This window comes from Pieris napi, chromosome 13 (assembly GCF_905475465.1).
Source record: "Pieris napi chromosome 13, ilPieNapi1.2, whole genome shotgun sequence".
In the NCBI taxonomy this organism is placed as follows: domain Eukaryota; kingdom Metazoa; phylum Arthropoda; class Insecta; order Lepidoptera; family Pieridae; genus Pieris; species Pieris napi.
In genome coordinates, this window is record NC_062246.1 from 10097854 (window position 1) to 11177119 (window position 1079266).

The 1079266-nt window shown below is 33.7% G+C and overlaps 38 protein-coding genes, 2 long non-coding RNA genes, 3 other non-coding genes and 1 pseudogene across 77 annotated transcripts; 22 read left to right on the plus strand and 22 right to left on the minus strand.

Moving 5' to 3' along the window:
* The first annotated feature begins 2945 nt into the window (after positions 1–2945).
* On the plus strand, positions 2946–5681 carry LOC125055641. The gene is made up of 2 exons (XR_007117939.1): positions 2946–3152; positions 5551–5681. It is a non-coding gene; the product is annotated as an uncharacterized LOC125055641 (long non-coding RNA).
* Positions 5682–6503: 822 nt separating this feature from the next.
* Positions 6504–8717, minus strand: LOC125054970. The gene is made up of 2 exons (XM_047657104.1): positions 8458–8717; positions 6504–8041 (listed from the first exon to the last, which is right to left on the minus strand). The coding sequence occupies exons 1-2, from the start codon at positions 8705–8707 to the stop codon at positions 6537–6539; spliced, it is 1755 nt and encodes a 584-aa protein (XP_047513060.1). The 5' UTR covers positions 8708–8717; the 3' UTR covers positions 6504–6536.
* Positions 8718–12220: 3503 nt separating this feature from the next.
* On the minus strand, positions 12221–17747 carry LOC125055358 (peroxisomal biogenesis factor 19). The gene is made up of 8 exons (XM_047657786.1): positions 17578–17747; positions 16963–17118; positions 16809–16859; positions 16333–16421; positions 15860–15985; positions 15253–15404; positions 14381–14501; positions 12221–13374 (listed from the first exon to the last, which is right to left on the minus strand). The coding sequence occupies exons 1-8, from the start codon at positions 17645–17647 to the stop codon at positions 13267–13269; spliced, it is 873 nt and encodes a 290-aa protein (XP_047513742.1). The 5' UTR covers positions 17648–17747; the 3' UTR covers positions 12221–13266.
* A 2212-nt stretch (positions 17748–19959) lies between these two features.
* On the minus strand, positions 19960–51739 carry LOC125055290 (putative fatty acyl-CoA reductase CG5065). The gene is made up of 13 exons (XM_047657685.1): positions 51545–51739; positions 28756–28968; positions 28058–28215; positions 27304–27394; positions 26336–26481; positions 24295–24404; positions 23696–23779; positions 22818–22926; positions 22277–22353; positions 21684–21846; positions 21268–21418; positions 20704–20810; positions 19960–20066 (listed from the first exon to the last, which is right to left on the minus strand). The coding sequence occupies exons 2-13, from the start codon at positions 28951–28953 to the stop codon at positions 19976–19978; spliced, it is 1485 nt and encodes a 494-aa protein (XP_047513641.1). The 5' UTR covers positions 28954–28968; positions 51545–51739; the 3' UTR covers positions 19960–19975.
* Positions 51740–63879: 12140 nt separating this feature from the next.
* Positions 63880–78479, plus strand: LOC125055553 (putative fatty acyl-CoA reductase CG5065). Its single transcript, XM_047658014.1, has 12 exons — positions 63880–63980; positions 64074–64134; positions 68649–68910; positions 69778–70026; positions 72290–72442; positions 72721–72820; positions 73853–73912; positions 74738–74870; positions 75229–75336; positions 75955–76086; positions 76512–76772; positions 77264–78479. The coding sequence occupies exons 2-12, from the start codon at positions 64121–64123 to the stop codon at positions 77367–77369; spliced, it is 1578 nt and encodes a 525-aa protein (XP_047513970.1). The 5' UTR covers positions 63880–63980; positions 64074–64120; the 3' UTR covers positions 77370–78479.
* Positions 78480–80578: 2099 nt separating this feature from the next.
* On the plus strand, positions 80579–89033 carry LOC125055569 (MATH and LRR domain-containing protein PFE0570w-like). The gene is made up of 10 exons (XM_047658027.1): positions 80579–80825; positions 81323–81442; positions 81570–81884; positions 81952–82107; positions 82180–82249; positions 82336–83737; positions 86892–86957; positions 87307–87453; positions 88368–88457; positions 89025–89033. The coding sequence occupies exons 1-10, from the start codon at positions 80696–80698 to the stop codon at positions 89031–89033; spliced, it is 2505 nt and encodes an 834-aa protein (XP_047513983.1). The 5' UTR covers positions 80579–80695.
* A 2305-nt stretch (positions 89034–91338) lies between these two features.
* Positions 91339–92408, plus strand: LOC125055571. The gene is made up of 2 exons (XM_047658029.1): positions 91339–91990; positions 92334–92408. The coding sequence occupies exons 1-2, from the start codon at positions 91409–91411 to the stop codon at positions 92406–92408; spliced, it is 657 nt and encodes a 218-aa protein (XP_047513985.1). The 5' UTR covers positions 91339–91408.
* A 454-nt stretch (positions 92409–92862) lies between these two features.
* Positions 92863–95006, plus strand: LOC125055572. Its single transcript, XM_047658030.1, has 5 exons — positions 92863–93810; positions 93904–93972; positions 94058–94117; positions 94541–94682; positions 95002–95006. Exons 1-5 carry the CDS (start codon positions 93616–93618, stop codon positions 95004–95006), a joined length of 471 nt encoding a protein of 156 aa, XP_047513986.1. The 5' UTR covers positions 92863–93615.
* A 2037-nt stretch (positions 95007–97043) lies between these two features.
* On the minus strand, positions 97044–117698 carry LOC125055263 (glycogen [starch] synthase). Of its 4 annotated transcripts, XR_007117838.1 has the most exons (20): positions 117469–117697; positions 113473–113616; positions 111375–111452; positions 110421–110527; positions 109612–109803; positions 108135–108229; positions 107197–107299; positions 106606–106714; positions 106150–106303; positions 105359–105479; positions 104430–104596; positions 103134–103248; positions 102463–102540; positions 102010–102184; positions 101133–101262; positions 100530–100611; positions 99852–99984; positions 99121–99442; positions 97993–98516; positions 97044–97953 (listed from the first exon to the last, which is right to left on the minus strand). XR_007117838.1 is itself a non-coding variant. In XM_047657651.1 (19 exons), coding segments are annotated over exons 2-19 (2301 nt in total). In that variant the 5' UTR covers positions 113612–113616; positions 117469–117698; the 3' UTR covers positions 97044–98515. The 4 variants fall into 4 exon arrangements, 3 of the variants coding, with proteins under 3 accessions (XP_047513607.1, XP_047513606.1, XP_047513608.1); XM_047657651.1 differs by having other exon boundaries at positions 97044–98516; positions 110421–110531; positions 111379–111452; positions 117469–117698; XM_047657650.1 differs by having other exon boundaries at positions 97044–98516.
* A 1587-nt stretch (positions 117699–119285) lies between these two features.
* Positions 119286–127610, minus strand: LOC125055112 (breast cancer type 2 susceptibility protein-like). The gene is made up of 9 exons (XM_047657360.1): positions 127207–127610; positions 122959–126929; positions 122603–122783; positions 122225–122432; positions 121799–121908; positions 121445–121546; positions 120789–120981; positions 120576–120672; positions 119286–120484 (listed from the first exon to the last, which is right to left on the minus strand). The coding sequence occupies exons 1-9, from the start codon at positions 127441–127443 to the stop codon at positions 119608–119610; spliced, it is 5976 nt and encodes a 1991-aa protein (XP_047513316.1). The 5' UTR covers positions 127444–127610; the 3' UTR covers positions 119286–119607.
* A 799-nt stretch (positions 127611–128409) lies between these two features.
* On the plus strand, positions 128410–226493 carry LOC125055219 (acetyl-CoA carboxylase). Of its 3 annotated transcripts, XM_047657571.1 has the most exons (53): positions 128410–128736; positions 135961–136061; positions 137132–137295; positions 150552–150669; positions 150827–150934; positions 151133–151273; positions 152572–152752; positions 153210–153317; positions 153617–153711; positions 153928–154021; positions 155447–155562; positions 158004–158177; positions 160346–160508; positions 164602–164764; positions 166668–166812; positions 167947–168056; positions 168362–168528; positions 169768–169979; positions 171298–171403; positions 171592–171729; positions 172137–172243; positions 181353–181489; positions 182868–182954; positions 183416–183498; positions 184308–184417; positions 185377–185505; positions 186304–186486; positions 202475–202614; positions 205288–205498; positions 206079–206171; positions 207008–207165; positions 207914–208094; positions 208642–208757; positions 209755–209875; positions 210694–210790; positions 211984–212090; positions 212822–212923; positions 213973–214075; positions 214605–214705; positions 214991–215161; positions 215816–216035; positions 216849–216987; positions 217328–217541; positions 218508–218694; positions 218955–219082; positions 219937–220051; positions 220844–221021; positions 221491–221606; positions 222277–222369; positions 222459–222553; positions 223763–224005; positions 224278–224418; positions 225185–226493. In XM_047657571.1, exons 1-53 carry the CDS (start codon positions 128655–128657, stop codon positions 225260–225262), a joined length of 7170 nt encoding a protein of 2389 aa, XP_047513527.1. In that variant the 5' UTR covers positions 128410–128654; the 3' UTR covers positions 225263–226493. The 3 variants fall into 3 exon arrangements, with proteins under 3 accessions (XP_047513527.1, XP_047513528.1, XP_047513529.1); XM_047657572.1 differs by lacking the exons at positions 128410–128736; positions 135961–136061; positions 137132–137295 and adding an exon at positions 143606–144059; XM_047657573.1 differs by lacking the exons at positions 128410–128736; positions 135961–136061; positions 137132–137295 and adding an exon at positions 149532–149677.
* LOC125055659 lies at positions 151555–151693 on the plus strand. The gene has a single exon (XR_007117948.1). It is a non-coding gene; the product is annotated as a U4 spliceosomal RNA (small nuclear RNA).
* LOC125055658 lies at positions 165185–165377 on the plus strand. Its single transcript, XR_007117947.1, has one exon. It is a non-coding gene; the product is annotated as a U2 spliceosomal RNA (small nuclear RNA).
* LOC125055652 lies at positions 189609–189801 on the plus strand. Its single transcript, XR_007117942.1, has one exon. It is a non-coding gene; the product is annotated as a U2 spliceosomal RNA (small nuclear RNA).
* Positions 226494–226812: 319 nt separating the features above from the next.
* Positions 226813–232702, minus strand: LOC125055384. Of its 3 annotated transcripts, XM_047657828.1 has the most exons (8): positions 232481–232702; positions 232241–232369; positions 231649–231730; positions 231183–231218; positions 230727–230830; positions 230065–230180; positions 229312–229385; positions 226813–228541 (listed from the first exon to the last, which is right to left on the minus strand). In XM_047657828.1, the coding sequence occupies exons 2-7, from the start codon at positions 232356–232358 to the stop codon at positions 229335–229337; spliced, it is 507 nt and encodes a 168-aa protein (XP_047513784.1). In that variant the 5' UTR covers positions 232359–232369; positions 232481–232702; the 3' UTR covers positions 226813–228541; positions 229312–229334. The 3 variants fall into 3 exon arrangements, with proteins under 3 accessions (XP_047513784.1, XP_047513783.1, XP_047513785.1); XM_047657827.1 differs by having other exon boundaries at positions 232241–232701; XM_047657829.1 differs by lacking the exon at positions 231183–231218 and having other exon boundaries at positions 232241–232700.
* Positions 232703–233015: 313 nt separating this feature from the next.
* On the plus strand, positions 233016–267081 carry LOC125055080 (histone-lysine N-methyltransferase eggless). 3 transcript variants are annotated; one of them, XM_047657302.1, is made up of 35 exons: positions 233016–235377; positions 235663–235799; positions 236101–236151; positions 236805–236880; positions 237099–237173; positions 238344–238504; positions 239664–239699; positions 239943–240009; positions 240571–240755; positions 242775–242929; positions 243634–243749; positions 244475–244608; positions 246593–246622; positions 247379–247459; positions 248177–248215; positions 249116–249286; positions 249531–249648; positions 250520–250637; positions 251446–251645; positions 252863–253056; positions 253386–253469; positions 253822–253932; positions 254653–254801; positions 255833–256028; positions 257185–257352; positions 257920–258056; positions 258426–258489; positions 259177–259290; positions 260328–260444; positions 262070–262203; positions 263291–263418; positions 263999–264065; positions 264964–265048; positions 265393–265602; positions 266009–267081. In XM_047657302.1, exons 1-34 carry the CDS (start codon positions 233337–233339, stop codon positions 265597–265599), a joined length of 5946 nt encoding a protein of 1981 aa, XP_047513258.1. In that variant the 5' UTR covers positions 233016–233336; the 3' UTR covers positions 265600–265602; positions 266009–267081. The 3 variants fall into 3 exon arrangements, with proteins under 3 accessions (XP_047513258.1, XP_047513260.1, XP_047513259.1); XM_047657304.1 differs by lacking the exon at positions 237099–237173; XM_047657303.1 differs by lacking the exon at positions 236101–236151.
* Positions 267082–267396: 315 nt separating this feature from the next.
* Positions 267397–275487, minus strand: LOC125055081 (HMG box-containing protein 4). Its single transcript, XM_047657305.1, has 8 exons — positions 275394–275487; positions 275087–275324; positions 274761–274909; positions 274399–274520; positions 269367–269469; positions 268960–269051; positions 268138–268275; positions 267397–267584 (listed from the first exon to the last, which is right to left on the minus strand). The coding sequence occupies exons 1-8, from the start codon at positions 275401–275403 to the stop codon at positions 267420–267422; spliced, it is 1017 nt and encodes a 338-aa protein (XP_047513261.1). The 5' UTR covers positions 275404–275487; the 3' UTR covers positions 267397–267419.
* A 1944-nt stretch (positions 275488–277431) lies between these two features.
* On the minus strand, positions 277432–280894 carry LOC125055390 (mitochondrial potassium channel-like). Its single transcript, XM_047657838.1, has 6 exons — positions 280523–280894; positions 279847–279996; positions 279379–279541; positions 278977–279155; positions 278579–278654; positions 277432–278327 (listed from the first exon to the last, which is right to left on the minus strand). Exons 1-6 carry the CDS (start codon positions 280775–280777, stop codon positions 278065–278067), a joined length of 1086 nt encoding a protein of 361 aa, XP_047513794.1. The 5' UTR covers positions 280778–280894; the 3' UTR covers positions 277432–278064.
* Positions 280895–286365: 5471 nt separating this feature from the next.
* Positions 286366–316958, plus strand: LOC125055250 (lysosome membrane protein 2-like). Of its 3 annotated transcripts, none has more exons than XM_047657628.1 (12): positions 286366–286499; positions 296054–296279; positions 300829–300935; positions 302875–303019; positions 303700–303841; positions 308271–308471; positions 309633–309752; positions 311051–311174; positions 311785–311925; positions 313017–313135; positions 313802–313933; positions 315003–316958. In XM_047657628.1, the coding sequence occupies exons 2-12, from the start codon at positions 296062–296064 to the stop codon at positions 315207–315209; spliced, it is 1656 nt and encodes a 551-aa protein (XP_047513584.1). In that variant the 5' UTR covers positions 286366–286499; positions 296054–296061; the 3' UTR covers positions 315210–316958. The 3 variants fall into 3 exon arrangements, with proteins under 3 accessions (XP_047513584.1, XP_047513582.1, XP_047513583.1); XM_047657626.1 differs by having other exon boundaries at positions 296054–296275; positions 300825–300935; XM_047657627.1 differs by having other exon boundaries at positions 286380–286559; positions 296054–296275; positions 300825–300935.
* A 5153-nt stretch (positions 316959–322111) lies between these two features.
* Positions 322112–325558, minus strand: LOC125055078 (coatomer subunit gamma). Its single transcript, XM_047657290.1, has 2 exons — positions 324916–325558; positions 322112–324378 (listed from the first exon to the last, which is right to left on the minus strand). Exons 1-2 carry the CDS (start codon positions 325459–325461, stop codon positions 322333–322335), a joined length of 2592 nt encoding a protein of 863 aa, XP_047513246.1. The 5' UTR covers positions 325462–325558; the 3' UTR covers positions 322112–322332.
* A 2793-nt stretch (positions 325559–328351) lies between these two features.
* LOC125055222 (transcriptional repressor protein YY1-like) lies at positions 328352–334139 on the minus strand. 2 transcript variants are annotated; one of them, XM_047657575.1, is made up of 12 exons: positions 333857–334139; positions 332590–332691; positions 332323–332422; positions 331793–331910; positions 331273–331331; positions 330976–331110; positions 330478–330564; positions 330159–330260; positions 329944–330045; positions 329548–329668; positions 329034–329153; positions 328352–328582 (listed from the first exon to the last, which is right to left on the minus strand). In XM_047657575.1, the coding sequence occupies exons 2-12, from the start codon at positions 332677–332679 to the stop codon at positions 328453–328455; spliced, it is 1164 nt and encodes a 387-aa protein (XP_047513531.1). In that variant the 5' UTR covers positions 332680–332691; positions 333857–334139; the 3' UTR covers positions 328352–328452. The 2 variants fall into 2 exon arrangements, with proteins under 2 accessions (XP_047513531.1, XP_047513530.1); XM_047657574.1 differs by having other exon boundaries at positions 331793–331925.
* Positions 334140–335166: 1027 nt separating this feature from the next.
* On the plus strand, positions 335167–340582 carry LOC125055142 (isocitrate dehydrogenase [NAD] subunit gamma, mitochondrial-like). Its single transcript, XM_047657415.1, has 7 exons — positions 335167–335488; positions 335929–336043; positions 336226–336377; positions 336470–336614; positions 337505–337647; positions 338209–338360; positions 339602–340582. Exons 1-7 carry the CDS (start codon positions 335250–335252, stop codon positions 339820–339822), a joined length of 1167 nt encoding a protein of 388 aa, XP_047513371.1. The 5' UTR covers positions 335167–335249; the 3' UTR covers positions 339823–340582.
* Positions 340583–344457: 3875 nt separating this feature from the next.
* On the minus strand, positions 344458–352969 carry LOC125055143 (CUE domain-containing protein 2). Its single transcript, XM_047657416.1, has 8 exons — positions 352733–352969; positions 352416–352587; positions 351743–351874; positions 351324–351405; positions 348275–348401; positions 347301–347464; positions 346781–346910; positions 344458–346279 (listed from the first exon to the last, which is right to left on the minus strand). Exons 2-8 carry the CDS (start codon positions 352579–352581, stop codon positions 346217–346219), a joined length of 864 nt encoding a protein of 287 aa, XP_047513372.1. The 5' UTR covers positions 352582–352587; positions 352733–352969; the 3' UTR covers positions 344458–346216.
* LOC125055144 lies at positions 349374–349812 on the plus strand. The gene is made up of 2 exons (XR_007117822.1): positions 349374–349434; positions 349648–349812. It is a non-coding gene; the product is annotated as an uncharacterized LOC125055144 (long non-coding RNA).
* A 1139-nt stretch (positions 352970–354108) lies between the features above and the next one.
* Positions 354109–389044, minus strand: LOC125055085 (dynein axonemal intermediate chain 7-like). Of its 7 annotated transcripts, none has more exons than XM_047657312.1 (25): positions 388994–389044; positions 388772–388790; positions 387942–388064; positions 385906–385949; positions 385721–385787; positions 385480–385583; positions 384217–384308; positions 383145–383278; positions 382336–382388; positions 380782–380916; positions 380427–380501; positions 379854–380053; positions 376952–377118; positions 375781–375916; positions 374855–374955; positions 373808–373883; positions 373165–373250; positions 360600–360756; positions 359820–359962; positions 358918–358993; positions 357642–357795; positions 356459–356607; positions 355998–356067; positions 355338–355439; positions 354109–354278 (listed from the first exon to the last, which is right to left on the minus strand). In XM_047657312.1, the coding sequence occupies exons 1-25, from the start codon at positions 389033–389035 to the stop codon at positions 354141–354143; spliced, it is 2643 nt and encodes an 880-aa protein (XP_047513268.1). In that variant the 5' UTR covers positions 389036–389044; the 3' UTR covers positions 354109–354140. The 7 variants fall into 7 exon arrangements, 6 of the variants coding, with proteins under 6 accessions (XP_047513268.1, XP_047513270.1, XP_047513271.1 ...); XM_047657314.1 differs by having other exon boundaries at positions 388861–389033; XM_047657315.1 differs by lacking the exons at positions 388772–388790; positions 388994–389044 and adding an exon at positions 388222–388340.
* LOC125055086 (toll-like receptor 5) lies at positions 361993–372657 on the plus strand. Of its 2 annotated transcripts, XM_047657318.1 has the most exons (8): positions 361993–362098; positions 363015–363145; positions 364020–364162; positions 365108–365273; positions 366055–367404; positions 367477–367610; positions 368177–368304; positions 372342–372657. In XM_047657318.1, exons 1-8 carry the CDS (start codon positions 362082–362084, stop codon positions 372553–372555), a joined length of 2283 nt encoding a protein of 760 aa, XP_047513274.1. In that variant the 5' UTR covers positions 361993–362081; the 3' UTR covers positions 372556–372657. The 2 variants fall into 2 exon arrangements, with proteins under 2 accessions (XP_047513274.1, XP_047513275.1); XM_047657319.1 differs by lacking the exon at positions 366055–367404.
* Positions 387748–421345, plus strand: LOC125055090 (fatty acyl-CoA reductase 1-like). 4 transcript variants are annotated; one of them, XM_047657322.1, is made up of 14 exons: positions 387748–387849; positions 394685–394778; positions 395727–395857; positions 403487–403574; positions 404556–404628; positions 404976–405066; positions 405807–405952; positions 406358–406467; positions 408480–408563; positions 409948–410056; positions 411396–411573; positions 415264–415334; positions 420391–420648; positions 421193–421345. In XM_047657322.1, exons 1-14 carry the CDS (start codon positions 387763–387765, stop codon positions 421314–421316), a joined length of 1644 nt encoding a protein of 547 aa, XP_047513278.1. In that variant the 5' UTR covers positions 387748–387762; the 3' UTR covers positions 421317–421345. The 4 variants fall into 4 exon arrangements, with proteins under 4 accessions (XP_047513278.1, XP_047513280.1, XP_047513279.1 ...); XM_047657324.1 differs by having other exon boundaries at positions 387803–387832; XM_047657323.1 differs by lacking the exon at positions 387748–387849 and adding an exon at positions 388632–388670.
* A 2769-nt stretch (positions 421346–424114) lies between these two features.
* LOC125055092 (vacuolar protein sorting-associated protein 37A-like) lies at positions 424115–429843 on the minus strand. The gene is made up of 6 exons (XM_047657331.1): positions 429524–429843; positions 429107–429435; positions 428538–428719; positions 428142–428273; positions 427445–427619; positions 424115–424505 (listed from the first exon to the last, which is right to left on the minus strand). Exons 2-6 carry the CDS (start codon positions 429396–429398, stop codon positions 424381–424383), a joined length of 906 nt encoding a protein of 301 aa, XP_047513287.1. The 5' UTR covers positions 429399–429435; positions 429524–429843; the 3' UTR covers positions 424115–424380.
* Positions 429844–433463: 3620 nt separating this feature from the next.
* Positions 433464–468805, plus strand: LOC125055091 (fatty acyl-CoA reductase wat-like). Of its 4 annotated transcripts, XM_047657327.1 has the most exons (15): positions 433465–433618; positions 433745–433772; positions 449834–450070; positions 450204–450334; positions 457426–457548; positions 460219–460344; positions 460889–461034; positions 461702–461811; positions 462005–462082; positions 462500–462623; positions 464457–464582; positions 464850–464969; positions 466164–466293; positions 467211–467338; positions 467564–468805. In XM_047657327.1, exons 3-15 carry the CDS (start codon positions 449860–449862, stop codon positions 467649–467651), a joined length of 1641 nt encoding a protein of 546 aa, XP_047513283.1. In that variant the 5' UTR covers positions 433465–433618; positions 433745–433772; positions 449834–449859; the 3' UTR covers positions 467652–468805. The 4 variants fall into 4 exon arrangements, with proteins under 4 accessions (XP_047513286.1, XP_047513283.1, XP_047513284.1 ...); XM_047657330.1 differs by lacking the exon at positions 433745–433772 and having other exon boundaries at positions 433464–433618; XM_047657328.1 differs by lacking the exons at positions 433465–433618; positions 433745–433772 and adding an exon at positions 434452–434749.
* A 247-nt stretch (positions 468806–469052) lies between these two features.
* On the minus strand, positions 469053–498184 carry LOC125055087 (juvenile hormone esterase-like). 2 transcript variants are annotated; one of them, XM_047657320.1, is made up of 5 exons: positions 498032–498184; positions 487102–487152; positions 478309–478456; positions 471508–472757; positions 469053–470980 (listed from the first exon to the last, which is right to left on the minus strand). In XM_047657320.1, the coding sequence occupies exons 2-5, from the start codon at positions 487143–487145 to the stop codon at positions 470275–470277; spliced, it is 2148 nt and encodes a 715-aa protein (XP_047513276.1). In that variant the 5' UTR covers positions 487146–487152; positions 498032–498184; the 3' UTR covers positions 469053–470274. The 2 variants fall into 2 exon arrangements, with proteins under 2 accessions (XP_047513276.1, XP_047513277.1); XM_047657321.1 differs by lacking the exon at positions 487102–487152 and having other exon boundaries at positions 498032–498180.
* Positions 498185–499158: 974 nt separating this feature from the next.
* On the plus strand, positions 499159–507217 carry LOC125055150. Its single transcript, XM_047657423.1, has 6 exons — positions 499159–499296; positions 500048–500119; positions 500308–501525; positions 503113–503283; positions 503955–504109; positions 505215–507217. Exons 2-6 carry the CDS (start codon positions 500048–500050, stop codon positions 505366–505368), a joined length of 1770 nt encoding a protein of 589 aa, XP_047513379.1. The 5' UTR covers positions 499159–499296; the 3' UTR covers positions 505369–507217.
* A 690-nt stretch (positions 507218–507907) lies between these two features.
* On the minus strand, positions 507908–517172 carry LOC125055151 (nitrilase and fragile histidine triad fusion protein NitFhit). Its single transcript, XM_047657424.1, has 11 exons — positions 516999–517172; positions 516439–516609; positions 515987–516145; positions 515358–515553; positions 514527–514659; positions 513655–513867; positions 512584–512781; positions 511329–511443; positions 509523–509600; positions 508421–508506; positions 507908–508058 (listed from the first exon to the last, which is right to left on the minus strand). The coding sequence occupies exons 1-11, from the start codon at positions 517002–517004 to the stop codon at positions 507953–507955; spliced, it is 1461 nt and encodes a 486-aa protein (XP_047513380.1). The 5' UTR covers positions 517005–517172; the 3' UTR covers positions 507908–507952.
* Positions 517173–517464: 292 nt separating this feature from the next.
* Positions 517465–521222, plus strand: LOC125055152 (protein SGT1 homolog). The gene is made up of 6 exons (XM_047657425.1): positions 517465–517624; positions 517880–517996; positions 518284–518485; positions 518800–518888; positions 519510–519614; positions 521054–521222. The coding sequence occupies exons 1-6, from the start codon at positions 517592–517594 to the stop codon at positions 521159–521161; spliced, it is 654 nt and encodes a 217-aa protein (XP_047513381.1). The 5' UTR covers positions 517465–517591; the 3' UTR covers positions 521162–521222.
* Positions 521223–522866: 1644 nt separating this feature from the next.
* Positions 522867–545885, minus strand: LOC125055246 (IQ and AAA domain-containing protein 1-like). 2 transcript variants are annotated; one of them, XM_047657619.1, is made up of 21 exons: positions 545630–545885; positions 545155–545330; positions 544309–544411; positions 543813–543923; positions 542930–543017; positions 542579–542651; positions 536026–536151; positions 535094–535208; positions 534380–534528; positions 533999–534149; positions 533412–533579; positions 532278–532435; positions 531599–531749; positions 530647–530756; positions 528318–528481; positions 527157–527305; positions 526969–527068; positions 525826–525949; positions 525105–525224; positions 523887–523965; positions 522867–523642 (listed from the first exon to the last, which is right to left on the minus strand). In XM_047657619.1, exons 1-21 carry the CDS (start codon positions 545738–545740, stop codon positions 523514–523516), a joined length of 2655 nt encoding a protein of 884 aa, XP_047513575.1. In that variant the 5' UTR covers positions 545741–545885; the 3' UTR covers positions 522867–523513. The 2 variants fall into 2 exon arrangements, 1 of the variants encoding a protein (XP_047513575.1); XR_007117836.1 differs by lacking the exon at positions 525826–525949 and having other exon boundaries at positions 523536–523642.
* Positions 545886–546207: 322 nt separating this feature from the next.
* On the minus strand, positions 546208–547823 carry LOC125055247 (glucose-1-phosphatase-like). Its single transcript, XM_047657620.1, has one exon. The coding sequence runs from the start codon at positions 547517–547519 to the stop codon at positions 546284–546286; it is 1236 nt and encodes a 411-aa protein (XP_047513576.1). The 5' UTR covers positions 547520–547823; the 3' UTR covers positions 546208–546283.
* A 7068-nt stretch (positions 547824–554891) lies between these two features.
* Positions 554892–853937, plus strand: LOC125055400 (synaptotagmin-7). 6 transcript variants are annotated; one of them, XM_047657852.1, is made up of 12 exons: positions 554892–554963; positions 652190–652338; positions 667258–667365; positions 819556–819567; positions 819762–819918; positions 837895–837903; positions 841938–842063; positions 843074–843250; positions 844809–844889; positions 846895–847063; positions 851659–851871; positions 852152–853937. In XM_047657852.1, the coding sequence occupies exons 2-12, from the start codon at positions 652196–652198 to the stop codon at positions 852250–852252; spliced, it is 1296 nt and encodes a 431-aa protein (XP_047513808.1). In that variant the 5' UTR covers positions 554892–554963; positions 652190–652195; the 3' UTR covers positions 852253–853937. The 6 variants fall into 6 exon arrangements, with proteins under 6 accessions (XP_047513808.1, XP_047513807.1, XP_047513811.1 ...); XM_047657851.1 differs by lacking the exon at positions 837895–837903 and having other exon boundaries at positions 841923–842063; XM_047657854.1 differs by lacking the exons at positions 554892–554963; positions 652190–652338; positions 667258–667365; positions 837895–837903 and adding exons at positions 683802–683908; positions 698158–698281; positions 698353–698473 and having other exon boundaries at positions 841923–842063.
* On the minus strand, positions 631127–632741 carry LOC125055401. The gene is made up of 2 exons (XM_047657858.1): positions 632537–632741; positions 631127–631835 (listed from the first exon to the last, which is right to left on the minus strand). Exons 1-2 carry the CDS (start codon positions 632673–632675, stop codon positions 631396–631398), a joined length of 579 nt encoding a protein of 192 aa, XP_047513814.1. The 5' UTR covers positions 632676–632741; the 3' UTR covers positions 631127–631395.
* Positions 698923–699041, minus strand: LOC125055657 (annotated as a pseudogene).
* A 6378-nt stretch (positions 853938–860315) lies between the features above and the next one.
* Positions 860316–869393, minus strand: LOC125055281. The gene is made up of 3 exons (XM_047657671.1): positions 869168–869393; positions 861337–861525; positions 860316–860796 (listed from the first exon to the last, which is right to left on the minus strand). The coding sequence occupies exons 1-3, from the start codon at positions 869280–869282 to the stop codon at positions 860663–860665; spliced, it is 438 nt and encodes a 145-aa protein (XP_047513627.1). The 5' UTR covers positions 869283–869393; the 3' UTR covers positions 860316–860662.
* Positions 869394–886637: 17244 nt separating this feature from the next.
* On the plus strand, positions 886638–913994 carry LOC125055241 (MAP kinase-activated protein kinase 2). Of its 2 annotated transcripts, none has more exons than XM_047657613.1 (8): positions 886638–886930; positions 907620–907745; positions 908356–908493; positions 910130–910336; positions 911274–911405; positions 912069–912191; positions 913102–913257; positions 913723–913994. In XM_047657613.1, the coding sequence occupies exons 1-8, from the start codon at positions 886841–886843 to the stop codon at positions 913792–913794; spliced, it is 1044 nt and encodes a 347-aa protein (XP_047513569.1). In that variant the 5' UTR covers positions 886638–886840; the 3' UTR covers positions 913795–913994. The 2 variants fall into 2 exon arrangements, with proteins under 2 accessions (XP_047513569.1, XP_047513570.1); XM_047657614.1 differs by having other exon boundaries at positions 886639–886930; positions 913102–913254.
* LOC125055240 (UDP-glucosyltransferase 2-like) lies at positions 888161–895745 on the minus strand. Its single transcript, XM_047657612.1, has 9 exons — positions 895624–895745; positions 894507–894656; positions 893989–894097; positions 892675–892858; positions 891621–891815; positions 890800–891022; positions 890161–890380; positions 889820–890042; positions 888161–889579 (listed from the first exon to the last, which is right to left on the minus strand). Exons 2-9 carry the CDS (start codon positions 894654–894656, stop codon positions 889303–889305), a joined length of 1581 nt encoding a protein of 526 aa, XP_047513568.1. The 5' UTR covers positions 895624–895745; the 3' UTR covers positions 888161–889302.
* Positions 913995–933461: 19467 nt separating the features above from the next.
* Positions 933462–1020816, plus strand: LOC125055234 (scavenger receptor class B member 1). Its single transcript, XM_047657604.1, has 13 exons — positions 933462–933624; positions 968291–968454; positions 1000948–1001039; positions 1001654–1001814; positions 1005584–1005722; positions 1006314–1006441; positions 1007874–1007958; positions 1008515–1008645; positions 1014993–1015114; positions 1015595–1015729; positions 1016269–1016387; positions 1016957–1017088; positions 1017854–1020816. The coding sequence occupies exons 2-13, from the start codon at positions 968319–968321 to the stop codon at positions 1018364–1018366; spliced, it is 1893 nt and encodes a 630-aa protein (XP_047513560.1). The 5' UTR covers positions 933462–933624; positions 968291–968318; the 3' UTR covers positions 1018367–1020816.
* A 3276-nt stretch (positions 1020817–1024092) lies between these two features.
* LOC125055055 (homeobox protein PKNOX2-like) lies at positions 1024093–1062913 on the minus strand. Of its 2 annotated transcripts, none has more exons than XM_047657262.1 (12): positions 1062605–1062913; positions 1034426–1034524; positions 1033162–1033351; positions 1032502–1032631; positions 1031706–1031782; positions 1031033–1031123; positions 1029738–1029812; positions 1028882–1029021; positions 1028161–1028296; positions 1027182–1027262; positions 1026172–1026291; positions 1024093–1025361 (listed from the first exon to the last, which is right to left on the minus strand). In XM_047657262.1, exons 2-11 carry the CDS (start codon positions 1034494–1034496, stop codon positions 1026173–1026175), a joined length of 1110 nt encoding a protein of 369 aa, XP_047513218.1. In that variant the 5' UTR covers positions 1034497–1034524; positions 1062605–1062913; the 3' UTR covers positions 1024093–1025361; position 1026172. The 2 variants fall into 2 exon arrangements, with proteins under 2 accessions (XP_047513218.1, XP_047513217.1); XM_047657261.1 differs by lacking the exon at positions 1062605–1062913 and adding an exon at positions 1037018–1037067.
* A 1050-nt stretch (positions 1062914–1063963) lies between these two features.
* Positions 1063964–1072093, plus strand: LOC125055054 (importin subunit alpha-1-like). The gene is made up of 11 exons (XM_047657260.1): positions 1063964–1064173; positions 1064636–1064783; positions 1065177–1065324; positions 1065712–1065793; positions 1066569–1066786; positions 1067096–1067187; positions 1069427–1069605; positions 1070018–1070211; positions 1070566–1070737; positions 1071103–1071204; positions 1071653–1072093. The coding sequence occupies exons 1-11, from the start codon at positions 1064111–1064113 to the stop codon at positions 1071779–1071781; spliced, it is 1527 nt and encodes a 508-aa protein (XP_047513216.1). The 5' UTR covers positions 1063964–1064110; the 3' UTR covers positions 1071782–1072093.
* The last annotated feature ends 7173 nt before the right edge of the window (positions 1072094–1079266 follow it).

A 1079266-nucleotide genomic window follows, 5' to 3' on the forward strand; every position in this document is an offset into this window, starting at 1 on the left:
CAGAAAACTAAGATGGATTGCTTTTTGCATGGAGGTGCATGATTGCTGAGAATTAATGTGCTACCGCTATTAAAACCAACAAGACTCTTAAAGAGGAATTAGAAGAGACTGAGATAAGCTAATATTCCTTCACGAGTTTCAGCGAGACACACTTATAAATAGAAGACGAATCTATATGACTGTGGGGGAGGAAAGTGTAGCTTTTTACACTTCGCTTGTTATAGCTTACACTAGTTGGAATCAGTGTTAAGTCTGAGAGGGCATTTTCAGCTGCTGTGTGACTGAAACTGGAGTACATAGAGACTGAAATAAGATGCCACATCTAAGAGAGCACTTTCGATACTCTAAAATCATTCCTAAATATCCTCCTGCCCGTTCGCCCCCGTTATAATTTTAAAAAGTTTGTTTATTTATAAATTTACAATAAATGATGAATAAGCGAATAACTTTCTTAACATATTTTTTATTTTTAATCCTCAGGACGGTGGTGTAAGTATTACATTATGAAGAATTTATTATCTTTATCTACTAATACTATAAATTGTAAAGTTTCTGAGGTTATGGTAATCTGTGGAACGACTGAAACAATTTTGAAAATTATTTTACTACTACAAAGTCGTTTGTGAGTGTCGTAGGCTATATGAAAAGAAATGCAAAGTTTTGAGTGGTAGCCGGATTCACTGCCTTAACGATGAGAAATAAGTGATCAAGTTCTTAAAAACAAATTGTAAAGCGTAATAATAATTTGACATATTATGCTATTTTATCTATCTTTTATACTATGTCTAAAAACAAGTCCTCCGCACATACATATACCTATTTATGCGCGGTAAACTCAAAATTTCTGGACGGAATTTATTGCGGTTTTAAAACTATCTAGAATTATTCATGAGGAAGGATTAGCTATATAATTTTTCAAGAATTACGGGTCACGGTTGCCTGTGCGATACCGCTAGTTTATATTTAGACAGGTTGCCTTTAGACAATAATAGCTTTTCAAAGGTTTATCTGAAAAATTAATTGTTAATTTTATTTTTGTTCTAGCTTTTAGTAAGTTACATTAATTTCTATAAATTTAATTTGAAAAGTACTACATGATTATAATAATATTTAATTTTCATTATAGCAAGTAATCGTAAGTTTTTAATTAAATAAAACAATAACTTTGAATTCGTAACAATTATTTATAATGTTTATATTATTTCAGACTGAGGTAACTATAAAACCTTCCAGGGTACTTAATAGCAAAGAATTTATATAAAAATGCAATTAAATGACAAATATTATATTAGAAATGATTAAAAATGCTAATAACGGTATAATCATTTTATTTGTACCTACTATAATAAATAAATAGTTACATTGTTGGATTATTCATGGTTAATTTATGATATCAATTCTTTTTCATTACAGAAATGGGTATGTATATTGGATTTGTAAGTTTGAATACAAATTATGTTCAACAATTGATAAAAAAATTACATTTATTTTTCAGATAACCGTAAGTGTATCTATGTATATTTGTGTACCTTAATTAATAGGTAATGATATTGGAAGTATGTACACTGCAATAAAGAAAATCTTCCACGGAAAACCTAAGTCCTACTGAGACAATGTTTGTAATGCGTAGTTCGACTTCACTAACTTTGATTTTTGTTTGCAGTATTACGTAAGTGAAATGACTAAATTATATGAATTAATTTTATTTTATTAATTTAAATTAAATTAATCACAAAATTATATAAATCAAACTCTTTTAGACACGTGTAAGTACATTTTATTCTCATAAATATATACCCTTACTAATGTCGAAATTATATTAAATATTTAATATGAAATTCATAAGATACACGATGTCGCTGCTCTGAACTCACTCTGCGAATTATAAAGATGAGGATAGTGTCGGAGACAGCATTCAGTAGGCGCAACGTCTTTGATAACGGGGATCTGTTCAACAGACTGGTTCTGGCCCTTGGTATCGCAAACAACTTTGGCCTTAGCCGTTGCACATAGGGGATATGATACAAAGAAACCGATTTCTCGGTGAACACTTGGGTCGGTCACCAGCCCCGTAAGACTTTAAGGCCGATTTACATTATCATTAGTGTTTAGGAGAGTGCTTTAGGATAGTACTTTAGTTGAAACATCTAAACGCTACTTGCTTTAGTAAACGCTACGCTAAAGAACTTGCCTTTCAAGTTGTACTAAAGCACTCTCCTAAACACTAAGATAATGTAAATCGGCCTTTAAGTAAGGAGATAGTAAGAATTAAAGATCCCGTCTTGTTTACAATTTATTGTACTCTGCCATCCCTAAGACGAAAGATGTTTATTTCATATCTACAAAAACTGTCTCAAAAAGACTTCATTTATAAATTTTGTCGGTCAATATAACTAAATCTTATTCCCAAACATCATTTTTTCAGCCAAGATCTGTAAGTACCTGTAATATACAAAAAAATACTATATGAAGTAATAAAAAATCTAATAAAATTATTTTCTTTCAAGAAAGTAAGTAAAATTTTCTGTTTCTTTGTCTGTTAAGTATTATAAGAATGAGCTTTGTTCTAATTTTATATTTTTTATTATAGCCGGGAGTATGTATACATTTTATTTTTTATCGTAATTTTTTAATTCAATCAATATAAAGATTTAACCTTATTTATATTATTAGCACACCAAGTTGTTATGTTCTCATAGATACCCTACCCATACCTGCTGTGTACCTGTCTTTTGAAATTATTAAAATAACAATTTTTTTATAACGGGACCTGCTGATCATATTTATATTTTTTATAGCGGGAACAAACAGGAAGGTGGCTCACTTGGTGTTAAGTGATACCGCTTCACATACTGCCAGAAGGCTCGCAAGTGCGTTGCCGGCCTAATAATGTGGCAATAATGTTTAAGATTGCCGACGACAATCTTTATAGACTTTGCCACGGCCAGGAACGTTTAAGCACGGATTCGCAGAGTCACTCTATAATCTACTGACACGCTGTGTTGTCCCATTATGGGCTGTTTATATTATTATTAGAGGAAGGATATTTTTCTAATGTATTTCTGCAATTTAAATTTCAGTGTCTTTGTCTAACAAGAGGTCCACTGCCGAGATTCAAATTGATTGGAAATATTCACTTCCCAAAAATCAAGGTAAATAAATGTTTTGGCAAATGAAGTGGTTAGTGGTTAATCAACGTTTGATGGTACGAATTCAGGACTTTGAACTATATATAAACTGGTGGAATAGTGGGAACAAACGAAATGTGACATTAGCTAGTAATGGACAAAAGTTACTGAGCACTGTTAGCCTAGGTCAACGTTCATTCGCGTTCGAACCCCAATCCCATTAAAACAATAAATTTTCTCTCCATGTGCACAACACTTGGTCGTAAGGTGTAACATTGCGTCGGATGAGTCTAAGGCTTTATTATTATTTTTATTATTATTATAGATCTATGTCTTCCGAATGTATCCATTACGTCTTTGAGATGACTTTTAAATATCATGCTCTCATATCTCTCTCTCTCTCAGTCTCGTTTCTGAATCTCAGAACACGAACACGAACTATTCTAAATTCGAAATCCTTTATTCATATAGGTAACACAATATACTAGACCAGTGCCGATAATTTTTGAAACCAAAAAAAATTACAGTAGGATGAAACCCATTAGAAAAGCAGGGGAATATGATCAAAATGAAAGGAAAAATAAATTACGGTCGATCTGAGGTCGGGAAGGGGTACGGGGGGGAGTTTTAAGGGTAAAAAACGGTTTATCTCGATTTCCGGCAAAACTAAAAGTCTTATCGAAGAAAACTAAATGGCAAAGTTGTAGGTCAGAAAAAGATCTAAAACTTTTGTATTCACACATTCAAAAAAACAACTTTTTGGTTTTTTATTTCTATCTTTTACAAAAATTTATTTTTTTAAACGAAATTTGGTGAAAACTTACCTTATTATGTCCCAAATATACTGTAATTTATTTGATTAAATATATTTATTTTTTCACCTTATTTTGAACTAATATCGAAAAAACACCCTAATTTTCAATCGAAAATTATGACGTCAAAATTTCAGCTTTTTTCAAAAAGTTGGTGTGCTTTCAGTTCGTTGAAATCTCTACTTTCCTATGGTAAAAAAATATATATATATTACCATAGTAAATCTTCTCAGAAAATGCAAAAAATCCTATGCAGTAACGCCCAGACCCGTCATCCCCTTCCCTACTTCTCTATGAAATACGAAAATTTTAGCCCATCTAAAGGCTAAAAATTTTATTTAAGGTCACTCAGGTATATATAAGTTATCTTAAAATAGTAATAAATAGGCATCTAATTATAATTTAAAGAAGATTCATAGAGAAGTAGGGAAGGGGATGACGGGTCTGGGCGTTACTGCATACGATTTTTTGCATTTTCTGAGAAGATTTACTATGGTAATATATATATATATATTTTTACCATAGGAAAGTAGAGATTTTAACGAACTGAAAGCACACCAACTTTTTGAAAAAAGCTGAAATTTTGACGTCCGAATTTTCGATTGAAAATTAGGGTGTTTTTTCGATATTAATTCAAAATAAGGTGAAAAAATTAATATTTTTAATCAAATAAATTACAGTATATTTGGGACATAATAAGGTAAGTTTTCACCAAATTTCATTTAAAAAAATAAATTTTTGTAAAAGATAGAAATAAAAAACCAAAAAGTTGGTTTTTTGAATTTTTCACATCAATTTTGAGGTTATGTGAAAAATGTGTGAATTCAAAATTTGTAGATCTTTTTATGACCTACAACTTTGCCATTTAGTTTTCTTCGATAGGACTTTTAGTTTTGCCGGAAATCGAGATAAACCGTTTTTTACCCTTAAAACTCCCCCCCGTACCCCTTCCCGACCTCAGATCGACCGTAATTTATTTTTCCTTTCATTTTGATCATATTCCCCTGCTTTTCTAATGGATTTCATCCTACTGTAATTTTTTTCACTTTTTATTATTTTTAAAGGCTATCTGCACTGGTCTATACACTTATGAACGCCAAAAAACATATATGAAATGCTTCTAATTTTACATTTACTGCCAGTTCTCAAATCAAGGGCGTAGAACGGAAGAGAAAAACTGGCAATAAACTCTCCGCTACTCTTTTTAATCGTCAAGTTTTTTTGTTTTACACTACGTTTGTAAGGAACTGCAACCATTACACCATGTTCCACATGGCATCTTAAGTAATGAATAATAATAACATAAATTAAAAACAAAGAGTTGTCCTCTATCAGCAGGAGGCATGGTGAAATAGGAGCACGCACTTACATTCTCGTGGGAACAACACGCAAACACATAGTCGAAATAACTAACATCACCGCATACACGAATTCTAGTACGACCAGTCACCACAAGTAGCACCCGTTCACAACTATATATCCAAAATCCAATCTTCCTCTGTGACCCGGAAATCGCAATCGGCTGATCGTCTACTTTCCAAAATTATCAATGAGTCGCTCCATTGATAGTTACGAGACGTCTCAAATAACTGAATTCCTGTTACTTACAGGTGACCCCACCACAGTACGTGACACCTCCAACTGAAGAGACATCAACACTGTGCCCGCCCTGCATCTGCCCTATGGCTGCAAATGCATTACCCGATGACTTTGATTAAAGAGTTGTGCTTTATTATAGTTATTTACCTTTCCTCTGATACGTCTTAAGTATTGGCCCTAAGCTAACCCTTATTATAGTTTTGGGGCCCTATTTATATTAGGCGATTCAACGACGCACCGATCAAGATCTGCTCTGAGTTTAAGCTTATGATTCTGTCTATAATTTGAAATTTGAACTTTAACTTTTGCTTTTATAGACATACCGTGTATACTTGATCTAAACATATATAATTTTATTTTTATTTTTTTAAAGACATTTCACACCAATCGACCTAGTCCCATGCTAAGCTGGTGAAGCTTGTGTTATGGGTACTAGACAACGGATATACATACATATTATAAATAGATAGACATATAAATACATATTTAAACACCCAAGACCTAAGCACAACACCAAATGCTCATCACATCGATGTTCGTCTCAGCCGGGGATCGAACCCGGGACCCATGGATTCGCAGTCAGGGGTACTAACCACTAGACCAATGAGTCGTCAAAGTTTAGTCGTTATAGTTTTGGAGTTCCTACAATATTCTTTTTTATTCTAACATCAAAAAATGAAAAATACTTATATAAACCTACCAATTGCATGGTTAGTTTTGTTTTATGTGTAGAAACGTCATTTTTGATTACCGGATAAACAATTATTCTTTTAGGTTAAAAGGCACGAAAGGCTTTCCTACTTTTTTTATAAACAAAAATAATCAAGTAAATCAGAGTCAAGTGCAGTGGCCCATTGGTTTAATACGGAACAGCGCACCCTAAGAATCTGCTAACAGACTTTTCAAGCAGATGGACATTATATCAACCCACTATCGTTCCACTAAAACTACAATTAAAACATCATTGAACTTAATACTTTATTTCACCTAATGCAACCTACAGCGACGTTCTAGAGTCTTTTTTCCTATAAGCACGGTACTCTGAATCATTACTTGACGAATACACAGTTCCTTTTGACATGTGTAACAACTGCAAATCTAATTCCTTTTTCCCTGGATCAGAAAGAGGCACTTTCGATTTCTTATGCATCATCGAGAGAACTTTTTGCACAATGTTCTTCGAAGTCTTACTCGACATAGACGTCGTGGACGGCTTATTTTCCGTCGAGTTAGAAGTAAACGTGTATTTCGAAATATTCTCACCAGCTAAATATAACATACCACGTTCAGATAAGTATTCATCGAGCGAATCATTCGAGAAATATGCCTGAGCACCTTTTTCTGTTGATTTGGAGACTGTACGACGAGGTTGTTCAGTAACATAACGCGCATTAATGTTCTGATTGAAGCTTGGAACGTTTGATACGTAGTTAAGACATCGAATTTCTTTTTCAGAAGATCGGTTGACTTCAACTGATTTTTCACTAGTATCCCGTTTCTCTGTACTTGTTTGAGCATGTTTTATTTCGTCCTCAAACATAACTTTAGTTTCTTTATTATCATTCTCTATTCTTTTAATATCATTCTCAGCATCTTCAGGAATTGTATCAGATCTAGTTTGTTTCCAATCTCGTCTGTTTAGGCATTTGGATAAGATATCATCAGACATGCTAGCTCTGGCATTTTCAGTTTCTTTCTGGCATGCTTTGTAGCACTTTATTTTTTGATCGACTTTGGATGAATCACTAAGAAATTGATAATCTATTTCCGTATCCATGTTACTTGTGTTTATTAGAGGCGTCGTAACAGTCGCATCTTGTCTGTAGTTGAAAAACTTTCTTACTACTTTCTTTTCTTTAAAACAGGTACAACTCTTCGCAATGCAATAGAGTAGGGCAAAGATCAAACCACATTGTAGAACAACTATACAACTAAGAATTATCACCGATATATTATGTCCAACGAAGCACTTTCTTACCAACATTTTAAAGTATAAAGTGTCCTCGGCTGGTATATTTCTCGGAGGCGTAATTTTAGGATGTTTTGCTTCATTATTACTTACGCTTGTTTCATTCATTCTATTTTGTATTATAAGAATATCTTTAGTGTTTCTAACTTTACCATCATGTTGTTTCAAATATTCTATATCGTCATCACTGATAGGTTCTTCAACACATTCGTTAGAAAGGGGGTTATAAATAGCAGTATCTTCACATCTCGGTACTTCTACACATCTTTTATATTTAGGATGGTAGAATGGTTTCTTAGTATTATGAAAACTATCACAATCAACAGGTTTGCAGTCATTAAGCGGGTCCTCATCTGGGTTCTTACATATTTTTATATCATTTGTTTCATTGGCGGTAGTATCGAATTCGATTAAAACAATATCACGTTTGTTTGTGTGATCTAAAGCTTTCGTGTCAACGAATATTGAACAATAACCTTTTCTCTGATACGGGTTAAGTATTGGCGCTATTAAAACCAAAGTTTTTGGAGTTTCTGCAATATACGAATCAGCCTTTAAACTAAACCTGAATAAGTACTTATACTAAACTAGCTGTAAGCTGCATCATACATAGCAGATAGTAATTGTTACCTTTGCCACTTCACTTGTGTGAACAGGTTAACAATTATTTATCACAACCAGCTCTACAACTCAGGAATAATGCAGCTAGCTGTCTACTGGTGGTTCAGTAGTTCCGGAGATCACTTCCAACAAACTCTACGTTTTAATCTTAGTCTAAAAAATCGGACTAACAAACGAATGCATTGCAGGACCATTACTTTGTAAAATAAGAAACAAATTGATAAGAAAAAACAAAACTAGCATAAATATTGAAAAAAGTTTCACGGTTAAAATAATATTTCTTATAATTAATTATACACATCTATTACATTGTGCAATATTATCGTACCATGAGGAATATTATCATTACATCCTCCTACAATCCTGAGCTCGTCACAGTCTTCCTGGCCATCTTCTACCAAGCAACATTGGTCTCCACTCACCTCCACTATAGAGTCATCTACATACTCTAATGTCACATAAAACTCTAACCCAATACTGCAAGGTGATATATTCACTCCCTTCTCAATAACAACATTCTCTATCAAATATAAATTATCCAAAATACACGCCATTAAAATATATTTGTAAAAGTTCATGTCAAATTCATGTCTAAGTGACAGATCATTCTAGGGAAAAAATCGAATATTGGCAACTTCACTGTTATGTATAAATATTTTTTATAACGGTATTCAATATTTCTTAAGTACCTATGGTAGGGGAGCCCACGATGCTAAATGGGGATTTACTCGAGCGTCGTAGAGACCTATTGGGATGCAAAGCTTAGATAATAAGAAGAAAAAAATATTATATGATATATACCTTTTCATCGGTGGGGGAAGCGGCTATAGATTATTAAATATGTAAAAAAAAAACTGTTGCATGGACATCCTCGAGCGCGTCAGATATTGATAGCATCAATGCCCTACGTATTTTTAATAATGTACGTATGTTAATCTGATCGTTTGCATGATGCGGGTGGTTGTATTTAAGGGTAGAAAATGAAAAAAAAAAAAATTATCGAGCGCGTCAGATTTTCTAAGGGAGTGTTAAGTGCACCAAAAAAAAAGCTCTCATTCACTAATCTGACGATTTCGATGGGACGCAAACCCACGGCCATTTTCATAATTTGCAAAAAAAAATCGCAATTTTGAAATACTCAAGCGCGTCAGATTAAGATACATATATGTGGTTCATCTTTATGTTCTAAACGTACTGTCTCATAATCTGACGATTATCTAGAGGGATTCGCTTGATCTGACAAAAAAAATTTAGAAAAACGGTTCACCTAAAGGGCCATCCCTGCAACTTCCCGCTAATTCCATTCCTGGGCGCTTAAAATTGATATTTTCTATGCATTTGAGCTCTCCCAGCTCGAAAGTCTGATAGAACACTATTTTTGGAATTTTCAAACCGCAATAACTTTTGAATGGATCAAGCACGTAATTTTGCAATTTTAATTGATCAAACCTCAAATTTCTGAGTAATCCCGAAAAAACACTTTTTCGGGTTTCTTTCGTTCACGATATCTCTCGAACTAATCAACCGCTTTTGACCAGCTTGGTGGCGATCGACGTGGTTTTTCAAGCTCAAAGGCGGATTAGTTTTTGAAGTTGATCGATAAAGAAACCACTTTAAAAAAAAATATTTCTTATTTTTTTAAGATTTTTCAAAATTTCTCAAAATCTATCGGTCCGAATCGGTTCAAATTCACAGGAAATGTAATTTTGAGGGAAATATTTAGAACGCCGTTTAGTAGATTCCGATCGGTTTAAGGAAACGTAGGCATCACGCAGCTGCACGCATTTAACTTTATCGACGAATTTTTGTTAAAGTCAAAGTCAAAGTCAAATCGTTTATTTCAATTAGACCATCTAAAATGGCACTTTTGAACGTCAAAAAAAAAAAAAAAATATAAAGATGATTCTAGTTGCCCCTTCCAAAAGGTAGTTTCGTGTGGAGAAGAATGGGCAAGAAACTCCACACTTACTCTTTTAAAATAGGTTTACAATATTTTGTTACATTTGTTAAATAATTATATGTGAAGACAATGTACTCTTAGAATAAACTACTATACTAAAAAAGTTAGTATACATGTTCCTCACATATTTACAAATATCGAAACCGTAGAATATTAACATTAAAGAGTAATAAAAATATTTAAAAAAAAACACAACAAAACAGTGTGTGAGATCCAAAAAAAATAATAATAATAATAATTACATTTGTAGCATTAAAGCAAAAAATCAGCAACCAATTTGATTTTGTCCAGGCTATAGAGCCAATCATAGGATTGTCCTATGGAGCAGGACCAGCATGTTTCCAAGCATTCTTATCTTGAATATAATCATCTAATTTGTAATATGCTTGTTTACAAAGTGTACTTTTAATAAAACATTTAAATTTTCGTTCATTTAGTTTTAAAATGTCACAAGGTATTTTATTGTAACATTTCACACAGTACCCCATAAATGAATTTTGAACTTTGGCTAATCTGAAAGATGGTTGAGCTATTTTATCTTTATTTCTAGTACTAAAATTATGTCTTTCATTTATTTTACAAAAAAGATGTAGATTCTTTCTTACATACATAATATTTTCATAAATGAATTGGCAAGGTACTGTCATAATATTAATCTTTTTAAATAGTTCCCTGAGAGATTCGCAACGACGTAGATTATAAATGGCTCTGACCGCTCTCTTTTGCAAAATAAAAATGGATTCTATGTCAGCAGCCCGACCCCACAGTAAAATGCCGTAAGACATTATGCTGTGAAAGTAGCTAAAATAGACCAAACGCGCAGTTTCTACATTGGTTAAATATCTTATCTTTCTAACCGCATAAACGGCTGAGCTCAGCCGCCCCGCAAGAGATGTGATATGAGGTCCCCATTGTAACTTCTCGTCTAGCGTAATGCCTAGGAAAACCGTTTGATTAATAAATTCCAGTTTTCCTTCATTCAACATTATGTCACATTCCTTACTTTTAACATTTGGCAACGTAAATCTAATTATTTCGGTTTGCGGAAATCGTCAGATTATATATTTTTCATTATTCTTGAATTATTTCCTTCAAAATAAAAAAAAAATTTGCTACGCTCGAGAATGTCGAGATGACGTTTTTTTTTACAACTTTGTTGCCCTCCCCTTTTTTTCCGTCACTCTCAAATTGTCAGATTCGTGGAATATACACTTTTTAGGATGTAATTAACTCACCCTACCTTAATCTGACGCGCTCGGGAATTTCTGATGGTCAATTTTTTTTTACTAATCTGATCCTGTCTCCTTCACGGGCGGCCTTATATAGGGGCCTCATATTTTGTGGAGGTACTTAACCGGGTACAAGGTATCCCCCTGTATATTAATCTGCCGCGCTTTAGTAAATCCCGAAATCCCCTCTTGGGCTTCCCTACCACTACTTCAAAGCAAAATTTTCGACACGAACAATGTCTCGAAGTTACAGATTAGTAGAATTATAATAAAATTTTGAATATACGCTATATATTTAAATATAAGATAGGGAAGAGAAGAATACATAAAAAGGTAATACATCATTAAGAAGAATAACTAAGAATGTAACAATAAAAATAAATAAACTTAAGTGGAAATGGGCGGGGCACTTGGTAAGAGGAACCAAAAAGTCTTAAACTGAGACCCAAGGTACAATAAACGGAAAATAGGAAGACAATTTCGAAAGTGGATAGACCAGATTAAGGAAATATCAGATGGTGGCACATTGCAGACAGAAATGCGGGATTTGGAGGGCTTTGCCAAGAAGGGGCATCGAGGAATGAATGAGGTATATATATATGTTTAAACTAGCGTACCCAACAGACGTTGTCCTGCATGATATTTCAAGCGATTAGGATATTAAACAAAGTATGAAAGTACCGACTACAGCACCATCTGCCGGGCTGATTTGTGAATCTAAAACATCTAGGACGCCTACCAAACGCATACAAAATATTCATTGAAATCGGTCCAGCCGTTTAAGAGGAGTTCAGTGACATACACACGTACAGTAGAATTATATATATAAAGATATAATGTATCTGAAAGAATATTATTATTAAGTGAATCTTCGGCTACATGAGTCATAAATCAAACACGTCTTTATTTGAAAACCTTTATTAAATAACCATTACATTAATCTAATCAATATATTTATAAAATATAACATTTTAAATAAATCTAGGCCAACCGCACACACGGAGTCGCCGATACGTCGACGTTTTGAGCGCTTTCACTGGAATTACTATTTCTAAACATGCATTCTCAAGCAAATAAGCCGGATAATTGAGTAAAAGGGATTCAAGTCAAGAATATGAAACTACCCTCTAAATTACAGCTGTAATAAAAACAGTCTGTAATAGTTTTTTGAGTGCGCGACTTCAGTCTATCATTGTCCAAAACAATTGGCAAGTCTGTGTATGATAAACACTTCAAATTATCGATAGACGACAGTATCTATGATTTCATATACGTGTCCTTCGTAGTACGTTTGGTTTACGTTACAAGTTATGTCATATGTTGGTCAGAACAAAGTATATATCTAATATGCTAAAAGCTTTATTTACACTGTTATTTCATTTTGCTAAAAGCTGACTTCTTGATGCGTCTATATCTTATTTACGCGAGTATTACACATTACGTACACTTTTACCTGTTTGAATGTTTAACGTTGAAATTGAGAACACACATACAAAATACGAAGTCAAGTTTAGTAAATTAAAAAAAAGTTTACTTCTAAACTAATCTCCATACTCAATTCGTAAGTAACAATCGTCTTGAGAGCTGTCAAACACGTCAAACTTCACACAGAAATAGTTTGACAAAAAAGAAAAAAAAAACTTGATTTAAATTTGATTGCCGTTCGAGTATACTAAGTGTTTAGTATATTGTGTCTAAGGAAATATATGCTAAAACATCTGTGTCAAATATTCGTACTGTGTACGAGGCATGCGTCGTGTGTGCGGTCGACCGAGGGCCTAATCAGACTGATCCGAGTTGCAATATTGCACAATATTCTTTTAATACATTTCATAAATCAGTCAAAATTAGTATATTATATCTATTTCGGGGTTTTTGGCTTCCAACAAACTTTTCCTTTGCTCTCTGGTGACTTCCTTCAATTCCCATTTTAATCTTCTCTCCCCCCTTACATTAGTGAACACTGTGAATTCGTATCGGGAGCGGGGGTGAATCCCGGAGGAGGTTCAGCCATATCTCCCACCAATTCTGTGGGGGGCTGTCCAAGGTCTTGCGTCTGGGAAATATCAATGTTATTGTTTGCCGTCCCATAATAGGGCATGAGGCAGATATTTTTCTGTGTCTGTTTCATTGTTTTATAATAAGTTATCTTGTAAGTGTCTTTGAACTCTATGGGTTATTTGATAAGATTTTAAAAACCATGTCAAAAAAATATTTATAAGTGACTATAGAGCCCATACAAATTAGTATTAATTCTTTTAAACATTCTAATTTTATTCATAATTATAAAGCGGCGAAGTTCTTAGGCAAGATGGCGTCGCTATAGTCCCTGTGACGTAGCTTGGTTGTAAACACTTGTAAAAGGGTTTTTAAATATTATCAATAATAATTCTTAAATTACAGAAATAGACATTATTTTTCGATCAAAAACAGGCACCGACAAAATTCCAAGATAGTAGTAGGATTAAACAAGACATTATTTACAAGCAAGCTACGTCATCGTCGACTCGACTAATCTGTCACCGTTATGACGTCACGTCACTGATGTATAAAATGTTTAATAATTATTAACAAGTTTTTTTTACTCCAAAAGGCTTTTTAAAGCCCTCTTTTATATAGATTACTTTTAATAACCCTTTTTTTAAATAAGGTCTAAGCATATTGTTTTGTGGAGAACCAAACTGTGAAGGTTTTCCTTGTTGAATCAGACGCAGAAAATATCTGTCTCATGTCTTAAGGCCGATTTACATTATCTTAGTGTTTAGGAGAGTGCTTTAGGATAGTACTTTAGTTGAAACATGTAAACGCTACTTGCTTTAGTAAACGCTACGCTAAAGAACTTGCCTTTCAAGTTGTACTAAAGCACTCTCCTAAACACTAAGATAATGTAAATCGGCCTTAAGTGTACTAAGCAGATTTCTCTGCATTATTATTCCTTTTTGTTTAATGAGAGACAGGTGATAAACACATACATATACATTTTGGAATATATGACACAATAAAAAAAAAGATAAATTATAATGAATAGGTTAGATAAATTCATAATCGTCTATATCACAGACCTTTTGCATCAACTCCAAGACAACTTGAAAGCGTCTCTTCTTGACATCCTCAGGGTCGGACTCCTGCTCCGGCTCCAGTTCATCACACACCTGACGCATCAATTTCTCTTGCTGGGTGAACCTGAAGATATAATCTAATAATTTTTGATAACGTTCAGTAATTTTTCTTATCAAAATAACCTAAAATAAAAGTTGGTCGTGCCCAATTCGTAACAGATTTACAGGAATTCTCTAGAAAGGTAATGAAAAAAAATATTTATTCAAAATTAATAGCCATGTACGGAAAACTTTGATGTATTAATTATAATTATGACACACTAGTACATATTAAAAAAAATACTAGGTGACCCGGCAAACGTTTTGCCATGTATATTATTTCTAGGAAACAATATTTTAGTTTAATAAAAATAACTATCTACTATACTGAAAAATAGGGGTTGATCGTAGAGGGGTGAAAATTAGGGGTTGTATGTATTATATTTTTGTATCATAACATAATAAAAACAAAAAAAAGTTATTATATTGATTTTTGACATACGGGATACACACTATAGCTAGGTTTTGACACTTATACTTTGTTTGAGGAGGCAAACGGACTGAAGGATGACCTAATTTTTAGTGATACTGCCGCCCATAGACACACACATCGCCAGAACGCTCGCAAGTGCGTTGCCGGCCTTTAGAATTGATACGCTCTTTTCTTGAAGGACTCTAAGTCGAATTAGTTCGAAATACTTCAGTGGGCAGCTGGTTCCAAATGGTGTGCGGCAAAAACTGCCTTAAAAACGCTCAGTTGTGGAATGATGAACGTTGAGGTGATAAGGGTGGAATTATTATTAAATAAAAATTTTCAATGAACCAAATAAACCTACCTTTCATATTCTACTGGATCCAAGGTGTCTTTGTTATTCCGAAGCCACTCGGGATATTTGTCAACTAGTTCCTTTAGCGAAGGGTAGAGCACCTCCTTTGACAATAATGACTGCATCATTCCTTGCATGAAAGGTATAAAGGCGTTGCCCTCCTGTAAATAAAATTATTCAAATATATATTTGCAAGAAATCATAAATTTTTAAGTATTCCTATGACTCACTGACTGATAGGTTAGTTTTCATTAGATGCCTAAAGTCCTAATAATATATTAGACATCTTCAATAAGGGAGCGTTCAAGTATTACGTAACGTATTTTGGCCTTTTGTAAAACGTTACGATGCGGGGCGGGGATTATATTACGCGTTATTGTTAATATTTTTTTCGACTTACACCACACAACTAAAGAGTCACTAGGTGGTCACGAAACGTTTTACTATACTTGGGTACCCAAGTACTTGGGTATACAAAAAAACCTTACGGCGCGTTACATGGGGGGGGGGTCAATAATCTCCAAAAATTGCGTGACGTAATACTTGAACGCTCTCTTCTAATGCACAAAATACATAAGAAAAGATCATTAAAACAGGCTTCTAAATATTAGTGTACCTGACTTCCTTCAGATAAGTTGAATTCCGCAAACATATTTGCAAGGTCAGCATCTGAGAAGGGTGTTTGTAAGTTCTCTGTATTGGTGTTAAGGTTCTGCAGAGTTTGAGATATTGCTGCTGATACCTGTGAAAATGTTAAAATAAATATAAAATGTTAATAAGGAAATTTCTGTAAACATTTAAAGTAATATCGTTAAAAAAATTGTAGTCCTAATTTTTTATGTTTTAGTTCTAAACTCATCATTTTACCAAGGTACTTTTTAATAAAATCAATGTATAGATAAGAAAAAATTCAACATCTTTGCATTTATAAATTAATTAAATTACAACCTGCATTTTTAATAGGCAAAGAGACATAGACAATTTCTATAAATAAGCTTAAAAAAGAAACTTACTAACAAAAAATCATATGCACATAGTACCAAAAAAGTTAGCTTGTCAGCTTCGTTGATAAAGAAAAACTTATCTTACATCATCTATCTTGCCCTGTACAGCAGGATCACCTTGCACAGGTGCATTGTTGCTTTCCCCTTGTGGCTTTAGCACTTGGGCAGCTGCCTCTGAAAATTGACAACTCTTTATTCATTCCATAATGGAATATTGGTCAATGCACACTCGGAAGATCTGTTTCAATTACCAGTGTAACAAAGTTAATAAACAAGTTTGGTCTATTATTGTTGTTAAATGTTCAGAAATCTATCTACCATAGTTACATAAGAAACTGTTAAAATATATTTAAAATTTTCCTCCAATTTATAAATGAAATTTGCGGTGAATATCACACTAGACTGCTAATTTAGTTGCAAGTTCAATAATATATTAAAAAATAGGCAAGATTTTATTACCTTTTTTTCTAAACAATTTATTATATGAACTGGGCTGAAACCAGATTTTTAGTATGCTCTCATGCTTAACAGAAATTAATAATGAAATAATAATAAACATACCAGCCATTTTGGAGAATGTTTGTGCTATTTGGTCCTGTGAGATTTGATCCTCTGAAATTATAACAATTAATAATAATAAAAGTTGCACAAGACATAATTTGAAATTTCATTGACAATACTTAGAAATCTATGATATGTATCAATGGGACCCTACCAGGCACACCACTAAAACTGCCAAGTATAGTAGCCATGTTGCTTTCAAATTGTGCTGCAGCTTCCTTTATAAACTCCTCACTCCACATATTTTGACTTTCCCCAGTAGATACTTGTTCTGCAGAAGGCTCTTTCTTTGTCATGTCTTGTAAGGCACCTAAGAATAAAATTATTTATAAAACCTTTTTCCAGTGATGTTAAATGTTGTTTTAAATACATGCACTTAACATTGCAACTAGTAAATGCAGACCTTTGTGGTAAATGTGATACTCTCATATCAATATCATTGTAAGTTATAATTACTAGATATTTTGACTATCAGAATATTATGTTAATTTTATTTAAGAATCAACGACTTTTATTATAATTATTACATATCACATGTATCTGTTTGAATAAAAATAAAATGCAAATTACAGATATATTATTCATTAAAACACTTGAATGACTACATAATTAAATATAAATTGTAAGAGCTATAATTAAATAATGAGCATTCTAACTACAAATATTCTTATTCACTTTTTATCCTTGAATTTATCGCGAAATTGTAAAGATTACCTTCGAATGTTGTGTAATAATTGTTTTAGGTTACAGAAATTAAATTATATCTTACTGTCCAACAAATCATCGAGTTCTGGATCGCGATCATCGTCCTTTTTGTCCACTTCTTTATTATCCGCCATTATTTTTTAATTAATTTATTAAAAACAAAATAAAATATTGCCCACTGGAGCTTCAACTTCTCAGCGCTGAAAATTTTTGACTGCTTTTGACAGTTCATAGGTCAAGTAATTCTATAAATATTTTCAAATGATTACTAAAGGTGACAATTGACATAGGCAACATTGCACGTTATAAAAATAAATCACAAGATGTGACCATAGACACTAGGAGGGCTTTTTTCATAGATATGGTTATATCTATGATGATCTTAATTATGTAGTCTGTGCGAAAGGAGAACCGTCGTCGAAGGTTTGAGGTCGCACCAGTGTTAATTATTACAAGTTACAACACTCTAAACACTACTTACAACGACGTTATACAGGTCTCTTACCGTCATTATACATCGACGGCAATCTTCGTACTTAATATATAGTATATTTCATTAAGAGTGCGGAAAGCCTGTCATTGCAAAGAGTTCCGACAAATGTCTACCCGAGCCGAGGCGCAGCCGAAGGTGAGGGTTGACAGTCGGAACAAGTTGCAATGATGGTTCCGCACGTGTACTGAACGACTATTTTTAATACAGTTGCGAAAAAATTTAACAATTTAATAAAATATTAAAAACACAATAAACTCAACTAACTAATCATTTATTTCTTAAAAAAGTTCTTATAATTCACATATACATTTAAATTGGTACAGTTTTTTTACGAACTGGGGAAGTTTTAGGTTGCATATTTACTGTTTGAGACAAACTATTATTAATTTCGTATGATTGTTCATGTATATTTAATATATAATATAACAAACAACTAAACTCGCAAAGAACATTTTTGGAAAATGGCGCCAACTGTAAAATAATATAAGCAGAGATTTTTTTTTTCTTCACCCGTTCTGGGTAGGCAAAGGGAAAAGGGGCTGCCCATACAGCCAAGTCTTCAGTAGAATTTTTGTATTGATATGAAATTTAATAAGATGAAATGAAATGAAACCTAACCTAACTCATTGAATCAAATCATTAAATCTGATATTGAAACAAATTATTAACTTCTTTTTTGAAATATTTGCATGAGTCATAAAAACTTCTATGATTTTTTTTAGTAAAAACTTCGTGGTTTGTTTTTTCTTTTTAATAGACATTAATTTGACAGTTGGGAAAGAAAACGCACTAGTTCGGAAAAGGTAAAGAAAAAGCACGAGTGTGTAATAGCCCACATCCCGAACGCTATACGTCCCTGCAATACGCCACTTTTTGAGCAACTGTATTAAAAAAATCTTTTTCTATCTGTGCCAGTTTTTAGGTTCGATTTTTGCTAACGAGTACGAGTGTGGTTTGGTGTGCTCTGAGATTCCGCGATGTCCTTAACACCGAAGGATCAACTTGTAATCTACTAAAGTAATAATTATTAAAACTACATTGATAAATCTAAACATTTATTACGCTCTATAATAAAACAATGAGTTATGTTAACTAGCTTTATTTTACATGGTAACTTACAATGAGGTAAATGAAAATATTATAATTGTGCTACTACTAGGTACATAGCATTATAAAAAATATATTTTAAAACTCTTAAACAGCTAAATGGTCTTGCTGCTATAAATGTGAAGTGATAAGTATGAAAATTGTAATCATCTATCACACATTTATTTATTATATATATCTACAATTAACCTGTCCAATAACAATAAAATGTAATATATAATACTACGATACTAATAATAAAACTATAGTACAATAATGTAAATAGGTAACATTAAAATTATTTAAAGTATGAGTAGGCCCAGTTTAAAATATAAATGCATTTTATTACTTGGGGATTTATAAATCTATCGTGTATGTAGTTTAAATAAAATGTGTAATACCTTTAATACAGGTATATCATTTTGTAATTTTAATGCTTACCTTTAACAAGGACACGGTCTGTCTATTGAGGTTGTTGAACTAGATAAAAGTTATTTAGTTTATTTGTTATTTAGTTATTCATAGCCTATGGATTTGTTTTATTTTATTGTAGATACATATAACAGAAAACACCCTATGCAAACTGTGGCCGTCATAGTTTAAATAGAGTCGGATATCATAAAAACATATAAATTCTGGTATTGAACCAGTATCTGAATTTTATAGGTATATAGTGGCACAAACTAAAATTGAATTGTACTCGTATATTGTTATTATGTATATAAAATATATTTTTGTACGGTAATCGTAAAAGTATTCCTTTTCATCTTTGTTCTAGCTTTGATCACATTTATCATCGATAATGTAAGTAATTGCGACCCTTATTAGGTAAGATATTTGTTGAATGGCAACCCTACAAATGCTTGGTGATCGATGTTGCTGACTAGCAGAAAATCCGTATGACGTAATAGTAGAAGAAGTAAGCGAGTAACCCGTAGACAATAGTCTGCACCAGTAGGTCCAAGTAAAACAATCTGAAATAGACAATAATATATTATAGAAGAGGATGAGAGAGTGAAATTATAAAGATTTCAAGATCAATAAAACACAATTTATTTATTAAATTTTTTCAGACAGGGACATTTAAAAAATAAATAAATAAATCAGTGGCGCTGCAACATCTTTAGGTCTTGGCCTCAGATGTCTGAATCTATTTCATGATCATTTTTAAATCTAATAGGCAAGTAGGTGATCCGTCTCCAGTGCCTGATGTCGATTTCCTCACGATGTTTTCTTTCACCGTTCGAGCAAATGCTAAATGCGCACATAAAAAGAATGTCGCCTCGAACCTACGACCTCAGGTATGAGAGTCGCACGCTGAAGCCACTAGGCCAACACTGCAGGGACATTTTTAGGAACACTTAAATTCGATTGAATTTAATGTATGGCAATAATATATTTTGTAAGTTTCCAATGTTAATACCGTGGTGTGGATGCATTGAGCATTTACTCCAACTGGTACAGTTAACAAAGGACGGAAGGTCCTAGCGTATATGAGTAATAGATACGGGCGTTGACTATCGATTATAATGGCCAAATATGAAGTATTAACCCCGTGAATACAGATTAAAGAGTGTGATAGACAAATAACAAAATAGAGATTAAAATTACTGTGTGTGTCGTCGTCGCGCGGCTGGTAGCGTGCTGGGATCCTCTTTACAGCAAAACTCACGCGCACCTTTAATGTAGTTACGGATGTAGGAGCTCCATTCAACTATCTATAACAACATACACACACAACAAAAATTTAAAAAAATATAAAAAAATTGTAATTTTTTATGTATTTGTGTATGTCCAAGCCCGAATACATAATGATTAATATAGACTTTAAACTTATAGCGAGTCTTTTTTCGTAATCACCTTGTTTATTTTAGTAGATAGGTCCAGAAGAAAAAGAATAGGTATCTAATGATATATACTGAATGTTTCTTCGTTACAGCATGAAATGAAATAATGAATAGCTAGATTTAAAAGGTCAAATCTATAAATATAATGATATCTTAAGCGATATCATAATAATTTGGTACTATGATAATAATCAAGTATTACGCCACCAATTATGACGTGCAAGGAGGTTCTGATGCGCAAGAAACCGCGTAGTACAGCTAGCCTTTAGATAAACAATGGTAAGAATAATTATTTCTGATACATAATAGGTTTTTTAGCATATCTCACCCTTAGATCTGTATAGAAGATTTTTCTATCGTTCTCCGAGATGAGGTCAGGTAGGGAGCGGTATAATTCATTGTCGAAGAACCACTCCTTGGTAGTGTAATACTGAAGTACTTCAAGACCGTAGTTCACGCGTTTCTGGATCTTTACCATGCTGAAAAAACATATTGTTTTACAACTAACTAACTAACTACTAACTAACTAACTGATAACAACAACATTCTTCTTGAAGATTTTAAAAACTGTATAGATATATGTCGCAGTCAACTAGCTTAATAAGCCGTTCAATTAACAGCCTAGCCTTTTAGCTAAACAGCGCCGTTTAACTAGCGGCCTGAAAGATATCCACTGAAGATTAAACTTCTTAAAGAAATCTGTGTGCGAAACAATGTTTCGAAATTCGACATTTTGTAACTCACAAAGTTTTCTGTCCCATAAGGAACATGAGCAGGTCCACGAGATAAGCGGGCAACATATGCGTGAGCAGAAGTGCAGCCGTGTGATGCGCGCGGGAACTTTTCGCTGATCCTCCAGGGTACCATAAGCATAGAGAGAATGGAAATTCGTGGACGTGAATACGACCTGTGGAAAAGGATTTTGTTATAACCCATCAACACTTATATAAAAGAGTCGGAGTATACTCCCCGAATGAGCAAAACTAAGTAAAAATCTAATGTACAGTATAGTAAAAAAAGTAGATTACCAACTTTACTATGTATACTTACGATTGGTATTTAGGTAGATATTGAGATTTTTCTGAATAAATACCAACATAAAAACTATATTATTATGTTAAATGATATTGCTTTTAAAAGAGTATGCAGCCGTAAGACTTGCAATACCAGTCAAAACCGGAATGTTTCCATTGCAGCAGTTTGGTTGAGTATTCTCTTAAGTCTAAAGCAATTGACTATAAAAGCGGGAATTAAATTTTTTGATTCTATTCCATATTATGTCTGTGGTTACACGTTAAATACCTTAAGTATTATTAAATATTGCAATAATATCTTACCCAAATCCAGGGCTTGTCCCCAAGTGATGGGATTGACTCCAGACTGTGTTACATTACAGACTCGCACCTCCTTTGGTCTAAAATTATCGATATAATCATATTATAATAAAGTTTTATAGCATTGCATTTTTACTTTTAAGTCGACAGTTATGAGGCACTTGTTTTTCTTATGTAGACTACAGTGCTACCATATTTTGCAAACATAATGATAATAATTCCAGTTGCGTTACAACCATAAATAGGTCTTCAAATTGCATTAATTTCTTTGATATTTTATGGTACAAGTAGGTGATCAGCATTATGTTTGGAAGAAGTGGTAGATTTTTGGATTTGGACATAGCGGTTTCACGTTTTCCTATTATTATAATTATACTTATGAAATTGAAGTCCATAATATGTTTATTTGTTTGCGTATAGAGATCCAAGCTTTCTTGTCTTCAATGTTGCGCGTAGTATTCAATAATTTAATAGATTGCCCTTGTTAGCTAGTTAGGTATTTCCTGCCTATTTCCTTGCTTCCTTCATAGCACATATGTCATACCTATCTAATGCGGTGAGGTAGGCAAGCACGAGACAAGCATTGACAGCCATGTCCACAGGCATCACGTCAGCTTGGTAGCTATCGTTACAATGCATTGTACGGATCACACCTGGAAATTTAAGAAATCGTCAGAAAGTTATGCGAAGCGTTAATTAGCTTATGACAATTGACAGCCTTCTCAAATCGTGTAAGGCAACACAATTCTCTACCACCTACACGAACGAGCTTGTTTGAACTAAGTAAAACAATCAAACCAGTGGTGCTACAACCTTTTTTAGGTCTTCAGATTTCTGTATACGTTTCATTATGATTTATCTAATAGGCAATCTAATCAGCCTCCTGTGTTTGACACACAACGTCGACTTGGTCTAAGGCAAGCCTCACGATGTTTTCCTTTACCGTTCGAGCGAATGTTAAAAGCAAGTAGACAAAGTCCATTGGTGCACAGCCAGGGATCGAACCTATGACCTCAAGATGAGACCAAGCTGAAGCCACTACACCAACACTGCGGCGGGACTAAGTACTAAGATTTTCAAATGCTTTAAAACATAAAATAAAAAGCCTTTTATTTCATGGATTTTGTAATTACATTCGAAACATTAATAACAATTATATGTCACAATAAGAATTGCAGTCAGTTTCTATATATATGTCGCAGCCAACTAGCTTAATTAGCCGTTCAATTAACAGCCTAGCCGTTTAACTAAACGCCACCGTTTAACTAGCGGCCTGAAAGATTGTTCAGCTAGTTGGCTGCGACATATACACTTACTTAATATATTACAAGTTAATAAATGATAATTCTGGAATTATAACTGGGTTATTAGCCCTGTTCCATTTCATACAATAAAGTAGAAGCCATAAGACACACTACATACCTTTGCCAGCACCAACAAGCAACCCCGTTGGTCCATTCATGTTGTCCACCCATCCTGGTATAGGTTCCTTTAAGGCAGCCATTACTATAAATGTGCATAAATGTTTAATTTCATAATTCACAAAAGTCGACTATTAAGAATTCTACTTAGACATAAAAGTATAAACACAAAACGCTTGACTTAAAATAGCAAATAGCTTGTTACATATCCATTGCACTCCCTTTGCTCCGCCTTATCAATACCTGTCTTTCTGTAACTCACTTTTCGAACTCACACAGCGGTTTTCGCAGTGGCGGTTGGGCTCAAATCAGTCGTAAAGCAGTCATTTTACGATTTGGCATTCTGATGGAAGCTTGTAGTTTATTTCTCGACTTTATAAGTAGAGGAAATAAAAATCTAGAATATATATTATATTTTGGACTAATATATATCGCCCGTTTAATTTTCCATTAAAATAATGCCCAGTTAGGAACCTACCACTGTCTTCACATACACACACTCTATCTTTAGCATTATTTACTTATCACCTGCAGGTTGATGACCTGGGAATCAAAAGACACGCCATGATAAATATAACCCAAGGAGGGCGTGATACCTACCAATCGAAGGCCTTGCGATGACAATTGGAAATTTTCCCTCGTATTGAGTAACGAGGTCCTCTGTGAGGTTCTTGGTGTACGCGTATGTGTTTGGCTGCGGCTCGATCAGTCTGTAATAAAAATTCATGTTATATAAAGAAAATTATGTGTTCTGTCTCTCGCCCGTATTCAGTTCCGTTTCTCAAAATATCGGAATGTATGGCTACGCACCATATCCGTTCCAACAAGAGTAATATATCGACGTAGGAAAGCATATTTGCTGTAACTAGACAAAATACCTAAAGTGACTTTTTACTGCCATTAGAATCAGAACCGCATCGAATGTCCCGGGTCTTGTGCCTCTACGATGAAAAAAAAATTACATACGCCGTTGAAAACGCCCGTACTTATATATTTTTTAGCAAGATTAAATGCTGTATGTAGACCAAAATCCAGTCATTTTAGACAATTTGTACTTACAGCAAAAGAAAAACTGCATTTTTTTCTTTACAAATACTTACTTCTTCCCATTTAAAAACTTAACGCTACTTACAGCATTTCTGCGGCGTGTGATTTTTACATTCGCACTTACAGCAGTTTTTTTTCCATTTACGACATTTTATTTCAAGCAAACATTACATTACCAAATGACCCACTGCATTTCTAGATCTAATCATAATTATAAACTAATCTTACATCTTAAATTGCAATTGAAAGTACCCAAAAACATAAATTTACTGCATACAGCATATTTACCGCCTGTAAATTGATAATATTTCCGCGCGTACATTTTTCTTCCTTAGTTACAGCGTTTTAAAGGTTTGTGATTTAAAAAACTGTATGCTGTAACTAGCCAAACACGTACTTATAGTAACTTTGGATAAAAAGTTTACATTGCAAATGGTGACTGGCAGTTAAATAAATATATGTTTCAAAAATGGTAGATAGCAATATCATGGATAGGTTCGACACTATTATTTTTTTTCCGAAATTAATTAAGTTTTTCGGCTCTGGTGAACAATTGCAATATGTCTACTTACAGCAAATATGCTTTCCTACGTCGATATATACATGCAAACACGAAAACTACACTCTTCTCCATTATTCATAAATGAGAATAAGCTCAAAGAAGCCTTGTACTCTTCCTGGGTCACCGGGGTGCTTTAAATAATAGAGAATTTAGTTTTACTCTATAATATACCACTCGCTTACAACAATAGAATATTATGCGGAGTTATGAAATGCTATGAAATTAATGTATGCAATGTTGAAGAGAGTGTCTACGGCCGACGATTTACTTATGTAAATGTATGGCGATTATTCGCCACGCTTATAAAACTAAGAAAGGAGTGAGCAAATTTAGCTTAGTTTTTGTTTAATATTATTTAATTAAAAATATTCCTTTGTATCATCCTCGTCTTACTTTGTATTATAATGACGAAAAAATATTGACTGGTGCTCAATGGGTAAATAATCAAAATAATAAATAAGTAATGACTTTATGTTTAGCACTATACTACAAATTCGAAGAATATAAATATAACTTTTGGTTCACTGATGTACGCATGAGTGCTTTTATGAATATTATGTAATAATAAGGTATAAATATCACCAAATAGATTTATTTTGACTAGACGATGCTTAAACAATAAAAAATCTGTATTTTGTTTATTGCTTTCTTTGAATTGTGAACTATTATATAACAATTGTTTCCTTTAACTTTGATTTTGTTCCCATTGGAGTAGATACTCTTGGGCCGTGGGCTTCAAGTGCACAGGCGCTAATTAAAGGCTTAAGTTGGCGCCAGGTAGATAGTACCGGTGACCCCAGAGTTGGTGCTTTCCTTTTGTAATAATTATTATTATTACTATGTTGGTTAAGAATATTGTAAATACTTTATATTTGTGTGTTAAATAAATGAAATTTACCATTGTTAACTGTGTTCTATGTTTGTGTTAAAACGTTTTTGGCTTTATATAATAACTAGTCTTAAAACTGGAATGAAAAAGAGGGCTGATGTATCAGACTTGAGTCGATCCAACTGTAAGTCATGAATTCTTACTTAGGCTGTAGGTATGTAAGTAAGTCATCATCCATCCATTTCACAGTATGCACCACATCCTTTGGCGCATGTTTTGCTGGGTACACGCGCTCCTCCAGAGTGTGAACTTCACATCGGCAGTATGACGTCGATACATGCTCGAACACCTAAAATATAAATTTAAAACTAGAAATGGGCTTTTATTTTTATGCAGCAACTGTGAATTGGCTGGTTGCCATGTAGTCTTGGTTAAATTCAATTCTAGCACAAATTCTTTTTTCTGCTTTTGTATATAATCTTGCAATGTTGGTGTGTTGCCGTTAATAGGTATTAACTTATCAATTATTATGATGACAGGCAATTATGATAAGTTAATACCTATTAAACTTAACTTACGTATTGACGTATTTAAAATTAAAAAAAAACACCTGTTTTCTGTACCGATTTTTAGTCTATCTCATTATTGTAGGGTGAGATTCAGAAGCTCGAACTATATATTTACAATCTAATATATAAAATTCTCGTGTCTTGGTGTTTGTAATTAAACTTCTCCTAAATGGCTCGACCGATTTATGTGAAATTTTGTCTGCCTATCGGTTAGGTCTGCGAATCAGACAACATCTATTTTTCATACCCCTTAATGTGGGTGGTCCACTCCTAAATTTATTATTTATTTTTTAGACACACTGGCTGGCTAATGCTTAGGCCATTCGTACGATAGATTCATTATTTGGCAGAAATAAAAAAGATGAAACATGATATAAAAATATTTCTTTTAAAATTAAATTAGCGCTAATTTTCTTTTCTGCATTGGAACTACTTGTATGTTACGTTTTACTTCCAATAAAAAAGGAAATGTATTAAAGAGTTTGTTTGTTTAATTAAAAAATATGGAATTGTGCTTTCAGAGGCTTCTAAGCATAGAAGAAATTTTATTTAAATGTGTTATATAATAATGATTCTATGTAAAATGGTAAAATAGTACAAACCTCCAGATTCTTAATGCCCTCCACCAGTTGCAACACTTTCATGGTGCCCAGTGTGTTCATATTAACAGCGTCCCGAATGAACATATCAAATCTGAAACCATATAAAGTTATATTGTATCAATATAACTTTGCAGCTTGGATGACTTAGAAGAAATCTAGGCTCTACGGTGCCGCAAAGCAACATTTCCAAAATATGGTAGCGACGGAGCATTGGGTGAGGACATTATAAGAATAATAATAATCCGGTGGCGCTACATCCTTTAATGAGTCTTGGCATCAAATTAGATCCGTTTCTTTGATATTATTTTTATTTTTAAGTAGGTGATCAGCAGTCTGAGGCAATTCCTCGATTTTTGGATTTGGACATGCTCGTTTCCTCGCGTTTACCTATAATTATACTTAAGTGCAAGTGCGCAGACGCTAATTAAAGATTTAAGTTGGCGCCTGGTAGATACTACCGGTGACCCCAGAGCTGGTGCTTTCCCCGCTCAACGAATAAGTATCGTAATACAGCGAGGAAATGCTGCCAGCGTTAAAGGTACACTGCCACAGGAACCAAACATTTTTAATTTTTAATTACTTTTATTATTACAATGTAGATTAAGAAAATTGTAAATACTGTATATATATTTGATTGTTATATAAATAACCGTTTAAAATGTCTACCCTTAAAAGGTTTATGTTCAGAAACGAAAAGGCTGAGTATAACGGGCGGCCTTATCTCTTAAAGGCAACCAGAACTAAAGAGGTATACCTGACACACGCAGCACAATGAAAAACGCATTGCACTTCCTCTTGTATTATCTGACGATGTTCTTCAGAGATGCCAATATCCTCTTGCAAGATATCACCCGGTATCAGGTGGAGCTTCGAGAAACAATCTGGAGATGTCGCTTGTAAACTCTCAAACACCTGAAACAGTTAAAAATACAATGTAGCAGTTTGTAATGAAAATTCATTTTGAGACAGAAACATGAATTTTTAACTTAAAGAAAAATAAATCAGTGGCGCTACAACCTTCTTAGGTCTGGGCCTCAGATTTCTGAATCTGTTTTATGATTATTTGTCATAGGCAAGTAGGTGATCAGCCTCCTGTGCCTGACATCAGCATCGACTTTTTGGGTCTAAGGCAAGCCGGTTTCCTCACGATGTTTTCCTTCACCGCTTGAGCGAATGTGAAATGCACACATAGAAAGGAAGTCCATTGGTACACAGCCGGGGATCGAACCTACGACCTCAGAGACGAGAGTCGCACGCTAAAGCCGCTAGGCCAACACTGCTCTTGAATTTTTAACTTACTTTAGACAAAATGATTAACTTTTTTTTTATAAAATAGGCTAGAGGCGTATGTAAGTGTCACCACCGCCCATGTAGACTCGTAAGCTCGTGAGTGCGTTGTCGGCTTTTAGGAAAATTTACTGTTTTCTTGGTTCGGACATACTCGCCACTTACCTTACAATTCATGAAATCATGCAGTCGTTCTTTCGTGCCTTGTCCGCGCTTTGGCCGCATCAGCAAGTATATTTTCTTCACATCTGGGCAGCATCTTAGCATCTTCTCTATAAGAACCTTTCCCATAAACCCAGTGGCGCCTGTTATAAATATAGTTTTGTTAGCGTAGTACTCCGCCACGCCGATAGATGGCGCCATTTTGAATTTCGCTACCTGAAACAAAATGGTTTTCTATTGAATTTTAACTGTAATTATATTTTCAAAATTATTTATCCAATATTGATGTTGTGTCTTTAAACATTGTCTCATCCCAGATTTACTGAAGCCATAGTTAAGCTTTGTTTTTTGTCTGAAATTATATTTTTTTAGTCTCACAATTATTAATAATTGTCACAATATTAACACCTGTATAAGGACCACACCAAAAAAAATACGCTTCGAAAGGTACATATTTTAAATAGTTATTCGGGGAGCCAAACACAACGCTTGCAAACCTTTGTAATAGATGATGTAAACTAGTTATTAGTATTAGTTCAATGGAGTAACGGATGACGAGATAATAACTGACAGCGTTGTTCATTATACAACGATGGGAAATCTCGATTTAACTTTGCGTTTATTTATTAACAGTTATTGTTAGAAAACAATTAATTATGATTTGACAGGAATAATTACTGTTATTATATTAAAGACTAACAAGGATCGTAGAACGAGTACTCTAAAGTCTTTATGGTGAGGAAAACTTATAATAAGATTTTTACATGTTTTTGTACTTATAGCATTGCGCAAACCCCGCCGCGGCGCGACATCTTAGTGCGAGAGGGTTATTAGGGACTTGCTATTGTGACCCACTAAAACCCAAAGGCGTCACCAACAATCGCCCTAGGCGGGAAAGGCAGAGTCTTATCTTATCTGCCGTCTCTCCACGCAAATTGCCCACCTCAATTCAAACAACTATCAAACGTGTAAAATGTCTTGTTTCCCTGTTGTATGTACATTGCGATAATAATAATAAATCGTTTATTTCAAATTTGCTTAATTATAAAAATCCGAACACACACCCATTTGAAAATACATAGCATGTAAATGTCATATTAATTATCATAATATCTTATAAGTTAAGTTATTTATAATTGTTGGCAAAGTTATGGTAGAAATATTCTGCCACGATATAAAAGCACCCCAAAATTTTTTTTAATAACCTTCCCCATGAAAACATTCCACGGTAGTGATCTAGAACTTCTAGGAAATTGATTGAATAGTTTGATAGCCATGGTGCATCGTGGTGCAATATGCAAGTACCCACAGCCTTGGATCCCTCGGTAGATACAAGCAAGTTTATTTATGTTTTGAATAATTTTGGATACTTTTTTTCAATCATAACTGCTTCTAGGTCTACTATTAATATAATTCCGTTATGCCCGCTTAAATATAAGGAATCTCAAACTTTGATCATTCATATAATCTAAGCTTGTTTATGGACCTCATCTAGATAGAATGCGAACAAGGTTTATTGGTTTTAATTATCTTTATTAACACGCGAACATTTCTCAAAATTATATTGTCTTTAAATTACTTTACATTTAGTTAACGCTTTAATAAATGAATGCAAATACTACCTTTTAAGTCTGTTTTGCACGAAATATAAGAATTAGATATAAATAATATTATTTACAAATATATTTCGAAATAGATGATTTTATTTATTAATAAAATGATTATGGAAGGTTAGTATTTAGTAATTAAGTTTACTAATTACTAAATTAGTAAACTTAATTACCATTAACTAATTACGTTGAATTAACGATCAATTAATCGTTTTGTTGTAATTCTCAAATTGTTGCCCTCAAGTTTTGTGTTTCATTGGGAATCGAACACAAGACTGCATAGTTTAAATTTCTAACAGCCTTTTCATAAAATATGTGTAGATTATGACATAAGATTAAAAGACTTAGCGCTAAGCATGACTTTAGTATCTCAACTATGTAAACGTATTTAAAAAGAAAGAAAAGAAAGATAGTATGCACAAGGATCTTAATGTGGATACAGTCCTAAATATTAGGTCCTTATTTAAACAGGCTACATAGCAATGTGAATGTTGAGGCAATAAACTTCTTGATACAACAGGAATAAAACGCCTAATGAGAACTAAACCTTTTGTGACAAAAACTGTAGCGTAGAGAATAATAAGTGCAAGTGCGGTATGTCGGACACACGAACATAGTGTCTAATCATTATAGAACACTAAGACTGTTGATGAACATTACCTTAGTTTAAACTATTCATTAGTATTGTAGAAAATTAAGTTAACATAATATTACTTATTAGCCACAATTATTGTATAGGCTACATTGTAATTAATGTAAAGTTGCACTCTTTTTGTGAACTTTTTAATTAAAACCAAAAAAAGAAAGAAAGAAAAACTTTATTACACGTAACAAGAATAATGTATAGTTAAAAGAGAATTTGATTTTATGACACATGTCCATGCTTTCGGATGGTGCATTCTTAAAGGTACCCTTTGCAAGTCACGCCGCGGGCGGAAGTATCGCTTGTAATGAAATAACTGGCCCGCTTATTAATAAGTGTGTCAAGGTCATTGGTGGTCATATAAAGTTGCCAACATGTTTGCACAACCACGCCGTGCGAACCTTTTCCATAGTAATTCAAATTGATAAATCATTCACCAATTTGAGCGGTAGGAGGATTATTTTCAGTCAACGATTAAATTACAGCGAGGAAAAATTAAATGATTTTAATTTTTCCTAAGTAAAATTAAATTATTAATTTATTAATTAAATTATTAATAAAATTAATTAAATTATTAATAAAATTAAATTCTAAGTAAAATTTGTACAGTACTAGACCCGGCAAACGTTTGTTTTCCCATGTATCTTATTTCTAGGAAACATTTTTTTAGTTCAATAAAAATAACTATCTACAATAATCCTTAACGTTTAGGGGGTTGAAAGATAGATAGTAGCCGATTCTCAGACTTACTGAATATGCATAAAAATTTCATAAGAATCGGTTGAGCCGTTTCGGAGGAGTATGGGAACGAACATTGTGATATAAGAATTTTACATATATAGAGATAATCGGTGACACGACATACTGGGGGCCCGAAAAATATTACTCTATACGCCTATGAGAAGCATTGATTCTTTTTGCAGTTGATTCATTTGATTATATAATAAACGTGACATAGGAAGGTGTTTTTGAAGATATTAAAGAATATTGATTTTCACATTTTTTTTCATATTACAACGAACTAGACGTAGCCAATAGTTATTATTTTAAAAGTGTATAATAAAAACAGGGAGCAATCGGACAGGCGGTTCACTTGATGCCAAGTGATACAGCCGCCCATAGACACTCTCAATACCAGAGGGCTTGTGCGCATTGCCGGCCTTATACGAACTGATGCGCTCTTATCAAAAGGGACCCTAAGGGTCTGTTTCACAATGTACGGATAAGTTCTACATAAGTTCCAAATTAGCTATTTATTACTTATTGGTAGGATAAACACTATTGTTGCGTTTCACGACTGTCAGATAGCGCTATTCGTCACATAAAGTCCATCATAAGTTATGAGTCCGATGAATGTCAAATAGCACAATTTATCTTACAAATAATTTATGTGTGGCATAGCTATTTGGTACTTTATCCATACATTGTGAAACAGACCCTAAGTCGAATTGCTTCGGAAACATTTCAGTGGGTAGCTGGTTCCACATAGTGGTGGTGTCCAAAAATCTTAAATAACGCTGAGTTGTGAAAGACGTCGCGGTGATACGGATGGTATTTTGTATGCTACTTCGACGCCCGATTATGAAATTCAGCTAAAGGTATTAAACCGAACAACTCTTCTGAACACTCTACTATGTTTCTCTTCTCTCCAAGATGCAAAGAGTCCCCAGATCTTTACGCAAAACAAAGGGATCAATCCGCTCGGAATGTGACTGGTCGTCGTTGATCCAAAAGCTCCAATAATACCTCTTATTAAATTATTATATATTATCATTGATTCCTAATAAATTAATATTAATTCCTAAAAATATAGTTATCCTTTGTGAATGTAATTTATAAAAATTCAAGCGACGTCTTTGTTTTTGATAGTTTAAAACATGTACAGTTATGTATACTGCATTCAAATGCTATGCAAATTTAATATGAGGTGTTATGTTTGTTCACAGTTTGTCTTGTACTACAAGTACATATAATTGTGAATAATTAACTCGTTATTGACAAAGAAATGCCGTTTCTCATCGAAGACTTTCCGTTATGTACTCATTAATAGCAATATTAACATATGTTTATTGATCTATCTTAATATATATAAATTACGTGTCACGTTGTTTGTCCGCTATGGACTACTAAACTACCGAACCGATATCAATCAAATTTGCACACCGTGTGCAGTTTGATCTTAATTAAAAGATAGGATAGCTTACATCTCGATTTATACCCACAATGTTATTTTATTGCAAATTATTTGTTAATTATTTGATAGTCACAATTCTAACAGATGGCGCTGTGTTGAAAGTAGCAACGTTTCACATAAGCTACAATTTAATGGCATTACCACCAAAAAAGCATGGTGGTCCCCATGACTGGTGTTCTCCTACTGTTTCCCTTGAATAGTTTACTACTATGTAATGTAACAAAAACCTTAGCCACAGCAACGCTTGGCCGGTCTGCTAGTTTCTTAAAAATAAATCGTTTATTTGCAAAGAAAGTGGTACATTTAGATCGATTAATTATGAAAATCCCTGTCACATAATAAGATGATTTCAGAACTGGCAGTAAATCTAAAATTAGAAGCATTTAATGTATATTCCTCTTTTTGATGATCATAAGTGTACATTGTGTTACCTATATGAATAAATGATTTTTGATTTTGATTTTTTTAAGAACATTAACATAATGTCATAATAATATGTTGAGTTATTTAATTAAGATCTATAACTTCTAGGAAGGTAATTAAGTAGTTTGATAGCTATGGCGTAACAAGTTTTTGAATACATCGTGGTGGTCGTGGTTTATTGCAATTGATTCTTACGGTCGTTAGGAAACCGGAATATCATTAAAAGTCTACGACATATTTACATAATAATTATAAAAGCCCTTTATTTCAGATACATTTATATTTATTTGGAATAGGCTTCCTCCAAATGCCGCCGTTTCTGTCTGCACTTTGCCACTGTGCCAGGATTGCATTTCTTAGGGGAGATAATCCATAGCAGGGGTCTCCAAACTTTCCAGCCTTAGGGCCATACTGATTACTCCAGTAAGTTCCGAGGGCCAAAACCATATTATCATTGTTGCCGGTGGTAAAAAGTGAAATAGTCCACTGATGAAAAAGGAGTTTTCAAGTATGCTAGCTCTCCGCGGGCCGGACAAAATCTGTCCGTGGGCCAGATGTGGCCCTCGTGCCGTAGTTTGGAGACCCCTGATCTATAGTAATGGACTTGAGTGGTGGACAAAGGAAATGAAGCAGTACTGTACTCGCAAAGACCTTTCGGGCACATACTGCCCATTATTATTATTATAAACATTTTACAAGGCCTTCCATCGAAGAGATTCAAGAATTGGCAGAATCGTGATATGGATCTGCTTTAACTGCTGTAACTGTAAAATCATTTATTTTCTACAAATATTTATTTATTAAGAAAAAACTTGTTTTTCTTCGTATGTTCAACACACTTTAAACAATATTGTTTCAATAACTGGGGGCCTACCATGAGCTCTTATTTCGAGCCTATTGACAACCTACAAGTGAGATGCATCGCTTATTCATAGTATGACATCGAAAAAAATCGGCCCGTTTATGTTTCCACGTGACCTTAGCTGTAATTTCGTTCATTTCATTTATATGAAAATTCATACCATGACCTCGGGACTGAACCAAAATTTGACAGTTTCGCCTTAAACTATGACAGAATAAGCGATTCCAAAAAGGACTCAATCAAATTCACCAGCATCTCAATTGGATCTTTTTAAGAAAGTTTAAGTGAGTGTAAAATCTTAAAAATGTCCAGTCACAGAAATACTTAACAAACTTCACACATAAACGGACCTTTTTATTGTCCGTTGAACTGACAAATGGTAGAGGTAGAGGGTAGAAAAAATATCTGTGGCCATAGGTCAGAATATGCTAAATGCATACACATTACTTTGAACTTATCATTGTCTGATCTATGACCATAGATATATATTTTGTAAGTATTGTAATCTTTTATTTTTTTTGCTCTCAAACATCACACATGTTACAAGGAGAACAATCATATCAGATATGACATTATGTTATAGATAGGATATACACGTGTGAAAATAACATGAAAACTTTAGAAGGCTAACAAGATCCATGCAACTTCCTAACAATCAAGTAGCCCGCAATACCTCTACACAATACTGTTCAATGTTATACTTTTGTTGCAGTTTTTCTATAATATGTAGGTGTGATTAGATTTAAAGACATTTATTCTCATAACAGACAATAGTCACTTACATGAGAACTTATATACTAAAGATACAATTTATCACGTCGTGGGTCATTGAAGAGCTTCAAGGATCAATAAGCGTAGAAGAACTTCGGTGGATCTTCATTTACGTAGATAACTGAGATGACTTAAGAGATGGTATTTTAGTCTTAATTTAAATATTGTCAGGCTATCTGCACTTTTTATATTTTGTGGAAGTCTATTATACCGCAGCACTCCCCCAACGCTCAACGTTTTTTTTACCGTAATTGGTTCTATACTTAGGTAGAATTAGATTATGAGGGCGTCGTGAACTACGCTTCTGAATTTGATTTATTTTAGTGAAAGTAATGTTAGTGTGTATATAGTTATAAACGTACGGTGTCGATCTGAACCACCGCCGCTATTCTCGAAATGAAACTCGTGGAGTTATAAATGTTATGTTTATTGGCCGAACGTTAGTGATGGTGATACAATTATAATACAGCGAAGTAAGCTTACGACTAACGTCCGTCCGGCACGGCTGCTTAAATCTATCTGGTCGTTATACAAATAATAGCTTAAAACTAAACATAAAACTACCACGCTGGTCAAAGGGACCGACCGGCCCTTCCTCTACCTGCGTCCCGCCGACCGTTTCCTAGAAGAACATCTGGCGTGCAGCTTCGTTCGTCGGCTTTCTTAACTGTATTGTTCGTTGTCCGTAACAGTCTCCCCTCAGCGAAACCTTCCTATGACGTGAAGCTTTCCGTAGGTAGGACAACGAAAATTCATCTGCTAATGCTTGCGCCGTCTTCGACGTTCTTTTGGTAACGTGCTTCAACGCAACTATCTCAATATTATGTACATCTCTAGTACTTAGGCACGTAAAAATTGCGCCCCATGGCTTTTCATTACGGCGTCCTTTTCTGAGCGTATGACGCCCATCCAATAAAATGGTATTCCTTGTCACCTCTGTTATCTGTGTTTTTAATCGCACACGTACACGCGGTAACCGATATTGATCAATTATCATTGTTTCATCTTGGAAGCTTTGACCCTGCACTTCGCGTAACCATGTCTGTTCCGATTCTTTTAAATCGCTTACGCTTAATCGGCCACTGCAATCTTTACGCTTACGTATAAATAGTTGTACGTAAGCCTTGGCTCTAACCCTGGTTGAAACCCAACGCCATTGCCTCGCATCCGTCGTTCCGGTGATTTCAGTTAATCTATGTGCTATGAATGGTGGATGTCTCGCTTTATCATTTCTGATCCACTGTAATACCATCGTTGAATCCGTCCATAGCACGATCTTGTTTGGTTCAATTCTGTGACCCTCTCTAATGGCCACAGCTAATCTCGCTCCGATAAGGGCTACCTGTAGCTCTTGCCGCTGTTTACTCTGTGACTTAATAGGTGCCACTGGTGCTTTCGCTGTGATGAGTCTGACGTCAATTACATCGGTTCCAATTCGCCAATATGCCACGCTCGCATGTGCTTGTTCAGATGCGTCACAGAATACATGCAATTGTAGCTCAGCTCCCCTCGTGTAATTATACCATCTAGGTATCTTCAGTGTTTTTACATTTTCTAATTGAGACATCGACTTTTTAAACTCATTCGACTGATCCATTTTCCGTTCAATGCTTTTAAGCCGATTAAATGCCATATTATAGGTTTCTGGGAATTTCGTGTTATCAGTCTTCCACGGCAACCCCAGGTAGTAACGCCTTTCCCGTTTCTCTACTGTTGTATTGAACAATTGAACTGCACGTGCGTCGGCACTTGTTAACCTTTTTTTATTATTTATACCCAAGGCATCAATTGCAAAACCTTGTTTTAATATCGCCTCTAGACGCTCATCTATTGTTTCTTTGTAAACGTCGCTTTCTGCCGCCTTTTTTATACAGTGCAAAACACGTTCGTTGTCTTCCATTAAACTTCGTATAGGTGCTGTACCATGTAAAATCCAGCCTAATCGAGTTAAAGATGCAGCCGGTTCATTTTTCTTCCCACTGTATACTTTTCGGGAAACGATGAGATGCCAATTGTCTGCTCCAATTAATAATTGTGGTTTAGCTTCGCCAATCATTTGTTGGAGTGGTAACTTAACCAAGTGTTTGTAGCGCAAATTGTCCGCGCTAATTCTTTGGCTACCAATATCGAAATCACGCATCGTTCGCGCTTTCAAAGTGTAATTAGCCCCTCCGTCGTAGCGACTGATGTCAATTTTGACGTGTTGGCTCTCAAAATCTTTCGTTTGAGAACTAACTCCTTGAATTTTCAGCGGCTTGCTTGGCCCGCTCACACCTAATTCGTGGGCTAACTTTTCCGCGACAATTGTAATAGTCGAACCTTCGTCCAGTAGGGCATGAGTTTTTACGATCTTTCCATTTCGGCCTCTCACAGTTACGGGACATACTTTCAGTAAGACGGCTTGACATTCATCCTTTGCAGTCACAGAGGTCGACATAACAACTTCAGCCTCTGAGTTTGATGTTGATGGTTGCACCAACAATGGTTGTTGTTGTGGTTTGTGTTCTACCCAATGCAACAACCTATGGTGAGCTTTTTCACACCCATCAATACCACATCGCTTTTTCCTGCACTGTGATCGTCGGTGATATTCTTCTAGGCACAAAAAACATGCCTTCGTTTCTCTCAATCTATCCCATCGTTGATTAAGATTCATTTTCAAAAACTCTTCACAATGAGTTGCATGATGGTTGCCGTTACAGCATAGGCATCTGAGTTTCTTCTGTGTTGAGTAAACGCGCTCATTCGTTTTTGATCTAGGTTTACTTGTACCTAGCGATGTCGCAGTTTCTATCTTACGGCTATAGTTGAAAGTGAGTTGTAAGCTCGCTTCTTCTAAGAGGTATTTTGAGAGCGTAATGAGAATTGGTTCTTTCTCATTACTATAAGCCTTACCGTAGTCCGTCCATCTAGCCTGATAGTGCAGGTTAAGTTTAGACACTATTTCTCGGACTAAGGCCCCGTTACTCGTGTAGCTACGATCGTTTACACTTTTCAATAGCCACGCGATGTTTTGCACTTTTATTGCAAACTGGTTAAATTCAACCGCTGTATATCCCGGTCTGGGTAATCGCTTTATTTCTTCCAGCGCTTTATCAATTATGATCTCCGGTCGGCCATAACACTGATCTAGTGCATTCATAATAAGCTCGGGATCGCAAGCAGTACTCAATAATACGGCGACTGTTTCTTTAGCGGCTCCCGTAAGACATGTGCGTAATCTTGCCATGTTTTCCGCTTTAGAGTATTTGTAGAGCTTCGTGGAGTCTTCATAAGCAACTTTAAAGTAAAGCCAGTCGCAGACATTCCCGTTAAACTGCGGCAGATCTTGAGCATGTCGTACAGGGGGTCTGTTTGTAGCTATTTTTTCAAAGGCTCCGATGAGCCGTTCCATCCCTTGATCATGGGATCGCGTTCTCGGCACGGAGGCCTCTTCGATAGGTGATATGGGCCGTTCTTTTTCCCAAGACACATTGTGTTTCAATGGCTCCACGCGTTCTGGGAGCGCTGTGTCTTCTTCCCTATCACCTTGAGATAGATTATTCACGCCGCTATGACTTCTTAGCCATCTATCTACTATAGCAGCGGAATTGTTTCCGTTCCGCTGTTCTGGCAAGCCTTCGACGATACTCTCTTCGTCGTCTGCTCTGGGTAAGTCAACAGCGATTTGCTTCTTTAACAATTTCATTTCAAGCTCCATCTCTTGTTCCATCTCCTGCTTCTTTAATTCGAACTTTTTTCTTAAATGTTCTTTTTCTAATGCGACCAAGCGTTTTTGGACTTCGTATTCAGCTTGCCTTACACGGGATGCTTTCGACCTCATTGTATTTCTTGAGGTCTGTGATGCTGAACCCACAGGTAACAACCTTGAATCAACGGCTTCATTCTTTCGTATTGATTCAACTGACTCCCTGTCGTGTGTAATATCGGCTGGTCCACGTTCTAGGACTTTCGATGGTGATTCTAACGGCACGCGTTCTGTCCGTATATCTTCATCGATTTCTACTGCCCTCATAGCTTGTCGGCTTCTTGTGTTCATTTTGAAGTCGATTGTATTCTTCGCTTCGATGAACTGGTGGACAATGCTTTCCGTCGGCGACCCACAGCAGCAATACGTCGATGCGGCGAGTCACTTTGTACAGGCGATGAAGTCAACCCTCTGCACGTACTCCTGGGATCGCAGGTAGTACTGCCGATGAAAATCTTCCTGGGATCGCAGGTAAATTCTTCCTTCTTCTCGGCGTCGATGCGTAGAGTATTATTCTTCTGGTTATCCGGCTGCTCGAAGGACCAAACTATAAACGTACGGTGTCGATCTGAACCACCGCCGCTATTCTCGAAATGAAACTCGTGGAGTTATAAATGTTATGTTTATTGGCCGAACGTTAGTGATGGTGATACAATTATAATACAGCGAAGTAAGCTTACGACTAACGTCCGTCCGGCACGGCTGCTTAAATCTATCTGGTCGTTATACAAATAATAGCTTAAAACTAAACATAAAACTACCACGCTGGTCAAAGGGACCGACCGGCCCTTCCTCTACCTGCGTCCCGCCGACCGTTTCCTAGAAGAACATCTGGCGTGCAGCTTCGTTCGTCGGCTTTCTTAACTGTATTGTTCGTTGTCCGTAACAATAGTCATTTAAAATTTTGTAGATTAATAAGCTGGTATTGTATTGAAATAATTGTTTTATATTCATGAGTTTTGTTTCACTGTGTTTATTGTATTAGACGTAAACAAAACTTATTTGGTTAAATAAACAAATAAATTCCAAGTATGAACTTGGGGAACACACGTCATTGTTTCCCGTAGTGTTCTTTAGCATACAAAATGTATGTTATATTTATATGTTGGCCTTATATTATTAGAATAAAAAAATCTGTCAGTGATCACACGACTTAAACACGCACGCCAATAGGCTAAATTTATTGTAAATAATATTTACATATTCCTATACTATATACGTACGTGGGCGTGAATAATATTATAGTTTAATTTATTTCATAGAGAAACTAATAAATATACATATAAGGTATGTTGTATAAATAAGTAAATTTCTATATTTTATGTGCGTATTTAGACTTTAAATTTAATGAGAAGTCGGTTTAACTAAAATAATTATTACAAATAGAAAATTCCTGTGAAGACTTTCACATTGAATTGTTGCCCATCGTCCTCGAGCTACAAAAAACGAATTCTATTCATGGCCGATAATATTCAAATTGACATTAATTGATTTAATTAGTAAAATTATAAATATTATTCAAAGGTGCCCGAATACGGCGCAACCCGTGCTACGCAAGTCTGACTTCCATACGTCAAACTGTATTGGATTTTGATATACGAGAGTTTAGTTTATTAACCTTGCCCTAAGAGATTGAAATTTGGATAAAACTTCATATTAAAGTCGGGCTAGCTACCGGAAGTTACAGAGTACTGCTTTGCGATTCTGTAACTCACATTTCGAACACACACAGCGGTTTTCGCATCGGCGGTCGCTCTCAAATCAGTCGTGAAGCAGTCATTTTATGATTTGGCATTCTGAACAGGTGGGAGCTTGTAGTTTATTGTTTATCAGAATGCTAAATCATAAAATGACTGCTTCACGACTGATTTGAGAGCGACCGCCGATGCGAAAACCGCTGTGTGTGTTCGAAATGTGAGTTACAGAATCGCAGGGCAGATACTAGTTCCAAGCCGCTAAACGATTTCGCATATAATCAATAGTTATGCAATAGAATCTTTGTGTTTGTGTATAACGTCACTGTCGCACACAATTACCTTGCCATTATGAATTCCCACAAGTCGCGGAAGATGTCTCACGCGTGATACGAATTTGTAAGCTGTATTTATTTTGTTTACAACGTATCGTAAGATTTTCCAAATGATTAGTTTCAAAATGTTACAAGGGGAATTTAATCTCGTAATTGTTTTTTTTAATACATTGTCTTTTCACTGAGAGGTCGTGGAACATTACGATCTAGCCTAACTTAAGACTAATGAGTAATTTAAGTCTAACATAATTTATTTATAAGGATTTTTAACATAAGGAAGTGTCCAATAACACTACGTACAGTCTCTATTAAGGGGAAGACATTCTGTTCTTGTGTACTATTAGTCACTTACCAATACAAAATTAAGACTAACGTGCACGTTAGTGAATAAGTGTTAACTTGTCTTAACTTGACTTGTGTAAAATGGTTTTGTTATTTTCAATTTTATTATTCATTAACTATTTTTTCTATGACTGCAATGAAAATTTGTTTGCTGAAATTAATTTCGTATTTGTAGCAGTAAACTTATATACAAGTCTTTAATTTCCCCTTCTTTATTTTGCTTAGTCAGTGCTGCACCCAATTATGCAAATAAAAAAAAAAAAAAGGAGGCCGAATTTCTTTCTTTTATATGTATATAGGGCATGTAAATTCAATTCGTCAAAATCTTGTATATTTTGGACAACCAAGTATTTCCTTAACTAGATGATTTCTCATCTGATGATAATAATATCGAGAAATGTGGTCAATATATAGTATGTTTATGTATGTTTTTATACAAAAGTCCAAGAACGATGTCTTTATTATAACATAATATTAAACAAATTTATTTATTTAAAATGTCTTCCACCGGGTATAAAACAAGAAAGCTAATGGCACACCCTTAGAGGCAAAACACGTCATGCATTTGCTTAGTAACTTCACTACCAAATACTACAAATAAAATTATTTGTAGAAAAAAAACACACCAAATCACACAAATATACTTTTATATTAATTGTTTGTAACAGGAAATATTTGTTTTAAACCAATTCAAATATTTTTTTCAAATTTTACTAATGAATACAAATTGGGCAAACCTATAGAAGTTTTAATGGCGGTGATTCATAATGAACATTAAGTAGTCACCGATCGAATCAAATGACATAATATATAGCAATGGTTTTTACGCGGATGAGTGACTAGATACTAATTTGATATTTAAAACATCATTAACTTATAATAGTAATACCAATTAACAAAAATCAGTCTAGGTACATTAGTAAGATCAATTCTCGAAACCAGCTGCGTCATGAAAAGTATTATATTTTTTTTGGTAATGAGTATTGCGTAATGATCGATCGTACAAAAGAAATTCCTTAGAAGTTAGAAGTTACTTTATTTTATATATAAGGTATATAAAATAAAGTACAGCTTCTTTTCTTTTCTTTACTCAAGAGCTTAGTTGTAATAAAGTCCCGTACAATTATCACCACTGCCGGAAACAACCTTTTCGCTGTGTAATACACATAAAGGTAAGATTTATAGTTGAGACAAAAATCTAGCAAAAAATAACAATATAGATTTGATATATGAAGGTCAAACTTAGCCTGGACTAATATTTCAACGATACAGTGTGTTGACAGTTCTCGCCTTGTAATTATTAAATGAATAAAACAATGGAACTTCAAATAAATATTACTAGAAGCTTCCTTGTATCCAATAAATAGAAAAACCGCCGCAGGAAGGAAATAGGGAGAAAAATAGGCAGAATGTAATAGTAATGATACAAGTGTCTTTCCTACAACTTTGATTTTGTTCCCTTTTATTTATTAATTTACAGAAATCCTTACAGACTATCTCAATACGATAATGTCGTGAAAAATAAAATAAAGTATATAATATTAAAATCATAATATACACAATATCGCTACTGTGAAGTCACTCTGCGAACATATAAATATGTCGATAGTGTCGGAGACAGGATTCAGTAGGCGCAACCGTTGCAACAGACTGTTTCTGGTATCGCAAACAACCTTGGCCTTCGCCGTCGCACATATCCCATAGGTAAAAAGAAATCGAGTTCTTGAAGTACACTTGGGTTGCACGGCAACCCCCACAAGACAATATTGGGTACATTAAAGGATAGTAGGGATAGACGCCATACAGTCTGCTATATAGGTATCATGTAAATTTGTCCTGTATGCGCTCCAACATAAGACAGTATGCATTAACTGTTTTCGGAGCCCAAACAGACGAGTTACAGACTAACCAATGCGTTCTTCAAGCTTGAGATAGCTTTAATATTAGTGACCGTTGTACTTCGAAGCACAAATCCCATTCTTGTGTATGCTTTCTTGGAAATGTCCACTATATGATCCCAAAAACCCAGATGGCCATCCACTTGGACTTGGGAGTCCAAGGGAGTTGGGGTCTCTTACTGACGTTTCCCGCTTTAGATACTGAACACGTTGTACCCTTGCTGACGAGCCAATTTAGACTAAATCAATCCGGAAATTTCGTTCCCTTTGGAGTACTGCAGAGTTACAGAGACCGTGAGAGACTCGGGGGTTATGTTCACAGGCGCTAATTAAAAATTTTAGTTGGTGCCTGGGTACTGGTACCCACAGCTGGTGGTTTCCTTAGCATAAGAGCATCGCAATACGGCGAGGAAATACTGTGAACATAAAGGGTACTCAGCCAAACTTTTAACTCTATTCTCTGATTAACCAAGGCTGCAAACTGGTTAGATCCAATTTGACAGTGTGTTTTAAAGTCAGTTAATACAAACCATGACGGTCCAAAGCATCTAGTCCAAGTTTCAAAGTTTAATGTATACACAGTACAAGTAAACAAGTATTTAACGCAAACATCGTGTCATGTTTGATATTTGTGTGAAGTAGCGTTACTTGTATTTACACTTATGAGATCATCCAAATACATATTTCTTCCTATATTTTGTACTACTCGACAATAATAAGCTATTAAGTTTTTTTACTAACAAAACATAAACAAGCTTTTGTCGATATAAGGAAATATTATTTATATTATAACTCAAGGCCCCGGGCTCAATTCGATTGTTCTTCAGTCCAAGGAACTTAATAGAAATAATATCAATCTGTAAAAGAGTGGTTTGATTCGTTTTTAATTTATCATTAACAAACACTTCTTCGATATATTATTGTATAATATTTATGTGTAATATTCGATTTAAACTGGCTGAAAAGCAATGCAATAAATATATTATTAGACATAAAGTAAAGGTGTTTTTACGAATTATCTTCCCCATTTTCAAAGTCGAAACAATTTCTTATATTTGCAATATGACATATATTTTCCCCCTTTTCAAAGTTTATATTTGCAATATGACATGTCGACCTGTTTTCGCACTCGAGTGCTTTCTTTCTTTGTTATACAATATTTTTTTAGGATTATTATTATATAGTTATTTAATAGGATATTTTTCGTCTCCTTATAAGTTATAAAAATATTGTCTTATCTACTTGGATTTCGCGTTTGCTGTTATGTCTGTTTGTTTGTGTAATTATTCGTTTTCTGTGAAACTGTTTGTCTCACTTTATTTTTTATTTGTCTTATTTCTGTTTCGATTAAAATGGATCTGTTTGTTTCCTGATACACAAATAATTAATATAAATAATATTTAGATAAAGTATGTTCTATAATTTTATAAATGAACTCAAAAAGATGATTAAAAAAAAAGGTCGCGTGTACTTATGTACGCGCGTAAGAAGTTATATATCCTTGGCTTTCTTTATTTTTTTAAAATATTAAATAATAATAAATATTTAACGTAAATAATTTAATAATATTTAATATTTAGTATATTATTCAATTATTAATTAATAATAATTATTATTATTATTTATTATTTTATTATATTATTCATTCAATTTAATAACTAGGTTTGTTTCATAACCTTTTAACTAAGTAACAATAGGTCTTTGTAAAAAAGCATTGCTAAATTTCTTTGAAACTAATTAAAACTCCTTTTTTTGTTTAAAGGTACTACAAAGGTCATTATGGTCATTCAAAATTCTTGGCATAGCTGCTAACTTCACGCATATTTTATTTCTTTTTACTTGTAGATTGTCTTATTCCCATCTCGCTCGCGCACGCTCGGCGCCCGGCTGGTTTAAAAACTTCATACTGACAATTTTATGTCACGGTGCGCGCGCAATCGTAAAATTTCACTCTCATCAATTTTTCATAACGCGCCTAAAGAAGTATAACTTCAAAAATAAATCAGTTTCATGATCATTTGTCAATCTAATACGCAAGTAGGTGATCAGCCTCCTGTCCCTGACACACACCGTCGACTTTTTGTGTCTAAGGCAAGCCGGTTTCCTCACGATGTTTTCCTTTACCGTTCGAATGTTAAAGGCGCACCTAGGAAGAAAGTCCGTTGGTGCACAGCTGGGGATCGAACCTACGACCTCAGGGATGAGAGTCGCACGCTGAAGCCACTAGGCCAACACTGCATCAAATAGATGATTGTCACCCGAAAAAATCAAGTACTATTTGACCGGGGCAGGAACATTTCTGTTTCTAAATTTTTCTTAGAGGGTTAAATTTTATGTCAAAGACACGGCTGTTTTGAAGACCGTAATGAACATTTTAGCTAGGGAGCTGGCGAGCAAAATATCTATATGGTTTGCTCATGTGGCAGACATTTTTAATAGCGGTTATTATACGATAAGGAATATTAAGGACCACGTCTGCCACCATTGTAGCGCTGCATTGTCAATTGACACCCCCTTAAAATGTAAAAAAAAGTAAATCTACCGAATTTACTATGGAGAGTGTTCAGAGTTGTTCGGTCTAATACCTGCAGCTGAGTTTCATTATCGGACGTCAATGCAAAATATAAAATACCATCCGTATCACCTCGTCGTCCATCGTTCCACAACAGAGCGTTTTCAAAGGCAGTTTTTGCCGCGCACCGCCACTATGTGGAACCAGCTGACTGAAGTATTTCCGAACCAATTCGACTTAGGTTCCTTCAAGAAAAGAGCGTACCAATTCTTGAAAGGTCGGCAACGCACTTGCGAGCCTCGTCCATGGGCGGTGGTATCACTCAACATCAGGTGAGCCTTCAGCCCGTTAGCCTCCTATTACATAAAAAAAGGTACATCATTTGCTCGTGTCTGCCTTTAACGCTGAAAAATTCTAAAAGGCTAGGAATCTGACTTTTCATGTTTTGAACTTTCAAAAATGTATTAATTATTAAAAAAATATATATGAAATGCACGCTTGAAGTTCGTTAATATTTTATTATATCTATACCTATCTATTTTAATTTAAACAAAAAAAACTGCAACGATAAGAAAGTGGTTTAACCGGAATCCGACCTTCACCGACATAACAGCTGATCGTGTGTGTTAAGGAATATAAAAATATCGTTTTTAATGCGGACGTGAGCCATAGAAAATAAACATAAAAAAACTAAAGAATTGGTCCTTGGTTTAAAATCGTGAAGAAGTCGTTTTGATTGCTTGATTTGCTGGCAGTAAATGTAAAATAAGAAGCAATTAATATGAGCATATTTCTGTTTTGACGTTAATATGTGTTACCTACGTATATGATTTTGAATTGAATTTAATTTAATAAACCAATAGTAGAGGATTGATATAATTCGAGATTTCAAAATAAAGTTTTCGAAACAGATTTATGGATACCCAAAAACCGGATATTCGTGTGTAGGCCTAATTAGCTTAAAAATTCTTATTTAACAAGCCGGTATCAATTTTGATTATTTCTTAATGTTAAAAATGTAGATTAGTCCGAACACGATTTAGCATTTCACAAGAGATAAATGAATGTTACATTTTAAACAATGTTGTTATGTATTTAGTGTAAATTGTTAAAAAATAACTAAATGTACATTACAGTAATTAGACTAATTAGACTTCAGTTTAATTAGAGACGCGTTTTTCGATTATTTCGCCGACCGCAAATTACGACAACACATTTTGACGAATGTCTAGAACTTAATAATGTCTTTCTTTTCCCGGAAATATTATGACGTTCATGATACAGAGATTATTAACACTCTTTTTTTGTTTTTAAACTGTCGCATTAACTTTTATGATTATTTGGTAGAATTACAATCTAAACTAAAACTATCTTCATGGTATCTCAGGAAAGTAAAATTAGTAATTGTGTACAATAAATAATTTTCGTAGATTAAACAGATCCTCGTGTTTAATAAAATGTTTTGCAAAAATTATGATTAAAATAACAGTTACGTACTATACATTGCCTATAAAACAGTCGTAACCAGGGGACAGCGATACATCAAAACGTATTGTATTTTGACATACGCAAGCCATAGTTAATGTAGAATTTTGTGTCACGTGATCTATCACCACGTTACCGAATAATTATTATAACACAAAAATTAGAAGAATCTTTCCAGCGTGGAGAACACGTGAGGTCACATCACGCCTCAGGTTTTATTAAATGATTTCGTAAGTAATTGAACGCGTCTGGAGGAGAGAGGGGTCACACGGACACTGTTACTACATCGACACACTGACCTTAAGCGATGAAAGGTTAAGACAAGTGTGTCACTGATTAAACCTGACCTCTAACGTAACCTGAAAGATTATAAAATCTAATGAAATAACCAATCAATCTCTATAGTTACCATGGAAACTCAGCTGTCATTAAAAACTGTCATAACTGACATCTAAGCTTATCTTAACAAAACTTTAAACTTATACACGGCCGAACGTAGCCGCAATTAGCTTAAAAGTCGTTAAAGTCATTTTGAACTGAAATACACGAAAATTCAGATTTTTTCTTCCAGAAAGAACTATTGATGTGTCAATTCCCGTTTTTAAATAATGGCGCATAATACCTTATGGTTTATTATAAGGAAGACACATGCATATGCGTATATGTGGTTGAAGTGTTGAATAATTTTAATATACTGAATTTGAATATAATATATTTGAATTTTATCTAGGTCTTTTATAACAATAATGAAATTATTCATTCACGCCCCTTTTCCCCTCGCGTGGCGTAATCTATTCGCACACGTTTTTGTATTAGTGCAATATCATTCAGCGAAATATTACCAAATTATATTATTGCACACCACGATTTAGTGGTGTTAAATTTAATTTATATAATTTCTAAAAACTACAATCTCCGTAGCTCAATTTAGTTTTGTCAGAATAATTAATTTAACACATTTTAGAAGTCTTTAAAACGCTTATTTTAATGTATGTTCTCTAAATACTCGAAGACATCGAACATCGTTTCGCCTTAATATGATTTTTTTACTTTTTAGTAGATACATACCAACATATGGAACAGTTTCTTTGCTACTCCATAGAAACTGTTCGCTTTTCTGGAATAAAGATGTATATATTTTTCTATCCATAAAAACTTTTCACATAGTCAAGGGATAATTTAAAAAAATTGCATTGGTCTAGCCGTCTTTGCGCTTAGCAACATAATTTGCGATTTTATTTATAAATAATTTAACTGTTTCAATTATATTTTGTGATTTGCAAGCTGAATGATGATTGATGATTATGAACGACTTTCGGCAAGTGAAGGATTTATCATTATTATTAGGAAAATTGAATATTGGGTTGGTGGGTTTACCACCTCATCTAATTACACAATGTCCTTGTGCAATTCCTGATAATATTTTATTGTGGTACGTACCAAACCCTTATTTTTAAGTACTAACCAATAGTATTCCCGGCAGAACTAGTGCAGGGTTATTTGTTGTGTACCTAACAATGCTGCATCTCGGAGGCACAAATTTTCATGGAATACCACCAAAATAATACGTGGGTAACGCTGAAAATGTTTAGAACTGGCCAGTTTGAAACATTGCTAATGAAAACTTTTTTGAATTTCAATTTTAGAACTCTTTGGTAACTTAAAGTAGTATATTGCATTCATTTGTCATTTGTTTTTGTGAATTGGCGGCAAATCTAAAACTCTTGTTACACGTGAAAATAAACCTAACACGAGAAAATTGTCGGTCAAAGATTTATTATACGATTTGGCATTCTGATAAACAATAAACTACAAGCTCCCTCTTTATCGCAAAGTTAACGCTAAGTATTCGTATTTAGTTTGTAGGTATAAAAAATTCAAGATTTTACAATACTACAATTAAAATATCCAAAACGGATACCATATATACGACGAAGATTAATAACTTATAAGTTGCCTGTTGAGGTGTGTGTGGGAAGGTGTAAAATGCTGGTGTGTGTGCGTTTTAAGGTAATAAAAATCAATTCGATTTGCTTATTTCTTTATGAAATACGCATTTGGAGATAATATTATAGTGTAAGTCGAATAATAATTTAATATTTTAAGGAAATCCGTGAGGTAGATATGATTGTACGATAAAATGTAGAAATATTAAGTCAATTAATTAATTATTATGTATTATTCGTTAAGTGTTAGTTGTTCAATTTTAAGATCGTAGACAAATTCTCGACTTACGAGTACAAGACTCATTTGGCATATTTCTTTAGAGCTTAGTAAAGAAGGATTAACGAAAAAGGTTTTGTAAGCAGCTATTTACTTACAATCGAATATTTTTGATAAATTTTTTTGAACAGTGTCATGCAGGATAAGCTAAAAATAATGTTCGTTATTGTAAATAATAATTGCTATCGAATATTATTTTAACATATACGCACGTACGCACAAGAATATTGGGCATATAACAGGTGTACGCTAATTAAATAAAAATTTATAACTTATATGTTTATTTAATTAGCGTATGTGAAATAATTCTAAGCATTTAAATAAAAATTCTTTATGATATAAAATCAGATTTATATTACACTTATAGTTTGAGTGTGTTTCCTGAAGTACTAAAAAATTTCCATTACTTAAAAAAAACATATTCTTCTCTCAGTCTTCCCATATGTCACAAATACCTATATCTAGTATGAGGAAACAGTAGCGAAAACATATGCTGGCGAAGGAAAGTTCTTCAGCTCCCCTCAGACAGAACATGCCTATATGATAACTATCCATTTTTTAAAAGCAAATTAGCGCATTTGTCCAACGCCACAGCGTTCATAGTAATAAAAAATAATATATTTTTTCTCTCCTTTGACTTCACTTATGACAGTCTTAGCACTCGTTGCAAATTTATCGTACTATATATATTATATATAAAAAACAATAGGGCCAGAAAAATCTTGGCCTCAAATTTTTGGATCTGTTCTGTGATCATTTTCTTAATGGCCAAAAAGGTCAACCATGTAACACGTTTGTCAGACATGGACGGCTGAGTCGACGTCGACTTATGGGTACAATTGCGCATATAGAAAGAAAAGTCTATTGGTGGATTGGGCATCCGTTATTCAGGGATGAGGGTTGCATCCTCAAGGTCAAAATTCTAGTTTAAATTTAGTTTTAAGTCCCACTCCCCATGTCATGAGTCATATTTAAGTAGTTTTTAATAGATGATTATTTAAGGCAGACAGGGCCTTTCTGTCCATTATGACCTCTGGGCAGTATCTGGGTCCTTTCGTAATAACAGTGACGCTGACTTATGAATTACAATTCCACCGAGTAGATAAATTTTTTCTTTTATTAATGAAACAAACGCTGAAATTTCGGTTTCATATTCATTTGGGTCTGGTCTACAGCCCTGCGATTCTGTAACTCACTTTCATCAGCATTCTTAACACTCTTCTCAAGCAGTCATTTCATGATTTGGCATTCTGATAAACAATAAACTACAAGCTCCCACCTTTTCCGAATCATGTCAAATCATGAAATGACTGCTTCACGACTGATTTGAGAGCGACTGCCGATGCGAAAACCGCTGTGTGAGTACGAAAAGTGAGTTACAGAATCGCAGGGCTGGGTCGATAATTTAATAAAGATTTGCTTCTTAAGTAGCTAGTTACACAAATTAGACCCCTCTTTTAAACATTATGCGAAACAATTATATTTTAAGTAATTATTTATTGTGACGTAATTTAGTTTCATCAAATGTTGGGTAACGTGTGCAGTATTGCGCGTGAGACACTTTCTAAGAGTTGTATAAATTAAAATATTTAAAAATATTAAAATAATTCCCCGAGAATCAGAGGTGTTTTAGCAAGCAGAAGTGTTTTTTTATAATACCATAAGGTTACAATTTCTATCGATTACTAAGTTTATAGAATAGGTTTCCTTTTGCATTTGCGTCAAGACTGCAATTAGAAAATTTATAAAAAATAAAATTATTATCAGCAGTGATTACCAAAAAGTTTTTATGATAAGTTGATGTATGCATATGTTTGATTTTGGTTTGTCCTTAGATTAATATGTGAGGCTTATTTATGAAATATTTTTTTAAATATTAAGTATTACGTTTCCCCAATTTTCCCCAAATAAATTTAAACAAACTAAACTTTTTTCAAAAGTACGGTGTTAATTGATTCAATACAAAAATATTTAAATATAATAAATGTATTTTGAAAAATTATTATTAGAATTAAGGATTATTTTCTCATATATTTAAGCTTTCAAACTCACCCCTTTGACTGTAATACGAAACACGCCACAATAACAACACAATCACAGGCACTGCTTAAATCAGTCAAATTATAAATTAGTTTAGGCAAATTTAGTTCGACAAAATTTTTAAATTAGTTAAGACAAATTTAGTTTGACTAAATTGAAACTAGGCACAGGCTCTCAGGGGCAATCGCACACTGATACTGACTTTGAGATTTCAACCTTCGTATGAGAACGCGCGTTGGAATTTACGCGTCGCTATAATTTACTAACGGGTGATTGTAAGTTATCGTGACATTTACTACATAGTCGTGTATTTATAGTTTTATATAGAACACAAGTTGTTATTGGAATTGTTCTTAAAATAAGAAGAAATTAAACAGGTTTTATACTTACAGTTTTTAAAGACAAAAGTTATGTAAATAAAATTCAATAAATTACTGTCAAGCATACAATGATCGTAAGATATTACAATGTACGACACATATTTACGAGCATGTTATATTGTCATCGAACAATAACGAAAAAGTACAACATACAGTTTATGTTATCGGAACCCCATCACGGGTAGAGGCCAGTTTATTACATGAATGAATGAATGAATGATTATATAAAAGTTTTCAAAACTTTTTAGAAGTATACAACTGACGTTTTTGATAATATTTAACAACTCGCTCATATAACTTGAATTTATTTTATTGTTAATTTGTCTATGACAGTTTTTAAGTAAAATTTACTAACACACAAGCACTGTGTTGTCCCAAAATATTATTATAAATAAATAGAAACCGGTGAACAGGCAACAAGTCTTTCAGGTAACTGAAGTAAAAAAAAAATACTCCCCTTTCATAATATTTTTCGTTTCTCGAATCGGCATTGGTTTTTTCCCTTAACTGTCCAATAAGTGTATCTAATCAGGACAAGAAAAAACAAAATAGGATTTATTTAGTATTCAATAGACCTGGCTGTAAATCAATGTATGTAATATTTATAAGTTTAAGCAGTAATTAAAATTAATGAACGAATTAATAAGGGCCGCATCGTCTCGCCCATTAGTGATTTGTGCAACCATGACCAAACACTTGCACTTTGCATATATTGATGATGACGTCATTTTTGTTTTTCTATTATTATATTGTTTTGTATCAGATTTTTAGACTGGAATCAATATCGTTTTAATTATTTTAAGTTCCATTTTTAATTATATAAAACGCGTGATAGTCTGTTTTTTTATTTTAATATGTTTATGGTAGTAATAACTAAACATTCCTGGAGCAGTGATGGACTAGTTGCTTCAGCGTGCGACTCTCATCCCTGAGTTCGTAGATTCGATCCCCGGCTGTGCACCAATGAACTTTCTATCTAAGGGTGCATTCAACATTCGCTCCAACGGTGAAGGAAAACATCGCGAGGAAACCGGCTTGCCTTAGATCCAAAAAGTCGACGGCGTGTGTCAGGCACAGGAGGCTGATCACCTACTTGCCTTTGATTAACATCCATGCGTTGGCGTGCATGTGTCGGACTGTCTATCTCCCTAAAATACGCCCTTGATTTGAGAACTGGCAGTAAATGTAAAATTAGAAGCATTTAATGTATATTTCTTTATTGACGTTCATAAGTGTACATTGTCTTACCTATATGAATAAATGATTTACGACTTTGACTTTGACGAATTATCACGAAACCGATACATAAATCTGAGGCCCAGACGCAAAAAAGATAAAGGTTGTAGCGCTACTTAATTATTTGTTTCTTAAAAAATAAACATTCCATGAACAATTTAATTTTTGGACAAAAAATATCTACGCTTCGTGCACACCAAGTTCTTCTTCGTCTTTAGTATAAGTAGGTATATGTATTATGTATGTTACCCAGATAATTACTTCATCTGATGATGGTTTCCTGGTACAGGAGATGAGGTTAGACTGTGGATTCAAGGTGAGCTACTAACAGGACTTAAATAAAATGTTTTGAAATATTTACTGTGTAATATGTACATGTAGGTTGTGGCCATGAAATCTCTTTTACATTAATTATATGATCTGAAACCTGTTGGGTTGAGACATTCGGCCCGGAGTTACCAAATTTATCTGACGAAATGTACCCGTTGGTTACTTTGCGTAAGAATGACCAGTTATTGTTTACTTCACTCGGCCAAGAGATGGCGCTATACTGCGATGAATCTAATTCAGATTTTAAAGAATTAATTCAGCTAGTTGAGGGGTACCGGGTTCGATTCCCGGTTCGAGGGCAAGTTTTAATTTAATTTAAGTTTGTTCTCGGCCTTTGGGAGGGTTGTGCGGTACCGGGCTTAAACCGTACATGGAGGGCACGGTCGAATTTCTAAGGCAAGCAGTGAGTATGCTACCTAAGAAAGGAGACTGTGAAGGTTTAGAACGTAGCAATACTTTCTAGGCCGAGGATGGCAATTACAAGTGCGAATTATTAAAATTTTATACTTGACGCTGGCTAATGCACAAACCGTGCCAGAGCCATAAAGGAAAAAAAAAGAAAAAAAAGAAGTTATAAAATAAGTTATCAACAATTTACAGAAATGTATATTTATTACAATATTTAATTAATGATTTCGGTAGTTAGTATACATTCTTGTGTGAGCGTCATCTATTGTTATATTGCGGAATACCCAAAGAGGCTTCTACTTTTTAATGAGCTCGACTTTACATTTGTCGTAGGATGGCGTGATTTCCAATGTGTAACATATGTTGTTCTATTACAAAATTGCCGATAACGAAGTGAAAATATTAATTTTTGCTTTAATTTAAAACTCTACCATAACATGAAATCATTTGTGAAAAAATTTATACTCGCTTCTATTCTTCTTTCTAGCATTAGAATAACGCATCTTTGAACTTTGAACGTTTTTTCACGTTCAGCGGATGAATATTTTATAGTTTTGTCTCTTAACTCTTTTGTTTGTAAGGAATGTAGTACACATTGACCCTTAAAATTTTCCAGTTTCAACTATACTCTACTTTTCTTGTAAAAGAGTTGAACGCGCACGCAGATTCTAAAAGCATATCCGTAGAGTAATAAATAGTTGCAGGTTTGTTTCCTAACATGAATCATTGAGAGGAAATATATCATTTATGATAAATAGGTATTATCTGCTCTGTGCGATTTCATCATTTGAGTCTATGTTTTGGACAACGCCAGGTTCGTCTATTGTCAATTTATACCAAAAAATTATAAATTTTGAATCTCTCTCATTATCGATGTGGCAACTTTTAAGTACACAAACTCATTATTGAAGTTGGAATTGAATCGCTAGATTCACAGAGTGCCAGTGAGATATTAATTTTAATATCTATCAGTTATTATCGTTTAACTCACACATCCTGACACAACACACACACATCTACTCATGATTTAGTTTTATTTTGTTAGTTACTTTAGTTTAGTCATGGGCTGGTGAAGGTGACTTTTCACTACCTGTCAATACCCGCAGGATGTACAACGCAATATTATGAAGAGGTAAATAAACTTTATTATTATTGATAAAGTAACAATTATTAGAGTTATGAAATATATCTGACGATAATTTTATGTCAATATCACGTGTTCTTTATCTATACTAATATTATAAAGAAGAAAGATTTGTATGTAAGTATGTTTGTATCGAATTGGCTCATAAAGTACTGGATCGATTTTAAAAATTCTTTCACCATGCGAATGCTACATTTGCTGATTAATATAGGCTATATATATTTTAATTGCCAAAAAAAAATACGGATACAAAACTACAATAATGTTACCCAAGGTGTAAAAAAAAATGTTCCACAATATTAAAGAGCATAATTATGTACAAAAAATATCACACACACAAAACAGAGCTAAAATACCAATTTTTTTTTACGAATAAAACTAGAGAGACAGTTTTACTCAAAATAACTTTTATATAAAAATACATATAAATGAGTTCAAGATCTCGAGAGAGAGATTATATTCTGATAAACATATTATATAGGTATTTTAAATTAGTCTGTACATTTTGCTCACTGAGGCTTTCGTAGTTTTATAAGCGACTAGCAAACCCGACAGACGTTATCCTGTGTAGGTCTTAAATACTTACTAGAATAGAACATACGCACAATGTTAATACTCGGAACAAACGCAGGCTGCAATTTCCCCGCAATCCTATCTAAAGTTAGTAATTCTTTTTTGGGAAAAGGGATACTCTTCTTTAATAAAATCCGAGAGGCTCTTTTATCTCTGCTTTTTAATCAATTTAAGAAATGTATTATAGAAAAGCTGTGTAAAAAGGCTTACTATAAAGTTAACGATTATCTAGTTGATAAATGGGCCTGGGACTAGTGCTAGACAGGCTACTTCTAATTAATTTGCGATATTTGTTTTAAAATAAGTGTTGTTTGATGATATGCTATTTTAAAAGAGTACCGAGAGTATTTTACGCCGGCTTTTTCTCTCGGCCTACACCCTCTGTCTTCTTTGCCGATGAGTAGGGATGCCTACAAATTCAAATTTAATGACGTGGAATAAGTGATACCTGAATCTTATATTCCATAATAAACATATATTTTTTAATTTATAAAAACTAACTAGCTGACGATTCTCGAATCCACTTGAACACACACAAAAAATATCAACATTGGTTGAGGACTTTATTTACAAATTAACATACAAACATTAACAGTCAATAAAAACCTCATCAACGATATTATACATATTTCTCATTGTAACCTTCCCTGAACTTCCACAATTATTTCATAATCATAATTAGCCAATTCGGTACAGCCAGTTAAGTTTTAGCGAGACAAAAAACAAATTAATTGCGGTATTAAAATGAGTTGCTGCTATTTTATTATTACCTAAATCGTCGGAGTAACGTCCCGAGAGTATTCCCATTATTTAAGAATTTTAACCCAAAATCCATACATTATTTACCTTTTGTATTGAGAAGTACGGTTTGAACTTTTTACTTTAACTTAGGGCCTGTTTCACAATGTATGGATAAAGTACCAAATAGCTATGCAACACATAAATTATGTGGAAGATAAATTGTGCTATTTGACATTCATCGGACTCATAACTTATGATGGACTTTTTGTGACGAATAGCGCTATCTGACAGTCGTGGCACGCCACTAAAGTGTTTATCCTACCAATAAGTATTAAATAGCTAATTTGGCACTTACGTAGAACTTATCCGTACATTGTGAAACAGACCCTTAGTGTTTTACTTTATATTTAATAGTGTTATATGTGAGAGGGCGTGCGCCTCTATCCCTGTCGTACGTTCGGGCCCTGGCTGTGCACCAATTGACTTTCTATGCCCTTTTAACACTCCCTCGTCAAAGAAAAACATCGTTAGGAGACCGGGCGGAGACCCAAAAAGAAAGCATGTGGCAGGGACAGACTGGTCACCTACATGCCTATAAGAGAAACAAATGATCATGAAACAAATACAGAAATCTGAGGCCCAGACCTAAAAGGCTGAAGCGCCACTGATTTATTTTTCATATTGCTTAAATTCGTAGTAAATCTTTTCAATTCAAAGCACCAATAATGGTTCTGATCTTAATGTCACTGTAGAGTAGTAATAGGTTTTAAATCAAAATATAGGCCGCCCGCTCATCTCTGACACTATGTAAGTGTGGTCACGTGATGTGCGTGAGTAAACAGTGTGACGTCACACGACAGTTAGCGAAGTAGGAAACGAGGCGGGCAGTGAAAGTGGACTTACTGCATTATACGATAGAGACCGATGTACGTATCGATAGATTAATCATCGATATCGATAAATTACCTTTGATGGCGTTGTTGAATCGAAGCGATGGAACCATCAATATTTTGTTACGGGACAGATAACCGACGCTCATAGACACCTGCATCTGGGGGCTAGCAGGTGTGTTGCCGACCTTTCGGGGTACGCGTTAAAGAAGTGGTACGCGGTAGAAAATATTCAATAATAACAGTTAAAGCTAAATTAAATAATGTTATATAATTGTCAGAGTTTTCTTATCTACTGAACGTTCATGTTTAAGTTAGAGAAGACAAGAGAAGAGAAGAAAGAGATCCTTTCAGAGATGTAGGATCTGGAGACAGGAGGCAAACGAGAGCACCAACAGTGCTTACCGCCGCCCATAGACATCTGCAACAGGAGGCTTGCGTTGCCGGTCTTTATGTGATACGACTTTATCTTGAAGACCCCTAAATCGTGACCTTTCGGAAATTCCTGGAATGGCAACTGGTTGAAAGAATTGGTGGTGGCAGGAAGACTCAGAAGCCAAGGTAGAACAGGTGGAATTTCGCATTCTGTCTTGACGTCCGAATAGGCGATGCTGTTAATCCAAAAAGGTTTTTGAACACTTCTCATGGTATATGCGATAGAAGAAAGAAGGACCTATATCTATAACACCAAAGAATCCGAAACCAAAGAACCAGGCCGTCTACGATTCATTCGGTCTTCGTTGGATGCGTTCAAAAGGCAACAGCAATCCATGTTGGGCCGCAATTTTATGTACCGTTATATCGAATATTGAGAGGAATGTTGTCCTAGCGACTTCAGCGTGGGACTCTCATCCCTGGAGTCGTTGGTTCGATCCCCAACTTTGAACACTCACTCGTATGGTGAGGGAAAACATCGTATGGAAACCTCAGACTTGCCTTAGACCCATAGGCGACGGCAAGTGTCAGGCACAGGAGGCTGATCACCTAGTTGCCTATGAGATTGACAGATGATCATTAAATATATACAGAAATCTGAGGCCCAGACCTATAAAGGTTGTAGCGCCACTGATTTATTTTATTTTATGTCGAATATTACTCAATCGTTGTTTATCGACAATTCCCATCCCTAGCTGGGACCGGTCGGTAAGTAGGCTCGTTACGTCACTAGCACATCCATTCAGCAATCGATATTTAGTTGGAAATTATGAATTTGGATCAAATATTGTGAAGAAACACAAAACCGGTCAGCCGATTTGTTGCCCAACTCGTCTTAGCCTAATCGACCTCCTTTAGCGTTTTTGACCCGGTTCCTATTTTCGACTTACGGATCGTATAGATGATGTAATGTGTTATAATATTTTCCCCACAACCTCACAAAAAGTATTGTTAGTATACAAAAACTGGGATCGTAAATATAACAAACAAAACATAAGGCAAAATAAGTATAAAAGTTTTCGTATAAAATATTACTTACTTGAATTTTATATATTAAATTTAAAAAAAAACTCTTAAACCTGACACACCTTAATAATGACACTTATTGAATCAGCTACCTAAAAGTAACTTGAAGATAAGGAAACGATATAAATGTCTTAAAAGTGCGCCAACGCATTTCGAATCCTCTAGTATTGCATTTGTCTAAGTCAGCTTAACATAAGCCTACCCATTTACAGGTTCTATAAAAAACTTTTAAAAATCAAGATTACCAGTATTACTTGTTTCGGCCTAAGCATAATCTTACGCAAACGTCACATTATGTCAGGTTTATATTATGTATTTTGTCCTTGTCTAAAACTTTCTTTTTTACAGTATACACGTTTCGTCCGGTTTTGAGGTCAAAAGATCGAAAGCATAGTTCAATCGAAAAGCTTCACGACAGTATAAGATACAAACACGAATTAAATAGTAATGATTCTTCTTCTTCTTCTTTTAGTGCCTCTCCATAACTGGAGGTTGGCCGTCAGTCTGTTGTTCTGTGCCAGATGCAGCAACTCTTCCGCAGTCGCAATACCCGTCCACATGATTTCTTCCTTCTACCAACACGCCATATACCCTGGGTTTTACCCATTATAATTAATTGAAGAAGGTTGTAGCGGTCATGTAGCAACACGTGGCCCAGGTATGCAACTTTCCGTAACGTAATGATTACTTAATTAAATTATATATATATTTTTTTAATGGAATTTACTACTATTACTATTAAGTTTATTATGGAAGAGCTGGTAACCCTGATACAGATGTATTTTTACTTAAAAGGGTTCCCAAATGATTTGTTGTCAAATGAATAACAACATTTTTATTATTTCTTTAGACGGTGCTGATACAGCGACCTTTATCATATAGTTTTACCTATAGCCATTTTTTATCCAGTACAATGTTTAAACTATAATTCAATAAATTACGAACGCATTCATCATAAAACAATGATTGAACACACATTGTCAACATTTTTACAATTATTGGAAAAACAATTTATTATCTATGAAAGAAAAAAATTATACAAACATTTATGTCACTAAAGTATTTAAGAGCTGGCCAGTTACAAATATCTTAACTTTTTTTTATATTTCGAATATAGAACTCTTTGGTCAATGTGATATAAATATTCATTTATCATTTGTTTTTGTGACTTGGCGGCAATTCCAAAAAACATGGTACACATTACAATGAATTTAACGCAAAGAAATATACATGTATAATTAATTACGACTTTTCTTGTAGTCTTTATGAAAGTCATCCAAGCTACAAGGAAAACTAACCGAATATTCGCGGACGTGTTGTCGTCGTACAGTTACTTCCACCTCTATTCAGTTAAACTACTTGTTAGTGTTTCGCAAAGATCCGAAAACTCGAAGGAACAGCTAATACAAGATTTTACTTACGAAATCCCATTATATTTTATGTGTCTGCGTATATAAAACGATCTGATGAATTCTGTGCGTTTATTATTTTAATATGACAGGAAACTTAGTGTTTAGCAAATGGGCTATTGCTCGGAGATCTCAGGTTTGATTATGAAAAACCTATATTCTGAATAAGCGGGCCATCGACGGACCTCATGTTGCAGTCAAGACCGACTGCAATATGCGGTTTGCTCAGGAACTGCTCGAGCGGTCCGTGTATTGCGAATATGAATTTAGTATGAAAACTGCAGATTGCAATGCGGTCGCCGCACGGCGTCGGTCTTGACTGCAACACGCGGTCCGTCTATGGCCCGCTTTAGTCTTGTAATCTCTGTCAAATATGTAAATAAAAAAATGGAAAATCTTGATTTAAGTTTGATTGACGTTCTAGAATACTTAGGGCATTGAGAGAATAGTGGGGGAAATATGTCATCTACTCGTAGGCATTATAAATCTTTGAACAGATGATCTTAAATTATCGCTGCTCTTGAACACTTGGCAGATAATAGGTGCTGCGTCGAAAAGACTATCCTGAACGTTTGAAGTAGGTACTATAACCTTTTAAAACTATACTATTAAATACTATATAAAGTTTGTAAGTTTGTAGCGAAGATGAGAGAAAAGTAGAGGAATTTAGTTTGTAATATAATTTTTTAATATTGAAACTTGAACTTAAAGTAACTTTAAATTATAGATCCAAAAAAAGGCCATTTATATTGTGTAAATTTGCCTTGTTGTCTTAAATGATTAAAAGTACTAGCAAAGGCATGAATTTAACTAAATCTTGTTAATATTACTACTAATTTAGATAAATTTTACAATAATAATTTATTTGCAAGAACAAACATTTTATGGTAAAATCTAAAGTTCGCATATTCTGCCACACAACAGCGTGCAAATTTGTCTTAAAAGGAATTTTACATAGAAGTTACACACATTATGAGTCATATCATGTAAATTCTTATTTTATTTGCAGTGATAAAATATCACATTATTAAAATATGTTATTACGTTATTAAATTAATATTAATTATAATGTTTCACGCAAATAATCATTAATAGAAAAATACATTGTGTTTCCAAAAGCAGTACCTTAAGTCGATTTTTAAAAACTCTAGTACCTAGTCTTTTAGTGTTTTTGGTAAATTATTATATACCTTGATTACCATACAAAAGGTGTCTTTCCCATACAATTCCAGATTATTTTAGGGCACAGCCAATTGTTTTTGTGAATATATATGTACAAGATTGTGAATCTTAACTGCTTTAAACCAAAGTTTCGAAAAAGTCCGAAGTCCGGGCGGCTCGCTTGTATTTTGTAAGCGTAAATATTATGTAAATGTATAGTTATGGAATGTCCTTGTCAAAAACTTTCTATTGAAATATAGCTTTATTTTTTGTACATTTTGTAATCACTTTACATATTCGCGGCATTCTGACCCCGCAAGTGCATCCGGTCGGTGGAAAGTGAGGTAGTTTTGTACGTGTTTCCCACACAATTTTTTATCCACATTGATAGATTATTTACAATATTATTAAACTACATAGTAATAATAATAAATAAAAATGAATAAACACAAAATTTAAACATATTTTAAAAGTTTGATCAGGGGCAGTGTACCTTTCATCGCTGTATTGCGATACTTATTCGTTGAGCGAGGAAAGCACCAGCTCTAGGGTCACCGGTACTATCTACCAGGCGCCAACTTAAATCTTTAATTAGCGCCTGCACTTGAACCCAAGAGTCTCTGCTCCAAAGGGAACAAAGTCAAAGTTGGAGGAAAGAGTCTTATATTTAAGCCGTATAGTATTTTCCACCTGCTTTGCGGATAATATAATATAATAATAGATAAGTAAAACAAATACCTATCTTATAATAGACCATTAATACATAATTATAACTTGGCAATCTATTAAAATATTATTGGTTAATGTTATAACGTAAATACCCGAAAGCAATAAAAAACATAGCCTATGTTGTGTACAAAGAAGTGAACAGAAATGACAAAATTTAATTTAAGGACATTTAAAATACGAAAATATAAGTAGGTATATTAGTGATATCATTTATAATAGTTACTTGCTAACATTAAAAAAAAATTGTCACAATTTTACTATAATTTAAAAGTAACTGTTCTCCATCTATGCATACAACAAATATAAAATAAAATAAATAAAATAGCCTTTATTGCTGTTTCTATCTTACAATAATACTCATTAATTAATACATGCCTAACATAATTACTTTCTAAATACTTTTCTACTAAATTAAATTTAAATTACTTTCGAAGTACTTACTAAATTAAATTGGTTTAATCATTGTATGTTCGGCAACTGGATGTTTGTCTGGAACAGCTTGTCTGTCGACAAAGGCCTCCTCTAAAGACAATATCAATTGCATATCTTAAATACGATAAACTTGTAGTAGAAGAAACTAATTCAAACAAGGAAAAAAGGAAGAGAGAAATGTCCTCGTCGCCGCTAGACAATTCACAACAAATATATCTGTTCATAAATAATGCGGGGTTAATTGTTTGTAAAATTTATCCCCGATGAAAATCAGAAGTTTCAGCGATAGTATTTGCTTTACCCACCCTCTGATGCCAAAGAGACATTTGACAATTCAAAATATCCAATAATTTTGTTTAACAAGCCTTAAAGAACATAAAGATTGCAGTGAACAGATAGTTAATTATAAGTGGTAATATAATCTAAACTACAATATCCCTAACTGATTGATAAGGTTATTGATACTCTGCATATGTATTTTTCTTTCACCATTACATAGCTAAAAAAATTCTGTACTTCCCTGCGATTCTGTAACTCACTTTTCGAACTCACACAGCGGTTTTCGCATCGGCGGTCGCTCTCAAATTAGTCGTGAAGCAGTCATTTTATGATTTGGCTTTCTGAAAAGGTGGGAGCTTGTAGTTTATTGTTTGCGTGTGAGTTCGAAAAGTGAGTTACAGAATCGCAGGGCTGAAAGGACAGTTTCCTAGGTTAAATTTCGAGGCCTATTTGGCTCAAGAACTTTGATTTAATGCTAGGTACTTATTAGTAGCTAGCTTAAGCTAGTTAAAGCATAGTTATCTAACCTGTGTAATCCTTCAGGAGCGGACGGATATCCGTACGCACGTCATTACATTGTTACTACTATTAGTACGCGTTACGACGCACAAAATGTAAAGATACGAAAACGTATTATGGACTGAAACGCGCGTCTAACGCCAGAAATATTCGATTTTAATATTGGTTATTCTGTATACATGTTCCTAACATTTTGGTTCGGTTCCCGTATTCTGTAAATCTTGATTCACCCAGCATACCATTCGAATCAATGACAATTTAAAAAAATCGATAACATTATAGATAGATTGATAGTACTGGTGATCCTAGGGCTGGTTATTAGTATCGCAATACAGCGAGGAAAGGTACACTGCCACAGGAACCAATCTTTTTAAATTTGTTTCAATTTTTAGTTAAGTTTTATTATTACTATGTACATGAATAAAATATAATTTTACATTATAAGCAATCATTAATATAATAATAATTTGTTAAGAATCATCATATCATAACATTGTTTTTCTATGTTTATGGGATGTCTATAAATAAAAAACAGTTACCATTAAAACCTTTAAAAGTTTACCCGAATCAACTCGCAAACACTCTCACAATAAACTTACGTGTGTTTACACACCGTAGTAGCCGGTTACAGGTACGTTACGTGAGCGTCAGTGAAAGCTGCGTCTCGGAGACGCGCGGCTGCGTCAAACATGACTCCCAACTAATTATATCATTAAAACGACGCGAGTGCGATTAGAACGTTTCCCTCTATTTTCTGTAAGTTATGTGAATTACTGTCAAATTACGTGATTTTTGATATTAATTAAAATATTTTGTGATATTTAATTTCAATATTGGAAAATATTATAGATATTAATATTGTGGAAGCATCACGCACAGCGGAAAAGAACATCAAGATGGATATGTTAATGTGAGTTTATATTATTAGTGGTTGCTATTTTCTTTTTTTTATTTAATTGAATTCCCAAAGGGTAACTAAAAATTCCTGCCAGTATTTAAGGTACACTGCCTAATGGACCAAACCTTTTAAATTTATTTTAATATTTTATTATTGTTATTACTATGTAGATTAAGAATACTGTATATTTGTGTGTCGGAAATAAATTGAATGAAATATAATAGAAAATAAGTTTTTTAATATTACACTTTGCTTTTTAATATATTAAAAAAATAAATGAATTGCTAATATACACAAATTAACGAAACAAAAGAAAATACAGTTGAACTAATTAATATTAATTTTATTCAGGAAGCATCGGGTAATACAAAGAAATTCTAATTATTCATACAACCTTTGCGTAAATCTAAAGATAAATAAAACAAGAAATCTGGTACAGTTACTTGACTCTTATTTATAAATATTCTACAACAAATAGTTTAACTCAAACTATTCAAAATAAATTTTTATCGTCGTTATTGCACAGGTTGCGCAAATTTATTATAATTACTTTGCTTTTACTAATGAAATTAACTGCACAATAGAAACTATCTCCTACATTAAAATAAACAAGCGCATGAAACCGTACACTTGAATATTTAATATTAAGTAATGTTTCAAATCAAACATTTTTACGTGAAAATTCATTATTTCCGGTGTATTACACGGATTGTTCTATAATTACAGTTATCTAATCACTTTGTTTAAGCATACATACTTTGACCTAATATAATAATAAACCAGTGGCGCTACAGCCTCGAATCTTGGCCTCATTTTTAGGTGTTTCATTGCAGTAATCTTTGAAAAGTGTGGCAAGTGCAACTGTTGATTAATTGTTGTCGTTTTAATTCAGAGGTGACGTTAATATTACATAGATTACAAGAACAAAGAAATAAATATCCAAATCCGACCCATTTTGGTTCAAGCTATCTTAAAGTTTAGTATTCGCTTTGCGTCTAACACTACTATCAACACTATTTACGATTATATAGTATCGGCTAATTTGGTTAAGCAATGTTTACGAAGAGAACATTTACTTTTAATAATGAAACTTAAATATGTCAGAAAAATAGGACAATAGGTAGCTGACTCCAACTCGCCCATATCATGAGGATATTTCCGGAGTAGTGTGCGCCCGGGCCCTGCAGGAGACGCCAAGCCCACTAGACCTAACTTTATTGGCCACAGATCAACCTGATCGCGTGCCTGATAGGCTATAGGATAAATAAAAAAAAATGAAACTTAATTTTTTTATAAACGTCATTACATTAATTAAATATTTATATCAAATTATATTACGTTAATTAAGCAATAGTTTCACGGTTTTATTCTGTAAGCCTCGATTGCTTAAGAATTTATTACAAATATTAAATTACAAAACAGCATGAAAGTGATAAGGACTTTATTACTCTTTGACCTTGTATACAACTTTTTAAAGATTCTGTAACTTCCAAGAGGGAAGGATTTTGTTTCCAAGATTGCAACATCAGCGAGATATTGAAAGAAGTACAAGCAGTCCTCGACTTACGTCGTTTCAAGTTACGTCGAACAATGTTTTGACACTATTCCTCAAGCATACGTCATTTGTTTCGATCACCAGCATAGGAGAATTCACTTGTCTTGTGCAAATTTGGAGGATGCCATGAAAATTTTCGAAGAAAATGATCCTAATTTTGAGAGAAGTTTCAACGTTAATAACAAAATTTGTGCAGCCTATCAGTGTTACCAAGATCTGTATGATAGCAATTTCATAAGTGTATATATAATAATTTTAAGAACTTACTTTCGATAGTAAAGTATGTATAGTCTAGTCGACAAGTTGAAAATGGAACAAAATAGAGATACTGCTCTTAAAATTATGTGCGATAGCTCATTCGAACCGGAATGACGCCTAGAAAAATGTGCTAAAAGCGTATATTAGCACATAAAAAATTGCAAAAGTTATAGACAATTAATGATGAAAAAAAAATGGCATTTAGTTTTTTACCAATATTTAATAAACTATTAATATTTAAGAAATTTCAAATAAAGATTCTGAAAGAAGAGGAAATTTCCAATGAAAAATTCCTTAGAAAAAATTTTTTTTAATTTTAAATAAAAGTAATATTCATGATAATCAAAAAATTTACAAAAAATTTTTTTCTATACTTTCTTATATATGGTTGTTTTTGTTAATTTTAGAAGTTTTATAAAAAAAATAAAAAAAAGTTGAATATTTGTTTATAACAACTTGGTAAGTTAATAAACAATAGAATTGTTGATTAAAAAAAAATTTTTTTCTGTTACTTTATAGAAGACTGTCAATTATGACTTTTAAAAAAAAAAATTTTTTAACTAATTATTTAAACAATAGAAAATTAAAAAAAAACGATTATAAACAATTAAAAATTTTTATTTAGGAAAAATTTTTTTTTTAAAAATCATAAAATTTTTAATCTAATAAAGTTGTGTTAAAAATTTTTTTTAAAAATATTTATTTATTCAATTTGTTAAAAAAAAATTTATCAACAAATGGCGGGAATTTTTTTTTTGCAAATCAATAAATATCTTGTATTAATAAAAAAACGATTATATGATGATTTAGAAAAAAAAAAAATTTTTAACAACATTACATGGATTTTTAAGTTTTTGTTTAAGTAAAAAAAATGTTATAAACAAAGTATAAATATTTTTTTAACTTTTATGGCACGATCTTGTTAAGTATGTATGTAAGAAAGGCTCTACGAAGCGAAATATTTTTACGACCATTATTTAAACAATTTTTTTCACTTACAATTAAGACGGTCGTTCGAGAAAATTTCGTTTGTTAACAATTATTTAACTTGTTGAAAAATTAACTTTAAGTAAAATTTTCAACGGGAATAAATTAATTATAGTGTTCAGAACACACCATAATTTTTTCAAATTTAAAAAAAAATATTCAATACCTTAAATAAATTAAAGAATGTGCCGTAGTCGCTTTTGACGCCACGCGCGAATCCTAAAAATGTCACCCGCAGACCTATTTTCAGCGTTAAATTAAAGTTATAAATAATGGAGATAGAGTTCCGAGAGTTAGGAGTATTTTATTGGAAATTTCCTCTTCTTTCAGAATCTTTATTTGAAATTTCTTAAATATTAATAGTTTATTAAATATTGGCAAAAAACTAAATGCCATTTTTTTTTCATCTTTAATTGTCTATAACTTTTGCAATTTTTTATGTGCTAATACACGCTTTTAGCACATTTTTCTAGGCGTCATTCCGGTTCGAATGAGCTATCGCACATAATTTTAAGAGCAGTATCTCTATTTTGTTCCATTTTCAACTTGTCGACTAGACTAGTATATCCTTTGTTATAAATGCAGTTTTTTTTAATTTGGAGTCCGTGTGGAACCTAACCCTTGAGTTTAGGTTTAACATGTAAACATACGAAAAAATATGTCTCGACTTACGTCGTTTTGATTTACGTCGCGTATTTCGAGAAACTAACATGCCGTAAGTACGAGGGCTGCCTGTACATCGAAACAAAACTCTGTAAACAAAGCTGTCGGTTCGGTATCGTTGTAGCAATTGGAAGTTACAGCGCCCGTACGAAGCTGTCATGACGCAAGCAACATACTTGATACGCACTGTTTTACTTTGAAATTTATTCAGTAGTGTTAATTTAAATATAAATGGTTTGCGACATCCTAACAACACGTTTAGGTTGTAAATGTTGCATTTTTTATAGAAAATTGGGCAAACGTGCAGGAGGCTCACCTGATGTTAAGTGCGTACAAAAGAATTGGTACGCTATTTTCTTTAAGGACCTATTTGCCTGTTTAAATCAGCAGAAGAAACATATCCTGGACAGGCATTCCCTCTGAAAGGCCGCACTTAACATCAGGTGGGATTGTGGCCAAACGTTTGTATTTTTTTTTTAAATTAGGTTGTATAAGGATAAGGCACGAACATATACTTAAAATCGACCTATTGTAATAGAAAATATTAACGATAAACGTTGTATGGATGTAAAGCTATTCGTGGACGTATTGAATAATGAGAACTATTGTTAAGTTAATGTAGACACTCTGCTTCATAGAAAACAGACGTAAAAACAACTTAATATTAATATAAAAATAATAGTTTGTTTATTTTATGATCGCAACTGAGAGTCTAGTCGATACTCTCACCTTCATTCTGACAGCAGTGTTATTCTCCGAAGATTATGTCTGATCTTTCGAAACGTATTACATATATATAATATATTATATTTTTCTTATGGCTTTCTTTTGTTGCCTTATAATTGATCCATGATGGTCTGCAAAAGTCTTTTCTTGGTAGGTAACTCTCTTCTCCTATTTAAGCTTTAGGCTGATAAATTACTACATATATTTCTCACCTAGCATATATATGCGTAAGGTTGGAATCTCCGCCTACTAAAGGCGCTGCCTCTACCTTAAATATTAATGAATTGCGTACCGTCATACTATACAATTTGCTTTAATAAGTTCTATAATCCTACAGCAAAGATGAGGAGTACATAAACGCCAACGATCCGTCCCTCCCAGACATGAATCGGGAGGTGCTCGAAGGTTCCATAGAGGGAATCGCCGACTTCTTCACCAACGCCGTAATTCTGGTCACAGGAGGGACGGGATTTGTCGGGAAGGCGTTGTTGGAGAAGCTGCTACGAAGCTGCCCTGGGATTGACACAGTATACGTGCTGATGAGACCCAAACGAGGACTGAGTGTTGAGCAGAGGTATAAGGAACTGATTAAAAATCAGGTAAGGTATAAGAATGATAGATAGATTTTATTTTATCATGCTCTCAAACATGTGTGATTTTAAAGACAGAGAGAGACAGACAAATTATATACGTAGAATAAAACAAGAGACGTAAATATCAAAATGACATAATAACTTACGAACCAGATCCACTTCCATTAGCAATATCAATAGCAATTCCAAGGTAGCAACAGTAGCGCTACTACGTAGAGATCTACATCGAAATTGCATTCAAAAACGTCATCTCTCTCTGTCACTATTGAAAGTTACAGGGGACACAGGTGCACTAACTAGATCCAAGCAACTCCATTGCCGTACTAAGTAAAAGACGTAATGTGTGAGGTATATAGCAGCAGCGACTTCCATCACTGGGGTCCTAGGTTCGCTCCTCGGCTGTGTACCAATGGGCTGCGATGTGCGCATTTAACACCCTCTCGGACGGTGAAGGAAAACATCGCGAGGAAACCGGTGTGCCTTAGACCCAAAAAGTCGACTGTGGATGTCATACCCAGACGGTTGATCACCTACTTGCCCATTAGAAATTATCACGAAACAGATATATAAATCTGAGACCAGCCTTGCGATTCTGTAACTCACTTTTCGAACTCACACAGCGGTTTTAACAGCGGCGGTCGCGCTCGAATCAGTCGTAAAGCAGTCATTTTTCGATTTGGCATTCTGATAAGGAGGGAGCTTGTAGTTTATTGTTTAAGAAAAGTGAGTTACAGAATCGCAAGGCAGACCTGAAAGGTTCTTAAACAGCTCAGCACAGAAGATTATTTTGCTATATATTATTGATATATTGTGCAGTATCAATCTGTAAATTGTTAAAATATAAATAATATTTTTAATGATATCCTCCAATAGGTATTCGACCGTATTAGGGCCAGATATCCACAACGTCTTGAAAAACTTCATGCCCTAGCCGGGGACGTATCTGCGCCACGTTTGGGGCTCACGGATGCACAAGTGGCGCTAATGGGGCGCGTGAACACAGTGTTTCATTCAGCCGCCACTGTGCGCTTCACGGACCCTTTGAGGAACGCCGCTGCCTTGAACGTTAAAGGAACAGACACACTTATGAAGCTTGCCAGGGATCATATGCCATTACTTAAGGTAGATTTTTATATATCTCTTCGTCAAACGTCTATTACCAAAAATAACAAAAAAACAGATTTCCTGTGATTATTACTAGTACCATTTAATTCCTTACTATACAGCCAGCTTAAAGAATTGTAAATATTAAAAGCAGTTTTACTATAGGATTATAAAACAATATTGTATTGTACAATATTTTTTTATTTTTATTTTATTTATTCAGAAGATTCACAGCACAATACATAAATAGATGTATATATATAACATTATGGGCCAATTACAAATCTTCACATATAGTAATCTGTAATAATAGTATCTGTGGTACAATGTGGTAAGCCAATTCAAAATAGTTCAAATAAAACATCTATTACCAAAAATAACAGAAAAACAAATTTCCTGTGTGATTATTATTAATAGTACCATTTAATTCCTTACTATACAGCTAGCTTAATTTTTTTTTAAATATCAAAACAGTTTTACTATTTACTTTACTCTATATTACTTGTAATATTTATTCTTATCTTACGTCTTTTGTATCTGGCGTAGGTAAAATTTAGTAATCGTTAAATATGACATATAATAAACAGAGTATGATAATTATAGTTAAAAAAATCAAAATCAGGACTGAACATGTAAGCAAGAGGAAATTCTTGTAATATACATTTTATACATAATTTACAAGAATTACATCGAAACTCTAATTATCTTGATGTAATTGTCTTAATTTTGGCATTGAATGAAGATAATTATGGATCTCTAAAATCTTAATATCTCAATAAAGGTTAGATCAATTATCTTGAATAATAGCGATCATTATTAAATAAGATCACTTCGAGAACGTATTCCACCTATTCGTTAAAACTAAATCTTATTCAACTCTTACTAAATATCTCTTTCATCTCTTTTAGAATCTCTTCCGCATGTGGTAGAGACGCTTTTTATTTTCGCTCATTTTTGTATTTACGCCATATTGTTTGTTGTAACATGTGTATGTTCTAATTTTGTGGTCCAAATTAAAAAAGACTTTCTGTCAAATTGTACTTACGCTATAAGTGTTACTTATCTTGTATCATAAGAGTTAAAAAATAACATATTAACGTTATCCAGGCCGATTTTGCCACAACTTTATTTATACTGGCCATGTACAAAATATGTGTTTAGAAATAGAAGTATTTACATAGAAGTACACTACGATCGGGCGAATGTCCCATCCAAAAGTATCACCAGAGTAAGCGCACGACTATGCTTATCGTTACGCTTCAATTCTTGAAAATCCATTAAAATATGTCTGAGAAGGATTAAAAGGATTAATTTTACGGCCCGGCCGGAAATTTAATCTAAGACCTCATAGCTATCATGTTTTAACTTATTTTTTATATAAAAAGGAGCCTTTTTTATATAAAAGATAAACTCTTATTTAATTTTAGTAACTGAATCAGTCTTATTAAACTAGATTTTGTTATATAATTTCGCTATCAGACACTAGCGAGTTCTTTAGGTCTGAGTAGTAGCTAAAGTTTCATGGGTATAATTGAGTTGAGGAAGTTTATAAAAATTGTACCTTTAAAATATAGGTTACTATTCCAGGAGGGCACCACTAACCTTACAATTTACCATTTTATGTATCTTATTTGATTGTATTGCTTGGGCAAATATTTTTTTCATATGCTTTAAAGTAATACATACTCCAAAACGGCCTTTTTAAAACTGTACAATCTACATGTTTTATTAAAGTAACAAATTTATGTATTAAGTGAATTATCTAACGATCTAATTAACGCAACAATTTACGAACACTAATAAACTGACAGGCGCTAAGAAACAATTGAAGTAATATCTTTAAGCTACTTTTCCAAAAATTCTAAATGAAGCTATATTTAGAATTTTTTATCTCACACTAACTCTCCCTCTCTCGTTTCCCTCCAAATATTTCCTCAAATCTTAGAAAATATGTGTAAGGTTGGTGGACTGTTTCCGCACTTTTATCGTGTGGTGTATTCATGAGTTAATTTCTTCGAGTTCCATTTGATAGTGATCCGTTTTAATAAAAAGAAACGTGTTTTACGTAACATTTGAATTTTAAAAGACTGTTTGAGATGAGCGCATGTTAATCGGAAAAAAGTGCAATTTCTCTTAATTTTTTAAAACAATTTAGTAAAATTCCTGAGGATATATTCAACTTATAGTGTGCATTTTACATACAGGCCCATGACTCTCAGCGGTAAAGTTTGACATCACCACCGCTTGTACAAGTTATTTATTTATATATATTCCATTTCAGGCCGTGGTACATGTGTCAACAGCGTATAGTAATGCACCACGCTCAGAAATCGATGAACGAGTTTATGAACCTCCTTGCGACCCACAGGCTTTGCTGTCCTGTGCCGAACTCTTACCACCAGACACACTGGACCGACTTGCGCCTTCGCTACTCGTAAGAAAAACCACAGGAATAATTCTACTAATAATCTTTGCCTATTATAGTAAATATATGGGAATAAAATATAGTTCTGAATTTGACAGTTATGCCTTGTGTTAATTTTTATTACTTTTGTAAGTAATAAATGGCGGAGTAATTATTGTCTCTTTTTGGTCCGGTTAATTAAATAATACTTATTAAGAAATGTTGTCTTTGCTGTGAACATACCTACGTTAGTTTTTCAACAGGACACTTACGTAATAAAATGGTCCTATGTGTAATTTTTTTTTAAGGGTGAACATCCGAACCCGTACACCCTGACAAAAGCAGTAGCGGAGACCATCGTTCAAGGCTACACAGACTTGCCTGTTTGCATCGTTAGGCCTTCCATAGGTAAGCACAGATCACATAGCAACAGAATCTATAGACTCACAAACATATAGAATATACATATGACAGTAGTTACAGTACCCTTGTGAATGGTCACACCTGGGTAACAACTAACAGGTGCACGTTCTCAAGACACGATCAAAACTCATTAAGTACCCCTCATAATATATTCATTCACTTTCATGGTTCATGAAATTGGGTCAAATCAGTACAAATTCAACGGGATTTTTAATTACTTCGATATTAATTAGGGTACCTATAATATCTTATATTTCAATTATGATTTTCCAACAGTCAGGACCATATTATATTCTATTGTCTTTTATTGACATAACTTTTAGACATAGAAAAAAACACTTTTTTACCGGATTTGAAGTTATGTTTTCATTGTAAATTTATAATAAAACATAACTTCAAATCCGGTAAAAAAGAGCTTTCTTTTTGTTCCATATTATATTGTTTTATTATTGATTTTATTTTATATTCTCCCACTAACAACTTAAGTAAATTGACATAAAATTCGAATTAAAAGAAAAAAAAAAGAAAAAAGTCGAATATCCTTTTCAGGTAAGTACCTGAAAACGATATTCGACTTTTTAAAACTACACTTACTAGTTATGACCTTACTTATTCCGTTTGTGACCTTTGACAATGGTTATATATCGATACAGCCTACCTAAAGGCTAATAACAGCCCTCAAGTTCATTTAGCGAACGAAGCATTAAAATTTCAATGTTTGTTCGTAATTATTTATCGATTTCCATTCTTGTGTTATTCAGAGTTGAGTTAGTATAATGTTTTAATGCTAAAGGTTATTTACCGAATGTTCAAATGCTTTTAAGTAGATTGTGAAATTGTGTTGAAATCTAAGAAGTCAATTATATCTAAAAGCAACATTTTGTTAATTGTATTAATTGATCCGAATAATATATCTGTATTTTCATTACATTATCAATATCAATTGCCGATCATATGATACACGCTGTGTAGTTCACATATTTACTTTTCATATAACGTGGTGTGCCATTGTTTCAGTGACGGCTGCGTACCAGGAGCCATATCCAGGATGGATAGACAACGTGTATGGAGTTACTGGTGAGTTTAAAAAAAAATTACGGCTCGTAGAAAGTTGTGACGCATGGGGAAGATAAATTAGACATAGACATAACATTTATTACAAACAAAACACACACACAGAAACACACTTAATAAAAAAAATTAAAATTAAAAGAATGAGAGATAACATTTTTTTCTTTTATAGAACAAGGTACGTTTTAAGTGTGTAATGCGTGTGTGCTGTGGTTGTAATTGGCTCTGCATTATACTGAGGAGCAGACTTCAGAATTCGCATTTGTTTTGTAATATATAGTAACAGCCCTGTCGCAGCCAACTAGTCAATGAACCGTTCAATTAACGGTCTAGCCTTTTAACTAAACAGCGCCGTTTAACTAGCAGCCTAAAAGATATTCACCAGTTTTTACGACATTAAGTTAACAGTCAATAGGCTGGGCAAGTAATGAAACGTCATCGATCCCAATCCTTAGCTGTTTGATCAACTGGCTCAATATCTTAAAGGCCGCTAGTTAAATGGCGCTGTTTAGTTAAGAGGCTATGCTGTTGATTGAACGGCTAATTAAGCTAGTTGGCTGCGACAGCCATACGAACTTAGAGGCAGCATTTTTTACGGCGCAAACGGCACATTTATACGAGTAAACGTACGACCATACTGTCGGTAAAAACAAAATAATATAACTAAAATGCGTCGAATCTGACTTAAATCCTCTAATAATACCAATGCAAATGAATGCTATCACTACATTATTATTAAATTGACAGCCATTGAGAGTAGCTACAAATGAATGGTCGGGCGTATTTTACAAATTAATTGTATTATTCGACATCATTATACTTTCTATCCAGGTATAATAATGGAGATCTCTCGGGGTACCTACCGATCTGGACTTTGTCGTGAGAGATATGTGGTGGATCTGGTACCAGTAGATGTACTGGTGAACTGCTGCATACTTGCAGCTTGGAGACAGGCTGGGAAACGGTAACTATTTCCAACCACAGAGCTTAGAGGAAATCCTATCTAATAAATTTTCAATTCACCTTTAATTCTATACAAACTTTTGAATTTGTAAGTCATAGGATAAAAAGTTCAGGATACACAAGAAACAGCTTGCTGTTTACTGTGGTGTTTCAAATCCCATGTATTCGGTTAAAGAAACTGGTTTAAATAAAATATGGTGATCAACTAAACTATGAAGTTGAAACATTTCTTCTTCATTCTTTAATTATCAACCTCCGACCGTTAGTCCTGAAGAAAACCCATAGAAGACAATTTATGAAACCTAGATCTTTATCGAAGTTTCCTGAAAAGACTGTTCTTAATTTTCTAAATTTTTTAGTGCTGGCAAATGTCCTGTATACAATGTAACGTCAGGGTCGGTCGCGCCATTGCAGTGGGGCAATTTTACAAGGCTCTGTGTTCGCTGGGCGAGAGAGAATCCAACCAAGTAAGCAATTTATTATTGTGTACGAATACTTGGATATATTCCAAACCGACCGCCAAGCTCTGATAAATGCGTCGACTTATATATGCTTATACTCGTATATTGGTTTAGTTACTCCTTATATAGTTAAAGTTATATGTAACCTTGTAAATAAGCTTCTATCACTCAGTTGAAATTGATGAACGATTTAATTTATAGAAATACTATATTGTGTATAATAAACGCGGAAAAATAATTGTAAGGGAGTGTTGTAATAGATGAATGAGTCTGCTCGATTTTGGTATTTGCTTTTTGAAGTATACTTCTTTTGGCGCGTTAGGGAAAAATGATGAATGTAAATTTTTATGAAGCGCACACCGTCACAAAAAAACCGACACCCTGAAGTTAGCTATAGTCAACATTTTAGTTTTTTCTATTGTTAGTGTCGTGTTTTCTACAAACGTAGAATAAATTTTTTGAAAAGATTTTTATCTTGTTTCGCCAAAGAAGTATAACTTTTAACGCGTTTACATAAGTACACACACGTTTTTTTTATTAAATTTGTGTGCTTAAAATACAACTTACGCGCAAAGGTTAAATCACTAAAAAAATCAGATATCTTCATAGTTTGATGTGTTTTAGATACGTCATGTGGTACCCGAATTTCTCGTTCACCGAGTCAAGAGCGCTAAACACTTTCTGGGAACTGACTTGTCACTTTTTACCAGCTTTCATCTACGACCTTGTGTTACGAGCGCAAGGACGAAAACCCATGTAAGTATCTTTTATATTACTTTGCTAAGAATAAATTATAAGGCGCCTTCAATGGAAGGTAACATTTTTATTTTGTAGATTGTTTCAACTTTTCAAAAGCTTATAAAAATAAGCGTTAAAGAGTGCTTTTGTCAGTCTAGTAATGAAAACATTTAGTCTTGGATTTTTCCTAAAAAAAATATTTTTTTTACCTTTAGAACTGAATAAATTATTTATTTATTTTAAAAATCCACACTAACGAAACACATACAGACACTTACAGAGAAAAGAGATAAAACAATAAACAAAAATAAACTAGATTAAGAAATACAAATATTAAAGCAAACATGCAATTCAAAAATGTACTATATTCCTTCTGCTATTGTTATGTATTATTATTGGTGACAGAATAATACAGACGTATCTATATATTATTTGTTTTATAGCATGATGAAGCTTGCACGTCGTTTTAAACTGGCAGCTGCAACAGGAGAATACTTCGCCAATAACGAATGGCATTTCGGCATCGAAGAACTTACAGCTTTGCACAAAGATGGCGCATCTGCTCCAGACGGCGCTATTTTCTCGGCTTGGCCTCAACAGTTCTCATGGGATTCCTATGTTGGCGCGTATATGCTTGGAATCCGACGATTCATATTAAAGGACACCTTGGAATCGCTGCCCGAAGCTCGTAGTAAACTCAACAAGTAAGTTACATTTATTAAGACGGATTATTATTACTAATGGCAACATCCTAGCGACTAACAAGTAATATATGTCGGCGATAATCGTAGGATTAGTGGGCGTCGTGTGAGTAAAGTGAGTGTGAGCACAAAAGGCCTAGTGGCTTCAGCCTCATCTCTGAGGTTGTAGGTTCGATCCCCGGCTGTGGACCAATGGACTTCATTTCTATGTGTGCATTTTAATATTCGCTCGAACAGTGAAGGAAACTATCGTGAGGCTGATCACCTACTAGCCTATTAGATTGACAAATGATCTTGAAACTGATACAGAAATCTGAGGACCTGAAGGTTTTAGCGCCACTGATTCTTTTTATATTTATTTATTGTAAAATGATCTATGAGAATTTTTACGTACTTAATTATATGTGGTACATATATTATCAAGAATAATTTTATCTTTAATAGAACGGATTATTATTGATTATGAGCTTTTACTTTGAGTATTTTTTTTTCAGATTGTATTGGATACACCGCGTGTGCCAAGCGGCTAGTGGATACTACTTATTCCGGTTACTGGCATCCCGTTGGCCTCTCGCCAGCAGTTGGTACCACAGACAATAGAATGGTCCCTAATTAGTTTATCGTATGTAAGAAAAAGGCACAGTTGTTTTTCTTACCGGAGAAGAATCATCTTTTCCCTCAATTATTATCAGTGGTATCGACAACTAGTATTATCTGTGGATATTTCCACCCGTTATGCTTAAAGAGGCTATAGCAGGGTTTTCTAGAAACCTTAGATACATAGACAGTCATATTCGACGGAATAGATAATGTTGTTGTATTAGAAGCAATATCTGATCCAATTCTATCATTTCATTTCAAAATCTATGAACAATTCTTGGTGTAGTTTTATTTGCGTTTCATATAACCCTATCATTATTATGTATCTATTATTAAAAGCCAATTTGTATAGTAAACTTTACAAAGCAAGCTGATGTAAGATTTTAAATAATGATTTATAGGTGAAATTTTGCACTGACAGTGGTAATAAATGTTCACATGAGATGTTATATGTGTTTGTATCGAAATATTTTATCCGATTGTAAAATACATTTTAAATGCCTAAGGGTGTTACCACACCAATCGATCGATCGTTAATCGATGTCATCGATCGACATCGGTCGACGTTGATCGATTGGTTTGGTAGCTTTAATTGATCGACGGATACCGGTCGACTAACCATTCGATCGATTGCCAGACGATGGCATCGGTCGACGTAGACCGATTGACCCCGGCTATATTCCATCAGTGTTTTTCGAAATGTATTCACAAGAGGACGCGTTATCGATTGGTCTGGTAGAAACTATCGATCGACGTCGACTAATCCATTCTACCATCGATCGATGGCATCTATCGACTATCGATCGATTGGTGTGGTAACCTGAAAGGGGATTCAAAGTCGAGACTTGGCGCTAAGTGTGACTCCAGTTTCTCAAAAGCATATTGGATTTGACATAGTTATAGTTATACGCTAAGAATGGACTCTGAATCGGAGAGTTGGGCTGTTCTAACGCAATTTATATTACGGCTTGAATTGAGTCGTGTAGTGTAAAAGTAAATTAATTCATATATGCTTTATTAAAGAGAAAATGTCACACATCTCTTGTTTATCGTTTATTATTAGATTATTATAATTACGGTGTTATAATGTAATTAAAAAATTAAATTAAATTCTAGTTTTTTTACCCTTATAAAATCATACAATGAAACCATCTTTTTTAATACTCATCGAAAATATTAACTTTATCTAATAATAAAAAATCGTAAAAAAACATAAATAATTTTGATTTCAGATAGTCTACTGAGATTGTTTGTGTACTTTAAATAACGTGTATACTGTATGTGTTGAAACAACTAAGGAAAACTTTTAACCATGATACGGTATTCAAAAGTCAAAATCATTTATTCATATTGGTATTTTCAAAAAAGAAATATACATATATTAAATGCTTCTAATTTTACATTTACTGCCAGTTCTCAAATCGAGGGCGTAGAACGGAAGAGAGGAACTGGCAATAAACTCTCCGCCACTCTTTATAATCGCCAAGTTTTTTGTTTTACACAACGTTTGTAAGGAGCTGCAACCATTACACCATGTTCCACATGACATCTTAAGTAATAAATAATAATAAAATAAATTAAAATCAAAGATTTCACCTCTATCAGCAGGAGGCATGGTGAAATAGGAGCACGCACTTACATTTTCGTGGGAACAACACGCAAATACATAATCGAAATAACTAACATCACCGCATACACGAATTCAAGTCCGACCAGTCACAACAAGTAGCACACATTCACGAGTATGACGCATGGCCAGCCATCGGCCCCTCGCCATATTTTAGGGAGAGAGACAACCCGACGCATAGACGCTGCCATAAGCAATGACATTTAAGCGAGCATGACGATCCTTGAAATGTGAACTTGGCTACATAAGAAAATAAACTAATTACATTATGAATATGTTTCATCTGTATATGGAATTATAGTTTGGGGAAATTCAGGCGAAGTAAATAGGGCGATAAGGCTCAAAAAATCTATTAGAGCAATTTGTAGAGCAAACTATCTTGATAGTTGCGTACCCTTGTTTAAGAAACTCAACATTTTACCTCTTCCCTGTATGTATATTTTAGAAATGTCCTTTTTCGTTCACAAAACCATGAATATTTTTAAATTAATGGGAATAGACATCTGTCGAAGTAGACGTGGAGAGAAAAAGGCTGTGCCAAAAATGAATCTGGAACTGTATAGGAAAAACACCTATTGTATGGCAATCAAGGTCTATAATAATTTACCAAAAACATTAAAAATTTTAGAGTTTTTCAAAATTTATGCGTGAAACATAATTAATATTATTTTGAAATCGTAATAATATATTAAATGTGATATTTTATCACTACAATAAGAATAGACTATATGTATAATAAGACTCATAATGTATTGTAAAATTATGTAATATTCCTTTTGAAACAAATTTGCACGCCATTATGTGTGGCAGAATATGCCACCTTTAGATTGTACCACCATAACATTTACGTACCATATTCTTGCAAATAAATTATTATTATAAAATTTTGAAAGTAAGTGAAGTCACTCCTCTCAATTTAAGAGATTCACTCTGTGGGCACAGCCACCGCCCGCCAAGTCGAGCAATAAAGCGGCACGGCCATACCATCCTTTTCTCGAAGCAGCAGGTTCTTCTATCTGAATTCGGTTACCAAGCAGGTCAAATTTCTTAATCTTAATTCTTGTCACTCAGAGTAGCAAGAGTGACAGAACGATCATCAAAACTCTAAGGCACTTCTAGCAGACAAAACTTCAAATGAATATCATTTCATATCAACTTCATAGAATGCTATTAGTATTTAGTGTAAAAAGGAAAAACTAAACATAAACTTAATTTTGATATATAGTATTAGCTGATGTTCTTAGGTTGTTTATTAAGTAGGGACTGAAAAATGAACCGACTTGGTATTACATGGATCTCACAATTTTTAGTGACTTTTTTACACGTTATGTTTTTGCTAGCATAATATATTATTATTTCTCTAGGGAACAGTAATTTGCGTTAAGAGAGATACCAAGATGAGTTTCTAAATAGAAGATGTAACGCTGTTTCTGGTCAAGGTATAGAACGTAAGTAAAAGGTATTTAACTTATTTTTGTACGCCAACTGAAAATAACTTCTAAAAAAATCCCATTGTTCTCGTTATCTTGCATCTATGTTTTCAAACATCACATTTAGTCACTACAATTGTACGAGTCAAGGAAATAACAAGTTTTAAAATTCGAATCTTGACTTGCAATTTGGCGCCATTTTCTAAATTTAATAAAAATATTTTGACAGTGACGTGTATTTTGTTTTGACAAATATTTTTATCAGCCAAATGTCACATTGTGATTATGATACAATATTTTATAGAGTATTCTGTGCAACGGTATTAGGTATAGCATTTACATTCACAGTTATTTTGACTAATGTCTTCATTGATATTGATGGGTTGTTATCAAAGAAAGGTTAGTAATGAGTAATTAGCGGTAGATATCTATTACACTAGTTTAATTACAACGAATAATTTTTTTAAACTTTATTAAATTAGTTTCTTGGTTAATAAATTTAAATATTTTTTAAAGTTTATAAAAATTGCAAGGATTTAATACTAAGTTTACAAAAAGATACAAAAAAATGCTATCTTCGTTAAATTACTCGGAAATTTCCTACTCCATAAACTACTATAGGCCTCAAATAAATAGCAATTTTTTTAACACTACAATGAACGTGATAAAACATTTTTTAGTAATTACAGAAGTTTTATGAATAAGACAATATCGTTCATTTTCTAAAATCAATTAATTATTTTATTTTATCGATAACATGTTATTATAATAAATAATTTAGTTAGTTCCGAGAAGGTTTACGACCATTCCAGTTGCATCTAGAGGTTGTCCTAAGTAAAATGTTGGCGATGCTACTTTTGAATTCCTAAAAAATATAATTTTGATTTATTTTAAAGACACCGTTGCGGAGACCACATCCAACTTTGACAGTTACAGAACAGAAGATGTTAAGAATGATGTTCAATATGATGATCGGAGCGATGACGCAGATCCGTATAGGGGTAAAAGATCAATAGGTTTGTTGTAGTTATTATAGTAAACGCTGGTTTTGGTCCTGTCCACGAACTATGCTACTATTTATTTCACAATTATTGCAACTATTCGAAAAGTAGATATGGAATTAAATACATATACTTATTTCAGAACCCGATAACTTTTTGTTTCAAGTTAAAAACCCAAATATAAAGAAAATGTTAACAAACAAACTAGCAAATTTACTTGAAGAATTGGACGAAGAAGAATCTACGAAAACGAACAGTAATGTAGAACAGATGAAAGCGGATAGAGAAAATATTGATAATAATCAAAGAGATAAAAATAGCGAACAAAATAATGATAACATGCTGCACTTGGCAATGCACAATATTCTTCTACAAGGTATCATTGGGCATATGGATTTAAATAATGTGTATAAAAAGGTTCACCTGCTTGTCAAGAATTTTTACGAACATAACACCGGTAAGTTTATTTTTTTTAGACTATTAAATGTATATTGGTACCGTCTCTATCAATGGTTTTATTTTAGAAAAGCCTAACAATGCTATAGAAACTGTAAAGGAAATACCAGAATATACAAAGCAGAATGAAGAAGATAAGTTTTTTGAAGAGCTCTTGAAATGTAAAACTTTGAAGGACCAAGTCAATGGTATAAAAAATAATAGCCAACAAATTAAACAGAAAGGTGACATGGGTTACAGTGAATTTTAGCTACGGTACCGGTTTTACTTATAAAACATTTTTCTTTTTTTTTCAGAACCTAAAGTAGTAATTAAAACAATTATTGAAATAAACGATAAAGGAAAGCTTCAGAGAGACAATAGCTCGTAAGACTATAATTTACATAGTATCAACCAGCGAAATTTTAGTACTTTACTTTTTTTACTCTAATAATATGTTTTCATGATTTCAGCAACAATAACGATATAATAGGCTTAATTAAACTTATATATAACGGAAAGTCAATAAAAATTGAAAAACTTGAAGATACATTCGTAAAATCGGACAAAGATGGTGAACAAATGACTACAAATGCGGAAAAATCAGACAAAAAGTCGTCATATTTTACTGGCCTTTCTCTTATTCAAGAGAAGCAACTTTCTGATCCAAATTGGAATAAAATAATCGAGAATTATTTAAAACAATACCCAGTCGGTACAGATTTTGTAAAAAATATAGAAAATAAAATAAACCGGAAAAAACGACAAATTAAAATTCACTACCTCGATAGCAAACACGCAACTGATAAACCTAAAACTGCTGAAAAAATTAAAAAGGATGATGAAGAATTATATATTGAAATTGAAACACATTTTGATGGTAAAGGGATTAAAGGAGAAAAGAAAAAGAAGTTAGTTCGAAGTCTTATCGATAAAATTCAAAAGGCAATTCACGATGATGGGCACACTGCAACTCATAAGAAAAGTATGTCAAATCACATTAAAATCATGAAGCGGAACCAAGATCCAATCAAAATGAAAAATAACTTATTCTACAGCAAAATTGTACCAGCAATCCGCAATATTGAACATAGACAATTAGATCCTATTAGCAATATTATATCTCCTATTGATGATAATTTCAATTATAACAGTGACAGAATTTGGAATTCAAATGTAGCATCCCCACCATTTTACTCAGGACAATCACTAGACGCCGTTGAAATGGGCAACTTACTCACGAACTACAATAACGAAATATCTAAAAGGAACCAAAAACCAATAACGATTGAAAGAAACAGATTCAAAAATCGAGTTAACGATCCAAGTAACATGACATTTTATTTGAAAGATATTGATGGCTCTGGGTTTTCAGTTGGTTTCAATCAATATGTTGATGAACCACCAGATATGGAAAGTTTAAAACTTTTTAATGGAGTAGAAAATCTTATTCAAGAATATCATAACACTTACGACAACTCTAATAAAATTGATAAGGTCTCAGACAACGTAAGTAATGAAAAAAGGGAGAAGTATATTGAAAGAGAACAAGAAAGTATATCAAATTCTCACGTTTTTCGGCGATCAGTCAACAATGAACCAAATTTAAATTATTCTTATAAAAAATTTATTAAAAAACTTATCAAACCATTAAATTACTATAAACCCTGGAAATTCAATGGAAAATCATCAAACAAAATATTTACAAATAGAGAATATAAGACTAGTCGCTCGCCCGGTACAATAAATGTTGTTTCGAAACCAATTAAAATAAATGATCTATCTGTTGCTTTTATAAACAACTATTATAATGAGATACCAAAAAAATATAGTCTGGATTCTTTGGAAAGTAGATTAAAAAGACGAAAACGATCGGTAAGTGTGAAAAAAGTATCAAACCTTAACTCTAAAATAAAATTAAATAGATTTATAAATACGAATCCTAAATTTAATAAAAAAATATTCAAAAACAATAAAAGAAACAAAAGACAAGTGAATAAAATAAGAATAATAGCTAGAGAACGATCTAAGGGGAAAAAATCAAAAGAAGAAAATGTTATTTTACTATCACCAAGTGATGTGTACTCGAATAAAAAAGGAAACATACCAGAAACAGATGCAAGTGATACCCAAAACAGTGACACGGTACCATTTTCTGAATTTCTTAATTTAAACTATCCCAATCAACCATTAATTGATGAATATCACTATGAACCTCAAACTTTGTCGATGCCTCAATATCCTCATATATTTTTTGAAGAACAGACGTCAAGAGAATATTCGAGAGAGGATAATTCTGTAAAACCTTATAGAATTCAAGCTAAGCCAAATGTTAGACAACTAACCTACCAACCATCTGAAGTTATAACTGAACGATCTTCAGCTGCTTTTTCCAATGTAAAGCTACCAGGGGTTGAAGAAATTGTCAATGCTATTTTACCACCCAAATCCAATTATAAGGTCACTGTTAAAATTTCGCCGAAAAATACATCTGGTATTCATACCGGCTTCAAGGAAGTTCACACTAGTGTAAATAAGAGTTACGACCGGAACGGTATCCGTTATTTTTCGTTATTAAATGTATCACAGTTTTCCAAGGTTGAAAATGTAAATGAAAGTAATATCGTGCCTGAAAATAGAAGAAACATACCATTGGCACCAGTTAATAATGAATTGAGAGAAAAAGAAAAACAAATACAAACTTTATTTCTATTACATAAAAAGAGAATTGATTCGCAGTTAGATAATTTGAAAAAAGAAAAATCATTTATAGAAAATGTATTACATAAAAAGGAGATATTTGAGGAAATTAAAATTGAAACAAATGAAAATTTTAAAGATCCAACTAACCAAATAAATGTAATAAGTAAAATTGAAAAACCACGTACTGCCACTCCTAAAACATTTTGTACAGTAACACAACCTCTTCAAACTAAAGAAAGAAAACATCCCGATGACCAAGAAAAGAAAATTTTAATAAGCACAATACAAAACAATGAGCAAATTACAAAGGAGATTTTAAAGAAAATCGATGTTAATACAGACTTACTGCGACAGTTCCTTCACAAATTAACTTCACAGACAATGTCACCGACGACAGAACATTATGAAAGAATATATGAAAATAATAATTATTACCATCAAACAGACTTACGGAATAGTTCCGAAAATAAACCAATTTCGTTACCACAGATTCATTACGCGGAGGGAATGTTTAAGCATAAATCGTCGACTCAAAACCCGGATTTTCAGATAAGAAGAAACCAGTCAAGATTCTTCATAGACGATCTAGAAGATTACAACTCGGTTTCCGCTACTATTAAAATAAATACTACTCACTTGTAAATATTATATACATATAAGGTATTATGTAATAAATATAGAACTTGTATTACAATACAACAGAAAATTTCAAGCGTCTAAATTATTTTGTTCCCCAATTGCCCTGTATTTAATATGGTTTAAATATGTGACAAATATTACTTTATTTAGAAAGATTCCAAATCAATCATTATATATATAATTCTTCTGTGAGTGTGTATGTCACTGAACTTCTCTCAAACGACTGGACCGATTTTGATGAAATTTTTTGTGTGTGTTCAAGGGGATCTGGGAATGGTTTAGATTCACAAATCAGCCCGGCAGGTGGCGCCGCAGTCGGTACTTTCATACTTTAATATCCTAATAGCTTGAAATATCATGCAGGACAACGTCTGTGGGGTCCACTAGTTATTAATAAAATTGACTATCGGCAGTTGTTGCTTTTTTGTTTTTTTCTTTCTTAAAACATTCCAATAAACGCGAAGTTTCACCGATATTATTTAATTACCTTCCTATATAAGTTAATAATTTTTTATCGATTATGCATTTCTTTATATACATAACCAATATTGAATTAAGACTTCTATAGATAAAACTATACCTAACAGTAAAAGATAAGCGATCATTTAAGATAAAATTTCAATAATTAAAATACAATTAAAGTGTAATAATTAATAAATAACTGGGTTTCTTTAGTTGCTAGGTTTCTGTTTCGTAGTGAAGTTGTAAAAATGTGGTGTTCAAAAGTAAGTTTTTAATAACTAGACTGTAGTTACTAGTAAAAATGGATATCTTGTTTTAGCTTATAAGTAATAGGAAAAACTTTTCTATCTTTAAAGATTCTGCCCTGCGATTCTGTAACTCACTTCACGAACTCACACAGCGGTTTTTGCATCGGCGGTCGCTCTCAAATCAGTCGTGAAGCAGTGATTTTATGATTTGGCATTCTGATAAACAATAAACTACAAGCTCCCCCCTTTTCAGAATGCCAAATCATAAAATGACTGCTTCACGACTGATTTGAGAGCGACCGCCGATGCGAAAACCGCTGTGTGAGTTCGTGAAGTGAGTTATAGAATCGCAGGGCTGGTCTCCGTACCTAGTAAGATCTAGATCGAACCATACAGTAATTTCAATATCTTTAATATATATAAATTACGTGTCACGTTGTTTGTCCGCTATGGACTCCTAAACTACCGAACCAATATCAATCAAATTTGCACACCGTGTGCAGTTTGATCTAACTTAAAAGATAGGATAGCTTACATCTCAATTTACACCCGCAATATTATTTTATTGCAGAATATTTGTTTATTATTTAATAGTCACAATTCTAACAGATGGCGCTGTGTTGAAAGTACCAACGTTTCTCATAAGCTACTATTTAATGGCATTACCACCAAAAAAGCATGGTGGTCCCCATGACCGGTGTTCTTCTACCGTCTAAACTAACTTGACTTATCGAAGAGTTCGTATATCTAAGTGAAACTTATCTTACTGGACGTTATCGGAACGAAAATGTTAAAGTACAATTTATGAGTGTGGTAAAAAAGGACTCATATTGGCTTCAAGTGTGCGATGATTGCTTACATTTTGTTTACGCTTTTTATTATTATTAACAAATATATGTATATGTAACTAGACTAATGTAACGTAACTCATGGATAAGCAGAATATTTTGTCACTTTCGTACGATTTCCCATTTCAGGTTCATTTAACTCTTCTCTTATTCGGGCTGCATTTTATTGCTATAGACTGCCATCCTAAGCCAGAGGTAAGTTTATTTTGAGTTTGAGTTTGAGTTTAAGATTATGATAAAATTTTTGTGTACCTACCTTAGAAATTTATTCAGTTTTTAATACGACTCCAAAATATAAAAAACTTTTTTTACTCACTCTAAAACAATAATTTAGATCACTCACCGAAGAACAATTCTCGAACCGCACTTAAACAAAATATACATTGTTTCGTATATTTTGTTTATCAATGTCTGTTTTGGCTTTGTATATTGTCTTAGTGTTTTCTTTTATAATATATATGTGTAGCTGTAAGATTACTTATAAATAAAATGTTTTAGACCATTATTATTAATGTACGGGACGTATAACATTTTCAATTTCCAGACAAACAACACTGAAACATTCGAAATAAAGCAATTACCTGACGAAGTGGTTCAATTCATCAATACAAAACCAGACGAACCAGTCATAAGAGAGATCTTCTTTTATCATATTATTGAAAAACCATATTTGAAGAAGGATCCCAAGACGGTAAGTACAATTATAATCACTAACGGTGACCTCTGTATCTTAATTTACAACCCATCATAGAACCATTTACACAGTGAGATTGAGATCTTTCAAACGAGTTTTCGACGCCGTGTGACCGGCACTGCATTCTGGCATCTCGACGCTGCCACTCTGAGCGTCGTTTATTAAGGTAGAGCCAAGGCAGAGGGAGAGAGGAAGCAACCCCACGCCGGAAGAAGTTGATCTCATCACCATCTGGTGAGGCCACCTCAGCTACCGACTTGTGCAGATGCTGTCCGGTCACAGCTGTTTCGGCAGATATTTGCACAGTAGTCGGGCGTGAGGAGGTACTTACTTGCCACCTCTGCGACAGAAGTGTGGATGACGACGCGGTACACACCTTACGGGACTGCCCAGCACGGGGTGCGGAAAGAAGGCCTCTGCTGTATATGCTACAGGACGAGGAAGTCATCCTTGGTAAAAGACCTTTGAAAAACTCGCGCAGTCATAAATAGGAAAGAAGAAGCGGAAAGGGCCAGGAAAGCCCACCCCGCAGCCGATCTTTGGATGGGCCATGGATGGGAACCACTGCCAAATACCAAAACGGCACCACGCGTGTGCACGACACGCCTTGTAATTTCTAGGCTCAAGGACAGCAAAGCGGGGGAATCAGTAATCCATGCGTCTAAAAGAAGAGATGCTGATGCAATCCTGCAAGTGCTGGAGCCGGCCTCCCCCATCCGAAAATACGAAGGCGCATCGAAAATGACCCTTGCTGCAGCAAGGGTCGTTCGGAAAACTAACAATTCACGGTGGTAGACCGCGTGGCGGGGCGCAGACCAGGCTTGCTGTTGCGTTTTGCATTTTCCCACTTTAAAAGAAACTGCGTAGGTACATACTGAAATCCGCAGTGTAATCGGTTTATTTCTTTTCAGTCGCCTGATGATCAAGAGCCTGACTTCGATGAGTCCATCAGACCCTTCACCAATGGTCAAGGCTACCAATACTTCGACTCGCAGTCAAAGGTAAGTTGTAGTCGTGTTCCATTGGTGCATGGGGTAAATATAGTTGCATATACAAGAATGCCAAATTTTCAATAGCTCTAAATAGTCTTTATTAATCCTTAATATATGATCTTAATCCTATATACAGTACTATATATAATAAAATTAAAATAAATCAGTGGCGCTACAACCTTTTTAGGGTCTGATTTCTGTATCTGTTTCATGATCATTTGTCAATCTAATAGGCAAGTAGATGAACAGCCTTCTGTGTCTGAAATAGGCCGTCGACTTTTTTGAGTCTAAGGCAAGCCAGTTTCCTCACGATGTATTCATTCACCGTTCGAGCGAATGTTAAATGCGCACATAGAGAGAAAGTCCATTGGTGCATAGCCGGGGATCGAACCTACGACCTCAGAGATGAGAGTCGTGCGCTGAAGCTACTTGGCCAACACTGCACCCTATATGTATACATCTATATCATTCTAAGTTCTAATCTAAGCAGAAGTGATCACTCCATTAAAGAATCATTTGATTTTATCGCAACATTACTTCTATAAGGTTTTGGTCATTATATTATAATAATCGCAGATATGTTAAACATAATCAATTTGCTTAGGAGCCAACGGAGAAAGATGCTGATGACAAATATATTAAGATAAAGAGGGATTTTACTATAGATACCAACGACACAACAATTCCTATACATGTTGGTAACACAAATAAGAATGTCGATCGGAGGTTAGACAAGGTATGTAATTAATCGAATTAAATAAATTGTGTTAGCTCCATATTCCTATATGTTTTCTGAATCATATTCTTATAAGCAATACACAGCCTTCATCAGTACGTCGTCGGTTTTTGGTTGTTAGACATTTTCCTTCCTTTTCCTTCGCCGTATAAGCAAGTACTTTTCAACATAGATAGAAATATCCATACATGCAGAGGTTCAAAAGCAAATCTAAGGGTTAATGATCGTGCGTCTAAACACTTACTTACAAATGTAATAAAAAAAGGGTGCGTGTACTTATGTACGCGCGTAAGAAGTTATACTTCTTTGGCATTATTAAAAATAGCTTTTGATTGCATGCAAATAATTAATTACAGTTAAATAATCAAAGACTGGAAAAGGAGTCATTATAGTCAATAAAGTTCAGTTTACATTTGAAAAATTAAATAAATAGATATTTATTATTATTCTCTTGCATTAAGTGTAACATAAATTCTATTATTATTCGAATGTTGTTTTTAAATTATGTCCAATGCCGTAGCATCTTCCGTGGGCAACTTCATTCTGTTAATTTTGTGTCACGGTGCGCGCGCATCGTAAAATTTCACTCTCATCAATTTTTCATAACGCGCCTAAAAAAGTATAACTTCAAAAATTTTATAAATGTATGTTAACTACAGAAAATCTAAAGGTAAGGTTGAAGTTGTAGCTTATATTTTGCTGTGGAATGGAAGTCCATATCACAGGTTCTTGCCTAGTTTGGAAACCAGTCTCCCAATACCTTTTCAATTCAATTGTTATCTTATTGTTTTTGGGTGAAAATAAAAATTATTCTTATTCTTAATTATTCTTATTCTTATAATTTAAACAATTGTACATAATATTAAAAGTGTACATATTTTCTATGTTTCAGGAACAATCCGGCAATATCAGACGAAAACGAGACATTGGGGTAAGTTAATTTCGAGTTATTTCACAATACTTCTAAATATTCTATTTCTTACCCAGACAACTTATTTCAGTATCAACCAGTAATGGACAATCACCGAAATGTTATCTATACAAATTCACCTAAAAGCATGTATGCTAAAAATGAACCATTTAAAAATAAAGTGAGAAATATGTTCAATAATTTACCAAGTGCTAAACAAAGGCATACGTATGGTATGAATCTGCATAGCGGATTTGGTAATATATGGAATGTAAGTTCTTATGGAATACTATCATAGTTGTAATAAATTTAATTGTAGAAATAATTACGCCTGACTCTTAAAGGATTCTAAATTTATACTTGAATGATAAGGGAGCGTTCAAGTATTACGTAACGAATTTTGGGGGGGGGGGGTCATTTTGTAAAACGTTACGATGCGGGGCGAGGATTGAATTACGCGTTATTGTAATTATTATTTTCGACTTTCCAGTACTTTACACCACACAATGGTAACTTAGGTATAAAGAGTCACTAGGTGGTCACGCAACGTTTTACTGTACAGTACTGTACTTGGGTACAGAAAAACGTTACGACGCGTTACATGGGGGGAGGAATTGCGTGACCGACCGTGCTCGAACGCTCCCTAAGGACAAAGGATTTCTGTACGAAAGCCAAAATTATGGACGTTTAAATTTTCAGAATATACAATCTCTGCCATTTATAAATAAAATTGGATCGCTGTTCACTCCCAAGCTTTATAGTGAGATAGACATACCAATTAAGAATCAAAAAGATATGGAGCCGGTGGTAAAAGAGAATCCCTTACCACCATATATCACAAATCTGGTAAGTGGAGTTTGGATCAAATAAGTTTGTAACCATAATAATGCGTAATACGTAGCTTAACATAGTATATGATACGGGTTGTATCATTAATAGCAAGACCCCTGATCCAAATGAGACACATGCGCAAGAGCCGTGACGGTTAGGCACAGCAAGCGCACCATGTCCCGCTTTGCACTAGTCTCATTATCTCAGCCAATATGTATAGCTATAATGGGCCATGTGCCATAAAAACATGGAAAAAACTTGCGTTTAACAAAAATGCGTATTTCTCATTTCATAAATGTATAGTATTTAGTACAAACGAATATGACATTACATATAATTAATTATATGTATCTTTATTAAAAATAAAACAATTATTGGTTTTAAAACATCGTTGCATACGATTTACAGGAAATACCGCCAGCTCAAAAGATTTTGGAACCAACAAATATTAAACCTGATATAAAAAGTAGACCGAACACATCTATGGAAGAGCAAATTTTTTCAAGCAATGCTTTAAGTACAAACAAATCACAAGATTCCTTTATAGATTCAAGTTCAGAGCCTGGAGGGTTTACGTCAGAAAAAAATGAAATAAATCCAGAAAAGATTTACGTAAATGAAAACCAAAAGACATCGAATGATGATAGTAATGAGCTGCCAGATAGCAATGACTTAACTGACGATACAAAAGAGGCTTTTGTCAATCAAAATAATATAAATTTAAGTAATGAAAATAAAATTGATGAAGCTCTTGCAGACAACTTGCAGTCAGATGTGGAAGAAACAGAGATCAATCCAATTCCAATAAAGACAAGTCCAACAATTGATGATAATACAAAAGAAAATAATGAAGATATTGCCAGTAACAAACACAGTTCTTTTTATGAGAAACTAAAAAAGTCATTTAAAAATCTTTTAAATAGGCTACCATTCAAACGAAAGCCGTTACGCGAAAATATAGTTACGGAAAGTATAGGACCAAAAAATATTCCAACAACATTGAACGAAATTACTCCAGGTACATACGGTATGAGTTTAAAAAATAACGGAGGATTTGTTTGGAATGTAAGTACACTTAATTTACATTACTGTTTTTGTCTTTTAATTTGTATAAATCAATCAAATTATTGCAGTACTTTAATTATCTCTTCTAATGATATAGAACTAAAATGTTTTAAATGAGAAATCCTAACATCGAAATGAAACATTATTTTTGTGTTGGAAGAAAGGAAGCCATAACTGTACGGCCAGTAGGTTTTCCTGAAATTAACACGAGTGAAAAGCTTGGCACAACTAGCTTTATATTTCCAGCAATCCCTTCCGTAACTCTTTATTTGTCGATAATAGAAAAAATGTATGTGAAACATTCTTCTATTGGTACCTAAGTAACAAGTGTTGTTTTTTTTAGGATTTAGACTCCAAACATTCCACATTCATTAATGTAGGTGAAACACCTTTGGTTGACAAAAAAGTAAGTCTATAAAGATCTTATTTATCCTTATAAATACTGTGTTAACTCTGTATACCGACACTCAAGGGACTGCGCTTATTTTGACGTTACAAAGGGTTGTTGTTAAATGGCAAGAAGGAAAATCTGTAGTAGAAAAAGTTTATTTCGGACTAGTGTTAATAATTACATAAAAAACAATTCTTATTTGAAAGTATTGCACACAGTTTGTTATTTTCCTCTGACGTCTTTTGCTGCACCAGTAATGTTGAATTTTTTACTTATTTTATTCATTTTGCGATACTGAGGCATCTTGTGATAAAGCACGTGCAAGCAATCCCAATTTGTAAACAATAGATCGGATTTCTTAGAAAGTTTGGTACGTATGATGGAGACTGTCGAGTTTATTACGGGGTTTGACAAAAGTGTGGGTCTATAAATCTTATGTATTAGTGGAATAATTGCGATTTATAATTATTTTCAGGATCATATACCTACAGAACCAAATGCAGACTCAACAGTCGGTTTATCACATTTTAACGATAATATTGTAAAGACAACAAGTTCAACTGCCACAACAAATATTCATACAAACAAACAGACTGATTCAATTGAAACAACTTCTCAAATTCCTACCAACACAGAAAATACGTTCACGACAAAGAAAGTACAAACAACCACCAAAATAGAGTTCGAAGCTACAATAGGTAACAGTCATAAAATTACTGAAACCGATTCCACTACTTCAAGTGATATAAAAACACCCGAATTAACAAATACGGATACCAAAAACCAGACTCTCGTTCCAGAGATTTTAAAGACAACTGATGTTGTTTTAACAACTACAGAAGTAATAAAAACTACGACCAAACAATCTACGTTTAATAAGACCGAAATTACCACAGATAATAATGAAATCACAACAACGGAATATGGAGATACCTTAACAAATCTAACTACTACAGTTGATATCAAAAACCAGACTCAAGTTTCAGACATTTCATCGACGAGTGATGCTGTTTTAACAACAACAGAAGTTATAAAAACTACGGCCAAACAATCTACTTTTAATAAAACCGAAATTACCACGGATAATAATGAAATCACTACAACCGAACATGGAGATACCGTAACAAATACAACTACTACCGCTACTAAAGAAGCTGATACGAATAGTGAAAATTCAAACCAAGATATTACAACTCAATCTTCAAGTAAAAGTATAACCACTATTGGACCGGAGATGTCAAAAAATAATGATATTGAAAGTACTACGACTACAAGTTTAAATAAAACAAGCAACAAAATATCAGAACGGAATGCTAAAAATTTCACAGAAACTTCAAAAATTAATGTGACTACGACGGAAAGTCCAGAAGTTAATAATAGCACAACAGAAGGTCAACAACAATCAAAACATTTTGATGATATACCACAGGTACTTGTCGCGATTTTTAATCTATAAACATTAGTCTAAAAATCATTGAAACATTAAATTAATCAATTAAAACAAATACTTTTTCCTTTTCAGAAAAACGACACGAAGAGTCATTCAAAAGGAGAGTCCATAAAATCAGACTTAAATAAATTATTGGAAAAGGTAACTAATCAACATAAAATTATGCATTTTAGATGTACTAGTTAGTCGCTCAAAAGTCTAATATTCTACACATGTTTTTTTATAGAAAGTGTTTTGGGACTGGCTCACCGGATGGACATCAGTCTATTTCGACGTTTTAGATGAGGTACGTACCTTTAAAAATCAATAATATGCAACGTTGCAATAGTTAGTTGCAAAAAAGCCTACATATACTGTCAAATGTAACGTAAACATATTATCTTAAAAAAATAACTATCAGTATGTAAACTATTTTGAAAAAAAACGGGCACCTAAGGAAATTTACGTTTTAAGGTTGATTTAAGTTTAATTCATTTATTTTATTTTATTGTCCAACGCGACGTGGTCTGTATAATTATAATAGTGTAAATTAATACGCGTGAAGTGAATTCTGCCAATTTTTTAAATTGATTTTTATTTATTTTTTTCATCAAAAGTTTATGAGAAAATTGCCAGAATTCCCTTCACGTGTATAACGTTTCACGATTATTAATAGACAGACGTCAGACAATTTATTTAAATTAATCTTAGAACTGTTATCCTTTTATAGAGCATCAAGGAGCTAGTGAGAGAAGAAGTGGCTTTGGAACTAAAAAATATAACCGAATTAGTTAAAAATAAACATAACGACGAAACAGGTGTATCACCAACCAGATCAATACCGGAAATTAATTCTAATGAAACAAGAAAAAGTCAAAACGACACACACGACCATATAACAATATCAAAACCCTCTGCTAACACAAGCGATATTGAAACAAACGAAAGCATAAACTCTAAAAATTTTACCGGCGTTAATATAGCTGGAGATACTATAAATGGCAAAACTGTTAAAGTTACAAACATATTTATATTTATGAATGACAACCAGAATAATACATTAAACGAGACAAATAAGAAGATTACTGAATCTACAGATAACGTAGCCGTTATTGTAACAACTACGTCCAGAACAGTTCTATCAGACAAAGACAAAGAAAAAACTATGTCTCAATCAAATGACACTTCTAGCATAACTAATAATAGTATACAATAAAAAATAATTCAGAAACAAATTTAAAAATTTCCACAACGACCACCTCTGCCGCTTTTAAATTTACAACAAATGAAATCCCAGCGGCTGAAAATTCTACGAACAGTGTCAGTACCACAGAAAAGATATTAACAACAATAAATCAACCCAACTTAGTTGTTACTAGCCCTTCGACGCAAAAAACTTCCTCAGAGAAAACAGCAGATTTTGTTACATCAGAAAATATTAATGCAACTACCATTTCTAACAACCAAGATATAGAAACGATTTCAACACCTTTAACTACGATTGACAAAACAAGTACAATTAATCCAATTAAAAGTGTAAATGAACCTTTAATAACAACAAAATCTGCTAATATTTCTACGGAAGTGACTACTTTAACTACTCTTCTGGAAAATACCATGACAACTACTGAAATAGCGCCGATTACAACAGAAAGTGGTATTGGTAATTTAAATACAACAAAAATAACAACTCAAACGGTTAGTTCTAGCACTCCTACTTCAGCTACGGCAGATTTGGTAACATTACAAAATATTAATGCAACTACCATTTCTAAATACCTAGCTACAGAAACGAATGCTACAACTTTACCTACGATTGACAAAACAAGTACAATTAATTCAATCAGTTTAACTGAACCTTTTATAACAACAAAATCTGCTAATATTTCTACGGAAGTGACTACTTTAACTACTCCTCTGGAAAATACCACGACGACTACTAAAATATCGCCGATTACCACAGAAAGTGGTATTAGTAATTTAAATACAACAATAATAACGACTCAAACGGTTAGTTCTAACACTCCTACTTCAGCTACGGAAGCACTAAAAGATGATTCTACTATAACTGCTACAACTACTGACAGAAGCACTACGCCCCTGAATAAAAAAGATGCAAATCAAACAACAACTACAACAACTCCTGCACTACAGAGTAACAGTAATAAGCAAAATTCTACGACATTAAATAACACAACCAATTCAACAATCTCCACAACAGAAGGACCAAGCACAACAAGTACGTCTAGCTATGATACAGAAAATAATTCGAGCACAGAAGCTACTACAACAACCTCGTCAGATACCAAAATTGGAGTAAATGTCACTACAGAGGTCTCTATCGTTAACGCAACCTTAATGAATTCTACCATTAAAGCGATAAACAACGATAACAGTACTACAACTGTCAGTGGTAAAGGTATGAATTTGATCACAGAAGCGACTACGATAAAAGAATCTACAAATAATACCGAAACGCAAACAACAAATTCTGAAGAGCATTCAACCACTGAAGGGACTCCGGCAAACAACTCTGCTATTAAAGATTCACTACCAAATATAACTACTGCTATGCCTAACTCTACAATGAATTTTACAGAATCTTCGACAGTTGAAAACTCAAACAGTACTACAACTGTCAGTGATAAAGATATAAATTTGGTCACAGAAGCGACAACGATAAAAGAATCTACAAACAATACCGAAACGCAAACAACAAATTCTGAACAGCATTCAACCACTGAAGGGACTTTGGCAAACAAGTCTGCTATTAAAGATTCTCTACCAAATATAACTACTGCTATGCCTAACTCTACAATGAATTTTACAGAATCTTCGACAGTTGAAAACTCAAACAGTACAGAAGATAGTAAGAAGACTCATGATACTAAGACGACAACAGAAAAAGCTACCGAATCTACTACAATAAGCACCACAGTACTAGATATAGCAAATAAAAGTGATACCACCACAAATCCAAATAAAAGATGAAATAATTTAAAATATGTTAAATACAGGCTAAACAATACATAGTTTTAATAAATAAGTTATTTTAAGATGTTTACCATCAAACGGTTGATAATTTAAATGATTGATGAAATTTCAAAATTAAATAATTTCCACTAAAAATAAAATATGTATATGACCAAACAAACTATATGGTATGGTATATTTTACTAGAAAATAACTTTTTGCATAACATAATTGATAGTAAAGTATAAATAAAAGATATATTAAATTGAACACATTTATTTCTTAATAACAAATGGCACTAACCAAATTCATTTTAACAATTTGTGCATACATTTTATAAATAATTTTAAAAACATGCATAATATATGGCAGTATCAATAATTAAATTATATATTTAATATAACTATTGTAAATAATCTATTCGTTTACATATCTATAATAATTCGTTTAAAATAAATCTGAACGAAAAAAATGTTAAAGAGGAAGAATCTGACTGAACCAAAAATAATTAAATAGGAGTAGAATTTTAGCATGTACTACTATTTCAGTAGCAACAGTTGCCAGTTGCCTGTCAGTACACCACAATAAATAATTATTCCATCTTATATTATTTCATACAAAGAAACATTATAGATTATAAATTAAATTCGTATTCAAAATTAGTTACCATTTATGATAGCAGTTTACAAGTAGCTCACCGTAGTAGACTTTCTTGTCTATGGTGTGGCCACAGGCTACAAATTTTTAAGATTAGTCCTTTCTCCGACAAGCTTATCTTAGACTGCGTTGAGATGAGTCCATAGTTCTAGTGATTTTCATTGTATATTTTAAAAATATAAAATAAAAATATATATATAAAATCCATCTTTTTAGAAATGTGCATATAGAAATCTGCAGTTAATTCCTCTTTAGCAGTAACGGCATTAAACATATATTTACCATAATAATCTATAGTCTAAAGCTAAGCTAAGCTTAAGATATTTTATTATAGGAATAATATTTATTAAAGAACACTAAAATATTTTTTTTTATTTTTTCTAGTCTTTGTGCTATTTTTATATTGATTTTAAATGCGCACACATTCATAATAACTATTGCACTTCATACAAAAATAGACATTTCTAATAGAGTAAAGATTATTTTTTGTACTTGTAACACTTGAAATTACGCCTTTACAACATATAAGCAGTTATCACTTCAATAAATAACATCATTTCTTTAAAGGGGATAAAATTGCAAAATAAGTAGTATACAAACTCAGCTTTCAAAAATATAGTTTTCTTTTTAATTTTTGATAAATATGAGTATTCATAAGAGGTAATAGTTTGGCAGGGGATATAGGAACTATTTTTTGTACGCTTGTCAGATATATATAAGAAATATATTTTAATCATGATATAAAAAAATATAAAAAAACAGACAAGAACGAATTCAAAAAATATTATGATAATTTTTTTCATTACACTAAAGGAAATTCTATTTCTAGATTATTCTCCAAATAGTGCCACAAACATATTGGAGCGAGAAATAAAAATTTCAAAATAAGATGGCGTGTTTTATCAAGATCCAACACATTTGTTGCACTATCCCGCATTCCCGATGAATTACCAATTAAGATTTATACACTGTGTAGGTCTAGTTATCGGCAATCCTCAGTTCGGCTAACTCCTTCTCCTCATCCACTTCATCCTCATCATCAGAACCGTGGACTGAAGCGGCTGGTGTCGTGGCTCCTGGAATGTGTAATGGGTAACTTAACTGATATGCAATGGGGGCACTAATCAGGGAGTTTAAAACGAAAGACCGAGAGAGATGCTTTTCACCAAATTCTCACCTGTTAATCGTCAGATCTCTTAAATATGGTTAATGTAACACTGATATTACGTGTTGAAATTAATAAAGCAAATTCCTTGTTTTTGGCAGCAATCATTACCTACAATATTGTACAAAAACACTTTCAAACTCAGATAAAAGTTACAACTTCATTAAATGTGTGCATAAGACTTTCTTCTACCAAATGACCTCACCAATGTCGAAGAACCTCTCACGCGAGTGCTTGACTCGGTATGTCTAAAATATTCTCTACTACATTTTGTTCACCATGTGCCAAAAACTTCATACTGGGTGATAAAACATTTTGCTCACACAAAAACCAACCTTCCTAGTACCACCTAAACAATTTCTATCCAATGCTATCCTTATCTCCTATAAAACTAGGAGAAGCAATATTTCCCAATTTAAATAGCTTCTAATATCCAAAAGTAGCTTAACAAATACTAAATCGTGTGCCATTCCTACGCCAAACAGTGCTAAAACACACACGTGCCATTTACGTACTAATTTTTCTCAACACAATCGCTGAGTTTGGCGATCAGTTGTTCGATTTGTTCAGCAACAGCTGCGTTCAACGGTTCGAACAGATCTTTAGCGTCAAAACTCTCGCTGACTTCCAGCTCAATCGCCTTTTCGAATCTCACTTCAATATCTTTCGATATTTCTACGTCTGTCACTTCTAGGATTTCTAGAGACTTCTGAAGTCTAACTTTATCCTCCAGATCTAGACTGGTCTGTATTTCTTCGTCTTTTGTATCTTTGTGTTGTTCTATTTCCTTGTGGTAGGATGCGGTCAGCCATGAGCTTTCTTGTCGGCCTTTAATCACTAGTTGTGGAAAGAAATATGTTCGAAATTCAAAATATTTTCAATACTAGAATTGATATGTACTCACCTATTTGTACGTAGATTATCATTTAACGGAGTATCAATAATACAAATGAAAGAATTAATTAGTAAAAAAATATCCAAATATGAAAGTTTAAATAACCTTAAATTGGTTTGCGGTAAAATTTAAAAAACAAATTAACATTTAGTTATAAAATATATGAGAGATAAATATATAAATAAAATACGTAAATAGAAATAGTATATTACGATAAATGTACATTACATATACATACAACATACACACAACATAAATATTATAAAGCACCAATAATTTTCAGCACTAAAGCCTTAAACAAAAGTTTTAGAAAGTAAATAAAGCGGCTGAACAAGATATGATGAAACTCACTGGAATGTGTGGGGCTAGGTGGCTCGGATATTGGGCGTGGGTAGTTAAATCGTTTCCCGAGTTCCATATGCATGTGGTCAACGTAATCAGGATATACGATTTTCAGTGCTTCAGCTCGCGCCTGACGATAGTACTGGAATAACAAAAACATTAGACAAAACGGCTTTTTTTTTTTTTCATTTTAATGACATATCGCCAAAATATACTCAGGTACCTATTTAAAAAGATAGTGATACCATGCATCGATTCTCCTTTTGTGTCATGGTTATATTTTAATGGACATTTCTTAATTGGACTCAAGGTTGAAATGACTTCAACTAAAACAAAATTATCTATGGAGTTCCGCCAGGAAGCAAATTATGTCCAACATTATTTTTAATATATATTAATGATCAGCATGATATTTTCCAGATGCAAATAATATAGCTACACGCCCTGTGTAGCTATATTATTTAACTGTGTAACTAGATTGAAGTGAAAAAATCTACGGAAGTAGGTCTGACAACTAATGCTAAGTGGCTTGAAACAACAAAAGATGCTGATGTTGAAGGGTTTTCTATTTATAAGGATTTTGTGTATAGAAAAAGATACCTTTTATACATTTTTCTAATGAATAATTTTTGAGAAGCACTAGAGAAACATTAACACTAAAAAAATGTATTATAATATTCTACTTACAATACCCAAATTCCTCCAATCGAGAAGATCGCTCAGTCTTTCCGTTCTGTTTCTTTGTATTATGCGTTGACGTCTTGTTAACCTGTGAATAAATTTCGATTTTAATAAATGTATTTTTATAGAAGTTCTAAGTACTTGACGTAAAGATTTGTAGCACACCACACACAGACCTTCCATCTACGGTTACAATTCACGTGATAAATTATTTCGCCTACTAAAGATATAAACAACTTTTTTACCTACAGTAAATTATTATTTCTTGAAATGGTCATGAAATCAATCAAGAAACATTGTTTGATTAATTTTACGTTTTCGATTGGCCAACTTTACCTTTTTGACAGACTTTTTTTTTCGAACTCTTAATTAGTTTGAACTCAACGACATATCAAATATCCATAGTTAGTTTTAATCTTCACATTTCTTATCAAATAGGAATATGAAGTAAAAATTTTACTGCAAGGGGTAACATTTTGAAAATGGTTTCTGTGAGAAAAGTAAGGACTCTTCTTTTCTAGACTCTAGATGATCAACGTCAACGGTTAGGAGCACTAATATTTGTTTTATCGTATTGAAAGTGCTGTCATGAAGCATGACTCTACTCACTTGGTAAAGTCGAACATATACTGTGCCAATTGTTGTACAGAGCCCTCTAGTGAGATGTAGCGGCGATCCACGACGTATATTCCGTATGACATCGGATCAGCTATGTGGTCTTGCATGAAGCAACCGAAGCCTGGAAAATAATCCGTTAATAATTAACATTAACTACATTAACGTTAAATTATTTTTAGAAAACAACAACCCTAGGTCTTCGCCTCAGACGTGTGAGCAAGTAGGTGTTACCTTTCTGTATATAGAACTCACCACTTTTGGTAGAACATAACAAAACACCTGTTCTAGTGGATTCAAGCTATAGACTACTCCTTAACATAGAAATGGTAAACAAATACATACAATCAAGTAATAGTATATTGAAAAGTATTCTAATAAGACTGCTATGATCACATTTGTACAAACGACAGAGTTTTCTAATATAACATATCATGATTTTATTATAGTAAGAATTAAGATTAATACACGCGCATAAGGGATAGGGACTGTGAAAAAGTTACATAATCAATTTCGGTTACAGCGACAAATCGACTGAGAGGTCAAAAGATAAGTAGGGCAGGGGTTAGATAGATAGTTCCTTAATTTTCGCACAATAGCGTATCACAAAACGGCAATGTCTCTTGTAAAAATGTTCAATGGGAACTATTAATTGTATTTTTACTACATACAATATGTTGTTTGTTGTAAAAAACAAAAAACATTATTGTGACCAAACGGCTTAACAGATTTAATTCAAATTTTGAGAATCCTTTAAATTCGTTGAGCTCTTGTGCGTTATCATCTGTGATTACTTATGTAACACATAGTATAAAATATACCTCCCGGTAAAAAGTTTAGAAATTAGCCAAAGAAAATTTATTATACTCACCAGACAAATTAGTTGTGACACTAGGTATACCCATAACTGTGCATTCGGCAGGGGTGTAACCCCATGGCTCGTAATATGAAGGAAAGACGCCTAGATGACAACCTCTGACAAACTCTTCATAGTCCAGACCAAATAAGGGGTTGGTGGAAGAAAGGAATTCCGGGTGGAATATAACCTAGAATTATATAATTTTTACTTCTCAAGTACCATTTTGAACATAGACAAAATCTGAAATAATTGCACTCCTTTTAAGTACTTAACTGTCCCTTTTCATGACAGCGCAATCACCATTTGTCAGAATGAGACAAAAACTTTGTACAACTTTAATACAAAAGGAACTTTAAAAAATTAATTATTTTATGAATGTTTTAGTTTTATATATTTTATTTAGCTTCAGAATGCATATACAAAAGAATATATATAATAACAAATAAGATAATAAAAAATACTCACTTTGACTTTATCGTTCACTGTATTGAAAAGTTCACACCTTCGAATTGAGTTGAGAACTGGATCGCTCCAGTCTTCCACCTAAAGAATAATCACATTTTTAACCTTCAAATAAGGACGTTTAGTATTATTTATTTAGGCTAACAAACAGTTCTTCAGCTTTGTATGTTTGGCCACAAATCGGAATCTAAGTAATATTGAGATCCTTCTTGGATTAAATCTGGTTTTAGCTTAGGGAACAGTCCGAGTTTTGGATATTCTGGAAGATTCTCACATTTCTGAAGATTTATCGACAGTATTTGAAGTATGTTTAATTTTTCATATGATCAATGATATTTTGATTTGATTTGAACAAGTAAATATTGGTTAGCGCCCTAAGAGAGGCATCTATCTTCCCAGTAAGTAATTAAAGTTAATTTTATATATTGTTCGTGATATTGAAATATTTTGTAGTAGGTCACCTGGGTAAACATTTAGATTTACCTTTTTGTAGGTAAAACATAAAAAATACGTCGAATTTTATTTTTTATTGCCCTCAAATGGGTCGAATTTGTCCCATTTTCGGTGGAGAACTTTTTTAGTAGCAACACTTATGAAATGTCAGAATCCTACGGAATGAAAAATCAAAGTATAGAATTGTAGCGCCACTGGCTTTTTAAGTGGATGATACTAACAATATTGTGGGTTGTAACGGGCGGAAGACCGTCACGTTGCAACGCGTAAATACATCTTTTTAGGCGAACTGTGTCTTCCTTTTGTAGTAGGGCTGATGTGTCGGGGAGATGGCCTCTGAAATTATATATAAAAATTAATATAGTAATATAATAATAGTAATTTATAAAAGTATTAACTCATTCGTTAATAATAATGTTAATGTAAATGTTATGTTATGAACGAAATAAGTGCGCAAAAATCATTATAAATGTGGCAGTACAGAAATAGTACGTTTGCAATCCCCGGTTTAGACGCGAGACTGATATGGCTTAAATGAAAATGCGTTACCGTTAATAAGATTATCGTGTTATAAGGGGGTTTAATGTACATACAATGTAGCTCCATTAACTAATAATGGTTAAATAGTTTAGTATAATTGTTTCGAAGGGAGTTGATACAAACTTTAGTACTTAAAACACGGATTAATGTATTGACATTAATGTATTGACCTAGTGCGAGTGAGTATAATAATTATTAGTGTTTTATTGTTTTTAAGGAGGTTATGTGCATTTCAAGACACTTCTTTTGCCAACTCACATAAATCTATGGTTTATGGTAGAGGTATAAATGTGCAATAAAATAAAATTTTATATAATAAATTTGGAGATTCTTAAAGCATCATCATTATGTGCTAATTATAAAAAAAACTTGTTGGCTTAGAGGTCGTAGGTTCGATACCCGTGTACCAATTCTATGTGTGCATCTCTCATGTCTCAAACTTTGACAATTGACATGTGTCAGTCAGAAAGCTGATCACCTACTTGTCTATGCAATGTATATGTTGTCTATGCCTAGAACTATATGAGGTTGAAACGCCACAGGATAATTATTTCAAACTCAAACTCAAAATATCTTTATTCAAGTGGGTAACCCAGTACACTTTTGAATCGTCAAGTTAAATTAATCGTAAATTTACATTTACTACCAGTTCGCAAGTCAAGGGCGTAGAGCGGGTAAGAAGAACTGGCAAGAAACTGTCCGTCACTCTTTTTAATCGCTTAGTTATGAGTCATACAAATTGTTTGAACTGGAGCAAATCAATCCCAAGGATTAGGATCATTTAAGTAGTCCTCAAATTTATAAAAAGCTTTGTTGATTAACTTTCGTTTAACGAGGGCTTTGAATTTATTTAGTGATAATTCTATAATTTAAGTGATAACAGTCATTATAAACCTCAGTTTGTCAAACAGCCTCAGAAAAGCCTTGAAAGTTTATCCTTAACTATAAATAAAATAACGGTGATTATTTAAATGTACCTCAAGCATATATCATACATCCTCTTTCCAATCTGCTGTTGAACATCCTGTATAGTGTCTCTAAGGGATTTGGTGACCGCGTGACCCCTTAAACTCTCAACGTTGAAGTTATTCGTCTTAGCGGGGAATATTAGAAATGCTACTACGGTCATTTCTGACCCGGAAGCCTGAAAAAAACATTGCCTTTGTCTTAAACCAAAAATAAAGAAGCTACAGAATGCCATGGTACCAAATAGATCATACAAATAAGTTATTTTGTTTTCAAACTTTATTCTTCAACTTGGTTTATATCATTTTTTTCAAGATATTAAGTGAAAGCCTATGGACTCAGTTCCACAAGGCTCGCAAGTGCGTTGCTAACCTTTAAAGAATTGTTACGCTCTTTTCATATAGGACCCTAAGTTGAATTGGTTTGGAAGTACTGCAGTGATAATTGCAGATTAAGGAAATTTTCAGTTTCTATTCTAAGGGAGCCATTTTTGGAGATTATTTACCCCCCCCCCCATGTAACGCGCCGTAACGTTTTTCTGTACCCAATAGTAAAACGTTTCGTGACCACCTAGTGACTCTTTATACCTAAAAGTTACCATTATGTGGTGTGAAGTACTGGAAAGTCGAAAATAATATTAACGCGTAATTCAATCCCCGCCCCGCATCGTAACGTTATACAAAAGGAAAAAAAATCGTTACGTACTTGAATGCTCCCTAAAACATAGTCGTACAAATTATGAGTAAATTATAATTATTTAAAAATTTAAACAAAACAAAATTTCGCTTATTTGAAAAATTTAATTTGTATGTTTGGCAACGTCCCACTCAAAATTTAAATATGGTCTTATAGTTAAACAATGTGCAGATATAAAAAACTCAGATAGACGTTTTAAATAGTATAAATTGTTGTTTATAATGTAATACATATTAAATCTTACCTTCAAGTAATGATTAAGCCGTGCGAGTGCTTCTATGAAGATATCAGCGCCCTTATTACCAAACTCATATCGACCAGCGATGAAGAAATATAACGTTTTGTCCAGATCAAAGTTAAAATGCCTGTAAAAATATATATTGCTAATTATGTAAATGCCTAAGCATATATTTAATCTCATCTAAAGATTAAATTAATCATAATTTTAAAAGCGTCAACTAAAACGTTCTTTTAGGCACAGTACAATATAAAGAAAAAAATCCACACAGCACACAAAAATCCAATCAACCGTCTTAAATGCTTTTTCAAAAAACACTAAGTCTTTTCAAGTTTGCAATGACAGTATAAAATATTGCACACAAATTCATGGCTAGTATGTGTGCTTTTTTGTATTTAATGTGATAACGTCTCATGATTATTACATAATTTGTATGTGATTTATTAAAATCTGAATGGCATATAACCGCTCCGTTTGGTTCTAGCGCTATAAGGGTAAAATAAAATAAAATATGTTAATTATGGAACATAAGATACAGGTATCACTTATTCCTGAATCTGTAGGCATCCCTACTCATCGGCAAAGAAGACAGAGGGTGTAGAGGGCCGAGAGAAAAAGCCGGCGTAAAAAACTCTCGGTACTCTTTTAAAGTAGCAAATCATCAAACAACACTTATTTTAAAACAAATATCGCAAATTAATTAGAAGTAGCCTTTCTAGCACTAGTCCCAGGCCCTTTTATCGTGAAGTAAGAACTGGCCGGAGTTGTCTTTAAAAGCTATAAATAATTTATATTACCCATAGAAATGTCCTCTAGAGAATTCATTGATTTTCTCCTTAGCCAACGCGTGAAGATTCTGAAACTCGTGAAGAGCTGAAAATTTCTTCACATTCAAACCATTTGGTGTTATGAAATCCGGCTTTCTTTTGAGAAGATGTTCCGCTTCGAATCCTGGAATAAATAAAACAAAAAAAAGTGTGTGCGTACAAAATACACATGTCAGAAGTGAAACTTCTTTGGCAAAACAAATTTTTAAGTTTTACTCAAATTTATACAAATCTAAAACTTTAGATTTCCGAGATTTGGAGGGAAAAAGGAAGATATGATAGGAATTGAATTACATACCATTAAGTGTCGAAAATTAATACAAATAAAAAAAATAAAAAAAAATATTTCTTCGATAATAAAAACACGTAACATTGGGATTAAATAAATAAAACGACTTATAAATATATAATAATCTCTTATAATACCTGTAATATCGGAGACTGTGGTGAATGTATGCGTCATGTGGGCCGCGGCACGCTCCATACAATATCTGTGGTATATCTGTCTCTTTCCCGCCTCTTCGTCAACTGAGAACTAGAATGATACAAATATATGTGTACAGAGTTGGCGCGGCCGCAGAGCAGACCATTTTTTTATTCATTTTGTCCCTTTTGGAGTAGAGACTCTTGGGCCGTGGAGTTCAAGTGCTCAGGCGATAATTAAAGAGTTAAGTTGGCGTCTGGTTGATAGTAGCGGTGACCCCAGAGCTGGTGCTTTCCTCGCTCAACGAATAAGTATCGCAATACAGCGAGGAAATGCTGCCAGCATTAACGGTCTACCACCTCAGAGACCAAAACCTATTAAATTTGTTTTAGTGTTCTATCTATCCATTTTTAATTATTATTAGTATTACTTATAACTGTCTATATTTGTAACTAAAATATAAGTTACTTTATATTTTGGCTTATGTTTTTTCGTAGATTAGAAAAAATACTTACACGTGAACGTAAATATGAGGATTCAACATTACTATACGAATTATTAAAAGTGTATTTAGTATCTAAGTTAGTAAGTACCTTATCCAAGTTATTGTAGAAATCAGTGTTGCCAGCGCACAAATATCTTCCGAGGAGGGTCGCGTGTGTCGTGAACACCGTCGCTACATCCACATGACGAACACTGGCAATAAATATATTTAATTAGAAAAATATTTATACTTATTAGTATGTAGGTGAAGTAAAAATTAGCTTTATGTAAAAAATATTCTACTTTTTATAAGACCATTAAAAAAGAATATCTAAGGCGAATTTTTAAAATTGTATGTATATCTATATATATAAGAAAAATGGTCTTCGTTTGAGGCTCCTTCTTTTCCTAGATGGTTTATGGCTATTTATTTTTTAAATTCCAAAGTTCCTTCATTTTTTTAATGTTGTTTTACTTTTATCAAAATTTATACATACGGACTTCACCGCGGAAACATTCGGGGAGGCTTCCTAGAACCTCAAAACGTCAAAATCTGTTAAAAAATCGATTTTCGAAAATTTTCAATTTTCTTAGCGGGAAGTTAAAAAGAAGAATAATAAAAATATGAAAAAAATAATAATAATGAAACATAAAATTTTATTTATTTCCTATTTTAATTCGCCCAGCGAAACGGGCGGGAAACGGCTAGTAATATGATATGAAATTAAACAAAACAACTAAAATGGAAATGGGCTGGACATACCAGAAGAGGAGCAGATAAGTGGAGCAAAATTGTAACATTCAGTAGGCAATTTAAAAGGTAGGCCGATGAAATCATGGAAATGGCTGGAAAGACTAAGGCCTGGACGAGATTGGTATACAATAATAAAAATGGAGGACAATGGGGGAGGCCTATAGGCACACAGAATCGAAGAAAAACCATAGTTATAATGCATATATTTTGTATTTCTCATATATAAATAAATAAAAATATGATACGAAATTGGTTTTTAATTATTTAAATTGGACGTAAATAATAGGAACTTACCGCAACATAATGAGACCAATGCCCGCCTGCCATTCGTGGAAATGAGCCACAACTCGCGGTGGTGTATCACTGTATTTCTCAGCTGCTTTGCGGAACTAAAAATGTATAATATTAAAGAATACGTAAACTCCCACACGTCCACTTATCCTCTTAATAATTATATTAACAGTGGTGCAACTCCATAGTGATTTCATATGTTCGCAGACTTAGTTTACAGCAGCCATATTGTGTATTATATATATCTACTAGCTGACCCGGCTAACTTCGTTCCGCCTTAATAATAATATCGTTGTTACTTTAGTTAAACTTATTTTAGAATTTCATTAAGGTGATAACTTTTTTTGCAAATAGAGAAATGTTTTATTGCTTGCCATTGCAAAAGAAGAATGACAGTTTTACACATTAGGCCTCTTCTCTCTAACGCCAATATTGCGATACTGCATGTTAAAGCACTTTCTGCTTTACAACATTTTTTGATGAGGTAACACATGTTTTCGATCAAGATCAAAGCCTGGTTATGCATCTCCTCATTCACCTCAAGATCGGAATTTCTTGAACTGACACGAATTCGACGTAAAATGATGCGTAGTTTTGTCAACAGATGGCACCATATGGTTTTTGCATTCGTAAAATTAATTAATTAATTTATTGTTATTCGATAACTTATCCGATATTTTATTTTCTTATTCTGCTATTCGGGACGGAAATAAATCCAACAAATCAAAAACCATGGCAATCGGTCCAGCCGTTCTCGAGTTATAAGTGTTGTAACAAACGCGACTTTCTTTTATATATATAGATATATAAAATTCTCGTGTTCGTTCCCTTACTCCTCTGAAAGTTGAAACGGCTCGACGGATTCTTATGAAATGTTTTATGCATATTCAGTAAGTCTGAGAATCGGCTGCTACCTATCTTTCAAACCCCTAAATGTTAAGGGTGGTCCACCCCAAAAATTTTTGTTACGATACAGCATACAAAAATACATACAACCCTTAATTTTCATCCCGCTGCGATCAACCCCTATTTTTTATTTGTTAATTAAAATCTTATGAATTGAACTTTGAGGTTTATATAGAGAAAAATTCACAGAAAAACTTAAAAAGTTTTCATTCCAGAAAACCGAACAATCTCCGGGATAGCATAGCAAAATCCAGTACTAAAAAGATAGGTTAAGTAAAATCACATTAAGTAAAATCACTTTTGTTTTTGACATAATTTAATGGCTTAGAACTGTAATGTTTAGTGAATAAATAAATATATCAAAGTGTAAGATTTCAAGTCAAGATAATTCATTTATATATTTATATATCTATACTTCTCAACATCAATATTAAAAACAATTACAGATCATAACGAGATATATAATAACAATTTCAAAAATTCATTCACCACTAATGCTAAATTTTCCCTCAGTATCAGTTCTTTACTTCCTAAATATAAAAAATAGGCCGCTATTATTACAATACATTCGTACCTCAGTGATAAACTGCGCAACCATAAAGCCAAGTATAACAGCATCGTTGGCTTCCACATCCAGATGAGGTATTCCAATGGAAGTGGTGCTCCAGAGTTCCTGCTTGTAACTGTCCATCTGCCACGCGGCTGAGCCGATGTCAAAGAGAATTATTTGAGGGTTGCCATCTACAAGCCAGGTGCCTGTGTGTAACTGGAATTAGTAAATTGTATGTAATGTTTGCGGAATCCGCTTTGTATGGTGCTAATAACACCACAAATTGGTTCACCGATTTATATAAAAAAAATATATTTATTCCTGTAGGTAACTCAATGTATACTTATAAACGTTAGTAAAACATGGTTCTAAGTCTCCTAAACATCTGAATTGAGGCTATTTAACTTGACACCATGGTCCTAGTGAGAACATTGAAAACAAATAAATAATTTGATTTAATGTGAGTGCAGGTTAGTAATAGAAAACAAGAACTTTAAAATGAACAAAAACTGAAAATTTATATTAAAATATTAGCTTTTCAGTAAAATGCAACAACTTTATGCTGTGCTATACTTTATATAAGTAGATGTGAAATACATTTCGTCGTATAGGAATAATTTTTATAATTTAAATTTATAAAATTATTAAAAATGAGTTAATTAAAAAAATCAATTAATATATAATTAATTAATTATTTAAATTAAAAAAAAATATTCTTTATATCTTTGGCTTTTATATGTAACATTCTAAAAATTTAGTTTCCTACTCAATATTGTTTTAAAATGTTAATATTTATCTGAAATATTTTAACGGAATAAATGAAATTCGTCTACCTTATATCCCTGACTTCTCATGGCGTTGACTGCTGCTGTGAGAGGTGAATTTGGTGGGAAGTCCTGTTCTTCTACTTCTTGACGAGCGCAGGTCTCCTTGAAAGGTCCTAAAATTTAACATAAATATTAAATTTGGTGGATTAAAAGAAATTTCGTAAGAAAAAAAAATTAAAAAACTAATCTTGATTTAGTATTTTTTTTAGATAATACCTGAACATAATTTATAGAGCTACGAAACAATATGGCATTGGATCTTTAAATATGGGTGCGAGCAACACGTAATGCTTTTTTAAACTTAATAATAATAAATATTAATAATAAATCGTTTACAGTCAAAACCATTTACGACGACATCGTTTAGAACAACATACCGGTCATACCAAAATCAAAGGTCCCGGCTGAATTCTATTGTATTAGGTTTTTAATAACAACGTCATCAGCTGTTACGACTATCGGTTTTTGTGACCAAATATGTGTAGTCCCTTCGATGTCGTTATAACAGATTATGACTGTATTTGCGAAAAGAAATTGGTACGGTTTAGATTAATTATAAAAATCCGCACAAACAGCCTATATTCTATGAAAATACATAAGGCATGCAAATGTCATATTAATTTTCATAATGTCATACATTACTTTCTGTTACTAAGTTATATATATCTATTACTCTATAAAATTAACGAAGTTACAGTAAATATTTAATTTTACATATAATTACTGGCATTATAATTACATACATTCATAATTACTGGCTTACAAACAAGGAGGTCGTTCGAGGGACAAACCAGAGGAGTCTTTTTTATTGTGATTAAACTTGTATAAATAAACATTTAAGTTAGTAAATTTTAGTTTCAAGTAATAAATAGGTTAATTATGAAGATTATATTTGAAAATATGGCATCGAAAGTACTTACTATTATACAATTATTATAGCGCGAAAAATAAAATTCTTACCCAGTAAACAGTAGTTTTCACCCATCTCCTCGGTAGAGACATAAGCTTTGGACCTTATCACAGTGTAGATTCCACCCACTGAAATATAAGCACAGTTAAAAAATTATTTTCAAGTTTCAGTTGCATGTGTTAGAGACAATAGATAACCATAATAAAAAAATAAATAGGTTTTATTAAAGTCGGTAAAAAATGTATCTCTCTGTAAATCTTTGTACATACAAATCTTATGAATTTGATGAAATTTTTTGTCTGTGTTCAAGTGTATTGGAGAATGGTTTAGAATAACAATTAGATGTTTTTTTATGTAAGACATGTGTGGATGACGTCTGGCTGACACTGGCTTTCTATAAAAATGATCAAGAACTCAATATATCCATTTTTTTATATTTTTATAAAAGTAATTATTCATTCATTGTTTCCGATTTTTTTTTATGATATTAATCTTTATAAGAATATGTTTTGGAGCCAAATTAAACAATCATTTGATTTTAATAAAATAACTTAGGACATATACGGTTGAAAGAAGTTTATTCTCATTAAAAACATACAGGTTATTTAATGAGAAAAATATATTAAAAGTAAAAAATATATCACGCCGCCAATTACTGCACCAAAGTACATCTACAAAAAACCTTCGCAAGCGTATTCGGAACTGTGTTGAAAAGACTGGCTCCGAAATAAATACCTTTAAAAGAACACCACAAAATAATGGTCATAAGATAATCTTTATATATATAATTCTTCTGTGAGTGTGTATGTCACTGAACTTCTCTCAAACGACTGGACCGATTTTGATGAAACTTTTTGTGTGTGTTCAAGGGGATCTGGGAATGGTTTAGATTCACAAATCAGCCCGCCAGATGGCGCTGCAGTCGGTACTTTCATACTTTGCTTTACTAATCGCTTGAAATATCATGCAGGACAACGTCTGTCGGGTCCACTAGTATAATATAGATAATAAAAATAAGATGCGCGTATTTCTGTTTATGCGTATGTCTATTATTAGGATCTTGGGGAGAAAATTTAGAAAGTACAGTCAAAATCTGTTATAACGACATCGAAAGGACTACTACACATATTTGGTCGTAAAACCGATAGTCGTAACAGCCGATGATGTTGTTATTAAGAACCTAATACATACAATAGAATTCAGCCGGGGCCTTTGATTTTGGTCAATATAACCGATATGTTGTTGGTAGTCATAACTTGTGTTCTGTAATAGTGTTCCGTTAAGATGTTTTAAATATTATACATATACATATTTTTTTACTCCTCTCGTATGACGTAGATATTATCTTGTAAATGCAGAGCAAGGCTCAGACAATGCATCTTTTGTATTTATTCAGAGCGAGAACGTAACCGGTTTTCGGCTTAGAATCACTTGCGACTTAGACTAGACTAGAAATTGTGAAATAGATGAATATAAAATAGTAAACTGTTTGCCAAGGGCGTACGCCATTGTTTTTGTGCGAGTGTTTTTTGAATTCAGACTGGACCGATAATATGTTTAAAGTCTACTATAAAATAAGTTCAACGCAAAAAGTATATGTATATGTTTATTTATTTGATTATTACGCAGAGTGTAATTTAATCTTAATTTGAACAATTAATTAACTTATTTTTGCTTCTACAGAAACTTTTTTTTTAATTAGGTCCGAACGCGGATTGTTTCTTAGCAGCCAGTAACATTTACCTACAATATTCGCAATCGATCTCTTTGGTGCTGGAAATACTGATCCAAATTCAAATTTTATCTTTTATTGAGGGATATCTGTTTTTCTATTTTTTACTGTTGAGAAATCAATTTACAGAACCCCGCGAATTTACAAAATATCATGTTGATAAAGACTAGGCTTCAAAAACTTTAAATTGAAATTTTAATGCGAAAAACTTGCGACATAAAGATCCGAACTAATGATTGGTTTGATTTATTTTTCTCACAGAAACTTAGGACATAAGCAAATGACAGTTATATTCTTACTTCTGTTTATGGAAAACAGTAGGTTGAACTTCGTATTCTCTACTAATATATATAGGCAACGAACGCGTTGACACATATCTAATATGATCTTTTTGTTTTTTAGTGTATCAAAAGTACCTTTATTTGCAGCCTCCCAGGCGGTTTCGAAGGTCCAGCGATTCTCGTTAAGAGCCGCCTGCCCGCGGTCCATGTAGGACAGGAGATCATGTGTGGACTCGGACCGGTAAAAGCGTCGGGACGATCTATCTCGAGACATGTTGTCTGAAAATATTAATTATATTATAATGTAAAGCTAATTACATTATTTACACTCTTAACCTACATAATACTAATTAATTAAAAATAGAAGACTTAAATTAAATTAAAAAGTTTGGTCGCCGTGGTAGTGTGCTTTTAATGCTGGCAGCAATTTTTTCGCAGTATTGGGATACATATTCGTTGAGCGAGGAAACCACCGGCCTTGGGGTCACCAGTACTAAGTACTAGGCGCCAACTTAAATATTTAATTAGCGCCAAGAGTCTACTCCAAAGGGAACAAAATCAAAGTTGGAGGAGATACGTATTTGTATTTTCCACCTGGTTTCCGGCCAGCATTTGTGGCTTTAAATATACATATACAATATACATATTTTTAAATTAAAATCATTATTGTTTCTATCTCTGTAGTATAATATATGGCTTAGCGTAAGTGGAAGCTATTAAACGCAACAAAACATTCATTCACACCACGTTAAGGTCATTTGAAGAACAACTTCTGATCTATTGAAATTCTTTTAAAATTCAGTTAATATCATACACGTCGTCATTTCGTGTCTTCAATAAATGGTTCCAGTATCTCCCAAATCGAATACGTCACATTTATATTTAATAAGAATATGTCATCTTTAAACCATAATTCGACGATTTTGATGTTATGTAAATAAACACCAAACATATACGTCAACTTTGGCAATAATCCAAGGCCCATCATCCGGTGATGAACTTTGTAAATATGCAAATGTTTAAAATATGCTAATATTACGTAATGACTGATTAGATCAAGGTCAAATCAAAATTTCGTTATTCATATCGGTAACTATGCACACTTATGAATGTCAATAATTAAAAGAAAGATCTAAATTAACATATATTTTCTTTATCAATGTAATCTGTTTTGGATTTGTATATTGTCTAAGTGTTTTCTTTTTATGGATATGTGTAGCTGTAAGATTACTTATAAATAAATAAACATTTAATACCAGTTCCGAAAAAGTGCATAGAGCGGGTGAGAAATCAGCCAGAACAAAAAAAAATACACTAATAGTTTTATTGCTCTATATTATGAACGCTAGCCATTCAAATAATAGAGAAATTTTAACAGATGCTTTTGTTCCTCAAAGATCCGGAAGCTCTCTGAAAACCGTCAACAAAAAATACGAATTTAAATTTCTTACAAAATTAATCGAATTCATGCTGGCTATAATTTAAATACATTCGTCATTCGTACATGAGGGCAATCGTATCCAGTCTACGTATTTGTTTACGTTAACTACTGAAAAATCAGTACGTAATAAATGGGTACTGTGGCTAAGTCCCGACTCCGAATATTACTCTATTTTAATAACTCAAATAATAATAAATATCATAGAAAAGTAGGTAATCAGTCTTCTGTCTGAGACATACCGGTTTCCTCACGATGTTTTCCTTCGCCGTACAACAGAGTGTTAGTTGCTTACAAAGGTGAAAAGTCCATTGGTACACAGCCGGGGTTGGTACTTACGACCTCATGGATAAAATCCGCACGCTGAAGCCACTAGCTCAAGCTAGGTAATCTTATAATGAATTATTTATTTACTCTTCGTTACCTTATACAAAAACATACGTATATAAAAAAGCAGGTTATTATTTATTAGTCAATGGGCGGCCTTATCGCTGACAAGCGATTTCTTCCCGGAACATGTAACACTATAACTAAAATAAACTAAAATCTTAACAAAATAATAATAATAAAAGAAACAAAAATGTAAAAGATGATCCAATGGTTAATGAGTCACAATTAATATATATATATATATATAAGTAGCTAAATTACGAGCTAATTATAGTATTAATAAATGTTACTAGATGCATATTTTAGTAAAAGTAAAAATAGCTTCTTAATAATTTGTAACTATGGAAAAAATGTCTATAAAATGATAAATGGTGTTGCTCCATATAAAATACATGGCTATGTTATGTTTAATATAAAAAAAATTATAATTCTGCGCAAACAATTAATTTTTAATGCCCTAAAGGTCGCATATATTCGTTTTAAATTGTAATTCTAGTAGATTAACATAAATTTAACGTATGTATATGAATTTAAAAACCAAGATATGTTGTGAATTTGTTAGAAATTACTGAGCAAAAGAAGTTGTTATACAAATAGTTTTGTGATTAGGATATATGCAGGCCATAATTTTAATTATATTATTAGACTTACTAATTGAAAACCTACGAGTTAAATGTCAAATTATAAAATTTTTTGTCTATGATTATTCTATAAATATAAGTTATCTGTAGCTATACCATGAGTCTAACAAAACTAATAAACCCTCGTAAACAAAATCTCTGCGTCAAATATTTGTATGATTTTTTGTAGTATTGCGCGTAGCGACTAACGACCAGGGACGCTTATATTTTTCATAGGACATGAATAAAATATGTCTGACATATTACGTTAACGTTTAATAGCTGGTCAAACTAAAGGAAGACCTACTGGTCAAGTAAGTGACCGCAATACGCACGCTGCATGTTATAGGTATTTGACGATCCTGTCCAGTCTGTTAATATTTTCCCATAACATTTTTATCGTACAAATTTGATCGAACAATCGGTACTTTACATTTAAAGCATTAATAGTGTGTGCAACTAAACAATATGAAACAAAGAACACTGTAAATTAGAATCTTTACAGTGTGTGAGTGCATATGATTGTTATGTACGACAAAATCGTTTAGAGCTTTATAATCCCATCAATAGAGTACTAGTACTTGCGGTTAACTTGTAATTGGGGTCACAATCTCGCCTGAATAGTTATTTTATCTGAATAGCAGTAAGCTTAATATACCAAGACAAGCTTAATTGAATAACTTGCTCTTAAGTAAAAACCCGAGTACCATTAAATTAAAAGGCACTTGTAAGAGCCAGAACATGCATTACTACTAAGTACCAATTGTTAGGGTATGATAGTGTTTGCAAATTTTCATAAATTTACTGATTTGTTGGTTCTTATCAATGTGTAATTAAAGTTAAAATAGCTATTTAGAATCATTTTGGAATACCTCAACCTAATAATATATCTATAAAATGCTTTATCACATGGCCCTGACTTTTAACTACAGATAAATGATAATCTATGTTAGTTTTATGTTAATTTCTTATTGGAGTACAAAACATGTTGGATGATTGCATTCTTCTTTTTTAATAAATGAGATATCTATTTTGGAATATAGTCAAACTTAATTTGTTTTCTATAAGATCTAACTTTAAATTATCAAGCATTATTTAATTATGAATATATTATACATAATTTACATAAGTTTTTGCAATCAATAAAGGAGGAAAAAGCATAAAAAATGTGTTTAATAATTATTTAATGTTAGTGAAAAGCATCTAAAACTAAAATTCAATCCTAACATTAAATGTGCATATGAAAAATATCTAATAATATGTTTAATGAGATTCAAAGCCAGTAAACACTTGTTGTCTATAATAGAAAAGAAAATAAAAAAATCAAAATCATAAGGAAAAAAATATTTATCCACCAAATACCTACTTAGTTATATTTTTATTTAATTTTAGTCAACTTATTTATTCACAGGACAATACTAATAATAATTTATGATCACATTTTATAGATTTTTATTATACTTGATAAATGATATTAAAAACATAAATTATTGTCGTTTAATTTTACTACCCTACGTAAATTAATACCGGTCTGCCGGCACTTAATTACATCACACGTGTATGGAAGACGTAATATAAAATATACTTAATACACGAGCTCATTCAATAACAGGTGATAAAGTTATTTATAGATACTCAATGAAAGACGTGTAAGCCAAGAAAGTAAAACGTTTAGGTACATACGTTTTTAAAGAGGAATACGCCGCCAAAGAATCTTTATTGATAAGTTTATCACAGAAAACTTCACTTATTACGTGGCACAATTTGATGTTTAACACAAGAAAGTCGCCGTAAAGGGTATTTATGAATTTCTTTTTATAATTAACATGTCTACGCGGGTAGAAAATTCAAATTAGAATAATCTTCAAAGTTTAGAATAGAAACGTCAAAATCGCCGATGGACAACTTGTTTTGAAGGTCACCTTCAAGTGACAGCAGGGTTTTTAATTTATGACATGACAATAGATACAAGTCTTTTAGCAACGTCATAATAATAATAGCTTAACATGTCACATATTCTAAGAATGACCTTCCTATCAGTATTGAATAGAACACTACGATTTAATATGATAAGGATTACGAGTAAATTTTATCTTGGACTTCCGAGTGCAATTAATATGAATATTCGATAAAAGATTTGTTTCCATAGCAAAAATTATCTTTTCAACATCGGATTTCTACTCTCTATGCCATCGTTTCTCAACCATTTTTATGTCGCGACGAGAAAGCCAAAAAGTCGCAATAGTCTTGCGACCCCGTCACTGTTACATTTTAATTTAGTTTTATACCACTACACTACAATTATTAATTCCTTTGGAAATTGAAAAAAAAAGAATCTTTTGTACCTATATTATATAGTTTGTATTTATTACTTTTCAACAGACTGCGACCCCCATTTAATACAAACTAGACCCCCCCGCTTCAGAAACAATGCTCTATGCAAGCGGTAATATAACAGTATGAGGCTCTGCTTAAGTCATAGCCCAATTTACCTCAAACAATGATGATTAAGTACAAAACTCAATGCAGTAACGTATAAGGAAAGACTTTTTTATTAATTTCTCCAGCTAGAAATTAACATCCTTATTTTATAACACTATTCGACAGTGTTATTGATCCTTAACACGGATGAGACCTTATTAGAAACTTATATGTTCTTTGATTCGCTGGGACTATGTTCCATGGGATCGAAACACCTAGTATCGCAGGCGGCAAGACTGTTTGATTTTTTTTTTCTTATTTGAAGTTGCTGAACTATTTGCTCGCATAGATTCTCCAGGTATAGTCCTTTTCATGAAAGAAGTCCCCCAGACGCGGCGCTGCAATCGCATAACGTAATGTTGCCATTTATGAGTAAAAAAATTACCTATTTTATTTACATTTAGCAGATGTAATTTATCAAATATTATTTTCTGCATACTTCGATGAAACAATATTTCTGTTACGTAATAAGTATATGTTTTAATTTCAGTTACCTAGTTTCATCACGTTATGTATTTATTCAATTTTGTCGCAAAAACGAATTTATATCATAAGTCCCATCAATACAGCAAAAAATTATTAAATGGCAACTCTAAAAAGTTCCCGTTATGGCGCCAACTCTCTTCCGAACATTGTTTAGTGATATAAAAACACCTTGATTCTTATGTTCCGCTTCTCAGAACTCTTTCACCTTTAATATCATTTCTCGAGCCGAACTTTTTACAACTTTTGGCATTGTAATCAATCTTTAAAATGCACTAAGCTAGTTAAAAATTCACAAAAATCTACCACAACAAACGAACTTGATAACATCGACGAATGACAACATTGCCGACCTGTCAAATTTAGTTCCATAAATCACCGCGGGACTTCTTTCATGAAAAGCACTATACATTCTGTTTTCGCGGTGTGTCATCAATTGACATTAACAGAACTAGTTCGTACCTGGATGTACCAAACGTAGGAAAAGTGTTATTATTGATTACGAATACTTAACGCAAGCTAAAGAAATAATTTAAAAAAAACAACGTAACGTTTTATTTAGTCTTACACAATACATATAAATATAACTATCAAAATATTTAGATTTAAATAGAAAGATAGGTTTTTTATAAATCACAGTTATTGTCTTTAATATTTAATCTAAGCTTAGTGGCGGGCTAGCGTCAAAGTCATCGGCAAAAGGATCGGCTATATTATTTACGTTTTCAACAACATTAAAGTTTAATTTTACAGGGTTTACAGTTGGTCTCTTCCCAGATTTTCTAAGAGGCAACACAGGGCTTGTGTCAATTTTTGAATTTTCTTTATCAACAATACTTGATTTTTCTGCACTGGTGGTTAAACTTGTATATTATTTCGAGTAGTTAACGGACTTTTGAATGCGTTAGCTGCATTTTTTGAACCATTTATTATATTTATCGTACTTAAAGGTGGTGGTTCCCCGTACATTTTCAATTTGGCTATTTTTGCGTTTACTTTTTCCTTACGTAATAATTCCTGCGGTGCCATATCTTGTGTATCCCTTTGTTTGAAAGTAGACTCAAAATCTATACCGCTAAGATTAAAATTAGCGTCTTTGGCAATAGGTGAATCTATAAATATCCTGTTTTTGGAAATATTGTAATCACTATTATTCATTCGGTATGGTGATACATCGTTGCCATGTTTCACACTAGCAAAATTATTCTTGAAAACTACACAGTCGTCTTGAAATTTTCTTTTATCCAATCCAGAGAAATTTTTTATCAACTCTATTGAAACCTCTCTTATACATTTATATTTAGATGTTTTTGTAAAATATGAAAATTCGGTGGCACGGTATTGTGGTATACTCTTTATTGTGTTGCCAGATCTCTTTTGCAAATTTATACAAGCGACGATTTGACCAGTATCCAAAATATGTTCGAAACCAAACTTTTTTATTCCGCCCCAAAAATTGACACAGATTATATTTTTATTTTCATCAGCGAGAAACGCGTTTTGAAATAGCTGTTTTGAGGTTTCAAACTCTCTATTTGAAGGTTCGATTAAAAAAACAAAACCAACTGTATCAATTTCGTTATAGTCTGTGTTTAAAAATGAATTTTTGGTTAAATCTCGAATAGGGTAATATCGTCGCTTCAGCGACTCAATAATTGTATTTTTCTTTGAGTTTTTAACTTCACAATTTTGAAATATTGATTGGCGGCTAGCTGAGAGCTGAATCTCTGAATATCTGAAATATATTTTACATCTTGTTATTTTAATGGTTGAAAAAAAAATACCTTTTTAATTAATCTTGTAATATTTGTAGGACTAACACATACCTAAGAGCTGTGGGAACTACATTATAGACTTGAATCCATTTCCCTTCTGTTATTATTTCCTGTAACTCCTCATTTGGCCGCCATATTGATATCATTCCTGGAAAAAACCCAAAGGCATCATTCCTGGATAAAACCAACAAATTCTTAAGATAAAAATTATAATAAATGCTCTCGCTTTTTTGCTATATACCATACACAATTTTAAAAAAATACCTTTACAAATTTTAAAATCGTCTCCAACGCTGGCAACACGAATTTTCATAAGGGGAACAACATTTCTGGTAACATTTAGGCTGCTATTTTTAATTTTCTCCCGCACTTTTTCCTGGATAAGTTCAATTTGTTTGTCTTTTTGCTTATTTGTATGGTTTTGAAGATTGCGCAGTTGTGATTCTGTTAATGATGCCTGAAAAAATGTCTTGGGTATGATAGGGAAAATATTTTTTTTTTATTCCACAAATAACTCATTATTGGCAAAAAGCCTGCATCTTGCTCATTTTGAAAATCATACATTATCTTTCCATATTAAACAGTGGCGTAACAATAGGGTGGCAGGGCTGGCAAAATGCCACGGGCCCCCGACCCAAGACGGCCCCTGCCCAAGAGATATTATGTTCTATGCATGAATGTGAAGTCTCCAATATGCATTGGGCTAGTGTGGGGACTACAGACCATTCCCTCTCGCCTAAGAGAGGAGGTCTATGGCCATTAGTGGGACATATACGTGTAACTGAGTACGCTGAAAATCTCGAAGTTTATTAAAATTAAACTTGTACGTGACGATTTTTAGAAATTTTTTCCCATCAAAAGACTTTGCCACAAGCCCCAGATGATACAGTTACGTCACTGATCTTAAAAATAATAATTACTCTAAATTCAGCAGGATCAAAGTGTTTTTTCATAGCTCTTGAAATCTGAGATCCTGTTTCTAGTCTTCTATCAACGTCAACTCCTTCAGAATCCTGAGACTCCTACAAATATAAAACTTAATTTTACATAATGAAGATTTAATAATACGTTCATTTAATGTAAAAACAAGTTGAGTTACAGTAGTAATATCATAGATTATCACACACATTTAGATAATGATTCAAAGACAAGATTAAAATGCAAATTAACACTTCTATCTGTCAAACGTCAGAAGAGAACTAGGACAGTTCATACTTAAGCTAAAGGTTATTGTTGATGTTGCCATTAGTATAGTATGCATGTTAAGTGTTTACCTGCTCATAAAATTCTTTCTCAACATCTTCGTAAATCTTCTCAAGCAGCATTTGCCGTTCAGATTCATACTTCATCTGGTGTAAATTTTCCAACCTCTCTGAGCGAGTAACTGTAAAAAGGATTGAATATTAATATTATTTGACAGTTATTCTGCTGCGCCCTGCAGTAATTACGAACCAATTCGACTTAGGGTCCATCAAGAAAAGAGCGTACCAATCCTTAAAAGGTCGGCAGCGCACTCGCGAGCCCTCTGGCATTGAGAGTCCATGGGCGGCGGTGGCACTTAACATCAGCTGAGCCTCCTGCCCATTTGCCTTGTTCTATATAAAAAAATCTATCTGCTTTGCTAATATATAATAAGAAAATAAAAACGCTTTTAAGAAGTAAAGTTAAATTTAAATTATGTAGAATAGAGAGCTTCTTACCCATGCTACCATCATCAAACTTCTCAACATAAAGCGTAGGATATACGCGCGTAACAAACACCCGTAACTTTGATACTTTTCCGCCATCAGCTTTAACAGCTGACAGTTGAGTTAAGATGGCCGCGTTGCTATGGTAACCCAATCTCGCATCCCAGCGGGCACGGCGTGTTGAGTTACCGAACAATCTTAACCTTACGGAGGATGTGTCCTACACAAATTTTAAAATAATCTTAAAAAATTAAGAATTCCAAAGTAAATTATTAACACACAACATGAGCTACTTTAAAAAAATTTAAACATAAACACATGATAATAGTCATGTATATAGGTACTCTATGTTAGAATCCCTATTTTAAAAATCAAAAATATTAAAAGTACCTCCCACGGAGAGATTCCTTGGTCGCAATTAATCAATTCCGCACCATGTATTACAAGCTTGGTTCCAACAGATACTTTGCCTTGACATACATACTTTGCCAATAGCCTGTCTATACATGCCTTTATGCAATACCAACCATCCGTTAGTAGTAACTCTATGGTGTCTGTTGAGTTGGCAACACTGAAAAAGTTATATTATTCAATAATATATGACTAAAACTATATTCATGATTACTGTTATATTTAGTTAACATGAATTTTTGTGTACTGAACTGAAGTATCAGTGGCTTAAAACACATACAATAAATAGTCAATAATAGATTACATAATATATAGACAGTCAAAGAAAATCATACCTGCTGACATAAACACCATTTATATAGACACCAACAACACATACAACCATAGTTTTTGTAGGTATGTCATCTCGCTCTAGTATCTTTCTAAAGGCAGGTCTTTGAACATTATATAATTCCCGGTCATATCTATATTTAAGTTGTTCCATAACTTTCTTCATTGAACAAGCTTTGTAACAAACATTTGGATAAATAATTTCATATGATAGTAGCTTCCATATAATTAATTTTAAATGATTTTCAATCCAGCCTGTTGGTATTATTTTTTTATTTACAGATCCTTCAAATATCTCTTTTATATTATTTGTACTGAGTTTTACGCCGGTCCAATCATTTCTCTCGCTGCTAAATTCAAACTCCAAAATATTTTCAAAGTTGAAACCAAAAAATTGAGTGTCTATAGTTTTAGATTTATATTTTTCTTCAAACATTTTCAAATCTTTGAGACTAAAAACGTTGTGTTTCTTATAATTACTGTCAAAAATAAATGTTGCTTTCCTATTGTTTTGACAGCCATCGGGGTTGACATTCTTTATAACGCTTGCTGGTGCTTCAAATCTGCGTTTTTTGGCTTTAGGACAATGCAGAATAGGGCTACCAGATCTTTTACATATTGATGATGTTTCTTTTAAAAAATCTTCAGTGTATAGAGTTTCTTCAAAGTTATTTATGATCTGACTATCTAAAATATTATTCAAACTGATATCTTTCAATTGTTCTAAGTATGCTTCTTGAGTTCCATCTTTATTTCCATTCACTTTAAAATTTCTATCCAAATTAATTTTATAGCTAAGTTTTGAATCCTGAATGTATTCCATATTAGATAATGTTGGTATATTTTTTTTTGAATCTTCATTGAAATTGATGCTATCAATAGCACTCATAGTCTCCTTAGAAATGTTACAATTTTTACTGTCAGACATTTGTAATCTCTTACAATATAGGTCAGTATTAAGTTGTTTTTGGCTGGCTACAATTGCTTCTTCAGAAACATTTACTCTTTTATTATTTGCAGTTTGAAATTGAAATTTTGATTTTGTATGTTTCTCTAAGTCTTTAAACTCATTTGATGGTGTTTCATCAATACCATCAAAAAACTTCTTGGCTTTATTTAAAGTCTGTTTAGATATGTCAATTTTTCTTTTACTAGCAGTTTTAAATCCAACACATGCCAAATTTTTTACATTTCTTACATCTTCGTCTGTTTTTGCATTTATTATTTTTTGACTGGCTTCAAAAGCTTCTTCGGTAACACTAATTGGTTTACTGCTTGCTGTTTGGAAAATGTACTTAGCTGATTGTAATGTATCCTTAGTTTCTGGTAAGTGTTTGTATGAATATGAGTATTCATTTTCTTTATTAGCAATTCCTATATCAATATTGTGCATAAGTTTGTTACTGTTAGCCTTAGAGATTTCTGAGAAACTTATGTTTTCATTATTAACAGTTTTAGGTTCAATTAACTGAGGATATTGCATTTCTGCTTCACTGAGTGATTTTGTTGATAGATTTTCATCCATTTCAGTAATATTTAAATCAATACCGTCAAATATTTTCAAATAACTTGCAAGTTTTTCTTTTGGTACACTAATTTTTTTATGACTAGCAGTCTGAAAACCTTGAAAACTATAACAATCCCTTAATATTTTTTTACCTTTTCCTATTGTCTTAGACACATCAACTGCCTTTTGATTTGATGTATGTAGTTGAAATTTAGACTCACTATTGGTAATTTTAGTTACATCTTCAGAGAGATTGTTATTATTTTGATGTTCAATGTCATTTATAACATTACTTTCACTTATATTAATGTCTTCAAAAATGTTTTTATATTTATCAATTAATTTTGAAGACACCATTATAGGTTTATTGTTTGCAGTGACAAAACCTTGGAGCTTTATTCCTGGTTCATATACCTTATTAGATGAATTTCTAATATTTTCTTCTGAGATATTATCAATTATTTTATCATTTCGACATAAGGCTTCTTTAGACACTTCTGGTATATTATTATTTGCAATTTTAAAGGTTTCAAACATATCTGAGTGTGTTTTATTTAATCTATCATTTTTTACTGTCATGTCAGAAGTTATAACAATATCCTCAAATAGTGCTTTACTTTTTAATAAAGCTTCATTAGTTACTATTATTTCTTTATTACTTGCTGTTGAAAAACCTTTAACCGTTGGCATTGCACATGTCCCAGATTCTTTGTTTTCCATATCTTGGCATGGTTCTAAAATATTTGTGAAATCTATGTTATCTAATATATTTTGATACTTCAATAAAGTTTTTTCTGACACTGCAATACTTTTATTACTTGCTGTTTTGAAACCAGATAATTCAGTTATTGGAGTTGCATTACAGACATTTTTCAACTCAGGACTATTCTCAAACATCCTTTTGGTTTTTCCCATAACTTTATTTGATACTTTTATTACTTTTGAATTAGCCATTTCAATGCCTGCCATCTCATTATATTCTTTTGGGTATGTTAGTGCATTATTATTTCTTTCTCCCTTTTCAACTAAATTAGTTTCAAACTCCTGTATAATATTATCATCATTTATTTTTGTCAATGTATTTTCTACATCATTGATGATTCTAATAATCTGAGATTCATTATCTTCTTTTGTTATCACAATATTTGGGAAACAAGTAGAAGCTTTAATAGTTTCTTTAGTATGTTTAACTGTTTTAGTAACATTCCAACTGTGTGCTTCTAATTGTTTTTTACGTTTATAATGAGAACTTCCTTGTGATTGTGACATTTCACGATTTGTATCAATATCTTTCAATAGTTCTGCTCCCTTCATTAGTGCATTTTCAGATATATCAATTGATTTACCATTAGCCTTTTGAAAACCAACAAATATATTATCACCTAAACTTTGTTTATCGATACTATGATTATTTGTTGATAAGCTAATATTTGCGTTATTTGGTCCTACAGAATTTGTATTATTTGAACTTTTAAAAGTATTGTCGAACATGTTAACAAGTTCTGTGACATCTATATTTTCAAGCTCATGATTATTTAAAAGACTTTGAGCCTTAATAAATGAATCAGAATGTACTTGTATGGTCTTGTTGCTGGCAGTCTGAAAACCTACATACATTGTTTTATCTAAAACACCAGTATAGTCATAAAAGGAAGTCTGTAGAGCACAAGTCAATGGCAAATCTTCACCAGCATTTGTTGAATGGTTATTTTCTTCATCACTGCTAAACAAAATTTCATCTTCTATCATACTTTGCTGGGATTTATGTTCTGAGGTGGCCCATATGGGGGTAGCATTATTGTGATGTTTTTTAATGTCAATGCTCGATTTTAAAATTGGACTTGTGTTTAGCTTATTGGTTTTCAGAATTGGATCAACATTTGTTTCAAAAAATAATTCCTTACTTTCAATTTGGGAATTGATGACTTTCTTTGCAACTTTTAAATCAGGATATTCCTCAATTATAGGTAGAGCTAATGCTTCAAACTTTTCAAAAGAATCCAATTTATATACTAAGGATTGTGCAGTTTTAATAATAAGAGGATTAATTTTACTTATTATTGGGCTCTTTTCCAAATCATCTAATGCTTGAAATTGCTGAAAATCTTCTGAATCTGAAAATTCTTTGCAAACTTCAAATGTACCTTGAACATAATTATTTGGCTTTATGCTATCTCCATTTTTTAATATTTCATTTGAGGCACTAGAATTATCAATCGTAGGTGGGATATTTTGTGTGGCAACTGTGTTACTAGACAAACATTTAGTTTTATTACTGTTATCTAACTTTTCCTTAAACACAGATTCAGAATAATCAATATGATTATTTTTTTGACAAAATGTAGTATCAAATTCTTTTATTATACCCGTGTCAGCTTCTTGTGCTTCAACAATTTGTACTATTTCAATCAACTGTGTGTCCGATACACATTGTGTTTCAAATTTGTTTAGTATATTTTCCTTTAATGTCTGAAATTTAATAATAAAAAAATAATATTAAGCCTAAGGGTTTTAACCAAAAAGGATTTATCCTTTAGAAATTTGTTCTTTTAGGATTAATAATCTTCTTAGGAGTGCAAGTGCACTGTGGGTGCTACATTTCTACAATTATGAGATATAATAGTTTTCATTAATCTAAATAATCTAGAAATTGACAATCATACTTATGGGAAATTGTAGTTAGTTTGATATACATTTTAAGCGTCATATGTGTGCAAAATCACAATATGATGTTAAATTTACCTACCCCATTTGACAGCAAACAATTCCCTGACGATTTGACTTTGTTTATATTATGTTGTCTATTTACACAATCCGCACTCTGCAGGGCTTTTATTTGTTTTGAAACGCTTACTATGACATCCTCTACTTTATAATTGATCGAAATTAAATTCGTATCCGCTGCGTATAAAGTTCGCTTATTTGAACTCTTATTTTTCAAAGCTTGTTCAAACTTCAAAATCTGGTCTGTACATTTATCCATCCTAAATATAGCTTATCAAAAATATAATATTTTAACTACAATCTCAATCATATCTCAAATATCTTTTCCTGATAACATATTTTACGTATGTTCAAAATTGTGGGTGAATTGATTATTGAGATTTGAGATTCGTAAACAATTTTCTTTGTTTTTCAACCTATTTTTCATAGATATAAAAATACTCATTACTCTATGAAGTAGATTTACCACAGAGTACCACAGACCACGTGACCATGTTCTGGCCGTGGGGCATGAAATTATTAAAAGCATTAAGTTTAATTGCAAAACGAGGTTTTTTAAATCAGACTTGTAACTGTCAAGTTTAATTATTTTCTTATTATCCCTTACACTACACTACAAAAGGTACAACCTTTTTTTTTGGATTAATCAAATACTTAATGTAAAGAAATGCTATGCGTTATCAGAAAGAAGCTAAGGCCACATTTTTCAGCAAAAGAGACCTCATTCTTTACTTCCTTAAATAATTAAACAAGCAGTAGCTGATGACTACAGCTTAAAATGTCGTTAAGTGTTATAGAATATATTTATACAGCTTAATTTAATATGTATGATAATTATGTAAGTCGAATTTGGATGTTCAATATACATTATGTATAATGAAATAATCATAATATGAATAAAATCAACAATCAATTTTAAGCCAGTCCAACAGGCCTTAAGAAAATAAGATAGATGAAAAAAAAATATTGATTTCTTATCATTAAATATAAAGGAGCTCTAAATATAGTAGAGCTATTGTAATATGATTGGCAACTATATCGTTTTATCAGTTAACAGCCAACGAGTTCACCAAGATCGTACGATATTTTTTGAGCATTCCATCACAATAAGCGCTGGACACAGCTCTACACATTTTTTGTATATTTAGACGACGAAACGTGTGTCAAGGGCAAAGCTGCTAAATTTTTAGAATTATGATACAATAAATGCTGTCAAATGCCAGCCCGCGTGAACGAAGCATGCTTCAGCGTGTTATGAATAAAATTTTATCGCGAATTAAATGATGCGCACTTGATGATCATTAATTAATAATTACAGTGACCGCGGTAATAATATGACGTTTTGATTTGATTTTATTGGTATGCCGTGACATTGATTCGGTAAGGGACACTCGCGTAATTATTACTTGGCGGGAAGACGTGTGTTTTTAAAATTCGAATGGCTGTGTTGTGTTGTGTTATTGTTATTTAATGTTAAGCATTGCTTTTTTTATTGGAGTTTTCATAATCTGTTATGCTGTAAAATTTTTCTTAAAGACGGAAGAATTACCAGGTAAATTAACTTAAATAATATAATGAATATAATTAATATTTAAGAATTAAATTACATAATAATATTATATTTGTTCTATATCATGGATTCTATCACGAATAATATACAAGTACGATAATGACATTAAAACCACTTGACGGAATACAAAAACAACTTATATACAACAAAAAGTTAAGTAAGAATTAATGAAACCCGAGTTGACTTATGATTTAGGTACTTTTATCATTATTTATTTAAAATGTATACATTAGAATTAAAATTATAAAACTGGTTTAACGTTTCGCGTTAATTACTAGACGTGGGAGAAAATCCTTTAATCTCGACGTCACATCAAGTGAACATGTACTTAATATATATAAGCGCATGATAGGGGATACTTAAGAATCTTGTTTTAGCTTCTTCAAATCTATAGGGGTTTGTGCAGTCGCTCCAGGAATTCTTCTTTATGGTCTCAGTCATACGACCTACAAGGGAATTGCTGAGGCGCAATTATTGTGTTTTGTCTTAGATATTAATAGACCTTATCCTTCAGTTAGCGGATTAATAAGGTCGGGTCCTTAGAACCTACCAGAAGTGATTTCCCAGAATTGTACTCAATATCCTAGACTAGAGTCTAGATCAATACGACAGCGGGATGACTCTTTAATACTGGGCAATATTTAAAATCCTTTAAAGTTGAAGGTTGATACTTTGACCTCCTGTCGAGAATTAGAATTCAATGATACATAAATTATATTACTATTGTAGTTACGTGAGCTACATTTGAGGAATAATTTTTTGTTTAGTCATACACAACTCTGTTTTTGAAATGAACATTTTAGAAATCGTTTTTCTTAATGTTTACATAGATAGAGAGAATAGAATTAGGTCAAACGTAAGCCTTTTATTTACCGCATCTCAAACCACAGTCAAATTACACCATTGTCAAATATGTCAAAGTTCACATAGAGAAAATAATTTGACAGGCTCAGTCACCTAGATTTGAGTTGATATGTATTGTTAGAACCAGTATTGTTAAGAATTAAGATCGTAAAACGGGTATATATTAATTGGTACGCATAAATGGTAATAAAGAATGTTAAACCACTGCGGTCACCTACTGGTTAGTTTGTCGGCCAAGGATCGCTCGCTGCCTACAATTATTCGCATCCTTGATGATATAAAGATCTAGGGTAAGATTAAGAGTCAAGACTAGCGCGATCTTTGACTTGTTAATCCTGTACGTCAAGACTGTAATGAATTCTGCCATACGGGCATCATCTTTGATTCTTGGGGAGCGTTCAAGTATTACGTAACGAATTTTGGGAGGGGGGGGGGGGCCTGTTGTAAAACGTTACGATGCGGGGCGGGGATTTAATTACGTGTTATTGTTGATATTATTTTCTACTTACACCACATAATAGTAACTATAGAGTCACTAGGTGGTCACGAAACGTTTTACTAGACTTGGATACTGAAAAACGTTACGGCGAGTTCATGGGGGGGGGGGTCAATAATCTCCAAAAATTGCGTTACGTAATACTTGAACGCTCCCTTGTCCATATAGTAATCAAGATGGTTGAAAAAAAACAATACAAGTTTTTTTTTCATATAGGTAAACAAGTACACTTATGAACGTCAATAGAAAAGACGTTAAATTTATTCTAAATTTACATTCACTACCAGTTCGCAAGTCAAGGGCGTATAACGGGCAAGAAGAACTGGTAAGAAACTCTCCGCCACTCTTTTTAATCGCCAAGTTTTGATAAAAATTGTTTGAACTGGAGCAAATCAATCCCAAGGATCATTTAAATCGTCAAATTAATAAAAAGCTTTATTAATTAATTTACGTTTAACGTTTGAATTTATTCAGTGATAATTCTCTAATTACGCTTGGGAGTTTGTTGTAAAAACGTATACAATTTCCATATAAGGAGTGGTTTATCTTCTGGAGCTTGGTTGTTCGTACGCTTAAATTAGTTGTTTCGAGTATAATACTCGAAACAACTAATTAATAATATAAAAAAAAAAAAATAAAAATAAAAATAAAATACTGGTGAAAGTCACCATTTGTTTTAAAATCGTGCTTCTAGCTGTATCAAAGACAATATTATAGTTGGCTCTATATTACGGTAAATAAACTAAATGTTTTAATCATTTCTGGTATTGAGGCCTATGAGAGAGAGACACGAATTCTTTATTTATTCTTATCATACGAGGTTGAAATCACTGACAATAGTACAAATGTGAAGGTTTTATATTTATAACTTTATAAAATAAAATAATAAACTGTACCCTTGGACACAACTTATGCCATAGTACTGCATCCTGTTCAACGAACTATATTTTTACGAATGAGTAAATAGACGACCCGAAATTGTACTAATGACTATTAAATAAGCAAATAATAATTAATAATAAGAAAATAATTACCCAATGGCTATTTATTTTCTTAGAATAATTTTCTTTCTACATTTCATGTTAATTATTAGTTTTTCTGTCTTAGATAATTGTTTCAATTGTATAAAGTATTTATTTTTAAATTATATTTAACATCTAAATACTTACTGGCAGATTACCAACTTTTTTGGCGTTTGAATTGTCGAAAGCTACGGACTTCATATAGTAATTTAGACGTAGAAATGGCCCAAAAACTTGGTAGGATAGAAAGATATATTTATGAATACATTGAAATAAATAACAAAATAAGTTTAGTACAATTTAATAAATTAAAAACCTTAAATATGTTTTTGTTTGATTGCCACATCAAGAAATTGATAATAATAATCATATTATAAAATAATAAAAAAATATAATTTTCGTTATTAATTGCGGAATTCGCGCGTAGTCGAATTCTCAATTCTGACCTTCAATCGGAGTAATTATAATTTAAAATTATAAATTTACATCTAACAAATCAAACCCGCTTTCTAGATAAATAGATGTGTTAGCAGGGTGTACTTTTAAAATAAATAAAAAAATATATATACGTTATAAATATGTATATTATATATTTATTCACGTAGAGATTGAATATTAAATGTAGGTCGAAGCACCTAGGGATTTTGTCAGAAGTACATAGTTACAGGTGTTTTGAACTTTTTGTTTACCTTAACAATGACGTGGTTATAACAGGTCAATATCTGCATTAAATACTGCTGCAAGTATTTGATAGGAAATCCTTCAATTCAATGACATTTGTAAATTTCAGAAAATTCTACATTTATTTAACATTTAACACAACTGGATATTATGAATAATATTTAAATGTTTGTTGTTACATAATAACCTCGTCCAACGATAAATATTTTTTCCAGTCTTAATGGGTACTAAACGATATTACCTTATCCGCATACAGTTTAATATGTTTCAATAAGAAATATTCAGAAAAAGCAGTCACCTTATTCCGTAAAACCGATACTTATTTCAATAATTAGGCAATTCCTGGCATTAGCACTTTATAGTAAAAAATCTCACGTATCAGGTGGTACGGTCTCTATATTATTGATTGAAAGTTTGGACCAATGAAGCTTCGTATGTAATTTTTTACATACTCGTTATTAAAGTTTAAGTTGTTTAAGTTTGTCACGAAAAAAGAATTAACGGAAATTAGTTCTTAAAAAAAAAAAAACGAATTATTTGTCTATGGTCTGCATCGTAGGGCTAGTGTTGGTAACCAACCTAAAAATCTCTATTGTATGAACCAATTCCTTTAATTTTAGATAGAAAGAGGTTCTATCGCTGCTAAAATGCGCAAACCTGGTCCCATACGAGTGGAACTGTAAACCAGTTCAGTATTTTACCAAACGGGTTTCCAGCCTACGAATTTCGATTTTGTTCAAGGTCGTTTGGTCAATGTACTCAAGTTTGGGACTAGCATCCACCGTTTAATTTTTATGGCATACCTACAAGTATGTATGTCTTTGATATTCGAGAGGTAGCAATTGTTTTTTTGGATAAATAGACTTACATAGTAAAAACTTTTAAATATATATATATACAGTATGTGGACACGACAAGTACGAACGTATTCGAAATACATACAAACAAAACTGGGCTAGTCTGGGCCTCTCTATCCACACTCCTATGACTCTGCGACCCAAAAAGTGTAGCCGAAACGAGAGGTCCGTGGATCGAAACCACGCTCTGCTACCACTGATAGAGTGGCTATAGCAATTAATTAAAACGTAAATAATACTTGAAAACATTGTGTTTACTTGTATAAGAGAAAAATATAATATATTACATAATGACGACGCACATCAAAAGTAAAAAACATAATCCAAATTCAATTGCAGTGCATCATAGATAAGTATAAGTAGACAGCATCACGACCTTCCAACAATTTCCAGCGATCCCCTGACCTGTGCCACCCGCTTATTGCTTACAGATTGGTTTCTCAGAGGTCTGTTCGTGATTTGTTTTCTCTTGGTAAAGTGCATGAGCCTTAGGGTAGCCGGTTTCCTCTCGGTGTTTTCTTGTTGCGAGTTAAAATCGCACATGGACAGAAAGTCCATTACTTCACTGCGCTAACATTTATATAATAAACAGCAGACCGGCCAAACGTTGCTGTGGCTAAGGTTTTGTTACATTTCATAGTAGTACACTATTCAAGGAAATCGGTAGGAGAACACTAGTCTTGGGGACCACCATGCTTTTTTGATGGTTATGCCATTAAATTGTAGCTTATGTGAAACGTTGGTACTTTCAACACAGCGCCATCTGTTATAATTGTGACTATCAAATAATAAACAAATATTTTGCAATAAAATAATATTGCGGGTATAAATTAAAATTAGGTGTGCAAATTTGATAGAAATCGGTTAAGTAGTTTAAGAGTCCATAGCGGACAAACAACGTGACGTAATTTATATATATTAAGATAATCCCTATATATCATAATTACGCTTTTGCAACCCCTATCAAAGAGTAAAGATATATATTTTTCATACATACCTAATATGTTTCTTAACCAATGTATTCTACTTTTGTTCTGCATTATAAACTATGTAATTATCACAGATGCATTATCTAGTTAGGTTCAAATGTCAATCAGCTGTCATGAAGGTGAAATAGGACATTTATTATCTTTAGGAAGTTTTCCGTAGAGGTCATTGCGGATAAATATATTATTGCGCGCTTTCTTTGATAATTAAATATACTATTTTTTTCTTTTGATGATGCAGTGTATACAGTTTTCATGTGACATGGCACATGGCATGGGCAATTATGAACGAAAAATACACTGATTCATGAACGATTTATATCACAAAAGTCAAAGTCAAAAATCATTTATTCATGTAGGTAACACAATGTACACTTATGAACGTCAAAAAAAAATACATTAAATGCTTCTAAATTTACATTTACTGCCAGTTCTCAAATCAAGGGTGTAGAATGGAAGAGAAGAACTGGCAATAAACTCTCCGCCGCTCTTTTTATTCGCCAAGTTTTTTGTTTTACACAAAGTTTGTAAGCTGCAACCATTACACCATGTTACACATGACATCTTAAGTAATAAATAATTATAAAATAAATTAAAAACAAAGATTTGTCCTCTATTAGCATGGTGAAATAGGAGCACGCACTTACAACAATTTGATTGGTAGAATACATTCTTATTATAGTGTATCTTGTGGTGTATTTATGACATTAGTAGTAGGTAGGTAAGTAAGAATGTAAGCCGAATGAATGGAAGGAATCCCGAAGGAATTCCATTTGATCAGATCCATATAAATGAGTCGCATTCCACCTTTATTGAATTTCTCGACTATCTTCGCTATTCGTATTTCCATTACAACTTATTTTATTTTTGAAAATGAGGAAAATCATATACCTACTTATGAAAATCTAATTTATAAAATTCTCGTGTCACAATGTTCGTTCCCATACACCTCCGAAACGGCTCTACCGATTCTTATGAAATTCTTTATGCATATTCAGTAAATCTGAGAATCAGCTACTATCGATCTTTCAAACCCCTAAGTGATAAGGGGTGTCCACCCCGGTGTTTTTTTCGACAACCCGCAATTTTCACCCCTCTACGATAAACCCCTATTTTTTATTATTAATAGTTATTGTTATTGAACTTACAATTTTTTCCTAGAAATAATATACATGGCAAATAATATATATGTATATGTATGCATAATACACGTGTATAAATGACAACTTAGGAAGGCGCAGCGCTAACCAGATCCAAGCAACTTCCTCACAATCGAGCAGCCCGCAATATCGCAGCTCACATATGACGAGCTCATACCTTGCAAAAACCTAAAAAGCGCCTACTAAAATAATAATAGCAATATCATTAAGAGATAAGATTTATTATTGTTATGGTTGAGCTCAGAAACAGTGATAAGATTATAACATTGTTGAAGTTGATCGTTCACTGCAGTAGAAACACATCAAAAATATTTCTTGGTATTTTACCTTTAATATATATACATAGACCTCTCGGTGTTATCTTGCTGTTTTCCGAGTCGGGTAACAGGGTTATAGTGTAGATATTTGAGGTAACTTTATGTTTTAAGTCATGAATTCGCGAAAATCTGGATCTTTCACAGCACAGGTCAGGTTTACTTGTCACCGGCGACCGCCATTTCTGAATCGTAGTCGCTCACCGGTACCTTAGCCTAACTCAGAAAACCAATACCCAGTGGCGTTACTATATCATCTGGGGCCCGTGGCAAATTCTTTTGGGGCCCTATCATTAAAAATTGTCACGTTGTACTCAGTTTAGTTTTAATAAACTTCGAGATTTTCAGCGTACTCAATTACACGTTGAATATGTCCCACTAATGACCACAGGCCTCCTCTCTTAGGCGAGAGGGAATGGCCTGCCCCCACGCTTGCCCAAATCGTATTGGAGACTTCACATTCATCCATAGAACATAATATCTCTTGGGTAGGGGCCCTCTTGGGTCGGGGGCCCGCGGCATTTTGCCAGCCCTACCACCCTATTGTTACGCCACTGCCAATACCTTTGTAAGCTAATGTAAATCCATTGTTAAATAGATATCATAATGCGTTTGATTACTCCTATACATCTTATTTGATGTTATCGGTATTGAAATTCTTACAAGTAGCGTACAAAGTCATGTTCACTTGATAGGAAACAGAACTAGTCAGAAGTTCTCTACAAAATCACTATTTCAAATAACAAAATTACTAGTAAAAACCTAAGTAAGCCAGATTCTGTGGAAGTGGAATTACAATTTAATTTTTCGAAATTATTCGTTTCAGAAAACATGGCGGAACAAGAGAAGGAGCAGGTACGATGCTCCTCAAGTGAAAGTGAAAACTTTGAGAAGATCGAATCTGAAGAGGCACGTGGAAGTTCTAATGTAGGTTTTATTGATATACTGTTATTATTTTATATTTTATTGGCGCCTAGTAGATAATACCGGTGACCCAGAGCTGGCACTTTCATGGCTCAACGAATAAGTATCGCAATACAGCGAGGAAAATCTGCCAGCGTTAAAGGTACACTGAAACAGAGACCAAACTTTTTAAATTTGTTTTTATTATTTTTAATTATTTCCATCATTACTTTGTAGGTTAAGAAAATTGTAAATACTATTTACTGTTATTAGATTTTCAAGCATTAACTCGTGATATGTAAACTCTTGCTTGTATAAAACGCTATCACATGCCAATGTATGTGAAATTTACTATCTGAATTTTCAATAAAATTGCGCCTGATTTGGATTTCATTATATTTGGTTCTCAATAGGATTTGTTGATGATATTTTCAATATCATAAGTTTATTTGTGAGCAGTGTTGGCCTAGTGGCTTCAGCGTGCGATTCTCGTCCCTGGGTTTAGGGGAGGACGATCTCTTTGCACCAATGGACTTTCTGGATATGTTTCCATTTAACTCTCGCTCGAAAGGTGAAGGAAAACATCGTGAGAAAACCGAACCAAAAAGTCGACGGTGTGTGTCAGGCACAGAAGGTTGCCTTGCCTATGAGAAATGATCACGGAACAGATACCAAAATCTGAGTAACAAACTTTAAAGGTTGTAGCGCCATTGGTATTTATATATTGGTATGTTTTCTTTTGTAAAAAATTAAAAAAAAAAACTTGCGAGTCCTCTGGCAATGTGTCTATGGGCGGCGGTTTAACATTAGGTAAACCTTCTGCCCGTTTGCCTCCTCTTACATAAAAAACTACGGTAAGATTATGGCTAATAACATTTCACATTTTACATATAAAAACAAAGTAGATATGCGCATGCGCGAGAATAAAAAAAATCATCAGTATCTTACGTAAACTGAAAGTGTTGAATTTAAATTAATTACTGTATTGTAATGTACAACAGTCCAGCAATAACTTACCACACTACCAATATTTATTAGCGCCTGCCGCAATTCGTTGACACAAATACAATGTTTACACTTTATTTGTTCCACAGTATGAAAACCCTCACTTCAGATTGGGTGACGAAACTCCCTCTGGGGACGAGGGTCCAGCAAACGAAGGAGGAGATTTCTTCCCCAATGCCCCACCACCGAATATACGCCGGATGATGACGCCAGCACAGCAACTGGCTCTTGCTGAAAGAAGGAGCAAACTGAGGTAGTTTTTTTATTATTACACTAGCTGGTACCCGCGACTTCGTCTGCGCAGGATTAGTATTTCGAGTAGCTTAGCAATCAAATGCAGCTTTATCGAATACCCCCTCGCGTTTCTTGTAAATATTCGTCGTCGCTGTAAGCTATATACATTAATTTTATATTACACGGGGCAACACTGTGCGACATTGCGGCATACCACAAGGCCGCATGCTACAAAGTTAAAAATGTCGCACATTGTGGCAAGAACCGTGCGACATGTAAACACCTTGCGTCATGTGGTATTACTAAATAAGCTGCTGCCAAAGTTACTTGATCAGCCATATTCTATCCCCTCGATCAAACAAGTAGGTAGACCAGTAACATTACATAAACAGCACAATGCTTTGAAAATTATCCAGGCACGATGTTGCATCGGCGTAAAATAGGCTGTCGTATGCTACATATGCCGCAAATGCTCTTTGTAGCCCGCCACAATGTGTAGCATGCGGCACTGTCGCACGTTGTTGACTCGGCGTAAACGAACCTTTAGTACGTGCTTTTTCTACACTTCCAAAAATACAGTACAGTCGTTTTTATTATTCAATTCAATTCAAAAATCATTTAATCATATATCTAACAAAAAATAAATGTATATGAAATGCTTCTTCTTTACATTTAGTGCCAGTTCTGTATTTTTCTTTTCTGACGTTCATAAGTGTACATTGTGTTTCCAATATGAATAAATGGTTTTTGACTTTTGACTAAGGCTATATTTTCCTAGAATAAGACTTGTCGATGCTATTGCTTAAGACATCTGGGAATGCAAAAGATTTTTTTAGAAAATTTGCTACCATTACAGATTACTCCAATGCGGCAACTATTTATATTTATATCACATACAAAACAATACATACCCATAGGAAAAAATAACACAACATTAAATAGTAATAGATTAAAATATTTACGAAGACTAAATATTTCTTACAGTGACATTTGTCTTTTGTTAAACAAATCGCTGTTAGCACACTACCTAACAAATTCTTAATTAAAGTATAAATAAACATATTTGATGGCGTCCTTTAAATAACTTTTATTCGAACTTTGATTGCAATAATGTATACGTAAGAAGTGTCGTAATATTGAATCTGCGTCGATTGGCGGGAAAAATGAGTCTTAAAAAACCAGTTAGACGGTAAATGCCATAGAGATCGCGCGGCCCTCTTAACTCGGTGTTTTGGCGCGCAAAGTGACAGTTAACATCAGGATTTTTTTTTGTTAGTGTCCAGTAACAATTTCTACAATATTAGTGCTGTTTTGTCCACACAGTTCGACTTTTTAAATAATCTATGACGTGCGTAGAATTTGTGATGACGTAATATTCAAGTTTAGGCAAACATTTAACATTAAGCTATATTATTGAGACAAAACTGATACATACAGAAATATAATTAAGTTATAAATAATGATCTTTTGTTAATATTTTTTTAAGAATTCAGGTCACATTGATTAACGGTTTTTCGTATAAAATTGAGTAGTTCACCTAGAGATCGGCTTAAAGAAAACAAACAACTTATACGGCAGATAAATTATCATTCGTTATTTACTTGACAGATAAATAATCTCTCCAAGGTTTCATAGGGATATTCATAATCGGCCAAAGCACACACAAAAGTTGATGTTTTTGTTTTTAACATATTTCATTCATTCCGTCATGGTTAGATATTGTAGTAAAACCTAATTAACCAAAACAAATTCTAAAAGAATTTGGTGATTCAATCTTTTCTTAAAGCGTTTTTCAATGTATTAAATAAAACCTCTATATTTAAAAACAATATCTTATCGTTCGGAATAAGTATCATTATTTTATCCTGATCGAAAATAACGAGAGAGGAGTTTAAACATATTGAAGAAATTATCCAATTTCTTTGTGTGGTGTGGTTTGTGGTTTGAATCAAATATGTATATCTTTATAAAACCTAAAACTTAACCTTCAGAGTTTAGAGGTTGTTTCCTATTATGAACATAATTAGCAATCAACAAAATAATTACGTTATTACCAATTATAAAAACATGCCTTCCCACGGAACTCATACATTATACATAAAACATGGGCTAAAACTTTTAAATTAAAATTATTTAAATCTATTTAGTATAATAAATAATCTTTATATATATAATTCTTCTGTGAGTGTGTATATCACTGAACTTCTCTCAAACGGCTGGACCGATTTTGATGAAATTTTTTGTGTGTGTTCAAAGGGATCTGGGAATGGTTTAGATTCACAAATCAGCCCGCCAGATGGCGCTGCAGTCGGTACTTTCATACTTTGCTTTAATAATCGCTTGAAATATCTTGCAGGACAACGTCTGTCGGGTCCACTAGTTGTATACTATATAAGTCGATATTTAAGAATCTTACTTAAAAGATATTATATATGAGATAAAAAGATTTCGTCAAAGCGGTGACTGGTTCACAGACCAAAGCAATTATACGATACTTAAGACATTGCAATTTATGAACCGTAAAAATAGCTTTTAGTTTTAAGTGTATTTTTTATTTTATTAATATTTGTTTTAGATTAAGTTTAATTGAATAATTATTCAGTGTTCCATTTCATTTTATTTTGGATTCGGTTATGCCCTTCTTACACTTTACACTTAGCTATTTTTGTCACTATGGTTGCCTGGAAGCGATAAGGCCGTTGCATCCCTAATAATTTATGTTACTTGTGTTTATTTGTAATGTAACGAAGTTTATAAATAAATACATTTTTAATAGAGTCCCAAAGTTTTTGATACCGTCTCGTATGTCAAAAACGTTTGATTTTTTGATTGATTGACATAAGAAGAGAAGAAGAATCAGCCGTAGCTGCTAGTCAATGTAGCTATAGAAAAGGTCATACAATTAAATGTTTATAGTAGACCAGCAGATTCGACAGATGTTGTACACACGTCTTACATACAAAAAAATAAAAACTCGTACACAAAAAATTTCATCAAAAATAGATAAATAACCTAGATACCGACTGCAGCGCCATCTGCCGAGCTGATTTGAAATCTAAACCATCCAGAAAACAAATCACTCAAATCGGTCCAGCCGTTGAGGAGAGGAGTTTAGTGAATTATACATAATAATAATATAGCCTTTATATTCCGAAACTTTGTGATCTGTGATCTTTAATATACATATTTTCACTCCAGTATATCTCGGAGTTCGGTGTGCCTCTTGGCAAAGGCCTCTTTAACCCTTTCCACTGTTCTATCCTTTGCGAATTATATCTATATATATAAAAATGAAACCCGTTTTTCGTTGTCACGACATAACATGAAAACGGCTTGACCGATTTGTCTGATTCTTTTTTTATAATATTCCTTGAAGTACGAGGATGGTTCTTACGGAGAGAAAAATTTTAAAAATTGAGTGAAAAAGTCTAAAAACAACACTTTTCTATATTCCCATACAAAATATTCGTAATAATACTTAAAAGTCAATTTGAACTTTAATACCATATCATAAAGTTCGAGTGTTAGTGGAGGGGTTCCGGGAAGGTAAATTTAAATTTTTTGACATAATGTATTTGTATAAAAAAAAGAAAGTAAATAAGATCAACTTTCTTTTTTTTATCTTACTAGCTAGACCGGTGTCCCGAATAGCACAATAAGTATTTAAAAAAAAATAAAGAATCGACTGTTAGGCGGTAGGATGTTCGCCAGGCCAGCTAGTATGTATATAAAGATATACGACTCCAACCAAAACTATTACAGAAATTATTTAGATTCCTATTAAACTAATTTATGTATTTATCCTTGAGGCGTAAATGGTCAAACCAAGAGGAAATAAAACAATCTAAGGCTTTTCCTTATTTGTCTCAGTTCAAAATCCCGTAATAGACTTAATAATTATAATAATCCTTCATGCATTCCAATATACTATTTATTTATTTCGTTTTATAACTTCAAAACATACAATAAGATTAAATAATCTATGGTGGAAAAAAGTCTCTCCTAACCAAACACACACTCACCCACTCTTCTGGCTCAAGAATCCAAAAAAAGTATTGTAATCTGAAATGAGAATCTTCAATCTTCTTCTTTTCTTTATTCTTCTTACCACCTCCCGCCAATGGCTTTGGCTGTCTCACCCAACCACGAGTAAATAAATAAAACAAAAAAACCACAAGTAAACAAATTTTATGGGAAATACCTGTATATTTAATTATTTTAGTTAGTTTTAACCATACTTAATAAAAAAAACAAAAAACGAGTTTAATTTTTGATAGCTAGCTGGTTATCATATATTTTTCATTCATTATAGATGACTTCGGAATTTCATGTTTAATAGCAGTAGTATGAGGTCCGATCTCTTTGGTTTGCTTTAAAAAAATGTATTAATTTTTGACATAAATATGTGTAGGTGATACAAAGTTCACTGGGTCGTGTACTTTAATAAATATTATATTTTATAGCAGCTGTGAGCTGCTATGCGAATTCTCTCTTCAATTAAATTCGACTTACAAACACAATGACAACAATTATTAGTGTCACCAATAAATAAAAATTTCATAAGATCTTGCGAGCGTAAAATCGAATGATGACCAGTTTTTGTATAAACGAAAAAATCAACGTACGATTATAATTTACGTAATACAATCAAGGTTGGAATAATTAAAAGGTATTAAATATTCGGGCGTTCTTAGCTTTACGCAATTTCTCGCATTTACTTTAATACTATAGAATAATTTAGCTTGGATTTATATCATCGTTGCGTCTATAATAATCAGCGACAAACTTATTCATCTGTGACTATCTAACCAAAGCAGGATTCAAACTGGGGTTATACGTAATATGACTGACGTCCCGTTTTGAACGGGACTGTCCCTTTTTTCCAATTATGAGTCCCGGTGTCCCCGAAATGAATTGTGGGACGCAAAATTGTCCCGTTTTCAGAAACCACGCGAAAATTTAAGCAGCAGAATAAAAAAAAAACGTTCCAAGAGTTTCATTCTTATTTGAAATCGTCACCAGCTATATTAAAACAAATTTGTTCTTCTGATAAATATAACTAAACATTTTGGGTACCTATAAATTGTGATTTGTTACTATTAAGCCAAGTAACTTTTTCCAAATAAATAACTTTAAAAAATGTTTTTTTTTCATTGACTACTTATTATTTGACCTAAATTAAACCAATGTCCCGTTTTGAGTTATATAATAAATGCTCACTTTAGTTACGGCACAAACATTATATATCAACCTCTTAACCAAGTAAGTAGTTAGCTTCAGGTACAAGAACAAAGAACAAGAACCTGATCAGGGATATTACTAGATAGATTGCGCTCTCAATACACACCTATACAATTTATTTCCTAAGATTTCATTTACCTTTGATTAAAAGAAGTGACCTAATACGAAACTTATCCAGAAGCAATATTCACTTGATAAATTTAAAGTAAAACAGACGATAGTGATAGCCCCAGTGTAACGAAATTAGTGTAATCTAGGAGATTGGAAGACTAATTCTAGACGACCTAGAAACATAAACAATTTAACCAGGTTTTGCTTAAGCAAGAATTTTTATGTAAAGCTTGTCTGTGGATTCAAATGAATATTGTGTTCGATTTTCGCAAACGCAAATTTTGAGTGAATTACAGAAATCGTGAGTCTGTATTTTTATCTGTGATTTTTCTTTTAATTTCCGAAATAAAGCTATCGTATATGTTTATGTGTATATTAAGTACCAACAATTAATAAACGTTTGCCTGGAAAAATAGAATCTTTGCTTTATTATTTATTATTATTGTGTAGTTAAACACACTAGCAGCTAAATAAGCAGTTGCTCTATTTGCTGATTTGAAGAAATTATCCAACTTGTTTTAAAAGAGTTCAAAGAGGGTGCACTGATTACACTTTTCGGAAGCCTAAGAAGTTTAAGAAAAAAAAAGGAGTTCTTTAGGGAATTTGTGTTATAGTGGTCTTCAGTTTTAAAGAACTACCCCTCAAAAGTGTGATTACTTAAAATAAGAGTTATACTATAAATAAAGATAAATAATTTGTTTGGTATTATTTACACAGGATGAGAATATAACTTTTTATTACGCTATTATATAAACTAACTTAAGTTATACCAGTCTTTGTGACGTGACATAAATATTTACAATTGATCTTCTACGAAGTGGGTGTGTGTTTTTGTTGATTGTATTATTGCAATATCAGATATAAATAAGTCGAATCGCACGTGCGTTTTATCTATTAATAACATCACGTATTTCAAGTATCATCTTTGTTGCAAACAGACGTGTGGACAACACTAGCCTTTTGGATGAGAAATTCAGTAAATGGAAGTACAATAAATTAACTTATAGTTTTCCTGTAACAAGTTAGTTTGCGTTTTGACGTTACAGTGTTCGATGTACTTCGTTGTTCGAAATTTAATTTAAATTATTTGTATGAGTGATGTTCGAAATTTGAATAGTGAACAATTTTAATTCGAATTTTGAATAGTGATGCATTTATGAATTTTGCGTTTGAATCCTTCGTATCAATATCAACTAGTGTGGGGAATTTATTCGGGATGATGAAGAGACGAACGTCGAAGCGGTTCGTACTTGGTGATACGACCACAGATGATACAAATTATGATGATGAAGCCTTGGATGTGATTCCTAGTGAGATAGTACAGAAGTTTCAAATGACTCTACAAGCTGATGCTGAGGCAAATGATGAGAATAATGATGAAAAACAAGAACAGGATAATAAATTGCTGAGATTACCAAAGCCTACATTGACGTAAGTATTAACGATATTTTAGTTAGTTAACTTTTTTAACCGACATAAAAAACGGGGATTATAATTCGATGTTTTTTCTACTCAAAGCACTTGATAAGGTCACTTAGAATTCAAACTGTTTTGCTAAAAAAAAATCTTGATTAACATAAACGAGAAATGAAAATTTCTTATCACCCATAATAAATATTAATTCTTCTTGTGGTATTTATTGCATTTAAAAAATAAGATAAGATGAAGTTCGGATATAATATTCGAGGGTAGGCCTGTAGGGTAGGAATCGTAACAAGTGCTCTGTGGAATCTTGGGAAGCAGACGTGACCTGGGGCTTCGCCAACCGACTATTAGGGGGGGGGTATAAATAGGTACAGAGGATGCGAAAAGTTGTATGAAACAAGTGAAAACTTCCACTTGACTGTACAACAACAAGCAACAGAAAAATATAAAAAGCGGTTTTCGATTCCCTGGCAACGCCCTATGTGTGGGAGTTAAATAAATATAATTCGAGAGAAATACTATTTAATCGTCGAGGAGCTATTCGGATTAATGCACCTGAGTTTTATAGTCTCACCTCGACGTCCGTCGTTCCACAACTGACAGTTTTTTAAGGCAGTTTTTGCCGCGCACCACCACTATGTGGAACCAGCTGCCCGCTGAAGTATTTCTGAACCAATTCGACTTAGGGCCCTTCAAAAAAAGAGCGTAAAAGGCCGGCAACACACTCGCGAGCCCTCTGGCATTGAGAGTATCTATGGGCGGTAGTATCACTTAACATCAGGTGAGCCTCCTGCCCGTTTGCCCTGTTCTATAAAAAAATAATCGTAAATAAAATGTTTATTGCTTTTTTAGTATAGACCTTGACGTCATAAGGCAAATCATTTACACTGCCATTTTCTTTATTGACAGTATTGAGAACCGGTTATATAATATTTTATGTCTTACTTACTTTGACCTTGTTTTAACGTATTTAAAGGCCGATTTACATTATCATTAGTGTTTAGGAGAGTGCTTTAGGATAGTACTTTAGTTGAAACATGTAAACGCTACTTGCTTTTGTAAACGCTACGCTAAAGAACTTGCCTTTCAAGTTGTACTAAAGCACTCTCCTAAACACTAAGATAATGTAAATCGGCCTTAAGATGTGCTAAAGTGAAACTAAAAGTAATATGTATATGTATTTTATTAATGTTTAATTCTTCTTACCAAAAGATATAATAAGTTTGTTTAAACGCAGGTCTAGCGAGGAAAAACAGGAAAGTGGATGGTAAACCAATTGTTTTCGATTATGTACTGTGTGTTCTGTCATCTGTCTATTAATATTATTATTAGTATTATTATTATTATTATGTATATTAACACACTAGCAGCTTGATAAGCTGATGCTCGTGTATTTGGAGATTTGGAGAAACTATCCAACCTACTTTTAAAAGAGTTCAAAGATTGTGCACTGATTACACTTTCCGGAAGCCTATTCCAGTCGGCCACTACTCGGTTTAGGAGAAAGTTCTTTAGGGATTTTGTGTTATGTTGAGTGGTCTTCAGTTTTAAAGAACTACCAGTTAAGTTACCAGTAAGTAATGAAGTCTTGTGTAAAGGTGTAAAGTAAATAAAATAATAAGAATAATTTTTAAGAAGTAGATAAATAAAATTTTGTTTTATCTACTACATATAAGACGTACAGTGAGCAGTGTTGGCCTAGTGGCTTCAGCGTGCGACTTTCATCCGTCGTCGTAGTCGTAGGTTTGATCCTCGGCTGTGCACCAATGGACTTTCTTTCTATGTGTGCATTTAACATTCGCTCGAACGGTGAAGGAAAACATCGTGACGAAACCGGCTTGCCTTAGACCCAAAAAGTCGACGGCGTGCGTCAGGCACAGAAGGCTGATCACCTACTTGCCTATTAGATTACCAATTGATCATGAAACGGATACAGATATCTGAGTCCCGGACCTAAAAAGGTTGTAGCGCCATTGATTTTTTTAATTTTTTTTATAAGACTAATAAATTTATTTGATAATCATAATAATTTGTATATAACATTAAATTTGCGAGTAACATATTATGTCAGCCTCAGAGTCGACATGTAGCTAACGTGACCAGACGTTTAAAACGGGACTGTCCCTTCAATTACGAGACCCGGTGTCCCCAAAATGAAGTGTGGGACGCAGAATTGTCCCGTTTTCAGAAACCGCGCGAAAATTTAAACAGCAAAATATAAAAAAAAAATATGCCAAGAGTTTCATTCTTAATTAAAATCGTCACCGGCTATATTAAAACAAATTTGTTCTTCTGATAAATATAACTAAACATTTTGGTTACCTATATTTTGTGATTCGTAACTTTTAAGCCAACTATTTCTAAAAAACTTTAAAAATGTGTTTTTTTTTCATTGACTACTTTTTATTTGAACTAAATTAAACTAATGTCCAGTTTTGAGTCAAAGAATAAATGGTAACTTTAATTATGACCCCCGTGGGTCAACGTAATGGATGTAGACGTCACATGACATAGTTCACGCTAAGTCTCGACTCTGCGGCCTACCCTAATGTTTACTTAGGGAATTACATAGTTATATATTCTAAGAAAGTGAGATAGTAAAAAAATATAAGCTATGGCATGTTAAGCGATTGATTTTTCTATTAATTTATTTAGCGAGAATGTCGTAATGTATGGTGCAAATTAAAGATAAGGCCGCTTATATTTTGATAATAATATAAATTACTTAACATTTTCGCGATCATCTTGATAAATATATAATATTACTGTATTTTTATGCACTCATACTGATACGACAACACTCAATTGAAGTAATTTACTTAATAAATATCGTGTATGCTTTGTATAACCAGAAATAATAATAATAATTCCCAGTAGCGCTACAATCCTGCATTGGCTTCACAGTACATGTATGTTTGGTAATTGTTTTTATAGACAAGTCCTCGGTCTAAGACATGCCGGTTTCCTCACGAACGTTAGCACATAGAACTAAAAATATTGGTGCACAGACGAGAATTAAACCCACTTACCTAAGGCCTGAACCACACACTAATATTTCTTGATATTTTGTATCAATATAGTTAAGTGTTCTCAAGTAGTAGTTTATATATGTATGTATAGTAGTAGCTTATGTTTAAATGTACTATTAATTTTAATTTCACTGTGATTTGTTAAAGAAAAGTGACTTGCACGATCTTTTAAAATATTAGTAGTCTTAACAAACAGAAAATTAAAAAAAAATATAATTTTCCTCAACACATTATTTGTTAAAACAGCAACTTCACTTTACTTACCACAACAAATGTCACGACGTTGTGTTAACCAAGATAGTTTTGATATAACATATCATAACAAATAGCTGCGTAATCCTGACTTTTGTTACGATAGCAATTTTTTTTTTCAGTGCAGTGATATTCAGTTTCTTATGTTGAATCATAAATAAAATGTTGCAATAATTATCAAGCTTCAGCAAAAATTATATTTCTCAAGTCACCAAACTTTACTTACTGGAAACTCAAAAAATTACAAACCGGCTTAGTAAATTTACAAAGTATTCATCTTTTTTTGTCAACCATACAAGTATTCTTATATAGTTTAATAATTGTGATGTGTGACCAATTGTTTAGAAACTGTGCAGTTATTTTTGGAAACCAATCAAAGTCAGAGTCAAAAATCATTTATTCATATAGGCAACACAATGTACACTTATGAACGTTCAAAAAGAAATATACATTAAATGCTTCTTTTACATTTACCGCCAGTTCTCAAAGGGCGTAGAACGGAAGAGAAGAACTGGCAATAAACTCTCCGCCATTCTTTTTAATCGCCAATCTTTTTGTTTTACACAACGTTTGTAAGGAGCTGCAACCATTACACCATATTCCACATGACATCTTAGATGATGTTAAATATCAGTCATGCTTACTAGAGATTCGTATGCTAGTATTTATTGATTTCATAGATTACATTATTTAGAAGCTCAGAAATTTTACTAAACTGGTTTAGAATAAATGTTATTAGTTTAAAAAAAATACTGGAAAGGTTTAGAATGACTGTAATCAATCAGTTCTTAATTTTTCATAAGATATGATTTTTTTTTAAAAACAAAGAATCATTTTTTAGTCTTTTAATTCTGAAATATTTTCGTCCACCGTTTCTTGTCCGTGTATCGAAATGCAGAGGTTAGAAGGGGCGGCAAATTCGAATAGCCTACTGGCGGCAAAATGTGTTAATCCGCCACTGACACACAGGTAACAGTTTTCCGCGCACAATAAACACAAATCGCTTAAGGCTGATTTACACGTATTAAGTTGCCAAGTCTTAACTAAATTTTAACTAAATTTCAAGTGACTTAATTTTAAGTAACCGTTTACACGTAAAAATACTAAATAATTAGTTAAACTCATTTATTCGCTCAAGATGGACGACCACAGAACAAAATATTATAGGATTTTCTCTTCCTGATTGGGGATTTACTGTATTGTATGCTCCAATACATGATTGTGAAGGTTCTGGGGACTCAACGTAATACGTATTTGAAGAAGGCGAAGGAGTAAAACGGCTACTATTATTCATTGGGGAAGGGGTTCTACTACTGTTCATTAATTGTTGTATACGCATATCGGACAAATAGTTTTGGATATGTTTTTGAGCTTCCAGCGCCGAAAGCAAAAGCATAGCTTTGCAATGACTCCGCCAGCTTATGCTTTTCACTTAAATTTAACTAAATTTTGCCTAACGTACGTAACTACGTTTTGTCCAAACGTGTCAAGTGATTAGCCACGCCCACCAACTTAACCGAAAAATAGACAAAATTCTATTCTACCTTGTTTAGTTGCAACTAAATTTTAACTTGCAACTTCTTACTAAATTCACTGTTTACACGGGTTAAGTTACTTAAAATTAAGTTAATGTTTAGTAAATTTTTAGTCAACTTAATACGTGTAAATCGGCCATAACTGCTAATCTGTGTTAAAGGAGAATTAAAAGAAGTTATAATTGCAGTTTGCAATTATATTATAGTTTTTTTATGTAAAATTTCTAATATGTAATAAAATAAGATATTAATGTTGCACTGGCAACGGTTAGTTGTTAGTAGACTCCATGCGCATTTTCTCACATACTATATTTATATGTTTTATTACGCGCGTTGTTGTTATTGTTGCATTTGAATTACTTATCGATATCGAATTAACCTTAGCTATTATAATATCACGCACTGTGTAATAAATAATGCAATCGCTCTTCGCAATAAGGACTCTAAATTCCAAATTCCAATTAATATTCCTTTCCAGTTTCCTGCAAGGCGCAAGCACAAATTATTACCATCTAGTAGTCTATCTCTTTTACACTTGTACTTTCAAATGATTCTAGAGCAAGAGAGTGAATATATCGTACGATTCGTATTACGATTTTGATTGGAGAGCCCTATGTCATGTCATGTGTCAAATCATATAATAACAAACTGTATTTTCAATCAGCGTAGCAATGTTCGATGTTTGTTGTTTTTATTATAAATTTAGTAATATTATAGAGTTCTATCTTTGATGTGTTATTTATTGAATAAGTGTTAAGTGAAATATGTATTCTAATATCAATGGATTGTATACGGAGAGCGCTTACAGGTTAGAAAATTAATTCTAAAGAAAATTCCCTATATTTTCCTTATATTAAATATTTTATAAATTAACTAAATATTTTCAGTATACATTTTAAACAGCTAATAATCTTTTTGGCATTTTACTTGTGCGGAATATTCTTATATTGCCTAATTCGAAATAAAGTTTTCACTTTTAACTTTCTTTTTTACGTGTTTGTAGAAATCACTCATATAAATTAACGAAGACTTAAAGAAAAAAATATTTTTGACTTAAAAATTTACCAAGGAATTTTTGCCAAGCTTAATTATTCGTAAATTCTCTACAATCTCCACAACAATTAAGTTGTTGATAACTTAACAAATTAACATGACAAATGTTCTGCTTTTATCATTCAAAGATTTCATGTCATCATTCAATGGTTGATTTTTATCAAACCAATCAAATAACACAGGTGATATGATAATAATCAAAATAAGATATGCCAATGACTAAATTGTATTTATATCCTTTTTTACATTTCCAGTTAGCACTATTTACTTGACATAATTATTGTTACCTATTCACCAACCACTGTACAACACAGTTCACTTTCTAACATTTGATCTGTCTATATTCTTCAGTAACAGAATGAGTAACAGGTATAAAACCAGGAATAAATGTTTTAATGATATAACAATTGTTTTGCTTAACTTACTATTGCAGGGCATTGTGTCAAAGCTTAATTTTGATAGTTAGCCTTAATACTATTGTACAACTTTAAATGCCTTATCATTTCAATATTGTATTATTCCCCAAAGTCACATTATTTAAATAACTTTAGGGTGGAAATGCTAAATACCTGCGATTAATGTATTTCTATGTAAATTAATTAGTTATTTAAAGAACTTTACTATTTCAGGCCGTCGATGTCTCAAGGAACTGTGATTCACAGCCAACGGTTCCAAGAGAAAGACTTCACAGTAGCCACACCAGAGGAGTTTGTCCGGAGATTCCAAGGAACGAAAGCAATAAACAAAGTGAGTCAATAGTTATCATTTAATAAGTTAAGCATAAAAAAATTTATTCTTGCTAAAAATGTTTAGAGATGTTGAAAAAGCGCTACCACTATACAAGTTGCAGACTATTGTAATAAATAAAGTAAAAAAAATAATTGTTAATAAATCCTTATAACAGGTTCTGATAGCCAACAATGGTATAGGTGCTGTAAAATGTATGAGATCAATACGAAGATGGTCCTACGAAATGTTCAAGAACGAGAGGGCTGTGCGCTTTGTTGTTATGGTAAGTATAATATTTGAAACACTTTTTACCAGTTATTAAATCTTATTGCTTATCTTACGAGATTGTTATCATGAAAGATTTATAAAAATGTAGATTTTTATGGTACTTTTAAAAAATATAGATTGAGATAGAAAGATTGGGGATTACAAGACTCTTCTTGTCTATTTGTGTATCACATGTGTATGCATTTCTTTTAAGGTAACACCAGAAGATTTAAAAGCAAATGCAGAATATATCAAAATGGCTGATCATTATGTCCCAGTACCTGGTGGGTCTAATAACAACAACTATGCCAATGTTGAGTTGATAGTTGACATAGCTACTCGGACTCAAGTTCAGGTAAATGTTACACTTATATAAATACTCTACAGAATCTGACAATACATTAACTAAAACCCTTTTTTATATTGTTGTGCTCGGTGCAATTTTGAGAAAGTTTGGTTCAAAGATAGATAGGACACTAGGTAAGTCGCTATAATATAACGCCAACTATGTGTTAAGAGAGTCAAATTGACTAAACTTTTTTAAATGTCCAAGAGATGGCGTTAGTAGTCCTCTGAATCGCGATGTTAGAGACATGCATAAATAGTATATAGTGTTTTGAGTTTGCTAACTTATTTAACTTTGCGCAGAGGCAATATCGTAACCAATGAGGTTTATCCGAGGTGCGATTATTGCTAGTTGAAAACTTTACCAATACCCCGCCGTGTGGACGTGAAATACCGTCCGCTATGGCAATTTTTGAACGGCCGTAAAGGCCATATTAATACTCTGATAGTCATTATATAATAGTTACACGGTGAGAAAACCTTCCCCGCTTATTTTCAACCAATTAAAAATAAACTGATTTCATTTCATAACTTTTACCAACATAAACTGTTATTTAAATAAAACACTATTTTGACCGGATTGAAGTTATGTATTATTATAAATTTACAACTATCAAAATAGTGTTTTATTTAAATGAATAAAAGTTATGTTAATCAAAGACAATACTATAAACTGTTATTTTAATTTCGTAAACTTGCCTCTTGCCAGGAACCAAACAGCGGTTAAATTGTAATTACCAATTAGCCTGTGCCATGTACTCTGTACTTGTAGTAGGTACAGAGAAAATTAGCCTAAACTCGCAATCTAAAATTCAATTGAGAGCCTAAACTTATTTGTAGTCATTATTATTTTTTTTATAGGCAAAATACATAAACGAAAACCTAAATTGTTAATCTAATATATAAAATTCTCGTGTCGGGGTGTTTGTAATTAAACTCCTCCGAAACGTCTTAACCGATTCTCATGAAATTTTGTGTGCATATTGGGCATATGTCTGAGAATCGGAAAACATCTTTTTTTTATCCCCCTAAATTTTTTTTTTTTAATTTTTAAATATTTTTTTTAAATGATACAGCATTAAAAAATACATACAACCCCTAATTTTCACCCCTCTACGATCAACGACGTTTGCCAGGTCAGCTAGTATTTTATAATACATAGTTGTTATTCGAAGTCGTGAACGTTGTAATGTTACTGGAGGTATACTTCTTGTATAATAGAAGTCTTCAACGAACATTTTTACAAAAATAATTTTAAAAAAATACCTTATTAAACAACACTGCCTAAAAATTATATTTCTATTTAAGGCGGTATGGGCCGGTTGGGGCCACGCGTCAGAGAACCCAAAACTCCCCGAACTTCTTCACAGAGCTGGAGTAGTCTTTATAGGTCCACCTGAAAAAGCTATGTGGGCTCTTGGTGATAAGATTGCCTCATCCATAGTAGCTCAAACAGCTAATATACCTACGCTGCCATGGAGTGGTAGTGGTGAGTAGTGTTTTTTTTTCTAGCCTTACTACAGAATTACCGAAATGATATTTGTTATAAATAATAAACAAATCAATGGCTAGGCAAGTAGGTGATCAGCCTCCAATGCCGGACACACGCCGTCGACTTTTTGGGTCTAAGACATGTCGGTTTCCTCACGATGTTTTCCTACACCGTTCGAGCAAATGTTAAATGCGCACATAGAAAGTCCATCGGTGCACAGCCGGGGATCGAACCTACGACCTCAGGTATGAGTGTCGCACGCTGAAGCCACTTGGCCAACACTGCTCATGACATTTGTCATAGAAAAGACAAAAAAAAATCTTGTCTATTATTTTTGAAGCATCCGATATAAAAGTGAAATGGACTCATAGTTAATTTCTGCTAGAGAGATATTTTTTTGTTCTTGAAACCTTTAGTGTAGCAATGAATTAATCAAAATTAATTTATCTTTTAGAATTGAAAGCCGAATACAACACAAAGAAAATAAAAATTTCGTCAGAATTATTTGCACGAGGCTGTGTGACTACGCCTGAACAGGGACTGCAAGCTGCGACTAAAATCGGTAAGAAATAATCATGGAAGGGAAATAAAAATGCTTAATGTATTTTTAGTAAAACGTATAATCAAACTTAAAATGGCGTGACTGATCTTAACAGTATCAAGTACAGAAATTAACTAATAATAAAAAAAAAATGTATATTTTAGTACAAAAGCTCAGATTTCGGTCTCCATATTAAGTGTCGGTCACAATCTATTATTATCAAAAATCTTAACTTCATGCCGAGAAAATTAGCTAGTATTATTAATTTATTATTCATTATAAATATAAATTTAGGGTATATATAAGGGACATCTTTTCAGGATTCCCTGTGATGATTAAGGCATCAGAAGGTGGTGGTGGAAAGGGTATTAGGAAAGTAGAAAACCCAGATGACTTCAACAATATGTTCCGACAGGTTTGTAATGAAAATCTTATGTTTTTGGCCGATTGAGCTTAAATTTAAAAAAAAACTAAATAATAATTTTGAAATATATGTTTATAAAAATATACAACAATAAAAATAATAAATAAATTAATTAATAAATAGATTTTGACTCTAGGAATAATATTCCTTTTCAATTTAAAGCTTTATTAGTGTATTTCAAAGTAAAACCAATTTTATAAAACCTAGGTCCAAGCTGAAGTACCTGGTTCACCGATATTTGTGATGAAGTTAGCGAAGTCAGCTCGTCACTTGGAAGTACAACTATTGGCTGATCAGTATGGTGGGTACTATATTTATTTATTTTATTCATTTATTTTAGTGATAACTGTAAAGATAGAATAATGATATGGAATAAAAAAAAAATATATTTTAACCATCTTAAATGGAGGTTATCAGTTTGACCTGTTACTAATTGGAGCCATTCAAAGTATTACGTAAGCACTATAAGGGGGAGGGGGGTCTTTGATTTTCTAATTTGGTGATGTATTGTGAGGTGAACGAAATGCATTTTCGAGGATACCTACAAAAAATTAATTTAATGTTTGATTATCTTCGAGAGTTTTGCTTACTTAACTTATCTTAACTTAACTTAGTAAGTAAAAAAAAAGGGGGGGGGGGGAATAAATTGCAGTAAATCTGCTTACGTAATACTTGAACAACCCATAGGTGTTGTAATTCGATAATAGCATGATGATCTACTTCGGCTTCCTAGCGCATGCGCAAAATTTGAATATAGACTGAAACTAAAAGCGAGAGACTGAAACTAGGAGTTTTAATAAGGTATATTTTAACTTCAAGCGATAGTTAGGAGTTTTAATACGGTATATTTTAACTTCAAGCGATAGTTAGGAGTTTTAATAAGGTATATTTTAACTTCAAGCGATAGTTAGGAGTTTTAATAAGGTATATTTTAACTTCAAGCGATAGTTAGGAGTTTTAATACGGTATATTTTAACTTCAAGCGATAGTTAGGAGTTTTAATAAGGTATATTTTAACTTCAAGCGATAGTTAGGAGTTTTAATAAGGTATATTTTAACTTCAAGCGATAGTTAGGAGTTTTAATACGGTATATTTTAACTTCAAGCGATAGTTAGGAGTTTTAATAAGGTATATTTTAACTTCAAGCGATAGTTAGGAGTTTTAATAAGGTATATTTTAACTTCAAGCGATAGTTAGGAGTTTTAACAAGGTATATTTTAACTTCAAGCGATAGTTAGGAGTTTTAACAAGGTATATTTTAACTTCAAGCGATAGTTAGGAGTTTTAATAAGGTATATTTTAACTTCAAGCGATAGTTAGGAGTTTTAACAAGGTATATTTTAACTTCGGAAACAGACCAAGTTTCAGCACACTTGGTGTTGCAGTTTTTATGATATGGATGTCTATACAGTTAATGCATGCCTTCTAAATATGATATCCATTGGTCCATACCCGGGATTTACGTACGTAAATAGCAATTATTACACAGCCACTTGGTAGTTACAAATTCAAAAATTGGCACTTACTATTTTATGCACACACCTATGTATATATAAAGAAATTTTCTAATCTATGAACAATTATTTAAGAGGGCAAGATACACATTCTGAGCCTAGATAATAGAAAATAATAAAACTATCCAATAGCAATTTTTTCTAATAATTAAATTTTCATATAAAAATATATATTAAGTTGCAAAACAGGTCTTTAAACATATATTTACAGGTAACGCGATATCACTCTTCGGCCGCGACTGTTCTATACAAAGACGTCATCAGAAGATCATCGAAGAGGCTCCCGCCGCCATTGCTAAGCCCGACGTTTTTATCGAAATGGAAAAGGTATAATAACTAGTTGACTTGTGCCCCTGACCTTTTGTAAGCATTCATATCTCTCATCACTAACGCCCGAACCCAATAACCTATCTCAATCCATAATCCGCCAACTGAGATAGTAATCTTAATCCAAATGTTGTAACAAGTGACCCAATAACCAATCGACGAATTTTAATAGCCATCTGTCGATACAAGCTATCCATGGGAGGTCGTATCGGTGTCTGTGTAAAGACCTTTGTATGAAAATGACAGTTGACGAAAGCTCGATTTCAATAGTTAATTATTTTAACAGATTTTAACTTACACCATTTTAAATAATTAAAAAAACTGTTTGTTATGTTTTAAACATACACATGTATATTTTAATGTTATTTGTACGGTTTTATTTACTTTATTTAGTTTACATTGATTATCTGTGTGTGGTTATAAATATAAGTGAAAACTCGGTAAAATGGAACGACAATGAGCATTTTATCCGTCGCCAAAAATGGATTATCTTCGTAGGGTTTGGTTATTGGCATGCAGATAGGAGATCGGTCGACTGTCACAGTCTGATCTCAGATTGTTTTCAATCTGAGACTGTGGTGGTGTTCGTATAAAACGATTCCATTCGACCGTTTTTTCTCCGACTACTAAGAAAAAGGTCTTTTAATTTTTCGGATTAATGTATCTATGACACTCAATAAAGTGGCTTACTGTTGGTAAAATAACTTTCAAAATCGATTTAGTATATCCAGAGATTACCCCCTACAAGTGTTTCCTAATAATTTTTCTGGCATTCTAAAATTCTTATACAAAAAAGAATAATGTAATAATACTTTATTCTTATTATTCTTATAAATCCTTATTTCCTCCTATATAACATACATAATTTTTAATATTGAATTTTAATTGTTCACTTAACTTAATTGATAAGTTTGATGAAGAAATTACTAGGAAATTGTTAATGAAATATTGTAAGTAAATGTTCAAAACATAATGAAAAACTGAAGTCCAAATAATTTTAATAAACTTTCGAATAGCGCCCCTTAACAATAAAATCGCCCCCCTCTGAAACTCTGCCCTACAACCTCTCAAACTTTACCTCTTTATAATATTTGTATAGATTAAACTAATTGAATTAAGACCTTGTTCGAAATAAATACTTTTGTGGTGGGGCAATACATAATTTGACATTTAGACCGCCACATTTAATAATTCTTGATAAATTAATTTTATTTTATCATATCGTCCTCGTTTATTATTTCGTGAGAGTTGCTTTATTTGTAAGCGAAAGTAGTTTCATTAAAAAAATAGTAATTACTTTTGTTTTTAACCATTATGATAGTATTGTTATCAATGGACGGAAATTGTAACCAATTTGTGTTCCACCGTTACATAAATTTCTGTATTTTTAAAATACATAATAATATCATCAGTACAACTTTTCCCGTTATTCCTGTGTTTATTGTAGAGTATCTATATGTTAAATGTAGGTACTGTATATATATATCTACGTCTGATTATGAGTCGTTTAAGAGATGCATATATTATATATCGTCACTGTAGAATGATAGCCTTGTATGTAAAAAAAAAAATATTTTTTATTTTTAGACTCTTATGTCATTTAACGGTAATAATTATGTTATTAATAAATAAGTCTTTTTTAAAGAAAACACTTTGACCGGATTAAAGTTATGTATTATTATAAAATAATTAGTAATATAAATAATTTACGGTCACCGTGACCACGCACGCTGTAAAAGCACGCGAAACGTCGGTTAAATTTATAATAATACATAACTTTAATCCGGTTAAAAAGTGTTTTCTTTAAATGTGTGAAGGCTTTATTAATAAAAGAAAATATTACGTCTTTTTACCATCCAAAACTATGGACAAAAACACATAATAATAATTTAACGAACATTGACGAAATTAAAATTTTTTCGTTTCCTGTAATGTTTGGTTCTACGATGACAGACGAGGTTATCATTCTACAGCGACGATATATAGTGTACATATTTTGTTTAATTACATTCAAAATATATGGAAGTATGTCATTGCTTATATGTTTATCAACCGGCAACAGTTGCATAGAAAGCCATACATTTTTACAGCGACGTTTTGAGAGCATTGCGGTAATCCTAGTCGGCGACTGCCACATGTTAAAGACTGAATTAAAGCGGTTCACAGAATACATCTAAATCATATAAACTTAGATTATCATAAATCAATTGAATTTGAATATTTAAAAAATAAATTGTTACAATTGATTCTCGATATTTCTACACAATACATGTAGTTAGTGTAAATATAGTTCTTACTATCATGACAATAAATAAAATTATTAATATAATGCTTCAACTATGTAGTAATAGACTGACAAACAAAAAAAATAGTGTTGTATGGAAGGAGAGAAAGACAGGCTTGATACTCCATCATAAACAAAAAAAAATAACTATTCCCAGGCCGCTGTTCGTTTAGCAAAAATGGTGGGTTATGTGAGCGCTGGTACAGTGGAATACTTATACGACCCAATAGCTGGACAATATTACTTCCTGGAGCTGAACCCTCGACTCCAAGTAGAGCATCCATGCACTGAGATGGTCGCTGATGTCAATCTACCCGCTGCACAGTTACAGGTAATTTTTTGAACCGATTTTTTAATATTTAAACGGCAGTGGCGTGACAGTTAAAATAAAGTTTGATTTTAACTACCACAGAAGTTACTTTATATTAGGTCCTTACATATGAAATTGGCGTTTTACGTTTTGTCTACTTTGACCTCAAATATCTCCTCTTTGGTTAAGAATTCCAAATCAAATTTGTACAGCTATTTACTCATGTATTTGTGCTTCGATGACCGTCATTCATTTGTTTTTTTCTTCTGTTTTTTTCTGTTTGCGTCACTCATTTTACAAAATGGAAAACTTAAAGTATCGCATTATTTACGAGTACGAGTTCCGCCGTGGCACTAGTGCTGCGGAAACGACTCGAAGGGTGAATGATGTGTATGGCGGTCATGTTGCAAAAGAAAACACAGTTCGTTTTTGATTCCAACATTTTCGTTCTGGAAATTTCGACCTGCAGAACAAGCCCCGTGGACGGCCTGAGACCCAAGTTGATAATGAAGTATTGAAGGCTATTGTGGAAGCGGATCCATCGCAAACCACGTCCGAGTAAGCTGCAGGCTGCTGTGTTAGTGATAAAACTGTTTTAATTCACTTGAAGCAAATTGGGAAGATTAAAAAGCTTGAAAGATGGGTACCTCACGAATTGACTGAAGCAAACCGGCAAAAGCGCGTCAACTGCTGCGTTACATTACTGAACCGGCACAATAATGAAGGTATTTTAAACCGAATCATTACCTGTGATGAAAAATGGATTCTTTACGATAATCGGAAGCGCTCAGCGCAATGGTTGGATCCTGGCCAGCCAGCCAAATCCTGCCCCAAGCGAAAATTAACTCCGAAAAAGTTACTTGTAAGCGTTTGGTGGACTAGTGCCGGTATTGTTCATTGCAGTTTTCTCAAATCTGGCCAGACTATTACGGCTGATGTCTATTGTCAGCAATTGCAAACCATGATGGAAAAGCTAGCGGCTAAACAACCTAGGCTGGTCAATCGCTCCACGCCACTGCTACTTCACGACAACGCTAGACCACACACTGCACAACAGACGGCTACCAAATTAGAAGAGCTTCAATTGGAATGTCTAAGACATCCTCCGTACTCCCCGAACCTTGCTCCAACATATTACCATTTTTTTTCGAAATTTGGACAACTTCTTGCAAGGGAAAAAATTTAACTCTGATGGGGCAGTCCAAATCGCCTTCACAGATTTTATTGATTCCCGTCCGACTGGTTTTTTTTAGTAAAGGGATCAATGAACTACCTATGAGATGGCAAAAGGGCATAGAAAACAATGGTTCATACTTTGATTAATTAAATATATTATATTTAAAAATATTCGACTTTTTGTTCCTCCCATACAAAACGCCAATTTCATATGTAAGGACCTAATATTTACAACTAATTATTCAGACAATTCAAGTAACTAAATTTCTTGAGTTATGTCAATAAGTTAGGTTTTGTAATTACAATGGAATAGGCTATTTGACAGTGTTACTATAAGTTATCTGAATATGTTTCATACTGGCTATATGGCAGTAAAATAATTTGTAAATATTCATTTATTTACCAAAATATTCATAATTAATAATATTGTTTTTATGCGTCAGTCACGTGACACAAAACGCTCACGGATTAAACGATACGATAATGACAGAATATCCTGGAGTTTAAATTCGTTAGAGAGCAGTGTTGGCCTAGTGGCTTCAGCGTGCGACTCTCATACCTGAGGTCGTAGGTTCGATCCCCGGCTGTGCACCAAGTTCTTTCTATGTGCGCATTTAACATTTGCTCGAACGGTGAAGGAAAAAATCGTGAGGAAACCGACATGTCTTAGACCCAAAAAGTCGACGGCGTGTGTCAGGCACTGGAGGCTGATTATGAAACAGATTCAGAAATCTGAGGCCAAGACCTAAAGAGGTTGTAGCGCCACTGATTTTTTTTACTTAAATTTGTTGGAGACTGTTTCTAATCGAAATCTGTTTATTTGTGTATTGTATTTAAAAATGATAATTGACACGTAAAAACTTGATGTTTATTTACGTGTTTACAGGCATGTGACGTTATAGGACTGCTGCGACGCCATCTTAGAACCCTTTTTTATATTATTCATGATTAATATAAATTTTAGAGCTGAATTAAAAATATTTTTTTATTTTACAACTCATATTCCATTTCAGATTGCTATGGGTCTCCCCCTATACCAGATAAAGGACATTCGTCTCCTTTACGGGGAATCCCCGTGGGGTAGCTCTCAGATTGATTTCGATGAACCCGTACAAAGACCTTCTCCTTGGGGTCACGTCATCGCCGCTAGGATCACTTCTGAGAATCCTGACGAAGGTATTAAATTTTTAATTATATCAATAATTTAAAAAATTAAAGATAATTCTTAAGAAAAAATATTTATGGATATACCATATACAAAGAATCCATAATCTTATTATATGTACTGTGTTCCTATTTTTGTTTATTATCACTACATAGTATAAAACAAAGTCGCTTTCTCTGTCCCTATTTCCCTTTGTATGCTTAAATCTTTGAAACTACACAACGGATTTTGATGCGGTTTTTTTTAATAGATAGAGTGATTCAAGAGGAAGGTTTATATGTATAATAACATCCATTAAATAGTGGAGAAGTACTGTTATTTTTGAGGTTTCTAATGTGATGTCGTAAATAATTAAAATTTTTCCGCTTACATTGCAAACGCAGGCTGAACCCTACGAGTTTTATCAAAATAATGTACAGTGAAATTAGTCTCGAGAAATTTTTGCATATGTAGTGGTGTGTATATTACTCAGATCTTAGAGCGCGTTTCCACTATATCGTTCTGGCCTATACAAAAATGTTTCGATATCCTAACATTACTATTTAATATTATACTTATCCCTAGCAACACTCTGATTTTTGTTATCAATAAAAACAAGTTTTTATTTAAAAAAAAAGGTTTTGACTTTATAAAAAAAAGGTGTGTGCGCGATTCACACACGATAGAAGTGAAACTTCAAAGAGGAGAGACCGATATATATTTTTTTTTCCTTTCATCTAGGTTTTTAAAACTCCGGGGGGTCTACGGGGGGGTCAAAATTTATTTTTGGCCTAGGACGCACCGTTTCCGAGATATTTCAATCTAAAGCAAAAAATCGTCACTTGATAGTGGAAAGTGGAAACACGCACAAAACCAGAATAAACCAGTTTACGCTGTCCGCAGGTGCCACGTGCAGTCCGGCGTCAGTCGCTTGGTACTGTTAGAACATAAAGCACACATTTCATTCAAAAATTATAATTATTACGTTAATTGTTAAATTTTGTATTTGTTGATTGTTGTTATTGTTTGTTATTATTGTTATAATATTTGTTGAAGTGTTTAATTTGTGTGTAAGTGTTGCAACTTTATATTGTTAATTAAAAATGGCTCCAGTGTTAAAACATGGTCGAGGCAAGCCTTTGACTTCTCAAACTAAAGAAGTTTTGTACTGTTTGTACAAATATTTCGAAAATGAGTGTAATAACAACCCGAGCAGTATTATGACTCCCACTCAATTAGTTGCTAAATCAACGGGAATTTCAATAGCATCCGTCAGAAAGGTAGTATCAGAAAGCAAATGTCGACCTTCAGATCAGGAAGTAACATTTAAATCTCCTAAAAAGAAACCGAATCGTAAACCTACAATAGTAATCGATAACTTTGATCAGCAAGTTATCAGAAGAACAATTCATGACTTCCACATCACAAATAAAGAAATTCCCACTTTGAAAACTTTGCACGCAAAATTAAAAGAAAATATCGATTATAAAGGTTGTGTCAGCACGTTACGAAAACACGTCATGTCATTAGGTTTTAATTGGAAGCAAACAGAAGATAACCGGAAACTTCTTATGGAAAAACACGAAATTAGATACTTGCGAATTAATTATTTGATGAAAATTGCTGAATATCGTGAACAACGCCGACCAATTGTTTACACCGACGAAACATATATACATACATCACATACCCTCTCGAAATCTTGGTCAGATGGAAGCACTTCAGGTTTGAAGCAACATATATCGAAAGGCAACCGCTTAATCATTGTTCATGCCGGTGGTATGGATGGCTTTATACCAAATGCATTGCTTATGTTTAAAGCCAACCAAAAAAGTGGAGATTACCACGACAATATGAACTATGACAACTATTCAAGGTGGATTCAAACTCAATTAATACCCAACTTACAACCAAATAGTGTTGTTGTTGTTGACAACGCACCATATCATAACTCAATACAAAATCCTGCACCGAATAGTAATTCTAGAAAACAGCAAATGATTGACTGGCTGACATTGCGAAACATTGAGCATTCATCCACGTTGCTTAAGCCTCAATTATATGAACTGATTCTGCAAAACAAGGCGAGATTTGTAGAGTACAAGATAGACGAAATATTACGACAGCACGGTCATACTGTGCTGCGTTTACCACCATACCATCCGGAGTTTAATCCTATAGAAAATATATGGGGGATAGTGAAAACATATGTCGCAAAAAAGAATGTCGCAATGAATATGAAGGTTATAATGTCATTAGCTGAAGAAAAAATGAACGCCATAACTGTAGAGGAATGGAGAAAAGTTTGTCTGCATGCTATTGAGGAGGAAAACAAATATCAGGGTAGAGACGCAGCTTTAGACACAATATCAGAACGAATCATAATTAATTTAAATAATTCATCTGATGAAAGCGAGGATGGGGATGATTGTGATATGCCTGGGGTTGATGAATTATTAGAATAAAACATTTATGGCCGGAGAACACCTAATTCATACACGTCTTCACTGAAGTGAAAACCGGCATTCACTGCTTGTAATATTTGGAACTGGCTTATCTGCCTCATACAGTTCCATAGATTACAATGCAGTGGATACACATTTTCACGTCCGTATTAGTACGTAGTGCGTATGCGTAGACGTGTACGCATTTGGTGTGCTCCAGCCACAAACGTATATTACCTTTAAAAAAATAAAAACTAAAAATAAAATGTTGTTTTTTTTTTTATTTGCTGACCATACACTACTACAAACGCAAAAATTTCTCCAAGCTAATTTACCTGTACTACGTATTGTACACATTGAAAAGGTCTACAGAAAAGTCCGTGATGGTATATGTCTATCTCTTATGGATAACCCACAATAACTTTTTTTTGTCATTTACTTTTTACGACAAATAATGGCTAATTTTCGAAGCAATTTTAACCAATACAGCATTAATCCTTAACCAATTAAATACCTTGAATACATTGTTCATTTAATATAGATCTATATGGCCCTTTACACCGTATGATTTAAGTGAATATTTTCGAAGATATTACAGATTTAAAAATTGCGGGACGTAGCGTTTGCGGCGGTACCGGCCGGCCGCACAGTTTTTCTGTAGTGTATTTAGTATCAGCAGACGTACCCGTGCGAAGCCGGGGCGGGTCGCTAGTTATACTATAATGGAAGGTTGACGTACGATGCAACGGTACGGTGTACATACTACATAAGATCAGTAATCCCAACTTCTACAGAATGTTTCCCCTAAGACCATAAATTTAAATACCCCTAAATACCGATTTAACACCTGTTTTTATTGTACACTCGGTTTGAGAGATAATCTCAAATGTGAATTAAAAATACATAGCTTTTTACACGCTTTATATTAGCTTCACCTGTATGTATGTATGTATGTAACCGACTCCTTCGGACTCGATTTTGACCCACTTTAAACGGACAGATTTTATTCAAATTTTACGCACCTGTCAAAGATCGATGACAATGCAATAATCCGAAAAAAAAAAATTAACTAAAAAATAAATAATAGTTTAAAAAAAAACTAAAAAACACGCTTTTAAAGCACATCAAACTAAAAAGTGATATATAATAATAGAGCAACCCACGTTTTTTCACAATAATACCAGTATTTTTTGTTCATTACCATTTTCAGCCTAAATTAGGAATTATTTTTCACTTTTTAGTTTGATGAAGCGTGTTTTTTAGTTTTTTAAAACTATTATTTATTGATATTTCAGTTACTGTCACGCTAGGATTTTTCTTTCTTTATGTTTCGTTAAGTTTGTTGGTTATGTTCGAGGCTTAATATTGTATAAAATCGTGTGTTTTTAAAAAACAAAGTATTTCAAAAATTTCCCCTTAAATAAATGTACCGTCTAAAACCCCCTGGGTAGTGGGTATGTTGATTCCCCTAAATTTGGGGGAAAAACCCCCAGGTTGGACTCTCTCCATTAGATCAGCTTCTAACTCTATACCACACTTATATTACTATATACAATATTTTGTAAACATCTACAATAAAACTTCATAATATTAAAGAGTTTAGGAGAAACGCTATGCTATCGTGTTTTACACATGTACAACGCTATCTGTTGATGAATAAATTATTATTTTTCTTTTTCAGGTTTTAAACCATCGTCTGGTACAGTCCAAGAGCTGAACTTCCGCTCGTCGAAGAACGTGTGGGGTTACTTCAGTGTCGCCGCTTCTGGTGGTCTTCACGAGTTTGCTGATTCCCAATTTGGGCATTGTTTCTCGTGGGGAGAGACAAGGGAACAGGCTAGAGAGTGAGTTTGCGTTCTATTTTGTTGGACACGAGGGGTCAAATAAATTTGTGTGTCAGGCCTAAAAGGTAATATGTTATCTGCCCTATGTCCGAATTTTAACTTTGACACACTTGGCCTTGGTTGGTACGATAATTTTATAAGGGTTTAAAAATTTCCGACATTGTTTATAACGCAAAATGGAATTCGTATTAGTTAACATATTCGCTTTGAAGTATTAGTAGCATAGAAAAATGTCTGGGTTACTAGTACTTCAATTTAAAAAATAAATATTATACTTTTCCATAGAGGGCGCTATTTCAAATAAAATATAGTTACGAAAACTTCGTGTAGATGGCAGTCAATGCTGTACCGCCAATTGTAAAACACGCTATTATCTTAATGTGGTTTTACCTTATATACTCCAGAGTAAATTTGAACTGTATCGCTTCTCGGCCTTTTGGCTAAGATCAAAGTGTAGTATCTGTTCTTTTCAGCTTAATATCTGAAAGTTCCCGCATAGCGGGACCAGTATATTAAACTGATTTTTGGAAAATGACGGGATGTTCGGGGCTCGCTCCACTCCTGTCACGGGTCGGCCCGGCATTGCAGAGCCGCCGGGATCGGCCCATCATAAACTTTATTGAGTTATTATGCCTCTTGAAAATAGGGTTTTCTCATTTCTGAAAAGTTCCTACTGTTTTCAACTTTCAAGTCTAATCTCAAATTCATTTTTATTAATTCAAATTTCAGTGCCTTTAGATATTATTCCTAAAGTCTTTAAATCTCTCTATTATATTTAATTTAATCAGAATTAATTATCGCAATAATGTTTATGTCTTATGAATTATACTATAAAATATAACTCACTCGGGAAATTGTGTAATAGTGTGTGAAAAGTTATTGTTTCGTTATTTAAGTCATTTAGTTATAAATGGCGGAAACTATATAAATAAAAAATGTGTGCGTGTACTAGGTGTACACACGTAAGAAGTGAAACTTCTTTATGACCTTATTTTTCGAAAAATGATCTACTATATGCAACTTAACGAAATTGGTTAAATAAAGTTTAACAAAAGGCTTTTATTATCATAGACATGAATACAAATATAATTATTTCATTTTACCTTATTACTACTAAGATTATTACAGAATTTCATTAATTGTAATAGAATTATTACTATCATTGTTATCGTTATTATATATATTTGTTATTAATGGCTTCGAATCTCTTCGGATCAACCGTGGTAGGGACAAGAAAAAGATGGCGCGTAACCGAAAAACGTGACGATTTGCTACAAAATTTCTCCCATACGTCGATAAAAAATTCATTCTAACGCCGATAAAGAAGTTAGACTTCAAAAAGCAACATGGCGCGTAACCGAAAAACGTGACGATTTGCTACAAAATTTCTCCCATACGTCGATAAAGAACTTTCATTCCAACGCCGATAAAGAAGTTTGACTTCAAAAAGCAACATGGCGCGTAACCGAAAAATGTGACGCGTAACGAAAAAATGTTACACTAAATTTTTTGGGTTAATTTGGGTATTGTCAAAATACCCAAATTTTTAAATTAATTTAGCCCTTAATTTGGGAATTGGGAATAAATCTAAAATAATAAACTACGTATGGTACTCTTATAACGCATTTTAATATGACGCGATTTCAGTCACTGGTATAACAGGTATTCCATATAACGCGGAGATTTATTTCGTTTTATTTTTGTACTGTGAAATTTATAATGATTAGTACGCGCATCGTTCATAATTTTTTTATTTGTATTTGATTTAAATTCCCTTTTTCGAGAAAAGTAAACGCAAATCATTTGTACATAACGCGTTATATGGGCTCATAGAAGCCCCAATAAATAATCTCGAAATCTACCGTGTTTGATTTTGTTTTTAATTTCATTTGTATGTTCGCAGAAACTTGGTGATAGCACTCAAAGAGTTGAGCATCCGTGGTGACTTCCGTACTACAGTGGAGTATCTCATCACCCTCTTGGAGACGCAGGCTTTTCAGGAAAATAATATTGACACGGCATGGCTGGATGCCTTGATCGCTGAAAGGGTAAGTTAAAAAAGTTCTCTTCAGAAATTTAGCGTTTTGTAAGATATTTTGTTAGACGCTTAGGGTGAGTTTCAAACACGAGACTGATTCCCATATGTCAAAATCGAATACATTTTGACGTCTGGAAGTCAGACTATAACTTAGTATAGTTCCCCTTATATATTGGATTACTGTGCTCGAATGAGTGACATAATAGAAGCTGCATTAATGAACATTAATTAAATACGAATTAAGTCCCGTAAACCACCATTCAGTGATCAGTGAAACACGGAGATGGATTTTAATTATTAAAATGGTTTGAAGACTATGTATGTATATTGACATCGTCATTACCGGATTTAGGTAGCGTTGTGTGGCTGCTCACACTTAGCACAAAAGACACGATTAATTATCGTGCAACATTTAATTTAGATAGACTCCTTTTAACACTACAAATAACACTTTAGCTTAAATGTAAGCAGCTGATTCTGGGCACTGATCCCACTTTTAATCACAATCTATCAGACCCAATTCCGTCCAAAGTTCCTTTATATACTCAATCAAAACTGTTCCCTGTACGCACTGTCCCAAAGTCAAGATGGCGCCTCGACCACTCTCGAGCCATTTGCTCTGCTCTGATTGGTCCTAAGAATATTCGTCCTTACATTCGTTAAGTAAATGTTCATAAAAACAAAAGAAATCAATGTATGATTCTTAAAAGTATTAGGAGAAATCAAATTAACCAAAGCAAAAATAAAAATGCTAGGTGAGGGGTACCGGGTTCGATTCCCGGTTCGAAGGCAAGTTTTAATTTAATTTAAATTTGTTCTCGGCCTTTGGGAGGGTTGTGCGGAACCGGGCGAGTGCTTAAACCGTACATGGAGGACACTGTCGAATTTCTAAAGACAAGCACGAATTATAAAAAATCCTACACTTGACGCTGGCTAATGCACAAATCGTGCCAGAGCCAGGAAAAAAAATAAATAAATGAACTGTAAATTGAGTCAAGCATAAAACTTCCTGATATTCATTCCCAAATACGTAGTGTTTTTTGGAACTAAAAAAAACACCTTTACGACTCGGGTTCAGATCAAATTCGATGGTATTTTATATTATTTGTATGTTTATTGGATATTTTTTTTAATCTTATTTTAGGTGCAATCGGAGAAGCCAGATGTGATGTTAGGAGTCCTATGCGGTTCCATACTAATCGCTGACAGCATCATTACTACGCACTTCCAGGAGTTCAAGAGCGCTCTAGAAAAGTGAGACTAGCATACTATAAGCCTTATTTAGTTAAATAATATTGATTTTTAAGATTTAAGTTGCTTAAAGTCTGCTTTATTTTTATCACTCTCGTATGAAAAAATATTAATTAATTATTTTATAATAGGTTAAGTTTTCAAAGTCAAATCATTTATTCCAATTAGACCACCTAAAATGGCACTTTTGAACGTTGAATAAAATATAAAGATTCAAGTTGCCCCTTCCAAAAGGTAGTTTCGTGTGGTGAAGAATGGGCAAGAAACCTCCTATTTTTATTAATTAACGTATAATATTTTTTTTCCAGGGGTCAAATCCAGAGTGCGAGCCAGCTTTCAAACACAGTCGAAGTAGAGTTGATCCATGGTGGAAACAAATACAAGGTCCAAGTGACCAAATCGGGTCCGACCAGTTATTTCCTTGCCATTAATGGGAGTTTCAAGGAATTGGAGGTTCATAAATTGGCCGATGGAGGTATTTATTATCTGATATATAAAATTCTCGTGTCTCAATGTTCGTTCCTATACTCCTCCGAAACGGTTCATCCGATTCCTATGATTTTTTTTATGCATGTTCAGTAAGTCTGAGAATCGGCTACTATCTATATTTCAAACCCCAAAGTGATAAGGGGTGTCCACCCCAAACAAATTTTTATTTTTTTGAAAAACCATTTTTTTTAAGATACTTACAGCATACAAAACACACAACCCCTAATTTTCACCCCTCTTCGATGAACCCCTTTTTTATTATTGTAGATAGTTGTTTTTATTTAACTAAAAAAATGTTTCCTAGAATTCAAATCAAAATACGCATGTAAATGTTTAGATGCGTCTTAGGGCATGTTTATGAATGTCAAAATCGTTTACTAAATTCGCGAAAGAGCAAGACTACGCCATCCATAATAATATACATGGCAAAACAACATTTGCAGCTGACCGTTATTGCGCAGAAGTAAAAAATAAGGTACCTGAGGGGGGCTAGCGGGCGCGCGTAGCGTCGATTGGCTCTCCAGTCGCATTTTGTCCCCCGCGCGACAGTACACATGCGCAGCAATCCCCTCCACGTATCGGCCAGCGCTAGACTTACGTGCCGCTGCCTATAGTAGTAGTAATCATATGCATAACTAGTGATAATATGAATAATATAATATAACAATAATAATCAGTGGCGCTACAACCTCTTTTGGCCTGGGCCTCAGATTTCTGAATCTGTTTCATGATCATTTTCCAATTTAATACGCAAGTAGGTGATCAGCCTCCAGTGCCTGACACACGCCGTCGACTTTTGGGTCTAAGACATGTCGGTTTCCTCACGATGTTTTCCTTCACCGTTCGAGCGAATGTTAAATGCGCACATAGAAAGAAAATTGGTGCACAGACGGGGATCGAACGTACGACCTCAGGGATGAGAGTCGCACGCTAAAGCCACTAGGCCAACACTGCTCAATCAAATATGAATAATATATTCATTTTATTTTATATATTCAAATTTTAGTACCCGTAAAAAGATAAGACTACAAAACAACGGAGCTTTTAAAACTGAAACTTTGAACATGTAAAACATCAAAAAGGGCATTCGTACAAATACATAATATATATAATATATATGTCGCAGCCAACTAAATAGCCGTTCAATCAACAGCCTAGCTTCTTTACTAAACAGATTACTTAATATAATTGATAAGTAAGATTTTCGGTCAATTCTTTTTTTAAGGCACACTTCTTTCCGTGGACGGTGCATCATACACGAGTTATCTTAAAGAAGAAGTGGATAAATACCGTATAGTTATTGGAAATCAGACCGTTGTCTTTGAGAAGGAAAAGGACCCTTCGAAGTTACGAGCGCCATCTGCAGGGAAACTGATCAATTGCCTGGTAGAAGATGGTGGACATGTGGATAAGGGGCAACCGTATGCAGAGATTGAGGTGATTATTATTCGTTAATGCTTTAAAGTTGACAAGTCGCTAAATGCGCAAGAGACGAATTTAGGTCCTTTGCTAGTACAGGGTTTTTAGGCAACTCTAACCCCCTTATTTATAAAAAAGCTGAAGCTCAACGGTTTAAACTAAGTATTTATCGGTCTCTTTCCAACACGCGGTATACACAATTTAAGAGAATGAGACAAAATGCTACTAGTAGTACTTTTCTTAAAAGGGTACAATTAGACTGATCTAGTTTTCTCTCCTATTTATAAATACAGTTATTTTTCCCTCCTTATAATGAATAAAAATGCTCGGTCTCTAGAAATACGTTATAAAGAGTTTACACTGTATATATAAGTATATATACTCTCTAATATACTAAAATAAAAATAGTATAGGCTATTCGAGTACTATAATAAGGATTACATAAAGTGTATGTTATTATATTTAATACTAGCTGACCTGGCTAACTTCGTTCCGCCCTACAACCGTATAATATCGTTGTTACTTTAATTTAACTTATTTTAGGATTTCATTAATGTTAAGTATTACATTAATACAACTTTTTTGCAAATACAGAAATGTTTTATTGCTTGCCATTGCGAAAGAAGAATGGTAGTTTTACACATTAGGCATCTTCTCTCTAGCGTCAATATGGCGATACTGCATGTTAAGCACTTTCTGATATCCAACATCTTTTGATCAGGATCAAAGCATGGTTATGCATCTCCTCATTCATCGGAGATCATGGATTCATCCAAGATCGGAATTTCTTGAACTGACACGAATTCGACGTAAAATGATGCGTAGTTTTGTCAACAGATGTCACCATATGGTTTTTGCATTCGTAAAATTAATTAATTAATTTATTGTTATTCGATAGCTTATCCGATATTTTATCTTATTATTTGCTTATTCTGCTATTCGGGACGGAAACAAATCCAACAAATGAAAAACCATGACAATCGGTCCAACCGTTCTCGAGTTATAAGTGTTGTAACAAACATGACTTTCTTTTATATATATAAAGATTAGTACACGACCTCCGACGGAGTGAATCTCATCTTCGCAATATCTTATTTCACCTTTCTGGTGGGCGTCCTCTCTTTTTCCTTCCCATTGGGCCATTCGTATTTAGGGGTCTCTTTGACGTATCTGTCATCACAAACTAAAAAATATACACTTTGTTATATTTATTGACGAAGTAAATATGTTTTCAATTATAAATCAATTTATAAATAAATAACAATTATGTTTGACTTTCAAACTTTAAAAAAAAATTCTCAAAATAAAATATGTAAATTTCATCTTATGTTTTAAGGTAATGAAAATGGTGATGACCCTATCAGCTCCGGAAGCCGGTAACGTCAGCTGGTGTATAAGACCTGGTGCTGTACTGGATCAGGGATCACTTATGGGCACTTTGGGTAAGTTTAACATAATATTTTTCTTAAATATCAAATAATTATGAATTTGTCAATTAAAATATTCATCTAAAATATAAGAAACCTACTATTCATTTGTAAATACATTTTAGTCAAATATATTTTTTGATCTCTTGTTTCCGTATACACTATACATCTCACTCTTTTCTAAATATAAAAAATAATTTCAGAGCTAGATGACCCGTCGCTAGTAACGACGGCTGTGCCCTACAAGGGTCAGTTCCCACTGGGCGACAATACATCTCTTTCTGAGAAACTGAATCAAGCGCACATCAAATATAGAGTAATTTTGGAGAACACATTGGCCGGTGAGTAATATTTTTGACAAGATTCAAAACTTAAGTACCAAATTGTTTTTGTTATTGATATTCATGTGTTCAAGTATTACGTAAGCAGATTTACTGCTATTTAACACACACACACACACACCCCCTCCCCTCCCCTTCTATTGTCAGCAAAAGAAAGTAAAGCTCTCAAAAATAAAAGTACCTAAACGTATTAATTTTTTTGTCGAATCGTTTTTAAGCATAGACAATGTGTCGTGTGTGTAAAAAAATTAATATTTACTGTTGACGTAATCACCAAACATGAAAATCACAGTTTTTTTCTTTTATATACAAATTAAAAGGTTTTCGAATCACAGTAAAGTGATAGTATTCTTGAAATCGATAAAAGGTATATATGTAGCAGATAAAATAAATATGTTTTTTTATAGGTTTTTGTCTCCCGGATCCATACAACACGCCCCGTTTGAGAGAAGTAGTGGAAAAGTTCATGCAAAGTCTTCGTGATCCTTCTCTGCCATTACTGGAACTACAAGAGGTAGGTTGTTGGAAATGAAAATGAACTTCGTCAACATGATACCACGACTTTGACGACTCATTGGTCTAGTGGTTAGTACCCCTGACTGCGAATCCATGGGTCCCGGGTTCTGTTACACAGAACAATAATAAGATCTTTTTAAAAAAAAAGATTTAATGAATTCAATTACAAATATATTGATTTAGAAATACAAAGGAAATAGTATTAAAAATTAGCACGTCTGTTCGGACAGGAGCTAGGAGATCGACTGACTCGATGGGAAAATGAGAGGTTGTTTGAGCATGGGAAGAAATGATGACGAGGATAGGGCTTAGGGTATGTCAGCAATATAGGATGCATTGGGGAGTCGTAACAACCCCCCGATCAAGAGTAAACTTATACCCTGAAGGGGATAGTTTACGAGGATTAGGAAAAGGTATTTAATCCTTGCTAATACGAAGTGATGGGGGAGCAGGACTTCGTCTTTCGACTTCATCTAGAACGGAATTAGAGATGGGATCTGGAACGGATACATTCTTATGTTTAAATGGGAATCTCCTATAAACATTAGTGCATTTACAGATTTTAAATATAATGTAACTTAAAATTAAGATTACTACAACAATTAAAATTATATTATAAGAGTTTTCATATAAGACAATATTTTCCTTACTTACTAACTTATCTAAATCTTTGAAGACGTTTTCTTTTCCATAGATAATTGAATCTAGATCAATATTTTTTAGATTAACAGTGGGTAATTGAGTACTTATATTTGAATAACTATCTATGTTACAACAGGAGTCATTTAGTATAGCTAATCTTATTTTTAAAGGCTTAAGAATAATAACAGGATAGTCCTTAGCTATAAGTTTGGAATCCTTACAATATGCAACACTACCAGCAGGTAAGTGTAAGATTCCGCTTCCGCTTATTTCTAATTCTACAGTTTGCGTTAAATTATATATTATACTTAATTTGGTTTTCTCAGACAATATAAATAACCATCTATTTTGTTGTAAAGGCTGCCAAATTTCAAAATGGCCATGGAAGAATTTCGTCTTACACGTTTCAGGAATATAGGTAAGTGCCTTAGTAATTATGTCTGTTTCACAGATAGGAGTTGTGAAAGTAGAGCGTGATATTACGTCATCGCAGATGTAAGTATCTCTATTAATTACTTTACAATTTTGGAGTTCGTCTACTTTACAATAAAGAGATTTGTCGTTACTCAGGCCAATGTACTTAGAGGATGGTATAATAGTAGAATAAGAGGTAGGGTTTTCCACATTATGTGGCGTTGGATATGGTAAGTTATGATACAATAGGAAATCGATGGGGCTTAGTAATGGAATATGAAGGACGAAAACTAACTCGTTCTTTGTCATGTATCCCGATATAGTAGAGATATTTAAGATAATATGAATATTTTCAAGACTTAGAAGTGTTGGAAATTTTTTAGTTGGTGGAATAAAACGGTAATTATTAATCAACTCTGTATAGAGTTCTTTAGGAGTTAGTATTCCGGGATGTAGCGCGTTGGACTTACTGAACATAATTGATTCCACCAGATCTTGTATTTTGAAAGATATAGTCAAGAGGTTATTTCCTATCATTGATACGAGTTCTAGGACACGAGATTGAATTTTTAATTCACGGGATTCAATCGTAATATTTTCAACGGCTGTGCGGAGAGCACTTAGTGCGACTGAAATTTCATGTTGATTTGATTCTACGATACTAATCGATTTATTGAATGTCTTTAAGGCTGATGTCGTAACTATAATATTTTCCTTTACAAAAGACGCTATTTTCTTTTCGTCTGATTGAATTTCCCTAACTGCGCTATCATAGCGTATAGCATCTTCTTCGTCCATGGTGCCAAATAATTTCTTAGAGATAGTACCTATAACACCTAGTAAAGCACTCCTTTTTGCTGAGTGATGTGAGGCAAGATTTGGTATGGCTTCACTATAGCGAGTCATATCTTCATATTGAATTAATATAGGTTGAAATAAATTTTTACATTCTAAAGAATTAAACACTAAACTCTCTTCGCAAATTAATTTAGAATAACTTATACTACGTTGTAAATTTATTAAGTGAGGTTTTATATATGAGATATCTATAGGGACTACGACGCTTAAATAACTATCAATTTGATTCAGGGAGCCCACGGGATCGAAGTAAATTCCGGGGCTATTAATCATCTGTTCGATGAATTGTTGGGCCATGGAGGAATTGCTGAAAGAGGAATAGAAAATATTAGACTAACTTATCGAAGCTTATTAGCACTAGGGGCTTACAATTTAAGGACCTAATAAATAGTTATTACTTTAGTATTTACTGATCTGGCGAACTGGGCCTAGGTGCGAGCTTAACCTCATCATAGTGATGAGTAACATGGCGTCGGTTTATAAGTAAGGTAAGGCTATTTCGTCCATTAATTTTTACTACCTTATACGGTCCCTTCCATATGGGTGACAAAGCCTTTCGTAGTCGCACGTGGTTCTTAAGGTAAACATAATCGCCTACTTGATATCTAACTGGCCGTGAATGATTATCGTAATAGTTTTTAGACCTTTCCTTAGATCTAATAATATTTTCGGTTGCTTTTTCCCTGGATAATTTGAGTCTATGATGAAGGAATTTTATATATTCAGGATAAGTTACATCAGGTGGTTGTTCGTAGACGGAATCAGGAATATATGCCTTATGACCGAAGAGGAGTTCATAGGGAGTAAAGTTTGTAGATGCGTGGACAGACGTGTTATACGATAACATTGCAGTAAAAACATATTTATGCCAATTTGTGTGATTCTCGTTAACATAGGATTTCAAATACTCTTTGAGCGTCGAATGGCTTCTTTCTAGAGCACCTTGAGTCTGTGGGTGATAAGGTGAGGACCAAATTTGTTTTATTTTAAGGAATTCGCATGTTTTCTTAAATAATTCTGCAGTGAAGTTGGTGCCTTGGTCTGTCAAAATCATCCTAGGTATTCCAAATAGTGATATAAAATGAACAAGGCATTCGAATGTGTCTTCGGAAGTGGCGTTGGCAATGGGATACGCAAAGGAGAATTTAGTAAGGTCGTCTTGCATTGTTAGGATGTATTTAAGAGATTGAAGACCTGCCTCGGGCAGAGGACCGACTAGATCCATACCAATACGCTCAAAAGGTTTTGTAGAGGTAGTCGTTATTTGCATGGGTGCGCGATTCGTCTGTCTAAGGGCTTTATTACTTTGGCACATTGAACAATTCTTTATATAGGTTTCCACATCTGAACGCATGTTTTTCCAATAGTATTTTTCTTTTATTCTATTTAGCATACGTGCGGTTCCGAGATGACCTGCTATAGGTATATCATGGTTGTCGTGTAATATTTTACGTATTTCTGAAAGTGAAGGATATATGAGGCGGTCGTGGTATATCTTAATTTCTATGTTGGTATTTGTGAAAATATAAGAGAACATATTGTAAATTCTGGACCAGGTGTGTTTATCAAAGCTATTACGAAAGTCAGTATAGGCTACTTGAGTTTCGTGTTCTGTGGAAGATGTGGTTGAAAGGGGTAGTATAGACTTAGTATAAAGAAGGCTTTTGAAAATTTCTTCGTAAGTACAGCTATCGAAATGATAGACTTTGGTGAAAAGGAAGTAGATATATTTCCCGTTAAGTTCAAAGGAAAGACAAGTGTACAGTGTTCTTTCTTTTTGTAAGATTTCAGATGGATCTTGAATTTCACTTAAGATTTGTTCTACGTATGGATTTGATTCGTCGAGGTCTATTGAGGTGGGTATAAATATATGTTTACTACTAGTTTTGAGGATATTGTCATTGTATTCCTGTATTCTAGCATTACTATTAAAGGATTTATTAGATATTGCTTTCAGAAAGCTAGAATAACTCTCATTAGTGGGAACGGGTGACGCAGGAATTGGTAAGGATGGATTTGTAATTTCTTCGGGATTCTGAGTAATTTGTGGATTTAAAGAATCATTAGTTCGAGGTGAATGTTTTTTATCCTCGGGGTTCAAGAGGTCTGTTAAAAGGTCCTCATTATCAAGGAGATCTACGGATGGTAAGCTGTCAGAGTCAATAGGGATTAGTGGTATTTCACCGAGATCTTCAAGGGTTATTGGACTGAAAGGCTGACTTTGCCTGGAAGTAGAAGGAATGGGATCATCAAAAGGATTTTGTATCGGATTTACCGGGAAACGAGAGAGTGCGTCGGCATTGCTATTTATCTTACCCTTTTTATACTCAATTTTATAATCAAATTCCTCTAACTTTAGCCGCCACCTAACTAACCGGGAGCCAGGGTCTTTGCAGTTAAAAAGCCATTTTAGGGGCCTATGGTCAGTGACGATGGTAAATTTGTGTCCGTAAAGATATGGTCTAAAAGTCTTTGTTCCAAACACGATAGCGAGACATTCCTTTTCTGTTGTCGAGTAATTAACTTCTGCTTTGTTCAGTGTTCTTGAAGAAAAGGCAATGGGTTGATCTTTACCTATCTCGCCCTGGGATAGTATCGCAGATATAGCATAATTGGACGCGTCACATGTTAGCACAAAAGGATTCATGAAATCTGGGTAAATGAGGATAGGAGCGGAAATTAATTTATTTTTTAAATCATCAAAGGCTGCTTGTTGTTCTATTGACCAATTGAACAAAACATCTTTTTTAAGCAGAGTGGTTAACGGTTTAGCAGTTTTTGAGAAGTCTGGAATAAATCGGCGATAATATGACACAAGTCCTAGAAATGACTTCACATCTTTAGGACACTTTGGTACTGGGAATTTGGAAACGGCTTTAACCTTTTCAGGGTTAGGACTAACCCCGTTTTCGCTGATTACATGGCCCAAATATCCGACCTCTCTACGTAGAAATTCGCACTTGTCTGGTTGTAACTTTAAATTATGTTGACGTAATTTACTAAAAATCTTACAAAGCTTGTCACAATGGGAATTTAGGTCATGGGAATAGATGACTATATCGTCTAAGTAGACGTAACAATGTATACCCTGTAATCCTGCTAGCGCAGTATTCATAAGCCGTTGGAAGGTTGCAGGGGCATTCTTTAGCCCAAATGGCATACGTTTAAATTCGAAATGTCCTTGAGGGACAGTGAAAGCTGTTTTAGGGGTATCTTTTTCTGAAATGGATATCTGGTGAAAACCAGAACAAAGATCAAGTGTAGTGAAATATTTACTCTGTCCTAGTTGGTCTAAAATCTCGTTAATCTGTGGAATTGGGTAACTTTCACCTACGGTTATGTCATTGAGTCTTCGATAGTCTATCACGATGCGCCATTTGGTCTCCCCTGAAGAGTCTAATTTCTTAGGTACAATCCAAATTGGAAATGACCAAGGTGAAGTTGAAGGTTTAATGATATCTTGTGAGAGCATTTTAGAAATCTGTTTGTCTACTTCTTTTTTATGAATCTCCGGGAAACGGTAAGATTTCACATTAATTGGCTCAGCGGGATGTGTATTTATTTCGTGTTTAAGAAGGTCAGTAGTAGTCAGTTTGTCGCCTGGTAAATAAAAAATGTCAAAATATTGCGAACAAATATCGGTTAAGGAGTTTTTCTCTTCATCATTTAAGTGATCAGTTCTTAATAGATTTAGTACTTCTTCCCTACGAGAAATTGTCGATTTAGCAGAGGTGATATCGGGGTCTACTTGGAAGGAATTAACGTGGAGGGGTTGTATTCTAACTTTAATATCAGAATCTAAGGTTATTAGTTCCTCCGATGTATTTACTACGGATATATTCACTCGATTATTATTCTTTACAGAAACTATGCAATTGGCTATTAAGAGAGAGTCTGAAAGGTGTTGATCTAAGATTAATCCAACTTTCTGTTCTGGGTTGGAGACAGTGCATTCGATTATCGTCTCACTACGGGGAAATATCTTATACACAGGGCGACTATAATCAATTTTGATAGTAAAGTTCCGGATCTTTAGGACATCGGAATTGTAATCTATAATGCCATCTAAATCATTGAGAAAATCAGTACCTATTATCCCGTCATAACCTAAATCTATTTTCTCTACAACGTGAAATCGATAAGCGAGATCTGTGTCAATGCCTACAAATAATTGAAGTTGAAAATGACCTAAAGTAGGTACGGTTTCGTTGTTGGAATTTATTCCCTTGAGTTGGATTATGTCATCTACGAGATTTGGCATGGACGTGATCGAGGTTTTCTTTATCAAACTTACGCAGGAACCTGTATCGACAAGAAATATAAGCGGTTGTTGATTGACTTGGGTATTGAGACTAACATGAGGTAAGTATCTTTTCTGTGAATTTGTTGTTACTTCGTAGACTGGATAATTTCTTTCTGTTCTAAATGACTCGTCTTTTGTAGGTATTATTGGAGTGGGACAAGGACTCGGAGTATGTTTGTTATTTTGGAGTTGGCTAACAGATTTTGAACATGAAGATTTAGTAGGTTTCGAAACATTAGTGTCAAATGTAACATGCTTAGTAAGTAGACTGGACGCGGAGGACACAAAAGGACTGTTTATTTTATGCTTCGTAGTAGAACCTTTACAAGTTCGAGATTCATCAAACACGGTGGAGGAATTCGATGCAGAGGATGCGGAGGATACAGAGGATACAGCGGGTTTATTATTTATAAACGATTCAGTGGTTCTCTTTCCGCGAGGGGATACGGAGGATACAGTGGATACAGTGGGTTTATTATTAATAAACGATTCAGTGGTTCCCTTTTTTCGAGGGGATACAGAGGATACAGTGGGTTTATTATTAATAAACGATTCAGTGGTTCCCTTTTTTCGAGGGGATACAGAGGATACAGTGGGTTTATTATTAATAAACGATTCAGTGGTTCCCTTTTTGCGAGGGGATACGGAGGATGCAACTTGTGCATAGGACTTGGCTCTAGATACAGTGGATACAGTGGAATGGTGGGTGCCATGATTATGCCAAGACCGATTTTGATTTATGACTTTGGGTCTCACAGGGCACCGCTGTGAGTCCCTTATTCGTTTAAATGATCATCCGTCTCGTCTTGTCCGCGTTCATCATCTGCTAGGTGATGAACCCTGTTCTGGTGAGGAAATTTCATTGTACGACTTGTAGTGGGGCGTTGGAAGTTGTTGTTGCTGTTATTGCCGTCGCTAGCACGGTTGAAGTTACTACGATTGCGATTATTATTATATTCGCGTTTCCTACAATTTTCAATTACGTGTCCCGGGAACTTACAGTAACGACATATGGGAGCTGGTTGTTTATTTAAATTATGTACAGGGCGTCCGTCGCGCATAGGATAGGATTTGGGATTTTGTTTATTGGTCTGAGACGTTTTAGTTTCTAAAAGCATTTGCATTTTTTCCTCTAAAATAGCCTGGTTAGTGGCCTCATTAAGGCTCTGTGGGTTTTTCATTCTAACAAAATTAGAGATTTTAGGGGTAAGGCCCATTATGAAACAGTGTAGCGCCAATTCTTCCATAGCGGATATCTTACCAGACAGTTCGACCTTTTTCTTATTAGATAGTGAGATCTCGGTTAATAATTTATAAAGGCTAGATTCCACTCTCAAGGAGTATTGGCTAACCGATTCGTTAGGGAGCTGTTGGCTCTCTTGTAGGTCTAACAATAAATGTGCATAATGCTTGCGCTCTCCAAATTGAGATTGTAAAAATTGGCTCAGCTGTTCCCAGCTTTCAAAGTCTTTAATGGACGCAGCGGTTTCAGCTTTGTTTTCGAGTTGGCATAGTATATAATTTAGCAAAAGGGGCTTTTGACTTTGAGAGGCTAATTTAAAAGCATTATCGCAATTATTTATGAATGAACATAACTTATCACGAGATCCGTCAAAAGGTTTTATGAACTTCAATAACACACTTGTCTCTAATTTTTCGGACATACTACTCTCAGACCTTAATTCGACATCTTTCTTTGTGGACATTTTAACAAAATTTAGAACTTATATAAGAAATATATGCGTAAATAGGATGCACAAAATAAGTAGCAGTATTAAGAAATATTAATTCGTCGAATTAGAGTCTGTTGTTATGGTGTAACTAATACAGTTTTATCTTATTATAAACAATGGCGAGACTGGAGCTTCCTCTCGACGCGACGCGAGACAGATAACGCTGGATAATATAGTTATTAAAATTAAATCACTTACAGGTTCAGGAACACAATAATGCAATATGCAACGATTTTACACATATTTGGCAATTAGCCGATTTTACTTAAAGCACTGCACTTAAAAACACTTTCGTTTTTGCACTTCTGGGTATAGCACTATGAGACTTTTCACTTTAAACTTTGCACTTTCGAATTTAGATTTTTCGGAACTGGACTTTTCGCGGATACTTCTACTCGGAGGGTACGCGAGATTTATAAAAATCCCTTTTCGCTGCCACCAATTGTTACACAGAACAATAATAAGATCTTTTTAAAAAAAAAGATTTAATGAATTCAATTACAAATATATTGATTTAGAAATACAAAGGAAATAGTATTAAAAATTAGCACGTCTGTTCGGACAGGAGCTAGGAGATCGACTGACTCGATGGGAAAATGAGAGGTTGTTTGAGCATGGGAAGAAATGATGACGAGGATAGGGCTTAGGGTATGTCAGCAATATAGGATGCATTGGGGAGTCGTAACAGTTCGATCCCCGGCTGAGGCGAACATCGATGTGATGAGCATTTGGTGTTGTGCTTAGGTCTTGGGTGTTTAAATATGTATTTATATGTCTATCTGTCTATAATATGAATATATATCCGTTGCCTAGTACCCTTAACACAAGCTTCACCAGCTTAGCATGGGACTAGGTCAATTGGTCTGAATTGTCTTAAAAAAAAAATGAAGTAATTATAAAAAAATACTATTTTAATGTTATAATATCTTCTGGTGATTTACCCTTATATTCTTAGCGCGAACTATGAATTCCGTTTATAAAAACTCAATACATTTTTCACCTAACTTTGAAAGGAAAAGTTGACATGAATATTTCTAGTCCATCAATTGCCAACTCTTCATTTTTTTTTTACATTTAAATTTACACATATTACATATGAAAATATTTTTAATAAACAAATAAATATTCAAATTTAAAACTGCAATTATGTGTAACAGGTACTATCGTCTACTTCCGGTAGAATTCCTCTGTCCGTGGAGAAGAAAGTCCGGAAGTTAATGGCGTTGTATGAGCGAAATATCACGAGTGTGCTCGCACAGTTCCCCAGCCAGCAAATCGCTAGCGTAATTGATCAGTGAGTATTTTATATTTTACTAGCAGACCAGCCAAGCGTTGCTGTGGCTAAGGTTTTTGTTATATTACATAGTAGTAAACTATTCAAGGGAAACGGTAGGAGAACACCAGTTATGGGGACCCCCATGCTTTATTGGTGGTTATGCCATTAAATTGTACCTTATGTGAAACGTTGGTTCTTTCAGCACAGCGCCATCTGTTAGAATTGTGACTATCAAATAATAAACAAATATTTTGCAATAAAATAATATTGCGGGTATAAATTGAGATGTAAGCTATCCTATCTTTTAAGTTGGATCAAACTACACACGGTGTGCAAATTTGATTGATATCGGTTCGGTAGTTTAGGAGTCCATAGCGGACAAACCACGTGACACGTAATTTATATATATTAAGATATTATTAAATAAGGGTAATATATTATGATAGCTAGTAATATAGAAATATATAAGGGTCCATGCTCTCAAGAAATTATTTTCTCCCAGATATCGCTCTTAGTTTTTTTATAGTATTATATATTTTGCTTTTTATAGTATTTTCAACTATTTAAAAAAACTGAGTTGGAGGCTATTAACCCTATTTAAACCTAAAAGTCTGTCGTTGTATGTATTTAAATTATTAAATATATCACATGGATTGACCCGCTTAGATATTGTATACAATTATTATTGTCATTGTTTTTGCTTTAAATATGTGATATGAGGTAAGATAAATTTTTGCCAAAATTTATTAACACTTTGTATTTTAAAGTAATATAATATATATTTCGTCTTTAAATAAAACATTTATTACTTGTCGCTGGCACAAACCGTGCCGGAGCCAAAAAAAGAAGAAAAAAAAAACAATGGCGCTACAACCTTTTTAGGTCTCGGCCTCAGATTTATGTATCTGTTTCATGATCATTTGTCAATCTAATAGGCAAGTAGGTGATTAGCCTTCTGTGCGTTACGCACGCCGTTGACTGTTTGTTTCTAAGGCAAGCCGGAACAGAAAAGAAGAATAAATAAAACTTTTTAACCGGATTACAGTTATGTCTCATTATAAATTTACAATTATTTAACATAATTTTAAATTTATCCGACGTTTCGCGTGCTTTACAGCGTGCGTGGTCACGGTGACTGAAGACAAAAGGTGTTGGATGTCAAAAAGTATCACAGCTGTAGAAAAAGTTGTATTATCTGTATTTATTTCCCCGGAGTTGGTATCGACTAAAAGATGAAGGGTTTTGGCAAAAACTAATTGTTTTTCTATAAATAAAACATTTTTAAAGTGAATTTTTAACTTTATTAACTCGTCGTTTTGAGTCTAGATCTGCAGGAGACTATTCCAGTGACAGATAATTATTAAGGATTATGCAATTCTAAAAATTTTTTTTTCAGTCATGCTGCATCTCTCACTAAACGCGCAGATCGTGATGTATTCTTCATGAGCACGCAGGCTTTAGTTGTGCTCGTACAGAGATATAGGTGAGTGTAATTTAATATTTAAGATTATAATAATGTTATTTTTGTATATAAAGACACGACTCACTTATAGAACATATATATATATTTTTTAATTTTCGAGATACATATGTTATTCTAACGTTCACTTGTTTTCTTAAATCATCCCCACGGTATTTTTAACGTATTTATATAATGCACTATAATACTTTGTTTTTTGAGCAAATCACACAATCGGTGGGAGGGATTGTCCTTCCATTATTTCACTTGCCAATACAATATAATTTATAATTGTAACTCACAGAGCAAAGAGGGAGAACAAAGCATAGATAATGCAAAATTAAGAAGACATTTAAATTAAATGAACAAATTTAGTTCGGATGAAAGCCGCATTGTCCCTTGTCCACTTAATCATTTTTCTCAATATTTCTCTCCCACGAGATTGTCTAATTAATAATAGTATTATACTTCATTTTTTTTTAAAGAAACGGTATCCGTGGACGTATGAAGGCAGCTGTGCATGATCTATTGAAGCAATACTTTCAAGATGAAAGTCACTTCCAACTCGGTAAGAGATTTCAAGATATTTTTTTCCTTTAAAAATATATACAAGTTCGCGAGAAAATATGTTATACTTAATTCATATAATTTAGGATAACAAAAAAAAGGGTGCGTGTACTTATATACGCGCGTAAGAAGTTATACTTCTTTGGCATTACTAAAAATAGTTTTTGATTGCATGCAAATAATTAATTACAATTAAATAATTTGAAAAATTAAATAAATAAATATTTATTATTATTCTCTTACATAAATTCTATTATTATTCGAATGTTGTTTTTAAATTATGTCCAATGCCGTAGCATCTTCCGTGGGCAACTTCAATCTGTTAATTTTGTGTCACGGTGCGCGCGCATCGTAAAATTTCACTCTCATCAATTTTTCATAACGCGCCTAAAGAAGTATAACTTCCAAAATATTAAGTAAAATGGAAAAGAAAATGGACCTATGTATTCTAAAGAAACGAAGAAGGCGATAGTTGTCTTTTTTATATGTTATTTCTATTATTTCTAAAATATGAATTGTTTTACATCGTTGGAGCCATACTCCTCCCTCAAAGGCAGGCAACGTACGTCTATCGTATTATAAATATATGTTGATAAAAAATACTTTATAAAATGATTATTTGTATATTTTTACGGATTTCAGTTTTTTCTGGCTTTTGTATTTAGTCTTGGTGAGAAAAATATTTTAATGTAACCTGTTAATCTGTATGTTGTGTTAATAAAAGTAGGGGAATAGTCTGATCTTTCGAAAAAGATCAAGGAGAAGATAGAAGAAGGAAGACTCACCAAATATTAAAATTGTGTGTTAAAGGTTCATACGACAAATGCGTGATGGCGCTCCGCGACCGATACAAGGATGACATGCAGGCCGTTGCCAATATTATATTCTCGCACAACCAAGTTGCTAAGAAGAATTTATTGGTAAGCATATATCTTACCATTATCGTTATTTAGTTGTTAACTAAGGTTGACACTAGAAGTCGCGAAAACATTCTACTCAATTGAAGCAATGAGTAAGTGTAAAAAAAAAAAAACATGGCGATTAAAAAGAGTGGCGGAGAGTTTATTGCCAGTTCGTCTCTTCCGTTCTATGTCCTTGGTTTGAGAACTGGCAGTAAATGTAAAATTAGAAGCATTAATATGTATTTCTTTACTGACAAATCATAAGTGTACAATGTGTTACCCATATGATTAAATGATTTTTGAATTTAAACCTCTGCCCCTGGTACTGCCTCTGCTCTTGTGGAACAAATGAGTTAGGCATAGCTGTGAATGTCTTCGAATTGTTGTATATTATTTATAAAATAACTAGCAGACTCGGCCAAGCGTTGCTGTGGCTAAGGTTTTTGTTATATTACATAGTAGTAAACTATTCAAGGGAAACGGTAGGAGAACACCAGTCATGGGGACCACTATGCTTTTTTGGTGGTTATGCCATTAAATTGTAGCTTATGTGAAACGTTGGTACTTTCAACACATCGCCATCTGTTAGAATTGTCACTGTTAAAAATTAACAAATAATTTGTAACAAAATAATATTGCGGGTATAAATTAAAATTAGGTGTGCAAATTTGATAGAAATCGGTTAAGTAGATTAAGTGTCCATAGCGGACAAATAACGTGACGTAATTTATATGTATTAAGATGTGTTCCTTATGTTGATACATTTTCTTTGTTAACAACCTTTTTGAATTTATTTGTCTGGAGCATTCTAGAGCACAAACCTTTTTAAGTATATTATTATGCTCTTGCGGTCCATAAAAAACACATTTCTGTACATTGATGGCTGAATTATACAAATTAGCTTTTTTGGAATTGTACGCAATGTTATTGTGTATAATCGTTTTCACTGTTGAAACTATAATAAATACGTTTTTTAGGTAACAATGCTGATCGACCACCTCTGGTCCAACGAGCCGGGTTTGACGGACGAACTAGCGGCCACTCTCAACGAACTCACTTCATTACATCGCGCCGAACACAGCCGAGTGGCTCTTAGAGCGAGACAGGTATATTGTCTATGTGTTTATATGTAATCGTAATAGTGCTTGCTGTTCTTATAACTCTTGTGTCTCTAGGAATTTCTCCTAGCTTTTTGAGCTTTTACAAGGAATAGAATCTGAACGGTCGAATTTAGTACTAACATCAGTGTACCACTTAGATTTTAATAGAAGGATACAAGTTAAACTAGTCACCCCTTAAGAAAGATAATCGCTTAGCAATAATTAACATGGCATATGTCAAATTTCCAAAACAAACGTTATCGCGCCGGCGCTGAAAATATGTATCCAAAACTCGAATTGTTGTTAGTTTGCATTGAATATGCTCCAAAACTACTGATTTGAAAATTTCTTCCACCATAAATAGTTCATGAATATGAACATAGACTGTAGAATGTTTTGAAAAACGTTATCAGTATGAAAACTTTTATGCAACCCAAGGTGATAAAAGCACTAATAAAATCCCTAATCGTAGGTTGTGGAAACAATTGACTATAGAACAAAATGATGTTCTAAAGTTTTATATCTAAAACAATTTTTTTTTATTTCTTTAACCGTCCTTTTTTCATATTTATAAAAATAAAATAAACAGAAAATATTTTTACTATCGAACATAAGATACAGGTATCACTTTTTCCACGTCATTAGATTTGAATACTGTAGGCATCCCTACTAATCGGCAAAGAAGACACGAGGGTGTAGGCCAAGTGTAGAAAAGGCCGGCGTAAAAAACTCTCGGTACTCTTTTAAAATATATAAAATTATATATATCTTCTATCTAAAATATATATCTTTGTATCTTCCCAGGTTTTAATAGCAGCCCATCAACCGGCGTACGAATTACGTCACAACCAAATGGAGTCGATATTCTTGTCAGCAGTTGACATGTACGGTCATGACTTCCATCCGGAGAATCTTCAAAAGCTTATTCTTTCTGAGACATCCATATTCGATATACTCCATGACTTCTTCTACCACACAAACGCTGCGGTAAGTGGATTTTATGATTCAGAATAGAATTTCAGGTCGTGAGATCTTCTGAAGTAAATGTTAAGGTATCGTTATTGTATAATATAATAAAAAAAGTGCGTGCGTACAAAGTACACATGTCAGAAGTGAAACTTCTTTGGCAAACAAATTTTTAAGTCTTGTTCATATGTATACAAATCTAAGTTTAGATTTCCGATACTAGGAGGGAGGGAAAAAGGAAGATATGTTAGGAATTTAATGATCATTAAAATAGTGTCGAAAATTAATACAAATTATATTTTTATATATTTATTTCTTCGATAATAAAAACACGTGGCATTTTAATTTACATTTCGTCATTTGAGATTTCAATAAATTATTTTGAATAAAATATAAAATACTAACATTTCCGAAATTCTCTTTACGAAATTTTAATTTCAAAAATAGAATTTCTACAAGGTAATTTGCCCTTCTCACTCTCTCTTAATCGGTCTCAATAGCTCTCTCAATTTTCTTCGATAAAAACTAATACGACGCTAATAATAGTGACGCTAATATATAGGTATATTATTATTGCGTTTCATCCGTAAAAATTTTGCACTCATGCGCCTAAAGAAGTTTCACTTCAAAATATCCGAACATTACTACGTATAACTTGATAACAAAGAAAGGGCAATACGAGTGTACGGTTGCTGAGCCATCGGGGTGCATAAAATAATAGACGATTTTATTTTTACTCTATATTAACCACTTACGTACAACAATAGCATAAAAGCGAAATAATTAAATTTTTATTGTTATGTAACGAATGAATGCAATGTAACAGTCGTAGAGAGTGCCTTCGTCTAGCTATACTCTCGAAGCGTAACTCCGACGATTTAGGAAATCGCAACGCTTATAACTAAGAAAGCCTGAATGATCAGAATGTACGGCCTTGGCTTTTACAAAGAGTGTAATACAACATGAATTATTAATGTAGCATGAAATACAGTTAGCGTACTCTGTAACTTCCAATAGAACAGCGATTTTAGTATGCAATATCGGTGTAGTTCTCAATACCTGATTGCAACATTGTAGTTGGGATTGCAATCACTATCGCTATAGGGTTTTATTGAAATCCTCGAAGCAGTGGGGTCGCTCCGTGAAGCCTGCGAAGTGCCCAGGAGACTTCTGTGCTTCTGGAAGGAGCTAGACTGGCTTTGTTAGGTCTACTAGAGTCTAAGTGCGAAAACTGAATTCACCAACCATACCATACCACGCAGGGTTCTATTGAATACTGGTGCCGGTAAAGCTTTGCATTTTATATATGATAAATAAATGGATGTACTTTTTAATTTAATAAATTAAGATCGCAACAGCGTGTACATTGAATAAGAAGTTTGTAATATCTGAAACAAACAAATTTATATAATCTACTAGCAGACCAGCCAAGCGTTGATGTGGTTTTTGTTATATTACATAGTAGCAAACTATTCAAGGGAAACGGTAGTAGAACACCAGTCATGGGGACCTCCATGCTTTGTTGGTGGTTATACCATTAAATTGTAGCTTATGTGAAACGTTGGTACTTTTATCACAGCGCCATCTGTTAGAGTTGTATCAAATAATAAACAAATATTTTGCAATCAAATAATATTGCGGGTATAAATTGAGATGTAAGCTATCCTATCTTTTAAGTTAGATCAAACTGCACACGGTATGCAAATTTGATTGATATCGGTTTGGTAGTTTACGAGTCCATAGCGGACAAACAACGTGACACGTAATTTATATATATTAAGATATTATTATTGATTGATATAATATTTATCTGATATCAAAGTTTGTGTGTAAAAAGTTCACTAATAAAATGACAGGCTTTTTATTAATTGGACCGCTGAGATGAAGTTCGTAGGCTAACATAGAAAAAATCTTTTCTTTGATATTTAATAAAGTTGCCTTCGACTGCGATACAAAAATTATGGCGGTCATACATATTATGGATACCATTTTTATAGTACGATTTGTCTTAAGCCTAAAAATTAGCATCAGTTTCGGCTAATTCAATTTAATTTAATGCTTGTAGCGCCATCTATGTGTCAGCCTACGAACGTTTCAGGCCACCTGTTATCTTATGCATATAAAACTCTCATGTCACAATGTTAGTTACCATACTCCTCTGAAACGACTCAACCGATTTTTATCAAATCTTATACGCATATTCAGTAGGTCTGAGAATCGGCTACTATCTATTTTTCATATCCCTAAGTGATAAGGATTGTCCACCCCTAACATTTTATTTTTATTTTTTTGACGAACTTTTAATTTTTTTATCAAAAAATACATACAAACCTAAATTTTCACCCCTCTATGATTAACCCCTATTTTTTATTATAGTAGATAGTTATTTTTATTGAACTAAAAAATTTCTTAGAAATAATATAGGTTCATGGCAAAACAACGTTTGCCGGGTCAGCTAGTATTATATAATTCGTAATTGCTACGAGCGTAGTTTCATATAGAAAATTTACATTTTCTTGCTAAATGATTAATTATTTAAGATAAATTTTATAAAAAATTACATACCGAAACAAAGAGATCCATGTCGAATATCATTTTATTGAAGGCGGTGATCTCCAATGGTACCTGCGCACGCGCAATCATGAAGAGTACCATTTTCCTTATTGGAATGTTGTTTACGTGCTCCCAACCAGAAATGTAGAAAAGTGTTGCCGTTTCCACGGACTAAAAATGTTTTTCGTCGATATCATTTTGTTGAATCTTTATTTTAACTCGCATATTTGTGTTTTGTCAACAAACTGTCTTTGTTAGACCATTGAAAAGTAATTGTGTGTTAATTTTAGTACATTATAGTTATATATCAAATTATTGAATCTGTACTAAAATTGTTGTTATATACGTAACATTATGAAGTCTTGTGGGATTTTTATAGAAACCCTTTATTCTATTTCTTTATTCTTGTTTCGTTCGTAAACAACAGCACAAATAAATATTATACTATTCCATAGAGGGCGCTATTACAAATAAAATATAGTTGCGAAAACTTAATGTAGATGGCAGTCAATGCTGTACCGCTAATTGTAAAACGCGCTATTGTATTAATTTCGTTTTGCCTTATATACTTCAGAGTAATTTTGAACAGTATCGCTTCTCGGCCTTTTGGCTAAGATCAAAGTGTAGTATCTGTTCTTTTCAGCTTAATATCTGAAAGTTCCCGCATAGCGGGACCAGTATATTAAACTGATTTTTGGAAAATGACGGGATGTTCGGGGCTCGCTCCACTCCTGTCACGGGTCGGCCCGGCATTGCAGTGCCGCCGGGATCGGCCCATCATTAACATTATTGAGTTATTTTGCCTCTTGAAAATAGGGTTTTCTGAAGAGTTCTAAGTTCTGACTGTTTTCAAGTCTATTCTCGAATTCATTTTTATTAATTCAGATTTTAGTGCCTTTAGAATTTAGATATTATTCCTAAAGTCTTTAAATCTCTCTATTATATTTAATTTAATCAGAATTCAGAATTAATTATCGCAATAATGTTTATGAATTATACTATAAAATATAACTCAACTCACTCGGGAAATTGTGTAAAAGTGTGTGAGAAGTTATTGTTTCGTTATTTATGTCATTTAGTTATAAATGGCGGAGACTATATAAAAAATTACCATATATTTTAGCTTTGCTGAATATCGACACGGTAGGTATATATGAATGATTGTACCAGTTATGAATATAATATATCGTAAATCCAGCTCATAACCCTGTAACAATTAACAAAGGAATTTTAAAAACATTCAGTAACTTGAGAAAGACAATTCTGAGTTAGCCAACCGCAAACGCTTCGTTTTTAAAACCCGGGGTATTTTTATAATAAAACAAGTGACAAACGAGCAACACGCTCACCAGATGTTTAGTCACACCACCGCCCATGGACACTCACTGCTAGAAGGCTTGCAAGTCTGATCTTGAAGGACTCTAAGTCGAATTGGTTCAGAAATACTTCAATGGATAGCTGGTTCCATATAGTGATGATGCGCGGCAAAAACTGCCTTAAAAATCTCTCAATTGTGGTACGACGGATGTCGAAATGATACGGGTGGAAGTTCGTATTCTGCCTCGACGTCCGATGATGAAACTCACGTAAAGTGTATGAATTTTATTTACCTCGGTTATATGATACATGCAGTTGCATATTTGTATCATTGTAGCGATTAATATTAGGCCGAGCCATACATTGAACGTATCTTGTATAAGATCCACGTACCTTAAAAATTGAATTGAATTATACTTCTACATATATTTGTTAACAAATTTTAAAACAGTTGATTTTAATACCGACTGCAATATTTTTCGCCACATAATTAAAAGTACGACATTGCTACGGGTATCAAACGATATTAATCCTCAGATCACGTCATAGTTATTTGGTACACAGTAGCACTGCAGTTTGTAAAATTAGCTAAACAAAATCTCAGTAAGACAAACTCATTTCAGAACACAATAACGTAAGCTATGGTGTTATGCTTTTTGCGTTGAAACAATATGCTATTTGTATGTACAATAAAGTGTTATTGAGAGTATAAAATATAAATTTTAAAGAGCAGAGCAAGAGCAGGCCGGGTTTCGAAGTTCCGATTTTTGAGTAGGACGCAATATAAATGTAATAGAAAGATTTATAATCTATGATTCCTGAAATTTTATATTCAAATTCATTGAAATAATAATATATTTTGGCTCAGAATATTTTTTCTGTAGCAAGTCGACAAGGAATAACTCGCCCCACAAAGGGACTGGTTGTTCCTCAGTTGAGGTAAGTTGTTCCGCTGTCAACTCCAATCATTAATAAGGTAATATTAGTTGGAAAGGTTACATACCTTTACAACTAAAATAAATAAGGCACATTTACTGAATATTAAAAATAAATTAGCCATTTATAATTGAAAATATTATTGATACGTCCAGTCATAATACTGTCCTGCACTATGGAGGATTATTTTGTGTCGAAAATAAATAAAATAATTTATGTTTTTGTGTAATTTAAGATTGACAATTAACACGTGAAAAGGTTGTTGAGGTTTACATGCATGGCTACAGGGACTGGACTTTAGCATGTTGGCTAGAGAAACCTTAATTTGAAAGCCAATACTTAATAGAATCAGATAGTATTGTCTTTTATTGACTTAACTTTGAGACATAGAAAAACACTTTTTTAACGGATTTGAAGTTATGTTTTATTATAAATTTACCGATTTACCGAGTCGATACCAACTCCGGGGAAATAAATACAGATAACACAACTTTTTCTACAGCTGTGATACTTTTTGACATTCAACACGAAACGTCGGTTAAATTATGTAAAATAATTATAAATTTATAATAAAACATAACTTCAAATCCGTTAAAAAAGAATCAGATAGCCTATTGTTACCAAATTTTTGGATCTTAAAACTTACTTAAAAAGCCGATTCTGTTCCTTAATAACGCCGACGATCTTTTCGTACATATTCTCACTTGCCAATGCCTCCTTAAATGCTTGACAATACAACTGCATCTTCAGACATGCGTGATTAATACACAAGCCAAAGAACCCGTCATAACCAACAAAGTTGACGATGTACAGGGAAGCGCAGTACACCATATAAACGAACATGATTTCGAAGTACGGAGTATCAAACCGCTCCTCGGGCTCCCCGTACGGCTTTGGCAGATCGTGTACCATATATTTAGCTGGCTCAGATTTAAATGTGAAGTTGTATACGTTCAAAACAGCGGCCATTAAAGGAAATATCAATACGACACATAGGACTGTTATGGCCCAGCCTTTTTCGCTGTATTGCAGGGAGTTAGCGATAGATGCGTCGATTATTTCTTGGTACGAGGGCGACATCGTGTTAAATAGCTCGTAGTCGCGGTTGATTTCATTTATTATCTGCATTGCTGTTTTTTCTTTAATGTGCATTATCATTATCTGAAATTGTTTCGAGGAAATAAATATTTTTATCTTATAAAAACTAAACACTGTACAAAGTAATGGCAATGCCTTAAACTTATTCTCAGAGATAGTGGTGTGTCTTTTAAAACAAATTAAATTGATACTTCATATCCCATTACACACGCATTAGCATTTTGCTGCTAGTGTGTTCTCGCAATACAGTGGAATCTCTATTACTCGAATGTCAAGGGAAATGGAAAATCGGGTTGACAAGAATTTCGAGCTACATATGATTTAAATTTTAACTGCTGAAATTTCGTCTTACATAATAAAACACGAATTACTTGCAGGTTCAAAGTTGAGAATAGACACTTTATTAGTATAGTACACAGATTAGTATGAAGTAGACATTACACAACATTACAGAGGCGCGATTTTTAAGTATATTTTTCAAGTTTCAATAATTCCACGTAAGACGTCATTATATTTCACTAACTACGACTTACGAAGTCTCCCTTTTGAAGTCGAGTTAAATATATGAGGGCCAATATGTATTATCAATACTTCGTAGGGAAATAACAGTTTGTTCGTGTTACCGCGTATTTAGGGGTTCAAACTCAAACTCAAAATATCTTTATTCAAATAGGTAAAAAAGTACACTTAAGAACGTCGAAAAAGAAGTTAAATTAATTGTAAATTTACATTTACTACCAGGCACCAGTTCGCAAGTCAAGGGCGTAGAGCGGCAAGAAACTTTCCGTCACTCTTTTTAATCGCTAAGTTTTGAGTCATACAATTTTTTTGAACTGGAGCAAATCAATCACAAGGGTTAGGATCATTTAAGTATTCGTCAAATTTATAAAAAGCTTTATCGATTAATTTACGTTTAACGAGGGCTTTGAATTTAGCGTATTTTTTCAGTGGAAGCGAATGGAATTTTTTGATTTCGACTTACTGAGGATTTAACGAGGTTTGAGTTATAGAGGTTCCACTGTAATAATAATTGTATTTATAAGGAAATTTATTCTGACTTCCTAATGGCGAGTCTTTATCATTATATGTAAATCTTTTGAAATGAAACAAAAACATTGTTAAAATTATACATACAATTAAGACTCACACAGGTTCAAGTAATCATTTAGTAAGTAGTAATTCCATTTTTTAAATACAAATTCACTTAATGGAGCTTATAAAGATGTTTAAAAATTGCAGCTTTTCAAAGGTTACTTTTATTTAGATTTTATTATCAATATAATACTTTATACAAGCTTATCAATTCATTTAATTAATTCATATATAAAAACTAAAGTCAAATTGAAGTTTAGTACTTTTTTTTAAAAGGGTGCAAATGTAAATTGAGCCTGATATTAAGTGATCTACCCATGAAGCATACTTGGGTGCGTTGCCTTATAAGAATTGGTATTCTCCTTTCATAATTGTGTTTTTAAAATACGAATAACCCAATTAAACGTTTAAATGTTACACGTTGATACTGAAAGATGCTTTCTATGAAGTATATGTGCTTTAAATCTTAATTTTTATATTACAAAGTGAATTTTTAATACCTTAAAAAAGATTGCCAAGAACGGTCCAACTATGGTACAATGACGAATGACAGTAACGAAATTCTTGACAAGAATGGACTTATATATGTCAATGAAGACAAAAATGCATACAGGCGTAACAGAGAGGAGCATAACAACTGTAACAATTGAAAAAAGTTTTAAAAAATTTGGTAAATACTGTTAGTTTTTTCCTTTTAAATCAAGCCTACCAAAGATTTCTCTATAAGGTAAATAAATATCGTGAGGAAACAGGCACCTCCTGTTTACCTAATTGCCTCTAAAGGAGTTGGAGGCCAAGGGTTATATTAGGTTGGGGAAAAAGTCTTTTCGCATTATAGTATGTATGAACTTGTAATAAAATCTCTTTGGCTATACTATATGTATCTGGCTGGTTTTGTTATCAAGAAAAGTTGAGATTTTAAAGAAGATAATTCCAAAATCAAATTAGGATAATGTCTGTTTTTTATTTATTTTTCGTACCGTCAAGATGAGTGAATCGAATGAAGAAATTCGATACATTTTAAAATTTTACTACAAAAAGGTCAGAATGCAACACAAGCCGCGAAAAAAATTTGCGATGTTCATTTGGCCCTAGCGCAGTGTCTGTGACAGTAGCACAAATTTGGTTTAAGCGTTTTCAATCCGGAAATTTTGATGTCAAAGATCCAAGTCGCTCTAGTCGCCCTATGACGGATAAAATGAATGCCATTTTTGAAAAAGTGGAGCAAGATCGGCATATCAGTAGTTACGACGTAGCTGAAGAACGGGGAATTGACCACAAAACAGTTTTGGCGCATTTAAAAAAACCGGGTACACAAAAAAGCTCAATATTTGGGTACCCTCATGAGCTCACTGTAAGAAACCTAATGAACCATGTACTCATTTTTGATTCTTTATTACGACTTAATGGAACCGAATCATTTTTGAAGAAGCTGATAACTGATGATGAAAAGTGGATTACGTACGACAAGAACGTGCGAAAAAGGTCGTGGTCAAAGGCCGGTCAGGCTTCACAGACTGTGGCGAATCCCGGGATAACTCGTAACAAGGTGATGCTGTGTGTGTGGTGGGATTGGAAGGGCATTATTCATTATGAGCTGTTACCACCAGGCAGGACCATCGATTCTGAACTCTACTGCGAACAACTGATGAGATTAAAGCAAGAAGTTGAGAGAAAGCGGCCGGAATTATTCACCAGAAGGGGTGTGGTTTTTCATCATGATAACGCTAGACCTCACACATCTAGCCACTCAGCAAAAACTAAGAGAGCTTGGCTGTGAGGTGATAATGCATCCGACGTGTAGTATACCGAAACACACTAGTGGGAGTCAGTCGACTGTCTACCGCCGTGGCGTGCGGACGTTACTTGAGTCCTGGGATCGTACCGCTTATAAAGTGTACCTATCGGTGGTGTTTCTGAGTATTTTACAAGTGGCGACGACGGAGAATGTGAGTTTTGAAAGACATAAGGAAACATGGTATGTAAGGAAGGAACGCGTGTGAAAGAGAAATTTACAGTTACAATGGTTAGACCAATATGGAAGGTCTTGACGATAAGTAGCAATGGTTAGGTCAATATGAAAGACCGATGTTTTGTGGGGTCAATTTGAGAGACCCACGTTTTGCTATAATGGCCAATATGAAAGGTCTTGACGATTAGTAACAATGGTTAGATCAATATGAAAGATCAATGTTTTGTGAGGTGAATTTGAGATGTTTTTATATCACGGCCAATAAGATAGGTCTTTACCATTAGTAGCCATGACCATTATAAAATATAGTGGTTTTGTGAAGTCAATATGAGAGAAAAATGTTTTCATTATCAAGGCAAATATGAAATGTCTCGATAATGGTGTTATGGTCAATATGACAGGCCATAACGTTCTTAAAGTCAATAAGATAGACTAAGATAATGGTGTTATGGTCAATATGACAGGCCATAACGTTCTTAAAGTCAATAAGATAGACTAAGATAATGGTGTTATGGTCAATATGACAGGCCATAACGTTCTTAAAGTCAATAAGATAGACTAAGATAATGGTGTTATGGTCAATATGACAGGCCATAACGTTCTAAAAGTCAATAAGATAGACTAATTCTGAGTACATGCTTTAAAGTCAATTTGATAGACTACTTTTATTAGTAAGGTTTATTAGATTACACCGTATTTGGTTTAATGACAATAATCATTGATATTCAGATCAGATTATTGTGCGAAGTATGCGTGATTAATTAAAAGTATGCGTGTTTCGTAAATAAGGAGGTATATATATACGGGTATAAACCTGTAGGTGATTAGTTACGGTGTCGTAATGATACAGTGATATGTTCTGACAAGAACAGATCAGAATAGATACGGTCGTGTGTTCTGAAAAGAACAGTTTCATCGTTGTCGTAAGACACGGTAATATGTCCTGACAAGGACAGTTGTTAAAAGTTTTGTCGAGAAACAAGAATAATATGTCCTGAAAAGGACAGTTGTTAAACGTTTTCGTAAGATATAATAATATTGTTCTGAAAATAACAGTTTATTAGCGTTATCGTAAGGCCACGATATCGATGTGTTCTGAGAAGAACACTTTCGTACGCTTCGATGGCTGCGCGCAGAAAAGGGTCAACTTTTTGCCGCGCCGAGTTTTATCGCCAGACACATAATTTTTGGCCGCTAATATTGATTCAAGCATTAAAAAGCGAGCTTCTTTATTATACGTTCGTGGGCTTGCATTGCAAGAGGTGTATTACAACATGTCGATGAGAGCGATGGCGCTGACGTTTATGAAATAGCTATACAAAAATTAAATGAATTAATTTTTCACCAAAACAAAGCAGATACTACGAAGGATATTATTAGACTGACTATCTAACAAGAGGAAGGGGAGAGGTTTGAAACTTTCGGTTGCGAACTCAAGCTGGTACCTAAATGCCAGTTTCCAGCTAAAGATGAACACTTAATAGACCAAATCGTAGAAAAGGGCCGAAGCTCAGCATTAAGGAAGAAAGTCTGGCAGGTGAAGATTCGATAACACTTCAACAAGTAATTACAATTGCTATTACGCTTGAGACGGTTAACAGACAGCTTGATTCGTTTGATAAGCAAGGATCAAGTAAAACTTTTGATACGAATATTCAGAAATTAACCGGGTAGATGCAAGAAATTACGTGCGGTTCGAAACTCAGTGAAAACATGTTCTCGTTGCGGCAACAACAAACATTTATCATTTGATAATAATTGGCCAGCCAGAGATAAAAAATATTTAAAATGTGGAATCGTTGGCCATTTTAGGGATTATTGTAAGACTAAGGTACATAAACGGAAATTACATACACGAAATGACGAATACAATAGAACAAAGAGACTGAAAATAAATAAAGGAACAAACCAAGATACCGATGAAGTGGATTATGTATTCCATATGGATGATGACACAACTAACTATCAATTGTAAAGTGGGTGAAGAATTTGTTGCTCGGTTATGAAGGGACAGCGAATTTTACTGACGAAATTATGGTACATGGATCCGATGAGTCGCAACACGATAAACGTCTTGGAAAGGTGTTACAAATACTGAAAGATAACAATGTTCTTCTTAACCACGACAATGCATCTTTAAAAAAACAAAATTGAATTTCTAGGACATCTATACTAACTGAAAAAGGAATAAAGCCATTGGACAAATACATTCAAGCAATCCAGGCTTCAAAAAGCCATCCAACATTGAAGAGATACAGAGTTTCTTGGACTCGTTAACTACGTTGGGAAATGGATACCCAATTTGGCAACACTTACAGAACCCCTTCGGCAAATAATAAGACTTAGATTGAGTAGATCTACTAACATTAAAAAATACTGGACAGACGTTCAAGACGTTTCATTTGAGACCCTCAAGATACGACTGTCAAACTTAAAAACACTTGGCTACTACAACCGGGTGGATAGAACGCAAATAATAGCAGATGCATCTCCAGTTGGTCTTGGAGCGGTGCTCGTACAAATTGATCGTCATGGACCTCAGATAATTGCGTTCGGCAATAAAATTCTTACTGATTGCGAGAAGAGATACTGTCACGGAGAAAGAAGTCCTGGCTCTGGTATGGGCAGTAGAACATTTTAAGATTCATCTACTGGGCAAAGAGTTTGAGCCCATAAGTGACCACAAGCCTTTGGAAACTATCTTCGGTAACAGATCCAAGCCGCACGCATCAAAACGATGAGTTCTGCGGCTGCAGGCTTACAAGTATAAAGTAGTCTACCGATCAGGGAAAGAGAACATCGCAGACTCTATTTCAAGCCTTTGTCAATCTGCCTACCCAGTTCCATTCGACAATGAAAACTACATAAATTCAATTGTAGAATACGATAGCTGTTCCACTTGTTGAAATTGAAACAGCCAGTGCAACAGACAGGGAAATAATAGCATTAAGAACTGGTGTTTTTGAAGATAAGTGGAATGAGTGTTATAAGGAAATAAAGCCCTCTGAGGGAATAAACTTATTATTCCTAAACAACTTCGTGATCGAGTTCTTGAAGCTGCTCACCAAGGACATCCTGGCTTTGTGGCCATAAAAGGTCGTCTAAGAACAAAGGTTTGGTGGCCTAAAATTGATGCTGAAAGTCGTGTTAAAACCTGTAAAGGTTGTACGCTGGTTTCATCACCTAAACCTCATCCAACTAAAAGACGAGACCTTCCAAGTGAGCCTTGTCTTGGTGTGGCGGTATACTTTTTGGGACCATTACCATCAAACGATTACCTACTTATACTAGTAGACTACTACAGTAGGTATAAGGAGATTAAAATTATGAGGAACATTACTGCCACAGAAACCATTAAAAATCTCAAGGAATTATTTTCTCAATTGGGATATCCTGCAACCCTAACTTCTTAGTGTGGCAATTAATTTACAAGTGACAAAGCGTTTTGTAAGGAGTGCGGGATTGTAATATACAATACAATACCCTATTGGCCACAGGTTAAATAAAAAAGTTAGGTAAAAAGGACTGGAAAGAGGACCTTCTAGAACACCTTGTAATGTACAACAGCACCCCTCATACAGTAACAGGAAAAACCCCGGCTGAACTCTTCTTTTGTTGACAGTTACGAGATAAAATTCTCATGGCTACAGACATGGAACATAAAGTCTTTTTTAAATATTTAAATTTAATAGACAGAGATAGGGTGAATAAAGAAAAAGGAAAGGAATATGCTGATAGGAAGAGAAAAGCGGCGGATAGTCATTTGGGAATTGGGGAAAATCTAGACTTCAAAATATGATAAGAGAAAATAAATTGGCTCCTAATTGTGGTCCAGAGTCTCACACGGTAACAGATGTAACGGTGGAGACATTAGGGTAAGAAATGATTCAACGGGGAAAGATTACCGCAGAAATGTTGTCCACTTTAAGAGGGTTGAAAATGGTGAGTGGCAAATCATTAACCACTACGCAGACGACAGGTTAAATGGTAACGAAAATGAAGATTAATGACTTATCATCCTAAAATGTAAAAGAAACAAAATTAAAGTTAATCTTCGAATCATTTGATAAGTTTTTATTAATTTTAATAAGGAAGGGATGTAGTATACCGAAACACACTAGTGGGAGTCAGTCGACTGTCTACCGCCGTGGCGTGCGGACGTTACTTGAGTCCTGGGATCGTACCGCTTATAAAGTGTACCTATCGGTGGTGTTTCTGAGTATTTTACACGACGTATAATCCTGACCTTCAGATTTGCACCTGTTTCAGTCTCTTCAGAATTCTTTAGGCAGTCTCAGGTTAACATCACGAGAGGACTGCCAAAACCAATTGTCACGGTATTTTGATCAGAAGCCCCAAAATTTCTATAGCAGTAGGATCATGTCCCTACCTAAATGATGGCAAAAAGTTATCGAACAAAATGGTACCTACATACTTTAGTTAAATGTAAATAAACTATATTAAAAAATGTTTTGAATTTTCTTAAAAAATGCGAAGAAACTTTTTCCCCAACCTATTATAATAACTGACAGCTCGAAATTAACAAAATATTGTATCAATTAAAACTCATTTTAATTCTAATAAAGAGCAGTGTTGGCCTAGTGGCTTTAGCGTGCGACTCTCATCCCTGAGGTCGTAGGTTCGATCCCCGGCTGTGCACCAATGGATTTTCTTTCTATGTGCGCATTTAACATTCGCTCGAACGGTGAAGGAAAACATCGTGAGGAAACCGGCTTGCCTTAGACCCAAAAAGTCGATTTCCTAAGTCGTCGGAGTTACGCCCCGAGAGTATAGCCAGACGTAGGCACTCTCTTCAACTGTTACAATGCATTCATTCGTTAGATAGCAATTAACATTTCATTATTTCACTTATATTCTATTGTTGTACGCAAGTGGTTAATACAGAGTAAACATAAAATGCTCTATTATTTAAAGCACCCCGATGACACTTTATTTTCATAGACAAATAAAATTATTATCTATTATATCTGAATTTTATTAAAAGTATTTTAACTTACTAAATGCAACAGTACGAGCCCTGTGTAGCTCCGGTTTTGGATACTGAAAGCCCACCAGCATCATGAAGGTTATAATTTTATATGTGTGTGAAAAATCCGTGTATTTCTTCGCTGAAATTTATAATATTGTTAAATTATTTTTATGTTTTAAAAATAAAATAAATCTTCTTTAAGTGACGTATGTATTATTTGTATTTTAATATGTATTCGTAGAAACCAAATATACTTTTTATATATTGTTATAATTCTTCATATAAATAATTATATATATTTGTCCCTTGTAACTTAAAAATAGGTTATCATTTTGTATATACATATAATATTTATAGTATGGTTACTACACAACTTTATTTGGAGGTTCGTGGTTCGATTACCGTCTATAGAATAACTTTTAACTTCTAAAGCAGCGAATGCTGCTTAGATACTCGCCTAACACAAGAGAAATATGTATAGAAATTTAATTATTAGATATAGAATAATACTTTGTTGTGTGTTTATATGTTTTCCTTTCAAACAAAAGCTTTTATCATTTTTAATAATAACACTTAAAAAAAACTTTGTTGGATGTTACCTTTAAGTTGAGTAAAATGTTATTTCAAATGCTCGAAAAATATTATAGTTAAAACGAACAAACGAAACGCAATATGTTTATTATGGAACATAAGATACATGTATCACTTATGATAGTTTAGGAATACTTTAAATAATACATATAAAAGCCTGAGAAAAACTATTTCAACTATAAACACTTAGTATGCGGAGAGCAAATTATGATTTTGTTGTTTTTTTTTATAAAATTTAACAAAGTTTTTCATTTACTTAAATTTAGAGACTTACACAGAAAAGTTTTTATTTCCATATTTGATTTTTTCTTAGTTCTCTTTACGAAATGTGCAATTTTCCTGATTTTTTCTAATATATAGAGTAATTTAATCATTTTATAATTATGAAGTAATTACTTACAATTTTAATATCGTTACTCGATATAATTGATAATTACATATTATTCAAGCTCGTCATGAAGCAAGAAATTCCGCAATTTGCCAATAATTGCGGTAATTTTTTAAGTATCGCCTGGTATTTTAAGGGAAATAATCAAATTCTAATATATTATATAAATTACGCGTCACGTTGTTTGTCCGCTATGGACTCCTATACTTTATTATATTATATATTATATATATTTATATTTATTTGCACACCGTATGCAGTTTGATCTAACTTAAAAGATAGGGTGGCTTACATCTTATATTATACACGCAATTTACTATTTTATTGCAAATTATTTGTTTATTATTTAATAGTCACAATTCTAACAGATGGCTCTGTGTTGAAAGTACCAACGTCTCACATAAGCTACAATTTAATGGCATTACCACCAATAAAGCATGGGGGTCCCCATGACTGGTGTTCTCCTACCGTTTCCCTTGAATAGTTTACTACTATGTAATGTAACAAAAACCTTAGCCACAGCAACGTTTGGCCGAGTCTACTAGTAATATTATAAAATAAAATCTACTGGATATGTCCTGTGTTTCTTTAAGACTCGCAATACAAAGCTTACTTTTATAATAAGGGCCGGTCCTCACTATAATGTCGTTTACAGTCCGATTTCCTTTTGGCAAAATATTCGTCAACATGTTTTTTGTTTAAGAATTTTTACCAGACTAACTCTTTTAGGTTACCGCAGACGGATTTAATGTATCCTCCAAATTCAGAGAACTTGTGATTCTAAACATAAAGTATATTCTACTGTATATAATAATTCTAGACATAATTATATTACTTACTATTAATATTCTATTATCTATAACTTAATAATTACTTTAAATCATACATAATATCTTCAACAGTAGTCTAGGTTTCCGCTGAAGTTCCCTTTCTCTTGTCGTCAATGGATGAATCATTTAAGACCACATGTTCTGCACATCTTTTTACAACCTGTAAATAAACATACAGATACATATTATCTAAACTTATCTATCTAAATGTATGATATATTTAAACATAATTACAATTTCAGGTTTGCAACGCATCTTTAGAGGTGTACGTTCGTCGTGCGTACACGTCATACGATATTACGTGTCTACAACATTTAGCGTTGTCTGGAGAACTTGGCGTTGTTCACTTCCAGTTTGTGTTACCTACTGGACATCCTAATAGGTAAGGAATAGATATTACTAGCTGACCCGGCAAACGTATATGCCATGTATATTTTTCTAGGAAGCATTTTTTTAGTTCAATAAAAATAAATATCTACATTTAGGGGTTTAAGAGATAGATAGTAGCCGGTTCTCAAACTTACTGAATATGCATTAAAAAATTCATAAGAATCGAACATTGTGACACGAGAATTTTATATATTAGATAATTAATTTCGACGATAAATATATTTGAACATATGGTCTAAGATCCCGCTATACAACGACCTTCACCGAGATGCTTATTTAATGAAACGTATTTTATATTTAATTTAATATGTCAATAAATATAATCCATATGGGTTGTCTAGCAAATTTCAGTCCAGAGTATGTTTAATTAATAATTTAAAAAAAATATTTTTTGAAACATTTCACCGGTATGATTATTAGATAAATTCTATACCAATCGAAAGTATGAAGCCCATAGAATATGCAAACTTTATGCTGCCCATTCTTTTCCGGTCGCAACTATCGGGCTGCCAGGTATAAACAGGTAAATCTGTACTAGCATTTGCAACGGTCTGTTTATTGAATGAAATTTAAATGAAATTAAAGATTATTTTATTCTGAACACGGTGGTATAGGGTTGGCTGCGAAAAATCAGTCCAGAATTGCGGTTGTCGAATTTTAAAAAGTAAAATATTGCTCCAAGTGAATGTGTGCGACTGAGAGGTCCCAACCGACCATCCCATGCGATAGAAGAGGACACAGCATAGCAGCTGTTTAAAGTCCGCCCACTTAAAGAAAGAGAGTGCGCATGCTATTTGGGCTTGGAAAAGAAAAGGATAGCGATGGACTCGTATATACTATGCATCATTTTGGAGTAGTTTATTATTTAAATAGAGAAATAGTTATTTAATTTTTTTTAATAAATTAATTATTTATGTGTACCTCTATTTTTTGTGACACTAAAGTATATATATGTCACCGTAAAATTGTAAACACCGTTAGATTGTAATCTATCTCGCGAGATTGTAAACTGTCGAAATATTGTGAACCTCAACGAACTGCTTACAATTTAACGTATTATTATTCGGTAGATTGTAATCTATCGGAGTGAAGCCGTCAAATTGTGAAACGGTACGCACCTCGAGCGCTGATTGGTCGGCTTTATAGTAGACCGTTATATGTCCATAGAGTTAGGATTGAAACAAGGGTATCGGTCAAATAAAATTAATGCACTTCAAAAATTAGTATTTATTACTTAGTAGGTAATCAATAATTCTGACATCACATGATAAAAAAAATATATATCAAAATAAAAAAAATCAGAAACGTAACAATATTTTCTCTTCAAACACAAATTAAAATTGAAAAATTAGTTCAATTTTCTTTCATTTCATTTCCAACACTAACTTAGTTATCATTCAAACTTCTTTGGTCAATCACAGATTAATTTTACTTCCCAATAATTTCATATAACTAATTCTAAAGCTGTGAGTTACTTACAACACGGCATCAATTTACATTCATCAAAACAATCAAATTACATTCGACAACAAACAAACAAATATGGTGGCGCGGGGCATATTCTGTTCTATTAATCAGCGCGCGAGGTGCGATCCGTTTCACAATTTGACGGTTTCACTTCGATAGATTACAATCTACCGAATAATAATACGTTAAATTGTAAGCAGTTCGTTGAGGTTCACAATATTTCGACAGTTTACAATCTCGCGAGATAGATTACAATCTAACGGTGTTTACAATTTTACGGTGACATATATATACTTTAGTGTCACAAAAAATAGAGGTACACATAAATAATTAATTTATTAAAAAAAATTAAATAACTATTTCTCTATTTAAATAATAAACTACTCCAAAATGATGCATAGTATATACGAGTCCATCGCTATCCTTTTCTTTTCCAAGCCCAAATAGCATGCGCACTCTCTTTCTTTAAGTGGGCGGACTTTAAACAGCTGCTATGCTGTGTCCTCTTCTATCGCATGGGATGGTCGGTTGGGACCTCTCAGTCGCACACATTCACTTGGAGCAATATTTTACTTTTTAAAATTCGACAACCGCAATTCTGGACTGATTTTTCGCAGCCAACCCTATACCACCGTGTTCAGAATAAAATAATCTTTAATTTCATTTAAATTTCATTCAATAAACAGACCGTTGCAAATGCTAGTACAGATTTACCTGTTTATACCTGGCAACCCGATAGTTGTGACCGGAAAAGAATGGGCAGCATAAAGTTTGCATATTCTATGGGCTTCATACTTTCGATTGGTATAGAATTTATCTAATAATCATACCGGTGAAATGTTTCAAAAAATATTTTTTTAAAATTATTAATTAAACATACTCTGGACTGAAATTTGCTAGACAACCCATATGGATTATATTTATTGACATATTAAATTAAATATAAAATACGTTTCATTAAATAAGCATCTCGGTGAAGGTCGTTGTATAGCGGGATCTTATACTAATACCTTTAACATAAAATCAAACCAATTTTAAAATAAGAGGTTGTTTTCGTTTTAATCATTCGTTTATACCATTTTTCTATATTTTCGTTCCGCTGACGTGAATGACGGTTATTTAATAAGTACAATTAAATTTATTAAGAAGGATTTTCTATAATTAAATTTGTAATGATGCAATTTTTTTGTTGATGCAGGATACCGATTAGTCAATCAGAGATCGAGTTATCAGCTGCCCAAGATGAAGAGGGCGTTCCAGCGGAACTTTCGACAGCTGCAATGAGGAAATGTCACCATCGTACTGGTGCTTTGGCGGCTTTCAATTCATTTGAACAGTTCGTGGAGTATTCTGATGAGTTGCTGGATCTGGTCCATGATTTTGCCAGCACAGCTACTGTTAGACGAGAGGTTGGTATTGCTAGAGTCTGATGTACTTTGTTAGTTATATATGTAGTAAAGTGTATAGATAAATCAATTAATTGTAACTTGATTAGGGCCTTATGACTAACCTAACGCTAAACGAAGTTCTATAAAAATGACTTAAGTGACGTGACCATTTTCATTCGTTTGACGTTAGTTGGACGCCTGTCGAAAAGTATGAAGTCCCTAGGAATACTTTTTTTAATATATATTTTTATAATAATATAAGACAAAACTGTTCGACGATTTTCTCTTGTTCCGAAACTGGTGAGAGGACTGGCATAGCTATTTCTCCAATAATATTCCTAATAGTCATTGGCAAATGAGGGGCCGCGGTCTCACAAGTTCCGATTTTTAAAATAAAATATACTTTAACAGATATTAAAGGGAATTTATTAGATTAATAAAAAACTATATATAACGGCTATAATAAATTATAATAACGGAAATAAAGTTATATATTCATAAATTAAAAATAATATTTCTAAATCAATAATTATGAACACAATAGTAAAGTTTACACTATAATTTTTTTTTCTAAAAAGTATTTTGTCATTTTATATTATAGGATCTTCAAGCGCTACAAGATGGGAGTGAAAGTCGAGACAGCACTAGTATTAACGTTGGCATGGACTATAAGCAAATCGTTGAGGAGGAGGTGGTAAATATGATTTAAATACTAATTAGCGTCCATCGTGGAAAAAATTAAGGGTAGGTAAAGATTTATGATCACCTTTTAAAGAAATGTATTATCTCATAGTTCGACCATCTGGAACCAGCTGCCCACTGAAGTATTTCCGAACTAATTCGACTTCAAGAAAAGAGCGTACCAATTCTTAAGAGGCCGGCAGCGCACTTGCATTTTGGCAGTGTGAGTGTCAATGGACGTCTCCTGCCCGTTTGCCTCTTGTAACATAAAAAAATGTGACACTTGGACATATCCGACCCATTGTTGTATGAGTTATGAAATAGAGAGTTACATTTGTATTGAAATAGTCTACATAGCGATAAGGAATTCTTAGTCTGGAGAATTTTTCTAGTAAAAAAAGTACATACATATTATGTTGATGAGTTAAAAACAAACATAGTTGTGTACATAATCTCTTGCGTACATTGCTAGGATCTGAGGAAGAAAAAAAAAGGGTGCGTGTACTACGTACGCGCGTTATACTTCTTTGGCATTATTAAAAATAGTTTTAATTGCATGCAAATAATTAATTACAATTAAATAATCAAAGACTGGAAAAGGAGTCATTACATTATTAATAAATAAATATTTATTATTATTCTCTTACATTAAGTGTAACATAAATTATATTATTATTCGAATGTTGTTTTTAAATTATGTCCAATGCCGTAGCATCTTCTGTGGGCAACTTCATTCTATTAATTTTGTGTCACGGTGCGCGCGCATCGTGAAATTTCACTCTCATAAATTTTTCAGAACGCGCCTAAAGAAGTATAACTTCAAAAATCTAAAAAAATTTACTCTTTCAGCCCCTAGAACCGATACATATTCTCATGATTGGTATCCGAGACACCGGTGAAGCCGACGACAGCGCGGTATCGCGTCGTTTCGGACACTTTTGCCGCGCACACGCAAGGGAATTACACCAGAAACGTATACGACGCATCACCTTTATGTTGTTGATCAAGTAAGGGCTTGGATGAATTTTTTAAATATATTTATTTAATGTGGTTGATATACTCTTTCGGGGTTATATATATATATATATATATATATAATCTACACGTGGAAAAATATAAAACTATTAATGATTTTGATATAAACAAAATGTAAAATTATGACTTTACAACTAAATAAGATTTATATGTATGTAAAAGAAAAAAAACACTATAAAAATATGATATTCTCTCAAATATTTCTGTGTTTACTACTCTTTTTTAAATTTTAATAACTGAATTTTTGAACTCTTTGTTAATTATGATTAATTTTTGTTTATACAAGAAATATATATATATTACTAGCTAACCCCGCGAACTTCGTTTCGCCTTTTTATGATTTTTTATAGAACATTTTACTACGCTTAGAAACATATTTTGCTATTCATTTTTATTTATATAGATAACGTTTGTTTGGACGAACCTTAAATAATACAAAAAACCAGCGGCGAAACCACCTTAGGGATTTTTATGTTTCGCGATCATTTGTTTTTACTAATAGGAAATTTGGTGATCAGCATTCTATGCGTAACACACGCCATCGACGTTTTGGGTCTAGGTGACTTCCTCACGATATTTTCCTTTACTTTAGGAAAGCCCATTGCTAATGGGTCAACCGGGATTTGAACCTACGACCTCAGGGAACAGAGTCATACGCCAACACTGACACTGTTAATAACACACTTTCAAACACATTGACTATAAACAATACAATTTCAGACGCCAGTTCCCGAAATTCTTTACATACCGAGCTCGAAATGACTTCAAAGAAGACACAATCTACCGGCATCTGGAGCCGGCATCCGCCTTCCAGCTGGAGCTGTACCGCATGAGGAGTTATGACCTGGAAGCTCTGCCCACTAGCAACCAGAAGATGCACCTGTATCTTGGAAAGGCTAAGGTAATGTTAACTTGACCTATATTATTCTCGGCTTTTGTTTCATGTCTTTTCCAGTATTCCCACAACTACACTTATAATATCTAAAATAATGTATCAGTCTAGTTTTGACGTGTTTTACATAACTGTTCGGATATTTAGCGTAATTAATTTACATTCCATCCGTATCACCTCGAGGTCCGTCTTTCTACTGAGCATATTTTAAGGCAGTTTTGCCGCCCACCATCACTGTGTGGAACCAGCTGCACACTGTGTTTCCGAACTAGTTTGACTTAGGGTCCTTGAAGATAAGAGCGTACCAATTTCTATAGGGCCGGCAGTGTACTTGCGAGCCTACTGGTATTGAGAGTGTCCCCGCCCATTTGGACCCTGTTCTATGAAAAAAATATAGGTTATGCAAAAAAATTATAAAAACATCTTTATAAGTATCTTACAATGCATTTACCTGTCGGCAGAAAACATGATTTGATTCGAAACACATAATTTGTGTTGGGCAAGCCCTTTTACAAATATCAGTGATAGAATTCACAGTTTTAAATGATTTTTATAGGTAAAGAAAGGCCAAGAGGTGACCGACTTTAGGTTCTTCATCCGCTCCATCATTAGACACCAGGATCTCATCACCAAAGAGGCCAGTTTCGAATATCTTCAAAATGAGGGTGAAAGGTACGTTTATAAGCTTTCTATTACATTCATATTATTTCAAAAGTTAATTAACTACTATTTAGTTAACTAATATATAAACTATAACCTCTTAGGTTTAGTCGTTAAAATGGCGAATATTCTAGACCTTCCATTTCCGGCAAAAAACGTGTCTGTCGAAACGGAAACGGAAAGATTAGCATATTGTAATTAATATCTCAAGTCACAATCTCGTCTTAAGCGTTGTAAAATATGTCAAAAATCTTACTGAGAAAATGTTTTGACAGCTCTTGGAACTAGATATAGGTTTTATTAACCTTCTTGAATATGGTCCATATTGTAATTAATATCTCAAGGCACAATATCGTCTTGAGCGTTGTCAAATACGTCAAACTTACGGAGAACATTTTTTGACAGCTCTTGTAACTAGATATAGGTTTTATTGACTTTCTTGAATATGGTTCATATTGTAATTAATGTCTCAAGTCACAATCTCGTCTTAAGAGCTGTCAAATATGTCAACCTTACGGAGAAAAAGTTTTGACCGCTCTTGGAACTAGATATAGGTTTTATTGACTTTCTTGAATATAGTTCATATTGTAATTAATGTCTCAAGTCACAATCTCGTCTTAAGAGCTGTCAAATATGTCAAACTTACGGAGAAAAAGTTTTGACCGCTCTTGGAACTAGATATAGGTTTTATTGACTTTCTTGAATATGGTCCATATTGTAATTAATATCTCAAGTCACAATCTCGTCTTAAGCGCTGTCAAATATGTCAAAATTCTTACTGAGAAAATGTTTTGACAGCTCTTGGAACTAGTTCTAAGTTTAATTGACGTTATAGAATACGGGCCTTATAACTCCAGCTTGGGAACATGAAATTTGTGTCAATCATAAATAGATTTGGAAGAAGAAAATAAGAGTTAAGGAGATATCTTCATTACTGAAGGACGTGGTCTTTACGATAATTAGTTTAATCATATTAGCGTTTTTTTTTAAATTAATTATTGTTATACAGGATGTTGCTAGAAGCAATGGACGAACTGGAAGTGGCCTTTTCACACCCGTTGGCGAAGAGGACTGATTGTAACCACATCTTCTTGAACTTTGGACCTACTATTTTGATTGATCCAGCAAAGGTAATAAAAACTATTTTATTTTAGAAAAGTAAATAAAATATTACTTGTTAATTTTGCATTAACTATAGATATTTCTATTTATAATAAAAAATAATTGATATTATTGAGATTCATCCTTATCAAAAACAAATGTTTAAATTGTCTAATAAATACTAAGGCAGTGTTTTTTTGCCTTTGTTTAGTAACTTATATGGAGCAGTGTTGGCCTAATGGCTACAGCATGCGACTCTCATCTCTGAGGTCGTAGGTTCGATGCCCGGCTGTGCACCAATGGACGCTCTTTCTAAGTGCGCATGAAAAACTTCGTGAGGAAACCGGCTTGCCTTAGACCCAAAAAGTTGATGTGTGCGTTAGGCACAGGAGGCTGATCACCTACTTGCCTATTAGATTGAAAAATGATCATGAAACAGATACGGAAATCTGAGGCCCAGACCTAAAAAGGTTATGCCACTGATTTTTTTTTGCTGTAACGGTAGAAAATATATAAATACTTATTATAATAATATAAGGGTAATTTTTTGCTGTGATAACACGTTTGTCTATTTAACCGTACGTAGTTCAAATAATTTACGTATAAACAAATATTTTTCATTAATAAACGGATATAATTCCATTTGGAGTAGAGACTCTTTGGCCGTGGGGTTTCCAGGCGCTAATCAAAGACTTAATTAAGTTGGCGCCTAGTAGATAGTACCTGTGACCCCAGACAGCTTTCCTCGCTTAACGAATAGTTTAAGAATATTTTAAATACTGTATACTTGTGTGTTGAAAATAAATATCTTTCTAATATGTAGTAATATATCTTTATGTAATTTTAGATAGAGGATTCAGTGCTGGGTATGGTGATGAGATACGGTCCTCGTCTTTGGAAGTTGAGAGTTTTGCAAGCCGAAATCAGATTTACCTTGAGAGTTGGTATGTATATTTACTTAATATATATTTATTATTATGGTATGGACTATAGTATACCGATTCCATGGTTACCATACACGGATATCCTTATAACATTATGAGCTTAAAAACGTGAACTGTGCAATTTATTACCACTTTTTAATAAAATTGAAATTATTATACATACTATGTAGTTCAATATCCGAGATGATTTCATTATACGAGATGGAATATAATTCCGTTGCAGTCGCAAATATAAATGTTTAAAAAAAATACTAATTTAATAATTATTTAAGAATTTTTTTCAAGTATAGGCCCCCTCCAACTGGATTTCTCTCTCTATCTTGAGCATTTTTCTCTCAATCTTCCCCACCAACTTCTTTCAGCACGTCAGCCCTCTCTATTCTCTTCCCTGGTGGCTCTTACCATGCTTCCCTGTTTGCCCATCTGCCATTGTTCATGCGAGCAGTGTGCGACTATTTTACATAAAAAAATACTAATATAAAATCACTTATATTATATATCGACGGTTTATGGAGTGACGTTAAATCTGTAAAAAGTTTATAAATAAATATGTTTTTTAATAAATAAGTTTATATATAAATATCATAATCATGTGTCCAATTCACACGTGGTAGAAGTGAAACCTTCAAAAACAAAGTTTTTATAATTAAAATATGTAAATTAGACTTTTTCTCTATCTAAATGTAGGATGTTTTCTTTAAAAAAAATACATATTTTAATGTTAAATTTTTATTTATAACTTTAATATCAATCTTTAATTTGGTAAAAACTAAAATAATGAAAGTTTGAAATAAATTCACAAGATCCAACGTGGGAGAAAATGAGATAGGAAGCATTATACAGTGTATAAACTTTTAATTAAGTGTAGTACGAAGTTTTCACTTCAAAAAGTTTCTATAACTAATGATTTGTAAATAAAATTGATAAATAATCTAATTTTGTAATTAAACTACTTACTTGACTTACTTATTTAATTTTCATCAAATCTGTTTTTTTATTTCAGAAAATGTTCAAATTTAAATTCAAAACACACTAATTTAAAGTTTATACACTGTATAATGCCTCCTATCTCACTGTCTCTCACGCCAAATCCTATTAATTTATGTGTCTCTCTTTTTACTGTCGCTTTTTCCGTTGCATCCGGTTTGAAATCACAACGATTCTAAAGAAGTTTCACTTCAAAAATTTCGCAGGTCCCGGATCTCCAACGAAAACAATTCGTCTGTGCCTCTCAAATGGCTCTGGATATTCCCTGGACGTATACAGTTATGAAGAGGTCTCCGACCCAAAGACTGGTGTGGTTAGTATCACTAGTGTAATCATAATATTATAACAATGCATTGCAATTTAAGATTTGGGAACCATTTTAAATAAATAAAAAGTGCGTGCGTATAAAGTGTACATGTCAGAAGTTAAACGTCTTTGGCAAACTATTTTTTAGTCTTGTTCATATTTATACAAATCTAAAAATTTCCGAGACTTAGAGGGGGGAAAAAAGGAAGATATTATGTTAAGAATTGAATGAATTTAATTGTCACTAAAATATTAGATAAGTGTCGAAAGTATTTACAAATAATAATAATAAAAACACGGGGCATTTTAATTTACAATTCATTATTTGAGATTTCAATAAATTATTTTGCATAAAATATAAAATACTAATATTTCATAAATTCTCTTTACGAAATTTTAATTTAAAAAATAGAATTCCTTTAATAGGTAACTAATTCGCCCTTCTCGCTCTCTCTCAATCGGTTTCAATCGTTCTCTCCCTTTTCTTTGATACAAACGCTGCACATCTTCGTGACGTATCCGTAAAATTTTTATCCTCATGCGCCTTTCACTTAAAAAATTCCCAGCTCTTCAATTACCAAAAGGCTAATAGAATACTGTAAACTATTTTTTAAGTTAGATATTATTTTAGTTTTAATACCTAATTACTATAAAGTAGCTATTTTTGGTTTAATTTATATCAAATCACACTTTTAATATTTATGAAATTCGTTCCAAAATTATATTATTTCTTTACAGATAATATTCCAATCTTATGGCCCCAAACAAGGACCCATGCATGGTCTTCCGATATCCACGCCATATGTTACCAAGGATTATCTGCAGCAGAAACGGTTTTTGGTAAGTTCCATACATTTATTATTATTTTAAAAATACATACTTAAATTTCTTAAGGGTTTTATTAGTTGATATAATGTACAACATCCGTCCCACTATAGAGAATTTTGGAGCTAAGTTATAGTTAAGTTAGAGGTCTTCTATCAAAATCAGAAATCATATATATATAGGTGTATTTTTAGTAAAGTCTATAAAAAAATACCAGTTCTCTAACCCAGGGCTTCGAACGGATAAGAACGGCAATAAACTCTCCCTCTCCGCTGTACTCCCTCTCCGCTGTACTCCCTCTCCGCTGTACTGCCTCTCCGCTGTACTCCCTCTCCGCTGTACTCCCTCTCCGCTGTACTCCCTCTCCGCTGTACTCCCTCTCCGCTGTACTCCCTCTCCGCTGTACTCCCTCTCCGCTGTACTCCCTCTCCGCTGTACTCCCTCTCCGCTGTACTGCCTCTCCGCTGTACTCCCTCTCCGCTGTACTCCCTCTCCGCTGTTCTCCCTCTCCGCTGTTCTCCCTCTCCGCTGTACTCCCTCTCCCTGTACTCTATCTCTACGCTGTCTGGCATATCTATCTCCAGGGTACAATAGAGCCATGGCCGAGGCCTGGAGAACATGATCTTTCATGAAGCTATGAAAATCAGCACAAAAGTTACGATAGTTTCGTCGAGTATTCGTATACGTCAATACGATAAATTACGTATTCTATGCAAACTACACGTGCGTGATTAAACTGAGAATCTATAAATATAAAAATGAGTTGCTTATGATTTGTCTCACTAAAACTCGAGGTTTTCTGTACAGTTTGGCTAATTATGACCTTTAAATATTTTTGCAAGTTCAGGGAAAGTTTAAAAGATGGGAATAATATATAATATGTAAAGAAAATGACTGCTTTTTGTCTTTTAAGAAATAAAAAATTGTCATTTGTCATATTTATAGATCCGATGATTGTTTGTTTTAAAAAAATATATTAAGTTTCCCAAATATATGTATGTGATACGAAGTTCGCCGTAAATAAAAGTAGTATAATTATCTAGTAAATATATAATTTTTTTTAGGCCACTTCACAAGGAACAACATATGTATACGATATACCGGATATGTTCAGACAAATGGTGGAAGACCAATGGCGGGACTATATCGAAGAGGGATCTGTTGATGGTATGTTTATTTATATGCTATTGTTATACGCTATGTTTATTAATGATATAGTATACAAAATTATCCTAAACTTTCAACAACAACGCTTACACACACGGAACGGCTATAATTTAAAAAAATAATGTCCTGGGCCTGTAAAAACAAAAGACGAAACGATAGCGCGTTTAAAAAAAGGGGGGGGGGGGAAATGGCTGAAGATCAAAAAATAGAAAATTGCCTTAGAGGAGGCTTTCACTCGTAGGATGTCCATATAAATATAAATACAACATTTTTATTTTACCTACTGTTAATGTCTTGTGTCGTATATGTTTTTGTATAGAAAATGAAAAAAAAAAAAACTACGTTGTTATTAATATAAATGTCGTAAATTTCGGGTGCTAACAAATGCCTGGTTTCCATTTCAAAACTACTTATAATTAGTTGTTTCTTTTATGACAAGTTACGGCTTTAAAAAGCGCTAACTATAGAAAATTCAACTACTTATAGAAACAGTAGGCTTTGTAGATAATTACTATTATATTGTATATAGGTCCAAGACCAGACAACGTGATGAATCTGGTGGAATTGGTGATGGAGAATGATGGAGAGAGACGGATCATGGAAGTTACAAGATTGCCTGGACAGAATAATGTAAGTCCCGCTTGTAGGCATTTTGAAATCTGTATGAAAAAGTGTCGAAATAAATACTTAAATTATCTTCAATTAAAAACAAAATACGTGCTAACCTAACCTCACTATTATGTTAAAATCTCTTTTTCGTTAGAATTAGATTTCTGGTCATCTTAGGTCCGTTCCCTGGAACGTCATTCAAACTTATATCAAAAGCTGTCAAACCAATTTTTAAAAAAAAGTTTGACATATTTGACAGTGCTGTCAACGAAATTATAACTTGATAAGAATATGGATCTTTCACAGGTCGGCATGGTCGCATGGCGCATTACCCTATTCACCCCGGAGTATCCCGAGGGAAGAGATATTGTCCTCATAGCCAATGACCTTACTTACTACATGGGCTCGTTCGGACCACAAGAAGACTGGGTGTACTTTAGGGCATCAGAATATGCGCGGGAGCACAAAATACCGAGGGTGAGTTGACGATAACTGTGAAATTTAATGAAATGAACAATAGTTCATCATTCTCCACCGACCTAATTTTTTTTTATTATTACGATCTATTTATTTCTTCTAATAATATTAAATTTTGTAAATAACAAAATTGTCGGAAACTAAAAGTCATATCGAAATATTTGTTGGATTATTCGAATGTGTATAGTCCAAATTACATCAAAATTTCATTACCTAATGTTGACAGGTATTTAAAATTGGTTTTATTTTACTTGTATTTCAGCAGTGTTGGCCTAGTGGGTTCAGCGTACGATTCTCATCCCGTCGTAGGTTCGATCCCCGGCTATGTACCAATAGAATTGCTTCCTATGTGAGCATTTAACATTCGCTCGAACGGTGAAGAAAAAAAAACATCGTGAGGAAACCGGCTTGCCTTAGACCCAAAAAGTCAACGGCGTGTCAGGCACAGGAGGCTGATCACCCACCTTTTTGATCACCCAGATTGACATATGATAATAAAATATATTCAGATATCTGAGGCCCAGACCTAAAAAGGTTGCAGCGCCACTGATTGTTTTTTCATTTTTTTTCTACTATATTACTTTTTATATAATGTTAAGTGTATATTACTATATCTTGCAAATGTATTTTTCTATAAAATCAAATTTTCTATAGGTGTACGTAAGCGTAAACTCGGGTGCGCGTATCGGAGTCGCTGAGGAAGTGAAGTCCGAATTCAAAGTAGCCTGGATTGACGCAGAACACCCCGATCGGGGCTTTAAGTATCTCTATTTGAGCCCCGAAGCCTATTCTCGTTTGGGTCCTATGGGGTCTGTGAAGACGACATTGATAGATGATGAAGGGGAGACCAGATATAAGATCACTGATGTTATCGGTAAGTGTCTATTGTTTATATGTTCGTACTTTCATCATCGGACGTCATCAGAAAACAAAATACTATCACCTCGACGTCTGTCGTTCCACAAGTGAGCTTTTCTAAGGCAGTTTTGCCCCGCACCACCACTTTGTGGAACCAGCTGCCCACTGAAGTATTTCCGAACCAATTCGACTTTGGGTTCTTCTAGAAAAGGGCCTACCAATTCTTATTCTACTCAGCCTTCGGGCAATATGAGTTCATGGGCGGTGGTCCCATTTAACATCAGGTGAACATCCTGCCCGTTCGCCATATGTTACATTATAAAAAAGTTTTTTACGTCCTAACTTTTCTAAAATTTTTGTCTATTACACGAATAAAGTTTGGTTGACGGTTGTTGGATGTTCAAATGAATGAAACTCTTAGTTCGAAGCTGTCAACTGTCTTTAATAGTTCAGAACAAGATCTTTTATCTAACATAAAATTAGGGGTTGCGACGCTGGACAAAAAAGATAACCCCAAGAACCCATAACCTATTGACCTATTGTACATTCGTGTACATACATCGGAAACGAGAATGTTATATTACAATTTAAGAGTGTATGAAATACTAAAGGGCACATGTATTACTACCAAAGCTAACAATTTAGAATATCTATTGGTATGCGCTTTTAAATTATTAACTAAAACATATAACTCAGGTTAGAAATGTTCAACTAACGATTTCCCAGCGGCTTTTTGATGTGATTCTTTTAATTGTTCACAAAAGGCATTTAAAATTATTCAAATCAATTTAATTCACACTTGTATCTACATAGCATTAATGATTGACAGGCAAAGAAGATGGCCTGGGAGTGGAATGTCTGCGGGACGCGGGTTTGATTGCTGGGGAAACAGCACAGGCGTATGAAGACATCGTCACTATCTCCGTTGTTACGTGCAGGGCTATTGGTATTGGATCTTATGTTGTCAGGTTGGTAATATTTTGGTGGTTTATATGTCGCAAAGTAATAATAAGCTTGAATAAATCATATAAATTGTATACTTGCATCGACTCTTCACGCTTTTGTTGTATCCAAAATGCCTACAAAGATAAAATTAATTAGTAATTTAAATCAATAAGTATAGTAATAATAAATAATTATTTTGTTTATGTATTTATATTATCACCCCTTTTCCTGAAGGGGAAGGCAGAGACCATGGATATCCACTTGCTACGGTTCTGACATACATAGCTTCATCAACATACTCATTCACATACTTACATTGCATTGACTACAATGTTTGTTTATTATAAAAATATATTATTGCAGATTAGGCCACCGAGTCATCCAAGTAGAATCGTCGTACATAGTTCTAACCGGTTACATGGCGTTGAATAAATTACTGGGCAAACCGGTTTACGCCAGTAATAACCAGTTGGGTGGTATACAGATTATGTACAATAATGGTGTGACACACGCCGTAGCGCCATCTGACCTTGAGGCCATAAGGACCACAGTTAAATGGCTCTCGTACATACCTAAAGTAAGTTGTATGACTTTATAATATTTCTAAGTCTTTTACTATTTAGGAAAATATATTTTTTATTTGATTTGATTACGGAGCGTTTAAGTATTACGTCACGCAACTTTTAGGAGATTATTGACCCCCCCCCCCCCTGTAATGCGCTAAAACGTTTTTCTGTACCCAAGTACAGTGCTGTACTCAAGTATAGTAAAACGTTTCGTGAATCTTTAAACCTAAAAGTTACCACTATGTGGTGTAAAGTACTGGAAAGTCGAAAATAATATTAATAATAACGCGTCATTCAATATCGCCCCGCATCGTTTTACAAAAGAACCCCCGGAAAATTCGTTACATAATACTTGAACGCTCCCTTATTCGAGAATTGAATTATAGCGGTCAAACAATTTTGAGTACCTTTTTTTTTCAGTAGTCTAGCCTAAAAAATAGGCCGTGACAGCCCTAAATGTTAATGTGCACTTTACACAGCCGTACGAATTTTTGTTGACTACTGTTTGGTTTCTTTGCATTCTTGTTAGAGACTTTCACAACAAACTCTGAAATTAGAGAATTATCTCTGAATAAATTCAAAACTCTTGTTAACGGTAAATTAATCAATAAAGATTTTTATAAATTTGACGAATACTTAAATGATCCTAATTCTTGGGATTGATTTGCTCCAGTTCAAACAATTTGTATGACTCAAAACTTAGCGATTAAAGAGAGTGGCGGAAAGTTTCTTGCCAGTTCTTCTAACCCGCTCTACGCCCTTGACTTGCGAACTGGTAGTAAATGTAAATTTACAATTAATTTAACTTCTTTTTGACAATTCATAAGTGTACTTGTTTACCTATATGAATTAAGATATTTTGAATTTGAGTTTATTTTGAAATTAGACTTAATATTCATCTTCACTTAACATGTAAATAAGTACCACAACTGTTTCGATTTTACTTCATACACATCAGTTATTAATTTTATTTTCAGGACAAACTAAGCATAGTGCCCATACTGCGTAGTGCGGATCCAATAGATAGACCAGTAGAATGGGTTCCACCGAGAACTGCTCATGACCCACGGTTTATGCTCACGGGCGAAGGAAATCGACTCGGATTCTTCGACGCCGGTTCATTTGATGAGATTATGCGTCCGTGGGCACAGACTGTTATAGCCGGTAAGTTTTTAATAAAATTGATACAAATCTAATAAAGCTATGCGTGAGTTTAAAATTCCGGCTTGAAGGACCAAATTCTTGAGTTACTATATTTTTGCAAGGATGGTTTCTGAAATAAGTAATCGTACAATATGGACAAGTAACGACCTTTTCAAGCATATGGAAATTATTTACACATGCACAGATAGAGAGAGAGAGTGAAAGAGTAATTTTTCGGTTAGAGATTTTGAAAAAAAGTTATAACTATAATTCTGTTCTAGGTCGTGCCCGTCTCGGAGGTATTCCCGTGGGAGTTATAGCAGTTGAGACTCGTACAGTGGAATTGACCTTACCAGCCGATCCAGCCAACTGGGACTCCGAGGCCAAAACTGTTCAGCAGGCTGGACAGGTTAGTATCAAATCAATATTTAGCTAAATGTTTCGAAGCCGCGTAAGTTTTTTTTTAATGTTATAGTAGGCAAACGTGCAGGCTCATCTGATGTTAAGTGATAGGGCCTTTCAAGAATTGGTACGCTCTTTTTTTGAAGGACCCTAAGTCGAATTGGGAAATACGTCAGAAGGTTCCACATAGTGGTGGTTTTTTGGGTAAAATTAAAAAAAAATACCTTGATAGCGTAGACCAGTATTTCTCTACATTTGTGCCATGCCTCTCCCCCCCCCCCCCCCCTTCTAAAATTCTTATACTCCCTAATAGGGTAAATACATAATTTCTAATATAAAAAAATTGAAATGTTCACTTAAGAAACTTAAATGATAGGTTTTAATAAGTATCAAAAAATGTAGCGTACTAGAAAATTCTTAACGAAACATAGTAAGTCAATTTTTAAAACATAATGAAAAACTGAAATTCTAATTCCAAATAATTTAAGTATACAGTATTAAGTAAGAAATTGCCCCCTTATGAGGCGTGGGCCCCACGTTGGCAAACAATAGCGTAGATACTTCTATATAGAATGCCTAATGTATTACTGTTGAACTTATAAATATGTAATAATGGAGGGAAAGGTGGAAGGCACTAGACCGCGCGGAAGGTCACCTGCGCGTTGGACTGACCAAATCAAGTCTGCCGTAGGAGACTCACTCAATCAGTGCAGCAGGATGACCTCTAATAGGCAACGATCGCGCAACGTCGTGAAGCGCATCACATCTGCCCCTTCTATTACCACTTCATAGCGATCACGACCACTCTGGCAAGAGTGCACCGGATAGGAATAAGAATAATATATGGTTTTCTCGTCACAGGTCTGGTTCCCGGATTCATCCTACAAGACGGCTCAGGCAATAAATGACTTCACTCGGGAAGGATTGCCCATTATTATATTTGCTAACTGGCGAGGCTTCAGCGGTGGTCAGAAGGGTGTGTATTTATCTTGATTATATAATATTTTTAAACACGCTTTTTAACCTATATATTTTTGAATTGAGTAACACTGAATACCTATGTTGATTTTTTTGTTTTTGAAGTGAAACTTCTTTATCGGGGTTGGAAAAAAATTTAGTGTAACATTTTTCCGTTACGCGTCACATTTTTCCGTTACGCGCCATCTTTTGAATTGAAACTTCTTTATCGGCGTTGGAAAAAAATTTACATACATTTGTCACATTTTTCGGTTACGCGCCATCTTTTTCTTGTCCCTACCACGGTTGATCGAAGCCATTAGTAACAAAAATATATAATAACGATAACAATGATAGTAATACTAATAATTCTATTACAATTAATGAAATTCTGTAATAATCTTAGTACTATATAGTAGTACAGTAATAAGTTAAAATGAAATAATTGTATTTGTATTCATGTCTATGATAATAAAAGCCTTTTGTTAAACTTTATCTAATTTAACTTTATTTAACCAATTTCTGTAAAGTTGCATATAGTAGATCATTTTTCGAAAAATAAGGTAATAAAGAAGTTTCACTTCTTACGTGTGTACACCTAGTACACGCACACATTTTTTTATTACTACATGCTTATTTTAAAAGTTCAGCAGCTATGCCATACATAATGTATTTAAACAAATATTAAGAAGTTATAAATATAGAGTCTACCATAATGGCCTTGGTAGGTCTACCCTCAATATAATAAAATAAAAAATATTAAAAATATTGAAATTTATTGTCAAAATATTGTATTTTTATTTAATTTTAGATATGTACGAGCAAATCCTGAAGTTCGGAGCTGAAATAGTCCGAGCGTTACGTGGGGCAACGGCTCCAGTTATAGTTTACATTCCTCCGGGGGCGGAGTTAAGGGGCGGGGCTTGGGCGGTCGTTGACCCCAGTGTCAATGGCAATAGGATGGAGATGTACGCTGACAATGATGCCAGGTATGTCAATATAGTTAAAACGGTTCGTGTTGCCATGGTTACCATTATATTTATATGGAAATAACGTAATAATTGTAACCAATACGTTGCGTAACGTACTTACTAACTAGTAATCCATCTATTTATATATTATGTATATATAATTCTACTGTACGTGTGTATGTCACTGAACAACATCAATTACTTTCGTATATTCAAGTAGTCCTTTAAACTGGAAAAATCGGCAAAAAAATCACTTTCATACATAATTAGTAGATATTGATATTGACATAGCCATAGACACACACAAAATAATAATAGTAAAAAAAAATTGAAAAATTAAAATTAAATATGTGTGTGTTGTCGTTGTAACTGGCCCTGACTCAGCATTATGCCGTGGAGCACACTTGTTCTGTTTTTGACAGTTTCATATTAATATTTCAGGTCGACATTTTATCACGAGTACATATTTTGTTATTTATTTTTGTAGGGGTGGTGTATTAGAGCCTGAAGGAATTGTCGAAGTCAAGTTCAAGCAACGGGATATAGTCAAAACAATGCATCGTTTAGATCCGGAACTATTGAGATTGGGCGCTAGGATATCTGGTTTGTAGCAAACTAAAATCTTACGAAACTAATAAACTGTTTTTAATGCTTTGGACCTTAGTATTTGGTAAAAATTCACAGAACATTTGTAGCATATACATATTATTAATTTTTATCGACATCTTTTTATCGTTACTCACAAATAACTACATAAATCTGGTTTTGCGCGTATGTGTGCGTGCACGCAGGTACCACTCGTACGTGAGTCAGTGCGTATGATGGATGTTATTGAATGCTGATATATTGACTTTATATATTATTTTTGTAATCGTAACATCTAATATATAAAATGTTCGTTCCCATACTCCTCCGATACGGTTCGACCGATTATTTTAAAACTTTTTATGCATATCCAGCAAGTCTGAGAATCGGCTGCTATCTATCTTTCAAACCCCTAAGTGATAAGGGATGTTCACACCAAAATTTTATTCTTTTATTTTTAGAAAAAAAAAATGTTTTTTTTATGATATAGCATTAAAATACATACAACCCCTAATTTTCTAACTACCTAAATTTCTAAGTAATGTAGATAGTTATTTTTATTGATCTAAAAAAATGTTTCCTAGAAATAATATACAAGGCAAAACAATTTAATTTGAAATGGTGGTTAATTTATCTACCCTATAAAATAATGAAAAGTGATTATTAATTTGTTTATTTGTTGTTTCAGAGCTGAAAGAACAAATAAAGGATATATCAAAGAATTTAGACCGAAGAGGCTCTGTGGACGAAGTCCTCATTAAAACGGACGTCGGCAGACAAGGTAAACCAAAACCAATTGCGCTACAACCTTTTAGGTCTAGGCCTCAGAATTGTTTGTTTTAATTAAAAATATAAATATGATTTTTTCAGCTGAAAGTAAAATAAGAGATTTGGAAAGCGAATTAACTACAGGGGAGAAGAATGCCAAAGCCAGGGAAAAGGAGTTGGCGCCGGTGTACCACCAGGTTAGTGAAAATATTATCTAATATATAAAATTCTCGTGTCGCGGTGTTTGTAGTTAAACTCCTCCGAAACGGATTCACGGATTCTCATGAAATTTTGTGTGCATATTGGGTATGTCTGAGAATCGGAAATATAACCCTAAATTATTATTTTTGTAATTTTTAGATAATTTTTTATTTTTTTTATTTATGATTCAGCATTAAAACCCCTAATTTTCACCCCTGTACGATCAACCCCTATTTTTTATTATAAATGATATACATGGCAAAACGACGATTGCCAGGTCAGCTAGTAAAGATATATAATTTTCTTTTGTACTTGCAAACTAGTCTTTCGAAACAATGTGTTAGGTGTGGTTTTGTTAGATGGTTAAAATAATATTAATTTATTTTATTTTATACAGTAACTTAATACTAATACAATAGAAAACTTATTAATAATTAAACTAATAACATAAAGAAAACAAGAAAACCTTCACCTTTTTATAACTAATAATATATAATGCTATTCTTGTGAATTCAGCCAGTGAGTAACTAAATATAGCAGTCTCACATAATAATATTCAGGGGGCGCAAGACACGCGTAAATGGCGCTCTACTGAGTAAATTTGTACGCGCTCGTCTATAAAAGCTGCAATTTATTTAAAAAATATGTATATAAATTTATGTAATATTTTAAAACAAAATAAACTTCTTGTATTAATTAAAAATTTATTTAATAAAATTTATGTACAACACACACATACAGTGATTACAATATTCTTAATCTACAAAGTAATAATAAAAATTATTAAAAAGAAAATCAAAACAAATTTAAAAAGTTTGGTCCCTGTGGCGGTGTACCTTAAACGCTGGCAGCATTTCCTTGCTGTATTGCTATACTTATTTGTTAAGCGAGGAAAGTATTAGCTCTGAGGTCAACGGTACTGTACGGTACTACCAATGGGATCCAAAAGTAATTAGAAAGGAACATTAGTTAAAATGAATATTAAAAAAAAAAATGTATTAAAAACAATCTAATCTAAGAAATAATAAAATATACATTGAAATGTATTGAAAAAATAACTAAACTTAACATAAACTAAAATATATCATTAAAAGGAGTCCCTTTAGGCAAGAATATATAAAAAGTTAATTTTGTTAAATTTAATTTTAAGATTACAAGGTGTGATTCAGTCGAGATACAAGTTGATATTGTTTAATTTTTTATAGATTGCAATACAATTCGCCGAACTCCACGATACAGCGGAACGTATGCTCGAAAAAGGTTGCATATTCGACATCGTTCCCTGGAAGAACTCCCGGAAGATTCTCTACTGGAGGCTTCGAAGGCTCTTGCACCAGAACCTTCAAGAGAGGAGGGTTCAGAATGCCACGGGGCCGGATAGCATCGACCAGAGGGCCGCTGCCGCTACCTTGAGGAGGTGGTTCACGGAGGACCGAGGGGAGACACAGGTACAATTGTAGCTAAAAGGCATCTAAGATTGGTATTATAATAAGACCTTTGAAGACTCTCAATGAATTTCTATGATAAAGTAATAATTTTAGAATGTATTGACGATTATTTTTAGAATGTTTCTGTTAAAGCCAGTTAAATTTATACTATATACATATGTTACTTATTTCTTTGTGATTATTTATAATTTAGATATAATTCCAACAATTAAATAATGAGTATTTAAAAAATATATATTTTGAATAGTGTTTGACTAGATCCAATTTTTTAGTCTCACCAATGGGAGAACGATAACGAAGCGGTTTGTCGGTGGTTGGAACAACAAGCATTGGACCAGGATTCGGTTCTGGAGAGAAACCTTAGAGCCATTAAGCAGGATGCTGTACTTCAAAACGTCAACCAGCTTGTCATGGTAAGTAGCCTTGGTAAAATTTCGTAGAAATCTACCATATTTAATTATTAGTAGTATAGCTTTTAACTCAAACCAGTTAGTTATAATAGAATGTTAACACTATTTAACTCAAATCAAATAGTTATAATAGAATGTTAACACTATTTAACTCCAATCAAATAGTTATAATAGAATGTCAACACTATTTAACTCAAATCAAATAGTTATAATAGAATGTCAACACTATTTAACTCAAATCAAATAGTTATAATAGAATGTCAACACTATTTAACTCAAATCAAATAGTTATAATAGAATGTCAACACTATTTAACTCAAATCAAATAGTTATAATAGACTGTCAACACTATTTAACTCAAACCAAATAGCTTTCTTATTCTTTTGTATTGCATCCCAATTCATGAATCCGATTAGCTTTTTAGTTTATCAATTATTTTTTTAAGTATTTTAGATTAAGATTGATGTTTCTATAATTTTTTATAAAATTTGGTTATGCATTTCGTGCATCATATTTCTTTTTTGAATTTTTTCCTTATTAGGGTTGCCTGGAAGAAATCGCTTGGTAGCGATAAGGCCGTACGTTGCATGCCTTATAATTTTTATGTATTATGTTATTTGTTTTTTTTTTTATAAATGTAACGAAGTGTAAATAAATATATAATATATGAATATAGATATTAAAAGATTATTGTGTAAGGAGCTATCAAAAATATTAACTATGCTAAAGGTGTTTGAAATGCTGAGTGTATTTAATGGTTTTTTCGCAGGAACTAACTCCGTCCCAGCGTGCTGAATTCATGAGAAAATTATCGGCTTTAGAAATAGAACAGGATTACAACAATTAGTCTCTTTCAGTATCTACAGTTGAGAGTGAGACGGCAACACTAAATTTTTTGGTATATTTGAATTTATTTGCAGGTTATAAATGAAATATGGCCGGGGATTTTTGATGTTATACATTTATTTTAAAATAATATTTATTTTTACTTATAAACATGACAGACAATAGTAAATTTTATTTATTTCATCAAGATTCAATAAGCCAAAGGAATTTCTTGTTTTTATATAAACGAACTATTTTTCAGTGAGTTTGGGATTGTTTGGTTGAAATTAAGCGAGTACAAGTGTATTTTAAACAGAAGGTCTAGTATATGAACGCTTATTCCAATTTATATATATACTTTATCAGTGTGATATGTGATGTATGTTTATAGCTTTGGCACATTGATAGTGTCAAACACTCTCTCTACTTTATTTATTGTATGTTTTGAAATTAAAAATATGCAATTTTTTAAAGTTAGTTTTGGAAAACTTGATAAAATCATGCTTATTATTTTGTTAATTAAATGTATACTAAATTGATAAAGTCCACTTATCTCTCCTCTCATTCTCTCTCTCTCTCCTTTAATTACAGATCTGTTAAAGCTTATTATTAAAACCGTTGAATGTGTTCGTAGTTATGAATTGTTGAAATTAAATTATTCATCTCGAATTTAAGTATTTTTTTTATTTTTAGCGAATTATAAACGATGCGAATATAGCATCTGCTTTTACCTTAACTGAGGATTGAATATGCAAATTCTCATTTTTAAGCACATTCCTTAAAACATAGATTTCTACGGATATGAAATCTCCAGATTCTTCAATTGGTCATAACCGGTAATTGTGACCCTTAAATACAAATATTTAATCATTTTGACATTGCTAAACCATAAACGAATAATTGTTTTTGATAAATAATTTTCTGTCGATTGTTTTTTTGTAATTTATAATCGGATATGGCCAATCTGTGTGATTGTCGCAATTATTCAATAGTAAGTGATAATTACATATCAAGCGTGATTTCTTACTTTAAACTGACAACAAATATATACATATAACCATTTTGTTATACAAAATCTAAATAAAAAAAATGTCAGTCTACAGATTGTAGAGATCACGCTTGACGTAGTCACAAATTTCGCTGGCGGGTATTTTTTAGTTAATTTTTGGGACCATCTGTATGTTGCTTTGTAAACACAAACATGGTGTTAGGAAAATGTTTTGTATAAATAGTTAATAAATATTTAATATATCTATGACTTTTTATTTTTATTCTAAAACATGTGGGGCATTATGATTATTTGAAGATTAATCGACATTGGGTTGTGTTCAGCTAAGAGCCACCAATTCAAAAATATATAGAATCTTTATATGTAAATTCTGATGCAATGTATATACATATATATATATATATATATACATATATTCTTTACTAAAGGAAAACTACTATTTACTTTTAGAAAAAGCCGCTAAAACAGACCATATTCTTGTAAAAAAATTATTATTAACTATAGCCAGTTCATGAAAGGTTTTGTAACGTCGTGATTGTAATACTATAAAGAAAAAACTTCTATTTGGCAAAACATTTTATTCAACAAAATAAATCCGTACCCACAATGTATTAGTCCATTTTAATTCGCATATTAACGTATAATTTTGTTAAAATAAATTTTAATAACAGGAATTATATTAATAGCTAAAGTTTCTAAATATAACTTTAGATAACAAAGCAATGCGGTCACAAAATTATATATTTTATTCGAAATAGAAAAGATATCTCTCCATACCTACATATTTTTTTAAATAATCCAATTCATTAAATTAAGGCTCTTTAATACACGATGTCATGACATAACATTATGATAATTAGATTATTTAAACGGTAAGCTATGCAATATATAAACATGAAAGTATGGCTCTATTAGCGTAAAAATAATTGAATATCTACTCAATTTTACCTAGGCTGTGAGCCATATATAAAAATATATCAAATAAGTCAAAATTATTGTATTCAACAAACTACAACATCCTTGGAATGTCATAAAATATCGCTGCTAAATAGTATGGAGTTCAATGACCTAACGCGTTTGACCTTCTCAATAAAACTTACGAATATAATCAGGAATTTATTACCTATATATTAACGTTTCGCTTTTTTGCAACCGTGTAGAATAAATTTGTATTAAGAAATGTTATTATGAGTACTCGCTCTACTAAACCAAATATTTCGTTTGACATTATTAAAAAAAAACAATCTAATTTGATAAAAATTAAAACAATCTTACTAAAGGTTTATTAATAATAATTTGTATTTAACGTTTATTAGTTGGATATTGTAGTTCATACAGAGTAGGTGAGATGAAATAAATGTCACAGGGTTAAATGTATTCCAATATTTAATAATATTATTTTAAACACCAATTCATATATACAATTATATATTTTGAGCATTATTCGGTGGTCGATTTTTGGCATCAAATGTCACAATTATAATAATACATGTTATACCAGACTAGCCCAGACGATTTTCTGAATTAAAATATATTTATTGGATCTTGTAATAAAATAATAAAAACAATTACGTAACAGTATGTAAAGTGAGTCGAATCTAATCTTCAAACATTTTAAGGTATTTCGTCATAAGTATGACGATCAACAGTCATGATAATTTTTGTTACGAAATACAGCTCAGATTTAATCAGCCAAATGAAATTTTAGAAAAAAAAAATAGTAGGGAAGTCTGGATATAAGTTACAATTTAATAATCGTGTGAATATACAAATTATTTTAAAAATTCTGTAATATGAATTACACCGGTCACCCATCCTACAATTGACCGTTACTCGAGACGTACTTTACTAAACCCTATAAATGCTTAAAATTCACATTAATTTTCAGAAAAACAGTAAAGGAAAATTAAAGATATAATAGATCAAAATTTTAGTAAAAATTAATGTGAACTATTTATTAATTCTTACAGATCTCCATTCAAACCGCACATGACACTTCAAAGCAATTAATTTACAATTTTATATTAAACCATCATTTTATTAATTATTTAGTACATCAATAATTCTTTAACGGAATTTGAAATATAAGAACAAAACATTTAAAAAATATTTAATTCAGTAAATATGTCTATAATATTTATATTGTTGGGAACACAGCTATAACTTAGTTGTCAACATATGTATGTAAACAACATTAATATTTAAAGTGTCATGTGTATGGTAATTAGATTTCCTATATTCCAGTTAACACAAAACTAACTATACTATCCCTGCCCGAAGTACTAAGTATATCTGAAAGGAAAAAAAATGAATTCTCTTTTTATATGAAATAGTATTAACATGCAGTAAAAAACCTAGGGCTCAAGAGATCTGCGTCGTGATTTGTTTTTTATACCCCGGCAACGCACTTGCGAGCCGTCTGTCAATATGAGTGTCCATGGGCGGTGGGATTTTTTTTTTTAAAAAAGGCATGTAGATGATTAGCCTTCTGTGCCTGACTGGTCGAGAACATGCCGGTTTCCATACGATGTTTCCTTCACAGTACGAGCAAGCGTTAAATACACACATAGACTGAAAGTAAATTGGTAAATATTTCGAATAACATTATGCTGAAGTTAATCAAATATATAAAAAAAACAGTGTGTGTACTAATGTACACGCGTTAGAAGTTATACTTCTTTGGCGTATGAAAAAAAAAAACTAAAATGCAGTAGTGATTAACGATAAATATTAAAATTAATCAATAAAATTATAATAAGTAAATACTATCACCGTCGTATATGAAATTGATTTAATAAAAACACCAAAATAATATTTATTTATTCACACTGTTTAATTGTACTGTTACGAAACACGTGTTCTAAATATAAAAATACTAGTATATACAACTTGAACATAGTTATTATCGATTTTCATGCCACCTAGAACTAACTTGATTCTGTTAATTTTGTGTCACGGTGCGCGAGCATCGTAAAATTTCACTCTAATCTATTTTTAATAACGCGCCTAAAGAAGTATAACTTCAAAAATATTCAATCTAATAAAACAAAGTCAATACATACCAGCAATATAATTCCTAAATGAGCTATGTACTTTCAGATCTCGGCGGTTTTAAGGGCGGTGATTGTAGCGTATCCTGAAAAAATAGATTCAAAACAAATTAGTTTAATAAATAACCAATTCGAAAATTATAAATATGATTTTGTTTTTCGTTTTTTGAACTCGTATAAAAATGTATATCTGTGGCCATAGGTCAGAATATGATAAATGCGATTTCATTACTTTACAGGACTAGCAATTAAATTATTAAGAAATCTTGAAGGCATATTATTTTCATATTAAAATATGAAACACTCTATATATAAATGAATGTACTTATCATTGTCTGATCTATGAACACAGATATAAACGTCGCACACACCCTTATCAACACTACATGGTAAATGGGATAGAAGATACATCTCCAAATATCTCTTCGTTAAGCCAAAGTATGGGCCGAAGACTAACGGGTAATGACGGTCACGTGACCAAGCGCAAGCAAATTTAATCCCCATACAATTTCGTTTGTATTTTTGCCTCAGGCCCATGGTTATCTACGATTATCTCTACATTGGATTTTTTTTTATAGAACGGGGGGCAAACGGGCAGGAGGCTCACCTGATGTTAAGTGATACCGCCGCCCATGGACACTCTCAATGCCAGAGGGCTCGCGAGTGCGTTGCCGGCCTTTCAAGAATTGGTACGCTCTTTTCTTGAAGGACCCTAAGTCGAATTGGTGGATGCCGTCAATTGAAAGTCCTACATGTACGATATACCTTTTCTAAGCTCTCCGAAGACGTAAGAACACCATTTTTGATAGACTCTTTGAGAGTGTCTTCCTCATCTGAAGGAACGTCATAAAATTCTTCACTGTCGAACTCTATATCTGTGCCTGGAAAATATGATAAAGTGTTAAAGATTTTTTAATATTTTTAATTTATATTATGTATTTCAATAATCTGCTAATATTGTTAAATAGATATATACATAACATTTATTACTGACGAAACACACAAAATAATAACAATAGTAATAAAAAAAAGAAGGTTCATTTTAAGTGTGTAATGTGTGTGTTGTAGTTGTACCTCAGCATTATGCTGGTTAGTAATCTATGGAGCGTATATCTATATATAAGCTCCCCCCCCCCCCATGGGAAATCATATTCTAAAACAATTTAAATAAGTTCATATATACGTATATATTTATTTACTATGGACATAGGGTTGCATTCAAGACAAATTTAACTTCTTAAATGCAATGCAATTCCAGCCTGTTTAATGCTTTGGTCAATAAAATTGAACGTTACTGCTCGATAACTATGTATGAAGTATTCTTCCAAAAAAAGCTTGATAAACAAACACCAGGTATATTATGTAAGGAAATCTATAGTTTGCATTATTTTTTAATTATCACACATGTAATATCATGCCCTACTTACCAACTAGTGAATGACAATCGGTATAATATTCAGAATCGGTTGCGTCACCAGCGGGGGTGACTTCACGACGCACTCGAGGTTTTGCTTTCACCCGCCGCGCTAGTCTGAAATCATTAACTCCCGCTGTCAAAGACGTAGAGCGTCAACTACTTTTGTAACTACAGTTTTTACAAAACACTTTGTCTACACTATTTTTTTTATATGTATAAACATATTCTTAGACATTTGAATACTCTAAAAATCATAAAAAAGATCTTAATTTTATTTAGATTTATGAATTGTTGTTTTACTTTTAAAACTGACAAAAATATTGCAGATAAAATCAATGATGTTTGAAATACATGTAATAACAACCGAGACTGGTTACGTGTATGTAATTAAACAATAATTAAATGCAGCTTATTATCATTTTAAGTATATGTATTATATCATTGTATCATTGATACACAACTGTACCTAACACGTGAGGACTCGCTCTCATTTCTAGTACGTCTTTAACAGCAGGAGTAGATAATATTATGTTAAAACTTATGGAACATTGTAATAGTAAATTACATCTAAGATATTTACATTAAACATTGAGATAAACAAAAATTGTATGTGCATAGAAACATAACTGCACCCTCCAGTTCGTAACGCTCATACTACAATGGGCGGTTATCTGACACAACCGCAGCATCATGGAGCAGTAGTAGTACCTATAATATCATGTGCAAATTGGAGGGATTTTTATCATACACACTTACAAACAAATAATACAGTTAGTCTGGAGGAAAGTAGTTATTAATTTATATTAAATAATCTTCTACTGAGTACAAAGTTGAAAAAAATTTAGAAACAAAAATATGTTTTGCAATTTTTAGAAGTTTAGAAAACACACTTTTGCACACAGATCATGGGTCTAAATAATTGTAATACATACGTTTCTTTCTGTAATTCTCTTAATGCTTCCAATTCTGTGCGCATGCTTGATACTTGCTTGTCCAATCTGGCGACTTCGCTTACTGAAAATAATATTTTTTATAGAATAATTTGCATTTCCTATTGTGGAACAAATAGTAAAAAATATGTCTATTTAATTGAAAAAAATTTATGACATTGATTATATTATTGTAGTATTTGTAAGGAAAAATCACATCATTCAGTAGAAAAATACTAATTTTACTGATCATCTAAAATAAATATGTACATTAACCTAAAAACCACTATAATAACATTCTAGTAGTAGTATTGTACCAGTTATTGGTAACTGGGTGCCTGTTTTTTTTTTCAATCCATATTATTTCTTTAGTTTCTTCTTAATAATTGTGTTTACACAGTGATAAAAATGATTCTGGTGTTTCTTTTGCTTTAGTTAAAGTGGTGCTTCAACAGGTTTCCAAATTTTTATTAACATTGTTTATAAAAATCTAAATTACAGGTTAGTAGAAACTTAGGGCTAAGCATGGTCACTGCTGCATCTGGTTTACTTCCTGAAACTAGACTTGACTTTCAGAAGGGAAGATCGTACTTACATAACATAGCTCTCCTTTTCTCAGCATAGACTTGTTCATATAGAAACATTCCAGCAGCGCCCACAAGCCCTACGATAGCAGCTCCCATCATCAGACGAGGTGAATAATAACTGTTCATTTTCGATTCGACTAATGGTACAGAATACACTTAATTAAATATTAAATAGGTAATATTATGCAAAAGCTTCGTATTATATCCCAATAATTCTCATTTCATCATAAAAACATTTAATGACATACATTGAAATGTTTTCGTGGTGGCTGATAGAAAGTACTATGACAATGGTAAAGTTTAATTTGGAAAGCTTAGTGAATGTAGTAATTGATGCAGCGTGATAAATAGGCTTTCTAAATCTTTAAAATATAAAATAACAAATGGAAAAACTTAAACATCCAAATTCCAAAGTGAAATTGGAACCCGATCTAAAAATCCAAATAATTGTTAGGAATGTCAGTGTCAACTGTCAATAAAATATAAATGAACAATTTAGTGGTATTGTCATTTGTTTGTAAAAATAGGTAAATATTTTAAAACCTAACTCAAAGATAAAATATTCGATAATTTAGTTGGAACTTAAGCCTTGTAATATATATATATATATATATATATATAATATACATACAATCTTCACGCGTGACACTCACTTTCTATCTTTATAAATAAAACATTATAGCCAGGTGAATTGTCATAAGCACATATGATAGATCAAAGAGTAAAGACATTATGACTTTAGAATTCATATGTCATCAGTCATAATGATAATTCCGAGTTTTGAAACTGAACATTTGTGAGCTGTTTAGTGTTAAATAAAAATAACAGTTAACAATAATATTTAAAACTGAAAACATCTTATTCTCGGCATATTAATTTCTTTTAATTGCCGTATGTAATTATAAGAATCTCTCACTATGGTATCTGCAAAATGTTTGCGATTTGTCGGTGTTGATTTTATGTGTTTAGTAATTCGCCGTATTTTTTAAGGTTCATATTTATAATAATATGCAAATAACCTAAAAGCAATATTGTCCATGTAATGTTATTGTTATGGGCATTATTTATGTAGTACTAATACTGTAAATAAAACTTTTTGAAAAGATGGATTCATCTTCATCAGAAGCTAGCAATGCAAGTAATAATGATGATATAAACATTTCATCTAATGGTAGCAAAAATCAAATTCAATCTCTTGATGCAACAGTTAAGCCTTTGACTCCAATAGAAAATTTTAGTGAAAAGAAAACCTATTGTGTTAGCCCAGGTGAAGATATAGAGTTAAGATGGTATGATTGCGATGATAATGATGAGCAGAGTATAGAGAAGAACTTAGCTGATGAAATGGAACTACTGAAAGATTCTGATGATGAAACTATTTCTAAGAAGGAAAGTCAGCATAAATTAACCGTACAGGACAGTAAAATGCTTAGTGACAATTCAGTAGCACTAGAGGATCCTGACAGTGATAACTTAAATAGCATTGAAATAGTAGAACCAGAATTACTAAAAGATAAACCTAATTTAGCTACTATTGATGATAACTCTGTTTCAGTGAATACAGCAGTAATAAAAAAAACTCTTAAAGATCCCAATGTTATGTTGGAAATACCCACATACATAGATATTAGTAACAGTGATTGTCAATTGAATGATACATTTAATATTATGGATTACAAAAATGATGACCATTTAGTAAAAAATAAAAAAACTGATAATGTTAATATAATTGAAGAAGACCAATCTAAATCTAGTTTTGCAAGCCACATATTAAAATCTCTTAAAAATGAAGAAACAATTGTTGATATTGAGGCTGATAAAATGAAAAAAATACTGTCCAATATAGAAGATGATCTTTTGAAATCCCCTGAAAATGAAGAGAACTTACTCGATGATGAACCAATATTAATTGATTCCGAGGATCCAGAACCTGAAATTATTAATATTATAGAAGATGATGATATTTTAGAGCCAACTCCAAACATATCCAATACTATGTCTGTTCTATCGCACAATGATGATTTGCAAGATACCCTGAAAAGATTTACAACAGATTTGAATGATCCCAATAGAATGTCTCCTCAGAAATGTGATGCATCAGATGACAGACCTATTTCAGATACTGAAGACCTTGATCAGTCTGATTATAGTGTCTTTTCTGATATAGATGTAATTCTGCCAACAGACCCAGAAAATGTGTCCACAAATGAAGATACTGATTTATTGTTAGGAAATATTGACTTGCCATCTGATAAATACATAGAAAATGAGTGCATTCTTTCAACAAGTGACATTGGCCATACAATAGATGAGTGTATGACAACTGTAGCTGAAAGCAATAATCAATCAACCGTATCATGTCACAATAAAGACTCAACTTTAAACCAAAATCCTGGAGATAATTTAAAAGCAGTGCAAGATAATATACAAATATCAAGCCAGAATGTGAAAGATCCATTGTTGTCTGAAGAAATTAAAAATATTGATGAATTTCAGCCACTAACATCAAAAGAAATTAGAAATGATGCAATTTTATACACCTGTAAAGAAACTATAGATAACTGCCTGGACCAAGAAAATATTTCTTCTTCATCAAAAGATCTAATACATCAAGATGATAAAATTTCAAGCACATCAATGGACTCTGGGGAAGAGAATTCAAAGTCACAAACTGAGATCCCATTAGAAAATACTAAAGTCGATAATGACAGTACAACTATTCTAAAAGATCTTAGGAAAGAACACCCTGAATCAGACCATACCAAAAAAGAAGAAACCATGAAACCAGATGATGACATTCTAAACAAACCTAAGGATCTCAAAGATGCAGCTTTAAAATTGGATAATGCTAATCCATCCACATCTAAGAATCTCAATATGACAAATGATGCTATTCTATCCACATCTAAGAAAGCAAGCCAGAAACTAGATACAATTCAACCCATTGAAGACCAAATACAGAAACTTCAAGAAAACAAAGACCCTATTCCTTCTACCTCAAAAACTGATGAAGATGCAGAAGACACATCAGACAGTCTTGGACTGTTGGCTGAATCTTCTCGGATGATGGAAGACGATGAGGATCAAGAAGAGGACGAAGAGGGTGATAATGGGGATGATGACGAAGAATTTGATCCAGAATATGGTGAGTTCAATTTCAGTCTTTATTTATATAGGATAATCATAGTATTGTCTTTTATTGACATAACTTTAATCCGGTTAAAAAGTTTTTTCTTTAAATAGGATAATCATGTTAAGGTCTTAACTTAACATATTCTACTTAACCATTATAATTTCTATTTTTGCTAGGAACACAAGCTTGGATTGTCCGTATAAATTGTGAGGAATGGCACCGCTTAGAACTAAAAATCTACATATATTTGTCTCATCATTTATATATATTTTAATATCATACATGATTACATTACAGAAAGCAGTAACCAAATGACAGTTGAACAGTCGGAGGATTCAAGCACCCGTCAATCAGAATTAGATGGCAAAGAATCCAAAGAGGATGACAAAATTGCTGAGAGGCCGTTTGAGTTTAGTGCGCAGAAGGATGATCAGGTATTCACTAATCTAGCATAACAAACTGTAAACAAATGAAAAACATTGTTTTGTAAACTATTTTTGTTTACATGTATACTGTTGGCTATGTTTAAAATAAGTTATAAGTACTTATTGAAGATTAGCATTGTAGTATATGTGTGTATTAATTATTGTTTGTAAGAAAAATATAAGATTTTCCATAGATAACCATTTGCTACAATGTGTTTTAAAGATCACATTAAAATAACAACGCACAAGAGCTCAACGATATTAAATGATTTTCAAAATTTGAATTAAATTTAAATATTTAAACTTCCAGCAAGAAGAAAGTACTAATGAGGCTAACGAAAACAAAGATGCAGATGAAGTGGTATGTAACCTGTTCACTGTTACACTTAAATTATACAACATTTTGTCTATGACTTAAATTTAATAATAATTATAGACTTAAATGTGTCAAAAAGTATCTTTCCATTAAACATTTACATACTTATTCATTTATATGAAAACCATAGAGCTATACATTTGATCTATAGGTATATACCCTATTTTGCCCCCTAGGTTTGCGGTTTAATCATGAAAGCGAAAGAGACAGAGTTACTAAATAGATATCTGAGGTTTTATATGTACCCTTAACCTCTCCCCTTTTGATCTAACTGTAATTGTATAGACTATAGATTATAGAATATTCAATAATATTAATATAAAATTATCTATTAATTTAGATTTTGCTTAGCTTCAGCGTGCAACTGGCTGTGCACCAATGGACTTTCTGTCTATGTGCGCATATAACATTCCCTCGTACGGTTAAGGAGAAACATCGTGAGGATCACGGCAACATCGGCTTGCCTTAGACCCAAAAAGTCAACGGCGTGTGTCACCTTCTTGCCTATTAGTTTGACAAATGATCATGAAACTTATACAAAAACTGAGGCCCAAACCTAAAATAGCGCCACTGATTTATTATATTTTTATAACATTATTAATATAGGTTCTATTATAAAAAAAATTAAATGTTTACAGACAGTCGAAGCACAGGATTCAATTGACATAGAATCAAAAATCTCTGACACTTCTGATGACGAAAATAAGTGTAAAGGTATGTTGTGTATTCAACATATAAAGTTATGGAGGTTTTTATAATTCATTTGTCATTATTATTATTAACAGCTTAAGTAGATATAACATATAAATAATAATATATATATACATACAATTATTTAATTTAAAACCACAGGAGAAAAAGAAGAATAGATCCTTAGAAGAATCCTTACCTCTTATTGAATTATTAAAAGATCTTTTATCATTACACCGTAGATTTGCCAGAGGAAAAAACCGAAAAATCTCCCAGCGCTGTCGACGCAAATGTTGTTGAATTAGATTCCGAAGATGGTAAGTGATTTTATCACGAAATCCAGATAATAAAAACTTAAAGTAATTCTGTCATTTCACGACTTAACCACTGCACCGATTTTAATGAGATTTAACAAGAATAGTTGAAAGGAAATAAGAGGTATATAACTGACGCGCGTGCTATATTTTCCCATATTAGTTTATAATAGAGTGTTTTGAGTATTAATAAACCAGTGTTTATTTTTTTAATGTAATTCGAGGCAAACGGGCAGGAGGCTCACCTGATGTTAAGTGATACCGCCGCCCATGAACACTCACATTGCAAGGCTTGCAAGTGCGTTGCCGGCCTTTCAAGAATTTGTACGCTCTTTTCTTGAAGTCGCCTAGGGCCGTTCAAGTATTACGTAAGCACTAAGGGGGGGGGGGCTTTGATTTTTTCTTATTTGGTGATTACGTCAACAGTAATTATTTACTTTTTTACACATATTAGGTACCCAAACATTGTCTATGATTGTAAACAAAATGCACTTTCGAGAATTCCTATATAATTAATATATGTTTATGTACTATTATGCTTACAAAAGTAGGGGGGGGGGGGGGTAAATTGCTTACCTAATACTTGAACGGCCCTTAAATTGAATTGGTTCGGTAGTAACCTCAGTGGGCAACTGGTTCCACATAGTGGTGGTGCGCCGCAAAAACTGCCTTAAGTACGCTCGGTTGTGGAACGGCGGAAGTCGAGGTGATACGAATGGTATTTTGTATTCTTGACGTCCGATAGTGAAACTCAGCTTCAGCTCTGTATCATATATGTATTTCTATAACATAAATATGAGTGGTCAATTTTTTTTATGGCTCTGGCACGGTTTATGCATTAGCCAGCGTCAAGTATGAGATTTTTATAATTCGTGCTTTTTGCCTTAGAAATTCGACCATGTCGTCCATGTACGGTTTGGGCACTCGCCCGGTACTGCACAACCCTCCCAAAGGCCGAGAACAAATTTAAATTAAATTAAAACTTGCCCTCGAACCGGGAATCGAACCCGGTACCCCTCACCTAGCTGCCACTTAATAAGACAGCTAGGCTATGAGGCCCCCATAGTGGTCCATTTTTACATAGAGAATGCATTTGACATACGTCCGATTATAGAAAATACGATATAACAATAGTTAGCACAAAGGAATTGTTTGTAATTTATTATCATTTAGATGTTCAAGAGACAAAAGACGATTCGGATGTGACGTCAGTGAACCTCCCGGCCGGGATAGATGTCATTGCGTCTCACTCTAGCATAGCGAATACTGACATACGAGTGAAAGAGGGGGAGATAGTCATAAGCGGTATACCGAAACCGGCGGCTGTTAAAGTTGTAAGTAAAATGTTTGAATATTGTTTCCCTATAGACAACGCATTTTAAACTGAGTCGTCGGGCTTTAAATGTCACTGACAGTAGGAATCTGTACTCAATGCAGTTATCGATACTTAGGTACCTGCGCACGCACTCTGACGCCTGATTGGTCGTTACGAGTTTTTCTATAAATATAAGATTTTTAAGCTATTGCATAGATTTTATCGCGGGCTTTGAGCGCGGCGACCAAATCAAGAAATTCCGTTACGAAATGAACCTAACACGATGACGTTAGAGCGGGACAGAACGCATACTGCGTCTCACATCGGTTTAGCGTGATCGGATAAGCGTGTTAGTCTGAGTCTGGTAGAATGAATTAATATCAAAGAAAAAAAGTACTGCAAAAAATAAATAAATTTATAATATTGCATAAGTTTATAAAAAATGCTATGCAATAGCTTTACCGCGGCAGTCCCCGAGTGCCACACGTATTTTTTGTTATGACACTTATTTTTTGTCAACATTACTTACGCTTCGTTACGCAATACGCACAATGGAGAATTTATTTTCGAAAACTTATTCCTATGTATACTTAACATAATTTAGCATATCGATCGTACCTATCCCGTTATCGATATGCACCTTTATAATTCTTACGCACATCACTACACCTCTCCATAAGACATGTAAGGGCGAGCGAGACAGATAGATAAATTTGATTTCTGATACCAGTTCAGTCAAGCCTCAGTTTAAATGCGTTGACTATAGTAATCGAACCCTCTCGGGTTTTTAATAACAGGATACTACATTTGAGTCTACTATTTCTAATCTAATATATAAAATTCTCGTGTCACAATGTTCAATCCAATACTCCTCCAAAACGACTCAACCGATTCTTATTAATTTTTTTATGCATATTCAGTAAGTCTGAGAATCGGCTACTATCTCTCAACTATCTAACTAACTATCACTATCGTTCAAACCCCTAAGTGATAAGGGGTGTCCACTGTCCACCCCAAAATTTTAATTTTTAAACATTTTATTTTATTTTATGATGCAGCATACAAAAATACATACAACTTCTAATTTTCACCCCTTAGCAATTAACTTTTTTTTTACAATGTTTGCCGGGTCAGCTGGTATTAATGTAATATTTGTATATCAATAAATAAATTTACAGGCGCGACTGAATACAGCAGAGGTGTCTATAAAAACGGTAAGTTAATTTTATTGTAATAAAGAATTCCATAATTTATTTAAGTAGATCGTTTTTTTGAGAATAATATATGAGATGGTCCGGTTATAACGTTTGGTTGTTTTTATCCTGTAATAGCTGCAGAAGGTGTTTTAAAGATATAAACGTGAATCTCTGACCATAGTAAATCGCGTAAACCAAAGACAATATAGATTTTGATAAATAATTATAGGCCTATGCTAATTTAATCCTAAAAACTTTCAGACCAAACTCCCACCACTCGAAGTATTTAATTTGGATTCCGACGAGGACATGGAGGTCGATAAAGAAGGTATTTATGATGAACACGAAACAATGTTATCAAACCACAAATTACAGAATACTTGTAACACGTACACATACGTACGCGTACCTAAATGAGCCTACTGATTAAAGTTTTGTATCTATGATTTCAGAAGCGAAATAGAGAATATTTATTTGAAATTTTGCTTTGTCTAAAATTCTATTAAGCGCTTTGTAATAACATCGGTGGCTCGTAGAAGTTCATATTTAAATAATACCTAAAACTAATAGTAAAAAGAACCTGATAAAAGATCAGCCTTGCGATTCTGTAACTCACTTTTCGAACTCACACAGCGGTTTTCACAGCGGCGGTCGCGCTCAAATCAGTCGTAAAGCAGTCATTTTACGATTTGGCATTCTGATAAGGAGAGAGCTTGTAGTTTATTGTTTACAACTGACTTGACTTGACTGATTTGAGTGCGACCGCCGCTGTTAAACCCGCTGTGTGAGTTCGAAAAGTGAGTTACAGAATCGCAAGGCAGGTTCTGCAGTGATGATGTTTTTAATCTCTATAATATCTAGACTATAATTTTTACGGGTTTTTTTACAGTTGCCGAAGATAAATCGGAAGTAACAGACGCTAAATTGAAAAGTATGAAATGTGTCAACGAAGCGTGTCCACACCTTACGAACGTATTTTATGTGGCGGACAGCAGTGCGTTGTCGTTTTACAACGCAAAGAAGTGTCGATATGTGTGCGAGATATGTGCGGAGGCTGTTGTAAGAAGAAATGAGGTAAGGTTTTTGAAGTTATACTTCTTTAGGCGCGTTATGAAAAATTTATGAGAGTGAAATTTTACGATGCGCGCGCACCGTGACACAAAATTAACAGAATGAAGTTGCCCACGGAAGAAGCTACGGCATTGGACATAATTTAAAAACAACATTCGAATAATAATAGAATTTATGTTACACTTAATGTAAGAGAATAATAATAAATATTTATTTATTTAATTTTTCAAATGTAAACTGAACTTTATTGACTATAATGACTTCTTTTCTAGTCTTTGATTATTTAATTGTAATTAATTATTTGCATGCAATCAAAAACTATTTTTAATAATGCCAAAGAAGTATAACTTCTAACGCGCGTACATAAGTACACGCACCCTTTTTTAATATTAAAAGCTTAGTTGTATTTATTTATTTCGTAACCTGCAGCTAACAAAAAATATATATAATAACAAACAATTACACTAAATATATATAGTCCAGGATCCATCGCCCATTTTTGCACTTGATTACTATCAAGCTAATTTTCCGTGAGTAAAGGAGGAAATTCCGTGAGGAAATTATTGGGCGTCTCATCAAAATAAAGCTACTCACGGAAAATTAGCTTGATAGTAATCAAGTGCAAAAATGGGCGATGGATCCCGGACTAATAGCCAGATATGGAATACATAAAAGCTACAAAAAGATTTAAAAAATTAAAAAACAATAAAAAATGTTCAATACATTTAACTAAGAGATACCTAATTTGGCTGTGTTGTGTGATGGTGTAAAAGTGAGGGTATGTACGTGATGGTGTGTATGTGGTGCAGGTGATCTAGTTTAAAATTTGGCCTTTTATTTATAATGCTAGTGATAATATGATGGCCTAGTGGGTTCAGCGTGTGACTCTCATCCCCGAGGTCGTAGCTTCGGTCCCCGGCTGTGTGCCCACTCAAAAAGTCGACGGCGTGTGTCAGGCACAGGAGGCTTATCACCTACTTGCCTATTACATTGACGAATGATCATGAAACAGATACAGGCATCTGAGGCCCCAATTTGTTCTATTATTTCTTATTATACGTATTATACCCCCTGTGGGGGACACGTTAAGATACACGTGGGTCACACGCCCCACACGCATACATATACGGCTCTATATATATATACAGTAGAACCTCGATAACGTAAACCTCGGTAACATAAAAAACTCTGTTACTTCAAAAAATACTATGTTCCCTTCCCATCAGAGCCCAAAACCTCTATAACTTAAAATACGCAACCTCTATAACTTAAATAAATAATCTCTGTATAGGCCCTCAGTAACTAAAAGAAATGTTTCCACAACCTCTATAACATAAAGTTGTTTGTGAATGAGTCATTTTGAAAGAGTGTCAAAACAAATGGTTTCGGTATTTATTGCTTGCACGTGTTTACTAATGTATTGTTAACGTAATCAATACATTACCTATTGTTTGCTTTATCTAAATTCTTCAAAGCTTTGCGGCGGTTAGCTTTGTGACAACGACTTACTTGCATCATAAGTTAATGTGTTAATGTATTCTCCTCTCTATTTGTCATTGAAAATCAAATCGATTTAGAAACAGTGAATTTTTTAAAACAAAAGAAAATCACAGATTTTTTTAAGTAGACTAAACCTTTAGTTGTTGTTTTATTTTTATGTAATGTAACTAATGTGAATAAATATGATTACATATTTAATTTTCCATCCTTCTGATGCATTCAAGTAAAAATGGGAGCAAGGGTACATAGAAACATTTACATACCTCTATATTAATATAGAGGTTCTATGTTAGGTAAAGGTTAAACCTTTACCTAACATAGAACCTTGATAACTTAAAACCTCTATAACATAAAATATTTTGTGTTTCCCTTGGACTTTATCTTATCGAGGTTCTACTGTATTATATAGAGCCGTGTATTTCTACATTACCCTCATTCCTAAGCCCTATTTATTATTATCTCCCTAATCTATTTATCTCATAATAAGCTAAATATCTTATTCTATTCTTAAATTATTTTCAGAGACTTATTGAGGGTATTCGTAATTTCGAAAATCTTGTCCTCTTAGATTTGGGCAAAGATATAAAGGATTCAATAGAAGTCCTGGATTCAGACTCTGATGATGATGTGGATCCCGCGGATTTAGCCAAAGAGGTTGTGGGAGAGAAAGGGGCCAAGTAAGTAAAATAAAAAAATCCTGCCTATTTTGTCCAGCGTTAATTTTAGATTTTAAAAACGTCTAGGTCTATATATATATTCTCAATGACCTGCAATTATTTGCCGTCTAAATGCCTATAGCTTCATATAGATTTTGTATAGGGACATAAAAAAAATCTTTCAGCTAAGTTCTCTATTGATCCTAAATTTGTAAAATGTGACTTACTTAATTTGTAATACGATCGACTCAGTGTCCTTCAAGAAAAGAGCGTACCAATTTTTAAAACCGGCAACGCACTCGCGAGCCCTCTGGCAGTGTGTGTCCATGGGCGGCGGTATCACTTAACATCAGGTGAGCCTCCTGCCTGTTCTAAAAAAAATATTTGTATAAGAGTATTGACATAGCGTTTTTACGTTATAGAGAGTTTTTTAACCGATATCGTTATAAAGAGCTCACACTGTATTTATTTATTAACATTTCGTTGCATTACAATATAAAAATTGAACATAATTAAATGTAAAGGAGAGCAACTGGCGGCCTAATTGCTTTCGAGCGCTCTCTTCCAGGCAACCACTGTGAGAGAAAAAAAAATATTAAATTAGATTAGGTAGGCAAGAAGTGAAGTATATTAAGTGCAAATTTAGGTTTCCTTTACAATTTCTCTTAAAATATTTTCTGGATAAGAACACACAAGGCATTTTTTTTCAATATGTACTATTCTAGGTTACTGGAAGAACAATTAGCTAATATATTTAACGAGCAATGGGATAAATACAAGATGGAGACCAGATTATTGGAAAGTGTTGATAGTTTGAAGACGGAAATGGAGGAGCTTGAGAGTAAGTCAAATGTTTTATTTAGTTTTGAATTCTATATTCTCTATTGTATAGGGATTTTGATGAATATATGTAGTATGTGAATTAGTGCTGACTCAACAGTTATAATAAATCAACAATTATTACTTGAATTTCCGCATATTTAATTTTTTTATCTTCGTACCGAATTTTCTGTTTAATTGAAATTTTATCCATAACATATACCAATTATATTTTCTTCTTCATAACGTTATCTATCTAGTTTTTCAATTACAAACGTGTTTGTTTCTGATCGTACTATGTAGACAATAATTTATAGATATTGGACATTTCCTGGTTAACAACGATTGGTAGGCGTTATCTATGTCATTTACGTGCGAAAACAAAATTATAGAAATTTATTAATCCAAATGGATCTATATTAGTGATTTTCAACCTTTTTTCGCCATCCCATTAGCCTTTCTAAAATTCTTATAAGTAACATACATAATTTTAAATATAGAGTAAAAATTTGAATTGTTTACTTAAGAAACTGATATGATAGGTTTTATGAAGAAATTACTAGGAATTTGTTAGCGATACACGGTAAGTAAATTTTCTAAACATAATGAAAAACTGAAATTAATATTTCAAATAATTACAATATCCTTAACAAAGAAATTCCCATGTGGGCGTGGGAAAATCTGATCTGATCTCAAACATAATTGTTTTTTGTAATGGTTTATTTATATATTTTAATATTTTTCTAGGACAAAGCAAAGAAGTAGACGAAATGTTGAAGGAATGTCAAAAATCGACGGACAATCTTCGTAACGAGTTATATACTACATTCAAACCTGACATAAAGCAATTACCACCGATTACTATATCTGATATGAATCAGGTGAGTGTGGCGGATATTTTTGTGTCTAAATAAATATTCTAGATATTACAAGTCAAAACATATTTTTAGTTCTGAGCTTCAGATTTCTGTCTCTGTTTTGGGGTTTTTTGAAGTTATATACTTTAGGCGCGTTATGAAAAATTGATGAGAGTGAAATTTTACGATGCGCGCGCACCGTGACACAAAATTATCAGAATGAAGTTGCCCACTGAAGATGCTACGGCATTGGACATAATTTAAAAACAACATTCGAATAATAATAGAATTTATGTTACACTTAATGTAAGAGAATAATAATAAATATTTATTTATTAAATTTTTTAAATGTAAACTGAACTTTGTTGACTATAATGATTTCTTTTCCAGTCTTTGATTAATTGTAATTAATTATTTGCATGCAATCAAAAACTTTTTAATAATGCCAAAGAAGTATAACTTCTGACGCGCGTACATAAGTACACGTACCCTTTTTTATTTTCCTAATAGGCACTTACTTGCCTTGTCAACCTTCGATCATTATCATTTAAAAAATCAAATACACCACTACACGTAATACTCGTCGAGCGAGTTTGCTGATCTTGCCTAAGCCGAACAAATTATTAAAAGAAGTCTATTGAGTATGAGGTGTGCAATTGTTTAATCAATTACTCTAAAATTATAATAGCGTGTTTAATCAATTCAAAAGGGCATTAAAGATTCATTAGAATGAGCCTAAGAAACTAAAATTGGGATAGATGATGGCGACGCGTATAGGTATGTTATCTAAAGCTGGCGGCTTCAACACATTTACACTTTGTGCTTGTGTAGTGTCTGTGAATAAGCGCGAGACGTGATGTCAAACTGAAATACAATCACAAATACATCATGAAAAGACTGTCCATCTCTCTCGCGCTCGGCCAAGCTTATGAGTATAAAAGAGACAGTTATTGTTTTTCTTTTGCTACTGTTTATGTTGATCTTTACTGTTTGATATTATTATTATTTTATACATGTTGATCTTTTTTCAAACATTACCAGGGCAATCTCGTGAAATGGTGCACAATGTTTTTAATTATTTTAAGCATCTTAATAAAAACAGTTTAATGAAAAAATGTTATATTTAATTTGACATCAGATGCGACTGGGGTTTCTTTTCTAATTGAAAGAATAGTTAGTGAAGTAAAAGTGAAGTGTGTTGAGCTAGATGGAGCTTATGTCGAAAAATGAAAAATTATTTACACGAACTACTCTTTCACGTTCTTGGTCTGGCTTAGAACTTTTAGATCCACCCTCGTATGCACCTAATAATTATATGTGTTTGACACATTTTTATTTATTTACAACCCACCCAACCTTACTAAAACCAGAGTGGACTAAAATGTATAGCATGGCAAAAAAATCATATTTTGAAACATACTGTATGTGAAATTGCATTAGTGAGAGTACTGTGAACCCGCCAGCTTTCGATAACCGACCTATATCTCGTTCGTGTATTATATTAAGTTTCTCATGTAAATAAAAATACATTTTTTGTAATAAAACATAAAGTTCTTTATACATTAAATGCGCACATAGACAGAAACCCAATTGCAGCCTGGGTTCCAAACTATGATCTTGGGACGAGAGTGACACTGCTAAAAACGTTAACTGCTTAAAATATCTAAAATATAATTAAAATTAAATTGATGCAAAATCACTATAAGTCACTAATAATCAAATCTTCTGGCAATATGAGTGTCCAAGAGCGGTGATATCACTTAACATCGCCTTTGCATTCTATTACATTTAAAAAAAAGCGCGATCCATAGTCGGATTGGGCCCAATTTTCTGTATTTTCTTTATTGGCTCCTGAACGCTTTTTGTGCCTTACGCCAATGTCTGTAGAAAGAAAATTAATTTTGCGCCAACGAACGAACCTAAGAAATAAATTACACGTTCGACGATCTCTGGAGATTATTTTTTATTCAAATGAACTTTTATAATATTTCTGAATGGGTTTTTTCAGGTTACGTGCTATGAAACACATATTATGGAGGTATGTTTTATTTTTCATTGATATTTTTGGTTCGGGGTTTCCTGATTTGGTCACGCATGAGTATTTAAAGAAAAAAACTTTTTAACCGGATTAAAGTTATGTATAAATTTACAATTATTTAACATAATTTTAAATTCAACCGCTGTAGAAAAAAAGGACACCGTGAGCCATTTCTGCCAAAACCCTCCATCTTTTAGTCGATACCAACTCCGGGGAAATAAATACAGATAATGCAACTTTTTTTCTACAGCTGTGATACTTTTTGACATCCAACAAACGCGTGTACACACACATTTTTTACACGCTTTATATTAGCTTCACCTGTATGTATGTATGTATGTAACCGACTCCTTCGGACTCGATTTTGACCCACTTTTAACGGACAGATTTAATTCAAACTTTGCGCACCTGTCAAAGATTGATGACAATGCAATAAATAATCCGAAAAAAAATTTAAAAAATTAAACTAAAAAATAAGAAATAAATAGACGAAAAATATGGCACAGAGCGCCCCACGCTTTTTCACAATAATACCAGTATTTTTTGTTCATTACCATTTTCAGCCTAAATTAGGAATTATTTTTCACTTTTTAGGTTGATGTGCTTTAAAAAGCGTGTTTTTGAGTTTTTTTTAACTATTATTTATTTTAAATACAGACGTTCGTAACTGTAAATATTTATCAATGATTAAATAAATTTTATTCAGTGTTGCTATAGTAAGATTTTCTACATATTTTTTTATTATTCCATATCCAGACGCGTCTCTCGAAACGGCGTTTGGCGTCAAGTGCCGAGACACCCGCTAAACGTAAGGCGGATTGTGAGAAAACTAACAATGTAAGTTATATATTGAATATGTTTCAATATCTCTAGAAAGTTTTTTGTTCTTCTCTGTATTACACTTATAAGTGATAACGCCCGTCGCACTCCTGCTCAGCCTTTAGATTTATTACCGTTTTTTTTTGTTATTTGGTTAGAATAGTGTTAATAAATATAAATAAAATGAATTAGTGGAACTAGAATCTTTTTAGGACTGGCCTTAGATTTCCGCATCTGTTTTATGATCATTTGTCAGTTTAATAGGCATGTCAGCATCAGCCTCCGGTGCCTGACAAACGCTGTTGAGTTTTTGGTAGACAAGCCGGTTTCCTCACGATGTTTTCCTTCACCGTTCGAGTGAATGTTAAATGCGCACATAGTAAGAAGGGCATATAAGCAAATTAAGGAGCGTTCAAGTATTACGTAACGAATTTGAATGGGGAGTCCTTTTGTAAAACGGTACGATGCGCGAATTACGCGTTATTGTTAATATAATTATCGACTTTCCAGTACTTTACACCGCATAATGGTAACTGTTAGGTATAAAGAATCACTGGGAGGTCACGAAACGTTCATAATAACGTTACGGCACGTTACATGGGGGGGGGGCTTGATCAATAATCGATAAAAAATTGAGAGACGTAATACTTTAACGTTCCCTTAGCAGTGTCTGGATATACACTATGGAAGGGTTATCAGACCTTAATATTAATTCTATTTTTTCTTTCTTGACAGGATTGTACAGGTGTTTTCGGTGACAAAGGTGACGATGATGTGAGTTATACAAATTATTTTTTATTTTTTATTATTTACTTATTGACAAAATAAGGACACATGACAGATACACAAATCAAGATATTTAAACAAATATATACAAATTATAATCACAAGTGTCTTTAAATTGTTTCACAGATAAGTTTTGTTTTATAAAAGTATGAGTATCTCAACTAAAAATCAAATAATAATAGGCAAGTGTAAACACAGTAATTTATAGTACATACATAAAATACTTAATAATTTTAAAAAGCGTTTGTTAGCAGTAGGGGAGCACGATAATGTATATCTAAATATATATATAAAGTTTATGGGCACTTACACTTTCTTTTAAAGTTAGAAACAGATTTTATTCGATGTTTCAATATCTAAACTAATAATATATATTTAACAATTATACTGCCGCCACTGCTTTACTCGATCCGTGACCGTAAAACAAAAGTGGGTTTTCTGACAAAATTTTATAAACTATTTATTACTGACTGTAGAATCTATACAAATTATTTAATTATGTTAAGTAATACTAAAAATGCTTTAAAAATCAAATTAAATATAATTTTAAGAACGTACGTACGACGTACCAGGCTTGTAAACACGTAATCTCCAAGTTTTTACGAATTAATTATCATTTCAACTACACAAATATACATGCATATATTATTTCGACGAAATTAAGCTCCAAGATAGTTTAGACATGCGAAGACATATTATGTAGATATACATATATAAATAAACATGCTAGGTCAACGTCGATTCGACTAATCTGTGTCACGTTACTGTCGTATGAAAATCATGTTTTTAAATATGGATTTTTTACAAATCAACGATTATTTTCAAATTATTTTACATTAACCTTGCTAAGCTACATGCTTAGACTAAAATGACGTAAATTTCCCACAGAACACGGACATAACAGTAGTACAATTGTCTACGGAGAACGCACCGCCGGATCTGCCACCTGTCGGCGAACTAGAACGGCCACATTTACGACCCGGAATGCCGATATATGCCATGAGGAATATGTTTGGGACATGGGGCAAAGCGCATATCGTTGAAGTCATTGGGGCATCGGTGAGTTTATTTAATTAATTTATCTTAAAAATCGTCGCCTTAAATAATTAAAGATGTTTATGAAAGCTCTCCGTAAATTTAAACTGTACTCTTGTTCGTATAGTAAATACTATTGCAATGAAGGCAATATCAGAAATTGTCGGTTTACGTATACGAGTACGTAAAGAATAGTTTGTGCTAGGCTTTGTTGATAGTTTTAACTTGTCTATATTAATATCGTAGGAAATTTCAACCTTCGTTACAGAATTCGCCATTTTCCATGTGTCGTATCAAATTCGACAAATCCCAGAAGAACATGTATAAGACTCTCAGCGCACGAAATCTGGCTTATTGCGAACCAGCCAATGCGAGGATGACTATTGGTACGTTGAATATATTTATCCCGGGATGGGCTATCCGGTATGTTGCTTGAGCATAGATCGCAGCTGGAAAAATTCTGCGGCAAGATTGTCAAACATGTCAGTTATTATGACGATATTTCCGGAGTAGTTGTCGCCCGGGTCCGGCAGGAGACGCCAACCCTTTAAGATAATAATGTCCCTTTTTAAAAAGGGGATATCTCGACAGTCCCCTGCTGCTTAGCCACTCGGTCACATCTGTCTGATAGGCTAGGATGTAGGGGTGCCTGTATATTTAAAAAAAATTAGCTATTAAAAACTGTCTGTTTCGTATTCAAACTTATTATTAGAAGTAAAGGTAACAAAACCTAACCAATACCCGTTTCTACCAAAAGTAATGCTACTTTGCAAAAAAGAAATATTGAATTCCATCATCGGATGTCGAGGCAAAATTCTTTTCGATCTGTTCCACAACACTTTCTGCCGCACACCACCTCATTCTGGAACCAGCTGCCAGTAGATGTTGTCAACCAGATACGACTTAGGGGCCTTCAAAGAAAGTGCGTATTATTCCCTAAAAGGTTGGGAACAACTGTTAGCCCCCGGCATTGCGGGTGTCTATAGGCGGCGGCTATCAATTCAAAATGATTGCACGTTTGTTTTCTGTCCACAAAAATTCTGTTGCTGCACATAAAACGAAATGAAATTTAGATTATTCAAGTTATCTTTAGTAGTATTGGTTGAATTAGTTGGTGTGGTATTTACACAGATTATTACATATTACATACAGAAAATGACATTGACAACTGTCAACTTCGATAAAAACAATCACCACAGACTTATTTTTTACATTTATAAGCGACGCAGCAGATGTAACGTGAGTTATCTATTTTAGGTACACGCGTCATAGCGCTGTTCCAAGGTTCTGCTGAGGTTGGAAAAGAGAGCAAGCTGCGTGAGAAGTTCTATTCTGGTATTGTGGCTGAGGTCCCTAATCCTGTTAATAGCTTCAGGTATGAATTAGAATATCGTCAAAAAAAATGCAAGCAATTTCTGTATGACTTAGTAATCCTGAAAAGAGTAGATCTATGGGTGTCTTGTTCTATATTAGTTAATAAAATTTATTATTATGAATATACAAGTATACGTAATAAAGCTCCCTGCATTCAAGTATGCATGCTGCATTTCACGCAATTTTAGGAGATTATTGGGGGGATTATCCCCCCGTAACGTTAACCGTAACGTTTTTCTGTACCCAAGTAGTAAAACGTTTCGTGGCCATCTAGTAACTCTTTATACCTAAAAGTTACCATTATGTAGTGTAAAGTACTAGAAAGTTGAAAATAAAATTAACAAAAACGCGTAATTCAATCCCCGGCCCAAATTCGTTACGTAAAACTTGAATGCTACCTTAGTTAGTTTCGCAAATAGAAAGAAAAATCCATTGGTGCAGCCGTAATAGCCGCTTAAAATATGTTTTTATAATTTGTATAAATAGTATCTCTAATTCTTTCCTACACACAAAATTCCGCTAATTTCTCGCAAAAACAATATACTGAAATAAATTTTAAAAGAGAGTATTTCCTCTTAAACAGCAGCAACGCTGGGTGCGTAACATGGGAGGTCATGGTTTGCGGTAGCTCTCTGATAGCTATTATTGATAGATATAGAAGCTATGATAGATAGATAGATATGATTAGCGATTCTGTAGGCCCCTTTGCCTATCATATAAAAAACCGACTAAAATAATGTTAATAACTTGCTTCTTCAACTATAAAAATAAATTGTCCTTCGCGGTTTATTGGTTTAAATATATTACAGATATTTAATATTCTTCGACGATGGCTACGCGCAATACGCGACTCATGTGGACACACGTCTCGTCTGCGAATATTCCACTCAAGTGTGGGAGGAAGTTCATCCATTTTCGCGACTCTTTGTGAAGGAGTACCTCTTCAATTACCCCCAAAGGCCCATGGTCAGATTGAAGGCCAACGAGACAATTAAGACCGAGTGGAAGGGTGAGTCGTTTTACAAAGTAATATAATCGTATATTAGAATATGTATGTATAAAATATTTGTGCATAAGTATTACTCTAAAATTTAAAATGTGTTTGCGTTGACTATACATAAATGTTAATTCGATTGAATAATTCTGAAATTCGAGAATTTACGTAATTTTTTGATAGTTATATTAAAAAAAAGTAAAAAATAATTTAATCACATAGGTAACATAATGTACACTTATGACATGTCAGTAAAGAAATACATATTAATGCTTCTAATTTTACATGTACTGCCAATTCTCACATCAAGGGCGTAGAACGGGAGAGAAGAACTGGCAATAAACTCTCCGCCACTCTTTTCAATCGCCATTTTTTGATTTACAAAATGTTTGTAAGGAGCTGCAACCATTACACCATGTCCCATGTGACATTTTAAGTAATTAATAATAATAACATAAATTAAAAACAAAGATTTGTCCTCTATCAGCAGGAGACATGGTGAAATAGGAGCACGCACTTACATTCTCGTGGGAACAACACGCAAACACATAGTCGAAATAACTAACATCACCGCATACACGAATTCAAGTACGACCAAATTAGACATAATGATTATATATTAATGACCGAATTAGACATTAGCTAGAAAGATTTAACTTTTTTTTACAAAATAATATAATCTAAATCATGATATGTTACTTATGAAAATGTATGTAATGTATTAATGTAACCATAGCAGTCTTGTAGGAGCGCGACAAATGCATGTCGCAGATTCGACGCGGTTAATAATTACGAAGTTGGTATCACTACAGTCGTCCGACATTATTACTTAATATTTAAACACAGTCAGTGCGCACGATCGGAAAGCAACTGAAGCACTTCACGACTGATTCTACGCACTACTGACAAATTGACTTTGACAATTGACACATTGACATTTTACAAGCTGTAAGATGTCTATGATATTGCGTGGTGTTGCCATTGTAAAAAAACAAATTACATCGTGTTCATTATAACCTAATCTCTGACATGCATATAAAAATAGTTCGTAAATAGCTAATTTACCTCGACGTTTTATCGCCATAGACGTTGTTTGCTCTTGATGTACAGAGTCGACTTGCGTTACAATTGGGCCTGTAAGTCATGCTCGGCTCGTATTTTTATGTCATCTCGAAAAAGTGTTCTACTAATGGGTGAATATAACTAATATAACTTTATTTAATTACTTACAGACAAATGGTGGCCATCGAAGGTTGTCAAAGTAGATGCGTCACTAGTTCTAGTACAGTTCCTAATGGGTGAATCGAAGGCTAGGCTGGAGTGGATTTATCGTGGATCCACGAGACTCGAACCCCTATACCGCGAGATTCAGGCCGCGGGTAGACAGCGGCAGAGAGCTATGCCACGTCCGCAAGCTGTTTCGAGGGTATTTGATCATTTAATCTACCCTCTTAATTTTCTCAGTTTTTTTTAATTGTTAGTTATTACGTATACATATATACGTACTTGGGTACTACAATTCCTGACACAATTTTTGGTTTTTGATTCAGAAGAGTTTTTTATACCTAAATTGCTGAATAAAGATAAATACGATCTTTTCCCAGGACTTTCATCAAACACATTCGTCTGTTTTACGGATATTTTTTAAAGGGTTTAGGGGTTTTGTTACAGGTGAAAGCCAGTAATAAAACCCCAGGACCGAAACAGCGATATATCAGGCCTAAATAGGGTAATTAAAATATGTTTTATTTTTAGCCAAATATGCCGATTGTGGAGTACATGCGCTCAGATGAACAAAAGTCGACGGAGTTGCAGAATATCAAAGATATAAATAATGAGGTATATTGCACAGCTTTTTAACTGTTAATTTTAAGCTGCAAATGTACTTTTCACTATTTTACTTTTATTATATAATTTAGATATATTTATTTTTAATTCCAATTTGATTCATAGGTTTATTATATGTTTGATTTTACTAAGTGACTATAATGTATATTTCGAGGTTTTTTTAAACAAATGATGGTCATTTCCTTTGTTGCAATTACAAGTTTATTAATATCTATATATATGCTAAATATTCGTATCTACTTCCACTGAATCGTATGATAAATAGATAATATAAAATAAAATAAAGGCGCCATAAATATGTTCTCTTGTAATTTGAAAGCTACCATTTCCCTTCACCTTTCAGGAACTCCGTCGCCAACGCGCAGTAGCGAAGAAATCGACAGCCACGCCCACGCCCGCACCAGTGTCGAACCCCACACCCACACAGTTAGACAGCTTCTATAGTCGAGTCGTGGTAAGCTTTTAGTGGTTAAAACCCAGAATACCTCTAAAATATATTCAATCGTATAAAAGATTTTGCGTCAAATTTAATTTTAAAAAACTTGGATTTTTCATATAAAATATGACACATTTGTATCAACGTACACGTACGAAGTAAAGCGTTTATTACTTATCAAACTCATGTTAGACCTACTGTTGGATATTCGACCCTATTCAGATTCACTCCTTGTTTTGTTATGACGTTATCACAAACTATCGTCCGTGAACCGACTTAACAGACAAACATTATTTTACTTTTAATTGAAAGAGGTTTACAATTATAATATACCATATACAAATGTTGGGACAACCTACACAATCGATTTTGCATTAGCATTAGAACAGTTATTATTGTACTCTTTTATTTGTGCATTCATTTTTTTGTATACAGCTTATTGAAATTGTATAACACTTTTAATAATTTCAAAATATTGAAGAATGCTATACACGTTTCGAAAGTAAACGTAAACAGGTAGCACACAAATATTCTTTTATGGTAGTTTCATGTCAGAGAGCTATTTTCATTCATGTACTTACTACTTATGTACCTTGTACTTCTACCTTATAACGTGGTCACCCACAACACAGGCATGTCCTACTGCGGGGACTAGTGTTCGTATAACAAAACTAATTGGTTTAATTAAGAAAGTTTTATAAATAGATACACATGTGGTTCCATTTATTCTATTTCCAGTACTATACTCCAAAAAAAGCAGTGCGTCCATACAAAATAACCGCAAATCATGTTTGTGGACCGAATTGTAAGAGAAAGGATGTCTTGTCGTTGAAGGATCTTCTCACGTACAATCCTCTCGCAAAACCACTGCTCAGTGGTTGGGAAAGGTAATCAATTTTCCTTAGATAAATACTTTATTTTATAAATGAATTGCCTGTATATTTTTTTAACACATCAATTATGTCATAGATGTCATCTTAAATTCAGCCAGTAGAAGTGTCATTTAATCCCTAAAAAGCCTTTTAATTAATTTTTTTTTAGGTTTTGACTCTTTACGTAACGAATTTTGGGAGGGAGGGGGGTGCATTTTGTAAAACGTTACGATGCGGGGCGGGGATTAAATTACGCGTTATTGTTAATATTTTTTTCGACTTTCACCACAACTAAAGAGTCACTAGGTGGTCACGAAACGTTTTACTAGACTTGGGTATAGTACTGTACTTGGGTACTGAAAAACGTTACGGTGGTGGTTAACGGTCATCGTTACATGGGGGGGGGTGTCACTAATCTCCAAATATTGCGTTACGTAATACTTGAACGCTCCCTTATTCATAACGTAAAATTCATATGTCAGAAGTAGCTACAGTGTTTTAATATCTGTAGCAGTTCTTAATTCGTCAGTGTTGAGAGCTATATAAATAAAAATGAAATTGGGAAAATATAAAACAAATTAAGTTTTTTTTTATTACTTTGGTTTTTACTCCGGATAAACGAACAGTCTATAGGGTAGCATAGCAAAATTTTCCGTGTGTTAGTATGTAGCTATTAAAAAGGCAGGGAAAATAAAATAAAAACATATAAAGGCGAAGCGAACTTTGGTGCAGCTAGTATGTAATAATAATTCATAATTTGAAATATATATCCTCTGCTCTAAGTAGTGACCTAACAAATTTTATCTTTAGCGTCGGTCCGATTTATTAATATTCGTAAATCTAACTAGCTAAAGAGCTCGTTGACTAAGGAATTTACAATGACACCATAAATGTCGTAAATAAATAAAATTACCAGAAATCTACTAACCAGTAACGACCGTCAAGTTTCGTTAACTATATGTGAAGCAATAAAGACTCAATTACAATTCACAAGACGCTGAATTGATAATCTTAATAATTTCTCTTACATTTCATCTTGTGTACAGGCAAATAGTCCGGTCAAAACACGACAAACGCGTAATGTATAGTGCGCCTTGCGGTCGTCGTATACGTAACATGGAGGAACTGTTGCGTTACCTGCAAACGATCAAATCCGATATGGGCGTGGATCTGTTCGACTTTGGACCTAACACGCACTGTTTGGCCGAATACGTCATTAATAAGTACGTCGTTTCTAAGAAGGTGAGAATCATTTTACTATCATACACCATTCTAGGAGTATTCAGTGATGAAAGATTTTTTTTTTCTTTCGCTTAATTGTCAATCGTTCTAGATAATATACACTATTATACACTAACAATAGTGTTAAAACTAGTTTTTATATCTTAGGGTGCGTACAGACTATGTAACATATTATATAACTTGTGTTTTATAACACGTCCACATTATTTAACCTTGTTATTCAACATTATAACATAAAACAATACTGTACACATTAGAATAGCAATGCAATATATCAATGTTATATAACCATTTTAAATAACAAAAGAAAAACAAAAAACGTAGATGCTGGGTTCGTCCTAGCATACATATCAATAACATGTTATTATAACATTCAGTGTCCACATTATCTGAAACATGTTGTATAGCAATGTTGTAAAACATGTTATTTTATATAGTCTGTACGCACCTTTAGTAATGCTTATAATGCAAGTTAAGTATTGTTAATTCTAATTAAGAATCTTTTATGTTTTACAATTACTGCATATTTTTGTTTCTTCCTAGCCTAGCCTAGAAAAAAGTTTAGATAAAATCAAATCTATGAATTCTATGTGTATGTGCTTATCGTACCATTTTTGTTGTATGTCTATATAAATAAACTAGCCGTTTCGCGCCCGCTTTGCTGGAAGAATTAAAATAAATTTTATGTTTCATTATTTAATTTTTTTTCATATTTTTATTATTCTTCTTTTTAACTTCCCGCTAAGAAAATTGAAATATTTCGAAAATCGAGTTTTTAACAGATGTTGACGTTTAGAGGTTCTAGGAAGCTTCCCCGAATGTTTCCGCGGTGAAGTCCGTATGGATAAATTTTCATAAAAGTAAAACAGCAATAAAAAAATGAAGGAACATTGGAATTTAATAAATAAATAGCCATAAACCATCTAGGAAAAATTTCGCATCGAATGGTGGTTTCATGTCGATACGATCAGTGGTTTAGGCGTGATTGAGCCTCAAACGAAGACCATTTTCATTATATATATATATAGATTATTAATATATAATATTATATGCCAAGACTGCATACAAGAGATACGGCTGATATTATTTCGTCAGTAAAGTTTGAATAACTACGGATTAATTTTAAAATACATAATTTTTTTTATACGTATCCTAGGATCTAGCGAATGGCAAAGAGAACGTACCGGTGCCATGTGTGAATTTCTACGATGGTTCGCTGCCAGAATTCTGTGCGTATAGCACGGAGAGGACGCCGACAGCGGGTGTACCACTTAACTTGGACCCGGAGTTTCTATGTGGGTGTGACTGTGAAGATGATTGTGAGGTACGTATTGAATTGAAAGTTATTCATAACCAGGAGGATAAGCGAGTAAAAGGAAATTTCTGATAACTTTGTACGTACGTACGTACAATGTGTTTTTTAAAATACATACACACTACAGTACGTAGTAAGTAGTAGCTTTATATTTTAAAATTTGTTTTTTTATATATAAACTATAAAGTAAATGGAAATATTATTGCCTATCATTTATGTATTATAGTGGTTATCATTAATAATCATTTATTTAAAGATGTCTGCAATAAAATCTTTCATCTAGAAACATACGAAAGAAAATTTAAAACTAATTTCACACCTTTATTAAGGCAAAAACAGCATGCATTAAATATTCTTAATATTACTAACGAAATATAAAACAATGAGAAATATCTATAATAATACATTATAAACGTAATATAAATAATCATACATTGCAATATTTATACAATTACTAAAAAGTATTTAAATAAATACACTCCGATTTAATAATTTTTAACACTCCCGTTTAAAATAATAAATAAAGTATATATGAATGCAAAGTAAATCTTTTTGCATTTGATAACTGTTTTCCAGGACAAAACGAAATGTGCCTGCTGGAAATTGACGCTAGAGGGCGCTAAAACTATCGGAATAGAGGGAGAAGATGTTGGATATGACTACAAACGCCTGCCTGAACCATTGCGAACAGGCATTTACGAGTGCAACTCTAGGTAATCACAAATCTCATTCGACGGCTTATTGGTCTAGTGGTTAGTACCCCTGACTGCGAATCCATGGGTCCCGGGTTCGATCCCCGGCTGAGACAAACATCGATGTGATGAGCATTTGGTGTTGTGCTTAGGTCTTGGGTGTTTAAATATGTATTTATATGTCTATCTATCTATAATATGTATCTATATCCGTTGCCTAGTACCCATAACACAAGCTTCACCAGCTTAGCATGGGACTAGGTCAATTGGTGTGAATTGTCAAAAAAAAAATCGTAACCCATATTTAATGTGGGATTTTTTAATTTTAATTAAGGAATTTCATACTACAAAGAAAAATTCTAATTCTAAAAATTTTTGTGTATATTGCAGATGCAAATGTAAATCTACATGTTTAAATCGAGTCGTTCAACACCCATTACAATTGAAATTACAGGTAAGTTATAGCAAAATATATTAATATTCATTACTGACTGTTTTGGTCCTTCGAAGCAGAATGTTATGCAAAACTGCTTTTGTTAGGAATGGTTCCAACACTTTCGTGTATACTAATTTTATGTTTAATGTTCAAAGCCTTTCTAAAAATGTCTTACAAAAAAAAATATACGCAACCTCTACAGAAGGTGGGGTAAGATTCAGAAACAAGACTTTCAGAAGCTTGTGATATCCTGATCGGCACAGCAGAATACATGCTGTGGTTATCAAACTCATTTTCTTCAATAAAATTACACATTTTAGATTATGATGATGACATTAAGACAACTCTTCAGCTTTTAGGGTAAGCTTAGTTATGACTCCTGTATTTCAAAAACGTTAGATTTAACATTTTAAGGCAGTTTTTGGCGCGCACCTCTATGTGGAACCAGCTGCCCACTGAAGTATTTCCGAACCAATTCGACTTACAAGATAGAGCGTACCAATTCTTAAAAGGAGGCAACGCACTCGCGCGCCCTCTGGCATTGAGTGGCCATGGGCGGCATCACTTAACATCAGATGAGCCTTCCGCCCGTTTGCGCTCTGTTCTATAAAAATAAATCTCTCGACTTTGAATGTAGCTCTTCACAGATAGTCAAGTGACTTTAGTCAAATTTAAATAAAATATTTTTTTAATATTTTCATACAGGTGTTTAAAACTCCGAATCGAGGCTGGGGCATTCGGGCTTTAAATGACGTTCCCAAGGGTTGCTTTATTTGTATTTACGTTGGAAATCTACTTACAGACGCTACTGCCAACCTGGTGAGTAGAACAGATTGTATATTACGTTATAGTACGGAAGATGGGCTCCTTCACGCCTAAACCACTGATCGTATCGACATGAAACTACTGCCATTCGATGCGAAATTTTTCCTAGATGGTTTATGTCTATTTCTTATTTTAAATTCCAACGTTCCTTAATTTTTTTTATTGCTGTTTTACTTTTATGAAAATTCATACATATTACATACGGACTTCACCGCGGAAACATTCGGGGAGGCTTCCTAGAACCTTAAAACGTCAACATCTGTCAAAAACTCGAATCTGAAAAAAAAAATAATGAAACATAAAATTTTATTTATTTCCTATTTTAATTCGCCCAGCAAAGCGGGCGGGAAACGGCTAGTATCTAAATATTTTAAAAGTGATTTCATAACTGATTTCTCATGTTTATTTATTTATTTATTGTATACATAATCTGTAATAACAAAGAATGGACGCAGCTGAAAGAGGCTTATGTGAAACAGGACACGCTAATCCGACTGGCACATCTTATGTATTAGATTAAGTTAGGTTATATAACTAAAGGCACCCCACACAGGCGCGTTATTATAGGTCGATGAAATCGCATGCGGTATTGCGATAATGCGTCCCGATTCCTTGCACACAGCTGCGTTTTTATCGTCCAATATTTCTTACGAGAGAGCGCCGCGTCGCGACGACACTATTATGCTATCTCTCTCAGGTATGCAGGTAGAACTCATATCATAATATCGCAGGACGGACGCAGCGTCTTACTTCCATTGCGGCGTTATTATCGCAGCAGTGTGTAACTACGTGACCATCCTAATACAAAATGTACTGAAAACAGATATCGCAATAACGCATGCGATATTATCGACCTATAATAACGCGCCTGTGTGGGAGAGCTTTAAAACAATGTTTATATATATTACACTGGGTATCAGCAATAAAGGCTTAATAATAATTAGTAACTTCCTAAAAACAAAACAATACCATTCTGGAAAAGTTTTTATTTTTCATTTTAATTAAAAATCTTGTACTTATGGTATGTTTAGGACGGTTTAAACGAGGGCGACGAATACTTGGCCGAGTTGGACTACATAGAAGTCGTGGAACAGACAAAGGAAGGCTACGAAGAAGATATCCCGGAAGCCATCAAGGCTCTGGATAAGGTAGATTATTGTAGATAGCATTTGTTTCTTTGTGACGTCAAATTAAAACTTATTAGGCGTCACTTACAAGCATTTCTAACGTTTTATTGTTAATATTGATGTGAAACATCTATAGCCGCACGTAACACCGATTTCGGGCGTGGCTACGCATGCCGTGGCGACGCGTCGCCACGCTATATGATGGTATATATACACAGTCTATATGCAGTAGTGTGTACGGTGTGTGTATTTCAAAGTCACTGATTAAACGAATTAAGTAGTCACGATTTGAAATAAATTCGTAAATTTTTGTATTTAATGGAAATAAATGTTTATTCAATAAATAGTCATTAGTTATCTGGAAAAAAAATCGTAATATTTTATTTTATCATTATGACATAATTAGTTCCTATCACAATCTGTTCTTTTCTGCATATTACTTTTACAAAATAATGCCGATGTTTCTCTTCTGCCAGGCGTCCCGTAACGACTCACATTATTTTTTTGTTGTGTTGTGTTTTGTTTTTTTTTTCTAAACTGTAAAAGTTCCATATGCGGTTAAAATTATTATAGGTATAAAAATTGATTCTAAATAGAAAAATAAACTTCTTTATTTAAGACAACATTTTAATTTAATTGCAATATTGACTTTAATAACACTGGATACAAAAATCTTCCGAAAATTCAATGTCAAAGAAACTCTTCTAGAACGTAACTCCGTATTTATTTGACCGTGAGCTGTGTTCATTCGATCAGCGGTTTCGGGCTAACGACACGAGTGTATCGTTTGACAAAACAAACTTACTTTGTATTCTTTAAAAAAAATATTTTTGTATGAATCATTCAAAAATAAAAAAAAGTACACGCGTAACGTGTAACAGATAAGAATCTTTTCAAAAAATTTATCCTTCGCCACTACTCTACCTTTGTAGAATAAACGACACTAACAATAGAAAAAACAAAAATGTTGACTATTGATAAGGGGGCGTCCATAAATTACGTGAGGTGTTTAAGGGGGGAGGGGGTCGAGTCAAATCTCATTTAATTTTACGTTGGATGGGTCTCGGCAAATATCACGCAATTTTTTTTCTGATTGAAAAAAAACAACTTAGGAAAACGGTTGACCCTAAAGGCCATCTCTGCAACTGCCCGCTAACTCTATACCTAAACGCTCAACATTTCACTTATTTCGTTTTAGTCGTAAATAAAATCAAGAAGCAAATTTTTTTAACTTTTTACAATAACAATCCAACGCGTTTACGTAAGAAACCCACATTTCCAACCCACAAAATCTCACGTGAGATTGGGGGTTGGGGGAGGGGGTTGAATAAAATCTCACGACATCTCACCAGGGGGGGAGGAAGGTACAGAAAATTTAAAAAAAACACCTCACGTAATTTATGGACGCCCCCTAACTTCAGGGTGTCGGCTTCTTGTGACAGTGTGCGCGGTAAAAATTTACCCTCATAATTTTCCCTAACGCGCCAAAAGAAGTATTTAACTTTTAACTTCAAAAATAAAATATTGTCCAAACAAGAATTTCATTTATTTTGAACTCATGAAAATATTTGCGGTCCTTGTAAACCCGTTACTTTGATATATACTTGCATTGAGATTTGGGGGCTTATATTAAAGATTACTTACAGAAAGAGGGTAATAAAACATCAGAAGAGAGTGAGAGTGAAGAGGAGGAAGAAGAAGAAGAGGAAGCAAAGAGTCAGAGCGAGGATGAAGAGTTCAAACCTGTTGGCTACTCACCTACTGAGGCCATACATTTCAAGTAAGTTGCTCGGAATATGTACAATGCCCTTCCATTATACTTTCTTATTTTTGACAAATAATTTAGTAGCAGTAGTAAAAAGACTTGTGGTGACTGGTCGAACTTGAATTCGTGTATGCGGTGATGTTAGTTATTTCGACTATGTATTTGAGTGTTGTTCCCAAGAGAATGTAAGTGCGTGCTCCTATTTCACCATGCCTCCTGATAGAGGACAAATCTTTGTTTTTAATTTATTTTATTATTATTTATTACTTAAGATGTCATGTGGAACATGTGTAATGGTTGCAGCTCCTTACAAACGTTGTGTATAACAAAGACTTGGCGATTAAAAAGAGGGTGGAGAGTTTATTGCCAGTTCTTCTCTTCCGTTCTACGCCCTTTATTTGAGAACTGACACTAAATGTAAAATTAGAAGCATTTAATGTATTTTTTTTGTCGTTCATAAGTGTACATTGTGTTACCTACATGAATAAATGTTTTTTTGATTTGATTTGAAAGCAGTAGGAGTGTGTTGGCCTAGTGCCTTCAGTGTGCGACTCTCTTCACTGAGATCGTAGGTTCAAACCCCGTGGACTTTCTATGTATGTACACGTTTAACACTCGCTCGTATGGTGATTGAAAACATCGTGAGGAAACCGGCATGCGTTAGATCCAAAGAGTCCGCCGCCTGTGTCAGGCATTACCGTACTGTTACAAATATCAAATGATCCCGAAACAGAATATGAACCACTAAAATGGTGTTCATGGGCTGCCATGACTGCACTTGCCTTTTTTGACAACATCTTGGTTGACTTGGGGCCTCTTTAAGGCCATTCACCCCCTATCCTATCAAAAAAATACCAGAAATTAACCTTAAAAGGTTGTTGCGCCACTTTTTTCTTTTAAATTGTGTCTTATTGGTAAAGTTACAATTTTGTGACTGAGACATAACATTTATTACTAACAAAACACACACACAGAAATACACAAAATTACAATAATTCAGCTAATGATTCAGCACACAGATTGAAAAATACAGTTCACAGCGTCAAGCTGGTTAATTTTAAATGGCAATATTTTCATTTGTATGAGTTTTTTAAATTTTCAGTAAGCGTTTAAGAAAACGAAAGATGGAAGAAGAAAATAAATCAATCAAGCGCGAAGTGCAACAGGATGAGACGGAAAAAGAAGGAAATGGCGAAGATGGATGTATCACAATTAGTGATGATGAGGAAGGTTGGTTGGTTTAAATTGTATTTTTTAATGTATTTTATTTTGTACTGGAAATTATATTTTGTATTTTTGATATTTTTTTTAACATACTTAACTTCTTTTGGCGCGTTAGGGAAAAAATGATGAGAGTAAATGTGTACGATGCGCGCGCACACCGTCACATAAAAATGGACACCCTGAAGTTAGCTATAGTCAACATTTTAGTTTTTTCTATTGTTAGTGTCGTTTTTTCTACAAACGTTGAATAAATTTTTTGAAAAGATTTATATCCTGTTACGCCAAAGAAGTATAACTTCTAAGCGTGTACATAAGTACACACACGGTTATTATTTAAAGTTAATAATATTCTCGAAATGATAAACTTAATAATCTTGCTTAATTTATATTATTAAATAATACACGCATTAGCGCATGTATACACTTTAGTGTATCCGAAGTAAAATGCGATCTGGAAGTCCAGGTTTGATACCCGGGAGAAGTAACAGAAAATACACTTTTATCAAAATATACTAAAATATAGTTATATAATAATTTCTTTTACTTGTCGTTTTTGTAATTTATAGTAATAATAATTAATTTACAGTTCGTGAGCCGTCCAGCTTCACAGCTGCAGCTGGGATGGGTCAGGGCGATTTTGTTTCTAGGCATAGGTGAGTAATTTTACGCGTTTTAATCGCTTTATTTATATTATTACGAGGGTTTTTTTTGCTGGCTGTACTGTGGCTGCTTATATCTATACTTATATAATAAAGAGCAAAGTTTTGTATTTTTTTATTAAACTCAAAAACTAGTGGTGGTCGAGGTGGATTTCAAAAGTTCTCTCATCGTTTCAATATTTTGGATTAATGGTCTGTAGACTGGTCTCCCTACTATAAAACTCATATTAACACGATTTAATCGGGTCAAAGGCGGTTTCTTATCAACATTGTGTGCCCGTATTTGTCTGTGTGATGTTTGAAAGCAAACATAAAATACATTTATTTATTTATTTACACACTACACTTCGTTATATTTATAGAAAAACAAATTTCTGTTTGTTTTAATGCAACGAAGTGTAAATAAATAAAAAAATGTGCGTGTACTAGTGTACACACGTTAGATGTGAAACTTCTTTATGACCTTATTTTTCGAAAAATTATCTATATGCAACTTTACAGAAATTGGTTAAATAAAGTTTAATTAGATAAAGTTTAACAAAAGGCTTTTAATATCACAGACTTGAATACAAATAATACAATTATTTCATTTTACCTTATTACCACTAAGATTATTACAGAATTTCATAAATTGTAATATAATTTTTAGTACGTATCATTGTTATCGTTATTATACATTTTTGTTATTAATGGTTTAGAATCTCTTTGAATCAACCGTGGTAGGGACAGGAAAAAGACGCGCGTAACGGTCAAATGTGACGCGTAACCGAAACATGTGACGCGTAACCGAAAAATATGACGCGTAATGAAAAAATGTTACACTAAATTTTTTTCCAAACCCGATAAAGAAGTTTCACTTCAATAATCTAGCACCAAACTTATTGTATTACAGATCTGTTCGTAAATTATTCGGCGAGGACGAGGCGTGTTACATCATGGACGCTAAGGTGCAAGGCAACATTGGACGATATCTTAACGTGAGTGATATTTTAAGCTAATGCATAGATTTTATCGCGGGCTATGAGCGCGACGACCGAATCAACAATCAATCTTTATCAAAATTACTTTTCATTCAGTTAGTTGATAAAAAATATCGGAATATGTAATAATACGTTCTGTTTCTTAATAAATTTCTAACCATTTCACTATATTTTATTTCTTTATCAAATATTAATGCAAAAAGTTCGGTTTTCGATAAATATCGAACATTGATTGATTATGACATCGATGTCAATATCGATATAAGAACATCGATCATCCCTAGTTCACACAGAAGTTAGAACGCACAATTGAGTGGTAAAAATGAAACTTTTGATTTCAGCACTCATGCTGCCCAAACGTATTCGTACAAAACGTGTTCGTGGACACACACGATCCGCGTTTTCCGTGGGTCGCGTTCTTCGCGAGCTCGCACATAAAGGCCGGCCAAGAGCTGACCTGGAACTACAACTATGACATCGGTTCGGTACCCGGGAAAGTTCTGTACTGCTATTGCGGGGAGACAAATTGTAGGGGACGACTATTGTAGTTGGTATGTATCCATTGTTTTTCAACGAAACCGTTATGCATCGGTACAGATTTTCAATTTTCTCATATTTCCAACATTCACTAAGTTTCATCAGTAGTTTTTAATATAAGAGTATAGGTGGATAATTGAATTTTCTTGTAATATAACAGGCAGCTTTTACGTATGATGTAGAGTAAAAATAAAATAATTGATGCATAGACATTATGTTTTATAATTCTCAAGTGATTTGTGTAAAATCTGTTTATATAGCTAAAAAAAATTCCGGCTCGAAGGACCAAACCGAGTATTATAGAAACTATTAAATTTCATTTTCATTAAAAGAGTTATTCCTTTGGACGACTGAAGTTTAAAAAATTGATATGAACCTTTATTAAATGATTACTAATAGACAAACAATTCTTTGTTTCAGTATTATCTGCCTTCACTGCCAATATTTTTAATCTTCATATTTTTGTTTGTGACGTCATAATTAGTTAGTGAATATTTTCCTATCATAATAATTGTCATAGCTTTTGTACCACTTTTTTACTTAGACTGGATGTAATGTAGCACATTGTTCATTCAATAGACATAGACATAGACAATACTAGTTATTTACTTATTAATTGCGTAGTTAATAATTTACCTAACCCACTTGCTTGAGAAATACCACTACAAAGTTACGTTAAGAATAATTTAAAAAAAATATAGAGTCCCATAATCGCAGTATAGAATTTTTTGAAGAAAACGTTTGCAACGATAATAACATCTTTAGAATATAATGTTGTTTTGACATCTTTTCAGCCACGATGGCCGCTTGTTTTAGTTGATTTATTTTACTTACGTTTATCACCTTATAACATTAAAAGCGAACAAAATCTATAGTAGTTCTCTTAGTTTGATTTTGAATCAATTGTAAATATTCGAGTATAGGTTAGAGATCAATAGTTTTAATCTTTTTTTATGTATAATCTGTAGTTGCTGGGTGACATAAGTCGAAAGACAGAATACATTTTTTTATAACACACTAGTTTCCTTAAATTAATACATTATTGTCAATTTATTCAAATACATAGTATTTTGTGTTCAGATTAGAATTTCCAATGTTCATTAAAAATTAATGTTGCATTAATCTACATGTAGGAATGTTTAATGTAAACTTTAAAAAAAATTTGTTGGATTTGACAGGCCATTAAAAATATCGCACTATAGAAAATACCCTTACTGAAAATATAATAAAAATGGTTTAAGTATTTGTATCAGAAGATACATTCTAAGTTCAAGATAATTCTGGTAAATTGGATAGGGTCTGACCATGTCATTTATCAAAAGTCAATCGGTGTAGTGTTTTCTAGGTTAGGTTAGAAATCACATCTTATTAGTTAATCATTGGTTTGTAATTGTTACATTGTGATAATTAAATAAATAGTTTAATTATAATTGGAAATTGTAATGTTATTGTAAGCAGCTGAATTGTGAATATGAATAAAAAGTATAGACTGATTTTTGTTTCTTTGACTTTTCATTTTATTTTATGTTATCCCTTATTTATGCCATATAACTTACAGAAAAATTTCAAAGTAAGTAAATGCATTTGGTATCTGAAAGCTCAATATTTTATAGAAAAAATTTATATTTGCGAAACATAAACCCATTTTGTTGTTAAGTATCCCAAGGGAACGAGATTAGTTTGACAACATAAAAATCTATAAAAAAATTAAATAGACCCATCCCATACCTTTTTCTTTATCAATTTACATAAGATATAAAGGTTGTGCCCAACCTCAGAAGCCATCGATTTTAAGTAAAAAATATTTTTATTGGTAACATTTATTGTTAATCTACAATCCAGGCATAATGTATGCGATATTGTGTAATGTGTCCTGTAAAAGAGCGGCAGGAGGCGCTATGGCCGGAACCGCCCTTGTGACAGCCACCAACGGAACCAGCGAGCACAGAAGCGTGTCCAGAAGGACAGACACAGATCCCGATACGGCAATTTGGCCCTGAAAGCATACGATAAAAATCAAAATGTCATTAAAGTAGTATCTATATTTATAAACTTCTCGTGTCACAATGTTCGTTCCCATACTCCTCCTAAAGGGCTCGACCGATTCTTATGAAATTTTTATGCATATTAGTAAGTCTGAGAATCGGCTACTATCTATCTTTCAAACATCTAAGTGATAAGGGGTGTCCACCCCAAAACATTTGTTTTTATTTTTTTATGATACAGCATACAAAAATACATACAACCCCTAATTTTTAACCCTCTACGATCAAACCCTATTTTTTATTAAAGCATATAATTATTTTTATTGAAGTAAAAAATGTTCCCTAGAAATAATATACATGGCAAAACAACGTTTGCCGGGTCAGCTAGTTATTATAGAGTTTAACCATTTGAACAATATTTTGAAGAAGGAATATATTATGATAATGTGTATGTGCCTATTAGAAAAAACAAACGATCACTATCATTAATGTGATTTTGGTTAGTATGTATTTACCGTAGAGTAGATAGGTACTATAAAAAAGCCTTTAGAGGTATCGACATACTTCATGTTCCTTCAGCCTCTCCCCGATGATGGCCAGACTCTCTCCCAGAAGCCGTAAATGAGCAGCGACCTCTACAGCCCCGCAGCCCGTGACCCGGTACATGCCACTGTTGTTGGCACCGCTACTTGTACTAACCGGCTGAAAAAATAATTTGTCCATAAACAACAGATTTAATTTCGGCCAAAAATAAATAATTAAGTTCCGTTATAGTCTCTTAAAACTGTTAGATCCCAATATAAAAGCGAATTTATAACATTATGAATAAGGGAGCGTTCAAGTATTACGTAACGAATTTTGGGAGGGGGGGGATCGTTTTGTAAAACTTTACGATGCGGGGCGGGAATTGAATTACGTGTTATTGTTTATATTATTGTCTATAATATATATTATAGAAAATAATAATATAATTCATAATAGTAACTAAAGAGTCACTAGGTGGTCACAAAACGTTTTACTAGACTTGGGTACAGTACTGTACTTGGGTACTGAAAAACGTTACGGCGAGTTCATGGGGGGAGGGTGTCAATAATCTCCAAAAATTGCGTTACGTAATACTTGAACGCTTATGGAGCTACTTTGTTAAAAATTGTGTATTCTACATTTTTGCCATTGTATGCTGTAAATAAATATAAAGTAATTGCTTTTCACTAGTAGTGTTCTGTAATAGACTTAGAATTATATAAATAATGTAATAAAAACGCGTTTATATCCATGTTTAAACATAAATTGAATGTAATGACGTTGTAGTTTAGACACAAAGTAATCTAAGAGTAAAACTTCTCCCAAATAAAAAAGGCCACCCCAAGAAAAAATAATACTCACTACAAGCGCCTGCTGCGGTGGCGTAGTGTGAGTGGGTTGCGGCCTATGTTTGGGCGGACGACCCGGACCCGCGTGACGCACTGGGGTCACACCTGAAAAATGAAGAGCAAACTACTGAAGAGGAACTACAGACACATTAACAAAATATTCTTCATTTTAATAAACAAACAAACACATGTTTATTTCCTGGTAAGTGAGAAGGACAAGTAGACAAGATTTTACAACCCTGAACCCTATCCCCTACTCGCTGGACCTAACAAGTTAAGGTTCTTACAGGACTTTGCCAAGGAATATATGCAATACCAGTACGGCCTTCATGCATGAAGAATGAGACAAAGAGTGTAAAGAAAGACAAGAACATAAGATTCAATCTAGCGCTAACAGAGGTTCAATGGCTAAGTACTTACTGGGGTTTGATATGATCTTGGTAACTCCCTGTGTCTCTTGAGATTTCATGATGGCAAAACGTTTTGCCTTTCGTTTCCACAAATAACGCTCATTGTAGTTTACCTGCACATCATAATCAAATTTCTTAACATTAAAAAGCTATTTATTTAATAAATTCTTGATGTTATATTTACTTGTAAATACAGTAGAACCTCGATAACTTAAACCTCGGTAACATAAAAACCTCTGTTACTTCAAAAAATACTATGTTCCCTTCCCATCAGAGCCCAAAACCTCTATAACTTAAATAAATAATTTATTTATTTATTCCTTATTTCCTATTTTTACAGTAACTTAATACTAATACAATAGAAAACTTACTTAAAACATAATATAACCATAACAAGTAAAAACTTAAAAATCTAAACAATTCTATAACTAATTATAAATAATGAAATTCTTGTGAATTCAGCCAGTGTGCAACTAAATATATCCGTCTCACAAGCAATAGTGTTTAGGGTGCGCAAAACACGCGTAAATGGTGCTTCTCTAAGTAAGTTCGTCCGCGCCCGAGGCACTGCCAGCAATTGCGACCGCTTACCCCGGCGAGTGTGGTTATTTGGCACACGCAGCCCCAGTCTTTCCAATATTTCCGCATTATATATTTTACCTCTAAGGATCTTAAAAAAATATAGCGTGATAGTAAGGTCCCTCCTTACCTCTAACTTGTTGTATCCAACCATGCCCAAGACAAACAAAGTTGGATACATTATTGGGTAAAATTGGTACACTCCATACAACCTCATGTATATGTATCTCATAAATTTATTTTGAATGCGCTCCACCATTAGAGAATATTTTTTTTCTTGTGGGGCCCAAAACATAGAATTATATTCCAAGTGGCGCCTAACAAGTGCATTATACAATGCCATTACCGCTTTTATATTTGAAAATCCTTTGGCCATACGCAAAATAAACCCTAAATTCCTATAAGCTTTTTTACAAATTATTTTTATGTTATCCCGAAAATTTAATTCCACGTTTAAATGAACCCCTAGGTCTTTTACTTCGGCTACTCTTGGAATTGGCTGTTTCTCCATGTTATAATTATAAAGAATCGGTGTCCGTGCTCTGGAAAAAGAAATAACAGCACATTTTGCAGAATTAAGCTGCAGTCGATTTTTCCTGCACCAATTTACTACCCGATCAATATCCTGCTGCAATCGTAGACAATCTTCCGCACTATTATTCGGCCGTGATAATTTAAGATCATCCGCGAACATTAAACATTTTGCCTCTTCTACTACCCCTGGTGGATCATTTACCATTAACAAAAATTCTAAAGGTCCTAAATTGCTCCCCTGTGCCACGCCAGACCAAGTGTAATAGTTCCTAGATTTAATGCCATCATATTCCACATACTGCTCCCTATCTGTCATGTGACTTGCCATAAACCGAATCAATGACGCAGTGAAGCCAACTTTTGCTAATTTCTTCAAAAGCACGTCATTATCGACCGTGTCAATTGCTTTTCGCATATCAAAGTATGCTGCATCAACTTGTCCTCCACTATCCACAACTGGTACTATGCAAGTCAAGAAGCTTAATAAGTTGCTCGTGGTACTTCTTGCTGCTCGAAATCCATGTTGTGAGTCAGAGAGTTGAGATCCTACCTGATCAAGAATGCACTTTTGAAGCGCTGACTCCATTACCTTCGCTGGTGTTGACAGAATCGCCACCGGTCTATGATGGTCTACTTTGTCACTTTGTCTACCTTTAGGCACCGGAACCACTTTGCTAATTTTCCAACGATCTGGGAATGTTGACGCTTTAAGGCTAAGATTGAATATATGGAGAAGGGGTTCCGACTTCCGCCAATACTGCCCGACAGTCTCTAAAGATATACGGAGGTATACCATCAGGCCCCGCGGACTTTTTTGGTTTTAAACGTTGTAAGGCATTCCGTACCTCCTCTAATTGCAACTTATCTACGTGAACCAATGTTCCCCCATTTCCACAATCCGCCTCCGCAATAGCTTTCTTAACGTCAAGCTTGGGCTTTTGCGTAACATACACTGAACTGAAATAATTAGCGAATTCCTCTACCCTCTTATCCATAGTTAACTCTTTTCCGTTACTAACAATACCCCTAGGCTGTCTTTCAGCCCTTTGGCTCTTTACAAATTTCCAAAATGACCTAGGATTTTCTATGACGTTCGTTTCAATAACTTTCCGATACCTATCAAATGCCTTAGCAATCCCTACCTTTACCTCAGCCCTACACAAGCTAAACGGTTGGTAGTCACATTGCAACTTAGTTCTCTTATAACGCTTATGTAGCTTAGCTTTCCATTTTATTTTACGAATAATTTCATCATTATACCATTCCGGATACGCGTGTTTTGAGTGAACATATCCTTTTAGGGTTTCTTTTGGCACACAATCGTCAAAGATAGTATTTAAAATATTATAAAAGCTATCTAGACTCGCATCTAAGTCCGAAGAAAATATACTAGACCAGTCTGCTGCTCCTATCCTCGAATACAACATATTATCGTAATTGGCTTTTTTGAAATTTCCATTTCAATGGTCTACCTACCTTATCTACCGCCTTCGTATATTTCACCAGGAACGCCGCCGATCGGGGCCATACACACACTTGAAGCGGTGGATGTTGTTTATCCACTGACACCAGAGGCTGATCAGATACACACACATTTACGCCGTTAACCCCCCCAACCTTGCATAAAACCAGATCCAAAATTCTTTCATTAATATTTTCTACTGAATTGCACTGGCTGAATTCACAATAATGTAAAAAAATAATCCTCAAAATAATTTCTAACCAAATTAGAACAAGAGTATAAATTGAAATCCCCTAACACTAATACACTACTATATTTGTGGCAATAATCTTCTATTATTTTAAATAATAACAAATATTCATGATCATTACTATTAGGAGGAATATATAAGACACACACAAAAAATAAAAACCTACTTTTTAAAAAAACAGTCGCACAAACAAGTTCAAATGCCCGACACTCGATATATACATCGCTAGGCAATATCACTCGCCTCATCTCTAAACGCGGAGTGGCTATCAAACAGGCTCGACCCTGCTTGCGGCCGTCCGCGCGATCACATCGTAGTATAGTAAAGCCTATTGGAACCAACTCAGCATCAGCTATTGACTCATTACAGCCTGTCTCTGTGACAGCAATCATGTCTGCCTCTGCTGTCAACACACTTGCGTTAAAGTTAACTAATTTAGTCCGAAGCCCCCTTACGTTTTGATAGAATATATCAATTGGTTTACTTCCACCCTTCTTTACTTTTGTTCGATCTCCGAAACCACACCCAATCACAAAATTCTATATTTACTGGCCAATTTTCAGGTTGACAGAGTACCTTATATTCACTTTCTGGTACACCAATAATAAAAGAAGCATAGTCCCTCTCTGTTTTATGATTTATCTTTTCTACGCTAACTGTCACATTTTTGTTATATATTTTTTTCACATAGCTTTCCAAACATTTCACCGACGTTTCCTTTTTTAAGCGCCATACGTGTAAAAACTTCTTCCGCTCGGTCCCTTCAATCTGTATAGCGTTTCTGCAATCACCCTTTTTTACCTCTTTTCGAGGGTATTTGCTCCGGGGACTGTCATCGCCATTCAACTTTGCCTTGGTTTCCAACATATTACACTTTTTTCGCAATTTCTCCTTTACTTGCTCTTTAATCGTTGGCAATCCGTTTTGGTCTTCCATTTCTATTGACGCCGACGTCGTGGCCTCACATTCCTTCATGGACGCATCGGTAATTTGGCTATTATGTTTTAGGACATCCACAAAAGATTGCACAGGTGTCGTTGTATTCAAACCGGTCGGCTTATTTATTATTTCCTCGCCAAATAGATCGCATTTTGTTTTTTTTTCGACTACCCTCATTATTTCCCGTAATTCTTTTAATTCCAATTCAGCATTAATGAATCTATTTTGTAGCTCATTATAGTCTTTTTTCTGCTCTTCAAAGCGGTTCAGCATGTCTTGCCTAAAATCCTTCATTTCTTTAAGCAAGTAACTGAAATAATTTTCAACAAGAACATTATTTTTTTGAGGACTTACGCTTTTCGGTGTTATAGTAATTTGAGAGTAAATCTCTGTATAGGCCCTCAGTAACTAAAAGAAATGTTTCCACAACCTCTATAACATAAAATTGTTTGTGAATGAGTCATTTTGAAAGAGTGTCAAAACAAATGGTTTCGGTATTTATTGCTTGCACGTGTTTACTATGTATTGTTAACGTAAACAATACATTACCTATTGTTTGCTTTATCTAAATTCTTCAAAGCTTTGCGGCGGTTAGCTTTGTGACAACGACTTACTTGCATCATAAGTTTTTTGATCGTTGTCCTGGAAACATCGCTTTACTTACTGTGTGATAAAACTGTCTTAAAATCAGTACAAAAAGAAAACTAACAACCCTCACCTACGCTGATAAATTAGAAGCTATAGAAGCAGTGAAAAATGGATTGAAAAGGAAAGAAGTTGCGGCTAAGTTTGGAATACATGAGAGTACATTGTCTATCATCATTAAAAAAGAAGCTGAAATCTTGAAGAAACAAGAATCAGGAGAAAGTCTTCAATGTAAAAGACGCAAAATTGCCGAATTCCCTAATTTAGAACAATGTTTGTTTACGTGGTTCAAACAGTGTCAAAACAAAAACATCAGTGTTAGTGGACCCATACTGAAAGAAAAAGCTGAAGAGTTCGCTAATTCTCTGAAAATCAAAAATTTTAAAGCCAGCAATGGCTGGTTACAGAATTTTAAGAAACGGCATGATTTAGCCTTTAAAAAAATATGCGGCGAAAGTGCGAGCGTTAGCAAATCAGTCTGCCAAGAATGGAAACCTTGATAACTTAAAACCTCTATAACTTAAAATATTTTGTGTTTCCCTTGGACTTTAACTTATCGAGGTTCTACTGTAGTACCTACAAAAGGCAGGCAGATAATGAAACATCAATAAATAATCTAAAATTAAAACATACATTAGCCCACATTTCTCCCAGCCGTTTTGAAATAGCTGAGAAATCCATATCAGGATGTTTTCGTAGGAGATCATTACGGGCCTCCTTTGCCCACATCATGTAAGCAGTTATACGGGTTTTACCTGAAATTCAGAAGTTTGTGTTTTCTTGTCTATACAATGAACACCAAAAAACATAAAATTTATAATATTAAAATAAACCACTTCTGCAGATGCAAAAGCAAGCTAATTGTTTTATAGATGTGATCAATTACACTTGCTCAATAATGAAAAGTTTTATTACAATAGATAATTATAGAAAAATGAATCTATGTAGTTGGCTAATAGGTAATAAAGGAAATAATTATACATCTTTGTATTTACCTTTGTCTTTTCTCTGAGCCTTGGCCCGTCCAACTACTTTTCCATCCTTCACAATCAGTTTCTTCTTACTCCCACGCTCCATCATGTACAAGGAATTTGCTGGGGTGCGAGGCGATCCCTCTTCAGACCCAGAACTATCTGTTTCCATACTGAAATATTACTTATTAGTATATATTGTATACCAAAGGATCTTTTTTGTAAAAGGAAGTTCCTTAGTAAACTACGAGAATCTTTAATCAATTATGATGATAAAAAGCTATTTTACTATATATAAATAAATTATTTATAAAGTACTTGATTCACAATATCAGAATACAATTACATACCTATCAGCATTTTCAGCGGTATTTTCATAATAATCAGACTCGCTGCCAGACGCAGTTCCCTCCTCTACTGGCTTTTGTTGGGCTTCAGGAAACTGCTCTTCCTCTTGTCGAAAACCCGAATAAGATTTTACGGGAGTCTGGCGTCTATACCTCGTCTCAATATCATCGGGCGACTCAAAGTCCATCAACTTAGAGCTTTTCTTCCTAACACGACCACTTCGAGACACCCCAGTTACTTCTAATGGAAAAATTATATTTAATTTCAAACATAAAGACTAAAAGTAAGCGAAATAAAACCACTACTTACCTTCCTGCATTGTTACAATTGAACTAATCTTTAAATACACATTAAAATATTGATTTCCTTCTGTTTGGAAGAGAAACTTAGTGTTTTTACAAACATTTTTTTTTTTTTTTTGGAGTTTATGGCCTGGTATCTAGACCTTTAGGCCAAACAATTTTGTTTTGTTCACAGACTACGGATTTGACGTTTGTTCAATTAAGCCCATAGATAAAAAATGTGCGTTTTCCAATTGCAGAGCATAATGCGACTCAGTGCCGCACAATGCCGCATAATACTGAAGCTTAATTGGAACGTGAATTAGTTTTCAAATGCATCAGCAGAGTGCGCTAAGTCAGTGTTGAAAAAAAAATGTTCTGAATAGAGTTAGCAACCTCATTAATGTATAAATAATGTGGTTAACAATAATAATTGGTAGAAAACTTTTTACGCTTATTTTAATAATCAAATTAACATTTTTTTACTGAAATAAGAGAAACCTTTAAAGAATATAAGGTTTTAACAAGCTAAAATAACAGTAAAATATATAGTTTCATGTAAGAAGTTTACATCATTTACGTTTTGAGTAATTTTTTTTAAATGATTTCTAAAAAAATTATATACTTTTTCAAAACCATTGCAATGTTTACAAAAGTATAATCCTGTAAAATAAATTTGTTTACAGATCCTAATTTTAAAATAAAATTGTATTCATATTTTAAATGTGGAATATAAAAAAAGTTACTATTTATACCTTCATCCATACCTATATTTATTTTTTTAGCTGTTTGAAATAACTTTAATTATTTTCAAAATCTACGACGAAACGAAAGCCTTACAAAATTTTCAACAATAAATAATATTTACTAACGAAAATTTCGATAAATGCCAACTTAATGAAAAACACTAGTCAATTTTCTGTCACTGTGTTGGTATTTATTACGAGAAGCACGCGAGAGCATTAGTTTTGAGTTTTGAGAGTGCTCAATTGTGCGAAGCGTTGCTGTAGTTGGAACATTCAACGTTGAGCATTATGCCGCATAATGCACTCTAGTGCTGTAATTGGAAAACGCACAATATTTACATTATACTGGGAAGGGAATAAGCCCCTCCGGGCTGCCACAGAACACAGTCTCCAAAGATCTACTGATAAAGTACAATACAGGTGGCCAAAAAGTCATAGATCAAACGCAACTAGGGGTTAGATGGGGTCATCATCTGCAAACAATTGTTGTACGGGAGGTCCTCCAGCTCAACCCCTACAGAGTTAGACATGCTTGGTTGTTTATTGGGTGTATTGAAGATAATATTAAGTTATACGATATAAAATTTTCTCAAATCATAACTTTTTGTGCACTTCGGACCCCACTGTGAAGAAAAAACACTCTACTGAGAAGTGACCCTGTATAACAAGTTTTGGCGCACTTAATAGGGATTAGGGAATAGCCGCTCATGGCCAAGCGTGATAAGAATAATGCCTTTTCAGAATCCCAGTCCAGTACCAATCTAGTGGATATTATGAAAAAGATACAGGCTGTAGATATTCTCGAATTTTAATAAAAATTATTTGAAAAAAGTCAATTTTCTTATAAAACGCAAAATAAATTAAAACTCTGCTGCAGGGGTTGAGCTTAGAGACCTCCCGTAGAACAATTTTTTGCAGCTGACCTCATCTATCCCCTATTTGCGTTTGATCCACGACTTTTTGGCGACCCTGTATATACCCACATTTTTGAGTATATTACACGAGGTACACACATTCTATATAGGATTTTGTTGTCCTCCATTTTTATTGGTTTTAGTAATATTCTTGTTAAAAATTTAAAAGTGTGACACCACTTGAGATTTTTATATAAATACTAATCACAGTCCTTCTACTTGTAAATATTTAGAAAATTAATACTTAATCTCAATCATATCGTTTCAATCATTTAGAAAAAAATTATATGAAACGATTCAAGTTTCGTCAATACATAAAAATTTCGAATTTGTATTTTATACTAGTATAAACTGGTATGTATTTTGCATAACATTCTTGAGCATTATAGTTAAAAATAAAATACAATTAACAAAGATAATTTATTGTGCTAAATCAAGTATAACAAAACAAGCCATAGATATCCTTACATATTAGTACAAAAATAACCCTTTTATAAATAGGTACATGAACATATAAAATTGTTAGCTGTGTAATGAAATTGTAGAATAAACCACATTTATGTACTTTCTGAATGATATTAGATGTATTATGAATGTTTTTTACTTTAACTAACGAGCCTTGGTGAATAACGTTACAACCTAGGAAATTCGAATTAATATATTCTTAAAAAATTCTCAAGAACATTTAAGGCGACGCGCTCCTTCCAAAAACGCAAACAAAAACTTTAATTTTTGTTTTGAAATTTAAATTGCAGGTAAAAAGTACTGTATTTACGCATGAAAAGATTGTTAAGCGATGGCCCTAATATTTTAATATAACATTCCACTTTAAAAAAGTTAATACATATAAGTAATATTTTGAGGTTAATAGTTTAATAAGTTAATACCTGCATAAGCAAAATTCAATATTTTGTTAATTAAGTATTGAATGCCCAGATTTCTAATTTAAATGCTAAGTATACACATATGATTACCACATCACATTAAAAATACAGTTAATTATAAAGTCTGAAAATCGTTTACATTTTTGTCTACTGAATCAACTTACACGGCCAAAAATATTTCCGAAAATGACAACTACACACATAAGAATACCAACTGCAGTTAAAATTTGATTTGTTTCTAGAGTCGCTGGAGCTACTTTTTCCCGCTCTTTATCGTCATCTAAATCTTGGTGAACCACAGATAATGCTTTTGCTAGTTCTGCGTCAGATTTCGCGCTTGTTTGAGCGGAAGCTAGAACTAACTTTTTTAATTCCCTCATTTGAACTTCGAAAACATGCTCCTGGTGATGGAGATGATCTGAAAATACATAAATAAAAATTATATCCAATACAATATTATTCCATATTTATACTGTTGGCATGCAAACAAACCGAAATAAGGTTACCAAGCAAATATTAAATGTCTGTAAATTGGTTATTTATTCCTAAAGCACACTCACAGAAAATACACTAAAAAAAAATGAAATTGCAAGTATGCACAATAAAAACATTTAAAAAAATCTCACATTCACTGTTTAAATAGTAATTGAAGGATTTATAAAAAAATACCTATTAATGATGCCTGTTTGTTGACTAGATTGTTGATATTATCTTGCATTAAAGTTAAATTTTGTGCCAGTTGTTCCTGAAACATTGAAAACAGATATTTAATAAATTTTCTTCTTATCAACAGATTACTAACTTGAATCCACTACATAACGACTTTTTAAATTAAAAGTTTAGTTTGATGACTTGTGATGATTGAGACAACGGAAACATATTCTTTATATCTATTTATATAATAAATTTTATATGATATTTTCTTTCTTGTAATCAATCCAAGTAGCCTAGCCTAACCCGGTCTAATAAAACCATCTCAAAAGATTGCTACAAACATAAGTATGCACCACAGTTTAAATATGGGCATAAGTATTATTATTTATCATATACATCATGGTTTTAAACACCTGATAAGCGAACTCGGTCTTCATAGCTTCAGTGATATCAGCCCGATTAGCTGTTCCACCCCCTGCAATGGTATAGAGTACACTTGCACTTCTAGCCATTTGTTTTTCCATCATATCTCTAAACTCTGCCATCTTTAGTCTGTTGTTTATTGTAGAGCCAGCTATTCCTAGTGCAGTACCTGCAAATATATAATAACTCATATTAATATAATACAATAGCATATAGCATAGAAGTATTGTAGAATGGAAAATAATTGATTTAGTTTTAGTTTTTTTTCTGAATATTGAAAAATTTAGTTTATAAATTGTTTCTATATATTCTATTTCTGCATTAAAATGAAGAAAATAATGATTACCAAATATGTTTTATTATATTCATGAAAATTTAGTACTAAAACTTACCAAATATAGAAGCAACTATATACCAATACTTATTTCTTTCAGCATGAGCCCTCTCTCTTTCATGTCCTAGTTTAACCGCTGCTGACATAGTTGCAAAGAGTTCTCTTTCCTCTCTTTCTGCTTCTGAGAAGAGAGTGCGGGCAGCACGCTCTTGGATAATGAGCTGTAAGGTGCAAGTAAAGATAATTTACTTAATATTTGTACAACATTATTTTTACTGTTATATGACAGCCCAAATATTAAACTTAGCAGCATACTGATACATAAGTATTTCAGCTTCTAAGAATTAATTAAATTGTATGATAATTTTTCCTAACTCACTAAGATTTTACAATTTCACAATCCTATTGTAAAAAAGAAACCCTTAACACCTCTGCTCACAACCTTTTTAAACCCCTATTAAAAGGATTCAGATGAAGGGTGTCCTTTGTTGCAGTTTGGGTGGTGAGGCTGTTGTGGTCATTTTACCTTATGTTCCTCAGTGCACAAATGTAAGTATTTCTCATCACCCTTCATAGTGTTTTGCATTTCAGCATGAAGTTCCTTTAATCTTGCTTCGATAAGTGCCAGCTCACGCCCAAGTTCACGACGTTTGTCTTGGGCTGTCATGAATTTTTCCTGTAATATTGTAACAAAAAATATTTTAATTATTTATTATAAAAAATATTTCGTACAAATAAAGCAGTCTGGAACCTATGATCAGGTAAGTATTCATTTCAATTATGTGGAATAAGTGAGTATTTATAGCAATGAAATATTAATGTTTAATTGAAATTTTAAAGATTCATTATATACATTTGATAATTATATACACATTTATTTATTACTACTATCTTGCATAGAAATATATTGCATTAAGATTATCAGTGATCTGACTGTTATGTAAATAAAAAAGATATCTAAAATAACATTATTACATAACTGCATATACTTAAGCTAAACTGTAATTTATACTACCATTATGATGGTAAAAGAAAAATATGATTAGAACCAACATATTCTATGATTCCATTAAAATTATAAAATGAAATTAATTATTTTTAATTTACCCATAAAGTTTGTGTTAAAAAATGACTATGGATTTATTTCTGATACTGATAAATTATGAGTATAACTTTAAATATAGAAAATGATATGAACAAACCTGTGCTTCCACGACTGTGTTCTGAATCGCCATAATTTCGTCGATACCAGTGAATTTCTCATATCTATTAACAATTTCCTTCACTTTGTTTACGACTGCGTCTTGTTTAAATCTGTTAGCCATAGCAGAAACCCTTTCAGCAGGTACATACTTGGTTACCAGCTGATCTACTCTTTCCCGGCTATTTACATTCATTTGTGCCATTTGAACCTTGTCTTTGACCTGTTGTGCGAATCTACGGAGACGATCAGCCATAATTTCATCTTCTATCACTTGCTTTTATTTATAAAGAATTGAACATTCAGAATTCCAGTTTTTTGTTGAACTATGATTTCATCTTTTCGCTCAATTTACAATTATGAATTTTAATTATTGAAGTTTACAAACCTTTGTCATCTGTCAAATATAATATGTCAATATAAGGTGAATGTAATATGTAAGTGTCAACGCCAAATTTCGCAATCGTTTTTTTAAGGCTCTGGCACGGTTTGTGCATTAGCCAGCGTCAAGTATAAGATTTTTTTATAATTCGTGCTTGCCTTAGAACTTTGACCGTGTCCTCCATGTACTGTTTAGGCACTCGCCCGGTACCGCACAACCGTCCTAAAGGCCGAGAACAAATTTAAATTAAAAATTAAACTTGCCCTCGAACCGGGAATCGAACCCGGTACACCTCACCTAGCTGCAACTTAATAAGACCGCTAGGCTATGAGGCCCCTTTTCGCAATGTTAATGAATTTCAAGGCGGAGAAATTCGAAAGAACTTGAAACTTTTTTCCGCTACAAGTTTTTGCAGTAGCCTTATTATCAAAAGTCGATAAACTCATTATTTGTGCCTTATCATTTACAACTACAACATTATATTCCATATCGTAGTCTACTGTAGATAGAAATATGTAATATTCCTTTTTCTCGTTTTATTTATGATATTAGTATAAAATTCCAGTTTCAGACCCTAGTAGTTTGATATATAAATAGAACCGAAATTTAAATTTCACTCGTGATCACGCTGTTCGCGAATTATATATAATATAAATGATATATTGAAATTATTTGAAAATTTGTCGACACGGACTGTCATTTTCATACTAATTTAGTTTTCTACTTTTTACATTACACTACTGTTAAGACATCTTTACTAAGCCCCCAGGGCGCAAGTCATGTCAGAAGTGAAACTCCTTTGGCAAACATATTTTTAAGACTTGTTCATATTAATACAAATCTAAACTTTAGATTTCCGAGACTTAGAGGAAGGGAAAAAGAAAGATATGTTAGGAATTTAATGAATTAAATTGTCATTAAAATATTAAAAGTGTCGAAAATTAATACAAATAATTAATTTATTTCTTCGATAATAATACTGGGTAATACGTGGTATTTTAATGTAAAATTCGTCATTTAAATAAATGATTTTGCATTTATAAAATGTTAATATTTCATAAATTCTCTTTACGAAATTTTAATTTTAAAAATAGAATTTCTATAAGGTATAATTCACCCTTCTCACTCTCTCTCAATCGGTCTCAATCGCTCTCTCCCTTTTCTTCGACAAAAACGCTGCACATCTTCGTGATGTTCCGTAAAAATTTTACCCTCAGGCTCCTAAAGAAGTTTCACTTCAAAAATTCATTCAAATCGGTCCAGCTGTTTAAGAGGAGTTCAGTACAGACACATGTAGTAGATAGTATATTTTAATACATGATTTATGTGTGTACTTAGTTCAGTTGTTATGCTGTCACGCTTTGCCTAAAAAAATTTGGAGGATAGGTAAGAATAATTATTCTACTTTATTACTTAATGGTCATGCTTTGAATAAAAATCCGCAAAATTTGACCTCCGACTCGTAGTTAGTCGTCCAACGTTGACCTTTGACCCCATAATGCTGGTAATTATGAATAAAGCTATTTAAACAATAGGTATTATATAAAAAAAAATTACACAGATGGCTCTTAGAATATTTTCTATTTACTTGTGTTATTGGTTAGCGGTGTTGGCCTAGTGGCTTTAGCGTACGATTCTCATACCTAAGGTTGTAGATTCGATCCCCGGCTGTGCACCAATGGACTTTCATTCTATGTGCGCATTTAACATTCGCTCGAACGGTGAAGGAAGACATCGTGAGGAAACCGGCTTGCCTTAGACCCAAAAAGTCGACGGCGTATCTGACAGACAAAATGGTTGTATCACCATTGATTTATTTTTATTCTATTGCTTAGCAGTGTAAAATATTTCGCTGTTAGTTGCTAGATTTAATAAAAAAAAACGGCTCCCGTGATTTTAGTGCCATACGAATATTTTTATTTATATATTACATATAGACCTAATGAGCCAAGGCTGTTCGTTTTGCCCGCTCAGGCTTTCTTTGTTTTATAAGCGTGACGATATTCCTAAATCGTCGAAGTGTCGCCCCGAGAGTATAGCCAGACGTAGGCACTCTTTTCAACTGTTACATTGCATTCATTCATTACATAGCAATTGACATTTAATTATTTCGCTTATATACTATTGTCCTAAGATGCAGTAATACATATTAAATGCAATTATATTAGCGAACAATATTTTCTAAATTGGCTTTGAGAAAATTATCCGACAGAAAATTTCAGTATCATACGCCAGATGCTTCCTATATTTTTAGTCATATTTTTTTTATTAGTGACCAGTAACTCGGTTTTTGGTAAATGGTGGAACGAAATAATCTGTGACGAAAACAATAGAGTTCATCTTTGTGTCAAGAATAATAAATCCATCAATATGTTTTCCGGTCTGATACGTACCTACTGAATATAAACAGAAGAGATAACGTTATCAAAGTGTCACGACATTGACCGCGAATCTAGATCGTTCATCATATTCAATGTGGACTTGAATTATTACAACTTTTAAGGTCCATAAAAGGTTTTAGGCTAAAAAAGAGTTTAACCAGCCATTAAAAACATTAACAATGAACAGGAATATAAAACCTACCTAAAGCCAACGATAACCCCCCAAATAATTAAAAAAAATAGCTATAATATTTCATACATGGTAGTATATTTATCTTAAGTAAACCCACAAACAAGTCAAGTTTTTGACGTGATAACGTCTTTAAAATCGTTTTATCACATGTTCAGAAACTTGTGTTACACCAAAACCTCACGAGCGCGATCGCAGGTATAACGAGAGAGAGACGGACCGATCTCTCGTCTCATCTCGAGCGCTGCCAGTCATTCCGTGAATGTATGAAGAAAAATGTATATCATAGTCGAATAAGTAAACTTGTCATTTTACACCCGAAATTTATCATCAAAAGTGTGAATAAAACGAAAGATGTAATTTAAAATTTGAAAAAAATTTTATCTTCATTAATTCCTTCCTTCCTTCTTACTTCCCAAAAACTTATATCACCAATAAGACGTTATCACGTAAACATCTCAATCGTAAACCTACTTTACAAACAACCAATATTTTTTTTACAGAGTAAAACCTCCGTATACAAGTACATAAAACAAAGCCAATTAATATATATTTTCAACTAACGATATTGATTTATTACCGGTAATAAGTCTGCCTTTAATATGAATATGTGCAAAAAGCATTACGTCATCACCTTATCTCGATTACTGGACAAAAACAAAAATGTATAAAAATTGGTCCACCTCCGTGACGTGGTAATAGATAAATATGTACATAGACACATGCGTAATTTTTATCGCGTTCGGCGATTAATAAGAGCTGTTTGTTAAATTTTCCTTTCGTTTTTATAATTTAATTTTCTTGTTGTCTTCGTGTTTGTTATGTTTGCCTATAAGGTTCACAAGTCACCTTAAATATTGTATTTTAATTTTCTTGTATCAGTGTGCCGAGCGTTGGAAATATTATATAAATAAATAAATAATTAAAAAAATAATTTAAATGTGTTAAGTATCAAAATAGTATTACTTTATTCCGATAATGTCCCCTATTTCCCGTGTATGATGTATTATTATGTGGAGCAGAGGGCATTCAGCGTAGAACATAACCCTAATCGATCATGGACAGTTGTTTTGACTTCACTCCAGGTCTTCCAGCTTCTTATGCCTCGGCAATGTTGCTTCGTTGCCAGGTCTGGTTAAGGCGGTCCCGTTTCCGCCTTGGGGATTATAGTCCAGAGCTTGCTTGGCAATGTGACTTGGATCCTTCCAGAGTATGATCCACCCACTTATATTTTCGGACAATTTTCGGTTAATATAGGCATTTGTCTTTCAAATGTTACTTACGAGTATATAACTTAAAAGAGTAAGAGCGAGTGCCTTCAAAAGAGTAAGGGAGAGCTATGTTTAGTAACTAAAGCTATATTTTAATGATGAAAATATGTTTTATCTGTCTGTTGTCGTTGAGTGATGAAACAGGAATAGACAAGAATTATGGTTTCGCAATGCACGGTTGCATTGTTGTTAAATAATTGTATGCCGATTAACGAACCAAAATATCGTATTAAACATGATGCCTAGCCGATAAAGCCATGGACACAACGTCGTATTGATCATAATTTATTGAATGAATTACTGACGACATGAATTACAGGAAAATAAGTTTACAATAATTTATTATTGGAAGAAGATAATTTGCATTATTGGCTGTGATTAATCTGTTTTAGTTATGTAAATAGCAATGCCTGTTTGAATGATTAAGGCAGCCTCTCAATAAGGTCGTATATTTGAGTCTGGCGGTGCACCAATGGTTTTCAATTTTCATTCTATGTGCGCATTTAAAAGCAGATAAGGAAAATATTGTAATAATATTAATAATAAAGCCCGTTTTATTTCAAATGACGACAAAAAAATTATAATATACATCTTAGAGTTTTTACATTTTATACATTTCGTTTTTATATTTTATCTTGTTATCCTATACCTCTATCCTTTATCTTAGCTACCTTCAGTACCGTCGATCGGAGCCCCTTCACGGGTAAGTGCCTCCTCCAGCTTTCTCCAACTGACTCCGTGTATGGCTTTCTTTCTCCTTTCTCTTCCTGCTACCGCTTCTATTTCTTCTATCCACCTTTTCTAGGGTTCCTTCTTCCCTTTGGTCCTTTCCAAGGGGAAAATATCGTAATCGATCCATAAATCAACAATATGACAGCACAGAATAGCTATAAAAGAGAATTATTAAAAAAAACAGGTGTCAACTGTCAAGCCAAGATCCTTGCAGCGAAACTGGATTAATATTCAGAGGGTTCTTATATTGTAGATTTTACCTTTACTCTTATAAATTGCAAAATTATACATAAATAAAATAGTATGTATTCGAGTTCTATAAAAAGTATTACATTAAGTTTATGTTAAGTTATTACACGACCTCTGACAGAGTAAAGGTCTCCTCCAAATTCTTCCATTTGTTTCTTCCATTCTCATCGTTGCTACTATTTTCCAATCTTTCCCGGCTATCTATAAATAAAAGATATTTTTAGGAATAAGTTAACAAATTAGATATAATTTGGGAATCGGTTGCAATTCATTCATAAAAAAATAATAATTGCGTGATCAAAATTTTCTGCCTTTATTTTCCTTCCTAGCTTCTAGGGCGTGTTCTTAAATACGCCTGTAATGTATGTAAGTGACGATTACGAACGATTATATAATATGTTACATTAATTATTTTCATACATTAGATAGTGTTTTATTAATATTTTCCGGCAGAGTTATTATTCGACCTTATGGTATGAATTACATAATATTTACAACTAAAAATATCAAGGGTCATTAGTTGGGTGTACGCGAAATTATTGATGCTTTACATCGGTGTATGTCCTTCACAAAAAAGATGCTTAGACAGTGAAAACTCATGTAAGCGTGTAGCCTTTAACCCTGAGCCCAGATGAATGGTAAGCTTCAAGTAAAAGGTCGCAGCGCACTTCGCTGTTAACACGCGCGCGAGAGACGCAGTCGACGTATTCTTTTTTTAAATTTTAATTGTTTTAAGTGATTATGGATTGTCTGTGACTGGGATACAGATTAATGTAAGTTTATTTTTTTGTAGGTGGCCGTTGTATTTGTGACTTACTTATTCAACGTTAGAGGTAATTTGATTAAAAATATATTATTAATAATTGTATTATTTATATATAACATAAATAAATATAAATAATTGTCTTATCAGTCATTATTGCTGATTTTACTTCGATATTCACTCTTTAACAATATTGGTAATAATTTCTTTGAGAGAAATTTGTATAATTTATAAAAAGGGACATAATGCATTGGAATCATTGCTTCATAAAATTTAGAATAAATAACCCTATAATTTCTTTATGTCAATACTTAAATTTAACAAAATATGTCCAGCAGTTAAATATACAAATATTTTTCCGTGAGCTGTAAAAAGTTTGTTACAATTTCCCTAGTTTTAGATTTGATTACGAGTATATTAATTATTGGTGTAATATAAATTTGCGTATCGATACTTTAAAATTAAAAGAAATATCTTAAATCTAACAGAAACAGAAAAAGGCTGTACGCTACACAAAACATGAAACAAAGCAATATTTTTTCCTATAATATGATTTTTTTTCTCTAAAAATTGGCGTTGGCGCATGTTTGTTTATGTTTTATTTTTTTCTATTTTATCACATACCTACATTTCGCATCAATCGCTTTTCTTCTAGTGATGTGTTTTCTTATAATAAATAAATTTAATATACCAGATAAACACTACAATAGATTAAAAATAAGGTATCTTATTACTCTAAAAGAAGTTACTATGTAAAAACTGTCTCATGATTGCTAAAAAGCACTCAAAACGTCGAGTTATGTAAATAATGAAATTAATTCGCGAAAAAGAAGTTTTATTTAAATGTGTATTATCTTCCCGCGTAAACCAGGTTATTAATAAGTTCCTATGTTATATATACTTTCTCAAAACGAATAATTTTTATTACGAATGATATACTTATCTGTTCCACAAAAGTGTAACCTTTGTAAATGTAGATGGCTCTGTAGTTTATGGCATGTTACCATCGACATTGTTTTCCATATTTATTACTTATATTTTGTTTATAGATTCTTTTTGTCTAGGTCATAATCATGTTTGATAATGAAATACAATAATTAATGTTATTTTTAATTTGAATATATGAATTAATTGTTAGCACGTGTTTCATAAAATACATTTACCCACTAACATTCCGAACATATATATTGTATTAGTTTGATTAATTATTGTACCATCTGTGAAACAAAAATACTTAATAATTTAGGAAAGATATACTATGTTTTAGTAGATAATTATTATACATAATTTCTAATAGATGTCATTGATGTATGTGTATTTTTAGTGAACCGTTGACGTTGTTTGTCCGCTATGGACTCCTAAACTACCGAACCGATTTCAATCAAATTTGCACACCGTGTGCAGTTTGATCTAACTTAAAAGATAAGATAGCTTACATGTCAATTTATACCCGCAATATTATTTTATTGCAAAATATGTGTTTATTATTTAATAGTTACAATTCTAACAGATGGCGCTGTGTTGAAAGAACGAACGTTTCACATAAGCTACAATTTAATGGCATTACCACCAAAAAAGCATGGTGGTCCCCATGACTGGTATTCTCCTACCGTTTCCCTTAAATAGGTTACTAATATGTAATATAACTAAAACCTTAGCCACTGCAATGCTTGGCCGGTCTGCTAGTAACTTTATATAACTCAAATGAATTAATAAAAAGTATTTTTTTACAACTGCCTATACTATATTTTAGACTTCCGTAGTATCCCATTGAACACGTGGAAGATCTGTGTTACTTTCCAAAGTTCACATGTCATAGAAAACATTTACATTGAATATATTTATGGACACATCAATAAGACATTAACTACGGCGTTTAGATGTTTAATATCTATTTACCGCTTACTACATTTGTTTACTAACTAATTGAACATTAGTTAGTTATTATGATATATCATACAACCCCTAATTTTTACCGCTCTACGATCAACCTCTATCTACTAAGGTTCTATCGAATCGAAATCTACTACGAACTAAAAAAATGTTACATAGAAATAAAATACATGGCAAAACAACGTTTGCCGGGTCAGCTAGTTTTCTTATAAAATTTGCAATTATTTTTATGAATTCGAACCTGAGACCAATTGACCAGCAACAGTCTACTAATTATACGTAGTACTTTATGAAGAATTTTTTTTTGCGATGTCACTCAAAATGATATTTAGCTCCAGTGAGTATTTAGTCCTAAATAATTAAAAAACTTGTTTATAGCTAAACTGCGATAAGTTTACCCTGAACTTAGTAACCACAGATTGTAAACGAACATTCACTACATATACTTGGGTAATATCGTAGGGTCGCCATTATTTATTGTTTTGCTAAAAATGATTATACATAGTATAGATTGAAAAGATTTACGGAACACGGATTTATTATATGGCTGATAGTATGTTCATTATTATATTTTATAATGATCTAATTAAGTACCAAAACTTTAGGCCTAATTATACAAATAAGAAATTCTGGTATTTCAATACAAATAGTAGGGTATTGTTTTTAAAGCATTTTGTTGTATAAATAATTTGCCTTTTTAGTGTCAAAATTTGCGTGAATCTCTTATCTATTAAATGCATAATTAATGTTACTTCCTTTTCTATTTTGCGGTGACGCGAAATTGTACTCATTTTTATAGAAAGTTAAAATACCCATTTCAACTTAAGAAACTATTTAAATATTTTTTTTATTTTATCTATATTCGAGTACTATAAGGATTACATTAAATTAATGTTATTTTTGTATTTAATATACTTCGCAACTATTTTCCAAGCTTTCCCCGCATCTCTTTTATTTAATCCTCCCAGGTTTCTGGTGGGCGTCCTCTCCTTTTTCCTTCCACTGAATCATTCCAAGTTCCTCTTTAACCCAACTGTCATCACAAACGCGGGCAAGGTGAACCGTCGATTTCACTTTTTTTGTTCTAGTTTCGTTCTTTTTTATTCTTCGGTTAGAAAAATAAAACTCTATCTAAATCAAGAAATGTATGGCCACCGTTATAAAGTTATGGGAGCAATGAACTCACACTTCGCTTAACTTGAAATCCATTAATCTTGCCTAGATTTAGATTATGTACTAGCTAGTATTCCAGTACTACTACTACTATTCCAACCCTACTTACAACATTTATTATTATACCTGCATGTGATAATAACAATATGTGTGATATTTATAATACATAAAAAATATTCATTGATAAAAAGCTTGCCACACTGATACATTGGTAAAAACAAACATAAAATACAATTTTTAATGTGATAAGCACTTACAGGCAAATATGACATACATGTAGAGATCATACAAATATCAATCAAAACAATTATTAAGCAAAACAAACATTACAAAAAAAAACTAATCAAAAAAAATTATAATTACAAAAAATATATGTATAAATAAAGTCAAGATCGTTATTTAAGGAGCTCCAAATATGTTTACCCCATTGGGTGACTTTGAAACCATAGGCAAAAATCACCATTTTGCCTGTGTTTCTTGTATTTTGACAAGCAGCAGACGTGAATAATTCGTCAGGCCATTATTATTGTAAACAAAACATAGTCAAACAAAGTTTTTATCAAATGTTTTGCTTACTTAAGCAAACAGAATTAAAGTGTTTTTAATCAAGTTTTTTAGTTCAATACTTATATTTTTAACATCCATGTTTATAATAAAGTCATTTCCCGCAGTCATTTATAATTGATAAAGTATTGAATGCGACGTTTTTTAATAGACAAACTGATTTAAGACGAACGTCCTAAGTATAATAATAGACAAGCAACGAAAAGGGTGCTTAGCACATAATGTGTAACACTGATTTTCACTAGACCCCAATATGGCAGAAGACAATAGATAACAGAAAAAAAACCAATAATAATAAGGGTAACATTCCGTACGTCAAGAATGTATCATAGAGTCAATGAGTCATAGTTCACGGTAAGTCCTGTGATGAAATCTTACCCTAATAAGTAATAAAAAATAACTTTGTCACCGAAAAATGTTTTAAAAATACCTTAATAATAAAATACGTAAAAAAAACACATAAACATGAATATTAGGAGATAGAGAGGGAACTAAAAGGTATAGTTTATAAAGTCGCTTCCCGCCGTTTGTACACTTGCCAACTCGAAGAGGGCTGCCTCCCGCCAAAAACGTACTCGACTTTGACATAAGACTTTTGAATGTTACCATTATTTTTAAACGAAGTAAACACGTTAGATTAATTTTGATTACGATCACGATATTACACGACCATTTTTAAAATAAAAAAAAATATCATGTGTATCGTAAAAAGTCATAATACTGTTTTTGCTAGTATTATTATTACTACTTGGTTTGCTGACATCAACCGCTAGTTATATTGAATATGTTTCATTGTTTTTATATTAGTTCGCACCGATTGAGTTTAGGGTAGATGGAGTTTTGTATTGTAAAATTAAACTTTTTAGCTAAATGGAAAATTACTCAATATTCTAAGTATGTGGCCGCAATTTTAACTAATAACAGTACTTACTATATCTTTAAGGTGTCTATAGGTATAGTAGTCTATATCTTTAATAATCTATAGGTATGGTATAGCTTTGAGGTCGTATGTTCGAAATCTGACTGGACCAATGGGTGTTTTTCTACGTCTGAGCCTCACATATCTGTTTCATGATAATTTGTCAATCTAATAGGCAAATAGGTGTTCAGCATCGTGTCACACACGCCGCCGACTTTTTGGGTCTAAGACAAGCCGGTTTCCTCAGTATGTTTTCCTTTACCGTTGGAGCGAATGTTAAATGCGCACATATACGGGAAGTCCATTGGAGCACAGCCGGCGATCGAACCTACAACCTCATTGATGAGAGTCGCACGCCAACACTGCTCGTAGACGGTGAACGGAAATATATTATTTGTATTATATTATATTCGTTAATGTATTATATACATTTTATCTTTGAGTAAAGACAAGACATAAAGGTTACCAAAGATCAGACGTCTAAGATATGAAAGTGCGACGTTACTTTGTTCAAGTTCATGCTTTTAATACATTTAGATAAAGATAAAGTTCATCCAAACTTAAGATTGCAATTTGTTGCGCCAACTTCGTTTGGTTAAATAGTGAATGGGAAAAAAATCAATTTTATATATAACCTGCTTTTTTTGGTACTTGGTTAAAAACCAATCCACTACATTTGCTTAGATATAATGAGTGTAATGGTTACGTCTTACAAGTAGTTGTAAAACTTGAACATTAAAGAGTGGCGGAGAGATTCTTGCAATTAGTCATTAACCCTTAATTTCAGAAGTGGCAGTATTGTTCACTTAATAATAATAATGCCACTTTAAATCCAAACTATAAAAATTACATATCAAATTTGTGTTAGTTTTTTTATTATTTAGGTAAAGGCGAAGTTCGAAGTTCTGAACTTCCCCATTTGGATCTGTTCTTTGCTTTCCCTATCCATAGCTCCAAAAAAGGGTGCGCGTACTTATGTACGCGCGTAAAAAGTTATACTTCTTTGGCATTATTAAACTATAGTTTTTGATTGCATGTAAATAATTAATTACAATTAAATAATCAAAGACTGGAAAAGGAGTCATTATAGTCAATAAAGTTCAGTTTACATTTGAAAAATTAAATAAATAAATATTTATTATTATTCTCTTACATTAAGTGTAACATAAATTCTATTATTATTCGAATGTTGTTTTTATTATGTCCAATGCCGTAGCATCTTCCGTGGGCAACTTCATTCTGTTAATTTTGTGTCACGGTGAAATTTCACTCTCATCAACATTTCATAACACGCCTAAAGAAGTATAACTTCAAAAATCAAAAGTTTTCTGTCATGTAAATGATGCAGTTGTCCACCCATCGCCTCGCCATCAATGAGGTCGTCCCACGTACTTTTTCCTGGATCTCCCCTCCAGCGAAGGTCCATCTTTTGTCTGTTCATCTTGCAAAATGCCCTGCCCCTTTGTATTTCAGCTGTAAGGTTAGCTCGTCTGTGATCTTAGTTTTCGCCCTGATGTGGTTACATCGTATTTTGTGAGTCTTTCTGATTCTTAGGATGCTCCGCTCCATTGCTCTCGGGACCTAGTCACTTTCGGATTCACTCTTTCCGTAAACGCCCAGGTTTGGCTCCCGTAGACCAGGACCAGAATGCTAGTGTTCATTACAGTTTTTTTTAATCTAAGCTATAGTTTCCTATTAACTCTTCTTTAATGTTCACTTAGAATCACTTATTTTTTTACTGACTGATCATTTGTTTATGAGCAGAGCATAGTAAAGAACTTAATATAATCCATATAAACCTTGATCTAGCATTAGCTAGCATTAAAGGTCATGTTATGATTTGCATCTAAAAGTTATCAGTAAATAATCTACATTAAGATTAATGCAAAGTAGTTCAATTAAATGTGATAAAATCTAAACTGAATTAGCATTACTCATGTCAGATCGCAGTGTAAATTAAGGGAAGTCTTCCTCCAACCTAAAGAGAGGATCCTCGACAGGGCGAAGTACTGACTGGCCAGCCCGAAGTATTACCCCAGTGGCTTATGCAGATTGCATATGCAGTTGATAATACTTCGATACCGCGATTCACGGTATGATATCCTCTCACTGATTGCAGATTACCGCTACATGAGTATCACTAAAGCAGAACCTTGCTGGCGGTTTTTTACCTGCTCTTTTCTTTGTATTGTTAAAAGCATTGGTAGTTATGGGGAATGCATCTAGAGACTTCCTTATGCCGGCCATACGCACCTACCTGTGCAGGTTTTTGAACCTGCGCAGGCGACCGGTGCAAGATCGAAAATCGATTCTTTCGAGTCCACCTGTGCAGGTATGCCTGTGTGCAGGTATGCCTGCGCAGGTGGATCTCTCCGGTAGACCGTAGTGTGTATGGCCGGCATTATAGAACCGTATTTGGTCAGCCTTGTAGATTCTTAATTTGAATGTTACCTAATGTCAAATGGGTTTTGCCGAGGAAAATCTTCTACGTCACGCGGTGTTAACTTTTTTAAAATGTGTGAAGTCATAGAGGTCGCCAAAATTGCAATATTAATTCGAATATATAAACAAATATGTAATATTTGGCTGGCTTTTGTTAATTCGATGATAATAGATAATTTGGATGTTTTTCCCAATCTAGAATTCATATAATATTTAACATAACTCAGCAAGGACTCTGTTCCCTTTGATTGTCAAGATCTCCACGAATTTCGTTTATATCAGTATATCTGTAATATTGTAGCGATCGCAAAAATATGAAATATCTGGGCTGAAATGGATGGAAAAAACAAAAAGTGGGAGATCCAAATGGAAAGTTGTAGAGGATACCTTTACCCAAAAGAGATCCATAATAACATACACAATAACCTAGGCCACGTATGTAATAGCAAAACTAACTCCCATCATTATCATCATAATGGCTCTACATCCCCTGGTGGAAGGCCCACAAAGGACAGAAGTCTTCGAACATCTCGACGCAGCCTCGGTCTACCGGGTTTTCGTTTGCCACCCGGTTGTGAGGCCAGTAATGACCTTGGTGTTCTGTCACCCCCCATTCGGAGCACATGTCCCAACTTTGCCTTGGAGCATGACTCCACATGAGGTTTGCTCAAAATTCAACCCCATTCAAAAAGCGTTAAACATATAAATAAAGATTACTCGTAGGATCACTTTGAAGTAAGTGATAAGCGCTGCCGCTTTTGTGTTGCCGATACTTTAGGGAATGGTACGCTCAATTTCTTGAAGGCCCCTAAGTCATATCAGTTTGTAAATACCACTCCTGGCTGCTGGTTCCAAAAAGAGGCGATCCCCGGCAGTGACCTAACATACACCGGGAACTTGGAGGGATAGACAAAAAACAAATACTTAAAGAAGAAACCACGCGCGACGACACACGCTACAAATCTATTACCAATGTAACAATATAATACAAAAAATATTTCGTAAGCTCTACTGTTTGTGGCTTGCGGTGTTAAATCAATGTCAAGGGTACATCATCTTTACCTTCAACCGACCTTCTATGTAATGACATCGTGCGAACATCCAAACTTTAATTGTAGTCTAAATGCAGGCCATTTATGTAAAGGACAATAGGAACATAGCTTCCAGAACTGATTAAGCCAGCCTTTAATTAAAAAAAAGAAAAAAAAAGTTTTTTTTACTTCAAACGCGTAGTTACGTAGATTGACGTCTAAGATAGCGCATGAACTTCCCTCGTTGTTGTTTGATTGGTTAAACAGAGGGTAGAAGCTTTCAAAAGGAAATAATTTAATACATTGTTGCAACATTTTTATTGATCCCATTAAATGTTGATGTCAATAATGAAACCTTTTTTCCATATTCTTTAATTCCACTTCAAATGTTGAAATACAGTTAATTTTAACTTTTAAAATTGAAAGTGAAGTAAACATGCTCAATGCAATATTTCGTCATGTTTTATAAGCGTTTTGAATATACGAGATGTTAAAAAATTTTATTTAAAAATATCAATATTACATATGAAAATATATAATATGGTATATTTACTTAGAGCTAAATATTAGTAATAATAATAATAATAATTTATTTTTTGCAAGAATATGGTACAAAATGTTAAGGTGATACAATCGTAAATCGTTCGCATATTCTGCCACACACGATGGCGCGCAAATTTGTCTTAAAGAATTTCACATTATTATTCAAAGTCAATTCTTATATTATCTAGTCTATTATATTACATATATACATTACATCATTAGCTTTATATCAATTACGGTGTTTCATGCAAATAATCATTTATTGAATAGTACATTTTTTCTAAAAGTAATTCACTAAGTCGCTTTTTAAAGAATCTAGACGGAAGATCTTTTAATTCTTTTGGTAATTTATTGTAGACTTTAATTGCCATACAAAAGCTGTTTTTCCGAAACAGTTCCAGATTGATTTTTGGCACAGCCAATTTCTTCCCATGTCTACTTCTTACTTCAACTTCTACATTCGACTTAAAAATATGTATGTTTCTGTGCACGAATAAGGATATCTCTAAAATATAAATACATACATGGAAGAGATAAAATTTTGAGCTTCTTAAATAAAGGTACGCACCTATCAAGACAGTTTGCTCCACAAATTTCTTTTGAGCCTTAAATACCCTATTTACTTCGACTGAATTTCCCCAAATTATAATTCCATATCTAAGTATAGATGAAACATAGGCATGATAAGCAGCTAATACCGTAGCATGGTTAACAGTTTCCCTTAGTCGTTTTAACACAAAAACAAAACTGTCTATTTTGTTCTGTAATTTTTCAATATGTGCCTTCCAGCTACAAAATTTATCCATCGTAGTAGTAATAGTAATATGTTGCCTGTGGATATGGACCCCTCTTGAGTGGAAGCTTTGCCAATATTCTGCCAGTCCGTTCCTGCTATTTCAAGTCATCAGCCCACCTTCTTTTTTGATGCAACATTTATATTCATCCTATTGAATGTAATGATGTTCATGTGAAAAATAACAAAAAAAAAAATAATTTCAGATTCCAAAATGGCGGAGGAAGTGCCAACCGTCAATCTGGATGACACAGGATCACAGGCAGCTTCAACTTCTGTAGCGGGAAGTAACCGTGATTCGCTAAATAGTTTACTTAACAAACCCAATGACAACAAAAACTGCCTGAAGGATTGCACTCTAGGAACACGGTACTCTATGATCTGTGACGATGTCAGAAAGGAGACTAAAAGAAAGAGTTTCTGTTGTAGTAAGTATTATTTCTTAAAGTATAGATAACACTTATTTTTATGTATAATTTTAAACTAACTAAACAATTTATTTGATAAGTATACAGTGTTTACAATGTTCTTAACCTACAAAGTAATAAAAAAATTATTTAAAAAAAAATCAAAACAAATTTAAAAAAGTTTGGTCCCTGTGGCAGTGTACCTTAAAAAATTAAAATAATTGTATTTTAAATTAAACACATTTAAAGTAATATTGTAAATCAAATTAGTCTTGCTCGGAGTCTCTCTAATATTTAATTTTTAAAATTCAATTCGACATCTTTTACAAAGCAAGTAACAACTTAATTACAACATACAACAACATTAGTCAGCTAACTGCTACTTAATGATTGTATTAAAATTATCATTCATCTCGCGTACGCTTATATTAATTTGAATATTCAATGTCAAATACAAGCGTAACATCTGGTGGTCTAGAAAGCGTTGCAATACAACGCATTTCGCGTTGATAATACGCACTGTTTCAATTAAATGATCTTTATAATAATAATTGATTTTACTCCGATTGATTTATCTTGAAAGAGAGATATTGTAATAATGGATCATAATGAATTCATTATTTCACGGAGACACTGAAACGTAATTCGTAAAATGTTTTTTGAAACCGATAAATAATTTTTTGATTGAAATGTCATGCGTTTGTTTGGAAGCCCCAAACGCACAAATAATAATATTAAAGACATATAACCAACATTGATATATATATATATATTCAACCCAATGCAGTAATCCTTGGTTCGATTGTAGACAAAAGATTGTTAAAGGAAATTACCCGCCATATTTTTACACCAAGTTCATATGTAATATTGATATTTTTAAATGAATTATTTTAACATCTCGTATTAATATTCAAAACGCTTATAAAACATGACGAAATATTTCATTGAACATGTTTACTTCACTTTCAATCTTAAACAAGTTAAAATTATCTGTATTTCATCATTCGTTCAAAGAAAGCATAAAATAAAGTGATGTCTTATAATCTGTGGAACGTAAAGTTCTATTAAACATTAATATCTACTTCAATGCTCGCACATATAATATCTTTGTTTTTTTTAATAATTTTATAAATAAGAATGACCAAGGAGATTTAAATAAAAAGTATTTAGATGATGCCAGGAAATTATGCCGCAGAAAAACAGGCATCTCCTGGTCAGGTCACCTGATGTTAAGTGATACTGCCGCCCATGGACTCTCGCTCTGCCAGAAGGCTCGCAAGCGCGCTGCCGGCCTTTTAAGGTTTGTGGACTCGGATTCCGCACTTAGACTCTCAATAGTTCCGTTGTGCGTACGGCTTTTTAAGAATTGGTACGCTCTTTTCTTGGAGGACCCTAAGTCGAATTGGTTCGGAAATACTTTAGTGGGCAGCTGGTTCCACATAGTGGTGGTGCGCGGCAGATATTGCCTTAAGAAACGTCTGTGTAGTTATGTATAAAAAAAATACGCAACTACTATATACGCGGTGTACCTACTTTAAATTACAATTATCTCATCATCATCAATGGCCATGTAGCCCCTTATGGAGCTTAGTCTCCGCAAGTATCTTTCGCCATCACAATCTATCTCGTGCATCTTGCGTCTAATTCGAACCCCTATTGTTTCGAGATCCTGAAACAATAGGGGTCGCAGCCTCGGTCTACCGGGTTTTCTCTTGCCACCACAAACTACAATTATTATAGATTATCCTTACGAGTCAGTCATTTTTCCGAATAGATTATAGTCTATGATTCATATTAAAAAACTAGTTTGCCCTATGAATACAATCGCTTGACCTAATTTATTATATCTTTAAGGACATGACAGAAGTTTAAATAGAAATGTTTTTATTTATACTTTCGATAGATTTCGATATTTGAAATATATACCACTATAGTGGTAGTATATATATATATCAAGATAAGATATGAACGAATGGCGCCTTTACCCTTGACTTTGGCTTCAGATTTGTTATCTGTTCCTTGATTCATTTATAAATCAATTCAATTCAAAACCATTATGCATTTAGGTAACACAATGTACACTTATGAACGTCAATAAAAAAATGCATATTAAATGCTAAATGCTTCTAATTTTACATTTACTGCCAGTTCTCAAATCAAGGGCGTAGAACTGGCAATAAACTCCGCTACTCTTTTTAATCGTCAAGTTTTTTGTTTTACAAAATATTTGTAAGGAGCTGCAACCATTACACCATGTTCCACATGACATCTTAAGTAATTAATACCAGCAGTAGGCATGGTGAAATAGGAGCACGCACTTACATTCTCGTGGGAACAACACGAGAATACTTAGTCGAAATAACTAACATTATTCTTAATAGGCAACGTAATCCGCTTTCTGTATGTAAGCATGCTGGTTTCCTCCGATGCTTTTCTACATGCATGTGCTAGCTAATTGAGGCAGAAGGAGAAGTCAATTTGTGATTAATGTCCTACAATGTCCGCAAGCAGCCCTACTGTGCCCATAGAGCCCTTGCCAGCCGCTTAGGGTGTGTTGAAGTAAAGCCTCTAGGCGCAAAGCAATAGGCCATTTCTAAAATGGTTCCAATTCTTTTCACAATTAGGCATTCAATACCGCATATTAGACGATAGAGCGCATCAATATCACACAGTTTATTGTTTCATATAGTGATTGCCAATTGTAGCTTTCTTTGTATGAATTGCCTTAGATATCCAGTCTGATATTCCAAATCCTCCTTGTGGGTTAGACAATTCAGGAGAGGGCAGCCACAAGCATTTCTATACACGCCTATGCTATGATAACTTTTAATAAGAAAATCTATTATAATTAATATTAAAATTTTCCCACGAATCTGCCATTAACATTATTGTCCAAGAATGTCTTTGAAGTGATAAGGAAAGTATTTGCTAATAATTTTATTGTTAAGAAATTAAATATTTACATCCGAAGGTCCTGGGAAGAGTTTCTTATAGATAGTAATCATGTTTCATAATAAATGTGTAATAAACAAATTACTCAATATTCTCTAGGGCTGTTCAATAAAAAGTAATAATGTATGACGTAATGTTTTACTAAAAGTAATTATTTTCTGACGAAATTAATTTTCAGGTTTATGCACTTTGTGTATCTCTCTAAAGCTAAAATTCCGTTTTGATAAATCATATTCTTCCCTTTAAAAAAGCGTGTACCGTTGCTACTGCTCATCATCTACCAATGGCAAAATCATCATCTGAGATGTGACTAGCCGCGAATAAAGGTAGAAATCAGTAGGAGCTAAATCCGACAAATATGGAAGATGTTCATTAATTCCAAGCCAGCTTCTTGAATGGTAGTCAACTCTGGACTTGTGCCTGTGGTTTTATATTGGTGAACCAAAACAACTTTAGCGGGTTCGCCACGTTGTTGCTTGTGAATTTCCTCACATGACTTTGTAATTTGTCTGTACAAAGCCCCAGCAATAGTAGCTTCATCATTAACATATTCGATCATCACCACCCCTTGGTAATACCAGAAGAAACCAAGCCCAGCGGATCGAATCGCCTTAAATTTCTTGGAGTTGGAGATGGTTGTTTTTTTTCGTTTCCGGGTCCTAAAGGTAAAGCCATGTTTCGTTAGAAGTTAAAAGTACGAAGATCTTGTTGTAACTATTTCAAGCTTTATGAAATAATTTTGAAAAAAAAAATTTAGTCTGCTATGTATATAAACTATTTTATTGCCATAACATAAATTTTAATTTTTTCTTTTTTTCATTATTATATCTAATGTCTGGGCTATGACAGATTTTTAAAAATTATTTTCAAGGAGAATATACAACCCTCGTATATTTCACCATACTTCAAAATGTAATTTCTACTCTGGATATACCGGCGTCAGATCCCAGTTCCTTCAGGAAACCACTCCACCACGAGGAACTAGCTGCCCAACCCTACTTATAATTATATCGCCGGTTATCAATCCTAGTTGACATTATAATAATAATAAGTTATAGTTATTCTGCAATTACTAAGTAAAAGTAAGTTAAGTAACCCAAAACCAACCGTTAACCAACCGTTCTCCAGTTTTAAATGTTCGAAAAAACCCGACTTAGTTTTATATATTAAGATACGAACCATAGATGAAATCTTATGCTAACATAAATTAATATTATGTAGATTACCTAGACCTTTTAATAATATATTTTAAGGTTAGTTATTGTTTTTACACGCTTCATATTAGCTTCACCTGTATGTATGTATGTAACCGACTCCTTCGGACTCGATTTTGACCCACTTTTAACGGACAGATTTAATTCAAACTGTGCGCACCTGTCAAAGATCGATGACAATGCAATAATCCGAAAAAAAAAATGAACAAAACAAAATTACCATTTTCAGCCTAAATTAGGAATTATTTTTCACTTTTTAGTTTGTTGTGCTTTAAAAGCGTGTTTTTTAGTTTTTTTAAACTATTATTTATTTTTTAGTTATGTTAATTTATAAGTACATAGTTGCATCAGCTTCAACTAAATATTATAAACTGTCAGTAATCTTATATTCAAATTTTTTTCAGATACCACATCCCAAACAGTTTGGGGTGTGATTCTGATATCTTTATCGATAAGTGGATTCATTTTCACACCTCAAGACTTAATGCTGTGGGAGAAACTTAATATGAGACCTGGTAAGTATTCACCATAAGGGATTCTTTGAATAAATACATCCTTTAACATGTTTAACGTGTGCATTGTAAGACGATAGGATGACGAGTGATTCTGGTAATTTAAACAAACAAACAAACAAAAAGTCATTTAATCATTTATGGTAGGGGAGCCCACGATGCTAAATGGGGATTTACTCGAGCGTCGTAGAGACCTATTGGGATGCAAAGCTTAGATAATAAGAAGAAAAAAATGTTATATGATATATATCTTTTCATCGGTGGGGGAAGCGGCTATAGATTGTTAAATATGTAAAAAAAACTGTTGCATGGACATCCTCGAGCCCGTTCGGTTCAAATTCACAAGAAATGTAATTTTGAGGGAAATATTTAGAACGCCGTTTAGTAGATTCCGATCGGTTTAAGGATATGTAGGCATCACGCAGCTGCACGCATTTAACTTTATCGACGAATTTTTGTTATTTCGGCTTGCGGAAATCGTCAGATTGTATATTTTTCATTATTCTTGAATTATTTCCTTCAAAATAAAAAAAAAATTAGCTTCGCTCGAGAATGTCGAGATGACGTTTTTTTTTTACAACTTTGTTGCCCTTCCTTTTTTTCCGTCATCTCAAATTGTCAGATTAGTGGAATATACACTTTTTAGGATGTAATTAACTCACCCTACCTTAATCTGACGCGCTCGGGAAAAAAAAAATCTGCCGCGCTTTAGTAAATCCCGAAATCCCCTCTTGGGCTCCCCATTAGGTACCTACAATTTGTACACTTATGCAAGTCAACTCACGCCGTCTCACCATCTTATAGCGGCATTAGTGCCCACACATTGTCATCGTCTATGAATTCCTAACGACCTATTCAGGTAGTTCATGAATATGTGATGGAAGTGTGAAGACCACGCCATAGCCGAGCCTTAAATTTTTTTATGAAAAATAAGTTCGAGGAACTGTCTGTGCGAAGACCTATCGACTATTTATTATAAACGCGAAAATGAGTCAGTAAGGTCTATTTGTGTCAAAATGGCTCGGAGTATATGATTACATACTCATATTTCAATTCAACAGAAATCGTTTCTAGTTGCATTGTTTGCAAGGCTGCATAGGCCGTGTGGTTTATATTTATGTATTTCGTAAATTTGACCTTTACGTTATTGAGTAACACAAATTAATTAAAAATTAACATGTATAAACTTCATCACAGCCTAAAAACATCTATATTATGTAGCAATAGTTTTTTTCCTTGCTTGTTAGAATAGCCACGGAAATCGTGTGTAGCCGTCATGTCAACGTCTAGACCCAAGTAATCAAAGACCTGTGATGATCACTCACTTGCCCTGAATGAAAAATGATAACTGACACAGAGAAATAACGATGATATTCAAGAATAGTTCACAAAAATAATAAGGCTTACCATTACTGGGATAAAAAAAATCAGTGGCGCTACAACCTTTTTAGGTCTGGGCCTCAGATCTATCTATCATGGTCATTTGTTAATCTAGGTGATCAGATTCCTGTGACACACGCCGTCGACTTTTTGTGTCCTCACGATGTTTTAATTCACCGTTCGAGCGAATGTTAAATGCGCACATAGAAAGAAAGTTATCGATGCATAGCCCGGGATCGAACCTACGACATCAGGGATGAGAGTCGCACGCTGAAGCCACTCAGCCAACACTGCTCTGATTAATTCGGTATAGTTTTTCTAAAACCACTGCAGTAGCACTGATGTCGTGTCTTAGAAGTCCGTGATACGAAAAATATTGTGTGGTATTATTACGGGGAACGAATCAGCCTTGCTCGGAGCGGTTATTAGGTGCCAGCCAGGGCTTTGATTGAGATCCAACTCTTCTTTCATTAAAATGTTTCTACGTAAAATAATTAAATGTTTATTCACATATACTACCAGTTCAGTATAGCATTTACTAATATACACGCACATTTTTCAGGTTTACCACCATATGACTGGTGGTCAGACCCACCTGATCAGGTGAGGATGAGAATGTACGTCTTCAACGTGACCAACCATGAGAGGTTTCTCTCTGGCGCTGATGACAAAATTAATGTAGAGGAAATTGGACCAATTGTATATTTGTAAGTATAAAATTAAAATAGCCTTATGCCGAAACATAATTTTTTATATTTAAAAGTTGAACTGTACACTCAAGAATTTAAATGATAGGTTTTAGGAATAAATTATTAGGAATTGGTAACGAGACACATTAAGTAAATTTTCAAACATAACGAAAAACTGAAAGTCAAATTCCAAATAACTTTAATAAATTTTCAATTAGCCCATTAACAATCAAATTGTCCCCCTGTGGGCCTCACCTTGGTAAACATTAATATAGACAGTTTAAAAGGGGTTAAACAACAAAAATATAATTTACAAAAGAAAATAGTTTAATAGCTCTATACAGTTTACGCGAGTCAAAAACAACAATAAACTTCTGAATTCAAATTTTGATGAACAATAAATTGCCGGCAACTCACTCGCGAGCCCTCTGGCATTGAGTGTCCATGGGTCCACATCACTTAACATGGGGTGAGCCTCCTGCCCGTTTGCCCCCTCTTCTATAAAATCCAATAATGGGCCTGGAAAATAGCTTATGGTTTTGGCTGCCGATATGAGATATCCATTAAAGAACTCAGCGTGTTTGAAGAAGAAATAAAAGAACAAATAAATAAGCCGCCTTTATCTTTTATTTAATTACGACCTGGTTTATAATTTTAGGATAGATATTAATTATTTATATTGAAAATATTTGTTTCAGAGAAAAATTACTGCATTATAATATAACTTTTAACGATAACGGAACTATGACATACACAGCCAAGCGATTTCTTATATATCTACCGGAGGAGAATACTATTAATCTCAACTCTACAATAATTATACCTAATTTGGCAGTACTGGTAAGTAAATGAGATCTTCAGAATAAATGAACCTGTCTTAAGAAGATATTTATTTAAATATATTAATAACGTGTTTTTGACTGTTATATGTAACGTTACTATGGGGTTTTATTTAAATGTTAATCCTTTTAACTTTTAGGTTATTTATTATAAATAGCAAAACATTGTATAATATTACGTCTGGAAATACAATTATTATAATACTTTATATAAGATTTTTTATCGGATATAAATGCATAAAATATATTTAATTTGCACGTGTGTCCTAGATGATACATGGTTTTTTAATGCATATATAATATATATACTCGCGTAAATAAGACATTTTAACTAACAATATTTTTTAAGAATAACCTTCTCTTTTGTGAGTTAAATAAAGACATATTAAAAAATAAATCAGTGGCGCTACAACCTCTTTAGGTCTTGGCCTCACATTTCTGAATCTGTTTCATGATCATTTTTAAACCTAATAGGCAAGTAGGTGATCAGCCTCCAGTCCATACACACGCCGTCGACTTTTTGGGTCTAAGACATGTCGGTTTCCTCACGATGTTTTCCTTCACCGTTCGAGCAAATGTTAAATGCGCACATAGAAAGAGAGTTCATTGGTGCACAGCCGGGGATGGAACCTACGACCTCAGGTATGAGAGTCGCACGCTGAATCCACTAGGCCAACACTGTTCTACAAGATATATTAAGTCGTTGAAATTACTTACTTCCCGACAAATTACGAAATTGTTTCTTTTTACGATTTCATCGCTTAGATGCACAGATTATATGCTAACTACGCTAAAAGTGTAATTTGTTTTTGGCCTTTCACCTTGACATCAAATATTAGATATTTTATGCATACGGGTATGTTTAATCAAAAGTGGAAGCGTATGCTGTATCTTCCATTAAAACACAGTCAGTCAGTCAAGAGAAAATGTAACATTTGATAAATTACCTTATTATGACCCCAAAAGTAGTATTTGTCTATGCGCAGGTCCATGTTAAATAACTTTAACTACACATAATTATAATTAATTACTAACTATAAACTAAAACCATTAAGTATAAATACAAATTTAAAAAATTTAAGTGAATGAGACCGAAGAATGAGAGATCTGCAATATATTGATGTGTAGACCATTTATTGAGGTTAGTTATATAATGTCACACGACGGAATTAACGCGGGAAAAACCGCCAGTTACAGCTTAGTATAAAAATAAGTTAAAAACGAACAAACGACTATTAATTCTACATCAATTTTGCTTGAACGAGTAAAATTGAAACATACAATAAAAACAATACAATTTTTATCTCTCCGGTTCATTGACATAGATACAGGTGTGACGCATACTTAATTAGTAAACTGCGCCAAAAATAAATCACGAAAATCAGAGATGGTTTTAGCTACATAATCCTGATTATAAACTTTTTCACATCTTTATTACACAAGAAAATTTGTTTAAGTCTAATAAATGTATTGTGTAATAGTGTTATTAAATTTACATATTTAACGAAACTTTCGTATGGTACTAAATAATTAACAATATACATTTTAAGATCAATCTTTATTATTTTTATATTAACTTTAGGTATTTCATTATACTTATATTGCGTATTTTACAGATTTAACTATTAAGAACGCTCACGCACAGGGATTCTTTCTTTTGAAGATTTTCACTTCACATGTAATCAAGTCTTTTTTTAATCATAGAACCGTATAAAATATGGTTTATCGCTTAAAAGCGTATTTTTATCATAGATATATAAAATCAAATTTCTGTTAGTTGCATATACATTTCATAATCGAGTTGGCCTTTTGCCTTGAAGCTGTCAAAATTAAAATATATTTGACAGCTTTATAATACTTACGGGTATGTCTACATTCACTATCGGTAGCGGACGCGATATTGGTCTACAATTTGTCAGAAATAATTTAACAAAAAACATTAGAAAACTCAAATAATAATTCGACATACATCGATTATTGGGTTTAAGACGATTCTTCGCGATACCGGTCAAGAAACTTAACGTTAATGCAGATAATCAGATAATACGCACCCAAAAAAGTAATCAGGAGAGTCCGAAAGACTTGTACCCGGCCTCCACCAGCTTAATAAAACAGGACGAATTGGCCGATGTGAATGGCCCTTGCTGTGCCAAGGTCCATTCCACATCATTTGTAGTCGTAGAGGACCGTGAGTTTAACGGCTGATCGCGTGGCTGGATGCGGACAAGGCTTTGCTGTTACCGTGTCCTGCCCCGGGCGATTGCAGAGATTGGTCGTGGTCATTTCTATATTCTCATCTACCTAAACAGTACTGGTACTGTTCAAACGCCCGAAAGGGTTGATCTTGAAACATGTAAATAAACAGTCAATGATCGAGCGAATACAAAAGGATGGTAGGATACACTTAGGGGTAAGGAGGGACACCTAGCTCCTAGGTACCTATTTGAAATCCTTATGGGTAGGGTACATAATGAAGATGTGTTAGAGAGGTTGGCTGCGAGTACTGATTAACCACACTAGGCAATAGGCAACGCGGGCGCGCTTTGCTCAGAGATTCACCACTTATGCGTGCATTGCGCACACTTATTAGTGTTGCGGTAAAGACTGACTTATTCAATACTAGCTGACCTGGCTAACTTCGTTCCGCCCTACAACCTTATATTGTATCGTTGTTACTTTAATTTAACTTATTTTAGGATTTCATTAATGTTAAGTATTACATTAATACAACTTTTTTGCAAATACAGAAATGTTTTATTGCTTGCCATTGCGAAAGAAGAATGGCAGTTTTACACATTAGGCATCTTCTCTCTAGCGTCAATATGGCGATACTGCATGTTAAGCACTTTCTGATATCCAACATCTTTTGATCAGGATCAAAGCATGGTTATGCATCTCCTCATTCACCTCATGATCGGAATTTCTTGAACTGACACGAATTCGACGTAAAATGATGCGTAGTTTTGTCAACAGATGGCACCATATGGTTTTTGCATTCGTAAAATTAATTAATTTATTTATTGTTATTCGATAACTTATCCGATATTTTATTGCTTATTCTGCTATTCGGGACGGAAACAAATCCAACAAATCAAAAACCACGGCAATCGACAACAACAGCAGTTCTCGATTTATAAGTGTTGTAACAAACACAACTTTCTTTTATATACATATATAAATAACACTGAATTCACAAGAGGCGGTATCCATTGTTTTTTATAGGAATGTTTAGGCTATTTTTTCCATCGAATTAGTATTCCGTAGAACATAAATAAACAAATCTTAATATGTATCGGCGTTGTGAATCGCGTGTTTACCACTCCACTGTGCAACAGCTTTTGGGGAAAGGTTTTGAAAATATGTAAAAGATTACTTTCATTGTTCAGATAGGTTTCCTAAAACAATGTATACTTAACAAGCGTGATATGTTTATTCCAAGAACTAATTTAAGGACTAATTACAACGATTAGACCAACGGAAGTGCAATTTTTAATGACCGTATTGCAATATAATTATATATATTAAGAAATTCAACGTTCCATTTTTATACAATCAAAGTGGCGGAGAGATAATCTTTTCGCGACTGTTTTAAACAACAATTTATAAAAATTTGAGAAAGCTATATCATGATACGATATACATAAAACATACATTTACCGGTTTTACTGCTGAGAGTGTTCATAGGAGTTGTTCGGATTGATACCTGCAGCTCAGAGTAATCATCATCACTCATCGGACGTAGAGGCATAATTCGAAATTCCACCCGTATCACCTGACGTCCGACGTTCCACAACTAAGCGTTTTTAGGCAGTTTTTGCCGCGCACCACAATTCCACCAGCTGCTACTGAAGTATTTCCGAGCCAATTCGACTTAGGGTCCTTTGCTAGAACGTATCAATTCTTAAAAGGCCGACACTCACGAGCCCTCTAGAATTGAGAGTATCCAATCACTTAACATCAAATAAGCCTCCTGCCCGTTAGCTCCCTATTATATAAAAAAAAGAATAACTTACTATACATGTGTGTTCATGGAGTCATTTCCCCTGTAAATAGAAAATGGCGAATACTTAAGCAATTTAGGTGGCTGCACTGTAATGAAATCAATATATATAATTTAATTAATAAATAAGATAATAACCGTTGTTTAAAATCCAAAGTTAGGAGCTAAATTTAATTTACAACAATCCTCCAATTTACTGTAACTTTGTTTATGCTCTTAAAGAGGTTTAAGTTTATATTTAGTTATTATTAGTTTTTTTTTATTTTGTGGTTGCTTGTTTAATTTTTTCCCTTGCTAGCTTGCTTATATTCTAATATAATTGATGTGTATGTATGTAAAATTTGTGATGTCATATTTTCTTGTATAATTTTATGCATACACGTTGTTTTTGAACTTATAATAAATAAATAAATTGTATATCGCTTTTTAGGGAATAGCATCCCGGATCCACAATGAAAACTTCTTTATACGGGGTGGCTTCTCAATAATGGTCAGGACACACTCGGCCGAGCTGTTTGCAAAGAAAACTATATATCAATTTATGTGGGACAATCAGGACTCTGTGTTGGAAACCACAAACGCATTAGCGCACAACATGGTGCCTACTACCAACATGGGCGTGCTATTTAGTGTAAGTTATATAAACAAGAGCAAGAGACCGGACGGTATGAGTTTGATTCCATGGAAGATGGGCCGGGTGCTGGTATGGGATACAACCTGTTCAGACACGCTGGCCCCTTCTCATCTACATGGAGCCAACAACAGAGCTGGTGCGGCTGGTAAAGCTAAAGCATGCAAATAGAGGGGTCTAGGCACCGAATATGATTTTGTCCCATTCGGTGTGGAGACCCTTGGTCCGTGGGATTCTAGCGCTATAAGGCTTTTTAAGGCAATAGCAAAAAGATTAGTCGACATCACAGGAGACAGCTGGCAGCTACCTACGACAAAGATTTAGTCTAGCTATTCAAAGGGGGAACGCTGCCAGTATCTTCAGAACCTTGCCTAAAGGGACTCCTTTTAAAAATATATTTTAGATATTATATTTTTAGGTTAGCTATTGTTTTTTTGTCATTAATTAATTAATTAGTATATTATTTAAATATTCATAATTATGATGTGGTGAACTTTACTAAATAAATTCTTATTTAGTTATATAAATATGTGGTGTTGGTGGCAGATGCTTATGATTCCCTGGATAGCTAAGGAAACAAACGTGTCCATACTAAGACGGTTACAGCTAAAAAATTGTCTTACGTAACCATGAGTTTTTTTGGGTATGTAACACGAGTTTAGAAAAACTTTTCGTGACTGGCAGAGAGGACCAGACTGCAGCTGGACCGAAGTAAAGGCTCTTACAGGTCGTACCATCCTCAGGCCTCTGCGCCTGCTTGCCGTAAACAGGGGAATGTGGAAGAAGGTGTGCGGCGCCATTAACACGTCCTTCAGAAACGAAGTGTGCGGCCGAAAAAGAAGAAGAATATTAACATCACTTTTTATTTAATTTTCCTTAAGTTTTAATTTAAAATACATCTTGTGAAGGTTAAAATTATATTATTAGGAAAAGCATCGCAATTATACGCAAAAATTAAAAAAAAAAACAATTTTCAATTTAAAATACTGTGGGAAGTTCTCTTTTTGAATCTCTTCTCTTTTCCAAACTCTTATGGAGAAAAGCATGACGCTACCGCGTGATTACCACCAATTTTTGTTTTTGAGATCATAATCACGTATGGTAATGCCAATGGGCAGGCTGTAGTCTTCCCTCCAAATAATATATTGGTCTGCCTTTCAGATATATACGGACTTTACAGACGATGTTACTGTGAAGATTGGACCTCAATGGGGACATCACAACTTCTTCAAGATCGATCAATACGGGCGAAAATTACAGTTAAAGGGATATGATTTAAATGTATGTCAAAGTATTTTATTGAGTTTGATAATCATAGATTTTATATATTATATTATATATGTCACCGTAAAATTGTAAAAACCGTTAGATTGTAATCTATCTCGCGAGATTGTAAACTGTCGAAAGATTGTGAACCTCAACGAACTGCTTACAAATTAACGTATTATTATTCGGTAGTTATATGAAATTGTTGGGAAGTAAAATTAATCTGTAATTGACCAAAGAAGTTTGAATGATAACTAAGTTAGTGTAGTACAATCTACCGAATAATAATACGTTAAATTGTAAGCAGTACGCTGAGGTTCACAATCTTTCGACAATTTATAATCTCGCGAGATAGATTACAATCTAATGGTGTTTACAATTTTACGTTAACATATACACTAGGTATATGTTCTTTTGATTTTTGTGAAGTAATATATTCAACTGTATTTACTGAGCTAATTTAATTATTAGCAGACCAAACTACAACGATCATACAACAACATTTAGGGTCCTTCAAGAAAATATCGTACCAATTCTTAATAGCCCGGCAACGTCCTCGCGAGCCCTCTGGCATTGAGAGTATCCATGGGCGGCTGTATCACTTAACATCCTGTGAGTCTCCTGCCCGTTTGCCCCCTTAAAAGAAGAAAGAAATCCTTTATTTGATTAAAGCACACACATGAGATATATATATATATATATATATATTTATTTATTATCACTTCGTTGCATTAACTTAATAAAAATTGAACTGAAAATTGAATTATAATTATTTATATGAAAAGGACACTGGCAGTTAGTATATTTATAGTTATATATTATTATAAATTAAAGAAATACAAACATAATCAATTTAATCAAAGATGGGCTCAACTTACACCATCTACACTCATTTTCAGAGCTATATACTGAACAAAAAAAAATTCACAATTAAAATAAAAAACAACATTATTTAAAAGCAGAATAAAAAAAATCGAATTACAAAACAAACAAAATATAAGACAATGAAACTAAATTCCCAACCAAGTCGACTGACATTCCAAAAGATAATTTTACATTTTACTTTTAAAACGTAGTGCCTTGGATATCGTGGTTGTTCCAGATTTAGTTGCAATGTATCTAAAACTACAGCGAATTAAGACGCTGTTTAGGGACAATTAGCAGTTTATGTATTTATAAAGTGTTAACAATAATTATCCTATGAAGGCTTTCTTGATTTTGAATTCTAATTAAAAGTAATACGTAGCTACTCCTGTGTTACTTTCACCAGGGAGTTTTTATTTCTGTTAATTAAATTTTGCATTCTTTTAAAGACCTGTCCAGATACCTTGACTGGGTCTACCGAGGGTGTGATGTATCATCAACGTTTGTCAAAAGATGATGTTCTTTTGTACTTGAGAAAGTCTGTATGCCGAGCCATGCCTTTGAGTTTTGATCGTAAGTTATTTTATATTTTCTCCATTTACCTTTCAATGTCTTAATCTTCTGTCTTAAATTTCTTGTATTTTATTTAAGATATTGTCTTTTGGTAGCATTAAAAAAGCATTTATTTATTTAATTAAACTAAGAAGACACGTATGGTTCAATCAAGTATGCACCATAGACAGCGTAATATAAAAACAAAAAAACATGTGTGTGTACTTATGTACACGCGTTAGAAGCTATACTTCTTTGGCTTAAGAAGATAAAAATATTTTTTAAACTTTTTTCTTTCGCCTTATTCTACGTTTGTAGAGAAAAACGACCCTAACAATAGAAAAAGTTATTAAATACATTGATAGTTTTACTATAACGCATTATCTAGTTAAATAAAGAAATGGACATTTTTTATTTCAAAATGTTGACTATGCTAACTTCAGGGTGTAGGTTTTTTATGACGGTGTGAGCGCGCATGGTAAAAAATTACTCTCATAATTTTTCCCTAACGCGCATAACTTCAAAAATCTTCAATATAAATTTATACTCTATGCCAAACAATTTAAGAAAAAGGTACGAATTTATTACTAAGCTATTACATATTTTGGTTGAGCATAATGAATTTTTACAGAGGAAGTGATCATAGACAACGTGCCCGTGTACAGATACAATCTGTCAGATCACGCGTTTGATAGAATAAATGGCACAGACTGTTACGATTCCAAACCTTCTTTACCGAATGGATTCAGTGATACTTCGAAATGCTACGACGGTGAGTTATTTATAAAGGGTCCAATTCCAATTGTACGTTATTTCTATTGTATTTGTGAGATATTTAGTTTTATTTTGGCGGGAAAATGTATAATTAAAGATGTAATTAGATTAGATATAGTGCTACATTAGCTATGTGCTGGTGAAATAACTTTTAAACTCGGAATAATAGCTCCTGAACGCACAAACAATTACTAACTGCGATTGCGGTGGCCATAAATCTAATCGAACACTAAAAATGGCCCTTAATTTCCCACAGCTTTCTAAATCAGTCGTTAACTAATCTGGCATTAAGATTAATAATCAAGTTGTGTTCTTTAGATATAACGATACATTTATTTATCTATGTATCGAATTCTACGCCCCTTTTCAGCTGTAATCTTATGAGCCAATACACGAACAAACAAAACTTGGTCTTGACTTTAGATTTTTGTAACTGTTTCTTGATCATTTTTTGTCATATGCGATCAGCCTTCTGTTCCTGAATTTTTGGGTCTAAGGCCGGTTGTATTACGATGTTGTCGAAACGAACAAGTGTTAAAAGCGCACACGGAAAATCCATTGCTGCAGAGCCGGGATTTGAATGCAAGACCTCAGGTTTTATTGCCCATCCACACTCTCACAGGCGATGCGAGCGCGAGAGTGTGGTTGATGCTCTCGCCTCGCACTGTAAGTGCGTCTTCCTAAATATAGAAGTTAAAAGTATAAAAAACATAATTAATTCCGACATCTAGGAAAGAAAAATCTTAAATTAAATTATATTTATACCGATATTTTTCATTTATATTCGTGATATAAACGCAACGCATTTTAATATTGGTAGACACATAAAGTAGCTTACGCAGTTATTCCAATCACGTCCGTCTTGTCATAGATGCAGCGAGCAACTAAATAAAGCGAGAGTGTAGAGTCTACTCGTACAGCCTCGGCTTGCTAATATTCGTGGCGAGGCCTTAGACGAAGTACCTCGTGAGACTCTGGAGCCGGCTTTAGATCTCGCTTAAGCCACTTGGTCACTGGCCACGGCTCATGTGTTGCCTTCAAGCCCGTATACATATCATACATTTTATCCAATACTCGTGTTTTACACAGATTTGCCAATGGTTGCATCGTACCCGCATTTCTACACCGGACATCCACCGAAGGACACCTATGTAACTGGCCTTATCCCGGACAAGGAAAAGCATAATTCTTATGTACTTGTTGAACCGGTAAGTAAATGAAGCAAAAAAAAGTGCCTACGTACCTACAAAGTACACGTCAGAAGTGAAACTTCTTTCGCAAACAAATTTTTAAGTTTTGTTCATATTTATACAAATCTAAAACTTTAGATTTCCGAGACTTAGAGGGAGGGAAAAAGGAAGATATGTTAGGAATTGTCATAAAAATATTAAAAATTAATACAAATTAATAATTTTTTTCTTGGATGATTAAAACAAGTGGCAATTTAATTTACAATTCGTCATTTGAGATTTCAATAAATTATTTTGCAATAAAATATAAAATAAATTAATATTTCATAAATTCTCTTTACGACATTTTAATTTTACAAATTGAATTTCTATGAGGTATTTCGCCCTTCTCACTCTCTCTCAATCGGTCTCAATCGCTCTCTCCTTTTTCTTCGACAAAAACGCTGCACATCTTCGTGACCGTTTAGTTTAGTTAACGGCACCGCTTTTCTAGGAAACCTAAGCTTTAGTCAATTATTAGAAAAATTGAAATAAACCCTCGTTATCAGGAGGCTGAATGTTTTTCAATCTGTTTCACAGAAAATTTAAAACCTTTAAAGAGATTTAGGTACCTCGTTTCTATACCGATCGCTAACAGTATTATAATTTTTAGTAGAAACTAAAAAGGTTTTATTATTTTTTTAGCTAACAGGAACACCATTCAGGGCTGTTGCCAGGATGCAATGCAACTTTCAAGTGCAAAACTTATCAGCATTCAGTGATCCAAATTTTCATAAATTTTCCAATCTCATAATACCTCTTAGCTGGATCGAATATGTAAGTTAACTTATTTTCTTTGATCACGTCTCTTAGGGTAAGATGACATAATGAATTTGACATTAAAATAGCGCTAATTCTCGCTTCTGTTTTATTTATTGATTTTTAAACGAAAGGTTTTTACTGTGGGAGCGTATGACCACAAGTTTTGACAACAACTATAAATATCTTATCTGTTCTTATTAATGACATTTGCATGCCAATTTTTTTATAATTAATCAATCTGAATGTAGGTACCACATTCTTTGCAAATATATGATTTATTATCTCTTGGTCTAAGATCCCGCTATACAACGACCTTCACCGAGATGCTTATTTAATGAAACTTATTTTATATATAATATAATATGTCAATAAATATAATCCATATGGGTTGCCTAGCAAATTTCAGTCCAGAGTATGTTTAATTAATTAAAAAAAAAAATATTTTTTTAAACATTTCACCGGTATGATTATTAGATAAATTCTATACCAATCGAAAGTATGAAGCCCATAGAATATGCAAACGTTAGGTTGTTTTTAATCAATTAATTATTTATGTGTATATTTTTTATGTGACACTAAAGTATATATACATCTTTAGTATAAAAGAAGGTTATAGTGATATATATATATATAATACTACCCTGATTAAAAATATTGATTGAAAAAAGTTCAAAAAATGTACTACATGCAAATTATAAAAAAAAATTTTTTTTTTTAAATATTAATTAAACATACTCTTGACTGAAATTTGCTAGGCAACCCATATGGATTATATTTATTGACGTATTAAATTAAACATAAAATAAGTTTCATTAAATAAGCATCTCGGTGAAGGTTGTTGTATAGCGGGATCTTATACTATCTAAATTGATAAATAAACCAAATTCGACCTTTATTTGTCAGGAACTAAGACACTTTAGAGCATCTGATTTATAAAACACAAAACAGTCTTGTACCGTTTAAACTATATTATATATTATGTATGTCTCTTTTGGTCACAGTCATAAACAATTTGAAAGAATGAGACAAAATAGTACTTTAGTTAAATCTATAATAATTTCAAATTTATATTTGTTTGTTACAGAGTCAAGAAGGTCTTCCCTGGTATATAAAATACTTCATCTACTTTTTAGTAGTTATTCTACCTCCCCTTACTACGCTCCTCCTGACAGGGACACTAATTTTAGGCTTTTATTTTGCCGTAAAACAAATTTATAGGAAAAAGTGCGTGCGAAGAAAATTTGTTACTAAAGTATTCGAAACCGAGAAATTTCTGAAAGTAACAAACTAATACAATGATTGAAATCCAATCCAATGGGGAACAAAAAAACGTACAATCAGAAATAAATAAATCAGTGGCGACTGGCGCTACAACCACTTTTAGGTCGGGGCCTCAGTTTTCTGCATCTGTTTATCAATAAAATAGGCAAGTAGGTGATCAGTCTTCTGTGCCTGACACTCACCGTCTTTTTGGGCCTAAGACACGTCGGAATCCTCACGATGTTTTCCTTCACCGTTCGAGCGAATGTTAATGCGCACATAGAAAGAAAGTCCAATGGTGCATAGCTGGGGATTTAATGTACAACTTTAGGGATGAGAGTCGCGCTCTGAAGCTACTCGGCCAACACTACTCTAATCTGCGAATATCATCAATACACCAAATATAAGTGGCCGAGATCACTAAAAAGTAATTTCAAATTTTGTTCTGGTTTTTTAATGAAATTGTGAATATTAATAGAAATTTTTTTTGTTTATGTTTTTAGTATAACTAAACGTAGTTGAGTGGAAAACAACATTTGAGTGTACACTAGTAGGATAGTAATTAAATTAATTGAATAATAAGTTTTAACACTGGTATTGGAATCGTGTAATTGTGTAATGCTATAGCCAGTGGCGTATATCTGGGGCCCGTGGCAAATCTTTTTTCGTGGCAATTCTTTTGATGGGGCCCTATCAGTAAAATCGTCCCTTCTGAGATTAATTTTAATAAACTTCGAGATTTTCAGCGTACTCAATTTAACACGTTGTATATGTCCCACTAATGGCCATAGGCGAGAGGGAATGGTCAGTAGTCCCCATGTTAGCCCGATGCGTATTGGAGACTTCACATTCATCCATAGAGCATTATATATCTCTTGGTCAGGGGCCCTCTTGGGTCGGGGGCCCGTGGCATTTTGCCAGCACTGCTACTCTACTGTTATGCCACTTCCTATAGCTTTGAAATTACTTTAATGATTCGTGAAGACAAAACAACAATCCACCCACACGTTCATTGTGGTCTAGAACTATAACTCTATCCTATCCCGATTCCCCAGACTGTTATTCAGAGATGGTGTGAAGTCTGTGTTAAGTATCTAATGAAAAACCTCTAAAGTTCTAGGGACTAAGAGACTGAAGATAAGTGTTTTTTAGCTTGATTTTTATACTTTTTTATTTGCATATATTATAGAAATTCATTAAAGAATTTAGGATAGAAGTTAAGAATATGTGTAATAGTTAAATTGCGGATCTAACTACCGTAGCACGAACATACACTTAACTTAATTGTGAACGTAATAGGTATCTAGTAACATTTTGTATGAAAAACTTAAACAGCGCTCCGTGGGTGTATTTTGAACTAAATGGAAGAACAAACTTATATATTGTGGGGATATAATTTTATTTATAGGAAAAATAACTTAACTAATGCCAACGATAATATAATTATGTAACACTATATGGAAATGGAATTAATTTTATAGGCAATCGATACATTCGAGCTGTCAGAAATTGACTAAATCAAATTGAAATATACGAATACTGGAAAGATTTTGTCGTAAGCTTCGTACGAGGGAATTTATGATTTAAAGGATACTATTAAATGAATATAATATAAAGGATAGTGAGAGAACGCTAGTTTTAATACATACCGTGGGTACCTCATGAAACCTAATTGTGATACAATGCTTATTCTTTCTACAAAAATGATTTACTAATTTCATACTGGTGATTGTTCCTAATATATTGTGTAATAAGTGATAAATAAATATTTAGTGCATCACTTGTTTATTTTTTCCCATGCAAAGTAACCGAATCATATCTCTTGGCACACGCGAACCAAGCAAATTTGCAGGCAACTTAGGGTGAGATCTATAGTGCGCACTTAGACTTTGCTCAGACTTAACTACAACCATTCTTTACTTTTTTAAAGGATAATAAAGAAGGTATTGCATGAAATGAAACATCAATTTCTGTCTTAGCTTGAGCTTAGCTTAATCTCACCGTTAAAATGTCTATAAATATACTAAATCATAGTTTAACCTTAGTGTTTTTCGTAAGTAAAGTCTGAGCAAAGTCCAAGTGCGCACTATAGATCTCACCCTTAGATTAGGACATTTGGTCAGAGTAGTCAGAAAATTTTTTTAGAAGTCTTATAAAAAGAGTTTATTAATGGGCTATTGGTGAAAAATATTAATTATTTGTGAGATATACTTGCATGATTTACTGAATACACAATTTTAATAATAAAGTCTAGGCGCTGAATCTTCTAAAAGTTACTGCTGCTTGGGTCTTGAGAGCACAGATCGATGAATTATATTCTTAAAAGCTTGAAATTATAAATTTTCCTTATTTGTCTCTTTTTATTTATCATTACCCTTTCGTTTCAAGTATACAGAAATATAGTAAATTTTAAATTATTATTAACAATTATTTATAAACTGGCGGCCTTATCGCATTTGAGCGATCTCTTCCAGGCAACACTGACAATTTTAATTAGATTAGGTAAGCGCAATAAGTGCAAAACTACATAAGACATACATATAGTTATTTAGACAAAATGAAACTATGAATGAAAAGTAATAGTACAAAGCAAAGCAATTAAAACATATGTAAACAAGTAAAAAGCTAAAGGGACAATACTAATAAAAGGACACATGAAAAGGAAATAGTGCACATGAATCACGACAATTTCAGATCCGTTTGTACAAAAGTTAAGGATATGGTGTGGACGGGTAATGCTTGTACACACACAAAGGAAGAAAGAGAAGGAGTTAAGCAGATGGGGGCGGGATGTGAACTCCATAGCCTCACTGCAGAGATCTTAAAGAGTTATGAGATAGGATTTCAAGGATGGTTTTCGGAATTCTAAATCTTTTTTGAGATAGTAAGGAGTTTTAGGATTAAACAGGATGGAACATAAGAGGTGGAGAACGTGAGCATCACGTCGCTGACGAATGGGTAACCAGCCTAGCCGCTTACGGAACGCAGATGTGGTCGTACTTGCTTAGGCCGAATAGAAAACGGATAGGTACAGAAATTTTGAACTCAGCTGAGACTTGATTGAACGTAGATTTCAAGATCTTCAGCGTATAAATAAAGATTAGATGAAAGACGGAAAGTTGAGGTGCAATATAAATAGTAAAGAGAAGAGTAGAAAGTGCGCCGCCCTGCGGAACACCAGATTCAATCAAACTCTACTCAGCAATAGCTGGTTTTGATGCACTGGCAGCTGCCACTAAGATAGAGAACCAGAATAAAGCATGTGAATAAATATTAACAGACCTAAGTAACACCAGTAGAATTTCGTAATTTATTGTATTAAAAGTGTTGCTGTAATCTAGCAGTGTCAGATTTTTTGAGTTGTTTGTGGTCTTCGGGAATATCATCGGCAACTCTGACCAGCGCAGTAGTCGTGCTATGGCCGGGACGATACCCAGACCGAAGTGGATAGGAATGGGGATGATAAATCCATGCTTTCACATTTGATAAAGTGTGTTTTTATATATATATATTTTTTTTTTTATAAAACAATTCACACCAATTGACCTAGTCCCATGCTAAGCTGGTGAAGCTTGTGTTATGGGTACTAGGCAACGGATATTCATACATATAGATAGATAGACATATAAATACATATTTTTTAAACACCCAAGACCTAAACCGACCTAGACCCAAGACCTAATACCGAAACATAATAAAACTGACTACACCTCACTCACATCTTATCGCCCCATTGGCCTCATCCCCGTGTTCGGGAAAGTCCTTGAAAAACTCATCACCAAAAGGGTTACATACAAAGCCAACAAACTAGGCCTACTCAACGACAAACAATTCGGCTTCACCGAACAAACCGGAACGGTACAAGCGATCCACTCCGCCCTGGACATAATTAAAAAAGCCAAGCGCAACAGAAAACAAGCCATTGCAGTATCGCTGGACATCAAAGCGGCGTTTGACAATGCTTGGTGGCCGGCGGTGCTCAATGGACTCAAACAAGCTCAGTGCCCAGCTAACCTTTACAAAACTCTGCGAAGTTATTTATCGCAGAGATCAGTTACACTACACCTCGGCACCAACATAATTACTCAACCCACAGAAAAGGGATGCGTACAGGGATCTGCATGCGGACCAATTCTGTGGAACCTTATCGTAAACGATCTTCTTAACAATGTCAACTTACCTACAGACTGCTATCTACAAGCTTATGCGGACGACGTCCTACTGGTCGTCACTGCAAAGGACCCACTTAACATACAAAATCTCACCAACACAGCCCTTGAAGCTATCCGCCTATGGGGTCAAAGTGTTAAACTACATTTTGGCCCCACTAAAACACAACTCATTGCATTTACACCACAATCCGAACACACTCATATCTTATTCGATAACACCCCTCTCACATTCAGCAAAAACATAACATACCTCGGCGTCGTAATCGACAATAAACTTCTATTCAACGATCACTTAAAACACACTATACACAAAACACTTAACATCTTTAAAAAATTACAAATCTATGTACGTAACACATGGGGCCCACACCCCGAAAATGTTCGTACCATATACTCAATGGTTATTGAACCGATTACTACATATGCCTCCAGTGTTTGGGGACATATTGCCTCCAAGAAAACAGTCAGATCAAAACTAATAAGCCTACAGCGCGGCTTTGCTCTCAGAGCCATCAGAGCATTCAGGACGGTTTCCGCCAATGCAGCGATCGCCCTGGCCCGTTTTACCCCACTCGACCTTAAACTCCTTCAGGCAGCAGAGACTGAGACCACCCGCATAAACAGACACACAAACAGACTACCCAATGATATTCCAATCGAAACCCCCGTACGTTTTTCCGACCTCCTTCATCCCGCGGAACGAACCCCCATTAAAATTCTATCAAAAGATGCATACGCAGATCTCGAACATCAACACTTCCACCATATTTATACCGATGGCAGTAAGCATGAAGACGGGTCGACTGGCGCTGCGCTTGTCGTATACTCACCAAACCCCCCCTCACTTACACACAATGACGAACAAACACATAAACACACATACACAAAACATATCAAATTACATAGCACCAGTTCTGTCTTCCAAGCAGAACTTATCGCCATCAAATACGCCGCATTGTATCTACACACCAAAAACATCACACACGCCATCATTCTTACTGACTCACAATCATCCATAGCGGCACTTAAACAATACACCAATACCCATCCAATAGTCACCGACATACACAATACGCTTCATTCCATAAATTCAAACTCCACCCCTAACATATATTTCCAATGGGTTAAAGGCCATTCAGGCATATCAGGTAATGAACTAGCCGACGCCGCGGCTAACAAGGCAGCATCCCTACACAAATCCCCCGATCTCATTTCCTGTCCCATTTCCCATATTAAGAACATTATCAAACAAGATATTAAAATAAAGTCACAATCCAGATACATAGACGAAACAACCGGTAAATTTACTAAAAAATTGTTTCCCCAACTCTCTAATATTCACGCATTTTTTCAATCCATCCCCATATCCTTTCAAATGACCCAGTTCCTTACAGCCCATTCATTCGCAAAAAATTATCTACACAGATTTCATATTACTGACGATCCTTATTGCCCCTGTAACAACTCCACCATTCAAGACCTTATACACCTTATTTGTGAATGTCCCAGATTTTCCTACCAAAGGAGAACCCACGAAGACATTTGCAACCATATTAATATTGATCCATACAACATCACTGAAATCATCTCAAGAAACATATCCTCTAAGTCATTTGAAAAATTCATAAAATATATAATCAACAACCTCAAAGAATTTAACAACACTTAAATACACCCGTTGCATTTGTACATTCAACCCTAATTTTTAAAAAATAATCTTAAATATCACTCGATATAAGCACGCTATGCTTAATATTAGCTTATCTAGACTAAGATTATTTCATCGAATCAAACTACCTATGTACACTCAAATCTTAATTTTGTGAAAAAATTTTGTTTAACTGTTTCATACTCGCAATGTTAACGCATGTTCTAATCTAGACTAAGACTATCCAATTTATCTATACTATCCATTTGTACATTTAATTCTAATTCTTAAAAAATAATGCGTTCTTAATTCTAATTCTTAATATGCTATGTAAATCTTAGTCTAATTCTAGACTAAGACTATGTACTCTAATCAAACTACTCATGTACAACCAAATATTTTAATTTTTAAGAATAACTTTAAGTTTTTGTTTTAATTTTAATTTTATTTTATTTCAAGAACTATTTTGAGTATAAATTGTTACAAATTCACACTATTAACTCAAGTTCAAATTTAAATTTGACAATACTATTCTTATGTACACTTAATTCTAGTTTCTAAGAATAACTGTAAGTTATATCTGTTATAATTTCGTTTTATTGACTCCTGTTCAAATTAATACTAAGATTATTTAAGTATATTACAATGTAAGTAAGTAAATAATATCCTAAGGTGTAATAGGTCTGCAACGGAAAGTGTAGTATCACATAGCTCCATCTGTTGCAGACCTAAACTATTTTATGTAAAATAATATATATAAAATTGTTATTTTCTTCTCTAATAAAGATAACCCCTTTCGAATAGCTTCCTCGGCCACGAACCTGACGGTGTCGTGGAGTAGGCCACTAGGTGAAAAAAAAAAAAAAAAAAAACACCCAAGACCTAAGCACAACACCAAATGCTTATCACATCGATGTTCGTCTCAGCCAGGGATCGAACTCGGGACCCATGGATTAGCAGTCAGGGGTACTAACCTCTAGACCAATGAGTGGTCAAAAGAATAATTAATAATTCTGTAGAGTTCATACTTTTGCAATGTACCTAAGCCAACATGATATGCGCTACACAAAATATTATAATCTCAATAAAATAGTTCAGGTAAATAAAACCCTATTTGTTAATAATAATATTTATTGCATAATACTTAGTAGCTATACAATATAATGAAATTTTATTCATTACTTGGCCAGTTCAATTATACTTTCAATTTTACTTTTTACTTGATTGATATTTAAAAATATAAAAGATACAATCATGTGTGTCTACCTAAAGGTTGTTTCATATATAACATTAAAGAAAACGAAAATCTCAACTACGATTATATAAAATATACATTAACCCACGGCAGCTAACAATAACTGCGCCAGGTCCTCTCTAGGCGATCTAGCCACTAGCTTCATAGTAACTCCAGCGCTGCTCGAAGCAATTCTTGCCCTGACCAAAACTGGAGCACCTCCTCTAAATATACCCCCACCTCGAATTTCCTTAACTGCATCACCACTAATCGCGTTCTTGGGTAACCCAAGATGGTCACAAACTGCTTTAGCAGCTTCGTTAATATCATGTTGCGGTAGAACGAAGGTGTCGGTCGCTTCAGACGCTCTCTCTGCTCTCTCCCAAGCCTGTTCCCAATCATCTATACCCGCTTTTGCTCGTAATTGGTCTGAACAACCCATCTCAAATTCTTCCAAAGGATAGGAATCAGCGTAACCATCTCCTGCATCAGCAACACCAGTGTTTGGATCATAATCACGAACGACAAACTCCAAAGTGGCTCCAAATGTCCCCAAGCTATCAAAGTACGCTGATGGATACTCCAAAACGAGGTAAACGCTGTCTGGTTTATCGTACACCAATTTCTGACAGGGAACAATTGTTTTTATCTCATAATCCTGAGGTGGTTCCAACCGAACATGAACCTGTTCCAAAATTTGGTCATTCAAAGTGTTTGTGCATTCAAATTGTAATACAACATGTCGGGCGTAAATGTGCTTGAGTAAACGTACTCTGTACTCTGTTTCTGCCTCAGTTAAATCAAAATGCGGGACAGTTTTGAATAGTGGGCCAAGTCTTTCAATTCCAGGAATCTTCGCCAACTGTTCTGCGTAGATCTCTTCAATAGAGACCTGAACGGGCTTTCTAACCTCAACTTCGACAATGTCTTCTTTAGTTTGTTTCTCTTCTTCAGTTGGTATTGCCATTATATCGAACGGTTCCTCTAATTTGGCCTCGATATGGTCACGAAGAGCGCGTTCCAGCAACACTGGATTTGGTTTGTGAATATTTACAATGTAATCATTGATCAAATTTGGATCTCCAGTTTCCAAAATAGCGTTGTAAAGAATCGCCCTATCGCGAACTTCATCTTCGTCATCCAATTCGCATCTAGATAACAATACTTTGATGTTTGGCAACAGCTCTGGTCTTTGAGCTCCAAACTGAGCCACTGCAGAAACAGCTGCAGCTCGAACAGGCCCAGACTCAAGAATAACCCTATTATATATGAATCGTATATAGCGAGAAGGCTGACGCGATTTAGGTCCTTCACGGCCTAATAAGTGTAAGATTCGAACAGCCAAAGTAGTGTGTTCACAATCCTCAATAAATTCGCACAGGTGTGCCAGTCCCGTCTCCTTAGCATCAGGGTTTTCTTCTACAAGGGCTATAATGGCATCAGCGATTGCTGCTTTGTACTCGAGGCCACCTTCATCTCTAAGCATACCAGCAAGGAAGGCAGCCAATGATTGATGTTTACGTGGGAACTTTGTGCATAATCGACGAATGGCTTTGACAACCACAATTTTGAATTCATCTGATATTTCAGAAACAAAAGAGGATATCTGCTTCATAAGCCTATCAATGGAACTTTCAGCACCTGTAGCAAGAAGAGTGGTTACAGCTAATGTAGCCACAGATCTGTTTGGATCTGAAATAAGATTTTCTAAATCCACTGTGCAAGCAGCTACAGCTGTAGGATGTTTTGCAGTTAGTCTTGCTAGAGTTCTAGCCCCAGCTAAACGCAATGATGCTTTTGAAGAACCACAGAATAATTGTAATACAGATACAGCTGGTGCTAAGTCTCTGTCAGTTTTTCTTAAGTTAACAATAGCATGAGCTGCTTCATAGTTTACCATTTCATATTTATGACGAAGGCAGCATTCAATAAACTCCATGTATGGTTGTGAAGCATCGGAATCATCTTCTTCCACAAGTTGGGCAGCCAGTCTTATAAGAAGACAAAGTGCATAGGGGGATTTTATTGGAGACTTAGCCAATCGAGTAACGAGCTTGACAGTGGATAACTTGTCATTTCTTCGAGTTGCTGCTACAAGTCCAAGAGCATGGTAGGATACCATAGCATTGTCAGAGTTGATTCCCTCCTGAAAATAAAATATTGAAGAAAAATTAGTACAAACCAACCCAGTTTAGGAACAGCATTGATGCAATGAATTTTTTTATTATAGCTACTAAATAACTGAAGGATTTTTCCTAATTTGTATTGTTTATAAAAAAAATCATGAAATGTTTGACCACATTCAAATGATTAAGTATTTACTTAATGTTTCAGGCAGTTATGACGATTTGATAAATCACAAATGTGTATTGTTTGTTCAAATGTTCTTTATTTTCTCAAACTTGTAAATACATAATTTAAGGTCACACTGTCTTAAATAGATTGTATAAACATTACATTTACACAAGATGATTCTATTAAAAGTTTTAGTATCCGTAAAGAAAAAAGGAGCAACACTAACCATATACTAAAATTCACAACAACCTTCAGAGCTCTAAATTAAGCGATTATAGTGCATAAAATTAATTAACTAAAATATGGGGCATATTTCAAAGGCTTATAAATATAATTTTAATAGAAAATTGGTCTAAATGGCTTATCAAAAGATGTTAACTTTACATACCTGTGCTTCATTAGCCCAGCGTTTTACTAAATCTGGAGCTGTAGAAGAGAGGTGTAGTGCAGAGACTAACGCTGCAGAACTAACAGCTGGATTCTTATCAACAATTGCCTGTTTCATGTACCGTTCAATTGCCTGAAGCATTGTACTATCAGTAATACTGCAGAGTGCTCGAATTGCAGCTGCGCGATACAAGTCCTCCTTCCCAGTCATATCTTTTGTTAGCGACGATGTGACGATGATCACATCCTGGGCTAACTTACTCAGCTCTTTTATGCAAAGATACACCATACGTCTTAACATTACATCTTTCGATTGAAAAAGCTTTGTAGTTGCGAAAAACGCATCTGTTGCCTCTTGGGTGGTTAATTTTTCCCCTTGATTGAGTAAATAAAGAATTTTCGACAAGATATGGGAACATTTTCGTGGATTTACAGGAGTTTCGTTAAAGTAACGCGCCTCTTGTAAAATAATTGTTTTGTCGAGATTTTGATATGGGTTTCCGCCCGTATCTTCTTCTTCTTTCTTATCACGTTTGAATGAGCTCATTTTGAGCTTTTTCTTAGGCAATAATATGAAACTATTTGGTGCCGACGAATACAGCTTTTCCAATACACTTACACGTCACTTAAGTATGCAATGTCCACTATCAATGTCAAATCGAATGACATTTCTGATTACAGCCACAGAATAAAAATATGGACATGGAGAACTAATACGCATTCCAATAATATTCTACTTCTTTATAATAAATATTTTTTTGAAAACTTCCGCTCAATGACAATACTAATAAGTAATATTATTTACGAAGATTTGGCAGAATTTTACTTTATACTTATATTATTTATCTATTTTAATTGATTTTTTTTCGAGTTAGATCTACGAAACCAACCGTTGACAAGTTAGGTTATCTAATTTAAAATATATGGATACACCATTGAGCCTTACGTTAAATTTTATTAGATACTTAATAATATTAAATTTTCTTTTTTCAAGAATCTTTTCCTTCAAGGTACACGAAGTCCCTTGGAGATTTGCGATTTAGGGAAAAGGTTAATTTTAAGAAAACTATTGTAGAAGCATGAGTTATCAATAAAAAACCAAATATAGAAATATTTACATTGTATTTATTATACTTAGATTGTTAACACAATCGGTGTTGCAATATTTAAACCAAACAAAAATCAAACAATAAATCTTTTTACATTTATAACTAAATTTTTTAAATATTGCAACAACCTTAAAATATATGTACATCAGTCGATTAAAAAAAGTTTGTGAAAGACTTGGTTCTAGAACAACTTAAAAAAATATAATTCCTATATCTAATTAGAATGACTGTTTTAGTATTAAATTATATCACCAAGTCTGACATTGTCAGTTGATGATTGGTTTAATTCACATTCTTACACAAATTTATCTATTATTGAAAATTCATCATTTTTTGGCTATGAGTTACAAACTAATATTAATGACACTAAAAAAAGATTACTCAGGATTTTAAATGAATGTAAGACTATGTTTCACTTAGGATACAACACATTGTGTTAATATTAGGAATCTTTACATATAATATTTCATCACAGAGCTGTCAAGGTCTAAATTTGCCCCTAAAACTTTGGGCTTGAAATTCCATATCTTTTAAAGTGAGACTGTGAGTGAGATCTATTAACTGGCTCATTTACATAAGTAAAATAAAAACTATCTTGAATGTATGGACATGTATTTCTATAACACTTAACAGCTCATGACATGGATTCGATTATAAAAATCACACACTAAAAACTGATGTTGCACCTCCAAAGCCTTGAATTTCATTACATCCATTACTTTTTTTAAAGATAGAGTGTATTACAAAAAGGCTTTATGTGAAATCTTAAAAACAAGGAAGAAAAATAAGATGTTGAATTATATTAATAACATTTTGTTTATGTAATAATAAAACTAAATAATTATAAGTACCTTCAAATAATCTTTGATCAAAACCTTTTTTGAGTGTCACTTAATAAAAAACCAAATACCTTTCACAATAAATTGGTTTGCCTGAATAGCTTGATCTACAATTCACTGTGTTGACATTACTATAATACATATTATATACACTTTCTTAAACCTGTATATATTTTCTTTGAAAATTGTATTTGAAATTGTTTTGCCATTAATTCATAATAAAACACAAACTAAATAAATATATCTATTGCAAGATCACTACAAAATATTTGTAACTCTTAAGATGGAATTAAGCATAAATCGTTTAAACAAAAAACTTAACTAGACAAAAGTTGGATTTTCTTAAGTGTCCAACATTTTTAAAAAGTTAAGGATTAGTTCAATTCTACTGCTAAATATTTTAATGATCAGTAAAATTTACAGTTTATGCTGTAAATTGCAATTTAAATTGTTATAAATCACAAAAGTATAATTATTGCTTTGATATTATGAACACAATAATTTACGTTGTATTTATATAAATTTATGGTTGGAATCACATCTTAAAAGTTCAATCAGTCAACATTGGTGACTTCACCACACTTTTAGTGTAAATAAACTTTGTATCACATAGTACACTATTTACGCATATCAGTGAACCTGGAAGAAGTACTCTTAGTACAAACAGACAAGTAACATTAAGTATCAATGTTAGTTCTCACCAGATAAGCTACATTCAATAGGTATTAAAACACAATAAATAAAATTGCTTTGTTTTTTAGGTTCATAGAGTAAAAAAACGTTTGAAATATTTGAAATTGTTGTTTTCTTGTTTGAAATTGAATTGTTTTTATATTACCATCATTTGTGTTAAGAGTACTTTTCTAATAAATAAATGGTGGTAATTAGAAAATTCAATTTTTATTTCAATTAAATTTAAGAGCTACTCAAAATGAATGCCACACATTACCACAGGCAAAGCAATCATATTTAAGCTTTTATACTTAATTGACATAGATGTTTGTTAAAGTATACATTTAATTAAGCTCGAAACTAGGTTTAAGTTCTGTAAAATATTTAGGTTGATGCATACTATTTACAAACATTGAAAACTTGTGTCAGATAGAAAAGTTGTTTCACAAAATCATTTTACATATGTTAATTTTTTTATTGGATTTAATAAAACATGACATATACAATAAATTTTTTTGTCAATATTGGTGACACACAGCTGAATATATTGTTTTTATATTTATTCAAATGATTTAATGCTTTTTGTAACAATTGTGTACAAATTTCAGACAATTGAAACAACTCAACCTATATTTGATGTATCACTCATTTTTGTATATCTAAATATAAAAAAAAATAACACTTTTACTCACTTGCATTCACAATATATTTAGTCCATATTCCTACACCTGTGTCACACATCTAAATTTCAGTTATTATTGTATTACTTTATATTACAATTGTTCTATCTTTATTAGAATTCTATATTCTCTATATTGTAATCCAACATAACCTGAAATTGATGTCCATTCCAAACTCCATTTACACTTCACTAAATACAAAAGTCTGTACACTTTACACTTCACTATCACTTAAGTCTCATTCATGTGTGTAGAATATTAATTGAGGGTTAGAATCGTCCGGCGACATTTCCAACTGGACGAATTGAGGTGTTGTTCGGGCTGAATCATATGCAGGCCCACTGTTGCGAGATAAAGAGTTTCTCGATCTAAAAAAAAGGACAGATATTAAGCTGACTACTTTGGAAATATATTAAAGCAACAATGTTTTTCACATAAACTTGATAGATGCTTGAAGAACTGTAATGAAATAAATACAGATGAAGAGCAAGTCTATTTAGGCATGTGAATCAGTGCCTTAAACGGGCCATAGACGGACCTCATTTTGCAGTCAAGACCGACTGCGGCTTGCTCAGGAACGGCTCGAGCGGTCCGTGTATTGCGAATATGAATTTAGTATGGAAACTGCAGATCGCCGTGCGGCGACCGCATATTGCAGTCGGTCTTGACTGAAACGTGCGGTCCGTCTATGGCCCGCTTTACAAAACAAATAAAAAATACTTTTTATTTTTTTTAGAATTCATCATTTTTATATTCTAGCTTTGCTGGCGATTTTTATTATGTCTGTGCTAGCATTACTAACCCTTGAAGATCACTTACTTTGCTTTGGCATGGGTCAATATATGCGACTTGAGGTTTGTACTTTGCGCGAACTTTTTATTACACCCGTCGAATGGACACACGTATGGTCGATCACCAGTGTGAATGCGGACATGGGTTCTGAGAAATGGAAAATTTAATGTAATAACACATTGATTTGGTTTTCTGCGAGTACTACACACATAAATACTCCGTACGTTTGATGTAAACTCAAAACTCATTTCGAATGTCTGTTAAATCTGTTAAAGTAGTTTTATTTATATTTACTAATAGGAAATTTAATTATAATTTAAGAATTATCTATTTTCAGGCTATCTGAATTCAAAAAGCAAGGGGTATTAAATATTTGACAATTGTTTAACTTTAGGGCAATATTATATTTATGTATTTACTTTATTACTAATTTTTTTTTTCTATAGACTGTAAACTGTGCTGAATATTTGTTAATTTTTAAAAATATGTCATTTGTTTATTTTATAATTAGTTTTTAAGTTCTGAATTATTTTGAGGGTACCTTAAATTAAAATCTAGTGAGAATCTCTTTCCACATCCCTCAAAAGTGCATTGAAACGGCTTCTCACCAGTGTGAACCAATTGATGACGTTTTAGCTTCGAGCTTTCTACAAAAGCTTTCCCTGTAAAAATGAATATAAAGTATAATTAAAGTACATTAAGAAATATGTAGTTTATTATTTAAGAGAATGATAGGTTGAACGTATCTATTGAATATATACTAAATTACTAATAATTATCGGTAACAAAATATAATGCAGCAACAAAAGTTCACACGTTGCATTCTAGCATTTCTATTTGTAAGCAACGGATGTTAAGTTAAAATTAGGTGCCTAAATAATATATTAGACAAGTTACTTTGAAAACAACAATCAAAAAGTTAGTGCAGTACACATACCACATTCTGCACAAACATGTACTCTTGGTCCGTGTGTATGTAAATGTTTTCTCATCGCTGAATTGTCTCTGAACATTTTCGCACACCCTTTATGTGGACAAGCTGAAAACAAAAGAGAATTGTGAACAAATTTTTAAAAGATATAAAACCTTTGCCTCTGATGTAGCCAATATATATTTAATATTAATTATATATAAATAATTTTTATTTTTTACCTATAGTTCTATCTGAGGATTCAGGAGACGGTTTCTTCAGTCTTATTTTGTGTCCGGGTCGAGCAAATTCCGCCAGCTGCTTTGGGTCTGATAAATCTAAACCTAAAAAAATTCAATACTAGGTATAAAGTAACTTTTTACTCTTTTGAATGGATACTATAACAATTATTAAAGTACACTCCATTTCTGTACAAAAAAATTAGATTAATTAATAAAATAATAATATAGTAAATAAAGCAAACAGGCATCTTTGCCTAGCCTTAAGAAAATATTAAAAAATTACATAGTAAATACATATTATATAAAATGTTTTGAATACCTGGCATAGCATCATTTCCTAGTACATTCTTTTTACCAGTCATATATTCTGTGTAGTCTGGATCTGGTTCTGGATTTGATCCATCATCTGAAAAGCAAAATACATATCTTTAAAATAGATAAATTTAAGGAAAAACTAATATCATAGCATTTCTATGATTACACTATATATGCTGTTGACCAATAACAATCAAATTAAAATGGGTCTGACAATATTTAAGACTGTGTGTGACTTTTATCAGTACAAAGAAAAGAGTAAAGAAAATTTTGTAATGATATGTTTTTAAAGTAGGAAGAACAAAGAATCTAAAAACGCGTTTTCCTCAAATTATATGTTAAGTAAGTATAACTGTCATCTGACAGTAAAAGCATAGACCAATGCGCACAGTAAATTGCACCGAAGTTAGTTAATGCAAGAATTTCACTTTGCTGAAATCCTACATATAAAAAAAACTGTGCTAATATACTCCTTTTTTCACCAGTCCTTAAGAAATCTTACCATCATCCTCGCCAGTAGCCCACATAGTGACAGAGAATTCTCCTTCCATAGTCTTAATTTGAACCTGCTTTTGTTCCCATCTTCTTGCAGTGCCTCGATTACTTGTGCCATCCATTAAACCCATTGGTACTTCACCTGTAAAAGAAATTATACAATTTTAAATAACAACTAGTAAAAGTTATATGCCTAATAGTTACTATACACCGCAATTACTTTATGACAAGAAAATAATCAATGAGACAGATATACTTCACATATATATTTAAAAATAAACTCACTTTACATGTTTAGACTTACCTATTGGCATTAAATGCTGAATACTTTGTGGTTGTGTGCGTGGCCGCCCACGATTTACTCTGAAAATTTTAATTTTTGTTTTATTACAGGACCTTAGGGTAAAGACATTCATTTGTAATTAATAGGTATTTTTGTTTTATCTTAACTTAACTCACTTAACTAAACTTCTGATTAGGATGTTGTTTATCATATATCTCCAACACAAAACAATACATTAATAAAGACAAAAACATAATACAAGAAATTTTAGCTACTTATTTTGTTGTGTGTTTCATGATAATGTACACATTTCCTGCTTATATCATCTCACTAAGTTTTAACACAGAATATAACAACTACCAAATCAAAATTGATACAAAATCACTTGAAGAGTTTGTGTTACTTAACACAGCATAACAAATACACTAACAATCCTAAGTAAGGTAAGAGTTTTAAAATATGAAAAATTTGTTAACATCAACTAGCAAGGTAGATTACATCCAAATATGATTAAAAACACTTCAAACAGATAAAAACATACCTATTATTATTATTACTTGTAGATGCGGGCGTATACACTGAATCATAGCTAACTTCACTGGAGTTATGCAAAGCGTCATCTCCTGCCATCCCTGGCAGGATAACTTCTTCACTACCAACTGTAATTTTATAATCTAAGAAAGAAATATGAAATGAGTAGGGTAAATTTGTGTGTGTGTTAATTAAGAAAAAAATTATTCCTTTTAAAAGATCTGTATGAAGTGTGGTTGTACCCTGAATGTATGACTTGTAAGCAAATGCAAATATACAGCAAGGCTATTCAGTAAAACCAATTTTAAAGATTAATTAATGACTGGCATTGGCACTATAACAAAGTGCTGATATTGCTAAAATTATTACATTACATTCTTCTATATTTCAATATTATTAATGTCTAGAATCTGTCCCACACTTGATTAACAGGTACTTTTAGTTATAAAATTATATCTTTTTAATAATGTAACTTTATGCAATGCTTTAACATAGTTTTTGTAATTCAATTTAATGCTACATATCAGTATGTAAAAATACCTTCTTCCAAATGCTGCATCCCAATGACTTGTTCCTCAACTTCCTCATACTGATCATCAGTGATATACTCTTCATATTGACTTGTTTCTATTTCTTCATACTGAAAATTTAATAATAAATATATAAGATAATTATTACACTTATAAAAGATAATGTTAAAGAGACATTGTCCATATCAGAAAAGCAAGTGCAAAAGAATACACTAAATAACAAAAATTAAGTAGACTCTAAATTTAGCTACAATTGATACCCCAAGAGTAAATTTACCTTGACACCCACTTGATCATCGTTATCAATTTCTACCATTGATCCATGTGAGTTTATCTCTACTTCGCACATAATCTCCTGGTTCATCATTTTTCATTAAATCTGAAATGATTTTTTTTTAAAATTATATTAGAATTTTTCTCTTCATCATAGTTGTTAAACTGGATTATTCAATACATTTGACAGGAAGGAACAGCCAGCTAAAATGGAATGATTCCTGGTCCAGAATCATTAATAGGGTATTATCATACATGTCTGTAATAATAAAGTATTCATTTCAACACTGAAATATATATATATATCATAGATAATATACTTGAAGGATAGCTGCTGCAGGAGATCATTTTTGAAATAAATCAAATGCAACCTTAAAAGGCTGACTTAAGTGTGGTTAAGAATGTATGTGTTTAATAATTATTAATGTTTGTAAATAATTTATTTTTCTCCTTGATTAACACTCGCGTTACATCAATTAGCAAATTTCAAAATGAATATTTATTTACACTATATAGAGAAACTTTTTAAATACTACATATAACTTTCTTATGATTTACTCAAAATTAGCTGATGCCTACAAGTGTTACAACTATGTATTTATAGAGTGTATGTACTTTTCTACCCTAATTCATCCAAACTCTTCTTTAAGTGTAAATAACAGACTTGACTAATCAAACAAATTTTAAAAGAATTGGTTTTTAATACAATTATTATAAAAATCATGAAGCAAAAAGGAGTTGGTTTCCTATTAGCTTTACATGACACAGAAATATAGAATTACCTGTCTTACATGAAATTTGAGACATACAAAATATCAACAGCTTATTTGCATATTATTATTGTCATGTCGTTTATTTTTATCTAGAGCGGTTTGTTTTTAAAGTTATCGAGTACGAGTAATGGGCGTAACACTTCAACGCCTTTTGCTTCTTGATATCCAATTACAAACGTACTTAAATGAGTAATTTATCACCTCTGAGCTTTACTTTATTTAAATTAGCGTAAAACGTTGCATTGAAGTAGGTATTTTAATAGAAAACTGGATAAATTTATAGCAGGTGCAGCACTACCGGCCGGGTCAATGAAATCAAATGATTTTACAATAATTATATAAAACGACCACGCCACTTAGCGGTGTAACACAGCCTACGGTCTATGACCTTCATATACTCATAATAACAAATCACCCAAACACGTAAATACAGAGAAATTTGGAAACACTTGTTTGTTATGTCAAAAAGTAAGATTGTTTTCGGTGGAAGAAGTTTACCTTTATTTAGCTTTGTACAAAAGCTGAACGGCCCCCTAAAGACAGTTATGGGCTGCTGCGTAGGCACTGAATTTTTCTAGGTAATTTTCACAATAATTTACTCTACACACTTCAGTGAAAACAAGTACGATATTTAGTACTCAAAAATATTTGAAATTTACGCGAAAATGTTTATAAAATATGTCTGACTAAACATGGCGTCCAAAGATGTCCGACCAAATTCAATATGGCGAAACAAAATGGACGCCCGCTCGTACCGCTGCCAGAGCGAAGAAAAAGCGAATTTCGCCTTTGAATGTTGAACTCTTCATATTCAGTGTTACCAGCAAAAAAAAACCAGTTCTCGAAACCAAAACGGAAAATCCACTAAAACTACTGCTTTTTACTATATTGGGTTAATATAAATAATATCACAGGATTCTTCACTCCATAAGTATTACCAAAATTATTAAATAAAACGCATTTAATGTTGCATCTGACAACAGCTATAACATACTGTGCGTTTTCCAATTACAGAGCATTATGCGACTAAGTGCCGCACAATGCCGCACAATGCTGAAGCTTAATTGGAACGTGAATTAGTTTTCAAATGCATCAGCAGAGTGCGCTAAGTCAGTGTTGTAAAAAAAATGTTATGAATTGAGTTAGCAACCTCATTAATGTACAAATAATGTGGTAAACAATAATAATTGGTTGAAAACTTTTTACGCTTATTTTAATCATCAAATTATTTCATTAACATTTTTTTTATTGAAATAATAGAAAACCTTTAACCAATATAAGGTTTATTACAATACAAGCTAAATTAACAGTAAAATATTTAGTTTCATATAAGAAGTTTGCATCATTTACGTTTTGAGTAATATTTTTTAATGATTTCTAAAAAAATTATATACTTTTTCAAAACCATTGCAATTTTTGTTTCAAGATCCGAATTTTAAAATAAAACTGTATTCATATTTTAAATGTGGAATATAAAAAAAATAACTATTTATATATTTTTTTTTTTAGCAGTTTGAAATAACTTTAATTATTTTCAAAATCTACGACGAAACAAATTTTTCAACAATATTTACTAACGAAAATTTCGATAAATGCCAACTTAAAGAAAAACACTGGTCAATTTTCTGTCACTGTGTTGGTATTTATTGCGAGAAGCACGCGAGAGCATTCGTTTTGAGAGTGCTCAATTGTGCGAAGCGTTGCTGTAGTTGGAACACTCAACGTTGAGCATTATGCCGCAAAATGCGCTGTAGTGCCGTAATTGGAAAACGCACACTATTTGCTGTCAGTATCGTTTTGAAGTTGACATTTAGTCTTCCTCTTCCTGTGATTATTCAACGAGTAGACTGGAATTCTGCTGAATTTTGAAAATATAAATTTATTAAACAGGATGGCTCTCAGGTTATTTTCAAAAGTTAAGGTGATCCCGGATCTTCGAAATGCTGCTTTTGCTAGCTCAGCCGCAGCGCCTGCCGAACTATCCGATTTTGATATGCAGCATAAGTCCCCAGTTATTCGTAAGCAGCAATTGATCCCAAAGGCCCATTACGGGGGTCGTCATGCTGTTACCATGCTTCCAGGAGGAGGAATTGGCCCGGAATGTATGGGCTACGTACGGGATATTTTTAGGTAAGTTTAAATTCATATCATGTATCGTCTTCGTCATATAAAATTAGCCTATCACGTGAGGAATCGTAAGGATACTATCAAATTTCACATCTACTTGTTAATCGAACATTGAATTCATTCATGTTGCGTTACTAGTCATTTTTGTTCATAATAATAAATTTCTTAATGATATAATTTAATTTATTTTTTTGTCCCATGGTATTCAATAAAGGACAATGTAAGGAGAACTAGCAACAATACTGGTGTTTATTAAAAAACTTAGCGGGTGTTATGTTGCAAATTAATATAATAGTAATGAAACATTCTGTTTATTTACGAGATAAATGCTTGAAATTCCTTTTAAATAAATGGAATCGCTAAGCTGAGATGTTATAATAATAAAATAATAGTGATAAGTTTCTTCATATAAATTTATTTTACTTTATTGCTTTTCTTTTCAGGTTTATTGGTGCCCCTGTTGACTTTGAAGTCGTAGATATTGACCCAACAATGGACAATGACGATGATGTTCAATATGCTATTACAACCATTAAAAGAAATGGTGTTGGTCTCAAGGTAAAAAATGTCATTATTTGTTTTCATGAACAAGACTCAGGGTTTTTAAATTTGACAATGGATAATGATTGAGTAGCCTTTTGTTCCAAGATCATTTATTTTTAATAAAAAACAAAAGTTCTTGAGTCTAAAGAATAGAAAATAAATTGCATTCAAAGTATAAAAGGTAAGGATTTTTTAAGGGCAACATTGAGACAAAAAGCGAGGCTGCATATGTGACATCACGCAATGTCGCACTCCGTAATGAGTTAGATATGTATGCATATGTTCTTCACTGCAAGTCTTTTATTGGGGTGCCAACCAGACATAAGGATATTGATATTCATATTATCAGGTAATCTTTGTATTCAAAACATTCTGTATGTTAGTGAAAATAATATATGGAAAGAAGTTTTTTTGAACTTAAGAGTAATAAAACTATTTCAGGCAAAACACAGAAGGTGAATATGCTATGTTGGAACACGAGTCAGTTCGAGGTGTTGTTGAATCCATGAAAGTAGTGACGGCTAGTAACTCTGAAAGGGTTGCAAGGTTCGCATTTGAATTTGCCAAGAAAAATGGCAGAAAGAAGGTAATAAAACTTTAAAATATTTTATCAGTATATAATATAAAATCTTATTTTGATACCTAAAAAATAATATTTTTTTCGGAAATTAAATTTAATATCATTTAAGAGATAAATTAAATAGTTTCTGGGCGTGTTGAGAATAAATAAATAATTTTCTTCTTGAAGCAACATTCATTATATTTGGTACATACAATATGAGGTAATTTAATATATAACCGTAGAAAGGACACAGGGTAAACCTTTATTCACCTAACTAAGAATTTGACGACGACTTGCGTCCAATGTACAGACGACTGGTAGGGCTATCGTACTTGCATCAAGCTATCGACGTCAAGCTAACGAATGCCACAAGCTTGCTGCGAAATAGAATTGAGAAGTCGCGGGCTTCTATGTGTGCGATGTGTGTACGCGTCTGTGTTTGTGTTTACGGCAACGCGAATGTGTTGCTGTTCAGTAGTAAATATATATATTTTTTAGTGAAGGAAGTTTCTAAATATTAAATTTAAAATTAGTCCGAGCATTTTATAAAAAACATATACTAAAACAGATTAGGGTAAAAAACCGCCTTCAGCGGGGAAGGCGAGGACCTTTACTGCGTAATTCGCTTACACCCCAGTGAGCTTCCGTCCTGCCCTTCAGGCGATTGACCACCCCTCGACGGCCCAAGCCGAGGTTCGAGTGTCACAGGAGACGCTCTTGCGCTAGTCGCGGGAAAAACGCCCATTCAGGCCGAGCTACGCTCTCCAAAACAGCCCGAGCTGAGCTGTAAAGGCCCTTAAGGCGAACAGCGAGACTCCATTCCAAAAAAAAAGAGCATTTTAGTGCGAATTTCTCATTTCTAATCTGTAGTGGACGAATTTATACTCAACTTTACTATGCGTTCATTTTTTTAGGTTACAACTGTCCACAAAGCCAATATTATGAAGTTATCTGACGGTCTCTTTTTGGAGACATCGAGACGTATGGCAGAAGAATACCCAGAGATTGAACATAACGACATGATTATTGACAATTGCTGTATGCAGCTTGTGGCTAAGTGAGTAAAAAATTAACTTAAAATAGAAAAGTAATAAATTGTTATAAGTATTGAGTTAATTAGGACTATTCCGGCTCAGATACAGATACAGAATTTGTTTCATGATCATTTGTTTTTTTTGAAATTATACTTCTTTAGGCGCGTTATAAAAAATTGATGAGAGTGAAATTTTACGATGCGCGCGCACCGTGACACAAAATTAACAGAATGAAGTTGCCCACGGAAGATGCTACGGCATTGGACATAATTTAAAAACAACATTCGAATAATAATAAAATTTATGTTACACTTAATGTAAGAGAATAATAATAAATATTTATTTATTTAATTTTTCGAATGTATACTGAACTTTATTGACAATAATGACTCCTTTTCCAGTCTTTGATTATTTAATTGTAATAAATTGCTTGCAATCAAAAACTATTTTTAATAATGCCAAAGAAGTATAACTTACGCGCGTACATAAGTACACGTACCCTTTTTTTTCTTATTGGCAACAATTGGTAATAAAATAATATGCACCAATGTTTTTATTTTTTTAAAGAGAAAAATACATTTCAGACCTCACCAATTCGATGTGATGTTAATGACAAACCTGTACGGGTCTATTGTGTCTAACGTGGTGTGTGGTCTTCTGGGAGGGGCCGGTCTACTCTCAGGGAGGAACTATGGCGATCACTATGCGGTATTCGAACCTGGTACTAGGAACACTGGTAAGTTTTAAACATAAAAAAAACTACGGGTTGCACTCCGGGAGTGCCGGCAGAAGTGTAAACTTGAATATTAACGTTACGCATTTTTGATATTTTGGAATGGTTAGGGAATAATTTTGCACAAATTGCTTTAATTATCAGTATAAAGGTACTATCATTTATGTGGTAGAATACAATATTTATTTATTGCGACTATTTATATTAATAAAATTTAAATATATAAAAAACATCCGTCTTACGAATTTTCGATCAGGACACGTGACCTGACGCGAGTTCAACGTTTTTTACCTATTCCAAAAAAGTGTACAACGCCGCTAAAGAAGTTTTCACTTCAAAAACTAAGAACATTAATTATATGTACTTATAATTTGGATTTACACCAGTTTACACACAATTCAAATTACAACTTGTATGACGAGAACGGTGCTATATTTTCTTCTCGATAAATAACCAAAAATATAAAGTGACAATACCATAGGATAAAAATATTGAAGCCAGCAAGGTCTTCCATAAATTTATTATTTAAATTTTTGTTTAGTTTAGTTGTGATATAGGCTAGTAAAGAGCTTGTTGCAGAGACCCAAGGAGTAGTTTAATGTAATCTAATAATGTACATAATTATTTAATCTGTGACGTAAGCTAATGCTAACCATAGATAAAAAATGCATGGTATGTTTCAATTATTGTTAAAACACCAGACAAAATAGTTAGTTAGCAAGGATTCTGTACAATAAAAAAGAAACATAAATCTAAAGTTCTGGTGTCTATTATAGCATTTCTTCGTAGCTATCAAGTTCAGTTGTTCTTGTTTCAACTCATGTTTGATTTAATAGTGTTTAGCGTTTTTTAAAGAATTTTCTGCCGCGCTCCACTGCTTCATGGAACCTGCCGTCGATATATTTCCGAAAAATACATGAGCGTGCCAATTCATAAAATGTAACGGTCCATGGGCGGCAGTATCAATTAACATCAGTTGAGCCTCCTGCCTGTTTGCCCCCATTTCTATAAAAAAAATAAAGTTTGCGTTAATTATTTGCATAAATATTCGTAGTCTTGCATGTAACTACTACCAGGGGCGCTGTAAGATGAAAACTGTCTCTGGTATACAGATTGACGGAGAAGTATTGTCAATTGTCAATGTCAGAAAAAGCGTCGAGACTGCAATAACCAGTAGACAAATTAACTGTGAATATTGTTAGGCATATTTGAAGCGGAAATAAAGTCTTGATAATTTATTTTAGGCACAGCAATTGCCGGCAAAAACATCGCGAACCCAATCGCTATGATCAACGCATCTATTGACATGCTTGAGCATTTGGGACATCACTTCCACGCTGGCTTACTGCGTAGGGCTGTCAATAAGACTGTGAATATCGACAGGGTGTTGACCCCAGATGTCGGTGGAAGCAATTCTTCGTCAGAGGTCGTGGATTCGATTATAGGTAACATTGGAAAGTCTTAGGTTGGTCGACGGGATGTTTGACGCAACGATAATGCTTAATGATATATTATTTTTTGTTTTATTTACCTTTTGTTTGGTTTGAAACAACGTTTCAAATATTACAAATTAAATAATCGCTTATGAATTTAAATAAATGTATATAATTTATTGTATATTAATTAGAAATCAAGTTAGTAAACAAAATAAAAGTCTTTGTGTTTTCGCTGCGTTCAAATGTAATATCCCTATTTGCACAACATTTAGATTAAAGTGTGTAAAATATTTTCTAGTTAATTTTGACGAATCTAAATTATGTAATTACATTATTTATAAAAATTTACATAAATCGATTTTAATTTAATTAAAACTCTTTTGATAGTAGTATATAATGAATTTTTAGATTTTTGTTCTTTGTAAAATTAACTTGATTTAAGATTTGTTGAAAATGAAAGTGTAGTGCCTTTTTAATTGTTTAAAGCCTTAGAAACCCCAGTTAGTGTATTCTTGTATTTTTTATAATATACCATAGACAATGCAAGTATTTTCTTCCTTTTCTTATTGCCAAAATGATATTGGTGTTGCCCAATATAAATAATTTTAAATAAAAAAATATCGATGCAATTAAGAATTAAAAAATGATTTTAAAAATGGCAACACTGATTCATACAAATAATTATAGTGTTCGAAAATGTGAGATAAATTAAGCTGTTAAGAAAGTTACCCTTTAAGTATTACCAGTGTAATTTATTTATTTTAGTTAAAAATAAATAGCTAATTCGTAGATGTTGTTTTATTTTACGCTACCTAGTTGCTTGAAGTAAATTGTGCTTTTACGAAATGATCCAATAAATACAATTGTAGTTTTATCAGAAGATCATTCTTCCTAGTAGACGTGTTTCGTAATAATGAACGATAAAAGTAAGGCCTGTATTGCCATAATACAGGCCAAACTTTAACTTACCTTAATACTTTTTTTTTATGGCTCTGGCACGATTTGTGCATTAGCCAGCGTCAAGTAAAGGATTTTTTATAATTCGTGCTAGTCTTTAGAAATTCGACCGTGTCCTACATGTGCGGTTATAGGCACTCGCCCGGTACCACACAACCCTCCCAAAGGCCGAGAACAAATTTAAATTAAATTAAAACTTGCCCTCGAACCGGGAAGCTAGGCTAGGTGAGGGGTACCGGGTTCGGTACCCCTCACCTTAATACTTATAAAGCTAAGTTCATTAAAACAATACAATACATTAAAACACTTTGCGTAATCAGTTATCTACTTTAATTTTTTAATAAGCATAAACCCAAAAATTATTTAAGTATGTTTTTTATGTAAAAACTGTGATCCAATATCTTACTCTGAGAGCTCATCCAAATCAACACGCACACACACACAGTTATTAAATATTGACAGATTTTGATTGATCACAAAAATTCTAGATTTTATGTCAATTATGCTTAATTTCTGACGCGTTTACAATAAATATTGACGAGATCTCAAGGAGTCTCATACAGTATTTAAGGGGTGATCAGTCTGAACATTTCTTTGCATTCTCCTTGTTGACGACTTATCTTACCTTTCAAGTGTGAAAAATACACTAAAGGAGATTACTTAATAACTGTAAAGCATAGATTTATATTGTTGATTAGACAGAGATAAAAGCAGGATACAACTAATAATAATTAAATTGTCATATTTATTCCTTAAGACGGATTTATTGACCACATTGAAATATGATTGTTTTCCTGAATTAAAAAGCAGAGTTCGTGGGCTTGATTACGGTATAATCATAGGTTCACAACGTTAAAAGTGGAATTACCCTCCACACACTCGTATCTAAGCAGCCCGGAATGGCACTTACGTAGGTATGTGAGTTGGTTAACACGTCATTCAAAGCTCGCCTGCTCGTATACCTCCGTATTAACAAAATAGTTTGGAAAATAAAAAGTGCACGCCTCATAGCGGTCATTCACATTAAAAAAAATAATAATAATAAATCATTCGTTTACTTTTATTTATTTTTTTATTTTTACTTCTTACTACTTACTTAAAATAATAAAAAAAATATAGTGGCGCCATAACTCTAAGGTGAGGAAAAAAAATATACTAAAATAAATGTATATATATAGTTACACAAATACACAGTCGTATTTTAGTTTTTTACAAATTATAATTAAACGACAGTACTTAGAACGCTAATATTAACTAGGAATCAGCCCAGGGTATACTTAACTTTATATAATAAGAAAAAAAGTATTCTGGTACGATAAATTTTTCGACCAATTTCTCAGCCACATACATGGATCCATAAACACAGACTGACGGACGTCCAAGAATGATTGATTTTAATGTTATTATTTACTATGTTAAACAAAATAATTGTTCATAAAAAATACCATATGTGCTTGATAGATTATTTAACTCGATTTTAGTGCACTCATATTATCCTGTAGAGTTTTATATTAGTGAGAAAAAAGTCATTCAAGTTTCGAAAGACTGGGTTTTTTGACATGTCGAGAGTAGAGCACTGCGAGGCGTGCAATATCTTGAGATGAACAGAAGTAAGGAAAGTCATATTCTTGTACAAATTTTAACAGAAAAGTTTTTCTCGTTACAGATAATGTAGAAACGGTGGCAGATATGAACCAGTTGTTTTAGCACAGTTGTAGAGAATACTCCTCTACCAAGCATCAAACTGATAGCAATATTTACTGTATAGCTTCGATGTAACAAATATAATTTGGAATAATGTCCGTCGAGAGATATTATCAAGTAGTGTCTGGCGCAGTAGGGAATTTCATGATGATAGAAAAATATATTATTGTTCTGTGTTTATCGTTAGGAGTACACAAATCGCTGATGCCTCTATTTATAAAAATTAAATAGATTATATTAATGTTACTATTGTTTTATTTACCTAAGAAATATGCGACAAACCAATACTAAGTAAAATATGAACAGTCGAATGAGATATTGAATGAAAAGTATTCACTGGCAAGATGTATCGGGATGCTATGCGCGAGGTCTCTTAGTTTTGGACTTTTGCAGTTAAATTTTATCCTAAAGTTGGGCGAATTTATAATTTATCTTATTACTTGATAGGCCCCACAGGGAAGCAATTTGATTGTTATTCGAAAGTTTATTAAAATTATTTGAAATTTGAATTTAATTTCTTCCTTTTTTTAAATTTATTGACTATGTTTCGTTAACAATTTCCTAGAATTTATTTCTAAAACCTATAATTTACCACACAGGAAAACACCGTTTTAGATAAAAACAATGCACACAACAAATTCTTTGTGAGAAATTAAAAACCGAAAAAGGGTTAAAGATTTATTGATACATTTCTTTTCCACATTGGATATGACATCAAAGGCGCGCTCATCGCATCTTACACAAAATAATTATAAAAATAAATTACAAATATAAAGTAAATGCGGCGGTTACATTCTTTATTTCATCTGTGATTTTGACGCTAACTGGCAACACTGATTATTTTTCCTATAACGCTTTGATCAATGTGGTTTTACCACCACAAATGAAACAAAATTTATTAAGTCTCATGACATATTTAGAGAATATTGTATGTTATAAATTGTATTTATTATGACTAGTTTCTTATCGACGCCTTGTCGAATTGGTCAGTGTTGCTATAATTCTATAATTTGACAAAACTGGACAGTACGAGGGTAATAAATAATTTCTCGATTTAGGGAGCGTTCAAATATTACGGCACGCAATTTTTGGAGATTATCGGACACCTCCTTTGTAACGCGCCGTAACATTTCTGTACCCAATAGTAAAACGTTTCGTGACCACCCAGTGACTCTTTATACCTAAAAGTTACCATTATGTGGTGTAAAGTTCTAAACAGTCGAAAATAATATTAACAATAACGCTTAATTCAATCCTCGCCCCGCATCGTAACGTTTTACAAGAGGAACCCCCCCCCCCATCCCAAAATTCGTTACGTAATACTTGAACGCTCCCTTAAGACATATATAGCGAACACTAACTTTTTGTGGTATTACAATTTAGAATATGACCCCTTCATTACTTGTAAGTTTTGACAAATTTCTAATGTGAGCATAAAATCAGATCATGTATGTCGATAACCAAATACTCCGCAGTACATTCCATTCGTCTAAAACTAAAAAAAATCCAAGCTGAAAGTTACATTGGAATTATTGAATGCGACTTGCATTAATTATAATTTAAATAAAACAATCGGTTATATTAACCACGTCAACAAATGGCAAGAAATAAATCCTACCAATTTTGGCAATTCCAATATTAATTTAGCACCAATTTTGGCTAAATTTTAAATTTAAATTAATTTAATAATTCGGAAATACTCGTAGTATGTAACTTAAGCGGTTCAAAGCTATGTCTAATGAATTCAACACGTTTTTTTAAAGTGTAATTTACTCAGTCTGTTTTTCTACTAACCTTTGCTTGATTGTATTATTTTACTCGAACCCAGAGAACCGCATTAAGTTAATATACTTTTAATTATGGCATAGAGAATGGACTCAAGAAACCCTGGTAATTTAAAGACACTTGGATGGTAACACTTTTTGTAAGAAGAAACGATTTTGAGACATAAATATACTCAATATTATCGATTCTTTATTCAGTTTCTTCATTTTATTAATTAATGAAAGGTGTCAACATTGACGGCTAAATTACTCCATTCTCTATGGACCACAACTGACGTTCGTTTAACGTTCAGATTCGAAATTCATTACTATGTATTAGTGACTTTTATGCGTTAAGCCGATACATAAAAAAGAAATGAATAGAAAATAAAAATGTTTTTAAATATTATATTTCAATAAATTGCGTTTTCCTTTAGTGTTGTGGATTATAAGGATTTCCCTTTAATGATTATACGTAATTATATAAATCATCTAAATGTAAAATTGAAATGTATACAGCTACCTAAAGAGTGTGCCTAGCATGAGATTAATGAGTTTCAATATTAATGTTTAGTCGTAAAAGAAAAAAAGAATTCTTTAATTTAACATATAATAATTATTTAATGACAAAATAACTCATATATACTGGAGCCTAAGTAAGTCATATTTTTTCCGTATAAGAAAAATCTGTAAGATATATAAGTCCGAGTAATAAAATCCTCATTTCAAAACAATTGTCTTATGCTTGGCACACACGTGTAATTTGGACCACTAATTTCCACCCTGTTTCACGATCTTCTAACTGAACAAAATACCGCCAAAAATCACTAACACATACACAAGCTAAATTGCATTTAAATCATAAATAAATTAACATTTCGCTTAAACTTAAAACACCACTTAAAGGGCTAAACAATGGCATCAAAATCACAGATGAGTAAAACGATAAAACTATCATAAAAATCACATTTATAATTAAATAATATTTAAAAATCACAGGTCTGAGAAAGATCTCTATACTTAAAACTATAAGGAATACAAAATGTATGGGCGCGCTAAACTGTCGCTTTCGACATAAAAAGCAACAATTTAGCGCTCCCACCAAAGACAATTTATCTATAGCATCCCACAGACATACCAAAAATTCCTTACCTATACTTTTCCTCACACACGATGCCATAGAATAAATAATACTGCAAGACAGCTGCCTTATAGAGAGCTTAGAATTAACATGAAACAAATCGCTTAAATTAAGTGTGAGCCGTTTAACAAAACGCGTAAAATCAGTACTTGAAAAAGCGGATAAAATAAACGTATTAACGTTCGAACGGTGCGATGCACGCGCGGTCACTACTCTAACACTAAGACGACACCAACGCCCTAAGCGACGCGTGAAAATGACGCGAAAACGCATTACGTTTAATGAACGCGTTATGTATTGCACTTTAAATGCGAATCTCACAACCCACGTCGAAACGTGCTTAAAGCTTTTACAAGAATTAAAATATTTTGCATTGTACACACACAATTGTGTCAAAAAAGGGCACAGAGACATTGTGCGCTGTTTCCTCACATTTGTGCGTAACATTGTTAAATAACCTAACTCGAGATTTAATAGATTAAAACTTTTAATTGAGGTTTTGCTGTTCACGCTTTTAGCATAAATGCTCTCATATTGTAATGTCATTGGATCCGTCACGCGTTGTGACGCCGTTTCACTAACGTGCATTACATTTTGACTACGAGCTAAATACATTAAAGTTAAAAGTGCCACAATTGTGACTTTAAGTGTTACAATTTTGACTTTGACAATTCGATGAAATGTCAATAATGATATTAAACTAAGTACCACATACAGTGGCATAAGTGTCACATGTAATAGTGCGTTTTGCGTCAGTTTCACGCGAGGGGGGCTTACGAAAGGGACTAAGAGAGAGAGAAATATCGCGGTAGTGCGCCTGGCCTCCGCTCTTTCACTGTACTGACGTGGCTTTAAAGGTTAAGGGCAATGCGGTTTTTTGGGTTTCTTTAAGTTTTCCTCCTCGTCGCCGGATTTTGGCACCTGCAATTTGTGAATTCCGTAAAAGTTGGGACTAGAAATGAGTCCATTGTGTAAGGTCGTCCGCAATGAAGATATATTATTGTAAATAAAAAAATAATTTTTGTAATGAGAAATAAAGTTCTTTAAACATTATATTATTTTTATTATGGGTTTCGCTTATCATTTTGAAATAATACATTTTTAATCTATAGGACAAAACTGTACATAAAATGTAGGTCGTTATTTGGTTAGTAACCAAATTACTCCTAACAGATATAATAATATTATACTCTCTCCAACATACATATATTTTATACTTCTTTAATTCAAGTGTTCAAAAGCCTTTTGACAGCGTCAATATAATTCAGTATATAGTATATACTGTGTCAATCACAGACTAAAATTTCTATGTATTTTTAGAAATAGTTTTTATATACTATTTATGTAAAAATTGTTTTAAATTTTAATACTAATTACAAATATTCCATTGTAAGAGCAGAATGAACACACAAAATGACTCACCTCAGTGTATCTTTCTCCCTTCAAAGAGACAATCTTATTGTCTCTGTATCGGACCATCTTCTTTGGCTCAATTTTAGGTGCCAACGGCTTATGTTCTTTTGTCACCGCGTCTTTGTCTACGTACGAGTATCTGAAATTTTATTTTCTTTTATTTTACAATGAAACTTACAGCTAAAAAAGGTTCAATAATATACATACAATCATACAATTAATATGATGAAGGCCAATCATCAGTTTTCACACTTAGTATTGATTTAAATCAATACTAAATAATATTAAAAAATAATAATAAATATAATATTAATAAATATTTATTTATTTAATTTTTCAAATGTAAACTGAACTTTATTGAATATAATGACTCCTTTTCCAGTCTTTGATTATTTAGTTGGAATTAATTATTTGCATGCAATCAAAAACTATTTTTAATAATGCCAAAGAAGTAATAATAACTTCTTACGCGCGTACATAAGTACACGCACCCTTTTTTTAAATTAATGATTATTAGGGGTTAACCCACCTCCTAATGATCCTATTTTTGAGCTCATTATCGTCGCACAGTGGCTGCTTAGCAGCGGAATGTATGGCAGCCGCAGATAATGCCTGTCCTTGTTCGCGACGGTGTAATATGGTCGCGGCGGCTCGCTCTGGATCGCCACATGCTATTGAAATGCAGTGTTTTATCTGAAAAATATTAAAATATATTAGCGGTAAGTTCCGTACGTCAAAAATCATATTGGATTTTGACTTATTGGAGTCATAATATATTAATCGTTGAAAATGTAACTTGTAATTTTTGAAGTTATAATTCTTTGGGCGCGTTAGGAAAAAATGATGAGTAAATTTTTACGATGCGCGCGCACACCGTCACAAAAAATCGACACCCTGAAGTTAGCTGTAGTCCACATTTTAGATTTTGCTATTGTTAGTGTCGTTTTATCTACAAACGTAGAATAAGGCGAAAGATAAAAAATATCTTATTACGCCATAGAAGTATAACTTCTTGTAAATGAGTGTACACACACAGTTGTTTTAAGAGATCGTTACAAACAAGATATCTAAAATTTCTCCTTATAATATTAGTCTAGACAAGCAAAGCAACTTATTAGAAGACTGCAGTCATTTAAGAACTATAACCCAAAGCATACTGTGTTCAGTTTTTTTTAAATTAAATGTTTGGACATATTTATTTACACTTCGTTTATACAAAAACATACATATAAAAGACATAGTATAGTTAGCTATCTAACTAAACTAACTAGTAAATCTTATAGGCTTGACTTGCCATCAGGAATTTCAACCGTGAAACGAATATTTTGGAAGACGAAAAATAAAAAATATCGTACTTCGAATTTTTGGAAACTCATGCGCCTGTCTCATCTTTAATTATATTGTATTATACTGTTTATGAACACATAAAAACTCTTCATAAAAATATCTAGATCTCGATTATAATAAAATAACATTAACAATTGCCAGATACAAAAATTATACCTCCATAGCACAAGAGTTAGGAAACATCTCAGTGAGAACTCGGCATTGGTCTGCGTATTCTTCATTATACGTCGGCTCAACCAGAAGACGTTCCGCTGTTTCGGAACTTTCAGAGTTTGAGTGTGAGCTGAAAAAAAAGAGGTATTTCATAGGAGCTCGATATATATGAGGGAGCTTCAAAGAGCTCGCATATGATTTGTTAAGTATGATTTTTTTAGTTCACGATGCAAGAGCGACACAAAGATATCCTATCGTATCTTTCTTATTTGTCTTCTTATATTTATTTTAATGAAAGGCTAGAGAGCAGTGTTGGGCCTCCGATTTCAGTATCTGCTACGTGATCATTGATTTCTTTTTTTTTCAAATAGGCAATTATTTTCCATTTCAATGTATTTTATTTCTTCGTCAATTATTAATGCAAAAATGTTGTTTCGTTATCGATAAATATCGGACATCGATGTTGGGCTTTCGATTATGACATCGATGTCAATATCGATCATCCCTAGTCAACACTCACTTGTACGGTGAAGGAAAACACGAGGACCACATGCCTTAGACGCAGAAATAGAAGGCGTGGCACAAAAGGCATTATACTTGCTTGATAAGCAAATAGAAATGATCACAAAGCAAACTAAAATCTGAAGTCAAGATCTGTTGTTACACGCTTTTTTATGAGGCCTGGGGGCCTACCATGAACTTTCTTAAAACGATCCAGTTGAGATGCAGTTGAATTTAGGTACCTAAAGTCAATCGCATTTTTTCGTACCATGACCGCCTATAAGCTGAAACGTATTTGCATCGCAAGACCGAATGAAAGAACGATAATTTTGTTTGTGGTTTCTATGTAAGTTTAGAAATTTAACTGTCAAACTTACTTCGACAGATGTTTCTATAAAAATAAATAAAATATAAAATTATTTTAAATAATTCATCAATTACAATAAGCTATTATGTCTTAATATATATTTATTTAATATAAAACTATTCTTTTGATATATTTTAAATTTAAAGTTTTCTGGTGCTGTGCAGTTGACACTTATTATTTTTAAACGTTTCCTTCAAATTTTGATAGGAGCTTTCAATATATTTGGTGTTTACAAAATTTCGGTTTCATAAATATAGTTTTACAAATTGTTTAACTTATAAAATAATATGATGGGGTAAGTATTGTTCAAAAATTGGTTTATTAAAAATAAATATCTATATCGAAGTGAATTGCTGATATTAAACTCTTTGCATAAGATATTACAATCAACCTATTACTCGAAAATCATCAAGTAAATAATGATAAAAAATGATTCCTTAATATTTTACAAATTCAATTTATACGTTAACTAATTCATATAATATAAATAATTCTATTGTCTTTACAGCTTAAACCTGACAAACTCGCTGAATTGAGAGAAGAAAATATATAAATGAATATATGTTTATATCCAATTGAACATTGCCTGATTCAAGACAAGACAAGACAAGATTTTTCTATCTTGATGGAGTCATCCTAACTAAATAAATACTGTTATTGTAATACTTTCAAATGGCTTATTATTTACACATTATAAATTTGAGAAACACCTCTGTTTTTTTAAAGAAAAAGCAGAGGAGAATAATACAATTCATGAACATAATGAGGAAAAATTTAACTATAATAAAAATCTACTAGTGATATGGCATTATTATTTATTGTAAATATGATATATTGGGGAATTATGTTTTTGTTAGACATGCCTAAATAATTAATTAAAATATTATTGAACCATGTGCAATTATTTGTAGGTACACTGAAATCTTCAATGAGTCAAAGTAGTTAATCTATAATAAATTATAAAATCAATATCTTCGAAGTCGGTAGAAGGGCATTGCCGTCTTGTTTCTCATCTCCGTCGATATTTTAATAATTTATTTATTATCACACTCTCTAAACTCAAAATACCCCAAAATATAAAAATTATATATTTTTTCATATGTTAGCCATAGTAGATAAATCTTATTATTTTAACTTTATTAACAAGTTTATAAAAAATATTGAATTTTATAGGTTCTAAACTATTATTTGGACATTTCGATACAAAAAAGTTGAACAAAAAGTAACTTTTTTAGAATCGCTTATCCTGTCATAGTTGGAAGGCGCAACTGTCAAATTTCGGTTCAGCCGAGCGGTCATGGTACGGATTTTCATACAAATTGAACGAACGAAATCTGATAATCGCTAAGGTCACGTGGGAACCTAAACTGTCTCGTTTTTTCGATGTCATGGTACGAATTAGCGATGCATCTCAGTTGTAGGTTGTCAATAGGCTCGCAATAAGAGTTCATGGTAGGCCCCCTGAGCTCCCATTAGTGAACGGATGTAAAAATGTGTTTAACCTTACCTTATTTATAAAAACTTAATTATTCTTTAATAAACTATAATAAAATTTACATAGATCTTTAATGTTCTACTTTCGAATAATATTTATACAAATAAACATACATTGAATCTACTTTTCTATTACTTAAGTATTAAAAGTGAAAAAAAACAATACAATTTATTCGTCGCCATAGCTTATAATATGATGTAAATTCTTTTCTCCATGCACTTAGATCAAGCATGGAGAATACAAAAAAAACGTTCATTTAATAAAAAAATATACACAAGGTAAATTAATTTTTTTTTTTTTTTGTGAACTCACTCTACGAACTAGATAAATATTTCGATAGTGTCGGACACAGCATTCAGTAGGGGCAACGTATTTGTTAACAGGGATCTGTGCAACAAACTGGTTCTGGCCCTGGTTATCGCAAACAACCTTGGCCTTCGCACATTTCCCATAGGTACAAAGAAACCAAGAGAATAGGTTTGACTACATGCATTATCCCACATGCATACAATTCAAGAAATTGTTTGCATAGCAAATATGCAAGACATTTTGCATGTATTAAGTTGTGTGCCCATACCTGATTCCGGGTAAATAATAAATGAATGAACAGAGTAGCGAATGCAAGCATATGTTTACCTTAAGTACTTACTATTGAAGGTTCTACACAAATATACAAATGTGAAACTTACCGATTAGCCTTGGTGCTTGGCGGCAGCATGTCGCTTAGATTAAGTAGAGTCAAACTAATTTTGTCACTCCCAGCCGAATCATCTGAAATATCAATCAATTAAATTTCTAATAAACCAATATGATTTTTTCTTCATTCATATTTTTAAAATATAAGAATGCAAGTAACTTCTTACTGCCTTTATTATTCATAATATATATTTATCTCACATTATTAATAAAAACTAATATAATATATATTCAGTTGACATAGTCCATACAATAATTTTATGGTACACTTTAATTTTATTCAATTACATATGGATTGTGGAGACCAAAAGGAGATTAAAATAATCATGGGTGCAACAGAATTGCTATATAGAGTTTTGTCTAGTCCAAAGTGTTAATTGCTACAACCCTACAATTATTAATTTTGACTAACCATGAGTAGAGTTACTATCACACTCATCCCGGCGGGAGATCTCAGCTTCTAATTCCAAAACCCAAGCACAGACAACCTCTGTGTTAATATGTTCAAATTCTGGGATATAAGCTGACATGAACTCTACAAAACCTGTAATAATAAATTTCTATATTGGAAACTTATATTTCATTAAGCCACACAAGTTTGAAGCCATTTATGAATTACCACTAATATGTTATCCGGATTTAAAGATAGAGCCCATCAACATTATATAAATAAAAAATAAATAAAGAGGAAAAAACCAATACAAATAAATAAGTATTTGTATCTTTTAAAATAGAAAGTCACACAAGTGAGATTAACTAAAATTTTTGAACAAAATGAAAGAAAGTAAGTTGTCAGCAAATTATTATTTACTGTTTACAAATATAGAGTATAGTCTAGACTTAATTTAATATTCATTTATTCCAAATTTAACCATTGCATATTTTTTAAACACATTCACATGAAGCTTTTTATTTTATACAATATGTAGAAAAGTATGGCTATACGTGATTAGTATATTATTAAAATGTAATAATTTAAATAATACGCGACTATTCTTATAGGAGTAAAAGATGGGATATAAATTGTATCGTACGCGAAAAGTATTGTTTTAATATGGGATCAATTTTTATAAGTAATTGCTTACCTTCTACATCAAAACAGGAGTCTTGCGATGCTATTTCTAGAATTGAAATTACGTAGGAGAGAGCAATATCATCTATAACACTTAAATCAGCTGTTGGGATGTTTTTCTTAATAAAATGAAATAAACTCTCCTTAATGAGATTTTCTTGTTGTGCTATGGCACTCATTTTTCCCTAAAACAGTATAGTTTGTAGTGTAAATTGGAAATTAATACATTAAATTCATTAAGGCGTTACGACTTGTTAAACAAAGAAAAAGCTGGGTTAATTATTATTTATGGAACAGTTTATTAAGTTCAAAGTAACATAAAATACTCACAAACACAACTGGAGCGTTTAAGTTATAAATTAATGAATTTTCATGGAAAAACTGGAACACGGAGGAAAGCTGTGAAAAATCAATACAAAATCACAAACGAAGTTTTAAATAACAATAATGACGTTTTACCACAGATTACGTTTAACACTCCGGGTCTGCAACTACAGGTTCAGCTGTCGCAATATAGACCTATTCTTACTCTGTGATATAAATATTGTTTGATCGACTGCAGCTTGAGGTAGAGACGGGACTTGGTTTATATTTTGCAGATTGTATCATACATACAAATACAAATTTTTATACAAATCATACATTTGTAGCCACATACTTCTTGTTTTAAAATTCAAATAATATTTTTTTTGTCAGGTCACATTTTTCAACAGTAAATATCATGTACAAATGAGAGAAGAGGAACATGATCAATCGACCCTAAATGAGCTACGTATTTATACTGATTGCTCAAAAACAGTAGCTCCGGCACTGGAATATTTTCTCTTGATCTCTACAATAACATTAACCTTACGCTCTAAAGGCCCGGCACCGGCACCTACAGCCATACCGCGGTTAGGAATTAATAAAGTATTAGATTCGTATCTGAAAGTGCGTCTGTACTGATGGCGTTAGAAAACAAAAAGACGAACAACAAATACTACTGGATAGTTAACATGAACTGGAAGCAATAACCCTGATAAACAGGGTTACCCTACAGTGGATAAAAGGACACAGAGGATCTCTCGGCAATAATGTTGCCGACGAGCTCGCAAAGAGAGGATCCGTAATGAAGGCGGCTGGCCCGTACTCGTCCTTACCTTGCCCTTCTCGCAAGGGCGAACCTGGATTCGCCAAAGATCCACAGAACTCCAAAATCACCGGTGGTCGCGAAACGCAGACTGTAGACAGTCCAAAATGGCTACCAGCAGTAAACCCGCTAGTGAAAAAGCGAATTAATTTCAAAATAATGATTGGGATAACTACGGGCCACTGTCTTCTTAATAAACATCTATTATCCTTGGCCCGACAGGCAGTCCTTTGTGCAGAGGCTGTTTCAGCGCAGAGGATTCAGTCACCCACGTAGTCCTGGAATGCGTGGCTGTGGCTTTCCAACGAACAGAAATGCTCGGTGCAGTGAGGTCTCTCAGGAATCTTCTGAGCTTATGGAAGTCACAACTGACCAAATGGGAACGAAGTGCGGAAACTGAGTCCTCACTTCATAGTACATATATACTACCACAAAAGGGAAATTATTTATTGAAACAACTTAATAAACTTGAACTTTAATATTCAATTATTTGTTTAATTATTTTTCATTTCACAGTTTAACATATTTAATTTTGTTTAATTCCTTAAATATGTACATATATTTAAATCAAGTTTGATTAAATTTCTTTGATTTATATTTAACAGAATATTACGAATAACTGGACAATTTTAACTCTTGAAGCATATCAAAAACGGTCTCGACTAATCGATATTTCATGTTAAAAGTCGTACGACGAGCATCCACTGATCCATACGACATATTCAATGTGAATAGGTCTGGGTAAAACTGAAACAGAATTTTTTCAAACTTATTCAGAAGTAATAAAATACAATATAATATCATTTCTTTATTGTATAAATGTATTTGCTGCAGTATACGAAATTCATTTAAGTAAATTGCCTATTCTTAGCCTCAAAAAGGCGGGACAGAAGTATAACTAGTAGAGTTACAGATTACATGTAGGGATGTGAAAAAATAATCGATTATTAAAAAAATCGATTAAAATCGATTTTTTAAAAAGTAAAAATCGATTTTTTTACGCGATTTTTATATTTAAAATAATCGATTAATAATCGATTATTTTTATAATTGAAAATCAATCATAGTCATTTTTTATCTGCCACCTCCCGACATTATGTCTGGTCTTTTATAACCCGGACCTCGAACTATTAGGGATATTCGATACACAACGATGTTTACAATGCAATACATTAAATCCGATTCTTTGAAGATGTATTGATGTACTCGATGCATTGATGTTTTTTTGTAAAACATCGAAAGGATGATAAAACCAGTTAATTTTACAAAAACTCGAGTTTGAATGGAACACTATAATTTAAAAGTAAAATAAATTTATTCAGCAGCACAAGACTACATACAATTAAAAAGACAACAAAAATACTGCAATGTGCTACTGAAAAGGCATACACTCGACATTTATCAAAATTACCTAAAATCTATCAAAACGAGATTAAGTTAATTTCGATTTTGATTATTCTTAAACGTTAATTTGTGTTTATAATTTCTATTGTTTATTTTTAGTTTAAAAAAACCATGAAAAATAAAATATTTAAAGTTTTTATTTTGAAATTATTCAAAAATTAGGAAAAAATCGATTATTTATTAATCGATTTTTCATGCTAAAAAAATAATCGATTAATAAAAAATCGATTTTTTATGCAGAATGTCACATCCCTAATTACATGTGAAAAATCTAGATAAGATATACCATTATGACTTCATCGGCGATATGATTCTAAGGTTTTTAAATTTGCTCAATGTATCTACAAATATTACCAATAGCAATGCTGGAGCCATTCTTAATCAGATTAGTTCTGGACATACCTGCATGCCCATAGCTGGGTCAGTATCAAATTCTGAAGATAGCTCGTTGCATTTGAGTATTACTGCCTTCTGCGGTGTTGAGTGAAGTAGTTGAAATTTACCCTGAAATTATCATCATCAACTTCTTTTTCAATACTTGTTGTTAGATAACTATGGTCCAACAACAATATTTTTGTTAACTGAATGAATTCGATGAAATCTCAGTTATAAATCTAGACCATCGTTTCTCAAGCATTTTTATGTCGCGACCCACGAAAAAGCCGAAAAGTTAAGTAAAACAGTCTTGCGACTCCGTCACTGTACAATTATAATAGTATGTACATAGTGCGATATTATTAACGAATCTTTTTATTTTTCACAGATCGCGACCCCCTTTTAAAACAAATTCGACTCGACCCCCCGCTTGAGAAACGATGATATATGACAAATATCATTTCACTTCGCTCGCTATCGCATAAGACGTTGCCTAAACTCTTTGATAACAAAGTAATATAAATCTTTTTAACTCTTTTAAAAATATAACGTAACGATGAAATTCTTATAATGTTCGTGTATGCCACAAATAGGTACGAAAACTGAAAAATTAAATCACAACAGTAACTTAAAAGGTTTTATTTCCTAAGTATGTTATTAGACCAATTTGAATATAAGGTATAATACCTCTCTCTTCTTATCAACAGCTTCGCGTAATTGCATTATAATGTTTCGACTTCCAGCTGCTTGGTTCCAGCTACAACATATGTAAGAAATAAGATATACATATGTGAAAATGGTTTAAGAACTTACGAATCAGGCGCAGAGCTAACCAGATCCATGCAACTTCCTCGCAATCGAGTACCCCGCGATATCGCGTTACACAAATCCCGAGGGGAATTTTTGTATCGAAGAAGTCGCACGGGTTCGATGAGCGTTCGCAAATATACAAAAACAAGGTGAATTCATAAATAGCAATTTGGTAGGAATACTTACTAATTTTACGAATAACCTATTTTACGAAATAGAAGGGATAGGATATTCTATATAATATAGAAATTACTTATACGAATACTTAAAAAGTGTCGTAAAATCAGTAGTTTTTATTCATAATTAACATACGCTCTTGTAAGTCACGAAAAAATTACCGGCTCCATTGAAAATTATAAGCCCTTGATAGAAAGGCCATAGCATGATAATTGTGCCTCTCGGCCACCCACTCCTTTGGACAAGAGCCTTCTAGATGGTTATGTCCGTCAAAGTCAGGGAAGAAATCGCACGCCGCCTCACGCATAATCTAAAACATTTAAATTCCCATATATCTTCGCCAGATACCTTAGTAAAGTACAGAGAGTATGTCGAATTAAAAACTTTGCAACAATCCTGACGGAATCACAAGTGGGGCCGACAAATATTTAAAACTGTTTTGCTATTTCGTCACATAATTTGTCTGGAATTATCGAGGTTTGAAGCCGTTCAGATGTCAAATCAAAATATCAATTATGGATATTCTTATAGGTACAAAGTAATGTATTTACTGCCAGTAATTGAGGCGTAGACTAGACGAGAAGAACTGGCAATAAACTCTCCACCATATTTTTATTACATAAGTTTTTGGCTTTACAAAATGTTTCTTCCTACTAGCAACCATTACTCCATCTTGAAACAATTTTTATAGAATAAATGATGAGCTAAGATCCTGTGCCTGCTAATCCGGCCGTATCGCATCGTTGTTTTTGGTTTTGAAATAATGGAAAACTGACTTATTTGAACTAGTAAATATATCTATGATAAAAAAATTTAGCTAATAAAAAATTTTGCGCGAGTTATGTAATGTAACATTAGTTAAGTTACATTATATATGTACAGGGTGGCCAAAAAGTCGTGGATCAAATGCAACTAGGAGATAGATGGGATCATCAGCTGCAAAAAATTGTTCTACGGGAGGTCCTTAAGCTCAACCCCAGCCCTGCGATTCTATAACTCACTTTTCGAACTCACACAGCGGTTTTCGCATCGGCGGTCGCTCTCAAATCAGTCGTGAAGCAGTCATTTTATGATTTGGCATTCTGATAAACAATAAACTACAAGCTCCCACCTTTTCAGAGTTATAATTTATTTTGCGTTTTTATAAGAAAATTTTCTTAATATATAAATTTTCTTGGCATGAAGATCGCTGATCTCGCTCCCATTAAGACATCAGCTGTGTTAACAATTATTGGGGAATTTCTACATCTAATGACCAATCTCGATAGAAATCGGCAGATCAGTATCAAGAACTTTATTATTAATTTAACATTGAATGCTTTAGTTAGACTTTGATGTAAAAACCTGAACCATCTTCTTGACACTATATGGTTTGTTGAAGTGTTGTTTTAGAGCAGATGTCGTCGCGTTGGCTATCCAGTGCAATTTAACTGTGTTCCCAATACAAATCCACGTAACAGTTATACAAACACCGGTCACTGTAATTATTACACCTTTTCTGAAACAATTTTTATGAATTTAGATGGAATCTAAATTTTTAAATAACCGGAGGCAAACTAGCAGTAAGTTCACCTGATGTTAAGTGCTACCACCGCCCATAGACATTTTTTATTGCCAGAGGGCTCGCAAGTGCGTTGCCGGCCTTTTTATAATTTGTACGCTCTTGAACGACCTTAAGTCAAATTGGTTCGGAAATACTTCAGTGGGCAGCTGGTTCCACATAGTGGTGGAGGATGGTTGATATATCGCTGAGATTTTAAATGAATATTAAAAAAAACTTTATTTGCATGACGTCATGGTCCGCAGCCAGTCGGTTACAGTTTCTGAACGAATAATCATATTTAAAACTAAAGAATGTATTTATTTAAAAAATGTATTTTTGACGTGACAGCGTCTAATAAATTCATGAACGCCGGCTATCATCATCATCATCATCATATAAACTATCGTCCGTGAACCGACTTTACGGACAACCACTTATTTAATTTTATAAGAGTCTGACGAAATATATAGGGGGCTTAGTAAAATGCCTTCATAGTGTATGTAGAAAGTCGAAAACTAAATTTGTATGAAAATGACAGTTCGTGTCGAAAAATTTTCACTTATAATACCACAAGAGCTTCAAAATTATCGGGTATTTCCCGATAGGTTCGTCATGACGACTATATTAATTGTTTGCAACGAACCTATCGGGAAATACCCGATAATTTTGAAGCTCGTGTGGTATTCGGGGGATTATTTTTCCGACCCAAATGTCGGCCAATAGAATTGCACCATGAGACGAAATGTACAGTTAACAAATAAGAATTTCATAATGAATAAAACAACTACTTAATACTTTTCTTGAAGCGACGACCAGAGAAAATTTTCACAAAAAATTATCAGTATAATACCATGTAGGTTGTACCACGTGACGTCGAATGGTGCAATTCTATTGGCCGATATTTGGGTCGGAAAAATAATCATACAAATTTAATTTTGACTTTCCATATACACTACTGTTAAGGCATTTTGACTAAGCCGCCAAGTACTCAAAGAGGGCTTATTATTAAAAAAACAAAAATAAATCTTTTATCTACATAAAATATAGCATGGCACTCGTAATTCAGAAAATACATACCCATTAGGGTCTGGTTTCAAATCCCAACCTTGATACGGCAAATTCCCATAACGCAGTGTTGCTATACCAATCGGCCCTAAAATATATAACAATTTATTTATCCATGAGTTATGTAACCTAACTCACATATATGTTACATTTATAATATACATATTAGTTAATAATTAAAAGCGTAAACAAAACGTAAACAATCATCGCACTCTTGAAGCCAATATGAGCCCTTTAGTTTTTACTTATTTGTTTTTCTATAAATACAACGAAGTGTAAATGAAATAATAAAAAAGTGCATGCGTACAAAGTACACATGTCAGAAGTGGAACTTCTTTGGCAAACTAATTTTTAAGTGTTGTTCATATTTATACAAAATATCTAAAACTTTAGATTACCGAGACTTAGAGGGAGGGAAAAAGGAACATATGTTAGGAATTTAATGAATTTAACTGTCATAAAAATATTAAGTGCCGAAAATTAATGCAAATAATAAATTTAATTTTTTAAATTTATTTCTTCGATAATAAAAACACGTGGTATTTTAATTTACAATTAGTTTTTTGAGATTTCAATAAACTATTTTGCATAAAATATAAAATACAAATATTTCATAAATTCTCTTTACGAAATTTTAATTTTAAAAATAGAATTTCTATAAGGTGATTCACCCTTCTGACTCTCTTAATCGGTCTCAATCGCTCTCTTCCTTTTCTTCGCTAAAAACGCTGGACATCTTCGTGACCTATCCGTACAAAATTTACCCTCATGCGCCTAAAGAAGTTTTACTTCGAAAAAAATTACTCTTTAATGTATTAAGGTTAATTGTTCAGGAAATACAGTTTTAAGTAATTTTCCAGTACACATTAATCTACTTAGCATAGCTTTTAAGATGTATAGTCATGCTATCTTACACAAAACACCAGTCCTAAATTGTATGGTAAGTTTGTCTTCGTTAAATTTGTAGTCATTAACATAGTTGCTTGTCCAAAGTTTTCTTTGTTCCTGCCATTGGCATATCACTGGTGGTTCCGTCCACATGATATCTTGAGGTAATCTGAAAAAGTGTGAATTATATAATGACAATAGGGGTTTAATAATGATTGATAATCTACATACAGAGAACGTTGCCAATTCAAATGCTTACAGCCAACAAGATTAGTAAGAATGGGGTAAAAGACTCTCTAAGGTTTTAAAAGTTCGGCAACGCACTTGCGAGCCTGCTTGTGTGAGTGCCTGTTCTATAAAAAAAAAGACCATGAACCAGTGTGTTAGTGTGTTTTCTTAACTACTGTTAAGGAAGTTTTATTTAAGCTCTTAAAAAATAAAAATAAATCAGTGGCGCTACAGCCTTTTTAGGTCTGGGCCTCAGATTTCTAAATCTATTTCATGATCATTTGTCTTATAGACAAGTAGGTGATCTGCCTCCTGTGCTTGATACACACCGACTTTTTGAGTCTAAGGCAAGCCGGTTTCCTCACGATGTTTTCCTTCACCGTTCGAGCGAATGTTAAATGCGCACACAGAAAGAAAGTCCAATGGTGCACAGCCGGGAATCGAACCTACCTCTAAATAACCTCAAGGATGAGAGTTGCACGCTGAAGCCGCGCTCTAAGCTCTTAAAATTTTATTTATTACATTTACGGGTATATAGTTTCTACGTGTCTATTGATTTTGTTAAAAATAATTCTTACTCAAAGAACACCAAAGCGAGTTTCTCGTACTCCGCTTCTATTTTCTTTAACTCAGCTTCTATTTCTTCTGGAGTACGAGTTACCCCAGGTGCTGGTGGTGATGGCGCCCGATATTGAACTTGATATTTCATCGGTTGCAATTGTTTTGGTAGTTGTACTGTAAAGAGAGTTAAAATCAATCATTTTGTATTCGATTTTATTAACTTAAATAATTACAGTTGCAAAGACAATTCTTCTAGATGTAAGGCGTTAGGTCTAACTTAAATTTGTATAAAACGAATACAAAATAAAATATATCAGTGGCAGTGCAACGTTTTTAGGTCTGGGCCTCAGATTTCTGTATCTGTTATGTGATCTAATTGACAAGTGGGTCAGCCTCCTGTGCTTGATACACGCCGTCGACTTTTTGGGTCTAAAGCAAGCCGGTGTCCTCATGATGTTTTCCTTCACCGTTTAAGCGAACCATAGAAAGAAAGTCCATTGGTGGACTGCTGGGGTTCGAACCTACGACTGCTCTTCGCACGTCTAAAGTATTATAAATAAATATATTCTGTGGATGTAGGATTAATGGAGCATTTATAATAAGCTCCTTGGGTAGAATGCCTGGCGAACCCCGAGGGCCCAACTTAAGGGCGTGCGTTGGCCGAGGTGTTTTTAGTGGGTGCGATCTCGCTACTCCTCTGAATAGCAGAGGGCTTTGAGTAGACCCATCCCCACAGACACCGCGTCAGGCTAGACATCAATGGCGCGCGCCTGCGTAAGCGCATTTTCATCTCATTAAAAAAAAGCATTTATAATAAGCTATATGAGATAGGAACGAAACGAGGAAGACAAATAAAAAGATGGGAAGATGATGTGCGAAGAGTAGCTGGCCCTATGTGGCTACGTAAAGCCAGAACAAGAGAAGAGTGGAAGCCCTTAGAGGCCTATGTCCAAGGACAAGCTGTAGAACAGAAACCAACCTACCGACTTGCCGATTAATGATTAGTATTTATATTTATATTTTTAGTGTAATTTTTTGTATTTCACATTTGTATGTACTAGTAGGTATAAGTAATTACAGTAATAAAGGCTTTAATTATTATTATTATATGAGATAGAGTTTTTTAAATCGATCTATATTTTTTTATTTTATTCTTCCTCTTTTTATATTAGTATAGTAAATGTTACGACTATGAATGGTGGTTGTGTGGTATAATGGTTAATATAACAGTTCCATCACGACCTAAACAATGGGGCAAAATCCCTTAAAATCTCTCGCTTCGGTGTCATATTGGGTATTGACTTAGAATAAAATCTGAAACATTCAAGAATATTATAGACACTTCTATTAAGATAAGATATTATAATCGCGAATTTATACGAGATAACTTAATCAATAATTTGTTTTCAGATATAGTGGACCGTGTGTTAAGAACGATATCTGTGTCAGTTTGTGTTATTAACACATAAAATGTGTGATGATTTTCATATGGACACAAAATGATTTTACGGATTTCGTAAGTGTTTTTATAACTATATTAATATATTTGTATATAAACGTAGGAATTGAATTGTGTCGTTGATACGTCATACACGGAAGCAAATACAGGACTCCTATATCAATTGATTAAACTCGCCAAAACGTCGAAATTCAACTGTTTGATTTGGTTCATTCTTTTCTAATAGCTCTTCTTGTCCAAGTTGTGCCTCCTATTCACTTTATATTGTCTGCCCATCTCTTCCTCTGTCTTCCTGTTTTCCTTCTTTCATTTTGTGGTTGCCATCCTGTTATTATTTTATCGATTTCAACCTGTTATCTCTCGTCATGTCCAGCGCCATTTCAATTGCTTTATTTTCTTTAAATTGTCTACTACTTTGGTCGTTACTCTTATCTCTTCTGCTGTGACAGGGATGTGTAGTACTTATAAATAAAACAGAGTTAAAATCCGTTAACTAAGTTCTATTTAAATGACTACTGGCTACATTATTAATGGTAGTAATTATAGAAAATCCCTACATATCACAATTAATTACATATAACATTATTTATCCAGAATAGGGCTAATTTGTTTTTAGAAATGAATGTAATCTAGTATTGTCTTTTATTGACATAACCTTTTAGATATTATAGAAAAACACTTTTTTACCGGATTTGAAATTATATTTTATTATAAATTTACAATTATTTTAAATTTAAACGACGTTTAGCGTGCTTTACAGTGTGCGTGGTTACGGTGACGGTGTATAATTGTAAATTTATAATAAAACATAACTTCAAATCCGGTAAAAAAGTGCTTTTTTATGACTTTAATTTCAAGTTTTTTATATCCTTGCATTTTCCAGTATGCAGCTGTTCCAGAACTGTTATTCTACCAGCTTGTCTAGCATCTGTAATATCCTTGTAATGTGAATTATTTTCTTTTTAATTTTCAGTATAATCTACATATTTCATTTAAGTTTATCACAAAGCAGCCGCATATATCCTAATGAATCGCCCTGTCTTACCGGGTATATGACCGACCTGCAGTCCTGGGTCACCAAGGATGGCCAATTAACAGTCAATGGTAAATTCAAACTCAAAATAACTTTATTCGTCTAGGTAAACAAGTACTTATAAACGTCAATAGACAAGATGTTAAATTGATTCTAAATTTACATTTACTACCAGTTCGCAAGTCAAGGGCGTAAAGCGGACCAGAAACTCCGCCACTCTCGGTATAAAGAACTAAGCAATTCGGCTGAAGTCTTTATAAATGGTTTTTATGGAAATGTGGTAGAATAATATTCTCTTTGGGTTACTCTACTTGTCAATAAAATATAACTTCTCTTTGTATTGGAGGAATGCACTCGAATTTACGAGTTATCTAAATTACGTAATTTTAATATTATTTCCGTTAAAGAAGTCAGTACTTTACACTACACATGAGAACACTTTAGTCAATCATAATAAAAAACAGTAGCGCTACAACCTTTTTAGGTCTGGGCCTCAGATTTCTGCATCTGTTTCATGATCATTTGTCAATCTAATAGGCAAATAGGCAGCCTCCTGTGCCTGACACACACTGACTACTTTTTGCCTCTAAGACAAGCCGTTTTCCTCACGATGTTTTCCGTCACCGTTCGAGCCAATGTTAAATGTGACATAGAAAGTCCATTAGTGCACAGCCGGGGATCGAACCTATGACCTCAGGGATGAGAGTCATACGCTGAAGCCACTAGGCGAACACTGCCTTGCGATTCTGTAACTCACTTTTCGAACTCGCACAGCGGTTTTCACAGCGGCGGTCGTGCTCAAATCAGTCGGGAAGCAGTCATTTTACTATTTGGCCTTCTGGCAATAAACTACAAGCTCCCTCCTTATCAGGGCTGCTCTCGGGTTAATCATAATAGTAGTAATAATTATGATGAAAATACAATTTTCTTTTGACTAAATTTCAGACACACGGGCAATAGATCTATCACACGTACAAAATGTCGCCTCTGTTATAGAGGAATATATAGCGAACTCTGGCCGACGGAAATTCGTGGACAACATAAAATATCTGAGTATAGCCAAATCTAGTTTACAACGAGTTCCTCCGGTGAGTAAGAAGTGAAAATATATTTGAGTTGTTATGTTCAATGGGTTTCAGGAGTCATGACCCTTTCAGAGCCTTGACAGTTTTCCATGTATAATAAATGTTTAATTAATATTGTTACGAAAGCGTTTGTTAGTAAATACAGATTCTGTAACTGCCAAATCTGTTATTTAAAAAAAATACTTTGTGACGTGAATTCTAGATCCGTAATTAATAATAGAGCTTTCGAGAGACATATATTTCTGTGTCTGTTTCGTGAACATTTGTTTTTGCAAATAGGTGATCAGCCTGTTGGGCCGTGCACGTCGTCGACTTTTGGGTTTAAGGATTGCCGGTTATCTCACGATGTTTTGCTTCACCGTACGAGCGAGTGGTAAAGCATAGGCAGAAAGTCCATTACCAGGGCTGGAATTTACGATCTCAGGTATGAGAGTCGCATACTGAAGCCACTATGCCATAACTGCTATTATTCTGTCTAAACTTTTGTAATATGTCTTTTAATTCAGAGCTAATATTAATACTGCTGGCTGAAGCTGCTGAGATATACGGTAACTATAGATAAGCTTCAAGATGATGTTATTTGATTCGAAGGTTTCAGCCCTGCGATTCTGTAACTCACTTTTCGAACTCACACAGCGGTTTTCACATCGGCGGTCGCTCTCAAATCAGTCGTGAAGCAGTCATTTTATGATTTGGCATTCTGATAAACAATAAACTACAAGCTCCCACCTTTTCAGAATGCCAAATCATAAAATGACTGCTTCACTACTGATTTGAGAGCGACCGCCGATGTGAAAACCGCTGTGTTAGATCGAAAAGTGAGTTACAGAATCGCAGGGCAGCTCTGAATAAATTACGACTAAAAAAGGGCGCTTAAAATAACGAGCCAATTCTAAGTTGATTGAAACTTCGCTATTGTTCATTTATATAAAGAAATAAAATTTTCAGATTTTCACCTTTCAAGGTAACTTGCAAAAATCCATATCGGAGAGTTTAGAATACGTCACATTCTATGGAAATTCATTTGGAAGAATACGGGAGACGGGGGCTTACGAGGCGTCCATAAACGCCACATTTGCAAAAGAAGTGTTTCCGGGACTAGCTAGTAATACAAGTACGTTTCTCTTAGTAGTAATTAATCCATATAGAAGTATATAATATGTGTGTTGGCCTAGTGGCTTCAGCGTGCTTATCATTAGGGTGCGTCCATATCTGGCGAATGTGCAGCTCGCGAGCCGTTTGCGAGCTGCACGCACTTAATTCTCGCTCTTACAGTTCCGTTTACTGGCGTCGACGGAAGGAAGAGGCGAGCCCCTAGCACGCCGCCCACGCGCTGTTCGCGTACGGCGCTTAGGTTGCGAGCGAACAAAAATGCACGCGCGCAGCTTGTAAACTGCTCGCGAGCTGCACATTCGCGGCATATTCGCCAGATGTGGACGCACTCTTAAGGTCGATCCCCGGCTGTGCACCAATGGACTTTTGTCTATGCGCATTTAACATTTACTCGAACGGTGAAGGAAAACACCGTGAGGAAACCAGCTTGCCTTAGACCCAAAAAGTCGACGGCATGTTAAACACAGGAGGCTGATCACCTACTTGCCTATTAGATTGACAAATGAACATGAAATAGATACATAAATCTAAGGCTCAGACTTAAAAAGGTTGTATCGCCACTGGTTTGTTTTTTTTTGTTTATTGGTGCTTTAAATATTACTACAAAGTTTTAATAGAACAGGGGGCAAAAGGGCAACCGCCCAACCGCGACTTATACTGATACAAGGCTCGCTAGTCGCTAGTCGCTAAAAGTTGTTTGCCGTAACTGAGACCTTTTAATATCACCCAAACCATGCAAAACAACAGAACCTTATAACTCACCGATTTTTCTTTTATTTAAGGAATACCCTCATGGTCCATCGGTCTAAGGAATGTGACATTTAAGAGATTACGCCAGTTAGATCTGCGAGCGTGTAAAATTGATACCCTGGACGCGTTCACATTCATAGGAATGCCATCCTTAACTCATTTGTATTTAGGAGAAAATAAGATTACGTTTATAGATGCAAATGCCTTTAGTGGCCTCAGAAATCTAGTTCATATAGATTTAAGTAGAATGACATATGTCGATAGGAATGATCCTGTGAAAACCCTTACATTTGAATCTATGGATACTTTTGTTCACTTGAACCTGATATCACTAGACCTTTCATTTACTCCTTTGAGCACAAGAAATATTCCTGTATTAAGCCGACTTGGTAATAAGTTGGAGAGGTTATCCATATGTTATACAGAAATATTCAAACTGCGACCAAACACTTTCGGTAGTTCACCACTCAAATATTTAGATATTTCCGGCAACAGTGATGTCATATCAGATAATGGAACTTTAAGAGGATTAGAGAATACACTACGAGTGGTATATGCACATTCAACCCTTTTGAGTACACTGCACGTTTTCAAAGGTTTTAAAAAGTTGGAAATTCTGAAAGTTTCGCACAACGAAATAACCGAAATTCCAAAAACCACGATGGAGACATTAGAAAACTTGCAAGTACTAGATCTCGGGCATAATAGAATTTCCATTTGGTTTTCCCCTGTTATTTCAAGTATGCCTCGCTTAAAACTCCTGTCTTTGGTGGGAAACAATTTGAACATGTTATCTGATGTTATTTTATCTGATATAAGCAATGTAAAGTACCTGTCTTTATCCAAAAACACAATGATTTGTCATTGCCTTATAAGAGAGATATATGAAATTGCGTATGAAAATGAATTGAAAACGACGCCGACGCCACTTGAGCAAATTACGAATGAAAATAACATTTTCCACGTCGGCTATTTAGAATACAACAATATAATCACGAATAGAACAAATCTAACATCAGCATGCCTTAAAATGGACAACGAAGATACAATATCAAATTGTTTCAAGGGGTTTCCGGTTAATAGTAGTGGGAATTACTTGTTTTTGGATTACGATGAAGATGCATATAGCTGCTTATCTTTTCACACAGGCATTAAAAACTTTTTGAATGAAGTACCTACGTGTTCAGAGGACATGAGGGACATGCCCGATGATTTGACAGTGGCAACACAAAGCAATCTCATGCTTCTCTTAATATTATTGGTAATCCTGCCTATTTTAGTTTTCATCTATATTTTTAAACGGAATTTTAAGTACTTCTTGATAACAATGAGAAATTCGGCTATGTTGAGTTTAATCAGTGACAAGGATGTTAATTATGTCGGTGAGAATTATAATATTAATTAATATATGTAATTAGAATTATAACTGTATAAATGATTTGTAATTACTTCAGAAAACAAACTATTCAATTACGACGTATTTGTGTCGTATTGCAATGAAGACAGGGCATGGGTTCTGGACCAATTGCTGCCTCACGTGGAGATTGACTGCAATATAAGCGTGTGTTTACATGAGCGAGATTTTCAGGTATATTTTATATTATTCATTCCGGTGTTTTGCTTGTAAAAAATTACTGAATTGTCAAGCATCCAAAAAAAAGTAGTCGATCGACCTTCCGTGCTTTCTTAACACCAAACTGAAAAAAATATGTGTAAATTAAGTGCGTATCTACCTCTTCACACATTTTTGTGTCTGTTTCAGTCGTATTTTTAACAAGGTACGCCTGTACACTCAACACACACACTCAATAGATTTGTACATGAAAATTTAAAAAAAATACCGATTCTTTGTTCGGCCATTTTGTTTCTTCTTATTGAATATTTCTAGCATTTGTTATCGATTGTATAATATATAATTATTGTATGAATTAAGTTTTTTATAATCTTAAGTTAATTTTTGTTCCTTGAACCTTTTATCAGATGCTTAAATAAAATAATAAAAGGTGACCAGTAAGGCTTAATGTAAAGTGATACATTTGTTTGTTCCCCATTCCATAAAAAAGTTTTGGTTGTGTATTCCTCGAACTAAATTGGCCTTTTGAGAACATAGGATATTAATTCATATTATTCTTCATATGACTTTGTTTCTTGCAGGTTGGACTCTCAATATTAGAGAACATAGTATCATGTATGGATAGATCCCGGTCTATAATGTTAATCATATCTAGACGTTTTCTTCTCAGCCAGTGGTGCCAATTTGAAATGCACTTGGCTCAGCATAGGTAAGTATCTCTTTATTGCCTTTCTTCTTTTTGTATCTGTTTGATGATTATATTTCTTCTAATAGGCAAGTAATAAGCGCTTTGTGCCTGCGCTCTCGATATTTGATTCCACTGAGCGACTGTTAGATGCGTACATAGACATAAAGTCGATTGGTGCATAGCCGGGGTTCGAACCTGCGCCCTCAGGAATGGAAGTCGCACGCTAAAACCACCAGGCGAACACTGTTATTATTTAATATATATTAAAAAAAAGTATTGAATACCTATCGCTTATACTAAATTAACTTTTTTATTATTGTCAATATTATTTAGAAACTGTCCCATACTTAGGCGGATATATTATTTTAGATGATTTTGGTGAAATAATTTGCGGGCGGCTAGTTTAGTGGAGGCAAGTTTCTCTTGACTTTTATTTTCGATTCACACAAACGGGCGTAAAGGTCAGATTTAGAAATAAAACTTGGCACTAAGTCTGACTCCCGTAGTAAATGTATTGGATAGTCCGCGCTAAGTCCTGTTTTTAATTCTCATCCTAAGGCCTACAACGCACTAGCGGCATGCCGTATTCCGGCTAACCGTCCCTATTGCGGTCTGCCGCAATCGTCACTCGTCAGTGCTTCTTGAAATATTGCACATGATGGATGTTGAAGAAGTTGCGGTAGTTATTTATTTATATCATCGTAGAAAATATCGTCAAAAAACTCTGCGTAGTGCCTAGCGCAAGGAACAAGCGATGACTGAGGCGGGTAGGACGTGGTATTTGCGGCTAACCGCGCCGAGTCCGTGGAGGGGATGCGGCGCGCCGCATCATTCAACCGGTGCGGCTCGCCGCAGCTCCAGATCAACCGGAGCGGTTGACGGTTGTCCGCAAGTCAGTGCGTCGTTATCGTGCGGTTTCATGTAATAATCAATGTGCGGCCTGCCGCAGCGGCACACAGCATTGCGGCCAGCCGCTAGTGCGTTGTAGGCCTAAGTGTGACTTCCGTGTGTCAAATCGATAAGACATTGCTGAAAATTGAGCGTGTCCAACGCGCCATTCTTAAAAGTCAATGTCAAAAATCATTTATTCATATAGGTAACACAATTTACACTTATGAACGTCAAAAAAGAAATATACATTAAATGCTTCTAATATAAGAAATTCTATATCAAACCTTTTCGATACGCAACTTCAAAATTGTACAAAACATCTAACGCTTAGACAACTATATTCAATAGCCACATCCACACCGAACGATCCAAAATGGATCGGCGATCCCGCGATCCGCGATCCAAGATCGCGATGCGTGGAGCGTGGATCGTTCGGTGTGGACGCGGCCAATGGCTTTTTTGGAAACAAACACCGACCACACCAACACAAACTTATATAATATAAGCTACCCAAAAAACGCACTTTCTTCGCCCAACGCTTTTTCTCTTTCAAAGGCTCTTTCATCTTCTAACCACTTTCTTAAAAACAAAATCTTAAGGAACATCTTCTCAACCTGTCCTATGCTGAAACCAAAAGTATTCTAAAGAACCTAAAATCAATAATATGTTAAATGGAAGAGACTAGCATCCCACTTTCTCTTTTAACTATGCATCCTTTTTTATTATGTGTACTATTTTTTTTTTGAAGTGAAACTTCTAATACGACTTTCAACAAGGTTGTGTTAAGCGTTTAACGCTGGGGAGGGAGAATAGAAAGAGACAGAACAAGAGTGAATGCTTCCTATTTTCATTTCCACCTTACGAAGTTTCACTTCTTCCGCGCGGAGGGACTCCACGCACTATTCTTTTTGAAGTGAAACTTCTTTAGGCGTATGAAAATTTTTACCGATGAAACGCAATAATAATAATAATAGCGTCACGAAGATGTGCAGCGTTTTTATCGAAGAAAAGGGCGAATTACCTAATAGAAATTATATTTTTAAAATTTAAATTTCGTAAAGAGAATTTATCAAATATTAGTATTTTATAATATTTTATGCAAAATAATTTATTGATATCTCAGATGACGAATAAAAATGCCACGTGTTTTTATTATCGAAGAAATAAATTTAAAAGTAAATTTATAATTTGTATTAATCTTCGACACTTTTAATATTTTAATAACAATAAAATTCATTAAATTCCTAACAAATCTTCCTTTTTCCCTCCCTCTAAGTCTCGGAAATCTAAAGTTTTAGATTTGTATAAATGTGAACAAGACTTAAAAATTAGTTTGTCAAAGAAGTTTCACTTCTGACATTTGTACTTTGTACGCACGCCCTTCACACTTAGTGCTAAGCGCTTCATTTTTGAATATGACTTTAAAATGTCCCAATAAATTATTTTGTCAACGATAACAACACAATTCTAAATACAATTGAATTTAAATATAATTGTTACATTGTTATTTTAATAACATCTACATATATTAATTATTTATTTGACATTAAAACAAAAGTACATCGACCTATCGGTTTCACTCGTGAATACATTTTGTTCCGAATGAAATCATTTTTATAAGTTGTTTAAAAAAAATATACTAATCATATTATTAAAAACATAGAAGTTTGGTTTTATAATTTTTTGCTTTTATGAACAATTTATTGTACGTTAAAATATCAGGTTTCATTATGTGACAATGATAATCTTCTAAACGTGTTGATTAATAAATAAATAATTACAGCTAATTAGAATCTCCAACTTCTTATTGGGGCCGAAAATAAAAATGCAAATACCTACAGCGATCCCAGTAAAGCCCTCCAAACGTGGAGTTATGTAAATATCTAGTAAATTGTCGTTTATTCTAAAGAAATTTTAATTCCATAGTTTCAATAATAATTACCACAGTAGCTTTAAAAGTTAGTAAAAAAATAAATGCTTCTAAATTACTGCCAGTTCTCAAGGCGTACGAGAAGAACTGGCAACAAACTCTCCGTCACTCTCACATATATAATAAATTAAATACCGTTTTATATCTACACGCTCACCGTCCACAATCTAAAAAACGGTTAAAGAGCTGGCTTCTGATCCTTGATACCTTACGCAGAGTTGGTGATGCTTCTGAGACCTGTAGTTACACATTATATTCACTCATTCACTTACATGGACAAATACACTCATTCAGGCACTCGTGCCAGTTACGCGGTGCGCAATGCTTTTTGTTTTACAAAAATATGGCAGATGATATTGTAAACAGTTATAAAATAATTTTTTTTTTCAATTACATTGAAAAAAAAATGGAATCAACTATTCAGTTATGGAAGATCTGGCATTCCTGACAGGTTTATATAAAAGAGTTCAAAAATCGTACACATTATAATGCATTGTTATAATAAATAAACACATTTTTTTTACTCTTAAATCGTTATTTTTTTTTGGTTAATGATTGTGAACACTACTATTACATAATGCTCTTCATCACATATAACATCCGTTAAAGCGTTCAATTATGATACTGAAAAATAAATAAATAAGGTTTTTAAGACTGTAATTGATTGTGAGAACTATTAAGCTGCGGTCTGAAGAACTCTATAATCGGTAATTAGCGGTTTCACCCAAATTGACAAACGCTTTATTAACACACAATAATTCCTTTTTTTCCCATTTTATTTTAAACAAACAAATGTTCCTTCACTCAAATATATCTCAAAAACAAATAGTATGACAAAATTCAGTTGGGGCTAACTAAAAATCATATTTATTTTTATTAGTAGCGCCATCTATGTGTCAGCTTACGAACTTTTCAGCCCACCGTATAATGCTCACGTTAGGTTAGTAGTCAAAGACAATTAAGTTACTTTAATTGTCTTTGGTGGCTTAACTACTAGAAGTAATGTGTCAATGGAGAACAGTTCCGTCATTGTTTACATAACTTTCACCATTGACAACATGATGTAATATGTCATATTGTTTAACATTTTTCTTAAGGAGTTAACTATGTTACCAATTTGACTATCAAACACAAAACTGTTTTTTTAGTTCAAATCTGTATTTTCTGGAACAACAAAAGCTTAGGAGATTGAGGTACTTAGATTGAGGAGAGTAGTAAACAAATATATTATTTTCAGACTGTTAGAGACGAGAAGAGAAGATCTAATTCTAATTCTTGTAGAAGAAATTCCACGTCGCCTACGCCCAAATACACTGCACTTCCTAATGCTGACCAAGACCTACATCGTCTGGCCGAAAGAAGAATCAGAGAAGAAGGAGTTTTGGAAGAGAATGAAGAAGTCCCTAGTCACACAGAAGTTGAAAAACGTTGAGAATGATTCTTTAGCTTAAGAATATTTGAGATATAAGTAACTAATTTAGTTTTTAAGTTTGTATTTGCGATCGGTTGATGCTAGAAACTATTTGGCATAGTGGAATATGTTCACTGGCCACACTTTAATTAATGGTAATTTAATGACATAACATTGTGCAGCTATCATGTGAAATGACATTTTATCAGATAACAAATCTATAATAGATGGATTTAGTTTAGGCAGGGCCGGATTTAGGGGATGGCCACCGGAGCTTCAGCCCAAGGGCCTCCACAAAAAAGGAGACAATAGAAAATGTTATAAATTCCGACTAGTAATTCTCTCTAGTTAGTATTTTAATTTAATTTTATTAAATACTAAAAGAATCTACTTGGTTTCACAATAAATTATTGATTGAAAAACTCGACTGAAAACAATTGGATTTGGAAAATAATTTGGGATCAGGGGGCCTCCACTACCTACTTTGTTGTTCCGATGCCTCCAGACCTCTAAATGCGGCTCTGAGTTTAGGCAGGATGTTTATAACATTTTTTTGACAGGCCAAATAAAAACTGCTTTTTGTGGAAAAATTATTACAAACTAGTTAAATGGTTTCTCAACAAATATCCTTAAATTTCTTTAAACTTACGGGCTGTCAGAATAATTCCTCCCCTCATTTGTTTTGGTTGAGGTGGCGTCGTCAGTAGATCCAAATTTAGAACGCCGTTGCAAATTCTGAAATTTATTAAAAAATTGTGGTAAACTGCGAAAATATTTAATTTTAATATAGTTTTTATGAATGTCTCCGAGACTAGGTTAGTTATATTGGGGATTCAACACCGGTGTGGGTTATATTATATTATAAATTCTATGAGTGAAATCTACATTTGCGATACGATACGACTGGTATGACTTTTTTTTTATGTGGCTCTGGCACGTCAAGTAAAAGATTTTTTTTATAATTCGTACTTTTTGCCTTAGTAATTCGACCATGTCCTCCGTGTACGGTTTAGGCACTCGCCCGGTACCGCACAACCCTCCCAAAGGCCGAGAACAAATTTAAATTAAATTAAAACTTGCCCTCGAAGCGGGAATCGAACCCCTCACCTAGCTGCCACTTAATAAGACCGCTAGGCTATGAGGCCCCCATACTGGCATGACTTAGAACGAAAAACTCTTTTCTTAAACATTAGTAAAACGAATGTCTTTGCGCTTCTTAAACAAATCTCTTTATTAAAAATCATATTTAATGGATGATGATTTAGTTTTGTCAAGATATATAAAATACCTACCTATATTTCCTCAAATTAATTTCGCCCGTTCTTGTACGCGTCATGCACGTCTTCAGGTATTTAGCAAAACGGACCTCTGTAAATATTAATCATACATACATACAATGTACATAAGATAATATAAAATTTATTTAAACTGTATTTTCTATTAGTTTTAGTTCTGTGCTAGCGGTAGCACAGAATCTCCAACCCGAGATCCTATTTTGATTTATTTATAAAAACTTGGCAACACTCGGCACACTGATACATTGCTACAAGAAAAATAAAATATAATTTTTAATGTGACATGGACTTATAGGCAAACATAAAATTCATAAAGAGATAAAACAATTAAAGAAAAATAAATAAATGGCGCAACATCTTTAGGTCTGGGCCTCAGATTTCTGAATCTGTTTCATGATCATTTTTTTCAATCTATTAGGCAAGTAGGTGATTTGTAGGCCTTTTTGAGTCTTAGACATGTCGGTTTCCTCACGATGTTTTTCTTCACCGTTTGAGCGAATGCGCACATAGAATGAAACTCCATTGGTGCACAGGCGGGGTTCGAACCTACGACCTCAGCGATGAGAGTCGGACGCTGAAGTAACTAGGCTAACACTGCTCACAAAAAAATATATAAAAGCTAAACGAAAATCGATTTCAAAGTGTGAGGGGAGCAACTATGGACATCCAGCTCGTTTATCAGAATGCTCAATCTGGATATCGGTGAGTTTTGACCAAAGCAATCCGGAAAGGAGGTACAAATGGAATGATGGGATGAAATTTATAAATAGCTTAAATGCAAACGATACATCAATTAATTTTCTACGATTGTCCAATGACAATATCTTAAAGTGCGCTATCCTGGTTTTGTATGTTGGACACTTTTTTTGAAGATGATTAAATTTATCTATCTTTATATATGTATATAATTCTACTGGACGTGTGTATGTTACTGAACTCATCTTAAACGGCTGCCCGATTTGAATGAATGTTTTGTATGCATTTGGGTGGCGTCCTGGATTGTAGATTCACAAATCAGCCCAGCAATTAAAATTAATACCATACCGTTTTGTTCCCCGATGTATGTTCTTGGATCAGGTAAGAATGGCGGCTCAGCCATATTCAAATTATCCAATTCCTCCTTCTCTTTTTCATTTTTTGTGTAGCTAAAAGCAATAAATTTTGCCTCATATAACTTTATGTGAGTAAATTATCATTATTAAGTTCAAAACATATTTGCAATATTTTCCCATATATATATATTATATATATCATCTCTCAAATATACAGTAGACAGTACAGAGACTTATGTAATGAATTCACGGTAAATATGTAGTAAACTAAAGTTATAGTCATTGGTTTACTAAGACAAAATACGATATGGAGGTGTTTTTCATATAACAGATGGCAAACGGGCAGGATCACCTGATGTTAAGTGATACCGGCGCCTAGAAGGCTAGTAAGTGCGTTGCCGGCCTTTTAAAAATTAAAAGGCCGGCAACTAAACGGCATTTAAACTACTGCAATGGGTAGCTGGTTTGTAGAGTAATGGTGCGCGGCAAAAACTGCCTTAAAAATGGCTCGGCGTGACTGCCTTTGGTTAAAGCCAGAAAGTTTAAAAGCGAGGAAGGGGTTTGATTGATTGCACTGGTGAAACCTCTGTCACAGGTTACCAGTTGGCGATGGGGTCGCCACTTCCCGACGCCAAAGGTACAATATAGGTTTCTTTATCAAACCTACAAAAAAGTTTCATTTTCGACATTTTCATGCATTATTGTTTCGAGTCGATGTAAAAAGTGAATCTCTAGAAAAATGTATGTAGGTACTCCCGGATATTCCACTTCAGTATTGGCCTTTTGTACCACGTTTATATAATTAGAAATTTCGTACAAAAACTGTTGAATATTGAAGTTGGTATTGCTATTGAAGATTCAAATAGATTCCTTGTGAGAAGACTTAAAATTTCTCAGGAAAACGTATTTAGCACTTACGGATTCGCCTTCAAAAACTTCTCAACTTCTGTAATTTTTTCTTTGATCTCTTTGTAAAACGCTGTTCTAATAACATCCTGGTCTTTCTTTATTTTGTATGTTTCTATGTGCTCTTTTACATTAAATATGAATAGATCTAAAATATAAATTTAATTGTCATGAAATCATTATAAACGGTGATATCAAAATAATTTTAAAATTTAAAATTAAGAAATTCTACTATGACGTAGACTTCTGCTCCAATTATACTCAATTCCATACCATTGGCTACTTCTTAACCATATCCCATCCTGCTAAATCGTGACTTTAGTAATTCATGTATTGAATTATGATTAATGAACCGTAAGATTAACTTTTTGTTTTTAGTTTATTTTTGAAGTGAAACTTCTTTAGGTGCATGAGGGTAAAAAATTTACGGAACGTCACGAAGATGTGCAGCGTTTTTGTCGAAGAAAAGGGAGAGAGCGATTGGGACCGATTGAGAGAGAGAGTGATTTTTATAATTAAAATTTCGTAAAGAGAATTTATGAAATATTAGTATTTTATACTTTAGGCAAAATAATATATTGAAATCTTAAATGACGAATTGTAAATTAAAATTCCACGTGTTTTTATTATCAAAGAAATAAATTAACACACTTAATATTTTAATGACAATTAAATTCATTAAATTCCTAGCATATTATCTTCCTTTTTCCCTCCCTCTAAGTCTCGGAAATCTAAAGAGTTAAAAATTAGTTTGCCAAAGAAGTTTCACTTCTGGCATGTGTACTTTGTACGCACGCACTTTTTTTATTTTATTTGGTAAATGTATATTTTTTCAGGGTTACTTGTAATTTTATTGTTTATTTGTTAATTTGGTTATGCACTTCTTGCACCCTTGCACCACACTTTCAAGAGATCGCTTGTTAGCGATAAGGCCGTCAGTTGCATCCTTAATAATTATTGTTTCATATTTTCATTTGTAATGTAACTAAGATTTAGTAAATAAAAATAAATAATTAAATAATTATTTAATAACAAACAGATGTCCTCTATGCTTCCGAACAGAAATTATTTTCACAAGAACTGAATTCAAGACCTCACAAAAAAAACAAACCATTTAGCTACGCCAAACTAATACACAAAAGTTTTATTACTCAGTTGTAAACAAGTGTATCAAAACACCTACCTTCATATCTATTAGGCATCTCAGCCGCTAAAGCAAAAGACCTAGAACTCTCACTTAAAAGATCTACCATAGACCGAGCTGCGCGCACGCACACATTGGAACCGTCTATGATCTTTGGCAGTTTGACACCTACACGCATCGCGGGAAATGTCAACTCGACTGGTTCTCTAAAATATTAATAATTATATATTAATTTTTAAACTATATGTTCTATAAAAAGTTTTAACTAAAGTCTCTTTTCATCATAGCATAAACGCAATTTGTCAGAGCGGGACAAGAGAGTCCCTTCGTGTGTGGTAAGCATGTGAAGTTATTTAACCTTTCGTATTACACGGTTATTCCCCCTTATAACGCGGGGGTTTACTTACGCACTTATTTCGTTAATAACATCCTTTTTTCTTAACATTCGATTAAATTTAACGAGAAAACTTGAGCGTGAATCTGTACATAACGCGATAAATGGAGCTCCATCAAGCTGGAACCCGCTTTAGAAAAAACTTGATTTTTCTAAATTTACTTTTATCTACAAACGATGCTAGTGAATGTAGTAAACTTTATTTTTTTGTAGTATCATTAATTGCGCCGAAAAAATAATTAATACCGCGCAAAGCAGGAAATATTACAAATAATTCAATAAAAAACTTTGAAACGGGTGCTAAATTGTTTGTAGTTTATTGTAGTGACAAAAAAAATTTTTTTTTACCCCACTTTATTAAAAACTACGGAATAAATGCTAAAATAACGGAACTATGCAAAAAAAAAGACACCGACTCAAAAACTATAAACGATGCTCATAAATGTAGTATACTTTATTTTTTTGTAGTATCATTAATTGCGCCGAAAAAATAATTAATACCGCGCAAAGCAGGAAATATTACAAATAATTCGATAAAAAACTTCGAAACAGGTGCTAAATTGATTGTAGTGACCAAAAAATGTGGTGTAGCATTTATTCGGTAGTTTTTAATAAAGTGGGGTAAAAAAAATTTTTTTTTGTCACTACAATAAACTACAAACAATTTAGCACCCGTTTCAAAGTTTTTTATTGAATTATTTGTAATATTTCCTGCTTTGCGCGGTATTAATTATTTTTTCGGCGCAATTAATGATACTACAAAAAAATAAAGTATACTACATTTATGAGCATCGTTTATAGTTTTTGAGTCGGTGTCTTTTTTTTTGCATAGTTCCGTTATTTTAGCATTCATTCCGTAGTTTTTAATAAAGTGGGGTAAAAAAATTTTTTTTTTGTCACTACAATAAACTACAAACAATTTAGCACCCGTTTCAAAGTTTTTTATTGAATTATTTGTAATATTTCCTGCTTTGCGCGGTATTAATTATTTTTTCGGCGCAATTAATGATACTACAAAAAAATAAAGTATACTACATTTATGAGCATCGTTTATAGTTTTTGAGTCGGTGTCTTTTTTTTTGCATAGTTCCGTTATTTTAGCATTCATTCCGTAGTTTTTAATAAAGTGGGGTAAAAAAATTTTTTTTTTGTCACTACAATAAACTACAAACAATTTAGCACCCGTTGCAAAGTTTTTTATTGAATTATTTGTAATATTTCCTGCTTTGCGCGGTATTAATTATTTTTTCGGCGCAATTAATGATACTACAAAAAAATAAAGTATACTACATTTATGAGCATCGTTTATAGTTTTTGAGTCGGTGTCTTTTTTTTTGCATAGTTCCGTTATTTTAGCATTTATTCCGTAGTTTTTAATAAAGTGGGGTAAAAATTTTTTTTTGTCACTACAATAAACTACAAACAATTTAGCACCCGTTTCAAAGTTTTTTATTGAATTATTTGTAATATTTCCTGCTTTGCGCGGTATTAATTATTTTTTCGGCGCAATTAATGATACTACAAAAAAATAAAGTATACTACATTTATGAGCATCGTTTATAGTTTTTGAGTCGGTGTCTTTTTTTTGCATAGTTCCGTTATTTTAGCATTTATTCCGTAGTTTTTAATAAAGTGGGGTAAAAAATTTTTTTTTTTGTCACTACAATAAACTACAAACAATTTAGCACCCGTTTCAAAGTTTTTTATTGAATTATTTGTAATATTTCCTGCTTTGCGCGGTATTAATTATTTTTTCGGCGCAATTAATGATACTACAAAAAAATAAAGTTTACTACATTCACTAGCATCGTTTGTAGATAAAAGTAAATTTAGAAAAATCAAGTTTTTTCTAAACGGGTTCCAGCTTGATGGAGCTGATAAATGGGGCAAGCGTTTATAATGCGAAATTAGTGATGCCCAAAATCGGTCTTGGTTCTTGCATTTTCGCAAGACCAAGACTGAAAAATGCAAGACTTGAGCAAGACAATACTTAAGTGTTCAAGACTCTTGCGTCTTGCAGTTAAGACAAACTGAGATTTGGGCGTTATTAACGCCAGAACCCAATAACCTATCTCAATCCATACTGCACCATCTAAGATAGTAATCTTAAACCAAATGTTGTAAAAGTGTGCCAATAACCAATCGACGGATAGCCATCTGTCGATACAAGCTATCCATGGGAGGTCGGATCGGTGTCTGTGGATAGACCTTTGTATGAAAATGACAGTTGACGAAAGCTCGATTTCAACAGTTAATTATTTTAACAGATTTTAACTTACACCAGTTTTTTAAATAATTAAAAAAACTGTTTGTTATGTTGTAAACATACACATGAATATCTTATAATAATAGGCGAATATGTATTAGCAAGACTTGCGAGACTCTTTCTGCAAGACCATGTGTATTGACGCAAGACCAAGACTGACCTAAGTCTCGTCTTGGTCTTGCATTTGGGCAACACTATGCGAAATCAATCTACCGTGTTATAGGAGAGATTATTGTACTATATTGAAGAATAAATCGTCTTAATACACTTGGAAAACGTACGGTTCAGGTTCCACTGGCTTTCGTTTCCTGGTAGGCAAGGGTATTGCAACCCAAATATTTAGCATTAGTCCATTGAACTCTCTTCCATACGTTGCTAGCTGAATGGAGTCCCAGACCAAACAATGTTCCAAGTCCCGTAGGAGGGAGTATGAAGCGCATTGGATAGCTTGGGATAGTTGTTCACGAAGGGCTATTCGCACCTGAATGTTATATGGAGTAATGTTAAAATGTGCTTAGTGTGCGGTTGTCATAGGCGTTCGAATTTAGAAGATCGTAGGAAAACGGGAAAGTTTCAGAAACAAACGACGATTCAGAAGCACACAGAATGAACCTGGAGAATCTATTCGATAGTTAGATAGACACTTTAAATAAGAAACAAGAATAAAACAGTTTTGAAACAGTAAACAGTTTCAGTAAACATCATTGATTTTTTTTTATAAAACAGGAGGCTCATCTGATGTTAAGTGATACCGCCGCCCATGGACACTCTCATTGCCGCGATTGCGAGTGCGTTGCCGTCCTTTCAAAACAACTAAATCTATATAATATCTCGCGTATAATATAACTATGTACCTCATTATAAGACTGCGCTTGAAGCGCTGTATATTGCCGTGAGTTTGCCACAATCTCTTCCAGCATCGCCAACATCTGAGATACAGGGTTGAGGGTTATACAAAAAATAAAATAAAATATGTATATTATGGAACATATGATACAGGTATCACTTATTTCACGTCATTAAATTTGAATTGGTAGGCATCCCTACTTATCGGCAAAGAAGACAGAGGGTGTAGGCCGAGAGAAAAAGCCGGCGTAAAAAACTCTCGGTACTCTTTTAAAATAGCAAATCATCAAACAACACTTATTTTAAAATAGATAAATATTAGTATAAATAGATTAAAGTACGTTTATTGATGGCGTTTGTTACCGGCAACGCATCCCTGCACCTGATCTCCAACTCATTATCATCGCAGGCTGCCTTCTGCCATAGATGGATGTACGTATTCATTTGCGTCACAACCCTCGGATCTGGAAGACCGTCACAACGGAGGTACTGTTGCCACTGGATAAAGACATAACTCTCAGCATCTAACATATATTTGACTATTGACAAATGAAACAGAGATATAATATAATTAAAAAAAGCATATCGAGTGTGCAGTGTTGGCCTAGTGGCCATATAAAACAGGGTGAACTTGCCGATGTGAAAGGCCCTTGCTGTGCCAAGGTCCATTCCACATCATTCGTGGTGGTAGAGGACCGTGAGTTTAACGGCTGAAGGCTGCGCTGTTACCGTGTCTTGTCCCGGACGATTTCTGGTGGCACCGTGGGGTTTTAGTGGGTATGCACAACAGCGAGTCCCACATAACCCTTCTCCACCAGGTCAACCGTGCCGCGGGAGGGTATGCGTAACGCATTTCCCCACGAAAAAAATTGGCTTCAGCGTGCGGCTCTAATCCCTGAGGTCGCAGGTTAGATCCCCGGCTGTGCACCAATGGACTTTCTTTATATGTCTTGCTATTCTAATAAACTAGTAGGTGATCAACCTTCTGTGCCTGACACACACCGTCGACTTTTTGGGTCTAAGGCATGCGGGTTTCCTTACGATGTCTTAGTTTAACTTACGAGCGAGTGTTTAATGCGAAAGAGCGTACCTATTCTTAAAAGGCCGGCAACGCACTCGCGAGCCCTTTGGCATTGAGAGTGTCCATGGGCGGCGGTATCACTTAACATCAGGTGAGCCTCCTGCCCGTTTGTCCCCCGTTCTATAAAAAAAAAAACAAAAAAAAACATGGAAAGTGTATTGGTGCACAGCCTCGGAACCAACCTACGACCCCAGATGAGAGACGCACGTTGAAACCACATTTTAATGAGATGAAAGTGCGCTTAAGCAGCCCGCACAATGGATGTCATGCTTGACGCGGGGACTGTGGGGCTGGGTCTACATTCAAAGCCCTCTGAATAGCAATTCAGATGGGTAGCGAGATCCCACCCACTAAATACACTTCAGCCCTCCACACGCGCTTAAGATGGGCCCTGGGGGTTCGCCAGGCATTCTACCCAAGGGACAAAAAGGAATGTTGAATTACTGACGACTTGTAATTTTACAATACAAATTTAAATTAAATTAAAACTTGCCCTCGAACCGGGAATCGAACCCGGTACCCCTCACCTAGCTGCCACTTAATAAGACCGTTAAGCTATGAGGCCCTTAACGTTGAAACCACTAGGCCAACACTGCTCAACTGCTCACAGCTTTGTATAATGTGAAATTAATCATAATCATGAAAGAAGATCTGTGTTTGTTTTGATTTTACTTTCCATATATTATTGACAATTAATATTCTTAAAACTATCGGAATACAAAACCTGGAGACGCGATATGTATCTTTACTAAACGGCTTGAAAAATGGTACATAAGCGTAGAAAATAATTAAGGTTTTTCGTATTAATGGGATTAAAAATTTAATCAAATTCTTACCTCTGCCTCAAGTTGTTTATTTCTCGCATAGTCAATTTTCTGTTTATCAAATTCTGAAAATTTATCCAATTAAAGAAGGGCCAGATCATTTATTGGTCTATAATAATAATAATTTACTTGCAAGAATATGGTACAAAAATATGTTTTGGTGGTCCACTATTTCACAAATCATGTCTTTAGGCAAGGATATTTTTTGGTAAATGATAACAATCAAAAGTCAAAATCATTGAATCTCATAGGTAACACAATGTACATACACTTATGAACGTCAAAATAAAGAAATGTATATGAAATGCTTCTAACTTTACATTTAGTGCCAGTTCTCAAATCACGGGCATAGAACGGAAGAGAAGAACTGGCAATAAACTCTCCGCCACTCTTTTTAAATCGCCATGTTTTTTTTACACAACGTTTGTAAGGAGCTGCAACCATTACACCATGTTCCACATGACATCTTAAGTAATTAATAATAACAACATAAATTAAAAACAAAGACTTATCCTCTATCAGCAGGAGGCATGGTGAAATAGGAGCACGCACTTACATTCTCGTGGGAACAACACGCAAACACATAGTCGAAATAACTAACATCACCGCATACACGAATTCAAGTACGTCCAGTCACCACAAGTAGCACCCGTTCACGAGTATGACGCATGGCCAGCAATCGTATATAAATTTAAATAAATGAGGAGGAACTTAAGAAAAAAAAAAACAATCCTTGATAAGTCATGATGCTTGAAAAAAGAAACCTCAATCTAAAAAAAAAAATTCTCATCCAATTTCTTTTTAGTAATAGAAGAACTTACTATGAAACAAAGTGCACGTCTTGGCCAATATATCTCTTCGTATCTCCTGCTCGGCATTGTCTTTTGCCATCAATTCTGCTCTTTCTCGCGCCAGGGCTAGTCTCTTCTCCTTTGCTCCAGCTAAAATGGCTTGTCTGCAATTTTATTTACATACTCCTAAGTGACTTTTTACCGGAAACTATTTACCTTTTTCAAATAAATTAATCATGTATTTTAATTAAACTACTGATTTATTATTAGACAGCCACGAATGAGTTATATGAAACAGCGTATTATATCGTTAACTAGCTGTCCCGCGAACTTCGTTTCTTCTTAATGTGATTTTACTTAGCCTACCTTTTACATACCAACATGGAAAATTTTGCTATGCTACCTCAGAAGGTAGCAAAATTTTCCATGTTGGTAGAACAGTCTCGGGACTGTTCGGTTTTCCGGAATTAAATCTTTTTAGATTTTTCTGTAAATTTTTCTCTATTTAAACCTCACAGTTCAAGTCATAAATTTTTAATAAATAAATAGGGGTTGATCGTAGAGGGGTGAAAATGTATGTAGTTTTGTAGGCGGTATCATAAAAAAATAAAAAGAAAGAATGTTGTCTAAAAAATAAAAAAATAAATTTAGGGCCCCCTAAATTTCAATTTTTAAACCCTTAACATTTAGGGGTTTGAAAGATTATATATAGCCAATTCTCAGACTGATTCAGTCATAAAAAAATTCATAAGAATCGGTCGAGCCGTTTCGGAGGAGTATGGGAACGAACACTGTGACACGAGAATTTTATGTATTAGATAATTAAAATTCATGGCCCTTTATGCATTTTAATACATAGGTATGTCATGTGGCAAATACTAAGTTTTATTATTAATTATTTAAGTTAATTATACTAAGACTAATCAATTTATGACGAATTGCATTTGTGGTACATTGATTTGTTTTTTTACACGGCCTTAAGTCGGCCTTTGGAATCCAAAGGGACCTTCGAGACTAAAATAAAACCTAGAAAAGTTAAGGACAAGGTTAACAAGTAAAGGCTATTTTTACTTTTAATTGTCTACAATCGAACAAAACTAACTTTTCTGCTTCTTTCTCCGCTCTCCATTCTTCTATACGCTGTTGAAGCCATACTTCTCTCTCCTTCTTATTCATACTTTTCCAATTTTTGGGCTGTCAAGCAACCTTTCTTTACACTTTTGAATATCTTTTGTCTATTTTATATTTGAATTACGTTAAAAATAGCTATATTAGTGTAAAATGAGATAATTTACTTTGTCTTTGATCAACTCATTCAATAATTTGTATTCTTATTATATATATACGTACTAAACACACGTGCTTTCTTATCGACGTTTGAATAAAAAGTTAATGAAATAAATTTGGCGCAAAGCGTTGCTATGGTAAACAGAAGAATTGTTCTTGATATTTTATTAACAGTAGCAACAATAAAACCGAGTTCACTCGAAATGAACACTGTATAAGAACATACTTTGCATTTATTATTAAAACTTGTATATTGTGGTTTTTAAGACGTAATAAATATTACGAATATAATTTATTTCTTGTTGAGGTCACTGCGTTAATACATCAAACAAATGGCTGAATTAATCTTGATGAAGTTTGTGTTTAAATTAAAGTTCATTTATTCATTTATGAACACTTCGTTGCAGAAATATAATACAATTGACATAGGAGAGTTGGCCTAGTGGCTTCAGCGTGCGACTCTCATACCTGAGGTCGTAGGTTCGATTCCCGGCTGTGCACCAATGTAATATCTTTCTATGTGCGCATTAAATATTCGTTCGAACGTTGAAGGAAAACATCGTGAGGAAACCGACATGTCAGGAGTTAGAGAGGTTGTAGGAGAGGTTGTTATAAATGAAAAGGGAGGCAACTGGCGGCCTTATCGCAAGCGATCTCGACCACTCTTTCTCTTCTTCTTCTCAACGCAAACATTAGGGTAGTATAGTTCTCATTATTCACAATAATTGCTGACAAGCACTTGTGCGTCATACGTACACTAAACCAACCATATGGTTTCTGGGGAGAAATGGATGGAGGAAACTAAGAACAGATCCAAATGGAAAGTTCAGGAGGAGGTTCTTAACCCAAAAAGGGGTTCACACTGTACAACACAAAGACGCGGAAATAACAATAACTAACATAGAGTATAAAAATGTTTGATATGTTATTTTTAACAGTATGGAATTAAAGTGGCTTTATTATTATTCTTTTATCCGATAATGAAGCTTTATATATATGTATAATACTCGCATAGAATAAATATTACGACATTTATTAATTAACAATTGGACTTACAAATATTCTTTAAATGCATTACCTTTTCAAAGGCGGGTATCTCTTCCACTTCCTTCCCTTTCTTTCCCTTCTTGCCTTTCTTCTTTTTAGTTTCAACTTCTTCCTCTTCCACTTTCTGCTGTTCTTCTGTATTTTGAAAATAAATTAAAATTTAATCCATAGGCGAGTATAAAATTATTAAAACACAAATATAATGTTGCAAAATATTTGCCTTGACCAATGCTTTCACTAAAATAATGATATTAATTTTTAGATATACCCACCTCCAACTAAAGACTCCTCGGACCACTGGAACTGCTCACTGCTTGTTTTTCGAACCACTTCGACAACCTATAATTTTTTTCTTTATAAGTATCAAAATTTTGACTGATAAAAAAAATTAGATTAATTATTTTTGATTAATAATGAAACTATTGATCATAATTGAACTCATTGCAAGATGTCTTACCTCTTCCGCCTTCTTTTTGCCCTTCTTCTTTTTCGGCTTGATCTCTGAAAATAAAGAGACAAACGATAAAAAAGAGATATTTTTTTTTTAACTTTGTTTCAATGCATAATGTAATCAAAAACGGGGCCACGTACTAACAAATAATAAATTTTATTCTATAAAGCAAATATTTGGAACAACAAAATCCTAATAATGAAGCAATTTAAAGTCACTGAAAGAGTTTTTATTTCCTCTCAGTCATAACGTAGGCGGTAACTAAGATTATATTGATCAAACAGTATTTTGGGTGTCCTTTAAGACCGATGACGGAGCTATTCTATAGATCGAGGTTTCAGAGGGCTAACCTTCTGAAAAGGGCACATATGATTCGGTGAATAACTTTAGTTTTATTGTTCTTCGAGTGAACTGAAAAAAGTACTATTATTTCTTAGTGCCTATAGTAGCTAGTAAATTTTTATTTTAAAGTAATTTCTTGTTTGTTTTTTGTTTCGTGTGTAAATCGTTTTTCATTTGTTATGCATTTTTGTCGATTTAGTCACCTGTTAGGACAGGTTTGTCTTTTAATTATAAATAAATACATCAATAAAATTATATAGTATTTGAATCAAGGTTTAGAAATATCGGATTACATAAAAAATATTCTATCTATTGTATATATATAAATACAAATTTCTAGATATTCTATCGTTGTCGACGTAAACTGAATTTATTGCATACTATACGTAGACTAGACATTGACGCATTCTACTCGATTAACATGTTAGTTGTTACTCAGCATTATTTCATAAATGAAATACCTAATAAATTTTATGAAATCAATCTAAATTCTGAACCACAAATAATTTAATTTAAAAGTATTTTGAGACGTTTATTTCTTATTTTATTTATAGGATCTAGTAGCCTATCAGGCACGCGATCAGGCATATCTGTGGCCGAGCTTAGGTACCAAATCTCCCCTTTCCTAAAAAGGGAATTTATTTGCTTAAAAGGTTTTGCGTCTCCCGCCGGGCCCGGGTGCCAACTGCTCCGGAAATATCCTCATGGTATTTATGGGTGAGTCGTAGGCCGGCGGGACCCACGTTACCTCTTGTGCTATTTACCTTTCACGTTTATTTAAACTACCATTACTAGTACAATTTAGTTGATCAGTGGTCCGTTTTCGCCGTGGTCGTTCGACAGGTGATTTTTAAGAATACTTTACGCACAGATGGGCTAGAGCCATAGAGCCAAAAGGAGAGGCGTTGGCGGTTAGTTTGGACATAGGGAAAGCCTTCGATCGGGTATACCTCACTCGAGAAATTGTGCGACTGGATTTCCAGCTTTTTGGCCGAGCACATCAAGGTCGTTGTCGACGGTGAATGTAAACAAATTCTGGATTTCCCCAAGGCTGTGTACTCTGTTATTACTGCATATCAATGATATGTGTCAGTTCTGCGGCGTTCATTGATATGCGGATGACTGGGGACGCCTTTTAAATCGGCCGTGTAAATATTTTTCGGGTTGATAGTAGTGTCGTTTATGACAGACATTAGGGGAGCTCAAAAAGGAATATCGGAGTTTCTCTCTAGTGTGTCAGATTTGCGAGAATATCTAAGTTCTAACAACGTACATAATTTAATTTCGCCCAAGTTGCGAAAAAATATTGACTTTTGTCAAAAATCAAGTATTTTAAAAACTCTAGTACGAATGTTCTTTATATTGAACCACGACAGTGGAATAAATGATTTTTGAATTTGAATTTAATCACGATGCATCATGAGTAAGCTTATCGTCCATGGTTGAGTATGTAAAAAAATATATTTTTGTATAGGAATTCGCTGACGCAACACTTGCGAATCATCAGTCAATGTATTGGGTATGGCCAACTTCAAGACGCACATCGGCAGATACATATCTGAGATATTGATGGAGCATGAAAAATGTCAAAGTATGAACGCTGAAAATGTGATCATTAATTTTTTTAAATCTAATGCATTTCCGTGACGCTCACAAATCTTCTACTAAAGAATGTACGTATTGATATAAGCGATACTTACCTTCAACAACAGGAGGTAAGCTCTCAAACGAGGCGCTGGTGTATGAAGTATCTGTGTACTGAACTTCTTCCGGTTCAGGTTCGAGGTCCGTCGTAAGCACCAGTTCCTCTTGAACTTCGACATCTGGAAAACAAGTAGTGAAAGCTGTTTCAAAAAACTGGTTACAGACCGTCTTGGTACACACGATAAATAAATAATACATTCCGAAAACACGTGATTTACTTAAAAAAATTTAAGCTGTAATATATTCGACATAGAGTCCTTTAAGAAAACAGCGTACCAATTCTTAAAAGGCCGGCAACGCACTCGTGATTGACTCGCATTAAGAGTGTCCACAGCTGTAAGCGTGCGCTGTGTCTGTGATAGATTTTGGAACCTTAGAGTCATGCCAATACGTAAGTAGAGGAACAGTATATGCCTTCAAAAAAAAGAACGTACCTATTCTTCAAAGACTGGCGCACGCACTCGCGCACGCTAAGCCTCTGGCATTGAGAGTGTCCATGGGCGGTACTTACGAATTATAATAAAATGCCTGTGCTTTGGTACGCAAGGGTGGAGGGGCTGCTTTCCCGCAGCGCCGGAGCAGAATTTTTGCCGCAATGGCGTTAAATACGTAAGTACCAAAAATCCATCTGTTTCTATAAATATTTTTATTTTACAGCCTTCTGGACACACGTCGACAATTTTTGGATCGATTTCCTCACGATGTTCCTTTACCAAGTGTCACAGGTTTGTGCATTCCCAACAACCCTGTGATCTACTAAAATATGCACTGCGTTTTTAATAATATTATATGATTAATAGTAATGTAAATAAATAATACGTATTACCTTGAGGTGGTGGTTCGCCCTGAAAAATAAATAGTTTTAAAACAAATTTATTTCATAATTGGTCATTTAATACTAAGCCTAGATCTAACCTTTTTCTTATCTTTTTTCCCCATTATTTACAAAAACGTTTACAATATAAGTTATACCAAAAAAATGTCAAAAACGTCATGACAAAGCCAACTGAATTGAATAGGCAAAAGACAAGATGTATAATTGACATACATCCTTACATATCTGTGGTGTAAATGAAGAAACTTTTGACATTGTTGTGACGACTTCAAAATTAACGAAAAGAAAAGTCTAATTATAACAATCGAATTTCAACTTTTTTTATTATTATTTTCACCGATCAATCTCTTTCGTGCCTTCTCCACCTACACGACACTGGCGAAGTACCTTGTGCCCAGTTGGCACAAATAAAAGCCATTAAAAAAAAAGTCTAATCAAAAAGTGTAGATGTAAGCATTTTTTGGCGTCATAGGCATTACCTACTTCAGAAAATAGGTGAAGTAAGTAATGCCTCCAATTTAGGTCACCTAGCTAAGGAGTCGGTAGGAAATTAAACATAATTAGTAACTAATATTTTATTGCGCGCGGGAAGAATGACCGGCGCTACCAAATGTACACTACACAATGTCGCAATACAAAATGTGTGGTATTTGGTATACATAGCCCCTACAATATTAAGGTGCAATAAATAGAAGTGACTATATATAAACAACAATTAAAGATAGTTAATATTGAATGAAGATAATTGAAAATGAAAAATGAAGGAGCAATGAAGCTAGAGTTGGACTTCTTACCCAAAATATGCCACTTGTTTTTTTTTTATAACAGGAGGCTAATTCGATTTTAAGTGATACCGCCTCACATGAACACTCACATTGCCAGAAGGCTCGCTAGTGCGTTGCCGGCCTTTTAAAAATTGGTACGCTCTTGAAGGCATTGTATACTGTTCCTCTTATTACGTATTTTGGCATGACTCTTAGGTTCCAAATACTACTATGAGCGCGCCGACCGAATCAAGAAATTCCGTAACGAAAATAAAAACCTAACACACGATGACGTAATATAGGTGCGTCCAATACGCGTTAGAGCGGGACAGAACGCATACTGCGTATTCACATCTCTCTGACGAGATCGGTGACGTAGCGCAGGTGCGTTAGAGTGGGACAGAACGCATACTGCGTATTCACATCTCTCTAACGAGATCGGTGACGTAGCATAAGCTGGTGCATAGTGTGCATATGTTTAGTCTGAGTCTGGTAGAGTGGTAGAGTGGTAGAGTTGAATTAATATCAAAGAAAAAAAATACTGCATAAATAAATAATTATAATTGCATAAGTTGATAAAATATGATTAACCGCGGCAGTCCCCGAATGCCACACGTTTTAAAAAAATTTTTTAAGTAATTTCAATTATGACCGTTATACCATACGCTTTTCATTATTTTAGAATGAAAAAATTCGTGCACCAGTTTGCCTTAATTTATGCAGTTTAACAAGTTAACCACATTACGGGTGCAGAGTAACCTTTGTTTTAAATGTTGTTAAGGCTTTGATAAACTGATCCAATCAACGATTTTCTTCATTTATTCACTCTGATAATTTTTTTTGGTGAAAGTAAAATTGGTTTAAAGGTGAAAGTGTTTTATGAATATAGTCCAAGCAAAAGCTAAATATCTATTCCTAAAAATATAGGAAGTACTGCACTAATTAACACCAGTAATATTTATGAACCCAACCTTGTGTTCGCAACTACTCGTTCCGATGAATTTTAAAGCAGCCTTAAGCCTTGATTATGTATCCAATGACATGACAATCGATTCAGTGCTTCCAGTGAACCGCGCGCGAACACTCATTATTAATTAGAAATTCAATTGAGTGACTTAACTCTTTTTTAGTCTAATTCAGTGATTTGTAATTGGTAAGTTTTGTTTGAATATTTCTTTATGAAGTGATAAATTAGTTTTATTGTGTGTTTCCAGCACAAATTCGCTTTTGTTATAACTTGTAAGTAAGGAAACGTAAATCCCCTAAGCGGTATAGGGCTAACATTTTTTTTTGCTGTTTCCTTTTATTTATATATATATTTTTTTAGTTAACATGATCGTTAGTCACTGTAGTATTTAGATGTTATTTTAAAATACAGCATGGATTTATATTTAAGGATTATAAATACAAAATCCTCAAAGGAGGTTTATAATCGCAATTTTCTTAGTTATGCACAGATTATAAATTGTTAACAAAATAGTATTTAAGGATTATTCATGTATAAATACAAATTATTTGCTTAAGATTCACAAAGGAGGTTTTAAATCGACATACACTGTTAGTTATGCACAGATTAAAAAATGAATAACGAATAGCAATAATGTAAATAATAATAGTAATAATTATGTTTTAACTTCTAGATTGTTCCTATTTTTCCTCAGTGCATGAACAAAAATGCTCTCAGTGTGGTATAAAAATATTGTTTACGATTATTTTGTCAAGGTTTTGTAACTTTAAAACTCAACATGCAAGATTTTTTGCAAGCAATTGAAATTAAAGACCGCTCGCGATTCTAGGTTGCAATAATTAGTTGATTATACAATAACATGTTATATGAACTTGAGCTTCACATTATTACTAATTAATTGTAACACAAACGTTAATTTAATTTATTCAAATTTATGTAACAAAATCGTTCAACGGTTATACTTGAATGAACATATAAAATTATGACGGTTTTGACGTGGGTTAGGATGGGTTCAATCTGGAACATAATCAGAGGCGTAACACTAGGGTGGCAGGGCTGGCAATATGCCACGGGCCCCCAACCCAAGAGGGCCCCTGCCCAAGAGATAGTATGTTCTATGGGAGAATGTGAAGACTCCAATACGTATTGGGCCAGCATGGGAACAGACCATTCCCTCTCGCCTAAGAGAGGTATGGCCATTAGTGGGACATATATAACGGGTAATTGAGTACGCTGAAAATCTCGAAGTTTATTAAAATTAATCTGAGTAGGCACGATATTTGATAGGGCCCCATCAAAAGAATTTGCCACGGGCCCCAGATGGTATAGTTACGCCACTGAACATAATCCAAAGAACTAAATTGAGAATCTCCGTTATGCCAATTGCATGTGTTTATACAGAGAGGAAATCGAAGTTCAAGTTCTTTCTTGATTTAGGATTGATAATGTTGGAGTGGTATTTTCACTCAAAGAACGGAATATTTTTTTTGAGTAACAACTTAAACGTCGCACTTTAATATACTTTATTGCTATTAGATTTTTTCAAATTTTATAAGTTACACGTAAAGCAAAAATCCGCAATTTACTACAATTCATTTACAAAAATCTGCGCATACAAATTAATGCTAAAGTCGAGAGGTTAAGAAAGGTGACACTAAACGCGTGGTTTTTATTTTTTAACTTTTATATTTGCTAATTTTTTAACGATATTGGTTATTGTTGAAAGTAATTGTTTCTTAAAATAATTTGGACTTAAATATAGCTTTACTCAGTTAGCATAATTATTGTGTAAGAAATTTTGAAATCGGTTCAATAGTTTGTGGGATCGTTATATACAAAGGTTATTCTTTCCTCTTTATTATGAATATATCGGATTCATTTACGAACTTTTAGGCATAAATAACATACATGGGCCATTGTAATAGACTGTATGGGATATTTCTTATTTTATGATTTCATATACATACTTTAAATCTAACCTACTGATCAGTGGCTTCGAACCCCGGCTGTGCACCAATGGACTTTCTTTCTATATGCGCATTTAACACCGAACCGTGAAGGAAAACATCGCGAGGAAACTGGCTTGCCTTAGGGCGTAAACGGCGCGGCGTGTGTCAGGTACAAGAGGCTGATCACCTACTTGCCTATTAGATTGACAAACGATCATGAAACTAATACAGAAATCAGAGGCCCAGACCTAAAATTAATGTAGTGCCGCTGATTTTTTTCTAAACCTGCTAATATAATATTTAGGCTATTGTAACTAGCACATTAATAATCAAATGGCCTGCTTGAATAAATAAATATTAATTATTATTATATTCATGAGAGCTACTCATGTTACACGTCTTTTTAACCTAGTTACACGTGTGTAATTAACTATCTACTTTTGTAGATTTAAATAATTGTAAAGTCATTGTAGCGTAATTGAATCTTATTTGGACTTAATTATAATACAATTTGTAAGCTTTGAACGTATAACAAAGTATGATAAAAAATCCAAGTTTAGTTGTATAAGGCAGATCGTTTTCGACAGATTTTGTTATTATTAACATATATGCAAATGAGGAAGTCGACTTCTTAAACATGTAATATGTAATTCCAAGGATTGCAATGTTTAATAACCTCTTTGGTGGATATAGAGGGAAATGTGACAGTCTATCGCTGACTACGATGGCAACACTCGAATAATCGAGTTATTAAATGTAATAAATATACGTTTATATCTTTTTAATGTTCGTTCGTTAATTGATTTGGATTAGAACTGAATGAAGATAACATTTATATTAATCACAAATTTGTTCTTCTGATAAATATAATTATAACTAAACATTTTGGGTACCTATATTTTGTGATTCGTAAATTTCAAGCCAACTAACTTTTCAACGGACACTTTAGGTATGCATAATATACAAAGAAGTATAGGACTAATTTAGTTTTTAGGAATAAATGGATTTTTTTAATAAACATTTATTTACGGTTGTTAAAAAATAGTACCTATTTAGTTTTTCATATGTACTTTTCCATTTTTCCTTCCCCTTTCTTTAAGACTTTCTTAAATAAATTTGCTGATGTCACTTTGACTGTAAAGTTTTAAACTAAATTATTTTTCCTTACAAAAGTTACTTGGAAGTCTACAACGACAGAGCCGAAATACGTTATTTATATTATATATTTAAGGTATTTTAGCCAACTTGGGATGTGAATGCTTGGCTCATTACTTCAAAAAATCAAAATCATTGATTCATAGGTTGTAGGTAACACAATGTACACTTATGAACCTTAAAAATGAAATATACATTTAATGCTTCTAATTTTACATTTACTGCCAGTTCTGAAATCAAGGGCGTAGGACGGAAGAGAAGAACTGGCAATAATCTCTGCGCCAATATTTTTAATCGCCAGTTTTTTGTTTTACACAACGTTTGTAAGGGAGCTGCAACTATTACACCATGTTCCACATGACATCTTAAGTAACAAATAACGACAAAACAAATGAAAAACAAAGACAGCAATCAGCAGGAGGCATGGTGAAATAGGAGCACGCACTTACGTTCTCGTGGGAACGACACGCAAATACATATAATAGTCGAAATAACTAACATCACCGCATACACGAATTCAAGTACTCCTTATAAGGAATTTAAAATTGGTACTGTGGTGTAGCCCATGCACCATGGTAGTAGTTTTTTTGTTATTTTCTATACTTTTAGTTTATATTTATTAGTCAATAATAAATTTAAGATATCTCATTGTATTAGAGTTGTAGTGCGTGGCAGTGGCGTAACAATAGGGTGGCAGGGCTGGCAAAATGTCACGGGCCCCCGACGCAAGAGTGCCCCTGACCAAGAGATATTATGTTCTATGGATGAATGTGAAGTCTCCAATACGCATTGGGCTAGCGTGGGGACAACAGACCATTCCCTCTCGCCTAAGAGAGGAGGCATATGGCCATTAGTGGGACATATACAACGTGTAATTTAGTACGCTGAAAATCTCGAAGTTTATTAAAATTAACTGAGTACAACGTGACGATTTTACTGATAGGGCCCCATCAAAAGAATTTGCCACGGGCCCCAGATGGTATAGTTACGCCACTGCGACGTGGTAAACAAAATACTAGGCTTTGTCCTGGCGTGAAACTTGAGTGATTTATATAGATTTTTGTTACAGAAAATGGGGTTCCTGGAGGAGCAAGATCTTAGTAATGTGCCCAGTATCACAGAATACTATAAGGGAAAGACTATATTTGTTACTGGAGGCTCAGGTATTTTTCTCAAATTATTTAGTTTTATGTTAGTGTGTTGCCCTAGTGGCTTCAGCGTGCGACTCTCATCCCTGAGGTCGTAGGTTCGATCTGTGTGCTCTGTGTGCAGCTGTGCGCCAATGTACTTTCTTTGTGCTAATTTAACATTCGCTCGAACGGTGAAGGAAAACATGGTGAGGAAACCGACATGTCTTAGACCCAAAAAGTCGACGGCGTGTGTGAGGCTGATCTACTACTTGCCTATTTGATTTAAAAATGATCATGAAACAGATTCAGAAATCTGAGGCCCAGACCTAAAGAGGTTGTAGCGCCACTTTTTTTTATTTTATTATAACTTTCAACGCCGATTGTAAACCAAACCATTTTCCATGTTAACTTCCAAATGGAAGTTTACGTGGAAAATTCGTGGAAATATTGTCTAAATGTAAAAAGGATAGTAAACATGCATTTCAAAATGAGTTATCATTCTTGAGATCATAATTATTATTTTTATATTGTATTGAATAGTTATCTCTCTCTCTCTCTCTTCAGTCAGTAGCTGGTAGAGGTAGATGGTATATGTAGTGGATATCATATTATAATACCTCACTTTGACCATTAATAAGAAGAAGATAAGTTACTTGGGACATGTGCTACGACACGAACGGTACCGACTTCTTCAAGTCATCATGATGGGCAAGGTTGAGAGGAAAAGACGTGCTGGCAGAAGGAGGAAGTCGTGGCTCCGCAATATCAGATATCGGACCGGAGTGGCCAGCGTAGAACAGCTGATGCGCTTTGCAAAGAATATGACGAGCTGACCGCCAACCTCCAATAGTGGAGAGGCACTACAAGAAGAAGAAGTGGATATCATTTACCTCTATCAATCTGGAGTGGGGTCCGATAAATAGTCAAAGGATGTTTTGTGTTCAATGAAACGTCATTTAATGGGGGGAATTATATTTTTAGGTTTCATGGGCAAGGTGCTGCTGGAGAAGCTTCTGTACTCCTGTAGCGACCTAGACAGGATCTATGTGCTGTTGAGGAGTAAGAAGGGAGTTAATCCAGAGGATCGTTTGGCTGCCTTGTATGCCTCGGAAGTTTGTACCAATTTTCTTTGTTTAATAGTTCATTATAAAAATTAGTACAGTAGCAAAAGCAAAACAATAACTGTCTCTTTTATACTCATAAGCTTGACCGAGCGCGAGAGAGACGGACAGTCTTTTCATGATGTATTTGTGATTGTATTTCAGTTTGACATCACGCCTCGCGCTTATTCACAGACACTACACAAGCACAAAGTGTAAATGTGTTGAAGCCGCCAGCTTTAGATAACATACCAATACCAATGTCATGAAACGATGCAATTAAAGATATATGAATATCTAACATCTCTTCACATATCTTTATAATGAATAATTTTTTTACAAAAACACAATCCTGTTAAGAATCATCAAGAATGCACCGATAAAAAATTACACAAGTAAAAAACAAACAAAAAATTAATTAGCAACATTAAAATTCGTTATTATTTTAATTATGTTTAGCTTGCATAATTAAAATAATAACTAATTATTATACACAAACATATAGTAGAACTATTTCAGTTTAATCAGCGGACTGTAAAAAAAGTTAATGTATTACTTGAATAGTGTAAACACAGCGAATAATATTATTAGACCAGTCATTATAGACATTCGAAATCGAAAATTTGATAATAATTCCAAAAGTTTTCAAACTTCGGTCAAGTGATTGGTACATTGGGACGACAATAAATCTCATTTTGCAACCTTGTCCGCAGTCCGGAACATTGTTAAAATTGCAATTAAATTAATTTTTGCTGTATGGTCGTGAAAAAAATTCCAAAAGTTCTGCAAACTTGGGGAAGTTTTCGATATAATATTTCATATCACGTATAAAATTTGCAACCAACCTAAGTGTACGGAACATTTTTTGTTATTTATTTTATTTTCGATATATCTGTCAAATTTGCAGAACTTTTGGAACGTTTTCCTTCAGTTTAATAAAGAAAAACATTAATTTTTAATAACAAAAAATGTTCCGTACACTTAGGTTGGTTGCAAATTTTATACGTGATCTGAAATATTATATCGAAAACTTCCCCAAGTTTGCAGAACTTTTGGAATTTTTTTCACGACCAAAACTTATTTTTAACAATGTTCCGGACCGCAGAGCAGGTTGCAAAATTTTATAGTTTGTTTTAATACCACTCCCGAAACAAAACACTTCCAAAATTTGAAAACTTTTGGAATTATAATGAATTAATTGTCTTGACTGACTGGACTATATGTGCTTTTTGACGGTTAGTCCAAAATGTGTCATGAAGTTGCTTTCTCACTGGGTACGTCAGGCACACTAAAGCTGTCGTTGCCATGTAACAATTTCATTAAGTACATTCATTTTATTAGTATATTAGGGGTAAGTACGACGACCGTGTCATAAAAGTAGGATTCTGACTTACAGAAGTCATGAAAGCTCTTATAGTGGTGACGTAAAAGATTGATAGTGCTTATTCATTATTGTAATAAATTATGTACATAAGGAATGCAATAAAGATTTGAGTTTGAGTTTGAGTAAGAAGTAGTTGTGATCAGCTGTTTCTAGACTTTCTTTGTTTAGACGCATTCGTTATCACGTAATTAAGTGAGCATCACAAATGTAAGAATGGTTTCAGTAAAAAAATACAGTCGGTTTACGGACGATAGTTTAACGTGACATCGTCATAACATCATTGATGAAATTATTGCGTACTTTGAATAAAATTGAATCATTTTTATTGAATTATCACTATTTTGTATGGATACAAAGAAGGAGTGAGTCCTCGAATGCATAGTCCAATCTAGTGGAAGAGAGATAGATGCGGCGCAAGCGTACAATGAGCGTAACGGGACAATGGGTTATGCTGCTTCGTGTGTGCATTCATCGATTTATTAGATGTTGTCAATTCAAAAACTTTTTTCCTTGACATTTATGAAGGTACCTAAAAATATCATATACATATTTCGAGTTCAAGAAGTTTTAAGATAAAACTAAGTATAAAGGAACATTCTTAAGTATTGGATATTCGGTTGCATCTAAAACAAAAAATATATTTTAATTTAGTTTAAGTATCTATTCAACCTACATAGCAATAATAATAATAATAAAAAATTAATAAATAGAAAATTTAAAAAAAATTAAACAGTTTGGTCCCCGTGGCAGTGTACTTTGAATGCTGGCAGAATTTACTCCTTTATTATTAAATAGAAGTTTTACAGTTAAATAAAAAATAAATAAATATTAATTTTGTCTAATAATATAAAAGAGAAGTATAAAAAAACATAGTACTTACATATAACATTTTAAAACATTTAGGGTCTGTTTCACAATGTACGGATAAGTTCTACATAAGTTCCAAATTAGCTATGTATTACTTATTGGTAGGATAAAAACTATTGTTGCGTTTCATGACTGTCAGATAGCGCTATTCGTCACATAAAGTCCATCATAAGTTATGAGTATGATGAATGTCAAATAGAACAATTTATCTTCCAAATAATTTATGTGTTGCATAGCTATTTGGTACTTTATCCATACATTGTGAAACAGACCCTTACAATATAAACATAGCATGCCCTTGTTTGAGGACGCAATGACGAAAAAAATCACCGAAACTGGTTTGGGTTTGTAGGTGAATATTTTACCTTCCGCTACGTCTGGTGATTATGTAAAAATATTACTTAATTCCGATATTTCCGGATAATTAAGACTTAGCGCGAACTATGCCTCTATATAGTTCTTTGTCTACTACTTTCAATCAAGTGTTTATCTCTTTTTATTACAGAGTGAAATTTGACAGAACTATTACTTAGCTTGAAAGTCTTTTATAAAAGGCATAATTTAATATTGAAAGGACATCAACGTATTTAATACATTATATATAAATCGACGTACCAATTGTCTTACTGTAATCATGGTCAGTGACTAAGGAGACTGTACGCTAGTAATTCTTTTCGGACTTATATTAAATTTATTCAAATAAATGAGTTATACCAAAGACTAAACTTAAGTTTTCAAAAAACGAAGGGCGTCAAAATGGCGAACAATGCAGTTAACAATAAAAGTGAGTTACAGAATCGCAGGGCTGACATTACCGCCTTAATTCGCTAATTGGATTTCGATTATACTTACTTTTTCCATACTTCTTTGGTTAATTATGAAATCTTAAAATACAATAGTTAAAACTTATAGTTGATAGTTCTAAAATAAATATAGCGAGGTTGGTATAGATAGGTATGATTAGTAAACAAAATATTGTAAACCTATTTTAAAAGAGTAAGTGTGGAGTTTCTTGCCCATTCTTCTCCACACGAAACTACCTTTTGGAAGGGGCAACTAGAATCTTCTTTATATTTTGTTTGACGTTCAAAAGTGCCATTTTAGGTGGTCTAATTGAAATAAATGATTTGACTTTGACTTACGGCCAAAACCAATATGCAATCTCAATCCAATTTTAGCTGTCATAGACTGACAATTCAATCCATTTCTAAAGAAAAGCGTGCCAATATTCAATACATGGACTGAGATACCAATCTAATTATTCAACCAATCGTTCAGAGGGCGGATAAGAGATTGAAGATTGCCCTCTGTATGAAAATGAATGTTTACTCATGCCAACAACCTATCTGTCCATTTTGACAGTGCTTCGATTGGCCAAATCAATCTCGGATTGCTATCGGTGAAACTCGTATGATTTGGGTTTGGGATTGCGACCTAACTTAATATTCATTGGGAAAATTTATTCATCTTCGTCATCTTCCAGTTCTAGTGATAGTGATTTGGAAGTTTAAATGCAATTATCCGATTGGGATAGTAATTCTGAAGCTGGAAGAAGACAACGTACTTCTGTGCGAAGACATAAGAAGACAAGAATTTATTATATCCAGGGCCTGAATGACGCCGAATTCACATTTAACAAAAGAAGCTTTGGAGACACTTTTACACAAAGTGATGTCTATCATATATGACTTCTTGCAGGTTTCATCTTTTCATCAACTTTTGTAAAAAAAAAAAATATTAGCTACAACCAAAAATATTTGTTACTATAGATACTACCTACTAAATCCACTTCAAAACCTCAAGACTCCAGCAGAACATCTTTATAACGAATCTCAAATACGAAGCAGAAATGTGGTGGAAAGGACATAATATGGTGTTTGGAAAAAATCGGTTCCCCAAAATCGGTTTGTCAAAAAAGGTTTTGCTTCAAGTATCTCGTGTACAAGCCGTGATAGTGGCATGTGCAGTGTTGCACAATATTGCTATTGATATGCGAGATGAACATTTTGAACTACTGCAACAAGTAGATGAACAAGCTGATGATATTGATCAAAGCGCAATTGACAACGTGGGAAATGCAAGTGTGCGAAGTAATCTTATAAGTGATTATTTTGCTTTATTACTATAATATTTTATAAATTACAACATTTTTGAGATAAATTAAATAAAAATTCAATGCTTTTATTTAAATAAAAATACAAATTTTTAATACAATACATCCTCGCTCCAGGCACAAAATCTATTATTTTTCTAATTTATTTAACAATATATTTTTTTCTATGGCCCATAATTATCTTTTATGCTCTCTTTCTTCCTCTTCAAATGCCCATTGCTTTCTCTTATTTAGAAGCTTTTCCTTTCAATTGACTTTCATTTCCTTCGACAGACAACAATATCATGTCTTTGACTTTTTCCTCGATAGAGATCGGGGTAAGAGGAGTAGCAGCACTAGGGCCACCTCCTGTACGATATGTTTCAGCATGTATCAAGGCAGACTTTTTTCTTGTAGCCCTCTTTAAGCTTTAGGCACTGCGAAAGTTTACCCCACTTGTGCTATTAAACAGCGCCTCCAGCGTCTTCCAGCACTGCTCTTTCTCCTGCCAGGTGACTGAGTCACTCTTTTTATTTTCTAATATATTTTTATGGTCAGCAACAAGCGAAGTTAAAAGGTCAACTTCTTCCCGGCTGAAATTGACGCTTCTTTCACGTTTTTGCGTAGACATTTTTTTAAGTTAAAGAACCAACCTCGAATCACAAAAACAAGATACACAAACTACTCAGAGAAAATTTATATTTGTAATAATATGTACTAAAATACTCAATAACCTAACAAACAAAAATACCATATGAAAATGACAGCCCGTTTCGTTACAAGTAATATTAAATGACCAACAAAAAGGTTGAGGTTCTATGTTTTTCTATAGAATTCTGTAACTTTATTTGTTCGTAACAAAAAAACAAACAAAACGTTGCATCTTTATCATACATTGTGAAACAGACCCTATTAGTCTTACTTATTTTATTTCGTTCCAAAAACAGCAAACTTTTGGTATGCTTGAACACAACATATTGCATTGAACGAAACGCGGTCGAGAGGCAAGGATCACGCAAAAGATTGCTGTCAATCTTTTGTCAAATAAACAATCGGATAGCAGAAATGTTTATTGGCATGCAGATTGGAGATCGGTCTTTAGATATGAATCAGTCCAAGATTGGTTATAATCATAGATTGAGGATACATTATTAATTTTGGCCGTTAGGTATTGATCTACTTTATTTTGAATTACTGTTATTTCTTATCCAGTTTTTGTATATTTTGTTAAAGAAATATAGTAATAAATTTTATTTTTCCTGGCATAAGTTACGCCACACGACTTACGTAGTGAATTGGCCTTCGATCGTGGGAGCTTCGAAACAATGATAGGTAACTCGATTTCCCTTATTATGAAACCTAAAACCTAACTTTATGATTATAAATTTCACAATTTATTTACTTTAAGATGAAGAACGATTTATTGCGTTTAGTCGAGCGGAAAACGGATCATGGATAATGGGATGCTGTAGACCAATCACGAGCAAACGAAACACGCAATAATTTTGTCTTTTACATTTTTACCCGGTTATTTTACGCAGTGATGCCAACACGGGGGTTTTCCCCTCAAATTTAGGGAGAATCGGGTCCAGGGAATTTTTATTCAAGATTTTTTGTTCTTAATAGAACGCTTAGGCCTCGAACCCAACCATCAAACTAAATTAAATATAAACACCAATGGCTATAACTGAAATATCAAAAAGCTATAATACTCCAACATGAATTAATAATAATATCGATAAATAATGTATTTTTAATTCAGATTTGAAATTACCTCTTCAACGAAACGTTAGGGGTGTAGCTTGCCAGCCAATGGACTGTGAAATGTGTGTTTAAATTTATATGTATTAATTGTCAGGAGTATCTGTAATCTGTATAGTATATGTAGTGTATGTATGCAGCTTGCACTAGATATCTAAATATATGAGGCGTTTTAATCGTTATTTAGGGGTATTTGTAGTTCTGTAGGAGGCATCACTGATTTTACTGTCACCGTGATAGAAATGGGGCAGTGAAATACTTATTTTCTCAACACGGTTTGTGATATTGTTTGATAGCATAACCTACCGAAGTACATTTCATTTCCATTATTATGTTACGTTCCAAAAGGTTATGAATATACAAACTATCAGTGTAAAGTTCAAAAGTCATTTAAATTTGAAATTCATATTAGTTGTTAAACTATTTACGGTTTAAAATTCGTCTTAATGTTCCAAGGGAATTCATTACATATAATTTATGGTCACAAGTGCATGGCAATGATTTAAATACTATTAAAACAGTTTATATTTAGTTTAAAGGCTTGAAGTCAATTTAATGTCTTCGACGTTGCCAAAAAAGGATGCATATGTCATCTTACAATACGAGGGAAAGAGTAGAATAATCGCGCGCCAGCATATAAGAAAAATAAGTAAACTTTATATCATCAGGTGACTTTCAACTTGGCTTTTGTTTCAAGTTGGCCTAGTGATTTCAGCATCCAAATCTCAGCCCTGAAGTTTAATTCCCGGACAATGACTTTTCTATTTGTACACTGTACAACACTCGCTAGTACGGTTTTCCTCGTACGAGGACATGCCCTGAACCTAAAAAAAACGACGGCATGTGACAGGCACAGAATCTATGTATCTATTGTCTATTAAGAAAAATAATTTATAAGGTATAAAGCGGGGGGCCTCATAGCCTAGCGGTCTTATTAAGTGGCAGCTAGGTGAGGGGTACCGGGGTCGACTCCCGGTTCGAGGGCAAGTTTTAATTTAATTTAAATTTGTTCTCGGCCTTTGGGAGGGTTGTGCGGTACCGGGCGAGTGCCTAAACCGTACATGGAGGACACGGTCGAATTTCTAAAGACAAGCACGAATTATAAAAAATCCTATACTTGACGCTGGCTAATGCACAAATCGTGCCAGAGCCATAAAAAAATAAAAAAAAGAAGGTATAAAGCGGGCCATAGACGGACCGCATGTTGCAGCCGATACCGACTGCTCTAAGCGGTCGCCGCACGGCGATCTGCAGTTTCCATACTAAATTCATATTCGCAATACACGGACCGCTCGAGCAGTTCCTGAGCAAACCGCATATTGCAGTCGGTCTTGACTGCAACATGCGGTCCGTCTATGGCCCGCTTAAGAAAGTTTTATAAATTTTCTACAACTTTGGAACATATTTTAGTAAAAAAGTCATCTAAACCATTATCCTTAATGATCAGAGAGAAACCCTATTACCTATATGGAAGTTAAAAATTGTTAATGCCTATTAGTGAGAACTATTTTTAACTGTATTGTATTTTATTTTTCAGTGCTTTTCCCGACTTCGAAAAGAAAAGCCTGGCCTCTTCGAGTCCAAGGTATTCTTCATAGCCGGAGATTGCAGCGAAATCGGACTTGGTGGGTGTACTTATATTTTCCCGCAGTTCCAATGGGACTCTTATGGTTAAATTGTTTTTTAAGTCAAGTAAAAGCAGTGATGTATGAACAATGATGACACAAGGGACTACTAAGTAATTTAATTACAAAGGCTATGCTCTATAGTTTGTTCTTGACAATTATATACTTGGCTTAAAGGTCTCGTTACAAGGCTATAAAAAAAGAAGATTTTTTTTTTATTGTACAATTCACACCAATTGACCTAGTCCCATGCTAAGCTGGTGAAGCTTGTGTTATGGGTACTAGGCAACGGATATACATATTATAGATAGATAGACATATAAATACATATTTAAACACCCAAGACCTAAGCACAACACCAAATGCTCATCACATCGATGTTTGTCACAGCCGGGGATCGAACCCGGGACCCATGGATTCGCAGTCAGGGGTACTAACCACTAGACCTATGAGCCGTCAATTTTATTTATATTTTGCCGTGATCGTTTTTTTTACTTTATAAACAAAGAGAATGTATGAAACGCTAGGTTTGCATGAAATATTAGGAAAAAAAATCATAACTTATGGGTGTTGTAATAATTATATTCATAATTTGTGCATTTAAATTTTCGCATGTTTAGTATTATATAGCAGGAAACTATAATTCACCTGCGGATGTCCGTGTCAAACCATCTTACCTTGGCGCCAAGGGCAAACATTTTTATAAAGAGTATAAATCTTTAAAAATTCTGCGCAAATATATACGCAATACTTTTTGTTACTTTTACTTCATAAGTCCTTTATAACATTAAAAATGCTTTTTCGCAAGCAAATGTACTTACAACCTTTTAACGAAATGCATCTTTTTAATATTTCGATTCCTTATAGAATGTTCGAAATGTTCTACGGCGTATTATTGATAATTTTGAAAATTTATCTGTCCATTACGAAAATAGAGCAATTTGTATTAGATAAATAGTAATTACATGTATTTTCTTAAAGGTATGTCCGAAGAAGATAGAGCCTTAATCGTAAATCGGGCTCATATTGTTTTCCACGTCGCCGCATCTGTCAGGTAATTATTTGGTTAATTTAGAAAAATATAAATGGTCATGTAAGAGATGCAAAAATGTTTCTTTTAATCAGACATTATTTAATTTATTTAATTATTCTTATATGTTTTAAATTTATTTTCTTTTTCCATTACCATTTAAAATGTGTATTTATTGTTACAACACGTTTGTTCTAATTTGGGGGTCCAAATAAAAAAAAAATCTTAAAGTTAAATTGTTTCGGGTACCAGAATCTTTGCAAAATAGCTATGAACATGATACTACTAAAGAGTTTCTATCAGAATGCCCGATGCCGTGAAAGAATTCAATATTTATAATTACAAACTGAAAATTGTTGGTAATTTTTAAGGTTCGACGATACTTTAAAAGTAGCCGCAGGACTGAACCTAAGAGGTACAAGGGAATTGGTAGAGCTCGCTAAAGAAATAAGGAATTTGGAAGTAAGTATTAAGTTCTTATGGATCTATGCCAAAATTAGGGTTTCAAAACATACATTTTTATTATGGAATATAAGATACAGGTATCACTTATTCCACGTGATAAAATTTTAATCGGTAGACATCCCTACTCATCGGCAAAGAAGACAAAGGGTGTAGGCTGAGAGAAAAAGCCGGCGTAAAATTCTTTTAAAATATCAAATCACCATGCAAAATGACTATGTCAAACAATACTAATTTTAAAACAAATATAGCAAATAAATTAGAAGTAACCTGTCCCCACTAGTCCCAGGCCCTTTTATCAACTAGATAATCGGTCACTTTATAGTAAGCCTTTTTACACAGCTTTTCTTTAATACATTTCTTAAATTTATTAAAAGGCAGAGATAAAAGAGCCTCTGAGATTTTATTAAAGAAAAGTATCCCTTTTCCCAAAAAAGAATGACTAACTTTGGATAGTCTAGTACGGGGAAATTGCTGCCTGTGTTTGTTCCGAGTATTAACATTATGCGTATGTTCTATTCTGGTAAACTTATCACTATTTTTGTATACATACCTACATAATATTTTCATAAATAGTTTGAGGGGGAAACGTAACTATATTAATTACCTTGAATTTATCTCTCAGAGATTCCCATGAAGCTTATGAACTTGACTTGTACACGCTATTTCAATGCCGTTTATATAATCAGTGGCCCGGCGTTGACTCAAAACTTAAGAAAGTGTATGTATGTATGTTTCAGGTTTTACTACACGTATCTACATCCTACGCGAACACAAACCGTGACCCCATTGATGAAGTGGTTTACCCACCGCACGCTAATTGGAGAGACACGCTTGAAGTATGTGAGAAGATGGATGAAGAGACTCTAAAGCATTTAACACCCAAGTGAGTATGACACGGTATAATGCGTATATTTTTAAGTAATTATTATTTCCTCTCTGCATATTAAGTAGCAATACCGAACTGTCAAATAACGTATCTCCATTAAGGATATCTAACACGTTTTTGACTCTGAATTTTAACTGTTTACGGTACATGGAGTATGTATACTTAAGCCTTAATCATACAAAATACACATCAATCATTGCGGTGTTTTCACTGAAGTTCTCATGTCTCTTTTTACCACGGCGGGCTATTTGACAGAAAGAGACGGAGTGTTTTAATTAGAAAGTTAGATTTTCTCTTCATGAAATTTTTGAAACAAAATCCTATTTTAAATACTTTTAATCGCTTAGGATTCGTATGGTATATACTCGTGGAAGTGTGAAACATAATTTTCTATACTTTCAGATATCTAGGAGAATTACCGAACACATATGTATTTACGAAGCAGTTGGCCGAACATGTGGTGTATGAGCAGAAGGGCAAGTTGCCGGTCATTATAGCGAGACCTTCCATAGGTGAGTGTTGGGCCATCAATATTTGAATATATTTTCACTTAGCTTCAGTGTCTCATCGAGAGAAAAACAGAATTCATTTGAACCTTTTTGAAGTGAAACTTCTTTATCGGGGTTGGAAAAAAATTTAGTGTAACATTTTTTCGTTACGCGTCACATTTTTCCGTTACGCGCCATCTTTTGAAGTGAAACTTCCCTATCGACGTATGGGAGAAATTTTGTAGCAGGTTACGCGCCATGTTGCTTTTTGAAGTTAAACTTCTTTATCGGCGTTGGAAAAAAATTTATACACATTTGTCACATTTTTCGGTTACGCGCCATCTTTTTCTTGTCCCTACCACGGTTGATCCGAAGAGATTCGAAGCCATTAGTAACAAAAATATATAATAACGATAACAATGATAGTAATACTAATAATTCTATTACAATTAATGAAATTCTGTAATAATCTTAGTACTACATAGTAGTACAGTAATAAGTTAAAATGAAATAATTGTATTTGTATTCATGTCTATGATAATAAAAGCCTTTTGTTAAACTTTATCTAATTTAACTTTATTTAACCAATTTCTGTAAAGTTGCATATAGTAGATCATTTTTCGAAAAATAAGGTCATAAAGAAGTTTCACTTCTTACGTGTGTACACCTAGTACACGCACACATTTTTATTTTCATTATGTTTGGACTTACAGATTGTTGGATTTAGAAACAATTAAAAAAATAACTTCTCATTAAATTAAAAAGTTATTTTTTCCTAATTAGACAGGTTTTGTGCACTACGGCTGTTCTCAGAGTAGTATTTTACGAGTAAAAATCAAACTCATTTATGCATATAGGTAACACAATGTACACTTATGAACGTCAATATATATGTATATGAAATGCTTCTAATTTTAAATTTACTGCCAGTTCTCAAATCAAGGACGTAGAACGGAAGAGAAGAACTGGCAATAAACTCTCCACCACTCTTTTTAATCGCCAAATTGTTTGTTTTACACAACGTTTGTAAGGATCTGCAACCATTACACCATGTTCCACATGACATCTTAAGTAATAAATAATAATAAAATATATTAAAAACAAATATTTATCCTCTATCAGAAGGAGGCATGGTGAAATAGGCCAGCAGTGTTGGTCTAGAGGTTTATGAGGTCGTCGTCTCGGTTTAATACTCTACTGTTCGAATCCCGGACAACTGGGATTCGAACAGTAGAGTATTAAAAGTTCATTGGTACAAACCAATGAACTTTTAATACTCGCTCGTACTATAAAAGAAAACATCGTTAAGTCACCAGCATGCTTTAGATCTATAAGTCAACGGCGTGTGTCAGACATGGATGTCTGATTCATAGAAAAAATAATGATTACGAAATCGATACAAAAATCTGATGCCCAAAGCTGAAAGGCTTTTGTGGAAAATCAATATTTTTATCTGTTATTTCTTAGTTGTTTAATTTTTTTTCTATCGATGTGATTCTTTATCGTTGCTCGCCTAGGGAGCTGTAGTCCAGCATCTCATCATCGCTATTTGCTGATGATGGAGCAATATCTGATCGCATCACCAAGGGACTGCTCAAATTTAGTGTACATATATATATATTTCCTTATTTCTGCCGTGCGATTCTGTTAATCCGTGAGTTCACCTCGCACTAACAACGCTCCCGTCCATTTTTGGAATCTCATGGTATTCTGTTAAGCAATTTCACATTACGCCTTGACAAGCGGAGGGAGCTTGTGGTTTATTGTTTATCGGAATGCCAAATCGTAAAATGACTGCTTCACGACTGATTTGAGCGCGACCGCCGCTGCGAAAACCACTGTGAGAGTTCGAAAAGTGAGTTACAGAATCGCAAGGCTGTTTATTTGTTATGTTAATATATTTTATATTCATTATTTTTATCAGCGGCATTTTTAAGAACCTATAATAGTAATCATGAATTTTGTTATAGTTAAACGTGTTGTAATTATATGTGTAAATATATTTTTTTTTATAATGAATACTTTCTGATTTACAGTAATTTCCGCAATCGAGGAACCTTTGCCAGGTTGGATTGAAAACTTTAATGGTCCCGTTGGAATTCTGATTGCTAGTGGAAAAGGTAACTTTTTAATCAATATATATATTTCTTTAAAATCTGATGATATGTGAAGGAAGAAAGGTGCTGCTCTTCCTCCGACCTAATGGGAGGATCCTTGACTAGCCTCACCTGACGGAATAATATTGTTAACGCGGTTCAGGGTATGGACGACATCCTACTGATTGCCATAGACTATAGATGTCGCTACAGATCACATGTAAATATGTATTGGATTTTGAATCTACAGAGACCTTACTACGTATATTGGCATGAGTCTGTCTTGCCAAAAACTAACACATGCACAGCGCACGCTTATAACAACTCTTAAGTTACTACATTATTAAAAAGCCACGCCACGCAACGTGTCCACACCCGATTACGGCACATTAAAAACACGCGACACCACGACACGCTTGCAAATTCTGAAGTCATTTAGCTGACAATAGTGAAGGTGTATAGTCGTGTGCTAATTGTGCTATGGATTTAATAAATAACGAGTCAGATGAAGATTTGATGCAAATTTTGGATACATATCTGATACGACCAAAATTGTCATAAAATGCTTTCAAACTGTACTTTTCATTCTGCGACTGTTCAATTTCTACTTCGGTATTATCTTCTTCTGTTGTCTCGGGTCGCGTAGCGTAAATACATGCGCACACACACCCATTCACACACACTTAATGTCTTATAAGACTTGTGTTTAATTAGATGTAACACTAAAGCTACTTTTTCTAAAAAAAAATGTATACCCACTAATTACCCATTTATCCAGAGTAACCCACAACTCAGTGGACTAGCGATGGATGAATTTTGTCAGAACCTATTTGTCACGAATAATGTTTTTATTATTATTATAATAATATTGAGCAGTGTTGGCCTAGTAGCTTCAGCGTGCGACTCTCATACCTGAGGTCGTAGGTTCGATCCCCGGCTGTGCACAAATTGACTTTCTTTCTATGTGCGCATCTAACATTCGCTCGAACGGTGAAGGAAACCGACATGTCTTAGACCCAAAAAGTCGACGGCGTGTGTCAGGCTGCACTGGAGGCTGATCACCTACTCGCCTATTAGATTTAGAAATGATCATGAAACAGATTCAGAAATCTGAGGCCAAGACCTGAAGAGGTTGTAGCGCCACTGATTTATTTATTTTTTATAATAATATTGAATCGCTTACACACTGATACAGTGGTTCAAGAAAAATAAAAATACAATATTTAATGTGTCAAGCACTTAGGCAAATATAACCAACACGAAGATATTAAAAAATATTAAACCAAAAAATTTTAATTAATAGTTAATTAAACTAAAGGACAGTTGATTTATAAGTGTGAGGGTAGCAACTATGGATATCCGTGTACATATGTGGACATTATTTATTTCATATGATCTGGATTTTCAGGTATTCTTCGAAGTGTGTACTCCGATCCCGATCTGGCTGCAGATTATATACCAGTAGATGTTGCTATTAAGATGTTCATCGCGGGGGCTTGGCTAAGGGGTACCAAGAAGTGAGTGTATTTTCATAATTGTGTTCATTCATACTCTTAACCCTAGAAAGATAACCATATTTTGCTATACACTAAAGATAACCATACGTCATTTTGACGTATAAATGTTTGAGTGCTGGAATTTGTATATCATATGCTTAATAATAAATAAAAAAAACATAAGTGCTAAATCTTAAATAAACTAAACACAGCTCTTTTAACATTAAAAAACTTAAACATGATGGAGTCTCTTCATCAGCCTTATAATTTATATAAGATATATAAAAAGAAAATGGTGGTCGTTTGAGGCTCTTTCACGCTTAAACCACTGATCGTATCGACATGAAACTACCACCATTCGATGCGAAATTTTTCCTATATGGTTTATGGCTATTTATTCCAACGTTCCTTCATTTTTTTATTTCTGTTTTACTTTTATGAAAATTTTTCCCGCTAATAAAAACAAAAGAGGCTTCCTAGAACCGCAAAACGTCAACATCTGTTAAAAACTCGATTTTCGAAATATTTCAATTTTCTTAGCGGGAAGTTAAAAAGAAGAATAATAAAAATATGAAAAAAAATAAAATAATGAAACATAAAATTGATTTTAATTCGTCCAGCAAAGCGGGCGCGAAACGGCTAGTTTAAGATATAAACTTTTAAAATCAACTTTTTAAACTTATTATAAAATGATCAACCTTAACTAATATTTTTTTATTGATATATAAGGCTAACCCTTCAATACACTTAGGACAGGCGCTCGACTTATGTTCTCCAGTAGGTATATAATGACGAAGGTATTGCACTTATCTAAAAAACACGACTGTCACCTGCAAGCTACTTGGGTCAACTGAGTTGACAGGAACGGCCAGTGCCATGGCGCGTATATAGAAATAAATAATATAGATTTTTTTAAATCGACTACGTCGATTCGACGTACGTTATCTTTCTAGGGTTAATAAGACAAACAAAAAGATCACATTGAAACCACATCTGATCTCGTGGTGGTGGAAAGATCGTGTGGAGGAAGGATGATGAACAGTCCTTCAACCTAAAGGGTGTGTGACCACCGACTGGCCCGAAGGACTTAGTGGCTAAGATTGACAAGTTAGTTTGATAAGTTTGATAGGTCGATTCTGGGTGATCACATCGCAGTGATGGTAGACGGAGAATGTTTGTGTCGCAATAATTGCTAATAGTTTTAGCCTGGGATAAAATAGAATAGCCAAAGTTAAAGGAGGCCTATGTCAGAGGCAACCTGACCATACAGCAAGTTGCTATGTTCTTTTTATAACATACTGACAGAGAATAAAGGCATCAATCCAATATATAATGTTTAATATTATATAATAATTTCCAGATTAGAAGCTACGGATGAAGTGGAAGTATACCACTGTTCCAGCAGTCACATGCAAATAATGACGGTTGGCGAGATTGTTGAAAACGGCAAAGAAATCCTTAACGAAATACCATTAGATAATGTATTGTGGGCGCAAGATGGTGGGGTTACTAAGTCAAGATTGTATTATAATTTAAGGGTAAGAGAGCTTTATATTATAGCCCCGCATTACTCAGCCAGTGCCTCATCAAGTAGACAGAAAAATATTTGATAATATTAGCCTAGTCCGTCAAAAATCTTAATTAGTCTAATGCGGAGTACCTACCCTGATGTACAGGTCTCCCTTTCTCCTCTCCCTACCCAGGAAAAAAAAATGTGCGTGTACTAGTGTACACACGTTAGAAGTGAAACTTCTTTATGACCTTATTTTTCGAAAAATTATCTATAATATGCAACTTTACAGAAATTGGTTAAATAAAGTTAAATTAGATAAAGTTTAACAAAAGGCTTTTAATATCACAGACTTGAATACAAATAATACAATTAATTTAATTTTACCTTATTACCACTAAGATTATTACAGAATTTCATAAATTGTAATAGAATGTTTAGTATCATTGTTATCGTTATTATACATTTTTGTTATTAATGGTTTAGAATCTCTTTGAATCAACCCTGGTAGGGACAAGAAAAAGACGCGCGTAACGGTCAAATGTGACGCGTAACCGAAACATGTGACGCGTAACCGAAAAATGTGACGCGTAACGAAAAAATGTTATACAAAATTTTTTTCCAACCCCGATAAAGAAGTTTCACTTCAAAAATGCTTTTAACGAATTGGGTTAGTAGGAGTAGGGTTCTACCGCATTAACCACGGAGTGTTCAGAGGAATTGTTCAGATTAATTTCGCAGCTGAGTTTCATCATCGGACGTTAAAGCAGAATACGTAATTCCACACGTATCAGCTGGACGTCCGTCGTTCCACAACACATTTCCAAACCAATTTTTGCCTTCAGTCCTTTCCGAAAAGAGCGTATCTACCAATTCTTAAAAGGCCGGCAATACACAACATCCGATGAAACGGTGAAATTAGAATGATTTCGTTTTTAAGAATAATTTTTAGGCAATGTTACAAAATATACAATAAACTTTTACACACAGTTTAACAGCTAGTGCATAATAAATGACAGAAGTTTTTAAGTGTAATGATAATGACAAAACAAGATGACTAACGGCCAAAATTAATAATGTATCCTCAATCTATGATTATAACCAATCTTGGACTGATTGATATCTAAAGACCGAACTCCAATCTGCATGCCAATAAACATTTCTGCTATCCGATTGTTTATTTGACAAAAGATTGACAGCAATCTTTTGCGTGATCCTTGCCTCTCGACCGCGTTTCGTTCAATGCAATATGTTGTGTTCAAGCATACCAAAAGTTTGCTGTTTTTGGAACGAAATAAAATAAGTAAGACTAATAGGGTCTGTTTCACAATGTATGGATAAAGTAGCAAATAGCTATGCAACGTTTTGTTTGTTTTTTTGTTACGAACAAATAAAGTTACAAAATTCTATAGAAAAACATAGAACCTTAACCTTTTTGTTGGTTATTTAATATTACTTGTAACGAAACGGGCTGTCATTTTCATATGGTATTTTTGTTTATATACATATTATTACAAATATAAATATTCTCTGAGTAGTTTGTGTATGTTGTTTTTGTGATTCGAGGTTGGTTCCTTAACTTAAAAAAATGTCTACGCAAAAACGTGAAAGAAGCGTCGCGTCAATTTCAGCCGGGAAGAAGTTGACCTTTTAACTTCGATTGTTGCTGACTATAAAAATATATTAGAAAATAAAAAGAGTGACTCAGTCACCTGGCAGGAGAAAGAGCAGTGCTGGAAGACGCTGGAGGCGCTGTTTAATAACACAAGTGGGGTAAACTTTCGCAGTGCTAAAGCCTAAAGAGGGCTACAAGAAAAAAGTCTGCCTTGATACATGCTGAAACATATCGTACAGGAGGTGGCCCTAGTGCTGCTACTCCTCTTACCCCCTATCGAGGAAAAAGTCAAAGACATGATATTGTTGTCTGTCGAAGGAAATGAAAGTCAATTGAAAGGAAGAGCTTCTAAATAAGAGAAAGCAATGGGCATTTGAAGAGGAAGAAAGAGAGCATAAAAGAGAATTATGGGCCATAGAAAAAAATATATTGTTAAATAAATTAGAAAAATAATAGATTTTGTGCCTGGAGCGAGGATGTATTGTACTAAAAATTGTATTTTTATTTAAATAAAAGCATTGAATTTTTATTTAATTTATCTCAAAAATGTTGTAATTTATAAAATATTATAGTAATAAAGCAAAATAATCACTTATAAGATTACTTCGCACACTTGCATTTCCCACGTTGTCAATTGCGCTTTGATCAATATCATCAGCTTGTTCATCTACTTGTTGCAGTAGTTCAAAATGTTCATCTCGCATATCAATAGCAATATTGTGCAACACTGCACATGCCACTATCACGGCTTGTACACGAGATACTTGAAGCAAAACCTTTTTTGACAAACCGATTTTGGGGAACCGATTTTTTCCAAACACCATATTATGTCCTTTCCACTACATTTTTGCTTCGTATTTGAGATTCGTTATAAAGATGTTCTGCTGGAGTCTTGAGGTTTTGAAGTGGAGTTAGTAGGTAGTATCTATAGTAACAAATATTTTTGGTTGTAGCTAATATTTAATTTTTTTTTACAAAAGTTGATGAAAAGATGAAACCTGCAAGAAGTCATATATGATAGACATCACTTTGTGTAAAAGTGTCTCCAAAGCTTCTTTTGTTAACCTAAATCTAAATGTGAATTCGGCGTTATTCAGGCTCTGGATATAATAAATTCTTGTCTTCTTATGTCTTCGCACAGAAGTAGACAAGAATTTATTGAGATATTTATTAAGATTGTATTGCATTTAAACTTCCAAATCACTATCACTAGAACTGGAAGATGACGAAGATGAATAAATTTTCCCAATGAATATTAAGTTAGGTCGCAATCCCAAACCCAAATCATACGAGTTTCACCGATAGCAATCCGAGATTGATTTGGCCAATCGAAGCACTGTCAAAATGGACAGATAGGTTGTTGGCATGAGTAAACATTCATTTTCATACAGAGGGCAATCTTCAATCTCTTATCCACCCTCTGAACGATTGGTTGAATAATTAGATTGGTATCTCAGTCCATGTATTGAATATTGGCATGCTTTTCTTTAGAAATGGATTGAATTGTCAGTCTATGACAGCTAAAATTGGATTGAGATTGCATATTGGTTTTGGCCGTAAATATATGAGAGGCTAAAACTGAAGCCCTACAGTTGTGCCCTAACATAGTACGTATATATGAACATGAATTCGGGAAGGGAAAGGGGTTCTCTAACAGCCGTTTTCTATACTTAACCCCAATCCAATTTTTACTACTAGAGATTGATATTTCAATCCGTTTCTCATAAACAACTTTTCAATAACCGATCGATAGATCAAAGTTTTTGTAAACCATCTTTGGGAGGACCGATCGGTATTTTTGGATTGATATTAGTATGATCGACGCATTCTATAAAATAACTTTGAAATAATTTTAGATTATAGATCGAGTATAGAAAGCGGCCGTAAGGAAATGACCAGAGGTTTAATGTGATGAAATTTTTATGATAATTAAGGGCTGGATTTCGCCACTTTGAGAATTTGCGAAATAAACTCGTAAAGACGTGGGCAAAGTTTTTCTTAAATTTACTTGCGGCAAAAAAATATCTTACCCACTTACAAGAAACACATTTCTTTTTTCTATTTGTTGTATATTTCACTCCGTATTTTACTATCGACTTTCAGGTTCTGTTATTCCATTTACTTCCGGCCATACTTGTCGACCTCGTGTTGCGAATCATCGGAAGGAAACCTATGTAAGTAGATATCTATATATAAAGAAAGATATGTTTATTTTCAACTTAGTATTATGTGGCAAGAAAAAAAGAAACAGTCTCCTACTTAATTTCATATTTTTAATTAAAAGTGAAATAGGTTTATAGCTTTGAGTTACTCCAGGTGCTTGGTTTAGGCTTAGAAAACAATCAAAAGGCTTGATAATGTCGCTGTCCAAACTTGTTTTTTTACACCTAAATAGTAGGTTTCAATTCCCAGAGCAGCATTAGCCTTCGACCTAATCCTGTCTATTGGTGGCTTTATCAATTAACATTAGGTGAACCTCCTGTTCTATAAAAAGGCTAGAGATTCCGTCTCTTTTTCATTTTAAAATAAAATAATAAAATGAAATATGTTGGTTATGGAACATAAGATACAGGTATCACTTATTCCACGTCATTAAATTTGAATCGGTAGACATCCTCCATCATCGGCAAAGAAGACAGACGGTGTAGGCTGAGAGAAAAAGCCGGCGTAAAAAACTCTCGGTACTCTTTTAAAATAGCAAATCATCATACAAAATGACTATGGCAAACAACACTAACTTTTAAAACAAATATTGCAAATTAATTAGAAGTAGCCTAATCATCATTAACTTTATAGTAAGTAAGCCTTTTTACACAGCTTTTCTTTAATCTTCTTCTTTTAGTGCCTCTCCATTACTGGAGGTTGGCCGTCAGTATAATTACCCATTATAATTAATCGAAGGAGGTCGTAGCGGTCATGGCGCAACACGTGGTCCAGGTACGCCACTTTCCGTTGTTTCATGTTCTGCAAAAGCTTTTCGACATTCCAACTCGTTTCAGAACCTTCTCGTTAGAGACCTTCTGGATCCAGCTTATTCGAAGCATGCGACGATAGCACCACATCTCAAATGCTTCTAAGCGCCGGCGGGTATCTTCTTTAATTGTCCAAGCTTCACAGCCGTACAGAACAATTGGCCATATGTAACAAAGGAGAAGTCGGACTCGGAGTTTAATGGTCATGTGACGGCAACACAAAACTTTCTTCATTTTGTTGAAAGATCCTCGGGCAATTTCGATTCGAGACCTAATTTCCTGATCAGGACTCCACTCGTTTGTAACCCAAGTTCCCAAATACTTGTATTTCCGCACCCGTTCCAACGTTCTACCACCTACGGATAAATTAGGACCTAAAGTGTCGTTTCGAGAAATGACCATCACCTTCGTCTTTACTGCATTAATAGTCAGACCGTGTCTTTTGCTAGTTTCATGAACTTTATATACAGGGTGGCCAAAAAGTCGTGGATCAAACGCAAATAGGGGATAGTTGAGGTCATCAGCGGCAAAAAAATGTTCTACGGGAGGTCTCTAAGGTCAACCCCTGCAGAGTTATGATTTATTTTTGTTTTTATATGAAAATTGACTTTTTTTTACTAATTCTTATTAAAATTCGAAAAAATCTACACCTGTATCTTTTTCATAATATCCACTAGATCGGTACTGATGAGTTCTTGCGTTAGACATACTATTTATAGTTGTTTATTGAGTGTATTGAAGATAATATTAAGTTATACGATATAACATTTTTTTCAAATCATAAATTTTTCTTTACTTTGGACCCCACTGTGAAAAAAAATTACTCCACCGAAAAGTGTCCCTGTACTACAAGTTTTGGCGCATTTAATAGGGATTCTGAAAAGGTATTACACGTGGCCATGAGTCGCTCTAATATCTGCTCAAAACAATTAGCGGAACAAGATTTTTCTCCTTTCTATTGCTTAAACTAAAATTTGATTTAAATTAACTTGTACGCTATTTTTTACCTTGTTAATTTGTTAATTACTACAATTAATAAAAAAATTCAATTTGTATCTTTTTTATTAAAAAAAATATTGGTTGTTTGTAAAGTAGGTTTACGATCGAGATGTTTACGTGATAACGTCTTATTGGTGATATAAGTTTTTGGGAAGTAAGGAATTAATGAAGATAACAATTTTTTCAAATTTTAAATTACATCTATCGTTTTATTCACACTTTTGATGATAAATTTCGGGTGTAAAATGACAACTTTACTTATTCGACTATGATATACATTTTACTTCATACATTCACGGAATGACTGGCAGCGCTCGAGATGAGACGGGAGATCGGTCCGTCTCTCTCTCGTTATACCTGCGATCGCGCTCGTGAGGTTTTGGTGTGACACATCACACAAGTTTCTGAACATGTCACCCGACTAAAACGATTTTAAAGACGTTATCACGTCAAAAAATTAAAATGTGCATTGTAGACGAAAAACTAATTGGTGATAAAAAAGGTCCATCAAAGAAATATTCTTATATCGTTTGAATATTCGTCTTTAGTGACTTTCAGTAACGTGTGTGGCCTCCATGAGCCCTAATCACGGCTTGACAACGACGCGGCATGCTTCGTATGATCCTCCGAATATCTTCTTGTGGAATTCGCTCCCATTCTTCAATCAACGCTTCAGTGAGCTGCTGCAGTGTTTGAGGTGCAATCGGACGCTTCCGGATGCGCCTGTCAAGCAAGTCCCAAATGTGTTCAATTGGATTTAGGTCAGGGCTCATGGAAGGCCACTCCATTACACGGATTTCCTGCTGTCGTAAGTAGTCTGACGTGATGGCTGCAGTATGCGGCCTGGCATTATCTTGCATTAAAAGAAAATCTGGGCCCATACCATATGCTGCGGGCCAAACATGATCTTCGAGCACATTTTCAATGTAAGTTTGAGCACACAAGCGCCCGGGAACAACGACGAGATCTGTGCGCTCGTCCAAACTAACTCCGCCCCAAACCATCACAGAGCCACATCCAAATTTGTCATGTTCCTGGACTGCTGCTGCCCTGTATCGCTCGCCTGAGTGTCTGTAAACACGGAGACGACCATCGCAACGTGTTATACGGAATCGTGATTCGTCAGTAAAAATCACTGGCCTCCAATGTCGAAGTTGCCAATTAGCGTGATTTTGCGCGAACTGTCGGCGAGCTTGTCTATGTTGAATTGTTAGACGCATAGCCCGAAGTGGTCGGCGTGATCTCAAATTGGCTTCCAACAACCTATTACTTACCGTCTGGTCGGAAATTTCTACACCAGCAGCCGTCCTTAGTGTATTTTGTAGATCTCTTGCAGTTGTGGTGCGGTTACGTAAAGCACAGTTGACGATGTAGCGATCTTGCAAACGTGCAGTTTTTCTCTTTCGACCTTGACCACGCCTTCGTGAGTATTCTCCCGTCTCACGGTATCGCTTCCAAAGTCTGTAGATAACAGAAGGGACTACTCCTAGATCATTTCCTACATAACGCATAGTTCGACCCTCTTCAAGCAAAGCGATAGCTCGGGAGACATGCAATTCAGTCAGATCTGGCGTTATGACCTAAACTCACTCGCTTCAATGAATAACAATACTCAAAAGGCTCACTTCAATTTCTATTAATACTCAAAAGATTGAAAAAAACTGCTTAAAATGTGTTTTCTGTGATAAGAAAGTAATGAAAATTCAAAGACGTCACTTTGTTTTTAGGTGTTTCTAGACACACTGCCACTTTATTATAGGACTACTAACCAAAACGCCGATGCTCTTTTGTTTTTTATTTTCTTCGACAATGCCTTAACATTATCTAGTGGCCAGAAATAATTAAAACCTTAAGTAAAAAGTTTCTTCTACTTTAAAGTTTTGTTCCCGTAATTGTTTTGAGCAGTATATATATGCATTTGTAAATCATCCATTGACGAGGCTATTAAAACAGTGTCGTCAGCATAGCGAATGTTGTTGATGATCTTTCCGTTAACTTTCACACCAACCTCTAACCCCTCAATGGCCTCTGATATAGTTGCTTCGGAATATACATTTAATAACAACGGAGATAATATACAACCTTGACGAACACCACGGTAAATACTAATCTCATCCGTTTCCTCGTGATGCACTTTTACGGTTGCTTTTTGGTCTTTGTACAGGTTTCTGATTACTCTTAGATCCCTTTCATCGAGACCGGTGTCAATTAAACGATTTATGAGAACGTCATGCTTTACCTTGTCAAAAGCTTTCTCATAGTCTATAAAGCATAGGAAGACGTCATTCTGCATATCTTGACACTTCTGTACAAGGACATTCAGAGCAAAAAGAGCCTCTCGTGTACCTTCACCAGAGCGAAAGCCAAACTGGTTATCTTCCAATTGTTCGTCACACTTACTTCTTATCCTGTTATGTTTGATGGTCAAAAATAACTTTAGCACGTGGCTCATAAGGCTAACTGTACGATATTCCTCGCATTTTCGAGCGTTTTTCTTTTTCGGGAGGGTAATAAACGTAGATCTTAGCCACTCGGTTGGGAGGTCACCTGTGTCATAAATGTGATTGTATAATCGTTTGAGTAAGTCTATGATCTCCCCTTCCAAGAGTTTAACGACCTCTACTGGGATGTTATCTGGACCTGGGGTTTTGCCCAGTTTAGCCGATTTTATCGCATATAAAATTTCTGCTTTTATTATGGGTGGGCCAGTATCATTACCAGTTGAGGACATTGCGAGGTGTCTTGTTGGGTCTTCAAACATTTTTGATGTGTATTCGAACCATCTATCCTTCTTGGCCTCAATACTAAAAAGTAGCTGCCCGTTTGTATCGGCTAAGCTAGTTAAATTGCTGCACTTAAGTCCCAACATTTCTTTAATATTTTTGTGCACATTAAAGCTTTCGTGTTTGTTGTGCAGTTCTTCCATGATTTCACACTTATTTTTGAAATGCGTCTCACGAGCCTTCTTAATTTCTTTTCGGATAATATTATCGAGCTCCTTATAGCGCAGAGGATCAATCAATATTCTTGCACAATCTCCGATCTTCCATTAGCTGTATAATGAAATCACTCATCCATTCCTGCTTCTTTGTTGTTGTCGATTTTTTTTAATACATTTCTTAAATTTATTAAAAGGCAGAGAGAGAACCTCCGGGATTTTATTAAAGAAGAGTATCCCTTTTCCCATTGGCCTATTAAATTATACTAGGTATATACGAACCTACTAAAATTAGCTTCCATTCGGGTAAATTTTTTCCAGGCTTTTCAAAATACAACGACGCATATACACAGCCAACATCGCCCTTCACCCGTATCTGACGCAGCAATGGAAATTCCTTAACAAAAATTTACTGGCCTTACGTGAAAAACTTAAATTGGAAGATAAAAAAATGTTTAACTATGCCGTGGAAATGGTGGACCAGCTTGAATACTTCAAGACTGGTGTACGCGCAGGAAAAATGTATTTATTAAACGAAAAGTTAGAAGATCTGCCGAAAGCAAAAGCGCATTATAGAAGGTATTTATTTTCGTTAATTACTGCTTACTTAAGATAATTAGCACTGAAATCATATGTTGTTAGTACAGATACCGGCAAACATCTTGAACAAATGTCCTTGCCTGCGCAGAAGCGACTTTTAGGTATCACTGGGACGGAGGGCGGCGGAAAAGTGACGTGTCGATCGCGTGATTGGTAAATCAGTTGACGTTTGTGTCCCGCGCTGCGCAAACTTTCCCCCACTCCCTTGTTTAATGTTCAAGATGTTTGCCGGTATCTTTAACTTAATGAGTACAGTTCGAACATAAGAATTTTCCGAAATTTACCACTTTGCATTAGCCGTTATCAGAAGAGGTATTTCCGAACGGCTTAGAGCCTTTCAAGAAAATAGCGCTGTCAAACCCGTAATCTTCCGGCGGTGCTGGTCTCCATGGGCGGAAGTAAACGCTAATTTACGTCTGAACATAAAGGTTGACGACGTAGGCACCCTAACCAGTTTCAACGAGATCCACTTTCATTATTCCTTAAATCTGGTAATGTTAAATGAAAAAAATTATGCTTTCAGAATGGTGATTTTGGATAAAACATTGAGAATCGCCTTATACTCTGCGGTTGCGTGGTACGTGTACAGCAGAGATATCTTGTTCACAGCATTAAGTTATACATATAACGCTATTATCGGGTTGTAATTGTTGGAAATAAAGGTTTTAAATTATTACTGTGTGTGTATATCACTAGCTGCCCCCGCCAGCTTCGTTTCGCCTAATTATGGCCTATGCTAAATACCAACATATGGCACATTTTCCTATGCTACACAATATAAGCTATTCGCTGGTAAAGAACCTAACTCCAAAATAAAGCTAAAATTTTGAATGTTTTTTTTATTCCCAACTTTTCTCTCAATAAAATCCTTCCTCAGAGTTTAAGGAATAAAAATAAAAAAACATACTCGAATTGGTAACCTGCCGTCTTTGAGCAATATATTTTGCGATTAATTTTTATGATATAAGTGAAATATTAAACTATTGACTTTATCGACTCAGTTATATATTTAATTTGATATTTGATCAAAATCAAATCATAATAGGTGAAAAGTTCAGCTTAATATAATTCAGAAACAAAATATAAGTATTAATATAAAATCATTTTGTTCATAGTGAATATCTGAAGCACAATTCACAAACTAAAAAGATATCCATTGACTATTTGTAGGGAAAGTCTAGTGGTTAGAAATTGAGTGGTTGAGCGTGCCTAGTGGTTAGAAATTGAGTTGTTTAAACCTAGAGCTGTTTATCTTTGCACCTGCTCGTACATTGAAAATAAGCATAGTGATCCTTACATATCTTAAAGAAAATTGTATCAAACCGATGACCGATGATGAGAAACCTTTAAAGCAAAGCAACCATTGCGGCCAATTTTAAACCTAGTTGCAACTATGTATTAGACAGTATACAGGACATATATAACTTTAATTTGATATTGTATTTAAATCAAATAGATGACTAATTAGTTAACAAAAATATACCTGTTAACACCTGGCAAGCGTAACGTTGCGGCTGACTCGGCAACCATTTTTTAAAACTCTACATTATTTCCTTTAAAGTGACGTAAATTGTATTAAAAATATATAGTTGCAATTTATGTCAGCTAATTAACATTAATAACTGTACTATCAGCTAATTAACATTAATAACTGTACAAAAGTTAATTATATGTAATTGCGGCTACTTTTTAATCCTATCGTAATCCATTGTATACTCTCTCAACATTATATATAAACTAAACTTCAAACAAACTAACAACAAAAAAACTGAAAAGAAGAAAGAAACAAGTTATAAAATGTGTATCCAATGTATGGCCTCGATAATAGGTGCAGATGGCGTGCTGCTAATTATTAAAATGTAATAAGCTTACATACTTACTAAAAGCTTACAAAAATTTAATAAATCAAATCAGATGAGATATCTCTCAAATCAAATCTCTTAAAAAAGCGATAAGACTGAGTTTCTATGACACTTCGCATTTATGGAATGAGTATAAAATAGGGATTAAAACAGAAATCTTTTGTAATAATTTATTAAATACAATAGGAATGTCTAATATTGCAAAATCTAAATAACAGATGGCGTTATTAAAAGTTATTTCCATCAACTTTATTACTATACAAAACGTACACTTAGTAATTACTTTATAAACAGTTCGTTATACTATTTAAATCTACGAGACCTAAAAACGTGAATCAAGTGCCTCAATTGAACCATTTTATTTTATTTATATTACAATACAGCTCATGTTCGCTAGACATTAGGTCTATGGCGAGTCAACTTTTAAATCAACTGTGACATTTTACTGTCTAATATTGTATACAAAAAGCCATTTTGGCCGGTATTTAAAATATTTTCAGAGCGAATCTAGTCAACCGTCCAAGTTTCACTAAAATGACTGTATATGGGAGCGTTCAAGTATTACGTCACGCAATTTTTGGAGATTATTGACACACACACCCCCCCCCCCCCCCACATGTAACGCGCCGTAACGTTTTTCTGTACCCAAGTATAGTAAAACGTGTCGTGACCACCTAGTGACTCTTTATACCTAAAAGTTACCATTATGTGGTGTAAAGTACTGGAAAGTCGAAAATAATATTAACAATAACGCGTTATTCAATCCCCGCCCCGCATCGTAACGTTTTACAAAAGGAAACGTCGTTACGTAACACTTGAACGCTCCCTATGTTACCGGAATATAACAAATTCCTAGGAAATTTACTTTCGTAGGATTCTAAACGAGAGATAAATTGTATTATTTTACGCCCACATTTTCGCAAATTGATAAACCTACTGAACTCACGCGTAAAATAATGAGAAGCGATAACCAAACGGCAGTGCGCTCTGATTGGTTGAATAAGTCACGTCACTAAACTAACCTAACCGTTTAGAATCTTACGAATGGATATCCGTTAGTTTATAAATTTACCACGAGACGTCTTAAATAAAAAAAAAAAAAAAAAAACTTAAATTTGCGAAAATGTGGGCGTAAAATAATACAATTTATCTCCCGTTTAGAATCTTACTAAAGTTTTTGTTACCTTCCGGTGTCATATACACGTTAGAACATATATAATATCGATACTAACTAAAGTATAACATTTTAATGTTAATCTATATATATAAAAATGAAACCCGTCATCCGTTGTCACGACATAACATGAAAACGGCTTGACCGATTTGTCTGATTCTTTTTTTATAATATTCCTTGAAGTACGAGCATGGTTCTTACGGAGAGAAAAATTAAAAAAAAATTGAGTGAAAAAGTCTAAAAACAACACTTTTCTATATTCCCATACAAAATATTCGTAATAATATTTAAAGGCAATTTGAACTTTAATACCATATCATAAAGTTCAAGTGTTAGTGGAGGGGTTCCGGGAAGGTAAATTTTTATTTTTTGACATAATGTATTTGTTATATTATCAACTTTCTTTTTTTTAGCTAGACCGGTGTCCCGAATAGCAGAATAATTATTAAAAAAAATAAAGAATCGACTGTTAGGCGCTACGATGTTCGCCAGGCCAGCTAGTATGTTTATAAATTCATACAATGTAAATGGTGGCCTATGTCACAATGAACATACTCAGATCTTTGTTGGGCCCTATGATTCGAGAATCAGTCCATACATCTGATCTGATCACTGCATGGAGCAGTAATTTTATTGCTTTAAACACACCGGAATCAAACCTGGAACAATGTATAATTATGTAGTAGCTCGATCCAATTGAGCTAGTTGATGCGCCAATCTTTCTTCTCGCGCCCTTCTCGCTTGGCCCAAGGCACGTTTCTCAGCAAATTTCAAGACAAACGTCTCCACTGATACGTTTCCTGAAATTTTTAGGATTTCACTAAAATATGTCATGGCTTAAGCTTATCTTTATATATATAATTCTTCTGTGAGTGTGTATGTCACTGAACTTCTCTCAAACGACTGGACCGATTTTGATGAAATTTTTTGTGTGTGTTCAAGGGGATCTGGGAATGGTTTAGATTCATAAATCAGCCCGCCAGATGACGCTGCAGTCGGTACTTTCATACTTTGCTTTACTAATCGCTTGAAATATCATGCAGGACAACGTCTGTCGTGTCCACTAGTAAATATATATATATTTTTAAATATTAAACAGAAATAGGTTCTTTGGTGAAATCGAGTTGTGTTCTAATAAAAATATACAATTTTATGAGCAATAAAAAATTATATTCATAGATTTTTTTAATAGATTGAGGAGCGTTCAAGTATTAGGTAACGTATTTTGGGAGGGGGGGGTCCTTTTGTAAAACGTTACGATGCGGGGCGGGGATTAAATTACGCGTTATTGTTAATATTTTTTTCGACTTACACCACATAATAGTAACTAAAGAGTCAGTAGATGGTCACGAAACGTTTTACTATACTTGGGTACAGTACTGTACTTGGGTACTGAAAACGTTACGACGAGTTACATGGGGGGGGGTGCGTTACGTAATACTTAAACGCTCCCTTAACACCTGCGGATCCTCTTCCCTGTGTACTCCAAGTCTATAATTGTCGCAAATTTTCTACTTTGTGACAATTATTATAAAAAAGACGCAGAGTGTAAACGAAATTGGTGTACAGCTTGCATGTCTTGTGTACAAGTCATGTCATGTTAGTTTTAGTTTCATTGACGCCTAAAGAAAAACATGGCATATGTATTATATAAATAAATAATTTATTAATTATTACCCAACTATCAAGGGAGCGTTCAAGTATTACGTCACGCAATTTTTTGAGATTATTGACCCACCCCCCCCCCCCCCCCCATGTAACGCGCCGTAACGTATTTCTGTACCCAAGTGTAGTAAAATGTTTCGTGACCATCTAGTGACTGTTTATACCTAAAAGTTACCATTATGTGGTGTAATGTCGAAAATAATATTAACAATAACGCGTAATTCAATCCCCGCCCCACATCGTAACGTTTTGCAAAAGGAAAAAAAATCGTTACCTAATACTTGAACGCTCCTCAATCTATTAAAAAAATCTATGAATATAATTTTTTATTGCTCATAAAATTGTATATTTTTATTAGAACACAACTCGATTTCACCAAAGAACCTATTTCTGTTTAATATTTAAAAATATATATATATTTACTAGTGGACACGACAGACGTTGTCCTGCATGATATTTCAAGCGATTAGTAAAGCAAAGTATGAAAGTACCGACTGCAGCGTCATCTGGCGGGCTGATTTATGAATCTAAACCATTCCCAGATCCCCTTGAACACACACAAAAAATTTCATCAAAATCGGTCCAGTCGTTTGAGAGAAGTTCAGTGACATACACACTCACAGAAGAATTATATATATAAAGATAAGCTTAAGCCATGACATATTTTAGTGAAATCCTAAAAATTTCAGGAAACGTCTCCACTGATACGTTTCCTGAAATTTTTAGGATTTCACTAAAATATGTCATGGCTTAAGCTTATCTTTATATATATAATTCTTCTGTGAGTGTGTATGTCACTGAACTTCTCTCAAACGACTGGACCGATTTTGATGAAATTTTTTGTGTGTGTTCAAGGGGATCTGGGAATGGTTTAGATTCATAAATCAGCCCGCCAGATGACGCTGCAGTCGGTACTTTCATACTTTGCTTTACTAATCGCTTGAAATATCATGCAGGACAACGTCTGTCGTGTCCACTAGTAAATATATATATATTTTTAAATATTAAACAGAAATAGGTTCTTTGGTGAAATCGAGTTGTGTTCTAATAAAAATATACAATTTTATGAGCAATAAAAAATTATATTCATAGATTTTTTTAATAGATTGAGGAGCGTTCAAGTATTAGGTAACGATTTTTTTTCCTTTTGCAAAACGTTACGATGTGGGGCGGGGATTGAATTACGCGTTATTGTTAATATTATTTTCGACATTACACCACATAATGGTAACTTTTAGGTATAAACAGTCACTAGATGGTCACGAAACATTTTACTACACTTGGGTACAGAAATACGTTACGGCGCGTTACATGGGGGAGGGGGGGGGGGGGGGTCAATAATCTCAAAAAATTGCGTGACGTAATACTTGAACGCTCCCTTGATAGTTGGGTAATAATTAATAAATTATTTATTTATATAATACATATGCCATGTTTTTCTTTAGGCGTCAATGAAACTAAAACTAACATGACATGACTTGTACACAAGACATGCAAGCTGTACACCAATTTCGTTTACACTCTGCGTCTTTTTTATAATAATTGTCACAAAGTAGAAAATTTGCGACAATTATAGACTTGGAGTACACAGGGAAGAGGATCCGCAGGTGTTAAGGGAGCGTTTAAGTATTACGTAACGCACCCCCCCCCATGTAACTCGTCGTAACGTTTTCAGTACCCAAGTACAGTACTGTACCCAAGTATAGTAAAACGTTTCGTGACCATCTACTGACTCTTTAGTTACTATTATGTGGTGTAAGTCGAAAAAAATATTAACAATAACGCGTAATTTAATCCCCGCCCCGCATCGTAACGTTTTACAAAAGGACCCCCCCCTCCCAAAATACGTTACGTAATATTTGAACGCTTCCTAAATAAGTCAGCCTTACGTGACGACCTTATTAGTTATAGTGGATTTTTTTATTCGACATATTAATATGTATTTCAAAACACCATTACATCTATTGATATGAAAAATAATTCATTTGCTGTTCACTATGGATAAAATGCCATTAATGCAAAAGTTAGTATTTAATACTTGTTAACTTCATTAGCCACAACTAAAATAAGTTACCTAATAAAAACTGCTCAGCTATAGCTTCAGCGTCTTCATCGGCCCGTATTGCAGCATCTTTCAAGCAATCCCTGATACGGTGTGGTGAATATCCCTCACATAACTCTTGGTACCGTTTGTTCAGATCTTCATAACTCATCTTCATTTGAACTATTGTTGATATACCTTCAAGTACCTTTAATTAGAAGTTGACACCATTGTTTTATTTGGAAAAACTATGTTAAGGTGAAAATCTTTAACTATGATTTGCTACAAAAGTATACAATAAGAATAGCTATCATAATAGAAAAGTGATTATAAGAAATTTTTTGTAAGCATGTTCAGATGTAGAGTCTAAATAGTAGCATGCATTGTATGCACAAGAGACCTAGTGAGTGAACATTGGATGAATATGTGTAAACCACATAAATATAGAAAGTCAATATTTTCAAGTGTCAAATTATCGTACTGATGTATATGACAACTTTATGAAACTATTGTAAAGCCTCTGCAATGTTGAAAAATACAAGAGACAAGCTTTAATTTATATAAACACTGAACATTATGTAAAAATAATTTGCAAAATGTTAACAAATTAAACAACACTTCGATATTGCAATATTTCAAGAATGAATTTAAAATGACTCGTCTTCAATAAAACTTTTCAGCTTTATAATATTTCTAATATAAGATATTCTCATATTCTCAAAAAACTTACCTTAGATTTCATATCATCAAGCATTTGCTGCTTATTGAGATTGTCTTGAGCAATTTCCTCAATACTGTTCATCAACTCTTCTGTTTCCTGGTCAATTTCTGCTAGTTGTGGATTGTTTTCTAATAACTTGTCCTAGATATAATTTTCTTTATTGGTTATTGTTACATTTAGATAAAAAGTAAGCTAACTACTGTTAAGTGTATTGTAAAATAAAGTATCTACAAAAGTAAGTTTAATATTCATATTATAAACTACATATATATAAGTTTCTGTGCAGCAAAAGTTTGTCAATTTACAAAAAAAAATCATTTAGGAATTTATGGGTTTACTTTATTCAAGAATGTGCTAAATTCATAAAAAAGCAAGAGTACAAATAGTTATTATCCAAAGTAATACCTGCAAGTCTGGATTTTCTAATATTTCCTGTAATTCTTCAATATTCAATTCACTTAGTTCAGGAAACATCAATGAATTCGCACTAATATGGGACTGAGGACTTGTGTCAGTTGACTTATCTTCATTGGCGATACTTGGGACAGAGCGCTGGAACTCTCTTATTATTGCTTGCACTACTCTGCCTGAACAAGAAAACTATTAGTCACAAATTATATTTCAAAATATGATTTCAACTTCTCCAAATGTTAATTAACAATTTTTAAGGTAACTTTTGTGTCAGATTAATATTTGATTGTACAGTAAAGCAATGCATGCAAGTCTCAACTCTGAATCTTACTCTTAATTTCCGTAAATCAACTTTGTGAGACACAGAAGGCTGATCATCTTCTTGCGGCAGACACCAGAGGCTAACATCCACAAAGTGTTTAGCCACAGCATTATTACTAAGCATTCCAAAAGAATTACATTTTATTTAAATTTTTGAAAACACACTTAGTTACACCAACACAGTCAGGCTAATAAACAACATTTAAAAATCAATTACGACTGACAATATAAGCTTTCCTTACCTAAGTCAGAATGAACAGTATAATTTAGAAGTCCTGGTGCACCCACAACCTGATTTGAGTTCTCTCCTAACCATGGATGGTTAAAAACTGGATTAACAAAAATAGCAGGTTTGTCATTTGGAAATTCTGGACTAAGAACAATATTTAGAACCATGTTCCTTGAATTTGCCGTAAACTCCACTTTATATTCAGCATGTTCTTTTACCTCCGTAACATTATCATTAAAAACCTTTAGTGCGTCTATTTGACGTTTTCGTAAGTCACGCTCAGTATAATACTGTCTAGGTATCATGGTGAGATGGACAATAAGAAAAGATATTAGGTATCTTCTGGAAAATAAAATAATTATTTAGAACTTATAGAACTTCTTTAAATATTCAACATATCAACAAACGTAGTAGCTCTGTTAATACCTACCGGTGTAAAATAAAACGTATAAAACCTAATAGGTTTCAGATAAGTATTTTATTAATGAAGAAAAAGGTATTATTGGAAAGTTGAATACATACAATATAATAATTTGCTTTACTTCGAAAGCATGTAACTTTATAATTACTTAAGGCTTATTTGTTAACTCAGACTTTTAAATTTGTACTTAAACACTTTATTTGGTTTTTGAATCGTAACAACAATATTTAACAAAGTTAATATCACAATATAGTAAATACTCAACAGTAAATACAAAGCAATATAAATCATGAAATCAATACTTTTCTATTTCTCCATTTTGATAATTCAAAACTGACAGCCTGACAGTAACATAAATTGTCAAACCTTAGTGTCACTTTCAGCTTTGATATTTTTATTTGTCATTCTGTCAGTGTTATCCTTTTTTTAAATACTTCTCGATTTTTTTATATTTTAGACTTACCTCAAGAGTTTTGTTTTGAACATATACCTAATATATATTTTTAATTGCTGAATTATGTCCAGTAAAATGTATTTTTTAAAGCCACACCAATTCCACACACAAAAAAGGAATAGATTGGTAAACAGATAAGTTGAGCTAGCAACCGATGATGGTTGACCGAAAACTGGCTGATTCTCGATACAATTTGAATAGTTACTTATCTTCCCGATTTTTATTTGAACATACATAAATTGTTTACATACTATTGTTTAATTTTATGTACTTAAATTTTAAAACCATACTATATATTACTAGCACTGCTGCATTGGAGGAGTTTGCTGCATTAAAACCTAAACCTATATGTATGGTTACGGATAATGCCCTCTGTCTGAGCTAAGGTCAGACGTTGATCGCGATCTCCACATGGTGCTTGGTATGGATGCATGTAACCTGAAGTATTTAAGCAAACAATGTACAAAGGGCGGAAGTTTTAGTCCAAAAAATCCAAAAACAACATGGCTGTCATACTTGGCAAAAATTTTGTAAATCGTCTTCTATGTAGGCGGGCACACCATCGCCGTATTGGAAATTGGTCTCCTGAACTTCAACATCAAGTATGTACCATATCACAAACAATTCATAAACATAATTGTTTGGAGTATCCGGCGATACGCCGGAGTAGGTATGCTTTGGAAAAATTGGGAGTAGGTATGCAACTTAACACGTTCGTTGCATTACGAGATCTATCAGATCTCTTGCAGGACTTTCGTATTGTGCGTTGAACATAATCGTGTTTTTTCACTCCTTGCGGGAGGATCTAACTTCTAAAGTTCTTTAAGGATGAGCAGGACAAATATACATATTTGCTTCCTACTTAAAGCTGAATTCAAGGACATTAAAAAATAAATTAGAGATGGATTAGGTCCCTAACGCACAGTACTGTAATTGTTGTTATTCCTTGCGTTAGGAGATATGTCGGTACTCGTGAAATCGTACGCCTCGTAGACGCAAGAGATGGAGGATGGGATTTTTAGTGTTGTCCTAGAATCGACATTCAGGAAGTCGCGGGCACGTTTTGGAAACAACACTCGCGTATATACCAGCGTGTTGATTATTTTTGATAAACAATGAGTGATTTTAAAAGAAAAAAGTGTAAAAAATCTATTTTATTGGTGAGGTTTCTAACAAAAAATCAACGCCGGTTTATACTGCTGCATCGTCCAGTAAAATGTTTGTTTTGGAAAATGTTCAAATTTGCCCCCCATTGACTAATAATGACAGTGATTCTGATTATGAAATATTTAACGATAAACCTTTTTCGTTGGAGCACACGCAGTTAAACAGCACTGACGCTTCTAAAAAAACTAAACGAATTGTTACCATTTGCGCGTAATGTACAAGCAATCAATGTGCTTACCATGTTTTAATGAAAAACACTTTGCATAATTAATAAAACTTTTAGAATCGATAACTGAGATATTATTTTATTCCCATCACTACTTACTACACATATTGAACTATCTTCGGGTGCGGTACGAGATACAATCGATATCTAATTTTTTTTTGGTATTTGTAGTTTATTCAAATGTCGTAACTGCGTGCGAACCAAGCAAAATATAAAGCAATTAGCTATCTTTCACCCACAAAAAATTCAAAATATATGTCATTGTTTTTTTGGAAGATATAAATTATTTTCAAAAGTGTATTTTTAGGAGACTGATTAGGTCTCAAACGCACCAGGGGATAGGCTTGTTACGAGATCTTTTAGGTCTCCAACGCACCAGCTGAAAGTTCTTTAAAAATGATGGCGCAGTGAACGTGTTAAAGGAAGTTTATGAACTTCCTAACTTTCCTTCTAAGTTCAGGCTATAGGAAAAATTATTATGAAATCTAGAACTTTCTATCTGTTTCCCTGGAGTAAACCGTAAGAGATCGAATTAGGGTGTTTTAACAAAAGATTTTTAGAAAGCCATAGGGATAGTAGAAAAAATTCAAAATGGTATAAAAAAATGGCCGCCATACACGGGCAACAACGAATTTAGTATTTTTCGAGCGACCGAGCTTAAAATTGTGTTTGTGTTCATAAACTGACTCGTTTATTAAATCTGTGTACTTGAAAATGTTCTGATTTTCCACACAACCTGAAATTCGCCCCGCGACAACAATAATACGTAGAATAGCAATGTGGCAGTTAAAATTGATCAGTAACATAGGGTTTACAGAAATTGAAATTTTATATTTTCGATTTCTTTTTATTTTATGAAGTGCCCTTTTTCACGGAACGCCTGATAGATTCATATCGGAGTGGTATTAAATGGTGCAGACGAAGAGATGTGGGAATTTTTTTTTTATTCTTTTGTGCCAGGTACATACAGGCTCTGCAGTGCAGGAAAAGGTGCCGAGAGTGAGAGTTTGAATTAGTATTTTAAAGAATTACAACTTGGATCCAATTAGATTTCATCCAATGTATGTAACATCAAATGCTTCAACCCCCTATCTAGCAGACTGCGTGCGGCCCCCTCTTAACAAGTTCTTAGCTGGGAGCAAAAATCGTTTAATTATGTGTATGTAAGCATTTCAATCACCAACAGGTATTTCAGTTGCTTTATTCTTTTCTGTAGGGAATAGGAATCTTTCCCCTTATTCATAGATAATGTGGGCCCTTACCCCCCACAGCACAATGTCGCACACGGGGCGACAGCTAGTGTTTGTATATAAGTCTACTCTACCCGATAGGCTTGAAATGCACTCAAGATTATTATCGTAATTATAACCTTGTGATTTATTGTTAATAGAGTCTTATTCATCTACTATTAATGTAACTGACCATTAAACGTAATACTTTTTTTTATTTATTTACACTTTGTTGCAATATTAACATAATTAAATGTAAAGGAGGGCAACTGTCGGCCTTATCGCTTTCGAGCGATCTCTTCCAGGCGACCACTGTGAAAAAATGTATTAAATTAGATAAGGTAGACAAGAAGTGCATAAATACATATTAAATATAGATATTAAGAAAAAAATAAATAAACAGGATCAAAAAACAATCTAAACTAATAAAGGATGAAAAATTAAAAATTAAAAGTGCACATGAATCATAATAATTTAAATTAAGATCAGTCTCACGTCAGTTAGTAGTTATTACGAAAGTTAGGGATACGATGTGGATAGGTAATGTTTGTACAGAAGAAATTTAAAGGGAGATAGAGGAGCTAATAGGACGGGAAGTAAATTCCATAACCTAACTGCTGTTTGTTTAATTTATATATAAAAAAATTGAATATCTGTGGTCAAATAGTGGCCATAATCGTCAGAACATTTACTCGACGTATTGTTACTACGCTGTGCTATTTTGCAGGCGCCTGCTGAAATATCATTATAATAGATGCAAGCTTTACCAGAAATAGTATTACAGACATAAAAATGAGTCTGCTCCGTGCCAGCAATGTTGGTATTTAATTCCAAATGGCGCATGCGTTGCCGTATTGCAGAGAAAACACTTAAATTAGGGCATCTTGAGTGGCTAAAAATCTATCGGCCTGACTAGTTTCTGCTCGTGGCTTTTCTTGCTAACACATATGGATAAAACAGTAGTCTGTGACGTCAGTTTTTTGTTTATATTAACAACTAAATATGTGAAGTTATGAATGGATGACACGGTAAGTGTTTATTGTAGTCAAGAGTTTTATCTTGAGGAATAATTAATTTTCTTTTAATATAATAAATAAGTTTATTTTAATGATTTATTGTGATTATATTTCATTTTTCAAATTATATTATTGCAGAGAATCGAGAGGTGATGATAGGAATAGAGTAAGTATAATAGTCATAATTATCTTAAATCTAAAAGATTCGGGATAATTAAAAAGAAATTTGAATTTTTTGGTTTGCTAGGAACTGGAAAAAAACATAGATAATGCTTTAGATATATTCTGTTTTTTTGTTATGATGATAATAATAATGTTTCTTAAGTAATATTGAGTCTTGAGCGCCTTATTAAAAATTAATAGAAAAAGTAATACAGAATGTAAGAGGAATTGAAGGACATGTATTTCAAAAGAAGTTAATAACAACTTCCAAAGTATTGTAAAATATAATAAATATATTTTTAAATTATGTATTGCTTTGAATAAATAGGTTACTCATATGTCATTTTTGTTTTTGACATAGGCGTTATAGAAATCGTGTTTGACGAAATGAATATAAAAATACCTGAAAATCAAACGAAAAGACTGTCCATTGATTTTATTAAAGGTTCAGTAGTAACAGAAGAACGGAAATCCTACCAATTACTTTTAATAATAAGCACATTTCGCGTACGAACGAAAAATTATTTTTGCCGAGATCGAAACTAGACTATTAACCACTCACCCGGTGATGTCAGATATTACTTATCGTCTACAAGTACTGTTTCATTCACGCAAGAAATGCCCCAACCCCCACCAAAAAGTGGGGCACACTTAACGATTGTCACTAACAATAACCACTCTCCATACTGTAAGTAACTTTCGACTAGAGTTGACCACTCGTTACAAAAATTCGCGCCGTAACCTAGAAAAATTGAGATCGTTATTTGCATAATAATAATATACTGAGAGCCCAACGGCGATTTTTATGTAATATGCTGTAATAAACGTTATGCAACTCATTTTGGCCTCATATTTTGGCGACTTACGATAGTCTGCAGTCCGCCATGGCAGTGCGCGCGCTTTTCGTTTGACAATAGTGATTTTTTTTGTGTGTGCCAGTGTAGAGTGACAGTTGCATTGGTTAAAGGAGGATTTATTCAGGTGAGCGAAATAATTATAAACAGTAAAAAATATTATTGTTCTATGTGTTTCCCTATTTTTATTATATCACGAAGCGAAACATGTATCGTGAAAGTGCTTCCTTTGCGGAAATACGTTGACCGTTTTACTATCTTGAGAAATCCATAGATTGCTTTTCCGGATTAAAAAGAATGTTTAGACATTGCGAAATTATCTGTGCCACTGACCTAGATAGCACGGCTTTTCGATGACATAACATTAATTAAGTTAGATTTGTTTTTGATGAAATTAATTAAATAATCTGTGTGAAACTCGTAAATATATACTTGGTATGAATGGTATAGAAACTTCAGATTTTATAACGGTTATCTAAAAATAATTTAATATGAAATAAACGTTTAAGTTCTTGCATTTATCGGCTGTAATAGCTATTTTCATCTTATAAATTCTTAACTATTTAATAAATCCAATAAATCTAAATTAATATTTCCTTGTAAATTGACGAGGGGAGTGAATAGGAATCTCAAAACTATTAAGTGACGTACACATTATTATGAAATGTGAAAGTCTGTTTAGATTGTATGTAGTAATGTTTGTTACTCAGTCCCTCACTGAAGGCTCAAGCGAAATTTTCAGTATTATATATATATCTTCGTAAGTAAATACGCCGAGAAAGTAACCCGATATAGGACGGACTTTCTCAATACCTAGGAATGGCCTATTTTGAATGTTTACAACCTAATAGATTTTCGGTGTACTGTTTTTACAGCATCAGTAATTTGCATTACCTTGGGTTCGAACTCAACTGCTAGAGTTGCTAACTTGCTAAACGTTGACAATCCCAAAATTCTTCTATTATGACAATTATTTGGAAACAGCGCAATTGATTTATTCCATTCTTCTCGTCTTTTCGTGTAATATAAAACTAGTAGGTTTGCATTCTACATTTGGCCATGATATTCTGCTATCTTTTAGACAGACTAAAAACCACAGATTTCTGACATTCATTATTTTAATTCTATTGTTTATGTCACATAGTTACGATAAATATTTTTCATGTCACACGAAAAAACAAATGTACAATTGATTAAACATTAGAATTAACAAGCTATTCCGAAGATATTTGAATTTTAATGAATTGCCTCCTCTTTGTAAAAACTAAGGGTAATATACACTTAACGCTAAGTATGACTCCATTATGTCAAACTGGATGACTTAGAGTGAGATTCAGAAAGAGCGCAAACTATGATTAAAACAAAATGCAAGAAAGTTGAAAACTTAATTTGTTTGAAAATGACAGTTCTTGTCGACAAATTTTCTCGTTTAGCGCTAAGTATCTTCTCCATATCTTACCTTTAGTCTTAGGGTAAGTTACTTGATTAGCAGCTAAAATCAAATAAAGAGCTCGCTATGATACAACAAAGCATCCAACTCCATTTTCCCAAAGCTTTATCGCTTTCTATTTGAAACGATGTTTACATACAATATTACGTCTTAAATAAATATAACTAGAAATACCACTATCAGGATTATAAGTATCTGTTCCATATTTGGTATACCAAATCGTAATTTAGGAATTGGGTCTGGGCCAATAGGCAAGTAGGACCAGCCTGTGTACACACGCCGTCGAATTGGGTGTAATTCATGTCGATGTCCTCACGATGTTAGTATTAGCGAGTAAACGCGCACATAGAAAGTCCATTGGTGCACAGGTTCGTGCCTATGACGTCATAAGATTCGCACGCATAAGTCAAGTCAACACTCCTCTAGTCAAGTTACATAGAAAATTAGATGTGCTGTGGCACATGCTTCATACACACGTTACACAGCTCTGTAAGTTAGTTAGTATATTGTTACTCACAGTTATATCTACAGAATAATAACGAACGCAAAAACCAATTTAGTGCAGTCGTTCGTAATGTGCGCATACATTAATTAATCGTTATAAATATGAATTGCGGTTCGTCTTGCTAAAACTCGTGAATCTCTAGACCGATTTGGCTAATTATGGTCTTGAAATATTTGTGGAAGGTTTTATTTGTGTTCAGGGAAGGTTTAAAAGGAAACATAAATAATAATTAAAGAAAAATACTAAACATTACAATTAAATTTTCCAATAAAATTGTTCCTGGCTGACAAATATTTGATGTCTGTCTTTTTAAAAATAAAAAATTGTCACTTGGTTGTCATATATTTATAGATAGATGCCGAAATTTGTGTTTCATAAATGGAGTACGAAATCCTATCTATTTGGTCTGTTTAAAAAGTCTATTAAGTATTGTCATAAATATATTATGTAGGTGATAATTATATAAACATTATTATGGTGAAAACTCTATCACTGAAAGATAAACTAGAACACCGAACAGAGTAACGTACTATGTGTCGATAATTCAGGCAAAATAACGGTACCACTCCATACAAAGTGACCTGCCAATTGACCTAAATACAAAATCTGTGCCAAATATTAAACCACGTTTGTATGCAAACCGTATAGATTCTCATAGGGTGACGTGTTACGTAATAGCCTATTAAGCTCTGGCTTATTATTTAATCATAATTTATTATGTATATATAATGCAACGTTCGCTAATAGTGATTTGATTATGGATATGCAATAATGACCACAGATTGTAGAATCTTGAAGTCTGTGTTGTGTTGTTTGATGAAAAATTATCTATAGATTTTATAGATAGGTACATATTATCATTTACATCCTCGCCATATACCATCCTTAAATAGCCACGCATTGCAAAAGATGTTAATAAAACAATATTAATAAATATAAGAAATTCAGTTTTAGAATCGTATTACTATATCGTATCTTTGTATATATCAAGTTTGTTACATACTTCCTAAACGACTGGACCGATTTTATTTTTATATTCAAATCGTGTAAATGACAACGTCTATCCGCTAGTTTCATTTTTGTTACAGCTTTTGCAGATATTTTTGGATATCAACTAGTTTTTTACGATAAATAAATAGTCATCAACCTAAACTGTTGGATGTCATTTACCGAGAACGTTTGTGATAAACAAAACAATTTTTGGTAAATGCAAATCCAAAGGTTATCACAGTCGTAAAATGGTGTTTTTGAATAAACAAAAATATGATTCGAAAATGTAGCAAAAACAAAAGAAATCTATTTTTTTTTAAATTCGATCAAATTTCTTTATACACTTTGTCTATAGTGCTTAATAGTTTGACACCCCTGACAAGTCAATGACCTATACTTTGATTACAGGAAATAATAATAAGGATGTTTCAATTCAGTCAATATAATAGTGCCCGTAAAAATAAAACAGTTGGTTTTTAGATTGCAGTTTGGTATTAATTAAAATCACTCACTTCTAACTACAAATATAATATTAATTATATCTTCCATTATTTTGATGTGTAAAGTTCAATAGAGTAAAGACGGATACTGCTGTCAAACAGATAAATTTATTTTAGGCTTCACCACAGATTAAGCATTTGGTTTTTTCAAGGCGTTAATCCCAATTTTCGATTCCCGGCAAACTTATTCGGACATATGGAAAGAAAAAAGTAGCGTAATTAACTATAAAATAACATGGTCTATTTAGGTACAGCATTAAACCTTTATTTTATGCTTAAAATGTATAATAATTATCTATTTGAGTGGGTAATTTGCGTCATTCACTTATTATTATAGCTTTAAAATCGCTCTTTACGATACGCTATCGTAATAATTAATACTTAAAACATTCATGGCTACACGTGACCAAGCAGTCTTGTTAATATACCAATCAAAAGTACATTTCATTCTCTTTATATGTCAATTCATATAAATATGGAACCTGCCAGGAGTGAAACTTTTTAAAATTTTAGTTTTCGTCTTATCTAATCATTACTTAAAATTTTTATTACTATCTATATTCATATTGTATATTAGTTGAGTTTTTTCGTTTATATGTATAATATATTTTTAAATTAATATTATTGCCTAGATCTCTTTGATAACCGAACCGATTTGAAATGCAAATAATTTTTTTTTCGTAAGTCATATTATGTAGATATGGATTTGGTTAAAACTATACTACATCACTTTTCTCTATTGTCAATAGTTTCCGCAGTACGCGATGTAGGAATTTTTATTGGTATTTTTCACACCTTGGGTTACACTATTGTAATTTCATACAGAACCCTAAGTTTTTTGAAAATATTCCATGTTCATCAGGGAAATTGTTAATGGCTTTTAATAATGTAATTTTTTTTAAATCGAGCTTATTCAGTTTTAATCGAGTTTCGGAGCTTATTCAATGCAAACAAACAATCAAATCTTTCCTATTTATAATATTATTGTAATGTTTTTTTATCTTCTTTTTATTGTAAATGTAATATATACATTTTCTGTTTAAATAGATCTTAAGTCCACCGTAATTGTCATATATGTATTTTTGAATATTGATTGAAACTAAAACTGTAGAAACATTTGTTATATGTGATTTTGTGTTCGTGGCAAGATTTTTTGCGACCCAATAATATTCGTTGTATTTCAGTCAGTTTACGTAAAACCAAAATTAATTATTTATTTATTTATTTTATTTATTTACACTTCGTTGCCAATAAAAGAAACACAATACATAAATTATAAGGGATGCAACGGGCGGCCTTATCGCTAATAAGCGATCTCTTCCAGGCAACCCTAGTTAAGAGAAAAACTAAAAAAAAAAGAAACATGATGCGTGCGAGAAGTGCAGAATCCTTAATCTAAAGTAATACAAAAAAATATATTAATAACAAACTAAAAACTTAAAAGCTAATCTTACAAATACATGAACAGCGAGTAGTGATGTAAAAGGAAACATAAGAATTATACAACTCACGATTGATGAGGATAGGATAAGGTTAAGAAATGATTATACAGAAGAGTTTTGAAAGATGTCAGAGAGGTAGAGGTACGGAGTCAGGCAGCGTATTCCACAACTTAATGGCGGAGATCGAAAATGAATTATAAGCCTAAAAATTCATCGGGAATCAGACTACCTATTAAAATTTCAAAAATCCGACATTTTCGTCTTCATCCCATTGATTAAAAGCCGGTCGCAGCGGAGGGATTAATAAAACATAAGGCCTTTAATTAAATTCAAGAATTAAAATACGCTGATGTAAGATTAAAATGGCAATTTCTTTATTAGCAATATTTCTGCTAAACAAGCAAGTTTCTAGGTCATTACGGAAAGTGACGATGAGCCAATACGTGATATTATGTTAGTTTTTTCACTTCTGTTTGATTTATTTGTGCGCGATTATGTCGAAACTGTATAAGAAATTGTTATTAATGAAGGTTTAAATTAGTTTATTCTCATTAAATACATATACGAGAAAAACATTTTGAAAACAAAATATATTTATTTATCGCGATGCGATAAGAAAGAAGAAAAATATGTTTTGTATAAACATTTTGTATTGGATTTTTTTTTATTATATTCGTAAATTTACCAATGATTTTAATAGTTACTTTGCTAGTAGGGAAATATAAAATAAACAGTCACATACATGAAAAAAAAATATTAAGAACGTAAAAAGGACGCTATTACTGTAACTAACGGCCAAAATTAATATGCAATCTCAATCGAATTTTAACTATCTTAGATCGACAATTCAATCCATTTCAAAAAATTCCAATATTCAATCCATGGATTGAGATACCAATCGAATTATTCAATCGTTTAGAGGACGTATCATAGATTGAAGATTAAATCTACCAAATTGGACATTTTAGTTTAACTATTGACTCGCTACAAAATAGACGATGAAAGGAAATAAAAACTTAACTAATTTTACAACGAGTGTTTCTTAAGGCACTTTTTTGCCGCGCACCACCACTATGTGGAACCAGCTGCCCACTGAAGTATTTCCGAACCAATTCGACTTAGGTCCTTCAAGAACAGACCGTACCAATTCTTATAACGCCGGCAACGCACTTGCGAGCCTTCTGGCAATGATTCCATGGGCTCATGGTGATGGTATCACTTAACATCAGATGAGCCTCCTGCCCTGCCCTGTTATATAAAATAAACTCCTAAACTCTCTCTTTTGTTTCTATTTGTCGAATTGTCTTTACGCTGTAGTGAAAAGAGATAGATTGCGAAATTCCTTGGGGAATGAAGTTGGTTTCAAGTAGTGCTGAAAAACAAACAAGACAACATACAAAGTAATATTCTATTAATAATCTTTGTAGCAGACGTAGTAATAAAATGAATATTAATTGATTTTCTTTACTTATGCCTAGCGTAAGAGTTGTTAAACATTTTCAATGTCAAATTGTATACTTACTACGAAGTTTTTACTGTAAAAATTGCCTGTAATCAGAAAAGAGTAAACTATCTTCTCTTAATATTCCCCATCACATACCAATTTAGACATTTTAGTTTAATTATTGATTCGGTACGAAATAGAAGATGAAATGTTATTATAAAAACTTAATTAATTACACAACTGAGTGTTTCTTAAGGCAGTTTATGCTCGCGCACCACCACTATGTGAACCAGCTGCCCACTGAAGTATACTTAAGTAAAAGGCCGGCAACGTTTAAGAATTGGTTCGGAAACAAAAGAGGGCCCTTCAAGAAAAGAGCGTACCAATTCTTATAACGCCGGCAACGCACTCGCGTGCCCTCTGGTATTGAGAGTGTTCGTTGTGCTGGTGGGGCTAAATGGGGCTGGTGGATAAATAATAATCTTGAAATATTTATCAAATTAAACTCATTTAACAATATTTTACAAAAATAATCAATCAAAATTTTAAAAATAACCTTTTATAATATATTTAGTACATAAAAAATATTCAGTCAATTGCATTCTTGATTTGTTCATGCTTTTAACTTAAGTTATGGTCTCTTCATATAGCGTAAAATCGGTTTGATAGAAAGAGTATGTGAGCTAATATTGTGTACTATGAATTAGTTTTTGTTTGTGTTGCATTCACCAAAAGGTTTTAAAGGCCGGCAACGCACTTGCGAGCCTTCTGGCAATGTGAGTGTCCATGGGCGGCAGTATCACTTAACATCAGATGAGACTCCTACCTGTTCACCTCCTATTACATAAAAAAAATGAATGATTTCTCACAATACCCCATACTTTGTACACTAATGTAACCTTGGTTTTCACTTATAAAAATATAACAGCAAAAATGTTCACCAGCTCTTAGGGTGAGATCTATAGTGCGCACTTGGACTTTGCTCAGACTTTACTTACGAAAAACACTAAGGTTAAACCATGATTTAGTATATTTATAGACATTTTAACGGTGAGATTAAGCTAAGCTCAAGCTAAGACAGAAATTGATGTTTCATTTCATACAATACCTTCTTTATTATCCTTTAAAAAAGTAAAGAATGGTTATAGTTAAGTCTGAGCAAAGTCTAAGTGCGCTCTATAGATCTCACCCTTAGTCCCCATGCCTATTCACTTTTATTGGAATGCACATTACGACACGAGTGAAATCTGCTGCTCGCACTGAACTTGAGCCGGTTTTATTACCCCAATCGGGGATATTGGGGTCACTATCATTACGACAGTTCCTATCTTATTCCTAATATTCAGATTTTGACATATTTCTAGAATAAAGTGGTGGCGCTACAGATATCGTTATGTTTCGTAATCATTTAATTTTCCTAATAGGCAAGTAAGACAGCCATCTGTGCCTGACACGCCATTGATTATTTGGGCATAAGGCATTCTCTCTCGGTATTTTTGGAACATCAGGAATTTTTACTTAAATACGTTTTTGCTTTATTGCTTATTAATAAACGTTATTGAGTACGTATTGGTATCAAGTATCGATACGAGTATATACGCGTATAGAGTGTTGTTAAAATTAACGCCTGCTAGATTATTGCAGTCTGTCGTTTGTATTAAAGTCGCCAAAGCATAGATAATTAATATAGACATGACATTTATTACTAACACACACAGAAACACACAAAATATTAATAATACTAATCAAAAAAGGAAAATAACAAAAATTTATGGAAAAAAATCAAAGGAATAAGGTACATTTTAAGTGTGTAATGTGTGTGTGTTGTGATTGTAACTGGCCCTGGCTCAGCATTATGCTGTGGAGCAGAGGTGTTCTACAGCGCTGGTCATTCTGCCAGAGACAACAATAGTTAGTTTGCGTCTCAGACGCAAAAACAGAAAAATAATGAAATAGTAAAAATAAACTGTGTAAATAAAGAAGTCTTGGAAGATTTGTGTGTAAAATTATATAGTAAATAAAAATAATAAGAATTCTCGTTAAAATAATTTACAATATCCCAGCAATTTCGTAAGTTACATTTTGACATTTGCCGCAAATTGAAATGTCAATGCACTGTTACTACCTACGTTTAACCGTCAGCATCATTAAACATTTGACGGACGTCTATGTACCGCACTTGCCCGGTCACACTGTTAAAATACATCTTTCATTATACTAGATATTATTGTGTCATCTACAATCTGCGCTTACAAGTCACGATGACGTCATACTCTGAAACGCGCGAAATTTTTTGCCATCTGAACATGGCCTTATATGCGATCCATCGCAACGCATTGTAAATATTTAAATATTATTTACTCGAATGCAAGGTGCATTTATTAGTACAGGATTGTCTCATAGGCACCCGTACCATCAGCGACTTAGGAAGTTTAAAATTATGACACTGTACGATCGGAGATCTCTAGCCGGTGCTACGTTTGTATATGTATACAAATTGTTGAATGTTAGAACATTGACATTCTCGTCCCTTATTCATTCTCTACGTTCAAAATCAGTAAATCCAAATTCCGTCTGAAAAAAAACAACTTAAGAGACCTCTCATTCGAATTCTTTATTAAATGTTGATATTTTCAGTAAATGCACTTTTTACTTAAGTATAGTTCGTGAATTTAAGTATTTATGGTCGACGGTCGCGTGACAAGAACATTGACCTTGCATTGCTTGTAATGCAAACACGCGATGTAAAATTATTAGGGTAAAGTAAAGGTGTGGTAATTATAATTTTACTAACTATTCCTAATTATTAAGTACAGTGAATACACTTAACGCCACGATAACACGACCTAACCTAGATTACTTATCGTGTCCCTTGGGTAGAATGCCTGGTGAACCCAGAGGGCCCATCTTAAGAGCGTGTGAAGAGCTGTGGTGTTTTTAGTGGGTGGGGTCTCGCTACCCCTCTGAATAGCAGAGGGATTTGAGTGTCAACGCTTACAGATACCGAACTTCTTGAGCATTAAACAAGGGAGTGGGGGAAAGTTTGCGCATCGTACACAAACACGGAACACAAACGTCAACTGACCGACCGCGATCGACACGTCACTCTCCCCGCCGCCGCCCCCCCTCCCAGTGATACCTAAAAATCGCTTCTGTGCAGGCAAGGACATTTGTTCAAGATGTTTGCCGATATCTGTACGTAACTTAACAAGGGTTCAGAGTAGTGACTTAGAGTTATGTACGACTTTCGCATGTTCATGACGTTCCTGTATGTGAGGATCCGAGTCTATTTGATATTTTATATGCCATTTTTTATGGGACAAAATGAATGAATGTCACTTTGAATAGCGATTAGCACCGCTCATAGACACCTGCAACGCCGAGGGCTAGCGGGAGTGTTGCCGACCTTTCAGGGAATGGTATGATCTTGATTAAAGGCCTAAAACGTACCTGTGCGTTATCAGGTAATAAATAACAAAAAGGAAAAAATGTTTAGCAATAACAAAATCTATTTGTATTTTTTTTTTAATCCTAGAAGCTAACAAAAAACATTACACGTCAATTTGATAAATCTTTAGCTTTTTTGAAGTCGTATAATAAGATGTTTATTATACAACACTGATGCGGCACCTTCGGTGCAAGTAAATATGAATCGCAAAATATATTTCTAAACGCAAAACTCGAAGACGGATCATTTAGAGGATTCATTTATTTTTTTTCAAACTCTGAGGAAGGTTTTTATGGATAGAAAAATTTGAAAATTAAAAAAAAAAAAGGTTTGTACTTAGGCTTTTATTCCGGAAAAGTGAACAGTCTCAAGGGTATAGCAAAATGTTACATATGTTGATATGTAGCTACTAAAAAGCTAGGCTAGTTCACGACTTTAAAAATATAATGAAATATACTAAATAAAATTTGTTGTCATAACAAGAACAATTACCATTTGTGTGGCCTTAGAATTCGTTATTAATAATGTCAACGGAGTTATAAAATTTATTACTAACGCATTCCATTCAAAACGCGTAACATTGCGCGTTGTCATTCACATTGGTAATAAATTTCGAAACAAAATGATATTGGCAACACTGAACCTTATTTATCTATATATATATATATATATATATATACAGTAGAGTCTCGTTAAGTCGAACCTCGATATGTTTTGTTCCCTTCCCTTAAAACACCAAAACCTCCATTAGTTGAAATCTTGACCCTCTGTTAATCGAAATAATCACCGAGTCCCTCCAAGCCATTTTGGTACATATTTTCACTCTATAACTCGAAAAATTAAATTTGACCTCTGTATCTCGAACATAGGAACGTTTTATTTTACAACCTTTACAACTTGATCATTTGGAATTTATTATCTTTATTGTTCCAACAAAAATAAGTTACCGACTTTAAGAATTTGCCGACAATGTGAGTACACTATTGTTTCTTAGAAAACATTTTAGGAGTATACAATAATAAATTTATGACACATGGAAACACGTGTTTGCTTGCTTTGTGTCAGGTGTTCAATTTTTTTTAAATTTATAAGAATAAACCTCAAACTCTTTATGTCGAATCAAAATCCGCCTAAGTCGAAATCCTCCATAAGTTGAAAACTCTATAACTCGACTTTTTTGGCGTCTCCCTTGATGTTCGACTTATAGAGGTTCTACTGTATATATATACCTATAAATGAATAATAAATGAATATTTCCCTTGGTCACTGCATCACGCGTGAACGGCTGGACCGATTTCGCTAATTCTTTTTTTGTTGTGTTTGTTATTGTCAGAAGGTTGCAAGAAAAAATTAAGAAAATTTCGCGGAAAATTTAAGAATACTTAACCACCATACAATTCAAACTTTTTTGATGTAACCTTATGGCGTTTGACAAAACATCGACAGAATGGGTGCTGCAAATATCGTCATATCTTTATAAATATAATATATATACGTGTGTATGGGTTAGAATGATTTTTTTTTGTATGCGTTTGGGTGACGCCCTGGATGGTTTAGATTCACAAATCAGCCCAGCAGATGGCTCTGCAGTCGGTAATATCATACTTTATTTAATATATTAATCGCTTGGAATATCGGGCAGGAAAACGTCTAATTGGGGTCACCAAGCAGTCGCGCCGTATGCTTTATGCATTTCTCCACTGAGACTCAAAAGACTCAACGGCGTACACAGGCCGATTAAAAAAAAAACTGTTTTAGAAATCTGAGACAAGACTAAAGATTGTAGCGCCACTAGTGTTAAGGTTGGGGCATTTGACGTGTAAATTTTTATTGTGTACTGACCCGGCAAACTTCGTTTTGCCATGTATATTATTTCTAGGAAAGATTTATTAGTTCAATAAAAATAACTATCTACAATAATTAAAATTAGGGGTTGATAGAAGAGCTGTGACAATTAAGGGTTGTATGTATTTTTGTATGCTGTATCATAAAAAAATTAAAACAAAAAGGTTTGTCTAAAAAAAAAATAGGGGTGGAACCATCCTTAACATTTAGGGGGATGAAAAATAGATGTTGTCCGATTCTCAGACTTACTGAATATGCATAAAAAATGTCATAAGAATCGATCGAGCCGTTTCGGAGGGGTATGGGAACGAACATTGTGACACGAGAATTTTATATATTAGATGTTCAAGCACACACTCTTTAAAAAATTCCTAATAGGATCCTTCGTACCTTGTATAAATTAACACTTAATATTTAATATAATACTAGATATACTAAATATTAAGTGTTCATTAATAATATATTTTTGTTATTATATTAAATTTTTTAAGGTTTTTAGGTTTAGATTCAAAGAATGTTATTTTTATATTGCTTAATTACATTACATTTTATTATTAAATATTTTCAAAGTATAGTATTAAAAGAAGTCCCTTTAGGCAAGGTTCCGAAGATACTGGCAGAGTTCCCCCTTTGCATAGCAGCTCTTCGGTCTCCTGTGATGTCGACTAACCTTTTTGGTATTTGCTTAAAAAGCCTTATTAGACTTAGACTTTAGATTAAGCTAAGACCCCACGGAATAAGGGTCATAATAATAAAACTTTTCACGCATTTGTTCATATATTTTTTGTTGAGCAGAACCAAGTACGCAAATTCTCGATGTTTTAACTCGGAAATAAAACGAGTTTATAACAATTCATCACACCAAATTTGCCGAAATTTCATTGCTTCATGAATTATTGATCGCATATTAATTATTACTGTCAAGCCAGGGTTAAAAGTTGTACTTAAAACAAGGACTAAGGTTAAATCAGGTCATTATAGGTATAATAATATTTTTTTTGCAAGAATATGGTACAAAAATGTTATGGTGGTACAATCTAAAGTTCGCATATTCTGCCACAAATGACGTGCAAATTTGCCTTAAAAGGAATTTTACATAGAAGTTACATACGTTATCAGTCATATCATTGTAGTCAATTCAAATCAAATTATCAATCAAACTCTAGTAGAAAGATCTTTGAATGTTTTTGGTTAATTATTATAAACCTTGATTGCATGTCTGTTATGTAAAGATTTATATTACTGCAGGACTTCGCGTGTATTCTACAGAATCTCCCCTCTAGGTCCAACTTCAAATCCCCCTAAATACCGATTAAAAATCCCCATGGATTTTGTTGTACACTCGGTTTGTGAGGTAATAAATATACATGAAAAATACATGCGAGTATTATGCTCTTATTTCGATCATGAAGTTCATATTATAACTTTTCGATATTTCAGTTATATCATGGAGTTGATATAAATTATGTTATTAGTTGGTTTATGTTGTTAGTTGGGATCAAGCCCTAATAATCTGTTTTTCTTGAAAAAAAAATGAAAAAATATCCTGAAAATTCCCCTAAATAAATTTACCTCAAAAGACCCCCTCCCCTGGACCTCTCAATTCCACTTAAAGTAAAGCCGTTTAAAATGTGTAAATTCTCGTTTCTGAATCTTAAGCTAAACAGCTGATGAAATGCTGTTTTAACATATTATATGAAAGAAGATAGATTAACAACAAATCAGAAATACGTAAAACGATAAAGCAGAAGCTTTGACTATATTTTTTTAGTTTATTTATTTGAAGCGAGATCTACGTCCAAAATACTATAAAAATTCTTAATTCTGAAACAATATCGAGCCGTTCAATAAATATGTAAAATTTATTGTTAAAAAATTTATTCAAATTATTTGAATTTCAGTTTTTCATTATTTTGAAAATATACCTACCTATATATTTATATTTATATATTATAAAAAACCTATTTATATTTATAAAATAAACCTATCATTTAAGTTTCTTAAGTGAACAATTTTTTTTAATATTAAAAATGATGTATGTTATATATGGCACAAAAAGGGTTGGAAAATTATCTAATTTTTTATCGCGTAAAAAAGGACTAAAACATACACAATGACGCATCATGAGATATACTTAAGAGCTATATAACACATATGTATAGGTATAAAGGTATATAGTTAGCCCTGAAGATGACCAGTTTACCTAAAAGACATTACAGCAGATCGTCATTTATCATACAAAATTACGAGTGCAAGCACGCGAGTAACATTCATTTATTTTTGTAAGTATTCCTTCTTACTGTTGTGACTTTTGTAGGTCCGGATAATTTTGTGCTTGGGTGTAGGGAATATCAGTGTTGATATATTGATAATACAATTGCTTACTAGTGTTTAAACATAAGTTTATTTACCTAATATGCTCGGAAACCTGGTAACAATTATGGAAACGGCAGATAATTAATTAATTAATTTCTAATACATATTTAAAACTGGCCGCATTTCCTCGCTGTATTGCGATACTTACCTATTCGTTGAGCCAGGAAAGCATCAGATCTGGGGTCACCGGTACTATCTACCAGGCGCAAACTTAAATCAGCCCACTACCGAATATATTAAGCTCTGAATAAATGTTTATTATTTTATATTCGCGAAGAATTACTAAGAACTAGGTTGGTTTTTGCAGACTGAATTAGAAAATTCAGCTTATTTTAAACCTTGGGAATGAATAAGGGAAGATAATGTTAATGTTTTGTAGTTAACCATTTAGCAATTTGTATAAGAACGTAACACCGGCAAGAGATCTCCGATCGTACAGTGACATTATTTTAAATTTCCTTTGTCGATAATGGTACGACTGCATATGAGAAAATCCTGTTCTAATGAATTCAAAGTAATCTGAGTAATCAAATAAGTCCTGCATTACGAATAATCATCCAATATCAACATATTTTTCTTCTGTCCTTATTAATTCTGTAATTTAATTTTTTGCTCTTACTGTCTTTCTCAAAGTTTTGCGGAGCTATTCCAAAGTTTTGTAATGACTTGTAAAAAATATAAATGGATAATTTTTGGGTAAAAAATATTGATTAAATGTTTTCGATTTTTAAGATTAGACACGTGAGGTTTTGTTATAAAAAATAACACGTAGCCTTCGTATTTTATTTTTTAAATGGCTTGAAAATTGATGCACTTAAAATTTGTGTTTATTATTTATAATTCATAATATTAGACCATTTTATTGGATTATGAAAGCGGAGGGAATATATAATAGTTAGCGCTAAATCCAGTTTTAAAATATCACCCATAAACCGTGAATAATTGTCATTCTTAGACGGACTAAAGACTATAATATGACCCTATTAAAATATTATTAACACAAATAACTTTTGTTTTTTGCTCATAATATGTAGAGATACATGTCAATTGTTAAATTAAAGATCCTAAGTCAGTCAAAGTGTAGGTGACAACCTGATCTTTATGGCGATATAAAATATAACATTTAATACATACAGTAATATCACAAGTCATTAAAATGATTTTTGTAAAATACAGTTCGCAATAACGATATTTACATTCTTTGTCCACAGACATGACATCGGAATAGACAAGCAAGATGGCGTCGACAGTCCCCGAAGGAATTGCGCGGGAAAACTTTAGGAATCAAAATGGCATGTGCAAAAATTCAAAAGGTGTTGATACTGATAAAAAATACTGCATCGAATGTTCTAGAGATAATGTTGACCAAAATATGAACGAGACACGGCGTATGTCTGAAATTCAGAAGTTTTATGATGGCAAGAATGTGCTCATTACTGGTGCTACAGGTAATAATAATAATAAATCGTTTATTTGTAAAAAAAGTGGTACATTTAGATTAAAATAAATTAGAAAATTTCTAATCAACCTTTCAGAGCTTTAAAGAACGAAACTAATTCGCATAAATTTATGATTCCAAAGGTTTTCTCGGAAAAGTTCTGGTGGAAAAGCTGCTTCGAAGTTGTCCAAGGGTTGAAAATCTCTACCTTTTGGTGCGACAGAAGAGGGGAAAAGACATATATACAAGAATTGAAGAAATTTTCGATGATCCGGTAAGTTTTCTTAAATATAATAAATTATGAACATACATTTCCATTTGGAGTCATCTCGCAAGTTTAAAAATCGATTTTTCGTTGCTATCTTACCATAACTATTGGTAGTAGAATAGTGTCGGATCTGACAAATAGTAAACTTTACAGGGCAGCCATTTTAAAATAATATAATCGTGTTAGTTTTATTTATTTATTTAATTATAAGTAATCTTACAGCTAACATACATACTATTATAAAACAAACACTTAGACAGTACAGAAAGCCAAAACAGATTACATAGATAAACAATATTATATACGAAAAATAAAACAAATAAGCAAGTTTTGTCATAAGTCATAACTATTTTAATTCATATTCCTTTATTATGAAAATTGGCATACAAGCAAACAAAAGGCTTTGTTTTGAAACAAAATAAAAATAATTAACATTGAATTACACAAATTTCTATAAAAATCACACGTTTCTATTAAATCCGTCACTTTACCGACTGATTAATTTGAAATTTAAAACACATGGATTTTTTTTAATGTGGCCGTCCGTAATATTTAATCAATGTAGTATCTAAATATGATAAAAAGTGGATTTTGGATTTTTTTCAAATCCGACATTGTACCACGATCATGACGTATTGTTTGTTTGTGTAAAGATATGTTAGTGGGGCATACCCAATTTTGCATTTAAATCATCTCTATAATGGCAAAAATCAATCAATATTATGTACTATGTACTAGCTGACCGGGCAAACGTCGTTTTACCATGTATATCATTTATAATAAAAAAATAGGGGTTGATCGTAGAAGGGTGAAAGTTAGGGGTTGTATGTATTTTTTAATGCTGTATCATAAAAAAATAAAAACAGAAAAAAATATCTAAAAATAAAAAAAAATATTTAGGGTCGGACTACCCTTAACATTTAGGGGGAAGAAAAATAGATATTGTCCGATTCTCAGACATACCCAATATGCACACAAAATTTCATTTCAATCGGTCGAGCCGTTACGGAGGACTTTAACCACAAACACACGACACGAGAATTTTATACCTATATTAGATTTAACCAATACAATTATTGTTTGCGTGGAAATCAAAATAAGGACTTCCACGTTCCATCAGACAATTTATGGCAATACATTTTTATGATTCACTTCTTGTTTGTCAATATCTGTCAGTAAATCAGTGTAATAATCCTTTTTTTATTGGGGAAATGCGTTGCGCATTCCCATTCACGACTACTTAGTATGAAAGGGTTATGTGTAAAGTGACCATTTATTCTTTATCTCAAAATGGGACATTGGTTTAATTTAGGTCAAATAATAAGTAGTCAATGAAAAAAAAAACATTTTTTAAAGTTATTTATTTGGAAAAAGTTACGAATCACAAAATATAGGTACCCAAAATGTTTAGTTATATTTATCAGAAGAACAAATTTCTTTTAATATGGCGATTTCAAATAAGAAACTCTTGGGAAGCTTTTATATTCTGCTTAAATTTTCGCGCGGTTTCTGAAAACGGGACAATATTGCGTCGCACAGTTCATTACCGGGACTCGTAATTGGAAAAAGGGACAGTCTCGTTTAAAACGGGATGGTCACGTTAGTTATGTGGAACTCGCTATTGTGCATACCCAGTACCTACTTAAACCCCAAAGCGCCACCACCCTAGGCGCGATGCAGTAACAGGAGAACTTTATCTGCTCAGTCTAATAATATTACCAAAATACATTTGTCTCTTTTTATCACAGCGTATAACATAAAAATAAAAAATCTATGGCGCTACAACCTTTTTAAGTCTAGGCTCCAGATTTCTGTATCTGTTTCATGTTCATTTATCTATCTAATAGGCAGCTGTGCCTGACAAACTCCAACGACTTTTTGTGTCTAAGGCAAGTCGGCTTCCTCGCGATGTTTTCCTTCACCGTTCGAGCGAATGTTAAACATACATAGAAATAAAGTCCATTGGTGCACAACCTACGACCTGGATGGGAGTCACAACCTGAAGCCACTAGGCCTGGTCTAAGAGCGTATACATACTTTGGTGATTGAAAGCGTTTCAATCTGAGTTTATGTATAATAATACCGCTAATATAATAAATAGCCTTGTAGATAAGGTAAAAGTGCGCAGGTGTAAACAGATGGCAGATCTCAATATTGACAGAAGTAAAACAAACAGACAAAATAAACAACCTCCATCCTTTATAAATAAATATAATATTTACACTAAGTATTTTCTTAGGACTTGATGTTTGAGGAAAACCCTTAAGGAACTTTATATGAAAATACGTTTCGTAGTAATAATTTAACTCTTTAACTTCATAAAAAAAATTGGACCTGCGAATTATTTTTGGTGGCTGTTGTTGTATGAATATGTTCAAATAAAGCACTTTGTTTGAAGCTGGGTAAAATCTGGCTTTAATTGTTTTAAACATTAGCTTATAACTAAGATAACATTAGGAGTAGTGGGGTAGAAATGCTGGATTAACAAAAAACTTACTTGACTTATTGAAGAGTTCGTAAATCTAAGTAGCACTTATGTTATTGGACATTATCGGATACAAGAATGTTAAAATACAATTTACGAATATGGTATAAACTAAAGGGCTTCAAGTTTACATTTTATTTACGCTTCTAATTATTAACTAAAATATACGTAACTTAACTAATGTTAGGTTACATAACTCGCGTAACAAATAAATAATATAACATGCATAAATTTAGTTTCATTTTGATGGTCTAAGATCCCGCTATACAACGACCTTCACCGAGATGCTTATTTAATGAAACGTATTTTATATTTAATTTAATATGTCAATAAATATAATCCATATGGGTTGTCTAGCAAATTTCAGTCCAGAGTATGTTTAATTAATAATTTAAAAAAAAATATTTTTTTAAACATTTCACCGGTATGATTATTAGATAAATTCTATACTAATCGAAAGTATGAAGCCCATAGAATATGCAAACTTTATGCTGCCCATTCTTTTCCGGTCACAACTATCGGGTTGCCAGGTATAAACAGGTAAATCTGTACTAGCATTTTGCAACGGTCTGTTTATTGAATGAAATTTAAATGAAATTAAAGATTATTTTATTCTGAACACATTCTGTGGTATAGGGTTATAATGCTAATCTGCCCACAGTGTCTCATTTACATTTACTGTATATTCAGCACTAAAATTAAGAAATTCTTCGTTATATTTTTTATTCAAAACGGTCACTTTTTGTAGCACGTGGTATGATAACCTACAGATTGAAGAGACGCACTGGGTAGCTCAACAAAATTGTATTTAAAGTGTTTTTTTTACGAAAAGCTAACTTTAATACACAGTTTTTAAAAGTTTCATCATTAAAATCAATTATTTCATCATCCGATCCACACAAAAAACACTTTTTTGCCATTTTTCCCAACAATAAATAGTAGCACGTTTTTTCAATTGTATTTATAGCGACACTCTACTCCAAAATGATGCATAGTATATACGAGTCCATCGCTATCCTTTTCTTTTCCAAGCCCAAATAGCATGCGCACGCTCTTTCTTTAAGTGGGCGGACTTTAAACAGCTGCTATGCTGTGTCCTCTTCTATCGCATGGGATGGTCGGTTGGGACCTCTCAGTCGCACACATTCACTCGGAGCAATATTTTACTTTTGAAAATTCGACAACCGCAATTCTGGACTGATTTTTCGCAGCCAACCCTATACCACCGTGTTCAGAATAAAATAATCTTTAATTTCATTTAAATTTCATTCAATAAACAGACCGTTGCAAAATGCTAGTACAGATTTACCTGTTTATACCTGGCAACCCGATAGTTGTGACCGGAAAAGAATGGGCAGCATAAAGTTTGCATATTCTATGGGCTTCATACTTTCGATTGGTATAGAATTTATCTAATAATCATACCGGTGAAATGTTTGAAAAATATTTTTTTTTAATTATTAATTAAACATACTCTGGACTGAAATTTGCTAGACAACCCATATGGATTATATTTATTGACATATTAAATTAAATATAAAATACGTTTCATTAAATAAGCATCTCGGTGAAGGTCGTTGTATAGCGGGATCTTATACTATGACGGCTTACAATGATAACCTAATATTTCACAAAAACTGTGTACCTACCTACTTTATATTCTGGCGAGTCTATAGCAGGAACTAAAAAGTTTTAAAGTGTTAAATCTAAATATAATATCAAGTTCAACTAGTTCAAGTTAAAACTAGATTTATATTAAGACTACGGGAACTCAGCCTGGTCTCTAATTAGCAGAAAGTGAAATAAATCCCGTAGTTTGGTAACGTAAGGTTCAATATTTATTATATAAAACAATTTATTTACTCTTTTAATTGTAATACGCTGTGTATTTACTTTAATATATATAACAAATATTTTTTGTTTGAACTGTATTTTCGCATGCAATTCATTACAAATACCTATGTGATATTGTATCTAAGACTAGTTGCTATTGCTACCCTCATATTACCCTGTCATCTCCTTAGATTGACAAATATCGACTTCGCACTGGGGCATCAAAAACCATTTCAACCTAGGTTCACAAATGAATACCTGTTATCAAGGGGAATGAATCTCCGCACCGAATGTATGATTCGCTATAAAGGCTGACTAAATCCCTCCAACACATTGTCATAAATGGAAACTTGGGGTAGCGTCAGCCTTCTACCAAAAGACCACAAGACTATTGCTACCCTCACATTATCCGGCCATCTTCTTAGGGTTTAATCAGTTTTGGTTCCAACACGTGATCCGGCGTAATATTTAAATACGTCATTGAACTAATACATATATAAATATACAAGCAACGGAGAAGAAAAAAGAAGGAAAAACGTGTTTCTAACCAAAAGAAGTCACGTTAAGACATATCCAAGCAATTATTAGAACATTATTTAAATTGTTTTTGTTGACATCAATCACACTTCAATAATCATTTGTTTCCTTATTAATCAAAGACAATGTATTGTTGATTGCGGATACGTGTGAGTCACTTTAAACAAATAACTTTTCTGCTGATTAATTATAAACACAAACAATGGCCAACTAATTTGACGCGAGTTGTCTTAACTTTAGACAACACTTCTGCTTTCCGAAATGAAACTCATATTTCTAAACACATTTGATATCAAACGATTCTTTATTAGATACTAGCGGAGATGTATTTTATCAATATAATTATTTTATATGTATTTTATCATTATAATAACTCCGATCGAAGCTTTTGTTTTAAACGATATTCATTTTTCTTACATCCTCTTTGACGATATTTGCAGCCCGCATTCTGTCAGTGTTTTGTCAAACGCCATAAGGTTACATCAAAAAAGTTTGAATTGTAAAAGCGTTATGCACTGAATGAAAAAATTTGCTATCGTAACAATAATCAGGATTACTTTATATGGTGGTTAAGTATTCTTAAGTTTTCTAATTTTCCGCGCAATTTTCTTATTTTTTTCTTTCATGATTCCTTTTACTTTTTCCTGACAATAACAAACCCAACAAAAAAAGAATTAGCGAAATCGGTCCAGCCGTTCACGCGTAATGCCGTGACCAAGGGAAATAGGGATTCATTTTAATATACGTATATACATATATAGAAGATCAATATATTTCAGTTTCAATAACTGTGTGTTTTTTGACATTTGTCTATTGTATCAAATGCAATGCAATAATGGTATACAGTTTTTGTGATAAGTCTTTTCTGTTATAATAAATTCTGTGTCTGCACCTTCTACCACATGTGCCATGGAGAGTGTTTAGAGATGTCGGCAAGGAGCGAGCCCTCTGGCATTGAGAGTGCCCATCGGCGGTGGTATGACTTACATCAGACGAGCCTCCTGCCCGTTTGCCCTAAATTGATTGTTACGCTAATCTTGACTTGAAGTCGTAGGTTTTTTTACCCAGAAGAGTTAGAGAGAGATATTTTTCTCGTGATTTTAATCTCGTGTTTTAAGTATACTTAGGTACTGAAGATCACCTAGACACATGTTAACTTAAGTATTTGTCAAACATAAACATACGAAGTGCAATATCGTGGAAGTATTTGTATTGTAAATTCAAATTAGCTAGCATTCGGTTTTACCCCGTAGATAAATTTATCACATTGTACTAAAATATAATGATAATTACTAACGATAATGTAAATATTTTTAAGTTAATTATATTTATTTCTAACATACAAATACATATACAGTACTTACAATATTCTGAACCAACATAGTAATAATTAAAAATGGCTAAGTAGCTTAAATCTTTATCTATGTGTAAATTCAACTACAATTTTTAGTAAAAAATATTTTTTAATTTGCGTGAATAATTTGTAAGAACTGTCAGGCTGCTGCGGCTGTTTTAAACATTTACGTTACTTATAAAAAGCTGTGTTCTATAAAAATATGCTTTCGTAAATATTTTACAATTAGCTGATTTTTGATTTTCTAACACAAATATTTGGTATTTACAATATTCTAAATACAACAATAATAACTAAAAATGATTAAATAATAAAACAAATTTAAAATGTGTGGTCCCTGTGGCAGTGTACCTTTAATGCCGGCGGTATTTGCTCGCTGTATTGCGATACTTGTAATATATTTAGTATTTACAATATGTAGTTAAAAATATAACTGAGCTGTTTGTCAATTTACTTATTAACATAAATTTTAACGATATACTTTTAGCCTCGACTCATGGTTATGTATTTATTTTTTATAGGTCTTCCTACAGATTGGCCTGATCGAAAATGTCTCGACTCTTTGGTGTTATTACTAGAGTTTGACTTCCGTGGAATTATCAATTGGTACAAAAAGCTGTCACCGTATTTTGTAAATAGAATTCGTAATTTTACACAGAGAACCAAACTTTTTACATTTATTTCAGTATTTTATTTATATATAATTATTATCTAAGGTTCTATTGATCTAAAATATGTTACAAAAAGAACTTGACAGAGATCGTTAAGTTGGACCTTCTTAGGTCATTGAACAGCTCAGCAATAGGTCCAGTACGAAGATATCAATGCCCATATATGCCCATTCCCATTCAAAATAGATACATTAATAATCTATTTCTTTATTTTCAGATGTTCAAACGCCTAAAGGAGGAAGTACCGAAGTTCAGACATAAAGTCGTCGTCATCCCGGCTGACTGCGAAGCACCAGGCTTGGGCTTGAGCATACATCATAGGCAGACTATTGTTGAAAAGGTACAAAAACTCTTTAAACATTTGATTATACTTACATCGTAAAATATTCTTAAAACTGTATGTAAGAGCTTTATCCGGTTCATCCGGTGTTTATCCGGTTGCGGTTCGGTTTGTATGGACACAAAGAAGGAGTGAATCCTCGGACGCATAGGCTTATCGAGAGTAAGAGTGATAGATGCGGCGCAAGCGTACAATGAGCGTAACGGGACAAGAGTCATGCTTTTTCGTGTGTGCAGCCGGCGTGTCAATTATTAGACGTTGTGAAGTCAAAAATCATTCAACAGGAGGTGATGAGAGAGACATGTCGGTTAACTCTTACACACAAAGAAATGACCTATAAGATCCATTAAGGCTGTTTCGATCTTAGGTACATATTCGTATCTCACGTCACAATATCGCCTTACGGCCAAAACCAATATGCAATCTCAATCCAATTTTAGCTGTCATAGACTGACAATTCAATCCATTTCTAAAGAAAAGCATGCCAATATTCAATACATGGACTGAGATACCAATCTAATTATTCAACCAATCGTTCAGAGGGCGGATAAGAGATTGAAGATTGCCCTCTGTATGAAAATGAATGTTTACTCATGCCAACAACCTATCTGTCCATTTTGACAGTTGCTTCGATTGGCCAAATCAATCTCGGATTGCTATCGGTGAAACTCGTATGATTTGGGTTTGGGATTGCGACCTAACTTAATATTCATTGGGAAAATTTATTCATCTTCGTCATCTTCCAGTTCTAGTGATAGTGATTTGGAAGTTTAAATGCAATTATCCGATTGGGATAGTAATTCTGAAGCTGGAAAAAGACAACGTACTTTTGTGCGAAGACATAAGAAGACAAGAATCGCAGAAGAATTATATCCAGAGCCTGAATGACGCCGAATTCACATTTAGATTTAGGTTAACAAAAGAAGCTTTGGAGACACTTTTACACAAAGTGATGTCTATTATATATGACTTCTTGCAGGTTTCATCTTTTCATCAACTTTTGTAACTTTTTTTTAAATATTAGCTACAACCAAAAATATGTGTTATTATAGATACTACTTACAAACTCCACTTCAAAACCTCAAGACTCCAGCAGAACATCTTTATAACGAATCTCAAATACGAAGCAGAAATGTGGTGGAAAGGACATAATATGGTGTTTGGAAAAAATCGGTTTGTCAAAAGAGATTTTGCTTCAAGTATCTCGTGTACAAGCCGTGATAGTGGCATGTGCAGTGTTGCACAATATAACTATTGATATGCGAGATGAACATTTTGAACTACTGCAACAAGTAGATGAACCAGCTGATGATATTGATCAAAGCGCAATTGACAACGTGGGAAATGCAAGTGTGCGAAGTAATCTTATAAGTGATTATTTTGCTTTATTACTATAATATTTTATAAATTACAACATTTTTGAGATAAATTAAATAAAAATTCAATGCTTTTATTTAAATAAAAATACAAATTTTTAATACATTATACAATACATCCTCGCTCCAGGCACAAAATCTATTATTTTTCTAATTTATTTAACAATATATTTTTTTCTATGGCCTCTCTCTTTCTTCTCTTTTATGCTCTCTTTCTTCCTCTTCAAATGCCCATTGCTTTCTCTTATTTAGAAGCTCTTCCTTTCAATTGACTTTCAATTCCTTCGACAGACAACAATATCATGTCTTTGACTTTTTCCTCGATAGGGGGTAGCAGCACTAGGGCCACCTCCTGTACGTTATGTTTTAGCATGTATCAAGGCAGACTTTTTTCATGTAGCCCTCTTTAAGCTTTAGCACTGCGAAAGTTTACCCCACTTGTGCTATTAAACAGCGCCTCCAGCGTCTTCCAGCACTGCTCTTTCTCCTGCCAGGTGACTGAGTCACTCTTTTTATTTTCTAATATATTTTTATGGTCAGCAACAAGCGAAGTTAGAAGGTCAACTTCTTCCCGGCTGAAATTGACGCTTCTTTCACGTTTTTGCGTAGACATTTTTTATAAGTTAAAGAACCAACCTCGAATCACAAAAACAACATACACAAACTACTCAGAGAAAATTTATATTTGTAATAATATGTACTAAAATAAACAATAACCTAACAAACAAAAATACCATATGAAAATGACAGCCCGTTTCGTTACAAGTAATATTAAATGACCAACAAAAAGGTTAAGGTTCTATGTTTTTCTATAGAATTTTGTAACTTTATTTGTTCGTAACAAAAAACCAAACAAAAACGTTGCATAGCTATTTGCTACTTTATCCATACATTGTGAAACAGACCCTAAGTCTTACTTATTTTATTTCGTTCCAAAAACAGCAAACTTTTGGTATGCTTGAACACAACATATTGCATTGAACGAAACGCGGTCGAGAGGGAAGGATCACGCAAAAGATTGCTGTCAATCTTTTGTCAAATAAACAATCGGATAGCAGAAATGTTTATTGGCATGCAGATTGGAGATCGGTCTTTAGATATGAATCAGTCCAAGATTGGTTATAATCATAGATTGAGGATACATTATTAATTTTGGCCGATAAACGCTATCAAATGTGTCAAACTTCATATAAAAAAAATGGTTTCACATCTCTTAAAATTCGATATAAGTTTGCTTCACATTCTAGAAGACGGAGATAGGAATCATTTCGAAAAATACATTTTATATTTCCAGGTTCACGTAATCTTCCATTCGGCAGCGACGGTCAAGTTTGATGAGCATCTCCGCGCTGCGTTGGTCACAAATGTGCAGGCGCCGTTATATTTACTTCAACTGGCCAGGGAAATGAAAGGCTTGAAGGTATACTTTTCGTGAATGGTTTGAGGTGGACAATTAATCGCTGGTGAAGGAAAACATCGTGAGGAAACCGGCATGCTTTATACCGAAAAATCGACGGCGTGTGTCAGACACAGAAGGGTGATCACATGTAGGTGGCCTATTAAAATCGGAAAAGGAGCGCCCCTTTCTAATCTGATATTTTACTTTATCTTTATTATCTGATATTTTATTTTACAGAATTTTTTTTAAGAAATATTATTGATTTAATTATTTAATAATAGAATGTTAAAAACAAATTTCGTGTGAAATTTCTTCCTTCACTTTCCTCGGACATAATATCACCTAAATCATTAAAATATAACATTACCCTCGCAATATGAACAAAAGAATGGTGTTAACATTGGTGAAATTAAAAAAAGAGACAACATCATATTTGAGTCAAATATAGAACCCATGTTTTGACAAAATAGTTCAGAAATGTACATGCTAATTTCTTCTCCAATCTAATAAGTGTAGTTCTACAATCTGATAATTCTATGTCTTCTGAAAATCCAAATACTTTCAGGTCTTCATGCACATATCAACAGCGTATTCAAACTCCCATCTCTCAAGTATAGAAGAAAAATTCTACCCAATCGAGGCCGACTGTTTACACCTCCAGCAGATGATAGACAAGCTGACAGACAACCAAATCAATGACGTATTGCCACAGTAAGTAATAATATACGGATTATTTTATTTTTATATATTTCATACAAATCGTTCCTGAATTTAGGAGTAGCAAAAGTAGAAAAATAATGTGCCTTTATGTATTCTTTTTAATTAAAAAACTTTATAATTTCATCATTCCACCCGGATCACCTCGACGTCCGACGTTCCAAAACTGAGCGTTTTTAAGGCAATTTCTGCCGCGCACCACCACTATGTGGAACTACCCACTGAAGTATTTCCATACTAATTCGAGTATAGTATAGTAAGGACCCTATCCTTCAAAAGCGCGTACCAATTCTTAAAAGGCCGGCAACGCCGAGCCCTCTGGTATTCATAGTGTCTATGGGCGGAGAAATCACTTAACAACGGGTGAGCCTACTGCCCGTTTGTTCTATATAAAAAATATAAATCTATTATACTAATTAAAGGTAAGTTCTACTGTAACGACTTAATCGAAAAGCATGCTGTGTTTGTCTCGCTGGAACTCGAGAATGGCTGGACCGATTTGGCTTATTTTGATCTTGGAATATTTGTGGAAGTTCAGGGAAGGTTTATACTGGGAAATATAAATAATAATTAATAAATATACGAAAAACGACAATTTGATCCTTGCCTATGGTCTATAAAATAAAAAGGGGAAACTTTTGTATTATATTTTAATTTTCAGAATCCTCGGAAAATGGCCGAACACGTACACATTCACGAAGGCACTCACCGAGAAGGAGCTCCGAAAATCCTGCGCGGGAGTGCCGCTTGGAATCTTCAGGCCCGCTATTGGTAACTTCTATTAATATTATCGCTTACTTATTATTTTACGCGTGAGTAAGTTTATCAATTTGCGAAAATGTGGGCGTAAAATAATACAATTTATCTCTCGTTTACGAAAGTTATAAACTTGCGGATTTTGTTATCTTCCAGTGACACATATATATTATGTTAAATATTAATTTTTATTTTTTTATTTTTTCAGTAACGTCAACAGCGAAGGAGCCGCTCAAGTGCTGGTTGGACAATATGTATGGGCCGACAGGTGTCGCTGTGGGTAGTGGTGAGATTAAACATATTAATTATATGAAACTAATGAGTAATGTGTAAACCATTACATCAACAAGTGTATCAGAGCTCTTTTTCAATTCAATTTTTTTTTTAATATTCAGTAAGTCAGAAAATCGGCTACTATCTATCTTTTAAACCCCTAAGTGATAAGGGGTGTGTCCACCACAAAACAATTTTTTTTTATTTTTTTGGAAATCATTTTTTGTTTATTTTGTGGCATTAAAAAATACATAAATTTTCACCCTTCTACGATCAACCTCTATTTTTTTATTATAGTAGATAGTTATTTTTTAAACTAAAAATGATTCCTAGAAATTATATACATGGCAAAACAACGTTTGCCGGGTCAGCTTATAAAATATATAATGTTTTTTGCTCAACAGCCATTTAAAGGTTCCTTTTTCTATAGTGACAGGAATGCTTCGTACGATGCAATGCGACAAAGACGTCACAGCTGACCTGGTTCCTGTGGACTTTGTGGTCAACGGACTTATTACTGCTTCATACCAAGTCAGCTCGGATTATCAGAGTCGGTAAGAATCCTTTTTTTATACAACAGGGGGCAAACCAGCTGGAGGCTCATCTGATGTTAAGTAATATCGATAGAGATATGCCAAAGAGCTAGCTAGTGCGTTGCCGGCTTAAATTGCCGCCTGTTTTAATAATATTAAGATTAATATCATAAGAGAACGACGGAGGTCGAGGCAGAATACGAAGTTCCAACCGTATCACCTCAACGTTCGTCGTTCCAAAAAGAAAAAAATTAACTTAGGGTCCTTCAATAAAAGAGCGTAACAATTGTCGGCGTTGTAAGTTTCCTTGTGTCACTTAACATCAGATGAGCCTTCTGCCCGCCTACTGTTCTATAATAAAAAAACAAAACTTTATATTTTAATAAAATTAGTAAAGACGCTTAAAGAGATAAAATCCTAGAGACTCAAACTTAACGTATATATACAACGTGTTTTATACGTTATGGCATTTTTATTTATTTACACAACTTCTTTATTCGTATGACTTAAGCTAATACGCGCGCACGCGCACCTGCGCGTGGACAAATAACATAACCAATTTCGGTTACAGCGACAAATCGACTGAGAGGTCAAAAGGTAAGTAGGGGATAGATAGATATTTCCTTACTTTTCGCACAATAGCGTAACACAAAACGGCAACGTCACTTGTACAAATTATCAATGGGAGATATCCATTGTATAAAGAAAACACTTTTTTACCGGATTGAAGTTATGTATTATTATAAACTTATAATTATTTTAGATAATTAAACAAAAAACCGACGTTTTCGTGCTTTACAGCGTCCGTGGTCACGGTGACTGAAGACAAAAGGTGTTGAATCATGAATGTCAAAAAGTATTTCAGCTGTAGAAAAAGTTGTATTATCTGTATTTACTTCCCCGGAGTTGATATCGACTAAGAGATGGAGGGTTTTGGCAGAAATGACTCACGGTGTCCTCTATTTATAATTATAAGTTTATAATAGTACATAACATTAATCCGGTAAAAAAGTGTTTTCTTTAAATGTGTAAAAGTTATGTTAATAAAAGACAATACTACATATCTATTGTACTTTTACTGCATACAATATGTTTGTTGTTAACAACGAAAAAACATTATTGTGACCAAACGGCTTAACAGATTTAATTCAAAATCGTTTAAGATCGTTGAGATCTTGTTATCATGGCAACGTACCTACGAAACAGATTGTACCTATAGGTTTTAGGTTCGACGACAGTTATAAACTACTTACAAAGTTGTAAATTCATAATTTATATTTAATATAATAGTGATCGTTTTATTATTTGAAGTACTGTTCAGTGTTAATTAGTGTATTTCTGTTTTTTGTATTTTCTTAGCGCTATTTTTGCTTCTATTTATGTGCGTTTCTCTAACTTGCCTGTAAACCGGTGCCTCGTTGCTATTTGGTGATGATGAAGCAATAGGACATCTCCCTCTTCAAGGGACACACTAATAATTAAATACTTTATTTGCGTGAGAAGATTTTTGAAGTTATACTTCTTTTGACGCGTTAGAAAAAAATGATGAGAATAAATTTTTACGATGCACGCGCACACCGTCACAAAATACCGACACCCTGAATATCTGTTCAAACGTCGGTAAAACAGGCTGGGCCGCTAGTTGGCTCTTGCTGTGTTTTATCGACAAGTTGCTTTGTCTGAAAAATCCCTCTAAAGTGCTCGAAGAAAATTATTACGCCAAAGAAGTATAACTTCTAACGCGTATACATAAGTACACACATGTTTTTTTTACTTAAGTTTTGATTTATGTTTAAAAGCTGCCTAAAACAATAGATTTTTGTCTAACCCTATGTAATATGAAATATGTCCAAGGTCACCACCGCTTGAACCTCCGATATTCAACTACGTGAGCTCAGTAGAGAATAGAATTACGTGGGGAGACTTCATGAGACAGAACATGGCAAGGATCGACAGACATCCTCTGTCTAATGCTGTTTGGTAAGTTATTTTAAGTTATCGCAAAAAAAAGAGCAGTCATCCCAGATATCCATTGGCCATTGTAGTGGATACGTTGCCGGCCTTTGCAGGGGAGCATGCTCTTTAAACAATTGGAGCGTGCGGTGCTGTCATGTGGAGTAACTTCCTATTGGAAGCATCTACTCATCTACTATATAGAAACATAGAGAAGGACGAAGACAAAGTGTTCTAGTGCCATAAGCTTCAATTGTAAAGCGTTATATGTAAATCCATTGTTATATATTTCAGGTACATATCACTAACATTGAATAAGTCAGCGTTGATGAACCAAATATACATATTCTTCTTGCATCTGGTTCCTGCGGCATTTGTTGACGCTCTCTCGTCTTGTATAGGTCGAAAACCACAGTAAGTAAATTTTTGAAATATGAAAATAATCCGTATTTTTTTTAAATAGGGAATAAAACATCTCTAATGAGGTCTTTGTTGAACAAATTTAATTTGTACATGAAATTAATATTTACCTACTAGTAACTAGGGCCAATACATTGATAATTGGGGCTAGGTCACGGTAGTGTATGTAGAAAGTCGAAAACTAAATTTGTATGAAAATGACAGTTTTTGTCGACAAATAATCATTGCTTGACATTGACAGCTTCATCTGTACTCTGTAACTCTCAATAGCGAATAGGGCTTTTGCCGTTTGACTATAAAAACAGTTTCAAGACTATTAATATTAGACAGGCGAAGACATATTACACGGGTCAACACGAATTTTGAGTCTGCGTTCTGTACCTCTGATTTTGATTACTTATGCCTAACTAATTAAAGAAAAAATATTTTTATCTATTAAAGTTTGCTTTTGTAGTTACTACAACGAAATTTATTTTTTATGAAAGAGCTCTATTTACATTGTATTGTATATACATTGTGTAAAGGTACAAAAGCAAACTTTATTTATTATAAATAGAGTTTCTGCTTCTTTTTCGATGTATACACTATACAATCAGAAAATATTCACTAAATAACAGACTCAAAAAAAAAATATTTTTTTTGTTGACTTGTGTTATAATTCTCTCTTTTTCTTTTTTATGGTTCTGGCACGGTTTGTGCATTAGCCAGCGTGAAGTATAAGATTTTTATAATTCGTGCTTTTTGCCTTAGAAATTCGACCAAGTCCTCCATGTACCGAGGCCGAGAACAAATTTAAATTAAATTAAAACTTGCCCTCGAACCGGGAATCGAACCCGGTACCCCTCACCTAGCTGCCACTTAATAAGACCGCTATGAATCCCCTTAATTCTCTCTTATCTGTGACTGTTTTGGTGTCACGTGACAGACGAATACAATACTCTCACAGATTACTCTCAATAACACTTTATTTTTATATTATCACGCCTTTTCCTGAAGGGGTTAGACAGAGACTAAGGATATTCTTTTGCAAGTCCTGATAATTAATTATGTTGACAGGCGCGCGATCGAGGCCGATCCTTCAAAAATCTTATCACTATGTAGGGCCTGGTAAAGTGGACATGAATATAGGGTTGTGATAGAATATAAGAGAAATTACGCTTGAGAGATATATACAAATGATTTTTACAGAATGCTCAAAGTTTATAAGAAGATACACAAATTCTCTTCAGTTATTTGCTACTTTTCAACGAAAGAGATTTCCTTCTGCAACCGACGGACCAGGGAACTTTGGGATCAAACTACTGATTTAGATAAACAGGTAACTGTGTTTACTGGTTGTTACAATGAGCTTTATATTTAGTAGTTTTGTTTGTAATAAAGGCTGTGCCCAGAAAAAACGTTTTAAAATTCACTCAAAAATTGACGAAACCAAACAAGTATTTAATATCCAATTTCGTGCTTCCAGTTGTGCGTATATTCAAGAGGTTAATTTTTGTTTCGATAGATAAAAAAGTTAATATTGCATATATATTTTTTTTATAAACATGTGCTGTAATTTTTAAAAATCGACTTACAATAGGTACTATCTACTTCTGAAAAAAAAAGACTAATGATTATTTGAGTGAAACCATACTATAATTAATATTATTTAGATAATAGAGCAGTGTTGGCCTAGTGGCTTCAGCGTGCAACTCTCATCCCTGTGGTCGTAGGTTCGATGGACTTTCTTTCTATGTGCGCATTTAACACTCGCTCGTACGGTGAAGGAAAACATCGTGAGGAAACCTTTGCCTTAAACAAAAAGTCGACGGCATGTGTCAGGCACAGGAGGCTGATCACCTACTAGATTACCTATTAGATTGGATGAAACAGATTCAGAAATCTGAGGCCCAGACTTAAAGAGGTTGTAGCGCCACTGATTCATTCATTGATTATTCAATTAGATAATGTAATAATATATTTCAATAATATGATAATGTAGTAATAAAATAACATACGAATTGCCTATAAAGATATGGGCAATTCGTATGTATAGACCTTTAAACGGGAATTTATAGCATTAAACGATTGCTGAAAAGCCCGTGATATTTACGTAATGTACCTACCTAATAAATAAAATAAGGTTTTATATGATAAATCCTAAATTTAATAATATAAATTTTACGGTCACGTAAATAAACAAATAATAACGTTTCTATTGTATAATACTGAATTTTACGAATTGTTGGGTTTTAGATATTTCCATTCAGCATGAAGCAAGTAGACTGGGAGGAGTACTTTGATGAGTACTTAGCAGGTATCAGGCGGTACCTCTTCAAAGAGGGAGACGAGACCCTGCCTCAGGCCAGGATTAAGTGGAAAAGGTATTTGTAGGGACAATAGCGGTTTTCCCGATGTAAACTTCTTTTTTCTTTTAACTGTAATCGAATCTTGTATTGAACTGATATTTACATGAAAATAATAAATAGCCAATACCTTAAAAGAGTTGTACCTTGTTTTTTTTTTGGTTATTTTAACTCTAATTGAAAAATGAAGTTTATACAAAAGCTGTTAAATAATAAGTAAAAAACACAATTTTCTTATTACAGACTATACTACCTACATCAGGTAGTGCGGATCTGTTTCTACGCCTTCGTGTTCTACTGTCTATGGACGATGTTGACGAGAATATTTTAATAAATCATCTTCTACAATTACCGTCAAATTTTATGTGCTTGTTTGGGTCTTGTAATAATTACCTATTATTCATAAATATAGCTCATTCTTAGTAATAGTATTTCTCGAGCTTCCAAGTCAAAATAAACATTTGACATTCCGAAAACATACAGTATGTCAAAAAAAATTATTGCCATTTTTAAAGGGTTTTAATAAAATCCTTGAATTTTGTTTCAGTTTTCTCAATAAAAGTGTTTACAACAGTTATTTTTAAACTAAAAATGACTAGGTTCTACAATCAGGTCCGATTTTTATATAATTTAATAGATCTTACTGCTATGCTACTGTTTTTAGAAGTTTAAAAGTGCGTTTACAGTAATTTTGACAGATTCAAAAAGGACATTAAATTTGACGTTTAAATTAGTGATACAATTTATCACCTGTGGAAGACACAAATATCCAAAGGATAAGTAGGGTTTACAATATAGGATTTTATTTGTAGATATTAAATTGTGTATGGTAATTTTTTAAACTAAGAATAAGTACATTTAAAGATACGGTGCAAAGTTAATCCACGACATTTGAAAATGGTATGATAGTATGTATATTTTAATTCCCGTTAAATCATTTATAAAAGAAACTACACTATCATTTTCCCCGTCCTTTTTAAAACAGTTTAAACATATTTACAATTAAAGCAAATTGATATTTCACTCGGTTTAACTAACTGCCAATAATTTCATATAATATATATTCGTAAATTAAATTATCTTATATATTTTGTACTGTATCCCATATGACTATGTATCAATAGAAATTGATGAACCTGCGTGTAGCAGAATAAAATAGCGATCCTATAATAAAATATATTTTGTAAATAACGCCATCTAGGTGTCACCTATACCTTTCCCACCACTTCCATATTTTAACACTGGCAACGTTGTTTAAAACATTCCTTAAAATTGAGTATATGAAATTGTATTGTATAGTTTTTAATTTTATTTGTATAATTTGTACATAGCTAGTCATACAAATCATGACAAAATTTATTAAAGAAATTACTTCCACTTTATTATATCAAATGTTACCACTTAAATTAATTTTATTATTCGCTAGCTGTTAAAAATATTGTTTATTACGAATTATTGTGGTGCTAATAAACATTGTAAATGATGTATGATTGTTTTCATTTCTAATAACCTAAAGTGAAACAACACGTCTGACTAAGATTTTTTTATTATGTATTTTAACATGGTTCAAATGATATAACTATCCAAATTTAATTAGGGCCTAAAAATTCATATATATGTATATCGGTAATATTTAGTCGGAAAAAGACTTAATGATAAAAATAGTTTTTACAAAATAGGTTTTAGCTTTCTCGATAAAATCGGATGTAATAAAAAGTGACAAAAACAACAATTATTTATCATAATTTATTCATAATAATTATATAAAAATACACATCTTGTTCAACTTAAATTAACAAAAATGATAGTATTGGCACAGAATGTATCTACATAAAGCAAATTTAATAAAAAAAATATTATGATTGCAAAATTCGGTCACAATATCTTGGCAGTTAAATGACATTAATGACGTCATATTGAATATGCGGAAATACTACTTTTAATATATTCTAACGACGTGCAAAGATAAAGTGACGTGAAGATAATATAATGGAAGTAAATATGTTGTATATGTCTCTATTCTTTCCGGAATGTGTTAAGGTAAAAAGATACGAAATTTTAAGACTAAGAGCTTCATTCTTTTCTAAAAGATAACATTTATTTTCCAAACAAAAATATATCTTAAAAGCTGTATAAAATATAATGAAATTTTCATGTACATAAAAATACGACCAAGTCGTTTTAAATTAATGCAATCTTCTGAATATAAATATGTATATATGAAAACAAAAAATTAAGTATAAGACAAAATAAAATTTAAATGTTAAAATATAAAGGCACTAGACATCACTCATACAATCATTAAAAATTGGGAAATTTCTAAAAACTAGCAACACAAATAGAAAGTAAAATTTAAATAATGATTTCAAAATTGGAATGATAATGTCAAACATTTCGATGTTATTAAATGCAAAATTTACAATTAAATGCATGAAGGAATGTAACTTTAAATAAGTAATTACATAAGAAATGATTATTACAAGTTTCAAATGTATAATGGAATATTTTTTAAATTCAGAAATGGCGCCTAAAACTGTTCACCCTAACCTATTATTATTTATATTTGGAACCCATTTCACAACACTTAAGTCAAAACTGTTTATAGTTAACTACTTATTAATCTATGGATAGTGTTGCCATCACGTAACAATTACATAAATCCTATAGGAATATCTTGATTTTCGAGATAGGTTATCTATCTCCTACAATGATGTTGAAATTGTAAGGGATAGCAATATGTATTACAAGCTTATTGGCCCGATGATCTAAGTCAATCGACAGACTAGATTTTTGGCACTTTCTAATTATTCCAGAGATAACTTTAAACTTTATTATAATATCGCGTCAATTACGTTAATGACGCATTAGAAAGATATATCAGTTCAAAAAGAAATGGAGCTATCAAATTTCATATACTTAATGGTAGTGAAATAGGCGTAAATTCTTGGAACAAATCACTTTTTACCGAGCGATTCAAAGAAGTTTACGAATTTGTTTACACCAATGTTTTTGGGCAAATCGTCTTCCGGTGGGTCGTTGGCTCTAATCACGTCTTTAGGGTCGGTATTGCTGTTTTGGACCATTTTAATTTCGTTGGACGGACGAGGTTTCTTATCAGCGTTCCCATTTAGTTTATGGTCATCAACGCCATTCGAGTGCGATTCTTTGTAAATGGTTACTATTTCGCGAACGGATCTAATTTCTTCACCTTCTGAATTCTCAATTAGCTTACTTAGAGAGTTCTCTTTAATTTCTTCTTGAACGATATTTATGGTTTCTGTTCCGTTTTGAGCCAACGCATCGTCCATAGCACTTTTGATTTCTTCAACCTTTTTCTCGAAATCGGCTAGATTCGTTTTTGTTTCTTCAACAACGATAATATTTTCAGCCGGTTCGTTGTTAACGATTGTTTGAATTACTGTTTCTTGTACTATCACGGGTGTTGAGTCAACAACATCTGCGGTGGCTTGGATTTCGTTGACAAATTGTTCGCGTGGTTTGTAGTATTTTGCGTAAATATCATCCCACAATTCCATTCTATCTTTATCAGGGTTGGTTCCTACAGAAAGCTCATTACTGATGTTTAGATAACAAAAATTGTCTTTAGTTACCGGTGTCCATGTTACCGCTAGGTAGAAGTTGTCTTCGGAGGTTGGATTTCTGTAAAGATTAAATTTAAATATGTAAGTCTTAGTGCAGTTTTAGCCTTGTGGCTTTAGCGCGCGACACTCATCCCTGAGGTCGTAGGTTCTATCCCAGGCTGTGTACCAAGGGCCTTTGTGTCTATGCGCGCATTTGACATACGCTCCAACGCTGAAGGAAAACAGCGTGAGGAAACCGGCTTGCGATAGAACCAAGAAGTCGATGGCATATATCACAGCACTGGAGGCTGATCACCTACTTGGCTATTAGACTGACAAATGATCTTGAAACAGATACAGAAGGCCCAGGCCACTGCACCTAGCGCCACTGGTTTTTTTAAGATATTATATTTATTTACTATTTCATTACTAAACATATAAAGCCAAAAAGTTGGGTTAAACGCACTGTTTCAAAAAATTAAGAAAATAGATAAATTAAGTAATTGAAAATTAAATGTAAGGCATATATTACACTATGCTTCAACCGAATTCACGTAATAAAAAATTATTTAAATATAATTAGCATAATGGTACCACAAAACTTACCCAGACTTAGCAAAGTTGGTCCATAGCCGTACCATCCGTTCCCTCATGGTGAGGTCTTGAGGAGTCGGTTCCACGTCTTTCAGCAGATCAGCCTTAAACAGGTATCCCAGCTCATCCAAATGTCCAGCATGTTGAACTCCTAAGCTCATTGGGAGCTTTTTTGAAAAATTCATTTCCCCAATATAATCAAACTTGTAGAAGTAAATTGGCTGATCAGACACTTTCGCCAAGTTCGTGACCAATCTATGTGCTCCATAATTAATAAGCAAATCCGATACAAGTACCGACGATTCTTGCAAACCTTCAGAATCTTTGAAGTACAATTCTTTAACTTTACCTTCAATTGTTTTTACATCTTCTGGATTGGTAACATTCAGCTGATTAGCAAGGAATATTGGTACATCAACCTTTTCTGTGATACATTCTAGAGTTGTGGTACCGACCATGATAGGAATTTTTGCTACTTTACCAGAAGTAACGCTATCTATATAAGATTCAGTCAGAACCGCTTCCACTCCGGGGAATTCAGTTTCTACAACTGGGGCAAATGTGACGACTCCCTTTTGGAATAGCTCACTTATAGGATCTATTTTTGTGTTGGCTTCGACGATGTCTTTAACTGGCGTGGTCAATAAAAACTCTAAAATATCACCCAGATCAGTCGATTCACAGCCTAGTTCTTTGGCTAATTTCCTTGCATTCATAACTGGATCAACCTGTAGGGACCAACGGCATAATGCCGTTCCGGATTGAGCTATTGCTTTGCTGATTAAATCTTTAGATAAGGGACTAGCGGCTAATATAGAGGTGATTGCCCCTCCGGCACTTTCACCAAAGACGGTGATGTTACCAGAATTACCGCCAAAGTTTTGGATATTCTGCTTCACCCACCTAAGGGCTTGGACGACGTCTTTTAATCCAGCATTTCCGGGAACTTCTGGGGTATTTAAACTAAGGAATCCGAGTGCACCGCATCTGTAATTAACTGTGACAACGACGACATCCTTTTCAATGAGATAGTCGGGACCGAAAAATGAAGAATTACCGGATCCAAACAGGAAAGCGCCTCCGTGTACATAGACCATGACTGGCAAGAATTCACCATCTAGGTTTGGGGTGTATACGTTAAGGAAGAGGCAGTTTTCATCGCCAGAGTATGGGGTGCCGAACATTTGGTCGATTTGGGCGGAGACATTGCCTTCTGCTGTAGCGTCACGGACTCCGTCCCATGGTTGCGGTGGCTGAGGGGCCTGGAAATAGAAAATATACGTAAGACACGTGCTATAAAAGAAATCACGGCTTCGTTCGTGGTTTTAAAATGATATATAAGACCTATATCGCGTTACTTACCGTTAATTCCTTTATTCATTGAAGTTAAACGGACCTAGTCAAGATGCCTTAACAGTAGTGTATGTAGAAAGTCGAAAACTACATTTGTATGAAAATTTGTCGACACGAACTGTCATTTTTAAGGCATCTTGACTAAGCCCCCTGCAGGTAGTCAATAAGTCAAAATCATTTATTCATTTAGGCAACACAATGTAGGTACACTTTTGAATGTCAAAAATAAATATACATTAAATGCTTCTAATTTTACATTTACTGCCAGTTCTCAAATCAACGGCGTAGAACGGAAAAGAAGAAGTGGGAATAGAATCTCCGCCACACTTTTTAATAGCCAAGGTAATTAATATAAAAATAGCATAAGGCGGTTCATGAACCCAAATTTTATTTCTATTCCACAAATACGTCAATCTTAAGCCGCTTATCAGATGTCAGGTTTGTGTTTATCATTTATCATTGTGATATATCGCTATCGAAAAATTCACACACAGCACCAATAGAGTTTCAAGTGGACTATTTTTATTGAACTTATTAGATTGGGGGAGACCATTTTTCTTTCATAATTATACAAATTATTATATATCAACTCCATGCGTTTTACATCTATTTTTTGTATTTTATTGATACAAGCTTGCCAACGCTCGGCACACTGATACATTGGTAAAAGAACCACAATATACAAATTTTAATGTGACAAGATTAAAAATTTGTATATTGTGACAAGAAAATAAAAAAAAATCATAAAAATCTCAAACAATAAACTGTTTTCTTCATTCAAAACAATACGTTTCAATGCGATCCCCTAAAATACAGATAGAAAATTGTTTTATAGTATTTGCGTTCCCGACCAAACACAAGTCTTTACCCAAAATTACGTGTATATTATTAGACGTAGTGAAAACTTACAAATCACGCTAGTTCAATGTGAGAGAGGCCATGCCACTGCATTAATAAGACTTAGAACACTGAATTTATTCTAAAATACTATACACTCGTCCCTGCTACACATCAGTCAAACTATAGGGGTTTACGTAAATTGCTTTGAACCTGTTAGTAAGGTAGAAAGGAAGTTCAGCAGTGTTGGTCTAGTGGCTTCAACGTGCGACTCTCATCCCTGAGGTCGTAGGTTCAATCCCCGGCTGGGCACCAATGGACTTTCTTTCTATGCGCATCTAACATTAGCTCGATCGGTAAAGAAACACATCGTGAGGAAACCGACTTGCCGTAGACCCAAAACGTCTATTAGAAATGAAAGAAATCTGAGGACAAGGATGTCGCGCCACCGGCTTTATTTTCTGTTAGTAAGTGTAAGTGTATACACTTGTGTAAGTTGTGTAGAAGTTGTGTATAAGTTGTGTTATTTCAATCAATTAAACTAATTACAATGTTCAGGGATTCGTCTCATTAACATGGGTAAATGAAGCGTCTGTAAATTGATGATCGCGCTAATCTCTAATTATTTTTGTGTCTGTCCAAATAACGAGAAAGGAAACAATGCTACCACCGATATTACTCTTGTGGGCATAGAAATGAGAGGTCTAGTGGTTAGTACCCCTGACTGCGAATTCATGGGTCCCGGGTTCGATCCCCGGCTGAGACAAACATCGATGTGATGAGCATTTGGTGTTGTGCTTAGGTCTTGGGTGTTTAAATATGTATTTATATGTCTATCTATCAATAATATGTATGTATATCCGTTGCCTAGTACCCATAACACAAGCTTCACCAGCTTAGCATGGGACTAGGTCAATTGGTGTGAATTGTCAAAGAAAAAACGAGCAAGGTTCCAGATCTTCATAAATTTCAGTTAATTACTGAAACAGTTTACTTCTATAATGCAAAAATCTCGAAATAACGAAAGGGAGTGCTATGATTGTTTTATCTATTCGATAAAGACTGTTGGGATCTGGAGCTCATCATTACGTAGTCGTTACGAAATTTTAAACCCTAATCGCTTCAACGAACCTCAATAAATTATCTGTTCAGAATCCCATCATCAGATTTGTACCTTTTACAATTGAAAAACTCCTCAATTTGGGTTTAAAGACGAAAAGGGTACATTTTTCTTTTATACGAATATGTCCCAGCCACTAGAAGACCTTGAAAGGTATTTTTGTTGTATAAACGATTTACGAATGTGGATTAAACAAGTTTATCGCAATTAATCTGATTTATGTCCTAATCTAAAGTTGTATCGAAGGGATTTCTTAGTTTAAGCAATAACACATTAACCGATATTTTAAATAATAAATATAATTTTGTTATTAATATAATAAATTTGTTTATTTTATGAAACAAAAAGAAAACTTAAATATCTTCTTTGTATGAAGTGAAGTATTATTCAGATAATACCATAAAACTTCAGAGTTTAGGTATTTTTAAAGTGGTATTAAACAATTACAATATTCTTTACCTACATAGTAATAAATAGAAAATTTAAAAAAGGCATAATTTCAAATTAATGTTTTCGTTAATTTACGCAATTATTAAATTTAATCTCCTAACCTTGGTCGGTCGCTGACCATGACCACTATATAGCATTCAAAACGAGTTATAGTTTTACTCCTAATCTGAGCTCAATGTAGCAGCCGTTAAATTAACAGCCTAGCCTCTTAACAGCGCCGTTTAACTAGCGGCCTGAAGATATTCAACCAGTTGATCAAACAACTAGGCAAAAGACTTGGATTGATGACGTTTCATTACTTGCCTAGCCGTTGGCTGTTAATTTAAATTTAGTTCCACTTTCTGCCACTCTCAAACTCAAACGAAACTCTTCAAACTGTCAATATGGCGTCGGCAAACCACAACAAGTACAATGTAGTGACAATAATAACGTAAATTAAGCTATGACTGGCTCAAGCTATTTAAATTTAAATAAATATTTTTTTTGTCAGATGTTACATATTTTTTATTTCTTTCACATGGTCACTCTGTCCTACAAATGGCCTAAGCATTAGCCAGCCAGTTTATTAAATGTTGTTACGAACGCTACAGCTAATATTTTTAAGGCCACTAGTTAAACGGCGCTGTTTAGTTAAAAGGCTATGCTGTTAATTGAACGGCTCATTATGTTTTTTTAAGATTAGTTTAATCAATGCGAGCCCGACCATATATGCTTGTGTGAAATGGTGGAGTGAAAGAGGCAACACTTGTCAAGGAATTGGAGCAAAGATCCCTTATGTATTCGTATAAATAATGTAGTAGAGGCCACTTCATTTCATATAGTCATTTGATATGTTGCCAGTGTTACTTGGGTTAGTTCCAGTAGCTGCAGTCTTATGTAATACAATTCCTTTGTGATTTTTCTTAGATACGATTTCTTAAAATTTGCTTTAAATAAATATTAAAGTCTCTTTCTTATAATCATAGTGTTCTTGTTTTTAACCAGAGTTAATAAACTTAAACTCAAAATAATATACAGAAAAGATGTTAAATTGATTCTAAATTTACATTTCCTACCAGTTCGCAAGTCAAGAGCGTAGAGCGGACAAGAATAACTGGCAAGAAACACTCCGCTACTCTTTATAATCGCTAAGTTTTCAGTCATACAAATTGTTTGAACTGTGGAGCATTTAAATAATCGTCACTAACAGAAGACTGTCCGCTCTATCGAGGCCAATGTGTGGCATAAGCATAATGCAAACAGCAAAAAGTACAAAAAGAAACCAAAAATAACAAAAGAACTCGAGTCAACTGCTAAAAGAACATTAATCAAATTTCAATACCAGCTCTTGATATGACTGTCAAAGTTATATAATTTTACTGTGTTACGCAATTAATTAATTAATTAATTTCCATTATCACTGCTAAATCAGTAATGTATGATAGCATTAGTGCATTAAAATGTTACATGGGCTAAATATTTTTTAGAGGACGCAATAAAAAGTCATAGACATAATTGTAGGCAAAGCGATTTGCTACAAAATATGTCTTTACAATTTTTTTGTACGATAGATAGTTTAGGATATATAGCCGAAAACGTGTTTTCACCCCTTTTTCCAAGATGGCGGCCGGGGACCAACTTGGGTTTAAGCTTGTATTGACCCCCCCTACATGTCCCATAAACAATTGCTTCCTCTAAAAATTTTGAGGTCGGCCCTCAAATTGTAACATTTCAATGGACAACATGTTTCGTTGGCCAATTTATTTTTATAGACCAGTAGGTGCTCAGCCTTCTTTGACACACTAATCACACAAATCACACTAATATAAAATATATCACGCTACCATCGTACGCTGTTATTACATTAGAGTCCATCTACCACAAGACTTGGCAGACTTATTAGAAACGAGTTCACTACTACCACTTCCGGAATCTCAGGAGGCAAGTTGTTATTTTTAATATATATTAACAACATTCACGAACTCGGTTTACACGGCCGAATCACTCTCTACGCTGATGACACCTGCTTATTTTACTTTGGTTCAAATATCCAGACTTTGGTTGCTCAAGCTCAATCAGACCTAAATGTTCTATCTTCTTGGTTTCAACAAAATCTTCTAACAATTAATATTTCAAAAACATCTTATGTAATATTCAAGGCAACAAATAAACTCATTCCTATCTTTCAACCGCTTAAAGTTCAAGACGTTGAAATCAATAACAAAAAATGGGAGAAATATCTGGGTCTTAGAATGGATACAAATTTAAAATGGAACTTTCATATATCACACATAATTACCAAACTAAAATCACTTATAGGCAGATTTTGGTCAATATCTAAATGCATTCCGCAATCTGTACGTCATTTGATCTATAATTGTTTAGTCAAGCCACATTTCATATACCTAATTGAAATATGGGGTACAGCATGCAAAAACAAAATTTCTACAATACAAACACTACAAAATAAATTAATAAAAGCACTATTCAGATACAATTTTTTAACACCTACTAATAAAATCTACCAAGAAACTAAAATTATGACGATTAAACAACTATATGTTTATAGTACCTGTATCCTTATTAAAAAAATTTTAAATAACTCTCTACATAGTAACTTATCATTTAATAAAATCAAGTACACCACTACACGCAATACTCGTCGAGCGAGTTTGCTTATCTTGCCAAAGCCGCGCACAAATTATTTAAAGAGATCTATTAGGTATGAGGGTGTGCAATTGTTTAATCGGTTGCCGTCTAAGGTTCGTAACATTGGCGTGTTTGATCAGTTCAAAAGGGCATTAAAGACACACATCAGAATGGGTCCATTAGACTAAAATTGGGTTAGCTGATGACGACGTGTATCTCGTTCGTATATACTTAATATTAAATTTCTCATGTAAATAAAAAATAATTTTTGTAATGAGAAATAAAGTTCTTTAAACATTATAAAGACTTGCTCCGAAATAGCTTGTAATTGCGACTGTATTCGGTTCTGGTTCTATGTCCATAGCTACCTCAAACGCGACCTCAATTAAGTGCCAACCACTAGTATTAACATTGAAAGCACCCACCTTAAACCTCAAAGATCCGAGTGGTGGTGCAGCATAAGGTATACCCTGGAAGCTGTAGAACCCCTTCCCCGAGGGCCCGTTGACTAGCTTGCCCTGCAGCTGGCCCTGCTCCACTCGAACTGTTGGCGTGTCGACCATTCTACCGCCGCTGGAAAATAAAATTATAAATGAGTCGCTTTATGTTTTTATTTTTACTTTAAATATTGTTTGTATTCTAACCAATATTTCTCAAATTGCCTATTTTTAATCTTTTTACATACATATCTGTGTTTTTATTAAAAGACCTACTTTAGGTATATTTGTAACTATTAGTATATACTGTTCGCTTTTAATATTTTAAATGAATTCGAAACACATTTTATGAAATATATAAACATATTATTAAGAATCTGGAGCATGTGCCATAGTTGCTCAGCTGTTTACGAATTTATATCGAACTAACACCCGAAGTGAATTAGTCGAGTAAATAAGTTAATTTTTTTTTAGTCCAGCGTGTCACCCCACCCTGAAATTTATATTAGTTATAAGCTTTTATTTAAATACAGTTGACACCTTCAAACAAAGTGAACATCCCTCCAACTACCGTCACCAAACTGACTCGTGTTATAATGTGGAACAAGCTGCCCACTTAAAAGAGCGTACAAATTCTTGAAAGGCAACACACTTTATTTGAATAAAGTTTTTTATTTCTTGCTTAAATCATAATTTCTGTCTACAACGAAATTCATTCAATTTCCTAGGGACTCGGTCAAACGTTTTAAACGCGATGTAAATACCTTCAAGGACTAATATTTTGACTATAATGCGGGTAGTCGTATTTTTCTATAAAAATAACGGCTGTTTTTAACACTGAACATTAGGCCGTGTCACCTCGACGTGCGTCGTTCCACAAGTGCGCGTTTGAGGCACTTTTGCCCTTCCACTACCACTATGTGGAACTAGCTGCCCATTCAAGTATTTCCTAACCAAAACGAATTAGGGCCGCCAACGCATTCTGGCAATGGGTGGCGGTATCACTTATCACCAGGTCCCTGGCCGTTTGCGTCTAATTACATAAAAAATCTAAATAAAATTTCGGCTAATTGACAAGTCCATTCCAATCAATCAAATAACTCCTATCTTATTTACGAAGCAATTATGTCATTTCGTGATAAAAATTCTACTAACGAGAATAGATAAAACTCAAATTGTGACAATGACACGTTAGCACTTTAAATATTTTCATGTGTTAAATTTAAAAAGCGAAACGCATTTCTATATTGTGTCTATGTCTATACATTAGTATAGATAATCCTAGATTATTAAAATAAATGATTAGATTATACAAAATAGTATTTTTAACCGACGTCAAAATCGATTTATATTATTACTATATTTTTGTTGTTTTCGCGGATTACTTCGTCGTTTAAGAACCCATTTTGATGATTATTTTTGTTGGAAAGGCGATAAGATAATAAGAAAAAGAGTAGAAGAAGAAAACTCTCTTATCCAATAAATATAAAATTATTCCTTCCAAAGTCGATGTCTATTGTATGCTTGTAAGGAATAAAGTCACAAACCACTGGCTGATTTCTGAAATTCTTTCACCATTGAAATGCTACATTATGCTATACGTTATGTTAATTCAATATTTATAAAAATGCCCAACCGTGCAGTCTGTACAATTGAGGATATAAAAGAAAATCAGATTTTGTTATCTAATTAGTTACACATATCTTTTCCTTATTCACAAATAATATCTACTTCACAAAGCTAGATAAAGCATTGTCTTTCTGTAATCATACCTTAAACATGAGAGAAAGACAAACACATTAATTTAAAATAGTTTTTTTGTTAATACTACACTTGAATCACGTACAGACTTTAATTCAATAAGTTACTATATAGACATTACATCATTACTGGAGTTATCATAGATTTTTTATCTGCAGATAAATTCGCGTTCGAAGTTTAAAATCGCAAATGTAAAAACACTTGTAACCGGAACTTATTAAAATTAGAAACTGAATATTGAGCAAAATTCAAAAATGGAATTTTTATGCCGTTTCCGTTCAATCGTAAAACGTTGAAATAAGGTAATACAGATCATTGTTGGCCACTAGGCTTCAGCGTGCGACTCTTATCCCTAAGGTCGTAGGTTCGATCCCCGGCTAAACACCAATAGACTTTCCTTCTTTCGCATTTAACATGACTAGGAAACCGGCTTGCCTTAGACAAAAAAAATCGACAGCGTGTGTAAGGCACAGGAAGCCTATTAGATTGACAAATGATCATGATACAGAAATCTGAGGCTAAAAAGGTTGTAGCGCCACTGATTAAATTTTTTTAAATACACATTCACAATTTCATTATCATATTACGTAACCTTTCGCACTTTAACAGAAAATTTTCATGATTATATTTGAAAAAATGAGAAAATATTTAAATACCGTAAATATTTCACGCAACTCACCTAGGTTACACCTTAACGAATACTGACTGTCACGAGCCTGATAAGATTATAAGCCGTCGTCACATAGTTTTATAAAAATAACATCTTTTGTAACTATCGATTGAGAATGAGTAATACAAGCAAATTATTATCACAAACGCAATTTAGGCCATGATTCAGGACATATTTTTTAATTAAATATAATATATGTTACACGGGTGATTATGTAGCGTTGTAATGGTGAAAGAATTATTGAAATCAGTCCAGTAGTTTTTGAGTTTATACGCCACTAGGCCAACACTGTGAATGTGTAATACCTCGTAACGTTCTACGATTGAACGGAAATGGCATAGTGAATTCCATTTTTGAATTTTGATCAAAATTCAGTTTATAATTTTAATAAGTTCCGGTCACGACAAGTGTTTTTACATTCACGATTTTAAACTTCGAACGCCAATTTATCTACAGATAAAAAAATACAAAATTACATCTTACCTATATACGTATACATAGGAATTGTAATTGATAGGAGTCGACACATTTTCTATAGAAAGGGCATTTCTAACTTAAGTACTAGACTATTTTTATTATTCTTACATACAATACTTAATAATCTCCTTTCAGACAACAAAACAGAGCGCTGTCAAATATGTCAACCTTCATACAGAAAAAATAGTTTTGACAGGTCCTGAAACTAGACTTAAGCTTGACGTTTTAGAATACAGGCCAAGGTAAACAACTGTCCTATAAACCTAGCACTAATGTTTAGTGTGAAAAACAACCGTTATTTTTTATAATAATATAGGATTACCCGCATTATACCCCAAGTATTAGTCCTTGAAGGTACTTACATCGCGTTTAAAACGCATGTTTGACCGAGTCCCTTTGAAATTGAATGGATTTCGTTGTAGACAAAAATTGTGATTTAAGCAATATAGAAAAAACTTTATTAATAAAAAAGATGTTTAATTAAAAAGAAAGTGCACTAGCCCCCACACCAGGATTCCTTGTGTCATGAGCTAGTCTCTTTCTTTTGACATGTTAACGCTATTTGACAATAATTTCTACATATCACTTACATTTTATAATTAAACTAAGAGCACAATAAGAAATAAATAATAAACAAATAATTTGCAATTAAACATATTGCGGGTATGACAAAAATAACTTAAATTGCGCTCGCAAAAACAGTATTTTGTGAGCCTCCTTGACTATAAAGCACTTAGCCATTGGGTTGTCATTTATATACTTTAAAGTTTAAAATTTTTAATTTTGTTGGTTTATTTGTGCCCAGTATGATTTATTTAATAAATTTGACATTCAAGGCCTGCAACAAATGATTTATTAACCTTCAAGCGGGCGCGCGGTCATTTGTAACGGGAGCGGGCGCGCGTAACCGAAAAGACCTATGGGATGAATAAGAGAAAGAAAGCACTAATTACTCAATATTTATTTATTTATTTGTCCTTAGATATATTATCATTGTCTTCAAACTCTAATTTGTCAAAAAAGTAATTAAAAGTATGAAAAAGAAACAAATATTTCAAGTACTATCGGAAAGGTCATTTTCCTCGAAAGCCAACCATCATCTTATAAATTACAACGTTCTCTGCCACTGAATATGGCAATAGACAGTTTTGTGGAAACATATCTAAAATTTCTCATATTGGCGCAGCTTTGTCGACAGTACGACGAGCTTGTCGCGTAGTAGCATCATCAAACCGCAATGACTTCAGTAGAAATTATATTCTTTGCACTGACATAGTAGTAGAAAAAATAGGTCAAAGTATAAAATCTTCTAAATTGACGTGTGATGTCTTCAAGGATCCCACTACAACAATTCGGAAAGTGCTCGAATTTTCACCGGATCTGTTAGTTTGTAGTCACGTATTCTGTTATACGATGGTGCTTTTTTGCAACAACTTTTTCAATAATATTCTCTGAAATGAATAAACTCCAGGCTTGCGTATGTTTTGTCACCCCCACACCATTCCTTCGAGGGCCCGCATCTTCTGCGAGAATATTTTGAACTTGACGTCTCACTCTGTTATAGTTAGATTTTTGCTACTTCGTTACTTTATCGAGCCTTGTAAAACAGCTTAACTTATTTCTGTAATTGGCAAATCATCCTCTTCTGAGTCCGAGTGGTTTGATTCCTCAGCAGATCGAGGTTCCTCTGCAACGATGTGGTCGGAAGTTTCAGAGCCTTGGTCGCTGAGCCCTTATTTACTTTCTTCTTCGTCTTCTCTTAGTAATTCCTCGAGCATTGCACTTTGTGGTAACCGTCTGAATCATTTTATATAAAAAAATCCAAGCTTTATTCGATATTATTGAATGATGGGCAAAAAACTACTACGAGCGTGAACGAGGGTATGTGTCGTTGAGCGTCGCGCGTAACCTTTTCGACGACGGGCGCGTGTAGTCTTTTCGACGACTGCACTGGGACGAAAACAATTGCGATCTATGGAGTCGGGGGAGAGCACCGAGCAACGGTTTATTCTTTTTTTTACTCCCAATGATATAGCGACAGGCTACTATAAATGAGAAATAAATGTGATAGGTAATAACAATAATATCAACGAAAATGTACTAAGCGCGGTCGATTCGACTACGCGCGCCCGCTTGAAGGTTAACTAAATAGTCAACACTAACACGCACACACACATAAACACATGCACACGTAGGCCGTTCATGGAAATTCATTGTTAATTATTATACATTTGGTTTTGTAATTTTTATATTAACTGTTGGCTACCTAAATATAAAAATATAGAACTGTAAAAATCCTACATCCCCTAAATCGCTAAAAGTACCTTTGATATATGGGTCACGACTCTTGACAGAGAGGGAAATGTCTTTATTGCCGTATATATGGTATACCTATTCAATTACACGACAGTCATAAAAGTGAATGTAGACATACCTAGCATTAATTACTAACAAAAACACACACATAATAACAATAATAAAAAATTAAAAAAATGTAGTGAGATAACAAATTTTTTTTCTTCCCTTTTCCCTTTTGTGTGTGTGTTGTATGTATATGTGTGTGTTCTGTGGTTGTTATTGGCCCTGGCTCAGCATTATGCTAGGGAGTAGACTGTTCCACAGCGCTCATTCACCAGAAACCACAGCAGCTAGTTTGCGCCTCAGTCGCAAAGTATTCGCGACAAACATAAAAAATTGATACTGTGCAATATTCCCTACATCTTAAATGAAGATGGGGCAACGTAGCCCGTTATACAGATGACATATGGTCTAAAATAGTAACCGAAGGGACTGGTCCAAATGGAACAAGGGCAGACGAATAGAGCGATGGGCCGATGGGATCCAAACGGTAGCTGGAAAAAATTGCTAAAAGTTGGGCGCCTTCTCCCATACAGAGGCCATATATTAGAGTAGTAAAAATTTGATTTATGTATATCTATTTTTGTAAAATGTATGTCACTAAGATGTTGAAGGCTCATATTATTTTATTACTAATACCTATTTATTTATTTGTTTCGTAATCCTACAGCTAATAAAAATTATATATTACAAACAGTTACACTAAAAATATAGCCAGAGATGTAATACATAATATTTAACAACAAAAAGGTTCAAAAATTTACAAAAGGAAACAAACAATAAAATATTCTATACATTTAACCTAAGTGGTACCTAATTTGGCTGTGTTGTGTGATGGTGTAAAACTGAGGGTAAGTACGTGAAGGAGTGTGTGTATATATGCTCATGATGCAGGTGATTTTGCGCTATGGATAATCTTAATACTCCTCTTAACCATAATCCGCGATAGCTTAAACAAGTCAAGGCTTAAATATTGGTCGTTGTATGTTCGAGCTGCGCGATACAAAACTGAGTTTTTTGCATCAGTGTTGATGTGAGGAACATGAACAAAGCACGATTACGAGTCTGGTAGGCAGGAACAAGAAAGTTCAATTTTTCTAGAAGTTTCGATTGATTTTATTTGAGATGATATCGTGTTGTAGCAATAAATCTTATTACTTATATTGGGTAATGGCCAATTGGGGGTTTAGGGTAAACTTGAGTTCAGAGTTCAGACATTGGGAATTTTCTTAGGCTCTTATTTTGGTCGCAAAGACAACACAAAGTTTCTTCGTTCTCTTTTTTGTGCCAGTGTTTAAATAATAATACCGGCTTTTTAAATAATCATTTTCATAGTGATTACGCATCGGAAATCAGGTAATATTATCAAGGTATGTTTGTCATCGATATATACCAGGTATCAAATTTAATGAGCATTATAAAATTCTTATCAATAAAATTCTATTGAAATAATTTAAAATAATAAAATGCGGAAATAGTTTAGTATTGATAAATATTTTTTAATTATAACTATTCAGGTTTAGTTTTAATGACACATTTTTGCTGTTCTCTGTTTCTTGAATGTGTATTCCATACTATGATTTTCTTTTGTTACATCTGTTCTACTATTAATGTGTAAGAGTATTTGTAGTATCAGACCAAATTAAGACTCTTAAGGTTATCAACATCCCTAATGCCCTGAGACAAGCTGAGGATAGAGCGGTGTGGGCATGACCTACAGTAAGAACTACGAAGAAGAAGAAGAAGAAAAAAGCAATCAAAGCGTCATTTAATTATGTGTATGAGTAAAGTATTAAATTTTAGTTTTGTTCTACACGACGCTTCTCCAACGCTATATTTACGTTTTAAAGTGAAATGTTAGGAAAATTACTAATAACATCCGATACCACAGAACAGCTCACGCGTGACAAAATATTAAGTGAGCGTTTCACGTCATTAGTCTCACTCACACAAGTAACGCTTACACGATTTTATTGAGACTTTAAATAAGAGTATTAAATATAAAGAGAACATAAGAAAAGCAGCGTCTAGCGGTTTGAGCCATCCTCGTTCCTGACGTCGAAGGTTAAAACCACGGCTATGCTCAAGATTTTCCCGGAAGAACTGTACCACCCGTACGGTAAAGGAAAATATCCCAAAAAATCGAAATCGTCAAGCAGCCTCTGCTTAATCTAAGCCTAACCTAATGTTGTAGCGTCATTTTTTTAACACTGGATGCTGAAGAATATGTATTTTAATTTGAAAATACGGCAGAAATTTACAAAAATTTGGGTTTTTATATCTGTTCGTGATCATTTGTTTTTGCTAATAGTAGGTGATCGGCCTTAGGGTCTAATACATGCCAAATCGTGCGAAGTTTTGACTATGAATCTGACCCTTAAACTTAGCTTAGCCAAACATAAATTTGTTTTTATTTACCTGTTAAATAATAATACAATGGGATTAAAATATCCGCCCACCATATTGTTGAGGCAAATCAATATTTAAAAAAAAAAACCTTTTTAACCAAACATGCAGGAGGGTCAACTGATGTTATGTGATACCGCCGCCCATAGACACTTACATTGCCAGAGTACTTGCAAAGGTCTTTTAAGAATTGGTATGTTTATTTCTTGAAGGAACCTAAGTCGAATGCTTTTATTGACATATACATATAACTGTTGCAATTGTAAAATAAACGTGTTATTAGTAATTAGTATTTATTACCACCCATAGACACTTACCAATTCATCATCTTAGGTATGACAACACAGCCGACGGGAAAACAAAATTTATGTTCCATTTTATAACTGCACTCCTTATTAAATAATGGCAACACTTCGATGTTGTTTATTATATCGTCATTAAGTGTATCCATATAAACTTTATGCTCTGAATTCGTTTTTATGACATCGGCAATTTTTTTTATTCGCGTTTTACCGGAAGTTAGATTAGACTGTTGGGCATAGAGATATCGTAAAAAATTTCTTTTAAAAATATACAGATCTTCCAAGTTTCTAGCCATAAACACTATTATCACAGAGTCTATGCAAAAATAATACTATTACACGACTTTAATAAAATAAAAAACACAGATTAGACTAGAACTGATAAAATTACACATCAATTAAAAAAAACATAAAACTAAAATTGTTGTTACAAAATCGGTTCGAAATTTAATTAGAAATTCGGACCGCTACGCACAACTTAAGAATTATACACATTATTCCGGAAAATTAACTTTTCCCGCCTATTTTTCTTACAATGCGCTATCTTCAAATAAGGCAAATACGTACTGATTCAGTTTTTGTTTTTGGCGTGTGATTATTAAATTAACAAGTAAACATCGTGACATACTGTATTTACTTAGGTGGCATCGAGGAACTGTACCTAAAGTGTTAGTTATATATACAACAAATTTAAGCTGTATCACATAATTAAGGGTTAGTTGTTAATTTCATGCCTAATGCTATATTTTTATTTTATATTAGTAGTTATTAATGTTTGTGGTTAGTTCAGTACTCAAACTAACTCACCGTAAGTCATCTAAAAACTCGTTCACTATATCTATGGTATTCATTTTCTCACTGAAAAGAAAAACAAAATCTTATAAATGCGATTTTATAACTATAAGTAAATAAAGTATTATTTATTTTCTATAATAATAAAATTTTCATCTGATTGTCCAGTTCACGAATGCAAATAACGTGACCCTTAACAGGTAAAATGGCGCCAATAATATAGACTATAGAGGTCACAGATAAATGCAATGACGCAGCACAGACAATAGCATTCCCATATATTACAACAATGGCTGCTATTTAAACATTTTGGAGTTCTAATAAATAATATTGTTTGATAATACTGGGTGGTTTATTGGCGTGCGAAGGCCTCTTTTGCTAGGGCTGCCAAAATATATACAAAAAGCGTCTATAAATTTTTAGTCCTTGGTACCGTACCTATATGAGTATTGTATAATCTGTACATAATTTATCTTTTGTTTAAAATTTCTTTTGTATATATTATATTATTTAGACCCTTTAACGTAACCTTCTAATCTATAATTGGTCGCAATTAAGAGTAAAATGACTACTATTATGATATACTGAAACATATTGTGCGTTAGACATTTCAAAAGCAACCTTAGCCTGACAACTTAGGTCAATCCTAGGCTGTATTTAATCCTGTTTGCCGACGTTTTAACTGTATTTTACTACTACTAAAAGAAATATCCATATTCCAGAACATCTCTAACTGTCAAACACTTTTTTCTATTTGTAAAGTGTAATTTTTGACTAAACTACATTGGTAAGATATAAATTCGATTACACGATCACGGGGGCATGCCTATAACCTTGACGGTACCTATGCTATGATATAATTCGAGCGGCGTAATTCGTAAGTGTACTCCATACATGCCGTCTCCGACTCTCGCCGACGTTCTTTTACTAGTTTTTACCAGTTTTTGGCAAAATTTTATTGCTCCTCTCATTTATGTATTTTGCTTACCATGAAAAATCAAACTATTTTGTTTTAGTTAGAACGAATAGTTACGGAGATTCGAGCGTTTAACCCAACAAACTTAGAAATATTTGAAAAAGGTATAGTAATATAAAAACTTGTTTACTTATATTGCTGAAACTGTCAAGTGATCTAATTAATGAACTAATTTCCAGATAAAAGTACACCATTCCAGCTATCCAAACATATGGAGCGGATGTGACGTTACTTCCACTAATGTTGGCCATAAGTTCTATATTGTATACTTTTGAATTATTCAGATTTTAAATGTAATGTATCTATAGAAGGGCATAATCTACGACAAACAGCATTTAAATTTCGAATATAAAACCCGGGCGCTTTCAAATTAAAAGCAAAAGCATTTATAAACCAGAAATAACAGAGTTCCAAATTAATAGCTTTTTTTTTTAATTTTATAAAAAACACTGGTCATGTGTGAACGCGTCACTTACGAATAGCTTAGTCACAAATCGGATATCCTTTGGCATGACAGCCTTTGTCAAGGCCCTATGTACTTGTTTCGTATATCAGACTGCGAATCAAAGTCAAATATAACCAAACTAGTTTGATGAAATAGTCAATTTTTTACTTCACAAAATAAATATCATAGGGTCAATCGTAAAATTTCTCATTTCAAAAATAGTTTATGAATGAACTTCAAAATTAAATTGGGTAATTGTATAGAATGTGTATGTATATGTGTTGGCCTATAGGCTTCAGCGTGCGACTCTCATCCCGGAGATCGTAGGTTCGATCCCCGGCTGTGCACGAATGGACTTTCCATATGCGCATTTAACATTCGAAACCTTAGGCCAAAAAGTCGACGGCGCGTGTCAAAGGAGGCTGATCACCTACTTGCCTATTAGATTGACAAATTATCATGACACATATACAGAAATCTCAGACCTAAAAACGTGGCGCCACTGATTTATTTTTAATTGTAAAGAAAACAAAACAATTTCACTATTTAACATTATACATAAATACATATTTTAAAGTGTTCTCAAGGTAGATTTAATATGAATAGTTTTTCTTATGACCTTAAAACTTAATGATATGTGGAAGTGTTTTTTCTGAACAAAATTGACGTATTACTTCATACGTAGTTAAGTCACATTCACGAACTTGTAATATAATATATTATATCATACTTGTTTCTAGTTCTGGAATATTGTCTATTTATTATTTGCAGTGTAACGCACGTAAATTTTTGGGTCTTAGACTTTTTTTTATAGAACAAACGGGCAGGAGGATCACCTGATGTTAAGTGATACCGCCACCCATGGACACTCTCAATGCCAGATGGCTCGCAAGTGCGTTACCGGCCTTTTAAGTACATAAGTAAGTAAACGGTGCGCTCTTTTTTGAAGGACCTTTAGTCGAATTGGTTCGGAAATACTTCAGTGGGCAGCTGGTTCCACATAGTAATGGTGCACGGCAATAACGGCCTTAAAATACGCTCAGTTTAGGAACGACGGAGGTTGAGATGATACAGGTGAAAATGCGTGATAATCACAATGTTTTCCTATCCGAAGAGTCAGAGTATTCAAGCACATGACCTCAGGGCAAGAGGAACAGCCTCATCTGATGTTAACTCACACTGCCAGAAGGCTCGCAAGTGCGTTGCCTTTAAGAATTCGTACGCACTATTTGGACATACTTCAGTGGGCAGCTGGTTCCACATAATGGTGCGCGGTAAAGTACATTGAAAACCGCTCAGTTGTGAAACGTCGGACATCGAGGTGATATGAGATTTGCCACCTTATCTACTAGACTAACACTGCTATCGTTACAGAATTGCTCAATTCTGATTATACATAAATCCTTTGATAATATTTAATTACAAATCGTCTTAAAGCGTCTCTAAAATCAGAGGCAATATCGGGGAAGTGGCCCCTCCACTAGATCGCCTCGTGTATAGGCAAATCGTATTCAAAATCGCCTCGTGTATAGGCAAATCGTATTCAAATTTTATTATGTGATGAAAATTATGAATAAAGAATGAGTACTGAAGTTTTTATAAATAAGATGTTCGGATAAAAATTGTTAAATACAGAACAGTAACTTCTTACAGAACATTAACACTGTCGTTACTTATTCCCAAGGTTTAAAATCAGCAAAATTTTCCTTTCTGGAAAAGCCAACCTAGGAATTCAGGCACCTCTCGTTCGAATTCTTCGCGAGTATAACATACCACTACTTGTAATAACAAACACAGCTTGGCTCGGTATTGGGCTGATCAATTAAAAAAAAATCTTGTTTAAGTGCCGTTTCCACTTAGGGTCCTTCAAGAAAAGAGCGTACCAATTCTTAAAAGGCCGGCATTCGCGAGCCCTCTGGCATTTAGTGTCCATGGGCAGCATTATCACTTAACATCAGGTGAGCCTCCTGCCCATTTGCCCCCTGTTCTATAAAAAGAAATTGATAACCTAACCCGACGTTTCACTAGTAATTTTTTTGCTTAACATGAACAAAAATACTATTAAAATCAAAAATGTGGAAGTGTAATGATTTCATTGTATTTTAAATTTAACATTTATGTTTATCATAATTGTCATATATTTTAGAAAACAGCTTGTAACATATACTGTAGATATAGCCTTATATATGATGTGGTGTACTAATTAATAAATAATGAAGGGGGGGACAAAAACCCTTTCTTTAATCGTGTCGGAATAATTGCACAACGAAACTGTTTAACTTTGGACCCAACAAGCGTACATGTTACGAAAATTCATTCAATTTGAAGGTTCACGCTTGATATAGAACCCGTATAATGACGAAACCTTCCTTTACATACATATAAAACTATGTAAACATATAATAAATAATTAATGCATTAAAAAAATCAGTGGCGTTACAACCTTAGGTAGAACCTAGGTCTGGGCCTCAGATTTCTGTATCTGTCTCATCATCATTTGTTCTTCATTCTGTGCCTGACACGCCGTCGACTTTTTGGGTCTAAAGCCAGATTACTCATGATGTTTTCTTTAGCCGTACGAGCGACACGTAAACAGTTTACAGTAACTATAGTTGAAAGAATATATTTTCAGTACTTGTGTACTCTTGTACTAACATATGGATCTCAAACTTGGGCGCCCAATAAAGCTCAGCATAAAACTACAGGTGTGTCAAAGATCGATGTAGGGATGTATCATAGGAAAGAAAACAATAGATAAAAGAAAGAACACATAATTAAGAAGAATAACTAAGGTAGCAGATATCACAATTAAAATAAATGAACCAAAGTGGAAATGCGCGTAATGGCAAAAGTAACAGTGGAGCGACAAAGTCTTAAGTGCCCAATGTATAATAAACGCAAAAGAGGAAGACAATTTAGATCAGAAGAAACCAGCCGAAGGTACCTGGCAAAGAATGGCATAGAGCAGACAGAAATGTTGGAAATTGGAAGAGGCGTTTGGGCTTTGCCAAAAAGGTCACACAGATCTAGAAATATAAATGTATTATTATTAATTATTTGCGAGTAATGAGTTACCACGGCCATCTAGTTCACCAAACGAGCATTAATTGGAAATTAAGGGCCTAAAAACAGAATTTATTGAATACAAAATCTACCACACAGCTTCAGGACAGTATACGGACTGTTTGTAATTATTTTTGTTTTATAAAGAATAATGTATCTATAGTTGCAATATTTGTAAGTATGTGAGGACGATGTATCTACATAATAATATAGCTATCTGCTGCATTGTTTTTTTATAACACCATGCGCCTATTTCATTTTAGTATACTAGTTTTTTTATTCTAGGTACACGGTCTTGTATTGTAAAAACTATTTAAAAAAAGTAAGTTTGGACTTTCTTGCCCATTCTTCTCCATATAAAGCTTCCTTTTGGAAGGGGCAACTAAACTCATTTTTCTTTTAATTTGTAATTTTGACTTTTGAAGTAGCCTTTAAATGATTTGACTTCGAGTTTATATCGTCAAAAAAAGGTCCTCGTAATTAAACACTATGAATTATATCGTACATTTATCAAGAATTATTCGATGTGAATTATCTCCATTCAGCCTTGAGTCTATTTACAATTGCACACTTTCAACGGTACCTTATCACGCGACACTGTAATTAAAAGCATCATTACTTTCTTTATGTTGTGTCAGGTTTGCAAAATTACTAAACATATGCGTTCGTCGGCTAGCGAGAAATTATTCCCGTGTTTAGTACAATACTAGTTTTCGAACTGAAAAATACATCAGAACCTACACGTGCACTAAATTTTACGTTAGTAATAATATGTATTTGGAGAGCAGTGTTGGCCTAGTGGCTTCAGCGTGCGACTCTCATCCCTTAGAATGTACGATCTGTTCAAAAACTTTTTTCCTATGTGCATTTAACATTCACTCCAACGGTGAAGGAATTATCGTGAGGAAACCGGCTTGCCTTCGACGCAAAAATTCGACGGCGTGTGTCAAGGCACAGGAGGCTGATCACCTACTTGCCTATTAGATCATGAAATAGATAGAGAAATCTGAAGCCCAACACTTAAAAGGTTGTAGCCCCACTGATTTATAAAACGTCTTTGAAAGTAAACGAAATCATCATTCGAATAGTATTCATAAACAATTCAAGTTGTGTGAACAAGCGATGTTGGGGTAGCCTAAACACTGTATTGCCTATTCAAGAACAAGACTTCATTTTGTTCTGTATTTGTTAATTGGCTTTCTTGTTAACGCATTAAAAAGAATAAAAAATGTGTTTACTCATTATAAAAATGCATTATAATGTGTAAGATTTGGGAACCTTTTTAAGTAAAAAATACCTGTATCAGGGTTCCCAGTTCTTCACTAACAAACTTAATAGTTAATTCCAGCAAAGTTAATAACTTTTTTGTTGTTTTTTTTCATTACATTTGAGAATAGCCAGATTAAAGCTATCTAATAATAACGATTTACCGCGTCTGCGACAATGCTTCTGAAACGTCGATAATCAAGATTTCAAATTAACAATTAAATCTTGCTAGGAGTTTATGGTTTTATTTTAATAGAATTAACGTCACTAGATAACACATACAAAATATTTAATTACAAATAATTTTCTATATAATACCCCTTTTGGTCATACAAACAAAAAATTCGTTCAGAAGGTCTTCAAGGGGCTCTCAAGCGAAACCCTATTTCTAGACCGTAATTTAAGAACTTTGGGGTGCTAAATAGGTTTGCGTGCGAGGATATAATTAGTCGCTACAAATGCCACGCCCTTTATGACGTTGTCCTTGTATAAATTCGGCTTAGCAAGGTGTATTCTAATTTTGAAAATATGTGTAACGGAATGTAGGGTCGATATTACATATGCTCGCCTATTAGTTGTCCTATTCCCGCATACGGTGTACTTCAATTCCCAATGAAACATTACTGGACTATAAGGAAATAGTGTAAATATGGGTGGCCTTAGTAATGTTCCCAGTGGAACGATAATTGTTTTATGCCGTAAGCACAAGAGATGGTCGGCATAGAGTTGCGACTCTCGACTTTGAAAACGTATATACATACATATACCTTCCTCATGAAGCATTGAAATAGGTGAAAAGCAAATAATTCCGTGCACTAGTTAATGAGATAATCGCGAACATTCTTAATAGTTAAAGATTCGTAGGCTAGTAGAACTTTTCTTAAAAACCCAATCATACGTGTAATAAACGTTTTCGTTTGAATGTGTATTTCTCGACTTACGTTTCAACTACCATTTTTTTTTTTAATGGCTCTGGCACGGTTTTTGCATTAGCCAGCGTCAAGCATAAGATTTTTTTATAATTCATGCTTGCCTTTAGAAATTCGGCCGTGTCCTCCATGTACGGTTTAAGCACTCGCCCGGTACCGTACAACCCTCCCAAAGGCCGAGAACAAATTTAAATTAAATTAAAACTTGCCCTCGAACCGGGAATCAAACCCGGTACCCCTCACCTAGCTGCCACTTAATAAGACCGCTAGGCTATGAGGCCCCTAACTACCTATTGGCAAAAGAATTTCCAAAATCATATACAGATATCCCCTACAACCTCACAGACTATATAGATAATTTGACTAGACGCATAATCTATGGTCAATAGCGTCACTTTAAACAAATCCGATTAAATAAAATATAAGTTAGTGACCGTTGTATATTTAACATTTATTACATTTGTGTAACATGAATATGTTTATACAGTACAAGAGAAACTTTGATCTTACATCATCATGTCTTTTCAGTCAATTGCTGAGCGTGTGAGCCTTTCTCTGAGAGCTAATTAAATCAATATCATGTTTAATAATAACCGAACTCATATAATCGCCTAATCAACCTTCATAGCTTGATCACGCACAGAACATAAACCACTCACCGGAAAAAGGTTTTATTAATAGAAATCTGTCATTTTTTGTTGCTTTAAATATAATATTTTTAAGTATTATCTGTTCGTAAAAATGTTATAAAAGTTTGTCAATTTTTTTATGTAATAGGTGGCAAACGGACAGATATTTCGACGATTTAATATTATAATTAACAAATGGGCTTCTTATGTAGTACTATGTATATTTTGTGGTATTAATAAGGTAGAAGATATTGACGCCAGAAGACTGGATTACTTGGGCACAGGTACTATTATAACGCTACCGTTCTTTCTTATTTTATTGACACAATCTTTATCAAGACAATTTTATAAATAGATTTAGTGTGCTATTCGAATATAAACTCTTACGAAATAAAACGGGCACCTAAGGTCGATATCAGTTAAAATATTCAAAAAGTTTTAAAATTTTAGCACTCATGTTTATTTTGCCAATTTTAAAATTTAAATTTGGAACGTAAAGAATCATGCCAGGATGCTTCTTCAAGTAACATGTCAATTGTCAATACATCGTCAAATTAATCAAACCTCCTTTAATAAAGAAAAAAGTAACTAGTTTTTTGCCACAGAGTACATGACGTCTCACTTACATAATCAATACCATAGAATATCTGTTTTGAATTTCGCTATAAATTTCAAGCTTAACTCTATTCTCTGCGATTTTTTAAAATCAACAAAATCCAGTTTCAGTATTCACTGTCATATGCAAAATGTTTAAAATTATACTATCTCAATCTTACGTAATCCTGAAAACACCATGTTTGTTTAAGGTTTAACCGCATTATAATTGCCTCGAATGCAAGATAATTATGCGGTAGATTTTTTTATGATACTATTTTACAATGAGTAAGATTTGGGAACCGTTTGAGGTAAAAAAATACACGTGTCAGCGTCCCCAGCCCCTAAAAACATAAATACTTAAATCCAAAGTTAAGTTAAGCTGTACTATTAAAAGTATTCTCAGGGCTGGCATTAGCAATTCGTCGAGTGCAGGCAATTTGTTGGAAATAGACATTTAATATTTTCTGTCTGCATACATCGCAGCTATGTTTTTAAATCATATGACTTAATAATTATAACAATGTCTAATTATAGTCCCTAGTCTTTATTGACACACATACTTCCTTCCTTAAATACTATTTCCAATGTCATATTTGTATCCTTGCTATACTAATTTGTTTTTTTAGATTTCTTATAAGAAACTAAAAAAATCGGATACATCCTATAATGGTAAAAAAACAACGAAAATGCTGAGAACTGGACTCGAGTACCCGCTATGTACACTATTCTGGTGACACCTAAACCATTTATTAGTTAGTATACATACAACAAATTTTATAAAATCCTAATCATTTTTTAAATAATTTATCAAATTATCCTTCGAGCCAACAGACACCTAAATTGTTTTCCCGCTAATAGAACCCAGGTCTCACCGCATTGATAAAGCTTAAGGCTTTTTAGAAAGTAAAACTTAATTTATTAAATATTTAGTATGTTGGCCAAATGTGAACACGGAATTACTTAAGAGGGAGAAAGTGAAATGAAAACGAAACTTATATTGATTTAACGGAATTATATAATACGTCAGCAACTCCGGACTTTTAAAACAAAACCAGGGCAAAGAGGACCTGCTGGCAAATAAATGGTGTCTGCGCAGAAGTGGAAAAAATTTCATTAGACGCATTTTATACATGATATGGATTTTATTAGTTATTTACAATTAAGAACAAGCATCCCCTTACTTTAATTTCAGGCTAACATATTTATCGTTTTGCCGGTAATCGAATTTAGGACTTCTAATTATGGCCAAATAATAAAAGAATCTGAATTCACGGAACACTTATATACTATGCCATTATATTTTCTACTCTTCTCATTAACTTTGTGTCGGTGCCATCACCCTAAAGATCACAATTGAAAATTTAACTACTAAACCCTATTTCTTATTGTGTGTCCCAAGTCAAAAGCCTTGCCACGACCTTCACTTGTTTAAACAAAACTCGTTTATAATTGCTTATGTATGGTGCAAAATTTTACTTTTTATCAACTGTAACGGGTCATTGTCGACAACGCGTTAGTGTGCGATATCGTTTGTTATACATTGTACATGTAAACACAATATGAAAACAAATTTGTTTTGGTATGAACTGAATAGAAAATAAATACTATTAAAATAATAATCTCATTAAGAACATTCACATACTTCGAGAAATTTCAGTCAAAACAACCCAACCATAAAAACCATTAAGTTAAAATAGCCTAGATTTTGGAGATAAACAAGCAACATAAGGTGTCTAAATAAATTAATAGACTAAAATGCATGTTGAAATATAGTTTAAGTTAATGGCAACCATGCAGACATAATTTAATCATAAAATTAGACAATAGGAGGAAAATTTTAACATTAAAAGTACTTGATAACCATGGGGATGTTATTGACCAACTCTACATATGAATTAAACATTTACATTCTATCTGACAAAATTTATTGAACATTGATAAAATTTTAATATGATATATTGAAATTTTTGTATGTCCAGTAGTAGTCATGCTTATAAGAATTAGTCATACTATGACATCACTATTATTGAAATTCTTCTGCCTAGCCTCTTTTTGGAAGTAATTGGCTATAGTGTACCAGGTACTATAGTCGTAAAATAATTGATAAATATCAATATGTATACATTACAAAGTTACAACCTTGTTTATGATGATGTTCACTGATTCTAACAAGAGCTTAGCTTAAATGGAAATATTTTTGACATGATTGGTTTACAAAACATGATTCACTTCAATGAAATTGTCAATTTAAGTTAATTAAAAATGAGGATACAATAACACTACTAACTGAAAGACAGTTAGCTTGATTCCCTTTAAAAATTATGTATATCAATAATTTTTCATTTGTAAATATACTTTAGCTTGTTTTTCCTAATTAATTTCTCATTTTTATTCTTGTTGATTTAGGGTTTCCTGTGTTTTTTGTAAATAACTAAATATCATCTTATAAACTGAGTTTAAATTGACTCTGTATAGGATAAAAATCGAAAATCACAATTAAATTAATTAGCGACATTGTTACAATATTCCGCAAATAGAAGAAGATTACATGTAATTTATGTTTCCTTATATGACGATAAACCACGTAGTGTTTCAATAATTACACATTTATATGAAATATATTTATATTTTATGGGTTTATTGACACAATTTTTATCAAGACAACTTTAATAAACATTCACTAGCTAGGTACCTTACCTAATTTGTAAAAATATATATTCCAATATTCTTGGTATACGAGATTATTCTCTTTCTTAATAATTATTAATTACTACAGAACATTGATTTTTCTGTTTTGAATACACCAGCTGTCGGTGTAAATTTCAAGCTAGAAAAGCTGTTTATAGTCGAGGTTATGGTACCTGCAGCCTTAAGTTGGTAAAACAAAAGGTATGCGAAAACCTGTTTTGCAAAAAACTTATAAGATTTTGCACGCCCGGCTTTTAATATTGACTCTTTTTCTGTATCTTTACACATGTGAGATGAAATGTGTCTACTAGGTGTTAAAAAATATAATTAACGATGATAACAATGTACTCACCTGTTTATCAATGGCACAAATAAATCCGTAATACTAAGAAAAGTCACAAATTATGACTCAATTGCAACTTTTACCGCACTCGTGACTAGCCGGGCATTAGCACTGCAATGCAACCAACATAAATTGAGTATTTTTACTTTAATGACAGACGATTGTCAATTGACGTTGGTGTCAGTACTCTTTTTTAATGTTGGTAAATTTATAGTATACAAACGAAGACGTCACCAATTTAATGTTGTAACAGAAAAATTATTTTCTCTAAATTTAAAGACTAGATTGGTTAAATCTAAGTTACTTTTTCTTATATAAAATTAATATTATTATATTCTGGAGATATTTGGAGCACTCAATTTTGCCATGCTTACTTGCGACATAAGAGATAGCAACACTGGTTCAATGTCCAGTGTTGCTATCTTTGCCCACTGGCAACACCTTCAATTGACAATAACAATATGACAGTAGACATAACGTCCGATTCAAATTTGAAAATTGAAACGTTCTAGTTGTTTTGTTTTTTGTTTGAAAAGTATTAGAGGTGTAAAAGTAACGAAAAAAAGCGTACCCGTATGTATTCGTTACTATAACAATTAGTACTCGTTACTATAGTATCGTTACTCGTTACTTCTCATAAAAAAATTCGGATTTACTATTTTGACACTTTTAACCGTGAGCTTATGTTATATCACAATAACATCGCAATCTATTATGCATCAATTATAATGAAAAAGCAACAAATAGGTGTCGAAAATTATTTATTGATAATAATACTTGAATAGCATTCTAACGATAAATCAACATAAGAATAGTTTTGCTTAGTATGAAATTAAACATCTGTAAAAAATAAAAGTTGGACGACGACGAAATTTCAAATTATAAACAAACATCGCTCTTTGTAATGTACGTTTTTAAATTCACCGAATATGCTCGCGCATGTGTAAAACATACGATCAGCAAATGTTTCTATACACACATCAATAGTACTTGCGTAAACTGAAACATGTAGATACTAATACTACGAAAAATGCGAGTAACGAAATGTATTTGTGAGTAACGTTTCGTTACTCGGTACTAGATGGAGTACTCGTTACTCAGTAACGAATACATACGGTTTGCTACAGCTCTAAAAAGTATAGTAACCGCCGAATCGCATTGCTTGTGTTAAAAAGATTTTAAAATAATAATTTATTTAATTCTTCCATAATATAAGAGCTTTATACGATTCATCAGGAGAAAGTGAATTTGAGCAGTATTTAAGAATTCACAAAGTAAGTACTTAATTTTCTAATAGGTCAAAATGTTTTTGCATCTACGAAATTCTTTATGTTATGATGTCAATAACCATAACCTTTGATCGTATCGACATTTGTATGGATAAGTTGTTTTGTAACATAATGGGTAGATATTAAAAATATAAGATACATCATTTCCAATGCAGATGGGATGTTACTAAGGAATACAGAATGTATACCTGTTCCGTTTCCCGCCTAAAAGCATTTCTCGATTGCAATTGCAAATATTTTAAAATATAGAACGGTAACTACTTCCCCAATGTATATGTGGATCACCACTTACAACAAAGACTATATACATTCTATTTCTTTTGATTATTCATTATTCCAATTGGATTAACTTTTACATCCAAAAACAATATAGAATAATGAAAAGTATAAGTTTGTTATGACTTATACATAAATTTTTTAATTTTTTTTTAAGTATAATTACATTAACATTAACATTGTACTTTTGTTATGTGTATGTTTGTGAATAAGGTAATAAAGCATAAATAAATAAATAAATAGTAAAAATATATATATTTCAGTGACACAGAATGTTGCAGTGTTCAATATTATATATTTCATTTGTCTATTTATAATAAGTGTTATTATAATAAAGTCAGGGAAAAAATTATCTCTGATTTTCTTTTATGTATGGAAGCATATTGAGCACAATTTCAGATCTGTGCCAGTAACATATATATTAAATGCCATAATGTAAAAATACTACCTCTTCTTACAGATGTCATCAAATGATTATATAAAAAAAATAAGAGAAGATAGAGAGGCAAGAGTTCAGGCTCGAATTCAGAAGGTACACACATTTTCTTTCTTTTGCTCTTTACCTAACACTACACTTCAGTTCTTTCTAATGTAACTGGTGTCAGAGATCCTTAGATATTGCAATGGCTTATTATTTGATCAGATGGACAATGCAAAATCTACCTATTATTATTATTGTATTATCTTTTTTGTTATTTTAACAATATGTTTGTTTTTCAGTTAAGAGAATTGAATCTTAAAAAATATGGACAAAGCGAAACAAATAGAAACAATGTTTCAAGATCAGCTTCTGAAAATGCTGCATTTCCAAAAAATATACCGAATTTTATTAATAATTTAACATCAGAGAAAAACTTAAATACCGTAAAGAAACCAACAGCCATTTCTAATGTACTTCCCAAAAAAACTGATTATCCTAGTGGTATACCTAAAAAAACACAACCTCAAATTAAAAATATTGTTAATGATCTTAAAAAGCCAGAAGCAAAAGATATCCAAAAAAATATGAATGGTGTTGTTAAGAAGATGGATTTAAAGAATAACCAAAAGCATGTCAATTGGGAAAAGGCAGAAACAAAAGATTTGCACAAAAAGAAAACTGTAGTCTTACTTAATGCAAGTATTAAGGCTAAAGAAAATGCTAATTTAAGAAAATCAGTTATTCCAACTAAACCTCCACTTAATAATAAAAAGAGTTTCATACCCACTAATGTTGCTAGAAAAAGTACTATTGGCGGTACATTGGGAAAGAGAGAATCTGTTTTTGATCGACTCTATAAACCGAAAACTGTTTATACAGAGCATAATATTAAACATGACAAGAAACCAATTGCTCCTCCAATAGTAAACAGACGAAAGACTACATTTGACCAAAGCCAGAGAGCTAAACTGCCAGTTCGAAGATCCATATCTGCTGTACACTTTAAGAAAATTGACAAAGGTGAACTTAAAAACTGCATACACAGATCGGCGTCCATCGGAGACATAAACAAAGTGTCATTGCATAACATTAATGAAGATGAAAACATCCAAGAAATGGTATCAGCAGTGAAGAGCGAACAGAAAAAAGTTAAATTCCAAACACCATTGACAAATCCAGATGAAATGAGATTGAAATTGGTGAAATGGCTGGAAAAACGCGGAAAAACTATTGATACATACCAGCATTTACACTGTTTTGGCATACAACAGTCATTTGATATTCCAAAATTTGAGTATGGTGATGAAGATAAGGAAAACCAGCCGTTGGAAAATGATAGTGATAATGAATCGTTTACTGAGTTGAATGGACAGCTGATTAATAAGTGGAGGAGTCCAAGTAATATGGACAGCGTTGAATTAAATGAGAGCTATGAAACGGCAGTCATTTCTGAATCACCAATGGTGAATGATGCGTTGTTGGGTGCTCTCAATGATTTGACAGAAATATTAAGAAATGTGAGTAAAATTAAATAGTTTTATAATATCTATATCTATACCAAATATTATTACTTTGGTATAACTGTGAGACATATCCTTTTGGTAACAAATATTTTATTTTTATTCCCATATAGTTTTAAAACTTCTCTTAAATAAATAATCTAACAAGAAGATTAGTTTAAAGTTTAACCACACTGTAGTTTTAAGTTTATGTCAAATAGACGCAGCATAGAACTGGTATTTATATAACACACATTATCCAGCTTTATAAAAAGACGCAAATAACGTGGCAAAATAATTTTCAAATTTCCCCTAATATACCTTAATGCAAAATTTCATCGTTATCACCTATAGCATTTCAATTAAGGATATAAAAATCGCTTTATCAATCTTAATTTTATACATGGAAATTGGAATAATAATGGGAAATAATAAAGTAGACTAAGTCTCTAACTAATATTTTTATTAAACTCTGTGTCTTAGAGAGTACGACGTACATAATACTTAACAATTATGTATTTGTGGTGTTATTATTTACTTATTGAAGGTAGTTTAAAATGATGATATATATGTCACCGTAAAATTGTAAACACCGTTAGATTGTAATATATCTCGCGAGATTATAAACTGTCGAAAGATTGTGAACCTCAACGAACTGCTTACAATTTAAGGTATTATTATTCGGTAGATTGTACTACACTAACTTAGTTATCATTCAAACTTCTTTGGTCAATTACAGATTAATTTTACTTCCCAACAATTTCATATAACTGTATGATAGTATATTATAGATAGATTACAATCTAACGGTGTTTACAATTTTGCGTTAACATATACACACATTAAATAATAGTCTATACACTACACGGTCAGCTGCTGCGAACTATAGGCGCCGCCATATTGGCCTTGGCTGCTATGACTAGCCTTTCACTTTATCCCTACTCCGCGGCCGACCGTCACACGACATGCAACACGCAGACGAAAAAGTTTGAGACGATGTAATAAAAGTTTCACTTTAAAAATATTAAAAAAATAAAAAATAAAACTAAATGAAAAAAAAAATGGTGCGTGTACTTATGTACGCGCGTAAGAAGTTATACTTCTTTGGCTTTCTTTATATTTTTTTTAAATATTAAATAATTAATAATAAATATTAAGCGTTAATAATTTAACAATATTTAATATTTAGTATATTATTCAATTATTAATTAATATTAATAATAATTATTATTATTTTATTACATTATTCATTCAATTTAATAACTAGGTATGTTTCATAACCTTTTAACTAAGTAACAATAGGTCTTTGCATTGCTAAATTTCTTTGAAAAAATAATTAAACCTCCTTTATTTGTTTAAAAGGTACTACAAATGCCATTATGGTCATTTAAAATTCTTGGCATAGCTGCTAACGTCACGCATATTCTATTTCTTTTTACTTGTAGATTTTCTTATTCCCATCTCGCTCGCGCACGCTCGGCGCTCATACTGATATTTTGTGTCACGGTGCGCGCGCATCGTAAAATTTCACTCTCATAAATTTTTCATAACGCGCCTAAAGAAGTATAACTTCAAAAAAGCTATATTACAATTATTTATTTTTAGGGATATAGCTGGGAAGAGGGCGCCCGTTGGCTCCGTGCAATAAGAGATACATACACTGCTGCCCAAGAAACGGCTACATACTGGGAATGTAGAGCCGCCTTGGAGGAAGCACGAGGGGACATGCCAGCTTCCATGCAGTGTTGGGAAGAAGCGCTGGCTAAGGGCACCAATGTAAGATACCTAAAAAATTTAACCGACTGCAAAAGTGTATGATTGTGATGTTGTTGGAATTTAATTATTGAATATGATGTGTTGTAAGTTATGTGTTCTAAATTACACGTATGTATACGTTTCTGTTTGTCCACTGATTTATCGAAAACAATGTCCATGTGACAGGTCAATATGATCTTTTTTTTTCTCAATTGTAAGGTATATTCCAACTTAGGGAAAGGTTTAAGTTATTTTAATATTTTAAAAACACAGTGTCCTTTTTAGGTCTGGGCCTCAGATTTCTGTGTCTGATTCGTGATCATTTGTCAATCTAATAGGCAAGTAGGTGATCAGCCTCCTGTGCCTGACACGCCGTTGACTTTATGGGTCTTAAGGCAAGCCGGTTTCCTCACGATGTTTTCCCTCACCGTTCGCGCAAATGTTAATTAACTAATTTTAGTATTAGTTTCATAAAAATCCTTTTCGTCTTGGTAAGGGAGCGTTCAAGTATTACGTCACGCAATTTTTGGAGATTATTGACCCTCCCCTCCCCCCATGTAACGCGCCGTAACGTTTTTCTGTACTGTACCCAAGTATAGTAAAACGTTTCGTGACCACCTAGTGACTCTTTATACCATTATGTGGTGTTAAGTACTGGAAAGTAGAAAATAATATTAACAATAACAATACAGCGGACAGTAGCAGAAGAAAACATTGACCATCTGCTAGCCAAGTTTATGCAGTTGAAGATTAATCCTGGTTCCGAGAAGAAAGTGGACCCAAAGCTGGTTGACGCAAAAAATGTCTTTAAAAGTACATTACTCAGATTTGCTGTGCAAGAAAATATGTAAGTATTTCAAATAATATTTAATGATACAAATATTTGTGAGATATTTGATAATGTAAAAAAAAATGTGCGTGTACTAGTGTACACGCGTTAGAAGTTATATTTCTTTGGCTTAATAATTTTAAATAAAATACGACTGAAAAACACTACGCCATGACAGTCAATGCAACTTGTCGATAAAACAGAGCAAGCGCCAACTAATGGCCCAGACTGTTTTACCGACGTTTGAACAGATATTCAGGGTGTCAGTTTTTGTGACGGTGTGCGGGTGTCGCTTTTTTGTGACGGGGTGCGCGATCATCGTAAAAATTAACGCCACTAACGCGCCAAAAGATGTATACTTTAAAAACGTTAATGTTTTCTTTTACATAAATCGATGTTTTAAGTGCCGTATCAACTATCATGTGGATTTTTATTTAGTATATATATATATTAACCTGAAACTATTGTGTGACAGTTTTGTTATTATTTGGCATATATAAGTAAATAAATATTATTGTCTTATGATTTGATAAAAATATTAATTTTATTACTGTTTAGCGAAACTTGCGTAAAATTTAATATTTACTATAGCTTTGGTTTACAAGCCTATTCAAATTAAAATGTGGTTATTCATTATATATATGATGATAATGATAGATGGAAGTATGCATTGTATGTAGATTTTCGAAGTCTTTAAAGTAAACCAGTGTAAATACTTACCAGCTCTCCATATCAAATATAATTTCGTCACAAAATACTTTATGTATTGCAATATATACATAAATAAGTTCCATGTGTGCATTTTTATCTTATTTTATTTTTAGGACAGTGTAGATCAGTGTTTGCCAACCTTTTTGTGCCATGCCCCACTTCTTTGTAAAATTCATATACTTCTATGTAACATAAATAATTTTTATTATTAAACAATTTAATTGTTCAATAGGTTTAAGGAAGAAATTACTAGGCAATTGTTAACGAAACGTAGTAAATTTTTATAATACATAATGAAAAACCGAAATTCAAATTTTTATAAATTTTCTTATAACTCCCATTAACAATCAAATTGCCCCCCTGTGAGACCCGTTGGGAAACACTGATCTAGATACATATTTTTTTTTTTCAGTAAACAAATAACTCCAACAGTGACACCCGTACGTCGAAGTGCGAGGCTTAATGACAGGAAAACTCCGCTAAAACTATTCAACACTGTACAACAAGCATTTGACACTGAAAAGGCCGAATTTAGGCCTAACCGAGCTATTGCTCCCACACCTTAAGCTAATTCTGTTTAACAGACGATTAACACAATATTTACTAAATTGTTCAAGCTAATGTATAGGCATATATAAGTTGGTAATTCTTCATGAAACGTCTTGTTATCAAAAACCATTCAATATAATAATCGTGGTTTAAAAATGATTAATTTTGAAACAGCTGATTTGTAAGGGATTGACAGTCACGTGACCAATTTCATACAAAATATTTGGGTGTTAGTAAAAAGTCGCAAAGTATTTTTGTCTCTCTCATTATTTAAATCTATTATTATATTGTAAATTAAAACATTATTAAACATTGTTTTGTTGTACCTTAATAAGACTTAACTGTGAAGGCTAAAATCTCAGATAATCAATAAACTGTTCGTAAACATTGTTTTTCGTCGCATCACTCATTGAATTAATCAATATTTGTTTTATTTATTTTAATAGACCTTAGCGAGTAGCTTCAGAAACGATTGACTTTTGATTTCTGACACCAGTTCGTATCTAAATATTGCAACTAACGCTTTTAGCGACGTTATTCTGTAGCTCAAAAGCTATCCTGACTTTATATTGAGGCCAAAACGTCAATAGTTTAATCTTGTTTCAAGAGCTGTTTTTCTGTAGTTTGACGGAGATTAAGTGGAGATTGTAACTTGAGATAGATTTTAGAATGTGGACCTGAGTATTTGTACCACAAAATCACAAAGTTAATAAAAGAACTATAAAAATTGGGTACAACAACGTGGAGATCGCTATAGGAAGTTACAAAAACAGATAACAGAAATTTATTAACCTTTAGAAGTAATGCTAATATATATATAGCTAAATATATTCGTATTCAAAGGTATTAATAACCTTTATGTGCAATTTCGCTTTCAAATTAAACTAAATTTAAAGTCAGCTTACTACTCATGCTCGAAATATTGTCCTCTGAATACTTCTACGATATCGTCGCCAGTGAGAATTCTCAAAACTCTCTATTAACGAATGACTCGCAACAAAAGTAATAGAAGCGGCATGAGCAGTGTGAGAGACCTATTTAGAAACGCTGTCTCCTCACAAGGTTGTGTGTAACTGTGATAGTTGAAAAACTAATCATACTGGCGCCACCAATCGGTAGATTATTCAACTGTTATCAAACACCAACAATATTTCTCCCATTTGAAGTGATAAAAATGAAAACGACGAAAATATACGGTAATAGTTTTTATTACTAATATTTTTCTGGGTTTTTTTACGAAAATATTAGGGTATTATAAGTTTTTGAATGCGAATATGAAACTTGCTATGATATCGACGAAGACCGATCGTAAAATCGGAAATTACTAATTGTGTACCAAAATGGGTTTGATAAACTTATGATTAAATGATTTTTTGATTGCTTATGTAGCTTTCATCGTTTTTTGTGCTTTGTATGGGCTTTTATATTACAATCATGAATGTTTAAATCTTCGTATATAACCATGTACTTTTACGATTTTAAAAAGTAGTGTATTTCTACAGATTTCGATATATGTAAAATAATATAGCATATAGTACCAGGGATTCGCATGACAGTAATAATATATTTAAAGCTGCGTTATTAGTAAAAGCAAAAAGTACAAAAAGATGTTTACTTCTGCAATCCTGCTGGAGATTTTACAACTGTGTATGAAATTCCAAAGCATGTTTTAGGTTCTAAAAAACGCTGGGTGTCGATTTAAAATTAAGTTTTTAATAAAAGAGTTTAGAAGCCAAAACATATGTATATAGGTTATATTTTTTTTTTGTATTCTTTACACACTTACCATTTATATGGCGCTGGTGTAGTTTTGCCGTGTGTGGTCTGTAAGACTTATTTTGTGTCATAAATAAATTGTAAATATTTTTTGTTTGTTTTCTTTTATATCCTTGAGCAATACACAGTATCATCTTTGGAGTGAAACTTCTTTAGAATCGTTGTGATTTCAAACCGGATGCAACGGAAAAAGAAACAGACGCATAAATTCGTATGATTTGGCGTGGGAGAGAATGAGATGGGTAGCATTGTGCAGTGTATAAACTTTAAATTAGTGTGTATTTGATCATTTTCTGAATAAGTAAAACATAGATGTGCAAAAAATTAAATAAGTAAGTCAAGTAAGTAGTTCATTTATAAAATTAAATTAAATTCATTAATATATTTCTTCCTATCTCGTTTTCTCCCACGTTGAATCCACGTTGTGTATTTGTGTCCGTCTTTTTTTACTGTCGCTTTTTCATTTCATCGAATTTCAAACTTTCATTATTTCAGTTTTTACCAAATTAAAGATGCTATATAATATGCTTATAAATTAAAATTTAACATTAAAATATTTTTTTTTCTAAAGAAAGAAGTCTAATTTTCATATTATTAATTATAAAACTTTGTTTTTGAAAGTCTCACTTCTACCACGTGTAAATTGCATACATGAGTTTTTTTTTTAAATCCCCGGATAATGACCACCAGTTCAGTGGTGTGTATACAACTGTACAACTGTGTGTAAGTGTGTAATTTACTATCCTCACATCGAAGACAAAGGTAAATAAAACAAAATAATGATTGATAAATTCTTATTTACACTTAAATATTCGAATATAACTATCAACTTTGTGTGGACATTTTCTCAAGTTCATCTCTTAACATTGAAGCTTCACTTCTCATCTCTGAAAGAGTCCGTGGAGGCTTTGCCGGGTGTTTTGATGTAAATCTGGAAAAATTAATGTTCTAAACTTAAAAAAAATATATATACATATGTCTACGAATATTTAGTACCAAGTAAAAAATATATGAGGCTTGTTCTAAATGCTGAATTTCTTAATTAAAATGTTACTCCTAACACTAGTTCTATTTAAACTTAATATTAGGAGAAACAAATTTAAAGAAAAAACTTTAAAAATGAAAATATGGTCCCCATACAACGAAAACGCTAGTTTTTATGGAAAGTAATGGAAATTATTTTGGAAATTAATACAATCTGACCCAATACACTAGTGGAAGAACTTTAACTGGAGTTAATTACAAACAAAATCTTTCCAATTGATAATACAACATATAGATGAATGTACTCACTGATCATGTTTCGCTAGCTCCAAGTATATTAAGTCATTGTCTATGAAATCTCCCTTTTTCCTTGGTAATATGTGGCAGTGTAGATGCTGAAAAACATTTATTAATAAATATTATATCGTTTCTCCCCCTAAAATATGGCGAGGGGGCCGATGGCTGGCCATGCGTCATACTCGTGAACGGGTGCTGCTTGTGGTGACTGGTCGTACTTGAATTCGTGTATGCGGTGATGTTAATTATTTCGACTATGTGTTTGCGTGTTGTTCCCACGAGAATGTAAGTGCGTGCTCCTATTTCACCATGCCTTCTGCTGATAGAGGACATCTTTCTTTTTAATTTATTTATTATTATGAATTACTTAAAATGTCATGTGGAACATGGTGTAATGGTTGCAGCTCCTTACAAACGTTGTGTAAAATAAAAAACTTGGCGATTAAAGGGTGGCGGAGAGTTTATTGCCAGTTCTTCTACGCCCTTGATTTGGAAACTGGCAGTAAATGTAAAATTAGAAGCATTTAATATGTAGTTCTTTGTGACGTTCATAAGTTTACGTTACCTAAATTAATAAATGATTTGATTTCGTTGTACCTATGTCAACAATTAGTAACACCCTGTACATCAGTCAATAAGGTGTTTGAATACCCATAATTGAGATGATCGACCTCGACTACTCCTCCCAAACATTACCAGTTTTGTCTTATTCAGTTCTCTCTTGGCACTATGACAATTCAATTCATTGATAAAATCCAATCCAATTCCAAGATTATCAAATGCAATATTTATTTTGAAGTTGGTTAAACTGATTAGGGATCGTTCAAATATTAACGAATTTGGGGGGGGGGGGGGGGGGTCTTTTGTAAAACATTACGATGCGGGGCGGGGATTGAATTAAGCCGTTATTGTTAATATTATTTTCGACTTTCCAGTACTTTACACCAAATAATGGTAACTTTTGGTTATAAAGAGTCACTAGGTGGTCACAAAACGTTTTACTATACTTGGGTACAGAAACCATTACGGCGCCTTACATGAGGTGGGGGGGTCAATAATCTCCAAAAATTGCGTAACGTAATACTTGAACGCTCCCTTACTTGTATCAACATACCTTGACAGTTTGTCCCGCATCAGGTCCATCTTGTATCGTCACAGTACACGCGCGAGTGTTGTGAACTTTTTCCATGAGCTGAAAATACATATTCATGAAATAGATTTACTGAAGAGCCTAACAAACTTTTGTAAAGTACGCTTTTGAGGATCTGAAATTATATTGGTTCAGACGTATTTCAGCAGCGGTCTATCCTGGATGAAGTTTTTAAAAATATCCCATTTTATATATACCAATGGCGCTACAATCTTTTGGCGGACCTTCTGTATCTGATCATTTCTAAATGGCGTCGACTTTTTAGGTCTAAAGCCGGTTTTCTCACAATGTTTTTCTTCACGCACGTGCGAGTATTAAATGCGCACGTACACAAAGCCGAGGAGCACAGCCGTCGAACGAACCTACGATCTCAAGGATGAGAGTCGCACGCTGAAGCCTGCTAGGCCAACGTTGCTTATAAGCCGCTCATAGCCTATTTTATGGAAAACGTAGAAAATAATTTTATGAAATCGGTCCAGTAAATGATTATATTCGTTATACAAATCTTTCCTCTTTTTAGTAGAGTCTACGAAAAGAGTGGCATCGTACGATGTCGCTGCAGTACTAAATTATTATTTTTAGATCGAAAAGACTAACGCCATTATTGTCCTAGGCATCGTGTGACATTACTGTGAAAAAATTCAAGATACCTTTTTGTACATACATGATATAACGATTAAGAAAATATTCAGTGACTTTATTATTTTATTGATTTATATCTCACGCCACGATTTATATCTTTCTAAAAGAAAGCGTTTTCATAACTGTTACTAGGTCCTGCCATTCCCCCACCGAAGACGCTCACTATATTTATTGTTAGAGATAAAAATAATCCATTAAGGGTCTGTTTCACAATGTACGGATAAATTCTACATAAGTTCCGAATTAGCTATTTATTACTTATTGGTAAGATAAACACTATTTTTGCGTTTCACGACTGTCAGATAGCGCTATTCGTCACATAAAGGCCATCATAAGTTATGAGTCCGATGAATGTCAAATAGCACAATTTATCTTCCAAATAATTTATGTGTTGTATACATTGATATACAAAAACCCAAGATGCACAATCAACGTCTAAAAAACGTCCTCAAAAAATGAACGCAACATTCTAAATTGTGCGCTCATTTCAAATAGTCTCGCGTGTAATAAGTGGAGTCGATGTTATTTATTTGTTTTTTTTATATAAATAAATGTACTTTTGAACTTTTTTGTGTGTAGTTTTTGACAAATATATTTACGCTATATAAAGTGTAGGTCAGGAGGTAGCCAATTTAACATTTTTTTTTAATTTAAAGAAAAAACTTTTTAACCGGATTAAAGTTATGTATTATTATAAATTTACAACTATTTAACATCCAACACCTTTTGTCTTCAGTCACCGTGACCACGCACGCTGTAAAGTACCCGAAAAGTCGGATAAATTTAAAATTATGTTAAATAGTTGTAAATAAAAAAGTCATGTTCGACTCCACTCAATACCTTGTCCTACCGACCACGGTCGGTCGTAAAATTTTATTGCTTTAAGTACACTGCGTTGTAATAACAACTTTAAGCAATTCGCGTAAGGTTGATTTTGCAATAATATATGCTTGTAACATATACTGTTATAGAAACGGACATAAATAGTGTTTCGGGACACTTTCGAGCGTTACTTTTATTCGAGACTGTGCATCTTGGGTTTTTTGTATATCAATGGTTGTATAGCTATTTGATACTTTATTCATACATTGTGAAACAGACCCTAATTTTTATATAATTAAAACGTACCTTTTGTACAAGTCGTATGGTTTTATAAAAGTCCGCGGCCTCCTCTTCGCTTAAGTCCTGATTCCGTTCCGCCATCCTCAGAGGCGCTATCAACACGTGACCCGGAATCACGCATCTGTATAATGATTTGACTATTTTTTTACAGGTTCCCATTTAGACTACATAGTACATATTCCTTGGTATGGAGAAGTGTTAGCCTAGTGGCTTCAGCGTGCAACTCTCATCCCTGAGGTCGTAGGTTCGATCCCCGGCTGTGCACCAATAGACTTTCTTTCTATGTGCGCATTTAACACTTGCTCGTACGGTGAAGGAAAACATCGTGAGGAAGCCGACATGTCTAAGACACAAAAATTCGATTTTGATTTAAAAATGATCATGAAACAGATTCAGAAATCTGAGGCCCAGGCCTAAAGAGGTTGTAGCGCCACTGATTTTTTAATGTTATTCCTTGGTATGTAGCACACACCATGTGGTGCCATCTGTTGACAAAATTACGCATATAGGAGAAACCTACCACTTTGTTCTTGCGCCGGAGTAAAAAATCATTTTTCTTTCGCAATGGCAAGCAATAAAACATTTCTGTATTTGCAAAAAAAGTTGTATTAATGTTATTAATGAAATCCTAAATTAAGTTTGACACCTACACTACTGTACGGCTGCCAATCGTGGCCTATCACAGCTGAAATAATAAAGAAAATACAAACATTTCAACGTTCAGCCGAAAGGAGCATGTTAGGCTTGAATCTTAGAAACAGAATTCAATGTACAACAGTACGAAAGAAAACAAAAATAATAGATGCAGCTAAAATGGTGTGCCGCCTGAAATGGCGTTGGGCGGGGCACACAGCAAGAAAGTGCGACAACCGATGGAGCGAGAGAATGCTGCACTGGTACCCGCGCGACGCGCGCCGGCCACAGGGGCGCCCGCGCCGGCGCTGGGCGGATGACATCACCGCCGTCGCCGGGGTCATCTGGCCGCGCCTGGCCCACGACAGACACGAGTGGAAACGGATGGAGGAGGCCTATGTCCAACGGTGGACAAACCAAAACCTCACAAACAAATGATTATCCATAAATGTTAAAGTGTATTTCACGTAATGTTAAAATTTAATTTTTCAATTCAAAATTAATGAAAGTTCTAATCTATTTTAGTTAAGTTTTGTATTATTATTATTAAAGTTAACACGATATTAATGGACTGATAGGCGGAATGAAGTTCGCGGGTCAGCTAGTTGTACTATTAAAAAACACTAACCTTAGATTCACAAACGCGTAAGTCAACTTTGACTTATAAAAAACACAGCTTTCAGGCACTTTAACATGTCCAAATGCGTTCATTGGTTCATTTTCAAACGTATCAGAAGTTTGACTTTCCGCAGATAACTGTTTCGTTGAATGTTCTGGTAATAGACTCTTGCGCACACTTAACGCGTAGAGGGAATATACATCCGGCCTGAAAATATATGTATATTATTGTATCTTTCCTCATACTTTGATTTCGTTCCTTTTGGAGTAGACTCCACAGTGAACAGGCGCTAATTAAAGATTTAAATGGGCTGGTAGATAGTAACAGTGACCAGAGCTGGTGCTTTCCTCGCTCAACAAATAAGTATCTCAATACAGCAAGGAAATTTCAGTATTAAAGGTACACTGCTACAGTGAGAATACTTTTTAAATTTGTTTTAATTTTATCTATTTTCAATTATTATTAAGTACTATATATAGGTTAAGAATATTGTAAATACTGTATATTTGTGTGTTGGAAATAAATTCCATGTGTTGATAGGACATTAACCTGTGTTGCCAGTGTAAATTATTTTATAACAACGTTAATAAAACCAATAACGTGAGTTTTATTATCAATTTTTATTTTTTTTGTTTAAAGACTTAAGTTTTGTTGAAACAGCCTTTGTGGGAACCTTAGGCGATCAATATATCTACTTTCTATGAATATTATTGAAAATTTTGATTTTAAAATACATGAAACACACAAAAATAACAATAATTTGAATTTTAGTGTGAGAAGTAAAGCTGTGAGCAGTCTAGGCTTAGTGGCTTCGGAATGAGACTCTCTTAGGTCGTAGGTTCAATCTCCGGCCGTGCACCAAGGGACTTCTGACTTATAGCAAATTTAACATTAATATAACAGTGAAGGAAAACATAGTGAGGAAACCGGCTTGCCTTAGACCCAAAAAGTCGACGGCGTGTGTCAGGCACAGGAGGCTGATCACCCACCTATTAGATTGACTTATGATCATGAAACATATTCAGATATCTGAGGCCCAGACCTAAAAAGGTTATTGAGCCACATATACATATAACATACCTTCTATGTTGAAACACGGGCATATTTTTTCTAACATCCCTACAATCTCCGATTTCCACTACTTTATAGCACGGTGACTCCTCTTCGCAATCCGCTAGGACTTCGCCCCAGGGGCTCACGCAAAGCGCGTGCCCGTAGGAGCGCCGCTTAGCGTTATGTTGTCCTGTTTGAGCAGCTGCGATTACATAGCATTGGTTCTCTATGGCTCTTGCCCTGAAAATTATTTATGGTCTATGCGTAATAAACCGTCGTAAAAAGTATGCTAAGAAATAGAATTATTTTTACGTTTATTCACAAAAAATATATTTCATATTTCTGACAAACTATAATGACGTAATATATTCGGTAGTGGGCGGATCAATTTAAAAAAGCGTTAAACGATAAGTATTTTTAAATAAAAAATACTAGTAAAAACTAAAATTGGAAGTGTAATATTTTTAATTTTATGTTTACCGTAATGGTCATGTATTTTAGAATAGATTGCTGAGTCAATTAGTGATGAGAGAATTAATGCATATTTGAAAGGAGCAAAAAGGATTCATTTCATAAAAGGCCGGCAACGCACTTGCGAGCCTCCTGGCAGTGTGAGTATCCACCTGCGGCGGTATCACTTATCATCAGGTGAGCTTATTTTTTAAGGCAGCAATTGGTCTTAGGGTTCAAGAATATCAAGATAACCTTCGTATCAATTCTTAAAAGACCGGCAACGCACTCGCTAGCCCTCAAGTGAGTGTCCATGGGCGGCGGTATTACTTAACATCAGGTGAGCCTCCTGTCCGAATGCACCATGTTCTATGAAATAAAAATAAAAAAATGCACCACGACAATGTTTGAAACACATACAAATTATTATTTACTAATGAATTATATACCTCAATAATAAATGCCAATGCGCAGCTCCAGTCGCGTAGGTAAAGGCTGATGGGAAAGTCAAGATCTCTGCGTTGAGTATACTCAGTGACGTACTGAGCTCAGGAAATCGCATGTCATAGCATATTGACATACCTGAAAACAACTAATGTCACATCAAGAAATATAATGTATTTTCATTTACATAACGAATATACGGAATAAGTTTAAGGAATTAAATATTATGCCATTATCTAGTCAATATATTCTTGAAGCCTTGTTGTATGTACAAAAAATTAAATGATTTTAAAATAAATGGTGACTTTTACCGAAAGAAGAGAGAGTGAAAAGGGGGAATTACCTTATAGGAATTCTTTTTTTAAAATTAAAATTTCGAAAATAGAATTTATGAATATTTGTTATAATTATGAAATCTAAAGTTTTAGATTTGTATAACTATGAAAAAGAGTTAAAAATTCGTTTGCTTAAGAAGTTTCACTTCTGACATGTGTACTTGGTTCGCACGCACTTTTTTTTTAAATAAAATTGAAGCATTTTTGTTGAATTATCGCTATTTTGTATGTACACAAAGGAGTGAATCCACGGACGCATAGGCCAATCGAGTGGAAGAGAGATGGAAGCGGCAAGCGTACAATGAGCGTAACAGGACAATGAGCGTAACGGGACAATGAGTCATACTTTTTCGTGTGTGCAGTCAATTTATTTGCAGCCATGTCATTGTACATTCATAATATGGCTAAATTTTGATTGAAATTGTTTATCAAAAATGACCATATTAGATATTTCATAATTATTTACAATCAAGTCACATAAAGAAAACAAATAAAAAATACCAATTTTTCCCACAGGACTCTCAACTGGCGACACAATATGCCCTCCTGGTCTACAGAAGTCACTCTCTTTTAACCTTATATTCTTCTCTGGTATTTCCACATCAAATAAATGCAGCTTTCTATATGTTTGTACTATTTCTCCATTGTTGTCAATTATTATGTGTGTATTAAAGATTTTTGTTGAATCTGTGTCATCCTAAAAAAACTAATACATAACAACTTAGGTAGCTCTTGGTTATAAAACAAAAATAGGCTTAAAATCTAAGACTTTTTTGAATTTACTATAGATATACAGATTAGGTAGACAAAATTTATAAGTGCCGAAGAAAGGTTTAGTAACACTTACAAACTAGGTTTAACAGATGCTCAAAGTAAGTCTCTGCAATAATATTTTATTAGACAAATACATGTTTAAAGATGGGACTAAATGGGATTTAAATCAGTGTCTAAACAATTTGGTCCAAAGTGGTGAAATGGTTCACAACATAATTTTGTGTAAGTAAATATTACAATATGTACTCTTTTACATTTTTTATTTTCTATATGAAACTGGTGAATTATTAATTATTTAGGGTATAAGGAGAAGGTTTAGTATGTCCAACTTAAATAAAAGTGATAAATTATCACACCTTTTCATGTACACCTCCCATAGATAACCACACATTATGTTTTGATGCTAATTCTCGATACTGCTTAACAGTATTACCAGATAAAATTGATTCTGCAGAACTAAGTGTATCTTTTTTATTATCACAGATGAAATCACAGGCTTCAGGGAAGAAAATCATCTGAAATGAAAATACAAAAATTAAGGTATATAAATGTATTACTCATAAAGACAGTAAACACATGTGTGTCAAAATGTTAAAAAGGTTTATTGCCATATTTTTTAAAAACAACAAAACAATAATAAGCACAAAACATTACATACTTTAAGCTTTAGAAAATTTATATTAATTTTAATAACAGCATTGCCTTTTAAATAAATGATTGTGTCCAAAACTTCTGAATGTCTCTTCCAGCATCTAACATAACTGTATTACATTTAAACAACATAAGAGGATAATATTTTATTAATTACTTGAGCATCATCTTTAGCAGCATTATTAACTAGTTGTGATACAACTTTCATATTCTGTGCCTTGTCCCCCACTGATGTCATTTGGCACACAGCAACACGCTTTGCACTCATTGTAGTATATTTCTTATATTCTATGCTTAGTATCCGTTTAATCCGTGATGTGGTCCACAACTAAGACAAAAACATAATAATACTATTTCTAATGAAATTATATTTACACTATGCATATTATATTTCTATGTAAATATCAATTAACAGTACTATTGGAGCAGCCAAGTAAGAGTATATGTCTAAAAAGACGAATAAAACTGTTATTTTTGAATTATAAAATCAGAAATCAATAAGTAAATTATGTTATATTGTTATATTACATTAGATGATATATTACTATTTGCTAAATGATACGTATATACTAGAAAAAATGTGACTTTGTTGTACATGTTATCGTATAAATAAAATACACTTAATGTCTGATAAGACAATAATTTCTAATTTATTATAATTTTATGACCTGCGATAATAAATTTAATATATAAATTATAATAGACTCATTTACTTACTCTCATATTCCAAATTATAGGTGGATAATGCTTAAAATTGTAAACTTTATGGAATATAAACCTGCCAGTTTCATAAAAAAAATACTTATTATATATTAATTATTAATACGAATTGCGATAGAGATGAGTGGAGTGAGAACATGAGCAATGCAACAGCTGATTAATATTTATTAAGTTCTATGATTTGTCAGAAGAAAATTTTGGGTGCTAGTTGTCAATATTATAAAAAATGGCTAAGATTGGCTAACGTTATTGTCAACAGTCAATTACAGTTTAGTTTGGATTATTAACATAATTAACATTCTGTTCCGAGCAAATAATATTAAAAGAATTAATAACTAATACATATTTTGAATGTAATTGAAATTCATATACTTGATAATTGAAATATAAATTTAACTTCATATTAGACACTATAATATTAATCTATTAGATGTCTGTGGTTCAGTGTTAACAGATTTCAGAATACAAAGTACAGACTACAGTTGTCAGAAAGCCAGCGAAAGATAAAGTTTGGAAAACACTAGAAAAATCCAACTATTTTTAGAAAAGCGAATTCTAAGTCCATTGACTAGTGAAAATTGGAATAAAAGATGGGAGATTGCAAACATAACTCAGTTACTGAGGTTGGTAAACTGTAAAATAGGACAGATTTTGGTTATTGTAAATTATGTTTGTGTCTTACTCCTGACGACATACTTTCTTTGTATTGTATAAAAATTGCCAAAAATTGAAAGTTAATACCATAACTTTCATTTACACCTAAGTAGACTAGAACTAATGCAATTTTTTTTAAAGCAATATCTAAAAAGAAAAGTTTAACGGTATGACATTCAAGGTCTTCCCCAACTATAAATAAATAGAAATATTTTATTTTCTAGATAGCAAAACCAAAGATTAAACATGATTGGTATCAAACAGAGTCACAGGTGGTTGTCACAATACTTATTAAAAATGCTCAAAGTGATAAAGTAAAAGCTAATTATGGTGAGCGGAGTGTAAGTACTTAAAACTTATATGTAATAATTATAAATAAAGTAACAAAATTAAACATTGTCAGCCTGTCAGGTTTTAACAAACCTGCTACATAATTCAGTTGCTTGTTATCTCTATAATTATACCACACTGTTATTACAACATTGTGTCAAAAGAAATATTTTATTTTATATAAAATTGATTCATTTGATCATCTGTACTGTCATATAAGAGTTTATTATAGAAATATATATCATAACAATTATTGTCTCTTTAATACAAAATTATTATCTTTAACTACGTTCAACAGCTCTCAGTATCTATTGCACTGCCGAACACAGAAATGGAATATAGTTTAGAATTACAGTTAGCTCATGAAATAGTACCTACAATGTGTTCATATATTGTCAGTCCCTCTAAAGTGGAGGTAAAGTTAAGAAAAAAGGAGGGAATAAGATGGGCAAATTTGGAAGGAGAAAGCAAGGATGAGATAGTAAAAGCAATACCATTAGGTAAGAATTCCTTCATTTCAAACAAAACCTAAAAAATATTGGGTTAATAGTTTTGTAAAAGTTAACATATTAAACTCTGTAAGGAAAAAGGCATATGTAATTTTAATCTTGTATCTATGGTTGCAAAAAAAGTATCTAGTTCTGCAAGGAATTGATGACAAAATTATCTTTTGGGTATAACTTAACAAATGTGTTTCATGTTAACACAGCACAGCTATGTTTTAGAGAAAAAGAAAAGATATACAATTGAATGATGAATTATGTCCTTCACAATGACTTTCCACATGCGTTCAAACACAAACATATATTTTCAGCCGTCATAGATGCGCTAGGACCTCCGCAGCAGCCCCCTAAACTATTCAAAAAAGACTGGGATAAAATTGAAAAAGATATTAAAAAAATGGTAAATTTAATATATAAATGTTTATTAAAAAAATTTGAACAGTAATTAATAGAAAACTGCAACTGTAATTGTTCCAATTCAATTAAAACATTTGAACAAAAACATACGGACATTTCTAAATTGTGTGCCAAAGTCTGTTTGCTACTCCTGTAGCTGGAATCCCATTCTTTATTACCATTGTAATTATTTGTGTTATAAGGTTTATAATTTTATAGATTTACTGTATATATTATATATTACAAAATATACAATGCATATTGCTGTAAGCCTTAAAAAAATAGATTATATGACAACATAAAAATACGTTTATAAATCCTGTTATAATTTTTTTCCAATTTTTGTAAAGATTTTGGCTCTGGTGAACATTACTATTTTCGGGCTTACAACAAATAAATAAATGTTTTCTTACATGAATATGCATACTCATAAGTCATACTATGTGTTAAGTTTGCAATGGATGTACACTAGATAGATTGTTAATCCCAGATTTTACTATGTACTGTACATGCTATATTCCTTTTTTAAAACCAAGCTAATTCTATGTTTATATTTTTAATAGAATCTAAATTGTTATTAATGTTATGTATATTGTATATATATGTTAATAAATCTGTTATTTAGGAGGAAGAGGAAAAGCCTGAAGGTGATGCAGCATTAAATGCACTATTCCAAAAAATATATGGAGAAGGCTCGGACGAAGTGAGACGAGCCATGAATAAGAGCTTTGTAAGTAAAATCACTATGGATTTCAATACTGTGGCATTCTAATGTTTAAATTATTAAATTGAATGTAAAATCATGGTGTTAAAAGAGATTGCGTAATAGCGTTAAATTCAAATTCAAAATAATTTATCCTTGTAGGTAACACAATGTACACTTATGAACGTCGAAAAAGAAATATATATTAAATGCTTCTAATTATACATTTACTGCCAGTTCTCATAAAGGCGTAGAACTCTCCACCACTCTTTAATCACCAAGTTTTTTGTTTTAATAATTGTTTGTAAGATCCATGTTCCATGACATCTTAATGTATTTAACTATAGTAATAAAAATAACAAAAAAAATTGAGCCATTACGGGACGTCTTTCAGATGTGACACATCGGCATTATTTTGTAAAAGTAATATGCAGAAAAGAACAGACTGTGATAGGAACCAAATATGTCATTATGATAAAATGAAATATTATGATTTTTTTTCAGATAACGATGACTATTTATTGAATAAACATTTATTTTCATTAAATACAAAAATTTACGGATTTATTTCAAATCGTTACTACTTAATTCGTTTAATCAGTGACTTTGAAATACACACATCGTACACACTAATGCATATAGACTGTGTATATATATACCATCATATAGCGTGGCGCCACGCCAGAAATCGCTTTTACGTGCGGCTATAGATGTTTCGCATCAAAAACAAAGATTTGTCTATCAGCAGTAGGCACGGTGAAATAGGAGCATGCACTTACATTCTCGTAGGAACAACATGCAAAGGCTAAATTGCCTATAGATTTATTATGAAGATTTTTAGGCTGCGTCCCCAGTAGGCAAACTGTTAGCCGCCGAGTGAGATAGCGGCGTATCGGTTTTGTTCGCCCTTCCATATATTTCAAATGCAGTGTTCACAGTTTGCTAGTTTTGCGCTCACTGTACGCAGTTTACAGCGTTACGCGCGCCGACTATCTTAGTCAGCGGCCGACTCCCACCAAAACCGGTTCCAGTCGGCGGCGGCGATTGGTTGTTCGCCGGGCGTAGTGACTCAGTTTGCCGCAAACTGATTATTCGGATAGTTGGAAAAAACCCAGTGAACCCAGAGCTTCCTTTTATCCTCTTTCAGCGCTTCTAAGATACCAATTACTTCAAAAATATCCATCGTGACCAACACAACCACTCCCTTCGTACAACAAAAGTAAAGTGATAATTCAGTCGGTCGGCTAAATAAGCGGCTAAATCTTAACAGTTTGCTTGCGACGCACGAAAATTGATTTGAGTCTGCAGCTAACTCAAATTTCAGTTCGATGCAAATTTGCGGCTCACTCAGTCAGCCGCTAACTGTTTGCCTACTGGGGACGCAGCCTTATTTCAAAGACAATGTGTCAGCCTATTGGGACTATGGTTCTTTAGTCATCCACATAAGTAATGAATATATTTTTCAGATGGAATCAGGAGGTACCGTACTAAGCACAAACTGGAACCAAGTAGGACAGGAGAAGGTGGATGTTAAACCTCCAGACGGTGTTGAATTCAAGAAATGGGATAGTTAAATTTGTTTAATACATTTAAAAACTCCTTGTTACACTATTTTGATATATACTTTCATAACGATTCAAAGGATTTTTTTTTTTGGAATTAAACGGAGTATATTGTTCTAATACAAAATGAATAAACTATACATTTAGGTCCATATTATAATTCGTACCACAAGACATAATTTCGCCTTGAGCGCTGTCAAACGTCGTACAGGATGGTTTGACAGCTCTTGTCTCAACTAGATTTAAGATTAACGTTCTACGTTACGGGCTTAACAAATGTGTGTCAAAATTTAATTTTGTGTTTGTCAGATTTTTTGACACTATTTCACAGGTTTTATTTTTCCGAATGGAACATTTACGAATGACAGAGTACTATTTAAAACAGTGTAATAAGATTATTTAACTTTTTATTATGTTCATAGTCTGTGAATTGGAATATAATATCGGTTTAGCACGAACTTTTCGATAGTATCATCGACAAAACAAAATACTAGAGTATAAAACAATTTAATTGTTAATGTATCCTTTCATATATAAGTAAACTATAAAAAAGCTATGGAAATATATGTTTGATCATCGGACGTCGAGAAAGAATACGAAATTCCACCCGTATCACCTGCAGGACCTGTGTAGGGGTTCCCATCGACATACATAGGATATTTGTTTTTTTTTTAATGGCTCTGGCACGATTTGTGCATTAGCCAGCGTCAAGTATAGGATTTTTTATAATTCGTGCTTGTCTTTAGAAATTCGACTGTGTCCTCCATGTACGGTTTAGGCACTCGCCCGGTACCGCAAAACCCTCCCAAAGGCCGAGAACAAATTTAAATTAAATTAAAACTAGCCCTCGAACCGGGAATCGAACCCGGTGCTTCTCATCTAGCTGCCACTTAATAAGACCGCTAGGCTATGAGGATTGAGGCCCCTAATATTTGTGTTACATAATTAAAAGGTTGAATTAAATATATATAAACATAGTAATTACATACAGTATTGACGTACACGTTACGTACGTAACGAAACTATCGAAAAGTTTGTACTTGACGCATAATTAGACCACGAGATGCATTATACAAGCGAAATAGTAAAGAAGGTAAAAAATTGTCTATTAATGCACTTAAGACCTTCATTAATCTAGCTTGTAAAGCTAAAATATTTAAATAAAAGGCGTTTTTATGTGAAGTTGTTTTAATGTCATTTAAAAACCCCTACTACTGAAACCCTAGCCTTTGGAGCATACATAAACCGTCAATTTCACTTATATTTTATATAGGCATGGACCAGTGGCGTAACTATACCATCTGGGGCCCGTGGCAAATTCTTTTGATGGGGCCCTATCAGTAAAAATCGTCACGTTTTTAATCAACTGAGATTTTCAGCGTACTCAATTACACGTGGTATATGTCCCACTAAAGGCCATAGGCCTTCTCTCTTAGGCGAGAGGGAATGGTCTGTAGTCCCCACGCTAGCTCAATGCAATTGGAGACTTCACATTCATCCATAGAACATTATATATCTCTTGGGTCGGGGGCCCGTGGCATTTGCCAGCCTAATGTTAAGCCATTGGCAACGACTTACCCTTCTATTAATTTACAGAAGAAATTTCATTGTAAATTGTAAACTGAACAGCCTGATAATTACTATTATGTCGTAAATCGACACATATATATATTATATATAATTGTAAATAAATATATATTTTTAATAAAAAAGCACATTTTATTTACAATTAATTTATTAAACTTATATCTTAAAATGTATTTACATGACATGCGCATATAGGAAAATAGTTTTCATAGAAAGTAGAAGTCTGATGGAGAGATGTACGCACTTCACGGTTAGCTTTCAGTAACGTAACTGATAAAAACAATTTGTGTTAGTATGGTCTTTCCATACTACAACAAATTACCTTACATGCCCATTAAATTATGAATATAAAACGTGGATCAAACTTAGTACAGTGTATTACTTCACAGTACAATTATGGAAATAACATTGTTACCATGGTAACAAGTACTTTATTAACTTTAATGTTCTAAAGAGTTGGAGAAGTTTTCGTGTTCTAACTTCTAAACAATTTGTATGGAATAGCTGTCAAAACAGACATTGTATTGACGTATACTTGTCATGAATCGTGAAGTGCGTTCTATGTAATCATAGCACAAACTTTGGATCACAATAATTTTAATAGTTTTCTCTATAATTATTGTCGTGGTACAATCGTAGAATTGATTATTTCGACATGTTGGTGATATTTGTAGCGTCAAAATTAATTGATAGCGTTTAACTATAAATGTATCAAATAAATAATCAGTTCTAAGGTCGGGATGGTGACTATTTCATTTTAATTAATTAAAAAAAGGTTTACGATTGCGTTTTCTTTTTCAATTTCTCGTAAAGCACAGCTCTTATACTATTGATTTTCTCAAACTGTGGTCTTTCGATGGATAATGGTGAGTTTGCTATGTAGAAATCAACGAATTCTTGATATTCCTTTAAAAAACAATTTAATTATGTGCATTTCGTTGAAATACCTAGCCACGAAGTTGTGTCTGTTAAGGATATTATAATATGTATCATAAAAATTTTAACTTGAAAGATGATATTTTGTGTTTTGTAAAAATAACCTAAAAATTCTCGTTAAAAATCGTTGTGTAAAAATTGTCTTTGAAAGTATTAGCGTTAACCAAAGAGCAACGACAATAACAAAATAACTATATAAGAAAAATTAAAGAACCTCCATAGTCGTAGCTTCTAGCCCAATTTGAAAGATGGGATCTAAGAATTCCGCTGGCGTAAGTGGAGTTACGTTCAATCTGAAATAGAACAGCGCTTAATACAATTTAATGAATACAATTAAGTTCATATGTTGATGAGTTGAAAGCTGAAATGTTTGTTTTTTAGCATGCTCTAATGTCAGGAACTACTGACTCGTAAATTTATCGAAAGGTCGACTAGACGTTAAGATAATGTACATAATAAGTTCACGTTTACATCAATCAAAAAGGTTTTATTTAAGTGAGTGATAATAAGTAGTGCAAGACTAAGTAATTATTTCAAATATGTAAACTTTTTGTTCGCGAAATACTTTTTCAGCTTCTCATACTTTTTGACATGGCCGCGAACATAATGACATTAAGTCTATCCTATTTAAAGTAGACTTATGTAACCCGATTGTTGTTTTTGTATATAATTTCGTATAAGTTTCATTAAGTAACCTTTCTCATGAATGAGGAAAAGTTTTTGTTATTTTTTTCTACTAAAGCCATTGATATACAAAAAACCCAAGATGCACAGTCTCGAATAAAAGTAACGCTCGAAAGTGTCCCGAAACACTATTTCTGTCCCTTTCTATAACAGTATATGTTACAAGCATATATTATTGCAAAATCAACCTTACGCAAATTGCTTAAAGTTGTTATTACAACGCAGTGTATACGTACTTAAAGCAATAAAATTTTACGACCGACCGTGGTCGGTAGGTAGGGAGTGGAGTCGAACATGACTTTTTTATTTACAACTATTTAACATAATTTTAAATTTATCCGACTTTTTGGGTGCTTTACAGCGTGCGTGGTCACGGTGACTGAAGACAAAAAGTGTTGGATGTTAAATAGTTGTAAATTTATAATAATACATAACTTTTAACCGGTTAAAAAGTTTTTTCTTTAAATTAAAAAAAAAGTTAAATTGGCAACCTCCTGACCTACACTTTATATAGCGTAAATATATTTGTCAAAAACTACACACAAAAAAGTTCATAAATTTATTTATAAAAAAAAAACACAAATAAATAACATCGACTCCACTTATTAGACGCGAGACTATTTGAAATGAGTGCACAATTTAGAATGTTGCGCTCATTTTTTGAGGACGTTTTTTTGACGTTGACTGTGTATCTTGGGTTTTTTGTATATCAATGACTAAAGCCAAACTTTTCCACATATTACGTTACCTTACGATTCTCTCAGGCGTTAGTACTCTATTAAAAACTTCAACTATGATCCCGAATCCATATCCTTGTAACACTTGAGCCAACGCCTGCACGCAGTAGTCACGAGGCATACTTCGGATCCTGCGAATTATTTAAAGCCATTTACGTTTGCTACTTCAAATATATAACGTCTGTTATTGCGGATCGTTAATTTTGTATAGTCTGTGAACTATTCTACAAACAAACGTAGTATATACGCTGTGCCAAAAACATTTCGATGAAAATATATCATTATATTTTTGGTCACTAACCGAACGTTTAACAAGAAAATGGCGTTATACTTTTTCTGATAGACAACATTTAAATAACTTTTCTTCAGGTTTATGAGAACTTAGTTTTTATTTATTTATTTCATTGAACAAATAACTTTCTAACTGTGTAGGATTCGTCCTTGCATGATTAGGAATTTTTACGAAGCGCACTATTATATATTGTGAATGAAATATATTACAACTCCTATCCTTAAAGTAAAAAAAAGTTAAAAAAAGGAGATTCAGTTTTAACTCTATCTTTTTTCGATACTTCAAAATAATTTTAAACTATTGTGTTTTATTTAAAAAATTACTATCAAGTCGTGTACATCCCATGCTCAGTGTTGCCACTTTCCACTTTGAAATTACCTTTAATAATTAGAATTTAAACTACAAAAATTTATTATCCTGTATTAAAACTATATACTAACATTTGTAACCGGTCACAGAAAAATGTCCGTAAACTGTTATAGTCCGTTCTAGGTACTAAAATAATTTCGTTAAATAGAGACACCATCGGTTTTGTTTGAGCGATTAATGGGCTAGAGCATGTAGCTGAAACAATCACGTGGGTTAGACGAATTGATGCATACTTTTTTCACGATTACTAAGTGATTATCTTAATAATAATTTATTTGCAAGAATATGGTACACAAATATTATGGTAGTTAGTAGTATAATCTAAATTTCGCATATTCTGCCACACATGGCGCGCATATTTGTCTTAAAATAAGATTTTAATTAGAAGTTAAGTACCTACTTATATTAAAATACTCATTATAGTTAATTTTTATATTATTAGATCACTCATGTGATCACTGTGATCATCATCACATGATTAAAATACATTATTAATTTATCAAATTAATATTAATTATTATGTTTCACGCAAATAAACAATAAAAGGATAATATTTTTTTTCAAAAGTAGTACATTATGTCGATTTTTAAAAACTAGTAGGCAAATCTTTTTTAATATTTTTGGTAAATTATTATAAACCTTAATTGCAATATAAAACGTGTTTTTCCTATACACATCCAAATTAATTTTTGCATAGGCAATTTCTCCTAATGTCTAATACGACAATGGTCCATTCCCGTTGATTTTTTTAATAAATTAAGAACTTAACGGGGGTTACGACACCGCCGCTACGAATATTGAGAGCTTTATCGAAATTGCATATTATCAAGATTTGAAGAATCGATATCGCTAAACAGTTACTTACGCCTGCGCAGATTTGTGGCTAAAAACGGAAATGCATTGTGACGATCTATCAATAAAAAAATTAATGGCAGCTCTAAGTTGGCGGTGTTAAAACATCGCTTCGAATATGTATTCAAGCTACATGGGGATTGTAAACCTATTAATTAATAATTGGCTGGCGTTTGTCCTACCTGATATAGAACACTTATGATCAACGAAACGCAATTTCAAACATTTATTAATTATATCTGTGACTAGGTTCACTTATGAACGTATGAAAAAAATGTAAGGTTAAAATTTTTAAGTAGTATCTGGAGAAACTGGAAATAAGTTCTCCGACACACTTTATAATCGCCGTACTCGTTACTTACCAATAAATATAATTTTGTCATCAGGTATAATTTGTTTGATTAATTTATTAAGCGGAACTGCCATTGCTTTTGCTTGAAGGTATTTGTCTTCTGGTGCCACCTGATACAATAATAATAGCACTATATTTTATCACAATAAAAACAAACGAAGGAAGAAAAAAAGCAAAAAAAGAAACAAACACAAATACCTTTTTACAAAATACCCGCTCAATATTCCTCATATAGATGACAGTCGGTTGAAAAACTTTTGCCGCCAAAAACACTTCTGTCAAAGCCTTCGCCGGTTTGTCAACGTGCGCACTAAATACCTCCGGTGTTATATCAATTTTAACTGCGTCTAAAGAAACGTATAGACAATATTATAACTTAATCTGTTCTACGGTCTCACTCACCACATCCACTTCATCTCCAAGCAATCCACAGAATTTAATAGATAATATATACAGTTTTCTTGCCCTTGGTCCTTTCTATGTAGTTGTCCCCAAAAAAGGTGGATGCATGAAATAGAAACGGTAGCAGGAAAAGAATGGAGAAAGGGAGCCATGGACTGGGACAGTTGAAAAAAGCTGGATTACCCGTGACCCCTTCAATCGACGATACTGAAGGTAGTTAGGATATGGGGCACATAGGATAACAAATGTAAAAAAGGTATGTATAAAATCTAAGCTGTAAATTATTGGAACGAAGTTCCTTATCGCGCGTTCCGAAAGGGGGCTAGAGTCTAGACGGAAAAAAATAAGAGGAAAAGTTGTAACGACACTTTTTTGCTATTTGCTATTGTAATTCACCGGTTCTCGTCCGATCACCGAATTTAAGCAACGTCGGGCGAGGTCAGTACTTGGATGGGTGACCGCCTGGGAACACCTCGTGATGTTGGCTTTTTTTCGTAGGGATAAGAAATGAAAATTATTTTTGGAATCACTTAACTAAATTAGTCGTAGTAAACGTACACCAGAATCCCTGTACAATAATAATTTCGGGGTCCCTATACGATACGTATACGATAAGAGGCATAAGTTGTAAAATATAATTTCTCTTGGGCCGTGGAGTTCAAGTGCACAGGCGCTAATTAAAGATTTAAGTTGGCGCCTGGTAGATAGTACCGGTGACCTCAGAGCTGGTGCTTTCCTCGCTCAACGTATAACTATCGCAATACAGGGAGGAAATGCCGCCAGCGTTAAAGGTACCACAGCGATCAAACTTTTTATAATATAATTTGTTTTAATTTTCTTTTTAATTATTTTTATTATTACTATGTACTTACGTTAAAATTGTAAATACTGTATATTTGATTGTAATTTTTACGTTTTAATAAACTATTGTAATATTTCTATGAAACGTTCACTTACTTAATTCTCCACAAACTGTATCTACCAAAAACGACTTTCCGTTACGTTGTGGTCCCAATAGCATTACAGCTTTATTTCGAGTCGCTCCCGGTTCGATTCCCGACCCATAAACACATGATAATGTCAGTCGTCTACGTATATCACCGTAGGATGGTGGGGGAAATCTAAAAATATATAGTACAAATGTTTCTTATAAATCTATAGAACATTTTATTCACTACAAAGTTTATATCAATTAGCGGTAACAAACTAACGTACTAATACTTTAAATCAAAAGTGGTCCAGAAATTTTCAACAACAAAAGATGAGATCTCTGTGCTTTCTGTAGGGTAGAGCGGGGCTAGTTGAGCATAGGGGCAAGTTGGGCAATCGAAATATCTCGGAAACTATTCACCTTACGCGGGAGTATCAAATAGCGAAAAGAAGGAGTCGTAGGAGGGGTAATCATCGCACGATAGCTAGTGGCAGCTCGACGAGTGAGTGCAGTGTCACGGCGTTTTGTTTATTTTGTGACCAAAAAGTAAAAACATTATTTATCGCAAGTTTTTGTCTGTCTTTGTCAAATGTTCTCTGTTTTCAATCAGGACAGTGTTAATCTTCCAGAAGATTATTGTATTTTTGATTTGTAAATAGGTTTTGGGTCTAATTCTAAGCATTTTTTTACAATCCCACTTTTCTTCTAAAATTCCGGGTTGGGGTAAGTTGAGCAACTATAGGGACTTAAACAACTGATGAGTAATGAATCTTTTTATTTTTTGTTTGGATGCGGACTTACAATAGGAAGACAAGATGTTCTTACACTACTGAATACTTAAATAATGCTGCAAAGACTGTCCACGATGAGGGAATAAGTGTGAATACCGCCGCTAAAGAATTCGGTATTGGTTGACTTTTAAATAAATTAAATGAAGGTGATGATTCATTTATGGGCTATACAACACCGAGGGAAGTATATCCTCCCTCACAGGAGGACTCTTTGAAAAAAATACTTGCTACAAATGGCATTTTACTCCAAAAGACGTCCGTCGCCTTGCCTAAGAGTGTGCTACTAAATTTGGCATTGAAATTCCACCCAGCTGAATTGCAAATAAGATGGCCGGAAAAGAATGGTTGATGATGTTTTTAAAACAAAAAAATCGTAGCTATCCATACAGAAACCAGAACCCACCAGCCTTGGTAATCTTTTTTAGAAATTATCGGAAGTAACGGATATATATGGATGCACACGTTTTGTTGATTCTAGTTTCGGGTAATTATACAAAGAAAATTTCTTTAAGTTTTGTTGTTCTGTCAATAAAAGACTATAAATAAAAAGGTGACTGTCTAACACATATTTTACTTCATCTCAAGTTAACATAGAACCCATGGTTTGGCCTAGACATTCTTAGTGCTCAACTTGCCCCATACCCTTGCTCAACTTACCCCACCTATGGGGTACATTGAGCATACTTGACTTTCAGCAGTTAAACATCTGTAGCTATTATATTGGACTTGTTACAAAAAAATACTATGGACACTTTTGTTAAGGGATAAATTACTAATCCATCAGGACACATATCAACTCATTGAGACTTATCATTAAGGAGCTATATCCAAGCAAGTAAAAAATTGCTCAACTAGCCCCGCCCTACCCTACACCAAAACAGGGCCGAATTTAGAGGTCTGGGGACCTCAACAAAGGAGTGGAGATGGCTCCAAATTATTTTCCAAATCAAATTAACAATTTTGTTCAGTCGAATTTTTCAATCAATAATTTATTGTGAAACCGAGTAGATTATTTTAGTATTTAACAAAAATATACAAATATATCAAAAGAAACGTTGTTTACTAGTCGGAATATAAAACATTTATTTTGCGAAGTCTCCATTGAGGGGGCCCCTCTTTTGTGGAGGCCCCGGTTGCCCTTCCCTAAATCCGACCCTGCACGAAAAAGATTTTGAAACCTGTCAAATTTGTGAGAATTCAAAGTTGGTTAAAGATAGCCCAGAGTAAAACTGATTTTTTGCATATAAAATAGTATTGAATCCTTAGTTCCGTAACTAGTTCACAATCCAAATCTACTAGGAGACAAAATCTTATATTGTATTGTTAGCGGACTAACGCCATCTTGTAGCAGAAACCTATATAAAGCGTGGCAACACCGGCGTTGACTCACTTTTATTTCGAGACTTCGTGCGGAACGGACTTGTTACTAACCTAACCAAACCTAACCTAGATTTTAAAAGTCTAAAGTACCTACACGTTCTAATCTTTTGTGTTAACTAATAGTATTTTAAAAGTCCCGCTACATAATGCTGATAACTACATAATAAATATTTTAAATGTTTACTTGGCATCTGGATCTCGTATGTTAACATCATATGCGTAATAATTCAAGTCGCCAATTATTTCCTTTATTTTATTAGTCGGTTTTGAAACAAGGCCAAGGTCGAATATTTTCTGTTATGATAAAAATGTTTTTTAAGTTAGTGATTAGCAATTGATTCAGCAAACTTCCAAATTTGAATCGTAAACTTTGTGTTGTCTTTTGCCTTATGGGGCGTTCCCACGGAGCGTTAATCACGACAGTCAACTACGCTAGTCAACTGTCGTGCGTGACACTCACGAAAGTGTGAATTGATGAAACGTTCACATGGTTGGGGGATTTCGTGCCGTTCACGCTTCGTGTTTCGACTTAGTTTATTTATATTTATTATTTATTTTTGAATTTTGATATAACTTCTTTTGGTCCAAATCCAGGAATATTTAATTCATGACTTATTCTCTTAGCTGCGGCGGCACGTAAATCTCTATCACGGTATTCCTCCAAACTTGGATCATATAACACCTTTTGCATAGAATATAACTCCAAAAAACGCGTAGTTTCACTGTCGTTAAACTTAATTCCACGTCGTTGTGACGACATCTTGGCTTCACGAACGGTATATCACGACTGAAAATCAAACACGTTTGATCTATCCACGCTTGTGTCGTGCGCCGTTCCTCACGAAAGCAAGTTTAACGCCTATGCGTTCACACAGAAGTGTATTTCACGAAAGCGTGGTTGACTGTCGTGATTAACGCCTCGTGGGAACGCCCCATTAGAGTGCCTTGCCCACTCCACTAGACATTGCCACAAGCCATCTTTAGGCTCGTGGCAATCTCTAGTAGTTTAAGGTGGATTAAGAATTATTTCTTATTCATATCACACATGAGTTATTTACCCATACAGGGCTTTATAAATTTTGGTGCCAGTAAAAAACGTATTGAAAAAATATTACTGGAACCGAGCTAATACGTACGTGAAAACTTTCTAATAAACCATCATTGATTTTCAATGGTTTTGGCACTGGTGGCGCTTTCGGTTTCTTCCTTGTAGGCATTTTTGGAAACTTCCAACCGACAGATTTGTACATTTCTTGGTGTGCCTTTATCAGTAACTTCAGATCTAACCTGTATTTGTTTTTATAATAAGGTATAATATTATATTAAAAAAATTGAATTGTTCCAATGTGGTTCAGTCTCAAGTCTCAAGTTATTTTTGGGTAAGCTGATTTCGATTGATCCCTTAACAACTTTGCCCTCCTGTGGGGCGTGGGCCCCACGTTCGGAAACATTGCACTAGAACAATACTTCTTGAAGAATGCTAATAATGGTTTGAGACTTCAGAACGATTATGTATAATGCATAATGTTTACTGCACGATTTTTTGTATTTTGATACATCGTACAAATCTCATTAAATAAAAAACTAACAATATTAACACATAGAAACTTTTACCTTTTCTATAAAAACAAAAAAAAAGCAATATTTTGAGGGTAGATTCAATTTATGTATGTATGGGTTGCCAGATTACATTTTAACTGACGTACCACATAATTGTAAGATCATGAAATAGATTGCAAGAACTAGCTATTTGGGGTCAATGTTGAAGTCATTTATTTAAAACTTTAAGTTTATGTGGTACTCTACCTAACTTACCTCATAAGCTCATCCACGTACTTCCTGCAGTCTAAATGTATTTGACCCATTAAATCCTCTGTTAGTATCTCTTGCATGTAGCCGAAGAAGGCTTCAGGACATTTGTCAGGAGGGAACTCATCATATATGGACCAAGCTGCTTGATATTTCTGAAGAACCTGTCATTAAATAATTTCCCCTCTCAAAAAAAGTTATTTTATTTTAAGCCCACTTAAAATACCTGGAAGGAAGAAACTTAATTACTAGTCCAAGAATAATCTAATTTCAATTTTCACAATGCACTTACACTCGCACTAACTACCTCGCACCTCGCATCCCATCCATACCTTCCCTAACATTATCAGACATTCACTTCTGACTGAAAAAATTGAGACTTATTACTAAAATAAAGATACGGATTTATATGGGTGAAACGTTTGTACACACCAGCCTTGCGATTATATAACTCACTTTTCGAACTCGCACAGCGGTTTTCACAGCGGCGGTCGCGCTCAAATCAGTCGTAAGCAGTCATTTTACGATTTGGCATTCTGATAAACAATAACCTACAAGTTCCCTCCTTATCTATAATTTTTTTATTTTTCTTTATTGTATTTTGGTAACGATTGTTAAGTTACAATTTTATTAAACCGTTGGACGATCGGAGTACCCTGATTAACAGGTCTACCTAGACTAAGTTCAGGCCGATATCTACTAAAACAATGGAACACGTTATTGAATAAAGAAATTTTGCCCCCCTTTGCGTAGGCCCCGACATACATTTCCATCCCAATGATTAGATATGATATGATATGGGTGATTTTAACTGATACTATTTTGACGGGACGGGATATTGCGTGCCGACTTCCTCATCTGCCTTTTTCTCCATTTGGATTCTTGGACTTTTATCTAAGTAACTTTCTGATAAGACTGATTTAAATAGGACCATCTCCCTGACTTCCAATTTCACTCCAAATTTATGGTGAAATATACACTTACGAACCCAATAACATAGGGAGTAGTTTTATTAAAATCGATTCAGTAGTTTTTGATACATTTATTATAGCTAAATTTTACTTTTATTTATATATGAATATCGGAACCATCTACCTTTAGTCCACGTTTTATAAAAATTAATAGGTCTAATAAGTTTACCTCTACAATGTCCCCCATAACTTGGGATGTCTGTGGCTGGTAGCCAGGGTCTGAGAGCGGGTTACAGCGTAGACGAAACAGCTGTTCTTCTTCTCTTTTCTTCTGCTCTTTAGCTGCTAACTCTTTTTGTATAGCATCTAATTTCGCTTGTTTGGCTTCAGCTTTTAACTATAAACAATATGACCCTAGTTTGAAGTTATACTTCAAAAATTATCTTAGACTTTTGGCGCGTTAGGGAAAAATGGCGAGAGTAAATTATTACGATGCGCGCGCACTCCGTCCCAAAAAACTGACACTCTGAAGTTAGCTATTATCAACATTTTAGTTTTTTCTATTGTTTGTGTCGTTTTTTCTACAAACGTAGAATAACATTTTTGAAAGGATTTTTATCTTGTTACACCCAAGAAGTATAACTTCTAACGCGTGTACATAAGTACACACGTGTTTTTTTATATGTAAGCAAACGGGATCACCTGATGTTATACACACGCACACTCACATTGCCAGAGAGCTCGCAAGTGCGTTGCCCTTGGTTGAAGCCTAAGAATCGGTTCGAAAATACAACGCACTGATTTATTGTCTCTTACCATCTCTTTTGTCTTCCCTTTCATAGTCGCTAGGTATCGTTCATCGTCTTCTTTCTTCTCTTGAATCGTTGGGTATTGTCCACGTATCACCATTACTGTACCACCTTCAATTTCGTAAGGGTACTCTGGGAAGAAACCATATCCATAGAACCTGAAATAATCATCTGGTTTGAGCCAGGCACATTCTGTCACTGATACTTACTCATCATCTTCTTACTTCTAGAATTTCAAGCGAAATTAATAATTTAAAGAATTTTTAGGAAATAGTTGCCATTTTAAGCCTTCATGGTCCTAAAGTTTTTGAAAAATGCGTTTTTGTGAAATCCTTTGGTGATCGACCTGATTTTTCTACTCATTCATCATATAGTACGAATCTCATACCATTCTCTAAACCAGGTCCTGACATGGTCTGTTATATCATCGATTTGGTCATCCTTTTTAAAGACTACAAGTCTTGTATTCTCCTTCTCAAATGCCGTTTTATAGGTCTCATTCAGCTTTGTGCGTATATTTCTCTTTCTTAAATACATCTGGAAATTATGAGTTTCTAGAATATTTTTTGCCATAATCCTTTGACGCATTTTATAACTTTTTTAACAGGGGACAAACGGGCAGGAGGCTCATCTGATGTTAAGTGATACCGACACCCATCGACACTCTCAATGGCAAAGAATTCGCGAGTGCGTTGCCGGCCTTTTAAGAATTTGTACGCTCTCTTCTTGAAGGACCCTAAGTAGAATTGGTTCGGAAATACTTCAGTGGGCAGCTGATTCCACGTAGTGATGGTGCGCGGCAAAAAATGCCTTGAAAAACCCTCAGTTGTGGAACGCAGGACGTCGAGGTGATACTTTAGCAACTCAAATATAAGCTATACATATTTAGAACTAGCGACCATGAACTTTACAAAATACATAGCCACTTAGAAATAACGTGTCTTTCTATTAGTTAAATATTTTTTTTAATTAGTAGTTCTAAATATTATCCCCTAGAAACAAACGTCTTTGTTATAAGATTATCATTAAAGTTTAAAAGCCACGCATTGTGGCTGCGTGCTGTGGAGAACTCTACTAAGCCAAACAAATTTCATATATGTACCTTATTATTTTCTTCTTCATAACTTAATCCCTTTCTGAAAGGATCTGGTATAAGACCCAATAACACATCTCTTTTTGTATCGACCACACGCTGTCTCTTTACTTGCATATATCTCCTAGAACAATAACTGCTAAACCTACTGCTAAGAGCTGCTAAGAATATGTATTCATGAAGATTTCTTCATCGCAGCTTGAACGCAAAAAAAAGATGAAAGATTTATGACATATAACACAATTTATAACTCATAAGCATCCAATACACGGCAATCACCGTCCGTGTCTGACGCTCTATTCCTACCCTCAACCTATTCAGTGACGGAGAGTTTATTGCCAGTTCTTCTCTTCCGTTCTACGTCCTTGATTTGAGCCACAATTGGCAGTATATGTAAAATTAGAAGCATTTAATATGTATTTCTTTTTTGACGTTCATAAGTGTACATTGTGTTACCTATACGAATGAATGATTTTGATTTGATTTATTATAACAGTACAATGTTGAATTTAGAAAAAAAAATTATAGAACATGGAGCAAACGGGCTTTTGCCCGCCTTCTGGCTCACCTAATGTTAAGTGATCCCGCCGCCCATGGACTCAATGCCAGAGGGCTCGCGAGTGCGTTGCCGGCCTTTTAAGAATTGGTACGCTCTTTTCTTCAAGGACCCTTAGTCGTATAGATATAAAGAAGTTTGTCAGGCTTTTACGTTTTTGACGTACGTCACATTTATGCGAAGTCGCAACTCCGGAACCCTTACCATGTAACTTCCAACAACCATACCGACAGCAATCTCTGTCGAGCTCAATAATTAGTAATTCGGGAGAAGGTAGCGACATCATCACTACGGATATTGAGAGAACTACAAAAATCTAGATTTATTGGAAATTACAGAGTACAGACTCAGATCTAATCCATAGTTTCCTTAGTTCAGTATGTACCTGTAAACCTTCTGAATCAACATAGCTGCTTGTCTTCTTAAATATAAAGGTGCCTCTCTTACATTATCGGCGAAATACATTCTCTTCCTTCTGCACTTTGCTTTAAAGTCCTCGTTGAAGTATTGTCTGAAATCATTTATAAATTCCTTTGTCTAATGACAATCATAATGCACTATAAAGTGTTAGTAAATTTCTTTTGTTGACATAATAATTAATCAATTTATTTATCGGCGGCGTCCATGCGTCGGGTTGTCTCTCTGCCTAAAATATGGCGAGGGGGCCCATGGCTGGCCATGCGTCATACTCGTGAAAGGGTGCTACTTGTGGTGACTGGTCGTACTTGAATTCGTGTATGCGGTGATGTTAATTATTTCGACTATGTGTTTGCGTGTTGTTCCCACTAGAATGTAAGTGCGTGCTCCTATTTTACCATGCCTCCTGCTGATAGGGGACAAGTCTTTGTTTTTAATTTATGTTATTATTATTAATTACTTAAGATGTCATGTGGAACATGGTGTAATGATTGCAGCTCCTTACAAACGTTGTGTAAAAAAAAAAAAACATGGCGATTAAAAAGAGTGGCGGAGAGTTTATTGCCAGTTCTTCTCTTCCGTTCTACGCCCTTGATTTGAGAACTGGCAGTAAATGTAAAATTAGAAGCATTAATATGTATTTCTTTAATGACGCATCACAAGTGTACATTGTGTTACCTACGTGAATAAATGATTTTTGAATTGAATTTGAATTCTGGGTATGATGATCCTATAACTCTTAATTTATGGTACCCAATGTGATATTTTAGTTAATCTGATTAGAAAACCCTTCTAAGGAACCCATTAGCGGCAAATTCGTTTAATCTTAGATCTCATCAATCGTTCGCTCATTAGGTCTATCATTCATCTGTCCACGGGCAAGAGCTATGCTGATATGTCATATTTTTGTGACTAAAAACAAAAAATACACGTCTTTTTATTGAAGTCAGTCAAAATGTTAAACCAGGCTGCATAATATATGTAATATATCCTGTAAATAAATAAATTAATTGTGCATACAAAGTACCAACGGTTAATGCCACAAACTCTTCTAGGAACTGCATTTGACAGTTAATCGTCTTAAAAAATTCAGTTTTTGTAATAATTACGGATTAGCTTTCTCAATCTTTTATTCCTTTATCCGAACGAATATTGATTCTAAGATGTCAGAAATACCAATCTATACTAATATTATAAAGAGGAAACATTTGGTTTTTGTATGTATGTTTGTAATTCACACAAAATCTACTGGACAGATTTCAAAAATTCTTTCATCTGCATCTTCACTGCCTGACATATCCTATATATTCCATTGTTTGTTTCTTAAAAAAATCTTTCATTACCTACCTAATCAAGAATTTTTCAATACCTGTACAATATTTTTTACTAATGTCAAACATTCTACGTAAATGATGTTACGAATGTATTATATATATATTCGTTTTAGAGTAAAATCTGTATATTAAATTATGAATCGACTTATCCGTAGAACAGAGTCCCATCTGCAGGATTGATAGTTTACAGTAGAGGTAAGAGAAGTTGTTGACTTGTGTAATTCTTAAACCGTGAGACTTGACATTTTGATTTTTTGGTATGTTGTGACAACAACCCAGCCTAGTTAAATGCTATATAGTGTATATTTCTTATCCTCTTATTTCACGAGATAGTGAGTTCCATATAAACATAGGACGTTTTATGGCGGAAGAGCGGGGGTCCGTAGTGAACATTGTACATTGTTTTACGGAGACGTCTGAATAAAATGACGTTCTATATTAACATGGGTAATTTTTTGTTGGAATTACCCATTCCTTATGAGTCCTATGTAAATAAACATCTTAAAATTTTTAAACATAATTTTCGCTATATGATGAATACCCCTCCCATGTAACTAAATAAAAAATTAAATTATTATTAAAAATAGCTTATTAGTTTAAAAAATGTCAAAATAGATATCAAAACTATTAGAAAGCATCACTTTGAACGGCATCACATCACAGTTAGGTACGGTAGGTACTTAAAATTAGCATAGTCTAAAACTACAGACAGGTACAGATCTATGTACCTATAGGAACATTACAGGAGACGCGTATGGAGAAATTTAAACTTCGCAATAGTTATAAAATCAACAATATGCTCAAACAAACATACTTAATAACAATAAAATTTTACGTAAGTATACCTAAAACAATTTTGGTGGCATAAAAGTTAAAACTGAAATGGCATTTCGTATCACAGCATGGTAACTAGATAACTGTCTTAAATTAGCAGTCTCAAACTTATAAATGTACGTAAATATTTATCATTACAACAGAATATCCTTATATGGAGATATTCAGCCTCAATAATAATTACTATTAATCAGTGTTACATTGTGACCTAGACGTGGATGTTATAATTAGGGATGCATCGATACGCTTATTTGCCGATACGATACCGATGCCGATACACATATAGGAATATCGTCGATACCGATACCGATACCGATACCAACGCTTATTGAATTAAAATTAAATTAATCTAAAATATATCAAGTTAAGTTAAAGTTTGTAATTTTTATTAAAAAATATATATACTCAAAAAATAGTCACAAACTTTGAATAATTTTAAAGGTTTTGTTACTAAAATTAAGAATTAAGAGTAATAATTAAATAAAAAATAAAATAAATAACTGTTAATAATTAAAATTAACAATGATAACATTGTTGTAATTCTGTATTTTATTAAATTTGGTATCGAAAAAATACTACTCGCGATAGCAGTTAAAAGCCAACTAAATGATCATCAAATCTACGTTCAATAAAGTCTCAATGATCTCCCGCAAGCCATATTATCTAATAACTATGCGCTGGCAAAGATAGCTGACTCGAGTAAAAATTTTGGTCTACTAATCAATCCAACAAGAGTTTTTCGTACTAACTACTGGCTGACGTGAGACTGATCGTAAATTATCGTGATTCATGTGCACTTTTTATTTTTCATGTAGACTTTTTTTAGTTTATATGTAATATGAATTTTTCCCTCCTTTTCATTTAATTATGTTAAATTTTTATATTATAATGCAACAATGTTTTAATAAATAAATAGTGTTTAGCGAAATGAAATATATATACATAAATAATAATGCTTTGTCCCCAAACGAATGATAGAGACAACAAACTGAATAAAACGCGGGGATTTCTCGGGCAACAATAGTCCGTGGCTCGTTTGCAACAAACTAGATCATACAAAATGCGCGTTTACATAATTTTTTTAAACCGTGAAGTATCGGTGAATCGGCAATGAAAATATCGCCGATGCCGATATATCGGCAAACCCAAAGTATCGCCGATATATCGGTATCGGCATCGGTATCGGATGCATCCGTAGTTATAATATTTAATAGCAATGAAATTGCACGCAGGCAAACATTAAATAACTTATTTAATACTTATTACGATTAAAATTGTTTCGCTAAATCGGTAAAAACATAGCAAAAAAGAAAAAATAAATGTCTAAAATGTTTTTTATTCCAATACATCATCATCCGATTTTTTAGAAACATTAAAAGAGGTGTGATGTGGCAAAGAGTTATAGTATGGATGATATTCGAAGGGAATAGCTTCCGAACGGCACATATCCATTAAATCTTTATATTTAGCGGCAGGAACCATAATAGGTTCAGAATAAGCAGGTTTTAGTTCAGTTTAATTGTCTGACCAAAAGCGAAACTCTTTGACCCCTCGGTCACATTAGTCTGAATAAAATCTAAGAGGCAACTGCTGACATCATTTGCGCTACGTTTTGCCACAGATTCATCCCACATATAGCAAACGGCCTTCCGTTTACCCATGTCAAAAACTGTGAAGTTAAATGAAGATAGCTTTATCTTATAGTAAAATATGTTTATATCGCCATGAGGACACTGCAATACTTTTTCAAAATCAAACACAGCAGGAACCATGTTTCCATTTGACTCCTCAGCGTCTTTCTTATCTTGGCTTTTTAAATTCCTTGCCACCATCTTATTAGTCTGGTGTTGTTGCAAAGTTTCTTTTTCTTGGTCTGTTAAATTCTTTTTCAATCGAAAAACGAAAAACATTCGTCGCACTGATCCTTTTTGGGAATATGAAAAGCTAGATTGAAGTTTAAGTTGACAATGTCACGATATTGGCGTTCCTCTGTAGCCTTAGAGGTGTATTTCTCGGAGTCGATCCATTCAAGATACAATTTGAACATTTTGGCAATACTTAAGTCTCCTTGTAGGTAGAGCTTTTGGCTATTCTTGCGTTTCAACAGGGACAAATGCCCGAACATGGTCACAAACACTTTGTTTCATTGCGTCATCTATAACAATCTTATTATTAGCGTGGCGACCCCGTCTGTTCTTTAAAATAGCACTTCCATCGTACAAGAAGTACGATGGAAGTGCCATGCAGTTTTTAAGATATGATTTGAAACGGCAAGAGTATTAATAAACATAGTTTGGCATACTTCGGTATTTTCGCTGTGAGATTCGCTAGAACCTGTGATCAGCGGCAGATAATACTTAAAAGTATGCTTTCTATTATTAGGAGTGTCTTGATTCAGGCATCTTTTGTTCTTCATTTTATTGGAATATTTGAAGATGAAATTCTGCATAGCTAGATTGAACCCAGTTGCCAAAATTATGTGAAGCATTCCTACCGCTGTTGGTGAGATATTTTGTCAGGACATTTGTAACGGCATTTACATGATGGCCCCATCGTTTTTTCGTCTACGGCTTTTCTTTTTTTCGTGACATATTTCTTACCTAAGTTCTTAAGGTCTGTCCATTCGGGCGCCTCTGTCGTTTTAGGAGTCACGGTGGGTTCACATTAATTATACATTAATGGTGAATTCTCGAAACTAGAAGGCACTTCCAAAGAAAATGTACTAGGTTGATTGCTGTTAACATCTTTGGCAGACGGATCAGACACATTTAGTATTGAGCTATCACCGGTAATGTCTTCGGTCCCACCATCTTCATGCAGAACTTCTTCCCATATATCAGCTAGTTCTTGACTGATTTCTTCTGCACCGGGAGGCAAAGGTGAGCTTGGTTGTCTAATGTCGTTGTCATCAACGTTCATAGCTGAATTATACAAAAATACTGTATAGTATTATTATATAGGTATTCATAAAACATTATAAAGAAATGAATTTAACAAACCTTAAATAAAAAATCTTTATAATATTATTATTTAACGATATTTTTAAATGAACAAAGTCCTAACTGATGTCATTATCCCAGTAACAACGTCCCATCTTAATATCAAACCGAGAAATCATATTACAAATTCCGTAGAAAAACTTCCTATATTCATATGACACGCTTAAAATACCAATAATGTTCGTATAAAATCGTCCTTATGTTTCATAAGACTTCTACTTTTTACTATTTATTATTACAGAAAGAATGAATACTCTGTGACTAAGCATTATGCCAATTGCTTTTTCGCATGATTTTCGCACTACAAATGCGTTTCTATACCTCTCCGGCAAGAAACGTCCTATATTAAATTCAATCGCCCACAACGCTTTACTGAGACAAAAATGCAATATTAAAGCAATACAGATATGATGTTTGTTAATTTAAGAATTTATTAGTGTGTATCGCGAAATAATACAGCTGGAATCGTCAACATACCGGTATTTACACTTTTTTCGTATAATCAGCAGGAACATTTGAAAATGGTGCACTAAGCTCAGGCCTTTCTGCATCAGTTTTTTGTAGCATATCTAATATTTTCTTTGAACGTGACATCTTTAAAAATATGTTTTTACATGCAAAGTACTTAATTTATTTTGTACATCAAACCTAAAAAAAATCTGAGCGCATGACACAAATATACCATCTCTCCAACGAACAGCGGCCGGAGTGACAAGCGGACGGGGCGCCCGGGCCGCCCAAGCTTCCCGCGCGCCGTTGCTTGATCACTTCGTGCGTTTTTATACGGGATTAATGTCAGATGGTACGTTATTCGATTCTATATTTCCGAAACTAAACAAGATACGAAAATTCTAAAAACGTACGTCTGTAGAGTTCGTATTCCTTATCTCGTTTAGCTATTAAACTCATTTTTGCTCCATGATCACATCGGACTCTGTTCTACGGATAGGTCGGAATGTAAGTGTGTATCTAATAATCTGAAAGGAAGTAATTTAAAACTAAGTAAAATAAAACTTTTATGATAACAAAAATATATCTATAGTCCAACTTAGGGAGCGTTCAAGTATTACGTAACGCAATTTTTGGAGATTCTTGAAGATTCTTGACGCGTTACATGGGGGGGGGGCTTGTAACGCGCTGTAACGTTTTTCTGTACCAAATAGTAAAACTCAGTGACTCTTTATACCTATGTTAGCATTATGTGGTGTAAAGTATCTACTAATATTTGAAAGCTCCCTTAGTAGACTTTCCACTACCACGAGATCGGCATCTACGCGAGTGAAAACTTTCGTATAACCGATAATTTGGACTTCATTATTTTCTTACAGATAATATAAATGAATAAATTACTAACCGAAATCTTTCTTGGCGTTGTATTACAATAGCCTGTAGATATTCCTCTGAATATATCGTGTGTTCGCTGACCTCTGAAATATCAATAATATGCTGGATCCACGCTATTAGGTCGACCACGGTTAGTTCTTGGTCCGATCCCAGTTTCATATAATATAATGAAAAATCACGTGTGCATTTATATGTACTATCTATACCAGTTAGGTTTCGTTCGAATCGAAATTCTATACTAAGAATGCTTTACCAGACCGAGAACGAACTGAACGACATAAAGTGGATCCAGCCATTGCCCTGCTAATTTTAAAACATATAAACGTGTCATCTTGAAGATTGACCAGAAGTTTGAGCACACCTTTAACGAATTGTTCCTCCGATACAAATTGATGTGCAGGCGCCGGAAAACCGATGTCATCATCGAATACATTTTGCGATTGGACTTTCTAAAAAACAATTGAAGCTGTATTGTTTTTTTTCAAAACGTCGTATCTTTGGCAAGAATCGTAGTCGAGACTTAGGGAGCGTTCAAGTATTACGTAATGAAATTGGGGGGGTGGGGGTCCTTTTGTAAAACGTTACGATGCGGGGCGGGGATTGAATTACGCGTTATTGTTATATTATTTTCGACTTTCCAGTACTTTACACCACATAATGGTAACTTTTAGGTACAAAGAGTGGTAGAGACGAAACATTTTACTATACTTGGGTATAGAAAAACGTTACGGCGCGTTACATGGGGGGGGGGGGCCAATAATTTCCAAAAATTGCGTGACGTAATACTTGAACGCTCCCTTAGCGCATAATCCAAAACATTGTTGACTTAGTTTATTAATTATAGCATATATGTGTTAACGTAAAATTGTAAACACCGTTAGATTGTAATCTATCTCGCGAGATTATAAACTGTCGAAAGATTGTGAACCTCAGCTTACTGCTTACAATTTAACGTATTATTATGCATTTTCTACGGTATAAGTATCTATCTATTCTAAAATACATGACAATTACGGAAAACATAAACTTTACAAAAAATATTATACTTCCATTTATTAGTTTTTTTAGTCGCCTAATACTTATTCGCTTTACAAGGGGATTTTTTTCTAGCTAGCTCTGAGTAAGTAGCGTTTATTCTTCATCTTCAAGAACAAACTAGGTAAGTACAAACTCCCAGACATTTCCTACTTATTTTATAAATCGTACTTGATTAACTATTAATATCGTAAAGTCGCGGGCTATACCTTAGGTGGTGGAGCATTTTTCCTGGCAATAGAATCAGCCCACATCTTTTGCAAGAGGTGTTCCATAGAGTCTTCTCTGCATTCCAAAGGTAAGTGGTATGGTATAATTATCTGCAAAATATACGTCTAATAATTTCTAAGTGTCTTTTGAATAACTCCGTATGCCCATACAAAGCAATAGGTGTTGATATTTAATAATAATAATAATAACTATTGGCATCTATTTCACTTAATAATAATGCACATTTTTTTTAAATCAATCGACGCGCGAACAATAAAAAGAAAAATGATATAGGTAGATTAGATTCGATTTTAGATAATCTGTAATGTAAACATGTGGTACCTATATTGTCTGTTTTCGGTTTACGCGAGTAGGAACTATATTTAAATATACTTATATATAACGAATGTAAACACAAATTTATTGTTTACACAATTCGAAGATTATCAAAAATAGTGGTCAGCGATAAAATTGTATATAGGTACGGAAATATACCTGAATATCGAATGGAGTTCTTCTGGTCTGTATTAAGCCATCATCAACGTAAATATAATCATTCACTATTAGATGTACTAATTCATTCCGTAGCTCGTACATACTGAAACGTAGACCAATATGCATTTTAAACATTTTATAATACAATGCATAACATAACCACGACTGCTGAAAATCTCTTGAAGTGTCGAGTTGTGTAAATATTAAATTAACAAAATTAATATTCGTTAAAGAAGTTTTAGTAATCCGTGCTATAAATTTGAAATGTTAGAGATTATTATTTTGTTATAAGGAGCAAACCAACAGGATCATTTGACGTAGTCTTTAGAAGGTGTTAAACGATATGCAGACATTTTTTATTATTTTGATTAAGATGTTGTATGAAAGAATTTCTTGCGGTGAAGAAATTTTATTTTTTATTGATAAAAGCTTGCCAACGCTCGGCACAATGATACATTGTTAAAAGAACCACAATAAACAATTTTTAATGTGACAAACATGACATACACGAAGAAATAACACTAAACATAAATTTTTTTTACAAAAACTAAACGAAAATCGATTTAAAGTGTCAGGGGAGCATCTATGGATATCCGGACCTAGCTCGTTTATCAGAATGCTCAATCTGGACATCGGTGAGCTTTCACCAAAACGTGTTCTTCGGAAAGGAGGGACAAATGGAATGATGGGATGCCTGGGGTATCTAGAATTCTAGAGGGTACACGAAATTTTTAAATAGCTTTGCTAATAGCAAAAAAATCTAATTGATATTAAATCTAATCTATATTTAAAGTATGTAATGTAATTCTATTTTCTCATGGTGTTAGACAAATTAGTACAAGTTACCGTTTCATAAAAACACTTATCAAAGGTTTTATGTAGGGCGCTCTCTGTAGATGTGTGCTATTAAGATATGCGTCATACATTCGGTTTATTAGACTGCAGTATTCAGAATACATAGTTCCTAAGACTTCTGGTGGCACTCGACGCTCCTTCAGCCAAAGGCCCTGAGCAGCTTTCTCCTAAACAATCATATTTTAAAAAGTTTGGTCTACGTTTGTAGGTAAAAATTGCCTTCACGACATAGGTACCTATAGATTTTCCTGTTGATAACATACTGAAGAATGAAACGGTTGAAAATTACTTACTAAGGCGGGTTAATTTTAATTTCTTTTAAAAATGACGGTGTTGAAGGTTTCTGCTTACTTTGACTTAAAATATATTACGAGTTATATATTGTATATTATATACTTAATGGATAATTCGTATTATGCCTGAGTGAATATATAAAAAAGAAGGTTAAATTTAATAGACCGTCTACCTGTAAGTCCATATCATTTTCGATCAGCGTCTGAGCATCATGAAGAGTTTTTAGCCATTTTTTATGAGCATCAATCACTATAGGTAGAGTCGAGGGGCACTTTAAAGACATGACTTTTAAATTTCCTTTAAAATACGAGAATTTTGATTCAACACTAGAATTTAGATCATTTCGACGAAATTACTTAAAATGTAACAGGAATTTTGACATTCTTCTGTCAATCTATTTATGGTATAATCTGTATAATTTTATAGATTAATAGCAGACGCGTCACGCGACGCAGGACGCACACTCGTCTAAAAGAAACAAAATATCTTATTGTAAATCTAAACCATTCTCAAATTCTCTCGCGCACACAAAAAATATATCAAAGTCAATATAACTGTTTAGGAGTAATTAAAAACTCACACATAGAATATATATAACTATAAACTAGATGCAAATTATTAAAATCTAATAAATATATTCTGAAAGCTGAATAACTGTCTTTATTTTAAGTGAATACTTAAAAATAATGCTACAACTTAATTTTGACTTTTGCAACTAAAATAAGGGAAGTATTAAAAAAAAACAAGTGGTAAAATCCAATAACATATAATATAATCATTTTATTCTTAATATAGGTACATAGTGTATAAAATTTGACTAGATAAATTACAACAAAACAATACTATGCAAAAAATTCAAAAATTCATCCCAATCACAAAATCCGTCATCATCTGCCTTGCAGTTTTTCAATTCTAATAATTGAAACATGGGTGGATTATTTTTTGATAAAACTATACCTTTTCTAATTTGTTCCATGGATTGGTATACATATTCAATTTTGAGTAAAAACTTTTTATTATTCAAGTCTTGCCACTTTTGAAAAACAATTTTACCACCAATAGGGGTAGGCACAAATTCATTTTTCAACATAAACGGCTTGAATTCCATGGCATTTAAGAGGACATTTATATTTGCATCATGTCCCATTAAGAGTGTGACTGTTGGGTAATTTTGAATGAATAAATTAGAGAGGTATTTCAACAGTGGTTTGGCAATATCTTTGGCAACATGAGTGGTGTTAAAAGTGACATTGTGATAACCATAGGTCAGGGGTAAGATTTGATTCCAATCTGTCATATCACTTAATTTACCCCAAGCAATATCATGTATTGGCAGGCCACTATAATACTCCATGAAAAATGCATCTATTGCCATGTTACACAACTTTATTGGGCCCTTTAAAGATGGTTTATTTCCTATGGTAATATTAACCAAGTTTTTCTCTGTGATCATATCACATTTTTTATCAATTTTACATAGTTCAGATGATTGATAGTCAAGAATATTTTCCATAAAATTATATGCCGATTTTAAATTTAAAGATTCTAATACGGAATCCATTTCTTCTATTGCTATTTTTCTAAAATTATCTGTGTTATTATGTATAAAGGGACTAAATACTGGGTCATATTTTTTTGCACTCTGGTGTATTTTTATCTCACAACCGGGAAAAGCTTTTGTTATAAAGGCTTTAGAAGACATAAGAGTTCTCTGCATATTATTACTGTAGATATAAAATTCATCTTCTTTCGGGCAACCATTCAGCAAAAGGTCATTGCTATTCAGCCAGTATTTAAAAAATGAACCCATATAACCTTCCAAGACAAAACCTTTTTCTGTCAAATATCCAGGTTCTTCCTTCCATTTGGGCCAACTAAGAGGAGTAATTTTAGCAAGGTCCTTAGACAAAGGTGTTCTTAAGTTATGTCTACTTAAAATTATTACCTTTTCTAACTGGTATTGATTCACTGGGCGGTCCAATATTATTAAAACCATAAAGAGACACAATGTGAAACAAAGAAAAAGACCGATACTCAAACAAAGATTTTGACGAGCAGACATTGTGTGTACTTAATACAAAACAGAGTTGATAACTGGCTGATAAAAATGTAAACTTACTAAGGTCAGTGAATGTATACTTTGAATAAGGCTGTGAACCTGTGTCCTCTGACATAACATACTTATAAAATTACATCGTAGTGTCGCTTGATTATAACCATTTACTTGGGCTACATGACATAATAAAGATTGAATGACAACATAAATTGTTACCTAGCATTCTTAAAACTTATTAAATTAATATTATATATTATGATTTTTGATTTTGCTGAACTAAAACAAAAACAATATTGGCACTTGGCGGACCGCGGAGGTCGTCTGAATTCTGCTGTCATAAGTCATCAGTAAATAGTTATCTGTCCGAAAATGACATTTGATATAGAGTCCTTTTCATGAAAGAAGTCCCGCGGAGATTTTTGGAACTAAATTTGACAGGTCGGCCATGTTGTCGTTCGTCGATGTTATCAAGTTTGTTTGTTGTGGTAGATTTTTGTGAGTTTTTAACTAGCTTAGTGCATTTTAAAGATTGTTGACAATGCCAAAAGTTGTATAAAGTTCGGCTCGAGAAATGATATTGAAGGTGATAGAGTTCTGTGAAGCGGAACAAAATAATCAAGGTGTTTTAATACCACTAAACAATGTTCAGAAGAGAGTAGCCGCCATAACAGGTACTTTTTAGAGTTGCCACATAATATTTTTTTGCTGTATTTATGGGACTTTTATGATATAAATTCATTTTGCGACAAATTTGAACAAATACATAACGAATGAAACTGAAATTAAAACATATATTACATAGTACATAAGCATTATAAACTTATTCATTATTTAATTGCAGGTGTGTCAGAGAGAACTGTAACAAGAATTACAAAAGAAGGTATAACAGTGGCGAGTACTTCGAAGAAAATTGTCACCCCGGGGTAGTGTCGCCCGCATCCGAAATAGTATCAATATAAAAAAGAACAATTATATCTACGGCTGGTGATACTGAAACAGAATCAGATTCTGTTTCCATCCACTCTTCAGACAGTGATGTTCCTATGGCCGCTGATCACAATTATTCAATAAAACTCTGAATAAAAAATTGTAATACTTTTCTTTACCCTATTTTCTCATCTGTTCCCTGTAAGTAGGTAGAACACCGCTAATATAAATAAATAAAAAAATACTTTTTACATAACAGAAATATTGTTTCATCGAAGTATGCAGAAAATAGTATTATTTGATAAATTACATCTGCTAAATGTAAATAAAATAGGTAAATTTTTTACTCATAAATGGCAACATTACGTCATGCGATTGCAGCGCCGCGTCTGGGGGACTTCTTTCATGAAAAGGACTATACCTTCATGTTAGAATCCGTAGACAATTTGTAGGCAAAGGTGTAGCTTTTAAAATATATTATTACGTTAAGACTATATAATTAGTATGCCTCAAAAGATTTTGATGATAAGCCTGCTTATACTGAGCTAATATTTACTTAAATATGTATATTGTATAATTTGTATTTACAATTTTCCAAACTAGTAAATAATAATTAATCAATTAAGTAATTTTGTTTATTTATTTTTTGTTTTTTTTACTTAGATGAATTTGGTTGGATAAAATGTCGCGTAGTTCTACGTGCCTCCCCTTTCATGTATGCTTTAGGTAAAAATATATAAAGCACATAGTTTTCATGAAGTTTTTATGTACATAATATTTATGGTTAATAATTATTATAACGTGATTTTTCGATAACTTTAAAAATGTATTTCTTCCAAAGTATTAAATTTTTTTCATTACTTACATCAATATTATTTTACAGGTGCGTTGTGATTTTTTTAAATGCTTCATACATAATATTATGAGTAAACAATCAAATCTTAGCATAATCTGTAACCCTAAAACACAACAGTCTTTATTAAAAAATTACAGCGTGTCTATGAGCACGTTTTCAAAATATAATACCCCTAAATCTTATGGGTTTTTTCTTCATATTTCACATAACGAGGTGTTGAATTATGTATTTAATTATTATTTATTCATATTGAAGTAGTTTATTATAGACAACGTTTACAATACATATTTATATTATGTTGGAAAATTTAAAGAAATAGAATCGAATATTAATGATATCTACTAATATCCTTCTATACAAAAACCTTCTGAAGTCGGCTGAGAATGAAATGACGTCACGTAATTTCATCTGAACGCCAGCAAATGCAATTATTACTAGAATTGAATTACGAGACGGAAAATACTAGGACACGTGTGGCTCGTACGAACAGAAAAATAGGTTTTAATGTGTTAGTAATAAAATAAAGAGATAATCACATTGTTATTAATCTCAATCTCATAATCATAATGTTTAATCATATAAAATGTAAAACCTTTGATTCATAAAAGCAGTCGAATAATATAGCCCCGATATATTATTTGGCTGTCCTTCGCTTAGTATTATAGATACTTTCTTGTTATTAAGACTTTGGGTAAATGTTTCCACTTTGTCTTCATGGTTGAAATTCAGCCCAGGCATGTACAACAAAAATGGTTTCTTATTATAAATATATTAACTATTTGTGCGCTTGTCTAGAGGGTTATATCGGATGAGACAAAATCACTTTTTGACAGGCGTACTAAGGCCAAATGAATTTGTATGGAAATGGTTGCGTGACCAAGCCTAAGTATGTCCCTCGCTGGACTTATAATTTATAAATAATCTAACTTTTCCTTTAACAGTTTCCATCCAGAAGTATTTAACTAAACAATTAGATATGTCGAACAGTCTATTTGCTGCTAGCACCAGGTAATGACTCTACACTTACTTTAACTTATTTCTATGAATGATTAATTAAATTTGGCTGTGTTACAATATACCTACATTTTTTTATATAGGCAGAGTTTGACCTTTTTTCTTCCTTTCCACATCCATCACCTAATGTGCCTATTGGATTTCATATACGAAAATCACACTTAGCGCTAAGTCGCGAGAACAGCTCGAGACGTTGAATCGTACAGTAGCGGCGTCTAGTGTATCATAGATTAAAGAAAAATAAGACGCCATAGAACCACAGGCTATTATTTTAAATGCTATTATTTTAAATAGTTTTGAATTAATTTTGAAAAGACTAAGACGCCGGAGCGTTAGGTCGCCATTTATATAATTTTTTACTTACACTCCTCAATTTCTTTTAGTCTACTCCCATTATTACGTTCTTTTGTGTCTTTTAATTTAGTGTTTGTACAGCAATAATATAAATAGAATGCATATTGCTCTAATCATGTGCCTGAAAAGTATATCAGATCCCGGAGTCATGTCCTGCTATCTCAGTGGAGCTCACGAACTCCAGCAGTCACCGATTCTGCATATGATCTCCAGGCTTACCAATCTCAGTTCTGCACTAGAACTGGATATATTTGTGCCAGGTTTAGGAAGGAGATAAAATTGTTTGTAGTGGTGTGTAAGTTAGCCTATCCAGGGTAAACGGCGTGTTGGTAGAAGGAAGAAATTATGGCTTTGCTACGTTAGGGAGTGGACGGGTATTGCGACTGCGGAAGAGTTGCTGCATCTGGCACAGGACAAGACACGCTTCAAGAGACTGACAGCCAACCACCAGTGATGGAGAGGCACTAAAAGAAGAAGACGTTAAGTTCTAGAGAGAAGAAGACGTCAAGTTATAATTATTGTATGTTTGTTTAAATAAATAATAAAACATTATACACAAAATATTTAACTTATTAAGAAAACACACATAATATGTATGCCTAATTAGAGTGTGTTGTTTTTGTATGTTGGAGTGTGTACTAATTAAGATGGTTAATTTTAGTACTCTTTTTGATGCCCCGATAGGCCAAATTGATTTAATTAGAAATCAAACAATTCTACGAGAGCCTCGGAGTATGGCTCGTTAACTAATAAATTTCTCTCATAAGTGATGCATGAAGTATTAGAGAAAATTCTGTATCGGATAATAAAACTGATTCAGACAGGGAAAATCTCATTAGGCCGGCGTAATGGAATGACAGACAAACAGATTTACGTCCCTACATAATAGATTCGATTTACGCATTTTAACTTTATTGTTAGTCATTTTATTACTTATGTCCTAACGTTTAGTATTACTTTCACCTGAGGTTTTTTTTTTTTTTTTTTATAAAACAGGGGGCAAACGGGCAGGAGGCTCACCTGATGTTAAGTGATACCGCCGCCCATGGACACTCTCAATGCCAGAGGGCTCTCGAGTGCGTTGCCGGCCTTTCAGGAATCGGTACGCTCTTTTCTTGAAGGACCCTAAGTCGGATTGGTTCGGAAATACTTCAGTGGGCAGCTGGTTCCACATAGTGGTGGTGCGCGGCAAAAACTGCCTTGAAAAACGCTCAGTTGTGGAACGGCGGACGTCGAGGTGATACGGGTGGAATTTCGTATTCTGTCTCGACGTCCGATGATGAAATTCAGCTGCAGGTATTAATCCGAACAACTCCTCTGAACACTCTCCATGGTAAATGCGGTAGAAGATGCAGAGTGACCCCACATCTCTACGCAACGCCAAGGGATCAAGCCGCACGGAAAGTGACTGGTCGTCGACGATTCAAGGTCTTAATACGAAGAAGTTCAGGTTTCGTAATAGGTAAGTAATGATAGGTTTTTGTATGGAAATCGTAAGAAAGGCTCTATGGACGTATTTGGAACTAAACGGAAGCACAAATATACATTGTTTGTAATATGGTAAAGGAACTGTCAGACACTTTAACACGTTCGGTTTTCTTAGAACAAAATAAAGGAGTCGTAAAATGTTAGTAAAAACTTTAACGCATATAATCGCCACTGCTGAAAAGCACACTAACTAAATTAGATAACATATAATGTACCTACAATGGTAACTTAATATTCGTTTATATGCGTTAAAGAAATTATATACATGTACTAGCAGACTCGGCCAAGCGTTGCTGTGGCTAAGATTTTGTTATTTTACAGAATAGTAAACTATTCAAGGGAAACGGCAGGAGAACACCAGTCTACCGTGCTATTTGGTGGCTATGCCATTAAATTATAGCTTATGTGAAACGTTGGTACTTTCAACACAGCGCCATCTGTTAGAATTGACTGTCAAATAATAAACAAATAATTTGCAATAAAATAATAATGCGGGTATAATTTGAGATGTACCTAAGCTATCCTATCTTTTAAGTTGGATCAAACTACACACGGTAGGCAAATTTGATTGATATCGGTTCGGTAATTTAGGAGTCCATAGCGGACAAACAACGTGACACGTAATTTATTTATATTAAGATATAAATGTGTAGTACACCAAGGAAAGTACCTATAGTTAATACTTGCAGGAACTTACTAATGAATGAAATAAAGTAAGAGTTTCAGAAACATGATTAAGCGCTGCTATGTATTAATACTGTATTAGATTTTTACATACCGGACTCTTTTTACAAAGTTTTGGCTGAACATGACAAATAACAATCCGCCATTTTGAAAAATAAATTTGACTATGGTAAATTTTGCGGTGATAGTTTTGTCAATATACAGATAAAATAATAATAATAATAATAGTATAATAATAAATAATAATATATACTAATTTACATTCGCATTTACAGTCGCATTTATTTACTTTTAAAGTAACGAAAAAAAGGATAAATTGAATAGCTATTTAAGGCTGGTCTGAAGTCGAATGGCCAGAGCTAAAATTAACAACGTGTAACTTGAAGTCATTTCAGTTAAACCAACAGATGTATTATTTTAGACTGATAGACTCGAAGTACCATATTTACTAAAATAATAAGGGTTGTAAGACTGAGTCTTATGGTATCATTATGAAACAATAATTTTAAGCGATATAAAATAACTTTTGTGAGGCCGATCAAAATTGGCATGGACACAATTCATTATTTATTTATTAAAACCTCTTTACAGTACTAATAAAAACAACACTACAGCGGGAGACATTTTTGCTAACAAGCGATCTATTCCAGGCAACCTTAGTAAGGTTAAAAAGAAATACCAAGAGTAAAGTGCAAGAAATTAACAAAAATAAAAAACAAATACCAAACATAATGTAAAATAAAAATATGCTAAAATAAAAAAAAAATATTACAATACAAAAGAATAAGAAAATACATACATGAATTACAAAAGTCACGATTGATATTATATGTTGAAGACTTTTACAAGAGTGTCTTTCATATAATATGTAAACTCAAAACTTCCATATTTGTTTCTGTTTCTAATAAATATTTAAGTAGTCATCTGGGTGATGGTATAGGTGACCCCATAGCTGGTGCTTTTCTCGCACATACTCTGCAAGACAGCGAGGAAATGGTGCCATGCATTAAATATTATTTCTTTATGTTTGATATAGATTTGTTTTATTTTTTTATGTAATCCGGTGGTAGCGTGTTCTGATTTTCGATAAATGGATTATCCAACACAATTACTATTGTTTCAATTCAAATCATAATTTCCTTAAACGTTACGTTATGTCACGTTACACAAAACTTTTTATCTTTGTAAAAAATAAAAATAAAAAGAAACACACACTACATACACTTCTTGGATGTAAGTAAACTGGTTTCTATGTCAAGTCTATTCAACACAACCGAACTTTGTAATATGAGTGTCTACTGTCTATATTTTGTCTACATTAGGCAATTTAAATACAAATCTATTCTCATAGACTTGTCACGTTCGACACTTAAATACAAAAGAGGGATTGAGTAAATTTGTACATAAAATTGTTGTCTATTCCTGTTAAATACTATATTGCCTCCGTCAATAGTCAATAACACGGGTTTATTTCATAGTTAAACAATATGTATCAGCCAAACCGGTTAGGAAGCTCGGATATTATAATCACTTTTTATGGTGTCAATTGTTAATGGATGAGTATGACTATTAGTTTTTTAATTACATCAGGATATATTTATTTACCACCACTATGTGGTGGTTTCAATAAATGAGCGTACCAATTCCTAAAAGGCCGGCAACGCGCCCGCGAGACCTCTGGCATTGAGAGTGTCCATGAGGGAGGTATCACATTACATCAGGTTCCTGCCAGTTTGCCCCCAGTTCTATCAAAAATATTTAATTTTAATTTATTTGTATTTTCAGAAAATGACGTTTATATAAAACACGCAGAAATCTGTAATCCTTGCATATTGTAATAACAAAATAAAGATTACATACAATAAATAATTATTATAAATAGGTGTTCGTCGTTTAATAAATATATAGAGATTTTAATCTCTATATCAAATGATTTATTTTAATATCTCGCTTAACGCTTTACCGTAGAGTTTTCCTTTTTCCCGTACGAACAAGCCTTATTATCCTTCTACCAGTGCCGCGGCAGCCTTCCCGAGGAAAGGTTGCGTTTTCAGCGTCCATTATAATTACGTAAAGTTGAGTGACAGTGGTTTGTGTGTGTGCTTGATATGGGAAAGGAGTGAACAGGTAGGTTGTTTTTAAATTGAGAACAAAAAGCGGAAACGGAAGCTTTGTGCGTATCCATTAGATTTCCTGTGTGTTTCCGGTTAATGTATATATAAAGATATATTGGGATTGTTAATCATTTACGTAACGAATTTTTTATCCAATTTGAAAACGAGGTAATATATTCAAAAAAATGTTTTATATTGCGTAAAATAACGCGATTTCCACTGAAGAAAATAAACAAATTGTTAAAATAAAAAAAAATTAAATGCATTTTGCCTTTATATAATAATTAATAAGAAATAATATTGATTACTCTACAAATCAGTGCTTATTATTGTAAAAGTAAATTGTTTTAAATTCAATTGTTTTTTAATACAAATAGTTTTTCGCAAGTACTACACGTTTGATTTAAATTTCTAAACGGATATTAAAAAAATATTTCTGTGTGTTTAGTGGTCTGTGTGGTTTCGGTATATATATTTCTGTATATCTATAGATTAATTTTATGATTCTTGTATATTAAACAAACAAAAAAATCGCGCTACAACCTTTTTAGGCCTGGGCCTCAGATTTCTGTATCTGTTTCGTGATCATTTGTCAATCTTATAGGCAAGTAGGTGGGGGTTGGGTCTAAAGGCCGATTTACATTATCTTAGTGTTTAGGAGAGTGCTTTAGGATAGTACTTTAGTTGAAACATGTAAACGCTACTTGCTTTAGTAAACGCTACGCTAAAGAACTTGCCTTTCAAGTTGTACTAAAGCACTCTCCTAAACACTAGGATAATGTAAATCGGCCATAAGGCAAGCCAGTTTCCTCACGATTTTTTACCTTTACCGTTCGAACGAATGTTTAATGCGCACATAGAAAGAAAGTCCAATGGTGCACAGCCGGGGATCGAAGCCACTAGGCCAACACTGTTGTTGTATATTAAACAATAGGAAATATAGACATACATACCGGCAACTCTTATAATTTATAAGACCTAAATATTGAAACATTCTTTTAATATTTTGTTGAAATTTTTTTTTCTTTGAAAAGACAATTCACACCAATTGACCGAGTCCTATGCTAAGCTGGTGAAGCTTGTGTTATGGGTACAAGGCAACGGATATACATACATATTATAGATAGATAGACATATAAATACATATTTAAACACCCAAGACCTAAGCACAACACCAAATGCTCATCACATCGATGTTCGTCTCAGCAGAGGATCGAACCCGGGACCCATGGAATCGCAGTCAGGGGTACTAACCACTAGACCAATGAGTCGTCTAAGCTATTATTAAGTCAGCTTTAGAAACTAGTCGGGAATAAATGCTATACATTCTCCATTATTTAAAGCATGGCTATTAACTTGACATTGATTTTACTCATCGTGTATTAGTCATAATTTTATAGAACAGCCCTGCGATTCTGTAACTCAGTTGTTGAGAGCGACCGCCGATGCGAAAACCGCTGTGTGAGTTCGTGAAGTGAGTTACAGAATCGCAGGGCAGGTGGTAAACGGACAGGAGGCTCACTTGATGTTAAATTTATTCCACAACTGCCTTGCGATTCTGTAACTCACTTTTCGAACAATAAACTACAAGCTCCCTCCTTATCAGAATACCAAATCATAAAATGACTGCTTCACGACTGATTTGAGCTCGACCGCCGCTGTGAAAACCGCTGTGTGAGTTCGAAAAGTGAGTTACAGAATCGCAAGACTGAGCGTTTTCTAAGGCAGTTCTTGTCACGCACCACCACTATGTGGAACCAGCTACCCACTGAAGTATTTCCGAGCCAATTCCACTTAGGGTATTTCAAGAAAAGAGCGTACTTTTGTAGCGGTTCTTGAAGGACGCTATACGAAATACTTCAGTGGGTAGCTCATAATCTATGTACTTAAATGTATTTTCTTACGTGTTCCTTGTGAATAGCGATGAAAATAATTTGCAGAGTAAAGTTGTATTATTATTTTCTAAGAATAAAGCCATATATTTCTGTATGTTTTTTAGCCATGTTATTCTAAAGTATATCGAATTCCCGAAAACAAACATTGTGAGTACAATATAAAGGTTTTTGTAATCAAGTTGTATTTTTTTTTAATAAGTAGTGGAATTATACGCTATATAACAGTAATTACTACATATGAAGTAAAATTTATGGGCGGGCCTTATTCATCAAAACTAAATTATTCAAAGCATTCTTTTGTCTCTTTCCGTCAAATTGTGTTAATACTGCGATGAAAAGAGACTACTTTTGTAAAGAATGGAATTATACTGATTTATTTTTCCTGAATAATGTAAGTCTTTTCGCAATAGGCATGATATATACAACATATAATTAATCTACTTTTAATTAAGCTAATGCTTTTGGACAGCGAATCGATCGCCGGTGACCTAATAGTTTGTTTACAAGTCGGTTCTATACCTCTTGAGACATTAATAACCGCAATAGGGTTGTACCTTTTTAAAATTTAAGTAAGCGTTTAAGGGGTTTAAATTGTTTTTAGTAACGTATAGGTTTAATAGAGGAGAAGTGTTGGCCTAGTGGCTTCAGCGTGCGACTCTCATCTGTGAGGTCGTAGGTTCGATCCCCGGCTGTTCACCAATGGTATTTCTTTCTATGTGCGCATTTGACATTCGCTCGAACGGTGAAGGAAAACATCGTGAGGAAACCGGCTTACCTTCGACCCAAAAAGTCGACGGCGTGCGTCAGGCACAGGAGGCTGATCACCTGCTTGCCTATTAGAGTAACAAATGATCATGAAACAGATACAGCAATCTGAGGCCCAGGCCTAAAAAAGGTTGTAGCGCCACTGATTTATTATTATTTTTTATACGTTTAAAAGGAGGTTCTTATTTCAAATATTAATGGAAATACGAAAGCAATAATTTTCTATTAATAGACTTGATGTCTACTGGGGATTCACGCCTTGTCCATAAATGGGAAATGGGTTAGTTCTCTGCAGTCTATGCTTTGTATATATATAATATATATAAATGTACCTATATATAACTAGGGTATATGAATATGTTGCTATATCCCAAATCGGAAGAGTAGAGTTGCCAATATTAAAAAGTTGTGATCTAGCAAACTGAGCAGTGTAGCTTCAGCGTGCGACTCTCATACCCGAGGTCGTAGATTCGATCCCTCATTGTGTACCAATGGACTTTCTCTTTACGTACAATGAAAGAAGACATCGTAAGGAAACCAGCATGCCTTAGACCCATAAAGTCGACGGTGTGTGTCAGGCACAGAAGGTTGATCACTTACTTGCCTATTAGAAATAACAATCACGAAACATACAGAAATCGGAGGCCCAGATCTAAAAGGTTGTAGCGCCATTGTAACAGACTAAATAATGATTATGCTAACACTGTTCTTCCTTTGATATATATCCTTAGGGATATGTCACAATAGTGTTGATAGATCAATATAAGATATTTTATTCCACTAGAAATTCTACACTAAGCCGGTGAACGTAATCTAAAGGAATTGTGCTACGAAGCGTCTAGCGTAGCAACGTTAGAGGTGCTACGATGCTACATAAAGCGTCAGATTTAAAAAGTCAAATTATTGTAAATTGGGTACATGCTACGAAAAGAAATCGGTGTGTTTATGACATTTATGGGGTATTACTGAAATATGAACCGGAGGTTCTTAGTTTATTTATATTTGTATATAGGTAGTTGGCGTTCTTTAATAAGAATTGAGAAAGGAGGTTTTCGTAGGCTGTTGTTTGATATTTAAGATGTTACCTTTGAACTAAGTTTCTTTGAAAGTAATTAAAAGAGTATTTTGTATCTCGTTTGAATATTCAAATAATTATTAATCCGTGCAAAATGTAATAAAGATATTGTTTGCTGTCAACAGAGATTTAATCATGTTTATTTTAACCTTCACAACGTGATCTAGCGATACACAATAATACTGGTGTATTTTTATTTAATTAAAATCTTTTTCTATTAAAAAAACATGTGTACTTATGTACACGCGTTAGAAGTTATACTTCTTTGGCGTAACAAGATAAAAATCTTTTTAATTTTTTTATCTTTCGCCTTATTCTACGTTAGTAGAAAAAACGACACTAATAATAATCGAAAAGCGGTTTAATTGAAAGTTTTATTATAACGCATTATCTAGTTAAATAAAGTTTATTTAAATATCACAAAAAAAAATCTACATACTTAAGAAATGGACATTTTTTATTTTAAAATGTTGACTATGCTAACTTCAAGGTGTCGGTTTTTTGTGACGGTGTGCGCGGGCATCATAAAAATTTACTCTCATAATTTTTCCTTAATGCGCCAAGAGATGTATAACTTCAAAACATGTTTATTTTACAGGTAATTTACTAACAAATAGGTTTATAACTGAATAGAACTGAACTTATATTAGCTGTAGTACATTTCAACGATAAATTTTACGAGCTTGTTTTTCGTTGGTATTTGAGATAACATGGAGTATTTATGAAGTTTTCTGTTGTTCTGCAGGAATAAAATCTTAGACATAAAAGTTGTTTTTTATATAACGGACAGGAGGCTCACCTGTTAAGTAATACCACCGCCCATGGACACTCTTAATGCCAGAGGGCTCGCGAGTGAGTTGCCGGTCTTTTAAGAATCGGTAAGCTTTTCTTGAAGGTCGATATTAATAATAATTTATTTTAAGTTGGTTTCACGGGTAAAACTTATATCTAAATTACGCTAGTTATATACACAAATAGTCAGGTTTACGCTGAACTAAGTGTGAACCTGTATTTCAGCATACAGCGCCTAACCCCTTAGATATAAAAGAAGAATCTAGCCTCAAGTACATAGCTCATTGCTAAAACTAATATCTTATAATGTACAATCTAATTAACAAGTAGTTATATTATGGTGTGGAGTGTTAAAGTGTATACAGGATGGCCAAAAAGTCGTGGATAAAATTTTAAATTTTATTAAGAATTAGTAAAAAAAGTCAACTTTCTTATAAAAAGACCTTACCTTTGAACTAAGTTTCTTTGAAAGTAATTAAAAGAGGCTTTTATATCCGGTTTGATTATTCAAATAATGATTAATACGTGCAAAATATAATAAAGATAAAAAAAAATGTAATAAGAATAAGTAAAAAAAGTCAACTTTCGTATAAAAACGTAAAATAAATTATAACTCTGCAGGGGAGCTGAAGGACTTCCCGTAGAACAATTTTTCGCAGCTGATGACCCCATCTAACCCCTAGTTGCGTTTGATCCACGACTTTTTGGCCACCCTGTATATTGTTCTTGGATTTTTGTATCTGTTTACTTGATTCATAAGTGCCTGACAGACACCGTCCATTTGCAGATTTTGAGAGCATTGATTTTAGAATGCTGCACAGCCATTGTTCGTGTCGTTCCTCAGGGCTGAGTCACGTTCGTCTAACACAGTGATTCCCAAAGTGGTCTATATCGACCCCCAGGGGGCTATGACAACCTGCAAGGGGTCTACGTCAGCGAAAAAAAATTTGGGGGTCCATGAAATGAAAATGGGGGTTCACGATAGTGGATCTCAACACATACACTGATAGTACCTATTGACTTACATCATACTATCTTATAATATCGAAACATATACATTATATTGACTTATTGCTTATGTTATTTTATTTTATGTTTATTTAATGCTACAAAATTTTATTTTGAGTAGCTTTAAATTCAATTAATAAATGTATAAATTAACATGTGTTTTTACTTTAAGTTTTTAACACTAAACTTAACTACAGTTAGAAATTTACAGGAAATCAATATCAATATAGTAAGTAGGGGGTTTACCCAACACAGAAAAACATGGCAAGGGGGTCTACGACACAAAAAAGTTTGGGGAACTCTGGTCTAACACGATAGAATGGAAATTGTAACATAATTATAGGAGTTGAGCATTTTAATATGAAAAATGTTCTTCAACTGAAAGTTGGTACGTGTATGCTAGTGCTAGTGTGGATCTACCCACTGAAGTATATCCGAACCAAGTCGACTTAAGGTCCTTCAATAAAGCGTTATTCTTAATGAAAACGCTGGCGCCGCACTTTCGAGCCTTCTGGCTGTGTGACTGTCCATGGGCGGTATCACTAAATATCAGGTGAGCCTCTTGCCCGTTTGCCCCTGGTTCTATAAAAAAGTGCGTGCGTACAAAGTACAATGACAGAAGTGAAACTTCTTTGGCAAACTAATTTTTAAGTCTCGTTCACATGTGACAAATCTAAAACTATCGATTTCCGAGACTTAGAGGGAGGGAAAAAGGAAGATATGTTAGGAATTTAATGAATTTAATTGTCATTAAAAAGTGTCGAAAATTAATACAAATTATATATATTTTTTTAAATTTATTTCTTCGATAATTAAAACACGTGGCATTTTAATTTACTATTCGTTATTTGAGATTTCAATAAATTATTTTGCATAAAATATAAAATAAAAAAAATCATAAATTTTAATTTTAAAAATAGAAGTGAAGTACTTCACCCTTTTCACTCTCTCTCCATCGGTCTCAAACGCTCTCTCCCTTTTCTTCGACAAAATAGCTGCATATCTTCGTGACGTTTTCGTAATAATTTACCCTCAGGCGCGTTTCACTTTAAAAACACATTATTATATATACAGAATAATAGTTTAAAACCTATTGAATATTAAACATGTTTTACATAGGCTTATATACGACCCAGGGCACCACTTCTCTTTCAAATCGGGTAAACCGAATACATAATAAGGTCAATTCACCCCCAAACTCTTTCCACGACCTCATTAGTTATTTAAGCCCTCGAGAGGGTCGAACTTTCTCGACGTAGTGGCAAATGATGTATAGGTACGAATAGATTGTCTTTAAAGTTATTTTGCGGCCTCATTGCCTTCAGTTCTTGCTTAATATAACTTACTGGTTTGAGTTGGCATTTGTTTAACATAACATGTAAAATAAATAAAATAAAAATAGCCTTTATTCGAGTACACTAACTACAGTAAGTCCATGTCTTTTAAGTTGTACACTTGTACTCGACCTGTATACTAACTTTTTTAGTATAGTAGTTTATTCTAAGAGTACATTGTCTTCACATATAATTATTTAACAAATGTAACAAAATATTGTAAACCTATTTTAAAAGAGTAAGTGTGGAGTTTCTTGCCCATTCTTCTCCACACGAAACTACCTTTTGGAAGGGGCAACTAGAATCATCTTTATATATTTTTTTTGACGTTCAAAAGTGCCATTTTAGATGGTCTAATTGAAATAAACGAATTGACTTTGACTTTGACTTTGACCTCCGATGGAGTGAAGGCCTCCTCCAGATTCTTCCACTTATCCCTATTTGATGCGACAATTTTCCAGTTTTTTCCCGCTATCCCTTTTATATCATCTTCCCAAGTTTTCGGTGGGCATCCTCTCTTTCTTCTTCCCACTGGGCCCTTCCAAGTAAGGGTCTTTTTGACCCATCTGCCATTACAAATGCGGCCAATGTGACCGGCCCACTTCCATTTTAGCCTTTTTGTATAAGTTACAACATCTTTTATTTTTGTACGACTTCGTATCACCTTGTTTTTTATTTTGTCTTTAAGCTTCATTTGAAGAATGGAGCGCTCCATAGCCCTTTGGCATACTCCAATCTTTTTTATTAACGCCTTGTTAAAAATCCAGGTTTGGCATCCGTATGACAAACATGAAAGTATGCATGTGTCCATGACTGTTCTTTTTATAGTTAAGTTATGGTTGGATTTCAGTACTTCTTTTAAAGCCTAACATGTATTTGTAGGTAATGTCAGTGTATAAATTTAGGATACTTAAGGGTCGGGTTCATAATCTGGATATAATGAAGGTTGTGCGGGTACAAGTACGGGCAAATACCTGAAACGGAAGTCTCAACTTTTGGATGTACCGCGCGCGCACTGCAACTTGGTTAGCGAAGCGCCACTCACGCGAGGAATACAATAAATAGAATTTCTGTTGAGGTAGACCTTTTTGTTTGTACACTGGCTGAGTTCACGAGAGTTGCTTGCTACATTAGTTATAAAATCTAGGTATATATGTTTTTTTATTGTAGGATTATCATTGTAGATATTATTGTTCTGTTGCGTTAGTAGTAACTGTTAAGATATAATAATAATTAAATAAGTAAATTATTTGAGTCAACCGTGTTTGGGGAATCATACAACACAAATTTTTGAGTAAGTTATATTGGCGAGAGCAGTTTTGCCTGCGTGCACAGCCAGGGACCGAACTTATAACCTCAAGGATGAGAGTTGACGCTGAAGCCACTTCGCCAGCCCAGCGCACAAATACACACTTTATACACAAAAACAAAAGCCAGCTCCATGGGGATTACGTGAATTACGAAGTACAATTTACATGACATTTGTCAAAAGCGATTCCACTTTCCCAAGAGATTATAATAAAACCTCTGTTGAGTAATTTGAAAACGTGTGGGCTTTGTATCTTCATTTGTCCAATTTACATAAAATTTAAGGATTATCAAAGCTTCGCCTTATCAAGGGCTTTTGCTGTCAACGTTAATTAAAATTGTTTTGTGGGCTTGAATTTTTAATTTTTGGCATTGAACTGTTTTTCTTTATCTAATTCGAGGGCAGTTTTTATAGAACAACACGGGCTGTTAAATACCGCTGCTCATAGACTCACACTGCAAGGTTGCAAGTGCGTTGCCGGTTTTTTAAGAATTGGTACACTTTTCTTGAAAGCCCCTAATCGTATCGTAATACTTTAGTGGGCAGCAGGACCCGATAGACGTTGTTCTGTACACGTCTTAAAGTCAAAATCAATATCATTTATTTATGGGCGGATGCCCTTTATCATAAGAATAAGCCATGTCTTCAATAAGTTGTTATGTGGGTAGGAACAATAGAATCACAAAAAGTATCTCCCTTACAGCAATTCACTAAAATCTATTCACTCGTAATTAGGGAATCACTTAATCAATCACTTTTAATTAGTTTTGTAACAAAAAGACACAAGATTATTTGGAACAAAAAGCGATTCGTCGCAGACGTGGTGCGCTCGCCGTTGACGTTCGAAAACTAAACGAAATTCAACATGTTCGCGCTGACCATCGACACGACGCTCCGCCAGACTGACCATAGTCAAATCTCGTTCCAATAATTCTACTATTTCTAAACAGATGGCGCTAGGAATGCGCCGTCACGGCCGGACTGACTTTCGACCGTCCTCGGGCGCATCAGATTGCAGTCCTGTAACAGTGACAGAATCAATCGGACAGGTGTCAGTAAATCTACCCGCTCGCCCAACCTGACAAGCTATGACTACTAGACGTAATGCTACTGTCATACAACTATGACTATCAGAATAAAAAAAAAAAAAACGTGTGTCCTTTCGACCACTCATGGACCGGACGGCACCTTTTTCTAATCACTTAACAAACATTACACTCTTTATCGGCATGTCCTATCCTTAGGATCAATTTTTCACACAGTATCAATTTGGACCGGACGGGTGTGTCCTTTCGACCAGCCACTTGTGCATGGACCGGACGACACTGTCCCTTCGACCAATTAACACTTAAGATTGGACCGGACGGGTGTGTCCTTTCGACCAGCCACTTGTGCATGGACCGGACGACACTGTCCCTTCGACCAATTAACACTTAAGATTGGACCGGACGGGTGTGTCCTTTCGACCAGCCACACGTGCATGGCCCGGACGACACTGTCCCTTCGACCAATGAACACTTAAGATTGGACCGGATGAATGTGTCCCTTCGACCAGCCGCTATCAGCTGCGTGGCCCGGACGACATTATCCTTTCGACCAATGAACACTTACGGTTGGACCGGATGAATGTGTCCCTTCGACCAGCCGCTATCAGCTGCATGGCCCGGACGACATTATCCTTTCGACCAACGAACACTTAAGGTTGGACCGGATGAATGTGTCCCTTCGACCAGCCGCTATCAGCTGCATGGCCCGGACGACATTATCCTTTCGACCAACGAACACTTAAGGTTGGACCGGATGAATGTGTCCCTACGACCAGCCGCTATCAGCTGCATGGCCCGGACGACATTATCCTTTCGACCACCTTCACACACACACACACACACACACCACGTTATTCAATGACTCTTCTCACTAATCGTGCCAACATAGTTAAGTAGACTTCAGTGCTTACAGATTACACATACCTATAAGTTACGGACTGTCTTGCTCTGCGTGAATTCGGACCTCATGCTCAAAGATTTCGCGATCTGAAATGTTACTTAGGGTATCAGACTCCGCTGTAAGCGTGTCTGATCCTGCGGACAGTGTATCGGAGCCTGCAGTCAATATATCACAAACATTCGGTCTGTCGAGGTGACCATAGCATCGAAATCCGCTGCAGTATTGATTAAGCTCGGAACGCCTTTTCAAAACTAAAAAAAAAAAGTACTTTGTGACAAGCGCCTAAATTTACAGCTTAGAACTCGTATTGCGCGATGTTACGTCTTCTCTGTGCTGCTCTACGGCGTAGAATCTTGGACGCTGACAGAGACTATGTCCAAAAAAAACTGGAAGCGTTTGAGATCTGGGTTTATCAACGTATGCTTAAAATATCTTGGACAGACCGCATACGAAATACAACCGTGCTGGACAGAATGCAGAAGAACAAAGAAGTGCTTATGACGGTTAAGAAAAGGAAATTTGAGTATTTCGGACACGTTTTACGCAACTCCAAAAAATATGAGCTCCTTCAACTAATCATACAAGGCAAAGTGGCAGGTAGAAGGAGACCTGGCCGCAGACGCACGTCCTGGTTGAAAAACTTGAGACAATGGTTTGGTCAAAGCACCAAGTCATTGTTTAGAAGCGCGGCATCCAAAATTAAAATAGCCAAGATGATCGCCAACCTTCGCAAGGAGATGGCACTATAAGAATAAGAAGAAACTTCCCATCTAACTCAGTTTGGTTGCGCTCGCAACTTTTGATGAATACGAAATCGCCCTTAGAAAATGGCTTGATAGTAGCTCGACCTTGGTCAAATCGTAAAGTATCGGATGCGGCTGCCCTTTGTATGTTAGGAGACGCATCTTGCCTAGCTGACTCTACGTCAATTCGCTGTTCTTGTTCTGAATCTGGACTTGAACACCTAATTCTCGACATACCTAGAGATTGAGAACGGATACCGAACTGTAGACCCAGTACTATTAAGCGCTAATTGCACATTACCCAACTCGTCACGCCTATTGGGATCGCTTTCGATAATCGCTAGCAAAACTTTTCAAAGCGCGCATCACACGCTTGACTTGCCCGTTTGCCCCGCTGGAGCCAGTTGCTATAAAATGCAGCCCAATGTTACGCTCCGGACAAAAGCTCCTGAAATCCTGGCCAACGCAACACCTGCCTTGATCGGCTACTATGCGCTTAGGTGCTTAAAAAAAAAAAACAAACGGCATTTTTAACGGCTTGAACCGCGCTAGCTGCGTCTAATGTGCTCTAATAATACGCATTTAGTGAACGCATCAACAATTACCGAACAATACTCCTTACGGTCACTTTTTCTCCTTAGTTTGCGGGTGAAGTCGATATAAATCGTCTGCCACGGTACCGGAGCTTTTGGAATAGAATGTAGCTGTACAGGCTGAGCACCTGCGGGACCCTTCGATGACTTGCAGACAATGCAAGAGTCAACAATTTTTCTAACGCACTCGGACATCTGAGGGAACTAACACTGTTCGTACAGTCTGTCCAGTGTTCCGTCACCACCCAGACGCTGCAACTCGTTATGAACGTGACTGATCAAAGTCCATATTTGGGAACGTGGGACGACTGGCAGCCATGATATAATCTTGTTTCCTCCTATAAAGAACTCCATTCCTAACGTCACATGTCTGACCAACCGGTTTAGGAAAATCGCCATTATTGTGCTTGTCGATCAAGTCTTGGACCTCTGCATCACGTTTCCGTTCCACAGAAAGCCAGCGCCGATGTATTTCTACAAAATTTACTGTCTGAATTGTAGGTTTTGAAGAGACTTGTGACTCGGAAACTAAGCTATTGGGGTCCGGCAGCAGATTTCTAGAAAGGCAATCCGCGTGCTCCATGCCACGACCCTCGCGATATATGATATCAAAATCGTAGGCTTGTAAAAATGCCCACCAACGATGAACACGTGGGGTCAGGTCAGTTTTAGACTTCAAACATTAACTTGTTCCTCAAATTGAAAAAAAAAATCAAATTATCATTATTAATTTTGACGCTCACACCGTTTTCTAAAATGTCCCTACCTATTATAACAGGGTAAGACATGAGTCTGGTACTACATGAAATGTCAAGAGTTTTATAAAATTTTCAAGATTAACCTCACTCGAAATCTGTGACGTAGATTTTATTTCATCACCACCAATGCCCGCAAGATACACAAGATCATTGCGCACAGTACTTGGGAACTTAGTAGAATAGTTCTCTTTTCTCAACGAGCAAGACGATCCGCTATCAAACAAAAAAAAAAGGAGACTGACTCACCAGATGACATCCCCAAGGTGCCCCTCGACAGCCACTGTTCGCAGATATATATGACCTATTACCTTGCAGTAGATCCACCACCTTTTTTTCCTTTTCTTTACAAATTGTTGCTATGTGTCCAACTTGAGCGCATATATAACAGGTTACGGTAGAAGTTTTCTCGGGGGCACGTGTTGCAGTTGACGGATCTTGCTGCTTAGTCATCCTAGAAGAATCTTCTCGAAGACGCTTTTTACAGTCGGCTTGCCGGTGTCCGAGGATTTTACAAAACTGACATTTACCAGGAAATCTTGCGTCCACAATTCTAGGTCGCTTGAAATCAGGCTCTTGGATTTCAGTAACACCCGATCTTCGCTTTAGGGAAATGCCTTTTAAGATTCTAAACAGCTGAGGTTTAATAGTGACAGTATATGCGTTTAGCTCACGGCATATCAAATCATCCTTCTGACACAAGACCGATATGACGTATCCAGTTATAAAATCTTGAGATTCGGGTTTTAGGTATAGTTTCGATCATATTCCATAAGCGCAGGCCACTCTGCTGCAGTTTCTTTTGTTCCAATTTGAAAACGCAATATTTCATCAAAGAAGTCTTGAAATAATTTTGGTTTACAAAATCTAGCCATTAAACTTTGTTTTACATTCTCCCATGTCAGCTCATACAAATTTAACTTGCTCAAGCAAGCTGCGCGCCCTTTCAGTACACTGCTAAGAGCTAGAGAAATCTACGCCCTCTAAATGTTTAGTCAGTACTTTAAGCTCAGTAATTAAGACCAACCTTCTATATCCGCGTCTGCGTCTACCCGATTAAACTACGAATTTCACTGCACTATACTGGGCGTTAGCAGTTGCCACCGGTGGTTGCGTTGTCGCTAACATCCGAGTAAGTAAAATTTCCATATTACTTAACAACTTCAAGGCGCTATTTTAGTCAGGTGGTTGTTTTTGCACGGTCAGTAGCGCATGGGATCCCACTTCTGATATGGGCGGATGCCCTTTATCATAAGAATAAGCCATGTCTTCAATAAGTTGTTATGTGGGTAGGAACAATAGAATCACAAAAAGTATCTCCCTTACAGCAATTCACTAAAATCTATTCACTCGTAATTAGGGAATCACTTAATCAATCACTTTTAATTAGTTTTGTAACAAAAAGACACAAGATTATTTGGAACAAAAAGCGATTCGTCGCAGACGTGGTGCGCTCGCCGTTGACGTTCGAAAACTAAACGAAATTCAACATGTTCGCGCTGACCATCGACACGACGCTCCGCCAGACTGACCATAGTCAAATCTCGTTCCAATAATTCTACTATTTCTAAACAGATGGCGCTAGGAATGCGCCGTCATATTCATTTATGTAACACAATGAAAACTTATGAACGTCAATAATAACATATTAAATTCTAAATGCTTCTAATTTTACGTTAACTGCCAGTTCTCAAATCAAGGGCGTAGAACGGAAAAAAAGTACTTACAAGAAACTCACTTCCACTCCTTTGAATGGCCATGTTTAGGACAAGGAATTAGTAAGGAACTGCAATGATTAAACCATGATTCACTTGGCATAGTTAAAATATGCCGTTCGTGAAAAGAACGATTTTGACCTATGCAAATCATAGTACCCGCCAGTTGCCCAACAATTTAATTATGTTACATCTTTATATTGTAATGCAACGAAATGTAAATAAATAAATTACACAATGAATAATTTGATTTAAATTATATCAAAAAATTTATTTCTATGTCTGCCTACGAACTTTTCACCCCACCTAATATGTAGTTTTTCTTGTTACGGATACTAGATACCCACTTTCATAGTAAATTGTACGTCCATTTGCACAGATTGGAAGAGAATGAAATGAGAATAGATCATTGCTATTCATAGCGGAAATAAAGCTTGTTACAGATGAAACTTTTTTCGATCTAAAATTATTATTTATAAGAAATTTATTTATTGATGATTACGGTTCTACAGTATTTCTAATATACAATGACGAATTTTTACACTGTATATTTTTTTATCTATTTTATTTATTTATTTATTTATACTTCGTTGCAAATAAAAAAATACAAAATAAATAAAAATTGTAAGGGATGCAACGGGCGGCCTTATCGCTAATAAGCGATCTCTTCCAGGCAACCCTAACTCTTCTCTTCTTCTCATCTTTAGGGTCATAGGTTCGATCCCCAGCTGTGCACTAATGGACTTTCTTTCTAGGTGTGCATTTAACATTGGCTAGAACGGTGAAGGAAACGTGAGAAAACCGGTTTGCCTTAGACCCAAAAAGTCGACGGCGTGTGTCAGGCACAGAAGGCTGATCACCTACTTGCCTATTAGATTTATAAATGATCATGAAACATACAGAAATCAGAGGCCCAGACCTAAAAAGGTTGCAGTGCCACTGATTATGTAATCTGTTTTTGCTTTGTAGATTGTCTAAATGTTTTCTTTTATAATATGGGGATATATAATATAGCTGTTAGATTACTTATAAATAAATAATAATAATGTAACAAGTAAATGTTTACTTAAAGTACACATGTACATATATGTATATTGTATACTTTAAGTAAACATTTGACTAAAACACTGTATATTAAAATGATTATAAAAAAATCTTAACATTTTTAAGAACTCTGCTTTTAGCTACTAAACTTAAAGTACTTAGTGTTTTATAACATCTAATAGCGATACTAACAGCGATTTTGATCTGAATAATGAGTTTTTGAACGCGATTCCAGTTTGTGACATCAGCCCTACGGATATTGCGAGGATATCGGTGTCGGGATTGGAAGCTACAGAGTACGATGCATAATGATAATAATAAAGCCACTTTAATTCCATACTGGTAAAAAATTACATACAAATGGGTGTTACTTTTGTTTCATTTTTCTTTTGCCTCCTAATTAGCTTTTACTTGTATATATGAATTATATATATATAACCTGCTTTTTATTATATATGTATGATTTTGTATACTATGGTAACGAAGTGAAAATAAGTAAATGAATAAATATTATATACTTTTTCTGCGTTAGTTATTGTTATTTCCGTTTCTTTGTGTTCTACAGTATTCCAACTTTTGGGTAAAGCCTCCTTCAGAACATTACATTTGGATCTGCCCTTAGCTTCCTCTATATTCTTCCCAGAAACCTTTACTGTGCCCTCAGCCCAGCTTTTGTGGTCTTCCCACGTTTCTTTTTCCTGAAGGTCCCCTCCAGTGGGTGCTTCAGCGGTCCATCTTTTATCTGTACACCTTGCATTATAACATTTCCATTTCAGCCGTCAGGTTAGCATGCACAAGAAAGAAACATTTATTATAACAGAACATTAATAAATATATTGTAGTGCGTATATGAATCATAAGTTAACGCATAATTTCATATTATATGGAAAACAAGATTTTAAATGAATAAGACCAGACCTTGATTAATTGAAATAATAACTTCTTCTTCTTTAGGTGCTTCTTCATTACTTGGTTTTCGAAATATTAATCCCTAATGCTAAATAACAATTATTTTTTAACAGGTTTCGAATTAATTCGTCTTATACTGTTAATGTTCTAGTCATATGCTCTCGGCCTTACTGCATTCAACAGAAAGAGCGAGATTGCAGTATAGTTTACTGTAATTTTGAAAACGTTTCATTGCTTTCAAGGGGAAGGTGATTACATTTTTAAAGGCAAGATGCTTTCGCCTTTTTAGCGTGGGCGAGTATCTAGACCAATTTGACAACAATCACATTATTCAAATTCAAAAATCATTTATTCACGTAGGTAACACAATGTACACTAGTGATTCATCATTAAAGAAATAAATATTAATGCTTCTAATTTTACATTTACTGCCAGTTCTCAAATCAAGGGCGTAGAACGGAAGAGAAGAACTGGCAATAAACTCTCCGCCACTCTTTTTAATCGCCATGTTTTTTTTTTACACAACTTTTGTAAGGAGCTGCAACCATTATGACATTATGTTAATGTTAGTAAGTATTTTTCTTTACTTATTATTTATTATTCACACTGTTTAAACCTGAACTTCCACAAGTATTTCAAGATCATAATAAGCCATATCGGTCCAGCTATTGTCAAGTCTTAGCGAGACAGATGAACAGCAATTCATTTTATTTATAGATAATTTTTAAAACAACATGCTTAAAAAATACAAAATATGACGCCACAAATTACACACACACATAAATTATATTAGAACATACACAAACTGGCAAGGAAAAACACAGGCCATCAATGAAAACGAAAACTAAATAGAAACTTAATAATTAAGACCGTAATAAACAAAATTGCGGTAAAGAATCTTCCGAATTCTTGTAACATATATCAATATTTTCATTAATATTAGTAATTACATTAAAAGAGCCTATTCACAGGAGCATTGAAAGTATTAAAAAAATCAATTTCTAACTCTGGGGTTCCAATGAAAGGAAAATTTAGCAACAATGATAGTTCGCTTGTAGTCTCATTGCGTGTTGTTCCCACGAGAATGTAAGTGCGTGCTCCTATTTCACCATGCCTACTGCTGATAGAGTACAAATTTTATTTTATTATTTTTTTATTATTATTAATTAACTATTAATTACTTAAGATGTCATGTGGAACATGGTGTAATGGTCGCAGCTCCTTACAAACATTGTGTAAAACAAAAACTTGGCGAATAAAAAGAGTGGCGAAGAGTTTATTGCCAGTTCTTCACTTCCGTTCCCTTGATTTGAAAACTGGCAGTAAATGTAAAATTAGAAGCATTTAATATGTATTTCTTTTTGACGTTCATAAGTGTACATTGTGTTACCTAAATAAATAAATAAGTTTGATTTGATTTAATGATGCACACCGTTGGTCGGTGGTCGGCCAATAGACAAAACACTATGCGGTTTTGCGACGATTATCACTACAAAGTCAGGCACCAAATAATAGCTATTACATATATCACGCGAGTCAGCGCCCACTTAGTTAATGAATATTGGTTTTGTGTTATCAGCAGCTGATAGTGATATCGATTTCACCTGTTTTCAATACGAAATGTATTTTTCCAATATTAGAATTGCTTCTACCTTACAGCTACTGTTTTGTCTATAAATGACACGCTTTTGCGCGTTTCATGGGTTACTTAAGACCTCAGAGTTGGACATACAAACATATATATATAACAGGACCATATGTTTACTTATTGAAGCAACCTCAAGTAGATCTTAGCCTACGAGACAAGAGAACGATCTCTTGCGCAGCACGGCGTCTTTCGTAGATATTTTATAGTTGTTTGATCTCTGTATTTTATCTATCTCTCTAAACGGCTCAAATATTTCATCCAACTTCGATTTTGTTCCCTTTGGAGTAGAAACTCTTGGGCCGTGGACTTCAAGTGCACAGGCGGTAAATACAGCCTTGCGATTCTGTAATTCACTTTTCGAACTCACACAGCGGTTTTCACAGCGGCGGTCGCGCTCAAATCAGTCGTGAATCAGTCATTTTCCGATTTGGCATTCTGATAATCAATAAGCTACAAGCTCCCTCCTTCTTCCATAAAATGTCTGCTTCACGACTGATTGGAGCGCGACCGCCGCTGTGAAAACCGCTGTGTGAGTTCGAAAAGTGAGTTACAGAATCGCAAGGCTGATTTAAGTTGGCGCCTGGTAGATAGTACCGGTGACCCCAGAACTGGTGCTTTCCTCGCTCAACGAATTAGTATCGAAATACAGCGAGGAAATGCTAGCATTAAAGGTACACTGCCACAGAGACCAAACTTTTTAAATTTGTTTTAATTTCTTTTTATTATTACTGTATATTTGATACGTATGATTACTAATAAACACTCTCTCTGTCTATCTATTGCAACAGTGGCTTAGTGATGTTAAACTCTTAACCTGGAAGTCATGCGTTCGAATACCGGCTGTGCAGCTATGAGTTTAACATTCGCTCGTAGTAGGGAAATCATGAGGAAACCATAATTGGGTTCAGGTACGGAAGAAGGCAACTAAATAAAAAATATCAAGAAACAGATACAGAACTCTAAGCACATGACCAAGGGTATATATTTGCCGTCTAACCTTCAATATGACACGTTATATAAATAAATAATTCAATAATTTATTAATTAATTTAATTGGCAGAATATGATATTATAGAAACAAGTGCACTACTAACGTTATAGTATGAAATAGAAATTGGAGTTTAGCGTTTTATTTGTAAATACCATGATGAAAGAAATATGAAAAGCGTTGAAAATTCGCAGAAATTCAGGTTTTATGCTGGACATTTTTACAATCAAATTTCTGTGCAATTTTGAGTTTTTTTGCTAAAATTCTGTCATGAGTTTCTCACGGAATGCGAATTGAATCCGAAGGGATGTTCGCCGAATTTTGTTCAGCTTTGACTATAATTAATATACTAGATGACCCGGTGAACTTCGTATCACCTCTATACATTTGTGTCAAAACTTAATACAAAACCACACCAAAGAGATCGTTCGTCATACTACGAGTATATGTATGAAACTCAAATTTCAACCAGTTTTATTTAGCGAGACAAACGCACAGCAATTCATTTATGTATATCTTCTTAATATATATAAACTAGCAGACTCGGCCAAGCGTTGCTGCGGCTAAGGTTTTTGTTATATTACATAGTAGTAAACTATTCAAAGGAAACGGTAGGAGAACACCAGTCATGGGGATCATCATGCTTTTTAGGTGGGTATGCCATTAAATTGTAGCTTATATGAAACGTTGGTACTTTCAACACAGCGCCATCTGTTAGAATTGTGTCAAATAATAAACAAATAATTTGCAATAAAATTACATTGCGGGTATAAATTGAGATGTAAGCAATCCTATCTTTTAAGTTGGATCAAACTACACTACTTGGGGGCCTCATAGCCTAGCGGTCTTATTAAGTGGCAGCTAGGTGAGGGGTACCGGGTTCGATTCCCGGTTCGAGGGCAAGTTTTAATTTAATTTAAATTTGTTCTCGGCCTTTGGGAGGGTTGTGCGGTACCGGGCGAGTGCCTAAACCGTACATGGAGGACATGGTGGAATTTCTAAGGCAAAAAGCACGAATTATAAAAAAAATCTTATACTTGACACTGGCTAATGCACAAACCGTGTTTGTCCGCTATGGAATCCTACACTACCGAACCGATATCAATCAAATTTGCACGCCGTGCAAATTATTTATTACTTCTGAAGCAATAATTAACTTAAATCCATTTAATATTCAGAATGGCATAACCTAGAAAAACCTCGTTATTATACTTGCAATACTAACTTTGTTAGTTCAGAAGAATTTTTAACTAGGTTCAAAGCCAGTTTTCTAAGAATGGTTAAAGTTAAATTCTTTCTGCTTGTAAAAGGGCGGAGAGAATACTTACATAATATATATCTACTATACCATAGTGTTACAATTTTGCTCCATTTATCTGCTTCTCTTATGGTATGTTGTAACACTATGGCAACCAAGAGGCCATAAATGGAACAGAGGAAGGCAATTTAAAAGGTGGGCCGATGAAATCATGGAAATGGCTGGAAAGACTAAGACCTGGACGAGATTGGTATACAATGAGGAAAAATGGAGGACAATGGGGGAGGCTTTTGCCCGTAGGCACACAGAATCAGTTATCGTAGATTAAGAAAAACAATAGTTATAATGTATATATTTTGTATTTCTGATAGAAGGGAATATATAAAATTCTCGTGTCGCGGTGTTTGTAGTTAAACTCATGAAATTTTGTGTGCATATTCATTGTGTAGGTCATTCATGTCTGAGAATTGGACAACATCTATTTTTCATCCCTCTAAATGTTAAGGGTAGTCCCAGTCCACCCCTAAATTATTATTTTTAAAATTTTTAATATATTTTTTTTAATTTTTTTACTATACAACACAAACACAAACCACTCTACGATCAACCCCTATTTTTTATTATAAATGATATACATGGCAAAACGACGTTTGCCAGGTGAGCTAGTAAATAAATATAAATTAAACAAACTTTTAAACGATTTTCCACTGTCCAATGCCAAAGCACATATATCCCATTTATTGGCATATATGGGATATATGGCTGCATATGAATCCAACCCAGGTCTCCAGATTATAAGCGATAAGACGGTGAGTGCATATACGCAATAGTACCACCATTCATTAATTCGATTCGTAAATTTACGTGGTATACACGTCTAGTTCTTATATCTCACAATCGAGGGTTTATCTGTTAGAAGTTTGCGACAGTTGACTTAACTGGGATAAATCCAAGTCAATTAACTCAGGAGGAAATTAAAAAAGTTTGGCACGATGGATTATAGTTGCGATCTTGTGGAGTCTTTTATTGAACACTTCGTTACATAGCAGTACAAAATAAGATATTTATATATCGAAAAATATATTCGAAATTAGTAATAAAATACGTGATATTAAAGCGAATGAAGATTGCGAAAGTGCGATCGTTATATTCAGATTGAATGGCCGATAACATTAGTATATTGAAATTGCAAAAAAACATAAATGTTTATTCAAAAACAGGGACGCTACAACATTTTATTTATTTTATTTATTTACACTTCGTTGCATTACAATAAAAAAATTTAACATAATTAAATGTAAAGGAGGGCGGCTTTTGGCGGCCTTTCGAGCGATCTCTTCCAAGCAAACACTGTGAAAAAGAAAAAAAAATGTATTAAATTAGATTAGGTAGGCAAGAAGAGCGAAAATACATATTACATATAGTTATTAAGAAAAAAGAAACTAAACCGGGACAAAAAAAAAACTAAACTAATAAAGGATACATGAAAAATAAAAAGTGCACATAAATGATAATAATTTAATTTAAGATCAGTCTCACGTCAGTTAGTACGGAAGCTACGATACGATGCGGACAGGTAATGTTTGCACAGAAGAAATTTAAAGGAAGAAAGAGAAGGCGAATAGGGACGGGAAGTGAATTCCATAGCCTAACTGCAGAGACCTTAAAGGACTCGCCAAGAAAGGAGGAGTTATGAGATGGGATTTCAAGGATAAAGTTTTCAAAAGAGCGTAAGCTATAGTTTAGCTTTTAGTGTATGGGCCTCAGATTTCTGTATCTGTTTCATGATCTGTGGGATTTTCTAATAGGCAAGTCGGCTTTTATGGTCTAAGGCATGACGGTTTTCTAACAATGTTTTCCTTTACCGTACGAACGATTGTTAAAGAATATCCATTGGTGTACGACAAGGTTCAAACCTACGACCTCAGAGTTGAAAGTCGCACACGAACGCTATTAGGCCAACACTGCTCTAAAAACGTGTATTAAGCGACTTCAAAAAGGATATTATCAGTTTGACCTATATGTATGTGATACTGTTGCAATTGATTGATATTTGAAAACACTTTTCGAACTCGTGAGTTACAGAATCGCAAGGCAGATGTGGAACGACGGATGTCGAGCTGATACGGGTGGAATTTCGTATAATAATTGTAATCATATGTATCTTTGTACAAAAATTTCACGTAAATTACAAGCCATAGTTAGGTTTTTGGTATCCAGGCATTTCGGAAAAACATATCTTATTGTTTATTTGCAAATATATATAAAAAAAATTGACAGCTATTTAAAACTAATCGAATTTTTCTAATTTACTATGTTTATACGAAATAACGTATTCTTTATTGAAAAAAAAGTAATTTATAGGACAATAGATAGTGCCATTGATGAATTCTAACAATAAATAGATCCCAACCAATTTCTAAAAATTGTCCCAACTCCTGCTCTATCATAATCTTTGCCGACAAGAGTACTAAGGAGACATTATATAGCGATAGTTATGAATAATAATAAAATAATAGGAATAACAAATTAAGCACTTAGTAAATTGCGTCACGTAATGTGTTCATATTACACACCTAGGGTTGTCAGTATGTCATTCTTTAATTAATCAGACATAAGGTTGGGAATAACTTAGCGCGTTTCAGGTTATCTCTTTTGTTTTTATAGAACAGGGGGCAAACGGGCTGACGGCTCACCTGATGTTAAGTCGGTTCATGGACACTCTTAATGCCAGAGGTCTCGCGAGTGCGTAGCCGGTCTTTTAAGAATTGGTACCCTGGTTCTTGAAGGAAATGTCAGCGCAGTGATTTGTAAGCGCAGATTGTCGGTGTCTCCAAGTGAACTCTGACTCCAAATGAAGATCGCGTTTGGAGACCGACTTGGATATAAAATTTTTGTACCACACTGTTTCCGTTTGTATCCCAAGGTTACCGCTACCAGGGCGGATCGACTTGAGGGCTTTTTGGGCTGCGGCGCAAGGCACCGTGGCTACAAAGGGCCCGTAGTCCCCACTGAAAATAATAGGCGATATTTTAATTTTAAAAAAATATCTGAAATTTATAAAATCCCATAATAATCCCTGAGATCAATCAACAGTCTATATAACGGAACGGGTAATTCCCCGTGGCTTGTATTCGGTCTGTGTATTTTTTCGCGTGTGCGTCTATTACTATGACTTTCCCGTGATAGCCCAGAGCCTCACAAATTCACGATTGCTACGGTTAGTAACTACGGCGTAGCGTTTGTAGAATGTACATGAGAAATGTATTGCCATCACTCTAAATGATATTTAGTACTATGTAATAATTATTTTGACGACTCATTGGTCTAGTGCAGTGATGGGCAAAGTACGGCCCGCGGGCCAACTCAGGCCCACGAAAGTATTTAATCCGGCCTGCCGAGGGTCCATCGACATAGATAGTATACGGTGCGTTATAATTACGTTTTGACGGTTCAGAAGAAAAAGTAGATTCTACTTGTAATGTTTTAATAATATTATGATTAAAAGCTTTAACACACAATGCATTTTCTATGATTCTGGCCCTCCTCTAGAATTTCTTAAACTTTGTGGCCCGCCATTAAAAAAGTTTGCCCACCACTGGTCTAGTGGTTAGTACCTCTGGCTGCGAATCCATGGGTCCCGGGTTCGATCCCCGGCTGAGACGAACATCGATGTGATGAGCATTTGGTGTTGTGCTTAGGTCTTGGGTGTTTAAATATGTATTTATATGTCTATCTATCTATAATATGTATGTACATCCGTTACCTAGTACCCATAACACAAGCTTCACCAGCTTAGCATGGGACTAGGTCAATTGGTGTGAATTGTCTTTAAAAATAATAATAATAATATAAAATCATATTATCATAGTTAATGAACGGATTCAGCGCAGTGATTGGTCGATTACGTGTCATCGCCGAGTTGAAGTGAGTTCCAAGTGCACTCAATCATTGACATTTACATAATCGCCCTACAGTTAACATTTACGCTGGATACATAAATGCTGAGCCATAATAGCTTTGACCGAATTGGCAATTACTTACGCTGGTGGAGTGACCCAAGGTGAGCCTTGGCCTCCGAAACTAAATGGTTAATGGTGGACTCTCATTAGGTCCGTTGTGCGTAAAGTTCTGGCTAATTAAGCCAGTCTAGCTCCTTCCAGAAGCACAAAAGTCTTCTGGGCACTTCGCAGGCTTCACGGAGTTACCTCACTGCTCCGAGGATTTCCATACCTTGCCACAGCCACGCATTCCAGGATTACGTGGGTGACTGATTCCTCTGCGCTTAAAGAGACAGTGGACCGTAATTGTTCCTATCATTGTTTTGAGAGTTCTGTTGAGGCTTAGAAGTCGCTTTGTGATTAGCGGGTTAACTGCTGGCAGATCCATTTTGGACTTTCTGCAGTCCGCGTTTCGCGACCATTGGTGATGTTGGTGTTCTGTAGATCTTTGGTGAATCCAGGTTCGCATTCACGAGATGGGCAAGGAGCGGATACGGGACAGCCGGCGTCATTCCGGAACGTCTCCTTGCAAGACCGCATGTTGCAGTCAAGACCGACTGCAATATGCGGTCGCCGCATGGCGATCTGCAGTTTCCATACTAAATTCATATCCGCAATACACGGACCGCTCGAGCAGTTCCTGAGCAAACCGCATATTGCAGTCGGTCTTGACTGCAACTTGCGGTCCGTCTATGGCCCGCTTTACACGACCATGATCAAAAATGAAGAGTGCTACTGAAGAAAAAATTAAACAGTCGATATCAAATGTAGCTTGCGACAGCCCTATTATTCCTTCATCATTTAAATGCACGTCACAGCATGAATTAGCATGTTAAGACATACGTTGAAAACATGAATTTACCAGACTGAAAATGAACTGGGTCAATAAGCTTTACACACAATTATAAAAAATAATTATTCATTAGAGCAGTGTTGGCCTAGTGGCGTCAGCGTGCTTGTCTCATCCCTGAAGTCGTAGGTTCGCTCCCCGGCTATGCACCAATAGACTTTCTTTCTATGTGTGCATTTAACTTTCGCTCGAACGGTGAAGAAAAACATGGCAAATAAACCGACTTGCCTTATAAAAGTTGACGACGTGTGACAGGCACAGGAGGCTGATCACCTACTTGCCTATTAGATTAACATGATCATGAAAGTTGAGGCTCAGACCTAATAGGTTGTAGCGCAACTGATTCATTTATAATTTTTCATAAACATACATAATAATAATAATAATAACATATGTGATTTTATGAAATGTATTTCTAGTAGTAGTAGTAGTAGTATAGTCTATCAGGAATAAGATGACACCAAAACGCCACAAATTTCATTACTTTGTGGCCGTTGTGCACATGAATGTGAAGTAAAGTAAAAATAACCTATGTTTTTCAAAAAAAAAAAATATTTTGGGTCTAACTTGGATTTTTTTCTTAATTTTCTGAGCGCTGGAGAGCTGACCCGTGCGGGGTTCAAGGATTATCCATTCTTTCCCCTGACACAGGTTATTTTTTACCGAAAAGGGTCTTAAATCTGACACATTATATTGTTGTCAAATGAATAAACACATTTTTATTTAAATTTATGTTATTTAATACAGCATAATACTCTTGAACTTAAGATTCTTATTCGTTCTAATCAGACAACTTTGCGTTAGTGTAATTCAAAACGATTTCATTGAATTCATTTGATGCGGGACTGTCGGTTTGTCACGTGATGTAGGTTCTTGAAAGGGTTCAAAGTCCGCCCCAAATAGCTTCTAAGCTTTGAATAGACGAATGATGAATTATATTGCTTTATTATTCAAGTTACAACTGTAGAAAGTTACGTACAAGAAACGCAAGCCTGGCTTAGTGGTTAAAACGGACTTTTCTTTACTACGGCTTATACCGCTTTAATAGTTTTTTCTATGTGCTCCATAAATACTTGCATTTAAAGTGACAAACATCCTTTTCGTATATAAAGAAAATTTGTGTAATATATAAAGGTAATAAATATTTAGTTTGGTAAATGATTATAAGAAAGTACCTCAATTAGTTTTAATACATTCGTTATGTCTCTCAAGTAATAAAAACATTCGTTTTATCAATCTCTCAAGTATTGAAACGCATTTCTCTTATAAATCTCTCAAGTATTAAAAACATTCATTTTATCAATCTCTCAAGTAATAAAACGCATTCGTTTTATTAATCTCTCAAGTATTAAAACGCATTCGTTTTATCAATCTCTCAAGTATTAAAACGCATTCGTTTTATCAATCTCTCAAGTATTAAAACGCATTCGTTTTATCAATCTCTCAAGTATTAAAACGCATTCGTTTTATCAATCTCTCAAGTATTAAAACGCATTCGTTTTATCAATCTCTCAAGTATTAAAACGCATTCGTTTTATCAATCTCTCAAGTAATAAAACGCATTCGTTTTATTAATCTCTCAAGTATTAAAACGCATTCGTTTTATCAATCTCTCAAGTATTAAAACGCATTCGTTTTATCAATCTCTCAAGTATTAAAACGAATGCGTTGTATTAATCTCTCAAGTATTAAAACTCATTCGTTTTATTAATCTCTCAAGTATTAAAACTCATTAGTTTTATCAATCCTTCAAGTATTAAAACACATTCGTTTTATCAATCTCTGTTACCATGGTTACTATTTTTATGGAAATATTACTGTAACCATGGCAACACAGTGCGCTCTCTATTTCAATTCTATATAGGCGTATTGTGTGCTTGTCAAAAAAGTATGAATTTAATTGGCTAGTATTTAAAAAAAATTACATAATATATCATTACACTCTACCTGAAACAATGCACTGACATCATTTTAAAACAAAGTATTGATTTTTTAAAAGGAAAATTCACAAAAATGGTATTTTAATGAAGCTTTACGCCGACCACCCAGTCATAATCAATGCCACTCACGCGACAGTTTTCAAGTGCAGAGACGAACTTGGCACAAATACGATTTTATTGTGGCCCTAAGCTAAAAAATAATTTAAGCTCAATTACTTAAGCAATTTATTTACGCCTTTTTACGAATATTAATATTCTTAACTCTTAAACCTTGTGTATTAATACTGACATTAATTCATTAGAATAAGAAAAAGTTAAGAACTAAGGTATTTGTTATTACATTCTTGTATTAATTAACATTTATTTGTGTATTATTAAATAGGTTTTATAATAAAAAAAACTCCCAAAATAACAACGTTTTAGCTCACTTATAATTTATTGCTATTATTGGAAGCAGAAGTTGGGCTATGGTCACACTTTCCGATTAAGAAAATAGATTTTGGAAATATTTAAATTATATAGAAACTTACTTAAAATGCAGAGACAATGAATGATAAAATGATTATGGAGTGATAGTTTTGAAAAATCCTTATTAGGGAACCAAAATAAAATGTATTTTAAAAACCTATGTCAAAAATGTGCCTCTGTCTCAAAGTTTCTCGCTGCGTATTCTACGATATGTTTTAATACATTTTTTAGGCCCCAGGGCTCTCGTTAGGGCCCTATTACATTAATACTATCCTGCACTCGTACAAGCGCTCATATTTCAAAAACACCGTGACAAATGTCGGGCTAAAACTCATTAGCTGTTTCCTAAACGGATTTTATCCGGTTATAACAGGCACTAACCGGATATAGCGGGTTAATATCGTTTATACGGTTGTGGAACAAAGAGTTTATCGTTATGGCGTGGGCCAAACTAGTTACAATGAGGTTGTATAGGGGGAAAAAGTAATTGAATTGATGTAAGATTAGAAAGTGGTTAAATATATTGTGTTCATGAAAATAACGAAATTTTTTGTTAAGATAAATAAGTTTTCTGGTCGTGGGTTCAGATTTGTATACATAATTAAGTAGTAAGTAAAATAACATAAAAATTAAGGAATATATGTAGCCATTGGTAATGCTTTTGGTTATTATAGTTGAATATATATTAATTTAATAATTAACAAATTTTGTGTTTATAAATAAAAATGAACCGCAAACTATGTTCTAATAACTCTCACAGCATTTGGCATTCTGATAAACAATAAACTACAAGCTTCCTTCTTATCAGAAAGCCAAATCGTAAAATGACTGCTTTACGACTGATTTGAGCGCGACCGCCGCTGTGAAAACCGCTGTGAGAGTTCGAAAAGTGAGTTACAGAATCGCAAGGCTGAACTCGAAGACGGCTGGCCCAATTCGAGTATTTTTTTCCCTTGACACCTTGTGTGGAGAGAAAAATTGTACGGAAATACCTAATACCAGTTTCATAAGAAAATCATATTAAGGCGACACGAACACACACACGACACATATAGGGATCTAGTAGTCAAAGAAATTTTCCAAACTGGATGAAAAAAGGCGAAAAACATTTTTCATCTGGGATAGAATAGCCCACGGCGTTTGAGTGCGTAACGGTGTTAACATGACAAATGGTCGGATATGTACAATTGTAAAAACGTCTCAGGACCCCTTTACCGATGTCAAAAAGAGAAAGCTTTTTGTATTATTTAACTTATATTAAATCAATATAGTTAAGAGTATGTATAGTTATCTAAAGAAGTACGTACTTTATATAGTAACGTTAGTTAGCAGCTCTAACACATTTTCCATAGAATATGTTAAAATAAATATATAAATCAGTTTTACCTTATTTAGGTCTGGACCTCAGATTTCTGTATTTGTTTAATGATCATTTGTCAATATAGGCAAGTAGGCTATCAGCAGTGCTCGACTCATTTAACGTTCGAACGTTAAATGCGCACAGAACGAAAGTCCATTGGTGCACAGCCGGGGAGTGAACCTACGACCTCAGGGGTGAGGATCACACGCTGAAGCCACTAGGCCAACACTGCTCTGGTAATATTTTACCAAAGTTAATAAAATAAAAATAAAAGGACCACAACAGATGAAAAAGTTAAGCGAAGTTGTAGTTGCGAAACGAATTTCGCGGCGCCTTTTTAATATCCAATATGTTTCGCACATTTGCTTCCAAAAGTATGACGTACTAGGTAACTGACATTCCCTAGATATATGTAAAATTCTATCTATTTATGAACTAAAACTTCATTTAAACGGGCGGAAATTTCCTGTTCTTCTGTTAGTGGAGGTTTGTTCGAGGTTGGAGGTTGGCCATCAGTCTCTTTAAGCGTATCTTGTCCCGTCCCAGATGCAGCAATTCTTCCGGAGATACAATACCCGTCCATTTCTAACGTAGCGAAGCAGTGATTTTTTTTTCTTCTACCAACAACTACACTGGATTTGATGTGGTAGCGATGGCGCAACACGTGGACAGGGTATTCAAATAAAATCAATTTACTTCAAATAAATTGCCAAGAATCGTAAAGGTTTTATTCGTGTTGATATTTAATGTAGTGTGGACTCGGTTTCTGCACTTAGACGCCCATTTGGTCCATTGTTAAGTATTGGCTAATTTAGCCTAGCTAGTGTCAGAATCTCAGAAGTTTACTGGGCACTTCTCTTCACGGAACGACATTACTGCTCCGACAATTCCTGCTCGTTTGGAAGTTACAGCCACGCATTTCAGGACTACGTGGGTGACTGATTCCTATGCGCTGAAACAGCCTCTGCACAAGGGACTGTCTGTAGCGCCAAGGACAAAGAGATATATTTTATTAAGGATACAGTGGCCCGTGTCTCTATTTTAGTATTACGTTGAACATAGTTTTAACTTGACGTTGGTCATCAAATCACACATTTTTGGGGAAAAGGGATACTTTTCTTTAATAAAATCCCAGAGGCTCTTTTATCTCTGCCTTTTAGTAAATTTAAGAAATGTATTAAAAAAAAGCTGTGTAATTTGCTATTTTAAAAGAGTACCGAGAGTTTTTTACGCCGGCTTTTTCTCTCGGCCTACACCCTCTGTATTCTTTGCCGATGAGTAGGGATGTCTAGTGTCTATGGATACAAATTTAATGACGTGGAATAAGTGATACCTGTATCTTATATTCCATAATAAACATATTTTATTTTATACGTTGGTGCTTTTTTGTTCCTAACACTAAGCGCTCAAGGCGTCTATACATTTCTGAACATTAACAATTTAACATATTTTCTCTATAATTATTTATTAAATCAGTCAGAACACTTAGTGTTGCGTCGTCTCCTTCTGTCAAATAGTGTTTTCCCTGCCATGAAAAGAGGCAGATATATGTTTTATTATCGCCGTTATTTTTAGGTCTGGACTGGATTATATCAACTTTGGTCAATATCTTTCTAATATGCTACAAAGTAGACAGGCTTAGAACCTTGGCAATAATGATAAACGATAAACAAATTTCATTTAATAAAAGATATTTTCTGGGAAAACTTTTCGTTTGTCGTCCAACTACCAACAACAAAGTGATAAATCAATGGGAATTGTTTGTTCGCTTAGTTTAAATAGGATTTTGTTAGCAAATATTATTATCGAGAAAAAGAACTACATAAGTATGAGCCACGGATTATAATAATATTAACCAGTGGCGACATAGCCTTTTAGGTCTGGATCCAAAGAGCGTACTAATTCTTAAAAGGCTGGCAACGCACTTGCGAGTCGTCTGGCAATATTATTACGCGTTATAACATCAGCCTTCTGCCCGTTTGCCGCCTGTATAAATAAGCCTCCATATTTCTGCATCTGTTTCGCGATCATTTGTTTTTTAATAGGCAAGAGGTGATCAGCCTTCTATGCCTGACACACGCTGTTTTTTCGGGTCTAAGGCAAGCCGGTTTCCTCACGATGTTTCCTTCACCGTTCGAGCGAATGTAAAATGTGAACAAAGAAAGAAATTTTATAGGTGCATGGGTCGCACGCTGAAGCCACTAGGCCAACACTGCTGTACTTGAACTTAGCTTAGTTATTGAAAAATATATTGTTTATTATCTAAATTAAAGAAAAGTTAAACGGGTTTCAAACACTTATAACTCGAGAACCGCTGGACTGATTTTAATGGCCGATTAAAACAATGGTCAATTGACGAAAAAATCCGATACATATTGTTCTTGGGATTCGTTTAAACACTTCAGTCAGATTTAATTTATATCAAAATTAAATGAATTATACCAACAGCCTTTAATGCTGACAGCATTTCCTCGCTCACCAGCTCTGTAGTTTAAGTATATTGTAAATACTGTATAATTATGTGGAAATAAATATTTGCAATGTATGTTAGAAAATGTGATGCCTTATTAATATAAATAAATAAAAATCTTGTATCAAGAGTTTAGTAATTCTTAGAAAATAATGAAGTTTCACCAAATCTTCTGCATTCAGTGTATCAGGCATGATGTTCCACATCTCAAAGAAACCTCTCAAAACTTGGTTTCCATTTAAGTTTGAATTTGGAATGTGCTTTTCCTAATTAAAAAGTTTTCTCCTTTTCAATGTTTGAAAAGATCTTTATGAATAAAGATACAAATGTCTTCTGAATTAATGTTAAAATACATAAAGCAGGTTAATGGAAACTGATGAGCCATTCCTCATAATAGTATAGGGTGGTTACACATGAGCGTTTTACTAAAATATACCAAGAAAATGAATTGAGTTTAAAATGGATGCCAAGTTGAATAAAGATAATAGTTTTCTAGTTGCGCTCCTTTTAAGGGTTTTGTGTTCTTTGATTTAGTATTGGGTTTCGATCTTTGCATCAACTAAGACATACGTTTCCTTACAATATTTTCGCATACAATTAAAACCCTGTATGCGTTTTCACGGTTAAAAGTCTTGATTTAAACTTAAAAGGCCATATGTTATAGTACCGTCTTTGACCTTTGTGTTACTATTTGAAAGGTAACCACGTGATGGGCTTCCCGTGGTGGTACAGTTTGTTTCCTTATTTACAGAGTGATAGGAACAAAATATACAAAGGAGAGCTCATAGGAGTTGTACGGACCTGCAGCTAACTTTCATCATCGGACGTCGAGGCAGAATACAAAATTCCATCCGTATTACCTTGACGTCCGTCGTTTCACAACTGAGCGTTTTTAAGGCAATTTTTGTCGTGCACCACCACTATGTGGAACCTGCTACCCACTGAAGTATTTCCGAACTAATTTGACTTAGGGTCCTTCATGAAAAGCTTACCAATTCTTAAAAAAACAGGCAACGCACTTGTGAGCTCTCTGGCAATGTGTGTTTATTGGCGGCGGTATCACTTAACTTTAGGTGAGCTTCCTGCCCATAAAAAAATATTTTATTTATATGAAGAAAAGATTATTAAATAAAACGCTAGTGTATAACCTGCTTTAATCCTTTCAGCCGGTTCCCTTTCACACACGAATGACTAATTACATTAACTTTTTTGTACCGTTGACCTATTTCATGGTAATTAAGGTATATTTAGGTTTTTACTGAATTAAAGAAGGGTTTAAAGAATTTTGCGTGACCTTTAAGTTAAAAATCGTTAAATTATTACAAGCTTATCAAGTAAAAAATTAATGAACATTAAGCAGCTGTATAACACAACAAGCTACACAGCTTAGTTAAAAAAATACATAATCAAATATATACGAACATGAAATTTAACTTCAATACCCGAACGTAGCATAACACTAATCATATCTACCTAAAATAAGGGCCGAGTACGGTCGCAAAATATACGGAGCGATTCTTTACAACAGCTTGCTTCCTGAGATACGGGAAATAGTAGCATGGGTAGACCGTTTCGAATACGCCTGTGAAGTTTATTGCACTCTAATGCAGTAACAGCATACGACGATGGCGTGATATTTATTTATTTATTTATTAGTAATCTTTCAGCTAACATACATGTTATAAAACAAAACACTTAGACAATATACAAAGCCAAACGGATTATCTAGTTAAACAATATATATGAAACAGAAAAGATTAATAGATAAATGAAAACTGAAATTAAACCTTAAACAAATGACAATGAATACTTAATTTTAATAAATGAAAACTGGCATGCTTTAGACCCAAAGAGTTGACGGCCTGTCAGGCACAGAAGGCTGTAATATATATATTTTTTGGGGGCAAACGGGCAGTAGGCTCACCTGATGGTAATTGATACTGCCGCCCATGGATACTCTCAATGCCAGAGGGCTCGCGAGTGCGTTGCCGTTCTTTCACACAAATCACACAACAGATACAGAGACCTGAGGCCAAAACCAAGGGTCATTGACAAAAGTTTTATTTTATACAAATTTCTTAATCACCAACGAATCAGAACTTGGAATGCGAAGAGGCATCGGCCACGCTCAAATAATTGTAAACAGCTCATCATCAGAACCAAATTATAAATTTTGGCATTTTGTGTGAACTGTGGTATCGCCTCCTGGTGTGAACTTCCTGGAATGAACGACGTACAATTATTAAAAAGCGAGACTATTCCTCAAAGGCCGACAACGCACTTAAAAAGTCCATTTCATGGGCTGCGGTAACGGCTTTTTATGGCTGTCCTGTAGCCTGCTTTGCCCATCTTATAAAAAAGTTTATAGTTTAACCTATAACAGGCTGATTCGAATTAATGATAATAATTCACCTGCTCGAGGATATAATTGGAATGGATCTCTTCGGAGATGGCGTATATCGATTTCCAATTGCGTCGCTTGATTTGCTGGCTAATCTGGGTTTCTCGGCTGCGCACCGAAGGTTGTTCATTGGAGATTTCCTAGGGTCAGTATATACCAAGAATACGGCTTCCAACTTTCGTGACTGCCATACAGGCTCGTGCCTTGCTTGAAGTGATGTCCCCTTATTTGATACTACCATTTCTTCTACTTTGGTGCTTTCTCTATATAAATATAAATTAAGTTCTTTATTATTAAAACCAGACGCTATAAATTTAATATATTAAAGTTCAATCGCATTGTTACTCAACTATTCATGTGAAACAAGGAGGGTTTTATAAGTTAGAATATTAATTTCGGCCCTTAATTAATATTTTATGTACCAACTTACTCGTAAACAAAATTTAAGTTTGTACTTGGTTGTTACTTGGAATGCAAAAAACTTTCGTGTATAATAAAATTTCCTTTTTTGAAGAAAAACAGAAACGAAATTTTTTGTTTAAAAAACCTTTGGAGGTTCTAAAGTTTATTATATTAATCCAAAGGTCATATGTTAAGTTATTAGACAATTAAGCCCCTAAGACTAAGGAAACAAACGTGTTAATACTAAGACAGGTAAGAAATCATCTTTTTCTGTTCTCGCTAATTCATCACGTGGTGGTTTGACTTTGATGTTAAGTAGCCTGGATGTAGCTTGATGTGGGACGAAAGGTTTGCGTGCGCGTAGTCGCCCCATACATATACGGTCTATTATAAAATGTTGTAAAAGTAATTGTTTCCGGTTTGTAGGGCCAGCAAAAAAGTTGAAAAGCGGTTCCCTCGTTGACGGTCTACGGGATACTAACATTAATCGTAAAAATGATACTATTATATATTAATTTTGCATGTAATCCTTTTAATATATCATAATAATGCATTGTTATATACAGCAGTTGTGCACGCCGTCCGCACCCATTGGTAATAATTTGCATAACTTGTTTCTTTCCTTTTCTTTTGTTTTTTCTTGTACATAAGAAATAATAAATAAATAACATAACTTTATGACCATTTTAGAGTAAATACTCTTGGTCTGTGGGGCACAAGAGGACAGGTGCAAATCAAAGTATTAAGTTGACACCTGACAGCGGCGGTAAATCTATAGTGGATTTCCTCGATAAACGGGTAAATTTCGCAATACAGCGAGGATATTCTGCCAACGTTTATGACTTTTCTATTGTTAAATAATATAAAAACATTCTCTTAATGTACAGACCTTTTCTTAACATTTACTTTATTCTTTATAAGCATAATAGATATAAAGAATAACGTAATTATAATTATTAGATTTTTATATATGTAATATGAATGATAAAAAATCCTTTCAAAGAATAAAATACCAAAAATATACAGTCGAAACAGTTCTGTCAATTTATTATTTAAGAGAAAGGAAACTACTTAAATATGCAAACGTACGTTCGGTAAGCGAACCCTAACGTAAAAATGTACAATAAAATGTTTTCAACAATTTACAGTATGGAAAGTTATAACGTCAAAAGCGTCCCCTTGCGGCCAGGCTTAGGCTATTCGACCATTTGACCATATTGCCTTGGCCATCCTATTTTGGATTTAGATTTATGTTTATTTAAATAAATTATACTGAAGTAATATTCATGTTAATTGAAATATGCGGTTACTGTCATTATAAATAAATTTTTTATCGAGAAAATTCGACAGTACGGAAAAAATAAAAGCAACACAGATTATACATAAGTAGGCTATCTTGTGAAATTTTCGATGAAAAAGTTTCATCGCGGCTGAAGTTTATGAAACGATTTTATCTGATCCTTAACTCAAGTAGGTCAAGGTTTCGTACAATAGAGTTCATGTTACCAATTTTAAACCAAGCATTAGATAATATAAGAAAGTTGTTCAAATTTTTCCTAAACTAAGTGGAACGCGGTTTTGCCATTTCTCATATTCAAATGTAATAAGTATAACTGTTAAGTGTTGTTACACTTGCAGTGGCGCTACAAGCTTTTTGAGCCTGGGCCTCATATTTCTGTATCTGTTTAGTCATCATTTCTTTCTTATTGGCGTTTAACCTTTTGCGACACACGCCATCAACTTTTCGGGTCTAAGACATCCCGGTTTTATCACGATATTTTCGTACAAGCGAGTGTTTAATGCTCATATAGGCAGAAAAGCACAGCTGGGGATCGAGCCCTCCTCAGTGATATGGGTCACATGCCCTAGGCAGACACAGGGGGCTTAGCCAAGATGACTTAACAGTAGTGTATAAAGAAAGTCGAAAATTAAATTTGTATGAAAATTTGTCGATACGAACGGTCATTTTCATACAAATTGAGTTGGTCACTAACAGTGATTCGTCTATATCCATAATTAAAAACGGTATTAATATTTAGGTTTTAATAGCCAGTTATTAAAAAAACTTTTGATATAGTTAAAGAAAGAACAGCAAAACTATGTGTAAGGTATGTCCAAATTCACGCATAATTTACGATGTCACTTTTTCCTTCCGTACGATCGATTTCGACCTTCGACCTTCATCGACCTCAAAACGTGGCATAGAAATATATGTGTTGACGGTGTAAAAATCGATCCGAATATATGAATGAATGTAATATTATGTATAATGATAATGGATATTGATTATATGAGACAATTTTTTTATAAAGTTTGGTGAAAAAATTTACAGTCTTTAAGGGTTTTTCGTCAGTGGTACAAAATTGTAAACATAACAGTACACATCCTCAAGAGATAATTATAATTAATTAGTAAGAATTGACTACCTTCTACTTTACGAAGTGAATTTGTCCTCCACTTTTAGCGAAACCTGGTTCAACTTAGATCTGTTTAAATCTCACACTTAATTGCTCTGTCCCTTTTCAGCAAAGTGTAAACACAATTAGACAGATGGAGACACGAGTATTTTGTTTAAAATAATGATAAAATTAATTGACACAAGTTCCTCCTTTATTAATCACATATTCTTAATTATAAATAAATCACATGAAAGTCTAAGTTTGATTTAAAATATAACGGTATCAACGATTTAGCATCGATAGAAATTCGCATTTTGGCCTTAACTCGCCAAAGTCCAGTTTAAGCATTCTCATTAACGAGATAGGCATCCATCCACATCCACAGTTTCTCCCTTTAAACTTTGTAATCACTTTTTCTTTAGTTTTTATAAATCTAACTATTTTTCTTCACTTCATGTTATCTTTCTTCTTTGTGAATGTTGCTTGTTTGTCACATTTAAACTAATATTTTTCCTTTAGATTGTTAAAGGAAAAATATTAGTTACGCGTTTGTGAATGTGAATAAGAGAAAATAAAAATAATACAAACATTCAAATGTATTCTCAAGATTATACAAATTTTACGTTTGGGTTGCATTTAATAAATGTTTTTACCATTCCCACCGCAAACCACTAAGCTAAAGGCCAGCGATGATGGATTATGGTGAATTAAATGAAAACAAAGGTTTTATTAATCCATTCACAACGTTCATATTGAAAACAGAATTAATCTGGAGTTAAATCATAATCCTTTCTCTTTGTGTTCGTTATTATTATGAAAGAGAATTAACAAGCTGCGATTTTGCTTATGTGATATATGAATAATAAAATTATACGCAATTTTAATGTCTAGTTTATTTTAAAACATATTTAAATGTTTAGTCAAAGTCAAAGGCACTTTTGAAAGTCAAAATTAGTAGTTAAAAATATTTAAAAAACATGACTCTAGCTAGCATGCTTCTTCCAAAAGGCAAGAAACTCCATACTCACTCTTTATAAAATAGTTTTTACAATATTTTGTATACATTGATTTGTTAATTATAATTATATTTGAAGACCATGTAGGACCATGTAGAATAAAAATTATTATGTAGATACATGGTGCTCACATATTCACAAATATATGAACTAACATAGATTAGTGATAAACGCATATTAACTCCTTCTGAGGTCAATTTCTGGTTTAATAATTATCAATTCATTAACTTTTAGTAACATTGAGACAAACACAAACATTTGCCATAGGTCACATCGAGCAAAGTCATCGAGTTTTGACATTCATTTATAGTCGAAATATTGCCACTTAAAAAAAACCGACTAGATTCCAGGATTCTCATCATCATTTTTCAACCATTTTTATGTCGCGACCCCCGAAAAAGCCAAAAAGTTAAGTAAAACAGTCTTGCAACCTCGTCACTGTAAAATTATAATAATATATACATAGCGCGCTATTTTTAAAGAATCTTTTCTACCATTATGTAGTTTGTATTTATTATTTTTCAACAGACTGCGACCCCCTTTTAAAACAAACCCGACCCCCCCAAGGGTTGCAACCCCCCGCTTGAGAAACGATGCCCTACATTATTCTACTATGTCGTGACATAGTTGGAGTAGAGTATGTCAAAGGAGATTTGAATTTTATTGATACGGTCTTGTGCAACAGACCGATACGTTTGTGAAATGATCTACTAACGTGAAATATATTTCGAGAACAATCTCAGATTTCTGTATCCGTTTCGTGAGCATTTATTCTTCTTAATAGGAAAGTAGGTGATCAGCCTTCTGTGCCTGACCCACAACTTATTGGGTGAGCGGTTGATTTGGTTATGAGTGGTGCGCCATGGTTAACACGAAATGCTGAAATCCACAAATATTTGGGAATTGCCACTGTCGAGGAAGACATTAAAAGATCAACCGTGCGATACAAAATGAGACTTCAGCAACACGTCAACCCCCTAGCTTTGGGCCTCTTGGAAACGACGAACTTTGTGTATCGGCTGAAAAGGGCAAAACTTGCCGCAGTCTGAGAGTGTACGAATTTCAGAGGGAATAAAAAAATATTGGATTTGCGTTGATTGCAGATGGATTAAAAAAAAAAACTTATTGGGTGTACATGCCGGTGTCGACACGATGTTATCCTTAACCAAACGGGAGTGTATTTAACATTTAAAAGAAATTTCCAATAGTGCGCAGCTGTGATTCGAACGCACGACCTCAGGGTTGAGAGACGCCCCCTCAAGCACCTAGGCCAACACTGCTCAAGAACCTATTTCTTAAAAGTATACAACCCTGATATATGACACATATTTGTATGTTTGAACAGTGGGCTATCTGCTTTTTAATCATTAAGGAAGTAGGTGATCAGTCTTCTGTTTGGGAACTCAGGCCCTCAAATGTCATGTAAACAACCAAATCAAGAAGGTACGGTACAAAAATAGTGCTAATATTACCAACATTAAATTGAATAGCTAACAAAGTAAAAAAGTTTTGTACTTCGTTACGCCTTTTTGTACGCAATGACCCAAAGTAAGTCTTGGCCTCCGAGATTTTATTCAAGAAGTCTTGGTAGTCGAAGATCTTTCGCTGCTGCTTGCCCATCGGTCATTTGAAGCTCGAGATAGTTACTAGTACTCCACGGCGTTTTCCCAGGGATATCACTTACTATTCCCATATATACTTTCTCTTCTTCTTTCTAGGTTCAGGTCTAGCGTAGTTAGTGTATTAGAAGTGACTTTGCCTTCCCCCATGAGTAGTTGGACTGGGGTTGTCGTCAATCTCCTCATTCCTTCTGATCCTGCAGCCTATACTTAGCTTTTAATCACCAAGTAATAAGAACATATATCCCGGATTCCTGACGTAGTGAGATCTGTATTTCAGGATGTGACTTTCCAGTAAATGGTTATCTGAATATTAAAAAAAATCTGTTACGGCAATACAAAGCCGTAAAATTAAATATTAGTGAAACATAACAAAGAGCCAAGGTCGTAATTAAAACAAAGGCCTTCTTTATAATTATCTTAATTACAGGGTCTACCCACTGTTTAATTAATAACTTGGAGGCCAGTTGCGCAACACATTTTCTTATATTACAAATGAAAATGGTTTTTAAAGATATATATGGATAGAGAAACGACTCATGGCTGAGGACCAATAGAGTTTTCCTTCCGCTACACTCTCTTGGACTTGCTTTATACCCAAAAATAGACGGCGTGTGTCAGGCACTGCAATAGAACTTGACGACTGAAAACCTACTACGATAAAAATTATCACTAAACAGATAATTCTGAATATAAATCTAAATTCAAAAACTAGTGGTATTAGAACCACCAGTTTATTTTACTTTTAGTAAAAGTCCTATTCAAATGATTGATTTTCAAAAAGAATGCTTTTTGAGTATAATGATACTAAGTTCTCAAATGATTGCACAATTCCATAAAAACAACCTAAAACCAGGCTTCATTACCATGTTTTACACGTCTTCGACTTTGAGCAGGCCCTGAATCTAATTGACTTGTTTATATAAAAGATTCTCAGAATTTGGGGCAAGAATTTAGCTAACTTTCCATTCTTTGGCGACGGTATTGACATAAGAAATACTGCTATTGACAAAAAATATAAAACCTTTTGCAGACATAAATGTACAACAATTGACTTCCTTGTGCAGAAGTGAAGTGTTGGCCTCACATCTCTGAGGTCGTAGGATCGAACGCCGGCTGTACCAATGTACTGTCTGTCCATGTGCACATTTAACGGTACGGTGAAGGAAAATATCGTGAGAAAACCGGCTTGCCTTAGACCCAAAAAGTCAACGGTGTGTGACAGGTACATAAGGATGATCCTTCCTGATGACCTTCTTGCATATTAGATTGACAAATTATCATAAAACATATACAGAAATCTGAGGCCCAGACCTAAAAACTTAAGCTTGAGCTTTTAAGTTTTTAGTTTGTTATTAATGTTTTATATTTTTTTTTGTATTACTTTAGATTAAGGATTCTGCACTTCTCGCACGCATCATGTTTCTTTTTTTTTAGTTTTTCTCTTAACTAGGGTTGCCTGGAAGAGATCGCTTATTAGCAATAAGGCCGCCCGTTGCATCCCTTATAATTTTTATGTATTGTGTTTCTTTTATTTGCAACGAAGTGTTAATAAATAAAAATAAATAAATAAATAAAAAGGTTGTAGCGCCACTGACTTATTTACTAACTTTCTTACTAAGACTCTGGTGCCTATAAGTCTATATAAGCCTCGTAACAGGGCAGCCTTCCATCGCAGACAGATTGGTTATGACTTAAGACAAAGAAATGTTTAGACAGTGGCCCGTAATTTTCCCTATCTTTATTTTGAGATTATTTCTGTTGAGGCTTAGAAGTCGCTATGCCACTAGCAGGCTTACTGCTGGCAAATATTCATTGGAATCACTTCAAGCCAGGTTGGCGCCCCCTAGGCTCCTACAGCCCCCAAAATCTTTAGTCCACATTTAATAATATTTTTTTTTAATTGATAAAAAGCTTGCCAACGCTCGGCACACTGACACATTGGTAAAAACAAACAAAAAATACAATTTTTAATGTGACAAGCACTTAAAGGCAAACATGACATACATAATATAATAACCTATTATTAAACAAAACAAACATTACAAAAAAAAACAATTACTAATCAAAGAAAAAATTCAAATTACAAAACTAAACAAAAATCCATTTTATAGTGTGAGGGGAGCAACTATGTATGTATATCCAGACCTAGCTCGTTTATCAGAATGCTTAATCTGGACATCGCGATCGGTGAGCTTTGACCAAAACGCGTTCTACGGAAAGGAGGGATAAATGGAATAATCGAGAGGATACACGAAACTTAAATTTAGATAGGAGGTTCGGGCAATTAATCAGATTATTAAATATCTTAACTGCAAACGATATATCAATTGATTTATAATAATATTAATAATAAGAATAAAAAATATTTCTTTCTTGTTTTTTCCCTATAGGCATTTATGAGTTTGATAAGCCATCGTGGGCCTAGTAATCTCAAGAACTGTTTTTCAAAGTCTCATTAAAATATCGCGTCGACAAAAGCTGACTAGCTTTGTACTAATAAAAGTAATTATAAGTTTCCAGTGCGTTCTCAAAGTTCACTGAGGGGTTAGCTTTGTACATAATGACTGGTCATTTAACTTGTAACTTTAAATCGTGTTTAAATATCACTAGAGAGCTAGGTTTACGGTTAAATAAAGTTAAATATGCCACATTTCCTTGTGGACTATGTATATACATATTAAATGTATTTATTTAAACTTTCAATACATATATAGCCTAATACAGTTTTTATAGTAAAACCTCATTATATTATTGATATATTTTATAAATCTTCTAACTTACCGTAACTTTGTTTATCATGTTATTAATGAGGTTTAACTTTACATTTAGTTTTAGTTATTATTACTTTTTTTTAGTTATTATTGTTTTTATTGTGTGGTTGCTTATTTTGTTTTTCCCTTGCTTGCTTATGTTCTAATATAATTGAAGTGTATGTGTGTAAAATTTGTGATGTCATACTTTCTTGTATAATTTTATGCATACACGTTGTTTTAAAACTTAGAAATAAATAAATAATCGTAATTAATAAATTGGAATTGCACAATTATATCATATAAGTAGGGTTTTAGGGAACAAATTCTGGGTACTTTAAAATTATATATTATAGCTAAAGTAAGATATAATACAACATTCAAAGTATTGTGAAAGAAATTTAAATTGACTGAATCCGAATCGTTTTTTTTTAAATCGACATGTCAACCGGAAAATAACTGATTAAATTTGTATTTATCCAGAAACTATAATAAACATGTATCTGTGAGGAGTCCTAGAGACATTACTATGCATCTCATCTCAAAAAAGAAAGGATATGAAGGAAATGTTTTTAATGGTTCATCTCGATATGGCTTTTAGTTTCCGATAAAACATACATACGAAGTCAAATAGATCATTGGACTCAATATTTATTTATTTTTTTAACTATGAATGACCTACTCTACGACTGGTTTAGTCTTTTCAGAGAACACAGTTCTCTTTTTCTTTCTTTTGTTTCAAAGCTATTATTTCATTGTATTAATATTTGGCTTATAAGTCCGGGGAAATAGAATGTGAATTCCTTGTTACCATGGTTACCCTTTTCTTACCAACCTACATGGAAAAATCAATTAAAATATATAAATTTTCTCTATCTACGCCAAGAGAATGTTACAAGGAAAATAGGAATTCTTTTTTTTTCCCTGTGGCATTATACTAATGTTGATGGCATTTCCTTGCCGAATGTCTTTACTTAGTAGTAATATACACTTGTAGTCCGTACATCATTTGCTGATACCATTTAAAAGGCCACTTTAATTGGGTTAGACGCGCTTTGATGCCCATGCTATATAATATTCACCGTATATTCCTTCGCCTCCAGCGACTTTTTCCTGTTCTCAGACCTCAAGAGATTGCTCACTGGGCAATTTTGCGCTGATGAAGAGGTAACCCAAACTGAAGCCCATGTTAAGGCTACGGACAAATCGTACCAGAAAAATGGTGTGACCGATCGTTGTAACGCTCCTGAAGGCGCTTTTCAATAATCAAATCAAATTCTATAAAAAAAAATAGTTTTTCTATGTTAGCCTACAAACTGTTCAACCCACCTAATATATATGAATACATTACACCAATTTGTTTCTATGCCTATATTAATTGTCAAACAATGTATAGTTATAGTTTTTTGGTCTATAACTTTTCTTTGAAATTTGGATCACATTTTGAATTATTTAGACGTATAGCGAACTGTTGTTATTAAAATATAATTTGTATTAATTTAATACTTTAAACATTAATAACGGAAAAATAAAACAAATGCGCTCTCTAATTCAGCTGATATATATAGAAATCTTCTGTGTTTGTAATTAAACCCCTAAACGGCTGGAAATTTTTGTGTGTTCAAATGGAGTCGAGAATTATTTAGATTATTAGATATTTTTTTTCTATGTAAGACGTGTGTACAGGACAACGTCTATCGGATCCGCTAGTCGTGCATAATTCTGAATTTCCGTCTCACTCTACGATTTCTGAAAAGCATTTTCGTTAGTTATGTAGTAAATATCTACATTTAAATCCCTCAAAGTTCTATTGTAAAGGTAATTAAATTTATCGAGCCGGAAATAAAACAAATTGGGGTCCTAATAAACATCACATAATTACAGTCGACCCACATTAACAACCGGAGTAATTTACGCGGTGAATATTTTATGTATTGAGACTAATTCTACCGTAAGGGACATTTTCATGCAACAACTTCCCAGTTTCAGCTTTTTCCCCTAAATCGTATACAACCTTGCGCGATTCGCATTCTCGACGACCAGACACATTCCGAGCTGCTTGATCCCTTGGCGTTGCGTAGAGATGTGGAGTCTCTCTGCATCTTCTACCCCATTTACCATGGAGAGTGTTCAGATGAGTTGTTTTGATATAACCTGAGTTTCATCATCGGACGTTGAGGCAGAATACGAAATTCCACCCGTATCACATCAACGTCTGTTGTTCCACAACAGAGCGTTTTTAAGGCAACTTTTACCACGCACGATGAGAAATCAAGAAAAGATTCTTGAAGAGAAGAGAGTACCCATTCTTTAAAGGCCGGCAACGCAATCGCGAGCCCTCTAGCATCGAGAGTGTCCATGGGCAGCAGTATCACTTGCCCCCAGTTATAAAATGGAGCAATTGCTTATCATGACATGTTTTCGTGCTGGCCTGTCAGTTTTAAGATAAGATTCAGAGACATTTATGACAATTTTGACCAACGGTAAGTTTTGGCTTTGAATGTGAACCAAAGACACAATTATTAGCTACGTAGCTTAAAGTATTGAGTACGTGCATTGTTTTTCGTAGCGCAGATTTTGTAAGCAGCACTTCTTCAGCAGATCATTTAACATTACTGTTAGATTCCTTTAAACGATATAATCGATACAATTTGTTACTGGCCCTTACGTGACCCGAGTTTCAAACTGCAGATAAATATTTTAGCGTCCCGGCATAGGACCTTTTCACATTGGGCTCCAATTTATGGAGTATAACGTGGAAATAGGATATGTGAAGGTCGTTAAAGTTCTACCAGCAGAGGTCAAGGGTAACTTGGATAGGAGTAATAAATTATATGTTATATCTTAGAGGTACAAAATATAATGGGGAAATGTTGGAGCTGCGTGTGCCATATACACGGCGTGGTAAGCGGTCGCAATTGCTGGCAGTGCCTCGAGCGCTTACAATTTAACTCATAGAAGCGCCATTTAGGCGTGTCTAAATATTATTGTATGAGACTGATATATTTAGTTGGACACTGGTTAGTAATAAAAAGGTTTTATGTTTTATTGTTTTGTTTTTAACTTAATTAGTTTTCTATTGTATTAGTAAAAAGTTACTATAAAAATACGAAATAAGAAAATAAATAAATATTAAACCAACAACACAAAAAAATAACAATAAAACCAATAACTAACCTTAAAATATAATAACTAAAATATATTATAGAATAGCTAGACTAATTCTTTGTCCGAGGTAGCTGCCAGCTCTTCGGTCTCCTGTGATGTCGACTAACCTTTTTGCTATTTCCTTAAAAAGCCTTATAGCTATTGTATTATTATAACAATTTATCAATGTACATTACACAATGTAAAGTATAGAAGAGACGAGTTTATATGAAATGAAGGAAAATAACGATAACAATGACCTTTATAAAGTACATCAAATTTACCCCTCAGTCCCATGCGTGAGTAATGTGCTGAAAATAAACATTGAGAATCTATTATAGATCTTAATAGGCGAGGAAATAGGATTAATAAGGTCAGACAATTAGGTCTAAGAAAATAGACACTATTAATATGTAATTTATACCAGTTTTCCCAGTGTAATATTATTAGTTTTTTACATTAACATAATTATTTTTTATTGTATTGTAACCTTTCTTTCTATAGAGCCTTTACATGAAAGGTTTTTTAACATTAGCTAGCGCGTGGGTTTCGTATATAGCAACAATTTTAGCGATCTCTAACAATGCCTTCAACTCCACTTGTTTTTTTATCTTAATATATATAAATTACGCGTCACGTCGCTACGGACTCCTAAACTACCGAACCGATTACAATCAAATTTGCACATCGTGTGCAGTTTGATCTAACTTAAAAGATAGGATAGCTTACATCTCAATGTATACCCACAATATTATTTTATTGCAAAATATTTGTTTATTATTTGATAGTCACAATTCTAACGGATGGCGCTGTGTTGAAAGTACCAACGTTTCATATAAGCTACAATTTAATGACATAACCACTAAAAAAGCATGGTGATGGGGTCACTGGTGTTCTCCTACCGTTTCCCCTTGAATAGTTTACTGCTATATAATATAACAAAAAACTTAGCCACAGCAACGCTTGGCCGGTCTGCTAGTTTATTTATAATTTCTAAAACAACGTGTATGGAAAAAAAATACAAGAAGATATAACATCACAAATTTTACACACATACACATCATTTATAATAGAAGCTAGCTAGGGAAGAAATAAAAAACAAAAAAAAAGTAATAACAGCTAAATATAAACTTAGACATCATTAAGAGATAGATAAACAAAGTTACGGTAAGTTGGAAGATTGTTGTAAAATAAATGAAGTTATAATTTCCATACCAGACCTCGATATTTTTGTGACACTGAAAGATGAATGTTTTTTAAGTAATAATACAATTTGTTAGTAGTTTTAGGTAGCATGTAAGGTAGTATATTATAATTATTATTTGGCTGTAAATGAATAAATGAATAATGACAATAATTTCAGTAATTTTTTTTTATAAAATACACCAAAAAAATGGTGAAAATTGTTTTGTAATGAAGTATTATTACTATATATAATATCATCGCTATTTGAATATTATAATAATAAGACGCGGCGACATTTAATATTATGGATTTTAAGACGTGATAAATTTTTTACTAATATTATAGGGAAAGATTTGTATTAAGTTTTGTAAAAAAATACAAACTATTCGTCCGAGAGAGGAAGTCGAATCGTATGGAGTCGGGCAGCGTATTCCACAACTACGGAGATCCTAAACGAATTGCCTAAGAAGGATGAACTGTGGGATGAAATTTTCAATAAACATCTATTGGAGGAGCGTAACATATAGTTATAGGTCATAAGGGTATAGGAAAACATCGTGACATTAACAAACACAAAAGCCGCTTTGTTTTTGTTACCCAAAAATGTCTGCCAATGTTTTATTTAAGTATTTTTTCTATAAAATGTTTTTCAGGAATTTTATATAATGGTCGTATTACAGTGAAAATTGTAATTTAAGAATCTTCATCTCTCCCTCTTTAATTATTATGTAAAGTGTTTTAAAACACATTTTTTCTTTTTCAGGTAAGAGGAGTTGTTCAGAAAATGTGGAATTAATTAAACTGGCCATCCACAGGAGGTATAATTATTATAGTGGTTCAAAACGTGCAAAATGAATGGCGTATGTTTGCTTTTACATCAATAAAGTCTTATTAAGGGAAAAGTCAATGATTTTTTTTATAAATACAATTAAATAAATTTAGCACACCCGTTCCTATGCCTGTAGTAAAGGTCAAACATCGGCACAATTTAACTAGTGAGTTAAGTGTCTCTTTTTTCTCTTCTCAGTCGTATTCTTCATTGCTAAAGGTCGCATAACTGTATTTATTTATTTATTTAATTATAAGTAATCTTACAGCTAACATTCATAGTATTATAAAACAAACACTTAGACAGTACAGAAAGCCAAAACAGATTACATAGATAAACAATATTATATACCAAAAATAAAACAGATAAGCGCATCAATAGACAAAACTATATAAAGAAAACTGAAATTTAACATTTAAAACAACAAATAATACTTAATATTTCGAATCACTACCTAAACAAAATCAGAGTCTTACTGTAAGGTGCCTGTTGCCCGTGATATCTCTCCTTTTGTCCGCTCTACAGCTTTCAATAGCACAGGTCAAACCAGTAGCCTTCCTAGACGAACCAGCTTGTTGTTTATCTGATTCAAAGAGTGTATTCAACTGACTTAACTTTTCTTGAGTTTGATATGGAAACGAATTGAACAACTAGGTTGTTGGACAAACTGTGTTACATAAGTTTTTGCTCTGAAGTATAATTTGGGGCTTGAGATCCCCTTTTTGTGAAATAAAGGAGATTGAAAACCCTCAGAAAGTTTTTATACCTTAATAACTTTTGATGATACCACATAATGATTCGTGTTAATGGACTGAAAAAAATTTGGAAAAAATTTATACATTGACCGTTTACATAAATATCTCACACACAGTTTTAGCCTAAGCTAAAATGTGACTGAGGTCGTGTATTCTATTCCCGGCTGGGCAAAAATGGATTTTTACACAGTCAGGAGAGGTTAATCTCAATATTTACAACTTGTGTCAGGCACAGAACAGCTGTTAATAAAAGTCCAAGAATCGGATTCAATCAAGGCCAAAACTCCATAAATGGTTGTAAGTTTTGCTTGTTCACCTGATGTTAAGTCATGGAGACTCGAAGCCAGAAGGTTCACGAGAGCGTTGTCAGGCCTTTTATTGCACGCTCTATTTTTCATGGACCCTAAGTCGAATTTGTTCGGAAATACTTTAGAGCGTAGCTGGTTCCACATAGTGGTGGTGCGCGGCAATAAGTGCCTTAAATAACGCTCAGTTGTCGGTCGTCAGTTGTAGACGGACGTCGAGGTGATACGGCTGGAATTTCGTATTCTGCCTCAACGTCCGATGATGAAACATACAGGTAATAAAGTTTACATTCTACTCCTAGCATACAAACAATAAACGAATTTATTAAAGAAAGGTTAGTGGTAATCAATATACATACATATCAATCATGTCAAGCAGTTAATTTACATAGCACTTACCGCTTACGAATATTACATGAAATTTATCATTAGCGTGATTGATTACTGTCAACTGGTACTAGTTTTCAATTGCTCTACCTTTCATGATAGAGTATTATAACACCTACGTCAAATATATGAAATATACTGAATAATAAATGGTACATTGAGATTGATTAATTATAAAAACACCACACAATCAGTCATATAAAAATAGGCATAAAAAATAAATAAATCAGTGGCGCTACAACCTCTTTAGGTCTTGGCCACAGATTTCTGAATTTGTTTCATGATCATTTTTTAAATCTAATAGGCAAGTAGGTGATCAGCCTCAAGTGGCTGACACACGCTGTCGACTTTTTGGGTCTAAGACATGTCGGTTTCCTCACGATGTTTTCCTTCACCGTTCGAGCAAATGTGAAATGCGCACATAGAAAAAAGTCCATTGGTGCACAGCCGGGGATCGAACCAACGACCTCAGGTATGAGAGTCGCACGCTGAAGCCACTAGGCCAAGAATGCTCTAAATAAAAATAGGCATATGTCATATTAATTATGGTAATGTCATAATAATAATTTAAGTTATTTATAAATGTTGTCATACATATGATCTAAATACTTTCTTACGTTATAAAGGCGCCTTGCTTTTAAAAATTTAATCATGGCAACACAATTATATAAAATTGGGTGTTAATACATGGTAACAATTCCATTGTATCGGGATTCCATTCTTAAAACGTGTTTCTTTCGCATGTGCTAAAGTAATAACCGCAGCTATTTCTTCACAACAATATAGAGTTCACGCTCCATATATTAGTTTTGTGGCAGCAAAAGGGCTAATGAAATATTCTACTAACATTAAAGATGGTATATTTTTAAAAACACGTACGTCACTAAAAGCTTACTTATTTATTATGTAAATGTAATTCACCAATCAATTTTTCACATATAAACCTTCACGCGCTAAACTAGGTCTGGGGATTTCTGTATTTGTTTAGTTATTTTTAAGTGAAACTTCTTTAGGCGCATGAGGGTAACATTTTTACGGATGAAACGCAATAATAATAATATTAGCGTCACGAAGATGTGCAGCGTTTTTGACGAAGAAAAGGGAGAGCGATTGAGATCGATTGAGAGAGAGTGAGAAGGGCGAATTCCTTATAGAAATTCTATTTTTAAAATTAAAATATCGTAAAGAGAATTTACAAAACATATTTATTTAAATCTCAAATGACGAATTGTAAATTAAAATGCGTTTTTTTATCATCTAAGAAATAAATTTAATAAATTAAATTTATGATTTGTATTGATTTTCGACACTTAATATTTTAATTACAATTAAATTCATTAAGTTCCTAACATATCTTTTTCCCTCCCTCTAAGTCTCGGAAATCTAAAGTCTTAGATTTGTATGAATATGAACAAGAGTTAAAAATTAGTTTGCCAAAGACGTTTCACTTCTGACATGTGTACTTTGTACGCACACACTTTTTTTTCCTTAATAGCGTTCTTTGTCTGACACCAGCCGAATATTTTTTGTGTCTAAGACATGCTGGTTTGCATACGATGTTAATCATGAGTGTTGAATAAAGTAAAAAAAAACCAGGGCAGCGCTTTCTTTCACAAATAATCTTTTAACGAAATTCTTTCATGATTAATTCTTATAGTTCGGTAATCTCCTCTATTGGGACAAATAAAAGATGTCCAAAGCAAAAAAACCATCAAACAAACCTCTCACTATGCATATTGAGAGTTTTATGAAAATCTGTTCATGAATTGTAACAATTTGCCAGATGTTAATTGGACCATTCCGTAGTTCGTTAGTATGGGTCACTTAGTTTGATGAATTGATTTTATTTAAATGCTCCGTTTTACATTCTTAAAAGGAGAATTGGTAATTGGTGAAGCCAATTCAATGGGCCGTGTTAAGTTTGTTTTCTTTAAAAATTAAACATCTGTATGAGATCCGCATTACTTTGATGGCTGGATATCTTCCACGGTCCGCTTCACAAGTCATTTGAAGTGAACTAGCGAACTGTGGAATCGACTCCCAGTGGGGTCTTCACTGGGATATACGACCTTCAACTGTTTAAAAAAGGAGTATATTATTAATCTTCCCTTAAAGGCCGGCACGCACCCACTAAATTGGGTGTCCATGGGATGCGATCCCCGTAGGCTCGTTGGCACCCATATAGGGGCACCCATATGCTAAATTTTTTTTGCATTATTTCGATTATAGGTACTTTAAACTTATATTAACCTGTTCTGTGACTAAATAATCTTCAAAGCCGTTTAACGAATGTAAATATAAATTTTGGTTTATGAAAAATTGTCGTTCATATTTTAACTAAGGCTCGCCGGTCCCAGCTTCGCTTGTCTGGATATTTTTTGTATAATTTGGAAATATATTAACTTTAAATATTTATAAATTTATTCATATTATTAAGGATTGATTTCAGGTTACGAAAGGGGTAAAAGGTTTATCTGCGTAACATCATATTAATATGTTTTTAAGTCGAAAATGAGTTCGGCCAAAAATACACACACGTAGGGATTTTCGATACTCGGATTCGTAAATAATTTACGTATTTTTTCGTTGATTAATAATGTATTACAGCGCCATCTTGTTTCATAAAATATGCATTAGCTGACCAAGGCGCACCCGTTTGGTTTTCCTTTTGAAAACCACAAGAGATTCTCAGAATGTAGAATATAAATCTGTACACGGTATGGAGGTCTATATTTAACTAACGTGTTGACGTAAGATATTTCGAGGGAGTTACGAGCTAGACAATTGGTTTAAAATATTAATCCTAAAAAGGAGGTTTCACAATTTCATCGAATATTATTTGGTATTGGGAATTAACATTTGTCTCTTATAAATTTCCACTTATGTGATTAAAAATCGACTCTGACAACAAGTATTTACTATATAATGTATTTATCTAAATAACAATTTACATAATCAATGCAATTAATACATATCCTTGCTATAGAACCTATAACTAAAAAACTATTCAATCGATTTTGAGGAAACTTTAACTGAATCTTCTAACTTTTAGTGTCAAGACAATACACATGTTTGAAAGCCTACCCAATATCACGAAATACATACATATAAGGATATTGAAGACACATAGTTTACTATTTCCTGAAACTGAGGTATCAACGAGGTATAAATTTATTCACCCACACCGGCGAATAAACAGTCTAACCCTTTATCCGATTTCCCTTTGTCTTTACTGAAAATTCCAATAGTGAATGTAAAAATACGTCGCATATTTTGACGATTCTTTTGTTTCGATTGTTACTTATAAATTAATATATGCAACGATTGCAACTGTCACAATCAACATCTTTATTTGTTCACAGAGTTCAAAGTAGCGAAATTGTAGGTCCTAGGTATTTAATAGTATACATTTTATTTTTTGTTTCGACATTATGATAATGGCTTAATATTTTTTATATTTTTTTAAAATAACTTTACCCTTGAGCATCCTTGTGGCACCTTCTAGACTTTATGGAAGGAACTATGGTAGGTAATAAATTAAGTAAGTAATGGCCTGCTTATACGTTCTTCCAGATCCTATGAAAGATGATCCTATAGCCTGGTGGTGCGTTCAAACTCAGTCGCTACACCTTTTTAAAAAGGCTTTCCTATTGCTAAGTGCGCCCATGGACACTTACCCTGCCAGAAAGGTCGCACAAGCGTTGCTGGCCTATTATGAATCGGTACCAGTACGAAAATATCCTTGGTTATATTCTTTATCTATATTAAATGTTCATAAGCAGAGATTGGTATCTACATATGTATATATTCCTTGTTTTCCATTAGCGGTAATACATGTAACTACGACGAGATTCATGACGTAATTTATCTCCCATTATCTTTGATAAATTTTAGCTTTTTAATAATTACAGTATTTTTATTTTATTCGGGTAAAACAATAGAAGTTCGGAAATCACTTTAAAAGTTACAGTTGCGATCCGCCTAGACTTAACGAACGCGACCATTCTATAATAATAATTAATGTATTAATAAATAAATAAAATGGAAAATAAATTACAATTTATGTTTAGGTATGAAAAAAATTGTCATATAAAGGAAATAAATACAAATTTAGCTAAATCCTTATAAATTTACTGCACCATATTGTACAAAATAAACGTTTATCTCGGTGAATTATTTGAAGGCTGTGTTCTAATTTTAAAGGAGCCATAAATCTTCCAAATCACTTTACCGAGGCCCAAGGTATAAACGCTGGAGGTAGTCTGCGTTGCAGAGGCGATAGCGTTTTGAAATCATGTCTTTAAATACATGTTAAAACTTAAAATACCAAAACCTTAAGAGATATAGCGTTTAATTAGCCTATAAACTTTTTAGGTTTGGGCCTGAGATTTCTGTATCTATTTCATGATCATTTGTCATCTTATAGGCAAGTAGGTGATTAGTCTCCTGTGTGAGTATCGAACCTACGATCTCAGAGATGAGAGTCGCACGCTGAAGCCACTATGCCAACACTACGTATGATTTTAGTATGTACATCAAAAACGTGTCAGAAATTTGACAATAGTGAGTCTGTAATAAGTAACGAAACTACTTTACCTATATATTAATACTTTCAGTATTAACTAACATTGTTTACTAGACAAATAAATATTCAAATTTCGTTCTTAAATTACAAAAACCAAAAATCTTTACCCAACCATTTGATAAAGCATAACGACCAATTAATAATTAATAAAATCATTAGCAATTAACGACCCGCCGGTATTAAATTAAAAGGTCCTTTACCATGTTTCTGTTTTCCATTTTCATGGTTTCGTAAGGTATACCTATAACGCCGAAATAGCCGTAGTAAATACGAGTTGCAATAATGATGACCCGGCAAACGTTGTTTTGCCATGAATATTATTTCTAGGAAACATTTTTTAGTTCAATAAAAATAACTATCTACTACTAGGGTTTGATCGTAGAGGGGTGAATGGGTTGTATGTATGCTGTATCATAAGAAAATAAAAACAAAAATTTAGTTGTGGAACCACCTTAAACATTTAGAGGGATGAAAAATAGATGTTTTCCGATTCTCAGACTTACTGAATACACATAAAAATTTCATAAGAATCGGTCGAGCCGTTTCGGAGAAGTATGGGAACGAACATTGTGACACGAGAATTTTATATTATAGAAATCAATTGCTTAGTATTAAAAAATTGGAGAAATACCGCTTATTATACACGGATATTGTTAAATCAAAATCTGTTCGTAAGATTAATTGTATGTCAAAAACATATAGAATTTAATATACGGGAGCCTAATCTAATCATATCAATCTAACTTTAAGTCCCGACTCTGAACCTATAGAGCTTTTAAACTACTCAACAGATTTTAATGCAATATCAATAGATAATTATTAATGGTACCACGTAGTATTATAAACTATATTCTGTGTAAATCTATGTGGAACCAGCTACCCACTGAAGTATTTCCGAACCAATTCGACATAAGGTCGAGCGTACAAATTCTTCGAAGGCCGGCAGCGCACTTGCGAGCGTCCATGGGCGACGGTATCACTCAACATCAGGTGAGCCTCCTATTTATTGCCCCCTGTTACATAAAATCATTGGCTCCACATTTATCTATTAATTTGTCTTTGATTATATGGAGAGGATGTCGATGTGATCACAGAACTGTAAAAACATAGTGATATTAAAATGGATGCAGAAAGAACCAAAGTAATAATACGAAACAACAGTTTTATGCAATAATCGTGGCTTTTCTAAATCTTGTATTTCTTATTCTTTTCATTGCAATTCATGAATACGTGTGATAAGCTTTTTAGTTTTTAGCTTATTTCATTAATTTTTAAGATTTGGTCTGCACTTTAACAATCATATTTATTTTTTTAGTTTTTTTCCTTTATACGGTTGCCTGGAAGAGACCTTTGTCAGCGATAAGGCCGCCCGTTGCCTAATAACTTATGTAACCTATTTACTTTTTGTTTTTTTCTTCTATATGTATGACGGCGCATTCCTAGCGCCATCTGTTTAGAAATACTAGAATTATTGGAACGAGATTTGACTATGGTCAGTCTGGCGGAGCGTCGTGTCGATGGTCAGCGCGAACATGTTGAATTTTGTTCAGTTTTTCGAACGTCAACGGCGAGCGCACCACGTCTGCGACGAATCGCTTTTTGTTCCAAATAATCTTGTGTCTTTTTGTTACAAAACTAATTAAAAGTGATTGATTAAGTGATTCCCTAATTACGTGAATAGATTTTAGTGAATTGCTGTAAGGGAGATACTTTTTGTGATTCTATTGTTCCTACCCACATAACTACTTATTGAAGACATGGCTTATTCTTATGATAAAGGGCATCCGCCCATATCAGAAGTGGGATCCCATGCGCTACTGACCGTGCAAAAACAACCACCTGACTAAAATAGCGCCTTGAAGTTGTTAAGTAATATGGAAATTTTACTTACTCGGATGTTAGCGACAACGCAACCACCGGTGGCAACTGCTAACGCCCAGTAAAGTGCAGTGAAATTCGTAGTTTAATCGGGTAGACGCAGACGCGGATATAGAAGGTTGATCTTAATTACTGAGCTTAAAGTACTGACTAAACATTTAGAGGGCGTAGATTTCTCTAGCTCTTAGCAGTGTACTGAAAGGGCGCGCAGCTTGCTTGAGCAAGTTAAATTTGTATGAGCTGACATGGGAGAATGTAAAACAAAGTTTAATGGCTAGATTTTGTAAACCAAAATTATTTCAAGACTTCTTTGATGAAATATTGCGTTTTCAAATTGGAACAAAAGAAACTGCAGCAGAGTGGCCTGCGCTTATGGAATATGATCGAAACTATACCTAAAACCCGAATCTCAAGATTTTATAACTGGATACGTCATATCGGTCTTATGTCACTATTAAACCTCAGCTGTTTAGAATCTTAAAAGGCATTTCCCTAAAGCGAAGATCGGGTGTTACTGAAATCCAAGAGCCTGATCTCAAGCGACCTAGAATTGTGGACGCAAGATTTCCTGGTAAATGTCATTTTTGTGAAATCCTCGGACACCGGCAAGCCGACTGTAAAAAGCGTCTTCGAGAAGATTCTTCTAGGATGACTAAGCAGCAAGATCCGTCAACTGCAACACGTGCCCCCGAGAAAACTTCTACCGTAACCTGTTATATATGCGGTCAAGTTGGACACATAGCAACAATTTGTAGAGAAAAGGAAAAAAAGGTGGTGGATCTACTGCAAGGTAATAGGTCAATATCTGCGAACAGTGGCTATCGAGGGGCACCTTGGGGATGTCATCTGGTGAGTCAGTCTCCTTTTTTTTTTGTTTGATAGCGGATCGTCTTGCTCGTTGAGAAAAGAGAGCTATTCTACTAAGTTCCCAAGTACTGTGCGCAATGATCTTGTGTATCTTGCGGGCATTGGTGGTGATGAAATAAAATCTACGTCACAGATTTCGAGTGAGGTTAATCTTGAAAATTTTATAAAACTCTTGACATTTCATGTAGTACCAGACTCATGTCTTACCCTGTTATAATAGGTAGGGACATTTTAGAAAACGGTGTGAGCGTCAAAATTAATAATGATAATTTGATTTTTTTTTTTCAATTTGAGGAACAAGTTAATGTTTGAAGTCTAAAACTGACCTGACCCCACGTGTTCATCGTTGGTGGGCATTTTTACAAGCCTACGATTTTGATATCATATATCGCGAGGGTCGTGGCATGGAGCACGCGGATTGCCTTTCTAGAAATCTGCTGCCGGACCCCAATAGCTTAGTTTCCGAGTCACAAGTCTCTTCAAAACCTACAATTCAGACAGTAAATTTTGTAGAAATACATCGGCGCTGGCTTTCTGTGGAACGGAAACGTGATGCAGAGGTCCAAGACTTCATCGACAAGCACAATAATGGCGATTTTCCTAAACCGGTTGGTCAGACATGTGACGTTAGGAATGGAGTTCTTTATAGGAGGAAACAAGATTATATCATGGCTGCCAGTCGTCCCACGTTCCCTAATATGGACTTTGATCAGTCACGTTCATAACGAGTTGCAGCGTCTGGGTGGTGACGGAACACTGGACAGACTGTACGAACAGTGTTAGTTCCCTCAGATGTCCGAGTGCGTTAGAAAAATTGTTGACTCTTGCATTGTCTGCAAGTCATCAAAGGGTCCCGCAGGTGCTCAGCCTGTGCAGCTACATTCTATTCCAAAAGCTCCGGTACCGTGGCAGACGATTTATATCGACTTCACCCGCAAACTAAGGAGAAAAAGTGACCGTAAGGAGTATTGTTCGGTAATTGTTGATGCGTTCACTAAATGCGTATTATTAGAGCACATTAGACGCAGCTAGCGCGGTTCAAGTCGTTAAAAATGCCGTTTGCCTTTTTGGAGCACCTAAGCGCATAGTAGCCGATCAAGGCAGGTGTTGCGTTGGCCAGGATTTCAGGAGCTTTTGTCCGGAGCGTAACATTGGGCTGCATTTTATAGCAACTGGCTCCAGCGGGGCAAACGGGCAAGTCAAGCGTGTGATGCGCGCTTTGAAAAGTTTTGCTAGCGATTATCGAAAGCGATCCCAATAGGCGTGATGAGTTGGGTAATGTGCAATTAGCGCTTAATAGTACTGGGTCTACAGTTCGGTATCCGTTCTCAATCTCTAGGTATGTCGAGAATTAGGTGTTCAAGTCCAGATTCAGAACAAGAACAGCGAATTGACGTAGAGTCAGCTAGGCAAGATGCGTCTCCTAACATACAAAGGGCAGCCGCATCCGATACTTTACGATTTGACCAAGGTCGAGCTACTATCAAGCCATTTTCTAAGGGCGATTTCGTATTCATCAAAAGTTGCGAGCGCAACCAAACTAAGTTAGATAGGAAGTTTCTTCTTATTCTTATAGTGCCATCTCCTGGCGAAGGTTGGCGATCATCTTGGCTATTTTAATTTTGGATGCCGCGCTTCTAAACAATGACTTGGTGCTTTGACCAAACCATTGTCTCAAGTTTTTCAACCAGGACGTGCGTCTGCGGCCAGGTCTCCTTCTACCTGCCACTTTGCCTTGTATGATTAGTTGAAGGAGCTCATATTTTTTGGAGTTGCGTAAAACGTGTCCGAAATAATCAAATTTCCTTTTCTTAACCGTCATAAGCACTTCTTTGTTCTTCTGCATTCTGTCCAGCACGGTTGTATTTCGTATGCGGTCTGTCCAAGATATTTTAAGCATACGTTGATAAACCCAGATCTCAAACGCTTCCAGTTTTTTGGACATAGTCTCTGTCAGCGTCCAAGCACAGAGACAGCACAGAGAAGACGTAACATCGCGCAATACGAGTTCTAAGCTGTAAATTTAGGCGCTTGTCACAAAGTACTTTTTTTTTTTTAGTTTTGAAAAGGCGTTCCGAGCTTAATCAATACTGCAGCGGATTTCGATGCTATGGTCACCTCGACAGACCGAATGTTTGTGATATATTGACTGCAGGCTCCGATACACTGTCCGCAGGATCAGACACGCTTACAGCGGAGTCTGATACCCTAAGTAACATTTCAGATCGCGAAATCTTTGAGCATGAGGTCCGAATTCACGCAGAGCAAGACAGTCCGTAACTTATAGGTATGTGTAATCTGTAAGCACTGAAGTCTACTTAACTATGTTGGCACGATTAGTGAGAAGAGTCATTGAATAACGTGGTGTGTGTGTGTGTGAAGGTGGTCGAAAGGATAATGTCGTCCGGGCCATGCAGCTGATAGCGGCTGGTCGTAGGGACACATTCATCCGGTCCAACCTTAAGTGTTCGTTGGTCGAAAGGATAATGTCGTCCGGGCCATGCAGCTGATAGCGGCTGGTCGAAGGGACACATTCATCCGGTCCAACCGTAAGTGTTCGTTGGTCGAAAGGATAATGTCGTCCGGGCCACGCAGCTGATAGCGGCTGGTCGAAGGGACACATTCATCCGGTCCAATCTTAAGTGTTCATTGGTCGAAGGGACAGTGTCGTCCGGGCCATGCACGTGTGGCTGGTCGAAAGGACACACCCGTCCGGTCCAATCTTAAGTGTTAATTGGTCGAAGGGACAGTGTCGTCCGGTCCATGCACAAGTGGCTGGTCGAAAGGACACACCCGTCCGGTCCAATCTTAAGTGTTAATTGGTCGAAGGGACAGTGTCGTCCGGTCCATGCACGAGTGGCTGGTCGAAAGGACACACCCGTCCGGTCCAAATTGATACTGTGTGAAAAATTGATCCTAAGGATAGGACATGCCGATAAAGAGTGTAATGTTTGTTAAGTGATTAGAAAAAGGTGCCGTCCGGTCCATGAGTGGTCGAAAGGACACACGCTTTTTTTTTTTTTTTTTTATTTATTCTGATAGTCATAGTTGTATGACAGTAGCATTACGTCTAGTAGTCATAGCTTGTCAGGTTGGGCGAGCGGGTAGATTTACTGACACCTGTCCGATTGATTGTGTCACTGTTACAGGACTGCAATCTGATGCGCCCGAGGACGGTCGAAAGTCAGTCCGGCCGTGACGGCGCATTCCTAGCGCCATCTGTTTAGAAATACTAGAATTATTGGAACGAGATTTGACTATGGTCAGTCTGGCGGAGCGTCGTGTCGATGGTCAGCGCGAACATGTTGAATTTTGTTCAGTTTTTCGAACGTCAACGGCGAGCGCACCACGTCTGCGACGAATCGCTTTTTGTTCCAAATAATCTTGTGTCTTTTTGTTACAAAACTAATTAAAAGTGATTGATTAAGTGATTCCCTAATTACGTGAATAGATTTTAGTGAATTGCTGTAAGGGAGATACTTTTTGTGATTCTATTGTTCCTACCCACATAACTACTTATTGAAGACATGGCTTATTCTTATGATAAAGGGCATCCGCCCATATGTATAATTATGTGTATTATGGCAATGAAGTGTAAATAAATAGTATTACTATTATTATCATTAGATTTTTTTTTCGTCCGAGGCGCAAACTAACTGTTTAGGTCTCTGGAATGACCAGCGCTGTGGACCACGTCTGCTCCACACTATAATGCTGAGCCAGAGCCAGTTACAACCACAATACACACAGTACGCACTTAAAATGTACCTTATTCCTTTTTCTATTACTTTCTTGTGTGTTTCTGTGTGTGTTTCGTTAGCAATAAATGATATGTCTATGTATTAAACCAGTGTCCAAGGTTCAATAAAAGGAAAAGAGGAAGTCAGTTTAGTTGGTTAATAGACCAGCTTGAGGGAATAGCGAAAGGCACGTCGCTGATAGTGCCACAGTGCAGACAGAAATGGGGAAGATTTGGTGGAGGCATTTGCAAGGGGAAAACCATGGAATGAACAATTTACATAGATAATAGAACAATCCATGAAAACCCAGAAAAAACGGCTTATTATTATGTAAATACAATTCTCTTAATTACCCTAACTCTATAATCCCTTCTATTCACCGTTATCAACACAAGCTGAGCGCAACATGAAACCATTAAGCCGACAATCCGACCATAATACTAGCCATTTCGGGAATTCTCAGTTCTATACCGAGAGGGAAATGGGACGATCTGGATATTTTCAAGCAACTATACGCAACAAATACAATTTGATATAAAAACACGAATGTTAAGTCAAGTAAATTCAAATCAATTATGTATTTTTGGGATTATTGCGGTAAACTATTTTTTTTAGTTTTTAATTACATAACAGCTTAAATTTTAATTTTTGGCATTAAATTTAATTTTTCACTACTAATAATGATAATAATAAAAAAGCGTCATTATTATTTGTAACATTCATCCATCTTTATAAAATTAAAGAGTATAGGCCTCCTCGGAATGGCACTTATAGAGCTATACAGCTTTTAGATTATACAGCTGTAAGATGTCAGTTAGTTTTTAATGTAAATGTACAAATCAGTACAATCACTTCATACCCTGAATCGGGCTAACAAAGCTGTTATGACCGCTAAAGAAATAGAACTTCTCGGCCTTAGTAACCGGGGCCTTAGTAATAGGTAAAAAAACTGAAATGTTATCTAGTTAATCCATAAATAAACGTTAATTTGCGCTGTCACTAAATGGTATTAGATGTCAAACGTAACAATGTCAAACGAAATCTTAACATCTCCGTTGGGGGCCTCATAGCCTAGCGGTCTTATTAAGTGGCAGCTAGGTGAGGGGTACCGGGTTCGATTCCCGGTTCGGGGCAAGTTTTAATTTAATTTAAATTTGTTCTCGGCCTTTGGGAGGGTTGGGATGATCGAATTTCTAAGGCAAAAAGCACGAATGAAAATAAAAAAATAAAAATCTCATACTTGACGCTGGCTCATGCACAAACCGTGCCAGAGACATATTAAAAAAAAAAAAACTGATTGACGATAACGTATTTCCACACTGATTTAAATCAATAGTGGTCTTATTTTTGACGTTAGAAAATGGCGGTGTGTCATTTGTCTATTGCGTTAACATAATATTTCTTAGTGCTTGTAAAATTAAATAGATTATATTCAAAGGAGTTCCTAGTCGAAATATCTTAGGCGAGCTAGAAGTAATATTCCACCGTAGCCTGGACGTTCTTAGTTGGATTCAGACGCAAATGTAAAAAAATAATATCCTAGCGTTGTAGTATTTCCATTCTCTTATTTCCGTTTTACGAAACCTTAATATTATGTTGAAACCTCATTTCTTGGATAAAAACGTCTTGATCGGTGCACACCGACATTTTATCTTTAAATTGATCAAAGCTCTTAATGGCAAAATGTTGAAAGCTCCTAAATATTAAATTATTTTATCGAATCTGAGATTGATGGAATTCAATTTTGTTTTAAGTGTAATTCAAGTTATTAATGAAGAATTCCCGTGACGGAACTCAAATTATATTTCAATAAATTAAATTATTCTTTTACAGAAATACTTTTTAGTAATAACGCCTAGTTATGTAGCCTTACATTAGTTAAGTTACATATATACATATTTTAGTAACACTTGTAGCCAATTAATTGTAAAACATCAGCCCTGCGATTCTGTAACTCACTTTTCGAACTCACACAGCGGTTTTCGCTTCGGCGGTCGCTCTCAAATCAGTCGTGAAGCAGTCATTTTATGATTTGGCATTCCGATAAGGAGGGAGCTTGTAGTTAATTGTTTATCAGAATGCCAAATCGTAAACTGACTGCGACTGCTAAACTGACTGATATGCCCTTTAGTTTTTCCCACACTCATAAATTGTAATATAACATTGAGCATGTCCAATAGGTCGACTACACTTATATTCTTTATAGTTAACAGGTGTGTCAATTATGCTTAAGAACCCTCAAAGAAGTCAAGATAATTTTTGAAGTTATACTTCTTTAGGCGCGTTATGAAAAATTGATGAGAGTGAAATTTTACGATGCGCGCGCACCATGACACAAAATTAACAGAATGAAGTTGCCAACGGAAGATGCTACGGCATTGGACATAATTTAAAAACACCATTCGAATAATAATAGAATTTATGTTACACTTAATGTAAGAGAATAATAATAAATATTTATTTATTTAATTTTTCAAATGTAAACTGAACTTTATTAACTATAATGACTCCTTTTCCAGTCTTTGATTATTTCATTGTAATTAATTATTTGCATGCAATCAAAAACTATTTTTAATTATGCCAAAGAAGTATAACTTCTTACGCGCGTACATAAGTACATGCACCCTTTTTTTTGTTAGCGTCGCAACCCCACTACCCCTAATTTTATGTTAGTTATAAGCTCATGGTTTAAACGTTTAAAGCCAGTTAACACCCAGCTTCAAACAAAGAGTTTCTTTTAACATAAATTTGAACATCCCTCCAACAACTTCCACAGAACTTAACTCGCTGTTAAAGTTAGTGATTAAAAAGAGTGGCGGAGAGTTTATTGCCAGTTCTTCTCTTCTGTTCTACGCCCTTGATTTGAGAACTGGTAAAATTAGATGTAAAATTAGAAGCATTTAATGTAATATATTTGTATATTTTTTTTTGACGTTGTGTAAATTGCGTTACCTATATGAATATTTTTTTTCTATTATTATATTCGCTTAGTATATTGAAGATTTCTATATATATTTGTCCAGTGAAACCACAATGGAAACATCAAAAAAAGATACCGACTGTTTACTGTTTATAAACAGTTTCTATGTTACGATATTATAAACCTAGATCATAATATAGGTTACGTATTAAACCGTTTAATATCCTCTTTCTAGCTGGGTAATAACATAATATTAGTTCATAAGTTTATATGAACGGATATGTGAAACCAAGTAAAATTATCTTCTTTTGCTGGTGCACTTCGTAAAGTTGCCAGATGCTTTCCAAAAAACAGTACGAATGTACAATTAATTTGTAAAATCTCATTTATTATATTTGATAGAAGTAAGGTAGCGCTTCAAGTATACTTAAAGAACTTCAGGTTCTAGAAAATAAATAAATTATAATCCTTTTTCTTTATCCTATTCTTACTTACTAACAAACTATACTTCTTTTTATTCCTAATTACTGAAGGTTGTGCGTGTCTAGAAAAGCCTTAAAATAAAATAAAATATGTTTATTATGGAACATAAGATACAGGTATCACTTATTTCACTTCATTAAATTTGAATCTGTAGTCATCCCTACTCATCGGCAAAGAAGACAGAGGGTGTAAGCCGTGAGAAAAAGCCGGCGTAAAAAAACTCTCGGTACTCTTTTAAAATAGCAAATCATCAAACAACACTTATTTTAAAACAAATATCGCAAATTAATTAGAAGTAGCCTGTCTAGAACTAGTCCCAGGCCCTTTTATCAACTAGATAATCGTTGACTTTATAGTAAGCCTTTTTACACAGCTTTTCTTTAATACATTTCTTAAATTTATTAAAAGGCAGAGATAAAAGAGCCTCCGGGATTTTATTAAAGAAGAGTATCCCTTTTCCCAAAAAAGAATTACTAACTCTAGTACGGGGAAATTGCAGCCTGCGTTTGTTCCGAGTATTAACATTGTGCGTATGTTCTATTCTAGTACTCTTATCACTATTTTTGTATACATACAAAATATTTTCATAAATATATTGCGAGGGAAAGGTAAGTATATTAATTTCCTTGAATTTATCTGTCAGAGATTCCCTACATTTTGTCTCAGTGCATTAGGGATGCTGATACCCATAATTGTCTTAATTTGGTCAGACCAGCAGGTAGGCGATGGACTCCGACCTCTCCTGCCAGTTTGTCGAGACTATTCGGTTCTCTCCTGGATATGGCCAAAGAAGCTACGCCATTTGTAAATGATAGTCGAGTCTTGAGTAGTTACAGCGTACGACGGTGGCGTGATTACTTGTTATGTTTTTAATGAGAATAAACTTCTTTAAACCTAACGGGCATTCCATGTTTTTTCTTTCTATGCAATATTACTTGGTCGTATGGTAATGAAAATATTGTACGAGAGAAGTCTAAATCAAGCTTTTAAGTAAAATTATCTTTAAACACAGACGCAAATGTATATACCTATACTATGCCGTATAACAACCCGACGCTAGAACAGTTTCTTCTCAATATTTACGTGAAATTACGTGAATAAAAACCCAACGTAATAATAAAACGGAAAATCGTGAAACCGAAAAATTCGCCCCATTTCCACGAAAGGAAATGAAGGTTTTTACTGACCGAAAACGAGGGTTGGCTAGGTTTTGCGAGGTCCAAAGTTTTCAGGAGTTATAGAAATTCATGCAGAAATTGTCAAATAAAAATGTATTTACTTTTTGTTAAACTTTTGTTCATCGTTTAAAAAAATAACGACATACTGGATGGATTAGTGTGGTTTCATTTAACTGGAAAATTTATTGATAAAATATCTTCTTAATATAAAAAGTATTTAAATATAACATTAAAAACAATTAAATCAAAACACAGACAAATAAACGAATTAAATTAAAATATAAAACTTAAAATATTTACAAATAAAATATAAGAAAGTGTATATTAATACTTTATTGTTTACATACATTGTTCTGGCTAGTTAACATGCTAATATATAGTTAAACCTACAATAAACCGATAGGCTAACGTGAGACACTAATAAGTTAGCGGAAAACATAATTATACAAGCCAAGGCTGTACATTTTTGCTCACTCTTAATTTTCTCAGGCTTTCTTAATTTTATAAGCGCGGCGATTTCCGAAATCGTCGGAGTAACGCTCCGAGAGTATAGCTAAACGCAGGCACTCTCTTAAACTGTTACATTGCATTCATTCGTTACATAGCAATTAACATTTCATTATTATGCTTATCTATTGTTGTACGCGAGTGGTTAATATAGAGTAAAGCATCCCGATGACCCAGCCTTGCGATTCTGTAACTCGCACAGCGGTTTTCGGAGCGGCGGTCGCGCTCAAATCAGTCGTGAAGCAGTCATTTTACGATTTGGCATTCTGATATGAAGCGAGCTTGTAGTTTATTGTTTATCAGAATGCCAAATCGTAAAATGACTGCTTCACGACTGATTTGAGCGCGACCGCCGCTCCGAAAACCGCTGTGCGAGTTCGAAAAGTGAGTTACAGAATCGCAAGGCTGTACCCGTAAAATAATACTTATCGCTTACAGCGCATTTTCGTCCGACCGATATTCATTCGTTGAAAGTGGAAAGTGCCTCAAAACAATTACTGTGCCAGCAGGAACCTATGAAGTGAAAGGATTGAATCAGTTGGAATAGCAAAATAATTCCTACATTAGTTTAACGGCCAGCAATAAAGCACAGTTGTAAAATCTTAATTATCACTTAAGTTCATTGCAATGTAAATCTTTATGCTTTGGAGTTAATAACCTGTTAACATTTTATGGACGTCAACAATATTCTGTAAGTATAATAATGGAAAGTTCATATGAGATGTTTTCCACTTAAAATCATGTTTGTTTTATTCATGGATATGGTATAATGCATTTACCCCAGCTTAATTGAGCGGAGGTATATGGGGCTCGACTGACAGAATCACTGCTGTTCAAAGACTGCTGCTAAGCGGCTTCGGCCAATCTCAAATTCAACTGGGCTGTCAGCGGCATAATACCCTAATAATATATTAAGATACTCCAGTACAGTATACACTTGGAGATATGAGATGGGCGAATTAGCAATTTATATTCAGAAAATACCATAAATAAATTAGTAGCGCCTTTATATATATTTCGAGCGAATATATATTTCGAGTTAATCTATCTACAACTTATATGCAGCTTCTTACAAACATTGTGTAAAACAAAAAACTTGGCGATTAAAAAGAGTGGCGTAGAGTATTGCCAGTTCTTCTCTTCCGTTCTACGCCCTTGATTTGAGAACAGGCAGTAAATGTATAATTAGAAACATTTAATATGTATTTCTATTTTTGACGTTCATAAGTGTACATTGTGTTACTTATTATATGAATAAATGACATTGATTTGATTTGATTTATATATATTAACACAAATATAGACTATTTACAATATTCTTAACCTAGATAGTAATAACAATAATTAAAAATTGATAATTGGACAACTAAAATAAATTTACAAAGTTTGGTCCCCGTGGCAGTGTACTCTAATCTCTACTCTAATTACTTGTTTTATTTCGATACTTATTGAACGAGGAAAGCACCAGCTCTTGGGTCACCGGTACTATCTACCAGACAACTTAAATCTTTAATAAGCGCCTTTGCACTTGAACCCCACGGCCCTAGAGTCTCTAAAGTCTAATCCAATGAGAACAAAATCAAATATGCAGGAAAGGTAATAACCGTTCATTATATTTCATATTATATGTTAATGTTCTCTAGAACATGTGCAAAAAGATATGAGATGAAAAATTATTTCTCAGATTTCATTCGTACAGTTCCTTTGCAAAATATTGTATTTGAAATGAACAAATTTTCCAATAAAATGTCATCTGCAGATGTTGCTTCCCCGTCGTACGATACTGTCACGTATTTCAATACGTATACGGCGTGTTCTTTGAAAATACGTGATATTTTTTTATAGAATAGCAATATTCACATTTTAATAATATTGTTACACATTTTTTTTCGTTATAGAGAGTTTGCGTTATAGGAAATAAAAACCAAATTTAACCAACTACAATAATTTAATTACTATCAATAGGTAAATAATTCTAAACACAATATATATTCTGTTAACTTTGCCAAACGATAGGTGACAATGGTACGTTAAGTAACTGAGACCAAAATTTCCCGCAGGCACACGTGTTAATGCATTTAAAGGCCGATTTACATTATCTTAGTTTTTAGGAGAGTGCTTTAGTACAACTTGAAAGGCAAGTTCTTTAGCGTAGCGTTTACTAAAGCAAGTAGCGTTTACATGTTTCAACTAAAGTACTATCCTAAAGCACTCTCCTAAACACTAAGATAATGTAAATCGGCCTTAACAATAACAAAGGCGAGACGGCTGTTTATAACCTCTTGTGTCTTTCTTAGAAATTTCGGTACCGCAAAAGGTTAGTTTTGTAAGCTGATTATAAAAACAATTACACATAAGTATGTAGTTGATGTCTAAATATGAATATATTTCTTCGTAATAGAGAATCCATTGCGTTATAAAGGGTGAATTAATGAATGGCTTTACTGTTAAACCCAATAAATTTAACGATTTTATACGTAGAATTTTTCGTAATAACAAATGACGTTACAGAGAGTTGACACAGTTTTATCTATATGTACGATAAAAAACAAACCAACTTTCCGAGTACAAACATGAAAGAATTCTTCGTTCTCCCAAATTGAGTGACATCGAGAACCATTCAAAAGCGGGAACGAATGAAATGCGGACAATTGAGGCTTTATTTCATATATCGGTGTTTATTTATTCCACTGAAGTATTTCCGAACCAATTCGACTTAGGGTCCTTCAAGAAAAGAGCGTACCAATTCTTAAAAGGCCGGCAACGCACTCGCGAGCCCTCTGGCATTGTGAGTGTCCATGGGCGGCGGTATCACTTAACATTAGGTGAGCCTCCTGCCCGTTTGCCCCCCGTTCTATAAAAAAAAAAAATTGGAAAGGTAAACGGCGTGAAAGTAACATTAGTGCTAGATATAATTGTGTGCCTACAAAATAATAGAACAATAAATCAATGGCGCTAAAACGAATGTTAAATGCGCACATAGAAAGAAAGTCCTTTGGTGCACAGTTGTGTTAAAAAGAGACACTTTAAAATGTAAATACAAAAGATACAATATTTCAAAACATTTATTAGGATTAAGCTCTGGAGAATCTTAACAATACAAGCAAAATTTGGGTCTGATAAGTTAACAACAGTTTGGCTAAATAGATCTCTAACGATACTCTAGGGTCTGAGAGCGATATTGTCAACAAACAGTGTAACCTTCCTTCGGGATAGCAAAATTTGAAGTTATTAAATAAAATACCTTTTTGTGGTAGTCGGAATTAAGTAACAGAATGGTCAAAGGAAAAGGTTATTTTAGAAACGCTAAACTACGCTAAATCTTAACTATAGGAGATATGTTTGAGTTCTAGAGAAAATTGTAGTTTTCGACCCTACAAAAAAAGCAGCGATAGCATATTATGTTTATCTATATATATAAAAATGAAACCCGTTTTCCGTTGTCACGACATAACGTGAAAACGGCTTGACCGATTTGGCTAATTATTTTTTTATAATATTCTTTGAAGTACGAGGATGGTTCTTACGGAGAGAAAAATTAAAAAAATTTAGTGAAAAAGTCTAAAAACAACACTTTTCTATATTCCCATACATAATATTTGTAATAATACTTAAAAGTCAATTTGAACTTTAATACCATATCATAAAGTTCAAGTGTTAGTGGAGGGGTTCCGGGAAGATAAATTTTTATTTTTTGACATAATGTTGTCTTATCAACTTTCTTTTTTTTTATCTTAGCTAGACCGGTGTCCCGAATAGCAGAATAAGTATTTAAAAAAAATAAAGAATCGACTGTTAGGCGGTACGATGTTCGCCAGGCCAGCTAGTAGTATATAAAAACAAGAGCTACGCCGCGTCTATACCTAGTCTTAGCATAAATACTGAAACAAACGAAAAAAACTTACTTATACAGTGTGTTAGTTTAATACATAAATATAAAACAATTTAAAATAACCTTATTCGATGTGGTCTCCATTGGCTGCAATACAGTCCTTCAAACGTTGAGGCCAGCCCTGCGATTCTGTAACTCACTTTTCGAACTCACAAACCGGTTTCGCATCGAACAATAAACTACAAGCTCCCACCTTATCAGAATGCCAAATCATAAAATGACTGCTTCACGACTGATTTGAGAGTGACCACCGATGCGAAAACCGCTGTGTGAGTTCGAAAAGTGAGTTACAGAATCGCAGGGCAGTTATCAATAGAAGCACGCACTCTTTTCATGGGCAAATTCTGCACTGCCAATCGTACTCGTATATGTTTATTACTCAGGGATAATAATATATAATTTTAATTATTTTTTGAGTGTGTTTTAATATTATATTCTAACGATTATAACTAGTTTATCACAGCGTAAGACAAATTGTCTGACACGTATACATAATGGTCTAAGATTCCGATATACAACGACCTTCACCGAGATGCTTATTTAATGAAACGTGTTTTATATTTAATTTAATATGTCAATAAATATAATCTATATGGGTTGCCTAGCAAATTTCAGTCCAGAGTATTTTAATTAATATTAAAAAAAAATATTTTATTAGATAAATTCTATACCAATCGAAAGTATGAAGCCCATAGAATATGCAAACGTTAGGTTGTTTTTAATCAATTAATTATTTATGTGTAGATTTTTTATGTGACACTAAAGTATATATACATCTTTAGTAAAAAAGAAAGTTATAGTGATACATACATATAACAAAATATATTTTTTTTAATATTAATTACATACTCTGCACTGAAATTTGCTAGGCAACCCATTTGGATTATATTTATTGACATATTAAATTAAATATAAAATACGTTTCATTAAATAAGCATCTCGGTGAAGGTCGTTGTATATCGGGATCTTATACTATGTATAAGTAAATATTAGAATAAGGCTGATTAAAATTTCTATAAGATCTAGATACCTTCTATATATCTACAAAGAGCACTCTAGACTTTCTCTAAGTCACTTATAATATCAATTTGCGCTTAATGGAGGCTGTGTAGGAGCTGATTGGCTATAATTGAGTTCCTCAAGTAAGCCGCACTGTGCGGCGTTGCTCGCTAATTCGGTTTTGAAGTTAGAACTATGCGATCGTGGTGAGATTTAATCATGGAGCTGTGGAATTTGGTAAACTTATGATATCCTTGGGCTATCACGTGAGCGAGTACTATATAATACTAGCTGATCCGGCAAATGTTGTTTTGCCATGTATATTATTTCTAGGAAACACTTTTTTAGTTCAATAAAAATAAGTATCTACTTTAACAAAAATTGGGGATTCTCGAAGAGTGAGAATAATTAAGGGTTGTATGTTGTTGTATGCCGTATCATAAAAAAATTAAAAACAAAAAAAATTGTCTCTAAAATATAAAATTCAGTGACCTTTAGGGGGACATTTTGTTGACATTTAGGGGGGGTAAAAAATAGATGCTGTCCGATTCGCAGAACTAACCGATATGCACACAAAATTTCACGAAAATCGGTCAAGCCATTTCGGAGGAGTTTAATCACAAACACCGTGACCCGAGAAAGCTTTCATTTATTTTCCATTCAGCTGCCCACTGAAGTATTTTCGAGCCAATTCGATTTAGGATCACGAAAAGAGCGTACCAATTCTTAAAAGGCCAGCAACGCACTTGCGAGCCTTCTGACAATGTAAATGTCCATGAGCGATATCCCTTAACATCAGTTGAGCCTCCTGCCGCGTTTGCCCCGTTACTGAACTGAAATTAAAAACTAAAATCAATTTTTAAATTAGACCTTATTCTATTGTTGCATTATTTTAAAGATGCTGGGTCCCACATCCTAGTGTTGTGGGTAGCCAGACTGGGCCAGAGGAACAATAAAATTACAAACTCTTAGTATATAGATATATATATATATATATAAAAAAAATAATGTGTCCACACAAGTTGTATTCCATCAGGACGGGCGTTTGTATGGGGTGTTCCAAGGAATCAATTAATTGCGGTAATAGTTCTTTATACCGTTAAGATTGTATCAATAAAAAAATGATTTTAAATTTTTTATTAACAAAAATATTTACTACAAAATTATAGAACCTTTTTGGTCTCGTTCACTCGATTTATTTGTATAGCAGACTCATTTTCGTAATTATTAACCAATCTATTTGCTATTAAGTCCGCCGAACATTTTACGTTTAAATTCGAATCACCTTGAGCAACGACCCCTAATGGACAAGAACAAATTTGTCGTTGGCGGTTGTCAAAATTAACTTGACAAATTTGACGCATAATTTTCCCTCAGTTCCCAGCTTGTTATGTATTCTTTGTTACTTTATTAAAATTAACATTTCCTGTAATAAATTACTGATTAAAATTTCTTGTTAGAATAATTATTTTCGTGAACGTTGCGTCAGTAATATTAAATAGTGCGAATATGTCAAAATCCAATACATTTTCAACCAACTTCAAAGTAAAACATGGTATTACTTCGACATGTAATTTTTTCTGGCGTAATGTAATGATCAAGCATAGCTCCGCGCTCGGTCAACATATTTGGATGATCGTCAAATGAGTGTCAAATGTCAAATGAATCGAATTTGCAGGATTTTGGATTCAGACTGATTAAAAAAAATGCAAATGTCGCCGCGTCGTGATAAGTCGTTTTTTATATCCTATATATGGACATCCAAAAAGGAACCAAATATTATGTTCTTCATAAAACTGTATTTTTTATAAATTGTTTCTACACAAAGATTACAGCCTAGCCTAACTTAAGACAAATAAGTAATAAAAGTCTATTTTTTTTACTTAAAAAGATAATTAACATAAGAAAGTGTTCAATAACACTACTGACAGTCTCTATTAAGGGGAACTGGGAGGACACTCTGTTCTCGTACAATTTTTTCCACTTACCACTATTTAGCACTTAAGACTAACGTGTACTAATTCGATCGGTTATGTCTTTTTCAATCTTCTTACTAGGCCCGTCAAGTGGCCGTTGACAAGTTAAATAGCCTCGACATTCACTTTAGAAATTAATTAATTATCTTTTATTACATGTTCCTGGAAAAAAACTACAGCTACTAATTTTTTACAGCTTATATTTAGTATAGACAATTACATATTACTTTATTAATTCTCTTGGTAATACAAGACCAAAACGATTTTTTTTTATTTATGTTTAAGTGCAATTTTTGGCGGAACGCTAGCGCTATGTTACGACTTATATGAATGAATATCATTCGTAGGTTAATGAGCAACTCTGTGTGCGAATTTATGTAGTTAATTATGTATTTTAGCATTTCTTGCTTACCTAAACTAATTTTTATTTTCTCACAGCGTTTGCCTGGAAGATATCGCTCGAAAGCGATAAGGCCGTCTGTTGCCCTCCTTTTCATTTAAATTTGTTAATTGTATTATAATTCTGCAACGAAGTGTTAATAAATACATAACTAAACATGTTATGTATTAAAGTACTGTTATGTTTTCAATTTAAATTTACATAGCGTCGTAGGTGTTGGATTCTAGACATGACGGTCCCTCAGGATATTTTCCTTTACTGTACGAGCGACAAGATCCCAAGGTCTGAGAATAGTTTATTTGAGCGAGGATCTGGACGTGAGAACGAATATTGATTTAAATTTATTCATTGCACTTGCATAATCACTATAGAACAACCTTATATAAGGCTTTTATCGCTAGCGATCTCTTCTCTGTAACCATCATAAGAGATGTATATAATGTGGCAAGAAGGGTGAGACTGATAACCAGAAATTTATAAATAATACAAACAAGTATAGAATTAATGAACAGCAGTGTTGGCCTAGTGGCTTCAGCGACTCTCCTCCTTGAGGTCGTATGTACGATCCCCGGCTGTGCACCAATGGAGTTTTTACGTGCACATTAAACATTCGCTTGTATGAAGAAAAACATCGTGAGGAAACCTTAGATCCAAAAAGTCAACGGCGTGTGTCAGGCACTGGATGATCACCTACTTGCCTTGATTGACAAATGATTATGAAACAGATACATAATTCTGAGGCCCAGACTTTAAAATGTTGTAGCGCCACGGTTTTTATTTATTTAGATTAAATAAATCAGTATAATTTAAATAACTTAACCTAAAACCTATTTCTTTTCATGGTTAACCTTATGACGCCCTTGTAACAGTCCTTTCGAAGTGTAATAAAAATCCTAAATAAGCAATCATAATAATTGCTTGTCTGAATAAAAAGAATTCGTAATTTATTCGAATCTCCAAGTCAATTCGGAATATTACGAATACAAATTCCGAGAGAATTCATTAAGATTTTGTATTTGAATATACGCAATTCGAAGATATGTGTTAATTAACTTGCCGTGGTTTATTCGATTCGGATGTGTTGTGTGTTTGCTTTTTTGTGTATTAGGTTCTTTCATATTCAACAAAAATCCTATCATATCGTTCAATAAAACTATTTTCTATTTCAAATTTTTAGGTTCCTATAGCTGTAGCTTACACTCTTCCGAAAACTATATTCTTAAAATACCATCTCATAACACCTTCTTTTCTTGGCGAATCCTTTAAGGTGTCTAGTGTGAGGCTATGGAATTCATTTACCGTCCCTATTCGCTTAGCTCTTTCTTTATCTTTCTTTAAATCTCTAGTACAAGCATTACCTGTCCACATCATATCCCTAACTTTCTACTAACTGATCTAAAATTATCGTGATTCATGTGCACTTTTTCCTTTTCATGTGTCCTTTTTTTAATATTGTCCTTATCACTGTTTACATTTGTTTTTATTGCTTTGTTTTGTTTCATTAGTTTTGTCTTAATAACTATATGTATTTTGTGTTTTTGCACTTCTTGCGCTTACCTTAGCTATTTTTTTTCTCACAGTGGTTGCCTGGAAGAGATACGAAAGCAATAAGGCCGCCAGTTGCCCTCCTTTTTTATTAATTATGTCAATTATATTATATTTCTGTACACGCAACAAAATTTTAATAAATAAATACAACTATAACGAATTATACAGCTAATTCCCAGGAATCAGACTATCTATTGGTCCTTAAATCAGATAGGCAGAGACGCAGCAGAGGAGTTTTTATTTATTTAATATTTATGTACAGAAACATATGAAAAGCAGTGCCGTCCCTACAACACGCCCTTCGACCATCGAAATTATGCCCACAATTTCAGGCCGTGCACTTTATTCCGTAATCACGCTTTTTGATAAGGAAACGTACCGCGATAAGCTTGTTCGCCGCCCGCGCCCCACCGAAAGTCAAGCCGCCGTTTGTAATGCAGAAAGCATTTCAATCTACCAGACTTCATCTCATTCGCGAGCTGCACTTCCCTTTATTTATTATTACTTAAGATGTCATGTCGAACATGGTGTAATGGTTGCAGCTCCTTACAAACGTTGTGTAAAAAAAAAAAATAATACGCCAAATACCTTGGCGATTAAAAAGAGTGGTGGAGGGTTTATTGCCAGTTCTTCTCTTCCGTTCTACGCCCTTGATTTGAGAACTGGCAGTAAATGTAAAATTAGAAGCATTTAATGTATATTTCTTTTTTGACGTTCATAAGTGTACATTGTGTTACCTACATGAATAAATGAGTTTTGACTTTTGAATCCTTTACCTAGTCTGGCGGCCCATGAGCAATTACATCGTTTTAATTGCCTCGCGAAAACGTCTTCGGTATGAATTCTCTAAACTCCAGTTTCAAGTTAGGGAAACTACACGCGAGAAATATAAACAATATAAAGAATGAATATATTGTTTTTGTATATTCAGAACATAAGGTATTGTATAATTGTGGGACATATACAATACCGTATTCTTACCGTGTCCACGCGCAGTCCATTTGACCCATGAAATCTTCTTGGTTAAACATTCAAACAAAATACTCTTGGGAGTAAAACACAAGAGTAACCGCCGTCAATCACCAAATTTAGACAGGATCTTTCGAGATGTGAAAAGTTTTCCAAAGAGCTCTTTCTCTTGGGACAAATTGTAGGCATTTGCATACAAATGTGGGTACAATCTTGAACGCTGCAATTACTTGAAAATGGCGCCTTTGTCACTCCGTTTAATTGACATCCCATGTCGAAGGTTTATTCGGATAGTTAGTGCCCAGGAGACAGTTACACTGTTTAACTGCTACAGAGTACAGACACATTATTTAACTGTTTTATTAAATTTAGTAATGAAGACTTACTGTCTGAACTGAAATGATTATTAAAATCATTTCACACGAGCGTTGTTCATGTAGTCGCCTTACCATCGGTTAGTGAGAATGAAGCAGGAAAACATCTCATATATAAAATTCTCGTGTCACAATGTTCATTCCCATACTCCTCCGAAACGGCTCGATCGATTCTTATGAAATTTTTTATGCATATTTAGTAAGTCTGAGAATCGGCTCCTATCTATTTTTCAACCCCCAAGTGATCCACCCCAAAAATGTATTTCTTAATTTTTAGAGGTTTTTGATACAGCATACAGAAATAAATAAATAAAAAATCAGTGGCGCTACAACCTTCTAGGTCTTGGCCTCAGATTTTCTGAATCTGTTTCATGATAATTTTCACTTCTAATAGGCAAGTAGGTGATCAGCCTCCAGTGCCTGACACACGCCGTCGACTTTTTGGGTCTAAGACATGTCGGTTTCCTCACAATGTTTTTCCTTCAGCGTTCGAGCAAATGTTAAATGCGCACATAGAAAGTCTATTGGTGCACAGCCGGGGATCGAACCTACAACCTCAGTATGAGAGTCGCACGCTGAAGCCACTAGGCCAACACTGCTCGTGTACAGAAATACATACAACCCCAATTTTTTTGAAATAATATACAAGGCAAAAAAACGTTTGCCGGGTCAGCTAGTATATTTATAAATAACCACTCCGTCACCATCTATTAGGTGGGGTACTGGTAAAAGAATGATAACCTAATGTGCATAACTTATTTATCAGTTGGAATATTTAAAAAAAAGGTGTTGACAAAATGTAACAGACTTGCACGGGCAATGAAAAGGTAATTTTTTTTAACACCACACTGTGTTTGAGTAGTCGGGCTAATGAAAGAAATTAACAAAAAAGCGCGGGAAATTTAAGTATGGTATCCCTAAAAGTTTGATTTATTTTGTGAATTAAACTTACTTGATACTTGATTTTATTTTATTATTTTTTACATTGATAGTAACTGTATTTCTATGAAATTACAATACGTATAGTATTTAGTCTTTTACTATTGATACTTAAAATGTTTGTTTGTAATTGCATAGAAAACTTAAACTATATTTATTATAAGACACAACTTTATTCGGAATATAAGTATCAAGACAATAAATCATACTAACCTAAGAAATTCAATGACATTCTGTGTTGCCATCCGGAAGTTTTCAAATAATTCAATTATCTTCTTTCATTAGCCAGACTAAGCTATAGAATACAGAAAATAAAACAGAATCCAGTATTTTTATTCATTAAGATTATAATATCCCTTGCCCATTATTCATGAAAACTAAATCAGACTTATTGCACCGTTACAACTAAAGTTCCCATCTGTCTCTTTCCGGCATAGCAGAACCACAATTTGCAGGGCCGGATTTAGGAGAGGGCAACCGGGGATATAGCCCCAGGGCCTCTAAAAAAGACTGGTCCCCACAATAGAAACTTTGAAAAAAATGATTTAAACGACTTTTCATTTGATATACTTTTAATGTTTGTTAAATATACTAAATTAATCTACTTGGTTTCACAATGAATTATTATTGATTGAAAAACTCGGCTGAAAAAAGAAATTATTTGGAAAATAATTTGGGGCCATAGCTGCGGGTATTAATTCGAACTTAATGTCTCTAAATAGGGCTCCAACAATTTGACAGAAAAAGATATAAGAGTACTTTAGATTAAAGCGGGCCATAGACGGACCGCATGTTGCAGTCAAGACCGACTGCAATATGCGGTCGCCGCACGGCGATCTGCAGTTTCCATACTAAATTCATATTTGCAATACACGGACCGCTCGAGCAGTTCCTGAGCAAACCGCATATTGCGGTCGGTCTTGACTGCAACATGCGGTCCGTCTATGGCCCGCTTAAGTGTGTAATGAGACTGGTTTAGTTCTTATGAATAATGGCCTACAACTAAGTTACTATCTATGGTCATATAAAATTATTACGAACAAAAGAACAACCTTATCTCCTATGAATATAAAATGTCCATTGCATAAATTCACAAAATCATTTTAAATATATTTGTATATAAAGTTAACCTTCTGTCTCCATCTGTATATCCTCAAGTAACAATAACATCTTAATCCTAAACTTGCGCATTTGCTCGTCCGTCAACTTCTCCACATCAGGTAAGAGACTTAGTAAAAACATTTTCCTAGGATTTTCATTTTTAATATTTTTAATCCAGGAAAAATCCGGTCGTTCTAATCTATACTTTTTTATTTTACGCCTTTTGAAATTAGAAACTTTTGTCGATGGTTTTTCTATTGTTAGTGGCTCTACTTCGATTTCCACAGGTTCGTCATCTGATGTGGGATTTTTTGTCTCTGGTACAACCGTCTTGATAAACGGAACTAAGAACTGCAATTCTTCGTGTAAGTGATATAACTTTTTCTGTTTACCACGAGGTAATGATTTGAGACTTCGAACGAAACCATTCCTTATATTCCTCCATTTAACTTGACATTCGGGTACTGAAATTAAACGTACTTATTGCGGACTACATAGAATAGAAATAAGGAAAGGATAAAGCACCGCAAGCTGCATCTATAGTGTTGCGTAATTAAATAAACAATTATACTGTATGCTGTACAAATTTCAAAAACATGGTGGGACAAACTAGTTTAGTCAAAATCCAAATCCTATAACGAGTTTAATAATATCGAAAACTTTTAAATTGTGATTCTACGCTTTTAATATTTAGACTTATGCAAGAAACACGTATTATGCAAGAAAAATCAATTTGATACAACTGGATTCGATCAAAGCGTTTTTTTATATTAACCTCTCAAAGTCTTATTACCAAAATTAGTAAATTCAAATTCTCATTCTTTTTTCTATGAAACTACATCAATACTTATTAAATAATTTTAGATTAACGGTGCTGTGGCAGAGAAAAACGCACTCATTATAACCTAGTTCGATTTCCAGCGAAACATAAACAAATTATATTTATAATAAGTAATAACTAATCAATTAGTATTAGTAGTAATAATACACGGCTATTTACCTCATATATTTTGTTTTTTTCTTTTGTGACCACAGAATAAAAATGATGCGCTATTTCGTACTTCGTGCACAAGAATACTTGACAGTTGACATACTTGGTTTTAAATTTCGCGCCGAACAATCGCGTTTCTGCATCAACGCAATAAAGTATAAACGAATGACTCACCAGATGTGTTCGTTAAATGTGAAACTTCGCTCCAAGCTTGATCCGTGTCCTCTTTTCTAGAATACTCCGCTATTCTGTTATTGTATATACAAGGATACTGTTCAATAATACGAACTAAATCAACGGCACGAACCGCCATCTTGCTTTGCGTCGTGCATGAGCAATGAATGCCGCGCGTCTCGGCGTCACACGTGCCGCTTGCGAGGTTGCCGCTCCGCGCTCACCGCATGCCGTATTCGTCATGACCGCTTTATGATTACATTGCATTGCAGTGAAGTTAATACAGATTATCACATCGCAATCGGAAACCAGATACATATTTAAATGAAACTATAATACATTATATTACACTAAAAAAATGTGTAGATTTTATATAAACAAAAATTAAAATTTTAATTACCATGTATAAATATTATTTTTTAACTAAACGTGTGCATATGTGGTTTATAATCTACTACGAAATTAAAAGATCAGTAAATAAACGGATTTATTTTATTGTATTACAATATAAAGCCCGTGCCTAACTTCTGAGCTTTATTCTTTCATTTTTATTGACTTAGCATTGTTTTATACATTTTATTATTCTCGTTATATTAATTCATTATAAAAAAAATTAAAAGACATTCGTGCTCTTTGTTACTTTACAATGATATAAACTAGTTAATTATATGTCTACAAATGGTTGTATACAAAATTAACTAAAAATTAAGAAAAGTGGCCAGTGACAATAATCTATGATTTTTTTTTATTATTAAGTAATATTATAATAAATAAGTAGGTTTTATTAAACAGGTCGGCTCGTCGTCCTTTCATATCGTCTGTGAACCAATTTCTCCTATGTTGCTGATGAGTAGACAACGTGAGGACTTAGGATTTAAAACGGCGAAGTTTGTGTGTGTTTTTTTTTTATAGAACGGGGGGCAAACGGGCAGGAGGCTCACCTGATGTTAAGGGATACCACCGCCCATGGACACTCTCAATGCCAGAGGGCTCGCGAGTGTGTTGCCGGCCTCTTAAGAATTGGTACGCTCTTTTCTTGAAGGACCCTAAGTCGAATTGGTTCGGAAATACTTCAGTGGGCAGCTGGTTCCACATAGTGGTGGTGCGCGGCAACAAAACTGCCTTGAAAAACGCTCAGTTGTGGAAATGAAACTTAAAACAAACATTACCTAACCACCCTCAGTTTATTTATGTCTAAACTAAGGCAATCCATCTGGCCCCTGCGCGTGAATTTTGGAAAATTTGCGGCTTCAATAATATTTCAGTCAATTTACATAATATTCATTCGAATTATGTAAGTTGCTTGGGTCTGAGAGTTTATACCTATATTTTTAGCTTTTTTAAAAATAATTGTCGGGGTCGTAGTTTGTGTTAAAAATTTTATGACGTCATAAAAGCAATGCTGTGTAACAGTGAACATTTTATATTTTCAGTTTTTAAAAGTATCCCGCGGTGTTAATTAAAGTTTTTTTACGACAATGCAGTTGCTATTTTACTTGTTATAAATGGGGTAAAGACATTTTTAGCATTTATTTTCTTGATGCCTTAAAACTAGTTAAAACTACTCAATAAAAGTAATTGAATAAAAGTTTTTCCAATAGCTAAGTATAGCGCCTGTGTCAAATTGAATTGTACACACTCGTATACAGGGAATTCTAGTGGCGAAGCATGTGCACATAACGGTGTATACACTATACATATATTTTCTATTATGTGTTACTAAGGTTTGCTTAGTTTTGCTATGCCCTGCGGTTTCACTCGCGTAGATACCGATCTCGTGGTTTAAAGTCTACTATGTCGCACTACCCATAGATATATTATTGTTATCATCAAAGTTTTATTTTACTTAGTTTTCTTAGTTTTTAATTACTTCCTCTCAGATTATTAGATAAATACCTACATTCATAATCTAATGAATATACAGATTTTACTTTACAAAGAATGTATAAAATATAATACATTTTATTATTTTACATTGTGTTACCTGTATAATCCTATACATTTTTAAATTCGTAACATCATTTACGTCCGACATTAGTAAATTTAAAAATACAGGTATTGAAAAATTCTTGATTTCAAGTAGGTAATGTATGAATTTTTTGACAACGTCTTATAATTAGCTGGAGCCGGCTGCACGCACGAAAAAAACATGACGCATGCGGCGTTACCTCGCTGTGACGCGTTCCATGAAGTGCAAGCGAGAGCGCGAAACGAGCGACAAAGAGGCACAATCGGCCTCCGCGTTCGGCAGCGTTCGACATCTGTCTCTCTCCTTGAGTGAGCGATGCGTCCGCGTGGACAGCTGCTGTACAATAATACATTAACATGTTTTCGTCAAGTATAAAATTAAAATTTTCTTTTGAAAAATGCAACCATTCCATCAGTATTTTCTTATGACATTGTCACGTTCAACTATCGTCAGTAAACCGACTTTACAGACAACCGATTTGATTGTCCAGGAATTTTTGGCTTGATTATTATAAATTGTTAAAAATAAAAACAAAAATTCTTCTTCTATTACATTCGAAAAGACATTTATTTGTAGAACTTCTCTTTATACAACATTTGACGTAGTTTTGTTTTTAGCTAAATAATTTGATGTTCTAGAATTCCGACTCGGGATAGGCTAACATACAATTGTCCATGGGTAAAACATTATTTTTGTAGATATTGATACGTTTTATAATACTGTACAACATTTTTTTGTTCTTTCGTTCTTTTAATTATGGATAATTTTTTCACACCTTGGGTTATATTATTGCATTTTTCCCAATTGAGATCCCAATTTTTTTTAAAACATAATATGCCTATATCAGTCAGTGAAGATGCAGCTTCCTAATGGTGAATGAAGTTTTGAAATCAGTCCTGTAGCTTTTCTTTGAAAACATTACATACATACAAAAACGCAAATGTTTCCCCTTTAATCTTTTGTACCTGATTTCAATATTGTGTTGTACCACATAACCAGGATAACAACTTCAGTCCTCCAGATATTGAAATAATTCTTGCGGTATGCTGACCTAGTGGCTAAGAATTCTCTTATAAGTTCGTTCAAACTCCGGCTGTAAATAAAATATAATCGTGCTAAATACTCGTACAGTGTAAGTTTTTGATTTACAAGGAAATTGTACGGAACTGCTACCATTGACAGCATGCTATAAAAACGAAAAGTTTTGGATTATTATAATTTATATCTTCACGCCTTTTTCCCGAACGGGTAGGTTGTCCACGGATCTCCACTTGGTACGGTCCTCTCCGTTATGGGCTTAAACTGGTCCCTTCTCCAGTACATCCTGGATTTGGTCCAGTTATGTACGACAACTCAACTCGATACCCGCGGTTGTATATCACTTGCTTTTTTTTAATGTTCTAGATTATTCCCCGACTATGTAGTCTTCAGAGGTATTAAATAACTTACGTAAATGGCATTGTATGACATTTACAGGAAATTCCAAAAAGATGCCTCTTAATCTAATGTTGAAAATTATTTCCTTTAAATTCGTCTCTGTTATTTTTATGCCTATAGCTTGTTCAGTGTTATACCTGTCGTATCCATACATTGGATAGTCGGTCAGAAACAAACACACCGTCTCTTCAGCTACAAGGACATCATACCACTTAATAACCGCTATTATAATTATATATAATAGCGACACCTAGAATCTATGGCTACAAACAGTACCTATTATGTGTTGACAGTTATTCCAATTTTATCTTTTTTTTTTTTTTTTTTTTTTTTTTATTATGGCAACAGCTTCAACTTTATGCCAGTTTCAAGTAAAAGGTTGGGAAACTACACGCGAAAGAAAATAAACAAAGACATCAGAAGGAAATAAAGGGATAAGCTGGTTAAAAATAAAATATGTACATAAACATATTACATCTTAATATTATTATAGATTATGAAAGAAGCTAATACATTATAATACAATAAAGGATAAAGCAAAAGGCAGGAGATTTTAGTCGGAAACGGAACATGAAGTGATTGTAAAGAATTCAGAAAGGAGGTACGGTCATATTGGGAACAAGAGAAGAAAATATGGTCAAGGTCACCAATATCTTCTCCACACTCACAAATATTACTATCAATAATACGAAGCCTTGCTAAATGATGAGGTGTACAAACATGTCCTAAACGCATTCTGGAAATGATAGAAGTGACAGTTTTAGAACTTTTAACCTCAAAGAACCATGGTCTACTGGGGATCCTGGGTTGAATTTCAGCATAATGTTTGCCTTTGAACTTGCTGCTTCTCAACCAAACATCATTCCATGACTTCCAAAGATGGGTTTTCGGAAGAGCAGCTAAATCATGACAATAATTAATGTATGGGACTATGTCTCCATCCTTTATAGCTTCTTTAGCAAGCTCATCGGCTTTCTCGTTTCCTTTAATTCCACTGTGACTTGGAATCCATGCAAAGATAACGGTGTAATTTCTTTGAGAACATATTAAAAGCTTATCACGTATTTCGCAAATAATAGGATAACAAAGTTTCATTTGGAAAGGAAATTTTTCAAGAGATTGTAGTGCACTTTTTGAGTCTGAAAATATGATTGTACTTTTAGATTTTAATAAAATAACTAGTTCTAAAGCTTTTAAAAGAGCAAAACACTCTCCAGTAAAAACCGAGGATTCAGGAGGAAGTTTAATCTTTTGAATTATTTTATGTTGCCAATGAATTAGACCAACTCCAACACAATTATCAACAGAGATTTTAGAGGCATCTGTAAAAATATAATCCCAACCTTCCCAATTTTGTTCCTCAACGCTACTCATGAAACGAATATTTGTTTCCAGAATATCTTGCTTACGGACGCCTATATTATATCTTATATCCGGATCAAGAATTAAAGAATTGAATTGTGTCATAAATATGGGTAATGATGGAGATCGATGAATGCGGCTGTGTAATGTTAAAAATTTACGAAAGCTTATTATTAGACATGGTAATGATTTGTGACGCCAGTAACGGGATGTATAAATAATATTGTTCAATTCATGCAGCCTTCCATATAGAGGGTGGTTAGAAAACTGCATAGATTTGAACAAGAATCGATCACTTAAAAATTGCCTTCTTAATTTTAAAGGAGGATCGCAGCATTCTACTTGTAAAGCATTGGATGGGCTTGATTTCATTACTCCTGTCACAATTCTCAAAGCTTTTGACTGAATGACATCAAGTTTTTTACTTCCCAAGACACTTCCTCCATCTAAGAGAAATGTGCCATAATCTAAAACAGATCTTATAAGAGCGTTATACACAAGTTTCATAGAAAACGGATGAGCACCCCACCATACACCTGAAAGGCATTTCATGATGTTAAGCAGCTGTGCACATTTCATAACAACATGTTCATAATGGGCAAGTCCAGACAATTTTGAATCCAATATAACTCCTAAAAATTTAATTTTTGTTTGGAGTGGCAAAGATTGACCATTGAAGGTCACATTTATTATAGGAGTTGTGCGTTTTTTGGAAAATACGACTATAGAACTTTTGGAAACTGATAGATCTAGGCCATTTTTAACTAACCAGATATTAAGACAATTAAGTGAACTAGACATGGAATTGCAAGCCTTAACCACAGATTTATCAACGGAATAAAAAAGAAGATCATCTGCATATTGTAGCACATTTATATGGGAATTTATAGATAATTCTAAATCATACGTGTAAATATTATATAAAAGTGGGCTTAGTACCGAACCTTGGGGAAGGCCTTTAAAAACTGTACGCTTTAACTCGGTAATATTATCATATTTCTGAACGATTAATGATATGTATCTACATGATAGTAAATTGATGATAAAACGTATTAATAACGTAGGAACCTGTAGCTCTAATAATTTGCGTTGTAGAATAGAAATGTTCACATTATCATAGGCGGCAGAGATGTCCAAAAAGGCAGCAACAATATCTTCATCACGCGAAAAAGCTATGCGAATATCTGTGGTCAATATAGCTAAATTGTCTATTGTAGATTTTGACTTCCGAAAACCGTATTGACTATTGGCTATTAAATTATTGTTTTCTATAAACCATTCCAAACGATTCTTCACAAGATGTTCAGCAATTTTAGTTAAAACGGAGGACAACGCAATAGGCCTATATGAGGCAACATCATTGGTAGGTTTGTTAGGTTTTTTAATCGCTATAACTTCTTGAGACTTCCATGTTTCAGGAATATTACCTGTGACCATGACGGAGTTTATTAAATTTAAAAAATACATTAAGGCAGTATCACCAAGATGAGATAAAAATGAGTACATAATACCATCCTGACCAGGAGATGAATCTTTAACATGTGAAAGCACACCTTTCAATTCATGTAATGAAAAAGGAGAGTTTAAAGAGGAAGTGTCATCTATCAAAGACGATTCCAAAGGAAAGTAGATCGATTCAGCAGCTGATGGAGGAGCTAATCTGTCTAAAAAGGCATTTGTTAAAAAAGGGGGAAGTGAAGACGATGATAAAGATTCTTTGAAAGCAGATCGAAAACGTTTAATACTTGTCCAAACTTCTGAAGGGCACGTAGAAGGAGATAAAGAAGTACAAAAATTTTTCCAGCCTGCCTGCTTTTTATCTCTGAGGAATTTACGTGTGGTACTAATAACTTCATTGAGAATATCTAAATTTTCATTGGACATGTCCTCAGCATAGACTCTCTCAGCTTCCTTTCTTCTGCTTACAGCAACCATACATTCTCTATCCCACCATGGAGGAAAAGGAATCTTATTAGACGGATTTCGTTTGACAGAAAAAATCTGATCGGCAGATTCTATTAAACATGTAGCCAAAGCTTTGGAGGAATTGGTCTCACCACCGCTAACTAATTCAGGCAAATCATTTATTTTAGATTCGACAAGGATTTTAAATGCAAGCCAATCAGCATTATTTAATTTATATTTCACACGAGGTTGTCGTTTTTGATAAGGAGAGCGTCTAATAGGTGAGGATATGATAATCGGGAAATGATCACTGCCAAAAGTAGATGATGAAGTGTACCAAGAACGAGAAGAAGCAAGATCTGGAGTACAAATTGATAAGTCAACCGCGCTAAGCTTTTCATTAGGCTTTGTACGTCTGGTTGGTGAGCCAGTATTAAGTAAACACAAATTATGTAAATCTAATATTTCAACTAAACGTACACCATTGGAGTCAGTAGTGCCACAACCAAACATTTGGTGATGAGAGTTAAAGTCACCCAATAGAAGGAATGGACGACTAAGTGAAGAAAGTAAATTATTAACGCTATTGAGAATAACAAAAGAGGAACGAGCTAGGTAAATGGAAACTATAGAAATATTATCAATTTTTATGCCGACAATATTAATGGCATCATTAGAGATTAATGAAGAAAACGCAATTTCAGAAAAATTAATTGAGTTCCTGACAAGTAACGCTACGCCACCATGGCCATCAAATCTATCATCACGCAAGCAGGTATATCCTGGGATCCTTAATAGGTACCCTGGCTTCAACCACGTTTCAGATAACGCAACAACAACGGGAGAATGTTTATTTATCAAGTATATCAAATCATGTTTCTTTGGAACAACACTCCTGCAATTCCATTGAATTATCTTGGAATCCATTATTTTTAATAACATTAACTGATTTAATTTTTTCATTAATAGAGGCAACGTGGGACGGTTTCAATAAGTTTGAGTTTATTAAACTAGTTAATAATGCTAGTATCATTTCTAATACATCAGATTTTTCTTCTTCTTTATTTTTGTGTCCAACCAGAGCACTGCCATTTTTAGGCTCTGGAACTTGGAAATCTTTTAAAACATTATAATGAGCAACACGATCATAACCATGTTGTGGTTTACGAGGAGAGCGAGGTTTTAAGAATATTGTCTTTTTATTTGAGGCATTAGTATAATTATTACGAGATACAGACTTCGCTGCGGAAGATACGGGTTTTGGTACTTCCGGAATTGTTGAACTTAATGCATCTGCGTATGAAGGCTTAATAGAAGAAAAATATTTACTGGCTTCGGCATAAGACATGCAGCTCTGAGCCATTTTTACTTTGATTTCTGTCTGTCTCACAAATTCTGGACATGACTTATCTATCGCTGAATGGGACCCTTCGACTTCACACATTACACAGTACAGAGGATCTTTATCTGACCTGTCACATGATACACCTGCATGTTGACCTCCACAGTTATAACATATTGGAGTCTTAGAACGACATTGAACTTTGGTATGACCATAACGGCAGCATTTATAGCATTGTATGGTAGGATAAATATATATTTCTACTGGAAGAGCATTATAGCACATGAAAACCCTTTTTGGTAAAACTTGCCCATCAAATGTTATTACAACTGATTCAGAGGGTTTCCAAGAAACCGAGTCATTAATTTTTACCTTGCGATTCAAACGTCTTATTTTAAGTATTTTGCCGCAGCCTATAGGTACGGATACATTTTGTTGAACTTCCTCTACACTCCAATCTACTGGGACCCCGCGAACTAGACCCATTCTTGTTACGCTGAAAGTGGGAATGAAGGCTTTTAACTTTTTCGTTTCCAAAAGATTGCAGTTAAGAAAATTATTGGCATCTTTATAATCGGAAAAGCCAACTACGCACCTGTTTCTTCCTATACGCTTTACACTTCCGGGAATAATATTATTAAATTTGTTCTGCTTTAAAAAATTGCCAAATGTTATTGGATGGAGAATGGTCCCGTCGTCAGGTGAACTTTGAATACGTTGAACATGTATAAAATAAGGGGAAACATCGGTAGAAACATATTCAGTACGGCCAATCGAACGGGGGTCCGTATTGGTTACTGAAGTTGTGGTGTTGTTTGAATTTCCCGCGTTAGAGTCTTGAGAGATATTTGAATTTTCCGTGTAAGATGTTGATGGTCGAGAGGGTGTGCTATGTGAATTATTATTATTTTGCAAGTGTGGAGATGACGTGGATTGAGATATAGGTTTTGAAGTAACCTTTTTAATTAAAATTGACTCATCTTCTACATTGCATAAGCTTTCGCACTGACAGTAATCACCGCTAGAACCACTACCTTTCTTTTTCTTAATTTTCGTACATTGCCGACAAAGGCGCAAATAACGTGTTCGTTTACGACTTCCTTCACCTGTTTGAGATGATACCGAACAATCGGTATCCATTTTGTCAAATTCATCTTGTGAACCAACAGATACATTTGATCCCACAGGGAGATTCAAGCCAACAAGGCCATCATCCCCCCGACCTAGATCGGGGGGCTTGTTCATACAATATTTACAGAAATTACAAAAACTTACCGACTACACGATGACACTATACACAAATATGATATAAAGATTACATATAATACAAAAATTAAAACTACCAGCTTATCCTCTGCGTTTTAACTAGTAAAATTAAATTAAATATTCAACACCGTGAAAAATACGTCTACCATGAACGAAGTTTCCCGCGCTTTTTTCCAATTTTATCTTTTTGTGTATTGTCGTTTAATAGAAGTATAGATTACACCAAATATAGATAATAATTGATTTTGTTATGTATCTTTGGGGTTTAGAAATGTCATGCCGTGCTGTGTTTGAACGACTGCCTTCAACTAATTATATTTATTTATTTTCTTATCAGTATTTCTACAACTACTTATAAAATATTTAAACAATTACATTATACATAAAAACCAAAAACGGAATACACATTCAAACATAAACATAAAACACAGTTAACAATTATTACCTTTTACAAAAAAAATATAAATAATAAATTGTAAGATGCTTTGATCATTATGATAATATATTTAATGTGAAAGGGGAATAAAAGAGCCACTATGTCTAATAAAGGATTCAAGAGTTTTTTTTATATTATTTTAAGCATTTTTAGTTATAATTAAATATTATACTCTATCTATTTGCTGGTAATTTGTGTTATAATTATACCATATACCATACATGATAAAATTGAAATATTTGTATGTATGAAAAGGGATGTAAAATAGTAAAAGAACCAATAAGTCAGGACAGTCAATTCAAAAGCAAGAGTCAAATTAAACATACGATGTTAATATGTGTGATGAAGATGAATTGATGTGTCTAACACCTTTGTGGCTTAATGGTATACGCACGTGACTTGGGTGTTCGGTCTGCAATCACCAGACTAGCAGTTGTTTTGGGTTTTTTTTTTATTGCAATTTGTGTTTTGGAAAAGCTTAAGCTAAACAACATAAAGACATAAGGAAGAAGTGGCTATGTGATACCTTCTTTGTTCCTTGCATCTTTGTATGCGTAGACAGACGATGGCATACGTAGTCGCTTGGCTCGCCTTAGACCCAAAAAATCGACGGCGTGTGTCAGGCACAGGAGGCTGATCACCTACTTGTCTATTAGATTGACAAACGATTATGAAACAGATTCAGAAATCTAATCCTAAAAAGGTTGTAGCAACACTAGTTCATTTATTTTATAACATCATTATTTCTAAAATTGACGATAAATTATCATTAAATAGATCAGTCAAATAGCTTCTACTGGCTGAATATAAGCTAGTTCACTAGAACTAGTAAACGCACTCGGATCGATCGACCTTACGTCGCATTGACGCAGAAACTGTCAGGCCCTCTTTGGGCTACCACTTAGCTTTGTTTCGGTAACAATGGCCTTTGTGTCCAAAACAATTTTTTAAATTATGTTTTTCAGACCCTATTCCTGACGAAAATTGCTCAAGATAGAGTTTAAATGAAGATACGCCAAAACCCTGCCTGGTAGAATGACAATTTGTTTATGTGATAGAAGCCAATTAAATGCTTACCACCGCCCATGGGCACCTGCCACAGGACTTTCATTTTCCGTAGCTTTAAGGTTTCGCTCACGGCATGGAAGGCTCCTAAGTCGTAGCTGTTCGAAATATAGTAAGTATGCTGGAAGTGGAACAACAGTCAAGGTAGTCATTCTAGCTTTCGGTTTCTGCATTCTCAATAGCCTGATCAACTGGCACTACTCATAAACAAAAGTTATAATTTAATTTAGATCTAATCAATTCGAATTGTTGAAATGTTGATTAAATTTAAACTTTTGCTTGAATATGCCAGAAATACCGATAAAAGCTTTCAAAATGTAGTTAAATTCTTCCTAAAGTTATAAAAGTTCGACAAGTCTATTAACTGACTAGCTACTCAACAAGATATTTGATTAAATGTATACGATTCTAATTAAATGATGGTCTCTTCGTTGAATATACAAATCACTGTATATGATGAGATGATAGCAGTTACGTATTTTCCTGAAGTCAACCTCCGAGCTGGTCACATTCGCTTACCTAATAAGGTTCTGACACTGTAATAAATAATTATACATAGAGTTATATAACCAACATAAGTTATATAAATATATATCGTCATGATCGTAGAACAATGTCGGATTTTTAAAATATCCAAATTTTTTATCATATACTAAATATGACGGCTACATTAAAAAAAAATCCATGTGTTTTAAATTTCTAATTAATCAGTCGGTCATAATAATAGAATATGTATTAAAATAGTTATGACAAAAACTAACATGATTATAATATTTTGAAATGGCTGCCCTGTAAAGTCTCGGAAATCTAAAGTTTTACATTTGTATAAATATGAACAAGAGTTAAAAATTTGTTTGCCAAAGAAGTTTCACTTCTGGCATGTGTACTTAGCCTACCTAGCCGGTGTAACGAATATCACGTGAACACGTCATTGTCGCGTCTTAAGCACCTCAAAAAAAAGGCTTCATCGTATATATAATTATTGTTATAATTTCTTGTAGTCCATGTATCTTTAGAATTCTTGCTGTAATGGCTAATTCGTTTTCCCAAGACAGGAACAATGCTGTCATAAGCAACCAGGCAACACTGTGTTCTAGAAGACAGTATATAGGCTAAACTTATATATATAAAAGTCAAATTAATTCTTAGTAAAGGGAAAGGTTGTAAAATTGTTAGTAATTGTTTGCGTTGGCAAAACGCCAGACCGAGCCCAAGCAATGATAATTGTTTGAGAACATTTACATTATGGTAACTAATTAAATCTATTTGCCTTTTTAATTACCAGCTGATAATATTTTTTAAATATGTGGCATGTCTCCCAAAAACTCAGGGTATTAATGATTAGAACACATAAAGTATATAGATATGTATCCTCAAAACGTGCGCAGTTTTGCAGTTATTACAGTTCGCTATGTTTCGACTTTGATGGAAGGAATCAAGGACACAAAAAACTGACTCCAATTGCAATTGGGTATGCGAAATCCAAAACGCTTTTTACATATGGGAATCTTAAGGTTATTACTCCGGTAATAGCTCTACTAGAATAAACTGTATTATTAGTTAACACAAAAGATTAGAACGTGTAGGTACTTTACACTTTTAAAATTTACTGAGGGTAGGTTAGTAACACGTCCGTTCCGGACGAAGTCTCGACATAAAAGTGAGTCAACGCCGGTATTGCTTCGCGTTATATAGATTTCTGCTACAAGATGGCGTTAGTCCGCTAACAGTATAATATATGGTTGTGACAAAATTTATCTAACGCTTTCTACACTAGCCATTTTTACTTAAACCCTTACTATATCAAATATTTATTTATAAGAAAATGCAAATTTATTTGGCCGAGACCTCGGAAAAACGAAAGAAATTGTTTTCGTCTACCTCTAACTGTGTAATTTAGTATCAATTTGAATTTATTACTTCACGAAGGTTCGAGCCAAATGCGATATTCGGAATAAAATATTTGTTTTAGAGTAGAGCGTTATGGGACGGACACAGTTCTGCGACTATTTTATTGATTTTGTTGAAGGCCAGAATGTGATCAGCCAACTCGAACCAATTATTTCGATTAGAATCTATTAGTTATATGTTATCAAGCAAGGTGGTATTCTAAGTTAAAACTTAAACTGTGATTCCGCCGCCCATGGTCACTCACATTGCCAGAAGGCTCGCAATTGCGTTGCCGGCCCTTAAAGTTTTTTTATAGAAAATATATGCTCATGTTAGGTTAGTCAGGTTGGAGGCTCATCTGATTTTGTGTGATACCACCATGGACACTTAATGCCGGATCTCGCGAGTGCGTTGCCAGCCTTTTAATTTGTTAACTCTTTTAGACTTTAGTGAACCATAAGGTGTAACGGTTCGAAACTGTTCGAAACCCCCGTTCCACATAGTTGTGTTGCGCGGCAAAAACTACCTTGAAAAACGCTCAGTTGTGGAACGGCGGACGGTACCTCCACGGACTCTTAATGCCAGAGGGCTCGCGAGTGCTTTGCTTGCCTTTTATTTGGTAAACCCTTTTATTCGAAAACACCCCTACAGCTCTATTATATCGCTATTATTGATCGACACATTTAAATAGCCAGTATCGATGTGGGTTAGACGCTGTTGTGGGTCTGTAATTAATTATATAACTTATGTAAAAGTACCTTCATAACATTGCTTATGTCTCTCTGATGTACTGTAGTTTAATAAACATTTAATTTCGTAAAATTGTTAGTCAAATATCCTACAAGTTTATAAGCACATACCAGCTTCTTCCTTTTGTCCAAATTCAGCGAAATTCTTGTCGAATTGTCAATCTCCAATGTATTACTGATCGGCTTGATTCTCTCTCTCTACGCAGAGACATTGCGTCTCTTTAGTTTGTCTATAAAGTGTACTGAGGTAAGTGTTCTAAAGAATTGTTTGATTTGAACCCTCCTGCCTCGTTTTAACACCGTACGAGCCGTATGAATTCAACATTTCATCAACATCACCTTGATGGCTGGAAATCTTCTACAGTCCGTTTCAAACGAAATTTTCTTTTATGAACTAGCGAACTGTAGAATCGACTTCCGGCGGGGGGTCTTATCTGATAGATACGATCGAAGTTTAAGTACTCCTCCCTTAAAGGCCGGCAACGCACCCACTAAAATAGGTGTCTATGGGCTGCGATAACTGCCGTTTTTGGGCGTCCTATAGGATCGTTTGCCCCCTATTATATAAAAAAAAAACAAATAATGCTACAGCTACTGTAGACCGAGGACCACACCTCTCTATAGAGGATGCGCAAATGAATTTCCTGAATTTCAATGTCGAGAGTCAAGATAACTCAATTATTCCAAAATGTGGTCCAAATATCAAAATATTCAGTGAATTGGCTCGTTAGCGCCTATTGAATCGAAAACAGCAACATAGTTACTCTCAGTTGGTCACGTGCTATCAGAATAAAACTGTTGTGTTCTATAAAATATATTTAAAAAAATTGTAAATGTGAAATATGCACATCAAAAACCAGTACAATATTTTTAGGTCTGGGCCTCAGATTTCTGAATCAGTTTCATGACCATTTGTCAATCTAATAGGCAAGTGATTAAGATCCTGTGATGAAACTAATATCATAGTTAAACAAGTTATCTTTTTGACGTGACAACGTCTAATAAATCGATGAACGCCGGCACGAAAAAGCATGACTCATTGTCATGTAAACTGTAACTCACTTTTCGAACTCACACAGCGGTTTTCACAGCGGCGGTCGCGTATAAACAATAAAAATACAAGCTCCCTCCTTATCATAATGCCAAATCGTAATATGACTGCTTTACGACTGATTTGAGCCCGACCGCCGCTGCGAAAACCGCTGTGAGAGTTCGAAAAGTGAGTTACAGAATCGCAAAGCAGATGCGAATTCGTACGCTGAAACTAAGCCAACACTGCTCTAAATAATAAATACACAAAAGACAAACTCGACGGTACTCAAGAATATTTAATTAAACACTCAAAGATTTTAAATATGAAATCCCTGGCGTGCTTCCAGTCTGTCTGTTACATAAAAGGCACCGATATCTTAAATCTTTCAGGCCCCTACTATTGGCATTTTACTCTTGCACATACTCTGATATACAGAATCAAAACTTATATTGTCACTGCTATATATCATAGAGGCTATGCTATATGTCATGGAGCAGTGTTGGCCTAGTGGCTTCAGCGTGCGACTTTCATCCCCGAGGTGGTAGGTTCGATCCCCGGCTGTGCACCAATAGACTTTCTTTCTATGTGCGCATTAAACATTCGCTTGACCGGTGAAGGAAAACATTGTGAAGAAACCAACATGACTTAGACCCAAAAAGGCGACGGCGTGTGTCAGGCACAGGAGGCTGTCAACTACTTGCCAATTAGATTGAAAAATTATCATGAAACAGATTCAGAAATCTGAGGCCCAGACCTAAGAGGTCGTAGCGCCACTGATTTCATAAAAGTGAGTTTCGAGTGAAGCTTTTCGTTTCTGATTTCATCAAACTCATAATATATTTATTTACATTATCACAGAGCCCATGGATCTCCTTTTTCTACGTTACTGCCATACCTCTCTCGCTTCATCCATGACATTAACCATAACCTTGTCAAATAAATATTCAAAACACTCCTTCTATATCTCTAGCATAGTATCCATCTTCCGCTTTGATCACGAATTCTAAGAAACGAAAAGAAAATATGTTACAAAAATATACCTACATATTTCTTTTCATAGTTCAATGATTGTAATAAATTTCAGCGGTAATAAATAATAAAAAAACAAATAGCGGTACAGCACAACATTGAAGTCGGGATTACAATCCGGTTAAAAACGGACGAGTGAGAAGAGTATCAAACTCCTCTCTCAGTGTAAAATTTTGAGTCTTTGACTCGACCAGTCCATCTCGTTGGCAAACGTCGACGCGATCTTCTGCCTTCGGTGTTGCCAATAACTTATGTAGGTTCTCGTCGCCTATATGCATTGTGTGACTTAAGTACGAAATGATTGATAGCATTAATACTAATCGTGGTAAATGGTAGGGGATAGCATCAAATGCACGAAGATTTTTATCAACATATACATTTCAAAAGAAATAGCAATTTTTATTTATATGTATTTTGTTTCCATTGAACGGAATTTCATTAATATAACGACATTTTTAATACGATATCATTACGCTATGATTTCAGCTGTTTTCATGTTTTATCATTACGCAGTTGTAATAAACATTTGAGACACTCGATCAAGAATCAAATTATAAACAAAAATTACGAAAGAAAATTGAGATATACTAGTATAAAAAACGCGATATTAATTTGAACTATATATTATTATCATTTAAAAAATTTAGTAGGGCCCACACCTACAGGGAGACAAATTTATTGTAATGGGGGCTTTGAGGGTGGGGGGGGGGAGTGGGTGATTTGAATTTCACTTTTTCATTATATGTATGTTCTTTTTAATGTATTGACTGATTTTCAAATTTCCTAGTAATTTCTTCCTAAAACCTATCATTTAAGTTTATTAAGTGAAGAATTCAATTATCTATATAAAAATATGTGTGGAGAAAGGCAGTGGGGCATGGCACAAAAAAGGTCGGAAATCACTGGTCTAGACAGTCCTAATAGCAAAATATATATAACGATAAATGTTTAAAGCTTTTTGTGTATATTATGTTTTCCATATTTAACTACATCTTTAGTTGTAGTTTTTTGTTATATATAATTTAATTTAGCTGAATGGGTACGAAATAAATAAATTTTAAAATCAAAATTGGTTTTAAAGCTACGCGATGATTACACATTTAATTGTATTCATTGGTTAACACGCGTTTTTTTTAATGGCTCTGGCACTATTTGTGCATAAGCCAGCGTCAAGTATAGGATTTTTTTATAATTTGTGGTTGTCTTTAGAAATTCGACCGTGTCCTCCATGTACGGTTTAAGCACTCGCCCGGTACCGCACAACCCTCTCAAAGGCCGAGAACAAATTTAAATTAAATTAGAACTTGCCCTCGAACCGGGAATCGAACCCGGTACCCCTCACCTAGCTGCCACTTAATAAGACCGCTAGGCTATGAGGCCCCTAACACGCGTTTAATAGTATTAGAATTAGATTTTTTTTTTACGTATTTTATTGTGATCTGCCATCATTACATTTGCTTGACAATTAAACTCGTCAGATGATTTCGCGCTTTATAGTCTGTGGCAGTATTAAAAGAAACCTTAGCGCCAGGTAATATTTCATAGAATATTTTAACAAATAGCTATTTTTTAGTTTCAGTTGTTTCGTTATGTTAAACTGAGCCTCAAAAAGACTATGTTATAAGGGAAAACATAATTTGAGATCAAAAACTCCTTATGCGTACTCAACTCTTGACAAAAAGTTCACTCTCATGCATAATTGAGAACGATTTCAAATACCGTTCACTCATTCATTCACATCACGTTCAGTCAATACGTGTTCTGAGTCTGGAGTGAATTAAACCATTAGGTTTCAAAGGTATTTAGAAAAACTAGCTTTAGTGGAAAAACATTTTCCATCTGTTTGATAACCTTTGAATTATTGGTAAATAGAAGTCGTAAAAAGCTTTGCTTTCGGATTATATTAATATTTTAATACGATAAAACATTTAGTTATTTCATTTATATAAATATGTCAACAGTATTAACTTAGGTATAAAAGTGTTATGTACTTAGAAATTAACTTTACTTAGAAGGAATGAAAATGAAATACGCATTGCTCCAAAAGTAATAAAACTCTTATGTATAAACATTTCTTAACCTTATCCTATCCTGATCAATCGTGACTTGTGTAATTCTTGTGTTTCCTTTTCTTTTGCATTGCATCACTATTCGCTGTTCATGAATCTGTAAGATTAGCTTTTAAGTTTTTAGTTTGTTATTAATATATATATTTTTTACTTTAGATTAAGTTTTATATTTTTTTTTGTATATAACATTTGGTTCTGCACTTCTCGCACTCATCATGTTTCTTTTTTAGTTTTTCTCTTTAACTAGGGTTGCCTGGAAGAGATCGCTTATTAGCGATAAGGCCGCCCGTTGCATCTCTTATAATTTTTATGTATTGTGTTATTTGTGTTTCTTTTATTTTTATTGCAACGAAGTGTAAATAAATAAACAAAATAAATAATAATCCGATTTTGATTATTGAAATTCTTAATATTTCTGAATTATCAAATGAATCTATGTATTTTTTTTACCGGGAAATTAATGGGCAAACAAACATACACGTGTCAAATTTAGCACACGTTGAAGTCTAGATTAGTCTAGTCTAGAGAGCAGTGTTGGCCTAGTGGCTTCAGAATGCGACTCTCATCCCTTAGTTCGTAGGTTCGATTCCCGGCTGTGCACCAATGGACTTTCTTTCTAAGTGCGCATTTAACATTCACTCGAACGGTGAAGGAAAACATCGTGAGGAAACCGGCTTGCCTTAGACCCAAAAAGTCGACGGCGTGCGTCAGGCACAGAAGGCTGATCACCGACTTGCCTATTTGATTAACAAATGATCATGAAACAAATACAGAAATCAAAGGCTGTAGCGCCATTGATTTATTTTTATGTGAAGTCTAGATTATCATACTAAAATATTATAAAATTTCAATAATACAACATACATTTCGAACTATAAGCTGTTTCAATCAGAAAGAGATGTTTGTAAAACTAATTCTTTACAATATGAATGAATTATGTAAAAGCTTTGGCCTAGTGGCTTTAGTGTGCGACTCTCATCCTTGAGGTCGTAGATATGATCCCCGGCTGAGCACCAATGCCTTTTTGTCTATATGCGCTTTTAACAATCGCCCGTACGAAAAGCATCATGAGATTACCGGCATATCTCAAATTCAAAATTCGATGACATATGTCAGACCAAAGTCTGATCTCATACTTGTCTAAGGAATGATCAAAGAAACGGATGCAAACTAAGGCCAAGACAGGTGATAAGGTTGTAGCGCCACTGTATTATTATTATTATCTCAACGTCTTGCAAAACGTATAACAAATTGAATATTAATTAGAATTTGAAGAATGGTGGTATTTGGTGTGTGAGGATTCTCTGAAATTTTCTTTAAAAAAATCTCAATGAATTATTATATTATTTCGTGTTATAGTTTTCACTGAAAGAAAACGTAGGTTTAAACCGAATATTACCAGAAAAATCAGTACACACGTTGTGAAGCTAGCAATTTGGTACTTTCCAACCAACCATTCCAAAACATCCGTACACACTTAAAGATGTGTCAAATCTAATAAGTTTTTGTCATACGGGAGTCACACTCAATGAACTTATGACGAAACAAGTGTCCAGACTGCGACATAAATATCTATTATTATTTTCTGATATAGTACGAGCCTTCTAAGCGTTATTCACGTTGGTTCATTTCACAGGTATTTTTTTTTCCATGGGCTTGTAGTCTAATCGTGTAACTCGAATTATGTTTATCTAAAGGTAGTTAGTTAATAATAAAAAGCGCAAACGAAATGTACAAAAATCATCTAAAGTAAAACTATCTAAATATATATAATATACGGTGTAAACAGTTTAATCAATTAATCGACCAAAGTGTTTAATTAATTGAAGATCCCTCCAATAACCGCCACCGAACTTAACTCTCGATTAGATTAATTATTTGAAACGCGTGAATAATTTGTGAATATGTGATAACAAATGCTTTGTTTATCGAAATGTCATGTAAAGTATAATATCCAATTAAAATTGTTTGGCTTTTAGTCTTCTTGTTAAAACTTTTTCTACCTTTTCAACTGACTTAAATACCCGTAGGTGAACAATTTGAACTTCACAAAGCTTTTTAATTCGGATTATTTTCAAATAATATTTTCTCTTTGTTACAGACAAAAATGAAAGTGCGTGACGTAATACTAGTATCGATATTGTGTATCGGTCTGGCGGCCATCTTGTTTGCGATCGCTGCTTACTTGTACATCAGGAGTAGGAGGAGAAAACGGGAGGATGATGAAGAGGGCACCAGCTGTGCTATCAGGTAATTATAGAATTCATGGAAAACTACCAGTAAGATTCAGTGAAAACTATTACTTCCGTTTGTCAAAAACGTATAATATTTGGGAACTTTCGCGCTTAGGCTTGAAACTGAGTGGAATCTTCACTCTAGCCGAAACATAGCAGTCCTCATAATGTGTTCATTCACCCGTAAATATCAAGAAGAAAGGAGAAGGAAAATCCATTGGTGCTGACGTCGAGCTTGCACGCACTATGTGCTTCAGTGTCATACAATTATAAATAAACTAGCTGACCCGGCAAACGTTTGTTTTGTCATGTATATTATTTCTAGGAAAAAAATTATTAGTTCAATAAAAATAAATATGTACTAATAAAAAATAGAGGTTGATCATAGTGGGATGAAAAAAAGAAGGTTGTATGTATGTACGCTATCATAAAAAAATAAAAACATATTTTTTTGAGGTGGATACCCTTATCACTTAGGGGTTTGAAAGGTAGTAGCCGATTCTCAGACTTACTGAATATGCATAAAAAATTTCATAAGAATGGGTCGAGCCGTTTCGGAGAAGTATGGGAACGAACATTTTATATATTAGATATCAACACATACAGCAGTCAGTTCACTTACAATCTTTGTACCAGAGAACCCTTCCCGAGCCGATGGTAATAAATAATGAACGCCTCAATAGTGTTTAGTAAAGTTTTAATTGACTTAAGACAACAAATGAATCACATTTTTCAATGTCACACAGGCTTTAGGTATATCTTTGACGCATAGGTTACATAAACTTCAAAAGGTATATACCTTATAAGATACTAGCTGACCTGACAAACGTCGTTTTGCCATTTATATCATTTATAATAAAAAAATGGGGTTGATTGTAGAGGGACGAAAATTAGGGGTTGTATGTATTATTTAATGCTGTATAATAAAAAAATAAATATTAACTAAAAATTAAAAAATCATAATTTAGGGGTTGGACTACTTTTAAGATTTAGGGGGATAAGAAATAGATGTTGTCCGATTCTCAGACATACCCAATATGCACACAAAATTTCATGAGAATCGGTCAAGCCGTTTCGGAGAAGTTTAACTACAAACACCGCGACACGAGAATTTTATATATTAGATTCAGTTCAGGAGATAGAAGCCTTTTCGCGGATCGAGATAAAATCCTGCGGCGTCGTTAATCTTTAATAACATACCAGCTAGTATTCATTAAGAAACCGCATGTTGGCTCGTAGTTCTTAAATAAAACTTTTTTATAAACTGGCTATAAACAGTTAGTAAGAGCATTGTTGGCCCAGTAGCTTAACCGTGTGACACTCATCCTGAGGTCGTAGGTTCGATTCCCGGCTGTGCACCAATGGACTTTTTTTTATGTGCGCATTTAACATTCGCGAACGGTTAAGGAAAACATCTTGAGGAAATGTTTGAAGACATAGAAGGAGATCTTTTATACTAAAGATACAATTTATCACTTGAGTCATTGAAGAGCTTCAAGGATGAATTAGCGGAGTAGAAATTGGACTTTCATTTACGTAGATAACTGGGATCACTTAAGAGGTGGTCTTTTAGTCTCAATTTAAATATTGCCAGGATTTCTGCACTTTATATATTCTAGGAAGTCTATTATACCGCAGCACTGCCCCAACGCTCAATATTTTTAAAACCGACATGTCTTAGACCCAAAAAGTCGACGGCGTGTGTCAGGCACAGGAGGCTGATTACCTACTTTTGCCTTTTTTACAATTTTTATGAAACAGATAAAGCCCGTCCTAAAAAGGTTGTAGCGCCACTGATTTATTTATAGTTTTTTAGTTACAATCATTTAGACCAATTCTTAAACAAACAATAAAAACTTTAATATTAGTCATCTCTTTATTATCTCTACTAAGTTAGATAACCTAAATGGTTGTAAGTGATAATCGTCACTTAACATGTGATAAGACATTTTATCTGTGAATCTTGCTATATGCTCCGCTCGTTATCATTTCTGTTTTAGGGAATACATTATACTCAGTAATAAAGCTAAAATCTAGTGCAATGGACCATCTCTTCCAGACAACCCGTGCTAAAAGAGAACTTAGAGTTACATAAGTCTAGTAAAGAAGAATTAAAATTAAGCGTAAAAAAGTTAATTTTAAAGACAAACATTAAAAGTTATATACATTTAATTACTATATAATACTAAATACATTCGTAAATGTACAATATATGTACGAGTTATAAGATATTTATATCAAATTTTTCTTATATCAAACTGCAATTGTTTTGTTCAATGGAAACATCGAGAAAACTCGAAAGGAAAACAGTTTTATGACGTCATAAACATCTCGACTTTGTCTTCGAATTGTTTGTACAACGATGCTCTATGTTTATTTTCTGGCTTAGATAAAGTTTTCTCTTATATTTCTTAAGCTGATTTGAACAAGAATTTTATAATAATATATGAAAACATAGACAGATAGTATAATAGCTAATGAAAAAGTGCGTACACATGTCAGAAGTAAAACGTCTTTCTGGAGAAAACTGGAGGAAAAAGGGAGGGAAAAAGGAAGATATATTAGGAATTTAACGAATTTTATTGTCATTAAAATATTAAGTGTCAAAAATTTATCACTTATAATACCACAAGAGCTTCAAAATTATCGGGTATTTCCCGATAGGTTCGTTGCAAACAAATATAGTCGTCATGACGACTATATTTGTTGTTTGTACAGGGAACCTTGAGGGAAATGCCAGATAATTTTGAAGCTCGTGTGGTATTCGGGGGATTATTTTTCCGACCCAAATGTCGGCCAATAGAATTGCACCATGAGACGAAATGTACAGTTAACAAATAAGAATTTCATAATGAATAAAACAACTACTTAATACTTTTCTTGAAGCAACGACCAGAGAAAATTTTCAAAAAATTATCAGTATAATACCATGTAGGTTGTACCACGTGACGTCGAATGGTGCAATTCTATTGGTCGATATTTGGGTCGGAAAAATAATCCAAGTAATAAATTTTATTTTTAAATTTATTTCTTAGATAATAGAAACACGTGGTATATATATATGATATATGATTTCAATAAATTATTTTGCATAAAATATAAAATACTAATATAAGTAATTAAAGTTTAAAGAGAACTTTACGAAATTTAAATTTTAAAAATAGAATTTTTATTAGGTAAATTCACCCGTCTCACTCTCTCTCAATCGGTCTCAATCGCTCTCTCCCCTTTCTTCGACAAAAACGCTGCATATCTTCGTGATGTTTTTTAACAAGTTTCACTTCAATAAAAATAAAAATAGCCAGTGTCTAGTGCTACATAATCCGGACTACATTAAGTCCATTTCATATTTAGAACTGATTTCGAGTGGGTTACTTCAACTTCATATTATGTTTTGTTACTTGCTTAACTGCACACTTAGCATAACTTTGAATTTTCTGTAATATTATGCAATTACCAACTTTTGATGTTTAATTTAGTTTTAATAACATGTGTGGGTAATATTTGTAAGTGATTTATCTTATATTTCTATGTTTAATTGTGTTTAATGTTTATTTAATTTAGACGCTGTTTGATTCATTGACACTGTCGTCTGTCACACTGTATGTCAACTGTCACTTCCACTAACTAGAAAATTATTGTATATACATATTTACTCATGAATGTAGTCTGTGAAGCCTTCCTATAAAATGCCACAGAGTGGGGCCTCAGCTCACAGCTGATATCTCTTAGTTGAGTGGTTGTACAGTGTACTGGAGTTGAATATTCTTATTCTTAATATTGTAGATTTAACCCTCTAGATATACATATTTCCTTGTTAAACAGTTTTAAGAAATAGTTATAATAATTAATCTCTTTAGCTCCTTAAGATTTACAGAAGATATTCTTACAGTGTTTATCTATATTATCCGTTCACTACTTCTATATCATTGCTAATACCTATTGTTGTACTAATCCTTACATATCAGCGGTTGAGTGCGATCGTAAGAACATCTTTTTTATTTCTTTTTATTTTTTATTTTTAAAGTTTAAGCGTTTTTTATTTTAACTTTTAGATTAGTTTTATTTTTTTTTTATTTTTTTTTTTTATTATCATACTTTTGTTAATCATGGATTGCAGTAGTGATAACTCTGATTTTTTATCTCTGGAATCGTCCGATTGTGACTCCTTCCATAGCATTGACTCCTCCACGCCTACCCTAAATGATACCTTATCCTCTATTTTTCAAAACTTGCCTAAGCACTTCAATGTTGTACACATTAACGCTCAGAGCGTTCCAGCTCATCACACAGATCTGCTTACGTTGGCCTCTAAAGACATCCATGCCATACTTATTTCTGAAACTTGGTTCAATCCTTCCCTTTCCTCTGGAACTTACTCTCTTCCTGGTTACAATTTAATTAGAAATGACCGACTCGGCATGCGTGGAGGTGGTGTGGCAATTTACTTACGTTCTCACATCCCCTTCTCCATCATTAACTCATCGCCACAGCCTCCACCTAGCAATGCAGCCGAGCATCTCCTTATCGAAGTTCTTCTATCCAACTCTAAGCTTCTCCTGGGAGTCTTCTATTCCCCTTCATCATCGGTGGACTACTTTGATTCCTTTGAAGACACCATTGACCAATTTGCTCCCTTATATAAAAACACAATAGTCATGGGTGACTTTAACACATGTCTGCTGAAAAATGATTCTCGCTCCAGACGGCTCCTTTCTTTAACTCACTCTTACAACCTACAAAACTTATATCTTAACGCTACGCATAAAGTCCCCGGTTTTACTCCGTCACTTTTGGATCTTATTTTTGTTTCCTCTCCTCACCTTGTCACTAAGCATGGGCAACTTCCTGCTGTCGCCTTCTCTCACCATGACCTTCTCTATCTCTCCTTTAAAGCGAAGCCACCCAAACAGAAGCCCACGGTAGTTATGCGTCGCAGCTTTAGTGGAATCGACCATGATAGCCTGCTCAGTGATGCATCCAAAATTGACTGGAGTGGTCTGTACGACTTAGCTTGCCTCGACGACAAAGTTGAGTTGTTCACTTCTTCCATCACAAACCTCTATGATAAGCACGCCCCATTGAGACGTGTTAAACTTAAACATTTACCTGCTCCCTGGCTCTCTGATGAGATAAAAAGATTGATTCACAAAAAAAACAGAGCCATAGCTAAAATGAGAACTGCCAAATCTGATGCGGAGCGCGAAAAATATAAAGTAGTTCGCAATCGTTGTAATACTCGCTGTCGTGATGCTCAAAGGCAACATATCCACGACTCAGTATCCAATGGTGACACCTCAAAAATCTGGAAGTTCCTCAAAACCTTGGGGATTGGCAGATCGGCACAGAATGTTATTTCTTCAGCAATAGATTTAAACAACCTTAACTCTCACTTCACCTGTTCTCCTGCCCACGATAAGTCTTCTCTTAGGAAGACAATCAATAAACTAGCTTCTCTTCCAACTCCTAACTTCATGCCTTTTAATTTCACTGAATTCACCGAGCGCGAAGTGGAGGGTTGCATCCTGTATATCTCGTCGGATGCTGTCGGATGTGATCAAGTTAGTCGTGCTATGATCTTACCTATCTTGCCAGCTATTCTTCAAGTTATTACTCATATTTTTAATTATTCAGTTACTAGTGGTAAATTCCCTACTTCTTGGAAGGATAGTCTAGTTATTCCTATTCCCAAACGGCCCAATCCCATTAACTTTTCTGACTTCCGGCCCATTTCTATTCTACCATTCCTATCTAAAGCTCTAGAGCGCCTTATACACTCGCAGCTTAGCGGATTTCTGAATAAAAACTCAATTCTAGACCCTCTCCAATCGGGTTTCCGCCCGGGGCATAGCACGACTACTGCATTGGTTAAAGTTTGTGACGACATTCGCCGAGGGATGGATGGTGGGCAGCTCACTGTTCTCACTCTGCTTGACTTTAGCAATGCTTTCAATACTGTGAACTTTGAAATTCTGCTTGGGTTGCTTCGCTCTATGAATATCTGTCCATCCGCTATTGACTGGTTTCATAGCTATCTTAACGGTCGTCGGCAGCGTATTAAGATGAATGATGCTTACTCTCAGTGGAATAGTATAAGTGCTGGTGTTCCGCAGGGTGGCGTTCTTTCACCTCTTCTTTTTTCTATCTTTATCAATACCCTGACTACACATCTATCTGCTAGTTATCACCTTTACGCTGATGACCTCCAAATCTACGTTCAGTCTACACTGGATGAGCTTCCACTTGCAATACAGGCGATGAATGATGATCTTGAAAACATAGCCAACTGGAGTAAAGACTTTGGTCTTCAAATTAATCCTGCCAAGAGTCAAGTCATCATCATCGGAAGCCCTTTCTTTATTTCAAGAGTCAAATGGGCTCAGCTCCCTGGTGTTTACCTTGACGGTGTGGCCTTGGCCCTCAATAAGACTGTTAAAAACCTTGGGGTCTTCTTCGACCAAACATTTTCCTGGGGTCATCACGTAAAGGAGATCAGCCGTAAACTTTACGCCGCTTCTTTTACTCTGAAACGTCTTTCTAATTTCCTTCCTATCCGCACTAAAACTATGTTAGCGCAGTCTCTTCTGCTTCCTATTCTCGATTATGCGGACTCATGCTCCTCTGATTTGAACGAAGAGCTACTTGACAAGATCGAACGCCTGCAGAATTTCTGCATACGGTTCATATTTGGTCTTAGGAAATATGACCATGTGTCTAAATTCCGCAGGCAGCTGGGGTGGCTACCTATTCGATTCAGACGTCACGCTCATCTTCTTCAACTTCTATACTCAATTCTTTTCAATCCGAAAACCCCTTCTTATCTCAAAAATCACTTTAAATTCTTAGGTCCTTCTAACTATATGTTACGCTCTTCTAATAGATGTTTACTGGAAATTCCTTCTCACACTTCATCCTTCTTAGGCAATTCATTCACGATCTCCGCCATTAAGTTGTGGAATACGCTGCCCGACTCCGTACGATTGGCTACCTCTCTATCATCTTTTAAAACTCTTCTGCATAAACATTTCTTAACCTTATCCTATCCTGATCAATCGTGACTTGTATAAATCTTATGTTTCCTTTTTCATCACTATTTGCTGTCCATGTATTTGTAAGATTAGCTTTTAAGTTTTTAGTCTGTTGTAAATATTTTTTTTTTTTGTATTACTTTAGATTAAGGTACTATGTATATATATATTTTTTTTATATAACATTTGTTTCTGCACTTCTCGCACGAATCATGTTTCTTTTTTTTAGTTTTTTCTTTAACTAGGGTTGCCTGGAAGAGATCGCTTATTAGCGATAAGGCCGCCCGTTGCATCCCTTATAATTTTTTTTGTATTGTGTTTGATTTATTGTTTTTTTGCAACGAAGTGTTAATAAATAAAATAAATAAATAAATATTTAACTATAGAGAGAAGGCCTCCTCGCCACAATGTTTCAATCCTTCCCCGCTATCCCTTTTATTCCTAGCTTTCTGGTGGACGTCAGCTCTTTCTTCCCATTGGGCCATTTTAAGTACGTATTTGAGTCATCTGTTATCACAAACGCGGGCAATGTGTAAGAACATAATACGAATAATTGTTTTGTAAGAAATTTGTAATCGTTAGTTAAAAAAATATATTCTATATTAAATCGTTAATATATTTACTAGAAATTCTCGTTGTAATATCGGTGCTAACGGCGTAATCGATAAACTATTCCTAATATTAAAATAATACGAGAAACGAGTCTTTCACTGCCCGTTCCTTCATTAATAATCGAGTATTTTCATAGTAGATTAGATACACATAGATCAGAAGTAGATTAATGCTAATCTTACATTAAAGTTGTATCAACAGAGTCAATCCATTTAATATTTAAATTGCAATAATGTGTAGCCAGAAAGTTTTAGGCTTACAAACAAGCCACTGCTGAGCCAGATCTAAAAAACATCTTTTCTTCGTTAAGCAGATTATAATGTGGTTACAAAGAGCCTAAAACACGATTGTGGCCAGTTGTGAAAGCCTCTAAAAAGCCTCTTGGATTTAAGTATGAATAACTCTTATCGGTAAAGGGCCGTAGGGATACTTAAATTGATTTTTTTAAAATTTTATCATATCAATTTTCTTTATATAAATCATATGTTCTCAACATATGATTTATATAAAGAAATAATTAAATTTCTTAGATTACATTATTTAGATTATTAATTATTATCATTTAATTTGTTTGTGTATGTGAAAAATACACAAACAAATTAAATGAAAACGGGCAAGAGGCTCATCTGATGTGAAGTGATACCCAAAGACATTCACATTGCTAGAGAATTAGCGAGCCAAATTCCCGGCCTTTTAAGAATGGTACGCTCTTTTCTTGAAGGACCCTAAGTCGAATTTGTTCGGAAATACTTCAGCTGGCACGGCACATATTTATTATTTTATTTATTAAAATTTCATTGCATATACAGAAATATAATACAATTGACACAATTGAATATTCTGTAATATCACTCCACTGGTATCACAACGGGGTCAAAATTACATCAAATTGTATAATCTTTGTTCAACTACGATTATTATAATATGATCTTATTATTTCGCACTGTAATCACCTACTTACCTATTACATTTTAAAATGATCATGAAACAGATTCAGAAATCTGAGGCCAAGACCTAAAGAGGTGGTAGTGCCACTGATTTTTATTTTTAAAAATCATACATGTATATATAAATATAATATAAACCTAGTTCTTATAGTCATTTTATTACTTTATTATTACTTTTAAGATATATATTATATATTTCTCATTTAGCACGTGAACCTAGCCGTAAAACATATTAAGTTATTTAATAATATATCACAATTTAATGTGATAGACGATACATATTCTTTTACAAGATAAAAGGAGTTAATATTTGTTACTTCTAAGCTTTTAAAATGAACTTAGTATTTTGATATTTGCTCCGAGACTTCAAACTAAGCTTAATGGCATTTCATATAATCCTGATAGCTTTTTGTTTTATTTCAATAAAATGAGAACGATTATACGTGATATTAAATTTCGAACAAAATAATTGATATAAAACTCGATACAAACGTCGTCTAAGATTTTTGTACTCAGGCCGCTGGTTTGTTAAAAATAAACGATGCAGCTCTCGGCTCAAGGGCCGGTATTCATCTGTATTGAGGTCAATTTGGGTCAAAATAGTTCTGAGGTAAGTTTAGCTGATGATGACAGCAACAAGCTGTGTAAATGTCCTAAAGCACTTTTTCTCTGATCTAAACATGTGTATTTACAATAGTGTCAGTAATCCACCGTATAACGGGGTAGATTAGTTCAGCGTTATTTTTGCATAACGCGCTTGATATAACGCGTTATGTATAAATGATTCACGTTTAACTTTTTTCTATAATAAAATTTAAATCGAATATTAAGAAGAAACTGAAACTTTATAAAAACGGAAAATGTACGTACACTTATAAATTTCACAGTAGAGAAATATAATGATATCCCTGCGTTATATGGGGAAATCACCTGGTTATATGGGGGGAATACCATTAAAATCGCATTATATGAAAATGCGATACAAGAGTATCCTGTGTTATTGGGAAGATTACTGTCATCAACTTTAATCTTGTCTTACTATTAGTAGTTTGTACAGTTACTTCTTCTAGAAATGATTACTTTTTTCTTGGGTATAAGCACGAATATTTTGTATTATATCCCTAGCTCGATGGTTTGAGTTCTTCGCAAATCGTGATCAGTGAGAGACACGAAGTACTTTTTGATATCATGATTAAAATATTCCCATATTAACCCCATCGATTGTCACCAAGTTGGTACTTCCTATGGCAGAAAATACGAATTTCGCTGGCAAAGATTGAAGTGGAAACGACATATTAGTATAATGTAATATTTTCACGTTTACATCCGTCACGAAGAACTTATATAAACTGTTTCTTTTACACGTATTTTGATAATTAATTATAAGAGTTCGTAATTGACATAATTTTCAACACGCGATTGTGAGGAAATACGTGCATATTTTTAAGACGAATTTTATGATTACGCTTAACTGTCAAATTTAGAAATGCTTCTATTTCCTTGCTTTAAATACATTGAGAACATATTATGTGTTATGTATGTAAAGAAATAATTTAAGATTAAATAATTATATTTCTTAGATTATTATTTATTTTGTCTGTGGAAAAGACGCTAGTTTTAGCGTGCCATTTAAAGATTTTTTGGTCGAACATTTTGGATTATAAAAGAAATGGGATAAAATTTATTGTTTTCAAGTAAAATAAAGTTGAAATGTTATTTTTTAAAATACATATTTTAGCAACACAATTCAGCCTCATTCATTATGTATATACAGTGTATATAACGAACACATTATTATCAGTTCCGCAAACAAACCGCTTGTATCTACTAGTGAGTCTAATGCGCTAATGTCAGGTCCCATCTGTTTCTAACGAGCTAATATTGACATAATGACCTAATGCTCTTCATACGAAACGTCAAATAAACCTAAACGTTTGGGCATCATGCTGCAAATTGGACAAAAGTAATTATTTCATTTGAAAATGTACTTTATGTGTTTGAATTAGAATCGAGATTCATTTGATCAAAACCACGATAGATTTCGATACATAAGTGCCATCTACACAAATAAAGCTAATTTCGCGGATTTCTTCTACTTTGAGCCCATGAATAGAGTCAATTACTTTTAAAATAAAGTCCTCCGACCAACGCATTTTACGGTTTTCACCAGAACTGATATTGATGACACTGATTCTGATGAAATATAATGATCGTTGTTAAAAAGTTCACAAAATTATTATAATAATAAATTGAAGAAGCCAGATAATATGGTACCCTTCTATACCTGTTTATGTTTCGGTAAAGCTAAATATGTAGCGTTATTTCTTTCAATCGGATACCAATAGTGTTTCACTAGGAATCGAACTCGTGATTACGCTCAGATATTTTTTTTTCTCTACAGGTTAAAACTTGGATTTAAACGTTTTGTAAAAGTTTGGATGAATAATACTAGAACAGTTGAATGAAAATTGTTTTATGGAATAGTCTATACTCTATACTCGTAGACGTTTTAGGAAAAATTACAAAACCCGTGGGAAAGATGTACCACGAAAACAAATTTTTATACTAAATACTTCATTTTATACAAATTTATTTTGTTCGCCAATTGTTTAAATTGTTTTAAATCATTGATATTAGGAAAATGAGAATATACGTAGACACTTGCTACGGCGTAGCACTTATTCACTCAAAATAATTTTAAACATGAAACACTGGGATTTTTGTTATTGGCATTCACCCAACCCTTGGGATATTCATAAAATTTTATCTTATATGCTGATAAATCAGAAGGTTCTTTAAGAAAATGTTTTTCTTGTAATATAAAAAGCTGTCGCAATAAACAACTAGCAAACACAATATTTCCTTGTTACAAGAGACTTATATTTCAATGGAGTCAACGGCGTCAAGTAGAAAACACTTTTCTTTATTCAATGTTGATATTTGTCAATCCAAAATGAACTCTATGTTGAATATTATAGGTACGATGTTATCATGTCTAGAGTTAAGGGTTGGTTAAAGCACGTCTTGATAAGTGAATTTGTGTTTTATCGCGTTAGTAATAGAGATAGTTTTACATTGAACACACGTGCAGAAGAACGAATGCTTCAACTGACGAAATTCAGTCTATACGCGAAATTGGTGGATCAAAGTTGTTCTACCTATTTATTCAGTATTGTTCCAAATTCAAATCTCGTGTGGATGTGTTCTAAGTTTGAAAGTTTGAAAATCGAGTTATTTGAATTTCGGGGTTTGTCGCAGCGTGGCGCAATGTAAATAAGCCGGTGCAGCAACTGTGATAATTTATGAGTTTCCAAATTTAAACTCTCGGTATGAGTTTGAGAAGGTAATTCATATTAAAATACATAAGCTAAAAGTCATTAATAATTTCTTAATAAATGTGTTTTAATTCTTACTTTACTAGCCATTACCATAAACTAGCTTTAATCTCATATAAACCTGTCAATAAAGCCATTAAAGGCTTTACAGGGTAATTATTATTAAAAGCAATCTTGTGATTTCATATTTTTTTTAAAGATACAATTTTATATCTATATTACTAGACTTTTTTATATTTTTTATTTGTATATAGACTATGCCTATATAACAATAACGCGCTCAGCTTAAAGCTTTTATTTAGCTAAATTATTATATTTTGTATTAATTCTGTTATTCCTTTCGCCTGTTAGCTCTGTAGTATAGTAAAGCTCTGTTACAAGCCTCCATTAGTGAGCCTTAGTAATATTTTTTTTATAAGAAAGCAGGTTAGCTTTCTGTGCCTGACATGTCAATTGTCTAAGATATGCTGGTTTCTTCGCAATGTTTGCGACTATGGTACGAGTAAGAATTAACTGCGAACATAGTAATAGAAATCTAACCAGAGCTTGAGAGCTTCAAGGCTATTCAAGGTTTAAATCTTGGCAAAGAAAAAAAACTCGTAAAACTTACCAGGCGCAACTTTGCAAAAGCCACTTACAGCCATTTTGATAAATAGGTACATTAATAACATGATAAAATCAGTAGACCATAACGATAAGTAATTGTATATCTTTATAACCTTCTCGGTTTACTGGTTATAAGCATATGTGTTATTTGCATATGCCAGTGTTAATAATTTATTTATTTATTTATATATAAAGTTATAAGTTATAAGCATATAAGTTATTTGCATATGCCAGTGTTAATAGGCATATGTAAAAAACCAGAAGCCTGTCTTTAATTCCAGGCAAAAAATATCTTGCTATGAAAGGCACGACGAAAGATATATTTTACAAAAATACACTGTGAGCTGGGTTATAATAGTAATAAGTGCATTTGACAGGCTTTATTTAGCTGTGCTATTGACGTTTATTAATTTCCTCTATTACTCATCTGTATCTTATTGGAACCACCCGCAGTGCGTTTGTAAAGCCCTAGAACCTGTGGCGTTGTAATTAACAATATACCTATTATTGTGTATATATCATCTTGTGACTTTTGATTCTTGCCAAGGGCCATTGCAGAAGGGGTATTTCTGTTGACGTTGTAAGAGTCAGAGAGTAGTGCTGGCCTAGTGGCTTCAGCGTGCTTCACCCCTGAGGTGTGATTCTCACCCCTGAGGTCGTAGGTTCGATCCCCGGCTGTGCACCAATGGACTGTTTGTCGATGTGCGCATTAAACATTCGCTCGAATGGTGAAAGAAAACATCGTGAGGAAACCGGCTCACCTTCGACCCAAAAAGTCAGGCGTGCGTCAGGTACAGAAGGCTGATATACTTGTTTATTACATTGCCAAATGATCATGGAACAGTTACAGAAATCTGAGGCCCAGACCTAAAACGGTTGTAGCGCCATTGATGATAATGTTGTTGTGAGAGTCATCCATGTTACTGAGTGTGTAGTTAGAGACAAGAAGGCTGGTATTATTACAAATCATGCTTTACTTTCGCTCAATTCTAAACACAGAGCGACTAAGTAACCCAAACCGTGAGAGTTATCATGAATTATTAAATGCCGAAATCATAAATAAAAATCCTTTGATATCCGAAAATAGAGAATACACTTTTAAGGTGGATTTTCTACGTTTGTAGCAATAACATTTGGAAATTTGTTATTCTATTTATCTTGACGATAATAAAATAATGCATACCTCTAAAAATCTGTTATAAAACTGTAAGGTATGTACCTTACACACGTACCTAATTAACAAAGAAAACATAAAGCAAAATTCTTTAGAAAACGTAATTATAATGAACGAGTATAATAAGGTATTAAACAAAAGAACTAGGGATTATATAAAAACCCTAGTTTCATATAAAATTTTAAGCACAATGGAACGAAAACGCCTTTATGATTTTTGTTCGCCTTTTCGTAGAACTCTGCAACAATATGCTACGAAAGTTTACATGCATTTGGTGCTACGTCGCTGTACTTCTACGGTCGGTTCTACGAAGACGTAATCATAGTACGAATGCCTCAGCATAAACAATACCAAAAATCGAACAGCTATTGGAATGGAAATTTAAATATATTTTTGTATAAAAATGTATGTATGAAACGCTCCGTGTTTGGAAATGGGAGAAACAACATGCATCGTTCAAATAGAATACATTTAAGTGAACTACAAAAAATGTTTGAAAAGGTTTATCGAGCTATCGAATACTGAATTATATTTTATAGAATAGGGGGTAAACAGGCAGGAGTCTCACCTGATGTTAAGTGATACCGACCATGGATACTGTCAATGACAGAGGGCTCGCAAGTACGTTGCCGGCCTTCTATATCGTATTATACGAATACTTTTCCACCCTATAGTTGCTTTCATGTTATATTCTAAAGCCAAGTGTGTTCAAGTATATATAAATTATATTTTTGTTCTTGTTTTAGTCACGTTACTAAAACAAAAATAAACATATTAGACATCGACGGCGCGCTCCGCAGAGACACGTGTACATAAAATGAATAAATTTTATCGTTATGTAAAATATAAAATGCGGTTATGAGATCGTTTTATAATTGCTTTATATGTTACAAAAAGTCAACTGAAATGTCATCGTTTTCTTTTGTTTATTAACTTCATTCGCATTTATTTATGCTTATAATGTGTGATATTACATTGTAAAAACAATTATTAAACTGAACTAGTACTAGACAGATTTGTAATTTTCTAAAATTATTTAAGAAACTTGAAATAATTGGTATCAATGACTCTAAAAGTTACTATTCTCCTATACGGTAATTTGTATCGTAATTTTCCTCGCCCTAATTCATGATACTCAAGCCTTCCTTGACAAATGAACTGAACTAACATGAAAGGTTTCTTCGATTGAAAGCAGTGATATCTAAGGCTAATAATAGTGTGTATTTGTTACAGAGCGGATTCATCAGCCACGGATGGCGGTAGTGTGCGGGAAAAGGGGATGAGTAGGCTCAATGGGTTCCTGAACTTGAAGACACCTCTTATAAGTACAAAAACATTAGGGTAAGTTTATTATTATGTAAGCATTAGTATGGTTAAACATGGGCTGATCAATTTAAAAAAAGTTAAGTGCCTATCTGATACCTAATCCGCTGTTTTACTAGTATCTAAAATTGGAAGTGTAATATTTTAATTTTTTGTAACATTTACTTTTACTATAATTGTCATATATTTAAGAAAATATAGCTTTTAACATATACTGCGGATATAGCATCGTGTATGATGTGGTAAAGTTTAATAAATAAATAGGAAAGATGTTGGGAAGAGAATTGGAATGTTTATTTAATTTTATTTATTTATTTCCTACATAATTATTATATCTTACTACTAACTAATACGATAGAACTACACAATAATACTAACTCTAATAATTATATAATTTAAATACATTTCAAGAAAACTGTATATATACCATCTTATAACTAATAACGTAACAAGCAGCTCATGCTCACATAACATCGCATCAGTGAAACTGATAAAAGACAATTCTTTACTTTCAAACGATGTTGTTTTGTCTTTACAAAATAATGTATCACAACTGTAATACCACGCCATCTATTAATCTTCTTATGAACTAAGTAAAGTGCGTAAAATTTTGTGGAGATAGGGAATCGTTTTAAGACTTTTATGAACTGGCTAACACATTTGTATGATTAGTTAAGTAAAATATCATATACTGGTGGTCTTCTGATAATATTACTAATTAAACTCGTTGTATGAAATTGGTGATAAGAGCCATCTTTTGACGAATTGGAATACTAACCTTATGTATACGATTCAACAAGCTTCCTCAACTTAACGCTAGATGGCAATATCATCAAAAAGGTTTTTACCTAAATTCCATGTAATTTATTTATATTCGTAGTAGTAGTAGATTTAATTAAAGGTTTAAATCATTGACTTGATGTTCCTAAACTAAAGTTCTCCTCTCACCTCTATTTTTTCTAAAATTATAAATGCTTTTATATAAAGAAACTGAGCCTACTTTCATAACATTTCCCTTAAGTGCACTTTACGGCTGATGCATTTTCGTTAATGCACCTGGGTGCATTAAATCTTTTATATATTCCCGAATAATGTACCTCCGTCATATTCCCTGAAGATTGTTGTGGGTAGAATTTTCTTAGGCTGTTTATTAAGAGCAACAGCCTAAGAAAATTATAGGTTTAATAGGATTTCTTGAAAGAACCGCGTAATATTAAAAGGACAACCTACGTGTTAATGTCACAATTAAAGTCTTCTTAATTCGTTATTACTTACTTACATGACCTTAGCATTATTACTTGTAGCATATTTAAGTTATTAACTTAGGGAACTTTTTTTTTGTAACAGCGACAAACGGACATGAGGCTCATCTGATGATGAGTGATACCGCCGCCCATAGACACTCATATTGCCAGAGGGCTCACCAAATTTTTAAGAATTGGTACACTCTTTTCTTACGACCCTAAGTCAATTAGTTCGTTTTTTTTAGAACAGGGGGCAAACGGTTAGGAGGCTCACCTGAAGTTAAGTGATACCGCCCCGCCGCATGGACACTCAATGCCAGAGGGCTCGCAAGTGCGTTGCCGGCCTTTTAAGAATTGGCACGCTCTTTTCTTGAAGGACCCTAAGTCGAATTGGTCCGGAAATACATCGGTGGGCAGTTGGTTCCACATAGTGATGTTGCGCGGCAGAAACTGCCTTAAAAAACGCTCAGTTGTAGAACGACGTATGTCGAGGTGATACGGGTGGAATTAAGTATTCTGCCTCGACTTCCGATGATGAAACTTTTAATTACAATTGAAACGATTCTGTCACCTTCCTACTCCGCCTAATGGTCTGATAGGGCGTCATATATACATTTAGTTAAGTGAAACTCTCAATTACAATTCAAACTATTCTGTCTCCTTCCTTCTTCTCCTAACTGACTAATAGGGCTTTTTATATATAAACATTTAAGAGGAGTGGTTTGTATTTTTTGATTAACGCTACGTTCTTCTTGAATAACAACGACTATCAAATGTTTCAAAAATCATGTCATCGAAGTCCGGACAGTCTGGTAATAATCTTACATTTTAATCTATCTTACTGGTGGTATAGTCATACCCTTTAATATTTAAAACTATCAATAGTCTCAATTTTATAGATTAATTTACTAAAATACGCATTATAAAAATAAAAAATCACAACGCCGATTAGAATCACACATGATTATTAGTTTTTTTTAAATAGCAAGTAGATCATCAGCCTTCAGCGCTTGACACATGCCGTTGACTTTTTGGGTCTAAAGCATGCCGGTTTCCCCACGAAGTTTTCCTTCACATTTTTTACTTGATAAATGGCACAAAAACGACCATTGGTGTACCAGGGATCGAACCTGTGACTTCAGTGATAAGACTCGCACGTGACGTAACACGTTTAGGGGGATCTCTTAAAATTAAGAGGCGTTTATAGGTAAGATATATTTGGGGGATGTTTAATTAATGTAATCCTGTTATTTAGTATAATACTGAGTTTCACAAATAGTTCGTTGTTCGTTTGTAAACCCGATGCCTGGAGATACGAATTGTAAGCTAAGATAATGTTTGGGACACACTGCTACATAAATGTATTTTCACGAAATAATATTATTGTACTAAGAGTTATGGATTACATAAAATATATTATAGTTATTTTGGCATGCGTGCTATGCTCCAAATGATTTTTATAAAACACAGAAATTTAACACCCGCTCGAGGTACATATGTCAATACAAAAATCAACTTTTGAGATACTAAAAGTGCTTTCACAAATTATTACGAACTGGCTATGTAAATAAAATTACGGCCATTGACTCTTTTCCGGTAATTACAGAAGTGGCGCAACGTTATAGAACAAAAATATATAAATCGTATATCTTAATACATTGATGTTACTATATATATTGTAATTAACAGTCAAAATTTTACATATAGACACTTTAACGTTAGTGTAAAAACATTAAGGTTAGATAAAGGTTAAGGTTACATTAAGGTTAGCTACTAACGGAAATTAAACGGGCTTTTATTATTTTAACAATAAACAAGAACAGTCTTTGCCTGGTGTATTATATGTAACACGATTTGCAATAAAGAATTTTTGAAAGGATATAATACCCTTTTCTCAAATATAGCCTTAATGTTTTATAGTTTCTTTTTTTATTTCACAGGATACATATACAATAGATAAAAAACCATTGTGGTTACAAATTATGTAAAACTTCAAAATTCATTTCTTGGTTTTTACATATTTATACTTAAAACCAAACTACTAATACAGAATTTTCTTTGTCGAAACCTTGTGACCATTTTGTCGAGAATATTTAGTAACCTAAACCAAACTTTGAAGTTATAACTTTATACAAGTTAGTTGAATTATTCAGAAGTTACATTTCTCAAACGATGTTTAGACAACAATTTAAAGTGGTCAAACAATAAGTTTTGGTGAATTTATAAACTGTTTTTTAGTGGTGGTTTAGAATTATGAGAAAAATAATTATTATTTATCACTGTTTATCCCCATTTACCCTGTAGAAGAAAGAATTAGCCTAAAATTTCAACTTCAAACAGGCAAGAGGCTCACCTAATGTTGATTGCACGCATGGAAACTCTCAATGCCAGAGGGCTTGCGAGTACGTTGCCGGCCTTTCAAAAATTGGTACGTTCTTTTCTTGGAGGACCCTAAATCGCAATCGTTCGGAAATACATTCAGTGAAAACACAATAAAAATATTTTAAATATAATTTTGATTTTTTACTCTATCGTAAATTTGAATTGATCCCGGTAATAAGACATCCCAAAATTGCACTTGAAATACAAAATCAGTTTTCGATATTCACAGGTTCTGTTTAAAAAGTATCCAATATAAATTATCTTATTTATAAAAAAATAACTTCGATTCCGAATTCCCCGTAACGCAACGCTAATTTCTAGATTCGCAATGCAAGATTGGGGAAGAAATTGAGTATTTGAAAATACCATGTTTATACAAACCAGCACATATTTAAGATGTATGTATGTCTCAAATCTCATCACGATCCGTCTTAGTTACCGTCAAAGCTGACGTTCCGCAAATGGGAGCTCAGTACAGATTCCAGTACCTATATGCTTTTATCGGATAACGGATTGAGCATCGAAAAGATTAAGATTTATTTATTGGCTAGTTTCGGATTGCTTATCTGTTTGGGGATATCTATGAAATATTTTCTCAAGATAACATTATATTTAGTATAAAATAACATGAAAATAAATATTCTTATTAGTAAATTACGCGGCCATTACTTATAACTTAATTCAGCTAGAAATTAACGCTTAATGATATTTCAGAGACAATTAATAAATAAAAAATTGAATAATTATCTTTAAGTTAATTTCTTATATTGTAGACAATTTAGCATAGTAATATTAGCCATAAATATAATAAAACCTCAATAAAACGATTTCGAAACGAGATGGTTTATATATTTTAATGTATATTTAAGTAGTCATAAAACTTGATATTAACAGAAATCATGAGACAGAAATGATAAATCTATTTAAAAGTAGTCTATGAGCAGTGTTGGCCTAGTGGGTTCGTATAATAGAGGTCGTAGGTGCGATTCCCGGCTGTGCACCAATGGACTTTCTTTCTGTGTGCATTTAACACTTGCTCGCTCGTGAAGGAAAACATCGTGAGGAAACAGGATTGCCTTAGACCCTAGTCGACGGCGTGAGTCAGCCAAATGAAGCTGATCACGTACGTGTCTAATAAATTAACAAATGATCATGAACAGGTACAAAAATTTGAGGCCTAGACCTAAAAACGTAGCGCCACTGATTTTTTTTATAAGCAAAGCCTGATTTTCAGCCTCTTTCTTCAGTAAATGACGCTACTGAGGAAATTACTATCTCAACCAGTTGATATAAACTCTTGTACAACTAAAAATCTATCAAATATTATTTAGTATCAGATGTAATACGCTATTCAGTTGTTTAGTTAAACTAGGTATGGCATTCACTGGACTCCTCGGCGCTTTTGTCAAACATGCAATTATTCTACCGATTTCTGAATGTCTTGCTAGATATTCAAAGGATATTTGGCCTCGAACTACTGAATATGTTTCGTGATATTTATGGACAAGTAATCATCCTTCTGTGCCGGACGCTGTCGATTTTTGCGTCAAAAGTTTCTCAGTGAGCTCACGATATTTTCCTTTACCGTACGAGCGATTCAAATGCGCAGAGAGTAGTATCTAGTATCAGTATCCAGCCATGAAAACCTTAAAAGTAAGGATGCCTCTTTTGTAAAGATATATTTGTACAAATAAAATAAGCAACCTTTTCGCTAAATATAGTTTCAATATGTTTAATGAAAATCGCCCACATGTGGTTGTTAACGCCCGGTGTTATATGAAATGGAAATCTATTTGCAGTAAACAAATAATTGTTCTGTCCAAGGTAAGAGAATACAGAGTTCTAGAAAATTATGTATACGCTCACTTTTATCCTACTAATATTATAAACGCGAAAGTTTGTAAGTATGGTTGGATTTTTGTTACTCTTTCACGAAAAACTTCTGAATGAATTTTAATGAATCTTTAGAATAATATAGCATATACATCAGAATAACACAGGCTACAATGTATAAAGATATTGTGAGAATTGTCTAAAATATCAAGTAAGTAGGAAAAACTCTACCATCTGCGAGCTATTCTGGCGTGCGCTGGCAAGTCTGCTAGAGTTATATGTAATGTATGATGGAAATGTTTATCGTAAATAGTCCTACATAAAAAGACAGTATTTATCTACGTCTTATGTGTAAGCCATTATAGCCAAAAGAGTAAAACCATACCTACATTAAAACTTGATAATTTATTTCAAATGCACTATCAAATATATTTTTATATATTTTTTTTTAATTGATGTAACCTCTTAAACCTTTACACTCGTACCATACAATATAACCATGAAAAACGGGTGTGTATTTGTCCCCGCGTGGAATTCACAGGTTTTACGGCGAGCCACACGAATGAATATCCATTTAATAATCTTATTGTGTGCCTCGGTTTTGACCCTTTGATATTTTGGATATGTTTGGATAATTTAGTCTGTATTCTCCATCTCTACTATATGTGTAGGCTTTGAATTTCGAACTGCCTCAGTTTACGCTTAACCAGGCTTCATTATCAACAAGCTTTCTGTGCTTAAAACTTTTATCATTGATGCCCCGCTCCTATTAGTAGCGTGAGTGCAGCATGTTATAGCTTTTCTCGTACTATATACTGTATTACCACCTTAAATGAAATATATAAAGTTTTCAACTTTATAACAAATGTTTATAATATATGCCAGAGATAATGAATGGCAACACTGCTCAATAGACATCTTACAGATTATAAATTGTCAATGTGTCAATCGTTGAGTTTGAATTGTTCTCTGATCGGCGCCTGTACGGACGTAAATACTTATTTTTAAAAATAATTCGGCCGACAATGATCTGAAGCGAATGTGGGGAAATTAAAACATAATCTCGTCTGCAAAAATCGATGGCGCTTTGCTAACTTTTCAGTCAGCAATGACAACACAATCCATAATGCAGTCTGTAAAATGTGTGACAAGCTTTTTATATATATAACTTGAAAGCGTAGAGAGAGTATAGAACTAGATGAGCTTCTAAAATAACAATAATAACTAAAGAGAGAAGGCATTAACGTGAAATACTTAAGTGCGAGCAAAACAGAGTATCAGTTTTTCTGTCTCTATTTGCGTATCGGGTTTTATTTATTTACCACCGAGCTCTTGGTGGTAAACAAGTTTTCACCGCTTACTGATAAATCTGTGAAACCCAGGTCAAACCGATATTTTAAGACTTTATCCTTATAAGAGGTGTATTTAAAGTGTCAGTCATTGTGAATTGTTGCATAATTGGCTGTAAAAGCTAGTGAACGTAAAGATACAAACATAACCTTTCATCGGTAAGTAGCTTATTTTGTCACGACTCAGTAACTTTGTTCAAGAATTATTCATTCGAATGTGTATTTTGGTCAATAATAAGCAATCTTCAATGAATTAAAACTGTAAATATGACATATGTCGATCATTCGCTATCTCACACGCTGTACGCTGTGATGCCTGGTCTATACCATAGTCCGTCTACGAATCAAAAGTATATTATAATTGAATAGATATAAATATTTAGACAAATCTCTCACTTTACGAAATCTAGGCTATATTCAGACCTAGCCACAGACACACTAGTACTGAAATAGGAAGAGGTTATATAACTCGGGTTACATTGTTAAAATAATGGCCGCTTTAACCGCAGTAGGTTAAAATTCCACATTGTATATTAACTATGGGCTCGAACAAAAGATGCGACTCACACGAAGCGTAATTCAAAACTTGCCTGTCTTGTACTGTTCGCAAAAAAGATATTATATTATGTTATTGTTAATTATAACAGGGTGGAATTTTATACCGTAGAAATTATATTTCACAGAAGAAGTACTAGTAATGAAATATTCGTACCAATTTACGTCTGGAATCATATTCTCGTCTTGGGCATTGTCAAATATGCAAAATTCTATATAGAAATAATTATTTCACAGCTCTTGAAACTAGATTTAACCTAGAAGTCTGGTGTCAGAGTACTTTTTAATACACTTCTTGCCACGCACCAGCACATTATAGAACCTGCTGCCATTTCAGGTATTTCCGAACCGTTATGACTTCAAAGAAGGACCGTACCTTAAAAGCCTGCACTCGCAAACGTCGTGGTGTCACAGGTGTCCATGGGCGGCCATGGTCACTTAGCTGTATATGGCCCACCTGCTCGTTTGACTCCTGGCCTATATAAAGTTTGAGAGACCTTAATAAGGGTCTGACAGTCAAATTAATTGTTTATTTAAAATTATAGTTCGTAACTATTAAAAGGGCTGGGTACAAATTAATTAATAGTTGAGATGCCGCCCTTATCAGATTTTCATTTGAATTTACGATTTTAATACCGTTTCATAGACTCTAATCATAATATCAAATTCTCTGTCAACTTGCGTATTCCGAAAAGCAATCGAAACGTTGAGTTATGTCAATTTTTAGTAAAATAATTTTTATTTAAGTTATTATATATTTAAATCATTACCAAGCTATTGTTGGTCAACTAAGCTTGATGATACAAAAGCTTCTTTAAACAACTTTTTTGTATAAAAGAAGTAAATTGTTTCTTTGGAAAGCAAGGTTATTATATAAAAGCGCACAGTAGCGTATTCCATTTTCAAATCGTTTCGGTTTCTAAGAGCTTTTCGACAAAATAGATTTTACTTTTCAAACCGAATGGCTGCATTTTATTGACGTTCTAAAACAGTTAAGTATATAGTTCTATAAACAATTTACTAGAGTAAATGCAATAACTATTTTTTTGATTTTTAGGTATATGAAACGTCGAGTTATGAGTGATATACATATATATGTATTTTAGTATGGTTATAACGAAGAATCTCACTACTTAACCGATTGCAAAAACTCTTTCTTTTTTTTATGAAACTTTCACCATCAAAATGCTACCTGACTAAGCTATATAAGCTTTATTTATTTATGGAGTATAAAAAAACAGTTTTGAAAAGCCGGGGCAGGCCAATAGTTTTTTTATATTTTTTTATATAAGTCTTTATCTTGCAATCAGTCAGCTAGACTATGAGCAGATGTGATGAGAGCTGTTAGGCGTTCAGAGCAAAATCTCCATCGAGACTGCTCCTCTCTTTCAACCGTGTCTATCAAGACTTAGGATTTGTCGCCTTTTAAGCCTATTTATTAGGTCCGGTATAAATAGGCAGGCCATTAGTAATACTAAAATCAAATTTATATTCCTAATAACTTTACACCCTTAATTTTCTTACACATACAATAAATAGCCTTAAAATTTTCAACGCCATATATTTTTTAATACTTACCTACTTCTATTCGTTAATTTTATGCATATTAATATAAAATGTACATATTTGTTGACAGCATAGGTATTTTTAATGTCTTGTCTCGTATAATATTAGTTTTTATAAATTTAAATTTTTTGTCTTAGACAAAAGTATTTACTGATCTTTTCACTGAAAATTTCTTTTGTCACAATGTAGAACTGTCATAGTACATAGAGAAAAGCTGCTTTGAGAGGTGTTAAGACTTAGATTTAGAATACTCTGTCCCTACTATAAACAACAACGACAGGTGGAGAAAACTTTAAAATTTGTTATGCATGTAAGGAAAAGTCTACATTTGTCGTGTAAAGTACATTTAAATGTAAAGTTCAGTAACTTTAAGTCCTCTAACGTTGACGCTTTAAAACTATTTCAAAGTTTACATAAAGGATTTGTTTTTAATTTAAAGTATTGTAGTATAAAATTAATTAAAAATATTTTCACCTTTAAAATAAAATAAATCAGTGGCGCTACATCCTTTTTAGGCCTGTGCCTCAGATTTCTGTATCTGTTTCATGATGATGTGTTAATCTAATAGGCAAGTAGGTGACAGCCTCCTGTGCCTGACGCACGCCGTCCACATTTTGGATCTAAGGCAAGCTGGTTTCCTCACGATGTTTTCCTTCACCATTCGAGCGAATGTTAATCTCAGTATGTTGATCCAGCTGCCCACTGTAGCCCAAGTATTTCTGAACAAATTCGTCTAAGGTACTTCAAGGCCGGCAACGCACTTGCGAGCCCTCTGAAGACATTGAGAGTGTCCATGGGCGGTATCAATTAACATCAGGTGCAACAGTAACAACCCCTGTTATAAAAAAAAATGTTTTGATGGTGATTGAATATTAAATAATGTAGAACAGAGAGTATACTCATCATCATGTATAATTTAATGTCTAATATAATTAGAGTTTTGCTGGCTGTACCCTATGACGTCATTGTATCCAGTACTGAATATTTGAGGCCGTAATTACAGGCCTTTCTGGATCGCTTCATTTGAGCATATAAAGGGAAAACGGTTAAAAAGGATATTTCTTTTATTATATTTGGTTTTGGTCATATTAAAAATTCAGCTAATTAAAGTCTGCGTTTAATTTAAGTATTATACTTATTCCTGAGTTGCCTGGAAGATAATACTGATGGTAAAAAATTGTCTGTAAAGCTACATTCAAACCTCTCACTGGTGATATGATCGTGTTAATCAAAGACCTCGACGATTTAGAAGAGTGAAAGCAAGATTATTGGTAGTTCTTGGTATTTGCAAAGCACCTCAAATATAAGAGTCTTTCCTCTATCTTTGATTTAGTTCCCTTTGGTGTAGACTCTTGGGCCGTGGGATTCAAGTGCGCTAATTTTAGTTTAGCTAGTGATTTAAGTTGGCGCCTTGACAGTACCGGTGACCCCAGAGCTGGTGCTTTCCTCCCTCAACGAATAATAATCGCCAACACAGCGAGGAAATGCTACCAGCATTAAACACTGCCACGTGGATCAAACTTTTTAAATTGTTTTTTTTATATTTATCAATTTTAATTATTGTTACTATATATATAATTTTGGCGTAATTGTGTCATAAGTGTACATTGTGTCAACTATAGGAATAAATAAATGTTGTGATATATGTTTTACGGCAGACCGGGCGGCCAGGTTTAAATCCCGGGTGAAAGCAAAAGTTCGCACGTAGTGACGAGGAATAAATCAATGTCGGGTCATTTCTAAGCTTCTTTTTCTTCTTCAGATGACACTTTATTACTAAAGGTTGTCTGTTAACATCTTGAATTGCCGGGTACCTTCCGCTAGTCTAAAAAGCTCCTCGACGGATGTGAAGCCGGTCCACTCCCGTACTTTCCGCATCCACGACTTCTTCCTACCACCAGCCCGTCTCTTGCCTTGAAATATGTAAATCATTATATTATTAGTTAACACAAAAGATTAGAACGTGTAGGTACTTTACACTTTTAAAATTTACTAAGGGGAGGATAAGTAACACGTCCGTTCCGCACGAAGTCTCGAAATAAAAGTGAGTCAACGCCGGTGTTGCTACGCGTTATATAGGTTTCTGCTACAAGATGGCGTTAGTCCGCTAACAATATTATAATTATTTGTAAGATAAATAGCGCTAAATCTTCCATAAGAGAGTTTAATGGACGTGTATGAGTATAAGAATATAACAGTACGTTTCACACAAAGAAAATTAATTTTCATACTGCACCTCAAAGACACATGCCGAGTAGTTAGCCTAGCCTAGACCGGAATTCTAGGTATTCAGTATTCAGACTGTGTACGCTGGACGGAATGCAAGCTCAACTAAAAGGTATTTGTGGTTTAATGAAAAGATTATAAAACCTTTCTGTCCTATTATTTGTGTCACCTGAAGCCAGTCTATCGTACCAGGGCCGTAAAATTATCGTACATTGGATATTATGGATCAAAATTATCCACTGGATCAGTATATGTTAAAATCCGTGTTTTATAGTATTGTCTTTTATTCACATAACCTTTACACATTTAAAGAAACACTAGAGGACACCGTGAGCCATTTCTGCCAAAACCCTCCATCTTTTAGTCGATACCAACTCCGGGGAATACAGATAATGCAACTTTTTCTACAGCTGTGATACTTTTTGACATTCAACACCTTTTGTCTTCAGTCACCGTGACCATGCACGCTGTATAGCACGCGAAACGTCGGTTAAATTTAAAATTATGTAAAATAATTGTAAATTTATAATAATACATAACTTTAATCCGGTTAAAAATTGTTTTCTTTATGCGTATTTTTATAAATTGTTTCTTCACTGAGATATTATGCCACAGTCAGATCTAGCCTAATTTAAGACTAATAAGTAATTTAAGTCTAACCTAATTTACTAATAAGGATATTTAACATAAGTGTCCAATAACATTACCTACATTCTCTATTAAGTAGAATAAAAAAGAAAAGAAATAGAAAAGAGCGGACCAATTCTTGAAAGGACGACGACTTGCGAGCCTTCTGGCAATGTGAGTGCCCATGGGCGGTGGTATCACTTAACACCAGGTGAGCCTCCTACTCGTTTGCCTCCTATTACATAAAAAAATACTGTTCTTGTCTTCTATTCTTTCATATACCACTGTTTACCACTTAAGACTAACGTGTACGAACGACTCATTGGTCTAGTGGTTAGTACCCCTGACTGCGAATCCATGGGTCCCGGGTTCGATCCCCGGCTGAGACGAACATCGATGTGATGAACATTTGGTGTTGTGCTTAGGTCTTGGGTGTTTAAATATGTATTTATATGTCTATCCATCTATAATATGTATGTATATCCGTTGCCTAGTACCCATAACATAAGCTTCACCTGCTTAGCATGGGACTAGGTCAATTGGTGTGAATTGTCTGTACAAAAAAAATGTACTAACACTAATTCACCAATTTAAATGGTTTTGTCTTTTTCAATCTCACTAGGACCGTGGTGTCAATAAATTGAATAGCCTCGACACTTACATGTTGGTTGAGTATAGTTCATAGGCTCCAGGAAACTTTTTAGTTTTTCTGGCGACGTTACATTAAGGTCCCGATGGATGTCGTCATTGATATGGCCATTGAATTAATGAAGTTTTATATTTATTTGGGAACAAAACAGATACATTTCTATACAATAAATAAAAGTTAAAAAATAAAACATAAGATACAAAGCAAAGCAAAACAAAACATGACAGCACTAAATTACTTATTTACGTTTATTCTTATTTTTAACTTTTAATTTAATTCTATTTATTATACACCGTTACACACGATTTACTCACACTTCTAACTTTAATATTATTATTATTATTTTTCTTCTTGGTATTATAATTATTTATTTTATTTTATTAGAGGCGCAAACTAGCTGCTGTGGTCTCTGGCAGAATGACCAGCGCTGTGGAACTTTTTGCTCCTCAGCATAATGCTGAGCCAGGGCCAATTACAACCACAGTACACACACATTGCACACTAGAAGCGAACCGAATGGCAAAAGAAAATTTCTTAATTTTAATTTCTAATTTTTATTGTCTGTGATGTCTTATTTTATTTTATGTTTTCTTTAAGTATTGTTATTTTGTGTGTTTATGTGTGTGTGTTTTTGTTCGTAATAAATGTTATGTCTATGTCTATGTCTAAATTAATAAATCCGGAGAACGACAAACATACTAGTAGCTATAATAAAGAAGAAAGACACAAGGCTTAGGACCTTAATAGTTGTTTTAAATTATTCTTAAATGAAGCAGTAGAGTGCGAAAAAGGGTCGATGTTAGTGACAGAATCCAAAGTAGAACACATCCTATGAAGAGGCTCGTGGAACCCAATGTTGGTTCTGGGAGTCGGAAGGTTATATTCAAATGTGTAGTACATTCCATTTTAAGTGGTATATCTATCTATAGAATCAACTGACGCATTACCCTGTGGCGGAATTCGCTTTGTTCCAAGTATGACCTCAATATGATATAAAAACCTCGGAACGAGCTTATAATATGAAACAATAAACTTTTCAAATCTAGAAGCGAGACTCATAAAATACTCGTCGAGAGACAGAAACTTTGATAACCTTGAACAACATTGAATGATCATACTTTAAGAATTATATCTGACGAAGAAGCTTAGTGGTTCATGCTTATGCTGGTAGTGCATTTACCACGGAGAGTATTCAGAGGAGCTGTTCGGATTACCTGCAGCTGAGTTTCATCATGACGTCGAGGCAGAATACGAAATTCCACCCGTATCACCACGATGTCCGTCGTTCCACAAGTAAGCGTTTTTCACTACTGTGGAACCAGCTACCCACTGAAGTATTTCTAAACCAATTCGACTTAGAGTCCTTCAAGAAAAGAGCGTACCAAATCTCTCTTGACATTCTAATCTTTAAAAAAATCAACTAAACACCAATCCACAACAATGGGTAAATATTAAACTATTTTTTTGCCCGAAATTTCTGTAAATCTGTAGTCTTTATATACATAATTTAAACTGAAATTCACAAATAGGTTTCAAATTTTAGCATGATTATCTTAGAGGAGTAACATTATAGATTACATACTATATGTTGCTGGTTGTTATAAGCTGCGTAATATATAAGCTTTTTGCTAAGCTTTGCGTTGTCATTTTCGTGCAAATATCTTTTAAGTCGATAACTAGGTACATATTAACGCGGCGCTTCCCACGTAAATAACAGAGAAGCTGGGATAAGCCTCTCGTCCCCGTAACTTCGAATATCGATGTTTGGCTTTGAAACGTGCGATTTTTATTTTGTATACTTGAGTGTGAGTGAGTGTAACTCGTTTGCTATAAATGATTTTTAATTGATATTTTCTTTTCTATATCCAACCTACAGGTTCTAGCCAAGTAGTTAAGGGATTCTTGAACCTTTTGAATCAACTCCTAATTACGCACATAAAAGGTGCATTGAAAAGGAAATATATTAGGACAACATCACTTACCCACTTATGACCAACCACTATACACACCCTAATAAAGAGAATTGATTGAATCACTTTAATAACCTTGTCAATCAAATATATTTAAATTTAGATAAATAAATAAAACAGGGAAACAGAGGATTACCGAGAAATTGACCAGCTACTCGCCTTTCCAAAATTGTATCTATAAAACAGTGGCATAATCTAAAGTGATATTGTAGTAATCAAGTTATAATTATATTATTAAGTAATTTTTATTAAATTTAGAATATGCACATCGGATAAAATATAATAAGAAATATGTATTATCATCTCAGCCAATTACTTTACTTAGTAAGCTGTATGTCCTAAGTGTAGTTTTAAAAGCACTCAGGTTTTAGTAGGCTGTTCCTAAAAGGAAATAGGGATGTTGTCGTCGGTCAGACCGTAAGGACGGACTTCGCCAGATGAAATATGATGAGACTATATTTATAATAGTTTAAATAGGATGCTTAAACCCACTTACAATTTCACAGTCCACATTTTAAAAATACGATTAAAGGAGAGAGAGAGATTGGAGATACTCCTGAGACCTAATATGTAGTTATACATACATTTCATTCACTCACTCACTCACTCACTCACATGCACCCACACACTCACTCATAGGTGTAATTAAATAATATATTTTATGGAGTTTACTACTAAGTTTGTCATGGAAGAGCTGGGAACCCTAACACAGGTATTTTTCTACTTAAAAGGGTTTCCATCTTACACACTATAATCAATACATAAACACATTTTATTTTATTCACTATATCTTTATAACAACTATATATTCTATATATATAATAGCTTGACTGCGAACACGTAATTATATAGTCAATTCAGTTCATGCCGATCATATTAAGATTATAGATAATTAATTATTTGTTAATTAGAGTTGCTATGAAGTAATCTGAACTGCGTGATGTGCGAATTGATTACTTCCTATTATTATAATATCACATGTCTATTAATAAATGTAGTACTCATTTAAATTATTTGCTAGTGTTTCATTGATAAAAATCATTGATAAACAGACATGGAAATGAAAATAAATATATGATTGTATAATACAAATAAAACATAATAATAAAATAATATACATTGAAATAAATAACTAACCTTAACATAAACTAAAATATATTATATATTATTTAAATGAAATGCATGGTTGAACCTCCTCTATTATATGTTTTACCTGTAATCTAGCTTAGTTAGGCTAAGAAAAAGTTATAGTCTAACAAAGATTATTGGTTTACTGAATTTAAAATCTACTACATTTTAAGACGTGCTGATTTCGTCACGACATTTTCCTTCAACGCATAAGCAAGTTAATTGCGCGCATATAAATAAAATTCCATCCTAGTATACATAGTTTAATGTGTTCCTCGTAAAACAGTATTTTCAATGGTCTTAACTAATTTAAATGGCCCAACCGACGCGGATGCAAAACCATTTTCACTTGCATTAAAACTTTAATGCATACTGTTTTATCTTTATAATTTTCTCTCAGTTTATTTGTGTATAATTGTTTTAAAACGGTTAAATCATTTGATATTTTTGTTTACGTTTTAAATACTTTTACCAATGTATTTAAAGCATTTTTTATATATCACGAATATTGAATATATGTATTATAAAGTTTATTTAAGCTCATCTATATAGGTCTTCATTTGTTCATCCAATTCAATCAACATTTTTTTATAGACATGCATTAGACAAAAATATAATCGTTAAAAACATAAAATTTGACGAAAAAAATTAACAGATGTGTATAAAATAAATAATAAATTCTGTCAGATATTACTTTATACATACATCTGTATGTAAAGAACATTACATAAATATTTCAGACGTAAAATGTACCATTTCAATATAACAATTCATGTTAACATTGTACGAGTATTCAATCTATCTACAACGTAGTATTTACAAAACAAAATGAAATAAACATATAAAGTTTTCGCCCTAATAGCATCCTGGGTCATTTGCGCAGCTCGTAGCGCCCTTCGTAGAGCTTCGTAGCCAGTCTAGTTACGTTACGCGCGCGTAGCGCCCGCCTTTCGGTTTTCCTTCTTCAAAGTGATCTTTCCTAAGCAATATTAGTGTTAAGTGTTTTATTTCTATCTTTTCGTCTTCCTTAAGGTTCGTTTTTGCCTAAGAGTGTATTTTTATATACGTAAGTATGTAAAAATGAGCTGATTACATAAATGTAAATATTTATAATATAAAGATAATATTTAAATTGAAATTAAATGGTTGTGTTAGTAGATAATACTGTCGGTCGTTATATAACAGGGTGATTAGTATCCGTTGTCAAGGCAGTTCGATGTTCCATTGTTTCAAATTTTGAGGGTGCAAAAAATAGCCGAATTTGTGCTGAATGAAAGAAAGAACCTTTACGAATATTTAGCATTGTATCACTGAAAAAATGGCTCGTTTTAATATTGTACACAATGCCAGCAGATAAAAGATAATTTACAAATATGTTCACAAAACAATCATGAATTTATATAACATTTTTTGATACGAAATAACAAAACCTTAATTTGCGAATTACAAAATACACTCAGAGTTTGAAAACCTCAAGGATTTAATAATTATTTATAAAATATGTTAGCAGTCTTTATTACTATAAAAATATTTAAAAGCATCATGAACGATTGATAAAGAATTTGACTATATTTTACTGCTTTTCTTACGTAAAAAATAACACAACATATTATATAACATATATGTTGTATATGTTATGTTATATATGTTGTATTATAATTGTAAAAGTATTACACTATTAAGTTTATATTACATATGATACTATAATGCTTTTGTACTCTCAGCCTCTATAACCGACTATACGTTTATACTTTTGACTTTAAATTCATGAAATATATTTCTGTCCGTGTCCGATATAGTATGCCGATAGAATGACGTCTATTCCGAGATTATATGAAAATCTACTGAGGAATTCTTTTGGATATAGTAAATCATTTGAATTGTGATGAAAGTAACAAAAAATGTGTTTCTTGCGGGCGCGTAAAGTATGCGTACGCAAAAACTCATATATCTTGGAAGATATAACCTTGTTTGTAATTCGATTCAAGTTCATTCGGTTCAAGGAAAACATGAACATTTTATGATTGAGGAAAATGGATCTAAGTACGTATCGTACATAATTTCCCCATTTTATGACAGTAAGCCAAATGATTCAAATGATGAAAATACTTCTATTTCAATTAAGCAATTGCAAAAAAGGTCGAGGTCGATTCTCATAGGATATTTTAATATTATCTGTCTCATAAAAAAAGCCTTATTGTTGCGACTTTCAACCCGAAGGATTTAAATACTTTACAATTGTTTTCTTTGTATATCCCACTAATATTATAAAGGCGAAAGTTTGTAAGTATGCCTGGATGTTTGTGACTCTTTCACGTAAAAACTGCTGAATGGATTTTAATGAAACTTTACAATAATATGGCTTAGACATCAAAATAACACATAGACTACAATTTATAAAGATTTTGTGTGAATTGTCCCAAAATATCAAGTAGAAAAAATCTACCATCTGCGAGCTATTCTGACGTGCGCGGCCAAATCTGCAAGAGTTAGACATATGAAATGTATGAAGGAAATGTTTATCTTAAATAGTCCTACAAAAAATCCTGCCCAATATATATATAATATCTTATGTGTAAGCCATTATAGCCAAAACAGTGACCCATAACTACGAGTACAATAAAAATTGATAATTTATTTAAAATGCACATTTGTTAGTAATAAATTGATTCCTAAATGAAAATAGATACTTTTATCGCTTCTGGTATTTAAAGTATATCTACTTTAAATAGCAGAAGAAATATGTCTGTCACGCTACATCATTTGGTGAATATTATTTTAATCCTGCGCAGACGATGTCACGACCACCAGCTAGTTCTTTAGAAATACTTACAGTATATGGCAAATGGTTTCTTCTGCGCTACATGCGATTAGGTGAAAGTATTTTTGTGTCTGTGACAGCAGCATTCGTAATTCCATGACTTAAACATGACGGATTTAGATTAGGAGCTTTTGCCACTTGCTCTTGTATCAAGTGATCTAGGACTTTCAAGGCAGAAATATATATTTTCCTTTTATCTTAAGATAAGGTATTTATTAATATATTGCTTGTGATCATTGCAAAAAACCTATAAAGTATTAAGGTTTGTTGACTTCGTGTTCTTCTTTGTGCTTCTTGGCAAAGTTCTTACTCTAACCTCTGTTACGCGCTATCTGCAGTAAGCCGGCCACCTGTATGGTCTTAGGGTACTACGAGACATTTGCACTATTTAATTTTAGACCTTCTTGTCTATGTTCTGTCTTGATTTTGGTGTTAATCTCAGTTTACTTGATTTTGGTAGTATACTTTGTTATTTATTCTATTATAATAAAGTCTAAAATTCACACCATCTGAAATTTATTGATTTTCTTTAATATTCGAGATATTAATTTCAAATCGTATTGTGTAATCCGTAAGATAAAGACGGATTTGTTCAAGATAGTCATTCAAATTGCTTTAGCTGTCACTTAGAACACCAATAAAGTAAGCACAATCATCAACAAAGCCGTAGCCAAGAATGTCATTACTCTTAACAATGAAATCTGTGTAAAATTCCTATTACTCCGAGCACCCTTTCTTCCCTTCATCCCCTGAATAATTACATTAAGGATTCTATGATGGACTTCTGTGAAGGTTTTATTTACTTACTGTAATTGTTATTGACGAATACACGAAAAGTTTCCAGGAATTCTGTCATTGTAAGGTTTTTGATTAAAATTGCCTGATTTGTACTATTTTTATGTTCTGCGTTCAGTACACTATGCTGGGTATAATTACAGAATTGCAATTTAAAGTAAAATGTGAAACATTAAATTTGGCAAAGTTTTATAAATTGACTAGTTTGATTGTTTACTTTACTGCACATAAAATAATTAAATAATTACAAGCTTAAAACAATGATACTGGATCGTTTATTAAAACCTAAACATAACAATAAATATACAGTCTTTACAATTTTCTTAAACTACGTAGTAATAATATAAATAATTAAAAATTAATAAAAAGAAAATTAAAACAAATTTAAAAGGTTTGGTCCATGTGGCAGTGTACCTTTAAGGCTGGCAGCATTTCATCGCTATATTGCGATTCTTATTCGTTGAGCTAGGAAAGCACCAGCTCTGGAGTCTTAATTAGCGCCTGTGCACTTAAACCCCACGGCCCAAGAGTCTGTTCCAAAGGGAACAAAATCGAAGTTGGAGGAAAGACTCTAAAACAAAACATCATCATGCCACGCCACATCGCTACTAACCGATCTCTTCAGTGATCGTAGTTCGGTTTTATAGTTTTACAAATATTTTAAACAATCCTCTTATCATCATGTGAAACAATTTATTTCTTAGTCGAGCATTAAAAATAACTCAAAATAACTTTATTCATATAGGTAAAAAGATGCTACATTATTGAAGATACCAACTAACTATATAGAGTATTTTAACATAATATAGTTCCAGCTAGATCACATTTTATCTTACCCATAAAGTCGTAAATATAATAAGTAGTTTTGTCCAATGAAAAATTTTCTTTAAAAAAAAACGAGGGTTGTAGCACTTATTTTTTTATTTTTATGATTGGACAATTCACACCAATTGACCTAGTCCCATGCTAAGCTGGTGAAGCTTGTGTTATGGGTACTAGGCAACGGATATACATACATATTATAGATAGATAGACACATAAATACATATTTAAACACCCAAGACCTCAGCACAACACCAAATGCTCATCACATCGATGTTTGTCTCAGCCGGGGATCGAACCCGGGACCCATGGATTCGCAGTCAGGGGTACTGACCATTAGATCAATGAGCCGTCAATTAAAAAAAAATTGCATTTGTGTTTGAGACAATTTGACAGTCTGATACACAATCTATTTATAATACATATCAGTGCAGTTGCCTAATTTTAAATTTTAAAATAGTAATAAAGTTTGGATAATTGAACACTTACAGATATATTGTTTCATAGACATTGGGATATAAACAGACACTAAGTATTAGTAAGTAATTCGACTTAGTGTCCTAGGAAAATGCGTACCAATTCTTAAAAGGCCGGCAGCGCGCTTGCGAGCTTCTTGGCAGTGCGAGTGTCCATGGGCGGCGTTATCACATTAGGTGAGCCTCCTGCCCGTTTGCCTCTTGTATTACAAAGAAAATTGATTAATTACTCCAATTAGATTATTTTTCGTTAAATATAATTCAAGACTCAGGCATTGCTCAAGCATAATTTAAAGTTTTCACAATGAAATACGTGATTATACGACATCGCGGAAGCTGTTTATGTATACCTGTTTTTGACTCCCATTACAAATTCCATAAAACCCCGAAGTCTAATCTCACTTTTACTTTTATGGGCCCTAAAACGAACATCAAAACCTACCCTCGCACTAGCCTTTTACGTTACGTTACGTCGGACGTAATGTAACGTAATACAATGCAAACTAGTCAAGACAAAATATTAAAATAGTACAGCAGTATATTCAATCAAGAATCACAAATTCGTCTATATTAAGGCCCAGGGAATATTTACTGTGGCTAATTTGGGGACTATGAGCTGTCATATGACCCAGAAGTTCTTGATGAATTATTAATTGTTTCCGAATATTAATAGGGCCGAAGAGTGAACACTTCATCTATAGACAAATTTACGAACTAAATGCAATATACCTCATGGTCAAAGGTTTATTATTTAAAAATATATCATAGAGGCTCATCTCCCATATTTAGTCATGGTTAAATGTGTATCATAAATAAATGTTAGTAGATTTTTCCAATCGTCGGATTATTTTATGATGGTAACTTGTTAAACGTTCCATTCGCATGATAACCCTAACAACTAAATTTGTTGTAAAGCAAAAAACAAAAGCTGTGATACTTTTTGGAGTCACCGTGACCACGCACGCTGTAAAGCACGTTTTTTTAATTATGTGAAATAATTATAAGTTTATGATAACACATAGCTTCAATCCGGTCAAAAAGTGTTTTCTTTAAATACGATGAATTGTGAATTCTGCTTTTAAAATACCGTTACTATATTTATTTTCACTTCGTTGCATTACAATGTAAAAATTAAATGTAAAGGAGGGTAACTGGCCTTATCGCTTTCGAGCGATCTCTTCCATGCAACCACTGTGAGAAAAGAAAAAAAAATGTATTAAATTAGATTAGGGTAGGCAAGAAGTGCAAAAATACATATTACATATGACAGCTTACAAAAAGAAACTAAACAGGAACAAAACGTAGAGTACATGAAAAATAAAAAGTAAAAAGTGCACATGAATTATAATAATTTAATTTAAGATCAGTCTCACGTCAGTTAGTTTCAGTTGTCAGTACTATATATTGGATTTTGTAACAATAATAAATGTTGTTGATTTGACATCCTCTCGAACGGACGGAAAATGTAAATAGAACACGGAACTTTTAGAACAGTAACGTATACGTCAGAATATATGACATTGACTCGGTGAATCAAAGGTGCATAACGAGCTGAGTGGTACAATATTGCAACTCTACACAAAGGACTTACTTCGCTGTGAAAACTGAGCTTTCGACCCAGTTCAAATTCATTCCGAGTCGATTTTCTTGTTGAGTTTTCTCAATAATTTTGTCATTAGATATTTAGATTATGAGGTCACGTCCGAGTTAAGATCCGTGTTTGTGGTGAAGTGGTATTCTATACTTATAAGTATTGCTCTCTTAAGAATAAAAACATAAATTCCAGAAACCGGCAACATGATTTTATGGTAGACCCGGAAAAAGTCGTTTTGCCATGTATATTATTTCTAGGAAACATTTTTTTAGTTCAATAAAAATAACAATCTACTATAACAAAAAATAGGGGTTGATCGTAGAGGGGCGATAATTAAGGGTTGTATGTATTTTTGTATGTTGTATCATAAGAAAATAAAAACAAAAAAAGTTTTGTCTTAAAAAGAAGAATTTCTTTTTCTGGTTGGACCCTTATGACTTAGTGGTTTGAAAGATAGATAGTAGCCGATTCTCACACTCACTGAATATGCATAAACTTCATAAGAATCGGTCGAGCGTTTTTCGGAGTAGTATGGGAACAAACATTATGACACGAGAATTTTATATATATATAGAGATGTTCTCTTGTTTTACGGTTTAGCTTGGGTCTTTCAAAAACAGAGGAAAAAAAATGTGTTCGGCCTATGTATATGTATGTATATGTTATAATTGGTTAACAGCCGCCAATTAACGTTCAATTGTATTTTGATTAATCTACTTTATTGAATAGCTCAGCTTATTTAGCAGCAGTTTTGGCCTAGTGGCTTCAGCGAGCGACTCTCATCCTTGAAATCGTAGGTTCGATTTCCGGCTGTGCACCAATGGACTTTCTGTCTATGTGCGCATTAAACATTGAAGGAAGACATCGTAAGGCAACCGGCTTGATTTAGACCCAAAAAGTCGACGGCGGTTGTCAGGCACAGGAGGCTGATCACGTAGTAGCCTATTTGATTGATAAATCATGAAACAGATACAAAAATCTGAGGCCCAGACCTGAAAAGGTTGTGGCGCCACTGATTTATTTATTAAGCAAGCTTTATGATCTCACCACTAGAATTGAGGATAGCCTACGTTCTCATATGCAAGAGAAAATGGCATAAATATTTAAAGAAAAAACTTTTTGACCGGATTGAAGTTGTGTATTATTATAAATTATATATAATAATATCCAAATTAAAATCTCAAGAAAAACAATCCGCGAAAATAGAGGACACCGTGAGCCATTTTTGCCAAAACCCTCCATCTTTTAGTCGATACCAACTCCGGGGAAATAAATTCAGATAATGCAACTTTCTCTACAGCCCTGCGATTCTGTAACTCACTTCACGAACTCACACAGCGGTTTTCGCATCGGCGGTCGCTCTCAAATCAGTCGTGAAGCAGTCATTTTATGATTTGGCATTCTAAAAAGGTGGGAGCTTGTACTTTATTGTTTATCAGAATGCCAAATCATAAAATGACTGCTTCACGACTGATTTGAGAGAGACCGCCGATGCGAAAACCGCTGTGTGAGTTCGTGAAGTGAGTTACAGAATCGCAGGGCAGCTGTGATACTTTTTGACATCCAACACCTTTGTCTTCAGTCACCGTGACCACGCACGCTGTAAAGCACGCGAAACGTCGGATAAATTTAAAATTATGTTAAATAGTTGTAAATTTATAATAATACATAACTTCAATCCGGTCAAAAAGTTTTTTCTTTAAATGTGTAAAGGTTATGTCAATCAAAGACAATACTATGGCATAAATAGTTTATTTATTCTTAGATAATTTCGTCGTTGTTGACTATATTAGGTGCATAGTGCCGCTTACTTCTGAGACACATTACCCCTAGACAGTACTAAATGGTATCTGGGTCGTTCTTCTTTTAAACCTACAATTTGATAAAGCTTTAGCTCAATTTTTAAAATAAAAATATAAAGCTTTCTTGTCAGTTTATATATATATTCTGATAGCAGATTTTCTATTCTATTGGAAAAAGTGGTTTGCCGTGATGTTTACAGATTTTTGTACGATTTTCTAGGCCTGAAAGAAAAATTCGTCAAAAAAAATTGTTATTTCGGCACGAAATCTTTTATTTTATTCTATCGAATACTCTTTGTCAAATAACTTGTACTTTTGTAATACATTAATTAACTAAATGAGCTTTTAGAAAACATATTAATATAATACATTTGTATGTATAAAATATGTTTTATTCGTGACCTAATACCACTCCGTCACATTTTCTGCTAATATAAATGTATTTTTTGCTATAAATCAATTTTTACTATCATTTAAAAATAAATACCAATATCACAGATAGCAATATAATCAAATAATATAAATATAAATTTTAAATGTTGCACTAGTCATAACAAAATATATAAAAGAGAAAAATAATTTTCCTATCAGGAGACAACATCGTGACGGAGTTTGATATTCTAGGGGATACCAGGCTGCGTTTTGGTATAAAACAGGTTTATTTTTCTAAAATAATTTATTTTGTTATACATCTTTTCAGTCTTCATCATTGTCATATAAAATAACATGAGATCGAACTTAGATAATTATTGAAATCACATTTGAGAACCTTTAGAATAAGAGATTCATATTTTAGTAAATTAAATGACTACTCATTCGTTTTAAGTAATTAAAGTCTAGTATAGCTTGACCTCAAAGTAACGTTTCCAAAAACATAAAATAAAATAATCATTAAGCCATTGATAGAAAGTCTTATTTTTCGAATATTGATAGTGGCTCTTCGAACTAGAAATATTGTCTCTTCCCTTTTTATTAACATTCGGAGCCTGGAGTGTTTGGTAAGAAGTACCGCAGACAGCAGTTTGATCAGTTGGATCTTTCGTTTTAAGCGTGGCGAAAGGCTGATCTTCATTGGTTGATTCATCTGGGCTGGATTATGTATACATAATATCGTAAAACTTTTTCGGGGCATTTTAATTGTGTTCATAATATCAGTGAGCATGAAATCTTCCACATCATGAATTATATCGTCTTCTTTTTCGTTAGATAAGAACACGCCCACAGTATATATATAGGCAGAGGCTGATAAATTTAGAATAAGACAACAACGTCGTAAGAACAGAATTGTTCACAGCAACAACTAAATACCCTATGGTTTAAGACGAGTTTCCGTGAACATTTGGTGGACTTGCTTTGTTCCTTTCAGGGGTACAATATTATTTGGAATCGTTGTTGCTACCTTTTCTAAGTCTTAGTCTGTCAAAATGAACCGTTTAAATTTGTTGGCATCTTGAAAGTGGATAAGAATTGGAACATCTGCAATATAGTTTCCTCTACCTACTATGGCATCACCTTAGCGTTTCATTGTCCCTCCAACCATCAGAAGCTCCTTTTCCATGCCCTGATTCAAAGAAGTTCCAGGATATTTGGCGAAACCCATATTCTTCGAAAAAATTATTTGCCATTAGGTAAAAGTGTGACAGAGTTGACATGTGACGTAGGGGTAAAAACTTGTTGCTAAGTCGATAACATTTAAAAGCTGACATAGAATTTATAATTTACTCATTGACAACAAAATATTTCTTATAACGTAAGAGTAGACAACAAAAAGTAACAATAATAATTATATTTTGAATCCATTACTTACGTGACGAAGCGGTAGCCGAATAAAAACACACACCTTCTGTCACAGCTTTCGAGCGATTGACGCGCTGACTTTTGATCTCATAGGGGAAAATGTACCAAGGGGGGAAGGAGGTCTAAACCTTCAATCACAGGCCACAAAGACGTGCGGCACAAACGCGTATTTCGAAGGACAACCCACGTGACAGAATTTACAAAATAAAACACCAGGCAGTAGGAGACAAGTATTTGATATTTTTTAAATATTTTATTAAAAGTGATAAAAAATAATGGTTGCTATTACATGATAGGCAATATATTTAGGAGCTATAAGATATTTTTATGTTTTGTGTCATCATATAATTTTTTCGTAAAATTATGGATTAAACGCAAGCTGAGGTAGCCGGAGACATAGGGAATTTGTATGAGATACACTTCTGTCACGTGGATTTACGACTTTGTCACGTACTTTTACAATTAAATTATTCAATATATTTGTTATTTGATCGTGCATAGCCATTATGCATATAGTACAGTGCATGTTGAAATACAATTAAGAAAAAAATAATAGTAATTTCCTTGTTTATTTTCTCACTGAATGGTGGAGACAACTAATTGTAGGTTAAAAAGAAGAATGACCCATCTATCAAATGAAAACATGGCGAACTCGCGTGTTAAGCCGAGTTGTCATGTAATAGCCTGAATTTTATGAAGTCTTGGCAGCTACACTCCCGCTTAGTGCCAAGATACGTTCGTGAAATAAACTGTACTGAATATTCGTTTAATTAAAAATACTTACGATGTTTGTCAGCGATGTAATTAGGATTTTTGGTATGCATTTGCCGTGTTAGGGATTGAAAAATTGGGCTTGTGTATGAGGAAGGTATCGAATTAATTGTTTAACTCCATGCGTCGGTCTAGGTTCTATTATACATATATTGTAATATATATAATAATAGTAGTATTATTTTTGTCGGTTATTTTTTAAAGTTTATAATTAAAAAAAGTTTTACTATGTTGGAGAATATGTGTTACCAAACTTTTCTAAAACCAAAAGTTATATCGATATTATTTAATTTCAGATATATTCCAACTAAGGCAACAGTAGGTATAAACCGTCAACATTTGTTTATAAGTTGACATGTATAAATAATTTAATTAAAACTTCAATGATAATTATTAAGAGGTGATTAATTAATTAACACATCTCCTGGATAGGAGTCATTGATATACAAAAATCCCAAGATGTACAGTCTCGAATAAAAGTAACGCTCGAAAGTGTCCCGAAACACTATTTAGGTCCCTTTCTATAACAATATGTCTATAACAGTATATGTTACAAGCATATATTATTGCAAAATCAACCTTACGCGAATTGCTTAAAGTTGTTATTACAACGCAGTGTATACGTACTTAAAGCAATAAAATTTTACGACCGACCGTGGTCGGTAGGACAAGGTATTGAGTGGAGTCGAACATGACTTTTTTATTTACAACTATTTAACATAATTTTAAATTTATCCGACTTATCGGGTGCTTTACAGCGTGCGTGGTCACGGTGACTGAAGACAAAAGGTGTTGGATGTTAAATAGTTGTAAATTTATAATAATACATAACTTTAATGCGGTTAAAAAGTTTATTCTTTAAATTAAAAAATAATTTGTTAGTAAATATATTTGTCAAAAACTACACACAAAAAAGTTCAAAAGTACATAAATTTATTTATAAAAAAAACAAATAAATAACATCGACTCCACTTATTAGACGCGAGACTATTTGAAATGAGCGCACAATTTAGAATGTTGCGCTCATTTTTGAGGACGGTTTTTAGACTTTGAGTGTGCATCTTGGGTTTTTTGTATATCAATGATAGGAGTCCGATAAGATACACTTAACTTGAGGATTGTGGCCAAGCCTTCGTCCAGCTCTGTATAAAAAAATCTTTTGTTAATAATGTAAATAGTAAAATTATTTTCCCATTAATTAAGCGAGAACTGTTGTGTCTTTGTAACAGTTTTTCATAAGGCCCTGAACGTTTAATTAAAAATACGTTAAATTGTTCAGTTTCAATTACAAGTTTCACGCACAGTTCACTAGTTATTAAACGAGTAAGCTGATCCGGGTTGTACATTATTTTTCTGATTACACAACACTTTTGTTTTAAGCTTATAACGCGTACTTTTTAATATGCGGATTCTGTTAGCAATTTTTAATGAGAGTAAAAATGCATTGGCAAAGTTGCGATCGAAAGAGCAGTGTTGGCCTAGACTCTCATCCCTGAGGTCGTAGGTTTGTGCCCTAATAGACTTTCTTTCTATGTGCACATTTAACATTCACTCGAACGGCGAAGGAAAACATCGTGAGGAAACCAGCTGGCCTTTGACCCACAAAGTTGACGGCGTGTGTCAAACACAGGAGAATTGACAAATGATCATGAAACAAATACAGAAATCTGAGGCGCAGACCTAAAAAGGTTCGATACTTAATAACTTATTGTATATGAGAATAAAGTGCTATATCCATTAATTAGTGTTATAATAATCTAGTGACAACCTTATATGGACAGATTGCATCCATTTACACAATTTTATGTGACATATGTATTAGTTTTTGCGACACGCCAAATTCCTCACAATGTTTGTATTCAACGTAAGTGCTAATTGCGTATATAGAAAATTTCATCAGGGCAAATCCGTCATTCAAACGCAGAGCCTCAAGGTTGTATTTTCAATTGAAATCTACTACACCTCACTCTTGATAGTATTTGTTGATTTCCGATACTGAAGGCTTTTTCGCATGCTCCGCATCACTGAAAGTACGCGGTAAACTCACTGGAGAATAAGGTGAAACTAAATTAACATATACATACTATCTTCTATCTTCCTTTGCATTCTACCGCGTCCCAACTACCAAGCTTATGAAAAAAAAGTTAAAGTTCTAGCAAGAGTCTAAGAGATCGTGAATTGAATACTAAAATGTGACAGTGAACAAAAAAATATGTAATTTTTTTATAGAACGGGGGGCAAACGGGCAGGAGGCTCACCTGATGTTAAGTGATACCGCCGCCCATAGACACTCCCAATACCAGAGGGCTCGCGAGTGCGTTGCCGGCCTTTTAAGAATTGGTACGCTCTTTTCTTGAAGGACCCTAAGTCGAATTGGTTCGGAAATACTTATTAAGGCTAATTATATCTCTGTATAAAATTTTTAATTACAACATCTATATGATACCTTCATTTGAATGGCTATAGTAACAATGTAACCACACCCCCAATCTCTGCCTACGAATCACTACGATGACGTCATAGCCTGAAACGCGCTAACAAAGCTATTCCGACCGCTTAGGATGGATACAACTTCTCGAACTTAGCCACTAGGGCAGTATATCAGTAGTTATACTGGGCGAGAATCCACCCTTTAGGTTAAATTAATTGTTCTCCAATGTTCCTCCACAGTTGTATAAAGTATATTAAAATATTTACTTATTAATGAGTATAAACTCAAAATAACTTTATTCATATATATAAACATGTACACTTATGAACGTCAACAGAAAAGATGTTAAATTGATTCTAAATTTACATTTACTTCCGCAAGTCAAGGGCGTAGAGCGGGCAAGAAGAACTGGTAAGAAACTCTCCGCCACTCTTTTTAATCGCTAAATTGTTTGAAAGACAGACATAAATATTTGAACTGGAGCAAATCAATCCCAAGGATTAGGGTCGTTTAAATATTCGTCGTATTTATAAAAGGCTTTACTGATTAATTTACGTTTAACGAGAGTTTTAAATATTATATTATGACATATCTGTGAAAATATTTAAAGCAATAAATTCATGAAAATTCCAAGAAATAATAAACTGATATTGCTAACTGCACGATACGAAAAGATACTTAAATTTACATATACATTTACTTTAAACGGAATAACATACTTTGAATATAATTCGTGTGGTAAACAAAAATAGATAAATATGCGTACAAACTATCAAAATCTGATATTATAGTAACAATGTAAACGAATACTTGACAAAATATCGTTAATTTTTTAATATACCATAAATCCAAGACATTAATCATAGTACAATATTGTGTTAAAGTACTAACAATCTCGTAGAACATTCCAGAGTGCGGCAGCTGGACTCTGAGCCGTCAGTTAATTTAATTATAAATTCATCTAATAACTTCTAATTGTAGAATAATTATTATAATTAAATACGAAAATAACGCTACGAAATTTTTGACTAATTTAGGGAAGCTAAATCTACAGTTTTACAGCTTCTGAGTGGACATATAACTTAATTAAATCATTTAAAGTTACAGTTAATAACGACTCGAAGTCGAAAGCCAATTTTGGATGGTTGGCTTTTGTAGACAAAATTCATGAAATATACGAAAAATATGCAAAATAATTCAAAACATTTGAATATTATACGAAAGAATATGCATAATTCTTTATTTCCATATTTCGTTTTCGTTATTTTTATCAATAAAAAGGGATGAGACATTTGTTTCCGTCCTATCATTCTGTAAATCAAATCCTTTCATTCTTAAAGTTTAAAACAAAGTAACAAGTGGTAAAGTAAGGTAATATAATGCAATATTATATATGTTAAATATATATGTGTCTATGACTGTACACCGCTAAAAGAAGATTATTATTCAAAGCTGAGACTTAGTTAGTGGCAACCAAATCCAAGTGTGTGAGATTCCAAGAACGCTTAGTAGTCAGACTTAGTTTTTCCTTATCACTAAATAATTAATTAAAAATGATTTGTCCTTATCACTCGTATCAAACACGGTTAAAATTTGTCAACTATTTTTGATGTACGAAAAATTTTTTCCAACCCACAAATATACAGTATTTGCAATATTCTTAACCTATACAAAAAAAAAAAAAATATTACCCATTTTTGCTTAGGCTATTACACTCTCTATACAACTAACGATATTTTTTTTATATAACAGGGTACAAACGGGCAGGAGCCTCACCTGATGTTAAGTGATACCGCCGCCCATGGACACTCTCAATGCCAGAGGGCTCGCGAGTGCGTTGCCGGCGTTTAAAGAATTGGTAAAAACATTGGTTACATAAAGTAGCCTTAGTAACAACATTATTTATTCAAAACTTTTTAAAGACACTCATAGGCAAACGAAACCTTAAGGAATGTTTAATGTTGATTAATAGATTAAAATATAAAGCATCGATTAAGTACTGTGATAAAGAAACAGAGAGAAATTTTATATTATTTTGTTGTTGTTGAAATATCTACGCGTGTTACTGTTGCCAAATTAATGTGTTGTTTGAAAAAGTAAGTTTAGAGTTTCGAGTTTTACGTTTTATTTTTTCGTTCGACCGTGTCTATAATTTATGGTTTTTTAGTGTCGTCACAAGAGTCAACGATGACGAAGAATTTTTTGACCGTCACAAATATTGTCAATGAAGGCATCAAGGGAAGCAAAATCACCAAACTGGGACTTTCCAAATATCTGTCACAATCACTGTAAGTGTTCTAGATTTAGTAATACTAGAATATAGATTAAGGCGTAGTCACGTTGTCATGCATGCGTGGCTGTGGTTTCCCAACGAACAGAAATCCTCGGAGCAGTGAGGTCAGTTTCCTGGGCACGCTTCACAGTGACCTGAGCTCCTGGAAGGAGGAAGGGTGACTTAATTTACCAGGACTTAACTCACTCTACAGTCCATACATACATAGGTTAAGGTGAAATTTCAAAGAAAATTTTACACGATCTAACCTATATATTATAATAAACATTTTTGATTTAATTATATTTTTTTGATTTTATTATTTTTGATTATAAAAACTTTAGAGGTGTCAAGGGACACCCGGATGGAACGAAATTCCTTTCGATTAATTTATAAGTTAATTGGTATCATAACAGTATGATAGATTTTCTCGACACCAATCTTACGACGAAAAAAAAAAAAAAAAGCCAACATCACGAGGTGTTCTCAGGCGGTCACCCATCCAAGTACTGACCTCGCCCGACGTTTCTTAACTTCGGCGATCGGACGAGAACCGGTGTATTACAATAGACAAAAAAAGTGTCGTGACAACTTTTCGTAAGAATTTTTTCCGTCTAGCCCCCTTTCACAACGCGCGATAAGGAACTTCGTTCCAATAAACATTGGATATTGTTTGTGATACTCACCTGTATATTTAAGATTTAATTATAATCACTTAGGGACTACAAAATTTATTATAATTATATAGAATAAAATACTGCCTTGCGATTCTGAAACACACTTTTCGAACTCTCACAGCGGTTTTCAACCGGTTTATTGTTGACAGCGGTTATAAACAATAAACTACAAGCTCCCAATCAGAATGCCAAATCGTAAAATGACTGCTTCACGACTGATTTGAGCGCGACCGCCGCTGCGAAAACCGCTGTGAGAGTTCGAAAAGTGAGTTACAGAATCGCAAGGCTGTTATTCTTGATCAATAGCCGGCTACCATGGCCTCGAAGGCTTTAAGCTTCCAGCATGACACGAATAACGAATAACGACTATATTATACATACAGTATTTATAAAAACTAGTCTATAATACTTATATAATCAAATCATGGCCTTTGTTTCACTGTAAGACTATTTTAATCATCACAATTTTGCAGAAAGATCTCTTTTTAAATTAATTGTCTCTTATATAAGTGAAAACGTAAACGGCTTGTAAGACAGGGGAGAGTGAAGGAAAATGTGCGACGCCACTAACACGGCCTTCAGAAATGAACTGAAGAAAAGAAGTCCAAACGTTTCCAAACACTGAATTTTTGGAAACGTTTTAATTTAATCTTAGGTTACCAACTTTCACACCAAAACCCGTAACCATAGTAACAATAAGTATATGTTTAGTCCGTGTTTTATATAAGCCAGGTACCAAAATTTCTAGGCGTTCAAAAAAAATATATCATTGTTATCGTTATTATACATTTTTGTTATTAATGGTTTAGAATCTCTTTGAATCAACCGTGGTAGGGACAGGAAAAAGACGCGCGTAACGGTCAAATGTGACGCGTAACCGAAACATGTGACACGTAACCGAAAAATGTGACGCGTAACGAAAAAATGTTACACTAAATTTTTTTGCAACCCCGATAAAGAAGTTTCACTTCAATTAAACTTTAATATAAGTTTAAAAGTGCCTTCATATACCTTTTACATAACATTCACCCCGGTACAAACGGTTTCTCCATGGTTAAGTGGCATTGTGCCAAAGCCAACAAGTTGCAAATTCACTTTTTAATACCTAATGGCTTGAAGACGTAGTTTTATAAATCTTTATACAAAGTGCATGTATATGTGTACTACTTCAAAAATCATTATCATTCGTAAGGTTTTGCAGGGCCGGATTTAGGTCTGGAGGCTTCGGGGCTACAAAGAAGTGCAGGCTGCAAATTATTTTCCAAATAAAATTAAGAATTTATTTCAGTCAAATTTTTCAATCAATAATTTATTGTGAAACCAACTAGTCGGAATTTAAAACAATTTTTTCCGAAGTCTCTATTGTGGGGGGGGGGGAGCTTTCCTCCCCTCCCCTAAATCCAACCCTGAGGTTTGCTGGTAATCGAACCCTGGAATTGGCGTATCAAACAATTGACACTGTATGTTCTGTATGTGTTCTTTGATAGTTATTTATCTAATAGGCAAGTATGTAATAGGTTTTTATATAGAACAGGGGTAAACGGGCAGAAGGCTCATCGGATGTTAAATTATACCGCCGCCCATGGACACTCTTAATACCAGAGGGCTCGCGAGTGCGTTGCCGACCTTTTAAGAATTGGTACGCTAACTACGTTGACGAAATACTGAAAACTTAGAAGTAAACGAGGTTCACGATTTTAATATTATCTTGAGACATTTTTCAGTTTTCTAATCCACGTAAAAGTTCTTTAAAAGGTAGAACAATGCATCTAAAAACACACAAAAACATTTTCCATATGACACAAGGCACCTCACACAGACAAAGCCTTTGCGCGTTGCCTTTGTTCAGAAGAAGTAATTGCAGTCTGTTGTTTTATTAGAAAATGGAAATTTTAAATAACAGATATCGTGGGACATTTTAAAGTTTTTTTTTTATGTAATAGGAGGCAAACGGGCAGGAGGCTCACCTGATGTTAAGTGATACCGCCGCCCATGGACACTCACAATGCCAGAAGGCTCGCAAGTGCGTTGCCGGCCTTTCAAGAATTGGTACGCTCTTTTCTTGAAAGACCCTAAGTCGAATTGGTTCGGAAATACTTCTGTGGGCAGCTGGTTCCACATAGTGGTGGTGCGCGGCAAAAACTGCCTTAGAAAACGCTCAGTTGTGAAACGACGGACGTCGAGGTGATACGGATGGTATTTTGTATTTTGTAAGTATTTGATTTAGCAAATTCAACGTCTGGAACCTGAACCAACCTGAAGAATCTAGCAACTAACAAAGAAAACAAAACACAGCATATCGGAAAACAAAGAAAATACAAAAATTCTGGCAAGGCTGCTCCCACTGGGGAAACCGACCACCACCCTCCATTACATGTAGAAAAACGAAGAACAGGATAATAATACAAAATAAAAAGGCGCTCCACATCACAGAAGAAGAACGTAGAAGAAGGAAAGAAATGGAAAAATATAGAGAAGGCTTTTACCATAAAAGGGGCCACACAATACTAGACCACTAAAAAACCTAACTTTAATTTATACAACTTATAATAACACAACTAATATATTAAATCTTAACTAACCAATTTTTGTGGGGATTCATTAACAAAGCTGTAATAATAATGAAGATTAGTTTCATTTATATTTTACTATTAAATAGGATTAAAAAAGGTTGCCTGGAAGATCACTTGAAAAGTAATGCGGCCCGTTGGCCTCTTACTTAATAATGTGTTAGCACTGGTTTTGTAATGCCTCGAAGTGTCAATAAATGAAACTCGCCAACGCATTAGCGATTGAATTGTGTTATAGATGTGGTTCACAAGAGCACGATTTATTGAATTGTATTTAAAAGCTGGTAACTCAATGTCTATGAGCAGCAACTTTAAAATATATACTGAATTAGATTAAATTATTTTCCATTTGAAATGAGCAGTGTTGGCCTAATGGCTTCTGCGTGCGACTCTCATCAATGAGGTCGTAACTTCGATCCCCGGCTGTGCACTAACTTTCTGTCGATATTAAAATGTTCCCAAGCTTACCTTGAGAATATTTCATACACGCGTGTGTTATCAGTGAATGCAGTTTTGCTACCTCCACATGTTTTAAAACTTTTCTGCATAAACATATCTTAACTATGCTCATTTTTAAATCTAATAGGCAAGTAGGTGATCAGCCTCCAGTGCCGGACACACGCCGTCGACTTTTTGGGTCTAAGACATGTCGTTTTCTCACGACGTTTTCCTTCACCGTTCGAGCAAAGGTTAAATGCGCTCATAGAAAGAAAGTCCATTGGTGCACAGCTGGGGATCGAATCTACGACCTCAGGTATGAGAGTCGCACGCTGAAGCCACTAGGCTAAAACTGCTTCTAAATATGCTAAGCTAATAAAGAAAATTAACGAAAACAATTGAACGTTAATTGGCGGCAGTTGACCAATTACAACAAAAGTAAAAAAAAAATGTGCTAAAGTAAAAAAAATGCTCATTTCAATAAATATACACCTCATATTTACGCGTACCTTGGTCCATTTTCACCCCAGCCACAGAGCCTCAAATATGAATTGTCAAATTCACAACGAGTAATCAATTTCAATTAAACATAAATTAGTGAGACAATTTTGCCTAATATTTGCGGTTCGCCCCACTTATTAATCATTTCGAAAATTTACCAATAAATCGTATTTTCAAGTTATTTCATTTCATTGCACTGCTCGTGGTTAGACACACGGCTTTCGACCTAAAGTTCATGCGTTCAAATCCCGTATGAATGGATTTTATTATATTTGGTAGCAATTATGTTCGTTATTTCGACTACGTATATTGCGTTTTGTTCCCACGAGAATGTAAGTGCGTGCTCCTATTTCACCATGCCTCCTGCTCATAGAGGACAAATATTTGTTTTTAATTTATTTTATTATTAATAATTACTTAAGATGACACGTGGAACATGGTGTAATGGTTGCAGCTCCTGACCATTGTGGAAACAATGTGTGTCCCAACATTGTGTAAAACAAAAAACTTTGCGATTAAAAAGAGTGGCGGAGAGTTTATTGCCAGTTCTTCTCTTCCATTCTATGCCCTTGATTTGAGAACTGGTATTAAATGTAAAATTAGAATCATTTCATATATATTTATTTTTATAAGTGTACATTTTGTAACCTATATGAAATTTTTTTTTTAAATTTTGAATTACTTATAGGGTGAATGAGGAAACATGCCTTTAATGTGCTTAGTGCATTTAATACTAGATGAATAGATAACCGGCCGTATATATCATTGTTGTATTAATATCGCCATTACAAAATGGATAGAATATGGTAAAAGGATGGGGTTTTTTTTTAATAAGTCATATACTCGTACACAAAAGTTACTACGCTTATCACTTAGATATCGCGGGTAAAACACATAATTTCCAAACCAATTTTCAGACCAAAACTTTTGGAGGATATTGATTACAAACACTGACAATTTTATATTGAAAACTAGCTGACCCGGCAAACGTTGTTTTGCCATGTATTTCTAGGAAAAAATTTTTTAGTTCAATAAAAATAACTATCTACTATAATAAAAAATGGGTTTTATGTATTTTTATTATATATTAAAAATTATTTATTTTTCATATTTAGGGGAATACCCTTAAAATTCAGGGGGGTAAAAACTAGATGTTGTCCGATTCGCAGACCTAACCACATATGCACACAATTTTACGAAAATCTGTCGAGCCATTACGGAGGAGTTCAATTACAAACACCGTGACACGAGAATTTTTTATATTAAATGATCACTCAAAACTCTAAAGTCAACTCTCAGTTATTTTTCGCGTCCACTTATTAACAGTCATTATTAAAATGAAATCTATTTAAAACTCCCTTACAATTTAAACAAATTTAGAGTACTCGGCACAAAAAAGCTCTCCATTCAAGTAGCCGTAATTTAATTAAGTCAAGTTTCTTTGATTTACCCTCAACCACTTTGCGTTGAAATAACTTAATGCTTATTCATTATTGATAACGAGAGGTCGAGTGTCTGGGGTAATCTTCGGTAATTTCATCGATGTTCTTTGATTTGCAGGACTTTTGTGTTTCATAAATGGCACGCTTTTTTATAAAGCAAAAACGGTTAAGTGATTTCAATATTTTTTTCAATGAGAGTTTTAGGTGCCCCGTATTTCCTAACCGCGTTTTTCACATAGGTATCTGGGTTTTAAATGTGCCGCTTCCGCAGAGCCGGTCGATATTTATGTGCTGATATTTTAGATGTGCATGTGAAATATTTTTTATGTCACCATATAATCGTAATATAAACCATACGAAGTAGGGCACGGAAAAGTCATTATTATAAGTGAAAAAATTTACTGTAAAAACTATGTACGAAGATTTAATTACAACAAAAAACATTATATTTTTATCAACACCAACGAAGCACGATTCGAATCGTCGACAACCAGTCACTTTTCGAGCGGCTTGATCCCTTGCGTAAAGATGTGGGATCTTCTACCGCATTCATCACGTAGAGTGTTCAGAAGAGTTGTTTGGATTAATACCTGCAGCTGATTTTCATCATCGACATCGACGTCAAGGCAGAATACGAAAATCGGCCCGTATCACCTCGATATACGTTGTTTTGCTACGTACCACCACTACGTGTAACCAGTTTCCCCCTGAAGTACTTCCGAACCAATTCGACTTAGGGTCCTTCAAGAAGAGAGCGTACCAATTCTTAAAAGGCTGGCAATTTGCGAGCTTTCAGGCAATGTGAGTGTCTAGAGCCTCCTGCCCGTTTGGCAACTGTGATATAAAAAAATATATTATTAGGATTGAAGCAGAGGAGTTGTTCAGATTAATACCTGCAGCTGAATTTCATCATCGGACGTCGAGGCAGAATACGAAATTCCACTCGTATCACCTCGACGTCCGCCGTTCCACAACAAAGCGTTCTTCAAGGCAGTTTTTGCCGCGCACCACCACTTTGTGGAACCAGCTGCCCACTGAAGTATTTCCGAACCAATTCGACTTAGGGTCCTTTAAGAAAAGAGCGTACCAATTCTTAAAAGGCCGGCAACGCACTCGCGAGCCCTCTGGCATTGAGAGTGTCCATTAGCGGCGGTATCACTTACCATTAGGTGAGTCTCCTACCCGTTTGCTACCTGTTCTATAAAAAAAAAGATGGTGTAGCTAGAGGTATGTGGTTTGAATCTTAGCGTCTTAAAATATTAATGGAATAGACGCAAGCTTTCTACTTATAGATTTGTGATTACTGCCGTTTTAGTACAAGTAAACACTTTGCGTAGTTTAATATATAAATAGTTAAATACACTAGCTGCCTCCGCGAACTTTGTTTCTCCTTAATGTGATTTTACCTAGCCTACCTTTTTAGTACATACCAACATGGAACATTTTGCTATGCTACCCCAGAGAATGTTCAGTTTTCCGGAATGAAAGCTTTTTAGGTTTCTCTGTGAAATTTTCTCTATATAAACCTCGGTGTTCAAGTCATAAGTTTTAATTAACAAATAAAAAAAGGGGTTGATGTTAGAGGGGTGAAAATTAAGGGTTGTATGTATTTTTAATGCTACAAAAAAAATATAAAATATATTTTTTTGGGGTGAACACCCCATATCACTTAGAGGTTTGAAAGATAGATAGGAGCCGATTCTCAGACTTACTGAATATGTATAAAACATTTCATAAGAATCGGTCGAGCCGTTTCGGATGAGTATGGGAACGAACATTTTGACTCGAGAATTTTATATATACACACATATCATATCATTCCCTTAAGCTCCATTAAGTACATCTGACCTTATCAAATCCCTTCCGTCACTGAATGACCACGACGCTCATAAATTTTCATTGTATGTCATAAATATAAATGGTTGGTTTATGGTTTACGTCTGTACGGAGCGATTACGAACGCTTTAAGCTGTTGACAGAATCTTATGCTATACTCGCTTGAGACAGCGGCTTTTCCGATATTAGGGTGCGTACAGACTATGTAACATATTATATAACTTCTGTTTTATAACACGTCCACATTATGTCACCTTGTTATTCAACATTATAACATAAAACAATGCTGTACACATTAGAATAACAATGCAATATAACAATGTTACATAACCATTTAATATAACAAAAGAAAAACAAATACAGTGTTTTTTTCGAAAGACCCAGTAGCGATGCTCTACGATTCCATCTGGATTTACAAGTACCTTTACTGTAGTGCATATTGATACATTCATTGGTACACCGCCGGGGATTGAACTCACAACTTCTTCACTATGCTAACACAGCTGCTGAATCAAAACAGAATTTTTTGTAGTAGTTAGTTTGGTGTTGTGCTTAGGTCTTGGGTATTCAAATATGTTTATTATGGAACATAAGATACATGTATCACTGTATGTATGTGTATGTCTATCTATCTATAATATGTATGTATATCCGTTGCCTAGTACCCATAACACAATCTTCACCAGCTTAGCATGGGACTAGGTCAATTGGTGTGAATTGTCCAATTATAAAAATTAAAAAAAAACAACATACTACAAAAAATGAATGTTTTGAAAGTGGACATTAATTTTATAGGATATCTACTGTTTAAACCTTCCCTGACCTTCCACATATTCCATGATCAAAGTGAGTTTTAGCGAGACAAACGAACAGCAATTCATTTATATTTTTATATATATAATTCTACTGTACGTATGTATGTCACTGAACTCCTCATAAACAGGTTTGAATCGACCGATTTGAATGAATTTTGTATATGCATTTGGGTGGCGCCCTGGATGGTTTAGATTAACAAATCAGCCCGGCAAATGGCGCTGCTGTCGGCACTTTCATGTATTTAATAATCTAATCGCTTAATTCGCTGAAATATCATGCAGGACTACGTCTGTCGGGTCCGCTATGTGTGCTGATGTGAAACTGCTTTCCTGATATGATTCAAATAGGATTGTATGAACTGTCCATTAAGATGTTTTTAAATTAAAAACAAAAACACAATATTATACGCAAAGTACATTTGTACTGGATTGTTACTCCCACGTGACAAAATGCTTTATAAGCAAGAATGTACAGGCTCAGCTGATACCGTATAATATTCAGTAATTCCTGAAATTCGGACACGGCTGACATGCTCGCAATGGTTATACCTGACATATTCCCCTATTGTAGCATTTGGTAACTGAATTTGCGTATCTGAAGTCTATATAAACGAATAAGCGAGCTTGAATCACATTTTGACGATGAATTCTGGCAAAGAAATGCAATTTATTATGAAATTATTATGTAACATAAAATAAAATAAATAAATCAGTGGCGCTACAACCTTTTTAGCCCCGGGCCTCAGATTTCTGTATTTGTTTGATTATCATTCCTCTTACTTACTTGCCTACTTACTGTCTAAGGCAAGCCGGTTTCCTTACGATGCGAATGTTTAATGCGCACATAGAAAGAGAGTTAATAGGTGAAAGCTGGGGATCGAACCTGCGACCTCAGGCGCACGTTGAAGCCACTAGGCCAACACTGCTCATAACATATATAACTGTATCCTATTTATGTCACTATTATTTATATTGCACAGTGAAAGTAGTAAAACAATATAACTATAACCTGTGAGCGCAGATATACAATTATAGTTACGCCCGTTGATCGTAGGTAGATTAGGCCTCCTATTTCTGACACACGCCGTTGATATTTGGGTCTTAGACGCTGCTGTTTTATCGATACTATATTTTACTGTAACTATTTATAAATATGAAAACATATATAAACAGCTGGGATATGAACACCCGACCTTATGATTAAAGCCGCCTTGCGGTCAAAACTACTGATACTGTCCGAATAAAAAACTACCCTTTTTTTATAGAACAGGGGGCAAACGGGCTCATCTGATGTTAAGTGATACCGCTGCCCATGGACACTCTCAATGCCAGAGGGCTCGCGAGTGTGGTGCCAGCCTTTTAAGAATTGGTACGTTTTTTTTTTTGAAGGACCCTTAGTCAAATTGGTTCGGAAATACTTCAGTGGGCAGCTGGTTCCACAACGTGGTGGTGCGCTGCAATAACCGCCTTAAAAAAACGCTCAGTTGTGGAACGACAGACGTCGAGGTGATACGGGTGGAGTTTCGTATCCTGCCTCGACGTCCGATGATTTTAATAGTCACCTCAATTAACAAATAAGTACTGGTGCATCGTAAGGTTTACATTTTTATAATAATAAACAATCGTTTATTGCAATAAACTTTTGCTTATTCAATTAAACTCATTAAGGAACAGATGTTTCATGAAAAACTGCTTTTAAACTTGTAAGATTTGTCAAAACTGGCGCAGACTCCGAACTAAGCGATGGAAAATTGCACTCGCAACTTTGAATGATCTGTGTAATTAGGGGCAACTTAGGCATTATTTTATGTTTATTCAGCGTATGAATTCTTTTAACATATTAAACAATATTTAATGGATACCTCTTACAGAACAGTAACATCGTCCCAAGGTTCAAAATCAGCAGAATTTTCCAGGCGGAAGCCTGTAAAAACCTATCTCAGGTACCTCTCATTCCAATTCTTCGCGAATATAACAGAATAAACACTACTTATCCAGAGCTTCATATATTAGGCAGTGGACTGTTTAATTTAAAAAAAAACATTAAGTGCCTATCTGGTATCTAATCCGCATCGTTAAGCAAAAAATACTTAATTTGTAAAAGCAAGGTGCTTTTATAGCGAGGAGCTTTATGGGCGAGTATTGAGACCATAAGTTTGACAACTATTATTAATTACTTATTAGTATGACATTCTGATTATTAATATGACATTTGCATGCCTATTTTTATATGGCTGGTTGTGCGGATTTGTATAATTAATCTAAATAAACGATTTATTTATTTATTATTAGTAAAAGCTAAAATTGGAAGTAGGAAATTTTTTGTAACATTTATGTTCAACATAATTATTTGTATTTTACAATACATAGCTTGTTGATAAGCTATCGAAAATGCATTATCTATGATGTGGTGAACTAAATCGATACAAGTACTAATTTGTTTAATTATTTACATAACATGATGTTTTAGTTTCAAGACATATATTAATGTTATACCATCAAAGCATGTTTAAATTCAATTATAAAGAAGAATCTATAACAGCTGGAATCTGAAGGCAATTAGCGATGTAATTAAAAATACAATTAAATGAATATCTATGTTGCAACTGAGCAACGAATGCGATTCTCTGTAAACCCATTTTCCGACTGGAAAATCCCATTAAGTTCAGACATAAAAATGTTCAAGTTAAATATCCAAGTATAAAATCTCTTGTTATTAAACAGAAAACATAAAAACATTTTAAATAAGATATTTTTCCGACATTTTGTGAAACAATAGCTCAATCTCAGCTATTTTAATTAAAAGTAGTGTTTCATGACTTTCGTAAATTAATTCGGAATAACGATTCAAACAACTGGTTTGATATAAAATTCAAAAAGTTTTATTTGGAAGTTCAACTGGGCTTACGCGACACTGTAGATAAATAAAGTTGCCTGGAAGAAATCGCTTGTTAGCGATAAGGCCGCCCGTTGCCTTATAACTTTTGTAACCTGTTTTTTATTCTTGTTATGTGTATGTTTTTGATTAAGGTAGTAAAGTATAAATAAATAATTAAAGAGTTTGAGAGAACTACCTGGAACTTGCATACAAAAACTTATACAAAAAACTTTATTAGTTCTTTTAATGTGTCAGCCGTCTGAGCCTGACACACGCTGCTTTTTGATTATTTGATATACTGTGCTGTAAGTCACGTCCTGTACGTGATAACAGACCACACCACTCGCAAAAAATCACACGTGGACAAGCGGAATAACAATGTGGAAATTCACAGGAAAAAGAGAGTTCGCCCTTAAAGAATTTGAGAAAGATTAGAAGTAAAATGCTCAAGATAGAGATGGAAACTCTTTAAGAAATTCTTGAAAATATACTTAGTTTCGTATAAAGGTATGATATGTGTGTTTATTTTTTTAATAGTACTTTTTTATTTATTCCTTATTAAATGAACTTAATTATTATTCTTATGTAAGTCCACGAGAAGAAGAGAGTAAGAAGTTTTGATGTAATTTGTCACCACCTTTGTTTTACCTGTGTTCATTGATTCTATTAAACTTAACAACGTTACTGAAGTGGAATATGTAAACGAGTATACATACCTTGTCCAAATAATATCTTCGATAGACCTCACAACAAAAGAAATCAAAAATAGAATAAACAGATGGAGAAGATACTGGGCTCTAAAAGAGGTCATGAAGAACCCGATTATAACAAACAAAGCCAAAAAGAAAATATTTAATACATGTACCTGCCATGACTTACGGATATCAGACATGGAGTTGCACAAACAAAAATATTCAATCACTAGAAACTTGTCAACACCGAATGGAAGGAAGTATACTCAACATAAAACTAAAAGACAAAGTTGAATGAACAACAATAAGAAAATAAACTAAAATTTTAGACTTAAAATGCCGAATCAAACAACTAAAATGGAAAAAGGCTGGGTATTTGATAAGAAGTATTACGGAAAAATGGATCAAAGAAGTTATGGAATGGTGTCCTAGACATAAAAGAGAAGTAAAGGTAGACAACATCGTAGATGGGAAGATGATATTAAAAAGGTGGCAGGAGCGACATGGATGAGGAAAGCAAGAGATAGATCTTTGTGGAGAACACTTGGGGAGGCCTATGCTGAAAAGCAAGGCGATCAAGAAACCGGTTAGACACCGGTATATAGGAGATAATATGATAATATTTACATTTACTTTAAATTAATTTCATTAATAACTAATTATTTAATTAATTCTTTAAAGAATAATATAACTACATTATTATTTTAATTATACCATGATTTATTTATCTACAAGTAGATATGACAAATATTTGAAGTAGTTTTATTTTCGTATAGTTTGGTTGCTATGGATTTTACAACTTTACTACCACTGTAATAGGAAATGTGCCAATATATACCGGATGACAAGTATTATCCTAAAATTGATACGTGTGCACAAGATTATTCAAGATTTACTGGTTTAAGAGAAAAATGTGTTCGCTTTAGATAAAACATTTTAGATCGTAGAACAAAGTGTCCAATATCGCTGCCCAGCAATAAATATATCACTGTGAGCCATTATAAATCTTATTCAGACCAACTTTAGTGGGAAGCCCGACCTGTTTAACTGCCTCAAATGAATTAACACCTGGCTTATATAAAACTAGTGCTGCTCGGATTATATGTATAATATGTCTCGTGATAATTTGTTTTTTCTAGGCTGATGATCAGCCTTCTGTGCCTGACATATGCTGTCGATGGGTCTAAGGCATGCTTCTAACGATATTGTCCGAGCGTGTTTTAAATGCGCATATAGAAAATCCGTCGGGACACAGCTGTGCATATCCGGGGATCGAACCTACGACCACAGAGATGAGAGTAGCACGCTGAAGCCACTAGGCCAAGATTGCAATAATAATAATAAGCAAGTAGGTGATCAGCCTCCAGTGACTGACACACGCCGTCGACTTTTTGGGTCCAATACATGTAGGTTTCCTCACGATGTTTTCCTTCACGAGAAAAACATAGAAATAAAGTCCATTGGTGCACAGCCGGGGATCAAACCTACGATCTCAGGTATGAGAGTCGCACGCTGAAGACACTAGGCCAACACTCGTATCACGTCAATGTGATACCGGTGGCTAATTGCCTAAGGCAAAGTATGTATAAAGGATAACCAACTCGTAATCTTGTTCTTAACCCATGTTAATACAAGTTTATGTATTTCGGAATATCAAGCGACAGAATAATGTAAATGTTAATGTAATTTTTTCTTGTTTCAGGTAAGTCTTGGATACGACTAAAGGTAGACATAAACTAATTGTGAGTTAGCGAAATTACTTCCTTTTTTTTTGGAAATCTACCGAATGAATTTTATAAACAATTTACGTAAGTATAACTCCACGTGCTACTTTTTTCCATATAGTGAATTGTTATATTTAACAATACAATCAACGAATAAACATAATTTTTTATTCAACGCTGTAGCGATTTTATTACTGTGCTGTCAGGACAATGAAGTGTCAGATCAATGTTAAAGTCAAATTAATTAATTAAATTAGGCCTATTAAAAAGTCACTTTTGAAAGCGTAAATTACAAGTTAAAAATATTTTAAACTAAACCCTAGTTGCCCCTTCCAAAAAGTTTCATATGGAGAAGAATGGGCAAGAAACTCCATACTTACTGTATTAAAATAGTTTTTACAATATTTTGTATACTTTTATTTGATAATTATATGTACCTAAAACAAAAAACATACTACTATACTCAAATGATATAGGCGCATGGTGTTATAAAAAACAATGCAGATAACTAACTGATTATGTATATACATGGTGCGCACATATTTACAGATATTGCAACTATAGATTTTGCATTACTATTTATAAAAAAAGAAATAATTAACATACAGTCCAACTGTGTGTAAAAGATAATTATGATAGGAGAAAATTACTTATATTAATCACATTTACATATTTTTATTCCATTATACTGTCACCGAGGTTTCAAGTTTAACAGTAATTCACATTTAAACTAGGTGAGAACATTAATCACCCAAGGCACTTAGGCTGCGCTAAAATTACTTCTTGACGCCAGTCTCAAGGGAGTGCTTCCTAAGATTGAGTTTGGTACACTTCATGCAATATCCACGAGATAGTCTATATTATATTTGTATAAACAAATGAAAATACGTTTTAAGAGGCTCAGAGTCGTTAGTGATTACTTAAGCCAAGCTCACCATAATAGAAAGGATCTATTTAGCAAAAATTTTACATAATTTCTAAATAATCTTCTCTTGTCTTATCTTGCTTGTCTTGAAAAGCCCTAACCGACACACCGACTTGCTACCTCCACACTCTAATCTCAGCATCTCTCAGTGCATTAGAGATGTTGTGACCCATAATTGTCTTTACCTGGTCCGACCAACGGGTAGGCGATGGACTTCTCCTACCATCACTCCTCCCTATCATCACCAACTTGTCCAGACAATTTGGTTCTCTGGCGATATGGCCAAAGTAGCTAAACACCCGTGTGTAAATGATAGTCGACAGTCTTCTGGTGATTGATTACTGAATGACTTACTGACTTAACACAAGTGGAAAAGAGGGCATCCAGCGTAGAAAACCATCCTAATCGGTCCTGGACAGCTCTCTTAACTTCACTCCACGTCATTCCAGCTTCCTCGCCTCTCCAATGATGCTTCACGGCCAGGTCTGTAGGATGACCACGTTTCCTTTTGCCCTAATGTGACTTGGATCCCTCCGGAGCGTATGGCCCACCGGATGAGAATACCAACTGTTCCAACAAAGCCTGTCTTTAGACTTAGCGGGTACACCGCTATTGGACTAAGGCATAGTGTGCTAATCTAAAAACTAACAGATTACCGAAACAAACAGAGTAGAATCAAACCTGATCCTATACAAACGACTGACGGAATGCTGAACCTCACTATCTCAGTCGGCAACTCATGTCTGAGCGTTGTGGTCAACAAGGAAGCATATGGAGCGGACCTTTTTCTGCTGGTTTCTGTCCAGCATCTTTCTTATGGATGACGAGCCTTTCACTTGATCGGTCCTTCTGATTGGTGAAGAGCCACGTGATCTTTTGCTTTCTGTGTTCAGTGACCAACCGCGATCAGTTTCTTCATGTTCTCAACGCATCTGCACATTATTTGGCCGAAATTAGATACAATTTGGTGCGCTTTAATTTGAATACTTAAAATATTGCTTAAATTGAATGAATATATAAGCTTTCAATGAATAAAACAGACACAAAGTTTGCTCCAATTACTTAGAGACGTTTCATATTATTAAACCGTGAACTCAAACTACCAATTAATTTAACTTTCATTCGCATAGTTCAAGTAAATTAGTTCCGTAAAATGCTTTTAAGTCATCCGCAGGCGATAGGAAAATCGAAGCCAAGCCATCTCATTTTAAACTCGCCACGGCATGGATTACTAACGGCAAGTGGTTTGTGTAGAGTATACGTATATTATAAAGATGCATAATAGGGCCAAAAGTTTCTATGGCAACACCAAATTGTATAGGAGTCTGGAAACACTAGACATGTTCCATTTGTCACCTTCTTGCTCACTGCTGAGTACGAGGAATGCTCACGACCCCATTGTGGCAGATTACAAAACCAATGCTTCCATCTCTGTCGATCTCCAGCTTGGTATTGGTATCTTTAGTGCGGCTAAGGAGTTACTTGAGTCGGCCTAGTGATCGACAGAGTGGAGGAGGACCAGATAGCCAGAAATTGGTGGGAGGTGACAAGATCGGAAGCGCTGGATTCTCTTTTTAGAGGCCAAAACAATTTTTGGGTCTCACGGCACGCGGTGTGAGTGAGTGACTGACTCTTCTTTGGCAAACTAATTTTAAAACTTTAGATTTCCGAGACTTAGAGGGAGGGTAAAAGGAAGATATGTTAGGAATTTAATTGTCATTAAAATATTAAAACTGTCGAAAAATAACATTTAAATTACACATTATAAATATTTTTTTTAATTTCGATAATAAAAACACGTGGCATTTTAATTTACAATTCGTCATTTGAGATTTCAATTAATTATATGGCATATAATATAAAATTTCATAAATTCTCTTTACGAAATTTTACTCTCTCACTCTCTCTCATTCGCTCTCTCCCTTTTCTTCGACAAAAACGCTGCACATCTTCGTGACGTTCCGTAAATATTTTACCCTCGTGTGCCTAAAGAAGTTTCACTTCAAAATCACAAAAGCCTGTCAAGTCTAACTAAATAAAACTTGCCAATTTAATGTTACTTTCACGCCGTTCACCTTTCCAAATTCACACTCAAATAACGCCAGATAAACACCGATATATGAAATAAAGCCTCAATTGTCCGCATTTCATTCGTTCCCGCTTTTGAATGGTTCTCGATGTCACTCAATTTGGGAGAACGAAGAATTTTTCATATTCGTTCTCGGAAAATTTTGTTATTTTTACCGTACAGATTGATAACAATAATATTCTGAAAATGAATATTGCATTTTCGAATGCTTTTTTCTAACAATGTCATATTTACGCAAATATAAAAAAAATTAAATAAATGAGTGGCGCTACAACCTTTTTAGGTCTGGACCTCAGATTTTAGTTTCATGATCATTTGTCAATCCAATAGGCAAGTAGGCCAGCCTGTGCATGACTTTTCGACTTTTTGGATCTAAGGAAAGCCGGTTTTCCTCACGATTCCTTCACCGTTCGAGCGAATGCTACATGCGCATTGCGCATACAGAAAGAAAGTCCATTGGTGCATAGTCGGGGCTCGAACCTACGACCTGAGGGATGAGAGTCGCACTCTGAAGCCTAGATCAACACTGCTTTTATTTATAAATCTTTCTATTAACGTGAAATATTCATTACATACCTTGTCCTTTACAGACCAGTATCAAGAGAGTATACGTCAAGTTGGCAATGTGATAAAAATCTATTGATTACATTACGGTCATGAACGCTATGCCATGTTTTTAAAATTACATACTCGGTGCTTGGAGCTCGTGCAAGTTTCTCTCGGCATATCCAGTAATGCTTTTATCACACTTCGATCTTCTCCAAGTCACTTACGGTGACAACTCCAGTGAAGTAGCGGTTTTTCTTACTTCATTATCTGAAATTTCAGTCTTTTTTTTTATAGAACGGGGGGCAAACGGGCTTGAGGCTCACCTGCTGTTAAGTGATACCGCCGCCCACTACTACCGACACTCAATGCCAGAGGGCTCGCGAGTGCGTTGCCGGCCTTTTAAGAATTGGTACGCTCTATACAGGGTCTAAATCACTCTTAAAAGACAAGGACAAAAAATAAAAAAGTAATAGCTTTTTCTTGTTTCAGCATTATTCTATAGTAATATATAATGTTTTTACTGTATTTTTATCACGTTAACACTATACATATTTATTCAACCCCTAATAAAATATTGACAGTCAGCTAAAGGACAAAGTAAACAGGATTAGTATGCCATACGAGGACTCTGGGAGGAGTTTGATCGAGTTATCTTGTAACGAATTATTATGTAACACCTCAACTTTATTATGAAAACAATTTTAGTAAAACAATATTAAATGGGTATGTTTTGGATAGGCAGTAGTGAATGAGTATGGTTTAGTGGATTCAGCGTGCTACTTTTATCTCAGAGATCGTAGGTTCGGCTGTGCACTAATGAACTATCTATGTGGGCATTTAACACTTGACACCGTACGGTCAAAGTTAACGTCCAGAACTAAAAAGATTGTAGTGTCACTGGATATTTTTGTGTTAGCTTATTACTTGTGACACACATGGTTCTACATTTAGATTCCGTCGAAATAATTAATATTTTAAGATGCGTCTACTAAAAAAGGTAAAATATATGAACGTATTAATAAAAATATATATTTTTATATATGTAGTGGACGAAACCGCACCATATTGCAAGTCTTTGGATCGACACCTAACTCATAAATATTGAATCAAAAACAAATAAAACATATAAATAATTCGTACGCGTCGAAGGAATTGCTTGGAAATCTCTGATCGGCTTTATTAATCTCAAATATGATTGCGAAATTATTTTACCAAACTGTTGCGGATAAATATATTATGGAGTTTTGAATTGAGTAAATAATTATTAAAATATTCTAGCTACTAAAAGTTTTACACAATAACCAAGGGAGCTAGTGTCAAGTTTAAAGTAACACAGCTTACATTTATTTTTTCCCAGACTATTAAATTTTATAATCTATATATATATAAATGTTACGTTGGTTTGTGTACGCTTTAAAAAATCAAAAAGTTCTGCACCAATCGAGCTGAAATTTTAGCATGATATATAATCTGCATCATGGAAAAAAAAAATGTTTTTCTTTATTCGTTTTTTTTCCCACAAGTATTGCAAAATCTTCTATTCTTTGTTTTGAAAAGTGAAAAATAATTCCTAATTTAGGCTGAAAATGGTAATGAACAAAAAATACAGGTATTATTGTGAAAAAGCGTGGGGCGCTCGGCCCTGCGATTCTGTAACTCACTTCACGAACTCACACAGCGGTTTTCGCATCGGCGGTCGCTCTCAAATCAGTCGTGAAGCAGTCATTTTATGATTTGGCATTCTGATAAAAAATAAACTACAAGCTCCCACCTTTTCAGAATGCCAAAACATAAAATGACTGCTTCACGACTGATTTGAGAGCGACCGCCGATGCGAAAACCGCTGTGTGAGTTCGTGAAGTGAGTTACAGAATCGCAGGGCTGTGCCATATTTTTCGTCTATCGAGCAACCCATTTTCTATTTTTGAGTTAAATTTTTTTTATTTTTTTTTTTCGGATTATTGCACATCTTTGACAGGTGCGCAAAATTTGAATAAAATCTGTCCGTTTAAAGTGCGTCAAAATCGAGTCCGATGGAGTCGGTTACATACATACATACATACAGGTGAAGCTAATATAAAGCGTGTAAAAATAAAAACATATTATTTTATATAACAACACACAAATATAAAGTGTTGACAATATTCTACATTCATAAACTACATATAATAATTAAAAATATGTAAAAAGAAAACTAAAACTTGTTTAAATAAATAAATATTCAAATATACAGTCATAAAATTATCTTGCTCTTGGCGTTTTATGAGTCCTTAGATTAAGTTGATATTGAGGTATACAAAGGTCACTTATACAAGATAAATTTTATCTTAAAATTCCTTCTAAAGACTTCGTTATCAAAGAAACTTGCACAGGAATTTTCGAGAAAACTCCACACAAGAAAATTATAATACTTTAAGATGCGGTCGCAAGAAATTATATGGAACCGTACTTAATGTAGATTTAAATTAATCTTCAACACGTCGAGATAAAAAGTTTTTATAAATAAATAAAGTAAAAATACTATAAAATTTTAATAAAAATAAAACTATATGTTATGTATCTTATTATCGAAGTAAGCTTTAAAGTCTTGGAGAGACCACGTACAAAATACCACTGTGCTGGACAGAATGATAAAGAAAAGGAAACTTGAGTATTACGGACACGTACGATTAAAAAAATACGAGCTCCTTCAACTAATCACACAAGGCAAAGAGGCAGGTAGAAAGAGACCCGGCCGCAGACGCACGTCTTGGTTGAAAAACCAATGGTTTGGTCAAAGCACCAAGTCATTGTTTAGAAACGCGGCATCCAAAATTAAACTAGCCATGATGATCGCCAACCTTCGCAAGGAGATGCCACTAAAAGAAGACGACTATTTCAATTTGATGTAGAGTCATAATTGAGCACAATCCGCTATATAAAAATAAATTATCATCATGTCATAAATATAAGAACAGTTTAGTTAAGTCCAATTCATGAAGAAGCATCCATTTATCTTTAAAAGGGATAAACGGACAGGAGGCTCACCTGATGGACTCTCTCAATGCCATAGGGCTCGCAAGTGCGTTGCCGGCCTAAATTGTCATTGAAGAAACGTCGTTCATTTTACTGTGACCTAAAGAATATAGATAATACTAGTGGACCCGACAGACGTTGTCCAGCATGATATTTCAAGCGATTAGTAAAGCAAAGTATGAAAGTACCGACTGCAGCGCCATCTGGCGGGCTGATTTGTGAATCTAAACCATTCCCAGATCCCCTTGAACACACACAAAAAATGTCATCAAAATCGGTCCAGTCGTTTGAGAGAAGTTCAGTGACATACACACTCACAGAAGAATTATATATATAAAGATATTTAACGGAAACATGGCGGTGATGTCACAATCATAACAAGATTAGGGTAGGTTTTAAATTTGACACGCGTAATTCTCATTTTTCAAAGTTTTCCTCAAATGGCTGACAGCGCTCGTTAGTACGCAAGGCTTAATTGCACATTTCATCGGGTCTCTTCACACGGCTCGTGGAAATGGAAAAACACGAAATTACCAACGATTTAAAATATATTGTAATTGCGTGCTTGTGTTTTGTCCCATTATATAACGGAAGGCTCTCGAAATAACAAGAGCCTATTCAAAGTCAAAGTCAAAAAATCATTTATTCAAGGTAACATAAGTGTATGAACGTCAAAAAAGAAATGTACATTAAATGCTTCTAATTTTTCATTTGCAGCCAGTTTTCAAATCAAGGGCGTAGAACGGAAGAGAAGAACTGGCAATAAACTCTCCGCCACTCTTTTTAATCGCCAAGTTTTTTGTTTTACTTAACGTTTGTAAGGAGCTGCAACCATTACACCATGTTCCACATGGCATCTTAAGTAATAAATAATAATAAAATAAATTAAAAACAAAGATTTTTTCTTTATCAGCAGGAGGTATGGTGAAATAGGAGCACGCACTTTCATTCTCGTGGGAACAACACGCAAATACATAGTCGAAATAACTAACATCACCGCATACACGAATTCAAGTACGACCAGTCACCACAAGTAGCACCCGTTCACGAGTATGACGCATGGACAGCTATCGGCCCCCTCGCCATATTTTAGGGAGAGAGACAACCCGACGCATGGACGCCGCCACAAGCAATGACATTTAAGCGAGCATGACAATCCTTGAAATGTGAACTTGGCTTCATAAGAAAAATGGGTGCGTGTATTTATGTACGCGCGTAAGAAGTTATACTTCTTTGGCTTTCTTTATTTTTTTAAAATATGAAATAATTAATAATAAATATTTAAAGTTAATAATATTTAGTATATTATTCAATTATTAATTAATATTCATAATAATTATTATAATTATTTATTATTCATTCAATTTAATAACTAGGTATGTTTCATAACCTTTTATCTAAGTAACAATAGGTCTTTGTGAAAAAGCATTGCTAAATTTCTTTGAAAAAATAATTAAAACTCCTTTATTTGTTTAAAAGGTAAATATGTATCATTATGGTCATTCAAAATTCTTGGCATAGCTGCTAACTTCACGCATATTCTATTTCTTTTTACTTGTAGATTATCTTATTCCCATCTCGCTCGCTCACGCTATTAATCACACTTATAATTTTGTGTCACGGTGCGTGCGCATCGTTAAATTTCACTCTCATCAATTTTTCATAACGCGCCTAAAGAAGTATAACTTCAATAATAATAATACTAATTATACTGAAATAATTTGATACCACATGGATCACGGTTTGTATTGTAGACTTTACTAGGCTTGTTGGTAACTAACTAAAATGGATGTGTGTTATCTAAATGGAGTAAATTATTATTATTACTCAGAGAACATTATAATGGTGTATGACTCAAATCTAGACAATTAAAAAGAGTGGCGGAGAGTTTCTTGCCGGCTCTACGTCCTTCACTTGCGAACTGGTAGTAAATGTAAATTTAGAATTAATCTAACATCTTTTCTGTTGACGTTCAAAATGTACTTGGTTACGATTGATGAATATAAAATATGAATAAAGTTATTTTGTGTTTGAGTTTGAAATTATTGAGTTTATTCGTTACAAACATACTAACAAATCTTACCTCTTTATAAAAAAACATATTTATCATATTATTAAAACAATTAAATTTACTTTATATAGCAAGAAAGAGAAAAAAAGTCTCCACACTTTAATTGAAATGCTTAGTACATGGATATTGTAAGGATCTGCAATCATTACACGATACATCACTTAACATATTGAAAGTAATAAATTAAGCATTAGCGGGAAAAATATTACTAGTAGCAATGTTTTCACCGGATCCGGATGTTCTTTTAACAAAGCTTGCCTTAAATAACCTTGACATGATCATGTTTCTATACATACCCTGCATACGAATAGGCCTTATTAATGTTAAATCAAGTTCATATTATTGGACTGAATGACGGTAGTATAAACGTCTTTGCGTATTTTTCATCTTAAGAAGAAATTAAAGTTATGTATTATTATAAATTTACAATTATTTTACATAATTTTAAATTTAACCGCGTGCTTTACAGCGTGCGTGGTCACGGTGACTGGTCAATAAAAGACAATACTTTATCTTAATAAGTGCAGTGTTGGCCTAGCGGCTTCAGCGTTTGACTCTCATCCCTGAGGTCGTAGGTTCAATCCCCGGCTGTGCACCAAAGGACTTTCTATGTGTGCATTTAACATTCGTTCGAACGGTAAAGGAAAACATCGTGAGGAAACCCGACTTGCCTTAGACCCAAAAAGTCGATGGCGTGTATCAGGCACAGGAGGCTGATCACCTACTTGCATATAAGACAAATGATAATGAAACAAATTCAGAAATCTGAGGCCCAGACCTAAAAAGATTGTAGTGCCACTGATATTTTATTTATCTTATTAAGTACATTCACTTAAATATTCTCGTGAATATAATGCTCATACGAAAACACTGTTCGAATGTCAAGAACATTTTTAAATTTCGAATCACATGCACAGATGTCATGGGTACGTCGCAATGACCTACTTCAGAAAAAAGAAAATGACAGTGACGTTAAATTATGATGGCTCCCGTTTTCCCGCCATTATTCACCTCGCGTGACGTAACGCATTGAAGAAATGCGGTCTCGTTGCGGTTAACGTATTTGATATTAATTAATGTACATATTAATTTGTTTTATTGTTGCAAATTAAATGCGAATGTTTTAACGGATTGAAATTGAAATTGATAGTCATCATATTAATACATGGTTGTGAGAATATATGTACGAGAAATTTGTAAGGTTAAAATATGCATAGAGATTTTTTTATTATTTAAAAAAATTAAATGAATTATGTCGATTTCGTTCTACGAGACAGAATGTTTAGTGTTGATTTGAACCTCCAATCACAATTTATTTCGTCTGTATGTATGTACCATTAAGTAGAATTTTATGGCATTTTTAGGGTATTAATATTTTGTTCTTTTTAATTAATAAGCTATAATATTTGTTTTAGATTAGTTGTCTTCAAAATTAAGTCGCATAAGAATTGATACATTTATGTTGATTATATGGTAGTGAAGATATTAAAAAAAAAAGCCAAACCATAGTAAGAAAAGAGCGTAGCAATTCTTAAAAGGTCGGCAACGCACTAGCGATGCCTCTGGTGTTGAGTGTCCATAGATATATCACTTAACATCAGGTTAGCCTTCTGCCCAGTAGCCCCCTGTTCTATAAAAACAAATAAAACTAAAACAAGAAAAAGAGCGTACCAATGCTTAAAAGGCCGGCAACGTACTCGCGCGTCACATCAGGTGAACCTCATACACGGTTGCCTTAACTACTTATTAAGTAATGTTTTTCTTTTTATTAATTTATTTAATGACATTATTTATGTTATTTACTATGTTTAATGTAATCTATATATATAAAAATGAAACCCGTTTTCCGTTGTCACGACATAACATGAAAACGGCTTGACCGATTTGCCTGATTTTTTTTTGTTGTGTTTGTAATTGTCAGGAAAATTTAAGAATACTTAACCACCATACAATTGGAACTTTTTGATGTAACCTTATGGCGTTTGACATAACATTGACAGAATGCGTGCTGCAAATATCGTCAAAGTGGATGTAAGAAAAATTCATATCGTTTAAAATAAATGCTTCGATCGGAGTTATTATATTGATAATATAATAATATGCAAGCCAGTTAAACAAACAAAGAATGTTGTATAACATAAAGCATTAGAATAATAAACATGAATTAATTATACCAATTTGAAATCAATATTCATAGTTAAGACAGGACAACGTCTGTCGGGTCCGCTAGTTTAATAAATAAATAAACCAAAAAATATTTAAAAAATCCAAAAGATTTTATGGTAGAACAAAAATTGCATCCAATTATCAATCCACCGTTACGTCTACATACGTTTATTCTAAATCTGAATCTTACATAATATTGATATAACGATCTATTCTCATACCATTCGATAATTAATCCAATGCTATCATTAATCACGTGTGTGAGAATAGATACTCCATCTCCAAGACGTGAGCGATGGAATTTTATCGTTTAGAAACTGCAAGTCACTTTCAATACTTTACTGCTTTAGAGAATTTGAATATTCTACAGAAATCCATTTATTTTCATTCCACTCTGTTTGAGATGAACATTTCTGAACGAAGGACAAAACGGTACAAAGCATATTAATTTAAGAAACCACTGGCGCTACAACTTTCATCTTGGCTTCAGATTTCTGTATTTGTTTTTTAATAAACTTTGGATTCTTAATACGCAGGTTATCAGCCTTCTGTCAGACAAACGCTGTTAATTTGTTGGAACTAAACACGGTGTTCTCACGAATTTCATATTTCGAATGAGCCTTAACTACGCAAAGAAAGCTTCTATTTCACAGTCCTGATTCGAATGCACTACCAACTTGGTTGAGAGGTCGACTATCGCCACATTATTAACTGAAATGGGCATAAGGAAAAAATCTACACGTATGCATCTTATCAATGCGTGAATATCTCAAAAACTACTGAATCGATTTTGATGATGACTATTTTTATTAATAGTTTTAAATAAATAAACAATCCAGTAACACTATGCTTCGCTTTCGCATCGGAATAATATATGTAGAACATAGGCAACACATATATAACGCTGGCAAGGTTTACGTATAAATATTGTGCTCCCTGGTACATTCGCAATAACGACCTCCATCGGGAGCTTAATGTAGAGGACGTCGCCACAATAATAAATAAGACTGTTGGAGCCCACGAACATATGCTCCACCACCATCAGGCTATTTAACTCTTTGACTGACTGAGCCTTACATTGCTGTATCTGTTACATAATCGTTTCTCAATCTAATAGGCAAGTAGGTGATTAACATACGCCGTCGACTTATTGGGCCAAGGCAAGCCGGTTTCTTCGCAATGTTTTCATTCACCGTTCGAGCGAGTGTTAAATGCGTACATAGAAAGAAAGTCCATTGGTGCACAGCCGGGGATCGAACTTACGACCTCAGGGATGAGAGTCGCACGCTGAAGCCACTAGGCTAATGTTGTATTGTATTTTTTAAGTATGCACTTTGTTTTTGAACTTAACAGACTAAATAAGCTAATTAACTTACCTATTGCTAATGCATAATTCGTGACAAGTGTTATGTAGTGTGCTAATTTAAATATATATTTTTTATTACTTTTGCGTGTTATTAAATCCAATTTCAAACTTTGAATGTCCCATAAAAACTTTTTGAAATATCAAATATGAATACCGAAATAGACAATAAAAATGTACAATTCTAAAGTTTAAACGACTTCCGTTCAGTAATGGCGTACTTCCGCCACGTCGTTATAATACATTCAAAAACGTTCGATTCTTGAATAAGGATTGTGAAAATATTCTTTGGATCGACTTCGAGTACTTATTCAGACATCTGTCAATCTATCTTGATTTCTAGCTAACAAAGAATACAAGTAAAGGGAATACAAGTAAAGGGAATACAAGTAGGGAATACATGAATTTCTAGAATCAGACCATTGCATTTGATTCGATACATTTATTTAAATGGTTAAACCACATAAATACATAGTAAAAAGCTTCAAAACATGCAAGAATGTGCAACACCTACGGTGAACACAATAGAGACAAAAAATAAAAATGTTACACACAAAAAGCAGACACATTTTTGTCTTCTTATTCGAACGAATGGAAGTAATAAGCGACCAGTAACATTTATTGTTATCCCAGAAGTTTTCACAAGGACCTATTTAGGTTATGTATTATCTGTGCAATAGTTCGTCTATGACATGGGTAATGGTTAAGGTTATATAACATCTGTGTTGTCTATGTAATACGTTATGACTGACTAATGGAAATAGTTTCGAATAATAATTGTGTGACAGTTTTGTTTGCAAGTAAAATTTATTAAAAAACAATAATATTGCATAATAATTGTAGTTACTTTTTATGGGGCAGAATGCATACAAGCATGCTGGACATTTGAAATAAAGTACTTACCTAACCTTGCTGGTACATTTGGTGGTGGTAAAGTTGGTACCTAAAAGGTGAAATCAAATTTTGTCGAAGCGTCCACAAAACTGAAAAGTTTAAATTACTCGTTTCTATATATGATTAATTTAAGTCGTCGTTTCAGCTGCCGTCCACTGCTGGACATATCCTCTCTTAAACTTCCAGTACGACCAGTTCCCCGTGCTTTGCATGAACTTTATCATTACTTCTACCCAAATAAAATAATATAACCAACTCAAAACAACTTTAGTCATATAGGTAACGAAGTAAACTTATGAACGTCAACAGAAAAGATGTTAAATTGATTCTAAATTTACTTTTAGTACCTACCTGTTCGCAAGTCAAGGGCAAGAACTGAACAACTGACAAGAACGCCACTCTTTTTTTCGCCAAGTCCTCAATCAAAACTAAACAGTCATGCTATGAATTAGTGATTCAGATTCAGCAGTCAATTGGCTCGAAATAGCTCATTATAGACCTTCTGGTCATAAGCCAAGAAAGCCAGGCAATGGCAGACGGGATGACCTTATTATGAGGGCTGATTATTATTAGTAACTGTCTAGGGTTCGTACGAGACTCTCAAGAAGAGTTCTTACTTACTTTGATCATATGGTCGTCGGCAAGGTGGAAGGCAATAGGCCGCGGGGCTAACCCGCTGGTGTGAGCAAGTCAAGATTTTCGCGTGTCTCCCCATAACAGCTGCGCTAAGATATAGACCGAACAAAGTGTTATCATTAGCATCCTTCACACCTGCAGCAATTAACAATATGACTGAGAAGAAGATATATAAAATTCTCGTGTCACAATGTTCGTTCCCATACTCATTCGAAACGCCTGGACCGATTCTTATGAAATTTTTTATGCATATTTAGTAAGTCTGAGAATCAGCTACTATCTTTCAAACCTCTAAGTGATAAGGGGTGTCCACCACAATGTTTTTATAATACAGCATACAAAAATACATACAACGCCTAATTTTCACCACTTTATGATTAACTCCTATTTTTTATTATTGTAGTATGGCAAAACAACGTTTGCCGGATCGGCTAGTAATTATATAAAAAGTTTGACCTTGATAATTAAAGTTTTCCACTTATACTTACTCAAATAGATAGATGTTTATTACAATTTACCTGTCACAAAAAAATAATACCGAAATCATTTTTTAACTAAATGATGCTTATAGTGAACACAATAAGTTTTAAATGCTGTATCAGTATTGAAAACGACAACGCCCGAGTGAATACGAGTTTTCACGAAACAAAATCAATAGGTGCATTTCAGTTATTTAGAAATGAAAGTAGATCTATAGATCCATCTATAGACGCTGAAACACATATATCTTATCTATGGCCACGATTATCTCAGAAAGTGTTGGTTCGATTCAAAAGTTATTTTGGGGTTTTATCGATGAAGCTTAAGGCTGACCGGCTACAGGTTGTAGTAGGCTCATTTATCAGGCAGCTTCTGATAGAGAGCCTTAAGCTGTGTTTTCCCACCAATTTTGGAGCCATGCCGTTAGCATACATAGTAAAAAAAATAATCATACATCAATTTTATTTCAAAAATTTATTTGTGCACTCAAGAAATTTAAATGGTAGGTTTTAGGAAGCAATTAGTAGGGATTATTAGTATTAACGAAACAGTATGTAAATTTTCGAAAAATATTATAAAAATTTATTCTATTTTCAGATTCCGCTCTTAACAATACATTTTCCTCCCTGTGGGGCGGAAACACTGGCCTAAAGGCAAACTTTTCATTATGTATGAATCAGTACAAATTAAAATAATAAGGAGCTCAAATTATAGCTCTCGAGTGATCTTTTCCAGAAATAAAAATTGAATTAATTTTAATTAAATTCTATGTTAATTACAAATAATTGGTAAAAAATCAATTAACATTATTACTATTATTTAAAAGCTTTATGGTCAGGTTGTATTTTGACATAATATAAGTAACTATACTAGCTGATCTAGCAAACGTCGTTTTGCCATGTATATCATTTATAATAAAAAATAGGGGTTGATCGTAGAGGGGTGAAAATTAAATACAACCCGTATGTATTTTTAATGCTGGATCATAAAAAAAAATATAAAAAAAATTTAGGGCTGGACTACCCTTAACATTTAGGGCGATGCAAAATAGATGTTGTCCGATTCTCAGACATACCCAATATGCACACAACATTTCATGAGAATCGGTCAAACCGTTTCGGAGGAGTTTAACTACAAACACCGCCACACGAGAATTTTATATATTAGATTAAGAGAAAACAACAAACATGAATCACATTACTAAATTATTACAAAAGAATTATACAAATAAAAAATAATTTTTGGTTAAATTTCTATAAATATAATAAAAATTGGACGTTTTTATTTTTCTTTACCTTATCAAGGTTCAGGATTATATTCACAGTGAATGAATTATCTCGCATTAGTATAGAACTCAGACAAAAATTTTAGCCATTATTCAATACTAATCTTTAAACCTCAACAACCTTATTTTCCTGGGAACAGAACCCTATAACATGCAACGGTTATGTTGTAGTAGTAATGTATTGTGTACTAAAGCTTTAGTAAGACGTAATCCAAGATATGAATCAATGGTATTTTATTTGAAATAACATTTTATTTAATTTTCTAGATAACTTTCGACAATAAAAGGCGAAGTACTTTTAGTCTAGACAAACTAAGATATATTTAGAGTAATTGGAAAGATTTGCTAAAATCTCCTGCATTTTTATAGTAAAAGAAATAAAGGAAAAACTTTATTACACAATAAAAATGATGTTTAGTTAAAAGAGAGAGGTACTGGTCTCTTCTATTTGACATTTTAATTTCTACATAACACAACATATTATGTCTGTTTATGTTTAAGCTGAAAACTTATGTTACTCAGGAATAAGGCATTAATTAAAAAAATAGTTTTTTTTTTAAAATATGTGTAGTATATAGTGTCTGGAAGAAACTACATTCAGTAGTAGGAACGCGTTACGTTTTTGTCTTCATTTATTTAATCTTATTTTTCCGTTTTGTGTTATTGTGATGTAAATAAAGTGTTATTATTCGAATAGTGCGTATGTAAGGAGGCTAGGAGGCTAATTTGATGTTAAGTGATACTACTGCCCATGGACACTCTCAATGTCAGTCACTCTCCCGAGTACGTTGCCGGCCTTTTAAGAATTAGTACGCTCTTTTCTTGAAGGACAAGCAAAAACTGTCTTAAGAAACGCTTGGTTGTGGAACGACGGACGTCGAGGTGATACGGGTGGAATTTCGTATTCTGCCTCGACGTCCCTTTTGAAACTATCCTATGTCACTAATAACTCATATATTTTTCATTTAATCTCCAGGTTTAAAAGAATAAAATCAGTTAAATAAAATCTGCTTACGCTCCGAAGAGATAGATAGTACAAAATAGAATGAGAATAGCAAAACGTTTCTAACGACTCTTTTCACTCGCCCGTATCGTCCACGCTATATTTTTAAAACAATGTGTCCGAACTAATCCATATCATGCAGCTAAGAAATGCGCTATTTTCAGCGAAGATGAAGCGTAAGCGTTTCTTATATTTTGGTTTCTAATATGTACTTGTATTATAATTTTGATTATAGAAATTTGGTCAGGGATTCAGAGATTGGCAATGTCTAGACCAGGTGTATTAAGGGCATGAAATATGTGCTCGTTTAGTAATTAAAAAATAAAATATAATATACGAATATTATTTACATATTCACTATTGTTTATTTTTTTTAAACTTTATTAAAAATAAATAAATCAGTGGCGCTATAACCTTTTTAGGTCTGAGCCTCAGATTCCGTCACGTCATCGATTTTTGGGTCAAAGGCATGCCGGCTTCCTCGCGATGTTATCCTTCACCGTTCGAGTGAATGTTATAGAAAGTCCGCTGATGCACAGCCGGGGATCGAACCTACGACTTCAAACTATTATTATGTCTTTTTTCACCCATAAATAACAGCTTCTAGTATTATAAAACTTAAGAATGAAATTCATTCAATCGCTTACCATTTTACTCATGTTTTATACAGTAAATAAATAGTATTCGATGAATTATTTATCGGCGCTCATTTAATGGCTCTAAAAGCGAACTTTTCCAGCTCAAAGTTAAATACAGCGGTCTTTTCATTGCCATTTCACTGAAAGCCTTTTTCTTTTCACATTTTTCACCACAACTGTTGCAATTAGTCTTTCCTACGGCGAGAGTGACTTAATGAATATGAGTTTTTTCAACTTAGACCACTTGACAGTAGTGGATATAACTATTGACCAAGATTCCAATTTTGCCGTTTTTATATATTATATAATACAATATACTACAATTAACATATTTAAATACAAAGGAGGGCAACTGGCGGCCTTATCGCTTTAAAGTGATCTCTTTTAGGCGTTGAGAAAATTTTTTTTAGATAAATTCAGCAAGAAGTGTAAAAGTAAGGGCCTCATAGCCTAGCGGTCTTATTAAGTGGCAGCTACGTGAGGGGTACTGGGTTCGAGGGCAAGTTTTAATTTAATTTAAATTTGTTCTCGGCCTTTGGGAGGGTTGTGCGGTACCGGGCGAGTGCTTAAACCGTACATGGAGGGCACGGTCGAATTACTAAGGCAGGCAGTGAGTATGCTACCTAAGAAAGGAGACTGTGAAGGTTTAGAACGTAGCAATACGTTCTAGGCCGAGGATGGCAAAATTACAAGTGCGAATTATAATAAAAATCTTATACTTGACGCTGGCTAATACACAAACCGTGCCAGAGCCATAAAAAAAAGTGCAAAAATACATAAGACATATAGTTATTTAGAGAAAACGAATGGATCAAAACAAAGCAATTCACTCAAACTCAAATCTTTATTGCATTCCTTATGTTCATATTTTACACGTGACACGGGATAATTTATTACAATAAGGACATTGGTTAGGCACAGCAATGTTATGAGAGGCTGCTTTATTATAGTTAATTCTATTCTTATAAGATACATTATTTATTTATTACTAGCTGACCTGGCAAACGTCGCTTTGTCATGTAGGTATATCATTTATAATAAAAAATAGGGGTTGATCATAGAGGGGTGAAAATTAGGGGTTGTATGTATTTTTGAATGCTGTATCATAAAAAAATAAAAATTGATCTAATGATTAAAAAAAAGTTTTGGAGTGGACTACCCTTAACATTTAGGGGGATGAAAAATAGATGTTGTCCGATTCTCAGACATACCCAATATGCACACAAAATTTCATGAGAATCGGTCAAGCCGTTTCGGAGGAGTTTAACTACAAACACCGCGACACGAGAATTTAATAAATATTGTATATTTGCTTTGGCTGCACGTTGCGAAAAGGTACTTAACATTATTAATAAACTTAACTTTATAAAGAAATTAAAGTCTTATCAGTCAGATACTCTGTAACAGTGTAATAACAAAAATTTGGTAAACCTCAAGTTATTTTTAATTGGTTGTAATATATTTTTATTTTCACTGAGCAGTGTTGGCCTGTTGGCTTTAGCGTGCGACTCTCATACCTGGGTCGTAGGTTCGATCCCCGGCTGTACACCAATGGACTTTCTTTCTACGTGCGCATTTAACATTTGCTCGAACGGCAAAGGAAAACATCGTGAGGAAACCGACATGTCTTAGACCCAAAATGTCGACGGCGTGTGTCAGGCACTGGAGGTTGATCACCTACTTGCCAATTAGATTTAAAAATGATCATGAAACAGATTCAGAAATCTGAGGCCAAGACCTAAAGAGGTTGTAGCCCCACTGATTTATTTTATATATTTTTATTGAGGAGGTCATTGGTCCTGATTGATGTAATTTTAGTCAGGATGTAGGTAGAATCAGTTGGTTTTTACGAGGTCTTAGTGAGTAAAGGGTTATTGTATCTTCCCTTTTTTTATACACCATATACTACCATCACAGTTATTCTATTACTCTGATAGATATTTAAAGTGTACGCAGAGACAAATATATTGCATTGCTACAAAGGTCCGGATGTTTGACACATTAAGTATCATCAACACATATATTATAACAGGCTTTATGCGCTCATCAGAGGAACAGCGTTTGAACCAACAAAGTTCTACAATATGTTAGGATGTTAATTTTTTCAAAAGTCTAATGATAATATTAATAGTCCAGCCATAAGTTATGATACAAATGAAAATGCATTTTTTTCAACTGTTTAATTATTTTGAATTTGGAACACGTATATTAAAAACTTCTTTCGATTTTGCGCCATTTGACAAATTTTTCGTTTTTACTATCAAATTACAATATGGATGGGGTGATAAAGAAAATACGATTGCAGTGATCGCCTTGCACAAAGTGGGTATGGAGCCATCGACCACATTCCAGACATTTCAAAAGCTTGGTATCCGCCGTATTTATATCGTACTAAAAACAGATACAAGAACGCTTCGTCTATCGCAGTTATAAAAAAAGGGTGCGTGTACTTATACGCGCGTAAGAAGTTATACTTCTTTGGCTTTCTTTATTTTTTTTTAATAATTAATAATAGGTACATATTTAACGTTAATAATATTTATTAATTTTATTATATTATTCATTCAATTTAATAACTAGGTATGTTTCATAACCTTTTAACTAAGTAACAATAGGTCTTTGTGAAAAAGCATTGCTAAATTTCTATGAAAAAATAATTAAAACTCCTTTATTTGTTTAAAAGGTACTACAAAGGTCATTATGGTCATTCAAAATTCTTGGCATAGCTACTAACTTCACGCATATTCTATTTCTTTTTACTTGTAAATTGTCGTATTCCCATCAACAGGTTTAAAAAGAAATCGTAAGTGGGCAACTTCATTCTGATAATTTTGTGTCACGGTGCGCGCGCATCGTAAAATTTCACTCTCATAAATTTTTCATAACGCGCCTAAAGAAGTATAACTTCAAAATTAATCTTGATCTAATAACTCAAATGTTAATATATTCAGTTATATTAAAATTGGAATTATAAATTCATAAGCTTAAATTATTTACTGAGCATCGTAACTAGCCCAAAAGATATAGCAATAAAGATAAAAACATAAATTTGCTAGGACCCTCTAAACTTTCATTTGTATTCCGATATCGCGTCTGTTATCAAGTTAGCTTCGAGTTAAATTAGATCACTTTCTATTATAAATGAGTTTATGTTTCAATTGTTATTTGTATTATTGTATATAGAAATTTATTGAGGCCGTTGTTAAACGTGGAGTAATACTACGATGTTTTAAATAAAATTTGGTAACCATGGAAACCATGGTACTCTAATCTTTAATAAACCTATTATTATAATTGCATTTTTTTTATATAATAGGGGGGCAAACGAGCTTGCGGACGACCAAAAAGGGCAGTCTACGCAGCCCATAGACACCCATTTTTAGTGGGTGCGTTGCCGGCCTTTGAGGGAGGAGTATACTCGCTTTTTGAATTGCTATAAAAAACTATAATGATAAATTTAAAAAAAACATTGGTGCTGTGGCAGAGTACTCTTTTTAACTCCATCGTATGAGATACCTTTAAGGTATTCCACATTGCCCACCAGTCTGCTTATATCTTAAGTTGGTGTTAGTGCATTGGGTAACGCCCAAGAAGTATCTATTGAATTCAATGCAAAAACATTTTTTAATACATGTGTCCTCACTGAGACATCATGCAACACTCAGGTCTAGGCTAACTTAAGAATAATAAGTAATTTAAGAATCTAATTTACTAATAAGGATATTTAACATAAGAAAGTGTCCACTAACACTACTTACAGTCTCTATTAAAGGGAAGACACTCTGTTCTTGTGTTCTATTTTTTCACTCACTGTTTAGCACTTAATACTAACGTGCACTAATTCACTAATGATTTTGTCCTTTTCAATCTTCTCATTAGGCCCGTGGTGTCAAGAAGTTGAACATCCTCTACATTTATGTGATCTTTGCTCGTGGGCTCCAGCAATCTTTTTGATTAATGTGGCGACGTCATCTACATTAAGGTCCCTGATGGAGGTCGTTGTTGCGATTGTACCAGGAGCATTAACTCAAACACGAATGATATTGTTATATATGTATAATTGTGACTGAGGCGCAAACTAGCTGCTGTGGTCTCTGGCAGAATGACCAGCGCTGTGGAACATTCTACTCCTCAGCATAATGTTGAGCCAGGGTCAGTTACACCCACAACACACACGCATTACACACTTGAAACGAACCAAATGGGAAAAAGGAAAATATTTTTTTCTTTGATTATTGTTATTTTGTGTGTGTGTTTTCGTTAGTAATAAATGTTATGTCTAAATGTCTAATACAAATAAATTAAGGGTTGAAATACAATCACATCAATCAATTACATAGAAAGCGTCACTTAGCTTCTTTTGAGGCATTTTCACGCTCACGCCATTTTAAGGAGTTTCGCAAACGTGGTACAACAATACAACTTGAATAAATATACATTTACATACAATAGATAATGCAATTATCAAAAAATATGTACAAATATAAGCATTTATATGATACGGGTATTCCCTATCTTTCTGTATGTAATAGAAACGCGGACTATCTTGATAAATATTAATGCCTTTGATGGTAGCTGTACACACTCGGCGAGACACCCCGAGACAGGCCGAGGGCGAGAGTGTACAGTAGAGCTCTCGTCTCGCCTCGCTTCCTCGCAGTCGGTCTCGCCTCTCTCGGTCGCCTGTCGGTTTTTTGCGCACGAGTCAAAGGGTCTCGCGAGTAAAACGAGAGCGACCTGTACACACTCGTTCAATCACTTGCTCGATGACTGTGGTTGTGACAGGACGTATCGCACAATGTGGTCTAACGAACGCGAATTAGAGTTTTTGGAGTGTTACCAAAGGGAATCGTTGTTATGGAATCCGAAGGATGTAGGACACAAAAATAAACAATCTCTACATGATGCTTGGATGCGAATAAGCCGGCCGATGGATATCCCAATTGAGGAACTAAAGAAAAAGCGAGATTCACTCATGGCTACGTACCGTGGACGTAAATTTATGAACCTAATTACCTATTTCTGTTGCGGTGCATAGTAACCATCCACCATCTTCTTCTTCGCCATGGCTTCGTAATTTTTTTTTATGGTAAACGTGAAGAAAATTATAATAACTTATTGCACAAAGACAACAGCAGCAGCGGTTTCCACGTCCATTATTAACGGTGTTTTAAATACAAATAACGTAACGAGTGTGTACAGGCTGCGCTCTTCTCTCGGTCCTCTCGGTCGAGACTCTCGGCGAGAGGCTCTCGCCGAGTGTGTACAGCCACCATGAGATATGGTGCTGGCGTTAAGAATACCTAGCGTAACTTGCGTAAACCTAAGACAAACTTACTAAGTTTATTACGTTATTAAATGACCACTAAGTTATTTATTTATTAAAGCAAGTATTACTTTGGGTTTTTTTATTTCTTTCTTATAGGAAAACGTGCACACTACACCGCATAATAATAATAATAATAGCCCTTTAATTCAGATACTTTTACATGGAAACACGTTTCTATTTCAATCTTCTTTTTAGGTAGGTATCTGTGTGCTGTGCCACTCTCTGCCATATACTACCTGTTGTTTCTTTAATTTGGTCTATCCGCCTTCTAAGTTGTCTTCCTCTTTTTCGTTTGCCTTGGGCACCAGTTTAGTACTTTTTTGCTCCTCTTTTCTGTTCCTCTTGCCAAATATTGATTGGAGCAAGTATAACTTAGTGATTGTTTATATCTTTGTTATAAGAAAGCGTGCACACTCCACATTCATCTCTCTTAATTTAAACAAAGGCGTCTGTAGCTTAAACGTTCCATTCCAGTCATTAAACACATGACACACCCACACATATCCACACACAACCACATATGCTTAGGTTTTATTTTATTTGTTACTTTAGTTTAGTCATAGTATGTAGTCACTCTGTTACTACAGAGGTTCTACAGTCCCATTATAGGCACCAGCCGCTCACAAAGATGGCCAATACCTGCAGTATATAAACCTATTTAATGCAATATTGTGAATAATTATATAATAATATAAAAATAAGTCGGGTTTTCCTTCCTGACGCTATAACTCAAGAACGCACGAACCGATTTCCACGGTTTTGCATTCGTTGGAAAGGTCTCGGGCTCCGTGAGGTTTATAGCAAAGAAAATTTAGGAAAAATTTCAACAGAAAAGCGGGATCACCAAACGAAATGTTACATAAAACGAAGCCATCTGGTGGCGAAACGGAGTTCGCCGAGTTTGATAGTTAATTATTATATACGTATTATCAAAGACGTTGCGCCTACTGAATGCCGTCTCCGACACTATCGACATATTTATATGTTCACAGAGTGAATTCACAGTAGCGATATAAGTATATATTATGTGTTTAATATTATATACTTTATTATATTTTATTATATATTATAACATTATCGTATTGCAATAGTCTGTAAGGATAATCTATGAATTTTTGTAGTAAATAAATAAATTATACTTAATATAATTTAGGAAGAGGCTGTATTCCACGTTAAGGTAATTACGGAAGTGAGTGAAACGGAAGTGGGCGCGTCGCGAGCGCGGAACCTTATTTCCGGTGCCGTTATATCGCATTATTACTTTCATAGTAATAAAAATGTATAAGAAATGCTCAAGAAAGTTATTAAATAAATATAAATAAATAATAAATATGCTTTAAACGTAAAAATTATCTATAATGCAAGTTTTTTCTCTATTTTGTTTTTAAATTTCTAAATTGGTATTTTCCCATCTACCTATACTCACTTTGTATCTGCCCACACACCTTTCTACTATTTGTAGGTAATATTTATAATGTACTACTTTTAGCTATAGTATATAGCTTACCTTAATCAATAGTTTATATGGAAAATGGTGCATTGTAATAGACTTCGTCGAATTAGAACCGCTCCCGTACACGGACGGGCGTTACTTAATTTCATTGGTAAATTGAGATATTAAATACGAAAAAATTAACTCAGTAAACATAATGTATATGTATTAAAAAAAGGGTGCGTGTACTTATATACACGCGTAAGAAGTTATACTTCTTTGGCATTATTAAAAATAGTTTTTGATGGCATGCAAATAACTAATTACAATTAAATAATCAAAGACTGGAAAAGGAGTCATTATAGTCAATAAAGTTCAGTTTACATTTGAAAAATTAATTAAATTAATAAATATTTATTATTCTCTTACATTAGGTGTAACATAAATTCTATTATAATTCGAATGTTGTTTTTAAATTATTTCCAATGCCGTAGCATCTTCCGTGGGCAACTTCATTCTATTAATTTGGTGTCACGGTGCGCGCGCATCGTAAAATTTCACTCTCATCAATTTTTTATAACGCGCCTAAAGAAGTATAACTTCAAAAATCAGTGTATCAGCCTACTTTGCCTGACACGCCGTCGACTTTTTTTGTTTTGGACTTTTCAAGTTAATGGAAGAAAGTCCATTGGTGCACAGCCAGGGGTCATTACATAATGTGAACCCACAGAAAATTTAACGTTAATAAACGATATAATGAAACTGTAAACGATTCTTCTCAGTGGAGTGTAAAATGAATTAAATCTTCACATTAATTCCGAACTAATTACGAGTTGACATTGATTTATTAACATGTCACGGGTATTAAAGATTTTAATTAACGCTTTTCGGCTTAGTGGTTTATGGTTCGGTTTTGATTATGAATATTCTTTGCAAAATAATGTGTGTTTGTCACACTCATGATATATCTAAGCTTTTGATATGCTTTTACCAATAGAAAGTATATTAACTTGAAGTTTTAAAATACGTTTTCGTGGTAATCGGAGTAAAGCAGTAAGTCGGAGAACCAAACGGTTGAACGAAAACGTTTCTTACGAACGCTGTTTAAAGATGAGGGATATATGAACGAGATCTAAAGAAAAGTTGTAGATTATGCCTACAAAAAAGCGGCCTAGACAGTCCCCTGTTGCTTCTATTTGTATGTTCGTGATAAACGAAATAACTAGGTGAACGAAATTTATTACGATTTTCACTAATATCTAGAATGATGAAGAATGTTGAGGTATATAATTTTTCAAGGTTTACGGGTCTCGGTTACTCGTGCGAAGCCAGGGAGGATCGCTACTCACACACTCACTCACATGCACCTACACACTAACACATTCACTAAAATGCAAATTATATATTGTTATGGAATTTACCATTACTAATCTGGGAACCCTGACAGGTATTTCTTTACTTAAAAGAGTTTCTAAATCTAACACATTCTAATAAATTGTTGTCAAATGAATAAACACATTTTTGTTTATTTATATCTACTTAGTTACAATGTCACACATATACCCAGAACGCACCATAAGCGTTATAGCAATCTATACGATGAATGCTTAGTTTTATTATTCTATCATGTACGACGAATGCTTAGTTATCATGTAAGGATTTTTAGCAGTAAGAATAGAATTATATTCAGATCAGTCTAATATCGACCACCGTAGTAATAGGGTCTTGCATCGACCACCTTAGAATTACAGTCTAACATCGACTATAGTTAAGAATACTAATTGTAATATTCCTTAATAAAGTTTACTTTTTAAAAAACCTTTTAAATACCGTCGCGATTTGACTACTTATATTATAAAGAAGAAAGATTCGTAACACATAAACTCTTACATAATGTAAAGACTGGTTGAAGAACGACGCTTTAGGTTGGAGGAAGCGAAACCTTCCTCCACAGTTTGAAGGAAGATTCCTCAATAAGCATTCACCACATTTACAATGTTCCTTATATATAGAGAACAATTTAAGCTAAGAATAATAACAGTAGGCTAAACGCTAAAAATCTCCATACGATATGAAGCTCCCTTGTGGAACTTTTAAACAGATCTTAAATGCACAAAGGATTTCAAACGGTCACCCATAAACGTTATCGCTCTCTTGCTGTTCCGACCTTAAGTTAGGATGCGCATGCTTCAACAATTACGTGAGATTTATTCATGTAACAATAAATACAGATTACTCCAATGCGGTCACATCACATACAAAATATTTCACAAAAATACTATTTCTTACAGTATTTTAATTAAAAACGTCTGTGAATCTATGCAGTTTGTTATTTATTTGTATACATATTGTCATGTTTGCTCTTTTTGATATTTTTCCCTGTGGGTACGAATACTAGCGGCGGTCAATGTCGCCTCGTATCGTAAGAAAATATTATTTAGCCATAGAATGCACACATGTTTAAAAAAAAAGTTAAGAAAAAGTGTATAGATATCGGTTTATATATCTAAATAAAACTCTCATATAACTAAACGGGAAATATCCAATCAATTATATATGTCGGAGAAATATCGTGATGCCACTGACATCGTCATTAGCATTTATACATTAGTTAACATGTTAATGTGCGAGCACAATAGATACGAATAATAGTCGTACAACATTTAATTTAGATTAATTATTTTAACACATTAGCTTAAATTATACAAGCAGCAGGTTCAAGGCACAGATCTCACTTTTAACCACCTCGGTGCATCTAATCACCACAATGCTCCACTGAATACTCCATCAGAACTGTCCCACGTTCCCTGTACTATCAAAAGTCAAGATGGCGCCTCGAGAAATTTTCTCTGCTCTGATTGGTCGTTACAATATTCGTACTGTTATTCGTTTAGTAATGATTCCAAACTATGAAACAAGTGAATAATAACAAAAAAACAAATCAAATTAAATTACGATTCTCAAAAGTGTAGAATAATTAACTAAAGCTACTAAAAAACCAACGTTCTATTAACTCGATCATAACATTTCTTGACATATGTATCTATTACATAATTTATGTGTTAGAGTCTGCCATCATAGTTGGATTTGAGGCGCTAAGCCTTTTTTTATATTTATTACACTATAAAGTCATTATAGTGTAATAAAGTATTTATTTGCAAATAAGAATTATATTCATAATTATTTATTTCCAACACAGTTTTAACAATATTCTTAACCTACGTAGTAATAATAATCATAATAAAAATTGATAAATAGAAAATTAAAAACAAAGTTTCCAGGCTGTATTGCGATACTTATTCGTTAAGCGTGGATAGCACCAGCTCTGGGGTTACCGATACTACCAGCCAATTTAAATCTTTAATTAGCGCCTGTGCACTTGAACGCTACGGCCCAAGTCTCTACTCCATAGGAAACAAAATCATAGTTGGAGAAAAGACTCTTTTTTAAAATTAAATTATTTTTTTAAATTTTTAACTAAAATTAAAATCTTTTACATTGAGTGTGGTCACCCTTCTCGAAGCGTATAAGTGTAGTCAGCAGTTTTCATGACTTTCCATGGCGTCGCATTTACGAGTATTGGACAATGAAACTGCTAATAACGTTATTAGCATCGAATTAGAACACGACAGAGTTGTAAAACCAGATATAAATGGAAAGATAAATTGTGGTTAAGATATTATTTTATATACCACAAGCTGACCCGGCAAATGTTTTGCCATGTATATTATTTCTAGGAAACATTTTTTAGTTCAATAAAAATAACTATCTACTATAATATAAAATAGGGGTTGATCGTAGAGGGGTGACAATTAAGGGTTGTATGTATTTTTGTATGATGATAGAGATAGATAAAGAAATAAAAACAAAAAGTTGTGTCAAAAAAATAAAAATAAACATTTAGGGGTGGGAAACCACTCTTTACATTTAGGGGGATGAAAAATAGATGTTGTTCGAGTCTAAGACTTACTGAATATGCATAAAAATTTCATAAGAAGAGAGCCGTTTCGGAGGAGTATGGAAACGAACATTGTGACACGAGAATTTTATTTATTAGATTACCACTATCTGGAACCAGCTGCCCACCGATGTATTGAGGAATCAATTCGACATAGGGCCCCTTAAAGAAAAGAGCTTGTGAGCCTTCTGGCACTGTGAGTGTCTATGGGCGGCGGTATCACTTAACATCAGTTGAGCCTCCTGCCCGCCCTTGCCACTAGTTACTAAAAACTTTTTTTATTTTTATATTGGTACACACAAACTCAGAAATGAAAGACTTTCTAGCGCTCTCAGGAAATACTTTAAGAATCGCAGTTATTGCTTCCATTGCATTCTTCTGTGTCATTAAGAATTGTCCACTATTGGGCGTTTAAATTTAAATTCATAATCATTTATTCGTTAGGTAACACACTTACACCTATGAAAGTCAATAAAGAAATACTAAATGCTTCTAATCTACATTTCCTGCCAGTTCTCAAATCAAGGACGAAGAACGGACGAGAAGAACTGGCAATAAACTCTTCGCCACTCTTTTTAATCGCCAAGTATTTTGTTTTACAAAATGTTTGTAAATAGCTGAGCTGGGTGTAAGCCATGTAATCAGATGCTACAGTGAAAATCCCCAAAGCAATACTAAATCAGCAATATAGATGCACTAAATAACATAACAATTTTATTTATTGACCATATTTTAAATCCTATACTGAATCATAAGATCTCATGTGACTTAAATATCTCTTTCTCTTATCTTACTTAATTCACGACATTTTGGTCTTCGTTTTAAAGAAACAACAGTTATTATAAACTCTAAAGCTAGTATGTTAAACTGACCATTAAATAATGACCGTTCTGTCAACCCTGGTTATACCATACCAACTTTGACAAGCCAAGTAATAAACTCCACTTGACATGACATATTGCACGCCGCTTGGCACAATGATTAATGATCCGACAGATTCATGAGGCACATATATAAATAATATTTTAATATCTTAAAATAAGCTCCGTTTTATTAGGTTTATCAAGAGCTTAATCTAGACATGTGAGGCACAAAAGAAATTGGAACTAAATTTATGGAATGTATATATATATAGTTAGGTCTACTGATTTCTGTGGAGGCCTTAGTTGAGAGCGTGTTGGCCTAATGGCTTCAGTGCTTCTTCTTCTTCGACTGAGGTCGTAAAATCGCACCCCGGCTGTGTACCAATGGACTTTCTATGGGCGGATTTAACGGTGAAGGAAAACATTGCAAGGAAATCGGCATGCTTAAGACCCAATTACCGGCATGTGTCAGGCACATAAGGCTGATTACTTGCTTATTAAGCACAAACACTAACCCGATACACCAATGTGAGGCCCAGACCTAAAAAACTGGTTGTTAATTAATTAATTCGCAAGAATGCTAGTATGATTTACTTCAATATATAGAAGAAAATAGAAGTAAATAGATTATAATTGTATTTTTTTTAATGTAGAATAATATATATTATTGTGTGTTATTAAGTAACAAATGTAATTATGAAGTAATCATGTGGAAATAAACTTAATATATTTGTGGTGTAAAGACGAAACCTAGTGTTTAGAAACGTATTATCAATTATTTAATGCAATTTATTTTTAAACTAAGACGAAGGAAACAATGAGCAGATTACCTTTTTGCCTTTGAAGAATAGAATATGTGTATGCATTTGCATCTCAGTAAATTAAAACTTAGCTCAGTTCAAAGAATGTGGATATTTCAAACAGCTGGAATAACTTTTTTGAATCATAGCCAAATTCTCACTCGATCAAGAACCTCTTGAACAAAAAACTGGCTAACCAGATTTATCCATTTTATACTTGATATTTAAAACTATAAAAAGCTCCATAAAAATATATTTTCAAAAAAATAATAGGAACTAGAATTATGATATGCTTACAAAAATGTATTAAAAACGTAGAACATTAATACTATCATAAGTTATCATTATTCTTTAATAAATTTACTTATATTCGAAAGATTTGCATCTCAATCATAATTAAAACGTTAATGCAAACAAATAATTTTCAAAGCCTATTATTTCCATAAACACTGTCAATAAATTACAAAAGTATCGACGCAGAATAACAAAATGAAAACAAAGAGAATCACAAAACAATCACTCTTTCTACTTCATTTGATACGTTCCCCTCAGAAACTGACTCATTTAATTAACTTCTAATAGAAACAAAACACTTACAGCGTATTACGAAATGATTGATTAAAAATACGATCAGTTTTATTTATTCCATTGTTTTTATTGAATAAAGTTGATAGTATATTCTTTGTATTTTTTTAATTTATTTTTTGTATTTGTATAGGTGATACTGTGCTTTGTGTATGTTTAAATGTGTATTCCGTTTTTGGCTTTTGTGTATAGTGTAATTGTTTAAATATTGTTTAGTAAGTAGCTGTAGGAATACCGTTGATAAATATAAAAAAGTAGTTATATTGTGCATACATCTCTAGTTTTGTAACCCTCAATATGTTTTGGCCTCTAAATGAACGGGATACTTTTACTGCTACCTAACCAGCGCCAGTTTTTGGCCTTCTACATTATCTCTTAGGGTTAGATTCAGTGTCGAGACTTAGCTTGAATTATCCGTATGTCAAATCCAATTCATTTTGACATTTGGGAGTTACGCTTAGCGCTAACTCTCGTTATGAAAACTTAGTCCATTAGACCGGACCTCTTTACACCCAGATCTAGGCCCATTCACTTAAGTTAGACCGTATTTTACAATTTAATCCTGCAGTATGTTGGTTATTTCGACTATGTGTTTGCGTGTTGTTCCCACGAGAATGTAAGTGCGTGCTCCTATTTCACCATGCCTCCTGCTGATAGAGGACAAATCTTTGTTTTTAATTTATGTTATTTTTATTAATTACTTAAAATGTCACATGGGACATGGTGTAATGGTTGCAGCTCCTTAGAAACATTTTGTAAAACACAAAAAGAAATGGCGATTAAAAAGAGTGGCGGAGAGTTTATTGCCAGTTCTTCTCTCCCTTTAAAAAGTAGACTCTGAAGTCGAAATTAAACGGCTGATGCCAACAAACTAATTTATCCGCACGTAATGTTTTTGTTTAAATTCGGGTCGTCCTGTCTCGTCATTGTGTCTAGTGCCCGGTCCACTTTGTCTGTCTTACCCTCTTTTCCCGTCGATATTATTTGCCATTCCTCTCGTCTTATCCTCTCACACCAATGACGGTGATGACAGTGATGTATGAACATCATTATAACATTTAGTAGATTCTAAGGGGCTTATAAATACACATGTTGCAACAAGGTGCACCAAATGAAATGTATAGGACTGTTTTCCGAAAGCTACAAGTTCAGTGCCTGATAATCTTACCTTTATTTGGATTCTGAAACATGTATAACAATGGGTTTTACCAGTATGATAAGCTACAATGGTTAGTAATTTATAGTTGATAAAAGGGCCGGCCTGGGACTAGTGCTAAACAGGCTACTTCTAATTAATTTGCGATATCTGTTTGAAAATAAGTGTTGTTTGATGATTTGCTATTTTAAAAGAGTACCGAGAGTTTTTTACGCCGGCTTTTTCTCTCGGCCTACAACCTCTGTCTTCTTTGCTGATGAGTAGGGATGCCTACAAATTCAAATTTAATGACGTGGAATAAGTGATACATGTATCTTATGTTCCATAATAAACATATTTTTTTTAATACATAGTTTAAAGTAGTAGTATGTATGTACACTTAGATTTTTAAATCTATCTAACTGACTTGGCTACTCGGAAAATTTATATCCGGCCGTGGTAAGAGAATTCCAATAATAAATTAATCTTCCATTGCATAATTCAGCAGAAAATTGGAATAAAGCCATCTTATCAACACTTCTGCAGGTTAAATATTTACCGGATAATGGGTCATTATTTACTCGGCCGGATATCCGGACAACCGGGTAAACGGATAATGAATTGATAATGATAGATGATTACGTAAATATAGGTTATCGTTGACTTAATAATGTGTAGGTTTTGTTGAATAACTAAAATCGATTTGATAGTATCTGTTTTATCTGGTATCTTCTTTTGTTTGATATTTGAACTTATAGGATAGATACATAAGAGAAAGTGTTAATTTCACAATAAAACCCGGCTAGGGTTTAAACGCACAGAGATTGCAACCTTATTAATTACCTTCTATAACAAAATGATGAAAGTGGTCTAAAGTCATATTTGTATGAACATCTAATATATCGCAGGTAAAAATTCTTTACTTATTTCTGATATGATTCTTTGTGATATCATAACATGCATAAGACATGAGGTAATTTAAGCGTCCACGCTTCGTAGTAACATTTCTACTATTCCCTGTTTTTCTTAAAAACTTAGTTCCATGCATAGAACCCTATGGACCGGGATAATGACGAGAGTTAGCAGGTTCAAATGGACAAAAATTATTAGAGAATGGAAACCACGCGATAGAAAAAAAAAATAGGAAGACAGAGCAAGAGATGGACAGACGATATAAAGAGAATAGGAGGCACGACTTGGACAAGAAGAGCTAACATCAGAAAAGAATGGAAGCAGCGGGAAGAGGCCTATTTGTCACAGGACACGCTGATTACCAAAAACTGGTCATATGATTTATTAGATTAAGTTATGTAATTGTATGTAAATAAGTGTTAATATATTATACAGGATGTCAGCAATAAAGGCTTAATAATAAAAAATGTATAAAACGTTGTTTTATTGACAAGCAACGCCCTGAAGGTCACAAACATAAAAATTTGAATACAAAGGCTTTCATCATTCTTTTCAAGTTTCTTTATTCAAAAACATTCAAAATTCATAAACTCCACCATATCTCATTCCACTTGAGGAGTCCCTTAAACGTGAGCTGAAAGAGTGAATGAAATGAATGATGAATGAGTCTTGAGGCTTTTCTTTTGTAAGTCTTATGCGTATATGGCTCATTAGTGCACTATTCGTAGGTTTGTTTGCTTGGAAATTGTTTGAAGTTAATATTATGTTTATCTACGTGTTTTTTGTTCTGGGTTTGTTCAGATTTCATTTGAACATTGACCAACTGTAAACACAGCTCACGTGGCTAATCTCTACTTTAATAGCTGAAGATGCATTACACCGACAGCTCACAAGAATAATATCATGTAAGTGTAAATATGTGTAAATAGTATTTAAGATATTGTTTTATAACAATAGATTAGATTTGAATATTGCTCTGTCTCATTCATTTCTCGCTTCCTCTCAAAAAGATGATGATGTGATTTTAAGTGATACCGCCGCCCATTTACACTCTTAATGTCAAAGGGCTCTTGAGTTCGTTACCGGTCTTGTAAGAATTGGTACGTTCTTTTCTTGAGAGACCCTAATTCGAATTGGTTCGGTGGGCAGCTGGTTCCACATAATGGTGGTGCGCGGCAAAAACTACCTTCAAAAACGCTCAGTCGTGTAACGTATTCCGCCTCTGGTATTAATCCGAACAACTCCTCTGAACACTCTCCATGCTAAATGCGGTAGAAGATGCAGAGTGACCCTTGACTTATATGTATAGGCGATATAAAACAAAAGAATAACGCACATATCGTTTGTTTGTGAACAACAAACTTAAGCCCGCCTCAGGCTTGCGACACGAATCGTATTTTTGAACGAATGGCTCATCTATTATATTAAATTCCCACTGTGAGGGCTTTGGGAATAACGATCAAACCCAAATACCTTTACACAAGGGACAGTATTGTTTTAATCTTGTGTATTCTGAATATTATGGCTTTATTAATATGATGCTTTAAATACCTTAATGTTAAGCGACGACCCTGAGTTTTCGTATGAGTATATTTTTTATTAATCACATAATATATTTTTGATTTATTTATTTTATAAACACCTATTGTCACATACATATTATAAAACAAAACACTTAGACAATACAGAAAGCCAAAACGGGTTACATAGATAAACAATATATACGAAACAGAAAACAAGTAGGTACATTAATAGACAAAAAAAACTAAAGAAAACTGAAATTTAACATTTGCAACAACAAATAATAGTTAATATTTTGAATTTCATATCCCTGTTTTAAAAAAGTTCCTGAATAGAATACTGTATCCCTATTTGATGTTCACCTTTGTTTGTCCATTTTTGTACTTCTCTGAGTTACGCTCTTTTTGCGCGGGTGGCCTGGAAGAGATCGCTTACAATGGATAAGACCAAACGCTGCGCTCGGTTATGTATCAATGAAAAATTATACGAATTAAAACTGTTATTAATTTATACAACATTGCTTCATGATTTTTATAAATTTCATCTTCAAGGGGTTTTTATACACACTCTCTCACAGAAAGCTCGACAGTGCGTTGCCGCCTATTTAAGAACCGGTATCATATGACCGATGCAACAACAAAAGATACAAAAATAGCAAAAGGAAGAAAGGTTTTGGGCGTTTAAAGAGGTCATGAAAAATAAGAAAACGAGTAATAAAAGAAAGCTCTTCAATACTTAATGTATTAACATATAGGTCTCAAACTTGGGAACCCACTAAAGCGCAGCATTCAAAGCTACAGGTTTGACGACTAGTGGTTAGTACCCCTGACTGCGAATCCATGGGTTCGATCCCCGGCTGAGACGAACATCGATGTGATGAGCATTTGGTGTTGTGCTTAGGTCTTGGGTGTTTAAATATGTATTTATATGTCTATCTATCTATAATATGTATGTATATCCGTTTCCTAGTACCCATAACACAAGCTTCACCAGCTTAGCATGGGACTCGGTCAATTAGTGTGAATTGTCTTTAAAAAAAAAATCGATGGAACCATATGTGATAGGGAAGAAAAGAGTAGACAAAATAAAGACTACAGCTTTAAGAAAAACAACTAAGGTAACAGATGTTACAATAAAAGAAATAAACTAAAGGGGAAATTCGTGGGGCACATGGCAAGAAGAACAGAAAATTGGAGCACACAAGTACTAAACTGGTGCCCAAGGTACAGCATAAAGAGGATGACAACTCAGAAGGTGGATAGGCCAAATTAAAGAAACAGCAGGTACATGGCATAGAGCAGAGAGGAATAGCGGGATTTGGAGTAGGCCAAAAAGGCCACAATAAAATATAAACGTGCTTAAATGTAAAAATATCTGAATTAAAAGTCTATTAATATTATTACTATCCTCATAGGAGAGCGCACGGCAGGCTGCATTTGAAAAAAAGCTTTAATTCCTATAAGCGTTAACTTAGGTGAAAGCGAGTTGTCTAAAGCTGTATTTTCTAGCTATTCATAAAATAACTTGGCACCGAACTATACCAACATTCACAAGTTTCCAATCATTGTATTTAGTCATGTGTATGGTTACCGCAAAACGCGAATATTGAACCAAGTTCGGCCTTTGGAAATTGATTGGAATCGGATTTAATTCTCTTTCCCTTATAAAAGCTTAAATTAATATAACAAATATATATAGCACATTCGTTTTGAATGTTTAAGCACTTATTATATTGTTTTATTATAATTATATACTATTAAAATAATTTAAAAAAAAACACATAAGTTTAAATAAATTAAAACACAATACAATTTAAGGTTTGACTTTCAGCCAAAGAAGGTAATAAAATAATAAATAAGATAAAATAACTAAGTAATTATCTGCAACACACAAATATACAATATTTTTAACATACATATATAATAATATACATTAACTGTATACATTATATAATAATAATTAGAAATTTAAATTGTTTATTTTCTATTTATAATTTTTGTGTTAAAATAATAATTTCATTGTTAGATTTTTGCGTATATTTTATGTTTTGATACAAGTAGGTATACCCTGACCTGTATTTTCTATAAGTGGTGCTGTTAAAATAAATTAATGGAAAATGAAAATATCTAAGCATATAAACACTTATTTCTTTCTAAACAATTCAACTATCGTACGACTGTAAAGTTATCGCTCTAGTCGGCGTAAATTCGGATGCACTTGCCAATTACATCGTGGCATCAGATGTTGCACAATTATATCGATCTTCAAACGCCCGGCTTTAGCATTCGTAATAGCTACGACTCGTTTTTAGGTTTATTGAAAAGTTGTAAAACTTTCGAATTTTCTGTTAGACGTTCCATACTTTTTTCAAATAATTAAATTCTCTAAAATTTCAAAATTTTGTTATGTTTAAAATTTTAATCCAATTTCCTAAATTACTATGAATTATTATTGAATAAACATGATACGAGTAGTTAATATTTTATTTCAAGTTAATAATTCATGACATCAAATACTGTTCAATAAATTATTTCTTGAGAGTTAGTACAATTTCAAGTATGTTTGCATATACCAGTAAATCGTGCAATTATCGTCATTTATTCAGATATAAATCTGTGAAGATTATTGCTCCTACAAAGTAAAAATATATTAAACTATCTGGCACGGTAAACTTCGTACCGCGTAACATGACAGTTAAGAAACTCATGAACATTCTGTATTGGATTTCTTTTTGAATTTGTTTTTGTCACTTTTTATAGTAGCCGTTCTCGAGTTCGAAAGAAATCGACTATTATAATAGTAAGATTTGTAAAATAATTCCATCGTGTAATATAATTTTCTTTTTAAATTTACACGCAAAATAAGAAGGTTGTTGTTCAATACAAATCCTTTGACGTATTTTTGAAGAGCCACAAAAAATATAGGTGATTTCCCGTCCGTTTGAAAATCGATCACAATTGCCAATTACATTCAGGGATTTTGTACAATTACACGATTCCCCTTTTGGACATTTTTCGCTGTCCCTTTACATCCCTTTCACATATTAGGATTCGTGATTATAGACTTCATTGTTGCCTCTATGAATATGTAATATATAGAACAAATACGTTATCTAGTACTTATTATAATACGTAGGTATAACCTAGACAAGTATTACAACGTGTAACAAAAATAAAGAATGCATATAAATTTATTTATGTAATTCAAATACGGTAAGTAAAAAAAAATGATATATAATATGACACAATTTCAGATGACATTTATTTATTAGTAATCTTACTGCTAACATACATATTATAAAACAAAACACTTAGACAATATAGAAAGCCAAACAGATTACATAGGTTAACAATATAATATGAAACTGAAAACATAAGTAAGTACAATGTTAAATTTTTTAATGAAAACTGAAATTTAACATCAAGCAAACGATAAACGATTCAAAGAAAAAAACTAGAGCGTTACTGCTTAAAAAAAATCAAAGTTTTCCCGCCTCTTTAAATGTTCCCTCACATTCTTTTTGGTGAGGTGGAAAATATCAATATTTTCATAATTAGTGTTATAGTTAGACCCGAAACATTGGCGAATTATGCAGGTAATTCGAGTTCGTACGAGGCACATGGAAAAATTGTATGTATATTGTCACATATTGTGGAGGGCTATCTATCCGCCCATTAAGAATAAGAATAGTGCCCAAAAATTATAAACCTTGCTGACATTAACAGTGAGAATTAACAATCATATTCTAATGTTTATCAAGGGTAAAATTAGTACTAAAAAAATCAGTTCCAAAATCCTTCATATTATTTAATAAAATGTAAGTAAAGTTAGTATATTTATGTTGGAGCAATGGCGGTGTCAGCTGCCATTGTCATTATATGTGACAGAGTATATTTGATAGTCTACAGTTATAGTAATGTCATGATTTCATTTCCTATCGTTAGACGACTATATTCATATTGTTAATTAAGTGATACTGCCCTCCATTTTCTACCTTCCATTCTCCACGGACCACTTCATCTCAAAGCATCTTCCTGCACCAATATTTAGGTGCTTCCTTTGACTCCTCGAGTTTTAATCTTAGCTAATATATTCAAAATGTCATTTTGCGGAATGTACACTTTATTGGACAGTTACATGACTATTTACATTGCAATAAATAAAGAGACTGGTTACTTGTTGGATCGTCTAAAACAAACCCTTTCTCTAACTTAAGTTGAAATAGAATCCTCTTACAAACGACCACTTAAACTACGTACACTAGTTAAACCATTGTTTTAACTATAGTTTTAGAACTTGGAGCTCAACTCGTCAAATAGTACATTCATTAGAAATGTAAATTTATAAGCTCTATCTCATTGGTTCAGTGGTTAACATTAAAAGATTGTGAGGTCAAAATTTAAATCTCATGAAAACAGTTAATGCCTTTGGAGAGTATTTGACCAAAGTTAGGAGGTGCCTTGCTAGCGTGAGTATATAAATGCTGACTTCAAGATATTCTTTAATATCGGACATATCAAACCCGTCTATATATTATAAGAGAGAATGCAGCTGTTGTACACATACTTGGGCGTAGTAATCTCGCAGCTCGCCAATATCTATAAATATAAATATAATACACTTAACATTATAATTAAAATGTGATTGAAAACAGCTCCATATTTTAATCTCTCGGAAATTATGGTGTACCATGCAATAGCATGCGGCTTTGAACCCGTTACATGCATGATGTAAATGATATTGTCTCAGTTCCCCGTGGGAACCCCAGTGAATTACATTAGGTAAGGTTACTTTTTTTTATGTATATATTTCGATTCTAATTGCCGTTTGTGATCGGGTTAGGTAAGGTTAAAGCCAAAAATTTGTACCTTCTTTCATTAATTTCTCAAATCATGCTGTTTTAATTAATTTATATGTATTACATGCGCCACCACATTATTGCATGGTACAGTTGAGTGATGGAAATATGTAGAAAAAAATTTGGAGCTGTTTTAAGGTGCCGTGGTAGCTATAAACCATATATAGCTATAATTATCACATGTAATAAATTTAGAATTATTTTGTTCATGTCAGATTTTTTTGTAATACCCGTTTGTGTCTATAAATAAATAAAAAGTCAGTGCGTATATCAGCCTCAGATGTTCCATCTGATAACGAATGTTGCGTGCGTGTATCTTGGGCCAAAAAGTTTTTACTCAATATCGAGAAGTTGCAAGACCAAAGCATTGCGTCACTATTCGGAGGCGTCATAATTCTCAGGTCTGTGTACTAAGAGCAGTAAACAACCAGTTCAAATACGCATGTTTACTCGCTTGTTCCTTGTTTAGTTTCTAGTTCAGTCTATGAATTTATAGACCGTTCCCTTGGCTATATATAATGTTATAATAGTGTACGCGAGAGTCATATACTACATTTATTTATTTACATTTCATACAAAAACATACATATAAAAAAGCATGTTACATAAGTTATTAGGCAACGGCCTTGTCGCTAACAAGTGATTTCATCCAGGCAATCCTAGTAGATAATAAAAAAAGAAACACCTACAGAGTGTAAATACAAGAAGTGATAAATAATTAACAAAAAAGCTTAGTATGTAACACTAATTATAAGTAAAATAGTTAAGATCCAAAAATATTATAATAATATAAACAAAAATGTAAAGTATCTTAGGGCTAATGTCATAAGTCCAAAAGTTAAAAATCATTTATTGAGATAGGTAACTCAATATACACTTATGAACGTCAAAAAAATTTACTAATTTTACATTTACTGCCAGTTCTTAAATCAAGGGCGTAGAACAGAAGAGAAGAACTGGCAATTAAATGAGTCACAGTTAATATAAGTAGCTAATTACGTGAATCTATTGTTAATTGGACAAAATATAACTAATTCTTTGGTCCGCTATATACACAACACATGTTTATAAGTTCTTTAAGGTCATTTATCTTAATTTAATGATGCCACAATATAGTTATAGCAGATATGAATGTGCTAGAAATGGTCATTTTAATATTGTATATATAAACGACCAAAGGAAGCAAATCTGGCACTGTTCGCATAGCTTCGCAATAAGTGAGATTTGCGCCGAAGGTCAACGATTCTACATGTTGTTTTTGTCTTAGTTAATCGCTTGGAAATCCTTTATTTCCAACTTATTAAAGAAAACGAGAAATAAACAAACATCTTCTTTTGTTTTACAGGAGACTTTTATTTTTATTAAGGTACCGCTACTGTCAGGTGCCAACTTTAATTTCTGCCTGTGCACTTGTGCCCCACGGCTGGTAAAACTATTCCAATGGAAACAAAATTGACATAGAAATAATATGTGTATTGAATTTCTACCAAGTAAAAAACTATTCTACTACTGTGTCTGTCTGCGTTTGCCTCATGACAAACACTTTTATCTCCGAGTACGCAATAATACTAGCCATTTACTTTTGAATGAAAAAGATTCAATCCTTTTTTTAACTATCATTTAAGTTATTTGCTCAAAAACGAAAAATATTTTAGTGCATTTTTTTACGCCGGCTTTTTCTCTCGGCCTACACCCTCTGTCTTCTTTGCCGATGAGTAGGGATGCGTATTGCGTACAAAGTCAAATTTAATGATGTGGAATAAGTGATACATGTATCTTATGTTCCATAATAAACGTATTTTTATTATATATTTATTAAATTTAAATAAACAAGTTTAACGTTAGAATAACATAGGAAATTACATGCATTTAAAAATAAGTCAAAATTAGTATCCGAAAATAAAACGGTACCAGGCCATAAAACCTTCAAAAAAATCCCTCTAAAGAACGTTCAATTCCTGCAACCAGTCATTTTCTTGATGCTCTATACTTATTGACTTAACAAGCTATTTTACTTTAGAAAAAGGAATTCTCCTTTGTAGTAAGAACAAACTACATTTTCTCACAAGACGTCTTATAATTCCTACGGTTCGCGAGACGTGAGAAGCATTAACTTACGCCATATTGTGTAGATTTGTTTGTGACGTGTTTAATTTAACTTATACCAAGGTTTACTAAGAACCATATTTCAAGGAATACATTTTACTATTTATATGTGTGTTTAGTTTTAAACAGTATCAACGTTTTGATAATTATTTTAGTTTAGACTCATTAGAATGTTGACGTAGTCAGCAAAACTTATTTTTGCACGATTAATGGGCGGATAGTTATCTATTTGCGTCGTTAATTTCTCTAAGAATCTCTCGCGACAAGATACTCGCAGTTGTTCCATGTGCCTCGTACGAACACGAATTACCTGTATAATTCGCCAATGTTTCGGGTTTTATCTATGACATTAATTATTATGATGATATTTTCCACCACACCAAAGAGGTTGTGAGGAAATATTTGAAGTAGTAACAATAGTAACAGTAACAATTTAGTTTTTTCTTTAAACTATTAAGTATTAATTGTCATTTGTTTATATTGACGGCTCATTGGTCTAGTGGTTAGTACCCCTGACTGCGAATCCATGGGTCCCGGGTTCGATCCCCAGCTGAGACAAACATCGATGTGATGAGCATTTGGTGTTGTGCTTAGGTCTTGGGTGTTTAAATATGTAATTATATACATAGATATACATATCTATCTATATATGTATGTATATCCGTTGCCTAGTACCCATAATACAAGCTTCACCAGCTTAGCATGGGACTAGGTCAATTGGTGTGAATTGTCCAAAAAAAAAAAAAATGTTAAATTACAGTTCTCTTTTTGTCTATAATGTACCTATGTTTCCTGTTTCATATATAATGTTTATCAATGTAATCGGTTAGGCTTTGTTTATTGTCTAAGTGTTTTTTTATAATATGTATGTTAGCTGTAAGGTTAAGTACTTAAGGCGTTCTGTTCCTTTATATTACTTTTCTTATATAAGTTTTGTACTACCTAGTCTTTATTACTTTTCCTTAAAGGTTAACTAGGCCGCGTGCCGTTCTAATTACTTAACTTTCCTTATCACTTAGTATTATACGATAAGTGATATTACTCAATTCTCTTTACCAAATAAATTTTCAGTTCAACTCAAAGACGTATATTTTTAAGGTTTGGGTATGAGTTTGTTCTTATGTTTATGTTGTCCCAGAAATATTACTTTTATAGTCATTCTTAATATACTACTAACAACCCGTCCAGGCTTCGCACGGGTGGAAATTTATATTTCAAACATTTTTTTGTAGATATGTTCTTTAATATTGTGGAACATTTTTTTGTTCTATCTATAGTTTTCGCAGTGCATGCGATGAAATATATTTTATAGGATTTTTTTTACACCTTGGGTAACATTATTGTAGTTTTAGTAGGGATCCTTAATTTTTTCTTGCAATTAAAATATCCTATATTATTCAATGATAATGTAGCAATCAAATGGTGAAAGAATTTTTAAAATCGGTCCAGTACTTTTTGGGCCATTTCGTTACAAACATTCTTACATACACATCTTTCCTCTTTATAATATTAGTATAGATATAAAATCTTATATAAAAAATAAAATACGTACGACCACAATATTATCTTCAGCTTTCCGTCGTTTATTACGAAAGTTAGACGGCGTTCGAGCTTTTGTTTAAGAATATCTCAATTTAGTAAAATATTTTATACAATACGAGCATGTAGCTGGAATTTTAAGTATTCTGCTACGTAGCGCATACAAGTTATCGGCAGATCTGCTACGCGGGGTATGTTCGCTACGAAATGTGGAGTTCACTCCATTGTGCTACGAATCGTAGCCGTCGCGTAGAGCTGCATCGAATTCGAAATGTTTCATAGAATGAATATCTGGGTGCAAAATGTCAAAGATATTTACTTTGTGGCTGAAGCACACTTCAAAGGTTTTAAATTCGAATATTTTGCTTTTGAAATAACTTGAAAAATCGATACTCTTCGAGGTTTATAAAGAAGTTTTGTTTCAACACTTTAAAGTACCAGTCGAGTGTTTTTCGTGTCAATTGAGATTTACACATATATATAGAGGGTATAATTATGTATCTAATATGCTGTTTCTGTATAAATAAAACTTTATTTAACATTAATTCGTTTGCATATTTTTTACTTTTACAAGCATTAATTTACTTATAAATTTTTGTGTTTCTCACTAGCTGAGTAATCTCATTTTTATAAACCTAACTGCAAAATATTTAGCTAGTATTAATATTTTAATATTTTAATTGAGATATTCTGAAACAAAAGCTCGAGCGCCGTCTAACTTTCGTAATAAACGACGGAAAGCTGAAGATAATCTCGTGGTAGATGATTTAATTATGTAGTACTAATTATGTTCTTCAATCTATATATATATATATGCTGTGTTTATATACTATATAAGACATTACTATGTGAATTTGACCGGAACATTTTAAATACAACAGATGTATTTTTAATATAGGCCGTATTTATATATAGAGACCATCAAAGATAAAAAAGTAGTTAGTAAAAATTGTTAACAACTAAATCGTTTTTTCATTAAATTAATTTTATTTTTTTTATGAAACACTTAATATATAGTATATGTATAGTTGAGATAAGGTTTATTTCATCTTCTAGTTTCCTTTAAATCGTATTTCTCTTAGACTAGAGCATTCAAGATTTTTGCTTTATGCCTTCGAATAAACTGCGCGGAATCTGCAAGTCAAAAATCTCATTAAAAATATGCAAAAACAGCAAACCGTGACTCAGCATACAATTAATTTGCCAAAGTTACGTAATTAAATGTCAAAGTATCGTTAATTTATTGGTCCATTGAGTTAATTTCTCCTTTTATGTTCGGAAATACACTTGTTATAATAATTTAACAAGACATAATTAACAGGTTATTTACTTCATTTGGGTACGCCTTAGTTCATTGTATAAAAATAAAATCAATAAATCTGTGACGCTACAAACTTTTTAGGTCTGGGCCTCAGATTTCTGTATCTGTTTCATGATAATTTGTCAGTCTAATAGACAAGAAGGTGATCCGTCTAAGGCAAGCCGGTATCCTCACTATGTTTTCTTTCACCGTTCAATTGTAAATGCGCACATAAAAATAAAGTCTATTGGTTCACAGCCGGGGATCGAATCTACGAACTCAGGGATGAGAGTCGCACGCGGAAGCCACTAGGCCAACACTGCTCTAGTTCTTAGAATACTGCCTCAATAATAATACTCACTTTATGTACTTTACAACCATTAATTCTTTTTTAACACAGAAAGAGTAACACAACTTTAGTTTTTTGCATTATGAATCTTTATTATAAAATTATTGTAAAGACCCAGACTGATACTGACTACAAGTTAATTTTAAATAAAAAAAAAACTTTTTAGGAGTGGTTTTGGTATGGGATGCTACTTGTGTGGACACGTTAGCCCCGTCTTACCTCTCTCGGACAAGCAAAAAAGCTGGGGCGGTCGCAGAGCTGGCGGGAACTAATAAACGACTCAAATATAAGAGTCTTTCCTCCAACTTCGCTTTTGTTCCCTTTGGAGTAGAGACTATTTTGCCGTGGGGTTCAAGTGCACAGGCTTATTAAAGATTTAAGTTGGCGCCTGGTAGATAGTACCGGTGACCCCAGAGGTGGTGCTTTCCTCGCTCAACGAATAAGTATCGCAATATAGAGAGGAAATGCTGCCAGCGTTAAAGGAACAATGCCAAAGGGACCAAACCTTTTAAATATGTTTTAATTTTCCTTTTATTAATTATTTTTATTATTAGTATTTTAAGAAAATTGTAAATACTGTATATTTGATTGTAATAAATAAAAACTTTATTATAAAAAAAATTGCGTACTTGAAGCACTATTATTTTAACTTTATATATTGAAAAAAATATGAATACAAAGCCAAAGAGTTTTAGCTTTCTGCATCACTATCATAGATTATTTATATTTGCATACGTGGTTTTCTGTCAATGACACATAACCTTTTTTTATATAAGCTGTCAGTTTCTTTATGGTTAACTCCTTCCTGTATGAGCAAGAATTTATTTCGTATTCTATGGAATAGAACATTACCGCACAGGTTAAAACGATGCGCGGTTTAGGTTATATTTTACGTAAAATAAAAACTCAAAGAAAAATACTTGAAAATGTATAGAAATAATCCAATCTAAAATCAGATTGCGAAATCTAATCCGCGAGAGAGTGTCCAATAATTCGGTTAGGTCCATCCCGCTGGCCGGATGTCGGCGCCATCTTGAAACGTCATTTCCCCTGAACTCTGATATTGTCACTTAGACGCTTCTTCGGTATCTTAAGTACCTACGTATATTTTATCAGTTTCATATCTAAACTGGAAAATCCTACATTTTTTTATTGTTAATATATTTACTGATCTTTACCGTATATATATAAGTATGTACACTAAATTAAAATCTTTTGCAAAAGCTTTTATAGGCTTCGCGTTCTATGGTCGATTTCAGTAAATTAAATTAATTTTATTTTTCGAGGAAATCTGAGTCCCTATAAAAAATAAAATAAATTAGTGCGCCACTACAGCCTCTTAATGCCTCTTGGCCTCAGATTTCTGAATCTGTTTCATGATCATTTTTAAATCTAATAGGCAATCTGATCAGCCTCCAATGCCTCGCACACGCCGTCGACTTTTTGGGTCTAAGACATGTCGGTTTCCTCACAATGTTTTTCCTTCAGCGTTCGAGCAAATGTTAAATGCGCACATAGAAACTCCATAAAAACATAAAAAGCCGGGGATCGAACCTACGACCTCAGGAATGAGAGTCGCACGCTGAAGCCACTAGGCGAACACTGTGCAGTGTACTTATAATCGTGTAAATAAATATGCGTGAAGTGAATTCTGGCAATTTTTTTGTTAATTTTTGATGAATTTTTGCTTAGCCTACCAATTTATTAGCTACATACCAACATATGGAATATCTTACTATGCTACCTCATAGAGACTGTTCGCTTTTCCGGAAAACCTAAGTATTATAAGAAAACTATATTTTTTCCAATTTTACTTTCCATAAAAACCTTTCTCAGAGTTCAAAGAATATAAGGAAAAAAACTCTAATTAGTCCAGACGTCTTCGAGTTTTGCGCTTATCAACATATTTTAAGATTAATTTTTCTTTACATAGATCTAGACTCAGGTATAAACTTCAACTCGTAGCAGCATTAGCATTTTGTAGTTGGATAAAACCGCGCCCTTAAATTGCATCGCTTAATGTACATAATGAAGCCTACGGAGGCTTTTAAGGCATTTCTGTTTAATTACAGAGACGCTTTTGATTGCGCATTTTGAAGCTCTTTGTTTGTATGTACAAAATATAATATATTATACGTAAAGACTGTATAGTATTTAATAATAATAATACAATAACTTTATTTATGACAGAAATTTATTTATGACGAAATTGATCTATCTCTAGTTCTTCTCCCTATGTGTTAACTATATTACAATTATTCCGTTGTACATGAGACATGTTATAACATTTTTTTAAAACCTTAAGTATGCGTGAATGTATGAGTATGTAAATGCGTATAATACACTGTGTAATTGAGAGTGTGGCTGTGAGTTGTTATAAGAGTGCGCTGTGTTAGTTTTTGGAACCACAGATTCATGCCAAAATATGTTAAGGCCTGTCTGTTGTTGTAGTTTAAAAATAAAAAAAAAATAAAAAATTATTTATTCATTTCAAGTAGATATGCACTACAATGTGTGAAGATTTGGGAACCCTTTTAAGTAAGAAATACCTGTGTCAGCTCTTCCTTAACAAACTTAAATATAATTCCTTAAGATATATTTATATAAAATCTAATTACATGTTTTATTCAATTTACTTTACAACTATTATCAACACACCTGAGTGCATAAGTGAGTGTGTAGGTGCAAATGTGTAAGCGAGTGAGTGAGTCAGTGAGTGAATGAAAAGGTGTGTAACTACATACTAGGTTTCAGAAGCATCTCTAACAATGCGCAAGGTATGCTCAGAAGCCAATCCTTTACTCGTATCTTAGCATTGTAGACGGTGAGCGGGTAGATGATAAGCAGCCTGTTTAATTTATTATATATAATGTCTTATTTTTAATATTTGCGTAGTCATAGGTGTAATCCATATTATGTATCTTTAATAAAAACCTTCAATCTTAATCTTCTGAGGGCGTGGAGCTGAATTGAATTTATTTTTAATTTCCTCGCTTGTGTAGCAAGGGAACTTTCTATATACGCAATCAAAACGAAACTTACTATCATTTCTGTTATACTCGTAAATTATCCGAGTAACATTGTGTTATTATGTCACTACTATCATTCGTGTTTTCGCAGACATCGGCCTTCAATTTGAGTCCGTAACGACTGAATATACAGAGCTGAACTGTCTTTTTTTCAGCATAATATGGAGGGGCACAAGTTTGAAGAGTTTATTTTACGTAATGTATTTATATGTGTAAGAATGTATCAGACCAGTCAAGACAATGAAAAGCTCAATTATTTTAGTTGCCGTATTAAGGTTTTTTAATACTTAATGCAGGAACTTGCATGCTATCGTGGCCAACAGCATGCAGAACACGAAAACGACTTATAAAAACATACGTCTGAAGCATCTACGGTAGCGAAACATGGACTCTTACTGAAAAAGAAAGACAAAAACTTGAAGCATTTGAGATGTGGTGCTGGAGGAGAATTATGAAGATAAGCTGGACCGAAAAGAAGACCAATGAAGAGGTGCTGGGTATGGTCGGAGAAAAACGAAACCTGCTGAGTACCATAGAAAACCGGAGAGGGAACATGATTGGACACCTGGTGCGAAACGACAACTTCTTTGAGACCACCTTGGAGGGGAAGATAGTGGAGGCAGGAGAGGACTAGGAGAATAGCGTACATAGACCAGATCAAGGAAAAGGTTAGGTCGTGACATACCAGGACGTTCAGATACTGACGCAGAACCGCACTGAGTGGCGATTAATCTACAGACAAGAGCCCGGCTCTTAAATTTGAAGAAATGCTGGAACTTGATGAACCCAAAATCTACCCAAGTAACGAAACCACATTAATCTTTACGAGTGCGTTCCTGTCTTGTTATCGACCTCGCCATCAACCAATATTTGTCGACAAAACAAAGCATAATGACTCGATATATTTGACGGTATGGTTTGCATTTGTTTTTTAACGTATTCTCTTTTCAATTACAATAGCTTCATGATTTACTAAGCAGTTTTAAATCGTAAACTTTTATCGGCTTCGAAAGAAAAATCTATTGGGAAGAGTCAGCGAAAGACTTCGTACGTAAATAAAATCTATTTATTTCGAATATAATATTTTTTCATTATATACTGCTTCTGAACCGAAAAAATATTTGTTTAAGGGTCTATGAAGGCACAAAAGGCTGATCTTGCTTATTAAGAATGATAAATGATCGCGTAACTAATACAGAAGTACTTGTAGCGCCAGTATTTTTATTCCAGTTCTATTAATCACATCAGCTGTGTTTTGACAGTAACCGATATTCGTTCATAACGTATGTTCTACACGGCAAATTATGACTAGCGCCCATGTTTCATGTATATAAACTTACTTATTAATCCTCTCATTTCTCTCTTCTTCACAGCGTAAATACAATTTGATAGAAAGAGATGACTACTTTAGAAGAGCGCATTCGGATTTACTTTTGAGGCTCTTCCTGAAGACGTAGGAACAGACAACGCATCTCTACCGGTTACGTCCTCACATACTTCTCTCGATTCATAAAATTTCATGACATTTACATGCTCCGTTATGGGTACTTTTTACTTGTCCTCTTTCTAGTACGTCCTGGATTTGGTCCAGGTATGTATAACAAGACATAGCCGACCTCATTTCACGCTTGCCTTCGTAAGCCGCTTCCACATTTTCTACAATGCCAAATCACAGGTGATTGTCGTATCTTGTTTCTTATTAACACTCTAATTTCCACGGCATCGGTGTTAATGAATAAGGGGACTTATTATTCTGCCTATTAAAATCTGTTATGAAGTTTAAAACCTTAGCGGGAAGACAGCGTAAAGCGCTTTTTACACGCTTTATATTAGCTTCACCTGTATATATGTATGTAACCGACTCCTTCCGACTCGATTTGACCCACTTTTAACGGACAGATTTAATTCAAACTTTGCGCACCTGTCAAAGATCGATGACAATGCAATAATCCGAAAAAAAAAATGAAAAAAATAAAATAATTTAACTAAAAAATAAAAAATAAATGATATTTTAAAAAAACTAAAAAACACGCTTTTTTGTTCATTACCATTTTCAGCCTAAATTAGGAATTATTTTTCACTTTTTAGTTTGACGTGCTTTAAAAGCGTGTTTTTTAGTTTTTTTAAACTATTATTTATTTTATCCTAAAGATTTATTGAGAGAGTTTTATTGCTATTTATTTTGTCGCACCAACAAGTCCATACTTCAGAAACCACTCGCGTAAACTAAAACTGATACGTGGTGGCTAGAATATTCACAAAAAAATTATTATGCTGTAAGTTAATTTTAGTTAAGTTTATACTTCTTTTGGCGCGTTAGGGAAAACTGGTGAGATTAAATTGTTACGTAGCGCGTGCGTCACGAAAAACCGACACCCTAAAGATAGCTATAAAAAACATTTCAGTTTTTTCTATTGTTAGTATCGCTTTTTCTACAAACGTAGAATACATTTTTTTAAAGATTTTTATCTTTTTTATCTTGTGAGTACACACACGTTTTATTTGTAGTACTGTCTGTACGTTTAAATGCCAACACGTTTACTGGAATTTTAACCTCGAGCTTGGGTAGGTACGTATTTAACAAACAACATAAATAAACCTTTTTCTGTTATTGCATTATTTTACAGACACACAAGAACATTTTTGTCCCCACACAAGATCATTTCTGTGTTGTGGGTGATCAGACTGTTCCAAGGTAAAAATATATTAATGTTTTAGTGCCGTTCCGTAGACAAAAATATAATTTTACCAAATATTTCTTATACATACCTACGCTAGTATATTATATAAAGTATTTACGAGAAACCATTCTTCATATACATGTCATATAAGTTTTTATCTTTAAGTAAGAAAAGGCTTAAGTTTCACAAGCTCACATCAAGTGCTCAAGTGATACTTAAGTATTTGTCAAGTGTCAAGAGTTCGTTTCAAAGTTATAAGCACGTGCGAAAAATAAGAGATGTGAACATTGAAGCTAGTATTACAACTCATTTATTTAATATAAAAATTACGAAAGTATACATTTTAGTTTAGTTATTATACGTTGTTCTTGGTATGGTATCCATATATTTTTATTGTTTTTATTAATTTATATGGCAACCTTAGTACAAAAAAAACTAATACTGACAGTTTAAGATCATTATTATCTATTTTTTCCCTTATTTCCTATTTTTATAGTAACTTAATACTAATACAATAGCAAACTTATTCATATAATAATCAAATTAAAATCATAATATAAAAAAACAGTGTGCAACTAAATATATCTGTCTTACTATATATTTATTTCCCATTAAGAACATTACAACTTACACGAAAATATAATGCAATAATAAAAAATATCTCTTATTAATTAAATGTTGTGTTTTTACTATTGTAATATAGTAAAAACACAACAGCAGGCAAGAAACAGGAGACAGTAGATAAAAATACAGCAATAACAATTTTAACAGTACACAACACAAAAAAAAAACTAGATAAAATAATACAACAATGATTAACAAATAACACACACCACGTTGATATATTGATACGTTCATAGTTGAAGTCGGGATCGCTATCGCTATCGCCTTTGGGACAAGACTAGTGCTACTGACCGTCAGGGTGAGAATGTGTTTAAAATAAAAATAAAAACAAAACACGACACATTTCGTTTTTTGTTTTACATTTCTACAGTTTGACCACAGTACTGATTTTAACTGAGTGGATTTTTTTTTGTTACGCCATAAAACTATACAATATACATTCCTCATAAACAAAAACAAGACTTATTCTAGGGGAAGGTATACATTGTCCTGTACACACGTTTTTCATACAAAATAGATGTAATAGTAAAATAGATATTGTAAATCTAAGCCAATCTCTAAAACACTTGAACACAGAAATTTAGTGCAGCCGTTTAGGTGACAGAAATTTCATATATATACTTCAGTATAAACCTTAGTAAATATGTACTATTTTTAATGAATTATTGGCGTATGTATGCTTCGATTATATGCTTAACAGTTATCTTCTGAAAGAACTCCCGCAATAGACAAAATAGTTGACCTTTTCCCTGAAAAGCTGATCTTTTGTGTAAATAAGTTTGAAAAACCCCCGGGAAATCGGAGAAATTGTGATGAAAAGCTTCACGCTTTTGTTATGGAAGCCGAGGATAACGATAACAGTTTCAGAGATAAAATATTTTTTCTCGTTATCTTGTATTTCTTCTCAATTTCACATAAGAACTTGAATGAATTTTTCGTGTCCTATCTTGGGTAATACTTAGTATATACATATATACTATATCAAACAAGTAATACAATTTAGATGTTTTCAAACTTTTGCTTTAGTAAAATATCATAAAACAATAGATATTAAAAATAAGTGGAATAATAAAATAATCCATTTATAAAACCTCATATTTGTTACCTTTATTTTATTACTACAGTACATTGTTTTACATAGCTTTGTGTATAGCGCCATCTGTTCGCCAAGGGTATACCTATTATAAGCTCTACATAGTTTTATTTCAGCGCCCTCTATCGATGCATTTTAACACTATGACAACCTTTTGCATCAAACATTCCTTATTTATAATATGGGTTACTGCCCTCTAACGGCCTGTTGTGAAACTACAACAACTTTCTAAATAGTTATAAGGGATCGTGAGTTGCCGAATATTATACATAGATGGCGCTGACACTGGAATCTTAAAACTATAAAATGAACTTGGATATTATAATTTGGTATAAAAAGTATAACGCCTACTAGACAAATAATAACGGTGACTTATTTGGCCTGATCTCGGCCGCCAAATTAAGTATCCCATTGAATCATCTCATAGTTATTTACACCGGAACAGCTTCCTTATCTTTAATAGGGTGGAGCGTGAATTTTTTTTTGGGATTTTGATTTGGGCTGGGTTGGGAATCGGTGCTCCATAGCGATACGAACGAAAGATACTATGACAGGATTTTGATATTTTCAGTAGAAATTGTGCCCCAAAGCCACTGAAAAAAACATGAAAGTCCAAAAACAGGGGTTCAAATTAAAATCAATAAAAAAATAACTGTAAGTATTCTTATATATTTTATTTATTAATATTAATATATGAATACCAATAAAGGCATAAAATCAAATAGGTTATACAATTAAGACAAGGAAAAGTTAGGAAAACTACTGCAAATGGGGTAAATTTCCTAAAAATTACTTAGTTCTGTACTCTGCCTTGGTATTGAAAATCAGCATGATTTTACAGGATTTCAACGTATTTTTTATCCATCCTTCCCGTCTTTCGGACCCTCATACAGCAGAGCACGCTTCCGTCACAATTTTGATGCACCTTTGACTTGCTTGAGTGTGACACGGCATTTGACGATAGAGTGTCAAAATTTGAGTTTCTACTATATCTGGGTTGGCGATGGCATCCTTCAATAAGTCGGTGCTAATTTGTTTCAGGACTGCCGGTTCAGAAACTTTGTCCCATTCAATCAGGTCATAATATGCTCTGCGTTGAAGTTCAAGCTTGGCACCTTGAAGACTCTGATAAGAGCGAAGATCGACGTTTTTTCCCTGATCTTCACGATCCGCCTGAGAGCTAGTTCTCGGATGTGGCTACTCTTTCGCAGTGACCGAAATAGCCATTCCTTTGTATCACGGGGTCGACAATTTTCTTTAAGTGCGTTGGAAGATACCGAGTCAATTTAATTGTCTCGTGTAGGTGTTTTGCCCCGTAAACACACAAAGGTTTCGTTTTTATATGGAACCACATTGGGGCGTAAACCTTCAAGACGAATTCAGTCACAGTCATCTGTTTTTCAGTCGGAATCTTGGTGGAAATGTACAGCCTGAGAATTGAGTTGGCTGTCGTCATCCAACGCGAATGACAGATTTTTCCTGGAGACCTCATAGCCAAGTTTTCATCACAATTTCTTGCATTAATAGCCTGACATATTTCCAACAAATATAGGTGACGACGAGTTCTTGTGATATCAGGCAGGTAACAGTTTATTGGTACTAAATCAACTACTGGGATGCCTCCCAGTAGTTGATTTTTGCAGGTGACACAAGCTTAATTGATTTGCTTGTAACTGGCACACTAGCCACTGCAGCGGTCGTTTAAATATTTTTTGTAAAAGCCGTATGATACCTGAATGAATCCCAGTATCAACGGCAGTACCGTCGCATCCGATGGCTGTGATTGTAGTTAAATCGATCGATTTCGCTACAAAATAAGCTCACAGTTTGTTGGTTTTAGCACCGCTAACCTTGCAAATAATGTGGCCAATGTATTGCGACCCAGTTTCTTTTAACAGAGTGATGTGTTCCTCTACTACAAATCTTCTGCGATTGCCCTCCATGACTAACGTTTTATCCTTTCATCCGTCAAACGAGATACAAATGGACTGTCCTAGGTCGAGCTGAGTGGAAATCTGTGAGTTCCTAGTTTGGGTACGGGCTCGGCGGATCTTACTACGATCGACAACATTCTTGCAATCATCTTCAGTCACTAAGCCGATATCTTGTAATGCAGCAGACACAATAGCAGCTCCTCCGTGCTCTCGCCTTCAACTGAAATAGGTCACTAATGCATTTTCATTGGTCACAGCAGGTCATCGCGAAGTCTACCTCGGCGCGTAGCAGAAACAAAAAATGACAAAATTTCGCGATATTTTACTAAATTGTCAACGATATTTCTTGGGTAAATAATAGTTCTTTTATGTTTCTTTCGCAATTATTCTGTGGTTGTGTTCATCGTCAATCAAAACTAAGTGAGAAAATGCATATTTTACGTTTAGAATTGATACGAGACAAGTTGTAGCACTACCCTCTTTTTCGAAAATGTGTGTATATTTCAAGGGCTTTGGGGCACAATTTGCAGTTAAGATATTGAATCCAAATTTTCTGTGCTTAATATGTTTGTACCGGAGCACCGATTCCGTACACCGCCTTTTTGAAATTCGAAAAAAAAAAAAACCTCAATACAAGCACGCTCCACCCTAATCTTTAAGTCTATCCGTGTAAACTGCAGTCACATCAGGGCTGGTGCAGCCAAGTGTCATCGGGGTGCATTGGATGGTATTGAAAGATTGAGCTAAGCAAATTATGGACCACGGTCACTTGTCGAATATCCAGTTTTAACCATGGTTGTTCAGTTTGCGTAGTTTTCTGGCCATTATGTCCAAGGTTACTTACTTCAAAGATACTGGGATACTTATGGGCATTCCTAAGCGGAGGCTGATGGCAATGTAAGTGCGTGCTCACGAGAATGTAAGTGCGTGCTCCTATTTCACCATGCCTCCTGCTGATAGAGGACAAACCTTTGTTTTTAATTTATTTTATTATTATTTATTACTTAAGATGTCATGTGGAACATGGTGTAATGGGTGCAGCTCCTTACAAACGTTGTGTAAAACAAAAAACTTGGCGATTAAAAATAGTGGCAGAGAGTTTATTGCTAGTTCTTCTCTTCCGTTCTACGCCCTTGAGTTGAGAACTGGCAGTAAATGTAAAATTAGAAGCATTTAATGTATATTTCTTTTTTGAGATTCATAAGTGTACATTGTGTTACGTACATGAATAAATGATATTTTGACTTTTGACTTTGAATTCAAAGTTCGGCCAGTGTTTGGCGAAGGATTAGCATTAAGCCAATGACCGGCTTCTCTAGACCCACTGCCACCAAAATGCGCGGTCTGTGACTGTGACGTACTCGTAATAACTTTTGGAATTCCGATTTACAAAGAGGATCATCCCAGCTCCTTTGAAAGTGGATCCTTGTGAATGAAAACATCTATAAAAATAGAAAATATCTATCTTCTGGAGCCTGGTTGGTCGTACGCTTATATTTGTTATATTTCGAGTGAAAGTCACCATTTGTTTTAAAATCGTTTATATTTTTTGGACATACATCAAGACTGAGTAATCTAGCAAATCGTGTTTATATCCAGTTTTATATGCAGAAATCAGTTTTGTAAATACATATTATATTATGTAACTTTTTAAGTTAGATTTAGAAATAAAGATACATAACTAAAGTACAAAGTCTCTTATCATCACAGTGTTAACACAATATGACAGACAGAGACGAAATATTTTTTTTATTAAATGTTAAATCTTAATCAAAAAGCATAAATAAGAATCACTGTCCTTCGTGTAAGGTTGCCTGCACTGATTTAAAATTAAGGTATCTGCTCAAAAATTCCCTTTTTCATACGTCGATGTAACTAAAGGGAATTTATAATGAAGTAACATGAGTAAAAAACTTTCCAGAAGTGCCTATGTGCCTTTCGTAAACTCAAAAATCTAATCTTTTATTTGTGTTTGATCATCGATCTATGTCTACGATTTTTTTATACATAGTTCTTTTTCTGTCTTTACTAAGACATCATTGAACATTACGCTCTAGGCTAACTAAAGACTAATATGTAATTTAAGTCTAACATAATTTACTAATAAAGATATTTAACATAAGTGTCCAATAACACTAATTCCAGTCTCTATTAAAGGGAAGACTTCTTGTGTACTATTTTTTCACTCACTGTTTAGCACTTAATACTAACGTGCTTACACTAATTCAATAGTTCAAATGGTTTTGTCTTTATCAATCTCACTGGGCCCGTCGCGGTCAAAAAGTTGAATAGCCCCGACATTCATCTGTTAGGCTTTGGTCCCGATGGAGGTCGTCATTACGAATGTAATACTATTCCCTTTAGCACTTTGTTTTGGAATCGTTTAATACTAGGAGTCTTTAGATAACTTTGTTTCAAGTACCTAGACCAGAGTTCCCCAAACTTTTTTGTGTCGTAGACCCCTTGCCATGTTTTTCCATGTTGGGTAGACAGCCTACTTACCTGATATTGATTTCCTGTAAATTTCTAACTGTAGTGAAGTTTAGTGTTAAAAACTTAAAGTAACAAATTGGGGAACTGAGAAAATTCGCCCCGTCCAATATTTTGCTTCATTAGTTTAACTCTGGCAAGAAACGCTGATAAGATGGACTTTGTTTTAATCAAATTTAAACTGTCGCCGTGTAATTAAAAATTAACCATATTAAATTTTGTAATCAAATCTGTTAAATAGGCGATGTCTGTTTTCCTCTATCAGTGTATATGTTGAGATCCACTATCGTGGACCCCCATTTTCATTTCATGGACCCCCAAATTTTTTTTCGCTGACGTAGACCCCTTGCAGGTTGTCATAGACTCCTAGGGGTCGATATAGACCACTTTGGGAATCACTGACCTAGACTTTATAATGAATTCTAACTCCGTACGTGCGTCGTCCTGCGAGATACGTAGTTAGTAAGTCTCGTTGCTGAATCTCACCTCTGTTTTGTATGGGTTGTATGTATATTAGGTATACGGAGGGCGTAGCTGATGACGTAGTCGCAAAGTACTTAAGTAATTATATCTTTAATGGCTAGTTTACAAACTGTGTTAGGCTGCCCTGGTGTTGCCCAAGGGATTGCATTAGGGACGTATTTATTTAATCATAAAACGCGATCATAAAAGCTACATTGTAAGTAATAGTTCAATAACTGTACCGTTTACGCTATTAACCCTAGAAAGATAACGTGCGCCTCAGAGGCGCCCGCGAAATATATATTTCGCTGCCATTTTGTTACCGACGCGCATACAAGTTTGTGTTTCCGGGCTTCAATCCTTGGTCATCACTTCCGAGAGACTACTGCTTCTGTTCGGTAAGTACCACAGTTTTGCTGTTAGAGCGATGCGTTGCGCTCGGGAGGCGCATGTTTATCTTTTGTGTAACTTTCGCCACTTTCATAGTGATTTTGTTTTTATAATTTTTTACCAATATACGGTAAGTTTAAAGGTATGTTTTTTTTATTGGTGAATACTTATTGTAATTAATTGTTTTTAGGAGCGTTTTAGCATCATGGCGAGCAGAAGAGTGTTGGATGAAAGAGAAATTGTTTCTTTATTGAATGAAGAAGATGAAGGCGCAGATGTCGGCAGTGACAGTGAGATCGAGGACCATGTAAGTGAAGACAATGTGCAAAGCGATACTGATGATGAGTACGTAGATGAAGCTATGATTTATGAATATTCGAATGATCCTTCATCGCAGAATGTCTCTGAAAATACTGGACCTGACCAACGCCGCCTAATGATGTGATCAGGGGCAAGAATAGGCATGTTTGGGCTACTGCTAAAGGACAAAATAACAGAAGAACGTCTGCGATCAATATAGTTCATTCCAATAGAGGGCCTAGTCGCATGTCTCGAAATATTTTTGAACCACTTACATGCTTTGAGATATTTACAACTGACGAGATTATGCAAGAGAAAGTATTGAGAATATCCTCCCACAAACTAACCGAGAGATGTCTGAAGAAGCTGATGAGGAACCTCCAGCTAGAATTCGACGGTACTGTAGCTTATATACAAAAAAAAGAAGAGAATGTCCAAGATGAGTTGCACAATTTGTAAAAAGACAGTGTGCGGAGAACATAAAAAAGATGGTTGCAACAATTGTCTTTAGCCGTTGATTTTTCCAGTATTTTTTTAAAATTGAGACTGATTATATAATAATTAATTAATTAATAAGAAAAAACACTATAAAAATTACCTATTTTTAAAAATTTCTACCTAAGTACAGAAGACTTCTAATTTTTGTTAAGGGTTTATAAATACCTACAAATTTTCATATTTTCAATAAAAATTTATGATAATACTTATGTATTTTATTTACTTATTAATAATTCAACAATTTACAGTAGTGAATGAAATAAAAATAATTGACATTCATTAAAAAAATCTGCTATTAAAATAGTGCGCCTCTCAGGCGCATGTTTATCTTTTCAGTACAAAAAAATAACGTTATCTTTCTAGGGTTAAGAGATGGCTGTAGGGAGCGTATTGATAAAGATGCTAGTTTGCGTATTTTTTTTTGAAAAGGTACTTAAAATTACCAAGGCGTTTAACTATTAAGTATTGTGTTCTCTAAATTTCAAGAAGCAAAGGAAGCTCACCTGATGTTAACTGATACCGTCCATGGACACTTATAATGCCAGAGAGCGCGCCAATGCGTTGCCGGTCTTTTAAGAATTGGTACGCTCTTTTCTTGAAGGACCCCAAGTCGAATTGGTTCGGAAATACTTCAGTGGGCAGCTGGTACCACATAGTGGTGGTGTGCAAAACCATAGCAAACGCTCAGTTGTGGAACATAAATGAATTATGTTTATATTTTCAACAAAAAAAACAATCAATGCGCTATATGAAGACATATGGATTTTCCAATTATAAATATATAAAGAAAAAGTGTTTCGAAGAGATTTTAATAGAATTAGATATTTGTAATGGAAATTCGCTACCATATTATATTATATTAAATGTAATAAAACATAAATTAATTTAACGTATGAAAGGGATTCTAAGTATTTAATTTACACTCGCGACTCCACTGACGTTGAGTGTCCATGGGCGGTACCATTTTATATCAGATAAGCCCGTTTTTCATTGTTGATTTTTTTTTTAAATTTGAATTTTACCGAATTCATTTCTCACAAAAAAAAATCTAAAACAATAATATGGTGGAATGCGTGCGTCGTGTTTTGTTTTAGCCCGCAAATTTCGTCACTGTTGTTGAATTTAGGTCAAATCACTATTTCAGTACGGGATAGTGTGAACGGGAAATTTCTAATTGCAGTGTTAATTATTTATGTCACTATCATTTTGATATGATGCGGGATGCGGTCCAATTTAGTCGCGGATGATGAACACAAACCTTATTTCATACATTATTGCTCCAGTAAGCTGATTCGTACTTTCAAATGCCTTTAAAATCGTAATTGTAATTGTTTTGGCTCTGGTGCAGTGTTGGCCCAGTGGCTTCAGTGTGTGACTCTCAACCCTGAGGTCGTAGGTTCGTTCCCCGGCTGTGCACAAATGAACTTTCTATGTGCACATTTAACATTCGCTCAAACGGTAAAGGAAAACATTGTAAACCGACTTGCCATAGAGCCGACGGCGTGTGTCAGGCACAGGAGGCTGCTCACCTACTTGCCTATTAGATTGACAAATGATTATGAATCAGATATAGAAATCTGAGGTCTAGACCTAAAAAGGTAGCGCCACTGATTTTTATTTGTATGTAGGTACTATAAATTTATGTTTACATATTCATGCCTATCATGTTTATTTTTAGTTTGACACACACACTTTAAAAATTGATGTGTGATACAATTTACAGTGTGTTTAATTATATATTTAAATAACTCTACATAGTAGCTTATCGTTTTAAAAAATCAAATGGCCACTACACGCAATACTCGTCGAGCGAGTTTGCTTATCTTGCCGAAGCCGCGCAGAAATTATTTAAAGAATTCTATTAATAATGTGCAATAATTTAATCAATCACCCTCTAAAATAGGTAATATAAGCGTGTTTAATCAATTCAAAAGGGCATAAAAGATACATATTAGAATGAGCCTACTATAGAATAAAATTATAGACTAAAATTGGGATAGCTTATGGCGACGCGTATCTCGTTCGTATATTATATTAAGTTTCTCATGTAAATAAAAATATTTTTTTATAATGAGAAATAAAGTTCTTTAAACGTTATTTTGTATATATACTAGCAGACCGTCCAAGCGTTGCTGTATGTGATATTACATAGTAGTAAACTATTCAAGGGAAACGGTAGGAGAACACCAGTCATGGGAAGCTTTATTGGTGGTTATGCCATTAAACTGTTAGAATTGTGACTATCAAATAAAAAACATATATTGCAATAAAATAATATTACGGGTATAAATTGAGATGTTAGCCATCCTATCTTTTAAGTTAGATCAAACTGCACACGGTGTGCAAATTTGATTGATATCGGTTCGGTAGTTTAGGAGTCCATAGCGGACAAACAACGTGACACGTAATTTATATATATTAAGATATTACATATCTTGTATTTGAGTATATTTCCTTATTGATACATAAATAAGTGACATTGCTAATATTAGTTTTATAAACAAAGGCAAAGTCAATTATATAAAAGTAAAGCAAGATAAATTTAGTATATAATAAATCTCTTCCGGGTCCGAATAAGTAAAAATAGTTACGTTTACATGAGAAAAGCTTCGTAATTGGGAAGGGAAGCATGAAAATCCATCGTTCGAATGCAATTGTAGTATACAAATTTTATAGAAAGTCGATAGAATTGAGCTGTCACAAATTGACAGTCGTATTGAACGAATACTTGAAATTATCTGAACATTTTGTCTTGTTACATTTTTAGGCTTGGACTAATATATATTATATAGACTTACTAGCTGCAAAACAAACGTTTGCCGGGTCAGAATGTATATTATTTCTAGGAAACATTTTTTTAGTTCAATAAAATCAATAATAAAAAATAGGGGTTGTATGTATTTTTGTGTGATGTATTATGAACACCCCGCACCCTTATCACTTAGGGGTTTGAAAGATAAAAGTAGACGTTTCTCAGACTCACAGAATACGAATATACAATTTCATAAAAATCGGTTGAGCCGTTTCGGAGGAGTATGGAGCGAACATTGTGACACGAAAATTTTATATTATACTAGCTGACCAGGCGAACATCGTACCGCCTAACAGTCGATTCTTTATTTTTTTTTAATACTTATTCTACTATTCGGGACACCGGTCTAGCTAGTAAGATAAAAAAAAGAAAGTTGATAATACGACAACTACATTATGTCAAAAAATAAAAATTTACCTTCCCAGAACCCCTCCACTAACACTTGAACTTTATGCTATGGTATTAAAGTTCAAATTGACTTTTAAATATTATTACGAATATTATTTTAGAGTTTTTCACTCATTTTTTTTAATTTCTCTCTCCGTAAGAACCATCCTCGTACTTCAAGGAATATTATAAAAAAGAATCAGACAAATCGGTCAAGCCGTTTTCATGTTATGTCGTGACAACGGAAAACGGGTTTCATCTTTATATATATAGATTAGATATATAGTTGGAAATAGAAACATATTTAAAAATAGGTTAAAATCAATTATATTACTTAAGATCCGTTATTAATTAATATTGCAGTTAAATAAAACAAGTTTATTATTTTCAGAAAACTTGTATAGTAATGTTATTTTCAGTGAAATCCGCCTTCAAAATATAAAAGTTCAAGTAATCGTGCTTTGTTTCATGTTCCTCATATCAACACTAACTATGCAAACTTTGTATCGCGCAGCCCGGATATATAACGGCCAATTTTTAAGTCTTGACTTGTTTAAGCTATCGCGGAATATGGTTAAAATGAGTATTAAAAATATCCATAGCGCAAAATCACCTGCATACCCACACTTTCACACCACAAAACAGCCAAATTAGGTATTACTTTCTTAAATTTATTGAATAATTTTATTGTTTTTTTCCTTTTTTAATGAACCATTTTGTAGCTAAATATTATGTATTTTTATATTTTTAATTTTTAGTGTTATTGTTTGTTATTATATATAATTTTTATTAGCTGTAGGATTACGAAAAAATAAAGAGTCTCTCTTTATTAAATCGGTCAAAAGCCGTCTTTCTAGGACAATCCCAACAATGACTATGATTGATACATTTGACAGCAGAATAATAAGCCCTAGAGTGAGACAGAGGTTGCGCTTTTGTCTGTGTTAGAATAGGACGGGTGTATGGTAGGGTCTCAATCGATCAGGTTACCATGGAAACCACTCTAACCAAAGCTGTATAGGTTTTAAAGTTGCGTTAAGTAGGCTAGCTTCCGTTGTGTAATTTAAAACGCAATTTATAATTAATATTTATTTATTACAATGTATACCTACAATATATGTTGCAAGCTATCTTTTCTAAAATATGTGACAGAAAATAAAAATACATTTTTATCATCACACAAGGCAGAATCCAAAATACCATCCGTATTACCTCGACGTCCGTCGTTCCACAACTGAGCGTTTGTTTAAGCACTTTTTGCCACGGGCCACCGCTATGTGGGCAGGTATACCCCACTGAAATATTTCCGAACCAATTCGACTTAGAGTTCTTAAAAGCGAGCTATTTTGTTATATATATGTATTTTGTTTCGACAGTATTTCTCCTCAATTAGGGATCAAATATTTAACATATTTTTAATCAACTAATTTTAAGTACTATGTTATGGTTTTCTTATTTAAGTATTTTTACTTCTTCTCTTCTTTTTTAATTTTAATTGTACCTGACTCTTTAACATTGTGGCTTTGGGGTGCTGTAAACCAGTGCCTCATCGCCATTTCAGTTAGAAAGCAAAAGCTGAGAGCTCCGAGAGGTGTTTCTCCTCAATTACGGATCAAATACTTAACTTCTTCTCTTCTTTTTAAATTTTAATAGTACCTGATTCTTCAACATTGTTGCTTATGGGCGCTGTAAACCAGTGCCCATAAGAGAGCCATTTCAGTAAGAGAGCAAAAGCTGAGCGCATCTCACTCTCCAAGTGACAACTAATCTTCAGTAGTCATACTTGTATTATACCACACAGGCCCTGTGGAATAGAAGTTTTGTTTGTTCACGAATATAAATTATATTTTTGCAGCCCTATCGTCTCAATGCCAGAGGGCTCGCGAGTGCGTTGCCGCCGTTCTATATTTATTTGTCGTCGAGATAATAAGACTGGTAGTGACATTTACAATCATCTTCTAAAACTAATGAAGTATGGACTCACTCCATCGAAGTGTATCCAAGTGATGAGTATATATAGTAGCTTATGTCAACCACTGTAGACTTCGAGCAGTAGATGTTCGAATAGTCAAGATTTTTGAAGTTATACTTCTTTAGGCGCGTTATGAAAAATTTATGAGAGTGAAATTTTGAGATGCGCGCGCACCGTGACACAAAATTAACAGAATGATTTTGTCCACGGAAGATGCTACGGCATTAGACATAATTTAAAAACAACATTCGAATAATAATAGAATTTATGTTACACTTAATGTAAGAGAATAATAATAAATAATTGTTTACTAAATTTTTCAAATGTAAACTGAACTTTATTGACTATAATGACTCCTTTTCCAGTCTTTGATTATTTAATTGTAATTAATTATTTGCATGCAATCAAAAACTATTTTTAACAATGCCAAAGAAGATAACTTCTTACGCGCGTACATAAGTACACACTTTTTTTTTTCTTTTATATTTGACACTGCACACTTTCCTTTCCTCCACAGGACAAAGAAAAAAAAATATTTTTTGTTTCTAAAAATAAACCCTATTCAAAAACAAAATTTAATTGAACACGTTTTAGCCATCTTTCGTCTCATTTTATCAAATTATTATTACGCTGTGATTAAAGACTGATTACTTTATTTATTTGCTTATTAGTATTCCTACAGCTTCTTATTATACAATATCTAAACAATTACATTATACACAAAAGATAAAACGGAAAACACATTCAAACATAAACATAAAACACAATTAACAATTCTTACCATTAGAAATAATTAAACATATACTCGTAAATAGTAAATTGTAAGATATACTGAACATTATTATATATATATATATATTTAATACAAAAGAGGATTAATAAGGCCATTATATAGTGTTGTCTTTTATTGACATAACTTTTACACATTTAAAGGAAATAATTTTTTTATCGGATTGAAGTTATGTATTATCGATACCAACTCCGGGGAAATAAATACAGATAATACAACTTTTTCTACAGCTGTGATACTTTTTGACATTCAACACCTTTTGTCTTCAGTCACCGTGACCACGCACGCTGTAAAGCACGCGAAACGTCGGATAAATTAAAAATTATGTAAAATAATTGTTTTCTTTAAAAGCCATAACTAATAAAGGATACCAGAGTTTTTAATAATATTTTTAAACAATTTTTAGTTATATTAAATATATTATCTATTTGCTGGTAATCTGTGTTAGAATTTGAAGGCACATACATGGTTCTGAGTTACGTAAATAGTTTGTATTAGGCCGAGGAATTTGAAATAGTTGGGTTTGCCTTGTATTGTATGAAAAGGGGTGTGGAATAGTAAAAGCGACAATAAGTCAGGGCAGTCAATTAAACTGTTACAAATAGCGTGTAAAAACATCAAGTCGTATTGTTTACGTCTACATTCTGGTATATAATACAATACTTTAGCTAAAACAATTATACTTTAATGAGGAAAATAGGTTTCAGTTATTCCAACACCCCACTCCACTAGATAAATATGTATATACATTATTAGGAAAATAGACAGCATGACTTGCCTTAATGCAGTTTGAATTACTTACTGAAACCATTCACCTACTTGCATCTCTTTAGCTTACTTTGAAAGATAAGACGCAAAGTTTCTTGAATCACAAGCGCTGTTCATTTGATACTCACTCCTGTGACTTTAAATATTGTATTACTGTATTAGATTATATAAGTTTATATTTTTATTCATGCAAAGTAATGTAATATTATTTACCAACCTCAAAGAAATACAGTCAATTTTTAGACTGCATTTTGTGCTATAACTTGTGAGTCTACTTAGTATGCTTCTCTGATATTAATGAAGTCATGAGTTGAAATTAGTATTGAAGTTATACTTCTTTTGGCGCGTTAGGGAAATATGATTAGAGTAAATTTTTACGATGCGCGCGCACACCGCTACAAAAACCCGACACCCTGAAGTTAGCATAGTCAACATTTTAATATAAAAAATGTCAATTTCTTTAATTATTTAGAAATTTTTTTTTTGTGATACATATGTAAATATAATTTATTTAACTAGATAATGCGTCATAATAAAACTTTCAATGTTAATATACCTTTTTTCTATTGTTAGTGTCGTTTTCCTACAAACATATTTTAAAAAGATTTTTTAACTTGTTACGCCAAAGAAGTATTACTTGTATTTGAATTCAGCAGCACGTACAATTGTCAGCCCAGCATTTATTTTCAGCAGCAAACAGATACATAGTAGAACAAAAACCTGAAATAAAATATTAAGTTACATTATTTAATGTATCCTTTGTATATACAAAAGTAGCAGAGGTATGTGGGACTCGACATGTACCAGAATCTCTGCAGAGTTTCCTCCATTCCAGAATCGACTCCCGGTGGGGGTCTTCCCTCAGAGATACGACCTCCAAATGTTTAAAAAGCGAGTGCACTCCTCCCTCAAAGGCCGGCAACGCATCCACTAAAAATTGGTGTCTATGGTCGCCCTTTTTGGTCGTCCCGCAAGCTCGTTTGACCCCCTATTATATAAAAAAAGAGTTTATTATATTATTAATTACCTAGGGTAGTTCCTAGGCCGCGTTAGATGCTCCGGGGTTTCTCTTACATAATACAAGAGACTCAACAAAACTATTACGATAAAAACCTGTTCTGTGTGAAGGACTTCAGCTGGTTTAGTTAGCCAGGACTTTACACACAACACACCTAATGAGTCTAAATGCGGTAACTGAGTCCACAAACCATAAACCAACAACACATCCGTTGCCCGATTAAGTCTTGTGGAAAAGGGTGCGATTTTCATGGACACATTGCCTGTACAATCTGTTACATTAATGATCAACACTCTTATACACTAAAATTTCTTGCGTAAATGGCCAATCTCAATAGAGATTAGCCGAATTTGTCTAAAACACTATACACAAGTCTAATATTTACTTTAAAATTACCCACGAACAAAGGCTTCACCAACACGTAAATGTCGAGGCTATTGAACTTCTTGACACCAGGGCCTAATGAGAAGATTGAAAAGGCAATGCGAATTAGTGAAATAGTGGAAGTGCACGTAAGTGGTAAGGGGGAAAAATAAGACACAAGAACAGAGTGTCTTCCCCTTAATAGAGACTGTACTAGACACTTTAAATAGGTTAGAATTAAATTACTTATTAGTCTTAAGTTAGGCTGTTAATTGTGTAGAGACAATTTATAAATCCTGCCTGTATCCCAAACAATTGTTTAGACGTAAATCGAACTGTGATTAATTGTTATTAAGTTAATTGCGTAATGTCGATGAAGTACTACATTATATTGCTACAACATACCACAAACACAATAATTAATTAAGATCACGAGTGGTTAGCCTTGTGAATGTTGTGGCCGGAAAATGATATGGTAACATAACATTTATAACGAAAGATTCACACAAAAGCACAGAAAGTAATAATAATAATCAAAAATGAAAAATAGCATAAAATTATGGAAAAAAGAATAAGGTACATTTTAAGTGTGTAATGAGTGTGTGTTGTGTTTGTAACTGGACCTGTACCGTGTTCCACAGCGCTGGTCATTCTGCCAGAGACCACAACAGTTAGTTTGCCAATATTTTGACGTGACAACGTCTTATAATTCGATGGAGCCGGCTGCACGCACGAAAAAACATGACTCATGCGGCGTTACCTCGCTCTGAGGCGTTACTTCGCTCTGAGGCGTTACCTCGCTCTGAGACGTTACCTCGCTCTGAGGCGTTACCTCACTCTGAGGCGTTCCATTTAAAATTGACATAATTGTATTTATGCATACAAATAAATGTAACTTGATCAATTTAATTGTGATTTCCATTTACCTCCTTCTCTATATCCATACAAAATACCTATCAAACAAATTAAATAATTTTTTTTTTTTTTTGAAAAATGCAACCATCCCATCCCCTTCTCGACTTTAGCCACTAGGACCTTTGGTCCAGCCAGTTATAATGAAGGTATACAATACATGACTGAGTTACGTAAATAGTTTGTATTAGACCGAGGAATTTGAAATAGTTGGGCTTGCCTTGTATGGTATGAAGAAGGGGTGAAAATAGTAAAAGCGACTAAGTCAGCCAATTAAACTGTTGCAAATAGCGTGTAAAACATCAGGTCGTACGTTACGTCTACATTCCAGGTATTCAATACAAAACTTTAGCTAAAACGGTGCATTTACACTACTATATTTTATTTAATGGGGAATCTGGAAACTGTTCACCATCCTTCAGGTTGTCCGGCGTATCTCTAGTCAAAGTCAAAGTCAAAAATCATTTATTCATGAAGGTAACACAATGTACACTTATAAACGTCAAAAAAAAATATACATAAAATTTTACATTAACTTCTGGACATCCTAGTCCTGCCTTAAAAATATAATATTTCTTAATGTAAATATAATATTCTCGCAAAATTGAGTGTGTATAAAGTGTTATTAATAGTTTCCTCCCATCGGAGCAATATTTAAAGGCGGTGCTACAAGATTTCGTAGCAATGCGTAGGTGTTCTACGAAATATTTGATAAACATTATACAATTATAAAACGGCATCCGGTCCATAAAATAAAATAAAATAATCAAACATATTCAATCCACTGCCACTGAATCATTAATATCATTGATATGAATTAAAAAAAAATAATATACTTTAAATAAAAGCTTTTATATCCGGTAAAAGTATGTTTTAAGAACATACACATAGGTTTGTTAAAGAGACAAAATCCGATTGCTAAAATAGATCTTTATGATTAAAAAGTACTACCTAAAATTACTGAACTATTTCGCGGAAAACATCGATTTTCCCACGTAAAACTAGGTTTTTTTGTTGATGTTTTCTTAAGTAACAAGTGTTCAAAAGTATCTATCGATATAAATTAATTTGATCGTATTAATAGTAATATTTAATAATTTTGATATATTCCGTTAAAATCTATCATTTGGATACTATATAACTCAGTTGTTAACGAATCCGTGAACAATTAAACTAATAAAAGGATATTTTAACGAAATAATGAAAATTCAATGTTACAACTATTCGATCACAAAGCGCCACTAAAACCAACTGTGGCTTCTAGTACAAAAGATGCGATAAGCTTATGAATTTTCACCCCTGCACGGCCAGTTTCCGTTGACCCCTGGTCGCCGTAACCGAGCCTCGATTACATACAAAAACCTAGTACCCAGATCAAAATCAGAGGTCCTATACTCTGGTCGTTCAGACGATAATTTTGTAGGGAGCATGCGCGCGGTTATCCTGTCGTCAGTCTCAGATTACCGGTCGTTCGGAGTATACGCTTTTCGAAATTCGAATTTTTAAATATGGAATTCTAAGTGTTCGGTACTTGTCATTTCAACTGAGACCCTGTCAATGAGAACAATTGTTTTTTGTGTTCGTTGTTCAATTGTTCAACCTGTTGTTCATCTGCGTAGGTGGTGTAGTACGTAATATTTAGGGCTGTCAAAATAATTTGTAACAAACCAAAACATTCGCTACCATAAATAATCGTGAATTTCTTAATGAAGTTAATAGTAAAATAAAATCCTTAATATTCTTAATTTTTAAAATCTTAAAGATACATACTTCATATATCCTTCCTAATTATCAGAGAGCAGTATATATCTTCCTGAAAAACAGAATTCATCATTAATATTAAATATTACTAAATCATTTTAAGTATTTAAATATAGGATCAATTAAAAAAATCCCCGTGTATTAAACAAATGTTTTGTAATTCGATAAAATTTTTAGCAAAGCCCTATTTTGTATACTCATTATATCCTTTGTGTAAAAGATCTGTACAGACGCGAGCAAAAGCCGTTATTGTGACTTACACATAGGTACAGTCGGTTACGGAAATTAATAACTTGTACTTTATAACTCAGTAATGTCACGTACAATGTTTTATTGTTTCGAACTGTTTAAGTACAGTCGCAGCCAACAGTAACAATTACGTCCCGAATGTATAATCACCTACAAAATTACACAAATATATTTTGTAATCTTTAATCTTTCTGAGTTCCATTTGTTTCGATACGATAAATTGAATTGCAGATAACATATGTTTGGTATATAACCAGGGTTTTCATATAAAAGTGTCAGTGTGATTATGTCAATAAATGTCTGACGGCCCGTCAGGGTTACCTCCGGCGTCATTGTCAAAATGCAAAACGCACGAAATGTGGGCGGCTATGACTCGGTCAATTGAAATTCTAGTGGCATTCTTCGAGTACTATGCACAAAGGTAAGGAAAAAGTTCTTTCTAAGAGTTTTCAGGGACTAGTTTTTGAGAAAACACGATATTTCTAGAGATTTGCTAATTTATTTACAGTAATAATTATAATGCAGTGGCCTAGTGGCTTCAGCGTGCGACTCTCATTTCTGAGATCGTAGGTGCAAACCCCGGCTGTGAACCAATGAACTTTCTATGTACTCGATTGTACAGTGAAGGGAAACACTGTTAGAAAACCTTGATCCAAAAATTCGTGTATCACAGAAGGCTGATGACCTACTTACCTATTAAAAAACAAATCATGACGAAAAAAATACAGAAATCTGAGGCCCAGACCTCAAAATGTTGTTGCGTTAGTTTTTTTAAATATAACAACGTCTAAACGGGCAAGAGGCTCATTTGATGTTAAATACCGCTGCCATGGACACTCAATGCCAAAAGACTCGCGAGTGCGTAGTTGGCCTTTTAAATATTCGAACGCTCTTTTATGCACTGGGGAGCTCCCGCCCAGAGGTGAGAACAGTATGTGGGGCCGAATTTGCGCTTTGTACAGTTGCAAGCGGTGGCTCGGAGTGAAGTACCGTCTCGCCTTGCTGAGCACACCAAGCATTTTGGAGGCTAATTGTTAATACATTGACTAACTTAAATACCATATATATTATACATAAAAAAATATTCTTTTAAGGCTGTTTCTTACTTAAAATATCTCACAAGACTTACATAATAGAAAAATAATGTTATAGTATAACATAGTACTCAAATAAAATTAACATACATTATGCAATTGATTAATTCGATTGAATTGGAGTAACAGTGTAACAATAAAACGTATCATACCTTTCAGGAAAATTGTACTTTACATGTATACAAAGAAATCCCTACCGACGAATCTCCGTCAATATATTTAAATCACAGGTGAAATTGAATCTGCTTGCCAAGGCTGTACTTAAAATTCTCGTGTAACCAACCAAAGTCTTACGAAACGATTTGTATGAAGTTTGTTGGGTATATACCACGTCAAGAATAAATTGAGGGTAGCCCAAATATTTTTTTTCAAATTCTTATGATTAAAAAATAAATAGATCACTTGAAATGGCTTAGGTGTCAGCTACTACCGGGATCCACAGGTAGCGGGAGTCCCCTATAACAAACCGGCAGCGTTAGAAGGTTTGTGGGGAGCCCTTAGGAAAAGCTCTTCCAGGATACTACAAAGATCCAGTATAAACATTGGGAAAGTCAATGGCGTCAGTAAATGAGCGTTATACTCCTTTATCTACGTGCAGCTGCGTTGGTGGTAGACTGACAGAGTGGGAGCTTAGTAAGCGTCTACTGTAGTTAGTCTGATTCGTAGGACCAACAAATAGCGATGTGGAAGGTAAGGAAAAACCACCACATGCTTGCATTTAAAAGATTAAAAAGAGTTTATTTTTTAAATGCTGACGTTGATAAGGGAACATAGTTATGATTAATAAATGTTGGTTTTGATTTGAACCAACGTTTAGTCTTGTCGTAAATATTTGTTAGTATTAAAATCGGCTTACAGCGCTTCTGTTTGCACTCCAACTTTCGACTTATCTATGCTGTAGCACCAGTTTGCGGAGAATGTACGTGATACATAATGAAGGAAATTCTCACAACCCAGATCAAAAATAAATCACTGCATGCTTTTCATGTCTGGGCGTTAGATTTCTGTATTTGTTTCATGATCATTTGTCAATCTAATAGGCAAGCAGGTGATCAGCCTCCTGTGCCTGACACACAGCGTCGACTTTTTAGGTCTAAGGCAAGCCGTGGTTTTCTTCACCGTTGGGGCGAATGTTAAATGCACAGCTGGGGATCAAACCTGTCGTAGGTTCGATCCTCGGCTGGGCACAGGAATGAGATTTGCACGCTGAAGCCACAAACAAGGCCAACTGCTCATTCTTTTTTTTATTAATATTTTTATATTAGATTAAGTTTCGTTATTGTATTATTTTTCAGTGTTACTTGTAATTTTTTGTTGATGCACTACCTGCTCTGACACTTAGCATTTTCTTTCCTTACTAGGGTTGCCTGGAAGAGATCACCTCTTTCACTTAGCATTTTCTTTCCTTACTAGGGTTGCCTGGAAGAGATCGCCTCTTTCACTTAGTATTTTCTTTCCTTACTGGGGTTGCCTGGAAGAGATCGCCTCTTACACTTAGTATTTACTTTCCTTACTAGGGTTGCCTGCAAAGGATCGCCTCTTACACTTAGTATTTTCTTTCCTTACTAGGGTTGCCTGGAAGAGATCGCTTATTAGCGATAAGGTATCTCTAAATATATTTGTTAATAGATTTTATTTTGTAATGTAATGAAATTTAAATAAATACCTTTCTAAAGCCGTCTGAAATAAACGTTTAATATTACCGAAAGAATACCTGTACGTCAAATTTAATCATCTGTACTCGTAGTCAAAACCCCGAACAAAATTTACGACCGCTGAGGAAAAATGGAAAAATTTTCCTACAATAATTTATATTTCGAGACCGTGAGACACATGTCGGGGGAAATTGATTTATTTTCACGAAAATCGCCTGGATATGTCCAATGTAATTGATACTGAATATTTATAAAATTCGATGTAGAGGTGGGATTTAGTAATCGCTGCTACGCTGCTAGCCTATATGGGTTAAGACCTCAGATTACATCCGTTTCTTTGATCACCGAATCTCTGTCCCACACGAGTCGTCAATTAGGCTTCAGACATGCTGGTTTCCTCACTATGTTTGCCCTCACGTCAGAATCACGCGTTTATTGAGCACATATAAACAGAAATCTATATACATAGCTGTAATTTGAACCCCCGACCTCTGTGTTGTGAGTCGCACGCTTGACGCAGTAGGTCAACATTACAGGATACCGCTGAATTATGTACCTGTACCTGTACCTATAAGTCTCTCATTTTAAAGACGTAATAATTTGTTAATAAAACAATTTTTTACCGGATTGAAGTTAGAATTTACAATTATTTTTCATAATTTTAAATTTAACCGACGTTTCGCGTGCTTTACAGCGTGCGTGGTCACGGTGACTGAAGACAAAATGTGTTGAATGTCAAAAAGTATCACAGCTGTAGAAAAAGTTGCATTATCTGTATTTATTTCCACGGAGTTGGTATCGACTAAAAGATGGAGGGTTTTGGCAGAAATGGCTCACGGTGTCCTCTTTTTTCGCACATTGTTTACCTTGAGATTTTAATTTGGATATTATTGGATCCCAGGTGTTTGACAATTGAAGGCCGTCTTCTCAAATAAGATAATACAACTTTTTCTATTATGGACTTGTGATGTCTACTGGATGCTAAATATAAATTTAATTATTAATTCATTAAAACCATACAAAATACAATTTCTTCTTTATGATATAATTAAAGATGATCGCGTATCAGTACTTCACTGTCTCTCATATATCCCTGCTGATACTTCTTACGCAATTGATAACTCTAAAATCAATATATTTAATGGCAAAAAGCGCCTTAAAATACCATAAAGATAACTTTTCCTCTATCATAAAATTTTATTATATTTAAGAACCTTAATAAAATTTATCGAATATATCCTTGTTTAAGTTAATGATTATGGATAAGCCGACTTTATGAGATTTTTGTAACTTATATCTTTAGGTTTAATTCTTTCCTCTCCCTCAAAGTGTCATTGCTTTCCCAAAGGGGAATGGTCAGACACATTTCTGTTTTATTGTAATTAATCATGTTGTAAGTCTTCTGTGCCTGCCAACCTTGGAAGTTTTATGTTTTGCCGGGAAAAAAGCAATTAAAACAATTACGATTCTCCATACATTTCTCTTTATTTTTCATCACTTTAATGCTGAGTTCTAGAGTGTTCAGTGAAGTTGTTCGGATCAATACCTGCAGCTGAGTTTCATCATCGAGGCAGAATACGAAATACCACCCGTATCACCTCGACAACTGAGCGTTTTTTAAGGTTTTTTGAGCAGTGTTGGCCTAGTGGCTTCAGCGTGTGACTCTCATACCTGAGGTCGTAGGTTCGATCCCCGGCTGTGCACCAATGGACTTTCTTTCTATGTGCGCATTTAACATTTGATCGAACGGTGAAGGAAAACATCGCGAGGAAACCGACATGTCTTAGACCCAAAAAGTCGACGGCGTTTGTCAGGCACTGAAGTTTGATCACCTACTTGCCTATTAGATTTAAAAATGATCATGAAACAGAAATCTGAGGCCAAGACCTAAAGAGGTTGTAGCGCCACTGATTTGTTTTATGTCGCGCACCACCACTATGTGGAACCAGCTACCTGCTGATGTATTTCCGCACCAAGAAGAGCGTACCAGTTTTTAAAAGACAACGCACTCGTGCGCCGTCTGGCATTGAATGTCCATGGGCGTCGGTATGACTTAATATCAGATGAGCCTCCTGCAAGTTTGCCAACTGTTCTATATTAAAAAAACTGGTAAAAAAGTTATATACTTATACCATGACAAAACGGGTCGGGATAATGGAAAGGCGGTTTGAAAAATTATCTAAGTTTGACTTTCGTCATTTAGAAGTTTTAATGTAAACTGTCTAGCAGAACAGAATATATAATAATGTAGCGAAAACTTTTTAGACATAATAGCACTTATGCTGTTGATGTCTTTAATTTTTACGAGGTTTTGTTTATATTAAAGTGTAGATAATATCTCTCTTATGGTTAATGTCATAAGGTTAACGAACCCAACATTAAGCCGAGTAACTGGTCGATACTCTATAGTTTATGATTTTTGTTGGTCTGTGTCTATTGCTAAGTCATTTGTCTATACTTTTTGGCAGCTTATTTGTTAGTTGCTTACGTTTTTTTGAGACTGCGACCTAATGACACCTGCTGGTATCTAATATATAAAATTCTCGTATCACAATGTTCGTTGCCATACCCCTCCGAAACGGCTCGACCGATTCTTATGAATTTTTTTATGCATATTCAGTAGGTCTGAGAATCGGCTACTATCTATATTTCACACCCCTTAGTGATAAGGGATAAAAAAAAATGTTTTTATTTTTTTATGATACATCATACAAAAATACATACAACCCCTAAGTTTCATCCCTCTACGATCAACCACGTACCGCCTAACAGTCGATTCTTTATTTGTTTAAAATACTTATTCTGCTATTCGGGACAGCGGTCTAGCTAGTAAGATAAAAAAAAGAAAATTGTTAAGACATTACATACATTATGTCAAAAAATAAAAATTTACCTTCCCGGAACCCCTCCACTAACTCTTGAACTCTTTCTAATGCTATCGTATTAAAGTTCAAATTGACTTAAGTATTATTACGAATATTTTGTATGGGAATATAGAAAAGTGTTGTTTTTAGACTTTTTTACTCAATTTTTTTTTAATTTTTCTCCGTAAGAACCAACCTCGTCCTTCAAGGTATGTTATAAAAAAAATCAGACAAATCGGTCAAGCCGTTTTTATGTTATGTCGTGACAACGGAAAACGGGTTTCATTTTTATATATATAGATATATTTTGGGTTGATTACTACTTGTCAACAATATTGTTCTGTGTACACGAGTATGTATGTACATATATATTATGTATGTGTTATGTACTATTCAAGTCGTCGTCAGTGAGCCTCTTAAATTATTGTTTGTTAAACTTAATAACATTCGAATTCATACGTTAATTCAATTAATGTACCCAATTATGAAATGGTGACTTGGTATTGTTAAAGCGTTCCACACCGGTGGTTTTGAATAATGAAAATAAACTCATTTATATTTTTCATGGGACAGGAGGCAAAGGAACTGGCTGGTCACTTGATGTTAATTGCATACCGACGCCCATGGGCACAACGTCAGGAGGTTTGCAACTGATGCTTGTGACTGCGAATAGTAGTGTTACGAAGAAGGGATGCTTCTCAGCGGTAAATGCGAAAACTTGTGTTAGGGTTAAATTCAACTAAGTCGAATCCAGTCCGAGATGATAGTTTGCTAGGGATCTTCCAGGCTTTCGGGATGATGCCGTGAAGGAAAGGAGAGGAAAGGAAGGGAAATTAATCGGCATAGGTTTCTTCGTTAAGTAGACTTTGAGATTTAAACTTTTTTTTTGCACTACAAAATTTGTCGTGGGTTTTCAGAACCACAGAAGATATACAGGAATCATTAAAGGTATATGTATTAACAATGTATATATGTAATATGTATAATTATTTTTTTGTTACAGGTAAGTCGTTTAATGATTGCTGCGGTAATGATGCTTCTAGAGTTAGAGGAGTTGGTATGTTTAGCTTCTATTATTTGTCTATTGTATACTTCTCAAAGATTCTATGTAAATATTTGCTGTAAACATGGATAGATTTGGCTTTGGACTGCAGTATTTATATTCTCACAAGCATTGGCGGATCGTGAATATGTGGGGTTCTGGGCTATTACGGGGAAGTCCCCCGTAATAGACTCCCACGCGAAAAATTACACCGACCGAAAACAAAAGACGGGGAATTCCCCGTTCCGTTCGATAGACGCGCATCGCACATGGGTTGATTGATCTTAGGGATACCAACCTTATAATTGGATTTTTTAAATTCAAAATATCACCTATTGTTTTCAGTGGGGACTTGGGGCCCTTTGTACCCATAAGTAGATCCGCCCCTGCTCAAAAGCTCACCCGACAAACTAACCCCATATAAATTATTGCAATTAGTAACACTCTGACCTTTTGTAGGCATTATCATCCCTACAACTTTTCTCGTTAGAAATGTTTTCGTTCGACAGTTTTTCTCCTCATTTTGCGAACCCTACCACGAAAGAATTTTTCGGGTTAATATGCCCATGACACTTATAAATAACGAGGCTTTGTATTAGTAACATAATTTTTAACATCAACAAGTACAACCTCACAAACTCTTTATAGTATTGAGTGAGTGAGTATATTTAGTTGACTAATATTAGCTTAAATTTTTTTAATTGGGAAAATGCATTGCGCATATCCTATTGCGACGCGACTCCTGTTTTGTTTGTTTTGTTATTGTGCATACCAACTAAAATCCCAAGGCACCACCAACAATCGCCTTCGCTTCCCAACATGCGATGCGGTGGTTGCGTCCGCCTCTCCACGCCCCATGTTAAGATACTTGACACAGGAAGTATCCTCTAGCGACCGGGCAATTCGCTTTTAGAAATAGCTAGGGCAGTTCGGTCCAGTACCTGCAGGGATGGATCACCATGGATTTAGTGAGGGGTTACTCGGCACCTAAAAATTGCCCAAGCGGGGAAGCAGGGGTCCATTCGTTCAAAAGAAGGCCTGTGGTTTCTTTCGGATGGGCTTCTAAACGGCCTAGTGCCGTAAGCCACTGTAATGCCCGCCTTCCACTGCGAGCAGAACGGACCCATTACGGACTCCGCTATACTCGTAACGAATATTTTCATACATGTGCTTCCACCAAAGCCGAGACGAGCGCAGCGGAGAGAGCGAGTTGAAAGACACATATTAGGTTAGCGAGTTGACCGAGTTTCCCATGGAAATTAAAATGAAAATGTGTGAAAATCATCGTTACGAGTATAGCGGAATCCGTAATGGGTCCAATCCGCTCGCAGTGGAAGGCGCCCAAAATGTCCGGATTAATAATGTTATTGAGTAGCATCAGCAACTTAGAATGTAGAATCAAGATCTTGTTTACAGCGACATCTAAAATCCGAGGTTACAATTACTGCTAGTTATTCCGACCGCTAAGTATATATAAAACTTCTCAACCTTAGCCACTAGGCCCTTCTGGCGACTCAGTGCTTGGACAAGGATCCTCACAGCATCATCTAAAGCCGTATCACGTATTTTACGATAATTTCCTTACACATTCAGTGAACTGTCAGTTTTGACAGCTCAAACGTGTCGATTTGCTTTATTGATTTGAACTTTGCTTCCGTTTCAAAATACGCTCCGCGCTTCTTTTGTTTTTTTTTTACTCTTGACAGTCTGTTGACACACGAGTAATACGAATACATTACTAACCACCACATTACATAATATACCTAAATTCTTAAACCATACAACCATAAAAAGAGTGGCGGAGAGTTTATTGCCAGTTCTTCTCTCCCGTTCTACGCCCTTGATTTGAGAACTGGCAGTAAATGTAAAATTAGAAGCATTAATATGTATTTCTTTACTGACGAGTCATAAGTGTAAATTATGTTACCGATATGATTTAATGATTTTTACTTTACTTTACTTTACGAAATAAATAAATAAATAGAAATCGTTAAAAGTCTGGTTTTGTATCGTGAATTGGCTCTTTATAGAACAGGCTTGGTATAAATTCTCACAGAAGATCTAAGGTGTAAAATGTCATAATACATTTATCGATATTCGATCAGTGCTGACCCGTGCTAAACGGTTCAACGCTTTAACTGATTTATACGTTGTTTTAACTCTATTACCATCCCTCCAGGAATCATTTGATTTGTTGAATATTTCGATACCCCGAATAATTTTTTTAACAATACTAGCGTAGGATATGAAGACACGAATTTTCCTATCAACTGATTATTTTTCGTATTGAGGTACAGTAATTTAGTTAAGTCACTTATAGCCAATACATGTGTAGTGTCGGAGATTTTTTTTTATGGTACAGGAGGCAGACGGGCAGAAGGCTCACCTGATGTTAAGTGAGCCGCCCATGGACACTCCCACTGCCAGAAGGCTCGCAAGCGCGCTGCCGGCATTTTAAGGATTAGTACGCTCTTTTCTTGAAAGACCCTAAGTTGAATTGGTTTGGAAATACTTCAGTGGGCAGCTGGTCCCACATAGTGCTGGTGCGCAGCAGAAATTGCCTTAATAATTGCTCAGTTGTGGAACGACGGACGTCAAGGTGATACGGATGGTATTTTGTATTCAGCCTTGACGTCCGATGATGAAACTCTGCTGCAGATATTAGTACTCTTCTGAACACTCGCCATGGTAAATGCGGTCATGGAAATAGCGTCACTCCATCGATATGAACATCGTCATTAGCGGGTTAAATGGGTGTTATGTGGGTATAGTGCGAGCAGAAAAGACACGAAAATTTATCGTACAATACTGGATTAGCTAAAGTGTTAGCTTAAATTATAACGAGCAGCCGGTTCAAGGCATTCCCACTTTTAATCCCAATCTTCTAGACCCAACTCGGTCCAACGTCTCATCACCACAATGCTTCACTGCTTACTTACTCAAACAGAACTGCCCTGCGTTCTGGAACAGGTCCAAAGTCAAGAAAGCGACTCGAGGCATCTGCTCTGCTCTGATTGGAAGTATCAATATTTCGTACTTTTATTAATGATTCCAACCTATGAAACAATTACATAATAACAAAACAAATCAAATTAAATTATGATTTTTAAAAATTAATAGAAGAAATCTTAATTCAACGGTCGATTAACATTTCCTGATAATTCTAACCTTTAAGGCTGAATTTAGTGTCACGCCGACCGCACGTGCACCGTCGGCGCTGATGGTCGAGATATATGAACTTCTAGTAAGCGTTTTTGAATGACGCGTAGCTATAAGCGCGCACGGTGGTCAGCGCTGATGGCTGCGCGCGTAGCTGTCAGCGCTGACGATCGCTAGAGTGCCTCTGCTTTCAGTGAGCGTTGTAGTGTGGAACGCAGCGGACGTCGTCAGCGTGTACAGTCATGGCAAATCGCGAAGTGGATACAGGTAGTAAAGCAGCAATAACTAATACACTCCGCATTTTGGTCTTCGTCTGTACAGTAAGGCGGTCAGTACGATACTAAAACGAACCACGCTGAGCGTCAGCGCTGGCGAAATACGCGCTGATCTATGAGCGCTGACGATGAGCGTGAGACTAAATTCAGCCTTATGATATACAGAGAAAATATATTAGTTTATGTATAGCTAGGTGATTTAAAAAGTATAACCTAGCCTAGCCTTTCATTAGCCACTTTTTACTAATGTATTAAGATATCGCACAGATATGCGTGGGCGCGCATCAGCTGAACGGGTTGACAAAACGCGTTCATAATATTTTATGTATATAAAAATTATATTTATAAGTGAATCAATGGGGCTACAACCTCTTTAGTCTTGGCCTCAGATTTCTGAATCTGTTTCATGATCATTTTTAAATCTAATAGGCAAATAGGTGATCAGCCTCCAGTGCCTGACACACACCGTCGATTTTTTGGGTCTAAGACATGTCGGTTTCCTCACGAAGTTTTCCTTAACCGTTCGAGCAAATATTAAATGCGCATAGAAAGAAAGTCCCTTGGTGCACAGCCAGGGATTGAACCTACGACCTCATGTATGAGAGTCGCACGCTGAAGCTACTTTTTTTTATCCATGGACTACATGCAAAATGGTACAAAAACTGAATATTGGAATCGTTGGAAGTTTTGCCTTAACGAACCTATCCAGTAACTCAGGATACAAACAATGCAGCTGATACGCCATGAACCATTTATCAGAGTGAAATTAATGAGTTAAACCAGACTTTGATCTAGTTACGAAGTTAAACCGAGCAAGTGCGAATTCATTGCTCATATAAAGTTTATTATGAAGGTCAATTAGAAATCATATTGAATAGATTTACATAAAAGGTATTACATAAATTAGTATTTTGCCTATTGTTCAGTTGTTTGGTTTAATTTTCAGTACATCATTTAAAAAAATGTAATTGTTACTTTAATCAAAAATTTTATCAAGCATCTGCATTTAAATCAGTGTTTCCCAACGTTTTTTGAACCAAGACTAGCTTAGCTTTTTCTAAAATTCATATGCCCTCCCCTTATATAACATACATAACTTTAATATAGTTGGACTGTGTTTGGTCAACGCTACTTTGCATTTAGGGGCCCCTTCCTCTATATTCATTCATTCATTCATTAGCCTTTATTGCTGACACCCAGTACATTCCCAGTCCTCTATATTAAAATATCCAAATCTATGGATTCTGAGATCGTTAAACTATCCAGATACAAACTCGCAAGTCACATTACTACATATCTTGGTAATTGGTATGACTTTGAGGTTTCAAAAACTAACACAGACACAGTGCACGATCATAACAACTTTCAGCTACACTCTCAAATACATATACATACACACCCATTCACACACTCGCTCATTCACTTAATTTATAACACTAAATTTAGTATTACTATATTTTTTTAAGTGTTTTAAGTACCACGTAATAATAGTTTTCTAGTTACCCACAACACAGGGCCTCCCTAGTGTGGGGACTAGCGATATATGAATTCTGTGACAACCCTTTTGTCATAAATAAAGTTTTTATTATCATTTATTTATTATTACTAATTACTACAGAAACTTAAATGATAGGTTTCATAAAGAAATTACTAGGAAAGTTGTTAACGAAACACAGTAAGTAAATTTTCAAAACTTGTAATGTAACGCTGAAATTCAAATTCTTCATTATTTTAATAAATTTTGGAATAACTCTGTTAACAATCAAATTTGCCCCTTGTAGGGCGTGGGCCCTACGTTGGGAAACACTGCTCTAAATGGTTGCAGGGGTCGCTCTATTATGCGATGGGGCCGAACGGTAATATCTCGCTATTACCGTTATTTATATGTCTGGTATTTATTTTAGAGAGCAGTGTTGGCCTAGTGGCTTCAGCGTGTGACTCTCATCCCTGAGGTCGTTAGTTCGATCCCCGGCTGTGCACTAATGGACTTTCTTTCTATGTGTGCATTTTAACATTCGCTCGAACGGTGAAGGAAAACATCGTGAGGAAACCGACATGTCTTAGTTCTTAAAGTCGACAGCGTGTGTCAGGCACTGGAGGCTGCACCCACTTGCCTATTAGATCGAAAAATTATCATGAAACAGATTCAGAAATCTAAGGCCCAGACCTAAAAAAAGAGGTTGTAGCGCCAACTGATTTTTTTATTTTTTTTTTATTAATGTCATAGCAATAATATCACCATACCCGCAATTTGCTCGCTAAATTCTACCAAAGACGGTAAACAAATGACAACACTATAAAACCCACGACTCCGGATAAAATCCGCTACGGACTTCATAGTATTCATCGCTTAAACACAAGATCCTATACCTATTGAAAAATACTTTATCTTTCCTAATGACTTATAGATCAATGCTATTCAGATCACGCCAGTCTCTCGATAGATCGTATCATAAACTGCTAAGCAAGAGATAATCTATTTTAAATGATTTCTTCAGGGGAGAATGTCTTTCGCGTCTGCCAAGATAAAATACCGTTTATTTTTAAATAATTTATGTGGAAATAATAAATAGCAGTTTAATAGACATTGTATGATTTATATTATTTATTTAGCGATAGGTTGTAGGTTCAAACCTCAGCTGAAACATTGCAAAAAAGTAAATCTGTGTAAACAATTTTATTCCTTTTCCTACGGTGAAGAAAAACAAAAACATCACGTGGCATGGGTCAAGCAACGCTAATCACCTTTTTACCTATTATTAAAACGAGGCTTTTAAATAAATAATTGTTTAATAAAGGGTTATATACTATAAATCCTTATAAAAACAACCCTTTTTTGTCTTCCGATCTGCTAATTTATTTTCCCAGAATCGAATAGCGCGATTAAATGAACCACGGTGCCATGCTGGAATCACATTAAAGAATTTAAAAAAATACAAATAAGTTTCGCAGAATACCTTCTCTTTTACGCTAAGTTGAAAATCATTATAGAAATTTCATTCTATATTTCCAAGGAAAACTTTGCTTTTAAAATATAACAAGAAAATTTATGAAATCTTAAAGATTGCAATATACTTAGAATGGTATTTTTTTCATAAAACTTAAATCATTGTCGTAAAATTTATATTCCTTTATTCAAAAATAATAACTAATACTAAAGTTAAACTAATATTAAGTTATTCTGTTATACACCCACTCCCCCACACCTACACACACCCACACCCACACACACATACACACACACAAACACACACCAAATTAATTTTTACGACTCCGTTTGCAATGTTATCTTTTAGCACTTACTTATTTTCTTCTATTGTATCTTATGACAATGACCTGATTATACGTGTTCCGGTCCGGTGGTGGAGGCTGGCTATCTGCCACTCAGGTCTCCTGTTACAGAGACCAGTCTCTCACATACACTTCCTAATGTTATCATCTTAGTTTAATCATAATAACCTTGTATGTATATGTGAGAGAAGAAATAAAGATTATTATTATTATTATTACAGTACTAATATCGCTATTCAAAACTTGGGTTGGTAAAAGGGTGATATTTAAGGGTGAAGTATTCTTTAATGTCAAATTAAAGCTGTACAAAAACTCCCTGAGCGACCCTCATCACTTAGGTATTAGAATAGTTAGTTATTGTATAAAAAAGATGTCTTTTTTTAAACAATAACTATTCTAAGGGCAGGAAGCTCAATGAATAAATTCAAAACTCTCGTTAAACGTAAATTAATCAATAAAGCTTTTTATAAACTCGACGATTATTAAATGATCCTAATCCTTGGGATTGATTTGCTCCAGATCAAACAATTTGTATGACTCAAACCCTGGCGATTAAAAGGAGTGGCGGAGAGTTTCTTGTCAGTTCTTCTTGCCCGCTCTACGACCTTGACTTGAGAACTGGTAGTAAATGTAAATTTATATAAATTTAACATCTTTTCTGTTGACGTTCATAAGTGTACTGGGTTACCTATATGAAAATGTTATTTTGAGTTTGCTATTAATTAATACCACCGGCCAACGATACTCTCAATGCAGGAGAGCTCGCTAGTGCGTTGCCGACCTCCACGATCACGAGTATTTTAAATATGGAATACTCTATGTATCTATTGGCCAAAAACTACTGGACAAATTCTTACATCAATAGAACGCCATTTTTGAGTGACTTTTTATATTTTCAAAATATCGAAAAGAAATGTGTTAGTATAATTAACTTGTGTAAAAATACTCGTGTATTTTAAATATAATTAATAATTATACCCCAGAGAGAATAACCTACATTGATAAAGTGTGATTTATGTACTGTGTCCATTAGTTGATTGTTTTTTTATTACCGATGCATTAGGGCTATAAGGATAAAAGAATATTATGTTTCAAAATTACTTCAACACAATACTGATATGGAAATTTATCATCGGACGACGAGGCAGAATACGAAATTCCACACGTATTCCACACGTCCGTCGTTCCACACTTAGTTGTGTTATTAAGGCAGTTTTTATTCGTATTTCCGAACCTTCAAGAGCGTACCAATTATTAAAAAGTTGGCAACGCACTCGCGAGCCCTCTGCCATTAAAGGGCCCTTAGTAGTGAAAGGTATTATTGTCTATTTATATAGCCTATATTGCTGGCAGCTTTCCTCGCTGTATTGGGATATATCGTATTTAATATTTTAATTCTAATTTATATGTGTATACTAGCAAGGCGTCACTTGAAGGTTGTGCGTTCAAATTCCGGATATATATAAATTTTTCAGGTGTACAATTAAAACTTGCTGTGAAAATCCGTGGAGATATTTTTGAACCAATTCGACTTAGAGTCCTTTAAGGTAAGAAGGCTCGCAAGTGCGTTGCCAACCTTTTTAGAATTGATTCTTTTCTTGGAGATTAAAATACTTCAGTGGGTAGCTGCCTTGCGATTCTGTAACTCACTTTTCGCCGCTGTGAGAGTTCGAAAAGTGAGTTACAGAATCGCAAGTCTGATTCCACATAGTATTGGTGGCAGGAAAAATTTGTGGTATTTCGTATTTTGCCTCGAAGTCCGATGATGAAATTTGTGATTGTCTATGGGCGTCGGTATCACTTGACAAAAGGTGACCCGTTTGCCGCCTGTTTGTATACAACATGCTGTGAATGATAACATTATAAGGAAACCAGAACTTCTTAGAGCAGAAATTGATGTCACCTATAAAAAAGAGAGATGAAGAAATACAATTATTTACAAATTAATAACAAATGTAGGTAATGGTTTAATTTCCATATTTCGTAACTCGTAATTCCGGGAATCTGTTTATTTTGCAAATATTACTAACAGACAAACTTTCCCCATTCACTGTTTAAAATTTCACGGGATTTAGCTCCATTTGCATGATATTCTTGGTTCGCTACCTCGAATAGAAATGTCTTCTGAATATGACTTCCAGAATAGCATTTTTCTCCTTCACGTCATTCTTCTCTTCATATCAGTGTAATAATATACAAAAGTATTAGGGTTAAAAAATGTATCAAACTATGTAATCATTTTACAAATATAATAATAAAAATCGGTTGTCTGTAAAGTCGGTTTACTGACGATAGTTGAACGTGACAACGTCATAAAAAAATATTGATGGGATGGTTGCATTTTTCAAAAAAAAAAATTAAATTTTATTTGTTTGATAGGTATTTTGTATGGATATAGAGAAGGAGGTAAATGGAAATCACAATTGAATTGATCAAGTAACATATATTTGTACGCATAAATACAATTATGTCAATTTTAAATGGAACGCCTCAGAGCGAGGTAACGCCTCAGAGCGAGGTAACGCCGCATGAGTCATGTTTTTTCGTGCGTGCAGCCGGCTCCATCGAATTATAAGACGTTGTCACGTCAATAAACCTTATTTATAACAAAATATGTTGGTGACTAGTAGATTACGGCCATTTCGCCGTTGGAAGGAAGCATAAATAGATATTAAAAACTATCCAAGTCCAACAAAATAATTACAATTACAAGCTTCGATAAATAATTTAAAAAGAAACAGTGAAAGCTTTTATGAAAATACGTCAATATAAAAAAAATATATAGTGCTTTTACGAACGCACATATGATCCTTGATTTTCCCCCTCGAGGGTTACGTACATACCACAAACAGAATGAAATACACAAACAATGTTTGTTTTGTTATCGGTATGAAGAAAAACATTTTTATTTTAACGGTGGAACAGTTTTGAAAAACTGTAACAAGAGCATAAAGCAATAAGTGAAATGTAAAACTATTTGATAAATTTCCATCGTTAGTAATGCATTTATAAATAATTTTAGAACACATTTAGAATTGGGAAATTCTTTGTTGTAAGCTTGAATATGGAATTTACTAACTTCTTTATTTCCGAGATATCGCTGGCTATTCGATTGTGAGGAAGTTGCTTGGATCTGGTTAGCACTTCTTCTTCTTAAAGTGCCTCTAAACTACTGGAGGTTGGCGGTCAACTCGTCAAACTCCTTCTTATTTTTCGCCAAGCGCATCAGCTGTTCTACGCTGGCCACTCCCGTCCATTCTCTAATATTGCGGAGCCACGACTTCCTCCTTCTGCCAGCGGGTCTTTTCCCCTCGACCTTGCCCATCATGATTACTTGAAGAAGTCGGTACCGTTCGTGTCGAAACACATGTCCCAAGTAACTTATCTTCTTTTTAATGTTCAACGTGAGTTCTCGGGATCGTTTGACGCGCGTAGAACTTCTTCGTTCGTGACTCTATGGACCCAGCTTATCCTCAGCATTCTTCGGTAACACCACATTTCAAAGGCGTCAAGTTTCTTAATGGTTGCCTCCTTCAAGGTCCAACTTTCAAGGTTAGCACTGCGCCTTCTTAAATTCTCATATTATTTTTACACCTATTCTTTCTGTAAAATATACTCATAAGTATCTGATTGTCCTACTTCTAACATGTGTAATGTTTGAGATAAAAAATAAAGTCCCAAACAACCGGATTTCACTGTCTGGTCCACCGTATTCTTTATAGACGTAATTGATGATATTGTATTCAGTACGTTGGAAATTGGAGTTTCGTCTAAAATTTACTCGACTGTTAACTAAGCCACGTCGGATGCAATTTGAAACTCTATATTGAGAGATAGAACGAGGGAGAGAAGTGGAAAGTTTGATTTTTATCCAATGCACAGGGACTCGAAATATTTTCATACATAAATTCCAATTCGTAGCGTCGCATACATCATTTAGACAGACGCAAAAACGTATTAAATCAACATCAAGTCTAACATACTAGAACAAAATTATTACAATTTTAGTTATATCTACATTCCGTTATTTCTTAATTCCTCAATGGCTTCGTGGCAATAATGAATTAGCTTACACCTTCAAAAGTGTCTTTAAATGGTATTAGTGGAGATTATACCGTACGCTGTGAAGATTTACAATTACGTGTTCAAAATCAAATATTATTACATATAGTTTATACGTATTGCTTGCGTATTGCTTTTCGATTATTTTTTTAAAATATAAATATCCCAACATCCCCTTGGACTCTTGTGGTGCGGGACCTTATTTTATACACATATTTTGTCCAAATATATACATATATATTAAGTAATTTCCTAATATATATATCATAGGCGAGTGGGGTAATATGCAGTGGCTGGCTTCTATTATTATATCTGTATATTTTTCCACAACTTGTTCAATTTCTTGAGTATCTATGGTTTCCGTTACATTTCCTCTATTTACTTTGCGTTCTGTTAGTAATTGTGTGATTTTCTCTTTGAGTAACATCCAATTCCCTTTTTTAGTTTTGTAAACGTAACTTTTTTAGACTTGTAAAAGTACAAGGGATATGTAAATAACTATAAAAGCCGATTTCCCATAGAAACCGAGGCCACAATAGTCAATAAATGTTAATTGCACATTCAAAAACTGAAATTTCGCGCATTGACGAGCTATTCGATAAGTTTAAAATGCCTACGGCTGGAACATCAATTTTATCGCCACGTTCACTTATTAAATTGTAACGTATATAATAATATCCCATCGATTAAGTCAAATAATACTATGTTAAATGACACATTATTTAGGTTATAGACTGCCGGCACGCACGAAAAAGCATGAATCATTGTTACGCTCATTGTACACTTGCGCCGAATCTATCTCTTTTCCACTCGATTGGCCTATGCGTCCGAGGAATCTTCCTTTGTATTCATGCAAAATAGTGATAATTCAATAAAAATGATTCAATTTTATTCATAAAGTATGTAATCATTTCATCAATATTTTGTTATGACGTTGTCACGTTAAACTATCGTCCGTATACCGACTTTTCAAACAACCATTTTTTTATTACCTATATATACTGACAAAATAAGACACAAAGATAAGAGCCGTCACTAAAGTTACAAACGCTTTAAATTTTACTCAAAAACTGAAATGGCGTTGGGCTGGCCAGTAGCAAGAATGTCTAGAAGAAAGTGGATCAAACAAGTTACCCAATGGAAAGGACCACCAGGCAAGAGGCGGAAGGGGAGACCCTTAGACCGCTGGGAAGATAACCTGGAAAGATCAGGTGGCAAAAACTGGCACTCCATAGCACAGGACCGACAAAAATGGGCATCTTTGGAGGAGACCTTTACCCAAACCAGGGTTCCTGTTAATTCATAAAAATATATATATTACTAACATAATCTAAGCTAACCTACTAACAAAATCAATAGTTTTGGTTAATGTAATATAGCAACTACCAACTAATGTAAAACAGGAAATAAAAAGCCTTATTATTATTATATACTGACTTATATCATTACTTTGTTAACATCGAGTATTTATAATCGTGGGAACACGTCACACATAAAATTGCCCTTGTTAACAAGTTCAATTGAAAAGTCCTCACAAAATTACTGGACATTAAAATTTCATTTCTTCTCGATAACACTTCGCTCTAAGTGCTTTTCGAACACAATAGAGCCATAAGAGTGATGATAAAAATTGATTTTCTGCCTCTGTGCTGAATAGGAGTTTTTTGTAAAGAGTGGGATTATTGTTGTAATCACAGGTATTGTAAAAAAGGAATTATTTTTAATTTATTTTTGCTTTCAAACATCACACATGTTGATATAAGCACATACTTATGAAAATATATAGATAATTGAACGGATATATACGTGTGAAAATGTCATGAGAACTTAAGGCGCAGTGCTAACCAGATCCATGCATTTTCTTCACAATCCAATAGCCCGCAATATCTCGGAAATAAAGAAGTTAGTAAATTCGATTTTAAGCTTTTACTAAGGATTTCCCAATACTAAATGTGTTTTAAAATCTACTATATAAAAATAAGTCGGGTTTTCCTTCCTGACGCTATAACTCCAGAACGCACGAACCGATTTCCACGGTTTTGCATTCGTTGGAAAGGTCTCGGGCTCCGTGAGGCAAAGAAAATTCAGGAAAAATTTCAACAGAAAAGCGGGATCACCAAACGAAATATTACATAAAACGAAGCCATCTGGTGGCGAAACGGAGTTCGCCGGGTTTGCTAGTTATTTATAAAAAGCCTTACGAAAGTTATCGAATAGTTGTACATTTCTCTTGTTATATAATAATAATATATATAATATAGTAGCCTGCCAATCGATTTATGATTGTTCACGATTCAAAGGGAAATACAAAACTAGAATGAAAGTTACTTTTAGCCGAACGCTGCTGTTAATTGTAGCGTTCGGCCCCCATAAACCATAACTTAAAAGTAAAGTAACTTTTTCTTATTACACGTTGCCCATTATCCTCCGAAAAATCGCTAAATATAAACGCAAACCTGCGAAATTAAAATGAGCACAACACATCAATTTGTCAATAATGATCATGGAAATTTTATATTTTACTACAATGAAGAAAAAAAGGTAGTTGAAGGAGGCGATAAATGTGTGCATACAGACAGAAATTAAATGTCATAAGTACTAAGGTTAGTAGTGGAAATTGTAGTTCGTGATCGCATATAATACGTAGGGGAAACGTCAAAGTCAAAGTCATATTTTATTCATTTAGGTAACACAATGTACTCTTATGAACGTCAAAAATACATATTAAATGCTTCTAACTTTACATTTACTGCCAGTTCGCAAATCAAGGGCGTAGAACGGCAGAGAAGAACTGGCAATACTCCTCCACTCTTTTAAATCGCCAAGTTTATTGTTTTACACATCGTTTGTAAGCAACCATTACACCATGTTCCACATGACATTTTAAGTAATAAATAATAATAACATAAATTAAAAACAAAGATTTGAAGAAGAACCTAGTGAAGAAAAAGATCGCGTGGACGTTCGAAAACGAGATGGACTGAAAATTATAAAGAAGCGCAGGATTGGTGCAGGAAATTAGTGGAGGCAATGGCAAATGCAAAATATATCCGTAAATAACGGCTTCTAAAGAAAATTATAACTTAAACCTTTTCTATATATTAAGGTGTGTTCGCAAAAGTTTTTACTTTCTTACATTGTATTATCTATTAAGGCAGTAAGCGTATATTTCGTATATTCGTAATTACAGGAAGCGGTTTATACCGGAACCGGATGGAGGCTTTTCTTCGCGAATAAAATATTTGAACATTTAGAGTACTTTAGCAATTCGTAGATTCAGAAATTTTAACTTGGTAAATGTAAAATTAGAAGCATTTAATATTATTGTAAATGAATAAATGATTTGACTTGGACTAAGCTATTTAGATTTAAACACTGCTAGCACTCGTACGTTGCCAGTCCTATAATGATTGACATGCTTTTTCTTGATGTATTAGAACAATAATACCTCGACAGGCAGGGGTGCACACCATAAACTGCGTTAAATCGCTCCATAGATTGACGGACTTGGAATAGTAGATATTTTATACGGTGTTTCAAAGCCATAATAATAATAATTTTATTGCTGGAACATATTTATGGAGCAGTGTTGGCCTAGTGGCTTCAGCGTGCTACTTTCATCCCTGAGGTCGTAGTTTCGATCCCTGGCTTGTGCATCAATGGACTTTCTTTCTATGTGCGCATTTAACATTCGCTCGAACGGTGAAGGAAAACATCGTGAGGAAACCGGCTTGCCTTAGACCCAAAGAAAGTAAACGGCGGGTGTCAGGCACAGAAGGCTGATCATCTACTTGCCTATAAGATTACCAAATGAACATGAAACAGATACAGAAATCTGAGGCCCAGACCAAAAAAGGTTGTAGCACCATTGATTTAATTTATTTTATTGCTTTAACAGAAGTTAGTTTAATGTAACCAGTTGTTGGGACCACGAACATTTTATGCTTGTGATGAGAGATCTCCATATTTGTTTATTTATTTACTTACACTTTGTTGCATTACAATATCAAAATTTAACATAAATAAATGTAAAGGAGGGCAACTGGCGGCCTTATCGCTTTCGAGCGATCTCTTTCAGGCAACCACTGTGATAATCAGTATTCAATTATTCCAAGACCCAGCCAATAGTGACGGTGGCAGATACTGCGTTCATTCAGTTCATGCTAGCATTTGCCTTGTCTTTTACGACTTACAAGCGCTCATAATGGATACTATACCATATAGATACAAAAATAAATGGAAAATATGCGCCACGTGTAGATTGCATTGTGTCAACTGTCAATTCTGACACACATTGTGTTTGCTTCTTTTGTCTCAACTGCATAGAAAACGCGGGAAAGTTAGCTATTTCCTGGGAAAATTGTTTAGTTCTTGTAGGTCAATGGAAATGAAATGTCTTTTTATTACGTATATTATACTTTTCTTTGCATTACGTAATTATTTTCTTGATTTGGAGTTTATTAAATTTTGAACTTAAACTATGATACTACTATATACGTTGTATTTTTTTTTAAAGACAATTCACACCAATTGACCTAGTCCCATGCTAAGCTGGTGAAGCTTGTGTTATGGGTACTGGGCAACGGATATACATACCTACATATTATAGATAGATAAACCCAAGGCCTAAGCACAACACCAAATGGCCATCACATCGATGTTCGTCTCAGACGGGGATCGAACCCGGGACCCATGGATTCGCAGTCAGGGGTACTAACCACTAGACCAATGAGTCCGTAATACATAGTCAACTTAAAACGCTCCGTGGAATGACGGAATGAAAAATAGCACATATTTATGCGGTGTTTCAAAGTCATATAAAATGCAAATGGCTGTATTTTGTCGCGAGTTTTATAGTTTAATTACTATTGCGTGCTTAGAAATAGAGTGACCTCGGCTGTATTAATAATTTTTATTGATTTTCTAATTGTACATTGACCTGCCGTCTGGTTTTCCCGTATTAAGTGGCTGACCCGTGGAAATATTTCTGCATTGTCATTTGAATGATAGTAATAATGAATCCATGTATTAAGGAAGTGTTGGCCTCGTGGCTTTAGCGTGCGATTCTCATCCCTGAGGTCGTAGGTTCGATCCCAGGCTGTGCACCAATGGACTTTATTTCTATGTGCGCATTTAATATTCGCTTGCCTAAAACCTAAAAAGTCGATGGCGTGTGTCAGGCACAGGCTGATCACCTACTTGCCTATTAGATTGACAAAATATGACCGAGACACAGATACTGATTTTTTTTATTCATGCATTCAATTAGAAAAGAATATGAATGCTTTTATTACCGTTTGAAGACAGTTAAAACTGAACAGAAAGGAAACTTGCCTGTTACTTTATCTTAAAGGCCAAATCTTAAAAAGCAACGCTGTGGTGAGCCTCCTGCCAATGTGTCTTTGGGCTATCGCGTAACATCAGTGCGACTTAATATTAAATTATTATTTAATTTAATTAATTAATACAAAATCGATAACACCCCAATAAAACAAGTAAAATTAGTAAAAGACCTGGGAATACTATTAGATGAAAAAATGGGCCTATCACAACATATCGATGACATAACAGGCAAAGCGTATAATATGCAACTAGGATTTGTCAAGCGGTCATGCAAGACATTTAATAACATACATTGCATTAAAAGCTTATATTTTGCTTATGTTAGAAGCGTGCTGGAGTATGCGGGTGTTATGTGGTCTCCATATTATACAAAGTATAAAAAAGCAGTAGAAAATATACAAAAAAAGTTTGTCAAATTCCTTAGTTTTAAAAAATACCAATGCTTCGATAGTTATGCATATTCTTGCAATTATTTTAATTTAGACTCATTAGAAAGTCGGCGAAGTCAGCAAGACCTGCTTTTTGCTATTCTTAATGGGCGGATCGATAGCCCCTATTTGCCGTCGTTAATTTCTTTTAAAATTCCTTCTCCATATGCGACAAGACACACAAAATTGTTCCATGTACCTCGTACGAACTCGAATTACCTGCATAATTCACCAATGTTTCGGGTTTTATCTAACTATGACACTAATTATAAGGATATTGATATTTTCCACCTCACCAAAGAACATGTGAGAAAATATTTGAAGAGGCGGGAAGACTCGAATTTTGTTTAGGTTGTATTTAGTATTATTTATTGTTTTAAATATTAAATTTCAGTTTTCTGTATATAGTTTTGTCTATGATGCGCTTATTTGTTTCATTTTTCGTATATAATATTGTTTATCTATGTAATCTGTTTTGGCTTTTTGTACTGTCTAAGTGTTTGTTTTGTAATATTATGTATGTTAGCTGTAAGATTACTTATAATTAAATAAATAAATATATAAATAAATAAATAAATAAATAAATAAATAAATAATTAATAATAACTTTAATTAATTTATAGTAAATTATTGTAATTTGAAAATTAAATTTGATGTCTTAAAATGATTGCGATTTTCAACTTCTAAACTATGTACCTAATTTTTTATAACACCTTCAAATTATTTTTAAAATTCGCCAGTTATCAACTAATATGGGCGCCGACTATTACCAAGTATTAACTTAATTTCACTATCGAGAGTTACAGAGTACGGCGACAAATCAATCTGCCGCTTGTCCCTTGTTTTATAAAAAACAATTGCGTAGTCTGACCTTTATTATAAATATCCTTGCAAGCCTCATTATTTTTCCCGTGACGTATTAAAATTATAAATCAGAAATAAAAGGTTCTCTAGAGGTTGCGTATATATGAATATGATTTTACAGTTTGCGGCGTATTTTATTTATGAATTTAGTGATACCAGATGTTGTATTTAAAAAATTATTATGTACTTTAAAAAAAGTAAAGTATTGAATTTAGTTGAGCTGACTGTTTTGTATTCGTTCCGCTTATTCAATCTGTGTTTTGTCATTATATTTATTTTCTTTTTATTAAGTCGACAGTTTTGAGTAATTAAATAAAGTTATACAGACACTGTTCAGGCCCCAAGGTTTAGTGGTTTTTTGATTCTTGTTTTATTAATAAATAAAAAACACAATAATTTTGTTGTCGAAAATACGGTTATCTTGTAAAACCTGATTTCGTAATCTTAAAATATTACGTTCATTTCAACTTCATATACGATCTCAAACCTAAGGGTGCGTACACATCTGGCGAATGTGCAGCTCGCGAGCCGTTTGCGAGCTGCGCGTTACTGGCTCGTAGTACGCTGATCGCGTACGGCGTAAGCAGAATCGCAAGGCTGGAATATTAAATGCGCACATAGATAAAAAGTTAGTACACAGCCGGGGTTCGAACCTCGGGGAATAGTCGAGTCAGGGACAACTAATATACTCGCCTACGCTTCAACAAATGAATGTTTACCCCCAGACTATATGGTCACAAGTTATATTAGATACATTATCATAAATTGTATAACAACATAATACATATTTTGTGAAACCAAACTTATTTTAACATGACGCACTTTATACGTGTGTATGTCATTAACATATACAACAATAAACCCGCGTTCTATGTCAAACAATATTAAACTTTTAACTAACCAAAAAAGGTCTGTTTCGTGGAGTTCATCTAGAATATCATTAAAACTTTGCACACTTATAGTCCCGTTTTTAAACGATATATGGTTGCAATTCAAAATCAAATATCTATTTTGTATATTATTTACTAAACTTATTTATAAAAATTAATAAAAATGCGCGATAAATAGTAAATTATTCAATTAAATACTTTTTTAACAAGTTAAGTTTAACGTTTCTTGACGTCTTCTTGAAGGCACTTTTGGCACCACCATTCTTCTGAACTAGCACCATTCTAGGTGATTGTGAACCAAAACTATGCAAGGGTCTTGAACATAAGAATATTTGATACCGTTGACGGCCGGCAATGCTCTAGAAAGTTCAATTCCAGGTGCAATTTTTTCCAAATGGGTCCCATGAAATATTGGCCTTTTTTAAAGGATTTAAATTTATAGAGCGGTTATAAGTAGGATATATAAGGCAACCCTGGATGGTGAAGTCAGATTGGATTGGCCTTGTCGTAAAACCCTGGACTAAATCCAGGAGTTGAAACTATCGATATCCGACGAGCATGTATGGTGAATGTCATGAAAGTTGAAGAGTGAGGACAGTAGTCAGTGGAGATCCGTAGTCTCTGCCTACCTCTTCAGGAGTAAAGTGTGCTATGCTATTAATAAATAAAATAAATTTTAAATTCCTAATTCCTTCGGTAACAACCAAAGGTTTACAACCATCTGCAACAAACAAGCATTCTTATAAAAATATTACATGTTTTTAAGGCTTTTCGAAATTACGAGGCGAGTGTTGTGAATTTTTTAAACCAATTCGCGGTTACTTGTTATGCTTTGCGAAATATTTAACTCGACCTCTGGACCTAGTACATTGTAACGTCGCCATTTAAAAAAAAATAAAAAATTTCTTATAATACTTGCATTATAATGTTTATAAGTAATCATAACAATCACAATAACAAAAAACAATTAAAAGTAATTACAACAATAATTAAAATAATTAAAAATTAATAAAAAGAAAATTAAAACAAATTTAAAAAGTTAGGTCCCTGTGGAAACATTAATATGTAATAAGTAAAGAAAAGTTCTAGAAACGACAATTAAATTTTCCTATAAAAACTGTTTCTAGCTGGGAAATATTTAATGTCTTTTACCTTTTAGAAATAAAAAATTACACTTGGGCGTGATATGTTTATAGATTTCTTCAGAAATTTGTGTTTCATAGCTGTAGTATTAGGTCTCTTATGTCAGTTTTAATATTCTTTAGGTATACAAATATAATATGTAAGAGATATGTCATAAATAAATCCTTTAGGTCCTTTAGGTCTTGGCCTCAGATTTCTGAATCTGTTTCATGATCATTTTTAAATCTAATCGGCAAGTAGGTGATCGGCCTCCAGTGCCTGACACACGCCGTCGACTTTTTGTGTGTGACATGTCGGTTTCCTCACGATGTTTTCCTTCACTGTTCGAGCAAATGTTAAATGCGCACATAGAAAGAAAGTCCATTGGTGCACAGCCGGGGATCGAACCTGCGACCTCATGTATGCGAGTCGCACGCTGACGCCACTAGGCCCTCTGCTCTCTGCTGCTCACCGGGTCATCTAGTACATCTAGCTCGTACAAATACATCGCTCGTTCCATAAACAACGATATTTTACCTAAAATAACAAAAAACAAGGGTTTTATTAAAACCAGTGGATATTTACTAAGCTTGATTAAATGGGGATACAAAATATAAATCAGATTAGGGCAAAACAAATTAAATCATTAGCAGGGTTTCCACCTACCGGAAAATTTGTTATCTACACAAATCCATCAATTTATTTGGGCATCACCTATTTGAATATCAAATTATCAGTATATTTCTGCTATATGTTATGTCGTGCTTGTTAACTTAACACTTAATATACGTACTAAACTGAATAATATTTGTATGAATATTGTGAAATGGTGTCCAATTATAATTATTCTCTCGTGTTTCTGACAGTTATTGTCATTACAAATGGAAAAGTGTGACGGCGAGTGGGACAGGGACAAAGGAACATTAAAATTTTACAAAAGCTTTATAAAGTCAAAGCTGATGCAGAGTCTCGGTGGGATCATTTCTTGCTCTCTGTTCTGTGTTTTCTGTCCAAATGCCGAGAAATGATTTGACTACACCTGGTGGCAAGGTTTTTAAAGGTAACACCAGCATGTCCTAACTGCTCACGTCTACGTCGCCCCTCCTGGGCCATGCTGCACCCACCGTTCTCAAGCGAGTGTCACTCCCATTACTTCTCGCAGTGTAGTAGTTGAAACAGCAGGGCAAAGGCGAAAACCAGATCGAACAGAGAAGGAACAATACCCAAAAGTAAAGGGCCACCCACAGGGCCTTAGGCGTCAACCATTTCAAGTGTCTAGATTGCGTTGGGTTAATTCGACGACGGCTCATTGGTCTAGTGATTAGTACCGCTGACTGCGAATCCATGGGTCCCGGGTTCGATCCCCGGCTGAGACAAACATCGATGTGATGAGCATCTGGTGTTGTGCTTAGGTCTTGGGTGTTTAAATATGTATTTATATGTCTATCTATCTATAATATGTATGTATATCCGTTGTCTAGTACCCATAACACAAGCTTCACCAGCTAAGCTTGGGACTAAGTCAATTGGTGTGAATTGTCCAATCATATTTAAAAAAAAAAAATCACCTGTCCAGTCAAAAATCAACCGATTACGAAACCTGTGAAGGCGGACCCACATGGGGATTGATGATGATGTTGATTATAAGGACAACATTTATCGTTAAATTTCTTTACGCAAGTGGGGCTTTAGCTTTCTATATAACACGTAGACAATTTTGGGGTCTATTATTCAGAAACGAGTAAATCTAAATTCAAAATTATTGTAGCATTACACTACTCCTAAGATATCAGTTTGCTTATAAAAAAGGGGGAAAATAGATAGGAGGCACATATGATGTTAAGTGCCACCGGCGCCCATGACTCTTAATCCTCACGATGTTTAAATCTTAAATCTACTTACTAATTACCAAGATTAAGGCTTTGGGGTTGCGTAGATAGTGGGATCTCTGCATTTACCACGAAGACTGCTCAGGAGTTCTTCGGATGAATACCTGCAGCAGAGCTTCATCATCGGACGTCGAAGGAATTCCACCCGTATTATCTCGACGTCGTTTCACAACTGAGTGTTTTCTGTGTTGAAACAGCTGCCCACTGAAGTATTTCCGAACCCATTCGACTCAGGGACGATAAAAGAGCGTACCAATTCTTAAAAGGCCGGCAGCGCGCTTGCGAGTTTTTCTGGCAGTGCGCGTGTCTATTGGCGGCGGTATCACTTAATATCGGGTGAGGCTACTGCCCGTTTTCCTCCTGTAACATAAAAAAACCTCTATGTAGAACCAGCTGCCCACTGAAGTATCTCCGAACCAACTTCTAAATATATTTTTATGCCCTTTCAATTAACTTGTATAAAATCCAAAATAATTGAAAAAGCTAAACAAATCCAGAGCTTTTATAAAATGTCCCTTACAGAGGCCATATTTTTCCTGCCCTTTGTTAAGCCCACATCACCATTGTTTGTGGGCGTATGTTTAATTGTTCTAAGTTACCGCATAATTTATATGCAGAGCTCTCGGAACGTATAACAAACAATACGAGTTGAAAATACGAAAAATTGTTCCGAATATCTTAGGAATTAATTGTCTATGGTTTAAGACTACTTGACATTATATTTACTTGACTTGGGTCCTTCAAGAAAAAAGCGTACCAATTCTTAAAAGGCCGGCAACGCACTCGCGAGCCCTCTGGCATTGAGAGTGTATATGGGCGGCGGTATCACTTATCATCAGGTGAGCCTCCTGCCCGTTTGCCCACTGTTCTATAAAAAATAAAAAAAACCTTGTGAGGCTAGTTCTACTTTCTGGTACTTTTATATGTAAAGAATTAAACACTGATTTGTCCTTTTTTAATATTGTCCTGATCACTGTTTACATAAGTTATAAAATGCTTTGTTTTGTTCAATTAGTTTTGTCTGAATAACTATGTCTTATGTATTTTTACACTTCTTGTTTACCTTATCTTTTCTCACAGTCGTTGCCTGGAAGAGATCGCTCGAAAGCGACAAGACCGCCATTTGCCCTCCGTTTCATTTAATTATGTCAATTGTTTTATATTTCCCCAACAAAGAGTTAATAATACATAAATAAATATACTAAGTACTGCTTGCGAAATAATTTTATTATTATAACATAACTTTAATTATATGTGCGCATTTAACATTCGCTCGAACGGTGAAGGAGAACATTGTGAGGAAACCGGCTTGCCTTAGACACATAAAGTCGACGGCGTTTGTCAGGCCCAGCCGGGTGATCACGTACAAGACTATAAGATCGACAAATGATCATGAAACAGATTCAGAAATCTGAGGCCCAGACGTAAATAGATTGAAGCGCCACAGATATTTTATTGGTAGTTACAGTTACTTTGTCTCGCATTGCGCTAGCTGTGTAACCGCTGACATTTGACAATTGACATATGACAGGTGAAATTTGACACTTCACTGATCGACTGAAGCAGAAGCATATCCACTAAGCCGGGCTTAACATTTGTATCAAGTAGAGTTCTCCCCATAATGAATACGTTAAATAAATTAAATATTCGGCCACGCAAACCCAATTATCCGTCTGTCAATGTAGTTTCATAAATTTCAGGCCCAAATTGGTTGTTGGTTCGTTAGAACGACTAAGTAATTACTACATTCATTTTAATAGTATGTAGTTTTTGACTGCGTATTTGCTTGCAATATTATATTAGCGGCTAAAATAGTCGTTCTCAGTCGACAATTTTGAGGCAGGTTTGAGTTCCGGCTGTGCACGTTCTGTCTATTAGCGCATATATTGGATGTATGTATTTCTGTAATAAATAAATAAATAATACTCGCTCATACGGTGAAGGAAAACACCGTGAGAAAACCAGCATGCTTTGACCTGAAAATTGACGATGTGTGTCAGGCAAGCTTTTATAATTATATAACCTATTAGTACGGGAGGTAGCCACGTTTTCGAGAAAGAATTTCAGGTCAGCTGATTTTGTGATATGTCTTCCTTCTTGCACTTCCGGTTAGAGTCTGGGCAATCTGGCTGGCGGTAGCGGTTGCGTTCATTAGTGCGCATCCTATCTGTCCAGGTAATAATCCTGGATTTTAAAAGCATTTTAAGAAGCGTAATTTTTAATTTTTCGTTTTTAAATACGTCTACCTGACATACTTTTTTTATTGCCAGACATTTTTCACGTTGCTAACTATGTGCCAGACGCGATTTTAAGTTTTATTTTTATAAAAATTTCAAAGTATTTTAGAATGTCTGTAATTTTAATATTATGTTATTTAAATATAAGAAAAACTGAAAATGAATTTGCCAGACATTAATTCGATTGTTAAGTCTTGAATTAAAATGATAAAGTATTGCAGTATGATGAAGCATTACATTTTAAGAAGCGTAATTTTTAATTTTTCCTTTTTAAATTCGTCTACCTGACATACTTTTTTTATTGCCAGACATTTTTCCCATTGCTAACTATGTGCCAGACGCGATTTTAAGTTTTATTTTTATAAAAATTTCAAAGTATTTTAGAATGTCTATGTTGCTACCTCCCGTACTATATTATTATTTCGAAAGGTTGATTAATACCTGTATCATCAGCCCTGTCTCAAGATAAAAGTAACGTCCTCATTTTTTTTTTATATGATATTTGTAGTCTTTGGATTATTATTCTGTGGTTTAGTGGCTCCAAGCTGTGAATGCGCCTTTGGAGAATGATGATGTGTATATTAACAATAATAATGATAATTAAGCCTTATTTAATCCTTGAAACATTCATCCACCTATACAACATATACAGTACACACTTAAAATTTTACACAGAAATAATTGTATGTTTTTTCAAGGACCTCTAATAGAGTATAGACCTCTTCCAATTGGCTCTATCTCTCTCTATTGATTATTTTTCCTCCAATCTTCTCCACCAAATTGTTTAAGCTCGTCAGTCCACCGTGCAAGAGGGCAACCTCTCTTCCCTTTCCCTGGTGGCGCTTTTTATCATGTTACCCCGATTGCCCAACTACCATTCTTCATGCGAGGATATCTATAAAAAGATTTAATTGTATTTTGTTAACTTTAACTATATTACCTACAGTAATTATAAAACCTCCTATACATTATTGATTATTATGAATATTATATCAAATTTTTATTTATTTAATCTTAATATATAAAAATTACGTGTCACGTTATTTGTCCGCTATGGACTCCTAAACTACTGAACCGATTTCAATCAAATTTGCACACTGTGTGCGGTTTGATTTAACTTAAAAGATAGGATAGCTTACATCTCAATTATTTATACCCGCAATATTATTTTATTGCAAAATATTTGTTTATTATTTGATAGTCACAATTGTAACAGATGGCGCTGTGTTGAAAGTACCAACGTTTCACATTCAAGCTACAATTTAATGGCTTAAGAACTAAAAAAGCATGGTGGTCCCCATGACTGGTGTTCTCCTACCGTTTCCCTTGAATAGTTTACTACTATGTAATATAACAACAACCTTAGCCACAGCAACGCTTGGCCGCGTCTACTAGTTTTATATAAAATTCCTTAGTATGACAACCAGACACTCCGAAATAACAAATTTAGTTCATCATAAAACATCACATTACTTGGCAACCCGTAGCCGAGCGAAGGAAATTTTAAATCTCTCTTTCAAAGCGCGAGCCAAGTGGCGGACTGTTTTTCGGTTTTCCAAGCATTTTGCAATCAGGCTCACACGTGCTTTGTAAACTGATGTCTGGGACGGACTATGCACTGAAAATATCGATTCAAACATTTATTTATTTAATCTGTACTTATTGTACAACTAGTAGCCTCGGCCAAGCGTTGATGTGGCTAAGATGTTTGTCATATTACATAGTAGTAAACTATTCGAGAGAAATGGCAGGAGAACACTAACCACCATACTTTTTTGGTGGTAATGCCATTAAATTGTAGCTTATGTGAAACGTTGGTATTTTTTTTGATAAGGATCAATATCTATGCGGTGGTATTTAAAAAAAATAATCAAAGGACGCTTATTGTGACGTAACTATAAAAGATAGAGACATGCTGTCGCGACATTTTTTATAGATAGTGATGTGTCCTGAAAAATTGAAATACATCATTTTGTTCTATCATTAATAGTTTTCGCAGCGCACGCGATTAAAGGAAGTTTTTTTTTATTTTTTTACACCTTGGATTAGATTATTCAAGTTTTAGTAAGCATCCCTTATTTTTTTGAAAATGAAACATAGCCTATGTCACTCGGGAATAGTGTAGCTTGCCAACGGTGAAAGAATTTTTGAAATCGGTCCTGTAGTTTCGGAGCCTATTCATTTCAAACAAACAAAAATCAAATCTTTCCTCTTTATAATATTAGTATAGATATCTAAACAATTAAATTATTGTTCGGAAATGCTTCAGTGGGCAGCTGGGTCCACATAGTGACGCGCGACGTGCCTTTAAACACTCACGACAACGAGGTGACAGGTAAATTAGTATTCTGCTTCGTCACCCTAAGTTTTAATCCGAACCACTCTTCAGAACACTATTAATGGTAAATGCGGCAGAAGATCGGGACCCCATCTCTACGCAACGCCAGGGGATCAATGAGTCATTGTACATATACATATATACAGCACACTACAGTGAGGGCGTGCGTTCTTTTCAACATTAACAGAAATGGGATATAGTATATTGAACATTGTTAACGAGTCTTCATGATAAAAATACCAATCCTATACATTAATAAAATAATAAATTATATAGTGTTACTAAATTCGTGCCTGTTCGGCCATTGAATTCGTGTTTGACCAAGAATTTAAAATAAACGGAAAAGGCAATTTAATTCAAGTACTAAGTGGAATTTAATCAGAGTTTTTGTGCTACATAGTGGAATTTTTAATTGTTGGTATTGTAATGTACGAGTAGATGGTTGGTTTTACAACCTTTTGGATCTGCCTTGCGATTCTGTAACTCACTTTTCGAACTCACACAGCGGTTTTCACAGCGGCGGTCGCGCTCAAATCAGTCGTAAAGCAGTCATTTTACGATTTGGCATTCTGATAAACAATAAACTACAAGCTCCCTCCTTATCAAAATGCCAAATCGTAAAATGACTGCATTACGACTGATTTGAGCGCGACCGCCGCTGTGAAAACCGCTGTGTGAGTTCGAAAAGTGAGTTACAGAATCGCAAGGCTGGGCCTCAAATTTCTGTATATGTATCAATCGTTTGTGCCTGACACACCCCGTCGAATCTTTAATCTTTCTTTCTTTTCTTTTTCTTTAATCTTTGGGTCTAACATGCCCCTTCCCTCACGATGTTTCCTTCACCGTACCAGCAAGTGTTAAATGCGCACATAGACAGTCCATCCGATGAGAGTCGCACGTTGAAACCACTAGGGCAACACTGCGCTCATGGCTAGTTTTTAGAATGAGAAAAAAAAACCAAATTGAAACGAGGCTTCGAAGAAAAAATATTTATAAATTTATTAAAACTTCGTTGCATCCAGAAATATAATACAATAAACATAATTAAATGAAAAGGAGGCATCAATAACACGTATAAATTCTTCAAAAAAATCTTTTTTTTATAGAACAGGGGGCAAACGGGCAGGAGGCTCACCTGCTGTTAAGTGATAAGCCCATGGACACTCTCAATGCCAGAGGGCTCGCGAGTGCGTTGCCGGCATTTTAAGAATTGGTACGCTCTTTTCTTGAAGGACCCTAAGTCGAATTGGTTCGGAAATACTTCAGTTTAATTTTTGAATTATTCGAATACTTTAAAATTTATAGCTGCAAGTACATTACACTTTGGTCATATAACAGTCATAAGTTTACAAGGGTATACAAATTTATCTCAACATGGGAATTCTTGTACACACAAATCTTGTCCCTGACATGAGATGCCATCTTATACGCGTTCCTCGAATAAATGTTATTACTAGTGATGGACTATTTTATCGATACTCACGCTTAAATTTTTATGATAAGGTTATCAAAATTAAAAAAAAACTGTGTGTTATGTACACGCGTTAGAAGTTATATTTCTTTGGCGTAACAAGATAAAAATCTGATATTGTCTTTTATTGGCATAACTTTTACACATATAAAGTAAACAATTTTCTTCGGTTAAATTTAAAATTACGTAAAATTTATAATACATAAATAAATAACTTCAATCCGGAAAAAAAATTGTTTCATTTCAAAGATAAAAATCTTTTCAAAAATTTATAATTGATATCTTTAAACGCTTTGCAATAAAATCCAAATTTTAAAAGATAAAATAATCTGGTAAAAAATTGTTTCCTTTAAAAAATAAAATTCTTTTTAAATTTATAATCTGTAGAAAAAACTAAACATTTTTCCCTAATGCGCCAAAAGAAGTTTCAATAACAATTTTTTTTGAATTCCAAAGGAATATTTTAAAGTGTGCGCAAATGTTTACCGTACGAGGGGTAGCTTTTTTGTTTAAACTGGACGAATTGAATCGTTGACGACCAATCCCTTTCCGAGTGCCTTGATCCCTTGGCGTTGCGTAGAGATGTAGGATCTCTCTGCATCTTCTACCGCATTTACCATGGAGGGTGTTCAGAGGTGTTGTTCGGATGATTAACTGCAGCAGAGTTTCATCATCGGACGTCGAGGCAGAATACGAAATATAATCCGTATCACCTCGACGTCCGTCGTTCCACAACTGAGCGTTTTTTAAGGCAGTTTTTGGCGCACTGACGTGTTTTCGAGGCAATTTGGGTCCTTCAAGAAAAGATATCCTCCAAGCCCTCTGACATTTAGAGTGACCAAGGGCAGAGATATCTTTTAACATTAGGTAAGGCTCTGTTTGCCCCGTGATCTATAAAAAAAAATTAAATTATTTAAATAAATTGACGTATAAAAACGCGTATTCGCTACAGTTGTGACAGCGAAACGCTGCTAAATCAGTGTTGTTAACACCATAATAAATGATTACTTAAGTAATTATCGATTATATATATAAATGAATTACTCGTTTTGTTTACTTTTCATTTGTTTTTCACTAAAAGGTCGAGCAACTTTTTGACAGTAAAGGTTATTCATCCGCTAGTAATTAATTATTCATTTCATGTCATAACGATAACAACCCAATCACTTAACAGACTATGAAAATTTAATGAACTAAATCGATAATTTTTTGGTCATTGTACTAACTTATATAAAATTTATATTACTATTCACTATCATGGAGGTGACGTAAAACTTTTAAACTTGACGTACGTTTAAAAATATTTTGTCGCATTTATTTTAAAATGATCCAAGGGTAAACATTCTCCACCATTATAATAAATGTTTCTTAATCTAATACCTGCAGCTGAGTTTTATTATCGGACGTCAAGGAAATTTACAAAATACCATCCGTATCACCTCGACGTCCGTCGTTACTCAACTGAGCACGCCACCACTATGTGGAACCAGCTGCCCACCGAAGTATTTCCGAACCAATTCAACTTAGGGTCCTTCAAGAAAAGAGTACCAATTCTTGAAAGGCCGGCAACGCACTTGCGAGCCTTCTGGCAGTGTGGGCGGCGGTATCACTTAACATCAGGTGAGCCTCCTGCCCGTTTGCCCCATATTACATTTAAAAAAATATTTGTGATTTAATTAATTAAAAATACTTATATTATGTGTATGTAATATAATTGTATATTTTGTCATTTACTTAATAATTAATTTGATATTATAGAATCCTAATCTTTTCTTACTTCAAACTTGGCAAAAATAAATACAAGAAAGCTTTAACTGAAGTTAGTACTGTAATGTTATCAAAGAAATATCTTTCATTTCAATTTGAAATCTCTCAAACATTTCACTACAAAGCATTCATTATTCTAAGTTTGATTGAACGTATTAAAACCGCACTCAGAGTTCTTCATTAAGAGCTTGACACCCGGAGTGCTAGAATTTGGGTTTTAAGCGTTTAAAGATATCAATTATTAATTATATAAATCACTGTTTCTTGAACTCTGATCGTTACAATAATTGTTTTTACATGATTCAAAGACCGATTCTTTTTTATAATTTAACTCATAGATTAACCACCATATTATATAGTATAATATTAAGTACGCTTTCGTCTCTTTCTTACATATTATGTTTACGCTGGTATGAAAAGAGACAGAATCTCTGAGTGCAATGTATTTGTTATATTATTATTTTAACACGACTTTGTTCCAAGAAGATAAGTCAGTACCTCTTATTTTTTAATTTTGTCCTGGGTAAAGTGTTACCGTTTTTGATCAGGGTTACCTGACTTGATAACTTCGGTATCCCTTAACAGACTGAAGGTCAACTCAATTAAATATTTTGATATGAATTTGGTTGACTTTAACACTTACTAAAAACTATATATTCTTAAGTATGTTACTATAACTGAGATGAGATGAGATAGAGTATTGTTGGCCTAGTGGCTTCAGCGTTCGACTTTCATCCCTGAGGTCGTAGGTTCGATCCCGGCTGTGCACCAATTGACTTTCTTTCTATGTGCGCATTTAACATTCGCTCGAACGGTGAAGGACACATCGTGAGAAAACCGGCTTGCATTAGACCCAAAAAGTCTGGCACTAAAGGCTCACTTACTTGCCTATTAGATTACCAAATGATCATGAAACAGATACAGAAATCTAAGGCCCAGACCTAAAATGTTGTAGAGCCATTGATTTATTTAGTTAGTTAGTTCTATTTCAAACTCTGTGAGACATGATTTCTAAATTCAAGTGTATAACTTATCGATAAAACTTCTCTGCACATCACTATAACAAAATATAGCCGAGTGAAATCATCCATGAAATAAGGGCCGCGTATGTCACCTGTCTCTGTGACATGCCCTATCGTTGCATATTCTTTATATGCTAGTAAAACATATAACTTAGAATTCATTTATTTTTTTGTTGGCTCACTAACAATACATACCAACACTTACAAAACAATATCACACTAATAATAGACATATATAGAGATATACAGAGCAGTGTTGGCCTAGTGGCGTCAGCGTGCGACTCTCATCCCTGACGTTGTAGGTTCGATCCCCGGCGCGCACCAATGGACTTTCTTTCTATGTGCGCATTTAACATTCGCTCGAACGGTGAAAGAAAACATCGTGAGGAATCCGACATGTCTTAGACCCAAATAGTCGACGGCGTGTGTCAGGTACAGGAGGCTGATCACCTACTCGCCTATTGGATTGCCATGATCATGAAACAGATTCAGAAATCTGAGGCCCAGACCTAAAGAGGTTGTAGCGCCACTGATTCAATAGACATATAGAGACATATACAGTATACACATTACTGACTCATAAAAAAGCAGATAATAAAATGACAATTTTTTTTTTATATCAATAAATAAGTATTACAATTTATTGAATTGAATAAATCCAACTCTAGCGTTAAAAGCAAGAATGTTTCATGTCGTCGTAAGCTTAAAAGGTTAGATAAACGAGATAGCGTTTCATGTTATAATCTAACAAAACGAGTGTCGTTTACGAAAATTAGGGCGTAAAAATATACGTTAAAAAAACCGCAATCTCTAGTAATAATCATAAACGAGATGTTTGCAGCACCCATTTAATACGACTTGAAATATATTTTACTGTAAAAATTAGCGCGCCCACTCTGTTTTTTCTAATTTATATTATCACGCCTTTTTTCCGAAGGGGTAGGCACTAGGCAGAGACCACAGATCTCCACTTGCTACCTGATTAGTGATACCTACGTATCTCTCTCCCTTCATCCACTTTCATGACATTATACATGTTCGTCGGTTATGGGTACTTTTGACTTGTCCCTTCCAGGTGTCTGTCCTTGTCTGTCCAGGTGTGTATGACAAGGCCTACCAACCTGATCTCACCATCTACTGCTGCCGTCTATATAAAATATAAAATAAAACAAATCAGTGGCGCTACAACCTCTTTAGGTCTTGGCCTCAGATTTCTGAATCTGTTTCATGAGCATTTTTAAATCTAATAGGCAAGTAGGTGATCCAGTGCCTCAAACACGCTGTCGACTTTTAGGGTCTAAGACATGTCGGTACCCTCACGATGTTTTCCTTCACCGTCCGAGCAAATGTTAAATGCGCACATAGAAAGAAAGTTGCCGTCTATATATCACTCATAAAAATGCCTGCCTTTACCCCATTTCCTCTCTTCTTTACATTTAGCGTTCCATCTTGATAGGAAAGTAAGCTCAAGTAGTCATATTTATTCAATTTCAATTTGTGTCTGTAGTAATACTCTACCACTTTTCTTCATGAATCCTTTACTTAACTTTAATCTGTTTCTGTCAAATTGTTTTTACAGATACTTTGTTAGGAATATTTAATTAGTGTATATAAAAATTATCGGCTATATTATATGTCGCAGATTCGAAGAGAATAATATTAGCCAGATAGTTATTACTATCGTCGTCCGTTATTTGGATTTCATTTTAAAATAAGTCAGGCGCAGGCGCCGATTAGAGACCACAGTAATGCCATCTCCTACACAATATTCCCCCAATAATCAACTTCAAATACCCCTAAATATCGACTTAAAACTCCTAAAATTTTTATTGTACGTACTCGGTTTGAGAGGTAATTTTGAATATAAATTAAAAATATTATGTGTAAATGATTATATTTCTTAACTTTTCTGTCTTTAAATTCAGTTTATCTTAACTTTCCTTGGCATTATACCTTTTCCTCGTTTTCTTTTCATACATAACTTTTAGAGGTTTTTGTACTTTCTTACCGTCAAGCTTTTATTTCTATCTTGGAGTATTAGTTATATCCACGCTTATAGCTTAAGTTTGGTTTGGTGCAAAGATAAATAGTATAGAAAATTGCGTTTAAAAAAGTTCTCGAAAAAAGTACCCTCTAAAAAAGGCACCGGATATCTTGATTCCAAAATTTAAGGAGAAACTTCCATGTTCGCAAGTGACTCTACGATCGATCTACTACTGGCAAATTGACTTTGTCACATTGACAATTTACAACATGAAGATGTCTATGATATTGCGTGGTGTTGCTATTATACTAAAACAAATGACATCGTGTTCTCTCTACTCTATCTCTCACAAATATAACTAATTAGTTAATTTTTGTTTCATGTACAATCACAGGGCGCAACTCGAGTAAGTACCTTAACTCTAACTTTAGATTAATAATTGACGGGATAGCGTGATATTAATGCTACGTAAAATAAAATGTTTATATTGGAAGTATTTGTAATAATTGCAATATACACTGTTTAAATACAATAAAAGCTTTGACTGTATCTGCGTATCTCGTGTTTAGTATCTTGCCATATAAAGTGTTAATTGTCCAGAACCACATCAACAAGTTCACCACAAGCCAAATCGCCAGCCGGCAGCAGCGCCGGAGCTGTCGCCAGTGCATCCACTGCGCAGGGAGAACGTACACCAACTGTCCACAATAAACAGCTCCAGAATGTCAAGGGACAGGAACATCCGGCGCATCCATCTGTAAGCTTTGCATTTCGATTAATTATAAACTTTGCGCATAGAGAATGAACTGTCATACAACAGAAGATGTCCTGTTTCTACCAAGATCTTTCTTTCTCTTTCCTTGGCTTGCTTGGTTCATTCTCTATTACATTTTTTCAAAATTCTAAAATGCACTTCAATTTTAAACACTAATAAATAATTGGCAAATGTAAGTATAATTCAATGTTGGTTAAATTGTTTGTTAGCTAGACTGGGTATGTTTGTTCCAAAAGTTTGGATGATTAGAAATTTTTTACAATTTGAATAATATTTTCACTTATTACGATGTAAAAACTTTTTATTCATCTATAACTGGTATTTAACTGTTCTCTTTATCTATGCTGTCAATGTTCTGAGAAATATTTCTGTGGGATGTCTAACAAACTTTGAAATAGTGTCTGAATGCGTGTTAGTTAATTGTAGTACATACAATTGTACCTATTGACGTATAGCAATGTTTTGTATGCATTATTCTAAATGTTGGTTTTGGCAAATTGGTGTTCGAGAATTATCTCGTAAAAATCTATTAATGATATTAAATCTAGAATTTCTAATTAGAATTTACAAAACAGTACATTATTCAATCTGCTTGATAATGCTTGGCACATACAAATATTATTATATAATATAAGAATTTGGTTCTATGAATATCGTAGAATATATCTTGTGTCTTTCGCTCTCTTCATCTGAAACTGTTAAGGAACTTAGGCTTAAATAAACAATACCTTATGAATAAACAAAATTATTATAATAAAATCCTAATAATAATAATATATATAATATATATATATATATACATCGCTAATCACGAATGAAATGAACGTAATACCTTATGAATAAATAATATTTATTATAATAAAATCAAGGGCACCATTAAAGATATACATTAACATATATTATGTGTATATATGTCGATAATTACGCACGCTAACTCGTGGTCGTAAAGTTGATAGTATTCAATGTTTTCTCGCTAATAGAAAAACGCGATAAACAATACAACTGAATTTACTCCGAATCCGAATTTATCAGAAGATTCTGACCTTGCATTCCTTTGAATTGAATTGCTATTGCATGATCTATGTAAAATGGACAAAATATGGTCGGAACGATTGTATTAAATAAGTTCGAACTTGAAAAAAAACACTGTTTTGGGAAACGGAAAGAGGTTTTTAGGTGTGGAGGAAGGATGTTGAGCTCTTCCCCTAGCCTAAAGGAAGGATCCCGTAAGCACTGGCTATGACGCAATATGTACTATTATATTTTTTAAAGTAAATTAACCTACATTAGTAATAATACAAATAATTTAAAATTAATGAAAAGGAAATTAAATCAAGTTTGGTCCCTGTGTCAGTGTACCTTTAACGCTGGCAGCATTTCCTCGCTGTATTGCGATAGTTCTTCGTTGAGCGGGGAAAGCACCAGCTCTGGGGTCACCGGTACTATATACCAGGCGCCAACTTAAATCTTTAATTAGCGCCAGTGCACGGCCCACGGCCCCAGAGCCCAAGAGCATTAAAAATTTTTTGAATGTACACATCTCTTCACTAAGATATTATTACATAAGATAACATTACAATTTAGCCTATCTTAAGACTAATAAGTAACTTAAGTCTAACCTAATTTACTTAAAATATTTAACATAAGTGTCCAATAATATTACTCACAGTCTCTATTAATGGGAAGGCACTCTGTTCTTGTAATATATTAAAATTTTGACATAATACGGGTAGAGTCTAAGATCAAACATTACGAAGTTTTAATTAAAACCATTTTATAGTAATGGTTATTATTATCGTAAAACTAATTAAAAAGGGTTAGAGGGTGAATGTACTATCTATGCAGATCATTAACTAACTTGACACTTGTCGGCCTAGTCTGTGGCAAATAATTGTGAAAACACGGCGGTATTGATTCTGGCAATAATTAAGTATATTATTGATTTATTCGTTAATCAGTTATAATGTTGCCAGCGTTACAGTGACCAAATGTTTTAAATTTGTTTCAATTGTCTTTTTATTAGCTTAAAAATTGTGAATACTGTATATTTGATTGTAATAATAAATAGAGACTTTTTCTTAAACATCAAGAATGGAAAGCTAAACGCACCGTGAATCCTAATATCAATAATTAGGTTTTATTGTTATTTTACTGTCCTGGGCTTTCCTGAAATAGCAATAAAGATAAACGTTTTCTTTTTAACGTAAGATTTTCTTTACTCTTAATTGTATGAGATTTTAAACTTAGTTTTGCCAAGAAAGTAGGAATTCTGATTTTAAGGCCTACAACGCACTAGAGGCTGGCCGCGATGCGGTGTGCCGCTGCGGTAGGCCGCACATCGATTATTACATGAAACCGCACGATAACGACGCACTGATTTGCGGACAACCGTCAACCGCTCCGGTTGTTCTGGGGCTGCGACGTGCCGCACCGGTTGAATGATGCGGCGCGCCGCGTCCCCTCCACGCACTCGACGCGGTTAGCCGCAAATACCGCGTCCTACCCGCCTCACTCATCAGTTGTTCCTTGCGCTAGCCACTACGCAGAGGTGTTTGACGATATTTTCTACGATGATATAAATAAATAACTGCCACAAATTCTTCAACGTCCATCATGTGCAATATTTCAAGAAGCACTTGACGAGTGACGATTGCGGCAGACCGCAATAGGGACGCTAACCGGAATACGGCATGCCGCTACGGCAGACCGTATATACCGCGGCCTACCGCAGCGGCACACCGCATCGCGGCCAGCCGCTAGTGCGTTGTAGGCCTAAATGTTGGGCCAGCCTTTGTCTCTGCCTCATCAGCCACGATTAGTTTAATGATAGCCAATGTTTGAATTTACACTATCCCCTCGAAGAGGCCAAATTAATCTACAAGTTACCAATTATTGTCCTAAACACACTGAACTATAATTTTATTATAACCGTATGTTTTCGATCGAGTTTAGCGAAAGGGTCCATAAAATTTAATTAAAAATAATTACAAACTTATATGACATTTTGGGAAATCGTTTCTAATTGAAGTAATATGTTTTTGCTAAATTATTGAGTAGTTTGGATCGATCGTTTTTTTTAATAATATTACATGTCTCACATGACGTTCATCAGTAGTAGGGCGATGAGATTTCTCATACATGGAGTTACCAACACAAAAATATGTTCTCTAACAGTAATTTTAAGGATAATATATTTCTCGTGCAAACCATCTCGTCTGAAATGGACTCTCTGGACTTTCTTTCTATGTGCGCATTTAACATTTACTCGAACGGTGAAGGAAAACATCGAGAGGAAACCGGCTTGCCTGAGACCCAAAAAGTCGATGGCGTGTGTCAGGCACAGGACGCTGATCACATTAGATTAGATCGACAAATGATCATGAAACAGATACAGAAATCTGAGGCCCAGACCTAAAAAGGTTGTAGCGCCACTGATTTATTTTATTTTAAATGATAAAGATGACCCACCTCAAAATTAAATTATGATTGAATTTGTGCAACCAAATATATCCGTCTCTCATAATCTCACAGTCCTCTAAGGACCTTAAAAAATATATAATATGATAGTAAAGTGCCTCCTTACCTCTAACTGGTTGTATCCTACCATACCCAAGACAAACAAATTTGGATACATAACTGGGTAAAATGGATACACTCCATACAACCTCATGTATCCCGTAAATTCAGTAGCTAGACTGGTCGAGAATCGTTTAAGTCAAAGGAAGAGCAGCAACGTACTTTATCCACAACCTACTACACAAACCCCAATAGTTTATTGCGTCATTTGTTCTGTTATAACGGCAAATAACGTTTGCCGGGTTAGCTAGTTATAGATTTAATAAAGGTCGTCTTTATCGAGGAATGGCCAACACACAGGGCAATCACATTCTTTGTAAAATAAGTAAGAAATTCCTTCGTAAAATGGTAATTGTGTGCCAATTCCCTTTATTACCATAATGGATAAAGTTTTATTAGTTTTTACTTTTTCTGTCTTCGCTTCGAGAATCCAATGTTTTAAGAACTTATTACCTAGCAATGACTGTGGCAAATCGTCTTTTTAATTATGTCTTGGTAAACTTAATAAACGTAGTGGCGATAGAACCCTTGGGTCTCTCCTTTTCGTTGTTTGTAGAGAAACGGCCAGCCTTCTGTGCCTGACACACGTTATTTCTGTTTTCGATCAGCTGTCGTAATGATGTTTTCATGCGAGAATTAACTGTGTACACAGAAAAGCTTTTTACACTACCGGTATTCGAACACACAAAGCGTTTAGTCACATGGATATATACAATATTAATAAATAAATGACACACACATAATATAAATCACCTACGGGGCTATAAACAATACACAAATATATATATTATATTTGTGTACAATATAATATCTATGTTTATAAAGTATACTTTATAAACATACATATTATATTTTCTCGTATCTTGAATTTTATTGATAGTAAATTTAATTATTAATTAAAATACTTGTCTTTTCTGGTCTTATGTGAAGACAAGATCAGCCTTGCGATTCTGTAACTAACTTTTCAAAGCGCGCGACCGCCGCTACGAAAACCGCTGTGAGAGACAGCGGTTTTCGTAGCGGCGGTCACGCTCAAATCATTCGTCAAGCAGTCATTTTACGATTTGTGCTGCAAAAACCGCTGTGAGAGTTCGAAAAATGAGTTACAGAATCGCAGGGCAGAGCAGTGTTCTATTTGAGTATGCGCAACCCCAATGATCGAAAAACATCTATGTTAAATGGCTATATAATAAACTCGTTTGTGTTATAAACAGTGATAGATAGAGTACTTATGGCACAGCTTTTAGTACCCCAGTTTAAGTACCCAGTAAAAACTCAGTAGCGCTACAACCTTTTAGCTCTAGACATGAGATTTCTGTACCTGTTCGGTGATCGTCGTTGTTTTAAAAGGAAAGTTTTATTTCCGAACCAATTCAACTTAGGGTCTATTAAGAAAAGAGCGTAGCAATTGTTAAAAGCCCAGCAACGAGCGAGCCTTCCAGTAATGTAAAGGTACAGCAGCGGTATCACTTAATATCAGGTGAGTCTCCTGTCCGTATGCACCCTGTTATACAAAAAAAAACAGCCCTTTGTGCCCGACACATCCCGCGACGTTTTTGGGTCTAAACTCTAAGGCAAGCCGGTTTCCTCACGATCTTTTCCTTCACCTGTACCTATTAAGTGCCTGATGCAAACCTAATTTGCAAGCTACTACATTATTGTGTACAGGGAAACAATTATTATTTCTCCAATCAAATTAAACGTATCATTAACCATAAAAAGGTCGAGAGCAAATTGACGCGGGATAATCAATATTATGAATGATTAATGTCTGTTTCGAATTACATCGAATTCCACTAATGTAAGTCGTAAATCAATGTTGGGTACTTGAACTTGTTGGAATGGACTGAAATCTATAGCTAGACCTTTTTATTTAATATAAACATAATCTACATGTATATGACGAAGAAATATCGTCACTTCATCGATATGGTCATTAGTGGGCTTAGTGGGTTTCATGTGACTAAAGTACGAGCACAAAAGACACGAATAATAATCATACAGTATTTAATTGAGATTGATTCCTTCTAATACAACAATACTTTAGCTTAAATTATAAAGAACAGCCTTGCGATTCTGTAACTCACTTTTCGAACTCACACAGCGGTTTTCGCATCTGATAAACAATAAACTACAAGCTCCCACCTTATCAGAATGCCAAATCATAAAATGACTGATTTGAGAGCGACCGCCGATGCGAAAACCGCTGTGTGAGTTCGAAAAGTGAGTTACAGAATCGCAAGGCAGTGGGTTTAAACTCACTTTTAACAACAAATCACATAAACCCAACTCGGTCCAACGTCTCATCACCACAGTGCTCCGATGAATACTCCTTCGGAACTGTCCGTCGTTCCCTGAACGTGAAAAGTCAAGATGGCCTACTCGAGGCATAGGCTCACATTATTTGTATTTGTTAAGTAATGATTTCGAACTAAGACATAATAACAAAACAAATCAAATCAAACTAAATTATGATTCTTAAAAGTAATAGAAGGAATCTCAATCATTAACCAAAGCAACAATAAAAGTCAATAGGCATTTGATTCGATCAAAACATTTCCTGATAATCCGAGCATTCCCTGTCATATATATGTAAAGAGAATGATCTCTTTAATTTGAATATTCGCGCGCACTGCTAGTTCGTGAGTGAGCCGCGTCGTGTCACGTCAAGCTAGCTGACATTGTCAAATATGTAAAGAGCAAATATGCTGAGATTGTTGAATTGCATTTTAATTTTATTTGTAAATTATTTTAATACTTAGTTATAGCTTAACATCGAGAGGTGATAACAATGAACTTTTATTGTCGTTTCTTTATTTACAGGTAAGATTGTGTTAGTCTTGTAAGGATTGTATGTGTGTAACCCACTCGATAAATAAAATTGCATTCTTTATTTACAGAGAAACAAATATAAGTTTTATTTAGCCTCTTGCTTGCTATTGAAATACAGACTATTGTCTTATAAAACGACAATACTTGTTTATAATGGCACAAAAATTGCAGTTTGCATTTAAGCTTGAAGCATCACAAACTGACAATAAGACGAGTGTAATTGCCATAACCTCAATTACAACAGAAGATGACAAAAAGTATACACTGTCTGAGACTGATAAATACGCGAGTCGTCACATAGCATTAACAAAAACAGAAACCTACAAAAGAGTGAGAAAAAGTTTAAATCAAAGAGGTCAAGAAAGAACAATATGGATGACATGTACAGAAGAAATGATTCAAGCCTATTTTGATGAAGATAATAATTTAATGTTTAACGACCTATATTTAAAAGAAGAAAAAAAACAAACAGATATTGTAGAATCCACACAGAAAAAAAAGGGTCTACTAAATTTGAAAAATATATCAGAAAGATTCATGATTGAGAAATTTGTATGTAAATTCTCAAATGCGAAACAATGGATAGAAATATTCTAGAATGAATGTAAACGATTTGAGATTGAGGAAGATACAACAAAGATAGAAATATTAAGATTATTTTTGGACAAAACATGTGCAGATTGGCACTCGGCAACATTGAAGACTTTGAAAATCGAGGCTGGATGGTCCGAGTGGAAAAATAAATTTTTGGACACATTTGCCGATAAAGGATGGAGTTCGGGAATGTATGCCATATTTTACAAATATAAAGAAGGATCACCGATGGAATACGCCATTAGAAAAGAAAAGTTATTATTAGATATGGATGAAAATATTGGCGGGAAAAGTCTGGTCACACTTATAGCAGCCGGCTTACCTGAATTTATTAGAAACAGAATTGATCCTGAAAAGTGTGAAACCTCAACAAGATTGCTTCATGAAATAAGTAAATGTGAAAGTTTGGTAAATAATAAAAACTTCAAAATAAAAAAGGAAGAAAAAGATGACAATAAGAAATACAGTTTAGGAAAAAAACCATGCAAAACCTGTCAGTATTTAAATAAGGGTAATCGATACCACCCAGAACAGTCTTGTTGGTTTAAAAAAGAAGGGGCAGATAACAAAAGGATTGGAAGTAATTCGGTTATAGAAGTAAATCTAAGCGAAGAGACAAAAAACGAGTAATCACACCATTGATAAAAATAAATATGTTATTAGAAGACAAAATACAAATAAATGGAATATATGATTCAGGCTCACAAGTGTCTCTGATAAACAAAAGGTTAGTTAGAACACAGAATGATTCTGTGGATACAAATAGAATATTATTAAGAACTGTCAATGGTGTGACATACACAAAAGGTTTAATAAGAATAAAAGTAAAGATTTTTGATATAGAAGAATATGTTGATGTTTTTATTGTAGACAAACTGGATTTTGAAGATTTCATTATAGGACTAGATATGATAAAAAAATTTAAATTAGCTCAAAATGAAGATTTAAAAATTTTACAAAAGACAAAGAGGGAGATAAATATTATGAATGCATTTGAAGAGATAGAGGAAATTAAAGTCAATTTTAATGAGCATGTGAATAAAAATGACTTCATAACAAATCTACATCACTTGGACAATATCAAAAAGTCCCGAATACACAATTTAATAGAGAATTATAATACTATATTTGCCAAAGACAAATATGATGTAGGTACAGTAACAGATTATGAAGCCCGGATAGACTTAATGGTGGACAAGTACTGTAGCAAAAGACCATATCGTTGCACATTAGAAGACAAAATAGAAATAGAAAAACAGGTGGGTAATTTACTAAAAAATAACTTAATTGAGGAATCATACAGCCCATTCGCAGCACCAGTTACCTTGGCATTTAAAAGAGACGAAAATACAAAATCGAGACTCTGTATTGATTTTCGTGAACTAAACAAGATAGTCATACCACAAGCACAACCATTTCCATTGATAAGCGACTTGATTGTTAAAGCAAGAAATTGTAAATATTTTACCACACTGGACATAAATTCCGCGTTTTGGTCTATACCACTACGTATTGAGGACAGACAAAAGACAGGATTTGTCACACAGGATGGACATTATCAATGGACTTGCCTACCATTTGGATTGAAAACATCACCTGCCATTTTCCAGAGAATTTTATCAAATATATTAAGAAATAATAACTTAAAAGACTTCACAGAAAATTACATTGATGATATCTTAATATTTTCAAAATCGTTTGAAGAACATATAGATCACATAGAAAAAGTACTCAAAGCAATAATAAAAGAAGGATTCAGATTAAAATTTAAAAAATGCACATTTGCAGCAACATCAGTGAAGTACCTAGGACATATAATAGGAAATAATACGGTAAAACCGCTCAAAGATAACATTATTTCAATAAGAAATTTCCCAACACCCAAAACCCGAAAGAATATTAGACAGTTTCTGGGAAAGATTAACTTTTACCACGAATACATACCAAATAGTTCGATATTATTGGATCCACTACATAAATTATTGAGGAAAGATGCCCAGTTTATATGGTCAGAAGAATGTGAAGAAACTTTTTCTAATATAAAAAATATATTATCCTCACAACCGGTACTCGAAATATTTGATAAAGACCTGCCTATTACAATTTACACAGATGCCTCGTTGAATGGTATAGGTGCAATATTAAAACAGATTCAAAAAAATGGTAAAGAAAAACCAGTTGGTTATTTTTCAAAAAAACTCAATGATTCACAAAAAAGAAAGAAGGCAATATACCTTGAATGCTTGGCAATAAAAGAAGCTATCAAATACTGGCAATATTGGTTGATTGGAAGAAAGTTCACCGTTTTTTCGGATCACAAACCACTAGAAAACCTCAACATAAAGGCTAGAACAGACGATGAACTTGGTGAATTAACTTTTTATTTGTCACAATATGACTTCAACATCAAATATATTCCGGGGAAGAATAATACGGAAGCAGATAGTCTCAGTAGAAACCCAGTATTGGAAGATAATGATAATGATGAAGAAATTTTAAAAATGGTGAATCTGATAACAATAGATGATATTAAGGCAGATCAGCAGAAAAACGAGAAAATAAAGGAAAAGAAAACCAAAATAATAGAAAGAAATGGGATACTATACAAAAAAGATCGAAACAGAGAAAAAGTTATATTATCTGAAGAAGCGAGTGTGAAATTAATAAAGGAAACACACACCGAATGGTGTCATTTAGGGATCAACCAAATGATAAATAAAATCAGTCCTTATTATACAGCAAAGAATTTAACGAGAAACATTAAAAGAATATGCAAAAATTGTGAAACCTGTATAAAAAATAAATCGAGAGGCCAGGATAAATACGGATTAATGTCACATCTGGGACCAGCCGAAAAACCATTTCAGATAATGTCGATAGATACCATTGGTGGTTTTGGAGGACAAAGATCAACAAAGAAATACCTACATTTGTTAGTTGATCATTTTACAAGATTTGCGTTCATTCTGACATCAAAAACGCAAAATGCTTCAGATTTCATCAAGTTAGTAAAAAAAGTTCTGGAGACGGAAAACATTGAGATATTACTAGCAGATCAGTATCCAGGATTAAATTCAAAAGAATTCAAAGAATTTTTGACAGATAATGATGTAAAACTAATATTTACTGCGGTAGATACACCATTTTCAAACGGACTCAACGAAAGATTGAACCAAACACTGGTTAACAAAATGAGGTGCAAAATAAATCAGAAGAATGAAAAGAAATCCTGGACGTCAATTGCAATAGAATGTATAGATAAGTATAATGAAACCGAGCACACAGTGACAGGCTTTGCACCAGTATATCTATTAGAAGGAAAAGTCACCAGTATTTTGCCACAAGAACTACGACAACCATTAGATACAGAAACATGGGTTCAAAATAGACAACAAGCACTTGAAAGATCAATTAGATCACATGCATATAATAAGAAATTATTTGATAAAGGCAGAACACAATGGGAATTCAACATAGGAGAACTGGTATATGTTGAAAACGGAAACAAATTAAATAGGAAGAAAATGGACAATTTAAGAATCGGCCCATTTGAAATAACAGACAAAATATCGAATACAATATATAAAATAAACACAGGCAGAACAAAAACTAATACAAGCTTATACCATATAACAAAACTTATTCGAATGGACGGTGGAATAAATGATTGATAACGCTGAATAATATGTACGGCTACCATGAGAATTACTGGAGCAATTCTCATCCTGGAGGAGGGAGATGTAAAGAGAATGATCTCTTTAATTTGAATATTCGCGCGCACTGCTAGTTCGTGAGTGAGCCGCGTCGTGTCACGTCAAGCTAGCTGACATTGTCAAATATGTAAAGAGCAAATATGCTGAGATTGTTGAATTGCATTTTAATTTTATTTGTAAATTATTTTAATACTTAGTTATAGCTTAACATCGAGAGGTGATAACAATGAACTTTTATTGTCGTTTCTTTATTTACAGGTAAGATTGTGTTAGTCTTGTAAGGATTGTATGTGTGTAACCCACTCGATAAATAAAATTGCATTCTTTATTTACAGAGAAACAAATATAAGTTTTATTTAGCCTCTTGCTTGCTATTGAAATACAGACTATTGTCTTATATATATATATAATTCTCGTGTCACAATGCATATTCAGTAAGTCTGAGAATCGGCTACTATCTATATTTTAAACGTGATTAGTCCACCCAAAACAATATTTTTATTTTTTACATAAAATTGTGTATTTATTTTTTTATGGTACAGCATACAAAAATACATACAACCCTTGATTTCCACTCTTCTACGATCAATCCCTATTTTTTATTTGTAAGTTAAGAACTTATAACTTGAACTCTGAGGTTTATATAGAGAAAAATCACAGAAAAACCTAAAAAGTTGTCATTCCGGGAAACCGAACAGTCTCTGGGGTAGCATAGCAAAAAAGCATGTTCCATGTTGGTATGTACTAAAAAGGTAGGCTAAGTAAAATCACAGTAAGGAGAAACGAAGTTCGCGGGGGCAGCTGGTTTATATATTTGTAAAGAGTTTTCCCCAGTCACAGTCTCGTCTTGAGCGCTGTCAAATTCATACAGAAGAAATGGTTTGACAGCTATTGAAACCCTCTCAAACTAGATTTAAGTTTGATTGACACTCAAGAATAAGGAGTAAGATTCAAAACGAAACTAAACGCTAAGTCTGGCTTCCATACGTCAAAAATGTATTAGATTTTGACATATGGGAGTAATAGTTTGCGTTGTCATCGTTCTGAATCTCAACTGTTCACTAAGTTGGAATTAAGTTTCCGATAAATTATGGACACTAATGAAATTTAGCGCGCAAAATATTATACTACTACCCCAATTCCAACAATATGACAGACATAATAATAATAAAAGCCCGTTTAAATTCCAATCATTCCAAAAAAAATATACACCTTAGATTTTTTATATTTTATACATTTTTTTCTAGTTATCTTTTCTTAAGGTAGCATACCATTCCAGGCATTCCAATACATTTGTATCGAGAATTGAATGCCGTGCAACGTTTTATCACACACTATACACATTAAGTATCTGTATATAACTATAAACATTTTATTACAATCATAAAATTGTATCGAGATACTTTTTTCTCTCTTTGATAAAAGAAACACTATTTCACCGGAAATCGAACTTAGCCTAGCCGCTGTACACAGCGACAGTATTACCGTTCATTAACAAACACCAATTAAAAATTATCAATATTTTCAAAATACGTTCCTCAGATATTGAACGAGATAGATACGGCTTAATGACGACGTTGAGGTCACAAAAGTGTGTCTATTTTCTTTTGTGGATGTCAATCGGTACTTTAGATAAGGGTACCAGTAACGATGTAGGAAAAATTGATAAGCTCACTGCTAGGGCTTTCCTTGAGCTTTTAAAAACGCAAGTTTGGTTTTGGTCGCATTATTATACATCAGAAAATTCTTTTGATAATGTTTAATGATTAATAATTTGGTTCGAAATATTTATTTTTTACATAATTTTTGTTGAGGGTGATCTATATTGTAACTCGGCCGATTGTCACATTTTTTGTTTTGTTTCGTTCGGGTTTTTGCTGATTATATACATTATTAGTAACGTCCTCAATTTTTATATTTTTATAGTGGGTGTATGTGCGTATTGTAAACTATTTTAAAAGCAAAGTATTAGTAGTATATTATCTATCTAACCTCTCTTATTGTCCCCAAACTAATTTTCTCCATATCCTTACGAGTGACAATAGTCTGCCTTTCACGGTTAGAATATAAGGAAACGAGGTATGTACTCAGTTCTTATTATCTTTCTCGTATATATATAATTCTACTGTACGTGTGTATGCCGCTGTACTCCTCTTAAACGAATGAACTGATTTGAATGAATTTTTTGTGTGTACAAGTGGAGTCAAGAATGATTAACATTAATACATTTTTAGTATGTAAGACGTGTGTAAAGGACAACGTCTGTCGGATCCGCTAGTTTTAATATAAAATTGTGTATCAACCGGACCGTTCTTTGTGGTACAACTATACTTAATTTTATTAGAGTTTTATAATATTTTTAATTAAAATGAATAAATTAGAATAACATTCAAATATATACAGTTGGTTGTATGTAATTTCTGGACGTTTGAAAAAAGGATTTAGAGGATGTAGTCAAAGTTATTTGTATAATTTTCTGTTTTTAATGGAAAATCTATAAAGATCTATTGATAAAAGCTACTTTAAAACAATTCCAATTGAAAAGTTTGCCTGCCTCGCCCTCGATCGACTCATTGTTTATCGTAATGATGTACGGGTCAAATTTTGTACAAAGTTTGAAATAAAATAATTTTTAATATAATGTGGTTAAAAAAAACAAAACACAATGTGTTTGTTTGTTGTGTGTGTGCATTGGCGTTATTTTAAATTGTTTGGACAGCCCTACACTTGCTACACTAGCTACTTCAGAATATCACGTTGTATCAAAATATTGCTGAAATTCAAACCATTTTCAATAGGAATCCAACCGGCCAAGGCTTAGGCAATTTTCAATTTGAAAGAAAATTGCTTTCACAACACACAATAGTACTCTCGGAGTATTTTGTTTTAGAGAATTGACAGTTAATCTTTATAGTAACATTCCTAAGTATTCGTTCGATAGTAAACCAACAGTTGTATATGCATAATGTACCTATGTTTAAATCGTACTATACATTCTAGTATAAATACCTAACACCTGCAATTTATCATTACACGCTTTATATTAGCTTCACCTGTATGTATGTATGTATGTAACCGACTCCTTCGGACTCGATTTTGACCCACTTTTAACGGACAGATTTAATTCAAACTTTGCGCACCTGTCAAAGATCGATCACAATGCAATAATCCGAAAAAAAAAAATGAAAACATATTAACTAAAATTAAAAAATAAATAATAGTTTAAAAAAACTAAAAAACACGCTGGTTGCTCGATAGACGAAAAATATGGCACACAGCGCCCCACGCTTTTTCACAATAATACCAGTTTTTTTTGTTCATTACCATTTTCAGCCTAAATTAGGTATTATTTTTCACTTTTTAGTTTGATGTGCTTTAAAAGCGTGTTTTTTAGTTTTTTTAAACTATTATTTATTTTCTTATATGTGACTAGCTGACCCGGCAAACGTTGTTTTGCCATGTATATTATTTCTTGGAAACATTTTTTTAGTTCAATAAAATTAACCATATAATAAAAAATAGGGGTTGATCGTACAGGGGAAACAATTAAGGGTTGTATGTATTTTCATAACAATTTTTTTTTCTTTGAGATGGACGGACACCCCTTATTACTTTGGGGTTAGAAAGATAGATAGTAGCCGATTCTCAGACTTACTGAATATGCATAAAAATTTCATAAGAATCGGTTGAGATGTTTCGGAGGAGTATGGGAACGAACATTGTGACACGAGAATTTTATATATTAGATAGTAAATTGAATAGAGTTTTCTTTACAGAAACTAACTTTGATATCTTTTATTAAATTGTCAACCTAACAATACAAGTATCTGACAACAATATCTTGTGTCAATTCTTCTAAATTGAAAGAAAACACGCCTTTGTAAATATTTTCTAAAATATCCGAGTTTCTCTTACATTAATTGGATTTTAAGAGGAAGGTGAAAATGGATTGTTTACACATGGTTTCCATATTAATATTAACAGTAAATTTAAGGCCCTAAATATAGGATTCGTAGGAGTTACGACTAGTATTCCATTGATGGGGAAGGTAGGCGTTTGAGTCTTAAAAAAAGGAATGTTTAAGAAAATGATACCAGTCTCTTAGAAGCTTTGAGGTCTGAGTTTTTTTGAGGTCTGAGTTTTTATTTGAGGTCTGAGTTTTTCTTTGAGGTCTGAGTTTTTCTTTGAGGTCTGAGTTTTCTTTTGAGGTCTGAGTTTTTCTTTGAGGTCTGAGTTTTTATTTGAGGTATGATTTTTTATTTGAGGTCTGAGTTTTTATTTGAGGTCTGAGTTTTTATTTGAGGTCTGAGTTTTTCTTTGAGGTCTGAGTTTTTCTTTGAGGTCTGAGTTTTTCTTTGAGGTCTGAGTTTTCTTTTGAGGTCTGAGTTTTTCTTTGAGGTCTGAGTTTTTCTTTGAGGTCTGAGTTTTCCTTTGAGGTCTGAGTTTTCCTTTGAGGTCCGAGTTTTTCTTTGAGGTGTGAGTTTTCAGATTTCTATATTTATGTTTCCATAAAAAATTGCCGTAATTTGAAGATACTACGCCAACACTTATTGAGCAAATAGTTATATTAAATATGCTATAACAATTATCAGTAACATCACAACACATCCAACAAGTATATTTTCGTTCGGTGGGATTATAAAACGTGGATTTAAAATTAAGACGTGTTTGTTGCCAGTTATTTTTATGCAAATAATGACAACCGTAAAAATATGCACGAATCTTTCGTGCGATGTTATTTAATTTATACTTTAGTTTTAACCTACCAAGTGAATAATGCAATAAAAATCATAGAACAGAACTAGTACATAAATATATTTTTATTTTGCAACCAAATTGTTCTCATTTTTCAAGTTGTACTTGTAAAATTAACGCTGACTCAGCAATTATACAACTATCACTATTCACAAGAGGATCGTTATTTTAAACCGACTTTTTGAATAGTTGCGTCTAGTATTTTAGACCGAGTCGTTCTTCTTTTAATTCCAAGTTACTTGTCAATATTGTCAGTTGTCAATTTGACAGATCGAACTAGAGTCAGTTTACAATATAATTTGTGCGCTAATCTGTTTTGTTTCAACGCTCAACTAAAGTGTTTCATACAAATATGTATCGTCACTTTTCTATTTTTTCTATTATTCCTGGATAATTCTGAGTCGGTAGATTTATTTAGGGGGATTTTTAGAGGGAACGTTTTCAAGATTTTTTTAAAACACTTTTCTTTAATATTTAGGTATATTAAACCTCGAACCCAACCAACGAAATCAAATGTAAACTCAAAGCGTGACTATACCCGAAAATCCAAATAATCATTTATTAATATACGTAAATGTGAAAAATGAACGCGCAACAGCCATTACATACTTGAATGTATTTATAACTTTATTTGAAATCACCTCTCAAACCAAGTGTATCTACCAATTTTAGGGATTTTTGTCGCTATTTAAGGGTATTTGTATGCTCCTAGGAGGATCATTTTGTATGAGTTGGCATCACCGGCTGCTTTTGTTTCAAATACGCTCACGAACTTAAGTGTTGCATACAACATTTTTTTATTTTTTAGAATAGGGGGCATATGGGCAGGAGGCTCCTCTGTTGTTAAGTGATACCGGCGCCCATGGACACTCTTAATACTGCCGGGTCCGCGAGTGCGTTTCCGGCTTTTTAAGAATAGGTACGCTCTTTTCTTGAAAGAACCAAGGACCATCGAAAGGAGATGGCACTATAACAAAGAATTAAAAAAAAAAATCTAACATTATAATTTCCTAAATATTTTTAAATAAATATCTAGGCGTGCCGGTACAGGCTAGTATATAGAATAAAATTCACGCAATACATCTAAAACAAATGCACACATTACAGGTTTCACAGATTTTTTAATAATCTCGGAAGGTTTGCATGAATATAAAACCTCAATAAACAAAAAAGGTTTGTATTATTCAAAGGGTACTCATACTTGAAATGTTTTTCTGACCTCGTGATAAATAATTCATCGTTTCGTCAATAAGCCAGTCTCTTGAGCTGAAGGTTCTAAATATAACACGTACGTTGACAGGGTCATATTAAAATATGACTTCAAAGCCTGATATTAAAAAATCTGTATCAATAATCGGCGGGCTGATAAATTCGTAAGCGAATAGAAAACATCTTTTTTTTATAGAATTTGATTTGAACTTTTTATATAGCATTCGAGAGTGATACAACGATTATAGCTATCACAATTTATAGTATGATTCGTCTTTAACGTCAAAATTACCTCTCCATGCAAAATTTCTGTCCAGCGAGCATTCTCTTGAGGTCTGAGAACAGCCCTGCGATTCTGTAACTCACTTTTCGAACTCACACAGCGGTTTTCGCATCGGCGGTCGCTCTCAAATCAGTCGTGAAGCAGTCATTTTATTTTATTGGCATTCTGAAAAGGTGGGAGCTTGTAGTTTATTGTTTATCAGAATGCCAAATCATAAACTGACTGCTTCAAAACCGATGCGAAAACCGCTGTGTGAGTTCTAAAAGTGAGTTACAGAATCGCAAGGCAGGAAAAAATCAGGAGAATACGGTGGAAGCAATTCGTAGTCCAATTCATGGAATTGTGACGTCATTTTCATTGATTTGTAACACAGTGCATTGTCTTGATGAAACAGCACTTTCTTCTTCAAATTGGGTAGTTTTTCCGCCATACTTCAAACGCTCCAATAATGCTACGTAATATTTGTTTCTTATGGTTCTCTATTTAAGATGAATATTACCATGCGTATTCAAAAATATTGATCCCATAACCGTGCCAGCCGACTTTTGAGTCTTTTCACACTATTATATTATAAAGAATTTTAAATTAATCAAGTAAAACCGCGTTTTTTAGGCACAGAAAGTCCAGACCTTGCCTTAAAAAAAACAATCACGGAACAAAAATATAAAGTCAAGACCAAGGGTTTTTATTACCGTTATCATTTACTATATTTTAAGTTTACGATTAATTCAATAAGAATCTAAATAGTTGTTCTATACATTCTATTCAAGCTTCTCCGTATAAAAATCATTCGTGTATTATAAGTAGGTATGGTGTTAATCCATACACCGTCATTATGAGTAATGCAAGCAAAACCAGGCCATACCCAAAGAATTGAACCATCACGAAGTCATTGAGTATTTTACACGCGTTCAGACAGTGTTTAGTGGTTGCAAATATTATCTGCATAATTCTAAATTATGGACCCTCTTTCCATGCTTCCTTCAAAAATGGTAGGTAGAAGAGGTTGTATATGAACAATTAGATTTATTTTTAAAAATGGCGACATTAACGCTTCAATAAAGTAGTCACTAAAAATAGTTTAGTTTTAGATTAGCACTAATCACAGTTATTAATCGATATTTGCAGTCATTTTTTGTGTGTAAATTTTAAATGCCGCATATTTTATTCACGTTTGTATGATGAATTATCTTCAGAGGTAAGTAGTTTTTAACAATTATATCGGCTTAAATGTGGTCTCACAGATGTAAAGAACATATGTGACAACTAATAAAGCTAATAGCGGGTTGTATTACTTGTCCATTACATGTTATTGTCTTACGATTATAAGAATTTGTTTGATCGAGAAAACAGTGTCTAACACAAAGTTAATTGGACCTTTTTCCGGTCACTGAACGAATAATAATTGTAGTAAAATGATAATATAGTTTGAATGAAAGAAATAAAGGCCGTTTTTGTGTAATTAATACTTCCGTTTAGTAAAATCTTTTGTTTGGGTGCGTTTTTATATATTTTGTATACTTTAAGCCGATATAATTATATCAGAATTTTAGTATTGGCTTTTTAGAGCACGCTTTCAGATTGCTGTATTAAAAATATTATATTATTTAATTTGAAATATAAACACTTCAATGCCACTAAAAATCAATTATTATAATAACGGCCATTTCATTAAAAACACTTTAATCCTAATGTTTAAGTTTAGACATTCAATTGTTATTTTTACTCTTACTTTGTGTATTTAGGCGTCTTACTAATTAATTAGTTTGTAGTACTATTAACCTGATAGCCGAGTTTAAGATGCTAATTATGATTCATTTCGATTTTCGGTTTATAACCGTTATACCTACAAGTGACGCAAAAGCTTTAAAATTTGTGTATGGGATAACTCGGGTAAAGATTTCCCCAAGAGGGGCTGATTAGTTCTTTAAAAGCGCTTTCTTTAAGCCCCTTAATTAGATCAAATAAGTTAAAAATAAAATTGATTTTATTGAAAGGAATCGTGATATTTTCATGTCAATACGTAAAGACAATAATAAGTTATCGATCTTACCTAGAATCCAAGCGTAAATAAAATATATGAGTGTAATTAGACCTTTTTAACTATAATCATCTGTCTCCTTTCATCACAGCGTAAACACAATCAGTCAGAACAGACTAATAACCACCACAGAGTTGTCAATAAATTTAACGTTTAAAATTGTTATTTACCCATTCATTATAATTGTAGACAACCTCTCTCATAACTAAGTTTTCACTTAAAATATACAAAGTTCGAAATGTTTCAATGTTATTTATCGACTTGTTTTGACCGTTTTGTCTTTGAAAACTTTCCAGAACCTCGACAAACTGTTCGATACTATTTTGTACCATCTCTGTTGGGCTTCTTTCTTAACACAAGATTGTTATTGTGATCGATCGAGCCCTGACACTGGCAATGTGTATATATACTCACATTGCGCTATCCTTCCAAATGACATATAATATATTCTTGTTTCATTATTATTAGGCTATTCGATTATATCGCCTTTAGGATGATTTATTACTACTATAGTATTAACACCAGTTTCATTTGATTGTAAATTCAACACTATAAGGGATCGTTAAAGTATTACGTCACGTAATTTTTGGAGATTATTGTGCCCCCCCCGCCAAAAATGTAACGTGCCGTAACGTTTTTCTTCTGTACTCAATAGTAAAACGTTTCGTGACCAACCAGTGACTCTTTATACCTAAAACTTATCATTTTGTCGTGTAAAGTACCGGATAGTCGAAAATAATATTAAAAATTTAATAAGTAACGCGTAATTTAATTCCCGCCTCGCATCGTAACGTTTTACAAGAGGTATGACACCGAAATTCGTTACATAATACTTGAACGCTTCCTAAGTTCACTAGCGCATTACGTACATTTACGTACTGACACATTCAGAATTGGTTTTTAAACTGGTAGTATTACGTTTTTACTTACGAGTATCACTTAACACACTATAGGATTATTATCACAGTTATTTTAATATTCCCGTGCCCACGTTTCAACACGCAAGAAATACAAATGGGAATGTAAAACGAAAGAAACAAAAGTTTAATTTGAATTGGTGAAACGGAACGTCGCGTTTCTACGATTGGACGAGACATTGACCAATCAAAATCGAACGATGACATTTGACATCACACTCCTCGTCCAACGCTTTTTCTCTTTCAGAGGCCCATTGTAACCACTTTCTCAAAATCTAAATTTTCACTCTCGATTCAAAACATTCAATCTTAAAGAACTATCTTCTAAACCTATTAAGCTTAAAACTATACAAAATTAAATTATGTAGAATTTATTTCTTCAAGTACCAATCATTTAAGAACCACGTGCCCACGACACAGTTAATCCTAGTGGGGGTACAAGTTATTTCATTGTACTATACAAGATGTAAATTGTTCGTCTGTTTTTTAATTACATATATATAATACAGTTTTCTTTCTAGTATGAAAGCGGTTCACTTTTCGTTTAACATTTCCATTTCCTTAACAATTATATAGTATGAATACATAAAACGGAAAATGATACCGTTTTTCATACATGAAAGGAAATTGATTTATGTTTTCTTTGATATGGTATTTATTAATATAATTTGTTATAATTGAGAGGTAATCATTCATTCTCTTTGTGATGTTGAATAATGTAGGGCCATTTTGTAGATATATTAGGGTTGTGTTTATTTATTGTAACATGAGCAATAATAGGACGGACTTTTGCCGTAAATGTTATTATTAATATACTGAAAAAGCCTGCTAAAGGCTCTCTGAGGGAGGTTAGGACGATGTTTAGGTTTAAAGAAAATTATTCCCATTAAATCATACATTGCACTAACACGAGAAAAATAAATGAAAAGCATCAAAATCCATCTACCAATAACTTCGCAAGCGTATTTGAAGCGGGTCTACTATTATTTTCCGTATCTCAGGAGGCAAGCTATTGTAAAGACTCGCTCCGAAATAGGTTATATTTTTGCACCCGTTTTCGGTTCTGAATTTATATAGATATACGAGTATATTGATAACTATATTTGAAGATTTTTTCCAGTGGATTTAGTCTTCACATAAATATTGAAGTACTTACGCCATTTTTGATACATATAAATTTAGTTTTATGCTTTTCTATGCGCTCTATGCATTCTTAGTCTTCTGTATTCTGTAGACAAAGAAAACTTTTTTTTTTACAAATGAATAGTTATGTCAGCTTTTAAACCACACAGATACCATGTTTGTAAGTAAATTAGTTTGTTTTATTTGTGTAGTACAGTAGAGGTAGTATAGAGTAGCTTTAGACATTTATCTTAAATATTTAGCTATTAAATTGGTTGAATAATTCGTTATTAATCAATTCAATCATTGAACACGACGTAGAAAAATGTGACTACCAAAAAGGTTTTACTTTTTGTGTATTTTTTTTATTTTTACACTTTTAAGTTAAGTAACAATACGTACTTTAAAAAAAAGTTTTTTTTTAAACATTAACATACATTTTTCATTTACTTAAACATGCATTTTTGCAGTTTTATGTGTGGCCAACACGGCACCATATTTTGTTTATAGATATAGTGATGAGATAATTTTCTCGTCGAATTTTCATTCAACAGTATACTGATTCCCAAGTATGCGATATGATAAGTTTATGCAACTAAGTTTTCCTATACGATAGTTATCAACTATCAGGATTATGCACTACTTTGATATACTTAGGAAGTATAACATAATGGTTGCTTTTAAAACATGTCAAAGGAGTAAATAAAGTTTTATTATATAGGAGACATAAAAACATTACCTTTTGCGCTTCAAAACCTTTTCGACTTTTGCTAGTAAAAGTTATTTTCCCACAGAGCCTAGTCTAGTGAAATTACGCGTTCAGACGATAATATGAATTTTAACCAAACCTAACTTTTGAAGCGTAACTTATTGTTTTTATATATCGCATACTTGAGAATCAGTGCACCGTATTGTCGATACAAATCGTGCACACGTACTGACAGATGGCGTTCCTGCAGAATCGCTCTATATCCCTGGTCGACATGTATATCGATAACACGGAGCCCTCAGAGAATGTGGGGCAGATTCACTTCTCGCTGGAGTACGACTTTCAGAATACTACCCTGATTCTGAAGATTATACAGGTAAACATCTCTCCGTAGGACGTCTCCACAGATAAAGAAGAAAGCCGAAATTCAATTGAACTCTAATGTACTAAATTGGACCGAAGATTTTTTTTTTAGTTTAAAATTTAAATAGTCCGTCTTTAATATGTACATTTTTTTATTTTTTTTAGCCAGCGTCAAGTATAGGATTTATTACAATTCGTGCTTGTTTTTTTTAGAAATTTGACCGTGTCCTCCATACGGTTTATGGCACTCGCCCGGTACCGCACAACCCTCCCAAAGGCCGAGAACAAATTTAAATTAAATTAAAACTTGCCCTCGAACCGGGAATCGAACCCCTCACCTAGCTGCCACTTAATAAGACCGCAATATGTACATTTCATAAATATAAAACTGTAATCAATTGTCAACTGTCAGCTGTCAAATTTTGAGTTAGCGCCAATTCCAATTTGTTTTTATCAATAAAAGTTTTTAACCAAATAAATGGATAAATTAAATTATCACGGACAAGATTGTAATAATTTCTTTGTTTAACAAACTAATTCATTAAGTTAATATTATGAGTTCAGCTAACATGCACATATATTTTGTTTGAAGAACATATTACAGGATCACGACGTCTTTGTTTTGTGTTATATACTTAATATTTTTATTATTTCTTTATAATACCATTTTATTTCTCTTTGTAAAAGTGTTACGAATATCTTTGCGTTACATTTGGTCCCAAACTTCAGTTTTGCAATTAGTAAAACGCAGCCATTTTTGTTATTTCTTTTTTCTTCAAGACCATTTATCAATGACCATTTGAAGATAAAAACTTTACGTAGACAAAGGCTTTTATGTGTTATTATGTATTACGTGTAGTACATAAGTATTTAAGATGCTTATTTGAGTTATTTGTTTAATAGATAAATCTTTGCTAATAACTATTACAATCAGTTTCTTTGGTACATTCTTCAATATGACTGTAAATTTAGCTTAGTAAAGAGTTTAGAGAATTAGAGGGAAATTATATCAACATAATTCAGGGTAAGGAGCTCCCAGCCAAGGACCTCAGCGGTACATCCGATCCCTACGTGCGTGTAACCCTTCTACCTGACAAGAAACATCGCTTGGAGACAAAGATCAAACGCCGTACGCTCAACCCGAGATGGAATGAAACGTTCTACTTCGAAGGATTTCCAATACAGAAGCTACAAGCCAGGGTAAGTGGTTTTCATTATTGTATTAAAGCGCGATAGTAAATTTTATTTTGGTTCGACATATTACGAAATAACTGGGACGTGAGAAAAAAGCTATTGAAGATAGATACCTATTAAAGAAGATAGATTAACCTATGAAAAAATTACATCTTAAGAACAGACTTCAAAGTTTTTCTAGAAAGTTTTTATTTGATTGCGTATGTTTATGTTTTACTTAATTAACACTTAAAATTATAGGCAGGATACTTAGACTTAAGTGCAGTGCCGGCCTTTTATTTATGTAATTAATTCGTATAGCACCGTTTTAGAAAGTCGTAAAATTTTCATTTAATGCATCGAATTTATAGTATATAAATATATATATTTTACAGCACAAGATGATAATTTAACTTAGTTTATAAATACAAAAAAAATAACAATAACTAACCTTAAAATAGGAGTCCCTTTAGGCAAGGTTCCAAAGATACTGGCAGCGTTCCCCCTTTGAATAGCTAGACTTATTCTTTGTCCGAGGTAGCTGCCAGCTTTTCGGTCTCCTGTGATGTCGACTAACCTTTTTGCTATTTCCTTAAAAAGCTTTATAACGCTAGGACCCCACGGACCAAGGGTCTCGACACCGAATGGGACAAAATCATATTCGGAGCCTAGATTTGCAGGCTTTACCTTTAATTATATTTAGTTAAATATTTAAATGTGATGTACTAGTAAATAGCGGTTAAATTTTCTAAACCCTCAAAACGCGGTCAAAAGTTAAAATAGTTGAAGCAAGATTTTCAAGTTAACTCGTCTGCGAAATCCGGAAAACGTCCAGCTTGCTCAAACTTTACGATAAAGTTGAGTTTTTAACGTTTCAAAGCGAAAGTTTAAATGCTTTGTGTTTCATGTTCATGCGGAAATAAGGTGTCACCCTCTCTGAGTTAAACGGAAATTTGAATTTTCTTGAAGCTTCATGAATTGTTACTCAAGAAATGTAAAATTTTTATTTTAAAATTGTATTGTCACTGGTCAAAAAAAACCTTTTAAAAATTATGTCGATCAATAGGCATGTAAGTCATTTCGATCACCTTGCTTATTAAGAAAAAGAGCTATTTTTATTTCTGGATTAATGAACTATCCAAGACAAAGAATACTTCCAATTTAATCGTTCCTGATATTAGCTATTAAATTATTAATTTAGTCTTTCCCAGCCATTTTTGTGCCATGCCCAAAGTTCATATGGCCAGAAACTTAATTTTTTCGCTAAAATAAACACATTATTTAGAGGATAAATTAAAAAAAAGGAAATAAGTAAAGTTATTAATACCAACTGTTCCCTAAGAAACTTACATCTTAGGTTTTAGGAAATAATTACTAGGTAATTGTTAATGAAAGACAATTAGTAAATTGTCAAAACATAATGCAAATTCCAAATAATTTTATTAAATTCTTGAATAGCCCCTTAACAATCAAATTGCACCCCTGTGGGACGGACGTGTTTGGGAAATACTAGTGTAGGCGCTGATTAATAATATTTTATAATAGAAATAGTATTTGCACATATTACACATTACAAATATTTCAGGTTTTACACCTACACGTCTTCGACTACGATCGCTTCTCACGGGATGACTCCATTGGTGAGGTCTTCCTTCCTCTTTGTCAGGTAAGTTTCAAGTCCCACAACCAGGACCCATGTTCTTATTCCCCATTTAGCATAAGCCTAAAATTCAGAAACGAAACTTAGCGCGAGCTGTCTCCCGTCAAAACGATATTGGATTTCACTCTTAACGCAAAATTTCGTTTCTGAATATCGCATCAAAAATATTAATATTATTTTATTACGCAGAGTATTGTCACCACCGAAGAAGTGTGGGATACATTTCTGCTTATGTACAATTGAATGATTTTATTTAATTGTTTATATTACTATAACTGGCATAGCCGTAACAGCTCTCTGTTTCTGACAGCTCGAATATAAATGTTATTCCAACAATATACAGCTAGCTTTTATACAAAAATTATAACAATTCGGTATTATTACTTTGACTATTTAAGAGTGTGTTTTCGAGTTTTATCTCTGATTAAAATCCAAAATACATAGACCTTACATAATGCTGAATAAATTTAATATACCACTTCATTCTATTGAGTTATCTCAACAAACAACTTTGACAAACTTTAAACGCCTGTGAAAATTGATGAGCAAAACAACACAAGTCTTCATTACACTGACAGGTTTAGAAAGTTCAGCCAAAGTTAAATCTTACGTTTACGTAAATAAGTTATTGTAATTATAAAGGTGACTTGTAATTAATGCGATTCATTTAGTTCAAAGTTGAATATATATTAATCTTATGCTTTTTTTTTTTTTACATAACAGAAATTTTGTTTCATCGAAGTATGCAGAAAATAATATTATTTGATAAATTTAATATATCTATGGAAAATATAGATTTTCATCTACAGTATTTACAATTTTCTTAACCTATAAAGTAATAATAAAAATAATAAAAAATAAATAAAATGAAAATTAAAACAAATTTAAAAAATTTGGTCCCTGTGGCAGTGTACCTTTAACGCTGGCAGCATTTCCTCGCTGTATTGCGAGACTTATTCTTTGAGCCAGGAAAGTGCCAGCTCTGCGGTCACCGGTACTATCTACCAGGCGCCAACTTAAATCTTTAATAAGCATTTTATATGTTTCCACTCAAGTTTAGTCGACGTATAAAACATCAAAATTACAAAAAACTTTTGAGGTTAAAGATACAATACCGAATGGCGGGAAATTATAATGCGTAGGTGACGCCTCACAGACTATGAATTTTGCTAAACGTCAAATCTACAGAAGTTTATTAAAGCAGGGATTAACATTTTAAGAATATAAAAATGTAACTCTTGACAAATATTTATCAAACATGTTGGCTAATATTACTGCTTATACATATACACTGTTATACACACTGTTTGTACATAATAAAGACAAACCAAAATAATTTGACAGGTTAAGTTTTGTTGTCTTTTTCGTCATAGACAATTCCATTCTATTTGCCCGGTTTACAAACGATCACACGATGCTATTATAAGATTTTGTTTTAATATCCAAAAGCTATATAACGCCTGTTTATACGATTATCATAATTGTGTGACTGCGACTATACGAGTATATTTCTTTCTTACCCTTGTTAGGTAATCGAACATCAATTGTTCTGTAATTTTTGCTACGCAATTTTTAACAGGCTTCCGATTAATTCTGAAAAGATTTCCCCGACATTCCCCTTACGATGTTCACACAGATAAAAAAAAATGCTGTACTCTTTCCCCCAAACTATAAGACATCATTACAAGACGTTAAAGTTAGTACAGTGTTACAGTGGCTGTCGTCCTTTTACAGAAATAACATCGTAGTTATTAATGCGTGATAAAAATGTTGAAAAAAAAACTGATTTATTTTGTTATGTAGAGTTAAAAACATAAATAAACAACAGAAAAAACTTCACAATTCTTTTCTTTTTTAACTGTTGTCTGTCATAAGAGTTGCCTGGTAGTAGCGGTAAGGCCGACCGTTGTTTTTCTCTTTTGTTTTAGTTTATTGTTAATAATTTAGTGCTAATAAAGTGTAAATAAAAAAACACCTTATCTTCTTCTAAAATCACGGACTGAATTTTCAGGTTGACTTCAGCGAAAAGCCTTCTTTCTGGAAGGCGTTAAAGCCTCCAGCCAAAGACAAGTGTGGTGAGCTTTTGACATCATTGTGTTATCATCCCAGCAACAGTGTCCTGACTCTGACACTGCTTAAAGCCCGTAACCTGAAGGCGAAGGATATCAATGGAAAATCTGGTGAGTCGGAAATCTGCTTCATTTGTCTTTGCACCGTTGGACCTGTGATTTCACCGAAATCGCAACCCTGGCGTAAATTAATAATTATTTCTAAGTACGCAATTATTGAAGTGAAACTTCTTTAGGCGCATGATGGTAACATTTTTACGGATACGTCACGAAGATGTGCAGCGTTTTTGTCGAAGAAAAGAGAGAGAGCGATTGAGAGAGTGAGAAGGGCGAATTACCTTATAGAAATTCTAATTTTAAAATGAAAATTTCGTAAACAGAATTTATGACATTTAGTATTTTATATTTTATGTAAAATACTTTATTGAAATCTCAAAGTACGAATAGTAAATTAAAACGCCACGTGTTTTTACTATCGAGGAAATAAATTTATTATATTATGTATTAATTTTCGACACTTTTAATATTTTAATCACAGTAAAATTCCCAACATATTTTCCTTTTTCCCTCCCTCTAAGTCTTTGAAATCTAAAGTTTTAGATTTGTATAAATATAAACGGCCTGGGGTCCCAAACTTGTAAGTTTTCATTATTCATTTTTAATAATAATTATTAAAACTATGTAGGTTAAGAATAATGTAAATTCTCTTTATATATGTAAATTAATAAAACAGTGGTTCTATAACTTTTAAGGGTTAGCCTCAGATCTGTTTGGTGATAATTTTTCCAATAGGCACGTCAATCGTCTGCTGTGCCTGACACACGCCGTCGACTTTTTGGGTTTTTTTTTCAAGCCAGTTTCCTCACGGTGTTTTTCTTCACCGTACGAGCGAATGTTAAATGAAAGAAAGAAGTCCATTGAGCCGCGAATGTAATCTACGATCTCAGGGAATAGCATGCCACTAGGCCAACACTGCCCCTATATTAATCTCCTCACATACCTACAGTAAATTCATCAATGTCATAAATTTAGATTTGTAATATGTCTAATAAATCAATTTCCTACCTTTGCATAACTTGATATCCGTTCGTAATTAATGGCTTTCCGATCAGTTAGGCAATTAATTTCACCTTAATGTTCCACGCTATTCCAACTTTTAACACTTTTGTTTTAATATGTAGATTTTTGAGCTTCTAAAATCAAAATCGTTTCTATTACGAAGGTATATAGAAAAATTATATGCATTTTTGCATTTACTAACAGTTTTCAAAAGATATACGGGCGAGAAGAAGTGGCATTAGTCATCACCAGTTTTTTTTAATTAATTTATGTTACAAAAGGAGCTGGTTACAATGACTACCCTTATGGTCTAAGATCCCGATATACAACGACCTTCACCGAGATGCTTATTTAATGAAACGTATTTTATACTTAATTTAATATGTTAATAAATATAATCTATATGGGTTGCCTAGCAAATTTCAGTCCAGAGTATTTTAATTAATATAAAAAAAATTTTTTTTTAACATTTCACCGTTATGATTTTTAGATAAATTCTATACCAATCGAAAGTATGAAGCCCATAGAATATGCAAACGTTAGGTTGTTTAATCAATCAATTATTTATGTGTATATTTTTTTTGAGACACTAAAGTATATATACATCTTTAGTTAAAAAGAAAGTTAGTGATACATACATAATACTACCCTGATTAAAAATATTGATTGATAAAAATTAAAAAAATTTACTACATGCAAATTATAATTTTTTTTTAAATCTTAATGAAACATACTCTGGACTGAAATTTGCTAGGCAACCCATATGGATTATATTTATTGACATATTAAATTAAATATAAAATACGTTTCATTAAATAAGCATCTCGGTGAAGGTCGTTGTATATCGGGATCTTATACTATTATTTTTAATATTGACGTTCATAGATAAATAAAAATTGATTAAGATATTGTATAATAAGGCATTAACAAAAATAATAGTAAAACTGTAAATCTCTTATATTCAAAGAATCAGCAATATCTGCGCCATGCTCTATTGAAAGGTGGACTTCAATATGGTTTAAGGTAGATAAAAAACCTTATTTTCATATGCAACAGCCTTTTTAATATACAGTCAAACCTGTCAGTGAGAACTGGATAAGTGAGAAAACTCTATAAGTGAGAGAAATTGCCGGGACCCGTCATTTTAAGCTCCCAAAACCTCTATTAGCGAGAAACAGAAACCTCTGTAAGAGAGAGTAGTTTTACCCTCATGAGCCTCCGTAAGTGATGAAGTACTTATCTATACCTATTTAAGCGACAGTCGAGCTTTATTTATTTATATTATTTAGGAGGAACTATAGCTACAATAAAAATACAATCAATATTCGACGAAATTTATGAGTTAGAGAAAGCATTCAGAATATAAAAACAGAAACCCAAATGAAATTGACGGATTTTTAAAAGTGTACCTGAGTTTTAAATAAAATAAAATATATATGTACATAATATATGTTGAGAACATTATCCACATAATTTTATCATATTTACCTACTACATTCGTACTCGCTGTGACTTGTTATTGCTGCTGCTCTAATAGAGGTACTATTAGAGGGAAACGCTACCCATGTACCTGCATTAGCGACTCGGGAAACGCTCAATTGAATCACGGACGTCGAGGTGATACGGGAATTTCGTATGAACTCCGATGAAGAAACTTACCTGCAGGTATCATCATCATCTCTAAAGACCCTCCGTGGTACATGCGGGAGAAGATACAGAGAGACCACTGTATACCACGCCTTTAGTAAAATGTTTGATTGAGATAATTTAAAAAGTTGGTTCTTTTAATCGTCGCTAGATTAAAATTGCAAAGACGATAAATTAGCGTAAGAATTCTTATTCCCCGAAGTCTTAATTTGCCTGTGAAATATGGACGTTGCTTATCACCGCCACAGGATAAATCAAACAGTCGGGTCTCTGTAGACGGTTCCTTGATATGTATAGAATTAGATTCTTATAAGACGTTTTTAATATTGCATTTTAAATAAATTAAAAATAATGTATTTATATTTACCTGTATATACATATGCACCTCAAACTTGGGCGCCCTAGAAAGCGAAGCATAGAAAGCTGTGCAAAAGAGCTATGAAATGATGTGTGAAAGGCAAGAAAAGAATACATCATTAAGAAGAATGCTATCATAGTATGTTATAATAATAATAAAAAAAACTTAAGTAGAAATGAGCATGGGAAGAGGAACAGAATAATGGAGCAAGAAAGTACTAAACTGGTGCCCAAGATACAATAATCGTAAAAGAGAAAGACAATTTAGAAGGTGGATAGACCAAATTGAGGAAACAGCAGGTACATGGCAGAGAGTAGCTCAGTGCAGAAAGGAATGGCAGAATTTGGAGGTTTTGCCCTTTGATAAAAAAGGGCTAACCCTAAAATCATGAGATGATAGAAATATTAATGTGTAAATTTACGAAAGGAATACCATATAAGTTATGTATCACCAAATACTACATGGAGTTAGCATTCTCAGACGATTATATTTTAAAATATAGATTTCAAAATTAAAATAAACTTATACAAAAAAAATTTCATTGTATTTTATTTTTAAAATTAAAATAAAAATTTTAAGGTCTTCATACACACTTTGTAAAAAATCACATTTAGAAAATCAACTGTTTGCGATAATCTGTGCCACATTCTAATTGGTATCAAATTTCCTCGACTTCTTGATTTATAAACTTTTTTTAATGGAGTAGCTACAACTTCGAAGAACCCTTTTAATTTAAAATGATAAATTAGATTATTAAATTCCCTTTTTTATTATTTATATTGAATTTCATCAAAATTTGACTAGATGTTTTATATTTAAAATGATAAAATTACAATAATAAAAAAAAAATGGAAAAATATGTCTTTCCTCCAACTATGATTTTGTTCCCTTTGGAGTAGAGACTCTTGGGCCGTGGGGTTCAAGTGTACAGGCGCTAATTAAAGATTTAAGTTGGCGCCTGGTAGATAGTACTGGTGACCCCAGAGCTGGTGCTTTGCCACTCAACGAATAATTATCGCAATACAGCGAGGAAATGCTGCCGAAAGGAACAGCACAGAGACTAAACGTTTAAATCTGTTATATTTTTTTATTTATCAATATTACTATGTATTACTATGTAGGTTAAGAATAATGTCAATAATATTAATAAAATGTCATTATTAAATTTAAAATATAGATGTGTATATTACTTTAAGAACCCCTAAGGTAAGGTAGGTGAGGGCAACCGGGTCTACAGCCACGGGGCCTCCACAGAAGAGGGCCTAACAATAGAGATTTCGTTTTTTTTTTTAAATTTTGACTAATAAACAACTTTTCTTTTGATATATTTATGTTTGTTAAATACTAGAAGAATCTACTTGGTTTCACAATAAATTATTGATTGAAAAACTCGACTGAAAAAACCTTCTTTTTATTTGGAAAATAATTTGGAGCCAGGCCTCCACTCCTTTTTCTTCCAGACCTCAAAATCCGGCTAAGCTCCCCGGATGCACCAATGGACTTTATATGTGCGCATTTAACACTCGCTCGTACGCTAAGGAAACATCGTGAGGAAAGCTTAGACTTTAGTTTTAATCCATCTCAACGCCGATTGTTAGCAGATCAGGAGAATTGACTAAATATTTATTGAATAATTTTTCAGACCCGTACGTGAAAGTGTGGCTCCAATTCGGGGACAAGCGCATAGAGAAACGCAAAACTGCAGTATTTAAATGCACACTCAACCCAGTGTTCAACGACTCCTTCTCCTTCAACGTACCCTGGGAGAAGATCAGGGAATGTTCTCTGGACGTCCAGGTTATGGACTTCGATAATATTGGCAGGAATGAGTTGATTGGACGGATATTGTTAGCTGGTATGTATCCCTTTCTGTTATTAAAATAGGATTGTCCCTAACCACGCTTGTTTGTTTTTGAAGTTCTTCTTTTGGCGCGTTAGGGAAAATTATTAGAGTAATTTACAATGCGCGCGCACCCCGTCACAAAAAACCGACACCCTGAAGTTAGCTATAGTATCAGCATACATATATCAGCCAAAGTTTTTAAAATGTCAGCGTAAGGGCAAGAAATCAATTTCCATACAAACTTGGCAGGAGCGTAAAGTACTTAGACAATTTCATTGCTTTTTTTTTTCAGGAAAAAACGGTTCTGGAGCGACAGAAACAAAACATTGGCAGGATATGATTACGAAGCCACGACAAACCATAGTGCAGTGGCATCGCTTGAAACCAGAATAAATTGTTAAAATTTTAAAAAAAACGTCATAAGACTGAACGGTTAAATATGAATTTCACTTCTTGAATTTCCAGTGTCGGAATGGATGTGCCAAATTTTTATCCTTTTCTATAAACTGAGTACATGAATTGTCACGCCATCTAGTTTATATTTTCAGATATTGTATACGTTTGAAGTTCGCCTTCATTAACAAATTGCCCTAAATGTTTTATCCATTTTCATAAATATGTTGCCACATCCATTTCAGACATTATCTTCATGATCATGACACTAGTGCTGTGCTACGCAAATAACAGTTCTATAAAATCACTGCTAGTCTGTGATTTTCAGGGTTGCTTAAAAATAGAATAATAATTTTTAGCGTGATCACGTTAATCTTATAAGATTTTTTTAGAAAAAATGTATTTATACTAAAATATTAAAACTGAATTGTATCTATATTTTTAAATAACCCTGACTAGCACAATACTCAAACACCAATAATGTAGTAATATGTCAATTCAGTTATTTGACGCAGAGCACTAAACGTTACATTGCTATGACACTAATCTTTGCAGACTTTAGAAACCCTCAAAGAGCGCGTCGCAAGTCTTTTACGTGAGAAGGCATTATGCCTTGTGGAGTTTTATATTTTACGATAATTGGTATATAAGTAGAAATAGTCTGTACATTGCTTAAATATAACTACAATTACAGCTAACGGCTCTTTGACTAAGATTAGAAAACGTTTCACATTAGTTAAATTTATTTGTCAGTCTTCAAACGCAACTAAATAAAAAATTCCAGTTATAATTTCAAAATATACACTATATGCGTCTTTTAATCATACTCTAAGAGCAAATCGATAAAATATAAGGCTCCCATATTAATCGACTTAAGTTAAACTGTTCTAAACTCTAACAAACATGCAATGATCTGATAATCTGGGCTTGAAACAAAATTACTTTTCGACAGGCGTGACTCCCTAACCAATCTATTGTATGAAAACGGTCATATGACCTATAGAGAGCTAACGTCATTACAATTTCGTTTGGCGTTATTATGTGATACCTGTCAAAAAGTGATTTCATCACAAGACTCTTGAAAACTATCCCAACACTATTAACTTCAATCGATTAATACCTTACCTTTCATACTCTTCTCTAAAATTGACGTTTTAATATAAGAGTTGAATTGAGTCAATGTTAAATTATAATTAGAATTGTCTATTGTTACGGTAGGTATTGTAAAATGAAAGTCGAGTTCGTATCGCACAAAATGAGTAGTTTTGACGTTTCGTCATGTTATGTAGAAACGTCAGTGTCAGTTCAGTTTGACAGTCGGTGTTATCGAAACTTTTTACAACAAATTAATGGCGTATATCTATTTTCTTATACGAATTTACCGTATTACAATATTAAATATAGTTTATATTGAATTTCAAATAACTTTTCTCATGTTTTAGTGATCTTAAAATGAACTAAATCAATAATAATGATTTTTTGTGTTTCCTCAATAAATGAATACCAATTTCGAATTAAAAGTTTTGATAACACAGACAATTTATTTATTCGTTGCAAATAGTATTTAGAAATGTGGTTTAATATAGAAACGTAGAATAAATTTGTAGTTTAATAGTTAACGTTAATTTTTAATTACAGGATTATAATTTTTTGTATTCTACTTGGAAAGTTAATATTAAAATAATAGTGAGATTCTTTATTGTTAAAGTTATTTTAATCATTGATGTTTGAATTTTCTAAAGTTTTATAGTATTAAACAATTTATATTTTTTTCTATTTTGACGAATAGAAACTCAACCTTTTTTGTGTCAAAAATGGAAAAAAATATAAATATTCATAATTAATAATATATATTGTTGTTATAGTTAGATTAGAATTTGTGTAAAATCAAGTTTAAATCCACTGCAATTAGTTTTTCTGTAGTGCGTTATAATGTTGCAATATAAAATTTTATAATAAATACTGTTTAATATCGAAAAGTTGCTTAGTATTATTATTTTTTTTTTTTTTTTCTAGATTGCAGTGGAAATAAAATGTGAATAATATTGAGCTTGAAATGATAACTAAATTGTTGACGTCATTTTCAATAACTATCATAATCATGGATACGAAATCTCTTTACATATATCAGCTAAAGTTTATAAAATGTCAGCGCAAGGGCAAGAAATCAATTTCCATACAAACTTGGCAGGAGCGTAAAGTACTTAGACATCAAAACCTAATTATTGAGATTGGCAATATCCAGATGTTATTGAAAGCGACAAAATGTAGAATTATTCTAGATAGTACGGGCCTTATTGCGTCACCTTCTAGTTATATCTCTGTCTATTACATAATGTTAGATAAAGACAACATTAGTCGCAATGACTAGGTTGAATCTAGAACAGAAAGCATATTTGGGAACTAGACTAGCTCAGGTTCGTAGGGCTGTCCAATTTACATTTGCCAATGATACGAAAAAGTATGAACTTGTCAAGAATTTAAATCATTAAATTACTGTTTTTGTTCAGCATCTGTATTTTTGTGTGTTTGTGAGTATTTTTTGTAAATAAAACTTAGTGGCTTCGGTGTGAGACCCTGAGATGGAACCTCCATACCTGGCTCCGGCTTGATCGGTGTAGGAAAACATCGTGAGAAAATCGGCTTGCCTTATACACAAAAATCGACGGCTTGTGTCAGTCACAGGAGACTGATCATCGACTTGCCCATATAATTGATAAATGGGAAACAGATACACAAATCTGAGGCACAGACCGAAACAGATTGTAGCGCCACGGATTTATTTTTTATATAAAGAAATTTTTTAATTTTTTTTCGATATTTATACCATGAAATTTCCATGACTTATAAAATAGGAGGTATTATTGTTTTGTTTTACTCTAAATTTACTATGAATCTCCTAGTCTCTGGCATAATGAACGTCATTTTGTTTTTTGGACAGCCCTATCGTTGAAATAAGTAGTACTGAAGTACTATATTTTTTACCGTCGTGTTTATCATGTTTTGAGAGCTCCTGTATAGAGAATGCTTTTGAATTATTTTTGCTACGCATTTTGGGAGAGTTTATTTTTGTGTATGTATGCTATCGCTTAGAACGGTGTGAAGTGACTTCTTTAAAACAATTCAAATCATTATTTTTGTTGATAAAAGCTTGCCAGCTCTCGGTTAATACATTGGTAAAAGAACCACAATATTTAATGTGATAAGCACTTATAGGCAAACATGACACACACGAAGAGATAATACAAATATTAAACAAAACAAAATCTATGTTTTAAATATATTAATGACTTTAAAAGTACTATATATAATGATTGATTGGCAGGAAACGGGAAACTGAACATAAGTGAAAGGCAATCATACCGTTTGTTCGAATGTTTTGACAAGCATTTATTGTAGCAAAAATAATATTAATAATAATTAACGAAGATGTTTTTTTTAAATATGTATATGACGTTAACTGCGGCGATCAAGAATGGTAAAAAAAGCAAAATAATTTGATTGTTATGGTCAAAGATTAAACATCGCTTTACCTAAAAAGGAATGGACTTAAAAGACTTTTCCAATAATCTATATAAATAAAAATGAATTGCAAAATATGTTGGTTGCTAAGCGCAAAACTCGAAGACGGCTGGAACGATTCGAGTTTTTTTTATGCCTTCCTTTAACTGTCAGGAAGTATGGAGAAATTTGAAAAATTGCAAGGAAAAACTTTAAAACAGGTTCATAAAAAATCTCATGAAGGTGAAATGAAGTTGGCGGATGCTAATAAAACACAAGATTTATTTCGTTTAATACAATCTAAAGATTCGATGAAGCTCAAGTTAGCACTCACGATCGATACTTAACTTAGCTATGACTTTCGTCTATCAAGATCCATTATTGACCAATACCATAGTGATATTAATTACAACGGAACGACACATCAAACAAAAAGTATCTTCGTCGTCATTTGTTTCTCTGATTCTCCACTCTTTTCCTCATATTGTGATTCTTTAATGCTGCTTTTGCATTTACATAAACCCTTAAAGATTAATTCAGTCAAATAGTGTCATACATTAGTCCAGACAATTGAGCAGGGGGGGGGCTTTAGCGTGAGATTCTCTTCTCTGTGACCCTCTTTAGGCTGCAGATATGGACTATTTTTGTGCAAATTTAATACTCGTTCGTACGGTGCAGAAAAACTAGACTAAAAAGTCGACGGTGACGACGCAGACGCAATCACGAAACAAATGCAGTTCTTTTTAATTAATCCAGACAAACTGTTCACGGAAGGTATAAAGCTTGGTTTCCCTATCAATAAAGCACCTTTTAAATCATTTTATTAAAACCTTTTTGTTATAAAGAAGTTGCTTCGCGCCAAAATAACTTCATGGGCATATCTCGTATAGAATTTTTAGTGTAAGTAAAATCGAAAGGTCAAAATGAGAGGAATTAAATTAAATGTACATAAATAGATCTTAAACGTCATTGACATACTTCCGGATTCACTACCTCTTTTGTTTCTGCATATTATTTGAAACCATAGATTATGGATTATGGTTACCATAATCTCTTATAGTACGAAATCTTTAGAAGAAACCGACCGATTTCAATTACATAATTAATTACTTATACCCGATAGACGAGACTCATTTTGAGTAAGCTGATTTGGAATCACGTAGAATACTCAAAGTTGGACTCGGATGAGAAGTTTTTTGGATCAATTGCAATAAGCGTAATATTAGACAATTGTTCGTTCTCGATTTCAATTCTCGGTCTTTTCGTGTTTACATACAGTGACTTCGTTCTCAATTCAGTTCACAATGGATTGATGGTGACTGGAATGGCATTTGAACAGAACATTGTTTCTTATTTTGTCATATTTTACCGAGAAAGAATGGTCATGGAAATGGCATTAAGTAATACTAAATAAATAGATATATTTTAAAGCTTTTGTCGCTTTAGAGATTCTTGGCACTTGCAGTATTAATATATTTTTTTTTTCACAGTATTAATATTATTTTAACTATGCATAGAATACTGAAAAAATCCTCTTTGATATTTGGTTATGGTAACTGTGGTCGTGTATTATATATTTATTCCTATTTAGTAAATACATATCATTAAAAACTCTTTTCTTTATAACACATTATTTTTATAACAAATATTGAAAATTTCGATTACTTCTAATACACTTATTTTTGTATTCTCATCGACATTTTTGCTCTGTACAAAGCGTTTTTGTTAAACTGTCACTCGTGTCAAATTTCGCGCGCTGTTCGATACCGCCTTTTGACATTTGTCGCTTTATCATGAAAAATCAGCTCAAAATGTCGTTTGCATTTGGTGTCTATTCTGTGGAATATCTGTGGTCTCGTTTTAGTTTAATATGTATTGTGATATTTTATGGAATAATACTGGCGACATAGTTACAACAAAATTAACTAGTTAAACTGGTTTCTTGATTGTTAAGTATGTATAACTTTATTAATATGTTCAATGCTCTGTGTTTAATCAATTGTATCATTATATAATGCAAGTTATAATACGTTTACATTTTCAAGACGCGTTTAATTCGTTACAGACCATAACTCGTGACTCGTGCTTACTACTAGTTATAGTAACAAAAGCACGCAGATACCAAAATTATCCATACGAGAATAATTAAACGCGTTTGAATTCTGTAAACAGTATTTTTTTTATCTATAACATGTCCCCTTTCTTTCGCATCCTGCAATCACGTGAAGCTGGCAACACTTACAAAACGAGTCGCATTTTTAAATAAAGAACAAATAAGCTTTCTTTCGATACGCGAAGCTATTACAAACAATATTTTGAATAGCTGTGAAGTTAGCGACAAAAGCCTTTATCGCAGATTATTATTGTAAAACGAGATCGTAACTAATATTAAATGTTATATTAGAAGAATTGTGATTTTAACACTATAGTTAAATATATCGTAAGATCAATGTTTAGATATAGTTGACAATGTTAAAAGTGTATTTATAGACTGTTAATCGCTTTGAAGATTTTTTTACGGTCTGTACGCATTATACTGTAACGAAAACCTTGACCAGCTATTTACGACGGAAAAGTGTTGCTAATAACAAAGAACTGAATGAATCAGTTTTTCCAGCCAAATATGGCCGCGAAGCACTGTTCAGTGTTCAGGCTTTTCATATATTTTTTTAATATTAATATAACTATTCTAGGTATTTCTTTGTGCTAAGGCTAAAGTACTACACTGGTACTTTTTTAAATACGCCTTAAAAGTTAAAAATGTTTAATATTAGTTTAAATATTTTAGATATTTGTTTGTGCTAGGCTGTATTGTTGTGACAGCCAACATTGTAGAGTCGACTTCAATGTAGAGTTATTGACGCGCGACCACCGCGAGCCCTGTTTAGTGTTTGGTACAAAGATGTCAGAATTTCTACCGCTATTCGAAGTTACGAAGTATTACTGATCGTTAGTAAATATAAAACATTGTTTGCGCTGGCCAGTTATATGCACAATATATTGCACAATTTATTGAACCATATTTAAATTATTTAAAAATTAGATCGCAGGCTCGATCGTCCACTCGTAAATTGAATACAGTATAATGTGTACATACCCTTAGCATATTTCGTTTCTCACGGTGAATTAGAATATTGTTTAATATTACAATTTATTTATATTTGTATAGATAAATGTTCGTATTATACAAGTACGTAAGTGTTGACAATTATAATGATATATTCTGTATAATTATATGCGATTCATTATTCTCAAATAAAATATTGAGTTAAAGGGTTTTTTAATTAAAAGGCTTCATCAAGGTATCCAAACCTTGATTACCTTGACAACACATATAAGTGAATGTAAATCATCTATCAAGTTCTGCCCTGCGATTCTGTAACTCACTTTTCGAACTCACACAGCGGTTTTCACATCGGCGGTCGCTCTGAAATCAGTCGTGAAGCAGACATTTTATGATTTGGCATTCTAATAAAAAATAAACTACAAGCTCCCACCTTTTCAGAAAACCGCTGTGTGAGTTCGAAAAGTGAGTTACAGAATCGCAGGGCTGTGCTATCTTTCTTATTCCCATCTCCACATATGGAATCAATGACCCAACAATTAATGTGATATCAACCTAACTCTTTTTGGCTAAATGAACGTTATTATCACAATAATTTCATCATAAAGTAGAATATCGCTATAGAAATTATAATTACGGAGTAGCCTGGGCACAAATCTGGCTCTTAAAAATGTTTTAATAGATTCAGCGTGCGACTCTCATTCCTGAGGTCGTAAGTTCGATCCCCGGCTGTGCACCAATGGATTTTCGCATTGCGCATTTAACATTCGCTCCAACAGTGAAGAAAAACATCGTGAGGAAACCGACATGTCTTAGACCCAAAAAGTCGACGGCGTGTGTCAGGCACAGGAGGCTGGTCACCTTCTTGCCTATCAGATTGCCAAATTATCACGAAACAGATTCAAAAATCTGAGGCTCAGTTGTAGCGCCACTTATTTATTTATTTTTTAATAGGAAACCTTCAAATGTTACTTGTATTTAATAAATTTAAAATGGCTTTGAAAACACTATGAGGCAAGAAGACTTAACAAAATTAAAACTGCTGTTGGTGTCATCCAATTTGCATAAGTGAATAAAAAAAGGGTGCGTGTACTTATGTACGCGCGTAAGAAGTTATACTTCTTTGGCATTATTAAAATTTAGTTTTTGATTGCATGAAAATAATTAATTACAATTAAATAATCAAAGACTGGAAAAGGAGTCATTATAGTCAATAAAGTTCAGTTTACTTTGGAAAATTAAATAAATATTTATTATTATTCTCTTACATTCGTGTAACATAAATTCTATGATTATTCGAATGTTGTTTTTAAATTATGTCAAATGCCGTAGCATCTTCCGTGGGCAACTTCATTCTGTTAATTTTGTGTAACGGTGCGCGCGCGTCGTAAAATTTCACTCCCATCAATTTTTCATAACGCGCCTAAAGAAGTATTACTTCAAAAATATAATTGTCATTTTGTTAATGAGATAATTCTCAGGGAAAGAAAACACAGTGTTAGAAATTTTGTATTTTTTATTGAATAACTTTTCTATTAATATCAATATCACATTCACTTATAACAGGCAGGTATTCAAGTAAAAAAAGGCCGATTAACTTCTAAAAAATAAAACTAATGTTTCTGAAAGAACAGGAAAAGGATGTGTCCGGATTTCAATTGTTCATTGTGCATAGAAACTAGAAAGCGGAGAGTTTTTTCAATTGAAGTTTCGAAAACGCATTAGGAACGGATGTCAGAATTGACAGTTGACAGTATTAACGCGGGGGCTTTTGTCATTTGTTATTTATTTTCGAATTTCGAACGTTACGAAAAATGTTTGCCCCGTTCTTATCTAAGTGTTAATTTAGGCACTCTTTTTCTCGTCCTTCTTTTCTTCTGGGGGAGGAGTTGGGAGTTCAGGGTACTCCAATTTGACGCCATCCTCGCAGGTGAATTGTGGACAACAGCCGGGGAATGGAGCTGTCTTGTTTGTTTTTTCTGTGGAAGAAGAAATTTCAATCAGTTCCAAACTGACAATTATATAATAATAACTAATTAATAGACGGCTCATTGGTCTAGTGGTTGTAGCCCTGACTGCGAATCCATGGGTCCCGGGTTCGATCACCGGCTGAGACAAGCATCGATGTGATGAGCATTTGGTGTTGTGCTTAGGTCTTGGGTGTTTAAATTTATATGTGTTAGATCTATCTATGTATAATATGTATGTATATCCGTTGCCTAGTACCCATAACACAAGCTTCACCAGCTTAGCATGGGACTAGGTCAATTGGTGTGAATTGTCCAATCATAAAAAAAAAAACACACACGCATGTATCCAAAACAATAATTGTTTCGCCGGTAATCGAACCTGGGTTCCGAGTTTCAGTACTTGCCTAAAAAAATACTTTTGACTTTTTTTTGTCTCGTTAATGTTTATCAAATTCTCAAACTTTATTTCCTTTCTCGAAATCTCCAAGAGTCTAAATAAAAATCTATATAGATTTTTTCTTTGGGATATAATACTCAATTTAAACGAACCAGTATCAAGTTTGCACTTGGGGTTGGCCAATGGCAGAGGTCCACAGTCCTCGACAAGCTCCAACAGCCTTGGGGGCTCGTCTTCGCTGATGACGCAGCTGCTGCGGCCACAGAATGGAGCCAGGTCCCAGGAGTTACCAGGTTCGACGGTCGCGCAACGAGTTGACGCGAAGCAGAGACCGGGAAAATCTGTTGAAAAAACATTATTTATTAATATTTATTAACATTCATTTAAAAAACTGATATTACGAGCCGTGAAGTGTTTAAGATTAAATTTATTAATTTAACTACAAATATATCTATATTATACCTTTTAAATGTTCCACATCGGTCTTGCTTGTAATATATGTATAAATAACCTTTGACCATTAGATCATTAATAGCCTATTTTATGTATAAAAGCCTATTTTCCGTACTGCTCTAAGTCATACCTTAACAAGTTGGCCCTGATCTAGATTCAAAGTTCAAACAATTACTTAAGACACATTTCAATAATATAGTGATTTAGTATATTAGTTTAATACGCAATAATTCATAAGGATGTTAATTTTTTAAACATTTAAATATTTTTATTAAATAGTATATATATTTATATAGATTATAAATGTTTATTTTTATTATGTAAATGGACATGATATATTTGTCTTTACTAACCCACTCAAAAAGCTTTCACTTTCGCTAAGTTTCGTATCAACATAATCTCTGTTACGTCAACTGTCATATAGATATTTAATTGTTACTGCAGTCTGAGGCGCACTCAGAGTCGATCATTAAGAGGTTGTTTTATAAAACACGCATCGTTGTAAACCCTCTATAGTTTCTATAGTTCTATAGTTTACAAATCAGATGTATCCTGATCTAAGAGAAACGAAAGTCCGTTCGAATGATGTTATAAAGTTTCTCTGTTTATCTTTTTGGACTGTTGTAATTGGATCATCTGAAACATAACCCACCATAATGCCGCTGACCTACTCGGAACAATGTGGGAGGTAAGTGACCAATTACACAGTATCAGGTTTTGTGTACAACAATGGTTGGAGTCCACATATGTTACAAAACAGGTAGGTCTCGCGTTCGCCTTAATTGGATTATTATTAAATTACGACTCAAATTTGCTACAACATTTGGTCTGGACTTCAGATTTCTTTTTCCATTATATTTATTGTACTCCGTATATAAATTAGTATAAAAGCAAGTTAAATTGCTTTATGTATTGCAATCATATAAGATATTGCGTAGTGAGATTGCGTTTAATACTTTTTGTCGGTGCTACATATACATATTAGGTATTGCGAAAATACACAATACACAAAGTACCTATACCTACCTGAGTATATATATATATATATATGATAACATTGTAATACTAGAATAAACAAACACTGTTAAAAATTTCGATTCTATTTGACTCGGTTTCGAAACCCCCAAACATGTATAAAATGTATTGTTATATTTTATTTGGAGCGTTAAAATTTGATTGTTCTTGTATAAAACAGCTTATATTATTGTAAAATTTATCGATCTATAGAAAATTCAGTACGTATTGCAGTTGTATTGCTATTCAGAACACTTTCTTTACTTACGTAACATCGCTTTTACTGTAAGTGAAACTGATTTATAAGTGAGTCGAAACTGAAACTGTTTTGACGCTCACATTTTTTCTTCGAAAACTTAATATCAATGAATAAATAAAAGCCTTTAACACAAGCTTCGAAAGTTAATTTAGAATTTATTTGACACATGTGAGATTTGTATGTAACATGCAAAATCTAATCAAAATGTAATTTATTCACAGGTAGAAAGATACTTAATACATTCACTAAAAATCTTAAACAAAATCTCAACCTATGCTAAAACAGTAGTTTAATTATAAAATTGTAAGTGTTATGTAGAATGTATTACGTCTAGTAGGGGAGCGCGGGGCTTGTTGTAACAGGGGTAAATAGTAACAGACCTTTTTCAATAGGAATTTGAATTTTATTCACTTTTTTTTTTTACCTAATCTTAAACTTATAACGTGCCACGCCACTTTACCACAGCCAGGGTCCCACCAGACGGCGTAGTGAGTGGGTGTGTGCAAACGCTTTATTGTTGACAGGTAACCTATAATTTTACTTACGTAAATTTTTGGTTAGTTTTACTATTTTCGTAGCTTTGAAGTTTTATATATTTTATTTTATGCTAAAATATAACTATTTATGATGATGTGTAACAGTTTTCGAAATTACTAAGTTGATTTAATAGTTATCGTGATAAATATTAAGAACTATATCTAGGGGCTAGTTGTAACAAAACCTCGGGGCTTGTTGTAACATGTTACAATTTGCCCCCAGATTGCTGTAAGTTACTAACGACCGATGTTTATTTTTCCCCGGCTTAAATACTCAGAAATGTTCATTCGCGGTGGACCTCAAGATTGCATTGGAGCTGGCAATTCTTCAGGGTGGGATGACTGAAAAATAATTCTTGATTTTTATAGATCATTTTATCAAACACGCGAAACCTACCAAGAAAGAGCCAGTTCCGTTACTGCTCGATAATCATGGCTCACGTATGAATATTGCAGTTGTCGAAAAAGCCAAAGAAAACAATGTTATCGTTTCCCCCCATTGCTCCCACAATTTGCAACCTATGGTTGTAGGAGTCTACGACCCTTTTAAAAACCACGTGAACAGAGTACAAACTGCATCGATGTATAACAATCCAGGAAAAACGATGGCTATTTATGACATCCGAAGTGTAGTGAAGGAGTCATTATCACTTTCCTTGAACCCTGCAAATATCATCAGTGGATTTAAAGCTTCTGGTATTTGGTCTTTGAATGTTTATATTTTCCAAGATAGTGACTTTACGCCCTCTTATGTTACTGATCGTCCAGATCCTACAGAACAATCAGAAAATGTTCTAAATGAAAGTGAGAATTTATCGTTAAATCTTGAACATCCACAACTTTTTATTAGATTCTGCTCCTGAAGTGGATATCACCACAACGCATCACCACAAAATATACGCCACATTGAAACTGCGAACAAACCAACTCCAAGTTGCTCTGGTCAAAATCAATTTTCCCAATGAAAGATTAGACCATTACCAAAGGCGCCACCACGAAAAACAAATATAATTTGCAGACACAAAAGGAAGTCTCCTATTCTGACAGATACACCTGAAAAAGAAGCTTTGAGAGTGAAATATGAAGAAAAGATGAAGAAAAAGCAAAAAAAGATGATAAAGAAAAGCGAAAGGGGAAAGGAAAAGTTAAAAAATCTGCGAAAAATAAAGATTGAAGGTGTCATATTGTTGTTTTTTTTGTTGTTACTACTTGCCCCAACAGATGTTACAACTAGCCCCAACCACGGGGTAAGTTGTAACACTTCCCTTTTTTCAAAAAAATCATAATTGTGAGATAGTTGGCTGTCGATTTGATAATATTTCAATTCGACTTCATAGATTAATAGTTAGAGTATCGATCAAAGTTTATTTGGTAATAATTTAGCCAATACACTTCATGATATTCAATTATTTGTTAAAATTGTTACAACTAGCCCCTCGCTCCCCTACCTTAAATCATTAATATGTCAAATGGAAGAAACTAGCTGCCCACGATAGGGAATCCTAGTGTGGTACCCGATTTTATGTGTAATAAAGATTTTTGTGCTAGTAGTGAAACCAAGGTACGAACAGACGAGAAAAACTGGCACTCTCTCCGTCACTCTTTTAAATTGCCAACCTTTACAGGTTCTTATTTCACATTATACTCCTTATCACATATTAAAGTAAAGATAAAGATTAATAACAAATAAAACGTTGCACCTCTCAACAAGGTGTAACAGGATGCACATACAGTGGAAACAACTCGAAAAAATGTATCAAGGTGAATTATCACAAATACAGTGGAATTTCTATTAGAAACGATATTGCAAAATTTTAAAATCAGAACAGGAAACAGTACAGTCAAAATTAATATTTTAAAACTTATATCCAATTCTTATTTATTACTAGCAGTATTCAAAAAGAAATAAGTTTGTGACAAATAACTACTCTATTACGAAAACATAAGTCAATTCGTATCGGAAATTTGTATACTCATTGTTATAATACTTTCATTAAATCAGCATCTAGAATAACACGAGGTTATCAAGTAGATTGTGACTCAATCATATACCTTTTACTGTAAAGGACACCAGGAAGCATGACAAATATCAACGCTTTGTGAATGCAATTATGTCAATTAACAAGTATAATTTAATTGTTCTCTTTTAAGCGTCCGATCACAGTTTTACGTCAATCAAAATAAGCATATTTTAAGCTTAACAACTTCAGTGTAATTAGATTTTACAAGTTAAACACTATATTGTGATATTAATTAATAATTTCTCAAGGAAATAAACTAAAATTGATATTTCGGTTTGCTGGTGCTTTTCTCGTTCGATTAGTATCGCGAGAAAATGATGTCAGGTACAGGTGATACCAGCCAGGTAAAAACAGGTAAGTTAACGTTTATTTTAGTTTTCTATTTATCAATTTTCGATTATCATTTTCTAGTTTTTTTCAGATCTGTGGAGAAGCTGAGCAATAGGGGTGTCTCAAATATCCCCTTTCCTACAAAGTGACTTTACTTACTTAACGTGAAGAATAAGTATCGCAATACAGCGAGGAAATGCTGCCAGTGTTAAAGGTACACTGCCCTTCACCAAACTTTTTAAAGTTGTTTTAATTTTCTTTTTATTAATATTAATAATTTTTATTATTACTATGTAGATTAAGAAAATTGTAAATACTGTATATTTGATTATTATGATTACTAATAAACTTTATTTACTTCAATTAGGCCTGGTAGTTAGTCACAGTAAATACTCTATCCATAATATCCAAACTCATAGTTAAAACTAAGTGTTTATTAATTTTTCAAACTACATTAAAAACTACGCAAGCTTTTAATGACTCTATTACATTTCTGTTCCCATTTACAGTAACAGAATAAAAATCAACAATGCAATATAATTTCCCAAGCGGTAACCCATCACGCTTGCAACATCCGATTACGAAACATACGTTGAATGAATGTATGAACAGAATTTGGTTCAGTTACTTTTTGGCGTAATTTAGAGACGGAACGCAACCTCACAATAATGTATTGGATTTTGACATATGTGTGATTAAATTTGTATTGTTTTTTAGAGCCTTTATTTTTTAATTTCCATTTTAAAAGTTGTTTGTTATAGCTAAATATTTGTAGTAAAATGTAAGTCGCCTGTGGATATGGATCTCACTTGGGTATAGGCCTTCTCCAACCCTTTCAGATGACTATCTTTGCCAATAGTCTGCCAGTCTTTTCCTGCTATTTTTTTTCACCTTCTTTTTGGCTTGCCCACTCTTTTCCCGGATGGTCCCTTCCATTGTTATTAATGTTTTATGCATTATAATTCTCTATGAGACTTTTAAGTCACTTTTTGCAGCGCACCACCACCTTTAGCTGCGCATTTAAGTTTCCGAACAAATTCTTACGGTCCTTTACGTAAAGAGCGTACCATTACGTAAAAGGTTCAACGCAATTACGAGCCCTCTGTTCCTGTCTGATATGTTTTGTTTTTGTTTACGAAGCCAAAAACCAAAATCCGACGGAAATGGAAATCGGATCTCTTAAGCACAGAAGCGCAATAAAGATTGACCGATACGGATCCAAAGTTACTTTGTGTCGGTAATTTATATCAGTAAAAGCAATCTTATAATAGAAAGTTAGCCTTATAAAAACGAAGACCGTCAAATTGCACGTAGCAACCGTGTTTCGCCTTAATATGATTGTACTATTTAGTAGCTACATACCAACATATGGAACATTTTTCGGAAGAATTTCAGAGTTCAGCCTTGCGATTCTGTAACTCACTTTTCGAACTCACACAGCGGTTTTCGCATCGGTGGTCGCTCTGAAATCAGTCGTGAAGCAGTCATTTTATGATTTGTCATTCTGATAAACAATAAACTACAAGCTCCCACCTTTTCAGAATGCCAAATCATAAAATGACTGCTTCACGACTGATAGCGACCGCCGGTACGAAAACCACTGTGTGAGTTCGAAAAGTGAGTTACAGAATCGCAGGGCTGCTGTCGAGTTAGTCAGCCAGTTCAAGTATAATTGTTACGTGTAACCCGCAAAGATGTAAGAATTTGTAATCGTTTTATTTGTTCGTGGTCTTGACGATTTGTGGTTTGAATGAGTCAGTGTCAAGGTGTTATTCTTAAGCAATTACATAACAGTATTGATATTTTTGTGTCTATTTTTTTAGATAACTTTTTTCCTATAACACTCCGAATAAGCTTATTCTAATTATTATTGGTTAATTGACAAGGAATGTGTTGAGTTCTATTACTTTTATCTTATCGTACAGACGCAATTTTAATGAACTAATACGAATTATTTTTCATATAATATCTATACACATAGAGAAATGATGATAGTATTTAGACATTTATATAGCCTAAGTTTACACCACAGGCACATTATTATAATTTCTATTAAACTGTGGTAGATTTAAAAAAAGAGCGTTACCACTTCTGTTTCTGGACAAAGCATCGAGTAGGCTTGATTCTGTCTAAATTTTAAATTAAGAATTTTTTCAAACAGTTTAAGTTTTTTTCTCATGTTTTTATTTGTTTTTTTATTTTTGGCCAGAGTCAAGGTCTAATAATTGGAATGAGTGCTACATAAAACCTTTTTGTTTATTTATTTATTCAATTGTAACGTTTTTTTCCTTTATCATTTAGTTTATATTATATGTCAAATTAAAGGTGAAACTTTTAATGATGTTTAAACAAACTTTATCATTTAAACTTGAATTATAACAGTAAAGCAGCTCCTGGGTTCGATTTCTAGCAAAATTAAAATTAATTCGGTTCGTAAAATAAAATTCGATATAAATTAAACTAAATTTGAACAGATTTAAAAAGGTTTCCGTTTAAATTTAACTCCATACATAATACATCGATAATTTTATACTTACATAACTGGTAACACTGGTTTGGTGAACAGGATTAAATCTAGTTCACAAACCAAACTTACTTTTAATCGTTGATATAACAGTGTTATGCAATTTTAAGTACAGACTATTACATATTTTTTGACGAATTTAAGCCAGAAAATGCATCAACATAAATTTGTAGTCTGTTAAAAACAGCGAACAATCACCGGATAAAAAAATCACGGAAATGTATGCAATATGCAAATAATAGAAGTAACGAGCTAAAATGGTCTATTACAAAATTAATTACGGCAATTGTATCACGCAAGAGACTAATTATCATTAACGAGATTTCTCTATCACTTAATTGTTTCAAGTGGGTTGACTATATCATAGAGTTTGATTTTATATAGTTTCGTTGACACTTTCATTTTCTTTCCAGAAAGATCAGAAACGAAACTTAGCGCTAATTCTAACGCCCGTACGTCAAAAATTTATTTTGACATCACAGGAGTCATACTCTCGTTTCTGAGTCTTAAGCCTAAATTTGTCTGGAAGGTGCTTGGTTAACAATAAGGCCGTAAAGTAGTGTTTCCTTTTGTTTAGGCTTAAATATTTTTATTAAAAACTAATTGTAAAAATACTACCTACGTGCAAAGTAAAAAAAAAGACAACTTTTATTGCTATCAAATTAATTAATGTCATTAAAAAAAGCTTGTTTTATTGTGCCTATAAAAAGCTTATCTTTGACAATGAACTTTTCGGAGCACGATATTTGATATTTTACTTTCACTTTCAATTCAACAAATAAAATAACATTAAACTCAAATTAAATTAATCTGTGTATTAGTATTGTAATTATATAAAGAACGAACCTCTCAAAACATCAGCAGGGATCAGCCGTTTGAAAGTCTTTGAATCATCGTCTTCTTTCTTCTCTTCAGCGGCAAAAGCCAAGGCGAAAACAGCCAAAACAACAAAGTACTTCATTTTAACACCTTACGAGCGCCACACGTCAAAAAAAAAATGATATGTCAAATTTACGCGCGCTTTTCGTCTGACAGCTCCGTGTTGGGCGACTGAGTTGCGCGAACACCTTTCGCTGGGTTTTATTCGGAACTATCAAGAGGGGAGTGAATGTTAGCAAAATGGCGGTTTGCAGGTATTATTTTTATTTTATAACGTTTCAGGGTTGGCTTTGTTGCAAAATCCGTGCATCGTGTGAATGACACATGATTTTTTATGTTTCTAGAAGTTTATTATCTAATCGATTACATATAAGTGTATATTTTTGTAAAGAGTTGCAACATTTCTCTTGATTACTCTTCCTACTTAATCATTTAATCTTAAGTAAAAAGAAAGTAACTTAGAGTTCTACAAATGGATGCCGTTGAAATTGACAATACCCTGGAGTCCCTAAGCGTCACTTTCTATCAGCACGTATTTTGTATTTAATAGTCATGTCACATAAATGGGAAGTAAAAAAAGTCCCCGCCATAATTTATGGTTTCATATGTTTCAGAATATTAGGCTTAGCACTAAAAACGACAAAATATCTCGCGAGTTCCAACAATATGCAGATCTGTCCATAATTACTACATTCTTGTAATTATTTAATATTGCTGCACGTGTAGCCGCAGCGACCATAGGCGCGGTGGTGGTACCCAACTTTTCTTGTACCTGAGCATTGCGATTGTCTTGAGCAGCAGCTGTGCCAACAGCTGGTGCAGCAATTGGGGCAGACTGTCCCACAGGTTCGATCCAGTCTTCATGCACTGGGGTTGGGACTGGTTGACAGCAACAACAGCCTGTTCCTTTGCATACTGTATACATTTTATTACGTATAATATACAAATTCTTTACAACAACAACATACACAGATGAGGTTCTGGTTAGGATTGTTCTTCAACTGTTAAAGCAAAGAATTTAATTCAAAACAGTATATTCTTAATGCAATATAAAACTTGTGAACAGTGTTCCATGGGGGCATCGCCCTGACATCTAGGTTCGTACCACGAAGAAACTTAGATGGTACCAATGTATTATATTTCAACAACAAAAGAGTTTTTATTTTTCACTATATGTTACGAAATTTACAATATATGTATCCTATAATGAGATTAAATTTCGGGGGTAATTACTGCAATCTTTCTTATTTTCTTATTTCCAATTTAATTTAATACTTATACAATAGAAGACTTAATAATATAAAAATTAAACTTTAAACATAATATAAAACCTAACCTCTTTATAACTAATTATAAATAATGCAATTCTTGTGAATTCAGCCAGTGTGCAACTAAATATATCCGTCTCACATGCAATAATATTCAAGAGTATGCGCTTGAGGCACTGCGCGTTGGCACACGCAGTCCCTGTCTCTCCAACGTTTAATTATTATAATATATTCTATCTCTAAGGACCTTAACAAAATATAATATGACTAGTGGACCCGACAGACGTTGTCCTGCATGATATATCAAGCAATTAGTAAAGCAAAGTATGAAAGTACCGACTGCAGCGCCATCTGGCTGGCTGATTTGTGAATCTAAACCATTCCCAGATCCCCTTGAACACACACAAAAAATTTCATCAAAATCGGTCCAGTCGTTTGAGAGAAGTTCAGTGACATACACACTCGCAGAAGAATTATATATATATATAGATAGTAAGGTCCTTATCTCTAACTGGTTGTATCCTACTATACCCAAGACAAACAAAGTTGGATACATAACTGGGTAGAATGGGTAAATCAATTTATTATCTTTCATTTCCGGCAAGACATTTAAATAAAACTAGAACGAAAACAACTTAAGTCGACATATTTAATGCTTTATAAATATCAAAGCAATTAATGCGAGTTACGAAAATATTGTAATAAACGGAAGTTTTATATACCGACAACCTTTTTAGGTCTGGGCCTCAGATTTCTAGATTTTTTTCAAGATCATCTGTCAATGTAATAGGCAAGGATCAGCCTCTTGTGCCTGACACACGCCATTGACTTTTTGGGTCTAAGGCAAGTCGGTTTCCTCACAATGTTTTCCTTCACCGTTCGAGCTGTTAAATGCGCACATATATACAGAGAGTCCATTGGTGCACAGCCGGGAATCGAACCTACGACCTTAGTAATATAATGTATATAGGTAGCGAACATTGGTTTAAGTATTATTTAATTGTAATTCACGCTCATAATAAATAATAAAGAGACAATATTATTCCAATTCGCAAATCTCCAAATAGTTTCCATGTTAAAGAGATTCGAGAGTTAGGTATATATTAATGATGTTTTTTGCATAGGTATACCAGTATTCCATTTTTGTCTATATCTTATTGGTTTAGTACTGTAAGGAAAGTGTATGTATTATTTGTGATTAAATAAATAAATTAGTTTAATTGTTTTATTTTATTAATGTTGGATGTTACGGAAAAAATAAATATTTTAAAATAAAGTCCCCCAGCCGCGTTTATGAACGTGATATACTCAAAAACTGCCAAACGTATTTGTACGGCTTTGCATTTATAGTATGATTCCTGTAAAAGGTTTAAACATATAATTCACTATGTTTTTATGTAAATTAAGAAACAAAATGTTTCCGTTGAAGCGATCCAAACGTCAAACACGAAATCCACTTAGACGAGGCCAGCAGAACTAATAAATGTTACCTAACTTTTTTATTATTTGTGTGGTCTTTAATTTATTCAATTCGAGAGTTAAAGCTCACTTGTCACTACAATTAATAACCCAAGACGTCAATTAACATAGTAGTGCTATATATATTATGTATGACATGACAAATTGCGCGCGAATGTACTTTCACGAAAGCGTCAGCATAGATAAAAAATTAAATTTTCAGTGGTAGGCTTATGGCCAAGTGTGGACTGTTCTTTCTTATTGTTCATTTGGTGTGGTTTGGTTTCTATCTATGATACATAAGAGGATTTGTAACGATTTTATGAACTAATTTTATTACATCACTGTCTCAGGAACTCTCTTAACGTTATAAATATTTTTTTGGCTAGCTCTTTATATCACAGGGTAGGGTTAACAGAAAGAAATGAATCAGTACTTTTTTTGTAGCTATAAATAAAATATAATAAAATGTTGTTTCTTATAAGCAAGGCATCATTTATAAAGACTAAATACCTATGTCTAAATTTACATTACGATTCAAGACCGACAAAGTACTTGCGAGCCTTCGGTGTGAGTGTATACGGAATCACTTGACAAAGTCAAAGTCAAAATCATTTATTCATATAGGTACCACAATGTACCTACACTTATGAACGTCAAAAAATATATATATATTTATATATGATATGCTTTTAATTTTACATTTACTGCCAGTTCTCAAATTAAGGGCGTAGAACGAAAGAGAAGAACTGGCAATAAACTCTCCGCCACTCTTTTTAATCGCCAAGTTTTTTGAAAAGCAAACAAAACAAAAAACAAAGATGAGTCCTCTATCAGCAGGAGGTATGGTGAAATAGGAGCACGCACTTACATCTAGTGAACCTACGCACTTACAACTAGTGTTTTTAATTTTTAATACAACTGGTAGAAACCAGTTGTATTAAAAATTAAAAACACATAACCGTCGGAAAAAAACAGCTGTGGCTGTAAATAGTTTGCTATTTAACATTAAAAACGGTTCATATTCCTAATGTGATTCATTTCAATAATATTAACTTCCTGACCGTACTGCTTATAATAAAGTCCTTTCTCTTAGTACGTCATTGATTCACAGATAAGCTTTCATAACTTATGCTTAAATGTACGCTTAATATGTATTTATAAAAAACCAATTGTATCGTTTCTATATGAAAATTTATTTAAGTAATTATTTTTAAGTTTGTAATGAGTGTATCACATATAACCTAAACCATCCTTGTGAATAAAATAATTCAGTGCCGCTACCTTTTTAGGCCTGGGCCTCAGATTACTGTATCTGTTTCATAATCATTTGTGTGGCCTAGTGGCTTCAGCGTGCGACTCTCATCCCAGAGGTCGTGAAAGTTCACATAAAAATTTGTGAAGTAGTTTTTGAGTTTATGGCTAACAGGAAAACGGAGAGACGGCCGAAGACTTAGTTTCTAATATGTATTAAAGCACTTGAGACACAAAAAAAATAAACTAAATAATGACTTATCGTATATATAACGACATGTATAAAAGTAAGTATATAAAGACTCGAGAATCGAACACCGACCTGTAGGATATATTATAATAAACATAATCCTATTATAATTTTTTTATAGATAACAAATTACACTAAATTTTATCTGTACTAAGTATTATCTATTTTCTAGTTAATTTGCAAACACTGCAGGTCCTCCTCCAAGGATCTCCAGGTATCTCTGTCATGGGCAAGCTGCAGATCGAGCCAGCCGTTCTGATATTGTCATCCGGCCACCTTCTGAGCGGTCTTCTTCTGGATCATTTCCTAATAGGGCCTCCCCACCACCTACCCCAACTGTTGGATGTATGTACATTAAATTATGTAATAAGATCCCTTTCTCTTAAACTTTACATTGTCAATGATGCTCTATAAGCTTTCAACTCTTGCGCAATGAATCCTTTCAATTTGAAATTGGTACTATCAGCAAAATCATGCTTTAATAACTTATGTTCTTTATGTTTCTCGAAACTAGGTGCGTCACATGGTCCCCTAGTGAAAAGTATTATAGGGTAATAATTATTGAAGGGTACAAAAGAAGAACCTTATATAGAAGAAGTTACCACTTCTTTCCTTACCTTTTCTACACGAAGTTCTTGATCTAAGGATTTGAGGGTATGTCTTAGAAAAACTGCATATGGATTTAGCATTGATCAAATTTCGTTTAAGCATAATAAGAACATATCAACGAAACGGAAAGCGTTACTTGTTGGGAGAGATTATGAACGTACAGTACGTTCGAACTATTATCACAATAAACAAGCTTTTTGCTCTGTATTCGACTCGCACTGGCCAGCGTCAACAAGGTCGTATTCCCCGCTTACTCTCACACTTTAATAGTTTTCTCGAGTCTTCGCTGGAGAGCGACCTATTTGTGACTTGTGAAGCGTATGGGGGGGGGGGGGTTAATATACTGTGAGTGTATATTTTAAAAATGTATTCTGGTAATTTTATAAAAATCACTTAATATATTATAAGTTGAAATTTGTCCAAACATAAACTGTAAAAAAAATATTTTTCTCTATCTATTTGATTTTGTCTGTTAAAAATTTTAAATAGCTGACAGTTTGATCCATTGGGTTAATTTATTATAATTAATAAGCACGTAGAACAATGTAAATGATTGCAATTAAATAAACAATGGTTTAATTTACAATCTAGAATGTGTTAGGTTAACCTACTCGTCTAAAAAATAATCAATGAAAAATTCATTAACAATTAATTTATTTTTAATTATTTTTATTAATACTATGCACCTTAAGTAAGGTGTAAATACTGAATATTTGATTGTTAATTTTAGGTTTTGATAAACGATTTTCGCATATATATACCGCGCACCACCACTATGTGGACTAGCTGCCCACTGAAGTGTTTCAGAACCAATTCGACTAAAAATAATTTCAAGTAAAGAGCGCACCAATTCTTTAAAAGCCGGCAACGGATTCGCGATCCGGCATTGAGAGTGTCTACTCTAACTTAACATCCAGTGAGCCTCCTGCCCTTTTGCCCCCTGTTCCATAAAAAATGCCAGCGTTTTGCGTTTGTATAAAACATGCTGTACCGAAGACTTGTATTGTAAAGCTCTCAAAATTAATAGTACATAAACGTATTCATTATTTGTAGAAATCCTCCAAAATGCATTTCGTTTTCAGTGGGAATCTATTGCTAACTAACATGGGGAATCTATATATAATGAAACTAACATAAAAAGTAAAAAAAAATGAAATAAAAAAATACGTAATGAAATTTTCCATCAGGCAACAACGCTAACTATTACTTCCTGACGTAATAATCCAACCAAAAGGTCATAATAACAGCAAGCCCTTGTTTACATTCTCGTGTACCCTTGGCTTAGCATTGATACATTTAACGCAATGAACAAAAAACTTCATTGTCGAAATAAAGTGCAAACATCCTTCCAGCTTGACCTAGAAAATTTAACATTCTTTGTCGTTTATTCAATTAGATATCCTCTCTGTATTAAATAAATAAAAAAATCATTTAATCACATAGGTAACATAATGTACACTTATGACTTGTCAGTAAAGAAATACATATTAATGCTTCTAATTTTACATTTACTGCCAGTTCTCAAATCAAAGGCTTAGAAAGGGAGAGAAGAACTGGCAATAAACTCTCGGCCACTCTTTTTAATCGCCATTTTTTTGTTTTACAAAATGTTTGTAAGGACCTGCAACCATTACACCATGTCCCATGTGATATTTTAAGTAATTAATAATAATACCATAAATTAAAAACAAAGATTTGTCCTCTATCAGCAGAAGGCATGGTGAAATAGGAGCACGCACTTACATTCTCGTGGGATACTTATTTGTTGAGCGAGGCACCAGCTCTTAAAATCTTTTTAAATAACGCCTGTGCATTTGAACCCCACGGCCAAAGAGTCTACTCCAAAGCGTGCTAAAGGACTATTATTTCTTATATTAAATAACATATCCAACTGCAAATCTGTAGTAGTAGTACTCCAAGCCTCATAGAGACTTCACAGGTATAATGTAAGGCTGAAAGATGCAATTTCGGTAGTCCTAAATTAGGCAGCGGTTTTGGAACAACCTCGTGCCTCTTAAGCGTGCTGCTCCGGTCGCATCAGACATTCGTCCCATGATATCCAACTGCAGATTATGAGTATTCATCATTCTTATCATTCCCAAGTGGGGAGCAAATTAAAAATACGACATTTTGCGATAAATCTAAGGAAAATTGAAATGGTCGATCAAACAACCCACGTACTCCTGGATTGCGTGGCTGTAGCTTCCCAACAAAGAGAAATTCTCGGAGCAGTGAGATCCCTCCGTGAAGTCTGCGAAGTGCCCAAGACTTTTGAGCTTCTGGAAGGAGCTAGGCTGGCTTAATAGCTGCTACTCTTAGTGATTTATCTCGCTCTTACAACTTAATTACTAACATTGATGAAAATATTGATATATTTTACAACAATCTTCCAACTTACCGTAACTTTGTTTATCATCCTTTTAATGAGGTTTAAGTTTCTATTTAGTTTTAGTTATAATTGTTTTTGTGGTGGCTTGTTTAATTTTTTCCCTTGCTAGCTTGTTTATGTTCTAATGTAATTGATGTGTATGTGTGTAAAATTTGTGATCTCATATTTTCTTGTATAATTTTATGCACAACTGACCAAATAAGCGACTAAGTGCTGAAATTGAGTCCATACTTTTACTACTATCTATCAAACATACTAAAATACATACATTTATTTTGGTAAATGTATTCGGTGAATGAATATATGAGGAGATTGTATACATCTGAATTCGTGACTAAATTAAGCATTTGAGGTCACGGGAAGCTGCGAGATTTTAATGATAAAATACATTGTTTAGAGTTCAGTGAATGTCATTGTTATTATTCTTTTGTGATTTTAATTTGGTAATTGTAAATGTGATATTCGCATGGAAGAGGGATGTGTCGGATCATTTGCTTAAATACATTTATTTGTCTATGTCTTTTTACAAAATCTTTATACATAAAAAAAATCAGTAACATTGTAATTATATTTATAAAATAGTACTAAACAATACAATAGATATAAAGTGTAAACCATTTAAAAAATAAAGTTGTGTACACTTGCCCCACCTAAAACATGATGCATAGAAGGCTGATAACTAGGGGATACATAATGGGTTTGTAAGACCACTAGAGAAACATGTAATACGTACCAATTTAACTTAAATCTGTAAATTTTAACTATAGGTTAAATTTGTAAAGAATTGCGGTCCGAGACTCCTACCTTGTTGAACCCTAATATTAATTCATCATGTTAATTTGGTCATGTACCCACGGTATAACAATATTAACAAACGGTGCTTTATTGCTAACTTTTATCCGCAACATCATTCGTTTGGTTTTACCAAAGACTAAACTTATTACAGACTTCTTTATTTGTTGCCAAGAATTTTCATTGACTTTTACTATAAGATATTTTATATATAAGAATAATGGAGACATGGATTGGAGATCTGATGAGGAGCATGATGGTAGCAGAAGCCTACAAATATTTTGTAAGCTACTAATGTTTCCGCAATTACATTGATTCAATACAACGCATAGTTAAATAACTATCACGGACATTTAACTACATCTAATGATTAATTAACAAATATAAATGAGATACAATTTCAGCTTCCTGAATTCTTAACATAATTTAAACATTTGTTTCGTAATTACACGTTAATTTATTTGAATGATTAATTAACGAAAAAGTTACTTCTAATTTTGAGTTAAGAGAACCATTACAATGCTGCACCTGAGTGACGTAATAAAACGCTTTATTTAATTCAAAAAAAATACAAACAGATACACATCACAAGACTTTCACGTTATATTTATTTATATGGTAAAAGCCTTTTACAAAAGGAATTACAGAATTTACTCTATTGCTGGGTCCAACCATCTTTCCCCCGTCATAGCAATGTCTCTCAATCCTGTGCTTCGTGGCCATGTCATCAGTCTTTGAGCAAACCCTTTTTTTTAGAACAATGAGCATGAGGCTCATCTGATGTTATGTGATACCGCCAATGGACACTCTCAATGCCAAAGGGCTCGCGACTGCGTTGCCAACCTTATAAGAATTGATACGCTCTTTTCTTGAAGTTTCGACTCAGTTGTGGAACGTCGGACGTCGAAGTGATACGACCACCTGTCGTTGTTGTACCTGCCCTGCGATTCTGTAACTCACTTCACGAACTCACACAGCGGTTTTCGCATCGGCGGTCTCTCTCAAATCAGTCGTGAAGCAGTCATTTTATGATTTGGCATTCTTATAAACAATAAAGTTCAAGCTCCCACCTTTTCAGAATGCCAAATCATAAAATGACTGCTTCACGACTGATTTGAGAGAGACCGCCGATGCGAAAACCGCTGTGTGAGTTCGTGAAGTGAGTTACAGAATCGCAGGGCTGGTGGTGCACATTATCATGTTCTTGAAACTTTAACTTTGTTCCCTGAACAATATTTATTTCCATACAGGATGCTCCAACGAAATAGCGAAACATAAATATTGTATAATGATAGCATCATTCATGATTGAGCGTACTTCAGGGTGGATAGACATTTGGCGAAAAAGTGTTTAATTCTACAAACAATTCTATTTTTAAAATAAAAATTTCGTAAAGGGAATTTATGAAATATTAGTATTTTATATTTTATGCAAAATAATTTATTGAAATGACGAATTGTAAATTAAAATTCCACGTGTTTTTATTATCGAGGAATTTTTTTTTTTTATATTTGTATTAATTTTCGACACTAATATTTTAAATCTGTCCTATTTCTCGCATATTATTATTTATTATTAAAACTAACCGAACCGAAAATTTACAGAGCAAACTATAATCCATCCCTTAAAACTAAAACTGTTTCTTGACAACATTTCTCGGTGCACAGACAAGAAACGTTGTATATCTCTGTACGCAGTGGATCGGAAAAAGCCGCGAAATTGCATAATATTGACGATCGAAGCGTAACACGCTGTCAAACGGGTAAATACAACAGATGGCGAGCGACACGCATTGTAATTTGATTTCACATTTTGTATATTTAACTCAAAACCAGATAAATATTATATTTATTTACAACACACAAATATACAGTATTTACAATAATATTCTTAACTAATAAATAATAATAATTGATAAAAAGAAAATTAAAACAAATTTAAAACTTTGGTCCCCGTGGGAGTATACCTTTAATGCTGGCAGCATTTCTTCGTATTGCGATACTTATTTGTTGAGCGTGGAAACAACAACTCTGGGGACACCAGTACTATCTACCAGCCAATTTAAATCTTTAATTGCACTGTACCTGTGCACTAACGAGTCTACTCCAAAGGGCGATTCTATTCCCTTTGAAATATACTCGGAGGAAAGAGTGAGTTGGAGGAAAGACTCTTATACATGAGCCGTTTCATTTTCCGCATTCTTTACGGGCGCGCCTGCTTTTGTGCTTGTTCGAGGGAGTTACGGGGCTAACGTGTGTACAAGTAGAATCCCATACCGAAGCCCGTCTCGTCCACCAAGAGATAAAACCATTCCATCATCAGCGATCATCCCATGTTGACGCTTGTCATCGTCTCTAGCGATGCCTGTTGGCTCCAAAATGGCTGGAACATTGATGGAAGAACAAGAGTGCGGCGTGCGATGGCGTTGAGCACGGCGTAAATTAATTAAACAGCCTATACGCGATTACACCTGCTGTTTCTTTAATTTGGTCCATCCACCTTCTATGTTTCCTCTCTCTTTTTCGTTTGCTGTACCTTGGGTAGCAGTTTAGTACTGTTTTGCTCCTTTACTGTTGCTTTTGCCTTGTGCCCCTCCCATTTCCGCTTTAGTTTTCTTTTCTTCCCTATCATACATCGTTCCATCTATCTTCGACACACATGTAGCTTTGTATGCTTCTTTAGTGGGCGCCCTAGTTTGAGATCCATATGTAAGTAAAGGTAGTACGCAAGTATTGAAGAGCTTTCTTTAATTACCATGCTCGTTTTCTTATTTTTCGTGACTTCTTGAAGCGCCCAAACGCTCTTCCATGGTTTTGCTCTTCTTGTGTCGATTTCCTTCATTGAGGCATCGGTCATAAATATTGTCTGACCGAGGTACAAGTATTCTGCTACGTATGCTATAATACTGTTATTCAATACCTAGTATTACTTTCTGGAATTGGTCATACATTAAACACATAATATAGATGTGCGAAGATAAAATTAATTATGTGGCAATTAAAAATATAATGCGTTTCAATGTAACACATTAAGGAAGTTCTGAAATATGACAGAAGGTTATTTTAGAAAAATTAACTTTGTAGAGAGATTTGGTTGTTTTCAGGGTCGTTTATATAAACAATAACATACAAATTAAATCTATCAGCTTTTATCTAGTTTAATTTTTAAAACCACTATAATATATAATATTTAAATCAGTGGCGCTACAACCTTTTAAGCCTGGGCCTCAGATTTATGAATCTGTTTAATGGTCATTTGTCAATCTAATAGGCAAGTAGGTGATCAGCCTCCTGTGCACACGACACGCAGTCGCCTTTATGGGTCTTAGGCATTCCGGTTTCCTCACGATGTCTTCTTTAACCGTACCGTAGTGTTAAATGCGCACATAAAAAGTCCATTGGTGCACAGCCGGGGATCGAACTTACGACCTCAGGGATGAGAGTCGTACGCTGAAGCCACTAGGCCAATACTGTTGACGCCGGTTCTACCATTTACATGAAAATATGATTATTTTATAACACATCTCGCTTGTTTATATTTCTCTTCCATAATATGTATTATCTGCGTACGCTTATTAAATTGATTACGTTACGTTAATTTAATTTCATTAAAAAAAAGAATACTTGTCACACTGCCACAGGGACTTAACTTTTATTTATTATTATTACTATATAGGTGAAGAATATTGTACATATTTGTGTGTTGGAAAAACATATATTTTTAATCTGTTAAAGTTAGATAAGTTAAGGCAGATTGTGTTGCAAACGAATGAGTTTTAAGTTGCCCAAGAGTCGCAGACATGACGTCTGTACTTTGTGGTCATTAAAACCTGTCACACATAAGCGACGCGGATCGCGTTTAAAAGAAATCAATTCAAAATGTTTTTTTCATATAGGTAACACAATGTACACTTATGAAGGTCAAAAAAGAAATAGACATTAAATGCTTCTAATTTTACATTTCTGCCAGTTCTCAAATCAAGGGCGTAGAACGGATGAGAAGAACTGGCTGTAGTGGTGTAATGGTTGCAGCTTCTTAAAAACATTGTAAAACACAAAAAACCTTCAAAAAGAGTGGTGGAGAGTTTATTGCCAGTTCTTCTTGCCCGCTTTACGCCCTTGACTTGCGAATTGGTAGTAAATGTAAATTTAAAATCAATTTGACTTCTTTTCTGTTGACGTTCATAAGTGTACTTTGTTACCTATATGAATAAAGATATTTTGAGTTTGTGATTATAGTCACCTAATAGACTTTTAAAGAAAATCCAAACATTTCAACGATCAGCCGAAAGGAGCATGTTAGGCTTGAATCTTAGGGACAGAATTCAATGTACAACAGTACGAAAGAAAACAAAAATAATAGATGCAGCTAAAATGGTGTGCCGCCTGAAATGGCGTTGGGCGGGGCACACAGCAAGAAAGTGCGACAACCGATGGAGCGAGAGAATGCTGCACTGGTACCCGCGCGACCGGCGCGGTCACAGGGGCGCCCGCGCCGGCGCTGGGCGGATGACATCACCGCCGTCGCCGGGGTCACCTGGCCGCGCCTGGCCCACGACAGACACGAGTGGAAACGGATGGAGGAGGCCTATGTCCAACGGTGGACAAACCAAAACCTGACAAGCAAATGATTATTCCTAAATGTTAAAGTGTATTTTACGTATTGTTAAAAGTTAATTTTTCAATTCAAAATCAATGAAAGTTCTAATCTATTATAGTTAAGTTTTGGAAATAAAGGCTATTATTATTATTATTATTAATAGACTTTTTGTTCAAAAACGCTTAAGCCTAGCTTATTTCCCTCGTTTCTACGGACCACAATGAGTCACGTCAGTGAAAGTGACCGTCGATGACGTCATACAGCTCACATCCCGATACAAATGTCACAAGATTATTACCCTGTTATACAGTCTGTATAATTCCATTACAAGTATAAAACCTAGGCGTGGAGATTTATTTCAAAGGAATGTAATAATTTAATAAATTTTAGAGAATTTTATTTTACTTTTAGTTTAGTGCTTCCCAATCTATTATGTGTCATGCCCCACCTTAGCCTTCCTTAAATTCTTCTGACCCAATGGAACATACATAACTTTTATATTATAATATATTATATCTAAAATTGCTCAGAAATAAAATTTAGAAAATAATTTAAGAAACTTAAAGGAAGAAATTACTTGGAAACTGTTAACGAAAAGTCAGTATATTAGATTTTAAAACATGTAATGAAAATCTGAAATTACATATACGTATTTTAAAAAATAATACATTTTCGAAACGCCCCCCTTAACCATCAATTTTCCCGCCCGTGGGGCGGGGGCTTTGTGAATAAAATTTAGATAGTTGTTCATCAGACATCATTGTCTCATTGAACCTTTAAATCATTGAGCGTGTCCACTTTTACACAAACAAGTCTAGGTCACGGGTTTATCGCATGGACAGGCATGGACACGTTTGAGCGCGTTCGAGACGTATAAAAAAATATTACGTCAGATATATTTATTGTTTCTACGACATCTTTCGAGCATTATAGGCCAATAAAACAATTTTTAACCGGGTTTAAAGTTATTTATTTACAATTATTATTTTACATAATTTTAAATTTAATCGACGTTTCGCGTGCTTTACAGCGTGCGTGGTGACTGAAGACAAAAGTCAAAAGGTGTTGAATGTCAAAAAGTATCACAGCTTTAGAAAAAGTTGTATTATCTGTATTTATTTCCCCTGAGTTGGTATCCAACATATTCTTTAAATATTATTCTAACGTAACTTAATCTACGATTAAAGTTTAACGTATTTTTCCATGTCTGCTTTCTAACCTTACACAATCAGCGCAAATGCTCAATTATGGATATTAATTAGCTTGCTCTACATAGACAGTAATGTAATACAATCTTCTAGAATATTCTCACAAAGTTTCCTCTTTTATTTATTTTTTAACACTTCTTTGCAAAAATATAACACAACTGACATTATCAAAAGAAAAGGAGGGCAATTGGCGGCCTTATCGCTTTCGAACGATCTGTTCTAAGCAACCACTGTGAGAAAAAAATAGAAGCAAGTAAGAAGTTCAAAAAAACATAACACATAGTTATTTAGACACAACTAATGGAACGAAACAAAGCAATTAAAACTTATGTAAACAGTGATAATATGGACATTATTAAAGGACACATGAAAAAGAAAAAGTGCACATGAATCACGATAATTTTAGATCAGTTAGTACGAAGGTATACGATGTGGACAGGACAGGTAATGTACAGTAGAGATTTAAAGGAAGATAGAGAAGGAGCTAAGCGTATAGGGACGGGAAGTGAATTCCATAGCCTCACTGAAGAGACCGTACAGGATTCGCCAAGAAAGAAAGAATGATGAGATTTCAATGATATAATTTTCGGAAGAGCGTAAGCTATGGGGTCCCAAAATTTGAAATCGTTTTTGAGAAGTAGTGAGGATATGGAAAACATGAGCATCACGTCACTGACGAATGGGTAACCAGCCTAGCCGTTTACGGAACGCAGAGATATATAATATATAGGATATATATATATTTATTTATTTTATTTACAGAACAGTGAGAAACGGTAACGTTTAAGCGCTGTCGTCCCCACTTATACTGCGAGGTGCCTCGAATGCGTTGATGGCCTTTTAATTTGTTTTTTTTTCTAAACGAATGTTACGTACGAACATATATAACATTTAAGATCTGGTAACTAATATATTGATGATTTTATATGCTTTACAAGAGAGAAGGACCGGCAACACATCCGCCGAGCTGTTTAGACTAGCACAACATACCCGGCAATGCAGAAACCTAAAAAGCGTTTTAAATTTACTTAAGATTATTCAGAATGCTTTTCTGTTTACAAGAACGAAGCTAAATTTATATTTATACGAGTACTAGCTGACCCGGCAAACGTTTGTTTTTCCATGTATATTATTACTAGGAAACATTTTTTTAGTTCACTTAAAATAACTATCTAGAATAAAAAATAGGGGTTGATCGTAGAGGGTAGATGAAAGTAAAGCTAAGCTAATTTTATATGTTAGATATTATATAATAGTTAATGTATCTGCTTTGCCCAACTTTTTTTTTAGAAGAAGGCTTAATGTGATTACATTACGAATTGTGAAACTGTGAAACTTTGGTCATACTTGTTAAATAACAGAGTCAAGATTATTATAATTCATGGAGATTCAACAAGCGTAAAGTTACGACATTGTCTTTTAAATTCATATAATATACTTCCGATGAAGGGCCGGAGGACACAATGTTGTAAATTTAATGCACAATAATTTCATAAGATATCATGTGGGCACAGTAAGTAATTTAATTTGCTTATTACGAAATTGTCCTGTTCTCTAACTTTGCGTGGCTATACAAATACCATTATGTTTCAGGGGGCTCATAAACCGTATTATTATTATTACGGCCTTAAGTGTCTGTTTTTGTCTAGCGATTAAACCCGCAGAATGTCATAATTTTAAGTTCATAGTGCAAAATAAAACGTTTCAGATTTTAATAAATGTATAATTGCAATAAGTTATTAAAAGCCCGCGGCGAAAAATTAACTAAATTTGACAAATCGGCCATGTTGTTTAATGTCTCTGTTTGTGCGCGGGAGAAGACTGTTTAATTTTATTAAACTTAGTGGTTATAGAAGTTGTTTACGATTAAGTCTTAAGGTAATTAGTTTCGTGAAGCAAAAAAGAAACCGGAAGCGTTCTGATCTCATTAAATGTTTATGGTTTCAGCTCGAGTTGGAGCCATGACAGGTAAAATGTAGGGTTGCAATTATATTGTTAATTACCCACACGTTAGGAATAATGAATAAACATTTAGTTTTGTTGAAACATACAAATAAATATATCGTATTTTTTTGTTTTGTAGTGTACTCTATTTTGTCAATTTCATGTGACCGAAAAAATACGGCAATTATTTCGAGTAAAATGACTGATGGGATGACACGAAACAATATATTAACCATAGATCTAATTGACTTTGACATTATAGCAATTCGTCAGAAAATTCACTACTTTTAAATGTGAAAAAAGAATTAATAAATTGCGGTCAATAAGTTAAAGACATTGACTTCTAAGGAAGTAAACAACCATAGAAAGAATATTAAAAGGAGGGATTTTTGTTTCAAGCGTTGCCAATCTAAAGGGAAAGTGTTGATGCCACCTTCTAAGTGTATGACTCTTCTTTATCTGGCCAATGAGAAAAAAATCGAATCGTTGACAAGCAGCCCGTCTTGTTTTTGGACGAAACATATATTCATCCCACATACCACGTTAAAACTTGTTGGCAAAGTAATAAGCGCGTATGTTGGTTACTGAGTTTGTAGGAAAACCGTTATATAATAGGTAATGCAAAAAAAAAACCAGTGGCGCTTCAACATTTTAAGGCTTGGGCCTCAGATTTTTGTATCTGTTTTATGATCATTTGTCTAATAGGCAAGAAGGTGGTCAGCCTCCTGTGCCTGACACTCGCCGTCGACTTTTTTGGTCTAAGGCAAACCGGCTTTCCTTTAGCGTTCGAGCGAATTTTAAATGCGCACATAGAAAGAAAGTCCATTGGTGCACAGCCGGGGATCGAACCTACGACCTCAGGGATGAGAGTCACACGCTGAAGCCACTAGGCCAACACTGCTCCTTATTTTTAAATCACAATCCAAATCATGATGACATGAACGCAATTTTTTTTTAAAGTTGATGAAGGTAAAAGTAATCCCAGCCTGAACCAATTGCAGTAATGGATAATGCCCCACTGCACTCAAATAATTTCCAGCTTAAAATCTGAAATGCAGGAATGACGTAAGGGACTCTTTCACAAAGATAGTTTATACCATTTGATTAAAATATATCTATTGTAAATTCTAAACTATTGATTTATTAAACTACATGAGATAATTATTATTTATCACCTCCGCTCTATTTGAGAACGCAAATTTTAATTTCTTGTAAACCTTTTATTAATCGATAATTAAATATGAAGATAATTATGTTGGCAACATTTTGCTATAAGCTGACAGCGTCGCGTCCGCCCTTTTTTGGTGTTACGAACTCTATTATAAATTTATCCTCAACACAAGATATAACATTTTATATAAGTGACATCTAATAGAATACAAAGTCATTAAGTATGTGCATTGCAGCGCCATCTTTGTATGATGCAGAAATCATATCATATTACTCGTAATGTAATTTTCACATTTATATATATGGATAAAAAAATATTCATAATATAACATTTAAATGGTTATATATTATATGTAATAAATAATTTAACACTTTATAATTATTTTTTATTGTATTGACATTGACATAATTCAGATAGCATTTGACATTTTCAGATAGGATTTGTCAAGTGTCAACTTCAATTTACATTTTACGATGCTAATTGCAATCGTATAAATTCTGAAATTTCGTGAAACTGAAATTGCCTAACGCTGCGTAAGGTTAAAGATTCGTAGTTTATTCTATACACTAATTAATTAATAAACAAAGGTCACCGCGTGCGCAAATTTTTGGATTCCTGTGTGCCGAGAAAATTATGTATAAAGCATTATAGTGAGTGTTTTAATAAGTGTTCTGTGTTGCAAACAAATTTTGGTTAAGATGAATTTTCCTAAAACTCCTAAAACAACTCCTATTACGGATGACTATGATATTTCCTCTACAGTCCTTGGCCTTGGGATCAACGGCAAGGTACGTGTTATTCATTATTTTGCTATATTAGTTTAGTTTAGTTCTGCCTTATTGTTTACAATGCATGACGTAAAGATCAAAAATATACCTACCTAACGGAATCCTATGCCGCGACAATCGTAAAAAAAACTTCCAATGTCATAAGTAATTGTTCACATAATATCTCTTATTTTTAGTAACTTCCAACGAATTGTTTTAATATCTAATAGCTCTCATGAGTAAACTAAAAAATTATATTTCTGTTATTTGGTTCAAATCAGCTCGTACAAATCGTTTTTATCATTAAATAATATCATAGAAACTGAACTTTGTACATGTTTTTATTAATGATGCAATTATTCATATTCAATGAAAACATCTACAGTAATTATGCTATAACAAAATCATCTGAGTCTTCTGAATCCTAAGTCTGCCATGTGGATGAAAGAAAAGAAAGGCAACTATAATTACCAAATAGCTTTAATATCATTTGGATAACATCTCTATTTAAAAGCTAACAAAATTAATGCAACTAGTGTAGGCATTACAGTTAATAAGTCTACGCTCTGTGCTTATGTTAGTTATGTAAAACAAATATCTATGTATAAGTAGCTATTTTTCCTACAGTCTCAGGTGAAAAGTTTCACCTGAGCAGCTGCTTATCAGTTCCGTAATATTAACATTATAACACCTTATCTTAAGATAACTATGATAAATTGGTCTCAAGTACTTTTTAAGCTTTATGAATGAAATTTGCGCTGATACACAGCAGTGTCAGTGACATAATGACATGTGTTTTTTTAGAAAAATAATTGATTTTCAAAAGATTCTATGAAAAGTATGTTATTTAAAAAGTATTTAAGTACTGTGAACAGATAAATATTTTATACATTAGTCAAGTTCAATGACATGATAAAATACTGACTCATTTGACAATGACTTTCATGTATCACCTATATTATATCTGCAATAATTCGTTAAATTTTGTGGCTTATATGGATATATCGTCATAGTCATAGAATAGTGACGGATCTGACAAATAGTAAACTATACAGGGCAGCCATTTCAAAATAATATAATCATGTTAGTTTTTGTCATAACTATTTTAAATCATATTCTGTAATTATGAAAATTGGCGTACAAGGAAACAATAGGGTTTCTTTTGAAATAAAATAAAAATATTAAAATTAAATTACACACTTTTCTAGAAAAATCAATAAGCGTCTATCAAATCCGTCACTTTACCGACTGATTAATTTGAAATTTAAATCACATGGATTTTTTTTAATGTAGCCGTAATATTTAGTCAATGTAGTATCCAAATACGATAAAAAGTGGATTTTTCAAATACAATTGTAACTAGCTATGGTTAAATTCTTATAACATCACGATACAAGTGTAGTAGATACATAAATGATCTACTTAATCTAATCTATAAGTTATCAATTATTTAGTTATAAAGCAAAAAGCTTAAGCCAAGAGAGTCAAATGGATATACATATTTTGTGATTAAAATGACAAAACTTAGTTACTTCAGATGACGTCAGATTAACGTCAAACTAACGTGACGTCAGAAAGTAACGTATATTACCTCAAAGAATGACGTTAAAGCTTAACACTTTTAAATTCTTTGACAGTAATTCTAGACTGGACATTACGTCTAGAGTTAAGCTTGTTAACTAAAAATAATTAGTATTATGGGTTAAAATTTTTGTAAAAGTTTTTACCAGGAGATTTCCTGTTACACTATTTGTCTAGCCACATGAGAAAACATCAGCTAGTCAAATTAGGTTTTAAAAGAAAGACATCATAATGCAATAAAAGAGATGCTCTATGTTAGCTGGAATAGGTTACAAGTTCTGTAATTAGTTGTGAGGAAAATGTGTGTCATATATAAACTTTTATTGAAGAAATTTAAACATAACAACATTATATTTAGCATTTTTATAACTACTTCTATATTTATATAATTCTATGTATTTTATAAACATGTTTTTACAATTTACTTATAAGTTTGCTGTCATACTAATGGATGTGTAAATCTGATGAGTAATGTCAGTTGTGATATGATTAAGTGCACAATCTAACATTTTCTTTTTATGTGATGTCTAAGGGTGCATCCACATCTGGCCAATGTGCAGCAGTCACGGCAATGGTTTGGTGCGCCTCTTTAGCGCAACTGATGTGCACATTCACCAGATGTGGACGCACCCTAAGCCCCCTTATAAGCCTCCCTGAGACAAATACCTCCAAAGCTTCATTTACTGTCACAGTATAACTGTATGGGAGTGCTATCATCTCACTCTTGTCTATTTCTTAACGAGTTTTTATAGGGGGATAATGCCTGTGGTAAATATTTCTAAGATTCTGAGAACCTAATGAATGTAGAAAGCCTACTTTAGTTTTTTCTTTTTATCAATTACTTTTCTAGAGACACGAAGTTTAAAAGCAACCCACACATACTTTTTTAGTAAATAATGACATATGAATATTAATGCAATTAAATCTAAGTATAGTTTCTTGTAAATTGGTATAGACAAAGCTGGAGACCGTAAGAATGTTGCTCCTCCTGTTTTAACGACATACTCCACCCAAAAGACCAGCTCTTCACCTGGGTTTTGTTGTCGGGTGAGAAATGCCTCTGACAGTGCTTTTGCTTTCATTTTATATCTGTAAATTATTTATATATTAAGTGCAAATAATATTGAAATTGTATTACAAGGAACGCACTCTCCTGAGGGGAGAGCCAATGGAGATGTGGACACAGCATGAGACTTTGGACATAGCCAGTGTTGCCTGTTATATTTTTTATACAGTATTGTTTGTAATGCTTTCGAGTTTACATATAATTTGTCTAAATCCATGTCAGTTTATAATTGGGCCTTCTACAGCCATTCTACATTGACTTACTTTGGATTAGCGTTCATTGTATTTATAGCTGCTAGAAGATCAGATGCCAATCTTGTCCCACTTAAGTCGACTGATATGCCATAGCCTTTATTCTTCAAAGTCACAGAGTTGATCATCTGGTCGCCACACACCGGTATACTTATGATTGGTACTCCGAAATGTATGGCTTCTATCGTTGATAGTTGACCACCATGGCTGATAAAGAGTTTTAAGTTTGGGTGCGCTAAAATTAAAAAAATACTATTATTTTCAATGATTAATCATAAGTTTTATCTTCTATATATATATATATATATATATATATATATATATATATTTTCAATATAGATTTTATTATTCACCTAAAATACTCTGCTGAGGCGCCCATTTTACCAAGTGTACGTTACTTGGGATGTTATCCCAATCACTCTCATATTTCCATATCACAGTTTCGTTCAATTGTCCGAACATATTCATTATAGATGTTTTCATAAAGGCAGTCATGTCCATGCTTCGTAGATTTGAGCCCATGCTGAAGTATATTACTCCATGTTTAGCGTTGTCCATGATTTTTTGGAATTCCTGTAAGTTTTGGCAAAGTTATCGTAACCGATATTTGTACAGAGCATTGGATGTGCCTAATGTGCTATAAACATATTTTTTTTTCATCTAATTCTAAACTCACTAAACTTTTTCCGTAAATTGAAGATAATAATAATAAGTCCGTCTCCTGCCACTCATGTAGTACCGCTAAGGTTTTTTTTTTTAAAACATTTTTTTTTAAAAGTTCATAAATGGAGGATACAGAAGAAAGCTATAAATAGGGAAGACATCCTTGAACTTGCAACAAACTTTTATACCGCAGCTTGCATACTCACGCTGCCATAAGGCTGGCAAGTGCGTTACCGGCCTTTAAAAAATGCTTGGTAAGCTTAAGCAAGGCCTTATTACATTGTATATACCTCTAGGAATAAAAAGGATTTTTTTTTAAACGTACTTACCTGAGGTAGTGGCGGTATATGTTCACTAATGTGATAACCAGCTATGCATTTAGCGTTTTGTGGCAGTTTGAAAGGTGTTCCGAGGGTAGGATGCGTATTTAGAAACATGAGTGATGCGTTATAATATGCGTCTTCGTATGAAGGCATTACAACACCACGTTTCTTTGCCATTGCTCCAAATTGGTTGTAGTAGCTGGCTTTCTCATTTGGAGTTATCCAGAAGCTGGAATATGAATAGCTTTCTTTAATTAATTAAAGTATTATACCTTCTTAATAATAATACTAATTAAGACTCATTTATTGAACATTCATCTATCTTCACAAAATATACACACACACTTAAAATTTTATACAGAAATAATTTTAAATATTTTTTTCCAAGGACCTCTTATAGAGTATAGTCCAAGTGGCACGATCTCTCTCTATCTTGATTCTCTCCACCAACTTCTTTAAGCTCGTCAGCCCACCGTGCATCTCTCATCTCTCTGCCATTGTTCATGCGCTATGGCCCGCCCATTACCACTTAATTTTTTTGCAATGGGATAGTGCTTCAAAAACTTTTGTTTTATTTCTTATATTTTATTTTTGTTACGAAGTAGGCAAGTTTATATAAAATCGTACAGTTTATAGGTGAAACCTATCGCGAACTATGTCATTCGTATGACAAATCTGATACCTTTTACATAAAGAAAAAGAATCATAATAACATGGTTATCCAATAGGATATATGGCCGGGGTTGAAATCGGAGTCTAATTTACTCTTAGGGCTAAAGTTAAAACAGCTAGTACGTTTCGTGTATAAGAAAGCCCTAGTGCCATACCTTCTATAAATACACCTTTCTATGACATAGTAAAGTTCCTTTGCTCTATGCCAGAAGCTTAACGGTGTTACATTATTTGAGTACAGGTCAATGTAAACAGCTGGATTTGGTATCCCGTCTATCAATTGTAGTATTTCCCAGTAGGCGTCAGTTGTTCCCAGCCAGATTAAATGAGTTTGGAGCAACGGAGCAATCCTGCAAAGAGAGATAGGGATGGAGCTAAAAACCTTTAAGTAATAAATAAGTAAAATTGTTAGAATTTAACAAAAATGTTCAAAAATTTCTTTAAAATAAACGAGAGATCATAAAAGTAAAGTAAAATGTTATTTTGAGCATTGACAAACCCGGTCAACTTTGGAGCGCTGTAGCAGCGTTTCCAATTAACGAAATTTTAAAAAAAATATAGAGAAAAATCTTCAGAAAGAGATCCTCTACAAAATTGTTCTGAGATAATTTTTTGATAAAATCAAAAGAAAAAAGTTTTTATGCAATAAAGCATTTTTTTTTCACTTTTTTACTTATAACTTTTGAATTTTGGCTTTATATTAAAAAGTCACGGAGACAATTGTAGGCAAAGCGATTTGCTACGGAATAAGTCTTCACAATTTTTTTTGTACAATGGATAGTTTAGGAGATGTAGCCAAAAACGTGTTTTCACCCCTTTTTCCAAGATGGCGGCCGGGGGACAAGGGCGCTAACCCCACAAACTTGGGTTTAAGCTTCCCCCTACATATTCCATAAATAAAATTGCGTCCTCTAACATATGTTCAGTTTGGCCCTCAATTGTAACATTTCAATGGACTAATAGCTCTATCGTTTTAGTAGTAACTGTTACGATAGAAAAAAATTGTGGGAAATAAATGTCATCAACTTTAAGCGTCTAATAAAAGATACCCTAATAATATGTTGATGCATCTATATTTTTTATATTTATATAGGTATATAGCTCATAACGACCCTATGATCTTAAGTTTTTGGTCCTCCTTTTGTATTTAAACTCGCAGATTTTTGACTTATTATAATAAAAATATAATATATCATTGTAGTAACATACCCCATCACGTAATCCGTGTGGACCCAATCTGCGATGACAGCGTCGAACCTCTCATTTGGGTCGCTTAAGAGTTCAATTACTTCTGGATGATCAAATGATCGTCGGTGGGTTTCATAAGTGAAAAGAAGTGCGTCCTTGAACCCAAGCTTTCGTTTTGTTTGTGATCCGATTGTGTAGCCCTCTTCTAAACAAGTAGAAACGATTAATTAGTAGTCTAGAAAAATTAAACCCACTTAAAATAGCTGTCAAAAAAAAAGAATAAATGCTGCTCCGTATCTGAAAAATTAACCGATTTAATTGAAAATTTAGTTTTCCGGGAAATTGGTGGGAGGTCAAAATATCCAATATCACATACAACACCAGTGCCTGATGGTGTTAGGAGGCGACATCGACCAACGTGTCTATTCGTAGATACCCTACAAACGAGAGGTCGCGTTTTATCTTTTTTTTATGTAACAGGGGCAAACGGGCAGGAGGCTCATCTGATGTTAAGTCATACCGCCGTCCAAAGACACTCGCACTGCTAGGTGGCCCGCAAGTGCGAGCCTCGGTTCTTAAAGGTCATCACATCTTATGTACGTAATTAATACTTGCTTGTATGAAACGAAAAAATCGTGAGAAATTCATAGGCATAGTTCAAGTCACGCAATTTTTGGAGATTATTGACCCCCCCCCCCATGTAACGCGCTGTAACGTTTTTCTGTACCCGTTAGTAAAACATTGCAGTTATATGTTTTTTTTTTAAATAAATGTTACGTCACTTTAAAGGAAATTATGTAAATAATTTAAAAAAATAGGTTGCCAGCTCTCAGCGTTGTTAGGTGTCAATAAAATAGCCCTGCCCCGGCCCCACGCCCCAAGAAATATATAGCGACGGAGAATCACTATTGATAGTTGAATTGTACCAGCGAGATTGCTAATGGCTTTAGTTGTGCGTGGTGGGAGATGGACAAGGCTCCGCTGTTACTAAGTCCCATCTAGGACGAGTGTTGGTGGCATGTGGGGCCTTCGGGCAATCAGTTTAGACTGATTGAGGAATCTCCCTTTAGGTCGGAAGAAGAACACAACCTCCCTCTTCCACACAAGTTCTCTATTCTATCTATATACTTTTATTACTTCTGTAATAAGATACCTCTGGACAGAGTGGAGAAGGAGTGCTGCAATTGAAAGCCAGCAATTGGTGGGATAGGGAATGCTGGAAGTTTCTTGTTTTGGAGGCCCAGATTTTGGGCCGCAGAGCCAAGGGAGTGCGTGTATGTATTACCACTCTGCACGTTCTAAATAAAAAATCTTATTGTGAAATAAAATACTTACTGTTGTTCAATGTAGCTGATTTTGCTTGTCGACCAACTTCTGATACATCGACGACTCTTGTGTAATTTGGATTGAGGGTTTCCCTAGGGAATGAGGTTATATGCACCACCTGGAAATCAAATTTATAAGGCCGTAATGCAATTTGTATAATCTACAATTACTAGTTTCTCTTTCTATGAAATTGTATTTATGCTCTGGTAAAATGAGACAGAATAGTGTTTAAATTTAAAAAATTGCCGATTTAGCTTTTTATGAACATTGGGTTAGTTATCTCCAGTTGATCTATATCTCCATATAATTAAAAAATCACGTGTTTCTCACTAAGCTAATTTATTGAAATAAAATGTCAAGAACAATGCTTAAGGATTCAAGACAAATTTCTCGAACTGATAATTATTGTTCTGTAGCAATAAGTAGCGATACCAGGGAAACGAAGATGCCGAACTTCAGATGATTTCTAGTTTACCTTTGGCATCAGGAGATGTAGGGAGTGCTCCTTAAGGTTAAGTGAAAGTTACCTCATGACCAGCCTTCAGTAGATGGTCCACTGCAGCATACCCCAATATACTGTGACTCTTTGATGAAATAGGAAAGAAGACTAGAATCCGTAAAGCGTCATTAAATTTCAACGTCCCAATAATGATTGCTAGGAGTAGACTGTATTGCATCTGAAAATAATAAATTATATTATTTGGGAAAATGCTTGAAAAGTCTCTCAAGGTCAAGGTCGTAGGCTCGATGCCCCGGCTGTGCACCATTGGATTTTCTTTCTATGTGCGCATTTGACACTTGCTCGAACGGTGAAGGAAAACATCGTGAGGAAACAGACTTGCCGTAGAATCGAAAAAGTTGACGGCGTGTAACAGGCACAGTTGGCCAATTTGAGCCATTATATTATACAAGAGTCTTCGTCGAATCGCAAATCATAATGCGTTGGAACCTTGAAACATCTGTTTAATGTTTAATTTCAGTTTAATTTATTATCTTTAAATATACTTAATTGACTTTTTCTGTTTCTGTAATCTGTTTTGGCACTTGTAAATTGTCCAAGGCTATCAAACTATTTAACCTCCTTTCCCAGAAGTTATAGACTGCCGTGTAATTTTTACAAGGGGAAGGTGATTAAATTTTGTGGGAGAGAATTTAGACCATAAGTTTTGACAACAATTATAAATAACTAGCGGCCCGGCCCGACTTCGCACAGGTAGGCATTTAAACATTTTTGTACATATTGATATGTTCTTTAATATTGTGGAAAAAAATTTTGTTCTATCATCAATCGTTTTCGCAGCGCATGCGAAGAAAATATTTTATAGGTATTTTTTTAACACCTTGGGTAACATTATTGTAGTTTTAGTAGGGATTCTTATTGTTTTCTTGAAATGAAAGTAGCCTATATTAATCAGTGATAATGTAGCATTCAAATGTTGAAAGAATTTTTAAAATCGGTCCAGTACTTTTTGAGCCAATTCGTTACAAACATACATACAAATCAATATTAATCAATCTGAATTTAATTCTCTTTGCAAATAAACGATTGATTCTTATTATAATTACTAAGTGGTTTCTTTTATAATGTGTAGTTGTGAGATTACTTATAAATACAGTGAAACACTAGAAAATTAATTTACTTACCTTAAGTTTTTCAAGTGTTCTTACAAAGAATGTTACCGTTTCAAACACAACTAGATTAATGAATATATGTAAAATAACTTAATTACATAACTCATCAATACAACCATTATGTATGGTACATTGGTAATATATACAGTGTGTTTAAAAATAACGATGATAAAGATTTGCATAGTTAACTAGAACTTGTGTCTGTAACTCGGTGTTTAAAATTTTCAATGAGTCATAATTTTTTTATGACAAATATTTTTCCTCGTTCTTATCACGTGTGTGTTATCAGATCTAAATACAACGTGATTATGATGAGAGTAGTTCAGGCATCGGAGGTGGGGTTCGGCCTTTAAAGGAAAAGAATTAATAAGAGTCAAAAATGTGACTCTCGGCTATAAGAGTTTTCAGGAATCTCTCCCTGAATCAAGAAAAGAGCGGACCAATTCTTAAAATGCCGGCAACATACTCGCGAATCCTCTGGCATTGAGAGTGTCCATGGGCACAATCATTGTCAGGTAACCTGCGCGTTTGTTCAATATAAAAAAAGTGGATTCACTATGTAATATGTGTAATGATAAACTATGTAAATAATTAAAACATTCGCGTAGTTTAAATCTGTATACAATGTGTATTTTATTAACATGCTTTATCTTCATTTATTTAATCTAATTTCTCTCCAGTTTTGTGTGTGTAATTTGTGTTATTGTAATGTAAATTAAGTGTTATTACTGAAGGTTTTATTTAAATGTGTAGTGTAATAATAACAATTAAAATACATAACGCATTAAAACTCTTTCGATTATCATAATTTTACAATTTATTTTGAATTAATTAAAAATTATGGGCACCAAATTTAATACAAAATTAAAAACTACACTCGGCACATAGTTTGCATGAAAATATCTAGCATTTAGTAGCAAATACACTAAGCTATAGGCTCAACTATGAGTTTGACAATATACTATCATAAAGTCAAGTTCTATACGCATACAGTCACATAATACTCACTATAAAGAGGCCCTTAGGTATATGTAAAAAATATATGTGACGCGGTCCTACATTACAATAGAATAATCTTAATTTTATTATATAATCTTTTAATTTCTAGAAGTTTCTGTAAAACATTTGACAGTCGATTTAATTAGAAATTTAATTTTGAACACCTTTTTAAATACAACGTCATTCAAGGCCTTGTTAGTCCTTCGCGAACACCTAGTTCAACAAAACAATTATTATAATCATTACATTTAAAATTATGATTGGAAAAGTTTCCGTCTGTACCGTTCAATTGGGCCTTTAGAATGTTGGTTTATATGAATTGTGTATATGTTACTGTAAAAGCTCGAACTGCAGTAAATCCTAAGATATCCCAGTAAAACCTAAGATCTACCAATTCCTAATGGTAAATGTCCCAAAAGGTTTGCGATTCGAACTCTTACCACCATTCCGTTGGTAAATCTTAGGATTTACATTAATGGAACGGTAAATGTTGAAAAACAAAAAAATGCACCTGCAGATCATCAGGATTACTTTGTAATTCTTTTTTTTAGGTACCTTATGTAGGTGAGATATTCAGTTATAATACCACAAGAGCTTCAAAATTATCGGGTATTTCCCGATAGGTTCGTTGCAAACAAATATAGTCGTCATGACGACTATATTTGTTTGCAGGGAACCTTGAGGGAAATGCCAGATAATTTTGAAGCTCGTGTGGTATTCGGGGGATTATTTTTCCGACCCAAATGTCGGCCAATAGAAATTGCACCATGAGACGAAATGTACAGTTAACAAATAAGAATTTCATAATGAATAAAACAACTACTTAATACTTTTCTTGAAGCAACGACCAGAGAAAATTTTCACAAAAAATTATCAGTATAATACCATGTAGGTTGTACCACGTGACGTCGAATGGTGCAATTCTATTGGCCGATATTTGGGTCGGAAAAATAATCAGAGATATACGTTATGTGTTTTTTCAAAATAATTTTAGTAAGTTGGTATTAGTTTGTACTTATTACTATCATATGATACCTTTATAATACTATGTACCTGTTTTGTCTAATAGTTCATTAAAGTAAATAATTAAGAATTACTCGTTGTTATATTCCTAAAACCAACATCTACCAGCTGACAGTGGTAAAACCTAGCATATACTGAATTCGAATGGTAAAAGCTCGAAAAAATCGTCGTATTTTCAGAAATACTTACATTTACCAAATCATGTCGGTCAATCCTTAGACTTACATTTAAATCTTAAGATTAACCGTAGTTCGAGCTTTTACAGTAACATATATATAGACTATTTGATTAGGGACAAGACTGAAACATTATTTTACATTTAACACATTCTTAACTTTCTTTATACTTATTTTACGTTGTACGTAGTTGGTCCCAAAGTTCTGTCACTGGCACATTATTTCTAAATTTCGAGCAGGATTTTATAAAAAAGTTATTGCATTATATTTTAGAATGTTTGACTATTGTTTTAAAACAAAAAACAATAACTTTCCGTAATTTTTCACGATGGAGTGGACATTGAAAGAAGACCGAATAGTTGTTATTGTATTGCATCGCTGTGGGCACTCGCCGAGTACCATTTTCAAGTTGCTCAAAAAGTTGAATATAACGCTTAAGTTTGTGTACGGTACTATTGATAGGTACCTTGAAGTCTCCAGTGTTGAGGACAAGAAAAGAACTGGCCGGCCACGCTCCGCAAGAACACCAGCAGTAATCAAAGCTATCAAGGCGCGGATAGCAAGAAATCCTGTCCGAAAACAGAAGTTGATGGCTTTGCAGATGGGTGTCAGTAGGAAAGCAATAAAAAAGGTTTAAAATGAAGATCTTGGTCTACGAGCATACAAAAAAAGAGTGGGAACTTACTTAATGCTAGTCTAAAAGCAAATAGGCTTAAGAGATCGCGGATGTTGTTTAAGCGGTACGCGAAAAACCAACACCGTGATATCCTCTTTACGGACGAAAAAATTTTCGATATTGAAGAGAAGTACAACAAACAGAATGATACAGTGTACGCTAGGAGTGCTGAAGAAGTTGAAAATAAAGTTCCAAGGGTGCAATATGGACCTCATCCATCATCAGTAATGGTCTGGTTGGAAGTGTCCTATTACGGGCTGACTAAGGTTTATTTTTGCGAAAAGGGGGTCAAAACCAGTGCTAAAGTGTACCAAGAGACGGTTTTGGATCGCCTTGTCAAAGACCTGTCCAGCACCCTATTTGCGGGACATCACTTCGTGTTCCAGCAGGACTCTGCGCCTGCATACAAAGCCAAGACCACTAAAGCCTGTTTTGAGCGCCAAAACATCGACTTAATTAGACATGAGGATTGATCTTCCTCCAGTCCGGACCTGAATCCTTTGGACTATAAATTTGGGCAGGTCTTAGAGAGGAAGGTCTATGATACACCCCATAAAAATTTGGAGAGTCTGAAGTCATCTTTAAATAAATCGGTGACTGAAATCGACATGAATATGGTGCGTGCTGCGATACGCGACGGGCCGCGGCGCTTAAGAGCCTGTATTAAAAATAAGGGAGGTCATTTCGAATATTTTTTGCTATTTCTATTCCTTAATTAATGTACTATGAATTGATATATCACTCATTAAAAACTGATCAGTACTTTTGTTTTTATCATTATTTCCATTTATGACAGAACTTTGGGACCGACTACGTAGAATACAATTTTAATATATATATTAATATATTGTTCCAAAAATATGGCATGGGGACCGATGGCTGGCCATGCGTCATACTCGTGAACGGGTGCTACTTGTACAAACTTAAATTCGTGTATGGGGCGATGTTAGTTATTTCGACTATGTATTTGCGTGTTGTTCCCACGAGAAAGTAAGTGCTCCCCTATTTCACCATGGCTTCTGCTGATAATCTTTGTTTTTTTTTAATAATTAATTACATAAAGATGTCATGTGGAACATGGTGTAATGGTTGCAACTCCTCACAAACATTTTGTAAAACAAAACACTTGGCGATTAAAAAGAGTGGCGGGGATTTTATTGCCAGTTCTTCTCTTCCGTTCTAGTGGCATAGAATCACTTAATATGTATTTATTTATTGACGTTCATAAGTATACATTGTTAAACCTAAATGAATAAATAATTTTGAATTTGTTAAATATACCATTAACGGTAAACATATAATTTGCAAAATATTTTTAGAAATACATACTTATAAATTGTTATTCACCAGCCCTCTACCGAAGATCAAGCTCTGAATAAGTGAGAACAGAGTGAGAGCCTGAACACCCAAGTTGGTTTTGAACCTTAAATTAATTAAAGTTCACCACATCATTTTTTATTTTTTATTTTTTTAAAGACAATTCACACCAATTGACCGAGTCCCATGCTAAGCTGGTGAAGCTTGTGTTATGGGTACTAGGCAACGGATATACATACATATTATAGATAGATAGACATATAAATACATATTTAAACACCCAAGACCTAAGCACAACACCAAATGCTCATCACATCGATGTTCGTCTCAGCCGGGGATCGAACCCGGGACCCATGGAATTGCAGTCAGGGGTACTAACCACTAGACCAATGAGTCGTCATATATAAATAAATACAGTGTAAACTCTTAAATATAACGACAATCAAGGGACTGTGCCTATTTTGACGTTACCGGGTTGCCGTTAAATGAAAAGAAAAATCTGTATTAGAAAAAGAAACTTTATTTCAGACTAGTGTTAGTAATTACATAAAAACATTTTGTATTTGAACGCTGTAGCTTTGTCTGTTATTTTTGTAGGTACTGTTAGTAGTTAGGTTGTAATTTTTTACTTATTTAATTCATATCTTGCGATATTGAGGCATCTTCGTGATAAAGCACAACATTCTTGGAAAGTTAAAGTTAGACAATAAAGCGATAAAACAACGTACACAGCTCCGCAGTTTTAACTTATTTCGGCAACCTATAAAGTACTTTTTGTTATTTAATTGTCGTTATTGACGGTGGGTGTAATGCTATGTAGAGTGTGTCATTGTATGGAAGAGGGTTATGGAGTTAATCGTTAATTCGAGGGACGTTACATGGAGTCTACACTGTATATCTATATCTACATCGTAGCTATATGTACAGTATATGTTCTTCTTTTAGTGCCTCTCCATTACTGGAGGTTGGCCGTCAGTCTCTTGAAGCTGTTCTGTACTTTATTAAAATTCTTCATGATTACTGACTCTTGGGGAAAAATATTGAGCAGTGGTTTTCTGTTGCCTTCTGCCCAAGACATTTAAGGGATGTAGAAATCGTTAATTAAAATACTGTTTACATATCAAAAGGAAGAGACTGGTTGCCCACAACACAGGGAATCCTAGTGTGGGGGCCAGTACACTTTTTATCTAAATATCCTGTATTATTGTGTACATAATAAAGATTTATCTTTCTAGTTTTCTTTCTTTCTTATATCAAGCTCTCTCAAGATATCGATTATACATATATATTATTGTATTGACGTACTAATTTACGATGACTATTATACTAATATTATACTTTTTATTACAATTGACGTAGATATTTTTTTTTTAATTTATAGGCTGACTTTTACGTAGGTTGGTTTGGTAAAATTTTCTTATCTTTAACCTTGATACGTAATGACAAATCGATAGAAATATCTAGCTTACCTCACGTGTTAATTTAAACATATTCAAATGAAACGTTTGTTATAGATTGTTACACTATTATTGATAAAAGGGTCTAACTGCACTAAAGAAATAACTGCCACATCAAACTGAAGAATTTTATTATACCGGTTAAGATACTAAAAATCTAAAATTGTATAATATACCACTATTGCGGCAACAGATGGCGTTAATATGGGAATATACAGGGTGGCCAAAAAGTCGTGGATCAAACGCAAATAGAAGATACAGGATGTAAATTTTTTCGAATTTTAATAAGAATTAGTAAAAAAAGTCAATTTTCATATAAAAACCAAAATAAATCATAACTCTGCAGGGGTTGACCTTAGAGACCTCCCGTAGAACAATTTTTTTGCCGCTGATGACCTCATCAATCCCCTATTTGCGTTTGATCCACGACTTTTTGGCCACCCTGTATATTCCCATATTAACGCCATCTGTTGCCGCAATGGTGGTATATTATGCAATTTTAGATTTTTAGTATCTTAACCGGTTTTTTAAGTCCAGGAGCTGGAGATTTAAAACGTCTATTTATATATATTTTTGAATAGCGTATTAGTTTATACATAAACGCTGGGTGTAGCAGTGAAATAATGATAGAAGAATAAATGCCGTGGAAATGAGAGCGTTAAGAAGTATGTGTGGTGTTACATTGTATGCTATAAGTAATATTGCACTGTGCATTAAAAGAGGACATAATGACAAGGATTCGAAAGGGAATGCTTAGGTGGTTTGGCCATGAATGGATGAATGAGAAGCTTAACTTATAGAATATACAAGGCAACCGTGGATGGCGAGATCAAGTTGGGTAGGCTTTGTTATACATACCAAATCCAGAAGGTACTAGAGAAGGGACAAGTTAAAAGTACCCATAACCGACGAGCATGCATGGTGAATGTCATGTAAGTGGATGAAGCTAGGTATGTCAGGACCGTAGCAAGTTGAGATCCATGGTCTCTGCCTACCCCTTCGGGAAAAAGGCGTGATGATATAAAGAAATAAATTAGGATTTATTTGATTTTTTTCGCATTTATCCGGTATACTCGCGGAAACGAAAGTCAATTTTAAAGAATGTTTAAAGTTCTAAAATATTCAAAAAAATTACGAGAAATTGTTTACCTAGTTGTTGGGAACATAATATGCTATATATTTTAAATATTCTATTTCTATATCTCTATACTAATAAAGCTTTATTTAATTCCTTAAAAATACAAACAGGTACAACCCAAGATATTAACAGTAAGTTATACAATTATATATTGACTCCTCACGGGAGAAGAGGAGGGAAGAGCCTCCTCCAAGGGACTCCAGTATTGCTTTCTCCGCTGTCATCGCAATTACAGCTGTCTATCTGCCTAAGACCTCTCGATCTTCTGCCTCGTCTCTCTCTTGTATTATGAAAGGTCTACTCAATTCTTTTAAAAATGGATGGTTTTATATGATTTATTTATAAAAGCTTGCCAGCGCTTGGCACATTGATACTTTGGTACAAGAAAAATATATTACAATTTTTAATGTGACAAGCACTTATAGGCAAACATAACATACCAGACATAATAAAAATAAATTAAACAAAACAATTGAATTATAAAAACTAAACGAAAATCGATTTGAAAGTTTGAGGGGAGCAACTATATCTCAATTTGGACATCGGTGAGCAACATCGGTGACAAATGTGATGATGGTATGCCAGGCACGATATTTATATTTTGTTAAAAGGTTGGGGCAATCAACCTAATTGTTAAATATCTTAATTGCAAACGATACATCAATTAATTTTCTACGATTCTCCAATCTTAAAGTCAACCCAATTAAAAAGACAACATCTTAAGGCCGATTTACATTATCTTAGTGTTTAGGAGAGTGCTTTAGGATAGTACTTTAGTTGAAACATGTAAACGCTACTTGCTTTAGTAAACGCTACGCTAAAGAACTTACCTTTCAAATTTTTGTACTAAAGCACTCTCCTAAACACTAAGATAATGTAAATCGGCCTTTAAAGTACGCTAGGTATGTAGTAGGTATAGTAGAGTAGTAGGTAGTAGGTAGGTATCGTATCTTGGCAACTTTTTAAGTCGATATTCTAAACATTCTTAGATACGTAGTTTTATGTTCTCGATATCCAACAGTCTGTGACTGATTTGGGTATATTTTACATCCCAGTGTGCAATGGAGCGTTATAATATATATCCCTGACATTTTATTAATCTAAAAATAGTCTTATTACATCAACTGTAGGGCGGTGGAACTATTTCCAATGATATACCTAGTCCAGCCATATGTTCTGTTACAAATGAAAATGCATTTTTTTTAATGAAGGAAGTAATGTAATTTTATAAAAATTTATACCTACATGTTTACATAAAAGTCTCAGCAGAAATAAAACAATATTCTATTCGAAATGGCCACCTTTGACTTTTATATAGGCCTTTAATCTGTTTGGCCACGAATCTATGGATTTACGTACTGTTTCCAAGGGAAATTTCGCCACTGCTTCCTCCAAATATTTTTTAAGAGACTCTATGTCGCCGTGTCGTTTAAAGCAGACCGTGTCTAAAACTTACCATAATTTGAAGTCTAGAGCGTTGACGTATTTTCTTCCATATTCCATATTGTAATTTGATATTGAACACGTAAAAATATGTGAAATGGTTCAAAATCGAAAGAAGTTTTTAAAATAATATACGTGTTCCAAATTCAAAATAAATGAAAGTTGAAAAAAGAAGTTTTTATGTAACAGTATTTATGGCCTGACTAGTTACTTACAGGCTAGATGGAAAATTAAGAATAATTATGAAGCTCATGACCGAATATAGATGTAGGGATTTCAATAAGGCACAGGCACTTTGTTCCCTATTCGAAAGTGGTAGAGACACCATCGATAAATTTTTGTTATATTTATTAAGTAAATTATTATTTAAAAATAATAGAACACAAGAGCAGATTGTCTTTCCCCTTAAAAGAGACTTGTAAGTAGTGTTATTGATAAGCAGTGTGCGAATCTCATCCCTGATATCGTAGGTTCGATCCTTGGCTGTGCACTAATGTACTGTCTATGTGAGCATTTAACATTGGTTCGAACGTTGATAGAAAACATCGTGAGGAAACCGGCTTGCCTTAGACCTACAAAGTCGATGGCGTGTGTCAGGCACAGAAGGTTGATCACCTACTCGCTTATAAGATTGATTAATGATGATCATGAAACAGATACAGAAATCTGAGGCCCAGACCTAAAAAGGTTGTAGCGCCACTGGTTTAAGTATTGTTATTACACACTTATCTTAAATATCGCTATTAGTAAATTAGGCTAGATCGTAATGTTCTATGATGTCTCAGTAAAGACACAATGTATTTTAAAAAAAGTTCGTGCGTACAAAGTACACGTCATGTCAGAAGTGAAACTTCTTTGGCAAACTAATTTTTAAGTCTTGTTCATATTTATACAAATCTAAAAGTTTAGATTTCCGAGACTTATAGGGAGGGAATAAGGCAGATATGTTAGGAATTTAAAGAATTTAATTGTCATTAAAATATTAAGTGTCGAAATGTAATACAAATCATGAATTTTTTTTTTTAATTTATTTCTTCGATAATACAAACACGTGGCATTTTAATTTACAATTCGTCATTTGATATTTCAATAAATTATTTTGCATAAAATATAAAAGACTAATATTTCATAAATTCTTTTTAAAAATAGAATTTCTATAAGGTATTTCGCCCATCTCACTATCTCTCAATCGGTCTCAATCGCTCTCTCCCTTTTCTTCGACAAAAACGCTGCACATCTTCGTGAAGATTTCGTAAAAATTTACCCTCATGCGCCTAAAGAAGTTTCACTTCAAAAATATTAAAAAATATACCAACGCCTTCCGAAGGTATATGTAACTTATTATCACACAAAATGTGTCATTACAACGTCATTGTAAACAGCGTGATGCGTAAAACGTTTTGTTATCTGTCAAGAGTTATCTGTGTTTAAATATACATATTATCAGTTGTAGCAAATATAGTTGATCGTAGGCGTGATCACTTCATCATAATAATTTAGCAGCGTTGGCCTAGTGGCTTCAGTGTGCGACTCTTGAGATCGTAGGTTCGATCCCCGGCTGTGTACCAATGGACTTTCTATGTGTAGGAAAACATCGTGAGGAAACCAACTTGCCTTAGACCCAAAAGTCGACGGCGTGTGTCAGGCACAGTAGGCTGATCACTTACCCAGGCCCAGACCTAATAATGGTTGGAGCGCCATTTTTTTTTGACATAATATAACATTTATTACTAACAAACACAGACACATAAACACACAAAATAACAATAATCAAAGAAAAAAATTAAATAAAAAATATAATGAGAGATATCATAAAAATGTTTTTCCCTTTTCCCATTCGGTTTGTTTCAAGTATGTAATGCTTGTGAATGTGCTGTGGTTGTAATTGGCCCTGGCTCAGCATTATGCTGAGGAGCCGAATGTTCAACAGAGCTGGTCATTCTGCAATAGACCACAGCAGCTTATTTTTATGAGTATGCACTAATATAAAACTTTATTTATATATTGCCAAATAGCCTATTGCGCAAAGGTGATTTGAACGTATGTGCTACGTGGTTAAATAATGACTCATATTATATAGAAGCAATGTTGGAAATAGATTTGTTAACATTTGATTTCGTGAGAAATTGCGTTTCTTTGAAAATGATTTAACGCTAAGATCTTCGAATCATTTGATATAAAGCAATACAGCATAAATTACGTCATGTTTATGCAATGGTTTCTATAAAATTTCACAATTATTTTCGTTACATATACAGGACGTGGTGTAATTAATGGATAATGTGGTATCTGCGGGTAAAGGACGTTGTGGCGTTCTGAAAAAATTTTTTCATGTTTTGTAATAAAAGCATTGTGATTCAGACATGACATAAAATGCATTATTGCATAATATTTTCTCATAATTAAACAATCAGAATTTTGATACCGTTTATGCTTGATAAGTGAGCTGTCGAGCTATATTTATCTCGCGGAGTAATTTGTTTATTTTGTAGAAAAATAGGTAAAATTATATTTTCCCAAGTAGCGGAGAGCTGAACTGGAGGCTTTAGTTCTTGTAATGGGTCGAGTCACATTCGAAATTCATTTTTGAAGTTATACTTCTTTTGGCGCGTTAGAGAAAAATGATGAGAGTAAATTTTTACGATGCGCGCTCACACCGTCACAAAAAACCGACACCCTGAATATCTATTCAAACGTCGGTAAAACAATCTGGTCGGCTAGTTGGCGTTTGCTCTGTTTTATCGACAAGTTGCATTGTCTGTCATGGCGTAGTCTTTTTTAGAGTCGTGTTTATTTAAACCAAAATAATGATTTCTATTCGAGAAAACCCGTTCCAATGTGATAAAAAACATAGTGTTTATTGTAAAATATCATGATTAGTACATTTTATACCGTTTCGATTGGAAGTGCCCATTAAAATGGACAGTAAAAATGCAATTCGAAGAGGGAAACGTCCCTCTAAAGAGCTCTAAGAAAATTATTACGCCAAAGAATTATAACTTCTAACGCGTGTACATGTCACCCTAAAATTGTAAACACCGTTAGATTGTAATCTATCTCGCGAGATTGTGAACTGTTGAAAGATTGTGAACCTCAAAGCACTGCTTACAATTTAACGTATTATTATTCGGTAGATTGTAATCTATCGAAGTGAAACATTCTCTTAATTACGAATTCCGAGTCCTATGACCTTTAGTGCTGGGTGATGCTTAAGTGTATTTCAATATTACGTTTTTTATCGAAGAATTATCTTTTTATAGAGAAAATATATATAGATGATAGGTATGAAGTAATATATATGTATAGGTAATTATATACTTAACAACAAGTATATACTCACTTACACACACACACACACATGCGCACATACACACTCAACCACGCATGCAAAAAATAAGTCCATAGAATCGTCAGAGAAACTATGAGAATTACATTTCATTTTATTTAATTTTTTACCGGCTTTGCTTCTTAGCTGGGTTATTGTTTTGTATTCTTTTCTAACAACTGTCTTAATATTGTTTAAATAAGGGAAGTAGTGAGCCAACCCCAACACAAGTGTCTCTGACTACTTACGGGGGCTGTCTCAACTCATGTATTTAATGTAAAATTTGAGATACAAATAAACATTTTCATTTTTCATGAAGTAGTCACATATGAAATAATCTCCATTAGTGGCAAGTTTTTTCAGTTTGCCCACTGTTGTATAAAAAATGTGTATCGCCCTCCAATGTCCAGATCTAAGGCGCTACATACGTTAATAGAAAATAAATTTATTCCAGGTGGTTGAATGCAAGGAAAAGAAAACTGGTATGCGCCGGGCATTGAAGGTGTTACATGATAGCCCGAAAGCCAGGCGAGAAGTTGATCTCCATTGGACTGGAAGTGGGTGTATGCATATCGTAGAAGTAAGTGGAAGCTACAACACTGAATTGCTATAATTGCTTTTACATGTGTTTTATTAAAAAAAAGTGCGTGCGTACAAAGTACACATATCAGAAGTAAAACTTATTTAGCAAACTAATTTTTAAGTCTTCTTCATATTTATACAAGTCTAAAACTTTAGATTTCCGAGACTTAGTGGGAGGGAAATAGGAAGATATGTTAGGAATTTAAAGAACTTAATTTATTAAATTTATTTCTTCGATAATAAAAACACGTGGCATTTTAATTTACAATTCGTCATTTGAGATTTCAATAAATTATTTTGCATAAAATACTAATATTTCATAAATTCTCTTTACGAAATTTTAATATTAAAAATAAAATAAACAAGTGTGCGAGGATTGCTAACATTTGGTTTATGCTTCCTTGTTAACTAAAATATATATATAACTTAACTAATGTTAGGTTACATAACTTGAGTTTCTCTTGAGTTTCTCTTGAGTTTTAGCGAGAGAATAAAACAGCAATTCATTTTTATATATGTAGATGAATCTCTCTCGCACAGATTTGTAGCGGTCGGTAAGATAGGGACATGATAAGGTTGCACCATTTCAAATAAGCTATTTGTTTCAGATCGTTGATGCATACGATAATACGTATGGTGGTAGGCGGTGTCTGCTAGTTGTGATGGAGTGTATGGATGGAGGGGAGCTCTTCCAGAGAATCCAGGATAATCGGGAAGGTGCATTTACGGAAAGGCAGGCAGCTGAGGTAAAGACGTTTTAATTTAATTACGTTCAAGTATTACGTAAGCAGATTTATCGTACCCCATCTTTTCAGCAATAGTAAGCAACGATCTCAAAAATAATAGTACATAAACGTATGATTTTTTGTAGGAAAGTAAGTAAGTACTGTTAACGTATTCACCAAATAAGAAAGTAAAAGAAAGCCCCCCCCAGGTAAAACTGTTAAGATAACATTTATCTGTCTCTTGGTCGGTGACTCATCTCTGAGTCTCGAATGAATTCCCTCCATAATTTACGGTCTTGCTGCAGTTCGTTTACAACGGTGTATAATTTTGAGGACCACGAGTCTTTGACTTGATTAGTCCATCTCGTTACGCGATCTGGCTTCGGTGTTGCCACTCTTTGACGACTCATTGGTCTAGTGGTTAGTACCCCTGACTGCGAATCCATGGGTACCGGGTTCGATCCCCGGCTGAGACGAACATCGATGTGATGAGCATTTGGTGTTGTGCTTAGGTCTTGGGTGTTTAAATATGTATTTATATGTCTATCTATAATATGTATGTATATCCGTTGCCTAGTTCCCATAACACAAGCTTCACCAGCTTAGCATGGGACTAGGTCAATTGGTGTGAATTGTTTTAAAAAGAAAAAAAAAATCACAATGAGCTTCTCAAAGTTCTTATCGCCTTAGGTACTTATGGAAGTCATCCACGGTCTGCTGCACAAAACATGTCGTCACTGTAGAATGATAACCTCGTATGTTAAAAAACGATTTATTTTTTATTCTTACTCTTATGTCATTTAACTGGTAAAATCATGAAGTAAGGACTTATATTTTATGTTATTATGAAATGAGTCACAAAAACACATAATAATATTTTATATAATCTCATTCGGTAATATTCTAATTATGAAATGAAATACAGACTTTTATTGATATATTTTATTTACATACTTCTTTAAAAAATTAAATTAAAGCATTATTATTCTAACAAAACAATGCTTTAAAATATTTGTTTAATTATTCAAGTACAATGTGTCCCGACCAAGGAGGTTTCAATTCAATTTAAACAGGTACGCATAATCTGTGGCGAGAGCGCTGCGCGCGCAACGCGCTTCTTCCGAGCCAATCGACCAATAACAGACTTCCATTTTAGCGCTATTTCGTACATACGAATTTGAGTAATATTTAGTTGGATAAAACTTTAGTAGCAAAAATGTCAAGCAACACCGACGATACCGATGAAAATTGACATTCTAGAAACAGCTACGAAACTGACGAATAGTCTTTTGCCAGAAAAATCAAGAAAAGCGTACGACAAATGTTACCAAGACGTAAGACTTGGAAACCTATAGCCATGAGATAAAATAAAGTAGTGTATGCAACTGCTACTAACGAAAATTCTCTGGACATACGAGGCTATCATTCTACAGCGAAGATTTTCTTTTGCGAACTAGCGAAATGTGGAATCGTCTCCCGGTCTCTTCCCAGGGAGATATGACCTCGAAATTCAGGAATACGAAAGTCAAAATTGTCATCCTTCTTTGACTGACTCCGATTTAGCGCAAACAAGTCTTACTTAAAGATGTTATGTGATTGTAATGAAAGCAATTTGACATTCCATTTCCTATTTTAATTTAAAATAAATTCTTTTCAGATTATGCACTCAATATGCGTAGCAGTACGCTACCTACACGACTCAAATATTGCACATCGGGACATCAAACCCGAGAACCTGCTCTACACAACCACAGAGCCCAACGCTATACTCAAACTCACGGATTTTGGCTTCGCAAAACAAACGCTGAATCACACGGACACATTACAAACACCTTGTTATACACCATACTATGTTGCGCCGGAGGTATGTTTAGACTTTAGACGAACAAGATTGATCTAAGCGTAATTTAAAGTAACTATGACTGCTGTATGTCAAATTCAATCCATTTTTGACATAGTGTATTCGTACTTTGTGCTAAGTACGTTCGTACGTTCGACTCCTTTATATCAAAATATAGTACATATATCTTTGACGTAAGGGAAAACATCTGAATCTTACTTACACATAAATTACTTGTGATATTTTAATAATAATTTGAAAGGTTTAGATATCTGCATTATGACAAATTATTAATAGGTAAAGTGATGGCACTTTCTCGGTTTTTGGTTCTAGATTGCTCGCGATGTTTATTCGTTCCATACGTAAGCAAAATATATCCATTGATGCTCAACTAAGGTTCGAATACACGGTCCTAGAGTTGAAAATAGCATGTACAACAAACTGGGCAATACCGCCCACATGTGTTTGTATTAAATGCAGATATAGAGCCCATTTGTCTACAAATAGAGTTCTATGGAATAAAAGACCTGAAGCTGAAGATTTTGAAAATTGAGACACTGGGATTATTTTATGGTGAAATAAGGAAATCGGTCCATTATTTCCAGTGGCGTAACAATAGGGTGGCAGGGCTGGCAAAATGCCACGGGCCCCCGATCCAAGACGGCCACTGCCCAAGAGATATTATGTTCTATGGATGAATGTGAAGTCTCCAATACGCATTGGGCTAGCGCGAGCGTGGGGACTACAGGCCATTCCCTCTCGCCTAAGAGAGGAGGCCTATGGCCATTAGTGGGACATATATGTAATTGAGTACTCTGAAAATCTTAAAGTTTATTAAAATTGAACTGAGTACATCGTGACGTTTTTTACTGATAAAGAATTGGCCACGGGCCCCAGATGGTATAGTTACGCCACTGATTATTTCCTTATTATTTAATTAATTTTTAAATAAAATTTTCAGGTTCTGGGTCCAGAGAAATATGACAAATCGTGCGATATCTGGTCGTTAGGTGTAGTGATGTATATACTACTGTGTGGGTTCCCACCGTTTTACTCGAATCATGGTCTTGCCATATCGCCAGGAATGAAAAAGGTAACTGACAGCACTAATTATTTTCTTTTAAAAGAATCTTTTACATTGAATTATAGTAAACTTTTTCAACATAGACAATAGACTAATTTTACAAATGCAAAATTTATAAAAACGTTAGTTTGTTATTTTTTTATAGATGTAGCATGATTGTTATTCCTTATTTACCAGGATCATCATGTGATTTTAAGTTTCCGATAAATTTGTGGGCAAACATACATACACTGATTTAAGATACCTGCTTGAAAGTCTAAACTCAAATATTATACAATTTCCATAATATCACATACATGGTCAAATGTATGTATCTAAAATGTAAATTGTTGATTTCTACATAAATCATTTTATTCATAATATTTATTGTAATAAAAAACGTGTGGCACTCGGGGACTGCCGCGGTAAAGCTTATTGCATAGCATTTTTTATCAACTTATGCAGTTATAATTTTTTATTTATTTATTATTTATGCAGTTTTTTTTTCTTTGATATTAATTCAAATTCGATCTCCTCTAGGATATGTTTAATTAAAAACAGTAAATTTTTTATGAGGGCGACACATATAAATATAAATAATAATACAAATCAATCAAAACTGACATTACAATACAGCAACAATATATAGTCTGTAGATTGCGCTGTATTTTGATCTGCTTATTAAATTTTCAGCGAATAAGACTAGGACAGTATGACTTCCCGGAGCCTGAATGGTCGAACGTCTCTTCAGACGCCAAGAACCTTATACGTGGAATGCTGTCTGTGGATCCGGCAAAGCGGCTTACAATACAACAGGTATTATATCTTGTATAATCGCGTTGAATATGCGACATCTTATATATAAAATTCTCGTGTCACAATGTTAGTCTGCATACTCCTCCGAAACGGCTTGACCGATTCCTCTGAAATTTGGTAAGCATATTGGGTAGGTCTGAGAATCGGCTAACATCTATTTTTCACACCCCTAAATAATAAGGGTGGTCCACCCCTCAATTTATTTTTTATTTTTTAGACAAAATTTTTAATTTCTATTTTTTTATGATACAGCATTAAAAAATACATACAATCCCTAACTTTCACCCCTCTACGATCAACCCCTATTTTTTTATTATAAATGACATACATGGCGAAACGACGTTTGCCGGATCAGCTAGTATATATATATATAATGGTATCAATCGCTTATACTGGGAATAAATAAGGCGCAACTGCGTTTCTCTGTGAATATAAAAGATTTATTTACAAAAGAAATATCTATTAATTTACATTTAATAAAAAATATATATTTACAAATTATTCACTCAGTTGTGAATACAAAAGAAACAACATTTAAAGCAACATTTAAATTATAGGTTTTATAAAGTAAAATAATATAATGAAAAACTTCAAACATCTTAAATATATTATGTCAAGTGACAAATTAAACATCGTCGATGAGACGGCAAAGAAGAAAAATAAAATATAAAAAGAGTTTGTATAGGAAAATATATTATGTTTTCCTTACATATATATTTAATTGTATGTATGTAAATATAATCAAGTCTCAAAGTAAAGGTATAATGTCACTGTCACACTTAGCAGTTGGTACAGACCATAAACAACAAATGCAAAGATTATACAAAGGCAATAGACAAACTTTGACTAATTTAAACTAGAAACCGTAAATCTCTAAAGCTTTAAATTGATGATATATTAAAAATTTCAGGTGATGGCTAGCCCTTGGATCCGTCAGTACACCCAAGTGCCCCAAACTCCATTGTACACGGACTCAATACTGCGGGACACGAATGAGGCGTGGGCCGAAGTGCAGGACGAGATGACCAGGTCATTGGCCACGATGCGAGTCGATTATGACCAGGTAATAGTTATCGTTTAATTTCATCCAAAAATAATTTAATTAGTTAAGTCAGAACTGATAGTAGAAAATAGGTTAATTCCTTTATTCATTTAGAAACATAAGCCTAGCTTTACAAGGTGTGTTCATTAGTATGCGCGTGCGCAGACCATGACATGCTCACATCTTAAGTTTAAATTTACGTAAATTGGCCGTGGATAGCAGAAAACTTGGAAGTATTATTAGGATTTGGACTTATGGTCATTCAAGAAAATAGCGTACTAATTCTTAAAAGGCCGACAACGCACTCGCGAGCTCTCTGGCATTAGTGTCTATGGGCGGTAGTATTACTTAACAGGTGAGCCTCCAGTCCGTTTGCCCTCTGTTCTATAAAAAAATACTAAGTGTCTTTTATTAATTTAAAAATATATATATATCGTTACATATATAATATATTTAGGCAATTAATTAATTAGTTATATCTATTTTCAGGTGCAAATAAAATCCTTGGAGCAAAGCAATAACTCACTACTTAACAAGCGGAGGAATAAAGTCGGTGCCTAAAAGTACTTATATCTAGCAAGAACTATATATATTTCTGTCTCCCTCACAATGTATTGAAAAGAGTGAGAGAATATTTGTTAGTATGATTTAGTCAATTAAACTTAAATATATTGCCATCTCACTCACGTATTTACAAAACATAAGTGGTCGAGCACCAGTAAAAATATTACTGTCTCGCTCACATTTATTTAAAATTAGCGCGAATATTTTTGCAGCGCGATATAAATAATAACTAAAACTTACACGTAATTATACTTTATTAAATGCGCAGACGTCGATTTTTGCACAAAAATAAGAAATTTTCTCATCCAAATTTTACCAAGGGTATGCGTGATGGCAATACTTATTATAAGTACATAATACGCTCAAATTGTATTTAGCTGTCAATTTAACAAATTAAAATAGACTAGATAACCGCTTTCATAATTCCCTGTTATCTATCTCCTATTCAAGTTACTACCTCTCAAAATTTATATATATACATATACGATTCGTAGCAATTACCATTAGTTTAAGAACCCGGGAGGTATAATCCTTTCAATTGAAAAATATGACTTTGGTTTATTTGCATTGAAAATCTGTAATGCTTTTAAATCTATTCATAATTTTAATTTTTTTTAAATTAAATTTATTGCTTTGAATGCCGTCAATAAAGCAGCAGGCAGTAATAAACTACCCCAACGTCATATTAAATAGCGACCATAGATAACAAGAAGTCATGACGATTTGGGGAGTAAAAAATATTGTTTACGTCCCAATATAAAAATATATACCAATATTATATATACACAGTATTAAAATTGATTGTTTTTTTTTATAAGAATTCAAAGTAATAATGAAACAGTCTTGCTCATAAATGGTATATGTTGGTCTTGAATTTAGTTTTCTATACGAGATGTACACGATCTATGAAAGTGGTTATTTTCTGCAGATTTTTTTTATTATAATATTTGCTATTGCATAGTATATTTTTGATGAAAATATACATTTATCTTTAAGCTTCATAGTTAAATCCATGAACTGTAGAATTAGGCCGCTTGATTTGTCATCTGTCATGTTTGACTTACGATGTCAACTGTCAAAATTACAAATTTGTTGAATATGTATTTCGTAGGTTAATTATTGAAATCGGCAGTCATTTGACATTTTATCTGGTTACTGGAATGTTTTGTGCATGCCTGAATACGAACGGAACTATTGCAAGCGGGAAACGCGCCGCCATTTTGGATTTTCTGTTCTATTTAAAAAGTATTAAGATAGCTGTCACGTCAATGCGATTACTCACAGCTAAAAAATGTTATGAACAATAGTACCGCGTTGCCATGGTTACTGTTTAACTAAAATATCGTTTCTATGGTAACATATAGTTCTCGTAAAAACGTAATAAAGTTTACTATACGTATACTACGATTTTTATAGAAAAATGCCATTGCTATTCGATTTGATGTCTGTGCTAAGGTACAAAATATAATTTATGGTCAGTGAATTTTTTTTTTTGCTTTTTGTACTTTTATTACAATTTTAAGATTGCGTGTTTATACATTTTACAATGTAATTTAAACAAAATTTGTTTATATTTGTTATCTTCATTTTGATGAAACAAATTTAATTACAAAAGTTCCATAGACAACATAAAGAGAGCTTCGATTCTTGCTATGTTATGATATGAAATAAATAATAAAAAAACTACGATGGTTATTCACTACGGGTCAATAAAAACATCAGTGTTTATTTATGTTAATATTTTTTTTTAAACTCAGCATTATTAGAACCAGCCAAATGGTATAATTCAGAGTCGTAGGGCTAAGTATGAAGTGCTATGCCCTTATGTCAAAAACATATTGGATTTGACATATTTAAGTCGTACTTAGCGCTAAGCTAACTGAATCTTCTAATCTATTTATTTGACCGTCCAACATTGTATTTTTGTATTTTGAGAAAGCAGTATTTATATAAAAATTGATTTTTATACATGAGAAATATATATCATCTAAAAACCAAATCAGTGTAATAGCAATCTCTCTTTTTATCACAGCGTAATCTTAATTTGACAGAAAGGGAAAGAGTATATAGTGAGGACTGATTTGGTTTTTATAAAGCCTTTACATATAGCCCATATAGCCTATAATATGTATGGGAATAATTACTGTTTTTGGATTGTTTTCGATTTAATCAATTGTATTAAGAATAAGTGTCACAATTAATAAAAAAATAAGTAATTATAGTATGTACCACACTACTGTCAACCGCACATGTTTAAAATACCAATTTTCTCCCGCTGCCAAGAGCTGATAACTCAAAATGTATATCATCGGCCCAAGGAAGATTATTTATTACTTACCCACGATATTAAAAATATGTTTGAATTATAAACTTAACAATAAACAGAATATATTTAACATATTAAAGCAATCATGGCGTATCTTAGTAACTTAATATCTTGGTTCAAACGGAGTTAAAACTGTATTCATAAAAGAACAAAGTCATTAAATGTACAGGTGTCCCGTTAATCAAGCTAAATGGTAGGTAGTGGGTAGTGATTAATTCCAGCAAAACGAATTAAAAAATTTGTTTGACTAAATGGGTAATCTTTTTATGTCAACATTGCATAAGGGATCGTTCAAGTATTACGTAACGAATTTTGGGGGTGGGGGGTTCCTTTTGTAAAACGTTACGATGCGGGGCGGTGTTTGAATTATATATATGTATAAAGAGTTACTAGGTGGTCACGAAACCTTTTACGAAATTTGGGTACAGAAAAACGTTACGGGGGGGGGGGGGGGGTCAATAATCTCCAAAAATTGCGTGGCGTAATACTTGAACCCCCTAAAATATCCCTAATACATATTTTAATACAGTTGACTAGTTTAATTAATAATCGAATGAACACAGGGTGAATAAATTCATTTACATTTTGAATAGCAATAATTTAAAACAACTCAAACTCAAAATAACTTTATCCATATAGGTAAACAAGTACACTTATGAACGTCAACAGAAAATATGTTAAATTGATTCTAAATTTACATTTACTACCAGTTCGCAAGTCAAGGGCGTACAACGGGTAAGAAACTCTCCGCCACTCTTTCTTATCGACAACTTTGAGTCATACAAATAGTTTGTATTGGAGCGAATCAATCCCAAGCATTTGAATCTTTATAATAATCGTCTAATTTATAAAAAGCTTTATTGATTAATTTACGTTTAACGAGAGTTTTGAATACATACATACATGGCATATTATTATTAATTTTCTAGGGTGAACAACTACTTACGCTATCATCTGATTTGGCGTTAATTTCTGGGACTGTATATAAACTAGGTTCAAATATATACAATAGGACAAAAAGTTTAAACCATTAACACATAATTTGAAGTTGCCATTAATTTAGACAAAAAAAATGAATGTTTTGTAACAGTTCTTAAACATCACGCGATGTACAGTCACGTGGAAATGTGTTTATAGTTATTTTCATTGGTGTGGGTGTTTGAATTATGTATTAATTTAAGAAAATGCCTTTTTATTGTTTAAATTTACTTGAAATTTCTGAATCGTAAAATAACTACATCACATTTGGTATTATTTTTCACTTAAAGGTTAAATAAGTATTAAAAGGATTATGTTGCTGACTGTACGCTAATGTACTTATAACTACATCACTATTGCCAAAATGTTCTTTGTTGTATTAATATAAGAATAAATAGTTTTAATAAGTTTTTGTTTTATTATACCCTATATCTAATGTCTCTACAAAGCTTGTAAGTTATAAAGAGGAAAGAGTATTTGTTTGTTTGGTTCTAAACTACTGGACCGATCTGAATTCTTTCACCATTAGAATCCCACGTTAACCATGATTAACATAGGCTGTAATATATTTTTAAAAACTTTAAAGAAATGTACGAAAACTTCGTTAATGTAAACTTAGTGTGAATAAAACGCTTTGTCGCCTACGCTGTGGAAACTATTGACAATAGAGCAAAGTGGTTACAGTTTTATTAATTAATAAATAAATGTCCAGACGTGCGAAGCCGGGACTGAAAGCTAGTTTTAATATATGCCTAGCGAGTTTTCCAGAGATACCCCATGAAACGTCATAAAACAAACCAATTTAGGTCTGGGCCTCAGATTTCTGTATCACGATCATTTGTCAATCTAATAAGTGATCAGCCTCCAGTGCCTGACACACGCCGTCGACCTTTTGTGCCGGGAAAGCCGGTTTCTTCACGATGTTTCAACGTTCGAGCGAATATTAAAGGCGCACATAGAAAGAAAGTCCGGGGGGGAAAAGCCGGAGGTCGAACCTACGACCTTAAGGATGAGTGTCGCACGCTAAAGCCACAAGACCAACAATCATAAAACCTTATAAACTTTATAGTATAAGTATAAAAGTAGAAATTCTTGCTAAGAGATGATATACGCGAGGTCTTGTTTCGTTTCGTTTTTATTTCATTTCGAGATAAACAATTAAAGTAAATGTGGTTATTTTCCACTTTTCCACATAATGCAGTATAATCTTGACTGTCGGCTTATTATATAATAATACAAAAGAGTATAGTTAAGATATTTTATTATATTATATATGATATTATATATGATATTATCTTTATGATAGTTTTCTAAAGCAGTATTTCTTTTAAAAATATCGTTTAATATATACTCTGAAGCGTTGAGGAATTTTTCGAACGAAATCGAGTTTTAAACTTCGCTAACCTTTAGGTAAGTTGTGCCCCCCAATGGGAGCAACAAAAACAATTTTTCACCAAGAATCGAACCCAGAAATAGACTGGAATGCCGTGACTATTTGAATTATAAATCTACTTAATAGCTGATGTAATCAAATTTCATTGAATTCGGAGCTTAACTGATTACCTTCCCTAGCTAAACAACGATAAAATTATGTTAGTGATATATAATTTTTCGCCTTTACAATTATTTTTTAATACAGAATCGAAACGAACGACCCAATGGTATGGACACAGCATCCAAAGAACCACGGTGGCTTTTCAAATATACGCACTTGCATAAAGGCCGATTTACATTATCTTAGTGTTTAGGAGAGTGCTTTAGTACAACTTGAAAGGCAAGTTCTTTAGCGTAGCGTTTACTAAAGCAAGTAGCGTTTACATGTTTCAACTAAAGTACTATCCTAAAGCACTCTCCTAAACACTAAGATAATGTAAATCGGCCTTTACATAAGCGTTCTCAAGTTGCTTAATTTCGATAATTAAGCAATAACTGAAAGATATACAAAAATGTCGGTACTATGCCGTATCGCAAGCGCAGTCGCACACGGAAGCTAGTCTTATGAGTAACAGGAAATACTAACATAAAATAACAGGTTTTTGTCAACCAACGTCAGCTCGGGTCATAACCTGTATAAAAAATATATTCTTATTTGAGCAAATGACTGCAAAAAGTTGGTAATTCTTGACAGATTTAAAGAAAAATGGGAAAAATTTTATGGAAAAAAATATTGACATTTCCTATAAGGCTGTTATTTATGTCCGTTGTATTGTTAGGTTTAAAGGCGGTGATTATTAAATTTTATTGAAGAAGTACTCACTAGAAGTACTACATGATACTCGAGTAAACAATTAATACATTTTTTTTTCTTTTCTCACAGTGGTTGACTGGAAGAGATCGCTCGAAAGCGATAAGGCCGCCAGTTGCCTTTCCTTACGTTGTAATTAAGTTAAATTTTTATATTATAATGCAACAAAGTGAAAATAAATAAACCTTGGTCAATTATTAATAATTCGATGTTTGTGTTTTTTTTATAATCTCGAGGCTCGCAAGAGCGTTGCCGGCCTTTAAAGAATTGGTACGCTCTTTTCTATTCTAAGTCAAATTGGTTCGGAAATACTTCAGTAGACAGCTGCTTCTACATGGTGATGGTGCGCGCCAAAAACTGCCTTAAGAAACACTCAGTCGTGGAACGACGGACGTCGAGGGGGACTTTTGTATTCTGCCTTGACGTCCTATGATGAAGCTCATCTGCAGGTGTTAATACAAACAACTCCCTTGAAAGCACTCTATGGTAAATACGGTAGAAGATGCAGACAGTAATAGAAGTAGAAGATAATCTCAACGCAACGCCAAAGGATCGAACCGCTCGAAAAGTGTCTAGTTGTCGACGATTCGAATCGCTTTTCGTGTATTACAGTCAGATGGAAGAAGCTGTTGCTGGAAAGCTTCCACCCAGAGAGCCTTCCACCGAGAACAGTACTGTAGCCTGTGATACTCCCCGACTGATACTAACTTAGTAAGAGCAAGTCCGGCTTCGTAGTTTCGTAGATAGATAGCGGACAGCGTGGATGTTGGAATTGAGTCCATGGTGAGTGTGGAAGGGGTTGCCTTTGTTAGTTTGCCCCGTTTGCCCCGATATCGATAAATAACTGACTAATGTTGGTAGTAATTAAGCGTGTAAACCTTAAATCACTTTAATCGACAGTGGTACTGCCGCGGCCATGTCAACCCATTTGGCTGAAGCACGAAAGCAACAGCATAGCTCTCCCACTAGGAAGGAGTTGACTGATTGCGCATGTGATATATACTCTGTCATAGGTGGTTTTTCCAATGAGCCATGGGGTCGTCACGTCGAAGAAAGATAATGAAATAATTGCGTATTGCGTTTCCCCCCAACGTGGGTAACGTGATGTCATAACGATGCGACGGCTAAGAACAAAGCCGTGATTCAACTCACGTGTGACAAATTCTCATGTTCTTTAATTCTTAATAATTTTAAACTCGGAAAAACGGCGTAATTAATGGTAGCTTGACAAAAACTTAATGAAGTGCTAACACTAATTTTCGAACTCGTTAATATAATAAAGATTAATTGTAATTTGCAATTAGCATTTAATAGCTTAACGATTTTATTTTTTTAAGTTTTTTATTGGAATTATATAATTATTGTCGTAGATCTAAAATATTATGCATGGGCTGAATCTGCGATGCGGTCTGAAACAGGCAGGAGATATTTCAATTTTATTGTTGTAATGTATAATAAATTAATTAATCAGTGGCGCTACAACCTCTTTAGGTCTTGGCCTCAGATTTCGGAATCTGTTTCATGATCATTTTTACATTGTGCCTGACACACGCCGTCGACTTTTTGAGTCTAAGACATCGGTTTCCTCACGATGTTTTCCTTCACCGTTCGAGCAAATGTTAAATGCGCACATAGAAGGAAACTCCATTGGTGCACAGCTGGGGATCGAACCTACGACCTCAGGTATGAGAGTCGCACGCTGAAGCCACTAGGTCAACACTCCTCTTGTTGTTATGTATGGACAATTAAAGAAGAGCCGGCGCTTACAAACATTGGAGATGTGGTGCTATCGTCGCATGCTTTGTCTAAGCTGGATCCAGAAAGACTCCAACGAGAAGGTTCTTAAAGGAATGTCGTAAAAACTTATGCAGAACATTAAACAACGGAAAGTTGAGTACCTGGGCCACCTTTTGCCACCTTTCGCCACGACGGCTACCACATCATTTAATTAGTTATAATGGGTAAAATCTAGGGTACGGCGTGTTGGTGGAAGGAAGAAATCATGGCTTCGCAACGTTAGGGTGCTGACGACGGAAGAGTTGCTGCATCTGGCACAGGACAAGACACGCTTCAAGACTGACGGCCAACCTCCAATAATGGAGAGGCACTAAAAGAAGAGAATGTATAACCAAATAATGTTTATAACTCGTACGACAGGGCTTTATGAGGGAACTTCATTTAGCTACAAGACAAGCAATAAAACAAACAAAAAATTGGAAGAACAGCGTGACTAAATAATCATACTTCATAGAAATGCGAGAAAGGGTGTGAATCAGACTAGATATCAAAATTAATTCCACTCGAGTTCTTTTCAAAAATATTTATTATAGCAAACGAACATACTCAATGAAAATTTGTTCTTTCGTTCTTCGATAGAATATGTATAGTAACAGGGCAGGTCTATGTATACTACAGAAAATTTTTGCTTGCTTTTTTCTTCTGAACCTGGCACAGAAATGTCGAAATGTGTGATTGGTCCACAGCTACACTTATCAGTCCCATCACACTATTTGAGCAAAGACAATTACAAGAAATGCCATCGTTTCTTTTATTTTACACCCCAAGAATGTCAAGCAGTGCGAGAATTACCACCAACTTAAATATAGGAAACAAAAGAAAAAATAAGATTTGAGCAAAAAATTGCAAAACACATTATAAGGGACGATATTTTAAGTAAATCCTTATAAGGAAAATTTAACTGACGATAATTGCTAAAAGAACAGGATCAATTAGTACTTGTAGTGCAATTTACACTTTCAGAAATTGAAGACTTAAGGTGTATTATAAGATTTATCTGTATGGCTGTTAATTAGAAGGTAAACTCCTTATTTAGTGCAAAGTGTATTGGGTAAGAAATAGAGAGAGACTTGATTACTCCCGAATCAAATACAGGGGTTGAGATACAAGAGTCATAGTTCGTAAGTCTCCTATCTCAATCTCATTCCACCATCATCATCAATGTATATGTCGCAGCCAACTAGCTTAATTAGCCGTTTAATTAACAGCCTAGCCTTTTAACTAAATGGCGCCGTTTAACTAACGGCCTTAAAGATATTCAGTCGTAGCGTCTGTTACAACATTTAATTAACTGACTGGCTAATGCTTAGTCTATTCGTACTATAGAGTCATTATTTGGCAGAAATAAAAACGATAAACATATGACATACAAAAAAATCACATTATTATTGTCACTACACTCTTCCATTGTGCTTGTTGTTTTTCATGAAAATTTGGAAAACATCATCACAGTTGTGGTTTTTGGAAGAGTTTCGTTTCGAGTTTGAGAGTGGCAGAAAGTGGAATTAAATTTAAATTAACAGTCAACAGTCAAGTAATCAAACGTCATCAGTCCAAGTCATTTGCCTAGCTGTTTAATCAACTGGCTGAACATCTTTCAGGCCGCTAGTTAAACGGCTAGGCTGTTAATTGAACGGCTAATTAAGCTGCGTGCTTCTTGCGTCCAACTTCAACCTATTGTTTCGAGGTCCTTGCCAACTCCATCCCACCAACGCAGCCTCGGTCTACCGGACTTCTCTTGCCACCTGGTTGTGAGCTAGGACCTTAGTCTGTCGTCCGCCATTTGGAATCTCATCCCTAGTTCGCGATAATTCTTAAACATATAATTTGTTATTATATTTTAAATTAGTTACTACTTTAAAGCAACAATTGAACATTTCATTGTCTTAAGATTAACAGTTTTTTGCGGTTAGTTTTTTGGCGTTTTTTAAATATTAATCATCATTATTTCTACTTAACGCCTTATCGACATTTATGAATAAAACGTTTGTACACAATACGTTTTTAAGTACGAGAATATAATTAGTAAATAAAAAGAAGGAAACGCTATTCCACCAAACTTAACGAAGCCAGGCCGAATTTAGAGGTCTGGACGCCTCGGGGCAGCAAAGGAATGGAGGCAAATTATTTTCCAAATAAAATGAAAAAAACAAATTCAGTCGAGTTTTTCAATCCACAATTTATTGTGAAACCAATTAGATTCTTTAAATATATAACAAACATATCAAAATATATCAAAATAAAAGTTGTTTAGTGTTTACTATTCGGAATTAAAAAACATTTTTTTATCCGAAGTCTGTTGTGGAGGTCCCGGGGCTGTAGCAAATCCGGCCCTATAAGAATGGCTCTTCAACTAGTCTAACCATTAGCATGTTGTTTAACCACGAAGCCAAAAATAATAATAATTTATTTGCGAGCATTCAAACTAGATACAACAATACATAGGTATAATATTGTTTGCACATAATTTATACGTATATATCACAGATAGTTAAAGCAGTGTTGGCCTAGTGGCTTCAGCGTGCGACTCTCATCCCTGAGATCGTTAGATCCCCGCGTATACACCAATGGAGTTTCATCGGCATACATCGGCAAAGAAGACAGATGGTGTAGGCCGAGAGAAAAAGCCGGCGTAAAAACTCTCGGTACTCTTTTATAATAGCAAATCATCAAACAACACTTTTAAAACAAATATCGCAAGTTAATTAGAAGTAGCCTGTCTAGCACTAGTCCCAGGCCCTTTTATCAACTAGATAATCGTTAACTTTATACTTTATACTTTATACTTCGTAGTATCAAATCCTTCCTTCAGTAAACAACTAGTTTGTTACCATGAATTTACGTCAAAGTCATGGTAACAAACTAGTTGTTTACTTACGTAAGCTTGTGTTATTACGGGTCATGAGTTATTTGCCCCTTGAAAAAAATATGTAATTATGAAAATTACATAATTGCAATACCTCCGTCAAAGGTGTCAATGCGATATAATCTGTTAAAAATAATTAAGTGTAATAAACAATACATAGTTGTGCCTAGCGGAAGATCATGTTTTTTATTGTATTTTGTTTAAGATTATATATTTAGCTATGTAGATTCTTGCAAATATTTTAATTTACTCTCATTAGAATGTCGGCGGAGTCAGCAAGACTTATTCTTAATGGGCGGATAGATAGCACCTATTTGCTATCGTTAATTTCTCTAAGAATCCCTCCACCGTATGCGACAAGATGTTCATAATTGTTCCATGTGCCTCGTACGAACACGATTTACCTGAATAATTCGCCAATGTTTCAGGTTTTAACTAACTATGACACTAATTATTATGATGATATTTTCCACCTCACCAAAGAGGATGTGAGGAAACATTTGAAGAGGCGGGAGGACTTTGTCTTTGTTTAGCAGTAACAATTTAGTTTTTTCTTTCAAATATTTAGTATAATTGTCGTTTGTTTAATGTTAAATTTCAGTTTTATTTTATTATTATTTTTTTGTCTATCAATGTCTTTACTTATGTTTTCTGGTTTATATATATATTGTCATGTGGAACATGGTATAATAGTTACCAGTTCCTTGTAACATTGTGAAAAACAAAAAACTTGGCGATTAAAAAGAGTGGCGGAGAGTTTATTGCCAGTTCTTCTCTTCCGTTCTACGCCCTTGATTTTAGAACTGGCAGTAAGTGTGATAAATGATTTGGTTTGGTCCCCTATTCTATAAAAAAATATCTATCTATTGGGTAGCACAGCCAGCGGAGTATATCCAGTCAAATTCGCCTACACTTGACGCACACATCACCATATCATGTTTAAATCACTTGAATAGTGTATAATTTCAACTGTTACATTTTGGGCTTATGTTACAAACTGTTTCTTTAATATATTTATATTAAATAGCAGCGTATCATTCAACGTGACATAAATGTAATATACTGTGAATATAATTATAATGTTAACCAACATTTAGAGTGGATAATTATTTAACAGTTACAATACTTTGTAATGGCTTATGTTGTTTATAATGTAATTTAACAAAATATAAAAGTCGGGATGTTTTATTTTATGAAAGTACACCACATCACTTTTTATTATAGAACAGAGGCCAAACAGGCATGAGGCTCACCTGATGTTAAGTGATAGAATCTTCTTCTTCTACCGCTTCACATCAGGTAGAGATGCAGAGTGACCCCACATCTCTATGCAACGCCAAAGGATCAAGCCGCTCGAAGAGGGATTGGTCGTCGACGATTCGAACCGCTCTGCGTTGAATACGGAATGATATAATACATTGTCTACAGTATAACTTGTACTTGTAAAGTTCACTATATAGATTGTAATCTTTATGATAAGAAAAATTACTTAAAATAATAAGAATGCACTCCCAAAATCGGGAAGAAAATGAGCTACAAATTTTAGTTTTTACTTTGTACTCATTCGCCTAATACGGATTAGGTACCCGATAGGTGGTTGCTTTTAATTGATCTGATTGAATTGATTGACCTCCGTGACCACAAAGGCGACCGAATTTGAGAAAAATAAAAACTGACCAAACAGGATTCTGAATTTTTTATGTGTCTGTAATCCGGGGTCGAATAACCAAGTGTATCAGAAAAACCTTAACATGATAGTGAAACCCAATACTAATTCAGCTTTTGTTCTTAGCCTTCCTCAATGAATGTATTATATAGATACTAGCTGGTGCCCGCGACTTCGTCTGCGCAGGATTAAAATAATATTTGTCCAAATGATGTAGTGAATGACATATTTTATCTACTTTAAATACCAGAAGCGATAAAAGTATCTATTTTCATTTAGGAATCAATTTATTACTTCCAAATGTGCATTAAAAATAAATTATCAATTTTCATTCTATGAATCACTATTTTGGCTACAATGGCTTACACATAAGATATAGATATATACCTACTGTGGCGGTCTTTTTTGTAGGACTATTTAACATTTCCATCATACATTACATACATATTCTTTACTCTAGCAGTTTTGGCAGCGCACGCCGAATAGCTCGCAGATGGTATATTTTCCACCTACTTTATATTTTACACACAATATCTTTGATGATTTGAGATGTATAAGTTAATTATTGTAAAGTTTCAATAAAATCCATTCAGTAGTTTTTAAATGAAAGAGTAACAAACATCAATACATACTTACAAACTTTCGCGTTTATAATATTTGTAGGATTAAGATATTTAACACTTCCTAACTTTTTAAGTAAAAAAATCTCACCAATTGCTCCTATAGATTCACAATATAAATTAAAAGATGAACATTTAACAATAAACAATAATAACCAGTTTTTTGTGATCGGGCGAGATAACATACCATTACCTTTGTATAATTTTAATATAAAATTTTCGAGACATTTTTATGCACGACGTCAACCAGTAAAAAATATATAAGAATATTTTTTTCCGACAATAATGGTAAAATAATACTTTAACTAAGATTTAAGTGAGTAGATAGTACCGGTGACCCCAGAGCGACCGCCGATGCGAAAACCGCTGTATGAGTTCGAAAAGTGAGTTACAGAATCGCAGGGCTGATGCTTTCCTCGCTCAACGAAAAAGTATGGCAATACAGGGAGGAAATGCTGCCAGCGTTAAAGGTACACTGCCACAGGGAACAACCTTTTTAAATTTGTTTTCATTTTCATTTTAATAATTTTCATTGTAACTTGTAGGTTAAGAAAATACTACTGTTGAATAGAATACTGTAAATTTGATTGTTATGATTTATAAAAAATAAAAGATAAAATTATTTTATTTTTCTCATAACACACGTTTTCGTTTCCTTCAGTACCATTGATCAGGCCCCTTCAATGGGTTTCAGCTCCCATCCATTCATAGCATCTTTTCTCCATTCGCTTCCTGCTATCGCTTTTATCTTCTATCCACATCTAGGCTACCCTCACTTCCTCTTGGTCCATTCTTGTGTATCTTTATGCTCTGCGCACTGCGTTGTATGGTTTTTAATCCATGAATTATTTTTTCGTCTTATTTTTTGGCTTTTATCTTCTTGTATTCTACTTAATTTTAGTTGGCTAACTTTCATTATTTTCTGTCATTACTATTATTAAGCCTTTATTATATTATATAGTTAATATATTATACTGACACCCAGTATAATATATTAACACTTATTTAAGTTACATAATAAAACTTAATCTAATACATCATATGACCCATTTTTGGTAATCAGCGTGTCCTGTGTCACATAGGCCTCTTCCAGCTGCTTCCATTATTATCTGATGTGAGCTCTTTTTGTCCAAGTAGTGCTTCCTATTCTCTTTATATCGTCTGCCCATCTCTTGCTCTGTCTTCCTCTTTTCCTTTTTCCATCGCGTGGTTGCCATTCTGTAATTATTTTTGTCCATTTCAATCGGCTATCTCTCATGATATTATACTAGTTTATACTAAATATAAACTAAAGCCTAATTCTGTTCAGAATTTAAGGTATATAATTATTAGTTAGTTTCGGTATATTTGCGTGTTTTGTGATGTAACTTTTAAGTTGACTTCGTGTTAGTTTTAGTATAAACAATGAATATTTAATACTACCTTATGAATTGGGTTAGTTTCGAAGCCTAAATATTGTCCGGGAACTATATTCCTTGCATTTAAATTCATTAGGTATATACATTTTAAAAGTATCTCATTAGTTTTATCGGGCTTTATAAGAATGTCGCTTATCTAGTTTTAAGAAAAATGTATATATAAATAATATAAATAGATTTCAAAGACAAAATTTAAATAAGCTAATCGCTGTAGCAGTTTCCGTATTACGTAATAAAAGTATAACTTAAAATATGGATTGGGAAATATTACATAATAACAAATATTTTGGACTGGTTTGTTAAGACATTTATGCGTCTAACATTTGTAATGCAAATAACAGATTCCTACCGAACCAAAGGTTGTTATCGTAGAAATCAAATCAAGTACATGTATGCGTGTTGTGTGCTACGGAGGCTGTGTTGATAAATGATTAATGATTTATTTCTGTAAGTAGGTTTTTACAAACACTTTTACACGTCAAACATTTTTAAACTAGATGAGATCGACGTTTCCTATCTGACTACTCTGAGAAGAAACGTCGAAACAAACTCAGAGGTCACAGTCTCTTCTAAAGTCCAGACATAACAAGATTATGTGAAGACCATGTAGATTGCCGTCTGAAATGGTCTTTTGAGGAAAGAACCACACAGATTGAGTGGACCTGTCAAGTCAGTGCACGCATTTTTCAGTAATCGTGCATAAGTTAAAGATAACATAAGTTTACATATCGAACTTATAAATATTCGCGCGTCTCTTGCCTCCACTTTAACTAGAACGCAAAGGCGACCCCGAGGGCGACTCTTTGATGCTGTCGTTGGTTACGAGGTAGATTACTAAATCTAGCTACACCCTAGTGGGTATATCTCACCCGGTTCTGCCTGGAGTGAGTCGAGTCCCTCACCCCTTGTCCACTACTTGTAGTGCAGGAGATGCATTTAAACATTTCCTTGCTTTTATAATCAACGTTTTATTTATGTTAAAGCTGTCCAATAAATATTGGTTTGATTTCAATTTCGATTATTCATAATGTATTTTATAGCTATTAGATATATTTATTTTTTTAATTTAAAATTTATTATTACGACTTCAATTACCTGTTAAGTGAAATGTCCATCTCTGAAGAAGCACTGAGTCGAGACTGATGAAACTCTAAAAAACCCTACAATAAAATATTTATAATGTATTTATTTATTTCCTTATTTCCTATTTTTACAATAACTTAATACTATTAGTATAATACAATAGAAAACTAACGTAAAACATAATATACACATAACAAGTAAAAACTTAAAAACCTAAACCATTTTATAACTAATTATAAATAATGAAATTCTTGTGAATTCAGCCAGTGTGGAACTAAATATATCCGTCTCACAAGCAATAGTGTTTAGGGTGCGCAAAACACGCGTAAATGATGCTTCTCTGAGTAACCTAAATTAAATCATAAATCATCTTTATATGATTTACAAAATACCATCCGTATCACCTCGACGTCCGTCGTTCCACAACTGAGCGTTTTCTAAGGCAGTTTTTGCCGCGCACCACCACTATGTGGAACCAGCTGCCCACTGAAGTATTTCCGAACCAATACGACTTAGGGTCCTTCAAGAAAAGAGCGTACCAATTCTTGAAAGGCCGGCAACGCACTTGCGAGCCTTCTGGCATTGTGAGTGTCCATGGGCGGCGGTATCACTTAACATCAGATGAGCCTCCTGCCCGTTTGCCTCCTATTAAAAAAAATTTAGATTGGCGAGAAATTTGTAGATAAACATACATACGAAATATATATGTCTATATGGATCGTCATACTCAAAAGTACCAACAATATCAATAACAGGTCAAACGTTTTTTAAAAAAAAGGTTAAATTAAACATAAATATACGATTATTATATGTAATAAGATGTTTATAGATTATAAAAGTTTATGTCACTATGTTATGTTGATGTTTCAATAATCACTAATGTGTATACAAACAGAATTGTACACGACAAAACCTTGATCCGTTTTCATCCTAAATTTTAGATAAAAATATATTTTAAATATATTACTAAAAGCTGCTGGCCTAGTGGCTTCAGCGTGCGACTCTCATTCTTAGGGTCGTAGATTCGATCCCCGGTACCTATGTACTTTCAGTCTATGTGCGCATTTAATACTCGCTCGAACGGTGAAGGAAAACATCGTGAGGAAACCGGCCCTACACTCAAAAAGACGACGGCATGTGTCAGGCACATAAGGTTGACATGGCTATTAGAAATGATCACGGAACAGATACAGAAATCTGAGGCCCACACCTAAAATATTGTAGCCATTGGTATATATTTTACTGAAAGCATATAATACACAGTTCATTTATCATGTAAATTATAACCTATTTAGTACTTAGTGATTTTGTTTTACGATTCGATAAAAAATAAATCGTTATCTGTGAAATACCGGTAAAAATATTTACGTAACCGGTTAATATTTAGACTGTAATTATCGTAACTTCACTTTAATGGGTTAAGGTCAACGTTTTGGTATCTCTGAAGTCCACAGTCAAGCAATGGTGAGAATCTAAGGTCAAATGGTCACGAATGGCTGGATCTGAGGCAAATTTTACCATAAGTTATAGATATAGCTTTGTTCTATTCATAGCATTCTTTTATTTTTATGTTACAGGAGGCAAGCGGGCAGGAGGCTCACCTGATGTTAATTGATAGCGCCGCCCATGGACACTCTCAATGCCAGAGGGTTCTCGAGTGCGTTGCCGGACTTTTAAGAATTTGTACGCTCTTTTCTTGTAGGCAAGTCGAATTAGTTTGGAAATGCTTCAGTGGGCAGCTGGTTCGACATAGTGGTCGACAAACTGCCTTAGAAAACATTCAGTTGTGATTTCGTATTCTGCCTCGACGTCCGATGATGAAACTCAGCTACAGCTCCTCCAAACACAGCGTACGATTCTCAATCCAGAGGTCCATCCTGCGTTTGACCCTCGGCTATGCATTTTTATATATAATCACACCTAGCCGTTCCTGGAAATATTGCCCTGAATATTTGTTATGCCCTAATTTCAAATCATTCCTAACTGATAAGGCTAAATAAATACAGTTGTATGATAAGATATAATATTAAAATAACGCACTTCGCAATTCGCACGTCATTTACAAGAGATATTATTACAAACAGCTGCAATAGCTTATTCCTTCCAAATGGGATTGTTGTTGTGTACCCAGATGTTGACAGGTCACGGTGGATTCCCATCGTATCTTTACAGGTTTAGGGTTAGAAGTGCTTGTCTTTGTGCAATACAGCTGAAGAGACGGTGTTACATGTCCTGATCGACTGTCCAATGTATAGATATGACAGGTAACACTGAACAAGCTATGGAAATAAAAGTTACAGAAACAAACTTAAAAGAATTATTATTCAACAATAGGTTAAGAGGCATTTTCCTGGAGTTTGCTGACAAATAGGTAGTAGTGCGTAATCATCCGGGTTACCAATTAACTTAAATTGTACATATACGTAAGTAATTTAATACCTCCGACGACAACATAGTCGAGTATTAGCTAGAAAATATGTTTGAAAAAATCTAAAAATTATGAAAAAAAAATCATGTGTCCAATTCACACGTGGTAGAAGTGAAACCTTCAAAAACAAAGTTTTTATAATTAAAATATGTAAATTAGACTTTTTCTCTATCTAAATGTAGGATCTTTTCTTTAAAAAAATATATATTTTATTGTTAAATTTTTATTTATAACTTTAATATCAATCTTTAATTTGGTAAAAACTAAAATAATAAAAGTTTGAAATAAATTCACAAGATCCAACGTGGGAGAAAATGAGATAGGAAGCATTATACAGTGTATAAACTTTTAATTAAGTGTAGTACGAAGTTTTCACTTCAAAAAGTTTCTATAACTAATGATTTGTAAATTAAATTGATAAATAATCTAATTTTATAATTAAACTACTTACTTGACTTACTTATTTAATTTTCATCAAATCTGTTTTTATATTTCAGAAAATGTTCAAATACACACTAATTTAAAGTTTATACACTGTATAATGCCTCCTATCTCACTCTCTCCCACGCCAAATCCTATTAATTTATGTGTCTGTCTCTTTTTACTGTCGCTTTTTCCGTTGCATCCGGTTTGAAATCACAACGATTCTAAAGAAGTTTCACTTCAATTATAACATTTAAATTTTGTGTTAATGACCTTTATAGTTGTTGTTAAACATACTTCAGAAATGAAAACCCATTATTTGCTACTACTACTGGATGCTACTTGAATGGACACATTTGCCCCGTCTCACCCCCCTCTTAGAAGCAAAAAAGCTGGGGCGGCCGCAGAGCAAGGGGGAAATAATAAACGGCTCAAATATAAGTCTTTCCTCCAACTTAGATTTTGTTCCCTTTGGAGTAGACTCTTGGGCCGTGGGGTTTCACTGCACAGGCGCTAATTACAGATTTAAGTTGGCGCCTGGTAGATAGTGCCGGTGACGCCAGAGCTGGTGCTTTCCTCGCTCAATGAATAAGTATCGCAATACAGCAAGGAAATGCTACCTTAAGGGAGAATACTTTTTAATTTTGTTTGATTTTCTTTTTTGATAATTTTTATTATTACTTTGTAGTTAAAGAACTTTTTTTTTTATTTGACGGTTATGTTTAGGTAACGATACACGATTATTATTCTTGAAATTATGTACATGATTATGTACATCAGGTCTTATTTGATACGTTATCTTGGGGCCCGGAGTTCAGTACTTGGAGTTAAAAGTTTTTTGCTTATCGGGGCTAAGCGAAGTCACTGAAACAGGCGTAAAAATTTAATACTCCTGTTACGTTCTTATTTTCGTATATCTGTAATTTACTATCCTTAAATATATAATTCTACTGTACGTGTGTATGTCACTGAACTCCTCTTAAACGGCTGGACCGATTTGAATGAATTTTCTGTATGCGTTTGGGTGGTGCCCTGGATGATTTAGGTATCTAGGTTATTTATCTATTCACCAAATAAGCAGCTGGTATAAGTCTTCTGTGTTCGTTATTAAACTCCTAAACGGCTGGACAGATTTTAATGAAATTTTTCAAGTGGAGTCGAGAATTATTTACATTATTAGATATTTTTTTTTGTATGTAAGACATGTGTACAGGACAACGTCTGTCAGATCTGCTAATATTATATATATTACTAAATACGTATATATTTAAAAACTATTTCTGGAAATAGATTATCTACTATAAGTTCGATACATAAGTGAAAACTTACCTACTCAAGTATCGAAACGGTAACAAAATAAATTTCCTACATTATATTACGCAAAATCTTTGTAATAACACTAAACACGTCAAGTAGACAATTAGGAAAAGAAAAACTTACATTACTAATAATTTTTTCGCTTCGTTTTTACGAAGGGACCGAATCCCATGATGCTTATATGCTTTAATTTGTGAATCATTCGAATAACAACAGAAATATATAAATAATAAAGGCTAATAAAATTGACAGTAAATAATTAGATTTCTAAATTTAAATGTGACAAAATTAATAAAATTGAAATACAATAAAACCCTAATTTGACAAATGGCAACTAATTTACCGGTCTCACTGGTTGTCCAGAAACAACCGAAACACGTCAATATAATTAATAACAATAGACGTTTACATAAAAAAAATCTTGAATATTTAATAGTAATTACCGCGGATAGATTTTCCAAAGACAATAATAATGTCATTACGTTGCTTCAGTGAGGGCAAGCAGTCGGGCGAACAAGCCCGCAACGTAACCACGCTTCTTGCCGCGTTCGAAAAAAAGCCGCGAATTTCAGTTTTTACGCGACAGTGACAGTTGTTTTTTTTTTTGTGGCCAGTGTGAAATGTGTTGTGTTGTGCATTTTTAAATACAAAAAGTTTGAGGTTAGTTATGTCATTTTTTATTTAGCTTTCACTAGGGATCTGTGTCAGTGGGTCGGTTGAAAGTGATCTTATGAACGGAGGCTGCGTTGCATTTTTTTAAAGTTTAAAGTTCAATATGAATATGCATAATTTTTTTTTGGTAAACACAATTTCATATTGAATTATTTTTAAATTAGAATACGTATTTAATAATTATTTTAATTTACATATATTTTATTTTTTATTTATTTAAAGTTATAAATATAATTAAATAGTATATCTTTATATTATTTACATTTTACCTAAATTTTACTTTGAGGGTAGTATAGTGTATATATTTCGTAGCATATGAATGCAGTTTAACCAGCGTATTATATCAACAACAACAAAATTGAGAATCATTATGTAATTATAATTAAAATAAACCTTGAATCAGTTTCCTGTGAAGGAGAAAACGCTAATCGCTTGTGAAATAATTATTATTCAATAAACGAGCTGTAGCACAAAAATAAATACCTTATGTCAGTAAGGAATAACAGCTCTGGCGAAAGAATGTCTATGACCGGTTTCGTTTCAGATATTATTGCGATTCCTTTACTATCACGATAGTAAACAATTGTTCTTAGGCGGAAAATGGGTATACGAAAATTAATTAGATTAGTTGGGATTATTAATATAATATAATATAGATATAATTAATAATATCATATAGTTTTCATACATTGCTGAAGAGATAAATCTTCATTCCTATAATATGATTGGAAATTTATTTAAATATTTTTCTTTTAAAATTTAATAATATATATATATAAAACGAACTTTGTCTGATGAGGCCTAGTGGGCTTTTAGATAATTTAAATTTAATTTAGTTTTAACATATTAAACCAAAGACAAATTCATTATTAATTTTTTTTAACATAACAATTTAATTTGAAAAAATAAAAATATTTTAGTAAAGAACCGCCTCAGCGAGATTGTGGTTTTGGGTTCGAGCCCCGTGAAACATTATTTCGGGTTTATTAGCCTTTTAACGGCAAAATATTTGATTCAGTGAAAAACCAGTTTGATTAAAAGACCTATTTTACTATCTTAAATTATTTTTTATATCTTCTAATTAGCATTTTAGTTATGTATTATTATAATCTAGGAAACAATAACATAGTTTCCATTCTAACTTATATTTAAACACACTTATTACTCGTATATACATAGTTGCTTGTGATTACATAGATTTCATTTATTACATATGACAATCAATATACATTGTACACAATATACCTTGATGAAATTGGTGTATGTTGTTGAGACTGGTTTAGATTAAGATGATATTTTTTATTGATTTAGAAGTTTGACATTTTTGTATTTAAGATGTCGATAGGACGTCTGTGGGGTCCGATAATTTAGTATATTAACACAAATGAGCCATCAAAACCAAAAAAAAATCAAATTTGGACGGCTCATTGGTCTAGTGGTTAGTACTCCTGACTGCGAATCCATGGGTCCCGGGTTCGATCCCCGGCTGAGACAAACATCGATGTGATGAGCATTTCGTATTGTGCTTAGGTCTTGGATGTTTAAATATGTATTTATATCTATCTATCTATCTATAATAATATGTATGTATATCCGTTGCCTAGTACCCATAACACAAGCTTCACCAGCTTAGCAGGTGGACTAGGTCAATTGGTGTGAATTGTCCAATAATAAAAAATATTAAATTGGATCAGAAGTCAAAAACCTATATCTCCGTTTTAAATAACAAATGAATGAATTATTTCTAATAAAATATATTTTTTCTTTATTTCGGACGCTAATTTTATAATAATTTATGTAAGCCGGGTTTATACGTATATTTAATAAATAATAGATTTCGTTAAAATGGTGATAAATATGTCGAATCACCGCTCCACCTTAAAACAGCTCAAAAAAAAATTCTATCGTTATTTACGACTCGTATGTCAAACCCAAGTAATATTAAAGAAGCATGGCTTTTTTCCTTAAAAAAATAAGTAAAACTGATAATATTACATCCATGATGTAAATGATATTGTCCAGTTACCAGTGAGTAATATATATATATTACTAGTGGTACATTAGGTTACGTTAGGTTAAAGCCAAAAATTTAAGAATTACTCAAAGATTTTTTCTGAATGACTATCTAATCTTTATATATAAAATTCTCGTGTCGCGGTGTTTGTGGTTAAACTCCTCCGAAACGGCTCGACCGATTCTCATGAAATTTTGTGTGCATATTGGGTATGTCTGAAAATCGGACAACATCTATTTTTCATCCCCCTAAATGTTAAGGGTAGTCCAGTCCACGTCTAAATATATTTTTTTTTTGATATTTTTTTCTGTTTTGATTTTTTTATGATACAGCATTAAAAAATACATACAACCCCTAATTTTCACCCCTCTACGATCAACCCCTATTTTTTATTATAAAATATGATATACATGGCAAAACGACGTTTGCCGGGTCATCTAGTATATATATGTATATAATAATTTACTTAGATTTGTTGAACTAATCATAATATCGCTTTCTGTAAATTTCTGTTGATTTTATAAGTTGTTAAGTGCCTATCGGATGCCTAATTAAAAGTAATTACTAGCTAAAACTAACATTTGCAGTTTGAAGAGTAATATTTTTTGTAAATTTTATGTTCACCGTAATTCATACGTAATTCTTATGTATAGAATAGATTGTAACTTATACAATAGAAAATGTATATAATGTGGTATACTTTAATCAATAATTAATATAACATGCGAGACGCGTGGTTAATAAGATATGCGACGCGAAGCCGGCCGTCAAATACAAAAATTCGGACCAATAACACTATTATATAATAGCCAATTATGTATTATTTATTATATTACCGGTTTATTGACATTTCCCGCATATCGATTACATAAAATAAAAAATATGTTGCTAAGCTCAAACCTCGAAGACGGCTGGACAAATTAGAGTAATTTTTATTTTATCTATTCCTCGTCATCAAAAGTTTTTATGGAAAAATATTAAAAAGTTTAGTTTTAGCATAGTACCTACTTAGGTTTTTAGTCCGGAAAAGCGAACAGTGTTTCTGGTAGCTTAACAAAACGTTGCACGTTGGTATATAGCTACTAAAAAGGTAGGCTAAGTAAAAAATTAAATAAAAAAATCATATTAAAGCTAGTCCAAAATACTCAAACTCAAAATAAGTTTATTCATAACCAAGTACACATAATATGAACGTCAACAGAAAAGATGTTAAATTGATTCTAAATTTACATTTACTACCAGTTCGCAAGTCAAGGGCGTAGACCGGGCAGGAAGAACTGACAAGAATCACAGCCACTCTATTTATTCGCCAAGTTTTGAGTCATACAAATCATTTCAACTGGAGCAAATGAATCCCAAGGATTAGGATCATTTAAATAATAGTCTATTTTATAAAAAGCTTTATTGATAAATTTACGTTTAATGTATAACATCCAGTACCGCTACAACCCTTGGTATGGGTCTCAGTTTGATTCTTAATAAGATTTGTTGGTCTAAGGTATTCTGATAACTATAATTTCCTTCATACTAGCAACCTAATTATTAATTAAAAGTAGCGCTGATATTTACATATTTATTAGCATTTTTGGACTTTTATAGTTATTAATCACTTCGCTTCGCATTGAAAGGAATGTTCACTCGCTAATGACCATGAAATGACATAATTGATAAAATAATAATGTTCAGACTCGCTCGAACAGTGAAGGATTTTTTTTGAAACATTTTCTCTGCATTGAACATGCATCTAGATTCTAGCCTAACTTTAGACTAATAAGTAATTTAAAACTAACAAAATAAAAGAAAGGATATTTAACATAAGAAAGTCCAATAACACTACTTAAAGTCTCTATTAAGGGAGGACACTCTGTTCTTGTGTTCTATTCTTGTTGTGATATTTAGCACTAACACTTATTCACTAATTTAAATAGTTTTGCCCTTATCAATCTTCTTACTGGTGTCAATAAGTTGAATAGCGTCGAAGTTCACCTGATGGTGGAGTTGGACGGTGTTCGTGGCCTCCGGCAATCTTTTTGTTTATTCTGGCAATGTCCAGACGTCTACATTAAGGCCCAGGTGGAGGGAGTTATTGCGAATGTGTCACAGAGCATTCGGTAATGGATAATATCGTGAAGAAACTGGCATGCTTTAGAACTAAAAATCAAAGATGAAAAGAAGGCTGATAGAAAAAGAATTGTAATTCGTGTTTAAGCAGTTTTAGTGCTACCTCTTCACAAGAGCGGGACAAGAGACAATTAAGTAAACAAAAACATTAAAACCTCTTTAAATAAACACGAGACTTTTTATGAAAAATGTCATAAAACCCGATAATCGTAAACATGCATAATATGTTGTAATGTTATGAGCATGGCTTTGATGAATTTACAGCAATTTAAACTATTGTTAACGTGGGAAAAGACAAATCGTTTTTGCCTTTGTAAATAGTGAAACAACTATTTAACTCATAATAAGCCTATAACCTTAACATCGTAAATAATAGTATTTACGACCGCTAACCGTTTCACAAACAAAAAAATAAGAAAAAACGGAAATATTTGTTTTTTGTGGCAGGTTTTACAAAACGGAAATATTTGTTTTTGAAGTTATACTTCTTTAGGCGCGTTATGAAAAATTGATAAGAGCGAAATTTTACGATGCGCGCGCACCGTGACACAAAATTAACAGAATGAAGTTGCCCACGGAAGATGCTACGGCATTGGACATAATTTAAAAACAACATTTGAATAATAATAGAATTTATGTTACACTTAATGTAAGAGAATAATAATAAATATTTATATATTTAATTCTTCAAATGTAAACTGAACTTTATTGACTATAGTGACTCCTTTTCCAGTCTTTGATTATTTAATTGTAATTAATTTTTTGCATGCAATCAAAAACTATTTTTAATAATGCCAAAGAAGTATAACTTTTTACGCGCGTACATAAGTACACGCACCTGGAAATAGTTTTAACTTTATGCCAGTTTCATGTAAAAAGTAGGGAAACTACACTCGAGAAAAAATAAACAAAGACATCAACAGGAAGTAAAGGGATAAGTTAGTTAAAAAAAAATATAAACATATTAAATCTTAATATTATTATTGATTATGAAAGAAGAAATTATAATAGAATAAAGGATAATGCAAAAGGTAGGAGATTTTGGCCGGAAACGGAACATGTAGTAATTGTAAGGAATTCAGAAAGCGCGGTCATATTAGGAACATGAAAAGAAAATTTGATCGAGGTCACCAATATCTTCTCCACAGTCAGAAATATTACTATCAACAATACGAAGTCTTGCTAAATGATGAGGTGTACATACGAGTACATGTTCTAAACGCATTCTGGAAGTGATAGAAGTGACAAATTTAGAACTTTTAACTTCAAAAAATTATTTTCTGGGTTGAATTAAAATATTTGTTTAGTAAATTACATGTCTAAGTCGACCTCTTTTCAAATTTATTGAAAAAAAAATTACTACACAAAAATCTTTAGCTTGTTTGTAAGCATTTTTTATGACAAAGAGAATTAATGCGAAGAATTTGTTTCGTAAAAAGACATATCGAAGTTTACCTCTTTTTAAATTTATTAAAAAAAATTATTACACAAAAATATTTAGCATGTTTGAAAGCATTTTTTATAGCAAAGAGAATTACTGCGAAATATTTGTTTCGTAAAAAACATGTCAAAGTCCACAGCTTTTCAAATTTATTGACAAAAAAAATATTATTACCCAGAAATATTTAGCATGTTTGTAAGCATTTTTTATACCAAAGAGAATTACTGCGAAAAATTTGTTTAGTAAAAAGACATGTCGAAGTCGACCTCTTTTCAAATTTATTGAAAAAAAAATATTACACAAAGGAAACTGGTTAAAAAAAGAAAAAGTTTGTATGGCAAAGTTGTAAAAAGAATTACTGTATCATGTTAAAAAGTGTATTAATTCAGAAATGTTTTTATTGTGCGTTGTGATTATCTGCGTAATTTAAAAATTATCATAACAAAGTGATGTTATCAAAAGTAAAATTTATTCTGCGGAAATATTTTAAATGTCACGTTTTTAATTTTTAAAAATAGCAAAATATACACTTCGTCTTGACATTTTTACGCGGGAAGTGTCATCATTTTTCCTTATAGAGTATAATGTAACGAGTTCCTGTTTTTTATCATAATTGATGATACTATCCATCAATGATATAATTTGCAAAATTTAGATAAATGCCGAGATAAGACCCTCAGATGACAATTGACAAAATAACAATTCAGACTTGCTTTCAAAATCGAATAAACTTTGACTTGACGGACGATACTCAAGAAATCTAATATATAAAATTCTCGTGTCACAATGTTCGTTCCCGTACTCCTCCGAAACAGCTCGACCGATTCTTATGATATTTTTTATGCATATTCAGTAAGTCTGAAAATCGGCTACTATCTATCTTTCAAACCCCTTAGTCTTAAGGGGTGTCCCCCCCAAAAAAAATATTTTTGTTTTTATTTTTGCATGATACAGCATACAACCCCTACTATGATCGACCCTTATTTTTTATTATAGTATAGAGTTATTATTATTGAACTAAAAAAAAAATTCTAGAATTAATACGAGTATACATGGCAAAACAACACTTGCCGGGTTAGCTAGTAATAAAATAAAAATAGCCTTTATTCAAGTACTTCATTAGAATACATTAAGTCCATGTTATGTTTAACATTAGTTCACGACCTCCGACGGAGTGAAGGCCTTCTCCAAATTCTTCCACTTGTCTCTCATCCTCGTAATTTTCCAATCCTTCCCCGCTATCACTTTTATTCCATCTTCCCAGGTTTCTGATGGGCGTCCGTTCTTTTCTTCCCACTGGGCCATTCCAAGTAAGGGTCTTTTTGACCATCTGTCATCACAAACGCGGGCAATGTGACCGGCCCATTACCACTTTTCATCTTGTATTACGACGTCTGTACGACTAAAGAAATACTAAAGGTTAAAATGAACATTGTCAATCACTTACAAATATCTAATTTTTATAAAAACATTAGATATTTGTAAGTGTTTGACGCGATGTGGTTAATATTAAATGAAAATATTATTAATTGATTAATATGCTACATTTACGTCATGCGTCATGCGATGACGTTTACTAATTTTATATTGACACTTGACATGTAAAATGTCCATTGATGACGTCAAGAAACGCAATGACGTACCAACCTAAAATTTATTGTAGCTAAGTTGTAGCTGTAATCTATTTGCTCGAACGGTGAAGGAAAACGTGAGGAAACCGGTCGGAAAATGATTGTGAAATAGATTCAGACATCTGAGGCCCAGACCTAAATAGGTTGTAGTTTATTTTTCTTAAAATGAAAAGCCCCATGTCCCAAGGTCAGGTATATTCAAATGCTATTATAAATCTTTTTTATGAAACATTAAATTATATTACGTTGGTTTTTGAAGAACCCCGACTCTTATCTTAAACTTTATGATGTTAATTAAAAACTAGTCTACGGCTTAATTTTCGCAGAATAAGGAAAAAGCACGTTTTTAAGATGCCATTTTTATAAATGTTAAACAAAATTAGTAGAAGAATGGTATATAAAATCTCATAACGAAATACTTAAAACAGCTTAACGGACAAATATGAAATTTTGGTAAAAGTAGACTATTGTTAAGAACGGATGATGCGGTGTTCCAGGGATGATTTCATTAGGTCTAATGGTAATTCAGAAGCGAAAGAGTTTTTTTTATGGCACAGCAGGCAAACAAGCAGGTTACTTAAAGTTAATGGCCATTAGTGGGACATATACAACGTGTAATTGAGTACTCTGAAAATCTTAAAGTACAAAACAATTCACACCAATTGACCTAGTCCCATGCTAAGCTGGTGAAGCTTGTGTTATGGGTACTAGGCAACGGATATACATACATATTATAGATAGATAGACATATAAATACATATTTAAACACCCAAGACCTAAGCACAACACCAAATGCTCATCACATCGATGTTCGTCTCAGCCGGGAATCGAACCCGGGACCCATGGATTCGCAGTCAGGGGTACTAACCACTAGACCAATGAGTTGTCACTAAACTAAGTAAAGACTATTTTTACTGCCTATCAGTAATATCCCCATCAAAAGAATTTCCACGGAAGAAGATTTGCCACGGGCCCCAGATCGTATAGTTACGCCATTGCATTAGCTACCGAAGATTTTAGTTCCTGAACTAAGAACTACCTTTTCGTGTTGACTGGAAGAGCAGATGAAGACTCGGACAGCTAGTGATTTGTAAAACAAATGGACGTCCAAACTTTCTGCAGACATTGCAGTTTCATTTCGTTCAAGTATTTTTTTAAATTCCAATTATGCAACAAACCTTCATATTATGTAGTGCACATCCGGTCGTAAATGAAAGTTTTATTCCAGCAATGACCGAACGTATGGTACAATTAATTTTTAGGGTAACGTAATAATATATTTTAATAGTGTAATATTTTATCACTACAAATAACATAAAATTAAAATAAAATATGTTTATTATGGAATATAAGATACAGCCTTGCGATTCTGTAACTCACTTTTTGAACTCACACAGCCACAGCGGCGGTCGCGCTCAAATCAGTCGTAAAGCAGTCATTTTACAATTTGGCATTCTGATAAACAATAGAGATAGATTATCAGAATGTCAATACATAAAATGACTGCTTCACGACTGCTTTGAGCGCGACCGCCGCTGCAAATACCGCTGTGTAAGTTCGAAAAGTGAGTTACAGAATCGCAGGGCTGGTATCACTAATTCCACTTCATTAAATTTGAATCGGTAGACATGGCAGAAAGAAAAAGGCACGTAGAAAAAGCCGGCGTAGAAAGCTCTCGGTACTTTTCAAATAGCAAATCAACATACAAAATTACTATGGCAAACAACACTTATTTTAAAACAAATATCGCAAATTAATTAGAAGTAGTCTGTCTAGCACTAGTCCTAGGCCCTTTTATCAACTTGATAATCGTTAACTTTATAGTAAGCTTTATATAAGAATTGACTATAATGGTGTATGACTCATAATGTATGTAACTTCTATGTAAAATTCCTTTTAAGACAAATTTGCGCGCCATTCTTTGTGGCAGAATATGCGAACTTTAGATTGTATTTTATACGCAGTTTAATTTTTCTTGAAATAACTTAAAACAACGTTAACTGATTGGTACGATTAACTATGTACTTATTTCAAATGTCATGGTAAGATTCAGAATGAAAACATCGCGCGAGGTATTACTCCCGTATGACAAAATCCAATACGATTGTCAAAAAGTACTGGATTATGACATGGGGAAGTTTAAGTACGCGCTAAGTTTCTGAATATTACCCTTAACACTCTGAATATTTTCCTTACAGCAGTTGTCAATCAGAGACAAAATACCAACTGTCAATTACAACGTGGTGTGGTTACGGTAGCTTCCACTGCCTCAAAAGTTTTGACAATTACATTACCGATCTTTCTTCATCTTCAGATCCATGACAATAAAAAAAAAACAATGGCGCTACAACCTCTTTAGGTCTGGGCCTCAGATTACTGAATCTGTTTCATGATCATTTGTCAATCTAATAGGCAAGTAGGTGATCTATCTCCTGTGCCTGACACACGCCTTTTTGGGTCTAAAACATGTCGGATTCCTCACGATGTTTTCCTCCACCGTTCGAGTGATGTTAAATGCGCACATAGAATGAAAGTCCATTGGTGCACAGCCGGGGATCGAACTTACGACCTCAGGTATGAGAGTCGCACGCTGAAGCCACTAGGCCAACACTGCTCTGATCCATGACAAAATAAAATCAAGCTATACTTTTTATATATATCAAATGGCCGAAACAAAAACATAAGAAGTTGCATTGAAAATATCGCTTAAGTAACATAATATTATATAATTTTATTAATCACAAGTCGGCGAAAACAAGTGCATTTATATTTCGTTGCGCACCGTTTACTTTAATATTGTGTTCCGGTAATCTTAATAATATGCAGTTTTTTCCGTAATTCAGATATTGACAGAAAATAAGAAGGCTATATGTTCTCGAAAACGACCAATCACATTTTCTCGGTCATTCAATTTTGCCGACATTATATTTACATTCTGTGTTTATCGCTTTCATAAACGAGAATAATATAGCAATATATTTAGTAAGCAGTGTTGGCGTAGTCGCTTCTGCGCACAACTCATCCCCGAGGTCGTAGGTTCGATCGCTGTGCACCAATGGACTTTCTATGTGCGTATCTATAAAAAAATACAGTTTAAAGTGTACCAACGTATAGTATAATATAAGAAGTATTAACCGCATTAAAATATATATTAAACGTTACATTTACTTATTAAAATATAGATAATCAATTCTTTAAAATATCTGTCGATAATTTTACTTATTTTTACCTCTGACAGCTACATTGATCACTGTCAAAAGATTAATAAGTTCTTCATAAAAAAATAGATACAAAACCAGATTCACATCTACGAGAATAAAATTAATTATATACCGTTCCAGCTTTGTAATAAAAACTAATAAAACGATTCATAAAAAGATATTAATGGAAATAATTAATATCAAAAATTGTATTGACAAAAAATCTATTAACTCCATTGAATTGTTTAATACGCCATCTCTGGGAAGAAGTATGCAACTAATTATATATTTAATTATTCATTAGATCATCTAGAAACCTAAAAAATATGTTAATTAAAATCTCAAATCGTGTAAGTTATTTATACATCATAAATAAATATAAAAAGTAATATATTCATATAAGGTCATTAGGCTATATAATTGCTGTATAATTAAAAAAAACAGTTATCAGATAAGTTATACATTAAGAAGTTTTTATGTATTTATTTAAAACACATAATTTTTTTATAATATATACATTTATATCTTTCTTAAATTTGTTATCAAAAGCAGTATTTAATTGGAAACAATTAGCGTTACAAACCTTTATGGGCCTTGGCCTCACATTCTGGTTCATTATTTTTATAGACAACTTTGTAAGCAGCCTTCTGCGCACGCGTCGATATTTAGGTCTAAGTCATGTCTCCTTTACAAGCAGCTTTTAATCCAAAATAACTCTGCCTTATAAGCTTAAATAATTAATTAACTATAAATAGTATTTGTTTCTAACAAGAGAGTGAAAGACCCACGAAAACCGAGAGTTTTTTACGCCGGCTTTTTCTCTCGGCCTACACCCTCTGTATTCTTTGCCGATGAGTAGGGATGTCTACCGATTCAAATTTAATGACGTGGAATAAGTGATACCTGTATCTTATATTCCTTAATAAACATATTTTATTTTTTATTAAATTTCGTTTCTAGTTATAACAGAATTTTCTTCCCACCACCAGAATCTTCTGATATCCTTTAAAATAAAAGCATTTTCCAAAAATAATCTTCGGGTATCAAAATTTATTCCGAATTGTATTTATTGGAGTCGTATTAATGTGACATTTAAAAGCAAGATTATTACATATTTATAAAGGCGTGACAATTAATTCTCAAAATTTAAATATTTAATGAAATAAATATATGTTTTTAATAGTCAATTGGTATTGATCCTATCGTATATGTCACCGTAAAATTGTAAAAACCGTTAGATTGTAATCTATCTCGCGAGATTGTAAACTGTCGAAAGATTGTGAACCTCAACGAACTGCTTACAAATTAACGTATTATTATTCGGTAGTTATATGAAATTGTTGGAAGTAAAATTAATCTGTAATTGACCAAAGAAGTATGAATGATAACTAAGCTAGTGTAGTACAATCTACCGAATAATAATACGTTAAATTGTAAGCAGTACGCTGAGGTTCACAATCTTTCGACAGTTTATAATCTCGCGAGATAGATTACAATCTAACGGTGTTTACAATTTTACGTTAACATATATATTAAATGCAGTAACACCACAATTAGGCGTGTGGCAGACACATTTCTGAGCCTATTTTATTGATCATTCTTAGAACTGGCCGCCTTCTACAACGCGAAATTTCTGTTTCGCTAGGAATTAATCCTAGGTTTAGGCAATTTAAATACTAAGCCGTAATTGTATAAGATTATATATATAGTAGTAATAATTGAAAATGGATTAATAGAAAATTAAAACAAATTATAAAGTTTGGTCCTTGTGGCAGTGTAATACTGCCAGTATTTCTTCGCTGTATACTTATTGGTTGAGTAAAAAAGCATTAGCTCTGAGGTCACCGGGACTATCTATCTATTAATATGTATACATTGCTCTAACAACTGTGCGAAACCGGAGCGAATTACTAGTAATAACTTATTGCCATACATTGTGTAATAAATTAGATAAACATTTATAAATAATTTAAATTAATGCAAGATGTCTAAGAGTGCACTTAACATTAATCAATATAAATACCAAGCTCAAGCTCCAGCGAAAGGATTTCCTTATATGTTAACATATTATTTTATATTAAAAATAAATAATAGTTTAAAAAAACTAAAAAGTACGTAGTAAAAAGCACATCAAACTAAAAAGTGTGGGTTGCTCGATAGCCCCCACGCTTTTTCACAATAATACCAGTATTTTTTGTTCATTACCATTTTCAGCCTAAATTAGGAATTATTTTTCACTTTTTAGTTAGATGTGCTTTAAAAGCGTGTGTTTAGTTATTTAAACTATTATTTATTTTTTAGTTAATTTTTTTTAATTTTTTTTTCGGATTATTGCATTGTCATCGATCTTTGACAGGTGCGCAAAGTTTGAATTAAATCTGTCCGTTAAAAGTGGGACAAAATCGACTCCGAAGGAGTCGGTTACATACATACATACATACAGGTGAAGCTAATATAAAGCGTGTAAAAATGGTAGTAAGCGATGCTAAAGCCTCAGAGTGGGATTAAGAAACGAAACTATGACAGCTCGTGCTTAAGGCTTTATCCCAGCACGAATTGCTGTGTCAGTGTCTCGGGGTGGACTGCGGGGCGCAGTGGAGAGCTGGAGCACTGAGGCACGCCAGCCCCCAATAACAATTAGTTATGTAAAACATTAAATTAATGTAATTTTATCATTTGTTTTTTCTGAAATGGATTATTTGGCTTGCGATAAAATATTTCGTGTAAATTTCAAAATCATGTGTGTGTATATGGAATACATTTTCTTCATAAAATGAATTAAAAGCGTCAAAAATTGGCTATGTTTGGATTAATTTTCTATCGAGCGAAGTTATTTAAATCGTGTATCGATCTTTCAAAATGGATACATAAACTACTCAACTCCACCATATAGTTTTTCCATAAATGGAAAGAAACAATGTACCTACTTTTTTGGAGTTTAGCGACCGGATAGGTAGGCATTTTAATAATAATTAAAGAAAAATACTATGAACGACAGTTGAATTTTCCAATTAAAACTGTTCCAAAAGAAATTTTTTTTTTAGAAAAATGTTGCTTTCAAGAATTTGTGTTTCATAGCTGTCCGAGGTCCGATCTGTTATAAAGATTTTGTATTTAGTTTTGATTTATGTAGTTACGAAGTTCACTGAGTCATCTAGTTACTAATAAATATGGTTGACAGGTATTAGAGGTAAAAGAATACCTAAACTTTTCATTAATAAAAGGGTTTGCCCGTTTAAGATTAAGCTGCATAGTTGTCAGTGGTTTTAAACTAAATCAGAAACAAGTGGGTTACCATGTCGCAAGAACCGGTTACTGTATTTAGTTTATGTAATGTCGCTAGGGTTGCCACAATATTATCAATCATTAGTACGGCAACGCTTCAGGCCAACCATTAAAAACGACACAAAAATAGACCTAAATTCGATGCAATTAAGACGATTTTTCAACGTTAATATCTCACTTGTTTCGTTTTCGAATAGTATTCGCTCGTACTCCGTAAGTTGAAAGCGATTCCCTCTTCGATATTGAGAAGAGCATAATAATCAATGACCATAGTGGAAAAATTACGTCGGAAACAAAATCTTAGATAATTAAGGGTTTACCAATCATACTTCAAAGACTGTGTGAAAAATAATGAATACGTCGAGACAGTATACAGCAAAGATATTTCCATTTCTGCTACGTGCTTATCATCATCATCAATACAGCCTCTTGTGAGGCCTTAGCTGCTTCTACCTTCGAACTTCGTTTCGAGGTCCTTGACCATCCAACCAACGCAGCCCCGGTCGACCAGGTTTTCTCTTCAGGGTGTTAGTTCAGTAAGGACCTTGGGGTTCTGTCCCAATTTGCTTCGTGCTTATAATCGTTTTAAGCACGGATCTGCTCGTCTGCACCTTCTATCTCTCTCTCTTCAGTCGATAGCTCGGAGCGGACGATCTGTTTCTGTCCTCTCGTATAACAGTGTATAGTTTCGAACAGCCACGTGATCTTTTGTCTTCTGTGTTACAAACCATGACCAATTTCTCCAAGTTCTCATCGCCTCTGCGCATTGTATGTATACCACTTTGAAACGTCCACTTCGTCTGCAACCCTAGCGTCATCTAACAAAGAGATCTCGCTCAATTATATCGCAATTAATGGTAAAACGCAACTAAATACAAATCATTTTATTGAAACTTTACAATCATATAGCTAATATACATCAGAATAAAACATAGGCTACAATTTATAAATATATTGTGTGATGTCCAAAATAGCAAGTAAGTAGGAAAAAATCTACGGTTATCTATGTGTAACTCTAGCGCTTCCAAAACCGCTAGAGTTACACATATCATACTCATATGATACCGCGGCCCATAGACAATCACATTGCCAGAAGGCTTTAATGACAGGGAGCTATGTGAAAAGAGCTAGCAAATTGCTTCTAATTTTACATTAACTGCCAATTCTCAAATCAAGGGCGTAGAAAAGAAGAGAAGAACTAGCAATAAACTCTCCGCCACTCTTTTAAATCGCCAAGTTTTTTGGTTTTACACAATGTTTGTAAGGAGCTGCAACCATTACACCACGTTCCACATGACATCTTAAGTAATTATTATAATAATAATAAAAAAATTATAAACAAAGTTTTGTCCTCTATCAGCAGTAAGCATGGTGAAATAGAAGCACGCACTTACATTCTCGTGGGAACAATACGCAAATACATAGTCGAAGTAACATCACCGCAAACACCAATTTAAGTCCGACCAGTCGCTTATTAAACGTAAAATCGCATAGATTTGTCTACGATAGAAAAATTCTCAAAAAACGGATATTGTCAAGTTTATTGTAGCGCCACTGAAATATAGCCATAACATTGAATAGAAGAAATGTCTTTAAAAATCGATTCAAATTTAAATTCATACAAGCAAAAATATTTCATATCAGCTAATTTGAAATTCACAATTGGCTATTTGGCGAAATTAGGTTGATGTCATTGAACACATCGATTTATATTTCGGTCGTTGACTGATACAGGCCAAAATGTTTTGTCATTTACCATGTACCATCGATCGATAGATCACCATGGATGGATAGATCAATTTTGTCATAACCATTATCTGTCATGAACAAAGTTTTATTATTATTAATAATTTAATTCTTGTTAATGAATGCTGTTTAGGGTATATCAGTTTTTTAAAGCAGTTTTTGCCACGCACCACTATGTGAAACCAGCTGCCCATTGAAGTATTTCCGAACAAATTCGACTTACGGCCAAAATTAATATGCAATCTCAATCCATATTAACTGTCTTAGATCGACAATTCAATCCATTTATAAAGAAAATGCCAATATTCAATCCATGGATTGAAATACCAATCTAATTAATTTATTATTATTAGGCCATTAGGGTCCTTCAAGTAAATAGCATACCAATTCTTGAAAGGCCGGCAACGCACTCGCAAGCCTTGAATTGAGTGTCCATGCGGTATCACCTAACACCCTCGTGAGCCTCCTGCGCGTTTGCCGTTGTATTAAAAACACGCAGACTTTTTGTTTAGTACTCACGAACTTTAATAGGATTAATCATGACGTATTTCATAAATCATTTGATACGTTGAATTATAGCCAATTGATTAAAAACGCCTTTATTATTCCGTGCGTTCGAGTCCCGGTCGAACCGGAGTTTATAATTAAATTTATAATACGTTCTCCGCCTTGTCAAGGCAACCAGATGATATCGCGAAATTACTTTGCTTAAGCTAAAAGATTTGATTTGTAAGAAAAGGATATCGTGGAAAGATTAGATAGGGGGGCTTTTGCTGCAGTTAGTTTGAAGGTCCACTTAATGCAATTATTGTTGGACATTCTTGATGATTTTTATAGAACAGGGGGCAAAGTCGCCGCCCATGGACACACTCAATGCCAGAGGGCTCGCGAGTGCGCCGTCCTTTTAAGAATCGGTACGCTTTTTTCTTGAAGGACCCTAAGTCGAATTGGTTCGGAAATACTTGAATATTAGCATTAGTATTACAGTACAGATCAGTGTTAGCCTAGTGGCTTCAGCGTGCGACTCTCATCCTTGAGGTCGTAGGTTCGATCCCCGGCTGTACACCAATGGAGTTTCTTTCTATGTGCGCATTTAACATTCGCTCGAACGGTGAAGGAAAACATCGTGAGGAAACCTTGCCTTAGACCCAAAAAGTCGAGGCGTGCGCCAGGCACAGGAGGCTGATCACCTACTTGCCTATTAGATTAACAAATGATCATGGAACAGATACCGAAATCTGAGGCCCAGACCTAAATAAGGTTGTAACGCCACTGATTTTTTTATATTACAAATGTATAATTTACATTTCAATACATATGATAAAATCACAACAAGTTTCGCGGGAATTCCCTCATACGTAAATTTGAGGGTACAAACAAAATATCAGGTTTGTCTGGTTTAGGAATGTATTGATAAAAACATTCGACGTTTTGCATATTGGCCAGTTAAAAGTTATTTTTGTCACACTCATGTCTATTGAATTAACTGTAATTGTTGTTTTCAATTATTTATACTAAAGAAAGCTACGTTGAACGCGCTAATCTCAGGAGCGTATTGAAAAATTATATACGCTATAAGGTTATACAAAAAATTAACTCGTGTAAAACTTAATGTCCGATCTGTTAAGGACTGGTTATGGAAGCATAATTAAAGGTAAATTTAGATAACTATGTTCTATGTTTAGATAACTGTTCCCACGAGAATGTAAGTGCGTGCTCCTATTTCACCATGCCTACTGCTAATAGAGGACAAGTGTTTTCTTGTTTTTTTTTTTTTTTAATTTATGTTATTGTTATTAATTACTTGATATGTCATGTGGAACATCGTGTAATGGCTGCAGCTCCTTACAAACGTTGTGTAAAAAAAATGGCGTTTAAAAAGAGTGGTATTTCTTTACTGACAAGTCATAAGTGTACATTATGTTACCTACATGATTAAATGATTTTTTTTTCCTTTTACTTTTTACTATTTATAAACTCTGAGAACTGTTTTGACTAAAGATAAATTTGAAAATTTAAATAACTTATAACTTTTACGTAGTAATATTGCCGCCGTGCCTCGCTGGCAGCTTTATTTCGTGTTTGGCAACATTTTTTACTAGTAGTAGTAATAATCGTTATATTTCGCTAACAAACCATACACATACATTAGGTTGTCCCTTATTTTTCATATAAGAAAAAGTGAATAAATGTCTTCTAGTCGAGCACTTTTTCAAGATGACATAAAAAGACGAGTGGAGCATGACGTACAGACCCGAGCGGTAACGCAAGTTCGGCTCTGTACATCGAGAGCAAACAACATATACGGCGAGAGAACGTTGAGGTATTTGCTACCGCGGCTAATAAATGGTCTACCCAATCACATATTAGATTGCCGAACGCCAACCAACATAAACAGTAAATTAAAAAACTACTTTTATATGCATTTGTCGCGCTCCTAAACAAGACTGCTATGGTTACATTAATACAAACCACAGCGGTTTTCTAATGTAACTTATTATGATTGTATTATATTATTTTGTAAAATAAAGAAATTAAAAAAAATGTATAACCTATACCTCAAGAATCGGACTATGTAAAAACCGTACTTTTTAATTTTTCACGATATAGATATTGTAGTGACCTCTTGACGCTTCACATGGGAAACAGACACTCACAAAGGTTGAAAAATTATATACCTAAACCTATGTGAATTATTCTAGATACTGGAAAGCATCGCATTTCCTTGCATTTTCTATCCTTCCGGAACAGACACGTGGCGGAAGACTTGTTTTTATATATAACTAGCTGACCCGACAAACGCCATTGCCATGTATATAATTTCTAAGAAACATTGTTTTAGTTTAAAAACTATCTACAATAAAATAAAAATAAAATAGTGAATGAATAGTGAATATTAGGGGTTGTACGTATTTTTGCATGATGTATATTTAGGGGTTTGAAAGGTAGATAGTAGCCGATTCTCAGCCTTACTGAATAAAAAGTTTCATAAGAATCGGTCGAGCTGTTTCGGAGGAGTATGGGGACTAACATTGTGACACGAGAATTTTATATATTAGATATATATCAGTGGCGGTACAACCTCTTTAGATCTGGGCTTCAGATTTCTGAATCTTATTCAAGATAATTTTTCAATTTTTTCTAATAGGCCAGTAGGTGACCTCCTGTGCCTGACACACGCCGTCGACTTTTTGGGTCTGAGACATGTAGGTTCCTCAAGATGTTTTCCTTCACCGTTCAAGCGAATGTTAAATGTAAAAAAAAACTCCATTGGTGCACAGCCGGGGATCGAACTTACGATCTCAGGGATGAGATTCGCACACTGAAGTCACTAGGCCAACACTGCTTAAGATAGAATAATCATGTGGAAATAAATAAATCACTCATCGTTAGGACAGCGTTCGTAGGAAAAGATTTCGTTTGACCGTTCTCTCCGACCACAAGAGTATTTTTTATTTCGGCTAAATATGCCTATGATACTTACAACTGGCTTTCTATTGGTGAAAGAATTTTTATAATTGTATAGATGGATAAAATATTACCAATATTGTAATCAAATCTTTTGCCAATTACAAATGTTATGCAATAAAATGCTTGGCTTAGCAATTTGACATTTCAACAACATAACTTTGTGTATTAAATACTTGAATATTAATTAATCGTAATACATGCAATACACATTAATTATTCATAATAAAATCCTAAGTATTTTTAAGTTTTTTTTTTAATACAGTAGCGTTTGCGTATTGGTATTTGAACTTGGTTTAATTTTCCTAAATTACTTTTAAATAATTAATGATTTTTAAGACCGCCTAAACATTTTAAAAAAGCCTTTTTTAAGTTGAATTCGGTCTAATAGCAGGACCGGATTTAGAGGTCTGGAGGCCTCGTGGCAACAAAGGAATGGAGGGCCCTGGCCCCAAATTATTTTCTAAATAAAATGAATAATTTTTTCCAAGTCGAGTTTTTCAATCAATAATTTAGTATTTAACAAACATATACAAATATAACAAAAGAAAAGTTGTTTACTGATGTTTCTAGTCGGAATTTAAACAATTTTTTTCGTTGTTTTCCTCTTTTACATAATTCTCAGTTGCCCAGCCCTAAATAAGCCGCCCTGTCTAATAGCTTTGTTAGCAAATAAGACAGCAATAGCAAATAAAAACATACAGGCTTATAACCATCCCGTCTTCTAAGAATTATATGAATATATTAAAAGACGATTAGTTCAATCTAGGTCATTAACGAACTGACTTTGACCAGAACCACTTTAATCTACTTTACAATTACAAATAAGATTCGTATGTAACTTGTTCCATCGTTGATTTTTCTTGATCTGTTGAAAAGTCCAGCTTTAATTGACCAAGGGCTATTGCAAAATCACAAAATCACGCCGGACGTATTTGTATGAAAATTATTTAATGGTAACGTTTCGCTTAATTCGTTAGTTAATAGTTTTGATTCGTTAAATTCGTTTGTTTAGTGGTTACATTTCGTTTATTTAATAGTAACATTTCGTTAAATTCGTTTATTTAATAGTAACATTTCGTTAAATTCGTTTATTTAATAGTAACATTTCGTTAAATTCGTTTATTTAATAGTTTCGATTCGTTAAATTTCGTTTGTTTTAAAGTCAAGGTGCTTTTATAGCGTGACCGAATATTTAGAACATAAGTTTAACAATTACTCATAAATGACTTGACTTCTTATGACATTTGCATGCCTATTTATATATGGCTGATTGTGCGGACTTTTCTTGTTGTTTGATTTTTTTTATTTTGTACCACTATCTTGGCAAATAAAGGATTTATTTATTTATTTATATGTTTAATGGTTTCGATTCGTTAAATTCGTTTATTTAATAGTTTCGATTCGTTAAATTCATTTGTTTAATAAGATATCGTTTGTAGAATAAGAACTGTCAAAAAGTAATTTTGTCTCAAGCCCCTAGTGAGCAATGCAAAACGAAAGTCGTAAATGCGTTCGACTGTGATTATATAGATGTGATAGTGTGTCAACGCGTCTTGGAGTAGAGAAGCTTTTGACCGAGAAGAGAGAATGCCGATTCATGTACGCCCATAAAATCTATGTGGTAATTTTCTTACGCCTCTTTTGATGAAGTTACCTATTTTTATTTAAAATATCTAATTCTTTTTACATCTATTATTAGGTCTACTTGTTCCAAGTCGTATTGGTAAAACTTCCCATCCATATAATATACATAAAGCAGCTACTGACAATGTGAATGCGATAAACTTAAAAGCTTCTAAGCGGATTTTCAAGATTTTTTAATACTTTGTGTCATTAAAAGAAAAACAAATAACATAAAAATTATGAGAAATGCAACGGACGGCTTTATCGCTTACAAGCGATCTCATCCAGGCAACCATAGTAAGGAAACCTTAAAAATAAGAACCACAAAATTCGAAGATGGTTGGACCATTCGAGTATTTTTTTAAATTATTTGAACTCTAATGCCGGCCATACACACTACGGTCTACCGGAGAGGTAATCTGTGCAGGTATGCCTGCGCAGGTCAACCGAACAATGGTAGCGTGTATGGGGACGTTCCGGTGTATCGGAGCGGTCTTCAGTTCTCTTTGCGATGGCATCGAATGTGGACGATGACACGCTGGCGTTGCTAGGTCTTGCTTTAATTTTGAAGAAGAATTATACGAAAAACAGGCGAAGAAAGTGGTGTAAGCATTGGTTATTGAAAAAGAAAACATATAGTCATGTTAATTTATTAAATGAATTGAAATTTGAACTATTATTATTACTATTTAACCGATTACTATCTTAACAACTTGCGCAGGCGACCGCAGTACACGCATAGCAAAGCGGTAGCATAGCAAAATGTTCCATAAGTATAGGCTATGTAAAACTGTTACTGAAACTTTGAAGAGTACGGCAATTATACCAAATTACACGATATACCCGCTAGCGAAGATGGTACAACTTATGACTGAACTGACTGGTACAATTAATGGGCCTCAGATTTTTGCTTGCAATCGATTATAATTATCGGCTTTCAATACATTAAACCAGGGCTGAGAATCCAGTATTCGTCTCACGTAATTATGTTGCAATAAAGTGGGGATCATATGTCAGTAAAAAACATAAAATTATACATGACTAATTGATTATAATCATTGAGGTTACCTGATTACACTACAAGGCCTAGGTCGTCGGGTTTTTTAGAAAAAATATAGTCTAAGAGCTAATTTTCACGATAAACACAGCAATTAATTTTATTTATTGTCAACTGTCGCGTAATCGTTGTAATGCAATTTTACATAATCGAGAGTGATTAGTTATTTACATACAAAAAATGTCGTTAGTCTTGTTCCACAACCGAGCGTTTTCAAGACAGTTTTTTTCCGCGCTTGCCACTGAAGTATTTTCTAACTGATTCGACTTAGGGTCCTTCAACAAAAGAGCATTTTCTCAAAAGGCGGCAACGCACTCGCGAGCCTTCTGGCGTTGAGTGTCCATGGGCGGCGGTATCACTTAACATCAGATGAGCCCATTTGAATATTCTATAAAAAATGTAAAAACAAATTTCTTCCGACAGTGATAAAAGTATATGTAATGCCTTTGAATGGTATACCTTTATTATAGCTTGATAAAGATACTATGAAAAAATCATTATATGGGAGGCAATATTGCCACATATACAAGTAAGTCTGTTGGGCAATCAAAGAACAGAACAGGGTAGGTATACGACTAATTAATCGCTCACATATGTTAAAAATAATTAAAAGTATAAAAAAAACCTATCATATTAGTAAGGTACCTAATTTAAATACCTCAAAAAGTTGAACCACGGTTTTGTCATTTTAATCCCTATATAACTTTACACACGATAATTAGGTGACTTAGAGTTAAAAAAAATAGATATTAACTCATAACCACCCTTTTTGAGGTCGGTTATAAATATAATATTCAACATATACTAGTCTAGATGCAATGACCTCGCTGCTGGGTTTTCTCGCAATTTCGCTTTTCTAAGGACGTGAATGCAAGTGACACAATTATTCCACGAAATTTAAACAGTTGATACTTGTTCAATATTTTTAATATTTTCACTGATCAGTCTGTCGTACTTTATTTGGCAGGCCAGCATCCTAGCAATGCCTGCCATCTCCAGGGGCCGTAAAAGGGGCTCGCTTTATCAAAAGTTACACCCAAAATGGGACTTGGGATTTTTGAAGTTATACTTCTTTAGGCGCGTTATGAAAAATTTATGAGAGTGAAATTTCACGATGCGCGCGCACCGTGACACAAAATTAACAGAATGAAGTTGCCCACGGAAGATGCTACGGCATTGGACATAATTTAAAAACAAAATTCGAATAATAATAGAATTTATGTTACACTTAATGTAAGAGAATAATAACAAATATTTATTTATTTAATTTTTCAAATGTAAACTGAACTTTATTGACTATAATGACTCCTTTTCCAGTCTTTGATTATTAATTGTTATTAATTATTTGCATGCAATCAAAAACTATTTTTAATAATGCCAAAGAAGTATAACTTCTTACGCACGTACATAAGTACACACACCCTTTTTATAGAACAGAGGACAAACGAGCTGATGTTAAGTGATACCGCCGCCCATGGACACTCAATGCCAAAGCTCTCGCGAATGCGTTACCGGCCTTTTATGAATTGGTAAGCTCTTTTCTTGACCCTAAGTCTATAAAGTAGCTTTTAGTAGTAAAATCCAATTATATATACTTAGAGGTGTGAAAATATCTCAAGAAAACTTGCTTTACCCTCAAATTGACGGCGTGTGGCATAGTTGATCACCTACTTGCCAATTGAAAACACGAGTGATGACGATCAGATATCTGAGGCCAACCCAAAGATTTTAGCGCCATTTGAATCATTAAAATATTAAAACGTATTAATAAGATTGAACATCTAAATCAAAGAGACTACATCTGCATTTCGATAGGAAATTAAACCTCAAATTGAGTGGAAAGCCCACCCAAATTGATGGCGATATACTTGAAGGTATTTGTACGAGCCATGGCTGTACATTTTGCTAACTCAAGCTTTCTTAGTTTTATAAGCGTGGCGAATTCCTAAATCGTCAGGGTTACGCCCTGAGTATAGCCAAACATCGTCACTCTCTTCAACTGTTACATTGCATTCAATCGTTACATAGCAATTAACATTTCATTATGTCGCTTATATTCTATTGTTGTACGCGAGTGGTTATATAGTAAAATTAAAATCCTCTATTATTTAAAGCACCCCGATGACCGAGGAACCGTACAGTACTGTCAAAACGTTACCGTATATAAACGAATACTTGACGAAATATCGTAAAGTTTGTTCTGTGGCTTATGAAGAGTTCTTCTCACTCGGCACAGATAACGCAATACATATAATGGCACCCGGAAACGCTTCTGTATGTCACTAGGTAATATTGTATAAGCATCATGTAACATAGTTAGGGTTGTCAGTGAGAAAATCTTATCTCAAAAGAAATCAAAAGTCACCCGACGGTCATATTAAACGTGGTTGTGATAGTGATGTGGCTTCAGCGTGCGACAGTCATCCCTGAGCTTATAGGTTCGATCAGCTGTGCACCAGTGGAATGTGCGCATTTAACATTCGCTCGAACGGTAAAGGAAAACATTGTGAGGAAACCGGATTGCCTTAGACCCAAAAACAGTCGACGGCGTCAGCCTGCTGCCTATTAGATTGACAAATGATCATGTAACAGATACATAAATCTGAGGCCCAGACCTAAAACGCGCCACTGATTTATTTTTTATTTTTATTGTTTTTGTTGCCATAGTTACGAAGTGTGTGACAAAAATGGTAACCATGACAACAAAGACGCTACAATAAAGTTAGTTGAAACGTAATCAGCAGGATCCAACTTGCTCATAAATATTATGAGGATATTTCCGAAGTAGTTGTCGCCCGGGCCCGACGAGAGACGCCAATCCCGCCAGAAGTTTAAGCAAATAAAGTTTCCCTTTTTAGGAATGAGGAGATTTGACACTCCTAGACCAGTTTCACGCCTTTAAATAGATAAAGTCCCTTTTTAGAAAGGGGGAGATTTCGACACACCCCTGCTGCCTAGCTTCTCGGCCACAGCTCTGCCTGATCGGGTGCCTGATAGGCTTGATGATGTGGGGGTCCTATATAAGTCAGATCAAATAGACGATTGTTTTAACATTTTCAGCCTTCCTTCAAATGCTATTGCGCACTTATATACGCGATTACCTTTTTAAACGCGAAATCTGCTAGTTAAACCATTTTTCAGCCATTAGCATTAGGTATATTACTCCAGGACTCAAGGCCTAGCTTCTGGGTCTATATTCTTAGGACCTAGAATTTCGAATCATTAATCTATATGCATATAATAATTTAACTTATACATAACTTTTTATCTTATATTTCTATATTTTTTTCAACAATGTAATCTGTTTTGGCTTTGTTTCAACATCGGACGTCGAGGCAGAATACGAAATTCCACCTGTATCACCTCGACATCCGTCGTTCCACAACTGATCGTTTGAGGCAGTTTTTGGAGCCACCACAATGTGGAACCAGCTGCCCACTGAAGTATTTCCGAACCAATTTGACTAAATAATAGTCCTTCGAGTAAAGATCCTACCAATTATTTATGGGCCGGTTACGCACTCGCGAGCCCTCTGGCATTGAGGGTGTCGATTAACATCAGGTGAGCCACCTGCCTATGTCCCCTGTTCTATAAAAAACTGTACTCTCTAAGTTTGTCTTTTATAATATGGATATGTGTAGCTGTAAGATTACTTATAACTAAACTGGTGAATAGCATTTGTCGAAATTCGTCGTCGTCAAAAAATTCGTTGGTTTGTAGTGACCGTTACTTTCTAACTTCGAGTGTTGAACAAAATCAGGTCACAACGCGGGACTTAACAGCTAAGATGAATTAACTTATAAAAGCTTTCAGTTCCGAATTCCTTATTTGCGCAAGTGTTTATTATTGATTTGAATTAATGACGCATTTAAACTTGTTATGAATTTTTGGACCTGTTACAATCTTATGCAATGACGCACGATATTCAATACTCACTCATTTATTTATGACAGCCTTATGTGTGTTCCATACGGGAAAATTAGACAAATGTTAAAAAAGCTAAAATAATAATTAGTTTTAATTCAAGGCAATCAAACTTCTTGACACAACAGGAATAAGTCGCCCAAAGAGAACTAAACCTTTTGAGTTAATAAATATGTCGTGGATGTAAGCGCAAGTGCGGTATCTCGGACACACGAACATAGTGTCAAAACATTACAACACTAAGACTGTTAATGAACATTACCTTATTTATTAGTATTGTAGAAAATTAAGTCAACATAATATTACTTATTTTGTTTATTATTGTAAAGGCTAGATTGTAATTCATGTAAAGTGCACTCTCTTTTGTGAACTTTATTGGAGGATAAAAAATGTAGCGTCAAAACGGCCAAAAGAATTGTAGTGACACAATTTAAATTTATTTGCAGTTATATTTTACTTTTAACCTAATCACCACTGACAGACCCCGAAGGCACTAGGCTCGGGAAATTGTATATATCGTATTTAATTGTATATATATATAAAAAGTAGCATATTAGCTACCATTCGAGTACGCAACCCTGGTTTCCTGTCGCGGAGCTTGCTTTTTTTTAATACCCATGGACACACACTGCCAGAAGGCTCGCAAACGCGCTTTATTAAGAATTGGTACGCTCTTTTCTTGAAGGAACCTAAGTCGAATTGCTCCGGAAAACCTTCAGTGTGCAGCTGGTTCCACATAATCGTGGGGCGCGGCAGATATTGCCTTAAGAATCGCTAATTTGTGGAACAACGGCTGTTAAGGTGATACGGATGGTATTTTGTATTCTGCCTTGACGTCCGATTTTTTGTAGTAAAATTTATGTTCACCATAATTGTCATGTACTTTAGAATAGATTTTAATAATTAAATGTTATAAGATTCACTGACTTTGCGACCCAAATTTGTTAGCCTCCGAAACGAGTAACATTTGATATTATTATTCGTGAATCTGAATTACGTCTTAAGGAAAATAAGTCCCTTCGTAAGATTTAAAATGCAAATGAGATACGATTTTGACATGTAATCTAAATCAAACGTCAATGTCATAAATGTTATAGTACGATTAAATGCTTTGATAATTGCGATTAAGTGGATCTATAAAAACTACTTTTTTGCTATTCATTTAATGTTCATTTAGTATTCAGTATAATGTATAAAATTTATTTCCAACACACAAATATATACTAGATATATATAATATTATTTACCTACTTGATAATTAAATTGATAATTAGAAAATTAAAACAAATTTAAAAAGTGGGACAAACCCATTTCCTCGCTATATTGCGATACTTATTGGTTGAGCGAGGAAAGCACCAGCTCTGGGGTCACCGCGAATATCTACCACCCGCCAACTTACTCACTTCCAAAGGGAGTTTCATTATTAGTTTATAATGGCTAATAATAATATAATATATGTATAGACGGGTCTTGATTTTCAAAACCCATTGTTGGTACGCAGAATCAATCATTAAGTAAACGATAACTTAACTTAATAAAATTGAAATTAATTAAAATTAAATTAATCATTAAATAAGAACTCCGGGTACACGTATATTAATTGCTCAATAAAATGATTGAATAATAAACATTAAATTTAAAATAAAATCGTTAGATTTCGAAAGTTGTTATGCTTGACACGGTAAATAACGAACCAACGCAAATATAACCTTAAATACGTTTATATTATTATTAAATGGGCCATGGGACAGGTCGGACGTTTCATAGGTCACATCATAGGCTAGGCATCTTACTACAAGTTTACCAAATTTTAATACCCCGTACCTTACGCTAGGTCGCCAATCAAATTGAATCTAGTTTCGAGAGCTGTCAAACATTTGTTCTTTTTTATTTAATAGGAGGCAAACGGGCAGGAGGCTCACCTGATGATAAGTGATACTCATGGACACTCACAATGCCAAAAGGCTCGCAAGTGCGTTGCCGGCCTTTCAAGAATTGGTATGCTCTTTTCTTGACCCTAAGTTGAAGTTCTCAAGACAGGTCGACAGTCAGACAATATTTGATATACCAATTAGAATACAGCACTCATGAACTATTTTCCAGTGCTCATCAAGACAAAAATTGGAATCATATTAAAAACCCTACCCTTGATTTTGGAATTGGATTTCTATATCTAATAGGCAAGTAGGTGATCAGATTTCAGTGCTTGACGCACGCCGTACATTTTTGAGTCTAAGTCATGATTTCCTCGCATTTTCATTCACCGTATGAGCGAGTGTTAAAGCGCACATATTTAGGGGAATCAATTTGTCCTGGAGCGTTTTTAGGAGGTACATATAATTATCGGATACTTTATACAAGATTGTTTTTTAAACGCATGATTCTATACTATTTATATTAATCCTAAAAATTTTCTACTATATTATGAATGTATTTTTGAAGCATATTTGACATCTCAAACCGAGTGAATATCAAAAAGTTAAGGGGTTTTTAATCGATATTTAGGGATAAGTTGGACTTAGGGGGAACATTATGTAGTAGTTGATATCACTGTCCTAAGTTTGTATTACGTAACTATTTCAAATGTATTTTAATTGTAGAATTATCGGTGTAGATATTGTGTAGTTCCGTCGTATTAATAACTCTTAAGATAATAATTATGTGAGAAATAATTAAATTAATTATTAAATTGTCAGACTAATGTGATAAAGGTTAAACTGTTTGTCTATTTGATCATAAATCATATAAATATAAGAATGAATAGTTCGTGAAAACATAAAAATATAAGTATTGGAAAAGAAATCCGAATACCTTGACCGCGATGTCAGCCGACGCGCAAATATTGCACTAAACATATCTTTACTCAACCGTTACCTAAGTGGTAAAACACTTTCTATCATATTTAGGGTTATAATATTTATTTGTATGTCCAGAGAACCAAAGATTACAAGATTACAGGGACGTTAAAATATTATTATGTGTTTTTCCATAGTTTTGTAATATATATAATAAGTCCTTACTTCATGATTATACCAATTAAATGACATAAGAGTCTAAGAACAAAAAAATAAATGGTTTTTTGACATACGAGGTTATCATTCTACAGCGACGATATCTGAGTAGTACCTATCTTCTTTTTGTGCCTCTCCATTACTGTTGGCCTTCTCGTGAAGCATGTCTTGTCTTGTGGCAGAAGAGTTGCGAAGCCATTTATTTATTTATTTTATTTATTCACACTTCGTTACATTTAAAAGACATAACACATAAAAATTATAAGGGATTCAACGGGTGGCCTTATCGCTAACAAGCGATCTCTTCCAGGCAACCCTAGTAAGGGAAAAAACTAAAAAATAAGAAGCACAAAATTCGAAGACGGCTGAACCATGATGAGTAATAAGATAAGTGCATAACCATCTTATAAAAAAAAATATATAATTTTTCGTACTACCAATACGCAGTTGTCCCTGAATTTCACTCATTATAATTAATTGAAGGAGGTGGTACCGGTCATGGCGCAACAAGTAGCCCATATACGTAAAATTCAATAAAGGTTTTAAATAGAGAATAAAAAATTAACCAAGTTCACAATGTACGTATTGTTTTACATAATAAAATCTTTGTGTACGTCAAATAATACAACATTACTACAATAATATTACATTATTACTAAGGTTTCACCTTTCAGATGTTATAGAATTAAAGCCAACTTTTTATCTTTAATCAATTGACAGTACACAGATAACAAAAACATAGATAACGGTAACAGATAACTGAATAAAAGATTAATTTTAAGTAATATAATTCAGTTAGATTTATTTTATTAATCGGATTTACATTGATAGAATTCTAATAGATTTATGTAAATTTAAAAACCTATCTTTATAAATTTATTCCGTATCTGTTGGTGATGTAAATTAGTTTTGTTAACTACTGTCTCAAACAATTATCGTAACGAGGCAAACAACTGCCTAGAAAAGTTGTCAATAAAGAAAGAAATCTGTGTAGTCTATTGGGACTTACTGGTCACCAAATATTAAGTCTGTTACTTGAAGACGCACGAAACATGGTCAAATATATCATTAATATCGATATAATACTAAAACTTTATTAATCCATTATTTCTACTTACGTAGCTACTAAACAGCTGTTATTCGTAAGACAAAGGAAATCTTTATTATAGGTACACAACGTAATAAGTTTCGGAAGTCAAATGTGACAGACAAAAAGTCACCTTGAAAAAGAAACCTAATCACTTATTTCCCACAAAAAATTTAGATTCTTCGAATGATTTAATTTAGACATCTTAATTATTGCTCTGCCATACAGATAATATATATGTTTATTAAAACAGATTTTTATGTAAATTGTCACCGTATTATTTGAATTACGAAAATCTAAATTATAATTACGTTCTCATTCTGAATATAGAACAAAAAAATATTATAACTTTCATACAGATAACCGTTCGATTTCATGAAATTAGCTGCCATGTTTTTACGCGCGTAATGTCTATACTCTGTGGTTTAAACTAATTTCTTATTTGACGCCATCCATAAACTCCAAAAAAAAAAAAAAACTTATTTGACGCCATTCATACTTCTTGACATTGACATTTTATTTAGACACATGTCATTGTTAGTTGTTTCAAACAATATTATCGGTATACATATTTTAATAAATACATATAATATATATTTTAAGCGTTATGATTTTAATTTTAAACCTCTAATGCATTTCAGTTGTTGCCGGAAAATAATATATTATGTTACAAAATGTAGTTTTTTTGCCGAATTGCTACTTGAATAATTTAACGTTGCAATTATTATATTTTTAATATTAGTATTGCAATTTTTAATCTGGTTTTAAGTGTATTATGAAATATAAATGAGGTTGGTTGGCTGTATTTTTTCGTTTATGTGTTATTTGCGTATTGTTCGTGTTATCTATTAAATAAAAAAATATAGTATTTTTATCGAGTAGCGGGAGTACATAAACCATAGATGAAAAATTTAAGTAAAGGAGAAAATACTGACGTTAGACAAATGTAAAGAAAATCTACACGTACAAATTTCCTAAGTATCTTTTACATACAACTAAGAATGACAAATATATACATATATATATATATATATATAATATCCGCTCTCCTTTTAATAATATATTTTAGTTATTATATTATATTTTTTAAGGCTATTAAGTATTACTTTTATATTCTATTGGTTGTTGTATAACATATTATACCCATCTGTTATGTCGCACATTCAGTCCAGACACTAAATATCTAATATAAATAAGTACTGAGTATAACGTCGCAATTACAGAGGTCATAATAATTAAATAAAATTAGAATTCATTTTTACAATATTTTATTCACAATTTTCAAAATCGAAGGTCAATGTCAAATAATTTAATTTTAAACTTCCTTTTGTCTTAAATTATGGTAATGTATGCAAATAGTATTGAACTTGACAATTTGATATTGAGACACAAGCGCCTGACCGTTTCCTCCACATTTGGAGGAAACAAAAACTACGCCATACTTGACTTCTAACTTGAGTAAAAAAATAAATGTTAATTAACAAACAAACGCACCTCTACCTTACCTTTTTTGGTTCTTTTCAAATTTTTAACTTTTATTACTTCATTATATATGCCGGTCTCTTTTCTTACCCGACTAAAAAAACAAAAGTGGTTGTCAATTCGACATGGTTTTTGTTATTACCCTCAGCTCGACTCCTTTGTCTAAGACTTATTTTACTTATAAAAACCTTGCTTAAAGAATGGTTGCCTATATGGTTAGGCATCGTAGGCCTCTCTTAAGATTTATAACTTTCGCAAAGTGACATCAGCTTATTGTGCCCGAGTGAAAGTAAATAATTGAAATTTCACTTTGGCACTTGTGTGTGAATAAAGTGAAAAATTTATTTGAAATTTAGTGTTACTAACTAACTATAGTGGTTACTTATTAACTTTATTTTTTACCAGATTATCGCGAGAATAGTTATAGTACAAAATAGCAAAGGCCGGCAACGCAATCACGAGCCTTCTGGCATTGAGAGTGTCCATGTGTATCACGTTTGCCCCCTGTTCTATATAAAAAAAGTACATTTTCATACTCACACATTCGTAATCTAATTATTATATGAATTAATAACAGAGCCTAATTAACAAGCCCTGCCTTCTTTCATATGTAAAATATATTTTTGCTGGCAACATTCATCGCTATATTAATTTTTACGGAAAAGTTTTTGCTGTTAAATTTGATTAAACATATATTTTTTTATTAAATATTGTTGACGCCGTTCGGAATTTTATTCGTGGAAATTTGAAATAACCTCTAAATTTGTTATTTATTATTGATATTTTGTAGCCTTGCCCAGTTTTCCTAGCTAGTTGTATAATATTATAGATAATTAGCAATAAAATGACGGATGCGACACTCTATACTTCCGAATTTAAATTTGACAATTCCGGTTTCGTTTTGCGTCATCTCCAATGACGTTTGGATGTTCCAACAAATACATTTTTATGAAACATTTTCTTGGAATGTTATTTATAGTTGACGTGTTTAAAGATTAAAATTGGCAATAAACTTAATTTTATAGGTAAAAGATCAAGTTGAAGATTGCCGTAAAGGACGGCCAAAAATTAATGTTTTATTTTTTGCATCATAATTATTAGATGTCAATTGTTCGTTAATGTTTTGATTGAGTTGCTTTATTTTACTTTCAATTTGATTTTATTTGTAGACTAGAACATTCTGGCTGGGTTAAATTTAAGGTTATATATCGTATTTAAGACATAATATCAGGTTTTCATTGTGACGATACGAATAAGAATATGCGCTGTGACTATTTTGACAATTTACATGTAGTGTTAATGATCTACTCTGACCTGTGCATCAATAAAAGTTATTTTGGAACTTGTAAACGTCTTTTTTGTAATCAACGTGTGTTAGGTTTCATTAAAAGCTTAGACCAAAAAAATTAGTGAATATTTAAAGATAATACTGACAAAAAGCTGCATCAATTAGCGTCTTAAAACTGGTCTGCGAAGTCGAAGTATAAAATATTTTTATAGAAAAAAAAAGTCTGGCTAATGAAAGAAGATAATTGAATTATTTGTAAACTTTCGGATGGCAACACAGAATGTCATTAAATTTCTTAGGTTAGTATGATTTATTGTCTTGATACTTCAAGCAATTACTCATTTTTATTTCTATTGTAAATTTTATCCGAATAGTTTACAGGTATAATAGCCCAAACTTTGTTCTATTTGAGGGAATATTTAGTTTCTATCGCAGGATTTGATTATTCCGAATAAAGTTGTGTTTTATAATAAATACAGTTTTAGTTAGCCATTTTAAGTATCAACAGGAAAAGACTAAATACGTATAGTATTTAATTTCATAGAAATACAGCTACTATCAATGTAAAAATAAAAAAATTAAAATCAAGTATCAAGTAAGTTTAATCCACAAAATATATCAAAGTTTTAGGGATACCATACTATTTTTTTTTTAAATTTGCCGCGCTTTTTCGTTATCTTCTTTCATTAGCCAGACTAGCAAAACCGATCATTATAGTTAATTCAGTAACGTTACAAGTTACCGGTAAATTATACGTTACGCTCTGATTACAACAACTTTTCGTCATACGGAAGGCACAGATAGCCTCTCAAGATCTGTGTACATTTTTAATTTATGTAACTGAAGTTATTTAAGAGATTATAAATAAAAGATAACAACAAACATAAAAGTTTAAGACTTCCGATACCTGCCAACTGAAGATGAATAAAAAACTGTAACTAATCAAATAATTAGACGACTCATTGGTCTAGTGGTTAGTACCCCTGACTGCAAATCCATGGGTCCCGGGTTCGATCCCCGGCTGAGACGAACATCGATGTGATGAGCATTTGGTGTTGTGCTTAGGTCTTGGGTGTTTAAATATATATTTATATGTCTATCTATCTATAATATGTATGTATATCCGTTGCCTAGTACCCATAACACAAGCTTCACCAGCTTAGCATGGGACTAGGTCAATTGGTGTGAATTGTCTTTAAAAAAAAATGTGTGTAGTATAATTAAAGATGTAATTGTATACCTAATAGGTGGTCTGAAAAGTTCGTAGGCTGACAAAGAAAACATCTTTTTTTTTATAGAACTTGATTTGATTATTCAATAAAAGCCTTCGAGTGCGATACAACGATTTTCGATACTATTTTAATATTACGTTTTGTGTTTAACCTCAAAATAGTTCGGTTTCGGCGATTACCCTTCATCAGCGCAAAATAGTACAGGGAGCATTATCTTAAGGTCTGAGAACAGGAAAAAGTCGCTCGGGGCCAAATGTTAATCATATCCCAAAAACTAATGCACCGATTTTGGTGAAATTTAGACTGTTAATTGGAAATGTGTTAAATGGACTTTCTATGTGCGCCACCGGGACCGGCATGCCTTAGACCCAAAAAGTCGACAGCGTGTATCAGACACAGACGGCTGATCACCAACTTGTCTATTAGAAGAAAAGTTATGCCTTAATATACAGAAACCTGAGGCCCACACTTAAAAGGTTGTAGCGCCACTGGTTTATTGTTAATTATTGGTCTCTTCCCTTACATAGAAGAGCCTTTATTATAGACATATATGTACTAAAATCTTCTGGGACTATCGTGGGATGCCAAACCACCTGGTGTCGCAGCAAAACTGTTTCATTATTATTTCTTACTTGAAGTTGATCTATCCGTTCGCAAAGATTCTCCAGGTACATTATGTACACGCGTTAGAAGTTATACTTCTTAGGCGTAACAAGATAAAAATCTTTTCAAAAAATTTATTCTGCAACAATAGAAAAATGATTATTTAATAAATTAAATTTAAGAAATGGACATTTTTTATAAAATGTTGACTATGCTAACTTCAGGGTGTCGGTTTTTTGTGACGGTGTGCGGGTGTCGGTTTCTTGTGACGGTGTGCGCGCGCATCGTACAAAATTACTCTCATAATTTTTCCATAACGCGCCAAAAGAAGTATAACTTAAAAAAATGCTATTCCCTAATAATAAATGCATATATGCCTTCTTCTGAGACGTTCCTACTGCGTTAAATACAATAAATAATGTATTTAAATGTTTACAGATCCGGATGAGTACCAAAAGCTGATAAAATGGGTCACAAGCAATACCGGGCGGTGGGGCAGAGCGCCCGAAACCGGCTCTTCGGTTTAAACCCACGGATTTCAGGCGATGATAAGTCCGTACCACTTAGTATGCTGATCTCCCAACAGGGGAAACTTAATCACGGTGAGTACCTAATATGACATAAATATAGTTGTCTCTTTCATTTCGAATTAAGAAAGTGCCACGCACACGCATATAGCTATCTCTTTCGAGTTGAGAAAGATTTACTAAAGATTTTGTCACCATAATCACGATGCTTTTTCCTGATCGGCACTTTTATTAATGAGGTCGTTCATCTATTGAAATAAAAGACGATTTTAATTGATTTAACATATCAATAATTCCTAATGATATTCAATAGCCCACTGACACTATTGCAGACATATTTGTGTGCAATTTTTTAACGTTGCATCACGACATAATGTATTAGACTTTTCGTAATACCGTGGTCCAAGTCTTAGCCGGTCTAGTTTCCGGTTGGCTATGGCTCGTGTACGAATTGCGGCTCAATCCACGATCTTTACTTGAGTATTGATAGTAAAAAAATCCTCTATTATGACACAATAATAATATATGTAATAAAGCTTTGACATTATATATATGTAAATTATAGGGTGTGATATTTTTGCGTGTTCTTTACAGATGTATTCTGAAGCATGTAAATAAAGAAAGCCCTTATGTATATGGACAATAAATTGTATAAAACCTTTTTACTATGGTAACCACTTAAATCTGTACAAATTTGTCTTCTGTCGGATCAGTAAAAGATTAGATCAGTTAAAATACTCTAATCTATATAAATGAAAATAAATCAGAAAATATGTTGCTAAGCGCAAAGTCATTGGTTTTGCGCTTAGTAACATATTTTACCGACTCAAGTAATTTTTTAAAATTATTTGAACTTCGAGGAAGGTTTTTATGGAGAGAAAAATTGAAAAATGTGATGAAAAATTAGCTTTATTACTTGATTTTATTCCGAAAAAGCGAACAGTTTCTTTAGGGCAGCATAGCAAAAAGTTCCATATTAAGGCGAAACGAAATTCTTGGGTGCAGCTATCTATTTAGTACTTTTAAGAAGATCAAAAGGTCTTTTCCATTGTCTCTTTCTAACAATAAACATATGAAAGAAACGAATTATCAAATCGCTGCCGCCGGTGACGCGTCACACACAACGAACTCACGCGATCCTAAATATGCAGCGCGTACGCAGTTAAATATCACATTTCATTCCATTTATTTGCTCATTTCACAACACGTCAACGGCCCTGCTTTACCCAGCTAAGCGTTATTATTGGGGACAACTTTATCGAACAAGGTAGCCTATGTACTAGCTAAATTAAAGTATTTATTTATAGTTCAATCTAATAACGCCGTTTTAATTAAACACTAATATTTTTGTCTGAACGAACGAACTTGCTCTCCAACTCACCATACAGTATGTGAGACGACTAAAACGTCACTAAATTCTGGAGCTAGAAGACCGGCAGTAGCTCTAGACAGAAGATGAGTAGATGCTTCCAACGGGAAGTCACTCCACATGACAGCACCATAGAAAAAATTCGCTCAAAGCCTTAGGGCTGATTGCAAAGACGCGCAGAACATTTTTTTTTACTGTTTTTTGACAAATAATTATTTACTTTAGTAAAAGGGATGGTCTATTCACTGTATAATACTGTCTATCTCAAGTTTATCATCGTTTTGTTATTTTAATTAAGTTATCGTCTTTAACACCTGTCACCTGCGCCTAGGAATGCCTCGCGGGCAGGTTATAATATGATGAAATGAAACCTTTGATTTTATTGAACATGTCTCTTTCTGTCAAATTATATTTATGGTTTGGGGAAAAGAGACAGGTGTCCTTTTGCTGAATGGGTAAATAGACTAGGTTTTTTATGAATAATATTAGAAGCCCGTTCAGAAGTACGACCTTGAGAAGAACCAGACACAGTCCGTATTTCAAGTTGCATACTTGCCTTGAGCACTGGCAATTAAAAATGTGTAAACAACAAAATTCTATAGTTTTTGAAATAAGAATTAAGGTTTGATTAAGGCTATGTTCACATGTAACGCGCGTCAACGCGCGATCAAATTTGAAGAGAGTTCAGATGATGAGCGCTAATGCACGTTGCGAGAGTACTCGTCAGTCTAGTTCGGTAGAACGTAGAAAATGGACGTGGAAGAGGCTATTATTTTGTAGTTATATTATAAAGAAAAATATAGAAAAAGAAATCGTACACATTGGGTTCATCCAATTTTCAAAAATAGACCCAGTTTGTTATAAATATAATTACGAAAATTAACAAAATTACATGCGATCGCGATGTAAGCGCGCGCTCAACTGAACAGCAAACGGACATTACATTAATATAAAAGCGCGCGTCAACGCGCGATCACCTGCGTCTAGAGACTTTTGAGAGTTTTGACTCATGTGAACAGTTGTATGAAAATACCATAATGTCTAGTCGCGCGATTTAAAACGCGCGTCAAATTTTTGCCATCTGAACATAGCCTAATTCTTAGCGTGAATTATGACTCCCGTATATCAAAACTTATGTTCATATTTATGTTCTGAGACGCTGTATATTGGCGAAGTTTACGCCAGTGAATATTTTAAAATGAATTTATATGTTTAAAAGTGTAAATAACTACTTTTTACTCATTTGAACTTTCTTTTCAGTTCTCTCGAATTGATGTTTAAGTTGATATAAATGTTTTTGAAATGCGTATTCTATAATCTGGCTTCACAGATTAGTAAAAAAGTTTCCTATGTAGAGTATGTAAAATAGAAACCTACCGAAGTTTGACAAGAACAATATTTTCTGAATTATGTAAACTTTGCTTAGCTATTTCTCTCTCTCTGACCCAACCAGCGTTTTATATCCTCCGACTATACAAATGATAAATTTTTGATACATACATTAATAAATATAAAGCAATAGCCACGAGATGAACAAGTGCTTGCTGAGACACAGTGACCCTTGGCAGGGCCTTCACAACCGAAAGTGGTCAAGTGACATTTTTCCAATAGTGATGTGCGGGACATCGATAATTTGACAATTACAATAATTGCAGCGTTTATTTGTCAAAATTTAACCATGAGTTAATAAAAAAAGTGGTTAATTATTGTTGCATTCGGAAATGTAAGGGATGTTTAAATGTCAAAATTGGAGTGTTATTATCTTGTTGTCCTGTCAGCGTGTCATTCAACCTATGACCGTGAAACACGCGAAACGTCAAAACTTTTAATAGCGTCTATAAATAGAATAAATTAAAATCTAATAACTCCGCCAACATTTTTCCAAAGTCGAAGTTTAGTAGTCGTTTTCATTAAAGTTCAACCAATTAAATAAATATATAATAATAGTGGTAGTCAAAGCATGACACAGCGATATTTTAAGGCTGTATAATTTCTAAAAACAAACCTTGTTTTCTAGGACATAAAACACAAAATAAATTATATCTTCACTTTTATGTTAGATTTCATAATTTCTAATATGAAATCTGAAAACGTGAACGTGGCTTTCTTTTCGTGATATTTCGAAATTGAATGAACAATCTAAATATCTAATGCATTTATACATTTTTCAGGCTTTTATATAACAGTTTATAACTGTTCTCGCACGGCCGGACATTATTTAAAAGTAAATATTTTTATTTAAACATACATAAATACAGTAGGTACCTACAATTAAAAGAATTCTAATAATAGTTACGTAAATTAATCAATAAAGCTTTTTATAAATTTGACGATTATTTAAATGATCCTTAACTTGGCGATTAAAAAGAGTGGCAGAGAGTTTCATGCCAGTTGCCAGTTCTTCATGCCTGCTCTACGCTCTGGTAGTAAATGTAAATTTAGAATCAATTTAACATCTTTTCTGTTGACGTTCATAAGTGTACTTGGTTACTTATTCATATAAAGTTATTTTGAGTTTGAGTTAATTAGTAGCTTCAGCGTGCGACTCTGACCGGTGAGGTCGTAGGTTCGACCCCGGCTGTGCACCAATGGACTTTTTTGCGCATTAAACATTCGCACGAACGGTAAAACATCGTGAGGAAACCGGCCTGCCTTAGATCCAAAAAGTCGAGGGCGTGTATCAGGCACAGGAGGCTGATCACCTACTTGCCTATTAGTTTGACAAATGATGTATCCAGAAATCTAAGGCCACCGCCACTATTTTTTGTTTTTATTTAAAAAAAAATATATATAATCTGACTCTGACTTCATCACACCGTAAACACAATATGATAGAAATAGTAAGTTAAGTAAGTCCAGTTTTTTCTATTTTCTTTGTAGAAACAGTTTCCGAATATCTATTTCGTTTTGTTACAGCGTAATTTACATTTTTAAACAAAAGGGACAAATACCGTGTACTTTTAGTTTTATTATCAAACCTCCATTATTACTACTGATTAAATAACTCGTCGGCTCTGGTATCCACTAGAACGTAATGTTTTGAAAGCAAAATTGCAAAATTATCACATTAATCTATGTTCGCCTCGCCTTTCTGATTTCGTCTAGATACGTTTATTTAATTATAGTTTAATTTATCTACACCAATATTGTCTTTAAATAAAAAAAGAAAATGCACTGATTATAAAAATAAATAAATCAGTGGCGTGCCAACCATTTTTTATGTCTGGGCCTCAAATTTCTGGACCTGTTTCATGATCATTTGTCAATTTAATAGGCAAATAGGTGTGCAGCCTCCTGATACACACCGTCGACTGTTTGTGTCTAAGGCTTAAGCCGGCTTCCTCACGATGCTTTCCTTCACCGTTCGAGCGAATGTTAAATGCGCATATAGAAATGGAGTCCATTGGTGCACAGCCGGGGATCGAACCTTCGACCTTAGGGATGACAGTCGCACGCTGAAGCCACTAGGCCAACACTGCTTTTGCACTGATTATATTTACCAATACATGATATCTGCTAAATCAAAAAAGTTAAAATTCGTATGCCATCACTTAAAAGTAAATTGTTCTATATTTCATGATTTCTTTTGTTTTTAATAGGTATTCAACTGATTTTCATTTGATTTCAAATAACCAATATTATATTACTACTCTTTTATTTGTACTAAAACATTAAAATACTGCGAAAACAACTTAACTAGTCAAAAGGTCACTAATATGCGCAAGATTAAGACATAACGGTGTAATGATTCAATTTAATTCGACATCGACTCAATAAAAATAAATAAGATATTTAACTTCCCTAAACTCATTTAACTCGGCAACATTCTTATATCAGCCCAATCGGGCATTAAATACAGCCTTGCGATTCTGTAACTCACTTTTCGAACTCACACATAAGGAGGGAGCTTGTAGTTTATTGTTTATCAGAATGCCAAATCGTAAAATTACTGCTTCACGACTGATTTGAGCGCGACCGCCGCTGCGAAAACCGCTGTGCGAGTTCGAAAAGTGAGTTACAGAATCGCAAGGCAGTACTTATTACATCGTTACAAAGGTATAAATTTATTATACTATTAGAGTTAATATCATTTAAAAAACCAATTGGCATGTACTAAACGTGAGGCATCACATGCTACACAGTGTGTACTTTGACATCAAAAATTAATATTTTATAAAGAATGTATGTTATGTATAAATCCACTTGTGAGGTCAAGCAGCCGGCTTTTTTTTAAAGCAATAAAAACGTATATAATCAACCATTTCAAAAAGATATCAAGATTTGCGGTCGGCAGCTTTATCACCTTGAGACAGTACTTAGTATATGATCCTAATAACCATATTCAACTTGCATAATTGTTTTGACATCGTGACCCTTGCAAAAGACGCCAATTAAGGTACTTTAGAATGAGTTTGACGTTCATACACTTTGCACGATGTCTTTAAAATCATTACTAGATTTAAGTTTGTTTTAAAACACACTCACACCGCTGGTTCTTCTACCCAAAAAGTATCTTGGCCTTTGAAGTGAGACTCTTCCACCGCTCTCTGTTCTCTGCTACCTCCCAATAGGTGGCTTTCAGCTGCAGGTCCTCGATCTAGCGGTACATAGGCCGACCTACTGGTCACCGACCATGGCCGATGGCTGGCCATGCGTCATACTCGTGAACGGGTGCTACTTGTGGTGACTGGTCGTACTTGAATTCGTGAATGCGGTGATATTAATTATTTCGACTATGTATTTACGTGTTGTTCCCACGAGAATACATAATCCTATTTCACCATGCCTCCTGCTGATAGAGGACAAGTCTTTGTTTTTAATTTATTTTATTATTATTTATTACTTAAGATGTCATGTGCAACATGGTGTAATGGTTGCGGGTCCTTACAAACGTTGTGTAAAACAAAAAACTTGACGATTAAAAAGAGTGGCGGAGAGTTTATTGCCAGTTCTTCTCTTCCGTTCTACGCCCTTGATTTGATGGCCTCATCATCATAACAAAGTCCAACAATTCTTATTCAATTGTTTTATACAAAATTTCTTATATGTATGAACGATGAAATTTCATAGCAATTTGAAGATACTCGTATGTCTTAAATAGTGAACTAGCCTAACAGACACAAAGAGGTTACTATGAATACATAATTCAATAAATAAGTTTTATTTATTGTCTGTGGTCACCAAATGGATTCATCGATATGGTAACATCACTGGTACTCATCCAAATTCCGTAACATGTTCACATTGACGTAATATCTGACCCCATGTTGCACCCATACCTTTAATATATCATGTAATAAATCACAACTATGTATAATGCGTGTTAATTTATTCACGTTTAAGATATTGCTGCTAATTTTAATATAAATTAATTAGATTGTATATCTACTATATAAAAATAAGTCGGGTTTTCCTTCCTGACGCTATAACTCCAGAACGCACGAACCGATTTCCACTGTTTTGCATTCAGGAAAAATTCAGGAAAAATTTCAACAGAAAAGCGGGATCACCAAACGAAATGTTACATAAAACGAAGTCATCTGGTGGCGAAACGGAGTTCGCCGAGTTTGCTAGTAATAAAATATATTGATCCAAATGAGTATCTAAGAATTGTGGCCGACAAGAATATCATCTACATAGACCCACTTTCCTTGACTTGTTTAACCAAAAGTACATGCAACATGAATTAGTAAATTTTCACATAATCAAAGTCTCCTTTGAAATAACTGGCAACACTTATTTCGGCTGCATTTAACGAACTAAAGCAGTGTTAGCCTAGTGGCTTCAGCGTGTGACTCTCCTCATCCCTAAGGACTTTCTTTCTATGTGCGCATTTAACATTCGCTCCAACGGTGAAGGAAAAACATCGTGAGAAACCCAGCTTGCCTTAGATCCACAAGTCGACGGCGTGCGTCAGCCAGAGGAGGCTGATCACCTACTAGCCTATTACATTATTTAATGATCATGAAACATGAAATCTGAAGCCCAGACCGAAAAAGGTTGCCACTGATTATTATTATTTAACGAACTGGCATCAAACATAATATGATTTAAAATATAAAAATTAATTTAAATCTTGCTTAGTTCCGTAAGTATCTGATAATAACATAATATTATTCTATTATATAAACACATTCCTAAAACGCCGGCAACGCACTTGCGAGCTTTTCGCCAATGTGAGAGTATATGGGCGGTATCATTCAACATCAGATGACCCTCCTAAAAAAACCTATAGAAAAAGATAAATCTTCATATTTGGGCTGAGAGATAATTCACGGTGTATTCTTAATTAAACTTTTTACCGATTATCGAATATGGTATAATATCGATAATCGATTACAGCTGGGGTCAACACTGACATGTCAATGTCGTGTAAGCTAGTTATGTGGTCTTATCGATAAAGTGTAATCGGTCCGTGTGGCATCTGTGATTAATGCAAGGTTTTTTGCTTAAACCTAATTACTTGTAAATAATCTTGTTTACAAGATATTTACAAGTAATTAGATATTTCAAAGTTAAATAAAACTTGTTTAAGAAAATATACGTTAATTTGTATACAAACATCAAAGGCAGCTTCACAAGATTTTTACGACCTCTTTATTAAGATGTTTCAGTAAATTTACAGAAACAGGGCCTCTTTAGGAAGGTCGGGTCCCCTAGGGTCCTCCAACTTCGATTTTGTTCCCTTTGGTGTAGAGACTCTGGCCATGTGACTGCCCCGAACTTGGGCCCTGGCAATGCACAGGCGCTAATTAAAGATTTAATTTGACTGGTAGATAGTACCGGTGACCTCATAGCTGGTGCTTTCCTCGCTAAACGAATAAGTATCGTAATACAGCGAGGAAATGCTGTGAGTGTTAAAGGTACACTGCCACAGGATCCACACTTTTTAATTTTGTTTTAATTTTCTATTCTTCAATTTTCATTTTTTATTATTGTTACTATGTAGGTTAAGTCAGCACTTATAATCTATAAGGATGGGCAGATAGTCTTCCAGAGAGAGGGGGGAGGCTATCCCAGGAAAGAGTTAAATGGGCCAAAATAGGGGAGGCCTATGTCAGAGAACTATCTGACTATAAAAATGGTTGCTAAAAAAAATTTAATTTTTTTTTTCTTATCAATTATTTGTTACCAACGGGCACAGAGTAAATGCTTTATTTATTATTTATTTAATCTACTAAGTAACAAAAATGTTAAAACAAAAAAATATGTGACTGAGTAATTTTCTTTAACATTTAATATGCGCAACAACGGAACTTTTTAGCTTAAACTAAGGTATTTTTATGTCTCGAATGTACGACTCCGATTAAAGATTTGAAAATAACATCGTTCCTCGCTATCGCCTTGCGATGTTATTTCCAAAAAGAAATATAAATTAAATACACTTTCATTTCCTTTGATATGGAAATCAAATAAAAATTATTTTATTCATTAAATGATATAGTAACATTGACCTCTGTTATCGGAGATTGAATTCAATATGTAGTTGTATTTATCTACTAAACATTGGCGGTACTCTATAACATCCAATAGCGATAACAATAGCGATCCCGACGTTTATATATGCAATATCCGTAGCGATAGCAATGATGACGATTTTGAAAGAGTGTTATTTCGCTTAGTATGTATTTTATTATTATTAAAGCTTTATTTAATCCATACATACAACAATTGTTAGTTTATATTAAGTATTAGTTAAGTTAGTAAGTTAGTAAGTTTTAACAATTAGTATGTATTTACAAATTCAAATTCAATTTCAAAATCATTTATTCATTAGGTAACACAGTATACACTTATGAATAAAACATTAAAATGATTTTTATATCATAAAGCAACAAAGTGAAAATAAAAAATAAATAAATGCTTCTAATTTTACATTTACTGCCAGTTCTCAAATCAAGGGCGTAGAACGGACGAGAAGAACTGGCAATAAACTCTCATCCACTTTTGGTTGTTGTAGGGAGCTACAACACACACCATGTTCTACATGACATCTTTAAATAATTAACTAAAAGAATAAAAAAATATATATGAAAGAAAGGACAAAGATTTGTCCTCTATCAGTAGGCATGGTGAAATAGGAGTCTTTCTCGTCCGTTTCTTAACTTTAGACCTGCCAGTAATTTTTTTTAATTTTTTTTTATTGTAAGTGTACAAAAATTCCCGTACAATCGTGCAAGTATAGGACACAGGACTAGTCAACCTACGTCCTAAATTTCAATGTCAAACGTATACTTATAAAAACTGGCATCTATAAAATACCTAGATTTATCACTGCGTGCGTCAAATCGATTTTAAATTACGTCAGAATATCACAATCTAATGGGGATAGATCCGTTTAGATAAACATTTACATCTCAGACGCAATATGGCGTTTGTTTTTTCGAAATTTAATTACAAATGTATTTATGTATATTCAAAATTGTGAATAATTAGTTCCGTAACATGGGAAAATCCCAACGCGGCAAAAACTAGCAACACACAAAACAAAACGTCAAACGCTGACCCCAAGTGTCAGTGTCAGAATAGATGTCACCTGTAAACAGCGTGCGCGCAGTTGCTGTGTAGCAAAAACACTACTGATAGGGCGAAGAACAGCTCAGCTGTTTCCTATAGGGACTGTGATGCCTTTACCAGGTTCGATTCCCGCGGAGAAATGCTCAGACGACGACTCATTGGTCTAGTGGTTAGTGCCCATGACTGCGAATCCAAGGGTCCCGGGTTCGATCCCCGGCTGAGACGAACATCGATGTTATGAGCATTTGATGTTGTGCTTAGGTCTTGGGCGTTTAAATATGTATTTATATGTCTATCTATCTATAATATGTATGTATATCCGTTGCCTAGTACCCATAACACAAGCTTCACCAGCTTAGCATGGGACCCGGTCAATTGGTGTGAATTGTCTTTAAATAAAAAAAGGTTAAAAGAGGCTTGAGTAGGCTAAGACTATTTTTTGACTACGTTTTCTTGGGGCACCCTTTTGCCTTCCCCTTTTTGTCATATATAATACACCATAAATAATTAAATTTCAAAAGATAAAACCCAGAATTAATATAAACGCATTTAAAAATAACTACAGGAAGATTCTAGACAACCATAAAAAACTTGTTTTAATAAAGCGTTATTTCTAGAATTTAAATAATATAATTCATAGATATTTTTTATGGCATAAGTTATAATTTATGTTTTTATGACCAACGGTAGAACAACGGTCGGTTTTTAAATGGAAATGTTTTTTTTATTACCTGGTTACTTAGTAAAGCAAAAAACGAGAGCTGTTTTAACTAACGTACGGTCGTGGGTTAGAACCCCACGTAATAGTTAATTCTTGTTTAATTGTTTTTATATGGAATGACTTAAAAATCGTCGTGACAGGCACAGAAGTTGCCTACGTATCAGAAATGCGCCTTGATGCTATCGCAAAGTAACCTAACATCTTTACCAATAAATCCCAAATCAAAATCATTTATTCATACAGTTAACACAATGTACACGTCTTATGAACGTCATAAAAGAAATGTACACATTAAATGCTTCTAATTTGACATTCACTGCCAGTTCTCAAATCAAGGGTAGAATGGAAGAGAAGAACTGGCAATAAACTTTCCGCCACTCTTTTTAATCGCCAATTTTTTTGTTTTACACAATGTTTGTATGGAGCTGCAGCCATTACACCATGTTCCATATGAGAACAGAACTTAATTAATAATAATAAAATTAATTAAAAACAAAGACTTGTCCTCTATTAGCAGGAGGCATGGTGAAATAGGAGCACGCACTTTCATTCTCGTGGGAACAACACGCAAATACATAGTCGAAATAACTAATATCAGCGCATACACGAATTCAAGTCCGACCAGTCACCACAAACAACCAACAAATATGTGCTAACTGTATTACAAAAGTGTATCTACAAACCTTTTAGTGTCCTAGTGATAAGAGAATAGGACCTGGGGATAGCGACCATAGTGCGGGGTCCCATGTGTTAAAAATCTTTATCGTGATTTATTTTTTCCAAGTGGCTGGCCACTTGGAAAAGGCCGATTAGGCGATCTGTGCCTGTACACACGTAAGAAATGCCGGTTTCCTCGTGAGGTACCCGTTACATTACGATCGAGTGTAAGTGTTATCCCCACGTAGAAAGAAAAGACCATTGATGCACAGCCGGGATTCGAACCAAGGGTTGAGATGTTTTTAGTGGCTGGTGTCTCTCTACCCCTGAATAGCAAAGGGTTTTGAGTGAAGAGCCCCATAGTCCCAGCGTCCAGCTCCGACATCATGGCCTGCGTCATCAAATTTTCAACTTGATTTAAAAAAATAAGTTGTCTTATTCAATGTAATAAGTAAGTTATATAAGATATTACACATAATAATAAACATTTATTAACACTCAGTTTTACGGAGCGTAACTAGGTGACATGAATAACTTGAAATCATCTAAAATTATGAAATTTTACCATTAAGAATGTGTACACATATTTGTGTACTTGTTTAGAATAGCTTCAATTACAGACTATTAAAACGAGTATGGCGCTACAACCTTTTAGGTCTGGGCCTCAGATTTCTGTCTCTATTTTTTTTTTGTAGATGATCAGTCTTCTGTGCCTGACACCTCGTGTGTCAAGCACAGGAGGCTGATCACCTACTTGCCCATTAAATTGACAAATGATCATGAAACATATAGAAATCTGAGCCAAGACCTAAACCGACCGACCTAAAAAGACCGGTATTATGGCAGTACCCAGTTTATATATTCTTGAAGCAGTTATGACTGTAAAAAAGCATACAAAATTGTTCAAAGAAACTTGCCTTTATATGTCGAGGGCTACAACACGGTCTATTCAAAAAAAAATTACGCCATGGATAACTATTTAATCACCTTCCTAGAAGTTATAGATCGCTGCCGTGTAATTCTTTCAAAGGAAAGGTGAGGACATTTTTAAAAGCAAGGTGCCTTCATAGCTACGGCGAATATTTAGACCATAAGTTTGACACCAATTATAAATAACTCAACTTATTATTATGACATTATAATAATGTTCTTATTATATGACATTATAGAAATATAATTATTTTTATATGGCTGATTGTGCGATTTTTTATAATTAATCGATCTAATTGTACCAATATTGGCAATAAATGATTTATTTATTTATTTATTATTAAAAATTGTAGCGTCACTGATGGACATATATATGGATGGACTGTAGCTCTAAATGACAAATAGGAAACCCTTACGAAACCTTGAACCTTGGCGAAGGGCCAACATGATTCAATTCGTGAATACCATAATAATATTTTAATAACCACTACTCATTCCATAGTAATGTTTCATCAAACAAAAGATGATGTATTTAAAAACTTATAGAGTCGATTTGAAGTTTTGTTTGTAATGCTCTAAAGAACGGATTTTAATTGTTTAAGTAATAATAATAATCTTTATTTCTTCTCTCACATATACATACAAGGTTATTATGTTAAACTAAGATGATTACATTAGGAAGTGCATGTGAGAGACTGGTCTCTGTAACAGGAGACCTGAGTGGCAGATAGCCAGCCTCTCCACCACCGGATTGGAACACGTACAATCAGGTCATAGTCATAAGATACAATAGAAGAAAATAAATAAGTGCTAAAAGAACACATTGCAAACGGAGTCGTAAAAATTAATTTGGTGTGTGTATGTGTGTGTCTGTATGTGTGAGTGTGAGTAAAACATTGCTACCTTATCAGTTAGCGCGTGTCCATCAGCGAATTTCTTTCTGCTCAAGCAAAATATCACCAAGATACGTGCCGATATGAATCAAACAGTCATCCTACCGCTAGATCTCTAAGGTCCATAAAGTCTTCTAAAGGCCTATAATTTGTTTGATTTTTGCCTGTTATTTTCACTGAGTTTTAGAACGAAAATGAAAAAATAAATGAAACCCTGACCTAAATCTTTTTAGGTCAGGGTCTCATATTTCTGTAACTGTTTCATGATCATGTCAATCTAACAGGCAAGTAGGTGATCAGCCTCCAATGCCTGACACGCCGTCGACTTTTTAGGTCTAACGCAAGCCGGTTTCCTCACGATGTTTTCCTTTGAGCGAATGTTAAATGGATATATCGGCAGAAAGTCCATTGGTGTACGGGTATTGAACCTACGACCTACGGTATGTCGCACGATATAGCCACCAACACAGCTGTCTTAATCGTACGAAAATAGTTAGTAGTTATTATTACAAATATTTTGAAATCCGTAGAACTAACTGCATTGTACCATTACCCTACATTAGAGAGGTCATAGACCCTAATTTAAGTATAGCCTTAACCATAGAGAATACCGTTAAATATTTGCAATAAAAATATGATCATAGCTTTTTCTTAACATCCGGTCACAAACTAGAATTAACATATGACAAACAACAGATATTATGTTTGATTGAGGGTATTTTCGAGACTTAAAAATATGACTAACTAAGCAGTGTTGGCATATTGGCTCCAGCGTGCGACTCTCATCCCTGAGGTCGTAGGTTCGGTCCAAGGCTGTACACCAATGGACTTTCTTTCTATGTGCGCATTTAACATATGTATCGTTTGCCATTAAGATACTAAACAATCAGCTAGATTGCCCCAACTTGTTAACAAAATTTAAATTTCGTGTACCCAGTAGATATCCCAGACATCCCATCATTCCATTTATCCCTCCTTTCCGAAGAACGCGTTTTGGCAGAAATTCACCGATGTCCAGATTGAGCATTCTGTTAAACGACCTGGATCTGGACATCCATAGTTGCTCACCTCAGACTTTGAGAGCGATTTTCGTTTAATGTTTGTTTGAATTTTATTATTGTTTTGATTAATTAATTTTATTACTTCTTGTATGCTATGTTTGCCTATAAGTGCTTGACACATTGAAAACTGTATATATATATATATATATTTTATTTTTCTTCTGTCAATGTATTAGTGTGCCAAGCGTTGGCAAGCTTTTATAAATAAATAAACATTTGCTCGAACGGTGAAGGAAAACATCGTCAGGAAACCGATATGTCTACCCAAAAAGTCGACGGCGTGTCAGGCACTGGAGTCTGATCACCGACTTGCCTATTAGATTTAAAATGATCATGTAACAGATTCAGAAATCTGAGGCCAAGACCTAAAGAGGTTGTAGCGCCACTGTTTTTTTTAAACACCATCAACAAACATCCAAGTCCATGCGCCTCATGAACTAGATACAAAGATAGCGAAAGACAAATTCTTCAACAATCTGGCAGAAGTTATGCAGAACATTATACGAAAGACGTCATAGAATGGTATACCAGAGATGGGAGAAGGCAACGAGGCCGTCAAATAAAGAGATGGAGAGATGATCTACCGGAAGGAAGGAGAAGATCAGCTCGTGATAGAAAGGAGTGGAAAAAGCAAATGGAGGCCTATGTTGGAAGACAACCTGACCAACTCGCTGCTGATAACTACAGTGCTTTAAAAAAATTACAATAAAATAAATATAGTTAAAATTTATTTAGTTAGTGAGTAAAGGCTTTTATTATTATAATTTAACAAACTTGTAAACACGACATTAATGAAGTTTGTTTTTCCCCAGTTAAATCACACCTAATAAAACATCCAAAACACTCAAAAGTTTCGCAGCAATATAACTTCAATTTGAATATAAGAAAAATATGTAAACAAAGCAATAAAATCTCATTTGGAAAAATCAAACTGCTGCGTCATTTGATTAATTAAAGATGTGAAAATTAATTAGATTGTTAGTCCGTTACACCTTACCTACGTTTGATTAACGATTTTGGGAGGCATTTGAAATCATTAATAGACAGATATTCTCAGTTTTTCAAAAGATCTGGGCCTACCAACTTTAAATAGTTATCATTTGTGGCGAAAAACTTCAGTGTTTTTTTTTTATATATCTATTTACTAAAGCTGCGAAAGCGAGCTTTTGTCACACTAATATATTGGTAACAAAGAAAAATAAAATACAATTACGCTGCCAGTATCATCGGAACGTTGCCTAAAGGGACTCCATTTAATAATATATTTTAGTTATTATATTTTAAGGTAAGTTATTGTTGTTATTGGTCTTTTTTTAAAATAAAAGATTAATTTCACAAACACTTATAGAAAAATACATCGATTCGATTTCGATAAATTATTAAAAAAAAAGAAATAATTTGATAAGTGTGAGAGGAGCCACTATGGATATCCAGAGCTAGCTCGTTTATCAGAATGCTCAATCTGGATATGGAAGAGGCTTGGCCAAAACGCGTTCTTCTGAAAGGAGCCCTGCTAGAAATGAAGATACTTAGGGTATCGAACAGGATACACGAAATTTAAATTTTCTTAAATATCTTAAACGCAAAAAATATATATCAGTTAATTTAACCAATTCGACTTAGGGTCCTTCAAGAAAAGAGCGTACCAATTCTTAATAGGCCGGCAACGCACTCGCGAGCCCTCTGGCATTGAGTGTCCATGGGCACTATCACTTAACATCAGGTTTGCCCCCGTTCTATTAAAAAAAATATGGTCCATATGTTGGCACCTCTTTTTTCGAGATAGCGAGAAGTAGTTGATATCATCACACACCATCTTTCATCACCCTTTTGAGTAAGTGCTAATTGCGTATATTTAAAAAACTAATTAAAAAAAACAAGCAAAAACTTTCGATACTTTTAATACTAATATTATACGCAAATCGTTCAATCGTTTTTTATGTCTGACAAATTAATAAAAGAAATAAAACATAGCTAAGTTCTTGTAGCTTTTAAATGGAGATTTTAGATATAAAAAATTATGTTTGCTTTTACTCCGCAAATTTATTCTAAATGTTTTTTTATTAGAAACAGCTTGATGGATTGACTCTATGACATCAGGACAACCTCTTTGTCAAACTTTTTACAGGCTTTTTTGTTTCGATGTTATTTTTTCCTCTCTTTTTTACTAATATAAAACCCGTATTGTTTTACAAGTTTCTTTAGGTATATTAGTTGCTATGCTGACACCCAGTACAATATAATAACAATTATTTAAGTTACATAAAAAAAACACTCAATTCTAATACATAAATAAAACTTAATCTAATACGTCATTTGACCCGTTTTAGGTAGTCAGCGTGTCCTGTGACACATAGGCCTCTTCCAGCTGTTTCCATTCTTTTCTGATATAAGCTCTTCTTGTCCAAGTTGTGCCTCCTATTATCTTTATATCGTCTGCCCATCTCTTGCACTGTCTTCCTCTTTCCTTTTTCCATCGCGTGGTTGCCATTCTGTAATTATTTTTGTCCATTTCAACCTGCTATCTCTCGTCATGTGCCCAGTCCAGCGCCATTTCAGTTGCCTTATTTTCTTTATAATGTCTTCTACTTTGGTCGCTGATCTGATCTCTTCTGCTCTTTTTCGATGTCTCAGTGTTACACCCACTATGCAGTTCTACATAGTACAGTGTAAAACGGCTAAGTGAAATATATGAATATTCCATTGTTTCGAACCGTGATCGAATGCACGATCGCATGGTTGAGGGTACCTTTAAGCCGTGCTCTGTTGTAGTATTTAAACATACAGTTAAAGGAACTACGCTCTAGAAGTTTTCAGGTTAAGTCATTGGCTTTGTAAATAACAGTGAATCGTAATGACATTTGGTTTTTTAACTTTCTAAGTAATAAGTGCGAAAGTGTGTCCAATTTTTTTATTTCTTAATCGGCTTCTATACAAAATTCTACAATGAAAAGGTTTTATAAAAATTTCCAATCTACAATAAAAACGTCTCTTGTCTACTTCCTTGCGATAAACTAAAAAACTTAATAGTATAAGATCCCGATATACAACGACCTAATACTTTAGTGTCACATAAAAATATACACATAAATAATTAATTGATTAAAAACAACCTAACGTTTGCATATTCTATGGGCTTCATACTTTCGATTGGTATAGAATTTATCTAATAATCATACCGGTGAAATGTTTAACAAAATATTTTTTTTTTATTTTATTTAAAATACTCTGGACTGAAATTTGCTAGGCAACCCATATGGATTATATTTATTGACATATAAAATACGTTTCATTAAATAAGCATCTCGGTGAAGGTCGTTGTATATCGGGATCTTAGACCATAAGCTATTTCTTTTCTTTCTTCTTTTCTTTTTTGATATTTCTTTTTTGACGTTCATAAGTGTAGTGTTTTGACTTTTGACTTTTGCTAGTAATATAAAGCTGAATCGTTTGGTTGACCCTAATTTCCGTAACAATTAGTCTAATTTGAAATTTCTGTTAGATAACCACTTAAAAATATAGAAGTGAAAAATTGTAACTATTAGGTATTAAGGATGTCAAAAAAATATCTGTTTCGTGTCACGATGTTTTCCTTCACCGTACGAATGTTAAATGCGCTCATAATAAGTCCATTGGTGTATATCCGATGATCGAACCTCAGGCATGCGGCCACTAGGAAAACATAGATTTTTTTTAAATATATATTTTCTAGCAGTGTTGGCCTAGTGGCTTCAGCGTGCGACTCTCATCCCTGAGGTCGTAGGTTCGATCCCCAGCTGTACACCAATAGACTTTCTTTCTGTGCGCATTTAACATTTGCTCGAACGGTGAAGGAAAACATCGTGAGGAAAACTATATGTCTTAGACTCAATAAGTCGACGGCGTGTGTCAGGCACTGGAGGCTGATCACCTACTTGCTTATTAGATTTAAAAATGATCATAAATCAGATTCAGAAATCTGAGGCCAAGACCTAAAAAGGGTAGTAGCACCACTGATTTATTTATTTATTTATATTTTCTAGCTATTTTTCGGACTATGTCGTCGGTATTAAATAACTTACGTATACTTAAGTTAATGGTTTTGGTAACCCGAATGATTAAACACTACCTATTTTAACAACTTTTTGTATAACATTTACAGAAAACTTCAGAAAGATGCCTCTTAACCTATTGAACATTATTTATTTTATGTTCCTAGAAAGAAAATGAAAGCGATAGTAACTCGTATAATAAATCTATGCAACTCGTAAACACAACGTCTTAGTGACCTTCAGGAAACAATACGTCCGTCTATCTTCCGTGACTTACTCATCGTTATAGCGAAAAGTAATTACGTTAGCGTGAAAGTACGAACACAACACGAAATATGTACGAAGTTTTACTGGGACACGCACAAAGTTTTTTAAACGTGAAAGCTGCAAGAAAAGAGCGTACGCTCAAACTCAAAATTCAAAATAACTTTATTCATATAGTTCATATTACGTATAGTAACTAAGTACACTTATGAACGTCAACAGAAAAGATGTTAAATTGATTCTAGAATATACATTTACTACCAGTTCGCAAGTCAAGGGCGTAAAGCGGGCAAGAAGCACTTGCAAGTAACTCTCCGCCACTCTATTTATCGTCAAATTTAAAGTCATACAAATTTATAGAACTGGAGCAAATCAATCCCAAGGATTAGGATCATTCAAGTAATCATCAAATTTATAAAAAGCTTTATTAATTAATTTACTATTAACGAGAGTTTTGAATTTATGCAGTGTTAATTCTCTTATTTCGCTTGGGAGTTTGTTGTAAAAACGAATACAATTTCCATATAAGGATTGGTTTATCTTCTTTTATTTGAATTAGTTCTGTTTCGAGTATTATACTTGTGAAAGTCTCCATTTGTTTTAAAATCAAAAATATAAAAATAAACACACTTTAATGATTATTTTCTCGAACTATAATCCTATTTATAACATATTACTATTTATATTTTGGACAAATCTATAGAGAAATTTGTGTCGTAAAAGGCACAACGTAAGCGCAGGACTTGTTCGCTAAATGGGATTTAGCGAGGAAGTGCTGGCAGCATAAGCTTAGAAACCATTAGGTACCGTTTTGGCCTTGTAGCTTGTGGTGGCAACTAAAAGGTAGCGCATTTGAATCATGGCTGTGAACCAAACCATTGAAAACTCACTGTGAATGGACTTCGTGTGTTCAGGCACAGAAGACTGATCTACGTGCCTATTAAGAGAAAAAAATATCAGGAAACACACAGATATCTAGAGGATGTTGTGCCGCTAATTTGTTATTATTCCGCGGGTTATATATTATATTATTATTATAAAACAAAAGAACTAAAATGGAACTAAAATTATGATATAGTATTGTCTTTTATTGACATAACTTTTACACATAGAAAAACACTTTGTAAAATAATTGTAAATTTATAATAATACATAACTTCAATCCGGTAAAAAAAGTGTTTTTCTAAAATTATGATAGTTGATCACTTATTTATTTTTACGTACATACTTAAAGTTGTGATAGCAGATTCGCCTTCTCTTAGAAACGCGCAATTCACTAATTGACCACAAATTACATTGTAAATGAAACATTTTGTATGATTTTTCCGTTCTTAGAAAGATTACTCAAGCGCGACAAATCAAAACAATAATCCTTGTCCGACAGTACTACCGTGGATTACAGTGGTTCACACTGGTGGCTGATGCAATGTTAATTTTAAATATCAAGGATATATTTTTTCCGATTTTAATACTGGAAATCTCGTACTTCAACATTAAAAGCATGATACATTTTTTTAACTGGCAAAAGACCTGACGATTCAATTGCGTTCCAGATTAATTAAATAATATTTGTATAAAATAATGTGGCATTTAATTATTTATTGTGTTGTTTTGATTAAAATACTATCTTTTATCTGGATATGTTTGGGCAAGTTAACGATTAGCCAAGAATCAGTACAGGACTTAAAAATGGACTATTTTAGCAACGTGTTATGTGAATAAATGATAATTTAATTTGATTTAGTCAATATTTAGTTTAATTGAGCAGTGTCCCTTAGGTCGTGGGTTCGATCCCCGGCTGTGCACCCATCGAATTTCTAAGTGCGCATTTAACATTCGCTCGAACAGTGAAGGAAAGCATCGTGAGGAAACTGGCCTTATACCAAAAAGTCGACGGCGCGTGTCAGACGCAGTCTGATCACCTACTTGCCTATTATCATAAAACAGATACAGAAATCTGAGGCCCAGACCTAAAAAGCTTGTAGCGCCACTGATTTATTTATTTTATTTTATGTGTTAGCAATTAAACGGTTTATTTTGATATCCTAAATTGTGATGTGCATAAATGATCATTTCATTTGATTTAATAAATCTTTTTTTTTACTTTTTTATTTAAAGGTAAAAAAAAAAGTTTTGAACTTTTTATATCCTAACTGATAAGTTTGTAAGCTGAGGCGTTGTTATTACGGTCAAGGCTAACAATGATTTATCAATAATTATCGGGAAGTAGATTTTATGACGACAGGACATTTCCAATGAACTAATATTTGGATGAGTCAAATTGTAATTAACACTTGTTACCAAAGTGTGAATGACAAATAGAAAAAAAACTCGCTTTAAAATGTATGTTTTGGATTTGTATGGAGAAATATTTTATGACTTGTTCTCCTTCCGAGGCTTCCTTTAAAACAAAATTATCACTAACATTCCAAATCTCACATTACATACATTTACTAAAAATCTCAAATAATATCTTGTCAATGTCTCCTCTGCTGATACAGAAAATATTCTTATTGTGCAAAAATAGTTTAAATATAAATATGTGTTATGTAGTAATCATAAATTAAAATACATATACATGTCAATGTCTTTTTTGTTTTTTTTATTACTATTCTGTTTATGTTGACCTAGTCCCATGCTAAGCTGGTGAAGCTTGTGCTATGGGTACTAGGCAACGGATATACATACATATTATTATAGATAGATAGATAGATATAAATACATATTTAAACACCCAAGACTTAAGCACAACACCAAATGCTCATCACATCGATGTTCGTCTCAGCCGGGGATCGAACCCGGGACCCATGGATTCGCAGTCAGGGGTGCTAACCACTAGTCCAATGAGTCGTCAAAAGGAAGAGACTGGCAGTCCACAACACAGGGAATCCTAGTGCACTTTATTTTACCTAAATATACTGTATATTGTGTATAATAAAGTGTTTTATTTCTTTTACGTAGTGTCTAAAACCAGATAACTATGACACTGGAGTCGCTTCATAATGTTCCAGTTACAATTTTTTTTTAAATTTGAACTTACTTTTTATATAGCTGTTTTGTGTTCAATGTCTTCATTAACAGATATTAGTATTAAGCAATCAATTGCAGTCGTAATGGTCGCTTATGTCCGTTGGACTGATTTATTTTTAATTATATTTTGTCGGAAGTTTTCAGATTTTATTACTCTTCAACAATTAGTGTGTTACAAATATTAATGTTGTAAATAAAAATAAATTCATCTTTAGGTTTGGCATGGTCACAGCCAGTCACTTTTGACCGTGATTGCTATAAATTACTTTAATATATCGTATACAATTATTACGCTATAGCGATTTCGTCACAAACGTTAAGTATACAAAAATAATGACTAGTAAATTACTATAGCTACAAATCCCAATTTTAATATATTGTTATAAAATTTAAGTACTTTGAACTTAAAAAATACTAGAAAATTGCGATAACTTTTCCTTTCAACAAATAGTGTCCTTCTGTCAGGGTTGCAAATACCTGATGTCGTAAATGTAAATAAATAATTATCAACATTCGGTTTGGCAATTGGCATGGTCACGGCTAGTCATTGGTGACCGTGATTGCTATAAATTACACTTAAATTACTTTTAAATATCTCGTATACAATTACACTAAAATAACTCATCAATATACGTTATGTATAGAAGAAGAATGTTACCTGTCAATTGTGTATACTTTTAAGTATTTTGACCGTAACAAAATTGAAAAAGAAATTTTATGGCAATAATCATTTGCAGTACGGCGTTGACTCAAAATTGGTGTAGTTCAATTGTAAAATATAGCAATTTTAAGATGCAAAGAAAATACGTACACATACTTGTGTTACTTCGAGATAAGATAAAATAGAAAAATGTATGGCGAAATTTTAAGCGTGCGTTTGGGCACATTTTGCATACACAGAGACTGTTCACTTTTCCGGATAAAAATTCAATTGTTTTGTTAATAATAATTTTCGAATTTTAATCTCCGTAAAAATACTTCCTTAGAGTTCAAGGAATAAATGAAAAAAAATGAATACTGGAGTTGATTCAGCAGTCATTCATGCTGAACATAGAAAACTTTTTGAATCTAGAACCATATTTTGAACTCCAAGGCATTTTAAGAAACATCTGTATTCTCAGTTGAGCGGCAACATTGCGTGTAATGACATTGACCATCAGCTTTCTAGTTTTATGAACTTTCTGAGAAAGTGTTGGTAATATTACGTTACTGAGATAATGGCTGGCTACTTGCCATTTCAGTAAATACCATTATGTGATGTGATTTTTGATATAACTATGTCTTAATGCACTATAATCTGTAATAATAGATAAACACACACATACATAGTTGGTTTTTATTATTTATTATTCCTTATATGTTATAAAAATAACCAAAAAACCACTTAGGGGTTTAACTTTGCGGCCTGATATGCAAATTTTAAATCTTGCTAATATTATACACGCAAAAGTTTGTAAGTATGGATGGATGTTTCCTACTCTTTAACGTAAAAACTACTGAATGGATTGTAATGAAACTTTACAATAACATAGCTTATACATCAGAATAACACATAGGCTACAATTTATAAAGATATTGCGATATCTGCGAGCTATTCTGGCGTGCGCTGCCACAACCGCTAGAGTTACACATATGTAATGTATGATGGAAATGTTTATCTTAAATAGTCAATATCCTTAGTAGTTTCTTTCTACACCATGCTAATATAAGCTACTCGTAATACTAATCCTGCGCAGATGAAGCACCAGCTAGTTCTTTAGAAAGAGTCAAAAAATTACAATCAATATAAAAAACGAAACGAAAACAGAGTGAAAAATAGTATATTTCATTACGAGTGCGGAAAGCTTGTCATTGCAAAGAGTTCCGACAAATGTCTACCCGAGCCGAGGCGCAGCCGAAGGTGAGGGTTGACAGTCGGAACAAGTTGCAATGATGGTTCCGCACGTGTACTGAACGACTATTTTTAATACAGTTGCGAAAAAATTAAGCAATTTAATAAAATATTAAAACACAATAACCTCAACTAACTAATCAGTTATTTCTTATAAAAGGTATAATTCACATATTCATCGAAATTACAATTTTTTTACTAACTGGGGAAGTTTTAGGTTGCATATTTACTGTTTGAGACAAACTATTATTAATTTCGTATGATTGTTCATGTATATTTAATATATAATATAACAAACAACTAAACTAGCTAAGAACATTTTTGGAAAATGGCGCCAACTGTAAAAGAATATGAGCAGAGATTTTTTTTTTCTTCACCCATTCTGGGTAGGCAAAGGGAACTATGCCCATACAGCCAAATCTTCAGTAGAATTTTTTTATTGATATGAAATTTAATGAGATGAAATGAAATGAAACCTAACCTAAAACTCATTGAATCAAATCATTAAATCTGATATTAAAACAAATGAGTAGCTTCTTTTTTGAAATATTTGCATGAATTATAAAAACTTCTATGATTTTTTTTAGTAAAAACTTCGTGGTTGTTTTTTTCTTTTTAATAGACATTATCTTGACAGTTGGGAAAGAAAACGCACTAGTTCGGAAAAGGTAAAGAAAAAGCACGAGTGTGTAATAGCCCACATCCCGAACGCTATACGTCCCTGCAATACGCCACTTTTTGAGCAACTGTATTAAAAAAACCATTTTGATTCCTTATACATAATCACATTACAGGTAGAGCAAAAAATATATTTTAAGTATATGTCCATTAATGAGTAATCTGTAATAAAAATAAACACTTGTCCACTTAGTTAATCTAACCTAACCTTAATCAATTATGGTGACAAAGGTGTAGGTAGAAGGTATCTTTGTTCAGATGGTTTCATGACTTGTGGTTAGTTTAATTTGAGGACACACACACATCCTCACGTAAAAACTCTAAAAAAAATGAAATAAAAAATAAAATATGTTTATTATGGAAAATAAGATACAGGTATCACTTATTCCACGTCATTAAATTATTAATCCCTACTCATCGGCAAAGAAGACAGAGGGTGTAGGCCGAGAGAAAAAGCCGGCGTAAAAAACTCTCGGTAGCAAATCTTCAAACAACACTTATTTTAAAACAAATATCGCAAATTAATTAGAAGTAGCCTGTCTAAAATGTCTTACTTATTAGTCTTAAGTTGACTAGATAATGTTAAATGATGTCTTTGTGCAGAAATAATTACACAACGTAATTGTGAAGTGCTAATTATCTTTTATAGGAAGCAGACAAATATAATGAGAAAAACCCTAGCATGTCAATATCATCATAAAATGTAAATGTAACCGCAATCTGTATTTTTCCGAACACGGCAAGCTGCAGGTCAGAGGTCTGTGGTTTTCATTGGACAGTGTGACTACTATAAAATACCTTTATTCATATAAATGGCGACGTATATTTAAGATCCAATATGATATTGTACAACAATAAAAACAAAATAAACAATAAACTACAACCCTCCTTATCAGAATGCCAAATCGTAAAATGACTGCTTTACGACTGATTTGATCGCGACCGCCGCTGTGAAAACCGCTGTGAGAGTTCGAAAAGTGAGTTACAGAATCGCAAGGCTGGAGCTTTGAGGCGGGCCGGCCCGTAATAATAATTAGTTATGTAAAACATTAAATTAATGTAATTTTATTAATTTTTTTCTGAAACGGCTTGCGATAAAATATATCGTGTAAATTTCAAAATCATGTTACTTACATTTGTAATGTAATGCGTGTGTGCGGTGGCTGTAATTGGCCCTGGCTCAGCATTATGCTGAGGAGCAGAATGTTCCGCACTGCTGGTCATACTGCTAGAGACCACAGCAGCTAATTTGTGGCTCAGTCACAAAAAAAGGAAAAGAATGTAATAATACTTAGTAGAAAAAAAAAATTGTAAAAGTTAGCTGTGAAAGTGATGAAGTCTGAAGTCTTTTAATTGTTTCGTAGTTTTATATTAAATTATTAATTTTAATTCTGAATCTATCTCCCTATGGTATTTATGGAATATCTATAGGTTGAGATTTGTGATTAGTACTGATTTTATATTATTGTAATCATGTTTCAAGCGAAAGTGAGTCCACAGATTACTAGAAGCGAGAAGATGAATAAGTAAGGCGAAGTCACAGGTTTATTATAGTTATAAAAATGTAGTATATTTCTCTACGATGAAAACCGCATGTAGTATTATAATTAATGTTTATTCGTGATCATTTAATTCCGTAATTGGCATAAAGAGACTTAATTTACAACTTAGAGTACTTCCCCGTAATGTTATTTCTCGCAATGTTATTATTACGTACATAGCAAATCAAAGTCAAAATTATGTAGGCATACAGAACTGGTTAGAAACTCTCCGTCACTCTTTGGAGACCCTATTTTGTTTATAAATGCTTGAAATACTGCAAATAATATTCTGCATAGAATACGACACTGGCAATGCACTTGCGAGCCTTCTGGCTATGTGAGTGCCCGTGGGCATATCACTTAACATCAGATGAGCCTCCTGCCCGTTTGTCGTTCAAAAATTGAACAAAATGTATTATAGTGTTGCATTGACGTAAAATACCACTTTAATTACTTATTTCCCGTGTTACAACAGTTTCCGTGATCAATTAAAACTGCACTTTATAAATTATAATAGCTGGCATTTGAGCTAAATTAGCACTAGATCTAGTCAAACTTAAATTCCTAAATTACCAATACGCCATGCAAGGACAAACGGTGTAACGTACGAAGGCTTTAGGTATTAAAACGACATGCCACGCTAACAAAATTCAGTCCAGTTCCAGGGTCTTATCTTCAGGTCGGAGGAAGAGCAGTATCTTCCTCCACATATGACTGCGAAATCAAATCGAATACGTTTTTGGCATACAGGACACTTAGGAATAAATATAAAAATAAAAAATATGTTTATTATGGAATACTCGTATAAGATACATGTATCAATCACACCACGTGATTAAATTTTACTCGTAGACATCCCTACTCATCGGCAAAGAAGACAGGGGCTGTAGAGAGAAAAAGCCGGCGTAAAAGCTCTCGGTACACTTTTAAAATAGCAAATCATCAAACAACACTTATTTTAAATCAAATATCGCAAATTAATTAGAAGTAGCCTGTCTAGCACTAGTCCCAGGCCCTTCTATCAACAATCGTTAACTTTATAGTAAGCCTTTTTACACAGCTTTTCTTTAATACATTTCTTAAATTCATTAAAAGGCAGAGATAAAGGAGCCTCTGGGATTTTATTAAAGAAATGTATCCCTTTTCCCAAAAAGAATTCCTAACAACTAAGTCCAGTGTTTCCCAACTTAGGGCCCACGCACCACAGGGGGGGGGGGCTAATTTGATTGTTAAGAGGGGGCTAATAGATATGTTCCATTGGGGTGGGGGGAGATGTGGAGGATTGTCATATGAATTTTAGGAAGGCTAAGGTGGTTATAAAACAGGGACTTACCCTCTGAATCTGAGCGTAAGTTTCGGAAGCGATCTAACTTTCCTCCTGTCAAATCCTGTTTAAATAAAATCTATACAACTTGACGTATGACTTTATTAATTGTATATTTAGTATTAATACCTAAATATACAAGTAATAAAGGCTTATATTATTATTATTAAATATACAAGTTTAGACCGATTCGAGCAAATCGCTATTGCGGCTGGACATGGGATAATACCTTTGGATTCTAAGTAAAACAGTCATAATTGTTGACGCAGGGAACTGATTTCGCAAAACATTCGACAAAGTTTGCCCTTGACCGCATTATAAAGTTTTCAATATCCTCTTTTTTTTAAATTTAAAATAACAGAATGCCTACTGGGGTAAAAGGATTATTTTCTACTCACACCACGCTACCTAATTAAAAACTAATTTTAATCATTACAATAATTTCTTTGCAAGTACACATAAATGCAAATTTGTCTTAAAAGGTAATTCTACATATTACATTATGAGGCATATCATTATAGTCAATATCTTATTATTATTAATTGGAAATATAATGCTATAAACAATGGTTTAACTGTTTTTAACATTCTATGTATAAAATGACTTTACAAATCAATAAATAACAAAACAAGACGTGGCTAAATGGCGGCCAATTAATGACAATTGACACGCCCGTAAATGTTTTATGGTGTCATTTGTCATCGCAAACATTTAAACATACCTAATAGTAATTATCCAGTACTGTATTTAGCTTTAGTTTTATCTGTTTTATAAGTTTTTAAAAAGCAAAACAGCTTTAAAAACGTGTCTAGTTATGAGTTTGTTACATTCCAGGAAATAATGTTCACTGTATATATAGCACTACATAGTTTTGTGCGACAAAATAAATAATTTTTGAAATTGAAAATTGAGTATTGAATCAGAACTAGTAGTTTAATATATTATTTTATTATTGAAAAAGATGCACTAACTTTCTCCCTTCTAAGAAAATGAAAATGGACTATATATATAATTATATAATGACGACAGGACATAAAGACTGGTAAAATGGCTACAAGGCAAGCTTGAGAGGCCAAGTGCCAGATGGACAGACGAAAATACGATGGCGAAAGATAGCTGGGTATAGTAAAAGCTAGAACCACAATGTTCTAGCTTGTGATTGGGGCTTTTCATATAACATTTTATTTTATTACTTATTGTTAATGTCTCGTGCCGTATGTTTGCATTTTTAAGGAATAAAATAAGCTATAATTATATTATTTAATATAGAATTCTTGGCATCTTGGCTTCTTCTCGTCATATTTTGTTTTTATACTCCTGCAACTCGTACCAGCATACAAAAAGTTTAATCTAAGCATACTATACATAATGATTTAGTCTAACGAAATTAGCAAGTAAGCAATTTTTTTTTTTCATTTAAAAACGTTAGCGCTGATGTCGCGTGGTATGAAATTGTTGAGTTTACCTACTTGCTGTTTAACGGAAATTATAAATACTACAAACATAATGCATTTGTTTGCACATAAATGACTTGTTTTAAAACTATAATACATCATACAATGCATCGTTCGTTTTCCGTTGCATATAATTACTAATTATAACATGCAATTTAATTAATATAATATAATTACTTAATATAAAATTTACAAAACATAATTACTTATTAAAAAAATCTAATTAAATATTGCAATGTAAATAGAATAACAAATAAATGTTTATCTAAATTGATATATGTACAAACAACTTAATATTTTATCTAATATATAAAATTCTCGTGTCACAATGTTCGTACCCATACTCCTCCTATGAAATTTTTTATGCAAATTCAGTAAGTCTGAGAATCAGCTACTGTCTATCTTTCAAACCCCTTTCCCCCCCCCCCCCTTCTTTTCAAATGTTAAGGGTGGTCCACCCCTAAACTAAATTTTTTCGATAAAAATTTTTGTTTTTATTTTTTTATGATACAGAATACAAAAATACATAGGTACAACCTCTAATTTCCCCTCTACGATAAACCCCTATTTTTTATTATTGTAGATAGTTATTTTTATTAAACTAAATGTTTCCTAGAAATAAAATACATGGCAAAACAAACGTTTGCCGCGTCAGCTAGTATTGATATAAAATAATCATAAATGGTGTTATAGTTTTTATATCTACACTTGCGGAGGAAGGATTTTTGCTCCTCAGACCTATATCAAGGATCTTCGACTAGTCTGGCCTGAAGGCTCAGTGTCGAGAAATTGTACATCATCGCTGTAGAATGATAACCTCATATGTGAACGAAACATTACAGGAAACAAAACAAAAATTCATTTCGTCAATGTTCGTTAAAATATTATTAAGTATGTGTTTTTGTCCATAGTTTTAGATGGTAAAAAGGACTTATTTATTAATAACATAAATCATTACTTCATGATTATACCAGTTAAATGACATAAGAGTCTAAGAATAAAAAAATATATGTTTTTTGACATACGAGGTTATCATTCTACAGTGACGATATATCCTTTGCCGTCGGAATAACTTTATGATGAGTTAAATTAATTAATTCAGTTAATTTAAGTAACGGAATGATTTAGGGTACGATGGCTACCGTTTATAATTCAGATAGTAGGTGTACCATCGCAATTTTCAGGGATTCAGGAGAGTCTAGACTATGGATGAATTGGATTTCCACCTCTACACTTGAATGGACAATACGAAACATTTAGGTACATTAAATTTAAACAAGCGTCTGTCTCTCGTAATGATTTCGCTGGCGGCTTTTCAAAAATATTCAACATATTTATTTTATTTAGCTATTATTCGTAGATTTCATAGAAAAGACCTGTGACAGGGAAGCTTCGCTCTTAATAAACAATGTTTTAGCAAAAATAACTAACACAATTGGTTTTAAAACAATGGTCTTGAAAAAAAAATATGATGATGACTGTGTATCTGTGAATGACAAACAAAAGTGAATGTGTGTATGACAGAGATGGACTATTTGCTCTGACCATGCACGTTGGGTGGTGTCAAGAGATACATCATCACTACATCACGTATATAAACTTAAACGTGAACGATACCAGATAAAAACAAGGATTTGCATAGTCACTTAATAATTAATTATTAATCGAGACGGAAAACCTAGTAGGTATTTCTGATAATTGAGGCTATAGCGAGGTTTTACTGTAATTATAATCGTTAAAACTTTAACTCATTTACAATTACGTTTATCCTACTTCCTATGATTACAGTTTTAATGTTGTTTACATTAACATAATTTATGCATATTTCAAAATTTAGTTACGTTATGTAAAAGTACACTTAGAATTTCGTCTAAGTGACGAAATACATAAATATAAAAGAACTGAATATAATACATTCTAGCTGCTTCCATTATTTTCTAATGTTAGCTCGTCTTGTCCAAGTTGAGCCTTCTCTATTCTCCTTTTATCGTCTGCCCATCGCTTGCTCAGCCCTGCGATTCTGTAACTCACTTCACGAACTCACACAGCGGTTTTCGCATCGGCGGTCTCTCTCAAATCAGTCGTGAAGCAGTCATTTTATGATTTGGCATTCTGAAAAGGTGGGAGCTTGTACTTTATTGTTTATCATATTTATATTATATTTGGTCCCTGTACCTAACGCTGGCATTTTACCAGAAAGCACCAGCTCTGGGGTCACCGGTACCTATCTGCTAGGCGGCTTAAAATCTTTAATTAACGCCTGTGCACTTGTTTAGAATTTTAAATATAAGCGTGAATATACAAAGAAATACTTTTCCCTCATTTGGTAATTTTGTATGTAAAAAACCAAATGAGAGAAAAGTATTTCTATCTACTCATAATCTACACACAACCGATTCTTATTCTGTTTCACCAATAGTTAGTGTAATTCAGGTTTAAATGTTTTATGTAAATTAAATGAAATATAATTGTTAAAAAAGTCGCAAAATCATATGAAAATACGCGAGGTATACGCTTTTAGCTGGATGAAATTGAAACTCAAAAAAAATAATTACAGAGTTTTTGCGTCGGATATGTGCCTTTGTTCTTTAAGAAAATGATACATAAAAGAAAATAAAAACGACCTTGGCTTTAATAATTAACGCACAAAATTTAGTTGAGAACAAATTTATATTTAAATCCACGATTAACAGAACTTTTTGGAGAACCAGCAATCGTTTTGAGTTGATCAAGCTGTTGCCATTTCACATGTAAACTCATCGCACCTGTATTATCTTAAATCCACGTTTTACAAGAGAGGAATTTAAGATCGAAGAATTACTTACTTAATATAAAATTGATAAACGTAAAAAAAACAAGAAAAAATAAACCTTATCGTAAAATTATTAATAATTGTGAATTCACTAATGTTCGAATAAAAAATTTAACATTTCGTCATCGGATTCGGATCTGACAAATAGTAAACTTTACAGGGCAGTCATTTCAAAATAATATAATCATGTTAGTTTTTGTCATAGCTATTTTAATTCATATTCGGTTATTATGAAAGTTAAGTTATTAAGGCATACAAGCCTTTTGTTTGCTTGTATGCCAACTTTGGTTTGTTATGAAACAAAATAAAAATTATAACATTAAATTGCACAGTTTTCTAGAGAAATCACATGCTTCTATCAAATTGACTGATTAATTTAAAATTGAAAACACATGGTTTTTTTTTAATGTAGTCGTTATATTTAGTCAATGTAGTATCCAAATATGATAAAAAGTGGATTTTGGATTTTTTTCAAATCCGGCATTGTTCTACGATCATGACGATTTATGTACTGCGTACCTGGTACACGTGTAACGCCATGACGGCTACCACCTCCTTCAATTAACAGGAATAATATTGACTATGGCCGTTTGTTTATTTTTTCTAGGACGTGAAATATTAGGAAACAAATGTATTTATCAAAAACCCGGTATCGGGAAACATAAATTATCATTAGATAGTTCAAGGCAGTGTCGCGTCGCACAAAAAAATTATAATTTTGTAGAGAATATATACTTCCTTGTCGCATTTAAATTTAATATGTAATACTGATTTTTGTTATTGACGCATTATGTATGGCAATTTAATTTCACATACTTTTTTCATTTACATTACGTCCATATTGTAATTCGTATCTCAAAAATCGTCTTAAATTTCAAAGAAAAAAGTTCTTAAATTTTATACAGAAACAATGGTTTGACAGCTTTTAAAACTGTTACGATTTACGTTTGATTGACGTTCTAGAATAAATTCTACAGTCTATGAATCTCTCAAGCAGTGGCGCTACAACCCTTGGACATTTATGTATCTGTTACTTCATAATCTTTTATTTATGCAAGTTTTATAATGCGGACATAGAAAAAACACAAACGCCGTGATTCGAACCCACGACCCGATAAAGAGTCGTTATTGAGATCCATTAAGTAATAGTACCTGTGATTTAGTTCAGTTTATTACTTGAACGGCTTGAACCTAACCCCGAGGCCGTAGATTCGGTTTACGACGAAACAATAACCATTTCGTCTTGGAGGACAGAAAGCTAAAATTTCATAAAAAATATTTAAACAAATATTACGACACATGATTCGAATATGAAAATGATTAAATGTTTTTATTAATGTTGACTTAACTAGAATAAAAATCAAAATCACTAAGAATTAATTTCTTTGTCCGCAGGTCGCCTAGCAGTCATAACATTTAGTATTTGCACCGTGGTGCTCGGAATAGTCCTGTCATTTGTGCCATGGCTAGATTATATTATATTAAGGGTAAGTTTCTATTATATTAATAACAAATACATAATGCTGCTATTTCTACAGATAAATTGTTTGTTCCTGAACGCATTATCCAATTTTCATACAATTAGTACAGTTTTTGAAACGATGTTACACTTCCAAATACGCCCACGGAGCATGAACCATACATAAATTCAGATAAACAACCTACTAATAATTAATGTGACAACAGAAAAACAATTAACAATGATTCAGAAATTGCACAAATTCTGATTCCTTTAAAAAAGTATGGAAAAGACCAAGAGGTAGAAGGAGAAGAGGTCGCCCAAAAAAAGGTGGATAGAAGAAATAGAACGGTAGCAGGAAACGAGGAAAGAGAGCCATAGACAGAGTGAGTTAAAAATAATCAATACATCATTTGGAGGAAGGGCCTTTACCCGTGAAGGGGTTCCGATCGACGATACTGAAGCTAGGATATATGATAACAAACAAAAGAAAATAAAAAATGTAAAATAATCTAAGCTGTATATTATAATTTGTTTTTGTCATGATTGTAAATAAAACGGGCTTTATTATTATTAGTATAACTTTGTCTATAGATAGAATTAGTCACAGCAAAAGTTTATTATAATGAATTATATCCTTAGGAATTACGCTTATGGAATGGATCGCTGAGCTACAGTTACTGGCAAAGGCCAGGAGTGATAAGATTAACCAAAGTCTACATCTTCAACGTGACCAATCCGCAGGGGTTTTTGGAAAATGGAGAAAAACCAAAGTTGAATGAAGTCGGGCCTTTTGTCTATAGGTAAGTTAAAGTAAAGTTGTCTTGGTAGTAGCGATCCTTGTGTTGGCCTAGTGACTTCAGCGTGTGACTGTCAATCCTGAGGTCGTAGGTTCGATCCCGGGCTATGCACCAATAGACTTTCTATGTGCGCATTTTACATTTGCTTGAACGGTGAAGGAAAACATCGTGAAGTGCCTTAGACCCAAAAAGTCGACCGCCAGGCACTGCAGGCTGATCATCTACTTGCCTATTATATTGACAAATGATCATGAAACAGATATAGAAATCTGAGGCCCAGACCTAATAAGGTTTCGAATCGACAAAATATATTCATAAAATTCGGATAATGGCGTATTTTAATGTCAGTAAATATAATGTCAGTAAAGAATAAGAATTGACATAAATTGGTTGTCATTATATTAAGTAGTGAACTTAATTTATTTTCATAAAATCATTAATTAAGTTCAGTTCTGTAAAACATTAATTGACTAGGTACGAAGTACGCAGCTAGTATTTACAATAAAATGTTTATTGATAGTAAAATCTGCCATCTTATAGATAAGAAAGATCTTTTAATATATCCGGGAGCAGTGTTGGCCTAGTGGCTTGATAACTCTTACCACTAAACGTTCGAATAACGGCTGTACACTGCTTTGTCTTTCTATGTGCGCATTTAACGTTCGCTCGAACGGTGAAGGAAAACATCGTGGCTTAGACTCAAAAATTCGACCGCCATGTCATGCACGGCGGCTGATCACCAACTTATTTATTAGATTGACAAATGATCATGAAACAGATAAGGAAATCTGAGGCCCAGACCTAAAATAGTTGTATCGCCACTGATATATAAAATTGTCTTTAGTAGTAGCGATCCTTTTATTATTATTTAAGCAAGCAAGAAACTTCGATGCGTCCAAAATTTGTTAAATTCCTTAAAATTCCAACGATTAATATATATACGAGTAAATGCCAGGTTGTGAATTACAAATAAATATTGAAATTGTGTAACTTGGAAAAATTATCTTGAAATTTTTGCAAATATACTTATATAAATATGTTAAATCATTTTAAGTGCACGGCTCTTATATACCCATGTTTGAAAGACCCATGAATTGTGAGAATAAAACATTTATCTTCCGGCCTTTAAGTGGTCGAAAATGTCATTAACCTATGGATTTTTGTTAAGGTGTAAGCACGGTTAGGTTTAAAATATGAGCTTATTTGTTTCATTATTATTTTAAAAACAATTGACGGTTGCAAATTAAATAAACTTCTATATTTAGCGTAAAGCATTCTTTTAGCCTAGCGGTCTTATTAAGTGGCATCTAGGTGAGGGGTACCGGGTTCGATTCCCGGCTCGAGGGCAGGTTTTATTTTAATTTTAATTTGTTCTCGGCCTTTGGGAGGGTTGTGCGGTACCGGGCGAGTGCCTAACCCGTACATGGAGGACACGGTCGAATTTCTAAAGACAAGCACGAATTATAAAAAATCCTATACTTGACACTGGCTAACGCACAAATCGTACCAGAGCCATAAAAAAAAAGCATCCTTTAGATTTTGTTTATCTACTCAAGTCCCACAAGTTATGTTTTGGTTCATTACCAGACGTTACGAGTTATTCTTAGCAAGAGTGAAGAATATTTTCAATTTTGTATACAAGTCACAGAAACTGATTTAGTTTAAACATTTATATCTTTAAAATAAAATTGAAAACGAAATTGATTGTTTTAAGTTTGCTATTTCCTTAAGAAGCCTTATAGCGCTAGGACCCCACGGACCAAAGGTCTCGACACCGAATGGGACAAAATCATATTCGGAGCCTAGACTTCTGTATTTGCATGTATTGTTATATCTGCAGCTTGGACCCCTTTTGTGTAAAGGCCGCCTCCTGAACTTTCCATTTGGATCTGCTTTTGCTTCCTCCATCCATTTCTCTCCAGAAACCTTTATAATGTCGCTAGCCAATTGCTGTGGTCTTCCCACGTTTATTTTTCCTGAAGGTCCCCTCGGCGGTCCATCTGTTATCTATACTAATCATATAAGGAAATAATATAAAATTTGGAACAAAAAACTTTGCCTTAAATGACATATTGCACATTTTAAACTGTCATTGATGCAATCAAAATTTATTCAAAGCTTCGTAAGAACTCTTGTTGAATTTAATTATTAAAATATTCTGCACATTCATTTGAGATTTCTTGTATCTTTAAATTAATTCGGTACGAGTGTGTAGTTATTCTAGAAAAAAAGATCTAAGAAAAATAGATATAAAAAACAAAACTTTCAGTTCTGAACCTCACTCAGATATTTGTGTCCGTTTTGAGATAATTTTTCTTAATAGGCAAGTAGGTGATCAGCCACACGACACACGGCGTAGATTTTTGAGTCTAGAGCATGCTGGTTGTTTGATATTTTCCTTCACCATTCGAGCGTGTGCGCACATAATGCGCACATGGAAAGGCAAAACAGTGTACAGCCGTTATTTGAATGTTTAGTGGTAAGAGATAGTTGTCAAGCCACTAGGCTAACACTGCTCCCGAATATATTAAGAGACCCTTTCTTATCTTTTAAGACTTAGCAGATGTAACTATCAATAAACATTTTATTGTAAATACTAGCTGCGAACTTCGTACCTTGTCTACTTCGTAACTTCTTGGGTAATGTTATTGTGTATCCCCATTTCTTAAATGTAATATAGTCTATCTCTAGTATAGTAAAATAATTTTTGAAATGTGTCCAGTATTTTTTGTGTGCAAAATTTACAGACATACAAAATTAAAAATGTTACCTCTTTATAATAATAATTTAGATAATGAATTAAGACAATTTTTAACCGGATTGAAGTTATGTATTTACAATTATTTTTCATAATTTTAAATTTAACCGACCTTTTGCGTGCTTTACAGCGTGCGTGGTCACCGTGACGGTGTGGAAAATTGTTTTATTAAATGTGTAAAAGTTATGTCAACAAAAGACAATACTAATGAATTAAGTCTTCATTAATATACAACAACCAATATATATGTCAATCCTTATTCTTTACTTACAATTCGTCATTATCCGATAGTGAATATACTTTTTCGATTCGAAATCTTTATTTAGATACGTTCTTTAACTTAAGGGGAAAGTATCGACGCGATGAATATTAAATGTTTGACAGTTACCAAACTCGTGAAAATTTTGTATTGGATTTATTTTTGGGTCAATTTTTCAATGTTTATCTCACGTCTAGATCCAACGGCAAGGTTACTGTAATATTCGTGTTATATTGATGGTGTGACACTGCATAAACAGTAGTTTACGCGATAACTTTGTACCAGATATTTATTTATTTTATTTATTTATTCCATATCATCATATCTTCAAACCAAGAACGAATCCAGGGTAGGAGGGGTCACGTAGGCCAGGCGTTATGTGATGAAAATGGCGGATATTCAAAATAAACGCAATTCATAAAGAGATAAGAGAGATGAGCATTGTTGGCCAAGTGGATTCAGCGTGCGACTCTCATTCCTTAGGTCGTAGGTTCGTTCCCCGGCTGTGCACCAATGATTCACTTTCTATGTGCACATTTAACATTCGCTCGGTGAAGGAAAACATCGTGAGGAAACCAACATGTCTTAGACCCAAAATGTCGACGGCGTGTGTCAGGCACTAGAACTGATCACCTACTTGCCTATTAGATTTAAAAATGATCATGAAACAGATTCAGAGATCTGAGGCCCAGACCTAATTTTTTTATAAAGATAAGAAGAGACTTCTTCGTTTGACATTGATCTTACATTTCCAGGGAAGACATGGAAAAGGTGAACATAAAATTCCACGACAACGATACGGTGACATATCAACACAACAAAATACTGCGATTTGTGCCGGAACTCTCCGTGGATAAGTCACAGAAACTGGTTGTGCCGAATATACCGCTTTTGGTGAGATAATTATATACTTTTCACGTTAGGCAATAAATAATACCACATAATAAATGTCAAAATATAAAGCTATTATTGATAGTAGATAAATTGAGAAAAAAGCAACATTATTATTTTAGTTTTACCTGATTCATATATATATATATATACTAGTGGAGCCCACAGACGTTGTCCTGCACGATATTTCAAGCTATTAGGATATTAAAGTACGAAAGTACCGACTGCAGCGCCACCTGCCGGGCTGATTTGTGAATCTAAACCATTCCCAGATCCCCTTGAACACACACAAAAAATTTCATCAAAATCGGTCCAGTCGTTTAGGAGGAGTTCAGTCACATACACACGCACACAAGAAATATATATATTAAGATATTCTGTGTTATTTATTATAATTGAACCTTTTATTACTTAAATATACATTAAACATATTCTTTTCAAGGACCTCTTAAGTGTAATGGCCTCCTTCAACTGCCTCTATCTTGATCAATCTTCTCCAGCGAATCATTTAATCTCGTCAGCCCAGCGTGCAAGATCTTCTCTTTCTCTTCCCTTATATATAATAATTTAAAAGTAATTTTGTTATGTCAACAGACCGTTACGTCGTTCTCTCCAAACATGGCGTCTTTCGTGTTTAATCTTCTTGTCTCAGGGCTGTCTCTGACATACCGAGAGAGAGCCAAACCCTTTGTCCACGTCACTGCTGAGGAACTGGTATTTGGGTGAGTAACGCAACTTCTCATTAATAGTACAAATCATATAAATCATTGAAAATGCTGTCACCGCTGCATTATGCGGAAAAAAACGATGTAGTAAGAGCATTTACTGTATTGTAAATGCTATAAACATATATATATATATAGATAAATATATATATATATATATATATATATATATATATACTATATACTGACGACTCATTGGTCTAGTGGTTAGTACCCCTGACTGCGAATCCATGGGTCCCGGGTTGATCCCCGGCTGGGACGAGCATCGATGTGATGAGCATTTGGTGTTGTGCTTAGGTCTTGGGTGTTTAAATATGTATTTATATGTATATCTATAATATGTATGTATATCCGTTGCCTAGTACCCGTAACACAAGCTTCACCAGCTTAGCATGGGACTAGGTCAAATGGTGTGAATTGTCTTTTTAAAAAAAAAATATATATATGTTTATAGTTCGGATGAATAACTGCAGATGAGTTTCATCATCAATTCAATTCAAAATCATTTATTCATATAGGTATAAGGTATATAGGTATCACGAGTGTACACAATGTACACTTATGAACGTCAAAAAAGAAATAATAATAAAATGCTTTTAATCGTACATCGTACCGACGTACGAAGGCAGAATACGAAATTCCACCCGTATCACCTCGACGTCCGTCGTTCTACAACTGAGCGTTTCTTAAGGCAGTTTCTGCCGTGATCCACCACTATATGGATCCAGCTGCCAACTAAAGTATTTAGGGACCTTCAAGAAAACATTACCACTTTTTAAAAGGCCGGCAATGCACTTGCGAGCCTTCAGACAACGTGTGTAATTTATCATCAGATGAGCCTCCCGATAAAAAGCCTCCTCGTAAATATCATATATTAATCTTATTATATATAATTACCGTTAATTAAAGAGAGTTATGTCAACTTCAAGTTAATTTAAATATAACTTCAATATGTTTCCTGACTTTATAACAGAAAAACTGATAAATATCCATTTATTATCTTAATATCTCAAATATCTATATGGTTCTATACGAAGAACTTAACATGATTAACAGTACTTAGAGACTTTCGTTAAATAATATTTAATTATATATCTAAATAATTGTGGAATTGATGAATTAAAATAAGAGCATGGACACATGGATTCAAGTCCTGCGAGGTCCTGCCCCATTATCCTAAAAGAAAAAGAACGATGCAACTCTAACGACACGATCTAGACTCTTTAAAGGATTGATTAACTCTTTAACTCTCCAAATGTACAATTTAGAGTCGAAACTCAGCACTAAGTGTGACTTCCATACGTCCAATCCATTGTCTATTGGACATGGTTTGTGCTAATAAGCCTCTAATCACTAAGTAAAATTATGCAATAAATATTTACATTTGTTAAGTTATTGACTAAGATTAATAGATAATAATAATTTTCAGGTACAATGATCCGTTAGTCACATTGGCACATTATTTCTATCCAAAGGGCAAGCGACCTAACAGCCAAATGGGATTGTTATTAGCGGTAAGTTTGCTTTTAAGTGCATGCAATGGTTGCTCAAACAAAATGACATTTAAAAGAGCGGCGAAGCTTCTTGTCACATCTTCGCGTCTGCTCTTCGCACTTTTGAGAACTAGAGTGTAAATTGGAATAATTGAATTTGTTATTGACATGCAAAATTCCTTGTGTGAACATATGAATAAATTATATTTCATCACAAACTCCAAAGTCAATTACGAAAGCATTGCCGTAAAAATCTTCATCGTGACCAACAAAACCAGTGACGTCACATTTTAGAAATGGACTTCAGAGTTATGTATCTGTTTCGTCATAATTTATATATCTTAATAGGCAAGTAGGTGATCATTCTTCTATCCCTGATACATTCCGTCAAAGGTCGGTTTTCTCGCGAGTTTCCGTTCACCGTACGGGCGAGTAAATGTACGTAAAGTCCATTGGTGCACAGCGTTAGAATCTATGATCTCAGGGATAAGAGTGAAACTGAAACCACTAGGCCTACACTGTTCATGACATGACATAAACTTACTAAATTTATAATATCTATAGAATTATTTTCTAGCGAAACGGTACACTGTCCGAAGTATCAACGATATATGCCGGTCAAGATATGAAGAAATTCGGTTATCTGGACAAGATTAATGGTCTGGACCACCTGCCACATTGGAAGGAGAAACCCTGCACTAATATTAGGTATGTTGATTATAAACTATATACTAATAATCAGTTAGGTATATCTTGACCGGTCTTACTAATAAAGATTTATGCACATTGTATAAGCCTGTTATAAGAAAAATGTTACTAATAATTCCTGAATTGACAAGGTTGATGTATACTGCTGTTATAACAAGTGTCTGGTTTGTATGAAGACTTGTACAATGCTTATACAACGCAGAGGCCTAGTTTAACGGGTGTATAAGACAAAAATTGCGTAATTTTATCTGATTTCGCGTTTGACAGCATTTTTTGACTGTTTAGTTCAAGGAAAGATTTAAGTTAGTAGGTATTTGTGTTTGTTGAAAATAGATTTTATAGATCAAATGGAAGATTTAGATAATATTGATATGCAGCTAATACATACGATTGAAGATTTGATTTTAAAAAGTTATATTTCATTTAAAACAGGGGATTTTTTTTATAAGTATATAATTATTCATTTAATTGCTGCTATAACAATTTGAGCCTTAGAAGATGCTCCTGTCTAGCCCTTTCGTGAGCTTCGGCAAGTTGCTTCTGTTTGAGCTCATGTGTTTCAGCCATGCCTTTGTTTTGTTTCGTGCTCTTCCTGCAAACACTGGAACACTACCGTGATGCGGAGTTTGGCACTTTCCACTATTTGAGATACCAAAAAAATTTAAGTATGATCGTTGAGGGGTTTTGAATGAAATAGTCCTTTCTCTATCACATTGATACTAACCTCTTCTAACTTTTGTACTGCAGAACGCGGCTTTTTATGTAAAATTCTAGTCCTCTTTGTCTGAGGTTTTGGAGTTTCTATTAGCTGCAAATAATAAAATGTTATTACTATATTAAGTAAATGTGTATATAATTGCTTTGGTTGATAAAATAAATACAACTTACATTAGAATTATGAGTTGTATCAGAATTATTAAATCAAACGTCAATCAAACACGGCGGGTTGCCAGGGTAACAATAAATAAGGGTAGTTTTGTTATTCAACCAATACACATCGATTATTGGTCAAAGAGGTGTTTATGCCCTGTACAAGCTCTATTCACTGAATTACTATCACCTTGTCATAACGCATGTATAGTGATTTTTTATTAGTAAGGCCGGACATATATAAACTATATATATATAAACTACCGGCAGACCCGGCAAACGTCGTTTTTCCATCTATATTATTTTTAGGCAAAAAAAAATAGTTTAATAAAAATAACCATCTACTACATATAATAAAAAATTGAGGGTGACAATTGAGGGTTGTTTGTATTTTTGTATGCTGTATCATAAAAAAATAAAAACAAAAAGTTTGGTCTAAAAAATAAATATAGATTGTAGCCGATTTTACGACTTTACTGAATATGCATTAAAAATCTCATAAGAATCGGTCGAGCCGTTTCGGAGGAGTATGGGAACGAAAATTGTGACACGAGAATTTTATATATTAGAGATAGGGATTACGCGTTGTTTGTCCGCTATGGACTCCTAAACGCGCAGTATGATCTAACTTAAAAGATAGGATAGCTTACATATATAGAATTCTACATTTACTACCAGTTCGCAAGTTAAGGGCGTAGAGCGGGCCAAATGAAGTGGGAAGAAACTTTCCGCCATTCTTATTAAGTTTGAGTTGTTTTAAGTTTTGAGTCATACATATTCTTTGAACTGGAGCAAATCAATCCCAAGGCTTAGGATCATTTATGAAATGCTTTATTGATTAAATTACGTTTAACGAGGGCTTTGAATTTATTTAGTGACAATTCTCAATTCAGAGAGTGAGATAGAGCGAACGTCGCATCACGCACAGTGCCATTGAGCGAGAGATGGGTGAGAGCTATAGTGAGTAAGATTGAGAGAAAGAGTAAGGGAGATCAAGAAAAAATACACGCTATTGGTTGATGTATTCGTTTAGTTACATATTAGAACTTTCGATGGCAATTCTGTCGCATAACGTCTTGTGCAGTAAACGCAGATTTTTTTATTTATTTATATTATTATTAGCACGTATAGGTACAGTGTGTAAACAGTGTATTCACACTGTTTACACACTTATACAAATACATGGAGTGATCATACATTGGTACATGATCATCTATTGGGGCTTTTACCTTAGTAATCTATATATATATATATAAATGAAACCCGTTTTCCGTTGTCACGACATAACATGAAAACGGCTTGACCGATTTGGCCAATTCTTTTTTTATATTATTCTTTGAAGTACGAGGATGGTTCTTACGGAGAGAAAAATTAAAAAAATTGAGTGAAAAAGTAAAAACATCACTTTTCTATATTCCCATACATAATATTCGTAATAATACTTAAAAGTCAATTTGAACTTTAATAAAGTTCAAGTGTTAGTGGAGTTATTTTTTGACATAATGTATTTGTTGTCTTATCAACTTTCTTTTTTTCATCTTAGCTAGACCGGTGTCCCGAATAGCAGAATAAGTATTTTAAAAAAATAAAGAATCGACTGTTAGGCGGTACGATGTTCGCCAGGCCAGCTAGTAATTAATATACAAAGAAGTTTCACTTCTGACATGTGTACTTTGTACGCACGCACTTTTTTTGTTATTATAGATCAACAGTTCATCTCGTACAATCGTTCTCGTTCATTTACAATCCGAATTAAAAGAAGCTTGGGTCAGTCATGTTAGCAGCCCATCCTTCCACCGCAGACTTAAGAATAGTTTTGTAAAAAAAAACCCCGGGGAACCCATGGGTTTTAGTATCCATAACATTGGTAACAACAATAAAGTGCCCTTTGCACTAACTCGGAAAATTCCAGTTTTCTCGTCCCTGACCTTCCATTATGTCATAAATCTAAACAATGTGACATTATCTTGATCTTAAATGGGAAAACCCGACGATGCAAAATAATAGTTAAATGCGCCATCATCGATACTAGCTGATGCAACTGACTTCGTTTAATTAACAGGATAAGTTGTACAACAAAATATTTTCACTATTTAATTAATTATGATAAGAGATTATAAGTTGTTGGAAATCATGAATAGAAGCAGAAAATACGTTTTCAAATTAACTTTTGGCGCTTCATATAAATCTTAAAATACTTTTTTGGACATTACGCTTCACGAGAGTGACCGGCCTCCAGTAATGGAGAGGCGCCAAAAGAAGTAATATTTTATTATTATTTCTGTAAGATAACGGAAATTATATGTATTATATTATAATTAATCATTCATGTTATCTTCTACTGAATTTTGCAGTTATTAAAAAAAATCGCGATTATATTTCTTCAATAATCGAACCAGAACTTATCTTTGAATACGCCTAACTTTACGTAAACTATTTATTTCTCACTAAGAACATTACATGGGAAAATATACTAATACAATAATACATTACGCTTATTAATTGTGTATTACAATACAAAAACACAACCGCAGGCAAGAACGAAAGACTTAAAGTAGATTAGACGTGAAGTAGATTAGAATACATCACTTACAATTTTAACAGTTACACAACACAAAAAAGAACTTTAATGTGTTGAAACTTTTCAATTGTTATTTTTTCAATAATAAACGAAAATAGCTTAAGAGCCTTAGTGAGTCAAGTTTAAACAAACGCAAAAGGAAATATACTTCCGACATGGTCGTTTATTTGTTTTCCTTAATTTTTATTTATTTAAGACTAACATTGACTATTAGTCATTTTCTTATTAAACAAAAGTTTCTGCATCTATGCTTTTCATAAAAAAATATTAAATCCATGGTAATATTTTAATGAACTAATAAATTATTAATATTTTAATACTGTAGATAACTTTATATTATATTTTACAAGTTAAGAATATTTTATTTTGGGTAATAATAATGTTTTATTCCGTATCTTTAATTTGCATGAAATATGGCATCTCCGTGGTACATTTTATAAGAAAAAAACGACAAAACAATCAGGTAACTGAAGTTAGTAGAAGTGCAAGTGATCTCTTCCAGGCATCGATACTAGGGAAAACTTGCAATGCATAACAAAAAAACTTAGAATTAATTAATTAATAGAATTACTCAATTTAGCTTGTCCAAAGAACGAATGATAATAGTCGAATGTTATTCAAGGCATTTAGTCCTAGATTCGATTTCGAACAGTAAAATTAAAGGCGGAAACACATTATTAAAACGCCACGCAACTAACGTATCGACACCCGATGTCCATCGTGCACATTACCAACATGCGACGCCACGACACGCTTGCAAATTCAGAAGTCATTTAGCTGACAATAGTGAAGGTGTATAGCCGTGTACTAATTATGCTATGGATTTAATAAATAACGACTCTAAAGAAGATTTAAGAAGCCGAAATAAAATGCTTTCAAACTGTACTTTTCATTCTGCGACTGTTCAATTTCTACTTCTGTATTTTCTTCTTCTGATGTCATAATGTGTATGTGACATTCGTGCGAAAAACTCTGCACGCGTTGCGTCGGATCGAGTCGGGTGGCGTGTTTACCCCTACCATTGATAACACATCGATCTGGAATATCTTGATCGGGTGGCGTGTGCTCGCATGGAGACGTGTCGGATGTTCATAGCGTGATTCTAGTCATACAAAATAGTACAATTTGATTCGACTCAACACGCGTCGCGTTGCGTCGGGTCGCGTGGCGTTTTATTGATGTGTTTCCGCCTTGAGTCTCAGCTGGATTACGTAAAGAAGGTCCCAATTGACGTCAATCGTCGATACCATAATGTTCGATTCATACAATTTGATTTTATAACTGCAAAACCAGACTTTGGAGGTGAATGACCAGTCAACGTACGAAAAGTGATAAATAAGAAAGATGTGGGGGAAAACCCAAAGGACCTGCGTACAAGGCGTACGGTGAATGTTTCTAAAAATTATGTAAAAACTTACTCTATATACTAAATTATTATTATTGGGAATATGAAAGGAAATACACATACAACCTTCACGCACATACGCTCACTTTCACACCAACACACAACACAGCCGAATTAGGTATTACTTAGTTAGTATTCAATAATTTTATTGATTTTTTCCTTTCGTAATGTTCGAATCTTTTTGTATATATTATGTATTCCATCTTTGGCTTTAACTCAAGTATAATTGTTTTTTGTTTATGTTAGCTGTAAAAGTACAAAATAAATGAAGGACAGGAAATAACTTAAAGGGGCTTCTTAAACGTAGACATTGACATATCATTTATTACTAACACACACAAAATAATAATAATCATAAAAAAAAGAAAAATAACCAAAAAAATTGTTTGAGGAATAAGGTACATTTTATGTGTGTAATGTGTGTGTGTTGTGGTTGTAACTGGCCCTAGCTCATTATGCTGTGGAGCAGACGTGTTTCACAGCGCTGGTCATTCTGCCAGATACCACAACTTTAAAATAATAGAAAAAACGAGGACTAAACATACGAATAAACATTTAATAACTCAGCCCTTTATAAAACCTAAAACGGCTTTCACTTACTCATTGTAGTTGTACGGTTCCTGGGTCAACGGAATTTTTCCTTTTCAATTTTTGACTCAATGTTAATCACTCATAACAAACGAATAAATTATATGAATTGCTATGCTATGCGTAGAGGCGATGAGAACTTGGAGAAACTGATCGTGGTAACACAGAAGACGTGGCCGTTCTCCAACCAGATGAACCGATCAAGTAAAAGACTAATGCTGAAGAGCGTGCCTGCTTCTGGATATACTGGGGTTTGATTCCGATGATTAAATCGTCAGTTTTAACTAAGAAACACAGACAGAGCACAACGGAAATTGTCAGAAAAAGCTAGAAGAGTACTTTTTATAAGTCTTTAAATATATTATTATTATCTTTATATATATATATATATGCCTTTGGTAGGTTGCGTGTAACTGCCAAGAGCGATAGCAATCTCTAACTTAATAACTTGATTGGAACTTGAAGTTTCTATTCGACGTTACGGAGTACGGACGATAATAAATAAATGCCTCTACAACCTCTTTAGCTCTAGGCCTCAGATTTCTGATCTTTAATGAAAAAGATCACTTGCCTAGTAGATATAAACAGTGGCGCTACCATTTTAGGTCTTAGATTTCTGGATTTGTTTCATGACAAGTAGATCAGCCTCCTGTGCCTGATACACGTTGACTTTTTGGATCTAAAGCATGCCGGTTTCCTCACGATGTTTTCCTTCTCCGTTCGAGAGTTTAAATGCGCACATAAAATGAAAGTCCATTGAGGGCCGGGGATCGAACCGACGACCTCAGTGACGAGAGTCGCACGCTGAAGCCACTAGGCCAACACTGGACGATAATAAATAGCTATTAAATTTATATTTAAACCAAATTCTAGTGTATTTGTTTAATTTAAGAAACCTTTCAGGGCATCTGAAGGATCTTTCTTCCCCCCTCGGTCAGTCACTAAAGAAGACATCGTTTATATTTACGACAAAGATCTGTGCCGAATCCTACCCATGAAGTACCGTAAAGATACGTATAAAGACGGTGAGTGAATATGTTTTAGAAGCGTCAAAAAGCTTGTATATGTGCTATATTAAAACATTAACGTTTAAAGCATTGGCAGAATTCTGTTCCTTGTTCATTTTTCTTCGTAGGCAAGTGTACTTCTGTGCCTGACATTGTCAATTAATGAGTCTCTGACGTTTTGAATCAATATAAATTTATTAATTGTACGAGCTACAATTAATTAACGCAAAAATTAACAAGTACAAATAATAATTATAACCAAAAATCTATCCAAATCAGCTTTAAGTTATCATCAGCAACATCGGTTTTCAATGGGCCTATACTATCTTGATTTGCGCACATATACATAAAAATTAGGCTACAGCTAGTTATCGAAGCAAGACCTCAAGTATTTTCAAATTTGAATTGAAATATTTTTCATATTATAATCTTGGTTTGAATATGAAACAATATAGAAACACTATGTTAAATATATATTTTTAATCGCCGTAATTTCAGGTATCAAAGTAGCTTTATACACACCTCCAGAGTCAACGCTAGAGAGTGCTGAACTCAACCCAGACAACAGATGCTACTGCGATGGAAATCAATGCCCCAAACGGGGACTGCAGAACATCAGTCCTTGTCAATACAGTACGTATTTTCAAAGTATATTTTACATTTGATGTTTTAATCTATTTTATTATTATTTATTGCATGTGGAACATGGTGTAATGGTTGCAGCTCCTTACAAACGTTGTGTAAAACAAAAAAATGGCTCTTAAAAAGAGTGGTGGAGAGTTTATTGCCAGTTCTTCTCTTCCGTTCTACGCCGTTGATTTCACAACTGGCAGTAACTATAAAATTAGAAGCATTTAATGTATATTTCTTTTTGACGTTCATAAGTGTACATTGTGTTACCTACATGAATAAATGATTTTTTGTTTGTTTGTTGGTTTGTTTGTTATAATAGGACGAAATGTAGTGAGCTGTTATAATACCTTATTTAATTGTTTAACTATAAAATGTGCGATTAATCTATTACTTACTTCTTTGAAATGTATAATAAAAAAAATAAAAAAAAAATGTTGTCTTTATCAGGCTTGCGGAGTTGAAATTAAAAAAAAAACACGTTTATGGAGCGTTGAAGACTGATACAGTTAAAATAACAATGTGCAACATTTAAATTTCAGATGCACCGGTATACCTATCATACCCACACTTCTACGATGCTGATCCAAGTCTACTTGAGGCGGTGGAAGGTCTCTCACCAGATAAAGAAAAACATGAAAGCTACTTTTTGATACAGCCTGTAAGTTTACAAAGAACAACAAGTGAAATCGTTTAGTATAAGATATAGGATATCCTCTTCTATACGTAGATCGTGATATAAGAAGCTCATGAGCAATCTTTTCCAATTTCGTTCTCTACTACTTCTATGTACTTCTTTGATACAAAAACTCCCCTCGTGAGTTGTGTGCTGCGATATTGCGGCTACTTGATTGTAAGGAAGTTGCATGGATCTGGTTAACGCGCCTTCTTAAGTTCTCATGTAATATTCACACGTGTATATGCTTTCTATAACATATTTTCATGAGTATTAAATTATCCTCATTTTAACATATGTAATCATTAAATCTCTTAGTAAAACGATTTATTAGTCTCTCTTGTCCGCTCTACGCCCTTGACTTGCGAACTGGTAGTAAATGTAAATTTAGTATCAATTTAACTTCTTTTCTGTTCTTTTGTTTAAGTTATTTTGAGTTTGAGTCCCTTTGTCGAATCACAAACGCACGTTTTTCGTCTGTCATTTAACATCCTCTCACTCCGTATTTGTTAATTTAACATACATCATAACAATTATCTAATAATGTTTTACAGAAAATCGGAGTTCCACTAGAGGGTCAAATTCGCGTGCAGCTAAATTTGAAAGTGGACAGCGCTTCAAATATTCGCGTGAACAACATTCACAAGTTTCCTGACATGGTGTTCCCGGTGATGTGGCTCCAAGAGGTAGGAAAAATTTTGTTTAAATACGAAACGGTATTTATTTATTTATTTGCTTAATGGTATTCCTACAGCTACTTACAAGTACTATACAATATTCAAAAAATTACACTATACACAAGAGCCAAAAATGGAATACACATTTAAACATACACAAAACACAGTTACACCTATACAAATACAAAAAATACAAAAAAATACAAAGAATATATGTATGTATGTATGTTCATTACAACATATTTATTATAAAGGAGGAATAACAAAGCCATTCTATCTAAATATTATAGTATATTGAGTAGATAATGTTTGTCACTTTAGTTTATTTGTAATGTTTTGAGTGACTGGTTGTACCCGCTTAATTGTAATTTGCCCAAACTATTCAATACAAAAATAATTTCTCAATTCAAACCGGTAGTTCCTGAGATCTTTTTTAAGACACAACCACACCGAGGACAGCTCTCAAAAGGAAATTATTTCTTTCCGTTTCTTTATTGTATGTAGCCTACGTACTGTATAATGAAGCATTATATTGGTAAAATTTTTTATAGGTTCAATCACTCGTTGGATATCAAGGATCGAATGTCACTTGTGAACGTTTTTTATATATGTGCACAATAGAACGCATCATTAAATGAATAGTATAATTATTACTCTTAATTATTATTTTACATAGCACGAACAGAATTTGACACAAACATTTTGATATAGATAAAAGCATACCCAGTTGTCTTTTAGCTTGATCTAGTTTTTAATCCGAAAAATACTTTTCAGGGCATCGAAGAAGTAACAACACCAATATGGCGTTTGATATTCCTCGCCACTGCATTTGGTCCAGTCTTCGCTCCCATCGTATCCTACTCTCTAATAATATGCGGAATCCTTCTCATAATCTACGTCTTTATAAAAGCCTACAAGAAATTTGTAATAGGCCAAAACTCGATCGAAATAGTCGAACTTGGGCGCGAAACTCTCCGCCGTGGCTCAACTTTGATCATTAACGGATCAAAACTATTAAATCACAAGGAAACGTCGTATCAACCCTTACGAAAGTCAACTTCAACAACAAGTAGCGGTGAAGAAACGCTACAAGAGTTAACTTTTATTGATAAATCGGAAAATTTAAGTCAAAGTATGGATGAGTTAAAGAGCATATTGAATAGGGATTTTGTCAAGAGTAATTTTAATGAGGCCGAGCGGGAGTCGTTAATACACGCAGATAATGCCTTTATTTTATCTGAACATAGGCGATATAGTGTTTTTAAAATACCGGAGAGTTTGAAGTGAGGTCGCTTTTGGGTCACTGAGTGAGGAGTTCAGAGATTTTTGTAGATGAACGAACTTATTTATTGAGAAAAAGGACGATTTGTCGTAGTTCATCTAATTGTTACGGTGTGTCAAAAATGTAGGTGTTAAATCGTTATATCTGTTTCATTGATAATTTTTCTTTTAAAGGCAAGTAAGTGATTGACCTTTTTTGACACACGTCGACTTATTGGTCTAAGGATAATTTGCAGTTGTTTCTTAGCACTAAGTATGACTCCGGTTTGTCAAAAATTTATTAAACTTGATACTTTCTCGAGTCTGAAGTTGACATTATTCTTGCAATGTTACGAAAAATATGTTTAGATCACAAAGCTTTACCTTTGATTTGTTTATTTTAATTTCACATGAAAAATTTTTTTTAAATTAATTATTTGCTAATGGTAACACAGTTGTGACACTCCATGGAATTCTTAATACCTCAGTGGCGAATAAAAAGCGTGAAAAGTGAATTACCTCACTGACTGAACAGATTCCGATTTTAAAGGAATCGACTAGTTTTTAATATAGCTTGCTCAACAGTAGTCTGGCCTTAGATTAGTTAATAGTATGTAAATGGCCCTTTTCTATCTTATATATTAAACTCAGTGCCTTAAAAGACAACCTTTGACACTAAAGTCAATTATTTATTTTAAACAACCAACATGTCAAAGTCATAACTCTTAACGTCGTTTGAACACCTTTGCGAATATGTACGTAATTTGAAATACGTTTGAGTTCAATTAGCAATATAAAGAATTTTGAAATGGAAATCCTTTGCTGAAAATTATTCTTTTTTCTTGGAAAATCTTGGAAATGGGGGCCAACATAAGATTTTGGACCTACAGCGTAGGTAGAAACATTTTCTATAATGTCAACTTTAAAATGAACACTTTACTTAATTTTTTTATTGTTTCTCATATTACGAACTATAACAGTCGGTGTAGGTCCAAACAAACCTCTAAAAACAATATGACAATAACTTTGTTTGTACAAAAGTTCAATAATTGTCAAACTTTAAAGTATAATTTGGGATTTAATAACAATCGTAATTTAACATTCAAAGTTTGACAATTATATATAGGTGTAAAATATTATCTGTAACAGAATTTCCTGTGATGTTACCAACATTAAAAATCCAAATCATTTTTAGAGGAATAGTTATTTTATACTAGTCCTGTACATATTTAAGTATTGTGGTAACGCTGCATAATGAATATAAACATTTAGCTCGACAGATTAGGATCTACTATCGATACGATATTTGGTTCATACCATATATACCTACCTACCAAAACAGGTAATCAATTTACCACGCAAAAATTAGCATTGCAGGGTTACCAACTTAAAAATTTTGGTGATGGATGTCTAGTTCTAGAAGATATTGTCTGTGCCCACGGTATAAGGAAGATTATATACCTATTGTACTTAACTGTTTAATATATACGATATGGGATTAGAAATTATATGCAATTTAATTGCCATTAATTGTTACCATAAATGAAATTTTATTTAAATATTTTGGGACATTGAATTTTATATTTTAATACGTATTATAGTATAGGGACAAAACTAATAAATTAATTTTGAAGAAATAATTGTAACTTTATTAGTTTTTCCCTCTACACATTAATTAAATGTTACCTAAATAATATACCGAATGATTAATATAAGAATTTTATTTTGGATTTATATAGTTAGTAAATAATATAAGACTTCGTAAGAGATCGTAAAAGCAGACCACAGAAAGATAATTTGCGAGTCCTCTAAAATTCCCGCCAATTTAAAAGGCGAAGATAATCTGTGGTTCTCGGACCAATCTTTGGAAACTGTCTATTCTTTTTGTATTAATTAAATTATTCTTGCCTCCTTGAATAATCGTCCAAGCCTATTGAATATTGCCAGTGTATTCCAGTTAGTATTTTAGACGATTTATATAAACCATGTCACAAATGTTTTTAAACTATTATATTATGCACTCGAATCTCATATCTTGTCTTGTTATAATTATTTCCTATATTTGCGAATAATGGTTGATTTATCAAACACGTAAACATCGTATGAAGAGGAAATCAAAATTAAATCTCGTTATAATTTTCATTGTCTTAGCAGCGAAACTGTGTTCTGTTTCGAAACGACGCTGATTTCCCAGTAATCAAATCTAAAACGTGAGATGATAATTATATCCTATAATAATTGATTGATATTTCTTAAACGATTGATGAATCAACCACTGTTGTCACAAATTGCTCAATGAATGTGTGTTGAATGTTTGTATGTAATAATGAAAAGAAGCTCAATTTTAATTAGCTTTAAAGCCGAAGACTTAGAAATACATTCCATTATGAACTTTATCGGATGGGCGTAAGGACTAATATTGTAAATAATTTACACTTTTGTATCCAACTTCGTTTATAATAAAATATTAAGTGGAACTTGTCTTTTATTTACAATTAATTAAATTCTTGCATTTAGACAATTAGGAATCTATACCGTTGACTACGAAGCGCACCAATATATCGAGCCTGACCCAAGTCATTACTAACACTACACCTATATCGGAAACTGATCGTGGTTGGTAACAGAAGAAGGCAAAAGATAACGTGGCCGTTCAACAACCAAATGGACCGATCAAGAGACAGACTCATCGTCCTCAAAACTTTCCACTTTTATCAGAGACCGATCAAGAGTTCTGACCGCTCTAGGCTAATTATCAGGTTGCGCCGATTCTTCATCTAATTAAGGTACTAAAATTTTCCATCTGCTTGTAGATCCAGTTCACAGTTCATTTTGTGTGTGTGTTGGTCGAGATGAAAAATGCAGTGGATGATGCTTGCGAAGACACGATTTCAGCACGTCCGCACCCCCCTAGATCGTCATGCTCTAGGCTACAGCCTAATTGTTAATCAGGCCCTGACTTTTATCACTCTCCACTTTTATAAGAGAGACGTTGGGCAGAAACCGGTGGAAACGATTGTCCGGTCCAGATGTTTCCTTGCTGACCACGACGGTCAGACACTAGCTACCGACTGAAGAGAGAGAGAGAATCTATACTTAATATATATAAAAGAGCGTTGTTTAAAAAATTCTTAAGATATTATATATATTAGTAGCGAATTTGATTTTTTTTGTTCCAAGAAAGTAAAAATAAATATTTTATACCTACACATTACTCATTTTAATAGTGTCAAAGTTAACTGTAGTAGACCGCACAGGTAAGCCAGCGTATCATAGACAATGTGTTCATTTTGGGCCTTGAATTTTTTGGGCAGGTAAATAAAAAAAAACATAGGCATGCGAAAACGATTATATTTTCAGCAAACTGTACAGTACATAGGATTTGTCAAAATTGGTGTAATTTTTTAATTTATTAACGACATTTTCATCGGCAATTCTGACAAATCTTACAATTTAGGCATTTCATAGAAGTACAAAAGTACATAGCGTTATTGACTAGTAAAACATTATGCGATATTTATACATTAATCAACTTTTACTCTAGCCATAGACAATCACAATACTATACAAATATTGGTAGATTTTAAATCTAACAAAAATATTTCAATTCTCAAACAATAAGTTATATCGCGTTGGAGCATATATAACAGATATAACAGACACATTTTGATTAGATTAGCTTTTTACTAGAAACCCGTAAATTATTGTTTCGACGGGAATCGAAATTACTTAGGTAAACAACTTATTTTTTTTATTGGGAAATTCATATTTTCAAAAGATATATTATCCAACAAATAAAATTTATATTTTAAATAATCTGATAGTATTATGATTCATCTATAAATATCACTGAGCCTAATTTAGTTCAATCAAACTTATAACAACTCAATTTGAAACGAATAAAACCGAAGTAACTTTTAAATGGTTCAGACAAAGGAATAACTTTTTACATCTTATCCAAATAATTTCAAAGTTTCGAAAGTTGTTAAAAGTTTGAAAAAACTATAAAATGTCTAAACAAGCATTAACCTACAGTATACTAGATCGGACTTTTCTTAGAATAAAACATTATTGATTAAAATAGTTTAAAAATACATTTTTTATATATATAGGTACAATCGAATTAAAAGTTTATAAAAAATTTTATCTCACAATTTTTTACGTATATCCGTTGCTTCGTATAACAGATTACATTATCATCTAAGATTTTAAAACAATAATCTGTGGTTTAATACCATAGACCAAAGACATAGAGAAGATTAATGGCGCATATGATGATGACTTTTAAACTTAATCTATAACTAAATGTCAAATATTTCAAAAAAATCAGTCTACAAGAAAATACTTCAAACAATTGAACATAAGCATTTATTCATTTAAACATTCTCTCGGCTATGCATACTTAGGAAAAAAACTTATCAAAGTACGTGCATAAATTTGTGCGTATACGCAACTGCACGCACAGCTGAAATAAGTCTATGACATTCTCTATATCTAAGGTATAATGTATTTTGTTCACATATTAAGACAAATAATACGTTTAAAAAAACATTCAAGAATAATTTAGACAAATTGGTATTTACAAAACGCATCAAAGAATATAACGAAAACAATTGCAAAAGAAATGGCACCGAAAAGTCTTTGCATAAGAAAGTTTACTTTAACTTAAATCAGAAGGCCTCAAGCAGACATCTTCATTCACTGTGATATTTTTCTCACCTCCCGTACATAGAACCCACTTGTTTATGACTTTCTCACTACTCAGTATAAGACTACAGTATAGTACAAATGTCAGTTAAGCTTACACGATAAAAAGAGTCACAGCTTAAATCACGTTTAACCAATTCCAATAAGCAAACGTTCGCATATTTATAACTTCAACGATAACAGCTCGTTTTTTAATATAAAACTCATCACCTATAGGTGTCCAACACACGAGCGTATACGTTACTGAGTACGCAACAATGCGTATACGTGCTTGAGTGATACGTGCACGTGAACGAAATTATTACCTTTATTTGAGTGAAGGGGTTGTTTTTTTCGAATCAACCGATTTAAAATAGTATATTTTAAATGATTTGTCCGAGGCCCAGAGTTTACTATTTCAATTGGAAGGAATACGAAGGACTTGATTAGTTTCCGTAATTAAACAAATTAAATAATTACTAAACAACTTTGATTTCCTCTGAATCAGATATTCTTGTGTGTGTATAGATTATTGTGAAAATTCAATTAAAACAGCAGACTCAGGGCCTTGTAACTGTAGGGTGGTAATATGGTTCTTATACACTTATATTTGTCTCTTTCTGTCAACTCGTATTTATCCTGTATTGAAAAGAGACATCAGTGAGATGTGTGGTTAGTTGTGTTCGTCCAAACCGCGGGTTCCAAATATGCGAACGCTCTAATCATATAACAAAATATCTCTCTTACGCTAATTTAAAATAATGGAAGATCAAAGCTTATTGAAGATAACTAATTCAGTATACATATCTGTGGTATTGAAAAAATTATTGCTTCAACCACAGTATTAAAATTTCGCGACGCGGTCCTATTTATAATTTTAATTACGTCCTAAAATACTTGAAATCGCTGTTGAACATAGAAATAGAGAATAGTATTATGACATTGTCAAGTCTCTAAGAGATAATTGTTTAAAAGAGGGTAGAACTTTAGACTAAATCAGTGTTTCTCAACGTGATGCCCACGCCACGGGGTAATCGAAATCAGTTGGATACAACACAACGTGGAAGAGAGATCTGTGCAGCAATATTAAGCGCAAGGACCTTACTAAGTATAGAAAAATCTTTATTAAAATTATTTGGAATATTTCATTGTTTTAAAAATTTACTTATTGTTTCGTTAACAATTTCCTAGTGATTTCTTCCTAAAACCTATCATTTAAATTTCTTAAGTAAACAAATTTTTTTAAATATATAATTATGTATGTTACATGGGGGGGGCATAAGAAGGTAGGCTAAGGGGGGCATGGCACAAAAGAGGTTGGGAAACACTGGACTAGATAGAGAGACTACGACTCGGGCGTCAAATTTAACTATATACAAGAACAATATCGGTACATATTTAAATAGTTGGCAGATTAGCCGGATTCTTTAAGTGGTCAGTACAGCTAAGTAGAAAGCTTTCTTCAAATATTTTTCGTACCTATTAAATATAGCTGTCATATGGATTTTAAATTTCGAATTTTGAGTAATTCTATCCTCTATGCCTACGTTGATAACCTATCGAATACTGTCATGACTTTAAAATTTAATTCTAAATTTAAAATTTTGTCGATATTTTAACGTATACAGTGTAATGGGTATACATTTGCATTTCGTATAATTACTCGTATATCCTAATATGGCTCGTAACTAAAAAGAATTATGAGTATATAAAAACTTATTTGTACAAATAAATACGATTTGTCTATGGACGGTATTGTCTAGTTCTGTGGTAAAAAATATTATTTATCACTATTACATGTTTCAGTCGAAATCGTGGAAGAAAACTAAAACTATTATTCACAACCGGTGTAAAAATTGACGATACATGATACAAAGCATGATTGAATCAACGCAATGAAACACTGGGTGTATTTTTGCATGGCAACACCAGCTATTAAATAGGTGACTAAAATAATTTTCCGTTGACAATTTACAAATATAATCGTTTCCTTCTTAAATGTGTCATTTGCATACGAATTATGATTTTTGAATGAGTTGAGAATGCCAGATGTCTGGTGTTGCCATATAATTGTTTAAATTAATCAACGGTTAAATGGACATTTTAATTTACGGAGTTTTGAAACCGATTATAATATATTATCAAAACTGGATCTATTTACTGACAATAACACTTTATATGACGTTAGCCTCATATGTTTTAAAACGTCCATTTAAAATATAAGTACATACAAACATATTAAAATAGTGAGGTATGGCGTACGTATACATGGTTCTAACTTATAATCTATGGTATACACAGTATGTCTTTTTTGACGTTCACTGTCAATTATTGCCCTGAAAAAAAAAATTATTTAAAGATTACAAAAACTAAATTGCTACTACTTATATTTTGTCTCTTTCTATTACAGCGTAAACACGTTAGATAGAAAGAGAAGAAATATTTCTTCAGTTAAAGTGCAAGTGGGGAGCGTTCAAGTATTACGTAACGAATTTTGGGGAGGGGTCCTTTTGCAAAACGTTATGGTGCGGGGCGGGGATTGAATTAAGCCATTATTGTTAATATTATTTTCGACTTCCCAGTACTTTACAAGACATAATGGTAACTTTTAGGTATAAAGAGTCACTAGGTGGTCACGAAACGTTTACCTGTATTTGGGTACAGAAAAACGTTACGGCGCGTTACATGGGGGGGGGGTCAATAATCTCCAAACATTGCGTGACGTATTACTTGAACGCTCCCGGATATACTTTTAATATAATGATATGATAATTCAGTTAATTATATAAGTTGTTATTTGTTGGTAAATTAGGTTAGTAATTACTGCTCTGAAGTTTAGTTATTATTTTGTACAATTTTTACAGTAGCGCCAGATTCAATAAACTCTTTATAATAACTAACAAAGTAATTAATTATTTAAAAATAAGTAGACTCACTGACGTGTAACGCTCATTCTCATCAAAATTTTGGAAATAAAAAGGGACTTATATAATTGAGCTTCTATTTAATACTTGGACGAACAGAGTGTGTGAGAGAGAGGGCATCCGAAAGCGGGAGAGCCATCTAAAGTTAACATAGACAATGATATTTAAGGCGGGAAATTTTAATAATATTTAAAAAAATTGTCTATTTAAATCTGAGCTTACCTTAGTGCATTGTCTGCTGTAATGGCGAATAATGTTCATTAGTCTGTTCGTTCACCGGCTCCTGTTCATCACCAGACTGATCACCTTCCTGCTCTTCATCCTCTGATGATGAAAGGAGACCTGGAAACATAATACACAATATACATAAATAATTATTTGCGAGTGATTATAATTTACAAGCAAGTTGCAGAAATGTAGATACATAGATAAAAGATGGACTGGAATTAATCTGGATAGAAAATATAGAAGCATTAGGAGGAAGCGAATGGAGAGAGAAAGCCATCGATAGAGAAATCTATGGTACTGAAGAAAATTAGAATATCGAGTAACAAAAAAATATATATTTAACAAATTTAAATTATATATTGTAAAGATATGAAATAAATGGGCTTTATTATTATTATAGTTTTGTTAGTCGACCATATGTATTCTATATATATCTCAAATTTATTAGTAAATCATAATTTAAAAAAAATACACCTGGTTTTATTTCAAGTCGGTTAAAACATATTAAATTATGTATGTAATTATTGGGTGATTAATAATATTTTATTTTTTAAAGTAATTTTGATATTGAATATGTGTTACATATTCAATAACAAAATTTTCGATATTCAGAATTATAATTTATTTATTCACAAAAACACACACAATGTCTCCATACTAAAACAACACGATAATGTCGAAATTAAAAATAAAATATATATTAAATACATATTCATGCCCAATATCGGTACTGTGATACTATATTAATTAAAATTAATAAATAAATCAGTGGCGCTACTACGTGTACGAAACTCAAATTTCTGTATCTGTTTCATGCTCATTTGTCTATCTAAGACTTTTTCTTTTTTCTTTCCGTCGACTTTTTGGGTCTACGGCAAGCTTAGATTAGTTCGATCGAATGTTAAATGTGCACATGGAAAGCCGGGGCTCGAAACTGAGACCTCAGGGATGAGAGATATATTAATTATAACAAAAAATAAGTTATAAATATATAAAGGACTAACCAGCAGTGAACTGTGGATTTGTGAGCGCATCTGGCCAATACCTTTTGCTTATCGACGAGCCGTTTTTGCTCTTTTTACCACCTGCAAACAGACATACAACTGTTTATTCAAGAGAAATATTATGTTATAGCGTTTGAACATACTTGAAGTTTATACTATAGTCTTCTGAACTTTGGTTTGTAAAACATGACTTTTATTGGTAAGTTTAGGAGTTTTCAGAGAGTAATATTTTCAAAATAATTGTATCTCTGTACGAGAGAATCGTCGATTTTACGCTTCGTAACGTACAAAACGTTCTTTATGTGTAATTCTTACATATTTTGAAATACCATAACTCATTTTTGAAATATTAAAATCTATCTACGGACGGACCTATAGGTGGACATAACCAGCTGCCCTCTGAAGTATTTCCGAACCAATTCCACTTAGAGCCTGTCAAGAAAAGAGCGTACTAATTGCCGGCAACGCATTTGCGAGCCTTCTGGCAATTTGAGTGACCATGGGCCGGTATCACTCAACATCAGGTGGCCTCCTGCCCGTTTGCCTCTTGTTACAAAAAAAAAGTGCGTGCGTACAAAGTACATAATATGACAGAAGTGAAACTTCTTTGGCTAACAAATTTTAACTCTTGTTCATATTTATACAAATCTAAAACTTTAGATTTCCGAGACTTAGAGGTAGAGATTAAAATATTAAGTGTCGATTAATTTATTTCTTCGATACTAACACGTGGCATATTAATTTACAACTAGTCATTTGAGATTTCAATAAATTATTTTGCATAAAATATAAAATACTAATAGTCAAAAACTCTCTTCCCGAAATTCACCCTTCTCACTCTCTCAATCGGTCTCTCCCTTTTCTTACACAAAAACGCTGCACATGTTCGTGACGTTTTTAAAAAAAATACCCTCATACGCCTAAAGAAGTTTCACTTCAAAAATCTAACTTCAAAGCTAAACTTTAACCTAATTCTTACCTGGTTTATCAGAACAGTCCAACATAGGTTGGAGTATACGTCGTCGCGCGTTAATGAACCAATTGTTAACTTGTAACAAGGTCAGCCGCGTTTGGGCGGCCAACGTGCGTTTCTCCTCTTCAGTTGGGTACGGATGCTATAAAAAGAAAATAAAAATATAAATTTAATATATTAAGGCTTTTTAAGAAAATAGCAAAAGGTTAGTCGACATCACAGGAGACCGAAGAGCTGGCAGCTACCTCGGACAAAGAATAAGTCTAGATATTGTTTTTATTCTTCTTCTTTTTCGTGCACTTGTGTGTTGAAAATAAAATTGAACCTATAGTCTTAGATGCCATACACCAAGCTGATCGGAGATGGAAGCAGCGGCTTTCGAAGGGTTGGAAGCATCACGAAGCTCAGCTGTGAGCAAGCGATAGGAGGGTATTTGATAATATTTTTCATGGTTGGTTATTATCAAATGATAATAATTTTATTTTTTTTGAATTTACTAATATTTAATTATTAATAATATTCTTACATTAATAAGGTACCGACGTTTAGTTAGGGTTATGATATAAAATATTATTAATAAATTTACTTTTTTTAAACATAAATAATGTAAAATTGAGACAAATATCTATCACGTTAGGTGTTACATTACACCATAGGACGTGTTATCATTATTATTATACGCAGGTGCGCGATTGTACACAAGTGTTTTTATAAGGAATTTACATACCACAAGGTGTTGAAACAGCCAAGCGCGCATAACCTGCGTGGCGTGCCTGGGGAGCACCCCCCTCTTGCCACCTTCCTCCCCCTCCTCCTCGGGTGGGGGAGAGCCCGACACGGACGAGCACGAGTTGTTTGAGTTCGCACCTGGAATTATTAATTGATAGATATTAAAATTTTAATATTCATTAATACTTGTAATGTTGCTGGATGGCAATTTAATACATCCAGTTTAAAAGAAATAAAACCTTTTTACAAATTTGCTATCTTTATGTCTGTAAAAATCGTAAAAGTTCAATATTTATGGAATATATTAATGGAATACTTATGTATTTACAAAACATAAAAAATGCCCTTCTAGCATTTATTTACGTCTTTGAACGAGCGTCTAAGAAATTATTACTATTCATTAGTCACACAATGCCTGTTGTAACATCGATGCGACCTACCTGCACTTTAGTAAAAATATTGTTAGCAACTAATATTTTTATTTTAAATAGTTTATTTTCAAATCATTTCATAACACGATGTACATAACTTACTCTAAATTTTCTCACTTAGTGAATGTAATTCTTTGAGAAATAAAGTATCTTTAAACCGAATCAGTAGCGCTCCAACCCAACATAGAGATCTGCTTTTATTTTCGTAATATTTCTTCTTAATAGAAGAAGAAGAAGAAGGTGATAAGCCTTCTGTGCCTAACAGTCGCCGTTGACTTTTTTGATCTTTTTCCTTACGATGTTTTCCTTCACCGTACGAGCAAGTGTGGTTTGAGCACTTTCTTTTTAACTAAACATTTTTTATTATGTATAATAAAGTTATTTCTGTATTCAATTAATAATTGTCTACGGTTCATAACTCACCTGTAAATGAATCATTTGAGATCAATCCGGCGCCGATTTGACTTATTGGCGTCGAACCTTGGACTACTAAAGACGCTGAAACAAATACGACACATTTTTATATATTATCTTCTGTGTATTGAACACCTTCGAGGCTGATTTTGATGAAATTTTTGTTTAGATGTAAGAAGTGTACAACGTTTGTCGGGTCTCCTAATATCTAATATATAAAATTCTCGTGTCACAGTTTTCGTTGCCATACTCCTCCGAAACGGCTTGACCGATTTTGATGAAATTTTTTGTGCTTATCCGGTATCTACGAGAATCGGCCAACATCTATTTTTCATCCCCCTAAATGTTAGGGGTAGCTACCCCTAAATTTTAATTTTTATTTTTTAGACCAATTTTTTAATTTCTATTTTTTTATGATACAGCATTAAAAAATACATACAACCCTTAATTTTTACCCCTCTACCATCAACCCCTATTTTTTTATTATAACTGATATACATGGCAAACAACGTTTGCCCAGTCAGCTAGTCGTATTATATATATCTAGCATATAAAATTCTCGTGTCACAATGTTCGTTCCCATACTCCATACTCCCCCGAAACGGCTCGACCGATTCCTGTGAAATTTTTTATGCATATTCAGTAAGCCTGAGAATCGGCTACTATCTATCTTTCAAACCCCTATATGATAAGGGGTGTCCACCCCAAAACCTTTATTTTATTTTTATGATACAGCATAAAAAATACATACAACCCTTAATTTTCATCCCTCTAGAATCAACATCTACCTCTTATTATTGTATTGAACTAAAAGAATGTTTCCTAGAAATAATTTACAAGGCAAAACAAAAGTTTGCCAGGTCAGCTAGTATACATATATATAGATATATTTCATGCGTTCTTACAAAGGTAAAGAACTTAGCGTATAACTCCCGAATGTCAAATTTAATACGATTTTGACTTGTCATACTTTGAAACTTAGAATTAGGACTCTAAGGCATGAGTTATATAAGGACCTTAGAGTCCTAATTCTAGTTCGTCACATTCATATAGTAAAATGGCTCTTGCAGCTCTTGAAATTAGATTTAAGTTTAATTGACGTTCTAGAATAGAGTACTTTCGCCCCTTTCTGTCAAATTGTATTAACACTGTGATATAAAGAGACAGTACTACTTTAGTTAAAACATTGCAATTAGTTTTTATGAATAAGCAGGTATATCTTAGACGCTTTTTTAATAGTAATTTAATAGCATTAATCAAATTGCGGTGTCTACCCTTTCACCTTACATATATGGGATACTTACGTGGATCCCTATGAGGGGGGAACGGTAACTCCGTGTGGGGGGGAGGGTAAACTGGATACACTGGGGCTGGTAACGGCGCGGCGGGGGGAGACTGGAAATACACATATATTTAAAATACTTAAAAGGCCAGGAACGCACTGGCGAGCCTTTTTGCCACGCACCGCTATGTGGAACCAGCTGCCCTAGCTATTTCTGAACCAATTCGACTTAGGTTTAAGAAAAGAGCGTACTAATTCCAAAGGCCGGCAACTCACTCACTCAGTCCATGAGCGGCGGTATGATTTAACATCAGATAAGTCTCCTGACCGTGTGCCCCCTGTTTTATAACAGCTTCAAGAGTTAACGCGATAGAGAGAACGCTCCCTTTTTTTTTTTTATTGAGAAAAGCTTGCCAACGCTTGGCACATTGAGACATTGGTAAAAACAAACACAAAATACAATTTTTAATGTGACAAGCACTTATAGGCACACATGACGTACATATAGAGATCATATAGAGATTATTAAACAAAACAAACATTACAAAAAATAAACAAAACAATTACTTATCAAAGAGAAAATTCTAATTCTTCTATTTGATATCAACTTCTACGCCCAAACCGTTGAAGCAATTTAGATAAATTTTAATCCAGAATCAATTAGTTATACTGAATCCCTTATGCAAACCTGATACCTGATACTGTGGTGAATTCGATGTACTCGAGTGATCATCAATTGTACCGGATAAATTATTATTGCTCTCCACGCCACCTGTGAACCATTAAACAAATTAAATATTAACCAAAGCTTCATACACAGATAAAATAATAAAAGATAACTAAACCTAGTTCTTAGGACATATAAACTAACTAAAAACAATATTGTAACATTTACGTTTACCAAAATTGACATACATTTTAGATAAGATAGCTTGTCATACTGTAGATATAGTATTATGTATGTGGTAAACTTAAATAAATAAATAAATATTTGGTACTAATAAATTCGGTATTAGCCAATAACAAAAATATAAATATAGATGTCTATATGTGACATGACTAACTTAATAATTTATTATGTACATCTGAGAAAACGAATTGTATTGGGTATATATCAAATTAAGTTTATATATATTCATAAAAACTTATTTATTTATTAGATTAATGAAATAGTCACGGAATTCTGTTACGAGGCTCACAAAACGCAGTATATTTTTATTTAATTGATTTTATCTAATCAATTAAATATCGTGTCGACGTTCGTTATCTTTGACAATTAAGTAATCAAACGGAAATCCTGCTATAACACATAATTTCATTTAACAATGTATAATTACAGATAATATCTATATTTTAAAGTTTTTTTTTAATAAATGCTTTACTTAAAAGTGGTTCATAATTATGGATGAATTTAAAAATAGCACAATTATATATAATTATATATGTGTTATATATATATATATATATATAAGAAGCCAGGCCAGGCCTTACCTCCAGAATAATCGGTACGCAGGAGATTTTCACTCTGCATCTTGGTTTTGAGGCAAGCGATGTACCGTCCGCAGAAGTCTCGACATAACTCTTGCACCTTTTCCAGCTCTAGCAGGTGAATCCTTAACACCTGAAAGTTTTCATGTTCAATTAACTATTGATTCTAATTAATGAGATTTCGGTACTGACACGTTTCCGTACTTACCTCTACACGCGTGAATAATATCGATATTATTATAAAATTTATTGAGGGTAGATAGCTATCAGCTGAGCAGTGTGGATTAAGAGATCACGTAATGACAAGGATACGAAAGGAAATGCTTAGCTGGTTTGACCGTGAATGGATGAATGAGAAGCTTTTACAAGTGGTATATACACGGCAACAGTGGATGGTGAGATCGGGTCGGGTAGGCCTTGTCATACACACCTGGACCAAATCCCGGAGATACTATAGAAGGAACAAGTTAAAAGTACTCTTAAACAACAAGCATGCATGGTGATTGTCAGGACCGCAGAAAGTGGAGATCTGTCTTCCGGGAAAAGACGTGATAATATAAATAAATATAATGGCTATAAACAAATATTTTTTCTAATCATCGAACTTATTTTCAATTAACACCAATAATAAAAATAAATCAAATAATAAATATATTATGTTACCTGTATGCTCTTAATCATAAGCCCGTCGATCTCAGGGTCATCGACGAGGAAAGGCCGCCTATCCCTCCTCTGATGCTGAACGAAGGCCTGCAGATCAGCTCCAAAAGCGTCAGCCGCTGGGGCCTCTGCCCCCGCAGTGGCCTGCTCACATCTCTCTAGTAATAGAGCTAGGAGGGGGAATAGTGGATGCCTGAAAGATGAACGGAAATGAACCTTAGTAGGAAGGACAGACGACGTAATGAACCGTTTCGTTTGACTATGGTTCACTTAATCACACAAGTTCCACACCATAGACCCGCGACACTTCCAATCTTTCCAATTGACAGCTTATAATATGTTGAGGGTAGTTAATAAAATTAGAGACGGTAATTGTCTTGTATGAGACGGTAATTGTCTTGTATGAGACGGTAATTGTCTTGTATGAGACGGTAATTGTCTTGTATGAGACGGTAATTGTCTTGTATGAGACGGTAATTGTCTTGTATGAGACGATAATTGTCTTGTATGAGACGGTAATTGTCTTGTATGAGACGGTAATTGCCTTGTACGAGACGGTAATTGTCTTGTATGAGACGATAATTGTCTTGTATGGGACGGTAATTGTCTTGTATGAGACGATAATTGTCTTGTATGAGACGGTCATAGTTTTTGTGAAATTATTTTAAATTTTCTGGCTTTTGAATTTGTCTAAGGTATAAGTTTTTTTTTTATAAATTTTGGGTTTATTATTGAAGTCTCATTTTAAATGTTTCTGGAAACGCTCTTTTACAAGATGTAACATATAATTGGTAGAACATATAATACATTCATTTAAATAAAATAAATCAGTGGCGCTACAACCTCTTTAGGTCTTGGCCTCAGATTTCTGAATCTGTTTCATAATCATTTTTAAATCTGATAGGCAAGTAGGTGATCAGCCTCCAGTGCCTGACACACGCCATCGACTCTAAGACATGTCGGTTTCCTCAGTATGTTTTCCTTCACCATTCGAGCAAATGTTAAATGAATAGAAAGAAAGTCCATTGGTGCACAGCCGGGGATCGAACCTACGACCTCAGGTATGGGAGTCGCACGCTGAAGCCACTGCTAGGCCAACACTGCTCTCATACATTTATTTACTGATCCTTAATTAAGAGGTTTGGTAGGGTAATCCAAAAACTCTCCTGGCACCCACCTATTTATTTAAGGTATTGCTAAGATTTAGTTTAGTTTATAATAAGTTAGTATTTTTTTATATAATAGACATGTAATCGTTATAACTTACTTGTAGACAGCGCGCTTATCAGCCTCGAACTGCGCTTGCTCAGCGTCAGAAGCAGGCGCGCCGCCCTGCATCCCTGATGAATTATCCACGCCACCGCATCTAAACAAAAATAATTCCCATTATTACGCTAATACGATCAACATGTCTGTAGCAATACCCTGAACAGGCCGATGGCTGGCCATGCGTCATACTCGTGAACGGGTGCTACTTGTGGTGACTGGTCATACTTGAATTCGTGTATGCGGTGATGTTAGTTATTTCGACTATGTATTTGCGTATTGTTCCCACGAGAATGTAAGTGCGTGCTCCTATTTCACCATGCCTCCTGCTGATAGAGGACAAATCTTGTTTCTAATTTATTTTATTATTATTTATTACTTAAGATGTCATGTGGAACATGGTGTAATGGTTGCAGCTCCTTACAAACGTTGTGTAAAACAAAAAACTTGGCGATTAAAAAGAGTGGCGGAGAGTTTATTGCCAGTTCTTCTCTTCCGTTCTACGCCGTTGATTTCACAACTAGCAGTAAATATAAAATTAGAAGCATTTAATGTATATTTCTTTTAGACGTTCATAAGTGTACATTGTGTTACCTATATGAATAAATGAGTTTTGACTTTTGTAACAAGCCACATTCTTCCGACCGATAAGGATATAAACAACTTCTAGTCCTCAGCCACTGAGGCCTTCTTCACCATCGTCCTCCACGTCTGATAGACCCGTCAATCTAGCTATCAACATTTATAAAATACTAACGCCCTTATACCAAATCATTTGAGTTTAGTAACTGTAACTAAAGTACAATTTCGACTCTTTCCGTCAAATTATATTAACCCTGCGTTGAAAAGAGACAGAGTGCTTTAAATCGGTGTAACTTGCAATGCGTTTATTATATTGTTTGTGATGTCAAGTGAAGCGTGATGCTTAACGGAAACCAAAAGCTTAGCGATTAAAGAGTCACACCTATCAGGAGGACAATCAGATACTTATGAAAATATGTTATAGAACGGATATACATGTGTAAAAATGACATGAGAACTGAAGGCGCTAAACCAGATCCAAGTAACATCCTCACAATCGAGTACCCCGCAACATCGCAGCAACAACTCACGAGGAGACTCTTTGTATTGAAGAAGTCCGCGAATATACACGTTCAATACAATTATGTAGGAATAGAGAAAATAATAATAGCAAATAATTAAAACGACTCGGCGAAAGGTCTCCATGGAATTATTGAAAATGTTCACTGAGTCATTTTTCATCAGAGTTTTATTGTAATTTGAGAACTAAGCCCCGTACTTCTAATAACGATATCTTTGTGTTTTTGTTCTGCGCGATCCCAAGGCGATATTAGCGCTACGGGTATTAAGGGAACTACATAGAAGTTATATATACAGTCGTACGTTATATTAACGTCGGGATAATCGCTATTGGAAGTTAAATAATATAATATAGCCTTTATATGTATTCGGAAACTCTGTGATATATTTACTACTACTGTAGTTAGGCCGTTCGAACTCGAAGATATACTTATCTTCGAGTTCGAACGGCGAACTCTCTTGGCAAAGGCCTCCTCTAACCCTATCCACTGTTCTCTATCTTTTGCGACTCTTCTCCAGTTAGCCTACTGTTAATTAAGAGTTTGTCCTCCCATCTTTTGCGTTGTCGGCCTCTTATTAGTTTTCGCATTTTTCATGGCGGTTTCGTAGCATATGACGCTTGTATCTCCATTTTATTTGGTCTATCTTAGTGATAATGTCGTGTTTCTTTGTTTGTCTAATTTTCCTATTCTCACCATGCTTCTTTCCATGGCTCTTTGGCTAGCATGTCCCTGTGCTAGTTAAGTGCCCAGTGAGTTTCGCAGCCAGCCAGTAAGGCAGGGTAGATGACTTTTATTTTTTATAGTATATTTGAATTTATACCTTCCATTTTATTATTACACATGTTCACAAGTTTATGGTGCCAATATAAATAAATATATTTTGATTGATTTAGTTTTTACTTTTTATAATTACAGGCGGAAAAATTTAATTTATAATCTTTCGAATGGTCATGGTATAATATATATATATAGATATTCTATACGTCTAGAAGTCTGAAATTCGTAGTCACAAACAAATATAAATCCAAGAAAGTAAACACTGCACTTGGCGAGGGCAATAAAAAATCATATTAAAACCACTGGAACAACATTCATCACAAATGTTGCCAGTAAATTGATATAAGATACCCCTAAATTGCACCGTAGTTTACTGTTTTGAAGGGTAACATTTGTAAGCATATTACCGTATCTTAAATATAGAGATTTTAGACATAGACAAAATGATAAGCGCTAAGTATGACTGGCCAAATGTCAATACGTTTTTGACAGTCTTACTGTGAATATAGTCGTTGGATCGCTAACTATTGGTTAAAAGATATGTTAGGTAAAAATCTTTCACTTTCTCCATTCTTTTCGAATTTTAGAAATTTGAAAATAGAATTTCGCATTTAAATCATCACCATTTTTGAGTTTTTTTTAATATGTAACACGGTGAGATCCAGAAAGTTTAGTAAAACTTATCGTGACTGGCAGAGTGGAGGGTACCAGACCTCGAAGCCGATCCCCTACTCGATGGCCCGATCATATAAAGGCCCTTACAGGTCTTACCATCACCCAGGTGCAGAGGCTTACTGAAGACAGAGGAGACTGGAGGAAGTTGTGCGGCGCCACTAACACGAACTTCAGAAAAGAGTGCGACTGAAAAAGTTTGCATTTATTTGCCACTTACACGCGTCATTATAAGTTCATCTCAAAATCAAAAGACTAGTTTCAACAATAATATATATGTACAGTTAACTTCTTAGGAATATATAAGACTCAAATTGGCAGAACCGTACGTAAATTACGTAGTTTTTGAGATTATCGCGTTCATGACATGACTTTATTTTATATTTTAGGAACTAATTCAGGGTCTCAGCAGTTATGGAATTCACTTCCTGTCCCAATCCGCTTATGTCCTATCTCTCTCTATCTTCCTTAAAATCTCTCTCATTACCTGTCCACATCGTTTCCCTATCGATTTATGTCCCCTTTTTAATGTCTACGATACGATAAGATTGCATTGTTTTGTCCACTCTTTATGCCTCAATAATTATGTAGTTTCGCACTTCATGTGCTGACTTATTTAATGTATTTTCTCCTAACAGTGGTTGACTCGAAGAGATCGCTCGAAAGCTTCATTATTTAATTATTTTAATTGTACTGTATTTATTCAAAAAAACTCCAAAAATTCAAAAATCATTTATTCATATAGGTAACAAAATGTACACTTATGAACGTCAAAAAAGAAATGTACATTAAATGCTTCTAATTTAACATTTACTGCCAGTTCACAAATCAAGGGCGTAGAACGGAAGAGAAGAACTGGCAATAAACTCTCCGCCACTCTTTTTAATCGCCAATTTAATAAATATAAGCTACGTAAAATCTCGATTGATCTTTCGTGGTCCAAGATCCCAGGGCCGCCAGACATCACGTATTTTCTGACGGATGAAATGTGGACGATTGGGTAGTGTTAGTATGTACTATGATCGTATGCCTACCTGCTAGCTTGGTCAAACGGCCAATTTCCAGGTATCAGGTAATCAAGGTACACAAAAACATTACTTACTTCACGTAAATTCTCATGGCTGATTTTTATATATGTTTTCGAGTGTATAGTTAAAAATAAATTGTCAATACTCCCAGACACTTTCCGTCGGCCATATTGCTTGACAGACGCTTTAAGGGTCTCAAAATAATTAGTCAACTTCACGTAAATTCTGACGCTCCATTTTTATATATGTTCATCCGACAACTATTTTAAAAGCTTTGACAAGAATACAGACCGATCCAAGGGGCCAATCATCCCCTAAACTAAATTTTAATATCTCTGTGAGTGGGAGCGCGAGAGCATTATCTACGCGCATGAGACTGAGTGAGACCGACTGCGCTGTTAAAGCCATGAAAATTACTTGAAAAATTATTATTATTCAAAAAGGGCAAGCAAAAGCCGTTTAATATTTTGAAGAAAAATGAAGAGTACCAACAAGCTTTTCACCGTTTTGGTACGTTGGATTTTGTTGGTGATGTAGATGAAGAAGAACGTGTATTCAACATAATACAAAAATTTATCTGTGATGTTTACAACGTTCCTGGAATAATTGATGTAGATGCTGCCAGACTACAGTAGTTTATCATTTACATACATGGTATCTGATATAAATAAAGAATTCAATCGAAAGAATTTAAGAAACTTCGATGCCAGTAACTTACCACCTTGTAAAAGTGAGCTTTGCCAACAGTTTCGACGGGCTAGCTTTGGAACAATGCAAGTATGAAGATGATAAATATTTTCAACCCCGAAAACAATGGCTGGACACTACAAGATGGTAAATATGATTTTCATTGGTACGATGGAGATCAATTACCGGGTTTTGTCAGTGAGTCGCTGGAAGAACAATCAGGTAAATTATTTTCGTTTCTCATATTATTTGTATCTTTTTAGTTTTTTCAGACCTTCATTGTTTAACTTTTTTTTACAGAGGAAGAAAATAAGGATAATGCTGATGATGACAATCACGATTTAGATATTAAATTTCAAGATAATGAAGATTAAAAGCCACTGTTAAGAAATATTGAAGAATTAATATTTTTCCACTTTGTTTCCAAATTTCCAATAAATAATTAATTAAAAAATTGCTGGTATTTAAATATAAGTGGTATTTTTAAAAAATATTTTTTAGTTCTAATTAATAAATTGAAAAAAAAAAAAATTTCGGCTAACTTTAGTATTATTTATTATGTGTCAATTTTTTTTCTTATTTTTGTTGCTATAATTTACTTGTCAACAAAAGTTCTAAAAATTATAAAATATCTGTTCAAGTAATTTTCATGGCCTTAATAGCGCAGTCGGTCTCACTCAGTCTCATGCGCGTAGATAAGGCTCTCCCACTCATAGAGATATTAAAATTTAGTTTAGGGGATGATTGGCCCCTTGGATCGGTCTGTCTTCTTGTCAAAGCTTTTAAAATAGTTGTCGGATGAACATATATAAAAATGGAGCGTCAGAATTTTCGTGAAGTTGACTAATTATTTTGAGACCCTTAAAGCGTCTGTCAAGCAATATGGCCGACGGAAAGTGTCTGGGAGTATTGACAATTTATTTTTAACTATACACTCGAAAACATATATAAAAATCAGCCATGAGAATTTACGTGAAGTAAGTAATGTTTTTGTGTACCTTGATTACCTGATACCTGGAAATTGGCCGTTTGACCAAGCTAGCAGGTAGGCATACGATCATAGTACATACTAACACTACCCAATCGTCCACATTTCATCCGTCAGAACGTCGTCTAACGTCGTCTGACGTCTGGCGGCCCTGGGATCTTGCTCTATCGCGTCATTTCGTACATCACTGAATAACTTCAAACTTCACTTACTTTATTTATTTATCAAAGTAAACCAATTGTTTTTATATAATAACGGGCCGGAGGCTCACCTAACGTTAAGTGATACCGCCCATGGACATGGAGATGATTTAATATAATTCATTTTCCTAAACATCACAATTACGGTGAACAGAACTTTACGAAAAATAAAAATATTACACTTCCAACTGTAGATTTTACTATTATAAAAAAGACATTTAATTCCGACCATTATAAGTCCATATATTTTTAGTAGAGTAATACTTATAACTATGTTAGTAAAATTTGAATTAAAATTAGCAACTATTATTGGACAACCAAAAATTACTTAGAAAGTAATGGATTACGTATCATATAGGCACTTTACAATGCCTTTTGAAAAATGGTCAACCCACTACCGAATATATCAAGCTCTGGATAAGAAGTGTTTATTCTGTTATATTCGAATGAGAGCCTGAACTCCTAGGTTGGTTTTTACAGACCGAATTTGGATACTAGCACTATAAAGTTATTTAAAAGAGTATGCTTGGTTTTATTTTATACAGGAATGTGGGCTCACCTAGCGACCTCTAACACGAAACAAAATTAAATTACACGCTTCCTTTCATTTGAACTAGCCGCGGGCTAAAATTATGTATTAGCAACACCTTGCCCAATTAAATTTCATATTTTTTGTGTCAGGCAACTTTCTTGCTCGCGGGCTTTGAAGATGTTATCTGTATTTTACATTTTTATTGAGTCAGAAAAGTAACTGTAATCTGTTAGTATTCTGTAATATGCATTCTTTTTTTAAATCTATTGGAAAAGTTTTTGAAGATGTTATCTGTATTTTAAATTTTATTGGGTACAGTTACTTTAACTGTAATCTGTTAGTGTTCTGTAATATGCATTCTTTTTTTAAATCTATTGGAAGTTTAAAAGTTTTTGCTACTGGCAATCAATAAAATAGATTTTCGATGATTGTGAACTTTTCAGCCAGCATTGAGTATTATTGTAAATATTCAAAATTCGAACGATCCCGTGTCGGTTAGGACGCGAGCGGCATTCAAATGGGTAACTTATCTACATTTCGCGCTCTTCGGTTTAGTGCTGGGGACTTGTCGATATTTAAAAAAAACTGCCATGGTTCTATAATAATCTATATGTATATATAAAAATGAATCGCTGTTCGTTTGGCTGGGCCGATTTCTCTAAGTATTATCTTCAAAACGGTGGGAAACATAAATAATAAGTAAAGAAAAAAAACTAAAAACTGTTACTGGAAATATTTGGTGTCTTTTACCGTTTAAGAAATAAATAGTTGTCACTTGTTTGTCATATACTTATAGATTCAGACATTTGTGTTTCATAGCTGTCCGTATTAAAAATTTATTTTAAAAGTTTCGAAACAAATATATTATGTAAGTGATATTAAGTTCCCAGAGTCATCTAATTTTGTATATAAATCTTGTAAGGGTCATTAGTAAACATTTTCCTCTGCACCATTCAGTGTCATATTTGTAATAATTAATATAAACTAGGTTAAACAAGTATAATTTTAATGAAACGAATGTTAATGAATGCCTCATTAAAATTAAAACACCGGTTTAGTAAACGTCATAATAATTTAATACGATAAATTATTTATGTTTCAAATTAATTGGGGCAGGTCGAGGGTATATTATTAATATATTGCTTGTATATGTAATATAATAATATATAAGTATATTAACAAGAATTAGATGTATTTAATTTGGCTTTATTTGTTTTTTTTTTAATATTGACATTTGTTCCATGTGAATTTTTAATTATTATTCGTTGACAATAAGAAACTGTGTGAACCTAAATGCTTGTAAATAATAGCCCTAACGGCCCAACCGTCACAAAGGTTTAAATGTCAAATAAATCAAACTACATTATTATTGCCAATACACAGATATACAGTATTTTATCCTATGTAGTAAGAATCATAATATTAATTAAAAATTGAAACAAATTTAAAAAGTTTGGTCCCTGTGGCAGTGTACATTTAACGCTGGCAGCATTTCCTCGCTGTATTGCTTATTCGTTGAGCGAGGAAAGCACCAGCTCTGATTAGGGTTACTTCTACCAGGCGCCACTTGAACCCTGCCCAAGAGTCTCAACTCCAAGCTAGAATAAGTTTTTATTGCCAACTTCATATACTCAATAAGTAACTAAAACTTAATTTTTTAAAATCCGATACCTTTGTAAATAAGTGTTTTCGATTTTATCGATAAGGTACATACCTAGCGCTACCGTTGCGCATAGACAAACAGGCAGCGACAGTGTATCTGCAAATTATAGAGCACTCGATTCTCTCGAGTATTACTCAAAGGCAGGGTAAAATCTTATTTTTTACTATAGCTTTTGGTTTTTGGTTTTAGGTACTTTTAAAACAGAATTTTATTGACAGCTTCATAAATAATCTCTCTTTTACAACCCCAATGTCTAGCAAAATTGTTTCTTCAATAGACAACCATAAGAAGCTTATCTGTATGATAATATTTTTCATAGAAAAGTTGATCTATTCTATGTTTTAGAGTCTGTGGTTTCCTTAAGCGAAGTAAAACCTTCAAGTCCTGATTACGCAAAAATTAAAAATAATTAACAATTTGTTTAAAAATCAGTGGCGCTACAACCTTTTTAGGTCTGGGCCCCCTTTTTTTTTTTCTTTTATGATTTGTCAATAGGCAAGTAGCTAAAGTAGCCTCCTAAGCCTAACACTTTGGTTCGAAGAGATCGCTTAATCGCGATAAGACCATCCGTTGCATCCCTAATAATTTATGTTATTTGTTTTTCTTTTAATGTAACGAAGTTTAAATGAAATAAGGGCAAGGAGTTAAACTATATCAGGTACTAACTAAACCAGGGTCAATAACCTTAAGATCTACATTAATGTGTTATCCACATCCTATTAGAAATAGATAATTCGACAATTAAATCACTAGAGAGCATAGTCCATTTAAAAGTACGCAATTAAAACGTTACATAATTCAAGTACATTCGATTCTACCGAAAAGGCTGGAGATAATTAAGACAAAAAAGCGGCAACACTGACGTTCCACTCGGCACGATTGCCAGTGGCAATTAGTTCAATTTCTGCGCCGGTGATGCCAGAGCGAAAAATTAATTTCCGTTAGGGTATTCTTGAGAGCTCGTTACATTTGTAAAGGTCTCTTCAATTTGAATATAACTTAATAACGTTTAAATAAGACAAAGCGTAGAATGTTTTATTACAATATTCGTAAGTTACATAATTAATTAAAACTGTTAAAAAACTGCATGCATAAATGATTTTTAGGATGTAAATGTCGCAGCCAACTACCTTAATTAGCCGTTCAATCTACAGCCTAGCCTCTTGTTTTAATGTAACAGGAGGCAAACGGCTTAGCCTCATGTTAAGTGATACCGCTGCCCATGGACACTCATATTGCCGGAAGGCTCGCAAATGCATTGCCGGCCTTTCAAGAATTGGCACGCTCTTTTCATGAAGGACCCTAAGTCAAATTGGTTCGGAAATACTTCAGTGGGCAGCTGGTTCCACATTGCAGTGGTGCGCAGCAAAAACTGCCTTGAAAAACGCACAGTTGTGTAACGACGGACGTCGAGGTGATACGGATGGTATTTTGTATTCTGCCTTGACATCTGATAATGAAACTCAGCTGCAGGTTTAGACCGAACAACTCCTCTGAACGGAGAGTGTTAAACAGCGCCGTTCAACTAGCGACCTGTAAGATATTCAGCCTGTTGATCAAACAGCTAAACAGAGGACTTGGATCGTTGACGTTTCATTAAAATTTAGTTTCACTTTCTGCCACTGTAAACGAAACTCTTGAAACTGTCAATATGGCGTCGGCAAACCACAACTGATGATGTTTTCCAAAGTTTAATGAAAAACAAGAAATACAGTGGAAGAGTGTAGTGACAATAATAATGTGAATTTAGAACTCAAGAAACTTAATGGTTAAGGAAATATTTTGTATGTCATTCATTTTCATCTATTTTATTTCTACTACATGATCACTTTATCGAACGAATGGCCAGCCAGTTTATTAATTTTGTTAAAAGGCTAGGCTGTTAATTGAATATTGAAGCGGTCACACCATTAAATTAATGCAAGTTAAAAAAAACTTTTTAACAACAAAATAGCTAATCTTACAGATTACTACAATGCGGTAACTAATTACATATAGGTACATCACATACAAAACTATACATACACAGAAAAAACAACACAACAGTAATAGATTAAAATATTTCCAAAAAGACTAAAAATAAAAATTTACGAACGATCGTTAATTTTCTTTTTTATTGATAAAACCAGCCAACGCTCGGCACACTGATGCGTTGGTAAAAGAACCACAATATACAAATTTTAATGTGACAAGAACTTAGCAGGCAAACATGACATACTCAGAGATAATACCTACTAATATTAAACAAAACAAAATTACAAAAACTAAACGAAAATCAATTTTAAAGTGTAAGGTAATTTCCTTATGTTATGATATGCCTTTCAAACTAGTCTCCTAACTCTTTCTTTACAAAGGCCCAGGTATACTAGCAAAACTAGCTAATTAACAACTTCTATAAAAAAATACTGTCTGAATATAAAAAGGTTCGATTTAAAACTAATATTATCAAATCAAGCGTTTAGTATAAATAGACAATAAATGTGCGACGCGCGTGTTCCACATACTTTATCTGTGACTAAAATACTTCTATAGTCTATACATTCACCTTGTCGATAAACTAAAGTCGTCTGGGTATTTTTCGCTTCACGTACCTATTTTAACTAATGCCAAAAAATATATGTACAATTCGTTCGATTCAAGACTGTTGAATGATTTATTCATTTCACTGCATACATGAGCAGTGTTGGTCTAGTAGCTTAAGCCCACGACCCTCATCGCCAAGGTCGTGCTTTAAAATCGCTTTCAAGCAATGGAATATTATTTCTACTTAATCAGCACTAAGGAAGAAGTCTAAGCAAAAATCATGACTAGTCATTCGTCTAAAAAAGGGGTTGTTCCCACGAGAATGTAAGTGCGTGCTCCTATCTCACCATTCCTACTGCTGATAGAGGACAAATCTTTGTTTTTAATATTTTTTTTACTTAAGATATTATGTGGAACATAGTGTAATGGTTGCAGCTCCTTACAAACATTGTGTAAAACAAAAAACTTGGCGATTAAAAAGAGTGGCGGACAGTTTATTGCCAGTTCTTCTCGTCCGTTCTACGCCCTTGATTTGAGAACTGGAGTAAATTTAAAATTAGAAGCATTTACCATTTAATATGGTATTTTTTTATTGACGTTAATTCGTGTACATTGTGTTACCTAAATGAATAAATATTTTTTTTTAATTTTATTAGAGCTACATAATAAATTATGCGTTATTACATCTGCATTAACGGTGCGACTATAACCTGAAGTCGTGTTTAAACTCCGGCGCCAATAGATATTTCTTCCAATAAAATATCTCGTAACACCTGGTCAGACCCAAGAGCGATGTCAGGTACAGAAGAATCAGTCACTCTTTTTGTTATTTGTAACCTTGAAATCCCATCTTTTACGCCGGTGACGTTGGCCAAGCGTCGTTATTTGTCACCAGGCTTGGGTCATATTTTGACAACTCAAACTCAAAATATCTTTATTCATGTAGGTAAACAAGTACACTTGTGAACGCCAAAAAAAGTTTAAATTAATTGTAAATTTACATTTACTACCAGTTCGCAAGTCAAGGGCGTAGAGCGGGTAAGAAGAACTGGCAAGAAACTTTCCGCGACTCTTTTTAATCACCAAGAACTGAGTCATACAAATTGTTAGGAGCAAATCAATCCCAAGGATTAGGATCATTTAAGTATTCGTCAAATTTATAAAAAGCTTTATTGATTAATTTACGTTTAACGAGGACTTAGAATTTATTTTGTGATAATTCTCTAATTTCCCTTGGGAGTTTTGTTGTAAAAAGACCCTACATAGGCCAGGAAACACGGACTCATTGAGTGAGCTTCTCAGTTTCTTTAACATATTTTAGAAACACCAATGCACAGTTGTGAATTATTCTAACTTTCAGTAGTGTTAATTAAATTGTATTGCTAGTTACAAATAACTAAGCACCCATTTCCTTACTATTTACTGAATCATTTAGTGAAGTTAGTTAAACCTGCTATATGCTAATTAATAACTAATATTAGGTTACCGATTGTTTTTAAGTGAAGAGCTGAAGCGGTTATGGTACCGAAAGTTAACAAATCAAAATGCAATAATTGATTTAAATCGCATACATAAAAACGTGTGTTTATGTACACGCGTTAGAAGTTATACTTCTTTGGCATAACAAGATAAAAATATTTTCAAAAAAAATTTAAACCATAGAAAAATGGTATTTAATACATTGAAAGTTTTAGAATAACGCATTATCTAGTTAAATAAAGTTTATTTAAATATCACAAAATAAAATGTTGACTACAGCTAACTTCAGGGTGTCGGTTTTTTGTGACGGTGTAGGCGCGCAAAAGAAGTACAACTTCAATCATAAAACAAACCAGCGACGCTATAAAATCTAAGTTTCTAAATTTGTTTGGTAATAGGCAAGTAGGACAAGCCATCTCGGCCATGTTTTCGAGTTTCATGATTTAAAGATTCTCAGGAGAAGCGACCTTGAGAAGCACACCTTCAAGCCATTAACAAATAATAATAATCATAAGTTATAGCAGAAGCATGGAACTAGAACCCTTTATAAATTTTCCTAATAGTCAAGAAGGTGATAAACCTTCAGTATATGACAGATATATTGAGTCTCCGATTTGGTTGGTTGTTTCAGTACGAATAAATATTCCACAAATAACCACTTGCGCCACATATTAGATCAAAAAAGGTTTTCAGCTAGTCATCCCCATTAATCATAGTATAGTATTAGATAAAGAATCTATTGAAAACCTATACAAAAAGCAATAACAAAAGAATATACAAGTACAAAACTGTATTACTAAGAAATCATGACAGTTCGTAAAGTGTTGCCATTTCAATAAAAACAATAAGCGTATTAAAACAATTAAGCATGCTTGTTTATGGATGTCATAGACAACTCGAATCACGCACAATTTATGCATGGTTGGCAGCATCTTAAAAACAAAATTAGCAATGGTTTAAACATATTTGAATATTTATTTTAAATTAAGAATATAGTTTTCGTACATTACAAAGCGAAGAATCATTGAACAATTATTTTTCCTGCCTGATTCTGCTGCCTGAATTGTTACGTTACATTCTGGCTAAGGGGTTTTGGAAATACCAAACCCCGTTGGTATAAACTGTTGGCTAAAAATACTTATTAATCTTTAAAAAATCGCTAATCTCTTAATTGCCCAGCGCCGTTTTAATCATTTATATTGATAAATAGCAATTTCGCGATTTCATTCACGTGATTTTCCACCGAAATCGTGTCGTCTTTTGTTTTAGGATTGGCGGATCTTTTAGTGAGAATAGTGATGCTTTACGGCACAATATTGTTACGAAGACAAAAGTGTCTTCAGCTAGTGACGTCATCAGCTAGCATCATCATATATTTTAGTTAATATTTAAAAACGTAAACAATCATAGCACACTGGAAGCCAATACCAATGCCAGGCCTTGAGCCCTTTAGTTTTTACCACACTCATAAATTGTAATTTAACATTCTCGTTTCCGATAATGTCCAATAACATGAGTGTCACTTAGATTTACGAACTCTTCAAGTCAAGTTAGTTTTTTGTTAATCCAGCGTCGCAACCACACTATCCCTAAACTTATCTTAATTATAAGCTCATGTTTTAAACAATTACAGCCAGTTGACAACTCAAAACAAAGTGATTAATTTAACATATATACAACAACCGCAACCGAACTTAACTCTCGTAACAATTTTTTATAAACATACTATCTCACTCGGCAAACTTTGTTTTGCCGCAAGATTATTACAGTTGAGTACATAAATTAAAATAATTTATATTAATTATTTATAATTGGGTGGCAGAAAATTTGATGTCTTTACTTAGGGGTATGAAAAAATATTTTACGACGAATTCAGACTTACCGAACATAGACAAAAATAATCATTTCGTTTTAGACAGTAACACAAGAATTTTACAAATATACACCTTGTTTAGAACCTAGAACTTTTTTAACTTTATTTATATATAGCATACGAAAATGTTCTCATTATGTACAACATATACTTTATTTATTCCGCTCTTCGCTTACAATTAAATCACCATGAAAAAAAAACACTTAACGGAAGCGTGCTGGTATTTTTAAAAGGTGTAAAATCGTGATAATTGAACGTGAATGTTAACAGAGTGTAACCGAATTGTAAATAAACAGGCAACGTTTTAATGAATGCTTCTAGAATTTATGTTGCCATCGTTTAAATTTGTTGGTTTTTTGAAGTGAATCTTCTTTAGGCGCATGAGGGTAAAATTTTTAAAAAAGTCACGAAGTTGTGCAGCATTTTTGTCGAAGACAAAAACCTTATGGAAATTCTATTTTTAAAAAATAATATTTCGTAAAGAGAATTTATGAAATATTAGTATTTTATATTTTATGCAAAATAATTTATTGAAATCTCAAATGACAAACTGTTAATTAAAATGCCACGTGTTTTTATTATCGAAGAAATAAATTAAAAAAATAAATTTATAATTTGCATTATTTTCGACACTTAATATTTTAATGACAATTAAATTCATTAAATTCCTAACATATCTTCCTTTTTCCCTCCCTCTAAGTCTCGGAAATCTAAAGTTTTAGATTTGTATAAATATTAACAAGAGTTAAAAATTAGTTTGCCAAAGAAGTTTCACTTCTGACATGTGTACTTTGTACGCACGCACTTTTTTAAATGTATTAGTGTTTAGTATTTATTTATCAAAGCTAATGGTAGGGGAGCCCAAGAGGGGATTTCGGGATTTACTAAAGCGCGGCAGATTAATATATAGGGGGATACCTTGTACCCGGTTAAGTACCTCCACAAAATATGAGGCCCATATATAAGGCCGCCCGTGAAGGAGACAGGATCAGATTAGTAAAAAAAAATTGACCATCAGAAATTCCCGAGCGCGTCAGATTAAGGTAGGGTGAGTTAATTACATCCTAAAAAGTGTATATTCCACTAATCTGACAATTTGAGAGTGACGGAAAAAAAGGGGAGGGCAACAAAGTTGTAAAAAAAAACCGTCATCTCGACATTCTCGAGCGTAGCTAATTTTTTTTTTATTTTGAAGGAAATAATTCAAGAATAATGAAAAATATATAATCTGACGATTTCCGCAAGCCGAAATAACAAAAAATCGTCGATAAAGTTAAATGCGTGCAGCTGCGTGATGCCTACATTTCCTTTAACCGATCGGAATCTACTAAACGGCGTTCTAAATATTTCCCTCAAAATTACATTTCCTGTGAATTTGAACCGATTCGGACCGATAGATTTTGTTAAAGTTTGAAAAATCTTAAAAAAATAAGTTTTTTTTTTAAGTGGTTTCTTTATTGATTAACTTCAAAAACTAATCCGCCTTTGAGCTTGAAAAACCACGTCGATCGCCACCAAGCTCGTCAAAAGCGGTTGATTAGTTCGATAGATATCGTGAACGAAAGAAACCCGAAAAAGTGTTTTTTCGGGATTACTCCGAAATTTGTGGTTCGATCAATTAAAATTGCAAAATTACTTATGATGATGATAAAACTGCGTCAACCGTGTGAAAATTGCTTGATCCATTCAAAAGTTATTACGGTTTGAAAATTCCAAAAATAGTGTTCTATGAAAATTCTATCAGACTTTCGAGCTGGGAGAGCTCAAATGCATAGACATGTTATTTCTTTGAACTCAGCGAGCTCAAAATATCAATTTTAAGCGCCCAGGAATGGAAGTAGCGGGAAGTTGCAGGAATCAATTTTTCGGTGAATCGTTTTTCTAAATTTTTTTTGTCAGATCAGGCGAATCCCTCTAGATAATCGTCAGATTATGAGACAGTACGTTTAGAACATAAAGATGAACCACATATATCTTAATCTGACGCGCTTGAGTATTTCAAAATTGCGATTTTTTTTTGCATATTATGAAAATGGCCGTGGGTTTGCGTCACATCGAAATCGTCAGATTAGTGAATGAGAGCTTTTTTTTGGTGCACTTAACACTCCCTTAGAAAATCTGACGCGCTCGATAAATTTTTTTTTTTTTTTCATTTTCAACCCTTAAATACAACCACCCGCATCATGCAAACGATCAGATTAACATACGTACATTATTAAAAATACGTAGGGCATAGATGCTATCAATATCTGACGCGCTCGAGGATGTCCATGCAACAGTTTTTTTTTACATATTTAACTATCTATAGCCGCTTCCCCCACCGATGAAAAGGAATTTATCATATAACATTTTTTTCTTCTTTTTATCTAAGCTTTGCATCCCAATAGGTCTCTACGACGCTCGAGTAAATCCCCATTTAGCATCGTGGGCTCCCCTACCATAACGTTCGCCTCACCGATACATTGGCACAAGAACAATAAAATACAATTTTTAACGTGACAAACACTTATAGGCAAACATAACATACACAACAAATATTAAACAAAACAATTAAAATTACAGAAATTAAACGAAAATCGATTTTAAAGTGTGAGGAGAAAAACTATGGATATCCAGACACAGCATGATCCAATGGCTTTTAATTCCAGTTATAAGTATCTATGGGGTAGCATAGTAAAATGATCCATATGTTTGTATATATGTATCATATTAACGCGAAACAAGGTGTGCGGGCATCTTAATTAAACATTGTTTTTATTTTAAAATTAAACTAATTCTGTTTTTGTTCATTCAATAAGTACCTAGTTAATGTTGCCAACATTTAAACTTGTTGGTAGATAAAATATAATATGTTTATTATGTTTTATTATATATAGGAAGTGTGTTGGCCTAGTGGCTTCAGCGTGCGACTCTCATACCTGAGGTTCGATCCCCGACTGTGCACCAATGGATTTTCTGTCTATGTGCGCATTTAACATCGAACGGTCATCGAACGGTGAAGGAAAACATCGTGAGGATACCGACATGTCTTAGACCCAAACAGTCGACGGCGTGTGTCAGGCACAGGAGGCTGATCACCTACTTGCCTAATTAAATTTAAAAATGATCCTGAAACAGATTCAGAAATCTGAGGCCAAGACCTAAAGAGGTTGTAGCGCGAAAATTTTTATTTATAAGAAACTATTAATTTCCAACACATATACAGTAGTTACAATATTCTTAACCTACAAAGTAATAATAATAATAAAAAATTGGTTAATAGAAAAAATTTAAAAAAATGGTCCCTTTAAATAAACTCATAAATCGATAAATACTTCAAAATGTATGATGTCGTGAGCATATAACAAAAATTAATTAAGTACTTATTTAATAAACAAAAATATTATTTGGGAATAAGGAATAGTTTATTTTTAAATTAAAAACTATGTTTCATTAGGCCCCGAGAACTTCGTTTCGCCTTAATTTTTTTGTACTTAGCTTACTTTTTTTACTATAGAACTTTTCATGAATAAATACCTAAGCACTAAATATTTTTCATTTGTCTCACCATTAAACCTTCCTCAGAATTCAAGTAATAAATAAATAATCTCGAAACGGTCCAGCCGTCTTCGAGATTTGCTCTCAGCAACACATTTTGCGATTCATTTTTGCTTCTATAGATATATTTTAACTTTATAGGTAACTAGCTGACCCGGCAAACGTTGTTTTGCCATGTTTATTATTTCTAGGAAACATTTTATCTACTATAATAAAAAATAGAGGTTGATCGTAGAGGGGTGAAAATTAAGGGTTGCATGTAATTTTTAATGCCACATAATAAAATAAAATTTAAATTTGGCGTGGACACCCCTTATCACTTAGGAGTTTGAAAGCTAGATAGTAGCCGATTGTCAGACTTACTGAATATGCATAAAAAAATTCATAAGAATCGATCGAGTCGTTTCGGAGGAGTATGGGAACGAACATTGTGACACGAGAATTTTATATATTAGAAGATGTTTTGTTGGTTCAGCATTACACAGAACATTAAAATTGACGTCCCTTATTCATTTCCCAAAATCAGCGAAATTTACGAAATTCCGTCTGTTCATTGAAAAACCTAGGTGTTCCTCTCATTCGAAGTCTTCGCGAATATCACAGAACAAACACTACTTATCCAGAGTTTCACATATTCGGTGTTCAATTTAAAAAAAAAAAAGTTAACTGCCTATCTGGTACCTAATCCGCATTGTTAGTGGATAAGTATTTTAAAATCAGAAATTACTAGTAAAAACCAAAATTAGGTATAATATTTTATAAAATTTATCTTCACGTATTTTATCATGTATTTTATATTAGATAGGTTGCATAAAAAAAACTAATACTGTAGAAAATGAATTATTTAACTCTCTATATTAAATGCGGTAGAGGATTTATCATGGATCTTGTTCATCAATGTAATCTGTTTTGGCTTTGTACATTGTCTAAGTGCTTTCTTTTATAATACATGTATATAGGATATTACTATTATATTATATTTTTATATCTGTTAGATTACTTATAAATACATAAATAATGATCATACATTTTTATACTACGATTTGGCAATAGGACAAATTAGTATATTGATGAAGTTTTTTTTTCTAATACCGAAAAGTCGCGGGAAAAAACCACAGAGCAGTAGTAAAATGTATGAATAACATATTTATATTTTGAATCTGTACAAGTCAGAAATCGACATTGGGGAACCCTTCTTTTATGATAATATTCGTTAAATAATAGAGAAGGCTTGTATTAAGAAACAAATTTTTGTTCCATCGCAAGACGCAGGGTTCGGACGAGGAGCGTAAAGGGTGATACAATAGTGTCATGACATTTTATCGATAAAATATTGTTGTTAAAGATCTGTTCTTAGAACGCGTCGAAAGAAGTGTTTAAAAAAGTTGTTTTTTAAACTATCTAGAACAAGTGACGCAGTGTTAAGCCTAGTGGCTTCAGCGTGCGACTCTCATCCCTGAGGTCGTAGCTTCAATCCCCGGCTGTGCACCAACTTTCTGTCTATGTGCGCATTTAACATTCGCTCAAACGGTGAAGGAAAACATCGTGAGGAAACCGGCTTGCCTTAGACCCAAACAGTAGACGGCGTGTCAGGCATGGAAATCTGATCATATACTTGCCTATTAGATTGACAAATAAACATGAAACAGATACAGAAATCTGAGGCCCAGACCTAAAAAGGTTGTAGCGCCTCTGATTTTTTTTATCTAGAACTCAAGAAGCATCTCTTTATGTTGTCGTTACTTTACGCCATCTGGAAACATTAGTTTGTACATATGAGCATTCTTTTTTAATGGGTTGCTGTTGGCCTTAAGGGCCTTCACAGCTCAGCTCGGGCTATTTTGTCAAGCGTAGCTCGGCCGGAATAGACGTTTTCCCGAGACAAACGCAAGGGCGTCTCGTGCGAGACTCGGCGGCTTTTGTCATAAGCTATCGTGATTGGATCTGTTAAGACATGTCCCGACATAGTAGGTCCCGACCTACTTCGGGTCTTTTTGTCGTAAAGGGGTCATATCAGCAATCGTACTCAGACTTATATAAAACTCAAAATAATGTCGTAACGGACTGGTCTTAGCTGAATCTTCCTGAGCCATCCTTAACTCCAATTTACACATTTAAGAATCATGAAGATATTTGGACAAAAGCTGGAGGAGGCTTTTACCCGTGAAGAGGTTCCGCTCAATAGTACTGAAGGAAGTTAGGATACCGAGTTCCGAGAAAAAATAGTATATAACAAATCTAAACAGTATATTCTACATAAGTAATTATTGGAAATATATTATCATTATTTATTTATAATGAAACTGCATCATGACAAGTATTTCATCACAAATTACATTACCATATTATTGATGACTTAAATAACCAATTGTAATTACGCTGTGATGGAAAGTGACAGATGAGTATTTTAGTTAAACATTAGTTAAGTTACATAAATCGATTTTAGTTTATAATTAAAACCACAAATGTTAGCAATCATCACCTGTAGCCAATAAATTGTGTGTACGTCAGTTTAGTAATAAATGAGCTCTTTAGTCTTACATACAATTATAAATTATTGTAATATAACATTGAGATTGTCCAATAGGTCGAGTACACATGTATTCCTTATAGGTGACAGATGTGTCACTTAGTTTTAAGAACCCATACATAAGTTACAATTTTTGTTAGTCCAGCGTCTTACTAATTTTATGTTATAAGCCCTTTTTTTAAATGACCAAAGCCAGTTAAGACAGCTTCAAACAAAGTGTTTCACTTATTTGAACATCCCTGCAACAACCACTATCGAACTTTAGTACCGTTTACAGTAATTTTTTTTTTATGAATAAGGTTTTTATAAAATATTGTTAATTTATCCACAAAAGCAAAAAATAATAATATCGATACATTTTATCGATAGCGGCACATAACTACAAGGGTAGCACCGACATTTCCATGTAGGTCGCATAAAAATAACATTTTCGCGCGCGCCCCCGATAGCACATCTGCTCAAATATTGACTTGTATCGTCTTACACAGAACTCATAGACAGCTTATATTTTCTTTTTAATCTGTTATAATTGCGATCACCTTGAGTTTGTATTTAATTATTTCGTTCTATAATTACAACTTGTCTTTGGCATTTAAATATATTTGTCATTAAATCATAGATAATTAAATACACTATTATAGATATACACGATTATACTAATATCCTAATAGTACGAGATCTGGCTGCAAGATTAGTGTGCTCATCGGTTATTTTTTATGTTTATATTTATAATTAGGAGAATGTATATCTACCAAGTTGCCTATCAAAATTTGGCCGCTAGTATTTTTAATTAAATTATTTTGAATTGATTTATGGGAAATCATTTCGTTGTTTAGGCAACTTGGTAGATATACATTCTCCTAATTAAAAATATACATAAAAAATTGGTTTCTAGCAGATAACCGATGAGCGCACTAATCCTGCAACGTGCGACTCTCATCCCTGAGCTCGTAGGTTCGATCCCTGGCTGTACACTAATAGACTTTCTGTCTATGTGCGCATGTAAAACTACGAACGGTGAAGGAAAACATCGTGATAAAACCGACTTGCCTTAGACCCAAAAAGTCGACGGCGTGTGTCACAGGAGGCTGATCACCTACTTGCCTTGATTGACAAATGATTACGAACAGATACAGAAATCTGACGCCGTAGTAGTTGTAACACCGATTTATTTTCATTTTAAATTTCTAATTAATCCGTTAAAATTCCAACAATTCTATTAATAATACTTTAGAGGTTAAGAATTTTTAGAAGTTCGAAAGAGACGAAAACTATTTGAGATCTGGGTTTAAATTAAATAGAGCGTTTTGTTAATTAGAACTTTTGTCTTGATTGTCTGATGCTTTTAAATTCAGGCCTGATTACCCAAGTTTAATGAAATTCAGTACCCGAGTAAACATTTTGTTATCCTTTAATAAGAACGAAAAAAAATTGCTACAAAATACAATTAGACACACAATAAATAGGACAATATTAAACCCAACTAATTAAACAATATACATTCACCATAGATTACAAACATCCATAGACTAACAATGGCCAGAATTAAAACGCACACACCCACAGAATACAAAGGAAACTGCCTACCGGAAATGCTGAAATGTGAATTCAAATTTGAAATTGGTAGGGGCTGAACATTGCTTTAGATAAGTTTGGCCATTTCACTCCCGCCTCTATCGGTGAAATATATATCATAGCTATATCACTTTGCTAAATATACTAAAGATATAATATTTAAGTTCTTAAAATAATTAGATATATAGGCTATTGTAAGAAATGTAATATATTATATTTAAAACCAAGTATGAATAAAAACAATGCGCAGAGGCGATGAGAACTTGGAGAAACTCATCGTAATTTGTAATACAGAAGGCAAAAGATCACATGGCCGTTCACCAACCAGATGGACCGATCAAGTGAAAGACTCATCGTCCTCAAAACTATACACTGTCATAAAAGGGGACACTACACTGTCACTGGAGAGAACCGGTGAATATAGATTGTCTGCTACAGATGTTTCTTTGTTGACGCTCAGATATGAGCTACCGACTGAAGAGAGAGATGTATCAAAGTATTGTAAGGATGGGCGTTGGAGAGACATAAAAGATGTATCTGGTTCACTGGTTGGCTTTATAATCTCTTAAGTATAAAACGGTTACATCTTATATACTAAGCAGGATTAACATATATGATACTATATATGTATCCCTACACTACAGTATGTCGACATCCTTGAATGAGAGAGTAAAACCTTTTTTGACACAAAGTTTTAAATGTTTATTTTTTCAATGTTAGTCATGATGCTCTTGTATTAAGGAAAACCACAAATGGATTAATCAGGCCTCATAAAGAAGATTGGAGTATGCCAAAAGGCTATAGAGCGTTCTAGTCTTGGTGGAAATTTAAAAATTAATAAAAATAAATCACTGGCGCTACCTTTTTATGTCTGGGCCTGGCTCTGTTTCTTTGTCATGTTAATTTGTCAATCTAATAGGCAATGATCAACCTCCTGTGCCGTCACGCCTTCGACTATTTGGGTCTAATAAGGCAAGTCGGTTTCATCACGATGTTAGTACACAGCTGGAAATCGAAATTACGACCTTAGGGATGAGAGCCAACTAGGCCACTGAAGCCACAAGGCCAACACTGCTCTGCTTTGCGGTCAAAGATTAAAGACAAAGTTAAAAACAGTATAATAACGAAGCTTTACAAAAATAACACACTCAAAAAAGTTGAAGTGGAAATGTCACATTACCCGCGATGACAGATGGGTCAAAAGCCAACTTGGACTGACCCAGTGGGAAGAAAAGGGAGAAGACGCCCACCAGAAACCTGGGAAAATTAAATAAAAGAGATAGCGGGGCAAGATTGGCAGATAGTAGCCAAGATGAGAGACAAATGGAAGAATTTGCAGATCTTCACTCCGTCGGAGGTCATGTACAAATATTAAATATAATAACATAAACTTAATATAATCCTTATAGCACTCGAATATAGGCTATTTTTATTTTATTTATTTCCAATATAATCGTGATAGGTTTTGCATTTGCTGTCTATACAACACCAAACGTTATCAGGACTTACCAGACATCAGGAGTCAAAATCTGATCTTATCAGGGAATTGGGATTTCAGTTTCTAATTAATTACTACAAAATCCTTTAAATACTGTCTATTTAAAGTATTTCTTATTCTGTCTGGCTTAGTGGCGAGAGACAGAGTGGCGGAGAGTTTCATGCCAGTTCATCTTGCCCGTTCTACGCCCTTCACTTGCAAACTGGTAGTAAATGTAAATTTAGAATCAATTTAACATATTTTCTGTTGACGTTCATAAGTGTACTTGGTTACCTATATGAATAAAGTCAGTTTGAGTATTTAAGCGGATCCTATATTAGTTATTACCACAATCATAAATTGTAATTTACCATTCTCCTTTCCGATAATGTCCAATCTTATGTTAAGTATCACTTAGATTTACGAACTCTTGAATAAGTCAAGTTAGTTTTTTGCTAATCCGGCGTCACAACCCACTACCCCTAATATTATCTTACTTATAGTTAAGCTCATGTTTTAAACAATTAAAGCCAGTTGTTACCCAGCCTCAAACAAAGTGTTTCATTTAATATAATATAGATATATATAGTACATATCCATACAACAACCGCCACCGAACTTAAGTCACTTAAAAACTTATATTTTGACCTCCTCGCTAAGTAACTTTACTCCATACAAATTGTTTTGTGTCTTTTAAATTGTTACTAATATTATTATCTGCTGTAGTGATTTGTAGAGTAAGAGGATTGCATACTAAGTATGCCCAATAACATTTGAAACAGGTCCTAAATTTTTGTATGATAAAAACATACAACCCCAATTGTATTTCACAATAACACATGGCAACATTGCGGTATTATCTCCAAATAAATACTGTGAACAAGCAATAACTTGCGGTAGAACGTTATTAAAATCTGTCCATAACTCCCGTTGCCAATTATACCGCTGGCCGGGGCGTCACTTGGCCATAATGGCGGCCTTTCCCGCCTTTTTCGCTGTCAAAGCGGTTTTTTCGCGCGCGAGCTGTGTAAAATTTCGAGACTTGCACTCGTGACAAAATGTCGGGGGTTTAATATAAAATTTTCTTTCAAATTTTTCGGTATTCTCTTGATATTACTTACAGTCGGCGCTTCATCTTGCTTAAACAAAAACTTTTCGACTTAAAAGATTCTGAATAGTTTTATGTTTTTGCATTTTATAATTCATCTTCAATCAAATATTTTTTTATTTTATGGTCTGTTTATTTTTTCATTTTGTATATATGTCGTGCACGTGATGTACATGTTTTTTCTGTGTTGTTTTAATGTTATAATTCTCTTACACTATAAGTACCTGTTACATATCGTTGTACATTATAAATAAATAGATCTCTCTCAAGGTTAATTTTTTTTTTCTATTTAAGACGATTTAACAATAAATTTATTGAATTAAATTATTCATCATTAATATTCCAGTTTTATTCAATGACCAAGTTAAAGAATTTTTGAAAATTCTAAAAATATAGCATGAACGAATGTCTATCAAAGTCAAAGCACGAATCTCCTTTATAAAAAGAAAGTAAGCTCATGCCTATAGAACTGCTGCCGTTGGCAAGAGCCGCCCTTCAGTCCTTGGTTAAACAATAATAATTATTTTAGGTAAATAGAATGTACTACCGAATGTAGTTTTATTAAAAAAAAGTGACCCTTTAGACCCAGATCTTAAAGGGTTATCAAGATCTGGGTCTCAAATTTCTGAATCTGTTTCATGATAGCCTCCTGTGCCTGACACACGCCGTCGACTGTTTGAGTCTAAGGCAAGCCGGTTACTTACGATTTTTACCTTATGAATGTTAAATGCTGGGTTCATGAAAGCCAACTCAAAATGGCGTTTTTGTTATGAAAATAATAATGTAGAGGTAATGAAAATCGATGTAATTATAACAATAGCTGATAGAACAAAGTATTATAAATAAAAAAGTCTATTTCAAAGTCAACAGCCGAAAATCTAGCCTTTAAGCCCCATCCACACGCTTGACAAACAATGGCAAACAGCCAACAGCAAACAGCAAACATGGACGTGTGGATGGGTGTTTGTCGTTGTTTGCCTGTTTGTGTTTGTGTTGGGCAGTGTTCGGCATCGGTGTCGGTTTTAGTTGCCAGATCAAAGGATGTTTGGCAAACAGTTTGCTACGTATCCACACGTTTGGCCAGCGATCAGTATGCGCGCGAGCTTGCGGGAGGCGGACGTATTTACTTGCTACACTTTTTCAATTAAAGCCCAAATAATAAAGTCTAAAGCAGTACCTTGTACGATTTCTATGTATTTTAATCATCCACCATCGTCTTTGCTTTCTTCTTTTTTTCCTTTTTTCTTTCTCTTGCTTTAATTTATAATAAAAATATGTCAACCCGAAAGTAATAGCTGCCACAAGCTCGTCGTCCGCCATGTTTGCCGATTCGGAATGTTATGAACGTTCGCCAAGCATGTGGATGGCTGTTTGTGTTGGGTGATTGTGGGTGGTGTTTGGGACTTCGTTTGCTGTTTGCGGTGTTTGTGACAAACAGCCAGCGTGTGGATGCCCCATTAGACTAACCTAATACAATTGACATAGGATTTTAGTTCATTGCCCCCAGCACATTACGAGTTTAGACATTTCTCTAAAATATTCGCAAACTTTTAATTGAATTAGATATGTTGTTTATAAAACCTATTTTATCCACATTCATTTTGTATAAACTGTTTAATCTATATATTCTGCGATGGTTACATTTTACAAAGCAAATATATATTTTTTGACGTTTTCATTACTATTCGCCTATATATAGTATAAGAACCTATTCTAAACTTACTTTAAAAAAGACGCTTACCCGTTTATTTTATATCTGATATTTTTTGGTGATAAGTAATTGAGTATCTATACATTTATAGGCTTACAAAGACGTGTGCAAGATTAAGTTAGTGTGTTTGTCCACAAATACCTCGGTAATTATTATATCGAATAGTTTTTGATTTAAGTTAATTGTAGCGAAGTTTCATAATCATAGTTTGAGATTTCATCCATTCAGTCCTGGATACCCACAGGTATATATACTATACAGGTCTTTGGAGTCGATTAAATTTTTCAAAAAAGAAAAAAAATATTTGACAATATTTTTACTAAATATTATTAATAGTACGTAGGTTAAGAATATTATAAATATTGTATATTTGTGAATTTTTCTAACGTTTATCTAATCTCGAATTCAGAACTTTCGGGTTCGACGTACCGAGCGTTAATCAAGATAGCTACGTATATGATAAAAATATTTAAGTGATTGTGTCTACAAAAAATCAGATTAAAAATATCGTAAAAAATTGTCATTAGTTTTTTAAAATAGTTCGAATATCAGTACTATACTTGAATGTTCGCGATAGCAAGAAAATTACAATTCAATAATGAGGTCCGAAATTTACCAGAAACAATTTTACATACAAAATATAATCTCAATAAAAAGAAAATATAACAATATCAATTGTTTGTGCGTCCGATTCACGACTGTACACCAGTTTCTATGAGGGCTTTAATGGCTAATGCTACAATGGCGAGGGAAAAAAATCGTGACAACCCGAGACCGACGCGACGGCGTGTGACATCACTGTCAGACTAATTACATAGTTGCCTATACTAAAAATTATAAACAACACAGAGTTCTGAGGCCAATTCCAAAGGCCATTGGTGGAAAGATTACAAAAAAATCTTTATTTTAGTATGGTATAAAAATGATTTATTAAACATTAAAATAATATAATTGAATATATCTTTAAACTACCCTTAATATATTTAGTATTGTACCTAAAACAATGGACTTTTATGACTCTGGAAGATAGTACTGGAATTTCTTTAAACCTGAATAGAAATTAATTTATAAAAATACTGGAGCTAGGCTCAATTGAACCAACACTTTCTTTGTCCAGTTGTAATAGGGGTGTAATTACTAGAAAAGTACTTATTCATTGTCTATAAAAATTAGAATATTTTGGTATAGCACCCATCAATATCTATACTAATATTATAAAGAGGAAAGATTTGTATGTAAGTATGTAAGTAAAATTGAGATTTCATGTACAAATTTAATCTTACTATCAAATATATGCTATTAACTGCTAGTAACATACTCGTACTTACTATATTGTAGAGCATGAATCAAACTTAAATCTAGTTTCAGGAGCTGTGTAACCACACTTTTCAGCATGAAGTTATTATATTTGGAAAGCGCTCAAGATAGATTATGACTTGAGATACAAATTAGAATATAGACCACAGTTATAACCATGAAAAGGGCTATTTATTTGTCAATTGCAAGCATAGGGCATTTGTTCAATTGTGTATTACATGTAAAAAGACTGTCTATTAATAATAATATACCATACCAACAAAAAAAATAAACACCCAAATATATTGGTACTAAAGGGAAGTCATGGCATTGTTTCAAGTCAGCTACTTTCCCCGTTAAGAAATATAATTAATAAAATTGATGTGGATACAAGGCCCACTTGGATTACTATAAGGTATTATATATGATATATTAGTTCATTAAAGACAAATAAACCTGAATAAAATCTGGTGAAACATAATTATATCATAAATATTTAATTTAAAAACCATAAAGCTATTACTATAGTGATAACTGAACTTTACCTAAAACAAATACCTATAGGCTTTAACTGCAGAAATACATTTTCATATATTTTTTACTGTCTGAAATCTGTAAATAATAAACAAAAAAATCGCATACAATACATTTTGAAATAAAGCCTCGACTTGCCAAATATATTTTCCGAAAAAAAACAAACACTGTTACCTTTCAAACACATACAAATTGTAAACTTAATGTTATGTTTTTATTTTTCGAATGTTTGTTTTATCACCACGATTTAATTTCGAAACCAGTTTTTACTTTAATTTTGCAGCTGCTGTAGTTTCCATTTGTTTTTATTATATTTAATATTCCCAGCACAAAATTCTAAAAATCTATTTAATCGATTAATATAAAAATTGCATGATACAACATCATATAAATAATAGTTGTCGTAAGTAGATACGAAAAAAATTATACATAAACCATATTTTATAACGCACTTTCTTATTCGATAAAAAGTTATAAAAAGAAAGCACATTAAACCACGTGGTGTGCCAAGGTCGAATTTATGTTTTCAACTTGTCAAGAGCGGCGTGTGATAAATTAATTCCACGGGCTGTTATCACTCCTACCCGTTTCATACTTACGTTCTTATCACTTAGTATATAGGGTTGAAATCTCTTTGTAAATTATACACGCATAGTCGCCAACCCAGGCTATATATCTTAAGCAGTACTGCCCGTGACAGTTCGTAAACAAACTGGAGCTACCGCAACAAAGAATACACATTCTTATCAAACTATTCCAGTACTCATTCATAATACTCAATAATAAAATATTTAAAGGCAAACTTGTTATTCAGATCGAATAATTAATAAATTCGGAAACAAATAAAGTAAATAATAACTTAACTAATAAATTAGTTATGTACTCACCAGAAAAAAAACAGGATCAAGAAAATAATAGCAGAGTCATCTGTACATCTTGCACATATCGATCACGTCTTGCATCTCAATAACACTAAGTAAAAAAAGAAGGTTAGCACTGAAAATTAACGATACGTTATCTTTGAATGCGTTCTATTACAACGTTTAAAGATATTACTGTTTAGTAAACAACAGCAATCATTTCAAATAAAATAATCAAATCACAAAATGATTCACTATCAAAATAAAAAATAGTCTGGTAGACGCTGCGTCGACCACCGCGCCACTGTCTGTCTGCCGTGCTGTCAATATTCGTCAAAACGAAAATGGCGACACCCTCGACAGAATACGATCATCGCTAGCCTGTTCAATTTTCTCTCTCTAGTAATCGCGATATTGTAGAAAGAGATGCATAATAGACGTGTTGTTTTCAACTCGACCGGACTGATTTGTGATGTCACGCCCAGCGGCGTAACGTTTTGCGTAATTACATGTTCATGATAGCTTGTAAACTTGTTTTAATAACGTTAATTTACAGTCGTTTTGTATTATGAGGTTAGGTGATGAATGTGTTTGTAATAGTGTAGGTTAATTACAGCATTTCTAAATGCTATCTAAAGGTAAAAGTTCTCGCGCATGCTAAGCCCGTCCCACCACTCAATATCTGTCGTAAAAGCGCCTCCTACTTCTTTTTATTTTATTCAGCATTTTCTTTTTTCAAATCTACGTCTCCGCTGCATTAATTTGGAACTTCTCTGCAGTCGCAATGCAGTTTGATTAATAATGAAGTTTGATTTAAAATTACTTAATACCACTATTATATTTGCTGCATGCAATATTAATTTTGTATTACCAATTTTTTTCTAAACACAGGATTACTTAGTATCCAAAATAATAATTAATAATAATATATAGGTAAACTATTTTACCACACCTTATTCTACAAAAACATTTCAACAAAGTCTTAAATTAAAATATGTTAAAGTATGAAAATTAAATATCATTAATATAATATAATTGTTCCCATGCGTACATTTTGTGGATGCAAAATATACTAGTTATAATAGTGATTATAATCGTCGTAAAATGTGTTACTAATAAATGAGGTTTTTCTAAATATTCTAATCATAAAATCGATGTTAAATGGAATTAATCCAATTTTGTTTTTGTGGGATAATCTAATGGAATCATAAATACAAATTTTATGGCAACTATTTACAAGTGTCACTGTCAATAGAGTCAGATACTTCTTTTGTAAAGTCTTTCTGGTCTGTGCTCTATACTCTGTACTCTATGCACAAAATACTGTTTATGATTGGCTTTCGAATAACTATTAATCTTTCAAATATGAATTTTTAAATTTACTACAGTTGATTACCGCTACTAGGCAGTAGGCACACACGGAAAAAAACACTTGCTCAGTTTTAACTTTTAGCTACTGTCCTTGGGGATTTAATTATTTTTTTAAATCTACTGGTACTTACGATCTTATTAATTTAATTTCGAAAATATAAAATGTCGGATAAAACTCACACCTCTAGGCTAGCTGCTTACAAGAATACTGGGCACGGAGCTAATGTAAGTTGAGAATCCATCTTTTCTCTTAACATCTATTGTCCTTATTTTTTTAAGATCTAGTATTCTATTTGAAGAAATTCATAATAACACATATTGCTTCGTAAGACTACTACTAGTTATATTCTAACTTTATCATATACGTATTGAGATTACATTCTTCAAAGATAAATTATGGAAAAATGAAAACAAAGTGTTAATTATCTATCTCCTTTATAAAAGAGGTTTAATTAATAAGGCTGGGTACAAATTATTATTTTTCATTAGAATTTTCTCGATAAGTTTATTGTAGGGTACCAAAAGTCATCCATCACTACCCTTTTTAAACAATTAATTAAAAAATTAATAACGATTGTTACTATATCTTAATAGTAGTTGGCATACAGTAGTTTAATTAAATAAGACAACACTTTCCTTTTTTGAAAATTAAACATTTATCCAAATATCATTACTTTCTTTCATAAGGACCTACGTCGAAAACGTGTTGAATTGAGTGTCACTCTTCGCAAGCAAGCTCGAGATGAACAGCTACTCAAGAGAAGGGCAATGTCCCCTGAAGCTGATGAAGTACTGGAAACTGAACATATCATGACACCTCACGAAATTGTAAAAGGTTTGTTAGTTAACTATTAAGAGTTTTGGAGGATTCGTTCACGATTGATACCTACATAAATTAATATTTAGGAGTCTAAATAGCTGACATAAAACCAGCTCAGTCTATTGCTTTGTTATAGTTTGTTGAACTTTTATTGCATTGTAATTAAATAGATCATTATTTTTGTAATAAGTATAAAGAGTAGGTAGAGTAAGGTAAAGTCCTGTTAGGAAAGTCCCTAATTATATTAGGAAAGTCGCCAATAAAAGGAAGTATGGACAGCTGTCCACTATAATTGTGGCTTATAGATATTGTAGTAATCTTATATTTCATATTTTTTTATTACAAATTTTAATCTTAAGTATTAAACATAACTTAATCCCACTAATTTGCTGGTTATCTTTGTAACAGGTTTAAGATCCTCAGACCTGTCCATCGTAACAGCATCAGCAAGGGCTGCTCGAAGGAAGCTTTCAAAAGAACAGAATCCACCAATTAGCATCATGCTGGATGTTGGTGTACTGAAACCTTTGGTTGATGCTTTAGACAGGGATGACTGGTGAGATTAATTTCTAATTATTTGTTTCATATTAAATTCAAGTATCATACTTCTTACAATAAATATGTCTGCCATATGCCCCTAGTAACAAGGTTTTTATGACAAATAAAACAGGTTTGTTGTTGGTAGGAAATGTTTAAAGATTTGCAAAAAAAAACTAATAATTGTTTTTATTAGTTTGTAGTTTGTTAATTTACTAAGTAATAATTGTATTTCAACTAAATCTAAACTAATTTACCAGAGTATCACTGTTTTAATTAGTATTTTGTTACCCTCAAATTGTGTTTATGCTGTGATGATAAAAACAAGTTATTTTTGTAAATTAGGGTATAGTGTAAAAATCCATAGCTCTGACTCCACAGAACTGATGTTTTCATATGTTTTCAGTAATGACTTGCAATTTGAAGCAGCGTGGGCAATCACCAACATCGCATCTGGCACACATGAGCACACAATGGCAGTTGTAGATGTTAGTTTATCTCTTTTGTGTATCTGTAAATTAAGAACCATCTTTCAACACACATTGAAGTCAGGTGTCTAGGCATAGGCTGATCACCTGCATATAGTCAAACGATAGAGATGCTATTATACTACACTTTAGGATCTGAGCGGACAAATCCAATTATGGGATTTGAGTTTGTTATATCTTGTTATTCAATATGAAAAAATTCAAAGTATTTAATTAATGTGGAACATGCTTTTGAGTTGTCATAACTGCCACGCCGGTACTCTTAAAGCCTGTTGCAGACCGAAAACTAAGCTATGCCAAGGCTAAACTAAGCTATGCCAAGCAAGCTAGGCTAAGCTAAGCTAGAAATAAATAGCGTGCACACCAACAGCTAAGCCAAAGCTCAGTCAGTGTGGCGAAGAATGTGCAAAGGGTGTGCGGGGTAGCGGGAGGGGCTTAGCTTAGCTCGTGCAGCTGCGCATCGGCATACACAACTAACTTAGCTTCGCATATTTTAGTTAGCTCACATAGCTTAGTTCGCATAGTTTGCGATCTGCAGATAAGTATGGAAAACAGCGTCAGTTATGCGAGATAAGCTAAACTAACTTAGCTTAGCTCTTGGTCTGCAACCCGTATTACAAACAGACTGCAAAGTCTACACCTATCAAGGATGATGTGGTTTTTCTTCTTTAATCACCAACTATCTTAGTGTAAATTTAATAGAACTTTACTCTTCACATCTTCCAAGTTTCAGCATTCCGCCTCTAATAAAAAATATTCTTGATATATTTTATAGAGTGGTGCAATTCCGCAACTGATAACCCTCTTAGCCCAAGGAGGGGCAGTAGGAGAACAATGTGCCTGGGCCTTGGGAAACATAGCTGGCGATGGTGCACAGACAAGAGACATTGTACTGGCCCACGGGGCTTTACCAGCCCTGTTGCCCCACTTGCAAATAAACAGTCCCACATCGCAATTAAGAACAGCAGCTTGGACTTTTAGCAACTTGTGCAGGTGAGTGAATTCATACTGTGAGCAGATATGAGATAACTCTATGCTGGGTATTCTACTACTACATATATTTTTTATGTACTAGCAAATATGGTAAAAAACTACATAATGAGTAAAGGAGCAAGTCTAAAATTTGAAGTATATTAATAAAGTCGCTCCAGCTGATAATTAAATCAAAAACCTAAAAATGTATCACATATCATTTCGATTTAAATTGATAATGTATATCAATTTATATCATCTACTTGCCTGAAAATATAAAATACATACTTATTAATCTTTAATGTATGATACAATTTATACATTTTACAGGAATAAGAACCCAATAGTAAACTTTGAAGTGGTTTCCCCAGCATTGCCATACATTACTGAATTGTTAGATATAGCTGACCAAGAAGTGCTGGGTATGTTCTGTAATTTATTTGTTATTTATAATAAAAAAATACACTATATTACTTATTGTTGCATCCTTGAAGGACAGCAAATTTATAAAGAAAATAACATTTTAAATCAATATAAAAATATACAGTATACTATTAATGTATCTCAATGTTGTTACACATTTATATAATTTTATAATATTGTCATAGTCGTAGAACAGTAACGGATCTGACAAATAGTAAACTTTACAGGCCAGCCATTTCAAAATAATATAATCATGTTAGTTGTTGTCATAACTATTTAATTCATATTCTGTTATTATGAAAATTGGCATACAAGCAAACAAAAGGGTTTGTTTTAGAAACAAAATAAAAATATTAACATTAAATTACACAGTTTTCTAAAAAAACACATGTGTCTATCAAATCCGTCACTTTACCGACTGATTACTTTGAAATTTAAAACACATGGATTCTTGAAGTTATACTTCTTTAGGCGCGTTATGAAAAATTGATAAGAGTGAAATTTTACGATGCGCGCGCACCGTTACACAAAATTAACAGAATGAAATTGCTGCCCAATCAATTGCTGCATGCAATCAAAAACTATTTTTAAAAATTCCAAAGAAGTATAATTTTTTACGCGCGTACATAAGTACACGCACCCTTTTTTTTAATGTAGTTGTAATATATTGACTTAAATATAAGTAGTATCCAAATATGATAAAAAGTTGATATTGGATTTTTTTCAAATTTGACATTGTCCTACTGGTCCAAGATCCCAGGGCCGCCAGACGTCACGTATTTTCTGACGGATGAAATGTGGACGATTGGGTAGTGTTAGTATGTACTATGATCGTATGCCTACCTGCTAGCTTGGTCAAACGGCCAATTTCCAGGTATCAGGTAATCAAGGTACACAAAAACATTACTTACTTCACGTAAATTCTCATGGCTGATTTTTATATATGTTTTCGAGTGTATAGTTAAAAATAAATTGTCAATACTCCCAGACACTTTCCGTCGGCCATATTGCTTAACAGACGCTTTAAGGGTCTCAAAATAATTAGTCAACTTCACGTAAATTCTGACGCTCCATTTTTATATATGTTCATCCCACAACTATTTTAAAAGCTTTGACAAGAAGACAGACCGATCCAAGGGGCCAATCATCCCCTAAACTAAATTTTTATATTTCTATGAGTGGGAGCGCGAGAGCATTATCTACGCGCATGAGACTGAGTGAGACCGACTGCGCTGTTAAAGCCATGAAAATTACTTGAAAAATTATTATTATTCAAAAAGGGCAAGCAAAAGCCGTTTAATATTTTGAAGAAAAATGAAGAGTACCAACAAGCATTTCACCGTTTTGGTACGTTGGATTTTGTTGGTGATGTAGATGAAGAAGAACGTGTATTCAACATAATACAAAAATTTATCTGTGATGTTTACAACGTTCCTGGAATAATTGATGTAGATGCTGCCAGACTACAGTTGTTTATCATTTACATACATGGTATCTGATATAAATGAAGAATTCAATCGAAAGAATTTAAGAAACTTCGATGCCAGTAACTTACCACCTTGTAAAAGTGAGCTTTGGCAACAGTTTCGACGGGCTAGCTTTGGAACAATGCAAGTATGAAGATGATAAATATTTTCAACCCCGAAAACAATGGCTTGTCAACAAAAGTTCTAAAAATTATAAAATATCTGTTCAAGTAATTTTCATGGCTTTAACAGCGCAGTCGGTCTCACTCAGTCTCATGCGCGTAGATAATGCTCTCCCACTCATAGAGATATTAAAATTTAGTTTAGGGGATGATTGGCCCCTTGGATCGGTCTGTCTTCTTGTCAAAGCTTTTAAAATAGTTGTCGGATGGACATATATAAAAATGGAGCGTCAGAATTTACGTGAAGTTGACTAATTATTTTGAGACCCTTAAAGCGTCTGTTAAGCAATATGGCCGACGGAAAGTGTCTGGGAGTATTGACAATTTATTTTTAACTATACACTCGAAAACATATATAAAAATCAGCCATGAGAATTTACGTGAAGTAAGTAATGTTTTTGTGTACCTTGATTACCTGATACCTGGAAATTGGCCGTTTGACCAAGCTAGCAGGTAGGCATACGATCATAGTACATACTAAAACTACCCAATCGTCCACATTTCATCCGTCAGAAAATACGTGACGTCTGGCGGCCCTGGGATCTTGCTCTATACGATCATGACGATATTTTAATAATTTTTGGTTTCAGCGGATACTTGCTGGGCCCTATCCTACCTAACTGATGGTCCCAATGAACGTATTGAGGAGGTTCAAACCACCCCTCATTTACTCTCCCGTCTGATTAAGCTCTTGCAGCACAAGTCTCCGTCTGTTAAGACTCCGGCATTACGGGCTGTGGGCAATATGCTCACTGGATCTGATGAACAGGTAATTTATTCATAGGGTGTAAATTCTAAAAAATCTAGTATAAAGGTTTTCTTGAGTTTTAATAAATCCTATTTGATGATATTTTAGTGTTTATTGACCGAACTATGTATGGTATTATTGCATGCTAAATTCATTCATTTTCTGTTCAATGAGTCCACGTTTCGATGAGTCGTCGACATGAGGCGTTTCTCCAGGTTTTTAATATGTACTTACATTTTTTAACATTATGACCAATGACGTGGCTGTTCCTTTTCCAAACTATATATTTTTAAATTATTTTTTTTGTACAAAATAAATATTTTCGTAATCAATTCCTTAAACATAGTAAACTAGCCTAGCCTGACATTATTATGCTCAAAAGAACAACTCTGTGTAAACTGGTGATTACATTTTTTTCTTGTACCCGTTACAGACGGACAGATGTCTCCAAGCAAATTGCCTAGATTATCTAACCGAGTTGCTTCACTCTGGTGTAACACCATTAGTTAAAGAAGCCTCTTGGGCGGTGAGCAACGTCCTCGCTGGTACCAGCGAACAGATTCAACTAGCAATTGATAAAGGAATGCTGGTTCACCTGGTGCATGTTCTTGGTGTAAGCGATATTAGGTGAGTATATTTGAAAACAAATACACACTCACTTCATCCTGGCTCTGCGACACAAATTGTCTTTTGACCATAAAAACATGAAAGAAACTTCTAACGGGAACGTCCTATGCCTAAACATTCTTGACAGTGTATTATACTTGGGTGAAGACCTGATGTTAAAAGACCTATATTCCATTTACTAGTTGGAATTGCTATAGCTTGTGTAAAAAAGAGACACAAATCACTGATCTATATGACACTTACACATGTAACCATAAGAATATGTTCTTGCACTAACACCCTGTACCACAGTTCTATAATATAAAATAAACTCTCTGACACCCATGGGCCAATTTAATGTAAAAACCATTACAGATGTCAAAAAGAAGCCGCCTGGGCAATCACAAACCTATGTCTGGGTGGAACCCCGATGCAACTTGATGCCTTAGTATCTGCGGGCTTCATCGAGCCATATTGTGCTTTGCTAGAGTCGCAGGACCACAGAGCGATTATTGTTGTATTGGAAGGATTAACAAACCTTTTGCAGGTATATTCAAATAATTATAACACATTAAACAATATGTTTTAAGTGGGGATGGGATGATTTCCATTATCGTGTTGTGTGGTTATCGTAAAATTATCAAGACAAAAATACACAACGGAACGTATACAACGTAATTGTTTGAATAATTTGTTATTTTTATGAAAATCTATTAAAAGAAAATAGATTTCTGTAACTGCTTAAACTGTGATTTTGTGAGAAGTTAATTGTTAGTTCAAATAAACAATAGTTACTGTGATGTATTAGCAAATTTTGAGAGATTGATAGGATTAAAATATAAATAAGTTACATAGTAGCTAATTTGTAATATAGTATTTTTATTTGTAACTTTACACAAGTTTCTTTCCTAGGCTGCTGCTAAATTTGGTCAAGTGGAACCATTATGCCTTCAATTGGAAGAAATAGGAGCTTTGGACAAAATTGAGGCACTTCAAGAACATGAAAATGAACAGGTATAATTTTTTAAGTTTAATTGGGCCTATTCTGGCCACTATCTCATAGCTAAAACACAATTTGAATCAGATATGAGAACTTCATTAAAATCAGTTTGATTGTTTAAACTTCAATATCAATAAATTTCAATATATTGATAGTAGATATGCATAACAGAAGTTTAAAAAAATGGGTAACATTAAAACATTATGTTGTCAGTTGTTAGTTATATCTTCTGATAAGGGTGATATGCAATGACGCAGATATATTTCATATTATTAATATCATATTAAATATATGTTAAATCGTAACATTTATTTAATATAAAAAGCTGATCAACTCCAATGCCAAACAAAAATTCAATTCTCTGGGAAACAAACTTATGATCATGGTTTGTTTATTATTTAATCAAGTTGTAAATATTAATACAAATGAATATAATGTATAATATAAAGTGCTTCTTTTTAGATCTACAAGAAGTCGCTTCATATTTTGGACACATACTTCAGCGATGGCGAAGACCAAATTGCCCAGCCAGAACAAACTAATGAAGAATTCCAATTTGGCATCAGCCCAAATCCAAATATTAATTTTTAGTACTCCTAGAACTTTTGTAGATAAAACTATTTTTTTAAGTATAGGCTAATTTTTTGCACAAAAAATCAAATCATAAAAATGTATTAGAATATTTAAGCTTTAAGATTTTGAGAACTAAGTTGGCTTGTATTCCTAAATTAATCATTCCATACATATGTGATAGACCTTTTAAGAATCCACTTCATTATAATATTATTTCTACATATGCAAATAATATGGTCCTGTATTGTGAGTGAGATATTTTTAAGAAGTTCTTCATAAGTGCCTTAAGTACAGATGAGCTGGTCTCTTAATAAAAGTTATTTACATGAAGTATTTATTTTCCCTATGCAATATAATATTCCCTAATAATAAACCAGATTAAAAATTAAGTGAAGCAAATACAGATTTTTCTTAACAAAAGTGGGTAGTTAACATTTGTAAGGTTATTTTCCTCTGGTATTCAATACTACATTTGGTTTAGTTGGTGCATTCATCTTTAAAACTAGGTATGTAAACCGACTATGCTAGAAAGTTATGAAAGAGGATAAAATCTTATATTAATAGAAATCAATAAACCTGCACGCCTATTATGAACTAGGTGTAAGTAATTTAAAAAAAGTTACATTAATGGAAAATATATAATTATTTTGATGCAATTAGTTAATACTATATAATAAACTAATAATAAATACATGCTTAAAGATAGTTATGTACTTAATTGATATATACCTCAAACAAAATAAGTCATTACTACTACTTAGTATGTTGATTATTATTAAGTTTGTATATGGAATATTGATGTAGTAGTCCAGTCCAAGAACAGATTTGAATTAAACCAAACATAAGTTTGTGATGTGAGCTTATAAAGAAAATTAAAAAAACAAATTTGTTTACATATAATGTATTACAGTAAGTTAAAATTAGATTCAAATTAATTTATGTAAATGAGAAATTATCCTTTTGTTTGTTCCCTTAGCTTCTCCAGTTGTTGTCTGTAAATGCAAAAATAATGTTTAAATGCTATATTTGAAGAAGTAAGGTCTCAATAATGTATAGAATGATGCATAATCAGTTTTTTGTTCAGTTTTATCTAATAAAAAACATCCAAATTTTAAAAATGGTGTCTATTGTTCATGGTTATAGTATCAACATTAACATGGGGTGAAGATAGCATTAGGTCTATCTAATAGCTGCTATTATCACATTATTTGCACATATCTGCTGCAAGTTGTGTTTAAATATTAGTTATTAATCAAGCCAAAGAACTAGAAAAACGCTACTTGTGGGTCACATCTACATTTTCTTTGTAGTTTGTGTCAGTAAGTATACAACCATACATACCTAAGTTGTTGGTTAAAATCATCTTGAACGATGTCGTCTTCCCAATTATCTTCCCAGACTGAAACATCTTCATCATCTGCCTCTTCATTCCCCCAATCTACGGATTATATGAATTTTGTAAATTTAGTGTCATAGCTCAACTTGTGCCAGGAAAGTTTGCATTAGATTCTAATAAAAACATACTTTCAGCAGGAAATTCTTCGAATTCGTCATCCTCCTCTAATAAACCAAGATCTACTTTCTGTTTATCAGCCATTATACTTTTTTAATTTACTATTTAAATGAAAATCAAAATTCAAAACACTAACGAGCTCAATGAAATTTTAATTTTAAAGAAATATCATTTAAAATAATAGTCATCGTGTTCTTAGTCTTTGTCAGTTGTCAATATCGTTGTCAACCAAAGAGAATACATACACCACAGATCTGAACCTACTAACTTATTATATACCTTTGGTGCATGGTTGAAATGGGTCCGAACTTATTTTTTACGATTTAATTTTTAAAACATATACGTTAGAATTACATAACAAGTAAATTTCTAAACTAAAATTAATGTAAAAGTAATAAGCTAAGTTATAACCTAATATTTTTGAGTATGGTCCAAGTTTCCTAAACCCTACATAGACATGTTATGTTATTTTATATCCTTGGCATAAGGAACTGATTAACTCCTAGTGGTGAGACCTTACTCGAACCGATACGGTGATCTCTCTATATTATAAACAGAGTTATTGCTATTTCAACTTCCCTGTAGGAAGTGATAGGATAAAAATAACGCATGCAAATAAACACTTACTTGCATGCGTTATCTTTTGTGGAAATTTTAAAGAACCGGCTTTAAGTTTAGTTCGAATATGATAAAAATATCAGGAGTTTCCCGTCTGATTTTTTTTTCACTTTCTTTAAAGTACGTTCCTGGATGTTATGCATTGTTGGAAAGCTTAATAAACGGTTAATACGGATTTTTCATTTTAATGAATCGAGCGGGTACCGCGTCACAGTAAACATTACCTCCGTAAATTTATTTAAATTAAAAATAGAACTAGTGTGTAAAAGAGGTTAAAACACGGGAACTATGACATTTTAAGCAACAGTTTCACGTAATAAGTTGTGAACAATCAATATAGTGTATTAAACAGTGATTCGTTAGTCGTGATCGAACAATTTGTTATCCGCCATACCGCGATGGACATTTCTCGTTTGGTTGTGGTTAAACATCAGAGTAATTGTTGTAAAAAACTGACATAAAATAGTGAAGTGACTTTTAAAAGTGTCTTGTGCTAATCAAGTACTTTAAAATAAAACCTAAACACTGTTTTGGACAAATCGTAATTGTGTTATATGCGATTTATTCGCAAGTCAAGTAATGAATTGGTTAGCACTTGTAACAAGTTGTTAGGAACACCATACACACTGTCGATTGTGGATCAAATCCTGGCGCGCACATACCTACGAAACGAATACTTTTTATTTTTTTAATTTTATAATATTCCAAGATGGATTGTGGTAAATGCCTAAAAAATGCCTCTGATACTGAATTGATTAAATGCACATCTTGTCTCACGGTGTTGCATTTCTTCTGCGCTGATCTATCTGAAGCTGATTTTAAAAAAATTCTACCGATGAATAGGAAAAAGTGGAAGTGCTCGGCGTGCAAGAGCAAAAAGATTGCTCCTACTTCATCCGTGTCGCCGAAAACAAGTTTAGCATCATCATTAAACGTCGATACTGAAATGCTGACAAAATATATGGATACTAAACTCGCAGATCTGAGGCAGCAATGGCGGGACGACCTCAACGCTGCAATTTTCGAAGTGACGCGGAAATTTAGGGATGACATAATCTCTCTTGAAGCTCGTATGAGTACCTGGGAGGGCAGACTGTCGCAAGTGGAAGATCAAACGGCTAACAATGAATCTTTGCCAAACAATTTTATCGACAAGCATCTTTCTGATGAAAATCTGATCAATGAGGTTCGAGATCGCAATCAAAGGGAGAAAAACCTCATTATTGCAGGTATACCTGAACAAATAGCGATCAACGCAGAGGAAGGACCGTTAAAGGATGAAGATAAGATAATACAACTGATTTCCACCATAAACCCCAGTCTACCAAAACCCCTTAAGGTCTTTCGTATAGGAAAATTTAATCCAGGCAAAAACCGTAGAATCAAAGTTTGTTACGAAACAAATACTACGGCTAAATACTTATTACGTAACAAGTCTAAATTTCCAGAAGCCATTAAAATTTATTCAGACTTAACTCCAGCTCAGCAAAAATATTTGCAAAATTTAAAAAATGAACTAGTGCGACGTCAGGCTGCGGGAGATACTGACATCACTATTAAATACAGATCTGGAATTCCCACTATTACCAAAATGTCTCCAAAAAACTCGAAGTAACAAATACAACCAAACGCCTCAACACAGATACAAATACCTATGAAGTTTTGCAAAACCATAATCAGCTACAACCACACAAGTCACGCTTATCGTTTTTATACCTTAATGCTAGGAGTATCCGAGCAAAAGGCAAATTTAATGAACTCAAATGCATTTTAAAAACAATTTCTAAAACTGTTCATATCGTACTCATTACAGAAACATGGATCACTAATGAAACTCAGGCCCAAGAGATGAGTCTACCAAACTATACTCATTATTTCAATTATAGATCGGATTTTAGAGGTGGTGGAGTCTCAACTTATGTCCATAACAGTATTAGACATAGTTTGTCGGAGTCAACATATAAAGATGGCAACAACTACCTATGGGTCAAATTAGACAGATATGCCACCGAAATTGGACTTGTGTATAATCCTGGAGATACAAACTTCTCAAAGTTTTTGGAAGAACTTCGCTTGCAACTAAGAGAAAGAAAGAGGGCTGTAGTCTTTGGGGATTTTAATATAGATCTAGTGAAAAAGAATGAAAAACAAACTAAGCAGTATATGGATGTAATGGACGAGGCTGGATATAACATCATAAATAAAATTAGGAAAAAATATTGTACACGTGACTCGAAAACACGTAAATCAATAATCGACCACGTGTGCTCAAATTTAAGAAGTGACCGTTTTCATATGGCATTTATTGAGACAGGAATGTCCGACCATAGGCAACTTTATATCGAGTTAAAAAAATCCAAAGCCCCGCAGTTAATATACTCTGAATATGAAGCCATTGACTATGCTAAATTTAACAAACTATTCACGACCTACAATTTAGATGTAGCAACACTTGATTATTCTTTACTAGAAGATACGATTAAGGACTGTGTAAGGAAATGCAAACAAGTAAAGAAAAAGATACTTAATCCACCTCAGAAAGATTGGATAAGTGGAGAAGTCATTAGTGCAATTCACTTTAGAAACCAATTATGGGCTGAACTAAAAAAAGATCCTACAAATATAGTTGTTCAAGCACAATATACTACTACAAGAGATACGGTCAAAAGGAAAATAAGGGAAACTAAAGATAATTACTTCTCCAACGAATTTATTAAACACGCTAAAAACCCTAAAAAAATGTGGAGTCTAATAAATAAATTGGCTAGTAACAAGCTAAATAAAGATTGCACACCTTCCAAACTTATTATAGACACTAAAGAGTTAACTCAAACAACTGATATTTGTGCTGCTTTTAATACATACTTTTCTACCATAGGGCTAAAACTAGCCAATGAAATACCAACACAATTTCACATTAATTTTACACTAGCACTTCCTCAAAGTCTTAACTCTGAACTATCTAACTTTAATCCATGCACAACACTTGAAATCACTAATATAATAAAAACACTAAACACGAATTGTAGTACAGTCGACTCTCGATAATTTGAAACTCAAGGGACCAGAGATAAATTTCAAATTATCAAGAGTTCAAAATAACAAGTGTTTGAATAACCACGAGGGGGAGGGGCGACTGAAGGAAATAAGAATTTGATCAAAATGTGTTACTTATTATTTCTATATTCTTATTATGTATTAACAATTATTCACAAATTTTTGACACAAACCTCATTTATGTAAACAAACGACAGGTATGTGCATGATAAACGCTTCAAATTATAGAGAGTAGGGAAGACCGGATTTCAAATTATCGCATGTTGGCGAGCAAGATAATACTTTTTCAACTTCAAATTACCGAAGGGACCAATTATCATTGATTTTATTCAATTTATCGAGTATTTTCAAGGGACCGGTTTTTTTTTTCAAATTATCGAGAGATTCAAATTAACGAGTGTCAAATTATCGAGAGTCGACTGTAGTGGAATAGATGGGATCAATACTAAAACAATAAAATGCGTAGTTGATCATATTTCTGAATATCTCTCGATCTGCTTTAATAAGCTGCTGCATAATGGTGAATTTCCGGATTCTCTTAAAAAGGCCAGAGTTGCTCCTATCCATAAATCTGGCCCCAAAACCGAACCCGGCAATTACAGACCAATATCTATTCTACCTACAATATCAAAAATATTAGAAAAGATTATTTACTCACGACTTGACACTTACTTGCAAACTAACAATTTCATTTTTAAACGTCAATATGGTTTTAGATCAAAAAGCAGCACTTTATCAGCCACAGCCGATCTCGTTAGCGACATAAAACAAAATATTGACTCTAAGAAAATGGTGCTGGGTGTCTTTATTGATCTGAAAAAAGCGTTTGACACCGTAAGCCACAACTTATTGCTTAAAAAATTAGAATGCATAGGAATAAAAGATCGTGCACTAAAATTATTCAAATCATATCTATCAAACAGAACCCAGATAGTAAAAATAGGTAATGCTCAAAGTTCAGAAATACCAATAACATGCGGCGTCCCACAAGGATCTATATTAGGTCCATTGTTATTTTTAATATATATTAACAACATTCACGAACTCGGTTTACACGGCCGAATCACTCTCTACGCTGATGACACCTGCTTATTTTACTTTGGTTCAAATATCCAGACTATGGTTGCTCAAGCTCAATCAGACCTAAATGTTCTATCTTCTTGGTTTCAACAAAATCTTCTAACAATTAATATTTCAAAAACATCTTATGTAATATTCAAGGCAACAAATAAACTCATTCCTATCTTTCAACCGCTTAAAGTTCAAGACGTTGAAATCAATAACAAAAAATGGGAGAAATATCTGGGTCTTAGAATGGATACAAATTTAAAATGGAACTTTCATATATCACACATAATTACCAAACTAAAATCACTTATAGGCAGATTTTGGTCAATATCTAAATGCATTCCGCAATCTGTACGTCATTTGATCTATAATTGTTTAGTCAAGCCACATTTCATATACCTAATTGAAATATGGGGTACAGCATGCAAAAACAAAATTTCTACAATACAAACACTACAAAATAAATTAATAAAAGCACTATTCAGATACAATTTTTTAACACCTACTAATAAAATCTACCAAGAAACTAAAATTATGACGATTAAACAACTATATGTTTATAGCACCTGTATCCTTATTAAAAAAATTTTAAATAACTCTCTACATAGTAACTTATCATTTAATAAAATCAAATACACCACTACACGCAATACTCGTCGAGCGAGTTTGCTTATCTTGCCAAAGCCGCGCACAAATTATTTAAAGAGATCTATTAGGTATGAGGGTGTGCAATTGTTTAATCGGTTGCCGTCTAAGCTTCGTAACATTAGCGTGATTGATCAGTTCAAAAGGGCATTAAAGACACACATCAGAATGGGCCCATTAGACTAGAATTGGGCTAGCTGATGGCGACGTGTATCTCGTTCGTATATATACTTAATATTAAATTTCTCATGTAAATAAAAAAATAATTTTTGTAATGAGAAATAAAGTTCTTTAAACATTAAACATTAATAAAATCTGCAAACCAAGTTTAACAATGTTTTTGTTTTTTGTTTTTAAGGCATTTTAGTGGAAATAAATCTCAAAAAAATATTGAAATATAAGATAAAAAAAATAAGATCGTTTTTTTGTCGCAATTTTTAAATTTGCACTGATAAGTAATTGTTGTTTTAATATTTATACATAACCAGTGTGTGATTACAAAAACAACGCGGTCAAAAGCCACTTTTGACCGCATCGTATCAAAAAAATAATTAAATTTACCAGTTTAGTGTCACAATTTTGGAATTCCTTTTTCGTTCTGA

What these genes read in the sequence shown, in the direction of transcription:
- LOC125055246 (XM_047657619.1), bottom strand. Translation starts at nt 545,740, where the DNA reads ATGTCTTTAAAGTGCCCCTCGACTCTACCTATAGTGATTGATGCTCAT. An exon ending in GGAGGAACAATTCGTTAAAG is followed by an intron (nt 542,652 to 542,929) that starts GTGTGCTCAAAC and finishes TTGATATTTCAG; the next exon opens with AGGTCAGCGAACACACGATA. An exon ending in TACAGTTTGTGGAGAATTAA is followed by an intron (nt 527,306 to 528,317) that starts GTAAGTGAACGT and finishes ACGTTTCTTTAG; the next exon opens with ACGCAGTTAAAATTGATATA.
- LOC125055390 (XM_047657838.1), bottom strand. Translation starts at nt 280,777, where the DNA reads ATGGCTGATCGTCTCCGTAGATTCGCACAACAGGTCAAAGACAAGGTT. An exon ending in ACACAGTCGTGGAAGCACAG is followed by an intron (nt 279,997 to 280,522) that starts GTTTGTTCATAT and finishes ACAATATTACAG; the next exon opens with GAAAAATTCATGACAGCCCA. An exon ending in CAAACAGGCATCATTAATAG is followed by an intron (nt 278,328 to 278,578) that starts GTATTTTTTTAT and finishes ATGTATTTTCAG; the next exon opens with ATCATCTCCATCACCAGGAG.
- LOC125055234 (XM_047657604.1), top strand. Translation starts at nt 968,319, where the DNA reads ATGGGTCACAAGCAATACCGGGCGGTGGGGCAGAGCGCCCGAAACCGG. An exon ending in GCTGAGGAACTGGTATTTGG is followed by an intron (nt 1,006,442 to 1,007,873) that starts GTGAGTAACGCA and finishes AATAATTTTCAG; the next exon opens with GTACAATGATCCGTTAGTCA. An exon ending in AAATGGGATTGTTATTAGCG is followed by an intron (nt 1,007,959 to 1,008,514) that starts GTAAGTTTGCTT and finishes ATTATTTTCTAG; the next exon opens with CGAAACGGTACACTGTCCGA.
- LOC125055055 (XM_047657261.1), bottom strand. Translation starts at nt 1,037,052, where the DNA reads ATGATCGGGCCATCGAGTAGGGGATCGGCTTCGAG. An exon ending in AGTAGGGGATCGGCTTCGAG is followed by an intron (nt 1,034,525 to 1,037,017) that starts GTCTGGTACCCT and finishes ATTTTTGTTTAG; the next exon opens with ATGCGGTGGCGTGGATAATT. An exon ending in CCCCCCTCATAGGGATCCAC is followed by an intron (nt 1,029,813 to 1,031,032) that starts GTAAGTATCCCA and finishes TATTTGTTTCAG; the next exon opens with CGTCTTTAGTAGTCCAAGGT.
- LOC125055247 (XM_047657620.1), bottom strand. Translation starts at nt 547,519, where the DNA reads ATGTCTGCTCGTCAAAATCTTTGTTTGAGTATCGGTCTTTTTCTTTGT.
- LOC125055358 (XM_047657786.1), bottom strand. Translation starts at nt 17,647, where the DNA reads ATGGCGGATAATAAAGAAGTGGACAAAAAGGACGATGATCGCGATCCA. An exon ending in AACATTCTCCAAAATGGCTG is followed by an intron (nt 16,422 to 16,808) that starts GTATGTTTATTA and finishes GTCAATTTTCAG; the next exon opens with AGGCAGCTGCCCAAGTGCTA. An exon ending in GATCCAGTAGAATATGAAAG is followed by an intron (nt 14,502 to 15,252) that starts GTAGGTTTATTT and finishes TTATATCTTCAG; the next exon opens with GTTCACCCAGCAAGAGAAAT.
- LOC125055240 (XM_047657612.1), bottom strand. Translation starts at nt 894,656, where the DNA reads ATGCAATACAGTCTACTCCTAGCAATCATTATTGGGACGTTGAAATTT. An exon ending in CACACGGATTACGTGATGGG is followed by an intron (nt 891,816 to 892,674) that starts GTATGTTACTAC and finishes CTCTCTTTGCAG; the next exon opens with GATTGCTCCGTTGCTCCAAA. An exon ending in GCCTCAGCAGAGTATTTTAG is followed by an intron (nt 890,043 to 890,160) that starts GTGAATAATAAA and finishes TTTTAATTTTAG; the next exon opens with CGCACCCAAACTTAAAACTC.
- LOC125055151 (XM_047657424.1), bottom strand. An exon ending in CTGCTAAAGATGATGCTCAA is followed by an intron (nt 516,146 to 516,438) that starts GTAATTAATAAA and finishes TTTTCATTTCAG; the next exon opens with ATGATTTTCTTCCCTGAAGC. An exon ending in ATGCGGGACAAACTGTCAAG is followed by an intron (nt 508,507 to 509,522) that starts GTATGTTGATAC and finishes AATGTTTTTCAG; the next exon opens with CATCTACACTGCCACATATT.
- LOC125055091 (XM_047657330.1), top strand. Translation starts at nt 449,860, where the DNA reads ATGGCGTCGACAGTCCCCGAAGGAATTGCGCGGGAAAACTTTAGGAAT. An exon ending in AGCTCGGATTATCAGAGTCG is followed by an intron (nt 462,624 to 464,456) that starts GTAAGAATCCTT and finishes AATATGTCCAAG; the next exon opens with GTCACCACCGCTTGAACCTC. An exon ending in CTACTGATTTAGATAAACAG is followed by an intron (nt 466,294 to 467,210) that starts GTAACTGTGTTT and finishes GTTGGGTTTTAG; the next exon opens with ATATTTCCATTCAGCATGAA.
- LOC125055085 (XM_047657311.1), bottom strand. Translation starts at nt 388,143, where the DNA reads ATGTATTATTTATTTATCGTGTGTACCAAGACGGTCTGTAACCAGTTT. An exon ending in AGATACCCGCCTTTGAAAAG is followed by an intron (nt 384,309 to 385,479) that starts GTAATGCATTTA and finishes GTTGCTTGACAG; the next exon opens with CCCAAAAATTGGAAAAGTAT. An exon ending in GATGCCTAATAGATATGAAG is followed by an intron (nt 375,917 to 376,951) that starts GTAGGTGTTTTG and finishes TTTATATTTTAG; the next exon opens with ATCTATTCATATTTAATGTA.
- LOC125055081 (XM_047657305.1), bottom strand. An exon ending in TGGGAGAAATGTGGGCTAAT is followed by an intron (nt 269,470 to 274,398) that starts GTATGTTTTAAT and finishes TATGATGTGCAG; the next exon opens with GTAAACTACAATGAGCGTTA. An exon ending in CAAGATCATATCAAACCCCA is followed by an intron (nt 269,052 to 269,366) that starts GTAAGTACTTAG and finishes TTCATTTTTCAG; the next exon opens with GTGTGACCCCAGTGCGTCAC.
- LOC125055222 (XM_047657574.1), bottom strand. Translation starts at nt 332,679, where the DNA reads ATGATGAACCAGGAGATTATGTGCGAAGTAGAGATAAACTCACATGGA. An exon ending in ACATGTTTGTGCAGAATGTG is followed by an intron (nt 329,669 to 329,943) that starts GTATGTGTACTG and finishes TCATTTTTACAG; the next exon opens with GGAAAGCTTTTGTAGAAAGC. An exon ending in TCACTAGATTTTAATTTAAG is followed by an intron (nt 329,154 to 329,547) that starts GTACCCTCAAAA and finishes TCCATTTCTCAG; the next exon opens with AACCCATGTCCGCATTCACA.
- LOC125055142 (XM_047657415.1), top strand. Translation starts at nt 335,250, where the DNA reads ATGGCTCTCAGGTTATTTTCAAAAGTTAAGGTGATCCCGGATCTTCGA. An exon ending in GAAATGGTGTTGGTCTCAAG is followed by an intron (nt 336,044 to 336,225) that starts GTAAAAAATGTC and finishes GGATTTTTTAAG; the next exon opens with GGCAACATTGAGACAAAAAG. An exon ending in ATTGATATTCATATTATCAG is followed by an intron (nt 336,378 to 336,469) that starts GTAATCTTTGTA and finishes AAACTATTTCAG; the next exon opens with GCAAAACACAGAAGGTGAAT.
- LOC125055553 (XM_047658014.1), top strand. An exon ending in CAACGTGTATGGAGTTACTG is followed by an intron (nt 73,913 to 74,737) that starts GTGAGTTTAAAA and finishes CTTTCTATCCAG; the next exon opens with GTATAATAATGGAGATCTCT. An exon ending in TGGAGACAGGCTGGGAAACG is followed by an intron (nt 74,871 to 75,228) that starts GTAACTATTTCC and finishes TAAATTTTTTAG; the next exon opens with TGCTGGCAAATGTCCTGTAT.
- LOC125055054 (XM_047657260.1), top strand. Translation starts at nt 1,064,111, where the DNA reads ATGTCGGATAAAACTCACACCTCTAGGCTAGCTGCTTACAAGAATACT. An exon ending in ACACAATGGCAGTTGTAGAT is followed by an intron (nt 1,065,794 to 1,066,568) that starts GTTAGTTTATCT and finishes TATATTTTATAG; the next exon opens with AGTGGTGCAATTCCGCAACT. An exon ending in CTTGGTGTAAGCGATATTAG is followed by an intron (nt 1,070,212 to 1,070,565) that starts GTGAGTATATTT and finishes AAACCATTACAG; the next exon opens with ATGTCAAAAAGAAGCCGCCT.
- LOC125055241 (XM_047657613.1), top strand. Translation starts at nt 886,841, where the DNA reads ATGAATTTTCCTAAAACTCCTAAAACAACTCCTATTACGGATGACTAT. An exon ending in CATACTATGTTGCGCCGGAG is followed by an intron (nt 910,337 to 911,273) that starts GTATGTTTAGAC and finishes TAAAATTTTCAG; the next exon opens with GTTCTGGGTCCAGAGAAATA. An exon ending in AGCGGCTTACAATACAACAG is followed by an intron (nt 912,192 to 913,101) that starts GTATTATATCTT and finishes TAAAAATTTCAG; the next exon opens with GTGATGGCTAGCCCTTGGAT.
- LOC125055263 (XM_047657651.1), bottom strand. Translation starts at nt 113,611, where the DNA reads ATGTCTCGAGATAGATCGTCCCGACGCTTTTACCGGTCCGAGTCCACA. An exon ending in TGGGTGAAAACTACTGTTTA is followed by an intron (nt 110,532 to 111,378) that starts CTGGGTAAGAAT and finishes TTATGTTAAATT; the next exon opens with TTAGGACCTTTCAAGGAGAC. An exon ending in TCTAGAGGACATTTCTATGG is followed by an intron (nt 105,480 to 106,149) that starts GTAATATAAATT and finishes ATATTTTTACAG; the next exon opens with GCATTTTAACTTTGATCTGG.
- LOC125055092 (XM_047657331.1), bottom strand. Translation starts at nt 429,398, where the DNA reads ATGATACCTAGACAGTATTATACTGAGCGTGACTTACGAAAACGTCAA. An exon ending in TACTGTTCATTCTGACTTAG is followed by an intron (nt 428,720 to 429,106) that starts GTAAGGAAAGCT and finishes TTTCTTGTTCAG; the next exon opens with GCAGAGTAGTGCAAGCAATA. An exon ending in TAGAAAATCCAGACTTGCAG is followed by an intron (nt 428,274 to 428,537) that starts GTATTACTTTGG and finishes AATTATATCTAG; the next exon opens with GACAAGTTATTAGAAAACAA.
- LOC125055143 (XM_047657416.1), bottom strand. Translation starts at nt 352,581, where the DNA reads ATGAGTGCCATAGCACAACAAGAAAATCTCATTAAGGAGAGTTTATTT. An exon ending in TGATAGTAACTCTACTCATG is followed by an intron (nt 351,406 to 351,742) that starts GTTAGTCAAAAT and finishes TTGATATTTCAG; the next exon opens with ATGATTCGGCTGGGAGTGAC. An exon ending in CTAACTCTTGTGCTATGGAG is followed by an intron (nt 347,465 to 348,274) that starts GTATAATTTTTG and finishes AATATTTTTCAG; the next exon opens with ATAAAACACTGCATTTCAAT.
- LOC125054970 (XM_047657104.1), bottom strand. Translation starts at nt 8,707, where the DNA reads ATGAACTTTTACAAATATATTTTAATGGCGTGTATTTTGGATAATTTA. An exon ending in TAATGATAATATTCCTCATG is followed by an intron (nt 8,042 to 8,457) that starts GTACGATAATAT and finishes CGTATATTGCAG; the next exon opens with AAACTCCAAAAACTTTGGTT.
- LOC125055090 (XM_047657322.1), top strand. Translation starts at nt 387,763, where the DNA reads ATGGCCAACTTCAAGACGCACATCGGCAGATACATATCTGAGATATTG. An exon ending in CTGCCTTGTATGCCTCGGAA is followed by an intron (nt 395,858 to 403,486) that starts GTTTGTACCAAT and finishes TTTATTTTTCAG; the next exon opens with TGCTTTTCCCGACTTCGAAA. An exon ending in GATTGTATTATAATTTAAGG is followed by an intron (nt 411,574 to 415,263) that starts GTAAGAGAGCTT and finishes ATCGACTTTCAG; the next exon opens with GTTCTGTTATTCCATTTACT.
- LOC125055572 (XM_047658030.1), top strand. Translation starts at nt 93,616, where the DNA reads ATGTCAAAAAATAATGATATTGAAAGTACTACGACTACAAGTTTAAAT. An exon ending in TAAATAAATTATTGGAAAAG is followed by an intron (nt 93,973 to 94,057) that starts GTAACTAATCAA and finishes GTTTTTTTATAG; the next exon opens with AAAGTGTTTTGGGACTGGCT. An exon ending in ATTTCGACGTTTTAGATGAG is followed by an intron (nt 94,118 to 94,540) that starts GTACGTACCTTT and finishes ATCCTTTTATAG; the next exon opens with AGCATCAAGGAGCTAGTGAG.
- LOC125055250 (XM_047657628.1), top strand. Translation starts at nt 296,062, where the DNA reads ATGGCGGAGGAAGTGCCAACCGTCAATCTGGATGACACAGGATCACAG. An exon ending in ATTGGACCAATTGTATATTT is followed by an intron (nt 303,020 to 303,699) that starts GTAAGTATAAAA and finishes TATTTGTTTCAG; the next exon opens with AGAAAAATTACTGCATTATA. An exon ending in CTTATGTACTTGTTGAACCG is followed by an intron (nt 313,136 to 313,801) that starts GTAAGTAAATGA and finishes TTATTTTTTTAG; the next exon opens with CTAACAGGAACACCATTCAG.
- LOC125055080 (XM_047657302.1), top strand. Translation starts at nt 233,337, where the DNA reads ATGGATTCATCTTCATCAGAAGCTAGCAATGCAAGTAATAATGATGAT. An exon ending in GTGACAAAGGTGACGATGAT is followed by an intron (nt 248,216 to 249,115) that starts GTGAGTTATACA and finishes AATTTCCCACAG; the next exon opens with AACACGGACATAACAGTAGT. An exon ending in AATTAGTGATGATGAGGAAG is followed by an intron (nt 263,419 to 263,998) that starts GTTGGTTGGTTT and finishes ATTAATTTACAG; the next exon opens with TTCGTGAGCCGTCCAGCTTC.
- LOC125055281 (XM_047657671.1), bottom strand. Translation starts at nt 869,282, where the DNA reads ATGAAGTACTTTGTTGTTTTGGCTGTTTTCGCCTTGGCTTTTGCCGCT. An exon ending in CCCTGCTGATGTTTTGAGAG is followed by an intron (nt 861,526 to 869,167) that starts GTTCGTTCTTTA and finishes TTTTTTCAACAG; the next exon opens with ATTTTCCCGGTCTCTGCTTC. An exon ending in CAAGTGCAAACTTGATACTG is followed by an intron (nt 860,797 to 861,336) that starts GTTCGTTTAAAT and finishes CTTCTTCCACAG; the next exon opens with AAAAAACAAACAAGACAGCT.
- LOC125055087 (XM_047657320.1), bottom strand. Translation starts at nt 487,145, where the DNA reads ATGAATACCATAGATATAGTGAACGAGTTTTTAGATGACTTACG. An exon ending in GAGTTTTTAGATGACTTACG is followed by an intron (nt 478,457 to 487,101) that starts GTGAGTTAGTTT and finishes TTTATTTTCCAG; the next exon opens with CGGCGGTAGAATGGTCGACA. An exon ending in ACCAACTTTGCTAAGTCTGG is followed by an intron (nt 470,981 to 471,507) that starts GTAAGTTTTGTG and finishes TAATCTTTACAG; the next exon opens with AAATCCAACCTCCGAAGACA.
- LOC125055152 (XM_047657425.1), top strand. Translation starts at nt 517,592, where the DNA reads ATGGGAGATTGCAAACATAACTCAGTTACTGAG. An exon ending in AGTAAAAGCAATACCATTAG is followed by an intron (nt 518,486 to 518,799) that starts GTAAGAATTCCT and finishes ATATATTTTCAG; the next exon opens with CCGTCATAGATGCGCTAGGA. An exon ending in GAGCCATGAATAAGAGCTTT is followed by an intron (nt 519,615 to 521,053) that starts GTAAGTAAAATC and finishes TATATTTTTCAG; the next exon opens with ATGGAATCAGGAGGTACCGT.
- LOC125055086 (XM_047657318.1), top strand. An exon ending in CAAGGATGTTAATTATGTCG is followed by an intron (nt 367,405 to 367,476) that starts GTGAGAATTATA and finishes TAATTACTTCAG; the next exon opens with AAAACAAACTATTCAATTAC. An exon ending in TACATGAGCGAGATTTTCAG is followed by an intron (nt 367,611 to 368,176) that starts GTATATTTTATA and finishes TGTTTCTTGCAG; the next exon opens with GTTGGACTCTCAATATTAGA.
- LOC125055569 (XM_047658027.1), top strand. Translation starts at nt 80,696, where the DNA reads ATGTCACATTGTGATTATGATACAATATTTTATAGAGTATTCTGTGCA. An exon ending in TTTTTACGAACATAACACCG is followed by an intron (nt 81,885 to 81,951) that starts GTAAGTTTATTT and finishes GTTTTATTTTAG; the next exon opens with AAAAGCCTAACAATGCTATA. An exon ending in TAAAAAGACGAAAACGATCG is followed by an intron (nt 83,738 to 86,891) that starts GTAAGTGTGAAA and finishes TTCCCATTTCAG; the next exon opens with GTTCATTTAACTCTTCTCTT.
- LOC125055078 (XM_047657290.1), bottom strand. Translation starts at nt 325,461, where the DNA reads ATGAGCTCATTCAAACGTGATAAGAAAGAAGAAGAAGATACGGGCGGA. An exon ending in GCTGGGCTAATGAAGCACAG is followed by an intron (nt 324,379 to 324,915) that starts GTATGTAAAGTT and finishes TTTTATTTTCAG; the next exon opens with GAGGGAATCAACTCTGACAA.
- LOC125055384 (XM_047657828.1), bottom strand. Translation starts at nt 232,358, where the DNA reads ATGAACAGTTATTATTCACCTCGTCTGATGATGGGAGCTGCTATCGTA. An exon ending in GAAAAGGAGAGCTATGTTAT is followed by an intron (nt 231,731 to 232,240) that starts GTAAGTACGATC and finishes TATTATTTTCAG; the next exon opens with TAAGCGAAGTCGCCAGATTG. An exon ending in AGCGAGTCCTCACGTGTTAG is followed by an intron (nt 230,831 to 231,182) that starts GTACAGTTGTGT and finishes TAATGATTTCAG; the next exon opens with ACTAGCGCGGCGGGTGAAAG.
- LOC125055571 (XM_047658029.1), top strand. Translation starts at nt 91,409, where the DNA reads ATGGAAGAGCAAATTTTTTCAAGCAATGCTTTAAGTACAAACAAATCA. An exon ending in ACGGAGGATTTGTTTGGAAT is followed by an intron (nt 91,991 to 92,333) that starts GTAAGTACACTT and finishes TGTTTTTTTTAG; the next exon opens with GATTTAGACTCCAAACATTC.
- LOC125055400 (XM_047657851.1), top strand. Translation starts at nt 652,196, where the DNA reads ATGAAAGTGCGTGACGTAATACTAGTATCGATATTGTGTATCGGTCTG. An exon ending in TGATTCTGAAGATTATACAG is followed by an intron (nt 842,064 to 843,073) that starts GTAAACATCTCT and finishes AACATAATTCAG; the next exon opens with GGTAAGGAGCTCCCAGCCAA. An exon ending in TCTTCCTTCCTCTTTGTCAG is followed by an intron (nt 844,890 to 846,894) that starts GTAAGTTTCAAG and finishes CTGAATTTTCAG; the next exon opens with GTTGACTTCAGCGAAAAGCC.
- LOC125055112 (XM_047657360.1), bottom strand. Translation starts at nt 127,443, where the DNA reads ATGGATAAATGTACAGACCAGATTTTGAAGTTTGAACAAGCTTTGAAA. An exon ending in AAGGAATCTCTCCGTGGGAG is followed by an intron (nt 122,433 to 122,602) that starts GTACTTTTAATA and finishes AAATTTGTGTAG; the next exon opens with GACACATCCTCCGTAAGGTT. An exon ending in AGAAAGAATTTTATGAGCAG is followed by an intron (nt 121,547 to 121,798) that starts GTAAACACTTAA and finishes TTATATTTGTAG; the next exon opens with GAGTCTCAGGATTCTGAAGG.
- LOC125055219 (XM_047657571.1), top strand. Translation starts at nt 128,655, where the DNA reads ATGTTAAGCATTGCTTTTTTTATTGGAGTTTTCATAATCTGTTATGCT. An exon ending in GCTGCCATGGAGTGGTAGTG is followed by an intron (nt 152,753 to 153,209) that starts GTGAGTAGTGTT and finishes TTTATCTTTTAG; the next exon opens with AATTGAAAGCCGAATACAAC. An exon ending in GGGAGCACAAAATACCGAGG is followed by an intron (nt 215,162 to 215,815) that starts GTGAGTTGACGA and finishes AATTTTCTATAG; the next exon opens with GTGTACGTAAGCGTAAACTC.
- LOC125055150 (XM_047657423.1), top strand. Translation starts at nt 500,048, where the DNA reads ATGTCATCAAATGATTATATAAAAAAAATAAGAGAAGATAGAGAGGCA. An exon ending in TTCAGGCTCGAATTCAGAAG is followed by an intron (nt 500,120 to 500,307) that starts GTACACACATTT and finishes TTTGTTTTTCAG; the next exon opens with TTAAGAGAATTGAATCTTAA. An exon ending in TTTGCTGTGCAAGAAAATAT is followed by an intron (nt 504,110 to 505,214) that starts GTAAGTATTTCA and finishes TTTTTTTTTCAG; the next exon opens with TAAACAAATAACTCCAACAG.
- LOC125055401 (XM_047657858.1), bottom strand. Translation starts at nt 632,675, where the DNA reads ATGGCGGTTCGTGCCGTTGATTTAGTTCGTATTATTGAACAGTATCCT. An exon ending in ACATTTAACGAACACATCTG is followed by an intron (nt 631,836 to 632,536) that starts GTGAGTCATTCG and finishes GTTTAATTTCAG; the next exon opens with TACCCGAATGTCAAGTTAAA.
- LOC125055290 (XM_047657685.1), bottom strand. Translation starts at nt 28,953, where the DNA reads ATGGCGCCATCTATCGGCGTGGCGGAGTACTACGCTAACAAAACTATA. An exon ending in CATTGTGCTGCGTGTGTCAG is followed by an intron (nt 27,395 to 28,057) that starts GTATACCTCTTT and finishes ATATGGTTTCAG; the next exon opens with ATTTGATATGTTCATTCGGG. An exon ending in GCGCGACGACGACACACACA is followed by an intron (nt 20,067 to 20,703) that starts GTAATTTTAATC and finishes TGTCTATTTCAG; the next exon opens with ATTGTTTTACTTGGACCTAC.